Source organism: Stomoxys calcitrans, chromosome 1 (assembly GCF_963082655.1).
Source record: "Stomoxys calcitrans chromosome 1, idStoCalc2.1, whole genome shotgun sequence".
Taxonomy (NCBI): domain Eukaryota; kingdom Metazoa; phylum Arthropoda; class Insecta; order Diptera; family Muscidae; genus Stomoxys; species Stomoxys calcitrans.
Window position 1 is genome coordinate 150,187,639 of NC_081552.1, and position 1,153,433 is coordinate 151,341,071.

The following is a 1,153,433-nucleotide window of genomic DNA, read 5'->3' on the forward strand; positions in this document are numbered from 1 at the left end:
TAACCTAATGCAATCATCCTAACATGGAGCTTTCCCTGATCCAGACCATGACCCTTAAATAAATTCACATTGTTCACTCTTTGTTTCTTTAGCAACAGATAGCTTGCCAAATCGTTCGTCTTGGAAATGCAAGCGTATGACAAAGTCAAAAGTTGTAGCCCTCTCTGTTATTGTGCTTTTGATGCTGCTAACATCGATCGTTTATCATGGAATTGCCTTGGATAGAATGGGTAAGTACGTGAAAGGTCTTAAGGCCCTGCGTAATTATTAAAGATTTGCTTTTTTATCTTTTCTGCAGATAAAATTAGGCAGATAGTTTTACTTAATGTCAAACACGAAGATTTTAAGAATCCGGTTAGTGCAAGTTTTCATTCACAATCGCATGGTTCCAGAATTGACGACAATATGCCATTGAAAAATGGAGGATTGTTGCAAAATTATGTACCAATGGAGTCTAAATATAATGCCAAGTTGGACGTGCTTCACAAAAGGCTACATTTTCGTAGGCATAGGAGAGGCTTAATTGGTGCCAAGAACAAAACATCGCCTGGGTTGAAACCTACTAAGGATGTGCCTTCCATGGAAACTCCATCCGAGATTAATAGTTTAGATCCCATACAGGTAGAACAAGAATCACTCGACCTACAAAGCCTTTATTCCAAAGTTCGGAATAAACGTACGAAGCTTGCTATTAGTAAACTGGAGACAGAATACAAACGCTGTAAAAAGGAAGCGCGCGGTAACAATGATTGCATGGTGGCTTTTATGAAGATGTATAACTTGGCCAAGGAAATAAACGATAAAATGGAGAAGATGAAGGCCATTTTTAATGAAAGTGAGCAACTTATGATAGACAAATCCTCTGATGATAGTCATGAATTGAAAGAACACAAAGAAAAAGAAAAAAAGATCAAACTTTCCAAATCGACAAAGTCTACCGAATCGCCACTGGGCAGTGATGAGTCTAAGGAAAAATCAGACAAATATACCACACAGTCCAGTGTGGGCGTCAGTGTCAACCAGTCAATATATATGTCTACTAGTAAGGAGCCCAATGATATTGAGGGCTTGGCTCTCATAACGAATGTAACACAAACACTTGCCCCAGAAGCCGTCATGGGTGAGTTGACGACACCAAGTGCCTCGCTAATACAAGGTACAACCGTTGAACAAACTCCATGGACGACGGCGACTAAATCGTCAGAAATGGACGTGGAACAAACCAATGATGGTGACAGCATTGAACGAAACACAACGATTAAAAGGACAAAGATAAAACCCATACAAATCAGTTGGATCTTGGATGGTCACGATGGCTTGGCTCCAGAAGAGGATGAGTTTGCGTTATTACCTGAACTGGTGACACTTGCGTCCACAACTGTAACTACGTCAGCATTTACCACTGACGAAGCAGCTGTAAGCCAAAAGGAAGCGGTTGCTGTAAACTCTACACCAACTCAAACAACCACCACTATTGATGCGGGTGGCTTCCAAACCGTTTTAACGACGAAAATTAGCGAAAGCTTTGATCAAACTTCCTTAGAATGGGAGAAATCAATTACCACTGACATGGACACCACTGTTACTGAAAAATTCAATCCTGTGGCAAAGGGAGACGAAATCGAAAAAATTAGTTGGATTGTGGATTCTCAAGACAATGAAGAAAATACAACTATCACTGGCAATCAATTTAACGATAATCCAGTAACAGAGCCAATGAGTTTGGAAATAGACCAGTCTACCACCACCAATCCTTCGTCCGCAGATACACTGAGTTCAGAGCCAGTGACAGATATTGCATCCACTACTTTGGAAGACAAGGTTCGCAAGCTGCAGTTTGATTGGATTTTAGATGGCGAAGAATTGCCCGACGAAACAACCGTTGAGAGCTCGACATACTTGCAAACCTCCAACGAAACAACACAAGTTCCTTTAAATCTTACCACCGTCCAATATCCCACCAAACTGAAACCAATCAAATACAGCTGGATTATTGACAGTGATGCCAACAGTGCTGAGGCCTCAAATGCTACTAAGAATTTTCGCAGCAATGAGACTCTGGCTGGTTCACCTTGCAATCCATTGTTGAATGATTCTTCAGAAGAGCAAATTTGCGGTTTATTAGCCAGAAAAGAGCAAGAGGAATCTGGAGCTCATTATGAGCATCCACTTGATAATCCCAGTAGTCTGGAAAATATGCTGGAAACCTTTGAGCGTAAACCAATGGTGACTACTGAAAGCTATAATACTACAAAAGTAACAACAGCTACAACAACGATCGCTGACAATTCAGATCGGTTGGAGTGGGAGAAGAAATTCCAACAGGCAGCAATTATGAGTAATCACGAAGAGATTTTAGACACGTTTGGAGAAATGGACTATAAAACCGTTGCCAAGTTTGGTCCCAAATTAAACCCAGCAAATCCGAATAATTTCGCAGGTGAGTGAATTTAATACATACTTGTAACATAAGAATTTTAACCGATCCGTTTCAATTTTATCCTCCGAAACTTCACTCAGAGAAATTTGTTAGAAAATTGTTAGCAAAAATGTTTGGTGTAACAATAGCAAACAATAAAAAATAAACTGGCAAACTCTGTATACGGATTGGTCAGCAGAATTGTTTTGGACAGCGAAAAATTTGCTGAATTTTCAGCAGTTTTACAAGGGAAGTTCAAGCCACGCAACGAAACACAAAATGGAGAATAGGAAACCATTAACACTTCAATGTTCGCTTAAAATCGTTACATGTTCCGTCATTCGTTAAAGATCGTGCCAATACACAAAAACAATGCTTCCTTACAGGAGTGCAACTATGTATGCGGACAAGGAAGCACTCGCTATTTTCAGCACTAACATTTGTTGTTACGTTAGAATTATTATATTCTTTCCTTCCACATTTACTAAAAGTAGCGCTGAATTCAGCACAAGAAATTATTGCGCTTCGTGGTAGAGCTTACAGTATGCACACAGAATTGTTAGTTCTGCCACCATCCAGCAGAAATTATTGGCTTTTGAAGAAATCTGCTTGAATAAAATCCTATTTTGTTGGATCGCATTTGTCAAGTTTTTTGAGGATTTTTATAACCTCCAACGTTCCGTTTGTGACACATCGAAATATTGGTATAAGACGGCATGACATTTTGCGTCAATCTAGCCATGCCCGTCTGTCCGCGTGTGGAAAGTACGCTAACTTTCGAAGGAGTAAAGCCAGACGCTTCAAATTTTGCACAAATACTTCTAATAATTGTAGGTGGGTTTGGATTGTAAATGGTCCATATCGGTTCATATATAGATATAGCTCCCTATGAACCGATTATGCTGGTGTGAACATCAGCGGTGGTTATTACCTCCTAATGCTGGCAATATTTGTAAGGAACTTTGCCATTTGAAGAGCATTCTTGTTTGAACCGTTGAGTTCACTCACGACGTTTTGTTATTTCGCTCCGGAAGAATTTTTCTGTGACTCGTAATAGGTCATTATTCTTGGAAAAAAATTTTAAGTCACTCAAGGATAGCTACGATAGTGGAATCCATTAGGCGGTTGATGATTTGCGTCTGTTTCCATTGGAGCGGCAGATCTAGAGCCCGGGGGAAGGCTGAAATGGACTCCAAAACCCAACAGCTGCGATGGTGGTATCAGGCCGTAGCATGTTGTCTGCTACTGAAACCTCGACCTCGACGGCTGCTCCAGGCTCCACTAGCCGATAGACGACCGGTCAGCGGGGGTTTTTGACGTAGACACCTGGTTCGAGTCTTAAGGACATGGCCGAAACTATTTTTTCTTCGCATTCCTATAATTTGCCTAGGACATCGGCCTTCCCCGGCAATCCAACACGCTCTTTAAGAAGTTGGTTTATTGAGAGCGTTGGTGCGAATGATCCGAAGACTCTCACTAATAGGAAGAGAGACTCCCTAAATTGGGCTCGAGAATTTGCTGCACAGCTTACCCCAAAGACTACACGTCTTGATTCGGAAACTGCACCGCAGTCAGCCAAAACGCTGCGGTCACCTGGAGGGCATCCCATGCCTAAAGGAACTAGGGCGAACTTGGGTCCAAGAACCTTTGCCAATGTCGCTAGGAACAGTTTGGTGATGGAAGTAGTCGACAAGGGAGAACAGGACTGCATACCTAGGAATAATTGGAGTAGGATGGTCAATGGACTGTCATCAGTATATACGTCCTTGCGGAATTTCTTGGGTCTCCTCTAGTTTGTGACGATGCAGGCTGGTATCGAGGCCGATACAGAATAATTGATTTCGGGGATTAACGCTCAATTGAAATGTATCGTTGTGAGCTAAGAAAGATTGGTGAGATCTGACCAGGTGCAGCACTAGATTTAGTCGAAAAGGAAGATATTCCTTCTCGTCCAATGACGCTTGCTTGTATACCAAGGATTCCCTAAGAACCTGAATCTATACTTGGAAAACTAAGAGAATGTAATCGCACTCTTTCAACCACCGTATGGAAGATTGGTAGATTGGATGAGGCTGGTGGTGACCGGAGACATGCAGTATTCGTACTAAACTCCAGCTGTCTTGCAGACCTCAAGAAGTCTGAAGGGGTTGTATCCTACGTATTCAACAAGTTGAAACTGAAAGTCTATAGAAGCGGTGGGTTTGGAAAATCAGGAGACGACTCGGCAGTTGTTGCTGAACACTTGCTTGAGGAATTATCGACCACATCGCTAAAGTCTGGCGGATTGCAGGAGACTGAAAATCCCCCCGCCACAATCGAGACAGGAGGGGATGGCATCAAAACGGGACCCGACAAGTCCTGTGTGGGTGGGTCATCCAGTTGGACTGGGCTCAAGGTGTGCGCCAGCGGGGAAGCACGGAACTCCAAAATTTCTTCGACAGCAGCAGCTAGTGAAGCATCTAATGAGGAATCGTCCACACTAAGTGTCAAGTGTCCAGGGGAAGAGTGGTTCCACAGCTTTCTCACCTGCCCCTGGATGCGTACGGAAGCTCATCATGACAAGATCTAACGAATCTTGTGAGGATGAACTCCTGGCGGAGTCAGAAGATAAGGCTAACTGCACGTCTATTGCTTCTAGACCAGATAGGGAAGTGGCAACTGTGCAGGATATAGACATAATGGTGAAGCGGATCACGAAAGCCCTGAATAATTCGCTTGTGTCAGCATGCCCTAGTGCCAAACCAAGGGGCAAACAGGAAGGACTGCAAAAAACTCTTCAACAGAGCAAAAGCCACAAGAGCACCACACGATTGAGACGTCTATAAGACTGAGCTATGAAAATATATGGACAAGCTGAGAAAGGCTCAGAACAAGTCCTGGGAAGAATTCTGCAGCACCGTGGAGGATATATCTGAGGCCTCTAGGCTAAGGACGATTCTGTCTTCGAGACGTAGTACGGTGGGGTATAATCAGAAGTCAGAGAGTGTATGGACAATGTCTAGCGAGGAAACACTACTCGTTGATACACATTTCCCGGGAAATTCCCCAAGGGAAAACGTGGCGCCGGAAGAGGTTGTCACTGATATGCATTCGGCGGAGGTTATTAGGGGAATTGTGTCTGAGCTGAAAATCCTTTGGGCGATAAGAAGTTTGGACTCCTTTAATTCCTAGGCCCTGATGATGTATCAACGGTTGGCTTAGGGAGATATACTTGTTTGTATCAGCATGTCATGTATACTTTTGGGATGGAGAGACACGAAGGTCATTTTCGTTCCGAAAGCAGGAAAACCTTACCACCTATTAGTCTGTAATAGGTGTAATCCTTTATGCTGAAGACTCTTAGGGCAAAGATCCCTGGAAATCTCCTATCGCAGTAGCAGTATGCATATAGTAGAGGCAATTCCCCTGAAACAACTCTTCACGACCTAGTCGGCTACATAGAGGGTTCCCTCGCTGTCAAGGAATATACAATGGTAGCACTTCTTGACATTGAAGGTGCTTTCAATAATGTAAAACCGACGTCAATCATGAAGGAGTTGAAGTTTCTAGGCATCGACTCTACCGTTAGAAATTTTATTAATAACTTACTTACTAATATAATACTACTTACCATTGCGGCAGGTTTGGGACCTGTGAATCTGAAAAGATGGGTCATGGCTTTGGAGTATAGCCATTAACAATAAATTATTGTTTCTGGAAGAAAAAGGCGTGAAAGTGGTCGCGTATGCTGATGGCGTGTAAGTTGTGGTTAGGGAATAGTTTCCCAGCACTATTAGAGATATACTTCAGGAAGCTCTACGTGCAACAGAGAAGTGGGCTACCGAAAGTGGTCTAGGTATAAATCCGTGCAAGATTGAAGTAGTTCCTTTCAGTAGGAGATACAAGTTGCTTACAGTGGCTCATGTCTCCTTGGGAGGAGAGAATGTTTCATTTACAGAAAGCGCAAAATACGTGGGTGTTTTGCTGGACAGGAAATTGAACTTCAAATCTAACATTTTGGAAAGGGCGAGAAAGGCAACTCTTGCCCTATGCATTGCGCTTACGCTTCTATCGTTTAACTGGAAAAGAATTTCACTTATCAGAACGACGCTTAACGGAAAATAGCGGATAATTGAAACCAAATTCATAAATTTCTAGCATTTCACTTATCCGATTTCGACTGTATATGGCACACGATGCCTCCTTTTGAACTTCACGTTATTTTTCCGGAAAACTGTTCTACGAAGAAAGTGGCGCCCAACCCCATACACTCTGCTTGTATGAAGACGAAAGGTTTTCGTCCTATTAGCCTGTTAGGCTTCCGGGGGCTCAGGAAGTCAAGTTGAGAGACCATTTTACATCAGTAATAATTCTTTTTACGGTAAATACATTGAACAGTCAGGGTGACAAAAGTCGTCACCAGAATAGAAAATATCAATTCAAATAAAGACTTCAATGTGTACATATTCTGATGTTAAGGTCTATACTAACTACTAAATTTCCAATGAACATTCCATTAAGGAACAGGGGATACTTCTCTCATATGAATAAGTGCAGTCCGAGTAAAGTTTGAGCTCAATGTTGAGGGACCTTCTTTTTTATGCCGAGTCCGAATGGCGTGCCGCATTGCGACACCACTTGGTAGAAAAGTTTTAACATGGCAGGACATCTCACAAATTTAGCCAACCTTAGTAAGGGGATAATCGCCGCTGAAAATTTCCGTCATAGAGGGACATGCTAACCTCTGCGCCAAGGTGGCCTTCCATGTTAATGCCTATGCTGTCTATTAATTGTTGAGATTATTTACCGTACAAATTCCGTAAGCAATGTACATTTATTAACACTACTGATTAATTCGGTAGACTTCGTTCACAAATATGTAGATAAACCGATCGCTTTCTTAAAAGACAGTGTCGTCATTATTGCAAAAATCTCATTTTAATTTCGTTCGTTTACCAAACTTTAGCTGATAATCAGTTCATGACATTGTGTGAACGCATGGCAAAACGTATGCGTGACAAAAGCTCTTCAGGGCAACAACAACAACAACAACAGCAGCCACAGTCACAGGCTGAATCCGAAACCGACCCGGAAACTTATACCCAATCATCCGTGCAATTTACAAGCCGTGGTCCAGTGGCTGGTTTTCCCATTACTGGTGAGACTATGAAGGCATCCGCTCAGTTCATGTTCAACCCCAGTTTTGGAATGCCCTCTATACCGGTATGTTTCTATGTATCGCCATCTAATGTGCGTATGGTAAACCAGGTGCCCCTGTGGACTCCCTCAATCTATGGATTACAAGGCGGTTTTGGAGGATCAAGCGGTGGAGTAATTGGTGGAGGAGGTGGACAAGGTGGCATATTCTTTGTACCACAAAATTTTGGAACTACCGCTAATTTCTTTGGGCATTCTGCGGGTTCTGCTGGCGGGTAAGTGCATTGTATTTGGTGACTTTTTAATTGCGTTTTTGGTTTCATAGACGTTCTTCTCGCCCTTAGAGCGCAAAGCAATATTCCGAATATATTTTCCAAAAATGCTTCGCCACAAAAGCAGCAGCAGCAACAGTTACAGCAACAACATCAACAGAAACAACTGTTCTGCACATACGTGAATAATCACGGCAATACAGGCAATCAGGGTGGGAGTGGACCAGCAAACACTGTCAGTGCCATGGGTTTTTCCAATGCCAATTTTAAAATGCGCACGGACCATAAATCACTACAATCCGACATCATATATGCTTCCTATGCTGATCTTCCGAACCATCTGGGTCATGAGGACCACTTTAAGTGCACCAACCGTGGTGATGTGGCTTGTTACGGAGGCAACGAATGCATCTCCGAGGAGGCATGGTGCAATGGATCTGTTGACTGTTCCGATGGTAGCGATGAGGGTGCTTGCACATGTCGGCAACGTTTGCCAGAAGATCGCATTTGTGATGGCTATCCAGATTGCCCGATCGGTGAGGATGAGCGGGGATGTTTCGGTTGTGATGAGTTTATGTATTCGTGTTATGAGACTCCAGAGGAGTATGAGATGAATAATCGTTCTAAGGTGTCTATGTGCTACAGTCTTTTGGAGAAATGCGATGGTTTCCAAAATTGCCTAAACGGCAGAGATGAGAGAGACTGTAGCATTGTAGTTAACGACGTGACGCATCATATGGTAAGTACGAGTACCCAATGCAATGAAAGTCTGCTGAACAATGTCAATATCGTCGTTTTTCTTCCCCAAGTCCCATTCCGTATCTTCGTCCGAAGGTTTCTTATATAGGAATCATCGCGGTGAATGGTATCCTGTCTGCAATAATGGAGATAAATGGGCCTTGGAGGCTTGCCAAAATGAAGGTGGGCTAAGTGGTGCTCCTGAGCTCTCTTTCAAGGCTCTATCTCTTCCCGGCCCATTTATAGAGCCTTCACGGATGGGCAGTGCTCATTTCCCACAATCGTGCAACAAACGAAATAGCGCCGATGCCATAGAGGAACACGTGGCCTATGTCAAGTGTAGCCCAGCCCAATGCGGCGTTGTGAAAGTTGAATCAGTTGATCTAGCGACAACAATGCCCAAACGCCTAGCCAAACTGCAGCTCCGGGCAAATAATCAAACTAAACGTGAAACGGAAAACGATAATGCACGCATCGTTGGTGGATCGCATAGCAGACCCCTGGAATGGCCTTTTGTCGTGGCACTGTACAGAAATGGAAACTTTCATTGCGGCGGAACCATCTACTCAGAGCTTTGGGTTGGTACAATGCAATCCCGGCCTTACTTGCCCGACTAACATCCCTTCAATATTTACAGATCATTAGTGCTGCCCATTGTGTCATCAATTTCCAAAACTACTATTATGAGGTTCGAGCTGGTCTTCTTAGGCGCACCAGTTTTTCCATGGCAACGCAAATCCAGCCGGTATCCCATATAATTGTGCACCAGGCCTACGAACGTCGCAGCATGAGAAATGATTTATCACTGTTGCGCATGTCTCAACCGCTGCAGTATAACCGTTGGGTGAAGCCAATATGTTTGCCAGATGTCCATAGGACAACGGCTGGAGAGGATTGGATATGGGGTCCAAGGGAGAATGCCCTGTGCACAGTTGTTGGCTGGGGCGCCGTGCGAGAAAAGGGACCCGGAAGTGAGTAGATTGGTGTTTAATAGAAAAGCTGTTCTATGACATTTTCTCTTGCAGGCGATTCTCTACGCCAAGTCACCATACCAATACGTAAAGGTTGCACCGACAAGGAGGATCAGGAAGCCGAAGATATATGCGCTGGCGATGAGGAGGGTGGTCGCGATGCCTGTCAAGGCGACTCTGGCGGACCACTGTTTTGTCAGAGTGTATCGTCGCCCCAGGAATGGTATTTGGCAGGTGTGGTAAGTCATGGTAATGGCTGTGCACGACCAAAAGAGTTTGGAGTCTATACCAGAGTTGCACTTTTCCTGGATTGGATTGAAATGGCGATGCGGCCAGAGTTTTTGCCGCAGGTGCATCCCCAGAAGGTCTGTCCAGGGTATGTGTGCGTTTGGGGTGGTAAACGATGCATATCTCAGAGAAAACGCTGTGACCGCATTGTAGACTGCCTGGGAGGAGAGGATGAAGTGGGTTGCTTCTATAACTTCATACCGCAAGCCGGATCAGCAAGGGAGAGTACAACTGAGAGTGATTACCATCCTGAATCCTTGGAATCGGCAGAGCTAAATAATGTTAGGGCGCCTGAGGACGAGTCAGAAATAATCATGGGGGTGTCAACAACCGAAAGTTTAGGTGGTATAACTAGTCTTGCAAGCGATGATACTACTGAGAAGATAATAGCCAACACCGAAGCAAGTGAACTTGAAATAAGGACAGATGATACAACCACGACTGTCGATGTAACAACCGGTCCATTTTTAGACAACACCGAAGCAAGTACCATTGTGCCAGCTTCAACAACCATTGATGTAAATAGTGATTCCACCGAATCAACGACTATTATTCCAACATCAGTGGATGATTTTGAAAAGTTTCAAAGTTTAGCTATGGAATTATTAGAAACTATGAGCACAACTGATGTTGTAGTTGGAAATAGCACCACAGAATCTGCTTCAACGCTAAAAACTGAAGATACTTCAACCGATGTGGCAGCATTTACAGAAGAAGGAACAACAGTGGGCATTCAATTCGATATTAGTTCCAGCAGCCCCAAGCAGATGTTGAGTGCGTCTTTAACCACAACTGAGATACCTTTGAGAGTGTCCGTTTTCACAGAAGCTCCAGCAACTGCGGCGAAAACAACGCTTACAACAGATTTTCCGTTTGCAATTGACTCATCGACACCAAACTCCACGGTGCTGCCTCAAAAGATCGCTCACAAATTTATTTGCTTGAGGTAAGTTCACCGGTCTGATGTCTGACTTAAATTTGCCAAATATTTTGAATGTTTCATCTATGAAAGTTGTATCCATCACCTGATGCATATGAAACAGTGTAAGACAAAGCGATTACAGGATAGAAAAAATACGTTGCATCAATGGTGTCATTACCATGAGTAGGCGTTGTTGAAAATATTGTCAACATCAACCCTAAAATTTGTATGTACACCAACCTTAAAGCTGTTACTGTGTTTGCTTTCGCGAAATTATTTCTTAGGTAATAGATATTGTATTGGTTGTTGTTGTAGCAGTTTATTGTGTTCTATCTTTTGTCTGCTTGATTCTGTTGAGTGTCAAGACCCAGGAACTCTGAACTCAGTTAAAAAGGTGACGTGTATCGTGCGGTCCCTGGTTACAATCGGGACATACATCTTGCACGTCGGCATCAATTCTTGCTCTGTAGTAACTGAGCCAGAACTACTCTGGTTTGCCGGGGGAGGTCAATTTCTTCAGGTGGAACGGGAGGTCGCTCTCCAAGGACTACATTCACCCGGTAGCCATTTACCACATCTGCTACCGTGTCTGCATGAATGTTGTCTAAACCCGCTTAATATGCCGCTTGAACTAGATGTTCTCTCTTGCAGCGCTGAACCTCACGCTCTAGATCATGAAGATCTAACTTAAGGCTTCTGGGCGGTGGATATCTACCCGCAAGATGGTGATTTGGATGGTCTCTGCGATATCAGCCCAAAAGGTATTGCTTAGACAGCATGTAGTTATGTCTTCGCACTGTTAGGATCTTTGTCTCCTGATGGAGGTGGTCCACATGGTCAAAAAGGTTTCTTTGTCTGCACCCCAAGTGCTGCCAGCGAGTGACTTGAGTACCTTGTTGCTACTTTTGACTTTATAGCAAATTGCTGTGGCATGTGGGGAGAATTGTAAGAGCTGTCAAAAGCGACGCCAAGTATTTTGGGACACTTGATGGTCGGAATCATTTCTCCATCGACCATCACAGTCAGCTCAGTATTCACCTCACGCGTATTTGTAGTGAACAATGTGGCTGAAAATTTGGTGGCAGATATTTTAAAATTTCTTGCAGCGAAATAACCTATCGCAGATGTCAATAATGGGTGGGGGTCCTGTTGAAGCCACGGCAAATGTGTGCGGTGATGGCATGCAAAGCTGTTGTTGTGCTATGCAGTCTCGAATACGGCGAATGCCTGTCCTCTTTGCCCTGTCACTCTCGGGATGCACAATAAATTGACGGTTAAACAACCTGGCGCATCTCTTCGGATCTGTCACGCTTATTCCGCCAAAAATGACTGAGGTCCTATCATCCCGTCTACCGGGGTTCGAGAGTGACTTAACGGTAGACCACAGCTTGCCTACACCGGTGCCTAACTTACATTGCTCCAAGTGTTCCAGCCACAAATTCCGCTTATGTTCGTTGACTACACTGTTTATTTCCAGATTCAGCTCGCTGATTCTGCGGTTAGTGGGGTCCGTACAACGAATCCCATCACCCGAGTACCACTGCCTGCGCCAGGCAAGTGGGTCGCACTTGGGGTATTCGACCGGCTGGTATAAAGCGAGCGGCTGCTGCGCTAATGATGTCTCGGAATTTCCTCTCGGCCACTAGCACATCCGAGGTGGATGGCAGTTCACTGAAGCGGCGATTTGTATATTCTCTGAAGCCAGGCCAATTGGCCTTCTCTGATTATAAAGTCGGGTGGTCGGTCGATGGTGAGAATTATAAGGAGGTGGTCTGACCCCAAAGAGATGACGGCTTGCCAGGATACGTCACTCAGGAGATCAGGGGATGCAGTGGAGATGTCTGGCGAGCTGCTGCACCTGTTCTTAATTCTAGTGGGGACATCCTCATTCACCGTGGTCGTTACCTAGGAGAGAATGCCATGAAGTGTGATGCGCATTAAAGTCCCCTAGAACCAGACGATTATGGCCAGGTAGTAACCTACTTATGTCGGGGTTGTAAGCTTGGCCATTAATTAATCGGGACACAGCTACTAAGCGGCGGTATGTACACATTGTATAGCTCTATCTCGGCAGTACCGGACCTGATTGCTATCCCCATGCACTCCATGTAGGGGTCAATAGCGCCAGGCGCAGGCGAGATGGGTTTAAATTGCATGGAATGATGTATCACGAAGGCCAATCCCCCACCTCCATTCCTTGAGCGATCCTTGCGTAGCACATTGTATCCATGACAACTGTGCAAGCTGCAGGTGTTTGTCAGCTTTGTCTCCTGGATTGCTGCGACCAATATATCTTTCCGACTCATGAAATCCACAATCTCATCGATCTTGTCACTGAGTCCGTTACAGTTTAGTTGCAACAAGTAAAAGCGTGCAAAGTTCGGCCGGGCCGAATCTTATATACCCTCCAACATAAATCGCATTTGTCGAGTTCTTTTCCCAGCATCTCTTCTTAGGCAAAACATGACTTAAGAAAAGATTTGCTCTGCTATTAGAGCGATATCAAGATATGGTCCGGATAAGACCACAATTATATTATATGCTGGAGACCTGTGTAAAATGTCAGCCAATTCGAATAAGAATTGCGCCCTTTGGGGGCTCAAGAAGTAAACGAGAGAGATCGATTTATATGGGAGCTGTATCAGGCTATAGACCGATTCAGACCATAATGAACACGTATGTTGATGGTCATGAGAGGATTCGTCGTAAAAAAATTCAGGCAAATCGGATAATAATTGCTACCTCTACAGGCTCAAGAAGTCAAATCCCCAGATCTGTTTACTTACAGCTATATCAGGTTATGAACCGATTTAAACCATACTTGACACAGCTGGATATCATACCAAAATACTTCGTGCAAAAATTCATTAAAATCGGAAAAGTATTGCGCCCTCTAAAGGCTCAAGAAGTCAAAACCCAAGATCGGTTAATATGACAGCTATATCAGGTTATATCATATCATAACAAAACACGTCGTGCAAAATTTCATTCCAATCGGATGAGCGTGCTTTCGACAGACAGACGAACGGACATGGCTAGATCGACATAAAATGTTACGACGATCAAGAATACTTTATGGGGTCTCAGACGAATATTTCGAGTAGTTACAAACAGAATGACAAAATTAGTATACCCCCATCCTACGGTCGAGGGTATAAAAATGATACATTTCCCGGCACTGACCTGGCAATATTTGGGCTCGGATGCTGTCATTGCGTATATTACCGTACGGCAATAGTCACATAGTCCGACGACGAGGTAGCAGAAGACGACGACGACGACGCTTGTGTTTTTTTTTTCACAAATATGTCGATAATGGTTTCAAGCGTTGCCATTAAAATTAGTTTTTGCCATTTCCCTCACTTTAAACAGCGTTTCGCCAACGTTTTTTTTTATATGGAGTTTGACAGGATTCCGCCACAATTTTAATAAAAGTAATATGTTATCCTAGTCTTCCAAAAAAAGTAATGAAAAAAGTAAAAACATGTGTTTTTATCTGTGAATAACGAACATGGTACCAGCCATTAAATTTAAATGACTCATAATACATTGTATGTACATTAGACCGTCCCATCCCATAAGGTAGAATTCTTTTGCAAATAGAGAAACGCATACCTTCGTCAATAAGCGAAATACGAAATATTATGACAATCGGTTAACGATAACACGTGCCGCAACTACGTCCAAAATTGGAAAAAGTGCATTTTTTTGGGATCTATTGGATGATATTAGGTCTTAGAATTTAATATGAGCACAAAGTAAACATTTTTATGGCAGTTGTTGTTAATTAAACACAAGTTTCACCTAAAATCACTTCTTTGGCAGTTAATATTGTGCCGATCGGCTCAGAATTATTTCTTAGTTCGATCTAACCATGTCTGTGTGGGGGCTAATCCACCTGTCTGTTTCACTTTGTTTTGTAACCAAGATACAGGTCGCATTTGTATCCAATCATCACGAAATAATTTTGGTGAAAATCGGTTTAGATTTAGATATAGCATCCAAATATATATCGCCCGATTTTTACTTTAATGATCGATGTTGCCTCAATTTTTAACGGATTTCCACCAACTTTGGTATGGAATGGTTTTTACCCATCTAAAAACCTCTGTATAATTTCATCCAAATCGGCTCAGATTTAGATTGCCCGATTTACACTCATAGGTCTGTAGTAGCTACAACTTTCGATCTTCACGAACGTTGGTATAGATTGTTTTATTAAATATCTTTACACTTCTGCTTGACTTGAACGAAATCGGTTTGATTTAAATATAGCTCCTATATATACATACGTATCGCCCGATTCACACTTATAGGTCGTAACTACAATACAATATTCGACCGATATTTCGTTCAACAATGTAAATTTTTTTTAGACCCTACACCATAGGTTTGTAGGCATACAAATTTCGTCACTGCCTTTGTAACACCTGCGTTTCGCAGTATGAGAAAAGTGCAAATACCGAATGGTGAGTTTCAGTTTCACACTGGCTTCTAATAAGCTAGTGTGAAAGAAATGCAGAGCGTCTGCTGGCTGATGGTTGAACTGAGGCCAGTTTCATCGTCCGATCGTTCTCAATGAGAATGTTTCTTGGTCCGCTGCTGTAACTGAACTCCCCTCACCCTTTGTTTGGATGCACGCTTTTACTTGTTAGTATTTATCATTAATGTTACACTATTGCACTAAGTTATAAAGACTGATGAAGACAGAAAATTTTTACAAAGGCAGACGGAGCGTGGTAGACCTGGACGGACATGAAATTGAACCAACATGAACATAATGTCCAGCTATGACGCATGAAGGAGGAACAACGCCTTACTAAATATGCTCCATACATAACGTCTTCGACATCATCATGTGAACCACCGCTAGACACTCTATTCTCTGAATCTGAGATCATGGATAATGTAGGTGCCAGATTAGTAGGAAAATGCTGTTTTTATTATTGAGCAACATTCGAGGCGTTTGGGCATAACGTTGATGATTTTTCGATAAGCAATTGAAACTACCAGGTGCCATGTATGGTTGGATGGATTTCATGGTTTACTTACAGAGGCAGCTTATATTACACTGTGCGCAGAATCACCGGTGCGTAAAAAAACGGGAGTCCACAGAATCGACCACACATTTTCAAAAACCCCTGTTCATCATAAAAACACCATTGGTGCATGAATTTCCTTTTGAAATTTGGGGATTAGATTAGAAGAACTTTGTGAACTACTGTTATTATTTTTTCTTCTTTTTTTAGAATTCCTCAAATAATTGACATGTCTCATAGATGCGATCGTTTTGTAGATTGTGAGGATGGCTCAGACGAGGAAGGTTGTAGCTGCCGTGATTATTTAAAGGTATGTAGTATGAGTATATGTATTTGGAATATGTTACTGTTAGTGTCACTTCATATTTTGAAACTTCAACGAAACATATTTGGCGTGGATTTCAAATAAGGTTCACCATACTATAAGCAAGGATATCAAGACATTGTCAAAATTTGGGATGGGCAAATTAAATTTTGTTATATCGTTGTTTTTCAAGTTAGCTCAATTAGATCCTTATTTTTTTCCCTTAAAACAAGATGATCAAAACATTTTAAAGGATAGGTATTAATATTCGTGCTGCGCAGCTGCCGGTCTTAATTGCTAGGAATTCTCAAGACTCCGTCCGTCCATGAGTTTGCTCGCTAAACTTCCTTTTTCGATGACATGATGAATAATACAGAATCCCTGATAATAATTTTAAGTACGGTATTGGGAGGTCCACTTTTCGTTAAATCCCGCATAAAGATACTTAAAACTCGATATTCTGATCAGATTTCCAAGAGCTCACGGTAGTGGTAATTTTATGCGATATTAATGAAATTTTAAGGCACTCCATTATCCGAATAATATACACATAGCTCAGAGGTTAGCATGTCCGCTTATGACGCTGAACCCCCGAGGTTCAAATCCTGGCGAGAACACCACACACAATTTTCAGCGCTGGTTTACCCCTCCTAATGCTGGCGACATTTGTAAGGTACAATGCCATATAAAAACTTCTCTCTGAACTTGAATCGGACAGCACTTATTAATATAGGAGAATTTTGCCCCTATTACTTAATGGAATGTTCATGGGCAAATTTGCATTTGAATGCCCGTAATACAAACCCATTTCCTGATATATTGTAGCTTCAGGAGCTTACAGAGTTCCTATTAATAGCTTGATTTCAAGAAAATTCAGATTTGTGAGTTATGGTAACTCCTTCATGTGCATTTCGTTATGTTTACTTCTAAATTTCCCATGAACATTCCATTAGGGAAAAAGAGATAATTCTCTCACATCAATGAGTGCAATCCGATTTAGTTTTAAGCTCAATGAGAAGGGGCCTCCTTTGTTATGCAGAGTCCGAACGGCGTGCCGCATAGCGACACCGCTTGGTAGAAATTTCTCCGCTGAAAATTTCTCTGTTGTTCACGCAGGTGGTGTTCCGCGTCATAAGCGGACATACCAACGACTGCCCCCAATGGCCTCCATTTCTTTTATGTTTAGTATACCAATTGAAATGTGGTCATCTGTATATCATGCGAGAATATAAATTATGACCAACAAAAACTTTACTATTTGTTTTATATTGTAATTACTAGCCGAACCGGGCCCGCTCCACTGCCCCTTTTTTAACTCTCTTATATCTTTTAAGGGTAGTGCCATTGCCATTGTAGCCTATGACGCTGAACGCGTTCGAATCCCGGTGAAAACATCGGACAAAGCGGTGTTTATCCCCTCTTAATGTTGGCGACATTTGCGAGGTACAATGCCATGCATGGTCATATAAAAAATTTTCCCCAAAGAGGTGTCGCACTGCGAGACGCCATTCGGATTCCGCTATAAAAAAGGTCCCTTTTCATTGAGTTTAAACTTGAATCGGAAAGCACTTATTGATGTGTGAGAATTTGCTCATTCTTGGTTCCTGGTGGTAATGTTCTTCCTTAGGGTAATGTTCTCATTAGGGGACGGATGGCACCTCAGTCATTTCGACTCAAATATGGATATCAAATTCGTGCTGCATTTCCATATCCCTTTAATTTGAGCCCCATATTACCATGGCCGGTAAATATGAACCGTTTGGAGGGCGTTTTTGGGCTGGGGGGGCCACCGGCACTTTGAACTGAAAATATATATCAAATTCGTTCTTTATTCCCAACGAAAATGAAGTTCAGTTTAGGAGGTGCTTTAAAACGGCTGAACCGATTACCTTGAAATTTTCACAGGATATATAATTTTTGAAATCGGGAGGGGGCGAACCCTCCCCCTTATGACAAAAACACAAACCAAAATCAAAAGTGGACCGATCAATATAGGTATCAAATGAAAGGTATTGGAGAGAAGAAAACGAACATGGTATTAAAATTTGAGTCTAAGTACCCATCGGACCGCCCCAACACCAAAACTGCCCCAAACTGACATGTTGGACGCTAATTTCAATATGGGGCTCAAATGAAAGGTATTCGGGAGAAGATTTCGAATCTGGCATATCAAATCATATCGAAGTATAGGGGGTCACGCCACCCCTCAAAAACGCCATTAGACCCATTATGACTTTATGATACTTGGCTGAACCGATTTTCTTAAAATTTTCATAGATTGTGTACGTTTGTCTAGAAGGAAACATAGGCTATATAATTTTTAGATATCTGGTGGAGGCGGATCCTCCCCCTTACCACAAAAACGCCACCCATATCCGATCTTCAAAACTTGGGTCCAAGTACCCAGCGGGTCCAAGTTCCCACCAAAACTCCTCTAAACATATATATTCGAAGTTCATGTCAATATGGGATTCAAATGAAAAGTATTAGGCAGTAAATTACAAATATGGCATAAAACATTAGTAATTGGAGGTCGCCCACCCCCAAATACCCTCAAATGAGCATATTAACCGACCATAGCTATATGGGATTCAAATGGAAGGTATTAGGCAGCAGATTACGAATATGATATTAAAATGTGCGTTCAAGTCTAGGTGACGCTAAATATAGTCCTAAATATAGTCAAATGTGTTATTTGACCCATTATGACAATATGGGACTCAAATGAAAGTTATTTGAGAGTAGAAAACGAATTTGAAATCAAATTTTGGAGCCAAGTGTTTTGGGGTACGCCGCAAAGCACCCCCTACACTGAACTTCATTTCCGTTGGGAATAAAGAACGAATTTTATATCTATTTTCCGTAAAAAGTGCCGGTGGCCGCCCCGGCCCCAAATTCTCACACATCAATGAGAGCTTTCCGATTCAAGTTTAAACTCAATGATAAGGGACTTTTTTTTTATAGCCGACTCTGAACAGCGTCCCGCAGTGCGACACCTCTTTGGGGAAAATTTTTTAAATGACCATGCATGGCATTGTACTTCGCAAATGTCGCCAACATTAAGAGCGGATAAACACTTCTTTCTTCGATGTTTTCGGCAGGATTCGAACGCGTTCAGTGTCATAGGCTACAATGGCACGAATTCGATATCCGCATTCAGGGCGAAGTGTCCACATCCTAAAAAGATATAAGAGAGTTAAAGAAGGCGCAGCGGAGCGGGCCCGGTTCGTCTAGTTTTATATATAAGAAGATTAAAGTCCTCGCCAAGTAACTAGGTAACTAAGTAACAAGGTCAAGGCAAAAGTAACATAAAGCACACAATCAAAAACTAAATCTAATCTAAATGAAATACCACAGATACTAGGTCTCAAATTATAACGTTAATAAATCATTACTCTGCTTTCAAATACGTTTTATTTGACTCCCTTATTGTCGCAGTCGGTGTATATGTCCTGTTGAAAGCGTTTTTGATGTTGGGTGGCAACCCAGTTACTTGCCCCTATTATTTATGTAAAATCAATTTAGCATTAGCTACAATGACTAACGGCTTTGGTCCCTATTAAATGAACAATATTCGTACGCTTTTGGGTTGGGGCGGCCCCTCAGACACCTAAAGTATATATATTCTTTATAGTTTTGGCATTTTAAGTCGATTTTGCCATGTCCGTCCGTCTGTCGAAAAAACGCTTACTTTCAGCGGAGCAAAACTAGAAGTTTAACATTTTGCACAAATTCTTCTTATTAGTGTACGTCGGTTGGGATGGTAAATGGACATGTAAAATTTTGCACATATTGTTTTGGTATGACTTCCAACAACTGTGTCAAGTATGGTCTAAATCATTCTATATCCTGATATAGCTGCTATATAGACCGATCTCCTTAGTTGACTTCCTGAGTCCTAGGCGGCGTAATTTTTATCCAATTTGGTTACGATTTTGCACCTATCGTTTGGGTTTGACTTTCAACGAAAAGTTCAATTAAAAAATTAATTGAAATTTTTTAAAAATTTCAATTTCGTGATTGGATCAGTTTTAATTTAAAAAAAAATTGGATCAATTAATTTCGTGATTGAACACGTTTTTTTTATTCTTTCTGTGTACACATAATGCCTTAGGATTTGTGGCTAGAAAAATTGCTGCGACCATTGCTTTGAGACTAAAGGGAGCTTTTTCTTTGGCCATGCGGCGGCTACAGAAACTGTCTCATACTTGATACTATTCCCGATGTCGCCTAAGCCATTATATGATAAAAAATATTTTACCACTATTCCAGATAGAACCAATTGGAACCACAATATTCCTGGTAATTGAAGGTACATAGACACCTATATGAATAGTTCCAAACTAGACGACCAGGTGGACTTTAGGGTATTCTCTGAAGAACTAGTACCCTTCATGTGTCCGTCGTAACAGTTCGCTGTCTGATCGGAAAAATTGTTGATAGACTGATGGTGTAAAGTTACGACTTTTGTAGAAGCTTTAAGAACGTGTGTGTCCTATACTGGCAAACTGTTAACATTCAGTTGGGCTTCTTAAAGCATTCTGGATGGTTTAACGGCTTAGTGTCATAAGCCTATAATATCCGCATTTATTGCCCGATTAAATTAAAATTTTAAACAGTGAGTTCCACTGGACCCTCTGAAGTTCGTACCGAATATAGTCCTTACAGGATTTTATTTTGATACAACTGCCATATAGACAGATTTCCCGATTTGGGTCTTGGACCCATAAACGGCCTATTTATAACATTTTTTCGCAGATCTATTGCGAAAGGGGTTCCCATCGGTCGGTATTTGGATGTAATATCAGTACACGCAGAGAAAAAAATATGGTTGATATAACCATATTTGGGCAGCATAATATATATATATATATATTGTAAGTATATTGTCACTTATTATATGATAATAATATGAAATATTCTACAATATATTTGGCCAAACTGCAGTGCTAATTAATTGAATAATATTGTCAAATTTAACAATAGTGTTTAAATTTATTTACAATATGTATTGTCACTTTTTGTACATTCTATGTTAAAATTTTACCATATTACTGTTGAAATTTAAACATGGCGTAGTTTGTCAGTTACCATTTGTTCGTTATTTTGCTTGCTTTGCTGCTCCTCCTAGTACTCTATTTCAACAATTTTATCTATCGGTGGTTGAGGAGATTTGAACTCATGATCTCATGTTTGGTAGTCTTACACGAAACATCTATCGACCTATCGACATCATTTTCTTAATGACGAAATAACGCAATAAGCATTACTGCACCCCAAAAAGTTTGTCGATTAAACTAAATTAAAAAAGTGTAGAAAACACATTAAAATTTTTTTTGTATAAGAAATACATTTTAGCCGGCAGCGATATTCGAAACTGAGTTTGCAAAAACGTAAGTAAAACTGAGATGTTTAACCACAAAACTAAAAATTGTATTATCAATAGCATAGACATTTTTTTGTTTAAATAATATTTTAAATCTTTACCATATTTTTAAACAACAACAAAAAAAAAATGAAATATGACAAACGAAAACTGCATTATTTTGTTGAATTTTGACCATATTCTGAAATTTCGTTGCTTGTTGTTGTTTTATATGGTCAAAAATTGATTTATATGACACAAATTGCAATATCTATTGTTACCCCAATCATGGCATTGTCGCGACAACAATAATATGCTAAAAACTGGCCATACAAAATCATATCTTTTCTCTGCGTGTAGGCTTTAGACGCTAAGCGCCTTATTGCGAATTCCTGGTATGCGTCAAGGTGGACTGCAACTGGGTTTTAGATTGGTTTTCACACTTTTGTGAGGTCACATTTTTTGTCTTCAACACAGTTTTGGATCTTAAAGCGGTTTGACTGTTTCATTTGTTCTTAAACACTTAGTTAAACATCCATGAACACCCATGTTTTCTAAGACTTTTTTCTATTTTTAATAGGGCCAACTGAGTGTTTTGATCTGTGACGGAAAGCCAGATTGTGAGGATTTGACCGATGAAGATGACTGTGGTAGGCTCATACCTTATATAAGATTTAAATGTTTGTATGACAATAACTTCTTTCGTTGCAGACCAATGTAAACCAGAAGAATTCCTGTGCCCTCTTAGCAAAGAGTGCATACCTTTGGCCAAACGTTGTGATGATACCGTCCACTGCAAATTCAAGGAAGATGAAAAGGATTGCTGTAAGTTTGGTATAAAGGGTGAACTTCAGATCATTTAATTTGTGCCCACTCTTCCCGTAGTTGCTCTGTCAAATGGGAAAGTCATTCATTTGGATGCACATCGCCAACCCATACTTAATAGTGCTGGAATTTTTTCGCGCAACACCAATGGTGTCTGGCGTATTGTTTGCAGCTATGAAACATCATTTGCTGAACATAATGCCAAAACAGCCGGGGAGGTTTGTTCATTGTTGGGGTTTAGAGGCTATAGGTTTTATAACACGACAAAGCCCGTCACATACGACCGAGTCGTTCCGATCAGTCCAGAAATGAAAATGTCGCCTAAAATCAATGATGAAATTCAATTAACGCTGAGCGATGGCAATCATGGGTCAAGGGTTAAAAACATTTTCTCCTCATCGACAAAGCGGAGGGAAATGCGAATCGAACAGAGCAACGATGCCTGCTTGGGTCTATACGTGGAGTGTGTTGCCAAGTCTAATAAAACCGAGCCCATGAGGACTTTAAGTGCCGGATTAAGCAAGCCTGCCTTGAACGGTATAGCAGCGCAAAGCTTAAAACCTTCCATTGGAACACACCACAGACCAAATGTATTTGTGCCGCCAGAAGTGCCAACTGTAGTGGTAAATAAGAAGGATGAAATCATGGATAGATTGGATAAATTGATAGATTCGAAGAAGAACTTAAGTATGCTAATTGACCAGCAACTGCATGAAGCCATCGAGGAGCTGCATTGGCCTTGGCTTGTTGATATATATGCCAATGGAAGACTCTGGTGCTTGGGTGTGTTAATGGACAAACACTGGGTAATGGTACACGAGTCCTGTAATTTTGCCATAAGGTATGTTTGATTACAGTTGTAGGGCTCCGTATGAGCATCTTAAGCGATTTTTCTCTTTCAGATTGAATTTAGATTATGTGTCAGCTTTATTCGGAGGTGGCAAATCTAAAGTCAACGCACACAAAAGTAATCACGAGGAGATCAGACGTATTGACTGCATGGAAGTCGTACCGAATAGTGATGTAATAATGCTGCATTTGGCAAGGCCCGTTAGGTTCTCACACTTCATATTGCCGACATTTGTACCAGAAGGGTAAGTATTGAACACCGGCACGGAATAGCTGTGAGCACCACACAGGCTGGAACATTGAGCTCCGATTTGTGTGGTGTTCATTGCTGTCACGAGAAGCTTTGCTGCGCGCTACCGGGTGCTTCCACATATTGCGTATAATGGAATGCTCCGTACGGAGTAGCTGCAACAGCAGTCACAGACAATCAGCGGTGTCGAGCGGAGAGTCTCACTAAGAGGCCGGGAGGCACCGGCTCCGGGTTATCGGTGCCGTTAAATAGCTTGCTCACCTTGACGAGGATCGCCACCTCCACATAAAAATGTGGCTACAACGACAACAACAACCATTTAATTGAATATGTCGTTTAATTGAAATACAAATTATGTTGAAGATATCACATATTAATGATATCAACTCCGCTTAATAGAAAATATCGGATTGAAACAAATTTTCCGTATTTTGCTGTTTTCAATAAAGCGGATTCGATTGTACAGTATAAGTAAAATGTAATCACATTTAAAACAAACAAATTCCATGCTAAATCCGAATTTTCATGCATAGACAAATGTATAAGAAACACGATCTTATTAGTTAAAGACGGAGTTAGATTGGCTTTGCCCCCAATTTCTAATAATGCGCAGCTGTCACTCATAAAGTTTTATCTCCAAGCTAGTATTGGTGGCAAATTGGTATTGCTTGGCAACTCCATTTTAAACCGAGTTCTTGGCGGGCACACTTATTTTGTCATTTCGTTTGTAACACATCGAAATAATCAGTATACCCTCCACCATAGGATGGGGGTATACTAATTTCGACATTCTGTTTGTAACACCTCGAAATATGCGTCTGAGACCCCATAAAGTATATATATTTTTGATCCTCGTGTCATTTTAAGTCGATCTAGCCATGTCCATCCGTCCGTTTGTCTGTCGAAAGCACGCTGATTTCGAAGGGGTAAAGCTAGTCGCTTGAAATTTTGTACAAATAATTTTTATTGGTGTAGGTCGGTTGGGATTGTAAATGGGCCAAATCGGTCCAAGTTTTGATATAGCTTCAGTATAAACCGATCTTGGGTCTTGACTTCTTGAGCCTCTAGAGAGCGTAATTCTCATCTGATTTGGAAGAAATTTTGTACAACGACTTTTCTCGTGACCTTCAACATACGTGTCTAATATGGTCTGAATCGATCAATAGCTTGATACAGCTCCCATTTAAACCGATCTCCCGATTTTGCTTCTTGAGCCCCTGCAAGGCGCAATTCTTATCCGAATGAACTGAAATATTACACAATGACTTCTACAATGTTCAGCATTCATTTATGGTCCGAATCGAATTATAACTTGATATAAAGAGATACCGCGCATAGAACTCGACAAATGCGATCCATGGTGGAGGATATATAAGATTCGGCTCGGCCGAACTTAGCACGCTCTTAATTGTTTGTCCTTAAATGTGTCCTACAAACCCTCGAAGAAATGTCAGTCCATTTCCACAGTCTGTGAAACATAAGCTATGGAGTTTAAACTTGGTGCACAAGCAGTAAAGATAGGTCTATAACTTGAAAATTTACCATAAACGTAACTTGACATCCCAATTTGACAACAAAATTGGGCGGGAAAACTATTCTAAAAAAAGCGGGTCTGCTGAAATCATCCACCACCAACTAATATTGCGTTTATTTCTAAAATACTATTCAACCCAAAAACTTTTCATTTAATTTATAAAAATTAATGAGATCATTTATTTTCATATTTGCATTTGATTAAAAAAAAATGTAGAAATTTTGACATGCAATTTACTCTTTAATTCATTTTTTGTTTATCGTGATTTTTCGTTAGTCCATATTTTATTAACTGCAGAAAAAGTAATTTTTACAGGTGCTGATATTTTTGGAAAACCCGAAATATATCAACAGTTTTGAGCAAAAAGTCGAAAGGAACGCTCTTCTTTACAAAATACTTTATTATTTTGACCCAATGCAAATCACCATAATTTTTATACCCACTGCTGAAGTATGAGGCTATATTCATTTTGTCATTCCGTTCGAAACACATCGAAAAATTCATTTCCGACCCTGTGAAGTATATATATTCTTGGTCCTCGTAAAAATCTAAGACGATCTATGTAGATATGTCGGCCCGTCCGTCTGCCTGTTGAAATCACGCTCCAATCTTTACAAATGTAGATATTGAGCTGAAAATTGCATAGATTCTTTTTATTTTGTTCATAAACAAGTGAAATTCGAAAATTGGTCAGGTGCGTCAACTGAAGCGGGCTTGTCTGTATAGACATGAGCTTTAACATAGCCCCACAAAAAATAATCTAAAGGCGTTAAATCGCATGATCTAGGCGGCCAAATGACCTGTCCCGAACGTGTAATAAAATGTTCACCGAACTCTCCTCTCAATAAGTCCATTGTTACGCGTGCTGTGTGGCATGTGGCACCGTCTTGTTGAAATCACATGTCATGCAAGTCAAGCTCTTGCATTTTGGGCAAAAGTACGTTGGATATCATCTCACGATAACGCTCACCAATAATACCGCTCCTCTCAATAAGTCCATTGTTACGCGTGCTGTGTGGCATGTGGCACCGTCTTGTTGAAATCACATGTCATGCAAGTCAAGCTCTTGCATTTTGGGCAAAAGTACGTTGGATATCATCTCACGATACCGCTCACCATTCACAGTTATGTTATGATTAGCATCATCTTTGAAAAAGTATGGTCAAATAATGCCACCAGTCCATAAACCGCACCAAACTGTGATTTTTTCTGGATGCATTGGTAGCTCTTGCAATGTTTCTGGCTGACCTTCACTCCAAAATCGACAATTCTGCTAATTTACGTACCCATTGAACCAAAAATGAGCTTCGTCGATGGAATGGAAGATAGCGCGCGATGAACTTTCTTAAAAGAGTACAGAGCATAAACAAATGTGGATAATGAAATGCAATAATTTGCAAGCGTTGTTCGTTTGTAAGACGATTCATGGTTAAATTGTAGACCCATTTCTTGGACTTTTGGACATTTAGGTACTAAAAAGTATTAAAAACGTACGTAATGGGTGAACTTTGCACAGGGCGAACAGGTAGAGCTAGAACTTCGAAATTTGGCTTAAAAAATTCTTGTTGCGAAATAAAAAGTGTAGAAAAAAAAATGCAAATAAAAATAGTACTGGAAACGAGAAAAAATATGCCTTTTGTACCGCATTTGGTACCATTTCGTACTTTCTTGGCGTATTGAGCTAGAGCTGTGAAGTTTTGCAAGTAGGTACAACTAGGAAATGTATGATGGGTTACTAAATGATTTCTTCACAAATCGTACATTTTGTTACCAAAAAGTGCTTAATAGTACGAAATCACTTATTTACTTTTGCAGTGAACCTTGACATGTAAAATTTTACTAAAATAATTTAGTAAAAACGATCGTAGTCTTGACAAAACTACGACCATTTGTACTAGGAGGGGAAAAAAACGTACGTAATTGGTACTATTTGGTACTTTTTTGCACATTGAGCTAGAACTCTGAAATTTGCGACACAGTTACGCCATGACTTATTGGGCGACTAGAATAATTTATCTAAATTCGTACATTTTGGTACTAAAACGTACAAAATGGTACTTTCTTTACGGATTGAGATATAGCTCCCAAAATTGCGATACAGTTTTACCTTGGCATTACATATTGGGCGTGTAGATTTTTTTTTTAAATTCGCACATTCGGGTACTACGCACAAAATGATAATTTCTTTACAGACTTAGCCACAGCTCTGAAATATGGGATACAGATACTCTACAGCAAAGTATATAGGCCACTGAATTTTTTAATTCGTACATTGAGTACTAAACCGTTAAAAAATGGTAATTTCTTTACGGATTGAGCTTAAGCTCTTAAAATTAGGATACAGCTACACCTTAGCATTTTATATTGGGCGACTAGAAGATTTTTTGAAATTGGTAAATTTAGGTACGTAAACGTACGAAATAGTACATTTTTACAGACAGAGCTACAGATTTGAAATTTGTGCCACAGGTAACTCTTGACAGCATATATTTGATGACTTGAAATTTTTTTTGAAACCCGAACTAAAACGTATAAAACAAAAGTATTTTTATTTCTTTTACCGATAGACCAAAACTGTCCAAATTGGCATCAAAACGTTTTGAAAAAGTAATACCAAATTGGTAAAAAATAGTGTTGTTATTATTGGTACTATTTGGTACGTTCTTTGCGGAAGTGGGCAGATTTCTGAAATTTCATACTCAGATATGACAAGGCCAGTTTGACCATAGACAAGGGAAAGGCTTAGACTTTGAAACTCAAAATGTTAATTAATAACCAAAAAGGTCTCCGTTCCATGTCGAACGGGTTTCTTGCGCACTCACTCATAAACGACTGAGAATTTGACATCTCTCCCATCTGTTAGAGCTTACTTGAACAAGTTGTTATGAGTCAATAGATTTCCTTTGTCTATGGTTAAACGTGAAAACAACTAGTATCGAAGTCAGTGGTTTGTTGGCAATCTGAAATATAGAAAATACTTAACCATTTCTCTATGTGAAATTTGAATTATGCGGGGCAGATGACAACTTTTCATATACGCCAAATTCTATACATGAGTTCATTTTTTAAATGGAGACCGGATGGTATATTAACATTTGCCCTGCATAACATTTCTTTGGCGCTTGTTCGTCCACAATACAACCTGCTCATCCTTTCTAACTATATTTGAGTATTCCCATCGTTTAAGAAAGTTGCGAGCATTCAGTTGATCACCAAAGAGGCCTGATGGCCTTTTTGTTGCAATGTTGAAGACGCTTCATCCACCAGTCTGGCGAGAGCTCTAAATATTTCTAAGACATTTTATCAAAGCACGGTGTAATTTTATCAAAGCAAGTTGATTTTGGTTTGCTTAAAGACTTCCTTTGATTTATATTTTCTTCTTTCTTCGAGATCGCGCTATACGAGTTTAAATAGAGGGGAATTAGTAATAGAAATAGACTTTAAACCTAATCTGTCATTGCATTTGGTCATAGGCCTCTTCTTCAAAAATTGACGACATAACGCGAATGACGGGACTTACTGGCCATTTTAGAGTGGGATCGACTGAACAGAGTAGGTTTTAATACACGTTACATTTACTGCTTTTTTGTCATAAAAAAGATTCACAGATTCAAAGACCAATTACGATCATTCATTATCTATCGGCGGTATGCATATTGATCAATAAGATGGTCTTGATGTTCTGGGAATTAAGATACAATGTGATGTCCGTTGTTCAAAACATATTCAAAGTTTCGAGAGAAGCATTGAAGTGCTTGTGTGCAAAAAGAATTCCGCATCCTCTGATCTTTACGTTTTCCTATCACTGAGGTAAGAAGGTTTGCACTCAACCAAATTTGTTGTTCAAAACAGCAAAAATGTTTGCTAAAACAGCAGTTTTTGTCTGCTGATAATGGGAAAGCAGATATAACTGTTGTTTCAGCAAACATAGGTCTGCTGTATTAGCAAACATTTCTTACTGCTATTTCAACTAACAAAATCTGCTGCTTTGAGCACACAAGTCTGCTGAAGCAATGATTTGTATGCTACTTTTTATGGTAGCTTGTTACTTGTTTTGATTAATTTTGGCATTTTTTAGATATTTTGTTTTGAAAATTTTGTTGGAAAATATAATTTTAATTTGTGGAATATTACTGTAAAGAAGCTACCTGATCCATCCATTGGTATATATTTCGAACTGTGGTTGAGCTCGATCGCATTTTTTTGTTATTGCTCTACTAATGGGCACATGACTGGCATGGTTGGCCTTTTGTATTTAACCTTAAAGAAAAAAGGTTGTGAAATGTATATAGAGACACACATTTACATATGTGTTCTATTTTTTCTTCTAACATTCCCTTCATAATTAAGCAGCAGCTATTTTCAGCAAACAACAGTCTTTTCAGCAGTAAGCCTGCTACTCTGATATTGCAGTACAGAGTGCTGTAATAGCAGAACTACTGCTACAATGACACTAATACTATCAGCAGACAGTGTTTGATATTTTCAGCAAACTTGTTTCTGAGTGTGTCAGGGACAGATGCGTATCAACTTATAACCAATTGGCCAGTTGACCAGATCTTGCATTATCTGGAGTACGAATGCGAAATCAATGTCTGGCTAATGCTTTTCCAGCTTTCAAATGTTAAAAACAAATGCCAAACAACTCGACTCCCTTCTTCACGGCACGGCATAAAGTTAAGCACCACACATGTTGGAACTACAACCTTCAATATGAGGGGTGTTCATCAACTGCAACTGCAGTCGCGGAACATCACGGTATCGACTACAACCTTCAATATGAGGGGTATTCATCAACTGCAACTGCGGTCGCGGAAAATCACGGTATCACGGTATCGAGTCTCAGTGAGAGGCCGGGCGGCATCGCGTCTTGCTTAAATACGGAGTGCCTGTCATACTCGATATGACAATGCGAGTATTTAGCGAGCTGTAATTCTTGTGAAACTTTAAAGTGACGTCCAGCGAGATACCGCGCAATGCAAAATAAAACTCCCCATTGCTTTGTCTGTCAGCAATAGTGTGCTGCTTGACGCTTTTAGAAGAACTTGCAAATACTTTGAGTACCTAGTTCTTGCTCCGAACTCTATTTCCGATGACTGTCGAAGTATACTCCTTACAACTTCGGGTACTATATACTCATAACTATTTCGGGTACTGTATGTTATGCATTTTTCTGTCATTTGCTCCTATGTCTGGTGTTTTATAGGTCACTTTTTTAAATCGGTTAATAGGGTCGCTAACGATTTCGATAGGGACAGCACTAGTTCCCTCCCAGCAAGGATGTTGTTTATTGTTGCCTGGTAAACCCTTAAGCCTTATGCAAGGCTTGCGCAATCATCGGTATGTGACAACTTTTTGACTCCATTCGGTAGTGCCGGGAAACTATAACGATAATAATTGAAAAGTATTGGTATAATACTCCCCCTGTGGTTGATTCGACAACCTTTCATTCGACAAATTCTTATCTACCATTTAATGGTATTCAAGAGGGTATACTCCTAGTTGTTCTGTAGCATCGGTCTGTGGTCCAGAGTGTCCAGATTTTGGATAAACTATGAATATAAGTCTTTCGTAAGTCGTGATGCTAAAAGGCTAAACGAATATGTTCGTTTAATAACGTCAGTATCATTGCTTCCAGAACCTTCGCCACAAGTGAAAGCAGCGAGATTTATGGGCACATTTCCTCATAGGAGGAAATACATTGCTTTTAATTTATATGAATATTTTCATTCATGCTTTCATTTTAAAAACAGAATTACGCCAACGAGCAAAGTAACAACTTCATTAAGTAAACGGGTCAAGATGTTGGTAACACCGTTTGGTACACAGATGTCTGTAACACATTGGTATTAAAAGTTAGGGGATCACCTTGGAGCAGAGGTTAGTATTTCCGCCTTTGACGCCGAAATCCCATCATGAACATCGGAAAAATCTTTCAGCGGTGGTTATCTCCTTACTAATGCTGGCGACATTAATAAGGAACTTAGTCATGTTAAAACTTCTCTACACAGAAAAAAAATAAATATCGGTTTCAATCACGAAATTAATTGATCCAATTAAATTTTTGATTGAAACTGCTTCAATCATGAAAATGATAATATCAACCACAGTTTTTGCAATAAGCGATTGAAAAAATTTCAATTAAAAAATTCCATATTCAATAAAAAAAATGATTGAAATTTTAAATTGATCCAATTAAAGACATGATTGTAATTTCCGAAATATCCAATTTACTTTTTTAATTGAATCAATTAAAAATTTAATTGACAAATGTAAAAAACATGCTTAAGAAGCTGTTATGCTATTAATATGCATATTTTGATCATAATTCAGATTAGCATTGCGTCTAGAAATTTTAAAAGACTGTCGAAAGATTGTTTTTGCTGGAGTTTTATCTTCCATTTATATATAGAAAGTATTTAACAAAATTTCGAGCAGCTAGGCTTTTGCAAAAACGGTGTCATAACAGTGCTGTTGAGTCTAAAAATGTTTCTAATTTAATTAAATAATGACTGAAAGAACTTACTGCCAAAAAAGTAAGTGGTTTAGCTCGTTATTGTTTACTTCAAGGAAATAAAAGTTTCAATCATATTTGTGTATGTAAAAGTTCAGATTCAAAAATTCAATCACAATTGTAATGAAAAAAAATCAATTAATTTCAATTACGATCGTAATTGAAAAAAATCCGGATTCAATTAAAAAATGATTGATTTAACAGATTTTACATTACATTTTTAATTGAAAGAATTTTTGTGACATTTTTTCTGTGTTCGAAGTGGTGTAGCTTAGCGGCAATCCGTTCGGAATCGGCATAAAAAGAAGGTCCTTTATCATTGAGCTATATTAGAAATCGCGGATTTCACGGTCGTCCACTGTAGTGCTGTCGGAGTATTTAAACTGATTTTACTTGGTTCTTTTTTCAGACCTTTTCTCAACGAAAAACAAGAATGCATTGCTGTCCTACACGAAAACGAGAGTGGTCGCATTAAGACGGTTTCTTTGGCAGAGGAAAAAGATGCTGACATCTGCCGCGCGAAATCTATGTCATGTTATCGTTTGATTGAGAAAATGCCTTCTGTAAAGCTCTTACGAGAGTCTGAGGTTAGTTCCGAAGATCTGATCAACGTCTCGGAGGAGATTGTTCTACGCGATAATGAAGATGCTACTGAAAATCAGGCAATTTCCGTATTTACGAGTTGTTCCCAATTTGGCAGCAGGCAAGCCAATGCAAGTGGCATTGAGCCCATCGATCAAGGCATATCTGTCTGCCGTAATAACGACTCTGGTTGGTACCCCAATGCGATGTTTTCCTACAACAACACAAACTGTTACAGTTTTAAGCAAAGTTTCTCTATAAGGACATTAGAAGATGCCTACAAAGGCATTCAGGATGTAATCGGTGAGTTGAAGCCACCCTTGGCTATTGAAAAGTTTGAAGAAATGTACAACTACATGTTGTACCAAAATAATTCCAGATAATTCTCAATGTAAGTTTCCGTTTGAAGAGCCTTTCTGTTCGACTCACAGATGTCCATTGGGTCTGTGTCTAAACTCCACCCAGATTTGCGATGGAAAATCTGATTGCCACGATGGCAGCGATGAACATCCGGATAAATGCAAACTCCTGAGAAGTGGTAAGTAAATAATTATGAATTTATGCTTCTTAAATGCTCTTCAGCCGTCATGGGTGTACAGGGTATTATAACTAAGAGCATTTGTTGTATCCATTGACTCAGACTCACTTTCGGCATCGATCTAACCGTGTCCATGTGCCTCACTGTTGCTGCGATGGGCCTTCAGGCGTTAGCGACATTGACGTTACGGCTGCAAATGGGGCGGCATTTACTGCTTACCAGTTTAGGTGGAGGGTTTGTGACGAATGGGGCTCAAGTGACCATAATCCGATTGAGATTATGGTCACTTCCAGGGATCGACGGACTCGGGTTACGACTGAACGATCCAGGTGCTGGAAAGATCGAGACGTGAACTGGGACTTGTATGTGGAAAGTTTTAGGGAGACTGCATCAGCATTGTCTTTAGATAACTTTAGGGCACTGACTATAGATGACCAAATTGCTAAGGTAGACGAGTGGATGAGCGCGGTGAATGATGCGCTCCTTGGCAGACGTCGAAAGGCGAAACCAAGTAAGGTCAAGTGGTGGACCCGTGAGCTGGAGACAATGCGGCGGAACGTCAGGCGTCTGAGGAAGCGATTCCAAAGAGCCAGAAGTTCCAATGCTGAGGATCTTGTCTCACGCCGAAACGACTACCTTAGCAATTTGAGGACGTACAAGCAACTGTTGATTAGGAGCAAGGAAGATCATTTTAGGAGATTTGTACAGGACAACAGAGATGATCCATGGGGCAAGGTATACCGCGTGTGCCGGCGCGGTGGGCAACAGGGTTCTAGTCAGGGTGACCTGGGCGGTTTTAGAGTGGGTGACAACGTGTTGACTTCTTGGAACGAGTGTGCTAGGGTATTAATGGGAACGTTCTTTCCCGATGCGGATGAGCACGAAGAGGCTCCCAGTGTGGAGATGATCGTGCCTCCTCCAAGTCTGGAAAGGGTCGAGATAGTGGACAGTGTCTGCCGGCTTAGAAGCGGGAGGTCACCTGGCATGGACGGTATGACTGTACAGATGTGTAAAAGCATCTGGAAGGCTATACCTGACCATGTCGAGTTGATCCTCACACGATGTGTCGAAGCAGGTTATTTCCCTCGTACGTGGAAATGTGCTAGAGTCGTAGTCCTTCTAAAATCGCCCGATCGATTGAGGAGCAATCCAAGATCGTATCGGGGCATCAGTATCCTCCCCGTGCTTGCAAAAGTATTGGAGAGGATAATGGTGACAAGATTTGGGGAGGAGAGGAGGGTACTTCTCCGTACCAGTTCGGCTTTCGGGAGGAAAAGAGCACTGTGAATGCCTGGATCCACGTGCAGAACTGTGTGAGAGAATCGAGCTCCAAATATGTCCTTGGCATATTTGTCGATTTCAAAGGCGCGTTTGATTACCTTTCATGACGTAGTGTACTCACGAGATTAGGCGAAATAGGTTGTCGGGAACTTTCTCTCTGGCGTAGTTACTTCTGTGATAGAAGAGCTTGCGTGGTTGGTGCTAGCGATACGGTTTGTAAGGATATTCAGCGTGGCTGCCCTCAGGGCATCTGTGCTCCATATATATGGAACCTCATGATGGATCCCCTGCTGGGACGTCTCGCTGAGTCCTTCAAAATCAGCGCATATGCGGATGACCTGCTCATCTTGGTTGAAGGAGATTCCAGACTTGCTCTGGAAACTCGTGGTGAGCTTGCCATGGGCATTGTGCGCGAATGGAGCGATCCTGTTGGTGTTGACGTCGCGGAGGACAAAACCGTGACAATGTTGCTCAAGGGCATCTTGTCGCGGAATCGTTCACCCACGATTCGATCTGGTAGAGCTAGCATCAGGAACGTAGCGCTCGTCAAATATCTGGGAGTGACTGTTTCGGAGAGAATGGGTTTCCTGGTCCATTTGGATCGGGTGAAGGAGAAGATGACTGGAGTAGCCGGCATGGTTAAGCGCGTTCTGAGAAGTGATTGGGGTCTTAGTCGTCGCGCTGTTCGGTCCATATATGGTGGTCTATTTGTTGCTTGTGCAACTTATGGAGCGCCTGTATGGCACGGAATTGCTGCGACTGTCTTAGGACGGAAGAAGATCCTCTCTTGTCAGAGGGTGGCAATGCTGGCTTGCTTGCCTGTGTGCAGGACTGTTTCGACAGATGCACTACAGGTATTGCTTGGCGCGCCCCCGCTTGACTTACTCGTGAGTTACATGGCCGTTCTGTATAGTGTGAAAAAGAGAATTCCATTAGTGCGTGAGGATTGGCTCACCGCTTCGGAGCTTGCAGATGGGGATATTAGGCGGCTCAAGACACTCCTTTTGGAGCGTCTTGATGATAGGTAAAGGACTAGATGGACGAACAGTGACAATGGTCGGGTGACTTACGAATTCATTCGTGACGCGACGTTCGTACGAGACCGCCCGGGCTTTGGCTTCGGCCTAAGTCTGGGCTTCATACTGACGGGACATGGTTCCTTTAATGCATTTTTGCATCAGAGGAACCTGTCCGCGACTGATTTGTGCGACTGTGGGAGACGTGAGGACTGGAGGCACGTACTGACAGAATGCCCGTACTATGCAGACATTAGAGATTTAGGCGCGATGGGGATTAGCGAGGCGGTGTGGGATTTCACTAGGGCCCTTGAGGACGAGACGACTGTTGCAAGGCTGGCCACCTTTTCCCGGGAAGTATTTCTTAGGAGGCGGACTAGACTTAGTGGAGGTATGAATGCACGCTAGTTATCCATAACGAGGTGTTGCTGTGCTGGCGCGACTGTGTGATTTGGTGCTGCGCATGGCATGGCCTGGCACCTGCCTTGCCCATGTTGATGCACCGGTGTTTGCCCATTGTTGATTCCCTTAGCTGTTGTGGTTGTGATCGGTCACCCGTGAGGGTGGCCGCGTTGATTGTAAAGTCCCATGTTGTTGCTGATTTATGTGGCGTAGCCCGTGAGGGCTGCCGTGTCCTGTTTGTGTTTTGTGTATATTGTCTGGCTGTATGTTTGATGCATACTTTTGTATGCTGGCTGAGGTCGGCGTAGGGTGATTTTCTCCCATTCAGGTGACCAGTCCGGAACTGTTTGGGGTTCAACTGGTAGTAGTCTTTTAAGGCTACGAAGTCTGACGGGAGACTTTAATCTGGTACCACGGGTGTCAGGAGCCCCTGGAACTTTGGTTCCAGCCTGACAATGGTGAGGCCCCAGTGGGGAGCAACGTGGTGGCTGTGGTTTGTACCCAAATCGCGGGTAGAGCATAAGCTCGGCGTGGAGTTGCGTTTTCAACCGCGTGCCGTGACCCATCGATCGGAAGGAGTTTTAGGTAGTGCTCCGCTCCTAACCAAGGAGGTGAACACGTCCAAATACGTGGGATCAAATTGGTACTCATGTGTGGGTTACCACATGTGGGGGCGTTGGTAGACGCATTGTATTCACCCTTGGGCCTTGGGCCTCGCAGGTTTGGGCCGTGATGGCAGGTATCTGCGTAAAACTCGACATTCGCGTCATGAGTGTACAGGGTATTATAACTAAGAGCATTTGTTGTATCCATTGACTCAGACTCACTTTCGGCATCGATCTAACCGTGTTCATGTGTCTCGCTGTTGCTGCATAGTTTTTGGAATCAACGAGCTTATTGTTAGTTTTGGTCAGACGATAAGCAATCCTAAGAAATCATTTCTGATTTAGATATTCGTTTCGAACTTCGATCGTTGACTGCCTCTCATTTTACTTCATAGACTACTTTTAAATCTCAATTCTTTTACAATCTTCAGATGGCTTCCTCCACTTCGTCTCGCCACGGAGTTTTGGTCTTCCCCTTCAAAAAGACTTCATCGCTGGAGCTTCTTAATTTATTTTGACAACATTTTCGCAACCATTGTATTCTAATGTATATAACTACAGCTTGCGGTGCATACGACGCCTATATTCTCCATTAACACGGAATGTTCCATATATTTTACAAAGAAATTTTCTCTCAAACACTCTAAGTACTATTTCATCTGCTTTCGCAAGTACCCATGATTCGGAGCACGGGTAGTATCAGTGTCTTGTATAATGTGAGGTTCGTCTGTCGAGAGGTGACTTTGTGTCTGATCTGCATGTTCAATCCGTAGTAGTATTTGTTAACTAATATTATCCTTCGTTTTATTTCAAAATTGGTGTCATTTGTTTCGTTCAAGGCGGTGCCGATGTAGATAAACTTGCTGAAAATCTCAAAGTTGTAGTTCCCAATTTTCTTCATTTTTATCTGCTTTGGTGTACAGGGCTTTGTGGTAGTTGACACCTTCCACATTGTCTTGTCTACATTAAATGTCAGACCCACTTTCGTTGATTCGATGCTTTCGATACATTCAAAGGCTGCAATTGCTTTTTCCAGTGACCGACCCATAATATCGATGTCATCGGCATAGGCGAGTAGCATGAGTTCTCTCGCAATTAGTGTAGTGTGTCATGCCTATTCACAATTGCATCCCGTATAATCTTCTCCAGCAGGATATTAAAGAGATCACACTAGAGGCTGTCTCCCTGTCCGAAACCTCGTTTGGTATTGAACTGTTCGGAAAGGTTTTTCCTGTTTTAACTGAGGCTCGTATTTCAGCAAGCATAATTTTGCAAAGTCGTTTCAGTTTTGCAGGGATACCAAACTCTGACATAGCTGGAAATGCCTTTGAGCTTATAGGGCTGTCGAAGGCGTGTTGATTTATCCTCCTCGGGTCTATTCCAGGATGCGACGCAGTGTAAATATCTGGTCTATAGTGGAGCAACCAATTTTATAGCTGAGTATTCTGTTCAGCTTTCCAGGCGGAATGCTGTGAAGCTTCATATAAAAAAGCGTTTGCAAAACATTGGCTAAAACTAGACCAAAAAGTAGTACTCTGCTCTGGAAAATGACAAAAACAATGAAAGTGGCAACACTTAAAACCAGTACCGGCATCATTATACCCTACACCACTATTATGGTACAGAGTATTATAACTTAGTGAATTTGTTTGTAACAGCCAGAAGGAAGAGTGGTAGACCCATTGATAAGTATACCGACCGACTCAGAGTCACTTTCTGATCCGATCTGTCTGTCCATGTTAATTTGTGTACAAATCAAGCAATTTTCCTCTGATCGTCTGTAAATTTGGCACAGATTTTTTTCTTTGCCTAGAGACGAAGATTATTGAAATTGGAAAAATCGAGTCAGATTTGGATATAGCTCCCAAATGTTAGTCCGATGTGGACTGAATTGCAATTTATAACGTAATTTGTAATCTGATTCTCACGAAATTTTGCATGAGGGATTCTCGTATAAATCTTGATATTATTGATGAATTTCATAGAAATCGGTTCGGATGTAGATATAGCTGTAATATATATATATATATATATATATATATATATATATATATATATATATATATATATATATATATATATATATATATATATATATATAATAATTTTTTCCCTTTTGGGGTGTTTTGGGAAAGGGGTAAATACATGGTTCTACATTTGGATATCAAATTCGTATTCTACTCCCAAATATTGCGATGGTCACTTAAAAATTGCTGTTTGTGGGTTATTTTCGGAAAGGAGTAGACCCCAGAATATTGGTCCCGAAAATGGGTATCAACTCTTGCTCTATTCCCCAATGCCTTTCATTTAAGCTCCACATTGACATGGTCGGTAAATATGTCCGATTTAGGGGTGTTTTAGGGCTTGAGGTGGCCCCTCTAGCACTTGGTCCGACAATTGGATATGAGATACGTTTTCTTATCTTAAATACCTTTTATTTGAGTCGCATATTGTCGTGATTGGTCTAAATATATGTTTGGTAGGTTTTAGGGTGGGGCAGCCCCCCTAGGTACCCCATCCGAAATTTGGATACCAAATTTTTATTTTTAGGGTACTATATGAGAGCACACAAAATTTCGCTTAAATCGCACCACCCATCTCCGAGATCTGGCGTTTCTGAAAATTAGGGTAAGGGGGAGGGTCCGCCCCCCTCAAATATCAAAAAATGTAGTACCCTATTTTTACCACGGAGTTATGCACCATCTGTGAAAATTTCAAGAAAAACGGTTTTGCCGTTTCTGAGTCTATAAGGAACACACAAACATACAAACAAACACAAAATGATTTTTATATATAAAATATATATATACATCGTCCGATTTTTCACTTCTAGAGCCACTTCAAGCCCATTTATTGACCAATCTTTGCAACATTTTTTACTACGCTTTACTCGACAATATCAAAGAAATTTGCTCGAAATCAGTTCAGATTTATATATAGCTCCCATCAATTTGAATTGCCTTATTTTCACTTCTAAAGCCTTTGCAAGCGCATTTATCACCCGATCATCTTAGAAACTAGCTTGTTCGCTTTCTTTTGCGACAACTACAAAACGTGTGGGTTTTGGCCGAAATCGGTTCAGATGTGGGTACAGCTCATATATATACAATATTTTCGTCCGATTTTGACTAATTTCACAATAATGTGGTAATTTTTAACCTATCAATTGATCTTCTCAAAATTTTGCACAACGATTTCGTCCATTACTCCTATAATAAATACGAATTTTGGCCGAAATTTGTTTCGAGGATTCAGCAAGCATACCCAATATGGTGAAGGGTATCAAAAGGTCGACTTCGGCCTTACTTATCTTTGTATGTTTTATTGGTTTCAATGGTTCGTTTTTCTTCATTTATTTGCGAAAACATAAGTTAAATGGAGAAAACAATAAGTGCAGATAAGAAACTTGTTTTGGTAAGGAAACAAAACCATTTGATTGCTGTCTTATACCGTTTGCGAAACAATTAAATATTTCATCGACTATTCCTTAAGCAGAATAGAATACCAACCCTAAAGCTCCATTGATAGGGCCCAATTATTTCAGTGACTTCTTCCTCTGTAGTTGGCACATACCGTCTTATCTCCTTTCTTGTGTACGGGACATAGCTGCTGATGTTACAATCATCGGATTTGCGGTCTTCTAGTCAGATTGTGCAGTCGAGCTGGTGCATACGCATTATCGGTGTGTCACCTCCGGTCTTAAACAGTTCAGCCGGCAACCCATAGGACCCTGTTGCCTTATTATGTTTTCAGCCGAGTTACTGCTACGTGAACCTCGTTCTGACTTCGTGCCACACATTCTGTATTTCGCATTCTTGGTTTCAGTGGCTTTTTGACACTCTTGGTCGTACCATGGGTTCCTTGGGGGAGGCTTTTGATACCCAAGTACGGATGTTGCGGCTTTTTCCATAGAGGACAGAGGGTGCTTTCTTCAAGCAATCGGGTCAGCAGAGTGAAGTATGTCGTTGTCACCTGTTGCGTTTGCAGCTTTCCGACGTCCAGAGTCCGTGTAGTGTTAGATCGTACACTTCTCGCCACACTAAGGTTAGTGGGAATCTTGGTTGCAACACGGTAATGATCCGGATCCGTATCGATCGTACATCTAACCGCTGCACAGTGGGATAAAATAAAAAAAATTAAAAACAATGTCATTTGGGAACGGTCTTAGGTGGTTCGATGGCCCTAAAGTTGGTAACATAAGAATTCCAAAAAAATTGTTCGGGCTGCCAAATCTTCATTTGTGGTCCGATTTCCAAATTAGGCTGGATAGAAATAAATCTCTACTGGTTTTGGGTATATTCGAATTGTTTTTTGAAATTTAGGCTGAGACTGGCTTCGTAGTTTGCGATTTACGAAAGCATTTGTGGTTTGATTTGCATTTTGATGTATGATTTGGATTAGTGATAAAATATACAATGACTATGCTGCAGTATGCATCAACATCCGATAATTCAGTTAACAGTTATACAGTATGGGATAAAAAAGTGTATTTTCTGCATTTTTTGGTCAAAAAAAGTATTTTTACTGATAAGTCTTTATTGAAAAAACTTAAGTTTGAAAAAGATATTTGCTCGACAGAAAATTTACTAAAAAATGCCGGAACTATTTTGGCGATATGGGTATGTAAGGTATTTTGATAAGTGTTTATTTTTGGTTTTTTAAGGAATATTTTATCTGTAAAACTCAGAAAAAACGATTTAGATATCTTTATTCATGTTTTATTACAATTTTTTCAATTTAAGTTTACGTTTTTAGAAAATAGTAATCTTTCCCCTATTTTTGTAGTGAATAGGGAACGAATATGCAAAATGAATGAGTGTGTAAATGAAGAATGGCACCCCGAACAATTTTTCGAAATACCGAGGTTACCAACTTTATCCATTCTCAAATGGAATATTTTCTACTATTTTTTTTCGATTCTATCCCACTGTGCGCTGGTTGAATACCTTCCATCTATGACAACATGATCTATTTGGTTTCTCGTGTTTCGATCGGGTCCCAGCCATGTGGTCGTGGGAATCCTTCGATGTTGGAATCTGCTGCTGCTATCTAACATGCTTGGCGGGGCGAAGTCCATAAGACTCAATCCATTGTCGAATGTTTCTTCGTGTAGGCTACATTTTGCGACTGTTAGACCAAACATATTTTTCTTCCCTATTACGTATTAATATCTCCCAGAAGCGGACAGCGGTTATTTCCAGTTTCTAGACGCTTGTAGAAAATATCTTTGGTCTGTTAGTTGTCTTGTCTTCCAAAGGGGCAAAATGGCCTCCTTTTTATAGACGAGACCAAACGTAGTGCGACACCTCTTTGGAGAGAAGTTTTTACATGGCAAAGTAACTCACAAATATCGCCAGAATTAGGAGGCGATAACCACCGCTGAAAATGGTTTCTGATGTTTTCGCCAGGTTCAAAGCCCAGGCGTTTAGCTTCAAAGGCGGACATACTAACCTCTGCGCTATGGTATCCCCCCCATAGGGGCATAGTCGGAAATATGGGTGATGTTGATGAATTTGGTCTTTATGCGGATTGTAGCTAGCATCGCATCCACTGGAGTAAGCCTGGAGACAAAGTGTTTCAGTCTCCGACTATCCACAAATCCACAGCTCATGCCGTTTTTAATCTTCTTCGTTTTTTTAAGTATTTTTTCAAGTTTATCGGGCAATAAGCTACTCACCCAGCGCACCAACCCATAATTTTATAGTTCTACAGGTGAACTCGTTGCGTAGAGGTTTGTGTCCACATTTGAGATGAAGGAAGACCATGATAAGCCAGGATTTTGCCAACACTCCAAAGAAAATGTTTTCTTAAGAAGTTGAAATATTGAACATCTACACCCAGAGAAATCATTGGTTGGAATCCGATTATAGGTACAAATTGATGATAATAGTAAATAATTTGTAATTGTCAGCATCAGTGATCGGTCATTTTCTTAGTTCAGTAGTTAACTTAATATTTATACTATTGAGATCATTAAATGAAGATATTCATAATCGTCTTTTGGTTGTGTCAACAATCATTGGCATAAAATAGTTTTGTTGTCTCTAGTTGTTGTATCAACTAATTATTAATTGAAAATTCCTAACGGATCACAAACAAAGAGTTAACACAACTACGATTTCAGTCATATGCATAAAATTTCTGTTTTACTTAGTACTGGAACCAATCAGTTACTTTAACCGAATGTGTTATTGTCATTTGCTTTCGGAATGTCGTTAGTGTTATTTCTAATCGGTGCTAAGTAAGGCAGTATTTATTGGTGAAAAAGTAAATGTCTCGTATGGACTTATATAGTTATACTACGTATAAGTTTTATAAGTCAGAATTTCAATTCGCGCGCTGCATCGTTCAGCTGTAGGGTGTTGACAGTGATGCAGCTATTTCACCAAGTTCGCGTTGTCCATAGTTAGTTACAATAGCTCCTATGCACGTGGAAGCAATTTGCAGATTCTAGATGTATATTTTTCTGTTTATTGTAGAAAATATACGTGTTTAAATCTATGATCTTTTAGCATTTTTACATTTGGGATTTTTCAAATAAAGAAACATTCATACATAAATAAAAAATATGTCAATAGTCTGTTATTTTAACTCTTCCATATAGTACTATTTTTAGTACTAATAACAAAAATAAGGCAATAACCTCAATTTCAACATTGGTTGTCGCAACCGAACTGTTGATGAACATTCGTAGTATGTGGAACCATCAGCATTCGGTTTGCAAAAAACTTGGTTGAGGCAACGAATCTCTTTTCTGTGTGTATAGAGAGAAAATTGAGAACATTTTTTCCATGTAGCCGTAGTAAGCACTTTTTAGTTTTTATGTGTAAAGATTCCATACATTTTTTAACCGACTTATATTAAATTATTTTACTTTTTTTGTGGGTCAGTATGGGAAACCCCTTTACGCATGCGACGGGTACGTCTATCGTCTTATGCCGGACTTTGTTATCAACGGCACCGGCTAAAAACCTACCCTGTGTCACCCCTGTGAATCAATTCCACCTCGGAACCGCTTTCGCATTACTTCGAGGTGATTATCCATATCATCTTCATTGTGTCTGCGTCCACACCTTCGCATTCATACTCTACGCCGCTGCGTCCAGGTCTACCTTCTTACTGCACAGTGTTTGTTCGGTGTATCTCATTTAAACCTTAGTTGGTGTAGAATTTCAAAAGAACGACTTTGCCCTATTTTAGTTTGCATGTACATAGTGGAATGTTCATGGTCAAAATTTGCAATTTGCATTAGTTTGTGTGTACTTTTAGTTATTTGAAGCAACGTTTCTATTTTCTTTTTGTTTTAGCCTGTGGACCATCGGAGATGAAATGTCGATCTTCAGACAAATGCATACCGAAAACAAAGTTTTGTGACCATATTGCCGACTGCGAAGATCTTACCGATGAACCTACAATATGCTCGTGTTTCACTTATCTAAGGTAAGTATGGAAAAAGGAAACAAACCATTTTAACTTTAACTGAACCAGTTATGCCCTAAAATATTGAAATGCCAACTAAATGATTCAATATGGTGCCCCATTTGACTAAGTGATTCAATATGGTCCCCATTTGACGGTTGGTATTTTGGGCTTTGTGATCTTCAATTACAATTCTGTTTTGTTGGAGTCCATGGAAAACGAAAATACCTTAAATTTTTCTGGGTCACTTCGTTGAGTGATTTTATAATGCTAAATTTTGAGAGAACACGTTTTCGTAGATTTTCGGTTTAAAAAATGGCATAACTTTTTTGATTCACAATGGATTTTTATGACTCTTACCTTCTTTTGTTGGTCACACCGGTATCTAAAAGGCATATTGAAATATTAAAAAAAAAACACAAAACCACAATTTCCTCGGTCTCTATTCTGTTTAAAATTAAGTAAGCTTCCCAAAATGGGTAATAACAATAAAATTGGTAAAAAATAGTTGATTTATGCAATTTTTAGTGTCTTAACTTTTTGGTTTTTTATTTAAAAATATTTTGTATTTCTGTGTTTTTTATAAACTTCACTGTAAGTATTGCGTATTTAGAAAGCATACTGATTTTAATTTTTTTCCTATATACCGTTGTTTAATCTAAGATATTTCCTGGAGAAATCTTTCACCTAGCTCATCACTCAATTGTCCTAAACTTAATGGAAATCTTCCCAAATGAGCATACAGATATTGTAATTTTATTGGCATTTTGCAACCCATTGCATGGTAAGCCGACAGCATGTTGTTTACAATCTGCTCATGATTTTCACTTTTTGTGTTTCCAAGAAAAAAGAAACTATTTTTTCTCCAAGTTTCATTTGTTTTATGAATTTGTCATATTTTATCAATTGCAGTATTTGAGGACCAATAAAGATACCTGTTGCTTTGCTTTCACGAATTGCTTTATTAAGCCCAATTTTATATGCAACGAAGTCAAAATTATGTCTTTTGGATTGACTAATGGGATATTTATACTATTAGTTCACCATTTATATCTGTTGAACGCAGTTTCTAGTCTCTTTGTATGTAATGTATAGAAGAGTCTCGGCTGTCCCATTCACAAAAATAGCAAGAATACTTTGTGCTACCACCTTGCAAGCCGTTCAAAATTGTTAGTACTTTTAGAACCAGCCACAATTAGCCCCTTATGTGTAGTATATCTTATAGCATTTAGTATTAGGGACATACTGTCGTATAAACTTTTGATGTTTGTAGCGTATGCCAATGGTACCGAAAGAAGTGATCCATCATTATTCAAAGCGCTGCTTTCAGAAAATATACATATATAAAAATGTTTATCTTATTTTTTGTTGAACCGTCAATAAATAATCGTCAATCTTCTGGAATATGGCCTTATCCAAGTGGTTACAACAATACGTTCCTTTTCATTCAATACGTACGTACAATACGTTCACATCGTTGCAGTAGGCCAAATTACTATTTTCAGTGCTTTCGTTGAAAAGTGATCCAAACAAACTACTTTCTCGGTGCTGCGAAATGTAATATTTACATTTTCTTACAAATAGTTCGTTTGCTTAAGTCTGGAACCTAGAAGTTTCGTTTGTCTTATCGATAATTCTAAATCCCGAACGAGATCATGAAATTCCCCTTGGGATATAAAACGTTGTTTTATAATTTCTCCTTCAGAAGGGGCAAATCTGATTCAGAGATTATAACATTGCTTGGAAATGGTTCAAAGTCAGTTAAATCTGGTGATACTCCGTTAATGACTTTCGGAACAGCGTCATTTTCCTTACGTCTTTATTACACTATCAACATTTGTATATTTAATATGTTGCCTTAATTTGAAATGATATGCTCTTGAACCGGTTCAAGAAACGGCAATTCAATAGAAAACCGATGATATTACCATTTTTCATATACTAAGGGACGATTAAAATATTCTTCATAAAGAGAAATAATATGCTTCTTTGCCGACACATCTATTGTATGTCGTATATATGTGTTTCTTTTACTACACATTTTTATGTAATTTGATGATTCTCGGTCTTTGATAAATTTTATTAATAAGACTTTTTATTACTTCATTTTTTGCACCAAAATCAATCCAATGTTTATTGTTCACTTACAGAGATTATAATGTATCAGTTTCGGAGCCACAAGTTCGGTTCCGTAATATTCTTCACCTATTTAACCCATTAACGTTTACCTGTTTAACCCATAACAACCAAGGCCGCACAAAATGACAAATTTTTGACTTCATTTATATCATTTATATTATAGGATCATTAAAAGCAACAGGTAAAAGGCTTAAAATGACAGTCTTTTTACACTGAATGCTTGGTACCTTTGTAGCTTTTACACATTTAACCCATAACATATACCTATTCGACCCATAAAAACCCAAGCCACAAAATATTGTATAATTCTTTTATAAGGATCATACTGTTTTTTTTTTACTGAATGAAAAGGTATTTTCCAGAAAAATTAAAGGTATTTTCGTTTTTCATGGGCTTCAACATAACAGAATTGGTACACTAGAATCCCTTCATATTTTTCATATGATCTGACTCGCTCTATTATCTGATAAAGCTCCTAAATAAAACGATTTTACTTTTTCAGTCCCCACTATAAAGAGAAAAGGCGAGGCAAAGAATTTGACAAATGCGATCAATAGTAGAGGGTACTTAGCAAAACTGAACTTAGCACGATTTTACAAGTTTTTTTTTGAAAAAATCTTCAAATGGAATATTTTCGTAAGCCAAACCCTAACAAATTTAAAGAAAGACCAAGATTTCTTATATACCTAGTTAAACCAAACGGGTCAAAATGACCGTTTAAATTTTTGGCTGGCAACTTTACTTACTTTACATTAATTGGCTATGAAATAACATTTGTTCGACTAGCCGAACGTAGAATTGCGTTCCAAATGCCTCGAACGTCTGCGCTCATTCTAAAATCTCTGACATTAAGTTTCGAAGTGTCTCCCACCACTTGATCTTTCCATTGGGCTTTCAGTCTTCCCGGTTTGCGTGTACCACAGTGTTTGCCTTCAAAAGACCTCTTTGCTGGAGCTTCTTCATTTATTCTGACAACATGACCTAGCCAACGCAGCCGTTGTATTTTGATGCGTGTAACTATGCTGACGTCGTCATACAGCTCGTGGTTCATACGTCACCTATATTCTCCATTAACGCAAACGGGTCCATATATTTTACGGAGAATCCTTCTCTCAAATACTCCAAGCACTGCCTCATCTGCTTTCACAAGTACCCCTGCTTCAGAATCATATAGGTTAGGTTGAAAAAAGGGTGCAGATATTAATCCGCCCCATGCCACTATGGACATACACCTAAGCCAGTAATCGGCTTGTTGTGCGCTCTAAAAACTATGAAGTAACCTCTAAAAAGAACATGTTAAGTTAGGAATTCCGTGCTACTTACAATATCCTTAATTGTTTTCAATAACACTCCCCTAAGTTGGTTTATGTCTGGCATTTTGTCCCCACCTAAGTGCTGGTATCTGTTAGATGCGAAAGCCGGGCAGTGACAAAGAAAATGCTTCAACGTCTCATCATCTTCCCCCCATGCCCACATGCTATCACTTGCCGCACTGATTTTACATAAGTGAGCTCGTAGTCCTATGTGTCCTGTTATGATACCAATTGCTATACTGACCTCCTTCTTGCTTCCTTTCAGTAATAGCCTCGTCTTCTCACGATCTGGATCCCCCCCATAGGATTTTCGTTGTCCTACCGACCGTTTCGCTGTTTCACAATGTTGCATGCGCATTCGTCGCCCACTCCCTTAACTCGGACTGCGTCGTCCCGAAAGGCTTCGGGTTAACCAAGTTTATTGACGGCAGTTTCTGGCCTTCACCGCCAAATCGTCTGCCCTTTCATTTCCCCTTGTTCCGTTATGGCCCGGTACCCAAACGATGCGGATTTTGCCATCCTCAGAGAAGACGTTAATCTCCTTCTTACACTGCAAGACTAGTTCGTGACCTTACCGTCCTGGTTGTTATTGCCCTTATGGCAACTTTACTGTCGGTAAAGATGTTCACACTCGACTCGACGTTAGCACCACATGACTTCACGCATTTCGTGATCGCCCGGATCTCCGCCTGCAGGACCGTATTATGGTCTAGCTTTGATCCATCCGTGTAATATGATCTTCCAGGTGGCAATACTAGGGTTCTGTCAATCGAAGACTGTGCCGATGGCGGCAGTGCCTCGCACTCGACTTCAAGGTTCATTTTTGGTATCCGACCGGAAACATCTTCCCTTCCTTCCAGGTTTTCTATCGTCGCCTCGATTATACCGCGATGGTATGAGCTGCTTCCATCCTCAATCCATTCTCCAGTCGCATTAAGTCTCATAGCCGCAGTGGCTACTCACACTTAATTTGTATGTCAATGGGTCGGATATCTAGAATAGTCTCCAGTGACCTAGTTGGCTTGGTCCTCATCGCTCCCCCTATGCCAAGACAACATGTTCTCTGAACCTGTTGTATGGTCCTTGTGTTGCACTTTTTCTCCATAGCAGTTCTCCAAATTACTGAGGCTTAAGTAAGTATTGGTCTAATCACGCTCCTGTAGAGCCAGTGGACTATCCTCGGATTCAGGCCCCATTTCGAGCCAACGGCCCGTCTACATAGTGCCCAACATCTGTGAGCTTTCTCAGTACGCTCCTGAATGTGACACTTCCAATTCAGTTTCCTGTCCAAGATCACACCTAAGTATTTGACCTTGTCAGATAACATAATCGTCTTATTGAGGAAACGTGGTGCGTTAAATTGGCCCACCTTCGTCTTCCTCGTGAACAGGCATATTTCAGTCTTCTCTGGGTTAACATTGAGACCTCTGGGTCTAGCCCAGTCATATGCCATATGCAAAACCCTTTCGGCCCTTCTGCAATGCTCGTTCGGATCCTTACCCCTTAGAAGTATTATAACATCGTGCTTGCCTTGCCGGGCATAAGTATAAACACCATCCTTGCCTCCTGCCAGGCTTTCGGAGTATATGGAAGTCCTATGCACGCTGTGAAAGTTTTGGCCAAACGAGGCGCCAGATAGTCTGCCTCATTCTGTAGTAACGCCGGAAATATCCCATCAGGTCCGGGTGACTTAAATGGTTTGAAGCTCCTCAAGGATTCCTTCACCATAAATTCCGTTATTATAAACCTTCGATCAATGCATTATTCCAAGATTCCGGTGTCTCCGTGAGTCCCGTCGTATCCTGTGGAAATGGGTTTCATCAAAAGCCTCAAGATGTCCTCCGTTGTCTCTGCTCTCACTCCCATGTCGTCTACTAAAGTTTCAGTTTGGACATGGGTTTTTAAGAGAAACTTTTTTATCTTGGCAGCGTCATTAACGCTATCGACCTGGTCGCAGAAAAGCTTTCAGGAGGCACGTTTTGCCGCTCTGGTAATATTATTGTATTCCTTGAGCCGTGTGTGTAATACACATTCCAATAAACTTCCGCTTTTTTTACGACGTGCTCTGTTAAAAGAACCATATAACAACATGGGTAGTATCAGTGTCTTGTCGAGAAGTGGCCTCGTTTCTAAACTGTTTACTTAGTCCAAAGTAGCATCCGCCTCATCAGCGTGTTGCCTCCGGCCCTAAATAGTTCAGCGGTCGGCTCCTGCTGCCTTGTTATTCTTTAGTCGGGTCACTGCTACTTGGACCTCATGCTGACTAGGAGGTAAACATTCTATACCATCATCATTGATTGGTTCTGCGGTATCCTCTTCGCCGCCAACGTCGGACACTAGCAGTTGGGTAAAATTTTCTTTCCATATCCTCAGCATGTTGTCAGTTACCAGATTCCCTTCTTTGTCTCTGCAGGAGAATGTGCCTGCACCAAAGCCATCTGTTCGATGTTTAATTCTTTGATAGAATTTCCGGCCTTCATTCTAGCTTCTGTACATCTCAATTCGCTCACACTCACGTCTTTCCATTTGTTTTTTCTTTCTGCGGAATAGACGTTTCTCCTCTCTCCTTTTCTCCCAATATCTATCCTTCATCTACTGATTGCAGAGCATCTCGACCCCGTTGGTCGTACCATGCGTTACTTGGAGGAGGCTTCCGGTACTCAAGTACGAATTTCGCGGCATTTTCCATGGAGTGGGCAATAGTTTGCCACTGTGCCATTATATCATCGGAACAAGGAGTGCTTTTATGAAGCAGATGGGTTAGACGAGTGGAGTATGGCGCTGCCACCTGTTGTGTTTGCAGCTTTTCAATGTCCAGCTTCCGTGCAGTGTCAGATCGTACCTTCCTCGCCATGTTCAAACGGGTGCGAACCTTTTACCTGCAACAAGGTATTGATCCGAATCTATATTCACTCCACGGATCGATCGTACATCTAACACGCTGGATGAATGCCTTCCATCTATCACAACGTGATCAATTTGGTTTCTCGTGTTTTGATCGGGTGACAGCCATGTGGCTTTGTGAATATTTCTATGTTGAAATCTGGTGCTACTAACTACCATGTTTTTTGCCGCGGCGAAATCTATCAGCCTCAACTCATTACTGGACGTTATCTCGTGGAGGCTAAACTTTCCGACTGTTGTACCAAAAATGTCTTCCTTCCCTATTTTCTCACATTAAAATCACCCAGAACGATTTTAATATCACGGACGGTGCAGCGGTCATATTCTCTCTCTAGGCGCTCGTAGAAAATATCCTTGGTCTGCTCGTCTTTGTCTTCCATCGGGGCATGGGCACAAATAAGGCTGATGTTGAAGAATTTGGATTTTATGCTTTTATGCTGGAGACAAGGTGTTTCAGTCTCCGACTAACCATAGATCCACAGCCAAATTCATGCCTGGTGTTATGGCAGCTATAGTACAGTTCGTCACCGTTTGGTGCTGTAGTGACGCCATTCCCAGTCCATCGCACTTCCTGTAAGGCGGTAATATCTGCCTTGTACTTCTCCAATACATCCACCGGTGCGTATACTGCACCTTTTCTATAAAGAGTGAGGATATGCCAGGTGCAGATCCGCAAATCATGGTCCTTTTTCATTTGCGTGGGTCGGCAACGTTGGTGGGTCCGTTTTTACTATTTCGTTGTTTCTCATAGTTTCTCTCGGGTTACTGACCCAGCGCCCCAACCGCATGGATTTTGTGGGATTGCACATGTATCCCTCGTTGTGGCGAGCCGCTTGCTCCAAGATCCGACGCTCTCCCCTAATCTGGGAACAGACGTTGATGTTGGCCATTGGTTATTTGAAGGAGCCAATAACTCGCCTTGTCATCTCGAATATCATTGGCACTCAGTATTTAGTTAAGAGCCAGTGCCACCTGACTCCTCACTGAGACTGCCCGCGGCCGCATTTGCAGCTACTCCTCATAAAAACAGAGCTTTCCACCATCCGCAACCTGTGGACGCGCCCGGTAGCTTTCAGCTAAGTTTCCCGTGATAACGATGGATACCACACAAGTCGGAGCTCAAAGTTCCAACCTGTGTTGTGCTCATAGTTATCCCGTGTCGGTCGGGAGCTGACAACTTCAAATATTTTTTTTAACTATGAGTTTGTTAATGAATTTGTTCCGTATGGTTCCGTAATGGCACCCAAAATCAATAGTTGACTGATCGGGACAATATGGGACTCAAATGAAAGGTATTTGGGAGTAGAGTACGACGAATGTGGTATTGAAAAATAGGTCCAAATATCAAGGAGGCCACTCCGACCTCAAAACTACCCAAATAGGCATATTCTACGATCATGTCAATATTGAGCTCGAATGGAGTAGAGTACAAATATGACATTAAAAATGAGGTCCAAATAATGGGGGCCGTCCCACCCCCATAAACCACCCAAATGGGAAAATTACCCAATCAAGACTATATAGGATTCAAATGAAATGTACAGGGTGGCTGATGAAAGCCGCTACCAAAAAAAAATGTAATAACTTTTTTTCTATTTAATAATAATAATTTAATAATTAATTTAATTAATTAATTAATTAATTTAATTAATAATAATTTAATAATTAATTTAATAATTTAATTTAACATGAATAAAAGAAAAATGTATTCCATACACCGAAAAAAAAATGTAGCAATATTCATCATTGTAGCAATATTCATCAGCCACCCTGTATATTGGAGTAGATTACAAATATGACATTAAAATGTATGTCCAAATATTTGAGGGCGCAGCGGACCGGGGCAAATTCAGTTAGAATTCGTAAATAAAAGTAGGCGTACTAAAGTTTCTCATTTCATATAGAAAAATGAAATATATCCCAAGAAAAGTTTAGAGTTTTCTTATTCGAAGAAATACCGTCACTTGGAATGAAAATGTGCTTCCATTTGATCAAAAGCTTCCCATATTCCTCTGCAAATTCGGTTTCAGTAGTATTTTGATAAAATTTGGCGATCAGTGGTCCAATTTAATACAATGACCGATAAGTCAATCTAGGTATAACACATAGTTATCTCCGAAAAATGGCTGTTTGAGCTTTCTTTTTTCGGCCTTATTGAGGTTCCATTGCAGGATATTGTCCAGCTTTAGACCATTGTTAAATGCTTTCTATTCAAAGAACAGCATAGCAAAAAACATTTTAAAGTCAGCAAAAGTGTTTTGTTGCTAGGAGAATTTTACTTGACTGGCTATCCGTATCGCGATTTCAATTTCGACCAAGAAATATCATCAGCGGACGATATCAAATGGGTCAAAATGACCGGTTCGTCATTCTAGTGTTAAATATTTTAGCTTTTAGCATATTTTACCAATATCCACTCGTTGGCAGATGTCTTATGGATTGGGAAATATATTAAAATAAGGTTAAAAATGTTTGCCTATTGTGATACAACAGAAATTGGAGAAGATGTATACCTTCTAGTTTCTAACGTTGAACCATTCATATCGCTTTAAATTTCTCAAAAACTTGCTAATGTTCACATATGCTAATTTAGACAAGTGCTTAAAGAAAAAAGAACTCAAAGTGGAACTTTTTCATTTTACCAGTAAGGGACACATACACAGCAGATTTTCTATAATCTTCTCTTACTCAATGTCTTTACATCTTCTGTTGAACTCGTTACTTGAATCCTTAGACCTATCAACTTATTTAGGCTCTACACCACTGCAGGGCATTTTTCCCATCAATAACAGTGACCTATAGTGACGGCCATGATGATGATTGAACATCAATGCGGTAGATGTCTTCAAGTTTAGATTGGTCATCTGCCGTCCGTTGCCTTTATTTCGAAGAATAAGCTCCCGTATTGCTAGATGCATACTCAAACATTCTTTATTTTACTACAAAAATACAACTCTTTCCAATTTCAGAGCAACCGACCCTTCAAAAATATGTGACGGCATACGCAATTGTTGGGACAAAAGTGACGAGAGTCCTGTATTGTGCAACTGTACGACAGATCGTTACCCGTGTGGACCGTAAGTGTAATTTCAGTTTATTTTTGTCTAGCAAATAAACAGTACTTGATAATATACGAATATATGGTGCATAACATATGGGCTGTAAAGTCCATGTATAAATATATATATATAGATATATATATGTATATATATATATATATATATATATATATATATATATATATATATATATATATATATATATATATATATATATATATATATATATATATATATATATATATATATATATATATACAGGGTGGCTGATGAAAGCCGCTACCAAAAAAAAATGTAATAACTTTTTTTTCTATTTAATAATAATAATTTAATAATTAATTTAATTAATTAATTAATTAATTTAATTAATAATAATTTAATAATTAATTTAATAATTTAATTTAACATGAATAAAAGAAAAATGTATTCCATACACCGAAAAAAAAATGTAGCAATATTCATCATTGTAGCAATATTCATCAGCCACCCTGTATATATATAAATAACCCCATGCTCTAAAGATATAGGAACGATTTAGTTTTATAATACAAGAGCATTTGACTTTGAGAAAGACATGTTCATAATGTCTACCGCGTTTTCTCACAGCTCAACAGATTTGGCCCCCAGTGACTGCGAGCTGTTTCCAAACCTGAAACAAATTCTCCAAGAAATAATAATAATGGCGTTCGGAAATGGGCCATATCAGTTCAGATTTGGATGCAGCCTTCATATAAAATGATCCATCGATATAACTTCCTTAGCCCCTAGAGGCCGCAATTCTTATCCGATTTGGCTGAAATGATTTCTGCTATGATCTCTAACTTGCATGCCATTTTAAACCGATCTCCCGAATGTACTTCTTGAGCCCCTAGAATGCGCTATTCTAACCTGATTTGCTTGAAATTTTGCAAATTGACTTCAACTATGACCAACAAGATTCATGTCAACTATATTTAGAATAAGTCTATTAGGGATTTGACTTCTTAAACAGCTACAGTAAACATTTCTTACCTATTTCTTGCCTATCTATCTATTGAGATAAATCGTGCAAAAGCTTGACAAATGCGATCCATGGTGGAGCATATATATGATTCAGTCCGGCCGAACTTGGCACACTTTTATTTGCTTTTATGAAATATCCTACGGACTTTTCAGCACATGTGTTATGTATACCCCTTGGACAGTTTTATCCGAAATAATATTAAATTTCACATATATCAAATATAAGTTTAAGTGAAAAAATCAGCATATTTAATCTTGATTAATTAACCTTTAAGTTAGTTTTTGTTTAATATTTGTAAATGAATCCAAATAAATAATTTCATCGTACTTATTTAATTCCTGCAACAGTTCATGACCAAAAGTAAAATTTTTAATGTTCTTAGGTTCGGCCAGGAGTGCATACCCCGTGAATTTGTGTGTGACAAGGAGCCAGATTGCCCCAATGGCGAGGACGAACGCTACTGCTTTGGCCTAGAACAGCCAATTGCACAAAAACAACAGGCACAACATCCAAGGTTGGTCATTTCCAGTTTCTTGTGTTCATTTTGATTACAATTAATGTTAATGTTCCTTTAACAGCCATAATATACAATCACCGCAATATGGGCAGGTTATTGAGCAAAGTTATGGTGTCTGGCACACGAAATGCTTCCCAAAATCGTCACCGCCCAATGTGACGGTAGTGCGTCAGATATGCAGTAAATTAGGTTACAACCCATATCTACAACCCAGTTACCGTCTCATAGACGACAGTCGAAATGAAGTTATTGACACCCGAGAAGCGCCCGATCAACGTGGTCGGTCCTTTAGTAACGCGAGCATAGCCGACCTATACCGGCCTTCAACGAAGGCGGTTATCGCCAATAAAATGTCTCCATTACTGCTAAACGACGACTTGATTTTATTTGTGAAACCTAGTCGCCCTATTGCGGAATTGGAGCGTTTGAATTCCTCTGAATCAGAAGAGTGTTTGAGACTGGAAATTAAATGTTCATAGCACCGTGTGTAGTATTTAATAATGCTTAAGCTATTTTAAGTCTAGATTAGGATTTTTTTTGTACTTTAAATAAAAACCTTAATAGAAAAATTCAGTAAAAAAATAACGTAGTTTTCCTTTAAATCGAATTAGCACCATAATAAAAAACATGTGGTGCTTCTCAGGGTCATTGTTATTGAGTAAACCAAAGTGAATGTATTTTTATGAAGTATTACAAAGATCACTGTAAAGTTACAACACTATGTATGGCAATTAAAGCCACACACTCAATGTATGACAACTTTTGTCAATTTCGTCCAAGACCCCATAAAGTTTTATATTCTTGATCGTGATGACATTTTAAGTCGATCTAGCCATGACCATCCGTCTATCCGTCCGTCTATCCGTCCGTCTATCCGTCCGTCCATCTACTTCTTATTGGTGCAAGTCGGCTGGGATTGTAAATGGGCCAAATCGGGCCATGCTTTGATATAACTGCCATATAACCCGATCCCCCGATTTCAATTCCAGAGCTTCTAGAGGGCGCAATTCTTATCCGATTTGGCTGATATTTTGCAAGTTGGGTTTTGTTATGACTTCCAACAACTGTGCCAAGTATGGTTAAAATCGCAACCTGGCTAGGTCCCTGATGGCAGCTATATTTAAATGTAGCCCGATCCTGGCCATATTCAGGAAAGATGTCGGGAGTCTTAATGCTATGCCCTGTTTCAAATTTCAGGAAAAATCGGGTAAGAAATCAGATTTGTCTATATATGCTCCGATCTGGACCATATTTTGTTTCGATATCGACGCGCCTTATCTCACTGTCGCAAATTTCAGCGTACTTGGGAGATTAATGCGCCTATTATGGACTTAAGACCCAAAATAGACAGATCGATCTACTCCTATATGGTAGCAATTTGTAAATATTGCCCAGCATGAAAGCTTAATGTTCCGCATTTCAACGAAATCGGATAATAAATAGGCCTACTACGGGCTTAAGACCCTTAATCGGCATATCGGTCTATATGGCAGCTATATGTAAATATGGCCCGATATACACGATGTTCATATCGGATATTTGGGCTGCCATTGAATTGCACTGTTTCGAATATCAGCGAAATCGGACAAAAATTTAAATCACCATATCGGTCTATATGACAGCTATATCCAAGCATAGTCCGATTTGGGCCATTAAAGAACTTAAACTGCGTATTGAAGAAATACCAGTCTGTGCAAAATTTCAACTCAATACCTCAATTTTTAAAGACTGTAGCGTAATTACAACTGACGGACACACGGACGCACAGACGAACGGACATTGCCAAATCCGTAGATATTTCAATGTTTTGCAAACGGTGGGTACAAAAATGATTAATTTTTCCTTTCTAATCACAAACAAGTAAAATGGTGCTAAGTTCGCCCGGGCCGAACCTTGAATACCCACCACCTAGGGCAATATGTAAACCACCTTTCGTCATAATCCGATGAAAAATGTGTAATTTGTGCCCCCATAGCAGATATGTCGCATTATGGTCTGATTTGAATCAAATTCGTCACGGACGTTAAGTGGTCTAATAAGTACAAGTCATTGTTCAATTTTGCAGAACAGAATATTGTTTTTTTTGACAGACAAGGATGCCGAATAGTCTAACATAAGCCACTGTGTCAAATCGGATTATAAATGTGCCTTTTATGGGACCAAGACTTTAAATCGAGAGATCGGTCGATATGGCAGCTATATGCAAATCTGAAACGATCTGGGCCAAATTGAAGAGGGATGTCGAAGGGCCTAACGCAACTCACTGTAACAAATTTCGGCGAAATCGGAAAATAAATGCGCCTTTTATAGGCCCAAAACCCTGATTCGAGAGACCGGTCTATATGAAAGTCAGAAAGTTGTCGAAGAACCTAACACAACTCAATGTCCCAAATTTCGGCGAAATCGGACAATAAATGTGCTTTTTATGGGACCAAAGCCTTAATTCGAAAGATCGGTCTATATGGCAGCTATACCTAAATCTGGACCGATCTAAGCCAAATTGGAGATGAATGTTAAAAAGTATAAAATTTCGGCTAAATCGGACAATAAATGCGCCTTTTATGAGCCCAAAACCTTAAACCGAGAGATCAGTCTATATAGGGGGGCTAAAAAATGCAAATTTTGTCCATGAACATTTCACTAAGAAACAGGGTCAACTTCTCACATATCAATAAGTGCAGTCCGATTCAAGTTTTAACCTCAATGATAGGGGGCCTCCGTTTTATAGCCGAGTCCGAACGGCGTGCCGCAATGCGACACCTCTTTGGAGAGAATTTTTACATGGCATAGTACCTCACAAATGTTGCCAGCATTAGGGGGGAAAACCACCGCTGAAAATTTTGTCTGATGGTCTCGCCTGAATTTGAACCCAGGCGTTCAGCGTCATAGGTGGACATGCTAACCTCTGCGCTATGATGGCCTCCGGGGGGCTATATCAAGATATAGTCGGATAGAGATAGAGCCATCTTCGAATTGACAAAAAAAAAGGATCTATGCAAAGTTTCATCTCAATATCTCTATTTTTAAAGACTGTAGCGTGATTTCAACAGACAGACGAACGGACATGACTCGATCGTCTTAGATTTTTACGAAGATCAAGAATATATATACCTATCATTAACAAATAAAGTAATGTAGATACGAGAAAGACCCATGGCGCTGGGTACGATCAAAGCCTGCAGAGCTAATGTTGCTTGCTATTGGCTGATAGATTTCGATCTTAACTCACTATGAGCTCCGTATCAATTGCCCTAAATACTGTATTGTGATTTATGGAACTCCAAGGAAAAAGCGAAGTGGTGGAAATAATTATTTTAAAATCTAAATTAATCTGGATGATTTGGTCTTTAAAGAAAATATCATTAACCCATTAAATTCGAATGAGTTGAGAAATACCCAAGAATGGAGCTGTCTTAGAAGAATTCCAGCTCGAGCTAGGAAAGAGGTATCCCAATGAAATTGGGATTGGCGTAAAGTAGACGACTAAAACTAGATAACAACAGGTTTTTTTCCTTGATATAAGGTCATGTTTTGGGGGAAATTGGCTTGCCGAAAGTCGGCAATGTTTCACTTCAAAAAGATCCAACATAATTTTTTCTCAAAATTCTTAGGGGTCGGATTTCTGGAATTCTTTTTAGTGTCTTGTTGCATTTGATGGTTTCTATGTTAAAAATAAATAAATTTATGGCGATAAGCCAGCAGGTACTTTGTTATTAAATCCACCTTTCATCGCTTAATGGTTATAAAATATTAGGTTAGGTTAAAAAGAGGGTGCAGATACTAAAACCAGGACGGTAAGGTCACGAGCAGTCTTGCAGTGTAAGAAGGAGATAAACGCCTTCTCTGAGGACGGCAAAATCCGCTTCGTTTGGGTACCGGGCCATAACGGAGTAAGGGGGAATGAAATGACAGACGATTTTGCGGTGAAGACCATAGGACTGCAGTCAATAGACTTGGTTAACCCGAAACTTTTCGGGTCGACGCAGTCCGAGTTGCCGCGATGTTCGCACGCGACGTCCTCGCGTTAGCCGTTATCGCCTGGATCTCCGCCTGCAGGACCGTATTATGGTCAGGCAGTCTAAAACAGATCTCAGTCCCTGGGTTCTCAATGAAGACCCCCAGGCCCACTCTGTCCTCTAGCTTTGATCCATCAGATAACAAAGTTAGGGTTCCATCAATCCAAGACAGTGTCGAACTCGATCTCAAGTATCGTCTCAGGTATTTTTTTTTTAAACCTCTTCCATTTCTTTCAGGTTTCCTATCGTTGCCTCGATTATACCGCGATGGTATGACCTGCTCCTATTCTCTGTCCATTCTCCCATCGCTTTAAGTTTCATAGCCGCAGTGGTCTGTATGTCTAGAATAGTCTTCAGTGCTCTAGTGCGCGTAGTCCTCATCGCTCCGCCTATCCAAACTACATCCTCCGTTCCAATCTACACCCATGCCGAATATGGTTCAGATCGGTCCATATTTGGATATAGCTGCCATCATAAGTGAAGCGAGTCCATCATTCTGGGGGGCAGTACCCATTTCATGATGGAGGGTTTAAAAATAAAAATGCAATTTTTGCAAAAATGCAAAATACTGACCTCCAGCTTACTTCCTCTCAGCAATAGCCTCGTCAATATCTGGATTTCCCCATAGGATTTCCATTGTCACTGTTTCACAGTGTTAAATCTTAGTCCCAGCCCACTCTGTCCTCTAGCTTTGATCCATCTGTGTAACATGATCTTCCAGATGGCAATATCAGGGTTCCGTCAATCAAAGACAGTGCCGCTGGCAGCAGTGCCTCGCACTCGACTTCAAGGTTCATCTCAGGTATCCGATCGGAAACCTCTTCCCTTCCTTCCAGGTTTCCTATCGTCACCTCGATTATACTGCGATAGTATTAGCTGGTCCCATCCTCAATCTATTCTCCCATCGTCTTAAGTCTCATAGCCGCAGTGGCAGCTTCACACTTAATCAGTATGTCAATGGGTCGGACATCTGAATGGTCTCATAGCAGTCCACCAAACTACTGAGGCGTTAGCAAGTATTGGTCAAATCACGCTCCTGTAGAGCCAGTGGACTATCCTAGTATTCAGGCCCCATTTCGAGCCAACGGCCTGACTACATAGTGCCCAACATCTGTGAGCCCTCTCAGTACGCTCCTGAATGTGACACTTTCAATTCAGTTTCCTGTCCAAGATCACACCTAAGTATTTGACCTTGTCAGATAACATAATCGTCTTATTGAGGAAACGTGGTGCGTTAAATTGGCCCACCTTCGTCTTTCTCGTGAACAGGCATATTTCAGTCTTCTCTGGGTTAACATTGAGACCTCTGGCTCTAGCCCAGTCATATGCCATATGCAATACCCTTTCAGGCCTTCTGCATAGCTCGTTCTGATCCTTACTTTTTAGAAGTATCATAATATCGTTTGCGTAGCAGACGGGTTCAAATCCCTCCTCAGTCAGCATCCGTAATAGGTCATTTATGGTGGTCATCCATAGGAGTGGCGATAAAATGCGCCCCTATGGCGTGCCCTGTGCCACTTTCTCCCTTATATTTATGCCATTGGACACAATTTATCCACCTGTTCCTTAGCATATCGTTCATCCAGTCTCTAAGGACCGGGTCCACCCGGTACTGGTCTAAGGATTGGATCAGTTTGTCGCTCCGCACATTGTTAAAAGCCCCCTCGATGTCAATGAATACCGCCAGTGTGTACGTTTTGTTATCAAAGAATTCTTCTATTTTATGCTTAACCTCGTGCAGGGCAGTCTCCACCGACCTTCCCTTGACATAGGCATGCTGTTTGTGTTTGAGCAGTTCCCTGGATATCATACTCTTTATCATGGTGTCCACAATACGTTCCATGGTTTTGAGTAGAAAGGACGTAAGGCTTATGGGTCTGTAGGCCTTTGGTGTCGCATAACTTGCTTTGCCGGGCTTAGGTACAAACACCACCCTTGCCTCCTGCCAGGCTTTCGGAGTATATGAAAGTCCTAGGCACGCTGTGAAAATTTTGGCCAGATAGTCTGCCTCTTTCTGTGGTAACGCCTGAAATATCTCATCAGGTCCGGGTGAATTCCGGTGTCTCCGTCAGTCCCGTCGTATCCTGTGGAAAATGGGTTTTTATCAAAAGCCTCAAGATGTCCTCCGTTGTTTCTGCTCTCACTCCCATATCGTCTACTAAAGTTTCAGTTTGGACATGGGTTTTTGAGAGAAACTTTTTATCTTGGCGGCGTTATTAACGCTATAGACCTGTTTGCAGAAAATCTTCCAGGAGGCACTTTTTGCCGCTCTGGCAAACTCATTGTATTCCTTGAGCCGTGCGTAATATACATCCCAATAAACTTCCACTTTTTTACGACGCTCTCTGTTAAAAATGTCTGCGGACCTTTTTCCCAATATTGCGAATCTCCCCGCTCATCCAGGGTTTTTCTTGGGCTGATTTCCTTTCCCGAAGAGGACAACTATCTTCGAAGGATCCCACCAGTGCAGTCGTAATCCTGTTGACATTCTCGTCAATCTCTTCTATGCTTGGACAATCTAAATTATCTTGCCCAAGACTTCTTCCGAATTTTGTCCAGTTTGTCTTCAACTTATTCCGCAAGCTCATCGGATTCGGCACTGGCCGTGCTATTCTAAACCTTATGTATCGATGGTCAGAAAAAGAGTGTTCCATGGAGACCCTCCAATCCTGAACCTCATCGATCAGAATTTTGGAACATATCGTCACATCTAATACCTCCTCCCTAATCCTATTAACAAAGGTAGCGGTGTTACCAATATTAAGTGTTATTAGGTCGTTAGTATTCAAGAGCTCTGCCAGGGCTTGGCCCCGCTTATTAGTGTTGGTGCTACTCCTCGAAATGTGGTGAGAGTTCGCATCGCACCCTATTAGCACCTCGTTACCTGTCTGTTTCGCTTTCCTCACCAGCCATTGCAGCTCCGACGTAGGTGGCGGAGTCGGAGAGTCGAAAGGCAGATAAAGTGATGCTAGGAATGCTCTACCGTCTCCCTGTCTCACCACTGTTGCATTCGACGTTGACAACTCTGGGGAAAAAATATAATTCTTTTTTTTTTTTCTAAAGATAAAATCATTTTGTAGAGGGAGAGCTCACCCCCTGGCTACGTTCCTAGCTCCCATATACATGTTCGTTGGAATAATTTGCACTAATGTGGTCATATGTGAACGGATTGTCACGAAAAGTGACACATATAATTAAATATTTGTCAAATTTTATCAAAACCGGATCAGATTTATATTTAGCTTCCATATACATATACACATTACCCTATTTGCCCATATAGAACCCTAGTTAATACAATTTCAAACGCACTTGCTCGAAATATCATACGGATTGTTTTATAACCCATTCGAAAACCTCCCGAAATCTTTCAAATTTGGTTTAGAGTTAGATACAGGCCTCAATTTCCACTTTAAAGGTTAGGTCTAGGGTATTATACAGTCGGTACCGCCAGACTATTGCCTTTCCTTAATTGTTTATACTTATCTAGACATTCCGTTTGTAACACCTCGAAATATTGATAAAGTGCAGATATTCTTGATTGGTTTGAAATTTTTAGTCGATCTAGCCATGTCCGTCCGTTAGTCTGTGGAAATCGAGACGGCGAAATTATGCGCAGATACTTTACATTGATTGTAGGTTGTTGGGAATTACAAATGGGCCATATCGGATTAAATCTGGTATAAAGTGGTCATTCGACTTGACTTCTTGAAGTCCTAGAAGCCGCAATTGTTGTCCGATTGAGAAATTTTGCACTTACTACTCTGTTACGATTTTCAATAATCCAATAATGCCATGTACGATCTGAATCGGTCTAAAACCTAATATAGCTCCCAAATAAACCGATTTCCCGATTTGACATCTTGAATACCGGGAAGCTGCAATTGTTGACCGGTTTTGGTTAGGTTGAAAAGAGGGTGCAGATATTAATCCGCCCCATGCCAGTATGGACATACACCTGAGCCAGTAATCGGCTTGTTGTGCGCTCTAAAAACTATAAAGTAACCTCTAAAAAGAAAATTTCAAGTTAGGAATTCCGTGCTACTTACAAAATCCTTAATTGTTTTCAATACCACTCCCCTAAGTTGGTTCATGTCTGGCATTGTGTCTCCACCTAAGTACCGGTGTCTGTTAGACACGAAAGCCGGGCAATGACAAAGGAAATGCATCAACGTTTCATCATCTTCCCCGCATGCCCTACACATTCACTTGCCGTACCGATTTTACATAAGTGAGCCCTCCTTCTTGCTTCCTTTCAGTAATAGCCTCGCCTTCTCACGATCTGGATCGCCCCATAGGATTTTCACCGTCCTACCGACCGTTTCGCTGTTCCACAATGTTGCAAGCGCATTCGTCGGCCACTCCCTTAACTCGGACTGGGTCAACCCGAAAGGCTTCGGGTTAACCAAGTTTATTGACGGCAGTTTCTGGCCTTCACCGCCAAATCGTCTGCCCTTTCATTTCCCCTTGTTCCGTTATGGCCCGGCACCCAAACTATGCGGATTTTGCCAGAGAAGGCGTTAATCTCCTTCTTACACTGTAAGACTGTTCGTGACCTTACCGCCCTGGTTGTTATTGCCCTTATGGCAGTTTTACTGTCGGTAAAGATGTTCACAGTCGACGTCTTCGCGTTAGCACCACACCACTTCACGCACTCCGTGATCGCCCGGATCTCCGCCTGCTGGACCGTATTATGGTCAGGCAGTCTAAAACAGATCTCAATCCCTGGGTTCTCAATGTATACCCCCAGGCCAACTCTGTCCTCTAGCTTTGATACATCCGTGTAACATGATCTTCCAGATGGCAATACTAGGGTTCCGTCAATCCAAGACTGTGCTGATGGCAGCAGTGGCTCGTACTCGACTTCTAGGTTCATCTCAGGTATCCGATCGGAAACCTCTTCCCTTCCTTCCAGGTTTCCTATCGTCGCCTCGATTATACCGCGATGTTATGAGCTGCTCCCATCCTCAATCCATTCTCCCATCGCCTTAAGTCTCACAGCCGCAGTGACAGCCGTAATTGTGGTTGTAATTTTGAACATATATAATTTCCAATATCCATGGTTTAAATCGGTCTTTAAACTGGCATAGCCCCCATAAGAACCGTTCTCCCTTCTACGAGCCTTCTACGACCCCTAGAAGGTTAATTTTTTGCCTGTTTTGGCAGAAATTTTTAACAGAATCCACAGTGGGCGAACTTGGCACCTGTTTACTTGTTTTTTAAATCGTTCAGAGTCGGAGGTAGTAGGTTAGTAGTTTTTGTCTTAACTTACCAAAATCTAATAGCAACCTAAAATGAAAGTCGCATATATTTTTAATTATTTTTTTTTTATTATGAAATTTTATATATTGTTGTTGTTATTATTTTTACTTTAAAAGTAAATAGTTTAAGGATTTAGGGATTAACAAAATTATTTATAACAATATACGAGTGAGTGTACGTATGTATTAATGTGTATGCATGTGGTTGTGTTGTTTGTTTATGTATAATTGGTTTGCTAGAATGAATACATTGGGCAAGAGATTCGTTTTCAAAAGTCTTGTCATGCAACAAATTATAGTCAACGAACGCATTTTTGTCCTTTGCGATGTTATGTCTCGCAGGGAGAGAGAATCTTTTCGTGGTTGATGTTTGGCCCTAAATTGGGTTTAAATTTTAACGGTGTTTACAAAATAGTTTCATTAGCTCCCGGTTAAGTTAAGGATCACAACGAATTGCATTGCACTACATGATTGTTGATGTTATGTTCTTCTTTTTTGTTTTGTTTTTGTCGTTTCAATATTTGTTAACTCTTAAAAACATCTTTAATCATGATTTTGTTATGTTTTGTAAGTTTTTTTTTATTATTAATTTCAATACAAAGTATTTAGGCAGGTATAAAAAACAACTATTTGTATGTTTGTATGTATGTAACATAAGAATCAAAAGGATATTAAAGCACTTAATTAGTTAACAAGGAAAGGGCAGGTTTTCAAGAGGACCTGTTTAGTAGTCTAAATATATTATTTGTTTGTTTTTCGTTTTTTTTTCAGTGTTTAACATATATATTTTTTTGTAAGTACATCTCTCGCTCTCTTCAATGGGAATAAATTCGTAAAAATAATCAAGAGCTTATGAAATAGTATTTGAGAAATGCAGACTTTAATTAATGCAAATTAAATTAAAAATTGTCAGGTAGGAGATTGTTGGGAACCCAAGCCTTTATGTACTATCATTAAACCAGTAAAGAAGGGAAAAAGTCGGCGGTGCCGACTGTATTATACCCTACACCTAGCCTATAAGTACAATGTGGGACCTATATCCAATTCTGAACCAATTTTTAAGGGCCTCGGCGAGCAAATATGTTCAAACTGTAAAAACTACGATTGACAAATGACAACATTATAGAAAATTACCCAACAACTGACGAACGTATATATGGCAGCTATGTATATATAATTCTGAACCGTTTCCGAGCAAACTTCTCAGATAATGTGGTAGTCGTCGAGGAAAGCGTTGTGCAATCTGTTGGCAAGATTGGTCAATAAATGCGCTTGCAGTGGCTCTTAAGGTGAAAATCGGGCGATATACATATATGACAGCTATATCTAAATCTGGGCCGATTTCTATGAGACTCACTCATTGAGAGTTAAGAGAAAATCCCTCCTGCCGAATTTCGAGGAAATCGGTTAACAAAAGACCATTTTATTGCAATATTACTGGGAATCGGACGAACATATATATGGGAGCTATATCTAAAACTGGACCGATTTCGAGCAAACTTCTCAGATACTGTGGTAGTCGTCGAGGAAAGCGTTTTGCAAAATTTTGGCAAGATGGATCAATAAATGCGCTTGCTGTGACTCTAGAAGTTAAAGTCGGGCCGTATATATATATACAGGGTGGCTGATGAAAGCCGCTACCAAAAAAAAATGTAATAACTTTTTTTCTATTTAATAATAATAATTTAATAATTAATTTAATTAATTAATTAATTAATTTAATTAATAATAATTTAATAATTAATTTAATAATTTAATTTAACATGAATAAAAGAAAAATGTATTCCATACACCGAAAAAAAAATGTAGCAATATTCATCATTGTAGCAATATTCATCAGCCACCCTGTATATATATATATATATATGAGCGCTATATCTAAATCAGAACCGATTTCCATGAAACTCGCCAGTAATATTGAAAGTTAAGAGAAAATCCCTCCTGCCGAATTTCGAGAAAATCGGTTATCAAAAGACCGTTTTTGGGTGTTACAAACAAATTCACTAAGCTATAATACCCTTTACCACAGTAGTGGTGTAGGGTATAAAAATGATGTGTATCCAATTCTGTGTGAATAGAATTATTTCATGTCGTACCATTGACATACACTGCTCACACGGTTATAAAGGTTTAGAAAGTTTAGATTTAACGCTTTAGGCATGGCATTCGTCATAGCTAGTTTCTGCATTATTAGTACGTCAATTTTCGAACGTAAACGTTGCAAAGTTGGAGGTTAGCGTGTCTACCTATGACGCTGAAAGCCCTACGTTGAAATCTAGTCAGAGTTTAATTTTGCATTCCTATTGAAATATTGAACAGAACCATGTAAGATTTTCTCACGGTGGGATCTTAATTGTGTCTACTACAGCCTTAAAGATCCATATCGGTTAAAAAGACATATGGGAGCTACATCTTAATGGCATTAAATTTGAAAGAAATTTTGCACACGTATTGGGACGTCAAACCAAAAATATGGCTACTACTGCCTTCAAAGGCCATATCGGCTGAAAGATATATGTGGGAGCTATATTTAAATCTAAACTGATTTTTATTAAATGTTGCACACATATTTTTATTAAATTTTACACAAGCGTCAAATCTAATTCAATTTTAATGAAATTTTGCACACGTATTGGGGCGTCAAATAAAATATTTCGTTCTAAATGTAGAGATCGGACCAAAATACATATATGAGAGCTATATCTAAATTTCATCCGATTTTCATTCAAAATCAATGTCGCTCCTCCATGGACCTAAAAAGAGACTTGTGCAAAATTTCGTGACAATCGGACAACAAATGCGACCTGTACCTTTGATACACGAATACATGGATAGACGGACAGACGGACATAGCTAAATCGAATTAGGAAGTGATTCTATGTGTATCGGTATGTTTATCAATGGGTCTACAAATGCACAAAGTTATAGCAAATTTGTATAAAATGACAAAATTTGTTATTTGATTTTCTTGAACACTATAAAAGATATTTCGCGTCCAACAGATACCGGTACTTAGGTGGAGAGACAATATCAGACATGATCCATCTTAGGGGAGTGGTATTGAAAACAATTAAGGATATTGTAAGTAGCACGGAATTCCTAACTTAAAATTTTCTTTTTAGAGGTTACTTTATAGTTTTTTGAGCGCACAGCAAGCCGATTACTGGCTTAGGTGTATGTCCATACTGGCATGGGGCGGATTAATATCTGCACCCTCTTTTCAACCTAACCATAAAAGATATCCATCCCACAAACAGAAGCATGTTCTTAAACACTTTGCAGCAAACAATAATTTCAAACATCGCTCCATAAGTGAGCTTTTGGCATCCTGAACAAAATTTTGTAGGTCCCTGAAATATTGCACATAATCTGGTTTACACCTCAGCTATAACCTCATAAAATTTTATGAAGTTATCTTCATGCTCTTTCGAAAATTGCACGAATTTTTTTCCATCCTACTGTGTGACATTGATTTATTAAAAAAAACTGCATTTCACACCACTGTTTTTAATTTATATTACACAATTTTTATTGATGTTATAAGTAAATATTTACAAGGCTTCAGATATCTTACACAATATACATATGTATGTATATGTGGCTTCGGAAATCAAATACCAATTCATATTGCATGATGCTACATTCATAGAAATTTTTTAGTAAAAATAGCAAAAATGTTTGTTGAAACAGCAGAAAATTTGCTGAACACCAGTAATTTGTCGCTAAAACAGCAAACATTTTCTGCTGTTTTCAAATTCAAAAAAGTTAAAAAAGCTCAAAAATTTGGTAAATATTTCAAAAAAAAATTTATAATCAATCTTGTTTTTCCATTTTACAAGCATATAACTTAAATATTTCAAAAATTTTTTACAATTTGCTAATTTTTGATCGAATTTAAACAACAGCAGACAAACTTACTATGTTTGTTAAAACAGCAGTTTTTATCAGCTGAAAATGGGAAAGCACACATTACTGCTGTTTCAGCAAACATAGGGCTGCTATATTAGCCGACATATCTTACTGCTATCTCAACTAGCAAAATCTGCTGTTTTGAGTACATAAGTCAGCTGAAAAAAAATATTGTATGCTACTTTCTATGGTTGACTGTTAGTTGTTGTGATTACTTTAGGCATTTTTTATAATTTCTTTTTTTTTAGAAATTTTGTTGGAAGACATGATTTGATAATTTGTGGAATATTACTGTAAAGAAGATAAAAGGTTATGGAAAGTATACATTCAGTGGTGATTATAAACATCTACTGAGACACACATCTACGTATGTGTTCAATTTTTTCTTTTAACATCCCCTTCATAATTAAGCAGCAGTCATTTTCAGCAAACAATAGACTTTTCAGCAGTAAGCCTGCTACTCTGAAATTGCAGTACTACTGCTGTAATAGCAGAACTACTGTTACAAAAGCAACAAAATTAACTACTAATATTCAGCAGACAGTGTTTGCTATTTTCAGCAAACATTTTTCTATGAGTGTACTATTATATTTATGCTTTTAAACAAAAAATTTGCTACTAAAATTTGCGCCTAAAATTGGCAAATATTTTTAATTATCATATAGCAAATGTCTCAATTGTTGTTTAGAAGTTAAAAAGTGATGAATGGCTTTATTCAAAAGTTTAAAAGTTTTTAATTATTTTGATTTTAGCAAAATAAGCAGACTAATTTTTCTGGGTGTATATCGGATAAATATAGCCTTCACAAATCAAACTTCACACTAAATAAAAGAAAACGTTATTGAGATTCCATTGCAGGATATTGTCCGGCTTTAGACCATTGTTTAATGCTGTCTATTTAAAGAATAATATAGCAAAAAACATTTAAAAAGTCAGCAAAAAGTGTGTTGTTGCTAGAAGCATTTGACTGGTTTGCTTTATCACGATTTCATTTTCAACCAAGAAAAATCATCAGAAGGAGATGTCAAATGGATCATGGTGCTGTACAACCATTCCAACTAGAGTAAGTTGTAAAACCCATAAAAAGTCAGCAAAAAGTGTGTTGTTGCTAGAAGCATTTGACTGGTTTCCTTTATTGCGGTTTCATTTTCAACCAAGAAAAACCATCAGAAGGAGATGTCAAATGGGTCATGGTGTTTACAACCATTTCAACTAGAGTAAGTTGTAAAGCACACAGACATAAAAGAAAATGTTATACCGACCTTTTGAATTTTTGCATGTGACCCATCCTCAGTGTTGAAACACCAGAACTTCTCTTGGATATACATATATCTGCGTGAAAACACTTCTAAGAAGAAGGAGGCGCCTAGGGTATGGTTAGGCAGACGAAGGTGCAAGACTAGGAACTACTTCATAATTTGCCGGGAAGCTGGAAGTCTGTGGGTATGCCTCTAGCAACATGCAGTCTAAGTTTTCAGGATGAAGCTCGCAGGGTAATGAATGACAGGTGCTAACAAGTCTAGACTTGTAGAGGTCTACCGCTTTGCTGTCGCTGACTAAAACAGACGTCTCAATCTTGGTGTCCGTTATGACAGGTCACTGTCTGAACGGAAAACATGCTGACAGACTGAAGGTTGCATACATTGACTTTGGGGTTTTTAAAGCAATATGGATGGTTCAATGGTAGGAACTAGACTGCATCTGCCTTCTCCTGTTGCTTTGGTATCGCAATGGATGAGTACGTCTAAGTGAGTCTGATGGCAGGCTGCCATTTAAACCTAACCTTACCTAGCGGATGTTAACATTCAGAAGTTATTGGGCTTTTTAAAGATATCTGCTATCTATCAACGAAACAGTGCTATTTGCATAAAAAATCACATGCATATGTACAGCGTAAGATATCTTTGGGTTGCTTATCGTCAGATTGTGTATTGTATCATAATAAAAGGCATATTGTAAATTTTATTTTGGGTTAATAAAATTAGTTGTTAGATTTTGGCAAAAAATACCGTAATTAAGAGGGATTGGATATAATGTCAAATTTCTAATAATGTGTAATTATTCACAATGAAATACTGAATGATATATACAGCGGTCAAAAAAAGTATTCATCATTCAATGTTTTTTTTTTAATAAGTCTACAAAAGACAATTGGAATAAAAACATATTAAACTAATGATGCAGTAGTGCTTGTGTGATATATATGTACACAATTTCATTGTTTTTAAAGAAAAAAATAGTATTTATTGGAATAAAAAGGGCCATTTTACAGCTGAACACAAAAAATTAAACAAAAAAAGTATTCATCATTGCAAAAAAACAAAAAAATAAATAACATAATTTAAAAAAATTAATACTTTGTTATTCGACCACCGCGTCTTATAACTTCTTTTAAACGGTTTGACATCGATTGGACTAATTTAGCGGTTATATTTTGGTCTATATTAGTCCATTCCTCCATTATCACCTGTTGCATTTGACTCTTGCTCGAAAAATTGCGAGTTCTCAATTTGCGTTCGAGATGTTCCCAAAGATGTTCAATTGGGTTCAAGTCGGGACTTTGAGGAGGAGTTTTAATGACTTTGGGGCAGTTATACAGCATCCACATCTTGGTATTTAAAGCAGAATGTTTGGGGTCATTATCTTGATAATATTGAAAGTTATTACCAAGCCCAAGTTTTACAGCACTATCTTTTAAATTCCTCTTTAAAATGTCAATGTAATACTTATGATCCATTATTCCATTAATAATTTCAAGATTTCCCGCTCCTGAAGCCGCCATACACCCCCAAACCATTAAACCACCTCCACCATGTTTTACAGTAGCAACTGTGTTTCGTTCTTCAAGCTCTGTATTTGGTTTTCTGTACACTATGACCTTTCCATCGCACCCAAAAAGATTAAACTTGCTCTCGTCTGCAAAAATGACTGTTTTCCAAAATGATTCGGGCTGTTTTACATACATTTTTGCGAAGTTTAGCCTTTTCACTCGGTTTATTTTATTTATAAAGGGCTTCTTACGTGCAGTTCTTCCTCTGTAACTATGCCTTTTGAGTGTATTTCGAATTGTTTGTGTAGTAACTTCCTTCCCTAAATATTCCATAGTGTTTTTACGAAGAATGGTCGCATTTGTCTTCGGAGTTTTCTGAACTTGCCGCACTAGCCAACGCACATCTCCAACTGAAAGTGCTTTTGGTCGACCAGATCTTGGTTTATTGTCAACAGTTTTCGTTTCTGTCCACTTTCTGATGATGGATTGTATAGTAGATCGTGGTCTATTTAATATTTCACTGATAGTTTTTTGAGTTAAACCATTCCTGTGGTGTTTTATTATCAAAACTTTTACCTCATCAGAAACCTCGTTTTGCTTACGACCCATTTTGACAAAAACTATATTTTCAATGAAATTAAATATTTGCTGTCAAGGGCAAAGCCTCCTTTACTAAATAAAACAGAAAAGGGGGATTCCCAAATAATATTTTAATTTGACTTTGATGATAGCACATCAATGATGAATACTTTTTTTGTTCTGTTTTTGGTGTTATTATATAAAATTGCATTTTTTGCGCTAATTAAATTTATTTTTTGAATTTATTTTAAAACATATTACGAAAAATAAACTATTGCATAAAACTGCATTATTTGTTTACTTTAAATTTTCTTCAATTACCCAAAATAAGTGAATTTATTATCAATTTTGCTAATGATGAATACTTTTTTTGACCGCTGTAGGATGTGGTAGTTAGCAAGGAAGAATGAAATATTAAAAGATTAAGATCGAATAGAAAGGTTTATCGTAGGTATGCTTAACAATAAAAGAGTTTGGATTTGGGATTTTGTTACTAAAGTAGGTTTTGTGAACTTTTGGTTTCATTAGAATCGCGTTTGATTTTGGTAAATAGTTGAGCAAGTGTAAATAGTTTTAATATGTGTATAAATGTTTTAATCTTTGGTGCAAGTTGTATATAGTACTGGTATGTTGCTGAGTTCAACATGGCATTGTATATAGATTAAGATCAACGGAAGGAGTTTGATAGTGAGGCATAAGACCAGCAATCAAAGAGGCCTGATCACAATATTTACATTTATGCAAATCCCTTCGGGGCGTTTATTAAAAACAACATTGCCGATCTATATGGTGCTTAGAACCCCTTGGACATTTGAACTAATGCCTTTTTGTTATTTATGTATATATTTGAATGTATATGTAAAAAAAGTGTCATGATTGTGGATGTAAGTGTGTTTTTCTGTATGCAGAGTTGATAAAATTTTTAAATTGATTGTGATTCAAAAATGTTATAGCATTCAAAAGGTTTTCTAGAAAGCTTTGAGTCAAAGTTAACACCTTTGGGACTTTTCCATTATTTTTTCTATTTATTATTCTAAGTTACAATAAGTTTTGTTTTGTTTTTTTTTGTTTGTTTTTTTTTTTTGGATTGTTTTAACACGATTTGAATAAGGACTAATAGTTAAATTTTTTTTTTATTTTGGATAGGAGACTCGTGTTGTTTAGGATAGGGGATTATTCTCTTTCGTACAGGATGACAGACAAATTTTGGAGTGGGCATTCAGGAAACACCTACTTACTTGTTTCTGGCTGTATGAGTGTACGTATAATGTACATGATTTTCGTAGAAATATTAACACAACCTTTTCATTTAATTCTAATCAAATACGCACTAGGAGCAATTCCATGATGGAAACATAAGTAAATGGCTAGTCACATTTTGTCCGAAAGTAAATACTCCAAGTTGAAAATAAGTTTAACTAAACTCATTATGAAACTAAAAAATTCATTCTTTGACTGTATAATTGATTTCTCTGACTCTTTAATCTACTTGTTCGACTTTATAGTAAATAGTAGACTTTTCCCATTTATTTGAACGGTGGAAGGGACATCTGTAGTGCAATATTGTAAAATGTTTTAACGAAAATCGTTTGGTTCAAAAGCGATGGCAGAAAAGTTCACGAATTTGGTATTCAGTAGCCGCTTTTAACGATATTCGACAGCCTGAATCTTATAAACCCTCCACCATGGATCGCATTTGTAAAGTTCTATGCGCAGTATCTCTTTTTAGGCAAACAAAGAATATTGAATAAGAACTGTTATGCTATTGGAGCTATATCAAGTTATAGTCCGATTCGGACCATAAATGAATGCTGAACATTGTAGAAGTCATTGTGTTCAGTTCATTCGGATAAGAATTGCGCCTTGTAGGGGCTCATGAAGCAAATTCGGGAGATCGGTTTATATGGGAGCTGTATCAAGGCATAGATTGGTTCAGGCCAGTTTAGACAGGTATGTTGAAGGTCATGAGAGAAGCCGAAAAAGAAAAGGAAGAACATTTCTTTCAAAACGGATGAGAATTGCGCCTTCTAGAGGCTGAAGAAGTTAAGATTCCAGATCGGTTTATATAACAGCTATATCAGGTTATGTACCGATTGATTTGAATCAGTCATAATCGGATGAGAATTGCGCGCTCTATTGGTTCAATAGTCAAGATCCAAGATCGGTTTATATGGCAGCTATATCAAAACATGGACCAATTTGGCCCATTTACAATCCCAACCGTCCTACACTAATAAAAAAGTATTTGTGCAAAATTTCAAGCAGCTAGCTGTACTCCTTCGAAAGTTTGCGTGCTTTCGACAGACAAACGGACGAATGGACGGAAGGACGGACGGCTAGATCGAGTTAAAATGATATTACGATCAAGAATATACATACTTTATGGGGTCTTAGACGCATATTTCGAGGTGTTATAAACATAATGACCAAATTAGTATACCTCCATCCTATGGTGGAGGGTATAAAAATGTTCGCAAAAGTTTTATACGAATAAATTAGTATTGTTATTTTTTCGCAAATAATTGTGTACATTTTATTTAGACTTTGTAAACTAGGATTTAGAGAATAACATAATCGTAGTTGCAAACGATTTTTGGCGACAAATTTATTAGAACTATTTTCGTTATAAGTTACAGAATTGCGGTACTGGCAAGTAAAACGAAAAATTTTGAAGAGGAGGTAAAGGCATGACCAAGCGAAATGAGGAGGCTGGAGTTTCCAGACGAAATCGTCTATACTTTTACGAACAATGTGTGAGGGGGTGTGGTGTTAACGCGAGAACGTCGATTACGAACAAAAAAAAAAGCCATAAGGGCAATAACAACCAGGACAGTAAGATCATGAACAGCCTTGGAATGTAAGAAGGAGATTACCGCCTTCTCTGAGGATGGCACAATCCGCATCGTTTGGGTACCGGCCCATAGCGGAGTAACTGGGAATGAAAAAGCGGACGATTTGGCAGTGAAGGCCCCAGAGTTAAGGGCGTGGTCGACGAATGCGCTTGCAACCCTGTGGAACAGCGAAACGGTTGGTAGGACGGCGAAAATCCTATGGGGAGATCCAGGTCGTGAGAAGACGTGGCTATTGCTGAAAGGAAGGAGGTTAGTATAGCTCTCGGTATCATAACGGGTCACATCGGACTATGTCAAATCGGTGCGGCAAATGATAGGTGTATGATAGTGAAACGTTGGAGCATTTCCTATGTGATTGCTCGGCTTTCGCGTCTAACAGATACCGACACTTAGGTGGGGACACAATACCAGGCATGAACCAACTTAGGGGCGTGTCATGGAAAACAATTAAGAATTTTGTATGTAGCACGGAATTTTGTAAGTATCACGGAAAACCTTGGTTTTGCTTGCCCAAATAACCCAACATGCGTTCCGTCGGATTTTTCATATAGTCGGCGTTGACAAATTTTTTCACAGCTTGTGACTCTGTAATTGTATTCTTTCTTCTGTCAGTTATCAGCTGTTACTTTCAGCTTGCTTTAGAAAAAAAGGGTAAAAAAGTATATTTGATTAAAGTTCATTCTAAATTTTATTAAAAATGCATTTACTTTCTTTTAAAAATCCGCAATTACTTTTTGGGCAACCCAATAGCATGGATACCTCCGATAAACTGTTTGATGGTATCAATACATTCCGCCGACGCAAAACGCAGCGCAAAGATGTCCTCTCTATACTCGCAGAAAGTCTCTAGAAAATCCGCTTGTTAACTAGATCCTCCACTTGGGACCGATGATCCTACCGTATGCACTGCCAATGTTGATGACTGCAGAAGTTAGCTCATCTCTATTGTGCTTCCTTGTCACTCTGGCTTAAGAGGGCTGCTCCTTACCATTCTCAACGACCATTATCTCCTCCCGTGTTGGTTGCGGCATCCTTTTGGAAGTCACAGTCCCCCATGAAGACTCAGGGGCCGTGCGCACTTCATTCGTTGGTGTTCCGACTTTGCCTCCCTCCGCAGAACACTGTCTGGGGTCTCTATTGTGGTAGGGCTGGCTTTGTTTTCCCAGAGTACTTGAAAGTGGGGAGCTCTTTTTACTCTTCTGCTCTTCGGGAAATCTTATTCTTTTTCCAGCTTCCGTAGAAGTGCTTATAATGTCAGTTCTATCCGTTCCAGCATCCTGCACTTTCGCCGGTACATACTCCTCTGTCTTCTTCATCGTGCCCCGGATCGCTTTCTCGGTCTGCTTGTGAGCTTAGCAGAATCCGAGTCGGAAACTCTTTACTTATTAAGTCTATAGCAAAAGTGCATTTCATGCGAAAAAAAAGGCCAAAAAGACCCCCATAAATGATCCCAGGAACACGAATTTTGTGCGCTTCCGCACCAATATTTGAAGAGAATATTTTTCTGATGTATCAACCTCTTGCCAGTGTAAAGAAAAGCTTATTTTGCGATTAAGCTTTTCTTTAAATTTTTTAAGAAATGTAATAAGCCTATTTCGTGATTTTCTTTGATTTGTTTTAAGAAAGTTCTTACTTATATATGGCTATAATTTTCGTTGTGTTCTACACAAAAGTCCTTCAATTTGAGTGGAGAATATATTCGTGATCCTGGGGTCATTTTAGGAAGGGTATTGAAAATGTTAATGTATAGTGTTTCCCCGTAAACTGCAATTTAGTTCTATTATTTAGTAATGATCGCATTATGTTCTGTGGCAAACCTAATGAGTTGGTTATAGTAAGAGCCTTCTCATCAAATAAGCAAACAGCCGCATTAGCCGCAACATTGCGATTCCCCGAATTAAAAAAAGAGTACAACCAAAAAAGCACATCGACCGATTTTTTCTTTGTAACAATTGAAACAACATAAATCCAAGTTATTAGGAACAATTTTTTGACGACGTCAATCAGGTATTGCTGTACAATAATGTTTTAATAGTGTAACAAGTAAAAGTGTGCTAAGTTCATCGCCGAATCTTATATACCCTCCACCATGGATCACGTTTGCCACGTTCTTTGCCCGGTGTCGCTTTATAAGCGAACAAAGGATAATTGATAAGAATTGCTATGCTATTGGTGCTAAATCAGGTTATGAACCGATTCGAGGGATATTTAGTTTGGATGTCGCAGCCAAATCGGATAAGAATTGCCTCCTAAAGAGGCTTAATAAGTAAAAACAGGAAATCGGTTAATATGGCAGCTATACCAGGTTATGAACCGATTCCGACCATATTTGGTACGTATGTTGTTGTCATTGTGTGAAATTTCAGCCACATCAGACAAGAAAGAAGACATTTAGGGGTTGAAGAAGCGATTCAGGCCAAATCGGATAAGAATTGCCTCCTAAAGATGCTCAATAAGTAAAAACAGGAAATCGGTTAATATGGCAGCTATACCAGGTTATGAACCGATTCCGACCATATTTGGTACGTATGTTGTTGTCATTGTGTAAAATTTCAGCCACATCAGACAAGAACGAAGACAATTAGGGGTTGAAGAAGCGATTCAGACCATACTTGGAGAGTATTATGGAGGTCATAGGAGATGCCATTGTGCAAAAATTTCTGCCAATTTGGTTAAAACTTGCGCCCTTTGGAGGTTGAAGAAGACTAAAAGGGAGATCGTTATATGGGAGCTATATGGGAACATGAATCGATATGGCTCATTTACAATCCCAACCGGCCTATGCAAGTGGTCTGGCGATCCTCTAGGCCAGGCTATCTTGATGGTTAATCTTCTCCGCCGTTGGTCATTTCCTCGTGCTCGTATCAGTGCAAGCGGGACATCCCCTGCTTGTGCTAACTTATTGGTTCGCTCCGCATATTTTATTTTTGCGGTACACATCATATCTGATGAGCTTTCTCCTATTCACCCCCTGGGGAAGCTTCCAATGGGAGAAGTAGCATGGAAACTCCTCATACCTAGCTTTACCCCTTCGAAAGTGTAGGTGCTTTCGACAGACAGAGGGACGGACATGGTTATGGATTGAGTCATGGCGAGCATGAATATATAAACTGGGTCATAGACCAATATTTCGATGTGTTACAAACGGAATGACGAAGTAGGTATACCAACATGCTATGGTATTTAAAAGTATAAAAAAAATTTAAGTTTGGTTGCTGTTATATATTAGGTCTGTTCGCATACCTTTCCAAAAATGTGAGGGAGAGTAAAATGTGCAGGAGAGTAAGCATAAACTTTACTCTCTTTACTCAAATTTGGCACAGGCCAAATCTCTTTTGACCTAAAGACGAAGCCTATTGAAATCGGTTCAGGTTTGGATATTTCGGAATCATCGGTATCGGTTCAGATTAAGATATATCTGCCATATATATGTTCGGTTTCTCTAGTGACTCTTGTGATCACTGGTGAATTTTTTGGAGGGCGGTTCAGATTTAGATATAGCTCCAATATATATATAACTACTCATTTCCATTTTTAGTACCTTTTTCTTAAAATATAGCATAGATGCTTCCCCTATGACTTCTGCAATATGAGCGAATTTTTGTCGAAATGCAATATTTCATATTTAAGAAATTTTTAAAATCGACGACTTCTGTGGCATAGCCATTGTGGTGTAGAGTATCAAAAGGTCGGCTTTGCCCGACTTTAGGCCGTCCTTACTTCTTCACTTCTGGAAAACCTTATTTGTATCCATCATAGAATCACTCCATTCCTCCTACAAACAACACACGAAGGACGTTTGGCATACAAAGGATTACATGTATGCATGGGTTCAAGTGTGTGTGTGTGTTCGTGTGTGTTAGTAGGCCGTTTATGTTCAAAGTGTAGCTTTTTCTTGCTTTTGCCTAGAACTAATTTTTCTATTTTATAGCTTTTATGCTAGTTTACTTTATTAGTGTTTGCATTTGATACTTTTTATTTGGTTTTTGGATTTGTTTACTATTCCTTTGTTCGTTTTAAGCATTTTACGTTGTCATGAAACACTCTAGTTGTAGTTGTTGTTGTTGCTGTTAATGCGCGTATTAGCTGCATATTTGCATTATGTACAAAATAGTCTTGATTTATTCAATCTCATTTCATTTCAATTCAATTGAATTGATTTTGCGTTAATAGCTTTAATTATTTTTAAATAACTACTTTATCATTGTAAATATTCTAAAATGGGAATCTAACTAATCAATATTTATTTATATATGTATTCTGTAAGTGTATTGGTATTTTGGTTATTTTCATTGTTGTTTTTTTTTTAATTTTGGTAATCATGTTTGACGTGTTTTTTTTTTTGTTTCTCAATTCAGTTTAATGACATTTGTTGTACAATTAATTTCATTATGACTAATTGGTGCGATTTCTATTTACAACATGTACAAAAATGTTATTCAAAATATTTGCAATTAACAAAATTATAAAATAATCATAAAAACTCAAAGCAAACGTTGGCGATTCCAAATGAATGATAAATAACAACCCACACACAAATTACAAGCATATTTGATTTAATTAAATATCGACGAAAACACAAAAATACGGTTTTATGTTAGTAAACTGAGAATTTATGTAGTAATTTAAATTAATGATTGATTTTTCACTGTCGCCACCCAATCAAGAAACGGATGAGGCCGCAACACATATTCAGATGCACAGGATAATTGACATGAAGTGTTACCAAGTTCACACTAGTGTTTTATATGCCAATCTAGAAATGACACCTACATGATCTTTTTTTATTGACAGCTCATTATATTGCTTACAAGCCACCAAAAGTATTTGGTTCTGAGTTTATTTAAAAAGAAGGTTATTCGTGATGGAGTTCAAGCGTTTGAGTGTCATTGTGTTACATATGGCTGGAAAACCAACAACGGCTATTGATGGCGAACTCAAACACCTCAAAGTGAACAAGATGTTTGTATAACGCACCAATGAAGTCTCGAATTCAACGAAATCCATGCCGTAATGGCAACCCAATGGCTAAAGATTTGAAAATATCCGTATAAGGATGCAATGCATATTGGAAAACAAGCACACAGTAAAGCCTTACAACTTCCAAAACGATAAAGATCATAAGCAAATTTTTATATTTTTGTAGCAATGGCTCTGCTGCAGTATGCGTCAGCATCCGATAATTCAGTTAAAAGTTAAACAGCTTGAACAAGTGGATTTTTTGAATTTTTTTGGTCAACAAATTATATGCATTGATTAGTCTTTAGAGAAAAAACTTACTTAAATAGCACCCTATTTTTTTCTCTCTTTTGTAAAGAGGACTTATTGTACAATAGATGCATTTTAAGTGGAGTTTGAACAGGATATGACACTTAAACGGTTGCAATATGTATTTCAATTTTGCCCGAAATGGGTTTTTTCGGATTCTCTGTAAAAAAAAAATTGGGCACTTTTGTTTTTTTAAAGACATTTTTATCGTTTATATTAAAAAGAATCATTCAAATATTTTATTCGTTTTTTCTTAGAAGTTTTGAGAAAGCGAAAGCGCTCGGACCACTTAGCTTTAGCCATTTTAAATTTCATAGAGTTATCTCTATCCGTTTTTTTTCGATTCTATCCCACTGTGCGTACTAGAATTCAATGAGCATACGGACGGTCACACGAAATAAATTTCCATCCCAAGTGATTGCGACTTATTATCAGGGAAACATTTTGTAAACTGCTTGGCCCGCTAACATTTTAGTCGTAGACCAAAGACGTATCAACAAGACTCGGCACCGTCACATATAACACATGTAAACCAAGAATGGCTAAAATATGATGTTTCGCACATCGTTTCGTCTACACAATTCTTTAGCTATTGGGTGCAGGAACGGACACATCGGCGGTGGCATTTGGTCATAAAGGCAGAGCTGAATTTTACACTGATTGCCAACACAGTGCAAATATCTTTTGGAAGTTGTATTAATGGCTTCGAACGGTATACAAAGGTAATGGCTCTTGCTGCTGTTCCGTATGCCCAGGTTCGCACTAACGATGAAAAAGTACCCAAAAATAAAGCTGCCTTACAAAAATTCAAGCTCGAGTTTGGAAAGAGGTATCGTAATGAATTTTGGATTGGCGTAAAGTAGACGACTGAAACTAGTTACAACTACTTTCCCGTCATGTTTAGGGGAAAATGGGCTAGTCAAAAGTCAGCAATTCGACAGTAATCAGCCGATAAAGGTGTACTCCATCGCGATTTTAAGATCGTTAGCTCAATCCGTAAATAAAGTACCACTTTGTACGTTTTAGTACCTTAATATACAAATTTGCAAACAATCTTCTAGTCATCCGTTACATACTGCCAAGATGTACCTGTATCTCTAATGTCACAGATGTAGCTCAGTCTGTAAATAAAGTACCACTTGGTACGTTTTGGTAGCAAAATGAACGAATGTCTAAAAAATCTTCTAGCCGCTTTGGTCAAGGGCTTTGGCTGCGTCCCTGCCCTGCACCATTGATCACATTTGTCGACTTCTTTGCCCGGTATCTCTTTTTAGGCAAACAAGGGATAATGGACAACAATTGCTATGCTATTGGTGCTATATCAAGTTACTTTAACCGAATGCTGGAGACCATAGTAGAAGTCATTGTGTAAAATTTTAGCCAGTTCGGATAGGAATTGTTCCTTCTAGAGGCTTAAAGGGATAATCGGGATATTGGTTTATATGGGGGCTATATCAGCTTATGAACACTTCGTGCAAAATTTCAGCGAAATCGGACAAGAATTGCGCCTTCTAGTGGCTCAAGAAGTCAAAATCCACGATCGGTTTATATGGCAGCTATATCACAACATGGACCGATATGGCCCTTTTACAATCCCAACCGACCTACACTACCTTCGAAAATAAGCGTGTTTTCAACAAACAGACGGACATGGCTATATCGACTTAAAATGTCATGACTATCAAAAATATATAAACTTTTTGCGGGTCGAAATTTCGAGTCGTTACAAACGGCGGTATTTCTATCCCTTGATGGAAATACCGCCGGAATACATTCGTTTAACTTGCAATTCGTTTTTTGACCGACTGTGAGCATTATTCAAGGCAAAAGGTGGTCATATCTGTGCATGGATTCTGCAATTTTGTGTCATCGCAGCTGCATTGAACCAAACCAAATCGGTTCATATGTTTAGAGACAATAAGTTAAAAGGAGTTCAGTTCGGCCAGGCCGAACTTTGGATACCCATCACCTCGGGTATATATGTAAACCACCTTTCGTCACAATCCGGTGTAAAATGCATAATTTATGCCTGCTAGCAGCTTTATCGAAATATGGTCTGGGCCAAATTGAAGAAGGATGTCGGAGGGCTGAGAACAACTCACTGTCCCAAATTTCAGCAAAATCGGATCATAAATGTGGCTTTTATAGGCCTAAGACCCCAAATCGGCGGATCGGTCTATAAGTAAGCTATATCAACATATAGTCCGATAAAGCCCGTCTTCGAATTTAAGCTGCTTATGGACAAAAAAAAGAATCTGTGCAAAGTTTCAGCTCAATATCTCTACAGACAGACGGACGGACATGGCTAGATCGTCTGAGATTTTTACGCTGATCAAGAATATATATACTTTATAGGGTCGGAAATGTGTTGCAAACGGAATGACAAAATGAATATACCCTCATCATTCGGTGGTGGGCATAAAAATCATAAAATTAATGGTAGCCACATATATAAGTGTGGAGATTATATCGATTATTGCACATGTGTCAATGTTCATGTCTCTTTGGTACAAATGAATTATTGCATTTACGGTGAATAGCTAGTTAGTTCACCATATAGAATGTATCAGTTTTTACTCAATATAATTCAGAGTTTAATGGCCGGAAAAGATCTTCGTATATTTTATAAAGCAACACTTGAATTTATGATCTTTGTAAATTTAATAATATTTTTCAAAGTAGCAAAAAAATGTTAAAACAGCTGTTTCTAACTTTGGAAAGAGGGGACGCATTTTCACTTGGCGTTTCGTTAGCTGGCTAAAACTCACTGTTTTTCACAAATGATTTCTAATTTCTTCTTTTAAAACTATGCATCATTATTATCAAAATATAAATACTTCAGGACGCTCCGATTTGTAAATATTTTGTCCATTTTTTCTCAAAAGTAAAATTGTTAGCTTTTGAAACTTGAAAATGAAAAAAATCGGCAGAGTCCGGCCGGGATTCGAACCTGGGTACACGGAGTGACAGCGAGAGCCGTTGACGTTGTCTAGCATACGAAGCCATCAATACAACTTCAAGCAGATGCACAGAATCATGCGCATTCCAGAGAACTGCAGCGAGTAGAATAATTTTCAAGCACACTTGTTCAGCGACTCGAACGGAGAGTGATTGCTTTCGTATTTGCTCGAACCGAACTTTCAAATCACTTCATTAGTAATCAAACATGAATGTTCGTACTCGCTCGTTTCATTCAGTAATGAGGGATGATCAATTGAATTAACTTAAATTAACTTTTTGTTTCCATTCGAGTTTGTTGGGGATAATTGGTCGTTCTACGCACACATATCCAACTGGGTGCACGTGCACTTAAAGAAAAAAACAACAAACACTGGGTAGTTTTTCTGTTTCTTTGTTTGAAATGGAGTGGAAATTATGGATCCCAAGTTGGGACGAAAAGTCGACCCTTAGACTTTGCGATTTTATCATAATGGCAAAAGTCGACATCTATATTTTTAGACTTTTTGTTCCCTAAAGTCGACTTTTCGACTTTATCAAAAAGTCGACTTGCAAAAACTAGATGTGTCGAATTTTTGTTAAAAATTTTAAAATTTGCTTAAAGAGATAGAATTATCCTACAAGTTTTCTTGAATTTTCCCCATTGAAATATGATAATTGCATTGTATTTTCATAAAGGGAGGTATAAAAAAAATGTTAAATGCCAAATTGGCGCATTTTTATTTCAAACCACCCCGCTATCTTAAAGCCAGCGTGGCTATTTTCTACATTTTTGCCACATTTCCGTTTATTTTTCCTTTTTTTGGTATATGAATTAAAGCTGGAAATGTTCTATATATCCTAGCCGACTTTCAACTAATAATTTTCAGAATGTTAAAACACAAGTAGAACATGTGAGAAAAGAACTTTTATTCTCTATCACTCCATCTATGAAACCCAAACAGAAACACAAAAATACTATGCGATTTTATGTATCCGGCATAACCAAGACCATATTTCAATAATGTCTAATTTTCCAAATTTTGTGGTTGTCGTCATAATTAAACATGAAAAAAGACCGCCTACCACAAATCGGAGTCTATCTATTCCAAATTCCATCTGGACTTCGCTAAATTCGGTGCAAAAATCTCTATTTGTGAAATGTACCCTTATACAGGAGCTACTATAAAATATTGGTCGATTCGTCCATAGAATGTATTTACTTTCGCCAGCATAATAAAATTTTATACAAATTGAAACAAACATGTAGGTTTCAGAGGAAAAATACTTAAAATTTGGTTGCGTTAGTATGGGACCTACATCTAAAGTTGGAATCACATTTTATTGGCTTAAGATGTTTAATCTAGAGATCGATCTATATGGTAGTTACATCAAAATATGCAAATGGTACATCAAAATAAGCGGACATTAAATACGCCTTTTAGGGGCTGAAGATTTTAAATCTGGAGTCCAGTTCAATGCGGTGGCAATGAAAAGATATAGTCCTGTATATCCCATCCTCGAACATAATGGATAAAAAATACAATTGTGCCACAGCTTCCATACACATAAAACTATTCAACTGAAACTTACGCTTATAAGGACGTAATTGCTAAAATTTGGCTTGGATATGCACAAACTTCGGCACGAGTTATTATTACCCATCTTAATACCGCTACTGAAGTTTATCAACTCGATTCAACCATGTAATGACTATTGCCTTTCGTTAAAAAAACTTTTCAATTTAAACATTTTTTTTATAGTAACAAGAGTAAACCAAAGGGCAATTAATCGTAAAATTGGAAACAGTTCTTACCTAACAATCTACCAGCAACATTAGCAAAGCCAAACTTGTAGAGCTTTCTTTTTGACTATTCGATTTTTTAATCATTGAAAGTCGACTTTGACTTTTGTGCACAAAAAGTCGACTAATCGATTAGTCGAAAGTTGACTTTGGGCTCCCTAGTTTGTGGTTTTTTGAAGAGAATTTTGGTCGACATTATTAAATTTGACGTCACAGGTAGTGCATCAGCCACCATCGAAATGTTGACACATAATTATGTTAAGCGAAATTTGTTAGGCGTGACATTCCATTATCAAAAGGCAATAAGATAATTGAGTTGGTGCTGGGCATGAAATCAATGGATTTCGAGTGGTCCACCAGCGTAAACAATCTAAAGAAGCTTATATGCATTTGTAATGAATTCGGTATCCCAAATATCGAAAAAGTAAAACTTAAGTTAATTCAATTAAATTCAATTTCCAATGTTAGTATTAAGCCATAATACCAAATGAAATTAAAGGTTTTTTCTTTCCTAAATCTGTGTAAATTTATTGAAGCGAAGGGCGATTTATGTAGCTTGATTCCAGTCAGACTTGTTCATTAGCACTATGAACAAATCAAATCAAGTACAACAAACAGACAAAAACATATCAAGCACGAGCTTTAAAATTGAGCAACCCGTTCAGCAGAATCATTCACAGGCTTCTAGCCAAAACAAGCATGTGCGTTGTTTGATTGGAACCTAGTGCTTCAATCAAATCGTTTTTGAATCACAACATTTTCGTTGCGTTTTGAGTGAGTTGAATAGACTGATTTCACTTGTGCACATGATTGATTTTACTCGTTTTTCCAAACAGATGATCAAGCCTACACAATCATACTCGTTGCAGCTCTCTGGTGCATAGTAGTCTAATTGTTGCAAACAAAATATCTCTGATTACACGAAACACACATGCATTGGGAAAAAGTACAGCTAATAGACAGGGTCGTCGAGCGTGGTCAATGTGGTATTTGTATCATAGAGGCGTTTTCGCAATAAATATGATACAAATGTAGCATACCAACGTACGGTCCTTGAAGCCATCACATCTAATATGGTTGAAAAGTCTTCTAACCACAGATGAAACACGTCCCATAGTGGTTGGTGTGTGATACGATCTCTGGCTTTCCTTTTCTATTTGCAAAGAAAAATCTTCGCTGATTGAGCTCGTCTCGAAAGAGAAACAAACGAAAATGTTTATCCTTCATCGATGTTTTGAGCTTCATTAAAAGTTGTCCTTCAACTTCAAACAAGTTTTGGCCTGTTGGTGCACATTTTCCTTTTTTTTTTTAAGTGGCGGGCTTATTTCAGGGTTTTTGCCGTTTGGACCACTGTGCATCATGTTATAGTTAAGTGATGTCTGCAAACATGGTCACTGTTATGCATTATGCGCTACGGACACGTCCCAAAAAATGACTTTAAGCTATTCTTTTTTATTTGAAATTTGGTCAACTAATTGAAAGCTCTGGTAAACAGCTGGCGGAGGATATATGAGATACGTCTAGGCCGAACATAGGTTAGATAAGAGTGGCAGTCCTTTACAGACAGACTCACCTAGACAACTTTAAGTCCATTGTGATACCACAGTAGCGATAGACCCAAGACTTCTGGCGGGAATCGAACCCACTTCACCTGTACTGGTAATGCAAGCACGCTACCAACTTGGCTACCGGGGCGCCCAGACCGAACTTAACGGTCTTTTAAATTTTAAAGTTTTTATTTGTTAGGTTAGGTTAGGGTTAACCTAAGTATGCAAAATTTACGTTGCAAAACTCTTCCCTAGACATGGCCCATTTTACGAAATGCGAAAAGGTGGACTGGTATTGAGAAAATTAACTTAATTATTAGTATAAATGCTCTGTATAAAGAAATAAATTAAATGAAACAAAAATGCAAAATTGAAATAAAACTATAATTTATTTACTTTTGAAATATCAGAACACGTTTTACACTTTGAACCGAACTAAGAATTTTTCTATGTTTTAGTACATTTTCTTGTTAGATTTAAATAAATGCCATAAAAACTAATGAAGTACACAATGAACATAATCTGCCTTAAAATGGGGGTGGGAAAATAATCAAATAAAATAATTAAGCAATAGGAACAGCGAGGCAAGCTTTCCAGCTTATTGTTCCATATATTGTCCGATTTTGAAAATACTTTTTTAAAAAAGTAATTTTGGTTTCGCAGCAACCTATAGATACAGTCAAGGGGTGTAGCAAAATAAATATGTATGTATATATCAGTGTAAAATAAATGGCAAAATCTTTTACAAAATAATAGAAAATAAAGAAGTGCAATGAGATTAAATACATTGTTGAAATACATATACACAAGACGTCAAATGTGTGTGGGTCTGCGTGAGGTGTTTGTGTGTGTGTTTGTACAATAATCTGTAATATTTCCTTTTTTTTGTTTTTTTTTTTTTTAAGAGGCACAAAATATACAACAACAAAGAACGAATAATAAATTAGGTTAAGAATTTGAATTTGTTTCTACTGTTTCAATGTTTCGTTTGGCAAACCCGGCCATTCACAACAGTAAATTGCGTAGAATGCCGGATAGAGGATTCGAGTACCGGATTGCGGTTCTCGAGTACAGAAGTAGAAGCACAGCATTTGAAATGAGGTAAGGTCAAACGAACTAAACTAAACGAACTATAGAACGAGAAAAAAGTCCTCCGGATTATTTCCGTCATAGTCTCGATGAGAGTGATGTGAGGGTGCGGCGTCAGCAGTGTCGTGGGGTAGTAGCGCGGAAGATTGCTTAGTTCTTCGAGTCAAGAAAGGGAATTTTGAATCCAGATTTTTTGACCACACTGGGACTGCTGATGTCACTGGGGGTACTAACATTCGCATGTTGACCGGGACTAAGTGGTGGCCTCTCCTGTGAACGATCGACATGGGGTGGCAGTTGCAAGTTCAGAGGATCACGCAAACGTCGCAAATCATATTCAATTTCGGCTATTTGACGCCTCAGCGAGTTGTACGACTCAACATCGAAGTTCCTCTTTTTGGCACGTTTGTATAAGGTTAAGAGGTAATGGCGGTCTTTCACTTCTGGTATATTGTATTCCTGTGGAACGAACAAACAACTTTAGTTATAAGGGCAAAATGTTCCAACTAAGCGCCATAACTCACCGTTTTTGTTATGCAGTAGTAGGCATACATGGCCATTGCCGTACCATAGGTTACAAAATATGTGACCGGTTCCATAATGTCCCAAGAGTATTCCCACCATGTAAGGCGTGCCAAAATGCCAAACTGTACAGACATCAAACCCAGACCGACCCATGTCATTATATTAGTTTTCCGTTCAGCTTGAGCACTTAACTCGGCCTTTTGCTAAATACAGAAACAGAAAATAAAAAAACAATTTATAATAAGGATTGCGTCAGGCTATATGTGCGACTTACTCTTTCCAAAGGAGCCAGTTGATATTTAAGGTCCTCTAATTTTACATTCAACTCCTGTTCCTTTTCTATGTGATATTCCCCCACATGCAAGGCTTCATATAGCTGAAATCAATTTAAGAAAAACATTATTAAATGAGCCAAATGTCTGTTTATGTAGTGATGTTTAAGGCATTGCATTGTGGCATTGCTGTTGTGCCTTGCCAAATCAATTTTTGGAATCTCAGTACCTGTGCTACTAAGGCTTTGACATCTCCTAATTTTTTTAGATCTTGCAGTTGAATTCTTTCCCGTGGTGGTGGAACAACTTTATATTTCAGGTCATTGATGTGTATCCTGCAAAAGAGTCAAAGAAGGAAGAAATGAATGTTTGTTAAGAACCCAAACTTGAGTAGATTGTAGTTTTACTTTTAAACTCGAGTCTTTGGTCATTTTCTTGTTGTTTATTTCACCTAAAGAGGTTAGCATGGGCTAAAATTACCATTTTCATAAGTGGTTAAAAAGTGTTCTACAAGCAAAGTTAATTTTTTATACAGCTAAATACTAATTTTGCAAATTTTTGAGAGGCAAGAACGACGAGATAGTGGATTTTATGAGACGGAGGAACATATTGGCTGCAGCGATCAAGGAGACAAAGCTGACCATGCTATCACTAGTTTTACGAGGAGGCGTAGCAGCTCGCCCGACATTTCCATTGCATCCCCTGATCTCCTGAGTAATGTATCATCACTAAAGCAGTAGCCGCTTGGAGTATTCGACCGGCTGGTCGAATACTCCAAATGAGGCCCAATTTCCCGGCGCAGGCAGTGGTACTCGCAGACGAGTGTGATGGGAATTATTGCTCGAATCACCGAGCTGAATCTGGAAATTAACGAGGTAGTCAACAAACATAAGCAGAATTTGTATCTGGAACACTTGGAGCAATGTAACTTAGGTACCGGTACGGCAAGCTGTGGTCTACTGTTAAGTCCCTCTTGAACCTTGGTAGACGGGACGACAGGATCACAGTCATTTTTGGCGACGTAACTGTGGCTGATTCGAAGAGGTGCGCCAGGTTGTTCAACCGTCAATGTGCATCCCAAGAGTGATAGGGCTAGGAGGAGAGTCACTGGTTATATCAGTGGTCCCTGAGCCGAAGAACAACCATGACAATTTACCGTGGAAGAAGTTATAAATGTCATGCGTGGCGCCAAATCATCCAAGGCGTTGGGCCCCGACGGAATCTCTACACTGATGCTGAAGAATATGGATTTACCTGGAGTTGAGTACCTTACTACTGTCCTTAACCTGTCGTTGGATACTCTTTTAGTACCCAATGTCTGGATGATGGACAGAGTGATCCCGCTACTCAAACCTGAAAAGGGCCCGAAGAAGCGGGAGTCGTTCAGACCGATCTCCCTACTCTCACCTGTAGCTAAGACGCTTGAGGGACTATTCCTCCCGAGCCTCGATGGAGAATTTCTATTTGCCGAGCATCAGCATGGATTTCGAAGACTGCATGGCACAATAACTGCTTTGCATGCCATCACCGCACACATTTGCCGTGGCTTCAATCAGACCAGGTCATGTGATACGACGGTGCTTGTGGCGGCATACGACACGGCCAGCCATGCCAAACTATTTGAATACAACGCCAATACGTCTGTCCAGCCAGGCCTGAAACGCTGGGTCGTGAATTATCTGTATGGTCGACAGTAATTTGTGGAATTTAGAGATAAAAAATCGAAACAATATAGAGTGAAATAGGGAGTTCCCAAAGGCGGGGTGATATCTCGGGCACTGTTTAACCTCTACCTATCCTCGGTTCCAGAGACCATCCAAATTATGATCTTGTGGATAGGCATCCACCGCCCAGAAGCCTTAAGGTATATCTATATGATCCAGAGTGTGAGGTCCAGCGCTACAAGAGAGATTAAGCGGCATATCAAGCGGGTATAGACAACATTCATACAGACACGGCAGCAGATATGGTGAATATCTACCGGGTGAATGTGGTCCTTAGACAACGACCGCCTGCAGAAATTGATTTCCCCCGGCAAACCGAAGAAGTTTGGCTCAATTACGATCCGGCAAATGCAGCCGCCTCAATGGCATTGATGGCAACGTGCAGGATGTATGTCCCGTTGTGACCAGCACGTCACCTGCTTAACTGCCCATCCAGACCCAGATCCCTCTGGACGCACCCCATGTTAGCCGCAGAGTCCCTGGATCTGGATACTCAACAGAATCAAATAGACGAAAGACACAACACACTGCGACAACAACGACTAATTTTACAATACATAAAAATTATGTTCGAAAGAGATCTAGCCATGCCCTTCTGTCGGCGTATCTGCCCGCTATAAAGACGATAAAGTTAAACAGTATTTTGTTTATAGGCAGCTTATGTCCGAAGATGTAGACCAATTTAGCTTCTTCTGCTTATAACAACGAATTTTCAACCAATTTCGCAGAAATTTGGAATAATAAGTTATGCCAAACGCTATACCCATGCCGAATATAACTCAAATGGACCACAGAGACTGATTTTTCAATCGATATTTGTGTGGTCATAACTGAAATTTGGAAAAGTGTTTCTTATTAGAGCTCGCGACATCCATGTTAAATATAGGCAACATCGCTAAATAATGCGATTTTGGATGGAAGTTGTAAAATTGTGTCACAGAAAAAAGTCTGCTTATATTAGCAAACATCGTCTGCTGCCTGCCAGTATTTAATTTTGCTAGTTCTGCTGGTACAGCTAAATGTTTTCTATTTCAGAAGAGCAGGCTGAAAGCTGAAAAGTCAGTTGTTTGCAGAAAATGAATGCTGCTCAATTTATAATGGCGTTGATGGAAGGAGAGTAAAATAAAAGCAAATTAAAAGCGAAGGTTTTGATTTTTTGAAAGAAAATGACAAAAAATTACTTGGCCGCAGCCAGAAAAAATATATAAAGTAATCAAAACACATGACCGTCCGTAATACGCAATACGTCCGTAATACGCAGTACGTCCGTAATACGCAATACGTCCATAATAGCGTAAAATACAACAAACAAATAAAGGCGCGTTAAGTTCTGCCGAGTCAAATCTTATATACCCTCCACCATGGATTGCATGGGATAAGTTCATTGAATGACCTTTTCAAATTTATTGTTGCCGTATCAAGTCAAAGGCCGTACTTGTTATGGCTGTTAGAAGTCAAACAAGTAAAAGCCGAATCTTACATACCCTCCACCAAGGATTCCATTTGTCAAGTTCTTTGCCCGGTATCTCTTTATAGGCAAACAAAGGATAACGGATAAAATTTGCAACGCTATATCAGGTTATAGACAGACTCAGGCCTTACTTGGTTCGGATGATGGAGGCCATAGTGGAAATCATTGAGGAAAATTTCAGCCAAATCGGATAAGAATCAGGTTATAAATCAATTTAGACCATACTTGGCATAGTTGTTGGAAGACGATATAAAACACTTAATGTAAAAAAATTAAAGCTAAATCGGATAAAAATTGAGAACTCTAGAGGCTCAAGAAGTCAAGATCCCAGATCGGCTTTTATGGCAGCTATATTAGGCTATGAACCGATATACACCATACTTGGCACAGTTGTTGAAAGTCATAACAAAACACCTCGCGCAAAATTTTAGCCACATCGAATAAAATTTGCGCACTGTAAAGGCTCAAGATGTTTAGATGTTAGCTATATAAGATTCTGAACCGATTTGAACCATATTTAGCAGAGTTGTTGGATGTAATAACAAACAGCCAAATCGGATAAGAACTGCGCCCTCTAGATGCTCAAGAAGTTAAGATCCGAACTCGGTTTATATGGCAGCTATACCAAAACATGCTGTTACGAGAAGCTTAGCTGCAAGCTACCAGGCGCGTCCACAGGTTGCGGATAGTGGAATGCTCCATACGGAGTAGCTGAAACGGCAGTCGAAGACAATCAGCGATATCGAATGGAGAGTCTCATTGAGAGGTTAGGCGTTACCGGCTCTTCCACAAATACTGAGTGCCTATGATGCTCGACATGACAAGGCGAGTTAATGGCGCCTTTATAAACCCACTGGCCACCCTGTTCCCGCTATCGGTCTTTTGGACCGGAACGAGCCTGCTCACCTACAGGAGCTTGACGAGGATCGCCACCTCCACATGAAAACGTGGCTACAACAACAACAACAAAATTGGCCGATTTAGGCCTTTTACAGTTCCAACCGACCTGCACTAACAAGGCCTTTTACAGTTCCAACCGACCTGCACTAACAAGAAGTATTTGTGCAAAACTTCAGGCGCGTAGCTTTACTCCTTCAAAATTTAGTGTGCTTTCGACAAACAGATAGACGGACAGACGGACACTGCTAAATCGACTTACAACGTCAAGACGATCAAGAATATATATACGTTGTTAGGTATCAGATCAATATTTCGATGAGTTACAAACGGAATGATGAAATCCAATCCTATGGTATCAAAGGACACCACGTTTAAAATTTCATTGTGGAAAATTGCAGCCAAATCGGATAAGAATTGCATCATATAGAGGCTCAATAGGTAAAATGGGGAGATCGGTTTATATGGGAGTTGTATCAGGTTATGAACCGACTCGGACCATATTTGAGCACGTATGTTGAAGGTCATTAGAGAAGTCGCTGTGCAAAACTTTAGCAAAATTAGACAAGAACGGCGTGCTCTAGCGGCACAAGAAGTGCAGTTAGGAGATGGGTTCATATGGGCGCTATCTCTGGCTTTGAACCGATTCTGACCATTCTTAGCACATCTGTTGAATGTTATATAAAACGTAAAAGGACAAAATTTAAAATCGGAAAATAAATGCGACTTCTAGAGGCTCAAGAAGTCAAATGTGGAGATTGATTTATGTGGTAGCTATATAAAAACATGGACCGATTAGTAGCAGTTACGATCCCAACCGACTAATAGGAAGAATTTGTGCAAAAATTAAAGCACCTAGCTTTACTCCTTTGAAAGTTAATGACTTAAAATTTCATGGCGAACAGGAATATATATATATATATATTGGGTTGCCCAAAAAGTAATTGCGGATTTTTTAAAAGAAAGATGAACTTTAATGAAATATACTTTTTTTACACTTTTTTCTAAAGCAAGCTAAAAGTAGCAGCTGATAACTGGCAGAAGAAAGAATGCAATTACAGAGTCACAAGCTGTGAAAAATCCGCAATTACTTGTTGGGCAACCCAATATATATATATATATATATATATATATATATATATATATATATATATATATATATATATATATATATATATATATATATATATATAACATGGACCATATATATATATATATATATATATATATATATAACATGGACCATGTTGGCTTTGTGTCAAATTTCAAATTTGTTCGGAAGCTGGCATGCTTTCCACAGACAGAAGGACATGACTAGATATAGATATATACGTGCTAACTGAGCCAGGCCCGCTCCGCTGCGCTTTCTTTAACTTTATATGGACCAAAAGTTTCCTTCCAATATTTATTTTCGACAATTAAAGAGCTTTTAATGAAATACCATGCTACGAAAATAGTATATGTATGTCGCTTGACTAACAGTATAACAATATAAGTGCCTTTATCTGAATACCATATGAACTTTATTTGTCTACGAATTTAAGTTTGGATGTAAGGTGTACTCCATTAAAATAAAAAAAAAGAAAACAATTATTTCAGCCCGATATTCTCATGATATCGGATTTTGGGGTGTTTTCGGGGGTGAGGTGGTCCCCCAGACACTTGGCCCTGAAAAAATATCAGTATCGTGCTCTTCTTTCAAATACCATTTATTTAAACCCCATATTGCTATTCGCTTAAGGGAGTTTACACGATGAGGCGTCCCCCAAACACATGGCCCCAAAATAGGTTATCAAATTGGTTTTCTAATCTCAAATACCTTTCATTTGAGCCACATATTGGCATTGTTGGAAAATTTTTACAGTTTGGGGGGTGTTTTGGGGAAGGGTGAAGCTCTAAATACATGGTCCTAAATTTGGGTCTCAAATTCGTATTCTACTCCCAAATACCCTTATTTGAGCCTCATATTGCGATGGTCACTAAAAAATTGCTGTTTGTGGGGACCAGAAAATTGGTCCCGAAAGTGAGTATCAATTCTTGCTCTACCCCCGAATACCTTTCATTTAAGCTCCACATTGACATGGTCAGTAAATATGCCAGATTTAGGGGTGTTGTGGGGATTGGGGTGGTCCCCCAAGCACTAAGCCCGGAAAATATATCAGCAACGTGCTCTATTTTCATATATCTATATATCATTTATTTGAACCCCATATTGTCATTGGCCTCAAAATTGGATATCAGATTCGTTTTCTAATCTCATTTAGACTCCTTATTGCAAAAGTCAGCAAATATGTCCGGTTTGGGGTTTTGGCCCTAAAAACCATAAATATTTAGTTCCACACCCTTCAAGACCCAAATTGTATTGGTAAGCAAATACATCCTATTTGGGGGTTGTTATGGTGGTGGGACGTCCCCTAGACAGTTGGTCCCTAATGTTGATATCAGATACGTGGTCTACTCCCACATACCTTTAATTTAAGCCCCATATTTCCAAAGTCGGCAAACACGACCGGCTTGGGGGGTGTTTTGGGGGATGGGCGGCCACTCAGTGAGTTGGCCTTGAAAATAAGTTCTGTTTGGGGGGTGTTTTGGGGAAGGGGTGGACCCCTAGAAACGTGGTCCCACATTTGGATATCAGATTCGTATTCTACTCGCAAATACCTCTCATTTGAGTGCCATATTGCCATTGTCGGTAAATATGTCCCATTTAGGGCTGTTTTTGGGGTTGGGGTGGTCCCCATAGCACTTGGTCCAACAATTGGATATCAGATACGTTTTCTTATCCTAAATACCTTCATTTGAGTCCCATATTGTTGTGATTGGTCTAAGTATATGTTTGGTAGGTTTTAGGGTGGCGCGGCCCCCCTAGGTACCCCATCGAAATTTGGATACCAAATTTTTATTTTTAGGGTACTATAGGAGAGCACACAAAATTTCGCTTAAATCGCGCCACCCATCTCCGAGATCTGGCGTTTCTGAAAATTAGGGTAAGGGGGAGGTTCCGCCCCCCTTCAGATATCAAAAAATTTAGTACCCTATTTTCACCACGGGATCTTTATGCACCATCTGTGAAAATTTCAAGAAAATCGGTTCAGCCGTTTCTGAGTCTTTAAGGAACACACAAACAAACAAACAAACACAAATTAATTTTTATGTATGAGATACTTTGTTGGCCCCAGATCAATATTTCGTTAAGTTACCAACGGAATGAGATATTTCGATCCTATTTTTTGTAATACTTTTACAATATTTAAGCAGATTTTTTATGTTAAACAACAGAATTTGTTAGTTCAAATAGCAGACGGAAATTCTATGTTTGCTAAAGTAACAGTCATATATGTTGTCCCATTTTTAGCTGATGAAAACTGTTGCTGTAACTGTTTAGTTTAGTTCCCTTTCGGGTTAAATTTTTAATATATAAATTTAATAGTCTTAATACAATCTCTTGTAACTTTTGTTAAGATTTCCGTCAACATGTAAAGAGGCCGTACAGGACATTGGGTTCCAAATCTGGATAGCAGATTCATAAGGTGTTCTCAGAAGCCTGAATTTGAGACACATATTGCTAAAATGACGGGTTTTGGGGGTGAGGCGGCCTAAAGACAATTTGCCAGGGATTTGATTTTCAAATTCATATTCTACTCCCAAATTCTAGAGACCCAAAATGTCCAATAGTTATTTATACATTACATAATGAAAATCTTTACTCCAATACATTTTGTTTAAGTACCATATCGAAGACAATGGAAGTTTAGACGGTATTTTTTGAGATAATATATATCCACATTGCATAAATGTGATGTCAACAAATTGTAGAAATCAACAAAAACTGTATTGTACTCCCAATGGCTTTTCATTTAAGCCTCACATTGTCCTCATCGGTCTAACTTTTCGCCCAAGATCGCTTGGGAGTTATGTCCCGAGACATTTTGTCTCTACTTTCAAATACCTTACATTTTAGTTTCAAATTACCCCTATCGGTCAACATGTTCGGTTGGAGGGTGCCCATGAATATTCCATTAAGGAACAGGGGCGAACTTCTCACTATCATTGAGTGCTGTCGGATTCAAGTTTTAAGCTCATCGATAAGAGGTCTCTTGTTTTATAGCCGAGGCCGAACGGCGTACCACAGTGCGACACCTCTGTGGGGAGAAATTTTTAAATGGCTGCCATACCATTTTTGCAAAGGGTATAGTCCCTCACATATGTCACTAGCATGCTATGGGCTAAATGATCGATTTTGCGCCGCAAAACTCAATTTTCAACTTCAACTTTTCAACTATCGGCAAAATTGTACACCAAACGATCACTTACATTCCACTGATCTTAGAAATCGATTCTGCATTGATTGGTTCGGTCCAGTATCGCAGCTTTAAACTGTCAAACCCAACATAGTTTCAGCGGGTGCATAACTTACTAACCATTATCACGTGTTTTTTCATTTTATCATTCCGTTCGCATCACATCGAAATATCCATTTCCGACCCTATGAAGTATATATATATACTTGATCGTCGATCCGCCGATTTAGGCTCTTAGACCTATAAAAGCCACATTTGTTATCCGCTTTTGCTGAATTTTGGAGGCCTCTCGACAATCTTTCTGCAATGTGGCGCAGATCGGCCCTGATTTGGATATAGCTGCCATATAGACCGATCCCTAGATTTAAGGTCTTGGGCTCACAAAAGGCTCATTTATTTTCCGATTTAGCCGAAATATGGGACAGTGAGTTGTGTTGGACTCTTCAACATTCTTCTTCAATTTGGCTTAGATCGGTTAAGATTTAGATATAGCTGCCATATAGACCGATCTCTCGATTTAAGGTCTTAAGCTCATAAAAGGCGCATTTATTGTGCGATTTCGCTGAAATTCGGGACAGGGACCTATTCTAGGCTTTTCGACATCCATGTCGTATATGATTCAGATCGGTCTATATTTGGATATGGCTACCAAAAAGACCAATATTTTGTTCTACAAAATTGAACAATTACTTGTACATATTATATTAAACCACTCAATGTGCCGAATTTGGTCCAAATCGGACCATATTTCGATATAGCTGCAATGGTGGCATAAATTATGTATTTTTCATATATACATATATACCCGAGATGGTGCTTATCCAAAATTCGGCCCGGCCGAACTTAAGGTTATAAATTTGCGTTTGTGTCAAAAATTTGTGTTTTTTCATTGTGAGGAATGTGCTAACGTGAAAAAAATATATATGTGACCTGTGCTTATATGTTATAGGAGAAACAAGTAAAAGCGTGCTAAGTTCGGCCAGGCCGAATCTTATATACCCTCCACCATGGATCGCATTTGTCGAGTTCTTTTCCCGGCATCTCTTCTTCGGCAAAAAAGGATATAAGAAAAGAGTTGCTCTGCTATTAAAATGATATCAAGATATGGTCCGGTTCGGACCACAATTAAATTATATGTTGGAGACCTGTGTAAAATTTCAGCCAATTCGTATAAGAATTCCGCCCATTGGGGCTCACGAAGTAAAATAGAGAGAACGATTTATATGGGATCTGTATCGGGCTATAGACCGATTCAGACCATAATAAACACGTTTGTTGATGGTCATGAGAGGATCCGTCGTACGAAATTTCAGGCATATTGGATGATAATTGCGTCCTCTAGGGGTCAAGAAGTCAAGATCCCAGATCGGTTTATATGGCAGCTATATCAGGTTATGAACCGATTTGAACCTTATTTGACACAGTTGTTGAAAGTAAAAATAAAATACGTCATGCAAAATTTCAGCCAAATTGCGCCCTCTAGAAGCTCAAGAAGTCAAATCCCCAGATCTGTTTATATGACAGCTATATCAGCTTATGAACCGATTTAAACCTACCATAACCATAACTAAACATGTCGTGCGAAATTCCATTCTAATCGGATAAGAATTGCGCAGTCTAGAGGCTCAAGAAGTCAAAAACCAAGACCGGTTTTTATGGCAGCTATATCAGGTTATGGACCGATTTGAACCATACTTGGCACAGTTGTTGGATATAATAACAAAACACGTCGTGCGAAATTTCATTTCAATCGGATAAGAATTGCGCACTCTAGAGGCTCAAGAAGTCAAGACCCAAGATCGGTTTATATGGCAGCTATATCAGGTTATGGACTGATTCCAACCATACTTGGCACAGTTGTTGGATATCATAACGAAACACATCGTGCAAAATTTCATTCTGATCGGATAAGAATTGCGCATGCTAGAGGCTCAAGAAGTCAAGACCCAAGATCGGTTTATATGGCAGCTATATCAGGTTATAGACCGATTTGAACCATACTTGGCACAGTTGTTGGATATCATAGCAAAACACGTCGTGCAAAATTTCATTCCAATCGGATAAGAACTGCGCACTCTAGAGGCTCAAAAAGTCAAGACAAGTTCAAGCGGCTAGCTTTACTCCTTCGGAAGTTAGCGTGCTTTCGACAGACAGACGGACGGACAGACGGACGGACATGGCTAGATCGACATAAAATGTCGCGACGATCAAGAATATATATACTTTATGGGGTCTCAGACGAATATTTCGAGTAGTTACAAACAGAATGACGAAATTAGTATACCCCCCATCTTATGGTGGAGGGTATAAAAATGATGTTAAAGTAGCGTATATCAAAACTTCAAAAAAAAAAAAAAACTCACACACACATTATGACTTCCATGGCCTGGAACTTGCAGGATTCACGGGGATTCAATCTAGTTTCTAAACTTACTATGATGTCTTGTGATTATTTTGCAATTTTTTCGAGAATAAAGTCGGTGCTCAGACTTCAAGTTTTTATAATATGGTGTAAGCCAAATCGAGAGATAGGTTTATATGGGAGCTATATCAGGTTATGGACCGACGGAAGGACATGGCTAGATCGGCTTAGAATATCAAGAAGATAAAGAATATATACCCTTTATAGGGTACGGCAGCGGGTATAAAAACAACCATTAAAAAATACAAAATTGTTGCAACTTTCACAAAAAAAAAAAAAAAAAAACACAAAAATACAAGAAAAATTTAAAATAATTTTGTTTTATTTTTTATTGTAGCTTATTCTAATCTAAACAAAAAACAAAATCATTAGCAAAACAAACAAAATATTATCCTAAGTGCCACAAGTTTTGCGGCGCTAAATCGGCCATAGTGCAGTATTAGGAGGGGATAACCACCGCAGAAAATGTTTTCTGGTGTTCTCGTCTCTAACCCCTGAGTTATAGTGTTCACCGTTAGGAAAAACAAAATTGTTTCCAATAAGAAAGAAGAAAGAAAGGAAAGAAGGATCCCAATGCAGTTATGTTTGGCGTATGTTGAACGAATGGAACTAGTTGAACAATATTTTTCCCGTCATATATTGGAAAAATTTTTTTTGTTTATAGCTCAAAACTGACTTTGGCTTTAAGTGCGTAGTTACAACAGTTTCAAACCGATTTGCACGGAATGTAGCAAGAATATTGTTTTACCCAACTGAAAGCCCCTGCTAAATTTTGTTAAAATCTATTTAGATTGGGATATAGCAATAGTAGAACTTCGGCTTCTATTTTTACGCGGCTAAGCCGAATCAGGAGGATTTTCTGGGTTGAACCAAACTTTTTCCACAGACAAAATAGGAGTGGAGGGTACAGTTTGTGTTTTTTAATAAATTCCATATGTGTTTCCTTTGCATACCAGTTTTATGCTAGTCAACTCTAATATACATCGCTTACTTTGACAGATTAACTTACCAAAATGGCTCATCCATTAGACTTTCTATGTTACATGTTGATGCTATTCTTACACCAGATTTATTTAGTATTGTGGCCCGATCAATACCTCTATCTTCTGTTTTTAGCATATCGATTAGATCGCCAACTCGGTGCGAAACGGGTTTCAGGGCAAAGCGGCATTTTTCATTTCTACTTGGAAGTGGTATAGTGAGATGTGGCAAGCCGTGGATATATTCGACGGATACGTCTCCTAAAATGGAAGAATTAAAATAGAAATATTAGAGGAAGCTACAAACATATTATTATGTTAATATGATCTGAAATATTTGTTTATATTTATTTTGTTTAAAAACATGTATGTTATTCGACAGATATATTTCCTACAAGGAAAAGATTTAATGAAAAATGGAGCAAGTCCTCTTTAAGAGCTCAGTTCAAATTGTATTGCGCCAAGATGTATGCTTTACAACCTACTCTAATTGTGTTGGTATGTAAAGCACCATGATCCATTTGACGAAGCCCGCTGATGTTCAGGGCGAATCAGAAATCGCAACACGGGTAGCTGGTCTAATGGGTTTATTAGCAACATCACACAGTATGCCTTACGTTTAAGAGTTCTTTGCTGTTCTATTCTTTGAATAGAAAGCATTGAACAAAACATTGAGCAGGTGCAAAAAATTCTATTGAAATTTTGGCTTTATAAAGGCCAAAAGTTTGTCTTTTAAAAATTTTTTTCAATGAAATATAGTCTTTAGAAAAAAAAATCATTAATATGTAGTCTTTTGAAAAATTTTCATTGAAATTTTGTCTTTAGAAAAAACTCAAATGAAATTATTGTCTTTAAAAAAATAAATTTCGAGGGCGATCGGGCCCGGGCTGAGGAGAATGCTCGGGACCCGCAATGGCAGTCAGAAGAAGTTCCAGTTTAGGTTCTCATTTCTTTGAGAACTTCGATTTAGCGCATGTGAAAATTGTCAAGTTATTAGGATTTTTAAAGCGATCTGGATGGTTCAATGGAATGAATTAGAAGGCATCTTCCTTTTCCTGTTCCTATGGTATTACAATGCACGAAAATGTCTATGTGAGTCTGAAGGCAGGCTGCCACTAAAACCTAACCTATTTCCAAGACTTTTCGATTTGGCAAGACACAGTGTTATAGAATGGTGCTTCATACCCATACAAAGATTTAAGTTCCTCAATGCACTCTTGTCGTGATAATCCACGCCAAAAGTTGTGAAAAATGATCGCACGAAAATGCGATTGTAATTAACACCTTCAACCACAACAATCAAATGAGCTTTTAATGAAATCAATGTATTGCAATCGATTTCCAAACAACCCATCTACACCAATGACAAATGTTTATTTTTCTTATGACCATATTTTAAAATATAGTACGTGTGAAACATTATACCACGTCAAATTCTTTCGATTTTCCTTCAAAGATACTAACATTAATCTTTTTTTGTAAACAGCTTCCAGCTCGAGATCATATTCAGTGCTTTCTATTCAAAGAATATTATAGCAAAGAACTTATAAAAGTTAAGTAAGTGTGAGTTATTGTTCGAAACACTTTGACTGGTTAGTGGATCATGATTTCTAAATCGCCATGTATCTTCATCAGCACCTTTGACCAATCGTTTAATGTTCATATCCAAAGAGGTCATGCTAATTTCTGCGCTACGGTGCGTGTCCGCCTATGACGCTGAACGCCCGGGTTCGAATCCAAGCACAGCGACGGGCCTGTTCGTTTGGTTTGTCTATTTGCGCTCTCTTTTTTTAGATTTTTAAATCTTTTCGTGATTTTTTGAACATCTTCCAGCTCGAGATCACATTCAATGTTTTCTATTTAAAGAATACCATGGAAAAAAACTTATAAAAGTTAGTGGATCATGATTTCTAATATGCCATGTATCTTCATAAGAAACTTTGTCAAATTTATATAAAATATTTATTTATCATCAGCTAGTGGCAGCTGGATAGGAGGCCACCGTAACGCAGAGGTGAGCATGTCCGCCTACGATGCTGAACGCCTGGGTTTGAATTCTGGCGAGACCATCAGGAAAAATTTGGATAAACCATACAAATAAAAATTTTACGCTACAATTAAACATCCATTAAGTATATTTACGATGATGTAAATAAACGAAAAACGGCAAAAACATTAATCCAAGTAAACTCTCATTCACTCATAGAGATAGAAAGACATCTATTAAATAATCGCCGAACCCACAGTAATGGATTCTGATAGGTAGTAACGGATTCAAGATGGAATCGATAACGCCATCGAATCTGCAGTAACGGATTTCATCTCCGACATCAACGGATCTGGATACAGCAGCAGGAGCCAACAGAAACGGTTGATATATGGTTATGGTAGGAACAATAATTGTAGCAGAAATCGTGAAAAGCCCATAGACAGGAGTCGAATGAAATGATGGGACAGGAACATGGAACTAAGCGAATGAAGAAACAGAATGTGTTTAGCAGCATACAGCAGCATGTCTAACATAGTAAACAAAAGCTTGAAATGGTCAGATGTTGAACAGCGGGCATAGTTGGCAACCCCTTTGAGCGAGTTAAGATCAGAAACAAAAATTTAAAAATAGCCAGCCACGATAGCCTTTTTAATATTGATATTGTCTCAGACATGCCGAATAAGTGGTACGAATTTTTAAACTGTTTCATTATGCGGAAGTATATGCTTCATAGTTGCGTCTTACAAAGGATAATTTAAGTGGGACATAAATTTTCTTGGACAGACTCCATTTTATGGCTACGACAATCATAATTCGGAGACCAAACAACGGCCAATATTCTTAAATGGGGCGAACAAGAGAGGTGCATAGCCTTTTCGTCAGGTATGGATCGTTGACCTCTTTAGACCACTTTTTTATGAATCACAGTGTAGATATTGCCTCCCCAAAGCATGAATCAATATGATCATAGAAATCATTTAAGTATCAAACAAAACCCATAAATCCTTAAAGGATGATGCGTTTTCAAGAACATATTCTCGTATACAATACGAAGTTGGAAACGCAGGTCTTCTTGAATAGGATATACTCCTACATTTCCTCCTATTAAGGCTCATACAATTAATATCACACCATTCTATCAGCCTGATAAAATCGTTCTGTATTCCAGAAGAATCAAAAGGTGAACAAATATACGAAAAAAGTTTTATATCGTCTGCATACATCAATATCTTTGAAGATCGAATAATAGGTGGAAGATCATTCGAATGTAGAGCCATAGAATCGGGCCGAGATGACTACCCAGCGGCACTCCAGTCACCAATATTTTATCAACATATCGTTAGGATACAATTTTCTAAAGTCTCCCAAAAACACTTTGTTTTTGTCTTCAACAGATATTTACTTTACTTTACTTTAATTGGCTATGACAGAACATTTGTTCCACTGGCCGAACGTAGAATAGCATTCCAAGCGCCTCGATCTTTTGCGCTCATTCTAAAATCTCCGACACCAAGTTTCCAGGTGTCTCAAACCACTTAATCTTTCCATCGGATTTTTGGTCTTCCCGGTTTGCGTGAACCACCGTGTTTGCCTTCAAAAGACTTCTTTGCTGGAGCTTTTTCATCCATTCTGACAACACGACGCATTATCGCAAACTGGTCCATATATTTTAGGAAGAATCTTTCTCTCAAACACTCCAAGAACCATATAACATCACGGGTAGTATCAGCGTCTTGTATAGTGTAATCTTCGTCTTTCGAGAGGTGGCCTTGTTTCTAAACTGCTTATTGAATCCAAAGTGCATCTGTTTGCCAGTATTATTCATCGCTTTATCTCAAAACTGGTGCCAATTTTTTCGGTTACGGCGGTGCCGAGGTAGATAAAGTTGCTGACTATATTAAAGAGATCACATGATAGGCTGTCTCCCTGTCTGAAACCTCGTTTGTTATTAACTGGTTCAGAGAAATTCCTTCCTATTCTAACTGAGGAACGCGTATCAGTAAGTGTCATCCTGCAGAGTCTTATTAATTTTGCAGGGATACCAAACTCAGACATGACTTGAAATACCTTTGAACCTAAAGGGGTATTGAAAGCGGCCTTGTAGTCCACAAAGAGATAGTAGATGTTTCGGGACTTTTTCAGGATTTGGAGCAGTGTGAATATCTGGTCTAGGGTGGATTTACCAGGTCTAAACCCGCATTGATAGGGTCCAGTTATCTAAGTGAATTTAGGTTTTAATCTTTCACACAGTATGCTCGAGAGTATCTTGTATGTGATGGGGAGGAGACTTATTCCTCTGTAGTTGGCACATTCCATCTTGTCTCCTATCTTGTGTACGGGACATAGTATGCTGAGGAACCAATCATCGGGTATGCGTTCTTCTAGCCAGATTGCGCACATAAGCTGATGCATACACCTTACCAGCGTGTCGCCTACGGTCTTAAATAGTTCAGCGGGTAACCCGTCGGCTTCTGCTGCCTTGTTGTTCTTCAGTCGGGTCACTGCTACTTGGACCTCATTCTGACTAGGAGGTAAACATTCTATACAATGATCATTAATTAGGTCTGCGGTATCCTCATCGCCGCCAACGTCGGACACTAGCAGTTGAGTAAAATGTTCTTCAATAGATCTTTATCGAAACATTTAATTTGATATCATTATTATTTTGAGAGTATATGTATACAGAAAGTACAAAAAGTGAGATTATCATTCAGTGAAATTAGGTCAGACCCTACAACAATTTCTGCTCATTGAGCAAAGCTTTATTAAACCCTTTTTGGGCTGGTATAAAATTAAATTGTAAAAACTTTGTCGAGTGTCAAGAAAACTGGAATAATGAGGAATCAGATTGATGATATTTTAGTGAAAAGGTGATACTGTACGTGTGTCAGAAAATGATCTACATTCTCAGGAGCAGCTATTCCATCGGACCACAACCTCTTGCTGTCAAATATAAGTAAAAAACTGGTTGCTATCCGAAAGAAATCCAGACAATCCAAAATCAACACGGAAAAACTTAAGGACCCATTGGTGGGAATGAAAATAAAAGAGGGTATAAACGCTGGGCTTGGAAATATCAACAATGAGGACCTGGAGAAAATATGGAATAGTGTACAGTCCAATATAAGCAATATTACAAATTTGCTTAAGGACAGTAGATCGGGACTGTAGGTCCCGATGAGATTCCTTCAGAAATTTTAAAATTGATTGATGCTGAAAATATTGGACTCTTAGACACACTTTTTAATTAAAAATATGACACTGGTCAATACCCCTAGATTGGCTTAAATCATACTTTATTACCATCCCAAAAAAGAGGAATCCAAGGAAATGTGAGGAATACGCACTTATCAGTTTAATGAGTCACGCACTGGAAATACTATACTCTATACTCACAATGCGAAAAGTATATGGGTACCAATTTGGCTTCAGAGAAAAAATGGGTGCACAGGAATCACTAATAAGTAATCAATTGCTGATCCAATACTGCCGTGATGTACAAAAGGATGTCTTCATGTGTTTCATCGATTATGAAAAAGCATTTGATACCGTTCAACACATCTAACTCTTAGAAATGTTGGTTTCAATCGGTATTGAAGGAATTGAGATACGGTGCATTAAAAACCTATACTGGAATCAGACCGCACGCATTAACGTAAACGGCGAACTTACCCACGAAACCGTCATTTCGAGAGTCGTTTTGCAGCGATGCACCCTTTCGCCCTTTTTATTCAATATTTACTCCCAAAGAATATTCATGGAAGCAATTAAAAATGAAAGAAAGGGAAAACGGACGTGGACTAAAAAGGGTGCCGGTAAAAAAATATAGGCATTGGAAATATGGCTATACAGAAAAATGTTGAAAATACAATGGACAATGGACCGCGTCACTGACAACGAAGTCCTGAGAAGAATGAATGCAGACCGATAACTAATTTAAGCAATCAAAACTCGGAAAATTGCATATCTAGGACATAAAATGAGAAACCATAAATACCGATTCATACAAACAGTTCTTAAAGGAAAGATTGAAGGAAAACCCCCCAAAGGCACAAAGGAAACCTCCTGCATCAAGAATATTCAAGACTGCACCGGCTATCAAGACGAAAGAACCTTACTCAACGCTGCGAGAAACCGACAACTCTGGAACCATAGTTTTAATTGAATTTAAACAAGTAAAAAGACATTAAGTTCGGCCGGGCCGAACTTTGGATACCCACCACCTCGGGTAAATATGTAAACACCATTTCGTCACAATCCGGTGAAAACTGGATAACTTAAGCACCCAAATTCGGCACGGATATTGAGTGGTCTAATATATATGTCACTATTCAATTTTGTAGAACAAAATATTGGTCTTTTTGGTAGATATATCCAATTATTAACCGACGAGAACCGTATTAAGATCAGAAGTCGTGAGGCTGAGAAAAAATCACTGTTTAAAATTTCAGCGAAATCGGGTAATAAATAAAGCTTTTATGGGCTTCAGTCCCCTTATCGGCAGATCGGTCTATAAGGCAGCCACATCTAAATATAGTCAGATCTGAACCATATTTAAGTCGGATGTTGGGAGGCTTAAAATGCGCAAAAATTGCAAATTTTGCCCATGAACATTCCACTAAGGAACAGGGGCAAATTCTCGCATATCAATGAGTGCAGTCCGATTCAAGTTTAAGCTCAATGATAAGGGGCCTCCTTTTTATAGCCGAGTCCGAACGGGTTGCCGCAGTGTGACCCCGCTTTGGAGAGAAGTTTTACATGGCATAGTACCTCACAAATGTTGCCAGCTTTTGGAGGGGAAAACCACCGTTGAAAATTTAAAGCATCATTTTGTCTATATACTGTGAAAATATCATGATGACATCTTTATTCCTTCCGATTGATTTTATAGATCCTCAAAACTACACATCATTTAAAAAAAAACATAAATTTATTTTTTTTTTTCGATTATACTCCAATATTTAATTCATGATCGGAATTTTCCCCGTACTTTTTTATTGCAATACTCCTCTGAAATATATTTCAAAATTTGTGTAAAATATGTATAAGGGTGTAACGTTCTCCCCCTAATAGTTTTGGAAATTGCTGACCTCAGGCGAAAAATTCCTCCGTAGATGTCTAAAAATCTTGCAGGCTGAACTCGTACTTTTTGATTTGCTAACACATTTGTAGACTGATTTTTAACTTACAGACAGATTCAGACCAACTTTTATGCCCAATGGATCAGCCTTTGGACCTACTAGGCTCCCCAAATTGTGCGTACTTATTGAAAAACACCTCAACTATTGACTATGTTGGGTTTCGTGTCCATATATATATATATGTATACAGCTATATCTAAATATAGTCAGACCTGAACCATATTTAAGTCGGTTGGGAGGCTTAAAATGCGCAAAATATTGCAAATTTTGCCCATGAACATTCCACTAAGGAACAGCGGCAAAGTTCTCGCATATCAATGAGTGCAGTCCGATTCAAGTTTAAGTTCAAAGAGGCCTCCCTTTTATAGCCGAGTCCGAACGGCGTGCCGCAGTGTGACGCCGCTTTGGAGAGAAGTTTTACATGGCATAGTACCTCACAAATGTTGCCAGCATTAGGAGGGGAAAACCACCGCCGAAATTTTTTTTCTGATGGTCTTGCCAAGATTCGAACCCAGGCGTTCAGCGTCATAGGCGGACATGATAATCTCTGCGCTACGGTGGCCGCCTGCGTACTATTCCAAATTTCAGCGAAATCGGTTAAAAATTAAAGCTTTTATGGCATTCAGACCCTTTATCGGGAAATCGGTCTATATGACAGCTATATCTAAATTTAGCCCGATTTAAACCATATTTACGTCAGATGTCGGGAGGCTTAAAATAACCCCCTGTTTTAAATTTCAGCGAAATCGGGTAATAAATAAAGCTTTTATGGGCTTCAGACTCTTTATCGGGAGATCGGTCTATATGGTAGCTACATTTAAATATAGTCCGATCTGAACCATTTTTGGGTCAGTTATGGGGAAGCCTTACTACTCACTGTTTTAAAATTTCAGCAAAATTGGATGGAAAATAAAGTTTCTATGGCCATTAGACCCTTTATCGGAAAATCGGTCTATATAGCAGCTATATCCAAATATGGTCCGATTTGGCCCATTCAAGAACTTAACCAGCGTGCATCAAAAAGTCGTATCTGTGCCAAATTTCATCTCAATATCTCAAGTGGGCTTTAGAGTGATTACAACAGACAGACGGGCTCTAGAGTGATTACAACAGACAGACGGACACACGGTAATCGTTTAATCGTCTTAGAATTTTACGACGATCCGTAATATATATACTTTGTAAGGTCGGAAATTGATATTTCGATGTGTTGCAAACGGAATGACTAAATGAATATACCCCCTATCCTACGGTGGTGGGTATAAAAATGTAATGGAATATTATTGCTGATCGCTTATATCCGAAAAAATTATCCTTAAACGCCACATGTTTAGTGTGCAAATACTTTGCACATTTATTTTAAAAAGTGACCGCTTACACCAATTCTAACTTGGCTAAGTAAGTATGTAGTAAATATAACAATAAGCTTTTACAATAATTGTTTTTTGGGAAAGCGAGAACAAAATAAGTTTACGCGAAACTATGTAGCTATCTTATTGAATATGTGAACATCTTTCCACAAAGCCAGTGTGTTTTCCAGCATTACATGACACCTCATAAAATTTATTAATTAGCCTCTTCAAGAGATTAGTATTATGATTCATGGTTAGCATACATGAATATGCAATTATGTACTAAATATTAAATTATATCGGATTTTGTCCATACAAAAACTGTGTAGATTTCTTAATTTAATTGGCTTTTTCACAACTTTTACATTAAGGAGAACATGAAGGTGTGATAGAGAAAAAGAAAATCAGATCAGCGTGCTACGAGAAATGTATTAACAACAAATTGTAAGTAATTGGAGCAAATCTGGAATCATAAAATGAAATATATGAAAACACATGCATGCATTTCACAGAAGTGTGTATTAAATCGCTCATCTGTTTGTAAATAACACACTCAAATCTAACAACGCTTATTAGAGAATCAATGAAATTATGTTTTACAATGAGTAGGGTGTCCCGAAATGGAAATGCTATTCGTAAGAATTAATGACAATTCCGAAAGAGATAAAGAAACGTCATCCGTTTTAGGACTAAGTCATCCGTTTTAGGACTAAGTCAACGGCTGTTATTTTATGGCAATAAAATACGTTTGATCATTTCAAAAACCCGGTCAAATTTTGGCATTTTTGTCACAATTTTCATACCCATCACCGAAGGTTGGGGGTATATTCACTTTGTCATTCTGTTTGTATATATATTCATGATCGTGGTAAAAGTCTGAACGATCTAGCTATGTCCGAAGCTTTGCACAGGTTGAGCTGAAACATTGCACAGGTTCTGTCTTTGTCCACAGCCAGGTTAAGTTCGAAGATGGGTTATATCGGACTATATTTTCATATAGACCGATACGCCGATTTAGGGTCTTAAGTCCATGAAAGCCACATTTATTATCCGATTTTGCTGAAATTTGGGACAGTGAGTTGTATTAGGCCACTCGATATTCTTCTTCAATTTGGCCTAGATCGGTCCAGCTTTGGATATAGCTGCCATACAGACCGATCTCTCGATTTAAGGCCTTGAGCCCAAAAAAGGCACATTTGTTGTCCGATTTCGCTGAAATTTAGGACAGTGAGTTGTGTTAGAATGTTAACCTTCAGAATGAGGTCCAAGTAGCAGTGACCCGACTAAAGAACAATAAGGCAGCAGGAGCCGACGGGTTACCCGCTGAACTATTTAAGACCGGAGGCGACACGCTGATAAGGCGTATGCATCAGCTTATCTACGCAATCTGGCTAGAAGAACGCATACCCGATGATTGGAACCTCAGCATACTACAGGGTGGCTGATGAATATTGCTACAATGATGAATATTGCTACATTTTTTTTTCGGTGTATGGAATACATTTTTCTTTTATTCATGTTAAATTAAATTATTAAATTAATTATTAAATTATTATTAATTAAATTAATTAATTAATTAATTAAATTAATTATTAAATTATTATTATTAAATAGAAAAAAAGTTATTACATTTTTTTTTGGTAGCGGCTTTCATCAGCCACCCTGTATGTCCCGTACACAAGAAAGGAGACAAGAGGGAATGTGCCAACTACAGAGGAATAAGTCTCCTCCCCATCGCATACAAGATACTCTCGAGCGTACTGTGTGAAAGATTGAAACCTAAAGTCAGTGAGATAATTGGGCCCTATCAATGCGGCTTTAGACCTGTTAAATCCACAACGTTAAATATTCACACTGCGCTAAATCCTGGAAAAGACCCGAGAAGGACAAATCAACACCTGCCATCTCTTTGTTGACTACAAAGCCGCCTTCGATACTCCTTTACGTTCAAAGGTATTTCAAGACATGTCTGAGTTTGGTATAAAATTAATAAGACTCTGCAGGATGACACTTGCTGATACGCGTTCCTCAATAAGAATAGGAAAGAATCTCTCAGAAACATTTAATTAAGCCTATCGTGTGATCTCTTTAACATCCTGCTGGAGAAGATTATACGAGATGCAGATGTGAATAGATATGGCACACTAATCACAAGAGAATACATGCATACCTCGGCACCGCCGTAACCGAAATGAATGACACCAGTTTTGAGATAAAGCGAAGAATAATACTGGCAAACAGATGCTACTTTGGACTAAGTAAGCAGTTTAGAAACAAGGCCACCTCTCGACAGACGAAGATTACACTATACAAGACATTGATACTACCCGTGCTGTTATATGGTTCTAAAGCATGGGTACTTGTGAAAGCAGATGAGCAGTGCTTGGAGTATTTGAGAGAAAGATTCTTCGTAAAATATATGGACCAGTTTGCGTTAACGGAGAATATAGGCGACGTATGAACCATGAGCTGTATGACGACGATAGCATAGTTACACGCATCAAAATACAACGGCTGCGTTGGCTAGGTCATGTTGTCAGAATGGATGAAGAAGCTCCAGCAAAGAAGTCTTTTGAAGGCAAACACGGTGGAACACGCAAACCGGGAAGACCAAAAGCCCGATGGAAATATTGTATGAAGTTGTGGGAGACACTTAGAAACTTGGTGTCAGAGATTTTAGAATCAGTGCAGATCGAGGCGCTTGGAACGCTATTCTACGTTCGGCTAGTGGAACAAATATTCTGTCGTAGCCAATTAAAGTAAGTAAGTAGAGTTGTGTTAGACCCCTCGATGTCCTTCTTGAAGATGCCCCAGATCAGTCCAGATTTGCAAATAGCTGCCATATAGACCGATCACTCGATTTAAGGTCTTGGCCCCATAAAAGGCGTATTGATTATTCTATTTCGCATAAATTTGACACAGTGACTTTTGTTACACTTTTCGACATCCGTGTGCTATATGGTTGAGATCGGTCTTTATTTGGATATAGCAGCCAAAAAGACTAATATTGAAACAAAATTGAACAGTGACTTGTATTTATAGACCACTCAATGTTCGTGCCGAATTCGGTCCAAATCGGACCATATTTCGATAAAGCTGCTATGGATGCATAAATAATGCATTTTTCACCGGATTACGAGGAAAGGTGTTTTTCGTTTATACCAGAGGTGGTGTGTATCCAAAGTTCGGCCCGGCCAAACTTTATGCCTTTTTATTTTTTAAAACTTAAACCACTACTGTGGTACAAGTTGTAGCGTGTATCAAGGGAAGGTCCTTGCGATTAAAGAAGTGGCGGAATGGCTAAGATCATTAGCATCACCAGCCTATAAACCCTTTTGAGAAGGATACAAAATAGTAAGTGTTGTCGAAAACAACGTAGTTTAAAAAATTCCGGAAGGGGCGTCTAAAACTATTCTGTGGGGTACTTAGCTAGCACCCCTGAGGCTTTTCTCCGTTTATGGCTAAGATACAATGTCATAACGATGTTAGTCATAAATTTCTTCTCTAGGCAACATATTTCTCAATTCAAAAACCGCCCCCGAATTTCGCAGATCTCACAACAATGTCTATCCCTACAGAAGAGATTGCTAGTATATATGTTCTTGAATATTGTACTTTATTGTCTCATACAATGTATAAAAATTACAGTTAAAAAACATTCACATTAAGTCCTCTTTAAAATACATTGAGCAAAATTTTAAGTTCCAAAAATTTACTTTTCACATTTTTTGATTTGTAACTCGCATAACTTTTGACTGAAGAATCGTACTTAGCAAAAATAGCAAATTATGCAAAAATTTAGGAAATTTTATCAGCTTTCCAAATCAAATAAAAATTTTAAAAACGCAATGCTTCCAAAAGCAGAAAAATCTCTAGTAAACATTTGTTTGGCAGCCCGAACAAATTTTTGTAGGGCTGAGGTGACCAGCTTTGAGGGCCCACAAATGAGCCCTTGGGCCGTATAGAGCCCTTAAATTTTGAACGCCAACTTGTTATGACCTCATTTCATGAAGACCCGCTCCATCCGTTCAAAAATGACGGACTTATCTACTTATTTTTCCCCACCCACTGTGTAACGCTTCCCTTTATGACTACCATAATATCAACGGCAATTTTGACCGGTTCGAAGTCTTAGTCTTTCTGCATTGAAGCAGTCATCCGAAGCGTTCATCATTGGCTAAAAATGTATTCAATAAACATTTCGTCAAAATCCCATGAAATGTGCCTCATCTATGAACCCATAGTAGCTGTATTGAATCTGTTTGAATACAAACTCGCCACAGTTGTCTGTTCTAAATTCAAATGAAATCGGGTAAAAATAGATATATTATGGGTTCAAGACCGTAAATCGAGGGACCGTTGTATATGTCAGTTACTATATCCAAAGATGGTTCTATTTGCGCGTTTTTCAGGGAAGGAGTGTAAGGGGTTTTACATAGCTCACTGCACCAGATTTCGGCAAAATCGGGTTATAAATTTCCCAGTTGTGAGAGAAAGACCTTCAACAGCGAGATGGGTCTATATGGGGGATATACCCAAAATGGTGCGATCTAAACCACATTCGGAGGACCTCAAACAGCAAAACAAAGCAAACATGCGTTTTTATTTGCCTAAGTCTTATATATGGGAGTTACATTAAGATATAGTCCGATCTAGACCATAGTCGCCACAAACATTGGGGGTCTTTGCGCAACTCAATGTACCAAAATGCATCTGTGGAAAGTTTCAGCTTAATATCTTCAGTTTTAACGAATGTTGCGTGATTTCAACAGCATTACGATTTTAAAATTCGGTTTATAAAGGAGATTTATGTGGTTATAAAACCCATTGGACTATGCTTGTCACGGCTGTTGGATGCCATAGCAAAACTTTACGTGCAAAATTTCAGCCAAATCGGATGAGATTTGCGTCCTCTAGAGGCTCAAGAAGTTAAGACCCGAAAGAGATTTATATGGCAGCTAAAAACAAAACATGTACCAATATGGCGCATTTACAATCCCAACCGATTTACACTAATTGGAAGTTTTTGTGCAAAATTTTAAACGCCAAACTCTACTCCTTCGAATTTTAGCGTGCTTTCGATAGACAGGCAGACGGACGGACGGAAATGGCTCGATCGACTTTAAATGCCATGACGATCTAGTTAACATATACTCTATGGGATCTTAGACAAATATATCGAGGTGTTGCCTTATCCTACGGTGGAGGGTATAAAAAGACAGATATGGATAGATAGAATAATCTATAGCGTAATTATTCGATGTTAGTTTAAGATATGTTTTTCCAAATTTGTCATTACTGTTATTTGTCATTACTGGGATGAAATGCCGAGCGTTATTAATGTATTACTTTTTGTTTGCTAAATGTTGCTAGATTTTATTTCGTTTAAAATGCTATTCATTTTGAATGAAATGAAAATAGTTCAAACAGAATGACCTTAAATATAGTTGCATTGAACGGCGAATACCTTTCAATTCAGTTTCTTCATTTGCAGACGTTCTTGCTTTTTATTGTTGTTTCTTACGCTTTGTTGCCGCCATTCAACAGTCACTACGACTTTTGTTGCATGTTTCGAGGGTAATAAATTGCATAGAGTTGTGTTGTTGTGTTGTGTGGGGGGCTCCCTTTTCCCCACATTTCATTACAATTTTGATTAAGGTTTTGACTTTGAAAACTAAATTTCTTTAATTGGTTCGCATTGTAGCGTTTTCGCATGTGAGGGGCAGCAGTGAGTGGCTCTGTGGGCTACGGCGTCTTGCGACGCCATCAGAATGTGGGTAAGTAGTTACAATTGTTACTCATTCACTTTTCACGTGTGTGGTGGTGCGGCTAGAATAAAGAGTATGTGTGCAACTCACACACACACACCCACAAACTGAACCAAGACGAGACTGACTGAATGAATGAATGGATGGCTAGGTTTGAATGTGCTACTACTTTTTCTGCAGATCATTATGTGTGGCGGTTGGTGCTGGAGCAGCCCAGCGATGTCTTAGTACAGCAGCACTACCAGACTAGTAATCTTGCTAGAGTAATTATTATTTTCATGCAATTGGATTGTTTTTAGGATTTGAAGTTTAACGTATTTGCCTGTGTTTTGTTTCGGCTTGGCTTCTTTGGGTTTTCTCTTCTTCGAATATGCATCACAGCCGTCGCCAACGCTGCCGTTTGTTTGGCCTATTGGGCGATAATTAAACGGAAAATTTTATTTGAAATTATTTCAGCTTTTCAGTTAACTTTCAGATTTTCGCGTTCGAAGACGTTTACGAAGCTCTTGTCCCCCAGCTTATCAGAAAAGTGATTTAAGCGCAATCGTTAAATTAGATATTTAAAACGGTATATGAAGTCAGAAGCAGCATAAGAAAAATAATTCTTAAAACGTTAATAACGTTATCAATTGCATATTCAAATTAAAAGTGAAATATAGACACTATCATACATGTGTGTGTGTGTGTGTGTGTTGGTTAATATAATCGTTTACTGTGTTTGTCATATATAATCATACAATCCTGTACTTATATGCATATGCGAAAACCCAATATGCTGAACAGTAATGCGTATACTTAACAGTCCTTCGTGAGGCGACAAAATATCACGAGTGCAAGAGAAAAGGAGATAAGTCAATTCAAGTAAAAAAAAAAAAAGTTTAGCAAAAGCTCCTTCAGCCACATTGTGTCACAAAAATTTAAATCTGTATGAGATAGGAATCCACCAAGCCCGTAAAAGGCTCACAATACAATCAAAACAAACTCAGTTAAAGGAACCCCCCTACAAGCATACACACACGCTGTATTTTCTGGGTAATGTAACAATTCATTGTTAAACATATATGTATATACACATGACACTACAACGGAATTTCAACATTTGGGTGGAAATCAAAATAAATTGCCGCAATGGTAGGCATGTGTTATCTAAGATACATGTAGACTCCGTCATTTTAACGGTGTACTTGGAAAAAATTATGAAGAGTTCCACAGAAAAGGCTGCTCTTGTATTAGCAGTTCTCAGGAAGTTTTTTTTGGGTGTTCGACAAGATTCGAACTTGGCTTTGGATGTTATATTTATAGTCGACCTTACTTGAAATAATACCCTCACTAATGTATTGCATTAAAGTCGATTGGAGCCGACTTTTTTCACTGCACGATTTCTTCCTATGTGCAGAAATAAAAGATCACAAAATTTTCTTATATATCATATTCCGATTCCCCTGGAATGTGCATGTTTGTTCTTTGTCTTGAAAGCTTGTCTGCTCTACAATTTTGTGGGCTGGCTCCATCCAGATCAGGTAGATATTAAACTGTTGAAAGATCTGCGACAGTTGGAAAAGGTTTTTGAATTCAGAAACACGTTCTTCACAGATTTGCCAAATATCATTAGAACATTATGTCTTAGCAATTCCGCCAAATCTTTTATTGCAAGAAACTCCGCTTGATACAAAATTCCCCTATTATAAAGGTCCTCCTTTTTATGCCGAGTCCGAACAAAGTGCCGCATAGCGACACCACTTGGTAGAGAAGTTTGAACATGGCAGGATGACTTAATAAAGCCAGCAATAGTGCCGCAGTGCGACACACAGTGGCATAGAAAAAAATTTGTGAAAATAAGTCTGCCTTTTTGAATGGATGAAGATATCATCAGGAAATTTTAGATGGTTATAGCTGAGGTGTAGACCAGTTGACAAAAGAGACGGTAATTCAATATGATACAACATAATTATTGTAAATTCTGTCTTCAACTAAATCAGTACTTAGATTACAAATCGCTTTTATAACCAGATATAGCTCCCGAACTTGCAAATGCAAATTTTGCCCATGAACATTCCACTAAGGAACAAGAGCAAACTAAGCACACTTTTATTTGTTCATATATCTTCCAAGCGTGTAATCAACAAAATCATTGTTTTTAAAATAAGAACAGAAAAACGAATCGTATACATACCCCTGCGAATGTTCATTCGTTGCTGTCTCAACGACGACTGAAACAAAGAGCATAGGAATAGGTGTGACTTGCCATCAACGCCATCGTATGGCCTGGGCCTCGCGGGTCTAAATGGAAATTAGAGTAGATAGAATCGGAATCGACATTCTAAGTTCGTCTAGCCATGTCTGTCCGTCCGTCTGTCAAAATCACGATAGCGGTCGGATGCGTAAAGCAAGCCGTTTGAAATATTGCATAGATACTTCTTATTGATGTAGGTCGTTGGGGATTTTAAATGGGTTCAGATTTGGATATAGCTCCCATATAAACCGATCTCCCGATTTTACTTCTTGAGCCCCTGGAAGCCCCGATTTTTGTACGATTTAGCTGAACTTTTGCACGTAGCGTTCTGTTGCGACTTCCAAACACTGTGTCAAGTGCGGTCCAAATCGGTATATAACTTGATATAGCTCTCATATAAACCAATCTCTAAATTACTCTTGTTCGCTTCCTAGAAGCTTTATTGTTGTCTGGTTTGACAGAATTTTGGTATGTAGAGTTACATTATGCCCTTGAACGTAATTTATTTTGCGAACATTTTTTGCAGAATCCATGGTGGTGGGTTCCCAAGATTCGGCGCGGCCGAACTTAGCACGTTTTTACTTGTTTAAATCTCGTCATGTTCTTTGCCCGGAGTCCTAAATCATGCAAATCGGTTCAGCAGATCAAAAGTTAAAGCCTCTTGAAGGTTGGAAAAGTGGAAAGTGTTCAACTTTGATACCCTGTATCTTATCCTGTAGTAAAAACATAGACCAGCAACTCCTATGTCCTCCTTCACAAAATGTCTAGAGCATTTTTACAGCTCAGATGAACAGGTAAAGGGTTGTGGACTTTTTCCAACTTTTTAGCCGTTTGGCCCACTATGCGTCGTACCACCTTCCAAGTTTACTTCTTTGCGGCTAGCGAAGAATCTCGCCAGGATTCGAACCAAGGCGTTCAGCGTCATAGGCGGACATGCTAACGTTTGCGTTATGGTGGCCTCCATGCAAACTATAGGTGTGCCTCTTTTTTAAGTTCCTTATTTTTATACCTCCTACCATAGTAGGGATGGTATATTTAAAACATTAAAAATAATACATAATTTTTTCTGATTTTTCTATATAATGGTAAAGTCATGTCGCTTTGCTTTAAAATTTATTCATAATAATATAACAATACAATGGCTAATATGGGGTTGGGTAATTCCATGTCAGGAGGATGGCATTAGCTCAGTTGAGCAAGCTGGCATCGATTTTTCTGGCCAAACCTTTCATAGGACCCTTTGTATATATGTATTCTTACCCGAAGTAGAAGGGTCCCCATTCATGCGAATTTTTGTTTGTACCACACAGAAAAAAAATCGATAAAAAATTTTAATCACAATCGTGATTGAAATTATTTTAATTTGCAATTAAAAAATTAATTGAAATAATTTTTTTTTTAATAGAATCGACAAATGTTTGAATTACAAATTGGTGTTACACCCTATACCCCTTTATAATAGCTGCAATGTATTCAATTGATTTTACATATTCCATATGGTGCTTTACGATATAATTGGAAAAAGAGTTGAAAGGTCCATGCGTCCACATTTCGGTAGGTGTTTTGCAATCCCATGGCACACGATTTTTCGAACCGAATTAAAAAATAAGCTTAAAAAATTTCAATTACTTTTTCAATTAAAAAATTAATTGAAAATTTCGAAAATTTTCAATCATTGTTTAATTTTATCAATTAAAATTAATTGAAATTTTCAAAATTGTTATTCATTTTTTTTTTATTAAATATGCAAATTTTCCAATTACTTTTCAAAAACGGTGATTGATTTAATCATTTTCGTGATTGAAGCAGTTTTAAATATAAAACTAATTGGATCAATTAATGTTGTGATTGAAACAGATTTTTATTTGTTTTTTCTATGTATAAAAAAGCACTACATATTTAAATTGGAGATCATTCCTTCAATCAATGAGTTTTGTCCGATCCAATTTTTCGTTATTTACGAATCCGAACGGCGCGCCGCAGGCCACACCACTTGGTAGAGAAGTTGTACACGGTTGAATACCTCAAAAATGTCGCTAGCATTAGTGAGGAGATAACCAGTGCTGGCAATTTTTGTTTGATTTTTTCGCCAGGGTTCGAATCGACGCGTTAGGAGCCATTCAACAACATGCTTACCTCTTCGCTATGGTGGTGATTCTATAGTTACAAAACGAAAAATTCCTATTAGAATTGAAGTTATGGGCTTTTGGTTAATGGATATCGAGTCTGGACTACTAGGCAATGTTCAAAATCTACTCAAAAACTTAGAATGCCTTGCAATCAATCTACGCTTTTAATCGGATAGTCTTCTCATTCATGTAGAAATATTTTACTGTATGTTGTTTATTGACGTATTACAACCAATAATGTAAAGTCTTGTGATATAAATAGTACGCTTTGTTAAAACATTCTTAGGTTGCAGTTCGTTAACATCATTCATGTAATGTCATCCCTGCTATTATAGTGGACTGAACCACTTGCCATAGTTAAGTTGGGAGTGGCAGCTCCCTCTATGATTATTGTTCAAAATTTGACTCCGATATGAGTCAGCCCTAATCTTATCGTAGTCAGCCCTAACCTTATCTTAGCTGCCCTTTGAGATACAAGAGTGCTTGAGTATAAGCAAACATACAATTCTGGTGTTCTTTGAAAAGGTATCATAGCGAGAGTCATGTTGCTCCAATTCAGGTGGTGCTGTGCTTCAGGTGGAGTGAATCATTTGGAATGTTGCTGTATAAATTGAGTGTGTTGAAAAGTTATCAACCAACAATGAATACATTTTAGCATATTCCATCATGTCATCGTTATTAACAAATCAAACAGAAGACGTGCTGCATGATAATAAATAAAGTTGAGATATATTCCAAAACTGGGAAAGGGATGTGCAGCTTTCGCATGTCTACTAGAATTCCTTAAGGGGGTGGATTCGAATGCCGTTTTCGGTGATCAATCTGCCATTGCCAATCGACATGGTATCATGAGATGAGATTTCTATGACTATGTTATCATTCAACGACAGCAAAATCAATTTTGTTCTTTACAAATGCATATCGTCGTATGGAATGGGGCAGTTACATTCGTATAAATAAATGAAACAATATCACGTTTTCTCTAAAAAAATTGCTGCAATAGCCAGCAAAACTAAATGTTTTTAAGAGGGACATTAATTCAAGGTATTTTTTGAGCTTAAAAAATTAAATTTAACAAGTAAAAGGGTGTTAAGTTTGGCCGGGCCGAATCTTATATACACTCCACCATGGATCGCATTTTTCGAGTTCTTTTCCCAGCATCTCTTCTTAGCCAAAATAAGTATTAACGAAAAGATTTGCTCTGGTATTAGAGCGATATCAAGATATGGTCCGGTTCGGACCACAATCAACTTATATGTTGGAGACCTGTGTAAAATGTCAACCAATTCGAATAAGAATTGCGCCCTTTGGGGGCTCAAGAAGTAAAATAGAGAGATCAATTTATATGGGAGCTGTATCGGGCTATAGACCGATTCAGATTATAGAATGACGAAATTAGTATACCCCCATCCTATGCTGAAGGGTATAAAAACTGCTGCTTGAATGTGGCAAACTTGTGCAAATTTCAAAGCTTTATGAAAGACTTTGTACATACAGTCCAAACTAGAAAAGTTTTTAATACTCAGAAAACATCTATAGCTCGTTTTCTAAATAGGTTCCGTTTTCTAAATATGTAGAAGTTGATTTAGTTGTAAGTAAAATGTAAATAAAGTTAAGGTCTGGTTATGCTATCGTAAATGTATCGTAAATGGAAAGAGGCAGTTATGCTTATCACAAAACGTAGTATTTGACGTTTCGAACAAAACAATTTTATTAATAAAAGACTTGAAGGTGAGTGAGGGTCTGGCGTCAGAGAACTTCAGGCAAACCTCAACGGCACAACATGCATACCTTAAGGGCTGGACGGAAAGGCGGCCCTCTACGAAGTGAGGCGAGAAGTCGAGACGGCTCTCTATCGGAATATTGAGAGGGCATTTAACAACGAGAAAATGGGTCGACAGTCATCCACCCTGTATTTGGACCGTCATCACAGATGGCTCCAAGATGGAGCTAGGGAACGGATCGGGGTATATTACGAGACTCACAAAAGATATTCTTGGAAGGGATTTACCGTCTTCTAAACTCAGGATTTATTTGGACTGTATGGCGGCCTTCAAGGCATTGGGTTCGAGGACAGTGAGATTGAAATGCATGACGGATATTTGAAATATCTGAATAGACTCCGGGCTCACGGCATAGGGCTAATATCGTTTCCCGCATACGATAAGCTTGTAATTTCTTCTTATTTCAACAACAAATTGTTAAAAATTACACATAGAAATCATAGAATTGAATTATCAGTTTTCTAAATACACATTTTTGGTTTTGAATTTTGTTCAAATTTCAAATACTTTAACACGAAAAAGGAGCGTGAATTTTTATTTTAACTAAATTATACATTCCAGTTACGGTCGACAGACGTTCGGTAATCGTTTGCTTGTGTTTTCATAAGGCAAAACAAAACAGCTGACACGCTGTTCCATATTTACTGTACACTTACGAGAACATAACCAGGCCTTCATTATAGTTTTACGGCCGTATTCGCCGTATTGTGTTTTGTTAAGACCTCTAACATATATGATAAGTATGATCTAAAACAGCCGATAAACTAATATAGCTTCCATATGAGGCAATCTGCGGATTTAACTTCTTAGGTGGTCCAGTTTTCAAAACACCCCAATATTGCCGACAATGGCAATATAGGGCTCAAGTAAAAGATATTAGAGAGTGAAAGGTATTAGAGCGCAGCGGAACGTGTCCGGTTCATCTAGTACCGCATAAATAAAACAATGTCACATAACCAATACCACGGACGCAATCGAAAACATACAAACAGGGATAGAGGTACTCTGGAACATAACTAAAACCTTACATAAAGCTCAACTGTGCTGGCAAGATAATATTACAAGGTATACAAATAAAACACTAATTTTACAAAAAAAAAAAACCGAAACAACAACTTAACATACACATACAAAACTACATAAAACCCAAGTTAACACCTTTCTTTTTAATATTCATTATAGATTTTGTCAATAAAAATTTGATTTATTGTATATTTGTTATTATTATTTGCTGAGACAAAGCAATTATATCTTCCCTCTTTTCTGCGCTATTCTTCAAGAGTACCGTTAGAATGAACTAATCACATTTATTCTTTTGGGATGCCTAACCTCTTAAGAGTTTAGGTATATATATTTGGTGCCAAAAATTACACTTTCAATTTTTGAAAGTTAGTCAATGGCAGCGACCACTGTGCAATGTGGGGATCAAGTGTTATATATTTTAAGTAGAGGGCGAATCTAACATGCAAACCTAGACAATCTAAAAAAATCACAGATTGTGTAGGTTTGTCTGAAAAGAACAATAGGCTATATGATTTGTTGATATCAGAAGGGAGCGAACCCTCCTCCATGTTAATATGGGGTTCAAAGGGAATGGAAAGTAGAACATGAATTTAGTATCTGCTTCTGAGGTCAAATGCCTGGGTGTACGAAACACCCTCAAAACATTCCCAAACAGGACATACTTATACACAATGCTAATATGGGGGTGGGCGTGCTCCCAGACTCTTGGTACTAGAATTGGATACCAAACAGACACTTGTTCCTGAAAATAGATACCAGCTTCGTGCCTTTCACTTGATTCCCATATTGTTACGATCGTCCAATAAGCCTTTTTGAGAGGGTAGTCTATTAACATTGGACCCAAGTTTTAATGTCAAATTCGTACTCTACCACCTTTTATTTGCGTTCCATATTGCCCCGATCGGCCCACTTCTATTTCTGGGTGATGCTTTTGGGGAAAGGGGGAGAGTCCGTCTCCTTTCCGATATCAAAAAGCTGCAAAGCCTCTTGCTTCTTTCAGATCAACCTACACAATCAGTGAAAATTTCAAGAAAATCGGTATTGCCGTTTTTGAGTCTATACTAAACGAACTAATGTACAAACCCCCTTCATTTAAATCACATATTGGCCTAAATTAAATCATATATTGGCCCCAGATACTTGGGTGTAAAATTCTTTTGGCATTCTCCTCCCCAAAAATAACTTTCCCCATTCTATGGTGGTCGGCCCACCCCACATTTTTTCAAAATCGAAAATGGCAAACATTTTTCTATAATTGTGGAATTCATAAAATTACTCATTTTTTTTTTTTTTTTTTTGAAAACTATCGTCGCTAATTTGTGCAGGAATTGGCCCATCGGCCATTTGCTTGCCTTTGCGAATATCTTAGTTTTATAGTGATAGTATTTTCAACAATATTTTGATGACATTTCTTCTGTTGCGTTCATTTTGATTTGAACTAGTTTTATTTATCAACACGTTATTGTTTGTGTCGGTCAATTGGTTTTAAATGACATTTATTTCCATAAAATTTTACGCATTTAAATTATAAAATTAAGGAACAATAAATGTTAAATATTTCAAAAAAAAAATAAATTTTTACCAATTTTTCCGACGTGCCATCAACGTTCCGCTTAAATGATGCCGCTCATTTCTCCTCCCATGGCGCAACAAATAAAGGTGGTCTAATTTGGTTAACAACCACATATCATATGGTGTAATCCGCCATCTCCTCATCAAGGTGTCATTTCAAAATTTGTATTGTTCTCAACACAACCAAAGAAACTTGCCCTCGTTTGCGTACGTGTGCCAGTTAAATGAAAGAAAGAGAAACTCAAACAAAGAGAACGTGCAAAAAATGGGGTAGTTTGCTGAGAATGTAAACACAGAACTGACTTAGTACCGTAAAACTGACCGGCTGTTTTCAGACTAGAGGCCACCTTCATTAAACCACCTTGTTCTCCTCCACACTTTATGAAAATCGATCGAAAATCCGATTTTGAACGAAAAGATGTTTAGTACAAATTGCATGCAACTATTACCGTATATGGCTATAATTTGCATCATGTCTTTATAAGTCCTAAAATTTTCCTAACTTATTGGAGATAAAATAAGAGAAGGTGGTACAGCTAGCAGTTGTAAACTTTTTTCTTTCTTTCCCAACTATTTTTACTCTGTAGGTGAAATAAATCAATAATTGATGTCAAATGACCTAGCGACAACCGTAAGTCAAATGTAAAACTCGTTCTCATAGATAAAAGTCTGCCGACTAATATTATTTTAACTCATTTCACTACTTAAGGTGGGTACTAAGTTCCTTTCATAAAAAGTTTTTTTTTTGAAAAAAATCAATGATTCAATAAAAATCAAAATTTAAAAATTTTTTAAAAAATATTTCACTGTGTCCAACTCTACGGTCAGAAACTACAGAACTAATAAATTTCTACTAGATTCAATGCTGCTTGCTATTGACTGATAGATTTTGATCCTCCCTCACTATGCCTTAAATACTGTATTGTGAAATTCCAAGAAAAAAAAATGGTTTTAAAATTGTGTTACCGAGTCTTTGAAATTTTTCATTTCATTTCTGATATAACTCAAATAAAACAAGAATTTAGAGAAAATTCCTATGGAATTATTTCTTAGAGAAATTTAAGTTAAATGTTTCTCTTTCGAAACAATTTTTATTTATGTTTTTATTTTGGAAAATATTCCACCTAAATTTTCGGCTTAAAGAAAATTTTTGTAATTGTGAGTTTAAAGAAATCCAAAAAATTTTATCTTTTGAAAAAATTATATCGCAATTCGATCTAGAAAGTTTCATTAAAATTTTGTCTTAAAAAATATTCATTGAAATTTTTCTTAAGAAAAAATTTTAGAGACTGTCGTTTGAAAAGACGATATTGAAATTTGTTGAAATCTTTTTTTATTAGAAAAACTGATTTCTCTTTAGGCAATATCCATTGACATTTTTGACTTAAAAAAATATTGACATTTTGAAAAAAGTTGAAATTTTGTCTACAGCAAATTTCGATGAAATTTCTTCACTGTAATTCAGCTTTTCGAATAAATTTGGTTAAAATGTTGGCTTTCGCAAAAAAATGGATGAGTGGGATATGCACATTCATATATACGCATGTACGCTTGTGTATGTCACTTAAATCGCAGTGTAAACGGACAGGATTTGCTATTGGATTTAGTTTATTCCAGATCATAAAAATTTCAATGTAAACGTGCTATTAGTGCACTATGCTATCAATGAATTTCTTATGGTAACGAAGATTTCGCCAGAGTTGCATACTATGCTTTACCTAGAAAAAAATCATTTGGTATTGGAATTGTGTTCCGATAAGAACCACTGGGTATTGGTTTTGTTTCTATTTCGAATAGGAAAGCAAAATAAAAAGACTCTAAAAAAGCGTCGCAAAATGCATTGAGCAGGTACAACAATATTTATATATCATTTTGGCTTAAGGTGGCCCAAAACTGGATAAAAGTTTGTCTTTGGAGAACTTTTCTTTGAAATTTTGAAGAAATTTAATTAAAATTTATCTTTAAGATAATTTTTGTCTTTAGAAAAGAGGTCCGATCCAGGATGAAGTTTTGTCGGGGGCTCGGGTCCGATAGCCTTGATAGTGACTTATTATTTTTTGCATGTCGTCAACACGGTTTTGATTTCGGAAATTTCAATATTAAAATTGTTTAAAGAATGCTGGGAAATATGTTGAGACAGTGATCGAATTTTACCGTCTCGAATTAATAAAAGAAATTACAAGAGAGCACAATCGAGAACTAATTGAATTTACGATAATAATTCGTGGTGGAAACCAGAAAGGTGCAACGAGTAGCGAAATTTTCAACCACTCTTGTTCTGTGATGTTGATGCTTCTGTTTGGTAGGATGAACGGATAGTGATTGCTTTCGTATTTGTTCAAACTGAAGATTCAATTCGAATCACTTCATCAGTAAAGGCTCTATTACATGACATATGTATAGTTGTTCTATGACATGTCAAATTTAGCACATGTTGAGTTGTACATGTCGTGTCATACAATCGAAACTAACATATGAAAATCGCTTTTCATTTTGTATTTTTTTCGATTAGAGCGTTCTCTATTCCTTCTGACAAAAGCATAAAGAAATTAGCTGTTTTTGTTGTCAGTCAAATGAAAGCAACGCTAAATTAAATTGTATTTACAAATTTATGATTTAACAGCTTTCTCACAACTTTAACAATTATTACGCATAAAAAAATCAGGTTTTGGTCAATCTTTTAGGTTATGTCATACGAAAATAACATTCAGGTGTGATAGCAAAATGATGCATAGTGTGTAAATTGACAAAAATATCAATAACTATCGATACTATCGTTAATTTCAGAAAAAAAACAAAAAAAAAGGCATAAATTTTCAGTCTCAAGTTCCTTGATTTTGCAAAATAAAACAAAAAAAGAAAAAGGGTTCCAAAGAATACAGACAAATTGACCGACGAACCGTCAAGCAAGCGTCCTTAGAAAAGTTATAAATGGGCCGTCTGCCTTAAGGAACTCAGAGGCAAATCGGACTTTATCAGACACAAGTTCATACATACTGCTGGCAGTATGCCAACATAGACCAATATGATCCATTTAAAATCCCAACTGACCTACACTAACAGGAAGTATTTGAGCAAAATTTCATGCGCCTATCCCTTTATCCCTTCGAAAGTTAGCGTACTTTCGACAGATGGACAGACCGACATGGCTAAATCGACTTAGAATGTCAAGACGATCAAAAATATACATATATACTTTGTTGGGTCTCAGATGAATATTTCGATGCTTTATAAACGGAATGACGAAATTAGATTATGATGGAGGATATAAAAAAGAACAAATTTAGTGGTCTAGGCCGTAAGTTTTTGTACTGAAGTCTTAAATGGATAATGATTATTGTCGGAACTACAATATTATTGAAGGAATATCCAGTGCTGAAGTTTTTTTCTGATATTTATGCCATGGGTAAGCCGAAGATACTTACCCCTGGACAAGGGTGTCATTAGATAGGCCGACATAAGTGGGAATTCGATTGAATTAAAAAATAGACAAAATGATCACAATGTGATGGAAATCAACAGCGAGCATCACCAACAACAAATTCAGCTCCATCTATTGGGGAGTAGAAATTATTTGAATAGCAAAGCCAACCCGAACAAAGAAAAACAGCGCGAGAGGTACAGGAGAGTGTGTTCAAAGTTGATCATATGATTTCCACTACTGTTTTGGCAAGTTGTCTCTCCTTCGAATAAATAAAAAAGGAAGTAACCTTTGACTGTTTTCGGTTTTATTTTTTAACCCTCCTACCCTGTGACAAGCTTTTACAATAGTCTAAAAGTTCTATAAAAGCAAAGAAGAGTAATTGAAAATAAAGTTATAATTCATATGGTGTAAAAGGAAGCGCAGCGAAGCAGGCCGGGTTCAGCTAGTTTTTTAATAAAGTACTCTATAAAGTAGACGAGTTGGTAGCGTGCTCGTATTGCCAATGCGGGCATCGTGGGTTTGATTTCCAACAGAGACCTTGGTCTGTCGCTACTGTGGTATCACAATGAACTCTGTTATGACATTTAACTGCCAAGCTTAGCATGCTCCAAACCGGCCAATAACTATATATCTAGCTGCTTACAATCTCATCTTCAGAGATTGGTTTATATATGTATCAGTTCTATGAGATTATTCACCGATTCGAACCATGCTTAGCATACAGTTACATGTCATAATAACCCAAGATACAAAGTTTTAAAAATGTGTAGTTGTGAGACCTAAACAAAGGTTGATTCGTCTCATTAAAAACTTACATAAATTAAAGTACTCTTACTCCCAAAACCGGACAAATATACCCACTACAATATAGGAGTCCAAAGAAGAGTATAAGGGAGTAGGACAGAACTCTGCGCTTTAATGAAACGAACTCGATATCCACATTCGGGGTGAAATGTTCTCATCTTGAAACACTGGACTTTTCTGTCGACCATTGCAATATAGGGCTCTAATAGAAGGTATAAGGTGCTGCGGAGCGGGCCCGGTTCGTTTTCTATAAAATGAAGAATTTTGGAAAAAAATTATGCACAACAGGAACGGGGGGAATAACTTATGGTCGTTCCATAAAAAGATGACCGGAAAATAAAAAGGTAACTTAGTTAATGCAAAGAAGTGTATTTGCATATGGAAAGTTGCATTTCATATGGTGTAAAAAAAGGGGCCGGGTTCCGCTAGTATATATATAGTACCGATTTGCGCCATGCTTAGCACAGTTATTGGAAGTCATAACAAAACACTACGTGCAAAATTTCACTCAAATCGGACGAGAATTGAGCCCTCTAGAGGCTCAAGAAGTCAAGGCCCAAGATCGGTTTATATGGTAGCTATATCAAAATATGGACGATTTTAACCATTTACAATCCCAGCCGACCGACACTTATATAAAGTATTTGCGCAAAATTTTAAGCGGCTAGCTTAACCCCTTCGAAAGTTTGCGTGCTTTTGACAGACAGACGGATTGACGGACGGACGGAGATGGCTAGATCGACTTAAAATGACATGACGGTCAAGAATATATATACTCAGACTCAGGGGTCTCAGACGAATATTTCGGGGTGTTACAAACAGAATAACGAAAGTATTATACCCCCATCCTATGGTGGAGGGCATAAAAACTTGCTGATTCCATTCAGTAGAACATTCTCTTATTACTTATGACAAAATTTTAACAAAAGTGTTATGTCATCATTGAGATTTTTGTAGTGTTTCAAAAAAGTAATCGCGAAAAACATGTGTATCCAGCAGTATAAACGAACATATAAAAAGGCTTAAAAAACATCCAAATTGTCCAAACAATTCTTTGGGCTTGAAAAAGTACGAAATCGGTCACGGGGCCGTAGTGCGTCAAAAAAGTACTTTTCAATTCCTGTTATATACAATATTCTTACTTAACTACAAATGGCTATGACAGAACATTTGTCCCATTAGCCGAACGTAGAATAGCGTTCCGAACCCCTCGATCTTCTGACACCCAGTTTCGAGGTGCCTCCCACCACTTTATCTTTCCGTCGGGCTTTTGGTCGGCCTGGTTTACGTGTACTACCGTGATTGCCTTCAAAAGATTTCTTTGCTGAAGCTTTTTCATCCATTCTGACAACATGACCTAGCCAACGCAACTGTTGTATTTTTTGATACGTTTAATTATTCTATCGTCAGTATACAGCTCACACAGCTCGTGATTCCTATATTAACATTCTTCCATCTTTAATTTCAGAAAAAGGTCTAGAAGACTTTGTAACGGAAAAAATCAACGATTTGTTCATCCGTGTGAAAGCACTGAGAGCAGTTTAAGATACTGCTGAAAGAGAAATTATATTAGTTACAAACTTTCATGTTTTAGTAACAGTTGAAAAGGAACAGAAGCAGTTCTTACTACGTTGTGTGCAGGATCAAGAAAACTTGAGAAAAGAATTTAATAAATAGTGTTACAATACATTAATGATAAATACCAAAAAGAGCATTATGAGCATCTGAACCGATTTTGATAAAATTGAGCAGATGATGTGTGAGGATTTTTCATAAAACAATCGTTATCAAATTTCTTGAGGATCAAATTTGTAGCTAGGGCAGTGGTCCTAGGCGTAACTTGTGTTTAATTAACAATTAGTGCCATATAATTAACCATATTTGCCATATTTAATTAACAATTTGTGCCATTACTTTGTGCTCAAATTAAATTCTATGACGTTAAATCCTGCAATGAATCCCAAAAACATCAGGTTTTCCAATTTTGTCGTTATTTGATCATCATAATATTTCATATGTCGCTCATTGGAATCAAAAGAAAAAAAATGGAGGATATGTGTTTCCGAATTTGAGAAAAAAAAATTTTCTCCCTTATAGGATGAGACGGTCTATTTAAAATACTGTATGGACATTTTAGTCCATTGTGATAACATAGTAGCAACTGACCAGGAGGTCTCTGATGAGAATCGAACCGACGACCCTCGACCAAGGCGCTACGGTGGCCTCTGTACACTTGAATGGTTTAATCCCCATCTCACACACCCATGGTTCCTGGATAAGAACCAGGTCAAATCGTCCTGCCATCAGAAGGACCTTTAGTTCTTAAGAACTAAACTAAGAAATAGGGGATATCAATGAGTGTAGTCCGATTAAAGTTTAAGCTTAACCCAAGCACGCTACCAACTCGGCTGCCTGGCCGACCTTACACTTTCATATACGCATACGTAATAATCTTCCAATTCATCCGCATATACAATTTTTTTAACATTTATGAAAACACACCTTGTAGCTAGTTGATATGGCATTTGTTCCCAACAATTTGTTATGAAAGGCTTTTCACACATCATTTGTGTAGCTAGTATTAGCATAAATTTGAAATAACGATATTGTACTTGTTCTGTGAAGTGGGAGGGATAGCGGTATTGAGAGGGTTTTGTTATAATCTGCACAAGAGTCCTTATTGTGTGATAATCTTTGCATGTCACGTCAAATAGAGCAGGCAATGCGAGCAACTTGCACTACCCAACTTTTCAAAAGTCATTTCTGCAAAGCCAACAAAAGTTTTACATACATATACACTCGTACATACGGAATCAAGTACAAATCATATACACACCAATGGCATTACACACATCGGCGGCAGGACTTTAAGGACGATTTCCAACGTTTGAATGAGATTAAATATTAATGAAATTTGTATTCAGTTACACAATTTGCAGAGATCAATATTTGATGTTTCAGTTTGTGTCACATGGTCTTTGAAGAAAGTTTCTCAATTCACTGGAGATAAATAAACCTACTTCTACTTTTTCTAGTCAAATCCCATTTGACGTTAAAAGAGCACAAAAAATCAATTTAAATGTACTGATTAAATATTCACCATTTAAGATTTTTTAATTTAAATTCAACATCTACTTTCTAGTGATTATTTACAAGAGGTCAAAAATAGGCAATAAATACTTGTAGTGATTTGCTTTTAGCTACAGTATGTTCGAAGACAACAGGCGTTTCAGTTCTGGTAGGACTTTCTTAGAAACTGGTGCAACGTATTGTTTTGAGCTCTGAGAGACGTATGTAAGGAATTTTTGTTGTAGTCAACAATCAAATGCGACATTATCACCACTACGAATCTATTTCTAAACATATTTAATTGTACACCAACAACTTTATTAAGAAATGTAAGCGACAGTTCGGTTTACTTAGCTCCTATATCTTCTACAATATCAACTACAATCCTATATAGGCAATATTCTTGGCGAATGTAAGGTGGCCTAACGTAATACAAGACCTCTTCCAAAATTCGGAAAATCTGATAAAAAAATACGTATCCTATGATTTCAGCACCTTAAATCTGAAAAGACACAACCAATTGAAATTTCATTTCTAACGACGAAATCGGACCCAAAATCTTTTAAAGAACAGTTAAATTCAATAACAGTAATAGGAATAAGGTCCACAAGACGCATGCCATTGGCGACTCTATTTTAAACGTTGTTTTTTTTTTATCAAATTTGCATCACATATTCAATATTTTTATTGAAGTCGATTAATTGCACTTTTTCGTTTACTGTTTTAAAATAACTTCATGGGCGACTTTTTTCTAAGCGTAGTTTTTTATAATCTCGTAAAATATTAAAATTTGCATAATATATTCAACATTTTTTATTGGAATCGATAAAATGGGTTTTGCCGTTTACAATTTAAAAATAAATTCACCTAAATGTTGACCGAAGATGCAGTGACATTTCACATGATACAAAAGAGAGTGAAATCTATTTTATTTTATGGTTGTACAACTTGGAGCTTGACACAAGCGACCATCCGTAAAGTCCAAGTCCAAGTTGCAAAGCTGCCTACGACAAATACTTCGAATTTTCTGGCCAAACAGTATTTCATACAATGAAGAATTGCAAGTAAGAACAAACACTTCCCCTGTCGATGCAGAAATCCGGAAGAGAAAATAGACTTGGTTGGGTCATATCCTACGCCGACCGGGCGAAATGTCATAGACTGAAACCCGCATGTACAGCGGAGGGAGGGGACGCTGGAAAAACACATGGATCCGTTGTACGAAAAGAGAGTTGGAATCAACCCATATATCGTGGAATCAAACCAAGGCTTGGGTCAAAGATAGAGCTCGATGAAGAGAGCTTGTTGATGCCCTATGTTTACTTTTGGCCACATTTTATTGTAATATATTACTCCAATTGTAAATAAAGGACATATATATGTATATAATATAAATGTTGACCGCGGCTTTGGTTCATATGGTCCATTCGTAATGTCCAAGTTTTTGTGATATAAGTATGATGGCTTTCGCGTATATAGTATTTTTTGAAGAAGTATCAATGACTTGTATTCCAAGTACTTCTCTCTCTCTCTCTATTGCCATCTTGAGTATGTGCAGCAAGAAAGGTGACACCCAATCGAACTTTCCCAGACTTTATACATAATGTACTGCATTGTTGAAGGTAATCTGGAGCTTTATTTTGGCATCTGCATAACAACCCGCGTAGATTTCGGCACCGTAGAGCATTGTTGGTAAAATGTAGCCTTTGATTAGAAGTATTCTAATATTTGGGGGAGTAAATGCTTGTGTTGGATATAGCTACCTAATCATTGAGTATGCTCTACCACAAGCAGCAGAGATTTGGCACAATCAGTTCAATTCCTGTCCTAATCAACAATCTCTATGAATGAAGTTCCTAGTTCAAGGGTGGAATTAACGGTGGCATTCCTATTTCGCATACTAATTGCCTTCGATTGGATCAGATTTAATAAACTCTATTTGATCAGATTTTATAATCAGCTAAATCAAATAGCATCAAAGCTATCCGAGTTAGCTGATACATACAATTGTACATCAAGGGTATATTTGCATATCAAACTTAATTTGGTAAATCATTAGCATACATGGAATAGTGCAGTGGCCCAAGAATGGAACGATTTGTTGAAATGGTAGAGTATACTGAACACCTTTCACTTTCAAACATAACGTTTGCAGACAATGAATAAAAAATCACCATTTCCATAGGACACCGTCAAACTTTTCAGAACGCTGTTATACGAAATACGCCAGGGTGAGTTATATAGACTCGTGTCGGTGTTGTCTATTAGAGACTAAGATCCTTACTGTTGCCCATGGATTGTGTAATATCAATCGTTAATTTTGAGTATTCTACTGACAGAATATTTGCCGTCGGCTAAAGGTAGCAAACACCACCAGTGAACCTTCTAACAGTTTAAAATGTGTCTTTGATTTTCAAAATATTTATTCAATTTTACATCTGTTTCAGTTTCCACATTTACATATAAAAGTTTTTATTTTTCAAATGCAACAATTTAACATTGCAAATACAACTATGGCAAAAAACAAAAATCCCATTGAAAGCTCCTGAAAATTACTTGTTGTTGTTTTTTTAACCAGATTAAAAATGGTCATATAGTTTTTGATGTTCAATTGAAAACGTACACTTTAGAACAATCATATGAACGACGAATTAAATTATCCTGCCGATAATTCTTAATCATCCCGAATGAAAAATAAATTCAAATTCTTTTTATTTAATTATTAAACAATTCAAAAAGACAAACTCATTAACATGGTAAACCATACAAATTGGGTCGAGCCTCAATTTTCAGCATTTCATAAATGACCATTTGTCGTATATAAGTAAAAGAAAACGCAAACTGGGATTTTCCAAGTATAAGCCCAAGTGACGAAAGTCCCAAAACAAAAAGTTTAAATTTAAATTTGCTGCAAACACAGAGTGGCAATTTTGAAAACAAACAAGTAAAAGTGCTTTAAGTATACATATGCCGAATCTTCTATACCCTCATTATCGCATTTGTCAAGTTATTCATAAGCAGAAACTTAAAAAAGAATCATTTTCGCCCATAACAAGAAAACTTTTTACATTTGTATGCCCTACTCCATAGGATATATTGGAAACATCAATTTTCGACCCTAAAAAGTAAGTACACATATGTATTATTGATCGTCGTAAAATTCTAAGACGAATTCCCGGCGATGTCGGTGTGTCCGCCCGTCTGTTTTAGTCACGCTACAGCCTTCAAAAATTGAGATATTGAAATTTTTCCAAATGCTTACAAACATTCTAACCGATTATAGTCCACATCGGATCATATTTAGACACAGCTGCCAAATAGACAGATTGGCCGATTTGCGGTCTTACACCGAAAGGCAACCCTTCGTAACCGGAATGAAATCTTAAATTAATGAAATGAAATATTTTCTCTATTTTGGAACTGAAACAAGTTTCATTCAATCAATAGAAAATAATTTGTTTTCTCCAATAATTTTTTCTAATAATAAATTGTTTTCTTTGACCGGCTCGCGCTGCTTGTTGTAGTTCGTTTACTATGTGCTCTCGGTTTTCCTTTGTCACTCTCTCTACTAATAACCTAGAAACAATTTTGCCGCCGCCTTTATTTGAACTCAAGATGTCATGTTTGGCAGTCTTGCACGCATCCTCTAGCTTACCGACATCATCTTCCTTATGATGAAAGAACTTAATAAGTATGACTGCACAATAATAAGTGTCTCCATTAAATTTAATAAAAGAAAAACCAATTAAAAATGTAAAAAAAGTAATAAACATTTTTCTGACTGGCCGGGGGATTCGAACCTGGGTGATGAAAGAACTCAATAAGAATGACAGTACAGTAATAAGTGTCTCAATTAAATTTACAAAAAGAACAAACCAATTAAAAAAAGCAATTTAAAAATATTAATAAATATTTTCTGACTGGCCGGGGGATTCGAACCTGGGTTTGCAAGTACTTAATGGCATGCGAGTTATGCAAATTATATGATGAAATTCGTCGCAAAGGTAATGAAATCCTTTTCATTGCTTTGTTGTCCAGTTAAAAACATTAAATTTTTCAACAACTTTTTTTTGTTAATTTTTATACCCACTACCGAATGATGGGGGTATATTAATTTTGTCACTCCGTTTTCAACACATCGAAATATCCATTTCCGACCCTATGAAGTATATATTGAGTTGCCCAAAAAGTAATTGCGGATTTTTCATATAGTCGACGTTGACAAATTTTTTCACAGCTTGTGACTCTGTAATTGCATTCTTTCTTCTGTCAGTTATCAGCTGTTACTTTAAGCTTGCTTTAGAAAAACAGTGTAAAAAAAGTATATTTGACTAAAGTTCATTCTAAGTTTTATTAAAAATGCATTTACTTTCTTTTAAAAAATCCGCAATTACTTTTTGGGCAACCCAATATATTCCTGATCAGCTTAAAAATCTAAGACGATCTAGACATGTCCGTCCGTCTGTCTGTTGAAATCACGCTACAGTCTTAAAAAAAGATATTAAGCTGGAACTTTGCACAGATTCTTTTTTGGTCCATAAGCAGGTTAAGTTCGAAGATGGGCTATATTGGATCATATCTTGGTATAGCCCCCATATAGACCCATCGGCAAATTTAGGGTCTTAGGCCCATAAATGCCACATTTATTATCCGATTTTGCTGAAATTTGGGACAGTGAGTTGTGTTAGGCTCTTCGACATCCTTCGTCAATTTGGCCCAGATCGGTTCAAATTTGGATAGAGCTGCCATATAGACCGATCCTCCGATTTAGGGTCTTAGGCCCATAAAAGCCACATTTTTTATTCGATTTTACTGAAATTTGGGAAAATGAGTTGTCTTAGGCCCTTCCACATCTTCCTTTAATTTGGCCCTGATCGGTTCAGATTTGGATATAGCTGCAATATAGACCAATCCCTTGATTTAAGGGTTTGGGCCCATAAAAGCCACATTTATTATCCGAATTTGTTGAAATTTGAGACAGTGAGTTGTATTAGGCTTTTCGACATCCTTCGTCAATTTGGCCCAGATCGGCCCAGATTTGGATATAGCTGCCATATAGACCTCCGATCCTCCGATTGAAGGTCTTAGGCCCATAAAAGTCACATTTATTATCCGATTTTGCTGAAATTTGAGACAGTGAGTATGAGTTTAGATTGTGCAAGTCGTAGAATATTGTTGAATATAGCATTTCTGATGAATTCTATTCATGGGAAAGTATATTCCGAATTTCTTCTTAGTAGAGTTTTTTGAAATGTCGGTGGGAGACCTAGCAAAAATTTTGAATTTATAACAATAACGCACTTTAGAACTAATTTCGCCAATTTAATACATATGTGTAAATAGATATAAAGTATCTATAGACTTAATAAAAAAAGACCAAAACAGTAGCATTTACTGTCTGATTTCGAAAATTCTTCATTCCACATCAAAAAATCCCACGAGCTTGAATTTAGCTATGAATTGTGTGCAGCAAGTATTTGCACAATTCTCTTAAGAACTTTTTTTATACCCACCACCGTAGGATAGGGGGTATATTCATTTAGTTATTTCGTTTGCAACACATCGAAATATCAATTTCCAACCCTACAAAGTATATATGTAGAGGACACTCTGACAAGCACTTGTATTGTGAACACGCGTTTTTGATTCGCTCCGAAATATTAACGAGGAATAAAGTTTGTGGCCACAATTGGAACCTATAAAGGATTGCTTCTCATAGCCTTGTATACAGCTTGCACTGGATGTTTGGATTACACGGGAACCGAATTGCAGAAAAAGCGGTATATTATTTATAAATCTAGCGAAAATTTGCAAATTCAAAGGGAAATTTTGCGGAAAAATAACTTTTGGTGCTAACCGGTCGGTGGATAAATTTATTCAGCACTCTGGGTAAATAAACAACAGCTGGTATGTGTTTGACATTAAATGTAACAAAAAAGCGCTCCTACATGTAAATTAAACTCGAGTCACCTAGTTGCTAACAAATATAGTTCAGCCTAAAAGTATGCTATAATTATCAGCTATAATTATTTGTATAAATTAACGGCCGATAATTCAAAACGTAACCAAGGAATGCCAAAGACACCAACAACGAACGAACAACATTCATCCCAGCAAACAAAAAGAAAATTAATGGAGACGTCACCTGAAATAATAAATATGGCAAAGAAGCCAGTGGGAAACATGGAAGTAGGCGAATTGATGAGCATGATGAAGATTACAATGAATAGTATACTTGAGGAAAAACTGGAAAACTTGCCAACGAAACAGGATATGGAAGAGGTTAAGGCTGGTATAGTTTTAGCATCATCGGAAATAGCTGACTTAAAAGCGGAAAATAAAAAAATTAAAGGAGGAAATTGAAATTTTGAAAAGAAAGATGGAATTAGATGGGGCAAACTTGAGATGGTTTGAGCACCAAATAAACAATACGAAGCTAATCTTCAAGGAAATTCCAAATGAAAAACCGGTGTTAAATGCAGTTTTAAAAATTTGTACAGAAAACCTTAAAATTACACCGAAGATTATCTCGGCTAAAACAATTTTTCAAAAACAGCACACACAATCAGCGATTGTTGAATTTGAAAATGAAGATGCTATTAAATTGGTATTAAGGAACACAAAGCATCTAGCTGGAACCAAAATTTCAATAGAAAGAGACTTAAATCCAAGAAGGCAACGAAATAAAGTGGCGATGCTTTTAATACGAAAGAAGATCTTGGAAGAAAACCAAAAACATAAAATAATGGTCAGGGATGACAAATTGAAAGTCAAGGACAAATGGTTTACTTGGACAGTTAATGGAAAACTAGTGTGTGGAAGAGAAAATGCTGAAGTTGCACTTAAGATGCTTTATGGAAATGAGCTACAAAACGTATCATTTGATAACATTTTTGAGCAAATAGACTCAAAAAACTAAAGAAGCCCCAAGCCAATGCCAATAAAGAAACAACCGCTGGAGAAGTAGTGAATTTGAATTTAAAAATAGTGTCATACAATGTTAACGGATTAGCTAATAAATACTTGTACCCTCTTTTTTTTACCTATTTAAAATCTTTTGATGTTATAATACTGGTCGAGACTCATTTAATGAAGGAATCAACAAAACAAGCAGAAAAGTATTTTCCGGGCTTTGATATTTTTTGGACAGAAGCAATTAAAATTAACAGATTTGGAAGGGCTATAGGGGGCAAAATGCTGGGAATTAAAAAATCCTTAAAAAACCTAAATCTGTACTACGAGCTGGTAACAGCATATCAAATTAACGCACTTTGCATTAAGGTAAATAATAAGAGGATAACACTACTCCCACTATATTTGAGAAGCGCGAACTGGGAGCAGGATTTTTCGTTGGTAAAGCAATTTATGAATGAGATGGCAGGTGAAAACCCTATATTAATAGGAGATATGAATATAAGAATTGGAGAGCTGCAACAAGATATCTCGATGCACCAAGACACGTTCTTAACTGCCACAGAAATCAGAAAATCTATGGACAAGGAAGTAAACCACAAAGGCAGAGTTTTCCTGGACCATTGTAACAACCATAGCATTGTTGTTCTAAACGGACATACGAAAGGAGATGAAGAAGGCAAATTTACATTTTTGAGTTCAGCCGGCGAGTCAGTAAATGATATCTGTGCTGTATCGTATAGTATGCTAAAATATGTCACAAGTTTTTCTGTTGAAGATTGTATATGGTCGGATCATTTTCCCATAGTCCTTGACCTTAAGCTGGATGTAGTAGAAACTGATGTTAAAAAACTAAGCCTCCTACCCAAATTGTTGTGGAGGCAGTCAGATTTGAGTAACTATCAAAGAAACCTCAATTGCCATTTGAGAAAAGCTCTGGAAGACCATACGATATGTACTCTCAAGGATTTGACAAATACAATTATTATTTCTGCCCAGCAAAGGGGCAATAAGCCGATATTTAACCCATTAAATAAGTGGTTTAATAGCAATTGTTATTGGGCAAGGAAAAAGTCATTTAAATCTCTAGCGAAATTCAGGAAAACCAATTCTGAAGAGCACAAGAAAACATATCTGGAGTCAAAGAAAAAGTTTAAGGAGATATGCGAGAGTAGCAAACAAAATTACTACAACAGCATCAGCCTAAGAATTAATGAAGTATCTAATGCTAAAGAGTGGTGGAGCATAGCTAGAGAATTAAATGGTCAGGATTTTAACATTGGCTCCAGTGTCTCTGCACGTGAATTTGAACAATATTTTAAAAAACTGCTTAACTTAGAGCAGAGATCAAGATTCATACCATATGCTCCACTGTTAATCGCTGACGAAAAGCTCGATAAGGATATTTCTGTGGATGATATTAAAAACATGTTGTCCAAAGTTAAAATGAACAAAGCACCTGGTGAAGACAGGACCCCTTATGAGTTTTTTGCCAACGCATCGGAAGAGTTTCTGACAGAATTGGCTAGGACATACAGCAGAATGTACAGCAACGGAACCATAGATGAAGTATTCATAAAAACGATAATTTTCCCTATACATAAAAAAGGAAGTTTAAATGATCCCGCAAATTATAGAGGGATATCTTTTATGAATGCGATAGCCAAAATTTTTATGGGTATCTTAAATGAAAGATTATATGCTTGGGCAGAAGAAAGAAGTATAATTGTAGAATACCAGGCCGGATTTCGAAAAAATTATTCGACCACGGATAATATTTACAACCTATCGGCGATAATAAACATTAAATTGTCAGAGAAGAAAAAAACATATGCATTTTTCGTAGATTTCAAAGCTGCCTTTGATAACATATCACGAAACCTAATGCTTTACAAATTATACGAACTGGGTTTATCATATAAATTAACTAAAATAATTGAAAGTGCCTATCAGAGGACAGAAACAGCAGTGTGGACTGGGAATGAATTGTCCGAATATTTTAACACGAATTCAGGAGTAAAACAAGGCTGCCTGCTGTCGCCATTACTTTTCACCTTATATGTCAATGACATACATGATTCTCTGGGAGGAGGCATAATGGTGGATGACATCAATATACGAGTACTTCTTTATGCTGACGATATAGTCATTTTGGCTGAAGACAAGGACGTTCTTCAAAGAATGATATACAATCTAGAAGATTACTGTGTGAAATGGAACCTTATCGTAAACTTAGCCAAATCGAAAATAATGGTCTTTAGAAACGGTGGTAGATTATCGGCGCAAGAAAGATGGACACTGAATAATGAACAAATTGAAGTAGTGCCAGAGTACAATTACTTAGGATTCATACTGACACCTCAAATGAAATTCAACCAACATGTCGCGGCCAGAACAACGCAAGCAAAACTTGCCTTAAATATGACCTGGAAAAACTTCCTAAGCAAGAACAATATATCCATGAATCAAAAATGGAATCTCTACATGGCAGTATGCAGATCAATCCAATCTTATGGTGCACAAGTATGGGGATTTGGCTGTTTCGATGAAGCTGATAAGTTGCAGCGGTTCTTTTTAAAAAAGGTACTAAAGTTGCCTGATTCTACACCCAACTACGCAATAACTTTAGAGACTGGAGTCGAAGAAGGCCACATTTATATGATGCAGATGCATTTGCATTATATCACTAGAACAAAATTTCAATACAAAAGGGAAAGGCTGCCTTACCAGTTAACCCAAAAAATAATACAAAAAAAACTATTTTGGGCACATCACTTAAACAATCTTTTAAGCCAGTATAACATACCCCACATTGATGAAAACTTTAGTCTGATTTCCTGGAATGCAATGGCAGCAAATTTAATTGAAGAAATGAGTTTACGCAACAAAAGTATTGCTATTCAAAGAGCACAGCAAAGTAGCACTAGACTATATAAATATTTGGACTACACGAGAAGTCATATGTACCTCAGTGGAAACTATACCAATGAAGAAATTGCATGGATATTTAAGGCCAGATGTGACCTAATATTTTTGAACGCTAACCACTTTGCCACACATACAAATGCCAACGACCAGTGTACGATATGTAACCTACAAGAAAGAGAAACGCTTCATCACTTTTTAGGTATTTGCCCAATATATCGACATTTAAGGAATGGTTTTTTCGGTAGATCTGCATTAAATGAGGACGCCATCATACGAATATTAGATGGAACAGACACCCAAGACTGGAAAAATCTTATCGGATATATAAAAGCGGCTCTACACTACCGTAAATTGATAACAACGGAGTTTGCCTAGACCTTTTTTAACTGAATAAGTTCATTATACTACAAATTTTAAAATGGATAACTCATAAATATCCGGCTGACGACACAAGTCATAGCCGATTAATCTTTATTATTTTTTGATTTTCTTCTTACACTCACTCAATTAATTTTTATAATCACTGTTAAATTATATAATGAGAAATGTAATAAATAAATAAAGATTGTACTACTACTACTACTACTATATTTCGGATCTTTGTAAAATTCTAAGACGATTTAATGATGCCCGTGTGTCTGTCCGTCCGTCTGTTCTAATCATTCTAGAACCTTCAACAATTCAAATATTGAGCTGAGATATTGGGCACAGATGCGTCTTTTTGATGCACGCTGGTTAAGTTCTTCAAACAGTGGATTATTTTAAACCTCCCGACATCTGACCTAAATATGGTTCAGATCGGACTATATTTAGTTATAGTTCCCGTATAGACCGATCTCCCGATAAAGGGTCTTTTTTTAGCTCTAGCTCCATAAAAGCTCTATTTTTAAACCGATTTTGCTGAAATCTAAAACAGTGGGTTATTTTAAGCCTCCCAACATCTGACCTAAATATGGTTCAGATCGGACTATATTTAGATATAGCTGCCATATAGACCGGTCTCCCGATAAAGGGTCTGAAGCCCATAAAAGCTTTATTCCTTATCCGATTTCGCTGAAATTTGGAACAGTGCGTAGCTTTAAGCCTCCCAATATCCGACCCAAATAAGGTACAGATCGGACTATATTTAGATATAGCTCCCATATAGACCGATCTCCCGAAAAAGGATCTGAAGTCCACAAAAGCTTTATACAGTGAGATATTTTTAGCCTCCTGACACCCGACCAAAATATGGTTCAGATCGGACTTAATTTAGATATAGCTGCCATATAGACCGATCTGCCGATAAAGGGTCTTAAGGCAATAAAAGTTTTATTTATTACGCGATTTCGCTGAAATTTTAAACAGTTTGTCTGAGCTTCCCGATACCCGACCTTTATATGGTTCAGATCGGTTTATAATTGGATATATCTGCCAAAAAGACCAATATTTTGTTCTAAATACAAATTTGAATAGTGACATATATATTAGACCACTCAATGTCCGTGCCGAATTTGGGTGCTTAACTTATCCAATTCTCACCGGATTATGACGAAAGGGGATTTACGTATATATTCGAAGTGGTGGGTATCCAAAGTTCGGCGCGGCCGAACTTAATGCCTTTTCACTTGTTTTCGTTTGTAAGAGCTACAGTATGCGGGGGCCTATTCATCGGAATGCAAGTCCAATTGCATATTAACATCAAACCAAAGTCAAATGTAAGTAAGGTTTAAAAGAATTTGGGCGCGATCAAATGCAATACTCCATATAGGTGTTTGTTGTTTACATTGTATTTTACAACAGTTTCCCTTACAAAGGCCTCACATGTAATACATACATACAAACGGCTCAAACCTAATCATCCGCTAACTTAAATGTCCCAATCTCCGCAAAAAAAGCATTAAGCCACATTTCTGCAGTGGAGCAATAATTCAATAAGCGCCTGAGTTTGGTTGTCCGATAACGTAGAATTTGTAAAGTCAAATGGATGGACATTTGAAAATGCAGAAATATACCTGTATCATATGCTCGCTTATTAGTAGCCAACCCATAAATTTAAGTATTTTATCCACGTGGAAACATGGACATGGAGCACATCATAAAGAATTGAAAGGACTAATGACTGAATCGCACTCGGTTGAACATCGGTTTGATTTCAATATTGATGTTCAATATTTGGTTTCAGCTGAACGAAATTGTAAGTGGCACAATTTCATTCGATACCGATGTTTGGGGAAAATAAATTCAGGTAATTAGTTTTAGAAAAATGTTTAAGTTTAAAGGAAGCTCACGTTGCATGCACCTGAATACATTTAAAGATTTCATGTCATAAAAAGAGGTTTCTAACCTACAAAATTAAAACAAATATCGACCTCCAATTCCAAATTGAGATAACTGAATCGTGACAATTTTGTTTCTTTTTTATACCCTCCACCATAAGATGGGGGGTATACTAATCTCGTCATTCTGTTTGTAACTACTCGAAATATTCGTCTGAGACCCCATAAAGTATATATATTCTTGATCGTCGTGACATTTTATGTCGATCTAGCCATGTCCGTCCGTCTGTCCGTCCGTCTGTCCGTCCGTCTGTCCGTCCGTCTGTCCGTCCGTCTGTCCGTCCGTCTGTCCGTCCGTCTGTCCGTCCGTCTGTCCGTCCGTCTGTCCGTCCGTCTGTCCGTCCGTCTGTCTGTCGAAAGCACGCTAACTTCCGAAGGAGTAAAGCTAGCCGCTTGAAATTTTGCACAAATACTTCTTATTAGTGAAGGTCGGTTGGTATTGTAAATGGGCCATATCGGTCCATGTTTTGATATAGCTGCCATATAAACCGATCTTGGGGCTTGACTTCTTGAGCCTCTAGAGTGCACAATTCTTATCCGATTGGAATGGAATTTTGCACGACGTGTTTTGGTAGGATATCCAACAACTGTGCCAAGTATAGTTCAAATCGGTCCATAACCTGATATAGCTGCCATATAAACCGATCTTGGGTCTTGACTTCTTGAGCCTCTAGAGTGCGCAATTCTTATCCGATTGAAATGAAATTTTGCACGACGTGTTTTGTTATGATATCCAACAACTGTGCCAAGTATGGTTCAAATCGGTCCATAACCTGATATAGCTGCCATATAAATTTATCTTGGGTCTTGACTTCTTGAGCCTCTAGAGTGCGCAATTCTTATCCGATTGGAATGGAATTTCGCACGACGTGTTTTGTTATGATACCCAACAACTATGCCAAGTATGGTTTAAATCGTTCCATAACCTGATATAGCTGCCATATAAACCGATCTTGGGTCTTGACTTCTTGAGCCTCTAGAGGGCACAATTCTTATCCGATTTGAATGAATTTTTGCACGAGGTATTTCGTTATGATATTCAACAACTGTGCCGAGTGTGGTTGAAATCGGTTCATAACCTGATAAAGCTGTCATATAAACAGATCTGGGGATTTGACTTCTTGAGCTTCTAGAGGGCGCAATTCCTATCCGATTTGGCTGAAATTTTGCATGACGTATTTTATTTTTACTTTCAACAACTGTGTCAAATAAGGTTTAAATCGGTTCATAACCTGATATAGCTGCCATATAAACCGATCTGGGATCTTGACTTTTTGACCCCTAGAGGTCGTAATTATTATCCGATATGCCTTAAATTTTGTACGGCGGATCCTCTCATGATCATCAACAAACGTGTGTATTATGGTCTGAATCGGTCTATAGCCCGATACAGATCCCATATAAATTATTCTCTCTCTATTTTACTTCGTGAGCCCCAATGGGCGCAATTCTCATACGAATTGGCTGAAATTTTACACAGGTCTCCAACATATAATTTATTGTGGTCCGAACCGGACCATATCTTGATATCGTTTTAATAGCAGAGCAACTCTTTTCTTATATCCTTTTTTGCCTAAGAAGAGATGCCGGGAAAAGAACTTGACAAATGCGATCCATGGTGGAGGGTATATAAGATTCGGCCCGGCCGAACTTAGCACGCTTTTACTTGTTTTTAGAAAGTGTTTATTTCTTCATAAATATCTCTTTTGTCCATTTCAAATCCAATCATCCCTAGACAGATTCTCGAAGCACTTAAAAACATTTTTTTTAATCCAATTTTTTTGCACAAAATTTATACAGATTCTTTTTTTTTGTGGTATAAGCGAAACTCAATGACTAGCCAAAACTCGTGCATCCTCTCAAAAATTAAGTAAACTTTACAAAAGGCTTATAAGCTCAAGCAAGGGGTATCTGTACAAACATAACGTAATAAAGCAATCGTAAATTGAATAAACGTAGCTAGCTAAAAGAAGAAGACAAAGAAGAAAACAGAAGTTTAATGATCCAAAATTATATAAATCCAATTTTCTTTTGAACGGATGCGCTGATTTAATCTTTTCACCTGAGGTTGTTTATTATACCCTCCACCATAGGATGGGGGTATAGTAATTTTGTCAATATGTTTGTTACTCGTCGAAATATGCGTCTAAGACCCCATAAAGTGTATATATTGTATTTTTGATCGTCATGACATTTTAATTCGATCTAGCAATGTCCGTCCGTCTGTTTGTCGAAAGCACGCTAACTTTCGAAAGAGTAAAGCTAGCCTCTTGAAATTTTGCACATATACTTCTTATTAGTGTAGGTTGGTTAGGATTGTAAATGGGCCAAATCGGTCCATATTTTGATATAGCTGCTATATAAACCGATCTTGGATCTTGACTTCTTTACCCTCTTGATGGCGCAATTCTCGTCCGATTCGACTGAAATTTTGCACGTGTTCTGATATCACTTCCAGTAACTGTGCCAAATCGGTACATAACCTAATATAGCTGCCATATAAACCGATCTGGGATATTGACTTTTTGAGCCTTAACAGTGCTCAATTCTTATCCGATTTGGCAGAAATTGCTTCTCCCACGACATACGTGTCCAATATGGTCTGAATCGATCTATAGGTCCCATATAAACCGATCTCTCGATCGATTGATCTCTCTCTTGAGCCCCTACAAAGCGAAATTCTTATCCGAATGGACTGAAATATTACACAATGACTTCTACAATGTTGAGCATTCAATTCATTCATGGTCCAATAGCATAACAGTTCTTATTCACTATTCTTTTTTTGCCTAAAAAGAAATACCGCGCAAAGATCTCGATAAATGCGATCCATGGTGAAGGGTATATAAGATTCGGCCAGGCTGAACTTAGCACGCTCTTACTTGTTTTTTTTTTTACATGCTCCCATTGTTATGCAATTTTCCTGCTGTATCAGATAATTTCGTATTTCTTAAATTTTTTGATGTCAGTTTATTGGAATTGTGTAGGGATAAAATTACAGTTTTCATTCTGTTCCGTCATTCGTCGTACAAATAATTTCTGGCACAGCAAGAAAAAACTTATCTATCATTAACTAGGGGTTTTCAAATATTGACAGAAAAAATTTGCTTGCATAAATTTTGTCGGACAGGAAAATAAGGAGATCTAACAATGATTGATATTGTCCCGAATAAATGGCAAGGCTATCGTAATACGACCGTAGTCTAAGAAACACCATTGGCGAAAGTAGAGAATTCAGCAATGCTATAAAAATTAAATTATCGTCGGTAACGACAATTTCGTCGGTAACGACAATTTCAAGTTTGCGGGTCGGTCTAGATAGCATCTAAATCACACATATGAACCTAGCTGAAGGGCTTTACGCACAACATTTTTGGCAAATTTCAGAAAAATATCAGTTTCTGCCGTAGAACACTAACCGGAAGATCGATTTATATGGGAACTAATAAGGTTATAGATCGATTTGGATCATACTTACCATAGATGGTTTAAATCATAACAAACCAATTCGTGCAAAATTTCAGCCAAATCGGATAAGTATTGCAGCTTCCAGGAACCAAAGCGGATATAGTTGTCATGCAGACCTACACCCCGATTAACCCGATCCGATGGGTTGTCATGCAGACCTACATCCGATGGTTGAGTCACACGAAGTACTTTTTGTACTTATTCTGCTTTGATCTGACGGAAAATCTAATCGATGAGGCTCAGGATTGGAGGGTCTCCATGGAAGACTCTTTCTCTGACCATCGCTACATTAGGTTCAGAATAGCACGGCCAGCGCCGAATCCGATAAGCCAAGTTGAAAAACAACTGGACAAAATTCGGAAGGCTACTCAGAAGAAGACTTGGGCATCATAATTTAGATTGTCCCAGCATAGAAGAGATTGACGAGAATGTCAACAGGATTACGATGGCACTGGTGGGATCCTTCGAGGATAGTTGTCCTCTTCGGGAAAGGAAATCAGCCCAAGAAAAACCCTGGATGACCGGGGAGATTCGCAATATTGGGAAAGAGGTCCGCAGACATTTTTAACAGAGCACGTCGTAAATAAGCTGAAGTTTAATGGGATGTGTATTACACACGGCTCAAGGAATACAATAATATTACCAGAGCGGCAAAACGTGCCTCCTGGAAGCTTTTCTGCGAACAGGTCGATGGCGTTAATGACGCCGCCAAGATACAAAAGTTTCTCTTAAAAACCCAAACCAAACTGAAACTTAAGTTGACGACATGGGAGTGAGAGCAGAGACAACGGAGAACATGTTGAGGCTTTTGATGAAAACCCATTTTCCACAGGATACGACGGGACTCACGGAGACACCGGAATCTTGGAATAATGACGTTGATCGAAGGTTTATAATAACGGAATTTATGGTTAAGGAGCTTCAAACCAAACCTTGAGGAGCTTCAAACCATTAAAGTCACCCGGACCTGATGGAATATTTCCGGCGTTACAACAGAAAGAGGCAGACTATCTGGCGCCTCGTTTGGCCAAAATTTTCACAGCGTTCCTAGGACTTGCATATACTCCGAAAGCCTGGCAGGAGGCAAGGGTGGTGTTTATACCTAAGCCCGGCAAAGCAAGCTATGCGACACCAAAGGCCTACAGACCCATGAGCCTTACGTCCTTTCTACTCAAAACCATGGAACGTATTGCTGACACCATGATAAAGAGTAGGACATCCAGCGAACTGCTCAAACACAAACAGCATGCCTATGTCAAGGGAAGGTCGGTGGAGACTGCCCTGCACGAGTTTGTGCATAGAATAGAAAAATCCTTCAATGCCAAAACGTACACACTGGGGGTATGCATTGACATCGAGAGGGATTTTAAAAATGTGCGGACCTACACACTGATCCAACCCTTAGACCAGTACAGAGTGGACCCGGTCCTTAGAGACTGGATAAATCTTATGCTAAGGAACAGGTGGATAAATTGTGTGTCCCATGGTATAAATATAAGGGAGAAAGTGGCACAGGGCACGCCACAGGGGGGCATTTTATCGCCACTCCTATGGGTGACCACCATAAATGACCCATTACGGATGCTGACAGAGGAGGGATTTGAACCCGTTTCCTACGCAGACGATGTTATAATACTTCTAAGGGGTAAGGATCCGAACGAGCTATGCAGAAGGCTCGAAAGGGTCTTGCACATGGCATACGACTAGGCTAGACCCAGAGGTCTCAATGTTAAACCAGAGAAGACTGAAATATGCCTGTTCACGAGGAAGACGAAGGAAGGCCAGAGGACTGCCTTAAATAAACTTAGTTAACCCGAAGCCTGTCGGGACGACGCAGTCCGAGTTAAGGGAGTGGGCGATGAATGCGCATGCAACATTGTGGAACAGCGAAACGGTCGGTAGGACGGCGAAAATCCTATGGGGGGATCCAGGAAGGAAGCTAGAAGGAGGTCAGTATAGCTATTGGTATCATAACGGGACACATAGGACTACGAGCTCACTTATGTAAAATGAGTGCGGCAAGTGATAGCAAGTGTATGGCATGCGGGGAAGATGGTGAGACGTTGGAGCATTTCCTTTGTCATTGCCGGGCTTTCGCGTCCAACGGATACCGGCGCTTAGGTGGAGACACAATACCAGACATGAACCATCTTAGGGGAGTGGTATTGAAAACAATTAAGGATTTTTTAAGTAGCACAGAATTCCTTACTTAAAATTTTCTTTTTAGAGGTTACTTTATAGTTTTTAGAGCGCACAACAAGCCGATTACTGGCTTAGGTGTATGTGCATAGTGGCATGGGGCGGATTAATATCTGCACCCTATTTTCTACCCAACCTAACCTAACCTAATCTATTCTGCTTCACAACACTGTTCTCGACGACCACCACAATATCTGAGAAGTTTGCTCGAAATCGGTTCAGATTTAGATATAGCTCCCATATATAAGTTCCTCAGATTATGGGTAATTTGCAAAAATGTTGTCATTTGTCAACCGAAGTTATTACAGTTTGGACATATTTGCTCGTAATTTGATAGGGATTGTTTATTAATCCATCTGAAAACTTCTGCCGAGGTCCACCAAAATTGGTTCAGAATTGGATATAGGTCCCACATTGTACTTATAGGGTAGGTGTAGGGTATTATACAGCGGCACCACCCGACTTTTGCCCTTCTTTACTGGTGTGTCTATACAGACAAGCACGCTTCAATTGACGGCTTGGAAGACAACATTGAAGCATTTATTTGTGCGATACCGGCCGAAAGAGTATTCCAAAATTGGACTATGCGGATGGACCATTTGAGACGCAGTCACGGTCAACAGCTTCAAACATTAAATTATATGGACCGTACTATGGATTCAAATTATGATTTCATGCATTTTTCTGAATTGTATGTGTTTTTATACCCACCACCGAAGGATGGGGTATATTCATTTTGTCATTCCGTTTGCAACACATCGATATATCCATTTCCGAACCTATTAAGTGTATATATATTAATGATCAGAAAAATCTAAGACGAAGTAGCCTTGTCCGTCCGTCTGTCTGTTGAAACCACGCTACAGTCTCCAAAAATAGAGATATTCAGCTGAAACTTTGCACAGATTCTTGTTTTTGTCCAAAAGCAGGTTAAGCTCGAAGATGGGCTATATCAGACTATGTCTTTGTGTAGCCCCCATATTTAGGGCCTTAGGCCCATAAAAGCCACATTTATTATCCGATTTTGTTGAAATTTAGGACAGTGAGTTGTGTTATTGTCTTCGACATCCTTCGTCAATTTGGTCCAGATCGGTCCAGACTTGGATATAGCTGCCATATAGACCGATCTCTCGATTTATGGTCTTGGGCCCATAAAAGGCGCATTTATAATCCGATTTTGCTACAATTTAAGGCAGTTAGTTGCGTTAGGCCCTTCGACAGCCCTCTTCAATTTGGCCCAAATCGGTTCTGATTTCGATAAAGCTGCCATATAGACCGATCTGTCGATTTAAAGTCTTGGCCCCATAAAAGGCACATTTATGATCTGATTTCGCTCAAATTTGATACTGTGACTTATGTTAGGTTTTTCGACATCCGTGTCGTATATTTCAGATCGGTCTATATTTGGATATGGCTACCAAAAAGACCAATATTTTGCTCTTCAAAATTGAACAATGTGACTTGTACTTATTAGACCAGTCAATATCCGTGTCGAATTTGGCCCAAATCGGACCATATTTCGATAAAGCTGCTATGTGGTAATAAATTATGCATTTTTCACCGGATTATGAAGAAAGGTGGTTTACGTATCTACCCGAGGTGGTGGGTATCCAAAGTTCGGCCCGGCCGAACTTAACGCCTTTTTACTTGTGTTTTGGAATAACTTTCCTATAGCTTTTAAAAATCACACTTTATAAGATTTGGCCAGGTCGCACTTAACACGCTTTTACTTGTGTATTATCGAAATGTAGAATTAATAAATTGCGATTTGATAAAATTATTCAATTCTTCTAAAGTGAATTCTTAGCCTAGATAGCAATATACGGAAGCATACTCTTAATTGGTTGCCGAAATATTTGAATGTTGTAAGTGTATTAACCAAGATTGTGACCTTTGTTAGTTCATTTGAAGTCCTTTAATATTCCTTATTCACAAAACATTTGAGGCTGCAAGGCATGCGTTAGACTTAAATTAGCTATTAATAATTCTACCAGACCAACTAAATTTGAAATGAGTGCATGGTGCAGGGTGCAATGGAACTAGGTGGAAGGCGCAAGGATACTTTTAAGTACATACCATTTTGAGCTTCGTAAGTTTTTTTGGTCTCTTGATCTTCATCTTCAAGAGAATTTACAATGTTGTGCAATGATGGTCGGTGGAGGGGCCCTTCAACGAATTCCGCACTGAGTTCAGTCGAGACATCACCTTGCTGTTTCAACTGACGGTAATGTTCCAACTGTTTTATCAAGTCCTCTTTTTTGCCCGTAACCTTTAAGCCAAAGTGGCGACATAAAGCCTTCAATTGGGACATTTTCATTTGTTTCAAATCAATTTCTACTTCCGTTGGCAGAAAGGTGAAAAAATTATGTTGCCAGCCATTGGCAAACGGTGAAGGATGATTGCGGAAGAAGTAGTATGGGGTCAAAGAGAGTTTCGAATAATTTAATTTTGTAGTTAAGCAGATTCATGGTGAAGAAAATGACGAAAAGCCAATAAAAGAGAAAATGATAAAACGATTAAAAACAAACGCAGGGCAGGTGAGTGATATGCTTTGGATTGTGGCAGTACCTTTTAATGGGATGTCTTTTGTTAGGAGCATGTTTTCATGGTCAATTTTGGCATTTTTTGCTTCACTCTTTGTAGCGATGGACTTTTTAGTCTTCCCGGTTTTAGAAGGAGTTGAAGTCTTGGCGTTGCCTTTAAAAGAAGAAAAAAAAAACGAAAACAAAATATGGACAGTTTTGTTGAAATAAAAGAAAGAAAAAGCACAAAATATAAGAGGTGGAAATCATAACAAGGCCAAACGCAAAATAAGAAGAATAATTTAAAAAAAAATTATGAAGTGAACAATTAAAATGGGGGCGAAACGAAGGACAAAGTACACTGCAACACCGAGTATACAGGCATGGAGATATTAAACACAGACACATTCAGTTATGAAGGATTCAATGGGTAAAATATAAAAAAGTATTTTTTTTAGGATTTTTTATGGCATAATAATCACAAATGGTTTATGACAATTATTTGAGAATTCCAAAGGTAAATGTCTGTTGTTGTAGCCACATTTTCATGCGGAGATGGCGATCCTCGTCAAGCTCCTATAGGTGAGGAGTCTCATTTTGGTCCAAAGGACCGATCGCCTCGGGAACACGATGGCCATTGGTTACTTAAAGTCGCCAATAACTCGCCTTGCCATGTCGAGCATCATAGGCACTCAGTATTTGTGCAAGAGCCGGTGCCGCCCGGCCTCTCGCTGAGACCCTCCACTCGATACCGCTGATTGTCCGCGACTGCCGTTGCAACTACCATACCACTATCCGCAACCCGGTAGCTCGCAGCTAAGCTTCTCGTGACAGCAATGAACCCCATACAGATTGGACCTCAATGTTCCAGCCTACGTGGTGCTCACAGCTGTCTCGCGCCGGGTTAAATATCTGTCTTTATTATCAGTATTCGATGGACTCTGCTTGCTTCTTCCGACTACCATTTGTTTTGTTCGATCCCTATCGCCCATATTGGAATACGCTTTATTTTAAAAGAGGCAATTACAAATTGGCTTCAATCATTCGTTACCTAAAAAACGGAGAAAGATGGGACAAGTAAGGACTGACAATGGACAGTACTATGAATAAAGTAACAATTAATTTTATTATTACAACAAACTCGCTGGCCCGGTGCGCTTCGCTACAACATTTTAAATGGCTTGTTGAAAAAGATTGTTGCCCAGATACTTGGGGCTAAATTTCGAAATCAAATTCGTACCCAACTCTTAACTTGGTGGCTATCATGGCGCAGAGGTAAGCATGTCCCTCAAGAAGCTGAACGCCTGCTTTCGAATCCTGGCGAGAACATCAGAAAATTTGTTAGCGGTGGTTGTCCCCCATTAAGGAACAGGGGATACAATTCTCACATATCAGTGCTGTCCGACTCAAATTAACATGACATAGTACTTCGCAACCCCACAAACACTTGGGGCAAAATTTTAAATCAATTCGTTGTCTACTTTTACATACCTTTCATTTGATATAAGAAAAGAATCATTTGAAAATCAGAAAAGAATACCATTAAAGGAGTTTTTAGGGGTTGAGAAGCCCCAGGCACTTGTGGCCAAATTTTCATTTTAATTTCATAATATTCTCTTGATACCCATGTATATCAGATTAGTTTCCGAATTTATTCTTTTTATTTGACATCCATATAGCCTCAATCGAAAAGAATGTCCTTCAGGAGGGGTTTCTTGGCAGACCACTTCGGGTCAATTTTATAAATCAAATTCGTACTATATTCTGAAATATTCTTCATATTGCATTTAAATTTTTATGGTTTCTTGGGTGGGACGTTCATCCCGGTTATTTGACACCAAAGTTTGATATCAATTATCACACAAAAGTTAGCTTAAATCTGTATACACATATCTGACATGAAGCGTATTTGAGAAGTAGGGTAAGGGGGAGGACCCGCCCCTCTCGGATATCAAAAAAGAAAGAATCCTATTTTCACAGGGAGGCCATACTCCACAATCTGTGAAAATTTCAGGAAAATTAGTTCAGCCGTTTTTGAGACTATTGGTAACTACAAAAAAACAAGTAAAAGCGTGATAAGTTCGGCCGGGCCGAATCTTATATACCCTCCACCATGGATCGCATTTGTCAAGTTCTTTTCCCGGCATCTCTTCTTAGGCAAAACAGGATATAAGAAAAGATTTGCTCTGCTATTAGAGCGATATCAAGATATGGTCCAGTTTGGACCACAATTAAATTATATGTGTAAAATGTCGGCCAACTCGAATAAGAATTGCGCCTTTTGGGGGCTCAAGAAGTAAAATAGAGAGATCGATTTATATGGGAGCTGTATCGGGCTAGAGACCGATTCAGACCATAATAAACACGTATGTTGATGGTCATGAGAGAATCCGTCGCACAAAATTTCAGGCAAATCGGATAATAATTGCGACCTCTACTGGCTCAAGAAGTCAAGATCCAAGATCGGTTTATATGACAGCTATATCAGGTTATGGACCGATTTGAACCATACTTGGCACAGTTGTTGGATATCATAACAAAACACGTCGAGCCAAAATTCATTCAAATCGGATAAGAATTGCGCACTCTAGAGGCTCAAGAAGTCAAGACCCAAGATCGGTTTATATGACAGCTATATCAGGTTATAGACCGATTTGAACCATTCTCGGCACAGTTGTTGGATATCATAACAAAACACGTCGTACCAAAATTCATTCAAATCGGATAAGAATTGTGCCCTCTAGAGGCTCAAGAAGTCAAGACCCAAGATCGGTTTATATGACAGCTATATCAAAACATGGACCGATATGGCCCATTTACAATACCAACCTACCTACACTAATAAGAAGTCTTTGTGCAAAATTTCAAGCGGCTAGCTTTACTCCTTCGGAAGTTAGCGTGCTTTCGACAGACAGACGGACGGACATGGCTAGATCGACATAAAATGTCACGACGATCAAGAATATATATACTTTATGGGGTCTCAGACGAATATTTCGAGTAGCTACAAACAGAATGACGAAATTAGTATACCCCCCATCTTATGGTGGAGGGTATAAAAACAAACAAACAAAGCGCTAAACTTTAATTTTAATATAAAAATATATATTGAGAATCCATTGCGGGATACGTCCTGCTTTAGACCATTATTTAATGCTTTCCATTCAAATATTAGTATTGCAAAAACATTTAAAAGTCAAAAAGTGTGTTGTTGCTAGAACCATTTGACTTGACAGGCTATCCGTATCGCGATTTCAATTTCGACCAAGAAATATCATCAGCCGACGATGTCAAATGGATCATGGTGCTTTACAACCAACCCAACATGTGAATTTGAACAGGGCTCTTTAAGACGACTTGATTCACAAGCGCAATAGAAAACAAATCAAATCTTACTATCCTTATTCAAATTCAATTTATCCAACGATGCCAATAGCAAAACAAGTAAAAAGGCGTTAAGTTCGGCCGGGCCGAACTTTGGATACCCACCACCTCGGGAATATATGTGAGGCCTAAGACCCTAAATCTGAGGATCGGTCTATATGGCAGCTATATCCAAATCTGGACAGATCTGGGCCAAAATGACGAAATGTCGAAGGGCGCAACACAACTCACTGTCCTAAATTTCAGCAAAATCGAATAATAAATGTGGCTTTTATGGGACTAAGACTTTAAATCGGAGGATCGGTCTATATGGCAGCTATATCCAAATTTGGACCGATCTGGGCCAAATTAACGGAGGATGTCGAAGGGCCCAACGTAACTCACTGTCCCATATTTCAGCAAAATCGGATAATTAATGTGGCTTTTATGGGCCTAAGACCCTAAATCGGAGGATCGGTCTATATGGCAGCTATATCCAAATTTAGACCGATCTGAGCCAAATTGACGAAGGATGTTGAAGGGTCTAACACAACTCACTGTCCCAAATTTCAGCAAAATCGGATAATAAATGTGGCTTTTATGGGCCTAAGACCCTAAATCGGAGGATCGGTCTATATGGGGGCTATATCAAGATATAGTCCGATATAGCCCATCTTCGAACTTAACCTGCTTATGGACAAAATTTCAGCTCAATATCTCTTTTTTTTAAAGACTGCAGCGTGATTTCAACAGACAGACGGACGGACATGTCTAGATCGTCTTAGATTTTTACGCTGATCAAGAATATATATACTTTATAGGGTCGGAAATGGATATTTCGATGTGTTGCAAACGGAATGACAAAATGAATATACCCCCATCCGTCGGTGGTGGGTATAAAAACGAATTTGATATCCAATTGAAGAGCCATGTGTTTGGGGAACTGCCCCAACCAAAAACACCTCCCTGTTATATAAAAGCTATTTGATGTTTAAATTGATTGATTTTCGGGAAATTGATACTCATATTCGTGACAAAGTCCCTGGGGTCCATTCCTTCCTCAAATAGAATTTATTACCGATCATGCCATTATGGGGCTCATATAAAATGTATTTGAAAGTAGAGCACGAAGCGTATATTTACATTAAGGGCCAAGTGTCTCTCTAAAGCGGAGTAAAAATTTACCCAGGAACCGAGAAGGGGCACACTTCTCACACATCAATGAAAGTTTTTCGATTCAAGTGAAACTTAATGATAAGGGACTTTTTTATAGCCGAGTCCGAATGCGGTGCCGCAGTGCGACATCTCTTTGGGGAGAATTTTTCACATGACCATGCATTTGAATTGATTTGATTTGAACGCAGGCGTTCAGCGTTATAGGCGGACATAGGCTACAGTGGCACAAAATCGATATACACATTCAGGGCGAAGTGTCCCAACCCTAAATGATATTAGAGAGTAAAAGAAGGCACAGCGGAGCGGGCCTCATTTGTAAACCGATCCTCCAACACGATCTTCAAGAGGTTGGAATAATAGAAGACGCATCACCCACAGGTTTATTGAGAGGCTTGGTGCGAATGATTCTAAGACTCTCACTAATAGGGAGAGAGATTCTCTATATTGGGCTCGGGGATTCGCTGCGCAGGCTACCTAGATTCGGAAACTGCACCGCAGTCAGCCAAAAGGCTGTGGTCGCCTGGAGGGCATCCCATGCCTAAAAGAACTAGGGCGAACATTAGGAAGCTGAGTCCATGAACCTTTGCTAATGTCGCTAGGGACAGTTTGGGTATGACAGTTGTCGACAAGGGAATAATTGGAGTGGGAGAGTCAATGGACTTTCACCAGTATACTCCGATGTCCTTGAGAATTTCCTAGATCTCCTCCAGTTTGTGACAATGCAGGCCGGTTTCGGGGCCGATACAGAATAATTGCCTTCGGGGATTAACGCTCAATTGAAATGTATCGTTGTGCAGTAAAAAAGATTGGTGAGATCTGGCCAGGAGCAGCACGATATTCCTTCTCGACCAATGGCGCATGCTTGGATACCGAGGATTCCCTCAGATCCTGAATCGATATTTGGAAGACTTAGGGAATGCAGGAGCCTGAAAATCCCCCACCACAATCGAGACAGAAGGGGAAGGCATCGAAACTGGACCCGACAAGCACTGTCTGGGTGGGTCATCCGGTTGGACTGCGCTCAAGGTGTGCGCCAGCGGGGAAGGACGGGACTCAAGAAGTACTTCGACAGCAGCAGCTAGTGAAGCATCTAAGGAGGAATCGTCCACACCGCAAGTGTCCAGTGTCCTGAAGAAGAGTGGTTCCACTGCTTTCTCAACTGCCCCTGGATGAGCACGAAAGCTCATCATGGCTAGATCTAACGAATCTTGTGAGGAAGAACTCCCGGCGGAATCAGAAGACGAGGATAACGCAACAGTGGTGGATGTTCTGAATCCTAACTATGGTCCGGTTTCTACAGATAAATGTCCACCATTGTATGGCCGCTTCGGCGGCACTGAAGATCCTCCTGATGGCAGAGGGATTTGACGTGGTTCTTATCCAGGTGGAATGGTTCGTGAACTCAGAATTCCGGGATTTAAACTACTCAAGGGTACGGGGAATGGGAGACACAGAGCCTGTATTCTTGCGAAGAGTAGTCTAAATATTTTTCTTTTTTCGTCGCTAAACACTGATGATTTAGTAGTAGCCAGCCTTGAACTAGATAAGTCAAATTATTGGCCGGCTTCCCTATATATGGCACACGATTCGTAGATGCCGAGATGCAGAGAAGAAGAGCCTCATTGTAGGAAGTGATGCTAACGCACATCACCAGATATTGGGAAGTTCAGATGTCAACGAAAGGGGTGAGCTGCTTATTGAATATATTATATGTTGCAATCTGTCGATTTGTAATAAAGGGGATAAACCGACCTTTATTACCAGGGACAGGCAGGAGGTCCTAGATATTACCTTTGTATCGGAAGATATAAGCGCAAGAATATGCGACTTGGAAGTGTTCGATGACCACAGCTTCTCTGATCATCGTTATATTAGTTTCAACCTTGGAGAAAATACTGCAGAAGTGGTCCCCCGGCAAAAGAGAGGAATGGCGGATTGGGATAAATTTCGGCACAAATTCTGCACGTCTATCCCTTCTTGACTAGAAGAGAAAGTGACTACTGCGGAGGATATAGACATAATGGTCAAATGGATCACGAAGGCCCTGAATGACTCGCTTGTGTCGGCAAGTCCTAGTGTCAAGCTAAGGGTCAATCAACGATCACCATGGTGGACCCCAGAGCTGGTTGATATAAGGAAGGACTGCAGAGAACTCTTCAACAAAGCGAAAGCCACAAGAGCACCACACGATTGCGACACCTATAAGGTTGAGCTAAGAAAATTTAAGGGCGAGCTGAGAAAGACTCAGAAAAGAACCTGGGTAGAATTCTGCAGCTCCGTGCAGGATACATCTGAGGCCTCTAGCCTTAGAAATATTCTGTCCTCGAGACCTATTATGGTGGGGTATATTCAGAAGTCAGAGAATGTATGGACAATGTCTAGTGAGGAAACACTACAACTACTCGTTGATACAAATTTCGCGGGAAATTCTCCAACGGACAACGTGGCGCCAGAAAAGGTTATCACTGGTATGCATTCGTCGGAGGCTTTTAGGGAAATTGTGTATGAGCCGAAAATCCTTTGGGCGATAAAAAGTTTCGACTCTTTTAAGTCGCCAGGCCCCGTTGATGTATCACCGGTTGAATTACAAGCTATGTCTGATAAACTGGTTCCCTGGGTTAGGGAGATGTACTCTTTTTGTATCAAAATATCATAGGTACCTGTGGGATGGAGGGACACGAAGGTCATTTTCATTCCGAAAGCAGGAAAACCCCACTACACGAAAACGAAAAATTTTAGTCCTACTAGTCTGTCATTCTTTATGCTGAAGACTCTTGGCAGGTTGAAAAAAACATAACATAGGGCCAAGATCCCTGGAGATCGCCTGTCAACCATGAAGGAGTTGGAGATACTAGGCATCAACCCTACCGTAAGAAAATTTATTAATAACGTACATACTAAAAGATGCATTACGGCAGGCTTGGGATCTGTGAACCAAAAAAGATGGGTCAGCAGAGGAACGCCTGAAGGAGATGTACGGTCTCCTCTATTTTGGAATTTAGCCGTTAACAATATATTATTGTCTCTGGAAGAAAAAGTTGTAAACGTGGTCGCGTTTGCTGATGACGTGGCAATTGCGGTTATGGGAAAGTTTCCCAGCACTCTAAGACATATACTTCAGGAAGCTCTACGTGCAAAAGCTTAGTGGGCTACCGAAAGTGGTTTAGATATAAATCCGTGCAAGACGGAAGTAGTTCTTTTCAGCAGGAGATACAAGTTGCCTACCGTGGAAACAGTCTCTTTGGGTGGAGAGAATGTTCCATTTACAGAAAGCGCAAAATACCTGGGTGTTTTGCTGGACAGGAAATTGAAATTCAAATCCAACATTTTGGAAAGGGCTAGAAAGACCACTCTTACCTTATACAACTGCGAGAGAACCGTTGGCAAAAGTTAGGGTTTAGACCGCTTGTCATGCATTGGGTATATACTGCAGTTGTCAGAGCTATAATGCTATATGGTGTTGTGGTCTGGTGGACGCCTCCTCAAAAGTCCACCTACTGTTCAGTAATTAACTGCATCCAAAGGATGGCTTGTTTGTGCATCACAGACGCACTGAGTTCGACACCATCTGATGCACTGAATTTAATGCTACATCTTATGCCTCGCTCATTGTGGCTACACAAATTGCAGCGACCACTGCCGCGAGGTTAAGGGAGCTTTCTCATTGGTATTGGGGCGGCTACGGACACTGTGTTGTCCTTGATACAATATCCGATGTTCCAGGCTGTGTGGATTACACCCTACCTGAGCCGCTTTTTGATAAAAATTACCGTACCTCTATTCCTGATAGATCCGATTGGAAATACGATTTCCCTGGTAACAGAAGTTACATAGACTTCTATACGGATGGTTCCAAACTAAACGATCAGGTGGGCTTTGGAGTGTACTCTAAAGACCTAGAACTGGTCATATGGAAAAGGTTGCCCGACCACTGCAGTGTATATAAAGCAGAGATCCATGCAGGTAAGGAAGTGGTGGAATGGCTTAGATATAATGTCATTACGACGATTGGCATAAATATCTTCTCAGACAGCCAGGCAGCCATTAAATCCCTGGAGAACGTATTTCTGAACACAAAAACCGCCCTCGACTGTCGCAGGTCTCTCAAAGAGATGGCTGAACAGTTCAAAATTCAGAATTAAGAGATATCGCAGGGAATTGTAAAGCGGATGAGCTTGCGAGACTAGGAACTACCCTACACATCCCAGGGATGATGGAATCTGTGGGTATGCGTCGAGCGACATGTAAGCTAAGTTTTCCATTTTAGGTTCTCATTTCTTTGAGAACCTGTATCGGGCTTTTTAAAGCGATCTGGATGGTTCAAGGGTGGGAACTAGAAGGCATGTTCCTTCTTATGTTCCTGTGGTATCACAATGGACGAAAACGTCTAAGTGATAGCAGACTGCAACTTAAAGCAAACCTAACCGATTCTTTCAAAATTTGATATATATACTCTCCTATGACTCCGACTTTACTGTTGAATTTCATAGACATTGGGTCAGTTTCAGAGATATCTTAAATGTATGTATATATCGCCCGATTTTCAATTCAAAAGCCACTGAAAAAGGCAAAATTTTGCGCAATGTCTTTTTATATGAGTTCAACTATGGGTAGGGATTTGAGTCGAAATCGGTTCAGATTCAGATATAACTCCCATCACCAGTGTAGCCAGGATTTCATTTTGGGGGGCCCACCTCTCTGTATTTCGAAATCGACAAATTCTCAAAACTTTTTGTAACTGTGAAATGGATAAAAATATTCCAAATTGTAGTCGCTACGGGTCCTGGAAGGGACTCATCGCCGGTGACATTTGGTCAATAAACAAGAGCTAAACTTTGTATTGCTTGCCGATTAGATATTTTTCGACGAAATTGCTAGTATTTTGATGACGATTTTTTATTTTTGTTAACTATTGCAAGAAATTTATATTTTGCGCTAGTTTTAATTTGCTTCAAACTGGTTACATGATTTTAACAGGATATTGTGCCGATCTCGACATTAAGCATATACAATTTTTAGATTATTCAAAACGAAAAAAGAAAAACAAAAAAGACCAATTTTTGTAAAGAAAAAAGTAGTTTGAGCGTGAAAATTTCATCAAATTTTTTGTTTCACTGGATTTGCCTTTATTTGACAAGCGGTCTTCAGGGATCTTTGCCCTATGATATGTTTCTATCAAGCGTCCTCAGCATAAACGATGACAGACTTATAGGACGAAAATTTTTTCGCCTTCGTGTTGTAGGTTTTCCTGCTTTCGAAATGAAAATGGCTTTCGTGTCCCTCCATCCCACAGGTATATATAACATGCTAATACAAGCCGAGTATATTTCCCTAAGCCAAGGAACCAGTCTACCAGACACAGCTTGTAATTCAACCGATGATACATCATCAAGCGCCACGTTGTCCGTTGGAGAATTTCCAGGGAAATTTGTATCAACGAGTAGTTGTAGTGTTTCCTCCCTAGACATTGTCCATACATTCTCTGACTTCTAAATATACCCCACCGTAATAGGTCTCGAGGACAGAATCTTTCTAAGCCTAGGGGCCTCAGATGTATCCTCTACGGAGCTGCAGAATTCCATCCTTTCTCAGCTCACCCTAATATGTCGCTAAAAAAAGGTCGAAAGTAAAAAATTTCACAAATTCCTTTGACATTTTTTGTGATTTTGTGCCTAAAAAATAAATGAGAGGGTCCCGTATCTCGAGAATATTTTATAGAATATTTTCCTTTAGAATATATTTTATTGAAATTTTGACTTTGAAAAAAATATTTTGGGGAGGTGGCTGGGTGGACTCCGACCTGGCTACGTCCCTGGCTTCCATATATATGTTCGTCCGAGTTTGAGTAAAATTGCAAGAAAAAACCTTCAACAAAAAAGTGATACATGCCCAAAAAAATTCCACACTTATTAAAACTTATTGCGCAGTGAAAAAGTCCAAACTGGTTGAAAATAGTTTCATAATATAAGTCCCAAATCTTAGGACATATTAATTTTTATACCCACGACCGGAGGATGGGGGAATATTCAATTTGTCATTCCGTATGCAACACATCGAAACATCCATTTCCGACCCTATAAAGTATATATATTCTTGATCAGCGTAAAAATCTAAGACGATCTAGACATGTCCGTCCGTCTGTCCGTCTGTCTGTTGAAATCACGCTACAGTCTTTAAAAATAGAGATATTGAGCTGAACAGATTCTTTTTTTGTCCATAAGCAGGTTAAGTTCGAAGATGGGCTATATCGGACTATATCTTGATATAGCCCCCATATATTTTTAGATATAGCTACTAAAAAAATCAATATTTTGTTACACACAACTGAACAATGAGTTGTACTTATAAGTATTTGGTCCAAATCGGAACATATTTCGATATAGCTGCTTTGGGGCATAAGGTACGCCCGATTTTGACCAAAGGTGGTTTACATATATACCCGAGGTGGTGGGTATCCAAACTTCGGCCCGGCCGAACTTAACTCCTTTTTACTTGTTGCCTTTGAAATTTCTCGAAATTTGGTGTAGCCTATTTTATAACGCATATGACAATCTCCGCTGAAATCCATCAAAATCGGTTCAGGATAAGATAAAGCGCCCAATTTCAACTTTTAGGGTAGGTGTAGGGTATTATATTGTCGGCACCGCCTGACTTTTACCTTTCCTTACTTGTTAAATAGATAAAATAGAACTGTACCAAAGAGTTCATGTGGTTTTAGTAAATTTAGTTTTCGATTTAGCAAATGTGGCATCAAACATGGCTGTTAGTCTCGATTTTCTTAACAGGCCTATGCCAAATGCACTACCACATACTTTTATATCTGAAGCTGGCATTAATTACCCACAAATTCTAGCATTCGGAGGGTGTTCATTTACTCATTCGTTCATCCATTCTACGGTAATGTGTGCAAGTTAATCAGACTGTGAAGAGAAATTCACCATTTGACGCATAAGATGATGATGGATTTCATTGAGTGGGACGTGCCATAAAACGGGTAATTGATTGATGGCAAACGACTAGGATGGCATGATAAGAGAGGTAATAGAAACGAGAATATGATTTTTCCTCCACTTGTGGGGGGAAAAAGAGAGTAGTTTTTGCTTTTATTTCGAATGATTTAATGGCAAACTACCTTCACATAACTCTGACGAAAATAGCAAAAAATGGATTGAAAATCCCTAGCATTGCCTAGCAAATGAGTACCAACATGTGTTCATTCATGGCATGGAAATACTATAAATGGCAAATGAGAAAGGAATTAAATTCAAATCAACAATGATCAAAAAAATAACATTGTGGGGAAATGTTTGTGTTGCAGCCAAGACTAGTGGTTAAAAAGGTGAATGGAAGGTTTGTATTTTGTCATAGTTATTTAGTTGAAAATGGTTGGTAAGGGCTATTTTATGTATTGTGTTTCATAGAGTGCGTTAGAGAATTCTTGAAAATCCCATAATAATGTTCATAGTCTGTAGTGTAATGATGAATAACATTACGCTCATGGATTGGTAAATGGTTTAATAGTTAATGTTGAATAGGTCGGACTGAGTCTGGGGAACTCACCAAGTTGTATTCCGCTAAAAAATTAATTTAATTGAAGGGAAAACATTCTCTTAACCCATTAGGGCATAGTGTCCTTTTTATTAAGCGTTTCTATTTCAAACGCTACGTGTTGTTGTTTTCCCCTCCTAATACTGGCAACATTTGTGGGGTACTATGACATGTAAAAACTTCTATCCAAAGAGGTGTCGCAATGCGGCGCGGCGTTCGGACTCGGCTATAAAAAGGAGGTCCCTTATCATTGAGCTTAAATTTGAATCGGACTACACTCATTGATATGTAAGAAGTTTACCCCCTATTCCTTAGTGGAAACTCCATAGGCAAAATTTGCAATTTACGTGAATATTTTGGAAAACTATACGGTAAAGAAGTTAGAACATGGAACAATTTACCGTCATTCTATAATTTTGATCAAGTTTCAACTTTAAAGTTCTTGTTTACAAACAAAAAATGGAAAACAAGTAAGAGCGTGCTAAGTTCGTCCGGGTCGAATCTTATATACCCTCGCATTTGTCGAGTTTTTTGCGCGGTATCTCTTTTTAGGCAAACAAAGAGTAATCAATAAGAACTGTTATGCTATTGGAGCTATATCAAGTTATAGTCCGATTCAGACCATAAATGAATTGAAAGCTGAACATTGTAGAAGTCATTGTGTAGTATTTCAGTCCATTAGGATAAGAATTGGGCCTTGAAGCAAAATCGGGAGATCGGTTTATATGAAGTCATATATACTTTATGTACTTTATATACTTTATAGGGCCTCAGACGCATTTTCGAGGTGTTACAAACAGAATGACGAAATAAGTATACCCCACCTATGGTCGAGGGTATAAAAATGACTAAACGTTTAAAAAAGCAAATGTGGCAGGTAAATGAAAGCAATAAAAATAAAAAACAAGTAAAAAGGCGTTAAGCTCGGCCGGGCCGAACTTTGGATACCCACCACCTCGGGTATATATGTAAATCACCTTTCGTCAAATCCGGGGAAAAATGCTTCCGATTTGGACCAAATACTGATAAGTACAAGTCATTGTTCAACTGTGTAAAACCAAATTTTGATCTTTTTAGTAGGTATATCTAAAAATAAACCGATCTGAACCATAAACGACACGGATGTCGAAAAGCCTAACATACGTCACTGTGTCAAATTTCAGGGAAATCGGATTATAAATGCGCCTTTTATTGGGCCAGTTTTGTTAATTTTTGTCACGAATTTAAATCATGCATTAAAATGAAAATCGAACCACAAATGCCTTCGCAAGTTGCAAAATACGAAGCCAATCTCGGCCAAATTTTCAACAAACTAAAACTCGTGTATCTCGTGTGAAGTATACCATTACCATCCCACAAAAAAAAACCTTGAAATCGGACTAACAACGAAGATTTGGCAGCCCAAACAATTTTTCGAAACGGCGAGGTGACCAAATTAGGGGGCCTGCCCAGAGGCGCCCGGACCACCTATGGCCGTGAAATTTTGCACACGATCTCCATAACACCTCAGCTCAAACTATTCCGAATTTCATATCTCTACCCGTTCTCACACGGCATATTTTTTACTAGTTTTTTCGATTTATCCCCTCTGTGCAACGCCATTTTTTTGCCGCTATTTTTACGTTTTTCTTCAATAAGGTTTGCCATTTCATGATGGAAAGATATACGATATAGTCAGTGGCCTCATCGTTTTCATCGAAAAATCATCTTCAGCGATTAGGCTCATTTCTGGCTGAGTGGCTTTGTCAATAAGCAAAATATGTGTTATTTCACGCTGGTTACATTTGTATGGAAGATGCGACAAAAATAGTTTTAGTTGAGCTATCGACTTCAAATTTATAGGTAAGGGTCATTGGTACAAAGGTAAAAATATTAAAATTTAGGCATGCTCGGGCATGTTTTACCTGCAGTATAGTATATATATATATCTTTCCAGGAGGATTTATATACAACGTCTAGACAAAACGGATAGCAAGAATTTTGAAGTTTTGCATGAAGATTGCAACGGATTGAGAGGGTCCAAAAAGATGTTGATTTGTACATATTTGTACTAATAAGGTACGAAATGTACCATATTTCGTACAACAGTGCGATTTGTACTTTTTCCCGTACCTCATAACGAATGGAGTAGGAAATCAGATATTCATTAGATTGGTCTGCAACACTAAATATTTGCATGAAAAAATTTGGCACAAACAAGTACTATTTGGTACCAAAAAGTACTATTTGGTACCAAAAATTACTATTTGACTATTATTTGGCGCTAAAAAGTGTCAGTCATGTAAAACGTAATATTGCATTGAAATTTTGTTTGCGGCAATGTTGTAAAGTTCTGACTTGATATTATTAACAATGAAAAAAGTGCTACTAGGACCTTAATTTAACTAATTGTAGTAAATTCCTAATTCAAGAAGGAATGGAAAAAAGAAAGTAAATTTGGCATTAAGTTGGATAATATAAAATGCAAATATACAATGTCTACTCTATTTTAGGAATGAGTTTTATAAATATAAAAAGCTGATTAGCTGACTCATTATCTTTATAAACCCGGAATGAAGTCCAATTTAAAATTTCCAGGATGTTGCAAAAAGAGTATAAAATAGTACGAAGTAGTTAAACTCCGCCTACAGTGAACGAAAAAACGCCAACGTCTTGAAATTAAATACATCATATTATTATAGCATATATATATATATCTTTCCAGGAGGATTTATATACAACGTCTAAACAAAACGGATAGCAAGAATTTTGAAGTTTTGCATGAAGATTGCAACGGATTGAGAGGGTCCAAAAAGATGTTGATTTGTACATATTTGTACTAATAAGGTACGAAATGTACCATATTTCGTACAACAGTGCGATTTGTACTTTTTCCCGTACCTCATAACGAATGGAGTAGGAAATCAGAAATTCATTAGATTGGTCCGCAACACTAAATATTTGCATGAAAAAATTTGGCACAAACAAGTACTATTTGGTACCAAAAAGTACTATTTGGTACCAAAAATTACTATTTGACTATTATTTGGCGCTAAAAAGTGTCAGTCATGTAAAACGTAATATTGCATTGAAATTTTGTTTGCGGCAATGTTGTAAAGTTCTGACTTGATATTATTAACAATGAAAAAAGTGCTACTAGGACCTTAATTTAACTAATTGTAGTAAATTCCTAATTCAAGAAGGAATGGAAAAAAGAAAGTAAATTTGGCATTAAGTTGGATAATATAAAATGCAAATATACAATGTCTACTCTATTTTTGGAATGAGTTTTATAAATATAAAAAGCTGATTAGCTGACTCATTATCTTTATAAACCCGGAATGAAGTCCAATTTAAAATTTCCAGGATGTTGCAAAAAGAGTATAAAATAGTACGAAGTAGTTAAACTCCGCCTACAGTGAACGAAAAAACGCCAACGTCTTGAAATTAAATACATCATATTATTATAGCATATATATAAAACGAAAAAAAAAAATAGATTACTTCATGAAACAACAACAATTAATAACACTTATTCGCATCTTAAAAGAATTACTAAAGTTAAACCCATGTGTCAACTCAATATTAAGTTATTTCTCACATTGAGGTTATGTCACTAAATCGAATACTACACATGCAGCTGCAAACGGCTGAAGCCAATTACAGCATTTTCGTTTTCTAGAGACCCGAGTCTTTTAAACAATGTATATAGGGTTGCTGTGTCAGGCTGTGCTTATTGTTAAAACTTTATGGACATTTTGTCAAAAAAATAAAAATAATTCAAAATTTGGCATTATTTGTCACCTAATATGGTAAGCATCCTAGGAACACCATATGCATATGTAGTTACACGAAGAAAAAACCTTTTCCTTGGTCTATAACTTCCATTTTACGTAATTCATTTATCACTTTTTTTCACAGAGCTATTGACTTTTACCTGGCAATACCTGTCTTCTCCTCTTTCACATGCGATATTTTGATGAAAACAGAACTGTTGCGAAAATTTAAATAGTAAGAAGATTTACCCAAATAAGAATTGATCGCCGACATCGGTTAATTATTTTTGTCGCATGGGCGGGACCACTGTGTATTGGTCAGACAGCAATCCACACGTACTCCATGAGTCTTCATTGCATCCCGAAAAAATTACGGTTGGCTGCGGTTTATGGGCCGAAGGCGTCATTGGGCCGTACTTCTTCCGTGATGATCAAGACCGGCACATAACTGTGAATGGAAATCGCTACCGTTCAATGATTACAGAATATTTATGGTCCCAATTGGATGATATGGACTTGGAGGACATGTGGTTCCAACAGAACGGCGATACAAGTCAACAGGACGGCGACACTAAGTTTGGAGAACGTGTTATCACACGGACGGGTCCAGTCGATCATGTGATTTGAGGCCGTTGAACTATGTCCTGTGGGGCTACTTACTTATGTAGTAGAAGACAAAATCTTCGAAATTGATTTTTTGTTTTCCGCACACCTTTTCTTAGTTATTTGGATCATAAAAATCGACTGAAATTAAGATGTAGTTCCATAAAATGACAGCGCCGATTAAATACGTGTGAGATATTACATAGTAGGCACCTGCCGGGTTTTGACTTTCCTTAATTGCTTCATTAAAATCTTGTTTGCGTTAACAAATTTTGACTACGTGCCCCTTTACCTGATGTTACATGCTATATAAATAAAATTCGTAATTTATGATGGTTTTGCTTTAGCCTTTTCTATCTCAACTCAGTTTGGCTACAAACATATACTGTTGGCATTTTCAATACAAAATATCGCATATTTCAGCATATGGCAGCTACCGCCGAAGGATTTAATTAAATCTGAACTCAAGTACTTTTTCACTGCATAAGAAACACGAAAAACATTGAAAAGTTTTACACATTTGCATCCTTTGGTCAGAGTTTCATTTTGTAACCAGATGATGTTGACCGCAAGTCTTTATCAGCTTAAGGTTTATTGGAGGCACTTTCTGTAGGTTTCCAAGGCAGTAGGTGGTATGACGGAAGAATTTTAAAGTACATAATATTATTATACCCTCCACCATAAGATGGGGGGTATACTAATTTCGTCATTCTGTTTGTAACTACTCGAAATATTCGTCTGAGACCCCATAAAGTATATATATTCTTGATCGTCGTGACATTTTATGTCGATCTAGCCATGTCCGTCCGTCTGTCCGTCCGTCCGTCTGCCCGTCCGTCCGTCTGTCCGTCCGTCCGTCTGTCCTTCCGTCTGTCTGTCCGTCCGTCCGTCTGTCGAAAGCACGCTAACTTCCGAAGGAGTAAAGCTAACCGCTTGAAATTTTGCACAAATACTTCTTATTAGTGTAGGTCGGTTGGTATTGTAAATGGGCCATATCGGTCCATCTTTTGATATAGCTGTCATCTAAACCGATCTTGGGTCTTGACTTCTTGAGCCTCTAGAGGGCGCAATTCTTATCCGATTTGAATGAATTTTGGCACTACGTGTTTTGTTATGATATCCAACAACTGTGCCAAGTATGGTTCAAATTGGTCCATAACCTGATATAACTGCCATATAAACCGATCTTGGGTCTTGACTTCTTGAGCCTCTAGAGTGTGCAATTCTTGTCCGATTGGAATGAAATTTTGCACGACGTGTTTTGTTATAATATCCAATAATTGTGTTAAGTATGGTTCAAATCGGTCCATAACCTGATATAGCTGCCATATAAACCGATCTTGGGTCTTGACTTCTAGAGCCTCTAGAGTGCGCAATTCTTATCCGATTGGAATGAAATTTTGTACGACGGATTCTCTCATGACCATCAACATACGTGTTTATTATGGTCTGAATCGGTCTATAGCCCGATACAGCTCCCATATAAATCGATCTCTCTATTTTACTTCTTGAGCCCACAAAGGGCGCAATTCTTATTCGAATTGGCTGACATTTTACACAGGCCTCCTACATATAATTTAATTGGGGTCCTTGATATCGCTCTAATAGCAGAGGAAATCTTTTCTTATATCCTTTTTTCCCAAAGAAGAGATGCCCGGAAAAGAACTCGACAAATGCGATCCATGTTGGAGGGTATATAAGATTCGGCCCGGCCGAACTTAGCACGCTTTTACTTGTTATTAGTTTGTTCTCTGTAAGTGGAATGCCACTCTTTGAATTTTGTAAAATAAAACCAAGCGTTTAAATTCTTTGTGCATTGCATTACTGATGTACAGTGACATCTTGATTAGATATAGTAACCTATACCAACATAATTCTGCGCAGACAGCGATTATGTCTATGTCCAAATCTGAACCGACTGTGATAAAATTTAGCAGAGGCTTTCAGATGGGTAATAAAACATTCCATTCCATATTTCGGCCAAATTGGTAACTACGTTTTAATAACTAAAGGGTGATTTTTTTGAGGTTAGGATTTTCATGCATTAGTATTTGACAGATCACGTGGGATTTCAGACATGGTGTCAAAGAGAAAGATGTTCAGTATGCTTTGACATTTCATCATGAATAGACTTACTAACGAGCAACGCTTGCAAATCATTGAATTTTATTACCAAAATCAGTGTTCGGTTCGAAATGTGTTCATTCACCGTAACGTTGCGTCCAACAGCATCTTTGAAAAAATACGGTCCAATGATTCCACCAGCGTACAAACCACACCAAACAGTGCATTTTTCGGGATGCATGGGCAGTTCTTGAACGGCTTCTGGTTGCTCTTCACTCCAAATGCGGCAATTTTGCTTATTTACGTAGCCATTTAACCAGAAATGAGCCTCATCGCTGAACAAAATTTGTCAAAATTTGAACACATTTCGAACCGAACACTGATTTTGGTAATAAAATTCAATGATTTGCAAGCGTTGCTCGTTAGTAAGTCTATTCATGATGAAATGTCAAAGCATAATGAGCATCTTTCTCTTTGACACCATGTCTGAAATCCCACGTGATCTGTCAAATACTAATGCATGAAAATCCTAACCTCAAAAAAATCACCCTTTACCTTCTTATACGTGTGGATCGGGCGATATAAGTATATATGGAACCTATATCTATATCTGAACAAATTTTTTCCAAAATTCAGTGCTTTCGTCTTTGGGCGTTGGTGATATCTGAGAAATTTCGTGATGACGATCTCCACTTTGATTAACAAAAACAACGACAGATCGTCAAACGGTAGATAAAAGATATGCGAATCAGGAAGAATTTCTGAGTCGAATAGTGTACTTTGTCACAGCTACAGTAGTGGCGTAGGATACAGTTCATATTTTTTTACCATAAAACCACATACGAGGGTTGCCTTTTATATTTCGGGAATGGACAACCCTTGCAATATGCCAACTGACAGCTCATTTTTGAGGTTATACGTACTCAGAACGTTTTGACATACGAGCGCTATTTGTGCTGTTTACAGCAACTTAAAAGATTCATCTCGCTCAAAAAATGGAATTAAATCATAAACGATTTCGTGCGACTAGTTTTTATAACTTTCGACGTGGATTAACTCAACAACAGTGCATCGATGAATTTAATAAAATTTTTGGCGATGAAGCCCCATCAAGGACCAGTGTTTATCGATGGTATTGTGAGTTCAACCGCGGCCGTAGTTCACTCCAAAATGAATTTCGTGAAGGTCGTCTAAAATCAGTTTTTGTGCTGTGCGCCAACAGATATTGCAAGATCGTCATGTGACCTATCGTCAGATTGAGGCAATCTTTTTAGTGCGACCGGCATACATTCAACATTGCATGAACATTTGACCGTCAAAAAATTGTTCGCGTTGGATTCCACACAATTTATAAATTGCTCAAAAAAGGCTCGTCTCGGTTGTTCGAAAGAAATGCTCCAAAAATACGATCGCGGTGCTTTGAAACATGACATCGTGATAGATGATGAACTTTCAAACAAATGATCGCCAGTTTTTTTTGGAAAAACAATGCAGAACAGTCAATTCTGAATGGTACACAACCATTTATTTGTCAGTTGTCTACCAAGAAATCAGGCAACCCAACCGCCAAACACGGATCACTCTTCACCACGGCAATGCAAGCTCTTCGACAATTGGTTCTTCGAAAGTGCTTCGACAATTGGTTCAAACGCATGCAATAAGCGGTTTTCGATGGTTAATATTTGTTTTTGTTCCCTAATCCCGAAATATAAAAGGCAACCCTCGTATGTGTGTAATATGTTTTAAAATTTCATTCTAGAACCTAAAATCCTCAACTGGATCCCTTAGAAATTACTACATCTAACTTTGGACATAGTGTTGCGACGGGTTACCGTTAACCGATCGGCCTTATATTTCTTATTTTGCTTATTGGGAGCAAAAGGGGAAAATGGAGGGTATTGTTTCCCTATTTGCAAACCGAATTTCTGCTTTATAGCATAGGACAGTTTATTGTACTTACCAAATATCCACTACCTCGGATAAAAACTGGTGGTCGGGAAGAGAAATCGGAATTTCGGTTTATATGAGAGTTTGGACAAGCCTGGAAAAGGAACACCGAGTAAAGAAGCCGTAAGGCACTGTGCGATTTTTACTCCATTAGGAGGATGTTCGGTAGGAAGTGGGGGGTAACTTCCAAGATGATTTATTGGATGTGTCATCGTGGGACCAATACTGGCCTATGGAGCACTGGTTTGGTGGATGCGTGAGAGGGAGTTCGAGAAGGTCCAGAGACTGGTGTGCGTCGGGGTCACAGGGGCACTGAAATTCGGACCGCATGCAGGCCTGGAGGTGATGCTGGATATGTAGCCCAATGAGGCCTATATTCGGAACTGCGCCGTCAAGGTCGCACTTAGGCTGAGTGAGCTCGGCATGTTGAAGGAGGATGGTTGCGGCCAGAATTCGATTCAGGGTGTTATGGATGCTGAGGAGGATCTCCGACTACTTGGCACCAGTACCGACTGGAGTGAGGACATTCGCCATTCGTTTTCCTGGGAGGGATGAATGGAGGGCGAATGAACCAATGGTTCCAAGATGGAGTCAGGGACTGGATTGAGGGTCTACTCTGACGCACTCAATATCAGTATGTCTCTAAGACTGCAGGACGAGTGTACGGTCTTTCAGGCAGAGGTCTGTGCCATTGCAATGGCCGCAAGGGAAATACTGGTAAGGGATTTACCGCCCCCAAACCTCAGAATTTATGTGGCATTGGCATTGACAGCGCTCAATGCCTTGGGGTCGACGATGGTGAGGTCGATATGCGTGGCGGATTGTTTGGAGTCCCAGGGTAGGCTCCGGGCCCACGATGTGACGCTGACATGGGTTCCTGGCCATGAGGGGATACCAGAAAGTAAGAGGGCGGACCAGTCTATGATCTTGCCCACGTGCCATTTGTCGAGCTACTGAACACGGTATAGGGGATGGCCAGGGCGGCGTCGGTGGCGAGGTGGAACTCGGTGGATGGTTGCCGGACTACAAAGGCGCTATGGCCAGTCATCGACCAGAGAAGGGCGAGGGTGCTGCTGGCGTTCGACAAGAGATCGATGAGTACCTTGTTGTCTCGTTCTGTTGTTCTTCTGTGATCTGGGTGAAATTGCGAACGTCCCTCTGGTATGTCTCCTGAGGTTTGTTGAAGGGACAGGATGGTTCCGACGGGGGGTGCTATACGCTCCGGCATATGTACATCCGTGATTGCGTGGGGACGGGCGTTTCTTCACCACCCGCTGGGGTTCTCCATTCCTTCTGACTTTCTTTTATTCGTGTATAACCTCTAGTCCGAGGTTTCACATCTTCTTTATTTTCCCTTTCTCTCTCTAGGGTACCACAATGGGCCAAACTGGCCTTTGGTGGGCAACCCATTCAACATAATCTAATCTAACCTTGGGCAGGCCTTTTAACGCTAATGGTCAAAGTAGTGATCAAAACTACATTTAATAGTATTTGAGATATGCTTAGAACATAATCGAATAACGATTTTTTAAAGTCAAAGGATTTTTGTGTCCTGGCGGAATTCATTCAATTAATATGCGATTTTTTGTCATAGTACCATTGCGCGAATACAACTTATCTGTAAACCATCCCTATGCATTTCTGTCATTTAACTAGCCGGACATATGGCTAGTTAAATGTAAATTTCATTAACTGCTTGGCTGACTGCCAATGGTGATAGATACATTTTGATAGTTTCCAATGCCCGGCAATCAAAATTATACTTCAACAATAGATTAACTGACTTCAACACCCACCTTGTGTTCTTAATTCGTCTTTTTTCTGCTGCTGTTGTCTCTGTCGATTGAATTCTTTTAAAGTTTTATTCTCTGAACGAGGGTTTTCCAACTGCACTTTTGGGCTTCTCAGCGGCACTAAATGACTTTGTTCTGCCCATGTTTTCTTAAAGTTTCTGACTTACTTTGCGCAAAAGCATTTTCCATATCTGCTGAATTCGCAATTGCCTTTATCCAAATGAACCGTTTTCTGAGATTCCATATTTTGACATTTTTGTATTGACCAATAAAATCCCATGAAATGAATGTGAAGATTTGGTGGTTACTCATACATCAGTGGTTACAAACATCAGAAGGGGCAGCAGTCCTCGCTTTCTACACGAAATCATCTCTTTCCCATAAAGTGTTACATATTTATGACGTTGATCTTTTGACCCTTGTACAAGCTGATTACAAAGTTTGCTCGTTTCCTTGGCAATCATTTTCTCACATATTCATTGACATCAGCTAATCTTAATCAAATGATACAAGTTGCAGAGATTTTTCTTTATTAAATTCCCCAAAAGTTTTTCCTTACGTACGGGTACAAGCCATGGTTAATGACATAATGTTGTCCCAACCTATATTTCCTTTATTCAGCTCAGACCAACAGCTGTTGTCATCAAATGTTTATTCTCACACCAAATAATGACAGCCCTAAAGGAGAATTTCTGATAAAATGTTGTCATGGTCAGTCATCACCCTGTGTTGTGTTGCAAATAGTTTGATTATCATCCTGTTTTTATTCAATATTTATATTCACTCACATATGCACCACAAGCATAAACATTTACCAAAGTTTCTTATCTTTGCAAATATTGTTAGTCCACTTCGACGTCCTACAATTGGAAGAAGAAGAAACGTTGTGGCCCGGCGAGGGCCTTAAGGAATTTTTATTTCATAAAAATCGAATGAATAAAATGAAAGATTGACTTGAAATTTTGGATTGTTTCCAAAAAAATCGCGTTGTGAATCGAAACGACGCACATTGGGATAGAATCGAAAAAAAACTAGTAAAAATATGCCATTTGAGAACGGATGGATATAACACTTCAGTGATGCTCCTAAAGTGAAAAATATGGAAAAAAGCAGATGGAATAAAACCCAACAGGTCAAATTTCAATTGCTTCAATATATTGGTAGGCCGCAAGTCCTCACCCCTTTGTAAAGTAAATCCACGGACGAGAAAGAAAAGCTTGATACTTAAAGTAATTACAGAAATTCAATTCAATGTATTGCAATTCATGTTCAGATTAGGATTATTAAAAATAGTTTTGTTGAACTGGCTTCAACATAACTTATATTTGTGCTTATATTATCGAGGTAACTAAACGAATTTTATTATCAGTTGTCTGTTGCAATGTGTTGGCAACATTAAAAGCCTTCTTACCACGGCCATATCGGCGGTGAACTTCCAACTATGATTTTTCATACATGTTCCTGTTCGTAGTTCTGATTTTTAGTACGAATCCCAAAATTGAGATTCCCCGATATTCACGAAAATGCTTCATCGCATAAGGAAAGCGTTTCAGTAGTGGGTTTTCATTAATTCAATTAAAATTTTCATAAATAAATAAATTTTTCATTTTCTTTATTGCTTTAATAATAGTACATATTGCCCCTAGATGTAGGACAATATGTACTATTATTACATATTTTATATATTAAGAGCTTAAGTTATAAACTTATTCTGCTTAAATAATAAAAATTGGTTATTAAATTCTTAATTGGTTATATATATAGGAAGTGGAGGAGAAAAATTTCAAAAAACCTATGTAAACAATTTTTGTTATGATAAAATTAAAAAAAAAAAACTAAGACTAGATTCATATCTTAAGAGACCAGCTCTGAGATATGATTATGTTCAGAGTAGGAACATTTGACATTAAAGGACTGAGTTATACTGTTTAATCTAACTTCCACTAGGTCAGTATTAGTGACCTGGTGAAGTCTTTTGGTAGAGTAGTATCTCGGCATATTGTTTATTAGCTTTAAGGCTTTATTTTGTATGATTTGAAGCCTTTTTATATGAAGTGGAGGTGGCACCCCAGGCGAGAGCTGGGTAAAATATAACAACTTTAAAAACTAATTTGAATAATAACATTTTATTGTCAATGTTTAATGCGGAATATCTATTAATAAATTGATACGATGTATTACAATGTATGATACATGATCCTTATAAGTAAGTTTAGAGTCTAAAACAAGCCCTACATATCTGACATTTTTCTTCCATTTTATTACCCCATTGTTAAAAGTAATATCGTTTTGAGGAATAAATAAATCCTTTCTTTTTCGCGAAAAATAAATTGTCTGACTTTTGTTGCAGTTGTCGGTTATTTTACAAAGTTGAAAATAACCGAAGCTAAATTACCAGGACATAAAATGGCGGTGTCATCGGTGAATATTGATAGTATGCAGTTACCCACTAACGGAATATCTGCCGTATATATATTATACAGTATCGGAGATAAACCTGAGCCCTGAGAGCATCCAGCGCTTATATTGAAAAGCTCTGATACTGTGGAACCGTACTGTAAATTTGGTCATTAAATTAATGAAACGGAATTCGTTGATGGATTGAAAATATTTTTTCTAAAATAAAAGTCAATTTTGTGAATACTGCAATAATGATATGTACTACTATGTACCCTAAAGCAGTATGGAATAAATAAATTTTTAAATTTTTTTAAAGACGACTAAATTTTAGCGAAAACCCCTCTAAAAGAAACCTAACTGCCAGATTATGTTTTAAAGTCATTTTATTATGTCCCAAACAACAGTTTCCTAAAATTTTTCTATAGACAAATTTCAATAAATATTTTCAAAGAAAAAAATTTAACCCATTACGCCTGACCCTCGATTTTGTTGTCCGATGTTGATGAAATTTTTAATATCCATAATACAGAGAATTTATATTGGGTTAGTAATTTCTTTAAATATTTTGAATAAAAAAAATCTTGTTTTTTTTTCTAAACCCTTATAACAAAAAAATCATTTTCTTAATATTTTACGACCATTTAGCGAAGAAAGCTCGATTTAATGACATTGGCATAAAATTGCACCTGCTGTCAAAAGAAGTAGGACTATTGCCATAAATTTATTTTTTTTTAATGTAGAAACCATCAAATGCATCAGTACACGAAAACGGATTCCAGAAATCTCACTCCTAAGAGTTTTGAGAAATTTTTTCGTTTGATTTTTGTGATATTAAAAATTGCCGATTTTCGAAAAGCTATTTTTCTCCTAAAACATGACGGGAAAAATTGTTGTAACTGGTTTCAGTCATTCACTTTACGTCTATCCAAATTTCAAGCGATGCCTCTAAAGACCGAATCGCAATACAATTGTTTTAAAAGTTAATTTTTTTGTGATTGTTTAAAACGAAAAGTTAGTAAAAATTTCTTTAAGCCAAAATCCACGTGAAATTTTTTTATAAAAATTTTTCCGAAAGACAACTTTTTCCAAAAATAACTCTTAGTTCTATTTATTTTTTTTTTTATTTTAATTGAAATTTTATTTATACAAAAAATATTATTTAAAAAATTTCTTTAAATGAAATATTTTGCTTATTAATCTGGAAAAAAATTTCGAAACAATAATTGGTAATATTTAATTATAAATTACTAGCTGAACCGGGCTCGCTCCGCTGCGCCTTCTTTTACTTTATATGGAACAAAATTATCCTTTGAATGTTTATTTTCTACAATTAAAGAGCTTTTAGTGAAATGCCATGCTGCATTAAATAATTGTTGTTTGTGGGGTGTTTTAGGGATGGGTTAAGCCCCCAATAACTTTCATTTAAGTCCCAAATTGACGTGGTTGGTAAATATGCCTCTAGGTGGGATGGTCACCCAAACACTTAGCCCTGAACATATATCAGCATCGTGCTCTACTCTCAAATATCATTTATTTGAACCCCATAATGCCATTGGCCTCAAAATTGGTTTTTTAATCTCAAATACCTTTCGGTTAAACCCCATATTGCAAAAGTCAGCAAATATTTCCGGTTTAGGGTATGGATCATAAAAACTATCAATATCGAGATCCACTCCCTTTAAGGCACAAAATTCTCATGGTGAGCAAATACGTTCTATCTGGCCGTTATTATTGGGGTGGGACGTCCCCTAGGCAGTTGGTCCCGAATGTTGATATCAGATTCGTGGTCTAACCCCAAATACCTTTCATTTGAGCCCCATATTTCCATAGTTGTCAAACATGACTTGTTTCGGGGGTGTTTTGGGGGATGCGGCGGCCGTTCAGTGACTTGGCCCTGAAAATATATATCAGATTCGTGTTCTACTCTAAAATACTTCTTATTACAGCCCCACATTAAAATGGTCAGCAATTACTTCCTATATGGGTGGTGTTAGGGTGGCCCCATACACACTTTTTCCCGAATATTGATATCAGATTCGTGCTTTACACCCAAAGACCTTTCATTTGAGCCCCATATTGCTATTGTAGTAAATGTGTCCTTTTTGCGGGTTATTTTTGGAACGGGTGGCCCCCAATACACTTGGTCCCACATTTGGATATCAGATTCGTATTCTACACTCAAATACCTTTTTTGAGCCCCATATTGCCATGGTCAGTAAATAAGTCCTGTTTGGGGTGTGTTTTGGGGAAGGGGAGCACCCCCAGAAACCTGTTCCCACATTTGGATACCAAATTGGTATTCGACTCGCAAATACCTCTGATTTGAGTCCCATATTGCCGAGGTCGAACGTTTTCTACTCTTAAATACCTTTCATTTGAGTCCCATATTGTCATAATTGGTCTATATATATATATATATATATATATATATATATATATATATATATATATATATATATATATATATATATATATACATATTTGGTAGGTTTTAGGGGTGGGGCTGCCCCCCTAGGTACTCCATCCGAAATTTGGATACCAAATTTTTATTATGTTAGTACTGTTGGCTTTTGCACACAATGAAATATTGAATTGTATTTGAGCACAGTCAACTTTTATTTAAAACATTTTAAAATTTACTTCAAGAATTTTTGATTTTCTTACAGGAAAATCAATTTACAATGAAATTATTTTGTGAATAATAATTTCCTTATGTGTCATGTACGAAAATCTTTAATGAAATGCGACGAGTCAAATTGCATGTTTACAAAAAGGTGGGTATTAAGTTCGTGTTTCACAGTGAAATGCCCATGTTTTTAAGACTACTTTTTTGGAAGACTAAAAAAATATCACTGATAACATAACACTTTTATTAAAATTTTACCATAAATAATGGGAATGCCCTAATGAATGAAATCAGAAAGTCTTTCTACTTCAAAATCTTTTAATTTTCATATTGAATATAAGTTTTTACTTAATACCCACCTTAAGTGCGGAAATGTGCTAAAATAATATGAGTCAGCAGACTTTTATCTATGAGAGCAAGTTTTATATTGCACTTGCGACCGATCTCCTGACTCAAGACTCTCTCAAAAAATTGGTAATTTCTCATCCGATGGATATAGTTGCCATATAGAAAGGTTTTCCGATATAGAGTATTGAGTCTATAAAGGGATCATTTTTCATGGTTCGATCTGGACGATATTCAAAATAAAGGTGTAGAGGTTTATTAAAACTCACTGTTTCATCAAAATCGGAAAAAATGCTCATTTTATGGTCTCAATACTCTATATCGGGAAATCGGTCTATATGGCAGCTATATCCAAATATGCCAAATATGGTCCGATCTGGACGACATTCAACAGAAAGGTGTAGAAGTCAATCAAAACTCACTGTTTCAAATTTAAATTTTATCAAAATCGGATGAAAAGTGCTCCCTTTCTAAACTAATACTCTATATCGAGATATCGGTCTGTATGGCAGCTATATTTATATAATTATAAATATGGTCCGATCTGGACGGCAGCCCTTGCCGACGAAGAACTCCATCGGGTCAATCCGGTACGTACAACCGCCTGCCATGGGATTGCTTTCCAACAGTGGTTTGCGAATGCTGGGACCAACTACACTCAGATTTAGCTCTTTTTGAATCTTTTTTGAAGACGCAGTAGGTTTGGTTTGCTATATCATATAATCAACGATCGTCATCTGTTGATGTTTCATGTTTGAGCCTGGGTGTTTCAGATTTTGTTCTTCCTTTATTTTTCTACACATTTTACGTATTTTTCGATAGTTTTGAGGTAACTCTCGCCTTTCCTTGAAACAGTGCTTTCTTCGTCTTAATACGACAGACATTATTGTAAAAAATAAATTGAATACAATTGAAACAGATTTTATGCGTCTTCTCTATAGATAGTTTCCACTTTTTTGTTAAAAGAAAAAAAAATACTGAACAAGGCGATGAAGTGACCAAACGAGAAAACAATCAATGGCATCAAAAGATATAACACGCATAATGAGCTCAAATTTGCTATTTTTTCTTCTTACATGCTATGCTATGTATCATTAGAATATCACTTAATTTGGATATTAATATACCAACAAATTTGGCTTTTGAAAATATGGGGAGATAGCACTCCTATTATTTTGAACACAGCTGTACATTTTCATATATAGCAGTTAAGTAAACTGGCAGCATGGTAGGTAAGATAACATTGTATCCTAAAAATTTTAACTTACAATACTGGGAACCATGGCAAACAACTTTTGCAACAATAGACATTTGCAGAAAAAATTTTCTTACAAAAATTTCGTTTTGCAAAACGTGTTATTTTGAGTAAGGTGTATGTAGACTTTTCTGTGCTACTGTATATGTATATACAATGTTCAGGTTCCATCTGGAAATGTTTGGTATGCCCTGAAACTACAATAAGAACCTAAAATGTTCGTGGTTCGGTAACAGTTTCGATAAGGCTTTATTTCAATAGAGCCCTGAATGCTTCCCGCTGAAACATATAAAAAGCCGCACAGAACCGGATGTTTGTGTTTTGAGGAGTGAGCGTTACACGATTTTATCAACGGCCGTCCACATGATTATTGTTGAAAGTTCTGACGCAGACTCCTCGGGGCTTGTTTACTACAATGGTATGTACTTGACGTTGGTTTTGTGCTCAAACTATTATGGCACTTTACATACTTGAACGTTTGCACATACATACATAACTAAGCATCTGATGTCCTTTCACTCATACTAATGTACTTATGTGTTACCATTCATGGATGGCTTTTAGCGTGTGCTTAGTACACCAACTTACAGCACATTACATTCCACGCCACAGATCTCACCCACAGACAAGAACGAGTCAGAGTAAAATGTGACGTAAATGCATGTGGGTAATAATAAATTAACTCCTAGGGGGATGGTGGCTTGCACCAAAATGTAATTTCTCGATATAAATTACAGGGATATTAGATGCTTTTGCTGAGGTGTAATTGAATTTTTTTTTTCAAATTTTAGAACACTTAGGCAGAAAGTGATGTTTTTGTCTCTATATAACCTGGCCGTATGAACTGTTGCCATACTTGTTTGTATTTCTCCTTTAGTAAACCAAGGAAATCAAAAGACAAACTTTTAAGAAACGAGGACAACAATATTGCCGCACAAAAATTACTATTAAAGCCTTTTAAGTCTACCATTACTTTTGAATGTACAATAGTTGTACTATTAATATAAGTAATATTGCCTTCAAAATAGGAATGAGGCAATTATTTCGCCAGTCTTGGATCAGGTTATTATCCTTTAACCGTCCTTTGTAAGACGAGCAGGCGGTAGCTCATTGAAACATCTTTAACGGACTTTCGTATTAAATGGTGTCGTTCTGAAGGCCCCCTATCATTTCAATCAGGCAGCGCTCATTTTTATGATAAGGATAAATTGTCCGCAGTTTCTTAATGGAATATTTATATGCTTATTTGCAATTTGCGATGTAGTGTCGTTTAATTCACGAGCAGTATAAGCTTTGTGGCGATACACACACGGAAAAAATAACTCTAAGAAAGAACCTGCATAAGTATATTGATAAGCTTATTTTCGACTGGTTAAGATTACAGAATTTTTTTAAAATAAAATTAAAATTTCCTTGTGTGATTAAAAGTAGTCATAAATGGTCTAATTTAAAACCTCATATTTTTTTATTTAGACTTTATTTTCAAAACAGTTTTTTCTTCTTTAAACTTATTTTAGAAAATTCGGCTTAAAAAATATGTATTTCGTATTAAAAATAATTTGTTGTAGGGGTTTCTATTTTTTTTTAATAAATTGAGACACTGCTGAGAAGTCATGCTTAATGAATTATTTCGTCTTCAACAAAGTGATTTCGTGCAAGACTACCAAACATGGGATCATGAGTTCAAACCTTCGCGGCGGCAACATTATTAATTAAATTGTTTTTAGAGTAATAGTAGAGAGTGTGACGGAGAACAACCCGAGAGCAGGCAGTAAACGAACGAGAGTAAGCAGCAGCTCAAGCCTGCTGCTGATAAATAATATTGTTGTTGTTTGAAATATTGGCTTTTATAGAATGCCTTTAAACAAAAAATTTTTACTTTGCGTTGTTGAGATTCAAAATAAGTTGTTGCAGGAAAATTTACAATTTTGCTGTAGTTTTTTCAACTAAAGTTGTTGGTTCTCAGAATTAGTTTTATCTGTGCAGAGCCATGTTGTGAAAATAGATGTTGTACGAATTGAGAACAGAGGCTCAAAAAAAATCGACACCCTAGGATGGTTTACGTAAACAGAAAAAATCAAAACATCGATTAAAGGATCAAGTTTAGGAAGACTTGAGAAGAAATGGAACGGAAGTGCACAAGATCCAAGTGCTTAAAGAAATTTAGAAAGGAAAGGAATAATTGCGAAAAATCTCCTTCGCAACTATGAAATATTTTAAGTTCCGGTTTTTTGTGAACCGGTTCCATATTGTAAGGAGTGCCGAAAGTCACAATAAAGCTATTAGGGAACAAGGGCAAACTTCTCACACATCAATTAGTGCTGTCCGATTCAAGTTTAAGCTCAATGAAAAGGGGCATCTTCTTTATGGCCGAGTACGAATGATGTGCCGCAGTACGACCCTTCTTTGAGGAGTATTTTTGCACGACATAGCACTTTACAAATGTCGCCAGCATTAGGAAGGGATAGGTTTGGGAAGGTACAGACTCATTTAGACAATTTGAAGTCCATTGTGATACCACAGCAGCGACAGACCAAGGCTTCTGGTGGGAATCGATCCCACGACGCATGCACTGGTAATCCAAGCACGCTACCAACTCGGCTACGGGGGTGCCCTAGGAGCGGATAACCACCGCTGAAAATTTTTTGTTTATGTTCTCGCCAGGATTCGAACCCAGGCGTTCAGCGTCATAAACGGACATGCTATCCTCTGCGCTACGATGGCCTCATACAAAAACCCGTGCCGATATGGCGTCCAAAGTTAGATGTAGTGCTTTCTAGGTATTATACACGCAAAAAATAAAACGTTTGGGAAAATTTTACGACAAACAAAAAATAATGTAACCGTGTAACGTTTCGCTTCAGCATATCAAACGTTAATAATAAACGCAGTATTATTGAACGTAACTATCTTTGTTTATTGTAAAACTTTCAGCAGCTTCGTCTACTGTAAAATGACCTTCCCTTTAATTGGTAAAGTGCTTCGATAGCCGTAAACGATTATTCGTGTACTGAACCAATAGTAATTATTTTTTGTCTCTCCTGCTAAAGAGAAAGGATTATTATTTGAGCGTATAGACCAGTGGTTGGCAAAAATACTCACTCTAATGTACATTACTTTGTACGTACAAAGAAAATGATCCCAAGCAGACCCATAGGCTTGCAAATAATTGCAATTGTGTGCTAGTCACAATTGCAATTATTTTATGTTTCGACTAGGCAAAGCTCAGTCAGTCGATAAGTGATAAATTTTGAACTTTCGGTACAAAAATGCTGGTATGCCCAATGAGGAAAATCATAAGAGCTACACACAAATGGCTGCCAGGTACAAGAAAACACAACAAGAATTTCTAAGGCACATACATTGTTTGGTAACATTAACACGAAAAAAGAAATATCCATCACAAAGAAGGTATTTAAATGTGTGAAAACAACAATAGAAATTTTTGGTTTTATTATGACATAACCAAAATAGTAAATCATAATAACGGGTTATGCGAAAATGGAAGTCTTTTAACATAATTGTGTATCATAACATCGAAACAAATTCAAATATACTCTGGCAAATTTTTTATTACCCACTGAGATATGCTTATAATTTGTAAAAATTTTAGTTTGAATTATGTTACAACATTAAATTTAACATTGAATTGAACTAGTTGAAACCCGAATAACATGTTCCATATATCCCGAATGAAAGGTATTGTCAGTATAAAAAAAAGTCATATTTGTCAGAAATTCATGGAAGAATTTGTAGCAAACAACGTGTACTTTTATCGGAAACAAAGTTTTTCAGAAAAGAAGGTTGAGTATTTTTGTTCCTAGCATGAAATTGCTAAAATAAGAACACATTTATAAAAAAAAACAAAAACTGTAGCCTATACCACTACTATGGCTGCGATAAAGTGTTTAATTGGACTTGGAAATTCCTTCTGATTCGGTTTAGCCATGTCCGGCTGTCCGCGTAACTATTCTGTGTAGTTTGTCCACCTGTCGTTTCTTTTTAACAAAGGTGAAGATCGTCGAAACTTTCCACATATTACTTTTTTTGCTCAAAGACAGTCCGAACGGCGTGCCGCAGTATGACACCTCTTTGGGGAGAGGTTTTAAGATGGCTACCATACAATTTTTTTTAGATGGCATAGTTGCTCACAGGTGTCGCCAGCATTATGAGGGAATAACCACCGCTGAAAATGTTTTCTGATGTTCTCGCCAGGTTTCGAACCCAGGCGTTCAGCGTCATAGCCGGATATGCTAACCTCCTTTAGCATATAAAAGGCGAATTTATTACCCAATTTTGCTGAAATTTAGAAAATTGTGTTTTTATAATCTTTTTGATATCCTTGTAGTAGTATACGGCTCAGATTGGACGACTTTTGAAATATAGTAGCATAAATGTCGACTAGAGGTCTTCGGTCATAAAAAGGCGAACTTATTAGCTGATTTCTGTGAAATTGGGAGTAGTGGGTGGATTTAGGCCCATCGGAATCCATGCTGAATATGATTCAAATGGATCATACTTGGACATGGCTGCCACACGCAAAAAAAAAACACAAGTAAAAGCGTGCTAAGTTCGGCCGGGCCGAATCTTATATACCCTCCACCATGGATCGCATTTGTCGAGTTCTTTTCCCGTCTTCTCTTCTTAGGCAAAAAGGATATAAGAAAAGATTTGCTCTGCTATTACAGCGATATCAAGATATGGTCCGGTTTGGATTACAATTAAATTATATATTGGAGACCTAAGCAAAATATCAGCCAATTCGAATAAGAATTGCGCCCTTTGGGTGCTCAAGAAGTAAAATTGAGAGATTGATTTATATGGGAGCTGTATCGGGCTATAGACCGATTCAGACCATAATAAACACGTATGTTGATGGTCATGAGAGGATCCGTCGTATATGGCAGCTATATCCGGTTATTAACCGATATGAACCTTATTTGACACAGTTATTGAAAGTAAGAATAAAATACGTCATGCAAATCGGATAGAAATTGCGCACTCTAGAGGCTCAAGAAGTCAAGAACAAGGATGGGTTTATATGGCAGCTATATCAGGTTATGGACCGATTTTAACCATACTTAGCACAGTTGTTAGATATTATAACAAAACACGTCGTGCAAAATTTCATTCCAATCGGATAAGAATTGCGCACTCTAGAGGCTCAAGAAGTCAAGACCCAAGATCGGTTTATATGGCAGCTATATAAAAACATGGACCGATATGGCCCATATACAATACCAACCGACCTACACTAAAAAAAATATTTGTGCAAAATTTCAACCGGCTAGCTTGTTTCCTTCGGAAGTTAGCGTGCTTTCGACAGACAGACGGACGGACATGGCTAGATCGACATAAAATGTCGTGACGATCAAGAATATATATACTTTATGGGTCTCACACGAATATTTCTAGTAGTTACAAACAGAATGACGAAATTAGTAAACCCCCCATCCTATGGGGGTTTTTAGCTTTTATGGGCTTCAGGACCTTTATCGGCAGAACGGTCTATATGAGAGCTGTACCATATTTGGGTCGATTATTAGAAGGCTTAAAACTGCGCAATGTTCCAAATTTCAGCGAAATTGGATAAAAAACTAGATTTCGATATACATAGGTTCTATTTATTAAAAGATGTTCATATACTCGGTGGTGTAGGGTATTACATAGTCGGCTCAGTCCAGCTTTTGCCTTTCCTTACTGATTTTATTTAGTGTTTTTAATGCATATGTTTTTATTAATATTAATTTTTAGCATGTGTGGTGGGTGAAAATCCTATGCGAAATGTTCAAATATGCATAAAAGTGACCACTTTACGCTGTGTGACCTCTTAAAGCACAATTTCAAAAAAGCGTGCTAAGTTCGGCCGGGCCGAGTCTTATATACCCTCCACCATGGATCGCATTTGTCGAGTTCTTTTCCCGGCATGTCTTCTTAGGCAAAAAAGGATATAAGAAAAGATTTGCTCTGCTATTAGAGCGATATCAAGATATGGTCCGGTTTGGACCACAATTAAATTATATGTTGGAGACCTGTGTAAAATGTCAGCCAATTCAAATAAGAAGTGCGCCCTTTGTGGGCTCAAGAAGTAAAATAGAGAGATCGATTTATATGGGAGCTGTATCGGGCTATATACCGATTCAGACCATAATAAACACGTATGTTAATGGTCATGAGAGAATCCGTCGTACAAAGTTTCAGGCAAATCGGATAATAATTGCGACCTCTAGAAGCTCAAGAAGTCAAGATCCCAGATCGGTTTATATGCCAGCTATATCAGGTTATGAACCAATTTGAACCATATTTGGCACAGTTGTTGGATATCATAACAAAATACTACGTTCCAAAATTCATTCAAAATGGATAAGAATTGCGCCCTCTAGAGGCTCAAGAAGTCAAGACCCAAGATCGGTTTATATGACAGCTATATAAGGTTATGGACCGATTTGAACCATACTTGGCACAGTTATTGGATATCGGAACAAAACACGTAGTGCAAAATTTCATCCCAATCGGATAAGAATTGCGCACTCTAGAGGCTCAAGAAGTCAAAACCCCAGATCGGTGTATATGGCAGCTATATCAAATTATGGACCGATTTCAACCATACTTGGCACAGTTGTTGGATATCATAGCAAAACACGTCGTGCAAAATTTCATTCCAATCGAATAAGAATTGCGAACTCTAGAGGCTCAAGAAGTCAAGACCCAAGATCGGTTTATATGGCAGCTATATCAGGTTATGGACCGATTTGAACCATACTTGGCACAGTTGTTGGATGTCGTAACAAAACACGTCGTGAAAAATTTCATCCCAATCGGATAAGAATTGCGCACTCTAGAGGCTCAAGAAGTCAAGACCCAAGATCGGTTTAAATGGCAGCTATATCAAAACATGGACCGGTATGGCCCATTTACAATACTAACCGACCTACACTAATAAGAAGTATTTGTGCAAAATTTCATTCGGCTAGCTTTACTCCTTCGGAAGTTAGCGTGCTTTCGACAGACAGACGGACGGACGGACAGACGGACGGACATGGCTAGATCGACATCAAATTTCACGACGATCAAGAATATATATACTTTATGGGGTCTCAGACGAATATTTCGAGTAGTTACAATCAAAATGACGAAATTAGTATACCCCCCATTTTATGGTGGAGGATATAAAAAGATTGGAATATTTTTCCAATTTTATAGCAAAACGCAACGTAGTGAATTTGCAACTTTTTATGGAAAAATTACTTCGTTAATGGTAAAACGTTAGGAACTTTTTCTTTGGCAACATATGGCTCTATTACGCGATTATTATTATTCCATTATTTCTCCCAAAGCGGAGGAGTCGACCTAATGACCATGAGAGTGAATACCACCAGAAATTGAAGGATTTAATTGATTCAGAGATAAAAATAATTTTGAAAAACAACAACTTTGATTGAAAAAACAACTACGGAAGTTGTTAATTTTCCTGCAGCAATTTATTTTGAATCTCAACTACCCAAAGTACTAATTTGTTGTTGAAATGAAACTCTTTGCAGGCCAACATATAACAACAACAACAACAATATATCCATAAGCAAGATAAAAACCATCTACCAGCCCGACGCATGTGTTTTCCCTCGGCTGGTGACTCTCTGTCACTCTCTCTACTATAACCATTAAAAACTAATTTTAATAATTTTGGTGCCACAGAGGATTGAACTCATGATCTCATGTTTGGTAGTCTTGCACGCATCCACAAGCCTACCGACATCATCTTCTTTATAATGAAATAACTCAATAAGTGCTGCTGCACAGTAACAAGTGTCTCAATTTGCAAGTCATAATTGGCATGTGAGTTTTGTGCGCTACATGGTGGTACGCCTGTTTTAACAACTACCTCAACTAAAAAATTTGTTCAAAGTCTACAAAATTTCAATAATTTTGTCTGTCAAGTCTCTTGTATAAACTTACTTACGTACTTCAACGAATACTATCTTCGATTCAATGCTAAAATTTGTTGAGCATTTAAAATTTCACATACAAATTTGGTAGTTGCTTTTTATACCCTCCACCATAGGATGGGGAGTATACTAATTTCGTCATTCTGTTTGTAACTACTCGAAATATTCGTCTGAGACCCTTTAAAGTATATATATTCTTGATCGTAGCGACATTTTATGTCGATCTAGCCATGTCCGTCCGTCTGTCTCTCTGTCGAAAGCACGCTAACTTCCGAAGGAGTAAAGCTAGCCGCTTGCAATTTTGTACAAATACTTCTTATTAGTGTAGGTCGGTTGGTATTGTAAATGGGCTATATCGGTCCATGTTTTGATATAGCTGCCATATAAACCGATCTTGGATCTTGACTTCTTGCACCTCCACAGTGCGCAATTCTTATCCGATTGGGATGAAATTTTGCACGACGTGTTTTGTAATGATATCTAACAACTGTGCTTAGTATGATTCAAATCGGTCCATAACCTGATATAGCTGTCATATAAACCGATCTTGGGTCTTGACTTCTTGAGCCTCTAGAGTGCGCAATTCTTATCCGATTGGTATGAAATTTTGCACGTGGTATTTTGTTATGATATCCAACAACTGTGCCAAGTATAGTTCAAATCGATCCATAACCTGATGTAGCTGTCATATAAACAGATCTGGGGACTTGACTTCTTGAGCTTCTAGAGGGCGCCATTCATATCCGATTTGGCTGAAATTTTGCAAGACGTATTTTATTCTTACTTTCAACAACTGTGTCAAATAAGGTTCAAATCGGTTTATAACCTGATATAGCTGTCATATAACCCGATCTGGGATCTTGACTTCATGAACCTCTAGAGGTCGCAATTATTATCCGATTTGCCTGAAATTTTGTACGACGGATTCTCTCATGACCCTCAACATTCGTGTTTATTATGGTCTGAATCATACATACATACATACAGCTCCCATATAAATCGATCTCTCTATTTTACTTCTTGAGCCCCCAAAGGGTGCAATTGTTATTCGAATTGGCTGACATTTTACACAGGTCTCCAACATATAATTTAATTGTGGTCCAAACCGGACCATATCTTGATATCGCTGTAATAGCAGAGCAAATCTTTTCTTATATCCTTTTTTGCCTAAGAAGAGATGCCGGGAAAAGAATTCGACAAATGCGAATAATTTTGTGGCCATAAAAGGCGCATTTATAGTCCGATTTCTCTGAAATTTGGGACGGTGAGTTGTGTTAGGCTGTTCGACATATTTCTGCAATTTGAACCGGATCAATTTAGATTTGGATGCAGCTGCCTTATAGAGGGATATCTCGATTTATGGTTGGGACCCATAAAAACGCTTTTATTGTCCGATGTCGCCGAAATTTGGGACAGTGAGTTGTGTTAGGGCCTTCGACATCCCTCTTTAATTTGACCCAGATCGGTCCAGATTTGGATATAACTGCCATATAGACCGATGTTTTCGCCCTCTAAAAGGCGCATTTATAATTCGATTCCGCAGAAATTTGACAAAGTGCCTTATGTTAGGCTTTTCGACATCCGTGTCGTATATGGTTCAGATCTGTCTGTATTTGGATATAGAAAGACCAATATTTTGTTCTACAAATTGAACAATGACTTGTACTTATTAGACCACTCAATGCCCGTGTCGAATTAGGTATAAATCGGACCACATTTTGATATAGCTGCTATGGGGGCATAAATTACACATTTTTCACCGGATTATGACGAAAGGCGATTTGCATATATAACCGTGGTGGTGGGTGTCCAAAGTTCAGCCCAGCCGAACTTTACGCCTTTTTACTTGTTTTCTGTGTTACTGATTTACATGTTGTACATGTTTCTAGCATGGCTGGTGCTATCATCAGTACCGTAGTGTTGCTCTCTAATCTCCCGCCGGTCGGGCCTGCATTTAAATCCAAATGGAAATGACATATTGGATTTGTTTTTAAGTTTGACTACCACAAGCTAATTCCTGCAGCTGTTGGATCAATATCTCTTCATGTGTCAATATCGCTTCTATTTTTCTTTTGTGTCCATTTCCATTCCTTTTTGCAAAGGGTGAGCGCAGGATTGTAGAGGCGTACTTTCAAAATATCACATTTTTTGTGTTCTCAATTGATTAGGGTCGGACATTTTCGGCAAGTAAACTTCTTTTCTGAAAAACGTTGGAATTTATTTACGATAAAAGTACATGCTTTTGCGATAAATTCTTGAAAGAATTTGTGGCAAATATAAAGTTTTCTTACTCTGACCATACCTTTTATTCTGGATATATCCAAATATTATTTGGGGTTTCCACTAGTTTTTCTTTATTTATATATTAATTTAAAAGGAAGGTTATTTTTCCGTAGATGAAGCTTCTAAAGGGTTTAAAATAAACAAAGTTGCATTCAATAATACTACGTTAATGGGTAACCTTTCATATGTTAAAGCGAAACGTTACTCGGTTACAATAAAAGCCAAACTTCGTAATAGTATTTATTTTGTTTTTCGTAAAATTTTCCCAAACGTGTTGTTTTTTTTTTGCGTGTACATGTCTATATGGTCGCAATATCCATATATGGTCCGATCTAAACCATAATCAGCACGGACGTCGAATTGCTTAAAACAGATCCTCACACCGAACGAAAAATTGATACCAATGGTATTGGCAGTAAAGTAATACTAAAACAATACCGTATGGTATGGATGGTGTAAAGCCTTATCAATAGCAAATGGTATTTTTATACCCTCCACCATAAGATGGGGGGTATACTAATTTCGTCATTCTGATTGTAACTACTCGAAATATTCGTCTTAAAAGTATATATATTCTTGATCGTCGTGAAATTTTATGTCGATCTAGCCATGTCCGTCTGTCTGTCGAAAGCACGCTAACTTCCGAAGGAGTAAAGCTAGCCGCTTGAAATTTTGCACAAATACTTCTTATTAGTGTAGGTCGGTTGGTATTGTAAATGGGCCATATCGGTCCATGTTTTGATATAGCTGCCATATAAACCGATCTGGGGTCTTGACTTCTTGAGCCTCTAGAGTGCGCAATTCTTATCCGATTGGAATGAAATATTGCACGACGTCTTTTGTTATTGTATCCAACAACTGTGCCAAGTATGGTTCAAATCGGTTCATAACCTGATATAGCTGCCATATAAACCGATCTCGGGTCTTGACTTCTTGAGCCTCTAGAGTGCGCAATTCTTATCCGATTTGAATGAATTTTGGCTCAACGTGTTTTGTTATGATATCCAACAACTGTGATAAGTATAGTTCAAATCGGTCCATAACCTTATATAGCTGTGATATAAACCGATCTTGGGTCTTGACTTCTTAAGCCTCTAGAGGGCGCAATTCTTATCCAATTTGAATGAATTTTGGCACGTAGTATTTTGTTATGATATCCAACAACTGTGCCAAATATGGTTCAAATCGGTTCATAACCTGATAACGCTGTCATATAAACAGATCTGGGGACTTGACTTCTTGAGCTTCTAGAGGGCTCAATTTTTATCCGATTTGGCTGAAATTTCGCAAGACGTTTTTTATTGTTTCTTTCAACAACTATGTCAAATAAAGTACAAGTCGGTTCATAACCTGATATAGCTGCCATATAAACCGATCTGGGATCTTGACTTCTTGAGCCTCTAGAGGTCGCAATTATTATCCGATTTGCCTGAAATTTTGTACGACGGATTCTCTTATGACCATTAACATACGTGTTTATTATGGTCTGAATGGGTCTATAGGCCGATACAGCTCCCATATAAATCGATCTCTCTATTTTACTTCTTGAGCCCACAAAGGGCGCAATTCTTATTCGAATTGGCTGACATTTTACACAGGTCTCCAACATATAATTTAATTGTGGTCCAAACCGGACCATATCTTGATATCGCTCTAATAGCAGAGGAAATCTTTTCTTATATCCTTTTTTGCCTAAGAAGACATGCCGGGAAAAGAACTCGACAAATGCGATCCATGGTGGAGGGTATATAAGATTCGGCCCGGCCGAACTTAGCGCGCTTTTACTTGTTTTGCACTAATTTACGGTATTGATTTACTATCAATACTATTTACACCATACGGTATCATGCCAAATTTTACAAAATTTTGTAATATATGCACTTTTTATGGCCCCAAGAACTTAAATCGGGAGATTGGTATATATGACAGTTACATCCAGTCATAGACCGATCGGAACCATATTCAGCATACATGTCAAGATATCTAACACAACTTACTGTGCCAAATATCAACAATACTGGGACAATAACTGCGGCTTTTATGCGCCTAAGACCATTTATGGGGCCTATATCAATATATAGCTCTGCTTTCATTAAAGATTGTAGCATGATCACAACAGACAAACGGATGGACGGACATGTCGAGATCGTCTTAGAGTTTAACGACGATGTAGACAATATAAAACCAGTAAGGAAGGGCAAAAGTGGGGCGGTGCCGACTGTATAATACCCTTCCCCTACCCCATAAGTACAATGTGGGACCTATATCCAATTCTGAACCAATTTTGATAGACCTATGCGAGCAAATATGTTCAAACTGTAAAAACTACGGTTGACAAATGACAACATTATGGCAAATTACCCAAAATCTGACGAACGTATATATGGGAGCTATTGGGTTGCCCAAAAAGTAATTGCGGATTTTTTAAAAGAAAGTAAATGCATTATTAATAAAACTTAGAATCAAATATATAATTGCCATTTTGTTCGAAACCTTTTGCCATCTTCCTGGCAAATTTAGTATTCCACGCTCATAGAACTTCTGGCCTTTATCTGCAAAAAACTGAACCAAGTGCGATTTTATAGCCTCATCATTGCCGAAAGTTTTACCATTTAAGGAGTTCTGCAAAGATCGAAATAAATGGTAGTCTGATGGTGCAAGGTCAGGGCTATATGGTGGATGCATCAAAAGTTCCCAGCCAAGCTCACTCAGTTTTTGGCGAGTGGCCAAAGATGTGTGCGGTCTAGCGTTGTCCTGGTGGAATATGACACCTTTACGATTGACCAATTCTGGTCGCTTCTCCTTGATGGCTGTATTCAATTTGTCCAATTGTTGACAGTAAACATCCGAATTAATCGTTTGGTTCCTTGGAAGCAGCTCAAAATATACCACACCCTTCCAATCCCACCAAACAGACAGCATAACCTTCTTTTGGCGGATATCAGCCTTTGAAGTGGTTTGAGTTGGTTCACCATGCTTGGACCATGATCGTTTTCGACTATCGTTGTTGTAAACAATCCATTTTTCATCTCCAGTTATGATTCGTTTTAAAAACGGATCGAATTCATTGCGTTTAAGGTGCATATAAAAAGCGTTGATTCGGTTTGTTAAATGAATTTCTTTCAATACATGTGGTACCCAAATATCAAGCTTTTTCACCAGTCCAAGACTTTTTATGTGATAATGAACGGTTGATTTTGGTATATTTAACTTCTCTCCTATCTCACGCTCAGTTACATGACGATCCAATTCGATTAATGCTTTGATTTGGTCATCATCAACTTCATTTGGCCGACCTTAACGTGGCTCATCTTTAAGTGAAAAATCTCCAGAACCGAATTTGCGAAACCAATTTTGACACTGTCTTCCTTTTAAGGCTTTATCACCATACACATCTCGTAACTTTTTAGCAACCTGCTCCGCGTTTTTTTCCTTTACGGAAATAATAAATTAAAATATGACGAAAATGCTCCTTTGTGGGCTCCATATTAAAATTGACGCCAAACAAACAAATGTAAACAAAATTTCGCGCACTTTTTTTCTAAAGCAAGCTAAAAGTAACAGCTGATAACTGACAGAAGAAAGAATGCAATTACAGAGTCACAAGCCGTTGAAAAAATTTGTCAACGCCGACTATATGAAAAATCTGCAATTATCTAATTCTGAACTGATTCCGAGCAAACATCTCAGATAATGTGGTAGTCGTCGAGGAAAGCGTTGTGCAAAATTTTGGCAAGATTGGTCAAACAATGCTCTTTCAGTGGCTCTTGGAGTAAAAATTTGGCGATATACATATATGACAGCTATATCTAAATCTGATTCGATTTCTATGAAATTCACCAGTAATATTGAGAGTCATAAGAAAATCCTTCCTGCAAAATTTCGATAGAATGGGATAACAAATGATCACTTTCTTGCAATATTTCTCAAAATCGGACGAACCTATATATGAGAGCTAAATCTAAATCTGAACCGATTCCGAGCAAACTCATCAGATAATGTGGCAGTCGTCGAGGAAAGCGTTTTGCAAAATTTTGGTAAGATGGATTAATAAATGCGCTTGCTATGACTCTAGAAGTTATATATATATATATATATATGTATTTATGAGAGCTGTATCTAAATCTGAACCGATTTCCATGAAATTTAAAAGTAATATTGAGAGTCAAGAGAAAATCCCTCCTGCCGAATTTCGAGAAAATCGGTTAACAAAAGACCATTTTATTGCAATATTACTAGAAATCGGACGAACATATATATGGGAGTTATATCTAAATCTGAACCGATTTTGACCAAATTCTATGTATATTGTGGTAGTCATCGAGGAAAGCGTTGTGAAATATTTTGGCAAGATTGGTCAATAAATGTGCTTGCAGTGGCTCTAGGAGTGGAAATCGGGCGTTATATAAATATATATGAGAGCTATATCTTAATCTGAACTAAATCTGAATCTGAACTGAACCATTTTATTGCATTATTACTGAAAATCGGACGAACATATATATGGGAGCTATATCCAGATCTGAACCGATTTTTTGCCTGTACCAAATTTGAAGACGATCGGATGAAAACTGCGACCTATACTTTGTACACAAATAAGCATGGACAGACAGACGGACGGACGGACAGACAGACGGACAGACGGACAGACGGACAGACAGACAGACGGACATAGCTAAATCGAATCAGAAAGTGATTCTGAGTCGATCGGTATACTTATCAATGGGTCTATCTCTCTTCCTTTTGGGTGTTACAAACAAATTCACTAAGTTATAATACCATTTACCACAGTAGTTGTGTAGGGTATAAATATATCCGAAATGAGTACACCTTCGCTGGTGGGTGTAGAAATCGGCTATAATTGTTTTAGTCATTCTGCTCAACAGACTGCTATTGCAAGCGTGGACATAAGTGATTTGTGGCATGGGTGCCATAACGCTTTCTCGGGCATTTGTTCATATATTTAATCTTTTTGCTTATATTGACACCATTTGTGGCCGACTTTTTCTCTCTCTCTCTCTCCAACATTTTTGTCTGTGTAAAATACATTTTGTGTCCGTGTACATTGTTATACGATTGTATGAAATAAATAAAGGGTGATTTTTTTGAGGTTAGGATTTTCATGCATTAGTATTTGACAGATCACGTGGGATTTCAGACATGGTGTCAAAGAGAAAGATGCTCAGTATGCTTTGACATTTCATCATGAATAGACTTACTAACGAGCAACGCTTGCAAATCATTGAATTTTATTACCAAAATCAGTGTTCGGTTCGAAATGTGTTCATTCACCGTAACGTTGCGTCCAACAGCATCTTTGAAAAAATACGGTCCAATGATTCCACCAGCGTACAAACCACACCAAACAGTGCATTTTTCGGGATGCATGGGCAGTTCTTGAACGGCTTCTGGTTGCTCTTCACTCCAAATGCGGCAATTTTGCTTATTTACGTAGCCATTCAACCAGAAATGAGCCTCATCGCTGAACGGTGAATGAACACATTTCGAACCGAACACTGATTTTGGTAATAAAATTCAATGATTTGCAAGCGTTGCTCGTTAGTAAGTCTATTCATGATGAAATGTCAAAGCATACTGAGCATCTTTCTCTTTGACACCATGTCTGAAATCCCACGTGATCTGTCAAATACTAATGCATGAAAATCCTAACCTCAAAAAAATCACCCTTTATAACGCCTTAAGAGATATATTTCATATTGAAAGTATACTTCACAATTCTAGCTCTAATTGCGTTCCATTTTATTGATTACTTAGATTGTTTTGTGATCAAACTTTTTATAAACTATCTTGAGAAGAACGGTGTGCACACCATCCAGTTGCAAAAGGTGGAGCGGAATTCTTCAGTTATTTAATAATGTTTTTGTTTTAGCAACCTGAATAAGGAAATGCAAAACCTATTTGGTTGATAACTGTCCCAATTAAGCTTCATGAAAGCAAATTCTTTCATAAAAAAGTTCAGCTTCATAAAAACAAATTCTTTGACAAACATAGTTCAGCTTTTTGATAGAATATTCACTGGGTTCCGGGAAAATTAACAAGTTGGAAAAATTAACGGATCAAAGACTTTGAATGCGTTTGTAGTGCGCACCCTAAAATCTCTTTTACAGAGTCTAAAAAATTAAGGACTTTACACATCCAACACCTTCACAATTCCATTCATGTCACACAAAAGTCCTACAGTTTTAAATGGCGAACTCAGGTATAACAAGTAAAAGCGTGCTAAGTTCGGCCGGGCCGAATCTTATATACCCTCCACCATGGATCGCATTTGTCGAGTTCTTTTCCCGGCATCTCTTCTTACGCAAAAAAGGATTTAAGAAAAGATTTGGTCTGCTATTAGAGCCATATCAAGATATGGTCCGGTTTGGACCACAATTAAATTATATGTTGGAGATATGTGTAAAATGTCAGCCAATTCGAATAAGAATTGTGCCCTTTGGGGCTCAAGAAGTAAAATAGAGAAATAGATTTATATGGGAGCTATATCGGGCTATAGACCGATTCAGACCATAATAAACACGTATGTTGATGGTCATGAGAGAATCCGTCGTACAAAATTTCAGGCAACGTGATCTGTCAAATACTAATGCATGAAAATCCTAACCTCAAAAAAATCACCCTTTATAACGCCTTAAGAGATATATTTCATATTGAAAGTATACTTCACAATTCTAGCTCTAATTGCGTTCCATTTTATTGATTACTTAGATTGTTTTGTGATCAAACTTTTTATAAACTATCTTGAGAAGAACGGTGTGCACACCATCCAGTTGCAAAAGGTGGAGCGGAATTCTTCAGTTATTTAATAATGTTTTTGTTTTAGCAACCTGAATAAGGAAATGCAAAACCTATTTGGTTGATAACTGTCCCAATTAAGCTTCATGAAAGCAAATTCTTTCATAAAAAAGTTCAGCTTCATAAAAACAAATTCTTTGACAAACATAGTTCAGCTTTTTGATAGAATATTCACTGGGTTCCGGGAAAATTAACAAGTTGGAAAAATTAACGGATCAAAGACTTTGAATGCGTTTGTAGTGCGCACCCTAAAATCTCTTTTACAGAGTCTAAAAAATTAAGGACTTTACACATCCAACACCTTCACAATTCCATTCATGTCACACAAAAGTCCTACAGTTTTAAATGGCGAACTCAGGTATAACAAGTAAAAGCGTGCTAAGTTCGGCCGGGCCGAATCTTATATACCCTCCACCATGGATCGCATTTGTCGAGTTCTTTTCCCGGCATCTCTTCTTACGCAAAAAAGGATTTAAGAAAAGATTTGGTCTGCTATTAGAGCCATATCAAGATATGGTCCGGTTTGGACCACAATTAAATTATATGTTGGAGATATGTGTAAAATGTCAGCCAATTCGAATAAGAATTGTGCCCTTTGGGGCTCAAGAAGTAAAATAGAGAAATAGATTTATATGGGAGCTATATCGGGCTATAGACCGATTCAGACCATAATAAACACGTATGTTGATGGTCATGAGAGAATCCGTCGTACAAAATTTCAGGCAAATCAGATAATAATTGCGGCCTCTAGAGGATCACGAAGGCAAAATCCCAGATCGGTTTATATGGCAGCTATATCAGGTTATTAACCGATTTGAACCATACTTGGCACAGTTGTTGGATATCATAAAAAAACACGTCGTGCAAAATTTCATTCCAATCGGATAAAAATTGCGCACTGTAGAGACTCAAGAAGTCAAGACCCAAGATCGGTTTATATGGCAGCTATATCAAAACATGGACCGATATGGCCCATTTACAATACCAACCGACCTACACTAATAAGAAGTATTTGTGCAAAATTGCAAGCGGCTAGCTTTACTCCTTCGGAAGATAGCGTGCTTTCGACAGACAGACGGACGGACGGACATGGCTAGATCGGCATATAATGTCGCGACGATCATGAATATATATACTTTATGGGGTCTCAGACGAATATTTCGAGTAGTTACAAACAGAATGACGAAATTAGTATACCCCCCATCCTATGGTGAAGGATATAAAAAGTTTCTCAGCTGATGGTGGCAGTGGCCGCGGGGGTGAACATGATATAGTCAGAGTTTTTGTTGAGGACAATTAACAACGCATTACCACCAAAGTCAGCATAAAATATGAGAAGCCACAAAGTGACTTTAATTGTCACTCGACTCGGCTAAAGACGTTAGTCGTCATTCGCTGATGTCTCCTTTGTCTTTCGATTCATAAGCAGACAAGGTCCTTTTCAGTAAGGATTTCGTTAGAGACGTCATCCATACCCACTTTCTTACCACATCGCCCATTTAAATGTCATTCGTTTATTTGTGCAATTTCAGATTGTTGGTTAGATACATTGCTGTAGTTGCGTAAGACAGGTGTCACCAATCCCTTAACCGAGTTTTCGCTTGCGAACGAAGTTACTCAATTGCCTGGTCCTGTTGCAGTTGCTGAGTTCCTGTTGCTTTTGCTGCTACGGTGGCAAATTCATTGCAGCCACCAAAATAGGATCCGGACAAAGTCACAGCCTTTGCTATGGCGGCACAATGGGCAACGCTTACATTCGAACTTCACAAACACGCCGGGACAAACGGTAAGTACATACTGATATAGACAGGTTGTTGATCAAGGAAGGGGAGGGGCACTTTTTCCCCTCGGTTGTGTCCAATCCATTTAATTCTAATGAATTATTTATAAGTATTTGTATTTACTGATTGTTGATGCAGGTTCTCAGGCAAAGGGAAAAGTATGTTGGATCATTGGATTGAGGTTTGCGTGCTTATGCTGACATGCATGACCGGCAAAGTCTCCCAAGAGAAGACTAAATCGAATCAATTGCAATCCAATAGCTCTTTCAGAGTTTAGTCTGTTTGAAATATAAACAATTTATGCACATAAATCAGGGAATTTTAATTTAAGCAGTGACAAATTTCTTCACAACTAGGCATTACCATCCTTGAGCCCGGCACAGAATAGCTGTAAGCACCACATAGGCTGGACCTTTGAGCTCCGATCTGTGTGGTCTTCATTGTTGTCATGAGAAGCTTAGATGTGAGCTACCGGGCGCGTCCACAGGTTGCGGATAGTGAAAATGCTCCATACGGAGTAGCTGCAATTGCAGTCGTGAACAATTAGCAGTATCGAGCGGAGAATCTCAGTGAGAGGCCAGGTGGCACCTGCTCTTTCATAAATACTGAGTGCCTATAATGCTCGATATGGCAAGGCGAGTTATTGGCGCCTTTAAAAAACCAATGACCATCATGTTCCTTGCGGCGATCGGTGCTTTGGACCGAAACTATCTTGCTCATCTATAAGAGCTAGACGAGGATCGTCACTTCCACATATAGACATGTGGCTACAACAACAGCAACACTACACTTGAGGCCACAGGCAAAATGATATTACAGTGTTACCACAACTTTAACCTTCGCAAGTCCAAAACCCACCCGGGTGGGATCTTCCATTTTCAAACATCAATAACTCAGCGAGTTTTTATCAAATCGAAAGTTGCTTTGAACTCAGTGGCTAAATTCGTTTCCTCTACAAGAAATTAATATTCAAACGCTAACCATGATTTCCATTAACCATTGTTTTTAATGTTTTTGGGGTTTTATAGGCCAAACCACCCGGTGGGATCCTTATTATCTGCTAAATATTGTGTACCCCACCATCGCCACCTTATTTGAACATAACATGCGTTTCGATCCATAAAATAATAAATCCAGTCGTATAAACAAATTATTTGTACTTGTGGGGGCTGAAGCAAATGGCTAGGCACGTGCCCTTACCCAACTCATGCAGAAACCATCTTAGTGAAGAAGTTGGTTGACTTGGGCCAAGTTTTCTTCTTTAAAAACCCCTATTGGAGAGGCGAAGTAGTTGGAGGGGATGTTGTATTTTGCTGTATTCTTCAATTTTTCTTTCCACAATTATGGAATTTTGGAATTTTTATGGCAGTTTCCACGACGTACATAAAAATCTTTGGATATGCGAAGGTTAACATCAGGTGTCCTTGGAGTTTATAGCATTATTCTAACAATTGTTTTTACAAATAAATTTATTTTTCACTGAAAAACAGCATATTGCTGTTAAAACTATCTGGTACAGGGTATTACACAATACCTAAATAGGGTTTGCATGTTCCACACAAAACTAAAACTACATTCTTGATCTTCTCCTCGAAGGCCATTTTATCACAAGATTCTGAACAAACAAAGTATTATGCTTTCAATGGAGGAGGTTAACGGCACTCTTTTGTTCAACACTAAATTTATTATTCCAACCGTATTGTGGTGTACACTCAAACGCAATGGTATAAACTCTTCTGGGAAAAACAGGTGGCACTGTGCCAAAAATATTTATGGTCTAGCTAGTCACAGTACTTGCCTTTGAACGAAAAATGGTGGTATGTTTAAGTTATGAATTTTCTTTAACTTAATTAAAGTTTAGAAAAAATTTTCTCTCAAAATGATGTGACTTGGCAAAAATATTTTTAAGAATGAGAACCAGGAAAAATATATTCATCATACAAGGACAACTTCCAAAAAACAAGGTCGCTACGCGCAATCCAACTCAACGGGGATATACGACAACCTTATGCACAATTTCCAAATAGAAGGCAGCGAAGTGAACTGTATTCACATGAACGCACTTCAAAAGTCCTTAAGTTATCTCTTACATTTTAATTTGAGGATGCAGAAAGCTGTTTCCCAAGCGACTTTAGCTTTGCTTTCAAATAAAATTAAAAAAAAAAACCACAATGGAATAATTTAAGAGAGTATTAAGTCCTTAAGTCAAACAACATTCATTCGTTTAACGATTCATACTTTATTAGATTCTGTGAGCAACCGCAACAGAAATTAAATGCTTAATGGTCGTTGTCGACAGAAGTGAGTGCCATTTCCTTAACCGGCATGAATCGATTTGAATGATTGTCCTTGCCATTAGGATGATTATTGTAATTCAGATATAAATGCAGCTGAATTTTAATGTAAATCATAAATCTCCATCATCGGAGAGACATTTGTTATTTGTACTAAGTACCATTCTATTGGTAAGAGATTGATTCATAATTCTGGTCATTAAATGGGAATAGAGCAATTTATCATTTCATTTCAGCATTATCAATTTTATGGGTATTCTTAGCAAATGTAAATAGAAGTTGAATTTTTAATGAACATTAACTTAAGTTCTTTGTATTTTATTCGATTCAAACATTCCACACTCACCACCACAGGATGGGGTGGTGAGTATTTTCTTTTCCTTTCCCTTTCCTTTGTAATAACAAACATAAGCAAACTTGATCCTTCATATTAAAGAACTTTTTATTTTAAATGATAGGTTAATAAATCCTTAATATTGCGTCTTGTTATTAGAGACAAAAAAATATGAAATTAAGGTCAAAATATCGATGAAAGTAAGGAAATTGACCTTAGGACAAGACAAAAATGAACCATAGTTAGAGACGCAAAATAGCGTCTTTAAATGTTTAATGTTTTTAGGTTAATATGCAAAGAAAATTGTCAAAAAAAATAATAGCTGGACAGTCATCTATGAAGTGGAATAAGAATCAATCATTGATCAAAATTTGTCCGTTAGTAAATAGGAAACTAAATTTAAAGATATCATCTTTCTTTGGCTCATTTTCATTGTTAAAATCCTACGAATATGGAAAAATCTTAAGTTTTGGGCCAATTTTTTCAGTGTATAAAGAAACTTATTTTTTATTCAATTTTGGTTAAATTTGTTACGCTAAGTGCGTTAATGCTCTCCAATGCCCATGACAAATACAGAAAGATATAGCGGCAATATAAACCGATCTTTCCGTTTGAATTTTTTGAGGCAATAGAAGCCTCCTTCATAACTACACGCAAAAAATAAAATGTTCGAGACATTTTTACGACAGGCAAACTACTTTTGTTATTAAGTTTTTTATTGTTACCGTGTAACGTTTCGTATCAAACGTTAGCCATAAACGTAGCATTATTTAACGTTACTAACTTAGTTTGTTGTTAACCCGTTAGCACCAAAGGACCTTTCTTTTGTTGTAAAACCAATAACTTTTTTATTCGCAAGAGAGCTTCGATAGCCGCCGGACTTCTTGTGTTCCTCTTTCTAAAGAGAAGGGGTGAGTTTTTGATCTTATAGGCGAGTGATGGGCAAAAATACTCACACTATTGCACATTACTTTGTGCGTACATAAGAAAATAAACCCAAGCATGACCATGGGATTTCAAATAATTGGAATTGGCTGCTCGTTACTGGTAAAGACACATTCTCACACATAATAATTTTTTCTTTTTTGTTTTGACTGAGCACAGGGTAGTCGGTGTATTGAGCAGCTAGGTTTCGCCTTAAGTACAAAAATGCTGGTATTTCGAATGATAAGTATCATTAGAGCAACGCACAAATGGCTGCCAGGTACAATATAAACAACCTTAATTTCTAAGGCACATACATTTTTTGGTAACTTTGCGCGATAAAGAAATAGCTATCCCAAAGTCGGTATTTAGATGTGCGAAAACAACAACTCCTATAAGTAATTTTTGTTTTATTTATAGCATAACAAATACATCGACCATAACACAAAACCATAATTGAATTGTACGAAATTGGAAGGCTGTTAATATAATTGTCCTTCACAACATCGATATAAATCCAAATAAACTCGGAAACCGTTTAAGTATTGAGTTTGAATTAAGTTTCAATATTAAATTGAACTTAGCATCGTTTTCAATTAGCACAATCTATTTTAAAATTAACTTTGTTATGTTCGGCCGGGCCGAGTCTTATAAACCCTGCATAGTGGACCGCATTTGACACGTTGTTTGAAGGAGTTTTTGAAATATACAGGAGATACATACATATACAAATATAGATGGACCGTACTTGTAATAACTATTAGAAGAATATAACAAGTAAAAGCGTGCTAAGTTCGGTCGGGCCGAATCTTATATACCCTCCACCATGAATCGCATTTGTCAAGTTCTTTGGCTTTTATCTCTTTATTTTAGCTATACCAAGTCATTATACGATTGGAATCATAATTGATTTCAGCCAAATCTGATAAGAATTGCGCCCTATAGTGTCTCAAGAATTGAAATTGGGAGATCTGTTTATATGGGTGCTATATCAGGTTATGAACCGATTCAGGCCATATTTAAAGATCATACAAGAAGTCGTTGTGCAAAATTTCAGCCAATTCGGATAATATGGCGCCCTCTAGAGGCTCACGATGTCTAAATCCGGGAACGGTTTATATTGGAGCTATATCAGGTTGTAAACCGATTTGGGCCATACTTGGCACAATTGTTGATGGGCAAACCAAAACACTTCATGCAAAATTTCAGCCAAATCCGATTGCACCCTATAGAGAATCACGAATTCAAGATCCTAGATCAGATAATATGGGGGCTATATCAGGTTATGAACCGATTTGAACCATACTTTGTCAAACCAAAACACTTCGCGCAAAATTTCAGCCAAATAAAAATTGATCACCTCGGCATTTCGAAAATTTTTCGTGCTGGCAAATTCTAATTTGTGGTCCGATTTTCAAAAATTTTTCTTGAAAGTGCTCAAAAATCCCTTCGAAAATTCCGCTTGTGGTCTACAATATCTCTTCTAGTCTCGAGGATTTTTCGACTTTTAACTTTTGCCGCGACAGGCTTCCAAATAATTTTTTTTTCACCAAACGATATTTGTAGCCTTCACAACCAATTTACTAAAGAGTGACGATTTTGAAACCATATTTGGCCGAAATGGGTATTTTAGTGAACAAATTCGGGTAGTTTTTACTTTTTGTTTTTTAAGGACAGTTTTATACGCAAAATTCAAAATTTTGGTTTTCAGAAAATTAAAAATTTGAACATCGGACCACAAATGAAGATTTAAATTGGGGGTTTGCCAAGAGGAGCCCGCACTACCGATGGGCGCATAATCTCGCTAACACCTCAGCTATAACCATTCGAAATTTCAAAGAGTTATCTCTACCCGTTCCCAAACGGCAGAATTTTTACTATTTTTTGATTTTATCCCACTGTGTGTTTGTTTATTTTAGCACTTAGGTCAAATTAAACCTAATTTTGGTCAGTTTCAGGCGCTTCAAAAGTTCACCTGCCATCCAATACTCAGCTAGATTCAAAGCATAGCTTGTTTGTGCATCACAACCGTACTGAGAACGACACTGAATTTAATGCTACGCCTAATGCCTCTGGTTCAACGGTAGGAACTAGAAGGCATCTATCTTTTTCTGTTCCTGTGGTATCACAATGGGCGAAAACGTGTAAGTGAGTCTGATGGCAGACTGCCACTTAAACCTAACCTAACCTAATGCCTCTGGACATTGCGGCTAGACACTGTGATACCCTTGACACAATGCCTGATGTTCCAAGTAGAGTGTGTACCACTGTAGCACTTTGAAACTACAATATCACTGGTAATAGAATGTACGTAGACTACTACACGGATGGTTCCAGACTAGACGACCAGGGCGGAGAACTAGGACTGGTCATATCGAGAAATTTACCCGACATCTGTAGTATGTATTAAGCATAGATCCTTGTAATTATAGAAGTGGCGGAATGGCTATCATATCGACCATTGACATAGAATAGCTATTCTGGGTGCTTGGCCATAGAGATATTCCAGGGAATTTGAGAGAAAATGAGATTAAGAGACCACACAAAAAAAATTAATAGTTTGGAATATCGTTCCAACAAACAAATCTAGGGAAGTCTCTTATTTGAACCACTTAGTAGAACGGACGTTTTGTTATTTTGCTCCGCAAGAATATTTTGTAACTCGTAATAGGTAGTTATTTTCCGAAAAAGCCACGCAAGGATAACTACAGTAGTATTATTCATTAGGTGGTTGATGATCTGCGTTTGTTTACAGTAGAGCGGCAGATCTAGAGCCTCGGAGTAAGCTTAGAATGCACTCAAAAGATCAAAAAGCTGCGGTGGTGATATCAGCCCGTACAGAAACCTTGACTGTACCAGTCGAGGATCAACGGATCAATTGAAATGTATGTATGTACGTTGGGCCTAACAAAGATTGGTGAGATCTGGCCAGGCGCAGCACTGGATTTAGTGAAGAAGGAAAATATTCCTTCTCGACCAATGTCACACATATGGATACCAAGGATTCTATCAGATCCTGAATCCATACTTGGGAGACTGAGGGACTGTAACCCCAATTCTTCAACCGCCGATTGGATGAAGCGACGACCGGAGACATGCAGTATTCGTAATTAACTCATGATGGCTCGTAGACTTTAACAAGTCTAAAGGAGTTGTATCCTACGGATTCAACAAGTTGAAACTGAAGGTGTATAGAAGCGGTGTGGTTGGGGAATCAGAAGACGACTCAGCAGTTGTTGCTGTACACTTGTCCGAGAAACTATCCACGACATCTCTGGCTGAGTGCAGGAGACTATCAAAACAGGAGGGGAAGATCACGAAACGAGACCCGGAAAGCCCTGTGTGGGTGGGTCATCCGGTTGTATTGGGCTCAAGGTGTGCACAAGCGAGGAAGGATGGAACTCAAAAGCTACTTCGACAGCAGCATCTAATGAAACATCCAAGGAGCAATCGTCCACACCGCAAGTTTATCAGTGCCCTGAGAAGGATTAGTTCGAATGCTTTCTCACCTGCCCATCGTACGAATCTTGGAAGGTTGAACTCCTGGCGGATTCAGAAGACGAGGCTAACGCATTAATAATGGAAATTCTTAACCCTGACTATGGTCCGGTTTCTGCAGAAATATCGTCACCATAGCAAGGCCGCTTCGACGGCACCAAAGGTCCTCCTGATGGCAGAGGGATTTGACGTGGTTCTTATCCATAAACCATGGGTGTGTGAAGGAATGGTTTGTGGACTAAATATTACTGTATTCTTTCGCCGCTAAGCACTGAAGATTCAGTGGCAGCCATCCTTGAAAGTAATAAGGCTCATTACTTGTAGGCTTCCCTATATAATGCGCAAGATTCAGAGATACCGCCTTCAAGGCTGCTTCTGCAGGGAAAAATAGCCTCGTTGTAGGAAGTGATGCTAATGCACATCACCACATATGTGGATGTTCAGATTTCAATGAATGGGGTGTGCTGCTTAACGAATATATTATAAGTTGCTATCTGGCGATTTAAAGAGACTAAACCGACCTTTATTACCAGGAACAGGCAGGAGGTACTAGATATTACCTCTATATCGGAAGATATAAGCGGAAGTATATGCGACTGGGAATTGTTGGATGACCACAGCTTCTCTGATCATCGTTATAATAGTCTTATAATAGCTTTGGAAAAGCTAAACAGAAGATAGGCGGATTGGGATAAATTTCGGCACACATTCTGTAGGACTATCCCTTCAAGACCAGAAAAGGGAGCGGAAACTGCGGAAGACATCGACAAAATGGTCATGCGGATCACGAAGGCTCTGAATGACTCGCTTGTGTCAGCATGTCCTAGAGCCTAAACAAACTAAACTAAGTATTGTAACTAAACTAAACCTAAACTAAGTAACTATTGAGCGTTTTTCATAAGTGTCTATTGAGTGCCAAATACTGATTCTTATGCAGTCCTTTGGTGTGGGTATAAAACTGCCTTACAATTCAGTTGAAGCAATAAATTCACAATTAATTAAATTCAAGCTTAAGTTATGCACAAATGCAAATTTGTTCAGTCCCATCAAAGGCAAATGTATTACACGAGTCCGCTAAAATTTTGCAAGAGTGAGTGAAAGTAGACCGAATTGAAAGGCCTATTATATCTATAATGAGCAACATTGGTAAACAGACCATTACTTCCCATTTCAGTGTATCCAGAATCATTAGCTCGTTTTTGCTGGGACTATGGTACTCGTATCATGACAAGTTACAGCAGGGGTAGATTAAAACATATCCTAGGCGAGCAGATGGATTTTGTAAGAATTGTGCCACAACTCGTACACGCCGCTCAGATGTCCACCTAAGTCCTTGTTTTTATTAGTGTTTGTATTGTAAAACAACTTCCTTCCGTCTTGCGCGCTTCCTTGTAGCGGTGTGTGAGTGAGTTTATAACATATTTGTGTGCTTTTATAACGGTTGACAAATCACAAGCGGAAGTGTAAACGAATTTCATTTACCAGTACACGAGTGTTACTATACATGCGTTAGTCAGCTCACGTCACAGAGCAAGCGAATTTGGACTGACGAGAACAGAATTTTATTTCGCCAACCGTTTGTGAACATTTAATCACATGTGTTGTTTGGTATTTTATAAACTCAAAACCAATGAAAGCGAGGGTGTAAATTGCTGAAGCTCCAAAAAAGGGCTAAAGTAATGTTTTGTTTCAAACATAACGAATTCCACAGCAGCACATGGAATGCGTTTATGGAGAGGATAGAGTTGTTGGCGTTACATTTGTATTCGCTTTTTGTGGCGCAGCAATTGGTGTGTTATTTGTTTTAAAATTTTAGCTTCAGCTTTGGTCACACATACCGACACACACATACACGTCTGACATACATATACATATGTAAATATATAATATGCCAGTTTTTCAAATGTTCAGCATGGCCAAAAGCGTAACTATTGCAATTAATTTTTGTAACAAATAAATTCTACTGAACAATTGATAAAAATTTGAAATTAATTTCAAGTTCCTATTAACTTTGTAATATAGACTCGAAGTCATCTGTGTCAAATACGCTTCAACACGGACTACATAGAACAAGTAAGAGCGTGCTAAGTTCGGCCGGGCCGAATCATGGGAAGCCACCACCATGGATTCTGCTAAAAATTTATTCAAAATAAATTTATTTGAAGGGCATAATTTTATTCTACATACCAAAGTTCTGTACAACCAGCAAAAACTAAAGCTACTAGGAACCGAACAATGATGATCGAAAGACCAGTTAACACGGGACCAATATCAGGTTAAAGATTGATTTGGACCGAACTTGACACAGTTGTTGGAAGTCATAACGCTACACCACATGTAAAATTTCAGACAAATGGGACGAAAATTGCGGCATGTAAGGGCTCATGAAGTCATATCGGGAGATCGGTTAGTATGGGAGCTATATCAGGTTATGGACCGATTTGAACCGTACTGCACACAGTTGTTGGAAGTTATAACGGATTACTAAAGGCAAAATTTCATCCAAATCGGACAAAAATTGTGGCTTGTAAGGGCTCAAGAAGTCAAATCGGAGATCGGTTTATATGGGAGCTTACGTGTCTCCGCCTGCAGGACCGTATTATGACCAGAGAGTCCAAAACAGATCTCAGTCCCTGGGTTCTCAATGTAGTTCCCGAGGTCCACTCTGTTCTCTAGTTTTAGTCCATCCGTATAACATGATCTTCCAGATGGCAATACTAGGGTTCCGTCAATCCAAGACAGTGCCGCTGGCAGCAGTGCCTCGCACTCAACCTCAAGTGTCGTCTCATGTACGCGATCGGAAACCTCTTCCCTTCTTTCCTTCCAGGTTTCCTATCGACGCCTCAACTATACCGCATTGGTATGACCTGCTCCTATCCTCTATCCATTTTCCCATCGCCTTAAGTCTCATAGCCGCAATAGCTGCCTCACACTTAATTTGTATGTCTATGGGTCGGATATCTACATTAGTCTCCAGTGCCCTAGTGGGCGTGGTCCTCATCGCTCCGCCTTTGCCAAGACAACATGTTATCTGAACCTGTTGTATGGTCCTTATGTTGCACTTTTTCTCCATCTCAGTCCTCCAAACAACTGAGCCTTCTCAGTACGCTACTGAATATGACACTTCCAATTCTGTTTCTTGTCCAAGATCACTCCTAAGTATTTGACCTTGGCCTGATCGGATGTATGTAGTACACTGATAGATTAAAAATTTTTCTTTATTTATAGGATTTTAGCAATGACAACGAGTCTAAGAACCAAAACTTTAAAATAAAGATGCTATCTTCAAATTTAATTCATCCGTTTCGAGTTTTGATAGCTGATTGATTCTTATTTTACTTCATAGATAGCTGTCCAATAATTAATTTTTTGAAAAATTCTGTTTTTAAACTTAGCATCTTAATTTTAGAAAAAATTAAACATTTATAGACGCTCCTATTTTTAAGGATATTTTGCGTCTTTAACTACGGTTCACTGTTGTATTGTCCAAAGGTAAATATCCCAACTTTCAAAAATATATTGTCCTTCATTTTAGATTTTTGTCTAATATTTTTCACCAGAGGGAATGTTTCTTTAAAATGTTGGAAAATTTCCCACGAACATTCCATTAAGGAACAGGGCGCAAACTTTTCACATATCAATCAGTGCTGTCCGTTTAAAATGTTTAAGCTCAATTAGAAAGGACCTCAGTGCCACACCTTTTTGGGGAGAAGTTTTTCATGGCAGGATTCGCTACCCAATGCGCCACGGTGGCCACAGTATGTATATGCTGTATATTGTAAAACTATCTCCCAATTCGATATATTGTTGTTATGCCAACAACAATGCTGGGATGACTGCATGAGCACTAATGTTTGAGTTTAATGACGACTTCCAACGCTTATGCCACATATGGTTAAAATCGACCCATTAAAACTTGAGCATAAAAACTTGTATCTTTAGATTAAATTCCGGCCATCCAAACATTACATACATCCTCGAATCAATAAGCCTGAATATTGGTGATAGTACCTGTTAACGTAGAAGAAGCCTATACGATTTTATAACTATAACCCTCATTAGATTGAAATGCAGAGGGCGTTCAAATGTATCGTTAAGTGCCATATTTACACTATCACCTATCTTAGCCTTTAAGAATATTATAAATAAAATGTTCACTTTGGATTCAACCTCGAACACAAGAACATTGGTAAGAGTTTCCTTTCCTCCAAGATTTCCCGCTTGTGGATAATTCGTAACTCCAATATTGTCTTCGACTTCTTGCATGACCATCTCTCCTCGAGATTTAATTGCAAGAAGTTATTTCGCTTCAGTTGCTTATGGTCGTGCTGTGATTTTAGTTCCATTTCTTCACCCCCCAAAGAGATCCAACATCCTACATATATTCATTTGGTCCCATCGAGCCGGATTTCTGTACTGGGTACTCAATTACACAACAGCGATCATTGCAACAACTAAGTCATTCCTCGCAACAAAATCATTCTCGGATCATTCCTCCATTTCCATCATCCATTTCCATCATCCAGGTTCGCATTATTTCCATATTGGGTATGAACACTCGTTTTTGCATAACCAGTTTTAGTTTCTAACGAACTAATAAAGTGACAGTGCGATTAACCGGGAGAAGAAGAAGCTAAGAACGTGAACTGTTGTAGCAAAATGACTGGCGTTATTGTTTTTCTTTAAAAATCCATTTAATTATTAATTGTGAGACGTGGTTTTTAATATTAAATCGTGATTTTCTTATACATAAGTAGATGAGAGTATTTTAAGTGTTGGTCGCATATTTAGAGGTTAGGCCGTCTACCAAAAAAAAAAAAAAGAAATTAACACGATACCGCGATAAACATTTCTTGGAAATCCAAAAGTGAACAAATTTTATCCGCTGATATTTTTTCGAAGAGAAAGAAAAGATTCAGAATCTTTAGTGAAACTATAGGCTTCCAATTGAGTGTCAAAATTCAAAAAAAAAGGAAGAAAAGAAAAAGATATTTGGAATACATAACCTCTTCTGAGACATGTGCTGAAATTTTATATATGTATATAGGCGAAGAAATGGATAATCTCCTATGTAAAACCTCATAGCCCTCAACTGTACAAAGTTTATATAAGCCTTATATGAAGCTGAGGCCGTTACATACATAACGTACGTACAGAACATATGTATATACATATTTCTTTTTTTTTTTCTCCTCCTTTGTTATCCATATTTCGTTATTTATTGCTTGCCGATGAATTCAAATGAGAAGAAAGACAAAGAGTAATGAAAGTAACGAGCAATTTCCAGTGAGTTTTATCCATATATGCTTTACCAGCAGTCCAGCCTAGTAGAGTACTCTCAAGTTGTTTCAAGTTCCATTTGTTTCAATCATCTCACCCGCATCGATTTGATTTGCTTTTCTAGTGTATTTGCTATCCACTCATTATTAGGCTGTCTGCAGCACTGATGTTCTATTTTATTCTGACTGCGAGTACTCTCGACCGAAACTGGGAGTTTTTTTTTTTTTGTTTTTAATATATAGAAATGCAAAGAGATACTTGTGTAATCTTAAGAATTCCGATTCAGATTTTATGCTTTTGAAATAAAATAGTCTTTGACAGCCGTCTCTAAAATTTACAGTGTTTTCCCCCCTTTTTAAGACATTTCAGACAATTCAAACGAATTTAACGCATACATCAACGCTTGATCAATATTTGTGATTGATTCCTATCCATTTGTTTTGGTTTCCAATTGGTTTTTATTTATTTTTTTTTCCTATTTTCCAAATAAATAAGTGTCTACTACACCTCTCCGAATAACGACATTGAAGTTCAGAGAAATATATAGCGAATTTTGTAAGAGATTGTTGCACAGATCTCACGACCAAGCCATGAGTACACTGGACCGATTTATACGCGCTAATATAAAGCTCGTTCACTTCGAACAGGAGCTTACCGATGCGTCCATAGAGAACTCTTCAGTTTTTGCTCTCGAGGTTCATCGAGAGGAGCTCAGGTCCATTTGGGGCTCAGTTAAGTCTCTTTACGAGAAATGTGTAGACGAAGTGGACCAAAAGGCCAAGAAAAAGGGCAAAGATGGGACAGATCCATTATCCTCTAGCGACGTCAGCGACGAGACTCATATGGAAAGCATTAATGCACGTTATCATGCATCATACGAAACGTATGTTAAGATAGTATCAAAAATCAGCGCTGGAATACATGACCGTGGCCGGAACACTTCTTCATTACCTCCCTCACCCTTTTCAATCACACCACACTCCAATTTCCATCTGCCTGCGTGTGATACTGAAACGTTTTGTGGGGACTATAAGTCCTGGCCTTCCTTTCGAGACATGTTCTCGGCAATTTATGTCAATAATTCCAGCCTATCTAACGTCCAAAAGCTTTTTTATTTAATGAAGAAAACGGAAGGTGAAGCTCATGACATCGTGATGAAAGGTCCTTTGACGAACAGTGGTTTCGACACGGCTTGGGCAAATCTTGTAGATAGATTTGAGAACAAGCGAATGCTAGTTCATAGCCAGCTGCGCGTTTTGTTTAATCTCTCCCCAGTCAAATCCGAAAATGGCGAGGATATAAAATGCTTACAGAGAGACATCAATTCTTGTATCTCATCACTACAGATGTACCATATTGATATCTCGAGTTGGGATCCAATCTTTGTTTATATCTGTTCGACAAAATTGCCCCGCACAACTCTTTCCTTGTGGGAACATTCAATACAAAACAAAAAGGACATTTCCAACTGGTCCGATTTAAATAATTTTCTTTCCAGTAGGTTTCAGACTCTTGAGACTATTTCTGAAATCAATTGCCAGTCGTCCTCACACGATTCTAGACAAACTGGTTTGAGAAAATCCAGTCAAAACGTTTCGAAACAAATTAACTCCAACCACACTAACGTTTCTGCTACCCCAGCGAAACATCTTTGTAACCTATGCAGTTTAGAGACTCACATTATCCGCAAATGCCCAAAATTTATTCAGATGTGTCCAGAGGAGAGATTATCGTGCATCAGGAAATTGAATTTGTGTTTGAATTGCTTTGCTGGTGGCCATAGTGTAAAGGAGTGTAAAAGCTCACACAACTGCTTTACATGTAAGAAACGACACAACACGCTACTTCACCGTGATGCAACCATTCAAGTTGCGCAATATCCTAACACTAATGCGCATGCTGTGCTAACGGATTTTGACCCAGATACATCCATCATACAGTCCACTTCTCTTAACCCAACTGAAACCTATAACGCTGTTTCAGAATCCGTAGCATGTTCTCCGACCTCTTTAAACAGTGTTCAGTCATGCTTTGCCTCGCACACCCGCAATGTCCTTTTAGGTACAGCGTTGGTTCAAATCAGGCATTCAGGGTTGACATACATCGTTCGGGCTTTAATAGACTCAGGTTCACAAGGAACTTTTCTGTCTGAGAAGATATTCCATACGCTTAAAATTCCATTTCAACGCATTGATGCTGAAATTACGGGCCTTAACGGCGTTCCTTCAGCCACCGTTAGGAAACTGGCAAAATTTACAATAAGTCCGCGTTTCGATTCTCAACTGGAGATGAACGTAACTGCGTTAGTAATTCCCCAACTTTCAAGAGACCTTCCCTCTAGATCGATCAATCCTTCAATATTAAGTGAGTTTCCGAAAATACAACTCGCAGATCCTCAATTTTTTCAAAGCTCTCGTATTGACCTTTTACTTGGTGCAGACCTTTTTAACAATATATTGCTTGATGGAGTAAAACGTGATATTTGTGGGTCGCTGGTTGCTCAAGAGACTATTTTTGGCTGGATTGTGTCCGGTTCAGTCCAAAATACGGAGAATATTTCCTCTTTTTCATCTTTAGTTTCATTTCTTTCTGAAAAAAGTTTGGAAAAAACGCTAAGACGTTTTTGGGAGGTGGAGAATCTTCCTCGAAAGCAGCATCTGTCCGAAGACGATGAGTTTTGCGAGAAACTGTATAAGGAAACCACAACTAGGGATGAAAGTGGCAGATTCACAGTTGGCCTTCCCTTCAAACACACAATTTTGAATTCAACAATGCAATTGGGACAGTCCAGGACCATTGCAAAGGCACAGTTCTTGCGGAATGAGTCTCGCTTATTGAAGAATCTGGAGCGAAAAAATGAGTACGATGCCGTAGTCGAAGAATACCTGGATTTAGGGCACATGAAAAGCGTTCCAGCTCCCATTCATCAAAATTATCCGCAGCACTATTACCTTCCACATCATTCAGTCGTTAAACCGGAGAGCACCACCACGAAAGTTCGAGTGGTATTTAATGCCTCCTGTCCGACTTCCTCCGGAGTATCCTTGAACGATATCCTTCACACTGGACCTGCATTACAGAATGATCTGGTCCTGCTTCTTCTTAGGTGGCGCTTTTATCGCTTCGTCTTTTGTGCTGACATTCAGAAGATGTATCGGCAAATTAAAGTCCATCCCAAAGACACTTGCTACCAAAGAATTCTATTTCGCAGGGATCCGTGTGAGGAAATATCTGATTATGAGTTAACGACAGTAACATTTGGCGTCAACGCAGCTCCTTATCTGGCAATAAGAACCCTCCTACAATTGGCGGAAGAGTCCGAGAGGTCCCTTCCCATTGCCAGTGAAATTATTAGGGATTCCATGTATGTTGATGATGTTATAGCTGGGAGCCATCATATTCCTGACGCTCTCTCCGCAAGGACACAGTTGATTATCGCGATGAGTTCGGCACATTTTCCTCTGCGTAAGTGGGCATCCAATTGTATTGAGATCCTTGCGGGTTTACCGAAAGATCATCTTCTGAAAGAGGACTTTTTAAGCTTCGACGATAGTAGCCACACTAAAACACTTGGTATCAGATGGAACGCCAAGTCAGATAATTTCTTCTTCAGGTGCAACGCAATTTCAGACAAATTATCCTATACAAAAAGGGAAGTGTTATCGGAGATTTCTAAAATCTTCGATCCAGCAGGCTGGCTAGCCCCCATTATAGTCCTGACCAAGATACTCATGCGAAAAATTTGGTTGTCTAATGTTGGTTGGGACGAATCCATTAATTCCGATTGCCTGCATGACTGGAAACGTTTCCTTAGCAGTTATTCATTGATAGACACCATTCAATTACCGAGATGGCTCTCATATTCCCCTTCCTGTCATGTTCAGTTCCATGCCTTCTGCGATGCATCGGAGAATGCATATGCGACAGTGATATACACCAGAATTCTTCTGGAGGACGACTCCGTTTATGTAGCACTATTAACCTCCAAGTCCAAAGTTGCTCCAGTCAATACGCTTTCCATACCCCGTCTGGAACTCTGCGGAGCCACACTTTTAGCTGAGTTAGTTGATTCTGTCATTCCATCCATGCACCTTCCAAGCTATGAAATATACAAGTGGACAGACTCTACTATAGTCCTGGCATGGCTTCGAAAGCCTTCATGTTATTGGAAAGTGTTTGTAGCGAACCGAGTATCTACAATTACCGAACTAGTTGGAATCGACAATTGGTTCCACGTTGAGTCTGAATCGAATCCAGCAGATTTAGTTAGTAGGGGAGTCTACCCCGAAGATCTAGTCGCCTGCAACCTTTGGTGGAATGGACCGCAATGGCTGCAGTTATCGCCAGAATTTTGGCCCGTAACCTCAGATACCGCCATGGATACACAACTGGAACAGAAACCAATAGCTGCCCATATTTCCATACTGCCAGAAGAACCTGATCTTCTGGAACGTTTTTCCTCTTTTAATAGGGCAATTCAGGTTCTCTGTTACATTTTTCGTTTTTTCCATCGGACACATCCAAATCACCGGCAGTGCAAACAATTTACTTCAACACTTTTGACTGCCTCAGAAGTGACTCATGTGAAAAGACGTCTTATAACCTTAGCTCAAACCAGACACTTTCCTGAGATTTTTAAAGCTATAGAGAAAAAGGTAGACATTCCTAAGACATGCAAGATTATTAGCCTCAATCCTTTCTTGGACAAAGACGGGATAATAAGGGCATTCGGCCGGCTCGCTTATTCGCCGTCTTTAAGCTATGATGAAAGGTATCCAATTATATTGCCATACAATTGCCAGTTCAGCCGTTTACTGGTTTGTTTTACCCACAAAATCTCCTTGCACGGGGGCAATCAGCTAGTGCTAAATTTAATTCGCCTTCAATATTGGATACCAAAACTAAAAAATTTAATAAAGAGCCTTATTCATAAATGCAAAGAATGTATTGTCCACAAGAAGAAAGTCCAAACTCAGCTTATGGCCGCTCTACCCCCAGAAAGGACCCTGCTTCGGCGACCGTTTCACTGTACGGGCATCGATTTTGCTGGGCCCTTCGATATTAGAAGTTTCAGCGGGAGAGGAGTCAAAACAACGAAAGGTTACACCTGCGTTTTTGTTTGCTTCGCAACGAAAGCGATTCATTTGGAAGCAGTATCTTCCTTATCCACTGACGCCTTCCTTGCCGCCTTTGATCGGTTCATTTCAAGACGAGGGTGCCCTTTGCACGTTTATTCCGATAATGGAACCAACTTTCAAGGTGCATCCAAACAAATTGAAAAACAGTTCTTAGTAGCTGCCAAATCCAACGTCCAATCCAAATATGTGCACCAAAATCTGTCCTGGCACTTTATCCCTCCTGGAGCCCCCCATATGGGAGGTCTTTGGGAAGCTGGAGTGAAAAGTTTCAAGACCCACTTCAAAAGGGTCTCAAATAACTTTAACTACACCTTCGAAGAGTTTTCCACACTTCTTTCAAAAATCGAAGCGTGTCTTAACTCACGACCAATTTCCACCATGTCCGAAGACTCCACGGATCTTAACCCTCTTACTCCAGGACATTTTCTGACCGGGGGTCCGATTCTTGCATTACCGGAGCCTACCTTTGACATAGACCCAGAATCGGTTGTTAATCGATGGCAACGCGTTAAGGTTCAGCAACACCATTTCTGCCAACGCTGGAAAATGGAGTATTTAAAAGAATTACACAAGCGCTATAAGTGGCAGCATCCTAAAAAGGAAATTAAAATAGACTCAGTAGTCATTATTAAGGAAGAAAACCAGCCTCCAAATGAGTGGAGATTAGGTAGAGTAATCCATCTTTACCCAGGGAAAGATAATAGAACTCGAGTCGCAGATATTTATACGCAGAAGGGAACAGTCACCCGTCCAATCGTTAAACTGGTTTTGCTTCCCACTGAGTGATCTATATATACATATTTGTTTTTGTTTATCTTACGATTTTAATACTTATGTACAGCATGCCAAGAATAATTCAAAACCGTTCCATCACCCCAGAAGATCCAATGAAACCAAAAAAAATCTACCGATGCCACGTGTGTAAAAGAGTTCATCCCTTACGTAGTTGCAGCAGATTTCTCAATATGGATGTCCATCAGCGGAGGAAAGTCGTCCACCGTTTCAAATATTGCCTTAATTGTCTGGCTCATAAACACTCACGAGGTAAATGCTTAAGCCGCTCTGGATGTCATATATGCAAGCGCCAACACCATACTCTTTTACACCACCGCGGTTCCCAACAGTACAGTCGCTCCGAACATGCTTCAACATCTCATCCAACGCACGCTATGCTACCACATCAAAGAATTACTGTACTACCCACGGCTATCATTAAAATTGCATGGAAAAACCGCTTATATCCAGTAAGGGCACTTATCGATACGGGTTCTGCTGTAAGCCGTATTGCAAAAGCCATTGTGACAAAACACCACTTACTGACCAGCCGCATGGGAGAGTCGGAAATGAGCCAAATTGTTTTTCGGGCTCATTCTGGAAACACCACCAAGATTTCAATGTGCGCTCGTGTTGATAACCGAATCTCCATGGTAACACCCATCTCAACGTTGTCAATGGCATTCAAAGAAAAATTTCTTAACTTGGTACTGGCAGACCCCGACTTTCTTGAAAGTAACCCGATTTCAATAGTCCTCGGGGCGGACATCTACCCTAAGCTCATACTCAGCGGTGTCATACCCACCGGCGAGGGATCTTTAATGGCGCAAAACTCAACACTCGGATGGCTAGTATCTGGCACTTGTGCAGCATAAAGTAAACATTAGCAAAGAAATACCCAGCAAACAACTTTATAATCATTATGTATTAATCTGTTCGAATACCGCAAAAATCCGAATTATGAATTATGATTTTTTATGCAAGTTCGATGAATTAATTTCTTATTTGATGGTACCCATCAAGGGGCCCGGAATGTTAACGTAGAAGAAGCCTATACGATTTTATAACTATAACCCTCATTAGATTGAAATGCAGAGGGCGTTCAAATGTATCGTTAAGTGCCATATTTACACTATCACCTATCTTAGCCTTTAAGAATATTATAAATAAAATGTTCACTTTGGATTCAACCTCGAACACAAGAACATTGGTAAGAGTTTCCTTTCCTCCAAGATTTCCCGCTTGTGGATAATTCGTAACTCCAATATTGTCTTCGACTTCTTGCATGACCATCTCTCCTCGAGATTTAATTGCAAGAAGTTATTTCGCTTCAGTTGCTTATGGTCGTGCTGTGATTTTAGTTCCATTTCTTCACCCCCCAAAGAGATCCAACATCCTACATATATTCAGTACCTTTTACCACAATAAACCTCAATTTATAAATATCACAAGTATGTGTTACTAAAAAGGAAGAATAAATGTTGTTTATAGGGCAGTAGTAGTTCACTTTAAAATTAAAGCATATTTTTAGGCTTTACTAAATATTTAACCCAACAGACTATACTTATGGAATCAGAAATAGAGATGTAGATGTGAGAGATTTTCCACTCAGGCTCACAAGAAAAAAGTATTCCCGCGCGACTTTTTTTCGACTCCTCACGTTCAGGCACGCTAACGAGACAAAAATTTTGTTCACGCACGACTCACAAGACAATCCTGACTCACGAAATACTAATGACTCACGATACAATCACAAAAAATCAATACTCACCCAAAGCTCATGTCTCACATCTAAAAAAATTATTTTTCTCTTAAGCGAATAACAATTTCTTCCCATGCGTCTCAAATTCTACCGTAGTTTAACCCACGAGTATTAATGTATTTAAATTTTTTATACCCACCACCATATGATGGGGGTATACTAATATAGTGATTCCGTTTGTAACACCTCGAAATATTCGACTGAGACCCCATAAAGTATGAATATTCTTGATCGTCTCGACGTTCTGAGTCGATCTAGCCATGTCCGTGAATGTATGTCTGAAATACTCTCTTTAGATATTTTTATACCCACCACCATAGGATGGGTGTATACTAATCTAGTCATTCCGTTTGTAACACCTCGAAATTTATTCTTGATCGTCTCGACGTTCTGAGTCGATCTAGCCATGTCCGTCCGTCCGTCTGTCGAAATCACGATAGCGGTCAAACGCGTAAAGTTAGTCACTTGAAATTTTGCACAGATACTTAATATTGATGTAGGTGGTTGGGATTGCAAACGGGTCATATCGGTTCAGATTTAGATATAGCACCCATATAAACCGATGTGCCGATTTGACTTCTTGAGCCCTGCAAGCCCCAATTTTTGTTCGATTTGGCTGAAATTTTGTATGTATTGATCTCTAATGATTTCCAACAATTTATTTATATGGTAGCTTATAAACCGATCTCTCGATTATCCTTGTTCGGTTCCTAGAAGCTATAATTTTTGCTGGTTTGACAGAAGAATTTGATTGAGATTCCATTGCAGGACATTGTCCACTTTTAGGCCATTGTTTAATGCTTTTTATTCGAAGAATAGTATAGCAAAAAACATCAGAAGGAGATGTCAAATGGATGCTAATAGCAACAAACACAAATATCTTTTGCAAAAATCTTTTGTTCTTGGCACGGCGATCGCCCAGCGGTTGATTCTGCCAGTGCTTTTTTTGTGTTAAGGCAGTGACCTACACAACCTGGGAAGAAAAAGTGCAATAGGTTCAGAGAACATGTTGTCTTGGCATAGGCGGAGCGATGAGGACCACGGCCACTAGGGCACTGGAGACTATTCTAGATATTCGACACATAGATATGCAGATTAAGTGTGAGGCAGCCACTACGGCTGTGAGACTTAAGGCGATGGCAGAATGGACAGAGGATAGGAGCAGGTCATACCAATGCGGTATAATCGAGGCAACGATAGGAAACCTGAAGGAATGCAAGAGGTTTAAAAAAGGAACTGCTACCAGCGGCATAGTCTTGGATTGACGGAACCCTGGTATTGCCATCTACAAAATCATGCTACACAGATGGAGCAAAGCTAGAGGACAAAGTGGGCTTGGTGGTCTACATTGAGAGCCCAGGAACTGATAAACCTGGAAGGAGGGGAAGAGGTTTCCGATCGGATACCTGAGATGAACCTTTAAGTCAAGTGCGAGGCACTGCTGCCATCGGCAGAGTCTTGGATTGACGGAACCCTAGTATTGCCATCTGGCAGATCATGTTACACGGATGCATCAAAGCTAAAGGACAGAGTGGGCCTAGGGGTTTACATTGAGAACTCAGAGACTGAGATCTGTTTTAGACTGCTTGACCATAATACGGTCCTGCGGGCGCATATCCGGTCGATCACGGAATGCGTCAAGTGGTGTGGTGCTAACGCGAGGACGTCGACTGTGAACATCTTTACCGACAGTAAAATTGCCATAAGGGCAATAACAACCAGGACGGCAAGGTCACGAACAGCCTTGCAGTGTAAGAAGGAGATTAACGCCTTCTCTGAGGATGGCAAAATCCGCATGGTTTGGGTGCCGGGCCTTAAAGGAGTAAGGGGAAATGAAAGGGCAGACGATTTGGCGGTGAAGGCCACAGGACTGCAGTCAATAAACTTGGTTAACCCGAAGCCTTTCGGATCGGCGCAGTCTGACAAATGCGCATGCAACATTGTGGAACAGCGAAACGGTCGGTGGGTCGGAAGTAAGAATCAGGTCAGTGTAGCTATTGGTATCATAACGGGACATATAGGACTACGAGCTCACTTGTGTAAAATCGGTGCGGCAAGTGATAGCATGTGTAGGGCATGCGGTGGATATGATGAGACGTTGCAGCATTTCCTTTGTCATCGCCCGGCTTTCGCGTCGAACAGATACCGGCACTTAGGTGGAAACACAATACCAGACATGAACCAAATTAGGGGAGTGGTATTGAAAATATTTAAGGATTTTGTAAGCGGCAGGGAATTCTTAACTTAACATTTTCTTTTAAGAGCGCACAACAAGCCGATTACTGGCTTAGGTGTATGTCCATAGTGGCATGGGGCGTATTAATATCTGCACCCTCTTTTCAACCCAACATACGGATTTTGGTCGAAATTCTATATAGCGAAAATATTTTACTGAAATTTTTCCAAAAACAAAATCTCAATGGAATTTTTTAAGACAAAATTTAAATGAAATTAAATTTAAACTAAATATTAATAAAATTTTTTCCAAACACAAAATTTCAATGAATTTTTTTTTAAACAAAGTTGCAATTTTTTCTAAAGAATTAAATAGGTTAGGTTAGGCTAGGTTAAAAAAAAGGTGCGGATATTAATGCGCCCCATGCCACTATGGACATACACCTTAGACAGTAAAAAATTCCTAAACACAAAATTTCAAAAACATTTTTAAGGTAATATTTCAAAGAAATTTTTTAAGATTTTTAAAGTTTATCTAGAAAAATGTCCATGAAATTTTGACGGCTTCATTTTTAGTTTTTCTGTCAATTCAAGCTTGGATTCTCTCAGTATTTTTATTTTATTTAATTATTAATATTTCAATGACATGCATTTTTAAGATATAATAAATATATCTTTATATCCAAATGAAAAACAGAATACGATTTTTATAAACGATATATCGATAAACAATTTAAATAAAAAACAAGAAAGAGCGTGCTAAGTTCGGCCGGGCCGAATCTTATATACCCTCGACCATAGATCGATTTTTATACCCTCCGCCATATAAACCGATCTTGAGTCTTGACTTCTTGAGCCTCTAGAGTACGCAATTCTTATCCGATTGGAATACAATTATGCACGACGTGTTTTGTTATGACATCCAACAACTTTGCCAAGTATGGTTCAAATCGGTTCATAACCTGATATAGCTGCCATATAAACCGATCATGGGTCTTGATTTCTTGAGCCTCAAGAAGGCGCATTTCTTATCCGATTTGAATGAATTTTTGCACGTAGTATTTTGTTATGATACCCAACAACTGTGCCAAGTATGGTTCAAATCGGTTTATAACCTAATATAGCTGTCATATAAACAGGTCTGGGGACTTGACATCTTGAGCTTCTAGAGGGCGCAATTCCTATCCGATTTGGCTGAAATTTTGCATGACGTATTTTATTTTTACTTTCAACAACTGTGTCAACTAAGGATCAAATCGGATCATAACCTGATATAGCTGCCATATTAACCGATCTGGGATTTTGACTTCTTGAGCCTCTAGAGGGCGCAATTCTTATTCGATTTGAATGAATTTTTGCATGAAGTATTTTGTTATAATATGGAGGGTATAACAAAAGACTTCAAGCTTCATTCAAAACAGCAATGTTATAAAAATAACATTTTATTCTGATACACGAATCAGTTCATAATCGGATATAGTTCTAATAGCATAGCAATTTTAATCCATTTTCCTTTATTTGCATATAAAGAAATACCGGGTAATAAAAGTGATAAATGCCATCCATGTTGGAGGGTATATTAGATTCGGCCCGGCCGAACTTAGCACACTGTTACTTGTTTTTCGTTATATTTTTAACAGTTAGTCTTTTTTTCATGCTTCAGTCGTGAGCCGTAAGTCGTGAGCGTCTCGTCTGTATCTCGTGAATTTTCGCGAGAGTCGTGAATTTCTAGTGAGTCGTGATTAGTGTCATGAGCATGATTCCACTCATTCACTCACGAGGAAATTAAATTCGGTCAAGATCACGTACAACCATTTGATTGGATTTAGAACCCACTCACCAAACACGTGACTTGCGCGTGACACAACAACTCACGACTCACGTGCACACCTAAAATACGAAATCCCTTACTTGCGAAACAAATATACTGCGTCTATGATTATGCTTTTCTAAAGGGTAATTTCTTAGCTACAATATTATCTTTCTGGCAACACTGGTTTACACAGCTCACGCACGATTCGTGTTTCGTTTCACTGTCAAACATCTTCAGTTCGGTTTATAATTTAACAATGAATCGTCTTACAAACGAACAACGCTTGCAAATTATTGAATTTTGTTATCAAAATGCGTGCTCTGTTAAGAAAATTCATCGCGCGCTTCTTCCATTGAGCATCGATGGGTACGTAAATAAGCAGAATTGTCGATTTTGGATTGAAGATCAGCCAGAAGCATTGCAAGAGCTACCAATTCAGTTTGGTGCGGTTTATGGGCTGGTGGCATTATTGGACCGTACTTCTTCAAAGCTACCATGAGATGATTCCTCCCTTTTTGGCCAAAATGCAAGAGCTTGACATGCTTGACATGTGGTTTAAACAAGACAGTGCCACATGCCACACAGCACACGCAACAATGGACTTATTCGGTGAAGATTTTATATCACGTTCGGGACCGGTCAACGTGCGATTTAAGGCCTTTAGATTATATTTTGTAGGGCTGTGTTAAAACTCATGTATATACAGACAAACCCGCTTCAATTGAATATGGAAGCATTTATTCGTGAGATACCGGCCGAAATGTTGGAATGAATATGCCAAAACTGGACTAAGCGGATGGACCATTTGAGGCGCAGCCACGGTCAACATTTGCATGAAATAGTCTTCAAACATATGGACCGTACTTTCGATTTTGTGTGAAAAACTTTCCTATAGCTCTTAAAATTCACCCTTTTCAAAGTCAAAGAACGTTAGCAAAGCAAATGGTTTCCTTTCACAATCACACACACATGCAAAGGTCATATCGTTGCGTCTAGGGAAAGTTTGAAACTATCATTCAAATAGGAGATATTTGCGAAAGTCTTTGATTGATTTTTTGCAAAAGCTGCCGGAAACCAAAGAGACTGGCTACGTAGATGTGCATATGGTTATTCTTCTCATGTTTTTCCAGTTGTTGCTCAAATGGATGTTTATTTTGACATTTGTTATTTTCATAGTTTCCTTTTCTATTGAAGGCTGGCGCTATTATTCAAACGCCCCTCCAGAGCATCAGCTACACCACATTCCACCACATGCGACAGAACACAGAATGTGACCAAATACTTTGGCCCCTTTATTGAATAACTTCTTACCTGCAGATAGGTTTGTACTTTCAGGCGGAATTGCCGAGGGAACATTGATTTATTTACCTGTAATGAAAGTGATGGTAGCATTCATAAATCAAAGTCAATCATAAAAGTGTAAAGCTGAAATTTTGTTGGCTTAGAATAATTTATCAATCGCTCACATCTTTGGGAGGTTAAAACTTCAAACTGGCAGTGAAAGCACCTGAGCCCTTTGTTAACTTCCTAAATCACATTTTGTTATGTTTCTGTCATTGATGGAGCTGCTTGCCAAATTTCTGGAATACGAATGACTTCCATAAGATTTAGGCAATGCAAGAAAAATACTTAACACTCAAAGAATATCTATGGAGGTTGATACGCGTTGTACGTTACACCAATACAATTTGGATGTTATCCAGCCTCGGGCCATTAATTATTTTATACACTTAAAAATCGTTGAAGTGTATACATCTTCAGGTTTCTAAAAACCTTTAATGGGTATTCATTTGTTGCATAATTGCATTGGATATTTGCAAAACGTATACTTGTTTGGAGATGGATTTGGCCAAACACTGTACATAAGCTCTCATAGCAGGATACTTAGTTAGCCATCCCACATGGGGGCCATTGCCGAAGATGCCGGCTATAGTAGTTTTTGATATCAGAAGAGAGAGCACAAAATTCTGACACAAGAAATATTAATTTAAAATATATGCAATTTCGCATTTTGTTCCAAATCTCGTCTGAAGTAAGAACTTTTTAATAATGTTAAAAATCAATGTGCAAAAACGAAACTTGGTTAAACCGTTTTAAAGATTGCGCGGCTCACCAATTGATTTTTTAACATACAAAAATGGATTCGTCATCTACAGGTAACAACCCAAATGTACATATAATGTTTTTGTACCCTCCACCATAAGATGGGGGGTATACTAATTTCGTCATTGTGTTTGTAACTACTCGAAATATTCGTCTGAGACCCCATAAAGTATATATATTCTTGATCGTCGCGACATTTTATGTCGATCTAGCCATGCCCGTCCGTCTGTCCGTCCGTCCGTCCGTCTGTCCGTCCGTCCGTCCGTCCGTCTGTCTGTCGAAAGCACGCTAACTTCCGAAGGAGTAAAGCTAGCCGCCTGAAATTTTGCACAAATACTTCTTATTAGTGTAGGTCTGATGTTTTGATACAGCTGCCATATAAACCGATCTTGGGTCTTGACTTCTTGAGCCTCTAGCGTGCGCAATTCTTATCCGATTGAAATGAAATTTTGCACGACGTGTTTCGTTGTTATATCCAACAACTGTGCCAAGTATGGTTAAAATCGGTCCATAACCTGATATAGCTGCGATATAATCCGATCTTGGGTCTTGACCTCTTGACCCTCTAGAGGGCGCAATTCTTAACCGATTAGAATGGAATTTCGCACGATGTGTTTTGTTATGATACCCAACAACTGTGCCCAGTATGGTTTAAATCGGTTCATAACCTGATATAGCTGCCATATAAACCGATCTTGGGTCTTGACTTCTTGAGCCTCTAGAGGGCACAATTCTTATCCGATTTGAATGAATTTTTGCTCGAAGTATTTCGTTATGATATTCAACAACTGTGCCAAGTATGGTTGAAATCGATATACAACCTGATATAGCTGTCATATAAACAGATCTGGGGATTTGACTTCTTGACCCCTAGAGGTCGCAATTATTATCCGTTATGCCTGAAATTTTGTACGATGGATCTTCTCATGACCATCAACAAACGTGTTTATTATGGTCTGAATCGTTCTATAGCCCGATACAGATCCCATATAAATCGTTCTCTCTATTTTACTTCGTGAGCCCCAATGGGCGCAATTCTTATACGAATTGGCTGAAATTTTACACAGGTCTCCAACATATAATTTAATTGTGGTCCGAACCGGACCATATCTTGATATCGTTTTAATAGCAGAGCAACTCTTTTCTTATATTCTTTTTTGCCTAAGAAGAGATGCCGGGAAAAGAACTCGACAAATGCGATCCATGGTGGAGGGTATATAAGATTCGGCCCGGCCGAACTTAGCACGCTTTTACTTGTTTGCATTAATATCGCGAATTTTGTGCTAAACTCAAAATAAATAATAGTATAATAAAATTCTCTGTGAAAGAATACGGAATATCTAAAATATACGCTCATCCCTGAGATTTCGTATGTTGCACATCCACATAACAAATTTTGCTCATATTTGCTCTTCTTGAAATTATTTGCACTTTTTCTTAAAAATTTAGTAAAAATGTTTTTTTTTCCAAAATGTGTTCATTATGGTTATTAAAATTTAGTATTTTATTGTTTGTCTTCAACTGTGTAATATTATAATGCAGTTCAAGAAAAATTTCTAGTAAAATTTAAAAAACAAAATTACAATGAATGTTTGCGAATCTAAAACGGAAAACTTTAATGAAGTCTTCGGACAGTTCTGGGTACAATTCAGAAGTCGTCCGAATAAAGCTTTAAGGAATGACGAAAGCTCGTCCGCTGGGATATCTCTGTGGCCCGGCACCCAGAACAGACGAATTTTGAACTGTTCAGCCTTCTCGCTAAGAGACCTGCGACAGTCGAGGGCGGCTTTTGTGTTCAGAAATACGTTCTTCAGGGATTTACTGGCTGCCTGGCTGTGTGAGAAGATATTTATGCCAATCGTCGTAATGACATTATATCTTAGCCATTCCACCACTTCCTTAAGACGAGGCTATTACTCAAAGGAAATAAGAAGGAAGATGTATTGGAGTAATACAAGGCAGATATAACCACCTTACAGGAATTGCGATGGACTGGGAATGGCGTCACAACAACACCAAACGGTGACGAACTATACTATAGTTGCCATAATATGAGGCATGATTTTAGCTGTGGATTTGTGATTAGTCGGAGACTGAAACAAATTGTCTGCAGCTTTACTCCGTTGGATGAGAGGCTAGCCACAATCCGCATAGAGCCAAAATTCTTTAATATCGGCCTTATTTGTGCCCATGCTCCAACGGAAGAAAAGGAAGAGCAGACCAAGAATATTTGCAACGAGCGCCTAGACAACAACACCTAACGGTGACGAAGTATACTAAAGTTGCCATAATACGAGGCATGAACTTAGCTGTGGATTTGTAGTTAGTCGGGGACTGAAACAAATTGTCTCCAGTTTTACTCCGTTGGATGAGAGGCTAGCCGCAATCCGCATAAAGGCAAAATTCTTCAACATCGGTCTTATTTGTGCCCATGCCCCGACGGAAGAAAAGGACGAGCAGACCAAGGATATTTTCGAGATGCTACTGACGCCAAGAATGCGGCATACAAAGCAACCCTGCAATTAGTAGCAACGCGCCAGATGAAGGAGGGGTATCGGGAGAAAAGGAGAGAGGAGAAACGTCTATTCAGCAGAAAGAAAAAACAAATGGAAAGACGTGAGTGCGAGCGAATTCAGATGTACGGGAGTCAGAATTAAACATCAAACCGATGGCTTTGGTGCAGGCACATCCTACTGAAGAGACAAAGAAGGAAATCTGGTAACTGACACAGATAGCATGTTGAGGATATGGAAAGAACATTTTACCCAACTGCTAGTGTCCAATGTTGACGGCGAAGAGCATACCGCAGAACCAATCCCTGAAGATGGTATAGAATGTTAACCTCCAAATCAGAAAGAGTTCCAAGTAGCAGTGACCCGACTGAAGAACAACAAGGCAGCAGAAGCCGACGGGTTACCCGCTGAACTATTTAAGACCGAAGGCGATACGCTGGTAAGGCGTATGCATCAGCTTATCTGCGCAATCTGGCTAGAAGAACGCAAACCCGATGTTTGGAACCTAAGCAAGACGGAATGTGCCAACTACACAAGAAAGGAGACAAGACGGAATGTGCCAGAGGAATAACTCTCCTCCCCATCGCATACAAGATACTCTCGAGCGTACTATGTGAAAGATTAAAACCCCAGTCAATGAGATAATTGGGCCCTATCAATGCGGCTTTAGACCTGGTAAATCCACCCTACACCAGATATTCACACTGCGCCAAATCCTGGAAAAGACCCGAGAAGGACAAATCACCACCTACCATCTCTTTGTTGACTACAAAGCCTATTTCGATGCCCCTTTACATTCAAAGGTATTTCAAGCCATGTCTGAGTTTGGTATCCCTGCAAAATTAATTAGACTCTGCAGGATGACACATGCTGATTCGCGTTCCTCAGTAAGAATAGGAAATAATCTCTCCGAACCATTTAATACCAAACGAGGTTTCAGACAAGGAAACAGCCTATCGTGTGATCTCTTTAATATCCTGCTGGAGAAGATTATACGAGATGCAGATGTGAATAGATATGGCACACTACTTACAAGACAACACATGCTACACGCCTATGCCGACGACATCGACTTCGGCATCATAGGTCGGTCACCAGAAGTAGTAACTGCAGCCTTTGAAAGAATTGAAAGACAGTCAGTGAAAAGGAGTCTGGTTGTAAATGGAGATAAGACGAAATGGATGGTTTCAACTCCCAAAACGCCTTGTACAACCGAGCAGATAAAGAAAATTGAGAAAGTTGGGAACCACAACTTTATCTACCTCGGCACCGCGTAACCGAAACGAATGACATCAGTTTTGAGATAAAGCGAAGAATAATATTGGCAAACAGATGCTACTTTGGATTAAGTTATCAGTTGAGAAACAAGGCCACCTCTCGACAGACGAAGATTACACTATATAAGACACTGATATCTCCCGTGTTGTTATACAGATCTGAGGCATGGGTTCTTGTGAAAGCAGACCAGGCAGTGCTTGGAATGTTTGAGAGAAAGATTCTTCGCAAAATATAAGGACCAGTTTGCGTTAATATAGAATATGGGCGTCGTATGAACCACGATCTGTAGGTCATGTTGTCAGAATGGATGATAAAGCTCCAACAAAGAAGTCTTTTGAAGGCAAACACGGTGATACACGCAACTCGGGACGACCAAAAGCCCGATGGAAGGATCAAGTGGTAGGAGACACCTCGATACTTGGTGTCAGAGATTTTAGATTGAGTGCAGAAGAACGAGGCGCTTGGAACGATATTCTACGTTCGGCTAGTGGAACAAATGTTCTGTCATAGTTGCCAATTAAAGCAAAGTGAATGGAAAGCCGAATAGTGAGTTTCTATTTGAACGTACCGTTGAGTCCAAAACGAAATTGAACTTCTTAACGTTGAATACCATCTCAGAAATTTTGCGGTTATGTGTTGAATTAATAAAAATTATAATACAATAGATATAAACGAAAACAAATATTCTTTAAAGAGGAAAATCATAATTTTGCTGAATTATTAGTCATTTAGTTTAGTTGTATATATTGCTTATAGTCTAAGAGGATTGTAATATCTATAGAGCACAAACAAAGTGAAAGTATGGTCCTTTCTTATTATCTTGCTTAATAAAATTGTTTTCTGAAAGGCCTTTCGCATAATTTGGGACCGGTTTCAATGCCTTGATAAGCAACAACGCGCTGTGGGAAAAAAGAAAACAAAAGACCAATCGATTTAATTGATAATCAAAGAGCATCCAATCTTTTAAATATCTAATTCAGTGCTAGCAAATTTTTATGGCGCCGGCATTTTTGAAGAGGTCGCATGCGAATTTAATGCCGTACTTTAAGGCAGAAACAAGTTTCAAGTTCAAATTAGACTCTAACAAATTTAACATTCAAATCACGGTGACAAATGGGGTTGAAATCACACATGCGTTCGCTGAACATTAACACGTATTCTCATGGATTAACGTATCGATGTGTGATGTTATCTAATTAAAATTCATAAATATTGAATTGATTTGTGAACAGATTAGTAACAGTAACTCCATATTAAAATTTAAACATTTTGTGGAAATGATTGTTTGAAAGGGCAGAGATATGACTTTTTGGAAGGGAAAAAATCGATGACTGATTTCAATAAAAGAGGACTTTCAATATAAGTTTTTTAACTTAAATTTCTAAACTAACGCCGATAATTCCCAAATCTTAATTTAGCTTTGAAATACTCGTAGGTTTATTTGGCAGATTTCCCTTATAGAAATAAACCTATTTAAAAGCTTCATTAATTTTTGTAAACACGGCCATTAGTCTTTACTTTTCAAATTTTCTTTGTCTCAAGTACACTAAAAAAATTTTTAAACTCTAAATGACCTTTTTGAAGAAGAAAGGACTCCCTATAATGATAAAGAATTACCTGTTCGTTATGAGTTCAACAAGTTAATAGCTGCTTGCAAATTGTTTTTAGCAAGCTTCAATTCACGTTTTACTTCCCACAAATAAAATATGAACTTAAAGCATACAAACTGTAACATAAACCCAGAAACTTCCGTCTACGAAATCGACGCTGTACACATTAATCTACATCACTTTTATTTAAATCAGCCAACCAAATTTCAATATTTGCTAACAACACGAAAGCAAAATATTTTCGAACTCTACCATCAAAGATGCCTTTGTTTCTTTTTGCTTGGGTTTGCAACATTCTATTTTGAGGCACAATATTCTCACACATGGAAGTGGCAATATATAACTTTACTAAAAAACAGATTCGAGCTTTGTGGCACATAGCATGGAAAGCACGCTAACTTTCGAAGAAGTAAAGCCAGACGCTTCAAAATTTGCACAAATACTTCTAATTAGTGTAGGTGGGTTCGGATTGTAAATGGTCCATATCGGTTCATATTTAGATATAGCTCCCATATGAACCGATTATGCTGGTGTGAACATCAGCATAACTGCTGACGACTGGTCAGCAGGGGCTTTTGACGAAGACACCTGGTTCGAGTCTCAAAGACAAGGCCGAACCTATTCTATCTTCTCATGCCTATAATTAGCCTAGGCCATCGGCCTTCCCCGGTAAAACAACACGCTCTTTAAGAGATTGGAATAATAGAAGATGCATCGATCGCAGGTTTATTGAGAGGCTGGGTGCGAATGATCCTAAGACTCTCACTAATAGTGAGAGAGACTACCTAAATTGGTCTCGGGAATTTGCTGCGCAGGCTACCCCAAAGACTACACGTCACCTGCCCCTGGATGCGTACGGAAGCTCATCATGACATGATCTAACGAATCTTGTGAGGATGAACTCCTGGTGGAATCAATGGATAAGGTTAATACAACAGAGGTGGAAGTTCTGAATCCCGACTATGGTCCGGTTTCTACAGATAAATTTCCACCATAGTAAGGTCCTCCTAATTGCAGAGGGATTTGACTTGGTTCTTATCCAGGAACCATGGGTGTGTGGAGGACTGGTTCGCGCACTAAGAATTTCGAGATTTATAACTACTCAAGGATACGGGGAATGGGAGACACAGAGCCTCTATTCTTGTAAAGAGTAGTTTTAATGTTTTTCTTCTTCCGTCGCTAAGCACTAAAGATTAAGTAGCAGCCAGCCTTGGAATAAACAAATCTCATTACTGGCTGGCTTCCCTATATATGGCACATATGGCGATTCAGAGATGCCGCCTTCAAACCTTAGGTTGCTGGTTGAAGCCGCTTCTGCAGGGAAGAAGAGCATCATTGTAGGAAGCGATGCTAATGCACATCACCAGATATGGGGAAGTTCGAATGTCAATGAAAGGGGTGAGCTGCTTATCGAATATATTATAAGTTGCAATCTGGCGATTTGTAATAAAGGGGATAAACCGACCTTTAAAAGGAAGTGGAAACTTCGGAGGATGTAGACATGAAGGTCAAGTGGATCACGAAGGCCCTGAATGACTCTCTTGGATCAGCATGTCCTAGTGCCAAGCCAAGGGGCAAACAGCGACCGCTGTGGTGGACCCCAGAGCTGGTTGGTCTAAGGAAGGAATGCAGAAAACTCTTCAACAGAGCAAAAGCCACAAGAGCACCTCACGATTGGGATATCTATAAGGTTGAGCTAAGAAAATACGAGAAGAGGTTGTCACTGGAATGCATTCGTCGGAGGTTATTGGGAAAATTGTGTCTGAGCCAAAAATCCTTTGGGCTATAAAAAGTTTCGACTCCTTAAAGCTGCCATGCCCTGATGGTATACCTGTTGACTTACAAGCTGTGTTTGATAGACTGGTTCCTCGGCTTAGGGAGATATACTCTGCTTGTCATTTTCATTCCAAATGCAGGAAAACCTTACCACACGAAGAAGAAAGATTTTCGTCCTATTAGTCTGTCATCCTTTATGCAGAAGACTCTTGAGAGGTTGATAGAAACATATCTTAGTGCAAAAATCCCTGAAGATAGCTTGTCTCGGCAACAGCCTGCAAATAATGAGGACAAGTCTACTGAAACAGCCCTTCACGACCTAGGGGGATTTCTCACGGTCAAGAAATATGCAATGGTAGCATTTCTAGACATGTAAGGTGCTAGCTCTAGATTGTAGACATCAGCACTACTGTAAAAAGTTATTCATAACTTGCTTACTAAAAGATGCATTACGGTAGGCTTTGGATCAGTATAGTGTGTGTGCATTTGCCCGAAACTGCTATAGAACATCTGCTGTGTGTGTGACCCGCACTGGCAGTCAGAAGGAGTTCTACTCTTTCTGTTTTTAAGAACGTGTTAGATTTAGCGGATGTGAACATTCGCATGTTGTTAGGCTTTTTAAGCTGTCCGGAGGGTTCAACGATTGGGACTAGAACGGATTTTCCTTACCCTATTTGTGTGGTATCATATAGGACGAAAACGTCTAAGTGAGTCTGATGGTAGACTGCCGCTTAAACCTAACCTAACTTATATCAGGTTGAGCAAGGTACACTGTTCTGATATCGCAATAGGTGTGATAAACTTAAGTTTTTCAAACATAAATATATGAAATTTTGAGTGCCAACACAATCCTGTCTTCATATTGCACTAGAATTAATTAAAAGGACAGCTTTGAGTCCTAAGCGTAAAATAAGCGTTTATTTGTATTTTACAGTTGTTCATATAAAAAGACGGAAAGGGTACCAACCCTTATAGATCTATTTGTAAGGTACATGGCACGGTAGTCGAATATTCCGTGCACTTCAGTCCTGTTGGATGATAATTGCGGCATCTAGTCGAAGGAACACTTTGTATGAAAGCTATATCCAAATATGAACGGATATGGATATAGCTCTACATCTACATCTACATCAATACGTGTTTGTACAACATTTCGAGCGGCTAGCCTTACGCCTTCGACTGCTATTGTGATTTCTCTCAGGTCTATATTTGGAGGTGTGGTAACTGAATGATAAGATTAGTATAACCCCACCCTATGGTGGTTGGCATTAAAATATAACCCTCTTCACTATCTGAAAAACAGTATACCATCATATAACATACACCCAGAGAAAAATTGATACCAAACATGTTCATTTCAGTACCATACGGTATTGATAGTAAAGCAATAACGCATGGTAAGAAACCAATACCACATGGTATGAATGTTGATACCAAACATGCTCATTTCAGTACCATACGGTATTGATAGTAAAGCAATACCGCATGTAAAGAAATCAATACCATATGGTATGGATGAACAATAAAATGATTAGTACCATTTGGTACTAGCCCTATTACCAAACTGATTTTGATTTCAATACCAAACTCTTATTGGTACCAAACCGGTATCGGTTTTATGCCAAATCACTATTGAATATTCCACTTCCTAATGAACTAAAATAAAAATACAATGAAAAAAATTTTATATTTTATTTCGTTTATTTAAGTTAACAACTTTAATTAACTCAAAAACAAGTAAAACGGTGTTAAGTTCGGCCGGACCGAACTTTAGATACCAACCACCTCGGGTATATACGTAAAACACCTTTCATCAAAATCTGATGAAAATTGCATACCCTATGTCCCATAGCAGTTATATCGAAATATGATCCGATTTGGACCAAACACTAATAAGTACCAGTCATTGTTGTTCAATTGTGTATAACAAAATATTGGTCTTTTTAGTAGCTATATCTAAAAATAAACCGATCTGAACCATATACAACATGGATGTCGAAAAGCCTAACATAAGTCAATGTGTCAAATTTCAGTTAAATAGGATTATAAATGCGCCTCTTTTGGGGCCATCGGTCTATATGGCAGATATATGCAAATCTTGATCGATCTAGACCAAATTGCCGAAATATGTGAAGGGGCGTAACTTATCTGTCTGTCCAAAATTTCGACAACATCGGACAATAAATGCGCTTTTTATGTGCCTAAAACATTTAATCGAGGGATCGGTCAAATCTGGACCTATCTGAGTGAAATTGAAGAAGGATGTCGAAGGGCCTAACACAACTCACTGTCCCAAATTGCGGCGACATCGTTCAATAAATGCGCTTTTTATGGCCCCAAAACCTAAAAAAAATATCCAAATGTGGACCGATCTGTCCCATAATGCAAAAGTATGTGAAGGGGCTTAACTTAACTCACAGTCCCGAATTTCGGCGACATCGGACAATAAATGCGCCTCTTATGGGCCTAAGACCCTAATTCGGCGGATCGGCCAATTTGGCAGCTATATCCAAATTTGGACCGATCTGAGCCAAATTGACAAAAGATGTCGAAGAGCCTAACACAACTCACTGTCCCAAATTTTAGCAAAATCGGATAATAAATGTGGCTTTTATGGGCCTAAGACCCTAAATCGGAGGATCGGTCTATATGGCACCTATATCCAAATCTCGTGCGATTTGGGCTAAATTGACGAAGGATGTCGAAGGGTCCAATACAACTCACTGTCCCAAATTTCAGCAAAATCGGATAATAAATGTTGCTTTTATTGGCCTAAGACCCTAAATCGGCGGATCGGTCAGTATGGGGGCTATATCAAGATATAGTCCGATATAGCCCATCTTCGAACTTAACCTGCTTATGGACAAAAAAAGAAGCTGTGCAAAGTTTCAGCTCAATATCTCTATATTTGAAGACTGTATCATGATTTCAACAGACAGACGGACTGACATGTCTAGATCGTCTTAGATTTTTACGCTGATCAAGAATATATATACTTTATAGGGTCGGAAATGGATATTTCGATGTGTTGCAAACGCAGTGACAAAATTAATATATCCCCATCCTTCGGTGGTGGGTATAATAATGTTACACCGTGATCAACCTGGATTCTTTATATTCAACAATTGATTCCATATCCAATGATTCGCCACGATGAAAAGAACATAAATTTAACGCCGTTAATTCTTATAGGCTCCTTCGACTGGTATCAAATTGATATCCAATGGTACTAAAAATATTTGCCAAAACGTGAATAAAATAATATCAGACGGTATTGACAAAGTACTGTCCCTTTTCTATCAGTATAAAAGGCCACTCTTTTTCCTGAGAACTGCACGATTTTACTTAACTCTGACCCTGACGCACAGACTGCCAAAACATTTCGTTGTATATAAAAGATATTTATGTCAACACATTTATTTCGCTATAATTTGAATCATTAGCGCTCTGATGCATACACGCGTTTTGTACGTAAATAACGTAGCTACAAAATCGTTAAAAATGAACTGGTCCACTATTTCCTAATAGAAACAAATTTAAACAATTTACGACATTCTGAACAGAAACTAATCTAGTTTAATTTGTATACCCTCCACCATAGGATGGAGGTGTACTAACGTCGTCATTCTGTTTGTAAAAATCCAAATTTTGCCCATGAACATTCCACAAAGGAACCGGAGTATACTTCTCACATATCAATGACTGCAGTCCGATTCAAGTTTAAGCTCAATGATAAGGGCCTCCTTTTTATAGCCGAGTCCGAACGGCGTGCCGCAGTGCTACACCTCATTGGAGAGAAGTTTTACATGGCATAGTACCTCACAAATGTTGCCAGCACTAGAAGGGGAAAACCACCGCTGAAAATTTTTCTGATGGTCTTGCCAGGATTCGAACCCAGGCGTTCAGCGTCATAGGCGGACATGCTAACCTCTGCGCTACGGTGGCCTCCTCATTCTGTTTGTAACTCCTCGAAATATTCCTCTGAGACCTCATAAAGTATATATATTCTTGATCGTCATGTCCTTTTAAGTCGATCTAACCATGTCCGTCCGTCTGTCTGTCGAAAGCATGGTAACTTTCGAAGGAGTAAAGCTAACCGCTTGAAATTTTTTACGAGTACTTCTTTGAAGTGTAGGTCGGTTGGGATTATAAATAGGCCATATCGGTCAATGTTCTGATATAGCTGCTCTATAAACCAATCTTGGATCTTGACTTCTTGAGTCACCAGAGGGCGCAATTTCTATGCGATTTGGCTGAAATTTTGCGCGAAGTGTTTTGTTATGATTTCCAATAACTATGCTAAGTGTGATTCAAATCGGCCTATAACCTGATATAGCTGTCATATAAATCGATTTGGGGCCTTGACTTCTTCAGCAGTTCTTATCTGATTTGGCCGAAATTTGCACCATATAAACCGAACTTGAATCTTGACTTCTTGAACCGCTAGAGAGCGCAATTCTTATCCGATTTGGCTGAAATTTTGCAAGAAGTGTTTTTATGACTTTCAACGACTGTGCCAAATGTGGGTTTATTTGGTTCATAACCTGATATAGCCGCCATGTAAACCGCGCTGGAGTCTTGATTTCTTGAGCATCTAGAGGTCGCAACTATTATCTGATTTGTCTGAAATTTTGTACAACGACTTCTCTCATGAACTTCAACATACGTGTCAGTTATGGTCTGAATCGGCCTATAGCCAAATACAGTTCCCACATAAACCGATCTCCCTATTTTACTTCTTGAGCCCCTTAAGGGCACAATTTTTATCCGAATTGCCTGAAATTTTATATAACGACTTCTACTATGGTCTCCAAATCGGACGATGACTTGATATTATAGGTCCAATATCATAGCAATTCTTTCCTTTTATCATATCTTTGCCTAAAAAGAGATGACGGGAATAGAACTCTACAAATGCGATGCATGGTGGAGGGTATATAAGATTCGGCCGGCCGAACTTAGCACGCTTTTACTTGTTTTATTTATCTGATAGCGAGCTTTATTATTTTTTGTGGTCATTGACCTTCAGGGCAGTCATTTTGATGTTGACTATTTTGGTTAATTTTTCTTTTAATTTTTCGAATCTTCTTTGGTTGCCCCTTCGTCATGATAAAATATTTATAGCATTCATTGGGTGGAGATTAACATAAACGTGGCCGATATGCGTAAACAAATCGCATAACATTACGACAACAATACTTTCCTTGTACCTACATTCCCGGAGGTCAGTTGCTAATTAAAATGCGAACGGTTCCAATTGCTTAGCAACTCATGACGTATCTACTTCTATTTTCTGTAATACCGCTGGTAATTCGATGGTAATTCGAATTCCAATTAACATTTCGATGTCTCATAAATATCGAAAAAATATTCATTCCGGGGAAATTGAAATTTCTGCGACCCTTTAGTCGGTTTAATCGGTGCGAAATTCATCAAAATGCTAAAAAGGAATGTGAGGAGTAATCTTAACAGATAAGTTGATGCATAACTCGTGCTCAAAGCGCAACCCACTCTAATGTACCAATGACAAATGACATCTGTGTCAAATGCCCAAATCGAACATGAATTCGATAGGAGACATTTATTTAAAATCGAATTGTCATTAAATTAATGAGTGATGGAGTTACGAGGAGGTGGTTGAGGAAGGTTGGACTCTCTGCCAACCAGATTGACGGGTGTAACGTGAAGACACTCAATGTTACAGCGCAGCGAAACCATTAATAGTGACCATTAACACTTCTCAGCAGAGATTGAGATGTTTGCCCATGGGCCATGGAAAATTTGTCTTGTTTAAAGTAATTCTCGCCGTCTGAGTGCTATAATAGCCAAAAGAAAAACCTATGCATAATTATAGATTGGTGTCCTATGAATAAGAAAAAAAAGTAAGGACGGGCTTAAGTCGGGCAAAGCCGACACCACATTGGGTATGCAGGCACCGTACACCGCATTGGGTATGCAGACTACGTCGTCGAAAGTAAAATTTCGGAGCTATTGCAGAAACCAGATTGGACAATAAATGCTTTTGTAAACGCCATAAAATATATGCCTACATACCTTTTCATAAATGGCAGTTACGTAAACTGACATTAACGTAGTTAGGATAAGGCTTCACTCTAAAAATTAGATTTTAGATTTTAGAAATCTGTACCGATTTCCATGAAATTCACCACTGACGTGAAACGTCGTAAGAGAAACCTTCGTGCCTAATCGTGAGGATCGGTTAACAAATGACCAAAATATTGCAGTATTAGTACAAATAGGACGAAAATAAATATTGGACCTACATCTTAATTTGAACCGATTTCAACCAGAAGCGTCACACATTGTAAAAGTCATAAAAATCTGTTCAGAAATACGCTGATGAGGACACTTTAATTGAAAATCTTGTGTTACATTCATAAATATGGGAGGTATATTAAAATCCGATTCGATTTCAGTGAAATTCAATGGCAATGTCGGGAATCGTAAAAGAATTCTCCGCGCTAAGTCTCGTGAAAATCGGTTAAGAAATGACCAAATTATTTAAATTTCAATCCAAATCGGAAGAAAATCTATATGGTAGTTTTATCGAAACCCTAACCGATTTTACCAAAATCCGCATATTTTGTAATTGTTGTAGAAGAAAGAATTGTGCAAAATTTTGAGAAGCTCGGTTGACTAATGCTCTCTAGAAGTGGAAATCGGCCAATACATATATAAGAGAACTTTGGCGCTACATTATAACCCCCAATGAAATAAACCTCAAATCGAAAATGAAATAATCCCCAACATAAATGAAATAGACCCCAAATCAAAAGAATGACATAAATCTCAAATGTTTGGAAATAACGCCCAAATAAAAAATGAAACAAAGCCCTAAGTTTTGGGTGTTATTTCATTGTGAAATAATCCCCAAACAAAAAAGGGTTATAAAATAGTACCTTAAAAAATTTAACAACCGCCTATTCTCAATTCAATTCACTCTAACTCATTTATTATAAAGGGTGATTTTTAGCTATTTACTATCTTTTTGGCAACACTGGTCTAAACAGCTCACGCACGTTTCATGTTTTGTTTTAATGTCGAACATCGTCTATAATTTAACCGTGAATCGTCTTCCATCGACGAAGCTCATTTTTGGCTCAAAGGGTACGTAAATAAGCAGAATTGTCGATTTTGGAGTGAAGATCAGTCAGAAGCATTGCAAGGGCTACCAATGCATCCAGAAAAAGTCAAAGTTTGGTACGGTTTATGGGCTGGTGGCATCATTGGGCCGTTCTTCTTCAAAGATGATGCGAATCGTAACGTAATTATAAATGGTGAGCGCTACTGTGAGATGATATCCTCCTTTTTTGTCTAAAATGCAAGGGCTTGACATGTGGTTTCAACAAGACAGTGCCTCATGCCACACAGCACGCCTAACAATGCACTTTTTGAGAGGCGAGTTGGGTGAACACTTTATGTCACGTTCGGGGCCGGTCAATTGGTCGCCTAGATCGTGCGATTTAAAGCCTTAAGACTATTTTTTGTGAGGCTATGTTAAAGCTCATGTCTACACACAGACAAACCCGATTCAATTGACGCATTGGACAACAACATTGAAGCATTTATTCGTGAGATACCGGAGGAAATATTGGAAAGAGTGTGCCAAAATAAGACTAAGCGGATGGACCATTTGAGGGGCTGTCACGGTCAACATTTGCATGAAATAATCTTCAAATATAAAATTAAATGGACCGTGCTATCGATTCAAATAATGATTTGATGCATTTTTCTGAATTTTATGTATTTATGTTTTTCTTATATCTCTTAAAAAACACCCTTTAGATCGATTTGTTGATTTGGGGACTTAAGCCCATTAAAGTCGCAATTACTATCCGATTTCGCTAAAATTTTAATTAGGTTAGGTTGAAAAGAGGGTGCAGATATTAATCTGCCCCATGCCACTATGGACATACACCTAAGCCAGTAATCGGTCTGTTGTGCGCTCTAAATACACAAAAACACGTAACCTCGAAAAAGAAATTCTAAGTTAGGAATTAATTAGTTAATGGATTAAAGCCTCCCGATATCCGACTCAAATATGGTTCAGATCGGTCTGTATTCAGATATAGCTGTTATACGGACCGATCTGCCGATTGTGGGTCTTAAGCCCATAAAAGCTGCATTTGTTGTCCGATTTCGCTGGAATTTGACACAATGACTTGTATGGGCCAGATCAGACTATGCAGCTGCCATATAGACCCATCTTCCAATTAAGGGTCGGATTTGTTGCCCGATATTTCTGAAACTGTGACATGTATAGGAGATCTCGGGACCTGAATCAAAAATGATCCAGATCAGCCCCCATTTGCATATTTCTATGGATGTGGAGGTGGAGTTGTTATAGAAGAAGATGGTTAATTTATCCATGGTGGTGGGTATCCAAAGTTCGGCACGTCAGAACTTAACAAATTTTTATTTGTTTTAATTGAATCGGGATTTTCTTTTAATTTGAAATATGATAAAATGTATATAAATTCTCGTCTTATCACTGTTATGACAAGCAAATTTTGCCCATGAACATACCATTAAGGAACGGGGGCAAACTTCTCACATATTAATGAGTGCAGTCCGATTCAAGTTTAAGCTCAATGTTTTGGTATAGCTGCCATATAAACCCATCTTGAAACTTGACTTCTTGATAGCATAGAGCGCGCAATTTTCATTCGATTGGGCTGAAATTTTGCATGAGGTGTTGAGTTATGACTTCCAATAACTGTGCTAAGTATGACGCATCGGTCTATAACCTGATATAGCTGCCATATAAACCGATCTGGGATGTTTACTTCTTGAGCCTTTAGAGGGCGCAATTCTCATCCGAGTTGAAAGAAATTTTGTACAACGGCATCCCTCATGATCTTCAACATACGTGTCTAATATGGTCTGAATCGATTTATAGCTTGATACAGCTCCCATATAAACCAATCTTCCGATTTTGCTTCTTGAGCCCCTACAAAGCGCAATTCTTATCCGAATGAACTGAAATATTACACAATGACTTGTACAATTTTCAGCATTCGCTTATGGTCCGAATCGGATTATAAGTTGATATAGCTCCAATAGCACAACAGTTCTTATTCAACATTCTTTGTTTGCCTAAAAAGAGCAATTGACAAATGCCATGCAAGGTGGAGGGTATATAAGATTCGGCCCGGCCGAACTTAGCACGCTCTAACTTGTTATGGCATAAACTATGTAACTGGACTATGCCATGCTTTTACAGCCTTCAAGCATTCATTCAATTCGGCTTGTGCAGCCCTTGAATCCATAGTAATGGAAATCTGGTCAGATTTGGATAGATCTGACCAGATTTCTAATTTCAATAGGCTTTGTCTCTAGGTCAAAAAAGATCCCTGTGCCAGATTTGAAGATGATCGGATAAAAACTGCGACTTGCACTTTGTAAATAAATTAACGTGGACAGACTGACGGACGAAGCTAAATCGAATAGTTATCAATGGGTCTATCTCTCTCCCTTCTGGGTATTATAAACAAAAAGCACTAAGTTATAATATCATGTGCCGCAGTAGTGGTGCAAGGTATAACAATAAAAGTTCGTTAAGTTCGGCCGGGTCGAATCTTACATACCGTCCACTGTGGATCGCACGTGACAATTTCATTGAATGTTTTTCGAGTATATAAGAGCTACAATACATATCGATGACTTAATACAAAAAGGGCCTAACACAATTTTTTGTTACTTTTCAGGAGAAGAACAAAAGTAGACTTTGCTCCTCCCGAACTTTTGAGGCAAAGTGCATCTGACATTTGTCTTTCAGAATAAAAAAAAATTTTGAGACAAGGTGTATTTGACGTTTATATTCCAGAATAAAAAAGCAATTTTGACAAAAAATTGAGTTAGTCTCTTTTTATATTAAGCCATCGATATATGAAGTTGTGGACCGATATGGCCCGTACTTGTTATGGCTGTGACACGTCTTTAAAAAAACACACCTTCAACATTTCAGGCAAATCAGGTGCTGCATCAGGTTGCAACTCATGTGGGCATACTTGGCATAATTGTTGGACATTATAGTGCAACGTTTCGTGCGAAATCCCATTTAAATCGGGCGGTAACTGCGTCTTCTAGAGGCTCAAGGAATATTATCTGAAGATCGGTTTATATGACAGCTATATCAGGTTTTAGGCCGCTTTGGACCATAGGTAAGGTTTGGTTTCAGTAGCAGTCTGCCATCAGACTCACTTCGACGTTTTTTGTTCATTGTGATACCACAGTAACAGAAGAAGGAATATGCCTTGCAGTTCCTACCGTTGAACCATCCAGATCGTTTTAAAAAGCCCAATAACTTGCGAATGTTCACATCGCATGCACACAGCCCTCCTTCGTGACCATGTGACAATCCGTTGTCTTTCGGGCCTGATCCTGAGGACTTGACTTACATGTAGCTAGGGGTATACCCACAGATTTCACATGCATCCAGAACAGATGAAATTTGAACTGTTTGGCCATCTCGTTGAGAGATCTGCGACAGTCTAGGGCGGTTTTTGAATTCTTCAAAAACACATTCTCCAGGAATTTGTTGGCTGCCTAATTGTCTAAGAAGATATTTATGCCAGCTTTTGTTATGGCATTACATCTTATCCATTCCACCACTTCTTTAATTGCAAGGATCCCTGCTTGATACACACACCTTTTCGATATGATCGATTCTATTTTTTCAGAGTACACCCCAAAGCCCACCTCGTTGTCTAGTTTCGAATCATGCGTATAGAAGTCTATGTAACTTTTAATACCAGGAATATTGTAGTTCCAATGGGTTCTGTCACGAATAGTGGTGCAGTACGTTTTTTGGACCATACTAGGTACATTTGTTGAGTGCCATAACAACATGCTACGCGCAATCGAATTTCAATGGGATATAAATTGCGCCTTCTAGAGCCCCAAGAAGTCAAGGTAAGAGATCATTACATATGGCAGCCATATCAAAACATCGGCCAATATGGCCCATTTACTAATAAAAAGAAGCATCATTTCAAGCATTGCTTCAAAACTTTCCTTCCACAGGCAGACCGACGGACGGGCCTGACTAAATCGACTTCGAATGTCAATATGATGAAGAATATACATACTTTACACGTTATAGGGTCTCAGATCAATATTTCGATGTGTTATTGAAATTAATATACATCCATCCTTTGATGAAAGTTATAAAATATGTGCTTTGAGCCCGGCTGACGCAAGAAAAAATATTTATTCGAACTACCGGTTTTAATAGTCTAAAAAAGAAACAACCCAGAGGACGGAACAATACTTAGAAAATATACAGCTTTCTTTATGCTTTTCCTTAATTGCAATCTAAACAAAATGTGCCCTTTTTCAATTGCCTATGAGAGCTTTATTAAATGACAAGATGCGTTGAACGCATTTTCACTTTCACTATTCTCTATCAATTCGTAATGTTCAAATTTACTCCTCTCAAATGGTGTCAAACCCATTTCAGTTTTCTTTCTATAAATTGCAATATTTTTATGTTTTTTATCGAACGATTTTGCAAAACCGAATCAACGTATACCTCCAAGGAACCATTTAATTAAATTATGAAAAAGGACACGATAGCAAAATGGCAAAAGTCAGAAGCAGAATTTAGAGTCGCCGCCCGTGGACAGCTGAATTTAATTGAATAATATTTTAAATGCTTGTGTTTATGAATTTCAATTTAATCCGCCAATCTGTGCAGTGCAATGCAATGCAAAATAACTTTTGTGCCAATAGCTCAAAAGTAAAATGTATTTGCTTGAATAAGACTATTCAGTAGTGATTATAGGATTGTATCGATTCAAATTTGCATAAAACAGATTACAACCAAATATTCTAATGGGTTTTGCAATCTGCACCATTCACAAATATCTATCAATAAAATAATAAATCATATTTTTATACCCACCACCGTAGGAATTGGGGGTATATATTTATTTAGTCATTCCGTTTGCAACGCATCGAAATATCAATTTTCGACCCTATAAAGTATATATATTTCGGATCCTCGTAAAATTCTAAGACGATTTAACAATCTCCGTGTGTCTGTCCGTCCGTCTGTTTTAATCACTCTACAGCCTTCAAAAATTGAGATATTGAGCTGAAATTTGGCATAGATACGTCGTTTTGATGCACTCTGGTTAAGTTCTTGAACGGGCCAAATCGGAAAATATTTGGATATAGCTGCTAATATATAGGCTGATTTTTCGATATAGGGTTTAATGCCCATAAATGCTTTAGTTTTCATCCAATTTCGCTGAAATTTGAAACAGTGAGTAGTTTTACGCCTCTTAATATTCATATTCATATTCATTCATATTCAGATTCAAATATGGTCCAGATCGGACTATATTTAGATGTAGCTGTCATATAGACCGATCTGCCGATAAAGGGTCTGAAGCCCATAAAAGCTTTATTTATTACCCGATTTCGCTGAAATTTAAAACATAGGGTAATCTTAAATCTCCTAATATCTGACCTAAATGAAGATCAAATTGGACTATATTTAGGTATAGCTGCCATATAGACCGACCTCCCGACATCTGACCCAAATATGGTCCATATCGGACTATATTTAGATGTAGCTGACATATAGACCGATCTGCCGATAAAGGGTCTGAAGCCCATAAGAGCTTTACTTATTACCCGATTTCGCTGAAATTTAAAACATAGGGTTATCTTAAGCCTCCTAATATCTGACCTAAGTGAAGATCAAATTGGACTATATTTAGGTATAGCTGCCATATAGACCGACCTCCCGACATCTGACCCAAATATGGTCCATAACAGACTATATTTATATATAGCTGCCATATATACCGATCTGTCGATAAAGAGTCTGAAGCCCATTAAAGCTTTATTTATTACGGGATTTCGCTGAAATTTTAAACAGAGGGTTATCTTAAGCCTCCTGATATCTGACCTAAATGTGGATCAAATCGGACTATATTTAGGTATAGCTGCTATATAGACCGATCTCCAGATAAAGGGTCTAAAGCCCATAAAAGCTTTATTTTAAACCGATTTCACTGAAATTTGAAAAGTGGTTTTACGCCTCTTAATATAGGATCCAAATGTGGTCCAGATCGGACTATTTTTAGATATAGCTGTCATATAGACCGATCTGCCGATGATGGGTCTGAAGCCCATAAAAGCTTTATTTATTACCCGATTTCGCTGAAATTTAAAACATAGAGTTATCTTAAGCCTCCTAATATTTGACCTAAGTAAAGATCAAATTGGACTATATTTAGGTAAAGCTGCCATATAGACCGATCTCCAGATAAAGGGTCTAAAGCCCATAAAAGCTTTATTTTTTAACCGATTTAGCTAAAATTTTAAACATGGAGTAGTTTTACGTATGTTTAGATATAGCTGCAATATGAACCGATCTGCCGATAATGGGTTTTAAACCCATAAAAATTCTTTTTATTACCCAATTTTACTGAAATTTGAAAAAAGTGGGTAGTCTTAGTTCTCCCGTCCCAAATATGGTTCGAATCGGACTATATTTAGATATAGCTGTCATACAGTCCGATATCCCGATAAAGGGTCTGAAGCGAATAAAAGCTTTATTTATTATCCGATTTCGCTGAAACTTGAAAAAGTAAGTAGTTTTAGGCCACCCTCTATCCGACCCGAACATGGTAAAGATCGGACGGTATTTAGATATAGCTGTCATATAGACCGATGTGCCGTTTAAAGGTCATAAAACCTTTATTTATTTCTCGAATTTATTGAAATTTGAAATACAAAATTTAATAGTGACTTATATTTATTAGTCCACTCAATATCCGTATCGAATTTGGGTGCATAAGATATCTAATTTTCAACCGATTGTGCCGAAAGGGGGTTTTCATATATACCCGAGGTGGTGGGTATTCAAAGCCTTTTTACTTGTTATATTGTGTGATTGTATATGAAGGTAATAGGTGTTGATCGATCAAAAGTATTTTTCAATCCAAAAGCAGGAAAACCGTACCACACGAAGTCGAAAGATTTTCGTTCAATTAGTTTTTCATCCCTTCTGCTAAAGCCTTTACAAAGGTTGGTAGAATCATATCTTAGGGCAAAGATTACTAGATATCGCCTGTCTCGTCAATAGCATGTATATAGTGAGGGCAACTCCACTAAAACTCGCCTACCTAGAGGAGTTTTTCGCTGTCAAGGGATATATTGGGTTGCCCAAAAAGTAATTGCAGATTTTTCATATAGTCGGCGTTGACAAATTTTTTCACAGCTTTTGACTCTGTAATTGCATTCTTTCTTCTGTCAGTTATCAGCTGTTACTTTTACCTTGCTCTAGAAAAAAGTCTAAAAAAGGATATTTGAATAAAGTTCATTCTAAGTTTTATTAAAAAAGCATTTACTTTTTTTTTAAAAAATCCGCAATAACTTTTTGGGCACCCCAATATAATATAATGACGTTTTTAGGCATCAACACCAACGTAAGAACGTTTATTAATAACCTTCTTACAAAAAGATGCATTACGGCAGGCTTAGGATCTGTACATTTGAAAAGATTGGTCAACAGAGGAACACCTCAACGAGGTGTACTGACCCTTCAGATTAGGAATATTGCCATTAAGAATATATTATTGTCTTTGGTACAAAAAGATATAAAGTAAAGTGTAAAAGGGCTACTGCGGGAAGTAGTTGGACTACGTGGTCAGATCAGAGTCCTTAATCTGGTACCACGAAAGTCATGCTCGGTGTGATGTTGCGTGTAATCAATCGGGTGCTGTGACCCTTAGATCGGAAGAATTTAAGATGGTACTCCGCTCTTAACCAAGGGTGAGATCACGTCCAAACAACGTGGAATCGATTTTGTACCAACGCTGGCTTCGGTCATGTAAAAAAAATTGGGATTTGAAACGAGTGTCATGCACTGGGTGCATACTGCAGTTGTCAGACCTTTAATGCCATACGGTCTTTTAGTATGGTGGACGGCGCTTCAAAAGTTCACCTACTGTTCAATATTCAGCCGAATTCGAAGAATGGCTTGTTTGTGCATCACAGCAGCACTGAGGACAACACCATCTGAATTTAATGACATGATGCGAGGCAAAGGAAGCTGTGCCATCCTTGATACAATGCCCGATGTTCTAGGTAGTGTGGATTAACGAGCCGCATTTCGATAAGAAGTACTGTACCATTATTCCTTATTGAACCGATATTACTAGTAATAGACTTCAATACGGTTGGTTCCCGACTAGACGACCTGGTGGGCTTTGAGGTGTACTCTGAAGAACTAGAACTGTTAATATCAAGAAGGTTTCCCGACAACTGTAGTGATTGTATCAAGCAGAAATAATTGCAATTTAAGAAGTCGTGGATTGTCATAACGAAGATTGGCATATATATCTTATACAACCACGATTCCATTAAATCGATGGGGAACGTACTACTTTGCCTCCAGTGACAAGTAAGCTAAGCCTTTAGGAGGAGGTACGAAGGGCAAAGAATGACAAATAGTTGCGATTTGTGAACACTTCAAGATTATGTGGCTCAATCTAAATTTGAAGAGGTCTACTGATTTTCTGCCGCAGTGATTGTGACCGACATGACAGGTAATTGTCTGGTCGGAAAACATGCAGATAGACTGAAGGTTGGAAGTAACAACTTCGGCAAAAGCTGTGAGGACGTTGAGGAAGCAGAAAAGTCGTATCTGCTGCGTGTACACCCCGCACTGCCAAGCAGAAGGATTTGCACTTTAGATTTTCATTTCTGTTTAAATGAGCTAAAATAATAATGGTTTTAAAACCCAAAAAAAATTGGAACATATCATCATACAGGCCTATGCTCAAAGCATGGTGCACCATTATATCTACTTATAAAATCATATCTGAGTGGGAGGGAAAAATAAAGTGGAAATAAGTTCTCCTTTTTGGAACCGATAGAGATATCTTTATGAAAATTTACATGGGTATAGCTGAGGTGTTATGCATGGCCCTAAAAGTCCTAGGGGCCCATTGGTGGGCCTTCAAAGTTGGTAACCTCGGCCCCACAAAATTTTGTTCGGGCTGTCAAAAGCGCATTTATGGTCCGATTTTCAATTTTTGGCATTTTTTTTAAAAATGGTAATTTCATTGTTTCGTGGTTCACCACAACAATTTTGCTCATGAACTGTAATACGTTGGATACGTTTAAAATTTAATTTTTATATCCTCCACCATAGGATGAGGGTATACTAATTTCGTCTTTTTGTTTGTAACACCTCGAGATATGCGTCTGAGACCACATAAAGTATATATATTCTTGATCGTCATGTCATTTAAAGTCGGTGTAGCCATGTGCGTCCATCTGTCTGTCGAAAGCACGCTAACTTTCGAAGGGGTAAAGCTAGCCGCTTGATATTTTGCACTAATACTATATATACACTAATATATATGTATAATATATATATATTAGTGTAGATCGGTTGGAATTGTTAATGGGCCAAATCAGTCCACGTTTTGATATAGCTGCCATATAAACCGATCTTGGGTCTTGACTTCTTGAGGGGCTCAATTCTCGTCCGATTTGGAACAAAATTTGTACAGAGGGTATGTAAGATTCGGCCTGGCCGAACTTACCACGCACTTACTTATTTTAAATTGTTTTAACTCTAATAGGAGATCTTCGAAGTACAACATTGGCATTTTTTAACAAAAAAAAAAAAAAAAACTGCGAAAACCCTTCGAATTCTCAAAACGCAAAGCTGAGACCCCCAACTTTATAACATATTTTCATTGCCCCAAGTAATAACTAATTGCAGGTGAAAAATTTTTTGCGCCATCCAAGGATTAAGTCTTTACGGACATTTAACTAAAAATGCCAATTTTGCGAACATCTTTCCCCAGTGTGGGGATTTTGGGTGGTTTCATCAAGAAATGTGGCCAAAATATACTCATACAAATATACTCGTTTCTTTAAAAAGATATTCATATACAAACTTGTAAAAAATTAGAACGATATCTTTAGTAGTTTTGGTTTTATGATATTTTCAACTTATTTTATTTTCCACAAAAGTGTTTTTAGGGCTTTTTAAGCACTTTCCATCAAAAACAAATTTTGAAAATCGGTCCATAAATGCGTTTTTAACATCCCGAACAAAATTTTGTAGGCGGACTTATTACCACTTGTTTTTTGTCATCCCACTATGAGACAGAACGTTCTATGTAAATATAAAAAAGCAACATTCAGAAATTGATCACATTAATTTTGGAGTTCCACAGGGTAGTGTTTTGGGTCCCGTCCTTTACACTTTATTTACGTCAGACTGCCCTGCAACATTAACGTAACAATAGCAACATTTACTGATTACACAGCAATTCTAGCGAGAAACAATTGCCCAACAATAGCATCTATTGCTGTACAAGGGACAACTTAATGTTATAGACGAATGGCTTACAAATTGGAAAATTTAAGACAATGGGACAACATCAGTGCATGTGACCTATACGCTGAAAAAAGGAGATTGTCCAGCCGTAACATTAAGTGGAATTCCAATTCCAAAATCTACCCGTGTTAAGTACTTGGATTTACATATTGATAGGCGACTTAATTGGAAAAGGTATATTTATCAAAAGAAAGAACAATTAAATATACAAACTCGCAAAATGTATTGGGTTTTAGGTCCCAAGTCGAAATTCAGTTTAGAAAACAAAGTATTGCTCTATATAGAACCATTTTAAAACCATTGTGGACGTATGGTATTCTACTATGGGGCACTGCAAGCTGTTCGAATATTGAAATACTTCAAAGATATCAGTCGAAAACTCTCCGATTAATGACGAATGCTCATTCTTTTGTAAATAATAACAACATACACAATGACTTTGGTATCCCAAAAGATACAAGCGAAATAAGGAAATTCAGTGCAAAGTATTTAAGTAGATTAAGTTATCATCCAAATTTACTAGCCTTGATTCTGTTAGATGATAGTCAAGAAGTAAGAAGACTTAAGAGACCTCATGTACTTGATTTACCTTTCCTAGAGTAAGTAACTACAATGTTGTATTTATCAAAATTTTAATTGAAACTCTGTAATGTATATATTGTTTTGAATTGCTATATTAGGCTCAATGGAACTTACACATCGAATTTTCCATAGATTAGGCATTATAAAACTTGATTAATGAAAAAAAAAACTTTGAGAACTTGTCTGATCTAGCGCATGTGCACGTTGTTGTTCTTGTTTTCAAGCGATGTGGATGGTTTAACGGTAGGAACTAGAAGGTATATTCCTTCTTCTTCCTTCTGTTCCTATATTACCTCAATGGACCAAAATGTCTAAGTGATTCTGATTGCAAATTGTCATTGAACCTAACCTGGTATTGCTCGATATATACTCGTGCAAATCATTCCTATAGTTGAACATCATGGAGACTGTTCAAATAGTACTTACTTCAAGCGTCCTCATTTTTTTCGTCGAGTTGCAATTTTTTCTGATGTTCTCGCCATGTTTTTCTGATGTTCTTCGAACACTGGCCTTTAGCATCATAAGGTCGATACTTTTCTCAGTAGAAAACATATGTTTTCCGCAGTTACATTTCAAAAAAGTCAATGATAGCATAATAATTTTATAGAAAATTTCATCAAAAGTAAGGAGGGAATGCCCTTCTAAATTAAATCAACCAGCTCTTTTTGCTTCGAAATCTATTTTCTAAGAAACAAGTAAGAGCGTGCTAAGTTCGGCTGGGCTGAATCTTATGTATATACCCTCCACCATGGATCGCATTTGTCGAGTTATTTGCGCGCTATCTTGTTTTAGGCAAACAATGAATAATGAACAAGTAAAAGCGTGCTAAGTTCGGCCGGGCCGAATCTTATATACCCTCCACCATGGTTCGCATTTGTCGAGAACTTTTCCCGGCATCTCTTCGTAGACAAAAAAAAAAGGATTTAAGAAAAGATTTGCTTTGCTATTAGAGCGATATCAAGATATGGTCCGGTTTGGACCACAATTAAATTATGTGTTGGAGACCTGTGTAAAATGTCAGCCAATTCGAATAAGAATTGCGCCCTTTGGGGGCTCAAGAAGTAAAATAGAGAGATCGATTTATATGGGAGCTGTAACGGGCTATAGGTCATGAGAGAATCCGTCGTACAAAATTTCAGGCAAATCGGATAATAATTGCGACCTCTAGAGGCTCAAGAAGTCAAGATCCCAGATCGGTTTATATGGCAGCTATATCAGGTTATGAACCGATTTGAACCTTATTTGATACAGTTGTTGAAAGTAAGAATAAAATACGTCTTGCAAAATTTCAGCCAAATCGGATAGGAATTGCGCCCTCTATAAGCTCAAGAAGTCAAGTCACCAGATCTGTTTATATGACAGCTATATAAGGTTATAGACCGATTTGAACCATACTTGGTACAGTTGTTGGATATCATAACAAAATACTACGTGCAAAATTTCATTCGAATCGGATAAGAATTGCGCACTCTAGAGGCTCAAGAAGTCAAGACCCAAGATCGGTTTATATGGCAGCTATATCAGGTTATGAGCCGATTTAAACCATACTTGGCACAGTTGTTGGACATCATAACAAAATACGTCGTGCAAAATTTCATCTCAATCGGATAAGAATTGCGCACTCTAGAGGCTCAAGAAGTCAAGACCCAAGATCGGTTTATATGACAGCTATATCAGGTTATGGACCAATTTGAGCCATACTTGGCGCAGTTATTGGATATCATAACAAAACACCTCATGCAAAATGTCAGCCAAATCGGATAAATCAAGAAGTCAAGACTCAAGATCGGTTTACATGGCAGCTATACATGGCCCATTTACAATACCAACCGACCTACACTAATAAGAAGTATTTGTGCAAAATTTTAAGCGGCAAGCTTTACTCCTTCGGAAGTTAGCGTGCTTTCGACAGACAGGCGGACGGACGGACGGACGGACAGACGGACGGTCATGGATAGATCGACATAAAATGTCGCGACGATCAAGAAAATATATACTTTATGGGGTCTTAGACGAATATTTCGAGTAGTTACAAACAGAATGACGAAATTAGTATACCCCCCATCCTATGGTGGAGGGTATAATAAGGATTGTTATTGGAGCAATATCGAGTTATAGTCCGACTCGGACCATAAATGAATTGAATGCTGAACATTATAGAAGTCATGGTGTAATATTTCAGTCCATTTGGATATGAATTGCGCCTTATATGGTCTCAAGAACCAAAATCGGGAGATCGGTTTATATGGAAGCTGTATCAAGCTATAGATCGATTCCGATCAAATTGCACACGTATGTTGAGGGCCATGGGAGAAGCCCTTGTAGAACAGATGTGCTAAATCGGATGAGAATTGCTCTCTCTAGAGGCTCAAGAAGTCAAGGACCCAGATCGGTTTATATGGCAGCTATATCAGGTTATGTACCGATTTGCACCAAACTCATTACAGTTTTTGGAAGTCATATCAAAACAACTCATGCAAAGAATTGCGCTCTCTAGCGGCTCAAGAAGTCAAGATCCAAGATCATATTATATGGCAGCTACATCAGGTTATGAACCGATTTTAACCATGCTTAGCACAGTTGTTGGATGTGATACCAAAACACCACGTGCAAAATTACAGCTAGATCGGATAAGAATTGCGTCTTCTAAAAGCTCTAGAAGTCAAGACCCATGATCGGTTTATATGGCAGCTACATCAGGTTATGAACCGATGTGAACCATACTTGGCATAGTTGTTGGAAGTGATATCAAAACACTACGTGCATATTTCAGTCAAATCGGACGAGAATTGCGACCTCTAGAAGCCCAAGAAGTCAAGACCCAAGATCGGTTTATATGGCAGCTATATCAAAACATGGACAAAACATTACAATCCCAATCGCCCTACTCTAATAAGAAGCATTTGAGCAAAATTCAAGCGGCTTGCTTTACTCATTCAAAGCTTATTTGTTCTTTCGACAGACAGACGGACGGACATGGTTATCAAAAATATCTCAAATATATAAAGGGTGATTTTTTTGAGGTTAGGATTTTCATGCATTAGTATTTGACAGATCACGTGGGATTTCAGACATGGTGTCAAAGAGAAAGATGCTCAGTATGCTTTGACATTTCATCATGAATAGACTTACTAACGAGCAACGCTTGCAAATCATTGAATTTTATTACCAAAATCAGTGTTCGGTTCGAAATACTAATGCATGAAAATCCTAACCTCAAAAAAATCTCCCTTTACAACTTTATGGGGTCTTAGACGCATATTTCGAGGAGTTATAAACAGAATGACGAAATTAGTATACCCCCATCCTATGGTGGAGGGTATAAAAATTAATCTTGAAAAAATATTTAGGTCACTGTACGGCAGAGGTTAGCATGGCCGCCTAACTCTGAACGCCTGGGTTCGAATCCTGGTGTAAACATCAGAAAAATTTTTTAGCGGTGGTTATCCCCTCCTAATGCTGGCGACACTTGTGAGGAACTATGGCATTTCGAAAAAATGGTATGGCAGCCATGTAAAAACTTTTCTCCAACGAAGTGTCGCACTCAGGCACGCCATTCGGACTCGGCTATAGAAAGGAGGTCCCTTATCATTGAGCTTAAACTTGAATCGAATAGCATTTATTGATATGTGAGAAGTTTGCTCCTATTCCTGAATGGTATGTTCATGGGCAAATTTGCATTTTATTTAGAAAAAAATGATTTTCAACGCGAAAAGTGAACATAGTACCAGAATATCCTATCTTAAGCGCCACGGTAGCTTCTTGGAAAACGCATTAATGACGTTTAAAATAAAATTAAGAAACATTTCTCATATAATCCGAAAACAACTGTGTCTCAGTAACTTACAGCAATAGTGAATGATGATTCTTTTGTAGTTCCATACCTGCAATGATAAGATAAAAAAAAAAATTATGACATTCCGAACTTTACATTTGTAATCTTCATAGTAAAGGTGGACATAAAGATCGTTCACGCTGGAAAGTTTTAAGAAAGAAAGAAATATTCAGAGAAGCCTGTTTTTGTTTTACCACTAGCATTTATTTTGGTAAATTGGGTTGTATTTGCTAGCAATTGTCATTTATTTAATAGAAAATGTAACGAAAATTACTTTTTTTATTATTTTGGCCCAAGTTGAAAAAGTTTTGTCAATGATTTTAATGGATTTCAAATGTCCACTCAGTGAAGAACTTAATACCACAAAAGAATATGTTTTCGCTGATTCATTTCACAATTATTTTTATATTAAGTTTCACGGTTAAAACTGAACTTAAAGCCTCCTTTAGAGAGAGAGATACAAAAGAGATACATTATGTATGTTAGAGTGACGCAAAAAACAAAAATAATTTTTTATTTGAAACACATACCTTCCAATCTGTTTTTCCCTTTGATCCCAATAAGTAAAATACCAAATATAATGGCAATCGGATAACGACAACCCAGAGTACAAACTACAAAGACCAAAGTTGGTTGTAGTAGTTTCTAAGTACCAAATCTGAACCAAGTTGGACAATATTAAGCAGAGGCTTTCAGATGGGTATTAACATATTTCATACCGAATTTCGCGCGAATCGGTTGAAAATTGTAGTAACTACGACAGTGTGGACCCAGGGACTGAGATCTGTTTTAGACTGCCTGACCATAATACGGTCCTGCAGGTGGAGATCCGGGCGATCACGGAATGCGTCAAGTGGTGTGGTGCTAACGCGAGGACGTCAAGTGTGAACATCTTTACCGACAGTAAAATTGCCATAAGGACAATAACAACCAGGACGGTAAGGTCACGAACAGTCTTGCAGAGTAAGAAGGAGATTAACGTCTTCTCTGAGGATGGCAAAATCCGCATCGTTTGGGTGCCGGGCTATAACGGAGTAAGGGGAAATGAAAGGGCAAACGATTTGGTAGTGAAGGCCAGAGGACTGCCGTCAATAAACTTGGTTAACCCGAAGGCTTTCGGGTTGACCCAGTTCGAGTTAAGGGAGTGGGCGACGAATGCGCATGCAACATTGTGGAACAGCGAAACGGTCGGTATGACGGCGAAAATCCTATGGGGGGATTCAGATCGTGAAAAGATGAGGCTATTACTGAAAGGAAGCAAGAAGGAGGTCAGTAAAGCTATTGGTATCATAACGGAACACATAGGACTACGAGCTCACTTATATAAAAGCCGTGCGGCAAGTGATATCATGTGTAGGGCATGCGGGGAAGATGATGGGACGTTGGAGCATTTCCTTTGTCGTTGCCCGGCTTTCGCGTTCAACGGATACCGCTACTTAGGTGGAGACACAATATCAGACATGAACCAACTTAGGGGAGTGGTATTGAAAACAATTAAGGATTTTGTAAGTAGCACGGAATTCCTAACTTAAAATTTTCTTTTTAGAGGTTACTTTATAGTTTTTAGAGCGCACAACAAGCCGATTAGGTATATGTCCATAGTGGCATGGAACAGATTAATATCTGCACCCGCTTTTCAACCTAACCTAACGTCATTATAAGTGTAAATCGACGGGATTTTATTCATGAGAGCTACTCCAGACAAATAATTAGATATACAAAAAATTTTACTGTTTTCCAACTATTTAGGTTAGGTTTAAGTGGTGGTCTGCCATCAGACTCACTTAGACGTTTTCGTCCATTCTGATACCACAAAAACAGAATAAGGAAGATGCCTTCTAGTTCCTACCGGTGGACTATCCAAATCGCCCAACCAGATGCGAGTGTTTACATCCGCTAAATCAGACAGGTTCAAAAAGAATTGAGAAAAGAACCTAAAGTGGAACTCCTCCTAACTGCTAATGCGGGACACACACACAGAAGGTGTTCTATAGTCTCTTCTACTTCAATGTCCTCACAGCATCTGCAAAACTCATTGCTGGCAACCTTCAGTCTGTCAGTATGTTTTCCGATTAGACAGTGTGCCTGTCATGACGGACACAATGATTGAGACGTCTGTTCTAGCCAATGACAGCAAAGCAGTAGACCTCTTCAAGTCTAGATAAGCCCACAAAGTTTTGGAATGCTCACAGCCCCCTCTTTGTGACAATCTATCATTCGTTGTCCTTCGGGCCTGGTCTTGAAAAATTAGCTTACATGTCGCTAGAGGCATACCCACAGATTCCAGTATTCCTGGAAAGTGTAGGGTAGTTCCTAGGCTTGTAAGCTCATCCGATTTACAATTCCCTGGGATATCTCTGTGCCTCGGCACCCAGAACAGGGGAATTTTGAACTGTTCAGCCATCTCGTTGAGAGATTTGCGACTGTCGATAGCGGTTTTTGTGTTCAGAAATACGTTCTCCAGGGATTTAATGTCTGCCTGGCTGTCTGAGAAGATATTTATGCCAATCGTCGTAATGACATTATATCTTAGCAATTCCACCACTTCCTTAATTGCAGGATCTCCGCTTGATACACACTGCAAAGTTGGGGTAACCTTTTCGATATGACCAGTTCTAAATCTTTTGAGTACACGCCAAAGTCCATCTGGTAGTTTAGTTTGGAACCATTCGTATTGAAATCTATGTAATTTCTGGTACCAGGGATATCGTAGTTCCAATCGGTTCTATCAGGAATAGTGGTACAGTAATTTATATCAAAAAGCGGCTCAGGTAGGGTGTAATCCACACTGCCTGGAACATCGGATATTGTCTCAAAGATAACACAGTGTCCGTAGCCTCCACATGGCCACTGAGAAAGCTCCCTTAACTTAACCGCAGTGGTCGCTGCAAATTGGGGAGCCACAATGTGCGAGGCATAAGATGTAGCATTAAATTTAGTGCATCAGATCCTGTCGTCCTCAGTGCGAATGTGATGCACAAACAAACCATCCTTTGGATCCGTTTTACAATTGAACAGCTTTTGCCAATGGCTATCTTGCAGGTGTATAGGGCAAGAGTTACCTTTTGTGCCCTTTCAAAAAAGTTAAATTTCCTGTCCAGCAAAACACTCAGGTATTTTCGCTTTCTGTAAATGGAACATTCTCTCCTCCAAGGAGACAGGTTCCACTATAGGCAACTTGTATCTCTTGCTGAAAAGAATCAATTCTGTCTTGCACGGATTTAAATATAGACCACTTTCGGAGTCCACTTCACTGTTGCACGTAGACCTTCCAGCATACGCGACCACTTTTACACCTTTTTCTTTGCTCAGCCATATATTTGTCCCAATCGTGTGGTGCTCTTGTTGCTTTCGCTCAGTTGAAGAGTCTTCTGCAGTCCTTCCTTAGACCAACCAGCTCTGGGACCCACTATGGCGGTCGCTGTCTGCCCTTAGCTTGGCACTTATACATGCTGACACATGATCCGCTTGACCGCTATGTCCATACCCTTCGGAGTTGGCACTTCATTTTCTGGACTAAAAGGGATAGACGTGCAGAATTTATGGCGAAATTTATCCCAATCCGCCTTTCTTCTGTTTAGTCAAGGGACCACTTTTGCAGTATTTCGTCCAAGCTTGAAACTGTTTAATATAACGATAATCAGAGAAGCTGTGGTCATCCTACACTGCCCAGTCGTATTTTCTTGCGCTTATATCTTCCGATACAAAAGTAATATTTTGTGCTTCTTGCCTGTTCCTGTTTATCCCCTTTATTACAAATCGCCAGATTGCAACTTATAATATATTCGATAAGCAGCTCTTCCCTTTCGTTGACATCCGAACTTCCCCATATTTGGTGATGTGCATTAGCATCACTTCATACAATGAGGCTTTTCCCCTACAGAAGCGGCTTCAACCAGCAACCTAAGGTTTGAAGGCGGCATCGCCGAATCGTGTGCCATATATAGGGAAGCCAGCCAGTAATGAGATTTGTTTATTTCAAGGCTAGCTGCTACCTTATCTTCAGTGCTTAGCGACGAAAGAAGAAAAATATTGAGACTACTCTTCGCAAGATTATAGGCTCTGTGTCTACCATTTCCCGTACCCTTGAGAAGTTTAAGTTCCGGAATTCTTAGTCCTCGTACTATTTTTCCACACACCTATGGTTGCTGGATAAGAACCAACTCAAATCCCCCGCCATCAGGAGAACCTTTATTGCCGCCGAAGCGGCCTTACAAAGATTCGTTAAATCTTGTTATGATGAGCTTTCGTACGCATCCACGGGCAGGTGAGAAAGCAGTGGAACCACTCTTCTTCAGGACACTGGACACTTGGACGATTCCTCCTTAGATGCTTCACTAGCTGCCACTGTCGAAGTTCCGTCCTTCCCCGCTGGCGCACACTTTGCGCCCAATCCTACCAGATGACCCACTCAGACAGGGCTTGTCGGGTCCCCTTTCGATGCCTTCCCCTCCTGTCTCCATTGTGGTAGGAGGATTTTCAGTTTCATGCAGTCCACCAGACTTTAACGATGTGGTCGATAGTTCCTTTGGCAAGTGTTCAGCAACAACTCCCGAGTCGTCTCCTGATTCCCCAACCCCACCGCCTCTATAGACCTTCAGTTTCAACTTGTTGAATCCATAGGATACAACCCCTTCAGACTTGTTGAGATCTGTGAGACAGCCAGAGTTAAGAACGAACACTGTATGTATCCGGTCACCATCAGCCTCATCCAATCTACCGATCTTCCAGTCAGTGGTTGAAAGATTGGGATTACATTCCCTTAGTCTTCCAAGTATAGATTCAGGATCTGAGGGAATCCTTGGTATCCGGTCTAGATCCCACCAATCGTTTTTAGCGCCCAACGGTATATCTCAATTGAGCGTTAATCACCGGCCCGATACCAGCCTACATCGTCACAAACTGGAAGAGACCCAGGGAATTCCGCAAGAACATCGTAGTATACTGATGGCAGTCCATTGACTATCCCATTCCAATTATTCCTAGGTATGCAACCCCGTTCTTCTCGTTTGTCGACAACTGTAATCACTAAATTGTCTCTAGCAACATTAGCAAAGGTTCTTGGACCCATCTTACTATTGTTCGCTGTAGTTGTTTTAGGCATGGGATGCCTTCTAGCTGACAGCAGCCTTTTGGCTGACTGCGGTGCAGTTTCGGAATCTATACGTGTAGCCTTTGAGATATCCTGTGCATCGAATTCCCGATCCCAATTTAGGGAATCTCTCTCCCTATCAGTGAGAGTCTTAGGATCATTCGCACCAAGCCTCTCAACAAACCTGAGGGCGATGCGCTTTCTAGTATTCCAACCTCTTGAAGAGCGTGTTGGCTTGCCAGGGAAGGCCGATGGCCAAGGAAAATTATAGGCATGCCAAGAAAAAATAGGTTCGGCATTGTCCTTAAAACACGAACGAGATGTCTTCGTCAAAAGACCCTGCTGACCAGTCGTCTTTCGACTTGTAGAGCCTGGAGCTGCCGCTCCACCAGTCGAGGTTTCAGTAACAGACAACATGCTACGGCCAGATAGCACCACCGCAGCTGTTGGGTCTTTGGAGTCCATTCTAACCCTACTCCCGGGCTCTAGATTTGCCGCTCCACTGGAAACAGACGCAGATCATCAACTGCCTAATGGATACCACTGTCGTTGCTATCCTTGAGTAACTTAAATTTTTCTTCCTAAAATAATGACCTATTACGAGTTTAAAAATGTTCTTCTGGAGCGAAATAACTAAACGTCCGTTCCACTCAAAGGTTCAAACGGGTTTCCATCCAAATGGGACCTGTAATTGAAGGACAAAATGTTCATTACCTTGAACACTTTGCCATTCTATAAGCAATTCTTTGTTTCAACTTCATCCAAAGAACCGTTATTCTTAATTTCTGTGTAAGTTTAAAATTTTCATAGACAATATTTATATGTGCATCATTAAAAATTTAAGTTTTACGAGCTAAAAAGCCAACAATTTTCAATTTTTTCGGTGGTTGCTGGGAAATAATAATAGAGAATCAGCTGCAGCCAATCAACAGCGCAATTCAATAGCTTTTTGTTAACACTCTGTCAACTGCGAGTATATCAGCGTTGAGTAGATTGGATGTATACAAACCAAAGACAAAAGTGAAAATGCGACAAATAGCTGCTAATGAAAACTTGTCTTGGATCTATCTGTTTCCAAAAAAACATATTCGATAAATATTGAGGCAAATTGTTGGCCTTTTAAAGCAATGCAAAGTTCAAAAAACTTCCATAACTCAGCGCTATACAGACCCACGAATTTTGATTGCTGAAAAATAAAAATTTTGAGTGGAAAAATTTGGTTAGTATTATTGTGTATGTCCGTGAAGATAAAGTTAACTTTACCTAGCAGAGACACAAACCCCTTCAATTAGCAGCACCCTGTAACGAGCTTAGTAGAGCTATGCTAACAATTTAACAGAAAAGATCTAAAAAAAAAAATCTAGAAAAATAGTGAAAAAATTCAGAAGAAACGACAACAAGAGCGCTACACGGACCACAAACATTGAGAATGTTGTAATAATTATCTAACAAAGTAAAAAATACACAAGGGATAAATCTACAACTCCAAAAAGTCCAAAGCTAAAAGTGGAAAAACTAAGAAGGATGCTGGGTACCCACTTATGATGAAGGAAGGTTTTGATGCCTAGGGTCAAAATCAAAAAGCAGAATATCTAAAAAGTCCACAGTATTTGAGATAATTGGTATTTAAAGTTAAAGTTAGAATTAACAGACTGGCCCACTGTGCAAAAACTAAGAGAGGTGTTGGGTACCCATTTATAGAGAAGGAGGCTCTTGATGCCTAGGATCTAAATCAAAAAGCAGAATATCCAAAAGTCCACAGTATTTGAGATAATTGGCATTTATAGTTACATTAAGTTAAGTCGAGAGCTTCCTTCACTATAAGTGAAGCACCCAGCACCCCTCTTAGTTTTGGCATAGTGGCCCATTCTGTTAATTCTAACATTAACTTTAAATGCGAACTATCTAAAATACTGTGGACATTTTGGATATTCTGCTTTGTAATTTAGATCCTTGGCATCAAGAACTTCCTTCACTATAAGTGGGTACCCAGCATCCGTCTTAGTTTTTCCACTTTTCACTTTGGCCTTTTTGGTGTTGTAGTTTTGCCCCTTATCCATGTTTAACTTTGTCAGACAATTTTTTACAAAATTCGCAATGTTTGTTGTCCTTTTAGAGCTCTTGTTGTCGTTTTTTCTGAATTTTTTATTAGTTTTCTTAATTATATTTTTAGATCTTTTCTGTTAATTTGTTAGTATAGCTCTGTTAAGCTCGTATCAGGGTGCAGCAGATTGAATGGGTTTGTGTCTCTGCTATTTAAAGTTAACTTTATCTTTACGGATACTAATTTTGTAATGAAATAAACTTCAGTATTGATGGGTCCGATGGTCATCATATATATTGGAGGGGATTCTCGGTACCTTCGACAAGAGTGCTGCAACCAAAACCATGACCACGGATCGATTAAGGTATTTGGGGCACTTGGAAAGTTATAAGTGTGCTTTGTCCCAACTAAAATAAGTGCAGAATTATATAAACAAAAACATAATTGAGATTGCTGACGAACTGTGTGGACTTTCCTTTAAAACAATGATGCCTCCATGTTGAACAGTTGAAAGAGGCAATTGCGACCCGTCAGGAATCACGTTAAAGATCTCTGGGTCATACTATCTAAAAGGGTTGTTGCAAAATACAAGCCATACAGGACGCTTATGAACTTTAAAGAGAGACATAGCACAAAAGTGGTATGGTAAAATGTCCACATACACTAGAACAAATCAATATCGTGCTAAATATTCAATTCATAACAAAGATACATACAATATATTATGAAAAATAAAAAAAAATGTGATGCACATATAAATATTTTTCATGAAACAAAATTTGAAATAATATTTTTTCCTATCAAAATAATTGCAAATGCTTTGAAATTTTATGTGATAATACTAAATAAGCAAAGAAACAAAATCAAAAAAGAAAAAAAATAATATTGCATTTTTATTGTAGTTTTATACAATGCATATATAATTATTTGTCTCGGGTATATCTGAATCTGAACAAATTCTTGCTAAACAAGCAAAAAGGCGTTAAGTTCGGCCAGGCCGAACTTTGGATACCCACCACCTCAGGTATATGTGTAAACTACCTTTCGTCATAATCCGGTGAAAAATGCATAATTTATGCCCCCATAGCATCAAACGGTCGCTAGCGACATTAGCAAAGGTTCTTGGACCCATCTTACTATTGTTCGCCCCAGTTCTTTTAGACATGGGATGCCCTCCAGGTGACCGCAGCCTTTTGGCTGACTACGGCGCAGTTTCCGAATTTAGATGTGTAGCCTTTGGGATAGCCTGTGCAGTGCATCTCCGAGTCCAACTGTTAGTGAGAGTATTAGGATAATTCGCACCAAGTCTCTTAATAAACCTGAAGGCGATGCGCCTTCTAATATTCCAACCTCTTGAAGAGCATGTTGGTTTACCAAGGAAGGCCGATGGCCCAGGCAAATTATAGGCATGCGAAGATAGAATGACCAAATTCTTGCTAAACAAGTAGAAAGGCATTAATTTTGGCCAGGCCGAACTTTGGATACCCACCATCTCGGGTATATGTGTAAACCACCTTTCGTCATAATCCAGTGAAAAATGCATAATTTATGCCCCCATAGCAGCTATATCGAAATATGGTCCTATTTGGACCAAATTCGGCACGGACATTGAGTGGTCTAATAAGTACAAGTCTTTGATCAATTTTTCTGTTCTGAACCATATACTGCACGGATGACGAAAAGCTTAACATAAGTCACTGTTTAAAATTTCAGCGAAATCAGATTATAATTGTGCTTTTTATTGGGCCAACACTCTAAATCAAGAAATCGGTCTATATGACAGCCTTATGCAAATCTGAACCGATCTGGACCAAATTGAAAAGGGATTTCGAAGGCTCTTACACAACTCACTGTCCCAAATTTCAGGAACATCGGACAATAAATGCGCCTTTTATGAACCCAAAACCTTTAATCGAGAGATCGGTCTATACGGCAGCTATATCCAAATCTGGACCGATCTGGACCAAATTGTAGAAGGGTGCCGAGTGGCCTAACACAACCCTCTGTCCCAAATTTCGGCGAAATCGGATAATAAATGCGGCTTTTATGGTCCTAAGACCTTAAATCGGCGGATCGGTCTATATGGGGGCTATATCAAGATATATTCCCATATAGCTCATCTTCGAACTTAACCTGCCTATGGACAAAACGGAATCTGTGCTAAGTTTCAGCTCAATATCTGGTGGACATGGCTAGATCCTCTTAGTATTTTACGACGATCAAGAATATATACACCTTACAGGGTCGAAAATGGATATTACGATGGTTGCAAACGGAATGACAAAATTAATATACCCCCATCGTTCGGTGGTGGGTCTTAAAATAGCGCTTGTTTTCGGATAAAAAAAGTGATTTGTGGACAATTGCGTGATGTTTGGGTGATAAATGCAATCTCCACCTTGACTACAAAAAAGCAACAAACGGACAAACGGTACGGAAGGGATACGCGGACAGACGGATTTAGTACAGGCAAATCAGGAGGACATTCTGAGTCAAACCATACTTTTTATCACAGCCACAGTAGGGGTATTGGGTACAGTTGATGTTTCAACCATAAACTCCATATCTGTATTTTGCTAACGTTTTTCATTCTAGGACTTAAAATCCTCAACTGGTTTTCTTAGAAAATATAGCATTCAACTTGGGACGTCGTGTCAGCACCAGTGCTGCCGTTTTGGTAGGTTCACACCAAATTTGGTAGCTTTTTATTCTCTTGGTAGGTTAGCAGGCTGACCTCAATTTTTGGAAGGTTTTTCCAAGTTAATTACTGAAAAAAACGCCGGGGTAACTCAAAATTAATTCACTTTTTCTCGTTTTGTGTATTCATTCAGAGTGCAGAATAAAACTATGGATGTCGAGGGTTATTGTTTCGTAAGTATGTTTAAATATTGACTATAACTGGTACAGGTATTAAGGGAGCTCTTACAAATTTCGTAGGTAGGTAATGCGGCTTTTGTGCGTTGTCTGCCTTCAATCGGAAGACAGGGCTAGGAGGCCGCTGCATACAAATATGGTCTGATCTGGTCTATACTGAGATCTTGAGGAATCAAAGCAATTCACTGCAACGGCGAAAATGGATAGCAAAGCGCATTTCTGGGCTCAGTGGCCGATGGCTTTATCCAAACTAGGTACGGTTATTCATTGAAATCGGGGCAAAAATACGACTTTATGAGCTCAATATATCTTATCGGAATATCGGTATAAAAGTGCAAATGGAATGGCAAAATGGACAACTATTCGGTGGAGGGTATAAAAACATATGCTGCATTTTTAATTTGTAGAATATTTTCTAGGTTTCGGTAGGATTTTTCTTAAGTTTTGGTAGGAAATAATTTTCTTAAGTGGCAACCGTTTGTCGACGTCTGGCTATTTTTCGATCAAAATCTTCTTATTGATAAAAGTCAGCTCTAAAGAAGCCAAATCGATCCATGTCTAGAAACAGCACCAATATAAACCAATCTCCCGATTTAGTGTCTAGAGGGCGCAATTCTTATTTCGATGAAATTTTGCACCATGGCGGTAGTCTTGTGCTTTCCCTTATCATTAAGTCAAAACTTAGTGTGGCCAGCACTTGTTTATAGAGTAGCATACCTTTATGGTATACTAGCTGACCCGGGCCCGCTCCGCTGTGCCTTCTTTTACTTTATATGGAACAAAAGTTTCCTTGGAATATTTATTTTCGACAACTAAAGATCTTTTAGTGAAATACCATGCTAACTTGGCTAACAGTTTAACAATATAAGTGCCTTAGTCTGAATCCCATATGATCTTTATTGGTGTACAAATTTAAGTTTGGATGTAAGGTGTACTCCATTCTTAAAATACTTCATTTAAGCCCGCTACTCTCATGATATCTGAATTAGGGGTGTTTTCGGGGGTGAGATGGTCCCCCAGGCACTTGGCCCTGAAAAAATATCAGCATCGTGCTCTTCTTTCAAAAACCATTTATTTAAACCCCATATTGCCATTGGTTTAGGGGAGTTTACACGATGAGGCGTCCCCCAAACACATGGCCCCAAAATAGGTTACCAAATTCGTTTTCTAATCTTTAATACTACATATTGGGATGGTCGAAAAATGTTTACGAAATGTGATTTGGGGGAGGGGTGATTCCCTAAATACATGGTTCTAAATTTGGATATCAAATTCGTATTCTACTCCCAAATACCTTTATTTGAGCCCCATATTGCAATGGTCAGTAAAAAATTGCAGTTTGTGGGGTATTTTGAGCCCCATTTTGCGATGGTCACTAAAAAAATTGCTGCTTGTGGGGTATTTTGAGAAAGGGGTTGACCCCCAGAAAATTGGTGCCGAAAGTGGGTATCAATTCTTGCTCTACCCCCCAATACCTTTCATTTAAGCTCCACATTGACATGTTCGGGTGGTCCCCCAAACACTAAGCCCGGAAAATTTATCAGCAACGCGCTCTATTCTCATATATCTATATATCATTTATTTGAACCCCATATTGCCATTGGCCTCAAAATTGGATATCAAACTCGTTTTCAAATCTAATTTAAACTCCTTATTGCAATAGTCAGCAAATATATCCGGTTTGGGGTATTGGCCCTTAAAACTATAAATATTCAGTTCCACTCTCTTTACGACCCAAATTGTCTTGGTGAGCAAATAAGTCCTATTGGGGGATTTTTATGGTGGTGGGACGTCCCCTAGACAGTTGGCCCCTAATGTTGATATCAGATACGTGATCTACTCCCAAATACCTTTAATTTAAGCCCCATATTTCCATAGTCGGCAAACGTGACCAGCTTGGGGGGTGTTTTGGGGGATGGGTGGGTTGGCCTCATAGACACTTTTCCCAAATATTGATTTTAGATACGTGCTTTACTCCCAAAGACCTTTCATTTAAGCCCCATATGCTATGGTCCTAAATTTTTACCCTTTGGGGATGTTTTTGGGGAGAGGCGGCCCCGTAAACACTTGGACCCATATTTGGATATCAGATTCGAATTCTACACTAAAATACCTTTTATTTAAACCCCATATTCCCATGGTTAGTAAATAAGTCCTGTTTGGGGGGTGTTTTGGGGAAGGGGGGACCCCCAAAAACGAACTCGCCACTGGCACTTGGTTCGACAATTGGATATCAGATTCGTTTTCTTATCCTAAATACCTTTCATTTGAGTCCCATATTGTCTTGATTGGTCTAAATATATATTTGGTAGGTTTTAGGGTGGGGAGGCCCCCCGAGGTACCCCATCCGAATTTGGATACCAAATTTTTATTTTTAGGGTACTATATAAGAGCACACAAAATTTCGCTTAAATCGCACAACCCATCTCCGAGATCTGGCGTTTCTGAAAATTAGGGTAAGGGGGAGGGTCCGCCCCCCCCTTCAGATATCAAAAAATGCAGCACCCTATTTTCACCACGGGGTCATTATGCACCATCTGTGAAAATTTCAAGAAAATCGGTTCAACCGTTTCTGAGTCTATAAGGAACACACAAACATACAAACAAACAAATCTACAAACAAACACAAATTGATTTTTATATATTAGATTTGTGGGAAAAGTGCACATATTTTGATCATCCCATTACAACTAGCCATTGAACAACATTTGAAAATGTTCCTTCCAGATCACGTCTAAACAGTTTTCGTAGTGGAAACACCAAAAGTTATGTTTTAAAAAACGAAACAATTTATTACTAAACAACTACTTTGGATGAATGGAGTTTCTTAAGCTTCAGGGGCAACGGGCAAATGGGCACCTTGGGGTTGGAAACCATTTTCATCGGCAGTGTAGGTGACTGTGTAGGTTTGACCGTCATCACCGATGTAGGAGTATTGACCTTTGACAGAGATGGCCTCATTTTCGGAGCCAATATTTTGCAAGTGTCCATCTTCTTGGGCGGTGATGCCATCACTGGTAGCGTAACTGTAAATTTAAAGCGATCATTATAAATCAGTACTCAACTCAATACACTGAGCACAATTAATATTTACGCGAAGTTGTAGGATTCAGGACCAACATCGGACTCGTTCTTGAGGACTTCAGCATCGGGGCGGGGAGCGGCCAAAGCGACAGCGAAGAGAGCGGCAAAAAGAACGATGAATTTCATGTTGATGGTTTTTGTTGTTATGTGACTAGTTTGTGTCAATAGCCGGATACGGTGTGAAGTATAACTTTGTCACCTCTAGTTTTTATAGTCTGAATTTGCTTTAAGCCATTAGCTGATTAACGATATGATCCAAAAAACCAGTCTCGTTAGATGTGGCCTTTAACTTAATTTAAATATCATTTGAATAGAAGAAGAGCAAAGCCTAGGGCATGCTATACATATTGCCAAATCCAAATTGATGGATGTTGAAAAGCGTTCTTCACAGAATAGACAACTGACTTGCAACTAATCATCATGGCATTTTAAAACAATTGCCAATATATGAAGATGTAGACAGAATCTCACATACACCCTTTCTTCGATTTGTAATATTCGCCTGAATGACAAGAATGACATGACTGCAAATGCGAACTTACCCATGAGCATTGCATTTAGGAATTGGGGCTCACATTTCAATGAGTGATGTCCAATTCAAGTTTAAGCTCAATGATAAAAGGAGGCCTTTTCATGACCGAGTCCGAAAGGCGTGCGTAGTGCGACACCTCTATGTGGAGAAGATTTTGCATGGCAAAGTACTTCTAATATGTAGCCAGCGTAGGAATTTTTTTAAATGTTTTCGCCGGGTTTCGAAACCAGGCTTTCAGCGTCATAGGCGGACATGCTAACCTCTGCGCTATGGTGGCCTCCATGGTGACATGGCTTGTACTACTAAATTTCACATGAACTTTCCATTAAGAAACAAGGGAAACTTCTCTCATATCAATGTGTGCAGTCCGATTAAACTTTAAGTTCAATGAGCCGGGTCCGAACGGCGTGCCGCATAGCGATACCATTTCAAAGAGAAGTTTTAACAAAGCATGATATCTCACAAATGTAGCCAGACTTTTTAAGGGGATAACCACCGCCAAATTTTCTCTGATGTTTACGCCAGGGTTTGAATTCACACTCATAGAAAAAATTTTGTTGAAAATAGCAAACGATGTCTGCTGACTGTTAGTAGTGAATTTTGCTGCTATTACAGCAGCAAAAATTCTGTTGTATTCTTAAAATGACTGCAGCGTAATTAATGATGGGTTTGTTAAAACAAAGTGAAAGTGAATTTTTTTTTTTAAATGAGAAAAATGTGGTCTTGGTCACACATCTACACTGATGTTACCTTTTTGTTGTTGTTGTTAATTGCACACGCTGTTTGTAAAAATTTTTGAGCACAAGCGGGCTGCGTTTTATGACATAGTTTAGGTTAGGTTGAAAAGAGGGTGCAGATATTAATTCATCCAATGCCACTATGTACATACACCTAAGCCAGTAATTGGCTTGCTGTGCGCTCTCAAAACTATAAAGTAACCTCTAAAAAAAAATAAGTTAGGAACTCCGTGCTACTTACAAAATCCTCAATTGTTTTCAATACCACTCCCCTAAGTTGGTTCATGTCTGGTATTGTGTCTCCACCTAAATGCCGGTATCTGTTACACGTGAAAGCAGGGGAATGACAAAGGAAATGCTCCAATGTCTCATCATCTTCCCCGTATGCCCTACACATGCTATCACTTGCCGCATCGATTTTACATAAGTGACCTCGTAGTCCTATGTGTCCCGTTATGATACCAATAGCTATACTGAACTCCTTTTCTTCCTTTCAGTAATAGCCTCGTCTGGATCCCCCCATAGGATTTTCGCCATCCTACTGACCGTTTCGCTGTTCCACAATGTTGCATGCGCATTTGTCTCTCACTCCCTTAACTCGGACTGCGTCGACCTTAAAGGATTCGGCAGTCCTGTGGCCTTCACCACCAAATCGTCTGCCCTTTCATTTCCGCTTACTCCGCTAAGGCCCGGCACCCAAACGATGCGGATTGTGTCATCCTCAGAGAAGGCGTTAATCTGCTTCTTGCACTGCAAGGCTGTTCGTGACCTTACCGTCCTGGTTGTTATTGCCCTTATGGCAATTTTACTGTCGGTAAAGATGTTCACACTCGATGTCCTCGTGTTAGCACCACATGACTTCACGCATTCCGTGATCGCCCGGATCTCCGCTTGCAGGACCATATTATGGTCAGGCAGTCTTAAACAGATCTCAGTCCCTGGGTTCTCAATGTAAATCCCCAGACCCACTCTGTCCTCTAGCTTTGATCCATCCATAAAACATGATCTTCCAGATGACAATAGTGGGGTTCCGTCAATCCAAGACTGTGCCGATGGCAGCAGTGCCTCGCACTCGACTTCATGGTTCATCTCAGGTATCTGATTGGAAACCTCTTCCCTTCCTTCCAGTTTTTCCATCGTCGCCTCGATTATAACGCGATGGTATGCATTGCTCCCATCCTCAATCCATTCTCCCATCGCCCTAAGTCTCATATCCACAGTGGCTGCCTCACACTTAATCTGTATGTCAATGGGTCGGATATCTGGAATAGTCTCCAGTGCCCTAGTGGGCGTGGTCCTCATCGCTCCGCCTATGCCAAGACAATATATTATCTGAACCTGTTGTATGGTCCTTATGTTGCACTTTTTCTCCATAGCAGTCCACCAAAGTATGGAGGCGTTAGCAAGTATTGGTCTAATCACGCTCCTGTAGAGCCAGTGGACTATCCTCGGATTCAGGCCCCATTTCGAGCCTACGGCCCGTCTACATAGTGCCCAACATCTGTGAGCCCTCTCAGTACGCTCCTGAATGTGACACTTCCAATTCAGTTTCCTGTCCAAGATCACAACTAAGTATTTGACCTTGTCAGATAACGAAATCGTCTTATTGAAGAAACGTGTTGCGTTAAGTTGGCCCACCTTTGTCTTCCTCGTGAACAGGCATATTTCAGTCTTCGTTGGGTTAACATTGAGACCTCTGGGTCTAGCTCGTTCGGATCCTTACCCCTTAGAAATATTATAACATCGTCTGCGTAGCAGACGGGTTCAAATCATGACATAGTAAACAGGGCCATCGTGATAGTAAGCAATACACAGCACTCATGCGCCATCAAATAGGTATGAAACGCTTTTGCGGCATTTCCTTGTTTAAAATACTTTTGCATTGTTGTTGTTCTACTTTACTGCATACGAGAGACGAATTGTTGTTGTGTTAAAAGGCAATATATCAGAAAAATCAAACAAATGGGGTTCCTCTCAAAAACGGAGAGTAAGAAGTGACAATATGTAAGTAGACCCAATAAAATATTAGCACATGGAAATTTGAGGAAGTTTCTTAAATAAGATGTTGACCAGTAGGCAAATGGAAATATGTTTCTCTCACAGGTAGTCCAAAAGAAATGTTGGCACAGCCAGATTTAAGGAATCTGGATATAAGTAGAAATGAGATACAAAGCCCGTAGCTATGACAGTGTGGGCATTAACATAGCAATAAAATTGACGAGAGAGTTATCGCCAATGTATACCAATGGCCGCAATGTCTATGTGTACAAGGATCTATCTTTCAGTAATATTCCACAAATTAAAATCTTCTTTGTAACATAATGTGTCGGCGCCCCGGTAGCCGAGTTGGTAGCGTACTTGGATTACCAGTGCATGGGGTCGTGGGTTCGATTCCCCGCCAGAAGCCTTGACCTGTCGCTACTGTGGTATCACAATGGACTTAAAATTGTCTAAGTTACAATGCTTATATAAATAATACCATAAAATAACAAGCAAACAATTATTTCATTTCAGCGTTTTTTTTGCAATATTTTAGCAGATTTTTTTATTAGAAACCGCATATTTTGTAACTCGAAATAGCAGTATGAAATGTTTGCTAAAACAACAGTAATGTCTGCCTTCCCTTTTTCAGTAAACAAAAACAGTTATTTTCGAAAATAATTTTAGCTGTTTTGAATAACAAATTGCGTTGAGTGCAGGCGTCCGGTGGCATTCGACACGACTAAAATAAGGGAAACTCTGGTGAGTGGAAAAGTGAATAAGAATTGTTACGTCAAGTGTTAAGGTGTCATTAGATAAGGTATATGTGGCAGTCTGCCATCAAACTCTAAGTGTCGTCCATTTTAATTCCACAGGAGTCGTTACTTGTAACCTTCAGTCTGTCAGCATGTTTTCCGATCAGACAGTTCAAAGTTTTTTTCTTTTTTTAGAATTAAATGGCGACCAAAAGGCGATGTTTAAAAATATTTTTTACATAAAAGCGAACTTCATTTTTGGAGAGCGTCCTTCATAAAGGACGATATGCAGGGAGTGCGGCTAATATAGACAAGCCTGCTTCATTTTCATCACTGTTTTACGTAAGGATTTGTTTCCACCAGTTGTAAAAGTAAAAATATTAATAGCGTTAACGTACAGTTAATTTTAAGTTAGTTTCCCTTGCTTCCTTTCTTGCCATGCTTGTCTTTTTAAACGTTTTGTCAATTTTTCGCTATTTGGTACAAAACGAGAACTTTTAAATTGAAAATGGATAAATATTATAGAATAACTGAAAATTTGTCTATTTGCGCTCTTTTACTTTGATCTTTAAAATCATTTCGTGATTTTTCGAATATGTATATTTTCAATGTCATCAAACATTTTAGAGAGATTTTGTCTTTAGAAAATATTTAATTAAAATATAAATTTCTCGACCTTCAAATTAATGTTACATTACATGGGAATGTGAATTTATTTATTATTATAAAATTTTAAAACAGTTTATTATTAGGAAATAAGTCTATGACTCTCTAAGATCACGGCGTTTTTATACCCTCCACCATAGGATGGGGGTATACTAATTTCGTCATTCTGTTTGTAACACCTCGAAATATCGTCATGACATTTTAAGTCGATCTAGCCATGTCCGTCCGTCCGTCCGTCTGTCTGTCGAAAGCACGCTAACTTTCGAAGGAGTTAAGCAAGGCGCTTGAAATTTTATAGAAATACTTTTTATTAGCGTAGGTCGGTTGGGATTGTAAATGGGTCAAATCGGTCCATGTTTTGATATAGCTGCCATATAAATCTATCTTGGGTCTTGACGTCTTGAGCCTCCAAGAGGCGTAATTCTCATCCGTATGTATGTGGTGTTTTGGTACCACTTCCAACAACTGTGTTGAGTATGGTTCAAATCGGTTCATAACCTGGTAAAGCTGCCATATAAACCGAAATTGGATCTTGAGCCGCTAGTGGGCGCAATTCTTATCCGATTTGGCTGAAATTTTGCATGAGATGTTAGGTATCACTTCCAACAACTGTGATAATTATAGCGCAAATCGGTACATAAACCGATCTGGAATCTTGACTTCTTAAGCCTCTAGAGGGCGCAATTCTCTTCCCATTTGGCAGAAATTTTGTACAACGGCTTCTCCCATGACCTTCAACATGCGTGTCCAATATGGTCTGAATCGATCTATACCTTGATACAGCTCCCATACAAACCGATCTCCCGATTTTGCTTCTTGAGCCCATACAAGGCGCAATTCTTATCCGAATGGACTGGAATATAACCAAATGACTTCTACTATGGACTTCAACATTTAATTCATTTATGGTTCGAATCGAACTATAACTTGATATAGCTCCAATAGCATAGCAGTTCTTATTCATCATTCTTTGTTTGTCTAAAAAGAGATGCAGCGCAAAGAACTCGACAAATGCGATCTATGGTGGAGGGTACATAAGATTCGACCCGGCCGAACTTAGCACGCTCTTACTTGTTAAGTCTGTAGCGGTGCACATTGGAGTAGGTCAATTTGCAATCCGGATTGTTTTCTAGAAAAAATGTTTGCCAGAGAAATAATGGGTAAAATTCAAAATTGTTCCATCTTTTGATTTGGCGCTTGTCCACATAAAGGGCACAATTCTTATTTAATTTGGTTAAAATAATTTACATGTTCCTCTGTTCCGACTTTCAACACCCATGCCAAATATAAGAAACATAAGGTAGCCTTCTTTTTATGGTAGAGTCTGAACTGCGTACTATGGCGTAAAATTTTTGGCGAAAGAATGTCGCAACGAGGGTTGCCGTTTATATTTCGGGATAAGACAACCCTTGTATTGCAATCTGCCAACTGGCAGCTTTATCGTAAAGCTTGACATTTTTGAGGTTATAGGTACTCAGAACGTTTTGACATACGAACGCTATTTGTGTTGTTTACAGAGCACCATCTTTTAGAAAAAGAATCAAGCCGATCGGTCTATAAATCACTGTTTGGCAAGCAATACAAAATTTGACATACTCGAGGTGGGCAACTTTCAAGCCCCACGCATTAGTCTCTAGATCCACTAGGTTCCTCAAATTTTGCATACTTAAACACCTCAACATTGACTGTGTAAAATTTCGTGTACAAATCTCTTTTCGTTCAAAAATTTCAGAATTATTTCCAAGATTTTTCGATTTAACAACACTGTACGACGTGGGTAGTGGTGTCGAAAGGCAGATAAAGTGATGCCGGGTATGTTCCACTGCTTCCCTGTCTCATCACTGTTGCATCTGACGTTGATTACTCTTGAGAAAAGATTTAATCCAAATTGGTATGACAAATAACGCAGGTCCTTGGCCGAGTTCCAATGTTAGCATTGAATAATTGGTAGTTGATATGGTTCACTCTTTGTTCGGGGTCGTCCATGGCTCGTGAAATAAGCCAATATTAATCTTGCCAGTGCCAGGCCATAGAGGAATAACTGGAAAAGAGAGAGCAGACGATTTCACAGTGAAGGCCATCAATAAACTTGGTTAACTCGAAGCCTTCGGGTCGACGCAGTCCGAGTTAAGGGAGTGGGCGACGGATGCGCATATAACCCTGTGGAACAGCGAAACGGTCGGCAGGACAGCGATCGTGAGAGGACGATCGAGAGAGGACGAGGCTTTTGCTGAAAAGAAGCAAGAAGGAGGTCAGTATAGCTTTTAGTGTCATTACTGGACACATAGGACTGCGAGCTCACTTATGCATGTATAGGTCATGTGGGGAAGATGATGAGACGTTGGAGCATTTCCCATATCATTGCCCGGCTTTCGCGTCTAACAGATACCGGCACTTGGATGGAGACACAATACCAGACATGAATTTTCTTTTTCGATGTTATTTTCTAGTATTTAGAGCGCACAACAAGCCGATACTGGCTTAGGTATATGTCCATAGTGGCATGGGCGGATTAATATCAGCACCATCTTTTCAGTCTAACCTAACCTAAATGGACTATTCTCTTCTATCATGGAGATAGTTGCCACAGTGTAGCTTGTATCTCATGCTGAAAGGAACCACATTCGGTAGTCCACTTCGCAGTACCTGCTCGAGAGGTTTCTCTGCAGATCTTGAGACTGCCGTAATGCATCTTTTAGTAAGTGAGTTATTCATAAACTTTCTTGAGGTAGTGATGCCCATAAAACCCAGCTCCCTCATGATTGATGTGGGATGTACATTATTAAAAGCACCTTCAATGTAAAGAAATGTTATCATTGTGTATTCCTTGACAGCGAATGAACCCTCTTTGTAGGCGACTAGGTCGTAAAGGGCTGTTTTAGTGGACTTGCTCTTACTACATGCATGCTGTTGGCGAGACGAACGATCTCCAGGGATCTTTGCCCTAAGATATGTTTAAATCAACCTCTCCGGGATCTTCAATATAAATGACGGGCAGCTAGCACGAGAAGATTTCGCTTTCGTGTGCTTTCGGATTGAAAATTACCCATCTATATCTCTATCCCAGAGGTATGTACGCCATTGCTGATACAAGCAGAGTTTAACTCCAAGCCAGGGAGCAAGTCCCTCGCATATTTTCTGTTTTCTGAATGTATCCTACAGCAATAGGTTTCAAGGATAGGGTCTTCTTTCCTCAGATGGCTCAGATATATGCTTTAAGGATCTGCAGGCGAACCAATTCTGAGTTGGTTTGGCGCCAGGACATGCTGATATAGGCGAGTCATAAAGGGACTTCGTGATATGCTTCTCCATTATGTCTATATCCGCCGCAGTTTCCACTTCCTTTTCCGGTTAAGAGGGGATATTCGTGCAGTGTGTAAGGGATAATTATCGCAATATGCCTTTTTTCTGTTTAGCCGAGGGACTACTCCTGCAATACTAAAACTACTATAATGATGATAGGAGACGCTGGGGTTTTCCAAAATTTTCCAGTCGCATATCGATCCGCTTATATCCTCCCATACCTTTTCCTGGTAAAAAAAGGTCGGTTTATTCCCTCTATTACAAACAGCCAGATTGAAACATCTACAATATTCCATAAGCAGCTCACCCCTTTCGTTGATATCCGAACTTCCCGCTATCTGGTGGAATGCATTGGGATCACTTCCTATAATGAGGCTCTTTTCCCTACAGAAACGACTTCAGCCAGCAACATAAGGATTGAAGGCGGTATCTTTAAATCGTGTGCCTTTTATAGCCAGTTAGTAATGAGACTTATTAATTGCAAGGCTGGCTGCTACTGAATCTTCAGTGTTCAGCGACGGACGAAGAAAAACATTTAGACTACTCTTTCCAAGAATACAGGGTCGTCGTTTACCATTCCCCGTACCCAGAAATTCTTGGTCCATAAAATATTCCTCCACACACCCAGGATCCTGAATAAGAACCACGTCAAATCCCCTGCCATCAGAAGAACCTTTAGTGCCGCCGGAGCGGCTTTACAATGGTGGAGATTTATCTGTAGAAACCGGACCATAGTCAGGATTCAGAATTTCAACCACTGTGGCGTAAGCCTCGTCTTCTGCGTCTAATAGGAGTTAATCTTCATAAGATTCTTCGATCTAGCCGTGATGAGTTTCCCTACGCATTCGTGGAGTTGAGAAAGCAGTGGAATACACCTTGAGCCCAATCTAAACTGATGTTCCAGCCACACAGGGCTTGTCGGGTCCCGTTTCGGCGCCTTCCCCTCCTCTTTTTTTCGTGGCATGGGGATTTTCAGTCTACTGCAAACCGCTAGACTTTAGAGATGTGGTCGATAGTTCCTCATACAAGTGTTCAGCAACAACTGCTGAGTCGTATCCTGATCCCGTAACCCCACAGCTTTCACACAGGGCTTGTCGGGTTCCGTTTCGGCGCCTTCCCCTCCTCTTTTTTTCAAGGCATGAGGATTTTCTGTCTCCTGTGAACCGCTAGACTTTGGAGATGTGGTCGATAGTTCCTCATATAAGTGTTCAGCAACAACTGCTGAGTCGTCTCCTGATCCCGTAACCCCACCGCTTCTAAAGACCTTCAGAATCCGTAAGATACAACTCCTTCAGACTTGTTGAGGTCTGTGAGACAGCCGGCATGTCTTCCATCGCCATCAGCCGCATCAAAACTACCAATCTTCCAGTCGGTGGTTGAAAGATTGGAATTAAATTCTCTTAGTCTTTCAAAAATAGATTCAGGATCTGAGGCGATCCTTGGTATCAAAGCTTGCGCCATTGGTCGAGAGGGAATATCTTCCTTCTTGACTTAATCTAATGCTGTGCTTGACCAGATCTCGCCAATCTTTTTTAGGACGCGACGATAAATTTCAATTGAATGTTGAGCTATATTTAAATCTGAACCGATCTCGACCAAACTTCTTAGATATTGTGGTAGTCGTCGAGGAAAGCGCTGTAAAAGTCTTGGGAAGATTGGTCAATAAATGCGCTTGGAGTGGCTTTAGAAGTGAAAATCGGGCGATATACACATATGGCAGCTATATCTATATCTGAACCGATTTTCCAATTTCGAGAGAATCGCGTAACAAATGTGCACTTTATTGCAATATTTCTCCTAATCGGACGAACATATATATGGGAGCAATAACTAAATCTGAACCGATTTTGGAGGAAACTTCTTAGATATTGTGGTAGCCGTCGAGAAAAGCGTTGAACAAAATTCGGGAAGATTGGTAAATAAATGCGCTACCAGTGGCTCTAGGTGTGAAAATAGGGCGATATACATATATAAGAGCTAAAGTTTAACGATATTAACTCCAATGTATTACCGTCCAAAGGATGTGCATACGCAGATTTCCTGAATAAATGAAGAGCCTTTAAACGAGTAGGATTTAATCACAAATAACTTTATTACTAAACAACTACTTTGGATGAATGGAGTTTCTTAAGCTTCAGGGGCAACGGGCAAATGGGCACCTTGGGGTTGGAAACCATTTTCATCGGCAGTGTAGGTGACTGTGTAGGTTTGACCGTCATCACCGGTGTAGGAGTATTGACCTTTGACAGAGATGGCCTCATTTTCGGAGCCAATATTTTGCAAGTGTCCATCTTCTTGGGCGGTGATGCCATCACTGGTAGCGTAACTGTAAATTTAAAGCGATCATTATGAATCAGTACTCAACTTAATACACTCGGCACAATTAATATTTACGCAAAGTTGTAGGATTCGGGACCCACATCGGACTCGTTCTTGAGGACTTCAGCGTCGGAGCGGGGAGCAGCCAATGCGACAGCGAAGAGTGCAGCGAATAGAACGATGAATTTCATTTTGAATGACTTTCAGTTTTCTTTGGTGATGACTGGCTAATGTCGATTGCTGGCAACTGTATGATGACCAACGTTTCTAATTCACTTTTTATATTCAGAGAATATACTGCTAGTTGTGGCTTTTTTGGAGCATGATAGTTTTTAACCACTAGCGCAGCATAGGTGCTTATCGATGTGACCTTTGCATTCATTCAAATCTTATTTAAACTGGTTTATCGAAAGCAATAACGAACTAGTGCTATCGAGAGGCTTCATTTGCTCGTCTTTCGTGCCTCATTTTAAATTCACACCTACAATTCGTTGCTATAGTCATTTTTTCTAGTTTTAATTCGCCTCTTCCTCCTGATCGAAGAGAATCACCTTCTTCTAAAATTTCGAGTATTCAAATTTGTCAAAGTTTCTTGTTATTCTATCGAAAACAAAAAAATAGTTTGGTCGTTTTTGCTCTCATGTTAAATGAATGAATGCTTCGCTTAGTATTAATCAAGTCTGCATCATATGCAAATAGGGTCTCATATTAATAAACCTCCGCAAAATGATCGATAACGGTGAAGTTAGAGTTAAACTCGTTCAAGTTTTGTGGGCGGCCATGTGAATGATTTTAATGAGATTTTAATCGTGTTAAATCTGAAATTTTTCACTCGAATGCCTCGAATGTGTCCGCATAGATTTTGACGTTGAGGTTATAGTAGACAGACCGGCTTTAAGTTTAACAAACTGTGTTAACCAAAAAGAATCTTCTTGGGCGCTGTGGCGCCAAGTGCGCAGTATTTGAAGATCAAGCAGGTTGAAACTGAGCACACCTTATAATCGAGAATTGTCAAATCTGTAAGCATTCTGGGTTGAAATGTCAGTCCAATTTGGGTTCGAGTGAGTCACTTTAATGGAGAAACAAACACATTGCCCAGAGAGTATTTCAACCATAAATCTAAGAATAGGACTGCATGACGTAACCGGTCTAAAGCAAAGTGGCAATCAAAATTTGACTTTTTTTTTTGCCAAAAATGTCTGATTATTTTGTGATTTTATCATTTGTTTCAATATCACCTTTGATCAAACGGTCGTGTTTTCAAGTGGTTTATTTACACGCTAGGAATATTATTTGTACTGAAGAACTCGAAACATATCACCTCACCGAGTACGTTGATTCTTTGGTCCAGCCATTCAATTTTGCCAACTAAATGCTGTGGAAGATCTGCAACTATTTCTTGTGGGAGTGTCAACACTCGCATTTAGTTATGATATTTTTATAACTACTAAAGCCAGATGATTCTTGTAATTTAATTGTTAAAGTAGTTGATTTTTGAAAATATTCAGACTGAGTAACCCTTATTATGTTTGCACACTTACATCGAACATATGGTCTGCGATAAGTTGGGGTGAGTTAAGATTAACCTTTCGACACAAGAGCATTTCAATTGTCCCACTGAGCCATGAGATGACTGGGGATCTCAGCAGTTATGAATAAAAAATGTTGTAGACATTTATAGAGGAGGAGATAGGCTTTCAGATAATATAAGTTGGTGGCCCATATCTAAATTTCCCATGAACATTCCATTAAGGAAGAGGGAATACTTCGCTCTTATCAATGAGTGCAGTCCGATTAAAGTTTAAGCTCAATGTCCTCCATTTTTGTGTGCCTAGTCTGAACGGCGTGTCATCACTTGGTAGAGAAGTTTCCTAACAAATGTAGCCAGCATCAGCAAAGGGATAGGTTAGGTTAGGTTTAAGTGGCAGTTTGCCACAGGAACAAAAAAAGGAAGATGCCTTCTAGTTCCTGCCGTTAAGCCATCCAAATCACAGACAGGTTCTCAAAGAAATGAGAACCTAAAGTGGAACTCCTTTTGACTGCCACTGCGGGACACACACACACAGAAGGTGTTCTATAATCTCCTCTTTTTCGATGTCCTTACAGCGTCTGCAAAACTCGTTGCTAGCAACCTTCAGTCTGTCAGCATGTTTTCCGATTAGACAGTGACCTGTCATGACGGACACAATGACTGAGACGTCTGTTCTAGCCAATGCCAGTAAGCGGCCACATAGTTTTGGAATGCTCACAGCCCACTCTTTGTGACCATCTATCATTCGTTGTCCTTCGGGCCTGGTCCTGAAAACTTAGCTTACATGTCGCTAGAGGCATACTCACAGATTCGAGTTTCCCTGGAATGTGCAAGGTAGTTCCTAGTCTCGCAAGCTCATCCGCTTTACAAATCCCTGGGATATCTCTGTGGCCCAGCACCCAGAACAGGTGAATTTTTAATGTTCAGCCATCTCGTTAAGAGACCTGCCACAGTCGAGGGCGGTTATTGTGTTCAGAAATACTTTCTCCATGCATTTAATGGCTTCCTGGCTGTCTGCAAATCGTCGTTATGATATTATAGCTTAGCCATTCCACCACTTCCTTAATTGCGAAGATCTCCGCTTGACACACACTGCAGTGGTTGGGTAACCTTTTCGATATGACCAGTTCTACATCTTTAGGGTACATCACAAAGCCCACCTGGTCGTCTAGTTTGGAACCATCCGTAAAGAAGTCTATGTAACTTCTGTTACCAGGGATACCGTAGTTCCAATCGGTTCTATCAGAACTGCCTGGAACATCTGGCACTGTATCAAGGATAACTCAGTGTCCGCAGCCGCCACATGACCAAAGGGAAAGCTCCCTTAGCCTCACGACAGTGGTTGCAGCAATTTGTCTAGCCACAATGTCCAGAGGCATAAGATGTAGCATTAAATTCACTGCATCAGATGGTGTCGTCCTCAGTGCGTCTGTGATTCACAAACAAGCTATTCTTTGGATCCGGTTAAGTGTTGAGCAGTAGGTGGATTTTTGAAGCGCCGTCCACCAGACCACAACACCATACAGCATTATAAGTCTGACAACTGCCGTATATACCCAATGCATGACGCGCGATCTAAGCCCTCAACTTTTGCCAATGGTTCTCTAGCAGGTGTATAGGGCAAGAGTTACCTTTCTTGCCCTTTCCAAAATGTTGGATTTGAAGTTCAATTTCCTGTCCAGCAAAACACCCAGGTATTTTGCGCTTTCTGTAAATGGAACATTCTCTTCTCCGAAGGACTCAGGTGGCACTGCAGGCAACTTGTATCTCCGACTGAAATGAACTACTTGTCTTGCACGGATTTATACCTAAAGCACTTTCGGTAGCCCCCTTCGCTGTTGCACTTAGAGCTTCCTAAAGTATATCTCTTAGAGTGCTGGGAAACTTTCCCTAACCACAATTGGGAATACGCGACCACTTTTACGCCTTTTTCTTCTGGAGACAATAATATATTTTTGATGGTTTGTTCATGATTGACGTCGGTTTTACATTATTGAAAGCACATTCAATGTCAAAAAATGTTACCATTGTATTGTCCTTGACAGCGAGAGAACCCTAGGTCGTGAACGGCTGTCCTTTACTATCTTTGCCCTAAGATATGTTTCTGTCAACCTCTCAAGAGTCATGAGCATAAAGGATAACAGACTAATAGGACGAAAATTATTCGCCTTCGTGTGGCAGGGTTTTCCTGCTTTGGGAATGAAAATGGTCTTCGTGATCCCCTTCCCACAGGTATATATGACATTATGATACAAGCAGAGTATATGTCACTAAGCCAGGGAACCAGTCGATCAGACACAGCTTGTAATTCAACCGGTGATACATCATCAGGGCCTGGCGACTTGAAGAAGTCGAAACTTCTAATCGCACAAAGAATTTTCTGCTCAGACACAATTTCCCCAATGGCCTCGGACGAATGCATATCAGTGACAACCTCTTCTGGCGCCACGTTGACCGTTGGAGAATTTTCCAACAAGTCAACGAGTAGTTATAGCGTTTCCTCAGCAGACATTGTCCATACATTCTTAGACTTCTGAATATACTCCACCGTAAAAGGTCTTGAGGACAGAATCTTCCTTAGCCTAAAGGCCTCAGATGTATCCTCCACGGAGCTACAGAATTCCACCCAGGATTTGTTCTGAGCCTTCCTTAACTCGCCAATATATTTTCTTAGCTCAGCCATATAGATGTCCCAAAGGCGAGGTGCATTTGTGGCTTTCGCTCAGTTGAAGAGTTTTCGGCAGTCCTTCATTAGACCAATCATTTCTGGGGTCCACCATGGTGGTAGCTGTTTGCCCCTTGGCTTGGCACTAGTCATTCAGGGCCTTCGTGATCCGCTTGAACATTATGTCCATACCCTTTGGAGTTCCACTTCCTTTTCTGGTCTAAAAGGGATAGACGTGCAGAATTTTTGGCGAAATTTATCCCAATCCGCTTTCTTCTGTTTAGCCTGGGGACCACTTCTGCAGTATTTCGTCCAAGGTTGAAAGTAATATAACGATGATCAGAGAAGCTGTGATCATCCAACACTGCCCAGTCGCATTTCCTTGCGCTTATATCTTCCAATACAAAGGTAATATTTTGTACCTCCTGCCTGTTCCTGGTAATAAAGGTCGTTTTATCCCCTTTATTACAAATCGCCAGATTGCAACATATAATATATTTAATAAGCAGCTCACCCCTTTTGTTGACATCGGAACTACCCCATATCTGATGATGTGCATTAGCATCGCTTCGTACAATGAGGCTCTTCTTCCATGCAGAAGCGGCTTCAACCAGCAACCTAAGGTTTGAAGGCGGCATCTACGAATCGTGTGCCATATTTAGGGAAGCCAGCCAGTAATGAGACTTATTTATCTAAAAGCTGGATACTACTAAATGATCAGTGCTTAGCGACGAAAGAAGAAAAACATTTAGACTACTCTTTGCAAGAATATAGGCTCTGTGTCTCCCATTCCCTGAGAAGATTAAGTCCCGGAATTCTTTGTCCACCAACCATTCATACTCACACCTATGGTTCCTGGATAAGAACCAAGTCAAATATCCCTGCCATCAGGACGTCCTTTAGCGCCGCCGAAGCGGCCTTACAATGGTGGAGATTTATCTGTAGAAACCGGACCATAGTCGGGGATCAGAACTTCCTCCACTGTTGCGTTAGCCTTGTCTTCTGATTCCACCAGGAGTTCATCCTCACGAGATTCGTTAGGTCTTGTCATGACGAGCTTCCGTACGCATCCAGGGGCAGATGAGAAAGCAGTGGAACCACTCATCCTCAGGACACTGGACACTTGCGGTGTGGACGATGCTTCACTAGCTGCTGCTGTTGGAGAACTTTTTGAGTTCCGTCCTTCCCAGCTGGCGCACACATTGAGCCCATTCTAACCGGATGATCCACCCACACTGGGGATAACTACCACTGAAAATCTTGTGGATGTTCCCACCAGTATTGGAACCCAGACATGCTAACCTCTGCGCCACGATGGCCCGTATCACGAATACTAATACCACCTTTAATCTATCTAACATTATGATGGCTATAACTTTTAAACTACCAAACTAATTTACATCGACCTCGTCATCGTAAACTGTTTTCGAAATATGCACAAAAATTATTAAAATATCAGAATGTCGCCTCGCCTTTTTTAAGTGTTTTATACCCCACACCACCACTGTTGATAAGTATACCCATCGACTCAGAATCACTTTCTGATTGGATTTAGTTATGTCCGTCTGTCTGTCTGTCTGTCTATCTGTGTACAGGTCGCAATTTTGCACCCGATCGTCTTCAAATTTAACACATTAGTTTTTTTGGCGTAGAGACGAAGCCTATTGAAATTGGAAAAGTTGGTCCAGATTTTGATATTGCTCCCATATATATGTTCGTCCGATTTGGACTAATATTTCAATAAAATGGTTAAATGGCTTGTTAATCTATTCCATCGGAATTTGACAGGAAGGATTTTCTCTTGACTCTCGACATTACTAATGAAATTCACAGAAATCGATTCCTGCACCTAGAGTTACTGAAACCGCATTTATTTACCAATCTTCCAAAAATTTTGTACAACGCTTTCCTTGACCACTATAATATCTAAGAATTTTGTTCGCAATCGGTTTAGATTTAGATATAGTTCACTTACATATCGCCCCCTTACTGTCAAAAAGATGTAAGTGCCAAATTTTGGGATTTTCAGTTTTTAATACGAATCGACAGCTGTCGTCTGTTTTCACCTTCTGTCGAACTTTCGTGTCAATAATCCAAACCGTAATAATTTAACAACAAAAACAATTTTAAAGTAAGTCCCATTTTAATATTGGTAGTTAAATACTGTGACAGCGAAGGGCACTGTGAGTTATCATAATGAAACGTTCTATATTTGGGAGTAGAGTACGAATCGGTTGTTTAAGTATTTGAGGGGGGGCCCACCCTTGAGCAAACCAGCAAAAGGAAATATTGGCCTACCGATACAATATTGGACTCAAATTTAAAGACTTTGGAAGTAACTCATATTGATCATCCGGGACAATATGGAACGCAAATAAAAGCAAAGTAAGGTCATATCCAAATTTGAGGATACCCAAAGAAACTCCCCACGACGACTTTGGAAGAATATTACGGATTTAATATATTTGGGACGAAGGGAGCGGAGCGGCCCAGTTTCAGCTATTCAGTCCACTACAAGTCTCCGATTATCAGTAAGTAAAAATACGTTAAGATCGGCCAGGCTTAAATTCGATAAAAAAAGCAATATAAATATTGCAAGAATTTTATTCGAGAAATCTTTATACATTTATACTACTATATCATATTACGTTCATATCTACACTATATGGGGCAAGGGCTTGAGGTTTCAAAAACAAATCACAGCTTCAAATTTGGATGAAATCGTGTATTAAGTACCGTACAATTTGGGGTCATTCTTTCTATTTTAATCGCAGATCGGTATATACGGCAGCTAAATAAGTCCGATCTGAACCATATTTAGAAAGTTTGTTGAGGACCCTTACACAAATCTCTGCGCTCATTATGGGCGCAAGACTATATATTGGCAGATCGGTCTATATGACAGCTATATCCAAATATGGTCTGATCTGGACCATATTCGGTCCGGATGTCACGAGGCTTTATACAATTCACTGTTCCCAAATCAAAGGATTCGGAGAATAAATGCGGCTTTTATGAGCTTCAGATCCTAAATCGGGAGATTGGTCTATACGACAGCTATATCCAAATATGGTCGGATATGGACGAAAGTTGGCATAAATGTGTAGGTGTCTAATATGACTCTCTGTTCCAAATTGCATTAAATTCGGCTTCAAATTGAAACTTCCAGCTCACTTTCAAACGGTGGTATTGATTGCACTTACCTCTAAATTACTTAAAACGAAAATACCGTTATCTTTATTTAAATGCACAAAAATTTTTCCACTATATGCATTAGCCAAAGATGTGAGACATACGTACCCATTATGTGGGAGTTATTTCGAAACCTGTGCCAATTTTAATGACACATACTGGGACATGAAATAGAACATCTCACGCCCTATATTGTAGAGATGTGACCAAAATTGAGGATTTTACTGCCTTAAAAGCCCATATCGGATGAAATATACATATTGGAGCTATATCTAAATTAGGACCGATTTTAATGAAACTTTGCGCACGTATTGGAACGTCAATTTAAACGTGTCATGCAAATCGGACGAAAATTGTGGCTTCTATAGCCTTAAAAGGCCATATCGGGTGAACGCCATATATGGGAGCTATATCTAAATCTGAACCGATTTTGATGAAATTTTTTAAATATGTTAAGACCAGTAAAAACAGTCCGTGCCAAATTTTGCGCAGATCGGTTGAAAATTGTAGCTACCATGGCCATTTAAGTGCAAATCGGGCAATACATATATATGGGAGCTATATCTAAATCTGAACTGATTTTTATGAAATTTTGCACACATATGTACCCCACAAATATAATACCCAATGCCAAATTTTGTAAAGATTGGACGAAAATTGTGGCTTCTACAGCCTTAAAAAGCCATATAGGATGAAAGATATATATGGGAGCTATATTTAAATCTGGACCGATTTTTATGAAATTTTGCACACATATGTAGACCTCAAATATAATACCCAATGCCAAATTTTGTATAGCTCGAACTAAAACTGGGGCTTCTACAGCCTCAAAAGTCCGTATCGGACGAAAGATATATATTTTTATGAAATTTTGCACACCTATATAGACCACTAATATCATACCCAATGCCAAATTTTGTAAAGATCGGACGAAAATTGTGGCTTCTACAGCCTTAAAAAGCCATATCGGATGAAAGATATGGGAGCTATATCTAAATCTGAACCGACAAAATCAAAAGCATTTGTCCTTGGTCAAAAAAAGTGACATGTGCAAAATTTCGTGACAATCGGACAACAAATACGACCTGCACTTGAGGCACCCCCCCAAACTTGGCCCCAACAGTGAATATCAAATTTGTTTTTGAATCTCAAATACCATTTATTTGAGCCACATATTGGCATGGTCGGTAAATTTTTACCCTTTGAGGGGTGTTTTGGGGAAGTGGCGGTGCCCCAAATACATGGTCCCACATTCGGATATCAGATTCGTATTCTACTCCCAAATAACTTTATGTGACCCTTATATTGCGATGGTCAGTAAATAATTGCTGTTTGTGTGGTATTTTGGGAAAAGGGGTAGACCCCCAAAAAATTGGTCCCGAAAGTGGGTAGCAATTTCGTGCTCTACTAGCTAATACCTTTCATTTGAACCCCACATGGACATGGTCGGTATATATGCCCGATTTAGGGGTGTTTTGGGGAGTGGCGTGGACCCCCAAACACTTAGCCCTGAAAATATATCAGCATCGTGCTCTATATCTACAATATTTTGGGGGATGGGGCGGCCACCCAGTGACTTGCCCAAAATACCTCTTATTTGAGCCCCATATTGCAATGGTCAGCAAAAGCTTCCTATGGAGGTGGGCTAGCCCCATAGACACTATTTTCCGAATATTGATATCAGATTCGTGCTTTACTCCCAAGGGCCTTTCATTTGATATTGCTATGGTCGTAAATTTGTCTACTTTGGGGGATGTTTTTGAGGAGGGGTAGACCCCTAGAAACTCGGTCCAACATTTGGATATCAGATTCGTATTCGACTCGCAAATACCTTTCATTTGAGTCCCATATTGCAATGGTCGGTAAATATGACCGATTTGGGGGTTGGGGTGATCCCCCAAACACTTAGTCCGACAATTGGATATCAGATACGTTTTCTACTCGCAGATACCTTTCTTTTAAGTCCTATATTGTCGTGTTTGGTCTATACATATATTTGGTAAGTTTTGGGGGTGGGGCGCCATCCGGAATATGGATACCGAAATTTTGTTTGTAGTTTATTATAAGAGAGCATTCAAAATGATGCTTAAATCGCACCACCCTTATCCGAGATCCGGCGATTCTGAAAATTAGGGTAACGGGAGGGTCCGACCCCCCTTCAGATATAAAAAAATGTAATACCCTTTTCTTTACCACGGGATCATTTTGCACCATATGTGAAAATTTCAAGAAAATCGGTTCAGCCGTTTTTGAGGCTAACAAACACAAATTGATTGTTATATTGTATATAATAAAGAAGAAGTTCGTGACCACATAGAGAATATATATTTTTTGACATTCTAAGTCGATCTAGCCATGCACGCCCGTCCGTCCGTCTATGTAAATCACAAAAGCGGACGAATGTATAAAGATAGGTCAAGTTTAAGTAGCAGTCTGCTACCAGACTCACTTCTCACTGCTAGTGTGGGATACACACAGATGGTCTATAGTCTCTTCTTCTGCGAAGTCCTCACAGCTTCTGCAAAAATCGTTACTTCAGTCTGTCAGCATGTTTACCGATCAGAAAGTGATCTGTCATGGCGGACACAATGACTGAGATGCCTGTTCTACCCAGCGACAGCAAAGCGGAATTTGGAACGCTCAATGATTTGAAATTCAATTTCCTATCCACTAAAACACCCAGGAATTTTGCGCTTTGACTAAATGAAACATTGTCTCCTCCCAAGGAGACTAGTGCCACCGTAGTTAACTTTAAACTCTTGCTGGAAAGATCTACTTCTGTCTTATACGGACTTGCGCCTAGACCACGTTCTCTAGCCCATTTCTAAGAGTCCTGCAAAAAGCCCCCAACCGCAATAGCCGTGTCATCAGCATACGCAGCCACTTTTATATCTTCTTCTTCCAGAGACAATAACAAATTGTTAATAGCTATATTCCAAATAGTGGGGACTTTACACCTCTTTGAGGCGTTCCTCTGTTGACCCATCTTTTAAGATAAAAATGTTCAAAAATTATTAAATTTTCCACAGATACTACTTATGATGTAGTTCGGGTTATTGGGGATGGCAAATAGCCCATGTTGGTTCAGATTTGGATATAGCTCTCATACAAAGTGGTCCTTCAAATTGAGACCATGGAAGTCGCATTTGTTATCCGATTGGGTTGAATTTGTGTACGCTGTATTTTGTTGCGACTTCCAACAATCGTGGTAAGCATGCGCCAAATCGACCTATAACCTGATATATTGTAGCTTCCATATAAACCGGTCTCCTGATTTGACATATTGAGCCTCTGGAAACAGCAATCGTTGTTCGATTTGGCCGAACTTTTGCACGCAGTGTTCTCCTACATAAACTGATCTCCAGCTTAGTCATCTACGTCGCCTAGAAGCTTAATATTGTTACCTGATTTGGTATGTAACATTAACTATACAAACTCGATTTCTCTTCAAATAAGTTCATTTGAGTAAATTTTTACCAGAATCCATGGAGGTGGGTTACCAAGATTTGGCCCGGCCGAACTTAGCTCATTTTTACTTGTTTAACCTTTAAAGCCGATTCGTGTAGTATTGGTGTGTGAGAAATTTACCCCTGTTCCTTAATGGAATGTTAATGGGTAAATTAGCATTTGAGTCTGATTTAAGACTGCCAGTATAACTTAGCTTATGCTACATCAACAAACAGTAGCTATGCGGAATTTCATGCGGATAGTTTAATTCTTTCGAACTCCTTGTGATTTAAACAGATGGATTGGCAAGTAAGGTTACCAAGAACTTATTTCAGGGTATTATAAACGGAATGATGAGACAGTATACCCCATTCAATGGCGTTGGTTTAAGAAATGTGTTCGTGTGACATATCCCCAATTTTAGGTTTCCAACACTACTTCTTTACTTTGATGGTTTAGCATCGCTTGATGTTCCTCTTATTTTATTAGAATTTGATTACAGCTTGCATGCAAATTTCAATGTGATAAGCTCAAAATTTTAAGAAACTCCTTAGTATTGCGAATTCCTTATCGGGAACGCAGGGAACAAATTGAAAAATATTTCTCGTGAAATGAAGAAAGCTGGGAAAAGAAAACACTATTAAAACCTCGTTTAAGAGTATAGCACACGATAGAATTATCAGGACAGCACTTCTTCCCCTGTATTTCCCAGTTTTTTTCGCTGAGATTGTAGCTATTTATGAAGCTCTGAAATAGGTCAAGGGCCTTAAAGCTAAATTCGCAATTGTAACCGGTTGGCAACACGGAAAACGGTATTAGTTATTCTAACATAATAAGAAACCTTTGGGAATCACTGAAGATGGAGTTTTTTTTTCACAATTCTTTATTTGCAATCTATTTATATGCAAACATTAAGCAAGTCTTATAATGACTAGACATTGACAATTTCTAGGTCTCAGTTCCCTTGAACTTACAGCTTATTATAACAATATTCGATACAGTATATACATTACAATATTTCAAGTATAATTTTAATTATTATATAATTTTATTAGTAAGTTATTCCAAGAATGGTAAATCAAGTTCATGGGGTCTCTTAAGCCTTTTAACATCATGACTCTCATCTAATAAATTGAAAGCTAGTAAGTTAGGATGAATACTTAATCTATTTAAATAATCTGTACTGAACTTTCTAATTTCGGCTTTAACTTTTGGACACCAAGATCGTTGTGTATGCTGTTCAAAAACCATGGAGCACTCGTTATTATCCTAAGAGTTTTAGACTGGTATCTTTGAAGTATCTCGTTGTTGGAGCTACTCTCTGTGCCCGTTAATTAAATGGCATAGGTCCACACTGGTATTAGCTTTGTATAGCGGTAATTTGTTTTCCAAGCTAAGTTCCGATTTAGGTCCTAGAAGCCAATAGATTTTTCGAGTTTTTATGCTTAATTGCTCCCTCTTTTGCAAAATATACTTTCTCCAGTTTTGTCTACTGTCAATATGTAAACCTGGGTACTTTACCGACGTAGATTGTGGAATTGAAATGCCATTTAAATTCACGGCTGGACAGTCCCATTTTCTCAACGTAAAGGTTACTTATACGCATTTTTCCTCATTCATTTTAATCATTCTTTAATAGCGTTGAGTTGTACCTGTACAGCCGTGGACCCTGTGGAACTGCAGAATAATTCCGACCAATCTCTGAAACATTATTATTTATATTTACATAAAAAGTTCTATCGCTAAGTTATGATTTTATAAAAAGATAGAATGGTGCGGCTAGCATATATTTCAATTTATAAAGAAGACCATCATGCCATACTTGGTCAAAGGCTTACTTTACATCAAGGAAAACTGTAGAACTATATTATACTCTTTCCAATCAATCCATGGCACTGCTCAGGCGTTTAATGGTTGTTACGGAACACAAATTGATGTATAGGCACAACTTTTAGATCTTCCAAAATTGGCTCCAGTCTTCTTTCGATTAGTCTTTTCAAAAACTTAGAAAATACTGGCAATAGACAAATCGGCCTATATGATGATATGTCATGCTCCGGTGGTTTCAAAATTGCGATATGCTTAGCTCTCTCGAAGGTTATGGAGAGAATGGTTAACCACCATCTTGTGAAGCATTTGGAATCCAATGGACTTCTTAGCGACGAACAGTATGGGACCTCATGGCATTTCTGTCGGAACGATGGAGTCATTCAATCTACCAGTTTGGTGAGAGTAAGGTTATGGCTCTGGATATATCCAAGCCATTTGATAGGGTCTGGCATGGTGCACTACTATGGAAGCTTGTCGCATTTGGTGTCGGACATGGCATCGTTCGATATATTTCGAGCTTTCTCAGAGATCGCACTATATGATTAGTTATAGATGGGTTCTCATCCAATGAGCATAAATTGAAACCAGTACACTTTCCCCTTCTCTATTTCTTATTATCATCAACGATCGGTTGAGTCAGACAACGAATCCGATCTACTCATTTGCGGATAATAGTAATCTCTTTCATTTGAACTCAATCGCCCATAGGCCGAGTCTTCTTGAGATTGAGAACAAGAAGCGTACCAAGGACAAAACACTCCGCCAGGATTTGCTGGCTATTTCTGAGTGGGGTCGAATGAATCGAGTAGATTTTAATGCACGGAAGACTCAGGCTGTTTGTTGTCACGCAAACGATTTGCTGAACCATAACGATCATCTCTGTCTATCAACAGTATAGATGTTGAGAAATCGGAAGCTCTTGATGTTCTGGGTCACGTTCTGACGTTGGTCAGAACATGTATTCGAAGTGTCGAAAGAAGAAGTTCTTAGGATTTCTTAACCGGTGCAAGAATTACTTCACGACTTCTGGCCTTCTTAACATGTATACCACTTTCATAAGACCGAAAATGGAGTACAACTGGACCGTGTACAGAGAAGAGCGATGTCGTTGATTGGAGACAGTAGAGTATACAATTCAATTGCCTTGAACATCGTCGTAACGTGGGTTGTCTGGCGCTATTCTATAGGTACTTTCATGGTGTGTGTTCATCTGATATTCGTTTTCTTATTCCTGATGTAAGGAAGTTTGTCAGAAAAACTAGACATTTCTGGAACTCAAACACGTTTCGAATTGATTGACCAGCGGACCGAAAAATGCATTGCAGAGAAAACTCTAATTTCGTCCGAACTGTTCGTATTTGGAATCGACTTTCAGCTAATATTTTTCCCACCCACTATGACATCCAGAGATTCAAAACAAGTATTAATAAACACTACATCCTTTTCCCCCTCTCCAATTCCCAATTTCCATTCGCCAACGTAATAAACTGCATTCATAGGGGACATCCCCTGCGTGTTGGTTAATTGGTAAAAAAGAAAAACTTAAGAATGTTCTTTTTGTGAATCAAATTCATTGATTGAGTCATCTTGTAGCAAATTGCGCTAATGTTATAACTCTCCATATTCAATATCTACCAAACAAAAATATATTGGAAATGCTAACCAACTTAAATATAGAATCTAACAGTATTAATTTAATAAATTTCCTTCAAAATATCAACTTCTATAATTCCGTTTAAATTGTTTATTACATAAATCATAATCCACAAACTATACCTACGAGTATACATATATAATAACAATTATCTACATTTTTGAGCAAGCTAAAGCCCAATATAGTCAGAGCTTTTATTATAATAAAAACAAGTAAAAAAGGCGTTAAGTTCGGCCGGGCCGAACTTTGGATACCCATCATCTTGGGTATATATGTAAAAAACCTTTCGTCAAAATCCGGTGAAAAATACATACCTTATGCCCCATAGCAGCTATATCGAATGTTCCGATTTGGAGCAAATACTAATAAGTAAAAGTCATTGTTAAATAACCCGATCTGAACCATATACGACACCGATGTCGAAAAGCCTAACATAGGTCACAGTGTCAAATTTCAGTGAAATCGAATTATAAATGCGGCTTTTATGTGGCCAAAACTTTAAATCGAGATATCGGTCTATATGGTAGCTATATCCTAATCTGCACCGCTTTGGGCCGAGTTGCAGAAAAATGTCGAAGAGCCTACCTTAACTCACTGTCCCAAATGTTGGTGAAATCGGATTATAAATGCGCTTTTTATGGCCCCACAACCTTAAATCGGGAGATCGGTCTATATGACCTATCTAATCTAATTCTTCAAAATGCGCCAAAGAAAATCGCTAAAATTATTCAAACTGATGTTTTTTTTAAGATTTCTCGAACATATTTCAACTCGAAATCATTTAAATTCAATGCTTTCAATTAAAAAAATAGCGTAGAAAAGAACTTAAAAAGAGTTCGGTAAGTGGTTTAAAAGCACTTTGACTGGCATAGTACATCGCGATTTCTGATACGCCATGTATCTTCATCAACACCTTTGTCAAATTGACAATGGTGCTCTACATATCCAAGGTGTACATCACGCTTTGATCATTTGTATTTTTTATACCTATAAGTAATGGCCATTGCGAAAAAGTGTTCAATATTTTAAGTAATGTATATACCAAAGAAAGATATGCAATCCGCTATAGGCTTAATTAAAAATAAGATTGAACATTAATATCAATTGCAATAAGTTCTATACATTTTTGGCAACTGAGGAAGGGAGTCACTAGTCAACCAAAGGCCTCCAAAAAAAACCATTCATTGGTGACTGTTTTGCCGAACTCGTGAACGCTGAACTCACATGTTGTTGTATTTTAAGACTACTAAAGAGCGAGACACTAAAGAGTAAAACGAACAAGTTGCATAAAATGAAGTGTTACCCATTCAAACGATCATATCTTTGATTCCACATATTTTTTATTGATTCAAGAGACAAAAAAGTGTTAAAATAATCTAAATTCCATAATACATTCACTTTTGCTCAATACTACTACCCTTTGCCTTGACTATTGCTCTGCGTTGATAAAAAAAAACATGTAAATTGCAAGAATGTGGTGAATATCCGGACATTGTGTTTTCTTGCGAGAAAAAAATCCTAGCTGAGCAAAATGATCGTGTATACTTTGCCGGGCGCACGTACACGAATTTAAGTCTGCAAACGGCGAGTAACATTCAATCTCAACTGATGGATGGGCAGCTATGACCGCCAATGATTACTCTCCAATCGTTTTCAACGAGGCTGGCGTCAAAAAGTTGCAAATTGTCATCGGGAAATATTCTAAAAGCTGCTTTGGAAGCTGCATCGTTACATAAAGCAAGATGTATGGAAAACAATTAAGGATATTGTGGGTAGCACGGAATTCCTAGCTTTACAAATTTTTCTTTTTCGAGGTTACTTTTTAGTATTTAGAGTGCACAACAAGCCGATTACTGGCTTAGGTGTATGTCCATAGTGGCATACCCCGCTTCTCAACCTAACCTACATAAAGCAAGTTTAAACCAAGATTGCCTAAAAAATAATGATCCGCCCTTCGATTCGTTTGTTTGTATTAATTTTTTTCTTCATTATGAATTTTGTTTTCTCGGGGAATCCGGACCGTCAGTTTTGGGTTTCTCGACTTGGTGCTTGGCAAGCTTACTTTATATAAATGCAAACTGCAAATTTGCCCATGAACATTTCATTCAAAACATCTAACGTATCAATGAATGCTGTCCAATTCAAGTTTAAGCTCAATGGTAAGGGACTTCATTTTTATAGTCGAGTCCGAACGGCCAGTCCGAAGTCGAGTCCGAATATCGCCAGTATTAGGAGGGGATAAACTACCGGTGACAATGTTTGTTGTGGTTCTCGCCATGATTTGAACCCAGGCATTCATCGTCGAAGGCGGACATGCTATCCCCTGCCCTACGATGGCCTCCGTATAGAGCAGGAAAACTATCGATAATAGCAACATTCGATATTTTCCATAGTTTTAATAATAAATATCGATAGTATCGATACTATCGTTAATTTCCCATCACCTATATTTCAAACGGAAATGAGAAGCAAAAATCAGAAAATCGATTTATATAGAAGCAATATCAATGCACAGACCAAATAAAACCAAGATTAATAAAGTCAATTGGAAGCCATGAGAGAAATCATCGTACAAAATGTTAGCCTAATCGGATGAAAAATGCGCCCTCAGTATAGAGCTGGCAAAACATCGATGGCACTATCAATGCTATGGATATTTAATTTTTTCACTGAATATCAATTGATATTTTTCCAATGAATACTATCGTAAAAGATTTTTTGCAAAACTAAACAAAAATAAGCTATCCGACACTGAATGTATCCTTTAAGATACATTGCGCCTATAGAGGGTGCAATTTTCATTCGATAAGACTAAAATGTTGTACAATGATTTCTCTCATGACTTCCAATTGACTTTATTAACCTTGGTTTTATTTGGTCTGTGCATTGATATTGCTTCTATATATATCGATCGTCCTATTTTTGGTTCTCATTTTCGTTTGATATATAGGTGATGGGAAATTAACGATAGTATCGATACTTTCGATATTTATTATTAAAGCTATCGAAAATATCGAATTCAGGCAAACTTTGTGCGCAGAAAGAAATGGGTTCCTGCATGTATCGTTTCAAATTTTATATCGATTGCAGATAAAAAGGTCCCCTTCCCGATATTCCTCCACAATCGCAATAGGCAAAACACTAATACTCATCACATTTGTGTATTGAAAACTTATCGTAATCGGCAACTTCGTTAGGGGTTTTGCAGTAGTCCAACACATAAATTGAATGAAAACTGAACCATCCCTCTCAAGATGTTGTCACAGAAGTGAGCATATAAAATTGATTGATTTATAAAAATACTAAATTTTAATTTACCTAAATGAGTATATGTTAAAAATCATTCGAAGCATAACTGGTGAATTCACATCAATAAATCAACGTTCCTTGATGGAAACCGAATTCCGCGACTCGTAAGGTGACATCTTAAACGCACAAATGGTAAATGTTGCTTTATAATGTAGGTGCGGCGAAGAATTCATGAATATTCTAAACAAGACAGAGACATCTCTAAGGGGAAAAAATAGCTCTAGTTTGCTTGCTTCGCCTATGCTTAAAATGTTTGCCGGCCATAGGGAAGATTCAAATTATGAATCGCACTACTTTAAAACAGAACCAAATAGAGAGAAGTTAACTGAGTGGATGGGCCTAAATACCTGTTTTTATTTGTGGTTTTCTAGTTGGTTACAAACATGTCAACTATGAAAAAAGCCTATAAAAGGCAAATGCGTTACGATTTAAAGTCAAACTATTACTGGCCATTTACGTTGTCGCATCAACCAAAAACACAGAATCGAAATGAAATTCATCGTTCTTTTCGCTGCTCTCTTCGCCGTTGCCTTGGCTGCTCCCCGCCCCGACGCTGAAATTCTTAGGAATGAATCCGAAGTTGGTCCTGAATCCTACAGCTACTCGTAAGTCTTATATTTGACCAGGACAATATGGGATTGGTTTTGCTAATGATCACTGCAATTTTTGTTACAGTTACGAGACCAGTGATGGCAACAAAGCCCAAGAAGAAGGACTATTGAAAAACGCTGGCTCCGAAAATGAAGCCATCTCTGTTACAGGCCAATTCTCATACGTTGGTGATGATGGCCAGACCTACACTGTCACCTACACAGCCGATGAAAACGGTTTCCAACCCCAAGGTGCCCATTTGCCAGTTGCCCCTGAAGCTTAAGATGGACCAAAAATGCCCAGTTGATTAGTAATAAAATTGTTTTTTTTTTGAAACCAAAAAACCAAGCGAAGTTCGAACTACATTTTTCTAACATTTAGTGTGGATGAAGTGTGGATATTTAGTTGTGGAACAATAACCAGCAAAGTAGGTCTAAAGTCAGCCATTTAGAGTTCTCGATATAAAGGGCTGTCCAATTAAAATTTTAAGCTCAATGATAAAACGGCCTCCCTTTTATAGGCGAGTACTCATCCTCCTTTTTATAGTAGAGAAGTTTTAACATGACATCGTACCTTACAATGTCGCCAGCATTAGGAGGGGATAACCACAGCTGAAAATGTTTTCACCAGGATACGAACCCAGGCATTCAGCGTCATAGGCGGACATGCTAACCTCTGCGCTACGGTGGCCTATAAAATTAAAAAGGGCAATTATGGCAACGAATGGTCCATCCCATGTTCACATTAGTGTAGTTGCAATCTATTTTCGAACCTTTAGGCTCTTTTCTGTGTTAATTTTAAGAACAGCTCGAGGGCAAATATTTTATTCTACTACCAACGAGCTCTCATTGGAGTCCTACATTGTTCTAAAGGGCCTACTTGTCCGTTTGGGTTTGGGTAAATTGTTCGACGTCAGATTCATACCCGTTTTCTATGCTAATATTGCAAATTTGTCCATTAAGATACAGTGCATGTCCGGACAAAAATTTGTACCACATTCGTACTCTACTCGTTACGACTTTTCATTTGAGACCCCAACTTGTATTGTTTGAAAAATATGTCCGTTGTGGGGTATTTTGAGGGGATTCCCCAGACATCTTGTTTTAAATTTTATATCAGATTTATATTGTACTTCCAAATATGTTTCATTTGATACCCACATTATGACAATGTTGACGACTCCCGGAAATAAATTATGGGCCATATTTTGCCAATGTGCACCTCTATACTGAGAAAATATAGTATACGTACTGGAAATTTACATGGCTGGCATTACTGGCTTACACATTTACAATTTGTGGTAGAAGATTTTAATGCCAATATAGGAAGAATATCAAACCATTGCTCAATCTTTTAAAAAATACTGCGAAATTCGCACTTGGGTACCAAAAGCCACGCCCGAGGGGTATCACAATGCCACTAAAACCTAGAGAGCGGAATAGAAGCAAACCTGCAGTTAGAAGCAACAAGCTAGGCGAAGGAGAAGTATCGAAAGAAAAGTAGAGAGGAGAAATGTATACACCGCAGAAAAATAAAAACAAGTAAGGACGTACTTAAGTCGGACCTTAAGACCACCTTCTGATACCCTACACCACATTGGGAAGGAAATAAAGAACTTCGGCCAAAATCCGTACATGTTGAGGAAGTCTTAGAGGAAATGGCAATGAGAAATTTTGAGAAGATCGATGATAAATGCGCTAGCAAAAGTCATAATGCAACATCTCAAGAAGAACGGTTAATAAATGCAAGCTCTAAAAGTAAAAATCAGGTGATATATTCATATACAGTGGTGGAAAAAATAATAGGGACAACAGTTACCAAGAATAATATTGCACGGAAAGAGTAAGAAAACGTGATTACTTCTGTACAAGGTTGAACCTGAATATAGACGTAGACATGTTGCGCTTTGAATGTTGAATTTAATAATGATATTAAATCTCATATAATTCACAGATACTCGTTATGGTGATTTTTTTTGGTAAATTTACCTGAAATAAAAAATAATACGGACACTTATCAGAACGTTGTAATTACTTATGAGTTCTATTATTTTTGTAACTTTAAATTTAAGAGGAGAGAGAACCAAATGGTTACTCTTCATTCTCATGCTTTACTGCAGTATTCATTTCGTGAGTTAAAGCATTAGCACCTCAAAATGGTTCGCGGAGTTCACAACTGAAGAAGAGAAAAATATGATTAACAAATTGAACATATAAAATTGTTATTGTTTATGCCCCAGAGGTTTTCAATAAGGTTTGGGTTCCATGATTGGGACGTGAACTGTCATTTAAGTCCATTTTTCCTTGGCAAATGGAAGCATTTTATTCTCTAAGATATCCTTGTAATCCCCAACACACATTTTGTCCCTAACCCAGAAAATGGGACACGGACCAGATATAGAGAAACACTTTCAAATCATCAATAAGAACCCACCATGTTTCACAGAAACACTTTCAAATCATCAATGAGACGCCACAACTTTCTAGGGGTGCTTAGGATTTTATTCTTTGGTTCTGGGTCGACGGAAGTAAATTGTCCCATCTGATAAAAGAAGCAAACTAATACCAGGACATATTATGTATATGGGAGATATATCAAAGTCTGAACAGATTTTTTGTTTTAAAAAACGTAGAATGAGAGTGAGATCGATGATTTATACCAAGTTTTATTGCATATACACTCCAAAAATAATTTTCTTTATGAAAATGTCAATCATGTACTGATTTTTCGCAACAAAGCACTATTGCTGAAAAAAAATTAAGTTTTAGGTTGTGCAAACAATAGCCAACTCGTTAAAATAAAATTAAACAAGTAAAAAGGCGTTAAGTTCGGCCGGGCCGAACTTCGGATACCCACCACCTCGGGTATATATATAAACCACCTTTCATCATAATTCGGTGAAAATTTCATACCGTATGTCCCATATCAGTTATATCAAAATATGTTCCGATTTGGACAAATACTAATAAGTACAGAAGCTATATCTAAAAATAAACCGATCTAAAGCATATACAACACGGGTGTCGAAAAGCCTAACATAAGTCACTGTATCAAATTTCAGTGAAATCGGATTATAAATGCGCCTTTTAAATCGAGATATCGGTCTACATGGCATGTCGAAGAGCCTAACACAAAGCACTGTCCCAAATTTCGGCGAAATCGGACAAAAATGGACTCTTTTATGGGCCCAAAACTTTAAATCGAGATATCGGTCTATATGGCAGCTATATTCAAATCTGGACCGATCTGGGCACAATTGAAGAAGGACGTTGAAGAGCCTAACTAAACTCACTGTCTCAAATTTCAGCGACATCGGACAATAAATGCGTTTTTTATGGCCCCAAAACCTAAAACCTGGATATCGGTCTATATGGCTGCTATATCCAAATCTTGACCGATCTGTGCGATATTGCAGAAGTATGTCAAGAGGCTTAACTTAACTCACTGTCCCAAATTTCGGCGCCATCGGACAATAAATGAGCATTTTATGGGCCCAAAACCTTAAATCAAGAAATCGGTCAATATGGCAGCTTTATCCAAATTTTAACCGATCTGAGCCAAATTGACGAAGGATGTTGAAGGGCCTAACACAACTCACTGTCCCAAATTTCAGCAAAATCGGATACTAAATGTGGCTTTTATGGGACTAAGACCCTAAATCTGCTGATCGGTCTATATGGCAGCTATATCCAAATCTTAACCGATCTGGACCAAATTGACGAAGGATGTCGACGGGCCTAACGCAATTTACTGTCCCAAATTTCGTGGGCCTAAGACCCTAAATCGGAGGATCGGTATATATGGCAGCTATATCCAAATCTGAACCGATCTGGGCCAAATTAACGAAGGATGTCGATGGGCCTAACACAACTCACTGTCCCAAATTTCAGCGAAATCGGATAATAAATGTAGCTTTTATGAGCTTTAGACCCTAAATCGGAGGATCGGTATATATGGCAGCTATATCCAAATCTGAACCGATCTGGGCCAAATTAACGAAGGATATCGATGGGCCTAACACAACTCACTGTCCCAAATTTCAGCGAAATTGGATAATAAATGTGGCTTTTATGGGCTTTAGACCCTAAATCGGCGGATCGGTCTACATGGGGGCTATATCAAGATATAGTCCGATATAGCCCATCTTCGAACTTAACCTGCTTATGAACAAAAAAAGAATCTGTGCAAAATTTCAGCTCGATTTCTCTATTTTTAAAGAGTGTAGCGCGATTTCAACAGATAGACGGGCAGACGGACGGACATGTCTAGATCGTCTTAGATTTTTACGCTGATCAAGAATATATATACTTTATAGGGTCGGAAATGGATATTTCGATGTGTTGCAAATGGAATGACAAAATTAATATACCCCCATCCTTTGGTGGTGGGTATAAAAACGGACAAAAATTGCGGCTTGTAAGGGCTCAAGAAATTTGACTTCTCGGTTTATATGGAAGCTATATCAGGTCATAGACCGAATTCGACCGTACTTGGCGGAGTTGTTAGAAATCATAACGGAACACTACAAGCAACATTTCAGCCAAATCGGACAAAATTTGCGGTTTGTAAGGGCTCAAGAAGTCAAATAAGGAGATGGGAGCTATATCAGATTATAGACTAATTTCAGCCGTATTTGGCACAATTGTTAGAAGTCTTAACAAAACACTACATGCAAAATATCAGCCAAATTGGACAACAATTGCGGCTTCCAGGGACGGAAGACATGAACAGACGGACATGCCATAGATCGACTCAGAAAGTTGAGACGATCAAGAATATCTATACTTTATGGGGTCTTAGGCAAATATTTCGAGGTGTTAAAAACGGAATGATTAGATAGTGTGTACCCTCATTCTACGGCGGTGAGTATAAAAAATTCTAAAATTTTTCACAGAGGTTTATTTGAGTGTAACAGAAAAAAGTGGAGTACGGCCCAAATCGGTCTATAACCTGACACAGCTCCCATATAAACCGAAATCCGAATTAAATTTTGGAGCCCAAAGACATTGCAATTATTACCGGATTAGTTTGAAATTTAGCATGATGACATCTGTTACTAGTCTCAATTTAATATCTTGAGCCACCAGAGGGTGCAATTATTATCCGATTATGCTGAAATTTTGCACAATAACTTTTACTATGACTTACAAAAACTTCACGATGGTATGGTCCAAATCGGTACATAACCTGATATAGCTCCCATATAAACCAATCTCTAGATTTGAGTTCTTATGCCAATAGAAGGCGTTTACTTTAATTAACGACGTAACCACTGAATTGTGGTTTCGGTTTTACTGATTTCCGGTGTTTATGTTATGTTTCGGGTTTTGGTGTATTCAGGGGACGTCAGCAGAATATTCAGGTGAACATTTTTGTAAAATGTTTTGATATATTGGGTTGCCCAAAAAGTAATTGCGGATTTTTTAAAAGAAAGTAAATGCATTTTTAATAAAACTTAAAATGAACTTTAATCAAATATACTTTTTTATACCCACCACCGAAGGATGGGGGTATATTCATTTTTCTACCCACCACCGAAGGATGGGGGTATATTCATTTTGTCATTCCGTTTGCAACACATCGAAATATCCATTTCCGACCCTATAAAGTATATATATTCTTGATCAGCGTAAAAATCTAAGACGATCTAGACATGTCCGTCCGTCTGTCCGTCTGTCTGTTGAAATCACGCTACAGTCTTCAAAAATAGAGATATTGGGCTGAAATTTTGCACAGAGTCTTTTTTTGTCCATAAGCAGGTTAAGTTCGAAGATGAGCTATATCGGACCAAATCTTGATATAGCCCCCATATAGACCGATCCGCCGATTTAGGGTCTTAGGCCCATAAAAGCCACATTTATTATCCAATTTTGTTGAAATTTGGGGTTGTGAGTTTTGTTAGGCCCTTCGACTTCCTTCGTTAAATTGGTCAAGATCGGTTCGGATTTGGATATAGTTGCCATACAGACCTAAGACCCTTAACCGGAGGATCGGTTAAGGGTCTTAGGCCCACAAAAGCCACATTTATTATCCGATTTTGCTGAAATTTGGGACAGTGAGTTGTGTTAGGATCTCCGATATCTTTCGTCATTTTGGCCCAGATCGGCCCAGATTTGGATATAGCTGCAATATAGACCGATCTTCGCATTTAGGGTCTTAGGCCCATAAAAGCCACATTTATTATCCGATTTTACTAAAATTTAAGACAGTGAGTTGTGTAAGTCCCCTCGACATCCTTTGTCAATTTGGCTCAGATCGGTCCAGATTTGGATATAACTGCCATATAGACCGATCCTCCTATTTAGGGTCTATGGCCCATAAAAGGCGCATTTATTGTCCGATGTCGCCGAAATTTGGGACCATGGGGTTGGTTCAACCTCTTAACATAGTTCTGCATTATGGCACAGATCGGTCAAGATTTGGATATAGCTGCCATATAGACCGATCTCTTGGTTTTAGGTTTTGGGGCCAGAAAAAGCGCGTTTATTGTCCGATGTCGCCACAATTTGGGACAGTGAGTTGTGTTGGGCGCTTCGACATCCTTTTTCAATTTCACTCAGGTCGATCAAGTTTTGGATATAGCTGCCATATAGACCGATATCTCGATTGAAAGTCTTGGCCCCAAAAAAGACGCATTTATAATCCGATTTAACTGAAATTTGACACATTGACTTATGTTAGGCTTTTCGACATCCATATTGTATATGGTTCAGATCGGTTTATTTTTAGATATAGCTAAAAGGACCAACATTTTGTTATACATAATTGAACAATGACTTGTACTTATTAGAATTTGGTCCAAATCGGATCATATTTCGATACAACTGCTATGGGACATAGGGCATGCAATTTTCGCTGGATTTTGATGAAAGGTGGTTTACATATATACCCGAGGTGGTTGGTATCTAAAGTTCGGCCCGGCCGAACTTAACGCCGTTTTACTTGTTTACACTTTTTTTCTAAAGCAAGCTAAAAGTAACAGCTGATAACTGACAGAAGAAAGAATGCAATTACAGAGTCACAAGCTGTGAAAAAATTTGTCAACGCCGACTATATGAAAAATCCGCAATTACTTTTTGGGCAACCCAATACTAAGTCCCAATTTAAAGGAGTTTTTAACCCTGTTTTTCCAAAAAAAGGGGTCGAAAATTAATTTTTTTTACAAAATATCAAACATTTTGAATTGGTGCAAGTTCGTGCAGCATTTTAGCATTTTGATTCAGGACACTTCACCGAAGGACACTGAAAACGAATTAGGGCAGCCAAAGTCAGTCATTTTTAGATCCACTCTGCAGAAAATGTCAATGTTGACAGTTAATGCATTTTTTTGCTTTTCATATAAAACTAATGGACTAATTATATGTTCATCTGTGACACCTGTCGTTGACAAATGTGTTTTCAGTTGTGACCCCTTTAGGATCTCATTTTATTTTGAATTGAATTTTGCTTACATAAACAAAAAATTTATTTTTTGGGAAAAAATATGTAGCATTGATTTGTTAAAAAACCTTCGTACAAAAACATTGATTAGTTGAAGGGGGCCTTCAATTTAAATACTTTTTTTTAATCTTCTTATTTGTATGGTTGCTTAAAAGTTGCTTCATAACAATTTTCATTTTCGTAAATCGAATTTTTCATTTTTGTCCCCTGGCAACACTGTGCGGCGTGCCGCAGGGCGACACCTTTTGGGGAAAATTTTATATGGCTGCTATGCCATTTTTAGACCCTTCACCACAGGATGGGGTATACAAATTTCGTCATTACTTTAGTAACACCTCGAAATATATGTCGAAAATCCCCTTAAGTATATATATATATATATATATATATATATATATATATATATATATATATATATATATATATATATATATATATATATATATATATATATATATATATATATATATACATATATATATATATATATATTCTTGATCGTCATGACATTTTAAGTGGATCTAGCTATGGCCGTTCATCCGTCAGTCTGTCGAAAGCACGTCAACTTTCAAACGAGTAAAGCTAGTCATTTGAAATTTTGCACGAATACTTCTTATTAGTGTAGGTCGGTTGGGATTGTAAATGGGCCAAATTGGTCCATATTTTGATAAAGCTGCCATATAAACCGATCTTGGGTCTTGATTTGTTGAGCATCTTGAGGGCGCAATTGTTATCTGATTTCGCTGAAATTTTGCACTTGGTGTTTAGGTACAACTTCCAACAATTGTGCATTGCACAAGTTCTAAAAAAGGGTCCCAATCTGTTCATAACCTGATATAGCTGTCATATATATATCCAATTGGTTGAATTTTTGCATATGTCGTTTGAGTGTTCCAAGTATGGTCCAAATCAGTTGATAACCTGATAAAGATTGGCTATGACGACGGCAGAAATTTTTTTTGCGATGTTCTCGCCATTATTAGAACCTAGAAGTACGGCGTCATAGGCGCACATGCTAACCTCTTCGCCACAGTGGCCACCCATAGCTAGCCTACATTCAGAAGCATCGAGCCAGGCAAAGAAGAAGTATCTGGAGAAAAGAAGAGCGGAGAATGGTCTATTTCAAAGAAAGAAGAAACAAATTGGCGGAAGTGTAAACCATTGAGGTGCTAAGGAGTAAGGATGAAATTCGGAAATTTGTCTTCTGCAGAGACAAAGAAGAAAATTTGGTAATAGATAGAAGTTTAGATGGAGAGATGGCGGTGAAAACTCATCCCTGATGACAGTATAGAATATAATGACTTCAGAGTAGCAGTAACGGTGCTTAAGAACAACAATGCAAGAGGATCCGAATGGGTTAACAGCATACGTATCAAAGACTGGCGGCGATGCACAACTGCACAATCTGACGAGAAGAATGTCTATCCGATGATTAGAAACTTAGAGTAATATGTAATGTAATATTAAGGAGACGACAGAGTACTATAAGCCAACTCCAGAAGAAAAAGTCTCCATACAAACTATTCATAAAACAACACTTGCTGGTCGCCCATGTCGAAGACATTGCTATTGTGAACATTAAATCTCATCTTTAAACACAAATCGAAAAAGAGTCAGTTAAAAATCATTAATGTTTCATTTATACGGCTTTACAACCGAAACACCCAGCTGTAGCTTCCAGCCACCAATGCTATTTCAAAATTTAATTGGGTATTTGGTGGGAATTCAAAATGCGAACACAAGGGTGACAGAAGACAATAACTGCATTTTTGCCAATATAAAACACGAACAGTTTACTCAATTTCCTTATAAAGACTGATAATAATTCCATATTGGGTCTTAATCGCATTTAACATAGCCCTTGCCACGAAGAACAAGAAGACAACACATGCAAAAGCAGCAATTGCCCTTAAATGTGACTTCATTTAAATAAGATTCAAATTATTACAGAGGCCACGTAAATAGATACAAGTTTAAGACAGATCTGGTATTTTCATACACACAGCGCGGTCACTTAATCAGAGCTAGTATAAAAACTGTAGGTGACATCGATTAGCATCAAACAGTGCCCAGCCATTGACGCGAGCAGTCTATTCCATTAAAGAAACACACAAAAAGACAAACAAGCAAAATGAAATTCATAATTCTTTTCGCTGCTATCTTTGCCGTTGTTTTGGCTGCTCCCCGCCCCGATGCTGAAGTCCTCAAGAACGAGTCCGATGTTGGTCCTGAATCCTACAACTTCGCGTAAATATTAATTGTGCTCAGTGTATTGAGTTGAGTACTGATTCATAATGATCGCTTTAAATTTACAGTTACGCTACCAGTGATGGCATCACCGCCCAAGAAGAAGGACACTTGCAAAATATTGGCTCCGAAAATGAGGCCATCTCTGTCAAAGGTCAATACTCCTATACCGGTGATGACGGTCAAACCTACACAGTCACCTACACTGCCGATGAAAATGGTTTCCAACCCCAAGGTGCCCATTTGCCCGTTGCCCCCGAAGCCTAAGCATTTGTTGATATCATCAGTATTGTTTTTCGTTGTTAGGGAATAAATTTGTTTGTTTTAAAACATATATGATAAGGGTTTCAATTGGAATTGGTAAATATTATCGAGATGGGTGTGGGTGTACGATGGGTGTTATTATTTACCGAAATGTCAGACATGCGTTAATTTTTATACAAAGTACAGCTCACAATTTTCATGTGATCGTCTTCATATTTGCCACAGGCATCTCTTTGGAAACAAAGCCTATTGATATAAATATATATATATATATATATATATATATATATATATATATATATATATATATATATATATATATATATATATATATATATATATATATATATATATATATATATATATATATATATATATATATATATATATATATATATATATATATATATATATATATATATATATATATATATATATATATATATATATATATATATATTCGTCTTATTTGAATAACATCGTCGTTTGTTAACCAACTCTCAAGAAATTTGGCACGACATTAGCGATAAACTTGATAGAAATCGGTTCAAATTTAGATAAAGGTGCCATACATAGGTTAGTTTGATTCAAGTGGCACCCTGCCATCAGACTCACTTAGACGTTTTCGTCCATCACAATACCACAGGAACAGAAGGACTCCCACTTATATGTATGTGCGTCCAAATCGGTTCAGGTTTGGATATAACTCCCATATATATTTACGTCCGATTTAGAATAATATTGTAACAAATTATCATGAAATTTGGATGAGAGGACTCCTTTATCGCTCTCGGCATCGCGTTTCATAAAACATGTTTTAAATTTAGATATATCTTTCATGTATATGTACACCCACCCCGCCGACACGGGATAACTATGTGCACCACACAGGCTGGAACTTTGAGCTCCGACTTATGTGGTGTTCATCGTTATCACGGGAAGCTTAGCTGAAAGCTACCGGGCGCGTCCACGGGTTGCGGATGGTGGAAAGCTCCGTTTTTATGTGGAGTAGCTGTAAATGCGGTCGCAGGCAATCACCGATTTTCGAGAGGAGAGTCTCAGTGAGGAGTCAGGTGGTACTGGATCTTAATTAAATACTGATTGCCAATGATACTAGAGATGGCAAGGCGAGTTATTGGCGCCTTCAAATAACCAATAATAGTATCTGTTCACAGGTAAGAGGCGAGCGTCGGATCTTGGAGCAAGTGGCTCGCCACAACGAGGGATACATGTGCAATCCCGCAAAACTCATGCGGTCAGCTGGGCCAGTAACCCGAACCCGGAAAACTATGAGAACTAATATGAGAAACAAAGAAATAGTAAAAACGGACCCCCCCCCCAACATTGACGACCCACGCAAACGAAAAAAGGAACATGATTTGCGGATCTGCATCTGGAATGTCCGCACTCTTTATAGAGAGTGCGGATGTATTAGAGAGGTACAAGGCAGATATTACCACCTTACAGGAAGTGCGATGAACTGGGAATGGCGTCACTACAACACCAAACTGTGACGAACTATACTATAGCTGCCATAACACGAGGCATGAATTTGGCTGTGGATTTGTGGTTAGTCGAAGACTGAAACACCTAGTCTCCAGCTTTACTCCGGTGGATGAGAGGCTAGCCACAATCCGCATAAAAGCCAAATTCTTCAACATCAGTCTTATTTGTGCCAATGCCCCGACGGAAGACAAAGACGAGCAGACCAAGGATATTTTCTACGAGCGTCTAGGGAGAGAATATGACCGCTGCCCCGTCCGTGATATTAAAATCGTTCTGGGTGATTTTAATGCGAAGATAGGGAAGGAAGACATTTTTGGTCCAACAGTCGGAACGTTTAGCCTCCACGAGATAACGTCCAGTAATGGGTTGAGGCTAACAGATTTCGCCGCAGCAAAAAACATGGTAGTTAGTAGCACCAGATTTCAACATAAAAATATTCACAAGGCCACATGTTACCCGATCAAAACACGAGGTACCAAATTGATCACGTTGTGATAGATGGAAGGCATTTATCCAGCGTGTTAGATGTACAATCAATCCGTGGAGTGAATGTAGATTCAGATCATTACCTTATTGCAGCAAAGATTCGCACCCGTTTGAACATGGCGAGGAAAGTATGATCTGACACTGCACGGAAGCTGGACATTGAAAAGCTGCAAACACAACAGATGGCAGCGGCGTTCTCCACCCGACTAAACCAACTGCTTGATGAAAGCACTCCTTGTTCCGATGATATAACGGCGCAGTCCCTGCTCCATGGAATATGCCGTACTTGGGTATCGGAAGCCTCCCCCAAGAAAACCATGGTACGACCAAGAGTGTCGAGATGCTACTGAAGAGGCATATAGAGCAACCCTGCAATCAGTACCAACGATCCAGATGAAGGAGAGGTATCGGGAGAAAAGGAGAGAAGAGAAACGTCTATTCCGCAGAAAGAAAAGCGACATCTCTTGGGGGAGAAGTTTTTACATGGCAAAGTACCTCACAAATGTCGCCAGCATTAGGAGGTGATAACCACCTCTGAAAATTTGTCTGATGGTCCTGCCAGGATTCGAACCTAGGCGTTCAGCGCCATAGGTGGACATGCTAACCTCTGCGCTACGGTGGCCTGAATAGATATGGCACACTACTTACAAGAGAACTCATGCTACTCGCCTATGACGACGACATCGACATCACAGGTCGGTCACCGGAAGAAATAACTGCTGCCTTTGAATGAATCAAAAGAGAGTCAGTGAAATTGGGTCTGGCTGTAAATGGAAATATGACGAAATAGATGGTTTTAAATCCCAAAACGCCTTGTTCAACCGAGCAGATAAATAAAATGCAGAAAGTTGGGAATCACAACTTTGAGATAGTCAGTAACTTTATCTACCTCGGCCCCGCCGTAACCGAAACGAATGACACCAGTTTTGAGATAAAGCGAAGAATAATACTGGCAAACAGATGCTACTTTGGACTCAGTAAGCAGTTTAGAAACAAGGCCAATTCTCGACAGACGAAGATTACACTATACAAGACACTGATACTACCCGTGTTGTTATATGGTTCTGAAGCATGGGTACTTGTGAAAGCAGACGAGGCAGTGCTTGGAGTATTTGAGAGAAAGATTCTTCGTAAAATATATGGACCAGTTTGCGATAATGGAGAATATAGGTGACGTATGAACCACGAGCTGTATGACGACGATAGCATAGTTACTCGCATCAAAATACAACGGCTGCGTTGGCTAGGTCATGTTGTCAGAATGGATGAAGAAGCTCCAGCAAAGAAGTCTTTTGAAGGCAAACACGGTGGTACACGCAAACCGGGAAGACCAAAAGCCCGATCGAAATATCAAGTGGTGGGAGACACCTCGAAACTTGGTGTCAGAGATTTTAGAATGAGCACAGAAGATTGAGGCGCTTGGAACGCTATTCTACGTTCAGCTGGTGGAACCAATATTCTGTCACAGCCAATTAAAGTAATAGTAAGGTAAGATGTACACCCAATTTTATCTTTAAGGTCCCTCGTCAGCGTATTTCTTAACTGACTTCCTCAAAATGTTGCACAATATCTTCTCTTATGACTTTTATTATGATCGCCGAGTATGACTGAAATCGTTTCAGATTTAGATATAGCTCCCATATAAATTTTCCGATTCTGACTAATACTGGAATAATTTGGACATTGTTGACCGATTCTTACGAAATTTTACACGAAGTTTTAAATTACATCTCTCCTGATCTTTGGTGGATTTGTAAGAAATCGGTTGGGATGGAGATACACTTTTGGGGCTTTTGTAAACGCAATGTGGTATAGGCAGAGCTGGCAAACCATCGATATTTCTATTGATAAGTACCGATAGTATCGATACTATTCTTTATTTCCTATCACCTATATGTAAAACGGAAATGAGAAGGACATCTGTACATAGAAGCAACATGCATAGACCAATTAAAACCAAATTTAAATAAGTCTGTTAGAAACCATGGGAGAAATCATTGTACAAAATGTAAGCCCAATCGGACGAAAATTGCGCCCTTCTTAGGCTCAATAAGTAATATTTGGAGACTTAATAACGAAGCCATATCTGGCTATGGCCCGATTCGAGCGATACTTGAAATACTCATCAAAAAGGATGATTGAAAAATGTTTGATTGGGATACATACTTGATCGGATGGATAATTGTTTGTTCAATTTTGCAAATAGCGGAACTTTGCCGATAGTATCGACAGGAAAAATATCAATCAATATTCAGTCAAAAACCTTGGCACCTGTAGTCGAGAGTAATGCTTCAAGCGCACAACTAGTCGTCAGACTAATTAATGAGAAAGAGACGTATAAACCAGAGGGATGCACAGTTCGTCCCTAGCCTTTAAGTAAAGGTGGTGTTTCTGACTCGGATTCAGACAGAGATTGTGTCAATGAAATAGTCATCGCAGCCGAATCGAGAGATGAGGGCATCGGGATGACAGCAGAAGTGAGCGATGGCTTTGCTAAGCTCACAAGCAGACCGAGAAAGCGATCCGATGCACGACGAAGCAGACAGATGAGTATATACCGGCAGCGTAATCGGGCGAAAGTGCAGGATGCTGGAAGGGATAGAACTGACATTCCAAGCACTTCTACTGAAGCTGGAAAAATAATCAGATCTCCCGAGAAGCATTACACTGCTTAAATGTTGAAGAAGAAAAAAAGCTTCCCCCTTTCAAGTACTCTGGGAAAACCAAGCCAGCCATCCCGCAATGAAGACTCCAGACAGTGTCCTGCGCAGGTAGACAAAGTCGGAACAGTATTAATGGAGGACTGTTACTTCCAATAGAAGGCCACAGCCATCACGGAAGGGGAAGATGGTCGCTGAGAATGATAAGGAGCCGCCCTCTTCCGCCAGAGTGGCAAGGAAGCACAACAGAGATGAGTTGACTTATGCAGTCATCAATATCGGCTGTGCATCCGGTAGGATTCCACCAGATCATCGGTCCCAAGTGGAGGATCTGGTTAACGATCGGATTTTCGAACATGTGTGGAACTCTGTAGAGGGTCCACCCATACAAATGATGAGCTGCGAGTTCAGAGTGGACATCTTTACGCTTCGTTTTGCGTCGGCGGAATTTATTGATAGCGTCAAACAGCTCGTCAGAGGTATTCACGCTCCCTGGGAGGACGCAAAGCTGGACCTTGTGAGAAAGGTGGATATCCCCCAGCTCACAAAGGCTACGGTCTTCATCAAGGGATGGGGCAGTAAATTTATGACGGAAGGCATGTTAGGATTCTTGGGAAAGCAAAACCAAGGTTTGTTCGCAGAGATGTGGGAGGTCTTCCACAGGAAGGAGGAGGAAGGAACTCTCCTTGTGGTTAGCATTGATCAAGTCTCCGTGACGAGTTTGGCTAAATCTAAAGGCATAGCGCACTACGGGAACAAAGCTGTCTTTTTCAAGAATGGGAAGATCAGTGCAGTGGCAGGTGACTCAACACCGCCCAACAAACAAGGGGCCGACAACAAGACAATCACGACATCTCTCAATATTGAAAAGACTAGGAGGAGCAAAGATCCTAATACTAAAATATCATGCAGTGCAGTGCCGAGAGACCCAACGCAGCTTAACAAACAACAACCCGATGAGGGACCCATCACCGATTTAAAGATTCGGAATACTAGGATAGGTAAAGATTCCAATATTGAAATAATAGGTAGCGCAGCGACAGGAGTCTCAATGCAACCCAACGAACAGGGAGCCATCACCTACTCCCAAGAAGCCCATTTATTTAAGATTTTGAAGGCTAAGATAGGTAAAGATCCTAATATTGAAACATCAGGGAATGGAAACCCAATACAGCTTAACCAACAGGGACCCGACGATGGATCCATTACCGACTTTATAAAGAGTCGAAAGACTAGACTAGACAAAGAACCTAAAACGATGACATCAAGCAGTGCAGTTACAGGAAAGTCAATGCAGTCTAAAGAACAGGGAGCAGACGATGAGATCATCACCTACTCCCAAGATGCCCATTTACTGGAGGACCAATGATTGAGTAATCCAGATTAATCTGCACCGGAGCGAGACTGCTACACACGCTCTGATGGAGAAAATCAACAAGGGCAAGATTCATCTTTCCTTAATTCAGGAGCAAGGACGACTCGGAGCCAAGTTTCTGAACTGAACCATACCAACTACCAATTATTCTATGCTAAGACTGGAGGCCACCGTAGCGCAGAGGTTAGCATGTCCGCCTATGACGCTGAACGCCGACTACCGACCTTATAATACTTAACATTGGAAATACCGCTATCTTTATTAATAGGATTAGGGAGGGGGTATTAGATGTGACGATATGTTCGGAAAATCAAATCGATGAGGTTCAGGATTGGAGGGTCTCCATGGTACACTCTTTCTCTGACCATCGTTACATTAGCTTTAGAATAGCACGGCCACCGCCGAATCCCACAAGCTCCCGGAATAAGTTGAAAACCAACTGGACAAAATTCGGAAGGCTACTCAGAAGAAGACTTGGCAAAATAATTTAGATTGTCCAAGCATTGAAGACAGTGACGAAAATGTCAACAGGATTACGACTGCACTGATGGGGTCCTTCGAAGATAGTTGTCCTCTTCGGGAAAGAAAATCAGCCCAAGAAAAACCCTGGATGACCGGGAAGATTCGCAATATAGGGAAAGAGTTCTGCAGATTTTTAACAGAGCACGTCGTAAGAAAGCTTACGTTTACTGGGATGGGTATTACACACGGCTCAAGGAATACAATAAGATTACCAAAGCGCATAACGTGCCTCCTGGAAGCTTTTCTGCGAACAGGTCGATAACGCTAATGAAGCCGCCAAGATAAAAAAGTTTCTCTCAAAAACCCATGTCCAAACTGAAACTTTAGTAGACGACAAGGGAGTGAGAGCAGAGACAACGGAGCACATGTTGAGGCTTTTGATGAAAACCCATTTTCCACAGGATGCGAAGGAATTCACGGAGATACCGGGATCTTGGAATAATGACGTTGATCGAAGGTTTATAATAACGGAATTTATGGCAAGGGAATCCTTGAGGAGCTTCAAACCATTAAGGTCACCCGGACCTGATGGAATATTTCCGATGTTACTACAGAAAAAGGCAAACTATGTGGTGCCTCGTCTGGCCAAAATTTTCACAGCGTGCCTACGCATATACTCCGAAAGCCTGGCAGGAGGCAAGAGTGGTGTTTATACCTAAGCTCGGCAAGGCAAGTTAAGCGACACCAAGGGCCTACAGACCCATAAGCCTTACGTCCTTTCTACTCAAAGCCATGGAACATATTGTTGTCACCATGATAAAGAGTAGGACATCCAGCGAACTGCTCAAATACAAACAGCATGCCTATGTCAAGGGAAGGTCGGTGGGGACTGCCCTGCACGAGGTTGTGTATAAAATAGAAGAATCCTTCGATGCCAAAATGTGCACACAGGCGGTATGCATTGACATCGAGGGGGCTTTAACAATGTGCGGACCGACACACTGATCCAATCCTTGGACCAGTACCAGGTGGACCCGGTCCTTAGAGACGGGATAAACCATATGCTAAGAAACTGGTGGATAAATTGTGTGTCCCATGGGATAAAAATAAGGGAAAATGTGGCACAGGGGCACGCCACAGGGGGGCATTTTATCGCCACTCCTATGGGTGATCACCATAAACAACCTATTACGGATGCTGACTGAGGAGGGGTTTGAACTCCTCTTATACGCGGACGATGTTATAATACTTCTAAGGGGTAAGGATCCGAACGAGCTATGCAGGGGCCGGAAGGATCTTGCATATGGCATATGACTGGGCTAGACCCAGAGGTCTCAATGTTAACCCAGAGAAGACTGAAATATGCCTGTTCACGAGGAAGATGAAGGTGGGCCAATTTAATGCACCACGTTTCCTCAATAAGACGATTTCGATATCTGATAAGGTCAAATACTTAGTTGTGATCTTGGACAGGAAACTGAATTGGAAGTGTCACATTCAGGAGCGTACTGAGAGGGCTCACAGATGTTGGGCACTATGTAGACGGGCCGTAGGCTCGAAATGGGGCCCGAATCCGAGGATAGTCCATTGGCTCTACAGGAGCGTGATAAGACCAATACTTGCTTACGCCTCCGTAGTTTGGTGGACTGCTATGGAGAAAAAGTGCAATATAAGGACCATACAACAGGTTTAGATAACATGTTGTCTTGGCATAGGCGGAGCGATGAGGACCACGCCCACTAGGGCACTGGAGACGTTTCTAGATATTCGACCCATTGGCATAAAGATTAAGTGTAAGGCAACCACTGCGGCTATGAGTAGAGATGGTTTTCTACCAGGTAAATACCCAACGCTTGGGTATTTATTGGGTACCTTTTTTGGGTATTTATAATTTTGTAGATTTCTTGGGTATAAAAAATTTTTCAAACAATATTTGATGATTGCGTATTCTTTGTATATAAACTTGACCTTCAGATCTCATAAAATCGGATTTTAGTTATTTATAGCCGGATCGGATAAAAAATTCTCGTTTTATGGGCTCAAATTTCATCGAACACGGGTCCGATCAGAACCGCACTTCACAGAAATGAATGAACATCTACCAACTCACTGTGCCAAATTTCATCGAAATCGGATGAAAAATGACCAATTTATTGCCTCAAGACTTAAAGTCTGGAAATCGGTCTATATAGCGGCTATATATAACTAAAATCCGATTTTATGAGATCAGAAGATCATGTTTATATACAAAGAATACGAAATCATTAAAATGTTTTTGAAAAACTTTTTTATATCCAAGACCGAATTATAAATACACAGCTTTTGGGTATAAATGGGTAAATACCCGGGTATTTACCCAATTTACCAGGTAAATACCTTTTGAGTATTTACCCATAGCCCATCTCTAGCTATGAGACTTAAGGCGATAGGAGAATGGATTGAGGATGGGAGGAGCTCTTACCATCGCGGTATAATCGAGGCGACGATAGGAAGCCTGGAAGGAAGGGAAGAGGTTTCCGATCGATACCTGAGATGAACCTTGAAGTCGAGTGCGAGGCACTGCTACCATCGTTACAGTCTTGGATTGACGGAACCCTAATATTGTCATCTGGAAGATCATGTTACACGGGTGGATCAAAGCTAGAGGACAGAGTGGGCCTGGGGGTTTACATTGAGATCCCAGGGACTGAGATCTGTTTTAGACTGCCTGACCATAATACGGTCCTGCAGGCGGAGATCCGGGCCCTCACGGAATGCGTGAAATGGTGTGGTGTTAACGCGAGGACGTCGATTGTGAACATCTTTACCGACAGTAAAACTGCCGTAAGGGCAATAACAACCAGGTCGGTAAGGTCACGAACAGTCTTGCAGTGTAAGAAGGTGATTAACGCCTTCTCTGAGGATGGCAAAATCCGCATCGTTTGGGTGCCGGGCTATAACGAATAAGGGAAATTAGAGGGCAGACGATTTGGCGGTGAAGGCCAGAGGACTTCCGTCAATAAACTCGGTTAACCCGAAGCCTTTCGGGTCGACGCAGTCCGAGTTTAGGGAGTGGGCGACGAATGCGCATGCAACATTGTGGAAAGACGAAACGGTCGCTATGACTGCGAAAATCCTATGGGGGGATCCAAATCGTGAGAAGACGATGCTATTACTGAAAGGAAGCAAGAAGGAGGTCAGTATAGCTATTGATATCATAACGGGAGATATAGGACTACGACTACGGCTCACTTATGTAAAATCGGTGCGGCAAGTGATAGCATGTGTAGGGCATTCGGGGAAGATGATGAGAAGTTGGAGCATTTCCTTTGACATTGCCCGGCTTTCGCGTCTAAAAGATATTGGCACATAGGTGGAGACACAATACCAGACATGAACCAACATAGGGGAGTGGTATTGAATACAATTAAGGATTTTGTAAGTAGCACGGAATTCCTAACTTCAAATTTTCTTTTTAGAGGTTGCTTTGTAGTTTTTAGAGCGCACAACAAGCCGATTACTGGCTGAGGTGTATGTCCATAGTGGCATGGGACTGTTTAACATCTGCACACTCTTTTCAACCTAACCTAATAAATCATTAACTTTGCGCCTTGTTATTAAAGACAAACATTTAAAATGAACGTCAAGGTGTTGTTGAAAATAAGGAAATTGACCATGAGATAAGACAACAGTGAACCATGGTTAAAAACGCGAAACAGTCTTACAAATTCCAGCGTCTTTAAATATTTAATTTTTATGCTAAAATGCTAAGTTTAAAAAAAGAATTTTTCAAAAAATAATAATTGGAGAGTCATCTATGTAGTTAGACGAATCAATCAGCGATCAAAATTTGAAACGGATGGCCATGTCCATTAGTAAAAAAGAAATTTAGTTTATTTAATTTTTATGCTAAAATGCTAAGTTTAAAAAAAGAATTTTTCAAAAAATAATAATTGGAGAGTCATCTATATAGTTAGAAGAATCAATCAGCGATCAAAATTTGAAACGGATGGCCATGTCCATTAGTAAATAAGAAATTTAGTTTAACGATATTATCATTTTTATTTTAAAGTTTTGTTTCTTTGGCTTGTTTTCATTGTTAAAATCCTACGAATAAGGAAAAATCTTAAATTTTGACCCAACTTTTTTTTCAGTGTATGCGAGCTTTATAAACCTATCTTCGAACTTATACTGTCTATGATAAAAAAAAACGTCTGTGCAATCTGAACTCAATATCTTTATTTTTAAAATCTATACCCTAGTTTCAACAGATAGACTATCCGTCAAGCTAGATAATTGTAAATTTTTTGACGACTACCCAGAGTATATATGTATATATATACACTATATAAGATCGGAAGTGGATATTTTGATGTGTTACAAACAGAATGAAAAAATGAATATACCCGCGTTCTTCGATGGTGAGTATAAAAAGCTTAACCTAGTTTTATAAATTGAAAATATTTTCGACTGTGAATAAATTTACTTACTGCATATTTTATGACGGGCCTTTTTCTGCGGCTTTTGCTTACCTGAAAAGGAAAAGTAAATAAGTTTTAATTTTAAAGAAACACAACACTTGAATTGCATAAAAATGTGCATGGAACTAGTTGCTTAGTTATAATTGTTACTCATAGTTTCCTTTTATTTCATTGCAATCCTAAAAATCAATCGCCTTGTTAATTTTGACCAATCTCTTCACAAAAGTGAATCAATTTCGACGCAGCGGAAGTGTCCGAGTATGGTACAAACACAGAAAAGCTGATTTTCAGTCGTAAGCAGTTACTGTGCAAGCAGTTTTACTCATTTGCAAATTACACTCGTCAGATTTATGTACACTTTCAAGAGGAGAGTCTCAGTGAGGGGTCAGGGGCGCTAGCTCTTACTTAAATACAGAGTCTCAATGAGATGATAAGGCGATTTATTTCAAATGCAAACTTTGCCCATGAACATTCCATTAAGGTACAGGGGCAAACTTCTCACATATCAGTGAGTGCTGTCCGGTTCAAGTTTTAACTCAATGGTAAAGGATCTGCTATTTTTAGCCGAGTCCAAATGGCGTGCCGCAGTGCGACACCTCTTTGGGAGGAAGTTTTTACATGGCATAGAACCCCACAAATGTCGCCAGCATTAGGAGGGGATAACCACCGCTGATTTTTTTTTTTATGATGTTCTCGCCAGGTTTCGAACCCAGGCGTTCAGCGTCATAGGCGGACATGCTAACCTCGAAACCACAGTGGCCTACAGGCGAGTTATAGGCGCCTTCAAATAACCAATGGCGAACATCATCGTCCATTCTCGGCTCGCGATATCGAGGGATGCTTATGGGATTCCACAAAACCCATGCGGTTGGGGCACTGGGCCAGTAACCCGCCAACGGAATATTATAAGAATTACTTTGAAAAGCAAAAGAATAGAAAGAACGGTCTCCCCTAACGTTGACGGCCCACGCAAACGAAAAAAGGACCATGATATGCGGATCTGCACCTGGAATGTCCGGACTCTTTATAGAGAAGGTGCAGTATTCAAACTGGCGGATGTATTAGAAAAGTATAAGGCAGATATTACCGTCTTACAGGAAGTGCGATGGCTCGGGAAGCTTTCCACATCAACACCGAGATGTGACGAGAAACGAGTAATGAATTTGGCTGTGGATTTGTGGTTTGTCGGAGACTGAAGCATCTTTTCTCCAGCTTTACTCCGGTGGATGCGAGCTTAAAATCAAATTTTTCAACATCAGCCTTATTTGTACACATGTGCCGACGAAAGACAATGACGAGCAGACCAAGGATATTTTCTACGAGCGCCTAGGGATAGAGAATACGACCGCTGCCCCGCCCCTGATATTAAACTCGTTCTGGGAGATTTTAATGCGAAGATAGGAAGGAAGACATCTTACGTTCAAAAGTTGAAAATATAGCCTCCATGAGTTAACGTCCGATAATGGGTTGAGGCTAATAGACTTCGCCGGGCAAAAAACATGGTAGTAAGCAGCACTAGATTTCAATTAAAAAAATCACAAAGCCACATGGTTGTCCCCAGATCAAGAATTAAGCAACCTTATTGATCAAGTTGTGATTTAAAGGTAATAATCCGAATATAGATTCGGATCTTTACCTGGCTGCAGCACCCGTTTGAGTATGGCGAGAAAAGTGCGATCTGACAGCTGGACTTTGATAAGCCGCAAACACAACAGATGGCAACAGCTTACTCAACTCGACTGACCCAACCGCCTAATAAAAGCTCTCCTTCTCCCGATGACAACGGCGCAGTAGCGATCCATTGCTGACTCCATAAAAAATGCTGCGAAATTCGTACTTAGGTATCAGAAACCGCCCCAAGAAACCCATGGTACAAGTGTCCAGATGCTACCGACGGCAAGAATGGGGCATACAGAGCAATCTCGCAATCAGTAGCAACGCGCCCAACAAGCAGAGGTATCGGGAGAAACGGAGAGAGGAGAAACGTCTATTCCGCAAGAACAAAAAGAAAATGGAAAGACGTGAGTGTGAGCGAATTCAGATGTACAGGAGTCTACCAACTGAAAAACAACAAGGCAGCATAAACCAATGAGTTGCCGGCTGAACTATTTAAGACTGGAGGCGACATCAGCCTGACTGGAACCTCAGCATACTATGTCCCGTACACAAGAAAGTAGGCAAGACGGAATGTGCCAACAATAGAGGAATAAGCCTCCTCCCCATTGCATACAAGATACATTCGAGCGTTATGTGTGAAAGATTAAAACCCACAGTCAATGAGATAATTGGGCCATAACAATGTGGCTTTAGACCTTGTAAATTCACCCCAGACCAGATATTCACACAGCGCCAAATCGTGGAAAAGACCCAAGAAGAACAAAACATCAACAACCATATATTTTTACGACTACAAACCCGCTGTCGATAGCACTATGAGTTCAAACGTATTTCAAGCCATGTCTGAGATTGGTATCACTACAAAATTAATAAGACTCTGCAGGACGATACTTGCTGAAACACGTGCCTAAGTAAGAATAGGAGAGAATCTTTCCAAATCATTCACGAAAGAGGGTTTAGAAGAAGAGACAGCTTATCGTGTGATCTCTTTAATATCCTACTGGAGGAGATTATACGAAATGCAAATGAGAACAGATATAGCGCACTACTCACAAGACAACACATGCTACTCGCCTATGCCGACGACATCGATATCTTGGGCCGGTCACCGAAAATAGTAACTGCAGCCTTTGAAAAGATCGAAAGTGAATCAGTGAAAATGGGTCTGGCGGTAAATGGAGATAAGACAAAATGGATGGCATCAACTCCCATAACCCATTGTAAGACCGAGGAGTCAAAGAAAATGGAAAAAGTAGGGAACCACAACATTCAGATAGTCAGTTTATCTACCTCAGCACCGGCAAACAGATGCTACTCTAGTTTAGAAACAAGGCTAACTCTAGACAGACCAAGATTACACAAGACACTGCTCGAATGAAAAAAACGCTTTACTAAGAAAGTTTTGCGCTCCAAATTTCGTTTTTTTTTTAGCTAAAAAATATAAAAAAAAAATATATTTTTTTTATAAAAAATTATGTGGAGTTGAAAAAAATGCGTCTCATTTAAATTTTGAAGAAACATATCTTGCCAATTTATATCTGATACTTTCCAATTATGTCTCTTACTATCAGAATTGCTCCTATTCAACATATGTTTAATCATTAAGAATTAGTGCATTGAAGCGTAAATTCTCTTGCACTTATGCCTTAACCGCTAAGCTGGAAATGAAATTCACAACGCTTAAATGAAAATTAACGATAAGTGTAATAAAGTTAGAATTTTTCAAACACTCCAAGTACTATCTCATCTGCCTTTGTAAGTATCCATGATATGGGTACTATCAGTGTCTTGTATAGTATAATCTTCGTATGTCGAGAGGTGCCTCATTCTTAACTCCTTGCTTAATCCAAAGTAGCATCTGTTTGGCAATATAATCGTTTGTGGTGTCATTTGTTACGATTACGGTGGTGCCGAGGTAGATAAAGTTGCTGACTATCTCAAAGCCCAACTTTATCCATTGTCATTATCTCCTCGGGTTAACAAAATTTCAAAGGCTGCAGTTGCTTCTTCCGGCGACCGACGCATAATATCGATGTCATCGGCATAGGGGAGAAGCATATTTTCTCTTGTGAGTAGTATGTCAAGCCTATTCACACCTGCATCTTCTCACTCTGTCTGAAACCTCGTTTGGTATTGAATGGTTCGGAAGGTTCATTCTTATTTTGACAGAGGAGCGTGTATCAGCAAGCAAAGTCATCAGTTTTGCAGGTTTGAAATACTTTTGAACGTATAGGGCTGTCGAAGGCGGCTTTGTAGTCAAAGATAAGATGGTAGGTGTTGATTTGGCCTTATCGTGTCTTTTCCAGGATTTGGCGCAGTGTAAATATTTGGTATATGGTGGATTTACCATGTCTAAAGTCACACTGATAAGGCCAATCGATTTCGTTGACTTTAAACTCTCTTTCTTTCACACAATACGGTCGATAGTATATTGTACATGATGGGGAGGAGACTTATTCCTCTGTAGTTGGCACATACTGTCTCCTCCCTTTTTTCATGTACTGGACATAGAATGCTGAGGTTCCAATGATCGGCTATGCGTTCTTCCAGCCAATTTGCGCAGACGAGATGATGCATAGGCCTTATCAGCGTGTCGCCTCCGGTCTTAAATAGTTCAGCCGGCACCCCATCGGCTCCGGCTGCCGTATGGTTTTTCAGAGATACACATTCTATACAATCATAAGGGATTGGTTCTGCGTTATACTTATGACTACCATCATCGGATACCAGCAGCTGAAAAAGGTGTTATTTCCATTTCCTCATCACACTATCTGTATCAGTTACCAGATTTCTTTCTCTGTCTCTTGGCTTTAGTAGCTTTTTGGCACTCCTGGCCGTACCATAGGCTCCTTGGGGGAGGCTTTTGGTACTCAAGTACGGATGTAGCGGCTCTTTCCATGGAGTGGTCAATGATTTGCCATTGCGCTGCTATACTTTCTTCAAGCAATTGGGTCAGTCGAGTGGAGTATGCCGTTGCCACCTGATGTGTTTGCTCGATGTCGATGTTGGGCCCTCGGATCGATCGTGAATCTAACATGCTGGTTGAATGCCTTTCATCTGTCCATTATGATCAATTCGGTTTCTCATATTTTGATCGGGTGACAACCATGAGAATCCTTCGATGTTTGAAACTGGTGCTACTAAATACCATATTCTTAGCCTCAATCCATTGTCGGAAGTTTCTTCGTGTAAGCTAAATTTTCCAACTATTTGGCCAAAGATATTTTCCTTCACTGTTTTCGCATTTAAATCGTACAGAAAAATTTTAATATCATAGGTGGGACAGCAGACATATTCTCTTTCTAAGCGCTCGTAGAAAATATCCTTGGCCTGTTTGACTTGGTTTCCGTCGGGGTATGGGAGCTGATGTTGAAGAATTTGGCCTTTATGCAGATTGCTGCTAGCTTCTCATCATCATTTGTGACAAATATAAACCTGGAGACAAGGTGTTTCAGTCTCCGACTAACCAAAAATCCACTGCGAATTTCATGCCTCCTTTCATGGCATCTACATAGGGCGTCACCTCTCAGTATTGTTGTGGAGCCCTTCCCGAGCCATCGCACTTCCTGTATGGCAGTAATGGTGCGTATACTGCACCCTCTCTATAAAGAGTGTGGACATTTCAGTTGCAGATACGCAAATCATGGTGCTTAAAACGTTTGCGGGGGGATCCATTTTTAATCTTCTTCATTTTCTCATAGTAATTTCTCCAAGTTTTCCGGGTGATGGGCTACAAATCCAACGCCCCAATCCATCTTTTTGTCTTTCTACTAGTGAATTCTTGGCACATTTTAGCTCAATACCTTTGACGGATGTAAAAGGTAGCTACCCAGGTGACACCACAGGGAGGGTTGTGTGTTTGAGATGAAGGAAGGCCAAGAGAAGCCTCAAAACCAATCAGAACCGTTGCTTGGTTTTCAACATCCCCAAGTCAACCATAGCAAAAACGTAATCTACATAAAATTCTAAGAAAGTTCTCCGAAGATACCATGGATTTAAAATCAGTCCCTAATCCGCCCCTCTCGACTTTGAAAAAAGCTTCTATTTGTTCCATTAATTTTGTGCCAAGGCAAATTAGGATTTTATTTTAGATATAGGGCTTCTTCAGAGAATTTTCTTAGACTTTTATGTAGCTTACGTTTTTGCTATGCGATATAAAAACTAATAAAATTCATCTGCCCTAATGGACATACACCTATGTCAATAATCGCCTTGTTGTACGCTCCCAATAGTAAAAATTAACCTCGAAAAATAATCTTAGTCAGGATTTCCGTACTACTTACAAAATCCCTACAAAAAAAAAAAAAAAATCGTTTCACATAAAAAAGTTTTCGCCAAGTAAACTTCTTTTCTGACAACAGTTGGATTTTGTTTACGATAAAAGTACTCGTCTTTTGCGATAAATTCCCGCTAGAATTTGTGACAAATATGAAGTTTTTGTTTTTACACTGGCAATACCTTTCATAATTGGTATATAAAATGTTATTCACGGTTTCAACTTGTTTCCCTTTACTTTTAAAATAATTTAACGTCATGTTTATGTATATTCGAAATAGGCGTCTAAGACCGTATAAAGTATATATATTCTTGATCGTCATGACATTTTGAGTCGATCAAGCCATGTCCATCTGTCTTTTCGTCTGCCTGTCTGTCGAAAGCGCGCTTACTTTCGAAGGAGTAAAACTAGCCGCTTGAAATTTTGCACAAATACTTTGTATTAGTGTAGGTCAGCTGGGATAGTAAATCGGCGAAATCGGTCTATGTTTTGATATGGCTGCCATATAATCCGATCTTGGGTCTTGACTTCTTAAGCCTCTAGAGGGCGCAATTCTTTTCCGATTTGACTGAAATTTTGCATGAGGAGTTTTGGTACCTCTTCCAACAACTGTTAGCCATATTGTTGCTGTTCAATATGGCCTGAATCGATCTATAGCTTGAAACAGCTCCCATATAAACCGATCTCCCGATTTTGCTTCTTGAGGACTATAATTTGATATAGCTCGAATAGCATTACAGTACTTATTCATTATTCTTAGTTTGCCTAAAAAGAGCAAAGAACTCGATAAACTCGATCAATTAGCAAGCTCTAACTTGTTAGTTTTAAAATAGATTGTGCATATTGCAAAGGATGGCACGTTCAATTTAACGTTGAAACATAATTCTAACTCAAACGTTTACCAATTATAAGCAAATCTATGTTGGTAATTCAAACTCTTCCAGAGTGTATTTGGATTTATTGCGATCTTATGAAAAAAAGCTATTCTAAAAGCCTTCCATGTTGCTCTAATGATTTTTGTCATTGGACGTACCTATGGCGAAACTTAAAAAAATGACCAATTTCTGAGTTTACCATCTGTCCAACACTTTTTTCTATCATTGGTCTATATGCTCAAATACTCACTCTTTCTCTCTCTAGTAGAAGAGACACAAGAGAATAATTATGGGAGTTAGAGTTAGAGTTTTTGGTTTTAAAACAAAAGAAATGTACTTTTACCGTAGGCTAAGTTGCTAAAGGGGTAACAAGAAACAAAGTTATGGTGATTTCAATTCTGAAAAAATATTACTCTGATAGTGTTACACTTTTTGCATTGTCAATCTACCATGTTCATATTCATTTCGATCAAACAATTCGGTAAAAATCGCATCCTCGTCTTCGAATGAAGCACTTTCCAGCAATGCATCTATTATGCCGTCAGCTAAACAAAAAGGCGGTCACTTTTTCCATTGTTATATATTTATTTCTAATATTTTGAAGCTTTTTCCAAACATTTAGCAAATTTTGTCTTCTTCTGTTCAAATAAAATTTGCTTGAATGATGGCCGCTGATTTTGAGTGTGATATTCTCCACCGTAGACTGGGCACGATGTAAGAAGTGCAACAGTTTTTCACACTACACCAGGTGTGTGGGTTACTTTTTTTTGGACAAACGAACACAAAATTTCGATTTTAGTGCTACATGTGGAAAAAATTATACACTTTTTTGCACAGTCAAAATCACCATTAGTTACATTCAATAATGCTACGCTTATGGCTAACGTTTTATATGTTGAAGCGAAACTTTACACAGTTATAATAAAAGAAAAACTTCGTCAAAAAAGTATTTTGTTTCTCGTAAAAATTTCTCAAACGTTTTATTTTCTTGCGTGTAATTGTTTTACATACCGCGCCCCTGAGTTTGTTCACGTCTAGTATTGTGTCTCCACCTAAGTGTTAGACGCGAACAGAATAATTTCCTTCCTTACGTTTGAGTTCTTGTATGAATTTTGTTTTAAAAATCCATAGCGGAGAACAAAGAAAATTATATCTAAGTTTTGGAGGGTGTATTATATTTGAGCCGCCCTACCTAAACTTCTACATGTGTATCTTTTTGTAGATGACACAAATGACCTGTACATGGTTAATTCCCATTTGAATAAATCACTGCGAATAAAACCAATCCAACACCCACCTTCTACAAACACATAAGCAACCATTAGAATATAAATGCGGGCTTAAAGTGTATTGTATGTCAACAATAACAAGTGTTTTTACAAAGACACTTCAAATACATTGGCATGTACTTCAATAATCCATTAAAAGTATTGTTTGATGAACAATGTGCTTTTAAATACGTAAATACAACGGATGTAAATAATGAATGAACAATGTCAATACTCGAAACACGCACAAATCGGTGACAACAAGCCTAACATTTAAAATGAAAAATGTTATCCTGAAACAAATATCAGGAGATTATCATTTGCCATTCGGCTTATTTGTCAGAAAAACTTCCATGATTGTTTCTGACATACTCCCATATAGAAAATGACATTTAGTTATAGAAGTCTATGTAATAGTCAAAAGGTCAGACAAAGTGAAGGATGCGAGAAAATGTAAAAATCGCAACTTTAAATTCTATGGAACCAATCCCTGACAGCTCAAATTTTAAAGACGTCAAAAGTGACAGAGTCATGGGCGGGCAACGAACCAAACGTGCAAAGAGCTATTTTAAATTTTACGTTTGACTAAAAATCAAATGGCAATAAATCTTTATTTACCCCTTCCCCGCGTAAGCAACAGAAACTTTAAGTGACGTCGAAGTGATTTGTGGGAAAGTTGCTGCTATTAATACCCTTATCATGGTAAGACAGTGAAAAAGTTATTTAACCCTAACACAGAACGGTTTAACATTATTGTGGAATTGGAATACATTTTAGATTGAATACAAACTGAGATGTTACACTGCCGATGTCAATGGGTTAAGATTTACAAATAGAAACACAATTTTTGTATAGAACTACGATAAAGTCACTACATATATATATATATATATATATATATATATATATATATATATATATATATATATATATATATATATATATATATATATATATATATATATATATATATATATATATATATATATATATATATATATGGAGGCCACCGTAGCGTAGAGGTTAGCATGTCCGCCTATGACGCTGAACACCTGGGTTTAATCCCATGGCAGCCGGTTGTACGTACCGGATTGAGCCGATGGAATCCTCATCGGCAAGGGCTGCCAACTCAGTGTACGTGTTCGTCCCTGTGAACGCACCCCATCTTAGTCGCAGAGTTCCTGGGTCTTGACACTCAACAGAATCAAGCAGACGAAAGATAGATAGCGGTGGTTATCCCCTCCAAATGCTGGCAACATTTAAGAAGTACTTTGCCATGTAAAAACTTCTCCCCAAAGAGGTGTCACCCTGCGGCACGCCGTTCGGGATCACCTATAAAAAGTAGGTAGTGCAGGACCAAAAACCTAGGTAGTCATTCAGTTTATAAGATTATGAAGTTTTGTTAGAAGGAAATAACAAACAGTATAACAATACATCGGAAAATCATTAAGTCGCCCAACATATATTGTCAATCAATTAACCCCAATCAATCAATGAACCCCAATTCGTAAAGAATTTACCGTTTTGTACGTTTCAGTACCTAAAAAAATCTTCTACTTGTCCAATATTTTCTTTCAAGGTTCCAATTACACCATATGTTGTATTTTTGTCAAATTGCGATTATTTTTAGCAGTCCCTAATAGCTATTTCATATTATTTTGCACTTTTTTGGTTCCAAAATGTACGAATTTTAATTGAATCATTTAGTCATCCACTAATATTCTCTTCTTGTACCTACATGCCAAATGTCAGACCTGTAGCTCCATCTGTCAAGACAGTACCAAATGGTACCAAAATGTATGAATTTTTAATAGATAATTTAGTCCCCAATCGTATATTTCTTAGTGGTACATACATGCCAAATATAAGACCTCTAGCTCCACCTATGAAGAAAGTACCAAATGGTACCAAAGTGTGCGAATGGTGAATAGATTATTTAGGCACACATCTTTTATTTCTTAGTTGTACCTTGATGTCAAATTTCGGACCTCTAGCTCTATCTGAACAGAAAACACAAAATGCTACCAATTTCGGAAGCAAAATGTAGGAATTTTTAATTCATTATTTAGTCGTCCATCATTTATTTCCTAGTTGTACCATACATTCCATATTTCGGGCTTCTAGCTCCGTCTATAATGAAATTACCAAATAGTACCAATTTTGGTGCCAAAATGTTCGAATTGTGAAAACACATTTAGTCGCTCCTCATATATTCCTAGGTTCTATCTACATGCCAAATTCAGACTTCTAGCTCCATCTGCACAGAAAGTACCAAATGATGCCGATATTGGTACCAAAATGTACGAATTGATCATAGTCACCCATCACATTTTTCCTAGTTATACCTGCATGCCAAATTGCAGCACTCTACTACTACTACGGTACTAAACGTGCCTTTTCTCCCGTTACGTTACGTCGTTTTGCACCAAATGTCCCTTAAGTCAAATCTAAAAAAAATCTACCTCTATAGATCCGCCCTGTACAATGTTAAACCATCTTGTACCTTTTTGGTACGTAAATGTACAAATTTCCAAAAATTCGTATAGTCACCCAATTAAGGTTGCCATAGTGTACCTAAGTTCCTTAAATTCAGAGCTCTAGTTCAATTTACAAAGAAAATACCAAATAGTATCAAATGCGGAACTAAACGTATTAAAGGGTGATTTTTAAGAGCTATTGGAAATTAAAAAAAAACAACAAGAAAAATTCATGAAATATTTATTTAAATTGATAGTACGGTCCATATAATTTAATATTTGAAGATAATTTCATACAAATGTTGACCGTGACTACGTCCCAAATGTTTCATCCGCTAATTCCAATTTTGACATACTGTCCAACATTTCGGCCGGTATCTAACGAATAAATGCTTCAATATTGTCACGTCAGTTGAAGCGTGCTTGCCTGTATAGACATGGGCTTTAACTTAGCCCCACCAAAAATAGTATTAAGGCATTAAATCGCACGATCGTGGCGGCCAATTGACCGGTCCCGATCGTGAAATAAAATGTTCACCGAACTCGCCACTCAACAAGTCCATTGTTACGCGTGCTGTGTGGCATGTGGCACCGTCTTGTTGAAACCACATGTCATATAAGTCACAGTTATGTTACGATTCGCATCATCTTTGATGAAGTACGCTCCAATAATCTCACCAGCCCATAAACCGTGCCAAACTGTGACTTTTCCTGGATGCATTGGTAGCTCTTGCAATGCTTCTGGCTGATCTTCACTCCAAAATTGACAATTTTGCTTATTTACGTACCCATTGAGCCAAAAATAAGCATCGTTCATAAGCGCGCGATGACCTTTATTAACAGAGCACGCATTTTGATAATAATATTCAATAATTTGCAAGCGTTGTTCGTTTGCAAGACGATTAATGGTTAAATTGTAGACCAAATTGAAGGTGTTCGACAGTGAAACAAAACATGCATTGTGCGTGAGCAATTTAAACCAGGGTTGCCTAAAATCTCACTCTTTGTTTCTCCCACTTCCGGTACGATATTCCGAATTTTTTTTTACCAAACCTTATGTTTTTTTTTGAAACGATCTTTAATTTGAGCCCAAAAACATAATTCTAGCCCTTTCCTTTTGCGCTGGGCAGATATGTACCATTTCGTATTTTTTGGTGCTTTTTAGTAAACATATGAATATCATCAAATCCAGCCTTATCCCGTGCCTGCGTCCCAAGACCAACATTCATGCAGAATTTATTTATTCTAGCTTTTGCAGTTTGGACTGGGAGATGATCAGCCAAGCAAATTTCCGCCATTAAGCCAGGTAACTGTTACAGATTTGACTATTGAGCAACGAACTTGGCCTCAACGATTGGGTAACAGTTTCTTACTATACACTAAATCAACATTTATTCGAAACTCAAATTGTCCCGACCTATCTAAATATCCGTTTTGTGCGTGAGCGATATTGTGATGATCGTTTTATATATCTTTTTGCGGGGTTTGGAGTTGGCACAACCTCAACTTGCACATAACCTAACTTCGGAAAATTTCAGATTGAAAATAAAATTTTATGTTAATCTTTGGAACATCTACATAACTATACTGCAAGAGACTTCGAGAGTTTTGTCCCCTGTACCATCTCTGCGATACTATAAATAGCAGGAAAATCTAAAGGCACCCAGACTATCTACACACTTCACATACTATCCAGATTCAATTGGTTTTTTACTATGGTTCTCCAAACCAAAATTCAAATTTCTTTTAGCCATATAATGAGTGGTCATTCACTCATTCACTAATAGGCGGTAGAACGGCCGGAATGGAATACCAAATCAAGAGAGAGGAAAAGATGACAAAAGAGGAACAAATAAACTGAAAATTCACTGAACCACAACGTTTAGGGGCAAGAACAAAAGGCTATAATCAAAATAAATTCATTATTACACTTTCCGCGGTTCTCTACACAGAAAAATAATGTATGATTTTTTCTTATTTGTAGGATTTAAGAAAACGTGCCAAAGAACCAAAACTTTACAACAAATATGCTATCTCTAAAATTAATTTCCTATTTACTAACGGACTCTACCATCAGTTTCAATGGTTAATGCTTATTTTACTACACAGATTACCAATGAAAAATACTGTTTTTATTATTTTTTATGTTTTTTGAAAAAATCCTTTACATTACATTAAAGACGCTCCAATTTCAAAGACTATGCTTCGGCCTTAACTAAGGTTTACAGTTGTCTAGTCTCAAAGTCGATTTTCTAACTTTCAACGATATTTTGACCTTCATTTAAAATTTTGGTGTTTTATAGCAAGACCATTTAAAATAAAAACAAGTAAAAGCGTGCTAAGTTCGGCCGGGCCGAATCTTATATACCCTCGAGTTCTTTTCCCGGCATCTCTTCTTAGGCAAAAAAAAAGATATAAGAAAAGATTTGATCTGCTATTACAGCGATATCAAGATATGGTCCGGTTTGGACCACAATTAAATTATATGTTGGAGACCTGTGTAAAATGTCAGCCAATTCGAATAAGGCGCAAGCCCTTTGTGGGCTCAAGAAGTAAAATAGAGAGATCGATTTTTATGGGAGCTGTATCGGGCTATACACCGATTCAGACCATAATAAAAACGTATGTAAATGGTCATGAGAGAATCCGTCGCACAAAATTTCAGGCAAATCGGATAATAATTGCGACCTCTAGAGGCTCAAGAAGTCAAAATCCAGATCGGTTTATATGGCAGCTAAATCAGGTTATGAACCGACTTTTACTTTATTTGGCATAGTTGTTGAAAGTAAGAAAAAAAAACATCTTGCGAAATTTCAGCCAAATCGGATAGGAATTGCGCCCTCTAGAAGCTCAAGAAGTCAAGTCCCCAGATCTGTTTATATGACAGCTATATCAGGTTATGAACCGATTTGAACCATATTTGGCAAAGTTGTTGGATATTATAACAAAATACTACATGCCAAAATTCATTCAAATTGGATAAGAATTGCGCCCTCTAGAGGCTCAAGAAGTCAAGACCCAAGATCGGTTTATATGACAGCTATATAAGGTTATGGACCGATTTGAACCATACTTGGCACAGTTGTTGGATATCATAACAAAACACGTCGTGCAAAATTTCATCCCAATCGGATAAGAATTGCGCACCCTAGAGGCTCAAGAAGTCAAGACCCCAGATCGGTTTATATGGCAGCTATATCAGGTTATGCACCAATTTGACCCATACTTGACACAATTGTTGGATATAATAACAAAACACGTCGTACAAAATTTCTTTTAAATCGGATAAGAATTGCGCCCTCTAGAGGCTCAAGAAGTCAAGACCCAAGATCGGTTTATATGGCAGCTATATCAGGTTATGGACCGATTTGAACCATACTTAACAAAGTTATTGGATATCATAACAAAACACGTCGTGAAAATTTTCATTCGAAGCGGATAAGAATTGCGCACTCTAGAGGCTCAAGAAGTCAAGACCCAAGATCGGTTTATATGGCAGCTATATCAAAACATGGACCGATATGGCCCATTTACAATACCAACCGACCTACACTAATAAGAAGTATTTGTGAAAAATTTCAAGCGGCTAGCTTTACTCCTTCGGAAGTTAGCGTGCTTTCGACAGACAGACGGACGGACGGACACGGCTAGATCGACATAAAATTTCACGACGATCAAGAATATATATACTTTATAGGGTCTCAGACGAATATTTCGAGTAGTTACAATCAGAATGACGAAATTAGTATACCCCCCATCTTATGGTGGAGGGTATAAAATAGTTCACTATAGAAAATGCTTCTATAAAAAGTTCGAATAATAGTATTGGCTTATTAATTTATTTGCTTAATTATATGTCTTTTGCTCGAATCTTTAAAATTAGGAAAACCGTTTTTGTTTGTGTACATTGTTTTTTTCTTTTTTTTTGCTAGAGAGACCAATGGTATAGCCTGTGTGTTCAGTGAAATAAAACAGAGTTTAATATTTGAAATTGGTTCTTTATTTTGAAATGCTAAAAGGTCTAATAGCAAAGGGTGTGAAATTTTGGTTGAAAATGACATATATTGTTGAGTGCCGGGGGCTCGGTTATTATGGAAACTGTATCAGATTACAGTTCGATTTGTATCATATTAGAGAGATCTATAAGAAGTCATACCAAATATTATCATGCATAATGAGCTAAATCGGATAAAAATTGCGTCCTCCAATGGTCAAATCGGTTCATGTTAACATATATTTTCCATCTAAGAGGATTTCAAACATGACTTCTTGAACGCACAAATGTTATACAATTTATCTGAAACCATGCACTGTGACTACTATTATGACTCTTAACATCTATATCAAGACATCTTGGTATAGATGTTATCCAATTCAATTCAAATTTTACTGTTTTTACAACAACTTCTGACTTCAAAAATCCATGCGAAGTATGGTTTTATTCACTTTTTACTCTGATATACCTTCCATATAATCCGATCTACCGATTTGATTTCATGATCACTTAGAAAGTGGAAATCTCATTTTAAATCGTCCAAAGAACTTCACAAATGCGATCCATGGTGGAGGGCATATAAGAATAGGGCCAGCTGTTCAATTACTCAAACCAGACATGACGCCTGACCGACACGAACAAACTTCAAATACTTTGAATCCTTACTTATTTACTGAATTAGCTATGACAGAATAGATAAGAAGAATAGGATGCGAATTGCGCTCTCTAGAGGCTCAAGAAGTCAAGACCCAAGATCGGTTTATATGGCAGCTATATCAAAACATGGACCGATATGATCCATTTACAATACCAACCGACCTACACTAATAAGAAGTATTTATGCAAAATTTCAAGCGGCTAGCTTTACTCCTTCGGAAGTTAGCGTGATTTCGACAGACAGACGGATGGCACAAAATTTGTGCCAAATCGGATAAGAATTGCGCTCTATAGAGGCTCAAGAAGTCAAGACCCAAGATCGGTTTCTATGGCAGCTATATCAGGTTATGGACCGATTTGAACCATACCTTGCACAGTTTTTGGAAATGATATCAAAACACTATGTTCAAAATTTCAGTCAAATCGGATGAGAATTGCGCCCTCTAGAGGCTCAAGAAGTCAAGACCCAAGATCGGTTTATATGGCAGCTATATCAAAGCATGGACCGATATGGCCCATTTACAATACCAACCGACCTACACTAATAAGAAGTATTTATGCAAAATTTCAAGCGGCTTGCTTTACTCCTTCGGAAGTTAGCGTGATTTCGACAGACAGACGGACGGACGGACATGGCTAGATCGAGATAAAATGTCGCGACGATCAAGAATATATACACTTTATGGGGTCTCAGACGAATATTTCGAGTAGTTACAAACAGAATGACGAAATTAGTATACCCCCCATCTTATGGTGGAGGGTATAAAAATCAATTTGTGTTTCTTTGTATGTTTGTGTGTTCCTTATAGACTCAGAAACGGCTGAACCGATTTTCTTGAAATTTTCACAGATGGTGCATAATGATCCCGTGGTGAAAATACGGTACTACATTTTTTGATATCTGAAGGGGGGCGGACCCTTCCCTCACCCTAATTTTCAGAAACGCCAGATCTGGGATATGGGTGGTGCGATTTAAACGAAATTTTGTGTGCACTCATATAGTATCCCAAAAATAAAAATTTGGTATCCAAATATCGGATGAGGTACCTCGGGGGGCAGCCCCATCCTAAAACCTACCAAACATATATTTAGACCAATCACTACAATATGGGACTCAAATGAAAGGTATTTAGGATAAGCAAACGTATCTGATATCCATTTGTCGAACCAAGTGCTAGGGGGACCACCCCAACCCCCAAAACACCCCTAAATCGGACATATATGCCGACCATGGCAATATGAGACTTAAATGAAAGGTATTTGTGAGTAAAATACGAATCTGATATTCAAATGTGGGACCACGTTTCTGGGGGTCGACCCCTTCCCCAAAACACCCCCCAAACAGGACTTATTTACTGACCATGGGAATATGGGTTTAAACAAAAGGTATTTGAGTGTAGAATTCGAATCTGATATCCAAATATGAGACCATGTGTTTGGGGGCTGCCTCTCCCCAAAAACCTCCCCCAAAGGGGACACATTTACGACCATAGCCACAAGGGGCTCAAATGAAAGGTAATTGGGTATAAAGAACGAATCTGATATCAATATTTAGGAAAAGTTTCTATGGGGCAACCCCACCCTCACAATACCACCCAAATAGTAAGTATTTGCCGACTTTTGCAATATGAGGCTCAAATAAGAGGGTTTTTAAAGTAGAACACGAATCCGATATATATTTTCAAGGCCAACTCACTGAGTGGCCGCCCATCCCCCAAAACACGCTCCAAGCCGATCATGTTTGCCGACTATGGAAATATGGGCTCAAAGTAAAGGTATGTGGGAGTAGACCACGTATCTGATATCAACATTAGGGGCCAACTGTCTAGCGGACGTTCCACCACCATAACAACCCCCAAATATGACGTATTTGCTCACCAAGACAATTTGGGTCTTAAAGAGAGTGGAACTAAATATTCATAGCTTTTAGGGCCAATACCCCAAACCGGACATATTTGCTGACTTTTGCAATAAGGAGTTTAAATGAGATTAGAAAACGAATTTGATATCCAATTTTAATGTCAATGCCATATTGCCATTGACAATGATATAATAAATAGACAAATAAATGATATAAAGATATATGAGAATAGAGCACGTTGCTGATATACTTTTGCAATATGAGGCTCAAAAAAGAGGGCTTTTAGAGTGGAACACGAATCTGATATATATTTTCAAGGCCAACTCACTGAGTGGCCGCCCATCCCCCAAAACACCCCCAAGCCGGTCACGTTTGCCGACTATGGAAATATGGGGCTCAAATTAAAGGTATTTGGGAGTAGAACACGTCCAACCCCCAATAGGACGTATTTGCTCACCAAGACAGTTTGGGTCGTAAAGAGAGTGGAACTAAATATTTATAGTTTTTAGGGCCAATACCCCAAACCGTACATATTTGCTGACTTTTTCAATAAGGAGTTTAAATGAGATTTGAAAACGAATTGGATATCCAATTTTGAGGCCAATGGCAATATGGGGTTCAAATAAATGATATATAGATATATGAGAATAGAGCACCCCCAAAGGGAAAACATTTTTCGACCATGCCAATATGTGGTATTTAAGATTAGAAAATGAATTTGATAACCTATTTTGGGCCAAGTGCCTGAAGGACCACCTCACCCCCGAAAACACCACTAAATCAGATATGATGAGAGTAGCGGGCTGAAATAAAGTATTTTAAGAATGGAGTACACCTTACATCCAAACTAAAATTCGTAGACCAATAAATATCATACGAGATTCGGACAAAGGCACTTATATTGTTAAATTGTTAGTCAAGCGATATACTATTTTCGTAGCATGGTATTTCACTAAAACTCTTTAATTGTCGAAAATAAATATTCCAAGGAAACTTTTTTCCATATAAAGTAAAAGAAGGCGCAGCGAAGCGAGCCCGGGTCAGCTAGTATATATATTGTATATATATATATATATATATATATATATATAGATATATATATATATATATATATATATATATATATATATATATATATATATATATATATAGATGGCAAATGCTTCACAAAACATTTTAACTATTAGGTAATGCTAGGTTGAAAAGAGGGTGCAGATATTAATCTGTCCAGTAATCGGCTTGTTGTGCGCTCTAAAAACTATAAAGTATGCCGCGATGGTATGAGCTGCTCCCATCCTCAATTGAGTTTCATGTCCAAGATCACACCTGAGTATTTGGTCTTGTAGATATCGAAATCGTCTTATTGAGGAAACGTGGTGCGTTAAATTGGCCCACCTTCGTCTTCCTCGTGAACACGCATATTTCAGTCTTCTCTGGGTTAACATTGAGACCTCTGGGTTCAGCCTAGTCATATGCCATATTCAACACCCTTTCGGCCCCTCTGCATAGCTCGTTCGAAACCATACCCCTTAGAAGTATTATAATATCGTCTGCGTATAAGACGGGTTCAAATCCCTCCTCAGTCAGCATCCGTAATAGGTCATTTATGGTGGTCACCCATAGTGGCGATAAAATGACCCCCTGTGGCGTGCCCTGGGCCACTTTCTCCCTTATATTTATGCCATGCGACACACAATTTATCCACCTGTTACTTAGCATATGGTTTATCCAGTCTCTAAGGCCCGGGGCCACCCGGTACTGGTCCAAGGATTGGATCAGTGTGTCGGTCCGCACATTGTTAAAAGCCCCCTTGATGTCAATGCATACCGCCAGTGTGTACGTTTTGGCATTGAAGGATTCTTCTATTTTATACACAACCTCGTGCAGGGCAGTCTCCACCGACCTTCCCTTGATATAGACATGCTGTTTGTATTTGAGCAGTTCGCTGGATGTCCTACACTTTATCATGGTGTCCACAATACGTTCCATGGTTTTGAGTAGAAAGGACGTAAGGCTTATGGGTCTGTAGGCCTTTGGTGTCGCATAACTTGCCTTGCCGGGTTTGGGTATAAACACCACTCTTGCCTCCTGCCAGGCTTTCGGAGTATATGCAAGTCCTACCACGCTGTGAAAATTTTGGCCAAATAAAATATTTATGATTGCAATAAACAACGCAGGGTTTTATCTAGTGTACCAGGAACAGGATTGACTTTCAATTCTACACTAACGTCGATAAATTATATAAACGGAACAGTTGGCAACGTTCGGGGTATGCTTTTTATGGACTGTTCACTTATCAATATCTTTCCACTTACGAATACTACTTGCAAAAACTTTTTGATTCACTGTTATATGGATGCGCAATATCTGCAAATTGTGATGCAGATACAAGTAAAAAATTTTAAATTGCTTAAAATTTCTCAACAAGTAGACATTTCACAATTTGCATATCAAATATTTACCATATAATTTACATACTTACTGAAAGTTAAATGCAAACTTCTGTTGCTCAAGGTAATTTACACCAAGAAACAGGAAACCGAACCGTGGCCTAAAACTGTTTCAACCTCGATTTGACACTCAAATTTCTGAACGGCAATACTTTGTACATACCTGGTACAACCTACCACCGAACATTCAGAGCATAAGCAATGCTACATCGCTCAGAAACGACCTATTTGAATTCTTCAAGCAAGCTATGAATTAACTTTCGCTATAAACTCAAAAAATTTTGAACCTCAAAACTAGTTAAAATGAACTAAATTTGGGAATTATTGAACTTCGTATGGCGCTAAAGAATAATAAGCTCGCTGCGAGTTCAATAATTCCTTTATAGTTACGAAATTGTTTATACATAGTTTTATCTCACTTTCAACTTCCCACAGGTAAAATATCAACTAAAGAGCATTAAAAATGAAAGATAAATTTATTGCAAAAATCGCTTTTTCCGAACACTCCGGAAAATCCACTCTATCAATTCCTCAGCTCTTGTGAAGAATGCAAATTTAATATGGAACATGGCAATTATAAATTAAATAAAACTTTACCTTTTGTACCAGCCGAGTATTGAACCAAGAACCTTCTGTTTACAAAGCGGACGCTCTACGCATTCATCTATATCAGTATTGTTTGGGTCTTCGACAACTTTTATTTTCTCACTCTTTTGGAATTTTTAGCTAATCGTGGATCAATATCATGGACTAACCAGTATTATGTAATTAACTCCTATTTACGATAAGCATTTTTCTGAGTGTATGTATGACTTAAATATTTACTACTTGTCATTTAAGTTTTTTAAATTAGTTAATATTCATTGTTAAAATAATAATCCATGCGTTATGTACTCAATTGTGAGCCAGCACATTAACTTATGAGATATGATCTTGTTGTGCTGCTGTTACACTCAGTAATGAAAGAATAAAAAAAAATAAAACAAAAACAAAAAAGAAAAAAGAAAAGGCAAAAGTCGGGCAGTGCCGCCTATATAGTACCCCATACGTTTAAGTAGGGCAAAATATATAATTGGCAGTATTAGTCTTAACCAATCTTTAAAACATTGTCAATTTCCTTCATTGAATACATTTTTAATACTGAGAATATTAACTATGAATACCCCAATCATGTCATACCAATCTTCAAATCCAACTGATTTTGTGAGGCCTTTCGACCCCAATGAAAGCATCAGCATAGATTCTAAGCCAGTCAAGAGGCATTCATTTTCACCGCACATTGGTTGGTAACATAACAAAAACACCAAGGCTCTTTGACTCCCCATTGCGCTCGATGCCGATATTGGATGACCGCTTTGAGAAGCTAAGCGATAGAATCGAAGACGTATGAAATCATTGTCATTAGAATTGCAAAACTGAATATTTGATGAATTGGATAAAAGGATGTGTGAGTAACGATATTGTTGAAACTAGAAACTGAAGTAGGTAAAACTTATGTTCTGAAACTTGAATTAAAAGAGCTCAAACTCCAAGCCTAGCGTGAAGAAAACGCTCCGGTTGTTGCTGGATTGTTGAATGGGATCTCTTTCAATGAATATGAAAATTTGAACCACATTTCCATAAAAATCTGTACAAGCTGCATTAATCAGGCTCCAAAACTCAAATCGATACACCGGTTAAGAAACAGAAACAACACTAAGGAAAACAACTCACCGGATGCAGTAATTATAGCTACAGTGATGTCTCACTATGAAAAAAATTTCTTATTGAAAGGAATATGGGAGTTACGGAAGAGAAACAATGCCATATTCTCTCAATATGATTAGATTTGACTCAAACTGTCGGTTCAAAATAAAAAAACTAACAAGATACCCTCACTCTAAGAAGAAAGAAACTATAACACTACACTTTACACTTTTCAATGCACAAATGTATGTGAACCGAGATCCCTCAATGGGTTTCGTCATACTGACCAAAGGAGGCCACCGTAGCGCAGAGGTTGGCATGTCCGCCAATGGTGCTGAACGCCGAATTTTTCAACGGTCGTTATCTCCTCCTAATGCTGGTAAATTTATTATGCCATGTAAAAACTTCTCCCCTAAGAGATGTCGAACTGCAGCACGCTGTTCGGACTCGGTTATAAAAAGGAGATCCCTTATCATTGGGCCTGTGGCGAATATAGTGAGATCATCTTCCAAATTTCTGAAGATTTAATGATATCTTTAATGTTAACTGCAACGGTAAATATGATCAGGATATTGGCTAAGCAACATAATGGTTCAAATATTTAGTATTCAAGGTGATTTTTGGGAAATCTGTCATTGACATCGTGTGTGTGTCGAAAACGTGGTTGAAAAAGTCAGCGCCTGATGCGCTTTTTTATTTTCCAGGATATAGTGTGCAAAAAGCCGATAGATTACATCTTGGGGTGGCACCGTTCTATATGTGAAGAACTACCATAATACTCCGTTATGTCTGATGCATCTATTGGCTATGAGGTATCTGCTATATATAGCAAACTCCAAAGTCAATTTGGAGAATGACAAAATCAATTTTCTTGTTCTGCTTGACCATTCAAAGCATTCTAAGGAATGGTCCACAGTGTCACATAGAAGAGACATCTCTACTAATTATCTTCTACGCCCGTTCGCCTTATTTAATCGTACCTGTCATACCATACTCAGTCCGTCAGCTTCAAGTGTTCTGTAGCGTCAACTCTGTATGTTTTTAAAGGTGTTCCTCAGGGGGTCAATCCTGGGTCCTCTTCTCTTTACATTGTATAGTAATGACATGGCAAATCAATTGTCTTATTGTGAAGCACATATGTACACTAACGATGTGCAGTCCGAGGAATAAGGTTGCTGAAAATATATGTATGCTTAATTCTGATCTGTCAAAAGTCAGTACGTCGGCAAATGTCAGTGGTCTGTGTCGCAACCCCGTAAAGTCTAAATGTGTTGTTGTCAGAACGATGTTGTCTCGTTTTTCTTGTGATATCGATATTTTCATTAACAACGCTAGATTAGAAACTGTTCTTCATGCGAAGAACTTGGGCCTGGTTCCTAATAATATTCTAACGTGGAAATAAGTCCACAACTTTTTCAGCCCAATTCAGCAAATTCCAAGTGAATTAATTTCTCCCTCGAATAAAATCCTCCCATTCTGAGAAACAATTTGGGAGAGGAAATTTTCGAAAACAGCTGTTTTATATTGGCTTAGCATTTGACTATTATATCCACAAAATGAAAATGAAACTGTATGTGTGATTAACGCTTTTGGATTTTTTAACTCTCTCTGTGACTAAAAATCAAATTATGAAAAAAATCAATGAATTTTTCAAAAATTGACATCTTAAATACTCAACCCATTTATTTCCGCCTGTCTCCCATCCCCACTCTATCAATTGGGCTGCTCTTGTGAAGTAGAAGAATATAAATTTAATATGAAACATGGCAATTATAAATTAAATAAAACTTCACCTTTTGTCCCAGCCGAGTATTGAAACAGGAACCTTCCGTTTGCAGAGTCACATAAGAAAATTAAATAACTTTTTCCTTTCTTGTCTAGCGTTAAATCAGAATAAAACATTGTTTTTAAATTAAAAATAGAAAAATGATGCTTACACTCATGCGTGTACTCATTCGTTGCTGTCTCAACAGTGTAAGGAAAATTTTAGTTTTGCGCACACCTGATGTATTGAGTTGCCCAAAAAGTAATTGCGGATTTTTTAGAGGAAAGTAAATGCATTTTTAATAAAACTTAGAATGAACTTTAATCAAATATACTTTTCTTACACTTTTTTTCAAAAGCAAGCTAAAAGTAACAGCTGATAACTGACAGAAGAAAGAATGCAATTACAGAGTCACAAGGTGTGAAAAAATTTGTCAACGCCGGCTACATAAAAATCCGCAATTACTTTTTGGGCAATCCAATAGATTGTCCCATAGACAGATGAAAATGTAAAAGGCGTGTTTAGGTTTTTTAATGAGACCGTGTATCAGTCATAAGCCTTTAGTGTTTCGAGAGCATTTTAATTTAGGATTTCGAACATGGATCTAATTTCTTATACAAAGTGAAGTCACAAATCAATCACGTACTTGTATTATGATATCCTAAGTTTTTAATCGATAGGCAAGGAACCTAATACTGGGAAGAATTCGTAAGGTCTAATAGAGGAAGAATAATCATTCCCTACATACATCCGAAGCTTGTTTCTCAATGAAATGTGTTCTCATTCGCTTCACCTCTCTGGAATTCACTTCCTAATGATCTGCAACTACTCAGTAACTCGGCAACAATTGAATTCAAACTTTGGGAACATTATACGGAATAAAGTTGATGAATGCTAAGACAAGATCTAACGAATCCTGTAAGGCTGAACTCCTGGTGAAATCAGAAGACGAGGCTAACACAACAGTGGTGGAAGTTCTGAATCCTGACTATGGTCCGTTTTCTACAGATAAATCTCCACCAATGTAGAGCCGCTTCGGCGGCACTAAAGGTCCTCCCGATGGCAGGATCTAATCTGGCGATTTGTAATAAAGCGGATAAACCGACCTTTATTACCAGGAACAAGCAGGAGGCACTAAATACTACCTTTGTATCGGAAGATATAAATGGAAGAATGTGCGACTGGATGACCACAGCTTCTCTGATCATTGCTATATTGGTTTCAGCCTTGGAGAAAATACTGCAGAAGTGGTCCCTTGGCTTAACAGATGAAAGCGGATTGGGATAAATTTTGGCACAAATTCTCCATGTCTATCCCTTCTAGACCAGAAAAGGAAGTGGAAACTGCGGAGTATATAGACATAATGGTCAAGCGGATCACAAAGGGCCTGAATGACTCGCTTTTGTCAACATGTCCTAGTTGCCCAGGGGCAAACAACGACCGCCATGGTGGACCCCAGAGCTGGTTGGTCTAAGGAAGGACTGCAGAGAACTCTTCAACAGATCAAAAGCCACAAGAGCACCCACACGATTGGGACATCTATAAGGCTGAGCTAAGAAAAAATAAGGGCGAGTTGTGAAAGGCTCAGAACAAATACTGGGAAGAATTCTGCAGCTGCGTGGAGGATACATCTGAGGCCTCTAGGCTAAGGAAGATTCAGTCTTTGAGACCTATTACGATGGGGTATATTCAGAAGTCAGAGAATGTGTGGACAATGTCTAGTGAGAAACACTAGAAATACTCGTTGATACACACTTCCCGGGAAATTCTCCAACGGACAACGTGGCGCCAGAAGAGGTTGTCTCTGATATGCATTCGTCGGAGGCTATTAGAGAAATTGTGTCTGAGCCGAAAATCCTTTGGGCGGTAAAAATTTTCGACTCCTTTAAGTCGCCAGGCCCTGATGATGTATCACAGGTTGAATTACAAGCTGTGTCTGATATACTGGTTCCATGGCTTAGGGAGATATCCTGCTTGTATCAGAATATCATATATACCTGTGAGATGGTGGGACACGAAGGTCATTTTCATTCCGAAAGCAGGAAAACCCTACCACAAGAAGGCGAAAGATTTTCGTCCCATTAGTGTGTCATCCTTTAAGCTGAAGACTCTGGAGCGGTTGATAGAAACAAATCTTAGGGCAAAGATCCCTGAAGATCGCCTGTCGCGGCAGCAGCATGCATATAGTAAAAGCAAATCCACTGAAACAGTCCTTCACGACCTAGTGGGCTACATAGAGGGTTCTCTTGCTATCAAGGAAAATACAATGGTAGCATTTCTTGACATTTAATGGGCTCTCAATAACGTAAAACCGACGTCAATCATGAACAAACCATCAAAAATATAGTGTTGTCGCTAGAAGAAAATCGTGCAAAAGTGGTCGCGTATGTTGATGACACACTTAACCGCAATTGCGGTTAAGGAAAGTTTCCCAGCACTCTAAGAGATACACTTCTGGAAGCCGCACGTGCAACAGTGAAGGGGGCTACCGAAAGTGGCCTAGGTATAAATTCGTGCAAGACAGAAGTAGTTCTTTTCGGCAGGAGATACAAGTTGCATACACTGGAACCTGTCTCCTTGGGAGGAGAGAATGTTCCAGTTGCAGAAAGCGCAAAATACCTGGGTGTTTTGCTGGACAGGAAATTGAACTTCAAATCCAACATTTTGAAAAGGACAAGAAAGGCCACTCTTGCCCTATACATCTGCAAGAGAGCGCAAAATACCTGGGTGTTTTTCTGGGCAGGAGCCATTGGCAAAAGTTGAGGGTTTAGACCGCGTGTCAAGCCTTGGGTATATACTCCAGTTATTAGACCAATAGCGCTATATGGTGTTGTGGCCTGGTGGGCGCAGAAAACGCAAAATACCTGGGTATTTTTCTGGACAGGAGCAATTGGCAAAAGTTGGGGGCTTAGATCGCGAGTCATGCATTGGGTATATACGGCAGTTGTCAGACCTATAATGCTATATGGTGTTGTGGTCTGGTAGACGACTCTTCAAAAGTCCACCTACTGCTCAATACTTAATCGGATCCAAAGGATGGCGTGTTTGTACATCAAAGACGCACTGAGGACGACACCGTCTGATGCACTGAATTTAATGCTACATCTAATACCTCTGGACATTGTGGATTGCTGCGACCACTGCCGGGAGGCTAAGGGAGCTTTCTCTTTGGTCATATGGAGGCTGCGGACACTGTGTAATCCTTGATACAATGTCCGATTTCCCAAGCAGTGTGGATAACACCCTACCTGAGCCGCTTTTTGATAAAACGTACGATACCACTATTCCCGAAGAACCGATTGGAGCTACGATATCCCTGGTAACAGAAATTTCATAAACTTCAATACGGATGGTTCCTAACTAGACGACCAGGTGGGCTTTGGGATGTATCGAAAAGGTTACCCGACCATTGCAGTGTGTATCAAGCAGAGATCCTTGCAGCTAAGGAAGCCGTTTTCCAGGGACACTGAAATCTGTGAGTATGCCTCTAGCGACATGTAAGCTAAGTTTTCAGGACCAGGCCCGAAGGACAACGAATGATAGATGGTCACGACGAGGGAGCTGTGAGCATTCCGCTTACTGTCATTGGCTAGAAGAGACGTCTCAGTCATTGTGTCCGTCATGGCAGGTCACTGTCTAATCAGAAAACATTCTGAACATTCGCAAGTTATTGGACTTTTTAAAGCGACCTGCATGTTTCAACGGTAAAAACTAGAAGACATCTTCTTTCTTCTATTCCTGTGGTATCACAATGGACGAAAACATCTAAATGAGTCTGATGGCAGACTGCCACTTAAACCTAACTTAAGTCTCATTTATGTATAAATTTTATTCGTATAACCCTACCTTTTTTTCGGATCAATTTAGTCTAAGAAATAAACTTTTTTTTAATTGATTAATACATTTTTGTTTTGTGTTTTTTTTTTTCAATTCCTCGCTAATAAATTGTTTAATGTTGTTTTTAATCAATCTCATATATATTAAGAAAGATCGTGCACAATCCACTTTGAAATTATATATTTTTGAAAAATTTTTAATTTTTTCTATATACAATATATAAAAATATTATCCTTTGAGTAGTTATTTTGTACAATTAAAGAGTGCCTTTATATGAATACCATATGATCTTTATTGGTCTATGAACTCCCTAGAGCCCGACCGCCAGAAAGTTGGTCCCGAATGTAGGTATCAATTTCGCACTCTACCCCCAAATACCTTTCATTGGAGTCCCATATTGCCATGGTCGGTAAATATGTATTTCCGATTTAGGGGTGTTTTGGGGGTTGGGCTGAAACTTAGTACTGAAAAAATATCAGCATCGTGCTTTTTATTTGCATAGTTTGATGTAAAATAATTTAATTGAAGCAGCTGATATTTTCGGGACGGTCTAAAGGGAACATTTATGTAAATTCTATTCAAAATGAAAACGGAGATTATCTTGCCTTGCATAGTTTTGAGAAGGATAGTAATTTTACATTGATCGTCGGCTTTTGAATGTTGGTAATTTAATTAAGTATAATCTAAATTTATACAATACACAATAAATTTATACATTCAATAGGAGCTCTTTTATTACGGAGAAGAACAAGGGAACCTGGACAAAGAACCTAGACAAGTGTCAAGCACCACCAAGAAGATGCAATATGGCATTTGTTGATGGACCATTAAGTGAACGAAGTCGCATGTCCCTGAAAAACCACGACATTGGACGATTCAAAGTGTTTAAGTCCATTATCAAAGAACGGAGAGAGACGATAGTGTAAATCATTGAAGTTCCCGCATATATCTGATCAAGCTATTTGTGTAAAACCAAAAAATTTCTGAAAGGCAACGCGAGCTGCAGAAAAAAACAAAACTTGGATAAAAGCGATTGCTTCCACATTTACCAAATCAGCGATACTTGAGTGTTCCGAAAGTACCACGAACTCACTCGACAATGGTAGAGATTGTCCTTGGGAGGATTACAATTCAAAATCAAGGAGAAAAAGAAAGCATAACCCAACAGGCATTAAAAAGCGCCTTTTTTCAACCCAAAGCTGTCATCCCACGGAACAGCAACGGTCTGCCACCAGCATTTCACTGAGGGCAATGAAATCCCAATCGCACGCCAGTCAGAAATCCGATGAAGGAGTACTTAATAAGTACGCTTTATCTAGAGAAGTGGAGAGTGCACGTTGACGGCAAACATCTTGAGAGCGTTTAATATCAGACCGTGGCCCTCAACAAGTTGACTGCACTCAAATTAAAAGACTGGAAAACTAAAACAATCGCAAAAGGACTCCAGAATTTGTTAGATGTGTTCCAGTTGTGGGAATCAATTCGATGATTTTTGCCGATACAACAAGCAGGAATACCGGAAAAAAGAAAGGCTTTTAGTTCGACTGCAGCAAATATTCAAAGAGAAAGGTCACTGCACACAAAAGTTCATCAGTTGCCTGTACCATGTGCTGAATCTCGTTCTTCGCGTTGTCTGGAACGATGAGCTCCATAGATCGACTACATCAGCAAACATCTAGTACTTCTTTGTTCAGGAATTGATGAGCAATTATAATGAATTGAAAGCAGCCTTAGGAATTGTAAAACTCAGATTAAGGAAATAGGCGGCTACAGAGACGCCATGAAGTTTCTCTTGCGCCTAACTCATGGCTTCCGTCACTTCACTGAGTGGAGTGAATTTCCTTTTGTTAAGACCAGATCCCAAACATCAGCAATGCACGCTGGTACTCTCGTGCCATTGTAGCTTTTCATGTGCTTATTCCGGAACCGGTTGCGTAAAGTCTGTTCTTCATTTCTTACTCATGGGATGATTATTGGTTCAGTAGTCAGTTTCATCAGTAGTTAATTTCGGCCTGAAGATTTTAAAGAAATATCTTGAAGCTTGAAGACACACAGGAAAAAGATGAATCTCCATTCGAAATTGCCCGTAGTTACCAGTGCTATAAGTGTGCGATCAAAGTTATACAAGACTTTTATAGCTATTGCTGCAACAAGGACAACCTCCCACTAAGATTTATCCTATCCTGACAACATGGATATTTAACTTTCTTGAGTGTTTGATGACTTTACACATATGAGGCTCTAAAGCTTGTGTTTAATAATAAATAAAAATATTAAAATTATTTTGTGCGTCAGGTTTTTTTTATCGAAAAACCTTAAATGTATGATTTTATTTAATCTTTAATAAAATCTCATCAAAATATGATACAGGGAGATGGGGTGTAAAAAGTCAACACCCTAATGAACAATTCTTAGAGAGACTGAACGTACTTTAATTATATTAATTTTTTGTTCTTCTCATACGGTGGTAAATATTCTGTCTTTTTTGAAAAAAAAAAAAAAAACTTAAGTAGGATTTGTATCTAAATCTAAATCAATTTGGACCAAGCATGGTGCAAAATTTTGAGATCTGTTGATAAATTCGCTTGCAAAGGCTTTAGAAGTGAGAATCGGGGCAGTGTTGCCAGGTCCTTTTCATAAAAAATCGTCAAGAATTAAAAAAAATAATTTTTTTTCTGAAAAATTTCATAAAAACATGAAATCTAAAATTCGGTTTTTATTACTGAGTTTTCGCGATTTTCAGTGTTTGGAAGAGCTCTGGAGGCTAAAAAAATGAAGACTGTTCGGGTTAGTTTAGTTAGTATTACTATTTATTTAAATAAAACCATAAATATATTAATATTTAATTTCTAGACTAATTTTCATTTAAATTTTCTTTAAACCCAAAATATTTTAATAAAATTTTCTCCAAAGGCAACATGCCACTAAAAATTACCTTAAACACAAAATTTCAATGAATTCTTTGACAATTTTTCTTTAAATCTCTAAGAATAAAATTTCGATGCAATTTTGATTAAAGGCAAACTTTCAGGGTGTTAAGTTAAATTTTATTCAAATTTTGATTTTTTTCACAAAACTTATTCCATTAATACTAAGAGTTAATACAGTATTGACAAAGAACATTTAGAAAAAAAAAAACAAATAAAAGCGTGCTAAGTTCGGCCGGGCCAAATCTTATATACCCTCCACCATGATTCGCATTTGTCGAGTTCTTTCCCGGTATCTCTTTTTAAACAAACAAGGGATAAAAGAAAAAAATTGATATAAGTCAAGATCCCAGATCGGTTTATATGACAGCTATATCAGGTTATGAACCGATTTGAACCTTATTTGACACAGTAGTTGAAAGTAAGAATAAAATACGTCATGCAATATTTCATTCAAATCGGATAGGAATTTTGCCCTCTAGAAGTTCAAGAAGTCAAGTTCCCATATTTGTTTATATGACAGCTATATCAGGTTATGAACCGATGTGAACCATACTTGGCACAGTTATTGGATATCATAACAAAACACGTCGTGCCAAAATTCATTCAAATCGGATAAGAATTGCGCCCTCTAGAGGCTCAAGAAGTTAAAACCCAAGGTCGGTTCATATGACAGCTATATCAGGTTATGGACTGATTTAAACCATACTTGGAACTGTTGTTGGATTTCATAACTAAACACGTCGTGCAAAATTTAATTTCAATCGGATAAGAATTGCTCACTCTAGAGGCTCAAGAAGTCAAGACCAAGATCGGTTTATATAGCAGCTACATCAAAACATGGACCGATATGGCCCATTTACAATACCAACCGACCTACACTAACAAGAAGTATTTGTTAAAAATTTCAAGCGGCTAGCTTTACTCCTTCGAAAGTTAGCGTGCTTTCGATAGACGGACGGACGGACAGTCGGACGAACATGGCTAGATCGACTTAAAACGACATGAAGATCAAAAATATATATACTTTATGGGGTCTCAGACGCATATTTCGAGGGGTTACAAACAGAATGACGAAATAAGTATACCCCCACCCTACGGTGGAGGGTATAAAAACACAGGCCTTTTTTTGTTCTAAAGTGACCACCATATCATATCTGCATTAGTTGATTAAAGAAATAGCTGTTTCTTTTAGGTTCTCAAGAAGTCATATGTGGGGATAGATGGTGAGCGATATTTATGTGGAGGTTAGAGCGCATAAGTGTACCAAATTTCATCTTTTACAAAATGAGACGTATGGAGACTCAAGAAGTAAAATCCCGGAATTGGTGTATATAGGGTTAGGTCAACTAATAAACCTATCTGGCCAGGATTTGCATTGGGTATTCGAAAGCTTAAAAGTTTCTTCTATATAAACTTATTTACATAGAACGGGAATCCTTTACAAGGACTGCTGCAGAAGTAACAATAAGTTAGGTAAAGCTAGACAAACCAACCCTGCCATTACGCTGAGTGTTTCTTGGTACATCACTGTTCAGTGATCACTCAGTGGAAAATGCAGACGTGAACAAATCATAATCGGCTACAAGTTTGTGTCTCTTGCACATATGAATGGTATATGAATTCTTTCAAGATGTTTAGAAATGTAATACTCGAATTTTTTTAGAAACCTAAAGCCATTAATTCAATAACCTTGTGATGTTGATCTATTGTGTCTATGCGCCATAATTAAGCTTCCAAATTTGAAATTAAAATATCTTACATGTATGTATGAAGTAACAAATGATGTTAGTATTTCAATGTTTTTTGTTTTATGCAAAACTCCATTTATGATTGGCGATGTTGCATGAAGTTTGAACAAATTACATCCCAAATATAACCAAAAATAATTTTTTATCAACAAAGCATGCTTGCCTGAATTGTGAGCATTTGAATTAATTAAAATTTTGTGCAAAAGTTTGTTTTCATGTCGATAAGAAAAAAATGCGAAACATCATTCAAATCATCCAACTGAATGAAACGCTATTTAGGTAAGCCATTATTATTATAAATAGCCATACAACGAAATTTCAATAAATCTTCTACCTCAGTGGCCAAAATTCAAGGATAAAAGACCATACGAAAACCGCTTTCAGTTGGCTTCACATATACACAGAAATTGTATTGATTTTGTTGCGACTCGCTGGTCATGTGTCAACATCAACATCTATATCATACTAGCTGGACCGGGCCCGCTCCGCTGCGCCTTCTTGAACTTTATGTGGAACAAAATATTCCATTATAATATTTATTTTCGACAATTAAAGAGCTTTTAGTGAATACCATGCTTCGTATTCTACTCCCAAATACCTTTATTTAAGCCCCATATTGCGATGGTCAGTAAAAAATTGCTGTCTGTGGGGTATTTTGGGAAAGGGGTAGACCCCATAAAATTGGTCCCGAAGGTCGGTATCAATTCTTACTCTACCCCCAAATACCTTTCATTTAAGCTCCACATTGACATAGTCGGTAAATATGCCCGATTTAGGGGTATTTTGAGGATTGGGGGGGGGGGGGTCCCCCAAACACTAAGTCCCACATCTGGATATCAGATTCGTATTCTACACTCAAATACCTTTTATTTAAGCCTCATATTGCAATGATCTGTATATAAGTCCTGTTTGGGGGGGGGGGGGTATTTTTTGGAAGGAGAGGGTCCCCAGAAACTTTGTCCCAAATTTGGATATAAATATGTACGACTTAGGGGTGTTTTGGGGGTTGGGGTGGACCCCAAACACTTAGTAACACAATTAGATATCAGATACGTTTTCTAATCTTAAATATCTTTCATTTCAGTCCCATTTTCTCGTGATTGGTGTATATATATTTGGTAGGTTTTGGGGTGGGTCGCACCCTCCCCCTCCCCTAGGTACCCCATCCGAAATTTAAGTACCAAATGAATACGCAATCGTCTTGATCTATATACCGGGGCGACTAGGCCGAGGTGCTTGCATACTCGAACTACCAGTTCGGGGGTCTATACCCACCAGAGGTCTGGTCTATCGCTACTGTGGTATCACAATGCAATAAATTAGTCTAAGTGAGTCTATTTAAAAAATAGCCTGCCACTATAACTTAATCTGTCCTATGTACCTTATACTCTCAATGGTTGTTCCTTGCTCAAAAATTCTTACGTTCGAAAACTCGTTTATCTAGATACCATTACGAAAAATTAGTTTTAAATCCGAATGTTAAATGTTTTCCCAAATCATCTGTAGCGATTCTACCTGATAAGCTAAAATTTATAGTAATCTATTTCCACGGGGCATATTGGGAACAGTGTAACCACTCAAGAAAATTATTTTCTACCAAAATTTAAGACAAATCCTACCAAATCGGTTCAAAACCTACCAAATGTTCTACTAGCCAAAAATGCTTTATATGCTTTTAAACCCATCACCGAAGTGTTGGCTATTTGGCTATTCCATTTACAACACATCAAAATACACATTTTCAATACTTCAAACTAACTAAACGGTTGGGATTGTAAAAGTGTCATATCGTTCCATGTTTTGATATAGCCGCGATATAAACCGATCTTGGATCTTGACTGCTTGAGCCACTAGAGGGCGCAATTATTTTCCGATTTGGCTGAGATTTTGCACGAGGAGTTTTTAACAACAAATGTGCTAAGTATGGTTTAAATCGGTTCATAATCTGGCATAGCTGTCATATAAACCGATCTGGGGTCTTGACTTCTTGAGCCTCTAGAGAGCGCAATTATTATCCAATTTGGCTGAAATTTTGTACAACGGCTTCTCTCATGACCGTCAACATACGTGTAAAATATAGTCTGAATCAGTCTATAGCCTGATACAGCTCCCATATAAACCGATCTCTCTTTTTTACTTCTTGAGCCCCTAAAGAACACAATTCTTATTCGAATTGGCTGAAATGTTACTATGGTCTCCAACATTCATTTCGATTATGGTCCGAATCGGACCATAACTTGATATAGCTCCAATAGCATAGCAATTGTTTTTTATCCTTTGTTGGTATAAAAAGACACACCGGGAAAAGAACTCGACAAATACTTAACACGCATTTACTTGTTAAAAATGTTAAAAACCAGTAAGGAAAGGCAAAAGTCGATCGGAGCTGACCATATAATACCCTACACCACCTAGTGTACGTAGTACTTTTTATATGTAGAACTTATCTCGAAATCTAGTCAACTGTAGGATTTTCCTACGATAGGACAACAAATTTGAATTTCCATAAAGGCCATATCGGATAAAAGATTATATGGGAGTTATATCGAAAGCTGTGCCAATTTTGATGACACATACTAGGACTTCAAATAGAACATCTTAAGTCACATCTATATTGTAGCGATGTGACTTAAATTGTGGTTTTTACTGCCTTAAAAGTCCATATTGGATAAAATATATACATTGGGGCTATATCTAAATCAGGACCGGTTTTAATGAAATTTTGCGCACGTAGTGGAACGTCAAATAAAACGTCTCATGCAAAATCGGACGAAAATTGTGGTTTCCATAGGCTAAAGTCTACTTCGGGTGAAAGATATATCAGAGACCAGTATCTAAATCTAAACCGAATTTTATGAAATTTTGTACACGTATCAAGATGTCAAATAAAACACCTCGTACTACATCATGGTAAGATCGGACTAAAATAGTGGCTTCTATGGCCTTAAAGGACCATATCGAACAAGATTTATATGGGAGCTATGTCTTAATCCAGATCGATTTGTATGAAATTTTGCACTCGCATTGGGAATTTAAATAAAACAACTCACGCAAAATTTTGTAGAAAGCGGGCCGAAATTGTGCCTACTACAGTCTATAAATTCCAAATAGGATGAAAGATATATAATGAAAGAAATATATGAAATTTTGCCCACATATGAAGATGTTAAATAAAGCATGCCGTGCCAAATTTGCTAAAGATCGGACCAAAATTGTGGCTGCTGCAGCCTTAAAACTCCATATTGGATAAAATATATATATGGGTGCTATATCTACATGTTAGCCGATTTATATGAAATTTTGCAGTCGTTTTGAAACTTTAAAGAAAACACCTCGTGCAAAATTTTGTAAAGATCCGACTAAAATTGTGGCTTCTATAGCCATAAAATTCCTTATCGGATGAAAGTTATATATGAAAGCTACATGAAAATCTGTCCCGATTTTTATGAAATTTTGCACACATATGAAGACGTCAAATAAAACACCTCATAAAACACCAAATTTTGAAAAATATATATGGGAACTATATCTAAATCCGGACCGATTTTTATGAAACCTTGCACACATATGAAGACGTTGAATAAAACGCCCCATTCCAAATTTTGTAAAGATCGGACCAAAATTGTGGCTTCTACAGCCTGAAAAGGCCATATCGGATGGAAGATATATATGGAGCTATATCTAAATCTGAACCGATTTTGTTCAAAATCAAAAAAAAAAAGACTTGTGCGAAATTTCATGACAATCGGACAATAAATGCGACCTGAAACTTGATCACAAGAATACATGGACAGACAGACGGACATAGCTAAATCGAATCAGGAAGTGATTTTAAGCCGATCGGTATATTTATCAATGGGTCTAGCTCTTCTCCTTCTAAGCGTTGCAAACAAATGCCCAAAGTTATAATACCCTGTACCACAGTGGTGGTGTAGGATATAAAAAGCAATAATAATAGTCGTCAACATTTAAATCAAAAGTTACCCTTCAAATTTATTGCTACACCTTTTTGATAGAACTTGAACTTTTCCAACTAACTTTTAAAATAGGGTGATTTGTTTTTCTTTTTGAAATAGAAAACCTTACGGTCTGCAGCCGGACAATATCCGTTTGTATGTTTTATTTATTTATTTTCATGGCCACCCACACAACAACACCGGAGTGTTATAATTGACTGTGCGGATTCTTAATTTTACATAATTGATATAAGCAACTAAGTATTCTAGGTGTACTGTAAAATAAAGAATACTGATATTGTTGGGCAGGTGTGATTTATTGTAATAGTTGGATGTCTTCATTTGTTAGAAATAAAGGGTGGTTTTTTAAGAGCTATAGGAAAGTTTTTCAAAAACAAAAACACAAAAAATTCAGAAAGCGGTTCATATAATTTAATGTTTGAAGATTATTTCATGCAAATGTTGAACGTGACTGCACCTCAAATGGTCTATCCGCTTAGTCAAATTTTTGCATACTCTTTCCAACATTTCGGCCGGTATCTCACGAATAGATAATTCAATGTTGTCGTCCAATGCTTGTCTGTATAGACATGAGCTTTAACATAGCCCCACAAAAAATAGTTTAAAGGCGTTAAATTGCACGATCTAGACGGCAATTTCACAATTACGTTACGATTCGCATCATCTTTGAAGAAGTACGAAGTGAGCTCTCTTTACAGAGCACGCATTCCGATAATAAAATTCTATAACTTGCAAGCGTTGTTCGTTTGTAAGACGATTCATGGTTAAATTATAAATCAAATTGAAGATGTTTGACAGTGAAACAAAACACGAAACGTGCGTGAGCTGTTTAAACCAGTGTTGCGCAGAAGATAATAGCTAAAAAATCACCCTTCATATGAAGTGGAGTTATTTTCTTTCTTGCTGCGCTACAAAAGGAAATTACACTTAAGAGCAAAGCCTCAGCCTAGAAGACATATCTTGCTGACAGGTCCTAACGATGAGTTTGGTGTGGTGCCAACGCAATAGAGATCTAGGAAACCAGTCCAATGCTATTTCAGTGCAAAACTCTTTTTTGCCTTACTTAAGTAATAGGGTTTTTTTTGTTTTTATAGGGGCGCAGAAGTAGGGATAGAAATCGGACAAAAAGTTGACTTTTAGAAATTTCGACTATTATCAAAATGGCAAATGGTCAAATAGTGCACGGATTTCGAAATGCCTAACGTAGGTCACTATGCCGGATTTGAGTAAAATCGGATAATAAGTTCACTTTTTATGGGCCCAAGACCTTAAAACCGGAGATCGGTTTATATAGCAGCTATATCGGATTATAAATGTGGCTTTAATGGATCTAAAACTTTAAATCGGAAGATCGGTCTATATGGGAGTTATTTCAAGATAAAATCCGATATTACTTATCTTCGAACATAACCTGCCTATGGACAAACATAGAATCTGTGTAAAGTTTCAGCTAATTATCTTTATTTTAAAAAGTCTGTAGCGTGAATTCAACATACAGATAGAGAGACGGACGGACATAGCTAGATCATCCTACATTTTTACGATGACCAAAAATATATATACTATATAGGGTCGGAAATGGATATTTCTCTATATTGCAAATGGGATGACAAAATTAGTATGGCAGCCATGTAAAAACTTCTCCGCAAACAGTGTCGCACTGCGGCACGCCGTTCAAACTCGGCTATAAAAAGGAGCCCCTTACCATTGAGATAAAACTTGAGTCGGACAGCACCCATTAATATGTAAGAAGTTAGTCCCTGATCCTTACTGGAATGTTCATGGGCAAATTTGCAAATTTAATAATGATAGAATTATTTAAATATTAATTTAACTGTATTTTGTAAATTGGCTATAAATATGGATTAAAATAAACTTGTGGTAGACAAAGTTGTCATTTAATGGCGTTATTTATGAATTGGCTTTTGGAATTTTTCCTGTTTTTTGCTGTTTTTTTTTTTAGGGAACAGCACGTGATTTCTTTTTGTAATAACTAGCAACGTTAACCCAGCAAGATTCCATCCCCACTTAAACGAGTTGGTCCCAAGCACATTGTGGTAGCTAAAGGTATTGTGTGATGACAAAAGCCAAGCTAATTCCCACCTTTAAGCCAGGTAACTATTATAGATTTGACTACTGAACAACGAACTTGGCTTCAACATTTTGGTACCAGTTTCTTACTATACCCTCAATCACCATTCATTCGAAACTCGAAATGTCCCGACCTATCTAAATAGCCGTTTTGTGTGTGATCCAACATGCATTCTACTTATTGGAGCGCCATATTGTGATGATCGTTTTATATATCTTTTTGCGGGGTTTGGAGTTGGCGCAACCTCCATTTACACTTAACTAACCTCAGAAAATTTCAGATTGAAAATAAAATGTTACGTTTATTTTTTGAACATCTACATTACTACTATACTGCAAGAGGCTTCGAAAGTTTTTTCAACTATACCATCTCTGCGATACTATGAATAGCAGGAAAATCTAAAGGTATCCAGACTATCTACACACTTTACATACTATCCAGATTCAATTGGTTTTTTACTATGGTTCTCCAAACCAAAATTCAAATTTCTTTTAGCCATAAAATGAGTGAATGACCTAATAGACAGTACAACGGCCGGAATGGAATACCAGGAAAAAAGAGAGAGCGAGAGATAAAAAAGAGGAACAAATAAACTGAAAATTCACTGAACCACAACGTTTAGGGGCAAGAACGAAAGGCTATAATCAAAAGAGATTCATTACTACACTTTCCGCCGTTCTCTACACAGAAAAATAAGCTGACCCATAATATATGATTGTTCCTTATTTTTAGGATTTAAGAAAACGAGCCAAAGAACCAAAAGTTTAAAACAAATATACTGTATTTAAAATTAATTTCCTCCTAACTTTCAACGATATTTTGACTTTCATTTAAAATATTTGTGTTATTTGAAATGGTCTTGGTATTTCAAGACCAAACATAAAAAAAAAATTTTACTCGAATCTTTAAAACAAGGAAAAACATTTTTTCAGTGTACATTTTTTTCCATTTTCCTAGAGAGGCCAACGGTATAGCCTGTGTGTTCAGAGAAATAAAACAGAGTTTAATATTTGAAATTGGTTCTTTATTTTGAAATGCTAAATGGTCTAATAGCAAAGGGTGTGAAGTTTTAGTTGAAAATGACATCAAGGTATCAGGTTATAGACCGAGTCGTATCATATTAGAAAGATATATAAGGAGTCATACCAAAGATTATCATAAAAAATCAGCCAAATCGGATAAGAACTGCGCCCTCTAATGGCCAAATCGGATTATGTTAAGATTATGTTATGGGAAATTTCCCATCTAAGAGGATCTCAAACATGATTTCTTGAAGGCATAAATGTTATACAATTTATCTGAAACCATACTATTATGATTTTTCATATCTATACCAAGACATCTTGGTATAGATGTCATCCAATTCAATTCCAATTTTTGTTGTTTTTCAACAACTTCTGAATTCAAAATTCCATGCGAAGTATGGTTTTATTCACTTTATAATCGGATAAACCTTCCATATAATTAGATCTACCGATTTGAATTCATGATCACATAGAACCAAAGAACTTCACAAATGCGATCCGTGGTGGAGGGCATATAAGAATAGGGCCAGCTGATCAATTACACTTCATATATTTTGAATCATTACTTAATTAAATTTGCTATGACAGAACATTTGTTCCATTAGTCGAACGTAAAAAGAATAGCAGTCTACGCGTTTCGCTCCTCTGCGCTCCTTCTAAAATCTCCGATTCCAAGTTTCGAGGTATATCCCACCACTTGATCTTTCCATCGGGCTTCCCGGCCATCGGGCGTCCCGGTTTGCGTGTACCACCGTGATCGCCTTCAAAAGACTTCTTTGTTGGGGCTTCCTCAACCATTCTGACAACATGACCTAGCCAACGCAACAATTGTATTTTGAAGCGTTTAACTATGCTATCGTCGTCATACAGCTCGTGGTTCATACGACATCTATGTTCTCCATTAGTGCAGTTTCGTCCAAAAATTTTACGAAAATTTTTTCTCTTAAATACTCCAGGTACTGCCTCATCTGCTTTTGCAAGTACCCATGATTCGGAGCCATACAACAGCCCGATAAGTATCAATGTTTTGTATAGAGTAATTTTCTCATGTCGAGAGGTGGCTTTGCTCCTCAGCTGCTTGATCAATCCAAAGTAGCATCCGTTAACCAGTGAATGACTCGGGATGTTGGAAACCAAGCAACGGTTCTGATTGGTTTTGACATGGCAAAATCCAGGCTTATCTTGGTATTCTTTCTTCTCAAATGTGGACAAAAACCTCCCCGCGGTGTCACCTGGGAAGCTATTTTTAACGTCCGTTAAAGGTAGTGAGCTAAAATGTGTCACCCGGAAAACTTGAGGAAATTGCAAATTTGCCCATTACCATTCCATTAAGGAACAGGGGGAAACTTCATACATATCAATGAGTGTTGTCCAATTGAAGTTTAAGCTCAATGATAAGGGGCCTCCTTTTTATAGCCGAGTCTGAACGACGTGCCGCAGTGCGACACCTCTTTGTGGAGAAGTTTTTACATGGCCGCCATATCAAATGGTACAGTACCCCAAATGTCGGCAGCATTAGGAGGGGATAACCACCGCTGAAAATTTGCATGATGTTCTCGCCAGGATTCGAACCCAGGAATTCAGCGTCATAGGCGGACATGCTAACCTCTGCGCTACGGTTAGGAAATTACTTAAAAACAAGTAAAAGCGTGTTAAGTTCGGCCGGGTCGAATCTTATATACCCTCCACCATGGAGCGCATTTGTCAGTTCTTTTCCCGGCATCTATTCTTAGGCAAAAAATGATATAAGAAAAGATTTGCTCTGCTATGAGAGCGATATCAAGATATGATCCGGTTTAGATCACAATTAAATTATGTGTTGGAGACCTGTGTAAAATGTCAGCCAATTCGAATAAGAATTGCGCCCTTTGGGGGCTCAAAAAGGAAAATAGAGAGATCGATTTATATGGGAGCTGCATCGGGCTATAGACCGATTAAGACCATAATAAACACGTATTTTGAGGGTCATGAGAGGATCCGTCGTGCAAAATTTCATTCCAATCGGATAAGAATTGCGCACTCTAGAGGCTCAAGAAGTCAAGACCGAAGATCGGTTTCTATGGCGGCTATATCAGGTTATGGACCGACGTGAACCATACTTGGCACAGTTATTGGATATCATAGCAAAACAGGTCGTGCAAAATTTCATTCCAATCGGATAAGAATTGTGCCTTCTAGAGGCTCAAGATGTCAAGATCCAAGATCGGTTTATATGGCAGCTATATCAAAACATGGACCGATATGGCCCATTTATAATCCCAACCGACCTACACTGATAAGAAGTATTTGTACAAAATTTCAAGCGGCTAGCTTTACTCCTTCGAAAGTTAGGGTGATTTCGACAGACAGACGGACGGACATGGCTTGTTCGACTTAAAATGTCATGACGATCAAGAATATATATACTTTATGGGGTCTTAGAATAATATTTCGAGAAGTTACAAACAGAATGACGAAATTAGTGTACCCCCATCCTATGGTGGAGGGTATAAAAACGAAGAATAAATAACATTTAAAGGACCACGATTTGCATATTTCGAGAAATACGACCTAGACATTACTGGCTTATAGGAAGTGCGATGGCTCGGGAAGGGCTGCACAACAACGCCGTGAGGTGACGGCCTATACGATTATACTTTGAATCCATCTCTTCCTTATTGATTGAAGGATCAAAGAACTTTTTGAAGACTAAAGAATCTAGGCGTCAGTTGACAACTATGTCGCTTTTTATGTACCTGAACGATATTATTTCAAATAGTGGTTGGGTATCTTAATTTCAAAGATAGTACAATTGATTTTTTCGAAGGCGAAAAGTGGGTAATAATAAAATCAGATTTCGACCTCTTGGATGTCACTAGCTCAAGTAACGAGAAATCACATCGATTACGCGTGTTAGGTTAGGTTAGGTCAAAGAGAGGACAGCGGAAATTATCCGACATTGCCACCTAAGCCAGTGATCGACTGGTTGTGCGCTTTAAATACCAAGAAATAGCATTGTAAACAAGTAAATCTAAGCGTGTTATAGTTACTATCAATCCTATATAACAACTCAGTCAAAGATAATTGCAACATTATGCTATATTCAACTTGTAGGCTGTTTTTACGAGGACGAATTTTAGTTTTGAGAAATATTGGCCCAAAAAGTAATTGCGGATTTTTTAAAAGAAAGTAAATGCATTTTTAATAAAACTTAGAATAAACTTTAATCAAATATACTTTTTTACACTTCTTTTCTAAAGCAAGCTAAAAGTAACATCTGATACCTGACAGAAGAAAGAATGCAATTACAGAGTCACAAGCTGTGAAAAAATTTGTCAACGCCGACTATATGAAAAATTCGCAATTACTTTTTGGGCAACCCAATAGTTGTATTATGCCTGAGTTTGCCACTTAAAGTCAGTTGCTTATTATTTAAAAATGTTAAGTACAAGTCACTTGCATTGTGTCATCACTCCAAACGCATTCTCCTATTTGTGATGGGACAAGTGACTCATGGAGTTCGCGTCTGTTAGTGTCATTTTCCACAAAAGTTTTTACTACCTTATCATGGAGTTCTGAGTTTGAATTTGATGTCATTTTGAGCAGACTCTTTGAACCACATACACATGTGGCTGGATGAATGAATGACTTGACTTCCGGTGGTGTGTTTTGAAACACCTGAAATTGTTATAAACTCCAACCTAACATTATATCGGGCACATAGTCGAAATGCCAAGACAAAAGTGTTGCCTGATGAAAATTCAGTCTGTTTTCGGGTTAACGTTAACGCCGCTTTTGTACTTAAAAACTAGTTGGCATTAACGAGGAATTATGAGATTCTTCATTTAAATGTTGTTGTGTGTGTGTTAAAATTGGAGTCCCAATATCAGGAATTGTGAATACATTTGCCAGCATGCACATTCAATGTAATTAATATCAAGCATTAAGATATTGACAGTAGGCCTGAAAATAATCATTGCCAAGACCAAATTGATGCCGATAGGAACAAAAAATCTGCAACCGCTCACTATAAACGGCCATATCATCGAAGATGTTGATAACTTATCCCGTCTTGGCAGCAAAATAACAAAGGACGGATGATCAGAAGCAGACATACGGGTACGTATCAACAAGGCTAGAAACGTCTATCTTTCACTCAGCAAAGTTGAGTGATGAAGTGACATCTCACATAATACAAAAGTCATAATCTTCAACAATAGGATGAGATCTATTTTATTATATGACTGTACAACTTGAAGTTTAATACAAGCGACTACCCGCAAAATCCAAGTGTTTATAAATCGCTGCCTATGACAAATACTTCGAATTTTTTGTCCACACCGTATTTCAAATAAAGAATTGCAACTAAGAACAAACACTTCCCCTTTCGATGTAGAAATCCGGAAGAGAGAATGGACTTGGTTGGGTCATATCCTATGCCAACCGCGCAATGATATAACGAGAAATGTCCTAGAATGGAACCGACAAGGACAACGAAGGAGGACACGCCCGAGAAGCACATGAATCCGCTGCACGGAAAGAGAGTTGGAATCCACCCATATGTCGTGCAATCCAGCCAAGGTTTTGGCCAACGATAGAGCTAGATGGAGTGAGCTTGTTGACGCTCTATGTTCGCACTGAACATTTTACTATTGGTCATATTTTATTGTAATATATTCAATATGAAAAAAATTAAAAAAAATGTTATATATGTATATACTTCGATATCTATATAACTACGGTAAGGTAAGAGTGGCAGTCCTTTACAGACTCAGTTAGACACATTTAAGTCCATTGTGATACCGCAGTAGCGTCAGACCAAAGCCTCTAGTGGGAATCGGACCCACCATCCCCGCTTTGGTAATCCCAGCACGCTACCAACTGTGGGCGCCTATCAATATAACTAAACTAATGGCAGATTTTGAGACGCCTTTTCGCCCTACATACATTAGGCACATTGTATCAAACGATGCAATAGAACTAGAATGCGTAAAAGGACTCCCACTTTCCGGCATTTGAAATATTATTCATACATTTTAAGTGCTTTATTCGATGGGTTATATCATATTTGTAAAAAGTTACTCGGATAAAGAAAACCCAGTAAATATGCATTAACCTATTAACTTCTGACATTCGATTTCCTTAGGCTCAATTCGCATTCTACGAAAATACAAATTGAAACGGGTTTCTTGAGTTTTCATAGCTTTCTGATTCTTGTTTTATGTAAACATAAAAAAGCTTCCAACATATGAGAAGCATTTTTTTCGTCATTACACAGAGTTACCATGAAAATAAATTCAAAAACATAATCATATGAAAATATATCTTTCTTAAACACCATTTACTTGTTATGAATTTTAAGGTTACCTTCAATTCGCGAATTGACGTGAGTACCGCACGAGCTAGAACTTTGAATGTTCATCTTTATAATCAGAAGCTCAGCTGAGAGCTACCGGGCTTTGGTGGCGGATATGTTCCATATGGAGTAGATGAAACTGCAGTCACGGACAATCAGTGGTATCGAGTGATGAGTCTCAATGAGAGGCCGGTTGGCAACGGCTCTTGCTTAAATACTGATTGCCTACGATGCTCAATATAAGAAGGCGATTTATTGGCACCTTTAAATAACCTAAGACCATGACGTTACCACGACGATCTAACGAACTTGCTCAACTATAGAAGCTTCACTATGATCGATTCATGCAAATATGTGGCTATCACAACAACAGCATAACTTAGAGCATTCTTCCTACCGTCTCCTGTCGCACTGTGGGATAGAATTGAAAAAACTGCCGTTTGAGAACGGGCAGATATCTCTTTGTTGTTCGGGCTGCTCAATCTCCAAAAACAACAAGTAAAAAGCGTTAAGTTCGGCCGGACCGAACTTTGGATACCCCCCAACTCTGGTATATATGTAAACCACCGTTCATCAAAATCCGGTAAAAATTGCATACCTTATGTCCCATAGCAGTTATAACGAAATATGTTCCGATTTGGACCAAATACTAATAAGTACAAGTCATTGTTCAATTGTGTACAACAAACTTTTGATCTTTTCAATAGCTATATCTAAAAATAAACCGATCTGAACCATATACAACATAAATGTCGAAAAGCCTAACTAAGTCAAAATTTCAGTGAAATCGGATTATAAATGCGCCTTTTATGTGGCCAAGACTTTAAGTCCAGATATCGGTCTTTATGGCAGCTATATCCAAATCTGGACTGATTTGGGCCAAGTTGCAGTTGAGTTGTGTTCGGAGAGCCTAACACAACTCACTGTCCCAAATTTCGGCGAAATCGGACAGTATATGCGCCTTTTATGGCCCCAAAACTTAAGATCGAGACATCGGTCTATATGACAGCTATATCCAAATCTGGACCGATCAGGGCCAAATTGAAGAAATTTGTTGATGGGCCTAAGGATGGGCCTTAGGCAAAAAAAACCAATGTTTGGTCGCAGAGAAATGGGAGGACTTCCACAGGGAGTAGATGTAGGAAAGAACTCTTCGTGTAGCATGCATTGATTGATTAAATCTCCGTGACAAGTTTGACTTAGCCCAAAGGCAAAGGGTACGGGCCCAAGGCTGTCTTTTTCAAGATTGAAAAGACTAGGATAGGAAAAGATCCTAATATTGAGACATCACGCTGTGCAGTGGCAATGCCGCCTAACAAACGGGGGCTGGCGACAATCACCGACTGTTCCAATAATGGGAATACTAGGACAAGCAAAGATCCTAATATTAAAACATTAGGCAGTGCACGGGCGAGAGACTCGACGCAGTCTTACGAACAAGGACCCAACGATGGAGGCATCACGGCTTTCTTAAGATTCGGAAGACTTGGATAGGCAAAGATTTTAATAAACCCGTTCTTACTTGTTTTATTCTAAAAATTTTTAGAATTTAATTTTTTTGTTGGAACATTTTTTACTACTTTGTCCGGTATTGACCCATATAGCCCGAGTAGGTTTTCTCATCACATCGTCTCCGTCGTCATAGAAATAATAAACACCACACCTACAAGAGAATATTATTTATGGATATGACCTTGAGATGAATGATTATGAAAACACAAGGCAAGGCTACAAAAAACGAAAATTAGAAAAGCTGCTGGCTAAAAACAACGAAAAAAAATTGTGCCTTCAACCGACTGCCTGTGCAAAAAAATGCTTGCGTGCATTTTCTCTAGTGTCCAAGGATATAAGGGCAATAGATACAAGTATATATAGAGGCACTCCCGCCGAGGTGTCCTTCAAGATTCGAACATGCCAAACTAAACGGTGAAGAAAGGCTATGGCAAAGTATCATATGCTCACGTTAAGCTCGCCCTGAGAAAACATTGGTTCCCAGACAAAAATGAAATGGTGACGCCCCCCACCCTATCTCCAAGACCATCAATTGTTGAGGCTCTCTACTGGAACGAAACGCACATACCGATGCATGTCATACAGTAGGTCATTATTTATTTATACCTTTTGGAAGTCATCAAAATCGTACACTTTTATGATTTTCCCACAGAGTAGCACCTCCTTAGCACAACATCGTCCATTCCATAGTCCTGCGCTACGACATAACCAGTCGATGTGCTATGCGGTGAGGCGTTTCTAAAGGAATGGAGTAGTGGATTTCACCGTAAAACCTTATTGATTTCAAACGAGAACGAGAGCATATTTCAGGTCCCATACGAGGGAACGATTGTCTTAAAAGCTGTCGATGCTATCTCTAATATTTGCTGCGTACACATACTATATGACAACGTTAACGCCTATTTAGCATGGTCATGTTGGTTTGGTATAGTAAGTATTTTTTTGCGAATGTTTTCTCATAACAGCCATTCATGAGAATATTTTGGGTGCTATTTATGCACATTTTGATCGCCCTATTAGCCATCTCCCGACATTGTGGCTACAATACAAGCAGCGTAACATTATGTATAGAACACATATGTATCTCAGTGGATGCTTATAATCAACATTGAATGTATACATTCCATAACCTTTTTTCTTTAAATTTAGATACAAAAGGCCATGCCAGTCATGTGCACATTAGTAGAGCAATAACAAAAAATGCGAGCTAGCTCAGCCACATTTCGAAATGTATACCCATGGATGGATCGGGTAGCTTCTTTACAGTAACACAAATTAAAATCATCTCTTTCAACAAAATTTCTAAAAAAATTCTAAAAAATGCCTAAAGTAATCAAAATAAATAACAGGCAACCATAAAAAGTAGCATACAAATTTTCTTTTCAGCAGACTTGTGTACTCACAGCAGCAGATTTTGTTAGTTGAAATGGCAGTACGAAATGTTTGCTAATACAGAAGCCCTTTGTTTCTGGAAACAGTAGTAATGCTTTCCCATTTTCAGCAGACAAAAACTGCTGTTCAAATTTGGTTGAGTGTAGTACGTAGAATCAATGATGTAGGGTATTATAGAGTCGGCTCCGTCCGACTTTTGTCTTTCATTACTTTTTTTTTTGTTTTGTTGACAATTTAAGTTTTTTTTGTTAATACTCGTACATACCAATATCTACATAAAGGGTGTTTTTTTAAGAACTACAGAAAAATTACAAAAAAAACACATCAAATTTAGAAAAATTCATAAATCATTATTTGAATCGGTAGTACGGTCCATATAATTGAATGTTTGAAGATTATTTCATGCAAATGTTGACCGTGACTGTGTTTCAAATGGTCCATCACATTAGTCCAATTTTGGCATACTCTTTCCAACATTTCGGCCGGTATCTCACGAGTAAATGCTTCAATGTTGTCTTTCAATGCGTCAATTGAAGCGTTAAATCGCACGATCTAGGCGGCCAATTGGCCGTTCCTGAACGTGCAATAAATGTTCACCAAACTCGGCTATCAATAAGCCCATTGTTACGTGTGCTGTGTGACATGTGGGACCGTCTTGTTCAAAACCACACGTCATGCAAGTCAAGCTCATGCATTTTGGGCAAAAAAAGTTGGATATCATCTCACGGTAGCGCTCACCATTCACAGGTAAATTACGATTCGCATCATCTTTGAAGAAGTACAGTCCAATGATGCCATAAACCGCACCGAACTGTGACATTTTCTGGATGGATTGGTAACTCTTGTAATGCTTCTGGCTGATCTTCACTCCAAAATCGACAATTCTGCTTATTTACGTACCCATTGAGCCGAAATTGAGCGCGCAATTGATTTTCTTGACAGAACACGCATTTTGATAACAAAATTTAATAATTTGCAAGCGTTGGTCGTTTGTAAGACGATTCATGGTTAAATTGCAGACCAAACTGTGGATGTTTGACAGCGAAACAAAATACGAAACGTGTGTGAACTGTTTAAACCAGTGTTGCCACAAAGATGATAGCTAAAAAATCACCCTTTATATATATATATCCGAGGTCAATATGGAGACATAGGCCCACTTAAGTACCGATGTCCCGATATGAGTTCTTGAGAACAAAATGATTCAAATACAATCTCAGTTAATAAGGGAACATTTTTAGCGGAATTCATGGTGGTGGGTAACCAAGATTTGGCCCGGCCGAACTTAACACGCTTTTGCTTGTTACCTGTTTATTGCATCAAATGACAAACATGTGTGAAATTAATGTTAACTTGGCATCTATTCACTCTTGTTCGATATGCCCGCATTTTTCATTGTCTATGACTCTGAGTTGGTCAAAAAACGAGTCACAAGCTGCACGAATGTAATCTGCCGGTATTTGGGCCCATTCCCGTACAAAGGCGTTCTTGAGCGCATCCATAGTGGCATATTTTTATGTCCTTACCGAGCTGCCAAAAAGGACCTAAATAAAAAAGTCCTTCAGCCACTATGTAAACGAAATGAACTGCGGAACATAATTTCTGAGCCATTCTTGGTTTACATGTTGGTCCATGGTATACGGCGAAATGTTTTCATACCCGCAGCTCGAAAGCAGCTTCTAAAATGTTTTCCCGATAATAGGTCTCACTTTCTAATTGACGCCATGCCCGATGAAAACGATTGGAGAGCGGCTATTAGCGGCCACAGCTACACATACCATCACTGACAATAGAAAATAACGGGTGGCCGTTCGTGGGGTCAAATTCTCGTACGTGCGCTAAGTTAAGTAAACCCGATCATTTTGGGAGTTTAGGAATTGCTTAATTGGGATATTTTTTTTGGTCAGAGCAAACGATGTTAGGAAAATCTCCATGTTTGTGCAAGCACACATTTTTGTTTGAGTGTAAGCTCGTGTGGCTTTTGGAACTTTTAAGGGTTTGCCTTGACCCATTAGTGCATAAAGCAGTTTAGTATAAAAAAAATATATTTTTTTTTTTTAGAATTATGTGGTGACTCTTCATTTTTGGAGAGCGTCCTTTATAAAAGACGATATGCTTGGAGTGCGAATAATATAGGTCAATATCCATTATAGCATTTCGTATTCAAAAACCTACAACAGCAGCTGAATAACTAAAATGCTATTCATTATTTTGCTTTGGTAATCCTATGCAGTTTTAAAGCTTGTGCCGAAAAAATAGGTATTGCGTCGGCTTCAGATATTATCAAAATTATTTGTGTAATAATTATTAAAAACAAGTAAAGGCGTGCTACGTTCGGCCGGACCGAATCTTATATATCCTCCACCATGGATCGCTTTTGTCGAGTTCTTTCCCGGTATCTTTTTTTAGGCAAACAAAGGATAACAGAAAAAAATATTGCTATGCTATTAGAGCTATATCAAGTTATGGCCCGATTCGGACCGTAATTGAATTAAATGTTGGAGACCATAGTAGAAGTCATTGTGTAAAATTTCACAATGCCTTTTGCGGGCTCAAGAAATAAAATAGAAGATCAGTTTATATGGGTATCAGGCTATAGACCGATTCAGACTATATTTGACACGTATGTTGAAGGTCATGGGAGAAACCGTTCAAAATTTCAAGCGGCTAGCCTTACTCCTTCGAATGTTAGCGTGCTTTCGACAGACGGACGGACGGACAGTCGGACGAACATGGCTAGATCGACTTAAAATGACATGAAGATCAAAAATAAATATACTTTATGGGGTCTCAGACGCATATTTCGAGGTGTTACAAACAGAATGACGAAATTAGTATACCCCCATCCTAAGGTGGAGGGTATACAAATTGCAATTCACTTAGCACAAATGCATTTGTTCCTGTCACAAGCAACTGGAGCATGTAATTTTAAACATAAAATTATTCTTTATTTTTATGAAACGATGAAGGGTCGGAGGTTGGGTTTGTTTTATTTAGTTTGCATCACTGAAACTGAGCTCGGCTATTTTATTACAAAATCAAAAAAATTACAGAAATAGCCATTGTAACATCTTAAATTGCAATGAGTTATAACCAGCGTAACTTTAGAACAACTCCTATTGGCTTATACAACGCCTTTAGCTCATTAAATGATTTTAAATGAATTCAATATATTCCAGTAGATTTGCTATCAGCTGATTCACACCGTACAAAAAAAAAATGCGAGGCACCAATTAAAAAGTGTTTTTGTTGCTTTGAACTACTTCGGACTTTCATGGGCATGTTTCAAAATATGTATACGCGTCCGTTCCAAATTCTTTCGAGTATCTGTGGTAGACACGTAAAGAAATTGTTTTTGCCAATTTTTTTTAAAAATTTTAATAAAATTTGTGTATAAATAATATTTATCTGCAAATCGTTGGGAGATCATTTTCCAAAGTCTCGTAAAAGTTCGCATTGTTCTTTCAACGGAAATATTTTATAAGTTAGTATTATTATTTTGTGAGTGTATGAAGAAATTACAATAAGTGTTATTATTTTTCGGTTAGGAAGGTCAGAGACTTCAATAACTTATGCTTACTGAACAAAGATTTTTTTTAGACCCTTAATAGGCTATTAAAGGTTTGTGAATACGGGTTTTGGTGCAAATGCCTATTAGTAGTTTATACAGCCTCCATAACTTTTTGTGAATACGGCTGTTAATCTTCATTATAATTTAAACGCGTGAATTGTAAGCATTTGCCTCCACTAACTGTTCAATTAAAAAATGTTGTCCCGTTAACGTACCATTAGTTTTTAGTTAAATTTCCTTGCTTTTATTTGCCTACCACACTTGCTTTTTTTAGATGGTTTCTAAATTTTTTTCTAATTTTGTTAGTAAACAAGAAATTTAAAGTTGAAACGTGATCATAATTATAGAACAACTGTGAATTGTGCTACGTTCGAACTTTTTTCTATATGGTATTTCAAAATATTCACATGAATGTACATGAAGGGTAAGAAAGAAAAACGTCCGAAAAAACAGACAGTATGCACAAAGGGGTTAAGGTTTTTTGTGAATATTTGTTGAATGGTATATTTTAAGATCTTTCATTGCCACTACGGCATTGAATTCGAGCCTTCACTAGTCAAACCATTTCTGGTATTTTTGTAACTTTTTGGCGCTCAGCAATGCTACCAGCATTATTATAACGATTTAAGTGAGATACACAAACATTTTGTTCACTTTAAGATGTTTGAGTTCGGCAACTATAGTCAGCAGTGATTTTCCACTCAAATATAATGCAATCACACCATGACGCCTGGGATCCATCATGAATAACTTTTTATTCCCACCACCGAAGGATGGGAGTATATTCTTTTTTTCATTCCGTCTGCAACACATCGAAATATCCATTTCCGACTCTATAAAGTATATATATATATATTCTTGATCAGTGTAAAAATCTAAGATTATCTAGACATGTCCGTCCGTCTGTCTGTTGAAATCACGCTACAGTCTTCACAAATAGAGATATTGAGCTTAAACTTTGCACAGATTCTTTTTTTGTCCATAAGCAGGTTACGTTCGAAGATGGGCTATATCGGACTATATCTTGATATAGCCACCATAAAGACCGTTCCTCCGATGTAGGGTCTTAGGCCTGTAAAAGCCACATTTATTATCCGATTTTGTTGAAATTTGGAACAGTGAGTTGTGTTAGGCTCTTCGATGTCCTTCTTCAATTTGGCTCAGACCGGTCCAGATTTGGATATAGCTGCCATATTGACCGATCCTCCGATTTAGGGTCTTAGCCCCATAAAATCCACATTTATTATCCGATTTTGCTGAAATTTGGGACAGTGAGTTTTCTTAAGCCCATCAACAACTTCCTTCAATTTGGCCCTGATCGGTTCAGATTTGGATATAGCTGCCATATAGACCGATCTCTCGATTTAAGGTTTTGGGTCCATACAAGGCGCATTTATTGTCCGATGTCGCCGAAATTTGGAACAGCGAGTTAAGCTCCTTGACATACCTCTGCATTATGGCACAGATCGGTCCAGATTTGGATATAGCTGCCATATAGACCGATCTCATAAAAGCCCGTTTATTGTGCGATGTCGCCGCAATTTGGGACAGTGAGTTGTGTTAGGCCCTTCGACATCCTTCTTCAAGTTCACTCAGATCGGTCTAGATTTGGATGTAACTGCCATATAGACCGATCTCTCGATTTAATGTTTTGGGCCCCGCATTTTTTGTCCGATGTTGCCAAAATTTGGGACTATTGAGTTCAAAGGTATTTTATTGACTGAAAAAAGTGTTTTTCATATACGAGTACACATAACAACACAACATAACAACGTACATAACAACGTAGTAAAGTAGATTTCAGGCTACTTATAAAACAACTTCAACACTTCCCCTTGTTTTATAAGTTAAAATAAATTAATTTTGGTACATAAGGCTTCCAAACGTGTCTTGGACAGTGGTTTTGTCATCATATCAGCTAATTGATTTTCTGTCTAAATTTTCGCAACTTCTATTTTGCCTTCAGAAACTTTTTCCCTGATAAAAAAATGTTTGATAGAAATGTGTTTGGTTCTTCGGTGAAATTCCGGATTTTGTGTCAATCGTAATGCCGCATTATTATCTATATATAATACTGGCGTCTCCTTTAAATTTGAAATTTCATTGTACAACCGCCTAAGCCAAATTAATTCTTTTCAAGCTTCATTTGCAGCTATTATTTCGGCTTCTGTAGTTGATGTTGACACTATTCTTTGTCTTTGACTTAACCAAGATATGGCACCACCAGCATAGACTGCCACTACTCCTGACGTAGATCTTCCTGTCTCTATACAGCCTCCAAAGTCTGCATCACTGTAGCACTTCAAGCCATTTTCTTTTTGCTTCTCGTATTTGATGCCATAGCTTAGTGTTCCAGATATGTATCTGAGCACTCTTTTTAATTTGATAATGTCCTCCTGAGTTGGATTTTCCAGATGTTTTGATAAATAGCCAACACTATATGCTAAATCAGGTCTTGTTTCAATCATTAGATACATCAAAGCACCTACAGCTTGTGGAAACACCTACGGCTTGATGGAAAATCCGTTACAATATTTCCTCTTTTGCAATTGTCTTTGGATTTTTCCATAGGTGTAGAAACTGCTTTGCATTCGGAGAAGTTATATTTTTGTAATATGCGCTTTGCATATGCCGGTTGATTTATTTTGATACAATCTTGGGTTCTTTGAATTTCCAAGCTAAGGAAACAACTAGTTTCCTTTGCTGTTATCTTAAATTCTTTCTTCAAATTATCCATAAATTCTCGTAGTTGTTCCTTGTCTGTTGCTGCGACCAAGCCATCATCAACATACAGTGCAAGTATTAACTTATTTCCATTTTGCTCTCTTTTATATAAACAAGGATCAGCTGAACTTGCTTTCATTTTAACTTCATTTTCTAAGTATTTTCCCATTCTTCTGTTCCAACATCTAGGTGCTTGTTTCAGTCCATACAGGCTTCTATTTAGCTTACAATCACGTCCACTACCATCATTAAAGCCCTCAGGTTGATCCATGTAAATAACTTCATCCAGTTCACCATACAAAAATGCTGTTGATACATCGAACTGCATCATGCAGAGATTTTCGATTGCAACGATACTTAACAGTGATCTTATTGTATTCATTTTTGCTACTGGACTGAAGGTCTGATTATAATCAACGCCTTTTTCTTGTTTAAACCCTTTGATAACTAGTCTTGCTTTGAATTTATCTATACTACCATCAGCATTTAATTTTTGTCGATAAACCCATTTACCTGTCAAAGCTTTTCCACCTGGAGGCAACTCTATCAAATTCCATGTATGGTTTTCCTGTAGTGATTCAATTTCGGATTCCATTGCTTTGATCCATTCATTTTTTTCATGACAATTCAAAGCTTGTTTATAAGTTTCTGGTATTTCAATGCTGCTTTCTACTTCCTGTACCATCATAACAAAATCCTTATACTTTTGATTTTGAATAAGAGACCTTTCTCGCAATCTTTTGTATATCGGCTCTTCATCTTCGGAATTAGTTTCTCTAAAACGTTTCGTCGATACAGTGTTCTCAGGAACCCTTTCGAATTCTTCTGAAGATGATTGATCTTCTTCAGATAATGCTGGTACAACAGGATTATTACTTTCAGCTTGATTCCTTTCTATTTGAAGTATGTCTGAACTATTTTCATTCTCTTCATTTATATCCTCGTCATATTCTGAACCTGGTTCTTTTGTAGGAGGCGCTGGAAGGCTTAATTCATTTGATGAACTGTAATTCAAATCCTTTAAGTTCATATCCTTCTTCTCTATTGATACATCCTTCGATTCGTTTTTGTCGTCTATGAAATTTTTCTGACAATTTTGAATTTTTTCATCAAATTTTATGTCTCTTGAAACTTCTACACTTTTCTTTTCTGGTATATAAACCCTGTACCTCTCATCACCGTCGTAACCGACTAGGTACCCTTTCATGGCTTTCTTGTCCATCTTTGATCTTTTTTCTTTTGGAATATGCATATAGCATTTCGAACCAATTATGCGCAAATGGTTTATTCTGGGTTTCTTTTCAAACCAAACTTCATGAGGACTCATGCTGGATATGGAAGATTTCGATGTCCTATTCAAAACGTATATTGCAGTTTTTATTAGTTCTGCCCACATCGAGTCTGGGAAATTTGCTTCTGAGTTTGCATATTTGAACGTTCTTGCCATTTCAACTATTGTTCTGTTGTCACGTTCGCATCGACCATTTTGCTCCGGGGTATAGGGTGCAGTTAATTTGTGAGTTATACCAAAACTTTTTAAAATTCCGTTTACGTATTTATTGTTGAATTCCTTTCCATTGTCGCTAAGAAAAGTTTTCACTGAATGACCTTGTGCTTTAGCGTGGGCTAGCATTTCCTTGAGTGTAATAGCCACATCGGATTTTTCTTTAGCTATGTATCCATACCTGTATTTTGAAAAATCATCTTTATATAATATGAGATACTTGTACCCTTGAAAAGATTTTTGGAAGGGACCGCAAATATCGGCTGAAATAAGTTCTCCACACGATGTTGCTGTTTCTCTATTTCCAAACGGTATTCTTGTAGATTTTCCATAAGCACATGGCTCACAAATTTCTCGTTTCATCTTAACTTGTATGCCAAATTCATGTTCCAACTTTTCTCTTATATGACGTATATCTTGATGTCCCCATCTTTCATGATAAAGTTGAAGCATAGAATTATCTGAAACTGCCATGCATATATTTTGTTTAACTTTTGGAATTATTGGTCGTATTGATGCTTTATAAAGGCTTCCATTCCTTGAACGACTTCCATGCAGTACCACTTGGTTATTCACTGACAACCAACACTCCTTCACTGTTGAATTAAAACTGCTTTTTGGATTTCTATCTTGTGCTGCAAGTACCGAAAACAAATTTCTTGAAATATCTGGTACATACCAAACATCCTCGAGTTTCATTTTTAATTTCATGCCTTTGACAAATGAAATTATTTCGATAGTTCCTTTACCATAAGCCTTTATTGATTCCTTTCCAGCTGCTTTTATAATTTGGGGCTCATTGAAATTGTTGAAGTCTGAAAACATCTCATATGAATTTGTTACGTGTTTCGTAGCTCCATTGTCAATCCACCAAATTTCACTGGAATTAAATGTGCAATCTGTATCACTTTCAATATTTAATGCAACATTAATATTTGTAGACGGCGACGACGCTAACGACTTCTTTGATGGTTTACCATCTTCAATCCATTTTCTGCATTCTTTTAGCCAATGCCCCTTCTTTTTGCAGTAATGACAAACGTCTTCCTTCTTTGAGGAATGTTTAACATTTTTTTGCTTTAATTTTTTTTTTTTTTGCTTTTACCATTAAAGCTTCTTGATTGTTACCTGAATCTTCGAAATCTTTCCTAAAATTTCTTTCATAGAGACAAATTTGTAAAATTAGCTCATCTATGGATTTGTCTATATCTCTTGTCATCATCATCCAGCTAGAGCGGAACATTTCATAAGACGGTGGAAGAATATGAAGGATTTTGCATACCAAGAGCATATCTGGCAATATATTTTCTCCTTTAGATCTCAATCCAGCATTTAATTCATCCCATAAACCTCTTAGTTTCGCAATATGTGTCGAAGCATCTTGATTATCTTGCCATCCAAAAGAAAACATGTCTGAACATATTTTAAACAATTGGTCTTTTGATGTAGCTTCATAAATGTTCTTTAACGCATTCCATGCTTCGTCGGCATTCTCTTTATCCATAATCTTCTGATATACTTCATCCGTGACCGTGCTGGTAATTATGCTCTTCGCATAACAATTTGCTTTACGGAAAAATTGCTCTATTTTCTTGTGTTCTTTAATTTGAGACTCGGTAGCTCCATCTTGCAAAGGAAGTGGTGCTTCAACTTTCTTGTCTATAACATCTAAAGCGCCTTCATAGAAGTCTAGAATATCCCTTACTTTCCTTTTCCATATAGGCCAATCCGCAGGACCTGATAGCGGCTTCAAATTCTTGGTGAATTCCATATCTTTCTTTCTTGAAAAAAAAATCCAAAATCTTTTCTTGTGAAAAATATTTTTTTTTTACGAGACTGGGCTCATAACCTATTGAGTTCAAAGGTATTTTATTGACTGAAAAAAGTGTTTTTCATATACGAGTACACATAACAACACAACATAACAACGTACATAACAACACAACATAACAACGTAGTAAAGTAGATTTCAGGCTACTTATAAAACAACTTCAACAGGGACGGAGAGTACAGTTGAGCCCCCAAGATTAGATCGACCACGATTTGCATACAGCTGCCATATAGACCGATATCTCGATTTAAATTTATAATCCGATTTAACTGAAATTTGACACATTGACTTCTGTTAGGCTTTTCGCATCCATGTTGTATATGGTTCAGATCTGTTTATTTTTAGATATAGCTACTAAAAAGACCAATATTTTGTTGTACACAATTGAACAATGACTTGAAATTATTAGTATTTGGTCCAAATCGGATCATATTTCGATATAATTGCCATGGGACTAAGGCATGCAATTTTCCCCGGATTTTGATGATGATTTGAACCTAACGCCTTTTTACTGTTTTTTTTTTAATTATTCGGAAATGTTTTTAGTGTCAAAGCTGTCAAAAAAACGTATACCATGTGCTGTCACTTTTTCTAGTTTGACACATGTATCATTGTGAACCAGTATTGCAATTTGTGTCAGCTACCCCGTATATCCATAGTGGCATGGGACTGATTTTAATTTGTTTTCATAGAAAATGTCTTCTTTGCTCTCACCAGTATTCAAGCCAGTGTCATAGATGGACACACTAACCTCAGAGCAATGGTAGCTTCCGACACAACTCATCTTTTCACATATAAAAAATGAGCCTTTAATGGGCTCAAGAGCTAAGAAACTACAAATTGTTCCTGATGTTCTAGGCAGAATACAAACCAAAGCGTACGGCTTTTATGACGGAAATGCTAATCTTGCTAATAGTTTGCTTCACAGTCGTTTGTTGTCCATTGCATATTTTTCTCAATACGAGTAGTTTCACTTTGTCTTAGCAATCGTCACAGTGCAAATGTCGTACTATTTACTATCACTCCTCATGTAGAGCACAAGGCAACATCATAAGACAGCATTCTTTTGCAGCGGTTGTAAAATGCAATATAAGTGAATTATAATGGCATGCTCTTAGCCGTCATAATACCGTTTTGACATTTTATTTCTTCTGCGTTTTCTTTCCTACTATACATCAAGTTATGCCTTTGCTATGTGGCTATGACTTTACGAAAGGCCTTCGCCGCGTGATAGGCAGAGTAAAAAGTGAAAACACCCATATGTCAAATGTCAACAATATAGTTGTCTTGAAATTGGCATTGTCTCCTGAAGAGCGCCAAGTTAAGTGCTCATGACACTCAATTAAAAACACTTTAGGAAAGTTTTTAAATGCCCCTGTGAATTATGACACTTTTTTATGTTGTGATCTCCCTTACGAAATTAGTGGCAAGTGTTAAAACTTTTGGGTGCAGTAGTGTGAGTAAAGTTATGTAATGAATTCTTTGTAAGGCCTTGGGCTAAAAGACCGACAAGACGTTCTACTGGATATTAAAAGCGCTGAGTTGGTCTACGCCGGTACGTTGTGCAATAAGGAACTTTCTAAAAATAATAGAAGAAAATGTTTGCACCGATACGGGACTCGAACATTCATCAGGCAATGTAGAGAATCCGACCTGCACTTGGGCGATTGAGAACAATGAAGAAGTAACATTAGATTAGTTTCGAATTCAAGTGGTTTTCTTAGATTTGACCCACAGCCAAAAAAGTAACCTGTGCCTACGTTTTGGACAATCGAATAGTAAATGCGATTTGTACCTTGAGCAATGGAATACATAGACAAACATATACATCTATTGGGTTGCCCAAAAAGTAATTGCGGATTTTTTAAAAGAAAGTAAATGCATTTTTAATAAAACTTAGAATGAACTTTAATCAAATATATAATTGCCATTTTGTTCGATAACCTTTTGCCATATTCCTGGCAAATTTAGTATTCCACGCTCATAGAACTTCTGGCCTTTATCTGCAAAAAACTGAACCAAGTGCGATTTTATAGCCTCATCATTGCGGAAAGTTTTACCATTTAAGGAGTTCTGCAAAGATCGAAATAAATGGTAGTCTGATGGTGCAAGGTCAGGGCTATATGGTGGATGCATCAAAAGTTCCCAGCCAAGCTCACTCAGTTTTTGGCGAGTAACCAAAGATGGTTGCGGTCTAGCGTTGTCCTGGTGGAATATGACACCTTTACGACTGACCAATTCTGGTCGCTTCTCCTTGATGGCTGTATTCAATTTGTCCAATTGCTGACAGTAAGCATCCGAATTAATCGTTTGGTTCCTTGGAAGCTGCTCAAAATATATCACCCCCTTCCAATCCCACCAAACAGACAGCATAACCTTCTTTTGGTGGATATCAGCCTTTGAAGTGGTTTGAGCTGGTTCACCATGCTTGGACCATGATCGTTTTCGACTAACGTTGCTGTAAACAATCCATTTTTCATCTCCAGTTATGATTCGTTTTAAAAACGGATCGAATTCATTGCGTTTAAGTTTGGTTTGTTCAATGAATTTCTTTCAATAATGGGGTACCACACAAACAAATGTAAACAAAATTTCGCGCACTTTTTTTCTAAAGCAAGCTAAAAGTAACAGCTGATAATTGACAGAAGAAAGAATGCAATTACAGAGTCACAAGCCGTTGAAAAAATTTGTCAACGCTGACTATATTACTACTACAATATATTACCGACAATTACTTTTTGGGCAACCCAATATTTCAAGTCAGGAATATATTCTATCGGAAGTGACTCGATCGGTTTGCTTAACAATAATTTTAGCTCTTCCCCCTCTGAGTGTTGCAAACAAATGCACAAAAACCCTGTACCACAGTAGTGGCATTGTGGAACAAAGCAATTCATTGCCCATACATTGAACAAACTATTGTTTCCAGCATAGCATCACGCATTAGTTCCCAACATCAACCTCGTCCCATGTTAGGCACAGCAAATTGCCCCCTCAGTAGTTATGAAAAATTGAAACACACATGACACATTGAAGGACAGCCGAGTCTAGGCGGCGGCCAACATTAGCGAAATTAAAATTCCACATTTTCCAACGGTCTGTTTGGAAATTAAAACATGACGGATAAAGTTCCGCCGACTCTTGGGCAGACCTTCATGGGCGAAATATTATTTGATTGCCTACATGAATGCATTTGAATTAAAATTTATATCGTATACCAACCCCCTTAGACCCAAATCAAACAGAATGCGAAACAGTAGTTGTACCTTCTTCGCCCGACAACAACTATGAGAGGGGGAGGGGATTTTCACATGTTTTATAGCTTGTTGTGATATTTTGCTGCCGAAATCATATCATGTCGTTTGTGGTATTACCCACATGGATCGCACAATAGTTACGGGCTTCTCTGAGTTTTTTTTATTTGGCCAAATCATGGCTGAATTTGTAAACCGAAAATCTGTCGTCATGCCTTGAAGTTGTATGAGCATAGCAAATGCCGGTGACATTTGGATGCACTATGGCCCGGTGGGACGCCATGATGCAGCCTGAATATCTGCGTCATCATTGTGAGCTACCACTGAGACTGTGGCTGCATGTTTTGCGGTTGGTATTGCGGGTGATGAATTGTTTTGGAAATTCACAAACAGCAGCTTCAAAAGCTCGTATGTTTGACATGAACATGTGGCAAACTCCACAAGAAATTACTACGGAAACAATAAAAATGTCATCAGCAGGCTCAGCAATGCGGTAAAACAAGAAAATACTATTACTTGTGAAAACGAAGACAAAGTTCGGTGAACTGGTTGAGATGACGAATCTGTTTGAAAAAAGGGAATGTTAAAACTAAGAAGACTGCAACAGGTTGCAACCTTATTAAGGGCATAAATACCCAGAAATATATTGGATAAACAAATGAAAATGTGACCGCACAGTAAAAAAAAAATAATAAAAATCGGTTTCAATCACGAAATTAATTGATCCAATTAATTTTTTAATTAAAACTGCTTCAATTACGAAAATGATAATATCAATCAAAATGTTTGAAAAATGATTGAAAAATTTTTCAATTAAAACATCTTCAAAATATCAAACTAAAATAACGATTGAAGTTTTTGAAATTTATAATCAATTTGTTTATTGATCCAATTAAAAAAAAAAATTTATTTGAATAGATGCAAATGTTATATTAAAATATTTTCGAAAAGAGAGCTGTATAGGGCGCACATTTAATTTTGATGCAACATGGTTCGCATATGTAAAACTCTTGGAACGCAAATTTGAGGTTTATGTATATGGCCCCAACAGATCACTCTTTAAAATGCAAGGAAAAATATATTGCTTCCCGAATTATAAAATAAAGAGCATCGAGGCGGGTTTAGCTCTAGCTACCGACATAGGCTAACAGTAATTAAAATAATTTTATTACAGTAAGTTTGTCAATTACATTTATTGGGGAAGTAAACCTAACAGAAACACATTAATATAGAGTATGTTATAATGCGATCGATGCTAAAGAAGCCGTTACGCCATTAATGTGCATATTTTGATCATAAATAAGATTAGAATTTCGTCTAGAAATTTAAAACGTCGAAAGACATTTTGTGGGGGAGTTTTATCTTCTATATATAGAAAGTATTTATCAAAGTTTCGAGCGGTTAGTCTTTTAAAAAACGGGCATTCATAACAGTGCTGTTGAGCCTAAAAAAGTTTCCAATTCAATTAAATAATAAGTGTGTGCAATTTTGAACAAATCGTCCTGGAAGTCTTTCGCGTTCTTTTTTGTCATCAAAAGAGAGCGGGTGAATTAAAGAGTTTGGTCATTGAGAGCTTGCAAATTTCTACTGGAGGTTTTTTCCCAAGCAGAAATTTGCAGCATCTGTTTTATGAAAACCACCTGTTCAATTCAAGTAAATAACAAAATATAGTAAAGGCTATTCTTACACTCCTTTAAATTTTTACTGGGATTTTTTTACTGGAAAAGAACGCGAACAAGCCTAATGATTGAAAGAACCTACTGCCTAGACAACTAACGTTTTGTTTTTTCTTTTTGTTACTCGATTAGTCCGCCAATTCAATGAAAACAGCTGTATTCCCTTTATAAAATCAATTGTTTTCAATGAATTGGCGAACGAATCGAGTTACAACAAGCAAAAGCGTGCTAAGTTCGGCCAGGCCGAATCTTATATACCCTCCACCATGGATCGCATTTGTTGAATTCTTTTCCCGGATAAAAGAAAAGATTTTCTCTGCTGTTAGAGCGATATCAAGATATGGGCCGGTTCGGACCACAGTTAAATTATATGTTGGAGACCTGTGTAAAATGTCAACCAATTCTAATAAGAATTGCGCCCTTTGGGGGCTCAAGAAATAAAATAAGGAGATCGATTTATATGGGAGCTGTATGAGGCTATAGACCGATTAAGATCATAATAAACACGTATGTTGATGGTCATGTGGGGATCCGTCGTACAAAATTTCAGACAAATCGGATAATAATTCCGACCTCTAGAGGCTCAAGAAGTCAAGATCCCAGATCGGTTTATATGGCAGCTTTGTCAGGTTATGAACCGATTTGAACCTTATTTGGCACAGTTGTTGAAAGTCGTAATAAAATACGTAATGCAAAATTTCATTCCAATCGGATTGGAATTGCGCCCTCTAGAAGCTCAAGAAGTCCCCAGATCGGTTTATATCAGATTATGCACCGATTTGAACCATAATCAGCACAGTTGTTGGAAATGATACCAAAACACTACGTGCAAAAATTCAGTTAAATCGAACGAGAATCGCGCCCTCTAGAGGCTCAAGCAGTCAAGACCCAAGATCGGTTTATATGGCAGCTATATCAAAACATGGACTGATATGGCCCATTTACAATCCCAACCGACCTACAATAATTAGAAGTATTTGTGCAAAATTTCAAGCGGCTAGCTCTACTCCTTCGAAAGTTAGCGTGCTTTCGACAGACAGACGGACGGACGGACACGGCTAGATCGACATAAAATGTCACCACGATCAAGAATATATATATACTTAAGGGGGTCTCAGACGAATATTTCGAGTAGTTACAAACAGAATGACGAAATTAGTATACCCCCATTCTATGGTGGAAGGTATAAAAATAAAAAAAGTTTAGCGGTTTAGGCCGTTTTTGTTTAATTGGAAAAGATAAAATTTATAATAACATTTAAGATTAAATAAAAAAATCGTTGAATCAATTAAATTGTTAAATTAAATAAATAAAAAATTGAATCAATTAATTATTTAATTAAAAATGACAAAAATTCCAATCACGGTCGTAATTGAAAAATGTTAAGGTTCAATTAAAAAATGATTGAATCAATTAATTTTTAAATTAAAAATTTTCTATTGAGAAAACTACGGATTCAATTACAAAAATGATTTAATTAATTTTTTAATTGAAAACATTTTTTAAACTAAATTTTTAATTGAACATATTTTCGTGAAATTTTTTTCTGTGCGTCCTATTAAGGAACTGGGGCAAACTTCTCCCAAATCAATGAGTGCTGTTGGATGTGCTTATATTTGTCTATATTTTGTCGATATTAGCACTGTTTTGTTTTAGTACTATAAAGTGTAATGCAACGCAAATGGTAAAGAAATTACATCTACCCAGTACAACGAAGATCTGCATAAATTGCCAGTGCACTTTCATCAGGATTGGCAAGGTGTACTTTTATCAATTAAGTGTGGCCACATACAGAAATGCCTCTTTTTTAAATGGCAGAATAAAACTCAAACCAGTCTTATATATAAAAATCTATTTGTGTTTGTTACTTCGTTTATTTGTTAACACTCAAAAACGGTTGAACCGAGTTTCTTCAGATGGTGTAAAATGGTCCTGTAGTGAAGATATGGTACTTGATGTTTGATATCTTAACTCTCCCCCTTGAATTAATTTTTGAAATCACCAGATCTTGGAGATGTGTGAACCGCTTTAAGCGAAATTGTGTTTGCATTTCCATATCAAATCAAAATCAAATCAAAAAATTTGGCACCCGATTATTATGGCTAACGTGTCCGCCCCACCCCCAAATGGATATATATACCAATCATGACAGATTGGAACTCAAATGAAAGGTATTTGAGAGTATAAAAGGAATGTGATAGCAACTCTACCCCCGAAACGGACAAAGTTACTGATTATGGCTATATGGAGATCAAATCGAAGGTGAATCTGATATCAACTTTAGGGACTAAGTGTCTGTAACCTGCTACAGCTACCATATAAACCGATCTCCCTATTAGTTTTCAATATTTGACTGATTTGATACGTAAGGTGCCCTCCAACCAAGTTCACTTGCGGCAATGGTGATTGATCCCCAAGATTCAGGCCGGTCGAACTTAACAAGTTATTATTTGTTTTACGAATAAAGACACCAGAATCGAACAAGGTTTTGAAATGCCGTGATGACCAACTTAAGGGCTTGCCAAGATCAGAGCACCTCACCTCAAACCATTTAAAATTTCATACTTGTTCTCAAACGGCAGAATTTTATTAGCTTTTTTTTAGATTCTATCTCACTGTGCAATGGTACGAATCACTTCTACCTGCAATTCATTTCCCCATCGTCCAAAGTCTTATATCCGAAAGTGCTGTCCCCTACTCTATGGATGATCTAAGAGAATCAGACCAATGAATCTATATTTTTAGTAGAAAAACCAGGGTTTAATGGTCCTACATTTGAAAAAGTGACCTATGATTCAGTTAAAATGAACTAATTTTCAATAAAATTTAACTTCATATAGCGCTAAAGACATTTTTATTCGAATTCAGTTTATGTAGTTGTTAAAAACAACGAAATCATATGAACTTCTGGTAAGTTTAACGATAACGATTATTACATCTAAAAAGACTGTGTTTGCAACAAAGTTCGTTGTTGAAACAACAGTCAAAGATGTCTCTTTCAATATAAAATCGAAAATAAATGCGGAAGTCGATTTAAATGTCTTAAACCCCCCGGCGGGTGAAAAGGTCCCTGGGGTGCCTTTTTCATTTTCAAACTGAAATTACTCCTTTATGCTCCGTGGGAAGTATATACCCCCACATGTATTCCAAAGAAATTTTATCTAGAATCGTTAAAAAAAAAAACTTTCAAAGCGATCTGACCAATAATTTTGTTTCTATTAAGATTTAAATGTACGGAAATTTCAAGAAATCGTTAATAAATGCACTGCCTTTTAGCTTCATTTCCGGGACCAGCAAAACCACATATGATCCCTTTACCATATTCCGCTCGCTCATCAACGAAGACATATCGTACATAATAACGCGCTGTCCAATATATAAAGCTGCATTGTTATTAGATCGTATGGAGTGCATAAAGCAATGCCTTAGATTCGACAATGGAAATACGCGACAGCAGCGACTAATCAACAACAAAACTGCGGCTATTGATGATATTTGACAAATGTTGCAGTCTAACTTGGCTGCAGCTTACACCCCGCATGATGCAGTGACCATTGATGTTTTTCCCATATAGAGGCCGCACCCGCTTCACACTATACATTCCATCGAAGCCTGCCAAGTACGGTAGTTATGGTGGTTGTGCGACTCAAAATCATTCTATCCTGTTAAAGAAATGATTTACTCTGGGAAATTGCCTGACCAGATACGAGAAGTGAATCGAGGGCAGAATGTTGTTCTTCAACTTTCGCAGAGATATTTGAATACCGACAATTTTCACAACTTTAGATTTGGAGCATACTTTGATCAGGAACCGCATATGTTGGTAATTTTGTTGGATAATTTTGCTGTCGACACAACATTTTACTTGCTGTGTGGACATGCAAACTGAAAAGAAGCCGATTGCTATTTTGGATTACAACGCCAACAGATCGGGAGTTGATACAATGGACTAGATGCTTGGCACATATACCAGCGCTCAACAAACCGCTGGCCATTGTCCATGTGGATACTCCTGTCAGTGGTATTTCTCACGATTTTCTTATTTCTTTTTTCGACTTTGGGCTCTTTCAAAGCAATAATGAATTTAATTCATTTGGTAAATTACTCGATTTAATATTTGTCAACCATACATCCGACATTTCTTTATCATCTTCCAGCTACTTATACAGAGAATCGCTTCCATCCTACCCTAAACATTACTATTTCTTTACCAGAACATATTCCTCCTTAATGTCCCTGTCCTAGAGAAGAATATGGCTTCGCTAAAACTTATTTTACTAATCTCAAATCCCTGCTTTCCGCCACTAATTGGGATAACGTTTAAGGATCTGATAATGTTGATGACAATACATTCAATTTTTTTATTCTACAGGACTGCTTTGCAAAATCTGTCACTTGAATTATCGAAAAATACACTCGATTTCTCAAACTATTTATTAGCAACATCAAGGTACAATATGGAGAACAAGTTGGCTCATCGGAAATATACACAGACTTAAAATCCAATCCTAAGTCTTTCTACAAATTTGGGAATTTTAAGCGCCGCTTTAGTGGATTACCCAACCCTCTTAAATATGGTTCAGTGTCAGCGGACACGGATTTAGATATCTCAAATATTTTCGCTGATTTTTTTGCGACTACTTATTCTGATAAACATTACACACGCCACTATGAAAATCTGTATATAATTGGAAATTCTATAAATATAGACGTTCCATTGATTGATGAAGACTCTATAGAACAAAACTTAAGGTCAATAAAATGTACATTTCTTGTTGGTCCAAATGGTGTCCCGGCTACCGTTTTGAAACAGTGTGCCCATGAACTTTCCTATTCTTTATTGATACTGTTTAATCATTCATACAAATCTGGATATCTACCACAGATATGGAAAAAATCTTTAATTATGTCATTGCTTAAAATCTGTTAGAATTTAAATGTCTTGTCTACAATGCTTCCAGGGGCAATAGAAAGACTGATACCGTATACACGGATTTTAGTAAAACTTTCGACAAGGTTAATCATACACTCCTGATGATGCAATTAGATTTTAGGGTTTCAGTAATTCGTTGTGAAATTTGGTAAGGCGATCTCTAAAACCATCATTGTTTCGTCCAGCGTTCCCTAAGGTAGCCATATCGGTCCGATCTTGTTTTGTCTCTACTCGTTCTAAAACGGCAGAATTTTATTAGATTTTTTTTCGATTTTATCACACTGTGGCACGGTACGAATCACTTCTTCCTGCAATTCATTCTTCCATCGTCCAAAGTCTCATATTCAACTCATGCCAAGATAATTAATAATGGATTTGTAATACTCGTTCTTTTACTTTATCAATGTCCATCTTTCAATCGATGCGTATTTCAGAATCGGCCTGAACACATTTTCATAGAACCAGTCGATCAATTTGGAGTTTGGCAACCGTTTCGAGTCCATGGCGCTTCTAAATAAGGACCATTTTTATGAGACTCGTTGTACGAGGGTTGCCTTTTATAATTCGAGATTGGAAAACACAAAAACAAAAATTAATCATCAAAAATCGCTTTATTGTTTCCCCATTAAGATCTATACACTTTAGCATGCGTTTGAACCAATTGTCGAAGCACTTTTCCCACTCCGATTGAGGTATCTCCAAAACAAGCATTCTGAACGTATTAACCGCGCTTCTTCAGGTATCGTTCTGCGTTGTTGTAGTGGTACGATTAGGACATGTCCAGCTTTTCCGAAAAAAACAGGCGATCATTTGCTTGGAAGTGCTTCGTGCACCGGCAACTTTTGTTTGATTTGATCATCTTAAAACACCCATACAGTTGACTGCTATTTACTTTCGAGCTCATACGCGTTAATCCACGATTCATCACCTGTCACGATGTCATAGACGTGTTTCGAAGCACTGCGATCGTATTTTTGGAGCGTTTCTTTCGACACGAGCCTATTTTTGAGCGATTGACAAATTGTGTGGGATCCATGGCGAACAAATTTTTTTGACGGTCAAATGTTCACGCAATATTGAATGTATACTGGTCCCACTAATGCCTCAGGTTGTCTCAATCTCAAGATAGGTCCCATGACGATCAGTTGGCGCAAAGCATTAATGGAACAACAACTGATTTTGGACGAACTTCACGAACTTTGTCTTGGTGTGAACTACGACCTCGGTTGAATTCATCATACCATCGATAAACGCTGGTCTTTGATGGAGCTTCAGCGCCAAAACTTGAATTAAGTTCATCGATGCACGGTTGTTGAGTTAATCCACGAAAATGTTCACGATTTAATTAAATTTTTTGGGTTACAGCAAACAACACAAATAGCGCTCGTATGTCAAAACATTCTGAGTACGAATAACCTCAAAAATGTCAAGCTTTACAGTAGAGCTGTCAGTTGGCAGTTTGCAACACAGGGGTTGTCCAATCCCGAAATATAAAAGGCAACCCTCGTACTTCCAGCTTCTGAACCTCAAATTTAGCCGTTTTTTTAATGTTGAATGACAGAGAAATTCAAAATGCCAGTTCTTTTTAACAAAGTCCTACATTCATATCAGTCAATAAACTTTATTTAATTATTTTTTTTTTTTTCTGAATCACCGTGTTGACATCAAAGACAAGCTGCCTTTGACACATGATAGTGTTACTGTACTTTGTCAGCTTGTTCGTATAATGAATGCGATCGCTCACTAACCCTAAATGTACGTCAGAGGAAATCATTGATACCAACTCTTAGCCATGTTACCATAACAACTAAACACACCAGAGTAACAACGAGTGCCTCTGTTTTGCCACCATTGGATGTAACACTCTCACAACACAATCAGCTGTTGCAAGTAATCCATCCATCCATCCCATCCGCCCAACATCAACCACCACATTTGTGCATTTGGTGGTTCTTTCATTTGATCTGTCTGTGAATGAAACGTGGTCGGCGCTTACATTTGTTAGTTGGAATTGAAACTCGAACGCGTTAACAACAAAGCCTCTTTAGGCATCAAACATCACTCAAAACCCCGTCGTGGTGTTCATAGTCTTTGTTGATAAGCACATACGTGGCTAGCTAATAATTGGGGGGAGCGGTGATTCCCTTCCTCGTCGATATCCCGCCGTAAATTAGATCCAAGTGTTAGAGTGCATTTGAAGTTTCTTTTTTTGCCCGGTTCGACGTCATAGTGGCCGACAATTTCAATCGACAGGTTGGTCAATAAACCGGCCGGTAGTGTTGTGAACAAACGAGTGAATGAAACTTACGCGCTTGCATGTGATGGATCCATTTGCTCATAATTTGTCAGGCTAGCATGAGAAAATAAACGTTAATTTGAATTTAATTAAACAACAATAACAACAACAACGCACTGCAACAAATTTGCGGTCATTTAATAAATCACAAGTTTCACTTTTTCTTGCTTAATTAAACCCATTAATAAATAAGTCACACAAGTGTGCTCTCCTCCTCCCGTTCCACCTCTCAATAAAATTCAATCAATCTTCGGCCGAATACAGCATTGAGGCTCAATTGCAATTGGCTAACTGGTGGCCGCCTCTACAACTGAAGTTGAAAATAATTGAAAACTTTGCTTGGATTTTAATTGTTAACGAAAGTAAGTTTGGATTATTGTAATCGTATAATGAACTGTGTTTGAGCATAACTAAATTGGATTATGGCTAATGGACGGTGTTGTTTCTTATCTAATTTAAAATGTTGTTCAACTACCAGCAGCTAAAATCATGTCAAAGGCAACAGGATAAATTTTTGGATAAATGCAAATAACTAACGACTTGCCACTTAAGTTCATCGCAGACATACTTATGATAGACAATAATCTTGCAAGTACATGAAACCAATATAAATCGCTGGCTTGTATCGATTATGCCCATTGTTAATTTATTGGCAAAAATTCCTTCTTCTCGGAAAACGAAACGTTTTAGTAGACTCACTTAGGCGTTTTCGTCCATTGTGATACCACAGGAACAGAAAAGGAAGATGCCTTCTAGTTCATAGTTCACCGTTGAACCATCCAACATCTTGCGAATATTCACATTCGCTAAAACTGACAGGTTCTCAAAGACATCAGAACCTTAAGTGGAAGGTGTTCTATAGTAATTTCTTCTTCGACGTCTTCACAGCTTCTGCAAAAATCGTTGCTGGCAACCTTCAGTCTGTCAGCATATTTTCCGATTAGACAGTGACGTGTCATGATGGACACAATGACTGGGACTTCTGTTCTAGACAGTGACATCAAAGCGGTGGACCTCTTCAAGTCTAGATTAGGTCTGGTCCTGAAAACTTTGATTGCATAACGCTAGAGGCATACCCACAGATTCTAGTGTCCCTGGAATGTGTAAAAGTAGTTTCTGGTCTCGCAAGGTCATTCGCTTCACATTTCCCTGGGATATCTCTGTGACCCAACACCCAGAACAGGTGAATTTTTAACTGTTCAGCCATCTCGTTAAGAGATCGGCGACAATCGAGGGCGATTTTTGTTTTCAGAAAAACGTTCTCCAGGGATTTAATAGCTGTCTGAGAAGATATTTATGCCAATCGTCGTAATGGCATTAAGTCGTAGCCATTCCACCATTTCCTTAATTGCAAAGATCTCCGCTTTATACACACTGCAGTGGTCGGGTAACCTTTTCGATAAGACCAGTTCTCGATCTTTAGAGTAAAGAATTGTATGTAATTTCTACTACCAAGGATATCGTAGTTCCAATCGGTTCTATCAGGCATAGTGGTACAGACCTTTTTAAAAAAGCGGCTCAGGTAAGTTGTTATCCACACTGCGTGAAAAATCGAACATTGTATCGAGGATAACATAGTGTTCGTAGCCACCACATGACTAAAGAGAAAGCTCCCTTAGCCTTACGGTAGTGGTCGCAGCAATTTGTCTAGCCACAATGTCCTGAGCCATCAGATGGTGTCGTACTCAGTGCGCTTATGATGCACAAACAAGCCATCATTTGGATCCGGTTGACTATTGAACAGTGGGTGAACTTTTGAAGCGCTGTCCACCAGACCACAACAACATATAGCATTATAGATCTGATAACTGCAGTATATACCCAATGCATGATACAGAGTCTAAGAATTGTGCCACTCAAGAAGTTAAATCGGGAGACCGATTTAGACCATATTTGCCACGTATTTTTAAGGTCATAGCAGAACTCGTTGAACAAAATTTAAGTCAAATCAGATATGAATTGCGCCTTCTAGAGGCGCAAGAAGTATATTCGGAAGATCAGTTAATATGGGATCTATAGAACATTATGATTTGGACCATACTTGGCTTAATTGTTGGAAGTCAAAGCCAAATACCTCATGTTAAATTTTAGCCAAATCGGATAATCATTGCGCCGTCTAAAAGGTTCAAAAAGTCAAAATCCGTAATCGGTTTAAAGGGCAGCTATATCGGGTTATGAAACGATTTGAACCATACTTGGCAGAATTGTGAGAAGTCATAAAAAACATCTCATACAAAATTTCAGCCAATTTGGATACAAATGCCGCTCTCTAGAGGCTCAAGAAATCAAGACCCCAGATCCGTTTATATGGCAGCTATATCAAAACATGGACCGATATGACCCATTTACGATCCCAACTGACCATTACTAATGGCAAGTATTTGTGCAAAATTTCAAGCGCCTAGCTTTACTATTGCGTATGTAAGGGTCCTTTCAATAGACAGACAGACGGGCTGGCATGGTTAAATCGACTTAGAATGTCAAGACGATCAGGAATATATATACTTTCTTGGGTCTCAGATCATTATTTCGATGTGTCACAAATGGAATGACGAAGTTAGTTGGGGGTATAAAAAGTAAATGGAAAGTTAAAAAGTATAACCCACTAAAATCAACCCATCGATTCCAATGTCCAATTTTGATGAAATTTCATATATTTGCTATTTACGGCATTTATGTGAATAACAACGTAGATTTTTTTTTTTAATTTTATTAACTTTTTTTCCGTTTTTTAATTTATTAAAAAAATTTTTAAAATGACTTTTTATTTTATAAATCACAAAGTTTTTACTGCAAAAAATTATTGTTTTAGCATAATATTACCAGTTATCGAGAAAATTGGTTGTTAGTGCTCATGACATGGTTTATCGGCATATAAATATTTTTTTTAAAGACAGCACGAAATGCTACTGGACACTGAAAGCGTTTACAGGAACTTCATTTAAGATTATTTTCAAAGCCTTTTTTGTTGAATTGTTAAAATTATGTAAAATAAGTGATTTTTGACAAGCAAATATTTCCCCAAACCGTGACATTATATGGTAACAATTAACATTGTTAGTTGTCTTTATTAAATGAGAATAAAAACATTTTATTCTTCACTAAGAAGTTCATTTAAAACGTATTTTCTTCATCATTTATATACTTATCCATACTTCTCATTACAATGACGCGGTTTCTTTGAAGAGCTCACTCTCTCATGCTGTTTTGTTTTAGATCTATCTGAGATGATCGCCACCTACATGTTGCAGTTATTGCGCGCCATGCCGCCCTTGCGCTAGGCTACATGCATTTCTGAGTGTAGTGCCTGTGGTTTGTTAGGTAATTTGTACGGCCCCTGCAAACACATATAACTGCCAAATAATCTTCCGCGATTCTTCTAGATGGAGGTTATGATCTCGGACGAGCTCGTCTAAGAATCGTAGACGAATCCCCCGTCATGAGGAGTCGTGTCCTCAAGACGACTCATCTGGAAGAGTATTCTGCGAATCTTCCATATGAGTTGCTAACGAGTAAGTCAGAATTTTCTTTAAAGACCTAAGAATCGTATGGACGAGAAAAAAATTAGTGTTTTAGAATACTAAAACAATACTCTTTTAGAAGAGTTGCACATTGCTCACCTAATTATTTATGGCCGAGTCCGAAGCGGCTTGACAGTGCGACACCTCTTTGGGGAAAAGTATTTATATAACAAAGTACCTCACAAATGTTGCCAGGAACATAGGTTCGATTCTCAGCAGCATACAAAAACTTTTTTCAGTCTTAAAAAAAACTATGTACTAGACTTTGTCAGAATGTGATCGTCTGTGGACGTTTCGTTTACAGAACAATGTGGTTGATTTATGAATATTTGTGGTTGTTTTTATAACATCTGAGTCTTGATTCACTTTTTTTATGAACCAATGAGGTCAATTTGACAACGCCGTGCTTGTATTTTTCTATGGGTGTACTGTACACCCGCCATATCCAAGTACATCGGACTGGAACGATATATTTCCGTTGTAAGAATAGGACACCAAGGTACACTCCGTCGGTACCAAGATGAGTAGTGGGCGACTCCACTCGGTCTCAGAGGAAGCGCACATATCAACTTCTGTAAACTTTCCTAAATATTCCAGTGTATTTTAGACGGTTATAATGACCATAAAGGAAGCTTTTATCACACTTCTGCACATCACGCGCCGGACTCTATAGTAATTTTCGCCGACAATCAAGCGTCACTCCTGGCATTGAGATCGATTATTGTCACATTCAGGCTTGTAAGAGAGTATAAGGAAGAAGTTCTAAGTTACTCACTTGAATCTCCGGTTAAAAGGCACTTTTCGGGAATGAAAAAGGCAGACGAACTAACCCGAGCTGGATTATCTTCAAACAAACTATAGATGGCGCTACATGCAATGCCATTAAATGGGATATCTTTAAATACTGTAGACAAACATAGACCAGCTAGAACTGAAATATATCGTGTATCAATAAACACCTGGCCACAATACAACCATAAGCGCCCTAGTCAGTCGAGATCGACAGAACTTCTTGAGACTCATCGCTTACTGGATTATTGGAAGTCATGCAAGGCGTCTGGAAGTCATGCATGCACTGGCTGTGTGCTGAAGTTTTCAGACCTATATTACTATATGGTTGTTGTTTTTGTTGTAACCACATTTTCATGTGGAGATGGCGATCCTCGTCAAGCTCCTGTAGGTGAGTAAGCTCGTTCCGGTTCAAAGGACCGACCGCCGCCTGAAAATGGTGGCCATTGGTTTTTTAAAGGCGCCAATAACTCGCCTTGTCTCGAGCATCGTAGGCACTCAGTATTTGTGCAAGAGGCGGTGCCACCCGACCTCGATACCACTGATTGTCCGCGACTGCAATTACAGCTACTCCGGATGAAGCATTCCGCTATCCGCAACCTGTGGACGCGTCCGGTAGCTCGCAGCTAAGCTTCTCAATACAGCAATGAACACCTCACAGCTCGGACCTCAGAGTTCCAGCTTGTGTGGTGCTCACAGCTATCCCGCATGGTGTTGTGGTCTGGTGGACGACGATTCAAAAATACTGTTTAATATTCAGCCGGGCCAAAAGAATAACTCACAGCCGTAATGATGACGACACAATGTGAGGCAACAGACTGACACTTGATGCTTATGGATATTATGGCGAGCATGAGGATAAGCGAGCTTTCTCTTTGGTCAGGCGGCTCGGCTCGGTCACTGTGTTATGCGGGATATAATTTCCATTTGAAGGTTCGCTTCTTTTGCTCACAATCCTTATTAAAATTCTGCATTGATCAAGGAAACATCTTTAATATTCAGTAATATTTTATTGTGTGTGAGCTTGCAAGCAACTTTACATGGCTCGCAATGGGATGGGAGCATAAAAACTTTCGTTCCTTTCATAACAAAAAATAATAACAAAAGATCGGGAAATTTTAAATAAACTTACGGGAGCCAGTAAGTACGTATATCCATGCATAATCATACCTGTAAAGAAAAGGAAGACAATAATTTAGAAGTTTTAAAATTTTAGGCAATTTTTATTTTCAGAATTATAACATCCCAAATTTCAAACTAACGAGTGGTTGTATTATGAAAACACTGTTCGAAGGACTTTTCAAAGCAAAAAAATAAAAAACAAGTAAAAGCGTGCTAAGTTCGGCCGGGCCGAATCTTATATACCCTCCACCATGGATCGCATTTGTCGAGTTCTTTTCCCGGCATCTCTTCTTAGGCAAAAAAAGGATATAAGAAAAGATTTGCTCTGCTACTAGAGCGATATCAAGATATGGTCCGGTTTGGACCACAATTAAATTATATGTTGGAGACCTGTGTAAAATGTCAGCCAATTCGAATAAGAATTGCGCCCTTTGGGGGCTCAAAAAGTAAAATAGAGAGATCGATTTATATGGGAGCTGTATCGGGCTATAGACCGATTCAGACCATAATAAACACGTATGTTGATGGTCATGAGAGAATCCGTCGTACAAAATTTATATGGCAGCTATATCAGGTTATGAACCGATTTGAACCTTATTTGACACAGTTGTTGAAAGTAAGAATAAAATACGTTATGCAAAATTTCAGCCAAATCGGATAAGAATTGCGCACTCTTGAGGCTCAAGAAGTCAAGACCCAAGATGGGTTTATATGGCAGCTATATCAAAACATGGACCGATATGGCCCATTCGCAATACCAACCGACCTACACTAATAAGAAGTATTTGTGCAAAAGTTAGCGTTAGTTAGCTTTCGACAGACAGACGGACGGACGGATAGACGGACGGACATGGCTAGATCGACATATAATGTCGCGATGATCAAGAATATATATACTTTATGGGATCTCAGACGAATATTTCGAGTAGTTACAAACAGAATGAATAAAATAAAACGTAAAAAATGCTTTATATGTACTAACAATCACAACCTTCGAATTTTGGGGTATTTCAAGAAATTCTTAGCAATTCGCTGGGCTCTCGAAATTTTCTTTCAACAAAATTCGATTGCCTATAAAATATTGTTAACTGAAGAAAATGGCAAAACCATTTTAAAAGAAACTATAAATAGATGTTTGTATAATTTGCTCTTGGACACTAGACTTCGATTGAAGCAAGAGATTTTTAAAAGAAAGAAAATGGCATCGCATTGCAACCTTGGTTTCATCATTTTAAAAATCCAAAGCTCGTGATGTTTACGACATGCAAAGGTAAACTTAAAAACTTTGTCAATATGCGAATAAATTTTGGTATAATGTCTTCACATTTCAAAAGGTCGTCATGGCTGTGATTTCTTTTCTGCCTTTTTAGTGGAGCTCATGAAAGTGTAAACAAATTACAAGAGGAAAAAAGACAAGTGCTAAAAAATTCGAGACGCCAAAAATGTGTTTAAATTCACATTATTAAATTGCATTAGCACCATTTTTGAGCACAGTCTCATGAATTTGGAAAAAATTTAGACAAAAAAAAAATCAACTTACTACCGAGTTGACGGGGCGAACTTTGATACTCTCGATCTTTTGAATATTTTCCTTGACTATGCTGAATAGAAGTAGAGGACTGCACAAGTCCAAAACTACATTGCAAATGCAAATTGGCGAAATGACTGTGCAAAGAACTGGTTGTATAAAGTAAAGGGTGATTTTTTAGATATTATCTTTTTGGCAATACTAGTTTAAACAGCTCACGCACGTTTTGTTTTTTGTTTCTCTGTCAAACATCTTCAGTTTGGTCTATAATTTAAACCTGAATCGTCTTACAAACGAAAATGCGTGCTCTGTTAAGAAAGTTAATCGCGCACTTAGTCCATTTTACGACGAAGCTCATTTTTGGATCAATGGGTACGTAAATAAGCACAATTGTTGATTTTAGAGTGAAGATCATCCAGAAGCATTGGAAGAGCTACCAATGCATCCAGAACAAGTAAAAGCGTGCTAAGTTCGGCCGGGCCGAATCTTATATACCCTCCACCATGGATCGCATTTGTCGAGTTCTTTTCCCGGCATCTCTTCTTAGGCAAAAAAGGATATAAGAAAAGAGTTGCTCTGCTATTAAAACGATATCAAGATATGGTCCGATTCGGACCACAATTAAATTATATGTTGGAGACCTGTGTAAAATTTCAGCCAATTCGTATAAGAATTGCGCCCATTGGGACTCACGAAGTAAAATAGAAAGAACGATTTATATGGGATCTGTATCGGGCTATAGACCGATTTAGACCATAATAAACACGTTTGTTGATGGTCATGAGAGGATCCGTCGCACAAAATTTCAGGCATATCGGATAATAATTGCGACCTCTAGGGGTCAAGAAGTCAAGATCCCAGATCGGTTTATATGACAGCTATATCAGGTTATAAACCGATTTGAACCTTATTTGACACAGTTGTTGAAAGTAAAAATAAAATACGTCATGCAAAATTTCAGCCAAATCGGATAGGAATTGCGCCCTCTAGAAGCTCAAGAAGTCAAATCCCCAGATCTGTTTATATGACAGCTATATCAGGTTATCGACCGATATCAACCATACTTGGCACAGTTGTTGAATATCATAACGAAATACCTCGTGCAAAAAGTCATTCAAATCGGATAAGAATTGTGCCCTCTAGAGGCTCAAGAAGTCAAGACCCAAGATTTATATGGGATCTGAATCGGGCTATAGACCGATTCAGACCATAATAAACACGTTTGTTGATGGTCATGAGAGGATCCGTCGTACAAAATTTCAGGCGTATCGGATAATAATTGCGACCTCTAGGGGTCAAGAAGTCAAGATCCCATATCGGTTTATATGGCAGCTATATCAGGTTATAAAGCAATTTGAACCTTATTTAACACAGTTGTTGAGAGTAAAAATAAAATACGTCATGCAAAATTTTAGCCAAATCGGATAGGAATTGCGCCCTCTAGAAGCTCAAGAAGTCAAATCCCCAGATCTGTTTATATGACAGCTATATCAAGTTATGGATGGATTTTAACCATACTTGGCACAGTTGTTGGATATCATAACAAAACACGTCGTGCGAAATTCCATTCTAATCGGATAAGAATTGCGCCCTCTAGAGGCTCAAGAAGTCAAGACCCACGATCGGGTTATATGGCAGCTATGTCAGGTTATAGACCGATTTTAACCATACTTGGCACAGTAGTTGGATATAACAACAAAACACGTCGTGCAAAATTTCATTTCAATCGGATAAGAATTGCGCACTCTAGAGGCTCAAGAAGTCAAGACCCAAGATCGGTTTATATGGCAGCTATATCAGGTTATGGATCGATTTGAACCATACTTGGCACAGTTGTTGGATATTATAATAAAACACGTCGTGCAAAATTTCATTCTGATCGGATAAGAATTGCGCACGCTAGAGGCTCAAGAAGTCAAGACCCAAGATCGGTTTATATGGCAGCTATATCAGGTTATGGACCGATTTGAACTATACTTGGCACAGTTGTTGGATATCATAGCAAAACACGTCGTGCAAAATTTCATTTCAATCGGATAAGAATTGGGCACTCTAGAGGCTCAAGAAGTCAAGACCCAAGATCGGTTTATATGGCAGCTATATCAAAACATGGACCGATATGGCCCATTTACAATACCAACCGACCTACACTAATAAGAAGTATTTGTGCAAAATTTCAAGCGGCTAGCTTTACTCCTTCGGAAGTTAGCGTGCTTTCGACAGACAGACGGACGGACGGACGGACGGACGGACGGACGGACGGACAGACGGACGGACATGGCTAGATCGACATAAAATGTCGCGACGATCAAGAATATATATACTTTATGGGGTCTCAGACGAATATTTCGAGTAGTTACAAACAGAATGACGAAATTAGTATACCCCCCATCTTATGGTGGAGGGTATAAAAAGTCACAGTTTGGTGCAGTTATGTGCTGGTGGCATCATTGGACAGTACTTCTTCAAAGATGATGTGAATCGTAACTTCACTGTGAATGGTGGCCGCTACCGTGAGATGATATCCAACATTTTTTTGCCCAAAATCCAAGAGCTTAAACTATTATTTAATAGTATAAATTGTGCATTGATCAGGATTATAGTGTTTCCCATTCACTCATATCCATTGCGAAAAGAAGTAAGAGTGAGTCAAGTATATGTCTCACTTCCATCATACACACACACAAAGTGAAGCGGGTTGACAAAAAATTTCAAGAAAAATTCAAAGTGTAGTTTTTTTTCTCAACAAAATATAATTTATTTAATTATAATTGTGAAATAAAGATATGAAAAACGTTACGCTGAAATAGTGAAAGCGAAAAACGTAGGACGTGACCATATAGAAAGGACAAGTACCACCCTGAGGATGGAAGATAAAATTTGTGGATTTCGATTTCGTGGTACTGTACGCAAAATGCTAAGATTGGTATTGATTAGGATTCATTTTAGAAATTTGTATAATTTATATAATATAATCACATTATATAATACTCTTTACAGACCATGTCCCCGTCAAAGAAGAGAGGTTCATAATGAAAATGGAAATTTTTCTTCATTTTTCATTAAATAAAAAATATATTTTTAACCTATATATTTCATGTTTTGTATGCAATTTAATCCAATGAAATAAAAGACTTTTTATCGTGTGAAAAATATTATTTATTGACTTTTATTAACGCAGTAAAAAGTTGCTTGGATTTCTGAGCTTATCATAAATCCAAATTGCAAAATTGTTGATCAATAGCGGCAATTTCTATGTAGGGCCAATTTCAGCAAATTTCTTAATTGAACCTAGTTTTTAATTTTTTCTTTGTAACTATATTTCGGCAAAATCCTCTGGAAATGCGCCATTTATGAAGCCGTATCAACTATGCCAAAATATGGTCAGATCTAGGCCAAATCGGACGTTAAGAATCTAACGCAGCTCATTGTTCCAAATAATCGGAATATCGGTATATTTAACAGCTACATACAGAGAAAAATTAATATCAAACGTGATAATTTCAATGCCATACGGTATTGATAATAAAGCAGCAATACCGGATAAGTTCGTTCGGAGGGCATTTAACTGTAAACAACGACTCTAGTAAGAAATGTCTCTCACTGAAGAGCGAGCGCCACAGTGCTTTAGGATAAAATGCTATCGGTCGAAATTATATAACTTCTGTTCAAGAGGCAATATTTAGTTCTACACAAGTAAAAGCGTGTTTAGTTCGGCTAGGCCGAATCACGGTAAGCAACTACCATGGATTCCGCTAAATGTTTACAAAAAATTAACTTAGTCGAAGGGAAGTTACGTACCAAGCTTTTGCCAAACCAGGCAAAAAATAAAGCTTCTAGGGAACATAGAAGGCTAATCGAGAGACCGACTTATATGGTTTTATAACTATTTAGACAGTATCTACTAGGGATATTGGAAGTCATAATAAAACGCTTCATGCAACATTGATTGGGCTGCAATAACGATTGCGGTTTCTGGAGGATCAAGATGCCATATAGGAAGAATGGTTTACATGGGAGCTATATCAGGTGTTACACCGATTAGGACCATGCTTGGCACAATTGTCGGACGTCTAAATAACAAACCACTATTTGCAAAATTTCAGCCCAATCGGATAAAAATTGCAACTTCTAGGCGTTTAAGGAGTTAAAGAGCTATATCCAAATCTGAATCGATATGGCCCATTTGCAATTAAACAATGGTCTAGAGCCGGACAATATCCTGGAATCTCATTATTTTCTTATTCGAAGGATTTTGGCAACGAAAACGAGCCAAAGAACCAAAACTTTAAAATATAGATGCTATCCTAAAATTAAATTTGCTACTTATTAACGGAGACGACCATTCGACCATTCATTCAAAATTTTAATCGCCGATTCATGCTTATTTCGCGTTATATATAACTGTCCAATTATTATTTTTTTAAAAATTCTTTTTTTAAACTTAGCATCTTAACCTAAAAAAATTAAAAATTTAAAGACGCTCCCATTTGAAGGGCTATTTTACATCTTTAACTATGGTTGACTGTTGTCTTGTCCCAAGGTCAATTTCCTAACTTTAAACGATATTTTGACCTTCTTTTTAGATTTTTCTATTAAATAGCACGACGCAAAGTCAAGGATTTACTAACCTACCATTAAAATTCTTTAACATGAAAAAAAATATTTTTCACTAAAGGGAATGTTTCCTTAAAAAGTTGGAAAATTAATCATCTTTAAATTCAGTTTGCTAAACTTTTGGTTCAAATCTTTAAAATGAAGACACACAATTTTTCATACCTAAATGTCATTCATATGTCGATTAATCGATTTTCTTGCCACTGCTGTCCTTCTTGTCAATGTAGGCCTGAAATCTCTGTTCTTCGTGGTGCTTAAGTTTTGGGTGATGATTGGAATAATCTGCACATGATGTTCTTGGCGACACTTTAGAGTCTTGTTGTTTTCGTTTTAGAGAATACTATTTAAATATTCGCTAACAAAGACTATGACACAAAATAAAAATAGGCCGCATTCTGCTTTAATGTGAAACTCGCAATCGTGAAAAGTTATTTTTCATTTTTCCTTCTCCTATTTGTGTATTCACATCTTGACTAGCGATAAAAAATATCAAAAAGGAACCACATTCGACCGGTTTTGTTTATGGCACTCCAGGCAAATAAGAAATTATGCAAATTATCCTTTTTGAAAGCAGGGGGCAGGTGGAATGCTTTTTAGGTATCTCAGGAAAAGCCAAGACTATGTTCGCATCGAGCAGAGATAAATAAACAGAAAACCAAGAACTTTTATGCGAAAAATTCCCATTAGGAAAAACAATTATGAAAATGATGGGGCGGCACCATCTTTGAGTCCACTTCAGCATGTTGTGGAAAATAGGAGAAAATGAATTTTAAATTTAATGCAGGCAGATCTGGTACCAATGTCACGTTTCTTTAGTTTCTTCTTCTCCACTTCGAGAAGGTTATTACATCAAAATTTAAATCTAATTTGCAACTATAAATTACAAAAAGAAAACTTTTTCCTTCCTTTTGCTGGGGGCCAGTCGGTCAAGTCGAAAGTCGAATGATGTCACAAGTCATTGTATCATTAACGACTGTTCTAATGAGATTTTAAGCCAGCAACACTTAACGACAACCATTGGCAATCCATAGCAAGCCAGCCAGACAGACTGCTGGACAAGTTGTTGGCTGCGTCATTTTAAAAATGAAGATGAATATAACATCAACTTAAAGACAGTGTAATAAAATCTATGTCACAAAAGACAGTTCGTTTATAAGATAAACATTAGATTGCAAAGAAATATTCATTGAAATAATACCAATCTCCTGTGCACATTACACTCAACCAAATTTGTTATTTAAACCAGCAAAAATGTTTGCTAAAACTGCAGTTTTAGTCTGCTGCTGCCTTTTGTATCTAAATTTAAAGAAAAAAGATTATGGGAAGTCTACATTCAGAGGTGATCATAAACATCCAGTGAGACACACATTTACATTTGCATTTTATTTTTTTTTTCTAACATCCCCTTCATAATTAAGCAACAGCATTTTCAAGCAACAGACTTTGCAACAGTCAGCCTGCTGCTTTAAAATTGCAGAACTACTGCCATAATAGCAGCAAACTTAACTACCAATATTCAGCAGACAGTGTTTGCTATTTTCAACAAATTATTTTCTATGAGTGAAGATACATGGAATGAAAAAACCATATCGCTAAACAGGCATATGAATACCTGATGACATGAACAGGAAGACCAAGGCATTTCGGCATGCTACGCCAAGTAAGAACCCTATTGATTTTGTTAAAAATCGGTTCAGATTTCGAAGAAGCTTCCATATATATCCTTCATGTGAGATGTGAAACATAATGGCTTTAGTTGCCAAAAGTTTGCGGACATAGCGAAGTCGAATAAAAAAGTTATACTTATTTATATAGAGTCGTGTAGTATGTAGAAAAGTTAGCTATTGATTTTCGAACAAATCCAACTATGTTCTGTTGTACTCCTTGTGCTATTGGCAAAGAATTATGAAGAGACACGAGACAAATGCAAATCAAACGAACTATCTATTCGAATAACAAAAAGTACTTTACTGTAAACAAGACATTGTTGGATTAAAAAGAGTTCTGAATTCTCCCATAATAAAGCCATCCTTTACCCCAGACAAAGTTCCAAACACTTATCATTTACGTAGTAACTTGTACATCAAAAGGTGGTAAGTACAGACTAATGTTCAACAGTGGGGAGAAATATTACTCAGTTGCTATAAAAGCAGTACCCCCCAACAAAATAACCGTTTGTCGCAAAGATATGGCACAACAAGATGAAATATCGTTTAATACACTGTACTAGAATTAAAAGTGAACCCACATAAAATGGGTCAAGCCCTAGGGCGACCACCTGCCCTTAAACGGACATGCGAATCTATCGGCATAATATAGTGCTCAAAAGGAAAAGTAAACCGATATGGAAAAAAGGTATTGGAGAATAAAATACAAATATAATATAAACATTATGTTATAAATAAATTTTTGTATATATAAAAATTAGCGGGAAAAGGGTCCCAAGGACGTGGTCTGTTTATTTATAATTGCCCTTCTGATGAAGGTTTTCTAAAAGTAGATTTTTCCTTTACTGCACCCATAGCAAAAAGTATGCTGAAAATAGTAAACACTCTCTACTGACTGTTAGTAGTTAATTGCTGCTGCAATTATAGCAGCAGTTTTGCTAGTACAGCAGCTGTTCTGCAATTTCAGAACAGCAGACTGACTGCTGAAAAGTCTATTGTGTGCTGAAATAGACTGATGCATAATTTAAGACGGGGTTGTTAGTAGGGGAGTAAACTAACAAAAAATAAAATGTGGCCTATGCACAAAAATCACTTGCAGTGATGTTCAAAGAACGTTCAAGTGCACAACAAAAAGAGTATGGCAATGTGTATCTGTTTGTTGTTCTTAGCATTGATGATCAGTTTCGTAGCGAAATAGCGGAAAGTACGGCTTTCTTCTCTCTTACTGTGCTAAGGGAAGTAAGATGACTTATTGAGCCCTGTTTCAAAAAAATTGCACGATCGCAGCCAGAAAAAACATCTAAAATAATCAAAACGTATGACTGGCAGTAACAGGCAAACATAAATAATAGCATAACATCCCACAGATCATGCGTGGTCTGCGCCACAAAACAACGTTCAAGCGATGCTTCTGTTGTTGTAGATAGCAATTAGCAAGTAAAAGTGTAGTAAGTTCGTCCGGGCCCATTCTTATATACTCTCCACCATGGATCGCATATGACAACTTCTTCGCCCGGTACCTCATAAAAGGCTAATGAATAAGAATTGCTTGGCTATTAGAGCCCTAGTGCAAAATTTCAACCTATACCAGCATGTAAGAGGTCATAGAAAAAGTACCCATGCAAAATTTCAGCCAAATTGGATAAAATTATGCCCTCTAGAGACTTAAGAAGTCAAATTTGGAGATCGGTTTATAAGGGAGCTATGTCAAGTTCTGGATCGATTCGGACCATATTTGGCACGTATGCTGAAGGTCGTTGTGCAAAATTTCAGCCATATCAGATAAAAACTACGCCTTCTAGAGACTCAAGAATTGCAATCGGAAGATCGGTTTATATGGGACTAATATCAGCTTTTTACCCGATTCAAAATTTCAACCAATATTAGGTATTGGCCGATTCAGACCATATTTGGAACGTATGTTTGAGATCACAGAAAAAGTCATTCCAATTTTCAGCCAAATCGGATAAGAATTACGCCCTCTAGAGATTCAAGAAGGCAAGTTCCGAGATCAGTTTATATTGCAGCTATATAGGTTTTTGGACTGATTCAAGCCATCCATGGCACATCTAAGGTACAAGGGAAAACTTCTCACATATCGAAAGGAGCCTTCTTTTTATAGTCGAGTCCGAACGGCGCGCCGCAGTGCGACAGCTCTTTGGAGAGAAGTTTTAACATGGCATAGTACCTCACAAATGTTGCCAGTATTAGGAGCGGAAAATCACCGCTGCCAACTTTTTTTCTTATGGTCTTGCCAGGATTCGAAACCAAGCGTTTTGCGTCATAAGCGGACATGATTACTCTGTGCTACGGTGGCCTCTATTGAGTGTCATAGAAAAAGTCATAGCACAAAATGTCAGCCAAATCGGATAACAATTCACTCTCTATAATCGGGAGATTGGTTAATATAGAACGATATCTAAATACGGATCGACATAGCACATTTACAATATCAAGCGACCTAGGAAGTAGGATGTATTTGTGCAAATTTTCAAGTCCTTCGAAAGTTTGCGTACATTCAACAGACGGACAGACGAACAGACATGGCTAGATCGACTTAAAATGTCACGGCGATCAAATAAATATATACATTATAGGGTCTTAGACAGATATTTTGATGTGCTACAAACGGACTGACGAAATCAGTACACCCCATTCTATGGTAAAAGTATAAACACGGTTTTCAATTTAGATGCTATTGTTCCTGTGCTTACTATCAGCAATGGATAATAAACAACGGCTATATGTTGTGGGGGTCAATGTTTTACTCATACATTCATAGGAAGCCTAAATATGGTATAAATGTTGGCACAGGCAGATTTAAGGAAGTTTCACGAATAAGTTATTTAACGCTAGGCAAACGGAGATGTTTGTCCCAATGGACGTTGCGGTCATTGAAGCATAGTCATAACACAATAATTAATAAATGCGGACAGAAGTAGATTTAAGGGGTTTTCTTGACTTAGATGGTGACCGGAAGGCCACAGCCGTAATAGGCACACATAAATAATAAATAGCAAAATTTTTTTTTGGTGTAGCAGTAATACGTCTTCCATATTTTGTCAGTTATTTGTATTCAAAACAGCAGATTTTGTTAATTGAAACAGCAGGCAGAAATGATTGCTAAAACAGCAGTCAAGTACAGATTCAGGGTCTGAGGGAATCCTTGGTATTCATGCATGTGCCATGAGTAGCGAAGAAATATTTTCCTTCTTCACTAAATCCAGTGATGTGCCTGCACGCATAATATAAAACGTTTGAAATATCATAAGGACAAACAAATCTGCCACCCCAAAACCCCCCAAATTGGTTTATTAGACGATAATGACAATATGAGGCTCGAATGAAAGGTATTCGCGAGAAGATTACGAATATGGTCAAGAAGGAGGTATAGGCTATGTAATTTGTTGATGTTGGAAGGGGGCGAACCCTCCCCCGTTACCACAAAAACGCCACCCAAAATTAAAAGTTGACTGGTAGGGACAATATGGGTATCAAATGAAAGGTATTGGAGAGTAGAAAACAAATATGGCATAAAAACTAGGGTTCAAGTATCCAAGGGGTAGCCCAAATCTGAAAACTGCTCAAATTAGACATATTGGACGTATATATGGGGCTCAAAAGAAAGGTATGGGACTCAAAAAAAAGGTATTCGGGAGTAGACTACGAATATGACATAAAAAACGAGGTCCAAGTAATTGATAGTCGCCCTATCCACGATAAGCTTTTTAAATGGGAATACTATTCAATCATAGCTTGATGAAACTCAATTGATAGGCATTTGAGAGCAGATTACGAATATGACATTAAACATTGTGTCCAAGAACCTAGGATTGTTTTACCTCCTAAAATCGCCTCCAATAACAAGTTATTGGTTAGGTTATTTGACCTATTAAATGGGGAATCAAGTAATAGATTTTTTTGAGTTGAGTGCGTCATTCAAATTTGTGCTCAAGTGGCAGAATGGAGCACTACACTCATATAGACGCCCTCCACCAAACGGCTGTATACACCAATCATGACAATATGAGGTTGAATTAAAGGTATAAGGTTGTGTACTGCGAATCTGATATCATTATTCTGCTCATATATCTAGCGGACCACCTCACCCCAAAACAGTCGATCAATTATAATGACTTTACGGGACACTGTGTGATTTAATTAGTGTGTAGGCCGCCATAGCCCCGAAATTATAACATTCAGCGTGAAAGCAGGAGTTGTATACCTTAACGATAAGGTTGCAACCATTTGTAGCTCACCGATAGACAAGACCAAACGACGTATTGCTGGGCAACACTTTTTTGTTCAAGAGTTTTACACGGTAAGAACTATCGCCACCGCACTAAATATATTGGGTTGCCCAAAAAGTAATTGCGGATTTTTTAAAAGAAAGTAAATGCATTTTTAATAAAACTTAGAATGAACTTTAATCGAATATACTTTTTTTAACACTTTTCTTCTAAAGCAAGCTAAAAGTAACAGCTGATAACTGACAGAAGAAAGAATGCAATTACAGAGTCACAAGCTGTGAAAAAATTTGTCAACGCCGACTATATGAAAAATCCGCAATTACTTTTTGGGCAACCTAATATAGACTGGCAAATTAGTTTTTTACCATAGAAAATCGTTTAATATGGCAATTTAATATGATTTAAAAACAAATAAAAAATCGTAAAGTTCGGCCGGACCGAACTTTGGATACCCACCACCTCGTGTATATATGTAAAGCACCTTTCATCAAAATTCGGTGAAAATTTACACCTTATGTCCCATAGCAGTTATATCGAAATATATTCCGATTTGGACCAAATACTAATAAGTACAATTCAATTGTTCAATTGTGCATAAAAAAAATAGTGATCTTTGTAGAAGCTATATCTAAAAATAAACCGATCTGAACCATATACGAACCATACGGATGTCGAAAAGACAAATTTCAAATTTCAGTGAAATCGGATTATAAATGCGCCTTTTATAGGGCCAAAACTTTAAATCGAGCTATCGGTCTACATGGCAGGTATATCCAAATCTGGACCGATTTGGGCCAAGTTGCAGAAAAATGTCGAAGAGCCTAACACAACTCACTGTCCCAAATTTCAGCGAAATCGGACAATAAATACGCCGTTTATGTCCCCGTTTATTTAAGTCCAGAGATCAATCTATATGGCAGCTACATTCAAATCTGGACCGATTCGGGCCAAATTGAAGAAGGACGTCGAACACAACACACTGTCTCAAATTTCAGCGACATCGGAGAATAAATGCGCCTTATATGGACACAAAACCTAAAACTGAGATACCGGTCTATATGCAAGCTTCCAAACCTGAACCGATCTGTGTGATATTCTAGAAGTATGTCAAGGGTCTCAACTTAATTTACTGTCCCAAATTTCGGCGACATCGGACAATAAATGCGCCTTTTATGGGCCCAAAACCTTAAATCGAGAAATCGGTCTATATGGCAGCTATATCCAAATCTGAACCAATCTAGGCCAAATTAACGAAAGAAGTCGAAGGGCCTAACACTACTCACTGTCCCAAATTTCAGCTAAATCGGATAATAAATGTGGCTTTCATGGGCCTAAGACCCTAAATCGGAGGATCGGTCTATATGGCAGCTATAACCAAATCTGGACCGATCTGAACCAAATTGGCAAAGGATTTTGAAGGGCCTAACGCAACTCACTTTCCGAAATTTCAGCAAAATCGGATAATAAATGCGGCTTTTATGGGCCTAAGACCCTAAATCGGCGAATCGGTCGATATGGGGGCTATATCAAGAAATAGACCGATAAAGCCCATCTTCAAGCTTAACCTGCTTATGTTCAAAAAAAGAATTTGTGCAAAGTTTCAGCGCAATATCTCCATTTTTTAAGATTGTAGCGTGATTTCAACAGACAGACGGACGGACATGTCTAGATCGTCTTAGATTTTTACGCTGATCACGAATATATATACTTTAAAGGGTCGGAAATGGATATTTCGATGTGTTGCAAACGGAATAACAAAATTAATATACCCCCATCCTACGGTTTTGGGTATAAAAAAAGACTAAATGATGACTATTTAATAGGTAGTCATATGTCTATGAATGATTATTGTCTATGAATGATTATTCAAAGACAACCACCATACCATATGGTCCTCTCTAAGCGAGTAGCACTAACATTTAAATTAGCGTCATCTGGCAGCAAATTGTTTGATCCAATTGGATTTAGTTGATCCAATTAAAAACATGCCAACATGAACAGAGAGAGGGCAGAGTGGTAAAAATTCATCATCATCATGTATCTTTGTTATGACAACCTATCGGTCCTTTGAATAAAGAAAAATAAAATATAGGAATTTAGGAAGGATCAAAAAGAAAAAAATATGGTATCAAATTCTGGGGTGGGATGCCTAGGAGAGCCGCCCAACCTCAAAACCCGGCAAACGGATGTATAGACCAACTACTACAATATGGGACTTAATTAGAGAGTAGAAAACGAATCTGATATCCAATTGCGGAACTAAGTGTTTCGTGGGTCACCCCACCACTATAAAACCCCTCAAATCGGACATATTTACCGACCATGGCAATATGGGTCTTAAATGAAAGGTCTTTGGGAATAGAGCACGCAATTAACTTTCACTTTTGTGACCAAGTGTCTGGGGGTCCACCACATCCCAAGAAGGACTTTTACTGACCATTGCAATGTGACGTTTAAATAAGAGGTACTTGAGTGTAGAAAAATCCATAGGAAAATTGGAATACATTACTACAATTACTCAGAAATGTTCAAATTTAGAGTACTTCTCTCCAACATAGCATAATCGGGCGCAGCTCAGCTAGTCTTATATATAAAATTCAATTTGTGTTTGTTTGTTCCGTATAGACTCAAAAACGGTTCAGCCGATTACCTTGAAATTTTCAGAGATTGTGTAGGTTGGTCTGGAAGGAAACATAGGCATAGGCCGATCGGGACAATAAAGGTATCAAATGAAAGGTATTGGAGAGTAAAATACGAACATGGTATTAAAATTTGAGTCTAAGTACCCATCGGGCCGCCCCAACACCAATACTGCCCCAAACAGATATATTGGGCATTAATTTAAATATGGGGCTCAAATGAAAGGTATTCGGGAGTAGATTTCGATTCTGGCATACCAAATCAGATCGAAGTATAGGGGGTCACGCCACCCCTCAAAACACCATTAGACCCATTATGACTTTGTGATACTTGGCTGAACCGATTTTCTTAAAATTTTCATAGTATGTGTACGTTTGTCTGGAAGGAAACATAGGCTATATAATTTTTAGATATAGGGTGTAGGCGGACCTCCCCCTTATCCCAAAAATGCCAACCATATCCGAAAGTGATCCGATGGGCACAATAAGGGTATCAAATGAAAAGGTATTAGAGACCAGAAAAACAATATTGTATTAATTATCCTCTAAACAGATATATTCAAATTACATGTCAATATGGGACTCAAATGAAAAGTATTAGGCAGTAGATTAAAAAATGGCATCAAACATTAGGCCAAAGAAATGCAAGGTCGCCCACCCCCAAATGGGTATATTAGCCAACCATGGCTGTATGGGACTCAAATGAAAGGTATTAGGGAGTTGATTATAATTATGACATTAATATTTGCGTTGAAGTCTAGGTGGCGCTTTTCCTCCTAAAGATACGTCAAATGGGTTATTTGATCCATTATAACAATATGGGACTCAAATGGAAGGTATTTGAGAGTAGAAAACGAATTTTATATCCAATTTTGGAGCCAAGTGTTTTGGGGTACGCCCTAAAGCACCCCCTAAACTGAACTTCATTTCCGTTGGGAATAAAGAACGAACTTGATATCTTTTTTCAGTGCAAAGTGCCAGTCCATATTTACCTTTCTTTTCTTATTTAGTTTTAATAGGCTTCGCCTCTAGCCGAAAAACATGCCGACACAGATAAAACGAATCAGAAAGTGATTCTGAGTCGATAGGTGTACTGATTAATGTGTCTCTTATCTCTCTTCCTTCTGGGTGTTACAAACAAATGCACCAAGTTATATTACCCTGAACCGCAGTAGTGGTGTCGGGTATTTGCATTTTGGAACTATAATTCCCTTAGTATTTATACCCTACACCACTACTGTGGTATAGGGTATTATAACTTAATGCATTTGTTTGTAATACCCAGAAGGAGAGAGGTTGGCCCAATGATAAGTATACCGATCGACTCAGAATCACTTTCTGATTCGATTTAGCTATGTCCGTCTGTCTGTGTGTCTGTGTGTCTGTCTGTTGGTCTGTTCACGTTAATTTTCCTATAAAGTACAGGTCGCAGTTTTCATTCGATCGTCTTCAAATTTGGTACATGTATTATTTTCGGTCTAGAGACGAAGCCTATTGCAATTGGAAAAATTGGTTCCGATTTGGATATAGATCACAGATATATGTTCGTCCAATTTGCAGTAATAATGCAATAAAATGGTCATTTGTTAACCGATTCTCTCGAAGGAAGTAGGAAGGATTTTCTCTTGACTCTCCGTATTTCTGGTGAATTTCATGCAAATCGATTCTGATTTAGGTATAGCTTTCATATATATGTATATATCGCCCGATTTTAACTTTTAGAGTCACAGAAAGTGCATTTATTGGCCAAGCATGCTAAAATTTTGCACAACGCCTTCCTCGATGACTACCACAATATCGAAGAAGTTTGTTCGAAATCGGTTCAGAATTAGATATAGTTCCTCAGATTTTGGCTAGTTTGCAAAAATGCTGCCAATTGCCAACCGTAGTTATTAAAGTTTCCACATGTTTGCTCGAAATTTGATACGGATTATTTAATAACCCAACTAAAAACATCCGCCGAGATCCATCAAAATTGGTTGATAATTGGTTATAGCTCCCACATTATACTTATGGGGTAGGTGTAGGGTATTATACAGTCGGCACCGCCTGACTTTTGTCCTTCCTTACTGGTTTTGAGAATCAAGATGTGGAAACACACTACAAATTGAATTGCGACAATAGTCAAACTTGTTTGCAACACAAAATCTAACCCAAAATGATACTTGTGAACCTTCACAGAAAGCAACAAGGATAAATTGATTTACATCACATTCAAGTCTTAAAAGCCATATAAAAGGAAGGATTTATGCAAGTGGAAAATACCATAACTATCATGGAGTACAATTTTAATTGTAAATTTATGATAAATAAATTTTCTGCAAATTTTGAGCAGAACTATTAGTTAAACCTTTCAAATACATGTACATATTGATGTCTAGCTAGAACAATTAAAACACATATCGCTTTCTTATTTTGTTTTGCGTTACAGAAAATCTAAAGAATACATCTACAATTACGTAGATCGTGTACGCTTTGCTGAAGGCTCATTTCCCGACTACAAATGCCCATCGCGAGGATCTGGCTGGCGGCACAACAAATCCATATCCCATCTTGATTTAGCCACAAGCTGCCACAGTTCAGCTTCAGGACTTAATCATTGGCCATCAGCACATCCATCGCGTCACCACCAGTTGCGTCATTCGCGTTCGTTGGACTACAACCATATCGATCGTTGCAAAGACGCCCTGGACATTGCCGAATACTATTGGCGCCTCGATCACGACCCGGAAGTCTATGACGAGGAGGAGGAGGAGGAAATCGACATTGAACCGGTAAACACCGGCTCACAGTTGAAATACGTTAGCGAGCATCATCATTATCGAGACTTCAAATGTGGTAAGTTCGGTTCTTGGCAAAAACCCCACTCGCAGTGGCTCACGCACTCAAATGCGGTATGCTCATTCAACCATGTTAAACGCGGTCTATTCTTTCCATTTAATTTACAGCTGATGAAAATTATCATCATTTTGGAAATAATCTTTACCAAACGGACAAACAGCAGAAGCAGCAACAGCTACAACTGCCAATTACGGGCAGCAAGCAAACACCATCCAGGGCAGTTTTACCTTCGCATCAGTCTCCATCAGCAGCATCTGGTGCAGTTACAGCAGCTCAGGCCTTCGAATTTGCCAGTGATTCGTGCAGTTTGCGGCGATCGCGCAGCTTGGCCGTGATACGTGAGGAGACATTTAGCGACCTGCAAATTAGTTCCTCCAATGGTAGTCGACGTTCACAATTAATTCCGCGTGCTCGCCTTGTCAATCGCGGCTATTTTCGAGAACGTGATAGGTAATGTACAATTGACAAATATAAATTTTCATACCTTATACCAATACTGTGTTACAAAAACCTGGTACCATAATTTAGTGCACTTGCATATACACCTGGAAGTACAAATCAATTGAAACTATCGGCCCGACAGGCTGGAGTGAATAGAACTCGGGCAGTGTGGATAAACCCTACCCTTTAGGAGGAATAAAGTAAACTAAACAAAAAAATTCCTTATATTTCTAATCTAAACTTCTAGGTTTTTGGTTGCACATTGACTTCGATGGCTTGTGTACAATATTGTAAAGAAAGTATACTCGGAGAAATTTTTTAGTAGAATCACAAAAAAATGGTGGTGCAACAACAGAAAGTCTGCTCGAAATGAGAGAGCGGTAATTTTATGAAAAAAAGCAAACATTTTCTGCTGTAAAAAGTTTGAAGTACCCTAAAACGCTAAAAAATATTTTAAGAAGTTGTAAATTACATCTTATCTTTTATATTTTTGTGAATTTCAGAACTTCATATTATCGAATTTTCTAAAACAAAATATAGATATAAACAAACAAATTACTTCTAAAATTGCCAGAAACTTGCCTATTGCTTAGAAGTTTACAATGTTGAAACTGTTTACTGCAAAGTTAAAAAAAAAATTATATAACATTTTCAAAAGTGCTCGCTGATATCAGAAAACTTATTCCTCTTGATTAAAAACCACCAGCCTTATTCACAATTAAACCTATTTCAAATCTATATTAAGTTTTGTGAATAAGGCCATAGTATTTTTAAGGCTTCATAAGTTCTTGTGGGTAGAAGTGCTATACTTTTTTTATGGCTAATCGTCTTATCATCGAATTCGTACTCTACCCTCATATACCTCTCAGGGGCTTTACTCCACACTCCTACGTCGGGTTCGTACCGTACACTTAAACATGTTTCATTTGATCAGACTACATGTTCTCTTGGAGTCGTATGTTTTTCTTGGAGCCGTACAGATACTTGGTCTAAAATATTTATGCCCTCAGTTCTAAATGACTTTAATTTAAGACCGATATTGTTATGATCGGATTATATGTTCCTTTATTGCTATTTTAAGGAGAGATGGGTGCACAGATACTTGAGCATATATGGCAAATGCTAGTTTGTATTCTACTCTTAAAATCCTATTTATTTGATACTCAGATTGGCGGCCCTTGAGATACCTGGCCCGAAATGTGGATATCAAATTTGTACTTTACTTTAAAATATCATGAATTTTACCTCATATAGCATAATAAGGTCATATGTCCGTATCGGAGTTTTGGGATTAAGCCCATCTGAAATTTGAATCCATATTTTATGTTAGGTTCGTACTCTACTTATAAAACCCTCGTAATGGAGTGCCATCTTATAATGATCGTTGGTGTTAGAGGCTGGGATTCTTATGACAGATTCCCTATACGTTCCAAGTGAGACACCATAGTGCTATTAACATGACAACAAATAAATGAGCACATTACTTAATGCAAAGTACTGCATCTTCTTCCTTACTTCTTTAAACTGTTTACGAACTATTTCGTTCGTTGAGTGCCAAGTATAGACATATTTCCTACTTTGGCTGAGCACAATCGTTCACAACTGGATATTTAATTTAATTTTCACTTCTATGCTTAAATACAATACACACCCACCCGCCCTTACATTTTTCATACGACCTGTACTGTAATTATAAAATATTGTTATATTGTTGTGCAGGCTCGCAATATATATACAAACAATAACAAAAATGCATATGCCACACACGCCAAGCCCGAGCCTTTGCAATTGGCCTACCTACATGCCAAGTATGGCCACGGATATTACACCCCCACAACACCTCATCAAAATAGTGATACTCTATCTCTCGCACATCTACCAGTTGCTTCTCCTTCTCCCATATATCTCATGCCCTCACAATATGGCATTGCATTCACACAAATAAAGGATGCTTAAGTAAAAAGCAACAACAAATTGCTGTGTTTCTATTTCTTCTTTGACTGAAAATTAATTCACATTTTCAGAAGTTTTTCCTTACGAAAAATATTTAAATAATATATTCTGCGCATCTCTGAAGAAATATATTTCTATTGAATTCAATTTCATGAAAATCCATTCAGTAGTTTAGCCGTAATATGTTCCAAAAATTCGCCTTTATAAAACTCTTGACCATTTAAAAATATACGAGCTCTGATCTAAATAATAACCGTTATTTTAAATTTTTTTCAAAAATATTTCTTTATTCATCAATAACTATCTTCTCCCCTGCAAAGTAATCCTTCTCAGATATAATACGCTAATGCGTATTTCAGAAGTCCTCGAAACACTTCTGAAATGCGCTTTTGGTATAACCAACAGCTTCTGTTTCGATATTTCTATTACCACCTCAATCGTAGAAAAATGTTTTCCTTTCATTCAGTGTCTCCAGTTTTGGGAAGAGGAAAAAGTCAGCGGGGGCCAAGTTCAGTTAATACGGTGTTTGAGCCATGATAACGGTTTTGTTTTTGGCCAAAAACTCACACACAAGCATCGATGTGTGAGCTGGTATGTTATCACGGTGCAAAACCATGATTGGTTTTACCACAATTCTGTGCGTTTCTGGCAAATTGCTTCGCGTAAATGGCGCGTACTTTAAGGCAGTGTTCCTTATTGGCTATACGATCTTGCCGCAAGACCTTGGTTGGGTCATATCCTACGCCGACCGCGCGATGATATAGCGAGAAATATTCTAGACAGAAAAACACATGAATCCGCTCTACGAAAAGAGAGTTGGAATAAACCCATATATCGTGGAATGAAGCCAAGGCTTTGGTCAACGATAGAGCTCGGTGGAGAGAGCTACTATTGGGCATATTTTATTGTAATATATTAATATACTTCAATTGTAAATAAAGGATTTCTCATAAAAATTCCACTAAGGTACAGGGGATACTTCTCTCATATCAATGACTGCAGTCCGATTAAAGTTTAAGCTCAATGATAAGCCGACTCAAAACGGCATGCCGCATAACATAACCATTTAGTAGAGAAGTTTTAACATGGCAAGATACCTCACAAATGTAGCCAGCATTAGTAAGGGGATAACCACCGCTGAAAATTTTTTCTGATATTCACACCGAGGTTTGAACCCAGGCGTTCGACGTCAGAGGCGGTCATGCTAACCTCTGAGTCACGGTGGCCTCCAATTTACTACTAACGTATTATCCTTAAATGAATACATTGTAAATAATTTAAGGAAAAAAAACATCCGTATAAATTGCTTGCACGATATGCCAATATCATCAGCAACCTCTCTGATAGTGATTCGACGATTATCCAAAATCATTTTCTTCACTGCTTCAATGTTTTCATCGTTTGTTGACGAGCTCGAGCGACCCGGACGAGCATCGTCATTGTCTTCTTCTCGGTCTTCCTTTAACCGGTTATATCACAATTGAACTTTTGTTCTCCTCATAGTAGACTCGTCAAACATTTCAAATGTCCTTGCGGATTTAATGTAATTTTTTACATAAAACTTAAAAAACGCTTAATACATAACGATAAACCCATGGCAGCCAATAAGAGGCGGCCCAAACTGCAAAATAGTGAATACTGACAATACGTAAACCAAATTAGAACGACAAGGTGGAAAAGTAATCGAAACTAATTGGAATTTGTCAATTTGGGCTTTGTTATGTCAAGCCAACTGTGAATGAAGGAGCTAAGTTGTTTATTTAAAACTGGTCAGGACATTTTATAGATTATCAATGTGAAGTAGGAAAGAGGCGCTACCACAGATTTGTACATTTGTCTCATAAACATAGCAGGAAGCTGGTGAATCAAAATCAGGCTGGAATGAGTCATTACAAGCGCAATTTGTTGAATACTATTTATTGTCTGCCAATGTATCGCTCCAAAGAGTTCAGCGTTGGAGCTTCATCACATCGTAATATTAACTCCTACATATGTATATAGTCTTGATCATCGTGAAATTGTTAGATAAAAGGCTCAAACATGAACAATTTTTATCCCAACACTAAAGATAAGTTCAATTAAATTTGTGTGGTGTTATCGATATAATCGATAACTTCCTTAGTATACCCTGATATGAATCAGCTGTTTGGCACAAGGCAACCGTTTTAAACTAGGTAAGTAGTATTAAGGAACCGTTATGTATATATGGTATATACACTCAAAAAATAAAACGTGACTTTTATTGTAAAACGTTAAAGATAAGCGTAACGTTAGCCATAAACGTATTATTATTTAACGTAACTATCTTTGATTATATCAAACCTTTTAACAGCTTCGTCTACTGTAAAAGCATCTTACTGTTTTTGTAAAACCAAAAACATTTTAATAGCAAAAGTGTTTCGATAGCCGTAAACGATTATTCGTTTACCGACCAATAATTTTTCTCTTCTATCTCTTTTACTGGATCAGTAGTGGACAAAAATACTCACACTATTGTACACTACGGTGTACGTACAAAAGCAAATAATCCCAAGCAGGCAGATAATTGCAATTGTGTTATACCAACATTCTCACACAAAATATTTTTTTCCTTTATTTTGACTGAGCAAGGAGCAGTCAGTATGCTGAGTAGCTCGGTTGAGTGGGGGTAACAAGCTAGGAAAGTGGAAGTTTTTAAGGTTTTGCGCCTGGTACGAAAAAGCTGGTATGTCCAATGAAAAAAGTTTGGAAATATTTACACACTAAAGAAATATCCTTCCCAAAAGATGTATTTAAATGTGCTAAAACTACAACTCCCATAAGTATTTTTGTTTGTTTAATTTATAGCAAAACAAATGCAACAGATTATTATACAACAGGAAAGGCTTTTGATACAATATACATCTCAATAAACTTTGAAAGAGTATAAATTACTAACTGAGATCTGCTTATAATTGGTACAAATTGGAGTTTGAATTATATTACAACATAAAATTGAACTTGGCATCCATTTCAATATGCCCAATCTATTTACATATAAATAAGCATGGCGTTAAATTAATTTATAAATAAGGAAAAACTAGTTGAAACCGCGAAAAACATGTACAACAAAGTCCAACGTTTTCACAAAGCGATTTTTTTTCGAATGTAAGGATGAGGAAGGGCAGGTTCAAGTTTATGTAGAAGTCTGCCATCAGACTCACTTAGTTGTTTTCGTCCATTGTGATATCAAAGGAACAGTTCCCACCTTTGAACCATCCAGATCGCTTTCAAAAGCCCAACAACTTGCGAATGGGTACATCCGCTAAATCAGACAAGCTCTCAAAGATATGAGAACTCCTTCTAACTGCTAGTGTGAGACACACACAGGAGTTATTCTATAGTCTTTTCTTCGACGTCCTAACAGCTTCTACAAAAATCCAGCCTTCAGTCTGTCAGCATGTTTTCCGATCAGACAGTGACCTCTCATGATGGACACAATGACTGAGACTTCAGTTCTAGCCAGTGATAGCAAAGCGTCAGTCCTCTTCAAGTCTAGATAGGGCCACATTTCAGGCCTAATTCTGAAGAATTAGCTTACACATCGCTAGAGGCATACCCACAGACTCAAGTTCCCCTGGAATGTCTATGATAGTTCCAATCCTCACAAATTACCATTCCCTGGATATCTCCAGAACAGGTGAATTTTTCACTGTTCCGCCATCTTGATGAGAGATCTGCGAAAGCGTTTTTTAATTCAGAAACATGTTTCCCAGAGAGTTAATGGCTGCGTATCTTAGCCATTCCACCACTTCCTTAATTGCAGGATACACACTACAGTGGTTGGCAAACCGTCTCGATATGACCATTCTTTATTCTTCAAAGTACACCCCAAACACCACTTAGTCGTCTAGTATGGAACCTTCCTTATAGATATCTATGCAGCTTCTTATGCCAGGGATATGGTAGTTCCAAGCGTTTCTACCAGGAATATTGGTACACAACTATTTATTAAAAGCGGCTCAAGCAATGTGGAAACCACATTGCATGGGACATCGAAAAATTTATCAAGGATATCACATTGTCCGTAGCCACCAAAGAGAAAGCTCCCTTAGCCTCACAGCAGAGGTCGCAGCAATTTCCCTAGCCACAATGTCCAGAATCCTTTTGCTGTAGCATTAAATTCAGTACTTCAGAGGGCACATTTCAAGCCTTCCTTTGGATCCGGCTGAGTACTGATCTTTTGAAACGCCGCCACTATTACCTTTCTTATGAGTCCCATATTGTACAGATCGGCCTACATGTCAGTTTTGGGTGGTTTTTGAGGTTGGACGGCCCCCTGAGACTTGACGCCTAATTTTTATAGAAGTTTCATATTCTGCATGCATTTGTTTTATGACCTGCCACTTTTTGTATCCACATGACTTTCTCCCAATATTTAGAGCAACAATGTGAAAATGGTTGCATTCAATTTGATCATCTGCAAGTACTTCTGTTCGTGACAAATTGGCACCGAGTCAATAAATAAAATCATAGTTTGAAAGCTGCATACACGCCAGGAAAAAACATTACCGTAGATGAACAGTTAGTTCCGTATCGTGGGCGATATAAATTTCGTCAGTATATTCCATCCAAGCCGGCGAAATATGGCATAAAAAATTGGGTGCTGTACGACTCAAAAAGCTGGTATGTACACAACACACAAATTTATGTTGGTCGGAATCGTAATGCCAATCGTGAACGCAATCTCGGACAGAGTGATGTTTTTGATTTGGTGGAAGGGATTTCTGCCACTTTCTGGAGGCCACCGTAACGCAGAGGTTAGTATGTCCGCTTATGATGCTGAACGCCTGGGTTCGAATCCTGGCGAGAATATCAGAAAAAATTTGCATTTGGACGGACTTTCTGGCAGAAATGTAACGTGTGACAACTTTTCACTTCGTATGAATTGACAAAAGATTTGCATAAGAATCGCATGACTATTTTGGGAACAATAAGGAAAAATAGGACTGATATACCTTCAGTTCTACTCGACATGAGTCAAAAGCCAATTTGTCTTACACAAGTTATATGTGAGCATAAATTGCAAGCAGTTATATTGTCATAGGTTCATCGCCGGTACCGACTTGTGACATAGCTTAGTATATACCAAAATGTTGTCAGCACAAATGAGAATAGCGAAAAGAAGAAACCTGATATCATTGAAGACTACAACAAAACCAAGAGTGGAGTTGCTACTATGGATCTAATGGTGGCTACATACACATGCGAACGAAAAGTCAATCGGTGGTCAATGGCAGTATTTTGTAACATGCTTGATGTTAGTTCGTTGAGTGCATTCGTGACGTTCATTGCATTGTTCCCAAATTGGAAAAATTCTAAACCGAACCACAATATTCGTCGTCGCCTTTTTATCGAGGGGCTTGGAATGAATCTCGTTGAAAAACAGATCACGAAACGTAAAAACCAACCCTAACGTAGTTAACTTACCAGTGTTATTCAAAGAATTCGGGAGATTCACCATTTTCCAAGTGCATGAAAACGAGGCCGATGCTACAATTGCGCATATAAAAATAGCAAAAATCTTTTTGTTACACGCTATGAAAAGTGTAAAATTTATTTGTGCAGAACATAATTTCAATTTATGCGAAAAACATAAAAACAGTTGACAAAAGTTAAACATTTAATTTTTTCTAATATATGTAATATTCTAATTTTATTTTCATTCTATTTTAGCTTTCTAAACCCTTCACCATAGGATGGGGGTTACTAACTTCACTATTCCGTTTGTAACACATCGCAATATCGATCTTTGATCCCATAAAGCATATATATTTTCTTGATCGTCATTACATTTTAAGTCGATCTAGCCATGCCCTTCCGTCTCTCTGTCGGTGGAAAGTACGCTAATTTTAGAAGGTGTAAAGCTAGGCGCTTGAAGTTTTGCACAAATAGTTCCTATCAGTGCAGGTCGGTTGGGAATGTAAATAAGCCATATCGGTCCATGTTTTGATATAGCTCCCATATAAACTGATCTAGAATCTTGGTTTCTTGAGCCTTTAGACGGCGCAATTCTTATCCGTTTTGGCTGAAATTATGTACACCGACTTTTCCTATGACCTTCTATGTGTCAAATATGGTCTGAATCGGTCTATAAACTGATATAGCTTGAGCCCCTATATGGCGCAATTCTTATCCGATTTAGCTGACATTATGCACAAAGACTTCTAATATGGTCTCCAACATATAAACCAAGTTTGCTCCGAAACGGTCCATAACCTGATATGGCTCCAAACGAATGCCAATTTGTATACATTTTCCTTTGTTTGCCTATAAAGAGATACTGGACAAAAAAACTTGACACATGCGATTCATTGTGGAGGGTACATAAGATTCGGCCCTGCCGAACTTAGAACGCTTTTACTTGCATATAATTAAAATATATAATTATAATTGTATGATCGCTCATACATTGCGACCGATTAGATGTATTTCTCGAGATGCAGGGCTTGACTTTTTTTGGCCTGAAATAATCGCCGAAAGTTTCGATCAATAGAAAAATCTTAAATTGTTAGTACTTCATAAAGCAAAAAAAAAATGGCATCTTATATATAAATATCAATTTGTGTTTGTTTGTAGGTTTGTTTGTTTGTTTGTGTGTTAAACGGATGACCAAGTGTTTGGGGGGGCTGCCGATCCCCAAAAACATCCCCCCCAAGGGGACACATTTACGACCATTGCAATATGGGGCTCAAATGAAAGGTTTTTGGGATTAAAGCACGAATCTGATATTAATTTTCAGGAAAAGTGTCTATGGGTCCACCCCACCACCACAACACCACCCAAATAGTAAGTATTTGCTGACTATTGCAATATGAGGCTCAAATAAGAGGGTTTTTGAAGTGCAACACGAATCCGATATATATTTTCAAGGCCAACTCACTGAGTGGCCGCCTATCCAACCCCCCCAAAACAACCCCCAAGCCGGTCATGTTTGCCGACTATGGAAATGTGGGGCTCAAATTAAAGGTATTTGGGAGTAGACCACGTATCTGATATCAAAATTAGGGACCAACTGTCTAGGGGGATGTTCCACCACCATAACAACCCAAAATACCCCACAAACTGCAATTTTTTACTGACCAACGCAATATGGGGCTCAAATAAAGGTATTTGGGAGTAGAATACGAATTTGATATCCAAATGTAGGACCATGTATTTAGGGCATCACCCCTTTCCCAAAACACCCCCCAAAGGGAAAAAAATGCTTCGACCATGCCAATATGTGGCTCAAATGAAAGGTATTTGAGATTAGAAAACGAATTTGATAACCTATTTTGGGGCCATGTGTTGGGTGGACGCCTCGTCCTGTAAACTCCTCTTTAACCAATGGCAATATGTGGTTTTAATAAATGGTATTTGAGAGAAGAGTACGATGCTGATATTTTTTCAGGGCCAAGTATCTGGGGGACCATCTCTCCCCCGAAAACACCCCTGAATCAGAAATCATGAGAATATCGGGCTAAAATTAAGTATTTTAAGAATGGAGTACACCTTACATCCAATCTTAAATTCGTGGACCAATAAAGATGATATGGGATTCAGATAAAGGCACTTATATTGTTGAACTGTTAGTCAAGCGATATACTTTTTTTCATAGCATGGTATTTTACTAAAAGCCTTTTAATTGTCAAAAATTAATATTCCAAGGAAACTTTTGTTCCATATCAAGTGAAAAAAGGTGCAGCGGAGCGGGCCCGGGTCAGCTAGTAGTTAATGAAGGGCTGTTCAAGAGTCTCAGGTTTGTGCTTTGCTTGTCAACGGTTAGCAATCGGCAAGTAACTCCTGTCCGGCGTTCCGTGTCTCTCACAAATTCGTTCAAATCGGGCATCGTATCCGCACCTTAATGTCGGTGTTTGCGAACAGCGAAAGCCGGGCAATGACAAGAAATGACCCAACGTTGCATCATCTTCCCGACGTGCCCTACATGTGCTATCACTCGCTGTATCTATTCTGCATAAGTTCGCTCATAGTCCTATGGATCCCGTTATCATACCGAAAGCTTTACTGATCTCCTTTTTACTAACTTTCAGAAAATGCCTCTTCTTACGATTCGGATCTCCCCGTAGGATTTTCTTCGTCCCACTTACCGCTTCACTTTTTCAAACAGCTACAAGTTTATTGATGGCTGTCCTCTGGACTACACGGGCAAAACGTCTGCCCTTTCACTCCTCTTAACTCGACTGAGACCCGGCACCAGAACGATGTGAATCGTACCATCCTCGGAAAGGCGTTGATTCCTCCATACATTCCATCAGTTCTTCACAATTCCCGACTTTTTATTCGCAAAGACGCACATATGCGATGTCCTCGGGTATAGGCCATATTCCACAAGCTTATGTTGTCCTATTTCTTTAGCCCATCCGTGTAGCATGAAGTACAAGATGAAAATACATGGGTTCCGTTATGCCAAAACTCCTCCGCTGGCAACAGTGTCTCACACTCGACCTCAACTGCCGTCTCAGGTATCCGACCAGAAACGTTAACCAATCCATCAAAATCCATGATGACCTGCTCCTATCCTCTATCCATTCTTCCATCGTTTTAAGTTTCTTAGCTTCAGGGCTTACCTCATACATTATCCGTATATGTCTTTGGGTCGAACTTGTAGAACAATTCTCATTGCCCCACCTGTGCCATATCAACATGTTCTTTGAACCTTTTATATAATATCCGGATTGAGACCCCCACAAAGTGGCTAACGTCTGCGAGCCTTCTCAGTACGGTCGGGGATTTTACACTTCCACTTTAGATTCCTCTTCAAGATCGTTACCAAATGTGTACTTAACCGTGTCGGATATCGAAATTCATCTGTTGAGTAAGCAAGGAGCCTCGAATTGAACCATCTTCGTTTTCCTTCTAAAAACAGGCAGGTTTCATCCTTTTCAGGGTTATCATGATATCTCTCTATGACTAGCAAAGATGTAAGTTTTATATTTTACTATCAATAAAAAGTGAATTACTTTCGTTATAACACTTATCCCTGACAATAAAAGCATCGCAAATTTTGTGCCGCTGTCCCGCCCATGATATTTAAATCGTCCTGGGAGATTTAAATGCGCAAACAGGTAGAGAAAATATCTTTGGCCTAATAGTTGGAAAATTTTACCTACGCGAAGAAACTTTCGATAATGGATTGAAGCTAGTAGACTTCGCCGCGCCAAAAAACATGATAGTTAGCAGAGCTGGATTCCAACATCGTAAGATTCACACGGCCACATGGCTGTCACCCGATCAAAACACGAGAAACCAAATATTTAGATCATGTTGTGATAGAAGGAAGGCATTCAACCAGCGTGTTAGATCTACGACCGATCCCAGGGACGAACATCCATTCAGATAATTACCTTGTTGCAGCAAAGGTTCACGATCTGACAGTGCGCGGATGCTGGACATTGAAAAGCTGCAAACACAATAGTTGGCAATGGTATACTCAACTCCACTGACCCAACAGCTATATAAAAGCTTTCCCTGTCCCGTAGCAGCGCAATGGCAAACCATTGGCCACTCCATGAAAAGAGCCGAAATATCCGTACTTGGGTGCCAAGAATTTCCACCAAAGTACGGCCAGGAGTGGCAAAAAACTGAAGCCACTAATGCGGCATACGGGGAAACATTACAGTCAGTAACAACGCGTCAGGCGAAGGAGAGTTATCGGGAGAAAAGAAGACGTCTCTTCCGCAGGAAGAAGAAGGAAATGGTAAGACGTGAGTTTGATCGAATCGAGATGTTCAGGAGCCAGAATGAGGCCCGCAAATTCTATCAAAGAATTAAACATCAAACAAATGGCTTAGATACAGGCACATCCTCCTGCAGAGACAAAGAAGGTAATCTGGTAATGTGTACCACCTAGTCAAAACGAGGTCAAAGTACTCCAAGGTCCGTTTAAGACCAGAAGCGACACGCTGATAAGGCCCATGCATCAGCTCGTCTGCGCAGTTTGACTAGAAGAACGCATGCCCGATGATTGGAACCTCGGCTTGCTATGTCCCGTACACAAGAAAGGGGACAAGACGGTATATGCCAACTAAGTCTCCTCCCCATCGCATATAAGATACACTCATACAGTACGAAAGGTTAAAACCAAAAGACGATGGAATAATTAGGCCCTACCAATGCGTCTTTAGACCTGGTAAATTCACCATAGACCAGATATTCACACTCCAGGAAAAGAGCCAAGAAGGATAAATCAACACCTACCATCACTTTATTGACTACAACGCCGCCTTCGACAGCCCCAAACGTTCAAAGGTATTCCAATCCATGTCTGAGTTTGTTATTCCTGATAAACTGATACGATTTTGCAGGATGACACTTTCGGATACACACAGTTAAAATAGGAAAGAATCGCACCGAACCGATCAATGCCAAAAGAGATTTCTGACAGGTTCATGTGATCTCTTTAATATCCTGCTGGAAATGATTATACGAGATGAGAATAGATATGGCACCCTACTCACAAGAGAACATATGCTAGTTGCATATGCCGACGACATCGATATTATGTCGGCCACCGGAAGAAGCAACTGAAAGTATCGAAAGAGAATCAACAAAAATGGGTTTGGCAGTAAATGGAAATAAGACAAAGTGCATGATATCAACTCCCACAAAGCCCTGCAAAACTGAGCAGATAAAGAAAATGGAGAAAGTTGGGAAATATAACTTTGAGAGAGTCAGCACCGCCGTAACCGAAAGAAATGACAGTTTTGAAATAAAATAAAGGAAAATATTGGCTAACAGATGCTACTTTGGATTAAGCAAGCACTGCCGTAACCAAAACAAATGACACCATATTTGAAATAACAAGTAAAAGCGTGCAAAGTTCGGCCGGGCCGAATCTTATATACCCTCCACCATGGATCGCATTTGTCGAGTTCTTTTCCCGGCATCTCTTCTTAGGCAAAAAAAAAGGATATAAGAAAAGATTTGCTCTGCGATTAGAGCGATATTAAGATATGGTCCGGTTTGGACCACAATTAAATTATATTTATGTTGGAGACCTATGTAAAATGTCAGCCAATTCGAATAAGAATTGCGCTCTTTGTGGGCTCAAGAAGTAAAATAGAGAGATCGATTTATATGGGAGCTGTATCGGGCTATAGACCGATTCAGACCATAATAAACACGTATGTTAATGGTCATGAGAGAATCCGTCGTACAAAATTTCAGGCAAATCGGATAATAATTGCTACCTCTGGAGGCTCAAGAAGTCAAGATCCCAGATCGGTTTATATGGCAGCTATATCAGGTTATGGACCGATTTGAACCATACTTGGCACATTTGTTGGATATAATAACGAAACACGTCGTGCAAAATTTCATTCCAATCGGATAAGAATTACGCACTCTAGAGGCTCAAGAAGTCAAGACCCAAGATCGGTTTATATGACAGCTATATCAGGTTATGAACCGATTTGAACCATATTTGGCACAGTTGTTGGACATCATAACAAAATACTACGTGCCAAAATTCATTCAAATTGGATAAGAATTGCGCACTCTAGAGCCTCAAGAAGTCAAGACCCTAGATCGGTTTATATGGTAGCTATATCAAAACATGGACCGATATGTCCCATTTACAATACCAACCGACCTACACTAATAAGAAGTATTTGTGCAAAATTTCAAGCGGCTAGCTTTACTCCTTCGGAAGTTAGCGTGCTTTCGACAGACAGACGGACGGACATGGCTAGATCGACATAAAATTTAACGACGATCAAGAATATATATACTTTATGGGGTCTAAGACGAATATTTCGAGTAGTTAGAATCAGAATGACGAAATTAGTATACCCCCCATCTTATGGTGGAGGGTATAAAAAGAAGGATAATATTGGTTAACAGATGCTACATTGGATTAAGCAAGCAGTTTGGAAACAATGCCACATCTAGACAGACGAAGATTACACTATACAAGACACTGATGCTACCCGTGCTGTTGTATGGCTCCGAAGCATGGGTACTTGCAAGAGCAGCTGAGGCAGTAATTGAAGTGTTTAAGAGGAATATCCTTCGGTATATGTCGTATGAACCACAAGCTGTATGTCGACGGTAGCATAGTTAAACGCATCAAATTACAACGGTTGCGTTGGCTAGGTCATGTTGTCAGAATGGTTGAAAAAGCCCCAACAAAGAAGTCTGTTGAAGACACGCGAACCAGGACAACCAAGAGCCCGATGGAAAGACCAAGTAGTATGGAAATACGGTGTCAGAGATTTTAGAACGAGGGCAGAAGATCGAGCGGATTGGCACGCTATTCTACGTTCGGTTAACGGGACAAGTGTTCTGTCATAGCCAATTTAAAGGCTCTATTATACGGCAAGTAGTTGTCTTATGACATGTCAAATTTAGCACATGTTGAGTGTACACGTCGTGTGATGCAAATGAAACTAACATATGAAAATTACCTTTCAAAATAGCACATGTAATTTTTTTCGATTAGAACGCGTTCTATTCCTTCTGACAAATACAAAAAGAAATTAACCATTTTTGTTGTCAGTCGAATGAACAAAAACAAACAAATTTTACCCATGAACATTCCATTAAGGAGCAGGGGCAAACTTCTCACATATCAATGAGTGCAGTCCGATTTAAGTTTAAGCTCAATGATAAGGGGCCTCCTTTTTATAGCCGAGTCCGAACGGCGTGCCGCAGTGCGACACCTCTTTGGAGAGAAGTTTTACATGGCATAGTACCTCACAAATGTTGCCAGCATTAGGAGGGGAAAACCACCGCTGAAAATTTTTTCTGATGGTCTCGCCAGGATTCGAACCCAGGCGTTCAGCGTCATAGGCGGACATGCTAACCTCTGCGCTACAGTGGCCTCGTCGAATGAAAGCAAATTAAATTGTTTTCACAAATTTATGATTTAAGCAGCTTTCTCACAACTTTAACAATTATTACGCATAAAAAAATTCAACTTTTGCTCAAATTTTTCAGTTATGTCATACGAAAATAACGTACAGGTGTGATAGCAAACATCATGAATGGTGTGTAAATTGACAATTTGGACAAACATTTTCAATTATAGGTGAATACAAAAAGTAGCATGTCATAAGACATCTACATGCCCTGTAATAGCGCCTTAAGTAAGTAATTTTTTTTTAATGTTCTTTTTTTTGCTGTTTCAAACGCAATGACACAGTTAGTATACGCTCCTAACTGGTGTAGGAAATAATAACCACAGTAACCACTGTGCAAGGCATGTTCTCCAACTTATAGCGTGCTGTTTTTATTTACATAGATGACGCAGAACTTAGAGGCGTTTCGCATCAGTTGTTAACATCCGTTTGCGTCTCTGTACAAGTGAGCTTCAGCAGTCAACGTTGATTTCTCTCGGGGTGGTTTATTTGTTTATCGTCGAGGAGCAGGTCAAAAGGGGAGAGAGGGTGATATCGTCTGTGACTTCAGTTTCGATACCTAACGCCGCAGGTAAAGGCAACAGGTTGTTAAAAGTTTTATTTCCAAATTAAAATTCAGTCGATTTTGACGCTTGTCATATGTTCCAGTTAACGTTCTCCAACTCCGGCAGTTCGCTCAACTAAACCGCATTTATTTCGAAAACCCAAAAGGCTGGGCATTAATGGCGTTGGTCATCATTGCCCGTTGTTAACGCATGGAAAAAACACCGACAATAGCCAGAAAAATACACATTTCAACTTTAAAGCCGGTAATTCAGAAAAAATACGTCTCGTGTTGTGTTCTCAATAAAATCGTAGATGATGCTTGATTGCCGGGTTTTGGTGGAAATGAGGAAACATGATGTCGAGCAAAGATTGCTTCTTTTTTCATGTGACAATATATTTTCATGTCTTGTTGAGTCATTTAAAATGTTTGACATGATTGATGGCTGGCTGGAATCAAATATGATTGAGGCAAACAAGAATTCGCCAGATTTAAAATGTTGACATCAGTGATTAAAGTGAAAAACCAAAAATCCGAACTTCAAATAGTACATTTACATTATTAATTTGTTTCCTTTTTTTAAACCAACGCCTGCATATTCATTTATGTTTAAATTTAATAATTGAATGAAAGTTGTTAAACGTTTATTGGGAAAAGTATGTGTTTCTCAAGCATCGGATATTTGTTGTCTGTTAAAGGGGGAAACATGTATTTTCTCATTTACAAATGGTTTTTAGAGTAGGTATGAGCCATAACTTACACTGAAGTTGGCTGGTAAAAAAGAATCCATCAATGTAAATTTCACCGAAATCGGATGGAAACATTTTTTTTTTTTTTTTGCAAAGAGTCTGTTTGAGACTTCGAACCCAATCTGGTCTAGAATGGCAACTCTCAATTAAAACTGTTTTTTATACCCTGCACCATAGGATGGGGGTATAATAATTTCGTCATTCTGTTTGTAACTACTAAAAATATTCGTCTGAGACCCCATAAAGTATGTATATTTTTGATCGTCGTGACATTTTATGTCGATCTAGCCATGTCCGTCCGTCTGTCCGTCCGTCTGTCTGTTGAATGCAAGCTAACCTTCGAATGAGTAAAGCTAGCCGCTTGAAATTTTGCACAAATACTTTTTTTTTGGTGTAGGTCACTTGGGATTGTAAATGGGTCATATCGGTCTATGTTTTGATATAGCTGATATATAAACGATCTTGGTTCTTGACTTCTTGAGCATCTAGAGGGCGCAATTCTTATCCAACTGGAATGAAATTTTGCATGACGTGTTCCGCTTTGACTTTCAGCAACTGTGCTAAGTAAGGTTGAAATCGGTCCATAACCTGATATAGCGGCCATATAAACCGATCTTGAGTCTTGACTTCTTAATCCACTAGAGGGCGCAATTCTTATCCGATTGGAATGAAAATTTGTACGACGTATTTTATTATGACTTTCAACAACTGTGCCAAATAAGGTTTAAATCGGTTCATAACCTGATATAGCTGCCATATAAACCGATCTGGTATCTTTATTTCGTGAGCCTCTAGAGATCGCAATTATTATCCCATTTGTCTGAAATTTTATACGACGGATCCTCTCATGACCATCAACATACATGTTTATTATGGTCTGAATCGGTCTATAGCCTGATACAGCTCCCATATAAATAGATCTCTCTAATTTACTTCTTGAGCCCCCAATGGCCCCAATTCTTATTCGAATTGGCTGACATTTTACACAGGTCTCCAACATATATTTTAATTGTGGTCCAAACCGGACCATATCTTGATATCGCTCTAATAGCAGAGCAAATCTTTTCTTATATCCTTTTTTTGTCTAAGAAGAGATGCCGGGAAAAGGACTCGACATGGTGGAGGGTACATAAGATTCGCCCCAGCCGAACTTAGCACGCTTTTACTTGTTTTCTCTTCAAAAGAGTGGACTGGGGCTAACCGCCAGTTTGGGGAAAATACTCCAGCAGCATTATACTATTAATGTATCTCTAAATTAAAATTATTTTGATTGTCATGGCAAATGACCATGTGTGCTCCATATCGCAGCCTTAATCAAAGGTGGAGTGGAAATTCTTCCATGCATTTAATTTCAACAGTAATTAAGGTACAAATCATAGGCTGAAATTGTCATGGCATTGTGCGAATCCTGCTTATCTCTTTCTATGTATATTTGCCTTAAGGCCGAATTTCTTGTGCGCATTGTGTCAGTCATGCTCTACTTCAGCCTTAAGGATGTACACAAAAGGAAAGCATCTTCATTATGTATGCCATAGCCACAAGGCATGAATATGTATTACTCGATGATTTTGAACTTTATCTCAACTTATTTCATGCAAAAAATTTAATACTTAAATATTTTCTTTAATCTCTAAGGCAAGAAACTAAATGGAGGAAAAAATAAAGAAAGAAAGATAATAAACAGTGTAGAGAGAGAGAGAGAGAGAGAGAGAGAGAGAGAAAGTTTTAATACAACTTCACATGCTTATTGTATTTGTAACAAGTAAAAGCGTGCTAAGTTCGACCAGGCCGAATTTTATATACCCCTCACCATGGATCGCATCTGTCGAACTCTTTTCGCGGTATCTCTTTTTGGGCAAACAAAGGATAAAAGAAAAGAATTGCTATGTTATTAAAACTATATGGTTATGGTTCATTTCGGACCATAATTGAATTTAATACTGAAGACCATAGTAGAAGTTATTGCGTAAATTAAATAAATGAATAAAGTAAATAAATTTCAGCCAAATCTAGTAAGAATTGTGCCCTTTAGGTTCTGAAGAATAGATCGGTTTATGTGGGAGCTGTATTAGGCTATAAACCGATTCAGACCATAATCGACACATATGTTGAACAGCTTCATGGGAGAAGCTGTTGTACAAAATTTCAGCCAAATCGGATAATAATTGCGTCCTTGAGAGGCTCAAGAAGTCAAGATCATTGATCGGTTTATATGGCAGCTAGTTATGAACCGATTTGAACCATTCTTAGCACAGTTGTTGGAAGTAATAGGTTACATCAGAAATCAATTGCGCCCCCTAGTGGCTTAAGAAGTCACGATCCAAGATCGGTTTATATGACAACTATATCAAAACATGGACCGATATGGCCCATTTACAATCCCAACCGATCTATAAGAATAAGAAGTATTTGTGCAAAGCTAGCTTTACTCCTTCAAAAATTAGCGTAGTTTCGACAGACAGACGGACGGACGGACATGACTAGGTCGACTTAAAATGGCATGACGATCAAGAATATATATACTTTATGGGGTCTTAGACGAATATTTCGAGGAGTTACAAACTGAATGACGAAATTAGTACACCCCCATCCTATGGTATGGTACACCCCCATCCTCTTGCCTAAACGGCAAGAGTTTGCCCAATGCCACCATAGCGCAGAGGTTAGCATGTCTGCCTATGACGCTGAAAAAATTTTCAGCGGTGGTTTTCCCCTCTTAATGCTGGCAACATTTGTGTGGTACTATGCCATGTAAAACTTCTCTCCAAAGAGGTGTCGCACTGCGGCACGCCGTTCGGACTCGGCTATAAAATAGAGGCGCCTTATCATTGAGCTTAAACTTGAAACGAACTGCACTCATTGATATGTGAGAAGTTTGCCCCTATTACTTAGTGGAATGTTCATGGGCACAATTTGGAAATTTGCATTTTGCTTAAACGGCAATTTTAACAAAAAAGGAATTATTTCGATGTGTAGATAGATTCGTCAGTGTCAAAGAGGCTAATAACTCATTGAAAGTAAATACTGAAAGATGACTATATAGACGAATATAAATCAAAAAGGTTGCCTTTCGTTCGACTTTTCGTTTCGACTGAGAGCTTTCGCACTTGTGAAAATCATTAGTTTATAAAACCAAACACACATGTTATCTGATTAACAACACATGTGAACAAATCAATAACACTTTTTTATGAACAAAACTTCCCGAACTATTCACAAGTGTTTATATTGAGACAACTCACAATTAGGAAGAAAAAAAATTTTGTGGAATAGAGTTCGTCATTTTTCAATGGATAGATATATCTTCATGAAAATGTATATGGTTTTAGCTAAGGTTTTAACCTTTTAAAGTATACAAGATATACGACATGGTTTTTTTTTAATTTTCAACAAGACTGGTCCCCAATGTAGATTAGAACTCAAAATATTATATTAAGCCGGTTCATATGGGTGCTGAATGAGCTTAAAAAGTACACTTTTTTTAAATACAAAATTGTAATAATCATAAAACCAAAATCAGTAAAAATATCGTTTAATTTGCAGCAGTTTGAAGATGAATGTCGACTTAAAAAGAAGTGTACACTTTTTGACGAATTTGCCCAAAATTCCCACACTGGGGAAAAAAGGGTTTTTTAGCAAAATGGCCTAAAACCCTCAATCCATGGATGCACACAAAAATTAAATTTCGTATGTGAAAAATATTGGCACTTTGTTACGAATAAAGTTCATGCAAGAACTTATGACAAATACACATATTTTATTACGCAAATAAAAACGTCCATACTTGATAAAAAAAAATCTTTACTGGGGTCTCAACTGGACATTATTTGTTTTACTGTAATTTAACATTATCATGCTTACATTTTTCTTTTAATTTTAAAAAAGGTTGTGCATTATCATTGGTATTGCAAATGTTGCCCATGAACATTCCACTAAGGCACAGGGGCAAACTTCTCACATATCAATGGGTGCAGTGCGATTCAAGTTTAAGCTCAATGATAAGGGGCCTCCATTAATATACAAATTCAAATTAATGTTGTAACATAATAGCTTACGTTTGGAAAATTGTTACGACAAATAAATTAAGAAATTTGCTGTTATTTTTGCTTCAACATATCAAACGTTAGCCATAAACGTAGTGTTATTGAACGTAACTAACTTTTTATACCCTCCATATACTGGGGGGTATACTAATTTCGTCATTCTGTTTGTAACTACTCGAAATATCGGTCTATAGCCCGATACAGCTCCCATATAAATCGATCTCTCTATTTTACTTCTTGAGCCCCCAAAGGGCGCAATTCTTATTCGAATTGGCTGAAATTTTATACCGGACCATATCTTGATATCGCTCTAATAGCAGAGCAAATCTTTTCTTATATCCTTTTTTGCCTAAGAAGAGATGCCGGGAGATGAACACGACAAATGCGATCTATGGTGGAGGGTATGTAAGATTCGGCCCGGCCGAACTTAGCACGCTTTTACTTGTTTATTGTATCTATGGTAAAAAGGACCTTTCTTTTGTTGCAAACCCAAAAACTCGAACGAATAATTATTCTGTTGTGAATAATAATTCTGTTGTGTATCTCCTACTAGAGAAGGAATGGATGAGTATTTGACCACTAGTCTTTATGGTTGGCAAAAATACTCACTCCATTCAAGATATATTCGTTTACAGGTAGTGGCAGTTGCCCAACAACAAAATGTTGAGTGCACTGTCTGTCAAAATCAGTGATGAGTGCAACCCTGATTTTGTGTATGTTACTAATTTGGGCCACCAGAACTCGTTGACAGATAGTGCACTTCGGGAGAAAAAATTTTACCAGCTGTTAACGGTACACTACCTGGTAATTATGTCATGACTTCATCCAATTAATTGCAATTGTGTGCTCGCCACTGGGATATACACATTCGCATACACAACATTTTTCCTTTTTTGTTTTGACTGTGCAAAGAGCAGTCAGAATATTGAGCAACTCGAACGAGTGCGCATGGTAAACTCGGAAATAGAAAATTTTTAAAGTTTCGAAACAAAAATGTTGGCATGTCGAATGACAAAAATTATTAGAGCAACACACAAATGGCTGCCAGGTACAAGAATACACAACAAGAATTTCTAAACCACATATTGGGTTGCCCAAAAAGTAATTGCGGATTTTTTAAAAGAAAGTAAATGCATTTTTTATAAAACTTAGAATGAACTTTAATCAAATATACTTTTTTACACTTTTTTTCTAAAGCAAGCTAAAAGTAACAGCTGATAACTGACAGAAGAAAGAATGCAATTACAGAGTCACAAGCTGTGAAAAAATTTGTCAACGCCGACTATATGAAAAATCCGCAATTACTTTTTGGGCAACCCAATACATTGTTTGTCGACATTTACGCGATAAAAAAAATTTCTATCACAAAGTAGGTATTTAAATGTGACAAAAGAACAACAACCATTTTTTGTTTATTTGTAATGCAAAATCATAATGGAGTTATGCTAATCCATACAATCGAAAATAACTAGTAAACAATATGGGATTTGAAAACGGTTAGAGATAACTCTTTGATCAAGTTTAATTATGGCAGTTCTCTGGCCTTCTCTGTCAATCCGTGTGCTTTCCGTACATTGTTAAAAGCTCCCTCGATGTCAATGCATACCGCCAGTGTGTACGTTTTGGCATCGAAGGATTTTGCTATTTTATGCAGTCTCCACCGACCTTCCCTTGGCATAGGCATGCTGTTTGTATTTGAACAGTTCGCTGGATGTCCTACTATTTATCATGGTGTCCACATCATGGTGGAAAATCTAAATTATCTTGCCCAAGTCTTCTTCTGAGTAGTCTTTCGAATTTTGGCCAGTTGATTTTAAAATCATTCCGGAAGCTTATCGGATTCGGCGCTGGCAGTGCGATTCTAAACCTAATGTAGCGATGTCCATCCAATCCTGATTCTCATCGAATTGATTTTCATATCGTCAAAACTAATAACTACTCCTTAAATCAGACAAGTACTCAATGAAATGTGAACCTAAAGTAAAACTCCTTCTGACTGCCAGTGAGGGACTCACACCACAGCAGATGTTCTATGGTGTCTAATTCCTCGACATCCTCACAGCTTCTGTAGAAGTCGTTACTTGCATCCTTCAGTCTGTCAGCATTTTCCGATCAGACAGTGACCTGTTATGACGGACACAATGACTGAGACGTCTGTTCTAACCAGTGACAGCAAAGCTATAGGCCTCTTAAAGTCTAGATTAGGCCACATAATTTTAGAATTCTCAACCACCCACAGATTCAAGTTTCCCTGGAATATGTATATATGGAATATATCTTGTTGAGAGATCTGCGACAATCTAGAGCGGTTTTTGAATTCAAAATGGCTACCTAACTCTCTGAGAAAATATTTATGCCAATCGTCGTTATGCCATTATAACTTAGCTATTCCACCACTTCTTTTATTGCAAGGATCACCGCTTGCTGCACACTACAGTTGTCGGGAAACATTCTCGATATAAAAAATCCTAGTTCTGCAAAGTACACCCCAAAGCCCACATGTTCGATTAGTCTGGAACCATCTGAATGGAAGCCTAGGCACCTTCTCTAACCAGGAATATTTTAGTTCCAATCGGTTATATTAGGAGTAAAGGCACAGTACTTTTCATCAAATAGCAGCTCAGGTAAAGTGTAATTCACACTGCCTAAAACATCGGGCAATATACCAAGGATGACACCTCCCTCAGCCTTGCAGAAATGGTCACAACATGTATTATTATTTTTCGTGCCTCAGATGGTTTCGTTGGATTTGCTGCTGTGATGTCTAAAGAAGCCATTCTTCGGATCCGGCTGAGTATTGAACAGTTAGTAGGCTTTTGAAGAGCCGTCCATCAGACCATATAGCATTAAAGGTCTGACAATTACAGTATGAACCCAGTTCATGACATGCGGCATAAACCAAAAACTTTTGCCAATTGCCCACTTGCAGGTGTACAGGCAAAGAGTTGCATTTCTTTTCTTTTTCAAAATGTTGGATATGATATTGAAATTCCTGTCCAGCAAAACACCCAAGTATTTTGCGCTTTCAGTAATTGGAACATTCTCTCCCCCCAAGGAAACAGGTGCCATTGTAAGTAATTTGTATCTCCTGATACAAATTACTTCTATCTTGCACGGATTTACGTCTAGACGACTTTCGGGAGTCCACTTCGCTATCGCACTTAGAGCTTCCTGAAGTACATGTCTCAGAGTGCTAGGAAACATTTACCTAGTCACAATAGACACGTCATTAGCATACGCCACCATATTTACTCCTTTTTCTTCCACTGACATTAATGTAGAGGATACAATACAACTTCTTAAGGTGTTCCTCTGTTGACCCATCTTTTTAGATCTACAGATCCCAATCCTTTCGTAAGGCATCTTTTAGTACTAATACTAAATTTCCCATGAACATTCCATTAAAAACAGGAGATACTTCTCTCATATCAATGAGTGCAGTCCGATTAAAGTTTAAGCTTAATGATAAGGGTCCTCATTTTTTATGCCGAGTCCGAACGGCGTGCCGCATAGCGACACCACATTGTAGGGAAGTTTCAACATGACAGGATACCTTACAAATGTAGCCAGCATTAGTAAAGGGATAACCACCGTTGATGCCTAGAAACTCCAGCTCCTTGGTGATTGACGTCGGTTGTATTGTTTATTCCATGACAGGTGAGAGAGGCTTCTATGTGGGTGACTAGGTCATGAACGCCTGTTTCAGTGGACTTACCCCTTCTTTATGCATGCTGCTGCCGATACAGGCGATCTCCAGGGATCTTTGCCCTGAGATTTGTTTTTTTCGACATCTCTAGAGTCATCAAACAGTCTAATAGAACGAAAATCTTTCGCCTTCGTGTGGTAAAGTTTTCCTGCTTTTGGAATGAGAATAACCTGTATGTCCCTCCATCCCACAGGGAAATACGACATGCTGATACAAGCCAAGGAGCCAGACTATATGACAAAGCTTGTAATTCAACAGGTGATACATCATCAAGGCCTGGTGACTTTGGGATGTGTATTACACACGGCTGAAGAAATACAATAAAATTAACAGAGCGGCAAAACCCGAACTGCTAAGATACAAATAGCATGCCCATGTCAAGGAAAAGTCGGTGAAGACTACCCTGCACGAGGTTGTGCATAAAATAGAAGAATCCTTCGATGCCAAGACGTACACATTGGTGGTTTGCATTGACATCGAGGGGCGTTTAATAATGTGCCGACCGAGACATTGATCCTTAGAGACTGGATAAACCATACGCTATAAATGGCATAAATATAAGGGAGAAAGTGGCACAGGGCACTTCACAGGGGGGCATTTTATCGCCACTTTGTGTGACCACTATAAATAACCTATTACGGATGCTGACTGAGGAGGGATTTGAACCCGTCTGCTGTACAGACAATGTTATAATACCATAATAATTTTTAGGGGTAAGGATCCGAACCAGCTATCAAGAGGGCCGAAAGGGTCTTGCATATGGCATATGACTGGGCTAGACCCAGGGGTCTGAATGTTAAACAGAGAAGACTGAAATATGCCTGTTCACGAGGAAGACGAAGGTGGCCAATTTGACGTACCACGTTTCCTCAATAAAATAATTTCGAAATCTGACCAGATCAAATACTTGTCACATTTAGGAGCATACTGAGAAGGCTCACAGATGTTGGGCACTACATAGACGGGCAGTAGGCTCGAAACAAGGCCTGAGTCCGAGGAAAGTCCACTGGCTCCACAGAAGCGTGATTAGACCAATACTTACTCATTAGTTTGGTGGACTGCTATGGGGAAAAGTCTACATAAGGATCCTACAACAGGTTCAGAGAACATGTTATCTTGGCATAGGCGGAGCGATGAGGACCACTACCACTGGGGCACTGGAGACTGTTCTAGATATCCGACCATATACTTGCAGATTAAGTGTAAGGCAGCCACCGGTGCTATGAGGCTTAAGGCTCATACCATCGCGGTTTAATCGAGGCGACGATAGGAAATTTGGAAGGAAGGGGAGAGGTTTCCGACGGGATACCTGAGACGACACTTGAGTTCAAGTGCGAGGCACTGCAACCAGCGGCACAGTCTTGGGCTGACGGAACCCTAGTATTGCCGTCGGGAAGATCATGTTGCACGGATGGATCAAAGGTAGGGAACAAAGCCTGGGTCTGGGGGTCTTCATTGAGAACCCAGGGACTGAGATCTGTTTTAGACTGCCTGACCAAAATACGATCACGCAGGCGGAGATCCAGGCTATCACGGAATGCGTAAGGTGGTGTGGTACTACCGCCAAGGCGTCGAGTGTGAACATCTTTACGGACAGCAAAATGGCCATAACGGCTATAACAACCACGACGGTAAGGTCACAAACAGTCTTGTAGTGCAGCTGCAGAAGGAGATTAACGCCTTCTCTGAGGATGGCACAATCCGCATCGTTTGAGTGCCGGGCCATAACGGAGTAAGGGGGAATGATAGGGCAGATGATTTGGCAGCAAAGGCCAAAGAACTGCTGTCGATAATCTTGGCTAATCCGAAGCATTTCGGGTCGACGCAGTCCGATTTAAGGGCATGCGCAACAAACGCAGTGGAACAGCGAAACGATCGGAAAAACGGCGAAAATCATATGGGGTGATCCGAATCGTGAGAGGACGGGGCTATTACTGAAAGGAAGTATGAAGGAGGTCTGTATATGTTTTAGTGTCATAACGGGACACATAGGACTACGAGCTCACTTATGCAAAATTGGTCCCGCAAGTGATAACAAAATTAAATTAAAATTTTCTTTTTCGAGGTTACTTTTTAGTTTTTAGAGCGCACAACAAGCCGATTATTGGTTAAGGTGTATGTCCATAGCGGCATGGTACGGAGTAATATCCGCACCCTCTTTTCAATCGAACCTATTGCACATTACTGTGTACGTACACAAGAAAATAGTCCCAAACAAGGCCATGGGCTTGCACATAATTGCAATTGTGTATTTGTCACTGGTGTAGACATACCATAAACAATGTGCTTCCTTCTTTTGTTTTGCTTTGGCGAAGAGTCAGTATATTGAGCAGCTCGGTTGAGTGCGGTTGGTAAACTCGGAAAGCGACAATTTTTAAGGTTTCGCTTTAGGATCAAAAATGCTGGTATGTCCAATGACAAAAATTATTAGAAGTATTCGTCCAAAATTTCAAGCGTCTAGCTTTATTCCTTCGAAAGTTAGCGTGCTTTCGACAGACGGTCGGACAGACGAACGAATAGGGATAAATAGACTTAGAATGTCAAGAAAATATCCACTTTCTCAGATCAATATTTCGATGTGTTACAAATGGAATGACGAAATAAGTGTATCGTATGGTGGAGGGTACAAAAAAAAAATAAGAATGACGACAAATTAAAATAAAATAAAGAGAAACTATTTGAAATCCCGAATAGCATGTTCTATGTATCGAGAATGAAAGGTATTGTCACGATAAAATAAACTTTAAACTTGCAAGAATTTATCGCAAAAATATGTATGTTTATCGGAAACAAAGTTCAACGTTTTCGAAAAGAAGTTTACTAGGCGAAAAATGTCTTCTATGTGTAACAAATTATTTTTTGCGTGTAGCTGTTGGTGAGATTTTTGATATTCTTAAATAAAAAATAAGTAATAAGTTCAGGCTATGAGAAAATTTAAATATTTAATATTTTAGTCATTTCCTCTTTGTACGTTTTGAAGTTTTTTTGGGTAGAGTTGCAAAAGAAAACAAAAGACGAGTTCTGTTAACGAAGAATTCGTTAGCGCAAACTATTATTTTGCAGATAAATTTCGTCAAAAGCCCTTACTGACCAATCGCCTGTCGGCTAGTGGAGCCTGGCGCAGCTACTCCACCTGTCGTGGTCTCAGTAGCAGACAACATGCTACTGACTGATATCACCACCTCACCTGTTGGGTCTTTGAAGTACATTCTAAGCCTATTCCAGGGATCCATTCGTGTAACATCATCTTCCAGATGGCAATACCAGGATTCCGTCAATCCAAGACTGTGTCGCTGGCAGCAGTGCCTCGCACTCGACCTTAAGTGTCGTTTCAGGTGATCGTATACAACTTCCACTCCTACTAGGTTTCCTATCTTCGCCTCGATTATACAGCGATGGTATGACCTGCTCTTATCCTCAATCCATTCACCCATCGCCTTAAGTCTTATAGCCGCAGTGGCTGTTGCACTTAATCTGTAAGTAAATATATGGTCGGATATCTGAGCAGTCTCCAATGCCCCAGTGATAGTGGTCCAAATCGCTCCGCCTATGCCAAGACAACATGTTCTTTGAATCTATTATCCTTATGTTGTCCTTTTTTCCATCTCAGTCCACCAAACTACTGAGCGTAAGTAAGTATTGGTCTAATCACGCTCGTGTAGAGCCACAAGACCAGAGAGACTAATCTCGGATTCAAGCACCATTTCGAGCCTAGTGCCAAACATCTGTGACCCTTCTCGGTACGCTCCTGAATGTGACATTTACAATGAAGTTTCCTATCCAAGATCACTCCTAAGTATATGACCTTGTCAGATATCGAAATCGTCCTGTTGAAGAAACGTGGTGCGTCAAATTTCAGTCTTCTCTGGGATAACATTGATAGCGCAAGGTCTTTCCCAGTTGTATGCCATGTGCAATACCCTTCTGAGATTTGGATCCTTACCTCTTAGAAGTATTATCACATCGTCTGAATTGCTGGCGGGTTCAAATCATTCCTCATTCAGCATCCGTAATAGATTATTCATGGTGTTCACCAATAGGAGTGACGATGAAAAATACCCCTGTGGCGTGCCTTGTGCCACTTTATCCCTTGTGTTTATGTCATGAGATCCACAATTTATCCACATGTTCCTTAGATGGGCACCAGATAATCCGCTTCCTTCTGTAGTAGCGACGGAAATATTCCATCAGGGCCAAGTGTCTTAAATGGTTGGAAACTGCTTAAGGCTTCCTTTACCAAAATTCCGTAATGATAAGCCTTCGATCAGCCTCATTATTCTTAGATTCCGGTGTCTCCGTGGATCACTTCGTATGCTATGGAATGTGCGTTTTCATTAAATGTCGCAACATGTCCTCCGCTGTCTCACCTCTCACTCCCATGTCGTCTACTAACGTTTAAGTTCGGACAGGGGTTTTTGAGAGAAACTTTTTCACGTTTTGTTGACCTGGTCAACTTATTGTATTCCTTGGAACGATTGCCCACATCCCAAAAACTGCCGCTTTTTTATGACGTGAAATTTTTTAAATTCTGCGGACCTCTTCCCAATGTTGTGAATCTCCTCGTTTATCCAGTGGTTTTCTTGGGCTGATTTTCTTTCACAAAGAGGACAAGACCCCACTATTGCAATCGTCATTTGGTCGGCATTGTCGTCAATGTCTTTTATGCTTGGACAATCTAAATTATCTTGCCCAAATCTTCCTCTGAGTAGTCTTCCGAAGTTTGTCCAGTTGGTTTTCACCTAATTCCGGAAGATTATCGGATTCGGTGCTGGCCGTGCTATTCTAAATCTAATGTAATGGTCAGAGCAGGAGTGCTCCAAGGAGACCCTAATATCCTGAACCAAATCGAATAGATTTTCCGAACATATTGTCTCGTCTGAAATCTTCTCCCTAATCCTATTAACAAAGGGTTGCCAATATTAAATGTTATTAGGTCGTTAGTATTCAAGAATTCTGCCAGAGCTTGGCCCCGCTTACTAATGTTGGGGGAGTTCGCATCGCACCCCATTTCCCGTCTGGTTTCCCTTCCTCATTAGTCGTTGCAGCTCCTACGTGGGTGGCGGTGTTTGAGAGTCGAAAGGAAAATGAAGTGATGCCAGCTATGCTCGACCGTCTTCCTGTCTCACAAGTCCTCGGCCGTGGGTCTCCAAGCAAAATCGATCTTACGACAAAATAAGAAGTTTGACTTGGTTTATAGATCAAAAACTCTTAGAATTCGTCGCAGATTACGATTTTTATAACCTCTTGGTGACCGTTATTGGCTCCTACAAATACACCAGAGCATAATATTTATTTTCAGACATACTTAACAGCATTTTCAGTCAAGCATTCCAAATTTGTTTTTTTATGATAAAAACAGTGCACTAGGAGGTAGTCGATGTCTCCAAAGAAGTTATATATACTTCATTAAATGCCGTAGGGTGCCTGGGCATTCGTTGCTTCCAAGACAAAGTGTAATAGAATTAAATATAAAGCGTTAGAATGCAATCTTGCTCTACTCCCTTATAGATCGTGAAAGCGGTGGATTTACCGCTTCTGACGGAAAACAAAACGGCCTTCATTTCTTCGTAGTTGGGTGGTTTTGGCACACTGGGGGAATAAGAGTGTCGGACCTTGCATCCTATGTTGCTGGTCATTCGAAGCTGAAAATCCACGCCATCACTCCAATTGTTGTTTGAAAGTTGTTCTAATCCTATTCGTCCAAGTCCTAGTTGTTGAATGTTGTTGTAATGCAATGTAAAATACCAAAGCATTTGTCAAGATTCTTTTTTGCTTCATTAAGACTAAAGTTAACATTTCAAGGAGTTACAAATGAAATTTCATATGTTTCATATTTCAAAGTAAAGTTTATAAAAATCATCGTTGGTTGTTGTATTTTTATCAAAAGGTGAAAAATGCTCATTGTATTTTGAAATTCAAAATCGTAATTGCATCTTTTTTGGTTACATTCATTTCATCTCTTACCTGTCCTGGTTTCCAAGTATTTAACCACAATAACACAACATGACAAAAAGCAAGAACCTTATTGATTACATCAAAAAAATACACAGATTTTGCACTGACTTAACCCTACGAAATATTTAAAGAACATTTGACTCAACCCATAATCGATCATAAGTCTGAAGTCAAGAAAGTTGCCATCGTTTGATGACTTTTTAGGTAAATCTCTTAGCTACACACGCGCATCAAATCAAATACAATTTCAAGACTAAGCTCCACGTTTTGGTGTAATTAGGTATACGTACTGGTGATTGGAAGAATTGACACGGCTTACATAATGAATACATTTTTTTTTGCTTTAAAATGTGCTTAAGGCATATTCGCCGCAGCGCTTGGTCGGAGGAAGACAGTGATAATGAGATGGCACGTTGCGAACATTGTCAGCATGTTCGCCTGAGGCACCGCCAAGACAAGCAAACGATAAACAGGATATGTGCTGTCAAGACAGTATCAGCACCAAATTTTGTCTTTTAATTACTTTGAAATTCCTTTGTTTCGAATGTACAATGCCCATGAGAAAACCAACTTCTACCAAAGTGTGGATGGTGAAAAGAAATTTGTGAAAATTTTAATTAAAAAATTAAATTTAATTAGAAAGTACACGCAAAAAAAATTGTTTAAATTTTTTGGCAAAGTTTAAATTTTAGAAAAATTCACGCATACAACCACGGAAAATGTCAACCAAAGCGTTGTTCTTATTGTCTCCATTGGTTCTTAAAAGTGAATCAACACATAGATGATACCAGATTAACCACAAATTTTCATAAATCAACAACACTTTTTTGTGAACAATGCGATCGAAACAATCCTTTTGCGTTTACATTCTAACAACATCCAGTGCATAACCTTTTCTTAACATTTTTAAAGAGTGCAAAAAGTTGTTGTGATTTCATTCACGGACGAAGCAAAATTTTTGTATTCCTATTAAAAATAATAGTTAGTTTTTCTTCATTTAGTTAGATATTGATTTTAAGAGTAAGGAAGTTTTCGTTTAAAGTCTCTTTTGATTCTCTTTACGAACCCTTGTGTATCGGTCCATCCCATGACATTTTGTTTACAAACTCCTCTCCAGAATCATTTGAACTTAAGGTTTAAATATATACCTAATGTAAAGGAATGATGTTGACAACTATCAGTGCACAGAATCAACTACGCGCGTTGCCAAAACCGACACCGGATGTTGTCAATACTTTAAACATATTTTAACAAATATTTTATGACAAAGACCCTTGATACCCTGAAAAAAAGTTTGTCCTTATTTTAAAGATTCGTGCCAAATATTAGCAAACTTAGTTTAGAGATGATCAATTTTCCAAAATTTTAAGGAAACATTCCCTTTGATGAAAGATATTTTCTAACATATTAAGGGTTTTTTTATTTTAAAAGGTAGGTTAATAAATCCTCAACTTTGCGTCTTGTTATTAAAAACAAAAATCTTAAATAAAGGTCAAAATATCGTTGAAAGTTGGGAATTTGACCTCAGCATAAGGAAATAATGAACTGTAGTTAAAGACGCAAAGTAGACCCAATGGTTCAATTCTGTTCATAACCTGATATAGCTGCCATATAAATCGATCTCCCGATTAGACTTCTTGAGCTTCTAGAGGGCGCAATTCTTATCCGATTTGGCTGAAATTTTGCACACATTGTTAAGGGTTTACTTTCAACAAGTATGATCCTAATCGGGTCATAACCTGATATAGCCGCCATATAAACCGATCTCCCGATTAGACTTCTTGAGCTTCTAGAGGGCGCAATTCTTATCCAATTTGGTTAAAATATTTTTGGCATGACTTCCAACAACTGTGCCAAGTATAGTCTAATTCGGTTGAAAACCAATCTCCCAATTTGACACTCAGAGCCACCGGAGAGCGCAATTTTTACTCGATTTGCCTGAAATTTTGGAGTTTGTATTTTTTTATGACTTCTAACAGCCATGTACAAGTACGGTCCATATCGGTCAATAACTTGACCCATATATATATATACTGAAAAAGTCATTCAAAGATCTTGACATATGTGATCCATGGTGGAGGTTATATAAGATTCTGCCCGGCCGAACTTAGCACGCTTTTACTTGTTTTAGGTTAAGGTTAATAAAATATATTTTCAAAAAATAATAATGGGACAGTCATCTTTGAAGTAAAATAAGAATCAATCAGCGATCAAAACTTGAAACGGGTGGTCATGTCGGTTAGTAAATAACAAATTTTATTGGAAGATAGCATCCCTATTTTAAAATTCTTCTTTTGCTTATTTTCATTGCTAAAATCCTACGAACAAGGGAACTTCTTAAATTTTGGGCCTCCTTTTTTTTTTGCAGTGTGCACACCACAGTGTTGGGGTTATCTTCTAGTCATTCCATTCGCGAAAGGCAACCAGTTCGAGTTTTTCAGAGTGCAATCCTAATCCCAACTAGTGGTCTAGTCTAGTCTACGTGCCATTAAAAGCAGGGATATACGAGGGCTGCTATATACATTTCTGGCCTAACAATTAAAATGCAAGTTTTTATCATCAAAAATGGTTTTATTATTTTTCAAAGCATCCTCCAGCTTGATCTATAAAATTTTGCATGCGCTCAAACCAATTGTCGAAGCACTTTTCCACTCCGATTGAGACACCCCCAACAGACGTTTATTGAAGGTTTTAACAGCAATTTCTGGCAACGAAAATCGTCGACCACGCATTTTTATCTTAATGTGAGGGAATAAAAAGAAGCCATTGAGTGTCAAGTCAGGGCTATATTGTGGATGACCCATCAATTCGACTGGTTGAATTGGTTGAGTGGTTGAGCGCTGTACACCGTAATTGACTAATAGAGCTAGGTGGTTTAAAAAGGGTTTCGTCATACATTTGCGGAATTTTCTTACCATTTTCCAAGATCTTTTTTAAATCCCATTTTGTAAACCAATTTTAAAAACAAAATTGAAAATATCAAACCTAAACAGCAATAGAAGTAGGATATAAAATTCGTTGAAAAGAATGTTGAAAAATTGAAGCAAATTTTGGTGACAATTCTCTTTTAAAATCACTGCATTTGATGCAGTCTTGTAGAATATCCAGATCCACAAAAACTAAATTTTGTGCACATCTTGGGATGCAAACATTTTGCTGAGTTGTCATGGCGAACAATGATTGTTCAGGAAATTAACGTCCGATGTACCATTCAGAATTAACCGTCCTATGTTGCTCAAGCGGAACAGTCGCCACATGATCAGTTTTTGCCGAAGAACAGGCGACCATTTGCTACAAAACTCTTCTTCCACGAACAATTTTCGTTGGATTTGGCTCGACTCGAAGACCCACACGATGGATTGTTATTTTGTTTTGGATTCGCCACCTGTGATTCGCCACGAATCTTTTTTGAGCGATTGTCAAATTGTGCGGAGTCCAACCAGAACAAACCTTTTTTTATTGGCAAGGTGCATCGAATGTATGCTGCAGGAAGAAATGTCCAAGCAAGCCCCTATCTCATGGTATGTCACATGATGATCATGCGTTCAAAGTTCACGGAAGTGAACGACCTTCACAGAATTCGTCTTTGAGCGAGCGTCGGCCAATATTGAATTCATTAAACCAGTTTTTTACAGTGCTATAGGATGGATCTTCATCGCAATACAAAGATTTTAGTTTATTAATGCGCTCTTACCGCTCAGATTGTCTAGGCCATAAACTTATTTAGTGGTTCCTCGTAGTGGTTCCAGTCGGTTATATCAGGAATAGTTTATGCAGTACTTTTTCTCTAAAAGCGGTAAGGTAATGTGTAATCCATGCCGCCTGGAACATCGTAAATTATTTCAAGAATAACACGGTGTCCGTAGCCTCCGCATGATCAAAGAGAAAGCTCCCTTAGCCTCACAGCAGTGGTTGCAGCAATTTGTCTAGCCGCAATGTCCAGAGGCAATAGTGTTGCACTAAATTCAGTGCATCAGATGGTGTCGTCCCCAATGCCGCTGTGATGCGCAAACAAGCCATCCTTTGGATGAGCCTGAGTATTGAACAGTAGGTGGAATTTTAAAGCACCGTCCACCAGACCACAACACCATAAAGCATCGCGGCAGGGGATAGCTGTGAGCACCACATAGGCTGGAACTACGAGGTCCAATCTGTTTGGTGTTCATTGCTGACACGAAAAGCGTCCACAGGTTGCGGGAGGTGGAATGTTCCATTCGGGGTATCTGCAACGGCAGCCGCTGACAATCAGCGGTATCTAGCGGTGAGTCTCGGTTAAAGGCCAGGCGATACCTGCTCTTGCATAAATACTGAGTGCCAATGATGCTCGATAGGACGAGGTGAGTTGTTGGAGCCTTTAAACAACCAAAGGCCACCCTGTTCCCGCTGCAATCCATACTTTGGAACGGAACGAGTTTGCTTGCCACCTCCGCATGCAAATGTGGCTACAACAAAATCAACAACAACCATAATGCATTGCAGGCCTGACTACTGCAGTATGCAGCCAGTGCATGACATGAGTTTTAAGCGCTCAACTTTGGCCAAATGCTTGAAGGGGTATATGACATGTGTTGCCTTTCTTGCCCTTTGGATTTGAAAGTGCCGTCTTAAAAACAAATTCAAATTATTAGATTTTACATAAATCTCCTTGAAAAATTCATTTAAATAGAATAAATGAGCTTGGAAAAAACAATACACACCACCAACTGCATGACAATAATGCTCATTTATAAATAAATACCTTGAGCTTACCAATCAAAATTTCAATCACACACCCACTCAACCTTAACTGCAGTAATGTAAGTGTAACAAACAATAGATTCGCATTGCGTTTTGGGTTCTACAAGCGCATTCGATTGGCTGAGGCCCATTATCGGATGATGACTTTCATTCAAAATCAATTCACAAATCTCACGAGATGGCAAGCAACGAAGCATGCTATTCTCCTAACTTTAAATGTGAGTAGTGAACACTGAATGCATCTTGACTTGAACAAGGCCAACCGAATTGGAAAGCATGCCAAACAGACAATCAGCAGCGCTCATCTGGAACGTAAACAGATACACTCGCCTCCCCCATTGGGATGGCGAGTACAGTAGTACACCCGCCTTCTCCTCCTGCGTCAAACTTTTCATCCCACACTTTATGCCAACATTTGCCTAGACAATAAACACTCGTTCGTGGAGTTCTCATTATTTTCGTTTTGTTTATTTCCCCCCCTATAGATTAATTTATAGCAACAATAAACCTCATCACCACCATCACGTGCCGAGAGATAAACTGGGCAATTGCAGTGGCAGTGCTACGGGCGGAGGTGTTGCAGGAGTTCTCAGCAGTGCCCCCTCCTTGGAGGCTGACGAGCAAAGCAATGAAAGTGTAGCCGAGACGTGTGACTCACACCAGCAGCAGCAACAGCAATTGAAAAACTACAAACACCAACAACAGCTGCAGAAATCCCACAATCAATCACAGCCCCAACAGCACCAACTCCATTATCAACCACTCTACCACAACGGCCAACAGCAAACGTCAATTTGTTCTGTCAACACTACCACGTCAGCTACGTCGGTGGCTAACGATTATTACGATCACTTGAAACGTTTAGATAAGCTGGCATTGGGTCTAGTGGCTGAGCAATTGCATCCATGGCACAACGACAAAAGCGATTTGGAAAGTCTCAACTCGGACTACTTCAAAAATTCGCTGCACCAATCGCATGAACTGAAACAGCAACACTACGAAATTGGGTCTTTGGAGCAGACGGACAACTTGCTGGGTCACGAAAAACCGAGAATCTATCAATCGCGTCGCCAAAAACAGCAGGCCATAGACGCCAACCAGAAACAAACTAACTCGACAGGAACCAGCGGGGCTGATTCATGTCCCGAAAACAGTCAGAGTAGCGTGTTCCCAGAGACTACTACAAGCAATTCGGACGATCAAAGTGACAGTGGCTCACTGTCCGAACAGGAATACGACATAACCAAAATCGAGGAAATCTACCAGAAGACCCACATAGAAGGAGATGCGGACAGCTACGAAATCATTAGCCTGACCACAACTACTCGTACAAGGTTTGAGTCGACAGGTGACGAGGGTGAGAACCATTCGAATTATTTGGATGAATGTGACTGCAGTCAGCAAAAAAATCTGAACTTTGACGAATACCCTGAGGACTCTAACCAGCATACCACTACAGATACCGAAGTCGAAGGAACTCTAAAGAGATCCCGCGCTGTCAGTGACAATCTGCAGAAGATAATTGCCTACGATTCGGTCTACCTGTCATCCGAAGAGAGTTCAGACAGCACTCTAGTCGAAACGGATGGTTGCGAAACGTCTCTGGAGGTGACCAGCTTACATAACTGCGTTGGCGAAGCAGAAACGATTCTACATATTTCCATAGAAGACGCAATATTCGAACCGAAGGCTAAGCAAAATAAAATTGACCACCCATCGTTGGAGCGAAGACACGAGCCTATAGGGTTTGTGGAGACCGTCAACACGAAAATTGAAATTTTAGAAGAAGATTCCTGCGAAGAGTTGCATGAAGAAAGCAATTCACCTATTTATACCCAAGTCTTGAAGATAGAGCACACCCCCTCCGCGGTGATCTCGCAGTCGGTTACATCCACAACCTCTGCTGTAGGTGTTACCTCGAGCGTTGCCAGTAAGCCAAAAATTCTCTCGGTTGTGGAGAAACGTAAGCTCAAGCGCTACTCTGACTCGGCCTACTCATCAAATCTCAGTGATTCTTCTGAACGAACTCACGGAAGCTATCCTTCCAACGAGTCATCAGCTTTTGCGCATCATCTAAAGCGCCAGGTTGCCGAACCTCTCTACTTTCCGCTAAAGTCTAATCTGAGTGAAAACCAATATCACAGTTTGCCCGATGTAAATATTGGCCAGATTTTAAAAGTATCTGAAAGTATTGATGCCCAGTTGAGATCCTCTTACAACTCGGATCACTACCATTCATTGGAAGAAACAATTGGAGGTAACGAGTGTTCTGTTGAGGAGAATCCTGAGGCCACAACTGCACCAGACTCCCACAGCACTCTCGAAAAGAAGCAGTACAAAATTAGAATCAACCAGAAGAATTTGCAAGAGGTTGTAACTCCAGAGCAGATTTACGACTCAATTAAGCGCTTCGGAAGAGCCCATCAAAGATACCGACAGAAAGAGAAGGAATCACAACAACAAAAGCAGCATCAACAAGAGTTATACAGTCAGCAGCAGTTAGACTTAGAAAATCCTCAGACAAAAGAGCGCGTCAAAGAAGGTAGGTACACTTTACGATAACTACTAAATCTCAGTCCATGGGCTTTGAACCGATTTTATAATATCTCAGGGGAGACAAACTTGGCACGTGATCAAAAAACCAAAAATAATCGAATGCTTTATTTTACGAACAAAAACATCTGTCAATATTAATCATTCCATTGCTTCCTCAAGCCGATTGTAGAAGACTAGATTTGAGTTCTGGAGTGATCAGCACATTTTTAATTAACTTGAGATATATATATATTCAGTCTTTTTCACACAAATAGAAATTTATATTAAAAGAAATAGACCAGCTCCAAAGGATTTACAACCTGCTTAAAATCTCTTTTGAGTATAATCTTTACATGATTGTCCTTTTTTATACCCACACCCATAGGATGGGGGGAGTACTTTTAAAGTCATTCAGTTTGTAACACCTCGAAATATTGATCTGCGTCCCCATAAAGTACATATATTCTTGATTGTCTTGACATTCAAAGTCGATCTAGTCTTGTCCGTCAGTCCGTCCGTCTGTGGAAATCATGATAGCGATCGAACACGTAAAGATAGCCGTTTAAATTTTGCATAGATACTTCTTATTGATATGAGTTGTTGGGGACAATATCGATTAAGATGTGTGTATAGCTCCCATATAAACCGATCTCCTGATTTGACTTCTTGAGTCTCTGGAAGACGCAATTGTTGTTCAATTTGCTGAAATTTTGTACGGTACGTTTGGTTGAAACATCCGATCCAAGTCGGTCAATAACTTGATATAGCCCCCATATAAACCGATCTCCCGATTTTAAATCTTGAGCCCCCGGGAGCCGTAATTTTTACCCAATTTGGCTGAAATTTTGCGCGTTGTGTTTTGTTATGACTTCCAACAACTGTGCTACGTACGCTCCAAATCGGACCAATCTTCCGATCTCCCGATTTGACTTCATGAGCCCCTAGAAGCCGCAATTGTAATCCACTTAAGCTGGAATTTGTCACGTAGTGTTCTATTACGCCAAATACGGTCTGAGTCGGTCTACAACCTGTTACAGCGCACATATAAACTGATCTCCCGATTTGACGTCTTCAGCTCCTAGAAGTCACAATTGTTATCCGATTGGGCTGAAATCTTGACCCTGAACAGTTGTGCGCTGTTCAAACTTGAATATAAATAGAAGGAACCTTCGAACTGCTTTTTATTAATAAAGGGAAGTTCGCCATAGCCGTTTTTATCGAAAGAAAAAAGAAATTCGTAAAATTATTGCGAAATCCGATATCGTAGGTAATGTTTAGCATCATGTAGATAAAACTGTGATAAAAAAGATGCTAAGCTAAAATTCTAAATTTTTTTTGGAAAAAATTTCCAACTGGAATATATTTTACGATAAGTGGGACTTTTATACTCACCACCATAAGATAGGGGGTATATTCCGTTTGTAACACATCAAAATATCCATTTCCGACCCTACAACGTATATATAGTTCTGATCGTCGTAAATTCCAAGACGATTTAACGATGTCCGTGTGTCTGTCCGCCTGTCCGTCCATGTGTCCGTCAGTTTTTATCACGCTACAACCTTTAAAAATTGAGATATTGAGTTGAAATTTTGCACAGACTCGTATTTCTTGTATACGGACTATATTTGAATATAACTGTCATATAGACATCTGGCGATATAGGGTCTTAAGCCCGCAAAAGACGTATTTTTTGTCCGAAACGATTTCGCTGAAACTTGAAACAGTGAGTTGTTTTAAGCCTTCGGCCATCACACCTAAATATGGTCCAGATCGGACAATATTTAGATATAGCTGCCATGTACACTGATCTGCCGTTTGAGTGCCTTAAGCCTATAAAAGCTGCAATTATTATCCAGGCCCGAAGGACAACGAATGATAAATGGTCACAAAGAGGGGGCTGTGACCTAATCTAAACTTGAACAGGTCTACTGCTTTGCTGTCATTGGCTAGAACAGACGACTACTGAGTCATTATGTCCGTCATGACAGGTCACTGTCTAAACGGAAACATGCTGACAGACGGAAGGTTCCAGCAACGACTTTTGCAGAAGCTGTGAGGGCATCGAAGAAGAAGAGACTATAGAATACCTTCTGTGTATATGTCCCGCACTGGTAGTCAGAAGGAGTTCCACTTTAGCTTCTCATTTCTTTGAGAACCTGTCTGATTTATAGGATGTGAACATTCACAAGTTGATGGGCTTTTTAAAGGGATATGGATGGTTCAACGGTAGGAACTAGAAGGCATCATCATTCTTGTGTTCCTGTGGTATCACAATGGACGAAAACGTCTAAGTGAGTCTAATGGCAGACTGCCACTTAAACCTAACCTATCCGATGTTGCTAAATTGAAATTAAGAGTTGTCTTAAGCATCCCGACATCCGACTCAAAAACGGTTCAGATCGGACAATATTTAGATATATCTGCCATATAGAGAGATCTGCTGATTAAGGGTCGTGAGACCATAAAAGCTGCATTTATAACCCGATTTTACCGAAACTTGATACAGTGAGTTTTATAAAGCCTTCGGTCATCACACCTAAATATGGTGTGATGACAGTGAGTTTAAACTTTCCTATATATGACTCAAAAATTATTGAGATCGGACCATATTTAGATATAGCTGCTATATAGAGCCGATTAAGGGTTTGGAGTTCATAAAAGCTGCATTTATAACTCGATTTCGCTGAAACATGATACAGTGAGTTGTTTTAAGCCATCGGTCATCACACCTTAATATGGTGGTACAGATCGGACTATATTTAGATATAGCTGCCATATAGACCGATCTGCCGATTAAGGGTCTTAAGCCCATAAAAGCCGGAATTATTTTCCGATTTCCCTGAAATTTGAATCAGCGAGTTTAAACTTTCCAATATCGACTAAAATATGATTCAAATCGGACCATAATTAGATATAGCTGCCATATAGAGCGATCTGCCAATCAGGGGTCTTGAGCCCATAAAAGCGAACCCGATTTCGCTAAAATTTTAAATAGTAAAAGGTCTAAAGCCTCCCGACATCCGACTCAAATGTTGTTCAGATCGGACTGTATTTAGATATAGCTGCCACATAGACCGATCTGCCGATTAAGGTCTAAAGCCTATAAAAGCCGCAACTATTTTTTGCAATTTCGCTAAAATTTTAAATAGTAAGTTGTCTTAAGCCTCCCGACATCTGACTCAAATATTGCTCCAATCGGACTGTATTTAGATATAGCTTCCATATAGAGAGATCTACTGATTAAGGTTCGTGAGCATTTATAACCCAATTTCGTTGAAACTTGAAGCAGTGAGTTTTTTTTAAGCCTTCGAATCAAATATATTCCAGACCAGCCCCCATTTGCTTATTACTATGGATATTAAGTGGAGTTTTTATAAAAGAGAATGGTTAATTTATCCATGGTGGTGGGTATCGAAAGTTCGGCACTGCGAAACTTAACACGGTTTTACTTGCTGTGTTTTCCATATCTCTTTAAAATTGTCTGAAATGTTACTTGAAGGCGTGAATAATAAATGCGTATCGCTCTTAGGTTTATTGAGAGGCTAGATGCAAATGATTGTAAGACCCTCATCGATAAGGAGAGAGACTCCTTTAATTGGGCTCAGAGATGTGCTGCCTAAGATAACATAAAAAGACCACGTCTACTTTAGGAAACGACATAGCAGTCAGCCGCTGCTGTCACCTGGAGAGCGAAAAATAGTAATTTAGCTCCAAGAACCGTTAAGGACTGCTTGATGATGGCGGTTGATGACAAGCAGAAGTAGAGGGCTGCATACCTAAGATCAAGTGAAGTGGGATAGTCAATGGACTGTCATTCTCTGACTCCGACGTCCTTGGGAAATGGCCTGGACCTCCTCCGATTGTAGCTAATCAATTGACGTTCGGGGATCAACGTTCAATTGTTATGTATTGCTTCACCCTTACGAAGATTGATGAGATCTGGAGAGGGCCAACACTGAATTTAGATTAGGTTAGGTTCGGCGCTGTATATACTAAAGAGTAAAACCAAAAAAGAAAATCTAAGTCAGAAATTAAGTGCTGTTTACAAAATCCCTAATTGGTTTCCATGCCACGTCCCTAAATGCGTTCATGTCTAGTATTGTGTGCCCACCTAAGTGCCCGTTTCTGTTAGCCGCGAAAATTGGACAATGACATAGGAAATGCTCCAACGTCTCATCATCTTGCCCACATGCCCAATAAATGCCATCACTTGCCGCACCTATTTTGGATAAGTGAGCTCGTAGTCCAATGTGTCCCGTTAAGATATCGATGGCTATACTTTACAGTAATAGACTCGTCTTCTCACGATCCGGATCTCCCCAAAGGATTTTCGCCGTCCTACCGAGCTTTTCGCTGTTCCACAGTGTTAGGCCCTAACTCGGACTGCGTCGACCCGAAAGACTTCGGGTTAACAAAGTTTATTGACGGCAGTCTTCTCGCCTTCACTACCAAATCGTCTTTTCTTTCATTCCCCTTTACTTCGCTATGATCCGGCGCCCAAACCATTGTGTCATCCTCAGAGTAGGCGCTAATCTTCTTCTTACACTCTAAGACTGCTCGTAAATTTACGTCGTGGATGTTATTGCCCTGATGGCCAGTTTCCATCCGTAAAGATGTTCACACTAGACGTCCTCGCGTTTGCAACAACATCACCTCGCGCATTCAGTGATCTTCATCTGTAGGAACGCATTGTGCGTACAAAACTCCGGCTGCCTCGCAGGCCTCAACAGGTCTGAACGAGTTGCATCCCACGGATTCAACAAGTTGCAGCTAAAGGTGAATTGAAGCGGTGGTGCTTGGGAATCAGGAGACGATTCAGCGGTTGTTGCTGAACTTTTATCTGAGAAACTATCAACTACTTCTGTTGGTGTTGAAGGAGAGGTTGGGTCATACGGTTGGATGAGGCTCGAGGTCTGCAGCAACTTAGAAGATACTTCGACAGCAGCAGCTTTTGAGGCATCTAATGAGAAATCGTCCACATCTGTAGATCTACAGGGATGGGTCAGCATCTCTAAGCGGTGTACTATCTCCCCTACTTCGAAAGAGAAAAGTGAAAAATTCGTCGAGCATGGTGATGGCTATTGCGGTTAAGGGAAGATACTTTAGGCCACGTACGACACGCAGTGGGATAGAATCGAAAAAAAAGCTAGTAAAAATATGCCATTTGAGAACGGACAGAGTTGACTCTTTCAAATTTGAAATAGTTAGAGCTAAGGTGTTATCGACATCATGTCCAAATTTCAAGGCCCTAGGTGGTCCAGTCGCCTATTGACAGGGCCCTAAGTTGGTCACCTCGGCATCTACAAAAGTTGTTTGGACTCCCAAAACTTCCTTCGTGGTCCGAAATTATTTTTTTTTTTTTTTTGTTGAATGGTGCTTAAAGTCTGCTTAAGCTATAAAATATCTTCATTGGTTTGGGGGATATTCGACTTTTAATTTATTTATTAATTTTCTTTTTGAAATTGTGGCATAGATTAGCTTCGTACTTTTTGATGCACGATTTGGATTGGTGACTTAATTTACAATGACTTTGCTGCAAAAAGTGTTCACATCTGATAATTCGGATTAAAATTTATACAGTTTGGAAATCAAAAAATTTAAAAAAGTGGAATTTTTTGGTCAACAAATTTATTTTTACCGATTAGACTTTATTGAAAAATACCTTAAGTTTTTCATTCTCTTTTGTAAAGAGGACATATTGTAGATGCGTTTTAAATGAAGTTTGAATAAGATATATCAACTTTAATGGGTGATATATGTTCTTCAAAATATGCCATTTTTTAACACTGAAATACCTTTCTAATTCTCAAAATCCCATATATCCCATTCGGGGCATGTATTTAGGGGACATATGAAGTAAATAAACATAATTCATATGTCCCCCAAATACATGCAAACATTTTTTTTTCGAATATCCCCGAAAGTAGTGAAGATATTGTATAACTAAATTTGTAGGAATTTTCAAGCCTTATCCAGCAAAAAAAGAGAATTTTTAAAATCGGATCACAAATAAAGATTTTGCAACCCGAACAATTTTTCGAAATGCTTGTTGACCAACTTAAGTGTCTTGTCAAGAGGTATACGGACCTCCTAGGACTACATCAGATCTTACGATTTCAAATTTCAAAGAGTTATCCCTTTCTGCTCTCAAATGTCATATTATTTACTAGTGTCTTCCCACTATGCGGCAGCGAAATGCGCTACCGAAAGTGGTCTACGCCTAAATCCGTCTGAGACGGAAGTTGTTCTTTTCAGCAGGAGATACAAGTTACCCATTAGTGTCTGGCACCATATAATTTCTCGTTGGGAGGAAAGAATGTTCCATTTACTGAAAACGCAAGTTCCTGCGAGTTTTGTTTGAACTTTAAATCCAACATTGGCTAGAAATGTATCTCTTGCCCAATACACCTGCAGGGAGCCACTGGCAAAAGTTAACGTGTTTGAACCGCATGTCATGCACTAACTGTATACTGCAGTTGTCAGATATATGATATATGGTTTAGTGGTTTGATGGACGGTTCTTTTTGTTTGTGCGTCACAGCCGTACTGAGGACTACACCATCTGATGCACTGAGTTTAATGGTACACATAAAGCCCCTGGAGGCCACTGTAGAAGAGAGGTTAGTATGTCCGCCGTTGACGTTAAACTCCTAGGTTCGAATCTTAGCAGGACCATCAGAAAAAATGTTCAGCTATTATGGGAAGAATATTTTCTCTCGCCTCGCATTAAAAAATAGATTCCCAACCCTATTTGGTTTATATTTTTAATTGTTTTCACATTCATAGTCGATACATGTGTCCCTCCGTCTATCGTACGAGCAAAAAAAGCTATCCGTCTTAAATTTTGCACAGATACTTATGTCATTGGTAATTGCAACCAGAGATATGCAGCGGTCGATCGCAACTCATGCCTCAACGCATCATGTTTTAATTTTTGAATTACTCAAACATATTTCTATGTATTGAAACAACGGTACCTGAATGAACACACAAACACATGATGTTTAAGGTGGTTGGTTTTTTTTTTTTGTATCCCTGCAAACATTTTCTCAGGCGATGTCATTTTTTACACTAATTAGTGTCTCGGTACGGGAGAAAACGTGCCACTTGGCGATATATACCCATGAGTGACTAAAAAAAGTTTAAAATTCGATTATCAACGTCATTAAAAAAAAAAAATATTTTTTTTTTGCCCAATGTTTTTTTTTACCAGTTAGAGTGAGCCTTATTTTCATTTCTCTTTCTTATGTATGTCTTTTTCAAATCGAGATTAATAGTCGAAGATTTTATTGGGTTGCTCAAAAAGTAATTGCGGATTTTTCATATAGTTGGCGTTGACAAATTTTTTCAACGGCTTGTGACTCTGTAATTGCATTCTTTCTTCTGTCAGTTATCAGCTGTTACTTTTAACTTGCTTTAGAAAAAAGTGCGCGAAATTTTGTTAACATTTGTTTGTTTGGCTACAATTTTAATATGGAGCCCACAAAGGAGCATTTTCGTCACATTTTAATTTATTATTTCCGTAAAGGAAAAAACGCGGAGCAGGTTGCTAAAAAGTTACGAGATGTGTATGGTGATAAAGCCTTAAAAGGAAGACAGTGTCGAAATTGGTTTAGCAAATTCCGTTCTGGAGATTTTTCACTTTAAGATGAGCCACGTTCAGGTCGGCCAAATGAAGTTGATGATGACCAAATCAAAGCATTAATTGAATTGGATCGTCATGTAACTGAGCGTGAGATAGGAGAGAAGTTAAATATACCAAAATCAACCGTTCATTATCACATAAAAAGTCTTGGACTGGTGAAAAAACTTGATATTTGGGTACCACATGTATTGAAAGAAATTCATTTAACAAACCGAATCAACGCTTGTTATATGCACCTTAAACGCAATGAATTCGATCCGTTTTTAAAACGAATCATAAATGGAGATGAAAAATGGATTGTTTACAACAACGTTAGTCGAAAACGATCATGGTCCAAGCATGGTGAACCAGCTCAAACCACGTCAAAGGCTGATATCCACCAAAAGAAGGTTATGCTGTCTGTTTGGTGGGATTGGAAGGGTGTGGTATATTTTGAGCTGCTTCCAAGGAACCAAACGATTAATTCGGATGTTTACTGTCAACAATTGGACAAATTGAATGCAGCCATCAAGGAGAAGCGACCAGAATTGATCAATCGTAAAGGTGTCATATTCAACCAGGACAACGCTAGACCGCACACATCTTTGGTCACTCGCCAAAAACTGAGTGAGCTTGGCTGGGAACTTTTGATGCATCCACCATATAGCCCTGACCTTGCACCATCAGGCTACCATTTATTTCGATCTTTGCAGAACTCCTTAAATGGTAAAACTTTCGGCAATGATGAGGCTATAAAATCGCACTTGGTTTAATTTTTTGCAGATAAAGGCCAGAAGTTCTATGAGCGTGGAATACTAAATTTGCCAGGAAGATGGCAAAAGGTTATCAAACAAAATGACAATTATATATTTGATTAAAGTTCATTCTAAGTTTTATTAAAAATGCATTTACTTTCTTTTAAAAAATCCGCAATTACCTTTTGGGCAACCCAATAGTTGCCAAGATTTTCCCTGATTGAGATTTGAACAGCCAACCTTACGATTGTGAGGCGTATGGTTTCCCTCTGTGCTACGGGCCTTTCTTCATTACAGAGGGCTAAGTAAATTCACTTCTGTGGGTTTTTTTGAGTTAGCGTTCAAAACAACAACAAAAAATCTATTTTTATACCCACCACCGTAGGATAGGGGGTATTTTCATTTGGTCATTCCGTTTACAACACATCGAAATATCAATTTCCAACCCTACAAAGTATATATATTTCGGATCGGATTCGGTAAATTCTAAGATGATTTAACGATGTCCGTGCCTTCAAAAATTGAGATATTGAGCTGAAATTTGGCACAGACCCGTCTTTTTGATGCACTCTGGTTAAGTTCTTGAATGGGCCAAATCGCACCATATTTGTTATATAGACCGATTTTACGGTAAAGGGTCTAATGCCCATAAATGTATTATTTTTCATCCGATTTCGCTAAAATCTAAAACAGTGAGTAAAACAGCCTCCCGACATCTGACCCAAATATGGTCCATATCCCAAATATGGACTGTATTTATATATAGCTGTTATAGAGTCTGAAGCCCATAAAAAATTTATTTATTGCGGGAAATTTTAAACAGAGGTTTATCTTAAGCCTCCTGATATCTGACCTAAATATGAATCAAATCGGATTATATTTAGGTATAACTGTCATATAGACCGATCCCCAGATAAAGGGTCTAAAGCCCATAAATGCTTTATTTTTTAACCGATTTCGCTGAAATTGGAAACATTGAGTAGTTTTACGCCTCTTAACATAGGACCTAAATATGGTTCCGATCGGACTATATTTATATATAGCTGCCATATAGACCGATCTCCCGATTAAGGGACTGAAGCCCATAAAAGCTTTATTTATTACTTGATTTCGCTGAAATTTGAAACAAAGTTTTATCTTAAGCCTCCTGATATCTGACCTAAATCTGGATCAAATCGGACTATATTTAGGTATAGCTGCCATATAGACCCATCTCCTGATAAATGGTCTAAAGCCTATAAAAGCTTTATTTTTTTACCGATTTCGCTGAAATTTTAAACATTGAGTAGGACCCAAATGTGGTTCATATCGGACTATATTTAGATACATCTACCATATAGACCGATCCGCCGATAAAGGGTTTGAAGCCCATAAAAGCTCTTTTCATTACCCGATTTCGCTGAAATTTTAAACAGTGGGTAGTCTTAGTTTTCCGGTCATCCGTCCCAAGTATGGTTCGAATCGGACTATACTTATATCTAGCTGCCATATAGATCGATATCCCGATAAAGGGTCTGAAGCGAATAAAAGCTTTATTTTTATCTGATTTCGTTGAAATTATAAACATTAAGTAGTTTTAGGGCAGCCGCCATCCGACCCAAATATATTATTTGTATATATTAAAAGTATTTAAATATAGCTGTCATATAAACCGATGTGCCGATTAAGGGTCTGAAGCTCATAAAAGCCAGATTTTGTTGAAATTTGAAATAAAAAATTTAACAGTGACTTATACTTATTAGAACACTCAATATCCGTGTCGAATTTGAGTGCATAAGTTATCCAATTTTCACCGGATTGTGACGAATGGGGGTTTTCATATGTACCCGAGGTGGTGGAATGTTTGGAGGGTTACCGCATGCTGATTTATCTTGTTTGCCTCTTTGGATGTCGAATACATGAGTCTGAGTGCGAGATAAAAAAAATGATGAAACTTCCAAACCAACGCTTAATTGTCATAAAATCTTTTTTTGCATGTACTCGTAAGAGGGTAAAGTAGTGCAAACAATGTCGGAATTTCCAACCGTTTTAGAGTCAAATGTCATTTAGTTTGACCTTTTAAAACTGACAAGTTTTCTGCGATACTTCCCAGCAAAAGTGGGACGTACAAATTCTTACAAGACCCTGTCTACTATTTTTTGTGAAAAGGTTTTTTTTTTTAACTTTTGTTTAATTGACGGTAACCCTGTTTTAAACTATCAACAAAACTATTGGGTTGCCCAAAAAGTAATTGCGGATTTTTCATATAGTCGGCGTTGACAAATTTTTTCACAGCTTGTGACTCTGTAATTGCATTCTTTCTTCTGTCAGTTATCAGCTGTAACTTTTAGCTTGCTTTAGAAAAAAAGTGTAAAAAAAGTATATTTGATTAAAGTTCATTTTAAGTTTTATTAAAAATGCATTTACTTTCTTTTAAAAAATCCGCAATTACTTTTTGGGCAACCCAATACCATGAGGACAATTTTCCATCACTGACCGTTTCTAAAGCAACAACGCAGCATCATCACTATGATTGATCGAATGCTTTTGCTTTTTTGTGCCATTTCAGGTGTTAGTTGTCTCTCTATTGCTCTCATTCTTTTATACATAACGACGCCTTTGACGAAATGGATGGAGGCTAACGATGTTACACGACGAATCATTCCAACGGGCAAAATGTCCAAACCAAAGAGCGTAAGAAAGATAAGAGCTGGCGTTGGAGGGCAATACGTGATGACGAGTGACAAAATTTAAAGACACAACATATTTGAATTGCTTACGATATTTCGTTTTTCCTTTATTGCAACTTTCGGTTGCAAAGAAACAAAGCAAAATGCGAAAAAATGTTCGAACGAATGCTCGAATCAAAACAGAATAACCCGAAAATGTTGCAGCCCTCAATGTGAATCCAATTGGAATACAATAAAAATGTTGTGTCTTTAAGGCGAGTTATTTTACGGTACGGGGAAGACAAAGCAGAAACCCTCTCTTGTTTATCTTACGACGACCAGGTGGGCTTTGGGGGAGAGTACTCTGAACAACTAGGACTGGTCATATCGAGAAGGTTACCCCCACCATTATAGTGTGTATTAAGCGGAGATTCTTATAATTAAAGAAGTGGGGGAATGGCTAAGAAATTATGTCATAAAGACGATAGACATATGTATATATTTTCTCAAACTGCCTAGCAGATATTAAATTGCCGAGAAACGTATTTCGGAATTCGATAACCGCCTTCGGCGGCTGCAGATCTCTCAACGAGTTCAGAACTCACCTGTTCTGGGTGCCGGGCCACAGGGACATTCCAGGAAATTGAAAAGTCTGTGAACTACCTTACACGTTCTGGGCGAATTGTAATCTACAGGTATGTCGCTAGCAACATGCAAGCTAAGTCTTGCGAACGTAACCCGAAAGACAAAAGAGATGTCTCAATCATTGGGTCCGACAGTATAGGCCACTGTCTGAACGGAAAACAGGCTGATAGATTGAAGGTAGCAAGTAACGACCTTTGTAGATGCTGTAAGAATGCCGAAGAAGAGATAACTATAGAACTTTAGGTTCCGATTTCTTTATGGGCTTGTCTAAATTGGCAGATATGAACATTCGCAAGTTGTTGGGCTATATAAAGCGATCTGGATAGTTCAGCGGAAGGAACTCGAAGGCATATTTCTTCTACTGTTTCTGGGGTATCACAATGGACGACAAATTCTAAGAGTTTCCGATTGCAGACTAGTTCGTCTCATTTGCCCAGGGCAAAGTTGGGCTATTCGTAATATTTTACACTTTTTAGTTCCAAACATTCCTTTATTTCTCATAGTAGTTCTCAATTTTTTCGGTCAAAGTTGACCTATTTAGAACGGTTTTCCAATTTTTAATGCATCAATATAGATACATTTGGGAAATTTGTGTTTTTTTTCTCATTACACTTATTTCAATCAACAATTAAAAGATCAGAACCATTGTTTCTTAATCTGTGATTTATATTTGTTCTTATATTTGTAGAACCAAAGAAATCGACCAAAGACTCACCAGAAGATAAAGAAATTCAATTCGTTTCGCAAGTCAACGAAGTAGAAATTTCAGAAGGCAATCAGCTACCCACTGCAGAGGACAGCCAACTGTTGGAAAACACACAGCAAAGTAGGCAATGCACCGTTGAGCGACCACCGGAGGATGTAACGTCGACCGATAACGAACAATACGACAGTTTTGAGAAACCCAAAGAAGCACCTGCCATTACCATTGAAAATTTTAGTCAGCAAATCGAACGACGAGCCAAAGAAATACGTCTGAGTGGCAGACGCAGCAAACAGCTTCAAATTGAATTTGCTAATCGAGCCAAATTCCGTTTGGAAAACACATTGGCAACCCTAAGCGAAAGTGAAGAACCCAAAGTTCTTACAAAGAGCGACCCCGCTACAACAGCGGCTTCCAATTTCCGTATTGTGGTCACGGATGCCCAAAATAATATAATCGAAGAAGATTCCATTGAAAATCGACAAGGCCCCGCCACACGCATTCAACACAACGAAAACGAAAAAGAAAATCATAATTCTGTCAACTTACAAGAAGGATTTAACCAACAATACAACGACTCGCAAATTGCTCGAGTCACCAAAGACCGTGTAAAAGGTTCAGCCACACCGGTGAACTCTGGACACAGACAACAGGGTTCTCTGAAAAGAGCTCCCTCAAAGCCAAAACGTCAACAATTTCCGGCCAATTTGATTCGTAGTAATTTAAGCTCTGAGGACACCAAGAACCAACATCCAATCTCACCAAAAACCAAGGAACGACGTGTGCTCACCAACCAAATCTACCGAGCACGTCCTGTTAAAGTGATTACGGCGACAGACTCCTTTCGTCGCAACAAAACCAAGCAAACCAGCAACAAAATGTCACGGCCTCAAATCCTTCAAGTAATCGATAACAAGCGTAAATCACCTGCCAATGTCACCGCCAGCAGTGGCACCACCACGGGCAACCTCGGCGAGGCAAATCAAGCGGAAAATGAATATTTGAAAAAGGTAGATGCGGTACGCTGTTATTGGTCCAAACTGGTTAGCAAAGATGTTGTCGTTGCCGATCAACCACCCACCCACCAGTTTGGGGAAGAGTTGGATACACCCATCACAGCAAAGAAAGAGAAGCAACTGCAATTGCAGCCGGAAGCCACAAAACAGTCAAATGATGACAGCATAAGAAACACAAGTCCAACCAACCACATTCCTGAGAAGCGCCACTTTGTTTTAGGAGCCCAAGAGAATGGTGATGTCACCACTCATCGACCTCCAGCAGCAGCAGCTGCAGTAGCGGAGACAGTTCCAGCTGATGCCAAAACCCAGCCTCAAAGCAGTGCAGAGGACTTTGGCAGTTTTATGCCTAGCATTGAGATTGTCGAGCTGGACGGTGACAAGAAAGCGACCATTGTGAGTGCAGTGCCCTCAAATGCCACTGCAGATAATGTCCTTAATGCCAAAGAACCACAGTTCGATCATATCCGGTACAAAGTCATGAAGTCTCAGCAGTTATTACGCAGCAATCTCTTGGCACGTAACACAAAGGAGGCCCAATTCGACGGTCTCATTCAGTACTTGCAGGAATACAGCTTTCAAGAGTTATTGTCCAACAACAACGTCGTCATCGTGGAGCCAGTTAGAACCAAAATCGAAAGGCCAATGGCTTCGTCCTGCTTTGGTGTTCAACAGCATGCCAACAAGGGTGCTAATGCGGTCAAGGTTGACACAGGACTTGGCAAAGGAGAAGCTCAAATCTCCAATGAAGTTTCTTTTGTCGACAATGGCAGTCGAAAGCAACGCAACAACAGCACCACATCCAGCAATGGTAGTGGCGGCATAAAACGTCATTTTTTCTATCAGCCCGTTCGTGTGAATCGAGAACTCTACGAGGAGGAATTGCCAAATCCGGACACAGTGAGAAATGTGCGTAAATTTTTTGAGGAGCACATCTTGCCGACGCCTGGTCGAGGTCTGCTCACTACAGCCGTGCTGTCGACGACGACGGCAACGGGTATGGGAACAGCGACTATAACAACCACAACAACAACAGCCACATTGACCAAAGCGACGCATAAAAACAATGGCAATGGCATCACCGTGGCCAAAGAAACAAGTCCTAAATCAAAGCGTACCAGAAAGTATCGCTACCTAACCATAGACACATCCTATGGACATGCAGCCCACACGCCCAACTCAAAGCAGCTTGTCCAAAATCACCGCCAACAACAACAACTGCAGAATGAGAAAAATAGAAATTCCCAAACATCACGTAAATGGGACACCGCCAGCCTCTCCAGTGGAGTTTCCAGTGGTGATTTGTCTTCGCCCTGTGAGAGCAATGAAACCGAAGCAGTTAGCAAACGCTCAGATGACAGCCATAGTGGTCGAGCAAATACAGGTGAGAACAAGGTGTCGCAAGATGGTAGCCCATACCATGGAGTGCATGTTCAGGACATTGTCAACCAGCACAATAACATTTCTGTAAAAAAGTCACGTTCAGCGGCGGGCATACCGGTGCGTTCTTCCAGTGTGCGAACCCGCAGCACCATCCAAGGGGCAGCAGCCTATGCAACACTACACAGGAAATCAGGAAAAACAAATGTCTACCGCAGCATCTATGAGCTGCATGCCATTCAACGACAACGCGATTCCGATGATCAAGGGGCGGCATTCGATGCCGATGATGGTGACGATGACGAAGGCGATTTGTTTGGTAATGCGGATGATGGCGACAATGAATTGTGCGACACCTATTATGTGAGCAATGTAAGTAAATCCAAAATAGCACCATACACCATAAATTAACTACACGGTCCAAATTGGTACATACACAATTTGTACGAGGGTTGCCTTTTATATTTCGGTATTGGACAACCCTAGAGTTGCAATTTGCTAACTGACAGCTCTATCGTAAAGCTTGACATTTTTGAGGCGATACGAGCGCTATTTGTGTTGTTTGCAGTAACTTAAAAGATTCATCTCGCCCAAAAAATTTTATTAAATCGTGAGAATTTTCGTGAGATTATTTTTAACATATATCGATGTGGATTAACTTAACAACAGTGCTTCGATGAACTTAATTCCATTTTTGGCAATGAAGCTCCATCGAGGACCGGTTTACTTCACTCCAAGACGAATTTCGTGAAGGTCGTCCAAAATCAGTTGTTGTTCCGAAAACCATTGATGCTGTGAGCCAACTCATATTGCAAGATCGTCATGTGACCTATCGTGAGATTGCGACAACCTGAGGCATTAGTGGGACCAGCATACATTCAATTTTGCATGAACATTTGACCTTAAAAAAATTTGTTCGCATTGGACTTGGCACCGAATATCTTCTTTTTATTCCCATACGCAAAAAATAAAATGAGATGTCAACGTTTTTCGACACCTGAAGGAGCAGTTGATGCGTTCAGAATGCATGTTTTGAAGATACTTCAATCAAAGTCGCAAAAGTGCACCAACAATTGGTTCAAGCGCATGCAATATATAGATCTTAATGGGGAATATTTTGAAAATCGATTAAGCTATTTTCGATAATTACGTTAGGTTAGGTTGAAAAGATGGTGAAGATATTAATCCGCCCCATGCCACTATGGACATACACCTAAGTCAATAAGCCGCTTGTTATGCGCTCTAAAAACTATAAAGTAACCTCTAAAAAGAAAATTTTAAGTTAGGAATTCCGTGCTACTTACAAAATCCTTATTTGCTTTCAATACCACTCCCCTAAGTTGGTTCATGTCTTGCATTGTGTTTCCGCCTAAGTGCCGGTATCTGTAAGACGCGAAAGCCGGACAATGACAAATGAAATGCTCCAACGTCTCATTATCTTCCTCGCATTCCCTACCCTTGCTATCACTTGCCGCACCGATTTTACATAAGTGAGCTGGTAGTCCTATGTGTCCCGTTATGATATCAATAGGTATACTGACCTCCTTCTTACATATTTTCAGTAATAGCGTCGACTTTTCACGATCTGGATCCCCCCATATAATTTCGCCGTCCTACCGACCGTTTCGCTGTTCCACAATGTTGCATGCGCATTCGTCGCCCACTCCCTTAACTCGGACTGCGTCGACCCGAAAGGCTTCGAGTTAACCAAGTTTATTGACGGCAGTCCTCTGTTCATCACCGCCAAATCGTCGGCCCTTTCTTTTCCCCTTACTCCATTATGGCCCGGCACCCAAAACGATTAGGATTTCGCCATCCTCAGAGAAGGCGTTAATCTCCTTTTTACACTGCTAGACTGTTCGTGACCTTGCCGTCCTAGTTGTTACTGCCCTTATGGCAATTTTACTGTCAGTAAAGATTTTCACATTCGACATCCTCGCGTTAGCACCACACCACTTCATGCATTCCGTGATCGCCGGAATATCCGCCTGCAGGACCGTATTATGGTCAGGCAGTCTAAAACAGATCTTAGTCCCTGGGTTCTCAATGTAGACCCCCAGGCCCACTTTGTCCTCTAGCTTTGATCTATCCGTGTAACATGATCTTCCATATGACATTACTAGGGTTCCGTCAATCCAAGAATGTGCCGATGGCACTCGACTTCAAGGGTCATCTCAGGTATCCGATTGGAAACCTATTCCCTTCCTTCCAGGTTTCCTATCGTCACCTCGATTATAGGCATCCCTCGTATATCCTACACGACTACTGTGGTATACACACACACACATATATTTCCCATGACCATTCCACTACACGCAAAAAATAAAACGTTTGGGACATTTTTACGACAAACACAATACTTGTATTACAAAATATTTCTTTTATTATAACGATATATCGTTTCGCTTCAACATACCAAACGCTGGCCATAAACGTTGCATAATTGGTCAAAATTGCTCACACTATTGCAGATTACTGTAAACGTACACAATAAATAATCCCAAGCAAGCCCATGTGCTTGTACATGATGGCAATTGTGTGCTCGTCGCTGGTAGTGACAAATATAGACGTATACACAACGATTGTTTCTATTTGTTTTGACTGACCATAGATCAGTCAGTACATTGAGCAGCTCGGTCGTATGCGGATGGTAAATTCGGAAAGTGAAAATTTTTAAAGAGTGGCCTTAGGTAAAAATATTCTGAATATGAAGAAAAAAAGATATTGTCATGCTAAAATTGCTTTATATTTGTAACAAATTCCTGCAAGAATTTATTGCAAAAAATTTACTTTTATCGTAAACAAATTCCAACGTTTTCACGAAAGAAGTTTGCTTGAAGAAAATTTCCTGTATGTAAAACTAATTATTTTTTTGCGTGTAGGTTGGGTTATCAACGTTTTAATCAACGATTGTGATACCACAGGAGCAGGAGAGGGACTATGTATCAAGTTATTCTAGCCAGCGACACCAAAGCGCTAGACTTCTTCAAGTCTAGACCAGGCAACATAATTTTGGAATGTTCACATTCCAAACGAGCAATGGTCATAGAACTTTTTAAAAGTCAGAGATAGCCTTTAGCTATATATCAAAATATGTTTTTGCGATTTTTATTAAAGACACGATTTAAAACTTCAGATTGTTTCCCACAGAAATAACTTTTTCACTTAGTCTCATATATAAAAACGGAACTTGGGGCCAAAAAACTTTTTCAGTTTAGCGGTATTTTCAGTTAACTGCTTCCACTTAAGCGAATTCATTTGCATTAAATAACACCATAAATGTACTTTGCGTCAAGTTTCACTTAAGCGGTATTTTTCATTAAAGCGTATTAAAGTTATGCGGTTTCGGCCGCTGATCTTAGCAATTCCATCACTTCTTTAATTGCAAGGACACCGATTGATACACACTACAGTGGCTGGGTAACCGCCTCAATATAACTAGTCGTAGTTCTTCAGAGTACACCCCAAAACCTACCTGGTCGTCTAGGCGATTAGTAGTACTTTTCCTCAAGATTCACTTAAGCGGTATTTTTCATTAAATCGTAATACTGTTAAGCGGTTTGGACTGATCTTATCCATTCCACCAGTTCTTTACTTGCAAGCATATAGTTTGGATCCTTCAGTATAGAAGTCAAAGTAACTTCCATAACCAGGGATATTGTAGTTCTTCCAGAAATAGGTGAAGAGTACTTTTAATCAAAAAAAAAGAACTCAGGCAATGTGTAATTCACACTGTATGTAACATGTCATTGTATCAAGGATAACACAGTGTACGTAGCCGCAACATGACCAAAACGAAAGCCACCATAGCCTCACAGCAATGGGGGCAGCAATTTGTCTAGCCACAATGTCTACAGGCAGTAGGTGTAGCATTAAATTCAGTGCCCCAGATGGTGTCGTTCTCAGTGCGGCTGTGATGCACAAACAAGCCATCCGGTTTACTATTGAACAGTAGGTGGACTTTTGAAGCGCCGTCCACTAGACCACAACACCATATAGCATTATAGGTTTGACAACTGCAGTATATATCCAGTGCATGACGCGCAGTCTAAACCGCCACATTTGCCAATGGTCCTCTTGCAGGTGTATTAGGGCAAGAGTTTCCATTCTTCCCCTTTCCAAAATGTTGGATTTGAAATTAAATTTCTGTCCAACAAAAAATGCGCTTTCTGTAAATGGAACATTCTTTCCATCTAAGGAGAAAGGTGCCACTACAGGTAACTTGTATCTCCTGCTGAAAAGAACTACTTCTGTCTTGCACGGATTTACGCTTAGACCACTTTCGGTAGCCCACTTCACTGTTGCACGTAGAGCTTCCAGAAGTATATCTCTTACAGTACTGGGAAACTTTCCCCTAACCGCAATTGCAACGTCATCAGCATAAGCGACCACTTTTATACCTTTTTCATCCAGAGACAATAATTTTTGTTAATGGCTATATTCCAAAGTAGAGGAGGCAGTACACCTCCTTAAGGTGTTCCTCTGTTGACCCATCAAGCCTGCCGTAATGCATTGTTTAGTAAGTAAGGAATTAATAAACTTTCTTGCTGTAGAGTTGATGCCTAGAAACTTTGAGCGAGCGTCGGCCAATATTGAATTCATTAAACCAGTTTTTTACAGTGCTGTAGGATGTTGCTTCATAGCGATACAAAGATTTAAGTTTGTCAATGCGTGGTAATCCGCGCCGAAAATTTGTAAATTGAAAGTGAATTCCATTTTTTGTCAAATGGTCGTACGTCAAAACGTTCCGACTACGATTATACTAGAAAATGTCAAACTTTCCGATGGAAATGTCAGATTGTCTAGGCCAGAAACTTATTTAGCAGCCCTCGCAGTGGTTCCAATTGGTTCTATCAGGAATTGTATATGCAGTACTTTTTATCAAAAAGTGGTCAGGTAATGTGTAATCCACGCTGCCTGGAACATTGAAAATTGTATCAAGAATAACACGGTGTCAGTAGCTTCCGCGTGATCAAACAGAAAGCCCCTTTAGCCTTACAGCAGTGGTTGCAGCAATTTGTCTAGCCACAATGTCCAGAGGCATTAGTGTTGCATTAAATTCAGTGCATCAGATGGTGTCGTCCTCAATGCCGCTGTGATACGCAAACAAGCCATCGTTTGGATGAGCCTGAGTAATGAACAGTAGTTGGACTTTTTAAGCACCGTCCACCAGACAACAACACCATAAAGCATCCCGGGGATAGCTGCGAGCACCACACAGGCTGGAACTATGAGGTCTAATATGTGTGGTGTTCATCGCTGAAACGAAAAGCTTAGCTGCGAGCTTCCGTGCGCGTCCATAGGTTGCGGGAGGTGGAATGCTCCATTCGGAGTAGCTACAACGGCAGCCGCGGAAAATCAGCAGTATCGAGCGCAGAGTCTCAGGCCTGAGAGGCCTGAGTGTCTATACGACAAGGCGAGTTGTCATATTGGAGGTCAGTAAAGCTTTCAATATCATAACAGGACACATAGAACTACGAGCTCCACTTATGAAAATCGGTGCGACAAGTTATAGCATGTATAGGGCATGCTGGGAAGATGATGCGACGTTGGATGATTTCCTTGATGTCATTGTCCGGCTTTCGCGGCTAACAGACACCGGCACTTAGTTGGGTACACAATACCAGACATAAACCAACTTTGGGGCGTTGTACGGAAAACAATTAGGGATTTTGTAAGCAGTATTTCTTTTTCTAGGTTACTTTTTAGTATTTAAAGCGCACAACAAGCCGATTACTGGTTTTGGTGTATGTCCATATTGTCATGGGGCGGATTAATATCCGCACCCTCTTCCAACCTTACCTAGTTATATCCGTCTGTCTGTCTGTCCATGTTAAATTGTATATACAAAGTACAGATCGCAACTATTATCTGATCATGTTTAAATTTGGCACAGACATTCTATTTGGCCTAAAGACGAAGTCTGTTAAAATTGGAAAAAAAATCGGTTCAAATTTGGATATAGCACTCATATATTAGTTCGTTCGGCGTATATTGTTAGTTGATCTTCACGAAATTTTACCCCAAGGATTCTCTTATGACTCTTGACAATATTGGCGAATTTCATTGAAATCAGTTCAGATTTAGATATAGCTCCCATATATATGTTTCGCCCGATTTTTCTAGAGCATTTTTCAGCGCATTTCTGAACAGATTATCTTAGTACTTTGAGCAATGTTTCAACGTTTCAGATTTAGATATACATAGAACCCATATATATTCTCGTCTGATTTTGACTAACACTGCAATAATCTGGTCATTTGTAAACCACTAATTAGTTACTGATATGACTCTTGAGAATACTGGAGAATTTCATTAAAAAACGGTTTAGATTTTGATATTTCTTCCATACATATGTATCGCCCGCTTTTCACTTTTAGTACCCAACTTATCCAGCCCATCCTTACTTGTTAATATTTTTGTTTGTGAGCATGGTTTGCGAACTTTGTTATTTTTGAACATTAAATGCATCTTCCATCTACCTTAGCGCTAATTGGCTTCGAATGCTCGTAGCAGTATAATTAAAGCAGTATTTCCTACACTCAACGAAATTTGTTATTCAAAATAGCAAAAATGTTAGCTAAAACAACAGTTTTTTGCTGTTGTAAATGGGAAAGCAATCATTACTGCTGTTTCAGCAAACATAGCGCTGTTGTTTTTGTTCTTATAGCTATTTCATATTAAAACCCAGTAAGGAAAGACAAAAGTCGGGCGGAGCCGACTATATAATACCCTACACCTACCCTACAGTTATAAATTCGGGCAATAAATATGTATATAAGAGCTATATCTAACTCTGAGCCGACTATTAAACAGATCGTTTGAAAATTGTTGTTACTACGCCCATTTAAGTGCAAATCCGGCGATAAATATGTATGGGTGCTACATCCAAATCTGAACCGATTTTAATGAAATCTCGCACATATGTTAAGATCAGTAACAAAACAATCTGTGCCAAATTTTGTGCAGATCGGTTACAAATTGTGTTTATTACAGCCTTATAAGTGTAAATCGGGCGTTACATATATATTGGAGCTATATCCAATTCTGAACCGATTTTGATGAAATCTAGCAGATATGTTAAGATCAGTAGCAAAACAATTCGTGCCAAATATTGTGCAGATCGGTTGAAAATTTTAGCTACTACGGCCATTTAAGTGCAAATCGGGCGATTCATATATATGGGAGCTATATCTAAATCTGAACCGATTTTGATTAAATTTTGCAAATATGTTAAAATCAGTAACAAAACAATCCATGCCAAATTGTGTGCAGATCGGTTGAAAATTTTAGCTACTACGGCCATTTAAGTGCAAATCGGGCGATACATATATATGGGAGCTATATCTAAATCTGAACCGATTTTGATGAAAATCAATAGCGTTCGTCCTTGAGCCAAAAAAGTGATATGTGCAAAATTTAGTGATGATTAGACAAAAAATACGACCTGCAGTTTGATTACAAGAATACATGGACTCACAAACGGACATGGCTAAATCGAATCCGAAAGTGATTCTTAGTCAATCGGTATACCTATCAATGGGTCTAGCCATTCTCCTTCTTAGCGTTGCAAGCAAATGCACAAATCTATAATACCCTGTACCACAGTGGTGGTGTAGGGTATAATAAATATGGAATGTAAAGTGGCCCTGTTCCTTAATGGAATGTTCATGGGTAAGTTTGCATTTGCAAAACATTCACCTTTCCATTGGCTTACTGGTCCGCATCGCCCTCATGAAACGTCCTTAACTCTACGATTTGACACATTTATTATTTTATTGGACAATGCTGCATTGCTGGTGACACTTACACACCAGAGAACTGCAACGTGTATGATTGTATAGGCTTGATCCTCTGTTTTGAAAAATGAGTAAACTCAATCATGTGCACAACTCAAACCAGTCTATTCAACTCGCTCAAAACGCAACGAACATGTTGGGATTCAATAGCGAATTGATTGAAGCACTAGGTTCCAATCGGACAACTCACATGCTTGTTTTGGTTAGAGGCCTGTGAATGATTCTGCTGAACGGGACGCTCAATTTTAAGACTCGTGTTTGATATGATTTTTTCTGTTTGTTGTATTGGACTTGATTTGCTCAAAGTGCAAGTGAACAAGTCTGATTGGAATTGAGCTACATAAATTAACCTTCACTTCAATGAATTAACACATATTTAGAAAACAAAAAAAAAACTTCAATTTCATTTGGTTTTGTAGCTTAATTCTAACATTAGAAATTTAATTTCATTGAATTAACTAGATTTTACTGTTTTGGTATTTGGGACACCGAATTCATTAACAGTGCATATAAGGGCGCTATTACACCGCATGTAGACATGTCTTATGGCATGTCAGCTTTTGTATTCACATGAAAATGTTTGTCAAAATTAACAATTTGCATACGATTCATCATTTTTGCTATCATTGTAATGTAACTGCAACTGTATGTAATTTTCGTTTTTTTTTTTTGCTAATAATAATTGTTAAAGTTTTGAAAAAGCTGGTTAAATCATAAATTTGTGAAAACAATTTAATTTTGGGTTGCTTTCATTCGGCTGACAAAAAAACAGCTGATTTCTTTATGTTTTTATCAGAAGGGGTAGAGCACGTTGTAATCGAAAAATTACATGTGCTATTTTGAAAAGTTATTTTCATATGTTAGTTTCGTTTGTATCACACGACATGTGTAACTCAACATGTCATAAGACAACTACATGTCGTGTAATAGAGCCTTAAGCTGTTTTAGAATGTTTACGCTGGTGGACCACTCGAAATCTATTTCATTTCATGCCTAACACCAAATCAATTATCCTATGGTCTTTTTGATAATGTAATGTCACATCTAAAAAATTTCAATTAACATAATTGTCCCTCCACATATTGATGTTGGCTGATGCACTACCTGGACCATCAGATTTAATAATGTCGGTCAAAATACTCCACACAAAACTCCGACCTTTGCGTTGGCCAGACGGTGTGTAATTTCCATTTTCAACATTTTCAGCCATTTCAGAAAAACTAACAAGTGTTTGTTGTTGCTGTTGTAACCACATTTTCATGTGGAGATGGCGATCCCCGCCAAGCTTCTGTGCAAGCTCGTTCCGGACCGATCGCCGCGGGAAAAGGTTGGCCATTGGTTATTTAAAGGCGCCAATAACTCGCCTTGTCATATCGAGCATCATAGGCACTTAGTATTTGTGCAAGAGCCGGTGCCGCCCGCTCTTTGTCCCGCTGATTGTCCGCGACTGCCGTTGCAGCTACACCGTATGAAGCATTCCACTATCCGCAAGCTGTGTCCACCGGCCGGTAGCTCGCAGTCAAGCTTTTCGTGACAGCAATGAACACCACACAGATGGGTCGGAACTCAATGTTCCAGCTTGTGTGGTGCTCACAGCTTTCCCGTGCCGGGCAAGTATTTGTTATTATTTTATGGGCACGGTCACCGAGTACTTAGAAAGAACAATCAAATGTCCCGAACAAACTCGAATGGAAACAAAAAGTTCATTCAATTCAAGATGCATCCCTTGTTATTGAATGAAACGAGCGAGTACGAACATTCATGTTTGATTACCAATGAAGTGATTCGAACTGAATGTTCGGTACGTGCAAATACGAAAGCAATCACTTTCCGTTCATCCACCCAAACAAACGCATCAATAAAAATCGAGTCGCTGAACAAGTGTGCTAGGAAATTTTGCTGCAGTTCTTTGCTACATATATCTCTTTTTGCGAACGGGTAATTATCTCATTAATGAAAGTTCCTTAAATCTGCCTGTTCCAATTTTTTTCCATTTTGGGCTACCTACCTGTTGTCCCTTGATAACAAGTACAACAACAGCGCTTGTGTGCAATGCAACAACAATGTTTTGTTCCTTGCTTTCTATCCCCTGCTGTTGGACGTTGTTGTTTCTTATTTGAAACCCCTTTTTTATTGCAATTTTCATCACTTTAAAGTTGTTTTGTTTCGCACACAACTCGTGATCAGTGTTGCCGGCAGGTTCCTACCAAAATTTGTAGGTTTTTTTCTTTTGGTAGGTTGAACTCAAATTTTGGTAGGTTATCCCAACGTACGAATATAAATACCAAACAAATTACTAAAAAAGTTGGGGATAACTCAACTTCATTTCGTTTCAGTATAAGCAAAATTAAACCTTTTTTATACCCTCCACCATAAGATGGGGGGTATACTAATTTCGTCATTCTGTTTGTAACTACTCGAAATATTCGTCTGAGACCCCATAAAGTATATATATTCTTGATCGTCGTGAAATTTTATGTCGATCTAGCCGTGTCCGTCCGTCCGTCTGTCTGTCGAAAGCACGCTAACTTCCGAAGGAGTAAAGCTAGCCGCTTGAAATTTTGCACAAATACTTCTTATTAGTGTAGGTCGGTTGGTATTGTAAATGGGCCATATCGGTCCATGTTTTGATATAGCTGCCATATAAACCGATCTTGGATCTTGACTTCTTGAGCCTCCAGAGTGCGCAATTCTTATCCGATTGGAATGAAATTTTGCACGACGTGTTTCGTTATTATATCCAACAATAGTGCCAAGCATGGTTCAAATCGGTCCATAACCTGATATAGCTGCCATATAAACCGATCTGGGGTCTTGACTTCTTGAGCCTCTAGAGTGCGCAATTCTTATCCGATTGCAATGAAATTTTGCACGACGTGTTTTGTTACGATATCCAACAACTGTGCCAACTATGGTTTAAATCGGTCCATAACCTTATATAGCTGTCATATAAACCGATCTTGGGTCTTGACTTCTTGAGCCTCTAGAGTGCGCAATTCTTATCCGATTGGAATGAAATTTTGCACGACGTGTTTTGTTACGATATCCAATAACTGTGCCAAGTATGGTTCAAATCGGTCCATAACCCTATATAGCTGCCATATAAACCGATCTTGGGTCTTGACTTCTTGAGCTTCTAGAGGGCGCAATTCCTATCCGATTTGGCTGAAATTTAGTAAGACGTTTTTTATTCTTACTTTCAACAACTATGTCAAATAAAGAACAAGTCGGTTCATAACCTGATTTAGCTGCCATATAAACCGATCTGGGATCTTGAGTTCTTGAGCCTCTAGAGGTCTCAATTATTATCCGGTTTGCCTGAAATTTTGTACGACGGATTCTCTCATGACCATTAACATATGTGTTTATTATGGTCTGAATCGGTCTATAGCCCGATACAGCTCCCATATAAATCGATCTCTCTATTTTACTTCTTGAGCCCACAAAGAGCGCAATTCTTATTCGAATTGGCTGACATTTTACACAGGTCTCCAACATATAATTTAATTGTGGTCAAAACCGGACCATATCTTAATATCGCTCTAATAGCAGAGCAAATCTTTTCTTATATCCTTTTTTTTGCCTAAGAAGAGATGCCGGGAAAAGAACTCGACAAATGCGATCCATGGTGGAGGGTATATAAGATTCGGCCCGGCCGAACTTAGCATGCTTTTACTTGTTTTGAATCAAAGTACCACTTTGACCTCGAACTCGAAGTTTCAATGAAAATCATAATACTGTTAAAGAAGTCACACTGTTTTAAATTTCAGAAAAAATTCCGTAGGTTCTGATAATGAGTACAATAAGTACGAGAGTACCAGTAGATCCCTTGCTCCGAATTTTGTAAATTCAGGACAAACCAGTAAGTAAAAGCAAACGTCAGGCGAAGTCGACTATATAATACCCTACACCACCGAGTCAACTTACATACTACTTTCAATACATGAATGTTGAAAATTATTCAGTCTTTCATTTTGCATACCAATTGAAAAACTGAATAGAACCTTGTAAGGTTTTTTTTTCGATATGACTTAAATGGTCGCTATTACAGACTTTAAGGGCCATAACGTAGATATATCTTAATCTGGAACGTCTTTAATGAAATTTAGCACATGTGCTAGGACGTTAAAAAAAACACCTTACGCGAAATTTTACAAAGATTGGACCAAAAATGTGGCGACTACAGCCTTAAAGGCCATATCGGATAAAAGATATATATATGAAACTATATCTAAATCTGAACCGTTTTTAATAAAATGTTGCACACATATTAAGTCGAAGAAATAAAACCTCTCACGAAAAATTGTGTAAAGATCGGACCAAACATGTGGCTACTACAGCCTTAAAAGGTCATATCGGCTGAAAGATGTATATATGAAATTTTGCACACGTATTGGGCCGACAAATTAAACATCTCGTCCTAAATTTTGCAACGATCGGACCAATATTGTGGCTGCTACAGCCTTAAAAGACCATATCGGATGAAAGATATATATGGGAGCTATATGTAAATCTGATCCGATTCTGATGAAATATTATACACATATCGGGACATCAAAAAAAGCTCTTCGTGCCAAATTTGGTAAAGATCGGACCAAAATTGTGGCTTCTACAGCGTGAATAGGTAAAATCGGATGAAAGATATATATGGGAGCTATATCTAAATGTGACCCGATTTTGATGAAATTTTGCACACAGCTTAAGACATCGCACGAAACATTCATGCTAAATTTTGTAAGGATCGGAACAAAATTGTGGATACAAAAGACTTAAAAGGCCACATCGGATGAAAGATATATATGGGAGCCTAATCTGAACCGATTTTAATGAAATTTTGGATACATATTGAGGCGTTAAAAAAACACCTCATGTTAAATTTAGTAGGGATCAAACAAAAATTGTGGTTCTACGGCATTAGAAGTACTAATTGGATGAAAGATATATATGGGAGCTATATCTAAATCTGGGCCGATTTTTAAAAATCAACAGTGTTCGTCCTTGGACCAAAAAAGTGACTTGTGGAAAATTTTATAAAAATCGAACAACAAATGCGACCGGAAGATTAATTACAAGAATACATGGATAGACAGACAGACGGACAGACCGACATAGCTTCATCGATTCACAAGGTGATTCTAAGGCGATCGGTATACTTATCGATGGGTCTAGCCCTTCTCCTTCACAGCCTTGCAAACAAATGCACGCACAAAGTTATAATACCCTGTACCATAGTGGTGGTGTAGGGTATACAAATTCGGCTTTTGTCCGATTGTCTTCAATCGGAAGATCAGACTATATGGCAGCTACATACAAGTATGTTTTCATCTGGTCCATATTCGGATGCTGAGGGGTACTATGCAACTCGTAACGGCGGAAACGGGTAGTAAATCAGGAGACAACTTTATCCCACATTGTCGTTCATCGAAATCGGGACAAAATACGATCGTTATGAACGCAAGTATTCTTATCGGCATAATGAGTGCTATGTTAAGACAAAGGTCATCTTCAGCTATGGCCGTAGAGTGATATAGGCTGTAGTGATTTCAACAGACACACGGAAGAACATGGCTAAATCGTGTATACATATTGAGACGACCTGGAATAAGTTGCATTTTTTTGTAGGATTTTTCTTAAATTTTTGTAGGAAATAATTTTCTTGAGTGGCAATACTGCTCGTGATCTGTGGAATGTTGGGCAGTTATTTATGTTTGCCCATTACCACCGATCTATTTTGATTCTTTTTTAAGAATTTTTTCTGGTTGGTTTTCCTCTTTCCAACAACCCCATAATAAATTAAACAATATTAAGTTTTAAAAACCAACAGACTTTTCAGCTGCTCTGAAATTGCAAACATTTAGCTATAACTGCTGTAATAGCATTAAAATTAACTCCTAACAGCTAGCAGACTGTGTTTGCTGCTATCAGCAGGATTTTTTCTATGAGCGCAGGCTGACTTCGCAGCAGCCATCCATGGGGGAAGTTTAACACTTGGTTTAAAACTCGAAAGCCTAAAAGTATGCTCTGAGTAGCAAGCTCTCAATGCAGTTTTTATCAGGGTTGCCATCAGTTGAATCAAACAAGTTGTTAAATGTTGGTTTTAAAAAAGTTATCGGTTTAGAATCAATTTACAACTCACAAAAAATGGGCACCTTTATAATGTAATTTTTTAGAAGATCTACATGTTAAATCGTTTAATATATTCTAACATAGACCGATTTGACTTATTTTTTAAGCCTTATTAGAGACCTAGAACAAGTAAAAGCGTGCTTAGTTCAGCCGGGCCTACACTTGGGGTCCCACCACCATGGATACTGCTAAAAATTTATACAGAATAAATATAGTTGAAGGGCATAATTTTATTCTACATACCAAACTTCTGACAAATCAGCAAAAGTTAAGGCTTCTAGGAACCGAACAAGGATAATCGAGAGACAGGCTTATATGGGAGCTATATCAAGTTATAAACTCATTAGGAACGCACCTGGCACAGTTGTTGGAAGTCGTAACTGAACTCTGCATGCAAAGCGGAGCCGCACAAAATGGCGGCTTGTAAAGGCTCAAGAAGTCAAATCGGGAGATTCGCTTTTATGGTTGCTGTATCAGGTTACAGACCGATTTGAACTGAACTTAGTACAGTTGTTGTATGTCGTAATATAACACCACATGCAAAATTTCAGCCAACTCGGACAAACATTTCGGCTTGTAAGGGCTCAAGAAGTCAAATCGGGAGATCGGCTTATATGGGAGCTATATCAGGTTATTGACCGATTTGGACCGTACTTTGTACTTGGCACAGTTGTTGAAAGTCATAACAGAACACCACATGCAAAAGTTCAGCCCAATAGCTGCGGCTTGTAAGTCCTCAAGAAGTCAAATCGGGAGATCGATTTATATGGGAGCTAAATCAGGTAATACACCGATTTGGACAGTACTTAACGGTTTTAATGGGAGCTATATCCAAATTAGAACCGACATGGCCCATTTTCAATCCCCAACGATCTACATGAATAGTAAGTATCTGTGCAAAAGTTCAAGCGTCTAGCGTTTACTTGTTCGGACGGACATGACTAGATCGACTAAGAACTTCGAGACGATCTTAGACGAATACTTCGAGGGTTTACAAACGGAATGGCTGGATTAGTATACCCCCATCTTATGGTGATATGTTTTTTGCATAATTCCACAATTTTCAAAATATATCGCAATGTGCGTCAATATTTTTTTTAAATATTTATTAGGCTCAACGTAATATTTATCTACTGACCTCAATGTACAACTTTTGTCTTCATGATGAGTGTTGGCACCAAGAGTTCGACATGCTCTCGGGTGAAAAATGAAGTCAGTAACGGGACATTATTGGCGATTACTTGACATGATTACGCACCTCCTGCATTGTTATGACAACCAATGTGAATGACGTCCTTTTAACAGCGATTCAATAGAGAAACCTTTACAAGTAACATTGTCAAGTCTTAACAATGTCCTTGAGTACTTTTGTTTAAAACTTTGCCCCTTCTGTTTGCTTTCATTACAGGATGTTTTGCGCAAAATTCGTGAATGTGGTTCCTCGGTTACCTACTATGGTGGCCGAGTCGTTCAAACATCCAACAACGCCATAGCAGGCGGGTTAACAAAGACTTTGAATCCGAGCTACAACAAACACAATGCTCTTGTGACAATGGGAAGCAACAATAATGTGTTCACAACAACAACAATGACACCGCACAATCCAACGATGTTATCACAGACGCAAACAAGAGCCAGGGTTCGTGAAATAGAGACCTGCTCATCCTCCAGTGCACTTTGTCAGCCAGCTAATGAATGTTCGTCGCACAAGAATGGTCAGAATGATAGAAATCGATTGCTACAACCAGAGAAACCACAGCTAACAAAATGCGACAACCAGGAAAATAAAAACAAAGTTCCAACTACAACTGCCCAACCTCAAGGGATCAGCAATAATGGCTGGACAAAGTCCCAAGGATGCCAGGACGCTAACTGCGCGGCCAGTGGGAAATCCCAAACCAGCAACAATTCTTTTGCGGAAGGTAAGCCAAACCATAGAAAGCAAATCGAAAACAATTACATTCTCTCTCTGTTTCCCATTAATTGACAATCTCCCTTTGGCTTGTGGTTTTAGGTGGCGGCGTAACTTTCAAACTTGTCAAATCGAATAGCTGTAGCAGCCGCTTGGAGTTGGCCGGCGCCGATGCCGACGCTGAGCTCGAGGACAGGGAAGTTGTACGCAAGATGGTGCATCACTTTGAAGCAAGTACTGCCACCAAGCATCAAGCCGCTGCCGAGGTGTCACTAACCATTAATAATCAGACACCCATAAGCTCTGATAGCCGGAGATTTGTGACGGAGAATCAGAGTAATCGTCAGCAGGAACGCACTCTTATTCCGGTGACGGTGAATAATCACATTAACGTAGCCGAAGGTATTTTGACACATTCGACAAATGATGCGCCAAAGCCTGAAGAGGAAAACAAAGCAGATATCGATAGCAATGTAAACTCCGACAACCAACAAGCGGGAGGAAAGACCCAACAGGACATAGCATCGCATGCCAAAGTATGCCGTAATAAAAATGTCGACTTGGCATTTACTTTAGTGAAGCAGCAACAACCAAACACCAATAACAGCAAACATTCCGGGAGTAGAGAGTCGGAAATGGGGACAAATCACAAAGTCCCCAGCGCCATTGGATTGAATGGTGATACGGAAAACACCAAAGTCCAAAGAGAAACTCACGGTATCAAGAATGAAGCAAAGGCAATAACAAACAATGACACGCATAAAATGTCAGCGGGGATTTTAAAGGCTGATGAAGAGTCCTGGGTCACCCCCACCTTTCTGACAGTGAGTTCCCAAACGCCGGATCAGATTATTGTGCCAGTTGAAATCCATAGGCCAGGGTGCGACAGCTTTTCATGGGCAGGTAACAGGCAACAGGCAGACATATATGCAAAAATTGGAGAGGAGAAATACCCGCTGAGCACAACATCCAGTGTCACCTCCGTTATTGACAAGTCCGTGGTGAAACATTACGTGGCCAATGACCGAAGTATTTACGAGAAACGCAAATACGACGACATTGAGTTCGAGGAATTCGAAGTCTATGATCCTACCAAGGACTTTGAGAGACTTATCGAAGACGAGGAGGCGAAGCGAGCACCCTCGAACAGCATCAAGCAGGATAATCAAATCTTGCTGCCTTCGCCAGGAAAGAGCGGAGGCCAAGAGGCTAATGGTTCAGCGGAAACGGAAACAGATTGTTATGATAGCCTCGATGACAAGTTGTAGGAAATTGAGATGTCGGTTGCAATTGAGATTGAGTGAATTGATTTGCACAAAGGCATTCGATAACAGCTCAGCTTCCAAGAGCAACAAATCTCGAAGCAAAAGAATAATTCTCACTGAGGTGCAACGATATGGGTGTTGGGGGAAACATCCTTGTTTCCATTACATATTAAGCTCACAACCACTAAGGCGGCCTTGAGTGCGAGCAAACGTTTCCATCGTCAAAACCGACTGTCAGCATTAAAATTTGTTATCGACACACACACACACACACTTTGTACTATACTTGTTAACCAATTTTCAATTTATATTATTTGCCTGCGCGTGTATGTTTTTATGCTACTATAAATAATAAATTTAACTTTTAATACCAAGTTGCCTTTAAATGAGTTATTTACGAATAAGGAAAGGCAAAAGTCGGGCGGTGCCGACCTTATAGTGCCCTACACCTACACCACTATAGGTACAAAGCTACATCTAATTCTAAACCAAATTTGATGGACCTTGGCCGATTTTTTGCAGAAGGGTTATTAAACAACACGTATCAAATTTCAAGCAAAAGCAAATATGGTCAAACTGTAATAACAACGGTCGACGAATGACAACGTTATTGCAATTTACCCAAGCGTTGTGCAAAATTTTTGCAAGATTGGTCAATAAATGCGGACGAATATATATAAAAGAGCTATATCTAAATCTGAACGGATTTCGAGCAAACTTCTAAGATATTGTGGTAGTCGTCGAGGAAAGCGTTGTACAAAGTTTAGGAAAGATTGGTCAATAAATACGCTTGCAGTGGCTCTTGGAGTGAAAATCGGGCGATATACATGTATGGAAGCTATATCTAAATCTCAACCGATTTCTATAAAATTCACCAGACATCTTAAGAGTCATAAGAAAATCCTTCTTGTCAAATTTCGAGCGAATCGGTTAACAAACGAGCACCTTATGCAATATTTCTCAAAATCGGACGAATATATATATGGGAGATGTATCTTAATTTGAACCGATTTCGAGCAAACTTTTTAGATATAGTGGTGGTCGTCAAGCAAAGCGTTGTGTAAAATTTTGGCAAGATTGGTCAATAAATGCGCTTGCTGTGACTCAAGAAGTTGAAATCGGGCGATATATATAAATGAGAGCTATATCTAAATCTGAAACGATTTCCATGGAATCCACCAGTAATGTCAAGAGACATGAGAAAATCATTCCTGCCGAATTTCGAGAGAATCGATTAACAAATGACCATTTATTGCATTATTGCCGGAAATCGGACGAACATATATATGGGAGCCATATCCAAATTTGAAACGACTTTTTCCAATTTAAATAGGCTTTGTCTCTAGGTTCAAGAACATGGTTGTTAACATGGACAGACGGACAGACAAACGGACACAGTTAAATCGAACCAGAAAGTGATTCTGAGTAGATCGGTATAATTATCAATGGGTCTATCTCTCTTCCTTTTGGGTATTACAAACTAATTCACTAAAGTATTATACCCTGTACCACAGTAGTGGTGTAGGGTATAAAAAAGCAGTATTGAAATCAGACACAGGCATTATAATTTGTATATACATATATGACGGCGCAAAAGAATTCATGTAAAATATACAAACCAATAATGCATCATTTCACCATGGCATTATGGGCGGAAGCCACCGTGGCGCAGAAGTTACCATGTCCGCCTATAACGTCGAACATCAGACAATTTTTCAGAGTTGGTTATACCCTAACTAATATCGACTACGTTTGTGAGGTATCCTGCCATGCTTAAACTTCTACGCCAAGTGGTGTCGCTATGCGGCTCGCCGTTCAGACTCGGCAATAAAAAGGCGTTGAGCTCATTGATATGAGAGAAGTATCTCCTGCTCCTTAATGGAATGTTCATGGGAAATTTAGTATCTAGTACTATGGGCGGTAATTAAAAATTTGCAGCAAATATTAGTTACAACCACGTCAGCATTTGCAAACTTTGTAAATTGGTAAAAAAAATGTTAGAAAAAAATCGGTTCAGATTTAGATATAGCTCCCATATGTATATATATTTTATCGTATATGTACTATTGTGGCTATATTAGCCTTGACTTTGCTCAGATCTTTTCAAAATTTTGCATCAGATATTCTATTTGACACATTATGTGCTCAAAATTTCATCCAAACCGGATCAGATTTAGATACAGCTTTGATATATATCCTTCATCCGATATGTACTATTATGTCTATAGAAGCCAAAATTTTGCTCAGATCTTTTCAAAAATTACCATGAGTCACTCTATTTGATAACGCAATATATGTTCATTTCATCTACATCGAATCAGATTTAGATATAGCTTCCATATATATCTTTAATCGGATATAGGGTTTTTTAGCTGCAGTAGCCACAATTTTAGTCCGATTGTTACAAAATTGGTGTGAGATGTTCTTTTTGATGTCTCATTATAGCTCCCATATGGGTGAATCCTGCGTGACGAGCGCTACATATTTACGCAATTTTCGATAAAAATGTATGACTTTGTTTGTGCTGTGAAAAAAAAAAATTCATTAAAGTACGTTTACATTGCCACTAAATCTGGATTTTTGAGATTTAAGTGCTAAATCCTGTGTTTTTGCAGGTTTTATGGTGCAAAAAAATAAATCCGATTTTTACCGGATTTATTTCTAAATCTCAAATAAATCCGATTTCAAGGCTGAATAATCGATTAAAGTACCAAAATATGCAACTGTTTTGAAGAATCGTGTATAGATGTGTGTGATATGCACATTCACGTATACACATGTACGCTTGTGTATGTCGCTTAAATCCCCAAAAACGCAGTGTAAACAGACAGGATTTGTTTTTGGATTCAGTTAAATCCAGATCATAAAAATTTCAATGTAAACGTGCTATTAATCCACTTATAGTGATTAATAAGGGATTTTAAAAATACATTCGAATGAAAAAATTGTTTCTCCCATTTGTTGTAAAAAAAAATTTGCCAATGAAATGAAAAATTTGCCTGTTCCTAATGGACAGGGGCAAACTTCTCACATATCAATGAGTGCAGTCCGATTCAAGTTTAAGCCCAATGACAAGGGACTTCCTTTTTATAGCCGAGTCCGGACGGCGTGCCGCAGTGCGACACCTCTTTTGAGGAAAAGTTTTTACATGGCATAGTACCTCACGAATGTCGCCAGAGATAACCACCGCTGAAAATTGTATGATGGTCCTGCCAGAATTTGAACCCAGGCGTTCAGCGTCATAGGCGGACATGCTAACCTCTGCGCTACGTTGGCCTTCTCCATAGGTTGTAAAGTCGTAAAAAGTTGGTCACAAAGTTGTGTGACGCACGCTACAAAAGTGGTTGGTAGTGTCTTTCGAGTTTAGTGTATATTGGTTCGAAGCGAATTCTGCGTAGTTAACCTCAAAAATGATATTCTATGATTTCAAGATGGACAAACGGAAATTTTAAATTTGTGTCTAAACCACTAAAAACTATTAAAATTTTTTGTCTAAGACCCTGAGCCCTATGTGACGCACGCTACGTGATGAACGCTAGATTTTTTCCACTAGCTTATAAATGAAAGAAATTTGTATTAATTTTTAACGGAATAATTTGTATCATCGTTCATTAACAACATTTAGGAGAAATTTTTTGCTTTAAGATCAATTTATGAATTAATATTCAATTATATATGAATTGCATATATTGATTAGTTAAGTAGTAGTTTATGGCCTTTAAAAGCAAAAACGAATATTGGCTCGTATGGCGGCTGTATTTTATTATGGAGCCTTCCGACTTGTATTTGGTATGGGCATTGCAAGGCATCGCTCGTTTATCAAATTCTAGCCAATCCGGATCAGTATTAAGACCTCTGAGGGTCTACAAATCAAATGACCATTTTTGGTTTAAATGAGATCGAAACAAAATTTTAGTGTCTCCTTGGGTCATTATTTCAAGAAACAAAGTACTTTTATTACGAAGTTTTTCTTTTATTGTAACTATGTAACGTTTCGCTTCAACATATCAATCGTTAGCCATAAATGTTGCATTAATGAATGTAACCAACTTTGTTTATTGTTAACCCTTTATCAACTTCGCCTATGGTAAAAGTCCCTTTCTTTTGTCGTAAAACCAATAACTCTTTAATGGCAAAAGTGTTTCGATAGCCGAAAACGATTCTTTTACTTGATTAACAAGTATTCCCTTATTTCTCTCCTGAGAAACAAGTGATGGGCGGATGGTAAACTAGGAAATTGACAATTTTCGCCATAGGTACGTCCAATGACAAAAATCATTAGAGCAACATGGAAGCCCTTTAATATAAATGTGCATGCTAATATCGAAATAAAAACAAATATATTCTGGAAGAGCTTGAATTATCAACTTAGAACGGCTTATAGGTAAAAATTTGAGTTAGAACTATATTACATCATTAAATTGAACTTGGCATCCTTTTCAATATGCACAATGTATTTTAAAACAAGTAAAAGCGTCCTATGTTCGGCCGGGCCGAATCTTGGGTACCCACCATCATGGATGATGCTAAAAATTTATACAAAATAAATTTAGTTAAAGGACATAATTTTATTCTACATACCAAACTTCTGTCAAACCAGCAAAAATTAAAGCTTCCAGGAACCGAACAAGGATGCATACAAGCCCGCTTCAATTGAAGCATTGCAAGACAATATTGAAGCATTTATTCGAGAGATATCAGCCGAAATGTTGGAAAGAGTATGTCAAAATTGGACTAATCGGATGGACCAATTGGAATTAGTCTCCTCCCCATCGTAAACAAGATACTCTCGAGCGTACTGTGTGAAAGATTAAAACCTAAAGGCCATGAGATAATTGGGGCCTATCAATGCGGCTTTAAACCTGGTAAATCCACCATGGACCAGACATTCAGACTGCGCAAAATCCTGGAAAAGGCCCGAGAAAGACAAATCAACACCTACCATCTCTTTGTTGACTACAAAGCCTCTTTCGATACCCCCTTACGTCCAAAGATATTTCAAGCCATGTTTGAGTTTTGCATCCCTGCAAAATTAATAAGGCTCTGCCGGATGACACTTGCTGATACACGTTCCTCAATAAGAATAGGAAAGAATCTTTCCGAATCATTTAGTACCAAACGAGATTTCAGACAAGGAGACAGCCTATCGTATGATCTCTTTAGTATCCTGCTGGGGAAGATTGTACGAAATGCAGATGTGAATAGATATGGCCCACAAATCACAAGAGAACACATGCTACTCGCCTATGCCGACGACATCCTTCAGCCTTTGAAAGAATCGAAATGGGTGTGGCAGTAAATGGAGATAAGACGAAATGGATGGTTTCAACTCCCAAAACGCCTTGTGCAACCGAGCAGATAAAGAAAATGGAGAAAGTTGGGAACCACAACTTTGAAATAGTCAGTAACTTTTTCTATCTCGGAACCCCCGTAACCGAAACGAATGACACCAGTTTTGAGATAAAGCGAAGAATAATACTGGCAAACAGATGCTACTTTGGACTAAGTAAGCAGTTTAGAAAGAAGGCCACCTCTCGACAGACGAAGATTACTCTATACATGACACCGACACTACCCGTGTTGTTATATGGATCTGAGACATGGCTACTTGTGAAACCAGATGAGGCAGTGCTTAGAGTATTTGAGAGAAACATTCTTCATAAAATATATGAACCAGTTTGCATTAATGGAGAATATAGGCGACGTATGAACCACGTGCTGTATGACGACGATACCATAGTTACACCCATCAAAATACAACGGCTGCGTTGGCTAGGGTCATGTTGTCCGAATGGATGAAGAAGCTCCAGCAAAGAAGTCTTTTGAAGGCAAACACGGTGGTACACGCAAACCGGGAAGACCAAAAGCCCGATGGAAAGATCAAGTGGTGGAAGACACCTCGAAACTTGGAGTCAAAAATTTTTGGAATGAGCGCAGAAGATCGAGGCACTTGGAACGCTATTCTACGTTCGGCTGGTGGAACAAATGTTCTGTCATAGCCAATTAGAAAAAAAAAACAAAAAGAATGGACCATTTGAGACGCATTTGCATCTTCAAACATTAAATTATGTGGACTATCGATTAAAATTTTCTGAATTTAATATTTTTTTTTTTTGAAAGATATATGTCGCACTTATTTATTATAAAACTTTGTATGAAAACACCAATTAGTTAAAGGGGGCCTTCAAATGTACATACATATTTTTTTGAATTCTTCTTACATAAATATTCTAAGCCCAAACATTTTATGTTCTTTCTTTTTTGACCACTTTACGTTATATCTTAAAATTTACTGATCTGCACCATATTCGCGGACAACGTGTAGGGTTCTTACGCAGTTTACTGTAGTATTTTTCAGCACAATCGGGTAAAAAAATGCGAAATTTATGGGTGATGAGCCATACTTGGCACGGACCTCGAAGAGCCTAATGCAGATCAGTGCGTCAAATTTCAGTGAAGTCGCATAACAAATGTGCTTTTTATGGGCCCAAAGCCTTAAATCGGTATATATGTATATCAGTTGCATACAAATATAGAACGAACTTTAGTCAACTGAATAGGAATATTAAGGGGCCTAATACAATTCGCTATGCCTAATTTCAGCGCATTTGGTCATAAATGCGGCTTTAATGGACCTAAGAACACAAATGGGGAGATCGGTCCATATGGGGGCTATATTAATATATAGATCGATCTGTAAGATATTTGAATGTCAAGGATCCTAGCGCAACTCTTAGAACGATCTTGCAAATGCAAATTTGCCATGGCCATTCCCTTAGGGAACAGGGGTGCTGAGTGCTGTCCGATTCAAGTTTTTAAGCTCAATGATAAGGGGCATCTCTTTGGGGAGAAGATTTTAAATGGCAAAGTACCTCATAAGTGTCGTCAAAAACCACCGCTTAAATTTTTTTCTAAATTTTCGAACCCAGGTGTTCCACTTCATAGGCGGACATGGTATCTTTTCTTAGGCAAAAAAGGATAAAATAAAGGGTTTGCTCTGTTATTAGAGTGATATCAAGTTATGGTCCGATTCGGACCATAACTAAATTATATGTTGGAAACCTGTGTAAAATTTCAGCCAATTCGATTAAAAATTGCGCCCTTTGGGGGTTCAAGTAGTAAAATAGAGAGATCGGTTTATATGGGAGCTGTCTCTTGCTATATAACAATTCAGACCATAATAAACACGTATGTTGATGTTCATGAGAGGATCCGTCGTACAAAATTTCAGACACATCGGATATTAATTGCGATCTCAAGAGGCTGAAGAAGTCAAGATCCCAGATCGGTTTATATGGCAACTATATCAGGTTATAGACTAATTTGAACCATATTTGGCACAGTTGTTGGAAACTATGACAAAACACGTCATGTAAAATTTCAACCAAATTGGAAAAGAATTGCGCGCTCTTGTGGCTCAAGAAGCCAAGATTCAAGATCGGTTTATATGGCAGCTATATCAGATTATAGACCGATTTGAACCATACTTAGTACAGTTTTTGAAAATCATAACAAAACATGTCATGCAAAATTTCAGCCAAATCGGATAAGAATTGCTTCCTCTAGTGGCTCAAGAAGTCAATGTCCAAGATCGGTTTATATGGCGGCTTTATCAAAACATGGACGGATATGGCCCACTTACAATGCCAACAGACCTACACTAACACGAAGTATTTGTGCAAAATTTCAAGCGGCTAGCTTTACTCCTTCGAAAGTTAGCGTGCTTTCGACAGACAGACGGACATGTTTGGATCGACATAAAATGTCATGACGAATAAGAATATATATACTTTACGGGGTCTCAGACGAATATTTCGAGTAGTCACAAACAGATAATAAATGTGGCTTTTATGGGCCTTAGACCCTAAATCGAAGGATCGGCAGCTACATCCAAATCTGGACCGATCTGAGCCAAATTGACAAAGGATGTCAAATTTCAGCAAAATCGGATAATAAATGTGGCCTTTATTGGCCTAAGACCCTAAATCGGCGGATCGGTCTATATGGGGGCTATATCAAGATATAGTCCGATATAGCCCATCTTCGAACTTAACCTGCTTATGGACAAAAAAAGAACCTGTGCAAAATTTCAGCTCAATATCTCTATTTTTGAAGACTGTAGCGTGATTTCAACAGACAGACGGACAGACGGACGGACATGTCTAGATCGTCATAGATTTTTACGCTGATCAAGAATATATACACTTTATAGGGTCGGAAATGGATATTTCGATGTGTTGCAAACGGAATGACAAAATGAATATACCCCCATCCTTCGGTGGTGGGTATAATGAAAAACACAAATTTTTGCATACATCTCAAATCATACGGTATTTCAACGTACGAATTCAGGCACATTGTCACTATTGGAAAAATATGGAACAAGTAGAAACAAATTCTGTCTACAGATACATACAAATGAAAAGAGTAAACAAGTTTCTATGTAGGGTGATACATTTTATACACACATAGATATTCGTGCCTTAAAATACCGTATGATTTGAGACGCATGGAAAAATATTATTACCTTTGTAAAAAATATTTTTTCAACAGTGGGTTTTTTGTGACACTTGATTTTCTCGTCAGTCGTGAGTGTCTCGGGAGTCGTGGTTTTGTCGTGAGTAGCGATTTTCGTGGGCATCGACATAAAACGTGAGTCGACATAAAAAAGTTGTGCGGGAGTACATTTTTTTCTCGTGAGCGTGAGTGAAAAATCACTCACGTGGACATCTCTAGTCCTCAGGATACAATTGGAAGAAAACAGGGTCCTATTTCCCTCATCCGTAATCGCTTTATCGGTTAATCGATTTCGATCTAGTTTCGCACTTTTTGTATGATGGCATCCCTTATCGAATAATTCTATTCGAAACTTCGAAGAGGAATGTGAAAGCTTTTGTCGACAGCAATTTACCTATGGTAAACAACCAATTTTCGTCTACTTTCCAGAAAATATGGATAGGACATTGAAGAATTTATTTTGTAAAGTAAAACAATAATTATAATATATTCACATTTTTAATTCATTAATTTGGACAAAAACTAGCATAGTGGTTAAAACAAAATTAGCGAAATAAATTACCAAAATTGTCTACAAACATGACCAAAGCAAAAAATGTATTTGGCTATTGTTCTCCTTGAGCCGCAAAAAACCAACTGTTATAGAGGCGTGTAAGCCACATATCGATTCTTTCATACAAGATAATTTATTGTGTAAAAACATTAACATATCGTTAAAAACAGTGGCATAATGTTTTTATTTATTTTGCTACTAGTAACAACTTTGTTAAACGATCACAATTTGCTTTGATTACTTTTGAGATGGTAAAAATGCTCGGCGTTTTTTCTTCTCCGAAATAGACAACTTGTTGATAAATTACGTTCGTAAGCCATAATCCAAAAAGTATTTACGGAACAGAATTAATCTTCGAACAAAAACTCGCTCCATAACGGATGCAAGAACTAGGTCGCAGATTAAAAGAGTACATGGTCTAGCAGCGGCTGCGGGCTACACAAAAATGTAAAAGATAAATTGTACCACTATACCTGATAGAGCCAATTGAAGCCACAATATCCCTGGTTATTGAAGATGCGTAGACTTCGATACGGATGGTTCGAAACTGGACGATCATGTTCCTGCATAAAAGATGTGATGGAATAGCTAAGAGGTAATGTTTGTTAAAATAACGGTTGGCATAAATCTATGGAAAATTTATTTCCGAATTCGAAAGCCACTGTTTCTTTTCGCAGATCCCTCAACACGATAGCAGTTCAACTCTGTCGGGTGTCGGACTACACAGATATCCCAAGGAATTGTATAGCCGACGTGCGTGCAATACTAGGAACTACCTTGCATATACCTAGGGAGTTGGAATCTGTGGGAATGCCTCTGGCGACATATAAGCAAGCTCTCCGAGATAAGCCTCAAAGGGTAACGTACGACAGATGGTCATTATAGGCTGTGAACGCTTCAAGGTTATGTTGCCCAATCTATACCTCAAGGGGTCTTCCGCTTTGCTGTCGCCTGCTAGAACAGACCAATATCTGACTGGAAAACATGCTGGCATTATGAAGGTTGTACGTAACGACTTCTGCAGAAGCTATGAGAACGTCGAGGAGAAGGAAACAATAGAACTGCTGTGCGACTGTCCTACATTGGCGAGAAGTAGGAGTTCCGCACTAGGCTCTCATTTCTTTGAGGACTTCTCTGAATTAGCATATGTGAACATTCATAAGCTTTAAGGCGTTTAAAGGCGACCTGACAAGTTCAAAGGTATTAACCTTCATTCCCCTGTTCTCCTGCTATGGCATAACATACTCTAAATGAGTATGATTTCACATTGCCCATTAACCCTAACTATACGGGGATGACCCAACAATTTGGAAATAGTTTATTGTACAAATACATGATTCGCATACTTTTATTGTATTGCCATATTGGAGATATAGTTGTGCATCACTCAGGAGTTTTTGTTTCACGTTTCAGCAAAGAGTTCTTTGGGCCCTTGACCGGTTATACCGAATACAGGTACAGCCGCATTGAAAAGGATTAAGCAACCAAAGGATCGTTTTGTATGAGTTCGATATCAAATAACTTCCAAATCATCTAGGATCAAATCTTGAGATCGGCTTATATGGCAGTTATATATGTTTAAACTGGGCCGACATACACACATATAAACTTTTTGATCAAAACTTCGAGTTGCCAGCTTCACTGATTTAAAATCATAATACTTAAAATGTTATGGCGATCAATAATATAAATACTTTCTAGGTTTTTGTACTTATATTTCGGTGCATTACAAAGGGCAAGATGAAATTGGGCTGAGGGACTGGAGTAGAGTGGAGTGGAATGGAGTATATGAAAATACCACAACAAATCGAGCATTTGCTAATTTGTTGTGGGCTCATGTGGATAGATACATGATTCATCATCTGTGGCGGTGTTAGACACAACACTTAAGCTGCCGCGGTTGAATGTCCTTAAAATGTATTTGCCTCAATGAAAATGCAATATCCTATTTCTACTTGTAGGTATCTGTACTACATGCCTGTCTTTCTTTAATAGTTCACATACTGGATGGTGTTCGGCATGGACGGACAAACTTAGCGAAATTCATCTTGAAGCTAACAGCATCCAAGGTTGAACTCTTGATGTCAACGATTTAAATCGGTTGTTGGTGATGTTTCCTGACCAAAAATCTTGTTGCGGATATTTTTGATTTATTGTTGTTTAAAGCAGATTAATGCAGTCTCAACAAAACGATGTGCACTCAATGGAAACTGCAGCTTACATCGTACTATACATACTATATCTAAACTCAAATTATATAGATAGCATGTTTTGTATACCCATTTGTACCCAATTGTTGACAGAATGTAACTATGTTATAATTCTCTTGAACAATACCAGGAGGTGTTGTTGCAGCTGCTTACCTGAGCTTGAGTCTTCAGTGGTGTTTGTGCAATAACTTTGTCGTCCTCTAAAACTCCATGAATTCTGCAAAAAAAAGAGAAAAAACATTTTAAAACTCCATACAAGCCAAAAACGAAAATAAACGACAAGAAACCCTTTTTTTGTATAAACTGCTGTCGATGGGGAAGCAAAGTTTTCTACTAACTTTCTATAATACAAAGATATCAATTTATGCGCATACACCTGCAAAAATATTTTGCCAGTCAAAAATAGAATATAAAGCTTGCAGCCGACAAACAGGTCATTTGTAGATGGAATCATTGCAGCAAATTATTTGGAAAACTACTTTTATTTGATAAATAAGAATCTATACCCGAAGAAAATGAACTTTAAAGAGTTATAGAAAGTGGCAGAAAACAATTAATAATTGCGAAAACCTTTTCTTAAGGAATCATTTCAAATACAATTTTAAATTTTTTTTATGAATAACTAGCTGTACCCCGCCTGCTCGGCTGCGCCTTCATTAGCACCACGCAAAATATAAGTTTCTTACTTACTATCATATGTATCTCCCCAGTGCAATTTGTTTATCTACTACCAAATACCTTTTATTGCTATGGGCAACCTCCTATCACTTGAACCTCATTTTTATACCCTCCACCATAGGATGGGGGTATACTAATTTCGTCATTCTGTTTGTAACTACTCGAAATATTCGTCTGAGACCCCATATAGTATATATATATTCTTGGTCGTCGTGACATTTTATGTCGATCTAGCCATGTCCGTCCGTCCGTCCGTCTGTCTGTCGAAAGCACGCTAACTTCCGAAGGAGTAAAGCTAGCCGCTAGAAATTTTGCACAACTACTTCTTATTAGTGTAGGTCCGTTGGTGTTGTAAATGGGCAATATCGGCCCATGTTTTGATATAGCTGCCATATAAACCGATCTTGAGTCTTGACTTCTTGAGCCTCTAGAATGAGCAATTCTTATCCCATTGAAATGAAATTTTGCACGACGTGTTTAGTTATGACATCCAACAACTGTGCCAAGTATGGTTCAAATCGGTTCATAACCTGATATAGCTGCCATATAAACCAACAACTGTGGCAAGTATGGTTCAAATCAGTCCATAACCTGATATAGCTGTCATATAAACCGATCTGGGATCTTGACTTCTTGAGCCTGTAGAGGTCGCAATTATTATCCGATTTGCCTGAAATTTTGTACGACGTATTCTCTCATGACCCTCAACATACGTGTATATTATGGTCTGAAACGGTCTATAGCCCGATACAGCTCCCATATAAATCGATCTCTCTATTTTACTTCTTGAGCCCCCAAAGGGCGCAATTTAATTGTTGTTCAAGCCGGACCATATCTTGATATCGCTCTAATAGCAGAGCAAATCTTTTCTTATATCCTTTTTTTGCCTTAGAAGAGATGCCGTGAAAAGAACTCGACAAATGCGATCCATGATGGAGGGTATATAAGATTCGGCCCGGCCGAACTTAGCACGCTTTTACTTGTTAATACCATATTCGTTATCTACACCCCTAGAAATCATTGGTTGGAATTCGATTACAAGAACAAAAAGATAATAATGTCAAAACAATTTCAATTGTTTACACCACAGTTTGGTTATTTTCATAGTTCATTTGCTATTTTAACCAGGATAAAAAGAAGATTTTACCTACCGATATTTCAGTTCCATCAATCATTTCCATACAAAATAAATTTATTTTGCTTCTGCCAATTGTATCAACACCCTTACGGTAGATTTGCTAGGTAGTTGTGCTAACTACCATACCGGAGTTGTACTAACCCCTTACCGGTGGTTGTGCTAACTATCCTTCCGGCAATTATTTTTGCTTATAAAATCTTCACATACCATTGATGAATTCGGAAACTGAGGTTCGAGTCCCCCGGCTGGCCAATTTTTATTTTTTTGCCATTTTTTCTTCAAACTTATTTAAGAAAATTCGGCTAAAAAAATATATATTTTTTAATTAACATTTTTTTTAATTGGTTTCTACACTTGTCAATGTGTAGTGTAGTGCAATATCCGTGTGTCTGTCCGTCCGTCTGTTGTAATCACTCTAGATCCTTCAAAAATTGAGATATTGAGCTGAAATTTGGCACAGATATGTCTTTCTGATGCACGCTGGTTAAGTTTTTGAACGGGCCAAATCGGACCATATTTGGATATAGCTGCTATATAGACCGATTTTCCGAGAAAGGGTATAATGCCCATAAAAACTTTATTTTGCTGAAATTTTAAACAGTGAGTAGTTTAAGGCTTCACGACAATTCACCCAAATATGGTTCAGATCGGACTGTATTTAGATATAGCTGACATATAAACCGATCTCCAGATAAGGGTCTGAAGGCCATAAAAGCTTTATTTTTTATCCGATTTTTGGAATAGTGCGCAGTTTAAAGCCTCCCAACGTCCGATTCAAATATGGTACAGATCGGACTATATTTAGATACATCAGTCATATAGACCGATCTGCCGATAAAGGGGACTGAAGCCCATAACAGATTTTTTTAACACGTTTCGCTAAAATTTGAAACAGTGAGTTATTTTTAGCCTCCTGATACCCGACCTAAATATGGTTCAGATCGGACTATGTTTAGACATAGCTGCCATATAGAGCGATCTGCCGATAAGGGGTCTGAAGGCAATAAAAGCTTTATTTATTACTCGATTTCCCTGAAATTTGAAACAGTGAGTGGGGTAAGACCTCCCAACATCCGACCTAAATATGGTTTTGATCGAACTATATTTAGATATAGCTGTCATATAGACCGATCTGCCGATAAGGGGACTAAAGCCCATAAAGACTTTATTTATTAACCGATTTCGCTGAAATTTGAAATAGTGAGTTTTTCTGAGCCTCCCGATATCCGACCTTAATATGGTTCAGATCGGTTTATAATTGGATATATCTGCCAAAAAAAAACAATTTTTTGTTCTACAAAATGGAATAGTGTCATATATATTAGACCACTCAATGTCCGTGCCGAATTTGGGTGCTTAAGTTATCCAGTTTTCCCCGGATTGGGACGAAATGTCGATCCACTTTTGCTTTTGGGCGCTAATTCTGGGTGGTAGGTAGGCCGTTGGTGGTGTTTTTGGGAGTGGAGGCAGAAGTCCAGACCCAATTTTCGACGGGTTTCAAGCATAAATCAGCTGATACTGCGGTAATTTCTAGTTTGATATTCGTGCGAAGTTCATCAAACGGAAACTAGGAAAGTTTTTCAAAAAAAAAAGAAAAACATATAAATAAACACATAAAATTCAGAAAAATGCATGAATATTTGAAGATTATTTTATGCAAATATTGACCGAGACTGCGCCTCAAATGGCCCATTTCCAACATTTCGGCCGGTTCCTCACGTAGAAATGCTTCAATGTTGTCTTTCAATGCATCAATTGAAGCGGGATTGTGTAGACATGACCTTTAACATAGCCCCACAAAAAATAGTCCAAAGGCTTTAAATCGCACGATCTAGGCGGCCAATTGGCGGGTCCCGAACGAGACATAAAATGCTCGCCGAACTCGCCTTTCAATAAGTCCATTGTGTGTGGCACCGTCTTGTTAAAACCACACGTCATGCAAGTCAAGCTCTTGCATTTTGAGCAAATAAATAGTTGGATATCATCTCATGGTAGCACTCAACATTCACAGTTACGTTGCGATTCGCATCATCTTTGAATAAGTACGGCCCAATGACGACACCAGCCCATAGACCGCACCAAACTGTGACTTTTTCTAGTTGCATTGGTAGCTCTTGCAATGTTTCTGGCTGATCTTCACTCCAAAATCGACACTTCTGCTTATTTACGTACCCATTGAGCCAAAAATTAGCATCTTTGTATAATGAAAGAAGCACGCGATGAATTTTCTTAACAGAGGACGCATTTTGACGATAAAAAAATAATTTATTCTGACCAGAGCGGGACACACACAAAGAAGGTGTTCTATAGTCTCTTCTTCTTCGATGTCCTCACAACTTCTGCAATAGTCGTTATTGGCAACCGTCAGTCTGTAAGCATGTTTTCCGATTAGACAGTGGTCTGTCATGACGGACACAATGTCTGAGGCATCTGGTCCAGCCAGTGACAGCAAGGCGGCAGACCTCTTCAAGTCTAGATTACGCCATATAGTTTTGGAATGCTCACAACCCCCTCTTTGTGACCATCTATCGTTCGTTGTACTTCGGGCCTGATCCTGAAAACTCAGCTACCATGTCGCTAGAGGCATACTCACGGATTCCAGTTTCCCTGGAATGTGTTAGATAGTTCCTAGTTTCGCAAGCTCGTTCGCTTAACAATTCCTTGGGATATCTCTGTGGCACCGCACCCAGAACAGGGGAATTTTGAACTATTCTGGGTGTCGGCAGATTACATTCGAGCAGCTTGCAACTCAATAATTTTTTCCGATTCATATTAATATACAAGGCAAAAAGTGGTCATAACGAGCAAACGTGAATGGTATTTTCGAACACAAAAAATGTGGCCGATTGACTTGGTAACACTTCTTGTCAGCTATACCCGTATATTTCTCTCCAGTGCCCCATCCACCATAGGATGGGGCACTGCCATTCCGTTTGTAACTCCTCGAAATATTCGTCTAAGACCCCATAAAGTATATATATTTTTGCCATGTGCGTCTGTCTATACGTCCGACCGTCTGTCTGTCGAAAGCACGCTAACTTTCGAAGAAGTAAAGCTAGTCGCTTGAAATTTTGCACAAATACCTCTTATTAGTGAAGGTCGGTTTGTATTGTAAAAGGGCCATATCGGTCCATGTTTTGCCCCTTAAACCGATCTGGGATGTTGACATCTTGAGCCTCAAGAGGGCGCAATTCTTATCCGATTTGGCTGACATTTTGCATGACCTGTTTTGTTATGGCTTCAATCAACTGTGCCGAATTTGGTTCAAATCGGTCCATAACCTGATATAGCTTCCATATAAACCGATCTTGGATCTGGAGCCACTAGAGGGCGCAATTCTTATCCGGTTTGGCTGAAATTTTGACGTGTTTTGTTATGACCTACAACAACCGTGCTAAGTATAGTTTAAAACGATCCATAACCTTGTGTAGCTGCCTTATAAATTAATCTGGGATATTGACTTATTGAGCCAATTCTTCTAGAGGGCGCAATTCTTATCCGAATGTCTGAAATTTTGTACAACGGCTTCGCCCATGACCTTTAATATACGTGTCAAATATGGTCTGAATCGGTCTATAGCCGGACACAGCTCCCAAATAAACAGGTCTTCTGATTTTACTTCTTAAGCTTCTTAAGGGCGCAATTCTTATTCGAATTGACTGAAATTTTACACAATGACTTCTACCATGTTCTCCAACATTCAATTCAATTATAGTCCGAATCGGACCATAACTTGATATAGCTCCAACGGCATATCAATTATTTTCCTTTATCCTTTGTGTGCCTAAAAAGAGATACCGGAAAAATAATTCAACAAATGTAATCCATGGTGGAGGGTATATAAGAATCGGCTTGGCCGAACTTAGTACTCTTTTGCTTGCATTTTTCTCTTCTTAATTTTAAAGCAGGGCCTTACATCCATGTCAATTTTTGCCTTTAGTCTATCTCTCGTTCAATTACCAAATTGTACAAGGCGAAGGTTCAAACCCACCCGCATTGGATGGACATACAGTATGCCCTAGATAGAACCATATTTAGATGAACATATCTTCCATATAGATCAACCTTCTGATTTAGGGTATTAGGCCGCAGAAATTTGTATCAGTGAGCTGCACAAGCCACCTCGATATCCGCGCAGAGTACGGACCAAATGGGCCAATAGATTGAAATAACTACCGTATAGACCGGTATTCCAATTTCAGGTCTTTGTTCCATAATTGACGTATTTCTTATTCATTTCGCAGAGATGTGGATAATGAGTTATAGTAGGTCCATCGTCATTCTTGCTCAATATGTTGACACCATAACGAGAGCACTTTTCAATTGATGGGGACGAAAAACAGCGTACACCTCGCGACATGCCTCCTCAGTGTGGTATTGATAGGTACATATTTTGATATAGCTGACATTGAGACCCACCTCTCCATTATAAGCCGCATACCATTATACACATTTTTCACTTATTTTCTATTATTTACGCATATAAAATCTATTCAAAATGGACAAGAACCGAATGACTGTCAGCACCATCCTGGTTGAAACTCTGAGCTCATATATGCGTGGTGTTCATCATCATCGTGAAAGCTCTGCTGAGAGCTACGGGGCGCCTCCACAGGTTGCGAATTGTTCAATGCTGTTTACACGGAGTAGCTGCCAATGCAATCGCGGAAAATTAGCGGTATCGAGTGGAGAGTTTCCGTGAAAGGACTGGCGGTACCGGCTCTGGCTCAAATTAGAGTGCCTGTGATATTCGATATGACAAAACGAGTAATTGGCGCCTTTTAATAAGCAATGGTCATTATGTTCCTCCGGCGATCAGTCCTATGTACCCGAGCAAGATTGCTCCGTAGGCGTTTGACGAGAATCGCTATTTTAACATATTGATGTGGCTACAACAACTTTCAAAACAGCCGACAGATTGGCCCGCGAAGATTCTAAAGTCGCGAAAAGTTTTGCAGAGGGCTGCTACATACATTTCAGACCTAAAATATTAATGAAAATGCAAATTTATCAAAAATTATCAAACATAATATATACACTTTTGTATGCGCACAAACCAAACACTTTTTCCTCTCCGATTGAGACACCTCCAAAAAATGGTTAATGAACGCTTCAACAGCATTCATTGGCGACGAAAATTATTGACCACCCGTTTTTTATCTTAATGTGTGGGAATAACAACAGCCCTGACTTGGGTGCCAAGTCCTTAATCGGTTCATAACCTGATATACATAGCTCCCTGACCAATTTCCCGTTTATACTTTCAGAGTCTCTAGCAACGACTTCTATTATGGTCTTCTACATCCAAACCAAGTATGGTCCGTATCGGCCCATAGCATGGCAATTTTTATGGACTATCCATTGTTTGCCTGACTCATGTGGTGATCAGTGCTTTACTAGTCAATTGTTTTGCGCTGAAGATTTTGAAGAACTATCGGTAGCTCTGAATGACTACCCAACATCTTTCAAATGCTTGAAGACATACTGGAAAAATATCTATATATAATATATTTTTCTTTAATTGGCTATGACAGAATATTTGCTCCACTAGCCGAACGTAGAATAGCGTTCCAAGCGCCTCGATCTTCTGCACTCATTCTAAAATCTCTGACACGATGTTTCGAGGTGTCTCCCACAACTTGATCTTTCCATCGGGCTTTTTGGCTTTCCGGTTTGCGTGTACCACCGTGTTTGCCTTCAAAAGACTTCTTTGTTGGAGCTTCTTCATCCATTCTAGCCAACGCAGCCGTTATATTTTTATGCTTGTAACTATGTTATGGTCGTTCATACGTCGACTATATTCTCCATTAACGCAAACTGGTCCATATATTTTACGAATTTTTCTCTCAAATACTCTAAGCACTGCCTAATCTTCGTCTGTCGAGAGTTGGCCTTGTTTCTAAACTGCTTACTTAGTCCAAAGGAAGATAAAGTTACTGACTGTCTTAAAGTTGTGGTTCCCAACTTTCTCCATTTTCTTTATCTGCTCGGTTGTACAAGGCTTTTTGGGAGTTGAAACCATCCATTTCGGCTTAAATCCATATATGGCCAGACCCATTTTCACTGACTCTCCATCGATTCTTTCAAAGGCAGCAGTTACTACTTCTGGTGACCGACCTATGATGTCGATGTCGTCGGCATAGGCGAGTAGCATGTGTTCTCTTGTGATTAGTGTGCCATATCTATTCACATCTGCATCTCGTATAATTTTTTCCAGCAGGATATAAATGATATCACACGATAGGTTGTCTCCTTGTCTGAAACCTCGTTTGGTATTAAATGGTTCCGAGAGATTCTATCCTATTTTTACTGAGAAGCGCGTATCGGCAAGTCTTATCCTGCAGAGTCTAATTAATTTTGCAGGGATACCAAACTCAGACATGGCTTGAAATACCTTGGAACGTAAAGGAGTATCGAAGGCGGCTTTGTAGTCAACAAAGAGATGGTAGGTGTTGATTTGTCCTTCTCGGGTCTTTTCCACGATTTGGCGCAGTGTGAATATTTGATAAACCCAATTATCTCATTGACTTTAGCTCTTAATCTTTATCTCGAGAGTATTTTGTATGCGATGGCGAGGAGAGTTATTCCTCTGTAGTTGGCACATTCCGTCTTGTCTTCTTTCTTGTGTACGGGGCATAGTATTCTGAGGTGCCAACCATCGGGTATGCGTTCTTCTAGCCAGATTGCGCAGATCAGCGTGTCGCCTCCGGTCTTAATACTTCAACGGATAACCCGCCGGCTTTTGCTGCCTTGTTGTTTTTTAGTCGGGCCAATGCTACTTGGACCTCATTCTGACTAGGCGGTAAACATTCTATACCATCATCATTGATTGGTTCTGCGGCATCCTCTTCGCCGCCAACGTCGGACACTAGCAGTTGGGTAAAATGTTCATTCCATATCCTCAGCATGCTATCTGTGTCAATTACCAGATTTCCTTCTTTGTCTCTGCAGGAGGATGTGCCTGCACCAAAGCCATCGGTTTGATGTTTAATTCTTTGGTATAACTTCCGGACTTCATTCTGACTCCTGTACATCTTAATTCGCAATTCCTCTTTCATTCTGCGGAATAGACGTAGACGTTTATATATAATCTCTTTTTTCAACATTGTCCAAAGTAACCAGTGCCTGCGATCATATGTATGTAAGACTTATAGAACTCCTGCCGCAACAAGGACAACCTCCCACTAAAATCCATCCTCTCCAATGACAACATGGAAATTTTACTTCCTTGAGAGTTTGATGACATTACATATATGCGGCTCTAAAGCTTGCGTTCATTTATATGTCTGACTATAGTAACTTCAAAAAATTACCCACAATGCCGAAATAAAAATTTTACAATCATTTTTTGCGTGAGGTTTTTTTATCGAATCACCTTAAATTTAAGATTTTATCTAATCTTAAATAAAAACTCATCAAAATATAATACTAATATAATAACAAAATGAGGTTGTAAAATGTCATCACTCTAGTGCACATGTTTATGTTTGCCCACCACTGGTCTACAGCAAGAGGTTGGCGTTACATGAGGTTCAGAAAACGCAGCGTATCCAGTATTTATAGGGATAGGACAGCATGAGTGGTAAGAAGACACCATCTGAATAAAGACCATCCAACCAAGAAAACACACCTTCATCTTAATATCGAAAATTTGTACAAGCCAAGCATTAACTTTATTTTGATTCTCAATTGACTGGCCAAACGAACTTACTGAACAACTAGAAAATTATGTGTGTTAAGATTTGTGTGATTTAAAAAAAAACCTTTACAGAAATTTGCTTGCCTTATAGCACAAAATCATTCAATTTAGATCTGTCTGCACTAGGAACGCGCATTTTCTTTTCAATGACATGCGAATGTTCATTATCCTTGGGTATAAATCGTAAAAAAGAGCTTCTGTTTACTTCCTTCAAATATTTGTACGCAAATACTCCCTATGGGAGACCTTTCTCACAATAATTGCAAAAACACTCCGAATTGGAAATGGTGCTTAAGATGTAGATTCAATTAAATTCAAAAGGATGAAACAAGATTGAAAATATTTCTACAGGACCATTCCAAACAATGTGATTATCTAATTTCTTTATGCTTATCAGATTGAACTGTATCGTTACTTTTTCTCTAAAAAAGGATGCCACTTGAATTGACTTGGAACGAAAGTATGAATGTATGACTAAAGGATGATGGAACTTGGGACTCATTGGGAATCAGAGCATTCTGTTTTTCTTTGCTACTACTTTTTATGTTAATGCCGTTGTTGAGGATGAAGATGGCGTGATGACTGCTGTAAATTGAAGTACATAACAGACTCGTTGGAATGCAGGCGAGGGAGGGCAAAACAAATCATTGCTCAAATAAACAAACTGCTTCAACATAGCACAGTGGCTTGGTAGAGACTTAAATGCCTCGTCGAGCGTTTCAACATTTGGCGGAGATCACCAACAACAACATTAATTTCAAATTTCAAAGTTTTATGGAGCGCTCAAAATACGGAATCGAAGTTCGACAATGTTTCAATTATTCTGCAACGAAATATCAATTTAAGCAATTAGAAAATGAGAAATATTTGAATATACTTCAGCGGGTTAGTTAAATGTATTTAAGCAGTAGAATTGTGAACTAATTTATAAACCCTCCACCATAGGATGGGGCATACTAATTTCGTCATTCGGATTGCAACACCTCGAAATATGCGTCGGAGGCCCCATAAAGTATATAAAGGGTGATTTTTTTGAGGTTAGGATTTTCATGCATTAGTATTTGACAGATCACGTGGGATTTCAGACATGGTGTCAAAGAGAAAGATGCTCAGTATGCTTTGACATTTCATCATGAATAGACTTACTAACGAGCAACGCTTGCAAATCATTGAATTTTATTACCAAAATCAGTGTTCGGTTCGAAATGTGTTAAATTTTGACAATTTTTGTTCAGCGATGAGGCTCATTTCTGGTTGAATGGCTACGTAAATAAGCAAAATTGCCGCATTTGGAGAGAAGAGCAACCAGAAGCCGTTCAAGAACTGCCCATGCATCCCGAAAAATGCACTGTTTGGTGTGGTTTGTACGCTGGTGGAATCATTGGACCGTATTTTTTCAAAGATGCTGTTGGACGCAACGTTACGGTGAATGAACACATTTCGAACCGAACACTGATTTTGGTAATAAAATTCAATGATTTGCAAGCGTTGCTCGTTAGTAAGTCTATTCATGATGAAATGTCAAAGTATACTGAGCATCTTTCTCTTTGACACCATGTCTGAAATCCCACGTGATCTGTCAAATACTAATGCATGAAAATCCTAACCTCAAAAAAATCACCCTTTATATTCTTGATCGTCACGTCATTTTAAGTCGATCTAGCCATGTCCGTCCGTCTGTCTATCGAAAGCACGCTAACTTTCGAAGGAGTAAAGCTAGCCGCTTGATATTTTGCACTAATACTTTTTATCAGTGTAGTTCGGTTTGGATTGTAAATGGGTCAAATCGGTCCATGTTTTGATATAGCTGCCATATAAACCAATCTTGGGTCTTGACTTCTTGAGCGTCTAAAGGGCGCAATTCTTATGCAATTTGACTGAAATTTTGCACGTGGTGTTTTGGTATTACTTCCATTAACTGTGCTTATTATTGAGCAAATTGGTACCTAACCTGATACAGCTGTCATATAAACCGATCTGGGATCTTAACTTATTGAGCCTCTAGAGGGTGCAATACTCATCCGATTTGGAAGAAATTTTGTACAACGGCTTCTCTCATGACCTTCAACATACATGTCTAATATGGTTTGAATCGATAAATGGCTTAATACAGCTCCCATATAAAACGATCTACCTATTTTGCTTCTTGAGCCCCTACAAGGCACAATTCTCATCCGAATGAACTGAAATATTACACAATGACTTCTACAACGTTCAGCATTCATTTATGGTCCGAATCGGACTATAACTTGATATAGCTCCAATAGCATAACATTTTCAATTTTCTTTGTTTGCTTAAAAGAGATACTGTGCACAGAAGTCGACAAATGCAAACTCTTACTTGCAATTATTTATTTTTTTTTTATTATTTATCAATAAATATTGAATATTTATTTATGTTTAATATATTTTTGCTCAATTCATCGGTACAACATGAGTTGTTGTATGCCAGATTGGCATATTTCTAATTTACTTATTATTCAATTACAAATTCATTTACAATAAGTTTCCTACAATTGAGCCATGCTTTGACATAATTGTATAGAGAAGGGAAATTTAGACCATTTAATAATACAATAACTTCTTGCATACTAAGCAAAAGTTTTCCCAGATATTTAAATCTAAAGTGGCTGTAAATGGGACAGACACCGATAAAATGATAGGTATTTTCGACAGAATCTAAATTGCATACAGTGCAAATTCCCACTGTGTTGGCTTTAAAGGCCCGTGCATTTAAATCGAGCACACCACCTCTTGCTCTGGTCAATTGGTTTGTTGCATGCGATGAAAGCTGATTAGTAAAAGTGGTCGCTGTATCGTAGTTAAGTTCAGGGTACAAATCATGGAACTGTGAACCTTTGGCATCGCAAATATAGTGTCACCTTCCCATAGTATTAGCAAATTAAAAAAAATGGGGGTTATTTGTGTTAAGTTGATTGTTTTTTTTTTTTCTTTTCACCGAGTTTCGACCGTGCATTTGCCCAACATATATTTTGTCGTATGATTTCTTCAGCCAGTATACGAGGTAGTCTATGGTGCCTCATATTCAATACTTTAGTAATATAGACAAAATGAAATTTAGTGTAGAGATGAATAGCGAATCTAAACCGGTCTGAAGGTACAGAATGTAATTCGGGGTTCTATCTGGAAGATACAGCATTTTTTTTTTTTTTGACAAAATATTGAAAAAGTTTTTCGAGTTCATCGTATTTTTTAACACCCCAAAATTGGGCTGCGTAAAACACAATTGATCTGGCGGCAGAATCAAATATCTCCAGTTTATTACATTTCGAAATCTTCAGGTGTCTTATATATAGTTAGACCAAGTCAAGTTTATAGCAAATTTTGCAGTGTTTAATTTGCTTTTCAAATAAACGACAGGTTGTGGGTAAGCTCAACTCCAAGATATTTGTAGCTGTTAACTATTTCCACCAATTCATTACCATAATACCAGAGAAGGTTCCTTGACACTCTAGTGCCAGTGCTAAAAATCATTATTTTTGATTTTCGTAAATTAACATTCTAGTGCCAAGTTAGGCAATAATTATATAAGCAGTTAATCATGGGGAGTCTGATAGTAATACTACATAATTTGCATAAAGTAATATTTGTATGTTTGTCCCTGCAATATTAACACCGCCTGGTAATACATCCGGGAGATCTTTCAAATAAAGTGGAAACAATACTGCACTCAATATACAACCCTGCGTAACACCCATCTCTACAGGAAATGGGTCGGATAACGAATTGCCATTAAAAATTTAGCTTGTAGTATTTTCGTACATATTCTTCAGCAGTCGTATTACTTTTGACGATAATCCAAGGCAGGAAAGCTTGTACAGTAAGCTATTTCTAGTAATACTATCGAAGGCACATGGAAAATCAACGAAGAAAGCATTCAGTTTGTTCCCATTTTTAACCGATATGTTTGCAATATTAACTAAGTTGAAGATGTTATCCACCGTAGAGTAATGCTTTCGGAATTCAGCCTGAAATTCATTTAGTATTTCATTGTTGTCAGTCCATTCGAAGATCCTGTTGCGAAGCATGGTGTTAAAAATTTTGCATATGGTGTCAATGAGTGATAGACCACGATAATTTTATGCAATGTACGGGTCACCTTTTTTAAGATGTGGTAGCAAAATCGATTTGTAAAAATTAGAGGGGACTTGTTCATGCAAAAATAATTTTTTTGAATGTGTATAGGATTTCCCTTATAAAACTGGCGGGTGCGTATTTGTAGAATTCATAGCTAATGCCATCATCGCCAGACGCTTTATTAGGTTTTAATGATTTTAATACAGACACTAATTCGACCATTTCCGTAGGGAAGTCCAGTAGGGCATCAGTAGTATAAGGCATGCACCAGCTTATAGTTTGGCGGTCAGAAGTTGAACGTAGCAAAATACTAAAATGCGCTAAAAACTCTTCTGCACCCAGAGCATCTCTTACAATCAGCGGTTGTTTTTAATTTTACTGGCAATGTCCCACCATTCTGCACTACTTCTCATTAAATTTGAACGTTCAATGTTTTGGTTATAGTAGACAAGTTTCCTGCTGTTGCACGAGATTCGTAGTATTTTGACCTATTAACGTTTGTGTGGAGTTTTCTATATTCCCCGAGCTTTCTTTTCATATTCCTACGAGACCTAGCACAACTCCAATCGGTCCACTTCTGTTTTGGTTCAAAAAAGAACTTTTTATTGGTTTCTCTTGTGGTGCTATAGCACTTACAAGCTCGTCATCTATTTGGCTGGTTGTTTCTAGCTGTAGTAGATAAAATTCTGCATATTTTAACATATGTTTGTTATTCCAGTGCAATCTTGTGCGCCAAAAACGCAAAATAGCATTACAAATAGAAGCGTCTTTAAACGCTTAATATTTCTAGGTATAAGAATTTTTCAAAAAATAAAAATTGGACAGTCATCTATGAAGTAAAATAAGGATCAATCAGCGATCAAAAGTTGAAACGGGTGGTCATGTCCGTTACTAAACATGGAAATTTAATTTAAAGATATCATCTTTATTTTAAAGGTTTGGTTCGTTTTCATTACTAAAATCTTACGAATAAGGAATAAAAAAGAGAATACTATCAGGATCTTATCGAAAAAATTAATACAATATCAAGCATTAAGCATTGGTGAAAAACAGTTATAGAGCTTTGTGACAAAAAATTTTAAATTAGTACCGATATATCCGTAACTGATTTTAAAAACTATTTTCAAAACCTGCTCAGTCCCCCAGTATATGTTTTTGAGATGCAATGCACTCCATTATGGATTGAAGACTCCTACTTATAATGGGATATAACCGCACAAGAGTTAAGAAATATATTAAACCAGTTGAAATTAAACAAAGCCCCTGGCGAATACCGAGTACCCTTTGTATTTTACATAAATTCCACAGACCCATTCTTGATAAGTATGATTAGTATATACAATCAAATATTTATCGCAAAATCTATGCATTTTTCTTTGATTTCAAAGCTGCTTTTGATAATATATCGAGAAAAGCTTTAATAATTCCATTAAGGAACTGGGGCAAACTTCTCACAAATCAATGAGTGCTGTCCAATTCAATTTTAAGCTCACTGATAAGGGATCTCTTTTTGTAGCCGAGTCCGAACGGCGTGCCGCAGAGCGACACTTCTTTGGGGAGAAGTTTTTAAACGGCAAAGTACCTCACAAATGTCGCCAGCATTAGGAGGGCATAACAAACGCTGAAAATTTATCTGATGCTCCTGCCAGAATTCGAACCCAAGCGTTAAGCGTCATAGGCGGACATGCTAACCTCTGCGCTACATGGGCTTTAATATACATATAGCTATATTCAATAGGAGTATCTTATAAAAAGGTTCAATGCATTGAAAATATTTACTCTCAAACTCAAAGCGCTATACAGACGAGGGAAGAGATGTCCGAATATTTTGAAGTCAAATCGGGGGTTAAGCAAAATTGTCTCATGTCACCATTGCTTTGTTCATTATATATTGATTACTTCATAATTTCCTTGGAGGAGGAATTAACACTGGCAATATAAATGTTAGAATCTTAATGGATGCGGATGACATTTGCATGTCAGCTGATAACCCCTCGGTGCTACAGAAAATGATACATAAGTTGTTCATTCTGAGTAAATCCGACATTATGGTCGTTGTATATGTGAGCAAACTCGTTCCGGACCGATCGCCGCGAGAACGTTATGGTCATTTGTTATTTAAAGGCGCCAATAACTCGCCTTGTCATATCGAGTATTATAGGTACTCAGTATTTAAGCGGGAGCCGGTGTAGGCCGGCCTCTCACTGAGACTCTCCACTCATTGTCCGCGACTGTCGTTGCAGCGACTACGTATATAGAGCATGCCACTATCCACAACCTATGGACGGGTCCGGTAGCTTTCATCTGAGCTTCAGAACTGAGAATTCCAACCCGTGTAGTGCTCATAGTCGTCCCGTGCCAGGATGGCACGAAATTATGGTCTTCAGGAATGGCGGCCGCTAAAGCAGTAGTGAAAATGGTTAATAAACAACACGAAAGTCAAAACAGCAAAAAAATTTAAATTCTTGGATGTCATATTGATACCAAAATTAAGTTTTAACAAGTAAAAACGTGTTAAGCTCGGCTGTACCGAACTTTGGATACCCACCACCATGGATATATTAATCTTGCTATTTTATTGTTACTCCACTATCATATCCACAGTTATATCTAAAAAGGGGCTTGTCTGGATCATATTATATACAGGTCCCGTAATCTCTTATACACGTAGCAGTTTCAGCGAAACCAGGCAATAAGTCCGCTTTTTGTGGTATGTAAGGAGGCTTAAAACAACTCACTGTTTCAAATTTCAGCGGAATCCAATGATAAATAAATTTTTTATGGGTTTCAGACCCTAAATTGACAGCTATATCCAAATATGGTCCTATCTGAACAATATTTGCGTCAGATATGGGGAGGCTTAAGGCAACTCACTGCTTCAAATTTCAGCTTATTCGGGTAATAAATGCTGCTTTTGTGGACTTCAGACCTTTAGTCGGTAGATCGGTCTATATGGCAGCTATACCCAGATATGGTCCGGTTTGAACCATACTTGGGTCGGATATCGGGAGGCTTAAAACAACTCACAGTTTCAAATTTCTGCGAAATCGGGTATTAAATGCAGCTTTCATGGGCTTCAGACCCTTAATCGGCAGATCGGTCCATATGGCAGCTATATTCAAATTTGTTCTGATCTGAACCATTTAGATGTTGAGAGGTTAAAAACAACTGACGGTTTCAAAATTTCAGCGACATCAGATAATAAATGGAGCTTCAGACCACTAATCGGCAGATCGGTCTATATGGCAGCTATATCCAAATATGGTCCGATTTGGCCCGTTCAAAAACTTAACCTGCATACAGCAAAAAGACGAATCTGTGACAAAATTCAGCTCAATGTCTCAATTTGTAAAGACTGTAGTGATTAAAAAAATTTAGAAAATTATAAAATTCAACATCTTTGAGCCGAATCTTTAAAGTTAGGACAACATTTTGCAATTTCAGTTTTAGTGGCCCTAAAATCTGACAAAATCTTAACATTTGAACGACATTCATATTGCGATGAAATTTTTTAAGGCAATGCAACATAAGTCCTTAAAATTTTAAATTTTCCATAGAAGATTTCGACGAGGAACCATTGACGAAGGGAAAAGCACAACTTTGCATTATATACAAATGACGAACACTATGAAGGAAACAAAATATACAATATACCGTTTTTCGGATTTACGATTCTTTCACATATTCTGGCTTTCGCTGATACATACCTACTTCCGTACCAAAGTCCATACCGTAAAAAAGAATTTGTGAATATTACGCATGTTTTTTCACAAGAAACCCCTGGATAATTATAAATAATAGGTCTTGAAGCCAAAAGAGAGGGAATAAAACCATGCCAACAACCAAACCCATGGAGAGTTGAAGAGAAGAGATGCTAAGAAACAGTCAAAATCGGTAAACACTTAGCATTTTATAGTACCCCTCATTTTATGACTTAACAACATAATTATTTATGTTTTGGTCCAAAACCGGTAGCATCCTTGTAAGACAAAAAGTCGAACACACAAGCACATACTTGTGTGTGCATGCGAATAATAAGGATAACAAGCCGTTGAGGATGCCCACAATTTGATAGCATTCACGCGCCAGCACCCTTCTTGTCTTTGTTGGCGCTACAAGGCTTAACATTTGAACGACAGAGGTTACAGTTCTTGGCTTAGTGCTGCAGAGAACCAAAGGCAAAGGACTACAAGACAAAACAAAACAATGAAAGAAAGAAAAGAATAACAATGTGTTAAACCTCTGAGAGCAGATATGCAAACACTACAACGGCCGATGTAATCAGTCCCCCACCTAGGCAGCCCCACCCTACCCACCTACTAAATGCTTTGGGGACATGTGCTTAAACCAGTGTTGCCACAAGCATACATTAACATTGGCAGATTTTGATGCATATTAATAAAGAGTTAAGAACTCTTATTGATCTTTCCTCCTCATCAATCCAAAAAGTCATCAACGCGAAAAAATTATTCCATTGTCCATAAAAGAAATTTTCGACAATTAAACTTCTTTTACGAAAAACGTTGAAACCTTGTTTACGATAAAACTGCATCCTTAATTTAGAAAAGAATTTGTTACGAATAAAAAGTGTATGCAAATTATACCGTTTTTCCCCGAAAAATAAAACATGTTATTAGCAATTTCTTCTGGGTTTTCCTTAAAACCCAAAAAAATAGTTATAAGTTGTTTTGTTTACCCACGTATGACGGATATTTTTTATAAAGTTTGAAACAATAGGTAATAGAGAGGGAGAGAGCTGTAGTATAAGTTTTACATTGTTTGAAGAAAGTCGTTTCAAATTGTTAAGAACAATGTAATTATTGAAAAAAAAATATTTGTTTTTTTATGTTTTGTATATTAATGTTTAAATGTATAAAAATGTAAAAAAATGGATTTTTCAATAATAAAACAATTTTCAAAAACAATAACATCAGTTTTTTAACAATTGTTTTCATGACTTCGAACCGAACAAACCAAAAAAGTCTTAGATAAAAAGTTAAATGAACGGCAAGTGCCGTCTTTTCTTCTATGGGTTTGTGAGACAGTTCTGGTCCGATTTGTAGGCCGAAATTCGAGTTTTTAGTTTTGTACTTGTGGTGCCTACAAATGCCATTGGACATGAGTTACCCTCATTTCCATTGCATTGTACCTTATACACTACATTAGACTTATCTTCTTTATCTATTTTAGTCCTTGTCCTGCTAAAGAGATTGCCTACGGTGTTGTTTAAATGCTAATCTGTAGTTTTTCTCGTCATATATTCCGAGTTTTTTAGGCATTCCGAAAAGCCAGGGATGTAAGTAGTAGATTTGAATATCTTTGCGGATTTTTCCTTGTCCGTGTTGGAAGATTTTTCCCTTACGTGTTTGATAAGACTGTTTATGGCGTTTTTTGGAAAACCATTTAATCAGAGGATTTGTCGTATTTTCTTCTCGTTCTTGTTGTAGAAAATGGTGTCACTGATTTAAAAAACCCTCTCTATGAAATTTGTTGCTGTATTAATCTTTTTCCGTCGTCGATGTTTCGAGTGGAAATTAATTAATCTCCCTGAAGATCCTTCTGGCACCAGTTTAGTTTTAACTTGTTTTCCTTTCTATAAACCATGGTGTCCAGATATGATAATTTCTTCTTGCTCTTGTGTTCCATTGTAAACTGAATTTGTTTGTCAAATAAATTCGGTTCTCGGAGTGTATTTTCCATTTCTGTTTTTTTAATCACACAGAAAATATCGTCTACATATTTCGTAATTTTTTTTTTTTTGTTAAGTTCTTCATTGTCAAATTTAGCAATTCCTCCATTATGATGTCATTATAATCGATAACACTGGGGATCCCATTGGCATGCCGTTTTCTTTGCTCATATATCCTGTCAATGTATGTAAAATACCTGGAGTCCTTTATGCACAATGTAAGAATCTATAAAAATATATCCATTGGGATTTTGGTATACTTTTCCACGGTAGTCCACTTCTTTTTCATCACCCTAATAGCAAAATTTACTGGTACGCTTGGAAATAGGGAGATAACATCAAATGATACGATTATCTCCGTATTGTCGATAGTTTGATTGTTGACCCTGTTTCTCAACTGGATTCCATACTTAATTTTATACTGGGAATCCGTTGTCAAGTTGTTTAATATGTTAGTCAAATATTTAGATAGTCAATATGTGGGACAATTCATGGATGAGCAGATAGCATTCCTGCTTTGTGGATTTTCGGTAGTCCATATATCCTAGGTGCCGTGGCCAATCGGCTTGTGAGTTTGTTTTTTTCAACCATGGCCAAAATATTAAGGTTGAGTAATTTTTCCACGATTTTATTATTTTTGGCCTGAAGCCCTGAAGTTGGGTCCCTTTTCAGTCGCCGAAACGACACGAAGATAAGATCGATTTTCAGTTTATAAATACAAAAATTTCAGTAAAATTCCCTGAGTAAGAAAACAGGTGGTTTTCGATATATTGGATGTTTCAATAGTAAAACAATTTTCTAAAACAATAACATCACTTTATTTAACAATTGTTTTCATGACCCCGAGCCGAACAAACCAAAAAAAAAAGCAAAATATTTTCAAACAATACACACGACTGTGTTGGTACCAATACTGACTGCTAACTGACTGACCATTACTCATTGAAAAACCAAAAACTTAGTCTTTTAAGCGTTCGCATTCCTGCGCTCTGCCAAAAGTAGTGGGCCTATCCCTATAAGTTAATTTTTTATTATAAAATCCATCGACTTTAACATTACAATAAAACGTTTTCCAGAAATGTCACTTTTAAGAATTTTGAGTAAAATTTTTGATTTAATTTTTTGAGCTATAAAAAATAATCGACTTTCGACAAGCGAAGTTTCTCCCAACGTATGACCTTATATGACGGAAAAAATTGTTTAACTTTTTTCATTCATCCACTTTGCGCCAATTCAAATCACATAAGGATACTTGTTTCCTAGCTCGAGCTGGAATTTTTCTAAGACAGCTCTAGTGTTGGGTATTTTTCCATCCATTCGTCGTTAATGGGTCAATGGCAAAGTGTTTCGTTAGCCACAAACGATTATTCGTTTACCGGACCAATAACTATTCACTTGTGTCTCTTCTATTAGAGAGGACGGATGAGTATTTGGGTCTATAGGTTACCCATAGGGAAATTTGAGAAGAACCTACATTTAGAAACTTTCCATAATGGCTAAAATTCAACCTCAAACAATGAAAAAAAAACTCTAAACATCCTTCCAAATTTTACCATTATAAAAGCTGTTGTATCGATTTCTATACACTTTAAAAATTCACTTCGTTCAAACGTAGAAAAGGAACCCTTCTGTAAGGGTATTTCTCAGCAATGAGTTCCTCATGTCTTCGCACAAGTAAACATAAGAAAAGTCAAACAAAAAGCACGCCGATATGAAACACATATTGGGCTTTTGACGAAGTCATTGTTCGGTGTGCGATAGCACAGTAAATAGCACGTCGGTCTAGCAAACAGGAGGTCAGAGGATAAAATCCTGGCGAAAGTAAATTAAGTTTTCGAAAATGTAGAAATAAAATAAAAATAAAATTCTCGTTCTAAAAACAGATTTTCGGGGATTCTTTCTCAAATAAAATTAAAAGAGCATTATGGTTTTTTTTGTCCTACACCTTCAAAACCTTCTTCTGTAGCCTAAATTTCGCTACACTTTCCCGCAGGGCTAGGTTAGGTTGAGTTGAGGGTACGGATGTTAATCTGCCCATGCCACTATGGACATTCACCTAAGCCAGTAATCGGTTTGTTGTGCGTCCCTCAGGGTATTGATGGTCAAAAATACTCACACTATTCCGCCTTAATATTTACGTAACAAAGGCCTGCCCAAGACCATTAATTTCTGCTTTCAAGACACACAACCATAGAGTATTTCAAGAACTGAACTCTTCTAATAAAACTACAACATTGTATGAGACAATTGAGATAACTGAGTTAAACAGATAACAACACGAAGACAACGAGATGAGTGAATGCGTGTATTCAGGTACATTTTGCTACAAGCAGCGTATTTTTCTTGTCGCCTGCTTTCGTAGTACGAAACACATACACACTCAGATGTGAAACACATACACACTCATACACAAGTGTGATCAGTTAATCTTTTGAAAATGACAGCGAGAGGCTTTCATATGACTCAGTATGCAGCGAGCTATTTTTCATATCTAACTGTACCGGCGATGAATTCTAGATAAAAAGACTTCCAAGCACTAAATGGGGTTGGTTTTCAAAATTAACTTCTCATGAGCAACTTGTTCGTCTTACTCTGTCTTCAATGCCTCGCTCTTCAGTAGACTTGAAATACAACACCATGTGAGTTCAGCGTTCACGAGTTCAGCAAAATCAGTCTCCAATGAATGATCTTGTACAGGCCTTTGGTGTGTAAATCAGAAAATAATACCAGTAAGCCAATGGGCTTGAAAATAATTGCAATTGTGTGCTCGTCACTGTTATATATCCACATTCTCATACCCAAATTTTTCTTTTTTTTTATTGAGCAAAGAGCAGTCATAATTTTGAGCTTGAGCAACTCGGTCGAGTGCGGATGGTATAGTCAGAAAGTGACAAGTGTTAAAATTTCGCTTTAGGTACAAAAATGTTGATATGTCCAATGACAAAAATCTTTGGAGCAACAGACAAATAACTGCCGGGTACAAGAAACCCAAAGAAAAAAAAGTTTTAAGGCACATACATTAACGCGATAAAGAAATATCCCATTAGTATTTTTTTGTTTTATTTGTGGCATAACAATACAATAATACAAAACCAAAATAGAGTTGTACAAAAATGAAAGTCTTTTAATATAATTGTGTACCATACCATCGAAATAAATCTAAATAAACTTTGAAAGAGTTTGAAGTACCAACTGAGATCTGTTTATAAATGGTAAAATTTTGATTTTGAATTATGTTACAACATTAAATTCATCATGACATCCCTTACAAACTGATAGACTGGTTTCTTGGCTTAGGGAGATATACTCTGCTTGTATCAGAATGTCATATATACCTGTGGGATGGTGGGACACGAAGGTCATTTTTATTCTGAAAGCAGCAAAACCCTACCGAAAGATTTTCGTCCTATTAGTCTGTCATCCTTTATGCTGAAGACTCTTGAGAGGTTGATACAAACATAACTTAGGGCGAAGATCCCTGGAAATCACCTGTCGCGGCAGCAGCATGCATATAGTAAAGGCAAATCCCCTGAAACAGCCCTTCACGACCTAGTCGGCTACATAGAGGGTTCTCTAGCTGTCAAGGAATATACAATGGTAGCATTTCTTGATATTGAAGGTGCTTTCAATAATGTAAAACCGACGTCAATCATGAAGGAGTTGGAGTTCCTAGGCATCAACTCTACCGTAAGAAAGTTTATTAATAACTTACTTACTAAAACATGCATTACGGCACGCTTGGGATCTGTGGATCTAAAAAGATGGGTTAGCAGAGGAACACCTCAAAGAGGTGTACTGCACTCTAAGAGATGTACTTCAGGAAGCTCTACGTGCAACAGCAAAGTGGGCTACCGAAAGTGGTCTGGGTATAAATCCATCCAAGCCAGAAGTAGTTCTTTTCAGCAGGAGATAAAAGTTGCCTATGGTGGAACCACTTCTCCTTGGGAGGAGAGAATGTTCCATTTACAGAATGCGCAAAATACCTGGGTGTTTTGCTGGAGAGGAAGCTGAACTTCAAATCCAACTTTTTGGAAAGGGCAAGAAAGGCCACTCTTGCCCTATAGACCCGCAAGAGAGCCATTGGCAAAATTTGGGGATTTAGACCGCGTGTCATGCATTGGGTATATACTGCAGTTGTGAGACCTATTATTCTATATGGTGTTGTGGTCTGGTGGACAGTGCTTCAAAAATCCACCTACTGCTCAATACTTAACCGGATCCAAAGGATGGCTTGTTTGTGCATCACAGCCGCACTGAGGATGACACCATCTGATGCACTGAATTTAATGCTACATCTTATGCCTCTGGACATTGTGGCTACCCAAATTGCAGCGACCACTGCCGTGAGGTTAAGGGAGCTTTCTCATTGGTCATGTGGCAGCGACACTGTGTTATCCTTGATACAGTATCCGATGTTCCAGGCAGTGTGGATTACACCATACCTGAGCCGCTTTTTAATAAAAATTACTGTACCACTATTCCCGATTGAACCGATTGGAAGTACGATATCCCTGGTAACAGAAGTTACATAGATTTATATATGGATGATTCCAAACTAAACGACCAGGTGGACTTTGGGGTGTACTCTAAAGATCTAGAACTGATCATCTCGAAAAGGTTACCCGACCTCTGCAGGGTGTATCAAGCAGAGATTCTTGCAATTAAGGAAGTGGTGGAATGGCTAAAATGTAATGTCATTATGACGATTGGCATAAATATCTTCTCAGACAACCTCAGGCAGCCATAAAAATCCTTGGAGAATGTATTTCTTAAAACAAAAACCGCCCTCGGCTGTCGCAGATCTCTCAGCGAGATGGCTGAACAGTTCAAAATTCACCTGTTCTGGGTGCCGGGCCACAGAGATATCCCAGGGAATTGTAAAGCGGACTCTAACGACATGTAAGCTATGTTTTTAGTACCAGGCCCGAAGGGCAACGAATTGTAGATGGTCACAAAGAGGGGGCTGTGAGCATTCCCAAAACTATGTGGCCTAATCTAGACTTGAAGAGGTCTACTGCTTTGGTATCATTGCCTAGAACAGACGTCTCAATCATTGTGTCCGTCATGACAGGTCACTGTCTAATCAGAAAATATGCTGATAGACTGAAGGTTGGCAGCAACGACGTGTGCAGAAGCTGTAGGGACATCGTGGAAGAAGAGACTATAGAACACGTTCTGGGTGTGTGTCCCGCACTATCAGTTAGAAGGAGTTCCACTTTAGGTTTTCATTTTTTTGAGAACCTGTCTGATTTAGCGGATGTAAACATTCGCAAGTCACTGGGCTTTTTAAAGCGATCTGGATGGTTCAACGGTAGGAACTACAATAGAAGGCATCTTCCTTCTTTTGTTCCTGTGGTATCACAATGGACGAAAACGTCTAAGTGAGTCCGATGGCAGACTGCCACTTAAACCTAACCAATCCCTTACAATATGGAAGCAACCGTAGCGCAGAGATTAGCATGTCAGCCTACGACGCTGAACGGCTGGTTTCGAATCGTGGCTAGAAAATCAGACAAAACATGGTCAGCGGTGGTTATCCCCTACTAATGTTGGCAACATGTGTGAGGTACTTTGCCCCAAAGGGGTGTCGCACTGCGGAACACCGTTCGGACTCGGCTATAAAAAGAAGGCCCCTTATCATTGAACTTAAACTTGAATCGGGCAGCACTAATTGATATGTTAAAAGTTTGTTCCTGTTCCTTAATGGAATGTTCATGCGCAAATTTGAACTTTGCGTGCAGAAAGGAAGGAAGATTTAAGGGAAAATTTTTGGTGAATATGAGAAAAAAACAAAAATCTGTTCAAATGTGAATACACCTGCAGTTGTTATATCAGATGTTGCGGACATATATATAGTGAATTTCAAAAAAAATCGGTTAAGACTTGTATTGGGATAATCCTTCAAAGTAATACAACATCAATATTTAACAACCGGTTGGGCATTTAATATTATTGTTTTATTTATCTCCTAAGCGGATTTTATCGCTTATTTTATATGGAGAAAATTGCTTACTTAGCGGCTTGACTTATCCCCGTCCATTACCGCCGTTTAGTAATGACGTTGTTAGAAAGGGTGTAAAATAAAAAATATATGATGTCATCATTCAATCACAATGACAATACTAAAAGAGGATGGACGCAACATATTTATTCAATAATTAAACGTTCACCGAGAACCATTTACCTATAAATTAAAATACTTTTTTTTTATTGATATTCGATATATTCGGATAAGAGTTAGTGTTGATAAACGTAAAAATCCCAAGCATTAAGCGGGAAAAGCATTTTATTTGTCCGTAAGCTAGCGAATCTGCCAGACTAGTGAATAAAACAACCCAAATCATTAAAATATTTAAAGATATCGCCTAGCATATATAGCAACAAAGATTAAGAAAATAGATCTGCATAAAATCTCAGATCACTTATTCAAGCATTAGTAATCCTTATTCGAAATATGTGCCCAATATGATGGGTAAAAATAGGCATACAAGCACAATATGCGGAACATCGGACTATAACTTGATATAGCCCCCATATAGACAGATCTGCCGACTTAAGGTCTTAGGCTCAGAAAAGAAACATTTATTAGCCGATTTCGCAGAAGTTTAAGACAGTGAGTTGTGTTAGGCAACTCGACATTCTTCTTCAATTTGGCTCAGATCGGTCCAGATTTGGATATATCTTCTGTATAGACCGATCTCTCGATTTAAGGTCTTGTGCCAATAGAAGGCGTATTTATTGTCCGACTTCGCTCAAATTTGGGAGGTTAGACATCTTTTATCAATTGGTCCAGATTTGAATATAACTGTCATATAAATCAGTCTCTCGATTTAATGTCTTGACCCCATAAAAGGCGTATTTATTATCCGATTTCGCTGAAATTTGACACTGTGACTTATGTTAGGCTTTTCGACATCCGCGCTCTACAATATATGGTTCAGATCGGTCTATATTTGGATATAGCTGCCAAAAAGACCAATATTGAACCAAAATTAAACAGTGACTTTTTTTAGACCACTCAATGTCCGTGCCGAATTTGGTCCAAATCGGACCATATTTCGATATAGCTGCTATGGGTGCATAAATAATGCATTTTTCACCGGTTTATGACAGAAGGTGATTTACATATATACATTTGGTGGTGGGCATTCAAACTTAATGCCTTTTTACTCCTTTTAGAAAGTTTAAGCAAAATGTGGTTGCTATCATTGAGCATAAAATTGAATCTGACAGGCCTCATTGATTTGTGAGTAGTTTTCCCCAGTCTCTTAATGGAATGTTCATGGGCAAATTTGTATTTTTGTGGTTGCTATTATTGTATTGGGCAGGCTATGGAGATCGCAATTTCGAAGCTGACCAAGCTTCATCATTAGTCCATATTGCACCAAAGAGATTTCATGCTTCCACCTACTCACTGGTTAATGAGCTGTGCAATGGTAGAAGAATGCCTTTTTGAGATGAACATTGGATCATATCGGGGTACCTTTCTTCGAGCGCAGTAAGAAACGTAAACTGTCAATATATTTAACTCAACAAGAACATGCAGCATCAGCAACACACAATCCAAATACCTGTTACCCAGCAACCTTTCGTTTGCCAAAGAGTAACGTTTCAATGTGTGCATATTCCAGCATAAATTTTTCGGCGTGCTGTCCGTTCATTTATCTGTTTTTTGCGCTACTTTTTGTTTTTGTTGTTTCATTTTGTCGTTGAATTTTTTTTTTGTCGAGCTGAAACCAATAGGTGTTGTTTTTGATACCATTTTTGAAACGTTTTAGGCAAAATGTGGTTGCTATTAATACATTGGACAGGCTATGGAGATCGCAATTTCGAGGCTAGCCAAGTTTTATCGTCAGTCCATTTTACCCCAAAAGCTCACTAACTAGTGAGCTGTGCAATGGTAGGAGTATGCCTTTTGGAGATGAACATTAACCACATCCAGCATCAGCAACACACACCATGCCAAAAACCTATTACCCAGCAATCTGCATTTGCCATTGGACCATATCAGGTTACCTTTCATCGAGCGCAGTAAGAAAGGTAAACTACCAAACGCCAATATTTTTTACTCAAAAAGAACATCTAGCATCAGCAACACACACAATACCAAAAACTTGCGAAATCTGACAGAAAGTTTTATACCCTTTCGAATGTTGCATAAAAAAATTTGTTATAACTTGAAAATTTAAGTGTTTAATTAAACTACACTTTTGAGGTCGAATCCTCCATTGTGCGCCGTTCGGACTCGACAGGTCCTTTATCATTGAGCTTAAACTTAAATCGGAAAGCACTCAGTATCCCCACTGTGCCTTAATGGTCCTCCGTTGCTATTAAGGAAGTCAACGCTCCTGCTGTGACTAATTTGAATTCGTCGGGAGTTGTTGGGGAAATTGTAGCTGAATATCAGCATTTGATATTTGACGTTTGATATCAGCAAACCTTATCTGCTAATTATAAAGTTAAAATTTTTTTACCTTTGAAGTAATCCGTTCCAAATTCTTTAACTTCTAAACGCTAAAAACATTTGCTTAAAATTATTTCGAGTTCTTGGTAATATTAAGCTTAAATTTTTTGCTGATTTTAGTAGGTATTTAATATGCTTAGAAACAAATTAGACAATTCTTATGCTATAAAATAAACCCTTAAAACAATTTAAAAGTTTAATAAATAAACCCTTAAAATTAAAAGATATTGAAGTAATTATTCCTGTTTACTATTTGAAAATAGCAGAAAATGTTTGCTGCAGCCATAAAAAAATTGATCTGGATATACTTAAGTTACTTCAAGGATATGGTTGCCACAGAAAATGCCTGTGGCGATACATGATGAATTAAAACAATTTTAAATCCATGCGGTAATTTTTCGAAGTTGGAAGATGCTAACGGCAACTCTGGTTGGAACACATAATAATGGATGCTGTTACGAGCAACTGAATACGAACAAAGGATGATAAAAAAGACCCGAACAATAAACAATGTCGACTCTTGAAAAAACGCACACACACACAAACAGAGGAGCTCATAAAAAGTAGAGCTTTTGCTTAAACGTGAGTGAATGAACGTGCGTTTGTGCCCAGGAAGAGAGAACGGCCCCATTTCACGATGAGTGCCACGCTTGTGAGGGGGACTGTATTCGATTTTACTCGTACCAGCGTTTATTGCAAAGTGCTACAATGGAACTTGATACACAAAGCCAGAAATGAAATAAAAGGATAATGATTTAATTGTGGGGGCACCCCCATGCTCCCATATTTAAACGAAGGACACCATTTATGATGATCACATTTTGTTTGCTTCAAGTAACGAGGACTAAACAAATTTACTTAATTATAACTCCTACTACTTTCGACCCTTGCTAGCAGGATCCTAAGTAGATTCAATTACACCATAAATAAATAGAATTAGGTGAGGACAACAACAACTAACGACAATTACAAGGACATCGTTATGTATGTAAATGTTATCACCAACAATATATGAGTGTTTAATGTGACAAAAAGAATTAAATGAAATAAATAACATTAATAACAACAAAGTGTAGACTTAAGTTGGGCAAATTCGATATTCTGATATTACAGTGCATGCAAATCCACATACTTTAACGAAGTCAGTGGTATACAATAGCTGTGTCCGGGAACTCAAATTCGGAAACGCCAATTTGCACAAATTTTTGCTGGAAGTCGTTCGCATACTTGCCAGCAGAAGAGAGCGCAAGAGAGAGCAAATTTCGACAGTTCGAAAATAGAGAACCTGCTAATTTCTACTGGGACTTTTTGCAACTTTGGACAGATGTTTTGTAAAGGTCAGCTGTTTTGTGAAAAGCAGCTGTTACACAAAATTCAAAAGCTAACACCAAAATGGATCAAAAAGGCAGAGGTAAGTAAAAAATAAAAATATTATTTGTTGGTACTTATTAAATTTGTTCAATTTTTATTTACTTTTAATGAAGATTCAAGGCAACAGCCAGTGTTCAGGTAAAGAAAACTCGTCTAATGAAGTTGTAATTTTATCTTTAAGTCGGTTGTTCTACAAAATTTGCGGAAATATTTGGAATATCTTGAAAAATTAAAAGATTGTATCCTTCCAGACACCAAGAAAATATCAATAATCTGTTAAGTGCTTTGATGGAATCATCCTCATCGCAGAGCTACGATGAAACCAACACCGTTCCTTTGAATTTGTTAAGGAGGGAAGATGCTGCCATGGGATTGAGTGGGTCTGGCTGGGCAGTCAAAAGTGACGATTGTGGGATTGGAAATATTAGTGCACATTAGTCTGCCAATTGTGAACGGATATAGATATCTTCAATCATAACACAGTGTCCGTTTATCTGAGGAAACTACCTCACAAGTATCGCCAGCAATTTTTATTTTAAAACAATTGTTTTCCTAAACAAGCAAATAAAAACCATCTAAAACAAAAATCAGCTATTGTTCTGCAAATTTTCACTGGCTAAAATGGCTCTTATTCTCCTGCACATTTTTAATGGAAAAGTACGTATAGGGGGTATTAGGGGTTTAAAAAATCTTTATTCAATGAGCATAAGTTATTGTAGGCTCTGACTTATTGTTATTCCTACATACACTCATAAAATAATAATACTATCCAATAAAATATATCGATAAAAATCTGTTAAGAGACTTTGGTAAGGGATTTCCTAATAGTATACAGATAAATATATTTCATATCATTTTATTAATAAACAGCCTTACCACACGAAGGCGAACGATTTTCGTCCTATTAGTCTGTCATTTATGCTGAAGACTTTAGCATGGATGATGTAAACCTATCTTAGGGCAAAGATCCCTGAAGATTACCAGTCTCGGCAACAGCATGCATATAGTAAGGGCAAGTCCACTGAGTTTCTAGACATCAAAAGCACCTTAAAAAAGATTATTAATAACATACTAAAAGATTCATTGAGACATCCTTGGGATCTTTAGATCTTAAAAGATGGGTCAGGAGAGGAACTCTTCAAGGAGATAGACAGTACATCTACTCTACTTTGGAATATAGCCATTAACAATATACAGGGTGCGCCAGAAAAACTTAGAAATTTCAATAAAATCCCGAGCAGTGTGTTGAGCGGTGAGGCGGTCGAAATGGAGCGCATATGGAATCTCTGTGATTAGTGTCCCTTTCACATTTTCGGCTGCGTCAACAAGTAAAACATGAATTATTGGAGTGGCGTAAATCCACGTGAACTTTACCAGAAGCCACTTGATATGCTGCACAGAGTGGATACGAATTTCAAAAATCGTCCTAATCGTCCGACTCTCCGCCACCGCCACCCATATCGGAGTTGCAACGGCTGGTGGAGTTTAAACAGACAGGAAATGAGGTACTAATAGGGTGCATTGTGAATTCTCACTACATTTCGTGGGACAGTACCAATACTAATAGGCGGGGCCAAACGACCTAATAACACTTAATATTGGTAAGACCGCTGCCTTTGTTAATAGGATTAGGGAGGAGGTTTTAGATGTGACTATATGTGCGGAAAATTTAATCGAGCAGGTTCAGGATTGGACGGTCTCCATGGAGGTTTAGAAAGGCACGACCAGCGACGAATCCGATAAGCTTCCGGAATAAGTTGAAAACCAACTGGACAAAATTCGGTAGACTGCACAGAAGAAGACTTGGGTAAGATAATTTAGATTGTCCAAGCATAGAAGAAGTTAACGACAATATCAACGGGATTACGACTGCACTGGTGGGGTCTTTCGAAAGTAGTTATCCTCTTCGAGAAAGAAAATCAACCCAAGAAAAACCCTGGATGGTCGGGGAGATTCGCAACAATGGGAATGAGGTCCGCAGACTTTACAATATAGCACGGCATAAAAGAGCGGAAGTTCATTGGGATGTGTATTACACACGGCTCAAAGAATACAATAAGATTATCAGAGCGCCAATGGTGCCTCCTGGAAGCTTTTCTGCGAACAGTACGATAGCGTTAATGACGCCGCCAAGATAAAAAAGCTTCTGTAAAAACCCATGTTCAAACTGAAACGTTAGTGGACGACATGGGAATGAGAGCAGAGACAACGGAGAACATGATACACGATACGATGGGACTCACGGAGACACTGGATTCTTGGAATAATGAGGTTAATCGAAAGCTTATCTTTACAGATAAGCCTTGAGGAGCTTCAAACCATTTAAGTCACCCGGACCTGATGGAAGATTTCCAGCGTTACTGCAGAAAGACACCGAATATATGGCGCCCCATCTGGCCACTATTTTGCATATTTGGGATGTAAATGTAGAACAAATTTGGGGTGCAGATTCATAAATGGTTTTAACTAAATTGGGAAAAGAGTTTGCGAAAGAAAGTAGTAATAGACGAGGGAAACTGTAATTTTCTCCATAGTAAATATTTAGACCTGTTTACGTTTTTTCTCCCAATGGGGATTGAAACGAGCTAAAGACCACAAGAAAGAATACCACCAGAAATCGAATAAATTAGCACATTACTGAAATTAAATTGCCTGACAACATATGAATTTGATCACAGACAACACGCCAACGGCATACGTTTCTAGCGTGGACAATGCTTTCATCATTACCATAATGTTGGTCTCTAACCTCTTTTGGGCACTCGCACCCAACATATCGTTCATGTGTAGACTATTGAGCCCATAAAAGAAGCATTTTTTTAAATCCGATTTTGATGAATTTTGGAACAGTGAGTTTTGGTAGACCCCTACACCTTTTTGTGGTATGTTTTCCAAATCGGACCATAATTGGATATAGCTACCATATAGACAGAGCTCCCCAAATAAAGTATTCAGCCCATAAAATCATAATTCTTTATCAATTTCGATGAATATTGGAACAGTGAGTTTTGGTAGACCCCTACACCTTTTTGGTGAATATGGTCCAGACCATATATAGATATAGCTGCCATATAGACCGATCTCCCGAAATAGAGTATTGAGCCCATAAATGGAACACTTTTATCCGATTTTGATGAAACTTGAAACAGTGAGTGGAACGTCAGGTGTTTTGGTAATTTATAGGCAATATCTGCTGCTCCTTTTGAACCTCATAATAAATTTTAAGCAAAAAGCGTTCATGGAAAAAATCTTTTAACGAGAAACGAGAAATTGGAATAATATCCAAATGTAATTAAAAAAATATTTTTAATATTTTACATTTTGTAACCAGATTACATTTATAAAATATAACTCCCATATATCACACCAACAATCATACATTGATCAAATTAAAAAAAATATACAAAATATCTCACTTTTTGAAAATTGGAAGCTTTGTTAGTAAAATGGCTAATACTTTAGGAATGCTAAAGTAAATATATTAATTTTACTTTAAAATACTGAAAGAACAAAATCCAGTTATTTGTAGCGCATGATATACATATATATAGCCCAAGATATAATTATATATAGCATCAAATATAATTATATCCAAGGCCAGATATAGGATATCTCTTTGGATATAATTAAATAAAGCATAAATTGTTATATCTGGCCCCATTTCCGATTATATCTACCAGATATATTAATATATACCATCAGATAATGGATATGGCAGATCCATTTTGATCTAATTAGACCCAACTATATCTTAAACGAGATATATTTGGATCTGACCATATCAATTTTTTTTACTCGGGTAGTTACATTACGCAAAAAACTATTTTTTTTTTTCTAACACACACCCTAAACTTAAATAACAAAAACACTATATTTATGATATATGGTACATAAAACGTACCAAAAATACACATGTTCGCCTTTAAAACATAATTTAAGTTTGAAAGCTCACAGGGAGTTTAACGTGTACATAAAATAACAAAAACTGGTAGTTTCGAAATCAGTGGTGTGATGGCAATCTGAAATACTTTACCATTTCGAAAATACTTTACCATTTCTCTGTAGTGAAATTTGAATTATGATGCGCCGTTTCGTCCACTGTGCACATTCCTGAATGTCTTAATCATCTGGGAGCAAGCTTCAAAATATTTGCAAAATTTCAACCAAACCGGATATAAAGTTCAACTCCTGAAAGCTCAAAAAGTCTATCGAAAAATTGGAATAATATCCAAATATTAACCGATTTGGCCGATTTGCTTTCCCCAAGGACCTACAAAAAGTATCTGTATAAAATTTCAAGCGAATGTATTTACTCGTTCGACGGCTATCATGATTTCCACGGATGGACGAACATTGATAGATCGTCTTAGAATTACGTTTGGGTTACTTCGATATTTCAAGTAACACAAATAGAATAACTAGATTAGTATACTCCCATTCTATGGTGGTGTTATTAAAAAACAAGAAGAAACTATTTAGTAAAATGGTTTTAAGTTCGGACGGGCCGTACTTTGGATACCTATCACCTCGAGTATTTATGTAAATAACATTTCTTCAAAATCCGATAAAAAATGTTTCATTTATGATCTATCTGCGTGATATTCGCGGAGGATGTGTAGGGGATTAAAAAATCTCAGCAAAATTGGGTACTAACTTGGCCAGTTATGAGAGAAGTACCTTCAACCGAGAGATCGGTCTACATGGTGGATATACCCAATATGGTCCGATCTTAACAACTTTAGGCACGGACGTCGAAGAGCAACGCACAGTTCAGTTCAGTCAAATTTCAGTGAAATCGAGCAAAAAATGGACCTACGGCTTAAAAATTGGGGGTCGGTCCATATGAGGGCTATATTAAGATATAGTCCTATCTAGACCGTGAACAGGTTAGGTTAGGAAAGAGTGGCTGTCCTTTACAGAATCGCTAAGACAATTTTAGTTCATTATTATACCAAGTAGCGACAGACCAAGGCTTCTAGTGGGAAACGAACCCACGACCCCCGCTCTAGCAATCCGAGAACGCTACCAACTCGGCTACCGGGGCGCCTTATTTAGACCATAATCAGCACGAACATTGAAGAAATCGGGTAAAAAATGCGACTTTTATTGCCCATGTTTGGCAAGGATGTCGTCGATCTTAACACAACTCATTGTGCTTAATTTCATCGAAATCCGGTAATGCATGCAGCTTGTATGAGCATAAGACTTTAAATCGATAGATCGGCTTATAACAGCTATATCCAAATACAGTTTAATCTAGACTATATTCGGTACAAGTTGCCGAGGGGTCTAATATAACTCGCTATGCCAAATTTCAGCGAAATCGGGTTATAAATGCGGCTTTTATGAACCTAAGACTCTAAATTGGAGATCGGTCTATATGGGGGCTATATCTAGATATAGTTCGCTATCGCACATCTTCTGAATTAACCTGCCTACAAACTTAAACAGAATCTGTGCCAAGTACTTCTCAATATATTAGGTTTGAAAAACTTTGGCGTAAATTCAATAGCCAGACGGACGGACATGGCTAGATCGTCTTAAATTTTTACGACGACCAAGAATATACAATATATACTTTGTAGAGTCCAAATGAACAGTGTAAAAACTCATAAAAAATGTATTACAACCACCATAGAAATATTGGATGGAGGGTATACTAATCGAGTCATTCCGCTTGTAACATTTCGAAATATTGATCTGCAACCCCAAAAATTAAAACTTTTTTTCTTGATCGTCTTGACATTCTAAGTCAATCTAGCCATGTCTGTCCGTCCGTCTGTGGAAATCACGATAGCGGTCGAGCGTCGCCCTAACCACACAAAGTTACTTCTTATTGATGTAGGTCGTTGGTGATTGCAAATAGGTTATCTCGGTTTAGATTTGGATACAGCTCCCATATTAAGTTGTCCTTCGACTTAACTTCTTCAACCCATAGAAGCTGCAATTATTATCCGTTATGATTTTTAGGTATGGTCCAAACCGGTCAACAACCTGCCACAGCTCCCATATAAGCCGATAGTGTTCCTTTATGACTTCCAACAATCGCGCCAAGTATGGTATAAATCGGTTTATAACCTGATATAGCCCCCTTATAAACCGATCTCCGGATTTGACATCTTGAGCCCCTGGAGGCCTCCATTTTTATCCAAGTATCATCAAACATCAACTAAATCAAATAGCATTGAAAAAGAGTCAGCTGAACGAATCAACACGTAGTTGTTTACATGTGAGTCTGTTTGTTTTTTATCTGCGGATATTCAACCACTGTGCCCCACATTCCGACATTTCCTCTAAAAACTCGTGGGGCTTAAGTTCCATGTTTGCCAACTACACTTAATGCCTGTATTGAGCAAGACTTGAATCGAAAAGTAATATGCCTACTGATCCTTAATATATGCCCCAATGACAGCTCATCGAAAAATTCTGAGTATTGTTGGCGCTTTTGGTCCGTTTGTTCAAGTAATATTTTGCACGAAATAAAAACGGAAATTTGATATATGTTAAAGCAGCATGTTTTAAAATGTTTACATGAAAAGGAATTGAATCAGAAATTGTGGGACCCTTACCTTAGGCGAGTCAGTTTTTCATTTTGTTCTTCTTGGTTTTAGGTTAATTAAGAATGTCTGTCTATTCGAGACAAAGTTAGTTCATTCTAATACATCAGTACACAGAAAAAATATTGACCTAATTTGACCGATTAAACATGGTATTGACTTTTAAATAACTTTTCAAACAAGTTGTTAATTGCTTTAATTAGTTTTGATATTGAAATCCGATTTTTCCAATTGATTGGTAAAGAAGGCATACGTTGAAAATATTTTTAATTGTACGAATTAAATTGTTAATTAATAATACAAATTGTGAATATCTATTTATGCGTTCTGTTGTGTCCTCTTTCACACATATGTAATGCGAAGAAGTGCGAATGAGCCAAATATATGTCTAGTTTCTATCATAGAAAAATACAAAGTGTGGTTTTTATTTATCTCTCAATAAAATAAAATAATTTATTAAATGACAATTGTTAAGTAAAAACAAGTAAAAGCGTGATATGTTCGGCCGGGCCGAATCTTTTATACCATCCTCCATGGATGGCATTTGTCAAGTTCTTAAAATTACTTTTTCGAATGGAAAAACACCAGTCATAGAAAAACACCACCTCCAAAATTTCACGCAAATCGAGTAATAATTGCGCCCCCCAGAGGCTCAAAAAGTCAAACTGGGAGATAGGTTTATATGGCAGCTATATCAGGTTATATACCGATTAAGACCATACTTAGAACAGTTGTTGGAAGTCATACCAAAACTACATATGCAAAATTTCAACCATATTGGATTAGAATTTCGCCCTCGAGAAGCTCAAGAAGTCTAATCGGAAGATCGGTTTATATGGCGGCTATATCAGGATATACACTGATTTAGACTGTACTTAAGACAGTTATTGGAAGTCAAAATAAAACACTTCATTCAAAATTTCAGCCAAATCGGATAGGAATTGCGCCCTCTAGAGGCTCAAGAAGTCTATTCTGAAGATCGGTTTATATGTCGGCTATATCAGGTTAAGGACTTATATAGACTACTTGACACGGTGGTTGGAAGTCATACCAGAACACTTTATGCAAAATTTCAGCCAAAGCGGCTATATCAGGATATAGACTAATTTAGACCATACTTAAGACAGTTATTAGAAGTCAAAATAAAACACAACACGAATTGCGCCCTTTAGAGGCTCAAGAAGAGTATTCGGGAGATGGGTTTATATGGCGGCTATATCAGTTATGGACTGATATGTTTAGTTTATGTTTTATTGGCAGTCTGCCATCCGACTCACTTAGACGTTTTCGTCCATTGTGATACCACAGGAACAGAAGAAGGAAGATGCATTCTAGTTCCTACCGTTGAACCATCCAGATCACACACAGAAGGTGTTCTTTAGTCTCTTCTTCCTCGATGTCCCTACAGCTTCTGCAAAAGTCGTTGCTGGCAACCCTCAGTCTGTCCTCATGTTTTCCGATTAGACAGTGACCTGTCATGACGGACACAATCATTGAGACGTCTGTTTTAGCCAGTTGTTGGAAGTCATACCAGAACATATCATGCAAAATTTCAGCCTTCAGCTTTCAAGAAGCTCTAGAAGTCAAGACCCAAGGTCCGTTTATATGGCTGCTATATCGGGTTATGAACCGATTTAGACCATACCAAGCACAGTTGTCGGATGTGATATCAAAAAAACCACGTGCAAAGTTTCAGTCAAATCGGATAAGAATTGCGCTCTCTAGAAGCTCAAGAAGTCAAGACCCATCGGTTTATATGGCAGCTATATCAAAACATGGACCGATTTGGCCCATTAACAATCCCCCAACCGACCTACACTAATAAGAAGTGTTTGTGCAAAATTTCAGCCAATCGGATAATATGTTATTATCCCTATAGAAACCATATTGGCTTGTAAAACGACGCTGATGACGGAAGATAACAACTGCAGTGGATCTAGATTTCGTGGTATTGAGCGCAAAATTCTAAGATTGGTATTCACTCACTTTAATATGTATATAAATTATTGTGTTCATTATACTTTTAACAGACCGTATCCACTACAATGAAGGGAGGCTCATAAAGGAAAGGCAATTTGTTCTTCTTTCTTATAGAAATATTTTAACGCAATATATTACATGTTTTATCAGCAACTTAATCCAATAAAATAAAATATTTTTAATAATGCAAAAAAAAATCAATTATTTCCTTTTATTAAATGGGTAAAAGTGGTATTTGAGAGAAGGGAAAACTTTCAAAAAAATTGTTTTATCGAGTTAATAACCGCTTTAATTGAATTTTTGAGCTTGTCATAAATCCAACCAAATTACAAAATTGTTAATCAATAATACAAAATCGTTTATAGGTCCGATTTTAGCGAATTTTTAATCGAATGAACAAATTTCTTAATTGAACCATGTTTTTTCATTTTTTCTGTGTAGTGACAGACCAATGCTTGTGGTGGGAATCGAACCCAAAACCCCCGTACAGGTAATCCGAGCACACTACCAACTCCTCTACAGGGGCGCTCTTTTTCCTACAATAAATAACAATTAAATCATGCATGTGTATAGACCGACTATTGATGTCCCTCAGAATATTTCATGTAAAGTATTCGGTATTTGCGTTTTCAAAAGACCGCAGATTAATTTCTTTGAAAATGTTTTACACAAAAATGGCACATAAATTAGAGCATATTTGCCCATAAACAATGTTTCGGCTTTCTTCATCGATAAGCATGAGATTTTCTTTATATTTTTTGCAAACAAATGAAAAAGTTTGCATTAAAAAAAAAAGATGAAAATTCCCATTGGACCAATAATTTTTAGCAGCAATTTTTATTTAAACCTTTTTTTGGGGGGGATTTCCTGAAACAGACATGGCATATTCCGCATAGCAAATGTATTTAAAACGACACGTCTGGCATGACACGGACAGTGATGGAAAATCTGCCGAAAACTACCGTGACTCGAATGTTTTATTCAGCAGAAAATGTATTTCGAAGGCATAGATAGAGAGAATAATACACTCGTACACTGCATACACACACACGCATAGACAAGCATTCATTTTTATGTACATATATGTACTTCATACCATTTCTCCCTCCTTTCTTGGTATAATCGCCTATCCAGTGACTTTTGTTTGCTTTCAGGCAATCCTCATCAAGACTGAAGAAAATTTTTCTTTAGTCGTTTTCGAGTCCTCTTCGTTCAGTGCCATTCAGCTGAAGGACAGGCCGGAATTTGGGATATTCCTTGTAGTCGCTTTGCAAGTAGGTTTGTTGCTCATTTGTTATGTCGTTGAGTCGTCCATGGTTAATCCTTTGAGATCCATGACACTCATAATGATGTTGCCATTAGGCATTGTTGTGCCCAGGCAAAATCACCAGCACAGACGATGTGCTGGGTAATCGAGAGGAGAAATTGTCACGTGCTGTCTTCTTATATTGGTATGTTTCCAAGCATTTTATTCCTTTGGTTTTTTATTTCAGTATTGTGGTAATTCATACATGTCTACAACAACTTGGCAATAAATTTTGAACAATATCTTTTTATGTGCATTACATATTTAGATCGCAAATATTTTAGCATCTTGTCTTGTCATTGACATAGTTCTGGCTCTTTGTTTTTGTTTCAAGAAAAATCTTAATCGGATTTGAATTATAGCTGAACTGAAGTGATTCAAAGAAAATTCACTTTTGAAGCAATAAAGATAAGTGCTGTGAAATGAAATCTGAGTTTAATTAAATGGATTGAAATGTTGTTATGTGAAATGTTGTTGAGATAGTTCACAGCTTTTCAGAAATTGAAGATGGTTTACCCCAAAGTTAACACCATAACTCCAAGCAAGTTCTCAGTTTTTATCGAAATTATCTGAAATATGGCAAAAGACGCGTATGCTGTCAAACACAAAGTCATTTCTGCTCGAATAACTTGGGCAATTTGTTGCCACTTGTTATATTTCGTAAAAGGCGTATTCAATGTCAAATTTTACTCATCAGCATCCACGTCAAATATGATAAAAATCGGTCCACATATTAATATGGCTGCACTATAGGAGGCCCCCGTAGCGCAGATGTTAGCATTTCCGCCAATGACGCTAAACGTGTGGTTTCGAATCCTGGCGACAATATCAGAAAATAAATTTTTTTCAGCAGTGGACATATGTGAGGTACTTTGCCGTGCAAAAACTTCTCCCCAAAGAGGTGTCACATTGTGGCACGCCGTTCGGACATGCCTATAAAAAGGAGGCCCCTTACCATTGCCCTTAAACTTGAATCGGTGAGAAGTTTGCCATTGTTCCTTAAAGGAATGTTCATGGATAAAATTTGCATTTGTATATAGACCGATGTCAATATAATATATCTGCAGCCCTTAAAACACGTATATATACCCTACACCACTACTGTGGTGCAGGGTATTATTGTATAACTTGGTGAATTAGTTTGTAACACCCAAAAGGAAGAGAGATAGACCCATTGATAAGTATACCCATCGACTCAGAATCACTTTCTGATTCGATTTAGCTATGTCTGTCTGTCTGTCCGCCTGTCCATGTTATTTGTGTACAAACTACAGGTCGCAATTTTAATCAAATCGAATTCAAATTTAGTATGGGCGTGTTTTTCGGCCCAGAAACGAAGCTTATTCAAATTGGAAAAAATCGTTTCAGATTTGGATATATCTCCCATATATGTGTTCGCCCGATTAGCAGTAATATTGCAATTGTTGTTGTGTTTTTCAGACTAGAGACGAAGCCTATTGAAATTGGAAATAATCGGTTCAGAATTGGATATAGCTCCCATATATGTGTTCATCCGATTTGCAGTAATACTGCAATAATATGGTCATTTGTAAACCGATTTTCGCGAAATTTGGCAGGAACGATTTTCGTATGACTCGCGACATTACAGGTGAATTCCATAAAAATCGGTTCAGATTTGGATATAGCTCCAATATATATGTTCTTCCGATTTGCAGAAATAATGCCATAAAATCGTCATTTGTTACCCGATTCTCTCGAAATTTGCAGGAAGGATTTTCTAATGACTCTCGATATTACTAGTTAATTTCTCGGAAATCGGTTCAGTATAAGTTATAGCTCCTATATATACGTTTGTCAGATTTTGGGTAATTTACAATAATGTTGTCATTTGTCAACTGTAGACAGTTTGAACATATTTTTCCTCGCTGAGGTCCATCAAAAATGGTTCAGAATTGGATATAGCTCCCACATTGTACTTATAGGGTAGGTGTAGGGTATTATACTGTCGGCACCGCACGACTTTTGTCCTTCCGTACTGGTTTTTATGTGATTTGGCTGAATGCTAGAGGGGGTTTTTTTTGCACCTACTAATATATGCGGAATATATTCCACCTAAGTCCATCTTTGAGTAGAGGCCGTATACAAACGTATCCCTGAGTTTTGGTGGTTTTGTTTTGAAACCCAAATTTTAATGCCAATTTTGGGGAGTTGAAGCAGTGTTGCCACTCAAGAAAATGATTTCCTATAAAAACTAAAAAAAAGATTATACCAAAAGCCACCAAATGCTCTATGAGCAAGAAAACGATGTATACTTAGGTCGGGTTGATATTTTTAAAATCATTAACAAAAACGTATCTTATATATAAAAGTCAATTTGTGTTTGTTTGTAGGTTTGTTTGTATGTTTGTGTGTTCCTTATAGACTCAGAAACGGCTGAACCGATTTTCTTGAAATTTTCACAGATGGTGCATAATGATCCCGTGGCGAAAATAGGGTACTACATTTTTTGATATCTGAAGAGGGGGCGGACCCTCCCCCTTACCCTAATTTTCAGAAACCCCAGATCTCGGAGATGGGTGGTGCGATTTAAGGGAAATTATGTGTGCTCCCATATAGTACCCTAAAAATAAAAATTTGGTATCCAAATTTCGGATGGTGTACCTGGGGGGGCTGCCCCACCCTAAAACCAAACAAACATATATTTAGACCAATCACGACAATATGGGACTCAAATGAAAGGTATATTTAGACCAATCACTACAATATGGGATTAAAATGAAAGGTATTTAGGATAAGGAAACGTATCTGATATCCATTTGTCGAACCAAGTGCTAGGGGGACCACCCCAAGCCCCAAAACACCCCAAAATCTGACATATTTACCGACCATGGCAATATGGTACTCAAATGAAAGGTATTTGCGAGTAGAATAAGAATCTGATATCCAAATGTGGGACCTCGTTTCCGGGGTCCACCCCTTTCCCAAAACAGGACTTATTTAGTGACCATGGGAATATGGGTTTTAAATAAAAGGTATTTGAGTGTAGAATTAGAATCTGATATCCAAATATGGGACCAAGTATTTGGGGGCCGCCTCTACCCATAAACCTCCTCCAAAGGGGACAAATTTACGACCATAGCAATATGGGGCTCAAATGAAAGGTCTTTGGGAGTAAAGCACGAATCTGATATCAATATTTGGGAAAAGTGTCTATGGGGCCACACCACCGCCACAACACCACCCAAATAGGAAGTATTTGCTGACTTTTGCAATATGAGGATCAAATAAGAGGGTTTTTAAAGCGGAACACGAATCCGATATATATTTTCAAGGCCAACTCACTAAGTAGCCGCCCATCCCCCAAAACACCCCCCAAGCTGGTCATGTTTGCCGACTATGGAAATATGGGGCTCAAATTAAAGGTGTTTGGGAGTAGACCACGTATCTGTTATCAACATTAGGGACCAACTGTCTGGGGGACGTCCCACCACCATAACAACTCCCAAATATGACGTATTTGCTCACCAAGACAATTTGTGTCGTAAAGAGAGTGGAACTAAATATTTATAGTTTTAAGGGCCAATACCCCAAATCGGACATATTTGCTGACTTTTGCAATAAGGAGTTCAAATGAGATTTGAAAACGAATTTGATATCCAATTTTGAGGCCAATGACAATATGGGATTCAAATAAATGATATATAGATGTATGATATATTTTCCGGGCTTTGTGTTTGGGCGACCACCCCAATACCCAAAACACCCCTAAATCGGGCATATTTTCCGACCATACCCATACCATACCATACCCCACACACAGCAATTTTTTAGTGACCATCGCAATATAGGGGTCAAATAAAGGTATTTGGGAGTAGAATACGAATTTGATATCCAAATGATAACCTATTTTGGGGCCATGTGTTTAGGGGACGCCTCATCGTGTAAACTCCTCTTCAGCCAATGGCAATATGGGGATTAAATAAATGGTATTTGAGAGAAGAGCACGATGCTCATATTTTTTCAAGGCCAAGTATCTGGGAGTACACCTTATATCCAAACATAAATTCGTAGACCAATAAAGATCATATGGGATTCATATAAAGGCACTTATATTGTTAAACTGTTAGTCAAGCGATATACTATTTTCGTAGCATGGTATTTCACTAAAAAATCTATAACTGTCGAAAATAAATATTCCAAGGAAACTTTTGTTGCAAACTAAGTAAAAGAAGGCGCAGCGGAGTGGGCCCGGGTCAGCTAGTTGTACATAAAATTCTCCGAGGAAATCATGTATAAATCCTAAACCGCGTCTTTCAACTTGAAAATGTATATCCCCGCCTAAGCCAAAGAAATAAATGTTAAATAACATCTTTTTTCAAGTTTAGGTTTTAATTTAAGATCCATGGTTTCTTCGGAGAATTTCTTAGAATTCGATGCAAATTACCTTATTGGTACATTACTTTAAATTGTTTCTCATCCATACAAATCAACCCGCCTTTATATATTCATATTTTTATACTTAGTTGAATCATCAAATAAAAGAAGCATATTTTTATACCCACCACCAAAGGATGGGGTATACTAATCTAATCATTCCGTTCGTAACACCTCGAAATATTTGTCTAAGACCCCATAAAGTATCAGGAATTTATGATCGTCTCGACGCTCTGAGTCAATTACGGTCCAAATCCGATTTGCTGAAATTTTCCATGCGCCGTTCTATTGCGACTTTCAACCATTGTGTCCAGTACGGTCCAAATCGGTCTATAACCTCATATAGCTCGATAATGCTTGTTCGGTTCCTAGAAGTTTTAAATTTTGCTGGTTTGACAGATGTTTGGTATGTAGAATAAAATTATACCCTTCAACTGAATTTAGTTTGTATACATTTTTAGCAGAATCCATTGTGGTGGGTTCCGATGATTCGGCCCGGCCGAACTTAGAACGCTTTTACTTGTTTTATTCTGCCTTTGAACCTCGTGCGTTTCACCTACTTCAACAATTTCAAAGCAGGGATGATAGTTTTTATACTTTTGTACTTTTTTGATATTTTTTAAACATCAAAAGTACGACGGCCCCGTCGCGAGTCATTTGGTACATTTTTGAGAATTGCCATTTTTTATTCGTTTTGTTTGCGACATATTGAAATACACATTTCCGACCCTATAAAGAATATATTTTCTTGATTGTGGTAAAATTCGAAGACGATATAGCCATGTCCGTCTGTCTGTTGAATTTTGGTGAAACTTTGGACAGATTCTTTTTTTGTCTGTAGTTAGGTAGGTTAAGTTCGAAGATGGGCTATATCGGACTATATCTTCATATAGCCTTTAACAGACCGATCTGGCGATTTAAGGTCTTTGGCCCTTTAAATCCACATTTATTTTCCGATTTTGCAGAAATTTGGAATAGCCAGTTGTGTTAGGCCTCTCGGCATCCTTGTTCAATACGGCCTAGATCGGTAGAGATTTAGATTTAGCTGCCATATAGACCGATCTTTCGATTTGAGGCTTTCTTTTTCCCATAAAAGGCACAGTTATTGTGAGATTTAGCTGAAATTTGATACAGTGAGTTGTGTTAGATCCCTGGACATCCTTGTTTAATTTGCGCCTCATCGGTCCAAATTTGGATATAGCCGTCATATATATCGATCTCCCAATATAGGGTTTTAGACCCATAAAAGGTAAATTTATTAACTGATTTTGCTTAAATTAGGCACAATGAGTTGCGCAAGGGCCTCCAACATTCGTACAGAGTTGTGTCATGCTACTCGACATCCCTGTTCAATACGGTCCAGTTAAGCCCAGATTTGGATGTAACTGCTATATATACCGATCTCTCGGATTAATGTTTTAGGCCCATAGAAGGTGAATTTATTAATCGATTTCGCTGAAATTTAGCACAATGAGTTGCGTTAGGCCCGTCGACATTCGGACAGAGTATGGTTAAGATCGGTCTATATTTGGATATAGTTGCCAAATATATACCGATCTCCCGATTTAAGTTCCTGGAACAATAAAATCAAGTTTATTATCCGATTTCGCTGAAATTTTACACAGTGGGCTGAATTAGGTTCTTCGACATTCGTGTTCAATATGGTTCATATCGATATATATTTGGATAAAGCTGGCATATACATATACCTATCTCCCGATTTAATATCTAAGGCCCTAAAAGATGCATTTGTTAACTCATGAGTTTGGTACAAAGAGGTGTATTACACCCTTGCCTCGCCTCCCTGAATATGGCGAAGATCGGACTATATTTAGATATAGCTCCCCTATAGACTGATCCTCCTATTTATGACCTCAATCACAATTTAGAGTTCAAAAAACAATTTAGAGTTCTTCACGATGATTTCTTCAGTAATTTACTTGTTATTTATGTATAGGGAAAATGTACCAAAAATTGAGGTCAGCCTACCGACCTACCGAGAGAAAAAAAGCACCATTAATTACTACTGGTTTCGAAATATCAAATGCATATTTTTCTTTTGGACTTTGTAATGGCGTTATTTTTATGGTTCGGATAATTTTTTTCTTTCAAGTGAAATACAGACCACCCTATTAATCATCCAAATTTTTTTCTATTTGAGACATTTCTCAGTTCACATTTGTTCTCCACTATGAAGATACACATGGTAACTGTCACAGTGCAAACAGGGAGAGGAATTATCTATCTGCTTTGTTTTTTTTTTCACTCTGCTTTTATTCATTAGTAGTTTTGTCGCTTAGCCCACTGTTAAAGAGTTTCGTATGGTACCGCAAACAGACAGTCATATAATTGTCAGTAGTTTTTTTTGTCATTTGCATCAAATTTCATTCAGTCAACAAATCTTAAAATATTTTAGTACGTTGGTTTTTATATTGTTTTAATTATTTTTTTTGGTTATTTTTAAATAAATACGGATTAAAGGATAAATTGACGTAAAACCGGGTTTTGCTATAATTTTTTTTTCTCGCATATATTTTCACCACCTATTATCGAAAGTGGCAACTACGCTTAGGGAAAAAACCAAAGATTTATCGGTGTTAAGTGAGCAGAAGAAAAGGTTACGAACAAACCACGCTATTTTTAGTTCTTCCTATTAGCTGCGACTTTTGAAGAGTTCACAACTTAAATCTTTCTCGTAAAGAAATCAAAAAATCTTTGGAATCTAGAATTCCCTTATTTTAATTCAATATTCGCGATTTTAAATTTAAAAGAACAGTGGAAAGCCTAAATAAATCATTTACGGTGCCATCCCATATATATCACTTTCGAGAGGAGACCACATTTTTCTTTGAGATGCCTTACCCACAGGGTAAGCGTATACTCGCAAGTTACTATAACCAGGAGGAAACATCGATTTTTATAAGGTTCCTAGGAGAACAATAACACCTATAACTCCTATTAGCTTGAAGAAGTCGATTTTGTGAAATTTTCTAAAAGTCTGTTATATTAGAAAGCTGGAAGAAAGCGACTAAACCGAAGAAAATGTGCAACACGTGTATATAGATGTGGCCCATAGAAAATGGTTAAATAAATTCCTAACATCCCTCATCAAAGTATTTTCGAGCCACATGTGCCCTTCTATTATAAGCGAAAAGCTACCATTTGTCTGACGTAAGAGGTTACATGCGATTGCAAGCCATGTTTTGGTAGCAACATCACCAAAATCAGAATTTCCTATGACCAGTTTGCTTTTCTGATAATTTATAATTATCCATTGGAGGCAACGCACAGACGTAATTACGCCACACTTTAAGGTGCCTTTTGTCCAACAGCTAAGCTCGTAAAACTGCGACATCTATCCTCATAAAACCTTCATCCGAATATAAGCCACCAACATGCGAAGATAAACCTCTAAAATCCGAGAATGCACCTCTAACATGAGGAGGAACCCAGTTTCCATTGTATAATGTGGGCACTTCGTAAATTCTTCCCTTCCTAACTTGCAACTCACCATCGATACCAGTGCAGACAGTCCCGACAATCACATGAAATTATATAATTTTATCGCCGCAACATTAAGGAAAAATAGCTGTCACACCCATGGACGTACCCTTTACATGAGCGTTCTACAAAGCATTTTATCAACAACCCAACCTAAGCTGGGTTTCGTTTAAGTATCATGAGCTTCATTATCATATTTTTTCTTATTCTTAGTGCTAATTAATTATCATTAGTTATAGGTACATGCACTCCCTTTAAAATCAATGCAAATTTCTTCATATTTACATAGCAACACGATCATCTGAAACAACAAAAGAAAAAACCCGCTCCAATTCTGCAGAAGGCCTTCTTCAAATTTGAGATGTGTGGTAAGTCAAATGTAACCTGTTTATTTGTTGTAAATTGTTTTTTTTTGCTTTGCATTGATTTTTTTTCCCCCATGTGGATGGTAGACAATGAGACAACATAGTATTTTTTTTTATCACTTGTATTGTTTCACTTACATTCCACCTATTGCTCATTTTTACGCACCATTGAGGAGATCAAAACAAAATTCATGATAAATGATTCTCTCATAGTCTCCTAAACCGCACATTTTTTTTTTTCTTTTTTTTTATATCTTGTTGGGAGTATTTTTGTATCTTTTACATTCAATGAGATTAGTTTCTTAGCCCCTTAAGGGCCAACATATTTCCCTGATATATTTAAGATCATATGAATTATTTTTCCTACTGGAATTTATCATGTGAATATTTCTACTAAGTTCTAGGTTAAAATAGCCGTAAAAGTTTTTTTTATGAATTTTAGAAATAAATATTTCAATATGAATCACTAGAGTTCTTGCTAAAGTTTTCTTGCTAAGCCACTGAGGTGGAAGGTTGTATTTGGGGTTCTATAGAGATTAATTTCATGCCACATAGAACGAAGGTTGGCGAGGGTAATGAGGCATCCCTCAGAACATCTTGAGAGAATTTAACAAATTGTTTTCCAAAGTATATCCTCTCACTATCAAATCTAGTTATATCTATGATTATATTGGGGGATCTTTTGTATATAATCAGAGCAGTCCATATAAAGTTCAAACTGGTTTATCGGGAGTCTATAATAATGACTTGTAATGGAATCAGATCTATTTAGAGGAGGATCCGAACTCACCCCACCCGGCTGACTGCTAGTCTTTCAATGGCTCCCACAGTCCTACTTTCTAGATAGATTTTAAGATGATCAAACTCAATATAAATTCATCCATTCCCAAGCGGGACATTACAATAATTTGGCGCCCAACGTGGGGCCGAAGATACCTATGTCTTTTGGCTCTAAAATTTTTATTTTTTTGTTCTTAATGTTCAATAGTTTAAATTTCAAAACCAGCCACAGGTTACTGATTGTTTTGGTGACATGAAATATTCTGTTTGAATACTTTTCAAAATTTAAGTGGATTTTTAGGTACTTGAGGTTCCAAATGGTCGAGTATTCTAACCTTTAATATTTTGGAAATACTTTCCTCAGATTACGATCGTTCTGAATTAGTCTTTAATCTGTGTTTACCTACTGTTTTATTACATTTATTTCTTTCGCGAGTTTAGTTATCAGCGCCTATTGATTTATAAGGATTTCGTTATTTTGGCTTAGACCGAAATATCGACCATAAACCAATAGATGACACGAGAGCAAAACCAATCAGCTGGTTTACTCAACATTGAGATGTTTTAATTTAACTTTGGTACCATAACCCAGTACTTTTCTCCTATATGCTTTGGAAAACATTAACCCTTCTACTTCCAAGTGAACCTTATGCAAGAAAACTTAAATTTTTATGAATTTAGAAGAAAATTTGAACAGCACCTAATAGCAATTTTCTTAATTGCAGTCATTTATATATTTTTTTTATACAAAGAGAAAAAAAAATAGATTTTGAAATGTCCTTAGAGAGAACACCCCCGCATTCTTTACCCTCCATGAATGTCCCTGAACAGGTCAGCATAGCTCCTTCTTCTTGCCAGGGTTGTAAGGAAATGATGAATGAAGGAGATGATTGTTTGGTTGTTAATGACTGTTTGCATCCGTTTCATCGAAGTTGCATTGAAACTTATCTTTCCACAATGTCGGAATGCCCGATCTGTCATAGACCCTGTCAGCTGAAGGAACTCAGGAAACTTGTTATTGTTTCAAAAACTAATCCTCCATTCAAGTCGAGTGCTGGTAGAGGTAGGGGCGCTATATCGAAGCACTACAAAACGCGAAGTGCGGCGCGAAATGAGGGTGATGCTCAGAACTCGAGTTTTAACTTTCCAGCTGATGTGAATCAGGATCAGACATCTGGTCAGACCACCCCTCCTAGGAATTCGCAACCGACCGAGAATGCCATTGTCGTAGATTATGGGGAAATTAATCGCATGATTGAAATGAATTTGTCTCGGTTATTGCGTAGTTTGGATTTGCCGCCAGGTAGTACGAGAAGGAATACCCCTTCTGGAAATACTAGTCGTCAGGATAATACCCGGAATGATATGCCTAACGATATACGGGATGTCAATGCCCAGTCCACGAATGTAGACCCTTCTATCCGCTTTGATCCGAATATAAGTAATATCCCTTGTGATAAAATCACGTCTATCATACAGAATTGGAATTTGAAATTCGATGGCTCCTCCACGGGCCTCAATGTGGACGAATTCTTATATCGCGTTAGGTCTCTGACACAGGACAATTTTCGAGGTGACTTTAATGTCATATGTAGGAATCTCAATATCCTTTTGATAGGCAAGGCCAGAGAATGGTTTTGGAGATACCATAAGAGGGTGACAACTGTCCAATGGGATGACTTTTGCGATGCAATTCGCAGTCAATATAAAGAATTCAAATCTCCCTTTGATATTAAGGAAGAAATTCGAGGCCGGAAGCAAAAGGTCGGTGAAACCTTTGATGCCTTCTTGGATTCTATTACTACTATGATGGATAGGTTGCCAGAACCAGTTCCAGAATACGAGCTGGTTGAGATACTATGTAGGAATTTGCGCCCTGATATTAGGCAGGAATTGCTTTTTGTCCAGATTAATTCCCTATCGCATCTAAGGAGGCTCGTTCAAAAGCGAGAAAACTTTTTAAACGACGAATATGTCCGTAAGTCTTTGACAAGTCGTCCTGCTAATGTTCAGCATATGCCACGGCGTAATATATCGGAACTTGAGGCTTTGGATGATGAACCTAACCACGATGATGAGGGGAAAGATAGGTTTGTTGAGGCATTTCACAAAGTTGGTAACATGACATGTTGGAATTGCGATGGTGTTGGCCATCACTGGCATGATTGTGTGGAAACGCGCACAATCTTTTGCTATGGTTGCGGGTTGAAAGATACCTACAAGCCAAATTGTTCAAAATGTGGCATTAGGAAATCTATAGTGTCAAAAAACTTCAATCTTCCAGGTTCGAACAAAGACCTACCATAAATGATCAGCCTATTTCCGAGAAACTATCGGAAAACCCCAGGAATTTACCTGACAATGACCTTTCAATTAGAAACCCAGACTTTCAACCCAAATCTATCCTGAGACGTCCGTATGTTGACAATAGATGTTCCACAAAAGATGTTTCTAGAATTCTTTATCCAGGTTTACCATATCATAGGCGATGGGAGATCTATCTGCGTAAAAGGGATCAGATTTTTGATGTTTCTGCAATTTCTCCTCCGAAGAGAACAAAGAGATCTACATTGCGCCTTCGACGATATTTTAAGATGCGAAAAGTTTGTAAGGATTTACGTATTTCTACAATTGTCCTGAGTCCCAATGATATGAGATACTATGCTCATGTTTCCTTTTTAACTTTTCAAGAATACGGTCTGCTCGACACAGGAGCGAATGTTAGTTGCGTGGGCGGAGAACTTGCTTCCAATGACTTTTCAAATTTTCCAAACTTTTTTAAGTGTAAATCTTGTGTAAGAACCGCTGATGGTGCGACTCAAACTGTTCGTGGTTGGATAGATACAGACATGTCGTTTAGAGGGAAGACTATAACTATCCGCTTATTTATTATACCTTCAATTTCCCAAAGGCTTATCCTTGGAGTAGACTTTTGGCGAATTTTTAATCTTTTGCCCGATTTTGCAGATTCTTTCGATGTATTAGGCTCGAGTGTGCCAGTACAGCCCCTTTCTTTTCCGAGATGTGAATCCTTAGACATTGACACAGGCAACGACTTGTTCCCACTTTCCGTGGAACAACGAGGACAATTGGAGACCATAATAGGTCTTTTCCCGAATTTTCAGACTCAGGGTCTAGGCAGAACAAACCTCATACGACATTCGATTGATGTAGGGGATGTTACCCCTATAAAACAACGGTTCTACCCAGTTTCACCTGCGGTGGAGAAGTTGATGTTTGAGGAGGTAGACCGTATGTTGAAACTAGGGGTAATTGAACCGTCATCATCGGCTTGGAGCTCGCCTATGCGGCTCGTCCTTAAGCCTAATAAAGTGAGGTTGTGTCTAGACGCCCGGAAACTTAATTCGGTGACTAAAAAGGATGCATATCCGTTGGCCAACCTCGAGGGAATTTTTGCCAGGCTTCCGAAGGCAAATATTATATCCAAATTGGATTTAAAGGACGCCTTCTGGCAAATTCCCTTGGATGATAAATCGAGGGAACTGACGGCTTTCACCATACCAGGCAGACCATTGTACCAATTCGTGGTTATGCCATTTGGGCTCTGCAATGCACCCCAAACCATGTGTCGCCTGATGGATGAAATTATTCCCCCGGATTTAAGACATTGCGTTTTTGGTTACCTTGACGACCTTGTTGTTGTATCGGACGAGTTTTACACCCACCTTGAAATCCTTAACAGAATTGCTTCCCAATTTCGGAAGGCGAATTTAACGCTTAACGTTTCGAAAAGCAGCTTCTGTGTGACGAGGGTTAATTATTTAGGCTACATTTTAGGAAACGGTGGCATCACGGCAGACCCCGAAAAGATATCATCGATTACCAACTGGCCAATTCCAAAAACGCTCAGGCAGGTAAGAGGCTTTTTGGGATTGGCTGGATGGTATAGACGATTCATCCAGAACTTTTCCTCAGAGGTTTCGCCCATAACTGACGTTCTGTCTACTAAGAGGAAGTTTGCCTGGACAGATGAAGCCCAGACGGCTTTTAATAGGATTAAGACGCTACTGACTTCTGCGCCCATTTTGACCAACCCGGACTTTAATAGGAAGTTTTATCTGCATTGCGATGCCAGCGATACAGGTATAGGGGCCGTCCTGGTTCAACTGGACGACAACGGAGAGGAAAAACCCATAGCTTTTATGAGCAAGAAGCTCAACTCGGCACAGCGCAACTACAGCGTCACCGAGCGTGAGTGCTTGGCCGCTGTAGAGGCAATAAAGAAATTTCGCTGTTATCTTGAACTTCAAGATTTTGAAGTTATAACAGATCATTCTAGCCTCCTGTGGCTTATGAAGCAACCGGACCTTAGCGGTAGGTTGGCTAGGTGGGTTTTTAAACTCCAGCCTTATAGATTCTCCATAAGCCACAGAAGGGGTCGAGATAATGTTGTCCCGGATGCTTTGTCTAGGATTCACTGTGACGATATCTCATCTCTGGAGGTTGTTGAGCCAGAGGTGGACTTAGATTCTGAGTTCTTTGATGATAAGGATTATACGGACTTGAAGGAGAAGATTTTACGGAATGCTAGTACATTTCCTGACGTGGAGATCGTTGATAAATTCGTTTATTACCGTACGGACCATTATTCCGGCGATGAGGAGCAGGAAGGGCTAAGTTGGAAACTATGGATACCATTTAGACTTCGTCAGGATGTTATTAGGAGGGCACATGATGTTCCTATTTCTGCGCATGGTGGCATGTTTAAGACCATTGAGCTGATCAGACGTAATTTCTATTGGCCAGGTCTGGTGCGAGACGTCCGGAATTATATACGGCAGTGCGACATCTGTAAATCTACTAAAGCTCCCAATATGGTCTTAAAACCTCCGATGGGCGGGCAGATAATTACGATTCGTCCTTTTCAACGTCTATACATAGACATCTTAGGGCCTTATCCACGTAGCAAGACGGGATACATAGGAATTCTTATAGTGCTTGACCATCTCACGAAATTTCATTGGCTTTTCCCACTCAAAAAGTTCACCTCATCTTGTATACAGAATTTTCTGTTGAAAGACATTTTTCATGTTTATGGCATTCCAGAAACTATTGTCAGCGACAACGGCAGCCAGTTCCGGGCTAACGAACTAAATGCCTTTTTCACTTCATATGGAATTAATCACACGTATACTGCCCTTTACTCGCCACAGGCTAACGCCTCTGAGAGGGTAAATAGGTCACTTATAGCTGGAATCAGGGCCTATTTGAAAGATGATCATCGTCAGTGGGACGAAAAGTTGAGCTTCATAAGCTGTGCACTTCGCAATTCTTGTCACCAGACGATCCAATGTTCACCTTATCACGCTGTCTTTGGGTTTGACATGGTCACCCATGCCTCATCTTATGGTTTGATGAGACAATTTTCTCTTTTGGATGAGCCTACAGTCAAGCTGTCACGCGATGACCAACTCCAGGTCATTAGAACGAAATTGCGGAAATGTTTGAAGGAGGCGTTTGAAAGGAACGAGAGGCAATATAACTTACGGGTCAGATATGAGTCTTTCAATGTTGGCGATGAAGTCCTGCGCAGAAATTTTGCTCAGAGCAATTTTGAACGCGGTTTTAACGCTAAGTTATCTCCATTATTTATAAAATGCCGCGTGCGTGAGAAGGTCGGAAGTCATTATTATATTCTCGAGGACTTAGATGGCAAATTAATAGGCACCTTCCACGCAAAGGATATTAGGAAATAACGCTTTTTTCTCCTAATTCCTGTTTGAAATTTAAACCAGAATTATGCGATTTGTAATGGCGTTATTTTTATGGTTCGGATAATTTTTTTCTTTCAAGTGAAATACAGACCACCCTATTAATCATCCAAATTTTTTTCTATTTGAGACATTTCTCAGTTCACATTTGTTCTCCACTATGAAGATACACATGGTAACTGTCACAGTGCAAACAGGGAGAGGAATTATCTATCTGCTTTGTTTTTTTTTTCACTCTGCTTTTATTCATTAGTAGTTTTGTCGCTTAGCCCACTGTTAAAGAGTTTCGTATGGTACCGCAAACAGACAGTCATATAATTGTCAGTAGTTTTTTTTGTCATTTGCATCAAATTTCATTCAGTCAACAAATCTTAAAATATTTTAGTACGTTGGTTTTTATATTGTTTTAATTATTTTTTTTGGTTATTTTTAAATAAATACGGATTAAAGGATAAATTGACGTAAAACCGGGTTTTGCTATAATTTTTTTTTCTCGCATATATTTTCACCACCTATTATCGAAAGTGGCAACTACGCTTAGGGAAAAAACCAAAGATTTATCGGTGTTAAGTGAGCAGAAGAAAAGGTTACGAACAAACCACGCTATTTTTAGTTCTTCCTATTAGCTGCGACTTTTGAAGAGTTCACAACTTAAATCTTTCTCGTAAAGAAATCAAAAAATCTTTGGAATCTAGAATTCCCTTATTTTAATTCAATATTCGCGATTTTAAATTTAAAAGAACAGTGGAAAGCCTAAATAAATCATTTACGGTGCCATCCCATATATATCACTTTCGAGAGGAGACCACATTTTTCTTTGAGATGCCTTACCCACAGGGTAAGCGTATACTCGCAAGTTACTATAACCAGGAGGAAACATCGATTTTTATAAGGTTCCTAGGAGAACAATAACACCTATAACTCCTATTAGCTTGAAGAAGTCGATTTTGTGAAATTTTCTAAAAGTCTGTTATATTAGAAAGCTGGAAGAAAGCGACTAAACCGAAGAAAATGTGCAACACGTGTATATAGATGTGGCCCATAGAAAATGGTTAAATAAATTCCTAACATCCCTCATCAAAGTATTTTCGAGCCACATGTGCCCTTCTATTATAAGCGAAAAGCTACCATTTGTCTGACGTAAGAGGTTACATGCGATTGCAAGCCATGTTTTGGTAGCAACATCACCAAAATCAGAATTTCCTATGACCAGTTTGCTTTTCTGATAATTTATAATTATCCATTGGAGGCAACGCACAGACGTAATTACGCCACACTTTAAGGTGCCTTTTGTCCAACAGCTAAGCTCGTAAAACTGCGACATCTATCCTCATAAAACCTTCATCCGAATATAAGCCACCAACATGCGAAGATAAACCTCTAAAATCCGAGAATGCACCTCTAACATGAGGAGGAACCCAGTTTCCATTGTATAATGTGGGCACTTCGTAAATTCTTCCCTTCCTAACTTGCAACTCACCATCGATACCAGTGCAGACAGTCCCGACAATCACATGAAATTATATAATTTTATCGCCGCAACATTAAGGAAAAATAGCTGTCACACCCATGGACGTACCCTTTACATGAGCGTTCTACAAAGCATTTTATCAACAACCCAACCTAAGCTGGGTTTCGTTTAAGTATCATGAGCTTCATTATCATATTTTTTCTTATTCTTAGTGCTAATTAATTATCATTAGTTATAGGTACATGCACTCCCTTTAAAATCAATGCAAATTTCTTCATATTTACATAGCAACACGATCATCTGAAACAACAAAAGAAAAAACCCGCTCCAATTCTGCAGAAGGCCTTCTTCAAATTTGAGATGTGTGGTAAGTCAAATGTAACCTGTTTATTTGTTGTAAATTGTTTTTTTTTGCTTTGCATTGATTTTTTTTCCCCCATGTGGATGGTAGACAATGAGACAACATAGTATTTTTTTTTATCACTTGTATTGTTTCACTTACATTCCACCTATTGCTCATTTTTACGCACCATTGAGGAGATCAAAACAAAATTCATGATAAATGATTCTCTCATAGTCTCCTAAACCGCACATTTTTTTTTTTCTTTTTTTTTATATCTTGTTGGGAGTATTTTTGTATCTTTTACATTCAATGAGATTAGTTTCTTAGCCCCTTAAGGGCCAACATATTTCCCTGATATATTTAAGATCATATGAATTATTTTTCCTACTGGAATTTATCATGTGAATATTTCTACTAAGTTCTAGGTTAAAATAGCCGTAAAAGTTTTTTTTATGAATTTTAGAAATAAATATTTCAATATGAATCACTAGAGTTCTTGCTAAAGTTTTCTTGCTAAGCCACTGAGGTGGAAGGTTGTATTTGGGGTTCTATAGAGATTAATTTCATGCCACATAGAACGAAGGTTGGCGAGGGTAATGAGGCATCCCTCAGAACATCTTGAGAGAATTTAACAAATTGTTTTCCAAAGTATATCCTCTCACTATCAAATCTAGTTATATCTATGATTATATTGGGGGATCTTTTGTATATAATCAGAGCAGTCCATATAAAGTTCAAACTGGTTTATCGGGAGTCTATAATAATGACTTGTAATGGAATCAGATCTATTTAGAGGAGGATCCGAACTCACCCCACCCGGCTGACTGCTAGTCTTTCAATGGCTCCCACAGTCCTACTTTCTAGATAGATTTTAAGATGATCAAACTCAATATAAATTCATCCATTCCCAAGCGGGACATTACAACTTCCGCATCCTTTCAAAGACATACATATCACTCTGTTTATGCTTCTAATATAAACTTACAACGAAACCACCATGGAAAAGTAGACGTACCTGAAATTAAAAGAAATAAAGAAATTGGTTAGATGGTGAATATTTTTGTTGTTCAGAATCTCTCAAGTTTTCGTGATAGCCCTATTACTGAACAAATTAATATCAAACAAGTAAAACCGTTCGGCCGGGCCGAATCTTGTGTACTAAATATTTACAGAAATGTACTTAGTTGAAAGGCAGATGTGTACTTTATGTAAAAAAATTCTGCAAATCAGACAAAAATTTGAGTCGATTTGAACTGCAAGAATGCAAAATTTCAGCCAAATCAGCCAACAACTGCGGCTTCCAGGGGCACAAAATCACAAATCAGGAGATCGCTTTATATGGTAGCTATTCAGGTTAAAATGATTTGGATCATACTTGGCACGCTTGTTGGAAGTCTTAATCGAACATAAAGTGCAAACGGTTGCAAGACCTCAAATTGGGAGATCCGTTTTTAAGGGAGTTATATCAGCTTACAGACCGATTAAAACAATACTTACCATGGAAGCTGGAAGTCATGAAAAACATTAAATACAATTTTAGAAAAATCGGATAATAATTACGGCTTTTTGGGGCTCAGAAAGTCAGATCGAAGCACCATTTTATATGAGAGCTATACAAGTATCTCAATCTGAATCGCTTTGGCCCATTTGTAATCCTCAACGACCTACATCAATTAGAGTACGGCAGCCACTGCGGCTATGAGACTTAAAACGATGGGAGAATCGATAGAGGATAGGAGCAGGGCACACCATCGCTGTAAAATCGATTAGATACCTAAGACGACACTTTAGGTCGAGTGCGAGGCACTGCTGCCAGCGCCACAGTCTTGGATTGACGGAACTCTGGTATTGCCATCTGGAAGATCATGCTACATAGATGGATCACAGCTAGAGGACAGAGTGGGCCTAGGGTCAACATTGAGAACCCTGGGATTGAGATCTGTTTCCGACTGCCTGACCATAATACGACCCTGCAGGCAGAGCGATCCGGCCAAACACGGAACGAGTGATGTGGTCTAGTGTTAACGCGAGGGCAATAATAACCAGAACGCTAAGGTCACCAACAGTCTTGGAGTGTAAGAATGAGATTAAGGCCTTTTCAAAAGATGGCACGATCAGCATTATTTGGTTGCCGGGCCAAGTGGAGTATGGTGGAATGAAAAAGCAGGCAATTTGGTGAAGACCAGAGAACTATCGTCAATAAACTTGGTTAAATCGATGCCTTTCGGGTTGACACAGTCCGAGTTAAAGGCGTGGGCGACGAACGCGCATGTACCAGTGTGGAACAGGGAAACGGTCAGTAGGACTACAAAAATCAATCAAAAAATCAAAATCGAGAAAAAGATACGGGTCGTGAGAGGAAGAGGCTATTACTGAAAGGAAGCAAGAAGGAGGTCAGTATAGCTTTTGGTGTCATAATGGGACACATAGGACTACGACCTCACTATGCCCTACACATCACTTGTGGGAAGATGATGAGACATTGCAGCATTTTCTTGTCATTGCCCGGCTTTCACGGTTGATAGAAACATATCTTAGGGCAAAGATCCCTGGAGATCGCCTCTCACGGCAGCAGCATGCATATAGTAAAGGCAAATCCACTGAAACAGCCCTTCACGACCTAGTCGGCTACATAGAGGGTTCTCTAGCTGTCAAGGAAAATACAATGGTAGCATTTCTTGACATTGAAGGTGCTTTCAATAATGTAAAACCGACGTCAATCATGAAGGAGTTGGAGTTTCTAGGCATCAAATTTACCATAAGAAAGTTTATTAATAACCTACTTAGTAAACCATGCATTACGGCAAGCTTAGGATCTGTGGATCTAAAAATATGGGTCAGCAGAGGAACTCCTCAAGGAGGTGCACTGTCTCCTCTACTTTGGAATATAGCCATTAACAATATTTTATTGTCTCTGGAACAAAAAGGCGTAAAAGTGGTCGCGTGCTGTTAGGGGAAAGTCTCCCAGCACTCTAAGAGATATACTTCAGGTAGCTCTACGTGCAACAGCAAAGTGGGCAACCGAAAGTGGTCTGGGTATAAATCCGTGCAAGACAGAAGTAGTTCTTTTTAGCAGGAGATACAAGTTGCCTACAGTGGAACCTGTCTCCTTGGGAGGAGAGAATGTTCCATTTACAGAAAGCGGAAAATACCTGGGTGTTTTGCAGGAAAGAAAATTGAACTTCAAATTCAATATTTTGGAAAGGGCATGAAAGGCCACTCTTGCCCTATGTAAAGGGTGATTTTTTTGAGGTTAGGATTTTCATGCATTAGTATTTGACAGATCACGTGGGATTTCAGACATGGTGTCAAAGAGAAAGATGCTCAGTATGCTTTGACATTTCATCATGAATAGACTTACTAACGAGCAACGCTTGCAAATCATTGAATTTTATTACCAAAATCAGTGTTCGGTTCGAAATGTGTTTCGCGCTTTACGTCCGATTTATGGTCTACATAATCGACCAAGAGAGCAAACAATTAATGCGATTGTGACCAAGTTTCGCACTCAGTTTACTTTATTGGACATTAAACCAACCACACGAATGCGTACAGTGCGTACAGAAGAGAATATTGCGTCTGTTTCTGAGAGTGTTGCTGAAGACCGTGAAATGTCGATTCGTCGCCGTTCGCAGCAATTGGGTTTGTGTTATTCAACCACATGGAAGATTATACGCAAAGATCTTGGTGTAAAACCGTATAAAATACAGCTCGTGCAAGAACTGAAGCCGAACGATCTGCCACAACGTCGAATTTTCAGTGAATGGGCCCTAGAAAAGTTGGCAGAAAATCCGCTTTTTTATCGACAAATTTTGTTCAGCGATGAGGCTCATTTCTGGTTGAATGTCTACGTAAATAAGCAAAATTGCCGCATTTGGAGTGAAGAGCAACCAGAAGCCGTTCAAGAACTGCCCATGCATCCCGAAAAATGCACTGTTTGGTGTGGTTTGTACGCTGGTGGAATCATTGGACCGTATTTTTTCAAAGATGCTGTTGGACGCAACGTTACGGTGAATGGCGATCGCTATCGTTCGATGCTAACAAACTTTTTGTTGCCAAAAATGGAAGAACTGAACTTGGTTGACATGTGGTTTCAACAAGATGGCGCTACATGCCACACAGCTCGCGATTCTATGGCCATTTTGAGGAAAAACTTCGGAGAACAATTCATCTCAAGAAATGGACCGGTAAGTTGGCCACCAAGATCATGCGATTTGACGCCTTTAGACTATTTTTTGTGGGGCTACGTCAAGTCTAAAGTCTACAGAAATAAGCCAGCAACTATTCCAGCTTTGGAAGACAACATTTCCGAAGAAATTCGGGCTATTCCGGCCGAAATGCTCGAAAAAGTTGCCCAAAATTGGACTTTCCGAATGGACCACCTAAGACGCAGCCGCGGTCAACATTTAAATGAAATTATCTTCAAAAAGTAAATGTCATGGACCAATCTAACGTTTCAAATAAAGAACCGACGAGATTTTGCAAATTTTATGCGTTTTTTTTTAAAAAAAAAGTTATCAAGCTCTTAACAAATCACTCTTTATATACTGCAGTTGGCAGACCTATTGTGCTATATGGTGTTGTGGTCTGGTGCACTTCAAAAATCTATCTACTGCTCAATACATAACCGGATCCAAAGGATGGCTTGTTTGTGCATCACAGCCGCACTAAGGACGACACCATCTGGTGCACTGAATTTAATGCTACATCTTATGCCTTTGAACATTGTGGCTACCCAAACTGCAGCGACCACTACCGTGAGGTTAAGGGAGCTTTCTCATTGGTCATGTGGCGGCTACGGACACGGTGTCATCCTTGATACAGTATCCGATGTTTCAGGCTGTGTGGATTACACCCTACCTGAGCCGCTTTTTGATAAAAATTACTGTACCACTATTCCTGATAGAACCGATTGGAACTACGATATCTCTGGTAACAGAAGTTACATAGACTTCTATGCGGATGGTTCCAAACTAAACGAACAGGTGGACTTTGGGGTGTACTCTAGAGATCTAGAACTGGTTATATCGAAGGAGTTACCCGACTACTGAGGTGTGTATCAAGCAGAGATCCTTACAGTTAAGGAAGTGGTGGAATGGCATAGATATAATGTCATTACGACGATTGGCATAAATATCTTCTCAGACAGCCAGGCAGCCATTAAATCCCTGGAGCACGTATTTCCGAACACAAAAACCGCCTTCGACTGCCGCAGATCTCTCAGCGAGATGGCTGAACAGTACAAAATTCACCTGTTCTGGGTGCCGGTCCACAGATATATCCCAGGGAATTCTAAAGCAGACAAGCTTACGAGACCAGGAACTACCTTACACATTCCAGGGACACTGGAATCTGTGAGCATGCCTCTAGCGTCATGTAAGCTAAATTTTCAGGACCACGCCCGATGGGCAACGAATGATAGATGGTCACAGATGGGGCTGTAAGCATTCCAAAATTATGTGACCTAATCTAGACTTGAAAAGGTCTACTGCTTTACTGTCATTGGCTAGAACAGACGTCTCATTCATTGTGTCCGTCATGACTGGTCACTGTCTAATTGAAAAACATACTGTCAGACTGAAGGTTTCCAGCAACGACTTTTGCAGAAGTTGTAGGGACATCGAGGAGAAGAGAGAGCAGTTAGATTCTCATTTCTTTGAGAACTTTAGGTTCTCATTTCTTTGAGAACATGTCTGATTTAGCGAACATTCGCAAGTTATTGGGTTTTTTAAGTTGATCTGGATGGTTCAACGGTAGGAATTCGAAAGCATCTTCCTTCTTCTGTTCGTATGGTATCACAATGGACGAAAACGTCTAAGTGCAAGCACTTAAACCTAACCTAACCTAGATCAGGTTATAAATAAACAATATAAGTATTATATAAACAATATACTGTGAGTTGTGTAAGGCTTTTCGACATCTGTTCTCAATTGCCATATAGTCCGATATATTGATTTAAGGACTTGGACACATAAAACGTGCATGTTGTGTCCGATTTCGCTGAAATTTAGGACAGTAAGTTTTATAAGGCCTGTCGACATTCTTCTTGAAGATGGCCCAGATCGGTCCAGATTTGGATATAGCTGCCATATAGACCCATCTCACGATTTAAGGTCTTGGGCCCATAAAAGGCGCATTCAGTGTCCGATTTCGTTGAAATTTGGGACAGTGTATTGTAATTGTGTCAGGCTTCTCGACATTTTTTTGAGGGAAAAACTGTAGAGGTTCTGTTTATGTGAAAGTGGCAAAAACCAAACTCCAATGTATGTCATTAATATAAAATTTACTCTTGGCTGTTGCCTTGACCAATTTGATGACACACGGTAATAGAGACCACTCCGTTTCCCACGTACATATGATAACCTTAGGATATTACAATTTTGTCGTTGCGAGGATGTTAAAAACAACAATCCGTTAAAATAGCGCATCATCAATAGGCATTTTTATGACAGCAATTATGTGAGGAAAACTTTCTACCGCGATAATCCTTCAATATTTCACAGTGAAAGCAAAAAATATCACATTCAACTTGTGAGAACGTGATATGTCGCATTTTATTGAAGCAATCAACGCCTCTTTACATGAAGTGGAGGGAAGGTATATGGTTGTCTGTATGTGTGTTGGGTTTTCATTTCATATTCTCACAAATGATAAGAGCAGTGAGAAAAAATAAAAAAGAAAAAAACAATATAAATGCGGCCGTGGCATGTCTTGTGTCAATTATAATTCTTGCGGGGTGTGTAAATTCATAAATGTGTGAGTAAATTCCTTCATACCAACACAAACAAGCAAATAAATAAATAAATAATGCATGCCATGCATGGAACTATGAGCATTCGAACATAAATAATCCTCATACCTTTCAATGGTGTTGGGAAGTTAATGAAATTGAATATATATTCACATTACATCCGCACACATACATACAGTGTCAATAACATATGAATATCAATCCAAGGAAGTTAAACAAAATGACATTACAAAAGACTTGCAAACAAGTGGTAATTGGTAGATATCAGCGCGAAAAGGATAATTTGTTAGAACGAACAACACAGTCAACACTAATAGTGTCAAGTTAAACTTTAGGTAACAGTTCAATTGTTTTCCAAGTTAACTGCTTTCATTGAGAGACTTTGACGAGTAAGTCTTCAAGAATGTGGAAGTGAACTGAAGGTTATTGAATAAAGGGCAGTGGTAGGGTTTTGCTGCGTTTCAACTGGAATTGAATCAAAAATTTGTTCTGCATAAAGGAGGGACAGCAAAAAGCTGCTTAGACTAATACAAATTTAATAGAAATTAGAGATTTGGGGAACATGTGCAAACGTTGGGGTCCTGTTGCGCCACACCGGGTACATGAGAACTGGAATCAAGCCTTTTTGTCATGCTCGAAACTACAATGCAGATTTGCATACGAGTAGTATTCTCTCATATTAATGACTGATGCCCGATTCTAGACCAGCTCAGTGATAAGTGACCTCATTTTTATAGGAACCCAACACATCTCCCTGTTCCATTTGTGGGTACAAGTTTGACTCTCTTTAGTATGAAATCATTACAACTTATTTTCTCTAAAGTACCAACGTCGCCAGTTCTAATGGAGCAGGAAATATTCACCCTTTTCCGGTTGTTGAAGGCGAAAATCGACAGCAGCCGTCGTCGAGGGCAAATTTCATATTTCGTGGTATTCTGTAAAGTTTTTGTCTCTTTAACAATAGAATCATAGTAAACAAAAATGCAAAAGAATGTCCAATCCATCAAAACAAAAAACATATGTTTGTAAATGAGCAGTTGGTGTCTTCGCCTTGTTTTCCAGTAATAATTTGCAGGACAGTGTGAACATTTACAATCGTTTGTTATTTATTTTGATAAATAAATTTCCTAAAACTACACATATTTTTATATATGTGTATTTTTATGATAAATATGTGTGATAGAAAAAAAAATACAGTAGAAATTTGAAACTTCTCAATATCTCACGCTTTCTCCTGCTGGGAGCTCCGATTATATGGGAGCTATATCAAGTTATAGTCAATATAGTAAAGGCAAATCCACTGAAACAGTTCTTCACGACCTAGTCGGCTACATAGAGGGTTCTCTCGCTATCAAGGAATATGCAATGGAAGCATTTCTTAACATTGAAAGTGTTTTCAATAATGTAAAACCGACGTCAATCAAGGCATCAACTCTACCATAAGACAGTTTATTAATAACTTACTTACCAAAAAATTCATTACGGCAGGCTTGGGATCTGTGGATCTAAAAAGATGGGTCCGCAGAGGAACACCTCGAGGATGTGTACTGTCCTTTCTACTTTGTAATGTAGCCATTAACAATATATTCTTGTATCTTGAAGGAAAAGGCGTGAAAGTGGTCGCTTATGTTGATAACGTGCCAATTGTGGTTGGGGGAAATTTTCCCAACACTCTTAGATATATACTTCAGGAAGCTCTACGTGCAACAGTGAAATGGGCTACCGCAAGTGGTCTAGGCGTTAATCCGTGCAAGACAAAAGTAGTTCTTTTCAGCAGATACAAGTTACCTACGGGGACACCTATCTCCTTGGGAGGATAGGTTTCATTTACAGAAAGCGCAAAATACTTGGGTGTTTACCTGGACAGGAAATTTTATTTCAAATCCTACATTTTGAAAAGAAAGGCAACTCTTGCCCTTTACAAGAGGGCCATTTGCAAAGTTGGGGGTTTAAACTGTGCGTCATGCACTGGATATATATTGCAGTTGTTAAACCTATAACGCTATATGGTGTTGTGGTCTGGTGGATGGCTCTTCAAAAGTCCACCTACTGTTCAATAGTAAACCGGATCCAAAGGATGGCTTTTTTGAGCATCACAGCCGCACTGAGAACGACACCATCTGGCGCACTGAATTTAATGCTACACCTACTGCCTGTGGACATTGTGACTAGATAAATTGCTACCCCAACTGCTGTTAGGCTAAGGAGTTTTCTTTTTGGTCATGTGGCGGCTACGTACACTGTGTTATCCTTGATACAATGTCATGTTCCAGACAGTGTGAATTACACATTGCCTGAATTGCTTTTTGATAAAAAGTACTCTACCCCTATTTCTGGTAGAACTACAATATCCCTGGTTATGGAAGTTACATTGACTTCTAAACGGAAGGATCCGAACTAGACGACCAGGTGGGCTTTGAAGTGTTCTCTGAAAAACTAGAACTGGTCATATTGAGGCGTTTACCCCATCACTGTAGTGTGTATCACGCGGTGATCCTAGCAATTAAAGAAGTGGTGCAATTGCTAAGATCAGCGAAAACCGCATAACTTTAATACGCTTTATTGAAAATTATCGCTTAAGTGAAACTTGACGGAAAGTACCATTCATTTATGGTGTTATTTAATGCAAATGAATTAAAAACGCTTAAGTGAAAGTTGGTTGAAAATACCGTTAAAATGAAAAAGTTGTTATGCCCCAAATTCCGTTTGTAAATATTAAACTGAAATCGCATAAATGAAAAAGTTATTTCTGTGGGAAACTATTTGAAATTTAAAAAAAATCGTGTCATCAATAAAAATCGCAAAAACGTATTTTAATATATAGATAAAGGTTATCTTTGATTTTTAAAGAGTACTATGAGCATTGCCCCTTTTCAATTCAGGTTGTTTCATACGTAATGAGTACGTTGGCGTGAAAATCCGCCTGCATTTATGCGTTTATCGCTTAACTGGAAACAAGTCTAATTTATCCGAACTATGCTTTACTGAAAATTACGGATAAGTGAAACCAAACTGATGAATTCTTAACGTTTCACTTATCCGGTATCGACGGTAATGTTGCAGAAGCTGTAAAGACGTCGAGGAAGAAGCGATTATAGAACATCTGCTGTGTGTGGAAGTCCCGCACTGGGAATCAGAAGGAGTTCCACTTTGGGTCCATTTCTTTGAGAACTTGTCTCATTCGCAAGTTGTTTGGCTTTCAAAGCGATTTAATGGTTCAAAGGTAGGAACTTGAGAGCGTAGTCCTTCTCCTGCTACTGTGGTATCTCAATCGACGAAAATGTCTGAGACTGCCACTTCAACTTAACCTAACCTACACGCAAAAAAAATAATTAGTTTTACATAAAGGAAATTTTCTCTTCTTATGTGAAAACGTTAGAATTTCTTTACGATAAAAGTAAATTTTTTGTAATAAATTCTTGCGTAAATTTGTGACAAATATAAAGCTATTTTACCCTGTCAATATCATTCTTTCTTCATATACAGAATTTTTGTACCCAAGGCGACTCTTTAAACATTTTCACTTTTAGAAGTTACCATCCGCATACGACCAAGCTGCTCAATATACTGACTTTGGTCAGTCAAAACAAATAGAAACAATCGTTGTGTATACGTCTATATGGTCACTACCAGCGACAGACACACAAGTACATGGGCTTGCTTGGAATTATTTAATGTTTACGTTTACAGTAATGTGCTATAGTCGGGGTAATTTTGAGCATCAGTGGTCTAAACACTCAAAACCCCACCTTTTCTCTCTAGTAGGAGAGACACAAGAGAATAATTATTGGTACGGTTAAAAAATAATCGTTTGTGGCTATCTAAACTCTTTTGTCCTTAAAATTTTTGGTTTCACAACAAAAGAAAGATCCTTTCAACGTAGGCGATGCTGCTAGAAGGTTTACAATAAACAAATTTAGTTACGTTCAATTATACAATTATGTTACGTACATTGATGCTATCGTGAGATTGAACATGCATGAACATTTGACCGTCAAAAAAATTTGTTCGCGTTGTCATTCGCTTAAAAAAAGGCTCGTGTCGATTGATCGAAAGAAATGCTTCAAACATATGAAACAACTCCATTTTTGAGCACTCAAAACATCGATTTGATCAGTCATCCGCCGTATAGTCCTGGCTTGGCATCGAATGACTTCTTTTTATTCCCGCACGTAAAACATAAAATGAGAGGTCAACGTTTTACGACACCTGGAATTGGTTCCAGCGCATGCAAAAGTGTATAGGTCTTAATGGGGAATATTTTGAAAAACATTAGAGCGATTTTCGGTGATTAATATTTGTTTTTGTGTTCCTCTTATCCCGAAATAAAAAGGTAACACTCGTAGAAATTAAATAGAACGGGACAAAGATGACCGCCCTGAGGGACACCAGATGTCACCCGGATGTTAGATAAGACACCATTGCGTTCTGCCACATAAATAGAAGTTAAACCTGCTTACCATCGTTGGAGGAAATGCCAGGACTTCGAGATTATGAGATACTTGGCCCAAAGAGTTTGATATCGCATTCGTACACTGCTCTCAAATATCATGGATTTAAACCCCATACGCATTGTCATAATTAGGTTACATGTCCGTTGAGCCCTTTTGGGGTTAAGGCTCACTGAAAGATGAATCCATATTTTAAGGTTTGGTTGACACCATACTTCTATTTTAAGGTTTGGTTGACACCATACTTCTAAAACCCTCCCAATTGTGTGCTATCTTATCGTGATCGTTGGTTATAGAGGCTTGGTTGACCTCCAGGCCCATGACACCATATTTCTATGTCAGATTCGCTATACACCATATTGCTCTGATCACGCCTTTCGTCGCATTATACTCCTCTAATGCGATTTCGGCCTAGAGACGAAGCCTATTGAAATTGGAAAAAATCGGTTTAGATCTGAATATAGGTCCCATATATATGTTCGTCCGATTTTCAGTAATAATGCAATAAAATGGTCATTTGTTAACGGATTACTGGTGAATTTCATGGAAATCGGTTCAGATTTAGATATAGATATATATATATATATATATATATATACATATATATATATATATATATATATATATATATATATATATATATCTTGCCAAAATATTGCTCAACGCTTTCCTCGACGACTATCACAATATATAAAGAGTTTGGTCTAAATCGGTTCAGATTTAAACATAGCTCCCACATATATGTTCGACCGATTTGCAGTAATATTGCAATAAAATGGTAGTTTGGTAACCGATCACAGCAAATGCATTTATTGACGCGTCTAACCAAAATTTTGCAAAACGTTTTCCTCGATGACTGCCACAGTATCTGAGGAGTTTGCTCCAAATCGTATCAGATTTAGGAATAGCTGGTCCGATTTTGAGAAATATTGCAAAAAAAAATGCTCATTTGTTAACCGATTCTGTCGAAATTTTGCAGGAAGGATTTTCTTATGACTCTCAATATTACTGGTGAATTTCATTGAAATCGGCCCAGATTTAGATATACAATAGCTGTCATATATGTATATATCGCCACATTTCCACCCCAAGCGCCACTGCAAACGCATTGTTTGACCAATATTGCCAAAATTTTGCACAACGCTTCCCTCGATGACTACCACATTATCTGAGAAGTTTGCTGGAAATCGGTTCAGACTATATAGATATAGCTCCCATATATATGTTCCTCAGATTTTGGGTAATTTGCCATAATGTTGTCATTTGTCAACCGTAATTTTTATAGTTTGAACATATTTGCTCGCCGAGGTCCATCAAAATTGGTTCAGAATTGGATATAGGTCCCACATTGTACTTATAGGGTACGTTTAGGGTATTATACAATTGACACCGCCCGACTTTGCCCTTCCTTACTGGTTTGTATTTACATTAGATCAAGACCAACCCATATTTGGGCATGAAAAATGCAAATTTTGCCCATAAGCATTCCACTAAGGAAAAGGGGCCAAACTTCTCACATATCAATGAGTGCAGTCCGGGGGCCTCCTTTTTTTGGTATTTTATTTGGATATAACTAAGGATATATCCATGGTGTTGGGCATCCAAAGCTCGGCACGGCTGAACTTAATACGTTTTTATTTGTTTTATTTCAAATTATTATGCACTTTTATGCAATCGTAAATACATTTAAGACTTTCTAGAGTTTTTTCTTAATTTTTTTCCATCTACCCTCATGTTTTCTTAAATTATATCAGGGATGCACAAAATGAGAAGCAAGAAATTTTGTTTTTGCATTCAGTGGTGAATGCCTACATATATTTGTCTGTTTGGTGGCATGTCATGATCCAATGGAAAATAGAGTTTCAATGTCAAAAACTATCAAAGAAATAAACCACTTTGTTAAAAATGTTTTTATTAATAAATGCCAGGTTTAATTGATCAAGTCAATATTTTTTCTGAGTATATTATTTCTATCCCTTTTTTGTCTCTAAATTTATGATCTAGGCACTTACACTATCAATTTTTATACCCTCCACCATAGGAATATTCGTCTGAGACCCCATGAAGTATATATATTCTTGATCGTCGCGACATTTTATGTCGATCTAGCCATGTCCGTCCGTCCGTCTGTCTGTCGAAAGCACGCAAACTTCCGAAGGAGTAAAGCTAGCCGCTTGAAATTTTGCACAAATACTTTTTATTAGTGTAGGTCGGTTGGTATTGCAAATGGGCCATATCGGTCCATGTTTTGATATAGCTGCCATATAAACCGATCTTGGGTCTTGACTTCTTGAGCCTCTAGAGGGCGCAATTCTCATCCGATTTGACTGCAATTTTGCACATAGTGTTGTAGTATCACTTCTAACAATTGTGCTCGGTCTATAACCTGGTATAGCTGTCATATAAACCGATCTTGGGTCTTGACTTCTTGAGCCTCTAGAGGGCGCAATTCTCATCCGATTGGAATGAAATTTTGCACGACGTGTTTTGTTATGATATCCAACAACTGTGCTAAGTATGATTCAATTCGGTTCATAACCTGATATAGCTGATATATAAACCGATCTGGGATCTTGAGCCTCTGGAGGGCGCAATTCTTATTCGATTTGCCTGAAATTTTGTACAACGGATCCTCTCATGACCATCAACATACGTATTTATTATGGTCTGAATCGGTCGATAGCCCGATTCAGCTCCCACCGATCTCTCTATTTTACTTCTTGAGCCCCCAAAGGGCGCAATTCTTATTCGAATTGGCTGACATTTTACACAGGTCTCCAACATATAATTTAATTGTGGTCTAAACCGGATCATATCTTGATATCGTTCTAATAGCAGAGCAAATCTTTTCTTATATCATTTTTTGCCTAAGAAGAGATATCGGGAAAAGAACTCGACAAATGCGCTCCATGGTGGAGGTTATATAAGATTCGGCCCGGCCGAACTTAGCACGCTTTTACTTGTTTATAATTTCATTGCTCTTTCTGGGATATTCGTAAATAGTCTATGTGTCGCTTGCAATTAAAATTCAAACCAAGTCAATATTTATGTAAACAAACTCTTAACGATTGATAATAGTAGATATTTTTCCCAAAAAAAAAAACCGCGATTATTTAAAAAGTGGCTGTTTGCTATATATCATTTTATTAATTTGTTCTGTTCAAATTCGGGGAAAATTCTTTGATTTGCGTAAAAAAAATATTAGAGGCGATATGGCCGTGCGGAACCTGTGGTGTATGTTTTTATTTTGTTTTTTTATACCCTACACCATAGGATGGGTGGTATACTAATTTCGTCATTCTGTTTGTAACTACTCGAAATATTCGTCTGAGACCCCATAAAGTATATATATTCTTGATCGTCGTGACATTTTATGTCGATCTAGCCATGTCCGTCCGTCTGTCTGTCGAAAGCACGCTAACTTCCGAAGGAGTAAAGCTAGCCGCTTGAAATTTTGCACAAATGCTTCTTATTAGTGCGGGTCGGTTGGTATTGTAAATAGGCCATATCGGTCCATGTTTTGATATAGCTGCCATATAAACCGATCTTGGGTCTTGACTTCATGAGCCTCTGGAGTGCGCAATTCTTATCCGATTGGAATGAAATTTCGCACGACGTGTTTTGTTATGACATCCAACAACTGTGCCAAGTATGGTTCAAATCGGTCCATAACCTGATATAGCTGTCATATAAACCAATCTTGGGTCTTGACTTCTTGAGCCTCTAGAGTGCGCAATTCTTTTCCGATTGGAATGAAATTTTGCACGACGTGTTTTGTTATGACATCCAACAACTGTGCCAAGTATGGTTCAAATCGGTCCATAACCTGATATAGCTGTCATATAAGCGGATCTTGGGTCTTGACTTCTTGAGCCTCTAGAGGGCGCAATTCTTATCCGATTTGAATGAATTTTGGCACGACATGTTTTGTTATGATATCCAACAACTGTGCCAAGTATGGTTCTAATCGGTTCATAACCTGATATATCTGCCATATAAACCGATCTGGGATCTTGACTTCTTGAGCCTGTAGAGGTCGCAATTATTATCCGATTTGCGTGAAATTTTGTACGACGTATTCTCTCATGACCATCAACATACGTGTTTATTATGATCTGAACCGGTCTATAGCCCGATACAGCTCCCATATAAATCGATCTTTCTCTCTCTATTTTACTTCTTGTTTCTTTTATCTTTTTTTGCCTAAGAAGAGATGCCGGGAAAAGAACTCGACAAATGCGATTCATGGTGGAGGGTATATAAGATTCGGCCCGGTCGAACTTAGCACGCTTTTACTTGTTGTCTCTAAATTTATGATCTAGGCACTTACACTATCCATTTTTTATAATTTCATTGCTCTTCCTGGGATATTCGTAAATAGTCTATGTGTCGCTTGCAATTACAATTCAAACCAAGTCAATATTTAAGTAAACAAACTCTTAACGATAGATAATAGTAGATATTTTTCCCAAAAAAAAACGGCGATGATTTAAAAAGTGGCTGTTTGCTATATATCATTTTATTTATTTATTCTGTTCAAATTCGGAGAAAATTCTGTGATTTGCGTAAAAAAATAATATTAGAGGTGATGTGGCCGTGCGGAACCTGTGGTGTATGTTTTTATTTTGTTTTTTTTTTTCTTTTTGTCTCCAAGACAAATATTTTGTCTCGACAAAAATACTAAAAAGTTATAAATTTTGACAGTCCTTATATATGTGTCATCCAATTTTCTTCCTTTGCCAATGGAATAGATGTGGGCGAAATTTATTTTTATTATTTCATTTACTAATACATTGCCACATGACTTCAGAGTCTTAATTTTTCTTAAATATATTTAGAAAAGATTTATTATCATGCGAAATATTTAGCAAGGTACGTAGTATTCACTTGAGTTTTCAACAATAAATGGCTGACCAAATTGTTGATAGTTTGTTAATTTACAAGCGTATGCTAACCGAGAGTACCTATTTGTATTTCGAGTCTAATGCTGTGCACTGTTTTCATATCCATGTGTGATGAGATTCTCTATAGCAAAAAATAATGACTTGGATAATGTTTTCCAGTTGGCCACTATAGGTTTTCTTTCTCCAGAAAATTATTCATTATATAGGAAAACTGTTAATAATAACTTCTCCATATACAATACCATTCCGTAGTGTTATTTCCACCATCGCACGTGGAGCCAATGACAGGTTTTCGAGAAAAAAAGTCGATTTTTCAAGTGAAGAGTTTGAACAAAAAAATAACGGAATTCTATTATCAACACTCTGAAACACTAAAAAATAAAAAAAAAACAAATCAATATTGTAGCACTTCACAACGGTATACTCAGCTGTCAAAGGTGACATATTTTCTTATGCATCTTTTCCTGACATTCAACATAAATAAACTGTGAAAGTAATTAAGACGCCAAACAGTAAATATAAATATTTCAATTATTGTCTTTAAAAGGAAAACCCTTGTTTAGGTATGTAAAACAAGAGAGTACTCGTATTATCAAGTAATAAAAATGTTCAATAAATATATTTTTGAGTTACCATGTGATATCTTTTTTGGTGTAGTTTGTTTTGTTGTCCGTGTGTTGTCTGTAGTAGAATTTTCGGTAACGAGGTGTATCCGTGAAAAAATATGTACTTTAATTCTGTGAAAAAATTACCATTGCCCACCCGCGCCTTTTTAATAAAAAATTGATTTGATTCAGTGATTTATGCTGATTCTGTTCCGTCCAATATATATATAGATATGTATGGGAGCTATATCTTCATCTGAACCGATTTTTATAAAATTTTGCACACATATTGTGATGTCAAATAAAACACCTCATGCTAAATTTTGTAAAGATCGAATCTAATTGTGGCATCTACACCATATCAGATGGATGATACATATATGGGAGCTATATCTATATCTGAATCGATATGAACCAAATTTGGCAGATTTAGTTCTAGGCCTATAATAAACATCTGTATGGTATTTTGAAGGTCTAACTTGCTGCTGTGACTTGTTGCCCGGTTTTGGCACCACGGTGCACCGAAAGAGGCTGAGGCCAAATACCATTGTAGTTACCTGTAATGTTGAAATAAATAATACCCTTACATTTTGGTAAAAATCTACTTCTATGTGATCAGAAACAAAAATAGGGATACTTTATAATCTCCTCGCTGAACTGTGACCGCTCCGCCGCGACTTTCTTTTACTTTATATGGAACAAATTATCCTCTGAATATTTATTTTTGACAATAAAAGAAATTTTAGTGAAATACCATGCCACGAAAATATCATGTGTATATCGGTGGTGGGTATAAAAAGGTGAGATGGCGCCTTGAAAAGGGCAGTCCCAGCGCCATCATAGGATACAGCACGTCAATCCTCTGCTTATCTGAGAGCAAACGATATTTGAAATTGATGCAAGAAACTATGAGAACAATGGAACCCCAATCGCCTAGGGAACCATCTAGACTAGCATAACTGGAAGAACAGGTAAAAAAAGTGCTTGGTATAAGCAAAATGCGATGGTGCGAAGCGGCCAACTGACATCTAATAATGGAAACGTCGTAAAGAAGACAGAATTGAAAGTGGGGGGCTTCATATAATAAATAAACTTTCGGCAAGCACTCAACAGCTGGAATGAAGTCTCCGACCGGATAATAGCTGCAAAGTTCTACAGCCAAATAAATAAATGTTTTACCATTGTTCAATGTTTTACTCCCACAATAGAAACAGAGGTCGCCAAAAAAGATGAATTTTACAACCAACTGACAACTGCAATAAGCAAAGTAATGTGATGTACTGCTTCTATTAGGAAGTCTTAACGCAAAGATCGCCACAGACAACCAGGGCCATATCGTGGGATCCACACGAAATGGGAACATGAAACCATAATGGAAATACATAGGTTTAGCGAGTTTTGCCTAATACTTGCGATAGGTGGTTCTCTATTTCCACAACAAGGAACAAGAAATCAAATAGACGAGTGGACAAAAAGGGGCGCAGATATGGACAGTGACTATGAACTTGTGGTGGAAATACTGAAACTAAAAGTGCACAAATTATACAAGCGTAAATAAATTGTAAAGTCCAGCCAGGAACTACAACAACCAAATTAAATGATCATTTCATTTATACCGATGCATCGAATGTTGCTGAGATCAAAACCGAAGTTCTCCAACTCAAGCGGAACAAATTTACTGCGGCAGAAATTTCTCACATAACAGAATACATGGACACGAGAAGCAATAATAAATCTCAAAAAATAGATCTGACCATGCGACAACTGGAGGGGTATCACTTTGCTCAACACCGTATAAAGAGTTGTGGTCATCTCAATAAACTAAAGATTGCAACCCGTAGAACAGCTACTTAGCAACGAACAAGCAGGATTTCTATTGAGCAGAAGACAACACCAGAAAACACCCTGCGGATAACAATAGAGCAATAATTAGAATGGCGATCTACTACGAATATGGTTTTTGTGTACTTTGAAAAAGGTCCTGAATGATTCGATTATGTCAGCTTGTCCTAGAGCCAATCCGCAAACAGCTACCGCCATGGTGGACCTCAGAACTGGTTGCAGAAACCTGTTCAACAGGGCGAAAGACTCAAGGTCACCACACCACACAGGCTGAGCAAAGAAAATACAAAGCCGAGCTGGGAAAGGCTCAGAACAAATCCGGGACGGAATTCTGCAGCTCTGTGGAGGATACATCTGAGGGCTCTAGGCTAAGTAAGATTCAGCCTCTAGACCTATTACGGTGGGGTATATTCAGAAGTCAGAGAATATATGGACAATGTTTATTGCGGAAACACTAGAACTACTAGTTGATACACTCGTTCCTAAATGCAAGGGTCTCCGCTTGATATACACGGCAGTGGTCTGGTAACATTTTCGATATGACCAGTTCTAGATCTTTAGAATACACCCCAAAGCCCACCTAGTCGTTCGTATAGAAGTCTATGAAATTTCTATTACCAGGTATACCGTAGTTTCAATCGGTTCTATCAGGAATAGTGGTATAGTAATTTTTATCAAAAGCGGCTCAGTAGGATGTAATCTACACTGCCTGGAACATCGGACATATGACCAAAGAGAAAGCTCCCTTAGCCTCACGGCAGTAGTCGCAGCAATTTGTCTAGCCACAATGTCCAGAGGCATTAGATATATCATTAAATTTAGTGCATCCGATGGTGTTGTCCTCAGTGCGGCAGTGATGCACTAACAAGCCATCCTTTGGATCCGGTTGAGTAGGTGGACTTTTGAAGCGCCATCCACCAGACCACAACACCAAACAGCATTATAGGTCTGACAACTGCAGTACATACCCGGGGAAACATTCCAGTGAACAGCGTGGCGCCAGCGGAGGCTGTCACGGATATGCATCCGTTGGAGGTTATTGCGTAAAATATGTCTGAGTTGAAAATCCTTGGGGGCGATAAAAAGCTTCTACTCCTTTAAGTCGCTAAGCCCTGCTGATGTACCACCGGTTGAATTACAAGCTGTGTCCGATAGACTGGCTCCTTGGCTTCGGGAGATATACTCTGCTTGTATTAACATGGCGTATCACAAACATATACGGATGGAGGGACACAAATCTAATTTTCATTACAAGAGCAGGAGAACCATACCATGCTGAAAATATGTTTTTCTTAATTTTTTCGGCAGAGCTGCTTGTTTTCAAGAAAAATTAAATAATTACCGATACTTAAAAGCTTGAGAGCACAAACATTTCTCTGTTATTTCAATCCTCTTTGTTATACAATCAGGTGGGCTTTGGGTGTACTCTGAAGAACCAGGACCAGCGATGCCAACAATTTTTCAGGAAAAAGCTTAAAAAAAATTTTAAAGAGTTTAGAGGTTAGGTTAGGTTGTGAACATTTTGGAAATTTGGAAATGTGCGTATATAGTTTTAATGAAAAATCGTGGCTTAGCATTAGAATTGTTCTTGAAGTAAGTCAAATACCAGAAAAAAAAATCACGAATGTACGATTTGACGCAAAATAATAGTGCGTCGCCATCGTATGTTTTCGCTTTGATCATCTGGCTGTTGATTTGGTTGACCTGTCAGAACGCGTAATTCAAATCCCGGGTAGAGTCTCAGAAAAAAAATTGAGTAGTGGTTTCCCCCTCATTAGCGCCGTATTCAGACATTTAAGACTTTTCTACGTGGAGGTGTCGTTCAGCAGCATCCTGTTGGGAATCAGCAATAACTGGTCCCTGATCATTCGGCCAAAACTCATTGATATGAGACAAGTATCTCCTATTCCATAATGAAATGTTTGCGGGAAAGTTTTATGTTAACTGAAATTGGAAAGTACAAAGCTCCCCTTGAAAGATAGCGACAGCTAGAACCTGAAAAATCCGAAAAGTGTAAAAGGCACTAATTGGAAATGCAAAAAGCGTCCAGTAAGTGCTTTTTTCGTGTAGCACTATGTGGTACTTTTTCGGTGACCTAAAAAGCACTCAATCTAGTGCGAAAAACACTAAGTTGGCATCCCTGACATGGAGTGGTCATATCGAGAAGGTTACCCAACCACTGTAGTGTGAATCTAGAACAGACGTCTCGGTCCATATGTATGTCAGGCACTGTTTGAAAGCAACACATGCTAAGTGAAGAAAAAAAACTGCTTTTGCAGAAGCTTTGAGGACGTCAAGGAAGAAGAGAAACTGGCAGTCAGAAGGAGTTCCACTTTAGATTCTCATTTCTTTGAGAACTCGTCTGATTTATTGGATGTGAACATTTACAAGTTGTTGGGCTTTTAAAGCGATCTGGACGGTTCAATTGTAGGAACTATAAGGCATCTCCCTTCTACTGTTTCTGTAGTATCACAATGGACGAAAACGTCTAAATAAGCTGATGGCAGATTGATTAACTTAAACACAAACTAACCTTCCATTTAAAATAAAAATTCTTAATACGAAGGAAAATATCTTTAACCAAAAGAAATGTTTCCTAAAAAATTGGAAAATTTATCATCTTTAAATTGTTTCAACTATTTCTTCCTTCCAAAATTCATTTCGAATAAACTCTTATACGTATTAAAAATTACGCTTCAGAAGCTTTAGTTTTGAACCCATTCTAGTTGACTAAAATATTTCCATGTTTGCACAATGACGCTTACAAAATTGATATTTCAAATATTAAAGGGTGTTCAGCGTCATAAGCGGACATGGGATTTAAGGTTCGCTTATGATGCTGAACGCTCGGGTTGGAATACTGGCGAGAACATCAGAAACATTTTTTTTCCAGTTGTGGTTATCGCCTCCTAATGGTGGCGACATTTGTGGGGTATTATGTCTTGTAAATAGGGGTCGCACAGGGGCCCGCTGTTCGGACTCGGTTATAAACAGGGACCCCTTATCATTGACTTGAATCGGACAGCACTCATTGATATGTGGGAAGTTTGCCCCTTAATGAAATGTTCTTGAGCAAATTTGCAGGGTGCATTTTTGTTTCAATTTTAAGGGCCAATGTTGAATGTGAACGACACCTAAACGTCAAGTCTTTTTTTGCATTTCATTTGAAATTTCTCAACTTCAATGTAAAAAACCCTTTAAAACAGATTTTCCAAGTTTTGTTTTTCCTGTAAATTCGATATTCATGCAAATTCGATTTCAGACATAGGCCCAAAAATTGTTTTTTTTTTTATTCCAAATACATTGGATACGTTGTACAAAACAATATACTGAAATAATATGATCCCACTGTTGAATATCTTATTAAGGCAATAAATCAACACCATTTATGATGTTTATCATCTCATTAAAAAGTTAAATTTGCTAAGAGATTTCCATTTTCAACAAACATAAAAAGAGACATTTTCTCGATATTTATTTGGGGTCTGCCTCCAGGAAAAATGTTCATGATTTGTTAAATTCGAGATGCTTCACTCATACAATTCGCCTGAGTGGCGGGCGATAGCGTAATGACTATTTCGGACATATTTTACAGATGCCACACCACAAAATAAGACACCCACAACTTGACTGACAATTTGTGCTACGAGTTTTGGCGAAACAACCTTGAACTCGTCAAATGTTTACGGCCGGAAAGCAGCTAGTCGAAGAATGTGGATACTTTCTACAAGGCGAAGGTAGCAAACATCTGACATTTATAGCAGCAAAGGACAACGAGAAAAGGACAACGCATGTCGTAGAACTATTTAAAAGTTTTTAAGAAAACAACATGCAAAGGCATGTATGTATGTACATTATGCCGATAATTGTCCTCATCTTGGAAGCTGACAAACTGGGGCAAACAAGTGCCAATGCTGTGCAAGAGGATTCATTAAAACATTCCTGCTTGGTCTGGCTGGCTGTTTGCTTTTGAAGAAAACGAAGTGGAGTGCGATAGAGAAAATGTGCTAAATGTTCCAAAGAAACAAAGTGGAGTACGACGGAGGAGAATTTTAAATGTTCATTACGATTCAAGTGTTCGTCCTTCATCAAGAGAAGAAAAGCTGCTGGGTTTTAATTTTTATTGCCAACGCTCTCTTCGAAGGGATGCATATGTTTATACCTGCTAAATGGCATGGAATGGAGCAACTGTAGCACTCCTCCTCCCTCACCAATGCCATATGTGAACAACTTTATCTTTTGGCACACATGATGTCGCCTTGTAATCCAACATAAGCACCCAGCACAAAAGTATGTGCATACAGTGGCACTTTAAGAACAACATTTCCAATTTCATGGCAATGTGCTGCTATAATCTTTAGAGAATTTTCTCGGAGGAAATTAAATTCGAAACATATTGTCGTGCCAAAATAAAAACGCAAACATACAACGATTTGTATGACTAACGTGTTACGTTTAAAACGGAATATTTTCATATTTGAAAATATACACACTTCGCTATGGAAGTGAGCTAAATGACGCTCTGCCATATATGTAGGAGTCCAATACAATATGGAACTATGAGTCCAGTGACCGGTTGGTGATGCAAAAAATCCCACAAAATAGCAAAAACAATTATAAGGGGATACAAAAATAATGAATATAGGTATAAGAATGACTGTTTTGTTCATTCTAAAATTTCAAGTTTATCTTAGGGAAATAACAACATGAAAAAGCGTGGCAAGTTCGGCCAGATCGAGTCTTATATACCCTCCACCGAATATGTCAAGTTCATTGCCCGTTATATCTTTATAAACACACAAAGAATAATAATTTCTATGCTATTGGAGCTATATCAACATATGGACCGATGGGGCGCATACTTGGTTGGGATGTTTAGGATTATAGTATAAGTCATTGTGCAAAATTTACGCCAAATTGGATAAGAATTGCGACCTATTGGAAGCTATATCAGGTTGTCGACCGATTCACACCACATTTGGCACGTATGTTGAAGCTCATAGAAAAGTCGTAGTACAAAATTTTACTCAAAACAGTCAAGATCTGCGACGTCTTGGGGCTCAAGAAGTGAATCGGGAAACCGGTTTATTATGAGAGCTATATCAGGTTTTAGACCTGTTCGGACCATATATCAATAAAGGACTCAAATGAAAGGTATTCGGGAGTAGACCACGAATATGACATAAAAAAGGTGGTCTAAGTAATTGATGGTCGCCCAATCCCCGATAATCTCCCCAAATGGGAATATTAGAAAGGCATTTGAGAGCAGATTACGAATATGATATTAAACTTTGTGTCCAAGAATGCAGGTGGTGCTTAACCTCCTAAAATCGCCTCCAATAGGTTATTTGTCCTATTAAAGCAATGGGGAAACATGAGATAGATTCTTTTGAGTAGAGTGGAATCCGTTCTTATCTTGGTTCATTTGATGGTATTTATCTTTAAAAAAAAATAAATCTTTTGACAGCGGATGCTATTGTATGCCAAAATCAATTAATCCAGCTTTCTTCGGTAAATGGTCGTAAAATATTAAGAAAATAAAATATTTGTTGTGGTGGCTTAGGAAATAAAACAAAATTTAATTCAATATATATAAAAAAATTGCTAAGTCAACATAAATTCTCTAAATTATGAATATATACAATTTCATTCAAATCAGATAATGGAATCGAGGGTCAGGCGTAATGGGTTAAAATGTTTTCTTTAAATATATTTATTGAAATTTGTGTATGGGGGCCACCGTAGCGCAAAGGTTAGCGTTCCGCCTATGACGCTGAACGCCTGGGTTCGAATCCTGGCGAGACCATCAGAAAAAAAAATTTTTCTGCGGTGGTTTTCCCTTCCTAATGCTGGCAACATTTGTGAGGTACTATGCCATGTAAAACTTCTCACCAAAGAGGTGTCGCACTGCGGCACGCCGTTCGGACTCGGCTATAAAAAGGAGGCCCCTTATCATTGAGCTTAAACTTGAATCGGACTGCACCCATTGATATGTGAGAAGTTTGCCCCTGTTCCTTAGTGGAATGTTCATGGGCAAAATTTGCAATTTTTATTGAAATTTGTGTACAGAAAAAATTGTAGGAAAATATTCTTTGGGACGGATAAGCATAATAAAAAGACTTTAAAAATGTTTATGCAAAATGTAAATGCAAATTGCAAATTTTGCCCATGAACATTTAACTAAGGCTTCCCGCAGTACGACTCCTCTTTGGAGAGAAGTTTTACCCCCCTTGCCACGTCCCTGTAACTAACTGTCTATCAGAGATTTGCTGTCAAATCTTCGTTGAATTAGTTTATGTCCTCGGATTGATCTGGCAAATTGCAAATGATCGAATAGATGACCTTTAGTATGGATAACCTTATGCAGTAATAGCAAGCTTTTAGTATTCAGCAGGTTTTCAAATGTAACATCATATCGCCTTTTGCTGTACAGATATCACGCAAAATCATGGTAGGCAACTTTGAGTTTCATACTGTCATCAACGTCACAATTAGCAAATAATTCACAACCATTTAGAAGTGTTGGTATCATGTAGGATTTAGCAAGAAGCATTCAAATTTCAAAAGGGGTTGACAGACGAACAGCTCATAGATTTCGCAGCATACCACAAACCTTTCCGACAGTTCCGTTTAATGGTTCGACCAAGTAAGTGTAGAGTTGAAGGTTAAATCCAAGTTTGCAGCCACTTAAAAATGGTTTATAAATTTAGGAGGTAAATGAGTTTCCAGTTGTCACCTCTGGGTGATCATGGATTATTGTATTTCTTTTGTGTATAATAATTAGCTTGGTTTTCGAAGAAATTAAAAGCGGCGCCCAGTTATTAATTCAAATCATAGTTCAAATCATTATTTATATCAGAAATACCGGTTTGGATATCATCTCGTTTAGTATATGTACATATGCAGTTGATTATTATCTGCATACATTTGAATCTTACATGTAACAGGTACGTCATGCAGGTCATTGATGTATATGGCAAATAATAAAGCATCAATGATGGAACCTAGGGCGACTCCATTTGCAACATCAAGTGTATTCGAACAAGTATCATTACAGAATACAGACTGAGATCTTTGAGCAAGGTATGATGATATCAGTTTGCAGGCAGTTTGAGAAAAATGAAATAATTCTGAAAGTTAAAGTACAAGAATTTGATGGTTAACTGTGTCAAATGCTTTGCTGTAATCCAATAAGAGAAGCAACGATATCATCTCGCTATCCATATTTGGTCGAATATTTTCAACGACATCTATCAGGAAAGAGTTTCTTCCTTTTCTGAAACCAGATTGCCAGTTAGATAAGAGATAGTGAGTGTGCAGACATTGTTCAATTTGATTCGCCATAATGCGTTCCAGTAACATTGATAAGAATGGTAAGATCGCAAAAGGACGATATTCATTATTAGGCTTTCGTATAGGTATAATTTTTACTAGTTTCCATATATACGGAAACAGAATTGAAAATATGTATTTAATATGACAGCAATTTAGGTACATATGATGATTTTAATGAATTTTGGATATATTCCGACGGTTTCTGTTGCATCAGATTTAATGGATATTTTACTATTGAGAACCAGAGATACAAAACGCTTGTTCAGTTCATAGATGTTAAGATTAGGGAAAATTTGGGCATATTTTTTTCGATTAGTGCTTGTATTTGGCGATTATGATTTTGTTTTTTTCAGAAATGCATTGGTTATATATAAGGCCAATGTGATCTTGGAGAAATGCAGCTTGGTCATCCACAGAATCAAATTTATATATAGTATATTATTGGATACAATTGGACGCCATTAATAGGTTAGTTTAGGTTGAAAAGAGAGTGCGGATACTCCGCCCGATGACACTATGGACATACACCTAAGCCAGTAATCGACTTGTTGTGCGCTTTAATTACAAAAAAACCTCGAAAAAGAATATCTAAGTTAGGAATTCCGTGCTACTTACAAAATCTTTAATTGTTTTCCATGTCACGACCCTAAGTTGGTTCATGCCTGGTATTGTGTCCCCACCTTAGAGCCGGTATCTGTTAGACGCGAAAGCCGGGCAAAGACAAAGGGAATGCTCCAACGTCTCTTCATCTTCCCGGCATGCCCTACTAATGCTATCACTTGCCGCATCGATTTTATATAAGTGAACTCGTAGTCCTATGTGTCGCGTCATAATACCAATAGCTATACTGACTTCATTCTTACTACCTTTCAGTAATAGCCTCGTCCTCTCACGATCTGGATCATCCTATAGGATTTTCGTCATGCTACCGACCGTTTCGCTGTTCCACAGGGTTGCATGCGCATTCGTCGCCCACGCCCTTAACTCGGACTGCGTCGACCCGAAAGGATTCGGGTTAACCAAGGTTATTGACGACAGTCCTCTGGCCCTTACCGTCAATTCGTCTGCCTTTTCATTTCCCCACTATGAGTAAGGCTACAAGAAGTTTAAAATATTAAGTTTTTGGACTTGTTCATTTATTTGATAGTCATATGCACGAAATATTAGGTCATGTTTCGAAAAACCTAGTGCAGCTTCCTGGTCATAATGAAGAACTTTTGATTCGCGGTTTACAAAGAATATGTATTTATAATGGAGTGGACGAACGTCTTGTAAAATGGGTGGGAACAGATCGGTTGATTGCTAATAGACCATATAATTCTATGACATCCGAAGATTGATTTTCAACCAGGATGTTGCTATTGAAATCTCCAGCAATAACAATATGGTTGTTACCAAGCGATATTCTTTCAAGGCGTGACCTTAGCATGCCAACAAGAACCACATGTTCTCCAAAAATTCCATGTTATCATTGAACGGTAACGAGTCCCATTCACAGTAACTTGCCGCTCTTGATCATCACAGAAGAAGTATATTGGGTCATTCTTCTTCTGTGATGATCAAGAGCGGCAAGTTACTGTGAATGGGAATCGTAACCGTTCAATGATAACATGGTAATTTTGACGCCGCCGGCCCATAAATGGTACCAAACAGACATTTTTCGGGATGCAAATGGCAAACCTTACTGAAGAGAAACATGAAAAGAGCGAATATGGGGTCGTTTGCTCTCCCTATTGGTATTCTTTTGTAGCGACCCTGAAAAAAACCCTGTACTTGGCAAATTCGATACAATGTGGAGTGTATAAAAGATTCAGCCGGGCTGAACTTTAACACGAACGATTTTAGTAATGATTCAAAATAACGATGCCATCTTTGAATTTCGATCGCTGACTGTTCTGATTTTACTTCATAGGTGAGTTTAGGATTAAGTGGCAGTTTGCCACCAGAGTCACTTAGAAGTTTTCTTCCATTATGATACCACAGGAACAGGAGGAAGAAGATGTCTTTTAGTTCACAACGTTGAACCATCCAGATCGCTTTCAGAAGCCCAACACCTGTCAGTGCTGGACACAGGGTTCCTAAGATTCAGCCTGGCCGAACATAGCACATTTTACTTATTACACCTAATCCGGTAATGAGGGCCTTTTTAAAATTGCAAAAATTTTCAATTTGTCATTTAATTTTCAATGGCATTTCATTTCGCTAACATTTTTATTGCAAAATATGGCGATTTATTTTTCGACGGCTCTTGCATATATAGCAGATGGTGCAAATGGAAATTGGATTTCCCCATAATCTCAAAAATCATAAATCCCCATATCAGAGGCTAACTTTCGAGTATTTTGGCAATTAATTTTATTTTGATTCTTAAAATTTCAACAGAATCACGTCAAAACGAAATTAAAAAAATTATCTACTAATCAGGAGAATAGACAAATATTTTTGTTGGCTGCTGGCATAGAATAAAAACCAAAAACTTTCATTTGCCTATGCGAAATTTGTTTGGTTTCTTGAAACAATGCCAAAAAATCGGCGCAAAAAAAAACGCGTGAACTAGTATTGCGTTGGTAGCGCTTTAATTAAAAAACAATAGGAGAAAATAAACATCACTGTGAACGAACGTCATTCATGTTCTATATCCATGTGGTTATGTATGTAGTTCATAAATCGGTACATACCTATGTTTTCTTTTATGTATTACTATGTTGGAAAAAGAAATGCCAATGGAAATGCCAAATGCCAAAGAAATGGACCATGTTAGAAAAGTATTTTTGTTCACCAAATATTGATGAGATTTATGACGAATTGTTATTTTTTTTTTTTTTTTTTGTGAAATGGGAAAAATCGCCACTATGTGTTCTAGAAAATCTTTCTTGTTTTATATTTTTTGGGATTTTTCTGGGTTAGAAAACATTTGAACTGTGAAACTTTTATATAACAAATGAACAATGGGGTCATTGATCCGAGTATCCTTCGAATCTTTACAGCGCAAATCTTTGAAATCTCTTTGACATGACAAACAAGTCGTAGGAGGAGCATACTCAAATGGAAAATTAACTGAGGTCGGCTCCCCATGGCTAATATTTACACTGAAGAAAAGTTTCGCAGACGAATCTAATGCTTATTGCCGCCAGCTCTCACATAAGTAAAGCGTATTACCACTATGCAGCTCCTGACCATAGGCATCGCTTTGCAAACACAATAGTTGGCCTAATGGGCCAGACACATTTATATCCACTTTGACATTGTCATACTCTTAAACACGGAAAATGTTTATTTTGTTTTCTCTAGAGACAAATTCAAGAATTATTCCTATTTCTATTTTCTATGTATTTTTATCTTTATATTTATTTTAATACATACAACTTGTTCAAATAGAACATGACTAATGGAATCTATGGAACTGAACTCTCTGCGTACAGCAATGAAAACATTAGCCCCACAATCAACAATAGGAGGTGGTGAAGGAATCACCATCGCCACTGAAATTTTGTTTAAAAAAGAATGAGCACACTTGAATATTTTTGACAAATAGAGTTCGCATTAGTAGTGACATAAGATTCAATTGTTTAGAATTAGTTAATTTCGTATGAGTGACAATGATGTTAAAAGATTTGTAATGGTTGTTAAACCTGACCATGCTGGTCATTTTGATACAAATGTTATCATTTCAAGCATGGTACCACTGAATGGATTGCAAGGGATTGTTAATATTAATGTTATATTACTAAGTATACCTTGAAATAAACTGAAATCACTTCTCATTATAACTGAAGAAATTGACCTCTCCGGGAAACCAGAGCAGTTCTAACTCAATTACAATCTGGCAGATACAGCAGCCTCGTCGCCTACAGAGCAAGGATTTATGCCAGCGTGAGGAATGTGGGTCCCGATTGTGACCTGGGGCCTCACGACACACGTGGCCTGTTTAACAGACCAGCCAAACCTACTCGAATCAGAACCAAATGTGGCTGAAGATTTGGTAAAAGATGTCTTCAAATCTCTTGCAGGCAAATAAACGGCAAATTCTTTGAGGTAGACGTTTAACCTATCGCAGAGATTAAATAATGCCGATGATATCACCCCGCCTTCCTGTTTGACTTAGCTTCGATTTCTTATCCCTAAATTCAACAAACGACAGGCAGCAACACAGATAATTCATGATTCAGAGTTGCAGGCCTGACTGGAGGGACGTATTAGCGATGTCGTCAAATAGTTTGGCATGGCTGACCGCGTCGAATGCTTTGGATAGGGCCAGTGACACATGGACCGTCCCACCACAGGGTCTGGACTGATTGAATCCACGGCAAATATGTGCGATGGTGGCATGCAAAGTTGTTGTTTTTGTGCTATGCTTCGATATCCATGTTGTTACTCGGCGAATAAAAATTCTCCTACCAGACTAGGGAGGAGTAATCCCTCAAGCGTCTTAGCTACTGGTGAGAGAAGGGTGATCGGTCTATATGACTCACCCTTGCTCGGGTACTTTTTATGCTTTAGTAGCGGGATCGCTCTGCCCATCATCCAGGCGTCGGGTACTATTAATAAAAGTGTTCAAAGACAAGTTGAGGACAGTTGTAAGGTCCTCGACTCCAGGTAGATCCAGATTCTTCAGCATCAGTGTAGAGATTCCGTCGGGGCCCAACGCCTTGAATGACTTGGCGCCATGGATGAGGTTCCTAATGCTCAGAGACCACAGATGCGATAAATGGCTCTCCTTCTAGCCTTGTCACCTTCGTGATGATAAAAAAATTGACGGTTGAACAACCTGGCGCATCTCTTCGGGTCAGTCAAAGTTACGTCGCCAAAAGTGACTGGGATCCCGTCATCAGTTCTTCCGGGATTCGGCGGTCACTTAACTGTAGACCACAGCTCCCCTAAACCGTTACGTAAGTTACATTGGTTCAAGCCATAAATTCCGCTTGTGTTCGTTAACTTCCCTGTTTATTTCCAGAATCAGCTCGCTGCTCGGTCGATGGAGAGTATTATGCGAAGGTGGTTTGATTCTAAAAATATGACGGCTTGTTAGGATACATCACTCAGGAGATCAGGAAAATGTCTGGCGAGATGCTGCATATCCTCATAATCACCGTGCAGAACGTGAAGCCTCCAATCTGCTCTGCCAAAGTTATAATCCGCTAGTCGTTACCTAGGGGAGAATGCCATGAAACGTGTTGCATATTAAAGTCTCCTAGAACCAAGCGAATATGGCCAGACTACAGTCTGGCCACTGGCGAAGTTTACAGTCCACTAATGTCGGGACTGTAAACTTCGCCATTAACTGGGACACATTTACCAACCGACGGTATGTACACGTTGTATAGCTCAATCTCGGCAGTACCGGACCTTGCTATCTCCATATATTCCAAGTATAGGTCACTAGCACCAGGCGAGATGGATCTATACTACACGGAATGTTGTATCACGAAGCCCAATCCCCTACCTCCACTCCGTATGCGATCCATATGTAGCACATTGTATACGTATCTTCTGGATCACTGCAACCAATATGTTATTTCGACTCATAAAATCTACTACGACGCTTGTGACCCACTGCTGTCTATGTTTGCACAACACCTTGTAATATATTCAGTGCGACTATACTCCAGTATTGACGTAAGGCCAGAGCAAGATCGAAAATGCATCTACTCCATGCACCGGATAGATCATATCGATACCTGCCGATAATAAAGGCGGTTCTGGCAAACCGAACAGAACTAGGGTGCGGGCTTCTGTTTAATCCTCGCACGAACCAGAAGCGTGCGGAGAACGCACTCCGGGATGTGCCTCTCCCATGGCAAAAAAAAAATGCGACAGTCCTAGCCGATGAAGAATAAAATGTACAAAAGAATTTGTTTTCGTGTCCGCAAGCAAGTGTACAACTTTTTTATTTTTAATTTTTTTAGGTCTAAATAGGTCGCGTATGCTGATGACGTGGCAATTGCGGTTATGGGAAAGTTTCCCAGCACTCTAAGATATCAGGAAGCTCTACATGCAACAGCAAAGTGGGCTACCGAAAGTGGTCTGGGTATAAATCCGAGCAAGACAGAAGTAGTTCTTTTCAGCAGGAGATACAAGTTGCCTACAGTGGAACCTGTCTCATTGGGAGGAGAGAATGTTCCGTTTACAGAAAGCGGAAAATACCTGGGTGTTTTGCAGGAAAGGAAATTGAACTTCAAATCCAACATTTTGGAAAGGGCAAGAAAGGCCACTCTTGCCCTATACACCTGCAAGGGAGCCATTGGCAAAAGTTGGGGGTTTAGACCGCATGTCATAATCTTTCTCATTGGTCATGTGGCGGCTACGGACACTGTGTCATCGTTGATACAATATCCGATGTTCCAGGCGGTGTGGATTACACCCTACCTGAGCCGATTTTTGATAAAAATTAATGTTCCTGGTAACAGAAGTTACATAGATTTCTATTTGGATGGTTCCAAACTAAACGACCAGGTGGGCTTTTGGGCTCTAAAGATCTAGAACCGGCCATATCGAAAAGGTCACCCGACCACTGCAGTGTGTATCAAGCAGAGATCCTTGCAATTAAGGAAGTAGTGGAATGGCAAAGATATAATGTCTTTACGACGATTGGCATAAATATCTTCTCAGACAGACAGGCAGCCAAAAAATCCCTAGAGAACGTATTTCTGAACACAAAAACCGCCATCGACTTTCGCAGATCTCTCAAGGAGATGGCTGAACACTCCAAAATTCACCTGTTCTGGGAGCCAGGCCCCAGAAATATCCCAGGCAATTGTAAAGCGGATGAGCTTGAGAGACTAGGAACTACCCTATACATTCCAGGGACACTGGAATCTGTGGGTATGCCTCTAGAGACATGTAAGCTAAGTTTTCAGGACCAGGCCCAAAGGACAACGAATGATATATGGTCACAAAGAAGGGGCTATAAGCATTCCAAAACTATGTGGCCTAGTCTAGACTTGAAGTGGTCTACTGCTTTGCTGTCATTGGCTAGAACAGACGTCTCAGTCATTGTGTCCGTCATGACAGGTCACTGTCTAATCGGAAAACATGCTGACAGACTGAAGGTTGCCAGCAACGACTTTTGCAGAAGCTGTAGGGACATCGAAGAAGAAGAGACTATAGAACACTTCCAATGTGTGTGCCACACTAGCAGTTAGAATCAGTTCCACTTTAGGTTCTCATTTCGTTGATAACCTGTCTGATTTAGCAGATTTCAACATTCGCCATGTTGATGGTTCAACGGTAGGAACTAGAAGGCATCTTTCGTCTTTTGTTCCTGTGGTATCATAATGGACGAAAACGTCTAAGTGAGTCTGATGGCAGATGGCAGAAAAACACACAAAAAAGTCGTACTTAAATTAATCTTCAAAACCTTATTTCAAGCTTGAATTCGTACTTGAAAATTGAAGGATTTCCACACTAAAGGCGCTATTACACGGCATGTAGTTGTCTTATGACAAGTTACTTTTTGTATTCACATGTTATTGAAAATGTTTGTCAAAATTGTCAATTTACATACGATTCATCATTTTTGCTATCACACCTGTATATTATTTTCGTATTACATAACCTAAAAATTTGAGCAAAATCTGTTTTTTTATGCGTAATAATTGTTGTGGTTAAATCATAGATTTGCGAAAACAATTTAATTTGGGGTTGCTTTCATTCGACTGACAATCAAAACAGCTAACTACTTTACGTTTTTGCTATCTTGAAAAGTAATTCTCATGTGTTAGTTTCGTTTGTATCGCACGATATGTACAACTCAACATGTGCTAAATTTGGCATGTCATAAAACAAGTTCATGCCGTGTAAGAGAGCCTTAAGCATATTTATTTTAAGTGTTAACGAACAGATTTGATAATATCTAGAGATGGGTTTCTACCGAATGCTTGGCTATTTATTGGCTAAATACCCAATTAATACGTTTTTTAGGAATTTTTTTGAGTATTTATAAATTTTCAGATGTTTTGGAAATTGAAATCATTTTGCAACATTCTTATAATTTTTTATTCTTTGTATCCAAAACTGACTTTTTGATCTCATGAAATCGGACTATAGTTCTTTATAGCCGATATCCAACCTTAAAATGTGGAGGCAATAAATTGGTCGTTTTTCATCCGATTCGATAAAATTTGGCGCAATGAGTTCTGGAAGACCCCTACCCATACCTATGAAATATGGTCCAGATCGGACCATATCTATATATAGCTGCCCTATAGACCTATCTCCCGATACAGGGTATTAAGGCTTGACGTAAACCCACGAAAGATAAAGTTGGTGCTATTCACCAAAATGGGGAAATTTTGAGTGCTCAGGGGACCTCTCTTAGATGGGGTGTATAATTGTGATTTTTAGGTCATTGGAAAAGGAGGGATCTAAAGTTTGTTGGCTACGAGGATGAAGTTTTCATCTTGGTGTGCGTCAATTCAGAGAGCATATAGTATGTTGCCAAGATTGGCCAATGGGCTTGACGTAAATCCCCAAAAGATATAGTTGGTGCTATTCACCAGTATGAAATAATTTGGTGTGCTCAGGGGACTTTTCTTAGATGGGGTGGAGCTATCGCTCTCACTACTGATAGGCCTTCAATCAACAACGAATTGCAATGTCAGGTCATTGAAATCACGCTAGTTGACGGTTGTGCACCTATTGATAATGACTAAATGAACACCCTTTGTCCAGTCTTAGTTATTTTTAGGTACACAGTCCTTTCGGCATTTTTGACTGCAGATTGGATCCCATTATTGTCATGCATGTTGGCTCCATATCTTCTTCATTCTAATATCTGGCATTGTACCGCTGTAAATTTTGTCTTTGTTTTTCAGCGCTTTTCTATTTCGGAGCGACGCAATTAACCTCATTTCCCTGAGTGAAGCTGACAGCGATTGAGGTTGTTGGGCGCGTGCCATTATATAACCTAAGTTTAAGAACTAAAACAGCAACAAACACAAAAGTCAATTTATAAAATTTTTATTTTGAAGTTAAAATTTTAATAAGGCGAATTCAAAAAATGATTGACATATCAAATTCCATCAGCTGTGTTGATGCGGTCTCCTTATTAAATACGCCTTGCTTCCATATGTTTTTATAAAGCAAAACAAAACAGCTGACACGTTTTCCTACATTTACGGTATGTATACGAGAGCATAACCAGTCCTTAAATATTAACAGTATTTTGAAGTTTTTTCTTTTTAATGTATGTTTTAATTTGCAGGAAGAAAATTAGATGCCCTAGAGTAACTCCATCGCTGCACTCTGCTCATAAAACGTGCCAATAGCATCGCATCACATGTTGCATAAGTGTGTCTCTCCATGTATGCAGCTCAACGCAAATGGATTTTGCATGAAAAGCGACATCCTGTTTCGCGAAATACTCGGCCACAGGGCAATTGCCACCTTGGCATGAAGAAAGCATTAGCTCTACCAAGAAGCTCGCACAGGGGAAGACTGATTGCGTAGCACGTTCTGCGTCTATCAACCATCCAGTCAGTCCACAAAAATGCCCTTATCTCTTTTGAATAACTTTTTATAAATATTTTTGTTGAGTTGTTAATTGTTCATGTTCGACGTCTTTATTTCCATCTCATTTGGAGCCTTAAACTAATGTAGAACGTATTTTTTACCTGATCACGGTGGAATTTGGATCGAAAACGTATTGCAGGCCCATTTATATCCGTGAAGAATATGGTTTGGATCGGGCCATATTAAGATATACCCATTTACATCCATTGCCAATATTGGGTTATTTTCGGGCCCACTGTTTTTGTAAATATATCCATGATGATGGAAACCACCGTGGTGTAGAGTTTAGCAAGTGACGCTAAACGCCTGGATTCGAAAGCAAAATTTCAGTGGTGGTTATTCTCCCGTAATACCAGCAACATTTGTGTGGTACTGTGCCATGCATAGAAGCCAAGTTACACTTTTCCCCAAAGAGGTGCCGGACTGTGGCACGACATTCAGACTCGGTTATAAAATGGAGGTCCTTTATCATGCAGCTTAAAACTTAAATCTGATAGCACGCGGATTTTTCATACGGTCGGCGTTGACAAATTTTTTCACAGCTTGTGACTCTGTAATTGCATTCTTTTTTCTGTCAGTTATCAGCTGTTACTTTTAGCTTGCTTTAGAAAAAAAGTGTAAAAAAGTATATATGATTAAAGTTCATTCTACGTTTTATTAAAAATGCATTTACTTTCTTTTCAAAAATCCGCAATTACATTTTGGGCAACCCAATATATGTGATAAATTTACACCCTGTTCCTTCATGGAATATTCGCGGGTAAAATTTGTCTTTGTTGCATCCATGGTGAAGGGTATATAAGACTTAAACTTAAACTTAAAAAACTTAATTTTAAAAATGCTCAAATATTGCCGGTTAGACTTAACGACTACTATTTTTTGGTTGTTGACTTAACGATCATTTGCGGTAGTTACCGCAAGTTCATACCGACAAATTTCGGTAAATTTTTAATTTTAATACCGTCAACTTGCGACAAATATCGTTAATTCTGTGAGTAATGATTTATAGAATCGCACGACAGATCACTATGAGGGAGTACATTTGATTAATAGAATTTAGGATTACCGTTCCTTCGTTAGAGTGATATCATATAAGAAAAGGGATCCCATAACGATTTCATGCCGCCGCCACACTAGAATCGAAGTACAACACTCGTAGTAGAACTGCGTCATTCCGTTCGGTTATGTCAGACATTAGTCCGTACTTACTGTGTTTTTTGGAGAATCATTGGTGATGCATATCCAAAGTTCACCAACTTAAGAATTATCCAAAGTTGGTTGAATTTTCATTTTAATCTTTGACAGTCGTGATATTTTTTAAATCCTCCACGAAAAAAGTAATCTTTGCCCAATTAAAACATTTCTCATTTGATTGTAAAATGCCATCAGAGGATATAAACCATAAAAACCATACCATTGAATAAACTTGAAAAGATTTCATTCAGCTTTACCTAGATTGCCTGATAAAGATTTTACATCCTTCATTCACGCACATCTACACCCACACACATACACACAACTTGATGAAATTGTAATAAAATTGGCAATTCTTTCTCGAAAACATTTCGTATTCACGCAGCATTCTAGGCATTTTACAGTGGGAAATCTATTACGGATTGTATGGGAATTGGGCATAGAATTCAGATCGTTTCCTGCTGCGAATCCGCAACTCATTCACATGTGAAAAGGCAAAAAGGAATAATTTGCCTAGAACAACATTGGGAAGTTCGCATTTATAAAGGTGTGCACCAAAGATAGTAAGTTTTTATACCCAAGTGGGAACGTTTTAAATTGCCATGAACTCTTCCGAAAACGTTTCTACTCGAAATTATCCCATGAAAGAGCTTTCCTACAAAATAACTTGTATCACTTAAATGCGAAAGCAATCGAAATGTCATTGTATAGCGGATGAACATTTTTCAGATTTCTGCTCTCAGTTCACTTTGTACGACTGCGAAATAAACAGGCCTTGAAAATTGAATTGAGTTTTCGTGTTTCCTAGAATTTGACAAAACAATAAATGGAATTATGGAATTGGTAATAAAAGGAAACAACTCGCCGCACTCACTCTCTAAGAAGATTAAGTGATTTTATGATGCGACTGCCTGTGTGTGTGTGTGGCATGCTATCATGGCGCTCGTTGCCGCACGAAGATTAAGATGGAAACGGATATGTCAAAAGAAAACCATGGATGTAATATTGCGTAAAATATCCAATGAATAATAATGACGTACTCTAGATATGACATGACTCTTGATATTATTGCAGCAATGCTTTTACTATTGATTTAAGTGTCTTAAATGTGTTTTACATGAAAAATAGTACTTGTAACATGCTCGGTGTATGGCGGATGTTAAAACGACGAAAAGAAACCTTAGAAAAGGAGGGTTGAGTTTAATTAAAATTGAGGTTCCATTACAGGACAGTGTCCGGCTCTAGACCATTTTGTTTAATGCCTTTCTATTCAAAGAATAGCATAGCAAAAACAAATGTAAAAATTTGGTGTTGCTAAAAACATTTGACCGGCAATGCGTATCGCGATTTCTGGTTCGCCATTACCGTTCTTAACATTTATAGAAAAGTTAGTTAAAACTGCAATACGAGTTTGCATTTGTTCAGTTTTTTGCACAGCAGCTGAAGCATTAAATTACTTCCTGCAAGTGGTCAAGAAGTCAAGTCGAGAGAGTGGATAATATGGGAGCTATATCAGGTTATGGGCCGATTCGGGACAAATATGGCTTAGTTGTTGGAGGTGATTGTATATCAGGCAATTCGGATAAGAATTGTATCTTGGAAGGACTCAAAATGTACAATCGGAAGATCGATTTATTTTGGAGCTATGCAAAGATATGGATCGCCTCAGACTATACTTGGCATTTATGTTGTAGGTCAAATTTCAGCCAGATCGGATTAAAACTGCGCCCTTAGTTTAGGTTGGAGGGCACGTGTTCGCCGTAGAAGAAGATAGATGAGAAACAGAAGAGGTGGAAAAACAGATAAATATACACCAAAGAACGGTACAACACAAGCCAAGAAGAAGAAACTCTCACTGGGGACAGTATGATGCAGTCTGTCAATTCAGGTCTCTGCTGAACTCCAAAATGACAAAAGGACAAAGTGCCTGGAGTAAAGCCAGTCGCGAAAAGAGGTATTCACCCAATATCCTGTGTTCTCCTATGCGGTTGCGGGGCAGTTTCACAAAAGGTGCTGGACTGACTCCAACGCCTCTATGTCATCGCACATCCTGCAGAAGTCTGAATCTCCTTGCGTCCAGGGCGACTTCAAAGACCTGACATTGCAATGACCAGTCAGGACATCTATCAGCAGTCCAAAGTCATGCTTTCTCAGCTCCAGAATAAGCAAAGTCCTGTTTCGCGAAATATTCGGCTGTCTCATACATCTCATTCGCGTGATCATCTTTGGAGACGTTCACCTTACTAAGGAACTCTGCGGCAAAAGAGATTCAATTTTAGCCAAGTCCTGGCCGCATCATTCCTCGCCACATATTAATGACCTGCGACCTTCCAGAGACTGGCAGCCTTTCCCATGGTTCGAAGAAGCTCGTGAGAGTCTGCTTCTGCGTCAACATTATCATCAATGCCTTCAGCACCGCGAAGACCTCCGCCTGAAAGATGCTGTACGCATCCAAAAGTCTATAAGATTTCGTTATAGAAAAGAATTTAATTAAGACTCCTACTCTTGGGCCCCCATGTGATTAAGAACCATCTGTGAATAGATAAGGATGCGGTTGTTAATCCGCCCCATACCACTATGGACATGCACCTAAGCGAGTAATTGGCTTGTAGTGCGAACTAAATACTTAAATGTTACCTCGAAAAAGAGAATTTAAGCTGGGAAATCCTTAATTGTTTTCCATGCCACGCCCTTAAGTTGGTTTATGTCTGGTATTGTGTCCCCAACTAAATGCCGGTATCTGTTAACAGCGAAAGCCGGGCAATGACATAGGAAATGCTCCAACATCTCATCATCTTCCCCACGTGCCTGACACATGCTACCACTTGCCGCACCGATTTTGCATAAGTGAGCTCGTAGTTCTACATGTCCCGTTATGATACCGAAAGCTATACTGACTTCCTTCTTTCTTCCTTTCAGTAATAGCCTCGTCTTCTCACAATCTGCATCTCCCTATAGGATTTTCGCCGTTCTAACGACATAGTTCATAGTCAAAGCCCCGTAACTCGGACTGCGTCGAGCCGAAAAGCTTCGGGTTACCCAAGTTAAGCCTTCACTGCCAAATCGTCCGTGTGTAAAGACGTTCTGGAATGCTGTGTTGCCCCAAGCACAGAGATCCCTTTTCACATAAAAAACGGACAACCCATCAACAAGGGTTGTCCGCACAAAGCATGCCACCACGTCGCATCTCTATGTCCTCACAGAACAGGAGAATAGCCAAAGTTTGGGGAGCGCCATGTACCTGACCCTTTAGTCTTATGGCCATCTTTGTTGCCACACATCTTATGCAAAGGCATAAGATCGAGAATGGTACTTAGTGCCTGCTGCGGGGCACTTCTTTTTGCTCCAGAGATCAGCACTGCCTCAGTAGCCTGTACATTCTCGATCATCTTGCGGAGGGCACATTTGTTCACAGCCTTATGCTACACCAGACATCCATAGGTGAGAATTTGCCAAACAACTGCTGTAAACATCCAGAGCTCCACCTCCGGTCTAAGCCCCCAATTCCTTCCTATCGAATTGCAAGAGCAGTAAAGTACATTCAGTCACCTTATGACTCTTTTTTCTCCAACTCAGAGAAGAGAGCGGCAGCTCCACCCCATCCGGGACATATCCCCTGAAAACGCCCAGCTTACTCCTCCTAGCTAAAAGTACCAGCCCAGTCTATCTGGGGATTATGTCAAGACCGTTGGCCCTCGCCCATCCAGACAGCCCTTCAACACTGCTTGAACGAGGTCTGTAATAGTAAAGAGGCAACGGTCGCCCACCTTGATGAAGACCGCGTAGACTACGACTTCACCCTCAACCTTTCGAAAGACCTTAAAATTTCATTGATAACCAGAAGCCACAATAGAGGAGATGAAACCTCTTCTCGTGGTTGTGCTCTCCTCACAATCTTCCTTATCGAGCCCTCTACCAGCAATGGCATATGCTCAAGAAGGCCGCCAAATAGAAGTCGCTCACACCCAAATTCCCTACGATGCATGGCGGGGTATTTAACCCTCAAAATGGCGCTTAATTGATTTTTTAAACTTCAAATATAGTAAACGATTTTTGATTTACTACAAAATTCGATTATGATTTCCGAAAAGACAGCAATATTTATCGATAACTTCGATCTGTAGTCTAGCTTCAAAGTGAAACTTTTTCAAAGTTTCGTTAAAAAGTTAAAAAACGGAAAATTGCATAAACTAAATTAAAAACAAAAAAGTTTAAGTCAATTATTTATTTTTTTAATATGCAGCCTTCAACTTCAGGTATTCAGCAACCTAAAAAAATTAATTTACTCTACAATTGTTTCTCGGAAAGATTTTTGTTTTTATTTTGAGTTTTCCAAAATTAATCAAATTACAAATTGGACGATTAAAAAAATCCCCAAAAATCCGTTCTGAGATATTTTAAATAAAGGTAGTTCTAGCTGTGAGCTCAGCGTTCAGTGTTGCTACAAAGTGCAAACTTTTTCGTTTTAATTGATTCTTTGCAATTTTCGTATAGTTAAAATAATGTTCGACATGTGCATTTTCTTTGCTCGCTATATACACACCGACATTAAAGTTCATATAAGGCAAAACATATATCCCATGGCAGCCGGTTGTATGTACCGGATTGACCCGATGAATTCCTTCATCGGCAAGGGCTGCCGCCTCAGTGTACCACACACTGCTACTACAACAACAACAACATATATTAAAGAGCTATATCTAAATATGATCCCATGTTGTTTTGAACGCATATTAATAACTGTAATGCCTTACCTTATGCTAAATTTTGTAAAAATCGTACCAAAATTACGTCCATTTAAGCCATGAAAATGAATATCGTGAGAGAGATATGTATGGGAGGCATAAGCGTAGAAAGGCCTCTGGGGGTGGGCTTCCCTGAATTGATCTTCATTTCGGATGCCAAATACCCCACTGTGCGATGTAGCCAACCACATCAAGAAAGTCATTGTCACCCGACCGGCTCTTAGTGGTCTTCAAAATGGAAGCTTAGGGACTGATTGGCCTGTAGTCCTTGGGTAGAGAATGTCTCGGTTTTCCGGCTTTCTGGAAAACACCACTGGAAATCCTCAAAACGCACATGTACAGCGTTCGGTACAATACAGATATCAACTGACAGGTTTAAGAGTAGAGAACAAATTTACAAATTTTGCTCAAATATTTGGGAGACAGCCCCACTCAAAAAAGCAAGCCCACACGTCACGATTACCGAGTATTTGCTAGTAGAATACAACCAAGTTAAAATTTTTTGTTTGAGGGGTCATTCAACCCCTAAAAAAGCCCAAATCATGCATGTATGTATGACCCAACTATTCAAAATGAAAATCAAAAGAAAGGTCTTAGGGAGAAGTTTATAATATGGTAAAATTATTGGAGAGCAAGTGTCTGGTAGCTGCCTCAAGGCCAAAAAAAAACTTTCCAACAGTATATCTGGACGGATAGGGACTCAAATAAATTGTCTTTGACAGAGAGCATATTTGACACTATTATTAGTGACCAAGTGTCTGGGGAACGATCCCCCCACAAAAGAGTACTTTCAAACGGACATGTAGACCTACCGGTAAAGTATGGTACTTAAAGGTGTATGAATGTAGTCTACGAATTTGATATCCAAAATGAGCACAGGTTTTAGGCCACCCAACCCTAAAAAGCCTGCAAATGGTTCTGTTAAGCTAAAAGGGCAATGAGAACAGAGTACAAATCAGATATCGGATCTGATGCGGACAAGTGTCTAAAGGGCCGTCCACCACAAAAACACCCCATACGGATAAAAACGAATTATATGAAAGGTGTTTGGTAGTAAAGTACTATTTCTGCATTAAAATTTGGGGTGAAGTTGATACTGCGACAATTTGTGATGTGGGTAAAAATCGGAGATAACAAATACACTAAACAAATGAATTAATAAGAATTTAAGAAGAACCCAAAGCCCAGGATGTGATTTCAGATTTTTTTTGTCCGCTGTTATTAAAACAAGCTAAAAAGTTATAAAATTGTAGAAAATAAGAAAACCTTTTACACTAAATGCCTTTTGATTTAGAAGATAAAATATAATAATCGTATACAAGTTATAGCAGTATTTAAGCCCATTTAAGGCTACCTTCAACATTTTATCATCTGAAAATAGTGAAAATGTTTGCTGTTATCGCAATAACTACAGTTGTCCCATTTCAAAAAATATTTTGTTGTTGCAGCAAATATTTTTGCAAATTTTTCTGGGTGAACCTGGTTTTAACCCGATTCTGGTGCTGATCTCTGTACAAAAAACACAGCGTAAGCACCTTTAGCCATTTTTAACAAAGCAAAACGGATTCACATTGTTGAACCAAACAAAAAATAATAATAATTTCCTTATCAAGAAATTAATCGATTTTCTTTCATGGTTATGTCCATTCAAACAAACCCATTGAGAAATATTTCAGCAAAATAAAAAAAAAAAAACAAAAGACTAGAATTCATGTGTTCAAGCCACCGCTTCATCATGACTAGGGTTCGGAATTCTATGCAAATGCATATTTTTTATCGTTCGTCTAAATTAAAAGCCAACAAGTAAAAGCGTGCTAAGTTCGGTTGGGCCGAATCTTGGGAACCCACCACCATGAGTTCTTCTAAAAATGTATTCAAAATAAATTTAGTTGAAGGGCAAAATTTTATTTTACATATTTAACTTCTGTCATACCAGCAAAAACTAAAGCTACTAGGAACCGAACAATGATGATCGAAAGACCAGTTAACACAGGAGCAATATCAGGTTAAAAACTCATTTGTACCGTACTGGGCACTGTTTTTGGAAGTCATTACGGAACACCACATGCAAAATTTCAGCCAAATCGGACAACAATTACGACTTGTAAAGGCTAAAGAAGTCAAATCGGGAGATCGGTTTGTGTGGGAGCTATGTCAGGTTATAGACCGATTTGGACCGAACTGAGCACAGTTGTTGGAAGTCAGAACAGATTAATTCATGCAAAATTTCAGCCAAATCGGACAACAATTACGGCTTTCAAATCGGCACATCGGTATATATGTGGGAGCTATGTCTAAATCTGAACTGATATGGCCTATTTGCAATCCCCATTGACCTACATCAACATTAAGTATCTGTGCAAAATTTCAAGCGACTAGTTCTACGCGTTCGACCTCTATCGTGATTTCGACAGACGGACGGACGGATACGGCTAGATCGACTCATGGGGTCTTAGACGAATATTTCGAGGTGTTACAAACGGAATGGCTAGATTAGTATACCCCCATCCTGTGGTGGCTAACGGTAGATTAAACTGCCAATTTGTTTGCGCATATTTTTGCATATTTCACTTCGATTGCACATATTTGCATATCTGCCTAAAACGTTCATATTTAGGTCATAAAATTGGTTTGGTTAGCCTGGTTTGAACACAGGCGTTCGGAGACATAGGCGGACACAGATATTCTGTGTCACGATGAGCTGCTCACTGCACTTACTTTAGGCAAATCCACTATTTTCCAAATCCAAAAATTCTCAAATTACTTCTGTGTCGTAAAATGTATAAGATAATTCCAATTATTTTTCACGGGAAATTGTGGATGCTTCTCGTTTCCAGGAACTGACCTATCAATGACGACATTTGGTCATAAAATGAGATCTAAATTTTGAATTGCTTGCCAAAAAGCTATTTATGGGCCGAATAGATCTTCCAAAAGTCTTCAAACTGTGCTTGTCTGGGCGGATGTCTTAGTTTTATAATACTAAGATATGGGCTATTGAATAGCTCTATTTAACATACCGGTTATGAACCTTAAGATACGTTGAGATAAGTCAAATATTAGACCCACCTTGTTTTATAATTTTCGCCCAAAATATGTCAAATTCGTACAATTTTGGTTTTGTATTCACATTAGACACATTTATTTCACACATTTTGCTTGTCCAAAAACAAATCAAGCAGCCTTAACCATTAGATCAAAAAAGCTTTTTTAATTGCCCTACATTCGATTGCATGTACAATTTGTGTTCCCTTGTTTGATATTACAATTTTTTTGTTCAATCAAACAAAGAAACACAAATTTTACATCCAAGAGAATTTGGGTCAGAAAAAAAATGGAAACTTTCATCTTAAAAAAAAGAAATTATTGAAGTTTTGTACTTAGAAATAGAAAAAAATTTTGTTGAAATTCTGTTAAAAAAAATTATTATATTTTCTTAAAGAAAGAATCTAGGGGCCCTGGTTTGTGCAAAATTTTGTCTCGACAATATTTCATTGATTTTTCGTCTTAAAACATATTTTCGAAGGGGGCCCTTGTAAAGCCAACATTAGAGAACATTTCACAGAAATTTTGCCTTTAGAGAAAATTTGTTTTATTATTGAATATTATTGACCTGGGCCCGGTCCGCTGCGCCTTCATTTACTTTATATGGAACCAAGTTTTCCTTGTAATATTTAATTTCGACAAAGAGCTTTTAGTGAAATACCATGCTACGCAAATAGTATATCGCTTGACTAACAGTTTAACAATATAAGCGCCTTTATCTGAATCCCATATGATCTTTATTGGTCTACGAATTTAAGTTTGGATGTAAGGTGTATTCCAATCCCAAAATAACTTATTTCAGCCCGATATTCTCATTATATCTGATTTAGGGGTGTTTTCGGGGGTGATATGATCCCCCAAACACTTGGCCCTGAAAAATATCAGCATCGTGCTCTTCTTTCAAATACCATTTATTTAAACCCCATATTGCCATTGTTTTAGGGGAGTTTACACGATGAGGCGTCCCCCAAATTCGTTTTCTAATCTCAAATACCTTTCATTTGAGCCATATATTCCTATGGTCGAAAAATGTTTACCTTTTGGGGGTGTTTTGGGAAATAGGTGATGCCCTAAATACATGGTCCTACATTATAATTGGATATCAAATTCGTTTTCTAATCTCATTTAAAGTCCTTATTGCAAAATTCAGCAAATATGTCCGGTTTGGGGTATTGGCCCTAAAAGCTATGAATATTTAGTTCCACTCTCTTTAAGACCCAAATTGTCTTGGTGAGCAAATACGTCATTTTTGGGGGTTGTTATGGTGGTGGGACGTCCGTTGGTCCCTAATGTTGATATCAGATACGTGGTCTACTCCCACATACCTTTACTTTGAGCCCATATTTCCATAGTCGGCAAACATGACCGGCTTGGGAGGTGTTTTGGGGGATGGGCGGCCACTCAGTGAGTTGATATATCGGATTCGTGTTCCACTTTAAAAACCCTCTTATATGAGCCTCATATTGCAATAGTCAGAAAATACTTACTATTTGGGTGGTGTTGTGGGGGTGGCGTGGCCCCAATAGAAACTTTTCCCGAATATTGATATCAGATTCGTGCTTTACTCCCAAAGACCTTTAATTTGAGCCCCATATTGCTATGGTCGCAAATTTGTCCCCTTTTGGGGATGTTTTTGGTGAGAGACGGCCCCCCAAATACTTGGTCCCATATTTGGATATCAGATTCTAATTCTACATTCAAATACCATTTATTTAAGCCCCATATTCCCATGGTCAGTTAATAAGTCGTGCTTGGGGTGTGTTTGGGAAAGGCGTGGACCCCCAGAAACGTGATCCCGCATTTGGATATCAGGTTGGTATTCTACTCGCAAATACCTTTAATTTAAGTCCCATATTGCAATGGTCGGTAAATATGTCCGATTTAGGGGTGTTTTGGGAATTGGGGTGGTCCCCCCAGCATTTGGTCCGCCAATTGGATATCAGATACGTTTTCATATCCGTAATACCTTTCATTTGAGTCCCATATTGTCGTGATTGGTCTAAGTATATGTTTGGTAGGTTTTGGGTTGGGGCGGCCCCCATACCGGTACCCCATCCGAAATTGGGATACCAAATCTATATTTTTAGGGTACTATATGAGAGCACACAAAATTTCGCTTAAATCGCTTTACCCATCTCCGAGATCTGGTGTTTCTGAAAATTAGGGTAAAGGGGAGGGTTCGTAAAGGAGCGTAAAGGGTTCGTAAAGTTTCAAGAAATGGGACAATAAATGCAGCTTTTGGAAGCGTAAGACCCTAAATCGGGAGTTTGGTCTATGTGGGGTATATTAATTTAAAAGATATAGACCTATTTAACCATATTCGACACGAATATCAATGATCTCAATACAAATCATTGCGCCAAATTTCGGTCTTGTTGGTTAATAAATACAGTTTTAAACGGCCTTAATCAAAATATCGGTCCATATGAGGCCTATATTACGATATGGACTGATCTGAAGCACATTCGACACGGATATCGGAATCTTTAAACAATTCGTTATTTCAAATTTCAGCCAAATTGGGTAGTAAGTGCGGTTTTTATGGGCCTAAGGCCTTAAATCGGGAGATCGGTCTATATGGGGTCTGTATGAAGTTTTCGTCCGATATAGCCAAAAGCGTAGGTGGAGGGGGGCTAAACACCTCCAGAATTTTTAATATGTCATTGTTTTTGACAAAAATGTGCTAATTTTATTGCTTTTTAAAGGGTTCTGGCCTCTTCCAGAAAGCAGGGCTGGCTTCGCTAATGGATATAGCCTAGATTCGAATTTAATTTGCCTATGGACAAAAAAGAATCTGTGCAAAGTTTCAGCTAAATATCTCCATTTGTTTGAAGACTGCAGCATGATTTCAACAGAAAGATGGGCAGGCATGGCCAGAACTTCTTAGACAAATGCCAAGAATATACATAAACACATATTTAATGTTTTGGTAAGTTACATTCTTTTTTGGTACGCCTTGCATTGTTAAAAGACTGAATTTTAATTGTTTATTTTTCAATGTTTATACCTAAATCTTTAAGTGCACATTTTGAGGCACAATTTCCTGTTTTTTTACAGCATAGATAGGCAACTAAAATGCTATTTTTAGTGCATTAATTTCCGAAGCCTAATCATAACCAACCAGGCGACGCGTACACAATACGATTTTATGTTGGTGCTCGACAAAAAGATGTTACGTCCTCTAGGAAAACAACAACATGAACACCTATACAACTGCATACGATTATGTGGTCATTTCCTGGCCATTAAATGGAATAAAATATTACCATAACCACTCGCTCCTGCATACCAAGGAAGAGGATTAGAAAAGTTTTACGTGTTTGTAAGTCGTTTATATTTGTAGGACACATTGGCTTCATCGATATAAATGCGAAATGTATTAAAAGTTCGATGGATATGGAAGAAGTCATTTCCCTGGCACAAAATTACGTTAGTTTTGACTTTTTCTCCTAGCGTGTAAAACTTCAAAGTGCTTCGACTATTTATTGCACCATCAAAAAGTTTTATTTTGACCATTGCGGTCGATGACACGATAACAAGAGATTACTAAATTTGAGGATTAATTGCTAGTGTTTTGGTTATACAATATTAAGAAATTAGCAAAGGTTGAAGATTGGCAGTTCATAGAGAGTAATCGCTTAGGGCATTCAAATTAATACTGAATGGTCATATACAACAAACGGTAACTTTTCATACCAAAGCATTCGCATGTCCAACATTTGCATTACTTCAAGAACAGTTGACAGCTATTCCCACTGAATGTCAATAAAATTTTCTTCCTTTATAAATAAAATGGAGTTTCTTTGGTTAGAAGTGTGTTCGTATGCTCAAATGTGAAAAAATTCTACTGGAAGTTTTTTGTTTAATTTATTTGCCAGCAGGAAAGAGCAAGAGGGAGTCCGTGAGAGCGAGAGATTCCGTGAGAGCAAGAAAAATGTTAAGAGTTTGATACTCGAAAGCCTGCAAATAATTGCTGCAGGTCTTTTTCCCAGCAGCAATTTACAGTATCGAACAGAAGTTTTTTGAAAATCAGCTGTTTTATTCAAATAAATAGCAAAAGAGAGCAAAGGCTGTTCTTCTGTTCTGGGAAATAGTGCCCCAAAAACGCTAATAGTAAACATGGAGCAGACCATGCTTCTGAAGAATCTGAAAAATGATTGTACCCTGGTTATCAAAGAAACCAATATATTGGAATTTTTCGCCAGTATTTGGCAATTTCTCCTTATGATACTATAATTTTGTACAAAATGGTTCACTAATGACGCTGAAAGCCTGGGTTCGAATCCTGGCGAGACCATCAGAAAAAAATTTCAGCGGTGGGAAAGCCTAATGCTGGCAACATTTGTAGGGCAATATGCCATGTTAAACTTCTCTCCAAAGAGGTGTCGCACTGCGGCACGCCGTTCAGACTCGGCTATAAAAAGGAGGCCCCTTATCATTGAGCTTAAATTTGAATCGGACTGCACTTATTGATAGGTGAGAAGTTTTCCCCTGTTCCTTAGTGGAATGTTCATGGGCAAAATTAGCATTTTTGGTTGCAAAAGTTTAAAATGCGAAATCAAATTCATTAGCATAAGGCTGAAAAAGAAAAAGCTTTAGCTGACTTTGTAGTTGCCATAAATTTTGTGGAAAATGGAATTCATTTATTTCAAGGGAAAAACTAAGTTGAAAAGAGGTTGCGAATAATAATCGGCCACATGCCACTATGGACATACACCTAGGAAAAACTAAGCAATAAGAGAAATGTATAGTGGAAATGATGAAACTGTCGTATTTTGGACGTGTTTGCAATAAAGCTGTTTGATATGTCATGATGAAGCAGTTATAGATCGGCAAAGGAGAGACTAACAGCATTATTGTGTGCTAATGCTGCTGGTACTCTCCAGTGCAAGACGCTAGTAATTGAAAAAAAGTGCTCGGACAAGATCTTTAATGATTTTTAACAAAATCAATTCGAAATATACGATAAGATCGAAATGTAATAAAAAAGCTTAGGTAGCTCAAAAACTAAGAGATCATTTTAGGAAAATTGGCCTGAAATATGATATTGTAGATCCTTACTGTCCGACACATAAATGAAATTCAGCCAATGGACCAGGGGTCAATATGAAGCTTTAAATGCCATTATCGAATAATGTATCTACTCGTGTTTCAGATATAGAAATGACTGATAACATATATCCCATAAAGCAACAGAAATATTAAATGTAACGAATGATTTTACCATGGATCATATTGAAAGATAGCTCAGGTATAATGCATTTTTAAGGTTATACGTACTCAGAACGTTTTGACATATGAGCGCTATTTGTGTTGTTTACAGTAACTTAAAAGATTCATCTCGCCCAAAAAATGGAATTAAATCGTGAACATTTTGGTGCGAATATTTTTTACAACTTTCGATGTGGATTTACTCAACAACAACAGTGCATCGATGAACTTCAATTCAATTTTAGGCAATGAAGTTTCATTAAGGACGAGTGTTTATCGATGGTATGGTGAATTCAACCGAGGTCGCATTTCACTCCAAGACGAATTTCGTGAAGTTGTTCCAAAAACCATTGGTGCTGTGCGCCAACTGATATTGCAAGATCGCCATGTAACCTATCGTGAGATTGAGACAACTTTAGGCATTAGCAGGATGATCATTTGACCGAAAAAAAAATTTGTTCGCATTTGATACCACACAATTTGTAAATCGCTCAAAAAAAGGCTGGTGTCGATTGGTCGAAAGAAAAGCTCCAAAAATATGAAACAACTTCATTGTTGATGAGTCAAGCGCTGTATAGTCCTAACTTGACACCGAAAGACTTCTTTTTACTCCCGTGCTTAAAAACTAAAATGAGAGGTCAACGTTTTTCGAGACCTAAAGAAGCGGTTGATGCATTCGAAATGCGTATTTTGGAGATACCTCAATCAGAGTGGCAAAACTGCTTCGACAATTGGTTCAAACGAATTCAAACGTTCATAAATCTTAATAGGGAATATTTTGAAAAACAATAAAGCAATTTTCGATGATTAATATTTGTTTTTATGTTCTCTAATACCGAAAAATAAAGGGCAACCCTCGTAGATATGACATATGCTACAGATAAGATTCAGACAGATCGTTCAGATGAAACTGATGGTGATGATATAATTCGCCCAAAAATATCTTTAAAGGAAGTAAAACAACATATTTTGGATTTTTAGAGAGCTCTGGCCGTTCTGGCATTTCAGACCAAGACAAAAGTGATTAAAAATAAGTGTACAAACATTATAATCCACTATCCGGGAAAATCGATTATCCGTAATACCTCTGGTCCCGAGTATACCGGATAATCGAGGTCCGACTGTATAGTACATATTCACATACATGTGTTACAGGCATCTCCAAAATAGTGATAAATGTAAATGTAGTGGAGAGTTGCCCTCAAGCTAATTTTATAAATTTCGGAGGTAGGTATAAAGAGGATTGAAATAACAGAGAAATTTTTGTGCTTTCAAAATTTGACAGCAAATGTCAAGCTCATAGGTGTCGGTAATTATTTTATCAAAGCAAGCAGCTCTGCCGAAAAAAAGAAAAATATAAAATTCACAGAAAATAGTTAAGAAGCAAAGATACACATATTAGAAGCTATCATTGCCGAAACCCTATATACGTACATTACGCCTTAGTTTCCTTCAAGGGAAAGAAAATAATGCAAATTTAGAAAATGCAAACTGTATGCCATTGAGTGCGGAATTCTGCTTGCATATTTATCTATATTTACAAGCGCCACCAACCAGTCTATGTGCGACGTTCATTATTTATGTACGGCCGTATTCACAAAACTTATTGAAGCCCTAAAATAGGTATATTTGACAGTTCTATAAAGGATATCTGTCAAATAAACATATTTCAAATCTACTTTAAGTTTTTTGAATACCGGTGATATAATTTATCTATGAAGTTATATATAAATCAGAGGTGCATAAAATGAAGGTGAGATTGTATGTGTGTGTTACTCTCTAAAAAATTATTTTAATTCTGTCCATGATTGAAAATTAAATGTTTTGACAGAACCAATGAAGTTTGTTTTTAGATTGAAAACAGAAAAATGATGTGTACACCCGTGCGTTAGTTCATTCGTTGCTGTCTCAACGATGATTGAAGCCAAGAGAATAAGAATATATATGAAGTGAGCATCAACGCTAACGTAAAGAAAATTTTAGTTTTGTGCACCTAACTGAATGTCAAAATGGAAAACAATTTGTTCAATAAAATCTCCTTGCATCTACGCAATACGGCACTCGAATTGAAGACACCGTTAACCACCAAGTGTACTGGATGGAACCAGTCTAGGTAGTTTGGTGCACAAACAATGAATATTGAGACTAAGCTGTCAATGGAAATGTCAGAGTTGTGCTGTACGTTTCAAGATTACGCTCAATGTAATAGTAGATAATTTATACATGACTGAATACGCCCCAAATGTCACCAGCATTAGTGAAGGCATAATCACCGCAAAGGAGGCTTCCGGCTAGGTTCGGGTTCGTTGATCCCATAAGCTTCAAAATTTTAAAACGTGGACCCAGTGGAAGTGAAAGATGAAGAATTGGATCCAAGAAAGAATGGGAAGACAAATACATAAACAGACAGACAGACGGACATAATCACTTCGAATCAGAAAGTAATTTTAAATCGTCCGGTATATTTATTGTTGGGCATAAGTCCCAGATTTAAAAAATCCTGGATCGATAATACAAAACCACACCGCAACATAGTACGTATGTATATATACTGAGAGAAATTTGTCAGTAGAAACCAGAGTTGCGGAGAGTCGGAGTAGAGGTATTAATCCGGAGTCAGAGAGCGGTTCGGAGTCGGAGAAAGCGTGCTCAACTTTGAACCGAACTCCGTCTCAATAGTCCGACTCTGGCCTCCGGCAGCCCTGGTAGAAACAGCAGAAATGATTGCTGAAACAGCAGAAAATCTGCTGAAAATGGGACAGCCGCAATTTTATGCAAGGCTAGATTTATGTAGCAATCTTCCATCAGACTCACTTAGACGTTTTCGTCCATTTCGTTGACGAACAGGAGCCTTCTAAATACTACTAGCCCCACAGTTAAAGACCGTTTGCATCCACTCAGCAGATGTTCTATTGTCTCTTCTTCCTCGACGTCTCCAGAAGCCGTTACTATCAAACTTTACTCTGTCAGCATGATTTCATGAGAAACAGAACGATTATGGCGTTGGTTCTAGCCAGCGACAGCAAAACGGAAGACCTCTTCAAGTCTGGATTAGGCCACATAACATTAGAGGATTCACAGCCCCCTATGTGAACATTTGTCATTCGTTGACCTTCGGGTCTGATCCTGAAGACTTGGCTTACATATCGCTAGCGGCATACCCACAGATTCCAGTTCACCTGGAGTGCGTAAGCTCTGTGGCCCGGCACAGGTGAATTTGGAACTATTCAGCCACCTCGTTGAGAACTCTGCGAAAGACGAGGACGGTTCTTAAATTCAGAAATACGTTGCCCAAAGATTTAATGGGTATCTGAGAAGTTATTTATGCCAATCGTCCTTAGCCATTTCCCAACTTCTTTAACCCTTTTCAAATGGCGAAACCATGTTCTTTAGTGTACATCCCAAAGCCCACCTGCCTTTCTAGTTTGAAACTATCGGTATAGAAGTCTATGTTGCTTCTATTACCAGGGATATTGTAGTTCCAATCCAATCGTTTAGGAATAACAAAAAGTGGCTTAGGAAATTTGTAATCCACACTGCCTGGAACACCGAGCATGGTATCAAGGATTACACAGTGTCTGTAGGTGCCGCATGACCAAAGAGAAAGCTCTCTTAGCCTCACAGCAGTGATCGGCAGTGGCATTAAATTCAGTGCGTCACATACTGTCGTCCTCATTGCGGCTGTGATGCAGCCCACTGACTTTTCCACTCCAATTATTTCTACTCTCTGAAAAATTCTTATCGTAACTATGAGTAATTTACATAATACAAGCTAGTTCGTGATGTTTATCCACTATTAGTTAAAAATTCTTAAAGAGTAAGAAAATTAACTTTGTACAAATAAAGCTAACTACGCATGAGTATAGATTAATAGTTTACTACTCGGGTGGAGTTAGTAATTTTCGCTTAACGATTACTTCTTAAATAAGCGAGAACTATATAAAACATGTCAAAGTTGACGAACTACTTAAAGAAATTTGAATTTTTTGTTCAATGCAACAAAAACGTTCATTTTAATTTTAATTTCATGAGTTTGCAAATACATACTCGAAACTAAGAACAATTTAATAAATTAAATTCTAATGATGAGACATTGCGTCTAAAAATAAAACATGCAAAACGTATACAAAAAAGAGTTAGAAAATGTTTTCCTTTTGTGTTGTTAGGAAATATTGAAAGGGTAAAATATACTATTTTCAATCAACAGTTATGTTAATAATCATCTGCTTTGTAAACAGAGGGTGCTTGGCTCAACTCTCAAAAGGTAAAGTTTTACTTAATTTATAATTGCAATGTTTCATATGGGGGTGGGAGAATGTCCTACAAAGAGTGATCAAATAATGATTTTTTTTTCAATAGTTTACATTTCGGTTTCAATGCTTGTATTTTACTTGTGGCAAATTTAAAGTGAACTACTATTATGTATAAAAAATTAGCTAGCTGTTACAAAAATGTTGAACTCATAACGACCATATAATTCCTACGGTACATGAAGTTCAATACCACTCAAATTTAGTTCAATTTAACTAGTGTTGAGGTTTAAAATTTGTTGAGTGTTGGTATGCAACCCTGTTCTGCCCCCTTGTCGACAACTACCATCACCAAACTGTCCTTAGCGACATTAGCAAAGGTTCTTGGACCTATATTTCTATTGTTCGCCTAAGTTCTTGGGCTGACTTCGGTGCCGTTTCCAAATCTAGATGTATAGCCCTCTCTTCCTAATCGGTGAGAGTTTTAGGACCATTCGCACCAAGCCTCTCAATAAACCTGAGAGTAATGAGCCTTTTATTATTCCAACCGCTCAAAGAGCGTATTGGTTTACCAGCGAAGGCCTATGGCCTAGGCAAATTATAGGCATGCGAAGTTAAAATAGGTTCGGCTTTGTCCTTACGAATCGAACCGGGTGTCGTTGTCAAAAGCGCTTGCTGACCAGTAGTATGTCGGCTAATGGAGCCTGGCGCCGCCGCTCCTCCAGTCGAGGTTGAAAATCTAAATCGATTTAGACATGTCCGTCCATCTGCCTGTCTGCCAGAGCGCACTAACTTTCGAAGCATTCAAGTTTGGCGCTTGATTTTGTATAATGGTTGGGACTGTAAATGGGCCAAATTGGTCTATATTTGATATAGATCTCATTAAAAATATCGCGATTTGACTTCTTGAGCCCATGGAGGGCGCAATTATTTTACTGAATCTTTTCACGTGGTGTTTTTTTTTTATTCAGTCTATAGATACTATATATCCTTAGGTTAGGTTAAGTTGAAAAGAGGGTGGGGATATTAATCCGCTCAATGCCACTATGGACATACATCAAAGCCAATAATCGGCTTGTTGTGTGCTCTAAATACTAAAAAGTAACCTCGAAAACGAAGATTTAGGTTAGGAATTTTGTGCTGCTTAAAAAATGCCTAACCCATACCACGACCCTAAGTTGGTTTATGTCTATAATTGTGTTCTCAACTAAGTGCAGGTGTCGCGAAAGCCGGGCAATGACATAGGAAATGCTTCAACGTCTCATCACCTCACCCACATGCCCTACACATGCTATCACTTGCCGCACCGATTTTGCATAGGTAATCTCGTAGTCCTATGTGTCTCGTTATGAAACCAAAAGCTATACTGACTTCCTTCTTACTTCCTTTTAGTAATAGCCTCGTCCTCTCACGATCCGGATCACCCCATAGGATTTTCCCCGTCCTAAAGACCGTTTCCCTGTTCCACAGGGTTACATGCGCATTCGAGTTAAGGGCGTGGGCGCCCTTAACTCGGACTGCATCGGCCCGAAAATCGGGTAAGCCAAGTTTATTGACGGCAGTTCTCTGGGCTTTACTGCCAAATCGTCTACTTTCTCGTTCCCCCTTACTCTGCTTTGGTCCGACACCCAAACGATGCGGATCGTGTTATCCTCAGAGAAGGCATTAATCTCCTTTACATTCCAATACTGTCCGTGATCTTACCGTCCTAGTTGTTAATGCCCTCAAGGCAATTTTACTGTCTGTAAAGATGTTCATACTCGACGTCCTCGCGTTAACACCACACCACCTCACGCATTCCGTGATCGCCCGGATCACCGCCTCCAGGACCGTATGGTCAGGCAGTCTAAAACAGATCTCAGTCCCTGGGTTCTCAATGTAGAGCCCAGGCCCACTCTGTCCTTGACCACTATATCCTTACAGATTACAAAATTATATTTCTTTTTAAGACATCTCGGTTCTTAGATAAGTTTATAATAACATAAAATTTAAAATTTATAATATATAAGCCATAAGGTTATATGGCATAAACGATGAAAAGCATCATTAGTTCTAAAATATGTTATTCTTATAAGTTTAACATTTCTGCTGGGTCTACTTGGGACATTTAAAAAAGTTCTGCTGAGAAGAAATTCGCAATACTCTTTCCCATGATAAAAAATTCATCAGAAATGTTAAATTCAACATTATTCTACGACTTGCTAACAAAGGTAGTTTTTTACGGCTGGATCTAAACCCATACGAGGGTAGAGCATGTCAATTCCACCCTCACCCACGAAGACAAAACAAAAGTAACTGGTTCTGAACTAATTCAATGGGATTGCAACAAAGCAGGTAGTAGTGATCTCAAACTATGGAACCATATTAAGTTTCTGACAATCAAGCCAAATGTGGTCTATAACCTGGTATAGTTCGTAAATAAAGCGAACTTCCGACTTTAATTCTTGAGTCTCTGAAGAGTACAATTTTTTTATTCGATTTATCTTAAATTGTGTGCGTTTTTTCCAGACTTCTAACGGCCATGAAAACTCTCTCTTGGTCCTCAACTGGATATAGCGCTTAAATAAACCTATCACGTTATATGCAAAAGTCTTTCAAAGAACTTGTCGAATGCTATCCCCATGGTGAAAGGTTTATAAGATTTGACCCGCCCGAACATAACGAATTAATCCTTTTTTATTCTACCAAACTTGAAAGAACGCAAAGTTACGTAATCGCTAGGTGGACCACAAATAATTCCTCTAAACAATCGAGTTCGGCCAAATTTTGCAAAATATTCCATTGATACTAAACGACAACATTAATGTAAAATTGCACAACCAGTATATGGAATACCCTATAGTAAAATTAAAGTCCTGTGAGATAAAAACCTTGTCTATTGACAATTACACCTGCTGGTGCTTATTATTTTCTCAAAATTTTCACCCAATGGTGCATAATTATCTTATGGGAAGTTTGAAACGCAAACAAAAGGACTCCTTAGGCTCTAACCAAACAGACAACATTTCAAACCTATGCAAATTAAAGAGCTTTGACTAACCTAAAATCTTTAAATGACATAAAATACCAAACCAAAAATATTTGCCCTTGGAAATTGCTAGAAAATTGCAATATGGTTTCATTTTGTCCTACAATACAAACAACGACCATGTTAAATTCTTTAGACTTATGATCAAACTTCAAAATTATTCTGCATATCATTGCTCACAAGCCAAAAATATTCATTATAGCCAAATAAGCCCCTTGGTCCCTCAGTGGATTTTTAGATCACCCGAATCGTGTATTCTGATATTTATTTTTGAATAGATATCTTGGCGAAAGTTGCTAAAGCACACACAGCCTTCATCATCAACTTGGAGTGTTTGCTTTTCATTGGCAATTTTCTCCAAAGAGCTTGCCTTTAAATTACAGCCAGTTTAACAACCACAACAATGAAACTTCTAAATAAAGTTTTTTTCTTTTCGCCAAAATGGCATGATACCAATTCGCCAGCATTTGGCAAGTTTTTGCTGCCTGTTCCTTGGGCCTGGGTGTTTCGTTTGTGTTGTGCCGATAGCAAACCATTATGAGAAAGTGAGTACATAATCAGTCGAGGAGCACAAGTGCAAAAGCTGAAGTTTCTTAAATTTCAAGTACAACAATAAATTTTCACATCGTGCCTGAGAGATATGGCAAAACAAAAAAAAAACGAACCAACATGGAAAACATCGCACTTCGAGAGTGTCTTTCTTGTAGTTTGTGCCATAGTGTATGATGTTCACTCTAATTAGGCTGTGGGAGAAAATTCTGCAGAAAAGAACATCGTGTATACCGTTATTTATACTTAGGCAACGTAGTGCAAACTATTTCAAATGAAATATGTGGGAACATAAATGAGACGACGCATCTATTGTAGTTTCAGCGGAGGATCTCAAGTACTTAGCATGTCCAGAGGTTTGGCCAGAAATTATCAGGGAAGGAAGTGAGCACGTAAAGGCCTCAAATATTTCACAGCTCACAGAGCATAAGTTTCAAACGGTCTTGACATAAAAAAGTAAATAAGTGGTGCTAAGTTCGGCCGGACCGAATGTTGGGAACCCACCACTATGGATTCTGCTAAAAATATACACAAAATTAATTTAGTTGAAGAGCATCATTTTACTGCACGCACCAAATTTCAACCAAACCAGACAAAAATTAAAGCTTCTAAAAATCGAACAAGGAAATCGAGAGATCGGTTTATATGGGTGCTATATCAGGTCAAAGACAGATTTGTTGAACGTCGTAAACAGAACACCACGTGCCATACTAGCGGCTCAAGATGACAAATTGGGAGATCGGTCTATATGGAAGCTATAACTGGTTATAGACTGATTTGGACCATACTTTGCTCAAGTGTTGGAAGTTTATATGGGTGCTATATCAGGGAGATCGGTCTATATGGATGCTATAACTTGTTATAGACTGATTTGGACCATACTTTGCTCAAGTGTTGAGTCGTAGATGAACCGATATCCGCAACGACCTATATCAACAAGAAGTTTTTGTGCAAAATGTCAAGCGGCTAGCTTTTTGTTGGACCGCTATCGTGATTTCGACAGACGAACCTACGGACGGACGTGGGTAGATGGACTCAGAATGTCGAAACAATTAAGAATAGATATACTTAATGTGGTCGCAGATCAGTATTTCAAGGTGTTACAAACGGAATGACTAAGTTGGTATACTCCCCATCCTATGGTCATGGGTATAAAAAATTGATATGAATTTTTAAACCGTCCACAAATCTTTTAAGTGTGCAAACGAAAATGGGTCTATTTGGAAGCTAAAATACATAACAGTACCATATTTCAGCTCGCTTCGCTATCCCCGGTGCTACACCCAATGTCAGGATGTAACTGTATCCCAATTGTAAGAACTATAGTTTAATCCGTAAAGAAAATACCATTTTGTATGTTTTAGTACCTAACTGTAAGCCGATTACGGGCTTGGGCGTATGTCCATAGTGGCATGGATCAGATTGATATATGCACCCTCTTTTCAACCTAACCTAGTACCTAACTGTACGAATTTCAAAAAGTTCACTAGTCGACCGTTATATACTGTCAAGGTGTAACTGTATGTCAATTTTGATAGGTCTGACTCAAGCCGTAGCCGCGTCCAGGAGACGGCTAAGAATGGACTCCAATAGCTGTGACGGTGGTATCCGGCCGTTTAATGGGAGATTGGTAGATTGAATGAGGCTGATGGCCATCGCAACATGCAGTATTCGTACTAAACTTCGGCTGTCTCGCAGACCTCAACAAATCTGAAGGAGTTGTATCCTACGGATTCAACAAGTTGAAGCTGAAGGTCTATAGAAGCGGAGGGGTTGGGCAATCAGGAGACGACTCAGCAGTTGTTGCTGAACATTTGTCTAAGGAACTATCGACCACATCTCTAAGTCTGGCTGATTGCTTGGACTAAAAATCCCCCTGGCCCTTCGTGGGAGGGCCATCCAGTTGGGTTGGGATCAATGTGCGTCAGCGGTGGAGGACAATACTCAAAAGGTACTTTGACAGCAGCGGCAAGTGAAGCGTCTAAAGAGGATTCGTCCACATCGCACTTGTGCAGTGTCCTGAGGAAGAGTGGTTCCAATGCATTCTCAACTGCTCCCAGATGCGCACGAAAACTCATCCCCACCATTGTAAAGCCGCTTCGGCAGAACTAAAAGTCTTTATGATGATAGAAGGATTAGACGTAGTTCTTTTCATTCCTCCGCACACCCATGGTTCTAATTCCTGCAAATAGTAGTTCAAATGTTTTTCTTCTTTCGTCGCTAAGCACTGAAGACTCAGTAGTAGCCAGACTTCCAACTGATAAGTCTCTTTGCTGGCTGGCTTCCCTATATATGACACACGATTCAGAGATACCGCCTTCAAGCCTTAAGTTGCTTGATAAAGCTGCTTCTGCAGGAAAAAAAGCCTCATTGTAAGAAGTGATGCTATTGCACATCACCAGATATGTTGAAGTTCGGATATAAACGAAAGGGTTGAGCTGATTATCGAATATATTATAAGTTGCAATCTGGCGAAATAAACCAACCTTTAATACCAGGAGCAGGCAGCAGGTACAAGGTGTGACCTTTGTATCGGAAGATATAAGCGGAAGGATATGCGACTGGAAAGTGTTGGATGACCCCAGCATCTCTGATCATCGTTATATTAGTTTCAGCCTTGCCGAAAATATTGCAGAAGTGATCCCTCGGCCATGGATGGAACTTTGCAGTTTCGTGGAAGATGCATCTGAGGCCTCTAGGCTAAAGCTGCGTTCAGCTTAGTCAAATATTTGACCCAAATTGTTTTATTAATTTTTCCCAAAATATGTCAAATTCGTACAGTCCTAATTTTGTCTTCACATACACAGTGTAAGACAGAAGTAGTTCTTTTCAGCTGGAGATACAAGTTACCTACAGTGGCACCTGTCTCCTTGGGAGACAGAGAATGCTCTATATACTGAAATGGCAAAAAACCTGGGTGTTTTGCTGGACAGGAAATTGAACTTCAAATCCAACATTTTGAAGAGGGGAAGAAAGGCAACATCGCAGCCGCACTGAGTACGACACCATCTAATGCACGGAATTTAATTCTACACCTAACGCCTCTGAACATTGTGGCTAGACAAATTGCTGCAACCACTGCCGTGAGGCTAGGGGAGCTTTCTCTTTGGTCATGCGGCGGCTACGGACACTGTGTTACGCTTCTTACAACGCCCGATCTCTACCGCTGTATGATGAAAAGTACTGTACCATTATTCCTGATAAAACCGATTCGAACTACTGATAATAAAAGTTGCATAGATTTCTTTCTATTCGTATGGTTCAAAGCTAGATGGCCCGGTGTGCTTTGCTAGAACAAACGTCTTAATCTTTGTGTTCGTTCTGACAGGTCACTCTTTGATGGGAAAACATGCTGACGGAGTGAAGGATATATGTAATAACTTTTGCAGAATCTGTGAGGACATCGAAGAGGAAGAGACTATAGAACACCTTCTGTGTGTGTGTCCCGCACTAGTAGTTACAAGGAGTTCAACTTTAGGTTCTCATTTCTTTGAGAACATTTCTGATTTAGCGTAACCTTATGATTCCAAATAACAGATGACCATATACCTACGATACTAAACGACTAGGTGGACCTTGGTGCATACATTGAAAATCTAGGACTAGTCATATTGAGAAGGCAAGTTCAAGTATAATATAAAGGCGAATATCTTAACGTGTACATTCAATCCCACCTCTTTTGCATCAAATCACTTATGGCCTATCCCATTAAACTGTTTAATAGCATCTTCACTGAAACACATAAATAAAACTTGGTACCAAAGATTAACCTTGATGTCTAAAATTGTCCATTGGGTCAAGTAATAAGTCAAATAATTTAGGTATGTGTCCTTAACAACAAAAAAAACCAATCCAATTCATTTCGTTTTTATGGAGCATTTCTAAAAGAAATGTTTCTTCAATGAAATACCCAGCATGATGCGTGTACCTCCTTTCAGTGTTTTTCATTTAAAGGGCGACCTTAGATTTTTTTCCATTTTTTTTTAAAAACCTGCCATCTTGCTGTCCATAAACATGACTACTTCATGAAAAATGAGTTTAGGGGCAGAAAGCATTTGGCTATTGCCAGATTGTGTCCATATTCTGTGTTGCATAATTGTGGCTTTCAGTTTTTGTTCAGATCCCGTAAACGTTGGCCTTATGAAGGTTGGCCATGGTATTCGAGATGAATATGGTGAAACTAGAGAGAAGCAAAGCTTTTCTCCTCTCCTTTTCTCAATCGTTCCTTGGTCGGACACGTTTCGATACCCCCAGCCATGTTTTGTAGTTGCCGCCACAACACCCTGGGTATTGTCTGAAAGTGGTGCTCCATAATTAATGAGTGTTGTTCGTTCGTTGTGTGCGAGGAAACAAATTAGTTGGTGAAAATTGTTGCTGCGATGTGAAATTAGTTACAATCGCCTGGCGCTAGCTTAGGATCCACCCCCCCAACCGACTCGACCAGGTTCGTCACAACCCCAATAAGGAGCAGAAAAAATCACATCCTTTATGAAAATGTGAAATGTTTAACACTGGTGAAGTACTTCACGCACTCACTTCGAGTTCGCTTAAAATTTTCTTCGAAAGGTTTATGCCACAGCAAAGATTGGTGGAAAAGAGAAAATATGTTATTGGACGCCACTAGGCCAAACATAGTGGCAGCCAATGAAGCACGTGAAACACACTTTTCTCTTCTTCCGTCCGTCTGTCATTCCAACCGACCATAAAAGCAAACGACTGGCGCTTTGGCAATTACACATGATTTGATATTTGGCCGTGGCACTTGTTCTTAGGGGTTTTGTTAATAATGAAAATGGTGGGTCTTCTTGAAGACGGGTTGTCGACAGCTAGACTTCGTAGGTGTGTAAAGTACTTTGATATTAATATAGCTAGGTGTACTTTGCGTTAAACTTATTTCAGCCATAAGGTTTTGTTGGAAATACATGCTACGATGAGGTAAGTTTGAGGAGTTTTGAAAATGCTGCAACAGTTTTGACAAAATAATTATACGACGTACAAGGGAATTAATGCTTTGCAAGCGAAAATAATAGAAATTGTATTCAAATGACGTCATAACTCACAGTATAGAAGACTGATATAACTTGTAATATAACAAAGTACGGTATTAGAAATTGAACTTGAAATTGAACTTCAAATCCAACTTTTTGGAATGGGCAAGAAAGGCCAATCTTGCACTATACACCTGCAAGAGAGCCATTGGCAAAAGTTGTGGGTTTAGACCGCGACCGCGTGTCATGCGTATTGGGTATATACTGCAGATGTCAGACCTATTATGCTATATGGTGTTGTGGTCTGGTGGACGGCGCTTCAAAAATCCACCTACTGCTCAATACTTAACCGGATCATAAGGATGGCTTCTTTGTGCATCACATCCGCACTGAGCTTCATCTTTTGCCTCTGGACATTGTGGCTACCCAAATTGCAGCGACCACTACCGTGAGGTTAAGGGAGCTTTCTCATTGGTCGTGTGGCGGCTACGGACACTGTGTTATCTTTGATACAATATCCAATGTTCCAGGCAGTGTGGATTACACCCTACCTGAGCCGCTTTTTAATAATAATTACTGTACCACTATTCCTGAAAGAACCGATTGGAACTACGATATCCCTGGTAATAGAAGTTACATAGACTTCTATACGGATGGTTCCAAACTAACGACCAGGTGGGCTTTGGGATGTACTCTAAAGATCTAGAACTGGTCATATCGAAGAGATTATCAGACCACAGCAGTGTGTATCAAGCAGAGATCCTTGCAATTAAGGAAGTGGTAGAATGGCTAAGATATATTGTCATTACGACGATTGGCATAAATATCTTCTCAGACAGCCATTAAATCCCTGGAGCACGTATTTCTGAGCACAAACACCGCCATCGGCTGTCGCAGATCTCTCAACGAGATGGCTGAACAGTTCAAAATTCAGCTGTTCTGGTTGCCGGACCACAGAGATATCCCAGGCAATTGTAAAGCGGATGAGCTTGCTAGACTAGGAATAACCCTACACATTCCAGGGACACTGGAATCTGTGGGTATGCCTCTAGCGACATGTAAGCTAAGCTTTCAGGACCAGACCCGAAGGACAACGAATGATAGATGGTCACAAAGAGGGGGCTGTGAGCATTCCCAAACCATGTGGCCTAATCTGGACTTGAAGAGGTTTACTGCTTAGGTGTCATTGGTTAGAACAGACGTCTCAGTCATTGTGTCCGTCATGACAGGTCACTGTGTAATCGGAAAACATGCTGACAGACTGAAGGTTGCCAGCAACGACTTTTGCAAAAGCTGTGAGGACATCGAAGAAGAAGAGACTATAGAACACCTGTATAGAACACACTGTATGTGTGTCCCGCACTAACAGTTAGAAGGAGTTCCACTTTAAGTTCTCATTTCCTTGAGAACCTGTCTGATTTAGCGAATGTGAACATTCGCAAGTTATTGGGCTTTTTAAAGCGATCTGGATGGTTTGACGGTACTAAAAGGCAACGGAACTAGAAGGCATTTTCCTTCTTCTGTTCCTGTGGTATCACAATGTACGAAAACGTCTAAGTGAGTCTGATGACAGACTGCCACTTAAACCTAACCTAACGTAACCTAACCTAAGTACGGTATTTATGAGAAGATGATGATCCTTCAGTTACTAAGAACTTATATATTTCTCTTGTCCGAAGTACACTTGAATATGGATCCGTTGTTTTGGATCCAGTTTACACTATTCACAGAAAGTCGGTACAAAAACAATTTCTACTATTTTACCTTCGTAATCGCGGTTGGAATTATCGATCACTTCCATCCTATGCGTTTAGATTTAATTTTGTAAAGCTCCCTACTCTCAAAAGCCGCAGGAAAATGTTGAACATCACTCTCATCTCAAATGTTTTACACGGGAATTTGAAGTACGAATTTTTATTGAGCCAGCTTAATATTGTATTAACGTTCCTTCAAGACCGACGGGAAATTTTCAATTGCTTAATATTCAATACCATCAAAGCGATTTTGCAAATTATGATTTTTTTCTTCGTATTTGTGTAGATTATAATAAATATAATTTTTTTCTTCGTATTTGTGTAGATTATAATAAATATAATCATCTTTTTGATCTTACTGAAGATAGATACTCATTAGAAAGAAAATTTATACTGTTCTTAAATCCTAGTTAATTATCAATGTTGTTTGTATATTTGTATATTTATATTAGTCTGTAAGGATGTATGAATCGATAGACTTAAGAATAATAAAAAAAGGGGTGGATGTATGGGGATATTAGGTTCTGCGTCCCAACTGTGTAGTCTAATCTGACTGTGGCTGTCAGTATTATTAACATGTCTGTTGTGAGCAGTGTGCCAGTTATGAGTTTTTACCGGGGCTGCGGAGGTGACCGGAGTCGATTTTTTGAAGCCGTAGTCAAAGTAGTAGTCGGAGTTTGGTTTGGAGCAGAGCACGTTTGCCCCGACTCCGAACCACTCTCCGACTCCGGCTTAATATCCCGACCACGGCTTAGACTCCGACTTGGGGTCGGAGTAGAGGGCTACATTCTGGTTTTTACATTCTATTTACTGTACTAAATCAAAATTTGTGGATTAGTTTTTACTATACCACCATATGTTGGCATAATCCCAATATTGATCTTACACCCTTAAAAGTTAATATATTCGTGTTCGTCTTTGTTCTTGCCTTCACTGTCAAACCGTCTGCTCTTTCATTCCCCCTTACTCCGCTTTGACCCGGCATCCAAACGAAGCTGATCGTGCCATCCTTAGAGACGGGCTTAATCTCCTTCTTACAACCCAAGACAGTTGGTGACCTCAGCGTCCTGGTTCTTAATGCCATGATGGCCGGTTTACTGTCCGTAAAGGTGTTCGCACTCGATGTTCTCCCATTAACACCACACCACCTCACTCATTTCATCATCGCCCAGAACGTGTTATGGTCAAGCAGTAGTGCCTCGCACTCGACCTCAAATGTTATCTCATGTATCCGAACGGAAACCACTTCCATTCCTTCCATGTTTTCTATCGTCGCCTCGACTATACCGCTATGATGTCACCTGCTCCTATCCCCCATCGCCTAAAGCGTACGACCCGTCTACATAGTGCCCAACGTCTGTAAGCTTTCTAGGTGCGCTCCCGAATGTGACACTTCAGTTTCCTTTTGAAGATCACTCCTAAGTAGTTGACCTTGTCAGATATCGAAATCATTTTGTTAAGGAAACGTGGTGTGCCAGCATCGTCTTCCTCGTGAGCAGGCAGATTCCAGTCTCATCTGAGTTAACATTGAGACCCTTATGTCTAGCCAGTAGAATGCCAGCTCTTAGACCCTTTAGGCTTTTCTGAATAGCTGATTCGGATCTTTACCCCTTAGAAACATTATAACATCGTGAGCATCCGTAATAGGTGATTTATGTGCTCACCCATAGGAGAGGCGATAAAATGTACCCCGTGGCGTGCCTTGTGCCACTTTCTCCTGTTTGTTTAAGTCATCCGGTCCACCCGGTACTGGTCTAAGGATTGGATTAGTGTGTCGGAAGTTTTCCAACATTCAGTAGGTATAGATAAGTAGGACTCAGTTTCTGTTACAAGTGAGAATTGTTATTTTTCAACGAAATTAAGTCTGATTGAGTAAAGAGAACAAGGAAAAGGCGTTAAGTTCGGTCGGGCCGAACTTTTGGTACCCACCACCTCGGGTATATATGTAAACCACATTTCATCAAAATCCAGTTAAAATTGTATACGTTATGTCCCATAACGGTTATTTCGAAATATGTTCCGATTTGGACCAAATACTAATAAGTAAAAGTCATTGTTCAATTGTATATAACAATATATTGGTCTTTTTAGTAGCTAAATCTAAAAATAAACCGATCTGAACCATATACGACACGGATGTCGAAAAGCCTAACATAAGTCACTGTATCAAATTTCAGTGAAATCGAATTATAAATGCGCCTTTTATGGGGCCAAGACTTAAGGTCGAAATATCGGTCTACATGGCAGCTGTATCCAAATCTAGACCGATTTGGGCCAAGTTGCAGAAAAATGTCGAAGAGCCTAACACAACTCACTGTCTCAAATTTCAGCGACATGGGACAATAAATGCGCCTTTTGTGGCCCCAAAACCTAAAACCGGGAGATCGGTCTATATGGCAACAATAACAAAATCTGGACCGATCTGAGCCAAATTGCAGAAGTATGTGAAGGGGCTTAACTTAAGTCATTGTCCCAAATTTCGGCGACATCGGACAATAAATGCGCCTTTTATGGGCCCAAAATTATAAATTGAGAGAGGCAGCTATATCCAAATCTGAACCGATCAGGGCCAAATTCAAGAAAGATGTGGAAGGGCCAAGACGACATACTGTCCCAAATTTCAGCAAAATCGGATAATAAATGTGGCTTTTATGGGCCTATGACCCTAAATCAGAGAATCGGTCTATATGGGGGCTATATCAAGATATAGTCCGATATAACCCATCTTCGAGCTAGTTTATGGACAAAAAAAGAAGCTGTGCAAAGTTTCAGCTCAATATTTCTTTTTTTAAAGACTGTAGCGTGATTAAACAAACAGACGGACAGGCGGACGGACATGGCTAGATCGTCTTCGATTTTTACGCTGATCAAGAATATATATACTTTATAGGGTCGGAAATGGATATTTCGATGTGTTGCAAACGGTATGACAAAATGAATATACCCCCATCCTTCGGTGGTGGGTATAAAAAGAGAGGAACATAATTATTTCCCTATGGTTGCTCAAACAGGTTTAAATAGATTTGGTGGTGATACAACAAGTACTTAATGCCCTCTATTAATGAAAAGGGTGGCTAAAGTAAAAAAAGCGTTTTTATACCCACCACTGAAGTAAGACGTAAATTAATTCCGTTTGCAATTCATCAAAACATCAATTTTACGAGCCTACAAAATACATATATTCTTTATCGTCGTAAAATTTAAAGACGACTTAATGTCTATCTCTGGTAAATACGCAGCAGCCTTTAAAAATTAATATATCGAGCTGAAATCGGACTATATCTTGATATAGCCTCCACATACACCAATCTGACGATTAATCTACTTGAGCTCATAAAATAACGATTTCGTTGAAACTTGCAAAATTGGGAAATTGTGTCCACTATGGTCCAGATCGGCCACCATTTGGATATAGCTGCCATATAGACCGATCTCCTGATTTGACTTCTTGAGACCTTAGAAGCCGCAATTGTTATTCGATTTGGCTGAAACTTTGCACAGAGTGTTTTGTTATGACTTCCAACATCCACAGTAAGTACTATCCACATCGGTCAATAGCCTTATATAGCTCCAATGAACAAATGGACAAGTACATTCCAAACGCAACAAATTTGAGGACATGGAAGAAGGTAGACGAGGTATTTTTAAATATTATTTTATTTTAATTTGTTATCATCCCTATAGAGACTATATTGGCTTGGAAAACGACGCTGATGACGTAAGATAGCAAATGCAATATTGCTTCGTGGGATCTAGATTTCGTGGTATTATGCCCAAAATGCTAAGATTGGTATTTACTTCGACATCCTTCGTCAATTTGGCTCAGATCGGCCCAGATTTGGATATAGCTCCCATATAGACCGATCCTCCGATTTAGGGTCTTAGGCCCATAAAAGGCGCATTTACTATACGTTGTCGCCGAAATTAGGTACAGTGAGTAAGCCCCTTGATATACTTCTGCATTATGGCACAGATCGGTCCAGATTTGGATATAGACCGTTCTCTCGATTTTAGGTTTTGGGGCCATTAAAAGTGCATTTATTGTCCGATGTCGCCGCAATTTGGGACAGTGGGCTGTGTTAGGCTCTTCAACATCCTTCTTCAATTTCCCTCAGATCGGGATTGGATATAGCTGCCATATAGACCGATCTCTCGATATAATGTTTTGGGCCCATAAAAGACGCATTTATTGTCCGATGTTGCCGAAATTTGGGACAGAGAGTTTAGTTAAGCCCCTCCACATATTTCTGCAATTTGGTCTAGATCGATTAAGATTTGCATATAGGTGCCATATAGACCGATATCTCGATTAAAAGTCTTGGTCCCAAAAAAGGCGCATTTATAATCCGATTTAACTGAAATTTGACACATTGACTTATGTTAGACTTTTCGACATCCATGTTGTATATGGTTCTGATCAGTTTATTTTTAGATATAGCTAAAAAGACCAATATTTTGTTATACATAATTGAACAATGATTTGTTTTTATTAGTTTTTGGTCCAAATCGGATTATATTTCGATATAAATGCTATGGGACATAAGGTATGCAATTTTCACCGGATTTTGATGAAAGGTGGTTTACATATATACCCGTGGTGGTGGGTATCCAAAGTTCAGCCCGGCCGAACTTAACGCCTTTTTACTTGTTTTATTTTTTCTGTGAACTGCCGGAAGGATAATTAGCACAACTACCGGTAAGGGGTTAGTTGATCTCCGTTATTGCAGTTAGCACAACTACCAGTAGGGTAAAAAGCAAAACTACCATAAGGATGTTGTGCTAGCTCTTTTGTGGTACTGCAGAAAATATAACGTTGTGGATACAGTTGGCAGAAGCAAAATAAATTTATGGAAATGATTGATGGCACTGATATATCGGTGAGTAGCATCTTCTTTTGACCCTATTTATTGTATCGTGGTTTAGTTAGCTACTGAACTATGAAAATAACCAAACTGTGGATTAAACAATTGAAATTTTTTTGACATTATTATCCTTTTGTTCCAATAACCGATTTCTAACCAATGATTTCACATCAAGAGATTGATTTGTATGGGAGATATATCAGATTAGATACCAATTTGGACAAAACTTGGCGGGGTTTTTGGGAGTCATAGCTGTCTATGTGCAAAATTTCAGCCAAATCGGTTAATAATTGCACCCTCTGGAGGCTCAAGATGTTAAATCGGGAGATCGGTTTGTGTGGGAGCTATATCAGTTCATAGGCCGATTTGGACCATACTCCTATATTACACTCAAATATACCTCTGTGCTAAATTTTAGAGCTCCATGTTAACTCTGACTATTTTTGTCCAAAAAATACACTAAGAGACAACATTGTGTGACACCTCCTTGGGAGAAGTTTTTACTTGGCTTTTTTTAAATGGCATAGTTCCGTAGCGCAGAGTTTAGCATGTCCGCCTATAAATCGAATCTTGGGGAGACCATTAAAAAAAAATTCAGCGATGGTTTTCCCCTCCTAATGTTGGCAACATTTCTGAGGTATTGTGCCATGTAAAAACTTCTCTTCGAAGAGGTGTCGCACTGTGGCACGCCGTTCGGGCTCGGCTTTAAAAAGGAGGCCCCTTATCATTGAGCTTAAACTTGAATCGGACTGCACTCATTGATATGTGAGAAGTTTGCCGCTGTTCCTCAGTGGAATATTCATGGGCAAAATTTGCAAATAGTTCCTTACAAATGTAACCACCGCTGGATTCCAATTCGAACCCAAGCGTTCAGCGTCATGTGCTTAACATTGCGCTACGGTAACCTCCAGTTTCGGCGAATAAGCTTCAGCATTTTGTTGAAATTTTTCTTTTGCGCTTATTTTAAATTGGTCTCACTAGTATTTATGATTTCATCAAGTTATTGTACGTGTCAGTCAATTAGTATTGGTTATTAATGGCTATTATTTTCACACATTTTTTACAAACAAACTGAAGACATTAAGGAAGTATAATCGTTAAACATTAAAAAAAAAAATAGTTTTTGACCTATTTTTACTAAGATCCATCTACGCAATTTCTATCCGATTTCGTTGCAATGACCAAAACATATAAATCAATCTCTCGATTATACTTCTTGAGCGTCTATAGGACTCAATTCTTATCCGATTGATAGAAATTCTGCACTATGATTTGTCTTATGATCTCCAACGTATTTGCCAAATATCATGTGAATCAATCTAAAATGTTATATAGCTCTCTTATAAACCCATCTCCCGATTATACTTCTTTAACACCTGTAGGTCGCACTTCTAATTTAATTTCCCTGCAAATTTTGCACCATGATTTCTTCTATGATCTCCAACATCCAAACCAAGTATGGCCCTAATCGGTCTGTAACCTGATATAGCTCCAATTATCATTTTTTGACTATAATGAGATCCATAGTGGAGTATGGATCTCGGCCGGGCCGAATCTGGCACTCAATATACGAATTAAGACATTCTATATCTTTTTTTAGAAAATTTTTAAACCAATACCACAAAAAATTATACAATGTAAATCCGCCTTACAAAAATATATTGATAACATTTTTATCACACCGCAGAGATTTAGTTTGTTTTGACTTTGATTCCAATTGTTAGCAAAGAAGCAGCCGTATATTTTGGTGTTTCGTGGTTGGTGCTGACAAATACTTCTGTAAATTTCTCGCCCGGCAAAATACAACCACCAATCAAGGTTGAGAATATGTACAGTGGTGTGTAGAAATAAGTAAATATTTCAATATCCGTACTTGTTTCGCCAAGTAAAAATCAATCATTGGCCCATTTAATAACTTTGGAGACTGGGACTGAGATCTGTTTTAGATTGCCTAACCATAATACGGTCCTGCAGGCGGAGATCTGGGCGATCACGGAATGCGTGAAGTGGTGTAGTGCTAACGCGAGGACGTAGAGTGTAAAATTGCCAATAACAACCAGGACGGTAAGGTCACGAACAGTCTTGCAGTGTAAGAAGGAGATTAACGCCTTCTCTGAAGATGGCAAAATCCGCATCGTTTGGGTGCCGGGCCATAACGGAGTAAGGGGAAATTAAAGAGCAGACGATTTGGCGGTGAAGGCCAGAGGACTGCCGTCAATAGACTTAATTAACCCGAAGCCTTTCGGGACGACGCAATCCGAGTTAATGGCGTGGGCGATGAATGCGCATGCAATATTGTGGAACAGCGAAACAGTCGGTAGGACGGCGAAAATCCTATGGGGTGATCCAGATCGTGAGAAGACGAGGCTATTACTGAAAGGAAGCAAGAAGGAGGTCAGTATAGCTATTGGTATCATAACGGGACACATAGGACTACCAGCTCACTTATGTAAAATCGGTGCGGCAAGTGATTGCATATGTAGGGCATGCTGGGAAGATGGTGGGACGTTAAAGCATTTCCTTTGTCATTGCGCGGCTTTCGTGTCTAACAGATACCGGCACTTAGGTGGAAACCCAATACCAGACATGAACCAACTTAGGGGAGTGGTATTGAAAACAATTAGGGATTTTGTAAGTAGCACGGAATTCCTAACTTAAGATTTTCTTTTTAGAGGTTACTTTACAGTTTTTAGAGCGTATAACAAGCCGATTACTTGCTTAGGTGTATGTCCATAGTGGCATGGGGCGGATTAATATCTACACCCTCTTTTCAACCTTACCTAACCTACGCGTTACAATCCACTTTGGGTTAAATGGTGAGCAGACAGTATTTCAGCTGTAAAATATCTCTGGATTTTATGGACACAACATCAATACAGATTTTTTTTATTGTTAAAAAAATAATGGTTAAACTACTTTCTAAAGTTATGCAAAGCGCGCGAAACTAAATACATATGGCAATCTTATTTATATGAATTTTTTCCAAATGTTTTCTTTTCATTTATTAATTAGCAGTAATTTGTTTCGAAAACTCTTAAATGGAAGTAAACAACAAAAATATAGAAATAGATTTCGACCAATGGTTGATTGTTAATTGTTGAAACACGAAGGGATATTGAAACATACACACATTTATGCACTCCACTGTACATATGGTTTGTTCACATTTTCATTGGGAACCAAGTGACACAATACAATGTGCTGAACAGAGAAGAGAGAGGCAAACTGATAAGACGGCGCTATTATAGAAAGATATTATCAATGCCCATTAATAAAAAAAACATACAGGCAAATGAATCGTTTGAAATATGAATAAATTTCAAAATATATGTAAAAATGCAAATAAGTGAATAGAGGGTAAGTTCATGTAAACCAATGCAAGAATTTGACTTCTTGAGCCTTTAGATGGCTTAGATTCTATCCGATTTGGTTAAAAGACCCAGATAGATACATAAATAGATAAGCCTCTATATAAGCCGATCACCTATTGGAGGTGATAGGTCTTAGAAATCTCAATCGTTATCAGATTTGAGGTTTTCTAAGAGAAGAATTTGACTTTTTGAGCCTTTAGATGGCTTAGATTCTATCCGATTAAGTTAAAAGACCCAGATAGATACATAAATAGATATATAAGCCGATCGCCTATTGGACTTCTCAAGGTCTTACAAATCTCAATCGTTATCAGATTTGGGGTTTTCTAATATCCAGACACGTTATTTTTAACCAGAATCCACGGTGGTAGGCTTCCAACATTTTGCCCGGCTGAACTCAGTGCACTTTTCATACTCGTTCATTTAAATTAAAAATCATTTAGCATTTTTCGTATTTTTTTGTTTGTTTGATTGCCCATGATGGTGATGAGCACTCAAAAATATGGTTGTGTCGACAAATAAGTGAAAATCAATTAAATGTATTATGAGATTAGATAGGCTGGCCTATACAGAATTGTATATTCTTTCACTCATTTGTGTTGACTCAAATAATTTAGACAATAAATAATATTTAAACACTTGACATCAATTTGTCAGAGTAACGCACTTGAAACTGAATGGGTTTTACAAAAAAAAAAAAAAAAACAAACAAAATTAAATGGGCAGTGGTCGTGACGCCCAAATCGCCGACACTCTTTATGATACATGTATACTAATTACTAAAGGGTTTTAAATAAGAACTTGGAACCACCAGTAACACCCAGCATTGAAACTCAGCCACAGCCATTCTGAAAAACTATTTTTGGCCAGTTTTTGGCTGAGAACACTCACAAACAGTGGTCGTCACAAATGAAATAAAAATCTTTACACACTTTTCGCTTAATACCGAGTAATTAATGTTCATTAAGATAAAACAAGCAAAAACCTATAACGTTCGGCCTGACCGAACTTTGGATACCCACCATTGAAAAACTTCGACTTTTTAAACATAAAATGCTACTTCCGAAGCAGCTGCTCGTGTATTCAAATATGATTCGATGCGAACCATATACGGCTTGGGGGTCAAGCAAGGGGTCTAATGCAATCCACTAAAGGCCTTAAAATCATCTTAGAGTTTTATGATGATCAATAATAAGGTGATTTTTTAATAGTTGTTTTTTTTTTTAATCAAATAAAGCACCATATTTCCCAACATATATAAAGAATTTAATGGAATCGATAAATTTGTCTTTGCCATTTTATTTTTAAAAATAACTTAATTTAAATCTTGGCCGAGGCCCCAGTTCAAATTATCCATTCGTAAGTTTCAATTTTGGCTGCCGTTCTCGGTAACGCTTCTTCCACAGTGGTATCTAACGAAAAATGGAACAATGATGCCACTAGCCCATACGCCGCACCAAACTGTCCTGTTTTGGGATGCATCGGTAAGTCTTGTACGACCTTTCATGCCAGATTGCGACGATTAAATTATCATCTCAGACAGCCAGACAGCCATTAAATCCGCTAGCTGAGCACAAAAACCGCCCTCGACTGTCGCAGATCCCTTAACGAGATGGCTGAACAGTTCAAAATTCACCTGTTCTAACGTCTAAGTTATTGTGTCCGTCATGACAGGTCACTATCAAATCGGAAAATATGGTGACAAACTGAAGGTTTCCAGCAACGACTTTTGCAGAAGCTGTGAGGATATCGAAGAAGAAGAGACTAAAGAACACCTTTTGTGTGTCCGGCACTAGCAGTCAGAAGGAGTTCCACATTAGGTTTTCATTATATCTTAGCCATTCCACAACTTCCAAAATTGCAAAGATCTCCGCTTGATACACACTGCAGTGATTGTGTAACCTTTTCGATATGACCAGTTCTAGATCTTTAGAGTACATCCCAAAGCCCTTAGAACCATCCGTAAAGAAGTCTATATAACTTCTATTACCAGGAATATCATAGTTCCAATCGGTTCTATCAGGAATAGTACTTTTTATCTAAAAGCGGCTTAGGTAGGGTGTAATCCACACTGCCTGGAACATCGGATAACACAGTGTCCGTAGCCGCCACATGATCAATGTTAAAGCTCTCTTAACCTCACGGCAGTGGTCGCTGCAATTTAAGTAGCCACAACGTCCAGAGGCATATGATGTAGCATTAAATTCAGTGCATCAGATATAGTCGTCCTCAGTGCGGCTGTGATGCACAAACAAGCCATCCTTTAGATCCGGTTAAAGGATGGCTTGAATTTTTGAAGCGCCGTCCACCAGACCCCAACACCATATAGCATTACAGGTCTGACAACTGCAGTATATACACAAGGAATGACACGCGATCTAAGCCCCCAACTTTTGCCAGTGGTTCTCTTGCAGGTGTATAGGGCAAAAGTTGCCTTTCTTGTCCTTTCCAAAATGTTGTATTTGAAGTTCAATTTCATGTCCAACAAAACAACCGGGTTTTTTACGCTTTCTGTAAGTGGGACATTCTCTCCTCCCAAAGAGACAGGTTCCTCTGTAGGCAACTTGTATCTCCTGCTGAAAAGAACTACTTCTGTCTTGCACGAATTTATTTCTAGCTCTAACTTTGTTGTCGCACGTAGAGCTTCCAGAAATATATATTTTAGAGTGCTGGGAAACTTTCCCCTAACCGCAATTCCCACGCCATCAGCATTCACGACCACTTTCGCACCTTTTTCTTCCAGAGAAAATAATATATTGTTAATGGCCATATTCAAAAAACAGAGGAGACAGTTCACCTTTTTGAGGAGTTCCTCTGCTGACCCATCTTTTTAGATCCACAGATCTGATGCCGGTTAAAAAATTTTAGAGCACAAAAAGACATTCTTTTTTATCAAAATAAAAAATACATAAAATAATATTATAAAATAAAAAGTATTTAAAATAATGATATGTTGTTTTAAGGACTTATTTTTTAACTAGAGTGTTCGAAATTTGTTTTTTTTTTTAAGTGTAGCACTACTTAAGGTTTGTAGATTATAGGGTAATTTATACCAAAGACGATTGCTGTTGAAAATGAATTGTTTCTTGGAGTTTGACGGTAAAAAGCGTGGTAAAATAATTTTCAGACCTCTATTTTATTATGCAAAACGTAGATGATTAAGGAGATAATTAAGTTATGTTAAATAAATAACCTTTGCAGCTAAAATAAATAATACATAACCCTTTTAGCAGATTTTTGAAGCTAATGTCAAATACCTGGTAGTCGAATTGAGAAATTCTGTCTCTCGTTTTATTGCTGAATATATAGCGAGCAATATTTTTACAGTTTTCGTTTAGCTTTTTGATGTCTTTCGAATCACAGTTTGCGAAGACTTCACATCTAAAAGTGAAAGTGTCTTCGATTTGGGCTGTAGGGATGTTCGAATACGCATTTATGATAGGTTCCGAGCCACGTATCCTTAGAAAATGTTCGTTATTTTCCTCAATGTTTGAGTTGGAAAGAGAATCAGCGCTACAAGTACTATATGACTTTGAGCCTATTCCGATATTTGTTATTTCCTTTCATTTTTGTTTATCATAGACTGCATTCTTGAGTTTCCTTTTACAATATTCCATCTTAGACTTGTTAATTAACATGCATCCATCGTTTATAGGCCAAATCTCGAGCTTTGATCAAGGGCTTAATTTTGTTTGTGAATCACGGTTGTTGCCTACCTTCAGTACATATGGCTCTAACAGTTCCGAGTACACATGTGTCGTAAATCGAACACCGGTTAAAATTTAGATAGGAAACTTGTTCATCAACACTTTTCATGTGGTAAATGACTTCCCATGATACTTCATCCACCATTTGATACAAAAGGGGTCATTTACTGTTTTTAAAGTTTTGGAAAGTTGATGTGGATACAATGGGGCTTATGTGGAAGTCATAAGTAAGAAAGAAAACATCATGACTGGAAAACCCGGAAGCAAATAGCTGGTTATAAACACGGATCTTGGACAGTTGGCTGATAAAAAAAAACATCTCAAAGACTTGCATTGCTTCTAGCAAAGTGTAAGGGTTCAGAATTGTTGACAGAACGTAAGCCACAGAGCTGCATACAATCAGAGGGACCGCGCTTTCAACAAGAAATCGCCTGCAATAACGATATCATCCTATTCAATAGATATGAGATCAATTAAAAGTCCACTGTCAGTTGAGGAATTTGGTCTGTTGCTACAACCCAGAAGTCAGATATAGTTCGAGAAACATATATCCAATTCGGTATTCAGTGTTCGACAAGCATTTGATAGAACAGCGTAAACTTTCTTTGACATATATAGCTACCCCGCCGCCATGACTATGTCGATCGGCCATGCGGCAACATGAAAAAGCTGCTACTATTAATTTAAGGCTGGAACCAAGTTTGTGATATGCACATTGTGTCAATATCAGAATTTATAAATATATTTCGGAATTCATTCATTTTGTTTTTTAAACTTTGAGCATTCAAATGTACTAGTTAAAATTCAGGTTTTTGTTTCGACAAGATTCGAGCCATGCATTCTAAATTGTCTTTGGGCCCTTGAGTTCCCCTATCTATTATCAAAAATTATGCAAGTAATGCTATTAACATGAGTACGAGTTTAAATGAGTGAAATGTATAATTTACTTAAAATACAAGAAATTTGATATATGCTGTCTATGGAAGTGTAGAAAAAAGTGAGTAAAAATTGCTGAAAATAATAAATATTACATAAACATATTTCAAAACATTATTTAAATATATAATTTGTTATTAATCATTGTTATGATCGGTGTATTCTGCAGTCAAATTGATTGATTCAGGAACATTGCGGAAAAGGCTGTTTGTACTGTCAACCATGGTAGGGGGCTCATCTCTGGTTCTTTTACCTAGATCATACCACGGAGGCTGAATGTTGATTCTAATCATTTCTGTCCTTTGAGTTTTAGAGCATTTTGTAGTATTTTATAGTTATAATTTGTGAGGTTTTCGTTTACATATATATATTTATCAAAATCATATCCCACATGTTGCGGTTTTATTAATGTTTTGTGACTTTTTTAATTGAGATGCATTTTTTAATATGAAATTTTCATCAGAGGGTTTTGTTAAGTTCGCGTTAATTGTTTCGGGAGTGTATTTATTTATTTTTTGATATTGTAGACACGATAAACTGCTTTAGTTGTTAGAGTTCCTATGTTTAGCTTATTGTATAGCGTGTCAAAAAATTAAATAAATTTTCGTTATTTGCATAAGGGATATTATTTATCCGAGGGTCACTCGAAACATGCTAATTTTATTTTATTTTTTTGTTATACTTTCAGTCTTCATTTTTTAAAACAACCATTTCTTCAATTTTGTCTGTTAATGTCTCAATCTCCTCAACTCGATTAGTTATATTTGTAAGCTTGTCTGACAGCTTACCAATGTCACTCTTAAACTCAGCCATGCTCTTATCTATAACACTTAAGAGTTTGGATTCGCTCTCAAATATCAATGCTTTTAAAAACTCAGATTGTTTCTCGAACCGTTTATTTTTTAGTAGGACGATCCGTTGAGGGAAGTCGTAGTTGGACAAGCGGCGGGTTTTGCATATAAAGGGTGATTTTTTTGAGGTTAGGATTTTCATGCATTAGTATTTGACAGATCACGTGGGATTTCAGACATGGTGTCAAAGAGAAAGATGCTCAGTATGCTTTGACATTTCATCATGAATAGACTTACTAACGAGCAACGCTTGAAAATCATTGAATTTTATTACCAAAATCAGTGTTCGGTTCAAAATGTGTTCAAATTTTGACAAATTTTGTTCAGCGATGAGGCTCATTTCTGGTTGAATGGCTACGTAAATAAGCAAAATTGCCGCATTTGGAGTGAAGAGCAACCAGAAGCCGTTCAAGAACTGCCCATGCATCCCGAAAAATGCACTGTTTGGTGTGGTTTGTACGCTGGTGGAATCATTGGACCGTATTTTTTCAAAGATGCTGTTGGACTCAACGTTACGGTGAATGAACACATTTCGAACCGAACACTGATTTTGGTAATAAAATTCAATGATTTGCAAGCGTTGCTCGTTAGTAAGTCTATTCATGATGAAATGTCAAAGCATACTGAGCATCTTTCTCTTTGACACCATGTCTGAAATCCCACGTGATCTGTCAAATACTAATGCATGAAAATCCTAACCTCAAAAAAATCACCCTTTACTTTTGTCTAAGTTGGATATGAGGCCTTCTCTCCATCTTTTTGGCGCCAGATCCAGATTATCTGGAGGCCAACGTAGCGCAGAGGTTAGCATGTCCGCCTACGACGCTGAACGCCTGTGTTCGAATCCTGGCAGGTACATCAGGAAAATTTTCAGCGGTGGTTATCCCTTACTAATGCTGGCGACATTTGTGAGGTACCATGTAGGTGTCGCTATACGGCACGCCGTTCGGACTCGGCTATAAAAAGAGGTGCCCTATCATTGAGCTTAAAATTGAATCGGACAGCACTCATTGATTTGTGAAAAGTTTTCCCTAGTCCCTTAATGGAATGTTCATGGGCAAATTTGCATTTGCAACCAGCTTATCTGTTGAGAGAGTATTTTCGCAGTTTGATGCTGTAATTTCCATTGTTGGTATTTGTTCACACTGAGCCATAGTAAGAGAGGTTTAACGTATGTTTAGATGTTTTTGTTGTTGCTTTTGTTATTACTTCTCTTGACACAATATAATTTTAGATAATTTTATTTTTGCATTATTGATCGGTTCAAACGACAATGGTTCTCCACAGTGTTAGGTGAAAGAAAAAGTAACAAAAATACGTTCTTTTTTAGGTAAAAAATCGAAGAAAATACAGAGCGATCAAAAACACGGCTAACTGCTTTGTCTGTTTGTTCTATTGCCAGCAACTGGAAAGGAAAACTACTGCCGAAAATTATTTCTCGCCAGGTTTCGAACGCACTCGTCGCAGCGTCATAGGCGGACATGCTAACCTCTTCACTAAGATGGTCTCATCTGAGATACAAACAAATTCTATAAGCTAAACTGGACATTTTCTTTATCTTTAGAATAATAAAGATAAATATTATCTTTAGAACGTATCTATATAGTACAGACAAAGCTACAGTACAGATACAGTATTCCATCGCAATAACTTGATATTAATAATATCTCTTGTCTGTGATAGTATTAATAAGTTTAGATTTTATAGTTTTCCCTCAAATGTCGTGGTGTCCAGTGATTTGACACCAATAAGTGATTTGTCGAAAATATATAACTAATCGTACTTCAATAAAAAAACTGTGTTCTGATGAAATTGAACAGAATAACCAACGAAATGTCGAAATAAAAAAATAAAAACGATTTTCTCATTCTGACCAAATAGCTCGTCATAAAAACAAAAGAAAAAAATAGTACAGCAGTGAATAGTTTTTAATGTTCTAAAAGCAAACACAAATTAACAAATATAAATTAAATTGAATCAAGTCAATGCATAATGTATATTGCAGTTAGAACATTGCTTATGGTTTAAATGTTTTGTTCGTATTCGGATTGTTCGTATGAGATACTGATTTTGAGATGACTTTCGCCGGTGTGTCAGTTGTGTCAGTCTCTGAAGATATCGTACATTTTTGTCTGTTATACAAGTACAGTGGCTTACACTTGTATGTTATTTTATGAAGAAGTATCAAAAATTTTTAGTCCAAATAGTTCTCAAACGGCATCTTGGGTATTTTAAGTGAAAAATATGACACTCTCTCAAATGTTCTTAGACCAAATACGTAACGAACTGTATTGTTGAAGGTTGTCTGGAGCTTCCTTTTGGCGACTAAATCACAATCCGTGGGTCATAAGTTTCTTATTATCGAGTATACTTTACCACATACTGCGGTGATTTGGTCAGACCAGGTCAAATATCCATCGAAAATTATGTCCAGATTCTTGACCTTTTCAACGACTTCGATGGACTTCGAGCTGCAGTGTGATGTTGGAAGTAACAATGGCCTTTCTAGTTCGAATATTAATTGCTTTTGACTTGTTCGGATTTAATAAAAGACCGCTAGAATTGGGCCAGTTATATACCCTGGGTAGATCGGTGTTGAGATTATTTCCATAAGTATCAAAAAGATTGGAGTTGCTAGAAAAATACAACTGAACATCGTCGGCATATATGTGTATTAGCAAATCGGACTTCATTTGGCAAATAATTTGCATAAATTGAGTGGGATACAGGCCCAAGAATGGAACCTTGTGGTACTCCACCTGTCAGTGGTGGTAAATTTATCACACCCGTTGTTGGTGTATTGCGATCTTTGCGATAGATATAACGACATTAGTCTGGTGGCAATATTTGAAAAAATACAGTTATCCATTAATTCCCTAGAAAGTATCGAATGGTTGATGCAATCAAATGCCTTAGAGTGGTCAATTAAGACAAGAACGGCAATCTCATTGTTGTCAAGCCCTACACGAAGAGTTTCAACCACATCTGTGAGGGCAATGAGGCAGCTATGATTTGGCCTAAATCCGGATTGTCGTGTTGTCAAGAGGTTGCTATCGTTTAGATAACATTCTATTTGATTGTGAATAGGTTAGGTTAGGTCGAAAAGAGGGTGCAGATATTAATCCGCCCCATGCCACTATGGAGGCCACCGTAGCGCAGAGGTTAGCATGAACGCCTGAGTTTGAATCCTGACGAGACTTTCCCCTCCTAATGCTGGCAACATTTGTGAGGTAATATGCCATGTAAAACTTCTCTCCGAAGAGGTGTTGCACTGCGGCACACCGTTCGGACTCGGCTATAAAAAGGAGGCCCCTTATTATTGAGCTTAAACTTGAATCGGACTGCACTCATTGATAGGTGAGAAGTTTGCCCCTGTTCCTTAGTGGAATGTTCATGGGCAAAATTTGCAAAAAAAATGCCACTATGGACATACACCTAAGCCAGTAATTGGCTTGTTGTGCGCTCTAAAAACTATAAAGTAATCTCTTAAAAGAAAAATTTAAGTTAGGAATTCCGTGCTTCTTACAAAATCCTTAATTGTTTTAATTAATTAAGGATTCGTCTGGGATTGTGTCTCCACCTAAGTGCCGTATCTGTTAGACGCCGAAAGCTGGGCGATGACAAAGGAAATGCTGCAACGTCTCATCAACTTCACCGCATGCCCTACACATGCTGTCACTTGCCGCACCGATTTTACATAAGTGAGCCTGTAGTCCTATGTGTCACGTTGCTTCCTTTCTGTAACAGTCTCGTCTTCTCACGATCTGGATCCCCCATAGGATTTTCGCCGTATTACCGACCGTTTCGCTGTTCCACAATGTTGCATGCGCATTCGTCGCCAACTCCCTTAACTCGGACTGCGTCGACCCGAAAGGCTTTGGGTTAACCAAGTTTATTGACGGCATTTCTCTGACCTTCACCGCTAAATCGTCTGTCCTTTCATTTCCCCTTACAACGTTATGGCCCGGCACCCTAACGATGCGGATTTTGCCATCCTCTGAGAAGGCGTTTATATCCTTCTTACACTGTTCGTGACCTTACCGTCCTGGTTGTATTTGCCCTTATGGCAATTTTACTGTCGGTAAAGATGTTCACACTCGACGTCCTCGCGTTAGCACCACACCACCTCACGCATTCCGTGATCGCCCGGATCTCCGCCTGCAGGACCGTGTTATGGTCAGGCAGTCTAAAACAGATCTCAGCCCCTGGGTTCTCAATGTAGACCCCCAGGCCCACTTTGGCCTCTAGCTTTGATCGATCCGTGTAACATGATCTTTCAGATGGCAATACTAGGGTTCAGCCAATCCAAGACTGTACCGATGGCCGCAGTGCCTCACACTCGACTTCAAGGTTCATCTCAGGTATCCGATCGGAAACCTCTTCCCTTCCTTCCAGGTTTCTCGGCGTCGCCTCGATTATACCGCGATGGAAAGAGCTGCTCCCATCCTAAATCCATTCTCCCATCGCCTTAAGTCTCATATCGCCACTTCTATGGGTGACCACCATATAAAACCTATTTAACTCGTCGGATATGCAGACGATGTAATAAAAATGCCTAGAGGTGCGGATCAGAATCAGCTATGCAGAAGGGCCGAAAGGGTCTTGCAGATGGCATTCGACTGGGTTAAACATATGTGACTCAAGGTTAACTCAGATAAGACGGAAATCTGCCTGGGCCAACTTGACTCACCACGTTTCTTCAACAAAACGATTTCGATACAGACCAGGTCAAATACTTAGGAGTGATATTGGACAGGAAACTGAATTGAAAGTGTCACATTTAGGAGCGTACTGAAACGACTAACAGATGTTGGGCATTATGTAGGCTCAAAATTGGACCTAAGTCCGAGTATAGTCCACCGACTCTACAGGAGCGTGATAAAACTAATACCTCCTTACGCCTTAATAGTTTGGTGGACTGCAATAGAGAAAAAATACAATGTAAGGTCAATAAAACATGTTCAGAGAACATGGCGGACGATCTGCAACGCGCCCTCTAGGGCACTGGAGACTATTCTAGATATCCAACCCCTAGACATAGAAATTAAGCGTGAGGCAGCCACTACGGCCATAAGCCTCACGGCGGTGGAAGAATAGATAGAGAATAGGAGAAGGCGACACCATTGTTGTATAGTCGAGTTTGGGTGCCGGGCTACAGTGCTGTGCAGTTCAGAAGACTCCCATCAATTAACTTGGTTAACGCGAAGCATTTCGGGTCGACGCAATCCGAGTTAAGGGCTTGGGCATCGAACGCAGTCGGTAAGACGACGAAATTTCTGTAGGGAGGTGTGGATCGTGAGAAGACGAGGCCATTAATGAAAGGAAGCAAGAGGGAAGTCAGTATAGCTTTCGGTATCATAAAGGGACATGTAGGACTACAAGCTCATTTGTTCTAAATCGGTGCGGCAAGTGTAGAGCATGTGGGGAAGATAATGAGATATTGGAACATTTCCTATGTCATTACCAGGCATTCACTGCTAACAGACACAGGTACTTAAGTTGGGACACAATACCAGACATGAACCATCTAAGAAGCGCGGTATGCAAATCAATTAAGAATTTTGTAAGCAGCACGGAATTCCTGACTTAAATTTTCTTTTTCGAGGCTACTTTTGTGTATTTAGAGCACACAACAAGCCGATCACTGGCTTAGGTGTATGTCCATAGTGGCATGTCCGCACCCTCTTTTCAACCTAACCTAACATACGTCTCCATTTAGGCAGAACTAGCTCTTATCACTAATTACAATCTTTCGATAAAACAGTGGATTTCTATCGACATTTGTCGCAGAACACAAGTTTGATTATAAAATTCAACAAATTTTAGTCGTTGTGCGTTCCTCAATGATGAAATGGCAGAATATATGGAACACTTTGCACTTTCAAAGACGACATTTGGACACAATTATCAATCAATGCTGCTACCCCGAAAAACTTAACTCATAACTTCATCCTTAATATACTTTGTAAAGTCGGAGGCTGATACTTCCATGTGTTGCAAACGTTATAACAGAATGAATATACCTCCATCCTATGTCGGTGGGTATAGCAATAGAATAATAAGAAATCACTTTTGCTGACACAGACAAACTATTTAAGGTGTTTGCTTCTTGGCTTTTATTAACAAATTAAATTTGCACTCATGACCAAATGGACTTGAAATAATTTTTGGGTTAAAGGTCATTGTTCAGCAAAATGAATTTGCTTTTCGCTTTAGCCAAACAAAAACAAAACCGATTAATTAGCAAAATTTTCTCCCCCACCTCTAGTCACGCAATCTCAAATAAGCCAACAGTGGAGGAAGCTTCAAAAAGTAACAAATGCCGAATCAAGCAACAAGTACTTAAATTGCCGGTAAATGTTTGCAGCCATAATGACTCTTATGCGGAACAATGAGTTCTGGGGTGAAACAGAAAACCAAAATCGTGTGGAAAAACATGCAATTTTGAGAATGCGAACATAGCAGGAGGCGTCACTGCTAATGTATTTTTGAATTGTTTACAATTTTAGGGGTAGACCGGATTGAAGATTATCGCATGACAGGAAAGTTTGTTGAAATGGCATACCGGGTATTAGCACTACTTTGTTTTGTAGCCAAAATTTTATTAGGAGATATTTTTTAAGTACTTTGTAGAAGTTTTCCAAAAGTCTTGCGCAAATCAATTGGAGGAATTGATCCTATTAGTATTGTAACATACGTAAAACCTATCTAGCGAGACTTGATGTAACTACATTAGAGAGAGGGCATAAATGTGTTCCAAATTTCAACTTAAAGCTTTGAAGCATTAGCTATGTATCGATCTAGATATCTGGTTGGTATTTGGTGCAAGTGTTGAAGAGCACAGGTTAGGTTAAGTTTCAGTGGCAATCCGCAATCAGACACACTTCGACAATTTGGTCCATTTTGAGCAGCAAGAAGCCAAGGTAAACGGCAAATTTTAGTCTCTAAAGATCTCTTTAAGCTCAGATTCGGCCACATAATCTTGGAACGTTCACAATCCCAAATTCGGGACCATCTGCCATCCGTTTCCCTTTTACTCTTAACTCAAAGAATTAGCTTACATGCCGCTAGAAGCTTACCCACAGATTCCTATCTCCGTGGTCCGGCGCCCAGAAAAGATGAAATTTACACTGTTCAGCCATCTCGTTGGGAGATCTGTGACAGTCGAGTGCGGGTTTTGAATTCAGGAATACGTCTTTGCGGAGTTGATGGCTGTCTGACTGTCTGAAGATCTTCATGCCAGCCGTCTTCAACACATTATATCTTGGTCACTCCACCATATCCTACTTGAAATAAACAGGGTAGCCATGTTCACCATGTTCCATGTGCCATGTTCAAGGTAGCTGACAAGGAATGACAGATCATTATATTGTTTACAAGCCAACAAACGCATTTGCTTGTGAGTTCATTTAAAAAGAAAGTTATTGGCGTTTAAGCGTAACAGTGGCGTTATATTTGGTTGGAATATTACAACCGGTTGTTGCTGACGAACTCAAACATCCCAAGTGAGCAAAATTTTTGTGAATCACACACTAAGTCGTTATAACGATACTGGAGCAATGCTATATGTCATGGTGGTGGTCCAAGAAGAAACTGCAACAACACCTGCAATGGTTCGTTAGGTGAAAGCTCGAATTCAACGAAATCTATGCAATAGTGGCAATCAAATAGCTAAAGGTCTCAAAATACCCTTCGAAGGATGCAACATACATTATAAAACCAGCTAAGGTAAAGCCTTACTAGTCCCATAAGGCACACTATCATACACTAAAACAAGAAAAAAATTGACTCACTTGCGCATGCATGGATGTTTAGATTATTTAGTAGAGAAAACTGTCGTGTTTATCATACCGAGAGAATTTGAAATTACGAACGGCAATTCGAAGTAATTTTCCATCTCAAATGGTGGTATGGGCAGCTGCGCCGCCAATAGCGCTTTGGAGACGTGAGCAAGCAAACATTTCGGTCATAGACCATGGACGTACCAACAAGACTCGGCACTCTCATATTAACACGTGTAAACTCAGAATGACTCAAATGTCAGGCTGTCCGATTCGCCAGATGCCAATCCGATAGAATTTTCTATTAAGACCATTTTAGAGAGCTAGGTAAGGACTAAAAACTGTGCTAGTATGGAAGCACTGAAAAAAAGCACGGGAATTGTCCAAAATACAGGCTTATTACATTCGGGTAGCTTGCAACTAGTTTTTTGACCTACTCAGAGCAATAGTCAAGGCAAAAGGTGATCATATCGAGCAAAAACGAATGTATTCTGAAATTCCCTGTACAGTGAATATGTATCCTTCTCAATTTAACTTGACTCTATTCATCAGAGGACACCCCAAGGCCCACCCCCGAAGATCAAATCGGCTGAATCAGGTATAGTACTTTTTGGATACAGTACATTTTAGGTATAATACTTAGCGGCTCAGACTAGCATAACACAGTGCCACTGCTTGACTAAAGATAAAGCTGCATTTTATAATCATGGCAGTAATCATAACAATTTGCTTTGCCACGATGTAGAGAGGTATAAAATGCAGCATGCAATGCTGTGATTCAGTCATCAAATAACTCTCTGTAACCTGTAACCTCTGTATTCTACTGCTCAATTTGTATAGTAGAATTTTTGAAACGCCGTCCAACAGAACAAAATACCATAATTCGGACGTCTTGTACTTTTGCCAGTGACCCTCTTACAGGTGTAAAGGGCAAGAGTAGCCTTTCTTGGCCCTTTCGAATTTTAGATTTAAGGTATAATTTGCTGTCTCGCAAATACCCAGGTATTTTGAGCTTTCAGTAAATGGAAATGTATCTCCTGTCAAGGAGACAGGTGCTACTTTCAGTACCTTGCTGAAAAGCACAACTTTCCTAAAAAGTATGTCTCTAGGAGTTTCGGTAAACTTTCTCGTAACCGCCATAGCCACATCATCAACAAAATATGTCAAATTAAGATATCTACACTGAACAATGAGTCAATCGTATATGGATTACACATTTTTATGGACAAGTTTGATAAAAAAAATTTATGTCGGAAAATAGTTGACCTATTGTATTTTATATTCTTCCATTAAGTAAGCCTTGCGGCCATATAAAAGATAATTTTTTAGCTATTATCTTTTTGACAACACTGGTTCAAACAGCTCACGCACGTTTCGTGTTTTGTTTCACTGTCAATCAACTTCAGTTTGTTTTATAATTTAACCATAAATCGTCTTCCAAACGAACAACGCTTGCAAATTATTGAATTTTATTAACAAAATGTGTGCTCTGTTAAGAAAGTTCATCGCGCTAAAATTGTGCTCAACAACGAAGCTCATTTTGGGCTTAAAGGGTAGATAAATAAGCAGAATTTTCGATTTTGGAGTGAAGATAAGCCAGAGGAATTACAAGAGCTACAAATGCATCCAGAAAAAGTCACATTTGGTGCGGTTTATGGGCTGGTGGCATTATTTGACCGCACTTCTTCAAAGATCATGCAAATTGTAACGTTACTGTGAATGGTGAGCTCTACGTAAGATGATATCCAACTTTGTTTGCCCGAAATGAAAGAGATTGACTTGTATGATATGTGGTTTCAACAAGACGGTACCACATGCCACAAAACACACGTAAAGATGAACTTATTGAGAGGGGAGTTCGGTGAACATTTTATTTTACGTTCGGGACCGGTCAATTGGCCGCCTAGATCTTTCGATTTAACGCCTTTAGTCTATTTTTTGTGGAGCTATGTTAAAGCTCATGTCTATGTTGACAAGTCCGCTTCAATTGAACCATTGGAAGACAACATTGAAGCATTTATTCGTGGGATACCGGCCGAAATGTTGGAAAGAGTATGCAAAAATTGGACCAAGCGGATGGACCATTTGAGGCGCAGTCACGGTCAACATTTGCATGGAAAAATCTTCAAACATTAAATTATATGGATCGTACTGAATTTTATGCGTGTGTCTTTTTTTTTTACTTTCCTATAGCTCTTTAAAAATCACCCATTGACTATCCCACTCCAATTGTTCCTATACTCTGAATAATTCTTATCGTAACTAGAAGTAATTTACATAATACATGATGTTCATCCACTATTAGGTAAATATTCTTAAAGTGTTAGAAACTTAACTTTGTACTAATAAAACTTACTACGCATGAGTATAGATAGATAGCTTAAAACTCGGCTAGAGTTTGCAATTTTCCTTAAACAATTAGCTTTGAAAAAAGCGAAATTTAACTAATTGTTAGTAATTGAATGTCATCGTTGACGATGCGGTTTCTGATTACTTAAAGTAATTTGTATTTTTAGTTCAATATAACTTAAAAGTTAATTACCATTTCAATTCCTTGAGTTTACAAATACATGCTCGAAACTAAGAACAATTGAATAAACTCAACTCTAATGGCGATTTTTTCAATCATTTTTACCTTTCAGTTTCAATGCTCGATTGTTGTGTGAAGTTTTAAGAAAATTAGTTCTACGTAAAAACAATTTCGTAGCTGTTATGAAATTATTGAACTCTTAATGGCATATAATTCTTTAGCGCCATAGGAAGTTCAATGTTTCATTTTGACTAATGTTGAGGTTCAAAAATTTTCGAGTGCATAACCCCATACAGCAAAAAATGTTTGCTGTTTTAGAATAAATTGACTGCTGTCCAATTTTCAGTAGACTTTCTGTTGCAGCATAAATTTTTGGTGCTTTAGTAACAAATAGTGCATTGAGTATGGGCGTCAGTTAATAACAAACGGTAGTGTGGCAAAATAGGGCTTTCGCTTTGTATTTCATCATCATACAATTCCAAAATCAAATAAGAATAAATATTGAGAATGTTGTAAAGAGTTTTCCAATATAGACTTGACAACTTTAAATTTAATTTTTGAATGCACTCTTACACTAATCATTGAACTGTCAATTTATTCAGCAAACTCAACATTCTCACCATGGAAGAGTACCCGAACGAACAACATCTGCAAATCATAAAAATGTACTACCGAAATTCAGAGTCTATGACTGCTACTTTTGCTACTGCTACATTTTTGGCTTAATGGGTTCGTGAATAAGCAAAATATGCATTATTGGTCAGGGGAAATCCATATGTGCTTCACAAATCAACACTTCAACCACAAAAAATTATTGTTTGTTGCGGCTTGCATGCCGCCGACGTTATTGGGTCATACTTCTTATTGAATGAACAACGATAACGCACCATTCTCACTGATTTTTTTTGGCCTGAATTGGAAGTTATGGATCTGGACGCCATCTGGTTTCAACAGGACGGCACCTCAGCCACACGTTGCCACACATGCACACGATTTGTGAAAGAGGAAGTGTTACCTCATGAAATGGCCCAGTCGATTGGCCGCTTCGTTCATGCGATTTGAAGCCTCTAGACTATAATTTTTGGGGCTACTTCAAGTCATTGGTCTATGCGAACAAGCCGATGACGCACAGAGGGAGAAAATCCCTACAAAAAATTTCACTTGAGATATAAAAAATCTCTACTGGTATCGGAAACATACTAAAAATTGCCGATTGTGAAAAAGTCTTTGTCCGAAAAGGGTATTTTGGCGATTTTTTAAAAAAATTCCGACAGAAATTATTTTTAGTTTTTTAAATGTGTCCTTAAAAATCCAAATTTGAATTCGACCCGTATTTTTTTTACAAAAATCGCTAAAATGCCCTTTTCAGGAAAGATATAAAAAATCGGGATTTTTTTTAGTAAATTTGTTGTGGATGCTGCAAATATTTTCAGGTGCAAAAAATTGTTTGCATGAGTTTAGAGGACATATGAAGTAAAAAAACATCTGCCCAAATGTGGTTATCTGGTCTTTGGAATTTGAAAACTCGAGGAGTTTTTTTTTAAGTACATATAGTACCCGTTTAGGTTGACACATAGAATATGTCCCCACAAACGAAAAAGAAAAAATTAAGTTATTTTTTTAATAAAGACTACACTAATGGAAATATTTTTTTTACCAAAAATATGTAAAAAATACACTTTTTGCACATTTTAGGACTTCCATACTGAATAACTTTTTACTGAATAATCAGATATGGACATTTTTGTCGCAAAGTCGTTGCAAATTTAGTCGCATATCTAAATCATGCATCTCAGCCAAAATTTTAACAAATAAAAATGAAAACTCTTATATTCCCGAAACTAGTGGAGATATAGGGAATTTTGAAAATCGGACAACAAATAAGGATTTGGCAGCCCGAACAATTTTTCGAAATTCCGAGGTGACCAATTTTAGCGGCTTGTCAAGTGCCTTGAAATTTTGCACACGATCTCGCTAATACCTCAGCTCTAACCATTCAAAGAGATATCTCTATCCATTCTCAAATAGCATATTTTTTTAATAGTTTTTTTCGATTTTTTCCCACTGTGCGACGTTGGAAGAGCTCGGAGATAACATTGAACGAGAAATAGCGACCCTTTCGGCTGAAATGTGAAGTCATCGAAAATTGGGTCCAGTGTATTGGCAGATGCGAACGTGCCAGCGGTGGGCACATGAACGAAGTCAAGTTCTTTTCATAAATGTTTTGATTGTACTTCAAGCTAATAATAAAATTTTTTAAATATCTTAAATGGTTTGTGTTTTATAAAAAAAAAAAACTAAAGTAAGTGCTTATTTGAAAACCCGTTATAATTTTGTTATATTAAACGTTTCTTCCAAAGCCGATAAAAAGTAATTGACACAAATATGCGTGTGTCACATGCAATTAGGCAAAACCTTTCATGCATTTCTGCTACAGCTGTTTAAGTGTTGGCAATGAAATTTAATGGTAGTGAAATGAAAATTGCACGAAAACCAGAGAACCAACCTACACTCAGAGAATACCAACAAAAACAGCAAAAATGTTTGCTGTAACAGCAGAATGTCTGCTGAAAATGAGATAGCAGCAATTTTTTGTAAAAACAACAAACATCTTCAGCTGTTTTCAAAGGTAAAAAGTAAAAAAAACTAAAAAATTTCATAAATATTTAAAAAAATGTATATTATATATTATTTTTTATTTTACAAGCATATAACGAAAAAAATTTTACAATTTGCTCATATTCGAACGAAACAAAAAATTAATGGCTAAAATTGAAAATGTTTTATTAGTATCTAACAAATGCCTCAATTGTTGTTTAAAAGTTCAAAAATTTTGTATGAAATCATTCAAAAGTTTACATTTTTTATTTTGATATCAGCAGACTTATTTCTGTGGGAGCATACATTGCACGCATTTATTATGATTTGAAATCGCGAATTTTCAACAAAATCGGAACAGGCACAATTTTTTTTCACAAAGTAGAACTTTTAAGGTATCTACTCATATTTTTATAACCACCACCATAGGATGGGGGTATAATAATCTAATCATTCCGTTTGTAACACCTCGAAATATTGATCTAGGTTCCCAAAAAGTATAAATATTTTTGATCGTCTCGAAATTCTGATTCGAACTAGCCATGTCCGTCCGTCTGTCGATATCACGATAGCGGTCGAACGCGCAAAGCTAGCCGCTTGAGATTTTGCACAAATACCTAATATTGATGTAGGTCGTTGGGGATTGCAAATGGGCCATATCGGTTCAGATTTTTTCTCTGCTCGGATTCACGTTTTTATATCCAACACCGAATAATGGGGGTATATTTGTTGTCATTTCATGTGTAATACTTCGAAATAGTCATTTCCGTCTGTATGCTATACATTTTTAATCGTAGTGAAAAGGTGATACCATCTAGCCATGTACCTCCGTCCAACCGTCTGTCCGCTTTTCTGTTGAAATCACTCTACAGTCTTTAAAAATAGAGGTATTGAGATAAAACTTTCTTTGTTTTTCCAAAGGCATGTAAAGTTCGAGGATGTACTATGTTTGGTATAGCCCCATATAGGCCGATCTGCATATTTTAGGTATAAGGTCCATTAAATTTACATTTGTGATCCGATTTCGCCAAAAATTTGAGACAGCGAGTTGCGTTAGGTCCCTTGACATTCCTATTCAATACGGCCCAGATTGGTTCCGATTTGGATGTATTTGCCATATACACCGATCTCTCGATTACACGGGTTGGGTCCATTTAGGGTGAATTTATTAACCTATTTCGCTGAAATTAAGCACAATGAGTTGTGTTAGGCCCCTTGAAATTCGTACCGAGTATGTTCAAGATCGGGCTATATTTGAATGTAGCTGCCTGCCATATATACCGATCCCTGAAATTTGGAACAGCGAGCAGTGTTAGACTCTTTGACGCCAGTGTTTAATATGGCCCCTGTCGGTCTATATTTGAATATAACTCTAATGTAGACCGATCTCCCCATTTAAGGTCTTGGAACCATAAAGGACTAATTTAGTGTCCAATTTCGCTGAAATTTGGCGCTGTGAGCGACATAACACTTTTGGACCGTGCCCTTTATGGTTCAGATCGGTCTATATTTGGATGTAGCTACCATATACATATACCAATCACACGATTTAAGCTCTTGGGCCTATAAAAGATGCAGTTTTAGCCGTTTTCGCTGAAATTTGTTACAAAGAGTTGTATTAGACCCTTACATGTTCTTTCTGAATATGGTGGATAGCTCCCATATATACTGATTTCCTTATATGAAAAGGTTATTCAAAAAACTTTCCAAATGCAATCTATGGTGAAGGGTATAAAAAATTCGACCCGGTCGAAACAAACGCGTTTTAACTGGTTTGTTTTATTTATCATCAGTTTTACCGTATCTTACCGACAGTAATTTCATTTTTGTCAATAGTACATACCTGCAAGAGACAAGAAAAAACATCGATTAATCATAGGAATTAAATGTGAATAATATTGGAAAGTCATTAATCAGTTTATTTGTTTTATAAAAATACAGCCGAGGTCTAAAAAGAAAAAAATGTTATATCTCCAGGGTTCATATAGATGGCTCACTATAAAAAGCCCCTAACTTTTTTTCAAAGTGGCGTTTTTTTATTCTGGCAGACAAATCACAGATGCACCTTCTCTCAACTTTTCAGGCGGAAACAATAGGAAATATAACGATTTCAGAAAAAGGCCTATATCAAATTTTTTCCTTCTCCAGTAAAGTAAAACAAGTAAAAGCGTGCTAAGTTCGGCCGGGCCGAATTTTATATACCCTCCACCATGGATCGCATTTGTCGAGTTCTTTTCCCGGTATATCTCTTTAGGCAAATATATGATAAAAGAAAAGAATTGGTTTGATAATGAAGCTATAATATCAAGTTATAGTCCGATTCGGACCATAATTGAACTGAATGTCGGAGACCATAGTAGAAGTGTGAAATTTCAGCCAATTCGAATAAAAACTGCGCTCCTAAGGGGCTCAAAAAGTAAAAAAGGGAGATCGGTTTATATGGGAGCTGTATCAGACTATAGACCGATTCAAACCAAAATTGACACGTTTATTGTTCATGAGAAAAGTTGTTGTACAAAATGTCAGCCAAATCGGATAATAATTGCGACCTCTAGATGCTCTAGGTGCTCAAAAAGTCAAGATCCCAGATCGGTTTATATGGCAGCTATATCAAGTTTCGGACCAATTAAAACCATATTTGGCACAGTTATTGAAAGTCATAACAAACAATTTCAGCCAAATCGGCTAAGAATTGCGCTCTCAAGTGGACCTAGAAGTCAAGATTCAAGATCGGTTTATATGGCAGCTATATCAGGTTATGGACCGATTTGAACGGTACTTAGCACAGTTGTAGTACTTAGCATACCGAAACACCTCATGCAAAATTTCAGCCAAATCGGATTACAATTGCGCACTATAGAGGCAGAAGAAGTCAAGAACCCAGATCGGTTTATATGACAGCTATATCAGGTTATAGACCGATTTGAACCACACTTAACACAGTTATTGCAAATCGTAACACCTCATGCAAAATTTCAGTCAAATCGGGTAAGAATTGCGCCCTCTAGCGACTCAAGAAGTCAAGATCCAAGATCGGTTTGTAGGGCAGCTATATAAAAACATGAACCGATATGGCCCATTTACAACCATAACCGACCGAATAAGAAGTATTCGTGCAAAATTTCAAGCAACTAGCTTTACTCCTTTGACAGTTAGCGTGCTTTCGACAGGCAGACGGACGGACGGATGGCCATGGCTAGATCGAGTTAAAATGACATGACGATCAAGAATATATATACTTTAATATATATATTTCGAGGATTTACAAACAGAATGACGAAATTAGTATACCCCCATCCTATGGTGGAGGGTATAAAAATCGAATTGGCCCTTTTTGTATTAAGCCACCGATATAATCTAAATAATTACAATAATGAAAATTGTACATCCACCATTTAAATTTAAATTGACTTTGCTTTAGAAGTAACATTTAAAAGGTTGTAGGCTTAGGGTGGTGTAGTACGTGATAACTAAACGATCCATAATTAATCGTTGGGATAAACCCCCTGTTATTATATGTGGGTTTCTCGTACTATTTTGAGGTAATGTAGAAAATATGGCAATATTACGCAGCAATCAGTAATTAGAGTGCTTGCGTACTCAAAAATTTGCACAAATTAGCACAAACTTTTGCTTAAAGTCGTTCGTATGCCAGTAAGAAAGAGCGCGTTAGCGATTTTTGTAAATGTGAAGCCGATTACATTTTGTAGATAAAAGATGTAAAACTCGCTGATTTTATCTAATAGGATATTTTCTAATAATTTATTGTCAAATTTCTAAAAGATTTTTATCTTCTCATGGAAATTTGTGACGTGTTTCAAAAAAAGTAATCGCGAAAAACATGGGGTTTTAACGGTGAAAAACGAACATAGTATCAGCGTTTATATGTTATTTCTCTCCCAAGCTCCGCTAATGTTATTTCTGTATACAAGTTTTGGCGCCATGGCCGGTGTATATGCCAAAATACCATAAATAAATGCTTATAGCTAGATTCCTAAAAAAAATTAACGTATCCAAGTCATTGCCACAAGTTTATGCTACAACGGCGATAGCAACAACTTAACGAATAATTTTGGCAATCGTACTAAGATGCCTTCCGACAGATTTTCGTAAGATAACTTCTTGTTCACTTATAAACGTTGTACTGATTGATAAAACCGCGATAGTAAATCCTCTTAAATCAGTGGTGCACAAAACTAAAATTTTCTTTACGTTACCGCTGATGCTCAACTCACACATAATCTAATGCTCTTGGCATCAGTCCTCAAAGGGAAAATGGCGAATCTATTACATTGGGACTACATAAAATTCGTAATTCGTTATAGGATTGACATTTTATAAGATATCTCAAAGAATAATGGCGGTTATTTTATTTGACAAAAATTGCACATTGTTGACCAAGTGTTATACTATATCAAATGAAGTTGGAATGTTATATTTTGTGAGTAAAAATTTTTCTTCATTTATTAGATCTGTTATCTGTTGTTGCCGCCTTGTCGCATCAAAAAAAATACATGATTTAGTTTGCCTTGCATTGTATGGAATGAAACACGTTTCTTGGTAAAACAATTATTAAAAATTGTATTTTTTGTCGTAATCAGAGCATTTTTGGATTTTTCATTGGTTGATAAAAGGCATGTCTATGACCTGATTTTGTTGAAATGTTTAGCAGTGAGTTGTTTTAGAACCCTCACATCTATGTCAAATAAATTCTAAATCAAATCATATTTAGGTATAATTGACATATACTCAAATCTCCCGAATAATTTCTTGCCTCCTAACAAAAACAATTTTTTCCAAAGCCATGGTATTTAAAATTCTAATATTATATCAAATAATAAAAAGAGAATTTTTTCATTTAGCACAATAAATTATGTAATGAATAAAAATACATTCCAAATACATTGTTAAATAATGTATTCTACAAAACGAATTATATAATGCTTCTCTCGAACATATAAAAAGAATTTATTGTTTTGCTTGGACATCTCGCGTTAAGAATAATATATTCTGGAATCAATAAGCTGTAGAGGCTATCGATTATCTTCTCTTATACCATTGATTACATTTACTACAGGGGCGTTGTTGAGACAGCAACGAACACAGAAAAGCTTAAAACATAATTCAAGAAATTTATACATTCAATTAAAAAATTCGCCGAAAACGGGCATATAAACGAATTCGTATAATTGATTAGCAACTTTGTAGTTTGGATTAATGACAAGATCAAAAATCCAATTAAAACGGTTATTAACTCAATAGGCCAATCAATTTACAAGTTGTCCCCTCTCTCAAATAACATTTCTACCAATTTAATAAAAGGAAATAATTGATATTTTTTGCATTAATGAAAAATTTTTTATTCTATTGGGTAAAATTGGGGATAAAACATTGCTTTAAAATATTAATTATACCGTCCACCATAGGATGGGAGTATAGTTGTTGTTGTTGTGGTAGCAGTGTGTGGTACACTGAGGCGGCAGCTCTTGCCGATGAAGGAATTTATCGGGTCAATCCTGTACATACAACCGGCTGCCTTGGGATTGGGGGGGTATATTAATTTCGTCATTCTGTTTGTAACTCCTCGAAATATTCCTTTGAGACCCCATAAAGTATATATATTCTTGAGCGTCATGTCATATTAAGTCGATCTAGCCATGTTCGTCCATCTGTCCGTCCGTCTGTCTGTCGAAATCACTCTAACTTTTTATTAGTGTAGGTCGGTTGGGATTGTAAATGGGCCATATCGGTCTATGTTTTGATACATCTGCCCTATAAACCGATCTTGGATCTTGACTTCTTGAATCGCTAGAGGGCGAAATTCTTAGCCGATTTGGCTGAAATTTTGCAAGAGGTGTTTTGTTATGACTTTCAACAACAGTGCCAAATATGGCACTTAATTGGTCCATAGCTTGATATAGATGCCATATAAACCGATCTTGAATTTTGACTTCTAGATCCACTAGAGAGCGCAATTCTTAGCCGATTTGGCTGAAATTTTGCATGAGGTGTTTTGTTATGACTTCCAACAACTGTGCCAAATATGGTTTTAATTGGTCCATAGCTTGATAAAGCTGCCATATAAACCGATATCGGATCTTGACTTCTTGAGTATCTAGAGGTCACAATTATTATTCGATTTAGCTGAAATTTTGTACAATGACTTCTCTCATGAACAACATACGGGTCAATTATGGTTTGAATCGGTCTATAGCCTGACACAGCTCCCATATAAACCGATCTCCTTGTTTTACTTCTTGAGCCCCTAAGGGGCGCAGTTTTTATTCGAATTAGCTGACATTTTACACAACGACTTCTACTATAGTCTCCAACATTCAGTTCAATTATGGTCGAATCGATATTATAGCGCCAATATCATAGCAATTCTTTCCTTTTATCATATGTTTGCCTAAAGAGAGATACCGGGAAAAGAACTCGACAAATGCGATCAATGGTGAGGGTATATAAAATTCTACCTGTCCGAACATAGCACGCTTTTACTTGTTTTTGATATTTTTTGCCTACCCACACCACTATGTGGCTCTCTATGATAAAAACTAGACATATATTTGGCTCATTTGTACTTCTTCACATTACCTATGTGTCAAAGAGGACACAACAGAAAGCAGAAATAGATATTCACAATTTGTATTCTTAATTAACAATTTAATTCGAGCAATTAAAAATATGTTCGAAATATGTCTTTTTTACCAATCACTTGCCACGATACAAAAACATCGGATTTCTAAACTAATTTTTATTTTGTGCAAAACTCATTTTTATTTCCTACTAGCTGACCCGAGCCCGCTCCGCTGCGCCTTCTTTTACTTTATATGGAACAAAATTTTCCTTGGAATATTTATTTTCGACAATTAAAGATATTTTAGTGAAATGCCAGCTTCGAAAATAGTAAATCGCATGCTAGTATATCCCCCAGATACTTGGCCCAATCATTGAGGTTAAAATGTAAACAGCAATCATTAATATGTGAGAAGTTTTCCCCCTTATCCTTAATGAAATGATCATGGGCAAATTTGCATTTTACTTCTTATCAATGTAGGTCGTTAGGGATTATAATCGCGCCAAATCGGTCCAAGCTTAAATATAGCTCCAATATAAACCAATCTGTCGTCTTGACCACTTAAACCCCAAGAGGGTCTAATTCTGTCTCGACTTGAAGGAAATTTAGCACAAAGATATCTGTTATGACTTCCAGCCTGCTATCCGATTTCACTGATATATTGCATGATGATTTCTTGACGACTTCCTTGTCTGAAAAGTCAGTTTTATTATAATGCCGGCCATCTAAACTAAGGCTAACTAACCGCTGTCCTGTGCAGTCCACATCACTCCTCATTTTACATAAAACGTAATTTTTCATCGCGACATAGGACCTTATAGTCCCTTTCGTCTTAGTAAGAAAACATAAACGCCAGTTAATTTGCCCACAATTTTAACACTGGACAAAAAAACCTAGCAATTTCTTCATATATGTCACTGACGCTCACTGGTTGTCCAGGCAACAATAAAATCTCCTATCCGTTTCATCATGGATTTTGCAACTGCCTCTGACGGGCCCATGCCATGCTCTGGAATACTTTATTAGCCCGTTCAGTTTCATTTCATTTAATTTCTATAATGCTAAACTCACTCTCTAAAGGTAAAAAATTATGTGGAAATATTTTCCGTTTCCATGGAAATAAAAAAGGCTTTTCATCTTTTCATTGGTATTATGTGCAGAAAATTGTTTTGTGAAATCTAAGGGGGTGGTGAGAGAGGCGGTGCTGTATGCGGTTAACCATAATGCCTTGGAATTTATAGACGGATGAATAACGATAGTGCCTGCGCCGCATAAAACTTTGTTTGTTTCGCGCATTACACATCAAGTAAATTGGATAGCTAACACATATGAATGCGACGAGAGGGCATGTGTCGATGATATTAATCAATTAGTCACGTTCGAAGTTCATCCATATAAAAAGAAAAACGCGAACACTAATGAATTGAGTGTTTACATAAGTCTCACATAATAAAACTGAGCAACCTTTTATATTGAAGTAGGGCCGGCAAAATATCGATGGTACAATCGATATTTTGGGTTTTGGCTCAATATTCATTAACATTCGATATCGATACTATCGGTGAAGTTCCACTATTTGCCAAATTTAACAAAAATATTTCAATCTGATCCTGAATGTTTCCCAATCACTTAGTTTTCAATCGTCCTTCTTGTTGAGTTTTTCATGTATCGTTTGAATCGGATATAGTTTCATTATTAAATCAACCTAATTAACTAACTTGAGCCTAAAGAGAACACAAATTTCAATCGATTGGGCTGAAATGCTGTACAATGATTTTAACTGAATTTATTAAATTTGATTTTAATCGGTCTATGCATTGATATTGCTTCTATATAAATCGATCTCCTGATTATTATTTCGTTTTAAATATAATGATATTATCGATACTATCAATGTTTATTATAAGAAATAACGAATGTTGCGAATATCGATAGTTTGCCAGCTGTATATTGAAGAGTACCTATTGCCAATAGCAGAGTTTTAAAGAGAATAAATTACCTCAGCTGGATTGAACTACATAACTTTTGTTACCTGCTATTGTACTAATCCTGCCATACATGCTTTTGAAAATATAATAATAACCTATTGTTATGGGATGGATGGATGGACGTACCTCAAACGAATGTATACTCAGACAATGGAAATTTGCAAAAAAGCAAAATTTACTTTATAACATCTCCCACAGCACAACGATCCGTATAAGGTAGAATATCAGCACTAAAGTCAAACTCAGCTCTAAAATAAGATGCTTTGCTTTTGTCATATATTATGCTTCGACAAACATGTGAAACACGTTCAAGAATGCTCCACTCTACCAAGAAGGATTGAAGTGCACATTAGTGTTGAAGGCAATGTTCTTATTGCAGGTCAAAACTTAAATGCGTTCAATAACGAAGAATGAGTTATAACTTGTTGACCTAATTTTAAAAATTTGAGCCTCAGATAACGAACTTAAATTTAAAGGCTCCCATATTTTCATAGAAACATATCCTTTGATGAAAGATATTTTACTTCATATTAAACAAGTAAAAACCTATTAAGTTCGACCGGACCCAACTCTGATTACCCACCACCACGCTGGGTGAATCCGGTGAAAAATGCACCATTTATGAAATCAAGATCAAACTCGGCGCGGAGTTCGAGGGGCCTAATACAGCTAACTGTGAAAATATCCAGCAAAATTGGTTAATAAATACACCTTGAAGTATAATAGGGAGATTGGTATTTATAGCAGCTATATCCGAACCATACTCGGTACGGATGTCGAGGAGCCTAGCGCAACTTCCTGTTTTGAGTTTCAGCAACATCGAGTAGCAGATACGCCATCTATGGGTGAAAGACCTTCAGTGGGGAGATCGGATAATAAGGGAAGTATATTCAAATATGATCCAATATCTAGCAATTAATAAAAGCGTAAAAAAGTTTATGAATAATTTACTCAAGGGACACCACGAGGCGATGTACTGTCTGCTTTACTTTGGAATACAGCCATTACGGCATGTTATTTTCTGTGAAAGAAAAAGGAGTAAAATAGCTCGTATAAGCTCTTGCTATTGCGAATAAGGAAAATTCTGGCGGCACTCCTAGTGATACACTTCAGGAAGCTCTATGTGCACCAGAAAAATGGGCTACCGAAAGTGATGTAGGGATAATTCCGTTTGGAGGCTGGTATTTTTTTTTGCTTTTCGCAACAAATCTCAATACTTTTGCGATAATTTTTTTCGGATAATACTAGATTTGATGCAAAAAAAACTTGCTGACTTCATTCAGAAGCACATTCCTACATTACTCAATGAATTACTTAAACAAATGAACAAGCATTGTGCTTCAAAACCTTTTATCTGCAAAAGTAACAGCGAAAACATTTTGATTTTCGTCGTGAAAAGAAGTTGTTCTCATGAGCAGAAGATACAAGTTATCTACAGTGGCACCTGACTCTTTGGGGGAGAAAATGTTCCATTTGAAAGCGCAAAATGCATTGGCCAAAGTTGGGGGTTAAAGCCGCGTATTGTCAGACCTATAATGCTATATCGTGTTGTGTTGAGGTGGACGGCGCATCAAGAGTCCAAGAGTCCACCTACTGTTCAATACTAAAGCGGATGCAAAAGATGGCTTGTTTGTGTATCACAGCCGCACTGAGTACGGCATCATCTGATGCACTGAATTTAATGCTATACCTAATGCTTCTGGACATCGTGGCTAAACAAATTAATGCGACCGCTGCTATGAGGCAAAGGAGGCTTTCTCTTTGGTCATAGCGGACACTGTGTTATTCTTGATTCAATGTCCGATGGTACGTTATTATATAAAAAAAAACAACTGAAAGCGTGCTATGTTCGGCCGTACCATACTCAGCGCAGTTGTTGAGGGTCATAGCATACACTATTTGCAAAATTTCAGCCTAATCGCGGCTTGTAAGGGCTCAAGAAGTCAACTAGGGATATTGGTTTATATGGGCGCTATATCATGTTCTTGACCGATTTGGACCGTACTTGGCATAGTTGTTGGGAGTCATAACAGAACACCATGTACAACATTTTGCAAAATCGGATGAAAATTGCGGCTTCCAGGGGCTCAGAAAGTCAAATCGGGAGATCGGTTTATATGGGATCTATATCAGGCTATACATAGATTTAAACCGTACTTGACACAGTTGTGGGAGGCCAAAATGGAACACTATGTGCAAAATTTCAGCCAAATCGGACAAAAATTGCGGCTTCCAGGGGCTCAGGAAGTCAAATCGGGAGATCGCTTTATATGGGAGCTATATCAGGTTATAGATCGATTTGGGCCGTACTTGTCTCCGTTGTTGGGAGTCATAACAGAATACGAATTGCAAAATTTCAGCCAAATCGGATGAAAATTGAGATTTCCAGGGGCTCAGAAAATCAAATCGGGAGATCGAATCATATGGTAGCTATATCCAAATCCGAACCGATATGGCCCATTTGAAATTCCCAATGACCTACATGAATAATAAAGTATCTGTGCTAAATTTCAAGCGGCTAGCTCTATGAGTTCGACCGCTATCGTGATTTCGACAGACGGACGGACATGGCTAGTTCAAATCAGAATTTCGAGACTATCAAAAATATTTATACTTTATGGGGTCCTAGATCAATATTTCGAGGTGTTACAAACGGAATCACTAGATTAGTGTACCCCCATCCTATGGTGGTGGGTATAAAGAATGCTGTTCTACTATTTCTGATAGAACCAATTGAGACTACAATAGACTTTTATGCGGATGTTTCGAGACTAAATGGCCAGGTGGGCTTGTACTGTGATGAACTACGACTGGTCTTAACGAGAAGGTAGCAAGACCACAAGCGGAGATCGTTGCAATTAAATACGTGGTGGAGTGCCTAAGATATGATGTCATAATATCGACTGACATAAATATCTTCCCAATTCAAAAACCGCACTGATATTCCAGCGAATTTAAGAGCAGACGAGCTTGCGAGACAAGGAACTACCTTACACATTCCAGGCAGGAAGTAAATACATTTTATATGAATTCTATTTTTTTAATTCTTTTTTTATAACTCTAAATTATTGATTTTGTATTTTTTCTGTATTTATTATATTTCTGTTTTTACGAGTAAATGCCAATTTTTTACTTATTGTGAACAACCATTGTAAGTGCACAAACTAGAATTATAAGATTAATTTCTATGGGAACTGGTGTGAATTAGCGGTTGTAGAAGTTGAAAAGCAATCTAGCAAATTTATTTCTCTGAGTGTATCGGTTAATCAGAATAACGCACACTTTGCCCATGACCATTCCACTAAGGAACAAACTTCTCACATATCAATGAGTTCAGTCCTATTTAAGTTTTTAAGCTCAATGATAAGGGGCCTCCTTTTTATAGCTGAGTCCGAACGGCGTTCCGCAGTTTGATAGCTCTTTAGAGAGAAGTTTTTATATAGACGGAGCATGCACCGACACGGTCAACCTGGAGAAAATACGAATGATTTGTCACGCCACCTAAATCTACAGTGGGAACATAGACAAGAATTCCTGCCAGTGACTAAAAATACTTATTGACTAAGTGATGCGTACACTGATAGAAAAATGTCGGTACTTTGCCAAAACCGGCTGTTATTGTCTTATTCGCGTTATTGGCAAATATTTTTAGAACTATTTGGTATCAATTTAATACCAGACGAAGGTATTCTCGTCATTGCGCCAAAAGTGTTGTTTAGCTATGTATTTCAAGTATTTACGACATTCAGAAATACTTATTTTAATTTAATAAAATGTTTTAGTTTAATTTGTGTGCGTAAGAACGTGTTCAAATACTCGAAAACGGCGAAAATAACAATAAACTCTAACGAAGTTATCTACTTCAAAAACTTGCATAAGTCTCTTGTGTGGTAAACTATTCTGTGTTGTGCTGTGTATACATGTGAAAACAACTTCTGGGAATCAATGGATATGAAATAAAGGCCTGAAAATGTCATAGTTTTCTCTATTAATGCTATCTGTCGAAAACAAATGCATTGCTATGATATGCGATCATCAACCCAACGTCATGCCATGATGGCTGAACGAAAAGAGTGATCATATGCAGCAACGCCGAACCAACCACCATGCCATGTATTTTCAAACGGTTTTCGTTTTTAACACCCTCAATCATTGGATGGGGGTGTACTTATTTCGCCATTCGAAAGACGAAATATTCGTCTTAGACCCTAAAAAGTATATATATTCCTGATCGTCATGACATTTTAAGTCGATCTAGCCATGCTGTCCAACTTTCGAAGAAGTAGGCGTCTAAAATTTAGCATTATAACTTATTATTAATGTAGGTCGGTTGGGATTGTAAATGGGCTAAATTGGTTCACGTTTAGATATAGGTCCCATATAAACCGATCTCCCGAATATACTTCTTGAGCCTCCAGAAGGCCCAATTCACAATCCGATTTGGCTGAAATTCTGTACGATGACTATTCCTACGACCTCTAACCGATGCACCAAGTATAGTTCCAATCGGTCCAAAAATCTAGTATAGTTCAAATCTAAACCGATCTCCTGAATATACTTCTTAAGCCGCTGGAAGCCGCAACTCTTAACCGTTTTGGCTGACATTTTCCATGGGGATTTTCTGTTATGACCTCCCATTAACCTTTTTTTAGTTTCTGCCCATTGAGAGAATCCGACCAAACAACTTGACAAATGCAATCCATGGTGGAGGGTATATAGGATTAGGCCCAACCGAACATATATTTTACTTGTTGTTTTTTTAGTTAAAAAAAAAAAATAAATAAAAAAATCTTTTAATTTTATCAGATACTTAGTGTTAACATCAAAAATTATTGTTTTACCATTGCAAATGCAAACCTGCCTATGAATATTCCTTCAAAGAACAGAGGCAAACTTTTCACATATGAATGAGTGATGTCCGATTCAAGTTTAAGCTCAATGAAAAATGACCTCATCTTCAGAGCCGCGGCGTGACGCAGTGCGATACCTATTTGGGGAGAAGTTTTTATATGGCATAGTTCCTCACAAATGTCACCAACATTAGGATGGGATAACCACCGGTGAAATTTTTTTTATGTTCTCACCACGATTCGAACCCGGTTGTTCAGTGTCATAGGCGGACATGCTTAACTCTGCACTACGGTGGCCAGTTTTACCGTTATAAAGGGTGATTTTTTAAGAGAGTTTTTCAAAAAAAATCACGTAAAATTCAGAAAAATGCATGTAATCCTTATTTGAATCGATAGTACGGTCCATATAATTTAATGTTTGAAGACTATTTCATGCAAATGTTGACTGTGACTGCACCTCAAATGGTCCATCCCCTTAGTCCAATTTTGGTATACTGTTTCCAACATTTCGGCCGGCATCTCACAAATAAATGCTTCAATGATGTCTTCCAAAACGCCAATTGAGGAGGACTTGTCTGTATAGACATGAGCTTTAACATAGCACAACAAAAAATAGCCTAAAGGCGCTAAATCGCACGATCTAGGCGGCCAATTGACCGGTCCCGAACGTGAAATAAAATGCTCACCGAACTCTCATCTCAATAAGTCCATTTTTAAGTGTTCTGTGTGACATGTGGCACCATTGAGCTAAATGAGCCAAAAATGAGCTTCGTCGCTGAACACAATTTTAGCGCGATGAACTTTCTTAACAGAGCACGCATGTTGATAATAAAATTCAATAATTTGCAAGCGTTGTTCGATTATAAGACGATTCATGGTTAAATTGTAGACCACACTGAAGATGTTTGACAGCGAAAGAAATCTCGAAACGTGCGTGAACTGTTTAAACCAGTGTTGCCAAGATGATAATAGCTAAAAAATTACCCTTTATTACCATTAAGCGAAAAAAGTTGAATTTTATTGCTCATGATATAAAATCGAGCTTGTAGGCCAAAACAGAGGGTTTATCACCATGGCAATATTTTTTAAAAAAGTAGAATAAAATGCTGCAGGACCCTGAAAGGGTGAACAGGTATTTACGAACATTTTTAAGACCGTGTTTGTTGATTGTTTTTTATTATTTCATTATTTTATGCACAATTACGGATTTTTGACAAGCCAAATTTTTCCCAAAACGTGACATTATATGTCAATGAGAAAAGAAAAAATTTTCTTAATGTAGTTTTTCCACCATTTATTTAGTTCATGAAATATGTACTCCATATTTCTCACTTCCATGCAACCGATTCTTGGCAGAGCTCACTCGCGTATGAAATGCCCATGGCAACGAATCAAGCTAAACCTACATGTCGCTGTTATTTCACACCATGACCCTATTGGGCGCCTGTGCTTGCATTTGTGAGTGTCGTATGCAGTTGTGGTGGATTGTGTCTGCTTTTAAATAGTTATGCCATGCTGTCACAGCAATCAAACATTCATTAAACTCGGCTTGTGTAACCTTTTAAAGTGGAATCAATTGCTGAATACAAATGAAATTTGGTTTCGGTGTAACATTATTTTTTGTAATTATTAATGTAAATAATGAAAGTAAATTAAAATTTTAATAATTTTCAATGGTTTTCAAGTGATAACGAGATTGGTTTTGGAAAAATAACAGTTTGGTACTAAAATCAACAACAGTTTGGTAATCACAGCAATACTACACCGTTTATAAGGCCAGTACCAAACAGTACTAATCATTTGAATTTTATTCATACCATGCGGAATTGCTCTGATACCATACGGTATTGCTTTATTGAAATGATTACATTTGGTATCAAGTTTTCTATGAGTGTACGTCATATAATCAAATGCTTCGGACTAATGGATAAAATTCGCATAGTTAAATTTTTAAGACAATGCCAGGGGATAAACTTTGATGAAGAGTGTAAAAATATTAAAAGTTTTTGACACGTGATTGATTTTTTTATAACAAAAATATGAACAATCGTTGGATTTTTTTTTTCAAGTTTTTTTGCCTGTTTGGGCGAGATCATTAAATTTTACAATTTTTGTTTGTTTCTCTTTCGAGACGAGCTGAATGATCGAAGATGCAAATGGAAAAGGAAGGCCAAAGGTAGCAACACACACCAACCACTATGGGACGCGTTTCATCTTTGGTTAGAAGACTTTTCAACCATATTAGGTGTGATGGCTTCAAGGGCCGTGCGTTGGTTTGTTGTATTTAAATCGTATTAATTGCGAAAACGCATCTATGATACAATTACCATATTAACCAAGCTCGACAACCCTGCTTATTAGCTGTACTTTTTTCCAATGCATTTATTTTTGTGTAATGGCAGACATTCTGTCTGTGGTAAATTACACTTTCTTCCGTACCACACATGATTTTGTGCATCTGTTGGAAGTTGTGCGTTTTCGCAATTAATACGATTTAAATACAACATACCAACGCACGGCCCTTGAAGCCATCACACCTAATATGGTGGAAAAGTCTTCTTACCAAAGACGAAACGCGTCCCATAGTGGTTGGTGTGTGTTGCTACCTTTGGCTTTCCTTTTCCATTTGCATCTTCGATCATTCAGCTCGTCTCGAAAGAGAAACAAACAACAATCGTTGGATTTTTACAATTTAAATAAATAGCAATAAACAAGCCATATCTCCTAAATTTCATCAAGTATTATGAAAAAACGCCCGCAGAAGTATTTATTTTTTAATTGCAGTTTTAAAAGAATGAATAGTAATATTTAGCATTCAGCGTTTCATACCACAACTGTATTAAGAAACGCTGAGGAAACATTTAAAACAAAACTAAAACTACAGTAAACAATAAATGTGTTGCCATAAGCTTTGTACGCTGATTTGGCTCTTCCTCAGAAAGTGGAATTTTATTTAAAAAGGCACAAAGAGAGAAAAAAGTTATACGAAATACGATGTAGGAATATTACAGCTAGAAAGCTGCACAAAAACCTTGCATATAAAACGGCTGCCGTATATGGGCAACTGTGTGAAGCATTTCACACATTCTACTCGCGATTAAGAATTTTTCATTATTTTTGTGAGACATAAGCCCTGTTTTATTTTTGGAGCGAATATCCAAGCCGTGAAATATAAAAATTAAAACGCAACAATGTTATCCAGTGGCGGTCTGTTTATTTGACATGAGGTGATAACCTCCTGGTGACTTGTGGAAGTTGGAAACCAAGAAATGGTTCTGAATGGTTTTGACTTGGCAAAATCCAGGCTTATCTTGGTCTTCCTTCATCTCAAACACACAAACCTTCCAGCGGTGTCACCATGAAAAAACGAAGAAGATTAAAAACGAATCCATCCTATGATGACGGATGATGGTATAGAATGTCTACCACCTGGTCAAAACGAGATCCACCTAGCAGTAACCCAGCTAAAAAACAATAAGGCAGCAGGAGCCGATGGGTTGCAGGATTAGCTGTTTAAACCCGGAGGCGACACGCTGATAAGGCGTATGCATCAGCTCGTTTGCGCAATTTAGCTAGAAGAACCCATACCCGATGATGGGAAACTCACCAACTATGTCCCGTACACAAGAAAGGGGACAAGACGGTATGTGCCAACTACAGACGAATAAGTCTCCTCCCCATCGCATATGAGATACTATCGAACGTACTTTGTGAAAGATTAAAGTCCCCAACAGTGTGGCTTTAGACCTGGTGAGTCTAAGTGGCACATGGCACGCCACCATAAATAACCTATTACGGATGCTAACTGAGGAGGGATTGGAACCCGTCTGTTATACAAATGATATTATAATACTTCATAGGGGAAAGGATCCGAACCAGTTATGCAGAATGGCCGAAAGGGTCTTGCATATGGCATTTGACTGGGCTAGACCCAGGGGTCTCAATGTAAACCCAGAGAAGACTGAAATATGTCTGTTCACGAGGAAGACGAAGGTGGGCCAATTTAACGCACCACGTTTCCTCAATAAATTTCGATATCTGCAAGGTCAAATACTTAAGATCTTGAAAGGAAACTTAATTGGATATGAAACTTAATTGGAAGAGTTGGGCACTATGTAGACAGGCTCGAAATGGGGCCTAAATCGGAGGATAGTCCACTGGCTCTACAGAAGCGTGATTAGATCAACACTTACTTACGCTTCAGTAGTTTGGTAGACTGCTATAGAGAAAAAGTGCAACGTTAGGACCACACAACAAGTTCAGAGAACATGTTGTCTAGGCATAGACGGAACGATGAGGACCACACCCACTAGAGCACTGGAGACTATTTTAGAGATCTGCGGCTATGAGACTTAAGGCGATGGGAGAATGGATTGAGGATGGGAGTAGCTCATACCATCGCGGTATAACCGAGGCGACGATAGGTTTCCGATCGGATACCTGAGACCACACTTGAGGTCGAGTGCGAGGCACTGCTGCCGGCGGCATAGTCATGGACTGAAGGAAACCTAGTATTGCCTTCTGGAAGATGATGTTACGCGTATGGATCAAAGCTAGGGGACAGAGTGGATCTGGGGTTCTACATTGAGAACCCTGGGATTGAGATCTGTTTTAAACTGCCTGACCATGATACGGTCCTGCAGGCGGAGATCCGGGCGATCATGGGATGCGTGAGGTGATGTGGTACTAACGCGAGGGCCTCGAGTGTGAATATCTTTACGGACTACTGTCCGGCCAGAAGCTCTTTAACAACAAGGAGGGCAAGGTCACGAACAGTCTTGCAGTAAGAGAAGAAGATTAACATCTCTAAGGATGGCACAATCCGCATCGCTTGGGTGCCGGGCCATAACGGAGTAAGGAGGAATGAAAGGGCAGTTGAATTGGCAACTCACGTCGATAAACTTGGTTAAAATGAAGCCTTTTGGGTCGACGGAATCCGATTTAAGGGTGTGAGCGACAAACGCTAATGTAATGTAGCACTGTAGAACAGCGAAACAGTCGGTAGTACGGCGAAAATTATTCGGGGTGATCCGGATCGTTAGAGGACGAGGCTATTACTGAAAGGGAGTTAGGAGGAGGTCAGTATAGCTTTTCGTGTCATACCGGGACACATAGGACTACGAGCCCACTTATGCAAAATAGGTGCGGCGGGTGATAGCATGTGGGAAAGATGATGAGAAGTTGGAGCATTAGGTGGGGACACGACACGGTACTTAGGTGGGGACACGATGAACCAGACATGAACCAACTTAGGCGAGTGCAATGGAAAACTATTAAAGGTTTTGTAAACAACACGGAATTTCTAACTTAAAATTTTCTCTTCGAGGTTACTTATTAGTTTTTAGAGCGCACAGCAAGTCGATTTCTAGCTTAGGTGTATGTCCATAGTAGCATGGGGCGAATTAGTATCTTCATCTTAATGGTGAGGTGGTGGTAAACATTTTCTAAAGAAAGAATTGTCGACGTGTGGTAAATTTTACACCAGCACATGCATTACTCCACACATTTACTACCACGTAGCCAGTTAAATGTTAAATAAAACTCGCAAAGGGAGAGCGGCATTGCAATTGATTATTATTTTTAATGAAAAAGCCCATATTCACAAAACCTCATGCAGCTTCAAAGTATTTCTATTTGACAGATTTCTTTTATTAAAAGACAATCTGTGAAACAAACTTATTTCAAAGCTTCATTAAGTTTTGTGAATATCGGTGTGTATGTTATTTTATGTACTTCTATACCTTACACCACCACTGTGGTACAGGGTTTTAGAACTTTGTGTATTTGTTTGCAACGCCAAGAAGGAGAAGAGCTAGACCCATTGATAACTGTATCGGTCGACTTAGAATCACTTTGTGATTCAATTTAGCCATATCCGTATATCCGTCTGTAAGTACAGGTATTCTTGTAATCAAACTACAGGGCGCATTTGTGGTAAAATTTTGCACAGGTCTCTTTTTTGGTCCAAGGACGAACACTATTGATTGTGAAATATATCTTTCATCCGATATGGCCTTTAAGGTAAGAAGCCACAATTGTGATCCGATCTTTACAAAATTTTGACTGGGATGTTTTATTTGACGTCTCAATACGCATGCAAAATCAGTCCATAAACTTTTAAGGCTATAAAAACTACAATTTTGGTTCAATCTTTATAAAATTTGTGTGAATTGTTTTATAAAGGGTGATTTTTTTGATGTTAGGATTTTCATGCATTAGTATTTGACAGATCACGTGGGATTTCAGACATGGTGTCAAAGAGAAAGATGCTCAGTATGCTTTGACATTTCATCATGAATAGACATACTAACGAGCAACGCTTGCAAATCATTGAATTTTATTACCAAAATCAGTGTTCGGTTCGAAATGTGTTCAAATTTTGACAAATTTTGTTCAGCGATGAGGCTCATTTCTGGTTGAATGGCTACGTAAATAAGCAAAATTGCCGCATTTGGAGTGAAGAGCAACTAGAAGCCGTTCAAGAACTGCCCATGCATCCCGAAAAATGCACTGTTTGGTGTGGTTTGTACGCTGGTGGAATCATTGGACCGTATTTTTTCAAAGATGCTGTTGGGCGCAACGTTACGGTGAATGAACACATTTCGAACCGAACACTGATTTTGGTAATAAAATTCAATGATTTGCAAGCGTTGCTCGTTAGTAAGTCTATTCATGATGAAATGTCAAAGCATACTGAGCATCTTTCTCTTTGACACCATGTCTGAAATCCCACGTGATCTGTCAAATACTAATGCATGAAAATCCTAACCTCAAAAAAATCACTCTTTATGAAGTCCTAGTCCTGTTTAAATTGCATGCTGATGTCGTTTAAAAAACAAAATGCTCCCATTAACGGAGTTTAATAAGGACAATTTGCGCAATATAATTGACCATTAAAGATAGCAATATACATACCTCATAGATCTAAGAGGCACATAAAGCGGTGCATGTGCAAGTAATTCAGGCGAATCAGTTTAACTATCAATAGAATCAAAAAAATCAAAAAACTAGAACTAGCGGCCTGTACTACTAGAACTAGCGGCCTGTACTACTAGGTAACGACAAGAGACATAGACACACTTATACGATTTGGCCACCGTATGCACTAATTCAGGTGTGCGTATAAGTGCAGCCACATCCATGATAATTGCATATTTAACATATGCCATTATCCTTGAAAGGTATTTGGTTTGCGTATGCGTTGATTGCCGAGAGAGTTTATCCCCCCCTCTAATCACGAAACGATGTGCAATTATTTACACTAGAAAATTGAGTTGCCAAAAAACTGACAAATTTTGCAAGTTGAGCAATTCGTTTTGAGATACCAGCAAGAATGCCAACACAAGTGCATTTTCACCTGACATGCACTTTGGGGCAAATTCGACGTGCAAATGCCAGGCATTGACAGCATACCAGCGCCTTGGATGGGCAAAGTTGAAGCTACCAAAAATTTGTTTATAACCAGTTATAAACGGGGGGTGAATCTGACGATTCAATCCGCCCATTTACATAAAGCAATTAGCTTTTTAATTGGTTGCAATGGATAGTTTTTCACAACGTAAGGCATGGCAATGTGACTCTCAATGACCAGGTTATTGCACCAAACTGAGAAGAGAGTTTATCATCGTTTAAAATATTAGTTATTTATAATGATTTGTTTAAAAAACCTGTGTCATACATAGGATTATTAGATGGGGTAAGAACATACGAAAGCATCTCGATATAATAGCAGATGTAAACTTGTAATGATCGTAATCGCCCTTCTTATTCTACTGCAAAGGTTAGAAAAGTTTAAAGACAAGCTATATCAAACTATAATTCGACCATCGATTTAATTTTTTCCACATCTAATTAGGAGCAAATGTGGCTTAAATAGCAATTTTTATATAAGCGCCTCTAAAATTTATGCGAAATATTTAAAAATATATACGAGGGCTGCAATATAAGTTTCTGGCCAAGACAACACTAAATGTTGTCAGGTGAAATCTGACTTTTCCATTAGGAAGTTTGGTAATTTCTAGCATGATCGTACTCAGAATGTTTCAAGTACGACCATCATGAGTGTTGTTTAAAGTTTATTTTTAATAGTTTTTATTGCGACTGAATACTCAAGTAATATTTAGCTAATAATATTTTATAGTAATTAAAATAATCAATAAGAAATAACACAATAGTTACTCCATGCAAAAATTCTCTTCAGCTCTGTATTATCATGATTTTGCAGTTTTGGTCCATGCCTTTGGGCCTGAAGTACGGCTTCTTCTCTAACAGTACTGATTCCTAAGTCTCGGTGCAGATCCTGGTTACGGTTGTACCACGAAGCTTTTATTATCGACCGCTAAAGTGTATTTTGTTGTTTTTTTAATAATGTTTGCATTGCTAGATTTGGAGCACCCCCATAGCTGGACTCCATAACTCCATATTGGTTTCATCATTTGACAGTATATCATTAGTTTGTTGTATTGCGATCGTTTTGAGTGAGCGCCAAAAGCCATTTCAGTTAACTTCTTATTTTTTTTTTTTTTATTTTTGATGAGCTCTTTCCACCTAATTTTGATGTCAAGAGTCATTCAGAGGTATTTTACTGTACTAGCGTAAGAAATTGTAATGTCATTTATTAGCAATGGGTAATAGGAAACAGACTCATTTGTGAAATACATATATACGCTTTGTTTCATTTAATGCCATTCACCATGTTTTCTGCCATATTGCAATGGAGAGGAGGGAGGTTTGCAGTTTATTTGTAACTTCATTGAACTTTTTCCTGTATCTAGCACTGCAGTATCGTCTACAACGTTAGTCATATCTAACACGAAAATGGCGTTTTGTAAGATATGATTCAATTATTTTAAAAAATGAATTTGGAAGATCTCTATGCAATTTATGTAGCAAGCCGTCATGCCATACTTTATCAAACGCTTGCTCCACATCCAGAAATACTGCGGAACAAATTTTTTTTATTTTCCAGCGCTGATTCTGCAACATCAAAAATTCTATGCACTTGCTCCACTGTGGAATGGCCGGTTTTAATTTCCATTCTTAAATTATTGGTTTAAGTCTGTTTAACATGAGCTTTTCAAATACTTTTGAAAGCACTGGCAATAGTGATAAAGGCCTGTAGGAGGCCACCAATATCGCTCCAGGTTTTTGTATCATTATGACCTCAGCTACTTTCCATCTAAGTGGAACATAGCTGAGAAGAAAACAAGCATTTATAACATGGAGAAGTTTTTTCAACTTTTTATGATAAATTTTTAATAATTGCTCCAGTTATTAAATCGTAACCAGGCGCCTTATTTGGACTTAAAACATTTCTAATAGCTTGTTTTAGTTTTTTAAGCGTTATCGGCCTCTTAATAGGTATATCTTTTTTTGGAATACGTTCCATATTCTTATGATCAGTTTGCTTAGGCAAAGGTATAAGAGTTCTTTCTAAGTGCTTTGCAAAAATATCAGCCTTTTCCTGTGCGCTTCTAACCCATGTATTATCTTCCTTGCGTAGGGGAACGTTTTGCTTCGCCGGCCGGTCGTAGTACTTAAGAGAAGGGAAGATGTAGTTTTTTAAGTTTTAAACTTAGTTTATTTAGCTGTTTTCTGTTCTCTGGCGTACGATTCTTTTGCCAATATTTTCTTGCTTTGCGTTTTTCTGACATTAGCTTTCTGAATTCCAAAGGATATGTTTTAGTATGTGGGGAGTTTACAGTTTGCGGAGTGCTACTGCAAGTTTCAGTAAATAAGTCTAATTCTTGTTCGATGTGTTCGACTGTTGTTGGAGGCACGTTTAGTACAATATGGTTATATAAAATCTACTTAAATCCGCTTACTTACAAGTGTAAGCGGAATTCGTTTTTCTAAATCTCTATCGTTCAATGTTAATATAACAGCCGAATGGTCTGATGGTAATCCAAAATAATCTTCCTTTTGCAAGGTAGAAGTCAATAAGATCTGGTATGTTTTCTATATTATTTGGCTAATAAATACCACGTATTCTAGAGAAAAGCTCTCTTCCTTTTACAGTTGTGAGCCTCGAACCCCGAAAGATGTTTTTTCGTTGAAGTCTCCTCCAATTATAAAATTGCCTGCAAATTCTGCTTCTCTCATAACCTTCAGCATGCGTGTCTAATATGGTCTGAATCGAACCAAACTTAGCACGCTCTTACTTATTAATTTTAACAGAAACAGTGGCAAGCTGAAACATTTCTTTTCCTATTTTTAAATCTTCATAGTGGACAATATTTTGTTTAATAAATATAGACGAACACCCGCGCGCCTTTTTAGCTGGGTGCTATGCATTATAATTGATATATCCCTTAATATTTACATAGGACATCAATACTTTGTTTATTGAGAAACATTTTAAGTTCTTCAATACAGTTGCAGAGACCATTAATATTTCGTATTGCTATACGTAAAGTTTTAGCCATAGTGTGTTATCAAGATCTTTTTAACGATCTCGAAGATCTTTTTAATGATCTCGAAGTCTTCGATTTATATTTTTTATACTCTTGAGTATCTGATTCAAAATAGGATCCTCACGGGGTTGGAGAGTTGCAGAATAGAATAGTTGGCTATTCTTATATTGCTTGTTTGGATTTGACTCCGTACGTTACCAGTCGGTTGATTTTGTGTAGTTACAGATGACGTTGGATTCTGCGATGTATATAACCATCGCAAAAAATAATTTGGCAGAAAAATGGAATTAACTTGTGAATATTTCCGTGCGACAATTTTTTCAATTTTCGGCGTAAATTATCATGGCAAGTATGCATCGTTGAACTTAAGTTTTTATGATACCATAAAGCACCATCCGATAGCACTGGTAAAAACTGGTTAAATGAATTCGCTCATGGCCGAAGCTCGCTCAAAATCGAATTCAGTGAAGGTCGTTCAAAAACGGTCGTTGTACCAGTGAACGTTGATGCTGTGCGTGAATTTATAATGGGAGAGCGTCATGTGACATACCGTGAGGTAGAGGCATCCTTGGGTATTTCTTATACCAGCATACATTTAATATTGCATGAACGCCTTGCCGTAAAAAAGTTTGTTTTCGTTAGCTTCCGCACAATTTGACAAAAGCGCAAAAAAGGCTAGTGCGGATTAGTGGGATTGGAGGCCACCGTAGCGCAGAGGTTAACATGTCCGCTTATGATGCTAGGGTTCAAATCCTAGCGCCAGGGTTCGAATCCTGGCAAAAACTTCATTAAAATGTTTATAGTGAAGAGTGTGTGATCCACAGTGCACGCAGCTTTGCATATGTATGCTCCGTTATAGCATTCACATGATTAGACCAAGTCAATGAGCTATTAAAAATTACACCTAAATTTTTTTGAATAACAATAATTTTCGATTTCTGGGGATTCAGAAATAAACCATGTGCTGTGGCCTATTTGGGTTAGGTTTGGAACACATTCACTAATACCATTAGCAGAATCGTTAAGAAACAACTGAACGTCATCAGCATACATGATGATTTAGCTGTGGACTAGATAGTTTGGAAGATCGTTTCCGTTAAGCGAAAAAAGGAGCGGACACTATAACTGACTCTAATATTGTATCTCCTACGTACACTGACTGCTGCCGATTACTGAGATACGATTGAACGAGCTTTATATTGATATTGAAAAATCTTCTGAGCTTCTTATATAAGTTATGATGATCAACCGATTTGTAAGCCTTTGAATGATCACGAAGGCGAGAAAACTAACATTACCATCATGAATATTACTCCTTATTGATTCCGAAATTTCAGCTAACGCACTAACGCAGATAACATCGATTCGCGTTGGAGATATTGAGACATTTGCCTATGTAAAATTTTTTCGAAAACTTATTGAAATCGTACGAAAACCACCATTGGATTTTTGGATAGGAATTATTTTTGATCGTTGGGATGAGTGAAATAAGGTAATAGGTTATGAAGAAGTCACCCTTATTCCCTTTTTCGAAGGCGAAAATCCGCGAATTTCACATTTCGTGGTATTCTTATTCGCCTTCGACAGTTTGATAACAGGAAAATGATGTGGTAAATAAAAAAATAATATCGAAGTAGGTTCCATACTCCTTCGACAAACAGGCGCGATGTATTTTAGAATGCAATCAACTTATATATCGATCATTTTCGTTTAATTTGACAGTTGAATTCGGCTTTGTGATACCAAAAATTTATTAGTGTAGGTCGGTTGGGATTGTAAATGGGCCAAATCGCTCCATGTTTTGATACAGCTGCCATATAAACCGTTCACATCCAATTTGACTGAATTCTCATCCAATTTAGCTGAAAGTGTTTGCATGAGGTACCAAAACATATCACTTCCAAAAACTGTGCTAAGTATGGTTCAAATCGACTCATAACCTGGTATAGCTGCCATATAAACCGATCTTGGATCTTGAGCTCTTAAGCCGCTAGAGGGCGCAGTTCTCATCCGATTTGACTGACATTTTGCATGCACGTGTTTTGGTATCACTTCAAACAACTGTAAGTATAGCGCAAATCGGTACATAACCTAATATAGCTGCCATATATACTGATCTGACATATTGACTTCTTGAGCCTCTAAAGGGCGAAAATCTAATCCGATGTGGCAGAAATTTTGTACAATGGCTTCGCCCATGACCTTCGACATGCGAGTTCAATATGGTCTGAATCGATCTATAGCTTGATACAGCTCCCATATAAACCGATCTCCCGATTTTGCTTCTTGAGGTCTATAATTTGATATAGCTTGCCTAAAAAGAGATACCGCGCAAAGAAATCGATAAACGTGATTCATGGGGGAGCTTACTTGTTATTACCCTAAAATTTTGCAATTACAAAATCTCCAACAAAATTTCACGTATCGTATTTAGTTTTCGAGATATTGTTGTGTCAATGTGCCTTTTATGCCCTTTTTCAATGAAAATTTTGCAAACTTCAAGTGCGTGCATCTCAAAAATAATAAAGCGGTGTCATTACAGCGGCGATATGATGAGGAATGAAATTATAAAATACAAGTCGTAAAAGGAATATGGATGCCGAGTTTAATTCATCACTCGTAGCGCAGAGGTTAGCATGTCCGCCTATGACGCTTAACGCCTTGGTTCGAATCCTGGCGAGACCATCAGAAAAAACGGTGGTTTCCCCCTCCTAATGCTGCCAACATTTGTGAGGTACTATGCCATGTAAAACTTCTCTCCAAAGAGATGTCGTACTGCGGCACGCCATTCGGACTTGGCTATAAAAAGGATGCCCCTTAACATTGAGCTTAAACTTGAATCGGAATGCACTCATTGATATGTGGGAATTTTGCCCCTATTCGTTAGTGGAATGTTCATGGTCAAAATTTGCATTTTGCATAGAAGAAATAGGCGCACTATGGTCAACTGGAACCTATCCAATTTGGAGCCCTAAGTATTAAGGAAACCAAGATATAGCCAATTTTTGGCAAAATTTGCTAATTGTTTCTCATTTACTTTTCAGAGTAAGTGGCCAACTGCGAAATGGTTGGCTAAAACCCTTTACAGGAACCCTAAAAATTAAAAAAAAACCAAAATATTGGTAATGGCTTATTGTGGCCAATTGGGAATTAATGCACTAAAACCGTTAACAATAAATACAATATGGACCACTATCTATCGGAATCTATTCAATTTGGAGCCCTAAGTAATAAAGAAATCAAGATATTGGCCGGTTTTAGCAAAATTTGGTAATTTTTTTCCTCATTATGCCAAATTTTTCAGAGTTAACGGCCCACTTTACAGGAAATATAGAATTGACTTAGCTCTTTCCGAATCTATCTAATTTAGAGCCTAAGCATTAAGGAAACCATGATATTTCTAATTTTTGGCAAAATTTGTTAATTTTTACTTATGATGTCCCATTTTTCAGAGTAAATGGACAATTATGTGTAGCCAACCATGAAATTTTGAAAGAGACTTTTTCATCTGGGCGGCGTCATTAACGCTATCGACGTGTTCGAAGAAAAGCTTCCAGGTGGCACGTTTTGCCGCTCTGATCATCTTAATGTGTCAAATAAATATCCCAATAAACTTTCGATTTTTTGATACGTGCTCTGTTATAAAGTCTGTAGAATGTTGCGAATCTCCCCGGTCATCCAGGGTTTTACTTGGGCTGATTTCCTTTCTCAAAGAGGACAACTACTTCGAGAAACGCCACTATGGCAGTCGTAATCCGATTTATATTGTCGTCAATGTCTTCTATGCTAGGACAATCTAAACTATTTTGCCCAAGCCTTATTCTGAGTAGTCTTGTGAATTTTGTCCAGTTGGTTTCCAACTTTTTAGGAAAGCTTATCAGATTCGGTGCTGGTCGTGCTATTCTAAACGCAATGTAGCGATAGTCAGAGACGGAGTGCTCCACGGAGATCATCCAATCCTGAACCTCATCGATTACATTTTCCGAACATAGTGATACATCTAAAACCTCCTCCCCAATGCTACTAACAAAACTACCTTTGTTATTAAATGTTATTAGGTTATTAGTATTCAACAATTCTGCCAGAGTTTGGGCCCGCTTAATAATGTTCAAACTACCCCCACGAAATGTGGTAAGAGTTCGCATCGCACCCTATTAGTACTTCATTTCATGTCTGTTTTGCCTTTCTCACCAGCCGTTGAAACCCCGACGTAGGTGGCGGTGTCGGAGAGTCGAAAGGCAGATAAAGTGAAGCCAGGTATGCTCCGCTGTCGCTCTGTCTCATCACTGTTGCATCCGACATTAATAACTCTGAGGAAAAAATATAGTTCAAGTTTTTATGACATATAACGCAGGTCGTTGGCCGAGTACGAGTGTTAGCATAGAATAACTGGTAGTTGAATCAGCTCAGTCCAGAAACTTTGTTCTGGGTCGTCCATGGCACCTGAATTATCAGAGCGTGTGTAGCTGTCTCGCTCCGGTGGAGGTTTAGCCGGATGAACCCAATTGTTGGTTCTCTAGTAAATGGGATTTTTGGCATTGGGTGATGGTCTCATCGTCTCCTCCCTGTTCTTTAAGCTTGAACTTCCTATCACTTCACTGCCTGATGATCTAATATTAGGATTTTTGCCTATCCCAGTCCTCCCAATCCTGAGAAAGAACCATCTTTGGGTTCTTAGGCTGTGTTGAGGCTCCCGTCCCTGCACTGCCTTATGTTCTAATATTAGGATCTTTGCTTATCCTTGTCCTCCCAATCGAAAATTTTAGCGATGGTGTCGTCGCACTATAGAGCGGACAGAGAAAACAGGTGGCAAAAATTAATATTTTCATATGCGCCTACGAAATTTGAAAAGAACCTAGGTTAGGTAGGTAAGGTTTAAGTGGCAGTCTGCCATCAGACTCACTTAGACGTTTTCGTCCATTGTGATACTACAGGGACAGTAGAAGGAAGATGCCTTCTAGTTCCTGCCGTTGAACCATCCACATCGCTTTAAAAAGCCCAATAACTTGCGAATGTTCACATCCACTAAATCAGACAGGTTCTCAAAGAAATGAGAACCTAAAGTGGAACTCCTTCTAACTGCTAGTGCGGGACACACACACAGAAGATGTTCTTTAGTCTCCAGCTTCTACAAAAGTCGTTGCTAGCAACCTTCAGTCTGTCAGCATGTTTTCCGATTAGACAGTGACCTGTCATGACGGACACAATGATTGAGATGTCTGTACTAGCCAATGACACCAAAGCAGTAGACCTCCTCAAGCGCTCACAGCCCCCTCTTTGTGACCATCTATCATTCGTTGCCCTTCGGGCCTGGTCCTGAAAACTTAGTTTACATGTCGCTAGAGGCATACCCACAGATTCCAGCATCCCTGGAATGTGTAAGCTAGTTCCTAGTCTCGCAAGCTCGTCTGCTTTAGAATTCCCTGGGATATCTCTGTGTCCCGGCACCCATAACTGGTGAATTTTGAACTGTTCAGCCATCTCGTTGAGAGATCTGCGACAGTCGAGGCGGTTTTGTGTTCAGAAATACGTTCTCCGAAGATTTAATGGCTTCCTGGATGTCTGAGAAGATATTTATGCCAATTGTCGTAATGACATTACATCTTAGCCATTCCACCACTTCGTTAATTGCAAGGATCTTTGCTTGATACATGATACAGTGATGGAGTAACGTCTTCGATATGACCAGTTCTAGATCTTTAGAGTACACTCCAAAGTTTGGAACCATCCGTATGGAAGTCTATGTAACTTCTGTTACCAGGGATATCGTAGTCCAATGAGAAAGCTCCCTTAACCTCACGGCAGTTTCGGTAGCCACTATGTCCAGAGGCATAAGATGTACCATTAAATTCAGTGCATAAGATGGTGTCGTCCTCAGTGCGGCTATGTGATGCACAAACAAGCCATCCTTTGAATCCGATTAAGTATCGAGCAGTAGGTGGATTTTGAAGCGCCGTCCACCAGACCACCACACCATATAGTATAATAGGTCTGACAACTGCAGTATATACCCAATGCATGACACGCAGTCTAAATCCCCAACTTTTGCAATGGCTCTCTTGCAGGTATATAGGGCAAGAGTGTCCTTTCTTGTCCTTTCCAAAATGGTGGATTTGAAGTTCAATTTCCTGTCCAGCAAAACACCCAGGTATTTTGCGCTTTCTGTTAATGGAACATTCTCTCCACTCAAGGGGACAGACCACTTTCGGTAGCCCACTTTGCTGTTGCACGTAGAGCTACCTGAAGTATGTCTTAGAGTGCTGGGAAACTTTCTCCTGACCGCAATTGGCACGTCATCAGCACACGCGACCACTTTTACACCTTTTTCTTCCAGAGACAATAATATATTGTTAATGGCTATATTCCAAAGTAGAGGAGACAGTACAAATCCTGGAGGTGTTCCTCTGCTGACCCATCTTTTTAGATCCACAGTTCTCAAGCGTGCCGTAATGCATCTTTTAGTAAGTAAGTTATTAATAAACTTTCTTACGGTACAGTTGATGCCTAGAAACTCCAATTCCATCAAGATTAACGTCGCTTTTACATTATTAAAAGAACCTTCAGTGTCAAGAAATGCTACCATTGCATATTCCTTGACAGCAATAGAATCCTCTATGTATGTCGTGAAAGGCTGTTTCAGTGGATTTGCCTTTACTATATGCATGCTGCTACCGGGACAGGCTATCTCCAGGGATCTTTTCCCTAAGATTTGTTTCGATCAACCTCTAAAAAGTCTTCAGCATAAAGGCTTACAGACTAGTAGGACGAACATCTTCGTGTGGTAGGGGCTTTCGGAATAAAGATGTCCTTCGTGTCTCTCCATCCCACAAGTATATATGACATTCTGATACAAGCAGAGTATATCTCCCTAATCCAGGGAACCAGACTATCAGACACAGCTTGTAATTCAACCGGTGATACATCATCAGGGCCTGGCGACTTAAAGGTGTCGAAACTTCTTATCGCCTAAAGGATTTTCGGCTCAGACACAATTTCCCTAATGGCCTCCGACGAATGCATATCAGTGACAATCTCTTCTGGCGCCACGTTGTCAGTTGGAGAATTTCCCGGAAAATGTGTATCAACGAGTAGTTCTAGTGTTTCCTCACTAGTCACTGTCCATACATTCTCTGACTTCTGAATATACCCCACCGTAATAGGTCTCGAGGATAGAATCTTCCTTAGCCTAGAGGCCTCAGATGTGTCCTCCACGGAGCTGCAGAATTCTACCCAGGATTTGTTCTGAGCTTTTCTAAGCTCGCCCTTATATGTTCTTAGCTCAGCCTTATAGATGTCCCAATCGTGTGGTGCTCTTGTGTCTTTTGCTCTGTTGAAAAGTTTTCTGAAGTCCTTTTTTAGACCAACCAGCTCTGGGTTCAGGGCCTTCGTGATCCGCTTCACCACTATGTCGATATCCTCCGTAGTTTCGACTCTCTTTTCAAGTCTAGAAGGGATAGACGTGCAGAATTTGTTCCGAAATTTATCCCAATCTGCCTTTCTTCCTTTTGGCCGAGGAACCACTACTTCAGTATTTTCTCCAAGGCTGAAACTAATATAACGATGATCAGAGAAGCTGTGGTCATCCAACACTTTCCAGCCGCATATTCTTCCACTTATATCTTCCGATACAAAGGTAAGGTGATTGCCTGTTCCTGGTAATCAAGGTCGGTTATCCCCTTTATTACAAATCGCCAGATTGCTACTTATAATATATTCAATAAGCAGCTCACCCCTTTCGTTGACATCCGAACTACCCCACATCTGGTGATGTGCATTAGCATCACTTCCTACAATGAGGCTTTTTTTCCCTATAGAAGCGGATTCAACCAGCCACTTAAAGTTTGAAGGCGACATCTCTGAATCGTGTGCCTTATATAGGGAAGCTAGCCAGTATGAGACTTGTTTACTTCAAGGCTGGCTACTACTAAATCTTCAGTGCTTAGCGACGGAAGAAGAAAAACATTTAGACAACCCTTTGCAAAAATACATGCATGCCTCCCATTCCCCGTACCCTTGAGAAGTTTAAATCCCGGAATTCTTAGTCCACGAACCATGCTTCCAAACACCCACGGTTCCTGGATAAGAACCACGTCAAATCCCCCTGCCATCAGGAGGACCTTTAGTGCCCCTGAAGCGGCCTTACAATGGTGGAACCTATCTTATGTAAAACTTTCCAAGAAATTCAAAAATGCTAAGCATAGAAATGTCAGATTTTCACTTCAAAGATGACACTATTTTGATTTTTCATAAAACACAATTTTTAGGTAATTTGGCCAGTTTTCCAGTTTAATATCTCGAAACTAGATAAGGAATTGTCATTTCTTAATTTTATATCCTCCACCATAAGATGGGGGGTATACTAATTTCGTCCTTCTGTTTGTAACTACTCGAAATATTCGTCTGAGACCCCATAAAGTATATATATTCTTGATCGTCGCGACATTTCATGTCGATCTAGCCATGTCCGTCCGTCTGTCCGTCCGTCCGTCCATCTGTCTGTCGAAAGCACGCTAACTTCCGAAGGAGTAAAGCTAGCCGCTTGAAATTTTGCACAAATACTTCTTATTGGTGTAGGTCGGTTGGTATTGTAAATGGGCTATATCGGTCCATGTTTTGATATAGCTGCCATATAAACCGATCTTGGGTCTTGACTTCTTGAGCCTTTAGAAGGCGCAATTCTTATCCGATTGGAATGAAATTTTGCACGCGTGTTTTGTTATGATATCCAACAACTGTGATAAGTGTGGTTCAAATCGGCTTATAACCTGATATAGCTGTTATATAAACAGATCTGGGGACTTGACTTCTTGAGCTTCTAGAGGGCGCAATTCCTATCCGATTTGCCTGAAATTTTGTACTACGGATCCTCTCATGACCATCAACTTATGTGTTTATTATGATCTGAATAGGTCTATAGCCCAATACAGCTCCCATATAAATCGATCTCTCTATTTTCTTGAGCCCCCAAAGGGTGCAATTCTTATTCGAATTGGCTGACATTTTACACAGTTCTCTAACATGGAATTTAAATGTGGTCAAAACCGGACCATATCTTGATATCGCTCTAATAGCAGAGGAAATCTTTTCTTATATCCTTTTTTGCCTAAGAAGAGATGCCGGGGAAAAGAACTCGACAAATGCGATCCATGGTGGAGGGTATATAAGATTCGGCCCGGCCGAACTTAGCACACTTTTACTTGTTTCTTTTTATGGGCATTCTTAACAAATTGTATAATTAGCAAAGAAACATAATAATATCTTCTACCCATTTTTCACTTCTTTTCATCTTTGATGGAAAATAATGATATGGACCTGGAGGACATGTGGTTTCAACAGAACGGCGCCATTAGCACACAGCGAATGTCACAATCAATTTATTGGAAGCCAAATTTAGGGAACGTGTTATCTCACAAAATGGTCCAATCGATTGGCAGTCTCGGTTGTGGGATTTGACGCCGGTTGACTCTGGTCTGGTCTATGCCAAAAAGCCAACGACGATTGATGAACTTCGATGAACGATTATCGAACGCTAAATTGCAGCAGTATCGGCCGATTAAAGCTTGAAAATCGTCGAAAACTGGGTTCAGTGTCTGGACTTCTGCAAGCGTGCCGGTGGTGCCATGCAAAAAACAATCGAGTTCCATACATAATGGTATCGAACGTACTTTCACAGAAATAAAATTTCAATGATGTCCCCAACCGTTTTAATTTTATTAAAAAAAAACTGTTGAGCTCTTATTGAAATACCCGACGGTATGTTTAATGTTTTATTCTAATCATTTTTGAAAACATTTTCAATTTCGACTAGTGCAAATTTCGTTTTTATGTTATTCCTTTTGTTTTTACGTTTGACAACATTCTTGTTAACTGTATTGAAATCAAAGAGAGCATAAACGAAGACCAGTTTTGAGTTGATTGTGAAAGCAATACTCATCATCCTCCACACACATATACAAAGTATTCGCTCTGTTCCGCTGATTAAGTTATTTTTATACCTACCACCATAGGATGGGGATATACTAATCTAGGCATTCCGTTTGTAACACCTCGAAATATTCGTCTAAGACCCCATAAAGTATATACATTCATGATCGTCTCGACGTTCTGAGTCGATCCAGCCATGTCCGTCCGCCCTTCTGTCGAAATCACGATAGCGGTCGAGCTAGCCGCTTGAAATTTTGCACAGATACTTACTATTGATCTAGGTCGTTGGGGATTGTAGATGGGCCATATCGGTTCAGATTTAGATATAGTTCCCATATAAACCAATCACCCGCTTTGACTTCTTGAGCCCTTACAAGCCAGAATTTTTTTCCGATTTGGCCGAAATTTTGCATGTAATGTTCTGTTATGACTTCCACGAACTGTGCCAGGTACGTTCCAAAGCGGTGTATAACCTGCTATAACTTCCATATAAACCGATCTCCCAATTTGACTTCTTGAGCACTAGCCGCAATTTGTGTCCGATTTGGCTGAAATTTTGCATGTGGTTTTCTGTTACGACTTCCAAAAACTGTCCTTATCAATCTAAGTACAGTCCTAATCAGTCTATAACCTGATATACAATAGCTCTCATATAAACCAATCTCTCGATTTTCCTTGTTCGGTTCGAAGAAGCTTTAATTTTTGCTGATTTGGCAGAAGTTTGGTATGTAGAATAAATTTATACCTTTCAACTAAATTTATTTTGCATAAATTTTTAGCAGAATCCATGGTGGTGGGTTTTCAAGATTCGCTCCGGCCGAACTTAGGACGCTTTTACGTTTGTTTGTCTCCCTAACATAGCTTTGTTTGTCTCCTAACATGATGAGTACAAAAAGTGGATGAGTCCAGCTTATCCAGTTCTGGGTGATCTTAAGATATAAATACCCAGCAAATTGATGCAAATGGCCAAAGCAATTTTCAATCGCTTTTCATAAAAGTACAACTATGTTTTTTTTTCGGTTTCAACTTGTATTGGCACAGTTAATAAGGTTTATTTTAATGCTATCCTGTACAAGTTAGATATGGATAGTTATCGATATCTTACGATAATCGATAATATTAACCGATTAGTCTTGATCTGCACTATATAGAACTACTAAATACAACAAGTATAACTTGGTGTAAATTGTACAGATTGATTTTATCTACATATTTTTCAGATATTACTAATAAAATAGTAATGGTAAAAAACAAACCGAAAAATCCTCCCCAAAAATTTCCTAATTTTTGCTTAGAGTTCCCATCAAAATCCCAAGTCAATAATTTCGTCCTCATTTTTGAAAATAAATCCCCAGTTTGGGGAGAAATCCTCAACACTGGCAACACTGACTGATGATGCCATTTGCTCTCTGTTTGCTGGAAAACTTAAGCTATTTGGTTTGATATTATTGTTGTTTTAAATTTCATTTAACGTTTTTATTGTATAAAACCAACAATTGTTATTTATACGGCGTTTCTATAGTTTCATTTAAGAAAATAGAAATTCCCCTTTAAAATTGAAGGGCTTTGCGCCCTAGGGGGTGTGTATGCTTCCGACAAGCTTCTTGACGGTATCAATACATTCGGCCGACGCAAAGCGCAGCTTAAAGATGTTCCGTCTATACTAGCAGCTTATCATTTGTATGTTCCACACATGTTTGGAAATCTACTAATTAAAAAGATCCTCCACTTGATGACCATGGTCTGGTGGAATCCTACCGGATGCACTGCCGATATTGATGACTGCATAAGTTAGCTCATCTCTGTTGTGCTTCTTTACCACTCTGGCGTAAGAGGGTGGCTCCTTACCTTTTTCAGCGACCATCTTCCTTCTCCTTCGTCGTGCTTCGGATTGCTTTCTCGGTCTTCTTGTGAGCTTAACAAAGACTTCGCTCACTTAAGCCGTCATCCCGCTGTCCACATCTCTCGATTCAGCTGCGATTACTGTTTCATTAGAGGCTGGGGACCAACTGGCTTATCCGTTTCTTCCTCATCAGTTAATCTGACGACTGGTAGCGCGGTTGAAGCATTACTCTCGACTACAGGTGCCAAGGCACCCACACCTATAAAAGGGGCAGATAACATTATACGGTCTGATGCCAGCTGTTGGGTCTTTGGACTCCATTTTGAGCCTCCTCCTGGAAGGCTTTAAATTTTCTCCGTAACAGGTACCTATTCCGAGATGCGGATATTTCTCTTCGAGCAGCGAAATGAAAATACATCTAATACACATCCGCTAATCTCAACGGTTACATTAATTCCAGAGGCATAAGGTGTAGCATTAAATTCAGTGCATCAGGAGGTGTAGTCCTCAGTGCGGTTGGGATGCACAAAGAAGCCATCCTTTGGATCCGGCTGAGTATTGACCAGTTGGTGGACTTTTGAAACGCTGTCCACCAAACCACAACCCCATATAGCATTAAAGGCCCTACAACTGCAGTATATACCAGAGCATGACACGCGGCCTAAACCGCAAACTTTTGCTATCTTGCATATGTATAAGGCAACAGTTGCCCTTTTCCAAATGTTGGAATTGATGTTCATTTTCCTGTCCAGGTATTTTGCTCTTTCAGTAAATGGAACATACTCCCCTCCCAAGGAGACAGATGCTACAGTAGGTAAGTTGTGTCTCCTGCTGAAATAACTACTTCTTACACGAAATTACGCCTAGACTACTTCCGGAAGCCCACTTCACTGTCCACGTAGAGCTTCCTGAAGTATATCTAGGAAAATTTCCCTTAAACAAAAATGTTAGCAAAACCTTCCCTTACATATGCCTAACATCATCTGCATATTCAGTTTCCAAATTCATATTTATAACTAAGGAATGCGGAATGGGTCAATTGCTGCAATGAAGCCACCCTTCCTTAAAAATTCTGTTTTAATGTACATATGCGACCAAAAGGCAATGCGAATGAAAAATCCACAAAAGACTGCGGCAGAGATCAAAAAAGCATGACACGCACACACACACACACTCTTGACATAACCATACTTTTGTATGGTTGCACTTTTAAAGTTCAGGGAAATGATGTCAAAGCAACCTGTGCAACCAACCATCAACGGCTTCTCGAGGCCATTTATATAAGCCCCCATTAAATCAATGAAAATGGATGGGGCTTTCCTTCACAACCATTTGGTAAGAACTATAAGACACGGATAGGAACAGGATTTTAAGATGAGGCGGGAAAGCCCCAGCAAAGGCAATTTAAAATGATTACGACTATCGACAACGTCGAGTGCTGAATAGATTTAAAAGCATCCAATAGCCGAGCTCTTCTCTCATTAGCATCGATATGCATGTGGTACTGATCCTTGGTGTATTGTAGGGATAACACTTACAAGTCACATTGAATGCATCTCAGAAAAGACAAAGACTGTTTTTTTATATGTACACTAGGAGGAAAATTTTGTCCCATTGTAATACCCTAGTTAGAGAGATGAGTCCATAGATGATAGATTAAAATACGAAAAAAAGGGTTGGCAGTGCACATATTACCAACGTACCCATAAACGTTGCAGATATGAACGAGTTATTTTGAGAAACCTATCGAAACAATCCCGCCTTGTTGATGTATTTCAGGAACAATGCATGCCAGGCCAGAGCACAACCACCTCTCCATGGTGGAGGTCCTGTGCTCCTTCAGACCGGAACATGATCAAAGCTACATCGATTCACTATCATTCATGAAAACAGCTTTTACCGTCTGTAATCATTATTCGGTACTTCCATGCGTGCCACCATAGGGCCTAAACGTACTGACCATTTCGTCCACAAAGTTCAGTGTATAAGATTGAAAGATTGTATATGTCCGACAGTTTCAACGATGTGCTGAGATCAAGTGCTTCGGGTTCACTCCAACTCTTTGCTCCGATTCGTGAGTATCGATTTCTCATCGCCTTCAATACATATCACAAAATTGTTGAATAAATTAGTAATGGTGGTTTGCAAAGGTATGAATTCCAAGAAATTTCCAAGCTTTTCCAGAGCATCCATCTATCCAAAATGCGAACGTTTCCGTATCTGACCTTTTCTAACTGAAAACCAGCCGACGCAGTTCCTAATATGGATTTCTATTCAAAACCGCGTCAATCCAGCCAATGCACGATGGGCCCATTGGGCCCAACCAGTTTCAGAGGCAAAAAGGTCCAAAAAGTTTTTTGAAGTGTATTGCAATGCAATAAATGTGTAATGCTCCTACAGGCAAACAATTAAAAAAAAAACAAGTAAGGACGGCTTAAAGTCGGGTGAAGCCGACCCTTTGGGCATGCAGACTAAGTCCTCGATATTCAAATATGCTTAAATTTGAAATGTTATTTACATAAATAGAGGAAATCGTAGTTAAAAATTTTGGGAAGATCAGTTGATGCATGCGTTTGCAAAGGCCCTTAAAGTGAAAATCGGGAGATACATCTATGTACACATAGCCCATAAAGTCTCGTTCATCTGACAAACTTTTATGATTGGTTAAAGACTCTCTTTTACATATATTTTTTCTTTATATTCCTAACATTAAAAAACAAAAACAAAATTCTAAGTTTGGTTAAGTACTTTCACTCTAGAGCGATTTAAATATGATAACAATTAAATATAAGCACAACAAAGTCTGCGTTCAGTAATTAAAAATAAACAAAAGAGTTATTTAAACACAAAATAAAAACATATTAACACATTCCTAATATTTGGTAGGATAGCAACGTTGTTTTAAGACTGCACTTAGTCTATTTGGCATGGAGTTTACCAACTCTTCTGTTTCCTCAGATGTTATTTTCGCCCATTCTGCCTACATGACACTTCGTAACATCTCCCTGTTGGTTATGACGCGCTGACGAATTTTTTTCTCCAATAGATCCCAAAGATGCTCAATGGGGTTGAGATCTGGTGATTGGGGTGGTGTTTTAAGCTGCTTTGGAGTGTTATGTAGAAGTCAAAGCCTAACAACCTCCGATGTATGCTTTGGATCGTTATCTTGTTGGAACCAAAATGTGGTTGCTAACCCTAGTTTAGCAGCACTTGGTTTCAAATTTTTTTTTTTTAAATATTGAGATAACCCCATTTATCCATTTTGGACTCAATAAATTCTAATTGACCCACTCCACTAGCAGCCATACACCTCCACACCATAACTCCACCACCACCTTGCTTCACCGTTCCAATTAAATTTTGTTTTTCCAGCTCAGTCTCGGACTTGCGCCACACTATTTGCCGACCTTTAATGCCAAAAATAAATACGTCGGAGAAAATAATTTGTTTTCAGAATTCAGGAGGCTTAGTGATGAAAGTTTTAGCGAATGCAATCCGCTTTTGTCTGTTTATGACTGAAATATACGGCTTTTCTCGAGCAACTCTTCCATGAAATCCAGCTCTATGTAATATTTTTCTGGCAGTTTCGGCACAGATGCTTTTTTAAACATTGTTTTAATATTTTCAACAACTTTGGTTGATGTTATACGAGGGTTGTTGCTTACCATATTAATCACTTTGCGCTCTTCTCAAACGGATAATTTTTAGACGCCCAGGCCGAGGCTTTGAAGTTATAATGCCGGTTTCATTGTAATTATTAATTACGCGCTGGACAGAAGAATTTGTTCTTCCAACTGTTCCACCAATATTTCTAAAGCTTTGTCCTTCTTTCCACAATTTAATAATTATTTTTCTTCCAGATATGCATATTTTCTTTTCTTTAGTTTCCATGTTTCCAAATTTATTAATGGAAAAAAAAAAACACAAGCAAACTTGTATTTTTGTTTTTGTTTTCTAATTTAAGAAATATAAAGAAACAACATATACAACATATACAACAAAACTTCACTTTATTTATTTTTTTTAAAGGGTGATTTTTTTGAGGTTAGGATTTTCATGCATTAGTATTTGACAGATCACGTGGGATTTCAGACATGGTGTCAAAGAGAAAGATGCTCAGTATGCTTTGACATTTCATCATGAATAGACTTACTAACGAGCAACGCTTGCAAATCATTGAATTTTATTACCAAAATCAGTGTTCGGTTCGAAATGTGTTCATTCACCGTAACGTTGCGTCCAACAGCATCTTTGAAAAAATACGGTCCAATGATTCCACCAGCGTACAAACCACACCAAACAGTGCATTTTTCGGGATGCATGGGCAGTTCTTGAACGGCTTCTGGTTGCTCTTCACTCCAAATGCGGCAATTTTGCTTATTTACGTAGCCATTCAACCAGAAATGAGCCTCATCGCTGAACAAAATTTGTCAAAATTTCGAACCGAACACTGATTTTGGTTATAAAATTCAATGATTTGCAAGCGTTGCTCGTTAGTAAGTCTATTCATAATGAAATGTCAAAGCATACTGAGCATCTTTCTCTTTGACACCATGTCTGAAATCCCACGTGATCTGTCAAATACTAATGCATGAAAATCCTAACCTCAAAAAAATCACCCTTTATGTTGTTTTTAATCATTAAAAAGAAATTATCACATGAACGCAGACTTTATGGACTATGTGTATATAGGATCTGTATCTGAACCGATTTCAAAGAAATCCACATGTGATCAGGAGAGACTTATAAGAAGATGAAATGTCTAATTTTGTAAGGATCGGTTAAAAAATTTACAAATTATTGCGGTATAAGTCAAAATCTGACGGAAATATATATGGGAGCTATATTTAAATCTAAACAGACTTCGATCAACATCGGCATACGTAGTAAAAACCAAAAAAAAAAAAAATACTGTGGAAATTTTTAAGAAAATGGTTGAAAATCGGGTAATACATTTATATGGGAGCTATATTTAAATCAAAACCGATTTCTATCAAATTCAACATCAATGTCGGGAGTCATAAGAGAATCTATTGTGTCAAATTTCGTAAGAATCGGTTAACAAATCACCACATTTTATGCGAACTATACGCAAATCTGACCTGATTTCTTCCAACTTCAAAGGCTTCGTCTCTTACCCAGTTTCGTATCTAGCCCAAAAAATACCTGCACCAAATTTTATGACGTGTGAGTGCAAATTGCAGGTCGTACTTTGTACAAAAATTAACATGGACAGACAAATCAATCAAAAGAATAGTTTTGAGTCGATCCTATCTATTACCAATGGGCCTATCTGTCTTCCTTTCGGGTGTTACAAACAAATGCACTAAGTTATAACACCCTGTACCACAGTAGTGGTGTAGAGTATAATTACAAAAGTTTTATAACCAGTTCTTGTAGATTATAATTATGTTCGTTAAAAGGTCTGTAATTTTTCTCGGTTTGCAGGTAATTTTACTGTTTTCATGTTTGTAATGTTCCAAGTGCCTGAATAGGAAAATTAAGTCAATGTTTAGATATAGCTCCCATATTAACCGATTTCCGAGTTGATTTCTTGGGCGCTATTATTATTCGAATTGACTAAAATTTGGCCTACTGACTTCTCATAGAACCGCAAACATTCACGCAAAGTATAGTTCAAATCAGTATAATCTGATATGGCTTTCATACGAACCGATCGCCCGATTTTTCATCTTGAGCTCCTAGAAGGCACAAGGTACACAGAAAAAATATAGACCTAAATTTGACCGATTAAACATGGTATTGACTTATAAAAATCTTTTGGAAATCCAACATATTTTGTATCACGGCAAATAATTGGTAAAGAAGGTTTATCCTGAACATATTTTGAATTGTACTAATTAAATTGTTATTTAATAGTATATATTGTGTATTGACCAATATTATATTGTGTTCCCTTTCCCGCAAATGGAACGCCAAATGAGCCAAATACATGTCTAACTTATATCCTATACAGACACAAAGTAGCGTGGTTAGACAAAAAAAAATATCAAAAAATTAGAGGTGTGGTCTCTACATAAAATGTTTTTTTTTTATTATAATTTAAAGTAAAACAAATTTATTGTGAAAAATGTTGCGTTGAAATAGTGTAATGCAAAAAAATGGTGGATGTTAACAAATAGAATGAATAAATTCCAAACGCAAAAAACTGGAGTACATTGTAGAATGTAAACGTGGTAATACATATTATTAATATTGTTTTTTTTTAATATTTTATTGTTCATGTATAGATTATATTGACTTGGGCGCTGAGGATGAAAGACATCACATGTGGATCAAGATTTCGCGATATTGCACGCAAGATGCTAAGATTGGAATTTATTACGATTCATTTTAAATATGTACATACAATATATAAATTATATTCTTTAAAATACACTTTACAAGCGGTGTCGAGACAACGAAAAGAGGCTCAAAATGGAATCGAAAATTTTTGGTTTTTTTAGAACCCTGATCATTAGAAAAACTATAAATATTTTATGTAATCTATTTCATCATGCATTCACAAGTTTATCCAATGAAATAAAAAGTTCCTTTACAGGACCGACTTCAGCAAAGTTTTTGAATTGAATGTACAAATTTTTTATAAATTCTGCTACCAAATATTGCAGTTTCTCTTTGAGCAATCAGATCGGGTAATCATTGATGCAAGAGTCAAGAAATCAAGTCCGTGGTCGATTTATTTCGGAGATATATCAGATTAGGGATCGATTCAGGCCATACTTGGCTTGGTTGTTGTAGGCAATAAAGAAATCGTCGTGGTAAATCGAATAAGAATTGCGCCATCTAGGGGCTCAAGAAGTATAATCGGGATCGGTTTATATGGGAGATATATCAGGATCGATTTGGACCATACTTGACGTAATTTACCAACATCCATGGGAGAAGTCAGTGTGCAAAAGTTTAGCCAATTAATAATTAAGTCCCGAAGGGGCTTGAGAAATAAACTCGGAGATCAGGGGCCGAATTACCGCATGCGTGAACGAGTAAAATCGTTCGAAATCTCTATATTTTTAAATTAAGGAACGCGAATGTTTAATTCGGGCATTATTTATAAAAACTTTGACATAAAAATGTATATACAAGTGGTATAACACCCATTAAACACGAGATGAAATTTCATTCGATACGAAAGCGCACTCGATCACGTATGCGGTAATTCGGGCCCAGTACGACGATATGGTCGGACGGACATTGCAAGATCAATTCTGAATGTCAAGACGATCAGGAGTGAATATATATTTCGTATATGTTCGATGTGTTACACACTGAATTACTAGATAAATATCACCCCATTGTATGGTGATGGTTATAAAAAATGGATGAAAAATAAAATGTTGAAAATTTTACGCTCAGCGCTAAAAGTAGGTGGTATAGATTTTATCCAAACTATGTCGACGGCGCACAGTGCGGCGAAATCGAAAAAAATTTTAAATTATTCTGAAACTTTTGCACGGATGGAGATATGTACATGAAAACTTAAATAGTCAATGTTTAGGTTTTTTCCAATACGAATGCAAAATTTGGGGACCCTAGTGAGCCGTGATGCTGATCCATGGGGCTTGAGAATCGGTTACCTTGAGCATCTCAAATTTTGAATTCCTCGCCAAACAGTCATATATGCGATCGACTTGATACTTTTTTTTAAAGATAGAGCACGTAAAACCCTACAAAAAACACATGCTGCAATGTCTTCAACGGTTTATGTATTTTTGGACTTACAACAAATTTTTTTGAACGTTTTAGTCAAGGTATCGTCGGTATTTTTAAAATTGTGTGACTGTTTGTAAACCGATTCAAAATTTTTTTAAATAGTTGGAATGTGCAAATTTTAAGTATTAAAAAAAATTGTGCATATTGTCCTTTCCATTCTATTAAAAGTTATACGCTTCAAAGTTATACGTCATTAAAAAAAAAAATAATTTAATTTTTTTCGATTTAACCCATAATATATAATTCATGTTCCGATTTTTTTTGCGCAAATTTTTTATTGCAGCATTCTTCTGAAATACTTTTCCCAATGTGTATAATACATGTATAAAAGATGTTAAGTTCTACACCTCTTTTGCTCCGGAGATGTCGGAAAATCTTGTAGGCTGACCTCGTAATACTTCCAGTTGTACAATAATTTTACTGTCGTCATGTTATGAAATCCAATTCTTCTGTCAAAAGTTATGCGGGTTAGAAATCAAAAATTGTTATACTCGAAGAATTTCGTAACCTTTCTAACTATGCACTATTTAAAAAAAAGAATCGAGCCGATCGGCATGCTCGATGTGACCAACTGTCAAGCTCCATGGATTAGCCTCTGAACTCACTAGTTTCCTCAAATTTTGCATACTTATTACACAACACCTTAACGTTGATAATGTACGTTTCGTGTCTGTTCAAAAGTTCCAAAATTATTTCTACGATTTTTCGATTTGGCTACACTCTGCGTCGTTTTGATGGTACTACGATTACTTCTTAGGATTTGTTGCCTCTAAAACCGGTCATGGGTCCCATATTGCAGTCGTATAAACTGCACCATTCCTGTGAATCCATAATTTCTGAACCTCCTTCCCATAGGTTAGTTGAAATGGCGTGCCGCACCTCTTGGAGGAGTCGGTTTTACTGGCTCCATATCACCATCATCATCATCAAATGGCACTGTACCTTACATACATTTGTCACTACAATTAGTAGGGGATAACCACGACAACATTTTTTCGGATGTTCTCGCCTGAATTGGAACCCAGGTGTACGGCGGATATGCTTACCTCTGCGCCACGGTGGCCACTACTCCTGATGGCAAGTCTTTCTATTCAGAGCAAGTCTTTCTATTTCGAATACTCCACCTTATCATACAATATGACCAATATTGATGGTTGGGAACATTCAATAAATCAAATCATCCTTGGGAAAGTCCTATTCTTAAATACAAAAACCTTTGACTGAAGGTCCAAACGCCTTGAAGGTTAGAAAATTGACCTTGGGAAAACGACAACATTGTACTTAAGTTAAAGAAACAGAAAATCATTGAATATTGAAGCTTCCCTTTTGTTCATTTATTTGATTCAATGTAAGCCTGGCATAATGAGAATAATATAATTCTTATAGATTAGTGCTAATGGATTATGGTAAGTTATTCAAAGTACATTAAAAGAGATAAATAAAAATGATAAAAACAGTCATAAAACAAAATACATACGTTAAGAAATTATAAATCATTTGTACTTAAATATTGTTTTAGCTCTCTTTTAAAATGCAGTTTGTTGCTTATTGTCTGCATGTTTGATGGGAGACTATTCCAAAGACAGATTGTTGGTATAAAAAACTGTTTCTCTGACTTGGAGGTTTTAAATTTCAGTTGTATAATTTTTCTGCCTCTATTAGAGTTAGCAAATTTTATTTGATCGTTAAGATAGGATGGCTCTTTGTTGGTTATCACTCTGTGCAGAAAGAAAAGGCTCTTGTATTTGAGATAATTTTCAAAGGTATAATTTTCGAGACATATTCAGAAATCCTATCACTTCGTTTTTTGTTGAAGACATATCTTGCAATGTTGTTGAAAGTCACCTTCAGCTAGAGTTGATCAGAAAAAGATCAGATCAGCAAACAGCTGTAAAAAATTTCGGAGCCATAAGGAAGTGATGGAATCAAATAGGATTTTGCCAGTAGCATTGTTATTTCCAATGGTGTAGAGGGTGGACTAACCACAGATTGCATAAAATTCTATAGATGCACTTCGATTTAGAAGGATTGGTTAGTTTGCTATTTTTTATTTATATATTGGGTTGCCCAAAAAGTAATTGCGGATTTTTCATATAGTCGGCGTTGACAAATTTTTTCACAGCTTGTGACTTTGTTATTGCATTCTTTCTTCCGTCAGTTAGCAGCTGTTACTTTTAGCTTGCTTTAGAAAAAAAGTGTAAAAAATGTATATTTGATTAAAGTTCATTCTAAGTTTTATTAAAAATGCATTTACTTTCTTTAAAAAATCCGCAATTACTTTTTGGGCAACCCAATATTTCTCGACATAGTAGGCAGCCGGTAATAAATCTTAAAAATTAAATTTTCTTGTTAAGGTGTAAATAAATAATACAATGACTTTGACATTCCTGAAAAACTATATAATATAGCAGAAAGGTAGCAAGTACAAACAATAATGACGAAAATTGGAGAGTTAAAGATCTACATATTGATTTAAATGTGATGGGAGGCTGGAGCATTATTAGTATAGTGCAGGAACATAACCGGTAGGATACAGGAGTAAATCAGGATAAGGAAGAGGAACGAGTACGAGTTTATTTTTTTGCCATTTGTTTTCAGAAATTCATTTTTCAACGCGATGCTCCTCAACGCGCTGATTCTGTTTAGGCCTTCAGTGTACACGAGTAATGTCTTATATCTGACTGTAGCGGCGATGAGTTCGAGAAAAAAATACTCCCTAGCAATGAATGGTGGTTTTTTATTAAAATTATCAACTTGTTCGTTTTACTCTATCTCCAGTGTCTCGCTCCTTAGTAGTCTTGAAATACAACATTAAGTTCAGCAAAAACAGTCACCAATTATTGGTGTTGGTGCAGGCCTTTTTTAAATACGTTTATTTAATAAGTAAGGATGCTACCTACCTTACAAGATAAAATTCTCTTATACAAGTCTTGCTTTTTGGGCTCGATATCCTAAGCAAAATCCTTCGTTTAAGGAAAATGCCTTTGACTTTTACTATTGGTATATTTAATTTCTATTTAATAATTTATTTATTAAAATCTTTATTATAATTACAAATTATAATAATTTATATAAAACAAAAGACGCTAGTGCTTCTGTTTTATAAAAATTATTATTAATTTCAAAAATATGGCTATCTAATAATTTTAAATTGTGCGCAACTTTAAGAACGTTCATCATTTAAACGTATCCCTTGCATCGAGATGGAAATAAGCATAATTCAATTTTGTCTAGAATTGCCGAGGTGCTATGAGCTTTTGTGACTGACTATTGAAATGGTGTGGGCTCTCTCCTTAGCGAGAAATTCATTTTTTTCCAAGATGATACTTAAAAAGCAAGAGCGAAAGTGTTTAACTTGTTTACCAATCCCACCCAAAGCGTATGGTGGAAAGAAACGAAAAGAAAAGTAACAATGAGTAGGAAAAAAGCCATTAGAGAAAGACAATACGGCACTAGTCTGCAGATATGTAGGGCAAAGATGTCAGCCCGGATTTTTTATGAGAAATTTGCGGTAAAAGACAAATCAGCATCGCAATGCTTGCAATTTGCATTTTCTTATAAGCTTTCTTTACGTTGTAACTTAATTTTTTACAAAATTCCAGATATTTGTGGTTCTGTTAGTGCTCTTTTTGTTGTTTTTTTCAGAATTTCTTCATTACTTTTCTTGATTTTATTTTTAGATCTTTTCTTCTAAGTTGTTAGCAAGCTCTGCTGAGCTCTTAACAGAACGCTACAAGATTTAAGGAATTTCTGCTGGTTAAAGTTAACGTTGCCTTCACGGTCGTTAACATTTTAATGTCAAGGAATAATATAACTTGATCTCCAGGAATGAGTAAACTATCCTGAAGATAATGAATCGTCAAATATGGCCTCAAGTGGTATATTTGTATATATATATATATATATTTAGGTACAAGATTTAAGAATTTTCGCCATTACAACCTTCGGCCCTGGTGTCTGTTGGAAATAAGTACGACCTAACGTCGTAAGCATAGTTGGAGCTGGAACGCAACTTGGTATATGTGTAATGGAAAAAGTCAGCGAATATATCGCATATCTCCTAAAAGTGAGACAATTCCCCACAATCAAGCTTCACACAACAAGGGAATTCTCGAACCTTAGATTTCACAAGCCTATAAATGCAACTAGGATTATTGCAAAGACAATTCCTCAGCCTGAAAAGATAATCAACATGTTCTCAGTATTGTACTGAGCCCTTGCTCTCGAGTAAATATATATAGTATAGTTCAAGATATAATATATATATAGTTCAATGAAGTATTACATTTCTTTCGCAAACGTCTCAGATACGAAATTAGGTCTCACAGTGGAAACAAATATTCATTCACCAAATTAAAAAAAAAAAACTAAATTCGCAAATTTATGTTGCAGTCAGAATCTCAACTAATTCCAGATAAAATCGATCGCAACCGATTAAAATTAAAAGTTAATTCTAAATCCTTATTTTAGAATGTTATTCGTATGAGACAAGCGCTCATTAAAGATGTTCTCCCACAATGCATCCATACCAATGGACGAAAGGCATATAGCACACGGCGCCCTCTATATTTTCCATTCCACTCCAAAAAAGTTCTTTAAGCTTAAGAATAAAGCAATTTATGAAATCCTTTGGATTTTTATATTTGGATGAGAATTGTTGTAGGTGCTCAAGAAGCCTATTTGAGAGATCGATTTGTAATGGAGCTATATCAGGTTAAGAACCGATTCGGACAGTTGTTGAATGTCATAGCTGAAGTCATTGTGCAACATTTCAGCCAAATTTGATAAGAATTGCGCTATATCGATTTAGAAACCGATTCAAACTGGTATATTTGTTGCAAGAAACCACCGTACAAAATTTCAGATAAGAGCGGATAAAATTTGCGCTCACTAGAGGCACTACAAATGTAATCGGGAGATCGGTTTATATGGAAGCTATAACTAAACATGGGCCGATTTTGACCATTTACAATCCCAATTGACCTACATCAACAAAACATAGTTTATATATCCATAGCATTGTGTTTACAAAGTTCTTATGTGGTTTTACTTACTTTAAGTCCTTAAGTTATAAGAAGCGAAAAAAATACTATGATACTTTTCAGACTATGCAAATTGCAAATTGCCCATGAACATTCCATTAAGGAACAGGGGCAAACTTCTTACATTTCTATGAGTGCTGCCCGATTCAAGTTTAAGCTTAATGATAAGGGGCCTCCTTTTCATAGGCAAGTCCGAACGGCGTGCCGCAACGGCACCTCTTTGGGGAGAAGTTTTTTTATGGCAACGAACCTCACAAATGTTTCCAGCATAGGGAGGGGATAACCACCGCTGAAAAAGTTTTTCATAAGTTCTCGCCAGGTTTCGTCATTCAGCGTCATAGGCGGACATGCTTACCTCTGTGCTACGGCGGTGGTTAAAAAAAATTCTATGCAAAGTAAAAAGAACCAAAAGTGGAACTCCTTCTGACTGCCAGTGCGGATCACACGCACAGCAGATTTTCTATAGTCTCATTTTAGTCGACGTCACCAACCTTCAGTCTGTCAGCATATTTTCGATCAGACAGTGACCTGCCGTGACGGACACAATGCCTGAGACGTCTGTTCTAGCCAGTGACAGCAAAGCGGTAGACCGCTTCAAGTCTAGATTAGGCCATATAATTTTGAAATGATCACAACGCCACTTTTGTGACCATCTACCAATCGTTGCCCTTCGGGACTTATCCTGAAGACATACCTTACACGTAGCATATTGGGATAGAATAAAAAAACAAACTAGTAAAAAATATGCCTTTGAGGACGGATAAAGATAACTTTTTTTGAAATTTGAAATAGTTAGAGCTGAAATATTATAGAGATCATGTGCAAAATTTTAAGGCCCTAGGTGGTGCATGCGCCTCTTGGCAAGCCCCTAAATTTGGTCACCTCGGTATTTCGAAAAATAGTTCGGGCTGCCAAATCTTCATTTGTGTCCCGTTTTTCAAAAATCTTTTTTGCTAAATAATACAAAAATATTGAAATATTTCTGGGAGTTATGTAAAGTCTCAACTGGTTTCGGGTTGGCATATCTTGTTCAAACAGTGTATGAGAGAAAGACTCTTCGTTAAATTTATGGACTAGTTTGCGTTAACGGAGAATATAAAGGTCATATAAACCACGAGCTGTATTTACGACGATAGCATAGTTAGACGTATCAAAATACAACGGCTGCGATGGCTAAGTCATGTTGTCAGAATGAACAAAGAAGCTCCGGCAAATAAGTCTTCTGAAGGCAAACACGGTGGTACACACAAACCGGGACGATCAAAAGCCCGATGGAATGATCAAGTGGTGGGAGACACCTCGAAACTTGGAGTCAGAGATTATAAAATGAGCGCTGAAGATCGAGACGCATGGAACGCTATTCTACATGCTACTAGTTGAACAAATGTTTTGTCATTGCCAGTTAAAGTAACTATATCTTGTTCGAGATACACAGAAAAAAATAACTCTTAGAAAAAACCAACTACCAAATTTGTGTGTTGAACTTCAAATTCTCAACGAATTTTAGCATTGAATTAAAGACACTATTTGTTGAAGCAGGTTTGTAGAGACTTAACAGACAAAATAGTTGAACTTTTTTGGATTTGAAACAAATTTTTTAGTTAAGGTAGTCGTTAAAAAAGGCGTTCTACCATGTAGTGCACTAAACTCCTATAAAGAAAATTAGTCATAAAAACGTATGTATTTCTTTCTCAAAAAAATTTTTTTGAAGTGGGTTTTAATTTTTTTAAATTTATAAAAATTGGACACTTAATGCTGTGCAGTAATACCAATTGAGTTATCATAAAGAAGATGGTGTTGGTAGACTAGAGGATGCGTGCAAGAACTCGAAACTAGATATCATAAGTTCAATCCTCAGCGGCAGCAAAATTATTAAAATTTGTTTAAGGGTATTAGTAGGGAGAGTGATAGAGAAAACCCCGTGTGCAGCGTAAACGAACCAGGACAAGGAGCAACGCGAGCCGAACAAAGAAAATAATACTAACCACAAACCACACACACCGAAGCTATGCACCAAAGCAAGCACATGCGTGGCGTCGTTGGTAAATAATAAATAATAATGTTGTTGTTGTTATATGTTGCCTTGCAAGGCGAGTGCCTTTCAACAACAAATTTGTACTTTGGGTCGTTGTGATTCAAAATTAATTGTTGCGAAAATTAACAAATTTCGTCGTCGGTTTTGTGAAAAAATTTGTTGTTTTTAAAAATTATTTTATCTGTGTACATTAGAACAATTTTATCTGTGTACATTAGCATCTACAATATGTCCTCAAATGAAGATTTGACAGTCCGAAAAATTTTTCGAAATGCCGAGATGACCAACTGTAGTTGCCTTCCAAGAAGTGCCTGAATCATCTAGGGCCTTAAACTTTTGCCGTTGATCTCGATTGTACTTCACCTAACCATTTGAAAGAGTTATCTTTATCCGTTTTCAAACGTTGTTCTCAATGCGGCTGTGAGGATCCGGCTGAATAGTGAACAGTAGATGGACTGACAACTTCAATATATTCCCAATGCATGAAAAGCGGTTAGGCCCCAACTTTTGCTTATGGCTCTCTTGCTCTTCCCGAAATGATGGATTTGGAAGTTCAATTTCCTGTCCAGCAAAATACATAGGTATTTTGCGCTTTTAGTAAATGGAACTTTCTCTCTTGTATCTCATGCTGAAAAGAACTACTTCTGTCTTTCATAGATTTACGCTTAGACCACTTTCGGTATCCTACTTCGCTGTCGCACTTAGAGCAACCTGAAGTATGTCTGTAAAGGCCAAAACAAAATGAGCGCGTTAAGCTTTGGTTTTTGAGCGTCGCGTCGCAAAAACGTAACTCTAGACACAAATTCCACAAAAGCAAATCGGAAAAGTTAACAAATGTTCAACTTTGGTGCTTGAAAGCGAGCGCCATTCTGTGTTGTCACATGTGAGTAGTGTTTTTGGTCGTTAAGGTTAAAAATAATTAAATTTTTGCGAGTTGCTTTTTTAACATATGTTTGCAGAGTTGCATTTTTCAACGCGCACATTCTGTTTAGACCTTAAAAGTGCAGGGAAACTTTCCCTTAACCGCAATACCGCTTAAACACTTTTATTATGGGGCTTGTAAAAATCATAGTTTTTAATGTGTTGTTGCCGTCGAATGAGAACATATTAATTGTTAGTACATCGCTTAATTTGTTTCTATTAAATAGTCGTCCAGCATTGTTTTTTTGTGCACACTCAACAGATGCAGACTTCAATAAGGAATGATTAATGGAAAATTCCAATAATTTTGTCAGTGTCAACAAGTTCACAGGTTGATTCGAATCATCGACAATCATAGGTTAACGATCGTGTTGTGACTCACTTGCCGGCATTAGGGCTATTTGATAGCTCACTACAACACTTTGAATTGCCATTTGACTTTTTTTTTAAAACAAACGACAACAATTCAGTCGATTGAAATTGAGTAAAATAAAAATGTGCAGAGAATAAAATTAAAAGTTATGTTAGGAGAACAGCGATAAGTTTAAAAGATTTTGTAGTCTTAGGTAGTTTGTAGGCGAAAGAAACAAAGTTGTGCTTAAAGCAAAGAAGGAAAGTTGTGTTAATGTTAAATAGTAAACATTTAATCTTGGTTCATTTATACTGACACCTATGATTTCAATTCTTGTCGCCAGAATTTGAATGGACGATTTTTATTCCAAACAAATTAAAAATAAATATTATTGACTTTAACGAATTTCTGCATTAGCTAATTTTTCAACATGTTCGAAAATCAATAAGCCATCACTTTTAATTTTATTTAAAAAATTTTGAAGCAAAACATTGTTTTCCATAACAATTTATGCATATTCGTGAGTTAGCATCAACAGATATTTTATTTACAAAACGTTTTGAATTGATTAAATTAAAGAAACATACACACACACAAAATGTTCAACAAACATATGCACATTTGTAGGCTATCATAAAAAATTTAATAAAAAAAGCCCCAGTGGTTCTTTTACAAATTCCCAATTGATTTGCTGCCCGTCCGCAGAGATGCCTCCCATCTTGCACATGCCGTTTTCAAAAGTTTATAAATTTGAATCTCTCTAGCGGGCGATAGCAGGTGGGCGATTTTCATATAAATAAACGAAATCTGATTTGCGTTTAACGACTAATGGCATCTGCCAACTGCTACATATGATGTTTACCGAGCCGACTGCTCTAATGTAGTCGGCATGCTCATTATTCATTTCTACATTCATTCTATTAAAGCAATTGGTGCTAGAAAGTGTGCGTGTTTTTTTTTGTGTGTCTCGGCAAAGCTAGGGTATTCAGTTCATTTTTTGCAACCGATCTTTGATTTCTTGGGATGTATATACACGATAGCTGACACGAAGTGTTACCAATTCAAATGAATACATTTTTTCATTGATTCAAATGACAAAAATGTATTGAAGTTATCTAAATTTCTGAATCCATTCGCTTTTGCTTGATATGACCACCTATTGTATTGACCATAGCTCCATGAATAAACTCCGCCGGTATTTTGGCTCGTACCCGCACAATGCCTTTCTGCAGCACATCTGAATTGGCATAATTTAGGATGGGGGTATACTGATCTAGTCATTGCGTTTGTAACACCTCGAAATATCGATCTACGACCCCGTAGAGTATATATATTCTGGATCGTCTCCACATTCTAAGTCGATTTAGCTGTGTCCGTCCGCCCGTCTGTCGAAATCACGATAGCGGTCGAACGCGAAAAGCTAGCACAGATACTAATATTGATGTAGGTCGTTAAAAAAAACAAATGGGCCATATCGGTTCAGATTCAGATATAGCTCCCACATAAACCGATCTCTAGATGTGACTTCTTGAGCCCCCGGAAGACGCAAGTTTTGTCCGATTTGACTGAAATTTTGCACGTAGTGTTCTGTTGTGACATCCAACAACTGTGCCAAGTATGGTCGAAATCGGTCTATAAAATGATATAGCTCCCATATAAACCGATCTCCCGATTTGACTTCTTGCGCCCTTACAAGCCTCAATTTTTGTCCGGTTTGGCTGAAATCGAGCATGTAGTGTTTTGCTATGACTTTCAACAACTGTGCCAAGTACGGTTCAAATCGGTATATAACCTGATATAGCTTCCATATAAACCGATCTCCCGATTTGACTTCTTGAGGACTTACAAGCCGCAATTATTGTCCGATTTGGCTGAAATTTTGCATGTGGTGTTCTGTTATGACTTTCAACAACTGTGCCAAGTACAAAGTACGCTCCAAATCGGTCAAAAGCGTGATATAGCTCCCATATAAGCCGATCTCCCGATTTGACTTCTTGAGCCCTTACAAGACGAAATTTTTGTCCGATTTGGCTAAAATTTTGCATGTGGTGTTATATTACAACAAATGTACTAGGTTCAGTTCAAATAGGTCTATAACCTGATACAGCACTCATAAAAACCAATCTTCCAATATGACTTCTTGAGTCTTTACAATCCGCAATTTTTGTGCGATTTGCCGGAAATTCTGCATGCGGAGTTCAGCTGCGACTTCCAACAACTGTGCCAAGTGCGTTCCAAATGAGTCTTTAACCTGATATAGCTATATAAATCTGTCTCTCGATTATCCTTGAACGGTTCCTAGAAGCTTTAACTTTTGCTGGTTTGACAGAAGTTTGGTATGTAGAAAAAAATTATGCCCTTCAACTACAATAAATTTATTTTGTATAAATTTTTAGCAGAATCCATGGTGGTGGGTTCCCAAGATTCGGCTCGGGCGAACTTAGCACGCTTTTACTTGTTTAGTCCTTGTTTTGCTCTCTAAAATGGCCCAAACCAAAAAGCTTAGTATATGGCGAATTGGACGTTCACTTTGTGGTCGAAATGAAGTGCGGAACATGATTTTAACTCATACTTGTTAACCCTCGCCATGGTCTACGATCGTCCATTGGCAGCTTCCAAAATGTTTTCTCGAAAAAAGTCGCATTTACTTTGATCCAAGCTCGATGACAGCCATTATAGAGCGGCCATCGGCGGTCACAGCTGCCCATATAATTACTTGAGATGGGAAGTTACTTCGGGTGGCCTTTTGTAGAATCGAATTCTAGTATGTGTGCTTGATTAATGGCGTGGTATTTAGTTATCTTATGACATGTAAAATTTAGCACATATAGAGTTGTACATGTCGTGTGGTGTGAAACTAATGAATCTGTTATATGAAAATCACTTCTCAAAATAGCACATGTTATTTTATCGATTGCAGCCTGCTTCTTTCTTCTGACAAAAACATAAAGAAATCAGCTGTTTTTGTTGTCTGTCGAATGAAAGCACCCCAAATAAATTTGTTTCCACAACATCATGATTTAACCAGCTTTCTCACTTCTCACGAAAATAACAAGCAGGTGTGATAACAAAAATGATGAGCCGTATGAACATTGACAATTTTTGGTGGTATAGCAGTCTGACGAGGCCTTTGGCAAAGGCCGATATCGCGATCATTGCAGCCCGCCTGTTGATACATTTAACACACCACAAATGCTGTTTTTATTGTTTTGTTTTGTAATGGATGCAAGAAATAACAACACATAGGTCTAAGCTGGTTAAACCAACAACAAAATGAAATGATTTTTGTGGCCAAACTAAAGAAGCGCAAAGAAATGAATGAAAGCACGATCAGCACATCGATAAATAAGTGGCTACTATGCACATATTGAAAAGTTATTCTATGGCAAGCGAAATTTGTCTGGATAACAAGTCTGTGTCTTTGTGTGTGTTGTTGATGTTAGACGTCTTTTTAAAGAGATGGTGGCTATTAGAATTTAAGTTGTCTTTTACTGCGCTATAAGAAAAGGTTGAATAACAAGATCGAACATTTCATTCAAAGGGCATGCTTCTACCATTGGTGGAAGCATGTAATCTTTTGGTGGCATAGAAGTCTGACGAGACCTCTGGCAAAGGCCGAAATCGCGATCACTGCAGCCCGTCCTTTGATACATTTAACACACCACAAATACTGAGACTCTTCAAAGTGTTTTTGTTGTTTTGTTTTGAAATAGAAGCAAGAAATAAATACATTGGTCTAAGCTGGTTAAACCAACAACAAAATGAAATAATTTTTGTGACCAAACTAAAGAAGCACAAAGATATAAAAATTGACAATTTTGGCACACATTTTAAATTACATGTGAACACAAAAATTGGCATGTCATAAGACCACTATATACCATGCTTTAGCGCATTAAGTAAACGATTTATGGTGCGATAGACAAACCTTTTGTTAACTTTGGGGTGTTTGAGTTAGCCAACAAAGCCCGTTGTGATTTTCTAGACAAATATTTTGTAGTTTGTTAACAATGTAATGAGCAGTCAATAAAGCAGATATCATGAAACTGTCATTTCAAGCCTGACAGATATGAAAATGTGAACTTTATAATACCTCATATCAGCTACATTATAGACGCTTTAATTTCCGTTTTATTATTAAAGAAAAAATGTTTAAATGAAGTTAAAAATGTCGTTGAAAATAACGAAGTTGACTTTGGGACAAGGTCAAAGATGCCCTTAAAATAAGGCCCCTAAAAATGTTTAAAGTAAAGTTTGCTCTTTGGTTCGCCTTCATTGCCAAAATCATGCAATCAAGGAAAAACTAATTAAAAAAGGGAAGACACTTTCAATATGCCGATATAATATTGAAAGTTTACATAGAAGAGTAGCCAAACTAGAGAGGGGAAAGTTTCGAAAGAATTCGGCTTATGATAATTAATACTCCTTTCATTTTAGGTGTATAGTGTATTCGGCAATATTACTGACAAGACTGCGAGCAATATTATTGTAATACATTTTAACCCTCAACCGTCTCACTAAAGGGGTCTTTAAAGTCCTTAAAAAAAAAGCCTTAAAAACTCTTTCCTGGATTTGTGACTGAACAAAATTTTCTACAAAAATGTTCATGAACATTCCACTAAGGAACAGGGGCAAACTTGTCATATATCAACGAGCGCAGTCCGATTCAAGTTTAAGCTCAATGATAAGGGACCTCCTTTTTATTTCTGAGGACACCGTTGGATTCGTCAGGAAAATCCCTTTCTGTAATGGTGCTGGACGAAGCAATACTCTTTCCAATTTCCTTGAAAACTTTAGAGTATTGCTTCAAAATCGCATAATTAATATCCAAAAAATTCAAAAAACCAACGTGAGTTTGCAATTGCTGTAACTTCCTTAGTTTTGCAAACTTCACAATCAGACACCGTTGGGTTCGTGGGGAAAATCTCTTTCCGTAGTGGTGCTGGATGAAGGAATAGTGTAAAGTTTTGTATGAAAAACATCGCAAAAACCAAATCTATTTTGGCATAAAAATTCAAGGTCATTTTCAAGGTCAATAACGCTGTAACTCCTTCATTTTTTCGAATTTCGATCATTTTCCAGCATTCCGCAGTTCGAAAACGATTCGAACAATAAACAAAATTACGTGAAATTTTACATTTCATTTTTTTTGCATTTTTTTAGCAAAGGCTAACCACTTATGAAATTTTTAAATTTTTGATGCGAAAAAATTTTTCGAGTTGAGGATCTTTGTCACCTGATGGATCCTGGATCTTTGTCTCCAGTACCTCGCAAATGTTGCCAGCATTAGGGGGGAAAACCACCGCTGAAAATTTTGTCTGATGGTCTCGCCAGGATTCGAACCCAGGCGTTCAGCGCCATAGGTAGACATGCTAACCTCTGCGCTACGGTGGCCTTCCCAAAAGCCAGTACTCATTTAAAATTTTAAATACATTTAAGGGTTAAAGCAGTATTTTTTCGAAGTTAGTGTCAAATTCGACAAAACAAACAAAACCCTGCCACTAAAGATAAATATATAGCCGGAGTTTGTGTTGACAAAGCCATAATAAAAATTCAATTTGAATGGAATATTTTCCAAAAATTCCAAATTGAAGCTTCACTTACTTAAACACCCTTCTTGTCGTTGACAAAACAACGTTTGCCTCTTAAACTGTCCGGCCACTCGAATATTTATTACATTTTAAGAAATTTTTATGATAATAAACGAAAAAGATTTTTCTATTATATTATCAAACAATTTAACGAGTTTATCCTATATAAAATTTAAGAGCAAGTTATGAATAAAGAAAGAATCCTTTCCTGCTTTTTGAGTCACATGCTGAAGCATTTCGCAAGAGCGGAAAGGAAAATATTTGGTTCAGCTTTAACAGCTCTAAATGCTGCAGTGAGGCCATATGACGGCCATTTGTGTTTCTCATATTGCAAATAAAAATATCGCCAAAGCTTTTGTGTCTTTTCTTCCTCTCGAAGATATAGGGGAAACAGAGCTCTTAATGTTTATGATTTCATGTTAGACATTGTATTGTATGAAGGCTTTAAAGAAAATACCATTAGGCAAAATAAAGACATTTTAACAACCTAGAATGTAATGTAAGGCTATCAAATTTTGTTCAAGTGTAACGAAGGATTTTATCCTGGGAATGTTTTTGTAGTATTGCGACAATTCAAAGGCGGACCAATTTTTTTGAGGCTACTTTGGTATTTGTAAAATCCTTTACTTTACCCGCACTCATTACCAGTGCAAACATTTGGCCGTAAAAAACGCCCGAGGTAAAGCATTCATATTGACCTCGTGTTTGCCATTTATTGAGGCAATTGTTACCCCTGCTTAAGGGTGATTCTAAAAGAAACAAGTAAAAGAGTGCAAAGTTTGGCCGGGCCGAATCGTATACACCCTTCACCATGGAGAGTATTTGTCAAGTTCTTTGGCCCGTACCTCTTTATAAACAAAAAAAAAGGATAACAACTGCTATGCTATTGGAGCTTCAGTAAATTCAATTAAAGACTAGTTTGTCCTCTACAACATAAAGGGAAGGAGATTTCATGGACCCTTATGCCGCACATTTCGACAAGTCTATAGCAATACCAATGCAGCCGGTTTTACGTGCCGGATTAATCCGATGGAGTACTTTATCGACCAATTGCTGCCGCCTCAGAGCACAACACACTGCTACAACAACAAATCTATAGGGCATCCCTAACGACACCCGAAATTTTTTGCATAACCCGCCCTGGGAAGTTTTTTTTTTGTATACGGGCGCCAATGGACCATTGCCCAAACAACGCACCTCAAGTTCATTTTCCAGGAGCTAAACAACTGTATACCAACAAGTAAAAAGGCGTTAAGTTTGGCCGGGCCGAACTTTGGATACCCACCACCTCGGGTATATATGTAAACCACCTTTCATCAAAATCCGGAGAAAATTGTATACCTTATGTCCCATAGCAGTTATACCGAAATATGTTCCGATTTGGACCAACTATTAATAAGTACAAGACATTGTTCAATTGTGAATAACAAAATATTGGTCTTTTTAGTAGCTATATCTAAAAATAAACCGATCTGAACCATATACGACACGAATGTCGAAAAGCCCAACATAAGTCACTGTGTCAAATTTCAGTGTAATCGGATTATAAATGCGCCTTTTATGGGGACAAGTCTTTAAATCGAGATATCGGTCTACATGGCAGCTATATCCAAATCTGGACCCATCTGGGCCAAATTGAAGAAGAACGAAGAAGAGCCTAACACAACTCACTGTCTAAAATTTCAGCGACATCTGACAATAAATGCGCCTTTTATGGTCCCAAAGCCTAAAACCGAGAGATCGCTCTATATGGCAGCTATATCCAAATCTAGACCGATCTGAGCCAAATTGACGGAGGATATCGAAGGGCCTAACACAACTCGCTGTCCCAAATTTCAGCAAAATCGGATAATAAATGTTGCTTTTATGGGCCTAAGACCCTAAATCGGAGGATCGGTCTATATGGCAGCTATCTAGACCGATCTAAGCCAAATTGACGGAGGATGTCGAAGGGCCTAACACAACTCACTGTCCCAAATTTCAGCAAAATCGGATAATAAATGTGGCTTTTATAGGCCTAAGACCCTAAATCGGCCGATCGGTCTATATGGGGGCTATATCAAGATATAGTCCGATATAGCCCATCTTCGAACTTAACCTGCTTATGGACAAAAAAAGAATCTGTGCAAAGTTTCAGCTCAATATCTCAATTTTTAAAGGCTGTAGCGTGATTTCAACAGACAGACGGACGGACATGTCTAGATCGTCTTAGATTTTTACGCTGATCAAGAATATATATACTTTATAGGGTCGGAAAAGGATATTTCGATGTGTTGCAAACGGTGGTGGGTATAAAAAGAGATATTATTTGGAATTTTCAAAAAATGTTTATCATTTTTTTTTATTGGATCAATTAAAAAATTAATTGAAAATTTAAAAAATTTTAATATTTTTCTTCTAATTGGATGAATAGAAAAATTAAATTATATTAAATTAATTGAATATGCAATTTATTTTAATTAAAATTTTTTTCAAAAAATGTGATTGATTTCATCATTTTCGTGATTGAAGCCGTTTCAATTAAATAAATAATTGGATCTATTAATTTCGTGATTGAAACCGATTTTCAATTTTCAGTGTATAGGGGATTTAGAGAGTGAAATCGAGAGATCGTTTACATGGACTTCCAACATACGTTTACGTATGGAGGAGAAGTCTTAGGAGAAGTCGTTGTGCAAAATATGAGTTAAATCAGAGAAGAGCTGCATTCTATATGAGCTCAAGAAGTTACATCAGGTTTTCGATCAGGTTTTCGACCCATTCGGACCATACTTGGTAAATCATATAAAAAGTTATAGTGTACAATTTTAGGCAAATCGGATAAGTAGTGCGCTCCCTTAAAACTCCAGAAGTATAATCGGGAGATCGGTTTATATATGGGAGCAATATCAAAACTTGAACCGATTTGGCCCACATACAATCCAAGAACTACCTAAATTAATAAAAAGTAATTGTGCAAAATAACAAATGATCTGCTTTACTTACTCCTTCGAAAGTTAGAGTGCTTTCGACAGAAATTTGCAACCCTCATCCTATGGTGGAGGGTTTAAAAATAGCTCGTGGATGGAATAACAAAAATCGCACATTTATTTATTCATGCTTGGATTTGGGCGCTAAGCAGACAGTTTTATGTACTTTAAAGGAGTCAATGAATAAGCGGCCACTCATATTTCATATAGGTACCCAGAGTAAAACCCCGCTCTTGTTCACATCACTTGTCAATAAACAATTTACATACACATTTGTTATTCACATGAGAAACGGAAAACAGGATCAAAATTGTGAACCTCTTCAATTTAGAGGTAAAAACAAGTTCGAAAACTTTAAGCAAGCGTAAAATTGAAGGTCATAGTCATAGTTTTAACAAAGAGCTCGAACTGTGTACAAATAAAAGGTTTTGATATTACGTATTCATAAATTTCTCATTTTATTTAATAAGTATAATGCCATTTGATGTTTAACCCACTTAAATATGGGTTTCTATTTCTGTTATAAAAAATTTTTAGCAACAATGAAAAACAAATTTTATGTAATCCATTTATGTTGAAATTGTGCACAGTTACAATTATATTGATTTATCTATTATTTAAATCCGATCATTTTGGCCAGGGCAAGAAGGTTATCTGCAAGAGAGCCATTGGAAAATTTGGGGGTTTAAGCCGCGTATCATTCACTGGATGAATACTGCAGCAGTCAGACCTATAATGCTATATGGTGTTGTGGTCTAGTGGATAGCGATTCAAAAGTCCACCTACTGTTCAATACTCAGCTGGTTCCAAAGGACGAATTCTTTGTGCAGCCGCATTGAGGACGATACAATCTGATACCCTCAATTTTATGCTACACTTAATGCCTCTGAACATTGTGGCTTGACAAATTTCTGCAACCGCATTTGGGTCAATTTCCACTCCACTCCAAAAGTATGCCCCAAATCGACATGTACTATCCCGGGTAAAAGAATGTACGTAGACATATTTACGGATGGTTCCAGAAAGCACGACTGAAACTAGGACTGGTAATATCGAGAAGGTAACCCAACCACTGTAGTGTGTATCAAGCGGAAATCCTTGCTATTAAAAGGTGATAGAATGGCTAAGGTGTAATGTAATTACGTCCAATGGCATAAATATCTTCTTAGATAGTGAGGTCGGTTTTTGAATCTCGTCAAGTGTTAGGCAACCATCAAATCTAGGGGGAACACTTGACGAGATTCAAAAACCGACCTCGCTTGTCGGAGATCTCTCACCGAAATGGCTGAACAGTCCAAAGTTCGCGTTTTTTAGATGCCGGTTCACAGAGATATTCCAGGTAGTTGAATAGCAAACGAGCTTGCGAGACTAGGGACTACTTTATCTGTGGGCATGCCTTTGGCGATATGCAAGTGAGGTATTTAGGATGAGGCACGAAGAGCAACGGACGACAGATAAACACAAAGTGCAGGTTGTGAACGCTTCAAAATTATGTAGGCCAATGTTGACTTGAAGAGATCTACCGCTTTGCTGTCGCTGGCTAGAACAGATGCCTCAGTCATTGCGTCCATCATATCAGGTCACGGTCTGATCGGAAAACTAGCTGACAGACTGAAGGTAGATGACGTCGAGGAAAGGAGTCTATAGAAAATCTGCTGTGCGTATGTCCGCACTGACAAGCAGATGGAGTATCACTTTAGGCTCTCATTTCTTTGAGGACCTGTCTGATTCAACGAATGTAACCAATGATTGTTGGGCTTTTTTTAAGCGATATGGATGGCTGAACGGAAGGCGCTGGAGTGTATTTTCCTTTTCATGTGGTATCACAACGAACGAAAATATCTAATGCGTCTAATTACAGACTGCTACTAAAACCATACCTAATATAACATTGGCCAATAAAAGGCGTATTTATGGCCCGATTATGCTGAAATTCGAAGTATTGTTTTCATGCCAAATACCGTTCGAATCGGTCAACATTTGTATGTAACTACAATATGGCGACCTGTCATAACGCCCAACGGCTATAAAGCCCAAAATGAAATAGGGCGTTAAGACCGCCCATAAAGCAGTAACAAGGACAAGAAAAATGGAGACACAACGCCAATTTTTCACCATTCTTATATTTTTAAATAAATTTTAAATACACATGGCAATTGTTGAAATCTTTGGCGCTCCGAAATAACCCCTGATGAAATAACCTCCAACAAAAAAAAAAATCAAGAAACCCCCAAAAGTAAAGTGGGGAATATTTCATCTTAGTTGGGGTTTATTCCCAATTAAAGAAATGAAACTTTAAAAAGATATTTGAGGATTATTAAATTTTTTTAAGGGTTATTTCATTTGGTTTAAAATTGAATTTTTATCGAGTTAAAACAAAAAAATATTACTAGAAATACGGTTTTAATTTGTTTTCGAGTACAATAAAGGACATTGAGTAAATTTTCGGCGCATTGATTTCAATTCAAAGTTGATAAGTCAATAAGAACTTTTCGGGACTTCACATATATTTATAATGGAATTTTAAATCATCTAGAGGAAATTCCGTGGAGCTTATTATATATTAATTTGAATCCGTTGATGATCAAATAAACTTCCCACTAGAAAATATTGCTACTACTTATAATGCTTGCGTTCCTGAGAAAACTTTCACATGTAAAAACAAACAACCTCCCTGGTTTAATACATATATTTAAAATTTAATCAATGAAAGAGACCTTGCATACCATCGATGGAAACGATTTCAAAACTGCCAGTCGGACCGTCGTTAAATCCATACAAAACTTTAAAAAGCTGTACTATGAGTGAATATTTTAATCACACATAGGTAGCAAATCCAAATGGAATGAAATTAAAAAAATTGGAATTGGTAAAACTGTTTCTAACACTCAATCTGACATAGATATCTATGATATAGATATATATGAGATAGATATAGATATAGATATATTTGAGCTGAACAAGCAATTTGTTGGTGTTTTAAATTACCCGCCTGGTGGAAAAAGTCTATCAACAACTGAACGCAGTACAAATTTAAAATCGCTTTACGTTTCGGGGTGTTAATGAATAGGAATTTTTTATAAGTATTCAAAATATGAAATCCAATGCCATGGGTGCTGACGGTATAAGTCCAAAATTTCTAAGGCTTGTCTTGCAAAAAAAGTTTCCTTATATAGCACATTTATTCAACACAATTCTCACAAGACCTTAATTTCCACAAGGCTGGAAACTAGCAAAAATCGTACCAGTTTCAAAGGCCAACAAAGAATGCCAACCTATCGCTATTCTTTTTATATTTAAAGTGCTAGAATATATAATAGCAGAACAAATGATATACTATTTGGATCGCAACAGTCTTTTCTCGGTTAGGCAATCAGGTTTTAGGAAACACAGATTGTCCTTTTAGATCAGAGTAAGGCCTTGGATACTGTTGACCACAACGTTTTACTTCTTAAGCTGCAGAAACTATTTTATTTATCAAACACTGTTTGCAAGTTAATATCATCGTTTTTATCAGGACGATCTCAAGTAGAAGTTCATAACATTCAGTCGTCTATAGTACTTAATGTATGCAGAGGTATACATCAAGGCTCAATTCTTGGCCCTCTACTTTTTTCAATATATAGAAATGACATAACTTCACTAGCGCTGAAATGTAACACTGAAATCGACTCCGATTACGTGCAACTTTACACATGCTGTAAATTAGTCAATACTGAAGATTGTATTTTAACTATAAATAATCATTTGAATTCCATCTAAAATAGACTTTGTCTTAATCCGACTAAAACTAAATTCTTGCTGATCAATAAAAGAAACACTTTTATTCGAAACATACACCTTTAAATCAACGATTCGCAAATTGAAAGGGTTATATCAGCAACTAATCTTGGGGTCATTGTATGCAAAGAAATCTGTGAGCAGTCAAATACTATACCCCATACCATATAAGAATGCTATTGGCAAAGGCATATTTGGTCCTTACTCTTGCGAAATTTTCCCGAATTGCAATGCTGAAGATAGTCGAAAATTAAATGTGCCATACAATGACATTGCAAGATCTGTTTATAACAGAAGACGCCGTGAGACTCTTTCTTATTTTGCAAAGGAGACATACCATGTGACATTTACCAATATGCTAAAAATAAAATGTTTATTACAACTGCATAAAATTATTGACACTGAAGAGTCCATCTATCTCTACAGTTTTTGAACGTTTGCCCGCTCCAACCGAGGAATGAAGCTTATCTCTCCAAGAATTACTTATCTAACATCGGAAAGGCAATTCTTCGTATTTAGCATTCGTCTCTGGAGCAATCTTCCATATACAACTCAACGCATAAGCAATATCAACGATTTCAAAAAAGAGTTTTTTAATATATTTAAATGAATTGTAAATTAGTTAATATTTTTTTTTGTATTTGTACAATTTCTTAAATTTATACAAACAACGACTAGCACGGTGACATATTCGTTTTTATCTTGTTGTGAGTGGTATTCCAAAAATATAAATAAATACAAATACAAATCGGGCCCTCGGCGCTCCCTTCTTCTGAACGCTAATTCTAAATTTTCTCTTATGCACCCTTTAATTCATATATAGTTTTTATAATTTTAGTACTTTAATATTTCCCATATCCAAAATATAATACCAATATAAAAACTGACTGGAGACGTTGCATCAACTAAAAAGCGACGACCATCAAGTTAAACTTGTTCAGTTATTTGGGCGTGATGACCGGTCCCCACTTAAGTTCAGTCGGACGCATCAGCGTACCATGCAAAACTAGTTGCCCTAGTTTTACACAAGTAGTTGATAATACAATGCAAGTAGGTTTTTATACCATACACCACTACTGTAGTACAGGGTATTATAACTTAGTGCATTTGTTTGTAACACCTAGAAGGAAGAGAGATAGATCCATTGATGAGGATACCGATCGACTTAGAATCACTCTGATTCGATTAAGCTATGTCCGTCTGTCTGTCTGTCCGTTTGTCCATGTTAATTTGTGTATAAACTGCGGGTCGCAGTTTTCATCCCATCGTCTTTAAATTTGGTACAGACATGTTTTTCGGCCTAGAGACGAAGTCTATTGAAATTGAAACAAGTAAAAAGGCGTTAAGTTCGGCCGGGCCGAACTTTGGATACCCACCACCTCGGGTATATATGTAAACCACCTTTCATCAAAATTCGGTGAAAATTTCATACCTTATGTCCCATATCAGTTATATCAAAATATGTTCCGATTTGGACCAAATACTAATAAGTACACTAGCTATATCTAAAAATAAACCGATCTGAACTATACACGACACGGATGTCGAAAAGCCTATCATAAGTCACTGTCCCAAATTTCGGCGAAATCGGACAATAAATGCCTCTTTTATGGGCCCTAAACCTTAAATCCAGAGATCGGTCTATATGGCAGCTATATTCAAATCTGGACCGATCTGGGCAAAATTGAAGAAGGACGTCGAAGAGCCTAACCAAACTCACTGTCTCAAATTTCAAAGAGATCGGAAAATAAATGCGTCTTTTATGGCCCCAAAACCTAAAACCTAGATATCGGTCTATATGGCAGCTATATCCAAATCTGGACCGATCTGCGCGATATTGCAGAAGTATGTCAAGGGGCTTAACTTAACTCACTGTTCCAAATTTCGGCAAAATCGGATAATGAATGTGGCTATTATGGGTCTTACACCATAAATCGGAGGATCGATCTATATGGCAGCTATATCCAAATCTGGACTGATCTGAGCCAAATTAACGAGGGATGTCGATGGGCCTTACACAATTCACTGTCCCGAATTTCATCAAAATCGGATAATAATTGTGGCTTTTGTGGGTCTAAGACCCTAAACCGGAGGATCGGTCTATATGGCAGCTATATCCAAATCTGGACCGATCTGCGCGATATTGCAGAAGTATGTCAAGGGGCTTAACTTAACTCACTGTTCCGAATTTCGGCGACATCGGGCAATAAATGAGCATTTTATGGGCCCAAAACCATAAATCAAGAAATCGGTCTATATGGCAGCTATATCCAAATTTGAACCGATCTGGACCAAATTGAAGAAACATGTCAAAGGGCCTAAGATAACTCACTGTCCCAAATTTCAGCGAAATCGGACTTTAAATGTGGCTTTTATGGGCCTTAGACCCTAAATCGGAGGATCGGTCTATATGGCAGCTATATCCAAATCTGGACCGATCGAAGCCAAATTAACAAAGAATGTTGAAGGGCCTAACACAACTCACTGTCCCAAATTTCAACAAAATCGGATAATAAATGTGGCTTTTATGGGCCTAAGACCCTAAATCGGCGGATCGGTCTATATGGGGGCTACATCAAGATATAGTCCGATATAGGCCATCTTCGAACTTAACCTGCTTATGGACAAAAAAAGAATCTGTGCAAAATTTCAGCTCAATATCTCTATTTTTAAAGACTGTAGCGTGATTTCAACAGACAGACGGACAGACGGACAGACGGACGGACATGGCTAGATCGTCTTAGATTTTTACGCTGATCAAGAATATATATACTTTATAGGGTCGGAAATGGATATTTCGATGTGTTGCAAACGGAATGACAAAATGAATATACCCCCATCCTTCGGTGGTGGGTATAAAAATTGGTTCAGAATTAGATATAGCTCCCACTTTGTACCTCTAGTGTAGATGTAGGGTATTATAAAGTTGGCACCGCCCAACTTTTGCCTTTCCTTGCTGGTTTTCTTATTGAAATTGGAATATTTAATGCTTTTTATGCATTTTTTGCATACATGTATTATAATTGAATTAGAGTTAATTAAATACAAAATTGGGAGTTATTTTTCATATTTATTGAACATTATTTCATTTTAAATCTTTTATTAATATAAAATGGTCATAACTCGCAATGGGCCTTATGACCGCTATAGGGGCGGTCATAACGCCCAAAATTGATTTTGGGCACAACCATGCACACCTTGAGTTCCTAAAACGCTTTCAGATAGTTTATAATAATTCCAATCCCTCCGAACTTAATGCGTTTGTACTAATTTATGATCAAAATTTTTTAAATCATTGGTTGGCTTGATCGGTGTAAGGAATGCATTACAATGAATAAATAAAATTGTGTTCCATCCATTAACTAGAAGTAGATGAGAAAATAGCCTCTAGATAAACGTACCAAATTAGGAAAAGCCTAAGTTCGTTAGTGGCATCGCTCCGATTTTGCAATAAGCCATAACCCATCATACACTGAAAAAATTGTTGTCCTAAATTTAGTGATTCGAGCCAAAGATTAGCAAACACAATGTTTAAATTTTCAACTTCTGAAGGAAACATTCCCTTTGGTGAAAAATGTTTTCCTTCATATCAAGGATTTTTGATTTTAAATGGTAGTTAAATAAATTCTTAACTTTGCGTCTTGTTATTAAAGACAAAAATCTAAAATGGAGGTCAAAACATAAGTTAGGAAATTGACCTTGGGACAAGACAATAGTGATGCGTAGTCAAAGAGGCAAAATAGCCTTACAAATTGGAGCATCTTTAAAAGTTGAATTTGTTTTTAAGTTAAGATGCTAAATTAAAAAAAAAAGAATTTTTCATAAATTAATAATTGAACAGCCGTCTATGAAATAAAATAAAAATCAATCAGAGATCACAATTTCAAACGGGTGGTTATGTCTACTAGTAAATAGGAAATTAAATTTAATGATAACATATTTATTTAAAAAATTTTGGTTCTTCGACTTGTTTTCATTGCTAAAATCCTACAAATAAGTAAAAATCTTAAATTTTGTGCCAACTTTTTTCCACATTCATTAACAACACATTATTTCGAATGCTTTATTCGTTTTACGTTATGGATATGCATATCATTCTTCAAAACTCATGAAAAAACAACGATTTAATTTCAATAAGCTACTCTTGAGGTAGCTCCATCTCTTCTTTATATAAGAAGGTCGCTGCCATAGAGGAACCGAGTCGAATACATGTGAGTGAAGATAAATTCCGAATTTAACTAGTGGAGACACAAACCACTGACTTAACAGTCCTCTGTTACTGCCATTAGCAGAACACTGTTAAGGAACTTTGTAAGCAATTAATTAATAAAAAAAAGTATTTGTTCATAAAAAGGAAATTTCAAAACACAAAAAACCAAAAAAAGATCTACAAAATAATAAGGTGATCCAACATTAAAATTTAGTTCCCTCAATAACCGCAAGGTGTACTAACAAGATGAAGAAGATTGTAAAATTGATTGATCCACTGTGCACAAATGGAAAATAGTAAGGCGATGAGACCGGCATCAAACGACAGCAAGCGAAGCCTAGTTTCTCATACATATGCCCACATTTTCCAAATAATCGTCCAACTATCGAATTTTACGCAAAAACTTGAAAAAATTACCCAAATGACTAAAAAAACAAATTTTGCGTGAATCACTGTGCGAAAACGGAAAATAGTAAGGCGATGAGACCGGCATCAAACGACAGCTAGGGAAGCCTAGTTTATCATACATATGCCCACAATTTCCAAATAATCGTCCAACTATCGAATTTTATGCAAAAACTTGAAAAAATTACCCAAATGACTAAAAAAACAAATTTTGCGTGAATCACTGTGCGAAAACGGAAAATAGTAAGGCGATGAGACCGGCATCAAACGACAGCTAGGGAAGCCTAGTTTATCATACATATGCCCACAATTTCCAAATAATCGTCCAACTATCGAATTTTAGGCAAAAACTTGAAAAAATTACCCAAATGACTAAAAAAACAAATTTTGCGTGAACCACTGTGCGAAAACGGAAAATAGTAAGGCGATGAGACCGGCATCAAACGACAGCTAGGGAAGCCTAGTTTCTCATACATATGCCAACATTTTCCAAATAATCGTCCAACTATCGAATTTTAGGCAAAAACTTAAAAAAATTACCCAAAAAACTGAAAAAGTAAATTTTGCGTGAACCACTGTGCGAAAACGGAAAGTAGTAAGGCGATGAGACCGGCATCAAACGACAGCTAGCGAAGCCTAGTTTCTCATACATATGCCCACATTTTCCAAATAATCGTCTAACTATCGAATTTTAGGCAAAAACTTGAAAAAATTACCCAAATGACTCGAAAAGCTAATTTTGGGTGAACCACTGTGCGAAAACGGAAAATAGTAAGGCGATGAGACCGGCATCAAACGACAGCTAGGGAAGCCTAGTTTCCTACACATATGCAAACATTTTCCAAATAATCGTATAACTATCGAATTTTAGGCAAAAACTTGAAAAAATTACCCAAAAAACTGATAAAGTAAATTTTGCGTGAATCACTGTGCGAAAACGAAAAACAGTAAGTCGATGAGACCGGCATCAAACGACAGCTAGGGAAGCCTAGTTTCTCATACATATGCCCACAATTTCCAAATAACCGTCCAACTATCGAATTTTATGCAAAAACTTGAAAAAATTACCCAAATGACTAAAAAAACAAATTTTGCGTGAATCACTGTGCGAAAACGGAAAATAGTAAGGCGATGAGACCGGCATCAAACGACAGCTAGGGAAGCCTAGTTTATCATACATATGCCCACAATTTCCAAATAATCGTCCAACTATCGAATTTTAGGCAAAAACTTGAAAAAATTACCCAAAAAACTAAAAAAGGAAATTTTGGGTGAACCACTGTGTGAAAACGGAAAATAGTAAGGCGATGAGACCGGCATCAAACGACAGCTAGGGAAGCCTAGTTTCTCATACATATGCCCACAATTTCCAAATAATCGTCCAACTATCGAATTTTATGCAAAAACTTGAAAAAATTACCCAAATGACTAAAAAAACAAATTTTGCGTGAATCACTGTGCGAAAACGGAAAATAGTAAGGCGATGAGACCGGCATCAAACGACAGCTAGGGAAGCCTAGTTTATCATACATATGCCCACAATTTCCAAATAATCGTCCAACTATCGAATTTTAGGCAAAAACTTGAAAAAATTACCCAAAAAACTAAAAAAGGAAATTTTGGGTGAACCACTGTGTGAAAACGGAAAATAGTAAGGCGATGAGACCGGCATCAAACGACAGCTAGGGAAGCCTAGTTTCTCATACATATGCCCACAATTTCCAAATAATCGTCCAACTATCGAATTTTAGGCAAAAACTTGAAAAAATTACCCAAAAGACTCGAAAATTCAAGCTTGCGTGAACCACTGTGTGAAAATGGAAAATAGTAAGGGGATGAGACCGACATCAAACAACAGCTAGCGAAGCCTAGTTTCCTATACATATGCAAACATTTTCCAAATAATCGTATAACTATCGAATTTTAGGCAAAAACTTAAAAAAATTACCCAAAAAACTGATAAAGTAAATTTTGCGTAAACCACTGTGGGAAAACGGAAAATAGTAAGGCGATGAGACCGGCATCAAACGACAGCTAGCGAAGCCTAGTTTCTCATACATATGCCCACATTTTCCAAATAATCGTCCAACTATCGAATTTTAGGCAAAAACTTGAAAAAATTACCCAAAAAACTAAAAAAGGAAATTTTGGGTGAACCACTGTGTGAAAACGGAAAATAGTAAGGCGATGAGAACGGCATCAAACGACAGCTAGCGAAGCCTAGTTTCTCATACATATGCCCACATTTTCCAAATAATCGTCCAACTATCGAATTTTACGCAAACACTTGAAAAAATTACCCAAAAAACAAAAAAGGCAAATTTTGCGTGAACCACTGTGCGAAAACGGAAAATAGTAAGGCGATGAGACCGGTATCAACCGACAGCTAGGGAAGCCTAGTTTCTCATACATATGCCAACATTTTCCAAATAATCGTCTAACTAGCGAATTTTAGGCAAAAACTTGAAAAAATTACCCAAAAAACAAAAAAGGCAAATTTTGCGTGAACCACAGTGCGAAAACGGAAAATAGTAAGGCGCTGAGACCGGCATCAGACGACAGCTAGGGAAGCCTAGTTTCTCATACATATGCCCACAATTTCCAAATAATCGTCCAACTATCGAATTTTATGCAAAAACTTGAAAAAATTACCCAAATGACTAAAAAAACAAATTTTGCGTGAATCACCGGCAAAAGACTCGAAAATTCAAGCTTGCGTGAACCACTGTGTGAAAATGGAAAATAGTAAGGGGATGAGACCGACATCAAACAACAGCTAGCGAAGCCTAGTTTCCTATACATATGCAAACATTTTCCAAATAATCGTATAACTATCGAATTTTAGGCAAAAACTTAAAAAAATTACCCAAAAAACTGATTAAGTAAATTTTGCGTAAACCACTGTGGGAAAACGGAAAATAGTAAGGCGATGAGACCGGCATCAAACGACAGCTAGCGAAGCCTAGTTTCTCATACATATGCCCACATTTTCCAAATAATCGTCCAACTATCGAATTTTAGGCAAAAACTTGAAAAAATTACCCAAAAAACTAAAAAAGGAAATTTTGGGTGAACCACTGTGTGAAAACGGAAAATAGTAAGGGGATGAGACCGGCATCAAACGACAGCTAGGGAAGCCTAGTTTCTCATACATATGCCAACATTTTCCAAATAATCGTCCAACTATCGAATTATAGGCAAAAACTTGAAAAAATTACCCAAATGACTAAAAAAACAAATTTTGCGTGAACCACTGTGCGAAAACGGAAAATAGTAAGGCGATGAGACCGGCATCAAACGACAGCTAGCGAAGCCTAGTTTCTCATACATATGCCCCAAGTATCGAATTTTAGGCAAAAACTTGAAAAAATTACCCAAAAAACTAAAAAAGGAAATTTTGGGTGAACCACTGTGTAAAAACGGAAAATAGTAAGGCGATGAGACCGGCATCAAACGACAGCTAGCGAAGCCTAGTTTCTCATACATATGCCCACATTTTCCAAATAATCGTCCAACTATCAAATTTTTCAAAACAACTTGAAAAAAATCGCTTCAAGACCTCAAAGATCTATTTTGCGTCAACCACTGTGCAAAAATGGAAAAGTTAATACTTTGAAACCGGTCTCAAACGACAGCTTATAAAGTCTAGTTTCTAATCCAAAAGGGCTTATGTTCCAAATAATCGTCTAACTATCAAAATTTTTGGGAAAATTTTGGTAAAAAAAAAAAACCGGCAAAAGAATGGAAATATGAATTTTGCTATCTGACATGTCTAGGTTTGGAACATATTTTAACAAGTTAAAAATCAGACACCTGGACAAAAAAAGAATAGGTTTCATACCAAAAAATATACAAGTTGTGATGCAAAAAAAAATCCAAAATCCAAGATTTCATTGAAATCGGCCGAAAAACAAGTCGTTTTTGTAACAAAATCTAAAATTAAGCCATTTTAAGGTATTTTAAGGTATTTAAAATGTTTGGAATTTTTTATTTGGCTTGAGTTTCTAGAGGGCGCAGTTCTTATCAGATCTTGCACGTGGTGTTTTGGTATCACTTCAAACAAAAATAGCTGTGTATGGTTCAAATCGGTTCATAACTTGATACACTTGCACTTTTTGAGCTGCCAGAAAACGCAGTTTTTATCTGATTTGGTGGAAATTTTTCGCATATCGTTTTGGTATATCCAACAACTGTGCCAAGTATGATTACAGATCAGTCCATGACCTGATATAACTGTCATATTCACCAAACTCCCGATTAACTTCTTGAGCTTCTTAAGGGCGCAATTTTTATCCAATTTGGTTGAAATTTTGCATATATCTTTTTGGTGCGACTTCCAACAACTTTTCCAAGCATTCTCGAAATCTATATATAGTTGAAATCGGTATATAGTTGATATAGTTGACTTTCTGAGCCTCTAGGGAGCGCAATTATTACTCGATTTGCCTGAAATTCATTTTAGAATTGTTTACATTGTTTAATTACACTTTTCACTTTCTTTTAAAATTTAACTTTTCAGAATTTGTATATATGCAAGATTTTTAACTTTTTTGCAAATTACAACTGTTCGCTTTGTTGATCAAACAAAGATTAGAAATTGAAAAGGGTAATCGAAACCGAAACGTAATTTTAAAGATAGGAAAAAATACCATTCAGTGGCAGGTAGAATCCAATAAGATCAAAATATTTGCAAAATTTGAGTCAAGTGTACACAGGTAAAAACTTTACTAACATACCACCTCATTAAAAAATGCTGGCAGGGAAATTTCAAGATAAAAAGTATTAAACCTGCTGATATAAAAACTCAATACACGTGTTTGGAATCCTTCACCACACATGATCAAAATATTTGCAAATGGGTCAAATTGCTTACGCAGGTACTCAGCTTAACTAACATACCTTTTCATTCAAAAAATGTAAAAGGATTCAAAACCTTTCATTGCTTTTGAAAACCCAGGCTAGGAAATTTTATGTTAAAAAGGTAAAAAACAAATTAAATATTTACAATGTAAAAATTCAATGCATTGAAAAAATCTACATGAATGGTCATAAAAGTTCGCATAAATATATTAAGGTAAATTGGGGTATTCCAAAAAGTTGTAAATTGTCTTTTCTAAAATAACAAAAAAAAACATACAGCTCAGAAACTCAAAAGGAGGTTAGGTTGAAAAGATGGTGCGTATATTAATCCACAAATGTATAATAATTATTCAATTCAAGTTTTTTTTTTTGAAATATTCGATAGTTAGACGATTATTTGGAATATAGGCCCTTTTGGATTAGAAACAAGACTTCATAAGCTGTCGTTTGAGACCGGTTTCAAAGTATCAACTTTTTCCATTTTTGCACAGTGGTTCACACAAAATAGATTTTTGAGGTCTTGAAGCGATTTTTTCAAGTTGTTTTGAAAAATTTGATAGTTAGACGATTATTTGGAATATAAGCTCTTTTGGATTAGAAACAAGACTTCATAAGCTGTCGTTTGAGACCGGTTTCAAAGTATCAACTTTTTCCATTTTTGCACAGTGGTTGACGCAAAATAGATTTTTCAAGTCTTGTAGCGAATTTTTTCAAGTTTTTTTTTGAAGAATTCGATAGTTAGACGATTATTTGGAAAATGTGGGCATATGTATGAGAAACTAGGCTTCCCTAGCTGTCGTTTGATGTCGGTCTCATCCCCTTACTATTTTCCATTTTCACACAGTGGTTCACGCTAGCTTGAATTTTCGAGTCTTTTGGGTAATTTTTTTCAAGTTTTTGCCTAAACTTCGCTAGTTAGACGATTATTTGGAAAATGTTGGCACATGTATGAGAAACTAGGCTTCCCTAGCTGTCGTTCGATACCGGTCTCATCGCCTCACTATTTTCCGTTTTCGCACAGTGGTTCACGCAAAATTTACTTTTTCAGTTTTTTGGGTAATTTTTTTAAGTTTTTGCCTAAAATTCGATAGTTGGACGATTATTTGGAAAATGTTGGCATATGTATGAGAAACTAGGCTTCCCTAGCTGTCGTTTGATGCCGGTCTCATTGCCTTACTATTTTCCGTTTTCGCACAGTGGTTCACGCAAAATTTGTTTTTTTAGTCATTTGGGTAATTTTTTCAAGTTTTTGCCTAAAATTCGATAGTTGGACGATTATTTGGAAATTGTGGGCATATGTATGATAAACTAGGCTTCCCTAGCTGTCGTTTGATGCCGGTCTCATCGCCTTACTATTTTCCGTTTTCGCACAGTGATTCACGCAAAATTTGTTTTTTTAGTCATTTGGGTAATTTTTTCAAGTTTTTGCATAAAATTCGATAGTTGGACGATTATTTGGAAATTGTGGGCATATGTATGAGAAACTAGGCTTCCCTAGCTGTCGTTTGATGCCGGTCTCATCGACTTACTGTTTTCCGTTTTCGCACAGTGATTCACGCAAAATTTACTTTATCAGTTTTTTGAGTAATTTTTTCAAGTTTTTGCCTAAAATTCGATAGTTATACGATTATTTGGAAAATGTTCGCATATGTATAGGAAACTAGGCTTCCCTAGCTGTCGTTTGATGCCGGTCTCATCGCCTTACTATTTTCCGTTTTCGCACAGTGGTTCACCCAAAATTAGCTTTTCGAGTCATTTGGGTAATTTTTTCAAGTTTTTGCCTAAAATTCGATAGTTAGACGATTATTTGGAAAATGTGGGCATATGTATGAGAAACTAGGCTTCGCTAGCTGTCGTTTGATGCCGGTCTCATCGCCTTACTACTTTCCGTTTTCGCACAGTGGTTCACGCAAAATTTACTTTTTCAGTTTTTTGGGTAATTTTTTTAAGTTTTTGCCTAAAATTCGATAGTTGGACGATTATTTGGAAAATGTTGGCATATGTATGAGAAACTAGGCTTCCCTAGCTGTCGTTTGATGCCGGTCTCATCGCCTTACTATTTTCCGTTTTCGCACAGTGGTTCACGCAAAATTTGTTTTTTTAGTCATTTGGGTAATTTTTTCAAGTTTTTGCCTAAAATTCGATAGTTGGACGATTATTTGGAAATTGTGGGCATATGTATGATAAACTAGGCTTCCCTAGCTGTCGTTTGATGCCGGTCTCATCGCCTTACTATTTTCCGTTTTCGCACAGTGATTCACGCAAAATTTGTTTTTTTAGTCATTTGGGTAATTTTTTCAAGTTTTTGCATAAAATTCGATAGTTGGACGATTATTTGGAAAATGTGGGCATATGTATGAGAAACTAGGCTTCGCTTGCTGTCGTTTGATGCCGGTCTCATCGCCTTACTACTTTCCGTTTTCGCACAGTGGTTCACGCAAAATTTACTTTTTCAGTTTTTTGGGTAATTTTTTTAAGTTTTTGCCTAAAATTCGGTAGTTGGACGATTATTTGGAAAATGTTTGCATATGTATAGGAAACTAGGCTTCGCTAGCTGTCGTTTGATGCCGGTCTCATCGCCTTACTATTTTCCATTTGTGCACAGTGGATCAATCAATTTTACAATCTTCTTCATCTTGTTAGTACACCTTGCGGTTATTGAGGGAACTAAATTTTAATGTTGGATCACCTTATTATTTTCTAGATCTTTTTTTGGTTTTTTGTGTTTTGAAATTTCCTTTTTATGAACAAATACTTTTTTTTTAAATTAATTAATTGCCTACAAAGTTCCTTAACAGTGTTATGCTAATGGCAGTAACAGAGGACTGTTAAGTCAGTGGTTTGTGTCTCCACTAGTTAAATTCGGAATTTATCTTCACACACATGTCGAATACTCTCAAAGTTCACATTCGGAAAAAATACCCTAAGTGTGGTTTTTGTTTTCTATGAAAATTGTATAAGTTCATGTTCGAAATTCAAGGCATCCTTATCGGTGTGCAAAAATTTCAAGAACACAGAAACTTCTACCTCCATCCGCAGTGTTTTTCACTTTTTCGTCTCCTGCTTTTTCACTTTGTTGTGAGACTTTATGTGGTTTTTATTGCATCATGATTAGAAGAGGGAGCAAGTCGTCTCTTGTATTCGTAGTACCCCCAAAATGGGTGGTTCCGTGGTGTCATAACGTTCTGCACGTTCGCCTTACAGCAGGAATATTGGGGCTGTGTTATCACGCTGCACTCACGAACTGCCTACTGCCTTGGAGATGGAGGGCAAAATTAAGCAAATTTCACGCACTGTGCGTTTCTACAAAATGCTGTCGGCTTCCCCGGCCAATTGTGATGACTTACAGCGCAAGCCATTAAGAATATTTTAGGATTTTTATTATTGTTTCTTTAGAATAATATTTGAGCAGGCTTTTAATTGCAAAAGCCCTGGAAAAATGACATAAAGAATTCCTATACACACACGTTCGAAGAAACTCGCGACAGAGTCCTTTCTCGGTATGTATATAGAGTGAGGTTTGTGCCTACACAGTGTCATTGTTATAATGACGTAGGAAGCCAAGCCTGTATATAAATCCAATTAAATTTTAAATTATACTGTGCCGACTTTATAATGCAAGACTAAAATAAAGACCCAATGAAGTTTTCTAGGCTCATTGTGCTACAGCGTTTTTAAAGTCTTTAAGTATCAATGAACTTTCATAATGTTACAAAACGTATTCAATTTATTTTCATTCAATATCATAAAGAGGTTTCTTCAAAAAAGTGTTGCTAAAGTCACAGGAAAAAAATGTACAATTATAGCGAATTGTGATATATTTTTGCTTTCAAATTTCTTTCTTTCCGTGGAAGCATTTTTTAATACCTTGCAGCACTGCTGTGGTACAGCGTATTATAACTTTGTGAATTTGTTTGTAACACCCAGAAGGAAGATAGATAGACACATTGACAAGTATACCGATCGATTTCATCCGATCGTCTTCGAATCTGGCACAAGCATTTTCTTGGGCTTAGAGACAAAGCCTATTGAAATTGGAAAAATCGGTTCAGATTTATATATAGCTCCCATATATATTTTCGTCCACTTTGGACTATAATTACTATTATATTGTCATTCTTAAACTGATTCTCACGAAATTTTGCACGAGGGGTTCTCTTATAAGTCTCGGAATTATTGGTGAATTTTATAGAAATCGGTTTAGATTTAGATATAGCTCCCATATATATTTTCGTCTGATTTGGACTTAAATTGTAATTATATCGTCATTTATAAAGCGATTCTCACGAAATTTGCACGAGGGATTCTCTTATAAGTCTCGGAAGTATTGGTGAATTCCGTCCGTCCGTCTGTCTGTCGGAAGCACACTAACTTCCAAAGGAGTAAAGCTAGCCGCTTGAAATTTTACACAAATTTGTAAATGGGCCATATCGGTCCATAACCTGATATAGCTGCCATATAAACCGATCTTGGGTCTTGACTTCTTGATCCTCTAGAGGGCGCAATTCTTATCCGATTGGAATGAAATTTTGCACGACGTATTTCGCTATAACTTCCAACAACTGTGCCACGTATGGCTCAAATCGGTCCATAACCTGATATAGCTGTAATATAAACTGAATCGGTCTATAGCCTGATACAGCTCCCATATAAATCGATCTCTCTATTTTACCTCTTTAGCCCCCAAATTCTTATTCGAACTGGCTGAGATTTTACACAGGTCTCCAACATATAATTGAATCGCTCTAATAGCAGAGCAAATCTTTTCTTTTATCCTTTTTTGCCTAAGAAGAGATGCGGGAAAAAAACTCGACAAATGTGATCCATGGTGGAGGGAATATAAGATTCGGCCCGGCCGAACTTATCACGCTTTTACTTGTTTATTATTATTTCTTAAATAACTATTCAAAAATCAAAAATTTTTCAATAACAGCCTTATTCCCACCGAAAAAAGTTACCCCAAAATTAAAGATATTTCCTTATTCGTAGGATTTTAGCAACGAAAACGAAAACTTTCAATTAATGATGCTATCTTTAAATTTAATTTCCTACCTACTTATGGACATGACCATCCGTTTCAAATTTTATTCGTTGATTGATTCTTATTTTACTTTATAGATGACTGCTGAATTATTATTTTTGTTTTTTTTTTTTTTTGATAAATAGCATCTTAACCTTAAGAAATAAACATTGAAAGACGCTCCTATCCTATTTGTAGGGCTATTTTGAGTCTTTAACTAACATTGAACCGTCAATGTTTTCTTGTTCAATTTACTAACTGTCAACGATATTTTGACCTTCATTTTAGATTTTTTTCATTAATAATTAGACGCAAGGAAAATATTTTTCACCATAGGGAATGTTTCCTTAAAAAGTTGGAAAATGTATCATCTTTAATTTAAGTTTGCTTAATCTTTGTCTCGGATCTTGAAAATTAGGACATTTTTTTCAGTGCACAACGAATTAAAACGGCTCTATATAATGAAAATAAGAAAAATTTACCACCATAGCTTTTATCTATTAATGGAATATTAACGATTAAAAGTGTACTGTACCGATCAAATTTTCCCCAACCCAACAATAATTTATAAAGTTTATTTGGCGACTATTTTCTATTTTTATACCTGGTTAGGCGCCATTTTATCAAAATTGGCTTCTAATCTCCGACATCTTTTTTTGGGTGCTTGGTGTGGTTGTGTGAGAACATTAGTGTACCCTGCGTTCCAAATTTCAGCTCAATCGTAAATTTCCAATATGTTAACCGTTTTTGGGCCCGGATCATCAATTTAAAGCAGGGGTGCTCAAAACGTTTTCTTTACACTAGCATTGATACTCAATTTACACGCATTCTGAACTCTTGGCTTCAGTCGTTGTTGTGACAGCAACGATTGAACACACGCATGGGTGTACGCATCATTTTTCTGTTTTTAATCTATCAATGTTTTCTTCTGATTTAATTATCTTAATATTATGTTTACTATTAAAGAAATTCATTGGTAAAGGTTTATAAAATCAACGCTCTCACTTTGGCTCATGATGCTAAAAATAAAATAAGGATGACCGACATCTCTCGAAAAGGAAGATTTCACATGTTCACGGAAGACTTTGAGCACCACACGGGTTAGTACTCTGAGCTCCGATTTGTGTAATTTGCAACTGCAATCGCAAACAATCAGCTGTATCAACTGGAGATTCTCAGTTTAGAGGCCGGCTGGCAACGACTCTTGCTTAAATACGCACTGCCTGTGATACCCGACATGGCAAGTTATTGGCGAATTTATATAACCAATGGCTTTAACGTTCCCGCGTCGATCAGTCGAACAAGCTTCCTACCTATGAAGCTGGACAAATGTAGCGAATACAAAACAACAGTTGCGATCGAGAGCGAGAAACTTTTACTAACGTCAAATTCTTCTATTGACGGAAATCGCAAAAGTTCATGCAACGCGGACGGATCAAAGCGAGAAGAGAATTCTATTTCCTCTTGCTGACCATAACAGGAATGCGGCAGGTGGTATGGTTTTAATGCGAGGTTGTCGAATGTGATCATCTTTTCGGATAGTAAACGGTTTTTAGGGCAATAACAACCAAGGCCAAGAACTGTCTTAGATTTTAAGGTGCCTCTTCTCTCAACATGACATTATCGTAATAAAGGGTGATTTTTTTGAGGTTAGGATTTTCATGCATTAGTATTTGACAGATCACGTGGGATTTCAGACATGGTGTCAAAGAGAAAGATGCTCAGTATGCTTTGACATTTCATCATGAATAGACTTACTAACGAGCAACGCTTGCAAATCATTGAATTTTATTACCAAAATCAGTGTTCGGTTCGAAATGTGTTCAAATTTTGACAAATTTTGTTCAGCGATGAGGCTCATTTCTGGTTGAATGGCTACGTAAATAAGCAAAATTGCCGCATTTGGAGTGAAGAGCAACCAGAAGCCGTTCAAAAACTGCCCATGCATCCCGAAAAATGCACTGTTTGGTGTGGTTTGTACGCTGGTGGAATCATTGGACCGTATTTTTTCAAAGATGCTGTTGGACGCAACGTTACGGAGAATGAACACATTTCGAACCGAACACTGATTTTAGTTATAAAATTCAATGATTTGCAAGCGTTGCTCGTTAGTAAGTCTATTCATGATGAAATGTCAAAGCATACTGAGCATCTTTCTCTTTGACACCATGTCTGAAATCCCACGTGATCTGTCAAATTCTAATGCATGAAAATCCTAACCTCAAAAAAATCACCCTTTATTTTCAAACAAGTAACAAGGCGTTAAGTTCGGCCGGGCCGAACTTTGGATACCCACCACCTCGGGTATATATGTAAACCACCTTTCGTCAAAATCCGGTGAAAAATGCATACCTTATGCCCCATAGTAGCTATATCGAAATATGTTCCAACCAAATACTTATAAGTACAAGTCATTGTTCAATTGTGTATAACAAAATATTGGTATTTTAAGCAGATATATCTAAAAATAAACCGATCTGATCCATTTCATTGAAATCGGATTATAAATGCGCCTTTTATGGGGCCAGGACTTTAAATCGAGATATCGGTCTATATGGCAGCTATATCCAAATCCGAACCGATCTGAACCAGATTGAAGAAGAATTTCGAAAGGCTTATCTTTACGCAATGTCCCAAATTTGGGCGAAATCGAGCAATACATGCGCCTTTTATGGGCCTAAAACCTTAAATCGAGTGATCGGTCTATATGGCAGCTATATCCAACTCTGGACCGATCTGGGCCAAATTTAAGAAGGATGTTGACGGGCCTAACACAACTCACCGTCTCAAATTTCAGCAAAATCGTATAATAAATGTCGCTTTTATGGGTGTAAGACCCTTAATCGGCGGATCGGTCTATATGGCAGCTATATCCAAATCTTGACCGATCTGAGCCAAATTGAAGCAGAATGTCGAAAGGCCTAACACAACTTACCGTCTCAAATTTCAGCAAAATCGTATAATAAATGTCGCTTTTATGGGTGTAAGACCCTAAATCGGCGGATCGGTCTATATGGGGGCTATATCAAGATATAGTCCGATATAGCTCATCTTCGAACTTAACCTGCTTATGGACCAAAAAAAATCTGTGCAAAGTTTCAGCTCAATATCTCTATTTTTGAAGACTGTAGCGTGATTTCAACAGACAGACGGACAAACGGACGGGCATGTCTAGATCGTCTTAGATATTTACGCTGTTCAAGAATATATATACTTTATAGGGTCGGAAATGGATATTTCGGTGTGTTGCAAAAGGATTGACGAAATGAATATACCCCCATCCTTCGGTGGTGGACGGGCATGTCTAGATCGTCTTAGATATTTACGCTGTTCAAGAATATATATACTTTATAGGGTCGGAAATGGATATTTCGATGAGTTGCAAACGGAATGACGAAATGATTATACCCCCACCCTTCGGTGGTGGGTATAAAAAATTACAGACCAGCGCCAATGACTTGAGATGGTGCAGAATGAACACAAGAACGTCGAGGGTGAACATGTTGCAAGTTGTCCAATAGGGAAATTATAACCAAGATGGTGAAGTCGCGCACCTTCTTGGAGTTCTCGCCTTCCCTGAGCATGGCGAAACCCGCATCGATTTGATGCCGGGCCATAGCGGAGTGAAGAAGAATGCTATCACTAAACTTGTTGAATGTGAAGCCGTTCAAGGCAGTTCAAGTTAAGAGGCGTGGCCGACGTATTGCGGAACGCAATTAGAGCACACATAGGAATACGATTAGAAAAATCCTTGTTTAGATTGACTTTTCATGATTTAGTGCTCACAGCAAGCCGACGATTGGCTTAGATTTATGTCCATAGTGGCACAACACCGGTTCAAATCCGCACTCTTTTATAAACATCTTAAAACTAGCACCATTGATTGGAAATGGAAATAATTTCTTTTAAATTTTTATTAACAATTTGAAATTGTAAAATATATTTATGACTATATCCATTTTTTGCATGGAGAAGTGCTTTTTTTTGTGGATTTAAAAGGAGTTTATTCGCCGTAGCCCACTTATACACAAATATCTTCGTTAAGCTTGGTTATGCATTCATTAACCTTATGATCGGAACCACTTCCATATAATTGTACTTCGCATAGTGGGAGAAAATCTAAATAAAAACTATTGGGTTGCCCAAAAAGTAATTGCGGTTTTTTTAAAAGAAAGTAAATGCATTTTTAGTAAAACTTAGAATGAACTTTAATCAAATATACTTTTTTTACACTTTTTTTCTAAAGCAAGCTAAAAGTCACAGCTGATAACTGACAGAAGAAAGAATGCAATTACAGAGTCACAAGCTGTGAAAAAGTTTGTCAACGCCGACTATATGAAAAATCCGCAATTACTTTTTGGGCAACCAATAGTAAAAAATATGCCATATGAGAACGGGTCTAGATTTGGAATAGTTAGATCTGAAATGTTAGCCCCCTTTTGGCAGGCCCCCACAGTTGATCACTTCGGTATTGCGAAAATTTGTTGGGGGTGCCAAATCTTCGTTTGTGGTTCGATTTTTACTTCATATTTCCCCTAAACCCATGTAAAAAATGTTTTGCACCTAGCTATATTTGTAGCTTCCATAGCGAATTTACTAAAAAGTGCCGATGTGAAAACTATCTTTGCTCAAAATCGGTATATTAGGTATTTCTGTGATCGGGCAGTATTTATTTTTGGTAATTTAAGGAAACTCCTATGTGCAAAATTTAAAAAGAATTATGAGAATATTGCTGTTCGATTTTTTACAATTTTTTCAATCTTGATTTTCGTTTTCGGAAAATTGCAATGCGTTTACCTTATACGGGCAAAAGTGTCCTTAAAAACCCAAATAAATACTACCCGAAATTTTTCATAGGAATATCCAAAATACCCATTTTGTGCAAACATAGTTTCCACATTTTTTTTGGAAATTTGCTGTGAAACCTACAAATATAGCTAGGTGCCAAAAATTTTTTACATGGGTTTAATTAAAGACGCACATATTTGTGAGGCTATTTTGCGTCTTTAACTGTGGTTCACTGTTGTCTTGTCCCAAGGTCAATTTCCAAACTTTCAACGATATTTTGATTTTAATTTCACATTTTTGTTTTTAATAACAATAAATAACCATTTAAAATGAAAAAAGCCTAATATGAAAGAAAATATTTTTCACCAAAAGTAATATTTCCTCAAAAAGTTGGAAAATTTATCATCTTGAAAAAAAGTTTGCTAATCTTTGGCTCGAATCTTGAAAATCAAGACAAAATTGTTTTCAGTGCATACACAAATAAACTCTTTCTATTGAAATATCATGTTCGCGAAACTTTTTGAACAAACCTCTTTGGTCTAGATCGAAGATAAGCTATATCTTAATATAGTTCCTGCATAGCCCTGGAGAATATATAATTGCAAATTTTGCCCATTACCATTCCACTAAGGAACAGGGCAAACTTCTCACATATCAATGAGTGCAGTCCGATTCAAGTTTCAGCTCAATAATAAGCGGCCCCCTTTTTAGAGCCGACACCTCTTTAGAAAGAAGTTTTACATGGCATAGTACCTCACAAATGTTGCCAGCATTAGGTGTGAAAAACCACCGTTGAAATTTTTTGTTGATGGTCTCGCCAGGAATCGAACCCAGGCGTTCAGCGTCATTGGCGGACATGCTTACCTCAGCGCCACGGGTGGAGAATATAAAACGCATTTTCAATTGGAAAATATTCAGACCTGTTCCGATTTTCACGGAAGTTTGCGATTACAAATCGTAAGCAATTCGTGCGATGCATGGGTTGGTTCTACGGTTTTCGTGCGATTTTATTTACAGTTGTAGCAGAAATGAGTCAAATATCTTGCCTTATTGAATACGCCATACAAGTGGCAAGATTACAAGGTCACAGTATAAATTATACCTATAATGAAATCGGTGCATTTATTCTCAATCCGCAGAGGCAAATCTGGCAAACATTTTTGCGATTTTGGATTACCGGAACTTAAATTGAAATTGAATTTGCAAAATTCTTGCGGTTGCGGCTATCGAAACAGGCCTGATACAATATGGTGTCGTATGCGTGGGACTTGTGATTGGTGAGCGAGTTCCAACTCTAATCACGTGATTGTTCGTTACCGTGATTGAATTAAAATTCTTAGTATGTGAGCGTGAATGAGAGAGATTATGCTCACTACACTAATCAAGACTCACTAGAAAATCGTGACTTACGAGAAAATCACGGCTCACGAGAAAATCACGACTTACGGGATACTCACGACCCGCGATATACCAGATCACGAAATTTATTGCATCTTTCACACTGACTCTATAGGAAAAGTTTGAAAGAAATAGGACAAATTTCTGCGCACAGATGCCAAAAAATAAGCTGTTATGCAGGAGTGATGTTAAGTTTCACCTGTGTAGTGAATTTCTCGCAAGTTTTTCGTTAATCGTCCGAGTGAAGAACTCTTGTCTCGTGAGCGTGCGTGAACGACATCAAAAAGTTGTACCGAATAAATTTTTTTTCTGGTGAGCGTGAGTGAAAAAACACTCACCTGCATATCTCTAGTGAACATGACTGGACGTAAAAAAGTCATGCTTGAACGTGCGTGAATAAAATATGTTTCTCGTGAGCATGCGTGTGTGAAAAATCACTCACGGACTTCCTTCTATTTGCCAGTGCTGAGCACGTCCACAGTAGAAGATATAAAGTTCATTTTCCTTGACATCCTCATAGCTTCTGCAGAAATCGCAGCATTGCAACCTTTGGACTTTCGGTATGTTTTCCAGTCAAACAGTGGCCCTTCATGATGGAGAGCATCGCCGCCCACAAGAAAAGCCATTTGTTTGCTTAAATCATCAGAAGAGTAGCCCGATAATCGGCAACCACACTTAGTTTTGAAATAAAATCCTTTTATCCTCTCAACCATTTTATTTAAGCTTTATTCTTCGAAGAATAACATTCTCTTGAACATTTTTACAAAGAACATCAAGTAAAATCATCCATCAGATCGTTGTCTAAAGTTAACTTGTGTAAATAAAATGGCCACTTGCATTATAACACAAGTAGGTAGGAGGTAAGTTTGACAATACCTAAAGAACCAAACTTTGCATATCATCCTTAACAGCGGCCTCAGTTGGCTACTGACTTTTATTTCACCAAGTGGCTCAACAAAACAACAGGCGACAAATTGTAGTAAATCAATTCCCCTTTGACCAGAAAGGTAAATGTTAAGCGGCATTTTATTAAAAGCTATTGGGCCAAAACATGTAGTCCAATACCTGCCGAACAGTTTTTGGAAAGCCGCAGGAGGGAAAATTGGAGCTCTGCCAAAGCGCTCCAACACAAATACTATACAAAATACCGGCAAAAAGCTGTTAAATATGTTGTTTAATAATAGTTGTCCGTGAGTTTGGTTGAATTGCATATATTTTGTGAGTACATTTATACACATCTTTTGCAATTTTTAGGTGGTTGTGTCGTGTTTAATTGAATTTCCGCTTAACTGAATAACAAACCCTCAATTGAAGGCAAATAAAATTCCTGTTATGATTGTTCCACCACAATGTTGAAAGACAAAAAAGCCTTCAAACAAAGAATTCAAGCAAAGTTCGCGTGTCCACTAGTGTTAAAAATTTATACTTAGAATTATGGTGCACTAAAATGTTTTTGTCATAACTTCAAAATCACCTGAATTTAAGGATTGCTTATTGCCCACCTTGTAAGGTAAAATTTCATATCTTAACCGTTTGAATTCCTTATATATATATATATAAATATTTTTTTTGATGCAACAGAAACACCTTATGTAAATCAGAAAGCTGCATGAGACCCAAAATTTGGCAATCAATAGCCACTTTGGCCAAGCAATTGTTTGTATCGCATGCCACCTAAAAACAAAGTTAGCTAGAAACCCACTCACAATTTAAGATTGATAAATGCGTGAACGTTTTAGTCATCATTCAGTGGATTTGATTTTCAATTTGGTCGTCGGGCATCGTATGAGCGCCATATGAAGCCCAAGCAAGCAGAGGAATGAGACATCAAGTTTTGTTGAGAGGCATATATATACTTTGTTGTTTTTTGCACTTTCTTTTTTTATTTTGGTATCAGAATTGCTTTTATAAGTGACGTATATGCTGTCTGTCTCCGTCTGTTCAAAAGTGATAGATTTACTTCCATTTTTTCCTTTACCCAAGCCATAACAAAGCACGCAAATTAATTTCAGCTCTCATAACTTTGAACGGTAACTGTGTGTGTGTTTCTATTTAGTTATGATCAATGTGAGCCCTCGTGAGTATTGCTCAAAATGTAAATACGGCCAGCAATCTTTTTATGCTCATCAGCAAAACACTTACAATAGCTCAACGAATTTAAATGAGGATTTTATGTTTTGGTCGTTGAGAGTCGTAATCGTCAACGACGATTGTTAGTACAAGGTGTGAGCATGCCATTCCCTGCATTTCTACCATGTGCACTTATTTTCAGGTGGCTTGCCGCTGTTCTCTGATGTAAATATGTGTACACTCAGAGAAATTTTTTAGTAACAACAGCAAAACTGTTTGCTGTGACAACAGACTGACCACGACAATATGGGACTGAAATGAAGGCCATTAAAATATGAATCTGAAATTTCAAATTTCTGCTTGTTGTTGTTGTTGTAGCAATGTGTTAAACCCTGAGGAGGCAGCCCTTGCCGATGAAGAAATCCATCGGGTCAATCCGGTACGTACAACCGGCTGCCATGGGATTTAAAATTTCTGCTTGATTCTGTTGAGTATCCAGATCCAGGAACTCTGCGACCAAGATTTGGTGCGTCCAGAGGGATCTGAGTCTGAATCGGGTCTGGCTGGGCAGTTAAACAGGTGACGTGTGTCGTGTGGTCCCTGGTCACAATCGGGACATAAATCCTGCACGTTGGCATCAATCCTTGCTCTGTAGGAATTGAGGCGGATGCATCTGCCGGATATCTGCCACATGATGATGATTTGGGTGGACTCTCCGATAGCAGCCCAGAAGTTATTGCTTAGATAGCAATGTCCGTTAAGATAACGCTAACCTAAACTAGCAGAGACACAAACCCAATCAATTAGCTGCACTCTTATACGAGCTTAGAGGAGCTGTGCTAACAAGATCTAAAAATAAAATCAAGCAAATAATGAAAAAATGAAGAAGAAACGACAATAAGAGCACTTAAAGGACCACAAGCATTGCGAGTTTTGTAAAAACTTAAGTAACAACGGAAACCAACTCAAAAAGCAGAATATCCCAAAAAGGTCACAGTAGTTGCGATAATTGGCATTTAAAGTTAAAGTTTGAATTAACAGAATGGCCCACTGTGCAAAAATTAAGAGGGATGCAGGATACCGAGCGAAGCTATCGATGCCTAGGATCTAAATCAAAAGGCGGAGTATCCAAAAAGCTACAGTATTTGAGATAATTGGCAATTCAAACTAAAGTTAGAATTAACAGAATTGCCCACTGTGCAAACACTAAGAGGGATGCGGGGTACCCACTTATAGCGAAGGAAGCTCTCGATGACCGGGATCTAAATCAAAAAGCAGAATATCTAAAAAAGGCATTTGAGATATTTGGCGTTTGAAGTTAAATTTAGAATTAACAGAATGGCCCACTGTGCAAAAACTAAGAGCAATGCGGGGTATAGTTACCTGCGTTATATTTAAGAACCAAAAAACTACGAAAGAATAAAACTCTTCGAAAAGTCTGTGATGTTTCTGCTTTTTGATTTAGATTGTAGGCACCGAGAGCTTCCTTCACTGTAAGTGGGTAACCCGCATCCCTCCCAGTTTTTGCATTTTTCGCTTTGAACTTTTTAGGGTTGTAGAACTGTCCGTTATGCATTTTTTACGTTGTTACTTAATTATTTACAAAATTTGAAATTTTTGTGGTCCTTTTAGTGTTCTTGTTGTCGTTTCTTCCGTTTTTTTATATTATTTTTCTTGATTTTATTTTTAGATCTTTTCTGTTAAATTGTTAGCATAGCTCTGCTAAGCTCGTAACAGAGTGCTGCTTATTGAATGGATTTGTGTCTCTGTTAGTTAAAGTTAACTTTATCTTCACGGACATTAAAAAATATGCTGTGTGAAAACGGTTAGAGATATCACTCAAAAATCACTACAAAAAAGTCTGCTTGAGGTCTACAATATCTCCACTGGTTTCGGGGATATTTGAATTTTTATTTTTTTTTTTTCAATTTTGACCGAAACCAGTTTTGTATTGTACAATTTACGGCATTTGTCGTTCGGTTTTCATTTTTATACATGGTTTAGATTTGTGACAAAATTTACAACAACTTTGCCGCAACACGTATCTACATCTGATAATTCTGTTAAAAGTTATACAGTTTGGAAGTCAACAAAATGTGAAAAGTGTATTTTTTGGAATTTTTTGGTGAAAAAATTGTTTTCATTGATTAGTGTTTATTGAAATAACTTACTTTAATATAATTATTTTCCCCTTTTTTGTAAAGAGAACATATTGCAGATGTGTTTAAAGTGAAATTTGAACAAGATATATCGAATTAAACGGGTGCTATTGAGTTTAAAAATTCCAAAGCCCATAAACCCAGGCTACATTTTTTTTGCAACTAACATTATTTGTAACCTCCATAGGAAGTTTACTATAAAATTCAGATTTTAAAACCATCTTTCCCCAAAGTAAGTATTTTGAGGGTTTTCTTAAAAAAATTTGGGCAAAATTTATTTTTAGTTTCTCAAGGACACTTATCTGCAAAATTCAAAAGAATTACTAAGAAGCCATGCATAAAAATGAAAATCGAATAATAAATTCTTCGTAAATTGCAAAATACGAAGCCAATCTCGGCCAAATTTTCAACAAATAAAATTAAAAATTCTTATATCCTCGAAATCAGTGGAGATATTATACACCTCAAGTGGATTTTTTGTAGGGATTTTTGAGCACTATCCAGCAAAATAATTTTGAAAAACGGACCATAAATGAAGATTTGACAGGGCCTGCCAAAAGACTCCCAGGTAACATAGGGCCTTGAAATTTTGCACACGATCTCGCTATCACCTCAGCTCTAACCATTGCAAAGAGACAAATCTACCCGTTCTCACACAACATATTTTTTACTACTTTTTTTTCGATTTTCTCTCACTGTGCGTTGAGCTTTTTGTACAAGGGTATAGGTCCAGTAATGAAGCAAGAGACATCATGGATATGTTACAACTTTGGAACAAGTAACGCTAACAAGTAAATAGGCAAGTGGTGGTTTCGGGCCAATGGGGTGCAGTCCTATTCAGGCGCCTGATCTTAATTTCATTGAACATTTATGAGGAGCCGTTAAAATTATGTAATCACGCACGACATTTTTGTGTCGACTCACGTTCACGCACGCTTACGAGGCAAAAATGTTACTCACGCACGACTCACGAGACACTCACCATTCACGAGAAAAATTACGACTCACGAGATACTCAGAAATCACGAGACTCTCACAACTCACGGTTGAAAATGAAACATAATATTTTTTCCCCAAGCGTCTCAATTCTTGCGGAATTTAAACGTACGTATGTTAAATGTTTCACTACAAACATTTTTCGAAATTTTGGAAGAGCGTTCGTTCCCGGGACGAAAAAACAATCTTTTGGAAAAATTTTACTCAATTGTTCTTCCATATGACTCGCGAAACACTCTTCTACGATATCATTGCGTGTGCGGGAGTTTTAGTAACTCTTCGCGACGATTCTCTTACAACCCATTGTGACTCGTGAAACACTCTTCTGGATATTTGCTTATATATCGCCTGAAGATTTGCTTATAAAGGGTGATTTTTTTGAGGTTAGGATTTTCATGCATTAGTATTTGACAGATCACGTGGGATTTCAGACATGGTGTCAAAGAGAAAGATGCTCAGTATGCTTTGACATTTCATCATGAATAGACTTACTAACGAGCAACGCTTGCAAATCATTGAATTTTATTACCAAAATCAGTGTTCGGTTCGAAATGTGTTCATTCACCGTAACGTTGCGTCCAACAGCATCTTTGAAAAAATACGGTCCAATGATTCCACCAGCGTACAAACCACACCAAACAGTGCATTTTTCGGGATGCATGGGCAGTTCTTGAACGGCTTCTGGTTGCTCTTCACTCCAAATGCGGCAATTTTGCTTATTTACGTAGCCATTCAACCAGAAATGAGCCTCATCGCTGAACAAAATTTGTCAAAATTTGAACACATTTCGAACCGAACACTGATTTTGGTAATAAAATTCAATGATTTGCAAGCGTTGCTCGTTAGTAAGTCTATTCATGATGAAATGTCAAAGCATACTGAGCATCTTTCTCTTTGACACCATGTCTGAAATCCCACGTGATCTGTCAAATACTAATGCATGAAAATCCTAACCTCAAAAAAATCACCCTTTATATCGCCTGAGTTAACTTTTCGCGATTGCTTTTATTTTCATGCCTTGTGCGTTTAGGACTTGTATTGAATTATGTTATTCGATGTTTTGTTTTGAGTGGAAAATTGCCACAACACCAAAAATAATTTTCACTTGGTTTACGTGACGATTGGTACTTAGTATGGCGAGTTTGACATGTAAATATGGCGAGTTTGACAAAAAAATATTTAAGTTTCTTCGTAGTTGTTACGTTTACGATGAACAACTAATCATGATATGCAACTCTTTAGAACAATATTTAAAAAATATTCAAGAACACTTAATTGTTGCTCGTCCAGGCGAGTAATGCGAAACTCTTCTACAAGAGTGTTTTATAAATCTTCCAAGACAATAATTTGTTACTCGTCCACACGATTCTTGCGCGATTCTAAAATCGTCCAAAACTCTTCTGACTAATTCCTTGGCAACTCATATGGAAGATTCACGGAGCACTCTTCCAGAAGATTCGTCTTGAGGACACAACTCCTCACGACTGGGAGATCGTCTACGACTCTTAGACGAGACAGCCCGAGACAGAGACATTCAAAAATGTTTGCAGGGTTTCAATTTTATGCAACTGTAGACAGAAATTGTTTCAACTTCTTCCATACTTTTCTAATAGTCACAGCGTGCCTGAATTCGTATGGTTAAATACCGTATGAATTGAAACGCACACAAAAAAAAGAATTCTCCGATATTTTTAACGGTTAGTCCTGAACGTCTCCTGAGTCGTGAGTGTCTCGTGAGTCGTGATTAGTGTCATGAGCAGGATTTCATTCACTCACGCTCACGCTCGATGAAATTCAATTCAATCACATGGTTGGATTTAGTCATATGACACGACAACTCACGTGCACACCTCTACTCCATGCATCATAGATGTGCCGAAGTTTTCAAACAAATAATTCAAGATTTTATTAATTAATTTTCAACATTTGTGTCAGTATTGGGTTATTGGTCAATATTTCTATTATTTTGAACAATGATTTCCTTTAATTTATTGTAGCTTTCATTAAAGGATTTATTGTTACACAATTTAAAGAATTGATTAAAGAAAATTAATAAAAATATTAATTTTTATAAAAAAAAAAATTGGAACACAACTATATACACTTTGTTGGGTTATTTTCTTAGAAATCATCATCTCTCCGAGGAGTTTGGAAAAACAGAAAAAACCATGAATAAGAGCAGCAGCTAGTGAAATCAGCTTCTTTAACCCGGCAAAAGGAATTCTGGTTATAATTTGGTGCGAAGGGCAAAGCAAGATGGTAGGGCGCGACAATGTGACCAAAGACAGTTCAAGTTCAGTGCTATACAAACAAAACGAAACTGGGGACTACAATGACGTTAACTTTGACGACAACGGCGACAGAGAAGACCAAACACCAACAATAATACTAAGCATCATACACAACAAAGGCAACCGCACAGCTTTTGAAAGAAAAAGAGCGAATTAGTGCTACAGGGGGAGCAGAGGCAGAGGCGAAAAAAATGAGCAAAATAAAACCGTTTTATGGGCAAAATAAATAAATAAAATAAAAAGAAACAATGTGAGGCGCATGAAAATGGAAAACAAAACTAACAGCAGCAATAACAAAAAACAAAATTGACTGGGAGCACAAAAGAGGGAGAAACGAAGGTGTTATACAGCTAGGGATCCCGGATTAGAGTATATCGGACAAGTGAGTGTGTAATGGACCGTACAAGTGTGTGCAATGAAGGGGAGAGTGGGCTTGTTGTTGTGTCGAGAACGGCAATGGGTAGATGAAAGTCAAATGGTAATAATGATTAAGTGGGTGCCGAATACTTGTGCCACTAGCAGCTCCAACTAATCTCCCATCTCTACACAAATAGTACTTATCTCTACACTACCATATAAACATTGTACGTGGTGTGTGTATGTGTATGTGTGGGAGTGTGCATTTTTACATTCCTCGGCTACCAGAGAGTTAATCTCTTTTGTTGTCTCTTTGTCTTTGAACTTCATTTGGTTGAGTAAGTCGTCTTGCAGCATTGGATGGAGCACACCACTGCCGCCGCCACCATTCTCTAGAAGAGAGCACTCAAAAGCAGACCGAGCGACCACATGGTAGGCTATGTTTAGGAGTGAGCCCCCATGCACCCCACACTGATAACCCCCTTTCAACGGATAAAAAAGGAAATTCGACACTCATCGTCGACTCATTGGCTACTTACCACACAAACAGTTGCCACAGGCATGATGTGTAGGCCGGTGCTACGGAGGTTGTAGTGCGTAAAATCTGCCGTACGCGTCGTATACCGCATTAGCATACGAAAACTTGTTACACATACGCCTGATGCCATTGTTGTTGTCGATTGAAAGTTGCTGCTCCTGATGTCTTGCTTCTAGCAGTTGTTGTTGTTGTTAATTCTAGGTTCCCTTTTGTTAGCTGCTTGATGGCTGGCTGCTATCTATAACTGTTGTGCTGGTTCTCTGTTCTAACGTTGATTCCTTATTCCTTGCAGAGGTCTACCACACCTAAAAAAATTATCAAAACATATGCAACACACACACAGGCACACACACACACTTCACACTCACTCACAGACTTATGAAGACATGAACTTCACTTTCTTGCTTTTTTAAATTCTTTTAAACCTTTTTTTGATGCTAAAACCACTCTTTAATTATTTTTTTTTGTGCTTAAACAAAAAAGATTGAACACTATTGGGGGTGGTGGTCAGCGGCGATACTTATGGACGTACAGAGCGAGAGGGATAACTATGAAAATGGATAACTTTGCTTGTTGTTGTTGTTGTTATATATTTAATGGAAATCTAATGCTTTTGCTAATTGCGTTTTCCTCGCACTGGTTAAAATATTTCGAGTATTTTGATAGGAGTGGATACTAGACCACCGATTTTTTTCCAAATGTGGCGGTGTACAAAAATAAAAACAAGATGAAATTCTACGCGCCGCGCTCTGAAATACACACACACTCACACACCGTCGCTGATAGAAATCAACCGTGAAGCAAGTGCCGATCGCGAGTCAGGTGTTTTATTGGGGATTTTGATTTTATTTTTTATATTTTGTAAATAATTTAATTTTTTTTTGCTTAATTTTCTTTGGAATACCGTGGTGTAATTGTAAAAAAATATATAGAAACACACAGCTACAGACTCTCAGCACACACACGCACGTACGTTAACGATTCGTTTGTCAAAGGCGACAAGAAGGGAGACGCAACGTTTGAACCAACGGACAACTAAACAATCACTAAAGCGGCGACGAAGTCCAATTCTTAAAATATCATCATTTGCCTCCTCACGTTGTGCGTGAGTTTCGTGTTCTTGGGTTCTTAACACTGCTGGTGTGGTTGTTGTTATTTTTCTTCGCTTGGTGGAAAGGCTGCAGCCGAAATGTGCTGTTGGAGATTCTCTTTGTGTCTCTCGCCACGGCTCTCATTGGAGCTCGCTGACATCTGTTATTCTTTCTATATCGTCAAAATTAATTCTTTTCTTGCTCACCGCGCAAGTTTATTGCTCCCCAAAAACAAATACTTGGCGGATTATGAGAACTTGTACACAACAAGTGCAGGCAGTCATAGCTTTGACAATGGCTGTGCGGCAATAACAAAGGCAACAACAAATCAGCAGCCATATGTCAAATAAAGAAGTAGAACCACGAACACCACAACAAAACAAAATGCCAAATAAAAGCTTTTTTGTATGCCGGCGGCAACAACCAAATAAAAGCTAGGGTTGTATTCCAGCGTTTTGAGTCATGCGGAAAGCTTTTAATCTTTTAACGGTTTAATGATTCGAAATGATGAATTGCAAAATAAATTTAATTGTTGGCCGTTAAGATGGCGAATTAGCACAATACACTGGGGTTCACCAGGTTAGAACCACAATCTCATGGCAGCCTTCATTGGCAAGGGCTGCCGCCTCAGTGTACAACACACTGCTACAACAACAACAAGTGACGCACAGTGGGATTAAAAAAATTGTGCAAATTAGTCTGCCAATTGTGAACAGATACTGGATGATTAGTCCAAGGTATCATTGTCAGCACAACAAGTGTACTTTGGTATACGGTGATGGCATGTAAAGCAGTTGTAGTCCTATGCAGCCTTCGAAATGCATGCTGATGCTCGGCGAATGGAAATTGTCCAACAAGAGGAGCGGGAGGAGCGTCTTGGCTACTGATGAGAGAAGGGAGATCGGTCTGTACGACTCCCCCTTGCTCGTGTCCATTTCAGGTTTCAGTAGCGGGATAAGACTGTACATCTTCCAAACATCGGGTACTATAATGGTGTTCAGATAGGATGGGGATAGTTGTAAGGTAATCTACTCCAGTCAGATCCAGATTCTTCAGCATTAGTGTAGAGATTCTGTCTGGAACTAGCGCTTTGCGCGACTTGGCGCCACGGATGACATTGGTCGCTTCGTGCACGGTTGTTGTTGTTGTTGATGTGGCAGTGTGTTGTACACTGAAAGACTCCATCGGGCCAATGCGGTACGTACAACCGGCTGCCATAGGATTGCACGGTAATTTGTGATGGCTGACCAGCGACACGGACACCACAGACGTACATCACAGACGTACATCACAGAAATATAAACCCCTTGCGTTTTGCAATCTGCCAACTGACAGCTCTATCGTAAAGCTTGACATTTTTGAGATTATACGTACCCAGAACGTTTCAACATACGAACGCTATTTGTGTTGTTTACAGTATCGTAAAAGATTCATCCCGCCTAAAAAATGGGATTAAATCGTGAACATTTTCGTGCGATTACTTTTTACAACTTTCGGCCTGGATTGACTCAATAACAGTGCATCGATTAACTTAATTGAATTTTTAGCGATGAAGCTTCATCGAAGACCAGTGATTATCGGTGGTATGGTAAATTCAACCAAGGTCGTAGCTCACTCCAAGACGAATTTCGTGAAGGTCGTCCAAAATCAGTTGTTGTTGTTCCAAAAACCATTGATGCTGTGCGCCAACTGATATTGCAAGATCGTCATGTGACCTATCGTGAGATTGAGACAACCCTAAGCATTAGTGGGACCAGCATACATTCAATATTGCATGAACATTTGACAGTCAAAAAACTGTATTCGCGTTGTATCCCACACAATTTGTCAATCGCTCAATAAAAGGCTCGTGTCGATTGGTCGAAAGATATGCTCCAAAAATACGAAACAACTGCATATTTGTGCACTCAAAATATCGATTTGATGAGTCACCCGCCGTATAGTCCTGACTTGGCACTAAATCACTTATTTTTATTCCCGTACGTAAAAAATAAAATGAGAGGTCAACGTTTTTCGACACCTGAAGAAGCGGTTGATGCGTTCGGAATGCATATTTTGGAGATAACTTAATCAGAGTGGCAAAAGTGCTTCGACAATTGGTTCAAGCGAATGCAAAAATGCATAGATATTAATGGGGAATATTTTGAAAAACAATAAAGCGATTTTCGATAATTAATATTTGTTCTTGTGTTCTCTAATCCCGAAATATAAAGGGCAACCCTCGTATACTTTTGAAAATATATATTGAGCGACTTAATGATTTGTCCGATGTGTTGTTTTTCGTGGTGCTCTCTTTGTAAAAGGGGACAGATACGCAATTATTACAAAACTACATCGTTTTTGCCAGCCATACGCTTAAAGAGGTATCAAAAACGGGGGTAGCGAGGCAGACCACCGGGATGCTGGTATGCCGCTGTCCTTGCGTGTTTCAGTCGTGCGGTCCACGTAAAATATGACCCAACCAAGTCCATTTTCTCTTCCTCTCTTTTTGTTCTTATTTGCAATTCCTCATTTGAAATGCGTTTTGGCCAGAAAATTTGAAGTATTTGAATTTGAAACAAAGATGTTATCTTTCATTTCCCATTTACTTACGGAAATAACCATCCGCTTCAAATGTTGATCGCTGATTGATTCTTATTTTACACCATACATGACTGTCCAATTATTATTTTTTGAAAAATTCTTTTCTTATACCCTCCACCATAGTATGGAGGTATACTAATTACGTGATTCTGTTTGTAACACCTCGAAATATGCGTCTGAGACCCCATAAAGTATATATATTCTTGATCGTCATGTTATTTTAAGTCAATCTAGCCATGTCCATGTTGTCTGTCGGAAGCTAGCTAACTTTCGAAGGAGTAAAGCTATCCGCTTGAAATTTTGCACAAATACTTCTTATAAGTGTAGGTCGGTTGAGATTGTAAATCTATCCAAATCGGTCCATGTTTTGATATAGCTGCCATATAAACCGATCTGGGATCTTGATTTCTTGAGCCACTAGAGGACGCAATTCTTATCCGATTTGGCTGAAATTTTGCATTAGATGTTTTGTTATAGCTTCTAACAACTGTGCCAATTATGGTTCAAATCGGTCTATAACCTGACATAGCTGTCATATAACCCGATCTTGGATCTTATCTTTTTGACCCATTAGAGGGCGCAATTCCTATCCGATTTGGCTGATATTTTGCATGAGGTGTTTTGTTATGACTTCTAACAACTATGCCAAATATGCTATATAAACCGATCTGGGATCTTGACTTCTTGAGTCTCAAGAGTGCGTAATTTTTATCCGATTTGGCTGAAATTTTGTACAACGGCTTCTCCCATGACCTTCAATATATTTGTCAAATATGGTCTAAATCGGTCTTCAGCCTGATACAGCTCCCCTACAAACCGATCTCCCTATTTTACTTTTTTCGATTTCGCTGAAATTTTACACATAATGGTAAAAATTTCTACTGTGGTTTCCAACACTCAATTTGATTAGCATATCAATTCTTTTCTTTTATTTTTTGTTTGTCTAAAAAGAGATACCAGGAAAGAACTCGACTAACGCGATTAATGGTGGAGGGTATAAAAGATTCGGCAGAACCTAACACGCTTTTACTTGTTAAACTTAGCATCTTAAGCTAAAAAAAAATTAAACGTATAAAGACGCTGCTATTTGTAAGGCTATTCAAGGTCGATATCCTAACTTTCAACGACATTTGGACCTTCATCTTAGATTTTTGTCTTTAATAACAAGACGCAAAGTTAAGGATTTATCAACCTACCAGTTAAACACGTTCACAAAAGGGAATGTTTCCTTAAAAAGTTTGATAATTTATCATCTTTAAATTAAATGTGCTAATCTTTGGCTCGAATCATTAAAAGGGATAAACATATTTTCGGTGTATAAATTGATATTTGACTTAAAGAAAATAACGGTCGAAATTCAAAACTTTATTTTTTGCTACTATTATGGCTATCTACATATATTTATTTTTATTTCCGTAGTTATATGTTATCATTTCTATTTTCATTTGCCTTATTGAAAATTTTGCTAGAATTTTGATTATTATTTAAGATACCTCCTATGAATTTTCATATATAAGTTATTTTCCATTTTCAATTAAGAGATGTACATGAATTGTTTTAAGAGTTTCATAAGATAATGAACAAGTAATATGCAACATAATATCTTGTTGCAGAACATCATTGGGACCTCCGTTTCCGCCTATGTTTCTAATCGTGTATACATCTAAATACATACATTTTCCATCTATACATTCGTTTCCCTTATTTTCTTTAGAGCTACTTTTTATTTCATTTCGTGTTAAGCAAATAAAAATAAATGTGCGTAAAATTTGTATATTTGTCGGTAGCTAAGTGGTAAGGGATCATTGATGGTTATCGAACTCCCCTCCGACGAGCAATAAGGCTGGACTTAAACCTGCATCCCCTACGATCGTACTCCCAAATGACACCATCTACATCCCAATGTGGAATAAGCTACAGTGTGTCGTTTGGATCATTTAAGGCTTTACCTTGAGCTCGTTTTTATACCCTCTACTTAAGATGGGGGTAAACCAATTTCGACATTTAGTTTGTAACACCTCGAAATACCTTAATGTAGGTCGGTTGGGATAGTAAATGAACGAAATCGGTCCACGTTTTGATATAGCTCCGATATATACCGATCTCCGGTTATACTTCTCGGGCATTTAGATAGCGCCATGCTTATCCGATTTGGCTGAAAATTGTACGATAACTTTCCTATGACTTTCCTGATTTAGTGGATGTGACCATCCGCAAGAAATGGGGCTTTTTAAAGCGATCTGCATGGTTCAGCGGTAGGAACAAGAAAACATCCTCCTTCTTCTTCTGTTCCTGTGGTATCACAACGGACGAAAACGTCTGATGGCAGACTGCCACTTAAACCTAACCTAACCTTCCTATGACCTCCAACAGATGATCATAAATCTTGATTTTTTCGAAAAATATTTGGCTCGCGCGATGCTGTTGGCTATCAACACGAATCTTTTAGTTCACACAGAAAACAAAAGGGCGATAATGTTTCTCATCACAATACTATTAAACCAAGAAAATTTTAAATGATTTAAAAATACATACAATTAATTACTCTATTTTGATTTATATGCTAGTTAATTTTCTCATGCATTTGTAGTCAAATTTCAAATTATTTTCAAATTTTAAATCACCCTAAACAAAATGTATACATATGGTCAGTCATTTATATTCTCTTTCTTCTATCTTCAGAAACACATGTTAAAAAGAAAGTTAATTTAATTAACTTGTCTGTTGTGGCTCACCCTCGTTGAAAGTAGTTCGATATAGCTGCCATATAGACTGATCGGCCGATTTTTAGCCTTAAGCCCATAATTACCGCATTTATTACCCGATTTCGCTGAAATTTGGAACGGCGATTCGTACTATGCCTACCGATGCCCGAACCGAATATAGTCCAAATTGGACTATGGCAGCTATGCCATATAGACTGATTTGTCAATCTGTCGAGACCGTTTTCAATTGTTCCTGTTATAAATTTTTCATAAATTACTTGCACTTTTACAAAACCAAAACTGCCTGAAAGAGCATTCCAATGCTTTTGCCATGTACTAGAGTGTTCTTAACTATAGTCTTGTTTCCAATTTTTGTCTGAATATTGGATGTTAATTCTCAATGGTTCGGCTGCTATAGACCAAAATATCTAAAGCTAAATCTGGAGGCTTGATTTTCACCGTTGACGTATGGTCGAGTGCGCCCCACCCTGACACAAAACATAAAGGTCTCTCTAGAATTTTGGTCATAACTTCAAGGTTGCAAAAAGTTGCAGCTGCATGTAGCATCTTAAGACCACCATTGACATTGGTGTAAAATATCAAGATGAAACTTAACTTAAAACCTTCTTGAAGCGCAATTATACTGGCGAGATAACATTACAAACTTATAAATAAAATACTAAAGGTCTGGTTATGATCTCGTAAATGTAGAACAAATGTATCGTAAATGTAAAGAGGCAATTATGCTTATTACCAAACGTAGCATTTGACATTTCAAACAAAACAATTTTTTTTTTTGTTTGTTTGCTTCTTTTTCGAGACGAGCTGGATGATCGGGGATCCAAATGGAAAAGGAATGCTAAAGAGTTTCCAATTGCATCTCCGATCATCCAGCTCGTCTCGAAAGAGAAACAAACAAAAATTTTAAAATTTGATGATCTCACCCTAACAGGCAAAGAATATATATACTTTATGGGGTCTCAGACGAATATTTCGAGTAGTTACAAACAGAATGACGAAATTAGTATACCCCCATCCTATGGTGGAGGGTATAAAGACTTGAAAAATCAAAACAATTTTTTTTAACAAAAAAAGACTTGATGGTGAGAGGAATCTGACGTCAAAGAACTTCAGGCATAACTCAAGAGAAGGTTGGAGAAGACGGCCCTCCACGCAGTGATGCTTGAAGTTGAGACGTCTCTCCAACTGAAGGAGTACGCAATGGCGGCCTTTTCGAATATTGAGAGGGCATTTAACAACGTGGAGATGGGTTGACAGTCACCACTCTGAGCCGCCCGGGGAGACAGAATACCGCCAAGTTTCCTTTCTGGACACTATGGACGCGGTGAGCAGACTGAGGAGGGTTTCAGGAGATAGGGACTGGATTGGGACTATACTGAGACACACACAACATTTCAGGGAGAGCAATGTGCCATAACGATAGACGCAAAAGAAATTGTGGGAAGTGATTTACACTTTTCGACATCAGTTGTTGTTGATGATGTTGAAGCCACATTTGTAAGTGGAGGTAGCGATTCTCTTCAAACTCGTTGCGGTCACCGATCGTCGAGGGAACGTTATGGCCATTGGTTATTAAAAGACGTCAATAGACCTCCTTGGCACATCGAGTATCACAGGCACTCAGTATTTAAGCATGAGTCGTTGACGCCCGGCCTCTCACGGAGACTCTCCCTTCGAAACCGCTGATGGACCTCGACTTCAAATGCCTTTTACTAAACAAAGCCTTTCACTAATCGCAACCTGTGGACTCGCCCGGTAGCTCTCAGCTGAGCTTCTCGTAATGACGATGAAGACCAAACAAATGGGAGCTCAGAGCTTCAACTGATGTGGTGCTTATAATCATCGCGTGCCGGGTCGAAATCAGTATGTGTATATGGCGGCTCTCAAGGCCGTGGGCTCTAGTACAGTGAGGTCGAAGTGCGTGGAGGAGTGTGTGGAATCCCCGAATAGACCTCAGTTTCACGGCATAGTGATAAGATGCATTAGCAGATAAGTCAGGGCCGTATTGGCGCTTATCCCTTTACTCTTCTTGTAATTTCTTGTTATCACATATGTTTCACATTTTTCACAACATTTACTTTTCACAACAGGTCAGACTGACCACCTTGTCATGATGGGCTACCCAATTAACCTTTATTATTAACAATAATGTGTAATAAATGCCACAGAGAAATAAAATAGGAGCAGTTTTCTAAACATTAATTTTTGGTTTTGAAATGTCTTCAAATTTTATCACCTGACACGAAAACGGAACGTAAAATTTTGTTTTTACTGAATTCTATTTTCCGTTTACGGTCGACAAACGTTCGGTAATCGTTTGCATGCGTTTCCATAAAGCGAAACAAAAAAGCTGACACGTTTTCCTACATTTACGAGAGCATAACCAGGCCTTCATTTTGAATAACTTATACAACAACTTAACATACACAAAACTACATAAAACGCAAGAAAAAAATCCTTATTTATCAATACAAATTTTATTTATTTTATTTACTATTATTATGTTGTTTTCACTTCACTTTTGCACTGAGACCAACTAATTACCTCTTTTCTCTTTTGATGCTATTCTTCAATAGTACCGTTAGAATGACTCAATCACATGTATACTTTCGAGATGCTTAACCTCTTAAGAGTTAATGTATATGGTACCAAATATTAGACTCTCATTTTTTGAATTTTCGCCAATGGCTGCGACCACTGTGCGATGTTTACTCAGGGGGTTGATGCTGTCGCTGTTCCAAAAAGAAAGACATATTGCTTATAATGCTTAGGCCATAGTGCTTAGGCCACACATATGCTGCGCGAGATGATACAGTGGTCTGTTCTTAGAGATGTTGCTTGGTTTAACAAATGTTGCGTGTTATTTTCAAAAGGTAAATGTTGGTAAGATGGAGGTTTGGCAACATTTCGCTAATGTGCGCAAATCAGCATGTTGTTTAATGATCACGAAACATGCAGGAAGCAACCCAACACAACAATATTCGCATAGGCCTTTTTAAATGAGCTAAATGATCATTTAATAAGGCAATAAAATCAAAGATATTTATGTGAAAATGTATGTATAGTGGGTGATGTTGATTGCTAAATGAAACAGGAGTAAAAAAAATTTGCTTCACTTTATATGATACATACAGACAATAAAAATATTATTGTAGAAACCGAAATCAAAAGCTAACTAGAATTTGAAAAAAATTACACTCGAAAAGGAAAAAAAAAGAAAAGAATATAAAAATGTTCACATGGTTAAAAATCCTTAAACCGATTTATATTAAGAAACTAGGTTCTTTACGTAAATTTAAAATTTGCAGCAAAATCTAAATTTACAAAACCGTCGGAAGGAAATTCAAACATTACTGATCATGGTTAACTTGCTAGATCACTTGAGTACCTTTGTCTAAAATGTTCTCTATATAAAGTTTAGCACGTTTAATATTGGCCATATATATTAGACTTGGGGTCTAATATTTCCATGGAATTTCAGCACAAAATTTCTTGTAAGTCGGGGTTTTGCAACCGCACCGTGTTTCGCCACTTCACCGACCGAATTTCAGACGTTAGGTCACTCCTGTTCGAGCTGCGGCGGGCAGAAAAAAAGCAATGATTGGGAGCAAGGACGACGTGTTCTACACGATAGTCAATGAGAGCTAAATCTGCCGCTTAGATCACCACAATTTAGGTAAATTGATTTGCGAACACAAACGGCTCTCAAAAATTCTGTCTCATCAGCAAAAGAGACCGTGAGCAATTCAGCATATTAACCTGCAGGGGCAAGGTATTTCTAAATGAGACAATAAAACAAAAACCTATGAATATGGAATGAAATAATTACCAATTGAAATGTGGCAGGAATTAATCAAAAAGCCCCAAAAAATTATGAAATTTTCGATGAAAAATTCTCCAACAAAACATAGAAAAAAATCTATTACAACGAATTGATCAGAAATTGAAAAGTTCAGAAAAACCTACAAAGCAAAAATAAATTAGAAGAAGAACAAGTAGAAAGGCGTTAAGTTCGGCCGGGCCGAACTTTGGATATCCACCACCTCGGGTATATATGTAAAGCACTTTTCATCAAAATCCGGTGAAAATTGCATACCTTATTTTCCATAGCAGTTATATCGAAATATGTTCCGAATTGGACCAAATACTAATAAGTACAAGTCATTGTTCAATTGTGTATATCAATACATTGGTCTTTTTCGTAGCTATATTTAAAAATAAACCGATCTGAACCATATACAAGATGGAAGTGGAAAAGCCTAACATAAGTCACTGTGGCCAACACTTTAAATCGAGATGTCGGTCTATATGGCAGCTTTATGCAAATCTTGATCGATCTAGACCAAATTGCAAAAATATGTGGAGGGGCTTAACTTAACTCTCTGTCCCAAATTTCGGCAACATCGGACATTAAATGCGCCTTTAATGGTCCCAAAACTTTAAATGGAGAGATCGGTCTATATGGCAGCTATATCCAAATCTGGACCGATCTGTGACATATTGCAAAAGTATATGAAGGGGCTTAACTTAACTCACTGTCCCAAATTTCAGCGAAATCGGATAATAAATGTGGCTTTTATGGACCTAAGACCCTAAATCGGAGCATCAGTCTATATGGTAGCTATATCCAAATCTGAACCAATCTGGGCCAAATTGACGAAGGATGTCGAAGGGCTTAACACAACTCACTGTCCCAAATTTCAGCAAAATCGGATAATAAATGTGGTTTTTATTGGCCTAAGAGACCCTAAATAGGCGGATCGGTCTATATAGGGCCTTTTTCAAGATATAGTCCGATATAGCCCATTTTCGAACTTAACCTGCTTATGGACAAGAAAATAATCTGTGCAAAGTTTCAGCTCAACCTCACGTCAGTGGTCGCTGCAATTTGGGTAGCCACAATGTCCATAAGCATAAGATGTGCGGCTGTGATGCACAAAAAAGCTTTCCTTTAGATACGGTTAAGTGTTGAGCAGTAGGTGGATTTTTGAAGCGCCGTCCACCAGACCACAGCACCATATAGCATAATAGGTCAGACAACTGCAGTATATACCCAATGCATGACACGCGGTCTTAATCCCCAACTTTTCCCAATGCCTCTTTTGCAGGTGTATAGGGCAAGAGTGGCCTCTCTTGCCCTTTCCAAAATGGTGGATTTGAAGTTAAATTTTCTGTCCAGCAATACACCCAGGTATTTTGCGCTATCTGTAAATGGAACATTCTCTCCACCCAAGGAGACAGGTTTGACTGTAGGCAACTTGTATCTTCTGCTGAAAGAACTACTTATGTCTTGCTTGGATTTATACCCAGACCACTTTCGGTAGCCCACTTTGCTGTTGCACGTAGAGCTTCCTGAAGTATATCTCTTAGAGTGCTGGGAAACTTTCCCCTAACCGCAATTGCCACGTCATCAGCATACGCGACCACTTTTACACCTTTTTCTTCCAGAGGCAATAATATATTGTTAATGGCTATATTCCAAAGTAGAGGAGTTCCTCTGCGGCCCCTTTTTTTAGATCCACAGATCCCAAGCCTGCCGTAATGCATCTTTTAGTAAGTACGTTAATTTGTAATTTGTAATTTATTTATTTACACCCGCACAACAAGAATATAAAATTCTTATAATTAAAGTGCGGGTAATATCTCCAACAATTGTACATATGTAGTAAACACTTAAAACTAAGAATCTATAGCTATACAATACATCACAGATTTTGAATGAATAACTTACGGAAAAAACTAACAATTGTGGCTTTGTAGATTTGAATTTAAAAGAAAAAAAAAACAAAAGTGAATTTATCAATTAAAGAGGAATTAGTAGACTTAGTTGATCCGAAAAAAAAGAAATTAAGGTAAGTATAGAAGAATAAAAATAAATATATAAATGAGTCTTAACATTCATCAACTTAATGCAGTAAAATGTTTCCAAAGTCTGGTTTTAAATGTTGCCGAGTTACTGAGTAATTGCAGATCGTTAGGAAGAGAATTCCAGAGACGTACAGCGAATATGAACATTGCCATTCAGAAACAAGCCTCCGATACATTTTGGGAATGATTTTTTTACCTCTAGTAGATCTGGCGAAATCAATAAATCCATACAGATATTGTGGTGCCTGCGTGTAGATCAGTTTATGCAGGAAAGTAAGCGATCTTAGGAACAACAATTGCTGTAAGGAGACGCCATACAGAGATAAACAGTATTCAGAGATGGAATCGCGCCGTCTCAAGCCAAATACATAACGAGTAACGCTATTAAAAAAGGTGTTTAGCTTACGTCTACTTACCGAGTCGCAATTAGCAAACAACTCACAGCCGTAGAGAATGCCAGGAACAAGATAAGTCTTTGCCAAGAGAAACCTAACCCGCAGCGGAGTAACCGACTGAGTGGCCCAGAGAGCACGCAATTTTGAATATCCCTGGCCAACAACAGAGTCGATATGATTACTCCAAGTCAGAGTGCTGTTAATAACAACGCCCAAGTTCTTTGCATGAGGAACGATTTCCAATCTAGAGTCGTTAATAAATATACCGACATAACATGAAAAACGAGACAGCCTGTTTCTGATAACCACACACTTGGATTTTACGGGGTTGAGACACAGGCCATTGGCTTTCGCCCACGTGCTGACTCTTGACAGATCATGATTAAGTAGACGTATGTTTTCAGCAATCTCATCCCTCGGTCTGCCGATATATATTTGTACATCGTCAACGTACATATGTACCTCACAATAAGACAATTGACCCGCCAAGTCGTTACTGTACAATGAAAAGAGAAGAGGACCCAGAATTGATCCCTGAGGAACACCTTTTGAATCAAGCAGAGGTGCCGATAGAGAAGACTTATAACTGACGGACTGAGTGCGGTGTGACAGATACGACAAAATAAGACGAACGGACGTAGAGGAAAAATTGTAAAGATGTCTCATCTTATCACATAACAAGGAATGATCCACAGTGTCAAATGCCTTAGAATGGTCAAGAAGAACAAGGAAATTTGTCATTCTCCAAATTGACCCTGATCCTCTCAGTAACCTCTGCCAAGGCAGTTACGCAGCTGTGGTAAGGTCGAAATCCGGACTGTCTCACATACAACAAAGAGTTCTCGTTGACAAAAGACGACATTTGCAAATACAACAATTTCTCAAAGACCTTTGACAAGTAACAAAGAATCGCAATTGGTCTATATTCCTTGGAATTTTTAGGCAGTGGGATGACTTTGGCATGTTTCCACGCTAATGGAAAGTAACTCGTGATCAAAATCCTATTGAAAACATAGGTTACATGAGGAATAATAAGGGGGAGCAAGAGTCTTACAAATCTAGGATCAATGCCATCAGATCCGACAGCGTTAGACTTTACAGTCGCGACGCACTCAAGGACAGCGGTGGGACCAATACAGCTGAAGCCAAAACCAGAGTCGTCATCGAGGGAGGGGGAGATATTGAAGCCATAGAAATTGGGATCAACTGGGATCTGTGGGACATTAACAAAAGCATCGTTAAGCCCATTGATGTCCAAGTTTGTTGAACATCTATTAGTATCTTTCCCAATTCCTATGTCTCGAATAACCTTCCACGTTCTCTTGGAGCCTATTGCAGAAGTAAAGCGTCTGTACTAGTAGTCTTTCTTGGCTATCTTAATCAACTTATTGACATGGTCTCTTGCTAAGCGAAAGGCATCATGTAACTCAGGCGTCCTGAAACGTCTCCACCGGCGATGCGACATATTCCTCACGTGAATAGCCGAACGAATATCCCGGGAGAACCACGGTTTCGATCTGGAAGACACTTCTCTAGTCTTGAGTGGAACCGTAAGTTCCTGTAGGTCACGGATATTTCTCTGTAGAAAGTCAGTTTGTTCATCGATAGTTTCCATACGAAATATCAGATCCCTGTCGATGAGCACAGCACTCGAAAGCAAAAAATCATGGTCGAGACGGGCAAAGTCTCTATATGAATAAGTTTCCCTAGTCCTGGTGAGCTCAAATTCATAACATAAAAAGATCAAGTCATGGTTCGAAAAACATGAGGCTGACAGTTTGTCGTATAGGAGGACTTTCGAAGTATCACTAACAAAGTACAGATCGAGAAGCGTGCTGGAGGATGCGGAAAAATGCGTGGGAATTGTTGAATTGACAGGCAAAAGCCCCAAGGAAGACATTTCAAACGTCAAGCCCGTGTCCTGTAAAACATTAGAGTTAAAGTCCCCAGCAACCACAATGTCTGAGTAAGCAAGAGAGAGAGGTTCAAGGACAGAGAAAAAATCTCGCGTATCCGTACGGTTGTTCGGTCTATTAACGCACCCCACTAGGAGCTTGGTATCGGCAGCAGACACCTCAACGAAAACATACTCAATTGGGCCAACTGGGTTAGACTTTGTACATAACTGAGTATTCAGGTAGTTTCTCACATACAGAGCGGTGCCGCCCCCACGACGTAATCTATCAGCTCTATGCACGCTATATCCTGAGAGATCAATAAAGGCATTAGGTGTTGTTTGATTCAGCCATGTCTCCGATACACACACTATATCAATATCAGAGTTCTCAAAAATCATCTTGAATTCGTCAAGCTTGTTATTCAGGCTTTGGGCATTAATATGACAGATATTTAATCCCTTATGTTGCCTAGACAATATCCTGATCATATTCGCCGTTGTATCTCTAGTATTAGTTGTAGCAGTCATATTTAAAGAAGTAAAAAGATTTCATTAAATCCTCAGCAACTCGGAAGATGATAAATGTTATTGGTGAAGATAAATTAGTTTTGATGAATGATAAGGTACTATAATAAAAATGTAAGAAATGCATGGCAAAAGAACTAAATATAGGATAACATAAATGACATGAGATTAGTTGTGGTTTATGAGATGATGTTAGTAGTAGAATTTTGTGTGTGGTTAGTATGACGAAACCCATTTAAAGCATCAGAATTTTCAATGCATACCGGAACGTCGCTGGGATCACGCTTCACATACACTAGTCCTTTGAAAGTATAAGCTGAGTGTAAAAGTTTCTTTCTTTTTAGGGAGAGGGCATCTTGTAAGATTCTATAATTTGAATTCGAAATGTTTTCATTTATATAGAACTGACATGTTGAGTCAAATCCAATCAGGTTGAGAGATAAGGTGGTATTGTTTCTCTTCCGAAATTCAGATAGTCCTTTCAAAAGTAAATTTTTGTCATACGGAGACATCAATGTAGCAATAATTACTCCATCCGGTGAATTTCTTTCTTTAGTGTTGTTTCTATTTCTTAGCCGGTGTATAGATTTGAGTTTTGGAGTCGGAATATTACAGCTTGTGCAGATTTTTGTGAAAATGTTATTTAGGTTTTCATTTTCATTGAAAGGGATTCCATTTATACGAAGATCTGCAGCAACCGGAGCATTTTCTTGACGTAAGACTTGCAGTTTGATCTCTTTTAATTCCAGTTTGAGCACATCGATTTCACACACTGCAGTCTCTAGTTTCTTGACTCTATCACTGATATCAGCAATGTCTGCACGTAACTCGCATAATCTTTTGTCCAGTTCATTAAAGATTCGGTTTTCAGATTCTTTTAACAATGATTTCATACGATCTTCGATTCTATCGCTTAGCTTCTCAAAACGGTCATCCAATATCTGCATCAAGCGAAGTGGAGAGTCAGAGAGCCTTGGTGTCTTTGTGATGTTACCAACCAATGTGCGGTGTAACACGCTATCACGGTTCCTCTTAACTGCCTTGGAATCCATGCTGATGCTTTCATTAGGGTCGAGGGGCCGTGCAAAATCGCCTGGATTCGAAGATTGGGATGGCATTGTTGGGGTATTCATCTTTCTTTTTTTTTTTGTTTTTTTTTTTCTCGTTGTAAGTATTGAATACGATGAAGAATGTTGTTCTTATTGGGGTTGAGCAATTCCGTGATAGGTGTTACTAGGTTTGAGTTTTAATTATAAAGACCCAATAACACTACCGAACGATACAAGGTAAACAGTACTTTCGCTTTGAGCCACTGTACAATTTAAATTTAACGGTTAAATTACTATTGTGAATTATGTTTAAGCGACTTCGCAATTTATATCTGACGTTTCGCTTGACACTTCTCTTTTACTCTCACAATCAGTTCTCTAATGTGTTTTAGCTTCTCACTCGTTGTTCTTGTAATGTCACTTGTTTCTAATTTCGTCTTTGCTTTTTATTTTACACAAAAATAAATTGCAAATGTTTGTAACACATAACACTTTCTGTTACTCGAAAATAATTATTATTAAACACAGGGTGTACCACTTGTTCAATTTGCTTTTATTTGTATATATTTGTGGTTTATGAACAGAGTATGGAGTGTTTTATCAGGAGCTCAAATAAACACGTCTACACGCTACAAGTGATAATACAAATCCTTACCTTCCTTACCTTACCTTCCTTACGGTAGGGTTGATGCCTAGAAACTCCAACTCCTTCAATGTCAAGAAATGCTACCATTGTCTATTCCTTGACAGCGAGAAACCCTCTATGTAGCCAACTATGTCGTGAAGGGCTGTTTCAGTGGATTTGCCTTTACTGCATTCTGCTGCCGCGAAACATTATCTTCGATTCAAAAAGACTTCAAATTTCTATATTTTGTTATAAAATGTGGTATATAAATATGTGTTAAATAATAGATTCCTTATTTCTACTGTCAATTTGTAATCAATGTAAATTTCAATAAAAAATAAATAAAAATATGAAAAAATATTATTTTTTTTTTCTTTATTATGAATTGTTAATAGCTGATTCACTTTAAATTTCTATTTTTCCTTTTGATTATAATTCTATATATTTCACTTTTTTAACAATAGTTATATATACATATATATATATATATATATATATATATATATATATATATATATATATATATATATATATATATATATATATATATATATATATATATATATATATATATATATATATATATATATATATATATATATATATATATATATATATATATATATATATATATATATATATATATATATATATATATATATATATATATATATATATATATATATATATATATATATATATATATATATATATATATTTGTATATTGTGTCTTCAAAATTCTAATAATTGTTTCTCTACTAAACATTTTTCTTACAGATTATAAAACAGTAATTATAATCCTAATCTAGTATGTAAAATATTTATATGTTATTTATGAACAATTAGAATAGGAATCCAATGAATATGCAAGCAATACAGTTTCGACTGTTTGTTTGTTTTTTTTTTTTAGTATTTTTTTATATATATATATATATATATATATATATATATATTTGTATATTGTGTCTTCAAAATTCTAATAATTGTTTCTCTACTAAACATTTTTCTTACAGATTATAAAACAGTAATTATAATCCTAATCTAGTATGTAAAATATTTATATGTTATTTATGAACAATTAGAATAGGAATCCAATGAATATGCAAGCAATACAGTTTCGACTGTTTGTTTGTTTTTTTTTTTTAGTATTTTTTTAATAAAAATTTCGCTGCCAGTACTTCATTCTTTCTTTTCATTTTTTAATCGAAAATGAATTATTTTCTTGGTTTATATATAAATATACATTTCTATACACAGTGCAGATTAGAGGTTATGTGACACCTATTTGGTATCGGAGGTTAGGTCATATGTTAGGTGTTGAGTTAGGTACTATGACAAATCCGCCACTGTGTTCTGGGCCATATTAAGATGTCTATTCTTCTTCTTTCTTGAAATTGCTATTCTTCTTGGAGTGGTACTGACTTGTTTGCGGAGTGGGGTTAGAAACTCGAACATTTCATCTCGGAATATTTGTGGTATCCTCGTTACAACCGAGGTGAATTTGTAGCCTCAACAAGACAATCTCGCCAGGAGTACATCTCAGTGATGAGGCCAAATATGTCAGATGCTGGCTTCCGATAAATATTCCAATATACTTCAACCACAATATCCTAAATTTTCACGAAAAAAATTGATATAGACACATTACCTACATGTCCCATTCTTAAAATTTTATTCATAGCGCATGGCCTTATCCCAGTTTCCAAAATTAAATTTCCCAAAATTCATAAAAATTCTCGTATGGAATAATATCAAATTAAACTAAACTATAATTTAGTATAACCTTTCTCCAATCTAATGTATCGTTAAACTATAACTTGACAAAAAAATGATTTTCCTATTGCTCTCGTTTATCGATATGAAACGTTAATCACCACCTCAAACCATTTAAGTCAGCCAGACCAGATGGAATATTTCCGGGGTAACTACAAAAGGAGGCCGATTATCTGGCGCCTCATCTGGCCACTATTTTCACAGCGTGCCTAGGACTTGCATATACTCCGAAAGCCTGGCAGGAGGCAAGGCTGGTGTTTATACCCAAGCCTAGCAATGCAAGTTATGCGACATTAAAGGTCTGCAGGCTTATAAGCCTTACGTCCTATCTACTCAAACCCATGGAACGCATTGTGGATACCATGATAAAGAGTAGGCCATCCAGCGAACTGCTTAAATACACACAGCATGCCTATGTCAAGGGAAGGTCGGTGGAGACTGCCCTGCACGAGGTTGTGCATAAAATAGAAAAATCCTTCGATGCCAAGACGTACACATTGGCGGTTTGCATTGACATGGAGGGGCGTTTAACAATGTAAGGCCCGACACATTGATCAAATCCTTAGAGCAGTACCGGATGGACCGGGTCCTTAGAGACGGGATAAACCATATGCGAAGGAACAGGTGGATAATGACTGAGAAGGGATTTGAACCCGTCTGCTAGCAGACGATGTTATAATACTTTTTAGTGGTAAGGATCCAAACACGCTATGCAGAAGGGCCGATAGGGTCTTGCATATGGCATATGACTGGGCTAGACCCAGAGGTCTCAATGTTAACCTAAAGACGACAGAAATATAGCTGTTCACTAGGAAACCGATGGTGGGCCAATTTAACGCACCATGTTTCCTCAATAAAACGATTTCGATATCTGACAAGGTCAAATACTTAGGAGTGATCTTGGATAGGAAACTTTATTGGAAGTGTCACATTCTGGAGCGTACTGAGAAGGCTCACAGATGTTGGGCACTACGTAGACGGGCCGTAGGGTTGAAATGGGGCCTGAATCCGAGGATAATCCACTGGCTCTACAGAAGCGTGGTTAGACCAATACTAACATACGCCTTAGTAGTTTGGTGGACTGCTACGGTGTAAAGTGCAACGTTAGTTAAGAGAAGATATTGTCTTAGCATAGGAGGAGCGATGAGGACCACGCCCATTAGGGCACTGGAGGGGGCTATGAGACTTAAGGCGATGGGAGAATGGATTGAGGATGGGAGCAGCTCTTACCATCACGACAAGGAAATCTGGAAGCAAGGGAGGAGGTTTCCAATCGGATACCTGTGACGACCCTTGAGGTCGAGTGCGAGGCACTGCTGCCAGCGTCACAGTCTTGGACCGACGGAACCCTACTATTGCCTTCTGGAAGATCATGTTACACGGATGGATCAAAGCTAGGCGACAAAGTGGGCCTAAATTGAGAACCCAGGGACTGTGAACTGTTTTAGACTGCCTGACCCTAATATGGTCCTCTAGGCGGAGATCCGAAGGATCACGGAATGTGTGAGGTGGCGTGGTGCTAACTCGAGGACGTCGAGTTTGAACATCTTTGCGGACCGTAAAATAGCCATAAGAGCGATAACAACTAGGAAGTAAGGTCACGAACAGTCTTGCAGTGCAAAAAGGAGATAAACGCCTTCTCTTAGGATGGCACAATCCGCATCGGCCATAACGGAGTAAGGAGGAATGAAAGGGCAGACGATTTGGCGGGGAAGGCCAGAGAACTGCAGTCGATCGACCTTACGGATCGACGCAGTCCGATTTAAGAGTGTGGGCGACAAACGTGCATGTAACACTGTGGAACTGCAAAACAGTCGGTAGGACGGAGAAAATCCTATGGGGTGATCCGGATCGTGAGAGGACGAGGCTATTACTGAAAGGAAGTCAGTATAGCTTTTGGTTTCATAACGGTACACATAGGGCTATGAGCTCACTCATGCAAAATAGGTGCTGCCAGTTATAACATGTGTACGGCATGTTATGAAGATGATGAGACGTTGGAGCATTTCCTATGTTATTGCCTCGGCCATCGGCTTTGGTAGCTAACAGACACCGGTACTTAGGTGGGGACACAATACCAGACATGAACCAACTAAGAGGAGTGGTATGGAAAACAATTAATTATTTTGTAAGTAGCGCGGAATTCCTAAATTAAAATTTCCTTTTATTCCCTCCACCATAGGATGGGGGTATACTAATTTCGTCATTCTGTTTGTAACACCTTGAAATATGCGTCAATTTAAGTAGATCTAGCCATGTCCGTCCGTCTGGCCGTCCGTCTGTCTGTCGAAAGCACGCTAACTTTCGAAGGAGTAAAGCTATCCGCTTGAAATTTTGCACAAATACTTTTTAATGTTGTTGTAGCAGTTTATTGTGTTCTATCTTTCGTCTGCTTGATTCTGTTGAGTGTCAAGACCCAGGAACTCTGCGACTAAGATGGGGTGCGTCTACAGGGATCTGGATCTGAGTCGAGTGGGTCTGGCCGGGCAGTTAAACAGGTGACGTGTATCGTGCGGTCCCTGGTTACAATCGGGACATACATCTTGCACGTCGGCATCAATCCTAGCTCTGTGGGAATTAAGGCGGCTGCATCTGCCGGAACGTAATTGAGCCAGAACCACTCTGGTTTGCCGGGGGAGGTCGATTTCTTCGGGAGCAATGGGTGGCGGTCGTTCTCCAAGGACTACATTCACCCGGTAGCCAATTACCGCGTCTGCTACCGTGTCTGCATGAATGTTGTTCAGACCCGCTTGATATGCCGCTTGATCTAGAGGTTCTCTCTTGCAGCGCTGAACCTCACGCTCTAGATCGTGTAGATCTACCTTAAGGTTTCTAGGCGGTGGGATGGTTTCTGCGAAAGCAGCCCAAAACGTATTGCTTAGACAGCATGTAGTTATGTCTACGCACTGGTAGGATCTTTGTCTCCTGATGGAGGTGGTCCACAAGAGAACTGAGGAGACAGCCCGTCGAAGTTCGGAGGGCGGCATTCTGACTGATCTGAATATTATTCCACTGCGTGTCACAAAGTTGACGAGACCACACTGGTGCTGCATAACTTACCACAGACCGGCCAATTGCTTTGTACGTGGTCAACAAGGTTTCTTTGTCTGCACTCCAAGTGCTGCCAGCGAGTGACTTGAGGACCTTGTTTCTACTTTTGACTTTATTGCAGATTGCTGTGGCATGTGAGGAGAATGTGTAAGAGCTGTCAAATATGACGCCAAGTATTTTGGGACACTTGATGGTCTCCATCGACCATCACAGTAAGCTCTGTATTCACCTCACGCGTATTTGTAGTTAACAGTGTGGCTGAAGATTTGGTGGCGGATATCTTCAGATTTCTTGCAGCGAAATATGAGGCAAGCTCGTTGAGGTAGACGTTCAACCTATCGCAGATGTCATCAATGGGTGGGGGGCCTGATGCCATGATGGTACAATCGTCCGCATATGATACGATCTCTATGCCGTCTGGAGGGGGTGGAATGGAGGATAGGTAGAGGTTAAACAGTGCCGGAGATATCACCCCATCTTGGGGAACTCCCTGTTTCACTCTACGGTGTTTCGACTTCTTATCCCTAAATTCCACAAATGACTGGCGACCACACAGATAATTCGCGACCCATCGTTTCAGGCCTGGCTGGAGGGACGTGTTGGCGATGTCCTCAAATAATTTGGCATGGTCGAATGCCTTCGATAGGTCCAGTGCCACGAGGACTGTCCTATCACATGGCCTGGGTTGATTGAAGCCACGGCAAATGTGTATGGTGATGGCATGCAAAGCTGTTGTTGTGCTGTGCAGTCTCCGAAATCCATGTTGATGCTCGGCGAATGGAAATTCTCCTACGAGGCTCGGGAGGAGTAATGCCTCAAGCGTCTTTGCCACTGGTGAGAAAAGGGAGATCGGTCTGTACGACTCCCCCACACTCGGGTCTTTTCCAGGCTTCAGTAGCGGGATCACTCTGCCCATTTTCCAGACATCGGGAACTATAAGAGTATTAAATGACAGGTTGAGGACAGTGGTAAGGTACTCAACTCCAGGTGAATCCAGATTCTTCAGCATCAATGTAGAGATTCCGTCGGGGCTCAACGCCTTGGAGGATTTGGCGCCACGGATGACATTCGTAACTTCGCCCACGGTAAGTTGTGATGGCTGTTCATCGGCTCGGAGACCACGTATACGACGAATGGCTCTCCTCCTTGCCCTGTCTCTCTCGGGATACACAATAAATTGCCAGTTGAACAACCTGGCGCATCTCTTCGGATGAGTCACGGTTATGTCGCCAAAAGTGACTGAGGTCCTGTCGTCCCGTCTGCCGGGGTTCGAGAGTGACTTAACAGTGGCCCACAGTTTGCCTACACCGGTGCCTAAGTTACATTGCTCCAAATGTTCCAGCCACAAATTCCGCTTATGTTCGTTGACTACCCTGTTTATTTCCAGATTCAGCTACACTGAGGCGGCAGCCCTTGCCGATGAGGATTTCATCGGGTCAATCCGGTGCGTACAACCGGCTGCTATGGGATTGAATACTTTTTAATAGTATAGGTCGGTTGGTATTGTAAATGGGCCAAATCGGTCCATGTTTTGAAATAGCTGCCATATAAACCGATCTTGGGTTTTGATTGCTTGAGCCTCTAGGGGGCGCAATTCTTATCCGATTTTATTGAAATTTTGCACGTAGTGTTTTGGTGCACTTCCAATAACTAAACTAAATATGGTTTAAATAGGTCCATGTTTTGATATAGCTGCCATATAAACCGATCTTGGGTCTTGACTTCTTGAGCCTCTAGAGGGCGCGATTCTCGTCCGATTTCACTGAAATTTTCCACATGGTGTTTTGGTTCCAAATCGGGTCATATAAACCGATCTTGGATCTTGACTTCGTGAGCCAATAGAGCTCGCAATTCTCATCCGATTTGGCTGAAATTTTGCATGAGGTGTTTTGTTATGACTTCCAATAGCTGTGCTAAGTATGACGAATATCGGTATAGAACCTGATATAGCTGCCATATAAACCGATCTGTGATTTTGACTTCTTGAGCCTCTAGAGGGCGGAATTCTCACCCGATTTGGCAGAAATTTTGTACAACGGCTTCTCTCATGACTTTCAACATACGTGTCTAATATGGTCGGAATCGCTCAATAGCTTGATACAGCTCCCATATAAACTTATCTCTCGATTTTGCCTCTTGAGCCCCTACGAGGCGCAATTCTGGTGCGGATTGATGCCTGCGCCCTTTTTTCAACCTAACCTAACCTAATCATCACTTCTCCATTGATATGTCTACTCTGCTACTACCGCCATCTCGCCCCTCAATGTGACTTTCACAAGGTCATACTCCACGTTGCGGGATATTGATGAACAACCATGCCTAATCTATTAATTTTTCGAGCAAGTTAAACATCCTACGTGTCGGGTATGGAACACAGTAGTGTCTGAAGTAGATGCCAGATGATGTTAGCATTTCCCAGTAGAAAAGTCCTTCGGATAAGTTGTTCAATGAGTAATTCAATCAATTCTATTAATCGATTTCATTTCCAACTCCTTCTCGCCAATCAAAATAAATTCTACTAAACACATAGTGGCCGTCACACATCACTGTGCCTGACTACCACTGAATATAAAGAAATGTGACGAATCGATGTTACTCGACAGCAGCATAACCGTGCAGCAATTGCTGCAGTCCATGTTCACGTCGATGCTAAATAATGCGTAGAAACTTCCAATACATTAGGCCTATATTTTATTCACTCTATGAGATATCCAATACATTTAGGCATCATTTGTAAGCAGTTTCAAAGAAATGCGCTTTATTATACCTCAAATTGGGGGTGCTTTAGTTTTGACCATTTATTTATATTTGCGACTTAAATTGGTTTTGTGAATTTATGAAATTATAAATTCCTGGAGTTTGTATTTTTTTAGTAATAATAGTGATATAAATAAATAAAAATTAATAACATTTTTCTTAAAAGAAATATTGTTTTAAAAAAATTTACTGATTTTTGTATACATAAGCTGTGGGAACTGACTGTTGGTACCAGCCTTTAATTTTATTCATCAGTTAAAAGGATGCCCATTGGACAAGCATACTTTGAATGATTTTTCCCAATTGGTTTGTGCGACATGATAAAAGCAGGCAGTTTACTATTGTGAATGAAGAGTGAACAAACTATTTCGCAATAGCGACCTCTCTAATAAGCTCTAACAGATGGGGGAGAAAGTCAACATCGTAGTCGTTAGCATTTGAATATAGACATACAGTTTATAAAGTCTCGAAAAAGAAAAGTGCACTAGGAAAATGTGTGACAACACCGCCAGGTATCTAAAAAAGTCAATATGCACTGCGAATTTGTCCATGAACATTTCAGATGTCGTTAGTAACAGGCTAAACTTCTCACATATTAGATATAATCCAAATGTATATGAATGCCAAGCTATTTGGTAGAAAGTTAACAACGACTCTATGCCCTTACTAAAGATTAGCTCTACATTGAATAAATTTTATGGTTGTCATCAGTATGTAACTTTGATTGTTTCATTGATTTTATATAAATAGGAGCTGACAAAAAGATTTTCGAAAAAAAATTCAAAATGTAGTATTTTATAGGGTAGTGTGTTTAAAGAATTTGCTGAATATAGATTCTCATATATTAAGAAAATAGACCAATTCAACCTTTAGTAATCTTTATTTCAAATATGTGCCCAAGAGGTTCGGCAAAAATTGGTATACAAGCAATACAAATAGCACAAAACGCAAAATATGCGCTTGTTTGCTATCGACTTATCTTAAAAAAAGTTTCAAAAAATCCAAATGGGGCAAAAACGGGCATAACATTTTTGAACATATATTGGGTTACCCAAAAAGTAATTGCGGATTTTTCATATAGTCGGCGTTGACAAATTTTTTCACAGCTTGTTATCAGTTATCAGCTGTTACTTTTAGCTTGCTTTAGAAAAAAAGTGTAAAAAAAGTATATTTGATTAAAGTTCATTCTAAGTTTTATTAAAAATGCATTTACTTTCTTTTAAAAAATCCGCAATTACTTGTTGGGCAACCCAATATATATAGTTAAGGACCCCCTACATTAGAAAAACTAAGATAGAAAGCTTGATACGTTGAATAGTCAAATGTGCCTATTGGATGTCAGATGTCGCTAGCAAAAATGACCCAACATTCAGTTATATATTAGTAATACATGTGACCAACAGGGAACCAATCCTTTCGTTTAGTGATTTTACTAAAATTGGATTTAAAAGTGTAATATTGCATCAGTGAGCCCTTAAATTATATATATCGATTAAATTAATCCGCACATTCACTGAGCTAGTATAAATGTATTTGTTTTATGGAATATGTGCTAGTGGCTCCATCCCAATTGTCTCATTCAAATACATACAGTACGTAAAGATACGCAATTCGAAAAAGTTTAAATAGATAAATATATTATGTAAGGGTCACAGAAACCAAAATTCATATACAATTTTATGAAATCGCTGCAAGTGATTGGGTCCATTTTTACCAACGACACCTGGTGATCTTTACTTGTAACTAAACTATAGCCGAAAAATGGGACATAGTTTTACTAACGCCATCTGGCATCCAAAAGCCGCAATACTGTATCCTTACGTATGTCTTTGGTGATATTAATATTTATGAATGAAAGATTGGACCAAAATTAAATTTACTAGCGACATCTTACAACTATTTTTTGCATTTGATACCTAACGTCTTTATGGCAATACTATTCCGTCCCCCAACCAATTCTGTTAAAAAGTGTCTAATACCATGGTTACGACGTGCCTCACTGAGACACCGGAACATCGAAGGTGCTTATGGCCAAGGAAGCCTTGAGGAGCTTCAAACCATTTAAGTCACCCGGACCTGATGAAATATTTCCGGCGTTTCTACACAAGGCTAGCCACTATTTACACATAGTGCATAGGTCTTGCATATACTCCGAAAGTCTGGCAGGAGGCAAGACTGGTGTTTATAACCAAGCCCGACAAGGTAAATTAGCGACACCAAAGGCCTATAGGCCTATAAGCCTTAAGTCCTCTCTACTCAAAACCATGGAACGCATTGTGGATACCATGATAAAGAGTAGGACATCCAACGAACTGCTTAAATACAAACAGCATGCCTATGTCAAGGGAAGGAAGGTGGAGACTGCCCTGCACGAAGTTGTGCATAAAATAGAAAAATCGTTCGATATCAAGACGTACACATTGGCGGTTTGCATTGATATCGATGGGGCGTTAAATAATGTGCGGACCGACACATTGATTCAATCCTGAGTCCAGTACCGGGTGGGCCCGGTCCATAGAGACTGGATAAACCATATGCCTTTGGGCCAATTTGACGCACCATGTTTCCTTAATAAAACAATTTCGACATCTAACAAGGTCAAATACAAAGTAGTGAAATTATTCGGAAGTGTCACATTCAGGAGCGTACTGAGAAGGCTCACAGATGTTGGGCACTTGTAGACGGGCCGTAGGCTCGAAATGGGGCCTGAATCAGAGGATAGTCCACTGTTTAACAGTTGTTCATATGAAAAGCTGAATGGAGTACCAACCCTTACACGATCAGGGACCGAATTACCGTGTACCTGATTTCATCCCGTTCTTAATGAGTGCTGTAAATTACAAAAATGCCCATTCAATAAAGAGATGTATAATTCACAATAGAGAGATTTCGAACAATTTTATTCGTTCACGTATGCGGTAATTCGGCCCCAGATATGTCATATGAGCTGTTACTTTTCTTTCAGAAGATGTGTACAGATGTGTCAGAGTTGCTTTTCTTTGAAATTACATACGACATGTCTGATCGTGTAATACCAGCTTAACTTAGTAAGTCGGGCGATGGTGACTTTTAGAAACCCTAATCAAAGTGAGAATATGTCCAGTTTCGCAAATATTGGTTAATATGTCGGATTTTTACGGCTTTATAAATGAAAATTGGGTAATGTGGAGTTATATCTAAATCTAAACTGATTTCTTCCCTTTGCAAGGTGACAATTCAGTACCAAATAACGAGACAATCTGTCTGTTATCTTGTTATACCCTCCACCATAGGATGGGGGTATACTAATTTCGTCATTCTGTTTGTAACTCCTCGAAATATTCGTCTAAGACCCAATAAAGTATATATATTCTTGATCGTCAAGAAATTTTAAGTCGATCTATCCATGTCCGTCCGCCTGTCCGTCCGTTCGTCTGTCTTTCAAAGCACGCTAACTTTCGGAGGAGTAAAGCTAGCCGCTTGAAATTTTGCACAAATACTTCTTATTTGTGTAGGTCGGTTGGTTGTAAATGGGCTATATCGGACCATGTTTTGATATAGCTGCCATATAAACCGATCTTGGATCTTGACTTCTTGAGCCACTAGAGGGCATAATTCTAATCAGATTTGGCTGAATTTTTGCATGAGTTGTTTTATTAGGACTTCCAACAACTGTGCTGAGTGTGGTTGAAATCGGTTCATAACCTGATAAAGCTGTCAATAAAACTATCTGGGATCTTGACTTCTTGAGCGTCTAGAGGGCGAAATTCCTACCCGATTTGGCTGAAATTTTGGAAAACGTGTTTCGATACGATTTCCAACAACTGTGCTAAGTATGCTTTAAATCGGTCTATAACCTGATATAGCTGCCATATAAACCGATCTTGAATCTTGACTTCTTGAGCCTCCAGAGGGCCGAATTATTATGCGATTTGGCTGAAATTTTGTACAACGGCTTCTTCCATGACCTTCAACTACTTGCCAAATATGGTCCAAATCGGTCTATAGCCTGATACAGCTCCCATATAAATAGATCTCTCTATTTTACTTCTTGACCCCATAAAGGACGCAATTCTTGCTCGAATTGGCTGAAATTTTACACAATGACTTCTATATTGGTCTCCAACATTCAATTCAATTATGGTCCGAATCGGACTATAACTTGTTATAGCTCCAATATTAAATGAATTATTTTCTTTTATCCTTTGCTTGCCTAAAAGAAAATATCGGGAAAAGAACTCAACAAATGCGATCGATGGTACAGGGTATATAAGATTCGGCTCGGTCGAACTCAGCACGCTTTTACTTGTTAGCTTTGTCTCATTACCTTTAGAAAAATTGAGAAATAATCCGCTTTACTTAACTGGGATTTTATGAGAATAAACATCCGGCGGTTCACACAGACATAAGCAGAGAACGGAGACATACTTCTCCATCTATCTCGAAATTCGATTGGAAAGCAAAGAAAAAACCCCATAAAATAGAAGCGCATAGGGATTTTTCTACGTTTGATTAAAAATAACTTTCTGCAAATCATATAAAATCGCACTTTTGCAGAAAAAGTCTAAAAAGGTTGGAAATTCCGACTTTAATCGCACAAGGGTAATACTGATGCTCATCAGGGGCATATAAAAAGTTTGAATAAAAAGAATTGTACATGCGTTGAAGTTGATCTGTGCACTCTGATTTCAAAACTTAGCCAAAACAATTTCCGCATTTTGCGGTCTTAATACAATCAGTTTTTAACCAGTACTCCTAATCTGATCGTTCTGCAACATTTTAACTGTTTGTAGTAGAGAGCACAAACTTTTCGAAAATTTTTTCTTGATTTTTCGAACATAGCATAGCAAAGAGCTTATAAAAGTTAAGCAAGTGTGTGTTGTTGTCAAAAAACGTTTACTGGCATGGTGAATCGCGATTTCTGATACGCCATGTATCTCCATCAACACCTTTGTTAAATTGAATAAGCTGTTCTACATACTCCACGACTATTGAGTATGGTGTAGAGCAAGCTTTTGTTCTGAACCAGGGCTCAACAAGTCCCCTAGCTCTTCCCTAGCGCAGTGGGTGAGCAAAAAGACGTATTTTCCACTATTTTTTTAAATCACATATTGTTCGACATCATGCTTTAAGTGCACCTTCAAGTAAACAAAATATGAAAATTTTACAATACACTGAAAAAACCGTTCGTCACGGTTTGACCTGCCACCAATATTTTAATTTCAAAACTTAAAAATTATTCTATTATTTTGTATTCTTTTCATCAATAGCAACTTAAAAAACGAATTTAATATTATGGACGAAGATAGTAGGGTGCGAACAGAAAAAGTTCACAGATAAATATAACTCCCGTATAAGCACATATCCTAATTCTTCCTTTTGAGCCCTTAAATGTCTCTCTTTTTATCTAAATTGACTTAAATTTTGTATTCAAAGCACTTTGATGTCTTCCAATACCCATACCAAATACGACTCTGATTGCTCCATAATTAAATATAGCTGCCATACGAGCCAATATCCGTTTTTGTTTTTAAATACCATTAACTACCTATCAAAATATAAACTTCATATATAAAAATTGCAAATTGCAAATTTTGCCCATGAACATTGCACTAAGGAACAGGGGCAAACTTCTTACATATCAATGAAAGTAGGCCGATTCAAGTTTAAGCTCTATGACAAAGGGCCTCCTTTTAATAGCCGAGTCCGAACGGCGTGCCGCAATGCGACACCTCTTTGGAAAGAAGTTTTACATGGCCCAATCGCAACAAATGTTGCTAGCATTTTGAGGGGAAAACCACCGCTGAAAAATTTTTGGTGGTCTCCCCAGGATTCGAACCCAGGCGTTCAGCGTCATAGGCGGACATGCTAACCTCTGCGCTACAGTGGCCTCCAAAATCACATATAATTGAATATTAATTCATAAATTGATCTAAAGTATAAACTCTCTCTTAAATATTGTTAATAGACAATAACACACATTATTCCGTTAAAATAAATGCAACTCTTTATACCCTACACCACTACTGTGGTATTATAACTTAGTGAATTAGTTTGTAACACCCAAAAGGAAGAGAGATTGATAAGTATACCGATCGACTCAGAATCACCTTCTGATTCGATTTAGCTATGGCCGTCTGTCTGTCTGACTGTCCGTCTGTCCATGTTAATTTGTGTACAAACTACAGGTCGCAATTTTCATCCGATCGTCTTCAAATTTGGTATGGGCATGTTTTTCGGCCTAGAGACGAAGCCTATTGAAATTGGAAAAAATCGCTTCAGATTTTGATATAGCTCCCATATATGTATGTTCGACCGAATTGCAGTAATACTGCAATAAAATGGTCATTTGTTAACCGATTCTCTCGAAGGTAGGATTTTCTCTTGACTCTCGACATTACTGGTGAATTTAATGGAAATCGGTTCAGATTTTAATATAGCTCTCATACATATATATCGCCCGATTTGCACTCGTAGAGTCACTGGAAGCGCATTTATTGACCAATCTTTCCAAAATGTTGTACAACGCTTTCCTCGATGACTTCTACAGTGTCTATAAAGTTTGCTCGAAATCGGTTCAGATTTAGACATTGCTCTCATATACATGTATATATATATATACATATATTCTCGTCCGATTTGCGGTAATATTGCAATCAAATGGTCATTTGTTAATCGATTCTCTCGAAATATGGCAGGAAGGATTTTCTCTTGCTTCTCGTTAATTTATAAGCTGGTGGAAAAATGTACCGTTCATCACGTAGCGCGCGTGTTTATTAATATCAGCAGACTAATTTCTATGGGTGTAGATGCTACCTTTGTGCCAGAGAATATCAGCTGAAGAATATTTGGTTGGGATGTGTTGGATGACCACAGCTGCTCTTGTTATCGTTATATTAGCTTTGGCCTTGGAGAAAATTCTGCAGATGAAAGTCTATATAGAGCTGAAACGGAAGTAAAAACTCTAGAGGACATAGACATAGACATGGGGTCCACCACTGCCATGGTGGCAAAATATCGATAGCACTGTTGATATTATATTTTTGGCCTGAATGTCGATTGAAAGTTTCCCTATCGATACTATCGGCAAAATTCAATTTTACCAAAAATTGAATAAAAATAAGCTTTCCGACCCTGAATGTATCCTATACGATATATTGCGCCTACAGAGGGCCCAATTTTCATCCGATTGGGCTAAAATTTTGAACAATGTCGTGTTAGTAGCCCATCACCCGGAAAACTTAAAGAAATTACTTTTAAAAAACGAAGAAGAATTAAGTTCGGTCGGGCCGAACTTTGGATACCCACCACCTCGGGTATATATGTAAACCTCCTTTCGTCACAATCCGATGAAAATTGGATAACTTATGCACCCAAATTCGGCACGGACATTGAGCGGTCTGATAAAAATTTAAGTCACTGTTAAATTTTGTATTTTAAATTTCAACACAATCGGGTAATAAATAAAGCTTTTATGGGTTTCAGACGTTTTATCGGCCGATCGGTCTATATGGCAGCTCTATCAAAATATAGCCCGATTTGAACCATATTTGGGTCCTATATTGAGAGACGCAAAACTACCCAATGTTTAAAATTTCAGCGAAATCGGTTAAAAGATAAAGCTGTTATGGGCTTCAGACCCTTTATCTGGAGATCGGTCTATATGGCAGCTATATCTAAATATAGTCCAATCTTAACCATACTTAGGTCAGATGTCGCCTGTCCGTCCGTTCGTCTGTCTTTCAAAGCACGCTAACTTTCGGAGGAGTAAAGCTAGCCGCTTGAAATTTTGCACAAATACTTCTTATTTGTGTAGGTCGGTTGGTTGTAAATGGGCTATATCGGACCATGTTTTGATATAGCTGCCATATAAACCGATCTTGGATCTTGACTTCTTGAGCCACTAGAGGGCATAATTCTAATCAGATTTGGCTGAATTTTTGCAATTTTCATCCGATTGGGCTAAAATTTTGAACAATGTCGTGTTAGTAGCCCATCACCCGGAAAACTTAAAGAAATTACTTTTAAAAAACGAAGAAGAATTAAGTTCGGTCGGGCCGAACTTTGGATACCCACCACCTCGGGTATATATGTAAACCTCCTTTCGTCACAATCCGATGAAAATTGGATAACTTATGCACCCAAATTCGGCACGGACATTGAGCGGTCTGATAAAAATTTAAGTCACTGTTAAATTTTGTATTTTAAATTTCAACACAATCGGGTAATAAATAAAGCTTTTATGGGTTTCAGACGTTTTATCGGCCGATCGGTCTATATGGCAGCTCTATCAAAATATAGCCCGATTTGAACCATATTTGGGTCCTATATTGAGAGACGCAAAACTACCCAATGTTTAAAATTTCAGCGAAATCGGTTAAAAGATAAAGCTGTTATGGGCTTCAGACCCTTTATCTGGAGATCGGTCTATATGGCAGCTATATCTAAATATAGTCCAATCTTAACCATACTTAGGTCAGATGTCGGAAGGCTTAAAATAACCAACTGTTTAAAATTTCAGCGAAATTGGCCAATAAATAAAGCTTTAGGTTCGAAGTTGAATGGCCTGAAACTTCTTACTGTTTCAAATTTCAGCGAAATCGGTAAAAAATTAAGCTTTTATGGGCTTCAGACCCTTAATCGGGAAATCGGTATATATGGCAGCAATATCTAAATATAGTCCGATCTGAACCTTACTTAGGTCAGATGTCGGGAGGCTCAAAATAACCCACTGTTGGACTATATGGCAGCTATATCAAAATTTAGTCCAATCTGAACCATCGGGAGGCCTAAAACTACTCACTGTTTAAATTTTCAGCAAAATCGGATGATAAATAAAGTTTTTATGGGCATTAGACCCTTTATCGATTTGGCCCGTTCAAAAACTTAACTAGCATGCATCAAAAAGACGTATCTGTGCCAAATTTCAGCTCAATATCTCAACTTTTGAAGCCTTTAGAGTGATTACAACAGACGGACGGACAGACACACGGACATCGTTACATCGTTTTAGAATTTTACGACGATCCGAAATATATATATTTTGTTGGGTCGGAAATTGATATGTGTTGCAAACGGAATGACTAAATGAATATGTCCCGCATATGATATTATAATCGTTCTGGGAGATTTTAATGCGAAAATGCGGAAGGAATATATCTTTGGTCCAACAGTTGAAAAAAGTTTGCAGCGCCAGACCGCATTATCTGTCACCAGATCAAAACACGAGAAACTAAATAGATCATGTTGTGATAGATGGAGGGCATTCAACCCTGCTGCAACAAAGGTTCGAACACGTCTTAGTGTGGAAAGAAAAGTGCGATTTGATACTACACGGAAGCTGGACATCGGAAAGCTGCAAACACAACAGGTGGCAACGGCATACTGCACCCAGCTGACCAAATTGCTTGAAGAAAGCACTCCCTGTCCCCATAGTATAGCAGCGCTATGGCAAGCCATTGCCTACTTCATGGAAAGAGACGCTACATCCGTACTTGGGTACCAAAAGCCTCCCCCAAGGAACCCATGGTACGACGAGCACTACTACTACTGCAGCCAAGAATGCGGCATACAGGGCAACATTACAGTCAGTAACAACGCGCCAGACGAAAGAGATATATCGGAAGAAAAAGAGAGATGAGAAACGTCTCTTCTGCAAGAAAAAGAAAGAAATGTAAAGACATGAGTGTGCGTTAATCGAGATATTCAGGAGCCAGAATGAAGTCCGAAAATTCTACCAAAGAAATAAACATCAAACCAATGGATTTGGTACAGGACCATCCTTATGCAGAGACAATGAAGGATATCTGGTAACTGATACATATAGTGTGCACTTTTCCCAGCTGCTGGTATACGATGAAGGCGGTCATGAGAATACTGCAGAACCAATTCTTGATGATGATATAGATTGTGTACCACCTAGTCAAAACGAGGGCCACCTAGCAGTAACCCGGCTGAAAAACAATAAGGCAGTAGGAGCCGATGAATTGCCAGTTGAACTGTTTAAGACCGGATTTGAAACGCTAATAAGGCGTATTCATCAGTTCGTCTACGACAAGATGGTATGCGCCAACTACAAATGAATAAGTCTCCATCCCATAGCATATAGCATACTATCGAGCGTACTTTGCGAAAGTCTCAAGTCAACGAAATAATTGGGCCCTATCAGTGTGGCTTTACACCTGATAAATCCACCATAGACCAGATATTTTCACTACCAAATCCTGAAAAAGACCCGAGAGGAGCAAATCATCACCTACCATCATTTTGTTGACTACCTAGCCGCCTTCGACAGCCCTATACGTTCAAAGGTATTTCAGGCCATGTCTGAGTTTGGTATCCCTGCAAAACTGATACGACTTTGCAGGTTGCAAAATAATCTCTTTAATATCCTGCTGAATAGGAATGGCACACTTCTCACAAGAGAACATATGCCACTTGCCAATGCCGACGACATCGATATTATAGGTCTGTCACCGGAAGAAGCAATCGCAGTCTTTGTATCGAGAGGGAATCAATGAAAGTGCTTTTGCCAGTAAATGGAGATAAAACAAGGTGGAGGATTCAACTCCCACAAGGCCCTGCAAACCCCATCAGATAAAGAAAATGGAGAAAGTTGCAAACTTCAACTTTGAGATAGTCAAGAAGTTTATCTACCTCTGCACCGTCGTAACCGAAACAAACGCCACCGGATTTGAAATAAAACGGAGGATAATATTGGCTAACAGATGCTACTTTGGTTTGAGCAAGCAGCTGAAGAGCAAAACCACCTCTCGACAAACAAAAATTATACTATACAAGACACTGATACTACCCGTGCTATTATATGGCTCGGAAGCATGGGAACTTGCAATGCAGATGAGGTAGTACTAGGAGTGTTTGGGAGAAAAATCCTATGTACCAGGTTGTGTTAATGGAGCATATAGGCGTCGCATGAACCACAAGCTGTATGACGACGATAGCATGGTTAAACGCATCAAAATACAACGTTTGGGTTGGCCACGTCATTTTGTCAGAATGGGTGAAGAAGCTCGCCCATAAATGAAAATGCAATAGAGGAAGACTAAAACTCCGATGGAGTAAGCAAGTAGGGAGCAGCATCTCGAAACTGGGTGTCAGAAATTGGAGAAAAAGCGCAGAAGATCAAGTCATTTGGCCAATTAATGTAAGTTCGATTTCTCTCATGACTTCCAACTGAACTCGTACAATTTTGTCTTATTCGGTCTGTGCATTGATATAAATTGATTTCCTGATTTTAACTTCTCATTTTCGTTTGAATTATTGGTGATTGGAAATTTACGATTGTATCGATACTATAAATAATTGTTATTAGAAAAATCGAATTTTGCGGTTATCGATACTTTGCCAGCTCTACTCCAGAACGGGTCTAAGGAAGGGTTTCAGAAACCTCTTCAACAGGGCGAAAGCCACAGGTGCCACGACTGGGACGTCCATAAGACTGAAAGTACGTTTACATTGGCCACTAAATCGGGATTTATGGCCTTTTCGAGATTTAAGTGCCAAATCCTGTGTTTTTTTGCAAGTTTTACCATATCGAATTAAATCCCATTTTTGAAGGACTAATTCTTAAATCCCAAATAAACCCGATTTCATAACTGAATAATCGATAAAAGTACCAAAACTGTTTTTAAAAATTGTGTGTGTGATATGCACATTCATGTATACGCATGCACGCTTGTGTATGCCACTTAAATCCCCAAAATCGCAGTGTAAACGGACAGGATTTGTTTATGGATTTAGTTAAATCCAGATCATAAAAATCTCAATGTAAACGAGCTTTGAGCTAAGAAAATATAAGGACGAGCTGAAACAAAATCATTTGGGCGATAAGAAGTTTCGACTCCTTTAAAATCATCATCCAGACCCTGATGATGTATCACCGGTTGAATTACAAGCTGAGTCATATATACCTGCGGGATGGAGGGAGACGATGGTCATTTTCATTCCGAAAGCAGGAAATCCTTACCGCACAAAGGCGAAGGATTTTCGTCCTATTAATCTGTAATCCTTTATGCTGAAGACACTTGAGAGGTTGATAGAAACATATCTTAGGGCAAAGATCACTGGAGATCGCCTGTCGCGGCGGCAGCATGCATATAGTAAAAGCAAATCCACTGAAACAGCACTTCACGACCTAGTCGGGTACATCGCTGTCAAGGAATATACAATCGCAACATTTCTTGAAATTGAAGGTGCTTTCAAAAATGTAAAACCGGCGTGTATCATGAAGGCGTTGGGGTTTCTAGACATTAACGCCTCCGTAAGAAAGCTTATTAGTACCTTGCTTACTTACTCGGAGATGCATTATGGCAGCCTTGGGATCTGTAGCTCTAGAGAGATGGGTTAACAGAGTACCAACTCCAAGTGGTGTACTGTTTCCACTACTTTGGAATACAGTCATTAACAATATATTATTGTCTTTGAAAAAAAGATGGGAAGGAGGTCGCGTATGCAGATAACGTGGCTATTGCGGTTAGGGGAAGTTTCTTAGCACTCTTAGAGATATACTTCAGGAAGCCTTACGTACGATGCACAGTGGGAGAAAATCGAAAACTAGTAGAAAATATGCCATGTGAGAACGTGTAGCGATATCTCTTTGAAATTTGAAATGGTTAAAGCTGAGCTGAACCACCCTCGACAGTCGCAAATCATACAACAAGATGACGGAATAGTTCAAAATCCATCTGTTCTGGGTGCCGGGCCACAGAGATATCCCAGGGAATTGTCAAGCAGAGGAGTTTGCGAGACTAGTAACTACTAGGGGAACAAGAATCTGTGGGTATGCCTCTAGCGACATATAAGCTAAGAATTCAAGATCTGGAACAAAGGTCAACGAATGTTAGGTGGTCACAAAGGGAAGGTTGTGAACAATCCAAAATTATGTGGCTTATCTAGACTTGAAGTGGTCTACAGCTTTGCTGTCCCTGGCTAGAACAGACGTCCAAGTCATTGTGTCCATCATAACAGGTCACAGTATGATCGGAAATGATGCTAATAGACTGAAGGTTGCAAGTAACGAATGATCCAAATTTAAGCTAAATGGGCTAATAAATGTATTTTTTTTTTTAAGGTTAAAAACTCTAATCGGCATATCTAGTATGATCTGATCTGAACCACGTTCGGATCGGATGTCGATAGTCTTAAAAATACTCATTGTTCCAAATTTCATCGAAATCGGGAAGAAATGCGATTTTTATGGCCTCAAGACCCTAAATCGGTAGATCAGTCTACATATGTAAATATGACCCGATCTATACCATATTCAGGCCAGATATCAAGATTCTTAATACAACTCACTGTTCCAAATTTCAACGATATCGGATAATTAATGCAGCATTTATGGACTTAAGACCCTAAATCGGCAGATTGGTCTATATCAAAGCTATATGTAAATATGACCTGATCTGAACCATCGCTGGTTCGACAGCGGGAGGCCTAGTCCAACTCACTGTTTCAAATTTCAACTAAATCGGGTAATAAGTGTGGCTTTTATAGCCTTTAGACCCTAAATCAGCAGATCAGTCTATATGGCAGCTCTATCGAAATATGGTCCTATCTGGACCATATTGGGTCCAAATCATGGTCGGCTTAAATAAGTTCACTGTTCCAAATTTTAGAAAAATCGCATATTACATGTGTACTTTATGGGGTCAAGACTCTAAATCAGGAGATCGGTCTATATGGCAGCTATATCTAAAAATGATCCGGTTTGGCCCATTCAAGAATTAAGGTTAGGTTGAAAAGAGGGTGCAGATATTAATCAGCCCCATGTCACTATGGACATATACCTAATCCAGTAATCGGCTTGTTGTGCACTCTAAAAACTATAAAGTAACCTCTAAAAAGAAAATTTTAAATTAGGAATTCCGTGCTACTTACAAAATCCTTCATTGAATTCAATACAACTCCCCTAATTTGGTTCATGTCTGATATTGCGTCTCCACCTAAGTGCCGGTATCTGTTGGACTCGAAAGCCGGGTAATGACAAAGGAAAGCCTCCAACGTCTCATCATCTTCCCCACATGCCCTACACATGCTATCACTTGCCGCACCGATTTTACATAAGTGAGCAAGTGAGCTCGTAGTCCTATGTGTCCCGTTATGATACCAATAGCTATACTGACCTCCTTCTCGCTTTCTTTCAGTAATAGCGTCGTCTGCTCACGATCTGAATCCCTCCATAGGATTTTCGCCGTCCTACCGACCGTTTCGCTGTTCCACAATGTTGTATGCGCATTCGTCGCCCACTCCCTTAACTCGGACTGCGTCGACCCGAAAGGCTTTGGGTTAACCAAGTTTATTGACGGCAGTCCTCTGGCCTTCGCCAAATCGTCTGCCTTTTCATTTCCCCTTACTCCGCAATGACCCGACACCCAAACGATTCGGATTATCCCATCCTCAGAGAAGGCGTTAATCTGCTTCTTACACTGCAAGACTGTTCGTGACCTTACCGTCCTGGTTCTTATTGTGCTTATGGCAATTTTACTGTCGGTAAAGATGTTCACACTCGAGGTCCTCGCGTTAGCACCACACCACTTCACGCATTCCGTGATCGCCCGGATCTCCAACTGCAGGACCGTAATATGGTAAGGCAGTCTAAAACAGATCTCAGTCCCTGGGTTCTCAATGTAAATCCCCTGGGCAAGAATTTAACCTGCGTATTAAAAAAGTGCAATTTCAAGCAAATGAACGATATGTTAGGTGTTAGTACAACCCCGACACAAAGAGTAAGAAATTCATAATTCAAATTCATAGCTGCTTTCCAAGATTATGCAACAAATAATGGGTGTTGACGGAAGCAGAAGTGATGCTGTTTGTTCTAAAAATAGACAATTGTATTTATTTACCTTAAGCAGCGCACATAAAAAAGTGGTTGGCTGAGTTGGTAGCACATCTGACTAGCAAGCGAGATAACCCATGTTCAAACCCCACTGGCGGCAAAGTGTAAAGGTAAGCACTGATATGGAAAAATAGTAACAAATAAAGAGTTTAATAAAAAACAACAACATTTAAATGTAAAATAAACAAAACAACAAAAAGACGGGCTATTTTTAATACCCTACACCACTACTGTGGTACAGGGTATTATAACTTGGTGCATTTGTTTGTAACACCCCGAAGGAAGAGAGATAGACCCATTGATAAGCATACCGATCGACTCAGAATCACTTTCTGATTCGATTTAGCAATGTCCGTCTGTCTGTCTATGTTAATTTGTGTATAAACTACAGGTCGCAGTTTTCATTCGATCGTCTTAAATTTGGTAGGGCATGTTTTTCGGCCTAGAGACGAAGCCTATTGAAATTGGAAAAAACCGGTTCAGATTTGGATATAGCTCCCATATGTATGTTCGTCCGATTTGCAGTAAAAATGAAATAAAATGGCCATTTGTTAACCGATTCTCTCGAACTTTCTGGTGAGTTTCATGGAAATCGGTTCAGATTTAGATATAGCTCCCATATAGCGCCCGATTTTAACTTGTATAGTCACACCAATCTTGCCAAAATTTTGGATCACGCCTTACTCGACGACTACCACAATATCTGAGAAGTTTGCTCGAAATCGGTTCAGATTTAGGTATAGGTCTCATCTATATGTTTGTCCGATTTTGAGAAATATTGCAATGAAGTGCTCATTGGTTAACGATTCTCTCGTAATTTGGCAGGAGGGATTTTCTTATGACTTTTGACATTACTAGTGAATTTTATAGAAACCGGCCCAGATATATGTATATCGCCCGATTTTCACTCCAAGAGCCACTGCAAGCACATTTATTGACCAATCTGGCCGAAATTTTGCACAACGCCACACTACCACAATGTCTGTGAAGTTTGCTCGAAATCGGTTCAGATTTAGATATAACCCATTTATATATGTTCGTCAGTTTTTGGGTAACTTGCAATCATTTTGGAATTTGTCAACCGCAACTATTACAGTTTTCAAAATATTTGCTCGAAATTTGATAGTGAATGTTTAATAACTCATCTGGAAACATGAGTTATGTCTCTCACGCCGTGTAATGTCTCTGAAATACCTCCTGAATTCTTTGCAGGCATTTTAAAAGGCCTGCTGCACACCTCTTTCCTTCGCTGGGTGGTTTCAACGGTAGGACGTAGAAACCGCCTTCTTTCTCCTGTTCCTTTGCTATCGCAATGAATTCTGTTAACAGAATGCAACTTCAACATAATCATATTTACGTATTGATAGTGTTGTAAATGAATATACAAATAATTTTTTTATGAACCCTTAATTTTAAAGAGTGGTTTGAATGCCTTAAATTATAAAATGTACTTGCTTCAAGCATTTGTGAGTTTAAACAAAACTAAAGTTAAAAAAACAAATAGCAACTAAATCTATGTTAACTTAACAATAGGTGTGAACAAGGCCCCAAAACACAATTAAATTTTTAATTAGTTTTCAACACCCACACCCTTCATGATTAATTATTATTTTGTTTATTTTTATAATTTAATCCGCTCATAAAATTGCACACATATATTTAAACAACTTTATGAAAAATTTTAAATAAGTTTTTTGTTTCGTATGTTCGTATGAACATTGAAAACAACATCGTTTGAAACCTTCTGTAATATAGCCGTGTTGTACATTGTTTGAAACTAACCAACTATGCACAATTTACTCGTAATACGACAGCAAGGTCTTGATATAAATAAATACAAACATTCTATTTTACAAATAAATACAAAACTTCTAATGTACGTCAATTTAATGCATGAGGCAAAAGTGACTAAATTTGCAATCAAACTCAAACACCAAATATTCACATTTTGAGAAAAATTGCACAGAGAAAGAAAGCAAAGTAGTGCCATTGAAGCTTATAATAGACAATGCAGTAACTCTCTGTCAAGATGCTATGGATGCTCAAGAAGTCAAATCGGATGATATGGGAGCTTTATCAAGTTATAGATGACAAGCCTTAAGTTGCTTGTTGGAGCCGCTTCTGCAGGGGAAAAGAGCCTCATCGGAGGAAGTGCTGTTAATGCACATCACCAGATATGGGGAAGTTCGCATGTAGATGAAACGGGCGAGCTCGAATATATTATAAGCAGTGTTGCCACTCAAGAATATTTTTTCCTACCAAAATGTAAGAAAAGCCATATCAAATCCAAACAAAACCTACCAAATGTTCTACAAGCCAATAATGGGGTGTATGTTTTTGTACCCGTCACCGAAAAGTTGGGCATTTTGCCATTTCATTTGCAATAAAACGATTTATACAATTTTAACCCTACAATGTATATAAACTAGATCGTCTCTATATTCACAGACGATTCGTCCATTCATACATGTCCGTTCATCTGTTTGTTGAAATCACTCTACAGTTTAACGTTGAAAGAAGTTCTATATCCTGATATAGCACCCTTTACCGACAAGAAAACTTGAGTTTATAAAAGTCGTAGTGTTAACCGTGCCGAGTTTGGAAGAAGCGATCTCCCAGTTTAAGGGTTTGAGCCCAGAAATGCGCTTTCACTACCCATTTTCGCCGCTAGAGTGAGTTGCATGGAGTCCTCGATATCTAAGTATGGACCAGGTCTGACCATATCTATATGCAGCTGCCATACAGCCCTGTTTTGCGATTGAATGTATTGGACGCTCAAAAACCGCATTTCTAACCCAAAATTTGGAAGAAATCCCTCAACACTCATACCAGTTACAATCAAAATCAGAACATTCACCCTTTTTCTGAAACTTATTGCAATGAGACCCCCAGTAACAGTATTTGGTCCTTCCACATTCATGGTTTTATTCTGGACTCTTAACGAATACACAGAAATGACAAGAAGTGAAAAAACCTAAAGTCATCCTCGGCGATTTATTCAGTAATTAAATTGGTATTCATATGTTTGAAAAACCTACCAAAAATTGAGGTCAGCCTACCAACCTACCAATAGAATAAAAACCTACCAATTTTGGTAGGAACCTACCAAAAACGGTAACACTGATTATAAGTTGCAATCTGGCGATATGTAAAAAAGGGAGTAAACCGAACTGTATTACCAACAAGTAAAAAAGCGTTAAGTTCGGCCGGGCCGAACTTTGGATACCCACCACCTCAGGTATATATGTAAACCACCTTTCATCAAAATTGGGTGAAAATTGCATACCTTATGTTCCATAGCAGTTATTTTGAAATATGATCCGATTTGGACCAAATACTAATAGATACAAGTCATTGTTCAATTGTGTATAACAAAAATATTGGCCTTTTTAGTAGCTATATCTAGAAATAAACCAATCTGAACCATATACATCATGGATGTCGAAAAGCCTAACATAAGTCAATGGGTCAAATTTCAATTAAATCGGATTATAAATGCGCCTTTTATGGGGCCAAGACTTTAAATCGAGCTTTCGGTCTGTATGGCAGCTATATGTAAATCTTGATCGATCTAGACCACGTTACAGAAATATGTGAAGGGGCTTAACTTAACATTCTGTCCCAAATTTCGGCAACATTGGATGTCGGAGGGCCTAACACAACTCACTGTCCCAAATTGCGGCGACATCGGACAATAAATGTGCTTTTTATGGCCCCAAAATCAAAAACCGAGAGATCGACCTATATGGCAGCTATATCCAAATCTGGACCGATCTGTGCCATATTGCAGAAGTATGTCAAGGGGCTTAACTTAACTCACTGTTCCAAATTTCGGCGACATCGGACAATAAATGCGCCTTTTATGGGCCCAAAACCTTAAATCAAGAGATCGTTCTATATGGCAGCTATATCCAAATCTGAACCGATCTGGGCCAAATTGACGAAGGATGTGGAAGGGCCTAAGACAACCCACTGTCCCAAATTTCAGCAAAATCGGATAATAAATGTGGCTTTTATAGGCCTAAGACCCTAAATCGGAGGATCGGTCTATATGGCAGCTTTATCCAAATCTGGATCGATCTGAGCCAAATTGACGAAAGATGTCGAAGGGCCTAACACAACTTACTGTCCCAAATTTCAGCAAAATCGGATAATAAATGTGGCTTTTATGGGCATAAGACCCTAAATCGGCGGAACGGTCTATATGGCAGCTATATTTAAATCTGGACCGATCTGAACCAAACTGGCGAAGGATGTCGAAGGGCCTAACACAACTCACTGTCTCCAATTTCAGCAAAATCGGATAATAAATGTGGCTTTTATTGACCTAAGACCCTAAATCGGAGGATCGGTCTATATGGCAGCTATATCCAAATCTGAACCAATCTGGGCCAAATTGACGAAGGATGTCGAAGGGCCTAACACAACTCACTGTTCCAAATTTCAGCAAAATCGGATAATAAATGTGGCCTTTATTGGCCTAAGACCCTAAATCGGCGGATCGGTCTATATGGGGGCTATATCAAGATATAGTCCGATATAGCCCATCTTCGAACTTAACCTGCTTGTAGACAAAAAAATAATCTGTGCAAAGTTTCAGCTCAATATCTCTATTTTTGAAGACTGTAGCGTGATTTCAACAGACAGACGGACAGACGGACGGACATGTCTAGATCGTCTTAGATTTTTACGCTGATCAAGAATATACATACTTTATAGGGTCGGAAATGGATATTATGGATATACCCCCATCCTTCGGTGGTGGGTATAAAAACAGTCAGGAAATACTAGATGTCACCTTTGTATCGGAAGAAATAAGCGGAGGGATATTCGACTGAGATGTATTGGATGACCACAGCTTCTCTGATCTTCGTTATATCAGTTTCTGCCTTGGCGAAAATACTGCAGAAATGGTCCCTCGGCTAAACAGCAATAGGGAGAAATATCGGCACACATTTTGCACGACTATCCCTTCTAGACCAGAAAAGCAAACTGCGAAGAATATAGACATAATGGTCAAGCTGATCACGAAGGCATTGCATGACTCGCTTGTGTTAGCACAAGCTTAGTGTTAGGAAATTCTTCAACAGGGCAAAGTCCACAAGGGCACCACACGTTTGGAACGTCCACAAGGCTGAGCTAAGAAAATACCCTCAAGACCTATTAAAGTGGCATACATTCAGAGAATGTATGGACAATGTCTAGTGGTGAAACACAGCAACTACTCGTTGATACACATTTCCGTCGTCGTCAGAGGATATTGGGGAAATTCTGTCTGAGTCGGAAATCCTTTGGGCGATAAAAAGTTTCGACTCCTTTAGGTCGCCAGGGTCTGATGCATCACCGGTTGAATTATAAGCTGTGTGCGACAGACTGACTCGCTGGCTTAGGGAGATATACTCTGCTTGTATCAGCATGTCGTTTATACCTGTGGGATGGATAGACACAAAGCTCATTTTCATTCCAAAAGCAGGAAAGCCTTACCACACGAAGGCGAAAGATTTTCGCCCTATTAGTCTGTCATCCTTTATGTTGATGACTTTAGATAGGTTGATAGAAACATATCTTAGGGCAAAGAGCCACAGCATGCATATAGTAAAGGCAAGTCCACTGAAACAACCCTTCACAATCTCGTCGCTTACAACGAGGGCTCTCTCGCTATCAAGGAATACACAATGGTAGCATTTCTTGACATTGAAGGTGCTTTCAATAATATTATTATTATTATTTATTAATAGATTGAATTCAAATTACAATTCAAGAATAGTATTTCATAAAGTTCTTAAATACAATCTATGTTAGGCTTAGCAAAAATGCTGTTAGCCGTAATACAATGCTTATCACTAAATTGTTGTTTGTTTCTATATGTTTCTTGCTTTTTCTTTTTCCATTTTGGTTATTAAAAACTGAATTCATTAATAATTAATTTTCTATACTTAGTACAATTTTCTATGTATTTATATAGTGATGAGTTATTCGTGCCATTTAATATATTTAATACTTCGGACTCATTAAGGGAATATTTTCCGAAATAACTTTTTCTAAATTCTCTGTATAGTGGGCAGGCGCCAATAAAGTGAAGTGTATTTTCATCTTGATCTGTATTACACATAGAACAAGTGCCATGGGTGTTACTTCTGAATGATCTCGAGTTAAGGTCGAGTAAACCACCTCTAGCTTTAATGATTAAGCTAGTAGCTCGTGAAGATAAGTCAGCAGTATGAAATGGAATTATATTATACTCAAGCACAGAATAAAGATCGTGGAACTGTGAATTTCTTGCATCTGATTCAAATTCACGATGTTCTTGAATTCTCAGTAATTCTACTATTTTGTCTGAATACATGCATATCGGATTTGTAGCATTAGCAGGAATATATTGTAGGGTTTGGCAAATATTTGACCATTCTTTTGCCCATAATGCATTCAATTCTATGATTTTCTCCGCCAGCAAGCGGGGCAAGCGGTGAGAGCTAAGTCGCAATATTCTATTAATGTAGTTAAAATGGATTCTAAGAGTGTTACAAAACATAGAAGAAAATCCAGTTTCTAGATACAACATGTAATTTGGTGTATTATTAGGCAAATAAAGCATTTTCTTAGTAAAAAAGCGAAAGAGCTTCTCTACATCATCAAACCTTGTGTAACCCCAAACCTGTGCAGCGTAAAACATTATAGATCTGGAACATGCATCGAATATCTTCATCTTATTAGTTTTAGCAATACTAGGGTGACTTATATACTTCGACCATGTGCTATTTATGGCCAGTTTGGAATCCGCAAGCTTCTTCTGTAAGTGTTTTCTAAATGACAAATTGTAAGTTATTTCAACGCCCAGGTATGTGTAACTATTAACAATTTCAATATTCTGATTTCCAAAGCACCACCTTAAATTCGAAGAGATTCTAGAACCTCTACGAAAAACAAGAATTTTCGATTTAGAAAGGTTTACTTTCAAGCTCCACAACAAACAGTACCTCTCAAGTTCATAAATCATCTCTTGTAAGCCCAATGGAGAGTCAGATAATAGCACAATGTCATCGGCGTATAATAAGACTTTGACCGTAGTGTCCGCTACTCTTACACCACCAGGCAATATATAGGGAAGGTCATTCACGTATAACGAAAAGAGTATAGGACTGAGAATACAGCCCTGTTTCACACCAGATTCAACAGGAAAGTATTCAGAGAACGTACTTCCATCCCATACTCTACTTTCTGTGCCATCATACAGCATTCTTAATATAGTTACAAGTTTCGTAGATAGACCCTGACTAGATAGTTTATAAAAAAGGCTGTTTCTGGGAATCAAATCAAATGCAGAAGAGAAATCGACAAAAAACGCATATGTAATTTTGCCTTGTAGCTGGTTCAAAGAAACAATATTCACGAGGTTAAATATATTATCTATAGTAGAATACTCTCTTCTAAATCCAGCCTGAAATTCATTTAAAACATCGTGTCTCGTCAGCCAAAATGTTATACGGTTTAGCAGAACAGAGTTAAAAATTTTTCCGATAGTATCCAGAAGTGACAAACCTCTATAATTTGACGCCAAGTTTATATCACCTTTCTTAAATAGAGGTATCAATATTGACTTCTTGAAGGAAGTAGGAACATTTTCATGGAGGAATATCTTATTAAATACTACAAGTATTTCTTGCAGAAAACGGCGAGGAGCAAATTTATAAAATTCGTAAGGTATACCATCGTTCCCGGGGGCCTTATTCGATTTAAGTCCTTTTAAAACGGAGAGTAGCTCACAAAATTCAAAAGGGGAGTCTAAAAGTGGGTCTACATGAAACGGTATACACCAGCTGATAATTTTGGAATTATCTTCGTTAACTAGTAAAGAGTTAAAGTGTGCTAAGAAATCATCTGCGTCTAGATTTCCTCTACCCTTAACATTACGTTTATTCAGAGAATTTGCCAGATTCCACCAATCCTTGCTGCAGGAAACAGTATCTAGTTCTCTGAGGTTGCCATTGTAATATTGCAGTTTCTTCTCGTTACACATTCTATGAAACTTAGATCTGGATGAATAATAACGCCTTCTGTTGATAACAGTGTGTGACTTTCTGTATATCTTTAAATTTTTATGCATATTGGATCTTAAACGAAAGCACGTCCAATCGAACCACTTCTGCTTAGGCTCAAAAAATGTTCTATTGGTCTTCTTTACCTGAGCCCGCCTAATTTTATTTTTAATGTTCTCAACCAAATCCTCTGACGATAAAAAGACGCAATCATTTACTGGCTCTGCAAGTAAACTTAAGTTGTGATTGTATTGAGATCTATGCCTTTCATCCCAGTGTAGCTTCTGTATAGGCTGTTGAGTAGTTTCTGTCGAACTTTTCGGAATCTTAATATCTAAGCATAAGGGCATGTGATCAGAAAAGGGTTCAGTGGCCACCTTGAACTTGTCAATATATGACAGAAAACTCGCCGAACTTATACAGTAATCTATGACAGAACTACCCATTGCACCACAAAAAGTAAACTCCCCATCTATATCCTCTAAAGTTCTGCCATTTATGATAATACCGCCTATGTCATCAACAATACGTAGGAGATTCCTTCCCTGGGTATTAACGTTTCTGTCTTTGGAGCGTCTAGAATAGCTAATGTGGGGACAATCTTTAACAATGTTGTAATCTAGAACCTGTTCTTCGCCTATTCTTGCATTCATATCACCCATTATACAAAAATTCGTTGGGTTAAGGTCTTCCAAAAAAGAACCAAACCTTTCTACATCCACCTTCCAACGCGTACAGTTCAAATACGTAGGTATAAAATAAAATATATTTCCATCTAGACTAGCTGACAGCATTGTGTACTGAGAATCAGAGACGATAAAATTTAATTTGTATTTCTTTTTAATTTCTTTGTTGAAGCCGAAAAGACATCCACCACTGGCACGCCCAAATCTATTCACTTTAGTTGCGTCCTGCCACTGCAAATAGTAGTTTTGTAAATAAGACGAGAGATACGTTTGTTTATTGGGTAATACATGTGTTTCAAAGAGAAAGAAAATATCAAAATTATTAAGGTAGGTTATAAAATTTCCATAATTTAAAGAACTTTCGAGATTTGAAACATTATATGATAACAAATGGCACGAATCAAATTGCTATTGCGATGATGGGGGAACATTAAGGGTAACATTTTCAGCATTGTTGCAATAAACCTCAATGGGACTACCGTTATCAACAAGAATGTTGCTCAGAAATTTGGCATCACTTAAAGTTGGAGCTAGTATTTTTCCGTCGGCCCAGCAATATCTTTTATCATTCAAGAAGAGACAGAACTCTCCTAACCTAACTTTAACGTCTTTTTTATGCTGGGATACGATTTTGCCAACTTGACGCAGGTTGTATCTGGTAGACTGTTCGACAGCAGTATAATCCTTTTGTATATATATAAATTGGCCATGCAATTTTTCTTTCGTATTTAAAATATTTTGCACTTGGGAATTGGTGTCCAGTGTAAATACGAACGATTTTCCTGAAGATAACATTCTAGCGTACGATATGTTAACTACGATGTTTAATTTGTTGTTGCAGATGTCGAGGAATTCTTTTTTTGCCGTAAATGTAGTTCTACTTCTAAGTCCACTCACCACAATATTTGTAGTACGAGATTTTCTGTCTAAGGTTTCTAAGCGATTTGTTAGTTTCTTGATATCTTCTCTCAATTTACAATTTTCCTGTTTAAGTTCTTCCACTTCATATTTGATTGCAGTAAGGTCCTCTTTTTTGGCCACATCTTTCAACTTATCATCCAACACATCGCCCAGCTTACTCCACGAAAAAACATCTTGTTGGTTATTTATGTTCATTTTTTGATATGGTGAATACTTTTTTGGGGTACTGTGACTGTTTTCTGGTGATATCGATAATAGCGTTCTCTTATTATTCATTTGCTAATACGTAACACCCTGTGTTTTACGTTGAACGATTATATCGGACAGCTGTTTGATCGTTATCGACAATGTGGTTTGATAGAAGAGCGCAGCTGTTGTTTACTTATAGCTATTCGTTGTATTAGTATTACCAGCGCCTTCCAGTGATATTACAAAGTTTAATAAAATAATTTATTTTTTAAATGTGGTTTTTAACGACAACGGGAGTCGAATGTATGCTGCAAACTCTACTGCGGCAACCTCCAACGTAGCTCTATGGCTTAGAGTTATTTCCAATAATGGATGATACGCCTGACACGAAAAATTGGCAGAAAACTTGGGAACCAACAAGTAACACACCCGACCGTATGTAAGCAACACCGTTTAATAATATAAAATATTATAAAATATAAAAAGATGGGTCAGCAGAGGAGCAACTCAAGGAAGTGTACTGTCTCCTCTTCTATGGAATATAGCCATCAACAATATTATTGTCTCTGGAATGAAAAGGTGTAAAAGTGGTCACGTATGCAGATGACGGGGCAATTGCGGTTAGGGGAAGTTTCCCAGCATTCTATGAGATATACTTCAGGAAGTTCAACGTGCAACAACAAAGTGGGTATAAATCCGTCCACGACCGAAGTAGTTGTTTTCAGTAGGAGATACAAGTTATCTACAGTGGTACCTGTCTTCTTGGGAGGAGAGTATGTTCCATTTGTTTGGCTTTTTAAAGCGATCTGGATAGTTCGAAGGTAGGAACAAAAAGGCATCTTCCTTCTCATGTTCCTGTGGTATCACATTGGATGAAAACGTCAAGGTGAGTGTGATGGTAGACTGCCACTTAAACCTAACCTAACCCTGAGATCATAGACGTTGGAAGGCAAATCAGAACTCAGTACCCCAAATCTCAGCCAATAAGTCAAATTGGCTGACCGGATTCTGGTAATACCTAGAACGGATATTAAAAGTTATGACAATAGTCGTTTCGTGGCCTCTTGGGGTCCCCTTTCAATGGTAAAAGGTATCGAAAATTTTAATTTTGTAGTTTCCAGTTAAAAACTGACAACCGTAGCTTAGAGGTGAGCATCTTCGCCTGTGGCGCTCAATACCAAATCCAAGCGTGAAAATCTAAAAAAATGTTCGGCTGTGATTATCCCCTCCTAGTGCAGGCAACACTTGCCAGGTATTTATTTTAGGTAACACTGTGGAACATAACAAAACATAACGGGTAAAACTGCACATATTATAAAAGAGGAGGCATAAATAGAAAGCACATCTATCGGCGTTTTGAAAGTTTACATAAAAAAGAAACCAAACCCACCCCCTTCATGAAATTTTTCATCTTAGGCGTATAGTGTATTCAGCAGTATTACTGAAAAGACTGCGAGCAATATTATTGTAGAATATTTTAACCCTCAATCACCTCACTAAAAGGGTCTCTTAGTCACTTTTTTTGTAAAAAAATGCAAATTTTGCAAATGAACTTTCCACTAAGGAACAGGGGCAAAGTTCTCACATATCAATGAGTGCAGTCCAAATCAAGTTTAAGCTTAATGATAAGGGGCCTCTTTTTTATAGCCGAGTACGAATGGTGTGCCGCAGTGCGACGACTCTTTGGAGAGAAGTTTCACATAGCATAGTACCTCACAAATGTTGCCAGCATTAGGAGGGGAAACTTTTTTGTAAAAGTGTTCAAAACTCTTTTAAAATATTCTACAAAAATGTTTGCCAAAACCAAAACCTCATTTTCAACCTAAAAACCAGAAATCAGTACAATTGTAAAGTACAGTAAAATCTTTTTTACACGATTTTGAAATAACACTTTGGCCAAGAAGAAAATCTTGTTTTTTACACGTTTTTCTTTTAATTTAAACTCCGAAAATATTTAAAGTTTTTCATGATTTCTTACAGTGTCTTACAGAATTTAACCCCCATGGGAACTCCACTACACAGCATATTTACTTTAATACTTTTTATTTAACATATCATTCTTAAAGTTAAAGTTGCTAATTTTTTTGATGTATATTTTTTTGTACTTATGGATTGAATTAAAACTGTTAACAATATTTATTTTCTTTTGTTTATACTCTATTATTATTTAATTTGATTTTTTTTTTCAATTTACAAGACTTTTTGTGGTTGTGAACCATATATCCATATCTCCAAATTTATATATGAATCGTGTATTTTTACACGATTTTGATTTGCACGAATTTTTTTCGAATGTATCTACCGTGTTTAAGAAAGATTTACCCATTTGGGTTAAAGAAGTATTATTTCTAGGTTATGTTAGGTTAAGTTTAGGAGGCAGTCTGCCATCAGACTCATTGTGCTACCGCTGGAACAGGAGAATAATGATGCCTTCTAAATAGTTCAAACCGTTGAACCATCGACATCGCTTTAAAAAGCCCACCAACTTGCGAATGTTCACATCAGCTAAATTAGACAAGCTCTCAAAGAAATGTGAACCTAAAGAACTCTTTCTGACTGCCAGTGCGGGACACACAAGCAGCAGATTTTCTATAGTCTTTCCTTACTCGACGTCTTCACAGTTTCTGCAAAAGTCGTTACATGCTACATTCAGTCTGTCAGCATGCTCTCCGATTAGGCAGTGACCACAATGACTGAGACTAGCCAGCGACACCAAAGCGGTTAACCTATGCAAGTCTAGATTAGATCACCTTATTTTAGAGTGTTCATAACCCGCTCTTTGTGGCCATCTATTATCATGTTGCGTTTCGGATCAGATACTGAAGATTTAGCTATGGCAAAACCAGCGCAGTGCGGAGGTTAGCATGTCTGCATATGACGCTGAACGCTTGGCTTCGAATCCTGGGAGAACTTCATAAAAAATGAAGCATCATTTTCATTGAGCTTAAACTTGAATCGGACAGCACTCATTGATATGTGAGATGTATGCCCTTGTTTCTTAACTCTTTCACTACCAAATTACACGTAGCAATGATAAAATTATTTTCTCTTTGCAACTAGTTAATTGGAGTGCTAAAAAACACAAAAATGCAGTTTAATGCCTTTTTACAGTAAGTCATATATATCTGTAGTATGGAGGGACACGAAGGCCATTTTCATTCCGAAGGCAGGAAAACCCCACCACACGAAAGGCGAACGATTTTCGTCCTATTAGTCTGTCATCTTTACTATATGCATGCTGCTATATTACATGCTATTTAAAGGCAAATCCACTGAAACAGCCCTTCACGACCTAGTCAGCTACAAATATGGTTCTCTAGCTATAAACGAAAATTCAATTTTAGCATTTCTTGACATTGATGGTGCTTTCAATAATGTAAAACCGACGTCAATCACGAAGGAGTTTGAGATTCTAGATATCAACTTTATCGTAAGAAAGTTTATTAATAACTTACTTGCCAAAAGATGCATTATGGAAGGCTTGGGATCTGTGGATCTAAAATTATGGGTCAGCAGAGGAACACCTCAAGGAGGTGTACTGTCTCCTCATCATTGGAATATAGCCATTTACAATATATTATTGTCTCTGGAAGAAAAAGGCGTAAAAGTGGTCGCATATGCTGATGACATGGCCATTGCGGTTAGGGGGAAGTTTCCCTACACTCTATGAGGTATACTTCAGGAAGGTCTACGTGCAACATCGAAGGGGGCTACCGAAAGTGGTTTAGATATAAATCCCTGCAAGACAGATTTAGTTCTTTTTAGTAGGAGATACATGTTGCCTACAGTGGCACCTGCTTCCTCGGGAGGAGAGAATGTTCCTTTTACAGAAAGCGCTAAATACCAGGGTGTTTTACTGGACAGGAAATTGAACTTCAAATCCAACATCTTGGAAAGGCTCACTCTTGCCCTACACACCTGCAAGAGAGCCATTGGCAAAAGTTGGGGGTTTAGACTGCGTGTCATCTGCAGTTGTCAGACCTATTATGCTATATGGTGTAGTGGTCTGGTGGACGGCGCTTCAAAAGACCTCCTACTGCTCAATACTTAACTGGATTCAAGGGATGGCTTGTTTGTGTCACAGCCGCATTAAGGACGACACCATCTGATGCACTGAATTTAATACTACATCTTATGCCTCTGGACATTGTGGCTACCCAAATTGAAGAGACCACTGCCGTGAGGTAAAGGGAACATTCTTATTGGTCATGTGGCGGCTACGGACACTGTGTTATCCTTGATACAATATCCGATGTTCCAGGCAGTGTGGATTGAACCCTACCTGAGCCGCTTTTTGATAAAAAGTACTGTACCACTATTCCTAATAGAACTGATTTGAACTACGATATCACTGGAAACAGAAGTTACATAGACTTCTATATGGATGGTTCCAAACTAAACGACCTGGGTGTACTCTAAAGATCTAAAACTGGTAATATCGAAAAGGTTACCCGACCATTGCAGTGTGCATCAAGTGGAGATCCTTGTCAAGCGGAGATATAATGTCATTACGACAATTGGCATAAATATCTTCTCAGGCAGCCAGGCAGCAGTTAAATCCCTGGAGAACGTATTTCTGAACACAAAAACGTCACTCGACTGTCGCACTCGACTGTCGAAGGAACTGCCTTCGCAGGCCCGTTGTCCTTCGCAGGCCCGAAGGACAACGAATGATAGATGGTCACAAAGAGGGAGCTGTGTGCATTCCAAAACTATGTGGCCTGATCTAGACTTGAAGAGGTCTACCGCTTTGCTGTCATTGGCTAGAACAGACGTCTCAGTCATTGTGTCCGTTATGACAGGTCACTGTCTAATCGGAAAACCTGCTGACAGACTAAGGTTGCCAGCAACGACTTTTCTAGTAGCTGTGAGAACATCGAAGAGGGAGAGACTATAGAACACCTTCTGTGTGTGTGTCCCGCACTAGGAGTCAGAAGGAGTTCCACTTTAGGTTCTCATTTCTTTGAGAACCTGTCTGAGTTATCGGATGTGAACATTCGCAAGATGTTGGGCTTTTTAAAGCGATCTGGATGGTTCAACGGTAGGAACTAGAAGGCATCTTCCTTCTTCTGTTCCTATGTTATCACAATGGACGAAAACGTCCAAGTGAGTCTGATGGCAGACAGCCACTTAACCCTAACCTAACCCTAAACTATGTCAATTCACTTTTCCAGACCAAGTTTACCCGCCCATTATATGTTACATATCCTCAAAGCTCTAATGAGCCAACTCCTTGGCCTATTCTTTCTTAAATCGCGGCCATTGTTTTACTTAATTTTTTCAGAATTCTAATAAAAGACATATTTTTAGATATTTTTTTTTAGATAACAAACAGTGGTTTAGTCAGTCCAAAATTCAATATTTTAAAATAATAATGATATGTCCAGATATTTTTAAATAAAAGAAAGTGAAACAGTTAAATACTCTATGCCAAAATGCCTGTGCCAACTAGGGCCTTGAATTGAAGAGTGGAATGAGATAAAATATTGATACATTTTTTTGACGAACTTTCACTTCCCTCTGGTGATAGATTTATTGGCGAGTCTAAATCGGTATATAATGGTATAATAACCGAGCTAGTGTTTTACAACCGTTGACTACCGATGTCAAATTAGGCTTGACCTCTATTTTTTTATGCATTTTACTAAGCAACATTTCTTTCTCTCCAGATCATATTAGCAATTCTAATGCAAATTTGCCCATAAACATTCCATTAAGGAACTTGGGCAAATTTCTCACAAATCAATGAGTGCTGTCCGATTCAATTTTAAGCTCAATGATACCTCCCTGTTAGCCGAGTTCGAAAGTCGTGCCGCAGAGCGACACCTCTTTGGGGAGAAGTTTTTACATGGCTGAAAAATTTTCTGATGTTCCTGCAAAGATACGAGCCCAGGCGTTCAGCGTCATAGGCAGACATGCTAATCTCTGCGCTACGGTGGCCTCCATACATTAGCAATAGATCACCACAATTATTAAAATTTAATTCTAGAAAAAGAAAAACGACATCTTCACAAAAAATCCAAATTAACTGACTAAATACGTGTTGCGCTGTCCACCATTGATATGTAAGTATAACAACAGTAAGTTTAATACACTCAAACAAAAAATATAACAAATAGCATATGAGTAATGGACAGTGGTCTCTTAAAGTGATGTCCTCTGAAGAGGACAACAGTAGTGAATGGGTGATAATGTAATCTTCATGGGCGATTACATTATCACCCATTAGTTCCGGCAACCAGAACAGGTGAGTTTTGAAGCGTCCAGACATCTTCTTGGGAGATCTACGACAGTCGGGACGGGTTTTGAATTCGGATATACGTTCTCCATGGATTTGATAGCTACCTGGCTGTTTGAGAAGATTTTTATGCACATCGTCGTAATGACATTATATCATACCCATTCCGTCACTTCTTTAATTGGAAAGATCTCTGTTTGATGATACACTCCAAAGCCCACCTGGTAGTCTAGTTTGGATACATCCGTATAGAAGTCAATGTTACTTCTATTACCAGGGATATTGTTGTTCCAAACGGTCTTTTGAAGAAAAGTAGTTCAGTACTTTTTATCAAAAAGGGGCTCAGGCACTGTGTAATCAACACTGCCTAGACCTGCCCTTAACCTTTGCCAATGGCTCTCTTGCAGGTGTGTAGAGCAAGAGTGGCCTTTCTTGCCTTTCCAAAATGTTTGTTTTGAAGTTCAATTTCCTGTCCAGCAAAACACTCTGGTATTTTGGTCTTTCAATAAATAGAACATTCTCTCCTCCCAAGGTGACAAGTGCCACTTTATGTAACTTGTATCTCCTGCTGAAAACAACTTACACGGATTTACGGGCGCCACGAAATAACTCCCCAAATCTGAAAATGAATGCAATCTCCTAAATTAGGGAGTTATTTCCTGATGAAATTGAAAAGAAATATTTTCCCAATAAATGAAATAAGCAACCACAGGGAAAATAAAGGAACCCTCCAATTATTTTCGAGCCCTTATTAAATTTGTTAAGTTTGGAACAGATTAAGGGAATTTGCTCATTATATTAACGTTAATAGTTCAATATATATAAAAATTCATATATAAATAAAGACCTCCGATGATTCTTCAACTTTTGAACGGCAATAGGGAGAATTATTTATATCAAGTCCTTGGGAAATGCCATCTGTTTGCAAACTAAAGCTGCCATAAGACGATATGACATGTCATGTGCAATTTTAAAAAACAGCAACTGTGAAAGTTGTACACATCGTGTGATACGTACGAAAAATAGAATATGACAAATGGACATTGGAATATATATGGAACTTTTTCGATTAAATCGTGCTTTTATTTCATCTCACATACAAAAAGGTATACATACATACAAAAAGTATTTCTAACTCTAGGATTATACAGTCAAACAATTTTTTTTTTCATGTTATTAATATAACTTTTTTATACCCTACATCATATGATAGGGGTACACTAATTTCGTTGTTCCGTTTGTAACACCTCGAAATATACGTCTAAGACCATATAAAGTATATATAATCTCGATCGTCATGACATTTTAAGTCGATCTAGTCATGTCCGTCTGTCACAAATACTTCTTATTAGTGTAGGTCATTTGGAATCGTAAATGGGCCAAATCGGTCTATGTTTTAATATAGATGCCGTATTAACCGATCTTGGGTCCTGACTTCTTGAGCTGCTAGATGGCGTTATTCTCATTCGATTTGGCACGTGGTGTTTTGGAATCACTTCCACCAATTGTGTCAAGTACGATCCAAATCGGTCATAACCTGATATAGCTGCCTTATAAACCGATCTCCCGATTAGACTTCTTGAGCTTCTAGAGAGCGTAATTTTTATCTGGCACATATCGTTTTGGTATGACTTCCAACAACTGTGCCAAATATAGACTAAATCAGCCTGATATAGCCGCCATAAAAACCGATCTCCCGATTAGACTTCTTGGGCTTCGCGAAAGCGCAATTCTTATCCAATTTGGTTGAAATTTTGCATATATCGTTTTGGCAATACTTCCAACAACTTTTTCAAATATGATCTAAATCGGTTTATAACCTGATATAGCTGCCATATAAACCGATCTCCCAATTTGATATCTGAGCCTCTGGAGGGCTCAATTATTGCACGATTTTCCGGAAATTTTGGAGGTGGTGTTTTTCTATGACATCCATATAGCTCATATATATTTCAAAAAGTCAAAGAAATTGACAAATGCGATCCATGGTGGAGGTATACAAGATTTACTTCAAACGCGCTCGCATTATGGATTCAAAAGATTGCATTAAATCTCAGTTAAATAAACCATTTATGACTATGCACTGCTTATAAATACCTACCAAAAACCAATTAGTTTCGTTTGAGGCTAAATTGCAATAGGGTCTTTCTCATACCCAGCTTGGAATCCGTAACAAACACCCTTGGCTTCATGTCAAAAATATTTGCTTTGATATATAATAATATACTGCGATACGCCGCAAATGTATTTTAATGGAATTTCGGGACTTGTCTTTGATTGCTTTAAGAGCCTTAAGCTCTATAGAATAATCTTCATAATTTTCGTGGTTGTGCTCCGAATATTTTTTTCGAAAATATACTTGCCGTCAGGAAGCTAATTCCCCTTGACCTTGTAAGATTCCAATCTGCACTCATATTTAATCACATCTTGATAAGAAGATATTTCGTTGATTTTCTATCTATCACGTTAATAGATCTATAATTTTTTGGTCTATCACCTTGTTCCATAATTTTTTGATCTTTTACATACAGCAGCTTACTGTTTCGTCTTTGACGAAACACAATTCATTTCAGAAGAGCCTCGCTTTTTGCTTGTTATAACAAAATTAAATAACTCCCTAAAACTTAATTTGTGGATTTGTTATATGAATAACTCCCTAATCTCAAAAATGAAAAATTCCTCAAAAATTAATAGGAAATAAATCCCCAAAAAATGAAATAACTCCCATAAAATAGTTGTTTTTGTTCTATATATAGAGCATTTTGGGGACTTATTTTATAGAGCAGGATATACGGCTATACTACTTAGGGAAGTCCACCTTAATGTCGCATGTAGAGCTATCTGAAGTATATCTCTAAGAGTGCTGGGAAACTTTCCGCTAACCGCAACAGCCAAATCATCTGCATTCGCGACCACTTTTACACCTTTTTCTTCCAGAGACAATAATAACTAGTTATTGAGTATATTCCAAGTAGAGGAGACAGTACACCTCCAGGTGGTGTTCTTCCGCTAAGTCACCTTTTTGGATCTAAAGATTTGACCATAATATGTATCACATATAATATGTATCATGAATATATCGATATCAACTTTTTTTTAATTTCGGCCGTTCTTTTTTCGATTTAATGCATGAAAGTTCATTTTAGACAGATGGTATCAAACGGAGAAGTATTCTCCACCATATGTCACTGGAAGTCTCAAATGAGACTACGTATGTAGTTAAAAACAAGTAAGAGCGTGCTAAGTTCGGCCGGGCCGAATCTTATATACCCTCCACCATGGATTGCATTTGTCGAGTTCTATGCGCGGTATCTCTTTATATCAAATTATAGACCGATTATTCGGACCATGAATGAATGCTGAACATTGTAGAAGTCATTGTGCAATATTTCAGTTCATTCGGATACGAATTGCGCCTTGTAGGGGCTCAAGAAGCAAAATCGGGAGATCGGTTTATATGGGAGCCGTATCAAACTATTGACCGATTCAGACCATATTCGACACGTATGTTGAAGGTCATGAGAGAAGCCGTTGTACAAAATTTCTTCCAAATCGGATGAGAATTGCGCCCTCTAGAGGCTCAAGAAGTCAAGATCCCAGATGGATTTATATGGCAGCTATATCAGGTTATGTACCGATTTGCGCCATACCTAACACAGTTATTGGAAGTCATAACAAAACACCTAATGCATAATGTCAGCCAAATCGGATGAGAATTTCGCGCTCCATTGGGTCAAGAAGTCAAGATCCAAGATTTGTTTATATGACAGCTATACCAGATTATGAACCGATTTGAATTGTACTTAACGTTTAATCATACTAAAAGTTGTTGGAAGTGATACCAATACACCACGTGCAAAATTTCAGTCAAATTGGACGAGAATTGCGCCCTCTAGAGGCTCAAGAAGTCAAGGCCCAAGATCGGTTTATAAGGCAGGTATATCAAAACATGGACCGATTTGGTCCATTTACAATTTCAAGCGGTTAGCTTTAATCCTTCGAAAGTTTGCGTGCTTTCGACAGACAGCCGGACGGACGGATGGACAGACGGACATGGCTAGATCAACTTAAAATGACATGACGATCAAGAATATATGTAATTTATGGGGTCTCAGGAAATTATAGTATAAATTTGCAAATTTCATACAAAATGTTCGGATTTAGCCAAAATGAATGTTATGTGCGAAAAATTGGCACAGCGGTCGGACAGACAAAAAAAGGATTCTAAAGTGCGTTAAATGAGAACTAGATCAATGGTTTATTGGAATTTTGTATGCACGTGGATTGCAAAAACAATTTCAGTAAGGAAAATGTGAAACATTCGCTGTTTTTTTTTTTTAATTTTCGCCATTTCAAGCATATCAAAATTTAACGTGTGAAAAATAGTAGAGGCACTTTCGGTTTTAAACGAGAACTGCAGAATTCGAAAAAGGAATTCACATTTTGAATTACGAATGTAGCTATATTGTGTTCTTACAATTTATTAGTTTATTATGGGCTTTGATCACCCTAGGCTTAGAGTTGGTTCAGTTCTGGCGAACCGACATTGGTATAACTACCTACGGAGCTTAAATGAGTGACCAAAATTCATCTGAGTTGGATGACCGCTTTCCTTTTATTTGAGTTTTAAGGATATACGACAGTCGAATTTAGATCCGAAATCTTTGGAGGCCATTCCAGGACAGATATTTTATTGCTTCTATACCTAGGTTGTCTGTATTAGGAAGTGTGTTTAAGGCACTTATCCAATTGCAAAATTTATCTGACATGCCTTAAGTCTTCAGATATTACGTTATCTGTCTTCAGATATAAAATTCTGTAAAATTTCTATGTAATTTGCTGATTTTACGATATCCTGTATACGATATAAGAGGCACTCCATTTTATAGAAACATTCCCGAACCATAATATATTTTCACCGATATATTTGACGGTTTATACGGTGTACTTGTAGTTTTTCTCGGCTTTAGCGTGTCTCTTTAGATGATAGATTTCCCCTTTTCAGCTATAACAAGTAAAAAGGCATTAAGTTTGTTCGGACCGAACTTCGGATACCCACCTCCTCGGGTACATATGTAAACCACCTTTCATCAAAATCCGGTGAAATTTGCATACCTTATGTCCCATAGCAGTTATATCGAAATATGATCCGATTTGGACCAAATACTAATAAGTACAAGTCATTGTTCTATTGTGTATTGCAAAATATTGGTCTTTTTAGTAGCTACATCTAAAAATAAACCGATCTGAACCATATACAACATGGATCTCAAAAAGCCTAACATAAGTCATTGTGTCAAATTTCAGTTAAATCGGATTATAAATGCGCCTTTTTTGGGGCCAAGACTTTAAATCGAGATGTCGGTCTATATGGCAGCAATATGCAAATCTTGATCGATCTAGACCAAATTGCAGATGTATGTCAAGGGGATTAACTTAACTCACTGTCCCAAATTTCGGCGACATCGGATAATAAATGCGCCTTTTATGGGCCTAAGACCCTAAATCGGAGGATCGGTCTATATGGGAGCTATATCCAAATCTGGACCGATCTGAGCCAGATTGACGAAAGATGTCGAAGGGCCTAACACAACTCACTGTCCAAATTTCAGCAAAATCGGACAATAAATGTGGCTTTTATGGGCCTAAGATCCTAAAACGGAGGATCGGTCTATTTGGCAGCTATATCCAAATCTGGACCGATCTGGGCCAAATTGACGAAGGATGTCGAAGGGCCTAACACAACTCACTGTCGGATAATAAGTGTAGCTTTTATTAGCCTACGACCCTAAATCGGCGGATCGGTTTATATGGGGGCTATATCAAGATGTTGTCCGATATAGCCCATCTTCGAACTCAACCCGCTTATAGACCCAAAATGAATCTGTGCAAGGTTTCAGCTCAATATCTCTATTTTTGAAGACTGTAGCGTGATTTCAACAGACAGACGGACAGACGGACGGGCATGTTTAGATCGTCTTAGATATTTACGCTGATCAAGAATATATATACTTTATAGGGTCGGAGGCCCCTTATCATTGAGCTTAAACTTGGATCGGACTGCACTCATTGATATGTGAGAAGTTTGCCCCTGTTCCTTAACGGAATGTTCATGGGCAAAATTTGCATTTGCATAGGGTCGCAAATGGATATTTCGATGTGTTGCAAACGGAATGACAAAATGAATATACCCCCATCCTTCGGTGGAGGGTATAAAAAAAATGTTTAGTTATCAGACCAAAGAATATTAGACCATTCACAACGCTTGACTATTTCGAATATGTTAACCTTAGTCGCATAATCAATTTTGACAATATAGGCGCCCTTTTCATTCATAAACATTTAAGAATTTAGGTTTTTAAAAGAATTGAAATACCAATTTTAATATTTATTTCACCTTGCAATTGTCGGGGTTTTTAACGCAGGTTTCTGGTTTGGATATCCATTTCATAGCATATTCCATCATAATTTTCGAAACTGTAAGCAATTCAGCCATTTTCCGACAGTAATTTCCCAAGTTTAGTAACTTTCGCATATTTTTTCTCGTAGTAGAGTCACAGTGCCTTGATCTGACAATATCTGCCTAGGTTAAATGAAGAACAAATAACTGCTTTCTGTTTACTTTCAGTAACAGCTTTTAATGAATTTTCTATATTATTAAACAAATTGGCTTACTGTCCCCGTTACTGCGCAAAACATAAACTTGTAGCAAAAGTGCATTCTAGTAGAATATTGCTGCTTGTTTGACATTCTTATAGCGATTTAGCTGTCACTTATCTGTATCATCCGTATGTCATATCTGTATAAACCGATTTTCCGACTAGTCTTCTACGCCGACAAGAATCTTTAATTTTGGCCGATTTGACATACATTTTCTGCATAAACTACAAATGTATCCTTCAACTAAGTTCATTTTTGTAAGGTTATAGCAGAATCAATAATGGTGGGTTTCGAAGATTCGTCGCGGCTGAACGTAGCACGTTTATACTTGTCCCATTTTACCTCTTTGGCATATTCAGAGTTGTATATGAACTCTGTTAAGACTAGAGCCATACAAAATCGAAATATTGCCATCTTTTATTCGCAAATGATGTCATATATTAAGTTCTTTTAAATTTTTAACAGGCAGACACTAAAACGTGTGTGGTTGAAAGTCAAAGAATAATATTTGACTTGGCCCGTAGAGGATGCAGTTAAAAGGAAACGGCATGCGGATATGCGAATATGTCAAAAACGTAATAATAGAGAATATAACTCTATCAATGCGGCTTTAGACCTGGAAAATCCACCCTAGACCAGATATTCACACTGCCCCAAGCCCTGGAAAAGACCCGAGAAGGACAAATCAACACCTACCATCTCTTTGTCGACTACAAAGCCTCTTTCGATACCCCTTTACGTTCAAAGGTATTTCAAGCCATGTCTGAGTTTGGGATCCCTGCAAAATTAATAAAACTCTGCAGGATGACAGATACGCGTAAGAAAGAATAGTAAAGAATCTCTCCGAACCATTTAATATCAAACGAGATTTTAGACAAGGAGACAGCCTATCGTGTGATCTCTTTAATATCATGCTGGAGAAGATTATATGAGATGTGAATAGATATGGCACACCAATCACAAGAGATCACATTCTACTCGCCTATGCCGACGACATCGACATCACAGGTCGGTCACCGGAAGTAGTAACTGCAGCCTTTGAAAGAATCGAAAGAGAGTCAGTGAAAATGGATCTGGCAGTAAATGGAGATAAGACGAAATGGATGGTTTCAACTCCCAAAACGCCTTGTACAACCGAACAGATAAAGAAAATGAAGAAAATTGGAAACCACAGCATTGAGAGAGTCAGTAATTATATCTAACTCGGCACCGCCGTAACCGAAACGAATGACACAAGTTTTGAGATAAAGCGAAGAATAATACTGGCAAACAGATGCTACTTTGGACTAAGTAAGCAGTTTAGAAACAAGGCCACCTCTCGACCAATGAAGATTACACTATACAAGACACTGATACTACCCGTGTTGTTATATGGTTCTGAGGCATGTGTACTTGTAAAATCGGATTTGAGAGAAAGATTCTTCGTTAAAAATATGGACCAGTTTGCGTTAATGGAGAATATAGGCGACGTATGAACCACGAGCTGCATGAGCTGTATGACGACGATAGCATAGTTACACGCATCAAAATACAACGGCTGCGTTGGCTAGGTTATGTTGTCAGAATGGATGAAGAAGCTCCAGCAAAGAAGTCTTTTGAAGGCAAACACGTTGGTTCACGCAAAACGGGAAGACCAAAAGCCTGATGGAAAGATCAAGTGGTGGGAGACACCTCGAAACTTGGTGTCAGAGATTTTAGAATGAGCGCAGAAGATCGAGGCGCTTAGAACGCTATTCTATGTTCGGCTGGTGGAACAATTGTTCTGTCATAGGCCATCAAAGTTAAGTAAGTAAGTAGAAAATATAGCTCTGCGGTGTTCCGTTATTACTTCTTATATGTGTGCCAAGTATGGTCCAAGTCGACCCACAAACTGATATAACACCCACATAAAACATTCCTCCGATTTAAATTCTGGTGCATCTGCTGTGAGCAAGACGCATACGAATTAAAAAATATTTTTTACCTTGAATAAAACCATTTTCGTTTTGCATATGAACAAATTTGGAAAGAATCGACGTGACTCAACTTTATTTAAAGATTATCAAATTTCAAACTTTTTAAGGGAACTTCATCATTGATGAAAAATTTTTCCTTTATATCGAGAATTTTTTTTTTAAATGGTAGATTAATAAATCCTTAGCTTTGCGTCTTTTAATTAAAGACAAAAATCTAAAATGAAAGTCAAAATATAGTTGAAATTAGGAAATTTATCTTGAGACAAGACGACAGTGAACCGTAGTTGAAGACGCAAAATAGCCTTACAAATCGGAGCGTCTTTAAACGTTTAATTTTTTCAAGCTAAAGTGCTAAGTTTTAAAAGAAATTTCAAAAAATAACAAATAATAAAAACAATTACGACCATTCAAATATTGCCACAACTCGCATTTAAGTCAATTGCTCGGACTGCCTGTACCAGGCATTATTATTTGAATAAAACGTTAAGCACTGTTTTTTTGCACATGTATAATTTGTTGCAATTACAATTTAAGATTTGTGTGAAATTTGAGATATTTTAATTACTCCCATTTTGATTTTAATGAAATTTAAAATTATTTATGTTATTACGCACGATAGTAAACGTGGACAAAAGCGTAATTAAGGTTCTCATTGAATTGCAGGCGAAACGTTAAAATTGAAAAATTTTATATATGCAGATATCTCAAAGGAAGGAAGTGTGTCCATGTGGGAGACATGAACATGCATGCATGCATACGATACACCCGTATGGACATTCGCCTGCAACTCATTGTGGGTGGCTTAATGTTTATTCAATTATGTTAATAATGCAGAGAGGACCCCGAGTGAATAGAGAACGTTTATAATGAAAATATAAACCAATTTTTATAAATTCAATTAAAAAGGCGTACATTGAAATAAGAGGAGTAGGGATTTTGAACAAAATTATCAATGTTAGTAATATACAATGGGCAAACAAGGCATTAAGGAGGATTTCAAATAAAATTTATATATTTAAGTTTTGTTCACATTGAATTGTTGTTAACGGCTTTAACAAGTGTAAAAATTGTTCAGGTAACGCAAAGGAAACAAGTAAATATTAAGGCAGACAGTTGGGAACGGATATTGTACTAATACTAAATTTCTCATGAACATTCCAGTAAGGAACAGCGGATACTTCTCTCATATCAATAAGTGCAGTCTGATTAAAGCTAAGTTCTAAGATAAGGGGCCTCCTTTCATATGCCGAGTCCGAACGGCGCATAGTGGGAGAAAATCGAGAAAAACTAGTAAAAAATATTCCATTTGAGAACGAATAAAGGATCTTTGAAACTTGAAATTGTTTACAGCTGAGGCCTTATCGAGATCATGAGCAGAATCCCAAGGCTCTAGGTGGTTCGGCTGCCTCTTGGTAGGCCCCTACAGTTGGTCACCTCGGCATTTCGAAAATTGTTCAGGCTGCCAAATATTCATTTGTAGTCCGATTTTTAAAATTTTTGCTGGATAGTGCTAAAAAAGTTCCGCTTGAGGTATCTCCACTGGTTTCGGGGAAATACGAGTTTTAATTTTTATTTTTTGAAAATTTGGCCAAGATTGGCTTCATATTTTGTAATTTATGAAGGCAAAAAGTGTCCGCATTTGATTATTCAGTTAAAAAAAGGTCAAAAAAGGTATTTTCATTAATTAGTCTTTTTTGAAAAAAAACTTACTTTTTTCTTTTTGTTTGTGAAGAAGACATATTGTAGATGTGTTTTAAGTAAAATTTAAATTTTAACAAGTAAAAGCGTGCTAATTTCGATCGGGCCATATCTTACATACCCATGAATCGCATTGTCAAGTTCTTAGAATGACGTTTTCAAATATATATGAGCTATTTCAAGTTATTGGCCGATATGAACCGTACTAGTCATAGCTGTTAGAAGTCAAAGAAAAATACCACCTCCAAAAGTTCAGGCAAATCGAGTAATAATTGGGCCCTCCAGAGGCTTATTTCGATTGTGCAAAAAAAGTGTAAAATTTTTTCGACTTGTTACATTGAAATCGAAATTTTGTGTTCGTTTTTCCAAAAAAAAGTAACCCCCCCCACCGGGAGTATTGCATTTCTTACAAATTTCGGTGGAGAATGTCGCACCTAAAATCAGCGGCTATCATTCAAGCTAAATTTGTTTGAACAGAAGTAGCAGAAGACAAAATTTGGTGAATATTTGGAAACAAGCGTCAAAATATTTAAATATTTTAAATAAGCCATGCAACGCATTTGTCGAGTTCTTTTCCCGGTATCTCTTTTCGGGCAAACATGTGATAAAAGGAAAGAATTGCTATGATATTGGAGCTATAATATCAAGTTATCGTCCAATTCGGATTTTGATAATTGAACTGAATGCTGGAGACCATAGTAGAAGTCGTTGTGTAAAATTTCAGCCAATTCGAATAAAAATTACGCCTTTTAGGGGCTCAAGAAGTAAATTGAAAGATTCGAGAAGTAAAATAGGGAGCTGTATCAGGCTATAGACCGATTCAGACCGTAATTGTCACGTATGTTGAAGGTCATGGGAGAAATCGTTGTACAAAATTTCAGCCAGATCGGAAATCGGATAATAATTGCGACCTCTAGAGGCTCAAGAAGTCAAGATCCCAGATCGGCTTATATGGCAGCTATATTAAGATAGAGGAAATTAAAACCATATTTGGCACAGTTGTTGGAAGTCATAACAAAACACTTCCTGCAAAATTTCAAGGATAAGAATTGCGCTCTCTAGTGGCTCAAGAATGTTGCAGCTATATCAGGTTATGGACCGATTTGAACCATACATAGCATAGTTGTGGGAAGTCTTAACAAAACACCTCATGCAAAATTTCAGCCAAATCGGATAGGAATTGCGCCCTTTAGAAGCTCAAGAAGTCAATACCCCAGATCGGTTTATCTGACAGCTATATCAGATTATGAACCTATTTGGACTACACTTAGCACAGTAGTTGGCAATCATCACAAAACACTACATGCAAAATTTCAGCCAAATCGGATAAGAATTGCTCCCTCTAGTGACTCAAGAAGTCAAGATTCAAGATTGGTTTATATGGCAGCTAAGTTAACGTGCTTTCGTAAGACAGTTAACCTGATTTCGTAAGACAGACGGACGGACAGGGCTAGATCGACTTAATATGACATGACGAACAAGAATATATATACTTTATGGGGTCTCAGTGGAAAATTTGGGGGGAGTTACAAATAGAATGACGAAATATGTATACTCCCAGATTTTCTTTGCAAATGGAAAAGGAAAGCCAGAGAGACCACACCCCAACCACTATGGGACGCGTTTCGTCTTTGGTTAGAAGACTTTTCAACCATATTAGGGGTGATGGCTTCAAGGGCCGAACGTTGGTATGTTGCATTTGTATCATATTTATTGCGAAAACGCCTCTATGATACAAATGCCACATTAACCACGCTCGACAAACCTGTCTATTAGCTGAACATTTCCCAATGCAAATGTTCCATTTGCAAAGAAAATCTACGATCATTGAGCTCGTCTCGAAAGAGAAACAAACTAATTGTTTTTTGTTGAAACATTTTTTAGTGCTTTGTGGGAGTCGAGCAAATTATCTGGAATCCTAGACTCCAACTCGGCAGCCCTGATTTAAACCAAATATTTTCCAAATCGGATTTTTTTTTTAATATTTATCATGAAGACCTTCTGCCCACAAACTATGGGTGTAAACCCCGATTTTGGGTAAAAAAAAACCATAAAGGCCTCTTTTATTGCCCGATTTGGCTGAAATTCGAAACAGAGAGGTTTATTAGACCCATTGACATCTGCAAACAATATAGTCCAGATCGGAAAAATTTTTAATATAGGTACCATATAGACCGATCTGCCGAATTGAGATCTTAAGAGAGTAAATAATAATTTATTACCCGATTTCGCTAACATTTGAAACTGTGGCTTGCATAAGGAAGAGGAGAACATATCTTATCGTGACTACGGTAATTTGAATTATGAACATTTAGTTGGTAAGGTCTACCAGGTGAACTGGGATGACATATTTACACTTTTAACTGTCGATCAGCAGACGGATAACATTTTACATCTCTATGATGCAACAGTTCCAATACGGATTAAAAGGGCTTCGGCCAAAACAAAGCCATGGTTCAATGTAAGACTTGGCTTACAGTAGATTGAAGCGTTTCAAGCCAGGAGGAAAGTTAACCGTTCTATTAATGCGGCTAAAATGGTGTATTATTCTTCAAGATATGATTGCGCAGGCTCGAAGAGTAAGTGGAAGGTGATACATGACATCGGAGTGGGTAAACCCAAGTCAAACACTCGATACCATGGGGATCTAGATGAACTCAACAGGACCTTCGTAAACATACCCGATATACAAACGGACACGCAATTTTACAGTGATGACGATGGACCGGCTTTCGTTTTTGATGCCCGTCGTCCTTTTGAGTTTAGAAGTGTTAGCCATGAGGAAGTGTATGAGAGTTTTGTCCGTGTTAAGTCAAATGAAATTGGCTTGGACGAAGTTGTTACTTCCATATCTCCTACCGCTACCGTTGAATGTTACTTCCATATCTCCTACCGTACTTTACGTACCTGTTTAATTCAATTTTGAGCTCCAGTGTGTATCCTATTACTTGGAAGCATGCGAAGATTATCCCTATTCGCAAATCCAACGTTGATTATCGGCCGATATCAATTCTATGGTATCTCTCTAAGGTTTCCGAGAAAATTCTTCATGGTATGATCCAGCTCGGGCAATATTTGGATATTAACATGGGTATGGTAGCGTACTAATAAAATAATGAGTAAAAGGATGCAAAGGTGAATTTCCGAACATCGTGTTCTCTAACGAGAAAAATTTCCCAATGGAGCAATCCGTAGACTCTCAAAATGATTATGTTTACTTAACAGAGCGCACGTAAGAGAATTTGAGCCTTCGAAATAAATTTCCAACCGAAGTAATTTTTGGGATGCCATGGGCAACTGTGACTGCCGATGGCCGCTTTCCAATCGTTTTCATTGACTGACTGACTGACTTCAAAGTAAATGCGACTTATTATCGGGAAAATACTTTGAAAGCTGCTTTTGAGCTGTGGGCGTGAAAATTGAAGAGCACACCAAAACACGGACTAACCTTTTTATCTGTCAAAAACAACCTGACCACCCAAAATGGCTGATATAACAACATATAAAACAGATATGTGTACCAACATAACAGAACAAATACGAAAATCGAACATACGTAACACACGCAAAATAACGGATATATTTTGATCAGACCTCGAATGTTTTTCTAGTTTTTTTCCGCTTCCACCCCACTGTGTGACGTGCTTATTGCGGTAAGGGAAAGTTGCCAAGCACTAAATCCGAGTTAGACAGAAGTAGTTGTTTTCCGCAGGAGATACAAGTTACCTACCTGTCTCCTTGGGAGGAGAGTATGTTATATGTATTGAAAGCGTAAAATGCCAGGGTGCTTTGCTGGACAGGTAGTTGAACTTTAAATCAAACATTTTGAAAAGGGCAAGAAAAGCTGCTATTGTCCTATACAAGAGAGCTATTGACAACAGTTGGGGGCTTGAATCGCATGGCATGCACTAGACTATACTGCAAAAGTCCACCTACTTTGTTGTAACCACATTTGTATGTGGAGGTGGCGATCCTCGTCGAGCTCCATATGTGAGTAAACTTGTTCCGGTCCATAGGACAGATCGCCGCAGAAACGCTTTGGCCATTAGTTACTAAAGGCCTCTCCTTGTTATATCGAGTATCTGTATCTCCACTCGATAAAGCAGTTTGTCCTCGACTGCAATTGCAGCTACTCCGTATATGTAGCATCCCACTATCCACAACCTGTGGTTGCGCCCGGTAGCTCTTTGAGCTGAGCTTCTCGTATTGACGTTGGACACCACATAAATCGGAACTGACGAGTTCCAACCCGTGTGGCGCTCAAAGTCACCTCGGGCCAACGAGTGATAGATGGAGGGATGTGAACATTGCAAAATCATGTGGCCTAATCTAGACTTGTGGCCTAATCTAGAACAGACGTCTCAGTCATTGTGTCCGTCGTTAGAGGTAACTGTCTGATCAGAATACATGCTGACAGACTGAAGGTTGCAAGTAATGACTTTTGCAGAAGCTGTGAGGGCGTCGAGGAAGAAGAGACTATAGAACATCTGCTGTGTGTGTGTAACGCACTGACAGTCAGAAGGAGTTTGTCTGATTTAGCAGAGGTGTTCATTCGGGATTCGTTGGGCTTTTTTAAAGCGATCTGGATGGTTCAATTTTTTCAGGGTGCGCCAGAGAATCTTACTTACTTGGAACAACTCCCAAGCGGTGAGTTGTGTGGAGGGGGTCGAGGGAGGGCGCATCTGGATGGGGAAGTCTCCATGTTTGTTTGTATCTCCAGTCAGTTGCCATCATGCCCTGGTCTAGGGAGCAGCGGGCCTTCGCCGTCGAGAGATTCTTTTTTAATGGTCGCTCACTTGCCTCCCGCTCTTGCTTTGAAATTCCCCTTCACAGACTCGTTCCTGGTTGTAATTGGATTCTGCTGTGGGTTAACTCATTTCGGCAGTGCGATAGTCTTTCTTTACCCAGAAATGGACTTCAACGAACCATCGAAACTCTGGAAAATATCGAAAGAGTGAGGCAGTCAGTTATGCGTTCGCCCCGGTGTTACGCTCGCAAACACGCAGCTGCTATGGGAATTTTTCGATCTCCAATAGCCTCCACGCCCTCCAGATTCGAGCCCGTGCGATTTCTTTTTATGGGGTTACTAGCTGGCCCGGGGCCGCTCCGCTGCGCCTTCTTTTACTTTATATGGAACAAATGATTCCTTGGAATATTTATTTTCGACAATTAAAGATCTTTTAGAGAAATTACATGCTAACTTGACTAAGAGTTTAACAATATAAATTCCTTTATCTGAATCCCACATGATCTTTATTGGTCTACGAATATAAGTTTGAATGTAAGGTGTACTCTATTCCTAAAATACTTCATTGCATTCTGATTTAGTGGTGTTTTCGGGGGAGAGGTGGTCCCCCAGATACTTGGCCCTGAAAAAATATCAGCATTGTGCTCTTCTCTCAAATACCATTTATTTAAACCCCATATTGCCATTGGCTTTAGAGGAGTTTACAGGATGAAGCGTCCCCCAAGCACATGGCCCCAAAATAGGTTCTCAAATTCGTTTCTAATCAGAAATACCTTTCATTTGAGCCACATATTGGCATGGTCGAAATTTTTTTCTCTTTGGGGGGATTTTTCTGGGAAAGGGGTAGACCTTCAAAAAAATTGGTCCCGAAAATGGGTGTCAATTCTTGTTCTACCCCCCAATTCCTTTCATTTAAGATCCACATTGACATGGTAGGTAAATATGCCCGATTTAGGGGTTATTTGGGGATTGGGGTGGTCCCCAAAACACTAAGCCCGGAAAATATATCACCAACGTGCTCTATTCTCATATATCTATATATCATTTATTTAAACCCCATATTTCCATTGCCCTCAAAATTGAATATCAAATTCGTTTTCTAATATCATTTAAACTCCTTACTGCAAAAGCAAATATGTCCGGTTTGGAGTATTGGCCCTAAAAACTATGAATATTTAGTTCCACTCTCTTTAAGACCCAAATTGTCTTGGTTAGCAAATACGTCCTATTTTGGGGTTGTTATGGTGGTGGGACGTCCGCTAGACAGTTGGCCCCCAATGTTGATATCAGATATGTGGTCTACTCCCACATACCTTTAAATTGAGCGCCATATTTCCATAGTCGGCAAACATGACCGGCTTGGGTCGTAAATGTGTCCCCTTTGGTGGATGTTTTTGGTGAGAGGCGGCCCCTAAAACACTTGGTCCCATATTTGGATATCACATTCGTATTCTACATTCAAATACCTTTTATGTAAGCCCCATATTCCTATGGTAAGTAAATAAGTCCTGATTGGGGCCTGTTTTGGGGAAGGGGTGGACACCCCGAAACGTGGTCCCACATTTGGATATCAGATTCGTATATTACTCGCAAATACCTTTCATTTGAGTCCCATATTGCCATGGTCGGTAAATATGTCCGATTTAGGGGTGTTTTGGGGGTTGGGGTGGTCCCCCTAGCACTTGGTCCGACAATTGGATATCAGATACGTTTTCTTATCCTAAATACCTTTCATTTGAGTCCCATATTGTCGTTATTGGTCTAAATATATGATTGGTAGGTTTTAGGGTGGGGCAGCCCCCCTAGGTACCCCATCCGAAATTTGGATACCAAATTTTTACTGAGAGCACACAAAATTTCGCATAAATCGCACAACCTATCTCCGAGATCTGGCGTTTCTGTAAATTAGGGTTAGGGGGAGTGTCCGCCCCCCCTTCAGATATCACCACGGGGTCATTATGCACCATCTGTGAACATTTCAAGAAAATCGGTTCAGCCGTTTCTGAGTCTATAAGGAACACACAAACATACAAACAAACAAACCTACAAACAAACACAAATTGATTTTTATATATGAGATTTGAAATCCCGGGTTATATCGATCGACCGCGAACCATAGCCTCAAGAACAACATTCACCTCAAGAACAGCTTTCGCGACTCCATTGCCAACATACCGATTGATATGCTGTAAAGAGTGGAAACGAATTTCATAAATCGATTTAATCTGTGTATGCGCAATGAGGTCGCCTGCATGAAAAAATGAAATATTGAATTTGCAAATATTCTAAAAAAAAAGAATTAGAATAATAACTGAAGTGCTCGTGTTTTTATTGACTTTTTTAATAAGTTAATTTCTTTAGCGCACCCTGTAGTTATTTATAAATTTTCAGATATTTTAAATTTCAGATTATTATTGAAATCATTTTGCAAACATTTTTTTTAATAATTTCTTATTCTTTGTATCTAAAATTGACTTTGTGATCCTATAAAATCGGACTATAATTCAAAATAGCCGCTAAATAGACTGATCACTAGACTAAAATCGTTGAGGCAATGAATTCTTCATTTTTCATCCGATTTCGACGAAACTTGGCACAGTGAGTTATGGAAGATCCCTACCCATTCCAGTCAATCCAGTCCAGATCGGACTTTATTTGGCTAAAGCTGCTATATAGACCGATTTCCCGATATATGGTATTGAGCCTATTAAAGGAGAATTTTTCACCCGATTTTGAACAGAATAAAGGCTCCACGTTTTGCACTGTGAATGAGGATGCCCCCACTAGGATTACGAGGAGGTGCAGCAGCTCGCCAGACATTTCCATTGCATACGTATCCTTGCAAGCCGTCATCTCTCTGGGATCAGTCCACCTCTCCATAATTCTCACCATCGACCGACCACCCGACTTCATAACCTCTGAGCGCCGGACGTTTATCAATCAGAAGAAGGCCGATTGGGCTGCCTTCAGAGAGTATACCAATCGCCGCTTCAGTGAACGGACACCCCCCTAGGATGTGCTAAATGCCGAGAGGAAATTCCGAGACATCATTAACGCAACAGCCGCTCGCTTTATACCAGCCGGTCGAACACCCCAAGTGCGGCCCATTTTCCCGGCGCAGGCAGTGGTACTCGCAGACGAGCGAGATGGGATTCGTTGTATGGTCCCCACTAACCCCAGAATCAGCGAGCTGAATCTGGAAATAAACAGGGTAGTCAACGTACATAAGCGGAATTTGTGGCTGGAACACTTGGAGCAATGTATCTTAGGCACCGGTTTAGGCAAGCTGTGGTCTACTGTTAAGTCACTCTCGAACCCCGGTAGACGCGATTACAGCACCTCAGTCACTTTTGGCGTGACTGATCCGAAGAGATGCGCCAGGTTGTTCAACCGACAGTTTATTGTGCATCCCGAGAATGACAGGGCAAGGAGGAAAGCCATTCGCCATATTCGTGATCTCGGAGCCGAGGGACACCCATCACAATTTACCGTGGGCGAAGTTACGAAAGTCATCCGTGGCACCAAATCATCGAAGGCGTTGGGCCCTGACGGAATCTCTACATTGATGTTGAAGAATCTGGATTTACCTGGAGTTGAGTACCTTACAACTGTCCTCAACCTGTCTTTGAACACTCTTATAGTTCCCGATGTCTGGAAAATAGGCAGAGTAATCCCGCTAAGTTATGCAGCGCCAGTGAAGTCTCGTTTGCGCTGTGACATGCAGGGAATAATATTCAGATCTATCAGAATGCCACCCTCCGAACTGCGACGGGCTGTCTCCTCAGTTTTTATGTGGACCACCTCCATCAGGAGCTAAAAATCCCACCAGTGCGAAGACAACTACATGCTGTCTAAGCAATACATTTTGGGCTGTTATCGTAGAGACCATCCAAATCATCATCTTGTGGATAGATATCCACCGCCCAGAAGCCTTAAGGTAGATCTACATGATCTAGAGCGTGAGGTTCAGCGCTTCATGAGAGAACCTCTAGATCAAGCGGCATATCAAGCAGGTATAGACAACATTTATGCGGACACGGTAGCAGATGCGGTAAATAGCAATAGGGTGAATGTGGTCCTTGGAGAACGACCGCCTCCCATTGCATCTGAAGAATTTGACCTCCCCCGGCAAACCAGATTTGTTCTGGCTCAATTACGTTCCGGCAGATGCAGCCGATTCAACTTCTACAGAGCAAGGATTGATACCGACGTACAAGTAACCAGGGACCGCACGATACACGTCACCTGTTTACTCACTCGACTCAGACCCAGATCCCTGAGGTCCCCATCTTAGTGGCAGAGTTCCTGGGTCTGGACACTCAACAGAGTCAAGCAGACGAAAGATAGAACACAATAAACTGCTACAACAACAATAACAACATGGTTAGATCTGGACCACACTTTACAGAAATGGGTGGGGGTCTACCATAACTCACTGTGCCAAATTTGATCGTAATCGGATTAAAATGACCAATTTATTGCCTCAAGACTTTAAGCCTAAAGATCGGTCTGCATACCGGCTATATATAACTAAATTCCGATTTTATGGTATCAGAACGTCAGATTTATATACAAAGAATTAGAAACCATTCAAAATTGTTAGGAAAATGTTTTTATACCCAAGATATCTGCAAAATTATAAATATCCAGCTTTTGGGAATATCTGAGTAAATATCCGGGTATTTAACCAATTCACTGGGTAAATACTTTTTGGATATTTTCCCATCGCCCGTCTCTAGTAATTATCCAAGTCGTCGGTATTCAAAAACTCACCGGCTCCACGAAATGCTATGAGAGTTAGCATCGTAATGTACAAGTACTTTGTTACTGTGGTGTATCCACATTTGTTATTCTCAATCGTTTAAATTATTTATTTTTTAACAAAGTAGGTTAAGTTTTCATTTTCTTTGCTAGTTTATATAACACTTTTGAGTTTTTAAAAATGTGTTAGATTGAGTAGGCATTGGATTGTCATTTTCTTTTCTTTTGATTGTACAGAAAAATTTGAGAGAGTCGAAAAAATATAACTGACGTGTCAGCAAGCAAAAATAAAAATAATCATAAATTTGTTAATTGTTTGCGTTTTATTTCGTTTTGCACCTTGGACGTGGTTAAGACGTGGCGGCCCCGACTACACGTTAAAGCACATAAGACAATGTTTCATTCGCCAACCGGAAACGCCAGCAGAGCCCTAGATCATCATTTTGAAGAAATCATTCCTGGAATGAATTCACCATTGGCTCATGGTAACATTTCGTCAAACTCTATAATGGATGACCCGCTACCAACAGGCCCAGTGGAGGTTTCAAAAGTTTCAGTGAAAATTCCACCATTCTGGCGCAACAATCCAGCATTATTGTTCAAACAGGTTGAAAGCCAATTTATAACATCTGGAATAACATCCGATTCAACCAAATTCCATACAATTGTTGGATCCATAGACGCAAGCGTTCTTTCGGAGGTAAGCGACCTTATTCTCAATCCACCAGAAACAAATACAAATACAAATAAACAATTTTATCGGCAAGCAGTGAATCTTTAAGCAATTTGGCGGCTATGGCCGATAAGATTTCTGATACCGCGGAATCATGGGATGTTAGTGCTATATCCTCAAGAAACCCGACAGAGTCGACACAAATTCAGGATTAAAAAGCCAAAATTGAAGAAATAATCAATCAAGAAGCCGTTCAAAATCAAGAGGCAGGTCGCAGAGTTAGTTATCGTTGCCAGTGTTAACAGGCCAATAATTGGCGCTGATTTTCTTAGCCATTTTGGGTTATTGGTTGCTGTAAAGAACAATCGTCTGATAGATAATACGTCCAGAGCGGAAATTAAAGCAACGTTATTTTCTGGGTCTTTAAATTCTGTAAAATCAATTTCAAAAAACTCAGAATTTTGTAAGCTTTTTCTACAATTTCCTGAACTGACGCAAAGTGACAATCGTATTTCACCAGTAAAGCATTCTGTGAAGCATGTTATCCACATAGAAGGTCCACCGGTTCATGCAAAAGCACGAAGATTGTCCCCTGAGAAGCTCAAAATTGTAAAGCGTGAGATTGATTTGATGCTGCAACAAGGTATATGTTGTCCTTCGAAAAGTTTCTGGGCAAGTCCGTTGCATTTAGTCCAGAAGTCAAATGGAGAGTGGCGTCCATGTGGCGACTAGCGTCGTTTAAATGCTGTTACCTATCCCGACCGCTATCCTGTTCCTCAAATACACGATTTTGAACACATGTTGAGCGGTAAGCAAATATTTAGTAAAGTGGACCTTGTTAAAGCATATCATCAAATACCAGTTGAAGAATCTGACATTCATAAGACTGCAATTATAACTCCATATGGGTTATTTGAGTTATCTCGAATGAGCTTTGGACTTTGTAATGCAGCTCAGTCTTTTCAGCGTTTCATACACGAGGTCATACAAGGTTTGGATTTCTGTTACGCCTATATAGACGATATCCTCATTGCGTCAAACAACAAAGAAGAGCACTTGGAACATCTCAGGAAATTATTTTCAAGATTTCGAGAGTTTGGTGTTACTATTAATTATTCCAAGTCGGTGCTCGGAGTTGCAGAAGTCGAATTTTTAGGATATGTAGTCAATTCAGATGGTATCAAACCTTAGCCATCCCGCGTAGAAGCAATCAAAGGCTACAAGTTGCCAGAAACTGAAAAAGAGCTGCAAAGGTTTTTAGGAATGATACATTTTTATAAACGATTTATTCCTAATGCAGCACATCAACAGTCAAAACTTCATGCAATCTGTTCTGGAAATAAAAAGGAAACGAACGCAAAGATCCAATGGACAGAGGACTTACTTGAAGCTTTCAAGGAACACAAGAACTCTTTATCTGATGCAGCTCTATTTGTCATCCAAAACTCAAAGCTCCGACATCTTTGTGGATTGATGCATCGGATACAGGAATGGGTGGAGTTTTACAACAATTTATTAGTGGTGATTGGAAACCCACAGCATTTTTCTCAAAGAACTTGAGGTCGTCTCAAATGAAATATAGTGCATATGACAGAGAACTTCTCGCAGCATACTCAGCATTGAAACACTTCCAATATTTTTTTGGAATGAAGAGAGTTCTTTATTTGCACAGACCACAAATCCCTAATATATACATTAACATACATTTAAAGGCATCCCCAAGGCAACTGCGACAACTTGATTACATAGGGCAGCATACTGTCGACATGAGACATATTTCCGGAAAAGATAACACAGTTGCAGACGCATTATCTCGCAAGAGTCCGACACAGAATTACAACAATTACTAAATGATAACACATCTCTTGCCTTGAAAAAAATGGTTGTCCCTGGTTCGAATGTTGAAGTTTATTGTGATGTGTCAACAAAAGCAATACGACCATATATAACCAAACATTTTCGCAAGCCTCTTTTTGAATCACTACATGGATCTAATATCTCACCCAGGCATCCGAGCAACAACAAGCATGATTAAAACTCGTTTTGTTTGGCCATCAATATCTAAGGACCTGCATGTTTGGACCAAATTTTGTATATCCTGTCAAAAGGCAAAGGTTAATCGCCACGTCAAGAGTCCTCTTGGAAATTTTGAGTTACCAACGGAACGTTTTAAAAATATCAGCATCGTTTTGGTTGGTCCGCTACCTCTATGTCAAAATTTCAGGTATGTTCTCACTTGTATTGACAGATTTACCAGATGGACCGAGGCTATACCGTTGACAGACATAACAGCAACAGCCGTTGCCTCAGCATTTCTGTCAGGCTGGGTTTCGCGATATGGAGTTCCGTCATCTATTACAATAGATCAGGGAAGACAATTTGATTCTGGTCTTTTTCGAGAATTTTCGCGGTTATTAGGAGTAAATGTTACCCATACAACACCTTATCATCCGCAAAGCAATGGCCAAATTGAAAGATGACATAAAACAATGAAGGCAGCTATAAAGTCATACAAATCGCAGAATTGGGTAGAAATTCTTCCTGTAGTTATGATGGGTTTGCACTCGGCAATTTTTCAAGATGTTGGTTATTCTTCTGCTGAAATGGTTTTTGGTACCAACCTCAGACTTCCTGGTGAGATATTTGATAACGTCAACTCCAAATATTCAGACAATAGGATCGATGAATTTCATAATAATATGCAAAATATAAGACCAACTCCTGGAATAAGACATGGGAAGCATACAATTTTTGTACCCATGGATCTACTGAAATGCTCACATGTTTTTTTAAGAAATTATGCAGTTCGAAAACCTCTACAACCTCCCTACGAAGGCCCATTTCAAGTAATTTCGCGGACTAGTAAGATATTCAAAATTAGACGAGGCCAGGATGAAAAGGTTATATCCATCGACCGGCTCAAACCCGCCTATCTCTTTAATGAATCAGAGCCAATTCAAGTTCCGGATACTTCAAGCAATTCACAAGGAACGTCAACAATGAAATTACGATCCGGAAAGAAAGTATCATTTGCTCCTGGAGTATAAATTTCGTTTTCACTAGGGAGGGGGTACTGTGATGTATCCACATGTATTATTCTCAATCGTTTAAATTATTTATTTTTAACAAAGTAGCTTAAGTTTTCATTTTATTTGTTAGTTTATATAACACTTTTGAGTTTTTAAAAATGTGTTAGATTGAGTAGGCATTGGATTGTCATTTTCTTTTCTTTTCATGGTACAGAAAAATTTGATGGATTCGAAAAAATATAAGTGACGTGTCAGGAAGCAAAAATAAAAATATTCATAAATTTGTTAATTGTTTGCGTTTTATTTCGTTTTGCACCTTTACCACGTCATTACCTTTTGTTTTGCTCTGCTCACCAGTCGTTGCAGCTCTGACGTGGGTGGTGGTCTCGGAGAGTCGAAAGGCACACAAAGTGATGCCAGGTATGTCCCATTGTCTTCCCGGCTTAGCACTGTTGCATTCGACGTTGACAACTCTCAGGAAAAGTGATAACTTAATGTTTTATGACAAATAAGACAGGTCCTCGCTCGGGTTCCCGTGTTCGTATAGAATGATTGGTAGTTGAAGTGGCTCATCCCAGTAACTTTGTTCCGAATCGTCTCAATGGCTTCTGTTTTAAAGCAATATTGAGCTTAGCTTTGCCTTTATCAGAGCGGGTGTTACCGTTTCACTTCGGTGGAGGTGTATCTGGTTGAACTCAGTTGATAGTTCTCCAGTAACCGGATTCTTGAGAGTCGATTATGTTGACGTCTACGGCTCCCTCGTATCTAGGCTGAGATGAGCTCTCTGCCGCTGTTGCTAAGTTACTTTCGGGGTATTTTAGTGACATGCAGCCAACTCCCACTTCAATAAAACGAATCAATTATGAACGACGATATTAATGTTCTTTCGAAGAAATTTCATGAGTATTTCATGCGCCGTGTTGTAACCAACTTAGAAATAAAACAAACATTTCAAAGGTCAAAATAATAACTAGAATTTTATTTTTTTTCTTTTACCGTTTTGTAAACATTATCCTGACAAACATCGCATGTGCATGTTTAACGTAAGTGTATGCTACGTTAACAGTGCACCGCGCTTCTATGTACGTTGCGTTCTTATGATTAGTTAGTTATGCGTTATGCTACAGTTTTTCATTTCATTTTATTTCATCTCATCTCGATTTGTTCTATGTACAAAGCAGTTATTAGGACTAAATATTTATTTACTTTAAACACCATTCGTTGGAGAGCTCGTTTAATTCTGCACTCAGCTCTACTACCTAAGCATGTGCATAGAGTAGGGTGGGAGGGGGCGTGGAGATGGGCGGGACAAAGCTTAGTATTATCGGCTAAAGGATGCATCCGATACTTTGATCCTAGTGGTAGTTAACGAAGTCATCATCGCATCCGTTTGGCTACTGAGGGTTGGCCCTTTTTAGTGTTTTTTGCTGGCTTCGTTTTTGTTTGCATTCTATTTTTACTTATTTGCTTTATTGTATAGATTTGCTTTACATGCTACACATACATCATAGATCTACATAGGGGGAGTGGGTAGGGGATTTACATTTACATTACAGGGCATCGTTGTGTGCCCTTTACTCTACGGTAAAGGATGAGCAGCAGACTAAAGGATGGCTCATTGTATAACTAAGTTCTAAATGTTCTTTATATAGTCTAATCTATAGTACATTAATGTATCTGTCATATAGGGTGACAGCACTATGCGCTTGTGGGTGTGTATGTTTTTGTGTGTGTGATGGGTGCATACATGTCCAGGATGGATTTTAAGCTGGGGCGGGCGGTTTAACAAATGCATGCTAGGTGACCCACATTTCCCATTTATCTCTTGTTGGGATCCTTGGATAATGTATTTGGACTGTTGCAATGAAATTCTATGGCGCCATAGTCCCGAACACATTAGCATGGTTTTTGCCCGCCACCACCACCACCACGGCGGATGTGACAACCGTAATCCATCCAATCATTGATTCATCCATTTGCTTTGCATCTCTTGATAGATATCAGAGAATATTTAATATCATGTTTTTCCAAGTTTTTCTGTTATAATTCCTGCTAAAATAGTCCATATCCGGTGAGAAGGGGGGATTTGTGATGTCCATAGAATACAGCTGGTTGTGGTGGTGGTATCGATAACGGTTGCATGGGGGGCAGAAAGCGGAACGTATCATCAACAATGACATCGACATCGCCAGTGCCACCATCAACGGCATCAGCATCGACAGCATGCATCCTTGCGGACCTATGCACACGTTGTCGATTATTCGAGTACAATACTGGACCGAGGTGTTGGTAATGCCTTTGGTGCTGATGCTGATGTTGGATTTGGATTTGGTAGACATGATTATTGTGGTGGGCATGGTGGCGATGCACGTACTCTTCTTGATGGCTATGTTGCTGACGAACTGGATGATTATTAGGCAGCTGGTGTTTGGACAAGCGTTGCTGCTGACTCAGCTGGGCGGGCTGCCTTGGTAAATAGCTGGAGTTTGGATGTTTGTGATATGACGGCTCAAAGATGAACAATTGCAAATGCAATTGTTTTCTTAATCTTGCACGCAGTTTACGTAATTTGTGTTGCTGCTATCACGTACCCGTTGACAGGTCATCTTTAAGCCACTGTGGAATGGGACGTGCTCCAAGTTTCTTCAATAGCTTCACAAGTGCTGTATTGTGACTCAAATAGTATCTGGAAATAAATGGAAAGAGCAAATAAAACCAAGAAATATGAGTACGATCTTAAATGCATTTGGTGGAAGAAAGGCGCGAACTTAAGCGTCCATATATAAAGAAAATTTTATTATGGAAATGAAAAACAAGCAGAAATGAAAAACTAAAATAAAATTAAACCAAGAGTTAAATTTTGCAGTGGTATTGGCACATATACGCTGAATACTTTTCTTAAGAAGTCAATCAAAGCAAGCAAAAAGAGAAGTACATTTTATTTTGGCGTTTCAATAAATCACTAGCTAGGAAACGATGGATTCCAATAATTCGAGCAAAATTTTAAAAACCTTGTCTGAAAAGAAGGCTAAATGTTTCCAAGAGGAGACAATAAAACTAATGAAAGTGTGCTAAGTTCGGCTGGAACGAGTCTTATATACCCGCTTGACACGACAGTCGCCTTGGTGCCTTAAAATAACCCATGGCCACCATGTTCCCGCGGCGATCGGTCTTTCGGACTGGAACAACCTATAGAAGCTAGACGAGGATTGCTACCTCCACAACAACAACATATAGATAGCAACTAAAACAGCTTCAAAAAGATTATTATAGGAAAAAGTCCATATGGAATTACTTGTATACATACATATGTGAAAATTGCTTCCTATGGGAGCTCAAGAAGTTAAATTGGAAAATCTGTTTGTACGGTAGATATATCAGGCCATGGTCCGATTTGAACCATACTTGTCATGAATGTTGAAATTTATTTTAAAAACTGATCAAGCTGAATCTGATAAAAATTGTGTCCTCCTGGTTCTCACGAAATCAATTTGGGATATCAGTTTATATCAAAGCTACTCTACACACGATTACAGATAGTTTTTTACCATGGACTAATAGTGAACCATGTGAAAGTGTTTATGGTTGTCGGGATGCGGTTTGATATCATCCAAAGTATAAAATAGTCTAGTTCGAAGACAACATGCTTTCAGGGCGCATATAAATTGCATACACATTGCATATGTGAATGAGCTCCGAACCCTTCTGTGCATGATGAGATCCCTAGGGGCTTTTTCTAACTTTATTTATCCAAGATTTTTGACGTAGATCGATAAAGCGATTTCAAAAAACGCACGATGATGTTCTATGCGACCTCGCCAAAATGTTTAAGTATTGTATAGAGATTGCGATAGAAATGAGGCATTTTTTTTTTTTTTTTTTGAATAGTAAACTCCCTTATTATGCTATGTCTGACTTTCTTTCTATAGCACCATATAAAAATCCTGATAAGCCGTTTGAGCATTTAAAATATTATGGACATGAGCACATAAAAGACGCATTTATTATACTCAAACCAATTGTGGACGCACTTTTTCCACTCCCATTGAGACACCTCTAAGACATGGTTATTGAACGCTTCAGCAACATCATCTGGCGACGGAAATCGTTGACCATGCATTTATTGCTTAATGTGCGGAAATAAAAATAAGTCATTTGCTGCAATGTCAGGGCTGTACAACGGATGACTCATCAATTCGACGTTTTGGTCGGTCCAAAAGGCGCTGGTTTTAGTCGATTTGTTAGAGCTTGCAGTGTCATGGTGAACAATGACTTGTCTTCTCTTGTTCGTGTTTCGAATGTGTGTATTAAAGCGTATAGACCAGTAACGGATAAAAAGTGATGGGCGGTGAGTAAACTCGGAAATGGACCATTTTTAAAGTTTCGCCATAGGTACGTCCAATGACAAAAATCATTAGAGCTACATGGAAGGATTTAAAATATTATTGTGTATCATAAACCCCGAAATAACTCCAAATATACTCTGGAAGAGTTTGAATTACCAACTTAGATCTGCATTTAAACGGTACTAATTTGAGTAAGAATTGTGCTACAACATAAAATTGAACTTGTTAGCCTTTCAATATGCACAATCTATCAATCTTATCAAAAAAAAAAAAAAAAAAAAAAAAAAAAAAAAAAAGCATAAAATTCAGAAAAATGCATGAAGCCTTTATTTGAATCGTAAGTACGGTCCATATAATTTAATGTTTGAAGATGATGACTGTGACTAAGCCTCAAATGGTCCATCCGCTTACTCCAATTTTGGCATACTCTTTCCAACATTTCGGCCGGTATCTCACGAATAATTGCTTTAATGTTGTCTTCCAGTGCGACACTTGAAGTTTGTATTTATTGACATGAGCTTTAACATAGCCAAACAAAAAATAGTCAAAATACGTTAAATCGCACGTTCTAGGCGGCCAATTAACCGGTCCCGAACGTGAAATAAAATGTTAACGGAACTCGCCTCTCAATAAGTCCATTGGTTCAAGTGCTGTGTGGCATGTGGCACCGTCTTGTTGAAACCACATGTCATGCAGGTCAAGCTCTTGCATTTTGGGCAAAAAAAAAATTGGATATCATCTAACGGGTAAAAAAAAAGTGGGATATCATCTCACGGTTAGCGCTCACCATTCACATTTACGTTACGAATCGCACCATCTTTGAAGAAGTACGGTCCAATGATGCCAGCAGCCAATAAACCGCACCAAACTGTGACTTTTTCTGGATGCATTTCTAGCTCTTGCAAAGCTTCTGGCTGATCTTTACACCAAAATCGACAATTCCGCTTATTGACGTACCCATTGAGCCAAAAATGAGCTTCGTTGTAAAATGGAAGAAGCGCGCGATGAACTGTCCTAACAGAGCACGCATTTTTATAATAAAATTCAATAATTTGCAAAAGTGCGTGTACGATCCCCCTTTACATAAATTAATTTATAAGTAAAGAAAAACTAAATGAAATCCTGAATAACGTCTTATATATCAAGAATGAATACCCAGTGTAAAAAAAATTTTGTATTTGTCACAAATTCTTGCAAGAATTTTCTTTTATCGCAAACAAAATCCAAAGTTTTTCAGAAAAGAAGTTTACTTGGAGAAATTTTATTTCATGTGAAAGGAATTATTTTTGCTCCACGATTCGCCACCTGTAAAGATCTTATAAAAGTACTTTGAAGCACCGCGATGGTATATTTTCAACAGCGAGCGAATGTCAAATTTCGCGAGAACAAAACTTTTTACGGCAAGGTGTTCATGCAATATCGAATATATGCTGGAAGAAGCCTCTTCTCACGGTATGTCACATAACGATCCTGCTTTAAAAATTCATGCACGTCCTCAATCTTCTCTGCCACACTGTAAATATTTCAAAATCATATGTTGTTCATACGTCAAAACGTTCTGAGTACGGCATCATGAAATGTTGTCAGGTGTTATCTGAAACTTCTATAGCAGCACTCGTAAATAAATGAAAAAAAAAAACAAGTAAGAGCGTGCTTAGTTCGGCCGGGCCGGATCTGATATACCCTCCACCATGGGTCGATTTTTATCGAGTTCTTTGCGAGGTATCTCTTTTTAGTATAACTAAGAATAATGAATAAGAACTGTTATGCTTATGGAGCTATCTTAAGTTATAGTCCGATTCGGACCATAAATGAATTGAATGCTGAACATTATAGAAGTCATTGTGTAATATTTCAGTCCATTGGGATAAGAATTGCGCCTTGTAGGGGCTCAAGAAGCTATAAATCGATTCAGACGATATTGGATACGTATGTTGAAGGTCATGAGAGAAGCCGTCGTACAAAATTTCTGCCAAATCAGATAATTTTTCGAACGTATCCATTGATGGCTTTGCTTTACGTTCTCTTATTCTCAATAACAAAGCAAATAAACCAAAGACGCATTAAATTCGGTCACCGCCATGGATATATTTGTTATAATATATTATTATAACTTTACCATAGATATTAACATCCAGTTATGGACCTGAATCTGAATCATATTTAATTTAGGTGCCAATAAGCCTTATACAAATCACAGTTCCAAATTTAAGCGCAATAGGATAATAAAATAAGCTTTTATGTACTTAAGGTCTTAAATTGACAGAAACGTCTAAATTGCGACTAGATCCAAATGTGGATCCACGATAAAATTTAGGCCCTAAATCGGCAGATCAGTCTACGTGACATCTATACCTAAAAATCTTTGGATTTGGACCAATTCACAGTTTAAAATTTGAACGTTATCGGGTAATAAAAGAGGTTTTATGGGCTTAAGATCTTAAATCGGCAGATAACTCTATATGGTCGCTATATACAAATATGGTCTTATGTGGACCATACTCGTTTCAGGTATCGGGTGGCCTATTCCAACCCACTGTTCCGAATTTCAGCGATTCGGGTTAGAAATGCGTCTGTTATGGGTTTAAGACCCTAAATCGCCAGGCCGCTGTATATAGGCAACTATATACAAATATGATCCGATCTAGACCATATTGGATCGACAGACCTTATAAAACTCACTCATCCAAACTGCAGCGAAGTCGGGTAATAAGTGCGCCTATTATGGGCTTAAGACCCTATATAGACAGATCGCTCTGTTTGACAGCTATATCCAAATATAGTCCGAATCAGCCCATTCAATAACTTAACCTAGGTAGACTCGTATCTCAATTTTTGAAGAGTGTAGAGTGATTTCAACACACGGACAGACAGACAGACGGACGGACGGATACATGGAAATCGTTAAATCGTCCTAGAATTTTACGACGATCAGAAATATACGTATATGATCATTTTGTTAGGCAGAATGATTTGATTATTGAATAGAAATTGCAGCCACTGGTAAACGCTCCGTTTCGAAAGATGGCTGGACTTTCTTGTTCACTACCATCGCTTTGTACATAAGCACATGACTGCTGAGGCTCCCGGTTATGCAGCTCATTTTTGTGATACTTAAACAATATCCTAAGCAATTCGCATATATGTTGCTGAAAGACCATACAGAACAACATCCCCGTCCACCTCATCAGCGGATGTGAAGCCAAAGATAACAAAGCAATTGTTGTTGCGATCGATGAAGTCGCAGACTTGGGAATTGGCATTCATTGTCATTAATTGTCTAAAGATGTTTGTCCTAATTTAAAAGATTCGAAACAAAGATTAGCAAACTTTGATTTAAAGATGATTAATTTTCCAACTTTTTAGGGAAACATTCCCTATTGCAAAAAATATTTTCCCTCAAATTGAAGATTTTTATTTTAAATGGTAGGTTTATAAATCCTTAACTTATGTCTTGTTATTAAAACAAAAATCTAAAATTAAGGTCAAAATATTGTCGAATGTTTAGAAATCGACCTTGGGATAAGAGGACAGTGAACTATATTTAAAGACGTAAAATAGCCTATCAATAAGGAGCAACTTTAAGTGTTTAGTTTTTTTAAGGTTAAGATGGTAAGTTTAAAAAAGGAAATTTTCAAATAATAATAATCGGACAGTCATCCATTGAGTAAAATAAGAATAAATCAGCGATCAACATGTGAAACGGATGGTCATGTCCGTTGGTAAATAGGTAATTAATGTAAAGAGAGCGTTTTTATTTTAAAATTTTGATTCTTTGGTTCACTTTCATTGCTAAAATCCAACGAAATAGAAAAATACTGGAATTCTGGATTCAGTGTAGAGAATAATGATGTTAGAGATATATTTGGAAACAAAGTTTTATAAATGAGATATTGACCTCCAGATGAACGGGGATGTTGTTCTTTGTGGTCTTTCAGCATCACTAATGCGGATGTTGTTTAAGTATCACCTAAATGAGCTGCATAGCTGAGAGCCTCAGCAGTCATGTGGAAATGAACAAAGCGAAGGTAGTGAACAAGAAAGTCTAGCTTCTTTTTGAAACGGAACGTATACAAGTGGCAGCTATGTTTGTGTCCAAGGATCTGTTAGTCAGGCGATTCCTTTTCAGTAACTTTTCAATAATCAAATCTTTCTGCTTAACATAATTGTCATGGTCATTACGCTCGACTCCATTTTGGAGAAAAAAAACTGAGAGTAATAACAACAATATTTTGTTTGTCTTGAGGACATTCTATATGTTGCAGTTTTGTTGGGTGTATCTGGCACCTAATATAGACTACGAAACATATATTGGGGACCTTAAAATACATGTACTTCTACTAAATGACCCACGAAAATTCCATTAAAGAACAGGGGATACTTCTCTCATATCAAATAGCGCAGTTCGTTTAAAGTTTAAGCTCAATGATAAGGGGCTTCCGTTTTTATGCCGAGCCCGAACGGCGTGCCGCAGAGCGACACCACTTGGTAGAGAAGTTTTAACATGGCAAGATACCTCACAAATGTAGCCAGCATTAGTAAGGGGATAACCGTCGCTGAAAATTTTTCTGATATTCACGACTGGGTTTGAACCCAGGCTTCAGCGTCATAGGCGCACATGCTAACCTCTGCGCCACAGTGGCCCCCAAAAAATGCATGTCAAATGGGTATAAACTGCAGATTTGACGATAGGAATGTGCACAGGTTATAAGTACCATTTGTCACAAGAAATTTTGAACACTTGTTTGCTGAATATTTCTAACATACATATATTGCAATATTGACTATTGACCCCATAAAGTATACATGTTGTCATGTCCTGTTCGCCGTCTGTCTATCCTTTCATACGAATAAAGCATGCCGCTCCAAATTTTACACAGATATAGTAGTTCGGATGTGATCCGAAAAGCAAGAGGGCGCAATTCTTCCCCAACGTGGCTGAATTCTGGGGCCAATTTCATTATAAGTTTTAACATCCATGCCTGATATAGCTCCCATATAAAGCATTTCAACATACATTAAAAAAAAACACATTGGAATGCTGTACCCATACAATGCTCGTATTAGCAGCCAAGGCATCTTCTGGAGCTGCTTTTGATTTATGTTCTTTTTGTGATAATAAGGAAACAAATACAGATATTAAAACATTTGTTTGGCTCTGCTCGCTACAGTAGTTGATAGTTTGTATGAATAATAAGATTAGTGGCGGTGGCTGTTCAAAGTATGGCCCGGCTTAACTTACCGCTTTCTTGCATGTTTTACAGTAACAATTTCTCGCTTGTATAAAATAAAAATTGCGCTGAGAACAAAATGTTTTTCAGCGTTTATCAGAGCACTACATCAAATTTTTATGATTTTCCCTCCATTTTTTTTTTGCATATTATGGAACATACAAAATATTTAGCATGCCACCAATATTTCATAAACTGAATGAGGAACAGTCACATTATAAAAATAAATGCCTGCAATAATACCATCTTTTCTCAGAGTCTTCTGTTCAATGCAATTGAAAAAAACCTCATTTACAAAGAGCTTTTATCGTGAGAGACAAAACAAATAGAAATGAACGAAGGACGCAACAAAGGCAAAGAAGATGTGCTCTTAATATCATTGACTTAGTTGAATCAACAATCTTGGAGACAGATTATCACTCCCCGTTTTTATTTTCCGGTTGTGCTCTTAAATTCTTTGATGTTTTCTTTTTTTGTCTTGGAGAATAAAAACAAATATTACAAAGGCAAGAGAATGCTATAATAAAATACTTGAGCGAAAGTGCCAGAAGAGCAAAATACAATAAATGATGAGGTAGGATGTGGCAGCCTGTAAAATCTTTTTTTTTACATTTTTAATGAGTTTTACTTTCTCGGCTTCATATCTTGGTCTCCGTTGACATTTTACTTTTGCCTTCTTGCGGCATGCGATAATAATGTTGGAGTCTGTCTGTGGGGCCATTGATGCGTATGAGTAATGCATTTTAATTGGCTGTAAACAGTCATTACTCATACCTACCGGTGGCCAACTCGGCCGTTCATTCGCAAAGCAACGAACACACGCACACTGGCATCCACATCCACTTCCGTACACACTTATACATTCTGACGGAAGAGGTTAAGACATTTTGGTGAGTGGCTCTTTAATACATTTAAAATATTGCGACGGCAGTGACGATTCCGTCACACAAAGTTGTGGAATATTATCTCATAAAGGGAGTGGAAGAGAAGATTAACAAATTTAATTTGCAGGCATCCGTGTTTCCGAAAATCTCAGTTTTCTGGAATGCGAATACAGGAAAACGTATTAATTTAAAACAAAGGATGGATAAATTTTGAAAAAGTGGCATTTCATTCATTTCAATGACACTCGGCAAGCATGCAATGTTGGAAGATTTTAAGAATTTAACTATGCAAAATTGTTAGATTTTTCTTTTAAATTTGAATTAGCTTTTGAAAATAATCCTATCTATTTACAGCTTTGTACGAATGGCTTGGATTGGCTAATATTAACGAAAGTATTGAAATCGATTTATAACCTAAACTATATGAAAAGAGTCTTCTTTGTATTCATAAATTAATAAAAGAAAAGCCTATTTTCCCCTAATAAACCCATTATAAGTTTGAACAAGTTTTTGTGTGTCCAACACTTTCATAAGGGTTCAAGAAGTCCATGAATGTTAATTTTTGTATACAATTAAAGATATTGGAACATATATTACATAAATAATTTCAATTGAGTCCAGCTATATTTGTCCTCACCACAATAGTTTGATTTCTAATAATACGAACGAAAAGGTTAAACAATTTTGTGCATAAAATATTTAATAACATTGTTTTGCTTATAATGTATATTTAATGGGAATAATTTTTCTTCTTTCTCGCTTCTTTCATGCCGTGGCAGAACTTCAGGTTATCCACATTTTAAGCAAAGAGCCTGGGGTCGCCCCGCACTCAAAAAAAAAACTTTAAACGGACATATTATGTAAGACTACACAAACTCCAGAATGACAAGCCCTGCAAACATTTTCGACTGCCAAATAATCTCAACGATTCTCCCCTCACACAGCGTTGCCAAATCGAAAACTCTTGAAAATAATTCTGGAACATTTGAACGAAAACGTAACATAGTCCTTGCTGAGGCGTTTTCTAATAAGTATGCAAAACCTAGGGACCCTAGTCTGTCCAGTAGTGAAATTCTGTAAACTGTTTAAACGAAAATCGTTAAAACCAGTTTATACATTTTCTGTCTTACTTTAAAAAAGGGTTTATTGTTTTCTTTTTGTAATAGAAACAGAGTACCTTAGGTTGGCGGACAATATCCGATTGTATGAAATAAGACCGAAAAAATATATCGCAAAACGTATGAAAAAGCGATAACAGAAGAGTTAACAAATTTGGTAGTCAGTAGCAACTTTTAACGATAATCGACATCAGCTGTTTTCGTCAACTACACGACGGACAATTTTGCGGTGTTTACTTTATTATAACATTGTTTATAGTGGCTTCAGAGCAGTGATGGGCACACTAACGCAGTTGGCATTACTAAACTGTGTTTGTGTGAGTGGCAGCAAAATCCGAAAAATCAATTAAGTGAAGAAGCTATGTAAAATAGCAAAATGTGTCAACCCAACGTAGCCAAACGAATCTGCTTACACTGTACGTGCGTAATGTTCGTTTTTCCTACACAAAAAAATTTATCACGATAATTTTTTCAATTAAAAATGTTTTCATAAAAAATTAATTGAATTATTGAAAAAATAATTAAATATTTTTTTTTAATTGAATCCGGATTTTTTTTTTCAATTACGACCATTAATTGATTCAATAATTTTATACCTTACACCACCACTGTGGTACGGGGTTTTATAAAATTGTGCATTTATTTGCAAGGCTTAGAAGGAGAAGTGCTAGACCCATCGATAATTACTAGCTAGACCCGATAACCTAAGGTAGAACCGGCTTAGAATCACTTCCTGATTCGATTTAGCTATGACCGTTTGTCTGTCCATGTATTCTTGTGATCAAGTTACAGGTCGTATTTATTTTCCGATTGTCATGAAATTTTGCACAAGCCTATTTTTAGGCCCAAGGACGAACGCTATTGGTTGGACTTTTAAGGCTATATAAGCCACAATTCTGGTACGATCTTTACGAAATTTGGCAAGAGGTGCATTATTTGACGTCTTCATGTGTGCAAAATTTCATAAAAATCGGTCCAAACTTAGATGTAGCTCCCATATATAACTTTCATTCGATATGGAATTTTAAGGCTGTAGAAGCCACAATTTTGGTCCTTTACAAAATTTGGCATGAAGTGTTTTATTTGACGTCCTCATATGTGATCAAAATTTCGTCAAAGTCGAAAGTCAAAGTCCAGATTTAGATATAGCTCCCATATATAACTTTCATCCGATATGGAATTTCATGGCTGTAGCAGCCACAACTGTGGTCCGATTTTACAAAATAATGCACGTGTGCAAAATTTCATCAAAATTGGTACAGGTTTAGATATAACTCCCATATAATCTTGAAACCGATATGGCCTTTTATGTATGCGGAAATCCAAATTGTATGTCCCATCGTAAGAAATTCTTACAGGTTCTAATCGATATTTCCATAGGTATCCGAATTAAAATCTGAGAGATAAAAATTGGAGATATGTTCCGTATATTAAAATACTACAAACACTAGGTGGTGTAGGGTATTATACAGTCGGCTCCGCCCGACTTTTGTCTTTCCTTACTGGTTTCAATAAAATCGTAAAAGTTTTTATATATACAATGCGATTTCTATCTTTTTCAATTAAACAATAACGACCTAAATCACTTATTTTTTCCTTTTTGGCACTCGATTCGTTTGCTAATTCATTGAAAACTGCTGATTTTATAAAGAGAAAAATTTGTTTTCATTCAATTGGCGAACGAATCGATTCACAAAAATGAAAAAGTGTAAGTGGTCTAGGAAGTAAGTTCTTTCAATCATTTTTTAGTTGAATAACATTCAACTAAAAAATGATAACTGTCCATTTTTGAAAAAACCTAGAAGCTCGAAATTTTGATAAATACTTTCTATAAATATAAGATGAAACTACCCCACAAACAATCTTTCGACTACCTCAATAACTCAATACTAATTTGATTTATGATCAAAATATGCATATAATGGTATATGGGCTTCTTAGCATCGATATAATTATTAGAACATATTCTAGATTAATGTTCTTCTGTTGAGTTCCCAATACACGTAATTCACAAAGTAACTGTAATAAAAATATTGGGTTGCCCAAAAAGTAATTGCGGATTTTTCGTATAGTTGGGGTTGACAAATTTTTTCACAGCTTCTGACTCTGTAATTGCATTCTTTCTTCTGTCAGTTATCAGCTGTTACTTTTAGCTTGCTTTAGAAAAAAAGTATAAAAAAAGTATATTTGATTAAAGTTCATTCTAAGTTTTATTAAAAATGCATTTACATTCTTTTAAAAAAATCCGCAATTACTTTTTGGGCAACCCAATATACTGAATACTGTTAGTTTATGTCGCTAGCTAGACCTAAACCCGCCTCGCAACTATTTCTTTTATAATTCGGGAAACAATATTTTCCATTGCAATTTTAGGAGTATTCATGGACCCAAAAAAAAAACTCATATTCGTGTTTCAGGAGTTTTACATATGTCAACCATGTTGCATCGAAATCGAGGGTGTGTCTCATACAGCGCGCTTTTTGCAAAAATGTTCATATGAAACATAACGCACTTTTAATATTTTCAATTAGATTTTATTGATCCAATTAAATTAATTGGATATTTCGGATAATTTAATACTTTTTTAATTGGATCGATTAAAAAATTAATTAGGAATTTCAAAAATTGTCAATCATTTCTTTAATTATATATTAAATTTTTTAATTGAAAATTTTTTCAATCACCATTTAAAGAAACTGTAGTTGATATTATCATTTTCGTGATTGAAGCATTTTCAATTAAAAAATTAATTGGATCAATTAAAATCGTGATTGAACCCAATTTTAATTTTTTTCTGTGTATGCCCGCGGGCACATGAATTTATGTGCGGTTATGTGTTGTTACCCATCTATGCTTTAGAGTGTTTTTCTTTTGTTTTTCGTAATATGAAAAAATATGTTGGCAAAAGTTTTATGAATATAAATTAGTATTGATAACACTTTTTCCTAATAATTGTCTACATTTTATTTAAATCTTTGATGTTTAAAAAAAAAAACAAATTCGGCCAGGCCGAAACTTATATACGGGTCACCATGGATCACATTTGTCAAGTTCTTTGAATGAATTTTTCAGTAAATATATGAGTATCATTAAATTATTGGCCGCTATGGACTGTACTTGTCATGGCTGTCAGAAGTCATAGAAAAATATCACCTCCAAAATTTCAGGCAAATCGAGTAAAAATTGCGCCCTTCAGCACTCTAAGCCAGTGTCAAATTGGGACATCGGTTTATATGGCAGCCACATCAGGCTATAAACCTGCAAGAGAGCCATTGGCAAAAGTTGGGATTTAAACCTCGTGTCATGCATTGGGTATATACTGCAGTTATCAGACCTATTATGCTATATGGTGTAGTGGTCTGGTGGACGGCGCTTCAAAAATCCACCTACTGCTCAATACTTAACCGGATCCAAAGGATGGCTTGTTTTTGCATCACAGCCGCATTGACGACACTATCTGATGCACTGAATTTAATGCATCTTATGCCTCTGGACATTATGGCTACCCAAATTGCAGCGACCATTGCCGTGAGGTTAACGCAGCTTTCGCATTCGTGGCGGCCACGGACACTATGTTATACTTGATACAATATCCGACGTTCCAGGCAATGTGGATTACACCCTACCAGAGCCGCTTTTTGAGCCGCTATTCCTTATGGAACCGATTGGAACTACGAAGAAGTTACATAGATTTCTATGCGGATGATTCCAAACTAAACGACCAGGTGGGCTTTGGGGTGTACTCTAAAGACCTAGAACTGGTCCTATCGAAGAGGTTACCCGACCATTGCAATGTGTATCAAGCTGAGATCCATGCAATTAAGGAAGTGGTGGAATGGCTAAGATATAATGTCATTACGACGATTGGCATAAATATCTTCTCAGACAGCCAGGCAGTTATTAAATCCCAGGAGAACGTATTTCTGAACACATAAACCGCCCTCGACTGTTGCAGATCTCTCAACGAGATGACTGAACAGTTCAAAATTCACCTGTTATGGGTGCCGGGACACAGAGATATCCCAGGGAATTCTAAAGCAGACGAGCTTGCGATACTAGGAACTACCTTACACGCTCCAGGGACACTGGAATCTGTGGGTTAGCTAAGTTTTCCGGACCAGGCCCGAAGGACAACGAATGATAGATGGTCACAAAGAGGGGGCTGTTAGCATTTCAAAACTATGTGGCCCATCTAGACTTGAAGAGGTCTACTGCTTTGCTGTCATTGGCAAGAACAGACGTCTTAATCATTGTGTCCGTCATGGCAGGTCACTGTCTAATCGGAAAACATGCTGACAGACTGAAGCTTGCCAGCAACGAGTTTTGCAGAAGCTGTAGGGACATCGAGGAAGAAGAGACTTAGAACACCTTCTGTGTGTGTGTACCGCACTAGCAGTTAGAAGGAGTTCCACCTTGGGTTCTCATTTCTTTGAGAACCTGTCTGATTTAGCGGACATGAACATTCGCAAGTTACTGGGGCTTTTAAAGCGATCTGGATGGTTCAACGGTAGGAACTAGAAGGCATCTTCATTCTTCTGTTCCTTTGGTATCACAATGGACGAACATGTCTAAGTAAGTCTGATGGCAGACTGCCACTCAAACTTAACCTAACCTACATCAGGTTATCGACCGATGTAAATCATAGTTGGCACAGATGTTGGAAGTAATTTCTCAACGACATGTGCAAAATTTCAGCAAAATCGGATACGAATTGGGAGATTGGTTTATATGACAGCTATATCAAGTTATGGACTGATTTGAACCATACTGAAAACAGTTCTTGAAAGTGATACCAAAACACCACGTGCAAAATTTCTGATCCAAATCGGGTAAGAATTGCGCCTTCTAGAAGCTCAAGAAGTCTAACGGGAAGATAGGTTTTTATAGGGGCTATATCAGGGTTACGGACTGATTTAGACCATATTTGGCACAGTTGATGGAAGTGATACCAAAACACCACGAGCAAAATTTATAGAAGTTCAAGAAGTCAACTCGGGAGATCGGTTTATATGGCAGCTGTATCAGGTTATGAACCGATTTAGGTCATACTTGCCACAGTTGTTGGAAGTGATACCAAAACACCACGGATAACAATTGCACCCTCTAGAGGCTCAAGAGGTCAAGACCCAAGATGGATTTATATGGCAGCCATATCAAAACATAGACCAATTGGCCTTTCGACAGATGGACGGACGGACATGGCTAGATCGACTTAAAATATCATGACGATCAACAAAATATGTACTTTATATATTCTTAGACGCATATTTCTAGGCGTATTAAACGGAATGACGAAATTAGTATATCGCCATCCTATTGTGGAGGGTATAATAAGAATTTGTTTTAATTTTAGTTTTTTTGAGCAAAGTTGCCAAAGAGAAAAAACAGATAACGATTTCTGTTAACTAAGAATTAGAGAATAACATAATCGATAGTGCAAACGAGTTTTTTCATCGACAAATTTAACTAAGCGATGTTACAGAATTACAGTACAGAGGCTGATTCATGCGGCTTAAAAGTGGTTGGTCAAAGCTCGATTTATGAGTTATAGGACATAAAAATTTTTTTAGGATATACGTCAAGGTATCGTCGGTATTTTTGAAATTGTGGGACTATGTGTTAAGCGATTGCAAATTTTATTAAGCCGTTTTAAATGTTAGAAAATTCTATGAATATTTAATGGTTAAAAAATTCTATGAGTATAGAATGAAAAATTATTCCAGACATTTTAATATGCACAGGTTTAAGGGATTTACGAGCTATCTTTTATAAAAAAAAGAAACACGCCAATCCGCCTGTAAATTACTGTTTGGCAAGCAAAACAGTTCCAGAATTATGTTCAAGATTTTTCGAATTGATAACATTGTGCGCCGTGAGGAGTTGTGTCCTCAAACGGGTATTTTGCGAATCTTCCAAACAACGAGTAAGTCAGAAGAGTCTTGGAAGATCTTAGAATCGCGCAAGAATCAAGTGGAGTATATTTTGGTACTTTCTGGTATTTGTTGTTCACTCTGGCGAACATTTTGAACACCATTTTGTATTAATTCAATACCAGAGGAGGAACTGAAGGCGCCACGTTTAAAGTTTTGCCATCGCAGCAAAAATTTACCTTTGCACATTATTGGCGCTATTATAAAATGTTTGTTTCAATTTAATTAAATGCAATTTAATATTATTCTTGTACGAAAATGCGTGTTTTTAGTGGTGAATATTAATTTGTTACGAAATATCCAAAAAAAAAAATAAGTCGATATCACACAACTTGATAAAGTATCTTGTTTTGTAAAAGATCATAAGCGTGTGTTGGTATGTTCACTGAAATACCATTCCTGGAGAACAAAGTATGCGGAATCAATTGCTGAATAAAAATAATCTGGGTTGGTCACAATGTAACACAAGTTTTTGTAGTTTTTAATATACACAAATGAACAAAAATGAAATTTATATTCTTTTGAGAAGAAGACAAAAAATTAAAGTTGTTTTAAAGTGTTGCTTAAATTTTTGTTGATAAATTTTAGATTTTGTGACCTTTTTATGTAGATAAAACTGAGCGTTGCCATGCGTCAACATCAGTGGTGTTAGGGTGCAGTATTTGAATACCTTCGACCAAAGGATGTTTTGTCTGTCCAAAAGCATGCTAACTTTCAAACCAGTAAAGCTAACTTCTTGAAATTTTACACAAGAACTTATGATTGATGTAGTTCGGTTGGGATTGTAAATAGACCAAATGGGTCTTCGTTAAGATATAGCTCCCGATTATGCTGGCATTGTGCACAAGGTCATCTGTTATGATTCATCCTAAATGGTATACTTAGTTGAAATCGGAAATTAGTCTGTCAATAATCTGTTTTGATCCTATTTGTCAAAAGCGACTATGTTGAATTGTTCAAAATATGATGTTACCCCTTAACTGTATAACAGTTGAACCTCGATTACCCGGGCCTCTATTGACCCCTGTTAACCGGCATGCTGTGCTTATGATTTTGAACCTCTATTAACCGTACTTTACCTCTATTAACCGTGCACTACATACACGAATGTTTGATGTAAAATTCTGGGATTCTCATTTTAATTTTTAGTTTAAGGTGCATAATCAATCAGAAATTGTCGCTAATTAAAAATTGACCGGTCAAGGTGTTTGTTCAAAAATGGCTCCAACAACAAAGGAGAAACAAGGGAGCACGTAAAGTTCTATTAATACTGGAAAAATTAGAACTGATTAAAGATCATAGTAAAAATATGTCCATTGGTTTGTAATCAGAAATATACGGTGTTGGCAAACAAACTCTACGCGATTTAATAAAAAATAAGGAAACAATTTTAAATTTTGCCTCTAGAAGTGAATCTAAAGATGGTTTGAAGAAAAGACACACTAAAACAATCTGAAAATCCAAAAGTAGATTTCGCAGCATACACATAGTTTCGCCAAGAAAGGTTCATGGGAAACCCAATTTCAAATTTAACAATTTTATTGCCTGACATAAAATAGGATAGGTTTTAAGTTCGGCCGGGTCGAATCTTTTATACCCTTCACCATGAATCGCATTTGTCGACTTCTTTCCAGGTATCTCTGTTTAGATAAACCAAGGATAAAAGAAAATAATTGCTTTGCTAATTGAATTTTGGAGACCACAGTGGAAGTATATGTGTAAATTTTCAGCCAAATCGAATAAGAATTAGGCCTCAAGAAGTAAAATAGGGAGATCAGTTTATAGGGCAGCTATATGAGATTATGAACCGATTTAAACCATACTTGACACAGTTGTTGGAAGTCATAACGAAGCACGTCATGCAAAATTTCAGTCGGATAAGAATTGAGTCCAAATCGGATAAGAATTGCGACCTCTAGAGGCTCAAGAAGTCAAGACCCCAGATTTGTTTATATGACAGCTATACCAGGTTATGGACCTATTTGAACCATAATTGGCGCAGTTGTTGGAAATCATAACAAAACACCTCATGCAAAATTTCAGCCAAATCGGATGAGAATTGGGTAATCTAGTGGCTCAAGAAGTCAAGATCCCAGATCGGGTTATATGGCAGCTGTATTAAAACATGGACCTATATGGCCCATTTACAATCCCAACCGACCTTCACTAATCAAGCGGCTAGCTTTACTCCTTCGAAAGTTAGCGTGCTTTCGACAGACGGATATGGCTAGATCGACTTAAAATGTCATGACGACCAAGAATATATATAATTTATGGGTTCTTAGACGAATATTTCGAGGAGTTACAAACAGAATGACGAAATTAGTATACCCCCATCCTATGGTGGAGGGTATAAAAACGACATAGAATTTACAGGCTCAATGTGACAGGGGAAAAATAATGCGCCACTCTGTTTGTAGAAGTCTTACTGAACAAATTTATAACGCCGACAAAACAAGCCTATTTTGGAAGTGGCTTCGCTGGTCACTAGTACAGAAATATCAATCGATGGGTACAAAGCATCCAAGGATAAAATAACAGCCTTGATTTGTGGTAATGCAACTAGCACCGAATTGCACTTACTTAATTCAGCCGAAAATTAATCATCCAAAATCTTTTGGCTGCAGGCACCAGATATGATTTCGCCAAGTCCTTGAATATTAAGACAGCTTTGTGGACAGCTGCTATATCTTGGGACAAAGTAACACCACAAGTGTTACGCAATGTTTGGAACAACCTGCTATCCCAAAATGACGAAAATGCGAACTATGCCGCAGTTGTACAATCAGACATTGTAATACCGCCATGATTGTTCTATTGATGACTTCTTAAAGTGGATCTAGCGCGTCGCATCCTGTGCTATTCTATCTGATACCGACATAATACGTATGGGCAAATTAAAGCGAAGATTACGAGACTAATGGGGATTCAGACGAAGGAAATTCAAAATATTCTGAAATACCCACATTGACTCAAGCAATAGAGGAACGCAGTGTTTTTGGAATTTCTTGAAAACAATAGAATTCCAGAAATTTCAGAGCCAGATGTAATGCAGGTACATCGCATACAAACAAATCTGTTCAAACAAAAAATACACGCTCAAAAACAACACTTCATAAGTACTTGAAATTATTATATTGTACATAACATATAGCATATTTACTTTAAAACGCTATCTATATACCGATGCATGCATATAATATCTTACAACTCTGTACGGTATTGAAAGAAATCAATAAAAAAATGCATAATTAATGACATTAAAAAGAAAACCCTCTATTAATCCTGTTTTTCGATTTTCCGTGCTAAGTTCGGTCCTAAGTGAGCCGGATAATCGAGGTTCAACTGTATTTACGTTCTTTCTTCAGTAAAATGAAGCAATATCTGAAATTTTCTTCATAAAAAATCGGTACCCTAACAGTCCTGGTGTTGCCAGGACACCTACACAAAAAATCGCCTAAAAATTCTCAATTAAAGATTTAATTGAAAATAAACTCGTTTTCAATTAAAAAATTAATTGACTGAATCATTTGTTTATTAAATATGATTCAATTTATTCAATTACGGTCGTGATTGAAATTTTTGCAATTTTCAAATGAATAATTAATTGATTCAATGAATTTTTTTATTGAATCTGAAAGAATTTTTTAATCACAATCGTGTTTGAAAATTTTTTTAGTCATCAATTAAAAAATTAGTTGAATTTTTTTTTTTTTTTTATAACCCTTTTATTATAATATGTAGGCATCATAAGCATCATATTACATATCGTCCCCCACGATTTAATTGGAAAGAGATTTCAAGGGCCCATACGTCCCACATTTCGGTAAATTCATAGCAATCCCATGGCAGCCGGTTCTATGAACAGGATATCAAAAAAGTTCAATTCAATAAAAAAAATTAATTGAAAATTTGGATAAATTTCAATCAATCAATAAAAAAATTAATTGAAAACTTAAAAATTTTCAATAATTTTTTTAATTGAATATGCAACTTTCTTATTGCAAATTTTTTCAATTACTCCTTTAAAAAACGGTGATTGATATTATCATTTTCGTGATTGAAGCAGTTTCAATTAAAAAATTTATTGGACCCATTAATTTCGTGATTGAATACGATTTTAATTTTTTTCTGTGTTAGGATTAAAGCACAATATTTTTGGAATACTAAGCTTTCAAATAATAAACGTGAATACATCGTCCAATTCATTCTGGAGCTGGAATGGAAAATAACGGCAGACAAAATAACTAAAATATTGGGTTGCCCAAAAAGTAATTGTCGGTAATATAGTAGTAATATAGTCGACGTTGACAAATTTTCAACGGCTTGTGACTCTGTAATTGCATTCTTTCTTCTGTCAGTTATCAGCTGTTACTTTTAGCTTGCTTTAGAAAAAAAGAGCGCGAAATTTTGTTTACATTTGTTTGTTTGGCGTCAATTTTAATATGGGTACCACATGTATTGAAAGAAATTCATTTAACAAACCGAATCAACGCTTGTGATATGCACCTTAAACGCAATGAATTCGATCCGTTTTTAAAACGAATCATAACTGGAGATGAAAAATGGATTGTTTACAACACGTTAGTCGAAAACGATCTAGGTCCAAGCATGGTGAACCATCTCAAACCACTTTAAAGGCTGATATCCACCAAAAGAAGGTTATGCTGTCTGTTTGGTGGGATTGGAAGGGTGTGGTATATTTTGAGCTGCTTCCAAGGAACCAAACGATTAATTCGGATGTTTACTGTCAACAATTGGACAAATTGAATACAGCCATCAAGGAGAAGCGACCAGAATTGGTCAATCGTAAAGGTGTCATATTCCACCAGGACAACGCTAGACCGCACAGACCAAAAACTGAGTGAGCTTGGCTGGGAACTTTTGATGCATCCACCATATAGCCCTGACCTTGCACCATCAGACTACCATTTATTTCGATCTTTGCAGAACTCCTTAAATGGTAAAACTTTCGGCAATGATGAGGCTATAAAATCGCACTTGGTTCAGTTTTTTGCAGATAAAGGCCAGAAGTTCTATGAGCGTGGAATACTAAATTTGCCAGGAAGATGGCAAAAGGTTATCGAACAAAATGGCAATTATATATTTGATTAAAGTTCATTCTAAGTTTTATTAAAAATGCATTTACTTTCTTTAAAAAAATCCGCAATTACTTTTTAGGCAATCCAATACTACAATATTATACTTATGCTTTTAAACAAACAACTGACAAATAGTTTTTATTTACATACACCAAATTCCTCAATTGTCATTAAAAAGTTAAAAAATGTTGAATGGATTTATTCAACAGTTTAAAATGTTTAATTTATTATGAGCAGACAGTGTTTGCTGATATCAGCAGACTATTTTTTCTGGGTGAAACTGTACTTTTCGTTTTATATTTTATGCATACCAGGCAGTATTGTTTTGATAACATACAGTACCACTACTAATACCGTATGGCATCGAAATAAGCATCATCATCATAGAAGTTGTGTACCCTACAAAGAAGCTTCCACTGATTCCGTATCTCTTTATGCTGGAGCCTCGCAGCCTTTCCCTTGTATAGAAGAGGCTCTATGCATCTTCTTACCAGTCTCGACCTCACATAACATAATACCTAAAATGTAAGGCCAATAGGTTGACTTTGCCGCAAAAAGTATCCAGATCTGATGATTCAGTCAAAAGTTACAAGGGTTGCCTTTTATATTTCGTGATTGGATAACCAGCATGTTGTAATCTGCCAACTGACAGCTCTATTGTAAAGCTTGACATTTTTGAAGTTATATGTACTCAGAACGTTCTGACATACAAGCGCTATTTGTGTTCATTACAGTAACTTAAAAGCTTCATATAGCTCAAAAAATGGAATTAAGTCGTGATCATTTTCGTGCGATTATGTTTTACAACTTTCGACGTAGATTAACTCGATGAACTTAATTAAATTTTTGGCGATGAAGCTCCATCAAGGACCAGAGTTTATCGATGGTATGGTGAATTCAACCGAGGTCGTAGTTCACTCCAAGACGAATTTTGTGAAGGTCGTCCAAAATTAGTTGTTGTTCCCAAAACCATTAATGTTGTTCGCCAACTGATATTGCTAGATCGTCATGTGACCTATCGTGAGATTGAGACAACCTTAGGCATAAGTCGGATCAGTATACATTCCACATTGTGTGAACATTTGGCCGTTCGCGTTGGATTCCACACAATTTGTGAATCGCCCAAAAAAAGGCTTGTGTCAATTGGTCGAAAGAAATGATCCAAAAATACGAAACAACTGCATTTTTGAGCACTCAAAACATCCATTTAATGAGTTATCTGCCGTATAGTCCTGACTTGGTGCCGAATGACGGCTTTTTATTCCCGTACGTAAAAAATAAAATGAGTGGTCAACGTTTTTCCGACTCCTGAAGAATCGGTTGATGTGTTCAGAATGCATGTTTTGAAGATACCTCAATCATAATCGTAAAAGTGCTTCAACAATTGGTTCAAACGCATGCAAAAGTGTATAGATCTTAATTAAGAATATTCTGAAACACAATAAAGCGATTTTCGATGATTAATATTTGTTTTTGTTCTCTATTCCCGAAATATAAAAGGCAACCCTCATACACAGTTTGGATTCTTTCCTCGACGTTCCTTTTCCAGCTTAGTTTCTCATCAAGAATCACGCCTGGAGAAATCCCGAGAACCAAGAGGAATATCTGCTGTATGTCTGCGTGTCCTGCACTGGCAAGCAGAAGGAGTTCCAGATTGGGTTCTCATTTCTTTGATTTGTGAGTCGATTGCAGACTGCCATTTTAACCTTAACTAACTTCCTCATGGTGAATAGTATCAGACCAGTCTTTCTGGAGTCTATGTCAAATCCATTGACCCTCGCCCATTCAGCCAGCTACCTCAACGCCCTTTAAATGAGGTTGGTAGTCGTATAATGGAAACAATCGCCAGCAATGATGACTTTCACCATTTCCTTATCGCAAGAAAGGTCGGAAACAGTCTTGGAGTGTAAGAAGGAGATTAACGCCCATTCTGAGGATGGCACAATCCGCAACGTTTGGGTGCGGGTTGTAACGAAGTAATGGGGCATGAAAGTGCAGACGATTTGGCAGTGAAGGCCAAAGGACTGGCATCAGTAAACTTGGTTAACCCTGTATCTTATTCTGAACCGATTTAATAAAAATTAGCAGAGGCTTTCAGATGGGTAATAAAGCATTCCATATTGAATTTCATGCATATCCGTCCAAAATTAATGTAACTACACCCTTTAAAGTGTAAATCGGCAAATAATACAATAATATGGGAACTATATCTATATCTGAAACGATTTTTCTCAAAATTTATAACTTTTGTTTTTAGGATTAGAAAGTGAGATGTGCAAATTTTCACGATGATTAGATAATAAAAACAAGTAATAGCGTGCTAAGTTCGGCCGGGCCGAATCTTATATACCCTCCACCATGATTCGCATTAGTCGAGCTCTCTTCCCGGTCTCTCTTTTTAGGCAGACAAAGGGTAAAAAAAACAATTTCTATGTTATTGTAACAATATCAAGTTATGGTTAATTTCGGACCATAATTGAATTGAATATTGAAGACCATAGTAGATGTCATTGTGTAAAATTTCAGCCAAATCTAGTAAGAATTACGCCCTTTAGGGGCTGAAGAAGTTAAATAGGGAGATCGGTTTATAGGGGAGCTGCATTAGGCTTCAAACCGATTCAACACGTACGTTAAAGATCATGGGAGAATCCGTTATACAAAATTTCAGCCAAATCAGATAAAAGTTGCGCACTTTAGAGGCTTAAGAAGTCACAATCCCAGATCGGTTTATAAGGCAGCTATATCAGGTTACAGACCGATTTGAACCATACTTATCACAGTTTTTGGAAGTCATAACAAAACACCTCATGCAAAATTTCAGCTAAATCGGATATGAATTGTAAAGGCTCAAGAAGTCAAGACCCCAGATCGGTTTATATGGCAGCTATATCAGGTTATGGACCGATTTGAACCGTTCTAAACACAGTTGTTGGAAGTCAAAACAAAACACGTCATGCAAAATTTCAGTAAAATCGGATATGAATTGCTCCCTGTAGAGGCTCAAGAAGTCAAGACCCCAGATCGGTTTATATGGCAGCTAAATCAGGTTATGGACCGATTTGAACCATACTTAGCACAGTTGTTGGAAGTCATAACAAAACACCTCATGCAAAATTTCAGCAAAATCGGATATGAATTGCTCCCTGTAGAGGCTCAAGAAGTCAAGACCCCAGATAGGTTTATATGACAGCTATACCAGGATATGGACCGATTTCAACCATATTTGGCACAACTGTTGAAGGTCATAACACATCAGGCAAAATTTCAGCCAAATCGGACGAGAATTACGCCTTCTAGTGGCTCAAGAAATCAAGACCCAAGATCGGTTTATATGGCAGCTATATCAAAACATGGACCGATATGGTCCATTTACAACCGACCTACACTAATAACAAGAATTTGTGCAAAATTTCAAGCGGCTAGCTTTACTCCTTCGAAAGTTATCATGCTTTCGACAGACAGACGGACGGACATGGCTAGTTCGACTTAAAATGTCATGACGATCAAGAATATATATACTTTATGGGTTCTTAGACGAATATTTCGAGGAGCTACAAACAGAATGACGAAATTGGTATACCCCCATCCTATGGTGGAGGGTATAACAAAACACGACAGATTGACTATCAGCACAACGTTTACCTTGCCCTTTTTTAGGGACATTGGGTTCATTATCTCGAATTCAGTACTACTTGCGTTCTTCGTTATTGAACATAAAATGTAAAAAAGAGAATTTCATGTATGACACGGGCAAATAGCTTCAGCCGTTTCAGAGATATGGGTCGCCGAAGTCCCTAAAGTCGCCAAATAACCAACAAAGTGAGATTTCAAAACTTTGAGGACCCAGCAGCACGTGTTAACATCTTCCAATTGTGCTCAAATGTTGGGAATCTTCAAATCTAACAAAATTAAACATTTTAGGGGATGCCGCCAAAAAAATATCTGCACCCTCTTTTCAACCTAATCTACGATTTTTTCTAAATCTGGGTGCAGTATTTTGTTTTTCTACTGAACATTATCCTTTAAAACAGCAATAAGCTTTTAAATGACAAATTCATGCACACTACAGCAGTCATTGTCATTCATTCATTTATTGTCCAATATTGCCACGAGGAAGTTCTTTTAAAATGCATGAATGCAAATTAACCTCGTGTCACAGGAATATGTCAAATTAAGCTAAATATCATTTTTCCTAGTTATCCTCTTGCTTGGCAATATTCCTCGTAAGTGAAAATGCCAACCCTTTTTAAACTTTATAATAAAAAGGACCAGAAGAGTGAAATCCAAAGAGAGAGGGAGTGGGGTAATAGTTTTGAGGCCAACCCAGTCTGGCAAAATTTCACAGAATATAATATTAGCAGTGGAACAAAAGCAGCTCGGAGAAGCAACACTGAAATTACAGTGATGAGGAAAAACGTCGTTGTCACTGTCACCGCTCTTGAAGAGGAGGATAATGATGAAGCCTCACAAAAAATGCAAATCATTTTAATATGTCAACATATATGCATGTATATGTGCGAGTCTCTGGGCTTAAGGATAATAAGGGCAAGAAGAAAGTATCTCAAAACACAATGGGAAAAAAATCTAGAGCATGAAGAATTACAAAATAAGACAAAATGAACAAAATTGAAACAGCAGCATAATCCAGACACATCCATCATTCTTGAGATGCTTCTTCCTTCCGACATCCATTAAACGTAACTCCCAGAAACAAAAATAGTTTTAATTTTTTCATTTTTTTTTTTTTTGCTTTGTCAGGCATTTGGTTCGGCTAACACAAAAACCCACATTAAGTAACCACAAGGCAAGCGCGAGTAAACGAGAGGAAGTGGAAAAGGAGTTGACCAAAAGTCTCCCTTTTTTCTGTTATTTAACAAGACACTCCAACATCGTTCATCCAACCAACCCAACAACCTGCCACACATCCATCAAACCCGTAAACGAGTTAATGGGTTTCACTTTTAGTGGCCCATAAAAAAAGTGAAGATGCACAGTGGTTTGGTAAATGTAAATAACAAAAAGTAGAGGATTTAAAAAAGGCACACCTTTAGTTAATCCAGATTGACATTTTTAAACCTCTTCATCTTACTTCATGTTGACTTCTCGTATATCTTCGCTGACATTATTCATTCAAAGTACGGTCCGAATGGGTTCATCGCCGATAATATAATTAAAATGCGCTTCAATTTTGCATCATTTCTACCGTAAGTATAAAATTAACAAAACAAATCGATTTTCCAAAACCACTCTTTTCATAATATTTTCTTTACGCTAAAATTTGCATATTGAAGGACCGGGACGCAGATCCTTAAAGTCTTGATCCAGATTTATGATATTAAAAAAATCGAAATATGAAAAACATTTTCGGGTGTAGCGAATCTCAACGGGCCTGATAGTGACGTATAAGCAGAAGCTTTTAAAGTTGGCACAAAAGATGAGGTTCATATCATTTTTCTCTTCCTCAGCATTGATCTTAATTTTTGTATCGAAGCTTTTGCCCATACAATATGTACGTTTTTGTTGTTGTAGCAGTGTGTTGTGTTCTATCTTTTTTTGTTTTTATTGAGTACTAGCCGAACCGGGCCCGCTCCGCTGCGCCTTCTTTAACACTCTAATACCTTTTTAGGGTGGGGACACTTCGTCCTGAATGCGGATATCGAATTCGTGCCATTGTAGCCTTTGACGCTGAACGCATTTGAATCCTGGCGAGAACATCGGACAAAGTGGTGCTTATCCCCTCTTTATGTTGGCGAAAATGCCATGCATGGTCATTTAAAAAAATTCCCCCAAAGAGGTGTCGCACTGCGGGACGCCGTTCGGACTAGGTTATAAAAATATGAGTTTAAACTTGAATCGGAAAGCACCCATTGATGTGTGAGAATTTGCCCCTTCTCGGTTCCTGGTGGTAATGTTATTCCTTAGGGTAATGTTCTCATTAGGGGAGGGATGGCACCTCAGACATTTCAACTCAAATATGGATATCTAATTCGTTCTTTATTCCCAACGGAAATAAAGTTCAGTTTAGGGCGTACCCCAAAACACTTGGCTCCAAAATTGGATATCAAACTCGTTTTCTACTCTCAAATACCTCTCATTTGAGTCCCATATTGTCATAATGGGTCATATAACCCATTTGACGTATCTTTAGGAGGAAAAGCGCCACATAGACTTGAATGCAAATTTTAATGTCATATTCGTAATCTACTCCCTAATACCTTTCATTTGAGTCCCATATAGCCATGGTCGGCTAATATGGTATTTGGTGGTGGGCGACCTCCCATTGCTTGGACCGAACGTTTTATGTCATGTTTGTAATCTACTGTCTAATACTATTCATTTGAGTCCCATATTAACATTAACTTCGAATATACCTGTTTAGAGGAGTTTATGGGTTGGGGGGCCGCTGGGTACTTGGATCCGAATTTTGAATACCATATTCGTTTTCTGGCCTCCAATACCTTTCATTTGATACCCTAATTGTGCCCATCGAACTACTTCGGATATGGGTGGCGTTTTTGGGGTAAGGGGGAGGGTCCGCCTCCATCCGATATCTAAAATTTATACACCCTATGTTTCCTTTCAGACAAACGTACACAATCTATGAAAACACCGAACACCTTTTATTTGATCCCCATATTGAAATGAACATCCAATATGTCTGTTTGGGGGAGTTTTGGGGTTGGGGCAGCCCGATGGGTACTTAAACTCAAATTTTAATACCATATTCATATTCTACTCTCCTACCTTTCATTAGATACCTATATTGTCCCGATCGGTCTTCTTTTCATTTTGTGTTGAGTTTTTGGCTAAGGGGTAGGGTCCGTGCCCCTTCCGACACCGAAAAATTATATAGCCTATGTTTCCTTCCATACCAACCTTCACAGTATGCGCAAATTTCGAGAAAATCGATTCTGCCGTTTTTCAAACTATACGGAAAAACATACCGAGTCCCATATATCCGTGAATGGCTAATGTGCCCATTTTGGGCGTTTTTGAGGGGGTAGGTGACCCCCTTTACTTCGACATGAATTTGTATGCCAGATTCGTTATCTACCCCCGCATACTTTTCATTTGATACTCATATTGTGCTTATCGGTACACTTCAGATTTTGGGTGGTGCTTGTGGGGTAACGGTGGAGGGTCTGACCGCTTCCGTTATCAATATATTATAAAGCATATTCCTAATTCCTGACCATATTCTTAATCTACTCCCGAATACCTTTCATTTGAATCCATATATTCCCGATCGGTCCACTTTTATTTTCGGGTGGTACTTTTGGGGTAAGGGGGAGGGTCCGCCCCCTTCCGATATCAAAAAATTATATAGCCTATGTTTCCTTCCAGACCAACCTATACAATCTGTAACAAGTTCGACCGGACCGAATCTTATATACCCTCCACCATGGATTAAATTTGTCGAATTGTTCTCTTCTTAGGCAAAAAAAGGATGTAAGAAAAGATTTGCTCTGCTATTAGAGCGATATTAAGATATGGTCCGGTTTGAACCACAATTAAATTATATGTTGGAGACCCGTGTAAAATGTCAGCTAATTCGAATAAGAATTGCACCCTTTGTGGGCTCAAGATGTAAAATAGAGAGATTGATTTATATGGGAGCTGTATCGGGCTATAGACCGGTTCAGACCATAATAAACGCGTATGTTGATGGTCATGAGAGAATCCGTCGTACAAAATTTCAGGCAAATCGGATTATAATTGCGACCTCTAGAGGCTCAAGAATTCAAGATCAAAAATCGGTTTATATGGCAGCTATATCAGGTTATGAACCGATTTGAACCTTAATTGAAAGTAAGAATAAAATACGTCTTGCAAAATTTCAGCCAAATCGGATAGGAATTGCGCCCTCTAGAAGCTTAAGAAGTCAAGTCCCCAGATCTGTTTATATGACAGCTATATCAGGTTATGTACCGATTTGAACCATACTTGGCACAGTTGTTGGATATCATAGCAAAACGCGTCGTGCAAAATTTCATTCCAATCGGATAAGAATTGCGCACTCTAGAGGCTCAAGAAGTCAAGACCCAAGATCGGTTTATATGGCAGCAATATTAAAACATGGACCGATATGGCCCATTTACAATACCAACCGACCTACACTAATAAGAAGTATTTGTGCAAAATTTCAAGCGGCTAGCTTTACTCCTTCGGAAGTTAGCGTGCTTTCGAGAGACAGACGGACGGATGGACGGACGGACATGGCTTGATCGACATAAAATGTCGCGACGATCAAGAATATATATACCTTATGGGGTCTCAGACGAGTCTTTCGTGTAGTTACAAACAGAATGACGAAATTAGTATACCCCCCATCCTATGGTGGACGGTATAAAAAGTTCATGGTAATCGGTTCAGCCGTTTTTGAGTCTATACGGAACAAACAAACTGACAAACAAACAAACATACAAACAAACACAAATTGAATTTTATATATAAGAAGATATGCATTATAAATTTGTGCATTGAAGAAAAAAATACCTCAGCGCCTCACGGCAACAATGGCAACAGTATTAACAAATGGGTAATGTAACAATTCAATGTTATGTTTCAAATTAGTTTTAATTGTAACTGAACAATAAATTCAACAAGTTATAAATAGCAGATGACGTAAATATTTAGAATATTATATAATAAGCTTTTCTATTTTTGAACTAATAACTCTTACAGTTTAGTTTTAAATAATGATAGTGAAATAGTTTCTTTGGGTTGCCCAAAAAGTAATTGCGGATTTTTTGATTATATTTGATTAAAGTTCATTCTAAGTTTTATTAAAAATGCATTTACTTTCTTTTAAAAAATCCGCAATTACTTTTTGGGCAACCCAATATATTCAATACAACCAATATGCTCTATTTTCTGTTTTGTCAGCTCTAAATGACATCTAGCTACATCTAGCGACATCTAGAATGGTTCCTCGTGTTGTAATTGTGTCGCAAAAGTCTCAATGATGGTCAATATTGTGTACGACTTTGTACATGTATTGAAGTTATTGAGATTTATGTATTGCATGTATGGGTAAGATATTGTTTCCGACGTCTCTGTACAATTCAATAGTAGAAAATGTGTTTGGCAAGTTATTTATAATTTTTACCGCCTTGTTTTGTAGATATAACAGCCAACTTTTGTTTGCTTGGTTCCAGATCCAGGAACTCTGCGACTAAGTTGGGGTCCGTCCAGAGAGATCTGGAGTCTGAGTCGAATGGATCTGGATGGACAGTTGAACAGGTCCCAGGTCACAATCGGGACACACATCCTGCACGTAGGCATCAATCCTTGCTCTGTATGCGTTGGGGCGGCTGCATCTGCCGGTTCGCAATTAAACCAGAACTACTCAGGTTTGTCGGGGGAGGTGAATTTCAGGTGCAATGCGCGGCGGTCGTTCTCCAAGGACCACATTCACCCGGTAGCTATTCACCAAATCTGCCACCATGTCTACATGGATGTGATCTAGACCCCCTTGATATGCCTCTTGATTTAGAGGTTGTCTGTTGAACCTCTCGCTCTAGATCAAGTTCATCCACCTTAAGTTATTGCTTGGACAGTACATAGTCTTCGCACGGGTAGGATTTTTCGAACAAGAACAAATTGTCTTCTTAAGCTCCAATAAACCTCAATTTTTTTATAATTTACCTGAAATTTTGTGCGTAGATTACATTTGTGGCCGACAACACTCACATAAAAATAGGTTTGATCCGCACGAATGAACGTTTTGAGCAAACATCCATCTACACCCTTTCAACTGTCTTTCTATTGATCTACAATACATCTTGGCCAAAATTGGAAAAACAATCAAAAATAAGGTAATTAGATATTCTAAAATATTTTATAGTCCAAGAACTAAACATAATAACGATAATGAGTTAAAATCAATTATGATCAAAATGGTTCTTCTTAATTGACAATAGTTCTCAGGGTCTACTCAAAAACAAAAGGGTATAAAGATTTCAAAAATTGTCATTTTTCGATCATTAATTTTGATCATTAAATTCTTCTCGCGATTTTTCGAACATTTCCAGCTCGAGATCATGTTCAATGCTTTCTATTCAAAGTATAGCATAGCAAAGAACTTATTAAAGTTGGGGAAGTGTGTGTTATCATTCAAAACACTTTGACTGGCATGCTGCATCGCCTGTTCTGATACGCCATGTATCTTCATCAAATTGATTAAGGTGCCCTACATACCCAGAGACGATTGAGTACGGTGTAGAGCACCCTTTTGTTTCGAAACATGGCTCAATAAGTCCTCTAACTCTCATTGGCGCAGTGAATCGCGATTTCTGATACACCATGATCACAAACTGCGATCCACCATGTCACTTGCCTAACTTTAACTATACTATTCTTTGAATAGGAAGCATTGGGTACGATTTCGAGCTGGAAATGTTCGAAAAATCACGAAAAGATTTCAAAATATATTGCACAAACTCTTTTTCGGAAATTTTGTATTTATTAAACCCCCTGCAACACTGGATTCGGTGTAAAATCTCTAGGACCCCACAGATTGCTATAAAAAATATATTTGCATTTTGTCACTGTGCTACAGATCAGAGCTAAAAGCGTGCTGAAACTATTAACATCAGTGAAAACACTCACCTTTGCAACAATTTGGAGCTACGCTCGTCCATAAGTGGATATTGACGTCCTTTCGATTTGCCCAAACACTTATTGCGCTTCTCGCTAATCACCTGGCAGAAAAAACCCTTCTTCACATCGTAACGCAAATGATTTGAATAATCAAGGGCCGGTTGAATTTTCAAAAAACGCTGCAAGTCATTCATCACATCGATTGGATTTAGACGCAACTGCTCGCCATCGATGATGTGCAGTTGTTGGGCCGGATAATAAGAGAGCCAACGTTCGAGGTGTTGTGCGTATTTACCAGGATTAAGGCAGCGATTACGTAGGTCCCTGAGAGCTTTTGGTGCTGAATCCGAAGCCGTTATGACCTGCAAACAAAATGGAATGAATATGAAGTCAAAAGGGAAAACAATTTATAATAAGAGAAGTCTTTTATGCGATGAGTCGACAAAAGTCTATTTACAACAAACAAAAAGCAACAAAGGATTTTCATATTAACAGCCAAATGAAAGAAAAGTTGAGTAAAGTGGAATACTGCGAGGACACTACAAAGTTAAATTGCAAAACTGAGATTCAATTTGTCAAGTTTGTACTGCACTGCTGCGGAATTAAAGTGTCAACGGAAAATTGCAAAGTAAGTTTGCAAAAGCGTTAATAGGTGTCAATGGGGGTTTGTAGGTACAAGTATTACAAAATATACTAGCTGGCCCCGTGCGGTACGCTATACCCTAAAATGTTTTTCGAAAAAAGATTGTACTTAAAGTATTTTGAAGCTGGTCTCAGAGCATCAAGACATATAGGACCACGGGTTCTTTACCGGTCGCTATTATGTAATTCGTGTAGCGCATGTCTTATTTACTTTTAAAATCATCTCATCAAAATACCGCAATATATACAGCATTACAAAAAATCCTAGCTCTTGGTTACTTTATGCCCCATTTTGAAATATCAAATTTATCTGTACTTCAAAGAAACTTTTATTGGAGTTTAGGCGGTGGACACGCCATAGACCTTTCATTGGAGTACCATATGGACCCGGTCGGCCTTACTGTCCAGTTGGTAGATGTTTTGGTTTGGGGCGGCACCCTAGACACTAAGTCCTAAATATTAATATTAGATTTATACTTTACTGTCAAAAACCTTGTTTTTGAGTTACATATTATTCCGATCGAGCCACATGTGCTGATAGAGGGTTATTTTTGGCGTTGGGCTTATCCGCAGATACATATTGCTAATACAATATCAAATTCCTAGTACACTCCCAAAGATTTTTAATCTGAGTCTCATATTGTCCTAATATGTCTACTCGTCCGTTTGCTCAACTTGTCCATTTAGGTGAATTTTGGTGGTAGTTGGTCCCCAATATTAATATTCGATTCGTATTCAACTTTAAAAACCTTTCACTTGGCTCCCATATAATCCCGATTGGTCTACATGTCCCTAGGAGATTTTTTTGGTTGTGGTGACAGATACTTGGTTCCTGTCATTCATATCATATTCCTGTCCTATTTCCTACCACCTTTAATTTAAAAACAATATTTTACCAATCGGTATACATGTTGGTAAATATATCCTGCTGGGGGTTTTTTGGGGTTGGGGACGCCTCCCTGGACACTTTTGGCCAAATTTTTATATAATTATATATATAACTGAAAAAGTTCCGGGTATAAACATCTATTTTTTAGGCCATGTACATTATTATAAGTTAGTATTTTTATGCATTACTGGCATTTTTGTTTTAATAGTTGTGTTTTAGTTATTTGAATCTACATTTCTTTTTTGATCATATGGTATTTAATATTTAAGTTGAATACCTTGTAAAGATTAGGTTAGGTTAGATTGAAGAGGCAGTCAGCCATCAGACTCGCATAGACGTTTTCGTCCATTGTGATACCACAGGAACAGAAGAAAGAAGATGCCTTCTAGTTCCTACCGTTGAACCATCCAGATCGATTTAAAGCTGGATGCCAGCATGTTATCCGATTAGACAGTGACATGTTATGACGGACACAATGGCTGAGACGTCTGTTTTAGCCAGTAACAGCAAAGCGGCAGAACTCTTCAAGCCTAGATCAGGCCACATAGTTTTGGAATGCTCACAGCCCCCTCTTTGTGACCATCTATCATTCGTTGTCCTTTGGACCTGGTCCTGAAAACTTAGCTTACATGTCGCTAGAGGCATACCCACAGATTCCAGTGTCCCTGTGTAAGGATGTTACTAGTCTTGCAAGCTCGTCCGCTTTACAATTCCCTGGGAAATCTCTGTGGCCCGGCACCCAGAACAGATGAATTTTGAACTGTTCAGCCATCTCGTTGCGAGATAATGGCTGTCTGAGAAGATCTTAGCCATTTCACCACTCCCGTAATTGCAAGGATCTCTGCAGTGGTCAGGTAACCTTTTCGATATGACCAGTTCTAGATCTTTAGAGTACACCCCAAAGCCCACCTGGTCGTTTAGTTTGGAACCATCTATATAGAAGTCTATGTAACTTCTATTACCAGGGATATCGTAGTTCCAATCGGTTCTATCAGAAATTTTTTTCAAAAAGCGACTCAGGTAAGGTGCAATCCACACTACCTGGAACATCAGATATTATATCAAGGATAACACCGTGTCTATAGCCGCCAGATGATCAAAGAGATAGCCCCTTAACCTCACGGCAGTGGTCGCTGCAATTTGTCTACCCACAATGTCAAGAGGCATTTCATGTAGCACTAAATCCAGTGCATCAGATGGTGTCGTCGTCAGTGCGGTTGTGATGCACAAACTAGCCATCCTTTACATCCGGTTAAGTATAGAAAAGTAGGTGGACATTTTGAAGCGCCGTCCACCAGACCACAACACCATATAGCATTATAGGTTTGATAACTGCAGTATATACCCAATGCATGACAAGCGGTCTAAACCCCCATCTTTTGCCAATAGCTCTCTTGCAGGTGTATTGGGTAAGAGTTGCCTCTCTAGCCCATTCCAAAATGTTGGAGTTGAAGTTCAATTTCCTGTCCAGCAAAACACCCAGGTATTTTACGCTTTCTGTAAATGGAACATTCTCTCCACCCAAGGAGACAGGTTCCACTGTAGGCAACTTTTATCTCTTGCTGAAAAAAAACTACTTTTGTCTTGCACGGATTTATACCTAGACCACATTCGGTAGTTCACTTCGCTGTTGCATGTAGAGCTTCCTGAAGTATATCTCTTAGAGTGCTGGGAAACTTTTCCTTATCTGCAATTGCCACGTCATCAGCATACGCAACCACTTTTACGCCTTTTTCTTCCAGAGACAATAATATGTTGTTAATGGCTATATTCCAAAATAGAGGAGACAGTACACCTCCTTGAGTTGTTTCTCTGCCGACCCATCTTTTTATATCCGCAGATCCCAAGCCTGCCATAATGCATTTTTTAGTAAGTATGTTGTTAATAAACTTTCTTACGGTAGAGTTGATGCCTAGATACTCCATCTCCTACATGATTGACGTCGGTTTAACATTATTGAAATCACTTTCAATGTCAAGAAATGCTACTATTGTATATTCCTTGACAGCGAGAGAACCCTCTATATAGCCGACTGGATCGTGGTCCTTCCTATATACCTCCTGAAAAATGTCTGTCATCGCGGACTTTAACCTGGTTAGATGCAGCATAATTACTTTATCCAGCTTCCTTTCAGCATTTATTGGGTTGCCCAAAAAGTAATAGCGGATTTTTTAAAAGAAAGTAAATGCATTTTTTATAAAACTTAGAATGAACTTTAATCAAATATATAAGTGCCATTTCGTTCGATAACCTTTTGCCATCTTCCTGGCAAATGTAGTATTTCACGCTCATAGAACTTCTGGGCTTTATCTGCAAAAAACTGAACCAAGTGCGATTTTATAGCCTCATCATTGCCGAAAGTTTTACCATTTAAGGAGTTCTGCAAAGATCGAAATAAATGGTAGTCTGATGGTGCAAGGTCAGGGCTATATGGTGGATGCATCAAAAGTTCCCAGCCAAGCTTACTCAGTTTTTGGCGAGTGACCAAAGATGTGTGCGGTCTAGCGTTGTCCTGGTGGAATATGACACCTTTACGATTGACCAATTCTGGTCGCTTCTTCTTGATGGCTGTATTCAATTTGTCCAATTGTTGACAGTAAACATCCGAATTAATCGTTTGGTTCCTTGGAAACAGCTCAAAATATACCACACCCTTCCAATTCCACCAAACAGACAGCATAACCTTCTTTTGGTGGATATCAGCCTTCGAAGTGGTTTGAGCTGGTTCACCATGCTTGGACTAACGTTGTTGTAAACAAACCATTTTTCATCTCGTTATGATTCGTTTTAAAAACGGATCGAATTCATTGCGTTTAAGGTGTATATAGGTGCATAAGGTGCGCAAGCGTTGATTCGGTTTATTAAATGAATTTCTTTCAATACATGTGGTACCCAAATATCAAGCTTTTTCACCAGTCCAAGACTTTTTATGTGATAATGAACTATTGATTTGGGTATATTTAACTTCTCTCCTATCTCACGATCAGTTACATGACGATCCAATTCGATTAATGCTTAAAATTTGCTTAAAATTTGTCAACGCCGACTATATGAAAAATCCGCAATTACTTTTTGGGCAACCCAATATATTGCTTTCTATTGGGTTGCCCGAAAAGTAGTTGTGGATTTTTCATATAGTCGGCGTTGACAAATTTTTTCACAGCTTGTGACTCTGTAATTGCATTCTTTCTGCTGTCAGTTATCAGCTGTTACTTGTAGCTTGCTTTAGAAAAAAAGTGTAAAAAAAGTATATTTGATTAAAGTTCATTCTAAGTTTTATTAAAAATGCATTTACTTTCTTTTAAAAAATCCGCAATTACTTTTTGGGCAACCCAATATATAAATATGGGTATATATTAGTTTCATAGTCTTTCTTAGGGCCTCCTCTGCATCACTATTAGTGTCAAACTCCACAATTACCGACACTTTTTCGTTTTTTTTTTTTTTTTTTGATATATCACTGAGTATATAAACCCAATATTTTGGGTTTTTAATTTTTCGTCACATAACTTCCGAATTCTCACTACATTGCTTTGCTGTACTGATAGACCTCTTATGACCAAGTTTTTTTCCTTTAATATTGTTTTCTATGTAAGTCGTCGTTTAAGCGTTTTATTTTCAATCCTTATTAATTCCAATTAGTGTTCTAAGCCATCATTTAGTGTTTTCAACTGGTTGACCTCTTCACTGAGAGTTGAAATTCTTCCTAGAACATCCTCAGCACATTCTTTTATTATTGCCTTGACTTTCGAACACTGTGCTTGGTTGTTATTGTGAGTGATTTATTATTGTATTTAAAATTAACCGCGTTGTTATTGTGAATTGTTAACTTTTGCCATTGCCTCGGTAACTATGGTCAGTTTTCCAGAGTTGCTCATTACGGTTTACGTATTTTTTTTATCATTTCTTATATATAATGCGGATCGGTTAACACTTTTGTCATTTGTGCTAATAGTTTTGTAATTATAAAATACTAGCTGAATCAGGCCCGCTCCGGTGCGCCTTCTTTTACTTTTTATGGAACAAAATTATCCTTCGAATATTTATTTTCGACAATTAAAGAGCTTTTAGTGAAATACCATGCTACGAAAATAATATATGCGTTACGCAAAGCATACCAATATAAATCCCTTTATCTGAATCCCGTATGATCTGTACTGGTCTATGAATTCGCTCGCAGGCCCAAAAAATATATATCATCATCGTGCTCTTCTCTCCGATACCATTTATTTAAACCCCATATTGCCATTGGTTTAAGGGGAGGCGTCCTCAAACATTTGGCCCCAAAATTTGTACTCTTTGGGGGATGTTTTGGGAAAGGGGCGGTGCCCCCAATACATGGTCCCACATTTGGATATCAGATTCGTATTATACTCCCAAATACTTTTATTTGAGCTCCATATTGCGATGGTCAGTAAATAATTGTCTTTTTGTGGGGTGTTTTAGGGAAGGAGTAGACCCCCAGTACCTTTCATTTGAGGCCCACATTGACGTGGTTGGTAAATATGCCCCATTTAGTGGTGTTTTGGGGAGTGGGTTGGCCGCCCAAACACTTAGCCCTGAAAATATATCAGCATCGTGCTCTACTTTCAAATATCATTTATTTGAACCCCATATTGCCATTGGCCTCAAAATTGGATATCAAATACGTTTGCTAATCTCAAATACCTTTTATTTTAATCCCTTACTGCAAAAGTCAGCAAATATGTCCGGTTTAGGGTATGGGCCTTAAAAACTATCAATATCGAGACCCAAAATTGTCATGGTGAGAAAATACGTCCTGTTTGGGCGTTGTTATGGGGGTGGGTAGTCCCTTAGGCAGTTGATCCCGAACGTTGATATCAGATTCGTGGTCTACTCCCAAATACCTTTCATTTGAGCCCCATATTTCCATAGTCGGCAAATATGACCGGTTTCGGGGGTGTTTTGGGGGATGGGCGGCCGTTCAGTGACTTGGCCCTGAGAATATATATCAGATTCGTGTTCTACTCTAAAATACTTCTTATTACAGCCTCATATAGGAATGGTCAGCAAATAAGTCCTATATGGGTGGTGTTATGGGGGTGGGGTGGGCCCATACACACTTTTTGCCGAATATTTATATCAAATTCGTGCTTTACTCCCAAAGACCTTTCATTTGAGCCCCATATTGCTATTGTAGTAAATTTGTCTTCTTTGGGGGTTGTTTTTGGAAGGGACTTGGTCCCACATTTGGATATCAGATTCGTATTCTACACTTAAATAACTTTTATTTGAGCCCCATATTGACATGATCAGTAAATATTGGGTTGCCCAAAAAGTAATTGTGGATTTTTTAAAAGAAAGTAAATGCATTTTTAATAAAACTTAGAATGAACTTTAATCAAATATACTTTTTTTACACTTTTTTTCTAAAGCAAGCTAAAAGTAACAGCTGATAACTGACAGAAGAAAGAATGCAATTACAGAGTCACAAGGTGTGAAAAAATTTGTCAACGCCGACTATATGAAAAATCCGCAATTACTTTTTGGGCAACCCAATAAATTCTGTTTGGGAGGTGTTTTGCGGAAAGCGTTTGTTTTTTTTCTTCGCAAACAAACACCAACTTTTTCAGAAAAGAAGTTAACTTGGCGCAAATTTCTTTTATATCAAACGAATGCGTGAGGGTAAATTCTATGCCAATCACTTGACGAACAATCATTTCGTCGATTTGGCTACACACAATAGTTTCAATAGATTGAAGTATTGGAAGAGATTTTAAAATGAAACAGCAAAATAACATCAAATGTTACTTAAGTCGTAAGGGCATGTCCTTGGCCAGAGTTGATTTTCCAAATCCCATTTGAATAAATGCATCTCTAATGGAAAGTTTTTGAAAACACATCACTTTGATAAATATACATAATTGAGTGTTTGATTGTTGCTATAAGCATCTTAAATAACAGAATATAAATATGTTGTGGTCAACTCAAAACCACTTAACTTGGCTTTGAACTGAATTAAATGACCACATCTGGCATACTGGTAGACCCCCTGCAGCTCACACAGCAGATCAACTAAATCACAGCTTTCGAGTTGAACTCTTTGACATGAAGGAGATGACGACGAGTAATTTCTGGGTGTTCATGCATACACAACGTATGTCCTTTCCTCAAACTATGACAAAGAAATGTTGTCCACAAAAGTTTGAAGATTACCAAGTGACGGAACACACATACTCATGCGGCAAAAGCACTATGAGTTACTCAAGTGGTAGTCGGCACACAAGACAAATAAAATTTTGGTTTGGATTTCATGACAAAAAAAGGAAAATTAAATAAGTGTACTTTAAAATATATAGGATTAAGGATGCATTTGCATCACAAAGGAAATGGAACAATGAAAAGGAAGGCACAATGGTTGGGATTTTAAAGAGTATTGGTAAATGACATTAGATTAAGTATTGGGTTGCCTAAAAAGTAATTGCGGATTTTTTAAAAGAAAGTAAATGCATTTTTAATTAAACTTAGAATGAACTTTAATCAAATATACTTTTTTTACACTTTTTTTCTAAAACAAGCTAAAAGTAACAGCTGATAACTGACAGAAGAAAGAATGCAATTACAGAGTCACAAGCTGTGAAAAAATTTGTTCACGCCGACTATATGAAAAATCCGTAATTACTTTTTGGGCAACCCAATACATTATTATGGTGGTAGAGATTATGATAGCTTAGTTGGGTTCATTTCTTGTTACACCTAGATGAAAAGCTCCCCTATCATTATAGCAACTTAAGTCACATACACAAACAGAATTCATGAGAAAACTAAAATTTGGGTGCAGCATAAAGACTACACAGACAAAATATAGACCTAAAGTTGACTGAATAAATATGGTATTGACTTATAACAAACGTTTCAAACAAGGTGTTAATTGCTTTAATCACTTTTAAGATAGAAATTCGAATTTCTTTCGTATCACGGCACGTGATTGGTATGCTAGGCATACGTTGAACATATTTTTAATTGTACAAACTAAATTGTTATTTAATAGAAAAAATGTGCATTGATCAAGATTATATTGCGTTTCCCTTCACACAAACGTAATGTGTGAAAAGAAGTGAGAATGAGTCAATTATATGTCTCACTTCTATCATACATACACAAACACAAAGTGGCGAGGCTAGACAAAAAAAGTGTATATATATATATATATATAAAGGGTGATTTTTTTGAGGTTAGGATTTTCATGCATTAGTATTTGACAGATCACGTGGGATTTCAGACATGGTGTCAAAGAGAAAGATGCTCAGTATGCTTTGACATTTCATCATGAATAGACTTACTAACGAGCAACGCTTGCAAATCATTGAATTTTATTACCAAAATCAGTGTTCGGTTCGAAATGTGTTCATTCACCGTTCAGCGATGAGGCTCATTTCTGGTTGAATGGCTACGTAAATAAGCAAAATTGCCGCATTTGGAGTGAAGAGCAACCAGAAGCCGTTCAAGAACTGCCCATGCATCCCGAAAAATGCACTGTTTGGTGTGGTTTGTACGCTGGTGGAATCATTGGACCGTATTTTTTCAAAGATGCTGTTGGACGCAACGTTACGGTGAATGAACACATTTCGAACCGAACACTGATTTTGGTAATAAAATTCAATGATTTGCAAGCGTTGCTCGTTAGTAAGTCTATTCATGATGAAATGTCAAAGCATACTGAGCATCTTTCTCTTTGACACCATGTCTGAAATCCCACGTGATCTGTCAAATACAAATACATGGTGTCAAAGAGAAAGATGCTCAGTATGCTTTGACATTTCATCATGAATAGACTTACTAACGAGCAACGCTTGCAAATCATGATGACATGTCAAAGCATACTGAGCATCTTTCTCTTTGACACCATGTCTGAAATCCCACGTGATCTGTCAAATACTAATGCATGAAAATCCTAACCTCAAAAAAATCACCCTTTATATATATATATATATATATATATATATATATATATATATATATATATATATATATATATATATATATATATATATATATATATATACACTTTTTTTGTCTAGCCTCGCCACTTTGTGTCTGTGTATGTATGATAGAAGTGAGACATATAATTGAATCATTCTCACTTCTTTTCACACATTACGTTTGTGTGAAGGGAAACGCAATATAATATATTGGGTTGCCCAAAAAGTAATTGCGGATTTTTCATATAGTCGGTGTTGACAAATTTTTTCACAGCTTGTGACTCTGTAATTGCATTGTTTCTTTCTGTCAGTTATCAGCTGTTACTTTTAGCTTGCTTTAGAAAAAAAGTGCAAAAAATGTTTATTTGATTAAAGTTCATTCTAAGTTTTATTAAAAATGTATTTAAGTTTTATTAAAAATGCATTTAAAAAATCCGCAATTACTTTTTGGGCAACCAAATATATTTATATATATATATATATATATATAATTTATTTAATCGTTACGCAAAAAATGTGAAAAGCGAAAAAATTTAGGATGTTGTTAACATAGAATAGAATGAATGAACTCGAATCGCAACAAATTCGATAACATTATAGAATACAAACGAGGAGAGTATATCTTATATACCCTCCACCATGGATCGCATTTGTCGAGTTCTTTGCGCGGTATCTCTTTTTAGGCAAACAAAGAATAATGAATAAGAGCTGTTTTGCTTTTGGAGCTATATCAAGTTATAGTCCGATTCGGACCATAAATGAATTGAATGCTGAACATTGTAGAAGTCATTGTGTAGTAATTCAGTTCATTTGGATAAGAATCGCGCCTTGTAGGGGCTCAAGAAGCAAAATCGGGAAATCAGTTTATATGGAAGCTGTATCAAGCTATAGATCGATTCAGGCCATATTGGAAACGAATGTTGAAAGTCACGAGAGAAGCCATTGTACAAAATTTCTGCCACATCAGATAAGATGTGGCCTCCCTCTAGAGGCTTAAGAAGTCAAGATCCAAGATCGGTTTGTATGGCACCTATACCAGGTTATGATCCGATTTGAATCATACTTATCGCAGTTGTTGCAAGTTATACCAAAACAACACATACAAAATTAGAGCCAAATCGGATAAGAATTACGGCGTCTAGTAGCTCAAGAAGTCAAGACCCCAGATCGGTTTATATGATAGCTATATCAGATTATGAACCGATTTTGGCACAGTTGTTGGAAGTGATACCAAAAAACCACGTGCAAAATTTCAGTAAAATCGGACGAGAATTGCGCCCTCAAGAGGCTCAAGAAGTCAAGACCCAAGATCGGTTTATATGGCAGCTATATCAAAACATGGACCGATTTGGCCCATTTACAACCCCAACCGACCTACACTAATAAGAAGTATTTGTGCAAAATTTTGAGCGCCTGGCTTTACTCCTTCAAAAGTTAGCGTGCTTTCGACGGACAGACGTGGCTATATCGTCTAAATATGGCATGCGCTGTGCCGTCTTTTACAATACACAAAACAAAAAAGTTTCTTTATATTTGTAATCTAAACTTCTAGGGTTCATTGTTGCATCTAGGCTTCAAAGGTTATACTCAGAGAAATTTGTTAGTAAAATCAACAAAAAATTTTGAAGTAATAACAGATAGTTTGCTGGAAATTGGAAATCAATTTTTTTTTTTTCGAAAACGGCAAACATTTTCTGCTGTTTTCATGTGTTCAATAAGAAGTTGTATATTTCACCTTATTTTTTCTAGTCAAAGTTCAAAGTATCTAGTAAAATCCTTTTTAGCTTTTAAACCAAAAATGTACATCTAAAATTGTGACAAATATACATAAATATGTAGGAAATGCGTTAACTACAGTTTAAAAGTTCGAAAAATTGAAACTGTTTCTTGCAATGTTAAAAATTTTTATTATATAATCAACAGAGAGTATTTGTAAAGAGTAAATATTTTCAAGCCTACATAAGATCTTCTGGGTCTACAATCTTATAAATTTTAATGGCTAACCGTAAACCATTCCTCGAATTCGCACTCTACTGATACTTGGTCTGAAACGTTTATGACCTCACTTCTTAATGACTTCAATTAAAGCGAAAATGTTATGATCGGGTTAAAGGTCCGTTTATTAGTATTTTAAGGAGGGGCGGGTTCTCAGATACTTGACTTTATATGGCCAATGTCAATTCGTACTCTACTCCGAAAACCCTTTTATTTGATATCAAGATTGAGGCCCTTGAGGTACTTGGCACAAAAAGTTGGATATAATATTCGTTTATTGCTCTCAAATATCTTGAATTTGAACCCTCTCTTGTTTCTCTTACTCTAATACACCCACCTATGGCTTTACATTCACATCCATAAAGAATGCTTTAAAAAAAACAATAACAATTTGCTGTGTTTATACTTCTTCTTTTATTGAAACTTGATTCCTCATTTTCATGGATTTTGTTTAAGGAAAATTAATTTTCATCATATTCGTCGCTTCTCTGGAAAAATATCTTTCGATTCATGCCCAATCCATTAAAATCCATTCAGTCGTTTGGCCGTGATGTGTATATATATTATATTATTTATATTATCTTCTTTTAATAGTTTATTATCCATATACAGTTTATAATGACATCGAAGACGGAAAATAGTGTGTGGATCTAGATTTCACGGTATTGTACGCAAAATATTAAGATTGGTATTTATTGCGATTCATTTTAAATATGTATCAGCCTAATTCTGAATAACAATTCCCTGGGAGTTTATTCCCTACTCCGTTTCCCCCTGTTCTGAAAAACAATTTACTGGGAGTATATTTCCTAATCCCTTTTCCCTTATTCTAAACAAACTTCGAAAAAGGGAAATATGTCCCACGGGAAAAAGAAGCCATTCTAAATCGATATAAAAGGGAGAATGAGACGGTAAAACTTGGGAAAAATTCTCCCAAACAAATGAAAGGGAGCTAGGATAAAAAATTATGATTTTTTTTGTTTTTATAAAAAAATGGTACTTCGTATTATTTACGAACAATTTAAAATGTATGGAAATTATTTTTCACTTTTCATCAAAATCAAGTACAAATTTGTTAGGCTCTCCCGGTTTAAATGTCATGTACCCACCTCAGAAGATTTGCTAAAGTGTTTCAATTTTATTGACACTCCGTTTCGAGTCGGATACTTAAAGGAGGTCCCTTATCATTGAGCTTAAAGTAGAATCGAGCGGCACTCAATGATGTGCAAAAAGTCTTCTGCCTGTTCCTTAATGGAATGTTAGAGGGCAACTATTCAAAGATACTTGGCGCCACATTTGACAGCATTTACTCCAGAGGAGTAAGAATAAATCCATAAGCCGCTTTCGACAGCATTATGTCCAGCAGCCGTCCCAACCACCAAGAAAAGCGGCCGCCGCCCGGAAATGTAGGCCTTTAGATAAAACGGCATATCAGGCAGACCACCACAGCATTTATGATTTTGGCAAGGGAAAACGCCAATGTGCAGGATGTGTGCCCCGCAAGCAACCAAGGACAACACGACACAATTAATATGTCTACCAGACCACTCTGGAAGCATCTAATTTAGCCAACAATTGTTGAATGAAGACGGAAAGTTGTTATCACAACACAGAAATATAGTGACAAGCTGTAGGCCATAATTGTGGACTATTTAAATACAAAAATTAAAACAAACATTACAAAATCAACTTTTTAGCAACCTTTCTAACTTTTTACTAATTTTTCCATTTTATGTTCTTTTTCCAAAAAAGTAATAGTCAAATGTTTACCCAAAATAAAACAGCTGAAGCAAAACAGCTGTTTTCGAAAATTCGAAATTCCCTCTCCCAAAAATTTCCTCTCCCCATTCATTCAGAATAGGAGGATTATATTGGAGGGAGAAATTAATGGAGAGGTTAAATGTATTTTTGAGCTTATCATAAATCTAAATTGCAACATCGTTAATCAATAAAACAAATTCCTTTCTACGACCGATTTCAGCAAAAAAATTTATTGAATGTACAAATTTTTTAATTGAACCTATATTTTATACCCACCACCGAAGAATGGGGGCATATTCATTTTGTTATTCCGTTTGCAACACTTCGAAATACGGCAAACAAAATAATTTTATTACGAAGTTTTTCTTTTATTGTAACCTTGTAATGTTTCGCTTAAACATATCAAACGTTAGCCATAAACGTAGCATTATTGAACGTAACTATTGGAAACCCTTTAGGAGCGTCGCCTATGGCAAATGAACCTTTCTTTTTTGTTTTGTAAAACCAAAAACTTTTTAATAGCGAAAGTTTTTCTATTGCCTCAAATGATCATTCGTTTACTGGACCAATAATTATTCTCTTGTATTATTCCTACTGAAGAAAAGGGGTGAGTATTTGAGCGTGTAGAGCAGGATTGCCCTACTCACACTATTGCACGTACACAAGAAAACAATCCCAAACAAGCCCATGGGCTTGCAAATAATTGCACTTTGAGCTCATCACTGTTATAGACACATTCCAACAGCTCGGTCGAGTTCGGATGCGCGTAAACTCGGAAAATGATAATTTTTAAAGTAAGGCCTTAGGAATGCTTGTATGTCCAATGACAAAAACGGACAAATGACTCGCAGTGCATCTTTGGGGAGAAGTTTTTATATGGCATTGTACCTCACAAATGTCGCCAGCATTAGAAGAGGAAAACCACCGCTAGAATGTGTTTTTGATGTTCTCGCCAGGATTCGAACCCAATCATTTAGCGTAATAGGCGGACATGCTATCCTCTGCGTTACTGCGCAGAGGTTAGCAATTCTGAAATTTTCCACCTTGCGTTTTGTTATGACTTCCAATAACCTGATATAGCTGCCATATAAACCGATCTCCGGTTTTGACTTCTTGACCATCTAGAGGGCGCAATTCTTATCCGATTTCGCTGAAATTTTGCAAATTTTGTCTTAACTTTCAATAACTGCGCCAAGTATAATGTTAATAGGCTCAAAGTCTTATACGAGTATAGTTGCCCTATAAACCGATCTCCCAATGTGTCTTCCTGAGCCTCTGGAGGGCGTAATTATTACTCGATTTGCCCGAAATTTTGGAGGTGGTATTTTTCTTTGACTTTGATCCATGATGAAGGGCACATTAGATTCGGCCCGCCCGAACTTAGTACACTTTTACTTGTTTTTCGTTTATATCTCTTTCGAGTCGAGCTTAATGGTCGAAGATGTTTTGCAATGGAAAAAGAAAGCCAGAGATTAAAACACACCAACCACTGTGGGACGCGTTTCAAGGACGAAAGTTGTCAAGCTTGGTTAGTGTCGTACTCACACCGTTAACACGTTTCTGCGAAACAAAGCAACATTCAAGTGATTCTGTTCTTGCAATGTTTCAAAGATAAATAGCAATAAAAAACGTTTTTCAAATAATAAACAACATCATTCATCAGCAGTTGGTAGGAAGCAAGAGACAAAACGTTGTTGTTGTGGTGTATGCATTGCACACAAGTGATGTGATTATGTTCTTGTTGTGCTTGCTAATGGACGGTGTCACAAACCTTACAGCACACATTACTATCGATTTGTTGAAGAATAAGTTAGATGAGGGTGATATCTTAAGAATTGGCCCAGTCAATTAGCAGCCCAGTTCGTGTGATTTGACGCCTCTAGACTATTTTCTTTGGTCACTGGTCTATGCTAACAAGCCGACGACGTTGGAAGAGCTTAGAACTCAGAGCCAACATTGAACGAGAAATAGCGACCGTTTCGGCTGAATTGTGCGACCGAGTCATCGAAAATTGGGTCCAACGTATTGACAGATGCAAACGTGCCCGCGGTGGCCATATGAATTAAGTCGAGTTTCATTCTTAAATGTTTTGAATGTACTTCAAGTTTTTTAAATATCTCAAATGGTTTGCGTTTTAGTTAAAAAAAAGTTGTCAAGTCCTTATTGGCAAACCCGATATATACAAGATAAGCATATAATAAGCATTGGCTATTTAGACCATCAGCTAAACCATGGTAATGCTAAATTAAATATAAACTAAGAATAACCAGTTGCATAAGTGTTTCGACTTCGACTCCGCAATTTTAAAGAAATTTTGAGTTAAATTTTTTTATTTTGAAGTTTTTTTTTTTGTTAGAGCAAAGGTCATTAAATTTCACAATTTTTGTTTGTTTCTCTTTCGAGACGAGCTCAATGATTAGAGATTTTCTTTGCAAATGAAAAAGAAAAGCCAGAGATAGCAACACACACCAACACTATGGGACGCGACACTTTTTTCTGCAACAATTACACTGCTTCCATAGTGCACATGATCCGGGCATTTTTTGGAAGTTGTATTGATGGCTTCGAACGCTAGACAATGGCAACGGATCTCGCCGTTGCTCCCTGTGCCCAGTTTCGAATCCCGGCCGGGCTCTGCCGAATTTTTAAATTTTCAAGTTTTTTGCCTGTTAGGGCGAAGATCATTAAATTTCAAATTTTTGTTTGTTTCTCTTTCGAGACGAGCTCAGTGATCGGAAAATTTCTTTGCAAATGGAAAAGGACATTTTTTGTTGAAACATTTGTATCTTCTTTGATTGCAGTCCGAGTCGAGATACTTTTCTCGAAACTAACTTTGGGCAAAATTGCTCGACTCGAATGGATTTGTATAAAATTTTGGCATATTTATCACAAAACTAATGTGATTTCATCGCAAAAACTAATGTGATTTCATCGCAACAAAATTCCAACAATTTTCCCAACACAAGTTTACTTGTCGAAAATTTCCTTTTTGGAAAACTAATTAATAATGAAAGAGTGTGCCCTATCAACCTACTGTGCGAGAAATGATTGATCTAGCGCCTTAAAACTTAATATCGGAACAATTTTATCTCAGTGGATCACTAACATCCCACTGACTTTAGATATCAATTCTACTTTGATTGATTTTGTCCAGTAGAACAGTTGTAAGCTGTCAAACACAACATGTGTTTTAGACGGTGCGCACCTAGCATTAACATGTATTTTTGTTCATCGTCAAATAGTACATTAATTTGCATGTGTGTGAATTTCGTGAAAAATATTTGAGTTATTTATAGATAGTTGTTGTTGTTGTTGTAGCCAAATTTGCATATGGAGATGGCGATCCGCGTCAAGCTCTCATAGGTGAGCAAGCTGTTTCCGGTCCGGTTCCGACCGATCACCGCGGGAATATGATGGCCATTGGTTATTTAAAGGAGCCAATATCTCGCCTGGTCGTAACGAGCATCATAGGCACTCAGTATTCAAGCAAGAGCCGGTGCTACCTGGCCTCTCATTGAGTCTCTCCACTCGATACCGCTGATTGTACACGACTGCAGTTGCAGCTACTCCGTATGGAGCATTCAACTATCCGTAACCTGTGGACGCGCCCAGTAGCTCCCAGCTGAGCTTCCCGTCATAACGAAGAAGACCTCATAGTTATCCCGGGTCGGTATGTATTTACCAGAAAAAAGCTTTGTTTGGAACCTTTGCTCCAATCTTGTAGAAAAAATGTAGGTCAAAGTAGCTTATACCGAAAATACAAACGAAAAAAAAAAACAAATTATAAATTCCATGAAGTGGAAATTGTGGGATTCGAGGGTATGCGAGCTAGTTTCTATTTCATAAATTACAACGTATTCTTGTGATTGTTTTAATGTACAAATCATTTGATGCCACCTGCAACTCTACGAGATATTGCATTTGTTTTGGAAACAATGTCGATACTCAGACGAGAACTTAATACTCGTATAATATGGTGCAAGATAGGTTTATATCGGATATATATTAGGTTATGAATCGATTCAGACCATACATGGCACAGATGTTGGCAGTCGTTGTGCAAAATTTCAGTGCAATCGGATAATAAATTGCGCGCTTTAGAGATTCAATTAGTTAAATCGATGGATCGGTTTATAGGAGGCTACATCCAAATCTGAACCGATATGTTGCATTTGCTATCTCCAATGACCCACATAAATAAGAAGTATATTTGCAAAATTTCAAGTGGCCAGCATTATTCGTTCGATTCCTATCGTGATTTCGGTTAAATCGACTTAGAATATAAAGACGATCAAGAATATATACTATCCCAGATCAATATTTCGAAGTGTTGGAAAAGGAATGACCAGATTATTATACTTCCTATCCTACGGTGGTATGTATAACATTTTTTGTTTTGGTTTATATTGCCGCTTAATCTATTCTCAACCTTAAACATTATTAGCAAAATAAAGGAAAAAATTACCCTAAGCGTAAAATCAACCATTCAACGATCAATTAAGCCGCTAAATCAACCATTTCGCCAACAGTGCGGCGTTTGGAATTTAACTTCAATCGGGCAGCACGAATTGATATGGAAAGATATTGCCTCTTGTTCCTTAATGGAATTTTCGTGGGTAATTTGCCATCTTGTAATACGAATTGAATTTTTTTGTAGTTAAAAATAGACAAAAACTGCTGTTTTGGGCAACTGTTTTGATATTTCGAATGACAAATATCGTTGAGTGTAGATGCATAAAGTTATTTTGGAAGGTTGAAATTTATAGTCCTAGATAACTAGGTGCGGCTTTTGGTCTGATAAAATATTAGCACAAAGTAAATGCTGGCGAGCCCCCCCTTCTAATGCTGGCAACATTTGTGAGGTACTGTGCCATGTAAAAACTTCTCTCCAAAGAGGCGTATAAAAAAGAAGACCCCTTAACAATGAGCTTAATCTAGAATCGGACTGCACTCATTGATATGTGAGAAGTTTGCCACCGTTCCTTAGTGGAATCTTCATGGGCAAAATTTGCGATTTGCAAATCCCGAAAAAACAGTGAGAACAGAATAACAAATTTGAATTTTTCATATATTTTGTTGGCCCGATTCACATTTGGAATACACATTTAATAAACTTACGGTAAGACGAAATGTGTATATCACAATCATAAAAAGGTACGTCCATGATATAAGTCTTGTTTAAAATCACTCCATTTTTATTATCATCGTTTAATTGTCAAATTTATGATATTAGAGCCCTAGTTGTCGTCCTCCACCAGCCATGTGACCAGGCAGTCGCCAAAAGACAAAGTTGGTGATGATGAATTGAGTTCAAGGAAACCATTATTCATGCCTTACTCACCCTAAAGCAACACAAATCTATGCAAAATTCACCAACTTTAGTTTAAGGGACGGTTTCTCCACACTAACTGGCCTTTGTAATTATTTTGGTCTGCCCGAATGGGCCATGCCCATGAGCTCCAACTTGACAATAATGAAACATGACCATAAATATTCATGTCACTCCAAATTACAAACTCCTTTTAGAAATGGAAAATTTACAAAAGTTTACAGCTTTTTAATCCCTATTGATGGATCATGTTAAGCGCAGGAAAGACTGAAATAATAAACGAGGTGTGTCTATACAATTATAACTATTAACGATCTGACATGGCGTTTAAATAAATGATGGAAGATGGAACAGTATTGGTGTAGTTACTCCTGTCTAATGACTCAAGTTGGATACTGCGTATGGGGGTTGAGAGTCCAATTTATGCTGTTATAACTAACCAAAACCTTGACACAATCGGCTAGTAAAGAACTAAATTATAAATAGTGATAAATAAAAATTAAACAAATATAACACCAGCCAGGCTTTCAAATCTCGATGACAGAGGCACATTTAACACAACCCAAACATGGGGCAATCGAATTAGATTGAAAAGTAATTCTCAGATTTAGTTGACCTGGCAAAAGCAAATATTTCATTGTTTTAAGTATGACGGGAAGAATATGGACTTTTCAAACTTAACTCCTTTCGAAACTTGGTACTCTGAAAAAAAAAAACAAGTAAGTAATTGCGAGTTTTTGTTTGCAAACTGCTTTAGAGTTATTGTTATAACACAATCGTTGATGCATTAATGAAAGTTTGATCCGTCGCACGGTAAGATAGAATCTAGAAAAAGTGTATGCCAATTCAAAAAGAATAGAGATAACACTTTGAAATGGTTACAGCTGAGATGTTATCGAGGGTAGCGATTTTTAAGCACTATCCAACAAAAAAAGAATTTTAGAAACCGGACCACAAATTAGGATTTGGCAGCCAACACAACTTTTCAGAGCCCTGCCAAGAGGCGCCTGGACTACCTAGGGCCTTGAAATGAAATGCACATTATCTCGATAACACCTCAGCTCTCACCATTCCAAGTTTCAAAGAGTTATTTGTCTCTATCCCATCTCAAATGGCATATTTTTACTATTTGTACCCACCACCGAATGATGGGGGCATTTTCATTTTGTCATTCCGTTTGTAACACATAGAAGTATCCATTCTCGACACTTAAAAGTATATATTTCCCTGATCGTCAAAAAATCTAAAACGATCTAGTCATGTCCGTCCGTCCTTCTGTCTGTAGCGTGCTACAGTCTTTAAAAATAGAGATATTGAGCCGAAACTTTGCACAGATTCTTCTTTGGAGTATATCTTGATAAAGTCCGCATATAGATCATATTGACCGATCTCTCGATTAAAGGTCTTGGCCTCATAAAAGGGGCATTTATTGTCCGATTTCGCAGAAATTTGGTATAGTGAGTTGGGTTAGGCTCCTCCATATTCCTGCTCAATACGGTGCAGATCGCTCCAGATTTGTAAATATATACCTCTCATGTATACCGATTCTGCCGATTTAAAATTTTAGGTCCATAAAAGGTATATTTTTTTAAACAATTTTGCTGAAATTAGGCACAATGAGTTGCGCCACGCCCCTCGACCATCGTATCAAGTATGTTCCTGTTCCATACGGCCCAGACCGGTCCAAATTCGAATGCAGCTGCCACATATCGGTATATATAAACTTAAATTTAGAATAATGTCTTTTCGTTAGGCTTTTCGACATCCGTGCCCTTTATGGTAGAGTTCGCTCTATATTTGGATATAGCTGCGGTTTCCGTGAATGACTCAACCCAATTCATACAGCGTATTCCAGTTAGGAGGTTCTGCATCGATCAAAATAAATGATTGTTTGAAGAGGCAATGTCTCTGTTTGAAGTGGGTAGGATTAAACGCTTACCGCACTGTTTTTCAAGTAATTTTTGGCCGGTCTTGCAACATGTGGTCAAAACCTCAGGTCTGGTCGAATATACTAAGGTCCCCTGTGAAGGTTTGACCCGATTTCAGCAGTAGATGTGGAGGGAACTAGTATACATCTTTTTTTCAGATTTCAGCGGAATCAAGCAATAAATGCGGCTTTTATGGGATTAAGACCTTAAATGAGAAGATCAGTCTGTATGGGGATATATAAAGATTTCGACCGATCTAGAGCATTTTCGCCATGAACTCGCCATCAACTCAGTGAGCTAGTTTTCAGCGAAATCGGGTACTGGGAGATCGGTATATATGTCAACTGTATTCAAATATTGTCCGCTATGAACCATACCCCCTACATTTATTAAAAAGCCTTAAATCGGAAGATCGGTCTATACAAGGGCTATATTAGGATATAGGCCGATCTGAATCATATTCGACACAGAAATTTAATACAACGGGTTGTGCTAAATTTCAGCGAAATCGGGTAATAAATAAGGCTTTCATAGACCTAAGACCCTAAATCGGGATATCAGTATATATTTATTTTAACTTATTTATTTTTTTTGCAAAAAAAAAATCATATTTTGGATATGCACCTAAAATTCGTTTTCTTACACCAAATTATGCCTTAATACAGATTTTGATCAAAAACTGCCCATAAACCAAAAGTGCACATATTTTCGCTTTCTAACCATCAGCAACATGATGATACAAAAATCATTTTTTTTTTCAAATGAGAGAAGGTTATCAGACTTTATTATTCTTATAATTTGTTCATTCGATAGATTTTTAAAATGTCAACAACAAGATAATCTTGTCTATCTCAAATCCTTATCCTTCAAAGTGGCCAACTTTACACGTTTGGAACGTGCAAGTGATTTTGTGAATAATCATTAACCTGTTGCTTAACTGTCGCCTTTACTGTGTTATGGCCATTTCCACATTGCCCCACGTTGCGTTGCATATGAACATCATTAAATCATTGTATGTATGCTCTTGACCCACTATAGAGTTAAACCTGACCAGCACAACAAAGTTCTTCCAAGTATGTAGCAAATTGTAATTTAAAACACATCATCTGCAGGGAAAAGTTCCAAAACATGTCGAATTGGATGTAGAACATGTGACCTCTTTGTGTGCGGCCGCATTACAGCTTAGACTATGTTCACACTTCACATTCAATCACATTGGGTGCAAGAATGTAAGGTTAGGTTTAAGTGACAGTCTGAAATCAGACGCATCTGGACATTTTCGTCCATTGTAATACAGTGTGTCCCGCTTCCCAGTACGGGGCACACACACACAGCAGATGTTCAGGGGTCTCTTCCCTCTCGATGTACCCACAGTTACTGCAGAAGTCGTTACTTGCCACCTTCAGCCTGTCAGCAAGTTTACCGATCAGACAGTGACCTGTCATGACGGATACAATAACTGAGACATCTGTTCTAGTTAGCGACAGTAAAGTGATAGATCTCTTCAATCTAGATTGGGCAACATAATCTTGGAGTCTTTGCAACACGAACTTTGTGATCATCTGCCATTCGTTGCTTTTCGGGCCTGATCCTAAAAACTTAACTTACATGTCACTAGAGTCATACCCACAGCTTCCAGTTCCCCTAGAAGGTGTAAGGTAGTTCCTAGTCTCGCAAACTCGTCTGCTTTACAATTACCTGGGATATCTCTGTGGCGCGGCACCCAGAACAGGCGATTATTGAACTGTTTAGCCATCTCGTTGAGAGATCTGCAACAGTCGAGGGCGGTTTTTGACTTCAGAAATATGTTCTATAGGGACTTAATGGCTGCCTGGCTGTCTGCTAAGATATTTATGACAGCTATCGACATTATATCTTACCCTTCCACCACTTCTTAAATTGCATAGATCGCTTGAGAGACAGTGGTCGGGTAACCTTCTCGATATAACGAGTCCTAGTTCTTCAAAGTACACCCCGAAACCCACCTGGTCGTCTAGCTTGGAACTTCTACCAAAGAGATATAGTGTAATCCACATTGCCTGGCACATCAGGCATTGTATTAAGAATGACACAGTGTGCGTAGCCGCAGCAGGACCAAAGTGAATGCTCCCTTTGCCTCGTAGAAATCTGTCTAGCCAATGGCGTTAGATTTAGCAACAAATTTGGTGCATCAGATGGTGACGTCTCAATGCGGTGCACAAACAAGTTATCCTTTGGATACGGCTGAGTATGGAGCAGCAAGTGAACTTTTGAAGCGCGGTCCACCAGACTACAACACCTACACACGCCTATTGCAAGTGTATAGGGTAAGAGTTGCCTTTCTTGCTCTATCCAAAATGTTTGATTTCAAGTTAAATTTTTTGTCCAGCAAATCGCCCAGGTATTTAGCGTTTTTAGCGTTTGGAATGGGAGAAAGAACTGAAAAAGACTTCTTCTTTCTTGCACGTATTTACGTCTAGATCACTTTCGGTAGCTCATTTCGCGGTCGTGCACAGAACTTTCTGATGTGTGTGCCTAAGTGTGCCAGGAAACTTTACCTTAACCACTTTGGCACCTCTTTCTTACAAAAACAATTATATAAGTTAATGCCAATATTCCGTATTAGTGGTCATTACACTTCGTCTAGGTGTCCCTAAGCTGACCCATCATTAAAGTTATAGAAATCCTTAGCCTAAGTAAATTATTAATACTCGTAAGTAAATTATTAATACTCGTAAGTCTTTTAACGGTAGTATTGAAGACTAAAAACTCCAGCTTCATCAGGATTGAAAGAGCCCACTAGTTCCATTTATGATGGGATTAGTAGTAGGACAAACCTCCTAAATAATATATATTTTGTTTATTACTATAAAATTGGTAATAAGTTTCTTATAAGGATTTCTTCTTCTGTGCTTCTTCTCCAATCTCTAATACCAAGTTTGGAGGTGTCTTTCACCACTTGATCTTTCCATCGGAATTTTGGCCGTCCTGGCTTGCGAGTACTACAGTGCTTGCATTAAAAAAACTTCTTCGCTGGACCTTAATTTATTCTAACGTCATACACCTCGTGGTTCAAACGATGCCTGCATTCTTCATTAACGCAGACTGGTCAATACATGTTACGAAAGATTTTTCTCTCAAACATTATAATTAGGTAGTACTAATCTGATTTCGCATTTATCCATGCTTAGGTACTATACAAAAGCACGGATATATCAATGTGTTGTATAGTGTGATCTTCACCGTGAAAGTAACATCTGCTAGCCATTATATTGGGTTGCCCAAAAAGTAGTTGCGGATTTTTTAAAAGAAAGTAAATGCATTTTTAATAAAACTTAGAATGAACTTTAATCAAATATACTTTTTTTACACTTTCTTTCTAAAGCAAGCTAAAAGTAACAGCTGATAACTGACAGAAGAAAAAATGCAATTACATAGTCACAAGCTGTGAAAAATTTGTCAACGCCGACTATATGAAAAATCCGCAATTACTTTTTGGGCAACCCAATATTACTTCGTTTTATTTTAAAACTACCAGCATTTGTTTCGTTCACGGCGGTGTCGAGGTACATAAAGTTGGAGACAATCTCAAAGCTGCGGTTCCCAACTTTCTCCATTTTGAGAAAATTCTCTACTCGGGTGTACAAAATGTTATGGGATGTTGTTAATGCCGTATATTTTGTCTTATTTCCATTCACTAAAAGACACACATTTACTGATTCTCGAAATAGGGCCTAAATCCGAGGATAGTCCACTGGCTCTACAAGAACGTGATTAGACCAATACTTACTTACGCAGCAAAAGTACCATACAACAGGATTGAGGATGGAAGCAACTCACACCATCGCCGTATAATCTAGGCGAAGATAGGAAACCTGGAAGGAAAGGAAGAGGATTCCAAAAAGGTGGTCTCACGTAAACAGCTGTAACAGCCAGCCAGTTTAACGTTATTAAAATGACAGTTCTTTGTTTACTTTAACAGCAAATCATTCCTTTTTTTGTTCTCTCTCTCTCTCTCCCATATTTCGGGCACACGTACACACACACAAGCCCAATTGTCTTTGGTTTTGTTGAGGACAATGTCGGTTCAGTAAATCATCTTGATGGCAAAATGTCAGATTAGACCATATAATTTGTGATTGTTCTACAAATGACCTACCTTTAAAATCCGCCTGGGGTTGTTCATTGAAATCGGGGAAAAAATACCTTAGACTTTCATGAACTCAAGATTTCTTATCGGGAGATCGGTATAAAGAAAGCTATATCAAAATAAATGCTGTAGAGTGATTTCAACAAACAAACAGAATGGTATGTCGATACCTTCTATGATTATAACGACCATCTAGTATGCATACTTTGTAGGGTTGAAAATGTATAATTTGGTGTATGAAAGATGGAATAACAAAATGACCAACATTTCGGTAGTGGGTAAAAAACATACCGCATTTTTGGCTTGTAGAATATTTGGTGGTTTTGACCGGTTTTGGTAGGATTTTTCTTAAATTGTGGTGGGAAATAATCTTCTTGAGTGGTAACACTGTTCACTACTGCATCTCGTATAATCTTTTACAGCATGATATTAAAGTGATCACACGATAAGATGTCTCCCTGTCTGAAACCAGGTATTGAATGGTTCGGAGATATTTTCTCCTATTCCCGGAACGTGTATCGGCAAGCGTCATCCTCCAAGTTTAATTAATTTTGAAGGGATACCAAATTCAGGGCTTGAAATACCTTTGAACGCATCAGGCTGTCAGAGTCGGATTTGTAATCAACAAAGAGATGGTAAGAGTTGGCCTGTTCTTCTCCGGTCTTTTCTATGATTTAGAACAGTGCGAAAATTTGGTCCATGGTGGACTCACCATGTCTAAAGCAGCATTAATAGAGCCCAATTATCTCATTGAGTTTAGGTTTTAGTCTTCGCTCGAGAGTATCTTGTATTCGATGGGGCGGGGACTTATTCCTCTGTTGTTGGCATATTTCGTCTTATCTCCTTTCGGGACAAAAGAAATCGATTTTTGTTTTACGACAAAAAAGACTAAATTCGTTGGCGATATTTGAAAATACAGCAAAATTTATCGATAACTTAGATCTTTCGACTAGCTTCAAAATTTAAGTTTTTAAAAGTTTCTTTGAAAATGGAAGAAATTGGAAAATTTTATAAACTTAATTAAAAAAAGAAATAGTTGAAGTCAAAGAAATTTTCTTTTTATTTAAATTTATTAAGGTACTAGCTGCGCCTTCTTTTACTCTATATGGAACAAAATTTTCCTTGGAATATTTATTTTCGACTATTAAAGAGCTTTTAGTGAAATACCATGCTACGAAAATAGCATATCGCTTGACAAACAGTTTAACAACATAAGTGCCTTTATCTGAATCCCATATGATCCTAATTACGAATTTAAGTTTGGATGTGAGGTGTACTCCATTTTTAAAATACTTTTCATATTTCAGCTCGAGATTCTCATGACGTCTGATTTAGGGGTTTTTTCAGGGGTGAGGCGCACCACCACACACTTGGCCCTGAAAAAATATAAGCATCGTGCTCTTCTCTCAAATACAATTTATTTTAACCCCATGTTGCCATTGGCTTTGAGGGGGAGTTTGCAGGATGAGGCGTCCCCCAAACACATGGCCCAAAATTGGTTATCAAATTCGTTTTCTTATCTCAAATAACTTTCATTTGAGCCACATATTGGCATGGTCGAAGAATTTTTACCCTTTGGGGGATGTTTTGGGGAAGTATGGAGCCCTAAATAGATGGTCCTACATTTGGATATCAAATTCGTATTCTACTCAAAAATACCTTTATGTGAGTCCCATATTGTGTTTGTGGGGTATTTTGGGAAAGGAGTAGACCCCTAGAAAATTGCTCCCGAAAGTGGGTATCAATTTCTTGCTCTACCCCCAATTCCATTCATTTAAGCCCCACATTGACATGGTCGGTAAATATGCTCGATTTAGGGGTGTTTTGGGGAGTGGGACCCAAATTGTCTTGGTGAGCAAATTCGTCCTACTTGGGTGTTGTTATGGTGGTGGGACGTCCCCTAGACAGTTTCTCCCAAATGTTGATGTCAGATTCATGGTTTACTCCTAAATACCCTTCATTTGAGCTAAATTTTTATACAGTCGGCAAACATGGCCGGTTTGGTGGGTGTTTAGGGGGAAGGGGCGGCCACTCAGTGACTTGGCTTTCAAAATATATATCAGATTCGTGTTCTACTCTAAATTCGTGTTCTACTCTTATTTGAATGGTCGGCAAATACTTCCTATTTGGGTGGAGATATCAGATTCGTGCTTTACTTCCAAAGACCTTTCATTTGAGTCCCATATTGCTATGGTCGTAAATTTGTCTGCTTTGGGGAATGTTCTCGGGCGGCCCCCCAAAACACCTGGCCCCACATCTGGATATCAGATTCGTATTCTACGCTTAAATACCGTAAATAAGTCCTGTTTAGGCGGTGTTTTGGGGGTCTACCCCCAGAAACTTCGTCCCAAATTTGGATATCAGATTCGTATTTTACTCTTACCTTTTCATTTGAATCCCATATCGCCATGGTTGGTAAATATGTCCGATTTAGGGGTGTTTTGGGGGTTGGCGGGGTCCTCCTAGCACTTGGTCCGACAATTGGATATCAGATACGTTTTCTAATCTTAAATACCTTTCATTTGAGTCCCATATTGTCGTGATTGGTGTATATATATATTTAGTAGGTTTAGGGGTGGGATCACCCCTTGGTACCCCATCCAAAATTTGAATACCAAATTTTTGTTTGTAGGTTACTATAAGAGAGCACACAAAATTTCGCTTAAATCGCACCACCCATCTCCGAGATCTGGCGTTTCTGAAAATTAGGGTAAGGGGGAGGGTCCGCCCCCCTTCAGATATCAGAAAATGTAGTACCCTATTTTCGCTGCGGAATCATTATGCACTATCTGTGAAAATTTCAAGAAACTCGGTTCAGCCGTTTCTGAGTTTATAAGGTACACACACACAAACAAAAAAATACAAATTCATTTTTATATATAAGATTTTCAGGTATTCAGAAATCTAAAAAAATAATTTTTCTTGTCCAAAGTGAAGAAAATTTGCACACAAATTATACACTTAAAAAAATTCGCAAAAATCCGCTTTGAAAAATTTTAAATAAAGGGTGATTTTTAGCTATTATCTTTTTGGCAATATTGGCTTAAACAGCTCACGCACGTTTCATGTTTTGTTTCACAGTCAAACATCTTCAGTTTGGTCTATATTTTAACCATGAATCGTCTTACAAATTAACAACGCTTGCAAATTATTGAATTTTATTATCACAATGTGTGCTCTGTTAAGAAAATTCATCGCGCGCTTCTTCCATTTTATGGACAAAGCTCATTTTTGGCTCAATGGGGTAGGTAAATAAACGGTATTGTCGATTTTGGTGTGAAGATCAGCCAGAAGCATTGCAAGAGCTAACTATACATCCAGAAAAAGTCACAGTTTGGTGTGGTTTATGAGCTGGTGGCATCATTGGACTGTACTTCTTCAAAGATGATGCGAATCGTAACGTAACTGTGAATGGTGAGCGCTACCGTAAGATGATATCGAACTTTTTTGCCCAAAATGTAAGAGATTGTCTTGCATGACATGTGGTTTCAATAAGCACGTGTAACAATGGACTTATTGAGAAGCGAGTTCGGTAAACATTTTATTTCTCGTTCGGGACTGGTCAATTGACCTCCCAGATCGTGCGACTTAACGCCTTTAGACTTTTTTATGTGAGGCTATGTTAAAGCTCATGTCTATATAGGCAAACACGCCTCAATTGACGCACTGGAAGACAACATTGAAGCATTAATTCGTGAGATACGGGCCGAAATGTTGGGAAGAGTATGCCAAAATGGGACTAAGAGGATGGGCCAATTGAGGCGCAGTCACGGTCAACATTTGCATGAAATAAAAATAAATATTAAATTATATGGACCGTACTACCTCACGACTCAAATAAAGATTTCATATGATTTCCTGAATTATGTGTTTTCTATAGCTCTTAAAAAATCACCCTTTATAAGTAGTTCTAGCCGTGAACTAACTTATTGTGATCGTAAAGATTGCTACCCTTTTAGTTTTTACAGATTTTTTTGCAGTTTTCGTAAAAAGAATATTCGGCATGCGCTTTTTCTTTGCTCTCCATCTAAAAACCATGTATATAAACTCTTTACTGTGTATATAAGATAAAATATATATTTTAGAGCTATTTCTAAACCTGATACGATATTATTTACTAGACATATTAATACCTCTAATGTCTCGCCAAATAGTACATCTTTTAGCAAATTTTTTAATACTCGGACTAAAATTGTGGCTGCCACAGCCATTAGAGCTCACACCGGATGAAAGATATATATGGGTTAATCCGAACCAATTATGTTGAAATTTGGCAGACGTATTGAGATATGGGAGTTGTATCTAAAGCTGAGCCGATTTTTTCCAACTGTAATATTTTCATTCCCTGGTCATAAAAAATATTTTTGTTAATATTCATAAAGATTGGACGTTTCACCGAATTGATCTTCACTTTAAATGCCAAATACCTGGCTGTGCATCGACTTCTGCAGCTTTGTTGTTGTTTTTCAGTTGGTGCACTGTTACTTGAACCTCACTTTGACTAGGGGGCAAAACATTCTATAGCATCGTCAGGATTGGTAGAAAAAATTCTTTCCATATCCCAAGCACACTATCTGTATAAGTTACCAGATTTCCTTCTTAGTCTCTGCAGGAGAATATACCTGCCCCAAAGCCATCGGTATGATGTTTGATTCTTTGGCAAAAATTTCGGACTTCAGTCTGGCTCCTGAACATCTCAATTCGCTCACACTCACATCATTCCGTTTCCCTTCTCTTTCTGCGGAATAGACGTTTCTCCAGTGTTTTGCTGTAATAGCAGTAAATCCAACTACGAACAGTCAGAAAGTTTCCTATTATCAGTAGACTTTATTTACAGCGGTCAAAAAAAGTATTCATCATTAGCAAAATTGATAATAAATTCACTTATTTTGGGTAATTGAAGAAAATTTAAAGTAAACAAATAATGCAGTTTTATGCAATAGTTTATTTTTCGTAATATGTTTTAAAATAAATTCAAAAAATAAATTTAATTAGCGCAAAAAATGCAATTTTATATAATAACACCAAAAACAGAACAAAAAAAGTATTCATCATTGATGTGCTATCATCAAAGTCAAATTCAAATATTATTTGGGAATCCCCCTTTTCTGTTTTATTTAGTAAAGGAGGCTTTGCCCTTGACAGCAAATATTTAATTTCATTGAAAATATAGTTTTTGTCAAAATGGGTCGTAAGCAAAACGAGGTTTCTGATGAGGTAAAAGTTTTGATAATAAAACACCACAGGAATGGTTTAACTCAAAAAACTATCAGTGAAATATTAAATAGACCACGATCTACTATACAATCCATCATCAGAAAGTGGACAGAAACGAAAACTGTTGACAATAAACCAAGATCTGGTCGACCAAAAGCACTTTCAGTTGGAGATGTGCGTTGGCTAGTGCGGCAAGTTCAGAAAACTCCGAAGACAAATGCGACCATTCTTCGTAAAAACACTATGGAATATTTAGGGAAGGAAGTTACTACACAAACAATTCGAAATACACTCAAAAGGCATAGTTACAGAGGAAGAACTGCACGTAAGAAGCCCTTTATAAATAAAATAAACCGAGTGAAAAGGCTAAACTTCGCAAAAATGTATGTAAAACAGCCCGAATCATTTTGGAAAACAGTCATTTTTGCAGACGAGAGCAAGTTTAATCTTTTTGGGTGCGATGGAAAGGTCATAGTGTACAGAAAACCAAATACAGAGCTTGAAGAATGAAACACAGTTGCTACTGTAAAACATGGTGGAGGTGGTTTAATGGTTTGGGGGTGTATGGCGGCTTCAGGAGCGGGAAATCTTGAAATTATTAATGGAGTAATGGATCATAAGTATTACATTGACATTTTAAAGAGGAATTTAAAAGATAGTGCTGTAAAACTTGGGCTTGGTAATAACTTTCAATATTATCAAGATAATGACCCCAAACATTCTGCTTTAAATACCAAGATGTGGATGCTGTATAACTGCCCCAAAGTCATTAAAACTCCTCCTCAAAGTCCCGACTTGAACCCAATTGAACATCTTTGGGAACATCTCGAACGCAAATTGAGAACGCGCAATTTTTCGAGCAAGAGTCAAATGCAACAGGTGATAATGGAGGAATGGACTAATATAGACCAAAATATAACCGCTAAATTAGTCCAATCGATGTCAAACCGTTTAAAAGAAGTTATAAGACGCGGTGGTCGAATAACAAAGTATTAATTTTTTTAAATTATGTTATTTATTTTTTTGTTTTTTTGCAATGATGAATACTTTTTTTGTTTAATTTTTTGTGTTCAGCTGTAAAATGGCCCTTTTTGTTCCAATAAATACTATTTTTTTCTTTAAAAACAATGAAATTGTGTACATATATATCACACAAGCACTACTGCATCATTAGTTTAATATGTTTTTATTCCAATTGTCTTTTGTAGACTTATTAAAAAAAAAACATTGAATGATGAATACTTTTTTTGACCGCTGTATATGTATTTGTTAAATTTCCAATGCTACAATCTTCAATTGTGTGCTGTTATTCGAAGATTGAAGGAATTGGGTGTTTTTCGAATAGATGTTACTAGGAGAACCGACATACCATGGTGTGCTTTACCTTTAACTGGTTACGTGTAAAGCACCATGATCCATTTAACGAAAACCTCTGATGAAGATTCATAGCGAATCAGAGATCGCGTTCAAATACTCTTCAGCAACATCACACAGTCCGAGCGGAGTTCCATGCTATTTCTCTCATCAGATGCCTCATCAGGTGGTAGATTGCTCATCAGATGTGACGGGAACCTCAGAAATAAAATATGCGGGGCGAAGCAACAAGTTAGCGGGGGGTGTGAAAAAAACTTGTTATGGGATATTTTTATGCCAAGGCGGACAATATCAACAATAACCTGCAATCAATCATTGGGAAGCAAGGACTTGGCTGTACCAGGAATGACAATGGCGACAGATTGATTGATTACTGCGTAAGAAACCGGTTCTTTATTGGAGGCACAAAATTTTCCCATAATATATACACAAATTTACTTGGAAATCACCAGATGGAAACACCCGTCAAATCGACCACGTACATATCAGCTAACTCTTTCTTGGTTCACTGATGGATGTGGAAACCAGACGAGGAGCCGACATCGATAGTAACCACATGCTCTTAATGGCCACTCTACGTCTTCGCCTAGCCGTCGTGAAAAGGACTCAAACAAAAAGCACAAAGTTCAACTTCTTAAACCTGAAAGACCACGAAACAGTGCGCGAATACAAGGCAACATTAACAGAGAAGCTGAAAAATAGCACCCATACATGGGCCGACATAACATCAGCATATACGGAGATGGTCACCTCTATCATAGGCATTGCTCGACGATCCCAAAAACCATGGATAAGCAACGAAACTATAGAGCCGTTTTATGGTCAAAATCAAGTGTAACTAAAATCGCGGCCACGACTGAATATCGCGCCACCGCCTAGCTGGTCAAGCGTCTAGTTCGCAGAGATAAGCGAATATATTTTAATATGCTGTCAGAGCAAGCGGAAAATGCTGTTAATATTGGAAACGAGTTAGTAAGACAAATGAGCGGCAATAATAAAAGACGAGGACGGATCGAAATTAATAACACCTGAAAAGCAATTAGAGCGATGGCGCTGTTTCTTCAGTTCCGAAGGACCAGCAACCGAGGACGTAAGCTCCAGCCCTCTTAATCCCCCTGTGCGCCGAAACCCACGCAAGGATATACGTGTAGCCCCACCCATCTGCGAAAAATCGAGGCAATTCTGGTCTAACTCAAAAACGGCAAATCAGTCGGTCCTGAAAATACTGTTGCGGTATGAGGTAGCTCAAGCGATCACCTCAATAATCAGGGAAGTCTGTGAGACAAACGCTGTCCCCACGGGATGGAAAAAGGGGATCATGGCCACAATCACCCAGAGTAAGAACTGGAGGGGGTGATGGGAAGTCTTCTCCTGCAGCGTCTCTCGCCTACACTTGAAGGAGGAAAAGGCAGGTTTTCGCCAGGACGTTCTTGTGCCGATCTCATTAACTCCCAGCGCATAATCATTGAACAATCTGCAGAATTTAATACACACCTATACATTTTATTCATCGACTTTGAACGTGCTTTTGACACAGTTTCGCAAAGTTCAATGTGGAACACGCCCTGAAAATATAGTGACACTAATTATGGAGCTGTATAGGAATGCTGAAGTTTTAGTCCGTTTCAAGGGAAAAGAGAGCCGACCTTTCGGTATCGACAAAGGAGTGAAGCAACTAATGCTGAGGCACCCTATGGTATACGCTGGGGTGTTAACGACTTCCTCGGAGACATAGACTACGCGAATGATATATGCCTCTTCGGGCATCGGTTCGAGCACATAAAGGCGAAACTGGAACGATTGAAAGAAAATGCTGCCAAAGAAGGCCTGAGGATAAACATAGCAAAGACCAAATTGATGAGGATAGAAACATCAAAACTGACACCGATCACTATAAATGACCATATCATTGAAGACGTTGACAACTTCTCTTACCTTAGCAGCACAATAACAAAGGCAGACATACGAGTACATATCAACAAGGCTAGACGCGGCTTTCTTAAACTCAACAAAGTTTGGAGATGCAGTGACATCTCACATAATACAAAAGTCTGAATCTTCAACAGTAGTTTGAAATCTATTGTATTAGACGGTTGGACAACATGGAGCTTGACACATGCGACTACCCGTAAAATTCAAGTTTTCATAAATCGTTGCCTACGGCAAATACTTCGAATATTCTGGCCAAACCGTATTTCAAATGAAGAATTGCAAATAAGAATAAAGACTTCCCCTATCAATGTAGAAATCCGGGAGAGAAAATGGACTTGGTTGGGTCATACAGGGTGGCTGATGAATATTGCTACAATGATGAATATTGCTACATTTTTTTTCGGTGTATGGAATACATTTTTCTTTTATTCATGTTAAATTAAATTATTAAATTAATTATTAAATTATTATTAATTAAATTAATTAATTAATTAATTAAATTAATTATTAAATTATTATTATTAAATAGAAAAAAAGTTATTACATTTTTTTTTGGTAGCGGCTTTCATCAGCCACCCTGTATCCTACACCAACCGCGCGATGATAGAGCGAGAAATGTCTTCGACTGGAACTTGCAAGGACAGCGAGGGAAGGGACGGCCGAATAACATATGGATCCGCTGTACGAAAAGAGAGTTGTAATCAACCCATATTTCGTGGAACCTCGCCAAGGCTTTAGCCTACGATAGAGCTCGATGGAGAGAGCTTGTTGAGGCACTATGTTCACACTGAACAGTTTACTATTGGCCATATTTTATTGTAATATATTTAATATAGTACAATTGTAAATAAAATATATATATTGGGTTGCCCAAAAAGTAATTGCGGATTTTTTAAAAGAAAGTAAATGCATTTTTAATAAAACTTAGAATGAACTTTATTCAAATATACTTTTTTTACACTTTTTTTCTAAAGCAAGCTAAAAGTAACAGCTAATAACTGACAGAAGAAAGAATGCAATTACAGAATCACAAGCTGTGAAAAAATTTGTCAACGCCGACTATATGAAAAATTCGCAATTACTTTTTGGGCAACCCAATATATAGCAATTGGCAGCATTTGGTTCAATGCTGCCAATTGAAGCAAACGATCTATAGCCCGACAATATCCTGCAATGGAATAGAATGTCCGATTTTAATGAAAATTTACCAATATTTATGACAATTATTAATTTGCTCTTTGAAACGAGACGTGGAGTATTTTATATTCTTTTGAATAACCACCATAACAAAGTTAGAAGATACGTAAAGGATTGGATCGCAAAATTGAGAAAGAAGGCAATTGTAAAGCAATAATGTGTTGAGGGTGTAAAATTGGCCACCAAGTAGCCAGTTAAAGGTTAATTGAATGTTCGTGAATAGACGTGCAATCCATTTCGAACCACCGATAAACGATGCTTTTCTCCTAGGCAAATTCTTGATCCAGTTTTTGGAATAAGCAAAAATCGAAAACGAGCCTAAGGTGTATGAGTACCAACACCAACGTAACGCAACAGAACAATCGTAAATAACACGAGTTACACGTATCCCACCTCGTATATCTATCTTTAGAAAGGTCTCAGCGCTTCTATTGGGTTGCCCAAAAAGTAATTGCGGATTTTTTAAAAGAAAGTAAATGCATTTTTAATAAAACTTAGAATGAACTTTAATCAAATACACTTTTTTTCTAAAGCAAGCTAAAAGTACCAGCTGATAACTGACAGAAGAAAGAATGCAATTACAGGGTCACAAGCTTTGAAAAAATTTGTCAACGCCGACTATATGAAAAATCCGCAATTACTTTTTGGGCAACCCATATCATAATTGGTGTATAAAATACTCACCTGATAAAAACTGTAGTTGTTGGCAATAGCATCACCATGGGCCTTCTGATGTTGATACCACGAATATGCCCTCTTTGCAGGCGATATCAGAATCGAGACAATTTTTGCGTGAGGCAACAAAGCATGGGCTCGCTTCGGTACCATTTCGCCATCGAAATAGGTGGCACTCTTCTCGAACATGTAGCGTGAGGTTGGTGCAGTTGTGCTCGTATTCGATTCCGAGGACGGAAAGAAATCCATATACCAATCTAAGCCTCTATAGTAGTTGTTGCCGTTAAAAAATTGTATCTCTTCGTAAGTATCGGGGCTGGGAATGTTGCTCGCTATACTGGAGTGCATGGACAGGAAAGTGTAGAGGGCAGTCGTTCCGGTTTTTTGTGGTCCTATCACCAGGAACTTTGGCAGGGATTCACAGCTTTTGGTTTTGGACCATATCTTACGGTGACGAGGATCATCACAAGGGTTCCCCCATACAGGGTCCACTTCTTCGGGATGCAGGCGGAAGTACATTTCCGCCAGTTGTATGGGCGGGGCCGAGGCCAATTTCAAATTTGTCCAACACTGTAGGAATTTGATGACGGATTGAAACGTGTATAAAGCTAAGCGATCGGAACCATAGTTTGACATGTGCGTCATAAAAATGTTGATGGGATTATAGACAATGGTCTGAAAGAGTTCTCCTCCTTGTATGGACTCATCGAGTTTGTCGCGTCCCCCTGGATAGCGGTCAATGTACATGGTGTGGGTGAAAAGACCACATGTCTGTCGAGGCAATACCATGATATTGCGATGAATGAAACCTCTGCGAAGGCGGGCCGGCCTTAAATGCGGATATTCCTCCGTTGAAGTAACCTTTATATTCCACACCTTCTTCCAGGCTTCGTAGAGAATTTCATGCGCAGGATATACCCCCGAGTGATGTGGCGAGATGGAGTAACCCGAATCTGTTGGTATTTGGTGTTCCACTGCAAACGCGTGATTGAGCTGCATTTCGGACATGAGCAACGTCAGGTTATCATACAAATGAGGCTGCTGGTGCTTCCACATGTGGGAGAACCAAGTGAACTCTGGAACGTTTTGCAATAGAAAATCATCGCCCAGGTTCTCCTCCCTAGTGCCGTGATGAAAGTATTTTCCCGAAAAGCCCAAATTAAAACGGAAGCCAGGAACCATAGAGGCAATGATTTTTTGAGTGGCTATCAGTGCACGCACATCATCTGGTCTTAGGCGAGTGCCCTTCTCACCCACAAATATATCATCGATGTCCACCAGAATCATGCGCTCCAAATTCAAACTCAACTGGCCATGGCTTAAGTACGACAAGGCGTCCAAGAATAAAAGACGATGGAGCCAGAACTTCAAATTACTACCAAAAAATATGCGTTTGATGCCATCATATTGGCCATGATCCTGTAGCACAGTTGTCAGAGGCAAGTGCACCTGACCACCAGCATCCGAAGGATAATCCTGACTGTTGCGTTGAGCCCACTCAATGGGTTCGTATGAGGAATGATTATGCTGAAACACTGTCCAATCATCCCCGGGTAAGGCACCCCAAGACGTTTCACCTGCTCGCGTTAGCCGCAAAACAGGTGAGGCGGGATTCAAACTAGCATCTCTTAGCCTAAGATTTGTATGTACAAAAAGGGGGAATCCCTTGAGCTGAGCCGCCACCAACGTCTCCTCGCTGGGACTGACGAAACCCACAATTCCCACCGAATATTCACGACAATACTTGTCGAGGAGTTCTCGATTCCATTTGTCCATGTGTAGGTATTTATCAAGATTTTCGAATACTATCACACCATAGCGGCCCTTGTCGAGATTCGTCAGAGATGGAAGACTCTTACCAGCTACTTCAATTTTGTACCTGCAATGAATAAGAGAAAAACAAATGACGTTAGAGAAAAAATTAAATAATGTGTTTGTGTTCTTGGTAGGTTAGAGTTAGGTTAGGTAAGAGTGGCAGTCCTTTACAGACTCACTGAGACAATTTTAAGTCCATTGTGATACCACAGTAGCGACAGACCAAGGCTTCTGGCGGGAATCGAACCCACGACCTCTGCACTTGTAATCCAAGCATTTAAACATTACACGAGCATTAAAAAAACAAGTAAAACTTTTCTAAATTCGGCCGGGCTGAATCATGGGTACCCACCACCATGGATTGCTCTAAAAATTTGCCCTTATTAACTCGGTCTGCATTTGAATTATTTTGTAATCTATGAAATCAAAATTGGGAGCGACCGTGGTGCATCGCATCCAAACCCCTGGGACCATATGCCGCCGAAGAGAACACCTTAAAATTTTTTTCAGCGGTGGTTATCCCACCACCAAATGCGGGCAACATTTGCGAGAGGTGTAACTTTTCAGTGAAATGCTGTTCGGACTCGGCATAAAACGGGAGGTCCCCTTATCATTAAACTTAAATTTGGATCGGCAACACTCAATTGATATTGTAAGAAGTTAGTTTCCCTCTAATTAGTTTCATAATGAGGTGTTTGGGAATCACTAAACTCAACCAATCAAATCGGGTATTGATTGGGTACAAGAAGTCAAATCCGGGGACCGGTTTACATGGAGATAACATGGACTATATATATGTTCAAAAAAGTTTTGCCCGTTTTTGTCCCATTTAGATTTTTGGACCTTTTTTTAAATAAGTCGATGCCAAAAATGCACCTATTTCGGGTATAATGCTGTTTGCATTGCTTGTGTGCTTATTTTTGCCGAACCTACAGGGCACATATTTCAAATAAAAATTATATAAGCTTGAATGAGTGGTCTGAGATGTAATGCGAGATGTAATTTCCATAGAATAAATGTTATGGAAAGTGTACATTCAGTGGTGATTATAAACATCCACTGAGACACACATTTACATATGTGTTCTATTTTTCTAGCCACCACCGAAGAATGGGGGTCTATTCATTTTGTCATTCCATTTGCAACACAGCCAAATATCCATTTCCGACCCTATAAAGTATATATATTCTTGATCGTCGGAAAAATCTAAGACGATCTAGCCATGTCCGTCCGTCTGTCCGCCCATCTGCTGAAAACACGCTACAGTCTTTAAAAATAGAGATATTGAGCTGAAACTTTGCACAGATTCCTTTTTTGTCCATAAGCAGGTTAAGTTTGAAGATGGGCTATATAGGACTATATCTTGATATAGCCCCCGCCGATTTAAGATCTTAGGCCCATAAAAGCCACATTTATTATCCGATTTTGCTGAAATTTAGGACAGTGAGTTGTGTTAGGCCCTTTCACATATTTCTGCAATTTGGCCTGGATCAGTTCATATTTGGATATAGCTGTCATATAGACCGATCTCTCGATTTAGAGTTTTGGACCAATAAAAAGCGCATTTATTGTCCGATTTTGCCAAAATTTGGGACAGTGAGTTGTGTTAGGACCCTCGATATTATTTTTCATTTTGGCCCAGATCGGTCTAGATTTGAATATAGCTGCCATATAGACCGATCTCTCGATTTAAAGTCTTGGCCCCTTAAAAGGAGCATTAATAATTCGATTTCGTTGAAATTTGACACATCGACTTATGTTAGGCTCTTCGTGTCATATGTGGTTCAGATCGGTCTATATTTGGATATAGCTACCATAAAGAACAATATTTTGTTCTACAAAATTGAACAATGGCTTATAATTATTAAACAACTCAATGTCCGTTCCGAATTTGGTCCAAATCGGGCCATATTTCAATATAGCTGCTATGAGGGCACAAATTGTGCATTTTTTATCGGCTTATGACGAAAGGTGGTTTACATATTTACCCGAGGTGGTGGGTATCCAAAGTTCGTCTCGGCCGAACTTAATGCCTTTTTACTTGTTTCTTCTAACATCCCCTTCGTAATTAAGCGGCAGTCATCTTCAGCAAACAACAGAATTTTCAGCAGTAAGCCTGCTACCCTGAAATTGCAGTACTGCCACAATTTACTACTAATAATCAGCAGACAGTGTTTGCTATTTTCCGCAATCTTTTTTTCTATGAGTGTGGGAGCATTATCCAAAACTGAACCGATATGGCCCATTTGCATTCCTCAACGACGTACATCAATATTGAGCATATGTGCAAAATTTCAAGCGCCGACCGCTATCGTGATTTCGACAGACGGACGGACGTACATGGCTAGATGGACTCAGAATGTCGAGACGATCAAGAAGTTTGTGGGATCCTAGATCAATAGTTAGTTAGCTGCCTTCATTGCGAACGGACGCGTCCTGAAATTGAGCGCATAGATACACATAAAGCCAGAATTTTTATCTGTTTCTATTTTATATTTTTCTTTGATTGTTATCGCGAGTGTGAGAGAGTAAGTGATTGCGTAATGGCAACAAATCAAACTCTAAGATGTGCACAATGCGAATTGTCAATTAAAAGTAAATTTATGAAATGCTGCATATGTGACGCCTGTTTTCATTTTTCACCTTGCTGTTCTGTCCAACAATCGTCTTACAATGGGATGAGTGCCGAAAAAAAGGCCTTATGGAAGTGTCATAAATGCAGAGAAAGAAGAAACTCTTCTTACCACATATTGGTCTCTGACTCCCCAACACAAAAACAACGAAGAAACGATGAAGACGATGAATTATTTGATGAAAACAACAAGCGCTTCAAAGACAACGCACCAAACACCAAAATCCAACAAGAACAAACTTTACAACAACATCAACAACAAAACATCTCTACATCAGACATAAGCGAAGCAATGAAAACAATGATGCTAAATATGTCGCAAATGACAGCTCAACTATCGTCTATAAGTATGCAACTACAAAATCAACAAGCAACTTTAATGCAAATCAATGATAATGTGTCTAGTCTCAGCAGCCAGGTCAGTGAACTGCAAAAGGAGAACAGAGAGAAAGACAAACGTATGTATGAAATGGAAACAAAAATAAGTAAACTTGAACAGAAAGTATTAGAGAAAAACATTGAAATTAACAACTTAAACAACAACAACATAAACGCAGTTGAAACAGTAGAGAAAATAGCAGCAAAGCTGAATGTACAAATGACTGAGAACGACATCGATAACGCATACCTCACGAAAGGGAAAACAAAGCTTATTGTTGAGTTCTGCTCTCTTCGTAAGAAGAGAGAAATAATGGACAAAATTGAAAGGCATAGAATCGAAGCAACTGATGTCAACAATGACGATGGAACGGGCAAACATAAGTACATTTATATAAATGATCAGTTGACTGCAAGCAAAAGACATTTGTTGTGGATGGCAAAAAACAAAGCCAGCGATGCCAATTGGAAGTTTGTATGGGTGAAGCATGGGGAAATTTATGCACGAAAAATTGAGAAATCTCCCGTAGTCAACATCAACTGTGAAAGTGATTTACAAATGATATGCTAAACACAGCGATTATAAATTATTGATTGCAATAAAAACAATAAGAGAGAACTGGGAAAATATATGAAAAGTTGAACTATTTATTGAAAAGAAAATACAAATATATATATATATCAAAATCGAAGAAATAGACTTCATAATACATTAAAAGTGAATTACGTCTAAGGACTGAATTTGAAAAGTACAATTACATAGATAAAGAAAAAGATTGATAAAAAAGTAAAATAAAATGAACAATAATACTGAATTAATTTATAATTACAATCAAATAAGTGAGTTTTATTTGAAGTATCCACTTTCATTTATTTATATGAACATTAGATCGTTAAGAAAAAACTTCTCAACCTTCTTGGCCAACATAAATAAAATCATCGATTCAATTGAATTAATTATACTCGTCGAAACAAATATTGCAGATGATGAAAATGACCTTTTTAATATTAATGATTTCAATGGCACCTTTCTTAACAGAGAGGGTATTGGCGGTGGTATAGCCATATATGTGAAACGAAACTTAAAGTACATCACAATGAATCTTACTACCCAATATTATGAATCAATTCGACTAGACATATCGATTGGCAATAAAGAACTATCTATTCTATCTATCTATCGCCCTCCAAGTAAAAACACAAGATTGTTTATAGATGAGTTGGAACATAGTATTAAAGAAATTCATAAAAATCAGGCCTTAATAATAATTGGTGATATGAATATTAATATAGCCGCAGAAATAAACAAAACCACTAGATCTTACTTGGATATGATGTCCGCTTATGGTTTAGAATGCATGGTTACCAACATAACAAGAGAAGAGGTAAACAAAAATAAAGGTACGTGCATTGACCACCTATTTATACGTAAAACCAAATCCACACCATCAGCTAGCGCATCGGTTATACTCACTACTATTTCGGATCACTACTCCCTATTCGGATGTATGGGAGTCGACAGCAACCAATTTATAAGCAGCGAATGCACAGCGAAGGGAAATGCAAGCATTAGCAAGGAGCCATCTAAATTTTTTTCAGTTAATTCTAAAAAAGTAAATGATCTTATAAAAAAAACAGATTGGAGGAATATAATTAATCAAAATGAAAGCTGCAACGCAAAATTTGAAAGTATGTATCTCAAATTCAAAGAAATATATTCAAACTCGACCCAAATGTCAAAAAAAATCAAAAAAAGAAACAATTATCCATGGCTGAGTGACCAAATTTTGAAATGTTGCGATATGAAAGACAAACTTTATCAACGGCATAGAAAAAACAGAAACAATTTAGAAAAAGAAAGAGAATATAAATCATTCAACAACAAACTTAACCAAATGATAAACAATGCCAAAAATGAATACAGGATGAAGGAATTCATAAAAAATAGAAAAAACATGCGTGGTACCTGGTCATTAATAAATGAAATTATCGGGAAAAAAAACTCACAATGTGGATGAAGTCATAAAGAGAAACTTCAAAAATATAGACCTAAAAATAGTTACCGAAGAATTCGCTATACAATTTAAAGCAAATGTCCAAAATATTCTTCATGACTGTGATATAAAAACAAACTTTTCTCAAGTAATAAGAGCCCAAAATACAATTTTTATGGAACAAACCAATGAAACTGAAATTTTAAATATAATTAAAAACATTAATTCCAATAAAGGAGCCGGCTTTGATGGGATTCGACCGGTGGATATTAGAAAAAATGCAGAAATATTTGCACCAATAATAACCAACATTGTAAACTCCAGTTTAAATGAAAACGTAATTCCCAATATGTTTAAAACTGCACTTGTAAGGCCTATATATAAAAATGGAAATAAAACTGACTATAACAATTATCGACCAATATCTATTCTACCAGTGATCGAAAAGGTACTGGAAGAAATTGTTGTACGAAGGATGAACGATTTTTTGTGCAGATATAAGATTATAAGCAAGCAGCAATATGGTTTCCAAAAAGGACGAAATATTAACCAACTACTGGGTCACTTTTCATCATATATAAATAAATGTCTAGATACAAAAATGCATTGCCTCGTACTATTTGTTGACTTTAGCAAAGCGTTCGACACCTTATCACATGCAAAACTTCTTGATGTACTGGAAAGAGTTGGCATACGAGGAAACTGCCTTGAATGGATCAAAAACTACTTGTACTGCAGAAAATACAGAGTCAAAATTGATGAACATCTGAGCCAGGAGAAGGATTTGCATTATGGAGTTCCTCAAGGATCAAAACTCGGGCCCATACTATACCTAATATATGCAAACGAAATGATTAGACAAGCCAACTGCAGCAAAATATTTGCCTATGCTGATGATACGGCTATAATTGTTGCGCACAATGATTTGGAGAGAGCAGTAGAGAATATGCAAAATGAGCTTTACAACATAACAAAATGGTGCCATGACAATGGATAAATCATCAATGCGAACAAAACCAAGCTAATGCATATTAAACAGCCTCACATTCCAACGTGTGACATAAACATAAAGTTTCATAACAATGACTGCCTGCATAAGAAACAACTATCTACAACATTTGCAAATGATACATGCGATAAAATAATCGAGGTAGTTGGTACATATAAATACCTTGGAGTTATGGTTGACCATAATTTTAACTGGAAGGAACATATTATGAACCTGAATAAAAAGTTAAGAAAAGTCTCCTATGTGCTTTATCATCTAAATAATTGTGCGCCAATACACGTAACCAAACAGGCGTACTACTCATTAGCGGAATCCTACATACGTCACGGCATTACAGCATATGGAAACTCTTCTCATTGCAATACACTACAAAAGTCTCAAGATAGGCTAATTAAAATATTAATGAAAAATAAATCAGCCAATTCACCCCGCAATCACTTACAATACGCCTCCACTCTCACCCAAAGATACACTTCCGTCCGACAAAATCAGATCAATTATAATACACCCGAAGAGACAATAAAGGAGTTCATGAAAATTCAAAATATAATGACCATCAAGAACATTTATAAAACAACAATAATCAAGGAATTCGAAGACGCAAATTTTTTGGAGCCTATCAGTCACTCCCATAATACGAGAAGAAGAGCTGAAGGAAGATTTAAAACGCCAAGATTCAATAACAAATATGGCAAGAACTCGATTGAAGTACAATTACCCAGCATTTTAAACGCCTTGCCAATGGAAATTTTTAGCTTACAAAACAAAATTAAGAGAAGAAAAAATATTAAACAATTTTTCTTAAACTCGCAATGAAGCGAAAAATTTAAATAATATTGTAAAATATGAACTAGGAATCAAATTTGTTAATTAGTTTTTTTTTTATACATTGTCTTTTATAGAACCTGCATACAAGCCACGGCTTCGCGGGGATTATTTGTTATGTATGGAAACAATTTGTTACTCAATAAAATTCAAATTGAAAAAAAAAAAAAAAAAAAAAAAAAAAATATTTTGAGGTGTTACAAACGGACTAGATTAGTATACCCCCATCCTATGGTGGTGGGTATAAAAATGTAAAAAAAACTAAGTCCTCGTCGTAAAAATTGCTCGACTCCGCAGCCTTGATTGTACCAAATAGCTTCGAAATATATGAAAAGCGAGGTGTTTATGTACTTTGGAAGTTAAGTGACATAGTTAAGTGCGTTAGTTTGCGACGATTACGTTACCTGTTATATTGTGAGAATGAAAGGTGGTGTTCTAGCAAAAAACTCAATTGGAATCAAACAATGGTATTATGACAGTCACCTAAGCATACAAGTGTTTAATAAAATGTTCTTACCAAGTAGCTACTTAAATAATAATAATAATAATAAGGGGACATACAATTAAGTGAGAATAGTTATGATATTAACATTCTTTACTCTATTTTTCGATTTATGATAACCTTAAAGTGTTAGGTTATCTCTCAACAGCTTAGACTTTTCATACCAGACTACGTATATATAGTAGCATTCAACAGTAGTGAAGAGAAGCATTTAAATGACTACTTTCTTGTTACTCAGATGTCAATGAACGCAAAGTTCTCAATATGTGGCGATTAAAATAGAGCCCTCATCTTTTCCCAACGTCGAACCAATGTTACATTTAAAACCGCTTGCATTTATTCTGTCCATGAAGAGTCTCAAGGCGAAGGAAATTTTCATACACATCCCATTGAGGCGAATAACATTCTTCCTTTCCTGGTCTTTGTTTATCTCCACTCTTCAGGCCTTTTGTGAGAATTATTTTGATTTAATAATTTTCCACATGAATTTCCTCCGCGTTCCGTCAGATGTAATGAAAACTCACCCAAGAGATTACATTTGTATAGTAGCACTTGCCGAGCAATTATACCCGCCCACTCTGCCTTATAATATCCATTTGGCCTCCGCAACGAATTTTGAGCGATTTATAGTCATTGTCCTTGCAGAAGGTGGTGTAAAGAGCAAAACGGGCTCACCCATACATTCTATTTCCATATTGCTATGCAATTATCCCACATCAATGACCCCGTATACCAGGATTTATTTTCAAGCCGGCTTTAGTGCGAAACTGCATTTTTTATACCCTACACTACTACTGTGGTACAGGGTATTATAACTTAGTGAATTAGTTTGTAACACACACAAGGAAGAGAGATAGACCCATTGATAAGTGTACAGATCGACTTAGAATCACTTTCTGATTCGATGTAGCTATGTCTGTCTGTCCGTCCGTCCGTCAGTCTATCTTTCCGTCTGCCTGTACGTCTGTCCATGTTAATTTGTGCACAAACTACAGGTCGCAATTTTCATCCGATCGTCTTCAAATTTGGTACGGGCATGTTTTTCGGCCTAGAGACGAAGCCCATTGAAATTGGAAAAAATCGGTTCCGATTTAGATATAGATTCGTCCGATTTGCAGTAATACATCAATAAAATTGTCTTTTGTTAACCGATTCTCTCGAAATTCGATAGCAAAGATTTTCTTATGGCTCTCAATATTACTGGTGAATTTCATAAAAATCGATTCAGATTTGGATATACCTCCCTATATATATGTTCGTCCGATATGCAGTAATAAATCAATAAAATTGTCAATTGTTAACCGATTCTCTCGAAATTAAATTCGATAGGAAGGATTTTGTTATGACTCTCGATATTACTGGTGAAATTCATAGAAACTTGTTATATATATATATATATATATATATATATATATATATATATATATATATATATATATATATATATATATATATATATATATATATATATATATATATATATATATATATATATATATATATATATATATATATATTTGGATACATCAACTTTGTTTCAGAATTAGATGTTGCCCCCTTTTTGTGTTTATAGGGTAGGTGTAGGTGGTATTATAAAGTCGGCACCGCCCGACTTTTGCCATTCCTTACTGGTTTTCATTTGCGAAAATCATTTCTTTTCCGCATATCTTCGTCAATGGCTGCCCAGGTAGGATTCATATGCTTGAAGAATACAGATGCATACTCGTAAATATTGGGTTGCCCAAAAAGTAATTGCGGATTTTTTAAAAGAAAGTAAATGTATTTTTAATAAAACTTTGAATGAACTTTAATCAAATCTACTTTTTTTACACTTTTTTTCTAAAGCAGGCTAAAGGTAACAGCTGATAACTGACAGAAGAAAGAATGCAATTACAGAGTCACAAGCTGTGAAAAAATTTGTCAACGCCGACTATATGAAAAATCTGCAATTACTTTTTGGGCAACCCAATATATATGTACGTTGAAATGTATGGAAATGGGTATTTCCAAAATAGGAGCGGTTCCATGTTTGCTTCCATGGATTTCCATATTACAGTTCGATGTAGCCTATTTTTAACTTTATCTGTCTATGGTCAAAAAGCGTACAACGAATACGATATTCTATAGGGTGGGAGCTGATTATTTCAATGTGTTGCTAACAATAACGTAAGGTAAAGAATTGGCAAAGTGAAGGTCCGATTCGCAGAATTTTTTAGTTCTCTGATCAAATTTGCAAACATTTTTTGCCACAGGCGTCATTGTAGGCTTTCATATAGATACAGGTCGAAACTTATTTCGTATGTTTGGTCCTTTTGGAGTGGAGGATATATCTTTTTTTTACTTTTTAGCTCGTCATATTGGAAATGTCCATATGTTGATTTGCATTATGCAAAAATGTTCGCTTTGTCTTGTGAAAAACTTATGATGTTTGTGTTTTAGATTCCCAGTGTAAAAATGGTGTGCAGTGAAAAGTATCTGCGAAAAGAACAACTATGGGGGAATCAAGAATACAGTCATATGAAACAAAAATGGCACAGAACACATATACACTATAAGTTAGCAAAAAAGGAAATTCAAAGATGTTCAATGTCTTAGCCATCGCTATTTTGGGAAAATTGAAAAATTTTAAACGATAATTAGGTTATACTGTGTTTCGTTTGTGGTTTAATTTATAATTGAGCCGAAACTTGAATTGAACAGCACTTATTTATATGTGGGAAGTTTGCTCCTGTTCTTTAAAGGAATGTACATGGGTAAATTTGAACGGATGTAAAAAGTCAAAGGAGGTCTTTTACCATACACAACTACTACGATGCTGACCATTGTAGCCTAGTGCATTTGTAGGTAATACCCAGAAGGAAGTGAGACAAACCTCTTAGAAAGTATTCGAATTCCGAGACTCAAAATCCCTTTCTGATTCGCTCTAGCCATGTATGTACATCTGTGTATCTGTTCATGTTAATTTCTGTATAAAGTACAGATTGCAATTTTGATCCGATTTTGATCAAAATATGTTAAGATTTTGACAAAGCTCTCTTTTATATATGCATCGCTCGATTTAGACTAGTAATAACAGTTTCAATTAGTCTTGTCAAGTCCTCAAAGCGTGAAGCCGGAAAACTTTATACTATAAGTCGAGATTAGTCGGGATTCTCCAATTACGCAAGATCAAAAATCCAATCTTTATTTTTTAGGAAAAACAAAATGAAAACACCGTCTAATTTTTGCCTTGCCGAATATAGGACACCCACCATCATATTGGGTTGCCCAAAAAGTAATTGCGGATTTTTCATGTAGTCGGCGTTGACAAATTTTTTCACAGCTTCTGACTCTGTAATTGCATTCTTTCTTCTGTCAGTTATCAGCTGTTACTTTTAGCTTGCTTTAGAAAAAAAGTGTAAAAAAAGTATATTTGATTAATGTTCATTCTAAGTTTTATTATCCGCAATTACTTTTTGGGCAACCCAATAGATAGATATAAGTATAAGTGCACTTGATGTGCCAAATTTCAGCCAAATTCCAAAATTGAATTGAATGGGCTCAGGCAGTCAAACATGGGTATCAATTATATGGGGGCTTATATCTATTTATGGACCTATCTAGATTACGTGTGGGCGTAGAGGGGCATAAAAATACTTTACACACCAAATTTCAACCAAATCGGATAAAAAATTAAGGCTTCTTGAGACTTATAAAATCAAGTCTATTTTATATTTGAACCCAAACCAATAAGAAGTTTTTTTTGGAAAATTGGAAAGTGGATACCTTCATTAGCACAAACGCTATGGTGACTTCGATAGAAAAATGAGAGGCGAACAGGAAATTGGACAAAAAAAATCTTTGTAAATTCACGGGGTAACATCGGGCGAACAGCCTATTAGGAGCCATTCCGAAAGTTGCACCTATGTGGGCTATACTCGGCATTGATTTGGAAGGGGTTATATAACTCATCGTTCAAAACTTCAACGAAAACTGCTGAAAAATACAACTATCCTAAATAAAACAAGTAAAAGCGTGCTAAGTTCGGCCGGGCCGAATCTTATATACCCTTCACCATGGATCGCCTTTGTCGAGTTCTTTTCCCGGTATCTCTTTTTAGGCAAACATTTGATAAAAGGAAAGAATTGCGCTCTCCAGGGGCTCAAGAAGTCAAGATTCAAGATCGGTTTATATGGAAGCTATATCAGGTTATGGACTGATTTGAACTGTACTTAGCATAGTTGTTGGAAGTCATCACAAAACATCTCATGCAAAATTTCAGCCAAATCGAATAGGAATTCCGCCCTCTAGCGGCTGAAGAATTCAAGGCACCAGATCGGTTTATATGACAGCTATATAAGATTACGGACCGATTTGAACCACACTTAACACTACGTGCAAAATTTCAGCCAAATCGGATAAGAATTGCGCCCTATGGTGACACAAGAAGTCAAGATCCAAGATCGGTCAATATGGTAGCTATATCAAAACATGAACCGATATGGCCCATTTACAATCCCAACCGACCTACACTTATAAGAAGTATTCGTGCAAAACATGGGTCAGCAGAGGAACACCTCAAGGAGATGTACCGTCTCCACCACTTTGGAATGGAGCCATTAACATTATATTATTGTCTCTGGAAGAAAAAGGTGTAAAAGTGGTCGCGTATGATGACGATGTGGCAATTGTGGTTAGGGGAAAGTTTCTCAGAAATCTTAGAGATATATACTTTTCACCTCACCTTCAGGAAGCTCTGCGTGCCATGGGGGACCATTTAGGTGAAAAATATATAAAAGCCCTTCACCACGGTCTGAAGTGGAATATTTAAGCTACCCATGTATTGTGTTGTCTTGAGATTTCGTTGTATGTTGTATAAAAGTTGGATAATCGTAGTGTATGTGGAGTTTGATTAGGATGGTAGGAAGGACGGCAGAAGTGATGAGGTGAAGGATGGATGAGTGGTCAGTAGGCTGCATCGGAAATGTCGGTGAGCTGAACCATGAAGATTCGGAGCTGGTGGGAAGGAAGAGGATTTGGTGATGGACGGGTGAAGCGATATGACGATGGATGGATGAGAGGTTGGTAGGTTGCATCGAGAAGGACAGTGAGCTGCAGACGGCTGGACCATGAAGTCTTCTGATGTTTTAAAATTATTAACACGGTGTCGCTGTTATTCCTTGTAACTAACATACTGGATACCGTGTGTGAAGATGTTTCGGTGGCACTTCTGTTCTGGGTCAGACTTGTGCTGAGTCATTTTGGGTTATGCCACCTAATTTCTGACTGTTTCTAAATGACGTGTTGCTACGGGATGATGCTTGTGCATCATCCCTAACGGTCAAACCAGAATCCTTAATCCGGTACCATGGGAGCCCCATCTGGGAGCAACGTGGTGGCAGTGGAACGGCATTTCGATGCTCGGTGTGGAATTACATGTACTCAACCGGGTACCGTGACCCATAGAACGGAAAAAGTTTGGATAGTGCGCTGCTCCTAGCCAAGGTCGAGGACACGTCCAGATAACGTGAACTGCTAGGTTTGGCTATGTACTGGGGCGTTGGTACACACATAATTTTCGCACGGGGTTAAGAGCTCTGTAGGATTAAGCCATCGTGGCAGGTGCCTGCATAAAACACCATTTGGACTTGTCTCCATGGGAAGAGATATTGCTCGATTTACTGAAAGAGCTTAATACTTGAGTGTTGCGATCGACAGGAAATTGAACTTCAAATCCAACATTTTGGAGAGTTGCCCTCTCCACAACTCTTGACATATGCACCTGCAAGAGAGCCATTGGCAAAATTTGGGGTTTAATGGGTATATACCGCAGTTATCAGACCTATAATGCTATATGGTGTTGTGGTCTGGCGGACGGCGCATTAAAAGTCCACCATCTGTTAAATACTCAACCGGATACAAAGGATGGCTTGTTTGTGCATCACTGCCGCACTGGGGACGACCCCGTCTGATGCACTGAATTTAATGCTACACCTAATGTCACTGGACATTGTGGCGAGGTCGCTAATCCGACCGACGCTGTAGGCTTTCGCATTGGTTATGTTGGGGCTACGGACACTGCATTATCCTTTCTACAATGTCCGATGTTCTGTGGATTACACCTTACCTGAGCCGCTACTGTAGCACTATTCCTGATAGAACCGATTGGAACAACGATATGCCTGGTAAAAGAAGTTACATAGACTTCTACACAGATGGTTCCAAACTATACGACCAGGTGAGCATTAGGATGTACTCTGAAAAGGTAACCCGACGACTGCAGTGTGTATCAAACGGAGATCTTTGCAATTAAGAAAGAGGTGGAAGGGTGGAAGAGGAGGGTAAGATATAATGTGATTACGACGATTGGCATAAATATCATCTCAGACAGTCAGGCAGCCATTAAATCCCTGGAGAACGTATTTCTGAACACAAAAACCGCCCTCGACTGTCGCAGATCTCTCAACTGTTCTTCAAAATTCACCTGATATGGGAGCCGGGCCACAGAGATATCCCAGGGAATTGTAAAGCGGACGAGCTTGTGAAACTGGAATCTGTGGGTATGCCTTTAGCGACATGTTAGCTAAGTTTTCAGGATCAAGCACGAGGGGCAACAAATGATAGATGTGGCCTAATCTTGACTTGAAAAGGTCTGCCGCTTTGCTGTCACTGGGTAGAACAGTCGTCTCAGTCTTTGTCTCCGTCATGATAGGTCACTGTCTAATAGCAAAACATGCTGAGACTGAAGGTCACCAGTAACGATTTTTGCAAAAGCTGTGAGGACGCGGGGAAGAAGAGGCTATAAAACATCAGTTGTGTGTGTGTCCAGCACTGGCAGTCAGAAGGAGTTCAACTTTAGGTTCCGATTTCTTTGAGATAATTTTCACCGTTTTGGCTTTGAAAATTGCTACCATTACAAACATAGCTGTTACATTTTCCACAATGTTTTACCTCAATAGTTCACTACAATTTTTTCATGCAATAGTTGGGAAAAAGATGGTGCAATTATTATTTAGTCTGTGCTTTTGTTATAGTATATGTGAATACAATGCAGCACTAAATGAAGATGGCTGCGAGGCATATGCAGATTCACTGTGGATTATTTCACCTTTGCCAAGTTCTTCTGATGCGCCAGGATACGTACAGCACTGAAAGCCTTACATCTGCTGCAAGCGAAGCAGAGCCATTTTTTCTGTGTCAATGTAGGTTCCTTTGTGAGTTGCTCGCCAACTACGAAACAGAACAAGAAACCCTCTAAAGGACGAATGTAAATTGGTGCCCCTTTAGTGTTTGTTGCCACACAAGGAGGTCGTATAAAAAGGCGTTTTATTTGCCATTCCTTCTTTATGTGCTGTGTGTGCAGTATGCGGTGTGTGGAATGCATGCGTGGCCTTATTCCATATTAAAAACTTGGCGAATGTAATGACTTGCGAATGGCTGCACTGTTTTTCATAATGGGCTTGCATGGATTCTGCTGCTTTGTTTGCCACCGGAGATATCATTGTGTCGTAGCACATTTCCGTTGAGTGTGGAAAGGCTGCATACACACACAACAATACAAACCCATGCATAAGTGCAGCGAAAACCCATAACCATTGAGTGCAGGAAACAAAGTTGAACAGCCAACGCCAACACTGACGAGTGACCCACATAATCCGCTAAATGGAAAACAAGTTGTTAGCCGCAAAAGAGTTTCATTTTTGCTAATCCATTTCACTTTTCGGTGTTATCCTTTTGGGCTCTTTGAAATACAGCGACAAGCAACATTTGGCCAAACACATTCAACAAACTATAAACTGACAATCATTCGTATGTAGATGATGTCTTTTTTGGCAAAAACTATAGCACAGTGGATGGATGTGTGTAGATTGCAAAATGAATAACATTCAAATTAGTTACATAAATTCATATAGGTTAGGTTTGGCTAATGTGGCATCAGACTCACATAGACGGTTTCGTCCATTGTGATGTAACAAGAACAGGAGAAGGAGGATGCCTTCTAGTTTATACCGTTGAACCATCGTCATCGCTTTGAAAAGCCCAATAATTTGCCAATGTTCGCATCCGCCAAATCAGACAAGTTCTCAAAGAAATGAGAAACTAAAGTGGAACTCCTTCTGATTGCAACATAGCAGATGATCTATAGTCTCCTCTTCCTCGACGTCCCCACAGCTTCTGACCGAGCAGACAGTGACCTTTCATAACGGAAACAATGACTGAGACCTCTGTTCTAGCCAGCGACAGCAAAGCGGTGGGCCTCTTCAAGCCTAGATTGGGCCACATAATTTTGAAGTGTTTACAATCCGCATTTTGTGACCATCTGTCATTCGTTGCCCTTCGGGCCTGATCCTGAAGACTTAGCTTATATGGCGCTAGAGGCATACCCACAGATTCCAGTTTCCCTGGAATGTGTAAGGTACTTCCAAGGTCGTCTGCTCTACAATTATTTGGGCCCGGCACCCATAACAGATGATATTTGAACTGTTCAGCCATCTCGCTGAGAGATCTGCGGCGGTCGAGGACGGTTTTTTAATTTCAGAGCAAAGTCCTGCACAAAACCATACATTGGTAACTGTTTTTGCTGAACTCGTAAACACTGAACCCACATGATGTTGTTTTTTTATTTCAAGACTACTTTAGAGCGAGACACTGAAGATAGAGTAAAATGAACAAGTTGCTGTTGGGTAGATAATCTTGAAAAACAACCACCATTCAGTACTTGGGAGTATTTTTATCTTGAATTCATAGCCGCTACAGTGTGTTATGGGAAATTACTTGCAGTATTCGCTGTAGATGAAAACGTCTCGCTGTCATTTTCAAAATATGAACTGATCACACACATCGTTTGCGAACGGTTTGTTTTCTCATATAAAAAACTAGGCATATGGGTGTCTGTGATTACCCATGACTTTGCCAAATCAACCACTCTGACTTCGTAGGAATTTCCTACTACGAAAGCAGACGACAAGAAAAATAGTACTATATCTGAAGCAAAATGTACCCGAAAACATGCATTGTACAACGTGCACTCACTGAAATCCGAATCAATCATTCTTTTTGCTGAAGGGCTCATTATATGCATTCACTTATCTCGTTACATGGTGTCTTGTTTATTAGTTTTACACAGTTCTCAATTGTCTCATACAATATTGTATTTTTAAACGAAAAGTACAGTTCTTGAAACACTCTATGATTGTTAGCAGAAATGAATGGTTCAGATGCATGTTCATCTGAGATTTAGTGGCTGCCTGGCTTTCTGAAAAGAAATATATGGAACCTTAGAAATTGGTGTGATATTGGCGCCATGAAATAACTCCCCAAAATTTAAAATTAAATTAATCCCCAACATTTGGAAGCAACTTCCTAATGGAATAACTCCCCAAAAATTTAAATGAATTTAGTTCCCCAATAAATGAAATAAGACGCCAGATAGAAAATGAAATAACTCCCCAATATTATTTCGGTTATTTTTTTAACGATTGAAACAGGTATAGGGAGTTTGTTCAAAATATTAATTTTAATAATTCAGTATATATTAAAAAATTCACATTTAAATAAAGACCTGCATTGAGTCTTCAGTTTTTGAACGCCAATAGGGAGAATTTTATGTACCAAGTCCTTGAAAAATAGCATCTGCTTGCAAACTAGGCTGGCATATGTTGGAAACTTGCAGGTGTTTGCACAGTAAAACGACAACTTTTGGTATTTCGTGTTTGTAAACAACATATTCAAATCTAGCGGATTGTGAGGAATTCTTTTCCTTATCGGTAAGTTCATCATCAGTTGAATAATTCTCTGAATCTTCTATAAAGCTATTTGAAATCATGTTAGCACATATGTGGTTTTCTTGTTAACCATTCTGGAGAGAAAAGGTGCTACAGTTATTTTGGAACAAAAGAGTAATTTCTTCAGTTTAGCTTGGAAAAAATGGAAGTAAAAAATATGTATATTAATTAATTTGCACAACCATCAGAAATAATTTAATCTGTTTGAAGCTTAATTATAATAAATAATTTATTAAACTGAGACTCAATGCAATCTTTTGAATGCTAAATGCGAGTACGCTTGAAGTGCACGCGCGAATACACGCATTATGGATTCAAGATTGCAAGATTGCATTAAATCTCAGTTTAACATCCAATTTATAACTATGCATTATTTATAAACCAAAAACCAACTTATGTAGTTTGAGTATAAATTGTATTACGGTCTTTCTTATACCCTGCTCGAAATCTGTAATAAAAATATTTAGCTTAAGTTAATAATATTTTCTATATTTAAAATATATATCGTAATATACCGCGATACGCCGCAAATGTTTTTTTTTTTTTTTATCGAAATTTTGGGTCTTGTCGTTGATTGGTTTTAGAGCCTTTAGCTCCGTGGAGTAATCTTCCTCACTTTCGTGGTTGCACACCGAACAAGTTTTTGCAAAAACACAATTGCCGTCAGGAAGCTAATTCACCCTGACTTTGCAAGATTTCAATCTGCACTCACATGTTACCACAAATCGATAAGAAGACTAACGGTGTTAGATCACTTTTAGATTTATCAGACATATCAATCAGTTTTTGACCTATCGTGATAATACATAATTTTTTGATCTATCACGTATAGCAACTCACTGTTCGTCTTTGACTACTTATAACATCACCATTTTATTCAGAAGATCCTCGCCTTACGTCGTTTTGCTTGTTAAAACAAAACGAATAACTCCTCTAAAAACTCTTTATTTAATAATGAAATAATTCCCCAAAAATATCTGTTTTTGCTTTTTATAGAACATTTGAGGAAGTTATTTAATTCGATTCGATTTTGGTGGGTTATTTCATGTTTTCGAAATATAAAAAGTGGGATATAATGAGTATAAAAAAAATTATTGAAAATATAACAAAAATTTAACTTAGGAAAACACAATTAAAAAAAACTAAATAAATAATTAAAATTAATTTAAATGATCATGTTATAATAATTTAAATTTCCATGTGTTGCTGATGTTTTGAATAGAAGTTGGTAATTGGTTCCAAATGCGAATAGTATTATTGAAAAACGTATTCTATGATATCTGTCTATTATATATCATTGGTATAACTTAGTTGCCCCGGTTCGAGTTGAAGGAAGTTGGTTGAGCCAGAAGATACTCGGGAGCTTGTTTGTTGATTGTCCTATGAAGCATCGTTATTGACCTAAAAACAAGTTTATTCTCTAGTGAAAGCCCAAAAATCTGCTTGGAAAACTCAGTCATACTAACGGGTCGTCTACTCCCAAAAACAAATCTTGCGATGTTATTGAATGTAAATGTAAATGCAAACATTCCACTAAGGAAGAGGGGCAAACTTCTCACATATCAATGAGTGCAGTCCGATTCAAGTTTAAGCATAATGATAAGCTTCCTCCTTTTTAAAGCGAACGGCGTGCCGCAGTGCAACACCTCTTTGGGGATAAGTTCTTACATGACAAAGTATCTCACAAATGTCGCCAGCATTAGGAGGGGATAATCACCGCTGATAATGATTTTTTATGATGTTCTTGACAGGATATGACGGCGGACATGTGTTTAACTCCATAAGATTTGAAGTACAGCAATCGAAAAAATTGTTCGGGCTTAAGAGTAAACTCTCAATGGCAGTATGATTATCGAATGATTGGAATGTCTTGACATTGTCAGCAAGCAACAAAACATTGGACTTTTTAATAACATCTGGAAGATCGTTAATAAATACTATAAAAAGAAACGGGACGAGATGGCCCCAAGTTAAATTCGGAAGTACCTTGTCGAAGAAGGTACTTCCGAATTTAACTCTTTGGGAACAATCGTCAAGGTACGATTTAATCCACAATAATAATGTATAGTGCAATATTGGTTGAAATTACATATGAAATATTACACCCACAGAAAATAGTCAGCTGATATTTAAATAAAAATCTTCAACTTTTGAGTGAAACCCTCAAAAAATTTCAAACTTCAAAACATTTATTGAGCATTTGCTAATCCTCTGATCATGGCAAAATCCGCATCGTTTGGTTGCCGGGAAATCTTTATGAAATCTTTAGGCGATGTTAAATTTTTTAGCACCTAGAAATGCAAACAATGTTTGATGTTTTAGCAAAAAGTTACTGCTGTCCCATTTCCAGCTAACTTTCTTTTGTTATGGCAAACATTTTTGCTGTTTTTACTTAAAATTTTCTCTGACTGCACCCCGAAAAATAAGTTTGCTAATTTGAAATCAATTTTTGATTAATTTTGGAATGAAACCATTGCAATTGTTCGAACTTCTAAACGACAATAGAACTCTTTGCTATACATGAGTAATCATTTTTGGCAGTTTTAGCCGTACATTTTTTATTTAAAGGCATACATATGAATTTTGATAGTTATTATGTTTGCTGTTATTTAAAACTCCCAGAAAATTACCACAGGATAGAAAATTGGACAAAATTGTACCCCAAATATCCCTAAATTTTAATGTTAAAAATGACTATGCAAAAAAATTTTGAATATTTACGAAATTATTAGATCAATTTTACCTTTTTTCATCGGCAAAGAGCAGTAAAAGTTTGCTGTATTAGCAAAATATTGCTGCTGTCCCATTTTCAGCAAATTTTCTGTTGTTTTAGCAAACATTTTTGCTGTTTCTACAAAAAAAATTCTACAAGTGTAGCTGCAGTCTGCATCCACACTGTCTTAGGTACACAGCAGATATTCCATAGTATCCACTTCCTGAAGATCTTCGTAATTCCAAAGCAAAAAATGTTCAGTAGACGACAAAGCGAACATGACTGCTGCCAAATTTATGACTGTTGGTTCAGCAAACGTTTCGCCCTGTTATTTAAACTAACAAAGTATGCTGTTTGAGTTACAATCTCTGCTTAAATATTGAATGGTGAACCGACAAAACGCATTTTCCACATAAGCAAACAAATTGTTCTTTTTTAATAGCATACATATGCGGAGGCCACCGTGGCGCAGACGTTAGCATACCGTTAGATTACCAGAAAACTATTTCTGCGGTGGTTATCCCATGTAAAAACTTCTTCCCGCAGAGGTGTCGCAATGCGACAAGCTGTTCAGACTCGTTAAATATGCCGATCGACATGCTGTTATTGAGCTTAAAACTTGAAAAAACAGCACTCATTGATGTTTGAGAAGTTTGCCCCTGTTTCCTAATGGAATGTTCATGGGCAAATTTGCAATTTTAAATGGTTTGTTGTTGCAAAAAGTAAATTTTTAATTTTTTTGCTTTAAAAGTGTATTTCTGTATTTAACGAATTCAAGCATGAGCAGCGCGTTAAGATTTCTCAAGCCTTTTACGAAAATTAACATTCAAAACAAAATACATTTTGTGCACTTTGTCACTTGGAGCGAATATCGCGCGATTGTGGGCACAATTGTGTCCGAATTTAAATTAACATTGTTACGCACTATTACAGTAATCATCGAACTGTCACTATCAACTTATTCGATAAACACAACATTTTCATCATGAACGAACATCAACGGAAACGGAAATCATAAAAATGTACCACCGAAATACGGAGCCGGGGAGCGTTACCATAAGAGCGTTAACTTCAGTTTTAACGAAGCACATTTCTGGCTTTATTGGTTCGTCAATAAGCCACACACGAGCTTCACGAATCAACACTTCATCCATAAAAAATAACTGAATTAGAAGATGTGGAACTGGACGATATGTGGTTTCAACAGGACGGTGCCACAAGCCACACAGCATATGTTACAATCTATTTGTTGAAGAGTAACTTTAATGAGCGTGTTATTTCAAGAAATGGTCCAGTCGATTGGCCGCCTCGTTCGTGCGATTTGACTCTTTTTAGACTATTTTCCTTTGGGGCTATATCAAGTCATTGGTCTATGCCAACAAGCCGACGACGTTGGAAGAGCTCAGAGCAAACATTGAACGGGAAATAGCTACTGTTTCGGCTGAAATGTGTGCCAGAGTCATCAAAAATTGGGTCCAGCGTATGGACAAATGCGATCGTGCCCGAGGTGGCCATATGAACGAAATCGAATTCCATTCATAAATGTTTTGATTGTAGGTCAGGGCGATAATAATTTTTTTGAAATATCTCAAATAGTTTGCGTTTTATTGAAAAGAAAATGCAAATTTCCAGCGACTTTAACTTTCTATACGAAAAATGTTTGTATTAAACATGGATGAAATTTTAATACCAACTGGAATCATGCTCTAAAAACACTGTACCTAAGATGTCAGACTCTATTGGGATTGGCACATTTTCATTTGTGACTATTTTGTTTGTTTGAATTTTAATACAAGGTACAATGGCCTACAGTACGTTATTCGCTTGCTGGCGTTATTGATTTTTAGCGCGGTTTCAGGGAAACCAGCGAAAACATCAAAACCAACATTGCAAACTAAACGAAAAATGCAATGGGTAATGCTGAAAAAAGCGGCGGCTGTCGAAAGTCATAGTTTACATATGTCAGCATTTTTGCCATATCACTTAGAGTTCACTGTTCTTTTTTTCAATTGGTGTTTTTTCCTTTTTTTTTTTTTTTGCTTTCACTTGGTTGTTTTTGGTTATTCTGCCGAGTGACAAACTTTATGGAAATACGAGGACAGATTGAAAAGTTATCTCTAAATTGGCAATAAAAGCTATGTTATGCTGCTCCCGTTGTAGGATTGGAATATCAATTTATGCTAACAAATTCATTCTATGACAATGTTTTACGACTTAATTTCATTTTTTTCCTGCAGGCTTTTGAACAGCAGCGATAGACTTGGTGCAGATAAAAAAAAACAAGCTTCGATAAAGTTTCACCAAAAACTTTTGTTTGTTTGAAGTACGCAGTGTTATGTGACTTTTAGCTATAAGTTTGTGGGTGATGCATTTATGCCATGCTTTTATGTCAGAGATTTATGTGAACATGGCCGAGACCGCTCATTCTTTCAGGGAAATAAATCTTTGTTGTTTTGCTTTGTTTGCCAGAATTCTCTCTATTGTGCCACATACGGATTTTTCATCAACACTTTATTTTTCTATTTTGTGTTTTTTGAAAATATTTCTAAAAAATTCATAAGAGAATATACTACACAAAATGTGAAGTGGGAATGGGCAAATCTTAATGAGGTTTTAAGGAATGGCAAAGGAAAAGTTGAGAGAAACCCAAAATAAAGTATTTATATTCATTTAAATTATGGAAGGACTTTAATACAGTCCTATACGACAAATTATTGGCAATATTATAGCCTAAAATACACCATAGGAATGAATAACTTCTATGCACCACATGTTATATCTCCACCTTAAAGGTGTAGGAAAGGGCTGTAATCAATATCAGTTACTTCTCAGCAGACTGTAAGAATTGCTATCTATGACATCATACGCTGTGTCTTAGCCGCATCTTAACTGCATTTCCTTTCAACATAGATACAGCTATGGTCAAAAATTAGCAGCACCGAATAAAAAGTGATTTCAACGGAAAAAATTGTTATACCCAACACCACCACTGTGGTACAGGGTATTATAACATAGTGCATTTGCTTGTAACACCGAGAAGGAAGAGAGATAGATCCATTGATAGCTATACAGATCGACTCAGAATCACTTCCTGATTCGTTTTAGCTATGTCCATCTGTCTGTCTGTCCATGTTAATTTGTGTACAAAGAACATGTCGCATTTTTTTTTGTCCGATCGTCTTAAAATTTGGTACAGGCATGTTTTTCGCCCAAGAGACGAAACCTATTGAAATTGGAAAAAATCGGTTCAGATTTGGATATAGCTCCCATAATACTGTAATAATACAATAATATGGTCATTTGTTAACTTATTCTCTCGAAATTTGGTAGGAAGGATTTTCTTTTGTCTCTCGACATTATTGGTGAATTTTATGGAAAACGGTTCATTTTTGATATAGCTTTTATATATATGTAGCGCCCGATTTACCCTTCTAGGGACACTGCAAACGCATTTATTGACCATACTTCTCAAAGTTTTGTACAACGCTTTCCTCGACGACTACTACAATATCTGTAGAGTTTGGTTCGGTTCGGTTCGGTTCAGATTTAGATAAAGCTCCCATATACACTCATAAAAAAAAGTTTACTGAAAATAGCAAATACTGTCTGCTAAATATTTGTAGTTAATTTTGCTTCTATTGTAGCAGTAGTTCTGCTTTTACAGCAGTAGTTCTGCAATTTCACAGCAGCAGGCTGACTGCTGAAAAGTCTTTTGTTTGCTGAAAATGATTGCTGCTTAATTATGAAAGGGATGTTAGAAGAAACAAGTAAAAGCGCGCCGCGTTTAGCCGGGTCGAATATTGGGAACCCACCACCATGGATTTTGCTGAAAATTTATACAAAATAAATTTAGTTGAAGAGCATTATATTTATTATTCTACATACCAAACTTCTTGCAAACCAGCAAAAATTAAAGCTTCGAGGAACCAGGTTGTAGACCGATTTAGACCGTATTTGGCACAAATGTTGAAAGTCATAACAAAACACTATATGCAAAATTTCAGCCAAATCGAACGAAAATAGCGGCTTCCAGGGGCTCAAGAAGTCAAATCGGGAAATCGGTTTATATGGGAGCTATATCAGGTTATATACCGTTATGGGCCATACTTGGCACAGATGTGGAAAGTCATAACTAAACACTATGTGCAAAATTTCAGACAAATCGAAAATAATTGCGGCTTCCAGGGGCTCAAGAACTCAAATCGGGAAATCGGTTACTATGGGAGCTATATCAGGTTATAGACCGATTTAAACCGCACTTGACACAGTTCTTGGAAGTCATAACAAAACACCATTTGCAAAACTTCAGCCAAATCGGAGAAAACTTGCGGCTTCCAGGGGCTCAAGAAGTCAAATCGGGAGATCGGTTTTATGGGAGCTATATCAGGTTATAGACCGATTGGCACAATTGTTGGAAGTCATAACTAAACACTATGATCAAAATATCAGCTAAATCGAACAAAAATTGCGGCTTCCAGGGGCTCAAGAAGTCAAATCGGGAAATCGGTTTATATGGGAGCAATAACAGGTCATACACCGATTTAGACCGTACTTGGCACAGTTGTTGGAAAAATTTCAGCAAAATCGGACAAAAATTGCAGCTTCCAGGAGCTCATGACATCAATTCGAAATCTGAAATCGGTTTCAGGAGCTATATCAGGTTATATGAGAGCTATATCAGGTTATGCCGAGGTAGATAAATTTGTTGACTATCTCAAAGTTGTGGTTCTCAACTTTCTCCATTTCCTTTGTCTGCTCGGTTGTACAAGGCGTTTTGGGAGTTGAAACCATCCATTTCGTCTTATCTCCATTTACTGCCAGACTCATTTGCACTGACTCTCTTTCTATTCTTTCAAAGGCTGCAGTTCCTACTTCCGGTGACCGACCTATGATATCGACGTTATCGACATAGGCGAGTAGCATGTGTTCTCCTGTGAGTAGTGTGCTATATCTATTCACATCTGCATCTCGTATAATATTCTCCAGCAGGATATTAAAGAGATCACGCTGTCTCCTTGTTATTGAATGGTTCCGAGAGACTCTTACTGTGGAACGCGTAGCAGCAAGTTTCATCCTGCAGAGTCTTATTAATTTTGCAGGGATACCAAACTCAGACATGGCTTGAAATATCTTTGAACGTAAAGGGGTATCGAAAGCGGCTTCTCGGGTCTTTTGTGAATATCTGGTCTAGGGTGGATTTACCAGGTCTAAATCCGCATTGATAGGGCCCAATTATCTCATTGACTATTGGTTTAAATCTTTCACACAGTGCGCTCGAGAGTATCTGGTATGCGATGGGGAGAAGACTTATTCCTCTGTGGTTGGCACATTCCGTCTTGTCTTCTTTCACTTGTACGGAACATAGTATGCTGAGGTTCCAATCATCCGGTATGCGTTCTTCTAGCCAGATTGAGCAGATAAGATGATGTATACACCTTATCAGCGTGTCGCCTCCGGTCTTAAATAGTTCAGCGGGTTACCCGTCGGCTCCTGCTGCCTTGTTGTTCTTTAGTCGGGTCACTGACTAGCAGGTAAACATTCTATACAGTCATCATTGATTGGTTATGCGGTATACTCTTCGCCGCCAATGTCGGACACTAGCAGTTGGGTAAAATGTTCATTCCATATCCTCAGCATGCTATCTGTGTCAATTACCAGATTTCCTTCTTTGTCTCTGCAGGAGGATGTGCCTGCACCAAAGCCATCGGTTTGATGTTTAATTCTTTGGTAGAATTTCCGGACTTCATTGTGACTCCAGTATATCTCAATTCGCTCACACTCAGGTCTTTCCATTTCCTTCTTCTTTCCGCGGAATAGACGATTCTCCTCTCTCCTTTTCTTCCTAAACCTCTCCTTCATACTTATTTCCACTCATTTTTTCCATCCCACTGGGCTACGATTTTGTGATATTTAGCGGAGGCTTTCGGTTAGGTAATAAAACATTTCGCACCAATATTCGCTCAAATCGGTTGGAAATTGCGGTTACTACGTTGTGATGAAAGTAAATCGGGTGATATACACATATCACCCGGGTGATATACACATATGGAGGCCACCGTAGCGCAGAGGTTAGCATGTCCGCCTATGACGCTGAACGCCTGGGTTCGAATCCTGGCGAGACCATTAGAAAAAATTTTCAGCGGTGGTTTTCCCCTCCTAATGCTGGCAACATTTGTGAGATACTATGCCATGTAAAACTTCTCTCCAAAGAGGTGTCGCACTGCGGCACGCCGTTCGGACTCGGCTATAAAAAGGAGGTCCCTTATCATTGAGCTTAAACTTGAATCGGACTGCACTCATTGATATGTGACAAGTTTGCCCCTGTTTCCTAGTGAAATGTTCATGGACAAAATTTGCATTTTACACATATTGGCAGCTATACATAATATTGCGATAAAGGTGTCATTGTTTAACCGATCTTTACCCTATCAGTATTGAAGTGACAACATGTGAATGTAATAGGAATCGATTCAGATTTTGATATAACTCCCACATAAAGGGTGATTTTTTTGAGGTTAGGATTTTCATGCATTAGTATTTGACAGATCACGTGGGATTTCAGACATGGTGTCAAAGAGAAAGATGCTCAGTATGCTTTGACATTTCATCATGAATAGACTTACTAACGAGCAACGCTTGCAAATCATTGAATTTTATTACCAAAATCAGTGTTCGGTTCGAAATGTGTTCATTCACCGTTCAGCGATGAGGCTCATTTCTGGTTGAATGGCTACGTAAATAAGCAAAATTGCCGCATTTGGAGTGAAGAGCAACCAGAAGCCGTTCAAGAACTGCCCATGCATCCCGAAAAATGCACTGTTTGGTGTGGTTTGTACGCTGGTGGAATCATTGGACCGTATTTTTTCAAAGATGCTGTTGGACGCAACGTTACGGTGAATGAACACATTTCGAACCGAACACTGATTTTGGTAATAAAATTCAATGATTTGCAAGCGTTGCTCGTTAGTAAGTCTATTCATGATGAAATGTCAAAGCATACTGAGCATCTTTCTCTTTGACACCATGTCTGAAATCCCACGTGATCTGTCAAATACTAATGCATGAAAATCCTAACCTCAAAAAAATCACCCTTTATATCTATTGCCGAAATGCCTATATTTTTAGACCGACCATTACGAAATTTGGCACAATTCGGTTTTTTCTTCTTCGATAGGAGAATGTATTGAGGACGGAAGCAGCTCATAAGAGCTGAAACAACCAGGACGGTAAGGTCACGAACAGTCTTGCAGTGTAAGAAGCAGATTAACGCCTTCTCTGAGGATGCCAAAATCCGCATCGTTTGGGTGCCGGGCCATAATAGTGTAAGGGGAAATGAAAGGGCGGACGATATGGCAGTGAAGGCCAAAGGACTGCCGTCAATAAACCTGGTTAACCCGAAGTCTTTCGGGTCGACGCAGTCCGAGTTAAGGGAGTGGGCAACGAATGCGCATGCAACATTGTGGAACAGCGAAACGGTCGGTAGGACGGCGAAAATCCTATGGGGGGATCCAGATCGTGAGAAAACGAGGCTAGCAAGAAGGAGGTCAGTATAGCTATTGGTATCATAACGGGACACATAGGATTACGAGCTCACTTGTGTAAAATCGGTGCGGCAAGTGATAGCATGTGTAGGGCATGCGGGGAAGATGATGAGACGTTGAAGCATTTCCTTTGTTATTGCCCAGCTATCGCGTCTTATAGATACCGGCACTTAAATGGAGACACAATACCAGACATGAACAAACTTAGAGCAGTGGTATTGAAAACAATTAGGGATTTTGAAAGTAGCGGGGAATTCCTAAATTATAATTTTCTTTTTAGAGGTTACTTTATAGTTTTTAGAGTGCACAACAAGCCGATTACTGGCTTAGGTGTACGTCCATAGTGGCATGGGGCGGATTAATATCGGCACCCTCTTTTTAAACTAACCTAACCTAAATCTGTGCATAATTTTATAAAAATCGATTCAGATTTTAGGCTTTTATGACCAACAGCACTTCATATTTTCGGCATTGAAAAGACAAGTTTGGCAAAGGAATGAGTATAACAGTTAACGAAAACTTAAATAACAAAACAGCTGTACAACTATCGAATGTTAGGTCTTGGGAACCTTCCACAATAGTTTCTGCTGAAAGTTTCTACAAATGAACTTAGTTGAAGGCCGTATGTTTACATACTAAATTTCTGTCAAATCAGGCAAACAATGAAGTGCTTGGGGACCGTGGAAATCTAATCGGCAGATATGTTTATATGGGAGTTATGTATATCGGGTTGTTGTTGTTGTTGTAGTAATGTGTTGTACACTAAGGCGACAGCCCTTGCCGATGAAGGACTCCATCGGGATAATGCGGTACGTACAACCGACTGCCATGGGATTAATTGTATATAAGATTATAGTCCGGTGTGGACAATACTTGCCATGGATGTAGAAAATCGTAATGATACACCAAACGCAAATTTTTACCCAAATCGGTAAACAATTGCGGCTTTTCAAGATGTTACATTTCCGACGATGGGAGGTATAAAAAGAAACTGTGGAACAATAACTACCCGTCCTCCTATTTAGTCAATCGTTCATTGGAACTAGTCCATACCGGAATGACACAAACTAATATCTAGTTTCACAGCCTACATCACTACTCACTCCACACATGATCGTTTTCCAATACACTAAGATATTATTGTAAAGTCAGTGATTTTTGCGAAATTACAGCGGTGTGGCTGCAACCCATTTGATTTGGTTCTATAATGATTGCATTTTTTTTCTAAGTGAGCACATAAATAACAAAATGTTGATTCTAATATTAAAATATATTTATGCCAACAGCCAAAAATATATGCAAGTTATGCACATTCAAAATAAATGCAATCATTTTGGAGTAGAAATGGAAATAATCGTAAATTAAAATGAAAAATAGCGGAATAATTTTGGATACACTGGTTGGCAAAATAAGGAATCAGCAGCAGCATCAACAGTAGTAGGGTTTGGCCTGGCTTCAGCTCACGATGGGCAAAAACATCGGCAACAGCCACCTCCACTTTACATCTGTAAATGGAAAGTCAAAAACACCAACAGAATCGGCGAACAACTATGGTGCATATATTTGGGTGCTGCAGAGATAATTTGCATACAATGCATATTTTTGGGGAGTTCCAGACCACACGCCATTTCATACACACAAGGCGCAACTTTTGTTTTGCACCGCCAGATGTACGAACATTTGAACGAGTGTTTTTTTAATAGCTTTGGAAAATGTTTCCTCGCAAAATGAAAACTGTATAATTCTGCATAGCATCCAAATAAAATCGTATGGAATATTTCATGATCCAGCCATTCGTTCAACAAAAGCAAGAGTTGCCCCTATCCACCCAGATACGCATAATCTTCCCTTCACCCTAGCGTAGATCTCAAAAGTTTATACAGCTACATTGCTTGAAAGGCGAAATTACGGCCACAATGCATAAACGAAACTCAGGGTTTGCCGAAAAAAGGAAATGCCGCAATTCAATAATTGGTTGAAGCACGTATTGCGAATAATATATTCGCAATTAATGGTATTTATGTGGGTTTACAGACGCGGGGCTCTTGATGTACAAGGATTATTGATTCAATTTTCAATTAGTATGGCAAAATTGCATTTAGTTAGTAAAGGGATATATTTAGTTAGGACTAATCAAAACGAGAAGGCACAGAGATACTGGGCAAATATTTCGTATCGGCGAGTTTCCGAAACGTTCAGTTACGTCGATCTGTTTGTTTTAGACGTAAGGTAGTATTTTTGTACACTCCTAGATACCCAACCACCGTAGCGCAGAGGTAAGCATGTCCGCCTATGTCGCTGAACACTTGGGTTCGCATCTTGACGAGACCATCAGAAATAAATACCGAAAATTTCGCTTGAGTTGCATACTGGGCAACTCAAGGGAATTAATCACTTTATCGTAAACGCTTTAGGGACTTTGTATGTGGTAAAGGTTGGCTCTTTCACCGTAAACTCAAAAATTCTTTTAAGCCAAAAATGTTTTGTTTACAGCAAAATATGCCTTGCTATCATCATATCCCGGATAGGTAGGTCCTAGGACTGGTTAATATAGTTGCAGTAGATTCATGAACATACATTTCGTATAATTGTTGTACTAATTTTTTGGAAAAACTGTAAGTCATATGAGAACTATAACCTATCTGTTTCTAAATTTCGCATCAGAGGAAATCATTGTTTTCCATATCGTAAAATAATAAATTTCTTAAGACTTTAAAATTTCTACGTTTTTTTTAGAAAAACATGGAATTGTAGTTGACTATTAAAACGAATTTAGCTTCTAATCCCGGTTTTTCTAATTCAGGGGTTTTTAGAGTTTCTTTTTTTTTTAATTCAGTCGATGCCAAAAAGGCATGGGTTCCGTGTATAATGCTGTTTGTATGCCAATTTTTGGCCTACCTATTGGTCACATATTTCACATAAAGATAAGTAAACTTGAATCAGTGATCTGAGATTTTATGCAGATGTTTTTTTCTTAATTTTCGTAATATAATTTTTAAATTCCAGTTATGGGTATATCTTTAAACCCAGTACCCTTTAAAATACTAGACATTTTGAAAGAATTTTTTGTTTGTTCTACGGTCTTTAAAATAAATAGGTCATGTCAGCTGCAATCTGTGTAAAATCAATGAAATAATCTAAGTTACATAAGTTGGGCGATTATTATTAAATGAAAAAAAAATTATGGTTGTTGATTCTTGGGATTGTACTGAGCAAGAAAGTTTATTAGACCACACGTTAACGGTGAAAATCGAGCTTCCAAATTTTGATTGTTGATATATCAACAAATTTCAGTTGATATGAAAACATGGACCGACTTGGCCCATTTCAAGCGGCTAGCTTTACGCGGTTCACCGCTATTGTCATTTCGACAGACGGAGAGACAGACATGCCTAGTTAGACACAGAATGTCGAGATGATCCAGAATATATATACTATATGAGGTTGCAGACCAAATCTCGAGGTGTTACAAATGGAACGACTAGATTAGTATACACCCATCCTATGGTAGTGGGTATAAAGGCTTAAATTATTTCTGTGCCTTGAGTAATAACCTGTTGTTTGTTGCCTTCGGCACATCTATGATGCATGAAGTCTCACTAAGATCCTTGCATCACTTTACAGGGTGATACTGGGATAGCTCAAAACTGATTTCGCGCCTGGCATTACGCATTGCTTTTCATAGCTCTTCGGCATTTGGAATTCGGTTCTCGGTTACGTAATTTCAATGTCTTCCCATAGTCTTCTTCCCTGCCAATTTACTAGTATGTTTCCGGTCATTATCTTGTTGGAGTACCAATTTCAGTCTGCATAATGTAACATTACTTGCTCCAAAGTCGTATCATAGCCATGATGTCTAATATTTTATTATTGGACCGTTGTTGAAAATGGTCCAACGAATCAATATTTTTGCCCCACCATTTGACTGTCTTTTTGTTTTTGTAAATTCTGATTTATATCACGAATTTGGCAGGTCGACAGATGTCTTTCTAGATCCTGTTCCACCAGATAATACAATTATACATTCGTCGGTCCATAATATGTTGGTCCAGTCTTCAATCAGCATGTCGATATGTCCATTAGCGAACTTAAAGCGTTCAATTGTATCCTTCTTGGACTTTTTGCGAATAAGTTATTTCCCAACAATCGCTTGCGAATAGTGGAACCAATTTCAGTCAGATTAAGTCCCCCTTGAATCTTTCTTGAAGACGCAGTAGGGTTCCCCGTGCTATATCATAAAATCGACGGTCATCAATAGTTGATGTATACGTATGAGTCCGCGTGTTTCGCTCATTTTTTTTATATAATAATGCATTTGCAATCACTTGATCAAAGCGTCCTACTGTTTCTTAAATTTAGCCGTATATTTTTCATAGTATTTTGCGTTTCTTTGGAATAGTGCTTTTTGGGTCCCACTATTATAGAAATTATTTTTTAAAATTTATTCAAAACAATTGCAACAGCTTTACTGACACTTTTCTTTAGTGAATTTTCACTTCTTTTATTTAATTTTATAACAAATCATTCATACTCCTATTTTTTTGACAAGGTGATTCAAATACCAAATGAGAAATCAATCAATGAAATCAAATTATAATATCTATAATAAGTTTATATTTGTAATTTTACTTCTTGCTTGCTCTTAGAATTTGGATGTTGATATATCAACAAATTTCACTTGTGAAAATATAAGCTGGTAGGTTAGGTTAGGTTTAAGTGGTAGTCTGCCATCATACTCACTAAGACGTTTTCGTTCATTGTGATACCACAGGAACAGAGGAAGGAATATGCCTTTCAGTTCCTACCGTTGAACCATCCAGATCGCATTAAAAAGACCAACAACTTGCGAATGTTCACAACCGCTAAATCAGACAGGTTCTCAAAGAAGTAAGAACCTAAAGTGGAACTCGTTCTAACTGCCAGTGCGGGACGCACACACACAGAAGGTGTTCTGCGATGCTCTCACAGCGTCTGCCAAAGGTGTTACTGGCAACCTTCAGTCCGTCAACATGTTTCCGATTAGACAGTGGCCTGTCATGACGGACCCAATGACTAAGACGTCTGTGCTAGACAGCGACATCAAAGCGGTAGACCTCCTTCCTAAGTCTAGATTTAGCCGCGTGTTTTTAGAATGCCCACAGCCCCCTCTGGTCCTGAAAACTTAGCTTACATGTCGCTAGAGGCATATCCACAGTTTTCAGCATCCCTGCAATGTGTAGGGTAGTTCCTCGTCCCGCAAGCTCGTCCGCTTTGCAATTCCCTGGGATATCTCTGTGGCCTGGCACCCAGAACAGGTGAATTTTGAACTGTTCAGCCCACTCGTTAAGAGATATGCGACAGTTGAGGGCGGTTTTTGTGTTCAGAAATACGTTCTTTAGAGATTTGTCTGAGAAGACATTTATGCCAATCGTCGTTATGACATTATATCTTAGCCATTCCACCACTTCCTTAATTGCAAGGATCTTCGCTTGTTACACACTGCAGTGGTCGGGTAAACGATATGACCAGTTCTAGATCTTTATGGTACAACATAAAGCCCACCTGGTCGTCTAGTTTGGAACCAACCGTATAGAAGTCTATGTAACTTCTATTACCAGGGATATCGCAGTTCCAATCGGTTCTATCAGGAATAGTGGTACAGTACTTTTTTTTATCAAAAAGCAGCTCATCCACACTGCCTGGAACATCAGATATTGTATCAAGGACAACACAGTGTCCATAGACACCACATGACCAAAGAGAAAGCTCCCTTAGCCTAACGGCAGTGGTCACAGCAATTTGTCTACCCACAATGTCCAGAGGCATTAGATGTAGCATTAAATTCAGTGCATCAGATGGCGTCGTCCTCAGGGCGGCTGTGATGCACTGTGTGAGCAATAGGTGGACTTTTGAAGCGCCGTCCACCAGACCACAACACCTTATAGCATTATAGGTCCGACAACCGCAGTATTTACCCAATACATGGCACGCGGTCTAAACCCCCAACTTTTGCCAATGGCTCTCTTGCAGGTGTACAGGGTAAGAGTTGCCTTTTTTGCCCTTTCCAGCAAAACACCCAGATATTTTGCACTTGCTGTAAATAAAATATTCTTTCCTCCCAAGGAGACAGCTGCCACAGTAGGCAACTTGTATCTCCTACTGAAAAGAACTACTTCTGTATTGCACGGATTTACGCCTAGACAACTTTCGATAGCCTACTTCGTTGTTGCACGTAGAGCTACCTGAAATATATCTCTTAGAGTGCTAGGAAACTCGCCCTAACCGCATTTGCCATGTCAACAGCATACGCGACCACCTTTACAAATTTTTCATTCGGACACAATAATATATTGATAATGGCTATATTCCAAAGAGCAGTAGACAGTACACCGCCTTGAGGTGGTGGCGCTGAACAGATTTTGATATTCACCAAATATCTTCCTTCTTTTTATACCCTACGCCACAGCTGTGGTACAGGGTATTAGAACTTAGTGCATTTGTTTGTAACACCCAGAAGGAATAGAGATATACCTATTGATAATCATACCGATCGACTCAGAATCACTTTCTGATTCGATTTAGCTTTGTCCGTCAGTCTGTCCGTCTGTATACAAACTACAGGTCGCTATTTTCATCCGATCGTCTTGGAATTTGGTACACGCATGTTTTTCGGCCTAGAAACTGAACCTATTTAAATTGGTTAAGATTTAGATAAAGCTCCCATATATATGTTCGTCCGATTTGCTGTAATAATGCAATAAAAACATTTTATATATAGCATTATTTTTTATATTTTATAAAAAAAAAATTTATTGCATGGGAGCTATATCTAAATCTTAACCAATTTAAATAGGTTTAGTTTCTAAGCCGAAAAACATGGCTGTACCACTGTTCACTCCTAGAGCAACTTTGAATTTTCAAGAACTTTAATGGGCAAATTATTCGATATGGCAGCTATATGCAAATAAGGTTTGATATAGTCCAAATTTGGTATGGATATCGAGCGGATTTATAAAAATCGCCTCAGTATATTTCATCGAAATCGGGCAATTAATACGCCTCTTATGGGCTCAAGACCCTGAATTGTTGTATCGGTTTTTATGGCAGCTAAATCCAAATATGACCCGATTTGGTCCGTTCAAGAAATTAACCTGACTACGGATAAAAAAACGAATCTATGCAAAATACCCAAATTTTTAAAGGCTCTAGCGTGATTTCTACGTAGGGCATTATCCGGAATTAGTAGAGTATTAAGGTTGTCGTTCACATCGAATATGTTGACAATTAAAACTTAAATATTTAAAGAAAGTGCCGTTAAAATGTTGTTTAGAAAAAATGCAAACAAATTAACATACTATCTGGCATAACTCCTCATTTCTCAATTTTTATTTTTCCATAATGAAATGTGCTCTGGGAATACTTATTTTTTTTTTTTTTAAAAATTTCATTTCCGATGTTCGTAAATGTTCCCATGCCAATATTTACTCGTTTGCAATTAGCTAAGGAACAGCACAGCAGCAAACTGTTGACTACGACATTACACAGGGAACAGGATGTAAGCAAGTTTGTAATTTCCTCTTTCACTACATCCTCCGAAAGACTGTTTCTTTGTTTTTTGGCTTCATAAAATTGTTATGTAAAACAGAAAAACTACACTTCAAAAACTAGAATTACATGGCAACAAATTTCAGCCATTTTCATGTTCGTTCTTAGATTCAAATAACCAAAACAAAAAAAAAGGAAATAAGAACTAAGCGTAAAAACAACAAACAAAACAAATTTATGTAAATTTGTCATTCAGCAACAGCAGCCAACATTTGTTGCTGACAAATGGCAACGAATTCATAATTTAAATGTCTCTCAGGCTATAAAGCATCGCAACAATGCCAGTCTTGTGACACTGGCAACAGCAGGAGGACTAAAGTCAAGCCGTGAGCACGCAAAATTTAGTGTTATTTTATTTTTTGTCAAATTTTTATACAACGAAAATACCCACACACACTCACACACACACATACGGAGACGGAAGTAAAAAGCAACGCCTCCCAAACGCGGCTACATATGCATAGACACGCTGAAGGAAAATGCATATATATACATAGCTACATTATATTTCATACTGGGATGTGACAAAAAGGATTCGCTTTTTGCCATATTGCGTAAAAAGTCACAAGGTTTTCAAATTAAATATTTGCGTAAGGTTGTGTAATAATACAAATGTATAGTGGCTTTTCCACAAAAATTTTACCAAAAAAATACAAAAAATCCTAAATAAAACGGTACATCTGTATAATATGTGAAGCTTTTCTGCGAATGTTGTGTCTACATGAAGATCTTAAACCAGAATAAACGTAAGAAACCTTTAAAAAAAAAGTATTTTGCTTTTACAACGAAATGTTTCTTTTAAAACCAAGAGGTTCAAAGTATTCAAATTCACAAACTGTCTGCCTTTGGTAACTCATTTTTTTCTTGAAAAGACTGTCGTAGTGATATGTACGGTAATAAGGGGTGCATTCTCAAATAACCCAACTTTCAGACTACGCTCAAGTTTCACTTGTAGCTTTGTACGTACTCTACATGGGAATGAACTGTAAATGAAATAATGTTTACACAATCAGGTATGTACGAAAAGTACATCTATGGCTGCAAAACATCCTAATTCAAGTGAAACAAGCGGTTTCGAAAATTTAACAACAAAAACCAAGCCCTTTTATGGGCTCAATTCTCTATATCGGGAGATCGGTCCATATAGCAGCAATATGAAAATATGGTTCGATCTGGACGATATTCAACAAAAAGGTTTAGAGAGGTACCAGAACTCGCTGAGCCAAATTTCATCGCAATAGGATGAAAAATGCTCCTTTTATAGGCTCATTACACAATATCGGGAGATCGGTCTATATGGCAGCCATATCTAAATATTGTCCGATCTGGACGATATTCAACAAAAAGGTTTAGAGGGGTACCGGAACTCGCTGCGTCTAATTTCATCGAAATAGGATAAAAAATTCTCCTTTTATAGGCTCATTACACAATATCGGGAGATCGGTATATATGGCAGCTATATCCAAATATTGTCCGATCTGTACCACATTTTACAGGAATGGGTAGGGGTCTACTAGAACGCGCTGTGGCAATTTTTATCGAATTCAGGTAATAAATGGATCTTTTATGGCCCCAATACCCTATATCGGGAGATCGAGTGGTCGGTCTAAGGGCAGCTATATCCACATATAGTCGGATCAGAACCGCACTTCACAGAAATAAATAGGGATCTACCTGAACTCACTGTACCAAATTTTATCAAAATTGGATGAAAAATGACCAATTTATTGCCTCAAGACTTCAAGTATGGAGATCGGTCCATATAGCGGTTATATATAACTAAAATCCGATTTTATGAGATCAGAAGATCAGGTTTATATACAAAGAATACGACATCGTAAAAAAATTTTTGAAAAATGTTTTTATACCCAAGATATCTGCAAAATTAAAAATACCCAGCTTTTGGGTATAAATGGGTAAATACCCGGGAATTTACCCAATTTACCGGGTAAATCACTTTTGGGTACTTACCCATCGCCCATCTCTAATCATCTTATATATAAAATTCAATTTGTGTATGTTTGTAGGTTTGTTGATTTGTTTGTATGTTTGTGTGTTCCTTATAGACTCAGAAACGGCTTAACCGATTTTCTTGAAATTTTCACAGATGGTACATAATGACCCCATGGTGAAAATAGGGTACTAAATTTTTTGATATCTGAAGGGGGCGGACCCTCCCTCTTACCCTAATTTTCAGACACGCCAGATCTCGGATATGAGTGCGATTTAAGCAAAATTTTGTGTGCTCTCATATAGTACCTTAAAAAAAAATGGTATCCAAATTTCGGATGGGGTACCTAGGGGGGCTGCACCACTCTTAAACCTACCAAATATATATTTAGACCAATCACGACAATATGGGACTCAAATGAAAGGTATTTAGGATAAGAAAACGTATCTGATATCCAATTGTCGGACCAAGTGCTAGGGGGACCACCCCAAGCCCCAAAACACCCCTAAATCGGACATATTTACCGACCATAGTAAAATGGGACTCAAATGAAAGGTATTTGCGAGTAGAATACGAATTTGATACCCAAATGTGGGACCACGTTTCTGGGGGTCCATCCCTTCCCCAAAACACCCCCCAAACAGGACTTATTTACTGACCACATATAATACGAATCTGATATCCAAATTTGGGACCAAGTGTTTGGGAGCCGCCTCTCACCAAAAACATTCCCCAAAGGGGACAAATTTACGACCATAGCAATATGGGGCTCAAATGAAAGGTCTTTGGGAGTATAGCAAGAATTTGATATCAATATTCGGGAAAAGTGTCTACGGGCCACCCCACCCCCACAACACCACCCAACTAATAAGTATTTTATGACTATTGCAATATGAGGCTCAAATAAGAGAGTTTTTAAAGTGGAACACGAATCCGATATTTATTTTCGAGGCCAATTCACTGAGTGGCCGCCCATTCCCCAAAACACCTCCCAAGCCGGTCATGTTTGCCGACTATGGAAATATGGGGCTCAAATTAAAGGTATGTGGGATTAGACCATATATCTGATATCAACATCGGGGGCCAACTGTCCAGCGGACAATTTGGGTCTTATAGAAAGTGGAACTTAATACTCATAGTTTTTAGGGCCAAAACCCTTGCTGACTTTTGCAATAAGGAGTTTAAATGAGATTAGTGAACAAATTTTTAAATCCAATTTTGAGGCCAATGGCAATATGGGGTTCAAATAAATGATATATGAGAAAAGAGCACGTTGCTGATATATTTGCCGGGCTTAGTGTTTGAGGGACCACTCCAATCCCCAAAACACCCTTAAATCGGGCATATTTACCGACCATGTCAATGTGGAGCTTAAATGAAAGGTATTGGGGGATAGAGCGAGAATTGATACCCATTTTCGAGACCAATTTTCTGGGGGTCTACCCCTTTTCCAAAATACCCCACAAACAGCAATTTTTTAGTGACCATCGCAATATGGGGCTCAAATAAAGGTATTTGGGAGTAGAATGCGAATTTGATATCCAAATGTAGGACCATGTATTTAGGGCATCACCCCTTTCCCAGAACACCCCCAAAGGGAAAAACATTTTTCGACCATGCCAATATATGGCTCAATTGGGGCCATGTGTTTGAGGGACGCCTCATCCTGCAAACTCCTCCTAAGTCAATGGCAATATGGGGTTTAAATAAATGGTATTTGAGAATATCGGGCTGAAATAAAGTATTTCAAGAATGGATTACACCTTACATCCAAACTTAAATTCGTAGATCAATAAAAATCATATGGGATTCAGATAAAGGCACTTATTATATTAAACTGTTAGTCAAGTTAGCATGGTATTTCACTAAAAATAAATATTCCAAGGAAACTTTTGTTCCATATAAAGTAAAAAATGGCGCAGCGAAGCGGGCCCGGGTCAGCTAGTGGGTGATAAAAAAAAGGTACATAACTTGTTTTACTTAAGAAGACTCAATCGGCCTGTTCACGTGGAAGAAGCGCCGTTTCCTCAACAGAACGATTTCGACGTACAACAAGGCCGTATGCTTAGGAGTGATCAAGGACAGGAAACTGAACTGGAAATGTCACATTCTGGAGCGTACTAAATGAGCTCATAGATGTTGGGCACCATGCCGATGGGCCGTAGGCTCGAAATGGGGCCTGAACCCGACGATAATCCACTGGCTCTACAGGAGCGTGATTAAAGCAATAATAACTTACACCTCAATAGTTAGATGGACAGCGATGGAGAAAAATTGCAACACAAGGATAATACACAACAGGTTCGGAGAACATGCTGCCTTTGTATTGGCGGGCGATGGTAACCACGACTACTAGGACACTGCAGACTAGAAGTCTGACCCATTGACATACAGAATAAGTATGAAGCAACCACAGCGCCTATGCTTTGATATCTTCATTTTTAAAGGTTGTGGCATGATTACGGATGGACAAACACACGGACATCGCATAAACATCTTAGAATCTAATGATGAACAATGTATCTCTTAAACCGATTTTCGGTGACGAAAAATCTTTAAAATTTGTGGAGTCAAAAACATTTATTTAAATTATAGCGCTATTTGAATAATAGACCAAATGAATGAAAAAAAAACTCTGTCATCAAGTTTCAAGTTTCAAATAAAGCTAATTGTCTTCGTATAAAATAATTTTTGGTGTCTTTTTTAAAACTTAGTGTTTCCATTTCAACACTCTTAAATTAGAATCTTTTAAGCCTCGCTCCGACAACTGGCATTCACACAAAAATAAACGAATACTTACTAAATCCTTACGCACATGTTTATGTACGAATTCGTATGTACATTTACGAGTATATACTGTGGCTGTAAACCCCATATACACAAATAGGTTGGCATTGCCTATGTAGGAGCAAGAAACAAGTGAAAAGGCGCTAAGTTCGGCCGGGCCGAACTTTGGATACCCACGACCTCGGGAATATACGTAAACCACCTTCGTCAAAATCCGGTGAAAAATGCATACTTTATGTCCCATAGCAGCTATATCGAAATATGTTCCGATTTGGCCCAAATACTAATAAGTACAAGCCATTGTGCAATTGTGTATAACAAAATATTCGTCTTTTTAGTAGCTATATCTAAAATAAACCGATCTGAACCATATACGACACGGATGTCGGAAAGCCTAACATAAGTCACTGTGTCAAATTTCAGTGTTATCGGATTATAAATGCGCCATTTATGGGGCCAAGACTTTAAATTGAGATATCGGTCTATATGGCAGCTATATCCAAATCTGGACCAACCTGTACCATTTTGCAGAAGAATGTCGAGGTCCTTAACTTAACTCACTGTCCCAATTTCGGTGACATCGGACAATAAATGCGCCTTTAATGGGCCCAAAACCTAAAATCAAGAGATCTGTCTAAATGGCAGCTATGTCCAAATCTGGACCAATCTATGCCAAATTGAAGAAAGATGTCAAAGGACCTAACACAACTCACTGTCCCAAATTTCAGCAAAATCGGATAATAAATGTGGCTTTATTGAGCATAAGACCCTAAATCGGAGGATCAGTCTATATGGGGGCAATATCCAAATCTGAACCGATCTGGGCCAAATTAAAGAAGGATGTCGAAGGGCCTAACACGACTCACTGTCCCAAATTTCAGCAAAATCGGGTAATAAATGTGGCTTTTATGAGCCTAAGACCCTAAATCGGCGGATCGGTCTATATTGGGGCTATATCAAGATATAGTCCGATATAGCCCATCTTCGAACTTAACCTGCTTATGGACAAAAAAAGAAGCTGTGGAAAGTTTCAGCTCAATATCTCTATTTTTGAAGACTGTAGCGTGATTTCAACAGACAGACGGACGGACATGTCTAGATCGTCTTAGATTTTTACGCTGATCAAGAATATATATACTTTATAGGGTCGGAAATGGATATTTCGATGTGTTGCAAACGGAATGACAAAATGAATATACCCCCATCCTTCGGTGGTGGGTATAAAAATGCAAAAAGACATTAAGTTCGGCCGGGCCAAACTTTCGATAGCCGTCTCGAGTATTTATATAAACAACTTTTCCTCAAAATCCGGTGAAATATGCTTCATTTATAAACCCATAGTGGCTATATAGAAATATGATCTGCTCTGAACCAAATTGGCCAGTAATGGGAGTATTGGCAAGTATTGACCAGAACCGAGAGATCGGTTAATATGGGGGATAAACCCAAAATGGTATGATCTTAAACACATTCGACACGGACGTCGAAGAGCAAAATACAGCTTGAAATAAACGCGATTTTTATGGGCTTGAGACCTAAAATTGGGAAATGTGACTATATAGGGTTATATTAGGATATAATCCGATCTAAAACACACCGGATGCGAATATTGGGGGTCTTAACACCATTCACGTGACAAATTTCAACGAAATCGGGTATTAAATGCAGCTTTTAGATCTAAGACTAGTCCGTTATAGACCGATTTGGACCATATACAGAACGGATGTCGGGGATCTTAATACAACTCAATATGCTAAATATCAGCGAAATCGGGAGATCGGTATAAATGGCAACTATATCTAAATATAGTCCGTTCTAGAATATGGAATAGACCGGATATCGAAGGGCCGATATAACTTGATGTGGCAAATTTCAGTGAAATCGGGTTGTAAATGCGACTTTTAGAAATCTAGAACCCTAAATAGGGGATCGATAGTCCGATATCGCCCATCTTAGAACTTAACCTGCCTATGGGCAAACAAAACAAAAAGAATTGGTGCAACGTTTTAGCTCAATATCATCAGATTTTAAGACGGTAGTGTGACGGACGGCGATGGAGAAGTGTAGCATATGGACATTACCAAATGTCCTGCTGGTGGAGATCCGGATGATCACGGAATACATAGGGTGGTGTGGTGTTAGACCGAGGACGAACAGTTGGTTAAATTTAATTTGCAATAAAATGGTAGTCGTAAGCTCTATTAAATTTCCCCCGACAGGATTACGCCCTCCATGATTACCTTTGAATAATTACATCTAGATGTAATTAAAATCACGAAAGAATGGACTCTAGGGTTTAAGCTAACGATAACGATGGATAACAAATACAAGATGGAGAAAGGTGGTGGGTCAAGTGTTAGGAAAAGGGTTAGTAACTCGTTAGAATCTGACATTTCAACTACAAATTTGCACTCAAAGAGAGTAGAAAGATTCTATCGAGAGCTTCTATCAAGCTAGGGTCAATAAACCAGCTGCAAACGAATAAACGATATTAAAACCGAATGTTTTAATTGAATTTAAACAGTTAGGTACGGATCATCTCTGAGGATGCCTGGCCATATCGAAGTAAGAGGGAATGAAAGAGCAGACGATTTGGCCATGGACACGAGAAAACTGCCGTCAGCAAACATGGTTAATCCGAAGCCTTTCGGGGTTAAGGGCGTGGCTGATGAATGCATGCATCAAAGTGCCACAGTGAAACGATCAGTGGGACGACCAAAATCCTATGAGGTTCCGGATCTTAAGAAAACGAGGCTATTACTGAGAGGAAGTAGGAAGGAGGTCAGTATTCCTTTCGGTATTATTACCAGTGCTGCCATTTTTGTAGGTTCATACCAAAATTGGTAGGTTTTTGTCCTCTTGGTAGGTTGATTTGTAAATTGTAAATTTTGCCCATGAACATTCCATTAAGGAACAGGGGCAAACTTCTCACATACCAACTAGTGCAGTCCGATTCAAGTTTAAGCTCAATGATAAGGGACCGCCTTTTTATAGACGAGTCCGAACGGCGTGCCGCCTCCTGTTTTGAGGAGAAGTTTTTACATAGCACAGCACCTCACAAATGTCGCCAGCATTAGGAGGGCATAATCACCGCTGAAAATTTTTTTGATGGTCTCGCCAAGATTTGAACCCAGGCGTTCAGCGTCATAGGCGGCAAGGGGTCTCACTGTTTTAAATTTCAGAGTAAAAATGGGGATAAGTTCTGATGTTGACTGTAATTGGTACGAGTATTAAGGGACCTGTTTAAAATTTCGTAAATTCTCGATAAGAATTGCGGATTTTGCGTGTTCAATGTCTTCAGTCGGAAAATGGGCCTATAGCCTTTATGAACTCAAGTTTTTTATCACAAGATTAGTTTAAAGGGTGCTATATCAAGATAGGTAGGTTTTTGTCCTCTTGACCATCTTCGAAGAATGCGTATGATTTTTGTAGGCTGTAGAGTGATTTCAACAGACAGACGACGGATATGGCTAGATCGAATATGAGTATTACGACAATCTAGTATGCATATCTTGTAGGATTGACAATGTATAATTTGCTTAATTTTCAGACCATAATAAACACGTATGTTGATGGTCATGAGATGATCCGTCGTACAAAATTTCAGGCAAATCGGATAATAATTACGACCTCTAGAGGCTCAGGTAGTCAAGATCCCAGATCGGTTTATATGGCAGCTATACCAGGTTATGAACCGATTAGAACCATACTTAGCACAGTTGTTGGAAGTGATACCAAAATACCACGTGCAAAATTAAAGTCAAATCGGATAAGAATTGCGCCCTCTAAAAGCTGAAGAAGTCAAGACCCAAGTTCGGTTTATATGGCAGCTATATCAGGTTATGAACCGATTTGAACCTTATTTGACACAGTTGTTGAAAGTAAAAATAAAATACGTCGTGAAAAGAAGTCAAGTCCCCAGATCTGTTTATCACAGATCACAGTTGTTGGATATCATAACAAAACACGTCGTGCAAAATTTCATTCCAATCGGATAAGAAATGCGCACTCTAGAGGCTCAAGAAGTCAAGACCCAAGATCGGCTTATATGGCAGCTATATCAGGTTATGGACCGATTTGAGCCATACTTGGCACAGTTGTTGGATACCATAACAAAACACGTCGTGCTATATCAAAACATGGACCGATATGGCCCATTTACAATACCAAACGACTTACACTAATAAGAAGTATTTGTGCAAAATTTCAAGCGGCTAGCTTTACTCCTTCGGAAATTAGTGTGCTTTCGACAGACAGACGGACGGACATGGCTAGATCGACATAAAATGTCGCGATGATCAAGAATATATATACTTTATGGGGTCTCAGACGAATATTTCGAGTAGTTACAAACAGAATGACGAAATTAGTATACCCCCCATCCTATGGTGGAGGGTATAAAAACGATTGAAAAGATCAGCTTAAAATAAATCAGACTCCCCCATAGGAATAAGCAGAAGTCGTATAAATAGTCCTTGAAACCGCAATGGATTCAGATGGAGTATTTCTGTAATCCGAAGCCGAATATGATATCGGTCGGTATAGGGGGGAAGATTCAACGGATCATTTCGGTTTCCTAAGAGCAAAAATCAGGAATTGTTTCTGAACTGATTCGATCTTGTCTATATGGCATTGGTAATTTGGAGACTACACGACGGAGGCATATTCGGGCGTCGGCCTGACAAGAGATGTATAGAGACGTTTATACAAGTAAGTGTCACTAAATTCCTTTAACCACCTCTTGTTGAAACCTAGAGTACACATCGATCTACCCACACAAGAATTAATATGAGCGTCAAACCTCAGTTTACTATCAAATATAACCACTAAAACGTTAAATTGAGGTATCCATCCAGTCGATGTCCATTAATGAAATACAAATCTTTTGCAAAAGGTCATTTTCTTGCATTTATCGAGGTGAAGTGACATGTGAATCGCATCACATCACTTTAAATTCCGTTAAAGGATAGCGTAATCCGCATTCGAAAAAAAACAAAGGGAAAAGCTTTACATCATCAACAAATATTAACATTTATGAAGCCCCGATGGCAGATGGCAGATCGTTGAAATAAAGGGCGAAAAGAATTAAACCTAGGTGACTTCCCTGCGGGATACCAGATGCGACATAATTTTTAAGTGACAAACAGCCTCTAAACAAGACATTTTGCGTTCTACGTGATAAGTAGGACAATATCCAGTGCAGAAGAGAGGGTGGATACCCGATTTCGTTAAGATTAAAAACAAGTAAAAGCGTGCTAGGTTCGGCCGGGCCGAATCTTATATACCCTCCACCATGGATCGCATTTGTCGAGTTGTTTTCCCGGCATCTCTTCTTAGGCTAAAAAGGATATAAGAAAAGAGTTGCTCTGCTATTAAAACGATATCAAGATATGGTCCGGTTCGGACCACAGATAAATTATATGTTGGAGACATGTGTAAAATGTCAGCCAATTCGAATAAGAATTGCGCTCTTTGTGGGCTCAAGAAGTAAAATAGAGAGATCGATTTATATGGGAGCTGTATCGGCCTATAGACCCATTCAGACCATAATAAACACGTATGTTAATGGTCATGAGAGAATCCGTCGTACAAAATTTCAGGCAAATCGGATAATAATTGCGACCTCTAGAGGCTCAAGAAGTCAAGATCCCAGATCGGTTTATATGGCAGCTATATCAGGTTATGAACCGACTTGTACTTTTTTTACATAGTTGTTGAAAGTAACAATAAAAAACGTCTTGCAAAATTTCAGCCAAATCGGATAAGAATTGCTCCCTCTAGAAGCTCAAGAAGTCAAGTCCCCAGACCTGTTGATATGACAGCTATATCAAGTTATGAACCGATTTGAACCATACTTGGCACAGTTGTTGGATATCGTAACAAGACACGTCGTGCAAAATTTCATTTCGATCGGATAAGAATTGCGCACTCTAGAGGCTCAAGAAGTCAAGACCCAAGATCGGTTTATATGACAGCTATATAAGGTTATGGAGCGATTTGAACGATACTTGGCACAGTTGTTGGATATCGTAACAAAACACGTCATTCCAATCGGATAAGAATTGCGCCTTCTAGAGGCTCAAGAAGTCCAGACCCCAGATCGGTTTATATGGCAGCTATATCAGGTTATGGACCATACTTGGTACAGTTGTTGGATATCAAAACGAAACACGTCGTGCAAAATTTCATTCCAATCGGATAAGAATTGCGCCTTCTAGAGGCTCAAGAAATCAAGACCCCAGATCGGTTTATATGGCAGCTATATCAGGTTATGGACCGATTTGAACTATACTTGGCACAGTTGTTGGATATCATAACGAAACTAGTCGTGCAAAATTTCATTCCAATCGGATAAGAATGGCGCACTCTAGAGGCTCAAGAAGTCAAGACCCAAGATCGGTTTATATGGCAGCTATATCAAAACATGGACCGATATGGCCCATTTACAATACCAACCGACCTACACTAATAAGAAGTATTTGTGCAAAATTTCAAGCGGCTAGCTTTACTCCTTCGGAAGTTAGCGTGCTTTCGACAGACAGACGGACGGACGGACGGACATGGCTAGATCGACATAAAATTTCACGACGATCAAGAATATATATACTTTATGGGGTCTCAGACGAATATTTCGAGTAGTTACAATCAGAATGACGAAATTAGTATACCCCCCATCTTATGGTGGAGGGTATTATAAGAAAACTATGGCTATATATTACATCGATCTGACGTCTTGCCGCAAACGATTGGAAAATGTAAGAAGTAAAGTCCAAGAGTTTGGTCGAAGACAATCTTCCCCTTATAAAGCCGTGTTGAGATGAAGAAAAAACTAAACAGAGCATCAGTAACCAGTTTCTCAAAAATCAGTAACCAGTTTCTCAAGTGTAATAGCACTAAGCTTTGCTATTACTCTTTAGTTTTTGAAATTGACTTAACTTCTGAAGTGGTATGATAAAGCTATCCTTCCATCGGGTGAGAAAATATCCCAGACATTAATGAGTGATTAAATAAAGGCGTCAAAGGAATATACTATGAAGTCGCACAGTTCTTAGCACTGCAGATGGAACATCATCAGGACCTGGAATGAAATTGATCTGGACCTGGATATAGTTTAACCTTATGTTAGAAACTGTATAAAATGTGTTTATCTTATTAGGATAAGGCGTAGGGGGCATCGATATGTTCGTAAATGGTTTCAAAGAAATCCGCATATAAATCTGAAAGTTCTGCAGCTTGGGAAGATTCTGAATTCAGATATTTTAAAGAATTAGGAGGGCTAGTTACGTTTCTTTTAGAATTAATAGAATTATAAAATTGTTTTGAGTTGGCATTAAGACTAAGATCTTGATACCTATATCGAGCATTAATATTGGGTTGCCTAAAAAGTAATTGCGGATTGCCTAATTGGTTGCCTAAAAAGTAAATGCATTTTTAATAAAACTTAGAATGAACTTTAATCAAATATACAATACTTTTTTTACACTTTTTTCTAAAGCAAGCTAAAAGTAACAGCTGATAACTGACAGAAGAAAGAATGCAATTACAGAGTCACAAGCTGTGAAAAAATTTGTCAACGCCGACTATATGAAAAATCCGCAATTATTTTTTGGGCAACCCAATATATCTAGCATTATTGATGTTGTTGTTTTATTTTTAAATCTCTTGAAAATTCGGTTTCTACAATTTCTTAACTCTTTACAAAAGCCAAGGTGGACCGGTGGTAGAGTCACTTACACGGATTTACAACGTATAACAGGAAGCACGAATACACAGTATCGTAGAAAAAGGACAGCGAGGTCGAGATGTCAAGATCTAGCGAGGGCCCGACGAGAGTAGACAAGGAAATGCAAAGATTAGAGAAGTCCGCTTGCTTGAAATTATAACGATAAATATTCATATTATTCATTGCAGAAATAGACGTGTTTTCAATATTAATACACGCAATTAGCGTAGGATAGTAGGTATCCTCAAAAGTAATGAATGGGACTGCGAGAAAGATTTATATCTGCTGAATTTCAGAACACCAGATCTAATAATCTTACCTTTATACGTAAAATTTTTAAATTGGCACAAATGCCACCAGGACCAACAATATCATACAAACTAGACGACAGCGACCTATTGACGGCAAATAATACGCCACCGCTCTTGCGTTCTAAGCGATCTCTCCTATAAACATGAAAGTCATTAAAAAATATCTCAGAATCAAAAGTTTCTGTCAGGTCTCTGTAAAAACGAGAATCTCATATTCACAGGTTGGCGTACCCTCCCCCTTACATTAATTTTCAAAAATGCCAGATCTCGGATATGGGCAGTGGGATTTTAGCGAAATTTTATTTATTGACCATAGCAATATGGGGCTCAAATAAAAGGTATTTGAGTGTAGAATACGAACGCGATATCCAAATGTGGGACCAAGTGTTTGGGGGACCGCTCGTCAACAAAAATACCCCCCAAAGAGGACAAATTTAACGACCATGGCAATATGTGGCTCAAATGAAAGGTATTTGAGATTAGAAAACGAATTTGATAACCAATTTTGAAGCCAAGTGTTTGAAGGACGCCTCATCCCAAAAACTCCCCTTAAACCAATGGCAATATGGGGTTTAAATAAATGGAATTTGAAAGTAGAGCACGATGCTTATATTTTTTCAGAGCTAATTCAGTCATGTGGATATGAGCTAAGAGATGGTAGTGAAGCAGAAAGTCTATGTCTTTTCCAAAGATCTGTTGACCTGGTAATTTCTTTTCAGTAAATTTTCTATAATCAAAAATTTTCGCTTAACATAATACTCTTGGTCATTAAGCTTCGCTCCACTTTGGAGAAAAAATATCTGAAAGTAATCATATACATATACATGACCGGTCTGTACACTGAAAACAAAGGGTATCGTATAATGCTGTAAAAAATTTACAACAAATTGGTATAAAAATCTTATTACGCTTTATGAAAATTTTCTTTTGTAACATTTTGCCAAACTACGGGAACATATCCCATTTTCAAGAAAATTGCAATTAGTTCATATGCTTAAATTGGTATGGAAATTTCCTACAAATATAGATAGTTTAAAAGATTTAAATTTTCGTTCAAAAATACTCGCGGAAGGTAAAATTACATCCTTGATTGTAGTTTCCGACATACCAAAAAAGTTTTTGCATGGAAAAAAAATTTTATAGCTAATTTTTACTGAAGCTTATGACCAATGATTTTGCGGACTTGTTAATTTGAAGTTCATCACGTTGTAGAAGCAAGTAAAAAAATATTTAATACATAACTTTTTAGTTAGTGTGCATTATTTTTCTAAGCTGACAGTGAGAAATATACCCATTTACAGTCGGAATTTATTAAAATTAGTTTTATTGCCATTTTTGGGCAAGCTAGTGCATGCTGTAAAACGGATGGCAGTGTGCGAATTGGAGGTAAACATGTACATATACACACATATATATAACGTTCAGTTGGTTTTGTCATGAGCTCGCATCGTTAAAGCATCGCATTAAAGCGCAAATTGCTAACCTCTGCGCTACGGTGGCCTCCAAGCAAAATGCATTTTTAATAAAATAATAATGTCCTAAACTCAAGGGACCACGGTCAATGACGCGAGGCATATGCTAACTACTTGTCCCACCTTTGATTAAAATTGAATAAAAAAGCCTGTGGCACATTCACTGAGTGTGAGAAATTCAAGAATACAGAGGAGAAAAAAGGTGTCCCAGTTTCCATGAATTTCTTAATTCGCTTCTTAAAGCTCCAATCACCCCCAAGTCATTAAAGACCGAAGCCAAACGGTTTGCATGTAAATCACCACAACACTTGGGTGCACTCAAAAGGACGCATATAACACTGTAATAGGCACACATGTTCAACAATTACTAACTTGGTCGCTATTGCATACAAATGAGGTTTGTGCATTCTATAACCACACAAATACTTGTATACATACACTGAGGGAAAAAAAATGTTTGCTATCGCAAAAGAAAATGTGCAGAAATCCTTACTTCTCTTGTTCAGAGAGCGAACGTTTTATGCTGTTTTGCATATGGTAAGAATTTGACTGTAGCTTCATAGTTTCAGAAATACATAAAACAAGTAAAAGCGCGATAAGTGCGGCTGGGCCGAATATCACCATGAATCGAATTTGACAAGTTTGACAAGCTTTGCTGTATAAGTTTCTGGCCTGGACCACACAAAGTTTTGGAAGGTGCACCACTTGACTGACAATACCAAGTTTGACATTTTCTAGCATAATCGTATTCAGAACGTTTAGACAAACTACCATCATTTGTGTTGTTTACAGTGACTTGAAAAACTTTAATTGGTAAAAAATGGAACAAACAGCACAGAACATTTTCACAACTTTCCACGTGGTTTATCACGGTAAGAGTGCATTGATGAGCTTTAATCTTTGCATGGCGATGCAGCACCATCCTATAGTACTTTGGAAAACTGGCTTAAAGAACTCAATCGAAGCCGACGCACAGTGTAAATAATTCTGGAACATTTGAACGGATAGAGATATGGACACGAAACCCAACATAGTCAATAGTTGAGGTGTTTTTCAATAAGTACGCACAATTTGGGGAGCCTAGTAGGTCTAGAGGCTGATCCATGGGGCATAACAGTTGGTCACCTTGAGCATGTCAAATTTTGAATTGCATTTATGGACCGATCGGCTTGGTTCTTTTTTAAAAGAAAGAGCACAACAACAACAAAAATGTTCAACTCGCACAACTAAAACTTTTTCATATTTTTAATAACTATTGACAGAAAAATCGGATTTAAGAACGTGATGCAGCAAAATTTTTTAAGCAATCTGTCTAAATCTGTCTGTAAGTTAAAAATCGGTCTACAAATGTCTTAGCAAATCAAAAAATACGAGGTCAGCCTGCAAGATTTTTGGACATCTACGAAGGAATTTTTCGCCTGAGGTCAGCAATTTCCAAAACTATTAGGGGGAGAACGTTACGCCCTTATACATATTTTACACAAATTTTGAAATATATTTCAGAGGAGTATTGCAATAAAAAAAGTACGGGGAAAATTCCGATCATGAGTTATATATTAGGAGTATAATCGAAAAAAAAAATTTTAAATTTATGTTTTTTAAATGATGTGTAGTTTTGAGGATCTATAAAATCAATCGGAAGGAATAAAGATGTCATCATGATATTTTCACAGTATATAGACAAAATGGCGCTTTAAATTTTCAACGGTGGTTTTCCCCTCTAAACGCTGGCAACATTTGTGAGGTACTATGCCATGTAAAACTTGTCTCCAAAGAGGTGTCGCACTGCGACACGCCGTTTGGACTCGGCTATAAAAAAGAGGCCCCTTATCATTGAGCTTAAAAATTGAATCGGACTGCACTCATTGATATTTGAGAAGTTTGCCCCTGTACCTTAGTGGAATGTTCATGAGCAAAATTTGCATTTTTTGCATTTGCCAAGCAATTTGCAATTTGCAAAATTTGACATGCTCGAAGCGACCAACTTTCAAGCCCCATGGATCAGTCTCTGGACCTACTAGGATCCTCAAATTTTGCTTACTTATTGGAAAACACCTCAACATGAACTATGCTCAGTTTTGTATCCATATTTTTATTCGTTCAAAAGTTCCAGAATTATTTCCGTTTATAGACCTTGCGGATATCGATCATAATACACTACTGATAAAGCTTGAGTTGGAGCATACCTCGTCCAATACTAGTTCCGCGAAGACTTCGATTGGTAGACGTAACTAGGCGAAAACTAACTAGACTCGACTACGTTCTCTTTTGTCCTGTTCTACGTGGTGGTGACATCGATACCTCCGTCTTGGGATTTAACGAAGAACTGAATTCTGCGCAGTACTGATCGAATACTGCGCAGAATTACTCGAAGTATTCATTGGCGAGGGCACCGTAGCGCAGAGGTAAGCATGTCCGCCTATGATGCTTTTATTCTCAACATTTAGTCCGTATGGGACAAGACCTTTGGCATAATCCCAAGACTTTCTTCAAGTTTCCCGGCTGTATGAAATCTGGGAGCAAGGAGTCATCGGATGAGTCTGAAATTGTGAATTTGTTCGCCGACTTTTTTCAGTCCACGTATACTCAGGACACTTTTAATGACCATTATGATTTGAAGTTGGAGAAATTGAACCATTTTCCTCGCATGATTTTGACGTAAGAGGAGGTTTTATCAGGGTTAAGGACATTACGCCCACCATTTGCCCCTGAAACTGATGGTGATTCAACCTATATCCTGAAATCTGGTGCTAATTAACTTTATCCGATATTGAAGATCGAGCTTTGTTATACCCCTTCATAAGTACGCTAATAGAAGTTTTGTAAATAATTATAGGTGTATTGCAAAATTGAGTGCCATTCCTAAGCTTTTCGAACTTGTTGTTTCTCAAAGAATATGACATTTTCTCGATGGTGTTTTTTCACTTTTTCAGCATAGTTTTGTAAAGAGTAAATCCACAACTTCTAAACTCATGCAATTTATACGCCACGTTCATAAGGGTTTTGTGAATGGGAAACAGACAGACGTTATTTATACCGATTTAAGCAAGGCTTTAGATACTGTGATACACAGGCTTCTGCTTCTTAAACTCGATGCTCTTCTGGATTGAATTCTATCCCACTTAGAGGGCCGTACCCAAAGAGTACTAATCAATCGATCTTTTTCTTTTACCACAGAGAAGTCACCTGGGTCCATTACTTTTTGTTCTTTATCTTAATGATCTTTCTGACGTTATTCATTTTTCTAAAATACTAATTTATGCTGATGATGAGAAGCTTTTTATTCATTCGAACTCACTTGTGGATTCAACTCACTTGCAGTACGATCTACACTCTCTTGTCAATTGATGCAGTGCAAATCGAATGTCCCTTAATTTAAAGATTGTAAGAAATTGTCTTTGTTTAGATACCAGCCTATACTTTCGGATATCTTCATTGGCCAATCGAAACTGAAAAATGTTGATTCGTTTGCTGATCTAGGCGTTATCTTAAATCTTCGATTACGGTTTCATCTACACATCGATTCTTGCATTAATAAAGCTAAGTTGGTCTAAGGAGTTCAATGAGCCTAATGACACTAAGAGCTGATTTGTAATCTAAGTTCGCCCTGTATTGAAACACGGGAGCGTCACATGGAGCCAGTTTTACAATTGTTACTTTGATAGAATCGAATCAGTTCAGATTCAATTTCTGATTTTCGCTTTGTATGGCCTGAATTGGAACCCATCGGAATTACTTCCGCCTTACAGAAGTCGTTTACTGCTGATTCATTTTCCAAAACTTGAAAGAAGACGAGCATAATTTACTATTAAATTACTACGGCGTCAATTCGATTCTCCATTCCTGATAGCCGAGATAACATTTAATGTTCCCTCTCGGAGAACTCGCAATTTTGAACTGTTAAGGTTGTCGCTCGCGAGAACTAATTACGAGATAAGAAGCCCATTGAGGTTCTTAGGTGCTATATACAATACAATAGCCTATGTACTGCAATATGTTTAAGTGATTCGTTGCACATTACCAAGAATTTGATATTGCATATTTAAGATTTTATGCAAAGTAACAGCGTTGTTTGTTTTGTTTATTTGTTAACATTATATTTGGAATTCATTATCCTAATTATTGATCACTTTGTAGTTAACTGCCAATTTGTTTCACCTTTCTAGGCTCAATATTTACGGAATCATGTTCTACAACTCCCTCCGCAGAACAGTATAACTTAAACTACAACTACAACCTACAACCCTCTGCGGTTCAGAAGAGCTTTGCCTATTGCATAGGCCGATTAATCATCTGGTACCTAGTCTTCAACTCCCTCGGACCAGTAGAACACTGCTAATGATAGGCTATCTTGTGATTATGTTTACCTCACTGTTATGTGTTGTTTTTGGAAATCATTGTTTATTGTAGGTATGTAACCCGCTAACCCGCCACATTCCGGATTTTGACGAATCATTGTTCTCCACGAAAATGTGAGCTTGCCAAAACGTCGAATTTATGGGTCGGTCGGCCGCTGTGCAGCCTTGACCCAATGACTTCTTTTTATTCCCGCACATTAAGAAATAAACGCGGAGTCAACGATTTTCGTTGTCAGATGCTTTTGAAGTGTTTCGACAACTGGTTTGAGCGCATGCAAAAGTGTATCAATACCTAGAAAATTAATATAGTCATATTTGATGATAAATACGATATGGCTCCCATATGTGTTTCGCCCGGTTTTCACCTCCTAGACCATTGCAAGCACATTAGCCGATTTTCTCAAAGTTGCAAACAGTGTTTAGTTCTATCGTCTAGGTCTATGGAACTTGGTCAAAATCGTATCAGGTTTTGATACATCATCCGATACATAGACCGCAATGGCAACATTTTCCGCCTGATCATTCGAAGTGAGGTGAGGATTATTTGTTCACTTCACTGCATATCTCAGTCTAGTTTCTTCAAAATCGGTTCTTATTTGAGTATAGACACCGATTTAAAGTTATAACGACTTTTATAGGCAATACACTGTGCAGCTGCATAACTCCATACCATACATGCATAACTCTTGTTTTCACACACACATATATATGTTAAAATGCAAAACATAAGGCATAGATCAGCATTTAAACTTTAAACCTCTTACTAAACGCAATTAAAATATAACGGAAGTGGAAGTCCATCCGGAAGGCGGAAGGAAAAAAACGTAAGCAGTGATAGAACACAAACACGCAGTTGAAAATCACACTTAGAAAGCATTTTTGTTATTGGGTGCACAGTGGGAGACAAATATATTTACCTTAATATTTGAATCAATCGTTTAAATAACGGTTGATCTCATTAAATATTTTCAGGGAACGGGGATAGTGAACTTCCTTGTCAATTAATACGATTTAGCAGGACAGTGCAACGAAAAGAAGCACTCAATTTAAAATCCTTTAAATAAATCAGGCTGCACGCAAGCCAACATGTCAGTTGGTGCTTTACTCTTTTGTGTTATTTTTATTAAAGTCAGGCCCATTTCGTGTTCATGCCGCCATTTAACTATCTGACGGGGTGATTGTGGCATGCGGCGGGCTGGGGTTCTATTGTTGCTACGTTAGTCTTGGTTCGCAATATTCCAGTTTTGCTGCTGCAGCGTCTGTGGCTTTTCCCCATTTTTTTTTTTTTTTTTTGGGGGGGGGGGGGGTTTGGCGATGAATAAAAAGTCACTGCATAATTTTCTGCCAGCTTACAATTTTCCAGCCAATGTAGCAATAATTTTGTGACGGAACGTAACCGAAAATGTTTTCATGACACTCATATACACATACACATACACACACACACACGACGAGATACATTCATTCACACGCAAGTCCAAGAGACATCATCGCAACACAGAACATAGAGTCTCATCCTTGGCAACCGAACAGAGTGGCAGCAAACAAATTTGCGTACCTCAGCATGAGGCGAAAATCGTTCTTTGTTGCCGATGTTACTTCCTTCCTTTGCCAACAACCCAATTGGAAATAGCAACTATGGCATAGGTGTTACTCCTGCAAAAGAGTGTGAAACTTTAATATCCTTTCCAATGCATCAACTCTGTGAAGGAGGCGAAGGCAGAATGCTTTGCTCCATTCTGCCTTCTCGCATACAAATCAAGGCGACCATTTAAGGAAAAGTTTTTTAATTTTCACCAAAGTTTTTGAAGCGATTATAGCAAATTAAAATGCCACAAGCACAAAAATGGACAAAGGATTATTTTGCAGTGAAATAAAGTCAACCACCGGGAAGTAGCTATTGAACAAGCGCCCCGATAATAGGATTAGTTTTCAAGAGGATAACGAATGACGCAAAAAGTTAGAAATCATCAGAACTGCTTTAAAAAAGATTAATTGAGACTTTTTTCACACTAAAATATATAACCAAGAGATGAGATATCCTTCTCCCTCACTGGCAAGAAAATATGGAAGTCTTGCATTGATGCACCTACTAGCCAACATTTGGTGCTCTCTAACTGACACATCTGCTATAGTCAAACTACGACCGTGCTGCACACAGGCGATCGTTATATAATAACCAGGTCCCTATCATTTAGATTTAAATGAATTCGAGCAGCAATGTGACAAATGTTCACCAAATGTTCCAAATGCTATGCTTTGTTGGGAATATATACTGAATTTGATAACACTAACAAGAAGACCTGCCATACATTAGTTCGGTTGTAGAAATACAGTTGAATCTCGATTATCGGGTCCTCTGTTAATCGGTAATCCCTGTTAAAATACAGCATTTTTGGTTTTGTACCTCTATTATCCGTGTTTCAAAAATACTCTCTCTATTAACCTTGATTATCCGTGCACCGCTCACATTTTTTACAAAAGAAAGAGAACGTACCGTTCTTTAAGTATAGGAACAATTAGGACTGAAGTTACAGTAACATTTCTTCCACATGCTTAATTTAACCTATTGTTCAAGGGACAATCAGAAACTTCAACCACCGTTACTTAATCATCCAAAATCTTTTGGTTTCAGATAGCAGGCATGATGTCGCCAAATCTTTGAATATAAAGCTATGTAGACAGCTGCTATATCTTGGGACAATGTAACAACCTGCTGTCCCACGATAACGAAAAGGGCAATTATCAATCAAACATTGCACTAACGCCTGGGCGTTCAATTAATACCCTCTCAAAATAGGTGGATGTCGATGGTGATGTCACATCCTGCGAAAGTGAAGAATACGAGACTACTAGGGATTCGGATGAATCAAACGAAGGAAACTCAAAAAGACCATAAATCCCCCATAAGCTTAACCAATAATGGCATATCGTGTTCTGTTTCAATGTCTTGGAAACAATAGTAGTTCATAAATTTCAGAGAAAGATGTAATACAGGTACATCACATACAAACTAACCAAAAACAAGTAAAAGCGTGTTAAGTTCGGCCGGGTCGAATCTTGAGAACCCACTACCATGAATTCTGCTAAAAATGTTGAAGGGCATACTTTTATTTCATATACCAAACTTCTATCAAACCAACAACAATTAAAGCTTTAGGAACCGAACAAGGATTATAGTCAGATTTGGACCGTTCTTGGCATAGATGTTGGATGCGAAATTTCAGCCGAATTGGGGGAAAAAAATGCGGCTTATAAGGACTCAAGAAGTCCAATCGGCAGATCGATTTATATGGGACCTACATCAGGTTATAGACCGATTTGGACCGTACTTGGCACGGTTGTTGGAAGTCATAACAAAACACTACATGCAAAGTTTCAACCAAATCGGACAAAATTTGCGGCTCCCAGGGGCTCAAGAAGTCTAATCGGGAGATGGGTGTAAATGGGACCAACATCAGGTTATAGAGCGATTTGACCGTACTTGGCACAGTTTTTGGAAAACATAACAGAACATTATGTGTAATATTTTAGCTAAATCTGATAAAAAATAGCGCCTTCCTAAAATTCTAATCGGGAGACTGGTTTATATGGGAGCTATATTCAAATCTGAATCGATATGGCCCCATTCCAATCCCCAACGACAGTAAGTATCGGTGCAAAATTTCAAGCGGATAGCTTTACGCGATTGACCGCTATCGTAATTTCGACAGACGGACGGACGACTTGTTTAAATCGACTCAGAATGCCGAGACGCTTCAGAATATGTATACTTTATGGGGCCGCCGATCAATATTTCGAGGTATTACAAACGGAATGACGAGATTAGAATACTCCCATCCTATGGTGGTAGGTATAAAAAAAGAGCACACGCCCAAAAACAAACATAAGTACTATAAATATTTATGTATACGTATTTTAAGAAGCTTTCTGTATACCAATTTATATTAAAATCATAGAAACTCTATATGGTACTACCAGAAATCAATAAAAACACATAAATAACGAAATTTAAGAAAAAACATCTATTAACCGTGTTATCGATTTTCCGTGCATAGCTCGGTAACGAGCGACTCGGATAATCGAAGTTCAACTGTATTAGCCATTTAAGACATGTTGACGGACGAAACAAAACTGCATGCGATCTTTTTCCAGCATTTCATTTTCGTCTCTGAAATTCTTCACTCAAGAAGAAGATTTACCAATCCTTATTTTTTTTTTTTTTTTTTTTTTTGAAAAGTTGCAATGTAAAAATACAATTTTTGATTTAAAAGTCAATTTCAGCGAAATATAAGTTCAAAGGGGCTATTCTATGGATGTTATAAATTTGTATGTGTCTCAGAAACTTGGGTGTCCGACTCGATATCGGATGATTTGGTAAGTGTAAGTGACAGGATACGACGCGGTGGTAGTGTGGTCATTTTCGTATGGAGTAGTTTTTGTTCGGGATCAGCACGCGACGATCAAATAGCAATGGTTCCGGTAGAAATAGAATCTCGTAGGGAAAGATACTAGTTGTTTGCGTCTATCGACCGCGCAATGGCATTGTCCTTGAACACTTTTTTAATGGCTTGGCAACATTAACAGTGGAATTTAGTCATGTAATAACTACAGGCGACTTTAATGCTGATATTTTGGCTGCTCATTCTTTGGTTGATGAGATGTTTTCTCTTGGATTCATTTCTATTAACTCTACAAAATCCGACTCACTCCACCTATACAAGTAGTACGTTACGTTTTTTTAGTACGTTTTTTTTTTTGCTAATAACACCAATAATGTCCTTTTATATGATCAAATCTTAGCCTCATCCTTCTCTAGACGTGATCTATTTTACCTGCTATAATAGTGGAACAGTCAGAGGAGATATATTCTGACAGAGATTTTGCTCATATTGATTATGGAGAACTCTATTCTCATTTTGCGAGACCTAACTGGGAAGGTATTTATCTGTTGAACAGAGTGGATGATCAGATCTCTTTCCTTCAGCACAACATTTTGTTCCTGTATAATACAAGTGTACCACTCAAGACTAGAACCACGTTGCCGAAATCACGACCTTGGTTTCACAGTGGGGTAAGATTGGCCATTCAGCTGAGGGACCTGGCTTATTCAAGATGGAAGAGGTTTCGGACAACGGCACCCAGGGACGATTTTCGAGCAGCTAGAAGACCTGTCAATTCCTTAATGAAAGAATGACTTTCAATCGGCTTTGGGGACGAAGAAGGCATGGATGACGATAAAGAAGACTCCTCTAGGAGGCAATGCCACTACGATGCCTTTAGCCACGGTTGACACTGACTTTTATGACATGGAACGAATTTCCTTGCGAACGAAACGAAACGATGGTTTTGAATTTAATTGTGTCACTGAGGAAGAATTTTTATTTGCGTTGACACAGATTATATCGAACGCTGTGGGATATGACGGAATGGATCCTCGATTTATTAGGATTTTGCTACCACATGTATGACACATGTATTTGAAACCTATTTTGACCATGAGCTAATTTCCCAGTCTCTGGCGCCATGCTAAGGTAATCCCTATTCCTAAGGGAAAATCTGAGTTCCGGCCTATTTCGCTGTTACCTTTTCTGTCAAAAATTTTTGAGATAGTGTTGCACACATACATATCTATCAACTCGTAGTTTTCTACAAAGCAATCAGCATATGGTCCTGGGCATAATTGTATGAACACTTTGGCCGATGTCTGCGAGGATATGAGAACGGAACATGATGGCGGAAAGATAATTTTTTTTTGTGCTGCTAGATCACTCAAATGTATTTTATCACTCTCTTCTCTGCTTTAAATTGGAACATTTCTTTAAATTCTCCGAGTCCTCAGTTAGGTTTTCACGTTTCTATCTTACTGATAGGATACAGACAGCTTACAAGGATTGTGGAGTTTCTGACCCTTTACATATATGCAGAGGGGTTGCTCAGAGTTCGACACTTGGACCAATTCTTTTTTCAGTCAACATAAATAACTTGCCACATTTTATGAATCATAGTAGGATCCACATGTATGATGACGATATACAAATCTACCTAGGTAGTGATATTGGTGCATTCGTGAATTGCGTTAATAGGTTCGACGAGAATCATGGTTCAGTACATGGCTGGGCAGTAGCCAATGAATTGAATTTGAATCCAGGCGGAATCTTTCATTTCCTTGTGAACCTGACATCAGGATAAACGGACAGCGCATTGACACTGTTTCTTCCGCTAAGAATCTTTGAAATACCATCAACTCGGCGTTTTCGTAGACAGATCAAACTTGTTGATCAAACTTATGCCAGATTGAAATCACTGTGGTTCACACAACATTTGACACCTAAGAAGACAATGAGTCTTTTAGCCAAAAGATATATCATGCCAACCTCGTTATACGGATATGAATTATTTTCTGGCTGCCAGATACGTTTATGGATTGCGGCGCTATGATCGTATTTCAAGATATGGGTCTTTGGTATATGGGATATCTTTTGATACGCTGCTGAGTGTTAAGTCGCTTTTGTTACTCCATAAGATTATTTTTAAATTGAAACTGCTTCAGTCACAGTTTTTAAAAAAGTGATTAAAAAAAATTCAATAAAAAATATTACATATTCAATTAAAAAATTAATGGAAAATTTCGAATTTTTATTAATTTTTTTTTAATTGATAACATTTTTTTTTAAATTTTCTATAAATAGTTTAGTTGATCCAATTAAAAAAATGATTGAAATTTTCGAAATGTCTAATTAATTTTTGCTAAATAAAGCGCTCTATAGGGCTCACCCTCGATTTTGATGACACATGATTCACATATATAAAACTCTTGGAACTCAAATTTGAGAATTATGTTTGGGGCCATGATCACACTATAGAAACAAAACACCTCCGGGAGTTTAACCCAAAATTAAACGAAAAATATTATTTTCCGAATTACAAAAGCGTAACAAGGCAGTAACTTTATGAATTACATGCATTGGGAAGAAACACCAACAGAAATATTTATCTAGAATATGTTATAATTAGATCGATGCTTAAGAAGCGGCTATGCCGATAATATGCATATTTTGATCATTAATAAGTTAAAAATTGCGTCTCGAAATTTAAAAAGGAAGTCGAAAGATTTTGAGCTATTACCTTTTTGGCAACACTGGTTTAAACAGCTCACGTACGCTTCGTGATTTGTTTCACTCTCAAACATCTTCAGTTTGCTCCATAATTTAACCATGAATCGTCTTACAAACGAACAGTGCTTGCAAATAATTGAATTTTATTATCAAAACGCGTGCTGTGTTAAGAAATTTCATCGCGCGCTTCTTCCCTTTTACGACGAAGCTCATTTTTGGCTCAAAGAGTACGTAAATAAGCAGAATTATCGATTTTGTAGCGAAGATCAGTCAGACAAATTGGAAGAGTTACCAATGCATCCAGAAAAAATCACAGTTTGGTGTGGTTTATGGGCTGGTGGCATCATTGGACCGTACTTCTTCAAAGATAATGAGAATCGTAACGTAACTGTGAATGGTGAGCGCTACCGGGAAATAAAATACAATTTTTTTTGCATAAAATGCAAGAGCTTGAATTGCATGACATGTGGTTTCAACAAGACGGTGTCACATGCCACACAGCACGCGTAGAAATGGTCTTATTGGGAGGCGAGTTCAGTGAGCATTTTATTTCACGTCTAGGACCGGTCAATTGGCCTCCTAGATCGTGCGATTTAACGCCGTTAGACAATTTTTTGTGGGGCTAGTTTAAAGGTTTCAACTGACGCATTGGAAGACAACATTGAAGCATTTATTCATAAGATACCGGCCGAAATATAAGAAAGAGTATGCCAAAATTGGACTAAGCGGATGAACTGTTTGAGGCGCAGTCACGGTCAACATTTGCATGAAATAATTTTCAAACATTAAATTATATGGACCGTACTATCGATTCAAATAAAGATTTCATGCATTTTTCTGAATTTAATGTGTTTTTTTTTAAACTTTCCTATAGCTCATAAAAAATCATCCTTTAATTATCAACGTTTTGAGCTGCTAAACATTTTCAAAAAAGGACAGTCATAACATTCCATTCCATTAAAATAATCGAAATAGCTTACGGGCTAGACCACGACAATTTTTTTCTTTTTATGACCACCACTATAGGATGGGGGTATACTAATCAAGTCATTCTGTTTGTAACACCTCGAGATATTCGTCTATAACCCTATAAAGTATATATATTCTTGATCGTCTTGACATATGAGTCGATCTAGCCATGTCCGTCCGTCCGTCTGTCGAAATCACGACAACTGTCAAAGGCGAAAAGCTAGCCGCTTGAAATATTGCACAGATATTTAATATTGATGTAGGTCATTGGGGATTAGAAATGGTCTGTAGCGGTTCACATTTAGATATAGCTCCCATATAAAACATTCTCCCGATTTGACTTCTTGAGCTCCTGGAAACCGCAATTTTTCTCCGATTTGGCTGACAATTTGCATGTAGTATTCTGTTATGACTTCCGCGGACTGTGTTATGTACGATCCAAATCGATCTATAACCTGATATAACGCTTATATAAACCCATCTCCAGATTAAACTTCTTGAGCCACTGGAAGCCGCAAGTTTTCTCCGATTTGGCTGAAGTTTTGCATGTGTTTTGTTAAGACTTCCAAGAACTGTATCAAGTACGGTCTAAATCGGTCTATAACCTGATATAGCGCCCATATAAACCGATCTCCCGATTTGACTCCTTGAGCCCATACAAGCTGCAATTTTTGTCCGATTTGGCTAAAATTTTGCATGCGGACTTCCTACAACTGTGCCAAATACGGTCCAAATCAGTTCGGTTCATAGGAGCTTTAATTTTAATACGGTCCAAATCATTTCAGTTCATAGGAGCTTTAATTTTTGCTGATTTGACAGAATTTTGGTATATAGAATAAATTTATGGCCTCCAACTAACTTTATTTTGTATATATTTTTAGCAGAATCCATGAATCTTAAGATTCGGCCCGGCCGAACTTAACACGCTTTTACTTGTTGTCACTCGACAAGATCACCAATTCAATGAAAACAGTTGTTACAAAATCGAACGGGGTGAGTGACAAAAAGAAAAAACAAGTAAAAGCGTGCTAAGTTCGGCCGGGCCGAATCTTATATATCCTCCACCATGGATCGCATTTGTCGAGTTCTTTTCCCGGCATCTCTTCTTAGGCAAAAAAGGATATAAGAAAAGAGTTGCTCTGCTATTAAAACGATATCAAGATATGGTCCGGTTCGGACCACAATTATATTATAATTATTTTACACAGGTCTCCAACCTGTGTAAAATTTCAGCCAATTCGTATAAGAATTGCGCCCATTGGGGCTCACGAAGTAAAATAGAGAGAAAGATTTATATGGGATCTGTATCGGGCTATAGACCGATTCAGACCATAATAAACACGTTTGTTGATGGTCATGAGAGGATCCATCGTACAAAATTTCAGGCATATCGGATAATAATTGCGACCTCTAGGGGTCAAGAAGTCAAGATCCCAGATCGGTTTATATGGCAGCTATATCAGGTTATGAACCGATTTGAACCTTATTTGACACAGTTGTTGAAAGTAAAAATAAAATACGTCATGCAAAGCTCAAGAAGTCGAATCCCCAGATCTGTTTATATGACAGCTATATCAGGTTATGGACCGATTTCAACCATACTTGGCACAGTTGTTGGATATTATAACGAAATACTTCGTGCAAAAATTCATTCAAATCGGATAAGAATTGTGCCCTCTAGAGGCTCAAGAAGTCAAGACCCAAGATCGGTTTATATGGCAGCTATATCAGGTTATGGACCGATTTAAACCATACTTGGCACAGTTGTTGGGTATCATAACAAAACACGTCGTGCAAAATTTCATTTCAATCGGATAAGAATTGCGCACTCTAGAGGCTCAAGAAGTCAAGACCCAAGATCGGTTTTATGGCAGCTATATCAGGTTATGGACCGATTTGAACCATACTTGGCACAGTTGTTGGATATCATAACAAAACACGTGGTGAAAAATTTCATTCTGATCGGATAAGAATTGCGCACGCTAGAGGCTCAAGAAGTCAAGACCCAAGATCGGTTTATATGGCAGCTATATCAGGTTATGGACTGATTTGAACTATACTTGGCACAGTTGTTGGATATCATAGCGAAACACGTCGTGCAAAATTTCATCCCAATCGGATAAGAATTGCGCACTCTAGAGGCTCAAGAAGTCAAGACCCAAGATCGGTTTATATGGCAGCTATATCAAAACATGGACCGATATGGCCCATTTACAATACCAACCGACCTACACTAATAAGAAGTATTTGTGCAAAATTTCAAGCGGCTAGCTTTACTCCTTCGGAAGTTAGCGTGCTTTCGACAGACAGACGGACGGACGGACGGACAGACGGACGGACATGGCTAGATCGACATAAAATGTCACGACGATCAATAATATATATACTCTATTGGGTCTCAGACGAATATTTCGAGTAGTTACAAACAGAATGACGAAATTAGTATACCCCCCATCTTATGGTGGAGGGTATAAAAATTAAGTGGCTTTGGCCGTTATTGTTTAATTGAAATTTATAAAAAAGATTGTTTTAAATTCAATTTAAAAAAATTATGGTATCAATGAACATTTAGTTTCATTTTTCATTCACGATCGTAATTGGAAAAATCTTCAGATTCAATTAAAAAAATGAACGAATCAATTAAATCAAATTATATTAAGTTAAATCAATTAAAAAAGAATGATTGAATCGATGAATTTTTAATTTTAAATTGCCAAAATTTCAATCACGTAATTGAAAAAAATCTGGATTCAATTAAAAATTGATTGATTAAATGAACTTTTTTTAAAGATTTTTGTGATATTGAAAAGATTTTTGTGATATTTTTTTCTGTGTATTCAACTTTTCCTTCAAGTCAACTTAATATTTCTTTAAACATTTTGAGTCTAATTCAAACATCACTTTTTTTATATTTCTTTCTCTTCTATTTATTAATTTTATTAAATTACTGTGTTATGTTATATATTTTTTTTTTTTTTTTTTGAATTCAATAAATTTTTTTTCTAATTTTGATTTTAATTTAATTTTTTTGTCATATACCAGATGTAAGACTTTTATAGATTTTTTTACATTTTTTTGATTTTATATAATTTTTTTTTTTGTCTGATTTTGATTTTTATTAAACTTTTTGTCCTAGACTATTTGTAAAACTTTTGTAGCTATATATATTGTTATTAAATTGTTTCATATATTTTAGAATGTTCAAATATTCATGTAAAAGGATAAATAGTTTTGTAAAATTCGTGTATTGTAATCATAAGATGCAAATCTTGTTGTACAGGATACTAATAAATAAATATTCTGAGGGCCATGATTTTTGAATTTGCACGTGGAAACTGGTCTAGATAGGTCTAGCTACCGACACAGAATAACAGTTAATAATATATTTTTATAACAGTGGCTCTATGAATCATATGCATTGAGGAAGTAAACCGAACAGCAAAAACTTTATCTAGAATATGCAATAATTAGATCGATGCTAAAGAAGCCGTTAGCCATTTATTTGCATGTTTGATCATTGATAAGATTATAATTGCGTCGAGATATTTAGAAGGTAGTCGAAAAAATGTTTGTGGGGATGTTTCATCTTCTATATATTAAGAGTACATATTTATATAAACTGAAAGTCAAAACAATGCTGTTGGGTCTAAAAATGTTTCGATTCCATTAAAAAAATATTCAAAGAATTTACCATCTAGACCACTAACATTTTTTCTTGTCACTCGATTTATTTGCCAACTCAGCTGGTTTTCCTCCATAAAATCAGCTGTTTTCAATAAATTGGCCAACGAATTGAGTGACCAAAAAAAATCATTTTGTGGTCTTGGCCATAATTGTTTGATTAAAAAATATTAAATTTTCAATCACATTTCATGTATTGTATTAATTTATTTAAAATTCAATTCAAAAATTGAAAATTGAAACTTTTTCAATCACGATCGTAATTAAAAAAATGTTCAGATTCAATTAAAAAAATGATTGAATCAATTAATTTTATAATTGAAAATTGCCAGCGTTTCAATCATGCTCGTTATTGAAAAAAAAATCTGGATTAAATTAAATAATAATTGATTCAATTAATTTTTTAATTGAAAACATTTTTATTTTCAATTTTAATTGAAAAATTTTCGTGATATTTTTTTGTGTATAGAGAGAGGGTGTGGTAGTATACGCACTGGCGAAAGAATGATTAGGTAAAGTTTAAGTAGCAGTCTGCCATCAGACTCACTTAGACGTTTGCTTCCATTATGATACCACAAGAGCAGGAGAAGGAAGATATTAAAATTATTAAAAATAAATTGATTAACCACTAAAACGGCGCTTGCATTTGACAAACTTATGAAACAAACTTTGGATTAGATTTAAATTGATATTTAATTCTATTTAGATAAGGACTAATTTGAAAAATCCCGAGTAGTTACCGATTTTTTAAATTTTTTATATAGTCTATTTTTGCTATTCCTTCATTTCGATAGATTTCAGGCAGTCCAAGGTGGTCCAGGTGTAATAGCAACGACTATTCGAGACACTGATTTAACAAAACATTGGTGTAGAACAAAGAACACTTTTACTTGTTTTTACTTCACATGTTCCCTAAGGACATGCAAAATATTTTTTGCATCAAACAATACTTGTAGCATCCATAGACAAATATACTAAAAAATGCCAATTATTGTATTGTGTATTGTTGACCTTTTTGATTATAATTTCGTGGATAGTTCGGCTTGAGGTCATGTACAATTATTAAAAACAGATGTCGGTGTTTGTTTTTTTTTTATTAATTGTTTTTTTTTTTTAATTTTTCCAAAATTTCGATTACCGCCGGTAATCTTCATCGGGGAATGGATAACTAAAAAGATTATGGTAACATAAAAAAGAATTTAACAAGAGCACAGAAACAAAATATGAATTTGATTAAAATTTAACGTTTGAAACGGAAATCACATTTTAAAACAAGTGAACTTATTTCTTACACCACACAATTAATAAAAAAAAAACAAAAACACCGACATCTGTTTTTAATAATTGTACATGACCTCAAGCCGAACTATCCACGAAAAAAGCCAATTTTGATATCGCCCTTAAAATTACATTGAAATTGGGCAATCATGCGAATTTTTTGTACAAAGTCAACTACTAAACATAGTTCTGAACTTATTTTCTATTGTTTGATGTAATATTGCCAACCCATTAAGGGACTCAATTCAAAAATCGTCAAGCGTCAAAGTGTCAAATTTTGGACAAAAAAATAGTCAAAATGATGAGGTAAAATCGCCACGTCTGGCAGCCCTGCACAGAATCTACAGAGAGAGCGCAACAACAAAGTCATGTGTCATGTCAAAAGGTTCCTTGTAATGACTCAAATGATTCAGGACCAAACGCTCGTAGTTGCGTGTTAAATATGGATTGTCAGCTAATCAATTTGCAGCAATATTTTATTATCGTTTCTTTCCCCCCCGCCCCTATGCGCAGAATGTTGCATACACTTTTGCTGTTTGAGCTATAGCTGATGGAGCCGTAGCCGAAGCCATCGCCATTGCCAATGTCGTTGTCATTTGAAATTGATGAAAAGCAACAGCCATAAAAATAACAGAGTAATTTTTTATGACATCGAACAAAGCGTTTAATGTTCCAACGACCGATACTTTCATATCGCTAATGGTTATTGCTACTCCATCACTCACTGGCTGCTCTTTGCCCTTCGAGCTGATGATGCTGCATCAACTCATCTTCCTTTTCTGGCATTTTTCAGAGGATCTTATTCTGGCGTACGTAGAGGAAGGAGCATTCAATGTGCTACGTTCTTGTATATTTCTTATCTTCTAAACGGCATATCCGACAGAATGAAGATAAATTACCGAGAGAAACTTAATTAAACTACCGAGAGAAAACGGCAAGGAAATCAAACTCTAATCTTGTTTTAAAGTGCCTTTGTTGTGCCGGAGGGGGAAGCAAGGTCGGAAGACAGGCGGCTTTTGGTCGGAAGCGTAGGCGGACATATTTCCTTTCTTTGCTAATTACAAGGGCCAAATTTAATTAACCAATATGTTATGCTAATGCCCGTCTGCTACGCTTGTTCTTTGTCTACTCCACGGGTTTTTTGGTTTTGCCAGTTTCTCCACCTTGTGGCTGTGGAGCTTTTTGTTTCAATAATTGCCTCTAAAATGGTGGCGTAATTCACTGTACAAAGCCGACAGCAATCATTATTCCTGGTATTTCTTAAAAGTTGGCAAGCCACAAATCCCAGAATAGCTACAAGTACCTGGCAAATGAAAAAAATTAAACCAACAAAGAAAGCCAACAAAAAAAAAAAAAAAACAAAGAAAAAGAAAACGAACCGTGTGAAAAGGATGACGTTGATTGTGCTGATGTCAGCATAGGTATGGATGGATGTCATTTCGTCTCTTAGGCGCTAAAATGCTGAATAGAAAAGCTATTTGTTATCACCAAAATGCAGATCGTTATCACCAAATGCAGGATTGCTCGAATCCAATGCGAGCAATCCTTGGGGAAAATTCATTTTTTCTTCATGCTGAAGACCAGGCCTCCTTTAGGCACTGTACCACAGCATATCATCATGGAAGCTAAGACGCCATGCCAAGGGAGGCGAATGCTTTTAACTAATTTACCTAATTAAAATGTAAAGCGGCAACCTAATTAAAGGAATATTGGTATTGCTCACACACCTCTTCTCCCTGTGAGCAGAAAATGGCAAAGTATAAAGACCACAGGAATTGTGTGCCAATGGGAATTATTGCTGCAAAACACTTAACACAGCACCAGCATTCAAGCACTGAGCCAGACTTCAATGCTGCAGTACACAATCAGGGCAAGTGTTGGCAATTGGCACAAGAGAGGGAGCGAGAACTTCATTCCACTTCCATAATCACAGCCGGCACACAATTATATCGAAATACAATTTCACCAGTTCTGCACCAGAATTAAAGGGCAAGATTTTACCAATTTCAATGAAGAAGAAATGGGACATGCAAAATTCAATGATTTGGGAACAATCTTCTTTTACTCGAACGCAAAGAAATAAAGAACAACAAAATAAGAAAATTATAATACAAAATGACTATAACACTTGTATTTGAACATAACTCAGCAAAAACTTGGTAAGTACATGTCATTATTTTTGGCAGGTAAAATAATGGATAACTCATTATCCTTAGATTTACTAACTGCTTAAATATAACGTGTTGTCAGCAGGAATACCATCTGTGTTACCGGTGGCACAAATGTCATTACATACAACATTCGATGAAGCTCAAGAATAAGCACTTATTTGTAATAATAGAAAAAAAATCATTATTATAACCTTGGCATTGGTAAAAATGCCATTAAGAATCTGCGGGCAAAATTATCTCATACCCATGAGTGCTGTCTGTTACAAGGTTAAGCTGAATGATAAGGGACCTCCATTTTATTGGTGAGTCCGAATGGCTTGCCGCAAAGCGACACCACTTAGTAGCACTAGGAGGGAAATACTGTGGCGTTATTAATATAAAAAATATTTCTACCTCTCCACATATTCGTCGATTGTTCCACATGCTGTGGGCGTAATTTCAAAGGAAATAAAACATTTTGCTGGTTCGACATTCCAACTCGGGACATTTGCATTGTAAATCTTCCGATGTACGTTCAGTGCAACAAAACTATTAAAATCACTCCCATGTGTCAGAATATTGTGTCTATAAAAAGAATATGTCAAACATAAACACAAAGGCATGGCCATCTTTGATGAAATAGAATTAAAGTTTGCTTTTGTGTTGTTAGCTAGTACTGAAAGGAGAAAATAGTGTATTATTCAAGCAATAGTAATGTGGATGAATGCGTAGAGCGTCTGCTTTGAAAACGAAAGATTCTTGGTTCAACTCTCGGCTGCGATGAAGCTAAAGTTTTAATTTCATTTATAATTTGAATTATTCATATTAAATCTGTCTTCTTTAAAGCAACTGAGCATTAAGAATGTGGTGGTGGGGAAGGACGGGAACATGTTTTAGACTAAGTAAATAGTTATTTTTTAGCAACGTTCAATTAAGATAATATGTCATTATTTTTTGAAAACTTGTATGCTTAGGCAAAAGTACTTATTTTTGAGCTATTGGTATACTTTTGCAGAAGGACTTTCCTCTTTGGACATCGTCATGTAAAAGTAACTAGAAACGATGCCTAAAAATAAGTAGTTATTAGTTTTGGAATGAGCTTACCTTTCTGATTATTTAGTGATGAGAGTTTTTGCTGGGAAGAAAATAACGCAAACGTTCTTTCTCATGTTGCCGATGGAGTTTGTACATCATAAGTTTAAATGATGTACTAAACCTGTTTGGGTTTGTGGTACATCAAGCATATTTTTCGTCCTTGAAAATGATTCATTTATAAATACAAGTTAAAAGAAAAAAGATTCGGCCGGACCGAATCTTTTATACACTCAGAAAAAATCAAGCACGGCGTTGTCAAAATGACCCCATCGGTTTATAAAAACGAATCAAAATACCGATGTTATCACATCGACCAAATTTTTTTCCCAAATCAACAACCGTTTTCTTTGAATGAAAAATTAGAAACTGTCCTCAGCCATTCACATACTGACCACGCACTGTGAGATATAATCGAAAAAACTAGTAAAGTGTCTTTAGAAAAAATATCTAAATACCCATTTCGGGCAAAGATGATATCGAGATCGGCATTTTTTAGTAAATTTACTGTGGAGCCTACAAATATTGTTTCGTGCAAAACACTTTTTTGTATGAGTTTAGGGGATATATGAAGTTAAAAAAACATAAGCCCGAATAGTAGTTCTGAGCTTTGCATTTTGAGAACTAGAAGCGGTTTTCCAATTTAAAAAAATTTATTTTTTGAAGTACATACCACACCCGTGTAAATTGACATATATTGTTCAAGCTACACTTATAACGCATCTACAATACGTCCTCTTTACAAAAGAAGAAGAAAAAGTAAGGCATTTTAACAACTTTTTTCAATAAAGACTAAACAATGAAAATACGTTTTTTTACCAAAAAAAAAAAAAAAATGCAAAAAAGCCACTTTCTTCACATTTTTTTTTAAACTTTTAACCGAATTATCGGATATTGAGACATACTGCAGCACAGTTTTGTAAATTTTGTCACCAATCCAAATCATGTACTAAAATGAAAATCGAACCACAAATCGCAAATTATGCAGCCAATCTCGGCCAAAATTTTAAAAAATAAAAATAAATGTCGAATTTGGCCGAAACAAGTGAAGACATTATATATCACAGGCAGACTTGAAGGGATTTTTGAGCACTGCTCAGCAAAACAAGAATTTTGAAAGTCGGACCACAAATAAAGAATTGGCAGCCCGAACAATTTTTCGAAATGCCAAGGTGGCCAACCTTAGGGGCCTGCCATGAGACCCAAGGACCTTGAAATGAAATGCGCGTGATCTCCTTAACACCTCATTTCAAAGTGTTAACTCTATCAGTTCTCTAAGGCCATATTTTTTACCATTTATTTTGATTCTATCCCACTGTTAATTGCTAATTTTGCCCATGAACATTCCACTAAGAAACGGGAGCAAACTTCTCACATATCAATGAGTGCTGTCCGATTCAAGTTTAAGCTCAATGATAAGGGACCTCCTTTTTATAGCCGAGTCCGAACGCCGTGCCGCAGTGCGACACCTCTTTAGAGAGAAGCTTACATGACATAGGACCTCACAAATGTTGCCAGCATTAGGAGGGGAAAACCATCGCTGCAAAATGTTTCTGATTGCGAACCTGCGTTCTATCCATTTCATGATTGTGTGTTTACAAACGCCTTACCACATTGCACCAATATAACACATTTTGCTGGGATGATGTTGATAACGGTCGGTGCATAAAATCAACACTGCGTGCTCACATAATTATTCACGCATGTTGTCAATATAATTAACAACGCCTCATAAATTCGGGTGTTCTAGTCGAGCTAAATGGCCAATCGAATGTTACACACACAGGGGAGATTATTTAAAATAGGTTTCAAGAAAACAAATTGCCAGTGTTTTAGACAAATCAGGACAAAATACCACAGCACAGCACTATGGGCGGAAATCGTTAAACAGCGACATAAAGTCAAAATTTCAAAGGGATATTTTTTAAATGTTCTGACTGAAGTTGCTTTTGAACTCTGATGGGGAGTATACTGATTTCTTCATTCCGTTTGTAACATATCGATATATTGATCGGAGAGCCAACAAAGTATTTATATTCTTGATCGTCTTGACATTCTGAGACGATTTAGGCATGTCCGTCCGTCTGTCCTTCTGTCTGTCTGTCGAAAGCATGCTAACTTTGGAAGGAGTAAAGCTATCTGCCATAATTATCGAACGAATACTTTCTATTAGTGTCGGTCGGTTGGGAATGCAAATGGGCCATATCGGTCCATGTTTTGATGCAGCTGCCATATAAACCGATCTCGGATCTTGACTTCTTGACTTCTTGAGCCTCTAGAGGAGGAAATTGTTATCCGATTTTTGTTATGACTTCCAAAAACTGTGCTTAGTTTGGTCAAAATCGGTTCATAACCTAACATAGCTTCCATATAAACCGATCTCCCGATAATATTCAAAGCCCCTACAGGGCACAATTATCATCCGATTTGGCTGAACTTTTGCACAATGACTTCCACTTAGGTATCCAATAGCTTAATCAAGTATGGCCCCAATCGGTTCGTAACTTGGTATACGAGGGTTTAATTTTTCTGGATTAAGGAACACAAAAACAAATATTAATCATTGAAAATCGCTTTATTGTTTTTCAAAATATTCCCCACACTTTTGCATTCGTTTCAGCCAATATTCGAAGCGCTTTTTTCACATGGCGATCTTCCAATATTAGTTGGCTCACAGCATTTATGGTTTTTGGAACAACAACTGATTCTGGACGACCTTCACGAAATTCGTCTTGGAGTGAACTACGATCCTTGATGGAGCTTCATCGCAAAAAATTGAATTAAGTTCGTCGATACACTGTTGTTGGGTTAATCCACGTCGAAAGTTGTAAAAAATAATCGCACGGAAATGTTCACGATTTAGTTCCAATTTTTGGACGAGATGAATCTTTTAAGTTACTGTAAACAACACAGTAGCGCTCGTATGTCAAAACGTTCTGGGTACGTATAATCTCAAAAATGTCAGAGCTGTCTGTTGGCAGATTGCAAAACACAAGTGTTGTCTAATACCGCAATATAAAAGGCAACCCTCGTATGGCAGCTATATCACGTTTTCGACCGATTCGGATCATACTTGGATGTCATAGAAAACGACATAGTTCAACTTTTCAACCAAATCGGATAAGAACTGCGCTCTCTAAATCGGTTTAAACGGCAGCTTAATCAAAACATGGACCGATATGGCCCATTAACAATCCGAACTGACTATATAATGGCAAGTATTTGTGCAAAATTTCAAGCGCCTTTCTTTACTCCTTCGATAGTTATAGTGCTTTCCTCAGGTAGACAGACGGACGGACATCCCTAGATCGACTTAAAATGTCATGACGATAAACAATATACATATAAACTATATTGGATTTTGGACTAATATTTCGATGTGTTACAAATGGGTGACGAAGTTAGTTTACCCACATGGTGGGTATACAATTTCATAGTAATTTTTAATTTTGAAAATGTCTTCGATTCTAATATTGTTTACAATTCGGTCCGTCCGAACCTAAAATGTATAAACTAAGCGAATTATTATTGAAAAAAAAACTCTATCCATAATACAAAATTAAAATAATCCGTATACAATAGTATGTGAATAATAGTCTTTGAATCAAAAAATTAAGTGTGTATTATTACAAATAATACTGTGGAGTCGACCGGAATCGAGGTTTTGAGGCCGGAATCGAAGTTTAATTCGGAGATAAGCATGCTTACCCCGACTCCCAGTCACACTCCGACTCCGGCTCAATACTCCGACTCCGGCCCGAGCCCTGATTAAACTCTTTACTAGACTTGATCGTACAGCGAACGCAACAAATGCGTTGCTAATTCCCATTGCGGATTTTCTGCTAATATAAAAAGGCTGCAAATAAATGTAATCATTTAAAACCCCTTTTTGTCTGATTTTCCATTTCTTGAGTATAGACTTGGGAACTATGATGACATAATCACTTTATAAATTGGTAATGCCTTAACATGTCCTTCTTCAAAGCATTAAGTAATTTCCCTTACTATTGGCAAAGAATTTCGTGTTTGTTTGTGGAAACCAAATCGAAACTGTTGCGCCTAATTTGCAATTAGTTCCCAAAGGTCTGACCCTACTCAATTACAAACTTTTTGAATGGCTTTCGACCGAAAATTTTCATTCGACAAAGTGAATGACCCAAAGGCAAATGTTCTGAGCCGGCGACAGTTTGTGACATGTTTTGAAGTCGGCATCACGACATCTTATTCAAATGAACACAAATAAAGAGACATCTTTCGGGAACAGTCCCAACAGCATTGAATATGACACATTTGAATGTAAGCAAAAGGGGGAAAAAAACAAAGTTTCGGAGGAATACAAAAGTTGTGACCTATAGCAAACAATAACAAAATCTTAAAGAATTTTGGCGATTAAAATAAGAGCATGGGCAACTATTTAAAATAATCTTCTACAGCTTGAACTTCCTCGCCTCAGCTCTTCAGAGCAGAGCCATTGTTTCATTAGTTTTGAACACAAAAGTATGTATGTGAAAAAATTTCTGGCACCAGCAAAGAGCAGCAAAAAAATGTGTGTTAACCACAGACATTTTAAATGTTTAAGCCCACACTCCTGTATTCCAGGTCAATACCTATAAAAAAAAATATGCATCCTTTGATTGCTTACATGTAAAGGTAAGAAACCACAAGTGGAGGCCGCTCTCCAACCATCCTGCCGGTGGCATGGGAGAGAAAAATGGGTTCCTTATTTCCTTTCAATTCTTCTATTAAATTGTTGACATTCTCAAACCCCATTAAATACCATCGTGACCTAAGCATGCTATGATTTTCTTTTTCTCGTGACACTCGAGTGTCCTTAATGGGTTAATTGGTACCTACTTTATTCTATTGTAAACAAGCAATTCCGCAATATCACGTCCCAGGCCCGAGTATGTGGTCTCCACAAAGACCAAGACTTTGGGGTCGATACGCAAACGTGCCTCGGTGCGATGATCCGGTGCCGGCGAGGCTCCTCTCGTATGCTTCCCGCCGCCCATGCGGCATTTGATGATAGGTGTTGGCCGTGTGTCACGCTGTATTAACCTGCAATGAAGAGAAGAGCAAAATAAATAAAGGTCTTGGTGCAGTGGACAAATTTTTCAGATAGAAAAGCAAATGTCGAAGCAAAAACGTCCCAACAAACAATAAACGTTTTTTCTGGTAATAGCGCATAAATAAACCGCAGCAACGCAAAGCAAAAAAACAGACATGGCTATGGTGGTTTTGTTGAAGTTGTCCTTGTCCGACCTGATATGGCATGGAGCATTGCCACTGTGAAAGGATTATATTACAACGTTACTACATGCAAGGGCATGATTGTGTGATTGTTCAATTAATAGCCGGGTTAAATATCATTTACAGCAATTGTATGGTTAGGCCATGTCGTGTCAAACAACAACATGCACTATCCACAGCTGGTGTAGTTGCGTACATAAGGCCGGAATGAAAAAATAACCAATAAGTAAGGACTAAACTCAAAATATTGTAGTAAACGATTCTATGGCTTACACGACGAAATGCAATGTGGGAAAGTACTTTTTAAGTCGAATACTTCTGCAGGAGGACAGAGTTTGCTTTTTTATATTTCATAACGATATCTCTATCCGTTGAAATATGACAGTCTGATTTCCACTTCTAATACTCCCATTAGAGTATGTAATTTTAGCGCTATAATTTAAACGAATAATTAGAAGGGCGTATTCGTATTTTTTTTTTAATAAAAAAACATGTAAAAATGGATTAAAATCGGATTAAAAATGGATTAAACAAAGTCCGGTGAAATATGCACCATTTATGAACCCATTGTAGATATATCAAAATATGATCTGTTCTGAACCAAACTCGCACAATTCACTTCTATAAATTTCAGTGAAATCGGGTAACAAATAGGTATTATATGGGTTCAAGACCATCAATAGGTAGTTGGCTATATCTGTCGCAGTTCCACTCAAAAATTACCCTATATGCGAGATATTCGAAGAGGACGTGTAGGGGTGGTTTAACCAAGCTCTAGGTAGTTTTGGAAGAAAGACCTTCAACCGAGAGAACAGTTCAATTGGTCTATATGGGGGCTATTTTTAGATATAGACCGATTTGGAAATTGTAAGCAACTCATTGTGTTTAATTTCAGCGAAATCGGGTAACAGAAACGAGTCTAAAATCACTGAGTTTCCTTATTCAACTAAAAAAATCATATCTCTGAATATCGACAAAGGAATTTGTTAATTACTTTAAGTGTGCTACATAGTAATTTCAAGGTGCTCTGTCATGGTGTGATGTGGTACCTTAACTAACGTTACCTACTCAAAGAATGGATGACCATTTGCATAAAGAAGTAATGGAAAAGGATATGAAAGCATTCGCAGCTTCATTCAGCGTGGCAGCTTCATTCGTTCTTATGCACGAGAATGATCCAAAACCCTGGGCTTTCTATAAAAACCCTAATTTTTCTACTAAAACCCTGTTTTTTTACTAAAAATATAAATTTATTGGTCTGATTCTCTCAGATCATCATATCATAGCACAATAAAAAAGAGTCGAGCTAGTTTTGGGGAGGAAAAAAAGCTTAATTTCTGATGAGCTATTCTGGCTTAATACCATTCAGGTTCGTCAAAAATGTTAGTTGCCAGCCTTACGCCAAGTTGAAGAGCACGAGAGGGATACCCAATTGAGCCTTAAGAATCTTAAGAACAACCCGAAAACTCAATTTAAGTTACACAAATTATACCCTTTTTCACTGAACAATATTAGTGTCCCCAGGTAAAAATCAGACGGAACATTTCCTTGCCTTTTTATGTTAAACTCAACAAAATTTGTTCCTATATTTTGTTTCTAACCATAACATATGGGATTACCAACAAAAAAAAATATTTTTTATCATTTAATTTTAAATAAAAAGTAAATTTTTCAAAATTAAACACTTTATCCCTGATTATATAACCACCAGTGTATATAGGGTTGTTTTTTAGGCACGCTACAAAAGTAAACCGATGGGGACAGCAAACGACGCCATATTTTTGTTATTTCTCTTCAGTAAGATTTGCCATTTCATGTTAGCAAGATACAAGAGCCAACAACGAGTCGAAATTTTTAAAATTTGCTACCGAAATTCGGAGTCAGTGACCTCATTGTTTTCATCGAAAAATCATCTTCAGCGATGAGGCTCATTTCTGGCTGAATGACTTCATCAATAAGCAAAATTGCGTTATTGGTCAGGCAGCAGTCCACACGTTTTCCATGAGTCATCATTGCATCCCGAAAATTTTACTGTTTGGTGCGGTTTATGGGCCGGCAGTGTTATTGGGCCGTACTTCTTCCGTGATGATCGATCAAGACCGGTACGTAACTGTGAATGGGCATCGCAACCGTTCAATGATAACAGAATATTTTTTGCCCCAATTGGATGATATGGACTTGGAGGACATGTGGTTTCAACAGAATGGCATCACAAGCCACACGGCGAATGTCACAATCAATATATTGGAAACCGTGTTTAGAGAAGGTGTTATCTCGCGAAATGGTCCAGTCGATTGGCCACCTCAGTAGCCACTGTGGGGCTAGGTAAAATTTATGGCCTATGCCAACAACCGAGCGACGATTGATGAACCTCGTACGAATATCCAACGCGGAATTGCAGCAGAATCGGCCGATTTATGCTTGAAAACCATCAAAAATTGGGTTCCGCATCTGGATTTGTGCAAGCGTGCCTGTAGTGGTCATGCAAAAGAAATCGAGTTCCATACATAGTGGCATCGAACGTATTTTCACAGAAATAAAGAATTCCATTGATATCCACAACCGTTTTGTTTTTTTTATTGTAGCGCTCTATAGAAAGACCCGATACTTTATAGGAAAGGAAACAAATATTTCGAAGACGGAATGACGAAATGAATATTTTCCCATTCTTCGGTAATGGATATAACAAGTTCAAGTGCGCCGAATCTTGGGGACGCACCGACATGGATTCTGCTAAAAGTTCTGCATATTAACTTAGCTGGAGGCCATATGTTAAAACTTCGAAACAAATTTCTGTCAAATACCAACAAAGTTTTTTTTTTTAATTTTTACTTCGAAAGCTACACTAAATGTAATGATTTTAACATAGGGCTATCGCACGAAAGATTCTACTTTCTCTCTTCAGCCATTTCACTGAATTATATTCCACTTTTTTTAGAAAAATTTTGATACATGTTGCAAATAATTAGCAGAGGAAAAAAACATGACATTTAATGTAGCTTTGGAAAGGAAATTTCAAAAAATTTTGCTGGGATTAAGCAACCGATCTGTTCCCACCCATTTTACAAGACGTTCGTCCACTCCATTATAAAGGGTGATTTTTTTGAGGTTAGGATTTTCATGCATTAGTGTTTGACAGATCACGTGGGATTTCAGACATGGTGTCAAAGAGAAAGATGCTCAGTATGCTTTGACATTTCATCATGAATAGACTTACTAACGAGCAACGCTTGCAAATCATTGAATTTTATTACCAAAATCAGTGTTCGGTTCGAAATGTGTTCATTCACCGTAACGTTGCGTCCAACAGCATCTTTGAAAAAATACGGTCCAATGATTCCACCAGCGTACAAACCACACCAAACAGTGCATTTTTCGGGATGCATGGGCAGTTCTTGAACGGCTTCTGGTTGCTCTTCACTCCAAATGCGGCAATTTTGCTTATTTACGTAGCCATTCAACCAGAAATGAGCCTCATCGCCGAACAAAATTTGTCAAAATTTGAACACATTTTGAACCGAACACTGATTTTGGTAATAAAATTCAATGATTTGCAAGCGTTGCTGAAATGTCAAAGCATACTGAGCATCTTTCTCTTTGACACCATGTCTGAAATCCCACGTGATCTGTCAAATACTAATGCATGAAAATCCTAACCTCAAAAAAATCACCCTTTATTAGCCTCGTCTTCTGACTCCACCAGGAGTTCATCCTCACAAGATTCGTTAGAACTTGTCATGATGAGCTTCCGTACGCATCCTCAGGACACTGAGCACTTGCGGTGTCGACGATTTCTCCTTAGATTCTTCACTAACTGCTGCTGTCGAAGTACTTTCTGAGTTCCGTGCTTCCCCGCTGGCGCGCACTTTGAGCCCAGTCTAACTTTGTGACACACCCACACAGGGCTTGTCGGGTCCCGTTTCGATGCCATCCGCTTCCGCTCCATTGTAGTTCCTGAGGCAAGTGTACAGCAACAACTGCTGAGTCGTCTCCTAAGTCCCCAACCCCACCGCTTCTATAAACCTTCAGTTTCAATTTGTTGAATCCGTAGGAAACAACCCCTTCAGAGTTGTTGAGGTCTGGGCGAGAGCCGGAGTTTAGTACGAATACTGCATGTCTCCGGACACCATCAGCCTCATCCAATCTACCAATCTTCCAGTCGGTAGTTGAAAGATTGGAATTACATTCCCTTAGCCTTCCAAGTATCGCTTCAGGATCTGAGGGAATCCTTGGTACCCAAGCATGCGCCATTGGTCGAGAAGGAATATCTTCCTTCTTGACTAAATCTACTGCTGCAACTGACCAAATCTCACCAATCTTTTTTTTAGCGCACAATGATACATTTCAATTGAGCGTTGATCGACGAAGGCAATTAGTTTGGATGAGACCCCGGAAATTCCGCAAGGACATCGAAGTATATTGATGACAGTCCATTGACTATCCCACTCTAATTATTCCTAGGTATGCAGCCCTGTTCTTCTCCCTTGTCGACAACTGCCATCACCAAACTGTCCCTAGCGACCCATCTTGGACCCATCTTACTGTTGTTTGCACTAGTTCTTTTAGGCATGGGATGCCCTCCAGGTGACCGCAGCCTTTTTGGCTGACTGCGGTGCAGTTTTCGAATCTAGAGTTTGTACACAAATTAACATGGACAGACGGACATAGCTAAATCGATTCTGAGTCGATCGGTATACTTATCAATGGGTCTATCAATCTTCCATTTGGGTGTTACAGGTAAATGCACTTAGTTAAAATACCCTGTACCACAGTAGTGGGGTAGGGTATATAAATCGGCAGATCGAGTTATGTAGAACAAAGTCAATTGGAAGGCATGAAAGAAATCATTGTACAAAATGTTAGCCTAATCGGATGAAAATTGCGCCTTCTATAGTCGCAATGTATCTAAAAGAATGTTTTCAGCGTCGGATTACTTATTTTTGTTTAATTTAGCTAAAAAATTTACTTTTGCGATAGTATCCATCGGAAGGATAACAATCGATATTCAGTCAAAAAATTAAATATCGATAGTGCCATCGATATTTTGCCAGCTCTACTGTGAGGAGAACTTATCTAATATAGTGGATGCGAACATTTGCAGGTGGTTGGGCTATTTATAACTATCTGGGTGGTGTAACGGTAAAAACTAGAGTGCATCTTCTTTGTCCTATTCCTGTGGTATCACAATGGACGAAAATGTCTAAGTTTGTCTCATGGCAGACTGCCACCTCAACATAATATCTAAATTATACTTTCATCCTCCAACACTGACAAATGCCAACGAACCGGGAACTTCACGCATATTAATTTGTTGACTATCATAGCAACCATTGTTTGTCAGTTTAGCTATAATATGTGTCCAATATTTTAGCAGATTTTTTAGTTAAAACAATACTTTTTTTCAGTGCCTTTTGAAACCGTTAAAACTTTTTTGAAAAAAAAAGATTACCTTCAAATCAAATACATAGAAAATTGTCTGCTTGCGCTATCTTTTTTTGGTCTCAAAATCCTATTGAGATTTCATTGCAGGAAATTGTCCGGCTTTAGACTGTTGTTTAATGCTTTCTATTCAAAGAATAGTAGAGCAAAAAACATTTAAGAGTTAGCAAAAAGTGTGTTGTTGCTAGAAGCATTTGACTGGTTTCCTCTATCGCGATTTCATTTTCGATCAAGAAAAATCATCGGCAGGAGATGTCAAATGGATCATGGTGCTTTACAACCATTCCAACTAGAGTAAGTTGCAAATCCCACTTCTGAATTTGAACAGTGCTCTGTAAAATGTTGGATAAGGGAAGTAAGATTTGATTTGTTTTCTATTGCGCTTATGAAGCAAGTCGTCTTAAAGAGCCCTGTTCAAATTCAGATGTGTGCTTAGCACTGTACTGTAGTTGGAATGGTCGTAATGCACCATGATCCATTTGACATATCCTGATGATGATTTTTCTTGATTGAAAATAAAATCGCGATACAGGAAACCAGTCGAATGTTTCTAGGAACAACATTTTGCTGACTTAAATGTTTTTTCCATACTATTTGTTGAATAGAAAGCACTAAACAATGGTCTAAAGCCGCACAATTTCCTGCAATGGAATCTCAATATAGAAAATTCTTTAATTATTGTACAAAAGTTTGCAACAATTTAAATTCTGTAAACAAAGGTCCTGATATCAGCAAACTTACTTCTCTGGGTGTAGAACTACACCATTTCGTTATATGCCTCCAATTTGATGAGTTGTAATAAATAAATTTATTGAATTTATTTATGAACATATTTTAAATTTCAATACTATAGATAGAGTGAAACTTTGCTGTTTTAGCATAAAAATTTGTTGTGCTTTCCTTTTAGGCTATGGGTGTGGAGCTTTAAAAATGAACACGAAACATTGTAACTAAGAAACTTTTAATTCATGCTGCAGTTGAGCGAATGTGCTGAGGCTCTAGTTAAACGTTTCTTCTATTTTGTGAAGAATGGCGATGATGAAGAAATAAAAATATAATGATTTCTTTAACACCTCATGTTTGAGATTGTTCATACCTTCTTCCAATTTATATGAGACTTGAATCGAAAATAATATGTGGCTATTACTTATTGCATAAAATGCTATTGTGCCAAGAGCTCTCCATACAACAGCGGCAATATAACCAATTCACATAAAAAGCATCGTTTTTAAAAGCCACCACAAGGATATATGCATAAAACGAGTGTAGGAGAGAACATGTGCAAGAATAATCAATTTCCAGGGATTTGAGAATAGAAGCGACCAATTGTAATGCACGAAGGGAAGAGACCAAAGAGGGCTAGAGAGTGGCAAACGCACAAACAAACAAAATCCATAATGAATGCAAGTATAGTGAAAACAATGTATGGAACGCCGTTACCAAGAATGTGAATATGTTGAACTAAATGTACCAAGGATGCAAGACTGAGACCCCTGCAAACGCACGACCTTCACAGGCATGATGCGCTGCACTATGGTCTCAACCCCCTTCTTTTTCTGGCCAAAACTATTACAGCGTATTACTTGTAGTTGCAAAGCCTTTATAACGTTGAAACTAGAAAGCTGATCGTTTTGTAGTACAGGACATAAGCTTTCAGAAAATGCTTGAATTGCCCACCCTGTTTATAATATAGGGTGTGATATTCTGGGTTAAAGTTGATCTATGGTGATTTCTTTAATACTTAAATGCACATAACTTTCGATCTACCGCACGGATTTGATTGAATTTCTTTTTAAACGAAAAAGCTATTTGATGTGGGCAACACGTTCAATCACTAAAGTATTTGATTTGAGAATGGAAGCGATCAATTGTAATGCACGAAGGAAAGAGAACAAAGAGGGCTAGAGAGTGGGAAACGCACAAACAAACAAAATCCATAATGAATGCGAATATAGTAAAAACATTGCATGGAACGCCGTTACCAAGAATGTGAATATGTTGAACTAAATTTACCAAAACAATTACAAATAGTTAGTAAAATTGTTTTTTTTTTAATGGAAAATCTACCTAATTTTTTCGGATATAACAAATTTTAGACTATTTATTTTGTTCCTTGAGCGCAATTTTTTCAATAGAATTTAATCGTTTTATTTTACTATAAAAAAGGGTGATATTTAAGAGTCAATTGAAATAAAAGCGCATTCCATGAAATATGTGTATACAAGCAAACTTCTTTATAATTTGTAGTTTTTTTATACATAAAACAAAAACAAATCATATTAAATTTTTAAAATTAAATTTAATTTAAAGTTTAAACTAAATGAATCCGCATCATTTGGGTGCCGGGCCATAACGGAGAAAGAGGAAATGAAATGAACGAAATGAACGATTTGGCGGTAAAGGCCAGAGGACTGCCGTCAATAAACTTGGTTAACCCGAAGCCTTTCGGGTCGACGCAGTCCGTGTTAAGGGATTGGGCGACGAATGCGCATGCAACATTTTGGAACAGCGAAACGATCGGTAGGACGGCGAAAATCCTATGGGGGGATCCAGATCACGAGAAGACGAGGCTATTACTGAAAGGAAGCAAGAAGGAGGACAGTATAGCTATTGGCATCATAACGGGACACATAGGACTACGAGCTCACTTATGTAAAATCGGTGCGGCAAGTGAGAGCATGTGGAGCATTTGGAGCATTTCCTTTGTCACTGCCCGGCTTTCGCGTCCAACAGATACCGGTACTTAGGTGGAGCCACAATATCCGACATGAACCAACTTAGGGGAGTGGCATTGAAAACAATTAAGGATTTTGTAAGTAGCACGAAATTCCTAACTTAAAATTTTCTTTTTAGAGGTTACTTTATAGTTTTTAGAGCGCACAAGAAGCCGATTACTGGCTTAGGTGTATGTCCATAATGGTATGGGGTGGATTAATATCTGCACCCTCTTGTCTAACCTAACCTAACCTAAATGAATCGTATTGAAACCACGTTATTGTTTTTCAAACAAAAAAATGTCATCAAAATCGGGCAAATGATAAGCATTTTATGGAACAAAAACAACAAATTTGCCGTTTTTAAGGTATTCAAAATCTTTGAACAGTTTTTGTTTTGGAAGATCTTGGCAGCTTGTTCTATGAAAAAGTGAAAGCACACATGCTGGGCTAAAAGTCAAAAATCAAATCGCTTTGTTCTTTTTGTACTTTTTTATTTTCACTACACTTTTATTAAAAAAAATTTTTTTCACTACACTTTTATTAAAAAAAATCAATAATAATATTTATTTAAAAAAATCGCTTGTTACTCTCAAATGGCATCAAGTTGGCAACTTTATGTATGTGATTCTGAAAGCTCTTGTAAGTACCTTTCATTTCGGGTATGACTTTCTTACATAACTATTGGGTTGCCCAAAAAGTAATTGCGGATTTTTCATATAGTCGGCGTTGACAAATTTTTTCACAGCTTGTGACTCTGTAATTGCATTCTTTCTTCTGTCAGTTATCAGCTGCTACTTTTAGCTTGCTTTAGAAAAAAGTGTAAAAAATTTATAATTGATTCAAGTTTATTCTAAGTTTTATTAAAAATGCACTTACTTTCTTTTAAAAAATCCGCAATTACCCAATAGTTTAAAAGTATGTCATTTATCAAAGCAAAGTAGAGCAAATAATTCGGTATGTAAAAGGCAGAAAATTTTTAAGAAACTATTCAAATTTTTATCCTACCTCTCACGCTAATTTGTTATAATTTTTAACCAAAGCTATTGTTTCTCTCCTTCTGGAAGTGATTTCTATTGCAATAAACCAAAAATATGCCAAAACTGCATTTTTACCTTTGGCCAAAAAATGGGCCATTGGGACCATAGTGCGCCGCACCAAAATTACTATGTATTGCAATTGTTGCACTAACAGCATCTACTATTACACACTCAGAAAAATGTTTAGCTGGCATTGAGCTATGCTCGTACTGAATGTAAATTCAAGGATATAAACTCAATTTTAGTTCGCCAATCCTCGCACCGTTTTCTGCATCATAAGAGGATCTGGGAACCTTCAAGATTTAGAATGCAACAGAGAGAAAATAAACAAAAAACACAAATGGATTGTAAATATTTTGGTAAAACGCCTCGGCAAATACAAGCGCCATTACCAACAGCACAACAAAAACAAAAAATATTTATATTGTTTGCTTATGGCAAGGGCCCAATGGCACAAGAGCTGCTTGTATTTAATGCACCATAAATAGCGATTTTTGTTGAATATAAATCGAAATAACAGCTTAAAGATATAGCAGCCATGCCATTCTTAACAGAGAAGTAAACTAAGCATAGCTTTAATTTGAAGAAAAACAAGAACAAATAAAAACAAGTAAAAAGGCGTTAAGTTCGGCCGGGCCGAACTTTGGATACCCACCACCTCGGGTATATATGTAAACCACCTTTCATCAAAATCCAGTGAAAATTGCATACCTTATGTCCTATAGCAGTTTGATCCAGATCCGATTTGGACCAAATATTAATAAGTACAAGTCATTGTTCAATTATATATAACAAAATATTGGTCTTTCTAGTAGCTATATTTAAAAATAAACCGATCTGAACCATATACAACATGGATGTCCAAAAGCCTAACATAAGTCAATGGGTCAAATTTCAGTTAAATCGTATTATAAATGCGTCTTTTTTGGGGCCAAGACTTTAAATCGAGATATCGGTCTATATGGCAGCTATATCCAAATCTTGATCGATCTGAGTGAAATTGAAGAAGGATGTCGAAGGGCCCAACTCAACTCACTGTCCCAAATTGCGGCGACATCGGAAATGCGCTTTTTCTGGCCCCAAAACCTAAAACCGAGAGATCGGTCTATATGGCAGCCATATCCAAATCTTGACCGATCTGTGCCATAATGCAGGACTATGTCAAGGGGTTTAACCTAACTCAATGTCCCAAATTTCGGCGACATCGGACAATAAATGCGCCTTTTACAGGCCTAAGGCCCTAAATCAGAGCATCGGTCTATAAGATTGCTATATCCAAATCTGGACCCATCGGAGCCAAATTGAAGAAGGATGTCGAATGGCCAAATATAACTCACTGTTCCAACTTTCGGCGACATCGCATAATAAATTGGCCTTTTATGGTCAAAAAACCTTAAATCGTGAGATCGGTCTATATTGCAGCTATATCCAAATCTGGACCGATCTGGACCAAATTGATGAAGGATGTCGAAGGGCCTAACACAACTTACTGTCTCAAATTTCAATAAAATCGGATAATAAATGTGGCTTTTATGGGCCTAAGGCACTAAATCGGAGGATCGGTCTATATGACAGCAACAATATATCCAAATCTGGACCGATCTGGGCCAAATTGACGAAGGATGTCGAAGGGCCTAACACAACTCACTATCCCAAATTTCAGCAAAATCGGATAATAAATGTGGCTTTTATGGGCCAAAGACCCTAAATCGGCCGATCGGTCTATATGGGGGCTATATCAAGATATAGTCCGATATAGCCCATCTTCGAACTTAACCTGCTTATGAACAAAAAAAGACTCTGTGCAAAATTTCAGCTCAATATCTCTATTTTTGAAGACTGTAGCGTGATTTCAACAGACAGACGGACGGACATGTCTAGATCGTCTTAGATTTTTACGCTGATCAAGAATATATATACTTTATAGGGTCGGAAATCGACATTTCGATGTGTTGCAAACGGAATGACAAAATGAATATACCCTCATCCTTCGGTGGTGGGTATAACAACTAAAAGCGTGAAAAGTTCGGTCGGGCCGAACTTTGGATACCCACCACCTCGGGTATATATGCAAACCACCTTTCATCATAATTGCATAATTTATGCCCCCATAGCAGCTATATAGAAATATGGTTCGATTTGGACCAAATTCGACACGAACTAATAATTACAAGTCATTGTTCAATTTTGTAGAACAAAATATTGGTCTTTTTGGTAGCCATATTCAAATATAGATCGATTTGAACCATATACGACACGGATGTCGAAAAGCCTAACATTAGTAACTGTGTCAAATTTCAAGGAAATCGGATTATAAATGTGTCTTTTATGGGGCCAGGACTTTAAAACGAGAGATCGGTTTATGTAGCAGCTATATCAAAATCTGAACCGATCTGGACCAAATTGAAGAAGAAGGATGTCGAACGGCCTAACAGAACTCACTGTCCCAAATTTTGGCAAAGTCGGATAATAAATATGGCTTTTAAGGGCCTATGACCCTAAATCGGCGGATCGGTGTATATGGGCGCTATATAAAGATGTATCCGATATAGCCCATCTTCGAACTTAACTTGCTTATAGACAAAAAAAAAAAGAATCTGTGCAAAGTTTCAGCTCCATATCTCTTTTTTTGAAGACTGTAGCGTGATTTCAGATGGACGGACATGGCTAGATCGTCTTAGATTTTTACGACGATCAAGAACATATATATTTTATATATATTTCGATGTAATGCAAAAGGAATGACAAAAAAAATATACCCCCATCCTTCGGTGGTGAGTATAAGAAGTAGAAGCGTGCTAAGTTCGGCCGGGCAGAATCTTGTATATCCTCCACCATGGATCGGATTTGTCGAGTTCTTTGCCCGGTATCTGTTTTTAGGCAAACAAAGGATAATGGATAATAAGAGATCGGTTTATATAGAGCTGTATCTGACTATAGACCGATTTAGACCATATTTGATATGTATGGTGAAGGTCATGGAAGAAGCCATTGAACACAATTTTATCCAACCCAGATAAGAATTGCGACCCCTAGAGGCTCAAGAAGTAAAATCGGGAGATGGGTTTATATAGGAGTTATATCGATTTAGACCATACTTGGCATGGTTGTTGCGAGACATAACAAAACGCTCTACGCAAAATTTCAGCCAAATCGGCTGAGCACTCTAGAGGCTCAAGAAGTTAAGATCACAGATCGGTTTGTATGGCTGCTATATCAGGTTATAAACCGATTTGTACCATACTTAGCACAGTTGGAAGTCACGTCACCATTTACAGTCCCAACCGACCTAAACTAATACGAAGTATTTATGTAAAATTTCAGCCATCTAGCTTTACTCCTTCGAAAGTTTGCGTGCATTTGAAAGACAGATGGACGGACATGGCTAGATCGACTTAAAATGTCATGACGATCAAGAATATATCTACTTTATGGGGTCTTAGACGAATATTTCGAGGTGTAACAAACGGAAAGACGAAATTAGTATACCCCCATCCTATGGTGGAGGGTATAATAACTCGAGATAATAGCTTAAAGGTAGAGCCAACCATTCTTTGATAGTTCCGAGCTATGTTCTGAACGTATATGTATGTCAGTTGTTTAAGCTAAACTCGCTTAAACACATTCCTCTCCCTTGCACTAGTGCAACTTGATTTCTGCGGTAATTGTTGTTGTGTTGTAGGATTCTGTTGTTTGATGATGAACGATTTATTTCGTTGTTGGTGTCGGATTGATAGATGAATTATTATTGTTGGTGGAATACGTATTAATTTTGTTGGTGACAGATTATAAGTGAGCCATGTAGTTGTTTGTAAGTTAGTTTAAGGAACAGTTGCAATATGTTCCCAAAATGAAAATTTGCTTCGTAGAACCGATTGTTGAATAAATAATACGCGGTGTGGACAATATCACTCATGATGAAATCCAGTGTCTTCTCAGTATACGCTCGTGAAGCTTTGTACCACGTGATACATACATTTGGATGAGCGCCGAATTGAACTGGCTTAATACTTTCCCAATCCGGCTCCGGAGGATCATGAATAACCTTGTAACGGATTGTAGTGGACTGTAGTAACTTTGTAGGTACAAGGTTATTAAATAATTTACATTCGCGAAATCACAAAAAAATCGTAAAAAATGTCGCTTTGTTGTTTATCCATAGTTACAATACGGGTGAAAAACAATTCAGCAAAGAAGAATATGTAAAGAAATGACTTATGCTAAAAATGTATATCCAGCTGACACTAAACATCTGACCATGATCATTCACAATAGATCGTATAATATTTTGTACGTATATGTATGTCAGCTGTTTAAGCTAAACTCGCTTAAATTCGTACGTAGAGGGACGGACCTATATCACCATATTGACCGATTCGGATAAAACTTGGCATTAATTTTGCATGTCATGAGATAGGTATTTGGGCCAAACTTCAGCCAAATCAGGTGAAAAATTAGGCTTCAAAGGGCTGAAAAAGCCAAATCCGAGGAACGGTTTATATGGGGGGTTATATCTGTTTATAGACCGCTTCGGATCATACTTGGCATGGATGATGAAAGTTGTAACGCAAGTCTTTGCTCAAAATGTCAGCTAAATCGGATGAAAATTGGGGCTTCTGAGGGCTCAAGAAGTCCAATCCGGGGATCGGTTTATATGGGGGCCATATCTGTTTATACGTCGATCCGGATCATACTTGACATGGAGGTTGGAGGTCATAACTCAAGTCATTGTTCCAAATTTCAGACACATTGGGTGAAAAAAAGGCATTTGGGGTCTCAAGAAGTCAAATCAGGAAACGGTTTTTATGGGGGCTATACGCGCTTATAGACCGATTAAGATCATACTAGGCATGGATGTTGGAAGTCGTAACTTTACTCGTTGATCCAAATTTTAGCCAAATCGGATGAAAATTGATGCTTTTAAGTTCTTAAGAAGTTAAATCGGGGGATCGGTTTATATGGGGGCTATATCCAAATCTGAACCGACATGGCACATTTGCAATCCCCAATGACCTACATTTATGCGTTCGATCGCTATCGTGATTTCGATAGACGGACGGACATGGCAAGATGGACTCAAAATGTCGAGAAGATTAAAATTATATGTACTTTATGAGGTCGCAGATTAATATTTCGAGGTGCTACAAACGGAATGAATAGATTACTATCTCCCCATCCTATGGGGGGGGGGGGGGTATAACAAATAAAAGCGTGTTAAATTCGACCGAGCCGAATTTTGTATACCCTCCACCATGGATTGCATTTGTCGAGTTCTTTGCCTGGTATTTTTATTTATGGCAAACAAAGGATAATGGATAAGAATTGCTAAGCTATTGGAGCTATATTAAGTAATGGTCCGATTCGGATCATCATTTAATTGAATTTTGTCATACATATCATACAGCTCGTGATTCATACAGCGCCTATTTTCTCCATTAATGCAAACTGGTCCATATATTTTACGAATAATTTCTCACTCTCTATACTATTACTCTAAAAACAATTGCGGCAGCGGAGGATTGAACTCATGATCTCATGTTTGGTAGTCTGACACACATCCTCTAGTCTAACGACATCACTTTGATGATGAAATAATGCAATAAGCATTACTGCCCAGGAATAAGTGTCGCAATAAAATTAAATTATATAAAACGTTAAAAACCACTTAAATTTTTTTTACAAAGAACAAATTTTTCTCACTTATCTCTTCTTCCTACTTTGAATATTCTTGAACAGGAAAGAATTGAACGATAAATCCCAAAAAATATATATTTTATAAGCTGCCGTTAAGAGATATCTCACGCGGAAATATAATTCGTTTTACATAATGGAAATTTTTGGACAAGTAAATTTCTTTTGTGAAAAACGTTGAACTTTGTTTACGATGAAAGTACAGTAGTTTGGACTTAGCTGCCAAAACAAGTTTTGCATCCATTTTATGGGAGCTAAGCGAAGTTTGCACTTATATTTTACATGTTTAACGGCTAAAAAGAGTAAAGTATTCCGATTCTTCTATCCGATTGTGAAAAAACACATTTTTCTTCTATTCCGCACAAAAAAAATTTGCTTGTGTGGGAGCTGAATAACTGCCGCAGAACTTGTTTTGGTTTGTACATATTGTGGGTGGTAAATAAAAAAATCTTAGTGGAACTAATGATAACTTCCAAAAAATTTTTGGTCGTTAAATAATTTGTAGAGGAAATTGGGAAGAAATGCTTTTTTTAGTTTTTTTTTTTTGGCAGGAATATCAAATTTGCACTTAAACGATTGGCAAATTCTTGCAAGAACTCATCGAATCTGCAAGAACATATGGATCTGAGATCCAGCAAAGTATATATGTTCTTGATCGTCTTGACATTTTAAGTCGATTTAGACCCGTCGGTCCGTCTGTCGAAAGCACGCTAACTATCGAAGGAATAAAGCTACGGGCTTGAAATTTTTGCACGGATATTTCCTATTAGTGCAGGACTATATCGGTCTAGGTGTTGATATAGCTGCCATATAAACCAATCCTGCATCTTGACTTCTTGATCCTCTAGAGGGCGCAATTCTTGTCCGATTTGGTTGAAATTTTGCAAGATGTGTTTTGTTTTAACTTCCAACAACTGTGCCTAGAATGGTCCAAATCTGTCCATTGTCTGATATAGCTCACATATAAACCGATCTCGGATCTTAAGTTCTTAAGCCGCTAGTGGGCGCAATTATTACCCGATTTGTTTGAAATTTTGCACGAAATGATTTTTTGAATTCCAATAACTGTGGTATGTATGACCTAAATCGGTTCATAATATGATATAGCTTCCATACAAACTGATCTCCCGTTTTATTTCTTGAGCCACTATAGGGTACAATTCTTATCCGATTTGGGTAAAATTTTGCACATTAACTTCCACTTTGGTCTCCAACAGCCAAACCAAGTGTGACCCGAATCGGTTCATAACTTGGTAAAGCTGAAATAGCATAGCAATTCTTATCCATTATCGTTTGATTGCATACAAAGAGATATTGGGTAAAGTACATGACAAATGCGACCCGTTGATGCTGTAACATAATTCAAACTCAAAGTTTTACCAATTACAAGCAGATCTCATCTCAGATCTCACTAACGATTTGTTGTCACTAGACACACCAGAATGCTTAAGTTCAGTTAAAACATTCGGTTTTAATTTCGTATATTCGATTGATCCGGGTTTACTGACCGTAGCTTGATTTAAGTTCTCGTTAGAATCTTTCTACTCCCTTTGAGTGCGACTTTCTAGTTGAAATGTCAGGCTCTAATGCTTGACCCGCCACATTTCTCAATCTTGTAATTGATATCACTCGTTATTGTTCGCTTAAGCCCTACAGTCCATTCTTTCGTGCTATTACGTATCGTTGAAATTATACAAAGGTTATCTTGTTTACCCTTTTATCGTGGATTGATTTAATAAAGCTTACGGCTACCCTTTTATTGCCAATTAAAATAGACCCAACTGCCTTTTATTTCTATTAAATGCCTATCACGATTAATTTTTTCAAACATTACAAAAATCTCAAAGATAATGTAATACTTTTATTAATATTGTTACATAAGTTATGGGGAAATACCCTAGTGAATGAAACCAGCAGGTTTTTTTTGCTTCAAAGCTATTACCAGAAAAACGTAATCACGACAAAATTTCGCGAAAAGCGAACATAGTACCACATATTGACTGCATTTTGATCATTAAAAAAAATTTTAAAAAATGTTAAAATACCAGTTGGTTTTTTGCTTTACGCTCAAATATCCTTTCTCATCCTTTCTTTCTAGTAGGAGAGACACAGACAATAATTAGAGAGTAATATTTACGAATAATCGTTTGCGGCTATCGAAACGTTTTTGCGTTATAGAAGAGTTTTTGGTTTTACAACAAAAGAAATGTCCTTTTATTGTAGGCGAAGCTGCCAAAGGGTGTACCAATGTTAAAGGGTATAAACAATGTTAGTTACGTTCAAAAACGCTACATTTATGGCTAACATTTGATATGGTAACTTTCTTTTATTATTTTTCTTTTTGCTGTAAATTGGAATTTTTTTTTTAAATTTTTCGGCAGATCTGCCTTGACATTTGCTGCCAAATTTTGAGAGCACAAAAATGTCGGCGGCTGCCGACAGAGGCAAGTGGAGCAGGGGCTTTTGACGAAGACACCTGGTTCGAGTCTTAAGGACAAGGTCGAACCTATTCTATCTTCGCATGCCTATAATTTGCCTACGCCATCGGCTTTCCGCGGCAAACCAACACGCTTTTGAAAAGGTTGGAATTATGTTGGGTTGCCCAAACAGTAATTGCGGATTTTTCATATAGTCGGCGTTGACAAATTTTTCAACGGCTTGGGACTCTGTAATTGCATTCTTTCTTCTGTCAGTTATCAGCTGTTACTTTTAGCTTGCTTTAGAAAGAAAGTGTAAAAAAAGTTTATTTGATTAAAGTTCATTCTAAGTTTTATTAAAAATGCATTTACTTTCTTTTAAAAAATCCAAAAAGCAATTACTTTTTGGGCAACCCAATAGAAGGCGCATCGCTCTCAGTTTTATTGAGAAGCTTGGTGAGACTCCCTCACATAGACGCGGGGAATCGCTGCACGGGCTACCCGAAAGAATACACGTCTAGACTCGGAAACTGCACCGCAGTCTGCAATCACCAGGAGGGCAATCCATGCCTAAAAGAATTTGGGCGAACAATAGTACGATGGGTCCAAGAACCTTTGCTAATGTCGTTAGGGACAGTTTGGGGATGACGGTTGTCGACAGGAGAGAAGAACAGGGCTGCATACCAAGGAAAAATTGGAGTGGGATAGTCAATAGACTGTCGTCAGTATGCTCCGATGTTCTTGCGGATTTTTCTGAGTCTTCTCCAGCTTGTGACGATGTAGGCTGGTATCGGGGCCGATACAGACTAATTGCCTTCGGCGATCAACGCTTAATTCAAATGTATCGTCGCGTCAAGAATCAATGGCGCACGCTTGGATATCAAGGATTCACTCAGATCCTGAACCCATACTTGGAAGACTAAGGGTATGTAATCCTAATCTTTTAACCACCGACTGGAAGATTCGATGAGGCTGATGGTGACCGGAGACATGGAGTGTTCGTACTTACCCCCGGCTAACCGTAGCAAGTCTGAAGGAGTTGTATCCTACGGATTCAACATGTTGAAACTGAAGGTCTATAGAAGAGGTGGGTCTGAGGAATCAGAAGACGACTCAGCAGTTGTTGTTAAACACTTGCCTGACGAACTATCGACCACATTGTTAATGTCTGGCAGAAGACTGAAAATCCCCCTGCCACGATCGAAGCAGGAGAAAAAGGCATCGAAACGGGACCCGACAAGCCCTGTGTGGGTGGGTCATCAAGTTGGACTGGGCTCAATGTGTACGCCAGCGGAGAAGGGCGAAACTCAAAAAGTACTTCGACAGCAGCAACTAGTGAAGCATCTAAGGAGGAATCGTTGTTGTTGTAGCCACATTTTCATGTGGAGGTGGCGATCCTCGTCAATCTCCTGTAGGTGAGCAAGCTCTTTCCGGCCCAAAGGACCGATCACCGCGGGAACAGAGAGGCCATTGGTTATCTTAAGGCGCCAGTTACTCCCCTTGTCATATCGAGCATCATAGGCACTCAGTATTTGTGCAAGACCGGTGCCGCCCAATCTCTCACTGAGACTCTCCGCTCGATACCGCTGATTGTCCGTTGCAGCTACTCCGTATGGAGCATTCCACTATCCGCAACCTGTGAACGCGTCCGATAGCTCGTAACGAAGATTCTCGTGACAACAATGAACTCAATGTTCCAGCCTGTGTTGTGCTCACAGATAACCCGCGCCGGGAGGAGAAATCGTACACCCCGCAAGTGTCACTGGTCACAACAGTATCTTTTACATAAGGTATATTTCTTTTAAATCGGCCAAACAATCGCTAAGTTACCAGTGGCTAAAAAATAAAACACGAAAACACACACATTTTCCTCGGCCTCTATTCTGCTTAAAAGGTACCAAACAATACATACAGCGGTCAAAAAAAGTATTCATCATTAGCAAAATTGATAATAAATTCACTTATTTTGGGTAATTGAAGAAAATTTAAAGTAAACAAATAATGCAGTTTTATGCAATAGTTTATTTTTCGTAATATGTTTTAAAATAAATTCAAAAAATTAATTTAATTAACGCAAAAAATGCAATTTTATATAATAACACCAAAAACAGAACAAAAAAAGTATTCATCATTGATGTGCTATCATCAAAGTCAAATTCAAATATTATTTGGGAATCCCCCTTTTCTGTTTTATTTAGTAAAGGAGGCTTTGCCCTTGACAGCAAATATTTAATTTCATTGAAAATATAGTTTTTGTCAAAATGGGTCGTAAGCAAAACGAGGTTTCTGATGAGGTAAAAGTTTTGATAATAAAACACCACAGGAATGGTTTAACTCAAAAAACTATCAGTGAAATATTAAATAGACCACGATCTACTATACAATCCATCATCAGAAAGTGGACAGAAACGAAAACTGTTGACAATAAACCAAGATCTGGTCGACCAAAAGCACTTTCAGTTGGAGATGTGCGTTGGCTAGTGCGGCAAGTTCAGAAAACTCCGAAGACAAATGCGACCATTCTTCGTAAAAACACTATGGAATATTTAGGGAAGGAAGTTACTACACAAACAATTCGAAATACACTCAAAAGGCATAGTTACAGAGGAAGAACTGCACGTAAGAAGCCCTTTATAAATAAAATAAACCGAGTGAAAAGGGTCAACTTCGCAAAAATGTATGTAAAACAGCCCGAATCATTTTGGAAAACAGTCATTTTTGCAGACGAGAGCAAGTTTAATCTTTTTGGGTGCGATGGAAAGGTCATAGTGTACAGAAAACCAAATACAGAGCTTGAAGAACGAAACACAGTTGCTACTGTAAAACATGGTGGAGGTGGTTCAATGGTTTGGGGGTGTATGGCGGCTTCAGGAGCGGGAAATCTTGAAATTATTAATGGAGTAATGGATCATAAGTATTACATTGACATTTTAAAGAGGAATTTAAAAGATAGTGCTGTAAAACTTGGGCTTGGTAATAACTTTCAATATTATCAAGATAATGACCCCAAACATTTTGCTTTAAATACCAAGATGTGGATGCTGTATAACTGCCCCAAAGTCATTAAAACTCCTCCTCAAAGTCCCGACTTGAACCCAATTGAACATCTTTGGGAACATCTCGAACGCAAATTGAGAACGCGCAATTTTTCGAGCAAGAGTCAAATGCAACAGGTGATAATGGAGGAATGGACTAATATAGACCAAAATATAACCGCTAAATTAGTCCAATCGATGTCAAACCGTTTAAAAGAAGTTATAAGACGCGGTGGTCGAATAACAAAGTATTAATTTTTTTAAATTATGTTATTTATTTTTTTGTTTTTTTGCAATGATGAATACTTTTTTTGTTTAATTTTTTGTGTTCAGCTGTAAAATGGCCCTTTTTGTTCCAATAAATACTATTTTTTTCTTTAAAAACAATGAAATTGTGTACATATATATCACACAAGCACTACTGCATCATTAGTTTAATATGTTTTTATTCCAATTGTCTTTTGTAGACTTATTAAAAAAAAAACATTGAATGATGAATACTTTTTTTGACCGCTGTATATTTACTAAATAAGCTTTCCAAAATGGGTAATAACAATAAAATTGGTTAAAAAATAAATGACTTATGCAATTTTTTTCTTCATTTAGAAATTTCTTAGAATAATGACTTATGCATGAATGAAAACATGCATTGGAAAACATACACATTTTTTTTTTTGAACACCCACCAACAACAAACATGCTTTGGCCTAAAAAATCGAACTAACCCATTAATGACCGTTGTACTTGCCTGAGTACAGTAGAGGGAATGGTTCAAAAAAGTTTTTCATTCAGTAAAAAACAGGATGATCCTAAAAAAAGAATTAAACAATTTTGTATGGCTTGGGTTTTTATGGGTCATAGAGGTTAATGTTAACGGGTTAAATATGTTGAGGCTACAAAGGTACCAAGTATTCAGTGTAAAAGGACTGTAATTTTTAGCCTTTCACCTGTTTGTTGTTAATAATCCTTATAAATTAACTCAAAATTTTCTCAATTTTTATGGCCTTGGTTGTTATGGGTTAAACAGTTGACGTTATAGCCTTTATCTATTAATGGATTAAATGAATAAAGGATATAACGGGATCAAACTTGTGGTTGCGAAACTGGCACATTATAATTTCTGTAAGTGAACAATAAACATAGGAGTGATTTTAGTGCAAAAAGTGGAATAACAGAAAGTGTTTTTATTAAAATTTACCAAAGATCGAAAATATTATCAAATAACATAAAAATGTGTAGTAAAAGAAGCAGCTTTTGTTGTTCCAAAAGTTTTATTTTTTTTTTTTTTTGCATGCAGTAAAAAGAGACTACTGTGTGTGGGATAGACGGATAAAACGTTCACGTTTTGCTCTTCTGTTTCATTTGTTGTTTAAACAAAGGTCTGGCGATTATCATAGAAAAGAGTGACAGCGTTACTACGATGCCAAATGCAAGTTCGTGAAAGCCATAGTAGTGAAAGGATATCCCAAATAAAAGTGGCATACAAACACCATAGCAAAGAAAGTACGATGATGTTGCTGTCGCATTAAATGCCACAAGACAATATAAATAAGCGTTACAACTGCATATTCCTTCTAAATAAGGATAAGTACCGGAAATGCTTTAGTCACTGATGTAAGAATTCATTCTCAGCACGGAGTGCAAACAAACGCAATTGCACACCAATCGTCCTCCTTTTCTGTGAGAATATGTCAGCGCTGTATTCGACAAAGCCATTTGTTTGCTAAACGAAGAAAGACATCGTTACATACAACCAGGATTTGACGTCGTTGAAAAATAAAACGAAAGGTTTAATACTCACACAAAAAGTGAAATATATGGAATCATTAAAAAAAACTGCAAATTCGAAATCACAATAAATATTTCACGTAGACAATAACAAATGGTGTCGACAGACATCTTCAAAGTCATTGTTCCACATTCCAAACAGCTCACCGTTTTAAATTAACTCGATTTTCCTTTTAACATAGAATTTTATGTCTTGCAGTTACTTTAATTGTTGGTAATCGCACATACACGCAAATAAACGACATTTGCGGTAAGTAAATTTCTTTTGCCATAAGCAAAGTGAATTTGCTTATGCTAGAATAACAAATTAGACTTCCGACATTATAAAATCGTGCATAACTCTATTCGATAGTTTTGCGAAAATAGACAATTTTGTTAATGTAAATAAAACAGGTTTTTGTTTTTCAAATTGCGGTTTCTTTATTTCAATTTATATACCCTCCACCATAGGATAATCCCAAACTAACATCTTCATTCAATTTGTACTACTAAATTTGCCATGAACATTCCATCAATAAACAGGGAATACTTCTCTCATATCAATGAGTGCAGTCCGATTAATGTTTCAGCTCAATGATAAGCGCCTCCTTTTTATTGCCGAGTTCGAATGGCGCGCCGTATAGCGATACCACTTGGTAGAGAAGTTGTTTCATGGCAGGATACGTCACAAATGTAGCGAGCATTAGTAAGGGTAAAACCACCACTGAAAAATTTTCTGATGTTCACGCCGTTTGCAACTCATCGAAGTATTGATCTGAGACCCAACAAAGTAGATATATTCTTGATCGTCTAGAAATTCTAATTTGGTTTAGCCTAAGTGTTCGTCTGTCTGTCTGTCAAAAGCACGCAAACTTTCGAGGGAATAAAGCAATGAGCTTAAAACTTTGGTTGGAATTGTGAATGGGTCATATCGGTCTGTTTTTGTTTATAGTTACCACATAAACCGATCTCGGATCATGACTTCTTAAGCCTTTATTCTTACCGACTTGGCTGAAATTTTAACTGAGCCAAGAATGGTCCAAATCGGTTTGTAATCTGCTATAGTTCCCGATTCGACTTTTTGAGCCGCTAAAAGGCGCAATGATTTGCATGAACTTTTGCCGTACTTTCGTCGTGTGTTTTATTTTGGTGTGAATGGATTTGTGTGGAAATAAAGTGATTTTTTAGCTATTATCTTTCTGGCAACACTGGTTTAAACAGCTCACGCACGTTTCGTGTTTTGTTTCACTGTAAAACATCTTCAGATTCAGGTCTATAATTTAACCATGAAACGTCTTACAAACGAACAAGGCTTGCAAATTATTGAATTTTGTTATCAAAATGCGTGCTCAGTTAAGAAAGTTCAGCGACAAAGCTCAAAGCTAGAAAAGCTGTTTTGTTATCAAAATGCGTGCTCAGTTAGGAAAGTTCATTGCGCGCTTCTTCTTCTTCAGCAATGAAGCTCATTTTTGGCTTAATGGAAACGTAAATAAGCAGAATGTTCGATTTTGGAGTGAAGATCAGCCGGAAGCATTGCAAGAGCTACCAATGCATACAGAAAAAGTCACAGTATGCTGCGGTTTATGGGCTGGTGGCATCATTGGACCGTACTTCTTCAAAGATGATGCGAATCGAAACGTAACTGTGAATGGTGAGCGCTATCGTGAGATGATATTTAATTTTTTTTTTGCCCAAAATGCAAGAGCTTGACTTCCATTACATATGGTTTCAACAAGATGGTGTCACATTCCACACAGCACGCGTAACAATGGACTTATTGAGAGGCGAACATTTTATTTCACGTTCGGGACCGGTCAATTGGCCATGCGATTTAACGCCTTTAGACAATTTTTTAAGCGGGCATGTCTACACATACAAGTCCGCTTCAATTGACGCATTGGAAGACAACATTGAAGCATTTTTTCCTGGAAAGAGTATGCCAAAATTGGACTAAGCGGATGGACCTTTATAGGAGCAGTCATGGTCAACATTTTCATGAAATAATTTTCAAAAACTAAATTATATGGACCGTACTATGGATTTAAATAACGATTTTATGCATTTTTCTGAATTTTATGTATCTTTTTTTAAAAAACCTTCCTATAGCTCTAAAAAAAATAGCCCTTCATTGGTTACCTTTGTATCCGATCGTTTGTGGGAAGTGTTGGATAACCACAGCTTCCCTGATCATTGTTACATTAACTACAGCCTTGCAGAAGTTGTCACTCTGTTAAACAGAAAAAAGGCGAATGAGAATAATTTTAGGCACCCATCTTTTTTTTTTTATTAGTCTATAGATATTATAATCCTTACAGACTAGACTATATACAATATATACAAACTAAGCTTAATAACTACGAATTCAGCAAAATAATAATCTTTTTCTTTAAAGAATATTTGTTTTCGCACAGATCTATATTATTGTAAAATTTATTAAATTCAACACATAAACGCCTAAATGGGTCATTGTTCGCAAAATTCGTACGATAGTATTCAACATGAAAAAGATTAAAATTTCGTGAAGGTCTCAGCGGCACGTTCAAGTAGATGTGGACTAACAGAAACTCCGACTTCAAGTTTCCGTTTAGTATATTTAACATGAAATTCAGATTCAGCATTGTACGCCGACTTTCCAACGAAGGCAATTTGATCAAATTTATCTTTCTTTATAAGATGGTAAAGTATTAAATGTCCAGTTACGTCTACGTAAGCAGAATAACACGAACTGTTTTTGCACAGACTCAATTGAATTGCAGTGGATTTTATAATTTGGGCACCATATTATAGAACCATACTCTCGTATCGGTCGAACAAGGGATGTGTATAGATTTCTTGTGACGATTTGATTAACAAACTCTTTGCTCCAACGCTTAACAAATCCTAAAGAACCGTAGGCTTTATTGATCGTCAAAGATATATGTGATCTATAGTTTAACCTTTGATCTAACAAGAAGCCAAGATCCATGATTGATTCCACAGTTTCTAGGGGCGAACCGTTTATAGAGTAAATTGTTGTTAGATGATTTAATCTGTAAAACGATATATGTTTACATTTTTTATGTTCAATTCTATTAGATTCAGTTGATACCAATCGTATAATCGGTCAAGGTCGGATTGTAGTTTCAGTTGATCTGTGTCATTTTGAATGGTTTTGAAAAGTACTCGAGAGAAAGTGGCAGTGGATGGTAGATCATTAATAAATAATGAAAACAAAATAGGCCCAAGATGACAACCTTGTGGGACTCCAGACAAAACATCAATAGTTTTAGAAACAGAATCATTAAATTTTACAGTTTGAGTGCGATTAGACAGGTAATTTGATATCCATGCTAGCAACGAGTCTGAAAACCCCAGGAGGTCTAGCTTGTGTAATAGAAGACTATGATTTACCTTATCAAAAGCCTTGCTAAAATCAGCATATATAACGTCAGTTTGCAAACGATTTCTAAATCCTTCGTTTACAATTGTAGTTAATTCCAAAACATTTGTTACAGTTGAGTACGATTTACGAAATCCATGCTGATATCGTGATAACAGTGAAGAAACTTGATGAGACAGTGAGTCAGTGATGATTTTTTCAAGAAGTTTCGGAATAGCGCTAAGCTTTGCGATTCCTCTGTAGTTGGTGACTTCAGATTTACATCCACTTTTAAACAGGGGTATAATGAAAGAATTTTTCCATAATGGAGGGAAATATTGTTTCCGTAAAGATTCATTAAACAGTATTGAGAGAACACCGGACAGGGAATTTGCGCAGTGCTTAAGAATATTGCTAGGGATACCATCTGGACCTGGATTGTAGGAACATTTCATATTCCTCAAATAATGCTGTACAGTATCAGATGCTGTTAGTGGAACAGATATCGTGCTATTTCCGTAGAAGCTTTGGGAGGGCTCATTAGTTTTATTATAAGTTTTCCGGGAATAAGTAGTGGCAAAGAAGTCTGCAAACATATTGCTGATGGAAAGGTCATCATCCGCTTCGATGGCTCCAAATTTCAAAACTTTTGGAAAAGTATTCGACCGACGTTTAGAGTTTACAAATTTATTAAAAGACTTAGGGTTTACTTGTAGTTGACTTTTTATATTCGACAAATAAGTGTTGTATGAGATCTTATTGCAGATGTTATATTCAGAACGAACAACAGAGTATTTGGAAAAGTCCATCGCAGTACCAGTTTTCTTATACTTTTTATATAGTTTATTTTTTCTATTCTTCAAGTTGCGCAGTTTGTTATACCTAAAAATGAAATGGAAAGTGCGGAGGACATAGAGATAAGAGTCAAGAGGATCAAGAACACTTAACATAACTCCTCGAAACTGGTTGGTTTAGGTCGCAGAAAGCTCTTCAACATGGCGAAAATCACAAATGCACCAATCTACTGGGACGTCAATAAGACTGAGTTAAGAAAATACAAAGGCGAGCTGAAAAGGGCTTTGAACAAATCCTAGGTGGAATTCTGCAAATGTTTGAGGATATATCCGAGGCCTCTTGACTACAAAAGATCCCTGCATCTAAACCTATTACGGTGCAATACATTCAGTAGGTGGAGAATGTTTGGACAATGTCTTGTGAAGATACAATAGAACTACTCGTTGGTGGTGCAAATTTCCCTGGAAAATCTCTAACAGACTATATGGCACCAGAAGAAATTGTCACTGATGTGAATTTATCTAACGCTGTCAAGGAAATTGTGTCAAAAATCTTTGACATCTTCAATTCGTCATCATCATAATGCATCATAACTGTGCTAAGGGGAGACACAACGGTCATTTTTATTGCAAAAGCAGGAAACCCGTAGCACAGGAAAGCGAAAGATTAAAGTCCTAGTAGTCAGTCATTCTTTGAGCTGAAGGTCTTAGAGAGGTTGATAGAATCATATTTTAAGGCAAAGATCCCTGTAAATCGCCTGTATCGGTAACAGCTGGCACAGTGTTGGAAAAAATAATAGGAACAACAACTTCTAAGAATAATATTGAACTAAAAGAGTAAGAAAACATGGTTACTTCTGTAAAGGCTGAACGGTGAGCTTAAATTTGATCATAAAATTCATTTGATGCACGGGTGCTCGTTATGGCGATTTATTCGGTGAATTGTCTATTTTTGTAATTTGCTTTATTGCAATATTCAATTTGAAAATTAAAGCATTAGCACCTAAAAATGGTAAGCAAAGTCCACTTCAACTGAAGAAGAGAAAAAACATATAAAAACCATAAGAGAAGTAACAGTGAGGTTTGAAGTGAAGTGAAGTGAGGTTTTCAATAAGGTTTAGGTCCCACGATAGCGATAGGCCTTCCAATCTCGGCACAGAAAGCTCTTCGAACTTGAATTCCGCTAGTTTGGAAGAGAGCCTTGAGTCGCTACCTTACAAGAATTGTCACTTGAATGGCATTCTTTTTCTCGGTTAATGGAAGCTTTTTATTCCATAAACTATCGCCAAACACATATTTGTTCCTCATCCAGAAAATGGGATACGGAGCAGCAACAGAAAAATATCTTTTTTTTTGTATCTGGTCCGTATATCATTTTCTGGATTAGGGACAAAAAGTGTGTTGTGGATTACGACGATAGCTTAGGGAATAAAAGGCTTCCATTTACCATTCCGAATTTTTTTCGAAATCGTAAAGAAAGTTGTATGGATGGTTGACACGAACTCTGAAAGAAACTCTAAGGAAATTCTGAGAAAATTTTTGAAATTGTTAAGATATTTGTATGATTTTCGTCATAATTTCAGACAAAACTCTAAAGGAACATCCGAAATTGACCTGAGAATGGGAAGATTTTCTGATGTTTGAACCGAAATTCCAAACAGTTTCGGGCGTTCCATCGGAAAATCTGAAAATTTTCTGGTGTTTTGTCGGAATTTTGCCCGAAAAGTTAACTGTGATCTAAAAAAAACATCCGAAGAAATACCAAACTCTCTGTAAAATTTCGGTGGTTTGTTTAGCAAATAATACGATACTCTCCACATATTCGAACATAAAGTTTGAATATTTTTTCGAAATCTTCACTTTTACCTAGAAAAAATCTAAGGAAATTCTGAGTATTTTCGGATGTATGTTTAAAAAATAATCAGAAAATCTCCAAATTTTCCTTAAAATTTATTTTTGTTTTAAATTTGTTTAATTCTTAACTGTTTATTTAGAAAAAAAAAATAACAAAAATACATTAAATATATAATTTTCAAGTTTTTTTTGTTAGGACTAGATCATTAAATTTTACAATTTTTGTTTGTTTCTCTTTAGAGACGAGCTCAATGATCGGAGATGCAAATGGAAAAGGAAAGCCAAAGATAGCAACACACACCAACAACTATAGGACGCGTTTCGTCTTTGGTTAGAAGACTTTTCAACCATATTAGGTGTGATGGCTTGGTATGTTGTATTTGAGTCGTGCGTTGGTATGTTGTATTTGAGTCGTATTAATTGCGAAAACGCATCTATGATACAATTACCACATTAACCAAGCTCGACAATCCGATCTCTCGATTTAAGGCTTTGAGCCCATAAAATGGGCATTTATTGTCCTATGTCGCTTAAATTTGGGACAGTGGGTTGTGTTAGGCCCTTGCACATCCTTCTTCAATTTGGTTCAGATCGGTCCAGATTTGGATAAAGCTGCCATATAAACCGATCTCTCGATATGAGGTCTTGGGCACATAAAAGACGCATTTGTACTCCGATTTCGCGAAATTTGAGACAATGGGTTGTGTTGGGCCCTACGACGTAGTTCTGCAATTTGAGCTGGATCGATTAAGATTTGCATATAGCTGCCATATAGACCGATCTCTCAATTTAAGGTTTTGAGCCCATAAAAGGCGCATTTATTGTCCTATGTCGCCGAAATTTGGTACAGTGAGATGTGTTAGGCCCTTCGACATCCTTCATCAGATCGGCTCAGATATGGATATAGCTGCCATATAGACCGATCCTCCGATTTAGGCTCTTAGACCCATAAAATCCACATTTATTATCCGATATTGCTGAAATTTGGGACAGTAAGTTTTGTTAGGCCGTTTGACATCCTTCTTCAATTTGGCCCAAATCAGTCCAGATTTGGATATGGCTGCCATATAGACCGATCGGCCGATTTAGGGTCTTAGGCCCATAAAAGGCGCATTTATAAACCGATTTCACTGAAATTTAACACAGTGACTTATGTTAGGCTTTTCGACATCCGTGTCGTATATGGTTCAGAGCGGTTTATTTTTAGCTATAGCTACTAAAAAGACCAATATTATGTTATACACAATTGAATAATGACTTGTATTTATTAGTATTTGGTCCAAATGGGAACGCATTTCGTTATAGCTTCTATGGGGCATAAGGTATGCGATTTTCACCGGATATTGACGAAAGGTGGCTTACATATATACCCGAGGTGGTCGGCCCAGCCGAACTTAACGCCGTTTTACTTGCTTTATGTTTAATAACCATTTTTTCTCTACTCTTAGATGTTGAGCTATAAAAATGAGGTAATTGATAAATAATTCCATCGTTTTAGTAAGCGTCCCTATTATTTGCTCAAAGTGAATTCACCGAAAAAATCACCATAACGAGCATCCGTGAATGAATTATTTTTAGTTACAGTTGTCCCTATTATTTTTCTTTGACGGCCTTATCGGCTACATAGAAGGAATACACAATGGTAGCATTTCTAGACATTGAGGGTGCTTTCAATAATGTAAAACCGCATCAATCATGTAGGAGCTGGAAATTTTAAAAATAACCTACTTACAAAAAGATACATGACAGCAGGCTTGAGATCTGTGGAACTTAAAAGATGGGTCAGCAGAGGGACACCTCAAGGCGGTGTGATGTCTCTATTACATTGGTATATAGTCATCGGTGATTAACAGTATAATTGTCTCTGGAAGCATATGGTGTAAAAGACGTCGCGTATGCTGATGACATGGCTGTTGCAGTTAAGTTTCCCAGCACTCTTAGAGATATACTTCAGGAAGCCCTACGAGCGGCGGCGAAGTAAGCTACTGAAAGTGGTCTAGGCGTAAATCCGTATAAGACGGAAGTTGCTGTTTTCAGCAGGAGATAAAGTTCGCAGTGGAATCTGCCTTCTTGGAAAGAGCAAAGGCTGGACAAATTATCAAACTTGAAATCAAACATTTTGGAAAGGGCAAGAATGGCAACTCTTGCCCTATACATCTGCCACAGAGCCATTTTCAAAAGTTTGGGTTTTTAACCGCGTGCCATGTACTGGGTATATACTGCAGTTGTCAGACCTATCATGCTATACAGTGTTGTGGTCTGGTGGGCATCGCTTCAAAATACTAGCTTCTGGCTTGTCTGTGGATCACAGCCGCACTGAGGACGACATCATCTAATGCACTGAGTTTAATACCTCTGGATATTGTGGCTAGACAAATTGCCGTGACCAATGCTGTGAGGCTAAGTGGGCTTTCTCTTTGGTCATGTGGCGGCTACGGACACTGTGTTATCCTCGATATAATGCCTGTGAAGTTCTAGGCATTGTGGAGTTCTCTAGAACTATACCTGATAGAACTGATTCGAACTACAACACCTCTAGTAATAAAAGTTGCATAGACGGGGTCATAACGAAAATGTTATTGCCCTACCATTGTAGAGTGTATCAAGCGGAGTTCCTCACAATTAAAGAAATGGTGTAATGGCTAAGATGTAATGTCATAACGGCAACTGGCATAAATATCTTCTCAGACAGCTATTAAATCCCTGGAGAACTTATTGTATATCTGAATTCAAATACCGCCCTGGACTTTCGAACACATCACAATGAGATGGATTAACAGTTGAAAATTAACTTGCTATGGGTGACGAGCCACAGAGATATTCCAGAGAATTGTGGAGCAGACGAATTTGCGAGACTAGCAACTACCTTATACATTCCAGCAGATGTTGCTTTCCAGTTAAAATAGCTGACAATATTTGCAGTTTTAAATGATCCCTTTCTGGGTATGAATGCGGTTCACATTGGCTCGGCTTTTGGTATTGCAGTCGTTTAAACCAATCCCCCGATTTAACTTGTCATTCCGTTAAACTTAACCTGTGTGCAATTTTTTGTGTTTCTTTAGCAATAACAAGCGCACAAATTTTTCTTTGGAACATGGAAATGAAACAATGCTTACATAAAATTAATCGGAACCACAATATATTGGGTTGCCCAAAAAGTAATTGCGGATTTTTTAAAAGAAAGTAAATGCATTTTTAATAAAACTTAGAATGAACTTTAATCAAATATACTTTTTTTAGATGCAGATGTTGCTTTCCAGTTAAAATAGCTGACAATATTTGCAGTTTTAAATGATCCCTTTCTGGGTATAAATGCGGTTCACATTGGCTCGGCTTTTGGTATTGCAGTCGTTTAAACCAATCCCCCGATTTAATTTGTCATTCCGTTTAACTTAACCTGTGTGCAATTTTTTGTGTTTATTTAGCAATAACAAGCGCACAAATTTTTCTTTGGAACATGGAAATGAAACAATGCTTACATAAAATTAATCGGAACCACAATATATGGGTTGCCCAGAAAGTAATTGCGGATTTTTTAAAAGAAAGTAAATGCATTTTTAATAAAACTTAGAATTAACTTTAATCAAATATACTTTTTTTACAGTTTTTTCTAAAGCAAGCTAAAAGTAACAGCTGATAACTGACAGAAGAAAGAATGCAATTACAGAGTCACCAGCTGTGAACAAAATTTGTCAACGCCGACTATATGAAAAATCCGCAATTACTTTTTGGGCAACCCAATATGTTTTCATGAACACTTAATGTGCAAACGAAAATGAAGGTTTGCCTGTGTGAATTATTCCGAAAGTGAATTAAGAATTGAATCCAGAGGATTGAATATTGCAGCGTATTTTATTTCCCAAAGTTTATGATTAATTATGTTAAACATTTAAATTTAAAGTTGGTTTTCAACAAGGAAAGTCCTGGCATAGCGTTTGAAGGGAAAACATTCAAACATATCTCTGCACTCTTCAGTTGAGGTCTTTGTCCCACATGCTCACACAAAATAGTACTCGTTAATGTGCATGGGTGCATTATCCTGATTAGACTTTATTGTTTTGCTCAGCCTTTGTTGAAAAACAAAACTTTTGTAAGCTCAATGCACCATCGCCACGGGTAATTTTCTTTGAAATGTTCTCATGTCTGAGTTACTTCAACAAAGCAAATAACAATACATGTATGTGGCTTCAATGGACTTTATTTTGCGAATAACTAAAGGCGGACTTTTCAACTTTTTATATGGCAATGCGAACTATGATAATTGCCACATTAAGGCTTGATGTGAATGAAATCACATTGCTTTATTGGGACAAGAGAATATCTTGTTGGCTTATATTCGAACGATATTGGCAAGAATACAAACCCTTGTAGAGGCATAGCATAAATTAAGTGTAATTAAAAATCACAGATATATAAAACCAAAAGAAAAATGTACATCTTTTCAGTGGTTGTTGTGGACAAAGGGCATTCAAATTTGGAAAACAACAAGCGACTCGAATATATAAAAAATCTACAAAGGTACCACTCAAAAACCCTACGTCTACTACTCAACGCACCAGGGTTCATCAAAAACAACAAAACACACAAGGACTTCAATATTCCATTGGTGAAAGAAAAGATCAAATGCTTCGGTTCAAATGACTTAGGATAGGTTATGGTAGGTTGAAAAGAGGGTGCCGATATTAATCTGCCACATGGCACCATAGACAAATTTGAATACACACACAGGTGTTCAACAATTTTTCTCAACATAATTTTTTTTTGAGGCACAAACTTATTTTGCGAATATATTGGTATTGATATCTGCACTGAAAATATTTTGGCCGCTCGTCGCATAAAAATGCGATCACAAAGCATCAGGGGCCTTAGAAAGTTAAATCTAAAGATCGGTCTATCAGGAACCTATATCAAAATATTGTCCGATAACGCCAATTTTCGGGTCCAGATTTATTTTTAAAGCCTATAGCAATAGCCACAGATCGAAGAAGGACAAACAGACAACGACAGAGAAGTAGAATTTTACAACGATACAATAAGGAAAGAAATATTACAATGTGTTGGGAACGAAATTCGGAACTTCATACAACTCCAATCTCCGGTGGTAACCAAAAAAAAAAAATTAACAAAACATTTGGTAAAATGTGTTTAAATTTTTGTACAAAAAATATCGTACAAATTTAATGCTATTGGGTTGCCCAAAAAGTAATTGCGGATTTTTCATATAGTCGGCGTTGACAAATTTTTTCACAGCTTGTGACTCTGTAATTGCTTTCTTTTCTCTGTCAGTTATCAGCTGTTACTTTTAGCTTGCTTTAGAAACAAAGTGTAAAAAAAGTATATTTGATTAAAGTTCATTCTAAGTTTTATAAAATACATCTAATAAAAAAAAAATAAAATACATCTCATGCCTCTGGACATTTTGGCTAGACAAATTGCGCCGACCACTGCTGTGAGGCTAAGGGAGCTTTTTCTATGGTCATGTGGAGGCTACGGACACTGGGTTATCCCCGATACAATGTCCGATGTTCCAGCCAGTGTGGATTACGCCGTGCCTAACACTTTTTTAATAAAAAAAACTGTACCATTACTCCAGATAAAACCGATTGGAACTACGATATCCCTGCTAATAGAAGTTACATGGACTTCTACATAAGTCCCTGGAGAAAGTATTTATGAACACAAAAAACTGCACCCGACTGTCGTAAATTTCTCAATGTGATGGCTGAACAGTTCAATATTCACCTCTTCTGGGTGCCTGGCCACAGAGATATCCCAGGGATTTGTAAGCTGAAGAACTTGCAAGACTAGGAGTTACTTTACACATTCTAGGGGAACTGGGTATGCCTCTGACGATATGAAAGCTAAGTTTTCAGGACCAGAGCCGGTTGATAGATGGTCACAAAGAGGGGACTGTGATGTGGCTTTATCTTGACTTGGAGAGGTCTACCGCTTTGCTGTAATTGGCTAGAAGAGCCATCTCAGTCATTGTGTCCGTGTCCGGAATACATTATGGCAGACTGAAGGTTGCCAGTAACGACTATTGCTGTGAGGACGTCGAGTAAGAAGAGACTATCGAACATCTACTGTGTGTGTGCCCCGCACTGACGGTCAGAAGGCGTTCGACTTTAGGTTCTCATTTCTTTGAGAACTTGTCTGATTTAGTGGATGTGAACATTCGCAAGTTGTTGGCCTTTTAAGCAATCAGGATGGATCAATGGTAGGAACTAGAAGACATCCTCCTTATTTTGTTTCTGTAACAGCCTGCCAGGACAGACTGTCACTTAAACCTAACCTAACTATATTCAGCCGTTTTACAATTTTAAATATTTGGGCCAACTTACATACAAAAGGTGCTTGTTTAAGAGCTATAGGAAAGTTTTTCAAAAAAACATATAAAATCCGGAAAACTGCACGAAATCTTTATTAGAATCGATAGTACGGTCCATATAATCTAATGTTTGAAGATTGTTTCATGCAAATTTTTTGTTTCATTGTCTTTCAAGTGGAGCTTAATGACCAAGCGAATGCAACATCCAAAGGAGAGATTGATAATTGAGTCTTGAAGAAAATAAATTGCCAGTTTCTCAGACAAGGCAGGACTCGCACTCGCCTTCGAATAAGTCAATTGTTACGCGTGCTGTGTGGTAGGTGGCACCGTCATGTTGAAACTACATGCCATGCAAGTCAAGCTCTTGCATATTGGGCAAAAAAAGTTGTATATCATCTCACGGTAGCGCTCACCATTCACAGTTACGTTACGATTCGCATCATCATTGAAGAAGTACAGTCCAATGATGTCACCAGCCCTTAAAACGCACCATACTGAGACTTCATCTGGATGCATTGGTAGCTTTTGCAATGCTTCTGGCTGATCTTGACTCCCATTGAGCAAAAAATGAGCTTCGTCGTAAAATGGAAGAAGAGCGCGATGAACTTTCTTAACAAGGCACGCATTTTGATAATAAAATTCAATAATTTGCAAGCGTTGTTCATTTGTAGGACGATTCATGGTTAAATTATAGACCAAACTGAAGATGTTTGACTGTGAAACAAAACACGAAACGCGCGTAAGCTGTCGTCCCCGAAAAAGATTCAAAAAGCGCTGAGGAACACAGAGAAAATTTACGGCAGTACAATGCCAGACATTAGAATGAAGAAGATAGGGAGCCAACATGCATGGCAATTATGGAAGCCAGGCGGGCTGGAGAAGTTCCCTCATTCTGCCATTTCAAGTCCCTATTGTAGTCAAGAATGGCGAAAGGGCTATGTGCCCAGAAACAAATTAGACAAGGGAAAAGGGCGTTCATTTAGCCATAGTCCTGCACCGACCCCCGCAATTTGAGGCAAATGCCACAAAGATGCTGAACCGTCTACAACTCCTTCTCATCTCCACAAATCATGTGAAAGTCCGTCATGTGTCCAGCGCGACGTCGAAGTCCTGACATTGCAATGGCTTGTAAGCAGCTCCACGTGTAGGAGTGGTTCCCGGAACACACCAAGTTACCTCATATTGGTGAATAACACCAACTTTATCTTTCGGGGTTTAACGTCAAATCCATTGGCCAATCTTGACAGCATACTAAATATATGCACTCTGAACGACCACACATCAAAATTAAATCAAACCTCGTGGTTTTTGTGGGTAAAACCTCTGGAGCTATTGCGGCCACCTTATAAATACGCCTTGATTGCACCAACGCAAAAATTTTGTTTGTTTGTTGTCAAAACTTCAAATTTGAGGAAAATATACCTCACTATTTAAATGTTAATTTTTTGTATTTGGAAAAGTGATCGAAGGTCTAAATTGCAGCGACGAAACTAAAACACGTATGTGAAGTTGTGTACGTTCTTAACGAGTTAGCAATTTTTATCAACTAGAAGGGCCGCTATACTTCAAATTTAATACCCGAAACGTTTTGACATATTTTCCACATGGATAGTCATCGATGGTCGTTCATAGCCCGGTTTTTCGATAATACTCAAAGCAAATGGTGTGGAACAGTTGTTCTGAGAAATTTTGGGGGAAATCGTAACAAATTTTGATGAAGGCGAATTGGTGCCCAGCATTAGAAAAAAACGGGGCTATATAAAGTATTATAAGCCGTTTCATATTGCCGAGCTCTGAATACAAAAAAAGAGATGCCTGACCACGAAGAACCACTAAGTTCTTCGTGGTTCTTCGTTCTTCAAAAAGCGGCTCAGGCTAGGTGTAATCCACAGTGTCTGGAACTTGGGATATTGTATCAAGGATAACACAGCGTTCGTAGCCACCACATGACCAATGAGAAAGCTTCCTTAACGTGACGGCAGTGGTGGCTGCAATTTGGGTAGCCACAATGTCCAGAGGCATACGATGTAGCATTAAATTCAGTGCATCAGATGGTGTCGTCCTCAGTGCGGCTGTAATGCACAAACAAGCCATCCTTTGGATCCGGTTTAGTATTGAGCAGTAGGTGGATTTTTGAAGCGCCTTCCACCAGACCACAACACCATATAGCATAATAGGCAGTATATACCCAATGCATGACTCGCCGTCTAAATCCCCAACTTTTGTCAATGGCACTCTTGCAGGTGTATGGAGCAAGAGTGGCATTTCTTACCCTTTCCAAAATGGTGGATTTGAAATTCAATTTCCTGTCCAGCCAATCAACCAGGTATTTTGCGCTTTCTGTAAATGGAACATTCTCTCCAGCCAAGAGACAAGGTCCACTGTAGGCAACTTGTATGTCCTGCTGAAAAGAACTACTTCTGTCTTGCACGGATTTATACCCAGACCACTTCCAGTAGCCCACTTTGCTGTTGCACGTAGAGCTTCATGAAGTATATCTCTTAGAGTGCTGGGAAACTCTCCCTAACCGCAATTACCACGTCATCAGCATACGCGACCACTTTCACGCCTTTTTCTTCCAGAGACAATAATATATTGTTAATGGCTATATTCCAAAGTAGAGGAGACAGCACACCTCCTTGAGGTATTCCTCTGATGACCCATCTTTTTAGATCCACAGACCCCAAGCCTGCCGTAATGCATCTTTTAGTAAGTAAGTTGTTAATAAACTTTCTTACGGTGGAGTTGATGCCCAGAAACTCCAACTCCTTCATGATTGACGTCGGTTTTACATTATTGAAAGCACCTTCAATGTCAAGTAATGCTACCATTGTATATTTCTTGACAGCAAGAGAAGCCTCTATGTAGCCGACTAAGTCGTGAAAGACTGTTTCAGTGGATTTGCCTTTGCCCTAAAATATGTTTCTATTAACCTCTCAAGAGTCTTCAGCATAAAAGATGACAGACTAATAGGACTTTTTCCAGCTTTCGGAATGAAAATGACCTTCGTGTCCCTCCATCCCACGGGTATATATGTGGGAAAAGTTTGAATGTATGTGTGTTTGGCTTTGGTAAACACAAAGACGAGTAAGCGAAGCACACAGAAATCAGTCTATCCGCAGCCGTGACGACGTAAAGACGCGAGTTAAAACCGAACGCCATTCCATTAGTTTACATTGATTACTGTTTTACTTTTCTATTGATATCAAACATTTTATTGTACTTTACTCTTAAACTTTAACTAAATATAAATAAAATAAAGGGATTTAAAAGAAGAAAAAAAGTGTCCACAAATTGGGGGCTCAACCGGGATAGAGTCGACTCAGTGAACTAAAACGACGATCGGCCAATAAAAGCCGCAGTGAAAGAAGAAACCTCGCGACGCGACTCGGTCGAGACGGACGGAGTAATTCAATGGTTAATGTGGAAAGGCGACAATCAGCCTGAACGGTTAAAAAAGAAAGGAAAAGACTCGACGAGGAAGTATATTTATTGTCTGCATCAAACACATCAAAAGAGAAGAAAAAAGCAGAATAGTTTCTATCCACGAATGTCCAAGCACGGAATCACAGGTGTACAACTTCTTTAATTCTGCAACGCACACACTCTCACACAATCACGCAAAACGACGGTTGAATTTGAAAATACGGAGGTGGTTTAAATAACAACAGACGACGAGTGTATGTGTTAGTGAGAGAGAGACGGACTCTCGCAACCATACACAAAACGACGGTTAATTTTCAGAAGTGTATATGAGAACGCCGACATCCCAACGTTGTGTGTGTAGAGGCAAGTTGAGGAGAAGAGTGTGATTGTGTGTAAGACATTGTCAAGACACCTTGGACATTTGATACAATATCTGATTTGAATTGAGTGCACGTTTATGTGTTTGTGTGCAGCGGACAGTTCTTGTGAATATAAGAAAATAAAACTATAACAAAGACGCACACACACACTTGTGTAGAAAGAATACTCATAATAAATAAAAGAGAACCATGGCATGTTTAGGGGATTTTACGGCGGTTGACAATCGTTTAAGAACTGCCAAGCGTACGGTGGTGGTTGCGATGCATAAATTCATTTTTGGAAGAGAAGGAGATCGTGACAACCGAAAACGACTACGCTTGTTCGACGGCTTCGACTACGATGTAGACAGCGAAATGTATGCAAACAAAGCAACGTACATAAAGGCAAATTTGTGTCAAGCTGACCTGGTGTCGATATGTAACGCTTTGGGTATCGACTACATCGATGGTGATTTGTGTTTACACATCTTTAACAATCTGCGGAAGGGTGCAATGTTAGCTGCTGCTGTTGATGACGACGAAGACGATGATGAAGGCGACGACGACGACGGCGAAAGCAACGAAGACGACCGCACAATAATGAGAGCAGATAGCCAAGCAAGTGTTAGAGAATCAATTGGTGGTGGTTCACATAATGACAAGCTGTTGCTTGCAGGCGATTTGGTTCGCGAACAGTGTCTCAAAGCTGAAGGTGTTCACGTACAGCAAACAATGAATTGCGAACTGCCTAGTGGTGTAAATAGAGAGGTTTCATCGTGTCAGACGCATCAATACAATGACGTTCCCAGATTTACTTTAAATTTCCGAGATATTGAAGACTCCATTCGACCTTTTGATGGAACTGATGACTTACCCATTGGCGCATGGTTGGATGAATTCGACGAAACTGCTTTTGTTATGGGATGGAATGACCTCCAGAAATTTGTGTTTGCTAAACGCTCATTGAAAGGGCTTGCGAAATTGTTTATATCAAGCGAACGTGGTATAACATCTTGGAGTACCCTTAAAAGCAAATTGGTAGAAGAATTCCAGTCGACGACAAACAGCGCACAGCTTCATAAACAATTGTCCGAACGACGAATCCAAAAAGGCGAAAATTACCTGGAATATCTTTTAAAGATGAAAGAGCTAGCTTCTCGAGGCAACATAGAAGACGACGCTTTGATACAATACGTAATCGACGGCATAAATGATTTAGCAACAAATAAGGCGATGCTGTATGGTGCCAGAAATCTTAAAGAGTTTAAGGAGAAATTAAGATGCTACGAGACGATGCAGGAAAAGATTAAACCAAGGTTTAATTTTAACCAAAAACAACCTGACAAGACGAAACAACCTGATAAGACGAAACAACCGGATAAGACAACAAACAAGGCCGAGAAAAAGGAGTTGTGTTACAACTGTGGCGAAAAAGGGCACACGTCCCGAAATTGCAGCGATAAAGATAAAGGGACCAAGTGTTTTGGATGTAATGAGTTTGGCCACATATCAAAACAATGTCCGCGCAAAAATGAAAGAGCCAATATGCGACGTTTAGTTCCTGATGACATAATGAAGAAAGTTGTTAAATTTTCTGATTTACAATACATGGCGATCTTCGATACAGGCAGTAGGTATAATGTTGTCAGCGATAAAGTTTACAATGATCTAAGAAGACCAACTCTTAAGAAATCTGATTTTTATTTGGTTGGATTTGGTGAAAGGACTCTCAACAACCGAATAAAGCCGCTGGGAAACTTCACGCATCAAGTTGAAATCGACGAGGAGGACTACCAATTGACATTCCACGTAGTTCCAGCAAATTCTATGGATATCGACGTGGTGCTAGGAAAGGATTTCTGCTCCGATGTTCGTGTTGAAATTACGGCGAATAGTTTAAAGTTCGAAAAGATCAAAGACGACGTTACCTCCCAGCAGCACAACATTATGCTCATAAGAACAGCTGACGAGCCAGAGAGTCAAGTAGACGTGAATTTAATGGCAAGTGATGGTGCAAAACGCGAAGTTATGAAGCTCATTGATAATTACAGACCTGAGAAGAACAAAACTACGAATGTCGAAATGAATATCATCCTGAGCGAAGACACTAACATATTTTCCAGACCTCGTAGATTACCAATGATTGAAAGGGAAGCAGTGGATGAGCAAGTGGACAAGTGGTTGGCTGATGGCATCATTGAGGAATCTGTGTCTGAATATAGCAGTCCAGTGGTGATGGTTAGGAAGAAGGATGGTTCGTATAGACTATGCGTTGATTTTAGACGCATGAATAAGATCATAGTTAAAGACCGATACCCCCTACCACTCATCGAAGATCAGCTAGACCGACTGCAAGAGGCTACGGTGTTCAGCACAATTGACTTAAAGAACGGATTCTTCCACGTGAGTGTAGCCGAAGCAAGCCGTAAGTACACCTCATTTGTTACTCACAACGGGCAATACCAGTTTTGTAAGGTGCCATTTGGTTTGTCAAACTCACCTGCTGTGTTCCAGAGGTTTATTAACACAATTTTTCGTGATTTGACACGAAGAGGTGTTGCACTTCCTTACGTCGACGACGTTATTATTCCATCGAAAGACGAAGACGAGGCCCTGCGAAATCTGAAGGAGGTAATACAAGTTTGCAAGGATTATGGACTTGACCTAAACTTGAAGAAAAGCCAATTTTTAGTCAGACGCGTGGAATTTCTTGGCCACGTAATCGAGAATAAGCAGATATTTCCATCGAACAGCAAGGTCGCCGCTATATTGAAATTCCCAATGCCGAAAGACGTTAAAGGGTTACAGAGTTTCCTAGGGCTTGCTAGTTATTTTAGGAAATTCATTCCAGATTTTTCAATATTGGCTAAACCTTTGAGCGACTTAACGAAGGCAGGAAGATTATTCGAGATGGGTCACGAACAGATTGCTACGTTTAACGCTTTGAAAAAGATTTTGTCAGAAGGACCCGTATTAAATATTTTTAATCAACGATACGAAACAGAAGTTCATACGGATGCATCGATGGACGGGTATGGCGCAATCTTATTGCAACGATCTCCAGATGACGACGGTTGGCATCCAGTATACTACATGAGCAGGAAGACGACGGACGCCGAAAGGAAATATTCCAGTTACGAGTTAGAGATACTCGCAGTTGTGGAGGCACTGAAGAAGTTCAGAGTATACTTACTTGGAATTCATTTTAAAATAGTATCCGACTGCAATGCATTCACCAAGACGATGGAGAAAAAAGATTTATGTACACGAGTTGCCAGATGGGTGTTGCTACTGCAAGAATTCGACTATGAAGTGGAGCATAGACCTGGTGTAAGGATGAAACATGTCGATTCATTAAGCCGATTTCCAATAATGACGATAGTGGAGGATAGTTTACTAACCAGATTGGAGAAAGCTCAACAACAAGACGATGAGTTATTGGCAATTATAAGCATTCTTCAAGAAAAAGACGTTCATGATAACTATTTCATGAAAGGAAATATTTTGTGCAGGTATGTTGATGACTATGAGGTAATGGTGATTCCTAAGGGAATGCAGAGGGAAGTAATACGAGCTGTTCATGAGAAAGGGCATTTTGCCAAAGACAAAGTCAAAGAGATTATAAGAAGGGAGTATTATATACCCAAATTAGAAGAGAAGGTCAAATATCATTTGCAGAATTGTATTCCATGCATAATGGCTAACCGGAAAAAAGGAAAACAGGAGGGCGAACTCCACCCATTACCGAAAGTGTTTCAACCATTGCATACCTACCACATTGATCATCTAGGACCATTGGAATCAACTAGCAAACAGTATAAACATATTTTTGCCGTGATAGACGCCTTCACAAAGTTCTGTTGGTTGTACCCAACAAAGACAACATCGACGAACGAAGTTTTATCTAAGCTGAAGTCGCAAAGTGTTCTATTTGGAAATCCCCATCAAATAATTTCGGACAGAGGAACTGCTTTTACCTCAGAGGACTTCAAACTGTATTGTGAGACGGAGAACATCAGACATTTCCTGATAACGACGGGCTTGCCACGAGCCAACGGGCAAATTGAGAGATTGAACTCGACGATTATAGCCGTTTTGTCAAAGTTGAGTATGGATGACCCTGCAAAGTGGTATCGACACGTTGCAAAAGTACAGCAAGTCATAAATTCGACAATTTCCAGAAGTATTAGCACTACACCTTTTGAACTAATGTTTGGAGTAAAGATGAGGACTCCCGAACAATCTGAAATTCTGAAGATGATTGAGGATGAGCTGAATTCGAATTTCGTTGAAGAAAGAAACTTTTACAGACAAGCTGCGAAAGAGCAAATTTTAAAAGTCCAACAGGAAAACAGATTGTATTACAATCTACGACGACGTAAGGCCACTAAATACCAAAAGGGTGACTTAATTGCTATAAAGCGCACGCAATTTGGTCCAGGCCTTAAGCTGAAACCGAAATATTTGGGACCCTACGAAGTGATGAGGGTAAAGCCAAATGATACCTACGATGTTTTCAAACGTGGTTCTGGTGAGGGACCGATGAAAACTACAACTTGTGCAGAATACATGAAGAGGTGGTGCGATTTTGAGGGCGAAGATGAAGAATTCGAGACGAATTCCCCGCAGGATGGCCGAATTGTGGGAAAAGTTTGAATGTATGTGTGTTTGGCTTTGGTAAACACAAAGACGAGTAAGCGAAGCACACAGAAATCAGTCTATCCGCAGCCGTGACGACGTAAAGACGCGAGTTAAAACCGAACGCCATTCCATTAGTTTACATTGATTACTGTTTTACTTTTCTATTGATATCAAACATTTTATTGTACTTTACTCTTAAACTTTAACTAAATATAAATAAAATAAAGGGATTTAAAAGAAGAAAAAAAGTGTCCACATATATGACATGCTGATACCAGCAGAGTATATCGCCCTAAGCCAGGGAACGGGTGTATCAGACACAGCTTGTAATTCAGCCGGTGATACATCATCAGGGCCTGGCGACTTAAAGGTGTCGACACTTTTTATCGCCTAAAGTATTTTCGGCTCAGACACAATTTCCCTAATGGTCTCCGACGAATGCATATCAGTGACAACCTCTTCTGGCGCCATTTCCCGGGAAATGTGTATCAACGAGTAGTTCTAGTGTTTCCTCACTAGTCATTGTCCATACATTCTCTGACTTCTGAATATACCCCACCGTAATAGGTCTCGAGGACAGAATCTTCCTTAGCCTAGAGGCATCAGATGTATCCTCCACCGAGCTGAAGAATACAACCTAGGGTTTGATCTGAGCTTTTCTAAGCTCGCCCTTATATATTGGGTTGCCTAAAAAGTAATTGCGGATTTTTTAAAAGAAAGTAAATGCATTTTTATTAAAACTTAGAATGAACTTTAATCAAATATATAACTGTCATTTTGTTCGATAACCTTTTGCCATCTTCCTGGCAAATTTAGTATTCCACGCTCATAGAACTTCTGGCCTTTATCTGCAAAAAACTGAACCAAGTGCGATTTTATAGCCTCGTCATTGCCGAAAGTTTTACCATTTAAGAAGTTCTGCAAAGATCGAAATAAATGGTAGTCTGATGGTGCAAGGTCAGGGCTATATGGTGGATGCATCAAAAGTTCCCAGCTAAGCTCACTCAGTTTTTGACGAGTGACCAAAGATGTGTGCGTTCTAGCGTTGTCCTGGTGGAATATGACACCTTTACGATTGACCAATTCAGGTCGCTTCTCCTTGATGGCTGTATTCAATTTGTCCAATTGTTGACAGTAAACATCCGAATTAATCGTTTGGTTCCTTGGAAGCAGCTAAAAATATACCACACCCTTCCAATCCCACCAAACAGACAGCATAACCTTCTTTTGGTGGATATCAGCCTTTGAAGTGGTTTGAGCTGGTTCACCATGCTTGGACCATGATCGTTTTCGACTAACGTTGTTGTAAACAATCCATTTTTCATCTACAGTTATGATTCGTTTTAAAAACGGATCGAATTCATTGCGTTTAAGGTGCATAAGGTGCACAAGCGTGGATTCGGTTTGTTAAATGAATTTCTTTCAATACATGTGGTACCCATATTAAAATTGACGCCAAACAAACAAATGTAAACAAAATTTCGCGCACTTTTTTTCTAAAGCAAGCTAAAAGTAACAGCTGATAACTGACAGAAGAAAGAATGCAATTACAGAGTCACAACCCGTTGAAAAAATTTGTCAACGCCGACTATATTACTACTATATTACCGACAATTACTTTTTGGGCAACCCAATATTCTTATCTCAGCCTTATTGATGTCCCAATCGTGTGGTGCTTTTGTGGCTTTTGCTCTGTTGAAGAGTTTTCTGCAGTCCTTCCTTAGAAGAACCAGCTCTGGGGTCCACCATGGCGGTCGCTGTTTGCTCCTTGACTTGGCACTAGGGCATGCTGACACAAACGAGTCATTTAGGGCCTTCGTGATCGGCTTGGCCACTATAATAAAGGTCGGTTTATCCCCTTCATTACAAATCGCCAGATTGCAACTTAAAATATATTCAATAAGCAGCTCACCCCTTTCGTTGCCATCCGAACTTCCCCATATCTGGTGATGTGCATTAGCATCACTTCCCACAATGAGGCTTTTCTTCCCTACAGAAGCAGCTTCAACCAGCGACTTAAGGTTTAAAGGCGGCATTTCTGAATCGTGTGTCATATATAGGAAAGCCAGCCAGTAATGAGACTTGTTTATTTCAAGGCTGGATACTACTAAATCTTCAGTGCTTAGCGGCGGAAGAAGAAAAACATTTAGACTACCCTTTGCAATAATACAGGCTCTGTGTCTCCCATTCCCCATACCCTTAAGAAGTTTAAACTCCCGGAATTCTTAGTCCACGCACCATTCCTCCACACACCCACGGTTCCTGGATAAGAACTACGTGAAATCCCCCTGCCATCAGGAGGAACTTTAGTGCCGCCGAAGCGGTCTTATAATGGTGGAGATTTATCTGTAGAAACCGGACCATAGTCAGGATTTAGAACTTCCACCACTGCTGTGCTAGCCTTGTCTTCTGACTCCACCAGAAGTTCATCCTCACAAGATTCGTTAGAACTTGTCATTATGAGCTTCCGTACGCATCCAGGGGCAGGTGAGAAAGCTGCCCATCTCAACTGTAAAATCGGTCAAAACGCTCAAATGCTCACATCCTATATTCTGGCTCAAAAAAACAAATTATGAGCTGAACTCATGTCTACACATTTGAAATGTATAAAAGCATTCCAAGCATCACAGGTTATTTCAATTCGAATTAATAACAATTATGAAGTAAAGAGAGAATCGTATTTCTTAGGAAATTAATCCTTTGGGAATCCTTAAATACACAAAAGCTCATAGTAGCACACTCTCCCATACATTTCGTTTCGAAATGCATCATCATATCACTGCATTCCATAAAAAAGGAAGTCTACATGCAAAATGGCTTCAAATATGTGGAGGAATGCCACAAAGCCAAGGAGCATACAATTCCAAAAGGAATTTTATTTACGAGCAAAAGCTTAGAACGAATTTAATGTACATCCACATAAATTCACACCAAACGGACAACAACGACTAGGACACACATCTTGCAGTCTTTGGGCCAATAGTTACTTGGTTGGCCGGTCAAGCAACATTTGGGCATTTGTTTTGTTATGCTCAGTACATTCTAAGGATTGGTAATGTGACCTCCCTTGTTTATGAGTTCGCAACAACCATTTTGACAACATCTCTTAGAGACGTTGTGCAATATTTTGCTGAAGGCTGTGGTAATGTTCGACTTAGATCCCGGACAGATGACGTCTCACACAAACACCACTCTGTGTCTGGCTCTATGTACATATCCGATTTTCCGGCGTGTGGAGCAAAGTATACACGAAAATCAACTGAAACGAAAATTTGTTCGAAACGGATGTCGTCCTTGTCTGCTCTTTCTCCACTTCTATCTTTTTTTGGCTACATAATACATATAAATCACTGTCAGTTGTGAGAACAAGAGCAAACTATTTGCCTCCTCAGCAGGAAAAATGTTGTGAATTTTTTCAGGCACTCCTGGACGGCGATGAAAAAGAAGAGAGCACTTGTGACTATGTGTTTATTTGGCTTCTCCAATAATTTTTTGGGAAACCCTGACACACTAAAAACTCCATGAATTTTGAAGATACCTTCCGATGATCTTAGACTGTGGAAGTCTTCTACACTTGGTGGTCATATCAACAGACAAGTGTCCTTTGCCGATTCCTTTGAAATTTCATCATGACTTTATTCCCTCATTGCTGTATCTGCACGCAAAAAAATAATTCATTAGCCATAAATAAACTTTTCGACAAGTTAAGTTCTTTTATGAAAAACGAAAATGTGTGACGAATACATGAATCGACAATTCTGCGCTGTAGAAATTCTTGTTGCCTCCAGCCGGGCGTCGTTTGGTGCGAGGTTTTATTGTTTGTGCAAATACGAGCATTTTTTTTCATATAAAGTAAAATTTGAAATGTTATCGCTTTCCGAGTCTACATCCCTATACGATCGCAACCTCCCAATACTGCGTAAAAAATCCATACTTTGCCTTAGACGACGTTCATAAAAGTTTTACCATAACCCAAGTGACTATAACATCAAAATGTGGCCAATTCACGACTAACTAACAACGGTGGTGGGAATGCTACATAGTTACTGTAAAGTAAGGAAAGCCAAAAGTCGGGCGATGCCGACTATATAATAACTTAAACCTACCCTATAAGTACCGATTGGGAGCTATATCTTATTCTGAACCAACTTCGATGGACCTTGGCAAAGGTTTTCAGATGGGTTATAGTATCCGTATCAAATTTTGACCAAATATGTATAAATTGTTATAGCTACGGCTCTATAAGTGAAAATAGGGCATTGTATATATGTACACGGAAGTTAAATATCAAACTGAACCGATTTCTATAATAATGAACAAAAGTGCCAACTGTTATAAGAGAATTATATATGCCAATTTTCGTAGCAATCAGTTGACAAATGACAACATTATTGCAAATTACTCAAAAGAAGAGACGAATATACATGGGAGACAGGGACGTAGCCAGGATAAGGGGGGCCGGGTCCGCCCCCGCCCCCCCCCCCCCCTGGCCGGACGCACCTGCAATTTATTTTTTTAGACTTTTTAATCAAATTTTTTCCAAAGACATTTTAATCAAAATTTTTCTAAAGACATTTTATTCAAATTTTTTCTAAGGACAAAATTTTAATGAATTTTTTTTAAAAACTAAATTTCAGCGAAAAACTCTCTCTAAAGTCAAGCTATCCTCGAGATTATTTCTTAACTACGTAATTCCAGTAAAATTTTGCATTTTACGACTCTATATTTTGCATAAACGTTTTCAAAGTCATTTTATTATGATTATCTATCTATTTTCCCAAAAATTTTTTCTGTAAGCAAATTTTAATAAAGATTTTTAGAGACAAATATGTTACATATTCATCGTTTAGAGAATTTATATTTTCGTAGACATTTTTGTAAACATTTTCAATTTTAAACATTTTTGAAAAAAAAAAATTCTTTATTTCCTAAGCCCATTTAGCGAAGTAAGCTGGATTCAAAGATTTTGGCATAAAATCACACCTGCTGTTAAAAGAAGTAGGATTGCCTTAGATTTTTTTTAATATATAGAAACCATCAAATGGAAAAAGAAATTAAAATGAGATTTCAGAAATCTCACTCCTAATAATTTAGAAAAATTTTAACTAGTTTCAGTCGTCCACTTTTTGCTAATCTAAATTTCATTACGGCACTTCTTTCCTAAGTCGGGCTAGAATTTTCTAAGGCACTTCTATTCTTTGGTATTTTTGTCGTTAATGGGTTAATGCAATTTTTTTTAAAATACCAAATCACAATGTAATTTTTTCAAAAGCTAACATTTTTGGGATTGTTTTAAACGAAAAGTCGTTAAATCTTCATGGAATTTTCTTGCCAATTTTTTTTTATAAAAATTATTCCGAAACACAAACATTTAACAAAATTTTTTCTAAGACATTTCTATATGAATTTTATTTCAATTCTCGTATTATTATTTTATTTGATATTTAATCTGTAGAAGAAAGATATAATAGTGGCTGGTGTATGTTGTGATCTCTGGCTTTTCTTTTCCATTGCATTGATCATTGGACTCGTCTCGAAAGAGAAGCAAAATGAAAAATTGTGAAATTAAATGATCTTCACCCGAACACCTAACAGGCAAAAAAAACTTGCAAATAATTAATTTAATATTTAATTATAAAATATGTTATGCGACACCAAGGGCCTACAGCCCATAAGCCTTACGTCCTTACGTTGTGTGGACACCATCATAAAGAGTATGACATCCAGCGAACTGCTCAAAGACAAACAGCATTTCTATGACAAGGGAAGGTCGGTGGAGACTGCCCTGCACGAGGTTGTGCATAAAATAGAAGAATACTTCGATGCCAAAACGTACACACTGGCGGTATGCATTGACATCGAGGGGGCTTTTAACAATGTGCGGACCGACACACTGATCCAATCCTTAAACCAGTACAGGGTGGACCCGGTCCTTAAAGACTGGATACACCATATGCTAAGGAACAGGTGGATTAATTGTGTGTCCCATGGCATAAATGTAAGGGAGAAAGTGGCACAGGGGGGCATTTTATCGCCACTCCTATGTGTGACCACAATAAATGACCGAACGAGCTATGCGGAAGGGCCGAAAGGGTCTTGCATATGGCATATGACTGGGCTAGACCCAGAGGTCTCAATGTCAACCCAGAGAAGACTGAAATATGCCTGTTCACAAGGAAGACGAAGATGGGCCAATTTAACGCACCACGTTTCCTGAATAAGACGATTTCGATATCTGACAAGGTCAAATACTTAGGTGTGATCTTGGACAGGAAACTGATTTGGAAGTGTCACATTCAGTAGAGTACTGAGAAGGCTCACAGGTGTTGGGAAGGGAAGGGAAGGTTTCCAATCGGATACTTGAGACGAACCTTGAAGTCGAGTGTGAGGCACTGCTGCCAGAGACACAGTCTTGGATTGACGAAACCCTAGTATTGCCATCCGGAAGATCATGTTACACGGATGGATCAAAGCTAGAGGATGGAGTGGGCCTGGGGGTTTACATTGAGAACCCAGAGACTGAGATCTGTTTTAGACTGCCTGACCATAATATGGTCCTGCAGGCGGAGATCCGGGCGATCACGGAATGCGTGAAGTGTTGTGGTGCTAACGCGTGGACGTCGAGTGTGAATATCTTACCGACAGTAAAATTTCCATAGGAGCAATAACAACTAGGACTGTAAGGTCATGAACAGTCTTGCAGTGTAAAAAGGAGATTAATGCCTTCTCTGAGGATGGCAAAATCCGCATCGTTTGGGTGCCGGGCCATAATGGAGTAAGGAAAGGGAAATGAAAGGGCAGACGATATGGTGGTGAAGCCCAGAGGACTGCAGTCAATAAACTTGGTTAACCCGAAGCCTTTCGGGTCGACGCAGACCGAGTTAAGGGAGTGGGCGACGAATGCGCATACAACATACAACATTGTGGAACAGCGAAACGGTCGGTAGGACGGCGAAAATCCTATGGAGGGATCCAGATCGTGAGAAGACGAGGCTATTACTGAAAGAAAGCTAGAAGGAGGTTAGTATAGTTATTGGTATCATAACGGGACACATAGGACTACGAGCTCACTTGCTCACTTATGTAAAATCGGTGCGGCAAGTGATAGCATGTGCAGGGCATGGGCATAAGATGTACTCCATTCTTAAAATACTTTATTTTAGCCCGATATGGGGAGTCTACACGATGAGGCGTCCCCCAAACACATGGCCCCAAAATTGGTTATCAAATTCGTTTTCTCATCTCAAATACCTTTCATTTGAGCCACATATTGGCATGGTCGAAAATTGTTTACCCTTTGGGGGTGTTTTGGGAAAGGGTTGATGTCCTAAATACATGGTCCAACATTTGGATATCAAATTCGTATTCAACTCCGAAATACCTTTATTATTTGGGAAAGGGGTGGACCACCACAAAATTGGTCCTGAAAGTGGGTATCAATTCGTGCTCTACCCCCAATACCTTTCATTTAAGCTCCACATTGACATGGTCGGTAACTATGCCCGGTTTAGGGGTGTTTTGTGGATTGGGGTGGTCCCCCAAACACTAAGCCCAGAAAATATATCAGTAACGTGCACTTGGTCCGACAATTGGATATCAGATACGTTTTCTTATCCTAAATACCTTTCATTTGAGTCCCATATTGTCGTGATTGGTCTAAATAAATGTGTGGTAGGTTTTAGGGTGGGGCGGCACCCCTAGGTACCCCATCCGAAATTTGGATACCAAATTTTTGTTTTTAGGGTACTATATGAGACTACACAAAATGTCGCTTAAATCTCACCACCCATCTCCGAGATCTGGCATTTCTGAAATTAGGGCTAGAGGGGAGGATCCGCCCCCCTTCAGATATCAAAAAATTTAGTACCCTATTTTCACCACGGGATCATTATGCACCATCTGCGAAAATTTCAAGAAAATCGGTTCAGCCGTTTCTGAGTCTATAAGGAACACAAAAACAAACAAATAATGCAGCGATCACAATTCCAAAAACAAAATCGTATTTTTACCAATTTCGCCGAAACAGAAGAATTTTGGCAATTTTAGATTTTGAAAAATGTGGGATAGGCGATATATATATTTATGGGAGCTATATTCAAATCTGAATTGATTTCTATGAAATTCACCAATAATATCGAGAGTCGAAGAACAAAAATGTCGACATGTACTTTGTACATAGTACTCACAATACTTTGTACATAGCTAAATCGAATCAGAAAGTGATTCTGAGCCGATCGGTATACTTATCGAAGGACTATCTAGCTCTCTTCCTATTGGGTGTTTCCAACAAATGCACTAAATCATAATACCCTGTACCACAGTAGTTGTGTAGTTGGGTACAAATAACCATATTCCCCAATAAAACAGATTTGTTAGTCGCAAAGATATTCCATACGTTTTATTTTTTTGCGTGTGCAACAACGATGATTCGTCGTATATCATTTCTGGTCAAATGTTAGTCTTGTAATGTCTTTCCCATTCATGGTAATTTCCATATTCTTCCCTTACTTATTGCTGGCCAACCCATCTAACCCGCTTCCAGCTGGCAATGTTGTTGCGTAAATAGTTGTTTATCGTTGCTGGGTATCAAGGAAGCAATATGTTATCATCCTTCCAGATGGCCTCTTGGTCAAGTTGTTTCTCTGCTTGTCGTTGATGTTCAAGTGCTTGTATTCCTAAATGCGATGGGTTATTTTGCATTCACTTGGCTCCTCTATTACATTTCTCATCTCTTCCATTATAGCAAAGCATTCTAGTGCAAAGAGAGCAGTAATCCTTATTGTTTATGTATCAATATAAACTACGACAAGGATAATATAGTTAATAATCGTTGTTACAAGTGCTATGCACCAGCACACAAGTAGTATACGATTCTATGTACGTTGTTTGCAGCTCTGGCAGGAAATTGCAAGGCAACGAGAAAAGAAATGTGAAATGTTTTTAATTTCCCTTTGGAATATGGGTATGGAAAGAAGAGCCAACACCAAGATCTACCCTATGAGCCTTGAGTTCAATTCAAAGGTAAGAAAGCTTAATGTACGACGCTAATGAACGTGAATCTCTGAACTTCCAGGTACTGACCTTAGACAGGTACTACAATAATTTATTTACCTATTTCCTGGCTTAAGAAGCAGTCGGTGTATTTTTATTTTTATTAAACAATCAGATATGAAATTAAAATTACGTGGATAGAAGAACTTTAGAAAAAAATGCAAAGTTATAATGGTTGATTAGCAAAGAAGGAAAATAACATCTATGAGGCCATAAGCAATGATGTGGGACACTTGAACTATACTGCAACAAAAATGTGATAAGCGAATTGCTTAAGCAGGAAACTAGAAGCACGCAGGAACAGCAGTCTGTAGCATGAAATGTTTGACGCAATTTAAATGGTTACACTTATTAAAAAAACATATTTTTTCAAAACTCGGATGAAACATCCCCAGATCGGATATCAACAAGAGGGGTGAACTGATTATCGAATAAATTATAAGTTGCAATCTGGAGATTTGTAATAAACGTAGTTAACCGACAGGCAGGCGGATCAAGTACCGCCTGCCTGTTCCTCGTTACCTTTGTATCAGAGAATATCACTGGGAAGTGTTGGATAATCACAGCTTCTCTGATCTACTGATCTAGACCAGAACAAGTAAAAGCGTGGTAAGTTCGGCTGGGCCAAATCTTACCATGGATCGCATTTGTCAAGTTTTTTTTTTTTTTTTTTTTTTTTTTTTAAGTAATTCATATTTATTCAATAAAAGTGTTTACAATAGTAGAAAATGTGCCCCAGCGCCTTAAAGACATAATTGGGGCGAGTTGGCAAGTCTAGTACCATTGAAATAAAACGCACAATTTAAATGCAAAGAAGGAAAAAAAAAAAATTTTTTTGTATAAAAGAAATTTGATTACATAAGAAGCATTCTCACATTATTCAATAAATATGCTTTTAGCTCTGTTTTAAACTTTGAAATTCTTAAGATGTTTTTTAGTTGTTGAGGGAGGTGGTTAAACTCAGAACATCCACTATGTTCAATTCTCTGTTTTGTCAATTCAAGACGGCATCGTGCAACTTCCAAATTTGAGCTGTTTCTTGTATTAAAAGTTGATTGATTTCTATGAAATATAATTGATGGAGCCACGAGGTTTCGTACTGATTTAAACATAAATATAAGCATCTGCATTTTATATAGTCCATGTATTGGCAATATACCTTTAGCAAAGTCTTCATACAAGGAAATCGTTGAATAAGTCCGTGGTAGATTATAAACATTTCTCAATGCCTTGTTCTGTATTCGCTGCAATGACTTTAGTTGACCACTCTTTTTGTAACCGTACATTATTGACATGTAGTTAAGGTGACTGTGAATCAATGAGTTGTAAATCAAAAAATTTGTCTTTATATCAAACTTGTTTTTGTATTTATATAAAATTCCAATTGCAGGTGCTACTTTAGATTTGATGTTTTGTATATGCAGATCCCACGACAGATTACTTTGCAAGTGTATACCCAGGTACTTTACTGACCGTGATTCATATAAAAGACTGTTTCCAATTCTTATGTGAAAATTATCATCAATTGTGCAGTGCGGTCGAAAACGTATGATTTTTGTTTTATTAGAATTCAAAACAAGTCTGTTAATTCGACAAAATTCTGCTATAATTGCTGCATCATGTTCCATTTGTGATTTTAGAATTACCTCATGGTGATAGGGATACAAGAGCAGGATATCATCGGCGTATAAAAAAAGTTTGCCGTATAGTTTTAGTTTAGGTATATCATTCATATATATAGTAAATAACAAAGGTCCCAATACACTACCCTGGGGTACTCCATGTTGAACAAAACAAGTATCACTTTTAACTCCATTGATTTCTACATACTGTCTTCTATTTCTAATGTAGCTCTCCAATAGCTGCAAAGAACCATTTTGAAACCCATAAAAAGGAAGTTTAGCTAGCAAAATGTCGTGATCAATTAAATCAAATGCCTTCGACAAGTCGTAGAAAATTGCTCCAACACCACCAAATTTGTCATCCAAACCCTTACATATAAAGTTCACAACATTTACGACTGCATCTTGTGTTCCACTTCCATTCTTAAATCCGAATTGATTTGCGTATAACTGTTGAGATTCAGTTAAATATCCATAGATTCTGGTATGCATAAGTTTTTCAAGAATTTTGTCAATACACGATAGCAAAACAATCGGTCTGAATTCATTAATCGTTTGAGAGCAAGATTTTTTTGGTATAGGTACTACTTTTGAAACCTTAAGAACTTCAGGGAATATGGATGTATTAACCATGGTATTGAAAATTTTGCATATGTGTTCACTTGCTGTATCTTTGCATCGTTTAATTGCTTTGATCGAAATATTGTCATGACCTGGACTTTTATCACTCTGTAAATTGTTAATGATATCCAAAACTTCATCATTGTTGGTGTAATCGAACGAAAAAGTAGAATTGCACTGCGTAAGCGTACACAGTTTGTTACAACTATCATCTTGGAGACGACTTATTTGTCGCTTCAACAAAATTGGAACACTCAGAAAGTAGTTATTAAACATGTCACATTTAGTCTTTTCATCAGTTATTAGTTGGTCATTTGCGTCTCTAAGCATACATTGTGCTTTCTCTTTTCTTCCCAAACATTCATTCAAGAACTTCCATGTTTTTTGAGTATTTGCATTTAATGCTTCAATGTTCCCATGAATGTATTTATTCATGCATTTTCTTTCAGCTACTTTAATTATTCTACTTATATTTTTTAATAAAAAATCATTTCTGCTGTTCCGCCCGCATTTTCTTCGTTTTGCTAACAATTTTTCTTTATATCTCATTAAAGATTGCAAATTTTTGTTAATCCACGGTGTAAGCAATGATTTGGCTAAAACTCTGGTTTCTTTTACAACTGTATTCTGTTCAATTATATCAGAAAATCTATTGACAAAGGCAGCTGTAACAATTGACGGGTTCCCACAGTGATTCAAGCTATTAGCAAAACTTTCAAATTCTTGGGCAATCGATTCGATATCACTATATTTGTAACTTTTTGTAGTATAATTGTTGCATGGAAACTCACTTTGAAGCTTAGTCCAAATGATGTTGTGGTCAGATAATGAACATTCAAAGGAGTCGCTTGATAAACAACTTCCTACATTACTGTAAACATGATCCAGACATTTAGCGCTGTTTGGTCTAGTGATTAATGTGTGGCAAGGTTCGAAGTTTAAGCATGACAGGGTGGTACAAAGATCCAATGAATAGTTAGGGTCAAGTAAATCAATATTAGCATCCCCAAATAAAATCGTTGCACCATTGCATCGACTACTTAAGATATCTTCCAAGAATTGTAGGAAATGACTTGAATCACAACGCTGGGAACGATAAAATGTTGCAATTCTTAATGGTTTTCCATTTACATAAAAGTTGTCCAAAGTAATCCGTATGGCTTCTATGAAATGCTTACTCTCACACAATTCTGTTGTATATAAAATGTTTTCACGTATATAAAGGGTTGTGCCTCCATAGCCATCAAATCTGCAACAATGTACAGCGTTGTATCCAGGGATTTTATATATTTGTGTTAAATCAGATTGAAACCACGTTTCTTGAATTGCAATAACATTAGGTAGGATTGGTAATTGTGCCACTAAAGACTTGAATGCATTAAATTTTACAACTGAAGATATGCTTCTAATGTTTACAGACATGATATTAAAGAAATTTCCATTCAAACTCAAGAAGTGATCCGAAAAAGATTCAATGTTTATAAAATAATTATTGTTTGTGTTCATAATTAAGAAATATATCAAATAAAAACAATATAATTTATTAATACATATTTATAGTTGATTGGGAGATAAAAATTCGCCTTGTGCATCAGCTTCATTGTCATCTGAATCATCAACAGGAGGCGGTAGTTTCCTCAATGACCTACGAGATTGAAATGTATTTGTTGTAGCCTGTAGCAAGATTTCATCAACATCTTCCTTTCTCTGTATGAGCTTTGGCCGTGTAATAGAACTTTTCTTCACGTAAATTCTGTTACCGTTTGTATAAACAAAATTGTATCCAACAGTTTTTAGTGTTTTCGCATAATTGAATAACTCCATCGATTCTTTACTCAAAAAATCATTAATATAGACATTTTTGGTATTATCATTATCTTTTAGTTTGGATTTTGCTTCCATTAGCTTATTTTTAGAAGTTTTTGAGCTAAATTTAACAACTAACGACTGGTGTGGATTTGTTGTGTTTCTTTTTTTTAGGAAATATGCTTCTTCAATGTTAGCTTCATTCATTGAAACACCGACAGCTTCTGATAGTTTTAAAACAGCGTTCACAGCAGTTACTCCTTCATCAGTTTTTATACCATTTACAATACAGTCGTTTTTTACTCGTTGATCGTTTAGCATTTTAACGGAGTCTTTCAATGTTTTTATTTCGTTTTTCAACTTAAAATTTTCTTTTTCAACGTTATCAATTTTTTTCTTATTAGCACTTATGCCATTCATTAAATCATCGAACTTAGATGATAAAAAATTCATAGATTCAGTCAGCTGATCAAGCTTGTTGAGTTTCGCTTCCATTCTCAGCAGTTGCTCTGTAACTGTAGCACTGTTAACACCATCATTTACATTGCATTTATGGCATACATAGTCCTCCTCTTCATTATGAAGCAAATGTTCGTATTGTTTCTTATCGAGTTTAGTACACATTGCATGATATGTTTTTGCACATTTATCACACTCTATGCATTCTTCCTTTTCGTCATTTGCCTCTAGTTTGCATTGAGCACAAAACACTTTTTGGTTTTCATAGTTTTGCGTCCAGTTCCAGGCATATTCGATAATTCCCGTGTAGTGTTTCTCTTGTTGTTTATATTTTTGTATGTTTGCTTTGTTTAACGTTCGTTTCAACGCTGTATTTTGATAAATAAAAAATCACTACTTCACACGGTTTGGTTTTTGACGTCTTCACACACAGGGTTGCCACTCTTTAAATAACTTTTTCAAATAGAAAAATACCAGTCATAGAAAAACACCACCTCTAAAATTTCAGGCAAATCGAGTAATAATTGCGCCCTCCAGAGGCCCGAAAAGTACAACTGGGAAGTCGGTTTATATGTCAGCTTTATCAAGCTATATACCGATTTAGACCATACTTGGAACAGTTATTGGAAGTCATACCAAAACGACATATGCAAAATTTTTAATCGGCAGATCGGTTATGGCGGCTATATCAGGATATGGACTGATTTAGACCATACTGGGCAAAATAAAAACACTTCATGAAAAATTTCGGCCAAATCGGATAAGAATTGCGCCCTCTAAAAACCCAAGAATTCAAGACCCAAGATTGGTTTATATGGCAGCTTTTTCAGGTTATCAACAGATTTCAACCATACTTAGCACAATTTTTAAAAATCATAACGAAACACCTCATGCAAAATTTCAGCCAAATCCGATAGGAATTACGACCTCTAGAGGCTCAAGAAGTCCTACCGGGATATCGCTTTATTTGGCGGCTATATGAGATTATGGACTGATTTAGACTATACTTAGCACAGTTGTAAGGAGTCATTACAAATCCAAATCGGATAAGAATTGCTCCCTCTGGAAGCTCAAGAAGTCAAGACCCAAGGACGGTTATATGGCAGCCATATCAAAACATGGCCCGATTTGGCTCATTTACAATCCCAACCGACCTACACTAATAAAAAGTATTTGTGCAAAATTTCAAGCGCCTAGCTTTACTCCTTCGAAAGTTAGCGTGCTTTCGATAGACGAACAGACGGACATGGCTAGATCGACTTAAAATGTCATAATGATTAAGAATATATATACTTTATGGGGTCCAGATGCATATTTCGAGGTGTTACAAACGGAATAACGAAATTAGTATACACTCCATCCTATGGTTGAGGGTATGAAAACAAGTGGAAATCCCAGATGACATTGACATAATAGCCAAACTGATCACGAATGATTCGCATATCCTAGAGCCAAACCTAAGGGCAAACAGCCATGATGGACCCCAGAACTGGTTGGTCAAAGGAAGGGTTGCACAAATCACTTCAATGGGGTTAAAACCACACGGACACCACACGACTGGTACGTTTACAAGGCTGAGATAAGGAAATACAAGGGCGAGTTGAAATATGTTGAAAACAAATCCTTGGTGAAATTCTGTTGATCCATGAAGGATACATCTGACGCCTCTAGGCTACGGAAGATCCTAGCTTCCATACCTATTACGATAAAATACATGCAGAAGTCAGAGAATGTTTGGACAATGTCTAATGCGGAAACACTAGAACTGCACGTTGATACACATTTGCAGGGAAATCTTCTTCTAATACACATTTGTTGGGAATATCGATGTATGAATTGAATTTCACGCTGTGTGATGTGCAAATTGGCTCCTTGGCTTAGGGAGATATACTCTGCTGCCATTAGCGTGTTATATAAACCTGTGGGATGGAGAGACACAAAGGTCATTTTTATTCCAGACTAATTGACTATGAGTTTGTCATCCTTTATGCTAAAGACTCTTGAGAGGTTGCAAGAAGCGTATATTAGGGCAAAGAACACAGCAGATCGCCTGTCTCGCCCACAGCATGCATGTCCACCGAAACAGTCATGTCCACCGAAGCAGCCCTTCATGACCAATTCGGTTATATAGAAGGTTATCTGGCTGTCAAGGTATACACAATGGTACACTGAAAAAAAGTTTGGCCCAAAATTTAAGATTTTTCCTTATTTGTAGGATTTTAGCAATGAAAAAGAGCCAAAAAAACCAAAATTTTAAAATAATGATGTTATTATTAAATTTAATTTTCTATTTACTAGCGGACAAGACCATTCGTTTCAAATTTTGATCGCTGATTGATTCTTAGCTTTGTCCATAGATGATTGTCCAATTATTTATTTTTTTTTTTTAATTCTTTATTGAAACTTGGCATTTTAACCAAACGAATTAAACATTTAAGGACGCTCCTATTTGTAAGGCTATTTTGAGCCTTTGACTGCGGTTCACTGTTGTCTTGTTCCAAGGTCAATATCTTAACATTTAACGATATTTTGACTTTCATTTAAAATTATTGTCTTTAATAACAAGAGGCAAAGTTAAAGATCTATCAAACTGCCATTTAAACAAAAAAGTCCTCAATATGAAGGAAAATACTTTTCTCCAAGGGGAATGTTTCCTCAAAAAGTTTGAAAATTGATCATCTTTAAATAAAAGTTTGATAATCTTTGGCTCTTTGGAGGCCACCGTGGCGCAGAGGTTAGCATGTCCGCCTATGACGCTGAACGCCTGCGTTCAAATCCCGGCGTAAACATCAGAAAATTTTTCAGCAGTGGTTATCCCCTTACTAATGCTGGCTACATTTGTAAGGTATCTTGCCTCGTTAAATCTTCTCTACTAAGTGGCGTCGCTATGAGGCTCGCCGTTCGGACTTGCCATAAAAAAGGAGACCCTTATCATTGAGCTTAAACTTTAATCGGGCGCACCCATTGATATGAGAAAAGTATCCCCTGTTCTTTGAAGGAATGTTCATGGGAAATTTAGTAGAAGTAATAGAATCTTTAAAATTAGGACATTTTTTCAGTGTACCGTTTCTTCATATTGAGTGTGCTTTCAATAACGTAAAACCGACATAGGAACCGGAATTCTGCATAAGACCCAATATTTGGCATTCAATAGACTCTTATAAAAATACTCAACTGACACTCACGTTTGTTTCGCATGCCATCACAAAAATAAGTTGCATATAACTTAAAAATTAAGTTCTAACATAATTTTTAGGTGGCAATCTATTTTAAGTTGTAACTTGTAAGTTACAACTTAATTTTTAAGTTAAATGTCTATTGAGTGCCAGATATTGGGTCTTAAGCAGTTCTCTGATGGGAACTGTAGATCTACAAATATGGGTTAGCAGACCAACACCCAAGGAGGTGAACTGTCTCTCAAATAAAGCCATTAAAAATACATTACTGGCGTGGCTATTGTAGTTAAGGGAAAGTTTCGTGGCACTTTTAGAGACGTACGGGTGCGCCAAAAAGACTTACTTATTTGAAAGGTCAATAAAAACAAGTAAAAAGTTCGGCCGGGCCGAAATTTATATACCCTCCACCAAGATATGATCCGGTTCGGACCACAATTAAATGATATGTTGGAGACCTGTGTAAAATGTCAGCCCATTCGAATAAGAATTGGGCCCGTTGGGGGCTCAAGAAGTAAATAGAGAGATCGATTTATATGGGAGCTGTATCAGGCTATTAACCGATTCAGACCATAATAAACACGTATGTTGATGGTCATGATAGGATTCGTCGTCAAAAATGTCAGGCAAATCGGATAATAATTGCGACCTCTAGAGGCTCAAGAAGTCAAGATCCCAGATCGGATTATATGGCAGCTATATCAGGCTATGAACCGATTTGAACCCTATTTAGCACAGTTGTTGAATGTCATAAAACAAAATACATCATGCACAAGCTCAAGAAGTCTGATCGGTTTATATGACAGCTATATCAGGTTATGGACCGATTTGAACCATACATGGCACAGTTGTTGGATATCATAGCAAAATACTTCGTGCAAAATTTCATTCCAATCGGATGAGAATTGCGCCCTCTAAAAGCTCAAGAAGTCAAGACCAAAGATATCATAGCAAAGATATCGAATGTTAGCGTGCCTTCGACAGACAGACGGACGGACGGACAGACGGACATGGCTAGATCGACATAAAATGTCACAACGATCAAGAATATATATACTTTATGGGGTCTGAGACGAATATTTCGAGTAGTTACAAACAGAATGACGAAATTAGTATACCCCCATCCTATGGTGGAGGGTGTAAAAAGGTACTTCAGTTATTGTTTTAATTCTTTCCTAATTTGAGAACACAATATCCCATGTTTTTTTAAGCAGCCTTGAAAATGACTTCGGATAAATGGCGACCCCCATTACGCATACAATGATTAAGTCTATGTTCGACATTTATATCCACTCCTTGCAGCATATCAATCGCTATGTTGGCAATGGCGTCGGTCTTGATGGAGAGTTCGCCGAACAGTGGCGTCAGAAATTCCCATAGCTGCTGCGTGTTTGCGAGCCGAACGTTGGGGAGACGCCTAACTGTCTGCTTCACTATTTCGATATTTTCCGGAGACCTGATTGTCCGTTGAGGTCCATTTTTGGCTTAACGACACACCACACTGCCGAAATAAGTTAACATAAGACAGAATCGGATTACGGCCAAAAAAGAGTCTGGGAGGGGGAATTACTAAGCGACCACGGAATGCACGTTGGGTAGCAACATGTTAGAAAAGAAGGTCTGGATGGCGAAGGCAAGGTGCTCCCTAGACCAGAGAATGATGGGAACTGATTGTAGAGATAAATAAACTTTCCTGATAGAACCGATCGGAAATACAATATCGCTGGTAATAAAAGGTACATAGACTTTTATACGCACGATTCCAGACTAGAAGGGCTTTGCGGTCTACCCTGAAGAACAAGGATTGGTCATATCAAGAAGGTTACCACTGTAGTGTGTATCAAGCGGAAATTCTTGCAATTAGTGAAGTGGTGTGTGTGTGTATCCCGCACTGGCAAGTAGACGTAGATCCACTTAAGTTCTCATTTCCTTGAGGACTGGTCTGAATTTGCGGAAGTGAACATTCGCAAGCGATCCGGATGGTTAAACAGTAGAAACTAAAAAGCCACCGGCTGAGGCTGAACGCCTGGGTTCGAATCCTGGGGAGAACACCAAAAAATGTTCAACGGTGGTTATCTCCTCGAAATGCTGGCAACATTTATGAGGTACTATGCCATTTTCCCCTCCTAGTGCTGGCGACATTTAACAGGTACTATGCCATATAAATCTTCTCTCCAAAGAGGTGCCGCACTACGGCACGCCGTTCAGACTCGGTTATAAAATAAGTTTGCTCCTGTTCCTGAACAGAATGTTTATGGGCAAATTTGCATTTGCACGCCATTAAAGATTTCTCCCCAAAGAGAAGTCGCAATGCGTCACGCCGCTCGGACTCGGCTATGGAAGGAGTTCCTTATTATTGAGCTTAAACTTGAATCGACTAGCACTTATTTATATGTGAGAAGTTTACCCCTGTTCCTTAGCGGAATGTGTATGGGCAACTTTTCATTGGAACTAGAAGGCACTGTTTTTTCCTGTTCCTGTGGCATCACAATGTACGAAAACGTCTAAGTGAATCGCTGACTACGAGAACGAAAATTTTGAACGATGTGTCGAAACCAGCGCTCTATAATATTTTTTGTATTTGTATTTTTATTATAATAAAACCCACACAAAGACAATCTTATGTAAAAAAATTACTTTGTGTTTGTATGTCGGTTTGTTTGTTTGTTCCGAATAGACTCAAAAACGGCTAAACCGATTTTCTTAAAATTTTCACAAATTGTGTAGGTTGATCCGAAAGGAAACAGGCTATATATTTTTTGATATCGGATGGGGGCGTACCATTCCTCCCGCATATACCAAAAACACCAATAAAAATCAAAAGTTGGCCGATGGACTAGAAAACGACACATTAACCGACCAAGGCAATATGGGACTCAAATGAAAGGTATTTGGGAGTAGATTACGAATGTGACATTAAAATTTGCGTTCAGGTGGCGCAATTTCCCCTAAAAATACCTCAAATAGGTTCATTGACCCATTATGACAATATGGAACTCAAATGAAAGGTATTTAGGAGTAGAAAACGAATATGATATCCAATTTTGGAGCCAAGTGTTTTTGGGAATATGTCCTAGAGCACCTCCTAAACTGAACTTCATTTTCGACTATGGCAATATGGTATTTAGGAGTAAAGAACGTATTTGATATCTATCTTCAGGGCAAAGTACCGTGGGGGCCCCATCTCCGTCTCCCCATCCGACCATGGCAATATGGGGCTCAAATTAAAGAGATTTGGGGGTGAAGCACAAATTTAATATCCATATTTGAGTCGAAATGTCTGAGGTGCCATCCTTCCCCTTTCCCACTTCCATTACCCACATTTTCAAAAAAAAAAAAAACAGATCTCGGAGATTGGTAATGCGTTTCGTTCGAAATTTTTTTGCATCCTTACTGTCATCTAAAACAAAAAATGGTTTCCATTGTTGGGGACGGGTGCCTCTGGGGCCACCCATAATGGATATATAGACCAATCACGACAATATAGGGCTCAAACGAAAGGTGTTTGAGAGAAAAGAAATTTGATATCCAATTGAAGAGGCATATATTTGGGGCTCGCCCCACCCCAGAATACCTTCCTAATCGAACGTATTTACCGACCATTGCAATATGTGAATTCTATCAATTCTATTAGAGTACGACATTGATACTCATTTTTGGGACAAAGACCCTGGGGTCCACTCCACCCTCAAACAGAACTTATTTACCGTTCATGCCAATATGTGGCTCATAAAAAATGTTTTTAAAAGTGTAGCACGAATCTTATATTTACTTTAAGAGCCAAGTGCGTGGGTGGCCACCACACCCCCGAAATACCACGTAAACAAGAAAAATTTCAAAAGTGGTAATATAGGACTCAAAAGAAAAACATTTGGGAGTAGAGTCAAATTTTGCCCATGAATCGAGCAGATGCAAACTTCTCACACATCCACACAACCAATGATAAGGGACCTTTTTTACCGCAGGTGCGACACCTCATTGGCGAGAATTTACATGACCATGCATGACTTGGTACCTCGCAAATTTCGCCGGCATTAAGAGGAGATTGCCACCGCTTTCATTTTTTTTATGTTCTCGCCAGGATTCGAACGAAGGCGTTTAGCGTCATAGGCGGACATGGGCTACAGTGGCACGAATTAGATGCATAAGAGAGTTAAAGAAGGCGCAACGGAACGGGCCCGGTTCGGCTAGTGTCTTATATAAAGCATGGGTTTGTAAATTTTTTTTCTGTCAGCCAACACGCAGGGGATGTCCCCTATGAATGCGGTGCATTGCCTTGGCGAGAGGAAATTAGGAATTGGAGGGGGGAAAAGGATGTAGGGCTTATTGACATTTGTCTTAAATCCTTGGATGTCAAAGTGGGTGGGAGAAACATTAGCCGAAAGTCGATTCCACATAAGAACGGTTCGGGCGAAAAAGGAATTCTCTCTATAATGCATTGTGCTGTCCGCTGGCCAATCAACTACAAACGGGTGTGAGTTCCTGGAATGTCTAGTATCCCTGACATACATCCTAACATCAGGAGTAAGAAGACGAATATCAGACGAACACACACCATGAAAGTACCGATACAACACCGCCAAACAACCCACATTGCGACGGTGATGAAGGGAGGCAATAGAGTAGGATACACCACTATCCCCAATCAACGATATTGCTCTCCTCTGTACATGGTCCAGTAGCTCCGGGGATGATTTTGAAGCTCCAGCACATATGAGTTGTACTCAATTTTCGGCCTTATGAAAGTGGTGTAGATGTTAATAAGATCAGACGGAGTGAAGTAATTCTTACACCGTTTAAGGTGTAAACACTTGAATGCTTCTTTCGACACTTCAAAAACATTTTTACCCCAACGGACATCACTTTGTATTTTCATGTCCAGAACATCAAGAGCTTCTGATTGTTCAACATCAACACCGTTGATAGACAAAGATGATCGTAATGGGTCAGCGAATCGTTTGTGTGACAACAAGCAGCACTGAGGTCTTGCGTGCATTAAAATCTAATCGATTCATTCGACCCCACTCAGAAATGGACAGAAAATCCTAGCACTACACACTGTATCGTCCATAACCCGCCTGGTCGAATGAGTACGAATGACGGAGATTACTGTCATCCGCAAATGAGTAGATCGGATTCGATGTCTGACCCAACAGATCGTTGATGAAAATAAGAAAAAGAGAAGGAGAAAGAACAAAGCCCTGGGGTACACCTGCGGTCAATTTGTGCTCATTGGATGAGAACTCATCTATTTGTTCTCATTGGATGATTTGTGCTCATTGGATGGGAACTCATCTATAACGACTCGAATAGCAGAAATAAATCGTGAAAGCTCGAAATAAATCGAACGAAGCCATTACCGACACCAAATGTGACAAGCTTTGATAGTAGTGCACCGTGCCAGACCCTATCAAATGCCTTGGAGATATCCAGAGCCACAACCTTACTCTCACCAAACTGGTGGATTGGATCCAGCGTTCCGACAGAAGTGTCATTAGGTCGCCCGTAGAGCGATTTCTGCGGAACACATAATGTTGGTCGCTAAGAAATACCTCACAAGATGATCATTAACCATGATCTGCATGAAATTCGAGAAAGCGTAGCATATCGCAATAGGCCGATAATGCAGGGTTGTTTGCCTCAACTTTCTTGGGTATTGACTGAACGTTCGCAACCTCCCAACGCGCCGGGAAGACTCATGCACGGTAGGCAAGGTTGAAAAGGTTGCGAAATGGATGAGCGAGCGTCGAAGAACACTTGCGTAAGACAAGTGTCGATATGTCATCTGGGCCCGGGGATTTATTTACGTTTATATTCTCAAGAACCCTTTTAACTCCACGAGTTCGAACAAATATTTGGGGCATGACGCCAGATACATTTTCGATTAACGGGAGTGGTAGAATTCCCTTCAAATATATCAGCCAACAGGTTAGCCTTATCAACCGGGTCAGTGAACGTTTGATCATCCTTAACAAGAGTTGGAAATGATGAAGAACTACCCTTTACTCTTTTCACGAACGACCAAAAGCTCTTACTTCCTCGTGTAGAAGCAAGAACCTTCGCACGCAGACGCTGTTCGCAAAGAAATTTTTCGCGCCTAAGCACATTGGCACACGAAGGTCTTGCCTGCTTGCGCAGCAGGTCAGTATTGACATTTTTATCCAAGCGCCAGTTCCTGAATGCCACCTCTTTCGATCAGAGAGCATCTCTGCATAATTGGTAAGTACAACAATTCAACAATTTTTTATTTAAATAGAACAATAATTGGTAAAAATACTTAACAATTTAAACAAAGTGACTGATACAATCAATAAATAAAAGGTTAAAAAAAGATACAAACAATTATTTAAAATGATTGTAAATCGAATCAAAGAATTAAACACCAAACCGATGGCTTTGGTGGAGGCACATCCTCCTGCAGAGACAAATAAGGAAATCGGGTAACTGACACAGACAACATGCTGAGGATATGGAAAGAACATTTTACCCAACTGCTAGTGTCCGATGTTGGCGGCGAAGAGGATACCGCAGAACCAATCCCTGATGATGGTATAGAATGTTTACCTCCTAGTCAGAATGAGGTCCAAGTAGCAGTGACCCGACTAAAGAGCAACAAGGCAGCAGGAGCCGACGGGTTACCCGCTGAACTATTTAAGACGGGAGGCGACACGCTGATAAGGCATATGCATCAGCTTATCTGCGCAATCTAGCTAGAAGAAGGCATACCCGATGATTGGAACCTCCCGAACGTCCCGTACACAAGAAAGGAGATAAGACGGAATGTGCCAACTACAGAGGAATAAGTCTCCTCGCCATCGCATACAAGATACTCTCGAGCGAACTGTGTGAAAGATTAAAACCTAAAGTCAATGAGATAATTGGGCCCTATCAATGCGGCTTTAGACCAGGTAAATCCACCCTAGACCAGATATTCACACTGCGCCAAATCCTGAAAAAGACCCGAGAAGGCAAAATCAACACCTACCACCTCTTTGACACTTGCTGATACGCGTTCCTCGGTAAGAATAGGAAAGAATCTCTCCGAACCATTCAATACCAAACGAGGTTTCAGACAAGGAGACAGCCTTTCGTGTGATCTCTTTAATATCCTGCTGGAGAAGATTATACGAGATGCAGAAGTGAATAGATATGGTTTCAGACAAGGAGACAGCCTATCGTGTGATCTCTTTAATATCCTGCTGGAGAAGATTATACGAGATGCAGAAGTGAATAGATATGGCACACTAATCACAAGAGAGCACATGCTACTCGCCTATGCCGTCGATATCGATATCATAGGTCGGTCACCGGAAGTAGTAACTGCAGCCTTTGAAAGAATCGAAAGAGAGTCAGTGAAAATGGGTCTGGCAGTAAATGGAGATAAGACGAAATGGATGGTTTCTACTCCTAAAAAGCCTTGTACAACCGAGCAGATAAAGAACATGGAGAAAGTTGGAAACCACAACTTTGAGATTGTCAGTAACTTTATCTACCTCGGCACCGCCGTAACCGAAACGAATGACACCAGTTTTGAGATAAAGCGAAGAATAATACTGGCAAACAGATGCTACTTTGCACTAAGTAAGCAGTTTAGAAACAAGGCCACCTCTCGACAGACAAAGACTACACTTTACAAGACACTGATACTACCCGTGCTGTTATATGGTTCTGAAGCATGGGTACTTGTGAAAGCAGATGAGGCAGTGCTTGGAGTATTTGAGAGAAAGATTCTTCGTTAAATATATGGACCAGTTTGCGTTAACGGAGAATATAGGCGACGTATGAACCACGAGCTGTATGAGCTGTATGACGACGATAGCATAGTTACACGCATCAAAATACAACGGCTGCGTTGGCTAGGTCATGTTGTCAGAATGGATGAAGAAGCTCCAGCAAAGAAGTCTTTTGAAGGCAAACACGGTGGTACACGCAAACCGGGAAGACCAAAAGCCCGATGGAAAGATCAAGTTGTGGGAGACACCTCGAAACTTGGTGTCAGAGATTTTAGAGTGAGCGCAGAAGATCGAGGCGCTTGGAACGCTATTCTACGTTCGGCTAGTGGAACAAATATTCTGTCATAGCCAATTAAACAAACAAACAAATCGAATATTTGAACTGTATTTCGTTATTTATAATTTGAATACTATTGGGAAGAGTATTCCAGAGACGAATAGCATTGACAAAGAACTGTTGTTCGGATATACGATATTGATGATGTATTTGTATTATTTGTTTACCTCTTGTAGAGTTTGCAAAACATAATACAAAAGCCAGATATGACGTTTCATTGGTATAAATTAGCTTATGGATCATTTGCAAGGAGTGGATCTTACAAGTCAAATGAGAAGTCATATACTTGTTTGGCAAAATCAGTTACCCGGTCTCTTCTACGCAAACCAAAAATGTATCTAACGACATTGCTAAACGTGCAATTTATTCCTATTAGTTAATTATTATTACTATTATTAGAAAACTTCGCAAGCATATAACAGTTTCGGCAGAATAAATGTCTTGGCCAAAAGCATTCTTATAGACAATGGGGAATATTGTCGTCTCTTATGTAAGTTCCGTAAAACACCATACGTCCTGCCTACAGTCCAACTGACATGATTCTTCCATAAAAAGTCTATCATCAAACTCCAACCCAAGGTTTCTTCCAGATGAAACAATCTCAATCACAAACCCTGAAACTTGGGTATACTTGCTAAACTTGGCCCACTGACACATAGTGATTTCTCTAATGGATGTTAACCATTTTCAGCAGCCAAGGTCGAAAAGAGCAAGTGTTTCAATGAGTTTAACATTTAAATGCACCCCAACCCGTTTCAAAGCTGCTGGAAGGACGCATATAGTTCATTTTTTCAAAACAACATAATAATCTTCACAATTTTAAAAGTGACTAAAATCCATACTACTTGTCGTATTAACAAATGTTTCTTCATAAATCATGTCGCCATTGCAACAGAAGTCGAAGTATGCCAAAAAATGGGATTCACTCCAAATGAAATATGCTTGCGCTCTATTTGATTTATATGCATGGATCCTTGGCTGTAGGAGAAGTAAACGCCTTTCAGCACTCCAAATAAATGAACAATTTACGATAAACGCTTAATTCTGAGCAGTTCGCTCCCTTTGCCATTTCCTCTTTCCGTCTCCCTGCTTTGCATATTTGTGTTTCCCCTGCTGCCAAAGCAACTGTAATATCCGTGGCCGCGAGTGCTGAAACGTTGTATGGCTTCCAAAGATTTGGTTTTAATTTCAAAACTTATTCCAAGCAAAACAGCTAAGCGAAGTTACAACAACACGACCAACTTTGCAACTTTTTCGGATTTCTTTCATTTTTTAGTTGAAAAAATTAAATTACAATGTTTCGTAATTATGGAGGATGGTCTTGCGGCAAAGTTGTAGGTAAGAAATATTACCGGGAAAAGGAGCATAGCATTCCTGTGGAAGCACATACTTCTGGTAACTGTAAAGCAAGGGTATGGCTAACGAAGGTAAAGAGGGGCCAAGTGAAAACTGGAAAAAGAGTTTAACGGTAACTCAACTCATTTCCGTAGCTACCTTCTGCTGTTCTGTCTGTGGTCCCAATGCAAATAATGCAAGACCCCAAACGTTTGCCTTGCTATCAACGCTGGCTGAGGTTTCCAAATGGGAGAGTTGCCGAGCCAAGAATTGGGTGAACAGTTTGGTTTCTGGAGCATGAAATATGCTTTCTCCCACAGCAATGATTTGCATTTCATTTCGTTCCATGTTAAGCTTTCCACCACACCAAAGAACCGACAACACAAGGCGATAGAGAGGGCAAACATTATAAAGTACTTAAACGCTTCATATCATTGGAAATTAAAAGAATTCAGAAAATGACAAAAACGGAAACCTACACTTTAATTTGAGAACATAAATCCTTCAACATTAAACCAGGCGAGAATTAGTATTGAAAAAGGATATCATTGCTGCGCAAGCTTTAACATTTTATTCAGCTAAACTTTTCTTTCGTCCGTATTTGTCAATTTAGCAAATTTTCTCTCGAGATTGACTGATCAAATACACACTTTGTACGCACTCGGGCATTGCTTGATGTGCACACGAAAATTGAAGACACTTCAAAACTTTATAAGCAATCAAATGCAATGGATGAAATACCACCCAGCCAGCAGCGAGTTGACGCATACGAGGCTGAATTTTAGCATAACGGACCTACCTAACTGCCAGTCAAAGTAGTCTGATGATAAGTAGAAATGGGATTCTACATATTTTGCTTTATAAAATTGTAATGAATTGCGTTGCATTTCTGTTCAATAGTTAGGACAGTGTATTTTTATACCCATCACCATAGGATGGGGGGTATACTTATCTAGCCATTCCGTTTGCAACACCGTGAAACATGGATCTGCGACCCCATAAATTATGTACATTCTTGATCGTCTTGACATTCTAAGTCGATTTAGCCATCACGTTAGCGGTCGAACCCATAGAGCTAGCTGAATAAAGTTTTGCATAGATACTTCTTATTGATGCAGGTCGTTGGGGATTGCAAATGGGCTATATCGATTCACATATGGATGTAGCTCCCATTCACAGTAACAGAAGAATTGTCAAAAGCAGGTGCTATTTTATATCAATGTTATAAAATTCAACTTTCTTCGCTAAATTGTCATTAAATATTATTAAAACAATGCTTTCTGTGTTATATACATTTTGACTTACGAAATAAGAAGAAGTTTTTTTTTAAATGTTTAAAAATTTTCTTTAAAAAAATTCTAATGGGCTAAAATTTTGTCTTTAAAAATATTCATTGAAAATTGTCTATAGAAAAAATTTAAGGAAATGTTTTCGTTTGAAAATGTTTTATTGAAATTTAGCGAAATCTTTCTTTTCGAAAAAATAATTTCGAGAATGTCCGTGCCGGAGCAACGTCTTGCCTTAAGACAATATTTCATGGAAATTTTGCCTTTAGAAAAAAATGTCTTTCAAATGTTATCCTCACATAGAAAAAATTTAATTTTGAATTTTATTTTAGCCATTTAAAAATGTTTAGGCAAAATGTAATGTCGCAAAATGCATTGCGCGGGCACAACAAATTTCATTGAAATTTTGGCTTTATGCTCGTACAATAATTTCGAGGTAGTTGCCCAGGTTTGTATTTAGAAAGACTTTTTGTAAACTTGGCCAAATCGAAAGAAAGATGAACACTGAATAATTAACAAATCGAAGTTGTGTCAGAATCAGAAATTAATTAGGAATCATAGTGGTAGCTGAAATGAAATTCACGAAGCACATCGAGGCCAGAATTGAGCAAGCAAAAATAGCATTTAATATGACCTGGAGAAAGAGCTGAGGATTTGGAGGAGCTCACTGATTCAAATTCGGTGCAGCAAGTGATAGCATGTGTAGGACATATGGGGAGGATGATAAGACGTTGGAGCATTTCCTATGTCATTGCCTGGCTTTCATGGCTAACAGACACCAGCACTTAGATGGGGACCAACCATACCAGCCATGAACCAACATAGGGGCGTGGTATGGAAAACAATTAATTATTTTGTAAGTAGCACAGAATTCCTGACTTTCTTCTTCGGGGTTACTTTTTATTATTAAGAGCGCACAACAAGCCGATTGCTGGCTTAGGTGTATGTCCATAGTGGAATGGGTCAGATTTATATCTGCACCTTCTTTTCAACCTAACCAAACCTGGCGAAATTTCAATTTCAGTCAAATATGGCAATGCACATGGTGCATTATATAATGACAACAAAGTTCATGTACAAAGGGAAAGGTTTACAAACCAGTTAACCAAAAAAATAAGTAAGAGCGTGCTGAGTTCGGCCGGGCCGAATCTTATATACCCTCCACCATGGATCGCATTTGTCGAGTTCTATGCGCGGTATCTCTTTTTAGGCAAACAAAGAATATTGAATAAGAACTGTTATGCTATTGGAGCTATATCAAGTTATAGTCCGATTCGGATTATAAATGAATGCTGAACGTTGTAGAAGTCATTGTGTAATATTTCAGTTCATTCGGATAAGAATTGCGCCTTGTAGGGGCTTGGGAAATAGGTTTATATGGGAACTGATCGGTTTATATGGCAGCTATATCAAAACATGAACCGATTTGGCCCATTTACAATCCCGACCGACCTACACTAATAAAAAGTATTTGTGGAAAATATCAAGCGGCTAGCTTTACTCCTTCAAAAGTTAGCGTGCTTGCGGCAGACAGACGGACTGAGGGACGGACGGACATGGCTAGACCGACTTTAAATGACATGCCGATCAAGAATATATACACCTTATGGGGTCTCAGACGCATATTTCGAGGTGTTACAAACAGAATGACTAAATTATTATACCCCATCCTATGGTGGAGGGTATAAAAAAATTAAGTCAGAACACAATTTTTTGTACCAAATGTTAGAAGAAGTCAAAACTGGGCATCGTATTATATTGGGCCCATATCCAATTTTGAACCGATAAGTTTTCGGGACCAGGCCCGAAGGACAACGAATGATAGATGGTCACAAAGAGGGTGCTGTGAGCATTCCAAAACTATGTGGCCTAATCTAGATTTGAAGACACCTACCGCTTTGTTGTCATTGGCTAGAACAGACCTCTCAGTCTTTGTGTTCGTCATGACAGCTCACTGTCTAATCGAAAAACATGCTCACAGACTGAAGGTTGCCAGCAATGACTTTTGCAGGTGCTGTAGAGACATCGAAGAAGAAGAGATTATAGAACACCTTCTGTGTGTGTGTCCCGCACTAGCAGTCTGAAGAAGTTCCACTTTAGGTTCTCCTTTCGTTGAGAACCTGTCTGATTTAGCTGATGTGAACATTCGCAAGTTATTAGGCTTTTTAAAGCGATCTGGATGGTTCAACCGTAGGAACTAGAAGGAAGATGCCTTCTTCTTCTGTTCCTATGGTATCACAATGGACGAAAACGTCTAAGTGAGTTTGATGGCAGACTGCCACTTAAATCTAACCTAAACTAACCTAGATACAGGTTCCATTTATATCTTTCATCCGATATGGCCTTTTAAGGCTATAGAAGCTATAATTATGGTTCGATCTATATATAATTTGACGTGAGGTGTTTGATTTGAAATCCTAGTACGTCTGCCAAATTTCATCAAAGTCTTTCCAGATTTAGATATAACTCCCACACATATCTCTCATCCGATATGGCCCTTAAAGGATTTAGTAGCCACTATTTAGGTCCTATTGTAGAAAATCTTACAAGGTTCTATTCAATAGGTAGGCAAAATTTAAGTCTGACTAGATTTCAACATAGGTTCCATGCAATAAAAGTAATACATAGACTCGGTGGTGGTGTAGGGTCGACTCCGCCCGACTTTTGCCTTACTGGTTATTTAGGAAAACATGTGTTTTCAATATTCTTGCAAACTTATAATATTTTAAAAACTGTTATGGCCCTATGTATATTCTTACAATAATCTTACAACAGGAAAAAATTTCACGGGTGTTGACCCACTTTTGACGCTCATAATAAATCGATTTTTTTCGTAAGAACGCTATCGTGATTTCTACAGACGGACGGACATGGCCAGATCGACACAGAATATCAAGACGATCGAGGGTACAAATTAGAACTGGGTGATTTTTCCCTAAATCGTTCAGCAAAAATGAAAACCACAAAACATTTATGTATATTTAATTTTTGTTTTATGTTCATGCTAACATCTGAACTACGGTGGCCTCCTACCTATAAATGGATATCTATTATATAAAAATTAAAGTGCTGCGCCATGTTTGTTTGGTTGTTCCGAAGAGACTTGACAACGGCTGAACCGATTTTCATGACATTTTAGAGTTTAGCCCCCGGTGTTAATAGGGTACTTCATTTTATGATAAAGTTATGCGTTGAACTCAGGGGGGCCGCCCCACCCCAAGAACCAGCCCAAACGGACATGTAGGCCGATCGGAAGATTATGGGATTCAAATGAAAAAAGGTACTTTATATTAGAATACGAAACTTATATATAAGAATTTGGGGTCGATTCGCAGACGGGTCGCCAAACCTCAAAATATGCCCCAAATGGACATGTATACCAAACGGTACAATGTGGATATCCAATGAAAGGTATTTGAGAGTTAAATACGAATATAAATTATTTTCAAATTTGGACCATGTCAAAAGGGAGCACTTAAGGGTGTATTTAATAAATGCAGAATTTTCAAAACAAAACACAAATAATGAATTCTTTGAGCTTCTCAAGGTAAATCGCTATGTAAAAGATACCCATTTTTTCACTATTTTCAACATTGTTGGAAAATTAAAAAATGTTACGCTCTTTGATAATTCAAATAATTCAAAAGAGTTTAGCTGCCCATACTGCCGCCCCATTTTCCTTTGGAGGCACAGTGAAAAAATCTTTGAAATAGTTCAATAACAATTGAACGGATAAAGATATCTGCACGAAACTTGACATGGTGTATGTGGAGATGGTTTCCCATAAGAATGCATAATTTGGAGACCATAGTAGGTTCTGGGGCTGACATTAGGAGTGAATGTTTGTCGTCTCGAGCATTTCAAATTTTGAAGTGCTGCTAAATACAATACAAACATTTCAGATAAGCATATAAAATTATATCTTGAATGTAACGAGTTCGTTGGAAATCTTCTTGGTAAATTAAAGATACATTTTAGGTTGTTATTTTGAACTTGACTTTAAGCTTTGAGATTCGTTTTTATCATCTGCATAGAAAAAAATTGATGAAAAAATGTTAAATTAAAAGTAGAATCGTTTCAATTAAAAAAAATGAATTGATTCAATCATTTTTTAATTGAATACATGATTTTTGTTTTGAAATTCCATTGCAGGATATTGTCCGGCTTTAGACCATTGTTTTATGCTTTCTATTCAAAGAATAGTATAGCAAAACATATTTAAAAGTCAGCAAAATGTGTTGTTGCCAGAAGCATTTGACTGGTTTCCCGTATTGTGATTTCATTTTCGACCAGGAAAAATCATCAGCGGGAGATGCTAAATGGATCATGGTGCTTTACAACCATTCCAACTAGAGTAAGTTGTAAAGGCACGTCGCATGATTTTTTTTTTTCAATTACAGTCGTGATTGAAAATTTTCCAATTTTCAATTGAAAAATTAATTAAATCAATCATTGTTTTAATCAAAAAACCCATCGAAAAACGTTTTAATAACAAATTCGTGTAAGACCCTACACCTCTTCTTTTATTTATATACCTTATACACCTTCTTTATATATTATATATAATTGATAATATTTGCAATGTAGCCTTCAACTGATTTTACTTAAGCACCATATAACATATCGTCCCCTACGATATAACTGGAAGTAGATTTCAAATGCGTTCCACAATTCGGTACATTTATAGCAATCCCATGGCAGCCAACTCCACTAGCCGGATTTCAAATATAAGTTCCATAAAAATTTAAATTTATTTTTAATTGGGCCAATTATTGGGTTGCCCAAAAAGTAATTGCGAATTTTTCATATAGTCGGCGTTGAAAAATTTTTTTACAGCTTGTGACTCTGTAATTGCATTCTTTCTTCTGTCAGTTATCAGGTGTAACTTTTAGCTTGCTTTAGAAAAAAGTGTAAAAAAGTATATTTGATTAAAGTTCATTCTAAGTTTTATTAAAAATGCATTTACTTTCTTTTAAAAAATCCGCAATTACTTTTTGGGCAACCCAATACAAAATGGATTTAAAATTTCGAAAATTTGCAATTATTTTTTTAATTGGATCAATCAAAAACTAATCGAAAACTAAAAAAAAAATTCCAATCATTTTTTATTAATTATGCATTGTTTTAATTGAAATTTTTTTTCAATTACTTCTTTTAAAAAGGTGATTGATATCATCATTTTTCTTGATTAAAGCAGTATCAATTAAAAAATTTATCGGATCAATAAATTACTTAATTAAAGCCGATTTTTATTTTTTTTCTGTGTATTTTGACCAAATTGGGCAACCGTAAGTAATGATCGGTCGGATACACATTTTGTGAATAAGTATTTTATTTTTGATATTCGGCTTTGATTTTCTGCTTAACAGGGGAAATAATGCTCTTCCACATTGTATAGCTCTTTCGGATGTATATATATGACTAACTGACTGAGCGATCATCGACCATCCCAAGTGGCTAAAGCTAGAATCATGAAATTTTTGCATGAATGTTGGTCTTCGGTCGTAGGCACGGGATAAGGCTGGATTTGGTGATATTCGAATGTTAGGTACTAAAAAGTACCAATAAGTACGAAATGGTACATATTTGCCCAGCGCGAACGGAAAGGAGCCAGAATTATGTGCTTGGAATCAAATTATAGAGCGTCTCGAAAAAATAAGGCTTGGTATAAAAAAATGTGAAAATCACACCGGAAGAAAAATAATACGATTAGTACCGAAATTGGTACTATTTGGTACTTCCTTTGTTAATTGAACTAGAGCTCTAAATTTTTGAAACTTAGGTATACTATGGCAACCTTAATTGGGTGACTATAATAGTTTTTGGAAATTTGTACTTTTAGGTACTATAAAAAGCACCAGAAAGGCACGAAAATAGTGAACTTTGTATAGGGCGGATGGATAGATGTAGACATGTGGAGCAAAGGGATGAGGGTGAAAAGAAAAATGTTTAGTACCGCAATTCGTTCCATTTGGTACTTTCCTTACAGATGGAGCTAGATATCTGAAATTTGGCATGTGGCTACAATTAGGAAATGATGATGGCTTAGTAAATGATCTATTTAAAATATGGCGCTTCTTTACAAATGGAGCTAGAGGTCTGAAATTTGGCATGCAGGTACTACTAGGAAAAATATGATGGGTGACTATGGTCTTTTTACAATTCGTACAATGTTGGTACCATTTGGTACTTTCTTTACAGATGAAGCTAGAGGTACGAAATTTGGCATGTAGGTATAACTAGGAAATATGTGCTTGGTGACTAAATGATCTATTCAAAATTCGTACATTTTGGTGCCAAAATTGAAACCATTTGGTACTTTATGTTCAGATGGAGCTTGAGGTCTGAAATTTGGCTGTAGGTCCCACTAAGATATAAATATATGATGGGTGGCCAAATGATCTATTCACAACTCAAACATTTAAGTGCCTAAATTGGTACCATTTGGTACATTCTTCTCTGATGGAGCAAGAATTCTGAAATTTGGCTTGTTATTACAACTAAGAAATATGTGATTGGTGACTATATTCGAACGTTGTGGTATCATTTAGTACTTTTTTTTTACAGTTGAAGCTAGAGGTTTAAAATTTGCATGTAGGTACAAGAAGGAAATATATAATGGGTGACTAAATGATCCATTCAAATTTTGGTAACAAAAAGTGCAAAATAATACGAAACAGCTTATTTTGCAAAATTTGTGGCGACAATTTTTTTCATAATCTTCCATTTAGGTACTAAAACATACAATACAATAAAGCAGCATTAACCGCATAAAATGCTGCATTTTAATTGCTTAGGATACTAAAGTCCGCAGTGAATATGGAGTGTAGGTCGGTTGAGATTGTAAATGGGCCATATCAGTCCATGTTTTGATATAGCTGCCATATAAACCGATCTTCAACTTGACTTGGTCAGTCTCTAGTCGGTGCAATTCTTATCCGATTTGGCTGAAATTTTGTATGAGCTGTTTTTCTATGACTTCCAACTGTGCTAAGTATGGTCCAAATGGGTCCTAATCGGTTCATAACTTGACATAACTGTCATATAAACCGATCTCGAATCTTGACATCTAGAGCCTTTGGAGAGCGCAATTATTATCCGATGTGACTGAAATTTTGCACAAAGTCTTTTGTTTTGACTTCCAACAAGTATGGTTCATAACCTAATGGAACTTCCATATAAACCGATCTCCCGATTTTACTTCTAGCACTCCTATAGGGCGCAATTCTTATCGGATTTTGCACCTTGACTTCTACAATGGTCTCCAACATCCATACCAAGTATGGTGCGAATCGCTCCATAACCTGATTAGACTCCAACAGCTTGAGAATTTTTATCTATTACACTCAAAAAATTTTGAACCTCAACACTAGTTAAAATGAACTAAATTTGGGAAACATTGAACTTCCTATGGCGCTAAAGAATAATATGCTCGTTGCGAGTTCAACAATTTCTTTATAGCTACGAAATTGTTTATACATAGTATTAGTCCACTTTCAACTTCCCACAGGTAAAATATGAATATAAAGAGCATTGAAAATGGATGATAAAATTATTGAAAATAATATTGATTTTTCCGAATACTTGGATGCTCCCAATTGGATACATATTAATCCCATTTACTTTCGCCTGTCTCCCCATCCCCACGCTTTCAATTGCTCAGCTATTGTGAAGAAGACACATTTTAATATGAAGCATTGCAATTAGAAATTAAATAAAACGTTACCTTTTGTCCCAGCCGAGTATTGAACCAAGAACCTTCTGTTTACAAAGCAGACGCACTACGTATTCGTCCACATCAGTATTGTTTGAGTCTTCGAATATTTTCCCATTTCAATATTTACTAACAACATATCAAAGAAAGGCATGCTAACTTTGTTCATCTTTGTCATGTTCTTAAATTGTTTGTCAAATTGTTCTTAATTTCGAGCATGTATTAGTGAACTCAAGAAATGGGAATGGGAATAAACGTTTTAGTTGTATTGAACTAAAAATCTTTATTTCTTTTAGTAGTTCATTCAGTTGTAAATTTGAGAAAAGCTATTGTCAACGATGATATGCTTTTGCCAATGTTTAGTAAAATTCTCGCTTATTTCAAAAATAATCGTTTAAGGAAAATTACTAACTCCACCTGAATTGTAAGCTATTTTACCTATACTCACGAGTACATAGTTAGTTTTATTCGTTCAACGTTTATTTTCTCAATCTTTACGAATTTTTAACTAATCGTGGATAAATATCATGGACTAACGAGTATTATGTAATTAACTCCTATTTACGATAAGAATTTTTCTGAGTGTATCCTTTGTTTGCCTATAAAAATATACGGGGCAAAGAACTTGACAAATGCGATCCATGATGGAGGGTATATAAGATTCGGCCCGGCCGAACTTAGCACGCTATTGCTTGTTCTAGTTATTTTGTTCCTCCTTCACTTAAGAATAAATTGTAAAATGTACAAAAACGGTTTTTCGTACTTAAATTTCGTCTCCCTTTAAAGGGAGCGTAGTTTTTTTTTAATGTCGAGTTAAACTAGAATCATTACTACTAAGATTTTTTCGCAAGTTTATTCAACAGCCTTGAACTCTTAATTGGTATGCGCTTCTAAATAACAAACTCGTTGGAATAGAATCCCATTCTTCTCCTCCTAACGGGAGCCCGAAGGCAAACCATTTTCCCAACTGACCCCACATTGTTGAAGGGACTTTCAATTTACAACTCCCGCATGCAAGTGCCCCATTCGCCATTCGGCAATTATTCATTTACCGATGGTCGATTAAGCAGAGTTTAATCATTGAATGCAAATAAAAGTGTTTACCCTTCAGACCACGCACTGGCGCTAGGCGAAAGGGCCCATTGCGAGCAATGGAACCAATATGAATACCAAGTGATAAATTAACAAACAAGATTCGAAAAGCGACAAAGGGAGGCCAGGCTTATTGGCCACAAAACAAACAAGGAATACTTACCCCACAAAGACACCGGAATCCATGTAGTGCGTATAATAGAATATGGTCACCACTGTTATGGCGAATAGGGCCAAAACACAGCGTCGCACATTGATGGCTTTAAGATGCGGCAAACCAAAACAGCAACGAGCAATAAAATTACTGCAGCAATTACAGGATGCCGAGGCCGACGATGAGGATACGGATGCGGAGGCTATTGGAGACGACTGCGTTTGTTGGCCTTTTGGGTGATTATAATGGTTATGATGATATTTTCCCGTGCTGGTGAAGGTGGCTGTGCTGGACATAGTCAAACAGGAGGATGAGTGGTGCCCATTATTGAGATTTTCATATGACTCATTGCTGGTGGGCGGCAAAAGTAGCTCAGCTGATGCTGAAGAGGTTAGCAGAGGTTGCTGCGTCATTTGCTGTGAAGGTTGTCTTTGCAGCGAGGAAGAGGATATGGCATGACTGGCGGTGGCCATTTCTGGCCCCCCAAAGAGTAAGGGTTCGGTGTCGCCGGCAAATGATGCCGCCGGCGAGGAGTCGCTGGTCAGGCCAGAATCATTATCCGAGTAGTGATTATCGCGAGAGATGCGACCGGTCCCATTCCCAGCCTCCGGACTAACATGGCGACGTTTGCTAAAGGTTTGATCTCGCGGGAATGGATTCTGTGCGTTCTGTGGATGACTTGACCTAGTGTTCATGGAGATATTATTACAATTTCTCGATGAGTGCTGGTGGGGGAGATTCGGTGGTGGGTGATGTGATTGGTTGCGATGACCACCTCCATCAAGAACACGACTACTGCTGCTACTACTACTACTGTCGTTGCTGTTGTACCAGGCCGCTGCATGGGGTTGATGATAGGTGTATTCGCCCACACTTGTGCCTACGTGTTTATGTCGAGACTGCTGTTGTCGTCCCTCTGATTGCATGTTAACCATAACACTGTCTCTTGATGGAGACACCACCGCCGCCACCGCTGCTGATGCTGTAGTTGTGGTCGCTGATGAACAGGCTAATGGCGATATATTTGTAGCCATAGTTGGCCATTGCATGTCACTGCGACCACCGCCACCATCATCAAGGCCATCATCATGAACACCATTTGCTTTTGTAGTTTTTGTGGTGGTTGGCAAAAGCTTTTGATGTTTGTTCCTTTTAGCCCGGCTGCCCAACGAGGTAGTAGCCATCACCTTAATCCGGCTATTGCCGTTGTCACCTAACAGGCCATTGGCCAAAATATTGTCGTTATTGGATGTTGCCAGGGCCATGATGTGTGGCAGGGCATAGAAAACTCTGGCTTTGAAAGTTCACTTGTCCGTCTTAGTTGCCCACGGATATTGTCATAGAGTGCAGGAGGACGTTTCGCTCGCTCGCCTCCTTAATCGCTTTGAAGAACTTTGTCCAAGAAATTTTTGTAATCGGTGGTACTGAAACACTAGCAGGATATAAGATTTGAACTAGAACTAAATGAGCTTGGCAGCTGGAGATATGTTTTAAACACACTGTGCCGACGTTTATGGCACTAAGAACTCGTTGTTGTTTAAATGTATAAAAACTGCACACTTAATGTTTATGTGGGAGATAATTGTGGTTGTCGAATAAAATAAGTACAGAGGCGGCTACTGTACGTGCGTTGTCAGTTTGGTTTAATTCATTTCTTTAGTAAAAACTAAAAGAAAAACTAATGCTTAACACTTTAGTAAAAACTAAAAGAAAAACTGATGCTTAACACTTTATTACTGTGTACACATGTGAATTTTAGTTGCTCATTCGCCACGGTTCTCGACGATGAGCAAAAACGCGATTTCAATTAGTTTCCGTTCTCGGTTTATGCATTTGCGTGCATGTATTACTGTCGGCTCTCTCTCTCTCTCTGTCTCTCTATCGCGATATTTCTTTAGGTTTGTGAGACACACGTTAATGGCACATGTACGGCGGGGGTGCGGTGCCGCCACTTGATATGTTTCCAAATTTTTATATACTCAACACTTTGGCTAATTGTTTTATGTTTCGAAGCCATTTTGTACGGTGGCATGGCTGTGATGAGAACTATTTGCGTTTAATGTGGCATCAAATGCACCACCACACCTGAACGAAGGGCCATGGCAACCAGAATTACTACGCCAACCATGACTGGGGTCAGCAATTATCGATGGTGTTATCACTGCCATTGCCGCATTTTGTTTCTCTTGCAAAATGGGCCGTTTAATATATAAGAGGACGATATTGGGATGGTTGCAGCAGTAAGGCGATTTTGACAAGACAAATGCCAATTCGAACACTTGTGATTGCAGTGCCGCTGGGCTTTCTGGTCAATATCTGAAAATGAAAAAAAGACAAGATCAATTTTAAGCAATCATTAAATTACAAAGACTCCTTGAATTAAGAAATGAAATACATATTGAAAAAATAAAAAACTATTATTTATGAGTAGGAAGCACTTTCAATAACAACCTAATTAATGAGTCAATGGCTCAGCCAACACCCCACCCCACCGCTTTTCCAAATCGAAAAATTCTGAAAATCCTTCGGTAACTGTGAAGTGTATAAATTTACTTTTCAATTATTTTATGAAAAATTGTGACAGCTAACCCATCGGCAGCGACATTTGGTCATAAAATGTAAGCTAAAATTCACATTTCTCGCCGAACCCTCATTTAGAGGCCGATTGGATCTTTCAAAAAACTTCAAAAATGTGCTTGTACGTGGTCTACTCGCCAAATAGCTTTACTTTACTCTAATTGGCTACGACAGAACATTTGTTCCACTAGCCGAACATAGAAAAGCGTTCCAAGCTCCTCGATCTTCTGCCCTCATTCTAAAATCTCTGACACAAAGTTTCGAGGTGTCTCCCACCACTTGATCTTTCCATCGGGCTTTTGGTCTTTCCGGTTTGCGTGTACCACCGTGTTTGCCTTCAAAAGACTTCTTTGCTGGAGCTTCTTCATCCATTCTGACAACATGACCTAACCAACGCAGCCGTTATATTTTGATGCGTGTAACTATCGTCGTCATATAGCTCACACAGCTCGTGGTTTATACGTCGCCAATATTCTCCATTAACGCAAACTGGTCCATATTTTTTACGAAGAATCTGTCTCTCAAATACTCCAAGCACTGGAGTATTTGAGAGAAACAAGTACCCATGCTTCAGAACCATATAACAGCACGGGTAGTATCAGTGACTTGTATAGTGTAATCTTCGTCTGTCAAGAGGTGGCCTTGTTTCTAAACTGCTTACTTAGTCCGAAATAGCATCTGCTTGCCAGTATTATTCTTTGCTTTATCTCAAAAACTGGTGCCATTCGTTTCGGTTACGGCGGTGCCGAGGTAGATAAAGTTACTGACTGTCTCAAAGTTGTGATTCCCAACTTTCTCCATTTTCTTTATCTGCTCGGTTGTACAAGGCATTTTGGGAGTTGAAACCATCCATTTCGTCTTATCTCCATTTACTGTCAGACCCATTTTCACTGACTCTTTTTCGATTCTTTCAAACGCTGCAGTTACTACTTCCGATGGCCGACCTGTGATATCGTTGTCGACGGCATAGGCGAGTAGCATGTGTTCTCTTGTGATTAGTGTGCCATATCTATTCACATCTGCGTCTCGTATAATCTATTCCAGCCGGATATTAAAGAGATCACACATTAGACTGTCTCCTTGTCTGAAACCTCGATTGGTATTGAATGGTTCGGAGAGATTCTTTCCTATTCTTACTGAGGAACGCGTATCAGCAAGTGTTATCCTGCAGAGTCTTATTTATTTTGCAGGGATACCGGCTTTGTGGTCAACAAAGAGATGGTAGGTGTTCAGGTCTTTTCCAGGATTTGGCGCAGTGTGAATATCTGGTCCAAGGTGGATTTACCAGGTCTAAAGCCACATTGATAGGGCCCAATTATCTCATTGACTTTAGGTTCTAATCTTTCACACAGTACGTTCGAGAGTATTTTGTATGCGATGGGGAGAAGACTTATTCCTCTGTAGTTGGCACATTCCGTCTTGTCTTCTTTCTTGTGTACGGGACATAGTATGCTGAGGTTCCAATCATCGGGTATGCGTTCTTCTAGCCAGATTGCGCAGATAAGCTAATGCATACGCCTTATCAGCGTGTCGCCTCCGGTCTTAAATAGTTTAGCGGGTAACCCGTCGGCTTCTGCTGCCTTGTTGTTCTTAACTCAAGTCACTGCTACTTGCATCTCATTCTGACTATGAGGTAAACATTCTATACCATCACCATTGATTGGTTCTGCGGTATCCTCTTCGCCGCCAACGTCGGAACCTATCAGTTGGGTAAAATGTTCTTTCCATATCCTCAGCATGTTATCTGTGTCAGTTACCAGATTTCCTTCTTAGTCTCTGCAGGAGGATGTGCTTGTATCAAAGCCATCGGTTTGATGTTTTATCCTTTGGTAAAATTTCCGGACTTCAGACTCATGTACATCTCAATTCGCTCACACTCACGCCTTTCCATTTCCTTTTTCTTTCTGCAGAAAGACGTTTCTGCTCTCTCCTTTTCTTCCGATACCTCTCCTTCATCTGGCGCGTTGCTACTGATTGCAAGGTTGCTCTATATGCCGCATGCTTGGCTTCAGTAGCATCTCGACACTCTTGGTCGTACCATGGAGTGGGCAATAGTTTGCCACTGCGCCATTATATCATCAGAACAAGGAGTGCTTTCATCAAACAGTTGGGTCATTCGAGTGGAGTATGCCGCTGCCATTTGTTGTGTTTGCAGCTTTTCAGTGTCCAGCTTCCGTGCAGTGTCAGATCGTACTTTCCTCGCCATGTTCAAACGGGTGCGAACCTTTGCTGCAACAAGATAATGATCCGAATCTATATTCGCTCCACGGATCGATCATACATCTAATACGCTGGATGAATACCTTCCATCTATCACAACGTGATCAATTTGGTTTCTCGTGTTTTGATCGGGTGACAGCCATGTGGCTTTGTGAATATTTTTATGTTGAAATCTGGTGCTACTAACTACCGTGCTTTTGCCGCGGCGAAAGTGAGGCTGATTGTATATTGAATCTTTGGTAAGGCCTTACATAAGCCCTGATGTTTGGAATGCTTCTCAACTTTTCCGCTCGGGAGTTCGAGGTGTTCATGTATGTGAGAAACAAAAATGTATTCATAATCTATGTATGCTCCCATTTGGAATTGGCTATGAATCCGTGAACACTTCTGGAATGACTACACCATGTCATTCTCTAATGTGAAGTATCCGTACAAAATTTCAAGAGGATTCTATTCGTTCGACCGCTACCATGTTTTCAACAGAATGACAATACCAGATTCGCACTCTACTCCTGAATAACTCTCATTTGAGCTCCATATAGTCTTGATGAGAACAAATATAAACAGTCGGCAATTATTTTTCTTAAGAGCGCCATACATCTTGAAGCCGCCATTTTGCAATGTTCCTTTAGTTATCTCGACCCTGCAGAGAACATGGTCAATCTTTTTTGTACTTTATTATTCCCTTCGTTAAGCTGAATGATGCATGATGAGATGTTTAACATTCTCTCGACGGGAGAATGAAATCCAAAAATGCTTGGCATCTCAATCATTACTCTTCATTCTGAATTGAATCCAAGGGACAGGCATAACAGAAATTTCGGTTTTAACAGGACAATGGTTTAATTATCTGGGTGAAATGCATGTGACATGAGACCAAATGCCCAAACAACATTATGCCCACGCATGTGGTGGGCATAATGTTGTGTCATTTGCATTTGTTACATACTGAGGGCATTACAAGGAAATCTATTGGACCAAGGCCTGTCAAAGAGGCATTCATGTGGTTACACCATTGCATATCTTCTGTTGAGCCTATCAATACATTTTTTGCTCTTCGAAAGGCAACTAAAGTACCGTTCAAAGAACTGAATGACACATTGTGCAAGTAAACTGTGTATATGTGACTCGGCGATGGTACATAGGAACAAGGATAAAGTAAAGGAAGTTTTTTGGAAATTGAATGATTTCACATCATTTCAATACTCCTATTCGTACATTTCCTCTTACAGCAAACAGTGGGAAGCCAAACCGTTGTGTATTCACCACCATAGCTCTTATTAGGTGGTCGTCTAATCAAGAAATGCAATTTTCAACGGCAACATTTTTTTTTGTGAGTTGAAAAACTGATAATACGAAACCACAGAAATTTTTTAGTAAAAACAGCAAAAATTTTTGCTGTAGCAGCATTATTTTTCTGCTAAATGTCAAAAATATTTCAAAATTTTTTATGTATATTACATCTCCTATTTCAATTTTACTAGCATATAACGAAAATGTTTTTCCAATTGCCAATTTTTGAACGAATTGCAATTACAGTACTAACATATTTTGTCTGCTTTTCACATATCACTGAGTGCTGTCCGATTCAAATTTTAAGCTTAATGATAAGGGGCCCCCTTTTTTAAGTCGAGTCCGAACGGCGTGCCCCAGTGCGAAACCTCTTTGGGGAGCAGTTTTAACATGTGATTTGAACCAAAGCGTTCAGCGTCATGGACGGACATACTAACCTCTGCTCTACCGTTGCCTCTTTATTTCTTATTCTTACTAACAATTGAGGTATTTGCTATAATACCTCAATTGTTTTTTAGAACTTGAATTTTAAGCACACTAATTTTAAGTTTTTAGGTTTAGGGGGTACACTAATCTAGTCATTCCGTTAATAACACTTCGAAATATTTATCTGCGACCCCATAAACGATATATATTCTTGATCGTCCCGACATAACCATATAAGTATATATATTCTTGAACCTCTTGACATTCCAAGTCGATTTAGCCATGACCTTCCGTCTGTCTGTCTGTCGAAAGTACGCTAACTTTCGAAGAAGTAAAGCTAAGCGCATGAATTTTTGCACACATTCTTCCTATAAATGTAGGTCGGTTGGGATTGTAAATGGGTCATATCAGTTCATGTTTTGATATAGCTGCCATATAAACCGATTTTCAGATTTGAATGCTTGAGCCTCTAGAAGGCGCAATTACCACCCGATATGGCTAAAATTTTACATGAGTATATTATTTAGACTTCCATTAACTGTGCCAAGATTGGTCTAAATCGGCTTATACACGCAAAAAAAAAATAATTCATTTGACGTAAGGAAATTTTTGCCAAATAAACTTCTTTTCTGCAAATCGTTGGACTTTGTTTACAATAAAAGTACATGATTTTCCGATAAATTGTTGCATTAATTTGTGACAAACATAGTCTTTTTATCCTGACAACAACTTTCATTCTTGATGTTGTTGTTGCTGCTGTGTATTGTACACTGAGGTGGAAGCCCTTGTCGATGAAAGACTCCACCGGGCCAATCCAAGTGGCTGCCATGGGATTGCTTCATTTTTGATGTATGGAACATGTTATCCGGGGTTTCAACAAGTTTATCGTTATTAATAAATTAGTTTAATGTCAAACGTTCAAAATGAATTGTCCATATTGAAAAGATTGTCAAGTTTAATTTTATGTTGTAACATGATTCAAACTCAAATTTTTACGAACTATAAGCAGCTCTGGGTTTATTTGGATTTTTTACACAATTATATTATAGTTTTGTATTATGATCAGCTGTGTTCGCAATGCTATAAATAAAAAAAAAATAGTTGTTGTTGTTTTCGCACATTTAACTGCCTACTATGTGACGGATATTTCTTTGTCGCGTAAATGTTACCAAACAATGTAGGTGCCTTAGAATTTCTTGTTGTATTTTCTTGTAACTGGCGGCCATTTGTGTGTTGCTCTAATGATTTTTGTCATTGGACATGCCAGCATTTTTGTACCGAAACTTTAAAACCCTCACTCGTCCGAGCTGCCCAATATACTGACTGCTCTTTGCTCAGTCTGAAAAAGGAAAAAATGTTGTGTGTGAGAATATGTCTACAGCAGAGATGAGAACGCAATTGCAATTTTGGTTTCCAACAGTATGGTTCAAATAGGTTTATAAACTGATACAGCTCCCAAAAAACACCGATCGCCTGATATTACTTATTCAGCCTCTAGGAGGAGGCGCAATTATTTGGCTGAAATTTCAAATGTGGTATGTTTTGTAACTTCTAATAGACATGTGTTTTCGGGGGTGAGGTGGACTGGACTTTGGACTTTGTAACTTTTAATAGACATGTGTTTTCGGGGGTGAGGTGGACCCCCATGTATCAGATTCGTTTGAACATTACCACGAAAATTCCACTAAGGAACAGGGACAAACATCTCACATATCATATTGTCATTATTGGTTTAAATTTCCATTTGGCGGGCTTTGAAAGGTGGACTCCCATGTATCAAATTCGTACTCTAGTCTCAAATACTTTTCATTTCAGCCTAATATTGTCATTATTGCTTTAAATTTGCATGTGGCTGGCTTTGGAGTTGTGGTGGATGCCTTAGACATCCCACCTTAAATAAATATACCAAATTTATGTTTTTGAGTTATTATAAACAAACTAAATTCCCCCAGACGCTTAGACCCAAAATACCATTTATTTGAGTCCTTAAAGGCCGAGATCAACATGTCCGGCTGGACGTGAATACTTGAATCCTTATATCAATATTGGATTTGAACTCTACTGTCATAGACTAGTCCCAGACTCCGTCATGGGTGGGCTAGTCCCAGACTCTGTCCCAAATGTGTATACCAGATTCTAGTCAACTCACAAAGACCTTTCATTTTATACTCATTTGTTTTGTGACGTTGGACATTCATACCCGTTTGGGGGTTTTTGAGGATGGAGAGGCCCCGTAGATACCGTGGAACAAATTCTTATAACATATGTGTACTCAACTTCCTTTTAACTTGAGGGGTTTTTGGGGGCGCCTCGGACACCAAGCAAAAAAATTTTATATCAGCTTTTTACTGTAACTTTAAATATCTTTCATTTAATATCCATATTGATCCAATCGGTAAATATGTCCTGCTGTAGGGTCTTGGGGGGACACTAGAGGAAAACATTTTTATGTGAGATTTATACTCTACTTTAAACACCTTTGATTTGATACCCATATTGCCCAAAGCAGTAAAAGTATCCTGTTTTAGGTGTGGTGTTTTTGGGGGTGGGGAACTCCCCGACACTTAAGATGACATTTTTATGCCAAATTCGTACTTTTCTCTTAAATACCTCACACATTGTCGAAAGCAATAAAAGTGTCCTGTGGGGTGGTGTTTTTTGGGGGGTGGGGAACCCGCCGGTAAGTGCGATATTTTTATGCCAAGTTCGTACTCTACTCTTAAATACCTCTCATTTGATACCCATATTGTCCATCCCAATTTGAGGGTAAACATTGTACTGTACTACCAAAGACCTTTTATTTCTGTCCTATTCTATCATGATCAGCCTTCTATATTATTTTTAATTCCTTTTTTCTTGGGTAGGATTGGGGGAGGGGGTTTGCCCTCTGACACATCCTTTCATTTGAGTACAATATATTCTCGGTCATCCTACATGATAGTTTGGCGTTGTATTTATTGAGAGGAGAGGGTCGGTCCCCTCGGCGCTAAGAACCAAACGACAATTTATTTGAGTCTTTTATTGCCGCGATCTACTTGTCCTGCGGAACGGTAGGTTGTGACCCAGATACTTGCATCCCTATACCAATATCAGATTCGAAATATACTGTCATAGACCTTTCTTTTAATTGACATATTATCCCGATCGAACTTCGCGTCCTATTGAAGGGTATTTAGTGGGTGGGCCGGTCCCAGACTCTGTCCTAAATGTGTATACCAGATTCGTAGTCAACTCCCAAAGACCTTTCATTCGATACCCATTTCGTGACATTTGTTGAACATTTATGCACGTTTTGGGGTTTTTTGGGTTGGGGAGACCCCGTGGACACCTTGGACCAATTTCTTATAACAGATGTGTACACAGCTTCCAAACATTCTTCGTTTGATATTGTCCCAATCAGAAAAAATGTGTCCCCATGGAGAGTTTGGGCGTGGAGTGGGCCCTCAGACACCAAAAAATAAATTTTTGCGTCAGATTTGAATTCTACTTTTGAATACCTTTCATTTAATACCCATATTGCCAAAAGCGGTAAAAGTGTCCTGCTGGGTGGTTTTTTTGGGGGTGCGGGACCCCCGACACTTAGGGTTACATTTTAATGCCAAGTTTGTACTCTACTCTTAAATACCTTTCATTTGATATCCATATTGCCCAAAGCGGTGAAAGTGTCCTCTTGGCGCTTTTGTGGGTAGGGATTATTTTTTTACTTTCTGGTTACAAAGTGGAGAGTGCAAACACACAAAAAAACTTTTTTTTGTCATAAGTGAATTTTTCGACAAATTTTGGGTTTTTGTTACGATAAAATTGGAACGAATTTGTGACAAATACAAAGGATGGATACTTCCTTATAGCGCAAAATATTCTCAAACAACCTATGAGCTGTAGAAATTCTTGTTGCCTCCAGTCTGGCGCCGTTTGGTGCGTAGTTGTTCTTGCCGTAGGAGCATATTTTACTTTAAGTAGAATTAAAAAAAAAATCACTTTTCTAGTTTACGGCTGGCTGACAGTTTTACTCATTAAAAAAAAATTCAATCTCTGGAAGAGATACGCAATATTTTCAAACCAAGCCATATTTTGTGTAGCAAATCATAAACAAAATATTTTTGGTTTTAAATAGGTTAGGTTAGGTTATTAGTCAAAGATAGTCGAGATATTCATCTTGTTGCGCCAATTCAGAGACATAATCCATTTGTTCAAGTTTTTTAAGTGTTTTCAATCCAAATAGAAATCTATTGCCACAGTGACCCAACAAGCGACCCACAAATTGCAACGAACTTCCCCAATGTGTCTAGGGAGTATTTCAAAACGATGTCATGCAATTGTGGTTGCTGGCAACATCTACCATCCAATGGTTAGTCCCATTGAATACTGAATGAGTGTTCTATACAGCAGGACCATTGAAATGGTCGCTCTTATGGCCAGGTCATTCATTGTATGTATTATTATGAGATGGGGTCTGTATTGTCTCCTGTGATTGCAATCTTCGGAAATGGGATGTTTATTAAACTCTCCATCTAGAACAGGGAGTTTTGTGATGGAAGCCAAAGTCTTTGTTTTGGTTGCGTCTATAGGGTCTATCCTTTTTCATCATACTACAATCAAGAGACATCGATAGATATCCATGTTTAAGGCCGTTATGATAAAATTGTGGTATGGAAGAGCAGTAGAAAGCAATACGCAAATCTGCATTGATGTAAAGGACTCGACTGATTGAAATAGGAATATAGGTCAAAGAAACAAAAACATTGCATTATTGAGATGATCACGGCGGACTATGGACGAAAGACACCTCAATTTTTTGAAAACCCCAAACAAATTAAAACGAAAGATTTCTGTATGAGGATATAGACGAAGCGTTTTGTGTAATGGGTGAACATAGCTTTATAATTCCTTGATATAGCATCTACACAGCGATGAATAAAGCCCAGCTAAACAAACTGTCTTCTTTTATACCCACCATCATAATAAGGGAATACCCATTTTGCCATTTCGTTTACAACATATCGAAATATGTTCTCATTCCTGCACATAACTGGCAAAATATCGATTGCACTATCTATACTATCGATATTTTATTTTTCGTCTCGTTTTGCTGCCGATACATCTGATGACGATATGAGATATTATAAAAAATTACCACCTGAACTTAAATGTGAATTTGAAAATATTTAAATTCAGTACAGAGATATACACAACACAGCGTCATTCCGAACTATGGTACCTGACTCTATTTTTGAGACTGTGGTTAATCATGACTATTGGTCACCAAGGGCTTTAATCGCTATATAAAGGGTGATTTTTTTGAGGTTAGGATTTTCATGCATTAGTATTTGACAGATCACGTGGGATTTCAGACATGGTGTCAAAGAGAAAGATGCTCAGTATGCTTTGACATTTCATCATGAATAGACTTACTAACGAGCAACGCTTGCAAATCATTGAATTTTATTACCAAAATCAGTGTTCGGTTCGAAATGTGTTCATTCACCGTAACGTTGCGTCCAACAGCATCTTTGAAAAAATACGGTCCAATGATTCCACCAGCGTACAAACCACACCAAACAGTGCATTTTTCGGGATGCATGGGCAGTTCTTGAACGGCTTCTGGTTGCTCTTCACTCCAAATGCGGCAATTTTGCTTATTTACGTAGCCATTCAACCAGAAATGAGCCTCATCGCTGAACAAAATTTGTCAAAATTTGAACACATTTCGAACCGAACACTGATTTTGGTAATAAAATTCAATGATTTGCAAGCGTTGCTCGTTAGTAAGTCTATTCATGATGAAATGTCAAAGCATACTGAGCATCTTTCTCTTTGACACCATGTCTGAAATCCCACGTGATCTGTCAAATACTAATGCATGAAAATCCTAACCTCAAAAAAATCACCCTTTATAAAAGAGACGCGTGCGTAACTTGCTGATCACTGCCCAGCCCAAACGGCTAAAGCTAGAATCATGAAATTTTGCATGAATGTAGGTTTTCGGTCGGAGGCGCGAGCTAAGACGAGATTTGGTCATATTCGTACGTTAGGGTACTAAATAGTACCAAATGGTTCAAAAATAGAGACAGTTTGGCTGGGACAAACCATAAGGGCTAGAATGATAAGGAATTTTTTGGGCTCAAATTAAAAAGCGTCTCGCAAAAATAAGTTTTGGGCAAAAAAATTTAGGAAAATTGTACCGGAAGTACGTTTAATAACCCAATTGGAATAATTTGCCACTTTATTTGTAAATTGGGCTAGAGCTTTGAATTTTGGCACTTGGGTACACTATGGCAACCTTAATTGGGAGGATAAATGAGTTTTTGGACTTTTGGATATTTAGGTACTAAAAAAGGTACGAAATCGGTGGACTTTGCATAGAGCGAACGGGTAGAGCTAGAACTTCGAAATTTGGCTTAAATGATTGTTGTTGCGAATGAAGAGGGTAGATAGAAATAATATGAACAATAGTACTGGAAACAGGAGAAACGTACGTTTAGTATCGTTTTTGGTACCACATCGCAATTTCTTTACCAATTGAACTAGAGCTCTGATATTTTACATGTTGGCAGACTAAGTGAATTTTTTCAAAAATCGTACATTTTGGTACCAAAAAGTACGAAGTAGCTTATTTACTTTTACAGCGAACGGAGTGGGGAAAAATTAAATATTTCGGTAGAAATGATCGTAGTCTTGACAAATATACGATAAGTTGTACCAAACACGAAAGGCTGAAATAGTACCAGCAGTGAAAGGAAACGTTCTTTAAAGATTGAGCTACATTGGGATACAGGCACATCGGAGCAGTATGTACCGGGCGACTAGAAGATTTTGTTGATATTCGTACATTTTGGTTCTAAAATGTAAAAAATGGCACGTGATGAGGCCGGGTTTTGCGATTTTGGTACGCTAAAATACTAAATAATGCTAAATAGTACAAAAATTGGTGCTATTTGCCCAGGGCGAACGGATAGGGCTAGAAGGATGTAGATGGGCTCCAAGCTATATCAAAACATGAACCGCTTGATTTTACTCCTTCGAAAGTTAGCGTGTTTCCGACAGACAGACAGACATGGCTAGATCGACTTAAAAGTCATGACGATCAATAATATATACATTATAGGGCCTAAGACGAATATTTCGAGGTATTATAAACGGAATGACGAAAAGGAATGGTGAAGGGTATAAAAATATCAAGAAAAATAGAACGTGTAACCTAGAAAGAATACCATACACCTACCCCATTAGTGGAAATTGGGAGCTATATCTTATTGTGAACCGAATTTAATGGACTTCAGTGAAGGCTTTCAGATGAGTTATAAAACAATCCGTATCAAATTTCGAGTAAATGTGTTCAAAATTGCAATAAATAGGGCTCTATATGAACAATATGATGTATATATGTATATGAAAGTTAAATATAAATCTGAATCGATTTTGATAAAATTCAAAAAAAATGTCAACAGTCGTTTTTGTCAATTTTCGTGATAATCGGACCTGAACCGGTTTCGATCAAACTGTTTAGATATTCTGGTAGTCGTCGATAAAAGTGTTGTGTAAAATTTTGGGTGAATTGGTTAACAAATGTACTTGCAGTGGCGAGTATGGGAGCTATATCTATATTTGAACCGATTTCTGTGAAACGTATCAGTAGTATCGATAGTCACAAGAAAACCCTTCCTTCCAAATTTCGAGAGAATCGATTAACAAATGACCCAAATATAGTAATATTACACATAATCGGATGAATATCTATATATGTGGGACCTATACCCAAATCTGAACAGAATTCGACTAAACTCCTCAGATATTGTGGTAGGCGCAGTGCTATGCAAAATGTTGGGGAGATTGGTCAATAAATACACTTGCAGTGGGTGTAAAAGTGAAAATCAGGCTACATATACATATATCTCTGGGACCTGTATCTAAATCTGAACGGATTGCTATAAAATTCACCAGCAGTTTCGAGGCTCATAAAAATTCCTGCCAAATTTCGAGACAATCGGATAACAAATGACGATTTTATTGCAATATTAATCCAAACTGGACGAACATATATATGGGAGTAATATCCAAATCAGAAGCGATTTTCTCCAATACCAATACACTGATAGAAAAAGGACGGTACTTTGCCAATAACGGATGGTATTATTTTACTCGCAATATTGGCAAGTATTTTAACACCATTTGGTATTAATTTAATACCAGACGAAGTAGGCTTTTAAGAATTGACGGCGACACATTTGTATTTTTGTCAAAGCGACAAAAGTGTTGTTTAGCTTCGTACTTAAAATATTGACGCCATTAAAAAATATTCATTTTAATACAATTTGTGTGCGTAAAAACGTATTCAAATACTCGACAGAGGTGAAAATTTAAATAGTACAAACTTTATGGAAGCTATCTATATGAAAAACATAAAAAAGTCTTTTGTGTGGTAAACAACGGTAGAAATCAATGAATATGGAATTAAATGCTGAATAAAACCGAATCGAGGTTGCCACGGTGTAACATTATTTGTTGTAATTACGAGTATTAACATAAATAATATAAAAAAAAATAAGATTAAAATTATTTTCAATTACATTTTATGTTGGTTCATTAGGCGTTGGAATATTCAATAACGGATTGGTTCTAAAACCAATAACGGATTGGTACAAAACCCAGTAACACATTGGGATTGAATACAAAATCAGTTCGGTATTAAAGCTAGTACTAAACGGTATTAATCATTTCATATTTCATCCATGCCACACGGTATTACTTTGTTATGGTATTGAAATGAGCACTTTTCTCTTTGCGTAGGCTTCGTCTCATGGCTAAAAAAAAAATTTTGTGCCAAATTTGAAGATGATCAGATGAAAATTGCAACTTGTACTTTGAACACAAATTAACATGGACAGACAGACATAGCTAAAGCGAATCAGAACGTTTTTTTGAGTCAACCGGGATATTTATCAACGGTCGGATGTTACTAACAAATGCACTAAGTTATAATACCCTGTACCACAGAAGTGGCGAAGGGTATAATTATTGTTTAAAATTTTAAGCTGAAATAGTGAAAAACGAAAAAAATTAGGATGTGATTAAACAGAATGTTTAAATTCCAAGAGCAATAAATTGAAGGATATTATTAATTTCATCTTATTTTAATAGTTTATTATTCGCAAAGAGATAACATTGACGTGGAAAACGACGTTTGGTTTCATGGTATTCAACGCAAAATGCTATGGTTGGTAGTCGCTACAATTCATTTTCAATAAGTAAAGGCTAATTTTTTTACTGTAATCTTTTCGGCATCGCTGATTTAAACAGCTCACGAACGTTCCGTGTTTTGTTTCACTGTCAAACATCATCAGTTTGGTCTATAGTTTAACCCTGAATTGTCTTACAAACGAAAAACGTTTGCAAATTATTGAATTTTAATGTCAAAATTCGTGCTCGCGCGCTTCTTCTATAAATTAGCTGAACTATCGATTTTGGAGTGAAGATCAGCCAGAAGCATTGCAAGAGCTACAAATGCATGCAGAAAAATTCACAGTTTGGTGCAGTTTATGGGCTGGTAGTATCATTGGACCGTACTTCTTCAACAATTATGCAAATCGTAACATTAACTGTGAATGGTGAGCGCCATCGTGAAATGATATCCTACCTTTTTTTGCCCAAAATGCAAGAGCTTGACTTGCATGACATGAGGTTTCAACAAGACGGGGCCACATGCCACATAGCACGCGTAACAATGGACTTATTAAGAAGCGAGTTCGGCGAACATTTTAACTTAGGAACACCGTTGTCCCAACGTCAGTTTCCTAACTTTCAACGATATTTTGATCTTCATTATAATACTATTGCCCTTAATAATAAGAAGCTGAATTAATTTTATATGTATGTATTAAACTACAATTTAAAACAAAAATTCTTAATATCAAGTAAAATATATTTCACCAACAATTTTCTTGTCTTACGAAATTGTATTGTAAAATCGGGCATCTTCAAATTAAGTTCGACATATTTGGCTTGAATTTTTAAAGTTAGGAAAAACATTTTTTCAGTATAGAAATTTATTTATTATTGTCACTTCATATTCCTTTTTAAATGAACTATGTATTCATCTACAATCAGCAGAGTTGAGCTTTTAAATGGTTCCCAGTATCATAATGTCGGCGGCATTGATACATGCTGCTGATGAAAATGGAGGTACCCACAATCTCACGCTTGTGTGCGTGCGTGTAGGCACTTAATTAATTGAAATGGATTGGTTTAAAATATGAAAAGTATTTTAGGCATTCCCCATCTCTCTGCACAGGCCATTAAATATTTTATCAATAAATTTTATTGGATCTCGTCATTTTTGTTGTTGTATTCTCACTTTTGTTTTGGTTTTCGGTTTCGGATATTAAATTTTATGGGTCATGCATAAAATGACAAATTTAACTGCAAACAAAGCAATTACAAAAAAAAATTAGAGGGTTATGTGTTTTCGACAGCACTCAGCTCAATTGCCATGACTGAATTCAATATCCATCACAAAATTTAATTAAAACAGAACAATTTTGGCTAATCAAATAATCACACAAACAAAAACTATACGCAATGAAAATAGGACAAGAATACTCAGATTTTTCAGGAGTTTTTATGTATTTTCTTGTTAAGCTTAGTCACATCATAAATCAACATATTCGGAAAAAAATTGTCTAAAACGGAAAAAAATTTTAAATTTGAACCTACAGTCATGCTGGCGACATTAATTAAGACATTTATGAATCGAGCTACTGAACATAGTAGATGAGATGGCCAAAGCGGATATCAGTGGGTAGCTGCCGGGTTGCTTAGGAGCTATGGCTTGTCGTCAACCGAAGAGGAAAACGAAGGAGTTACTGCCGTTCGCTGAGAGGTCGGTCGCTGAGCATATTGGCAGGGGTCATAACCGGACACTGTGCCATAGAAATACCGCACAATGACTTTTGCAGGGGTTGTCTTGATAATAATGAGGATGAGACTTTCGACCATTTGCTCTGCTCTTATCCAGATCTACAGGAACGCAGGCTCTCCTTCCTGGGTAGAAGGTTGTCCTGCGATCTGGGTAATATTGACAACGTACTTCTGGGAAGTCTCCTGAGATTTGTGGACGGGACGGAGTGGTGCGATAACATCCGGCGAAGGTACATTCGTGCTTGCGTGAGGGTAGGCGTTTCACCTCCTGCTCTGGTTCTTCTTTCACTCTTTTGATATTTCCGGAGTTCTGATGGTCCGTTGAAAATCATTTTTTTTTTTGCGACACTTCCACACTCCTGAAATGAGTTAACTCACGACAGAATCGAATTACGGCTGGGAACGGATGTGTGAGCAGTAGTTTCAAAGCGAGCGCGGAAGGCAGCAAGTACGCGTAACAACAAGTGAGCGAACGTTAGCAAAGAAGCTCTCAATGGCGAAGGCCCGCTGCTCCCTAGATCAGAGCATGTTGGGTACTGGCTAGAGAGAGAACCAAACTTGACTGGATTTCCCCAACCAGATGTGCCCCATCTCGACCCCCTCCCTATCCAACCCACCGCTCGGCAAGGCGGCTTTGTAGCCAATGAAGAGATGATATGAGTTGACCTGTGCTTCTTTCGTCCTTTCCAGGATATGGCGTAGTGTGATTTGGATATAGCTCTCTATAAACCGATCTTTGACTTCCGCAGCCTCTAGAAGCTTCAATCAAGTTCAAGTAAAAAATTCCAACAGATGCCCGGAATCATGTGTACCACGGAAGTAGTGTAATTGCCACAGAGAGAAAGTCTGTCATTACACAAAAACACATGCATTGGGAAAAAGTAAAGCTAATAGACAGGGTTGTCGAGCGTGATTAATGCGGTAATTGTATCATAGATGCCTTTTCGCACGGCCCTTGAAGCTATCACACCTAATATGGTTGAATAGTCCTCTAACCAAAGACGAAGACTTGCTGTCTTTGGCTTTCCCTTTCCATTTGCAACCTCCGATCATTAAGCGCGTCTCGATAGAGAAACAGACAGAAATAATTTTTACTTTCCTATTTACTTTTCGACATTACACTAATAAGTTATGTCTTCTAATTAGTTTATTGATACATTGTCTATCTCTTAACATTTATATTTATATAAGAATATTAAAGTTTATATTTTGAGAGTTAAACTATAAGTCTAGCCCATTTAACTGATAATAGGTTTTCTATGTAAGATAACCCAATTAAAAAAAATTTTTTATTTTAGGGAAGTACTTTTCCCATATCAAATTATATAGTCTATGTTTCCTTCCAGACCAACCTACACAATCTGTGAAAGTTTCAATGTAATCGGTTCAGCCGTTTTAAGTCTATTCGGAACAAACGAACAAACACAAATTCAATTTTATATATAAGAATAAGGATAAGTTTTTCTTCAAGTTTTTCAGCAAAACAAAATCGAAAATGAAAAAAGAAGACAAAGCAAACGTAGATTACAAAACAAAATATAATGGGGACAAGTCCGACACATGCTAGAAGGTGTATGTCGGCACTACAAAGACGAAATTAAAAACCAGGCTAGCCGCAGACAAATCGGACCAAAAGGCCACCGGTAGGACCTTAGAACAAAAAACGGCCCTTGCAACTCATTGTTCGGTAACAGATCACAGACCCAATTTGAATGATGTGGATATCTTGACGCAAAACAGATACAGACCACTGTGCATAATATAGGAATATCTTACAAAAATACAAACAAACACATCAGCAGAAGAGAGATGAAATGCACATAGGTTTTTAGTTGTGAAGTAACTCCGTGGTGAACAAGTCAATTGTCTCCCTCGCAAAAAGTAATTATTTGTAAATTTTTTAGAAAATTGGTAATAATTTTTTTTTGTAAATTTTATAAAGAGTATTTAAATTATTTGTTTTCATGTAAAAAACAACAAAAACCTGAGGACGAAAAAATAAAAAAACTAATGTTTTTGTTTTTTTAATACTGTATTATATCTCTTAATTTGTCAATATTTTGAAACAGTATTAAAAAAAACAAAAACATTAGTTTTTTAATTTTTTATCTCAAGCCGGACTAACTCCAAACAATTTTTTCAAAAAATAATTCCAAGTGATTTGTGCGAGACCTTTTTTAATATGAATGAACATGGTTTTAGTCATGAATACGCAAAAGTTCATCCATTCGTGCAACAAGAAATAATTTTTGAGAAAAAAGTCAATAAGTCATTACCCTGATGTTTATATCTGACCTTTGGATCAAAATGTGTGCACTAACGCCAATTTTTTCCGTTTAGACCACAATGTGTTGTTGATACTCACTCATAACCTAATAATATTACTACTCAAGAACGCTGCAATTTGCAACGTACGGTGTAGTTTTTGCCTTGGGCCTCCTTTTGAAGGCACTATTAGCCACATAGATAAAAATTGGCATCTTCTTCAAATATTAACGGCAATCTAATGGATGAATTCGAGGAAGCTTTTCAAAATTGTTTGCTCTCCCTTACAAAACTGGAGGCTAATACCGGCACCAACAAAGAGGAAGTGGAGTTGGAAGTTCAAAGGACAACAAATGGATTCATAGATGTGGCCCGTCAGATGTAAGCTTTCTTTTTGCAAAAGCGATTCCTGGTATCGACACTTAAGCCCGATCAACTGTTCAAAGATGAGAATCAAGATTTGCGCTGGTTCAGCGGGCCCCATGCGTGGAATGGAAGGTCCGTCCGTAACAACGACCATCGGCCAACTTGGACAAATGAATCAAACTGGACCCCAATAGCATTTGCAAAATCAAAAGATGTTGCAGGCCCAGCAAATGCAGCTAAGAATGATGGGAAAGTTGCCTAAATAACATTTAGTATATTCTTCAAATAAAATAATGATTGTAGCCTAAGCCTTATTAATGTCATCCAAATGCTTTGAATTGTTGTTTAAATTGGATGGATAGTCCCCCATAAAAGCAGGCTTTGCCCATTGTCATGCCCAAGCGATGGGCCTTAAATTGGCCTATACATGAGAGGAAGAAAGAAAGAAATATGATAGGGGAGTAAGCCGATACGCCCAAAGAGGAGGATTACTCCATACCCGCATATGAGTCTACCCGATGTACGCTAAGAGGTGGCTCTGCGCGATCTTACGGTGCATAAACCCTGTCAAAATCTGTTCGTCTTTTCTAGGAATTTCTCTTAGAGATACGTTCGCCAGACCAAGATAGGAGAAAAATCGGTGAGGCACTGCGCCATCAAATATCCGGACAATAGCCAAGCAAGTGCTTGATCTCTTCAACTTCTACGGTAAAAATTATGCGTCGTGTCTAAGGCACAGTGACTGAAAGCGAAACGTTTAACCGTTCTTCTCTAATTAATGTCAGCTGTAGGCTGGAGAGTTCCGGGAATCCTACCCTTAAGGTGTGCGTATAGTGCTCCACTGAAGTTCGGCTGTGTCAGACCCTTCTTCACTTTCACTTTCGATTAGTGCTTCCAGTCTTTGGAGTGAAAACACTGCAGTGATTGACTTTTTTATCGCCTTGGAGATAAATACTACCCTGAGCTCACAACATATCCTAGAATCCTAGCCCTGGGTGAGTAATTACAAAGGTGTTTCGAAAATGTGTCGGGATCGATTCAAGCTGCTTATAAGCGGTAATGTCCCTGCTCGTCGATCTCCTCCTGTCTACCTGGAAATGGTTCTAGAACAGAGGTACCGCTGGCTCTTAGCTATTCCCGGTGGAAGGCCCACGACACGACAAGGTTAAGTTAGGTTTAAGTGGCAGTCTGCCATCAGGCTCACTTAGACGTTTTCGTCCATTGTGATACCACAGGAACAGAAGAAGGAAGATGCCTTCTAGTTCCTACCGTTGAACCATCCAGATCGCTTTAAAAAGCCCAATAACTTGCGAATGTTCCCATCCGACACGTCAAAGAATACCATTTTGCTATTAAGGCTAAGAATACAGCATGCAGGAAAACTTACACACAGAACTCTACCATGTCGCTGATGGGTGCATAAAAACCGACTTAAGTAAGTTTTCAAGTGTACCTTCTTCTGGCACAATACTAGAAGACCATTTGCGTAAAATCATAGTCCACGCCCCAACATAAACCAATGAGCTGTAGAGAACTAGCTACTTACTTACTGCCCCACTAAAAGGGCGATGGTAGTTTGCAATCGGTCCACGTTCTCATCATCTGTTCAAAAACAAATGCCCTTTCATGATGTACGCAATTTCACAGCTCGACTAGTTTTCGTTAAAATTGATTGGCTTAAAAACACCATTATCCTAGATTTTGCAATAGCCACTTTGGATCATGACTTATGTTATCAAACAGATTTCGTTTTTTATTGTCCCCACTTTTAGTGTCATACCTCACAAAGGTTCTATAAAAAGTAAACTCCCAACATCATCACCCCATCAAGGACCATTTCACTTAAGCCAATACATTCGATAAAGCTCCAATGTCTGTATATGCTAAAGTGGCCAAAGCACCTTTTTTGTTGGGGTAAACAGGGAGATGGAGTAAGACAGAGTGGGCCGCTTTCATATCTATGACCGATTCAAAGTGAAAAGGTAAAAGACCTATCGATGTTCATTGTGGACAGCACAAAGGCTTGCTGCAATTCCCATTTGATATCCCAGACGTGTGTAGAAATTCATTACATTTGTCCGTATCTATCCGGTGACTATCGCCTGGACTGCATACCTGTCCGGCCGGTTGGCTGCCTATCTGACGCCTGTCTATTTGTGTTTGCGTTTCGTTTTTGTTTTTTTTTCGTATTTTTTTTTTAATCAACATCAGATTTTGAAACGGTTCATTCGTTCAATGAGATTTTAACACATGTTTGAACTTTGACTTCACTTCAATCGCTCGGTTGCCGGATGAATGGCTCGATTTGTTTCAACGTGTAAAACAATCCATCCATCTATCCATTCTTGCTGTTGCTGTTTTGTTTTGTGTTTTGCATAAGCCCGAGTAAACAACGAGGCAAAAGGAAAACAAATTCAACAACCTAAATCCATTTGTGTCTGCCGCCACTTCAACTTCCACCACCTCGTATGGAATTTTCATAGGATGTGAAACATTTGCACAATGTGTGAATTGTGTGACTTGGATTTCAAAGGAACACTTTGTTGCAGGCAATCCCGACCGGCCCGACCCACTTGCTTTGTTATTTTAAACTCAATCCCAGGTGTGGTTCAAAGTGTTAATAAGGCTTAAATGCCAACATGTGTGGAGACGATTGCCTTTATGGCCACCAGCCTTTGATTTGGTACATTGGATTCGCATCGGGATTTCATCTGTTCGGCAACAATGAGTTTTTAACTGTTTTTGTTTTTTTTAAGGAAAATTAGTTTCCCTTTTAGCAAACTACTTTAAATACTTTCCCCGAAATTTTAATAAACGAACCGTAGAACGAACTGTTCTCATATAAAAGAAAAATCGGGGCTAAACCATTTAAAAAAAATGGTTTGACCCTTTAACCATAGGATGGGCGGAGAAGCAACTTCGTCGTGTCGTCTATAACCCTTTCAAAAAGGTCTCATAAAGTATTCATTGAGGGAATTGCGAGTAAAATTAGGCTGTGCTTAGAAAACTACCTCCAATTTCCTGACGTCCCATGGACGTAAGGAAATTACGAGACAGTTCCACCGTCTTGGACAGTGGAACATACAGGTAAAATGTTTGTTACAAAACAAAATTTTGCACAAACATTCCACAAAGGAACAGGGGATATTTCTATCATATCAATGAGTGCAGTCTGATTTAATTTTAAGCTCAATGATAAGGGGCCTCCTTTACTACTATGGGCGGAAATGGAAAAATTCATCCGATATTCCAAAATAATTTGATATACTGCCCCTGTAACCGCTTAGCGTCGCCAACATGATATAACCACTTTTCTTATTGAACAGCTTCAAAAATATGTCCGTCCGTCTTTTAATAAAATCACTATAGCATGAGAGGGGAGCGATGTATCCGCTTGCAAATTTTGCACACATCCTTTTTGAGAGATTAGTTCTTTGAAAACTTTGTATGAGCCGTATTCATGTACATTTAACTATAGCTCCCACATAAGCCTATGATGGGATTTTACTTCTTGGCCCATAAATATCATACTTTTATTAAAAATTGCTAAAATTAGACATATAATGCAAAATGATGACTTCCAACTACAAGCTACCAAAATCATGTATAGAGCGAGGCAAAAAAGACATTCATGCTGCAAATTTTGCAAAAATTTTCCAATAAATGTCTATATATCTTCTTCTTCCTATATATAAAATTCAATTTCTGTTTGTTTGTTTGTCGGCTTGTTTGTTTGTTCCGCATAGACTCAAAAACGGTTGAACCGATTACATTGCAATTTTCACAGATTGTGTAGTTTGGTCTGGAAGGCAATATAGGCTATATAATTTTTTGATATCGGGAGGGGACGGACCCTCCCCCTTACCACAAAAGTACTACCCAAAAATAACAGTGGACCGATCGGGACAACATGGGATTCAAATGAAAGGTATTCAAGAGTAGAGTACGAATTTAATAATAAATAGTAAAGGTTGGGTCAAAGTACCTGGGAGGCCGCCCCAGCCCCAAAACCCCTTAAAATAGGTTCTGGAAGGAAACATAGGCTATATAATTTTTTGATATCGGGAGGGGACGGACCCTTACCACAAAAGTGGACCGATCGGGACAATATGGGATTCAAATGAAAGGTATTCAAGAGTAGAGTACGAATTTAATAATAAATAATAAAAGTTGGGCCCAAGTACCTGGGGAGGCCGTCCCAGCCCCAAAACCCCTTAAAATAGGTTTATTTGACAATCATGACAATTACGAATATGGCCAGGAAATAGGAAAAGGCTTTATAATTTATTCAATACGAAGAATGGGGGGTCACCCCACCCCCACAAAAACTCCTAAAATGGGCACATTACCCAATCACGGATATATGGGACTCGGTTTGTTTGTTCCGTATAGACTGAAAAACGACAGAAACGATTTTCTCGAATTTTTCGCATATTCTATAGGTTGATCTGAAAGGAAACGGACCCTCCCCATTATGCCAAAAACACAACCCAAAATCAAAAGTGGACCGATCGGGACAGTAGAATACGAATATGGTATTAAAATTTGAGTCTAAACACCCATCGGGCCGCCCCAACCCCAAAACTCTTTCACACAGACATATTGGACGTTCAGTTCAATATGGGACTCAAATGAAAGGTATTCGGGAGTAGATATCGAATCTGGCATACAAAATCATATCGAAGTATAGGGTGTCACGCCACCTCAAAAACGCCATTAGACCCATGAGGACTATATGATTTTTAGCTGAACCGATTATCTTAAAATTTTCATAGATTGTGTACGTTTGTCGGGAAGGAAACATAGGCTTTATAATTTTTAGATATCGGGTGGAGGCGAACCCTCCCACTTTCCCCAAAAACGCCACCCATATCCCAAAGTGGTCTGATGGCCACAATATGGGTATCAAATGAAAGGAATTCGAGACCAAAAACGAATATGGCACTAAAATTTGGGTCCAAGTACCCAGTATATGACAGCAATATCCAAATCTGAACCTATATCTTAAAAATTCACCACGCATGGAGGTAGAAGCTTATGAAACAATTTTCAACATTTCTGGAATATTGATTGATTAATCTGCTCGCAATGGCTATGAAAGTGAAAATCGGGCAGGCATATATATGGGATATATATCTAAACCTGAGCCGATTTCCATAAAAATCATCGGCTATTTTAAAGTCTTAAGAAAATAGTCTGTGCCAAATTTCGTGAAGATTGGGGTATAGATGTGCTCAACAAAGTTATTTTTGTCAAAACTCAGGCGAAATATTTATGGTAGCTAATTTCCCCGTATTATGCACAAGAAGTAATTAACTGTGTTTATTTTGTTCTTTTCGACGAGCTCTTTTGATGCAAGAAGCAAATCATGCAATTTGGTCTTGTACATCAAAAGTTATAAGTCATATAATATAAACGATGCTAAAAATGCTCAATTTTGACACCCTGTTTTGCATCCTGTGCCACTACAGGGTGTCTTATTGTCGAAAAGTGAAAATACAATATGTTTTCCGCAATTGTTTCGAATTTCATCAATATCGGAGTATATTTGTGGGTTTTATCGAATTCGGCATGTTGCATAGCAACACCACTTGGTAGAGAAGTTTTAGCATGGCAGGATAAGTCACAATGCAACCAGCATTAGTAAGGGGGTAACTACCGCCGAAAATTTTTGTGATGTTCTCACCGGGGACAAGTTTCTATTAAAAGATGAAAATTTTCCCATGAACATTCCATTGAGGAACAGCAGTGATACTCATATCAATAAATGCACGTTTAAAGCACAATGACAAGAGACCTCTTTTTTATTGCCGAGTCCGAACGGCTTGCCGTAGAGTGACACTACTTAGTTGAAAAGTTTACCTCACAATTGTCACAAGCACATGGAGGGGAAACTACTGCTGAAAATTATTTTCTGATGTCGCCGGAATTTGAGCTCAGGCGTTCAGCGGCAGAGGTGGACATACTAACCTCTGCGCTACGGTGGCCTCCTATCGTCCTAATTGCAAATTTGCCCATGAACATTTCACTAAGGAACTAGTGCTAACTTCTCACATATCATTTTGTGCTGTCCGATTCAAAATTTAAGCTTAATGATAAGGGGCCTCCTTTTTGTAGCCGTCACCCCATTGGGGAGAAGTTTTAACACGGCATAGTACTTCATAAATGTTGCCGATCGTCCTAATTGCAATCCAAATCTAACGATATTTGGATATAGCTGTCCAAACGGGTTACCATATAACGATACCACTTATTAGATAAGTTTACTCGGCTGACTCCCAAAGGTGATTACCTAAGAGTCACATATGAGGTGGTTGGCCTTCGTGATTAGGGTTTTGCAAAGCGAAATTCCAAGTCTGGAAATTCCGGGAATTCCCTCTTTATTGAAAATGGGAATTCCGGGAAATTTTTTCATTTTCCCGGGAATACGAGAATGAACAATATGGAAATGAAAAATATTTTTCCTGTTTTCCCGGGTTGGGAAAAGGTAAAACCCTATTCGTGATACACAATACCGTGCAGTATAGACCAATCTATGGGTATAGCCAGGTCCGTATTGCGAGATAGAGCTATACAACGTATTCATGCCGCCGGTTGGTAGCTGTGACCCAATTAACGTCCAATCTTACAAGGCCAACATAAGTGGGCTACAGTCTGGCCATAATCGTCTGATTCTTGGAGATTTAATGCGCATAAAAAACGACCAGCGGGGCATAGCTTTGGCAGAACAGATTGAAGGCTCCACGTTTTGCACGTTGAATGAGCATACCCCCACTAGGTTAACGAGCAGGTGTAGCAGCTCGCCACACATTTCTATTGCATCCCCTGATCTTATGAGTAGCGTATCCTGGCCAACCGTCATTTCTATGGGATCAGACCACCTCTCCATTATACCAACCATCTTTCTACCACCCGACTTCATAACCCCTGAGCGCCGGACGTTTATCAATCAGAAGAAGGATGATTGAGTCGGCTTCAGGGAGTACACCAATCGCCGCTTCACTGATCTGAATGTGCTAGTTGCTGAGAGGAAATTGCGAGACGTCATTAAAGCAGCTGTTACTTACTTTATACCTGCCAGTCGAATACCCCAAGTGCGACTAAATTTCACAGCGTAGGCAGTGGTACTAACAGACAAGCGTAAGTGATTCGTTGCACGGACTCCACCAACCCAAGAACCAGCGATCCGTATTTGGAAATAAACAGAGTAGTCAACGAACATAAGCGGAATATGTGGCTGGATAACTTGGCGCCGGCTTAGGCAAGCTGTGTTCTACTGTTAAGTCACTCTCGAACCCCAGAAGAAGGGATGACAGGACCTCTGTCACTTTTGACGATGTAACTGTGACTAACCCGTAGATATGCGCCCGGTTGTTCAACCGACAATGTTTTGAGCATCCCGAAAGGCACAAGTCTAGGAGAAGAGACATTGGTCTGCGAGCCGATGGATAGCCATCACAATTTACAGTGGACAATATTACGAATCTCATACATGGCGCTTAGTCATCGCCTTCTGAAGAATCTGGATCTACCTATTATAGTACCCGATGTTTGAACAATCCCACTACTGAAGACTGGAAGGGAACCGAGTATGGGGGAGTCGCAAAGACTGATCTCCTTTCCTCATCAGTAGCCAAGGCGCTTGAGGGACTACCCTTCCCAAGACTCGTAACAGAACCACGACAAACCGTTTGAGGTTGTGGTTTCAACAAGATGGTGCCACATGCCACAGAGCGCGCGTAACAATGGACTTATCAAAGGCGAGTTCGCTGAACATTTTATTTCCGTTCGGAGCCGGTCAATTGGCCGCATAGATCATGCGATTTAATGCTTTAGACTATTTTTTGTGGGGCTATGTTCAAGCTCATGTCTATACAGATAAGCCCGCTCCAATTGACGCCAATTATTTCGCTGCCAGAAATCTGAAGATATCTGTCACCAAATCTTCAGCCACATTGTTCACTACAAATGAACTGAATGTGATAGTTGATGAAGAAACGATTCCGACCGTCAAGTGTCTCAAAATACTTGGTGTTACATTTGACATATGTAACACATTCTCCGCACAGCAGTTTGGGATAAGGTCAAAAGTAGAAACGAGGTCCTGAAGTCACTTGCCGGAAGCACTTGGGTGCTAACAAGGAAACCTTCTTGGCCATGTACAAAGCAATTGGCCGCTCAGTGGCAAGTTATGCAGCACAATTGTGGTCTCGGCAGTTATATGGCACGCAGTGGAATAATATTCAGATATGTCAGAATGCCGCCATCCAAACTGCGACGGGCTGTCTCCTCAGATCTCACGTAGAAGACCTTCATAAGTTGATAAAAATCCTACCAGTGCGAAGGCATAACTACTTGCTGTTTAAGTAAAGCCTTCTAGACTATTATCGCAGGGACCATCTAAATCATCATCTTGTGGACAGGTATCCACCACCTACCTAGAAGCCTCAAGGTGGATCTTTATGGTCTAGAGCGAGAGGTTCAGCGCTACAAGAGAGAACCTCTAGATCAAGCGGAATATCAAGCGGTTAGGGACGACATTCATGAAAATGCGGTGAATATCTACCGGGTGAATGTTGTTCTTGGAGAACGACCGCCACCCGTTGCACCTGAAGAAATTAACCTTTCCGAGCAAACTAGAGTAGTTTTGGCTCGATTATCATCCAGCAGCAACTCTCACAGAGCAAAAATTGATGCCAACGTGCAGAATAAGGAGAGTTAGTCGCGCCTTTAAATATAAAATGGTCATAGCGTTCCCGTGGCGGTCGATCCTATGGGCCGGAACGAACTTGCTTAACAACCTCACAAGTGTCGCCAGCGCGAGGAGGGAATAATCACCGCTGACAATTTTCTTTTCTATGTTCTCGCCGGGATGTGAACCTAGGTGTTAAACTTCAAAGGTGCTAACCTCATAGCTCCTGTGGCCCGATGAAACAGATCTTTCATCGACAAATAAATCTATTTTATTGATACGTTTGAACGTTAGTTGTAATTTTTCCATTTTTTTATGTAAAAGTATTCGTCTATGATAAAAGATAGTTCTCTTATGAGGAATTTAAATAATCTTTTAAGCCAAACACGTTTACTTCAAAGCAAAAGATGGTTTCTTACAAAAAGATGATTCGCATACTTTGTTTATCTCCCGTGGCTCTTCCATTAGGCAGAGAGTGTTAGGGCGTAAACATAGAGAGGCCTACGCTCAAGACTCATTTTTTTTATTATTGAGTAATGGTCGGTCAGTAGGGTAGCGCTTGTACGCCTATGACGCGGACACATCACATCCGCGAGAATATCAGAAAACAAATTTTCAGCGGTGGTTATTCCTCACAATGTTGGCGAAATTTGTGATGTACTATGCCATGTAAAAACTTCTCCTTTAAGAGGTCTCGCACTGCGGCACGTCGAATCAGACAGCACTCATAGATATGTAAGAAATTTACATAATGAAATGTTCATGGGCAAATTCCCAACTTGCAATGGTCAGTGAGTATGCACTGATGTGTATTGTTCGATAATATGCAAGATTAATTTTTGTTCCTGATCATTTCCGGTAGGCATAATCCATTTTCAATTAACAAGTAAAAACGCATTCAGTTCGGCCAGGCCGAGCCGGTAAGGTGAATTGGCGATTTTCATCTAACTGAATAGTACGCATAAGTGAACAAACAAGTAAAAAGGCGTTAAGTTCGGCCGGGCCGAACTTTGGATACCCACCACCTCGGATATATATGTGAACCACCTTTCCTCAAAATCCGGTGCAAAATTCATACCTTATGCCCCATAGCAGCTATGTTCCGATTTGGACCAGATACTAATAAGTAAAAGTTATTGTTCAATTGTGTATAACAAAATTTTGGTCTTTTTAGTAGTAATATCTAAAAATAAACCGATCTGAACTATATACCACACGGATGTCGAAAAGCATAACATAAGTCAGTGTGTCAAATTTCAGTGCAATCGGATAAAAAATGCGCCTTTTATGGGGCCAAGACTTTAAATCGAGAGATCGGTTTATATGGCAGCTATATGCAAATCTTGATCGATCTAGACCAAATTGCAGAAATATGTGGAGGGGCTTAACTTAACTCTTTGTCCCAAATTTCGGCAACATCGGACAGTAAGTGCACTTTTTATGGCCCCAAAACCTAAAACCGAGAGATCGGTCTATATGGCAGCTGTATCCAAATCTGGACCGATCTGAGCCAACTTGACGGATGTTGAAGGGCCTAATACAACTCACTGTTCCAAATTTCAGCAAAATTGTATAATAAATGTAGCTTTTATGAGTCTATGTCCCTAAATCGGAGGATCGGTCTATATGGCAGCTATATCCAAATCTAAACCGATCTGGGCCAAATTGACGGAGGATGTCGAAGGGCCTAACATAACTCACTGTCCCGAATTTCAGCAAAATCGGATAATAAATGTGGCTTTTATGGGCCTAAGACCCTAAATTGGCGGATCGGTCTATATAGCAGCTATATCCAAATCTGGACCGATCTGGGCCAAATTGACGGAGGATGTCGAAGGACCTAACACAACTAACTGTCCCAAATTTCAGCAAAATCGGATAATAAATGTGGCCTTTATTGGCCTAAGAACCTAAATCGGCGGATCGGTCTATATGGGGGCTATATCAAGATATAGTGCGATATAGCCCATCTTCGAACTTAACCTGCTTATGGACAAAAAAAAGAATCTGTGCAAAATTTCAGCTCAATATCTCTATTTTTGAAGAATGTAGCGTGATTTCAACAGACAGACGGACGGACGGACGGACATGTCTAGATCGTCTTAGATTTTTACGCTGATCAAGAATATATATACTTTATAGGGTCGGAAATGGATATTTCGATGTGTTGCAAACGGAATGACAAAATGAATATACCCCCATCCTTCGGTGGTGGGTATAAAAACATGTAGGTTACAGACATAAGTTTGTATTTAATGTTATAGCAGAGGTACACCTAGAGGTATTCTTACTTGTTTCAATTGCTCTATTCTCCGTCTTTGCTAAAACAAACTTTTAAAGTATTGTGTTGCCCAAAAAGTAATTGTCGGTAATATAGTAGTAATATAGTCGGCGTTGACAAATTTTTTCAACGGCTTGTGACTCTGTAATTGCATTCTTTCTTCTGTCAGTTATCAGCTGTTACTTTTAGCTTGCTTTAGAAAAAAAGTGCGCGAAATTTTGTTTACATTTGTTTGTTTGGCGTCAATTTTAATATGGGTACCACATGTATTGAAAGAAATTCATTTAACAAACCGAATCAACGCTTGTAATATGCACCTTAAACGCAATGAATTCGATCCGTTTTTAAAACGAATCATAACTGGAGATGAAAAATGGATTGTTTACAACAACGTTAGTCGAAAACGATCATGGTCCAAGCATGGTGAACCAGCTCAAACCACTTCAAAGGCTGATATCCACCAAAAGAAGGTTATGCTGTCTGTTTGGTGGGATTGGAAGGGTGTGGTATATTTTGAGCTGTTTCCAAGGAACCAAACGATTAATTCGGATGTTTACTGTCAACAATTGGACAAATTGAATACAGCCATCAAGGAGAAGCGACCAGAATTGGTCAATCGTAAAGGTGTCATATTCCACCAGGACAACGCTAGACCGCACACATCTTTGGTCACTCGCCAAAAACTGAGTGAGCTTGGCTGAGAACTTTTGATGCATCCACCATATAGCCCTGACCTTGCACCATCAGACTACCATTTATTTCGATCTTTGCAGAACTCCTAAAATGGTAAAACTTTCGGCAATGATGAGGCTATAAAATCGCACTTGGTTCAGTTTTTTGCAGATAAAGCCCAGAAGTTCTATGAGCGTGGAATACTAAATTTGCCAGGAAGATGGCAAAAGGTTATCGAACAAAATGGCAATTATATATTTGATTAAAGTTCATTTTAAGGTTTATTAAAAATGCATTTACTTTCTTTTAAAAAATCCGCAATTACTTTTTAGGCAACCCAATAGGATTAAGCTGTTCTCCTCATCTCCAGTTGGGCATTAAAATAAATTTCTTTCGAACTTGTACCTTTAATCGGCCAAATGTTAATACCTTCATAGTTAGACAACGGCCTGTAGGCTGTGTTACTTCATTTCTCCAATGCAATCAAGCAACCCGTACATGCACATCAACAACAGCAAAGAAAAAACTCATAAAAATTCCTTTTGTGGAAATGATTGCATTTGTAATAAATAAACATTTCAATTCATTTGAACATTTTGTTATGGCTTTGTTTACATTACACTTCATTGAGTCGAGAGCATGAATGGATGGGCTGGAGCTAGTTGGGTGGAGAAAAAAGAGTAGAAGCCCAAATGGGAAGCCTATACCCGTATAGCTAACCAATGGCATTATTCTGACATTCTATCGGTTGTGTTTGTGGGGATTGGGATTGTTGTTCTTTTTCATGCAATGTTTAAACAACGGCAACAACATTCACTGAAAACAAACACTCCAACCTTGCTAACACATAATAAAATCTGTACAAAAATAAAAAAAGAAATAACAGAGAAATGAAAGAACTCCACAGTTAGTGGCATTCATGTTTCATTCATTCATATCCAGCAAGGATACTCATATCGTCCAAGTTAATACTAGAGATGTCCAGGTCCGTGCGCCTGTAATAGAAAATAGAAGAAACACAAGTCTTTATACCCTCCCCCATATGATGGGAGTATATATAGGTCATTCAGTTTGTAATGCACCAAAATTTGGATCTAGGATCCTATGAAGTACATATATTGTCTATCATGATAACATTTTATGTCGACCTACCTAAGGCCATCAGTCAGTAACTATGTCTGACGAAAGCATACATCTGTGATCCAAGTTAATTCCAGTTTACAGACAAATAAAAACCAGTTGGAAGATCACAAAGTTGTAGGGCTTATTAGAAAGCATAGGCGATGTAAATCCTATGACACGTTAAAGGAAAGACTTAAGTCGTTCAGAAAACATTAGAGCATATTTTATCATTTGTTTTTATTAACAAAAGGTTAGGTTAGATTACGTTGAAAAGACGGGTGCGGATAGTAATCCGCCCCATGACACTATGGGCATACACCTAAGCCAGCAATCGGCTTGTTGTGACTTCTAAATACTAAAAAGTAACCTCGAAAAAGGAAATCTAGGTCACGAATTGTGTGCAACTTACAAAAGTCTTAATTGTTTTCCAAACCACGCCGCTAAGTCAGTTCTTGCACAGATAAAAATAATTTTGGAAACAACAACTTTGGCCGAAAAACCAACTACGAAAGTTGTTAAGTTTCCTACAACAATTTATTTTGAATCTCAACGACCCAAAGTACAACTTTGTTGATGAAAGGCACTCTTTGCAAGCCAATATATAACAACAACAACATTATATCAACAAGCAAGACAAGAAACCATATAACCAGCCACCACATTTGCTTTGCTTCGGGTAGTGGTGTTTTTATTTTTTTTTTTTTGTTCGGCTCGCGCTTCTTTGTCTCGTTCGTTTTACTGCTACTCTTGGGGTTTTCTCTGTCACTCTCTCTATTATTAGGGTTAAAAACAAATTTTAATAATTTTGGTGCCGCTACATGGTAGTACGCCAATTTGTCATTAAAAGTCATTAAAATTTGAAAATTTTTGTAGAGACTTACTTACATACTTCAACAAATAATGTCTTCGATTCAATGTTAAAATTCTGTGGGAATAAAAAGTTTCACATACAAATTTGGTAGTTGGTTTCTTCCAAGAGTTATTTTTTCTGTGCGTGTGGTATTGTGACCATACCTAAGTGCCGGAGTCTGCTAGCCGCGAAAAGCGGCCAATGACATAGGTAATGCTTCAACGTCTCATCACCTTCTCCACATGCCCCACACATGCTATCACTTGCCGCAACGGTTTTACCATCCTGGTTGTGGTTGCCCTGATGGTCAGTTTACTGTCGGTAAGGATGTTCCCACTCGAAGTCCTCTATCTTTGATCCATCCGTGTAGCATGATCTTCCAAATAGCAACACCGAGTTTCGTCAATCCAAGGCAATGTGGCCGGCAGCAGTGCCTCGCACTCGACTTCAAGTATCGTCTCAGGTATCCGTTTTGAAACCTCTCCCATGTCTCTCCCATGTCATATGTTTGAACCTTTAAGTGGATCGGACGCATTTTTATTTCGCTCCGCTAGAAATTTGTTAGTTTTTTCGGAGATTATTTCAAATCATTCAAGGATAGCTACGATAGTCTTATCCATTAGGCGGTTGATGATCTGCTCCTGTTTCCAGAGGAGAGGCAGATCTAGAGCCCCGAAGAAGGCCTAGAATGGACTCCAAAGACCCAACACCTGCGGTGATGGTATCAGGCTGTAGCATGTTGTCTGCTGCTGAACCCGTGACTAATGGAGCGTTTGCGCTAGGGTGCACTAGCCGACAGATGACTAGGGACTTTCGATGAAGACACTCACCTGCAGTCTTAAGGACAAGGCCGAATCTATTTTATCTCCACGTGCTTATAATTTGCCTAGACCATCTGCCTTCTCTGACAAACCAATACGCTCTTTAAGAGGTTAAAATAATAAGAGGCACATCGCACCCAGGTTTATTGAGAGGCTTAGTGCGAATGAACCTAAGACTCTCACCGATAAGGAGATAGACTCCCTTAATTGGGCTCGGAGATTCGCTGGAAGGCCTACACCAAAGGCTACACGGTTATAATCGGAATATGCCCCGAAGTCAGCCAAAAGACTGCGGTCACCTGCAGGACATCCCATGCCTAAAAGAATGTGGACGAACAATAATGATATGGGTCCAAGGACCTTTGCTAATGTCGCTAAGGACAGCTTGGCGATGGTAGTTGTCGACAAGGGAGAAGAACAGTGATGCATACCTAGGAACAATTGGAGTGGGATAGTCAATGTGCTGTCATATGTATACTCCGATGTTCTTGCAGAATTTCCTGGGTCTCCTCCAGTTTGTGACGATGCAGTTTGGTATCAGGGCCGATACAAACTAATTGCCTTCGGGGATTAACGCTCAATAGAGATGTATCGTTGCGCCCTAGAGAAAAGAAAGAAAGAAGATATTTCTTCTCGACCAATGGCGCATGATTGGATACCGATGACTCCCTCAGATATTGAATCAATACTTGGAAGACTAAGGGACTGTAATTCCAATCTTTCAACCATCGATATGAGGTTTGATAGATTGGATGAGCCTGATTGCGACCGGAGTTATGCAGTATTCGTACTAAACTCCGGCTAACTCGCAGACCTCAACAAGTCGGAAGGAGTTGTATCCTACGGATTCAACAAGTTAAAGTTGAAGGTGTATAGAAGCGTCGGGGTTGGGGAATCAGGAGATAATGCAGCAGTTGTTGCTGAACACTTGTTTGAGTAACTATTGTCCCCATCTCTAAAGTCTGGAGGATTGCAGGAGACTGGAAGTCCCACTTCCACCTGCAGGGAAAAAGAGCCTCATTGTAGGAAGTGATGCTAATGCACATCATCAGTTATGGGGAAATTCGGATGTCAACGAAAGGCGTCACATCCGAGTCTGGCGATTTGTAATCAAGGGAATAAACCAACCTTTATACCAGGAGGAGGCAGGAGGTACTAGATGTCACCTTTGTATCGGAAGATCTAAGCGGAAGGATATGCGACTGGAAAGTGTTGGGTGACCACAGCTTATCTGATCATCGTTATATACGTTTCAGCCTTGGAGAAAATACTGCAAAAGTGGTCCCTCGGCTACACAGAAGAAAGGCGGATTGGGATAAATTTCGGCACAAATTCTGCATGTCTATCCCTTCTAGACCAGAAAAGAAAGTGGAAACTGTGCAGGATATAAACACAGAAGAAAGGCGGATTGGGATAAATTTCGGCACAAATTCTGCATGTCTATCTCTTCTAGACCTAGACATAATGGTCAATGGTCAAGCGGATCACGAAGGCCCTGAATGACTTGCTTGTGTCAGCATGCTCTAGTGCCAATCCAAGAGGCAAACAGCGACCGACACGGTAGACCCCAGAGCTGGTTGGTCTAAGGAAGGACTGCAGAAAACTCGTCAACAGACCAAGGCCACAAGAGCACCACACGAGCTAAGAAAATATAAGGGCGAGCTAAGAAAGACTCAGAACAAATCCTGGGTAGAATTCTGCAGCTCCGCGATTCTGTCTTCGAGACCTATTACGATGGGGTATATCCAGAAGTCAGAGAATGTATGGACAATCACTAGTGAGGAAACCCTAGAACTACTCGTTGATACACATTTCCCGGGAAATTCTCCAACGGACAACGTGGCGTCAGAAGAGGTTGTCACTGATATGCATTCGTCGGAGGCCATTAGGGAAATTGTGTCTGAGCCGAAAATCCTTTGGGCCATAAGAAGTTTTGACTCCTTTAAGTCGCCAGGCCCTGATGATGTATCACTGGTTGAATTATAAGCTGTGTCCGATAGACTGGTTTCCTGGTTTAGGGAGATATACTCAGCTTGTATCAGTATGTCATATATACTAGCTGGTTGGAGGGACACAAAGGAAAACATTTTCATACGAAAGCAAACGATTTTCGTCCTATTAGTCTGTCATCCATCATGCTGAAGACTCTTGCGGGGTAACATATATTAGGCCAAAGATCCTCGGAGATCGCTTGTCTTGCCAACAGTAAGGGCAAATTCACTGAAACAGCCCTTCACGACCTAGTCGGTTACATAGAGAGTTCCCTCGCTGTCAAGGAATATACAATGGTAGTATTTCTTGACATTGAAGGTTCTTTCAATAATGTAAAACCGACGTCAATCATGAAGGAGTTGGAGTTTCTAGACATCAACTCTATTTACTTAGGGATGCATTACGGCAGGCTTGGAATCTGTGGATCTAAGAGGATGGTTAGCAGAGGAACACCTTAAGGAGGTGTACTGTCTACTCTACTTTGGAGTAGCCATTAGAAAAAGGCGTTAAAGTGGTCGCGTATGCCGATGTCGAGGCAATTGCGGTAAGGGGACAGTTTCCCAGCACTCTAAGTGCAGCAGCGGAGTGGGCTACTAAAAGTAGTGTAGGTTTAAATCCGTGCAAGACCGAAGTAGTTGATTTCAGCAGGAGTGTTTTGCTGGACAGGAAATTTAACTTTAAATCCAACATTTTGGAAAGGGCAAGAAAGGCAACTCGTGCCCTATACACCTGCAAGGGAGCCATTGGCAAAAGTTGAGGATTTAGACCGCGTGTCATGCATTGGGTATATACTGCAGTTGTCAGACCAATTATGCTATATGGTGTTGTGGTCTGGTGGAAGGCGCTTCAAAAATCCACCTACTGCTCAATACTTAACCGGATCCAAAGGATGGCTTGTTTGTGCATCACAGCCGCACTGAGGACGACACCATCTGATGCACTAAATTTAATGCTACATCTAATGCCTCTGGACATTGTGACTAGACAAATTGCGGCTAAGGAAGCTTTCTTATTGGTCACGTGGCATCTACGGACACTGCGTAGATGCCACAATGTCCGATGTTCCAGGCAGTGAGGTTTACACCCTACCTGAGCCGCTTTTTTATAAAAGTACTGTTCCTGATAGAACCGATTTGCACTACGATAGTCCTTTTAACAGAAGTCACATAAACTTCAATACGGATGGTTCCAAACTAAACGACCAGGTGGGCTTTGGGTGTACTCTAAAGATCTAGAACTTTTCATATCGAAAAGGTAACCCGACCATTGCAGTGTGTATTAAGGAGTGGTGGAGTGGCTAAGATATAATTTCATAACGACGTTTGGCATACATATCTTTTCAGAAAGCCAGGCAGTCAATAAATACCTGGAAAACGTATTTCTGAATTCAAAAACCGCCCTCGACTGCCGCAGATCTCCCATTGAGATAGCTGAATATTTCAATATTACCCTGTTCTGGGTGCCGGGCCACAGATATATCCCAGGAAATTGCAGAGCGGGTGAGCTTGAGAGACTAGGAACAGCCCTACACATTCTAGGGGAACTGGGATATGTGGGTATGCCCAAAGGCCAACGAATGATAGATGGTCACAAAGAGGAGGCTGTGAGCATTCCAAAACTATGTGGTCTAATCTAGACTTGAAGAGGTCTACCGCTTTGCTGTCACGGGCTAGAACAGACGTCTCGGTCATTTTATCCGTGCTGACAGATGACTGTCTGATCGACAAACATGATGACAGACTGATGGTTGCCAGTACCGACTTTCGTCAAAGCTGTGAAAACTTCGAGGAAGAAGAAACTATAGAACATCTGCTGTGTGTGTGTCCCACACTGGCAGATAGCGGAAGTTCCAATTTAGGTTCTCATTTCTTTGAGAACTTGTCTCATTTAGAGGATGTGAAAATTCGCAAGCTGTTGGGCTTATTAAAACGATGTGTATGGTTCAACGGTAGGAACTAGAAGATATTTTCCTTCTCTTGTCCCTGTGGTATCACGATAGATGAAATCGTCTAAGTAAGTCTGATGGCAGACTGCCCCATTAACCTAACCTAACCTTATCATAGCCGCAGTAGCTGACTAACACTTATAGGTCGGATATCTATAATAATCTTAAGTGTACTGGTGGGCGTGGTCCTTATCGCCCCGCCTAAGCCAAGACAACATGTTCCCAAACCTGTTGTTACGTTGCACTTTTTCTCCATCGCAGTTCACCAATCTATCGAGGCGTAAGTAAGTATTGGCCTAATTAAGCTCTTGTGGAGCCATTGGACTATGCTTAGATTCAGGCTCCGTTTCGAGCCTTCTCGGAACTTTCCTGCATGTGTCATTTCAAATTAAGTTTCCTGTCCAAGATCACTCATAAGTATTTGATTTTGTCAGATATCGAAATCGCTCTAGTGAGCAAACCTGGTGCGGCGAGGTAGTCTCCACCAATCTTTCGTTGATGTAAACATGTTGTTTGTATTTTTGCAGTTCCCTGAATGTCCAACTCTTTATAATGGTATTCACAATACGTTCCATGGTTTTGAGTAGAAAGGACGTCAGGTTTATAGGTCTGTAGGTCTTTGGTGTCGCATAACTTGCCTCGCCGGGCTTGGGTATAAATGCCACCCCTGCCTTGTGATAGCTTTCGGTCAACCTCATTATTCCAAGATTTTGGTATCTCCCGACATATCCTGTGTTAAATGCATTATCATCAAAAGCCTCAAAATGAACAATAATGCTTGGTTAAAAAAAAAGTTGCAAAAACGGATCTATATTTTCCAATTATTTAGCTTTTTCCAATTGCCCTACGGGGTCAAATATTTCAAAACGTAACTGTTAAACGAGCCACCCTTTGTATGATTTAAACCCGATCTGGTATATTGATTGGTTTATTATTTGGCCTTGCTTCATATTTCAAAATTGAATGCTATGCGTAGTTGGTTTGAATGTGTTTTTCTTTTTTCCTGATGTTGCAGTTTCATTCATTATTTCTCCCAATCCTCAGCACCCCTTAATTGATGATACAAGAAAAGAGTGCGTATGTCTATGAAAGCAAGGGTTGCCAAGTTTTGCTGTTATTTTGTATAGTTTGCCCTATTTTTCCAAGATATCCTGCTATACCAACCGTTTTTTATAGGCGTAAGGCGTTCGACTACATGGGCTTGTATAAAAAATACCGCCTGGGAACTGAACCGAAGAGAAAAACTATAATCGGTAATTGGGTAGCGGATCCCGCTAATTGCCTTGTACTCTAAACGTTGGCAGCACTGACACACATCGAAAATAGTCAAATATCAACAAAATAATGCCATTTTAATTTTAAATAAATATTTCGCGGGGTTGATAAATGTGATTTTATTGAATTCCTAAAAAGTCTTTGCATTACAGAACATTTAATCATTGAATAAATGTGTTGCATTCTTCCTACTTTAGTTGTATCATTCAGATTGAATGATGACACCATATGTTTTAATAAACGGCGGTAAAACGCTTTTATTGGCTTACGACCAGCCTAAGCCGATTTTAAGTTCTATGGGAATTTTTCTAGAAGCCTACCGCAAAAACAACAAACTCAGTTCATTTGCTAAACTTCTGAGACATCCCTATCCTAAATCCAACTCTGAGTTGCGTATTCTTTGAGAAACTGCTGCACAACCATATGCCCATATTCTAGACAAACGTTTATCTTATACGCTTTTACATGCGTTCTTATTATGGCTGGTAAATGGAAATTTATTAAAGAGAATCGAACTAATTTGACCGGGGGAATGATCATCACAATAACTAAAGGATTTTTATTGATTGCTGAATATAAATTGGCAAACAACAGGTGGTTTTGATCACAGGCAACACACCACTTGTAGATGTTTCATAGCTGGCAGGGTTAATCATCAGCACAATAGTGTTGCTCTCTAACCTCACGTCTGTCGAGCCTATAGTTCATAGCACCTTATTTTGTAGCCTTGAAATAAAATCCACATGCGAATTGGACTATGGCGATTTTCAAGTTTGCTTTCACAAGCTTAACCCTTCAGTCCTTGTACAACATCTCTTCACGTGTCAACCTCGCCTCCACCTCCACCATAGGATGGGGGTATACTAACTTCGTCATTATGTTTGTAACACATCGAAATACCATCTACCCATGTCTGTCCGTCCGTCTGTTTGTTGAAATCACGCTAATTTTCGCTTAAAATTTTCCACCGATACTTCCTATTGGTGTATGTCGGTTGGGGGGGCTACCGCAGCGCAGAGGTTAGCATGTCCACCTACGACCCTGAACGCCTGGGTTTGAATCCTGGCGAGACCATCAGAAAAAAATTTTCAGTGGTGGTTTTCACCTCCTAATGCTGATAACATTTGTGAGGTACTATGCCATGTAAAACTTCTCTCCAAAGAGTTGTCGAACTGCGGCACTCCGTTCGAACTCGGCTATAAAAAGGAGGCCCCTTATCATTGAGCTTAAACTTGAATCGGACTGCACTCATTGCTTGTTTCCAGCTCCAATGTATTACGGTTCTTTTTCGCGGATACAATCAGTTATACACTCTGGAACTATCCAATGCTTTAATTGATGTTTGCGAGGATTTAAGAGTAGAATGGTAAAACAATTTTGTTGTCCATGACCATTCCAAAGCATTTTATACAGTGGATAATTATCTGCTCTCTTCCGAGGTCATTTTTCACACTTCACTTTTAGCTATGTTTGCCGTTTGTATTCATATCTCTTTCATCGAACTCAATCCGTTTTGTCTGGCGCTTTATCTACCTTTAAAGGAGTTAACCAAGAATCCACACTGCGTCCTTCACCTATTTTTGGTCTCACATTTTGTAGCTCACCGTTCTCTGTGTACAGGTTAGCTGATACGAGGTGTTAACAATTCCTACGACCACATTTTTTTTTTATTGACTCATATGACAAAAATGGGTGGAAGTCATCTAAATATCAACATCCTTTCACTTTAGCTCGATATGACCACAATTCGGCTTGGCTATTGCTCTGAGTTGCTCAAAAACGAGTGGAAGGCTGAACGAATGTTAGGTGGGTATGGCTTCTTTCAGCGTATCTTTACTGGCAAATTTTTTGTCGTTGACTTGCTCTCTAAATGGTTCAAATATTTCAATTTGGGTTCATCAGATTGGCATCTTAGACCGCCGTGTGGAGGAAATTAAATGCGGAAGATGATTTTTTAGGTGTACCCATTCTCTATGCGACGGCGTCTTGTTGACTCGTTCATGGTCTACAACCGAAATTTTATGTACCCACGTCACCAAATCAGCTCCAAGATGCTTTCCCGATAGCAAGTCGCATTTACTTTAACACAAGTCTCGATCGATCCACCGGCTGTCACAGCGGCTCATATCATCACTTGGGTTGGAACATTTCTTCAGGAGGCCGTTCGTAGGCTTAAATATTCGTTCGTGCGCTCGTTTAAGTAAACGCGATCATTTTGGAAGTTGAAGAACTGCTCAATTGAGAAGTTTTTCTCATCAAAGAACACGATGTTCGGAAATTTACCAAGTTCTTGCAAACACTGCTACTCTTTTACTCTGTCAAGTTTAATAATTTTGTTTGCTTTGTTGTAAGACCCTATGACTTTTGGAACTTAAGGGGCTTTACATTGAGCTTGTTTTTCAACATATTTTGCATAGTTTCGTGGTGTATTTGAAGATCTTTAGCCATTTCAAAGCACATATGGCGTGGATTTCGTTGAATTCATACCTTTACTCGCCGAACCATTTCAGTTGTTGTTGCAGCATATTTTAGACAACAACCACGGTAGATGGCAACCGTTATTTTTATAACGATTTATGGTGCGACACACAAACATTTTGTTCAATTTGAGATGTTTGAGTTCATCAACAATAGCCCTCTTTTCCAATTTTCAGGAGAAAGAAACCAATCACACTCTTACGCTAGAACTCCATCAATAAAATAAATATCATGAAGCTATCCTTTCTAGTTTAACAGACATTGTTGTCGGTGAAACTTATGCTAGGTTAGTTTGAAAAGAGGGTGCGGATATTAATCCGCTCCATGGCACTATGGACACATAACTAAGTCAGTAATCGGATTGTTGTGCGATCTAAATACCAAAAAAGTAACCACGAAAAAGAAAAATCAAACGCAGGAATTCCATACTTCTTACAAAATCCCTAATTTGTTTCCATTCCATTTAAGTACGTGTGTCTGTTACCCGATGAAGCCGGGCAATGAATTGGGAAATGCTTCAACGTCTCATCATCTACCCCACATGCCCTACACATGATATCGCTTGTCACGCCGATTTTGCATAAGTGAGCTCGTAGTCCCTATGTGTCCCGTTATGATACCGACAGCCATTCTGACCTCCTTCTTACTTCTTTTCAGTAGTAGCATCGTCTTCTCATGATCCAGATCTCCCCATACGATTTTCGTCGCCCTACCGAACGTTTCGCTGTTCCATAGTGTTACATGCACGTCCAACGCCCACACCATTAACTCGGACTGCGTCGACCCGAAAGCATTAACCAAGTTTTGTGACGGCAGTCCTCTGGCCTGTAAAAGCGTCTGCTTTTTCATTCCCCCTTACTCCGCTATGGCCCGGCACCCAAATACTGCAGATCGTGCCATCATCGGAGAAGGAGTTAATCTTCTTCTTACACTCCAAGACTGTTCGTGATCTTACCATCCTGGTTGTTATTCCTGTTGTTGTTAGCACCATATCACCTCACGCATTCCGTGATCGTCCGCATCTCCGCCTGCAGGACCGTATTATGGTCAGGCGGAAACAGATCTTAGTCCCTGGGTTCTCAATGTAGACCTCCAGGCCCACTCTGTCCTTTATCTTTGATCCATCCGTGTAGCATAAACTTCCAGATGACAATACCAGATTTCCATCAATCCAGGACAATGCCGCTGGCAGCAGTGCATCACACTCCACCTCAAGATTCGTCTCAGGTATCCGACCGGACTCTCTTCCATTCCTTCAAGATTTTTTATCGTCGCACAGTGGGATGGAGAAATAATAAGTGGACAAATCTGCCATTTTGAAACGGATACAGATATCTTCATGAAATTGTACATGGTTATAGCTGAGGTGTTATTCAGTTTATATGCAAAATTTCAGGGGCCTATTGGTGGGCCTTCAAAGTTGGTCACCTCGGCCCTACAAAATTTTGTTCGGGCTGTTAAAAGCGAATTTATGGTCCGATTTTCAATTTTTTTTTCTCTGAACCTATTGTATTATCGTTTCGTTTCACTTTTTCTCCATCGCAGTCCACCAAACTGCTAAGGCGCAAGTAAGTAAGTAAGAGTTAAGTTAAATAGATAAACTTTTGATTACCCAAAACTGGAGTCCCTTGAAAACACGAAAGTTTTCATATAGAGTTATTGAGTTACAATATTTAAAAGTTGTCTCGCAGAAGAAATGACAATTTCCCTTCAGTCAAGTTTAAACGTAGAACTGGAATATCTTTTTTTGGGAGCTACAAGAACCGATATTTTGTTAATCCCAAAACCCAGTTTTGCTTATGTTGCAATCTCAACCGGGAGGCCACCATAGCACAGAAGTTTGCATGACTGTCCTGACACTGAACGTCTGGATTCGAAACCTGGCGAGAACATCAAAAATCTTTCAGAGGTGGCTTTGCCTCTTAATGCTGTTCACATTTGTGAAGTATTATGCAATGCATGTCGCACGCCATTCGGACTCGGCTATAAAAAGAGGTCACTTATCATTAAACCTAAGCTTAAATCGTACAGCACTCATTGATATGTGAGAATTTGTTCCTCAACATTCCTTAATGGAATGTTCATGGGCAAATTTGCATATTTTCCAATCCCAAACGACCTATAAAAAGATATACAGGCAAAGTTTCAGGCGTTCACTCGCTGATGAGTTAATGTGACTTCAACAAAGGAAACGGGTGAAAATCTTTCAAAATACCACAAAGACTTCAACACAAACTGTGATTTGATTTGTTGATTAGGGCAAAACTACACCGCATAAAGTGATAGTGCTAGATCTTTTATTTGGATATATATTAGTAAAAGTCGGACAAGAATTCGTATGCTTGGAAAATGAGAAAATATCTAGGATTGACCATACAACATCTATGAAATGGGTTTTAGTTGGGTGTGTTTGACATGCATATAACCTTTTCAAGCTCTTTTTCGATATGCCTTCAGATTGGGAAACTCTTCAACTAGGTTGGGAGGAGTTCAGAGTAATATGGTTGTTGTTGTTGTAGCCAAATTTGCATGTGGAGCACGTTGGCGTCAATCTCAGATAAAGAGGAATTGAAGCGTTCGCCGAATCATAGTTGAGCCAAAACTATTGTGATTTACCATGGTAGGTAACATTTTTCTTATGTTGTGGTAGGCGGATTAACTTCAAAAAGATATCTATGACTTCTGCTCTTTTTGAAACTGCTCATCAAGACGGTCGTTTTTGAAGCACTGAATTTCTCGCTATCGAAAATCGAACCTGCCATCATTAAACGGCGGTTGCCGAATTTTCTATGTTTGAAGTAGTAATTCTCGAATTTGGCAACCCTAATGGTAGACCCTTGCTGACAATGTCAGCTTGATTTATGAGAGACAAATAAATCTTTTTTACTTGTTGTGCTCTTTTGTTTATGTTTGGCTTCCTGAAATTCAGTGTAAAGCCGATGGACACATGTATCCTTTTGTTAGTCTTTTCGTAGCTGTTGTTATTGTTGCAGTACATTTTTCAGAAACACTCTTAAAATGCTCGAGTGAATGAATTGCTCATATTTATCATTGTTTTCATATCTAAATTCTAGTACAGCTTTGCTACACCACACAAGTTATGTACATACAAAAGAGAAATGCCTTGCCACAAATTCATGTACAAAGTTCATTCAAAATACCGTGAATAGGATCAAATATATTTTGAAAGTTTAATACAAAAATAGAATAGTATTGAACATTAGTACTTTATATTAGCCGACATATGTATATCTAGCTGAACTGAACTGACGTCTAAAAATGTAAAACTGTCCCTTGCTAAGAGTACATTTCTCTTTTGTAGAAATATCCTCAACGCTTAATTAAAATTAAATTTTAGTAAGAAGTTTATACATGTTATGTAATTTTACATGTATGTAAAGAACACCGCTTATCTAGTGACGAAAATTTAGTAACGCAAAAAGCTTTTTGCCTCCTTAAAAATCTATGGTAATCTGGCTCCCGGGTTAAACAGAGGAACTGGTCTAATCTACTTATATTTGCCAGTCCACTAATTTGCAAATAAACTGTTTTCACACGGTTTTAGTTAAATTTGGAATTGTCATCCACATGTGGGAATAGTGGATGTTGATACATTGTAGGAATGTCTCGTGTTGTCAGGAATGTTGTCGGGAATGTCTCGTGTTGAACTTTACGCATATTTTATTTATTTGTTTGTTTTTATCACCACCACCGAAGGATGGGCTTATATTTATTTTGTCATTTCGTTTGCAACATATCAAAATATCCATTTCCGATCCTATAACTATATATTGTATATATTGAGCCCTTCCTGCGAAAATGATGTAAGCGACAATTTTCTATTTACGTTTTTTGATAGATATCGACAGAGGATATCGAATTACGACTCCTCTCCGAATACTGGAGCTTTACCATGTACAATAAGGCGAAAAATATTTTGGTGTAACCGTCATAAAAGGTTTGTTTACACTCGTGGAGTTAAAAGGGTTCTTGAGAATCTAGACGTAAATAAATCCCCGGGCCCAGATGGCATATTAACACTTGTTTTACGCAAGTGTTCTTCGACGCTCGCTCGTCCATTGCGCAAACTTTTCAACCTTGCCTACCGTGCGGAGTCTTACTGGCACGTTGGAAAGTTGCGAATGTTCAGCCAATACCCAAGAAGGGTAAGGCAAACAACCATGCGAATTATCGGCGAATTGCAATATGCTCCGCTATCTCCAAGGTCGTGGAGAGCATGGTTAATCACCATCTTGTGAGGTATTTAGAGTCTAATGGCCTTCTTAGCGACCAACAGTACGGGTTCCGCAGAAATCACTCTACGGGCGACCTCATGGCACTTCTGTCGGAACGTTGGAGTCGCTCTACTCCACCAGTATAGTGAGAGTAAGGTTGTGGCTCTGGATATCGCCAAGGCATTTAATAGGGTCTGGCACAGTGCGCTACTATCAAAGCTTGTCACATTTGGTGTTGGTATTGGCTTCGTTCGATTTATTGCGAGCTTTCTCAGAGATCGCACCATTCGAGTCATTATAGATGGGTTCTCATCCAATGAGCATACATTTACCGCAGGTGTACCCCAGGGCTCTGTTCTTTCTCTTTCACTTTTACTTATTTTCATCAACGACCTGTTGGATCAGACATCGAATCCGATCTATTCATTTGCGGATGACAGTAATCTCTGTCATTCGTACTTACTCGACCATAGACCGAGTCTTCGAGAGATTGAGGACAAGAGGCGGGTTATGGACGATACACTCTGCCAGGATTTGCTGGCCATTTCTGAGTGGAGTCGAATGAATCGATTAGATTTGAATGCACGGAAGACTCAGTGCTGCTTGTTGTCACACAAACGATTCGCTGACCCATTGCGATCATCTTTGTCTATCAACAGTGTAGATGTTGAACAATCAGAAGCTCTTGATGTTCTGGGCATGAAAATACAGTGATGTTCGTTGGGCTAAACATGTATTTGAAGTGTCGAAAGAAGCATTCAAATGTTAAGGCTTCCTTAAATGGTGTAAGAAATTCTTCACTCCGTCTGATCTTCGTAACATCTACACCACTTTCATAAAACCGAAAATGGAGTATAACTCACATATATGGGCTGGAGCTTCAAGATCATCCCTGGAGCTACTGGACCGTGTACAGGGGAGAGCGATGGCGTTGATTGGGGACAGTAGGGTATTCAACTCTATTGCCTCCCTTGAACATCGTCGCAATGTGGGTTGTTTGGCGCTGTTCTATCGGTACTTTCATGGTGTGTGTTCGTCTGATATTCATCCTCTTATTCCTGATGTAAGGATGTTTCTCAGGGATACTAGACATTCCAGGAACTCACACCCGTTTGTTATCGAATGGCCAGCGGACCGCACAATGCATTATAAAGATAATTCTTATTTCGCTCGAACCGTATATGGAATCGACTTCCGGCTAATCTTTTTCCCACCCACTTTGACATTCCGAGATTTAAGACAAATGTAAATAAGCACTACATCCTTTTCCCCCCCTCCAATTCCTAAATTCCTCTCGCCAACGCAATGCACAGCATTCATAGGGGACAACCCTGCGTTTTGGCTGACAGAGAAAAAATTGGTTTCTGTCTAAGAAGTTTTGTAACAAATTAGTTATGCCTTTACTGTGTAAATTTGTAAATGTAAAACATGGGAAAGTATGGAATAGTAAGGGAAATAAAACAGTACACCTACACCATATGTTTAAATTAGGACATATCATTATATGATGGATCGATCTAAATATGGACAAATTAGAATAAGCTTTGGCGGAGGTGTTCAGAAGGACGCATGTATAATGAGAGCAATATCTAAATCTGAACCGATTTAGATACAATATGGGCGCCCTGGTAGTCGAGTTGGGAGCGTGCTCCGATTACCAATGCGGACGTCGCGGGTTCGATCCCCACCAGAGGGGTTTGTCTGTCGCCACTGTGGTATCACAGTGGACTTAAAATTCTCCAAGTGAGTCTGTAAAGGACGTCCACTCTAGCCTAACCTAAACTAGAAGAAATACGTCAGAGATATGTGGATAAGTGATATAATCGACTCTCACTAAATTTTGTGCAGATCGGTCTAAAATTGTGCCGCCGGACGATATATATATTGGGAGTTATATTCTCATCTGAGATGATTTTGTCACGACATAGTGGATCGGTAAATAAAAGGGCTTGTAATGGGTGAATATAGGATAATATGCACAGATACATGGGTACTATATTTAAATGTGAACGGATTTCTATTAAATTCAGTTCAAGTGTCATAAAAGAATTGAATTTTGTGAGAATCGGTGCACAAATGACCACATAATTGCAATATAAGCTAAAATCGGGCAAATATATATATGGGATCGTTATGTAAATCTGAACCGATTTCGATCAAATTCCATACACATAATAGGAGTCATAGAATAAGGCATTGTGCAAAATGAAAGACTCTAGAAGTGAAGATTGGTCTACACATATATATGAGAGCTATATCTATATCTATTTGACGATCATGACAATATGGGACTCAAATGAAAGGTATTCCGTAGTAAATTACGAATATGGTCAGGATGTAGGAATAGGCTTTATAATTTATTGATAACGGAAGGGGGCGGACCCTCCACCGTTACCCCAAAAACACCACCCAAAATCAAAAGTGGACCGATAAGGACAATATGGGTATCAAATGAGAAGTACGAGGGAGTAGAGTACGAATCTGGCATACAAATTCATGTCGAAGTATAGTGGGTCACCCCACCCCCACAAAAACGCCCAAAATGGGCACATTAGCCAATCATGGATATATGGGACTCGATTTGTTTCTTCCGTATAGACCGAAAAACGGCAGAACCGATTTTCCCGAAATTTTTGCATATTGTGTAGGTTGGTCTGGAAGGAAACATAGGCTATATATTTTTTCGGTATCGGAAGGGGGATCGACCCTTCCCATTATGTCAAAAACACAACCCAAAATCAAAAGTGGACCGATCGGGATATTATAGGTATCAAATGAAAATTATAGGAAAGTAGAATACGAATATGGTATTAAAATTTGAGTCCAAATACCCATCGGACCGATCCAACCCCAAAACTGCACCAGACAGACATATTGGACGTTAATTTCAATATGGGGCTCAAATGAAAGGTATTCGGGAGTAGATTTCGAATCTGGCATTCAAAATCAGATCGAATTATAGAAGGTCATGCCACCCCTCATAAACACCATACACCATACACACCATACAACATACACCATACACCCATACACCCCTCATAAACACCATAGGCTATATAATTTTTAGATATCGGGTGGAGGCGGACCCTTCCCCTTACCCCAAAAACGCCACCCATATCTGAAATTGGTCTGATGGGCCCAATAAGGGTATCAAATGCAAGGTATTGGCGACCAGAAAACGAATATGGTATTAAAATTTAGGTCCAAGTACCCAGCGGGCCCCCCCTTAAACCCAAAACTCCTCTAAACAGATATATTCGAAGTTCATGTCAATATGGGACTCAAATGAAAAGTATTAGGCAGTAGATTACACATATGGCATAAAACATTAGGTCCACGTAATGGGAGGTCGCCCACCCCCAAATGGGCATATTAGCCGACCATGCCTATATGGTACTCATATGAAAAGTATTAGGGAGTGGATTACGAAAATGCGAAGACATTTGTCATCCGAATTTTATGTTATAGACAGATAGATTCATATTTCTTTCAAAATTTACAATAAATCAAATCAAATCAAATATCTTGATGAATGGATTACAAACAAGTAAAAGCGTGCTAAGTGCTAATCTTGGGAATCTACCAACATGGTTTCTGCTAAAAACGTATGCAAAATAAATTTAGTTGTAGGGCATAATTTTATCCTATATATCAAATTTCTGCCAAACCAGCAAAAATTAAAGCTTCTAGGAACATGGGAGCTTCTTCAGGATATAGACTGATTTGGACCGTATTTGGCACAGTCGTAACAGAACACCTCATGCAAAATTTCATCCAAATCGGACAAAAATTGCGGCTTCCAGGGGGTCAAGTCAAATGAAAAGGGACCTCGGTTATTATGGGAGCTGTATCTAAATCTGAAGCAATATGGCCCATTTGCAAACCCCAATGACCTACATCAATATTAATTATCTGTGCAAAATTTCAAGCGACAAGCTTTACGCGTTCGACCGCTATCGTGATTTCGACAGACGCACCGGCGGTCGGACGGACATGGCTAAATCGACTCAGAACATTGAGACGATCAAGAATAAATATACTTTATGGGGTCTTAGGCGAACATTTCGAAGTGTTACAAACGGAATGACTAGATTAGCATGCCCCCATCATATGGTGGTGTGTATAAAAGTAGTATTTTTTTCCTGGGATGCTCAAATATTCATACAGTTAAAGTCAACGAAAAAAATTGGTGTTGTAACGTATGAATTATTTGAATTTCGATTTACGTCGTTTTGGTTCCAAGAAATCGCGACGTTAACCGAAATTCAAATAACTCATACGTTGGTAAGCATAGATGTCCGTCATAGCGGACATCTATGACGCTGAACCCCTGAGTTCGAATCCTGGCGAGAACATCAAATAAAATTTCAGAATCGGATATCACTCAATGATATGTGAGAAGTTTGTCCTTGATCTTTTATGAAATGTTTATGGGCAAATTCCATTTTGCATATGAAAAACTTTTTCAAAAATATATATAGATGTCTCAAAAGATTTATGGCGAAATTTTCTTCACATTATATTTTTTCTTCTTTAGTTCCCACTGTGGTGTTGCAAGAAGAAGAATATAGGTATTCATATGGAAGCAGCGTTTACTCGACTAAGAGTTCACCCTAACCCGACTGTATATATTGTAGAAAAGGGTCAACTTATTATGAGTCTTGTATTTGAACTTACATTATGTCCAGTTTTATAAGTTAAGGTATCACATACCTGAAAATAGAGAGAAATTGTGTATTAATTTTTATTTATTTATGGTTTGGTAAGCGTCTCAACTCAGGATGGTCCAGACCAGAATCTCAAATACTACTTTTAGCATATAAATATAACGCATACAAAAACATAACTACACACAAAAAAACTCTTCTATTACAACGTTTTATTATACCCACCACCGAAGGATGGGGGTATATTCATTTTGTCATTCCATTTGCAACACATCGAAATATCCATTTCCGACCCTATAAAGTATATATATTCTTGATCAGCGTAAAAATCTAAGACGATCTAAACATGTCAGTCCGTCTGTCTGTTGAAATCACGCTACAGTCTTAAAAAATAGAGATATTGAGCTGAAACTTTGCACATAAACAGGTTAAGTTCAAAGATGGGCTATATCGGACTATATCTTGATCTTAGGCCCATAAAAGCCACATTTTTTATCCAATTTTGCTGAAATTTTGGACAGTGAGTTGTCTTAGGCCCTTCGAAATCCTTCGTTAATTTTGCCAAATCGGTCCAGATTTGGATATAGCTGCCATATAGACCGATCCCCAGTTTTAACGTCTTAGGCCCATAAAAGTCACATTTATTATCCGATGTCGCCGAAATTTGGGACATTGAGTTGTGTTAGGCCCTTCTACATCCTTCGTCAATTTGGGCCAGATCGGTCCAGATTTGGATATAGCTGCCATATAGACCGATCTCTCGATTTAATGTTTTAGGCCCATAAAAAGCGCATTAATTGTCCGAAGTTGCCGAAATTAGGGACAGAGAGTTACGTTAAGCCCCTCCACATATTTCTGCAATTTGGTCTAGATCGGGATTTGCATATAGCTACCATATAGACCGATATCTCGATTTAAAGTCTTGGCCCCAAAAAAGGCGCATTTATAATCCGATTTAACTGAAATTTGACACAATGACTTATGTTAGGCTTTTCGACGTCCATGTTGTATATGGTTCTGATCGGTTTATTTTTAGATATATGACTTGTACTTATTAGTATTTGGTCCAAATCGGAACATATTTGGTGTAACTGCTATGTGACATAAGGTATGCAATTTTCACCGTATTTTGATGAAACGTGGTTTACATATATACCCGAGGTGTTGGGTATCCAAAGTTCGGCCCGGCCGAACTTAACGCCTTTTTACTTGTTTTTATAGTACACGTTGCGCATCAAAATATCAAATATCCGATTTAACTTTTTGAGCCTCTGGCATTTTTTATCCGATTTGTTGCTAAGTATGGCCCGAATTGGTTCATAACCTGATATAGCTCCAATTACATAGCAATTTTTATCCATTATACTTTGTTTGCTTATTAAGAGATACCGGGCAAACAACTTAACATGAAGGGTTTGAAGAATTCGTCCCAGCCGAACTTAGCACCCTTTTTACTCTCTTTATAAAAATGCCAAATAAAGCTACTTTAAACCTGCGTTAAGTTTTGCTAATATCGGTGTTATTGTTATACCCTCCACCATAGGATGCGGGTATACTAATTTCGTCATTCTGTTTGTAACACCTCGAAATATGCGTCTGAGACCCCATAAAGATGTATATTATTGATCGTCATGTCATTTTAAGTCGATCTAGCCATGTCCGTCCGTCTGTTCGTCTGTCTGTCGAAAGCACGCTAACTTTCGAAGGAGTAAAGCCAGCCGCTTGAAATTTTGTACAAATACTTTTTATTAGTGTAGGTCGGTTGGGATTGTAAATGGGTCAAATCGGTTAATGTTTTGATATAGCAGCCATATAAACCGATCTTGGGTTTTGACTTCTTGAGCCTCTAGAGGGCGCAATTCTCGTCAGATTTGACTAAAATTTTGTACGTGGTGTTTCGGTTTCACTTCCAGCAACTGCACTAAGTATGATTCAAATCGGTCTATGTTTTGATATAGTTGCCATATAAACCGATCTTGGGTCTTGACTTCTTGAGCCTCTAGGGGGCACAATTCTCGTCCGATTTGACTGAAATTTTGTACGTAGGGTTTTGGTATCACTTCCAACAACTGTGTTACGTATGGTTCAAATAGGTTCATAACCTGATATAGCTGCCATATAAATCAATCTTGGGTCTTGACTTCTGGAGCTTTTAGAGGGCGCAATTCTCGTCCGATTTGACTGAAATTTTGCACGTGGTGTTCTGGTGTCACTTTCAACAATTATGTTAAGAGTGATTCAAATCGGTACATAACCTGATATATCTGCCATATAAACCGATATAGGATCTTGACTTCTTGAGCCTCTAGAGGGCGCAATTCTCATCCGATTTAGCAGAAATTTCGTACAACGGCTTCTCTCATGACCTCCAACATGCGTGTCTAATATGGTCTGAGTCGATCAATAGCTTGATACAGCTCCCATATAAAACCTATATCCCGATTTTGCTTCTTGAGCCCCTACAAGGCGCATTTCTTATCTGAATGAACTGAAATATTACACAATGATTTCTATAATGTTCAGAATTTATTTATGGTCCGAATCGGACAATAACTGGATATAGCTCCAATAGCATAACAGGTTTTATTCAATATTGTTTGTTTGCCTAAAAAAAGTAATGTTACACAAACTAAAATCTTGTTTTCCAACATAATATGTCATCGGCACTAGCTCGACTTCCTTCGGAAAAAAATGCCCAGATTGACCAAAACACACGACAGGTCTTAAGATGCAAATATGAATAACAGTATAAAACAAAAAGCAAACATTTCTTTCATTTCAGCATTTTTTTTCTAATATTTTTAGAAAAAAATTTTATTCAAAACAGCAGATTTCGTTGGTTGACATAGCAGTACGAAATGTTGCTAAAACAGCAGCACCATGTTTGCTGAAACAGCAGTGATGTCTGCTTTCTCTTTTTCAGCAAACAAAGTCTGTTGTTTTCGTAAACATCTTTGCTGTTTTCAATAAGGAATTTCGTTGAGTGTACACTCTCATCAAATAGATAGCTAGAATTGTAAATGGCTTAGTAGATATCACACGTAGCCGATTATTATTCTAACGGAGCCACCAAGTATGTGCGACTGGTCCTATATTAACGGAAAACTCCGCCTCAACATTACTAAGAAAAATGGCCAAATGTTATTTTGGTCACTGTAGTGGTAACTTTTTGAACTTTAAACATGTTCTATTGGGTTGGGCAACCCAATATAAAATTGAGTCGGCGTCTGCAAGGGCAACTGCAAATCGACAAAAGCATGGCACAGTGGAAATAATAAATAAATTTTTCCGTTAAATTAGTTATGAATAAGATTTTTCACACTTTATTGGTTTATTTGTCACAGTTAATAAGGGATCTTTTGACATTTTGGCATATTCGCAAATATTTCTTTATTCCAAGAATCGTGGACAAAAAAACTTCATAGGTATTTTATTTTGGGTTTTTTATATTTAGATGTACTGAGTCATTCTTGATTTCAAGTCAGTTTTGGTATTGTATTTCCGTTTCTTTGATATCACAACAACTTAAGCTTTATTACCTGAACTTAAACAAATCCCCGTGTCTATTTCAACAACGGTTGACCTGGTATGTATTTTTCTTTGAAGGTCATTCTGTCATACCGGGAAGCGAGCGTTTTCGCTTAAACAGAAAAATGAAATCCATTAAAAAAGGATAGAAATTGTTAGATGACAAATGCCAGAGGAATTCAAGTCAAATGAGCAACGCTGAGGATGGTAATAACAGAAAATAATATTAATATTGCTGAAAATTATGATATCAGTCAAGCCACGCAGATGTAAATAAAGAAATGCAGGTTATGCTAGGTTGACAAAAGGTTTTGTCATATAATCATCTTATATATAAAAATCAATTTGTGTTTGTTTGTGTGTTCCTTATAGACTCAAAAGCGGCTGAACCGATTTTCTTGACATTTTCAAAGATGGTGCATAATGATCCCGTGGTGAAAATAGGGTACTAAATTTTTTCATATCTGAAGGGGAAGCGGACCCTCCCCCTTACCCTAATTTTCAGAAACGCCAGATCTCGGTGACGGGTGGTGCGATTTAAGCGAAATTTTGGGTGCTCTCATATAGTAATCTAGTACCCCTCTGGGGTACCTAGAGGGGCAGCCCCACCCCCAAAACTTACCAAATTTATATATTAACCAATAATGGCAATATGGGACTCAAATGAAAGGTATTTAAGAGTAGAAAACGTATCTGCTATCCAACCTCCCCAACCCCAACCCTCAAAACACCCCTAAATCGGAGATATTTACCGACCTTGGCAATTTGGGACTTAAATGAGAGGTATTTGCGAGTAGAATACGAATTTGGTATCCAAATGTGGGTGCAAGTTTCTGGGGGTGCAACCCTTCAGCAAAACACCCCCCAAACAGGACTTATTTACTGATCATGGCAATATGGGATTCAAATAATAGGATTTCAAGTGTAGAATAAGAATCTGATATCCAAATGGGACTCAAATAATAGGATTTCAAGTGTAGAATACGAATCTGATATCCAAATGTGGGACCAAGTGTATGGGGGGTCGCCCCCTCCAAAAACCACCCCAAGAGAGGACAAATTTACAACAATAGCAATATGGGGCTCAAAACAAAGGTCTTTGGGAGTAAAGCACGAATCTGATAACAATATTCGGGAAAAAGTGTGTATGGGGCCACCCCGACCCCATAACACCTCCCATATAGGACATGTTTACTGACCATTCCAATATGGGGCTATAATAAGAAGTATTTTAGAGCAGAACACGAATCTGATGTATACTTTCAGGCCCAAGTCAGTGGACGGCCGCCCCATCCCCCAAAACACCCCCGAAACCGGTCATGTTTGCCGACTATGGAAGTGTGGGGCTCAAATGAAAGGTATTTGGGAGTAGACCACGAATCTGATATCAACGTTCGGGACCAACTCCCTAAGGGACGTCCCACCCCAATAACAACGCCCAAATAGGACGTATTAGCTCACCATGACAATTTTAGGTCTTAAAAATGGAGTGGATCTCGATATTGATAGTTTTTATGGCCCATACCCTAAACCAGACATACTTACTGACTTTTGCAATCTATATATATAACTGAAAGGTATTTGAGATTAGAAAACGAATTTGATATCCAATTTTGAGGCCAATGGCAATATGGGGTTCAAATAAATGATATTTGAGAGTAAAGCAAGATGCTGATATATTTTCAGGGCTAAGTGTTTGGGCGGCCACCCCACTCCCCAAAACACCCCTAAATCGGGCATATTTACCAACCACGTCAATGTGGGCCTCAAATGAAAGGCATTGGGGGTCTCCCCTTCCCTAAAACACCCCACAAAAAAACAATTATTTACTGACCATCGCAATATGGACCTCAAATAAAGGTATTTGGGAGTAGAATACGAATCTGATATCGAAATGTGGGACTATGTATTTGGGGCATCATCAGGTATCTTATCAAAATACAATGCATCAGTCGTCTCCAGGATCAACCAAAGGACACACAAGTGTTAAGACAAGTTAATTATTAGGTTGCCCAAAAAGTAATTGCGGATTTTTTAAAAGAAAGTAAATGCATTTTTAATAAAACTTAGAATGAACTTTAATCAAATATACTTTTTTTACACTTTTTTTCTAAAGCAAGCTAAAAGTAACAGCTCATAACTGACAGAAGAAAGAATGCAATTACAGAGTCACAACCTGTGAAAAAATTTGTCAACGCCGACTATATGAAAAATCCGCAATTACTTTTTGGGCAACCCAATAGAATCGAAGGTTGACAATAAGGTTACAACCTATTTGTAGGATATGGTCTTCGGCTCTTGCTCACAAACGTTCGGCTGTAGAAGCGTCTCTGGGAGGATGGGTGAGTGCTACACCAACACTCAATTGATTGTTCGCACAACTCGTTGGCGGAGTTGTCATGGGTATACACATCGGCGGATTCAGGAAGGTGATTACCGATGTTAGGCCTTAATTAGGCATGTAGACATTAAATACCTATAATGGCAATTTGTTCCGTTACTTTTGATTTTTCATTCGTATTAGACCTTATGCCTCTAAGAAGGTATAAGGCCTGTAAACCGGCCTTTTATCTTCTTTCCATAGCACGCCATAACATAACATGTACACATTGCCTTTCGCTCCCTCAAATTAGGTGTTTATAATGACATGATGCAATGTGAGATGTTTGGGTCATCTGAGCAACAAGAACTCAAAAAGTAACGACATTTACTACAGGTAAAAAACAAAACAAAATATTTTGTCATCAAAGATAGAGCGAATGCTTTTTTCCAAAATGACGACAAAAAAAGAAAAATTTTCATAAAATAAAATAAGTTTTTTAATTAATTTTTAAAAAATCATCTTAGGTCATGTTTTTTATTATATTTATGCTAATTTTAGTTTTGTCGAACAAAGCAATAAAATTGAACTTTGCAATATGTCATCGCTGGAGATAGGGGTCTAAAAAACAGTCACCCACAAGGTTTTTTTTATTTTAATTAATTAGTTCTCAATAAAATTTTTTTGGCATTTTAATGCCTTTAATTCGAACTTGATATAGCTGCCATATAGACCGATCTCTCGATTTAAAGTTTTGGGGCCACAAAAGGCACATTTATTGTCCCATGTCGCCGAAATTTTGGACAGTGAGTTGTGTTAGGCCCTTCTACATCCTTCTTCAATTTGGCTCAGATCAGTCCCGGTTTGGATATATCTGCCATATAGACCGATCCCTCGATTTAAGGTTTTGGGCCCACAAAAGGCGCATTTATTGTCCGATGTCGCCGAAATTTCGGAGAGTAAGTTGTGGTAGGCCCTTCTACATCCTTCCTTATTTGGCCAAGATCGGTCTAGATTTGGATATGGCTGCCATATAGACCGATCTCTCGATTTAAGGTTTTGGGCCCCAATTTTTTGTCCGATTTCGCCGAAATTTATGATAGTGAGTTGTGTTAGGCCTTTCGACATCCTTCCTCAATTTGGCACAGATCGGTCGAGATTCGAATATGCCATATAGAATATGCCATTAGAGCTGTCATATAGACCGATCTCTCGATTCAAGGGTTTGGGCCCATAAAAGGCGCATTTGTAGTCCGATGTCGCCGAAATTCGGGACAGTGAGTTGTGTTAGGCCCTTCTACATTTACTTCAATTTGGCTCAGATCAGTCCAGATTTGGATACAGCTGTCATATAAATCGATCTCTCGATTAAAGGTTTGGGGCCATAAAAGGCTCATTTATTGTCCGATTTCGCCGAAATTTGGGACAGTGAGTTGTGTTAGGCTCTTCAACATTTTTCTGAAATTTTGCCGAAATCGGTCCAGATTTGGGTATAGCTGCATATAGACCGGTATCTCGATTTAAAGTGTTGGCCCCATAAAAGGCGCATTTATAATACGATTTCACTGAAATTTGACACAGTTCGGCCCGGCCAAACTTAACGCCTTTTTACTTGTTGGACTTTCAATCGAACATGTTCATATTCCCATATGTAGTGGTTTCAACCAAATAATTTGGTAAAAATCGCATCCTCGTCTTCGGATGAAAAACTGTCTAGCAATGCATCTAATATGCCGTTGGCTTAATGAAATGCGTTCACTTTCTCCATTTTTATTTACTTTTTTAAATATTTTCCCACTTTCGAAACATTCAACAAATTTTGTCTACTTCTTCTTCTGTTCAAACAAAATTTGCTTGAATGATAGCCGCTGATTTTGAGTGCGACATTTTCCACCGTAGACTTAGCACGGTGTAAGAAATGCAACATCTTTCCACTCTCTGTAGGCAACACCATTACACCATAAAATTTGTTTCGAACAAACGTACACAAAATTTCAGTGGAACATGTCGAAAAAATGCTGCACTTTTTTGCGCGATCGAAATCACCATTAGTAATTATTAAGTGGTTCTTATTTACACGCCTGCATAATGTATATATATGAAGGGCAGGGGAAGACATTTTGTTGGAAATCCACCATAACGCTTGAATTCTTGGCTCACCCTATGTGAAATGGAAAGAAAGTTGCAATGCGCTAAGCAGACCTGAAGAGAGGCCTTCTGAGCACATGAGCTCCGTCAATGGGCACTAGTAAAGACCAGCCGTTTATGTTTCAGGGAATAAGTAGTAGGCAGTTGGGATGAAGTCAAAGGCACATAGGAGGTAGGTTCGTTCGACGGAATGAAGTAGCCAAGGAATAAACAAATCGTATATACGAGGCATGTGGTAGAACGAGTCGTAAATAGCTGGTAAATTTAAGTAGCGCGGGATGACAAATGATATGTACGAGCAAATGAAACTTCTCACGTTACAAAATGTTGAATGAAACAACAAACACTTGGTCAAGCTTGAAATACCCTATTTGCAAGAGAACTCAAAAACATTTTCAAAGCATGGAGTACAACTCAAACGATGAACATGTACTTTCTCCATTTCACTTTGAAACTATCATAAACACTTCCACAGAAAGAACAAAATTATAAATCAATGTCTGCAAAGGATATACAAAACGACGAATTTGTTCAAAACCTTGGTCTAAAAGTAGATTACCCAAAGCAAGAATATGGCAATACCAACGATGGGGATATATATATTTTTTTTTTAAATGCCGACACTGCTGTCGAAATTACAGCTAATTCTAAAATAGCTGTTAGTGGAGACAATGTTTTGCACATGGGAAAAAACTAATCGAGCTGCTAGTGCGGGACACACACACCGCAGATATTCTATAGTCTCTTCTTCAATGTTCTCACAGCTTATGCAAAAGTCGTTTCTGGCAATCTTCAGTCTGTCAGCATGATTTCTAATTAGACAGTGATCTGTTTAATGACGCACACAATGATTGAGACGTTTGTTCTAGCCAATGACAGCAAAGCAGTAGACCTCTTCAAGTCTAGATGAGGCCACAGCCACATAGTTTAGGAATGCCCATAGCCCACTCTTTGTGACCATCTATCACTCGTTGCCTTAGGGCCTGGTCCTGAAAACTCAGCTTACATGTCGCTAGAGGCATACGCACATAGTCTCAAGCTCGTCTGCTTTAGAATTGAATTTTGAACTCTTCAGCCATCTCGTTCAGAGATCTGCGACAGTCGAGGACGGTTTTTGTGTTCAGAAAAACGTTCTCCAGGGACAGCCTGCCTGGCTGTCTGAGAAGATATGTATGCCAATCGTCGTAATGACATTATATCTTAGCCATTTCACCACTTCCTTTATTGCGAGGATCTCTGATTGATATACCCTGCAGTGGTCCGGTAACCTCTTCGAGATGACTAGTTCCAGATCTTTAGAGTACACCCCAAAGCGCACCAGGTCGTTTAGTTTTAAACCATCCGCATAGAAGTCTATGTAACTTCTGTTACCAGGGATATCGTAGTTCCAATCGGTTCTATCAGGAATAGTGGCACAGTAATTTTTATCAAAAAGCGGCTGAGATATATAGGGTTGCCCAAAAAGCAATTGCGGATTTTTCATATAGTCGGCGTTGACAAATTATTTCACAGCTTGTGACTTTGTAATTGAATTCTTTCTTCTGTCAGCTGTTACTTTTAGCTTGCTTTAGAAAAAAAAGTGTAAAAAAAGTATATTTGATTAAAGTTCATTCTAAGTTTTATTAAAAATGCATTTACTTTCTTTTAAAAAATCCGAAATTACTTTTTGGGCAACCCAATATAAATGTAAAAAATATTTTTGAAAAATTTTTACGAAATGTCATCTTCATCGGCTTAAATGATGTCGCTTAACACACCTTCGAACCTTATTAAAACATAATTTCGAGGTGGGCGCAAAACTGGACAAAAGTTTGTTTTAAGAGAATTTTTTTCTTTAGAAAAAAATCATTGGAATTAAGACTTTGGAAGAAATTTTGTTGAAATTTTGTATATAGGAAAAACTTTACAACAATATTGTCGTTAGAACAAATGTAATTACAATATTGTTTTTGGACAAGATATAACTAGGTTAGGTTGAAAAGAGGGTGCAGATATTAATCCGCCTCAAGCCACTATGGAGATACACCTAAGCCAGTAATCGGCTTGTTGTGCGCTCTAACAAATTTAACTACAATTTTGTCTCTTGATAAAATTGGAACCAAATTGTGTCTTTAAAAACATAATTTCGAGGGGGGTTTGGCCCTGACTGAAGCCTTGTCGTTAGAGAATGTTACGCTGAAATTTTGTTTTTACAAGAAATCATTAAAACTTTGTTTTTAATAAGAATTTTATAAAGAAAAATTAAGAACAAATATTTATTACGAGAACCTGGCCTGAACTGCATTTTGTCTTTATAGATTACTAGCCGAACCGGGCCCGCTCCGCCGCTCTTTTACTTTATATGGAACAACATTTTCTTTGGAATATTTATTTTCGACAATTAAAGAGCTTTTAGTGAAATAACATGATACGAAAATGGTATGTGTATATCGCTTGACTAACAGTATAATAATGTAAATATCTTTATTTGCATCCCATATGATCTTTATTGGTCTACGAATTCGCTTGGAGAGTTAAGGGTCATCTAAGTTTGGATGTTAAATGTACTCCATTTAAAAAAAAAAAAAAAACTTTTTTTGAGCCCGTTACTCTCATTGGGATTCTGGGAGTGGGAAGGCCCCCAGGGTGGTGGTTTGTGGGATTGGGGGTGGTATTGATTCCCAGAAACATGGTCCCGAATGTGGGTTTCAATTTCATGCTCTCCCAAATACCATTTTGGTCGGTAAATATATATGTCCGATTTAGGGGTGTTTTGGGAAGCCCTGAAAAACGATCAGCATCGTGGTCTACTCACATATACCACTTATTTAAACCCCATATTGCTTTGAGGCGTCCCCCAAATACTTGGTTCCACATTTCAATATCAGATTCGTATTCTCCTTCAAATTCTTTTATCCCTATATTGCTCACGAATAGGAAAGGCCTGTAAATAAGTCCTGTTTGGGGAAGTGGTGGACTCCAAGAAATTTCGAGTTCTACTCTCCAATGACTTTAATTTCGAGCCTCTCATTGCAATCATTAGTAAGAGGCTCACTCTCTTTGAGAGCCAAATTATCATGTTGAGCAAATACGTCCTATTAGGGGGTTGTTATGGGGGTGGGACGTCCCCTAGACAATAAGTCCCGAATGCTGATATCAGATTCGCACTCTACTCCCAAATACCTTTGAGCCCCATATTTCCATAGTCGGCAATCATGTACGGTTTGGGGGTGTTTCGGGGGTTGGGGAGGCCACTCGGTGACTTGGGCTTGAAAATATATATCAGATTCGTATTCTATTCTAAAATATCTTTTATTTTAGCCCCATGTCGCCAAGGTCGGAAAATGTATTCTCTTTTGGGAATGCTTTGGGGGAGGGGCGTTCCATCGGCACTTTTTACCCAATCTCGATATCAGATTCGTGCTCTAATCCCAAAGACCTTTCATTTGAGCCACATATTGCTATGATCAGTAAATTTTTCTTCTATGGGGGTTGTTTTGGGGGAGGAGCAATTGTGTGTTATTATTCAGAACACTTTGACTGGCATGATGGATCATGATTTCTGATACGCCATGTATCTTCATCAACACCTTTGTTAAGTTGATTAAGATGCTCTACATACCCACAGACTATTGAGTACGGTGTTGAGCACGCTTTTGTTTTGAAACAGGACTCAATAAGTCCCCCGTTCCTCAATGGAATGTTTTGGCAACGCTAAGCTGTATGTTTAGAGACTTACGTATATTTGTTACATAAGCAGAAAGGATTTGGGACTTATATTTTTTGAAGGCCAATTCGTACTCACACAATGAATGCACTATCGATGGAACATTTGAAATATTCTGAATTACATTAATTCATATAGAAGGCCTGCCATGAAGCACTCTATTGATACTCGCATCGTTGAGCTTCAAGGATAGTTGCGCACAAATACAAAACCAGTGGCAATTTTTGGCGGTTGGTCCTATTTGGTACGTTAAAGTGAGGTTGAGAGAGATGCGGAGACAGCCAATGTGCACAAATAAAGCAATAAACATAATAATATTATTATTGCATAAAATACTCACAGTCACATAATAATGATAATAATAACGATTCTGATGATGACTGTCGCTGCTGCGGTGGCATTAAAGCAAACATTAGTTCTGCCGGGGATCTGGCAATGAGCGAATGGCTTAATCCCCTGCACGGATGGATGATATTCATGCCTGAATGTGAGTACTATGGGCTTGATAGGGGTAGCAAGACATCAAGGCAGCCTGCCAAATAGCCGCCTATCAAAAGGGGGGAGTACTTAGAGCTTGAGATTGACGACTACGGGAATGGCATGGAAGGCTTCACTGGCAATGTCAACCCAAACAAAAGCACTTAAGTGAAGTATGGTATTAAATAAAAACAATCTCAACAAGAACTGCTGTCACCAGCACCAACAGCGGCGGCAGGCCGCTCCAACACCGACAATTTAATGACACACTTATAGCCCCGTACAGTACTGACATACAAACATAGTGCGTCCCCCACCCATCCGCTGTAGCCGGTAAAGAAAGAGTGACTTGAGTACGGGTATTGAAATGACATATTTCCGGATAATATTTTAATGCGACACAATAACCATTGCGGCAGCCTGGGACAGAAGCAAAAAAGAGGAAGCTACGTGTTGCCGGTGTTGGTGCTTTCACCACGTAGCACATTGGCCGATTACTTTTTTTCCTTATAGTGATAAAAATTGAAAAATGAAAAACATAGTCCAAATAAATATTGGTTATTATAGCACCCAAGATATCAGCAGAGAGCCTAACCAAGGCTGTGGGAAACGCATAAAAATCAACAGACCAAAACCAATAAGAGAATGACGTTATTACGAATGGTTTAGTTTTGAAACCGCCCGATATATATATATATATATATATATATATATATATATATATATATATATATATATATATATATATATATATATATATATATATATATATATATATATATATATATATATATATATTTATATATATTTATATATGTATCAACCGATTTTCACATTTAAAGCCTTTGTCAGCGTATTTCTTAACAGATTTCCTAAAAATTTTGCCCAATGTCTTTTTCTATGATTTTAACTATGTATGTCGATTTTTTTTTTTTTAATCTGTTAAGATTTAGATATAGTCCTTATATATATTTTCGTGCGATTTTTACTAATATCGCAATAATTTGGTCATTTGTAAACCGATCCTCACAAAATTTGTCACTAAGTAAATTTCATAAATTAATATAGCTCCCATATATATGTATCTCCCGATTTTCACTTTTAGGGCCTTTGCTAACGCATTTCTTAAGCAATCTTTCCAATACTGTACTACGATGTTTTCTATGCTGTCTTTGTTGAACGAGAGCAACCGAAGTTTACAGAAAGTTGTTATATCAGCAAAGCGACACTACTGTCGGCGCCGTCTCTGTGAAGTGAGTAATGAGAAAAATATTTTTATAATGAACGAAATCGTAATGGATGACAACCTTAGCATTTTCCATATGATATCTTGAAGTACTGATCAACATGAAGGGGAGCTGTTCGGTAATCTTTTTCTCTGTCAATCAATATTTGGAAACCTATTTATATTTAATATTGTGGATTTTTCGGTGGAGCTTCAAACCATTAAAGCCACCCGGACCTGATTGAATATATCCGGCGTTACTACAGAAGGATGCCGACTATCTGGTGCCCCATGTGGCCACTATTATCACAGTGTGCCTGGGACTTGCATATACTACGAAAGCCTGTCAGGTTGCAAGGCAAGTTATGTGACACCAAAGGCCTACAGACCCATAAGCCTTACGTCCTTTCTACTCAAAACCATGGAACGTATTATGGACGCCATGATAAAGAGTAGGACATCCAGCGAACTGCTCAAATACAAACAGCATGCCTTCGTCAAGGAAGGTTGGTAGGGACTGTCCTTTACGAGGTTGCGCATAAAATAGAAGAATCCTTTAATGCCAAAACGCACCCACTGGCGGTATGAATTGACATCAAGGGGACTTTTAACAATGTGCGGAACGACAAACTGAAACCAATCCTTAGATCCATAGGAAAAACCATATGCTAAGGAACAGGTGCATAAAATGTGGGTCTTATACGGGTACGCCACAGGGGGGCATTTAATCCCCACTCCTATGGATGACCACCATAAATGACCTATTACGGGTGTTGACTGAGGAGGTATTTGAACCCGTCTGCTACGCAGACGATGTTATAATACTCCTAAGGGGTAAGGATCCGAACAAGCTATGCAGAAAGGCCGAAAGGGTCTTGCATATGGCATATGACTGGTCTAGACCCAGAGGTCTCAATGTTAACCCAGAAACCACTGAAATATGCCTGTTCACGAGGAAGACGAAGGTGGGCCAATTTAACGCACCACGTTTCCTCAATAACACGATTTCGATATCTGACAAGGTCAAATACTTAGGTGTGATCTAGAACAGGAAACTAAATTGGAAGTGTTACATTCATGAGCGTACTAAGAAGGCTCACAAATGTCGGACACTATGTTGACAGGCCGTTGGCTCGTAATGGGGCGTCAATCCGAGGATAGTGCACAGGCTCTACAGGAGCGTGATTAGACCAATACTTACTGACGCCTCAGTAGTTTGGTGGACTGCTATGGAGAAAAAGTGCAACATAAGGACCATACAACAGGTTCAGAGAATATGTTGTCTTGGCATAGGCGGAGCGATGAGGACCACGCCCACTAGGGCACTGGAGACTATTCTATTGGGTTGCCCAAAAAGTAATTGCGGATTTTTCATATAGTCGGCGTTGACAAATTCACAGCTTGTGACTCTGTAATTGCATTCTTTGCAGAAAGTATATTTGATTAAAGTTCATTCTTAGTTTTATTAAAAATGCATTTACTTTCTTTTAAAAAATCCGCAATTACTTTTTGGGCAACCTAATAGATATCCGACCCATAGGCGAAGAGATTAGTGCGAGGCGGTCATTGAGCCTCAAGGCGATGGGAGAATGGATTGAGGATGGGAGCAGCTCATACCATCGCGATATAATGGAGGCGACGATAGGAAACTTGGAAGGAATGGAAGAGGTTTCCGATCGGATAGCTGAGACGACACTTGAGGTCAAGTGCAAGGCACTGCTGCAGGCGGCACAGTTTTCGATTGATGGAAAGCTAGTATTGTCATCTGGAAGATCATGTTATACGGATGGGTCAAAGCTAGAGAACCCAGGGGCTGAGTTTTGTTATAGTCTGCCTGACCATAATACGGTCCTGCAGGCAGAGATCCGGGCGATCACGGAATGCGTGAGGTGGTGTGGTACTAACGCGAGGACGTCAATTGTGAACATCTTTACGGTAGTAAACTGGCCATAAGGGCAATAACAACCAGGACGGTTAGATCACGAACGGTCTTTGACTGTAAGGAGATTAACGCATCTCTGAGAATGCCACGATCCATAGAGGCCATAGCGGAGTAAGGGGGAATGAAAAAGCAGGCGATTTGGTAGCGAAGGCCATAGGACACGTCATCGGTTAATCCGATGACCCGATGACGGGTTGACACGGTTTGAGTTAGGACGTGGGATACGAACTCGAATTTAACACTGTGAAACAGCGAAACGGTAGGTAGGACGATGAAAATCCTATGGGGAAATCCATATTGTGGGAAGACGAGGCTAATGCTGAAAGAAAGTAAGAAGGTCAGTATAGCTTTCGGTATAATATCGGGACACATGGGACTACAAACTCACTTATGCGAAATCAGTGCGGCAAATGATGGCATGTGGGGAAGATGATGAGACGTTGGAGCATTTCCTACGTCATTGCCCGGCTTCCGCCGCTAACTGATACCGGCACATAGATGGGGACACATTACCAAACATGAACCAACTAAGGGGCATAGCATGGAAAACAATTAGGGATTTTGTTAGTAGCACGGAACCCTCACTTAGATTTTCTTTTTTGAGGTTACTTTTTAGTATTTAGAACGCACAGCAAGCCAATCACATGATTCAATGCAAAATAGAATTTGAATGTAAAAGTTTATCAAAGCAATTAATAGCTTTTTAAAATATGTTTTTTTTTTCTTAGTCAATACCACGATTGATGGGTAAAATTTAAGTTAGGGGTCTATTATGGATGGCAACTCAACTACAGTTGCGTTGCCAGAAGATAAGGTCATGAAATAAAAAATAGTATCAAGTTGAAAATTTAAGTCGGTTTCATTCGATATCAGTGTTTTGAACGTTCAACTACTAAATAAATTTTAAAAAAAGTATACAACTCAATGCAAAAATGGACATTTCTACAACAAATTTGCCCTTTGGCAACTCAACTGAAGTTGGATTGCAATCCATAATCGACCTATTAATATTTGCTCTGTATAGAAAGTAGGTGAAAGCATGTAATCTTTTGTTTGTTTGTTTATTAGTTCAACACCAAGCACAGCAAGATTACATCTAATATTTACCTGTGCTGGTTCACATTTATGCAGATCCTTAGAGTTGTTTGAAATAACTTATAAAACTTTGTTGACGACACATAGTACTTTACATAAATTTTTACTTAAAATAAAAATTGAGGGAACGAAGTTTCTTTCAGAGATTTGACTGTCAAATTTTGGTTGAATTAGTTAATGCCATCGGTTTGATCTGGCAAACTGCAAATGTTCGAATAGAGACTCAAGGTATAGGTAACCTTATGCAGTAAAAGCAAGCTTTTAATTTCAGCAGTTTTTCGGATGCAACATTAAATAACTGATATGTATAATGTGATATGCGATCATATCGCCTTTTGTTGTACACATATCTCGCAATATCATTTTAGGGAACTTTGAGTTTCCTGCTGTCTACAACATCACATTTAACAAATAATTCACCACCATAAAGTAGTGTTGGTATCAAGTAGAATTTAGCAAGAAGTGTTATAATTTCAAAAAGTGTTGACAGACGAATAGCCCATAGATTTCGCACCATACAGCGAAACTTTTCAACAGTTCCGTTTATATGGTTCGACCAAGTGAGTGTAGAGTTGGACATTAAGTTCAGTTTCCAATTCTCAACACTGGGTGGTGTGTTCCTTTTGTGTATAATAATCAGCGCTTTATAGACAGCCCATTTATTGATTACGTTCAAATCATGGTTTATACATAGAAATACAGGTTCGGATATCATCCCGTTTAGTACAAGTAAACAGTTGAACATCATCTGCATATATTTGAATCTTGCATGTAACAGGTACGTCAGACATTGATGAGTATGGTATATAATATAGGACCCATAATATACCCTTGGCGGACTCCATTTGGAACATCAAGCGTATTCGAACAACTATCATTGCAGAGATCGGAGATCTTTGAGCAAGGTATGATGATATCAGTTTGCAGGCAGTTTGCGAAAAAGTAAATAATTTTGAAAGCTCAAGTACAAGAATTTGATGGTTAACAGTGTCAAATGCTTTACTGTAATCCCATAAGAGAAGGAACGATATCATCTTGTTATCCATATTTTGTCGAATATTTTCAACGATCATGTATCAGAACAGAGGTAGAGTTTCTTCTTTTTCTGAAACCAGATTGCCAGTTAGATAAGAGATTTTGAGTGTTGCAGATATTGTTCTATATGATTCGCCTTAATGCGTGCCAATATCTTTGATAAGAATGGTAAGATTGCAATAGGACGATATTCATTATAAGGCTTTCATATATTGGGCCTTAGCCGACTGATGATGATGCCTTGAGCAGCTTCTGAATCACAATCTACGTAGCGAGTCCAATGCATTTCAAGCACACCACATATGCCTCAACTTATTAAAAAGGGTTTCAGTTGGCCTTCTATTCTAAATACCACCTATACCTCTCCCTCTTAGATAGTCTAAATAGAAGAAAAATTGAGGCCTATTGGTTTCAGCTGGACAAAGAAATCTAACAACTTTTATTGAAATTTTGTCTCAAATAATGAACGAATGAACGAAATCAGCAAGCCTTTTTGCATCAAAATCTGTTATCGCAATAAAGTAATGGTGAAAATATATTGATTTTCACTGTGAAACATGCAGTTAATATCCAGCTTATATGTGAATTATTTTCAATAAGTCAAATCGACAAATGTGCTCAATGAGTCGCACAGTGTGAAAAGATCGAATAAACTGGTCGAAAATCTATATTTTGAAACGGGTAGGGATGCAAATTTGCCCACAAACATTCCTTGAAGGAACAGGGAGCAAACTTTTGATATTTTTGGCCATATTATTTCTAAATTATTCTGTAGTCTGAGCAATCTTAAAAATTGTTTTTGTTTTTTTTTTCAATATAAGTTTGTAATATACAATGCCATGCAAATGCCCGCCAAGTCACTGATGCGAAAACGCAATACTTGTCTACACCCAGAGAAATCGTTGGTTGGGATTCGATTATATGTACAAATTGATGATAATGGTTAACAATTTGTAATTGTCAGCACCAATGATCGGTCATTTTCTTGGTTCAGTAGTTAACACAATATTGATACTATTGAGAGCATTAGATGAAGATGTTCATAATGACCTCTTGGTTGAAAAAATAATTTGTTTGCCTCAAGTTGTTGTGCCAAATAACTATTATTTGAAAATTCCCAACGAATCACAAACAAAGAGTTAGCACAACTACTATTTCATAAAATTTCTATTATATTTAGTGACTGATTGGTTCCCCAATCAGCTATTTTAACCGAATGTGTTATTGTCATTTACTTTCGGAATGTCGTGTAAGTTATTTCTTATCGGTGTTAAGTTAGGCAGTATTTATTGTATAGTTATATAGTATAGTTATATACGTACAAGTTTTATAAGTCAGAATTTCAATTCAATTCATTGTGAGAAGTTCACTGAATTAAATGGATAAATCTGCATTGCTCAGCTGTAGGTTATTGACAGTGATACAGCCATTTCACCATGTTCGTGCTGTTCGTGTTTAGTTAAAATAGTTCCAAGGCACGTGGAAGCAATTTGCATGTATATGTTTTTATGTTTATTGTAGAAAATATGTGTGTTTAAATTTATCAAATAAAGAAACATACATACATAAATAAAAAATATGTCAATAGTCTGTTCTTTTCATTTTTCCATGCAGTACTATTTTTGGTACTAATAACAAAAATAAAGCAGTAACCTCAATTTCAACATTAGTTATCGTAACCGAACTGTTTATGAACCTTCGTAGTATGTGGAGCCATCAGCATTCGGTTGACAAAAAAAAATTGGTTGAGGCAACGAATCTCTTTTCTGTGTGCAGATTGGCAGATCGCTATATATGTCAGCTATATCTAACTATGATCAGATGTAGCTCATATTTGACTCGGTAATCAAGGCAATCAATTTTCAAAATTTGCGCGAAGCCGCATAGCTCGTGAAGCTATATGGGGAGATTATTCTTATGGAAGCTATATCAAAATAAAGTCCACTATAACCCATTTTCAATTGTTTAATTTTTATAGACAGTTGCGACCAATAGACAAAGTGGCAGACAGGCAACAGACACATAAACACGGCAAGGACATTATACAGTTTTACGACGGTATCCATGCATACTTTATAAGGTCCTAGATAACTGCAAGTCATTTTAAAATGATTTGCCATTAATACCTACCACCCTATGGTGGCAATGGAAAGTGATTAAAAAATATATTTCAGATTTAAAATTTCTCGCCAAATGGCTACAAGTATTAAAATTTTTGTATAACTTTGTTTTATCGTATTTTGTTATTTTTTTGTTATAGTTATGGCGGTATTTTTGGCTGGCGTAACTACCACACCAATGGTTCTCCAACTTATTCAGTAGTTGACAACCATGGGATTTTAATAGATTTCGCCCACTGTATGAAAAAAGTATTTAAAAAGTTTCATTATATTTTTTCCAACACACTAGCAAAATAAAACTAAAAAAACCTTACGGAAAAAGGATTTTCAAAGGAGATATGCAGAGGCCAGCTTCTGATAGAGAAAGAACAAACGAACAGCAAGGAGGATTAAAACAGAGCAAAGACGTAAGAAACAGAGCACTTAGCATAAATTGCTGTTGCATTTTTTAATCACATTAAAAACTAAAAATTGTCATTAATGAAAATGAAAGAGAAAGAGAAAGTGAAAATATGCCTCTGGAGGTTGGTGGAGAAGCATTAAATCTTTTTTTTAATAAATTTAATATCAAAAGTGTAATACATATGAAGTGTAATGAAGACCATTATGGTTGACGAAATGGATTAAATCGTCCTTTGTTAGGATAGCCACACTCGTTTAAAAAACAATCTTTCAATTTCACTTTATGGGCTTCTTCAAATATTAAAAAAAAAAATACAAAAAAAATTCGTAAAAAAGTTATTGATTGGATTATCTTTTAAATTGAATCTAAAAATGTGTTATCAAATATGACAACATTTCTATAACCTCCACCATAGGATGGGGGTATACTTATTTGGTCATTCCGTTTGTAACTCCTCGAAATATTCATCTAAGACCCCATAAAATATTTGAAGTCGATCTAGCCATGTCCGTCCGTCCGTCTGTTTGTCAAAAGCACGCTTACTTTCGAAGGAGTAAAGCTAGCGGCTTGAAATTTTGCAAAAATCGGTTGGGATTTTAAATGGCTGAAATTGAGCATAACGTGTATTGCTATAACTTCCAATAACTGTGCTGAGTATGGTTGAAATCGGTCCATAACCTGACGTAGCTGCCATATAAACCGATCTGGGATCTTGACTTCTTAAGCCTCAAGAGAGCGCAGTTATCAACCGATTTGACTGAAATTTTGTACAACGGATTCAACATACTTGTCAAATATGGTCTGAGTTCGTCTATAGCCTGATACAGCTCTCACATAAACCGTTTCCCCCATTTTACTTCTTGAGCCCCTAAAGGGCGCAATTCTTATTCGAGTTGACAACTCGACAAATGCGATCCATGGTGAAAGGTATATAGGATTCGGCATCGTCGAACTTAGCACGCTTTTATTTGTTAATTAAAAAATTATCAGAACGGTTTACCTTTTGCAATTGCCATCAAACGCAGACGGTCTCTCTTCATTGTTGGCAAATCATTTACCGATGTAGCTTAATTGAGCTATCAATAATAGAGTGCGATGCGAACTCTCACCATATTTCGTGGTGCAGTACCAACATTAATAAGCTGGGCCAAGCCCTGGCAGAATTCTTGAATGCTAACAACCTGAGAAGTGACAATATGTTCGGAAAATCTCATCGATGGATTTCAGGATTGGAGGGTCTCCAAGGAGCATTCCTTCTCTGACAATCGCTACATCAGGTTAAGAATAGCACGATCGATAGTTTTCGTAATAAGTTGAATACCAACTGGCCAAAATTCGGAAGACTACTCAAAAGAAGACTTGGACAAGATAATTTACATGTGTACTACACACGGCTCAAGGAATACAATAAGATTACCAGAGCGGCTCCTGGAAACTATTCTGCGAACAGGTCGATAACGTTAATGACGCTGTCAAGATGAAAAGTTTCTCTCAATGGATTATGTCCAAACTGAAACGTTAGTAGACGACATGCGAGTGAGAGCAGAGACAACGGAGGACAGGATACGACGGGACTCACGGAGACACCGGAATCATGGAATAATGAGGTTGATTGAAGGGTTATCGTTACAGAATTTATGGTCAAGGAAGCCTTGAGGAGATTCAAGCCATTTTAGTCACCCGGACCTGGTGGAATATTTCCGGCGTAACTACAAAAGGAGGACGATTTTCTGGCATCCCATTTGGCCAATATTTAAACATCGTGCCTAGAAGTTTCATGTACTCTGAAAGCCTGGTAGAAGGCAAGTGTGGTATTGATACCCAATCCCGACAATGCAAGTTATGCGACACCAAAGGCCTACAGACCCATAAGCCTTACGTCCTTTGTACTCAAAACCATGGAAAGTATTGTGAATACCATGATAAAGAGTAGGACATCCAGCGATCTGATCAAATACAAACAGCATGCCTATGTCAAGGGAAGGTCGGCGGAGACTGCCGTCCACGATGTTGTGCATAAAATAGAAGAATCCTTCGATGCCAAGACGTACACATTGGCGGTTTGCATTGACCTCGAGGGGGCGTTAAACAATGTGCGGACCAACACATTGATCCAATCCTTAGACCAGTACCATGTGGACCGGGTCCTTAGAGACCGGATAAACCATATACTAAGGAACAGGTGGATTAATTGCGGGTGCCATGACATAAATATAAGGGAGAAAGTGGCACACCGCAACAGGGAGGCATTGACCACCATAAATAACCTAAATATTCCGAACCAGTTATGCAGAAGGGCCGAAAGGGTATTACATATGGCATTTGTCGGGCTAGATCCTGGGGTCTTAATATTAACCCAGAAAATACTGAAATATGCCTGTTCACAAGGAAGACGATGGTGGGCCAATTTGACGCACCACGTTTCCTAAGTAAAACAATATCGACATCTGACAAAGTCAAATACTAAGAAGTGATCTTGGATAGCAAACTTGATTGGAAGTGTCACATTCAGGAGCGTAGGCTCGAAATGGGATCTGAATTCGAGGATAGTTCATTGGCTGTAAAGGAGCGTGATTAGACCAATACTTACTTGCGCCTCAGTAGTGTGGTGAACTGCTATGGAGAAAAATTGCAACATAAGGACCATAAAATAGGTTCAGAGAACATGTTGTCTTGGCATAGGCGGAGCGATGAGGACCACGCCCCTAGGCCACTGGAGACTGTTCTAGATATCCGACCATATACTTACAGATTAAGTGTGAGGAAGCCACTGCGGCTATGAAACAAAAGGCGATGGAAGAATGGATAGAGGATAAGAACCGGTCATACCATCGCGGTATCATCGAGGCGACGATAGGAAACCTGGAGGGAATGGAAGGGTTTTCCGATCGTTTATCTGAGACGACGCTTGAGGTCAAGTGCGAGGCACTGCTGACAGTGGCACAGTGTTGGACTGACGGACTGACGGAACCTTAGTATTGCCATCTGAAAGATCATGTTTCATGGATGGATCAAAGCTTGAGGACAGAGTGGGCCTGAGAACCTAGGGACTGAGTTTTAGACTGCCTGACCATAATACGGTCCTGCAGGCTGAGATCCGGACGTTCAAGAAATGCGTGAGGTGGTGTGGTGCTAATGTCTGGAGGGCGAGTGTGAACATCTTTACGGAGATTAAAATGGCCATAAGAGCAATAAAGAGCAGAACGGAAAGGCATCGTTTGGGTGCTGGGCCATAACGGAGTAAAGGGGAATGAAAGCCCCGAATCGTCTGGCCAGAGAACTGCCGTCGATAAACTTGGTTAACCCGAAGCCTTTCGGGTCGACGCAGTCTGATTTAAGGGCGTGGGCGTTTGTCGGTACGGCGTCGGGCGTACGGTAGTACGGCAAAAATCCTAGGGTGTGATCAGGATCGTTAGAGGCTCGTCCTCTATTACTGAAGGGAAGTAAGAAGGAGGTCAGTATAGCTTTTGCTATCATAACGGGAAACATGGGACTACGAGCTCACTACTGCACAATCGGTGCGGCAAGTGATAGCATGTGTAGGGCATGCGGGGAAGATGATGAGACGTTGAAGCATTTTCTATGTCACTGCCCGGCTTTCGCGGCTAAAAGACACCAATACTTAGGTGGGGACACGATACCAGACATGAACCAACTTAGGGGCGTGGTATGGAAGACAATTAAGGATTTCGTTGGTAGCACGGAATTCCTAAATTAAAATTTTCTTTTTCGAAGTTACTTTTTAGAGCGCACAATAAGCTGATTACTCGCTTAGGTGTACGTCCATAGTGGCATGGGGCGGATAAATATCCGCATCCTCTTTTCAACCTAACCTAACCTAAATAACAACTGAGCCATTTGCTATAATTAGTACAAAAATTTAAATTTTAGAAATTAATTTAATATATAATACTTAATATCTCCAAAATATGCATTCTGAACGCATCAACTGCTTCTTCAGGTGTCGAAAAACGTTGAGCTCTCATTATATATTTTACGTGCGGGAATAAAAAGAAGTCATTCAAGTCAAGCTAGGACTATACGTCGGACGACTCATCAAATCGATGTTTTGAGTGCCCATAAATGCAGTTGTTTGGTATTTTTGGAGCATTTCTTTCGACCAATCGACACAAGCCTCGTTTTTGAGCGATTGACAAATTGTTAGGGATCAAACGTGTACAAATTTTTTTGACGATCAAATGATCATGCAATATTAAATATATACTGGTCCAACTAATGCCTAAGGTTGTCTCAATCTCACGATAGGTCACATGATAATCTTGCAACATAAGTTGGCGCACAGTATCAAAGGTTTTTGGAAAAACAACTGTTTTGGACGACCTTCGCAAAATTCGTCTTGGAGTCAAGTAAACACTGGTCCTTGATGGAGCTTCAACGCCAAAAATTTAATTAAGTTCATGGATGCACTGTTGTTGAGTTAATCCACGTCAAAAGACTATTGTGAAGCCTTTTAGTACTACAGCTCTCCTGTCTTTTTTCTTATTCTTAAAGCTTCACTTCTTCTACAACCGCAGCAAGGTGAGCAACACACACATCATATACTTCTCCTATCTTTTCCCAATAAAGGAACCAACCTTTGTACATTTCATAACCCGACACTTACCGCCTTTTTATACCCACCACCGAAGGATGGGGGTATATTCATTTTGTGATTCCGTTTGCAATATATCGAAATATCCATTTCCGACCCTATAGGGTATATATATTCTTGATATTCGTAAAAAACTAAGACGATCTAGTCAATTCCGTCCGGCTGTCCGCCTGTCTGTTGAAATCACGCTGCATTCTTTAAAAATAGAGATATTGAGCTGTAACTTTGCACATATTTTTTTTTCATAAGCAGGTTAAGTTCGAAGATGGACTATAACTTGATATAGCCCCCATATAGACCGATCAGCCGATTTAGTGTCTTAGGACCATAAAAGCCACATTTATTATCCTATTTATTATCTGAATTTTGAAACAGTGAGTTGAGTTGGGCCACTCAACATTCTTTCAATTTGGCCTCGATTGGTCCAGATTTGGGTATAGCAGCCGTATAGACCGATCTCTCGATTTAAGGTTTTGTGCCCATAAAAGTCGCATTTATTGTTCGATTTGTCAAAATTTGGGACAGTGAGTTGTGTTAGGCCACTCGACATCCTTCTCCAATCGGGCCCCGATCGGTCCAGATTCGGATATAGTTGCCATATAGACCGATCTCATGATTTTAGGTTTTGGGCCCACAAAAGGTGCATTTATTGTCCCATGTCGCTGAAATTTGGGACAGTGAGTTGTGTTAGGCCACTCGTCATCCTTCTCCAATTAGTCCCCGATCGGTCCAGATTTGGATATAGTTGCCATATAGACCGATCTCATGATTTTAGGTTTTGGGCCCACAAAAGGTGCATTTATTGTCCCATGTCGCTGAAATTTGGGACAGTGAGTTGTGTTAGGCCCCTGGACATGTTACTGCAACTTGGCCCAGATCGGTCCAGATTGAGATATAGCTGGCAAACAGACCGATCTCTCGATTTAAGGTTTTGATCCCATAAAAGTCGCATTTATTGTTCGGTTTGCCAAAATTTGGGACAGTGAGTTGTGCTATGCCCCTGGACATGTTTCTGCAATTTGGCCCAGATCGGTCCAGATTTGGATATAGCAGCCATATAAATGATTTAAGGTCTTGGACCCACAAAAGGCGCTTTTTTGTCTGATTTCGCCGAAATTTGGGACAGTGAGTTGTGTTAGGCTTTCGACATCCTTCTTCAGTTTGGCCCTGATCGGCACAGATTTGGATATAGCTGCAATATAGACCGATCTTTCGATTTAAGGTTTTGGCCCCATAAAAGGCGAGTTTATAGTCCTATTTCGCTGAAGTTTGACACAGTGACTTATGTTAGGCTTTTCGGATATAGCTACCCAAAAGGACCAACATTAGACCACTCAATGACCGTGCCGAAGTTGGTCCAAATCGGTCCATATATCCATAAAGGAGGTCGCCATAACGCAGAGGTTAGCATGTCCGCTTATGACGCTGAACGCCTGGGTTCGAATCCTGGCGAGACCATCAGAAAAAATTTTCAGCGGTGATTTTCCCCTCCTTATGCTGGCAACATTTGTGAGGTACTATGCCATGTAAAAGGTGTCGCACTGTCGACACGCGGTTGGGAATCGTCTATAAAAAGGAGGCCCCTTATCATTGAGCTTAAACTTGAATCAGACTGCTATCATTGATATATGAAAAGTTTGCCCCTGTTCCTGGAAGTGGAATGATCATGGGCAAAATTTGCATTTTTGCTATTGTGGCATAAATTATGCATTTTTCACCGGATTATGCCGAAAGGTGGTTTACATATACACCCGGGATGGTGGGTATCCAAAGTTCGGCCCGGCCAAACTTAACGCCCTTTTACTTGTTATTTCTCCTTTTCCTTTTGGAATACCTAATTTTCTCATTTGACTTTTTATTCCTCTGTGTACGAGGAATAATAAGTTAATACCTCCGCTAAATTACATTTCACCCAATATCTATACAGGGAATTCCTTTTGGGGCGCCATCGTCTTTCATCTTTCATCTCTCAACTCCACAACCACACATCTTCAAGCGATCACTCAACCCGCACTTCACGTCTAATTGGAATCCCCCATTCTTGTGCAACCCTGCTCCAAAGTTGTGATATAGGGTACCCAGTTTGCCTACAGGACCATTCTGGCAATGGACAGGTAGACCGACATGGCTAATTCGAATCGGAAAGGATTTTAAACAGATCGGTATACTTATCAATGTGTGCAACTCTTCTTCTTCCAAGCGTTGCAAAAAATTGTAATACCTTTTTCCACAGTTGTGGAACAGGATATACAAATTTAGTACCCATTTTGCAGTTTGCCGAATGGACCTGATTATGGCAAAATTTTTCAAGAAAGTACGTTCAGTCGTTTTTAGGTCTTTACGGAATATACAAACAGCCTGCCGTTCTCAAATCTTAATTATTTTGCTCTAGCAGCAGAATTGCTGCGTCCAACATAACTGAAATAGAAATCATAAAATTGTGGTCCTTTGATTGAAAATTGTTTTACCAGTATGCGTCGTTTGTTGGTTGAACGCAAAGTTGCAATCAGAGTTTCCAGCTAACTATTCTCAAGAAGATGATTTAATCTTTCATATAGCCCATATCGCCAAATCTTATTAGAGTATTTTCGATTTTTTTTTTTAGTTTCTTTTGGCCAGCTCAGATCATACTTTTTTAGCTCTGGCCACTCATAAAGCTGTGTACAATCCATCGTCGGAGGCATTACGAATTTATGCGTACCAGCTCAATCAACAAATAAGATTTTCATTAAAGATTATTTTTGAAGCAAGAACACAATTCAAACATATGGGAGTTTATGCATGAGCATAGTTCATAAAAGCAACCGTCCAACTATGGAGGGCCACCCATCCGGCCTTCACCAATTCAGTGATTCTGCTTTATGGCGAAAACTTCAACAGCAACAAAAATACTGCAAAAACATTGTGTGTACATAGTGAGGTAGTTAAAGGATTTTTCCTCTTTTTCATTCGGTATTCAGAAGAATTTTTGATTTTTTTGCAGGAAACTTTTAGGAGAAGAAACTTAATATACTTTTTCTAGATATGTTCGAAAGTAACAAATGATAGTTTGCTTAGAGAAATAAAGTTTTTTGTTTTCAAGTGACAACCTGAAGGACTCTGGATGTTGATGAGGATTTTTAGTGTCAGTTCTTTCACCTAAAACGAGAAAGTGAAAGTGCCAAAGTTAGCAAACACTCAAGAAGTATGTTTCGCAAAAACAAAAATAAAACGACACCGAAGGACATGTCTTGCAAATATTCAGTGCTTCAATTTTCACAAGTGTCTTGGACCATTAGAAAAATGTGAAATAATGAAGAAATGACTAGTTGAAATACAAATTGGACATGTGGCAGAAAAATAATTTGCGTAATGGACTTTTAGACAATGGTTTCAGAGGGGGGCCTACAGAAATTCCGCCCAAACGATCAGGTTATCCTAAAGTTGAAGAACTTTTACTGCCTTTTTTGAAAGCTATATATTAAATTTCAATATCTCTTTAAACTACACTAGGTGTTATGCTACAAAGATGATACACTCGCATTTCAAACAGGAGATGCTTAAAATGTGATTTGTCACCTAACAAGTTAATTGGAAGACCTGGCGAAGATCTTCAACTTACGCTACATTAGTTAACATAAATAATTACTTACCACATTTTTCAAAATTTTTCTAAAAAAGTAGAATATAATTCAGTGAAATGGCTGAAGAAAAATAGTAGCACTTCTGTGCAACAGCCCTATGTTAAATTCATGACATATAGTTTAGTTGTTCGACAGCAAAAGTTTAAAAAAATGTTGCTGCGTTGCATCTCTAAATTAAATCGTCTAATTTTGTAAGTGTTCAAAAAAAATCAGTTCTTCATATTACTTTTTTCTTATATGAATTAGATTTTTAATTATTTCGAAGTATGTTTGATGATATTAAACTAAAAAAATATATACAGCCCTATTCTGAATAACAATTCGTGGGAATTATTCCCTATTCTGAATAAAAATTTCCTGGAAGTTTTTTCCCTACTACCTTTTTCATTCCTTATTTTCAAAAAATAATAGTCAAATGTTTAGCCAAAATAAAACAGCTGGAGCAAATTTTCTGAATTCCCTAATGGCTCTCTCAATTCTCCAATCAATCGGAATATGAGGATTTTATTCGAGGGAGAAAATTATTCATCGGTTTGGTGAGTTTATTCCCAGGGAGTTTCAGAATAGGGCTTACTTTTTTCTAACATGAATACGATTTTCAATTACTTCTAGGTTAGCTTGAAAAGAGGATGCATATATTAATCCGGCCCATGCCACTATGGACATACACCTAGGCCAGTAATCGGCTTGTTGTGCGCTCTAAAAACTAAAAAGTAGCCTCGAAACAGAAAATTTTAAGTTAAGAGTTCCGTGCTACTTACAAAACCCTTAATTTCCATACCACTCCCCTGGTTCATGTCTGGTATCGTGCCCCCACCTAAGTACCGGTGTATGTTAGCCGCGAAAGCCGGTTCTCATCATCTTCCCCACATCATCACTTGCCGCACCGATTTTGCATAAATGAACTCGTAGTCCCATGTGTCCCGTTATGATAGCAAAAGCTATACTGACCTCCTTCTTACTTCCTTTCAGTAATAGACTCGTCCTCTAACGATTCTGATCACCCCATAGGATTTTTGCCGTACTACCGACTGTTTCTCCTTTCCAGAGTGTTACATGCGCATTTGTCGCCCACGCCCTAAAATCAGACTGCATCGACCCAAAAGGCTTCGGGTAAACCAAGTTTATCGACGGTAGTCCTCTGGCCATATCGTCTGCCTTTTCATTCCCGATGCGGATTTTGCCATTCTCAGACTGTTCGTGACCTTTCCGCCCTGGATTTTATTGCTCTTATGGCAATTTTTCTGTCCGTAAAGATGTTCAGACTCGACGTCCACACGTTAGCACCACACCACCTCACGCATTCCTAGAACGCCCGGATCTCAACCTGTAGGACCGTATTATGGTCAGGCAGTCTAAAACTCAGTTCCTAGGTTCTCAATGTAGACCCCCAGGCCCACTCTGTCCACAGGCTTTGATCCATTCATGCAACATGATCTTCCAGATGGCAATACTAGGGTTCCGTCTGTCCAAGACTGTGCCGCAGGCAGTAGTACCTGGCACTCGACCTCAAGCGTCGATATATATATATTCTTGATCGTCGTGATATTTTATGTCGATCTAGCCATGTCCGTTCGTCTGTCCGTCCGTCTGTCTGTTTGTCGAAAGCACGCTAACATTCGAAGGAGTAAAGCTAGCCGCTTGAAATTTTGCACAAATACTTCTTATTAGTGTAGGTCGGTTGGGATTGTAAATGCGACATACCGGTTCATGTTTTGATATAGCAGCCATATAAACCGATCTTGGGTCTTGACTTCTTGAGCCTCTAGAGGGCGCAATTCTTATCCGGTTGGTATGAAATTTTGCACGACGTGTTATGTTATGATATCCAACAACTGTACCGAGTGTGGTTCAAATCGGTCCATAACCTGATATAGCTGTCATATAAACCGATCCAGGGACTTGACTTCTTGAGCTTCTAGAGTGCGCAACTCCTATCCGATTTGGCTTAAATTTTGCATGACTTATTTTATTATGACTTTCAACAACTGTGCCGAATAAGGTTCAAATCGGTTCATAACCTGATATAGCTGCCATATAAACCAATCTGAGATCTTGACTTCTTGAGCCTCTAGAGGTCGCAATTATTTTCCGATTTGCCTGATATTTTGTACGACGTATCCTCTCATGGCCATCAACATTCGTGTTTATTATGGTCTGAATCGGTCTATAGCCTGATACAGCTCCCATATAAACGATCTCTCTATTTTACTTCTTGAGCCCCAAAAGGGCGTAATTCTTGTTCGAATTGGGTGACATTTTACACAGGTCGCCAACATGTAATTTAATTGTGGCTCCGAACCGAAGCATATCTAGATATCACTATAATAGCAGAGCAAATCTTTTCGTTTATCCTTTTTTTTTCCTAAGAAGAGATGCCGGGAAAAGAACTCGACAAATGCGATCCATGGTGGAGGGTACATAAGATTCGGCCCGGCTGAACTTAGCTCGCTTTTATTGGGTTGCCCAAAAAGTAATTGCGGATTTTTTAAAAGAAAGTAAATGCATTTTTAATAAAACTTAGAATGAACTTTAATCAAATATACTTTTTTTACACTTTTTTTCTAAAGCAAGCTAAAAGTAACAGCTGATAACTGACAGAAGAAAGAATGCAATTACAGAGTCACAAGCTGTGAAAAAATTTGTCAACGCCGACTATATGAAAAATCCGCAATTACTTTTTGGGCAACCCAATACTTGTTTTTATTTATTGTTTTTTTCTGATTTGTACTGTTATTTCTTTAATTTTTTTATTAATAATCTATTTGCAGTATAAATGTTTTCGTACTTATTGATTTAATACAATATTTTTCTTAGTTGTTTCTTCAATTTTTTAATAATTAGTTATACCATCTTTATACTAAACGATTTAATACAATATTCTGTTTTACCTTCGGATAAATAACTGTATTTAAAATCCTATATTGTAATTTATAAGACTATTGTCTTGTTGTGCAGGAGAAAAAAAAAATAAATAAAAACATTATCGAATAAAAAAAAATCTTACATTGTAGCAATTTGTGGCTAAAGAAATAAGTCAACCTCTATAACCGGGAATAGGAGGTACCATCATTTTATTCCTGGCTTTAAAGATTCCGAAGATGTCATCTGAAAAATATATAAGACTGGGATGTTTTGTTTGGCGACATTGCACCACTTCTCATACTTTGGCTGTATGTTGTAGTCAGACCTATAGTGCTATATGAGGCCAGGCAGCAGGCCAACCTGTCGTACGGTACACAGACATAGCTTAGATTTAAGTGGCACACTCACTTAGACGTTTTCGTCCATTATAGTGCCACAGGAACAGGAGAAGGAATATGCCTTCTAGTTCCTACGGTTGAACCATCCAGATCGCTTTAAGAAGCTCAATATCATGCGAATGTTCACAGCCGTTAAATCAGACAAGTGGTACTCCTTCTGACTGGCAGTGCAGTTCACAGATACAATATAACACTAGAAAAATAGGCGGAAATAGGTGAAACATGGTCTCACATAAATGTCCACGTCCAAGCGGTGAATATACAACCCAACACCTCAGCAGCAGACAACTTCAATATTTCTGTATACAAAGTTCAAAATAAATAATTCACCATTAATCTTATATAAAGGGTGATTTTTTTGAGGTTAGGATTTTCATGCATTAGTATTTGACAGATCACGTGGGATTTCAGACATGGTGTCAAAGAGAAAGATGCTCAGTATGCTTTGACATTTCATCATGAATAGACTTACTAACGAGCAACGCTTGCAAATCATTGAATTTTATTACCAAAATCAGTGTTCGGTTCGAAATGTGTTCATTCACCGTAACGTTGCGTCCAACAGCATCTTTGAAAAAATACGGTCCAATGATTCCACCAGCGTACAAACCACACCAAACAGTGCATTTTTCGGGATGCATGGGCAGTTCTTGAACGGCTTCTGGTTGCTCTTCACTCCAAATGCGGCAATTTTGCTTATTTACGTAGCCATTCAACCAGAAATGAGCCTCATCGCTGAACGGTGAATGAACACATTTCGAACCGAACACTGATTTTGGTAATAAAATTCAATGATTTGCAAGCGTTGCTCGTTAGTAAGTCTATTCATGATGAAATGTCAAAGCATACTGAGCATCTTTCTCTTTGACACCATGTCTGAAATCCCACGTGATCTGTCAAATACTAATGCATGAAAATCCTAACCTCAAAAAAATCACCCTTTATAAATTTTTACTCTTTTCAATGCATTTCAACTGCAAATATTGATGGACAACAATTCTCACACCAGCACTATGCAAAATGAGGGGTTATTTATTGTGCCCCAAAGACAATATGATTTAAATTCCCGACAATAATGCCAATTGCAACTTAAAACAATTACAACTGTTTGATTAAGCTGTTTCCAGACTGTTGGCTTTGAGTAAATGCATTCATATGTTGATACAGGTAAATCTCTATAATACATTAAAAATCAAATGAAAATCAATTTTTTTTAGAAATTTTAGTGAAATTTTTGTGAAAAAATATAACTTTTATAAAGACTTGCAAAAAAAAAGATGCAAACTTTAAAAAAAAAAAATATTAAAAAATACTTTTCACGTGGACAACCATCCAACTCTTTATAAAAAAAATTAAGTAAAAGTTCAGTTCAACTTGGGTTTTAACATTTAGAAAAACACTAATTAAAAGTCCATTTCCAGCTTTAATTCAACTACAAACCAGTAAAGAAAGGCAAAGTCGGGCGGAGCCGCCTATATACTACCCTACACCACCTAATCTACGTACTACTTTTAAAATATAGCACTAATTTTCAAATCTAGTCAGACTTTAATGTTGCTTACGACAGGCCAACAATTTTGGATTTCTAAGGTTATATCAGAAAAAAATATATATGGGAGCAATATCTAAATCTGTTGCCGATTTTAATGATATTTTGCACATATACTGGGACGCCAAGTAGAACACCTCACGCCCAATATTGTGGAGATTTTACCAAAATTGTGGCTTCTACTGCTTTAAAAGCCCATACTTGTGCAAAATTTCATAAAATTTGGTTCGGATTTATTTAGATATAGCTCCCAGATATATTTTTCATCCAATATAGACTTTAAGCCTGTAAAAGCCACAATTTAGGTCCGATCTTTACAAAATTTAACATGAGTCGTTTTATTTGACGTCCTAATCGGTCCTGATTTAGACATAGCTCCCATATATATATACATATATATATATATATATATATATATATATATATATATATATATATATATATATATATATATATATATATATATATATATATGTATATATATATATATGGGAGCTATGTCTAAATCAGGACCGATTAGGACGTCAAATAAAACGACTCATGTTAAATTTTGTAAAGATCGGACCTAAATTGTGGCTTTTACAGGCTTAAAGTCTATATTGGATGAAAAATATATCTGGGAGCTATATCTAAATAAATCCGAACCAAATTTTATGAAATTTTGCACAAGTATTGAGACGTCAAATAAAACACCTAGTCCTAAATCTTGTTAAGATTTGACTGAAATTGTGGCTTCTACAGTCTTGTTAAAAGGACATATCGGATAAAGTATATATATGGAAGCTATATCTAAAACTGAACCGATTTCATTGAAAATCAATAGCGTTCGTCCTTGGGCCAAAGAAGTGACAGGTGTACAATTTAATGACAATCGGACAATAATTGCGACCTGTACCTTGATCACAAGAATACATGGACAGACAGACAGACGAACATAGCTAAATCGCATCAGGAAGTGATTCTAACCGATCGGTATACTTATCAATGGGTCTATCTTTTCTCCTTCTTAGCGTTTGCAAACAAATGCACAAAGTTATAATACCCTGTACAACAGTGGTGGTGTAGGGCATTAAAAGGGGGAAAAAAGTGGGAATGTGAAAACTTTTGAAATTTAGTAAAAAAAAAAAATAGCCAAATTGGCTCTAAGATAGCGGGGTGCGCCAAATTTGCATTTAAAACCTTTCCTAATACCCCTTCTTTATAATAATACAAAGAAACGGTCATATCTTGGTGCCAAAAGTTTGGTAATACTTGTCGGAAATAGAAGTAACTTATTTAGAGAGTGTGGCAAATTTTGAGTTGACTTTTGCCATTTTGATATAAATCGAAAAGTCTCAGAGTCGACTTCTCCTCCCAAATTGGGATCCCTAGGCCTGAGGACTACCGTCAATAAACTTGGTAAGACCCTACAAGATTAGGGTCGACGCAGTCTGAGTTAAAGGCGTGGGCGACGAATGCGCAAATAACACTGTGGAACAGCGAAACGGTGGGTAGTACGACGAAAATCCCAAAGGGGAAATCTCGATCATGACAAGGAAAGGAGGCTATTACTGAAAGGAAGTCAGAAAGAGATCAATATAGCTTTCGGCATCATAACAGGACATATAAGACTACGAGCTCACTTATGCAAAATCGGTGCGACAAGTTATGGCAAGTGTGGAGAATAGACGTTGGGGCATTTCCTATGGCAATGAACGGCTTTCGCGGCTAACAGATACCGGCCTTTAGGTAGGGACTCGACACCAGACATCATCCAACACAGGCGCGTGGTATGGAAAACAAGTAGGGATTTTGTAAGTAGCACGGAATTCCTAACATAGATTTTTCTTCCTCGAGGTTACTTTTAGTATTAAGACCAACAACATAACAAGCCGATTAATAGCTTATGTGTATGCCATAGTAGCATGGGGCGGATTAATATACGCAACCACTTTTCAAACTAACCTAACCAAGATTATACTTGGCATGAATCTTAAAAGACGCAACAAAACTCTAGGTGCAAATTTTCCGCCAAATCGAATAAGAATCGGTTTATATGCCCAACATGCACGGATTTGCGTCAATTACCAACAAACCCACACTTTTAAGAAGTATTTGTGCAAAATTTCAAACGCCCAGAGCTAGAATGATAGCGCGATTTCGACAGACAGAGAGACGGCATTGCTAAATATAAGAATATGTGTACAGTGGGCAACAAAAGCCTACGTACGAATACCTAACAATATTCTTTGAATTTCGCTCACAGTATATACTTTGTGCCGTCTCAGATGAATATTTCCTATGGGTAGATGTGTTTGCGGGTTTGTTTTTATCATAGTACCTCACAAGCCGAATCCAATGATCATTAGATTTATGCGACACATTATCATGCTTAAAATACATCGACTAACGCTAGGTCGTGGCATGCCGTGAAACGACAACACTTGGTAGTCAAGTTGGACGACATCAAGTCATTAGCGTGAGTTATGCAAAAACAAGTCAGTATATGCTAAGTTCGGCTGTGCCGAATCTTAGGAACCCATCGCCATGGATTCTGCTTAAAATTTTCACAAATTAACTTAGTTGAAAAGCATGTGTGAACTTTAAGTAACAAACTTCTGCCAAATCGGACTAGGACTGAATTTTCTAGGGACCGTAGAAGATAAATCGCGAGATCGCCATTAATGGGAACTATAATAGGTTATACACAATACTTTCTATAAATGTTGGAAGTCGTAACAGAGCAGTACTTGCAAAATTTTAGCCAAATTGGATAATAATTGCGACGTCGAGAAGTAAACTTCGGATATCGGTTTATACGGTTATACACCGATTTGGACCATACTTACCACGGATGTTCATACGTAAGGGAGAAATGAAAACAAAGAAGAGCATGCTAAATTCGGCCGGGCCGAATCTTATATACCCTACACCATGGATCGCATTTGTCGAGTTCTATACGCGGTATCTCTTTTTAGGCAAACAAAGAATATTGAATTAGAACTGTTATGCTATTGGAGCTATATCAAGTTATAGTCCGATTCGGACCATAAATGAAGTCATTGTGTAATATTTCAGTTCATTCGAATAAGAATTGCGCCTGGTAGGGGCTCAAGAAGCAAAGTCGGGAGATAGGTTTATATAGGAGCTGTATCAAGCTATTGATCGATTCAGACCATATAAGACACCTATGTTGAATGTCATGAGAGAAGCTGTTGTACAAAATTTCTGCCAAATCGGATGAGAATTGCGCCCTCTAGAGGCTCAATTTGCGCCATACTTAGCACAGTTGAGAGTCGGATGAGAGTTGCGCCCTCTAGGGGCTCAAGAAGTCAAAATCCAAGATGGGTTTATATGACAGCTATACCAGATTATAAACCGATTTGAATCGTACTTAACACTGTTGTTGGAAGTGATACCAAAACACCACGTGCAAAATTTCAAACAAATCGGACGAGAATCGCGCCCTCTAGAGGCTCAAGAAGTGAAGACCCAAGATCGGTTTATATGGCAGCTATATCAAATTATGGGCCGATTTGACCCATTTACAATCCCAACCGACCTACACTAATAAAAAGTATTTGTGCAAAATTTCAAGTGGCTAGCTTTACTCCTTCGAAAGTTAGCGTGCTTTTGACAGACAGACGGACGGACGGACAGACGGACGAACGGACCTTAAATGGCATGACGATCAAGAATATATATACTTTATGGGGTCTCTGACGCATATTTCGAGGCGTTGCAAACAGAATGACGAAATTAGTGTACCCCCATCCTATTACAGCTTTTTTGCAATTCCCGGGATTTTCCAGCTAGGGAATTCCCTATGCCAAACCCTAGTCCCAGGTAAAAACATTTTTTTGTTAATTAAAGTATTTTCGCAGGAAAATTTGAATATTTACATCATCATACCAATGCCAAACTATTATTTTCAAGTACTTTAGAGATGTGTCACATTGTTAACATTCCAGGTCGCAAACAGCCACCTGTATCACATAATGATATGAACTCTTTGCAGACAGTGTCCTGATGAAGAGTTGTGTTTGGCTTATTTTACAACCAAAATATTTTTTCTGTGCATATTTAACACTGCACAAGAATTTATTGGCATATTTTATTACTCGCGGCGTTGCATCAGATTTTGCAATGGCATTAATTAACCCAACAATGATTTCCAGTATGTGAAACATAGAACAGGCTGGCTGGGATTTTCAACCCATCCCTTAGGTTGAGTGCACCAACACTGCATCCAATATGAAAGCAAACACTTTTGAAAACATACATAGGCCAGACCAAAACAACATTAACAACTACCGGGGTAATATAAATAAGTACCGACAACAACAACAACGATAGAGGCAACAACAAAATAATTGTCCCCTGTAATTAATGGCAATAATAAAGTTGATGTTAATTCGCAATTTTTTTAAAACTCCAGACTGCATTCTACTGATTGCATGAAAAATGAACTTTCAGATACCCCGAAGGAGGCAGCGGACCTGTAGGAATCCATCCAACAGAGGAGCTGGTGTTGGTCGACCATACCAAAGCTTACAGTCAACAACTTCAGCAGCAATACTTATGGCTTTTATTAATATGACCTACTTTTAATGGACTTTACTACCACAATCATTCACGCAGGCCACCACGCGTGGTACAGACGCATTTCAACAAGTTAATGGAGCAGCAGCGGTATTAACATTCCCCGATGCCATGATGCACATGCTGTACCTGCGATCCAGCCATGAACTGCCAGAAAAACGAGTAGAGCATTTGGTGTCGAATTCAGCCAGGACATGGAAAGTAATCGCTGTAACCGTCACAGTGTCCATATAAAGTGTAAACCAGCCACATACGGAAAATAATGCAATTTTATGTTTTCTACAGACTCACATTTCTCATAAATAGTGAGCGGGAAAATATGAACTATATGTTAATGACTGCATTCAACCACAATTTGTATTTGGGCATTACTTCATGATCCAAATGCATGTCAAGCACGCGTCATAGGGTTTCAACCACAGCTTTGAGGGAAGTACAGAAGCTTTTTACACCCACCGCCAAAGGATATTGGGTATATTCATTTAGTCATTCCGTTTGCAACACATCGATATGGCCATTTCAGCACCTACAGAGTATATAATTTCTTGGTCGTAGTAAAATTAGACTTAGACTATTTAAGAATGTCCGTGTTTCTGTTCATCTACCCGTCTAGCCATGCGGCAGTTGTAATCATGCTACAACCTTCAAAAATTGAGATATTCAGCTGAAATTTAGCATAGATCCGTATTTCTTCAATACGCAGGTAAAGTTCTTCAACGGGCCATGGCGGAACTGCAGACCTTAGCCCGTAAAAGCGCATTTATCAACCAATTTCGCTGAAATTAAGAAAACTGGGTTGGAATAGTCTTCCCATTGTCCAAATCGAATATAGTCGACCGATTTTTCGATTTGGGGTCGTTGAAATTCAGTAAAAGGTGTTGGAATAGGCCTACCGATATCCGAACCGAGTATGGTTCACATCAAACAATATTTAGATATAACTGCCATATTGACCGATCAGCTGATTAAGGGTCTTGAGCTCAGAAATAGCGCACTTAATTGCTCGATTTCGCTGAAATTTGAAACCGTGAAGTTTTTAAGGCCTCAGCCAAATATGATTCAGATCGGCCCATATCTGAATATTAATAAGCCCACCGTAACGCGGAAGATAGCAAGTCCGCCAATGACACTAAAGGCCGGGGTTCGAGTCCTGGCAAAAACATGAGAAAAAAAAGTTCAGAGTGGGAGGTTTGTGAGATAATAGCCATGTAAAAATGTCATCCTAGAGAGGTGTCACTCAGCGGTACGCCTTTCGGACTCAGCTATTAAAAGGAGGTCCCTTATTATTAAGCTTAAACTTGACTTATAGCACTAATGGTTATGTGAGAAGTCTGCCCCTGTTCCTTAATGGAATGTTCATGAGCAAATTTGCAATATGGATAGATTAAAGTAATAATAAAATAGGTTAAAAATATATCGACGGTGGTGGGCATCCATTGCGTTTTTATACCCTCCACCATAGGATGGGGGCATACTAATTTCGTCATTCCGTTTGTAACACCTCGAAATAGGCGTAGTATCTATATTTTTGATCGTCAGAACATTTTAAGTCGATTCAGCCATGTCTGTCTGTGCAAAGCACGCTTACATTCGAAGGAGTAAAGCAAGGCACCTGAAATTTGGCGCAAATATTTTTTATAAGTATAGGTCGGTTGGGATTGCAAATGGGCCAAATCTGTCCATGTTTTGATAAAGCTGTTTTATAAACCGATCTTGGGTCTTGACTTCTTGAACTTCTAGAGGGCGAAATTTTTATTTAATTTCGTTGACGTTTTGCACATGTCATTTTGGAATGACTTTCTACAACTGTTCCAAGTATGTTCGAAATCGGTTGATAATCACATATAACTGCCATATAAACCGATCTCCCAGTTTGAGCCCCTGGAGAGCGCAATTATTACTCGATTTGCTTCAAATTTAGTAGGTAGTGTTTTTCACTTCTAATAGTCATAACAAGTACGGGGCGAGGGGTCATGCGTTCGATTCGCTTTTATGTGGCAGTCTGCCATCAAACTCACTTGGAAGAAGGAAGGTGACTTGATGTTCCAAGCGTTGAATCATCCACATCGCTTTAAAAAGCCCAAGAACTTGCAAATGTTTACATCCGGTAAATCAGACAAGTTCTCAAAGAAATGTGAACCCAAATGGAAACCTTTCTGACTGCCAGTCACGGAACACACAAACAGCAGATGTTCTATAGTCACCTCTTCCTCGACGTCCTCACAGCTTCTGCAAAAGTCGTTACATGAACCCTTCAGCCTGTCAGTATGTATTTCGATCAGCGATGACATTTCATGACGGACACAATGCCTGAGATGTCCGTTCTAGGTAGCGACAGCTAGACCTACTCAAATCTAGATTGGGCCTCATAATGATGGAATGTACACAACCCGCACTTTGTGAAAATCCAACACTCGTTGTCCTTTGGGATTGATCCAGACTAGCAAGCTCATATGTTGCTAGAGGCATACCCACAGATTTCAACGTGTAAGGTAGTTCTTGGTCTCGCAAGCTCGACCGATCTTCAAATCCTTGGTATATCTCTGAGGCCCGGCACCCAGAACAGGTGCATTTTGAATTGCTCAGAGATCTGCGACAGTCGAAGGATGTTTTTGAATTCAGGAATAAGCAGCTCAGAGATTTAGTGGCTGCCTGACTCTCTGGGAATATATTTATGGCAATCGTCGATACGACATTATTTTTTAGCCACTCCACCATTTCTTTAATTGCAAGAATCTCCGCTTGATACACACTGCAATGGTCGGTTGACCATCTCGATATGACCAGTACTAGTTCTTCAGAGTACACCCCAAAGCCCACCTGGTCGTTTAGTTTGGAAGCATTCGTATAGGGATATGGTAGTTTCAATTGGTTCAATCATATCAATGAGTGCAGTCCGTTTAAAGTTTAAGCTCAATGATAAGGGGCCTAGTTTTTATGCCGAGTCCGAACGGCGTGCCGCATAGCGACAACACTTGATAGAGAAGTTTTAATATGGCAGGATACCTCACAAAAGTAGACAGCATTCGTAAGGGGATAACTAATGCAGAACATTTTTCTGATGTTCACGTCGGGGTTTGAACCCCGGAGTTCGGCATCATGGGCAGACATGCTAACCTTTGCGCCACGGTGGCCTCAGAAATCGTGGTACAGTACTTTTTATCAAAAAGCGGATCAGGCAATGTGTAATCCACACTGCTTGGAACATCGGGCATTGTATCAAGGATGACACAGTGTCCGTAGCCACCGCAGATCCAAGGCGAAAGTTCCCTTAGCCTCACTGCAGTGGTCGCAGAAATTTGTCTAGCCACACTGCCCAGAGGCATTCGGTGTAGCATTACTATTTTATTAATACTATGGTATTATATGGGACAAAAATTGTCTCGATTTTTATTTCAGACTGCCTAATTTTACTAAACAGCGGTCACGTGTCGTCGGGTCCCGAAGATGATTTATACTCGTTAATACTGGTTCCAAAAACAACACTCACTCAATAAAAAAGGACTAAAAATCAAAAGCTATAATTTTCCCCAATATTTTTATGTGAGGCAAAATGGTATTAATGAGGACTGCTGTGGGAACAACGTTGATGACAAGCAATGGAAGTTCCATGTTCCATGTGGCTCATGTTTGTTCCACAACTACCAATGAACCCGGCAAAACCCAGCCCATTCATACTCCGGAACAATGACGGTCACAAGTGCTAACATCATTTATGCCGCTTATTCTGCAGTGGCTGTAGCGTTGATGGAAATAGTGCTGCCACTTGCAGACCTTCATACCAAATATTGCCTAGGGGTAAATAAGAGTGGGTTTTCTTGAATGGATCTTGCATATTTGGGGTTCTAGTGCCACCAACTAATGAAATAACACACCCTCTCCACCTCTGTCCAACTCTCATCAACACTCACAAACATATATTGGGGAGTAACAGAGTGATAGTAGCTTGTGACATAGTTTGACTTGCTATTTATTCTGGTGGTACTTTAGTAGATGCTTATGACACTTCACTGTGCATCAATGAGAAGGGGGTGCACCACGTAAAATAAATTCCAACCCAGAAGTGAAGAAATCACTGCTTTATACTGGATGGGCCTGATGAGTCTGTCTTGAGTGCCACCACCACTCTTCCTCAATGTTGGGTGTTGGTTGCTGGGTGCTATTGTTGGTTGCATCATTTATTGACATTTAATGTGTCAAAATGCTCCTCCATTGACATTTTAATGGAATCTTGCTTTAATGGCTATGTGCCATCACATTGCCATTAATGGTTATGTTTCAAAAGTATTTGTATACACTTCAGGCTATGATGGTGCATAAACGAGTTTAATATTGACTGCCTGTTCGATGGCCTGCATTAGTCGAAGTCAAAATAGTTTGGCAGCGATTAATTAGCTTAAAAAAACACTCCGTTTAGGTAGAGCGCACTGATAGAAAAAAGACATTGCAAATGCATGCACCATTGGCTTGTCAATATCGTACCCAGGCGTTGTTGAAAATATTGTCAACATGCGGCGTTGATTTTGTGAACTTCCGTTGGTGCTTCATTCACCGAATCTGAAGTTAAAATGACTCTTGAAGCATTGCTTGTACATAGGCAGCTGTGGTGCAATGTGGTCAGGTGTTTTTAAACACGCAATCATGGGATGAATGGAACGCGAGTTCGATTCTCAGCAGCACAGAACCTGTTCAACCAACGTGGTCAATTTATCAATGCCGTGCTTTTTATTGGTCGATTACGGCAATTTCAATAGAGGAATTTGTAAGTAAATACAGCAAAACTCTTGTCCATAACAAATGAAAATCTGCCAAAAGGAAAGCTGAATATACATAAAATTATCTACCTGGTCGTCTAGTTTGGAATCACTCGTATAGAAGCATATGTAACTTCTAATAACAGGGATGTCGTAGTTCTAATCGATTCTGACAGGAATGGGGATACAGTACCTTTTATCAAAAAGGGGCTCAGAAAATGTGTGATCCACACTGCATGAAACATCGGCCATTGTAAGATAACACAGTGTCCGTATGCGCAGCATGACCAAAGAGAAAGTAAGCCTCATAACAGTGGTTGCATCAATTTATCTAGCCAAAATGTGTCGTCCACAGTGCAGCCATACATTGGATCCGGCTGAGTATTGAACATTTACACGGTGGACTTTTGAAAAGCTGTCCACCAGACTACAACACTATGTGTTATTATAGGTTTGACAACAACAACAATTTCCTGGCCAGCAAAACACTCAGGTATTTTGCCCTTTCAGTAAATGGAACATTCTCTCCTCGCAACGAGACAGATACCACTGTGGACAACATGTTTCTCCTGCTGAAAAGAACAACTTTCGTCTTTGACAGATTAACGCCTAGATCACTTCCGGAAGCCCACTTCGCTGTCGCACATAGAGCTTCGTGATGTATATCTTTAAGAGCGCTGGGAAACTTTCCTTGAACCGCAATAGCCACGTCATCAGCAAACACCGCTTCTTTTACATATTTTTCTTCGGGAGACAATAAAATATTGGTAATGGCTATATTCAAATGTAGAGGAGACAGTACACCTCCTTGAGGTGTTCCTCTTCCGAACCATCTTTTTAGATCTTCAGATTCCAGAAAGTTATTAATAAACTTTCTAATGGTAGTGTGGATACCTAGAAACTTCAGCTCCTTCAAGATTGACGTCGGTTTTACATTATTGAACTCACCTTCAATGTCAAGAAATGCTACTGTTATATATTTCTTGACAGAGAACAACCCCTCAAGGGAGGCGACTAGGTCGTGAAGGGCTGTTTCAGTGGACTTGCCCTTACTATGTGCGAGCTGTTGCTGAGACAGGAGACCCCCAGCAATCCTTGCCCTAAGATATGTTTCTATGAACCTCTCTAGAGTCGTCAGTATAAAAGATGTCATACTAATAGGACGAAAATCTTTCACCTTCTTGTGGTACGTTTTATTTGCTTTTGAAATGAAAATGAGCTTTGTGCCTCTGAAGAACTAGACCGGTGATAATTTGCTAGGGCCTGGCGACTTAAAGGAGTCGAAACTTTTATCATACAAAAGATTTTCGGCTCAGATACAATTGCCCCAACAATCTACGACAAATGCATATCAATGATAAACTCTTCAGGCGCCACGTTGTCCGTTGGAGAGTTTTCCGGAAAATGTGTGACAACGAATAGTTCCAGTGTTTCCTCACCAGACATTGTCCATAAATTCACTGACTTCTGGCTATATTCTACCGAAATAAGTTTCGAAGAGAAGATATTCCTTTGCCTGGAGGTATAAGATGTATCCCCGACGAAGCTGCAAAATTCAAACCAGGATTTGATCTGAGTTTTTTCGGCTCGCCCTTGCATTTTTTTATCTCAACCTTAAAAACGTCACCATCGTGTGGTGCCCTTTCGTCTCTTGACGCCAAATGTGTTTGCTAAAACAGCAGTTTTTGTCTGCTGAAAATGGAAAAGCAGACATTACTGCTATTTCAGCAAACATAGGGCTGCTGTATTAACAAACATTTCTTATTGCTATTTCAACTAACAAAATCTGCTGAAAAAAAATTTTATGCTACTTTTTACGGTTGCCAGTTACTTGCTTCGATTACCTTAGGCATTTTTTTTTTTTTGAATTTTATTAGAATTTTTGTTGGAAGAGATGATTTTAATTTGTACAATATTACTGTAAAGAAGCTACCTGATCCATCCATTGGTATACATGACATGGCCTTTTGTACCTAAATTTATAGAAAAGAGGTTATGGAATGTAAACATTTAGTGGTGATTACAGACATCCACAGCGACACTCATTTACATATGTGTTCTATTTTTTCATCTAGCATACCCTTCATACTCTCAAGCAGCAGTCATTTTCAGCAAACAACAGACTTTTCAGCAGTAAGTCTGCTACTCTGAAATTGTAGTACTATTGCTGTAATAGCACAACTACTGCTACAATAACAGCAAAATTAACTACTAATATGCAGCAGACAGTGTTTGCTATATTCAGCAAAACCTTTTCTATGAGTGCAGTTATGGAATTTACCATGGTGGTCGCTGCTTGCCTCTAGGGCATCCTGACACAAACGAGTCATTCAGGGCCTTCGTGATACGCTTGACCATGATGTCTATATCTTTCGCCCTTTTCACATCCTTTTCGGGTCTAGAGGGGATAGTCGGGCAGAATGTATGCTGAAATGTTTTCTAATCCGCTTTTCTTCGCAGCACAGTACGAAAACGTAAGTCTTTTTAAAACAAACGCTTTTGTACACTTTATTATGACGAAAATATTGATGAAAATTCAAGGTTTTTTTGCTTCTTTGTTTGTTCCGTATGGACTCAAAAACCGATGAACCAATTCCCTTAATATCCGTACAGATGATGAAGGTTGGTACAGATGTCATTTAAACAAATATCACTGAATTTTAAGAGGAAATTTAAAGGCGATGGTGATGTAGTGCCCACCATTTATCCAAAATCTACTATAACTGATTAAAAACACATATATCAGCTATCACTCGGCATCAGTAAACAGTGTAAAATCTCTGATATTTAATGAGTTATAGAAAAATTCGTCGAACAATTCTGAGTCAATACCATATCCTACCCTTATAGAGGCCTAAATTGACTGGAGAATCAGGAATTACTTCTGTGATTCAGGGTGTTCTATTTCTCCTACTGCAATTCTTTTGCCACACTTTTCGTTTTCATTTGCTACTCATACTCTACAATCCGTGCCAAAATTAAATGGACCTGGAAACTGACTAGTCTTATATATAAAAATCAATTTGTGTTTGTTTGTTTCTTTGTGCGTTCCTTATAGAATCAGAAACGGCTGAACCGATTTTCTCGTAATTTTCACAGATGGTAAAAATGGGGCACTACATTTTTTTATATCCGTAGGGGGGCGGCCCCTTCCCCATTCCCTTTTTTCAGAAACTCCAGATCTCGGAGATGGGTGGTGCGATTTAAGCGAAATTTTGTGTGCTCTCTTATAGTAAACTACAGACAAACATTTTTAATCCAAATTTCGGATGGGGTGCCTAAGGGGAGCGCCCCACCCCAAAACCTACCAAATAAATATATACACTAACCACGACAATATGGGACTCAAATGAAAGGTATTTAAGATTAGAAAACGTATCTGATATCCAATCGTCGTACCAAGTGTTTGGGGAACAACCCCAACCCCCAAAACACCTCTAAATCGGACATATTTACCGACCATGGCAATATGGGACTCATATGAATGATATTTGTGAGTAGAATACGAATCTGATATTCATATGAGGGACCAAGTTTCTGGGGATCCACTCCATTCCCAAAACGACCCCCAAAGGGGACAAATTTACAACCACAGCAATATGGGGCTCAAATGAAAAGTCTTTGGGAGTAAAGCTCGAATCTTAAATCAATATTCGGGAAAAAGTGTTTATGGGGCACCCCAACCCCATAAAACCACCCAAATATTACATATTTGTTGACCATTGCAATATGGGGCTCAAATAAGAGGTATTTTAGAATAGAACAAGTATCGAATCCATATTTTCATGGTCAAATTACTGAGTGGCCGCCCCATCCCCCATAACGGTCATGTTTCTCGACTATAGAAATATGGGGCTCAAAAGAAAGGTAATTGGGAGTAGACTACGAATTTGATATCAACATTCGGGACCAACTGTCTAGCCGACGTCCCACCCACAAATAGGACGTATTTGCTCATCATGACAATTTGGGCCTTAAAGAGAGTGGAGCTCGATATTGATAGTTTTTAGGGCCCATACGCCAAACCGGACATATTTGCTGACTTTTGCAGTAAGGGGTTAAAATAAAAGGTATTTGAGATTAGCAAACGTATTTGATATCCAATTTTGAGGCCAATGGCAATATGGGGTTCAAATAAATGATATTTGAGAGTAGAGCCAGATGCTGATATATTTTCAGGGCTAAGTGTTTGGGCGACCACCTCACTCCCCAAAACACCCCTAAATCGGACATATTTAACGACCATGTCAATGTGGGGCTCATGTGAAAGATAATGGGAAGTAAAGCACGAAATTGATAACCACTTTCGGAACCAATTTTCTGGGTATCTACCCTTTCCGCAAAAACAACCCACTAACAGCAATTTTTTACATGGGGCAATTATTTGTAATGTGGGGCTCAAATAAAGGTATTTGGGAGTATAATGCGAATCTGATATCCAAAAGTGGGACCATGTATTTGGGGCACCGTCCCTTCCCCTAAAACACCCCCAAAATAGTAAAAACAATTAAAATGAAAGGTATTTGAGATTTAAAAACGAATTAAATAAACTATTTTGGGCCCAAGTGTTTGGGGGATGACTCATCCCATAAACTCCCCTTAAACCAATATGGGGTTTAAAAAATGGTTTTTGAGGGTAGAGCACGATGCTAATATTTTTTTAGGGCTTAGTGTCTGGGGGACCACCTCTACCGATCTTGGCAATTTGGGACTCAAATGAAAGGTATTTGGGAGTGGGGCAAGAAATTCATACCCACTTACGGGACCACGTTTCTGGGGGTCCACACCACCCCCTTAACCTACCAAACACCACCATGGGCACTTTCCACTACCAAAATCCATATGAGATTATCGGGCTCCCATAAAGTATTTGAAGCAAAAATAAGTCTTTAACATCCAAACTTAAATGACCATAAACCCTCCCTAGACGAATAAAGATCATAAGCAATTCAGATAAAGGTATTGGGTTGCCCAAAAAGTAATTGCGGATTTTTCATATAGTCGGCGTTGACAAATTTTTTCACAGCTTGTGACTCTGTAATTGCATTCTTTCTTCTGTCAGTTATCAGCTGTTACTTTTAGCTTGCTTTAGAAAAAAAGTGTAAAAAAAGTATATTTGATTAAAGTTCATTCTAAGTTTTATTAAAAATGCATTTACTTTCTTTTAAAAAATCCGCAATTACTTTTTGGGCAACCCAATATTCATATTGTGATACTGTTTCTCAAGCTATATACACATACTATTTTCGTAGCATGGTATTTCACTAAAATCTCTTTAATTGTCAAAAATAAATATTCAAAGGATTATTTTGTTCCATATAAAGTAAACCACAACATCTCATTAAGGAATAGAGTGCAAACTTCTCACATATCAATGAGTGTTGTCCGATTCAAGTTAAAGCTCAATGATTAGGGGCCTCCTTTTTATAGCCGAGTCCCAATTGTGTGCCGCAGGGCAAAACCTATTTGGGGAAAAGTTTTTACATGGCTGTTATATCATTTACATGTCATACTACCTCACAAATGTTGCCACTTTAGGAGGGGTTAACCACCGCTGGGTTCTCGCCAGAATTCGAAACCAGGCGTTCAGCGTCATAGGCGGACATGGAAACCCCTGCACCATGGCGACCTCAACTAGTGGATAGAATCACAATTAAATTCAAAACTGTTATAAACTTTGTTAGGTTAGGTCATATTGGTCGTTTGGGTCTATTTAGGATAAAAATTCCTTAATATTAGATTTAAAAACAATCTGCCCTTAAAATGTCAGAAAACTAGGTATTTTTAAATTAAGATCTTCATCTCAAATTTTTAAAGTCAGAAGAAAAATTGTTCATAGAGTAATCCATTGTGCTGCCAAATTAGCGATAACCAGTGAGCTAATTTTAATTTCAATTCTTATCAAGACAAACCGAGCCAGGTGTCCAAACATTATAGCACTTTAGTTTTGTCTTCGAAATGTCCAAGTGCTGTCATTTCACATTTCACAGCAAGTACCAACTGGTCTCCTCGTGCATTTCTATCTTTCAGATTCAATCTCTTTACAACTAAAACCAATTTCTATCCAATAATATGTAATGAGATGTTTATTGATTTATCATCATTTGTGCTGCAACATTTAATACTCAGATTATGTGTACTCTCATTGTTGCCATAGTTTTCCTCATTAAGGCTCTTCAGATGATTTATGTCAGAGTCGGAGTATAGCAAGCATGATTGTTTTGAGTTCATTTAATGTTGCTGGAAGCAGAATGCTAGTACTTCAGTACTTATCTGTCAAGAACACAAACCAAAGCAGTATTAGACTGGCTTTTCATCCATCCTCCCACCCACCTAGTCACGCACAACAATATGGTAAAATGAAAATATGACGATAAAATAGATTCGCTTTTGTGTTTTTCAATAGGGAAACTGATACAATCACTTGAATTAAAATTAAGCCCATTGTGAACTTATGATGGCACGAAGGCACACACATTCATATGCAGATGAATAAGTGAATTTACAAACAAACGAACCGTGAATGATTATATTAACCCTTTAAGGGGAGGGCAAGTCACGCTTCGCTTGCCATTTCAGACTATGTCTCAAAAAATGAGAATCCAAAGTGAAAATTCCATATCTTGCCAGTGCCGAACAGGCACACAACATATGTTCAAATTTTTTTTGCTTTGTTGACGTCTTCACACCTTCTGCAAAAAACGTAACTTTTTCAATTAGGCAGAGGCCTATCATGATTAATGAAACTTCTGTTTTAGCCAACGACAGTAAAGCGGTAGCTCCTTCACGTTTAGATTGGGCCGCATAATCTGGAAGCGTTCACAGCCTGTAAACTATATGTCACCGAATGTCTTTCAGGCTAAGTCATACCAACAGATTCCAGTGCCGCTGAAATGTTTAAGGTTGTCCTTGCCTTGCAAGCTGAGGCCCTGCACCTAAAACAGGTGAATTGTTAACTGTTCAACCACTTCGTTGAGAGATCCGTGGCAGTCAAAGGCGGTTTTTGAATTTAGAAATAAGTTTTCTAGAGATTTAATGGCTTGATGTCTGAGAAGATATTTATGTCAACCGTCGTAATGACAATATGACCTGGCCATACGATTACTTCTTTAATTGCATGGATCTTCGCTTGATACCTGCACGATATACCTAGTCATCGTTCTTCAGAGTACACTACCACAGCCCACATGGTCGCCCAGTTTGGAAACATCTGTACAAAAGTCCACGGACCATCTGCTACCATGGAAATTGTAGCTCCCATTGGCACTATCATGTATAGTGGTAAGAACTTTTTTTTATCAAGTAGCAGTTCAGACAAGGTTTAATCCACATTGCCGGGAATATAAGGCATTGTGTGAAGGATAAAACAATAACCGTAGATGCTGATCGCTGTGGGTAACTTGTATCTCCTGCTAATAAGATCTACTCTCATCTCAGACGGATTTACGCCTTGATCACTTGGCAACCTATCGATTATCCCTCCATTCGATGGTTTCGTTATTTTTCATCCTAACTGTCGATAGTATTGACAAATTTGTTAAATCTATGTATCTATATCTATATATATAAAAATGAATTTGTTTTCGTTTGGTTGTTTGCTTGTTGGGTTTGTAAATTTGTTTGTTCCGCGTAGACTCAAAAACGGCTAAACCGATTTTTTTTTCACAGATTGTGGGGAGTGGTCCGGAAGGAACAATAGGCTGTATACTTTTTTGACAAAAGTACCACCCAAAAATAAAAGTGGACCCATCGGGACAGTATGGGACTTAAATGAAAGGTATTTGAGAGTAGAGTACGAATTTCATAGTTAAAATTGGATACAAATATTTGGGGGGGCAGCCCCGACCACAAAACCACCAAAATAGGTTTATTGGACGAAAATGACAACATGGGGATCGATTGAAAGATATTCGGGAGTAGATTAGTAGTAGTAGTAGGTATAGGCTATATAATTTGTTGATATTGGAAGGGGGCGGACCCTCCCCCGTCACCCCAAAAACCTCACCCTAAATCAAAAGTGGACCAATAGGGACAATATGGGTATCAAATGAAAGACATTGGAGAGAAGAATACGAATATGGTGTTAAAACTTGGGTTCAAGTAATCAAGGGGTCGCCCAACTCAAAAAACTGCTCCAAACTGACATATTGAAAGTACATCTCAATACACGACTCAAATAAAAGGTATCCGGGAGTAGACTACGAATAAGACATAAAAATGAGGTGCAAGTAATTGATGGTCGCCCCATCACCGATAAGCCCACCAAAGGGGAATATTAATCGATCATAGCTTGACGAAACTCAAATGAAAGGCATTTGAGAGCACTTTACGAAAATGGCGTAAAACTTTGTGTTCAAGAATCTAGGTGGTGCTTTACCTCCTAAAATCGCCTCCAATATGTTATTTGATCCATTAAAATAATGGGGAATCAAGTGATAGATATTTCTGAGTAGAGTGCATCATTCAAATTTTTGCTTTGCTATAGACGACCCCCACCAAACGACTGTATAAGGTATAAGGTTGTGGGCTGCGAATCTGATATTTTTATTCTGCTCATATATCTAGCGGACCACCTCACCCCAAAACAGTCGATTAATGTGTGGGGACATTAATAAGTGTAGGTCACCATACCCCATAAAAACTATGACGTGAATATAAATGTGGCAATTTGATTTAAAAAAAGACTAAATGATGACTATTTAAAAGGTAGTCATATAGTAATTTATAAACAACCTCCACATGATGATCCTCTCAAAGCGAGTAGCGCTAACATTTAAATTAGCGCCATCTACGTACTGTTTTCCATTGGATTAAGTTGATCCAATTGGATTTAGCTGATCCAATTGAAAACAGCCAGTATATGGCGCTAATTTGGAGAAGTCAACATGAACAGAGAAAGGGCAGAGTGGTCAACATTAATTTTACATCATTTACTTTTGTTATGGCAACCTAGCGGTCCTTTGAATAAAAAAAATAAAATATAGGAATTTCGCTGCGGTTGTTTGCGGTATTATTTTTTAACTTTCCCACCCAAGACGTTGTTTAAGGTAGTTAAAGTGTCAATCTTTGCCATAGAAAAAAAAATAGATATAAATACAAAAAAATTTCTATAGAAAAAAGAACTTTGGAGAAAAATCTTATTAGATAAAATGTTGTCAAAATTTTAGAGTGTAAGAATAATAAACATATTTTTCGTGTGGTGAAAATAAAACGCGATTCGGGCTCAGCTATCCACGTATACAAAAATTAATTTTTGTTTGTCTGTCGATTTGTTTGTTTGTGTGTTGCATATAAGCTCAAACCGATTTTCTTGAAATTTGGTGCATTAGGGGCCCGTGGTAAAAATAGTGAACTTAATTTTTTGATATGTGAAGGGGGAGGCCCTTCCCTCTTATCCTAATTTTCAAAAACCCCAGATTTTGGAGGTGCGTAGAGCGATTTAAGCGAAATTTTGTTTGCACAATTACAGTAACCTAAAAACAAAAATTTGGTATCAAAATCTGGGTTGGGGAGCCTAGGAGGGCCGACCACCCCCAAAACCCGCCAAACGGATTTATAGACCAATCACTACAATATGGCAATCAAATTAAAGGTATTTGAGAGTATAAAACGAATGTGATATCCAATTGTGGGACTAAGTGTTTCGTGTGTCACCCTTGGATCTTAAATGAATATTCTTTGGGAGTAGAGCACAAAATTGATTCTCACTTTTGGGACCAAGTCTACGGGGGTCCACCACACTCCAAAAAGGACATTTTCTAATCATTGCATTGTGAGGTATTTGAGTGTAGAAAAATCCACAAGAAAATTGGAATTAAGCAGAAATTTCCAAATTTGGAGTACTCCACTCCAACATAGCATTATCGGGTGCAGAAGAGCGGGCCGGGCTCAGCTAGTATATCTATATATAAATGAACTTGTGTTGTTTGTATGTTTGTTTATTTGTAGGTATGTAAATTTTTTTCTTCCTTATAGACTCAAAAACGGCTGAACCAATTTTCTTGAAATTTTACAGATTGTGGGGCCCTGAATATCTGATCTAAAATCCTTAAAAAAATTATTTCCCAAAAACGCTACTAAATATTTTACAAAATATGTATATTTTCAAATAGAAACATATAAAACGAGTTAGTTCGACCAGAACAAGGTTTCGGCACTCACTACATACCTAGATACCTGTACAACAGCCAATCAGTTATTCTCGAGCTATATTTGAGCGATTGATCTACCCGTCTTCGATCAAGGTTTGGTCTAAACCCTTTTTTGGCTTTGCCCTTCTGACCTAATACTGTCACCCAAAATTGGAGTTTCGCACACCTTAGACCATGACCCGAAAACTGTTCGACATTGTTGTTAGCTCAGTTGCCGCGTTTTTACATTTTACATATACTTTGCGTATTTCAGACATGTACTAAAAATACAAATTTTGATGAAAAATGTCCATAAACAAAAAGTGCATATTTCTCCGCTCTCTATTTATGTGGACGACGAGTTTACATTATTCATGATCCCCTCAATTACTTGATAGCAAAGGAGTCTTCTATGTAGCCGACTAGTTCATGAAGGGCTGTTTCACTGGTCGTGGGCTTGCGCTTGCTATAGGCGTGACGTTTTCGGGACAGGTGATTCTTAGGAACCACAGACGTAAAGATGTCTCTGTCGACCGCTCAAATAGGACAAAAATAATTTCGCTGTGGTGTGGTACCGGTTTCCTGCTTTTGGATGAAAATGACATTTGTGTCCTTCTACCCTTTAGAGATAGGAGATATGCCGAAACAAGCATATTATTCCAACCGAGTACCCAGCCCATCGGAAACCACTCTGAGTTAAAAATGATGATAAATTATCAGGTCCTGACAATTTAGATAAGTCGGTACTATAAATTGCCCAAATAATTCTTGACTTAGATACAATTTCCTCAATAATCCCAGACGAATGCAATTGGCATTATTTTCACAACCGTTCCAAATCTTGACGGGATTCATTCTCGAATCGAAATAGTAAGCAGACTGAAGGTGCATTTAAAGGGAAATTTTGTTTGAAGTAACAGATGACATATGATATCTCGCATCCAATACATAGTTTATCCACATTTATGACCATTTAATTGAATTGAAAATGCAAAATTTTTAAGCATGTCTGCATGGGGCTACATTGGAATTGACAGAGCACAAAGCCGTCTATGAAATACTTCTGCCTTTATTAATATAAGCGAAACCACATTTACCCAAATACTGCGGAATTTCAGCGGATCTCAACTTTAATTTCATTTGAAATCTTTGAGGAGATACCACCACTGGCAGGTTCTGATTCATCACCTGCACGTTTCCCCATCATTCAACCTTGCTTCCCAAAAAGATCTCGCCTAGGATCACTACTTCTACTTGCAAACATGTGGCTACTAGTAACAACATCCCCTTTGCGAAGCATGCATCTGCATATTGGATGTTGGTGAAAGCTTCTTCAGAGTAGAGTAGGAAAAAGTTGAAAGAGAAGATACAATATGCTTGTGCCCCAACCACTCTATTTATAACTCAGAAACACTGTGGGGTTCTACCCATTCAAATGCTATGGGAATTCGTTGGAATTCCCTATACTTCTCAATAAAGCCTATTTGTGACATCTCGAACGAACGAGATGTGAATGGGTTAAATGTGTCATTGTCATCGTCGTATCTTAAGCAGAAAATATTTTTATCTCCAGGGACTTAAGAGAGAAATGCATTGTGACACGGAAAGCCATTCATGACTTAACGAATTCTATGCCAACTCAATTATTTCTAATAATGTTTATTAGAAATTTATGAATACGATATCTATTCAGAAAGAGTCATGTAAATTATAATTGCACACAAACACACACACACACACACACACACTCTCTAATACATGTATGCATATAGAATTTACTAACAACTAATGGAGCATCCAAATACAATACAATACACACAAAACATGTCGTCATTTTAAATTTAAACTCGAATTGTGCAATTAACCTAAAATACAAAATTCACAAAGAATAAAGAATAAAGAGAAAACAGACTAGGAAATTTGTGAATATTTTATGTTTTGAATACTATTATCATCAACATAAAGGGTTCAGTATTTACGAACAATCGAACACAAAAGTCAACAGACTTTTTGCTACTAGTGTTCGATTGTTATTGGTTGATGTTGCTGCTATTACAGCAAAATGTTTGCCTTTTCAGACAAGCAAACAGCCTGGAAAAAAGTCTGTTCTTTGCTGAGAACTTCAGCTGGGGTTATAATGGGGTTGTCGGGAGGAGAATAAAATAAAAAAAAATTAAATAAGGTCAATCGTGAACTGCTATTTCTGACCAAATAATTGTGACATCTCGGACCGATCTTATTTACATTGTTTATATATTACCTGCCAACAGTGACACTTCGCTTGCTTTAGAAAAAAGTGCGCGAAATTTTGTTTACATTTGTTTGTTTGGCGTCAATTTTAATACAGGTACCACATGTATTGAAAGAAATTCATTTAACAAACCGAATCAACGCTTGTGATATGCACCTTAAACGCAATGAATTCGATCCGTTTTTAAAACGAATCATAACTGGAGATGAAAAATGGATTGTTTACAACAACGTTAGTCGAAAACGATCATGGTCCAAGCATGGTGAACCAGCTCAAACCACTTCAAGGCTGATATCCACCAAAAGAAGGTTATGCTGTCTGTTTGGTGGGATTGGAAGGGAGAAGCGACCAGAATTGGTCAATCGTAAAGGTGTCATATTCCACCAGGACAACGCTAGACCGCACACATCTTTGGTCACTCGCCAAAAACTGAGTGAGCTTAGCTGGGAACTTTTGATGCATCCACCATATAGCCCTGACCTTGCACCATCAGACTACCATTTATTTCGATCTTTGCAGAACTCCTTAAATGGTAAAACTTTCGGCAATGATGAGGCTCTTGGTTCAGTTTTTTGCAGATAAAGGACAGAAGTTCTAAAAGGTTATCGAACAAAATGGCAATTATATATTTGATTAAAGTTCATTCTAAGTTTTATTAAAAATGCATTTAGTTTCTTTTAAAAAGTCCGCAATTACTTTTTGGGCAACCCAATATATAAAATTTAATTTGTGTTTGTTTGTTTGTTTTGTATAGATTCAAAAACGGCTGAACCGATTACCTTGAAATTTTCATAGATTGTGTAGGTTGGCTATATAATTTTTTGATATCGGGAGGGGGCGGACCCTACCCCTTACCTCAAAAGAACTACCCAAAAATAAAAGTGGACCGATCGGGACAATATGGGATTCAAATGAAAGGTATTTAAGAGTAGAATGTATTCGTAGACGAATTTCATAATAAAAGTTGGGTCCAAGTACCTGGGGGGCCGCCCCAGCCCCAAAATCCCCTTAAAATAGGTTTACTTGACGATCATGACAATATGCGGCTCGAATGAAAAGTATTAGGGAGTGGATTACGAAAATGGTCAAGAAGGAAGAAATGGTTTTGTAGTTTCTTCATATTGGAAGGGGGCGGACCCTCCCCCGTTACCCCAAAAACAGCACTTAAAATTAAAAGTGGACCAATCGGGACAATGTAGGTATCAAATGAAAGGTATAGGAGAGTAGAATACGAATATGGTATTAAAATTTGGATCTAAGTACCCATCGGGCCGGCCAAACCCTAAAACTCACCCAAACAGCCATATTGGACGTTCATTTCAATATGGGGCTCAAATGAAAGGTATTCGGGAGTAGATTTCGAATCTGGCATACAAAATCAGATCGAAGTATAGGGAGTCACGCCACCCTTCACAAACGTCATTAGACCCATTATGACTATATGATACTTGGCTGAACCGATTTTCTTAACTTTCATAGATTGTGTACGTTTGCCTGGAAGGAAACACAGGCTATACAATTTTTAGATATCGGTTGGAGGCGGACCCTCTCCCTACCCCAAAAACGCCACCCATATCCGAAAGTGGTCCGATTGGCACAAAAAGGGTATCAAATGAAAGGTATTGGAGACCAGAAAACGAATATGGTTTTCTGGTCAACCTCGGGGCCCAGGGCCCGAGCCACACATTTACTTTTTTAATATCATATTTTTCGTAATACCATGGAACCATCAAAGGCAACAATACACTTAAATGGATTTCAGAAATCTCATTCTTGAGAATTTGGATAAAAATTGTTGGTGGATGCAAAAAATTGCCGACTTTCGACAAACCAATTTCCTCCAAAACATTACCTTATATCACGGGAAAAATTGTTTTTTCAAAAGTTGTAGTCGTCCACTTCAATACAATCCAAATTTCATTAGGATAACTTTTAACTATTGGGTTGCCCAAAAAGTAATTGCGGATTTTTTAAAAGAAAGTAAATGCATTTTTAATAAAACTTAGAATGAATGAATATATATAAGGAATAAACACAACACATATACTTATCTGTATCGAGGTGTATCTAAATCTGATCTAATAGGTTCACACACGTTATTCAAAACAAGAAAGAATATATCTACATTATAGGACCGCAATTCGCTGTTTCAAGGAATGGTGTGATAGTGATAAAAATATCTTGTGCATATTTTTTGCCGAAAAATCAGACTTACGTAAAATAACCATTGACGTTGGCGAAGAAGAAAACTTACCTAAAAAGAAAAGAAATTAACAATTAGTTAGAGATGCATTCATTTTATAAAAAATTAACTAAAAAGTTGAGGGTGACTGTAAAATTAAAGCCTGCACTCAGAGATATTTGTTAGTACGAACAAAAAAGTGTTTGCTGTGACAGCAGAAAATCTGCCGAAAATGGAACAGCAGTAAGTTTTTGCTAAGACAGCAACCATTTTCTGCTGCATTCAGATGAGCAAAAGCCGACCATGAAGAAGCTGGAGTTTATAGGCATCAATTTACTTACTAAAAGATGCATTACGGCAGGCTTGGGATCTGTATATCTAAAAAGATGGGTCGGCAGAGAAACGTCTTATGCAGGTGTAGTGTGTCCTCTACTTTGGAATATAGCCTTTTACAATAAATTATTGGCTCTAGAAGAAAAATGTGTAAAAATGGTCAATATGGGGCTCAAATGAAAGGTATTCGGGAGTAGATTTCGAATCTGGCATACAAAATCAGATCGAAGTATAGGGAGTCACGCCACCCTTCACAAACGTCATTAGACCCATTATGACTATATGATACTTGGCTGAACCGATTTTCTTAACTTTCATAGATTGTGTACGTTTGCCTGGAAGGAAACACAGGCTATACAATTTTTAGATATCGGTTGGAGGCGGACCCTCTCCCTACCCCAAAAACGCCACCCATATCCGAAAGTGGTCCGATTGGCACAAAAAGGGTATCAAATGAAAGGTATTGGAGACCAGAAAACGAATATGGTTTTCTGGTCAACCTCGGGGCCCCGGGCCCGAGCCACACATTTACTTTTTTAATATCATATTTTTCGTAATACCATGGAACCATCAAAGGCAACAATACACTTAAATGGATTTCAGAAATCTCATTCTTGAGAATTTGGATAAAAATTGTTGGTGGATGCAAAAAATTGCCGACTTTCGACAAACCAATTTCCTCCAAAACATTACCTTATATCACGGGAAAAATTGTTTTTTCAAAAGTTGTAGTCGTCCACTTCAATACAATCCAAATTTCATTAGGATAACTTTTAACTATTGGGTTGCCCAAAAAGTAATTGCGGATTTTTTAAAAGAAAGTAAATGCATTTTTAATAAAACTTAGAATGAATGAATATATACAGGGTGGCTGATGAAAGCCGCTACCAAAAAAAAATGTAATAACTTTTTTTCTATTTAATAATAATAATTTAATAATTAATTTAATTAATTAATTAATTAATTTAATTAATAATAATTTAATAATTAATTTAATAATTTAATTTAACATGAATAAAAGAAAAATGTATTCCATACACCGAAAAAAAAATGTAGCAATATTCATCATTGTAGCAATATTCATCAGCCACCCTGTATAAGGAATAAACACAACACATATACTTATCTGTATCGAGGTGTATCTAAATCTGATCTAATAGGTTCACACACGTTATTCAAAACAAGAAAGAATATATCTACATTATAGGACCGCAATTCGCTGTTTCAAGGAATGGTGTGATAGTGATAAAAATATCTTGTGCATATTTTTTGCCGAAAAATCAGACTTACGTAAAATAACCATTGACGTTGGCGAAGAAGAAAACTTACCTAAAAAGAAAAGAAATTAACAATTAGTTAGAGATGCATTCATTTTATAAAAAATTAACTAAAAAGTTGAGGGTGACTGTAAAATTAAAGCCTGCACTCAGAGATATTTGTTAGTACGAACAAAAAAGTGTTTGCTGTGACAGCAGAAAATCTGCCGAAAATGGAACAGCAGTAAGTTTTTGCTAAGACAGCAACCATTTTCTGCTGCATTCAGATGAGCAAAAGCCGACCATGAAGAAGCTGGAGTTTATAGGCATCAATTTACTTACTAAAAGATGCATTACGGCAGGCTTGGGATCTGTATATCTAAAAAGATGGGTCGGCAGAGAAACGTCTTATGCAGGTGTAGTGTGTCCTCTACTTTGGAATATAGCCTTTTACAATAAATTATTGGCTCTAGAAGAAAAATGTGTAAAAATGGTCGCGTATGCTGATGACGTGCCTATTGCGGTAAGGGGAAAGTTTACCTGCACTCTAAGAGATATATTTCAGAAAGCTCTACGTGTAAGAGCGAAGTGGGCCACCGAAAGTGGTCTAGGAGTAAGACAGAAGTTATTCTCTTCAGCAGTAGATACATGTTACTCACAGTGGCATCTGTCTCGTTGGGAGGATAAAATGTTCCATTCCATGTTCCAGGACAGGAAATTGAACTTCAAATTCAACATTTTGGAAAGGGCAAGGAAGGCAACTCTTGTCCTATACACTTGCAGGAGAGCCATTCGCAAAAAATGGTGGTTTAAAACGTGTGTCATGCACTGGGTATATACTGCCGTTGTTCGACCTATAATAATAATATATGATGTTGTTGTTGTTGCAACCACATTTTCATGTGGATCCTCGTCAAGCTCCTGCAGGTGAGCAAGCTCGTTCCGGTCCAAAGGACCTATCGCCGCGGGAACTGGGTGGCCATTGGTTATCTAAAGAAGCCAATAACTCGCCATGTCATATCGAGCATTATAAGCACTCAGTATTTGTGCAAGAGCCGGTGCCGCCCGACCTCTAACTGAGACTCTCCGCTCGATACCGCTGATTGTCTGCGACTGTCGTTAAAGCTATTCCGTAAGGAGCATTCCACTATCCGCAACCCGTGGACGCGCCCGGTAGCTCGCAGCTAAGCTTCTCGTGATAGCAAAGAACACCACACAGATCGAACCTGAAAGTTCCAGCTTGTGTGGTGCACACAGCTATATTGTGCCGGTATAATAATATATGATGTTGTGGTCTGGTGGATGGCACTTCAAAAGTCAGTCTACTGTTTAATACTCAGCCGGGTCGAGAGGATGGTTTGTCTGCGCATCATAGCCGCACTGAGGACGACACCATCTGATGCACTGAATTTAATGCTACACCTACTGCTTCTGGACGTTATAGGTAGACAAATTGCTGCGACCACTGCTGTGAGGCTAAGAGAGCTTTCTCTTTGGTCATGCGGCGGTTAAGAACACTGCGTTATCCTTAATACAATGCCCGAAGTTCCAGGCAGTGTGGATTACACATTGTCTGAGACACTTTTTGATAAAAAGTAAAAAGTTGGAGCAACAATACAAAGTTGTTCCTATGCGGATGGTTCAAAACTAGACGCCCAGGTGGCCTTTGGGGTATACTCTAAAAGATCTAGAACTGGTCATACCGAAATGGTTACCCGGCCACTGCAGTGTGTATAAGGCGGAGATCCTAGCAATTAAGGAAGTGGAGGAACGGCTAAGATATGATGACTGTTAGCATACCAACATTATGTGGCCTAATCTAGACTTGAAGAGGTCTACCGCTTTGCTGTCACTGGCTAGAACAGACGTCTCAGTCATTGTGTCCGTCATGACAGGTCACTGTCTTATTGGAAAACATGTCAGCACAACTGGAGGTTGCCAGTAACGACTTTTGCCGAAGCTGTGAGGACGATGAGGAAGAGGAGACTATAGAACATCGGCTGTGTGTATGTACCGCACAGGCAGAAGCAGATCGACTTTAAGTTCTCATATTTTTTGAAAACTTGTCTGATTTGGCGTATGTCAACATCCGCAAATTGTTGGGCTGTTTAAAGCGATCACAAATTGGTTTGTCCGATCAGCAATAATACGTCTTCAATATTCTAGTCGATTTTTGTATTAAGGTTATGTAAGGTTGAAAAAGGGTGCGGATATTAATGCCTTTATCAACAGTCACCTAAGCCAGTAATCGGCTTGTTGTGCGCTCTAAATAATAAACAGTAACTTCGTAAAAGAAAATCTAATGGTAATTTTGATTCTGAAAAAAAGTTACACTAATGATATACTTAAACTAGACAAAATTTTGCAAATGTCGCACCAACCCTCTCATAGTGTTGCACTTTCTGCATGCTCATAAGTCCATATGTCGTCATTTCGACCAAATATACGACAAAAATCGCATTCTCGTCTTCGGATGAAGATCTTTTTAGCAATGCATCTTATATGCCGTTAGCTTCATAAAACGCGTTCACTTTTCAATTTCATTAATACTGTGCCGCTTTTCTTACAAACATTCAACAAATTTTGTCTTCTTGTTCTTCTGTTCAAACAAAATATTCTAGAATTATAGGATAGCCGCTGATATTAAGTGCGACATTCTCCACCGTAGACTTGGCTCGGTGTAAGAAATGCAACATTTGTCCACTCTCTGTAGACAATACCAGTACAAACGAACAGTACACCCGGTGGTGCGGTTACATCTTCTTGGGTAAACGAACACAAAATTTCGATTTCAGTGCAACATGTCGAAAAAATGATACATTTTATTGTTTGCACAATCGAAATCACCACAAGTCAGGAATTCCGTGCTACTTACAAATTCCCTTATTGTCTTCCATACCACGCCCGTATGTACCGATGTCTGTTAACCGCGAAAGCCGGGCAATAACATAAGAAATGCTTCAACGTCTCATCATCTTCCTCACATGCCCTAAAAATGCTATCACTTACCGCACCGATTTTGCTAAGTGAGCTCGAAGTCCTATGTGTCTTGTTACGATACGGAAAGCTATACTGACCTCCTACTTACTTCCTTTCAGCAATAGCCTCTTCTGCTCACAATCTGGATTTCCCCATAGGATTTTCGTCGTCCTACCGACCGTTTACAACCAGCGTTCCGTTTCCATTCCCCCTTATTCCGCTATGACCCGGCACTCAACCAAACGATGCGGATCGTGCCATCCAGGCGTTAATCTCCTTCTTACACTCCATGACTGCTCGTGACCTTATCGTCCTGGTTGTTAATGCCCCAATGGCCAGTTTGCTGCATGTAAAGATGTTCACACTCGACATCCTCGCGTTAATACTACACCACCTCACGCATTCCGTGATAGCCCGGATCTCCGCCTGCTGGACCGTATTATGATCAGGCAGTCTAAAACAGATCAGATCAGTCCCTGGGTTCTAAATGTAAATCCCCAGGCCAACTCTGTCCTCTAGCTTTATTCCATCTGTGTATAATGACCTTCCTGATGGCAATATTAGGATTCCGTCCGGGAAACCAGAGCGGGTACCTTTTTCCCGCTTCGCTCCACTCCCGCTCTGGCAATTTTTTTTTTCGCTCCGCTCCACGCTTCTTTGCTTTTAAATTGACTATTTATTTTTAAATGTTCTTCTTATTCACACCGTGTCCTATAAAGTGATATATTCATTTTGTCATTATGTGGATAACTTCAAGCAATATTAAACTCCGATTACATGTATTATTGATCGCCCTCTAAATCGGGCTATATTTTTATAAAGCTCCAATTAAAACGGATTTTCTGAATAGATTCCTTGAGCCTCTAGAGGGAGCAATTCTTATCCGATTCGGCAGAAGTTTTGCAAACCGGTTTTTTTATGACCTCAACATTTTTGTAAAATAAAATCTCAATCGACCCATAACCGTTCATAGCCCCCATATAAACCGATCTCCCGATTGTACTCACTAAGCGTCTGGAGGGCGCAATTATTATTTGATTTGACCAAAATTTTGCACAGTGATTACTCCCATAATCTCCAACATTCATGCCAAGATCATTCGACTTTACTTCTTAAGCATATACCGGAAACAATTCCTCAACCGAATTTGAAAAACCAAGTAAAAACGCATTACCATGGATATATTTATTATTCTATTTTATTAAAAACCTACTATATCTATTATTAATGTCCAAGTATGGGACGATTTGCATCATATTCGGTTCAGATACCGAAAAGTGTATTTAAGTCACAGTTTAAAACTTCAAGGAATTCAGAATGTAATTGGGGATTTTATGGCTTAAGATCCCACATCTGTAGATCGGTCCATATGTCAACTTTATCCAAACATGGTCTGATATGGAGTTACAGTCTGATAGGGAGTTACATTCCCTGTTCCAAATGTATATCAAAGGATGGTCCGATCTGGACCAAATTTGGTTAGAACAATGGGAAATCTAGTTCAACTCACTGCTCTTAATTTCAGCAAAATAGGAAAATGCGGCTTTTTATGGGCTTAAGACCCTCAATTGGTAGATCGGTCTATATAGCAACTATATCCAAATTTGGCCCAATCTGGACTATGTTCAGTTCGGCCAATGAGAGGCCCAGTGCATTATAATTTCAGCGAAATTGGTAGACAAACGCAGCTTTAATGGGCTTAAGACCCTAAACTGGGAGATCGGTTTAAATGGGAGCTATATATAATATTATCCGATTTTGCTCGATTAAAAACGTAACCTGCGTAAAGACAAAATACGAATCTGTGCCAAACTTTAGCTTAATATCTGATCAATATCTGATATCTGAATGATTACAACAGACGGAGAGACATTCAGACATCGGTAAATCATTTTAAAATTTTACGACGATCCACAATATATATACTTTGTAAGGTCGGAAATGGGTATTTCGATGTGTTGCAATGAATAATTTGATGTTACACGGAATGATTAAATAATATACCTCCTTTCCTATGGTGGTGGATCTAAAAAGCCATGAACTTTGTTGATTGATCCTTTTTAGTTTCTGTCTATAAAAAGAACATGACAAATGCGATCAAGAGAGGATGGTATATAGTATTCTACCCCACCGCACTTAGCTCGTTTTCACTTGTTTTGACTTTCGTTTAAGACGAAACTTTTTAAAATTTGTACAAATTCTCTAAAATGCTTTCGATAACGACTTAACGAAAGTCTCAAAAATTATCTCATGTTAATGTAATAAATTTTAATTTTTGTTTTAATTCGCCAAAATAACAAATTCGTAAACCAAAAAAATGTGATTTAAAAAAATTTTTATTTGGTTGGAGAAAAGCGGATTTTGAGATTAGAAGCCGCTTCGCTCCCGCTCCGCTCCAAGTTCAAAGAATAGCGCTCCCGCTCCGCTCCAGTTCGGCAATAAAAGGTCTGCTCCTCTCCGAATCACTGGTTCCGTCTATCCAAGACTGTGCCGTTGGCAGCAGTGCCTCGCACTCGACCACGAGTGCCGTCTCAGGTATCCGATTGGAAATCTCTTCCATTCCTTCCAGGTTTTCTATTATTGCCTCCATTATACCGTGATGGTATGAGTTGCTCCTATCCCTTATGCATTCTCCCATCACCTTAAGTCTCATAGCCACAGTGGCTGCCTCGCTTCTAATCTGTATGTCAATTGGCCGGACATCTTGAATAGTCTCCAGTGCCCTAGCGGGCGTGGTCTTCATCGCTCTATGGCCTATGCCAAGATAACATGTTAACCGAACCTGTTGTATTATCCTTACGTTGCACTTTTTCTCCTTTGCAGTCCACCAAACTACTGAGGCGTAAGCAAGTATTGGTCTAACGCTCCTGTAGAGCTGGTAGACTATACTCAGATTCAGGCCCCATATCGAGCCTACGGCCTGTCTACATAGTACCCAATATCTGTGAGCCTCCTCGTTACGCTCCTGTATGTGACTCTACCAATTCAGTTTACTGTGCAAGATCACACCTAAGTATTTGACCTGGTCAGATATCGAAATCGTTCTATTGAGGGAACGTGATGCTTCAAATTGGTCCACGTTCGTCTTTCTCGTGAACAGACAGATTTCAGTCTTCTCTGGGTTAACTTTGAGATCCCTGGGTCTAGCTTAGTCCTTCTCCCTTCTGCATAGCCGATTTGGATCCTTACCTCTTAGAAGTGTTACAATATCGCCTGCTTAGCAGACGGGTTCAAATCCCTCCTCAGTCAGCATCTGTAATAGGTCATTTATGGTGGTCACCCATAGGAGTGGCGATGAAATGCCATATATATTTGTTATTTTGATGAAATCAGGCATATATGTTATAACATGACACTAACATTTCCACTTTAAATGAATGAATAAAGCAAGTCGGATAAACAGTTGGCAATGGTGGAAAGTTGAAAATTTAAATAATACTGAACTTTCTTTACTAATTGGAAAACAGTATTTAATGGAAAAAAGTGTACAACAGAGAAGTATTTATTAAGAGTACCCAATGAAATTAGCTTAGGTACATTACATTGTAGCTATGGAATATCTGTTTGAGCTCTGGATTCAATTTCAACTTAGCACAAAATATGGCAATTAATTTTCATAAAGAAATCGTTGAAATGGTCGTCAAATTAATCTAAAGCTAACCTCTAGCTCTTCCTCTTAGTGTCTGGCCGTGTCGAGCAACCAGAAGCAAACAAGCAAGCATCGCAGTAAAGATAAATACCTTGAATACTTTTGCTTGGAGCTAAAATGAATAGACTTGCAAAAGAATTTCTAATCATGTTTTCATGGGGAATACTTTAACGATCCCTCCACCACGACGACGACGAAGACAACGTTGGGATAGCAAGCAGCAACCTTCAATGTTTATCTATTTCGAAATAACATAAATTGCTAAAGAATGCCTGGCACTAATAGGGTGTCCTAGGATGCGATGCCCCTTACCATGTACACTGGCCCTGAATTTGTCTCATTTGTTATGAGGAAGAAGACTCTTTTATGCGAGACATCTCAATTATTATTATTCAGCAATGAATGGCCGAATGGTATGTGCATAGCGAATTGAATGAAAGAACAGAAAATTTATGGGTCATGGACCACTTCATCGCTTCATCGCTCCATGCTTCATGACAGACAAGACAAACAAAGGCCATTTCAATTTTCGCTCGCCGAAACTATTCAATTGATTTGGTGAGTTGGGCACGAAAGATATGAATTTCCAAGTGAAATGTATTTTCTGCCATCAATTCATACACTCAAATCGAAATAAGATGTTCTCCACACAGGAGTCAATTGAAAAGCAATCAAGGATTTGCCACAAAAATATGTCGAAGCCCACCACAGTTAACAGACCAAAAGCAGTTCGCTGGTCGATGGGTGGAGTAGGGCAGGCGCCCATAGGCAGACTTTGTAGCAGACAAATGGGCTAAATAGTTCACATCATGACATTGTCCCCTTCCTGAGGAAGAGGTGGAGAAGAAGGAGCAGGGCGAGGACTGTTGATAGAAAACTGAAATGACGTGCCCAACATTTGGAACAATTATAAAATAATTAAATAATTCCACAAGCCGACAGATGGATGAACAACCATTCACTCTGACAATTAGTTCAGTGAGCAAGTGGAGGAGGGAAAGGGTAGCGCTAAAATTCTTTATACTTTGGGGTGGAGTAATTGCTACGAATTTATCACCACATAATAGATTTAATGAGAAAAACATTTGAAAACTGCTCGGTTTCAATGAGTTGGCATTACGCACCCCAAAATATCTATGAATTTGGCAATGTCACACCAAATTATTGTGTCTTTAATCATTGTGATCTGCCGTTTTTAATTTTTTTTTAAGAAAACTATAAATATGATATTATTTATTTTTTTGTGTATTTCTCTTCCTAGTATATATGTTTGCCTTTAAGGTCGGTTTATTTTTTTCTTTGAATATTTCAGTTTTTTTTCCATGAAACCAACAGCCAGGGGATGTCCCCTATACATGCAGTGTATTGCTTTGGGAATTAGGAAAGTTAAGGGTTGGAGGAGCGAAAGAGGGAGTAGTGTTTATTGATATTCGTCTTAAATTTCTGAACGTCAATGTCGGTGGGAAAGACATTAACCGGAAGTCGATTCCACATGCGAATGGTTCGGGCGAAAAATGAATTTTCCCGGTAATGCATGGTTCGGTCAACTGTCCAATAAATTACAAACGAGTTCCTGAGTTCCTGGAAAGTCTTGTATTCCTGGTGAACATCATAACGTCAGGGATAAGAAGACGAATATCCCTGGAATAGAGCAATACAACGCTACCCACATTTCGACGAAGCAATAGAATTGGATACTCTACTGTCCCCAATCAACACCATCGCTCTCCGTTGAACCCGGTCAAGTAGCTCCAAGGATGATTTTGGAGCTCCTGCCCATATATGAGAGTTACATTCCATCTTCGGCCTGATGTAGGTAGTGTAGATATTGAGAAGATCAGAAGAGGTGAAATACTTCCTGCACTGCTTAAGAAAACCCAAACACTTTAATGCTTCTTTCGACGCTCCGAATATGTGTTTTGAGCAACGGACATTGTAGCTTCATGTCCAGAACATTGAGAGCATCTGACTGTCAATATCTATACCGCCGATAGGTATCGACGGTGAATCGCTTGTGAGACAAGATCCAGCACTTCGTCTTCTGTGCGTTAAAGTCTACTCTGTTCACTCGGAAATGACCAACAAATCCTGGGAGAGCGTTTCATCCATACTGCGCCTCCTGTCCACAATTTCTAAAGGACTGGGTCTATGGTCGAATGAATATGAATATGACACAGACTACTGTCATCGCCAAATGACTAGACTGAATTCGAAGTCTTAGCCTATAGATCGTCAATTAAAATAAGAAAAAGGAAAGGGGAAAGGACACAGCCTTGTGGCACACCTGCGGTCAATGTATACTCATCGGATGAGAACCCATCTACAACAACTCGTATAGTGCGATCTCCGAGAAAGCTCGATATATCTCGAGCAAAGTTATTACCGACTCCAAAAGCAACAATTCCTTCTGTATAGGGAGTCGAGCCTTAAGACCACGATAATTATGTTGGAAGGAAAGATTTGATTATTGAAAAGTAACTGAAAAGCAATGCCTGATCAACAGATCTCTGGACATAGATATAGAAGTCATTGCACGATGGGGTATCTGATACTCAAAATGGCGCTTAATCCATTAACACCTCACCCTCCGATTTTGATGAAAATTCGTACATTAATTATTTAGAGTATTTATAATGAAGATGTTACTTTTCTAAACAACAACTTTAATTTTTCAAAAAAACTTTTGACCTTTTCATGTTTATTTATTGGAGTTTGTTCGGCTTAAGGTCATGTGTGAAAAAATTAAAAAAAAAAAAACTGATGTTGTTGGTTGTTAATACTTTATTATATCTTCCAATATTTAGAAACATAGCTGATCTCCGTCCACAGGGTTTTGCTCATTTATATAAAAACAGAACAACAAATTATTAAAACAAAAAATTTCACTAAAAGAATTACAAAAAATTACTTATTGCGACGGAGACAGTTGACTTGTTCATATGTGTGTTCTGTTAAGAAAGTTTATTGTGCTCATCTTCCATTTTACGACGAGGCTCATTTTTGGCTCAATGGGTACGTAAGTAAGCAGAATTGTCGATTTTGGAGTGAGGATCAGCCAGAAGCATTGCAAGAGCTACCAATGCATACATGGAGAAAAGTCACAGTTTGGTGCGGTTTATGGGCTGGTGGCATCATTGGACCGTACTTCTTCAAAGATGACGCGAATCGTAACTGTAAATGGTAAGCACTAGCGTGAGATGATATCCAACTTGTTATGCCCAAAATTCAAGAGCTTGACTTGTATGACATGTGCTTTTAAGAAGACGGTGCCTTACGCCTCACAGCACGCGTAACAATGTACTTATTGAGAGGCGAGTTCGGTGAACATTTTATTTCACGTTCAGGGTCGATAAATTGTCTGCCTAGATCATGTGATTTAACGCCTTTAGACTATTTCTTGTGGGGCTATGTTATAGCACATGTCTATACAGACAAGCCCGGCTCAATTGACTCATTTATTCGTGAGATACCGACCGAAATGTTGGAAAGAGTATGCCAAAATTGGACTAAGCGGATGGGCCATTTGAGGCGCAGTCACGGTCAACGATTGCATGAAATAATTTTCTAACATTAAATTATATGGACCGAACTATCGATTCAAATAGAGAATTCATGCATTTTTCTGATTTTTTTTTTTTGAAAAACTTTATAAGCTAATGTGCTTGCTTGTATTTATGTATGATATTCCTATGATAGTGTGCACAGTGGTCTGTATCGGTTTTTGTGATTTATTCTGTCTTTTGTAGGTACATTAATAATGTATAACCTTTCCAACGTACATCTCCTATTTTGGTTGTTTTCTTGCGCCAGGATAAACTCATCGTTTAAGTTCGGCTTGAGGCCTGTTAACGAATAGTGAGCTGCAAGGGCCGTCTTTTTTTTCCAAGGGTCTACCGGTGGTCTTTTGGTTCGATTTGTGTCCAGCTAGGCTGGTTTTTAGTTTCGTTTTTGTAGTGCCGACATACACCTTCTGGCATATGTCGGCCTTGGCCCCATTAAATTGTATTCTGTAAACTACACTTGCTTTGACGCCACCCTTCACGACTTAGTCACCTACATAAAGGGTTCTCGATGTGAAGGACTGATAGCATTTCTTGACATTGAATGTGCTTTCAATAATGTAACGCCGATGTCAATCATGCAGAAGCTGGAGTTTCTAATCATCAGCACTATCGTAAGAAAGTTTATTGATCAATCCCATGGCAGCCGGTTGTATGTACCGGATTGATCCGATGAATTCCTTCATCGGCAAGAGCTGCCGCCTCAGTGTACCACACACTGCTACTACAACAACGTTTGTTAATAGATTACTTACTAAAAGATGCATTACACAGGCTTGGGATCTGTATATCTACAGAGATGGGTCAGCAGAGGAACACCTTACTGTACTGTCTCCTTTACTTTGCTACAGAGCCATTAATAATATATTATTGTATCTGAAAAAATATAAGAAAAAGTGGCCGCGTATGTAGATGACGTTACTATTGCGGTTAAGGCAAAGTTTCCCAGTACTCTTAGAGATATACTTGAGGAAGCTTTATGTGGGACAGCGAAGTTGGCTACCGAAAGTGGTCTAGGCGTAAATCCGTGCAAGAGAGAGGTAGTACTTTTCAGCAGGTTATACAAGTAACCTACAGGTGCAGCTGTCTCCTTAAGAGGAGAGAATGTTGCATTTATTGAAAGCGCAAAGCAAAATACCTGGGTGTTTTGCTGGGCAGGAAATTGAACTTTAAATACTACATTTTTGGAAACAGCAAGAAAGGCGATTGGCAAAAAGTTGGGGGTGTAGACCGTGCGTCATGCACTGGGTATTTACTTCAGTTGTCAGACCTATAATGCGATATTGTGTTGTGTTCTGGTGGACGGCGCTATAAAAGTACACTTATCGCACTAAGGACGTCACTATTCGATGCACTGAAATAAATGCTACACCTAATGACTGGAGACTAAGGGAACTTTCTCTTTGGACATGTGGCGTTACGGACACTGTGCGATCCTTGATACAATGCTCGATGTTCCAGGTAGTGTCGATTACACATTACCTGAGCCGCTTTCTGATAAAAAGTACTGTACTACTTACTATTCCTAATAGAACAGAAAAGAAGTACAATATCCCTGTAAAATATGTTATATAGACTTCTAGACCAAACTAGACGACCAGGTGGGCTTTGGGGGTGTACTTTGAAGAACTAGAACTGGTCAGGACTGTAGTGTGTATCAAGCGGAGATCTTTGCTATTAAAGAAGTGGTGGAGTCGCTATGATATAATGTCATAACGACAATTGATATAAATTTATTCTCAGACAGCCAGGCAGCCATTAAATCCCAAAATGTACACAAGTGTTTAGGAAAAGTGTTAGCAATTCAATTTATTCGTATAAAACTAGCAGACATTTTTTCCATATTACGAAAAGCACGCTACCACGACTATTAATTGATTGTGCACACGTGTCCAAAATGTTTTTATAAAAAACAAGTAAAAGCCTACTAAGTTTCGCCGGGCCGAATCTTATATACCCTCCACCATGGATCGGATTTGTAAAGTTCTTCGCTCGATATCTCTTTATAGGCAAACAAAGGATAGTGAATAAAAATTGCAATGCTATTGGAGCTATACCAAGTTATAAACCGATTGTGACCATACTTGGTTTGGCTGATGGAGACCAAAGTGGAAGTCATTGTGCAAAATTTTAGCAAAATCAGACAATAATTGCGCCCTCTATAGGCTTAAGATGTATAATCGGGAGATCGGTTTACAAGGGAGCTATATCAGGTTATAAACAGATTTAGACCATACTTAGCACATGTGTTGATGATCAAACAAAAACACTTCACGCAAAATTTTAGGCAAATCAGATAGAATTGCGCCCTCTAGCGGCTCAAGAAGTCAAGATCCCAGATAGGTTTATATGGCAGCTATCTGAGGTTATGAATCGATTTAGACCATACTTGGGACAGTTGTTGGAAGTCATAACAAAACCCATTGTATTGTACAAAATTTCAGCCAAATCGAATAAGGATTGCGTCCTCTAGAGGTTCTCTAGAAGTGAAGAAGGCTTATATGCAAGATGTAACAAAACATGGACCGATATTGCCCATTTACAGTCCCAACCGACCTGCAGAAATGAGAAGTATTTATGCAAAATTTCAAGCACCTAGCTTTACTCCTTCGAAAGTTAGCGTGCTTTCGACAGACAAACGGATAGACGGACATGACTAAATTGACATAAAATGTCAAGACGATGAAGAATATATCTACTTTATTAGATCTAAGATCAATATTTCGATGTGTTTCAAACGGAATGACGAAATTAGTATAGCCCCATCCTATGGTGGAGGGTTTAAGTAGAGAAAAATGCTCTAAAGCCACTGTAAAGAATGATTTTTATTTATCGTCGTTGAAGTAAACGCCAAATAATTGTCCTCGTTTAGTTGACGATTTTCTACGCGTTATCGAAAACAGCTGATTTTAACGATATCGATTATCGTTACAAGTGTCTACTAAATACCAAATTCGTTAACTCTTCTGTTATCGCTTTTTAACTAAACGAGTTTCGTTAAAACAGTGTAGTGAACTCCACTACTGGATGGTTTAACTATAGGAACTAGATGACATCTTCTTTCCTATGTTCCTGTGGTATCACAATGGACGAACACGTCCAAGGGGGTCTGATGGCAGGCTGCCACTTAAACCTAACCTTACCTAAACGCTAACACAAAAATTCATTGAAATGTTATCACAGGCAAGTGTTTAAGGGCTACAAAAAGTATTCGTCATTTTTCAACACATTCATTTACATAACACCGTTGACTAAAGTGCAAGTCTAGCAGCTGACTGAAATCAAGAGTTGCAATCAAAATAAATCAATTTGTTGACTTTATATGAAATTTTAAATAAATGTTGAGCCAGTTATTTTTAATGTATCAACAACACCATCCCCAGTATTTTTCACAAATATTGTTCTGGTATGGTAACCTTAGATGTTTTTGTTTATGCGATCAGATAAGAAACAAAAGCAGTTGTAATTTTGTCACTCTGTCAATTTCGGCAACCGAATATCTTGATAGTATGCATAGCATCAATCAGCGTTTATTTACTATGCTACTGCCACACCACCACAACACAACAAAGACAATTTTGCAAGAACTCCCGGCTTTTGATTCAATGATATGCACAATATCGAAGTTGAGGATATATAGGTCTCCAAGTTTCGAATTTCATATGGCATTGAGTGTGAATGTGTGTGGGTGTTGGTGTTGGTGTTGGTGGGGGAGGAAATACCAATAAGATAGAACTACACACACAAGTTATTGGTCACATGCGTAAAATACTGCGATGTTTGTGTTGTGCTCTCGGGCTATTCATTGCGTAATAAACACAAAATAACGACATCATTATTTTTGTTGGTGTCCTTGCCGTCCGTCCATGTCTCCTTGTCGTCATCATTACCATTGTAATTATCATAGATGGACGACAACAACAATGCCATCAACAACATGAAATAACAATAAAGACAACAACAAAGAGTGAATGATATTTTTCGTCCTAACAATAACACAAACAAAGTGTGA

General features: G+C 38.2%; 7 protein-coding genes and 2 long non-coding RNA genes across 22 annotated transcripts in view; 5 read left to right on the forward strand and 4 right to left on the reverse strand.

The window, feature by feature from the left end:
• Positions 1-427: 427 nt before the first annotated feature.
• LOC106092275 (serine protease nudel) lies at positions 428-54,731 on the forward strand. The gene is made up of 17 exons (XM_059360744.1): positions 428-2,440; positions 7,365-7,830; positions 7,900-8,566; positions 8,637-9,143; positions 9,203-9,536; positions 9,591-10,770; positions 15,996-16,095; positions 22,035-22,104; positions 22,166-22,279; positions 22,340-23,120; positions 23,182-23,373; positions 31,836-32,311; positions 32,388-32,546; positions 43,158-43,290; positions 52,595-52,702; positions 54,070-54,201; positions 54,266-54,731. The coding sequence occupies exons 1-17, from the start codon at positions 448-450 to the stop codon at positions 54,681-54,683; spliced, it is 7,830 nt and encodes a 2,609-aa protein (XP_059216727.1). The 5' UTR covers positions 428-447; the 3' UTR covers positions 54,684-54,731.
• A 30,786-nt stretch (positions 54,732-85,517) lies between these two features.
• LOC106092276 (calcium uniporter protein, mitochondrial) lies at positions 85,518-727,857 on the reverse strand. Of its 10 annotated transcripts, none has more exons than XM_059361328.1 (10): positions 727,767-727,857; positions 726,471-726,774; positions 487,145-487,208; positions 149,511-149,639; positions 149,019-149,276; positions 98,858-99,089; positions 87,263-87,368; positions 87,036-87,137; positions 86,761-86,964; positions 85,518-86,695 (listed from the first exon to the last, which is right to left on the reverse strand). In XM_059361328.1, exons 2-10 carry the CDS (start codon positions 726,597-726,599, stop codon positions 86,387-86,389), a joined length of 1,533 nt encoding a protein of 510 aa, XP_059217311.1. In that variant the 5' UTR covers positions 726,600-726,774; positions 727,767-727,857; the 3' UTR covers positions 85,518-86,386. The 10 variants fall into 10 exon arrangements, with proteins under 10 accessions (XP_059217311.1, XP_059217312.1, XP_059217310.1 ...); XM_059361329.1 differs by lacking the exon at positions 727,767-727,857 and adding an exon at positions 727,443-727,760; XM_059361327.1 differs by lacking the exon at positions 727,767-727,857 and adding an exon at positions 727,410-727,760.
• LOC106094022 (larval cuticle protein 65Ag1-like) lies at positions 265,090-265,475 on the reverse strand. The gene is made up of 2 exons (XM_013261201.1): positions 265,357-265,475; positions 265,090-265,288 (listed from the first exon to the last, which is right to left on the reverse strand). The coding sequence occupies exons 1-2, from the start codon at positions 265,470-265,472 to the stop codon at positions 265,090-265,092; spliced, it is 315 nt and encodes a 104-aa protein (XP_013116655.1). The 5' UTR covers positions 265,473-265,475.
• LOC106094021 (larval cuticle protein 65Ag1-like) lies at positions 275,447-275,829 on the reverse strand. Its single transcript, XM_013261200.2, has 2 exons — positions 275,714-275,829; positions 275,447-275,645 (listed from the first exon to the last, which is right to left on the reverse strand). Exons 1-2 carry the CDS (start codon positions 275,827-275,829, stop codon positions 275,447-275,449), a joined length of 315 nt encoding a protein of 104 aa, XP_013116654.2.
• Positions 293,349-294,148, forward strand: LOC106094020 (larval cuticle protein 65Ag1-like). Its single transcript, XM_013261199.2, has 2 exons — positions 293,349-293,871; positions 293,942-294,148. The coding sequence occupies exons 1-2, from the start codon at positions 293,756-293,758 to the stop codon at positions 294,138-294,140; spliced, it is 315 nt and encodes a 104-aa protein (XP_013116653.1). The 5' UTR covers positions 293,349-293,755; the 3' UTR covers positions 294,141-294,148.
• LOC131994488 (larval cuticle protein 65Ag1-like) lies at positions 303,376-303,878 on the forward strand. The gene is made up of 2 exons (XM_059361332.1): positions 303,376-303,544; positions 303,613-303,878. Exons 1-2 carry the CDS (start codon positions 303,429-303,431, stop codon positions 303,809-303,811), a joined length of 315 nt encoding a protein of 104 aa, XP_059217315.1. The 5' UTR covers positions 303,376-303,428; the 3' UTR covers positions 303,812-303,878.
• LOC131994570 (uncharacterized) lies at positions 346,384-346,766 on the forward strand. The gene is made up of 2 exons (XR_009396857.1): positions 346,384-346,477; positions 346,538-346,766. It is a non-coding gene; the product is annotated as an uncharacterized LOC131994570 (long non-coding RNA).
• Positions 421,996-422,789, forward strand: LOC106092632 (uncharacterized). The gene is made up of 2 exons (XR_001222192.2): positions 421,996-422,137; positions 422,186-422,789. It is a non-coding gene; the product is annotated as an uncharacterized LOC106092632 (long non-coding RNA).
• A 78,334-nt stretch (positions 727,858-806,191) lies between the features above and the next one.
• Positions 806,192-1,153,433, reverse strand: part of LOC106084006 (bifunctional heparan sulfate N-deacetylase/N-sulfotransferase) — a 575,726-nt gene continuing 228,484 nt past the window's right edge. For all 5 annotated transcript variants that reach the window (XM_013247393.2, XM_013247392.2, XM_059361288.1 and 2 more), the window contains 5 exons: positions 1,029,619-1,031,925; positions 949,968-950,171; positions 873,476-875,345; positions 838,465-838,817; positions 806,192-807,928 (listed from right to left, as the gene is read on the reverse strand). In XM_013247393.2, the coding sequence (XP_013102847.2) occupies positions 807,826-807,928; positions 838,465-838,817; positions 873,476-875,345; positions 949,968-950,171; positions 1,029,619-1,030,874 (3,786 nt within the window). In that variant the 5' untranslated portion in view covers positions 1,030,875-1,031,925 and the 3' untranslated portion in view covers positions 806,192-807,825. The remainder of the gene's footprint in view (positions 807,929-838,464; positions 838,818-873,475; positions 875,346-949,967; positions 950,172-1,029,618; positions 1,031,926-1,153,433) is intronic.

Coding starts and splice junctions, on each gene's coding strand:
- LOC106092275 (XM_059360744.1), top strand. CDS start 448: ATGGAGTCTAAATATAATGCCAAGTTGGACGTGCTTCACAAAAGGCTA. Junction 8,567..8,636: donor ACGACGTGACGCATCATATG/GTAAGTACGAGT, acceptor TTCTTCCCCAAG/TCCCATTCCGTATCTTCGTC. Junction 32,312..32,387: donor AGGCATTCAGGATGTAATCG/GTGAGTTGAAGC, acceptor AAATAATTCCAG/ATAATTCTCAATGTAAGTTT.
- LOC106092276 (XM_059361328.1), bottom strand. CDS start 726,599: ATGGCATCAGGCGTATGTGTAACAAGTTTTCGTATGCTAATGCGGTAT. Junction 487,209..726,470: donor CTGTGGCAACTGTTTGTGTG/GTAAGTAGCCAA, acceptor TTTTTTTTGCAG/AATTCATGGAGTTTTAGAGG. Junction 86,696..86,760: donor ACTACTGCATAACAAAAACG/GTGAGTTATGGC, acceptor TTCGTTCCACAG/GAATACAATATACCAGAAGT.
- LOC131994488 (XM_059361332.1), top strand. CDS start 303,429: ATGAAATTCATAATTCTTTTCGCTGCTATCTTTGCCGTTGTTTTGGCT. Junction 303,545..303,612: donor CCTGAATCCTACAACTTCGC/GTAAATATTAAT, acceptor TTAAATTTACAG/TTACGCTACCAGTGATGGCA.
- LOC106094022 (XM_013261201.1), bottom strand. CDS start 265,472: ATGAAATTCATCGTTCTTTTTGCCGCTCTCTTCGCTGTCGCTTTGGCC. Junction 265,289..265,356: donor CCTGAATCCTACAACTTCGC/GTAAATATTAAT, acceptor TTAAATTTACAG/TTACGCTACCAGTGATGGCA.
- LOC106094021 (XM_013261200.2), bottom strand. CDS start 275,829: ATGAAATTCATCGTTCTATTCGCTGCACTCTTCGCTGTCGCATTGGCT. Junction 275,646..275,713: donor CCCGAATCCTACAACTTTGC/GTAAATATTAAT, acceptor TTAAATTTACAG/TTACGCTACCAGTGATGGCA.
- LOC106094020 (XM_013261199.2), top strand. CDS start 293,756: ATGAAATTCATCGTTCTTTTCGCTGCTCTCTTCGCCGTTGCCTTGGCT. Junction 293,872..293,941: donor CCTGAATCCTACAGCTACTC/GTAAGTCTTATA, acceptor TTTTTGTTACAG/TTACGAGACCAGTGATGGCA.